The 1,035,893-nt window shown below is 55.4% G+C and overlaps 309 protein-coding genes, 6 non-coding genes and 1 pseudogene across 316 annotated transcripts; 152 read left to right on the forward strand and 164 right to left on the reverse strand.

Annotated features, from left to right (window-relative positions):
• Positions 1-4,904: 4,904 nt before the first annotated feature.
• B0T15DRAFT_516406 (uncharacterized protein) lies at positions 4,905-5,765 on the reverse strand. Its single transcript, XM_062868253.1, has one exon. The coding sequence runs from the start codon at positions 5,532-5,534 to the stop codon at positions 5,109-5,111; it is 426 nt and encodes a 141-aa protein (XP_062725538.1). The 5' UTR covers positions 5,535-5,765; the 3' UTR covers positions 4,905-5,108.
• Positions 5,766-9,711: 3,946 nt separating this feature from the next.
• B0T15DRAFT_570468 (uncharacterized protein) lies at positions 9,712-11,611 on the reverse strand (the record flags this gene model as incomplete). The annotated part of the gene is made up of 8 exons (XM_062870836.1): positions 9,712-10,136; positions 10,208-10,310; positions 10,376-10,441; positions 10,544-10,611; positions 10,859-10,921; positions 11,145-11,232; positions 11,350-11,450; positions 11,494-11,611. 8 exons carry the CDS (start codon positions 11,609-11,611, stop codon positions 9,847-9,849), a joined length of 897 nt encoding a protein of 298 aa, XP_062725539.1. The 3' UTR covers positions 9,712-9,846.
• A 7,905-nt stretch (positions 11,612-19,516) lies between these two features.
• B0T15DRAFT_387233 (uncharacterized protein) lies at positions 19,517-21,049 on the forward strand (the record flags this gene model as incomplete). Its single annotated transcript, XM_062864369.1, has 5 exons — positions 19,517-19,633; positions 19,698-20,372; positions 20,492-20,722; positions 20,858-20,958; positions 20,980-21,049. 5 exons carry the CDS (start codon positions 19,517-19,519, stop codon positions 21,047-21,049), a joined length of 1,194 nt encoding a protein of 397 aa, XP_062725540.1.
• Positions 21,050-21,607: 558 nt separating this feature from the next.
• B0T15DRAFT_516430 (uncharacterized protein) lies at positions 21,608-22,520 on the reverse strand. The gene has a single exon (XM_062868254.1). It carries the CDS (start codon positions 22,382-22,384, stop codon positions 21,686-21,688), a length of 699 nt encoding a protein of 232 aa, XP_062725541.1. The 5' UTR covers positions 22,385-22,520; the 3' UTR covers positions 21,608-21,685.
• A 340-nt stretch (positions 22,521-22,860) lies between these two features.
• Positions 22,861-24,480, reverse strand: B0T15DRAFT_481325 (major facilitator superfamily domain-containing protein; the record flags this gene model as incomplete). The annotated part of the gene is made up of 3 exons (XM_062866018.1): positions 22,861-22,942; positions 22,973-24,351; positions 24,382-24,480. The coding sequence occupies 3 exons, from the start codon at positions 24,478-24,480 to the stop codon at positions 22,861-22,863; spliced, it is 1,560 nt and encodes a 519-aa protein (XP_062725542.1).
• A 342-nt stretch (positions 24,481-24,822) lies between these two features.
• B0T15DRAFT_13768 (uncharacterized protein) lies at positions 24,823-30,522 on the reverse strand. Its single transcript, XM_062861837.1, has 5 exons — positions 30,356-30,522; positions 29,673-30,269; positions 29,564-29,614; positions 29,180-29,473; positions 24,823-29,107 (listed from the first exon to the last, which is right to left on the reverse strand). Exons 1-5 carry the CDS (start codon positions 30,515-30,517, stop codon positions 25,043-25,045), a joined length of 5,169 nt encoding a protein of 1,722 aa, XP_062725543.1. The 5' UTR covers positions 30,518-30,522; the 3' UTR covers positions 24,823-25,042.
• Positions 30,523-30,860: 338 nt separating this feature from the next.
• B0T15DRAFT_516435 (Fructosamine kinase-domain-containing protein) lies at positions 30,861-32,950 on the forward strand. The gene is made up of 4 exons (XM_062868255.1): positions 30,861-31,362; positions 31,451-32,162; positions 32,330-32,500; positions 32,572-32,950. The coding sequence occupies exons 1-4, from the start codon at positions 31,341-31,343 to the stop codon at positions 32,702-32,704; spliced, it is 1,038 nt and encodes a 345-aa protein (XP_062725544.1). The 5' UTR covers positions 30,861-31,340; the 3' UTR covers positions 32,705-32,950.
• On the reverse strand, positions 32,423-34,120 carry B0T15DRAFT_545760 (uncharacterized protein; the record flags this gene model as incomplete). The annotated part of the gene is made up of 3 exons (XM_062870141.1): positions 32,423-32,950; positions 32,992-33,882; positions 34,064-34,120. 3 exons carry the CDS (start codon positions 34,118-34,120, stop codon positions 32,834-32,836), a joined length of 1,065 nt encoding a protein of 354 aa, XP_062725545.1. The 3' UTR covers positions 32,423-32,833.
• Positions 34,121-36,848: 2,728 nt separating this feature from the next.
• B0T15DRAFT_497996 (uncharacterized protein) lies at positions 36,849-38,379 on the forward strand (the record flags this gene model as incomplete). Its single annotated transcript, XM_062867297.1, has 2 exons — positions 36,849-37,584; positions 37,696-38,379. The coding sequence occupies 2 exons, from the start codon at positions 36,849-36,851 to the stop codon at positions 38,121-38,123; spliced, it is 1,164 nt and encodes a 387-aa protein (XP_062725546.1). The 3' UTR covers positions 38,124-38,379.
• Positions 38,380-39,627: 1,248 nt separating this feature from the next.
• On the reverse strand, positions 39,628-39,980 carry B0T15DRAFT_516438 (uncharacterized protein). The gene has a single exon (XM_062868256.1). It carries the CDS (start codon positions 39,949-39,951, stop codon positions 39,790-39,792), a length of 162 nt encoding a protein of 53 aa, XP_062725547.1. The 5' UTR covers positions 39,952-39,980; the 3' UTR covers positions 39,628-39,789.
• A 6,294-nt stretch (positions 39,981-46,274) lies between these two features.
• On the forward strand, positions 46,275-46,501 carry B0T15DRAFT_388770 (uncharacterized protein; the record flags this gene model as incomplete). The annotated part of the gene is made up of 2 exons (XM_062864458.1): positions 46,275-46,409; positions 46,472-46,501. Coding segments are annotated over 2 exons (165 nt in total), but the record flags the coding sequence as incomplete, so codon positions are not given.
• A 1,288-nt stretch (positions 46,502-47,789) lies between these two features.
• B0T15DRAFT_389890 (amino acid/polyamine transporter I) lies at positions 47,790-49,595 on the reverse strand (the record flags this gene model as incomplete). Its single annotated transcript, XM_062864516.1, has 4 exons — positions 47,790-47,942; positions 48,014-48,632; positions 48,698-49,377; positions 49,431-49,595. The coding sequence occupies 4 exons, from the start codon at positions 49,593-49,595 to the stop codon at positions 47,790-47,792; spliced, it is 1,617 nt and encodes a 538-aa protein (XP_062725549.1).
• Positions 49,596-52,049: 2,454 nt separating this feature from the next.
• Positions 52,050-52,885, reverse strand: B0T15DRAFT_424721 (uncharacterized protein). Its single transcript, XM_062865617.1, has one exon. It carries the CDS (start codon positions 52,646-52,648, stop codon positions 52,367-52,369), a length of 282 nt encoding a protein of 93 aa, XP_062725550.1. The 5' UTR covers positions 52,649-52,885; the 3' UTR covers positions 52,050-52,366.
• Positions 52,886-52,980: 95 nt separating this feature from the next.
• Positions 52,981-54,726, reverse strand: B0T15DRAFT_570475 (ribosomal L18 C-terminal region-domain-containing protein; the record flags this gene model as incomplete). Its single annotated transcript, XM_062870837.1, has 3 exons — positions 52,981-53,506; positions 54,003-54,328; positions 54,561-54,726. The coding sequence occupies 3 exons, from the start codon at positions 54,724-54,726 to the stop codon at positions 53,249-53,251; spliced, it is 750 nt and encodes a 249-aa protein (XP_062725551.1). The 3' UTR covers positions 52,981-53,248.
• A 1,771-nt stretch (positions 54,727-56,497) lies between these two features.
• On the forward strand, positions 56,498-57,396 carry B0T15DRAFT_488481 (uncharacterized protein; the record flags this gene model as incomplete). The annotated part of the gene is made up of 2 exons (XM_062866516.1): positions 56,498-56,530; positions 57,235-57,396. 2 exons carry the CDS (start codon positions 56,498-56,500, stop codon positions 57,394-57,396), a joined length of 195 nt encoding a protein of 64 aa, XP_062725552.1.
• A 13,393-nt stretch (positions 57,397-70,789) lies between these two features.
• On the reverse strand, positions 70,790-71,438 carry B0T15DRAFT_516473 (uncharacterized protein). Its single transcript, XM_062868257.1, has 2 exons — positions 71,405-71,438; positions 70,790-71,355 (listed from the first exon to the last, which is right to left on the reverse strand). Exon 2 carries the CDS (start codon positions 71,101-71,103, stop codon positions 70,819-70,821), a length of 285 nt encoding a protein of 94 aa, XP_062725553.1. The 5' UTR covers positions 71,104-71,355; positions 71,405-71,438; the 3' UTR covers positions 70,790-70,818.
• Positions 71,439-77,053: 5,615 nt separating this feature from the next.
• B0T15DRAFT_506515 (uncharacterized protein) lies at positions 77,054-77,587 on the reverse strand (the record flags this gene model as incomplete). Its single annotated transcript, XM_062867583.1, has 3 exons — positions 77,054-77,217; positions 77,258-77,402; positions 77,471-77,587. The coding sequence occupies 3 exons, from the start codon at positions 77,585-77,587 to the stop codon at positions 77,054-77,056; spliced, it is 426 nt and encodes a 141-aa protein (XP_062725554.1).
• Positions 77,588-81,572: 3,985 nt separating this feature from the next.
• On the forward strand, positions 81,573-83,987 carry B0T15DRAFT_570480 (uncharacterized protein; the record flags this gene model as incomplete). The annotated part of the gene is made up of 9 exons (XM_062870838.1): positions 81,573-81,654; positions 81,914-81,975; positions 82,061-82,396; positions 82,494-82,595; positions 83,005-83,115; positions 83,177-83,262; positions 83,497-83,642; positions 83,691-83,791; positions 83,958-83,987. The coding sequence occupies 9 exons, from the start codon at positions 81,573-81,575 to the stop codon at positions 83,985-83,987; spliced, it is 1,056 nt and encodes a 351-aa protein (XP_062725555.1).
• Positions 83,988-88,062: 4,075 nt separating this feature from the next.
• B0T15DRAFT_545787 (uncharacterized protein) lies at positions 88,063-88,406 on the forward strand (the record flags this gene model as incomplete). Its single annotated transcript, XM_062870142.1, has 2 exons — positions 88,063-88,248; positions 88,299-88,406. The coding sequence occupies 2 exons, from the start codon at positions 88,063-88,065 to the stop codon at positions 88,404-88,406; spliced, it is 294 nt and encodes a 97-aa protein (XP_062725556.1).
• Positions 88,407-89,412: 1,006 nt separating this feature from the next.
• Positions 89,413-90,364, reverse strand: B0T15DRAFT_488487 (S-adenosyl-L-methionine-dependent methyltransferase; the record flags this gene model as incomplete). Its single annotated transcript, XM_062866517.1, has 2 exons — positions 89,413-89,739; positions 89,852-90,364. The coding sequence occupies 2 exons, from the start codon at positions 90,362-90,364 to the stop codon at positions 89,413-89,415; spliced, it is 840 nt and encodes a 279-aa protein (XP_062725557.1).
• A 1,086-nt stretch (positions 90,365-91,450) lies between these two features.
• On the reverse strand, positions 91,451-92,978 carry B0T15DRAFT_424724 (uncharacterized protein). The gene is made up of 3 exons (XM_062865618.1): positions 92,457-92,978; positions 92,147-92,370; positions 91,451-92,076 (listed from the first exon to the last, which is right to left on the reverse strand). Exons 1-3 carry the CDS (start codon positions 92,658-92,660, stop codon positions 91,914-91,916), a joined length of 591 nt encoding a protein of 196 aa, XP_062725558.1. The 5' UTR covers positions 92,661-92,978; the 3' UTR covers positions 91,451-91,913.
• Positions 92,979-93,874: 896 nt separating this feature from the next.
• Positions 93,875-96,674, forward strand: B0T15DRAFT_498005 (uncharacterized protein; the record flags this gene model as incomplete). The annotated part of the gene is made up of 3 exons (XM_062867298.1): positions 93,875-94,707; positions 94,787-94,895; positions 96,512-96,674. The coding sequence occupies exons 1-3, from the start codon at positions 94,230-94,232 to the stop codon at positions 96,672-96,674; spliced, it is 750 nt and encodes a 249-aa protein (XP_062725559.1). The 5' UTR covers positions 93,875-94,229.
• A 5,351-nt stretch (positions 96,675-102,025) lies between these two features.
• B0T15DRAFT_516492 (uncharacterized protein) lies at positions 102,026-102,523 on the reverse strand (the record flags this gene model as incomplete). Its single annotated transcript, XM_062868258.1, has 2 exons — positions 102,026-102,134; positions 102,216-102,523. 2 exons carry the CDS (start codon positions 102,518-102,520, stop codon positions 102,131-102,133), a joined length of 309 nt encoding a protein of 102 aa, XP_062725560.1. The 3' UTR covers positions 102,026-102,130.
• A 2,000-nt stretch (positions 102,524-104,523) lies between these two features.
• Positions 104,524-108,044, reverse strand: B0T15DRAFT_424727 (uncharacterized protein). The gene is made up of 3 exons (XM_062865619.1): positions 107,610-108,044; positions 105,225-107,536; positions 104,524-105,102 (listed from the first exon to the last, which is right to left on the reverse strand). Exons 1-3 carry the CDS (start codon positions 107,736-107,738, stop codon positions 104,889-104,891), a joined length of 2,655 nt encoding a protein of 884 aa, XP_062725561.1. The 5' UTR covers positions 107,739-108,044; the 3' UTR covers positions 104,524-104,888.
• A 474-nt stretch (positions 108,045-108,518) lies between these two features.
• Positions 108,519-111,548, forward strand: B0T15DRAFT_14082 (P-loop containing nucleoside triphosphate hydrolase protein). The gene is made up of 2 exons (XM_062861874.1): positions 108,519-110,676; positions 110,747-111,548. The coding sequence occupies exons 1-2, from the start codon at positions 108,667-108,669 to the stop codon at positions 111,374-111,376; spliced, it is 2,640 nt and encodes an 879-aa protein (XP_062725562.1). The 5' UTR covers positions 108,519-108,666; the 3' UTR covers positions 111,377-111,548.
• A 172-nt stretch (positions 111,549-111,720) lies between these two features.
• Positions 111,721-113,444, reverse strand: B0T15DRAFT_481333 (uncharacterized protein; the record flags this gene model as incomplete). Its single annotated transcript, XM_062866019.1, has 2 exons — positions 111,721-112,820; positions 113,423-113,444. The coding sequence occupies 2 exons, from the start codon at positions 113,442-113,444 to the stop codon at positions 111,721-111,723; spliced, it is 1,122 nt and encodes a 373-aa protein (XP_062725563.1).
• Positions 113,445-113,823: 379 nt separating this feature from the next.
• On the reverse strand, positions 113,824-115,276 carry B0T15DRAFT_14117 (uncharacterized protein). Its single transcript, XM_062861879.1, has 3 exons — positions 114,699-115,276; positions 114,344-114,630; positions 113,824-114,156 (listed from the first exon to the last, which is right to left on the reverse strand). The coding sequence occupies exons 1-3, from the start codon at positions 115,026-115,028 to the stop codon at positions 114,093-114,095; spliced, it is 681 nt and encodes a 226-aa protein (XP_062725564.1). The 5' UTR covers positions 115,029-115,276; the 3' UTR covers positions 113,824-114,092.
• Positions 115,277-117,842: 2,566 nt separating this feature from the next.
• B0T15DRAFT_386405 (major facilitator superfamily domain-containing protein) lies at positions 117,843-119,563 on the reverse strand (the record flags this gene model as incomplete). The annotated part of the gene is made up of 4 exons (XM_062864322.1): positions 117,843-119,013; positions 119,050-119,255; positions 119,327-119,371; positions 119,447-119,563. The coding sequence occupies 4 exons, from the start codon at positions 119,561-119,563 to the stop codon at positions 117,843-117,845; spliced, it is 1,539 nt and encodes a 512-aa protein (XP_062725565.1).
• Positions 119,564-122,794: 3,231 nt separating this feature from the next.
• Positions 122,795-125,327, forward strand: B0T15DRAFT_14228 (uncharacterized protein). The gene is made up of 3 exons (XM_062861888.1): positions 122,795-122,948; positions 123,004-123,737; positions 123,807-125,327. The coding sequence occupies exons 1-3, from the start codon at positions 122,912-122,914 to the stop codon at positions 125,289-125,291; spliced, it is 2,256 nt and encodes a 751-aa protein (XP_062725566.1). The 5' UTR covers positions 122,795-122,911; the 3' UTR covers positions 125,292-125,327.
• Positions 125,328-127,871: 2,544 nt separating this feature from the next.
• On the forward strand, positions 127,872-130,106 carry B0T15DRAFT_14270 (uncharacterized protein). Its single transcript, XM_062861897.1, has 4 exons — positions 127,872-128,458; positions 128,527-128,725; positions 128,787-128,993; positions 129,106-130,106. Exons 1-4 carry the CDS (start codon positions 128,160-128,162, stop codon positions 129,844-129,846), a joined length of 1,446 nt encoding a protein of 481 aa, XP_062725567.1. The 5' UTR covers positions 127,872-128,159; the 3' UTR covers positions 129,847-130,106.
• A 3,645-nt stretch (positions 130,107-133,751) lies between these two features.
• Positions 133,752-134,793, reverse strand: B0T15DRAFT_14316 (uncharacterized protein). The gene has a single exon (XM_062861904.1). It carries the CDS (start codon positions 134,636-134,638, stop codon positions 133,913-133,915), a length of 726 nt encoding a protein of 241 aa, XP_062725568.1. The 5' UTR covers positions 134,639-134,793; the 3' UTR covers positions 133,752-133,912.
• Positions 134,794-135,142: 349 nt separating this feature from the next.
• B0T15DRAFT_506528 (transmembrane adaptor Erv26) lies at positions 135,143-135,959 on the reverse strand (the record flags this gene model as incomplete). The annotated part of the gene is made up of 3 exons (XM_062867584.1): positions 135,143-135,501; positions 135,582-135,815; positions 135,890-135,959. 3 exons carry the CDS (start codon positions 135,957-135,959, stop codon positions 135,143-135,145), a joined length of 663 nt encoding a protein of 220 aa, XP_062725569.1.
• A 247-nt stretch (positions 135,960-136,206) lies between these two features.
• Positions 136,207-137,445, forward strand: B0T15DRAFT_424744 (S-adenosyl-L-methionine-dependent methyltransferase; the record flags this gene model as incomplete). The annotated part of the gene is made up of 2 exons (XM_062865620.1): positions 136,207-136,563; positions 136,626-137,445. Exons 1-2 carry the CDS (start codon positions 136,541-136,543, stop codon positions 137,443-137,445), a joined length of 843 nt encoding a protein of 280 aa, XP_062725570.1. The 5' UTR covers positions 136,207-136,540.
• A 259-nt stretch (positions 137,446-137,704) lies between these two features.
• Positions 137,705-140,440, reverse strand: B0T15DRAFT_545814 (uncharacterized protein; the record flags this gene model as incomplete). Its single annotated transcript, XM_062870143.1, has 5 exons — positions 139,926-140,440; positions 139,562-139,839; positions 139,212-139,484; positions 138,419-139,141; positions 137,705-138,322 (listed from the first exon to the last, which is right to left on the reverse strand). Exons 1-5 carry the CDS (start codon positions 139,975-139,977, stop codon positions 137,705-137,707), a joined length of 1,944 nt encoding a protein of 647 aa, XP_062725571.1. The 5' UTR covers positions 139,978-140,440.
• Positions 140,441-142,774: 2,334 nt separating this feature from the next.
• B0T15DRAFT_488500 (uncharacterized protein) lies at positions 142,775-144,097 on the reverse strand (the record flags this gene model as incomplete). Its single annotated transcript, XM_062866518.1, has 3 exons — positions 142,775-142,862; positions 142,917-143,977; positions 144,065-144,097. 3 exons carry the CDS (start codon positions 144,095-144,097, stop codon positions 142,775-142,777), a joined length of 1,182 nt encoding a protein of 393 aa, XP_062725572.1.
• Positions 144,098-144,571: 474 nt separating this feature from the next.
• B0T15DRAFT_t30 lies at positions 144,572-144,660 on the reverse strand. Its single transcript has one exon. It is a non-coding gene; the product is annotated as a tRNA-Lys (tRNA).
• A 728-nt stretch (positions 144,661-145,388) lies between these two features.
• B0T15DRAFT_14391 (kinase-like domain-containing protein) lies at positions 145,389-148,187 on the reverse strand. The gene is made up of 4 exons (XM_062861912.1): positions 147,925-148,187; positions 147,839-147,869; positions 147,462-147,778; positions 145,389-147,402 (listed from the first exon to the last, which is right to left on the reverse strand). Exons 1-4 carry the CDS (start codon positions 148,007-148,009, stop codon positions 145,562-145,564), a joined length of 2,274 nt encoding a protein of 757 aa, XP_062725573.1. The 5' UTR covers positions 148,010-148,187; the 3' UTR covers positions 145,389-145,561.
• Positions 148,188-149,717: 1,530 nt separating this feature from the next.
• Positions 149,718-151,796, reverse strand: B0T15DRAFT_14454 (uncharacterized protein). The gene is made up of 2 exons (XM_062861919.1): positions 150,946-151,796; positions 149,718-150,877 (listed from the first exon to the last, which is right to left on the reverse strand). Exons 1-2 carry the CDS (start codon positions 151,469-151,471, stop codon positions 149,802-149,804), a joined length of 1,602 nt encoding a protein of 533 aa, XP_062725574.1. The 5' UTR covers positions 151,472-151,796; the 3' UTR covers positions 149,718-149,801.
• A 309-nt stretch (positions 151,797-152,105) lies between these two features.
• Positions 152,106-158,582, forward strand: B0T15DRAFT_516524 (proteasome stabiliser-domain-containing protein). Its single transcript, XM_062868259.1, has 3 exons — positions 152,106-152,748; positions 152,816-152,862; positions 152,926-158,582. The coding sequence occupies exons 1-3, from the start codon at positions 152,578-152,580 to the stop codon at positions 158,516-158,518; spliced, it is 5,811 nt and encodes a 1,936-aa protein (XP_062725575.1). The 5' UTR covers positions 152,106-152,577; the 3' UTR covers positions 158,519-158,582.
• Positions 158,583-167,357: 8,775 nt separating this feature from the next.
• On the forward strand, positions 167,358-168,892 carry B0T15DRAFT_481344 (uncharacterized protein; the record flags this gene model as incomplete). The annotated part of the gene is made up of 4 exons (XM_062866020.1): positions 167,358-167,491; positions 167,550-167,657; positions 167,867-168,007; positions 168,064-168,892. 4 exons carry the CDS (start codon positions 167,358-167,360, stop codon positions 168,890-168,892), a joined length of 1,212 nt encoding a protein of 403 aa, XP_062725576.1.
• Positions 168,893-172,418: 3,526 nt separating this feature from the next.
• B0T15DRAFT_387641 (muts domain V-domain-containing protein) lies at positions 172,419-177,312 on the reverse strand (the record flags this gene model as incomplete). Its single annotated transcript, XM_062864398.1, has 9 exons — positions 172,419-173,197; positions 173,309-173,500; positions 173,562-173,710; positions 173,772-174,480; positions 174,531-174,630; positions 174,690-175,034; positions 175,091-175,459; positions 175,513-176,961; positions 177,121-177,312. 9 exons carry the CDS (start codon positions 177,310-177,312, stop codon positions 172,419-172,421), a joined length of 4,284 nt encoding a protein of 1,427 aa, XP_062725577.1.
• A 1,643-nt stretch (positions 177,313-178,955) lies between these two features.
• On the forward strand, positions 178,956-180,477 carry B0T15DRAFT_516541 (glycoside hydrolase family 11 protein). Its single transcript, XM_062868260.1, has 2 exons — positions 178,956-179,529; positions 179,588-180,477. The coding sequence occupies exons 1-2, from the start codon at positions 179,246-179,248 to the stop codon at positions 180,180-180,182; spliced, it is 879 nt and encodes a 292-aa protein (XP_062725578.1). The 5' UTR covers positions 178,956-179,245; the 3' UTR covers positions 180,183-180,477.
• A 158-nt stretch (positions 180,478-180,635) lies between these two features.
• On the forward strand, positions 180,636-182,311 carry B0T15DRAFT_516544 (uncharacterized protein). The gene is made up of 2 exons (XM_062868261.1): positions 180,636-180,877; positions 180,932-182,311. Exon 2 carries the CDS (start codon positions 181,005-181,007, stop codon positions 182,049-182,051), a length of 1,047 nt encoding a protein of 348 aa, XP_062725579.1. The 5' UTR covers positions 180,636-180,877; positions 180,932-181,004; the 3' UTR covers positions 182,052-182,311.
• Positions 182,312-182,592: 281 nt separating this feature from the next.
• B0T15DRAFT_481348 (uncharacterized protein) lies at positions 182,593-185,876 on the forward strand (the record flags this gene model as incomplete). The annotated part of the gene is made up of 4 exons (XM_062866021.1): positions 182,593-183,015; positions 183,072-183,644; positions 183,726-184,307; positions 184,362-185,876. 4 exons carry the CDS (start codon positions 182,593-182,595, stop codon positions 185,874-185,876), a joined length of 3,093 nt encoding a protein of 1,030 aa, XP_062725580.1.
• Positions 185,877-187,723: 1,847 nt separating this feature from the next.
• On the forward strand, positions 187,724-188,456 carry B0T15DRAFT_387944 (uncharacterized protein; the record flags this gene model as incomplete). Its single annotated transcript, XM_062864414.1, has 2 exons — positions 187,724-187,961; positions 188,038-188,456. 2 exons carry the CDS (start codon positions 187,724-187,726, stop codon positions 188,454-188,456), a joined length of 657 nt encoding a protein of 218 aa, XP_062725581.1.
• Positions 188,457-188,840: 384 nt separating this feature from the next.
• On the forward strand, positions 188,841-190,823 carry B0T15DRAFT_488510 (WD40-repeat-containing domain protein; the record flags this gene model as incomplete). Its single annotated transcript, XM_062866519.1, has 8 exons — positions 188,841-189,065; positions 189,126-189,250; positions 189,310-189,692; positions 189,752-190,153; positions 190,204-190,352; positions 190,414-190,473; positions 190,539-190,664; positions 190,740-190,823. The coding sequence occupies 8 exons, from the start codon at positions 188,841-188,843 to the stop codon at positions 190,821-190,823; spliced, it is 1,554 nt and encodes a 517-aa protein (XP_062725582.1).
• A 1,367-nt stretch (positions 190,824-192,190) lies between these two features.
• B0T15DRAFT_14714 (uncharacterized protein) lies at positions 192,191-193,110 on the reverse strand. Its single transcript, XM_062861946.1, has one exon. It carries the CDS (start codon positions 193,014-193,016, stop codon positions 192,327-192,329), a length of 690 nt encoding a protein of 229 aa, XP_062725583.1. The 5' UTR covers positions 193,017-193,110; the 3' UTR covers positions 192,191-192,326.
• A 1,887-nt stretch (positions 193,111-194,997) lies between these two features.
• On the forward strand, positions 194,998-198,650 carry B0T15DRAFT_14933 (glycosyltransferase family 20 protein). Its single transcript, XM_062861971.1, has 4 exons — positions 194,998-195,296; positions 195,424-197,407; positions 197,497-198,166; positions 198,246-198,650. Exons 1-4 carry the CDS (start codon positions 195,274-195,276, stop codon positions 198,284-198,286), a joined length of 2,718 nt encoding a protein of 905 aa, XP_062725584.1. The 5' UTR covers positions 194,998-195,273; the 3' UTR covers positions 198,287-198,650.
• Positions 198,651-199,317: 667 nt separating this feature from the next.
• B0T15DRAFT_516576 (aminotransferase) lies at positions 199,318-201,376 on the forward strand. Its single transcript, XM_062868262.1, has 2 exons — positions 199,318-200,547; positions 200,750-201,376. The coding sequence occupies exons 1-2, from the start codon at positions 199,711-199,713 to the stop codon at positions 201,098-201,100; spliced, it is 1,188 nt and encodes a 395-aa protein (XP_062725585.1). The 5' UTR covers positions 199,318-199,710; the 3' UTR covers positions 201,101-201,376.
• Positions 201,377-203,516: 2,140 nt separating this feature from the next.
• B0T15DRAFT_15229 (uncharacterized protein) lies at positions 203,517-204,349 on the reverse strand. Its single transcript, XM_062862011.1, has 2 exons — positions 203,707-204,349; positions 203,517-203,618 (listed from the first exon to the last, which is right to left on the reverse strand). The coding sequence occupies exons 1-2, from the start codon at positions 204,113-204,115 to the stop codon at positions 203,554-203,556; spliced, it is 474 nt and encodes a 157-aa protein (XP_062725586.1). The 5' UTR covers positions 204,116-204,349; the 3' UTR covers positions 203,517-203,553.
• B0T15DRAFT_516580 (uncharacterized protein) lies at positions 204,314-207,013 on the reverse strand. The gene is made up of 6 exons (XM_062868263.1): positions 206,710-207,013; positions 206,008-206,635; positions 205,870-205,948; positions 205,336-205,792; positions 205,088-205,262; positions 204,314-205,027 (listed from the first exon to the last, which is right to left on the reverse strand). Exons 1-6 carry the CDS (start codon positions 206,787-206,789, stop codon positions 204,584-204,586), a joined length of 1,863 nt encoding a protein of 620 aa, XP_062725587.1. The 5' UTR covers positions 206,790-207,013; the 3' UTR covers positions 204,314-204,583.
• Positions 207,014-207,148: 135 nt separating this feature from the next.
• On the forward strand, positions 207,149-208,507 carry B0T15DRAFT_15310 (uncharacterized protein). The gene is made up of 2 exons (XM_062862025.1): positions 207,149-208,329; positions 208,406-208,507. The coding sequence occupies exons 1-2, from the start codon at positions 207,350-207,352 to the stop codon at positions 208,422-208,424; spliced, it is 999 nt and encodes a 332-aa protein (XP_062725588.1). The 5' UTR covers positions 207,149-207,349; the 3' UTR covers positions 208,425-208,507.
• A 5,719-nt stretch (positions 208,508-214,226) lies between these two features.
• Positions 214,227-217,663, forward strand: B0T15DRAFT_424782 (potassium transporter-domain-containing protein). The gene is made up of 4 exons (XM_062865621.1): positions 214,227-215,025; positions 215,113-215,160; positions 215,240-215,426; positions 215,492-217,663. Exons 1-4 carry the CDS (start codon positions 214,727-214,729, stop codon positions 217,538-217,540), a joined length of 2,583 nt encoding a protein of 860 aa, XP_062725589.1. The 5' UTR covers positions 214,227-214,726; the 3' UTR covers positions 217,541-217,663.
• A 2,315-nt stretch (positions 217,664-219,978) lies between these two features.
• B0T15DRAFT_545889 (phosphatidylserine decarboxylase-domain-containing protein) lies at positions 219,979-221,354 on the reverse strand (the record flags this gene model as incomplete). The annotated part of the gene is made up of 2 exons (XM_062870144.1): positions 219,979-220,256; positions 220,319-221,354. 2 exons carry the CDS (start codon positions 221,352-221,354, stop codon positions 219,979-219,981), a joined length of 1,314 nt encoding a protein of 437 aa, XP_062725590.1.
• A 4,108-nt stretch (positions 221,355-225,462) lies between these two features.
• B0T15DRAFT_t5 lies at positions 225,463-225,539 on the forward strand. Its single transcript has one exon. It is a non-coding gene; the product is annotated as a tRNA-Tyr (tRNA).
• A 13,785-nt stretch (positions 225,540-239,324) lies between these two features.
• On the reverse strand, positions 239,325-240,101 carry B0T15DRAFT_545891 (ribonuclease H-like domain-containing protein; the record flags this gene model as incomplete). The annotated part of the gene is made up of 1 exon (XM_062870145.1): positions 239,325-240,101. The coding sequence occupies one exon, from the start codon at positions 240,099-240,101 to the stop codon at positions 239,325-239,327; it is 777 nt and encodes a 258-aa protein (XP_062725591.1).
• A 1,119-nt stretch (positions 240,102-241,220) lies between these two features.
• On the forward strand, positions 241,221-242,286 carry B0T15DRAFT_516616 (uncharacterized protein). Its single transcript, XM_062868264.1, has one exon. It carries the CDS (start codon positions 241,258-241,260, stop codon positions 242,044-242,046), a length of 789 nt encoding a protein of 262 aa, XP_062725592.1. The 5' UTR covers positions 241,221-241,257; the 3' UTR covers positions 242,047-242,286.
• A 2,178-nt stretch (positions 242,287-244,464) lies between these two features.
• B0T15DRAFT_488518 (general substrate transporter) lies at positions 244,465-246,489 on the reverse strand (the record flags this gene model as incomplete). Its single annotated transcript, XM_062866520.1, has 6 exons — positions 244,465-244,600; positions 244,688-245,857; positions 245,928-246,053; positions 246,132-246,156; positions 246,224-246,293; positions 246,352-246,489. 6 exons carry the CDS (start codon positions 246,487-246,489, stop codon positions 244,465-244,467), a joined length of 1,665 nt encoding a protein of 554 aa, XP_062725593.1.
• A 1,920-nt stretch (positions 246,490-248,409) lies between these two features.
• On the reverse strand, positions 248,410-249,945 carry B0T15DRAFT_545892 (galactosyl transferase GMA12/MNN10 family protein; the record flags this gene model as incomplete). Its single annotated transcript, XM_062870146.1, has 3 exons — positions 248,410-249,057; positions 249,126-249,823; positions 249,881-249,945. 3 exons carry the CDS (start codon positions 249,943-249,945, stop codon positions 248,885-248,887), a joined length of 936 nt encoding a protein of 311 aa, XP_062725594.1. The 3' UTR covers positions 248,410-248,884.
• Positions 249,946-251,246: 1,301 nt separating this feature from the next.
• Positions 251,247-253,626, reverse strand: B0T15DRAFT_424787 (amino acid/polyamine transporter I). Its single transcript, XM_062865622.1, has 4 exons — positions 252,962-253,626; positions 252,377-252,888; positions 252,158-252,319; positions 251,247-252,097 (listed from the first exon to the last, which is right to left on the reverse strand). Exons 1-4 carry the CDS (start codon positions 253,386-253,388, stop codon positions 251,531-251,533), a joined length of 1,668 nt encoding a protein of 555 aa, XP_062725595.1. The 5' UTR covers positions 253,389-253,626; the 3' UTR covers positions 251,247-251,530.
• Positions 253,627-255,064: 1,438 nt separating this feature from the next.
• Positions 255,065-255,138, reverse strand: B0T15DRAFT_t29. The gene has a single exon. It is a non-coding gene; the product is annotated as a tRNA-Lys (tRNA).
• Positions 255,139-256,586: 1,448 nt separating this feature from the next.
• On the reverse strand, positions 256,587-257,472 carry B0T15DRAFT_15701 (uncharacterized protein). Its single transcript, XM_062862067.1, has 2 exons — positions 256,899-257,472; positions 256,587-256,815 (listed from the first exon to the last, which is right to left on the reverse strand). Exons 1-2 carry the CDS (start codon positions 257,165-257,167, stop codon positions 256,647-256,649), a joined length of 438 nt encoding a protein of 145 aa, XP_062725596.1. The 5' UTR covers positions 257,168-257,472; the 3' UTR covers positions 256,587-256,646.
• A 6,377-nt stretch (positions 257,473-263,849) lies between these two features.
• Positions 263,850-265,553, forward strand: B0T15DRAFT_506556 (major facilitator superfamily domain-containing protein; the record flags this gene model as incomplete). The annotated part of the gene is made up of 4 exons (XM_062867585.1): positions 263,850-265,105; positions 265,187-265,315; positions 265,373-265,472; positions 265,530-265,553. 4 exons carry the CDS (start codon positions 263,850-263,852, stop codon positions 265,551-265,553), a joined length of 1,509 nt encoding a protein of 502 aa, XP_062725597.1.
• A 181-nt stretch (positions 265,554-265,734) lies between these two features.
• On the reverse strand, positions 265,735-266,625 carry B0T15DRAFT_506557 (uncharacterized protein; the record flags this gene model as incomplete). The annotated part of the gene is made up of 2 exons (XM_062867586.1): positions 265,735-266,228; positions 266,361-266,625. The coding sequence occupies 2 exons, from the start codon at positions 266,623-266,625 to the stop codon at positions 265,735-265,737; spliced, it is 759 nt and encodes a 252-aa protein (XP_062725598.1).
• A 459-nt stretch (positions 266,626-267,084) lies between these two features.
• B0T15DRAFT_516645 (sugar transporter-like protein) lies at positions 267,085-268,660 on the reverse strand. The gene has a single exon (XM_062868265.1). It carries the CDS (start codon positions 268,500-268,502, stop codon positions 267,156-267,158), a length of 1,347 nt encoding a protein of 448 aa, XP_062725599.1. The 5' UTR covers positions 268,503-268,660; the 3' UTR covers positions 267,085-267,155.
• A 1,175-nt stretch (positions 268,661-269,835) lies between these two features.
• B0T15DRAFT_516648 (glycoside hydrolase family 2 protein) lies at positions 269,836-273,850 on the forward strand. The gene is made up of 3 exons (XM_062868266.1): positions 269,836-270,861; positions 270,917-272,321; positions 272,376-273,850. Exons 1-3 carry the CDS (start codon positions 270,276-270,278, stop codon positions 273,577-273,579), a joined length of 3,195 nt encoding a protein of 1,064 aa, XP_062725600.1. The 5' UTR covers positions 269,836-270,275; the 3' UTR covers positions 273,580-273,850.
• A 3,017-nt stretch (positions 273,851-276,867) lies between these two features.
• On the forward strand, positions 276,868-279,277 carry B0T15DRAFT_15844 (general substrate transporter). Its single transcript, XM_062862082.1, has 3 exons — positions 276,868-277,446; positions 277,515-277,831; positions 277,891-279,277. Exons 1-3 carry the CDS (start codon positions 277,346-277,348, stop codon positions 279,156-279,158), a joined length of 1,686 nt encoding a protein of 561 aa, XP_062725601.1. The 5' UTR covers positions 276,868-277,345; the 3' UTR covers positions 279,159-279,277.
• A 627-nt stretch (positions 279,278-279,904) lies between these two features.
• Positions 279,905-281,421, reverse strand: B0T15DRAFT_15856 (FAS1 domain-containing protein). The gene is made up of 3 exons (XM_062862085.1): positions 280,748-281,421; positions 280,229-280,640; positions 279,905-280,071 (listed from the first exon to the last, which is right to left on the reverse strand). Exons 1-3 carry the CDS (start codon positions 281,299-281,301, stop codon positions 279,943-279,945), a joined length of 1,095 nt encoding a protein of 364 aa, XP_062725602.1. The 5' UTR covers positions 281,302-281,421; the 3' UTR covers positions 279,905-279,942.
• An 877-nt stretch (positions 281,422-282,298) lies between these two features.
• On the forward strand, positions 282,299-284,904 carry B0T15DRAFT_545920 (uncharacterized protein). The gene is made up of 2 exons (XM_062870147.1): positions 282,299-283,598; positions 283,731-284,904. The coding sequence occupies exons 1-2, from the start codon at positions 282,580-282,582 to the stop codon at positions 284,647-284,649; spliced, it is 1,938 nt and encodes a 645-aa protein (XP_062725603.1). The 5' UTR covers positions 282,299-282,579; the 3' UTR covers positions 284,650-284,904.
• A 1,747-nt stretch (positions 284,905-286,651) lies between these two features.
• B0T15DRAFT_15879 (PLC-like phosphodiesterase) lies at positions 286,652-288,420 on the forward strand. Its single transcript, XM_062862086.1, has one exon. It carries the CDS (start codon positions 286,887-286,889, stop codon positions 288,327-288,329), a length of 1,443 nt encoding a protein of 480 aa, XP_062725604.1. The 5' UTR covers positions 286,652-286,886; the 3' UTR covers positions 288,330-288,420.
• A 1,074-nt stretch (positions 288,421-289,494) lies between these two features.
• B0T15DRAFT_406426 (uncharacterized protein) lies at positions 289,495-291,080 on the reverse strand. The gene has a single exon (XM_062865310.1). The coding sequence runs from the start codon at positions 290,652-290,654 to the stop codon at positions 289,779-289,781; it is 876 nt and encodes a 291-aa protein (XP_062725605.1). The 5' UTR covers positions 290,655-291,080; the 3' UTR covers positions 289,495-289,778.
• A 960-nt stretch (positions 291,081-292,040) lies between these two features.
• Positions 292,041-293,289, forward strand: B0T15DRAFT_15893 (3' exoribonuclease family, domain 1-domain-containing protein). Its single transcript, XM_062862088.1, has 2 exons — positions 292,041-292,558; positions 292,640-293,289. Exons 1-2 carry the CDS (start codon positions 292,230-292,232, stop codon positions 293,151-293,153), a joined length of 843 nt encoding a protein of 280 aa, XP_062725606.1. The 5' UTR covers positions 292,041-292,229; the 3' UTR covers positions 293,154-293,289.
• Positions 293,290-293,425: 136 nt separating this feature from the next.
• Positions 293,426-295,009, reverse strand: B0T15DRAFT_506566 (uncharacterized protein; the record flags this gene model as incomplete). Its single annotated transcript, XM_062867587.1, has 2 exons — positions 293,426-294,802; positions 294,860-295,009. The coding sequence occupies 2 exons, from the start codon at positions 295,007-295,009 to the stop codon at positions 293,426-293,428; spliced, it is 1,527 nt and encodes a 508-aa protein (XP_062725607.1).
• Positions 295,010-295,566: 557 nt separating this feature from the next.
• Positions 295,567-297,040, forward strand: B0T15DRAFT_488533 (Vta1 like-domain-containing protein; the record flags this gene model as incomplete). The annotated part of the gene is made up of 4 exons (XM_062866521.1): positions 295,567-295,714; positions 295,767-295,867; positions 295,926-296,116; positions 296,164-297,040. 4 exons carry the CDS (start codon positions 295,567-295,569, stop codon positions 297,038-297,040), a joined length of 1,317 nt encoding a protein of 438 aa, XP_062725608.1.
• Positions 297,041-298,861: 1,821 nt separating this feature from the next.
• Positions 298,862-300,532, forward strand: B0T15DRAFT_424813 (uncharacterized protein; the record flags this gene model as incomplete). Its single annotated transcript, XM_062865623.1, has 3 exons — positions 298,862-299,352; positions 299,431-299,499; positions 299,578-300,532. 3 exons carry the CDS (start codon positions 298,862-298,864, stop codon positions 300,374-300,376), a joined length of 1,359 nt encoding a protein of 452 aa, XP_062725609.1. The 3' UTR covers positions 300,377-300,532.
• Positions 300,533-300,873: 341 nt separating this feature from the next.
• B0T15DRAFT_545939 (D-isomer specific 2-hydroxyacid dehydrogenase) lies at positions 300,874-303,119 on the reverse strand (the record flags this gene model as incomplete). Its single annotated transcript, XM_062870148.1, has 4 exons — positions 300,874-300,876; positions 300,912-301,331; positions 301,402-302,844; positions 302,934-303,119. 4 exons carry the CDS (start codon positions 303,117-303,119, stop codon positions 300,874-300,876), a joined length of 2,052 nt encoding a protein of 683 aa, XP_062725610.1.
• An 858-nt stretch (positions 303,120-303,977) lies between these two features.
• B0T15DRAFT_506570 (uncharacterized protein) lies at positions 303,978-306,414 on the reverse strand (the record flags this gene model as incomplete). The annotated part of the gene is made up of 11 exons (XM_062867588.1): positions 303,978-304,010; positions 304,241-304,413; positions 304,467-304,548; positions 304,580-304,600; positions 304,705-304,887; positions 305,217-305,348; positions 305,726-305,747; positions 305,819-305,852; positions 305,900-305,902; positions 305,965-306,193; positions 306,406-306,414. The coding sequence occupies 11 exons, from the start codon at positions 306,412-306,414 to the stop codon at positions 303,978-303,980; spliced, it is 921 nt and encodes a 306-aa protein (XP_062725611.1).
• Positions 306,415-306,913: 499 nt separating this feature from the next.
• Positions 306,914-307,953, forward strand: B0T15DRAFT_545940 (kinase-like domain-containing protein; the record flags this gene model as incomplete). Its single annotated transcript, XM_062870149.1, has 2 exons — positions 306,914-307,457; positions 307,491-307,953. The coding sequence occupies 2 exons, from the start codon at positions 306,914-306,916 to the stop codon at positions 307,790-307,792; spliced, it is 846 nt and encodes a 281-aa protein (XP_062725612.1). The 3' UTR covers positions 307,793-307,953.
• Positions 307,954-309,718: 1,765 nt separating this feature from the next.
• Positions 309,719-311,842, forward strand: B0T15DRAFT_516670 (acyl-CoA dehydrogenase/oxidase). The gene is made up of 2 exons (XM_062868267.1): positions 309,719-311,187; positions 311,287-311,842. The coding sequence occupies exons 1-2, from the start codon at positions 310,055-310,057 to the stop codon at positions 311,459-311,461; spliced, it is 1,308 nt and encodes a 435-aa protein (XP_062725613.1). The 5' UTR covers positions 309,719-310,054; the 3' UTR covers positions 311,462-311,842.
• B0T15DRAFT_516673 (Glyoxalase/Bleomycin resistance protein/Dihydroxybiphenyl dioxygenase) lies at positions 311,843-312,813 on the forward strand. The gene is made up of 2 exons (XM_062868268.1): positions 311,843-312,414; positions 312,517-312,813. The coding sequence occupies exons 1-2, from the start codon at positions 312,113-312,115 to the stop codon at positions 312,749-312,751; spliced, it is 537 nt and encodes a 178-aa protein (XP_062725614.1). The 5' UTR covers positions 311,843-312,112; the 3' UTR covers positions 312,752-312,813.
• On the reverse strand, positions 312,814-314,602 carry B0T15DRAFT_498048 (uncharacterized protein; the record flags this gene model as incomplete). Its single annotated transcript, XM_062867299.1, has 1 exon — positions 312,814-314,602. The coding sequence occupies one exon, from the start codon at positions 314,600-314,602 to the stop codon at positions 313,139-313,141; it is 1,464 nt and encodes a 487-aa protein (XP_062725615.1). The 3' UTR covers positions 312,814-313,138.
• Positions 314,603-315,113: 511 nt separating this feature from the next.
• Positions 315,114-316,752, reverse strand: B0T15DRAFT_516676 (JAB1/Mov34/MPN/PAD-1 ubiquitin protease-domain-containing protein). Its single transcript, XM_062868269.1, has 3 exons — positions 316,498-316,752; positions 316,162-316,415; positions 315,114-316,100 (listed from the first exon to the last, which is right to left on the reverse strand). Exons 1-3 carry the CDS (start codon positions 316,558-316,560, stop codon positions 315,407-315,409), a joined length of 1,011 nt encoding a protein of 336 aa, XP_062725616.1. The 5' UTR covers positions 316,561-316,752; the 3' UTR covers positions 315,114-315,406.
• A 354-nt stretch (positions 316,753-317,106) lies between these two features.
• Positions 317,107-319,991, forward strand: B0T15DRAFT_564048 (histone deacetylase RPD3-like protein). Its single transcript, XM_062870631.1, has 4 exons — positions 317,107-317,705; positions 317,779-318,079; positions 318,153-318,694; positions 318,748-319,991. The coding sequence occupies exons 1-4, from the start codon at positions 317,487-317,489 to the stop codon at positions 319,573-319,575; spliced, it is 1,890 nt and encodes a 629-aa protein (XP_062725617.1). The 5' UTR covers positions 317,107-317,486; the 3' UTR covers positions 319,576-319,991.
• A 1,255-nt stretch (positions 319,992-321,246) lies between these two features.
• Positions 321,247-324,051, reverse strand: B0T15DRAFT_389207 (uncharacterized protein; the record flags this gene model as incomplete). Its single annotated transcript, XM_062864477.1, has 2 exons — positions 321,247-321,989; positions 322,047-324,051. The coding sequence occupies 2 exons, from the start codon at positions 324,049-324,051 to the stop codon at positions 321,247-321,249; spliced, it is 2,748 nt and encodes a 915-aa protein (XP_062725618.1).
• A 979-nt stretch (positions 324,052-325,030) lies between these two features.
• B0T15DRAFT_16072 (peptidase A4 family-domain-containing protein) lies at positions 325,031-326,625 on the reverse strand. The gene is made up of 3 exons (XM_062862099.1): positions 326,096-326,625; positions 325,891-326,033; positions 325,031-325,827 (listed from the first exon to the last, which is right to left on the reverse strand). The coding sequence occupies exons 1-3, from the start codon at positions 326,504-326,506 to the stop codon at positions 325,530-325,532; spliced, it is 852 nt and encodes a 283-aa protein (XP_062725619.1). The 5' UTR covers positions 326,507-326,625; the 3' UTR covers positions 325,031-325,529.
• Positions 326,626-328,174: 1,549 nt separating this feature from the next.
• B0T15DRAFT_506579 (uncharacterized protein) lies at positions 328,175-329,913 on the forward strand (the record flags this gene model as incomplete). Its single annotated transcript, XM_062867589.1, has 4 exons — positions 328,175-328,563; positions 328,619-329,528; positions 329,661-329,664; positions 329,708-329,913. 4 exons carry the CDS (start codon positions 328,175-328,177, stop codon positions 329,911-329,913), a joined length of 1,509 nt encoding a protein of 502 aa, XP_062725620.1.
• Positions 329,914-333,233: 3,320 nt separating this feature from the next.
• On the forward strand, positions 333,234-334,593 carry B0T15DRAFT_564051 (uncharacterized protein; the record flags this gene model as incomplete). Its single annotated transcript, XM_062870632.1, has 3 exons — positions 333,234-333,341; positions 333,388-333,652; positions 333,704-334,593. 3 exons carry the CDS (start codon positions 333,234-333,236, stop codon positions 334,591-334,593), a joined length of 1,263 nt encoding a protein of 420 aa, XP_062725621.1.
• Positions 334,594-335,267: 674 nt separating this feature from the next.
• B0T15DRAFT_16155 (uncharacterized protein) lies at positions 335,268-336,773 on the reverse strand. Its single transcript, XM_062862110.1, has one exon. The coding sequence runs from the start codon at positions 336,635-336,637 to the stop codon at positions 335,459-335,461; it is 1,179 nt and encodes a 392-aa protein (XP_062725622.1). The 5' UTR covers positions 336,638-336,773; the 3' UTR covers positions 335,268-335,458.
• A 3,701-nt stretch (positions 336,774-340,474) lies between these two features.
• B0T15DRAFT_386897 (uncharacterized protein) lies at positions 340,475-342,874 on the forward strand (the record flags this gene model as incomplete). The annotated part of the gene is made up of 2 exons (XM_062864353.1): positions 340,475-341,023; positions 341,114-342,874. 2 exons carry the CDS (start codon positions 340,475-340,477, stop codon positions 342,872-342,874), a joined length of 2,310 nt encoding a protein of 769 aa, XP_062725623.1.
• Positions 342,875-344,287: 1,413 nt separating this feature from the next.
• B0T15DRAFT_386422 (putative monocarboxylate permease) lies at positions 344,288-345,822 on the forward strand (the record flags this gene model as incomplete). Its single annotated transcript, XM_062864324.1, has 3 exons — positions 344,288-344,505; positions 344,612-344,753; positions 344,863-345,822. The coding sequence occupies 3 exons, from the start codon at positions 344,288-344,290 to the stop codon at positions 345,820-345,822; spliced, it is 1,320 nt and encodes a 439-aa protein (XP_062725624.1).
• A 720-nt stretch (positions 345,823-346,542) lies between these two features.
• B0T15DRAFT_506585 (cytochrome P450 monooxygenase) lies at positions 346,543-348,339 on the forward strand (the record flags this gene model as incomplete). Its single annotated transcript, XM_062867590.1, has 4 exons — positions 346,543-347,115; positions 347,210-347,729; positions 347,863-348,243; positions 348,305-348,339. The coding sequence occupies 4 exons, from the start codon at positions 346,543-346,545 to the stop codon at positions 348,337-348,339; spliced, it is 1,509 nt and encodes a 502-aa protein (XP_062725625.1).
• Positions 348,340-348,763: 424 nt separating this feature from the next.
• Positions 348,764-350,674, reverse strand: B0T15DRAFT_570538 (putative cytochrome P450; the record flags this gene model as incomplete). Its single annotated transcript, XM_062870839.1, has 4 exons — positions 348,764-349,038; positions 349,130-349,818; positions 349,915-350,535; positions 350,624-350,674. 4 exons carry the CDS (start codon positions 350,672-350,674, stop codon positions 348,876-348,878), a joined length of 1,524 nt encoding a protein of 507 aa, XP_062725626.1. The 3' UTR covers positions 348,764-348,875.
• Positions 350,675-351,066: 392 nt separating this feature from the next.
• Positions 351,067-352,216, forward strand: B0T15DRAFT_488551 (uncharacterized protein; the record flags this gene model as incomplete). Its single annotated transcript, XM_062866522.1, has 3 exons — positions 351,067-351,077; positions 351,135-351,502; positions 351,567-352,216. The coding sequence occupies 3 exons, from the start codon at positions 351,067-351,069 to the stop codon at positions 352,214-352,216; spliced, it is 1,029 nt and encodes a 342-aa protein (XP_062725627.1).
• Positions 352,217-352,245: 29 nt separating this feature from the next.
• Positions 352,246-353,510, reverse strand: B0T15DRAFT_516697 (uncharacterized protein). Its single transcript, XM_062868270.1, has one exon. The coding sequence runs from the start codon at positions 353,311-353,313 to the stop codon at positions 352,402-352,404; it is 912 nt and encodes a 303-aa protein (XP_062725628.1). The 5' UTR covers positions 353,314-353,510; the 3' UTR covers positions 352,246-352,401.
• A 979-nt stretch (positions 353,511-354,489) lies between these two features.
• Positions 354,490-356,176, reverse strand: B0T15DRAFT_385553 (aldehyde dehydrogenase domain-containing protein; the record flags this gene model as incomplete). Its single annotated transcript, XM_062864286.1, has 3 exons — positions 354,490-355,388; positions 355,446-355,663; positions 355,722-356,176. The coding sequence occupies 3 exons, from the start codon at positions 356,174-356,176 to the stop codon at positions 354,490-354,492; spliced, it is 1,572 nt and encodes a 523-aa protein (XP_062725629.1).
• A 302-nt stretch (positions 356,177-356,478) lies between these two features.
• On the forward strand, positions 356,479-357,387 carry B0T15DRAFT_16212 (Endoribonuclease L-PSP/chorismate mutase-like protein). The gene has a single exon (XM_062862121.1). The coding sequence runs from the start codon at positions 356,772-356,774 to the stop codon at positions 357,222-357,224; it is 453 nt and encodes a 150-aa protein (XP_062725630.1). The 5' UTR covers positions 356,479-356,771; the 3' UTR covers positions 357,225-357,387.
• Positions 357,388-358,553: 1,166 nt separating this feature from the next.
• Positions 358,554-360,818, forward strand: B0T15DRAFT_406465 (amino acid permease/ SLC12A domain-containing protein). The gene is made up of 2 exons (XM_062865311.1): positions 358,554-359,171; positions 359,237-360,818. The coding sequence occupies exons 1-2, from the start codon at positions 359,014-359,016 to the stop codon at positions 360,714-360,716; spliced, it is 1,638 nt and encodes a 545-aa protein (XP_062725631.1). The 5' UTR covers positions 358,554-359,013; the 3' UTR covers positions 360,717-360,818.
• Positions 360,819-361,067: 249 nt separating this feature from the next.
• On the reverse strand, positions 361,068-363,096 carry B0T15DRAFT_498061 (cytochrome P450 monooxygenase). The gene is made up of 5 exons (XM_062867300.1): positions 362,607-363,096; positions 362,229-362,530; positions 361,915-362,166; positions 361,616-361,850; positions 361,068-361,522 (listed from the first exon to the last, which is right to left on the reverse strand). The coding sequence occupies exons 1-5, from the start codon at positions 362,977-362,979 to the stop codon at positions 361,140-361,142; spliced, it is 1,545 nt and encodes a 514-aa protein (XP_062725632.1). The 5' UTR covers positions 362,980-363,096; the 3' UTR covers positions 361,068-361,139.
• A 315-nt stretch (positions 363,097-363,411) lies between these two features.
• Positions 363,412-365,038, reverse strand: B0T15DRAFT_506592 (chaperonin 10-like protein; the record flags this gene model as incomplete). The annotated part of the gene is made up of 5 exons (XM_062867591.1): positions 363,412-363,420; positions 363,554-363,599; positions 363,728-363,852; positions 363,979-364,408; positions 364,479-365,038. 5 exons carry the CDS (start codon positions 365,036-365,038, stop codon positions 363,412-363,414), a joined length of 1,170 nt encoding a protein of 389 aa, XP_062725633.1.
• Positions 365,039-365,790: 752 nt separating this feature from the next.
• On the forward strand, positions 365,791-378,487 carry B0T15DRAFT_488558 (polyketide synthase module; the record flags this gene model as incomplete). Its single annotated transcript, XM_062866523.1, has 3 exons — positions 365,791-368,754; positions 368,809-375,947; positions 376,228-378,487. The coding sequence occupies 3 exons, from the start codon at positions 365,791-365,793 to the stop codon at positions 378,485-378,487; spliced, it is 12,363 nt and encodes a 4,120-aa protein (XP_062725634.1).
• A 428-nt stretch (positions 378,488-378,915) lies between these two features.
• On the forward strand, positions 378,916-382,919 carry B0T15DRAFT_16277 (uncharacterized protein). The gene is made up of 3 exons (XM_062862127.1): positions 378,916-379,331; positions 379,394-380,346; positions 380,410-382,919. The coding sequence occupies exons 1-3, from the start codon at positions 379,047-379,049 to the stop codon at positions 382,694-382,696; spliced, it is 3,525 nt and encodes a 1,174-aa protein (XP_062725635.1). The 5' UTR covers positions 378,916-379,046; the 3' UTR covers positions 382,697-382,919.
• Positions 382,920-384,083: 1,164 nt separating this feature from the next.
• Positions 384,084-386,415, forward strand: B0T15DRAFT_424863 (peptidase S28; the record flags this gene model as incomplete). The annotated part of the gene is made up of 7 exons (XM_062865625.1): positions 384,084-384,320; positions 384,452-384,587; positions 384,671-384,825; positions 384,907-385,223; positions 385,320-385,495; positions 385,614-385,968; positions 386,044-386,415. The coding sequence occupies 7 exons, from the start codon at positions 384,084-384,086 to the stop codon at positions 386,291-386,293; spliced, it is 1,626 nt and encodes a 541-aa protein (XP_062725636.1). The 3' UTR covers positions 386,294-386,415.
• Positions 386,416-386,980: 565 nt separating this feature from the next.
• On the reverse strand, positions 386,981-387,911 carry B0T15DRAFT_545990 (uncharacterized protein; the record flags this gene model as incomplete). Its single annotated transcript, XM_062870150.1, has 2 exons — positions 386,981-387,806; positions 387,864-387,911. The coding sequence occupies 2 exons, from the start codon at positions 387,909-387,911 to the stop codon at positions 387,156-387,158; spliced, it is 699 nt and encodes a 232-aa protein (XP_062725637.1). The 3' UTR covers positions 386,981-387,155.
• Positions 387,912-389,014: 1,103 nt separating this feature from the next.
• Positions 389,015-390,645, forward strand: B0T15DRAFT_16321 (uncharacterized protein). The gene is made up of 3 exons (XM_062862131.1): positions 389,015-389,739; positions 389,824-389,893; positions 390,007-390,645. Exons 1-3 carry the CDS (start codon positions 389,338-389,340, stop codon positions 390,414-390,416), a joined length of 882 nt encoding a protein of 293 aa, XP_062725638.1. The 5' UTR covers positions 389,015-389,337; the 3' UTR covers positions 390,417-390,645.
• A 591-nt stretch (positions 390,646-391,236) lies between these two features.
• On the reverse strand, positions 391,237-393,456 carry B0T15DRAFT_388139 (kinase-like domain-containing protein; the record flags this gene model as incomplete). Its single annotated transcript, XM_062864427.1, has 4 exons — positions 391,237-392,311; positions 392,366-392,610; positions 392,914-393,326; positions 393,417-393,456. The coding sequence occupies 4 exons, from the start codon at positions 393,454-393,456 to the stop codon at positions 391,237-391,239; spliced, it is 1,773 nt and encodes a 590-aa protein (XP_062725639.1).
• A 3,711-nt stretch (positions 393,457-397,167) lies between these two features.
• B0T15DRAFT_16387 (uncharacterized protein) lies at positions 397,168-398,315 on the forward strand. The gene has a single exon (XM_062862137.1). The coding sequence runs from the start codon at positions 397,328-397,330 to the stop codon at positions 398,273-398,275; it is 948 nt and encodes a 315-aa protein (XP_062725640.1). The 5' UTR covers positions 397,168-397,327; the 3' UTR covers positions 398,276-398,315.
• Positions 398,316-398,680: 365 nt separating this feature from the next.
• Positions 398,681-399,888, forward strand: B0T15DRAFT_16398 (uncharacterized protein). Its single transcript, XM_062862141.1, has one exon. It carries the CDS (start codon positions 398,777-398,779, stop codon positions 399,569-399,571), a length of 795 nt encoding a protein of 264 aa, XP_062725641.1. The 5' UTR covers positions 398,681-398,776; the 3' UTR covers positions 399,572-399,888.
• On the reverse strand, positions 399,810-401,513 carry B0T15DRAFT_16390 (uncharacterized protein). The gene is made up of 2 exons (XM_062862139.1): positions 401,194-401,513; positions 399,810-401,125 (listed from the first exon to the last, which is right to left on the reverse strand). Coding segments are annotated over exons 1-2 (1,080 nt in total). The 5' UTR covers positions 401,196-401,513; the 3' UTR covers positions 399,810-400,047.
• Positions 401,514-402,641: 1,128 nt separating this feature from the next.
• Positions 402,642-403,635, forward strand: B0T15DRAFT_546014 (uncharacterized protein; the record flags this gene model as incomplete). Its single annotated transcript, XM_062870151.1, has 1 exon — positions 402,642-403,635. The coding sequence occupies exon 1, from the start codon at positions 402,751-402,753 to the stop codon at positions 403,633-403,635; it is 885 nt and encodes a 294-aa protein (XP_062725643.1). The 5' UTR covers positions 402,642-402,750.
• Positions 403,636-404,510: 875 nt separating this feature from the next.
• Positions 404,511-405,738, forward strand: B0T15DRAFT_570549 (uncharacterized protein; the record flags this gene model as incomplete). The annotated part of the gene is made up of 5 exons (XM_062870840.1): positions 404,511-404,688; positions 404,771-404,904; positions 405,104-405,176; positions 405,396-405,493; positions 405,552-405,738. 5 exons carry the CDS (start codon positions 404,511-404,513, stop codon positions 405,675-405,677), a joined length of 609 nt encoding a protein of 202 aa, XP_062725644.1. The 3' UTR covers positions 405,678-405,738.
• A 3,351-nt stretch (positions 405,739-409,089) lies between these two features.
• Positions 409,090-410,376, reverse strand: B0T15DRAFT_375087 (uncharacterized protein; the record flags this gene model as incomplete). Its single annotated transcript, XM_062864224.1, has 2 exons — positions 409,090-409,849; positions 409,919-410,376. Coding segments are annotated over 2 exons (1,218 nt in total), but the record flags the coding sequence as incomplete, so codon positions are not given.
• Positions 410,377-411,338: 962 nt separating this feature from the next.
• B0T15DRAFT_498070 (SUR7/PalI family-domain-containing protein) lies at positions 411,339-412,702 on the forward strand (the record flags this gene model as incomplete). The annotated part of the gene is made up of 3 exons (XM_062867301.1): positions 411,339-411,470; positions 411,540-411,747; positions 411,849-412,702. 3 exons carry the CDS (start codon positions 411,339-411,341, stop codon positions 412,559-412,561), a joined length of 1,053 nt encoding a protein of 350 aa, XP_062725646.1. The 3' UTR covers positions 412,562-412,702.
• Positions 412,703-412,768: 66 nt separating this feature from the next.
• On the reverse strand, positions 412,769-412,846 carry B0T15DRAFT_t28. The gene has a single exon. It is a non-coding gene; the product is annotated as a tRNA-Thr (tRNA).
• A 48-nt stretch (positions 412,847-412,894) lies between these two features.
• B0T15DRAFT_564065 (uncharacterized protein) lies at positions 412,895-414,523 on the reverse strand (the record flags this gene model as incomplete). Its single annotated transcript, XM_062870633.1, has 3 exons — positions 412,895-412,918; positions 413,165-413,684; positions 413,775-414,523. 3 exons carry the CDS (start codon positions 414,521-414,523, stop codon positions 412,895-412,897), a joined length of 1,293 nt encoding a protein of 430 aa, XP_062725647.1.
• A 569-nt stretch (positions 414,524-415,092) lies between these two features.
• On the reverse strand, positions 415,093-415,905 carry B0T15DRAFT_488571 (uncharacterized protein; the record flags this gene model as incomplete). The annotated part of the gene is made up of 1 exon (XM_062866524.1): positions 415,093-415,905. The coding sequence occupies one exon, from the start codon at positions 415,903-415,905 to the stop codon at positions 415,093-415,095; it is 813 nt and encodes a 270-aa protein (XP_062725648.1).
• Positions 415,906-417,495: 1,590 nt separating this feature from the next.
• Positions 417,496-418,753, reverse strand: B0T15DRAFT_546033 (uncharacterized protein; the record flags this gene model as incomplete). The annotated part of the gene is made up of 2 exons (XM_062870152.1): positions 417,496-417,832; positions 417,885-418,753. The coding sequence occupies 2 exons, from the start codon at positions 418,751-418,753 to the stop codon at positions 417,496-417,498; spliced, it is 1,206 nt and encodes a 401-aa protein (XP_062725649.1).
• Positions 418,754-419,248: 495 nt separating this feature from the next.
• B0T15DRAFT_16507 (uncharacterized protein) lies at positions 419,249-421,928 on the reverse strand. The gene is made up of 3 exons (XM_062862151.1): positions 421,498-421,928; positions 421,039-421,445; positions 419,249-420,953 (listed from the first exon to the last, which is right to left on the reverse strand). Exons 1-3 carry the CDS (start codon positions 421,684-421,686, stop codon positions 419,369-419,371), a joined length of 2,181 nt encoding a protein of 726 aa, XP_062725650.1. The 5' UTR covers positions 421,687-421,928; the 3' UTR covers positions 419,249-419,368.
• Positions 421,929-422,170: 242 nt separating this feature from the next.
• B0T15DRAFT_387260 (acyl-CoA N-acyltransferase) lies at positions 422,171-423,042 on the reverse strand (the record flags this gene model as incomplete). Its single annotated transcript, XM_062864371.1, has 2 exons — positions 422,171-422,493; positions 422,550-423,042. Coding segments are annotated over 2 exons (816 nt in total), but the record flags the coding sequence as incomplete, so codon positions are not given.
• A 479-nt stretch (positions 423,043-423,521) lies between these two features.
• B0T15DRAFT_516744 (uncharacterized protein) lies at positions 423,522-425,214 on the forward strand. Its single transcript, XM_062868271.1, has 4 exons — positions 423,522-423,814; positions 423,879-423,921; positions 424,024-424,230; positions 424,302-425,214. The coding sequence occupies exons 1-4, from the start codon at positions 423,650-423,652 to the stop codon at positions 424,781-424,783; spliced, it is 897 nt and encodes a 298-aa protein (XP_062725652.1). The 5' UTR covers positions 423,522-423,649; the 3' UTR covers positions 424,784-425,214.
• Positions 425,184-427,591, forward strand: B0T15DRAFT_16545 (fungal-specific transcription factor domain-containing protein). Its single transcript, XM_062862152.1, has one exon. The coding sequence runs from the start codon at positions 425,291-425,293 to the stop codon at positions 427,196-427,198; it is 1,908 nt and encodes a 635-aa protein (XP_062725653.1). The 5' UTR covers positions 425,184-425,290; the 3' UTR covers positions 427,199-427,591.
• Positions 427,389-429,022, reverse strand: B0T15DRAFT_506610 (uncharacterized protein; the record flags this gene model as incomplete). Its single annotated transcript, XM_062867592.1, has 3 exons — positions 427,389-427,924; positions 428,006-428,729; positions 428,834-429,022. The coding sequence occupies 3 exons, from the start codon at positions 429,020-429,022 to the stop codon at positions 427,389-427,391; spliced, it is 1,449 nt and encodes a 482-aa protein (XP_062725654.1).
• Positions 429,023-429,801: 779 nt separating this feature from the next.
• On the reverse strand, positions 429,802-432,290 carry B0T15DRAFT_516751 (uncharacterized protein). The gene is made up of 4 exons (XM_062868272.1): positions 431,910-432,290; positions 431,823-431,854; positions 431,679-431,758; positions 429,802-431,618 (listed from the first exon to the last, which is right to left on the reverse strand). The coding sequence occupies exons 1-4, from the start codon at positions 431,989-431,991 to the stop codon at positions 430,253-430,255; spliced, it is 1,560 nt and encodes a 519-aa protein (XP_062725655.1). The 5' UTR covers positions 431,992-432,290; the 3' UTR covers positions 429,802-430,252.
• A 965-nt stretch (positions 432,291-433,255) lies between these two features.
• Positions 433,256-434,386, forward strand: B0T15DRAFT_481403 (peptidyl-prolyl cis-trans isomerase-like protein; the record flags this gene model as incomplete). Its single annotated transcript, XM_062866022.1, has 5 exons — positions 433,256-433,419; positions 433,477-433,544; positions 433,796-433,965; positions 434,026-434,132; positions 434,200-434,386. 5 exons carry the CDS (start codon positions 433,256-433,258, stop codon positions 434,384-434,386), a joined length of 696 nt encoding a protein of 231 aa, XP_062725656.1.
• Positions 434,387-434,457: 71 nt separating this feature from the next.
• Positions 434,458-436,248, reverse strand: B0T15DRAFT_16851 (DNA-directed RNA polymerase III-like protein). Its single transcript, XM_062862196.1, has 2 exons — positions 435,809-436,248; positions 434,458-435,747 (listed from the first exon to the last, which is right to left on the reverse strand). The coding sequence occupies exons 1-2, from the start codon at positions 436,069-436,071 to the stop codon at positions 434,757-434,759; spliced, it is 1,254 nt and encodes a 417-aa protein (XP_062725657.1). The 5' UTR covers positions 436,072-436,248; the 3' UTR covers positions 434,458-434,756.
• Positions 436,249-438,534: 2,286 nt separating this feature from the next.
• B0T15DRAFT_498081 (kinase-like domain-containing protein) lies at positions 438,535-440,695 on the reverse strand. The gene is made up of 2 exons (XM_062867302.1): positions 439,937-440,695; positions 438,535-439,884 (listed from the first exon to the last, which is right to left on the reverse strand). Exons 1-2 carry the CDS (start codon positions 440,427-440,429, stop codon positions 438,920-438,922), a joined length of 1,458 nt encoding a protein of 485 aa, XP_062725658.1. The 5' UTR covers positions 440,430-440,695; the 3' UTR covers positions 438,535-438,919.
• Positions 440,696-443,004: 2,309 nt separating this feature from the next.
• B0T15DRAFT_506615 (uncharacterized protein) lies at positions 443,005-445,246 on the reverse strand (the record flags this gene model as incomplete). The annotated part of the gene is made up of 2 exons (XM_062867593.1): positions 443,005-443,137; positions 443,364-445,246. 2 exons carry the CDS (start codon positions 445,244-445,246, stop codon positions 443,005-443,007), a joined length of 2,016 nt encoding a protein of 671 aa, XP_062725659.1.
• A 3,158-nt stretch (positions 445,247-448,404) lies between these two features.
• B0T15DRAFT_488584 (uncharacterized protein) lies at positions 448,405-449,394 on the reverse strand (the record flags this gene model as incomplete). The annotated part of the gene is made up of 3 exons (XM_062866525.1): positions 448,405-448,501; positions 448,578-449,195; positions 449,261-449,394. The coding sequence occupies 3 exons, from the start codon at positions 449,392-449,394 to the stop codon at positions 448,405-448,407; spliced, it is 849 nt and encodes a 282-aa protein (XP_062725660.1).
• A 611-nt stretch (positions 449,395-450,005) lies between these two features.
• On the reverse strand, positions 450,006-450,811 carry B0T15DRAFT_516774 (uncharacterized protein). The gene is made up of 2 exons (XM_062868273.1): positions 450,792-450,811; positions 450,006-450,654 (listed from the first exon to the last, which is right to left on the reverse strand). Exon 2 carries the CDS (start codon positions 450,624-450,626, stop codon positions 450,327-450,329), a length of 300 nt encoding a protein of 99 aa, XP_062725661.1. The 5' UTR covers positions 450,627-450,654; positions 450,792-450,811; the 3' UTR covers positions 450,006-450,326.
• B0T15DRAFT_516775 (uncharacterized protein) lies at positions 450,739-451,840 on the reverse strand. The gene has a single exon (XM_062868274.1). The coding sequence runs from the start codon at positions 451,751-451,753 to the stop codon at positions 450,881-450,883; it is 873 nt and encodes a 290-aa protein (XP_062725662.1). The 5' UTR covers positions 451,754-451,840; the 3' UTR covers positions 450,739-450,880.
• A 22-nt stretch (positions 451,841-451,862) lies between these two features.
• Positions 451,863-452,521, reverse strand: B0T15DRAFT_17022 (uncharacterized protein). The gene has a single exon (XM_062862198.1). The coding sequence runs from the start codon at positions 452,368-452,370 to the stop codon at positions 451,972-451,974; it is 399 nt and encodes a 132-aa protein (XP_062725663.1). The 5' UTR covers positions 452,371-452,521; the 3' UTR covers positions 451,863-451,971.
• A 616-nt stretch (positions 452,522-453,137) lies between these two features.
• On the forward strand, positions 453,138-455,403 carry B0T15DRAFT_516778 (uncharacterized protein). The gene is made up of 4 exons (XM_062868275.1): positions 453,138-453,459; positions 453,527-453,834; positions 453,888-455,116; positions 455,174-455,403. The coding sequence occupies exons 1-4, from the start codon at positions 453,389-453,391 to the stop codon at positions 455,324-455,326; spliced, it is 1,761 nt and encodes a 586-aa protein (XP_062725664.1). The 5' UTR covers positions 453,138-453,388; the 3' UTR covers positions 455,327-455,403.
• A 3-nt stretch (positions 455,404-455,406) lies between these two features.
• On the reverse strand, positions 455,407-456,897 carry B0T15DRAFT_406517 (Isochorismatase-like protein). Its single transcript, XM_062865312.1, has 2 exons — positions 456,621-456,897; positions 455,407-456,327 (listed from the first exon to the last, which is right to left on the reverse strand). The coding sequence occupies exons 1-2, from the start codon at positions 456,684-456,686 to the stop codon at positions 455,704-455,706; spliced, it is 690 nt and encodes a 229-aa protein (XP_062725665.1). The 5' UTR covers positions 456,687-456,897; the 3' UTR covers positions 455,407-455,703.
• Positions 456,898-458,574: 1,677 nt separating this feature from the next.
• Positions 458,575-462,181, forward strand: B0T15DRAFT_389865 (3-hydroxy-3-methylglutaryl-CoA reductase; the record flags this gene model as incomplete). Its single annotated transcript, XM_062864514.1, has 2 exons — positions 458,575-461,747; positions 461,806-462,181. 2 exons carry the CDS (start codon positions 458,575-458,577, stop codon positions 462,179-462,181), a joined length of 3,549 nt encoding a protein of 1,182 aa, XP_062725666.1.
• Positions 462,182-463,075: 894 nt separating this feature from the next.
• On the forward strand, positions 463,076-465,763 carry B0T15DRAFT_424908 (major facilitator superfamily domain-containing protein). Its single transcript, XM_062865626.1, has 2 exons — positions 463,076-464,059; positions 464,172-465,763. Exons 1-2 carry the CDS (start codon positions 463,429-463,431, stop codon positions 465,443-465,445), a joined length of 1,905 nt encoding a protein of 634 aa, XP_062725667.1. The 5' UTR covers positions 463,076-463,428; the 3' UTR covers positions 465,446-465,763.
• Positions 465,764-466,160: 397 nt separating this feature from the next.
• Positions 466,161-469,077, reverse strand: B0T15DRAFT_17150 (glycoside hydrolase superfamily). Its single transcript, XM_062862200.1, has 4 exons — positions 468,786-469,077; positions 468,404-468,707; positions 467,923-468,297; positions 466,161-467,841 (listed from the first exon to the last, which is right to left on the reverse strand). The coding sequence occupies exons 1-4, from the start codon at positions 468,983-468,985 to the stop codon at positions 466,198-466,200; spliced, it is 2,523 nt and encodes an 840-aa protein (XP_062725668.1). The 5' UTR covers positions 468,986-469,077; the 3' UTR covers positions 466,161-466,197.
• A 607-nt stretch (positions 469,078-469,684) lies between these two features.
• On the forward strand, positions 469,685-471,380 carry B0T15DRAFT_516789 (uncharacterized protein). The gene is made up of 3 exons (XM_062868276.1): positions 469,685-469,882; positions 469,971-470,638; positions 470,731-471,380. Exons 2-3 carry the CDS (start codon positions 470,052-470,054, stop codon positions 471,128-471,130), a joined length of 987 nt encoding a protein of 328 aa, XP_062725669.1. The 5' UTR covers positions 469,685-469,882; positions 469,971-470,051; the 3' UTR covers positions 471,131-471,380.
• A 1,364-nt stretch (positions 471,381-472,744) lies between these two features.
• On the reverse strand, positions 472,745-474,693 carry B0T15DRAFT_17255 (uncharacterized protein). The gene has a single exon (XM_062862209.1). The coding sequence runs from the start codon at positions 474,563-474,565 to the stop codon at positions 473,084-473,086; it is 1,482 nt and encodes a 493-aa protein (XP_062725670.1). The 5' UTR covers positions 474,566-474,693; the 3' UTR covers positions 472,745-473,083.
• A 2,250-nt stretch (positions 474,694-476,943) lies between these two features.
• B0T15DRAFT_516801 (uncharacterized protein) lies at positions 476,944-479,123 on the reverse strand. Its single transcript, XM_062868277.1, has 5 exons — positions 478,340-479,123; positions 478,160-478,255; positions 477,892-478,062; positions 477,526-477,761; positions 476,944-477,419 (listed from the first exon to the last, which is right to left on the reverse strand). The coding sequence occupies exons 1-5, from the start codon at positions 478,638-478,640 to the stop codon at positions 477,081-477,083; spliced, it is 1,143 nt and encodes a 380-aa protein (XP_062725671.1). The 5' UTR covers positions 478,641-479,123; the 3' UTR covers positions 476,944-477,080.
• A 791-nt stretch (positions 479,124-479,914) lies between these two features.
• B0T15DRAFT_516805 (uncharacterized protein) lies at positions 479,915-480,613 on the reverse strand. Its single transcript, XM_062868278.1, has one exon. It carries the CDS (start codon positions 480,501-480,503, stop codon positions 479,928-479,930), a length of 576 nt encoding a protein of 191 aa, XP_062725672.1. The 5' UTR covers positions 480,504-480,613; the 3' UTR covers positions 479,915-479,927.
• On the reverse strand, positions 480,614-485,046 carry B0T15DRAFT_516806 (uncharacterized protein). The gene is made up of 2 exons (XM_062868279.1): positions 481,238-485,046; positions 480,614-481,139 (listed from the first exon to the last, which is right to left on the reverse strand). Exons 1-2 carry the CDS (start codon positions 484,695-484,697, stop codon positions 480,676-480,678), a joined length of 3,924 nt encoding a protein of 1,307 aa, XP_062725673.1. The 5' UTR covers positions 484,698-485,046; the 3' UTR covers positions 480,614-480,675.
• A 582-nt stretch (positions 485,047-485,628) lies between these two features.
• B0T15DRAFT_17362 (zinc-binding ribosomal protein) lies at positions 485,629-486,989 on the reverse strand. Its single transcript, XM_062862220.1, has 3 exons — positions 486,715-486,989; positions 486,559-486,623; positions 485,629-486,062 (listed from the first exon to the last, which is right to left on the reverse strand). The coding sequence occupies exons 1-3, from the start codon at positions 486,928-486,930 to the stop codon at positions 486,023-486,025; spliced, it is 321 nt and encodes a 106-aa protein (XP_062725674.1). The 5' UTR covers positions 486,931-486,989; the 3' UTR covers positions 485,629-486,022.
• Positions 486,990-487,748: 759 nt separating this feature from the next.
• B0T15DRAFT_388224 (glycoside hydrolase family 26 protein) lies at positions 487,749-489,365 on the reverse strand (the record flags this gene model as incomplete). Its single annotated transcript, XM_062864434.1, has 3 exons — positions 487,749-488,057; positions 488,126-489,129; positions 489,197-489,365. 3 exons carry the CDS (start codon positions 489,363-489,365, stop codon positions 487,749-487,751), a joined length of 1,482 nt encoding a protein of 493 aa, XP_062725675.1.
• A 980-nt stretch (positions 489,366-490,345) lies between these two features.
• Positions 490,346-491,329, forward strand: B0T15DRAFT_516814 (uncharacterized protein). Its single transcript, XM_062868280.1, has one exon. It carries the CDS (start codon positions 490,771-490,773, stop codon positions 491,221-491,223), a length of 453 nt encoding a protein of 150 aa, XP_062725676.1. The 5' UTR covers positions 490,346-490,770; the 3' UTR covers positions 491,224-491,329.
• Positions 491,330-491,368: 39 nt separating this feature from the next.
• On the reverse strand, positions 491,369-492,796 carry B0T15DRAFT_516815 (uncharacterized protein). The gene has a single exon (XM_062868281.1). It carries the CDS (start codon positions 492,780-492,782, stop codon positions 491,679-491,681), a length of 1,104 nt encoding a protein of 367 aa, XP_062725677.1. The 5' UTR covers positions 492,783-492,796; the 3' UTR covers positions 491,369-491,678.
• Positions 492,797-493,009: 213 nt separating this feature from the next.
• Positions 493,010-496,429, forward strand: B0T15DRAFT_17432 (uncharacterized protein). Its single transcript, XM_062862232.1, has 4 exons — positions 493,010-494,328; positions 494,381-494,874; positions 494,954-495,568; positions 495,648-496,429. Exons 1-4 carry the CDS (start codon positions 493,236-493,238, stop codon positions 496,383-496,385), a joined length of 2,940 nt encoding a protein of 979 aa, XP_062725678.1. The 5' UTR covers positions 493,010-493,235; the 3' UTR covers positions 496,386-496,429.
• Positions 496,430-496,804: 375 nt separating this feature from the next.
• B0T15DRAFT_17443 (uncharacterized protein) lies at positions 496,805-498,621 on the reverse strand. Its single transcript, XM_062862235.1, has 2 exons — positions 498,361-498,621; positions 496,805-498,286 (listed from the first exon to the last, which is right to left on the reverse strand). The coding sequence occupies exons 1-2, from the start codon at positions 498,475-498,477 to the stop codon at positions 496,976-496,978; spliced, it is 1,428 nt and encodes a 475-aa protein (XP_062725679.1). The 5' UTR covers positions 498,478-498,621; the 3' UTR covers positions 496,805-496,975.
• Positions 498,622-500,746: 2,125 nt separating this feature from the next.
• On the forward strand, positions 500,747-501,667 carry B0T15DRAFT_386523 (ribonuclease E inhibitor RraA/Dimethylmenaquinone methyltransferase; the record flags this gene model as incomplete). The annotated part of the gene is made up of 4 exons (XM_062864327.1): positions 500,747-500,811; positions 500,897-501,071; positions 501,141-501,311; positions 501,389-501,667. 4 exons carry the CDS (start codon positions 500,747-500,749, stop codon positions 501,665-501,667), a joined length of 690 nt encoding a protein of 229 aa, XP_062725680.1.
• Positions 501,668-501,751: 84 nt separating this feature from the next.
• Positions 501,752-503,636, reverse strand: B0T15DRAFT_564089 (major facilitator superfamily domain-containing protein; the record flags this gene model as incomplete). Its single annotated transcript, XM_062870634.1, has 6 exons — positions 501,752-501,864; positions 502,127-502,798; positions 502,875-502,918; positions 503,000-503,233; positions 503,313-503,388; positions 503,612-503,636. 6 exons carry the CDS (start codon positions 503,634-503,636, stop codon positions 501,752-501,754), a joined length of 1,164 nt encoding a protein of 387 aa, XP_062725681.1.
• Positions 503,637-506,166: 2,530 nt separating this feature from the next.
• B0T15DRAFT_546094 (putative NAD dependent epimerase/dehydratase) lies at positions 506,167-507,299 on the forward strand (the record flags this gene model as incomplete). Its single annotated transcript, XM_062870153.1, has 2 exons — positions 506,167-506,893; positions 506,983-507,299. The coding sequence occupies 2 exons, from the start codon at positions 506,167-506,169 to the stop codon at positions 507,297-507,299; spliced, it is 1,044 nt and encodes a 347-aa protein (XP_062725682.1).
• A 1,207-nt stretch (positions 507,300-508,506) lies between these two features.
• Positions 508,507-509,690, forward strand: B0T15DRAFT_381513 (uncharacterized protein; the record flags this gene model as incomplete). The annotated part of the gene is made up of 2 exons (XM_062864251.1): positions 508,507-509,051; positions 509,165-509,690. Coding segments are annotated over 2 exons (1,071 nt in total), but the record flags the coding sequence as incomplete, so codon positions are not given.
• Positions 509,691-511,165: 1,475 nt separating this feature from the next.
• Positions 511,166-512,813, forward strand: B0T15DRAFT_17563 (major facilitator superfamily domain-containing protein). Its single transcript, XM_062862251.1, has one exon. The coding sequence runs from the start codon at positions 511,289-511,291 to the stop codon at positions 512,651-512,653; it is 1,365 nt and encodes a 454-aa protein (XP_062725684.1). The 5' UTR covers positions 511,166-511,288; the 3' UTR covers positions 512,654-512,813.
• A 718-nt stretch (positions 512,814-513,531) lies between these two features.
• Positions 513,532-515,292, forward strand: B0T15DRAFT_516828 (flavoprotein-like protein). The gene is made up of 5 exons (XM_062868282.1): positions 513,532-513,629; positions 513,757-514,031; positions 514,138-514,223; positions 514,288-514,784; positions 514,848-515,292. The coding sequence occupies exons 2-5, from the start codon at positions 514,005-514,007 to the stop codon at positions 514,979-514,981; spliced, it is 744 nt and encodes a 247-aa protein (XP_062725685.1). The 5' UTR covers positions 513,532-513,629; positions 513,757-514,004; the 3' UTR covers positions 514,982-515,292.
• A 367-nt stretch (positions 515,293-515,659) lies between these two features.
• Positions 515,660-516,777, forward strand: B0T15DRAFT_17646 (uncharacterized protein). The gene has a single exon (XM_062862252.1). It carries the CDS (start codon positions 515,831-515,833, stop codon positions 516,635-516,637), a length of 807 nt encoding a protein of 268 aa, XP_062725686.1. The 5' UTR covers positions 515,660-515,830; the 3' UTR covers positions 516,638-516,777.
• A 122-nt stretch (positions 516,778-516,899) lies between these two features.
• Positions 516,900-518,621, reverse strand: B0T15DRAFT_17706 (uncharacterized protein). Its single transcript, XM_062862253.1, has 3 exons — positions 518,485-518,621; positions 518,255-518,421; positions 516,900-518,189 (listed from the first exon to the last, which is right to left on the reverse strand). Exons 1-3 carry the CDS (start codon positions 518,520-518,522, stop codon positions 517,063-517,065), a joined length of 1,332 nt encoding a protein of 443 aa, XP_062725687.1. The 5' UTR covers positions 518,523-518,621; the 3' UTR covers positions 516,900-517,062.
• A 475-nt stretch (positions 518,622-519,096) lies between these two features.
• B0T15DRAFT_516834 (ribosomal protein S8-like protein) lies at positions 519,097-520,201 on the forward strand. Its single transcript, XM_062868283.1, has one exon. The coding sequence runs from the start codon at positions 519,452-519,454 to the stop codon at positions 519,935-519,937; it is 486 nt and encodes a 161-aa protein (XP_062725688.1). The 5' UTR covers positions 519,097-519,451; the 3' UTR covers positions 519,938-520,201.
• A 597-nt stretch (positions 520,202-520,798) lies between these two features.
• On the reverse strand, positions 520,799-522,397 carry B0T15DRAFT_382597 (uncharacterized protein; the record flags this gene model as incomplete). Its single annotated transcript, XM_062864254.1, has 3 exons — positions 520,799-521,239; positions 521,273-522,186; positions 522,313-522,397. Coding segments are annotated over 3 exons (1,440 nt in total), but the record flags the coding sequence as incomplete, so codon positions are not given.
• Positions 522,398-523,509: 1,112 nt separating this feature from the next.
• B0T15DRAFT_17814 (uncharacterized protein) lies at positions 523,510-524,922 on the forward strand. Its single transcript, XM_062862269.1, has 2 exons — positions 523,510-523,618; positions 523,685-524,922. The coding sequence occupies exons 1-2, from the start codon at positions 523,594-523,596 to the stop codon at positions 524,728-524,730; spliced, it is 1,071 nt and encodes a 356-aa protein (XP_062725690.1). The 5' UTR covers positions 523,510-523,593; the 3' UTR covers positions 524,731-524,922.
• Positions 524,923-525,323: 401 nt separating this feature from the next.
• Positions 525,324-527,916, reverse strand: B0T15DRAFT_488612 (P-loop containing nucleoside triphosphate hydrolase protein; the record flags this gene model as incomplete). Its single annotated transcript, XM_062866526.1, has 4 exons — positions 525,324-525,378; positions 525,448-527,474; positions 527,540-527,654; positions 527,720-527,916. The coding sequence occupies 4 exons, from the start codon at positions 527,914-527,916 to the stop codon at positions 525,324-525,326; spliced, it is 2,394 nt and encodes a 797-aa protein (XP_062725691.1).
• Positions 527,917-528,182: 266 nt separating this feature from the next.
• Positions 528,183-530,668, reverse strand: B0T15DRAFT_516842 (aspartic peptidase domain-containing protein). Its single transcript, XM_062868284.1, has 3 exons — positions 529,880-530,668; positions 529,500-529,820; positions 528,183-529,444 (listed from the first exon to the last, which is right to left on the reverse strand). Exons 1-3 carry the CDS (start codon positions 530,202-530,204, stop codon positions 528,588-528,590), a joined length of 1,503 nt encoding a protein of 500 aa, XP_062725692.1. The 5' UTR covers positions 530,205-530,668; the 3' UTR covers positions 528,183-528,587.
• Positions 530,669-530,817: 149 nt separating this feature from the next.
• B0T15DRAFT_516846 (pyridoxal phosphate-dependent transferase) lies at positions 530,818-532,654 on the reverse strand. The gene is made up of 3 exons (XM_062868285.1): positions 532,500-532,654; positions 531,794-532,422; positions 530,818-531,734 (listed from the first exon to the last, which is right to left on the reverse strand). The coding sequence occupies exons 2-3, from the start codon at positions 532,277-532,279 to the stop codon at positions 531,009-531,011; spliced, it is 1,212 nt and encodes a 403-aa protein (XP_062725693.1). The 5' UTR covers positions 532,280-532,422; positions 532,500-532,654; the 3' UTR covers positions 530,818-531,008.
• Positions 532,655-533,095: 441 nt separating this feature from the next.
• Positions 533,096-536,984, forward strand: B0T15DRAFT_17866 (uncharacterized protein). The gene is made up of 4 exons (XM_062862273.1): positions 533,096-533,498; positions 533,564-533,676; positions 533,739-534,029; positions 534,081-536,984. The coding sequence occupies exons 1-4, from the start codon at positions 533,353-533,355 to the stop codon at positions 536,768-536,770; spliced, it is 3,240 nt and encodes a 1,079-aa protein (XP_062725694.1). The 5' UTR covers positions 533,096-533,352; the 3' UTR covers positions 536,771-536,984.
• B0T15DRAFT_17867 (uncharacterized protein) lies at positions 536,985-538,268 on the reverse strand. The gene has a single exon (XM_062862274.1). The coding sequence runs from the start codon at positions 538,144-538,146 to the stop codon at positions 537,199-537,201; it is 948 nt and encodes a 315-aa protein (XP_062725695.1). The 5' UTR covers positions 538,147-538,268; the 3' UTR covers positions 536,985-537,198.
• A 134-nt stretch (positions 538,269-538,402) lies between these two features.
• On the forward strand, positions 538,403-541,193 carry B0T15DRAFT_516850 (NUC091 domain-containing protein). Its single transcript, XM_062868286.1, has 4 exons — positions 538,403-538,588; positions 538,644-539,312; positions 539,367-539,530; positions 539,892-541,193. Exons 1-4 carry the CDS (start codon positions 538,579-538,581, stop codon positions 540,939-540,941), a joined length of 1,893 nt encoding a protein of 630 aa, XP_062725696.1. The 5' UTR covers positions 538,403-538,578; the 3' UTR covers positions 540,942-541,193.
• Positions 541,194-541,563: 370 nt separating this feature from the next.
• B0T15DRAFT_506647 (uncharacterized protein) lies at positions 541,564-542,508 on the forward strand (the record flags this gene model as incomplete). Its single annotated transcript, XM_062867594.1, has 2 exons — positions 541,564-541,813; positions 541,913-542,508. 2 exons carry the CDS (start codon positions 541,564-541,566, stop codon positions 542,506-542,508), a joined length of 846 nt encoding a protein of 281 aa, XP_062725697.1.
• A 1,620-nt stretch (positions 542,509-544,128) lies between these two features.
• On the reverse strand, positions 544,129-545,472 carry B0T15DRAFT_488619 (uncharacterized protein; the record flags this gene model as incomplete). The annotated part of the gene is made up of 5 exons (XM_062866527.1): positions 544,129-544,830; positions 544,912-545,039; positions 545,104-545,319; positions 545,375-545,388; positions 545,453-545,472. The coding sequence occupies 5 exons, from the start codon at positions 545,470-545,472 to the stop codon at positions 544,129-544,131; spliced, it is 1,080 nt and encodes a 359-aa protein (XP_062725698.1).
• A 1,060-nt stretch (positions 545,473-546,532) lies between these two features.
• Positions 546,533-548,054, forward strand: B0T15DRAFT_18353 (uncharacterized protein). The gene is made up of 2 exons (XM_062862342.1): positions 546,533-547,147; positions 547,212-548,054. Exons 1-2 carry the CDS (start codon positions 546,841-546,843, stop codon positions 547,937-547,939), a joined length of 1,035 nt encoding a protein of 344 aa, XP_062725699.1. The 5' UTR covers positions 546,533-546,840; the 3' UTR covers positions 547,940-548,054.
• Positions 548,055-548,540: 486 nt separating this feature from the next.
• On the reverse strand, positions 548,541-551,794 carry B0T15DRAFT_516862 (glycoside hydrolase family 36 protein). The gene is made up of 5 exons (XM_062868287.1): positions 551,065-551,794; positions 550,767-550,971; positions 550,495-550,705; positions 549,035-550,438; positions 548,541-548,985 (listed from the first exon to the last, which is right to left on the reverse strand). Exons 1-5 carry the CDS (start codon positions 551,640-551,642, stop codon positions 548,768-548,770), a joined length of 2,616 nt encoding a protein of 871 aa, XP_062725700.1. The 5' UTR covers positions 551,643-551,794; the 3' UTR covers positions 548,541-548,767.
• A 547-nt stretch (positions 551,795-552,341) lies between these two features.
• Positions 552,342-554,041, forward strand: B0T15DRAFT_387015 (Metalloenzyme, LuxS/M16 peptidase-like protein; the record flags this gene model as incomplete). The annotated part of the gene is made up of 5 exons (XM_062864358.1): positions 552,342-552,491; positions 552,558-552,683; positions 552,773-552,850; positions 552,911-553,596; positions 553,654-554,041. The coding sequence occupies 5 exons, from the start codon at positions 552,342-552,344 to the stop codon at positions 554,039-554,041; spliced, it is 1,428 nt and encodes a 475-aa protein (XP_062725701.1).
• A 3,139-nt stretch (positions 554,042-557,180) lies between these two features.
• B0T15DRAFT_516882 (uncharacterized protein) lies at positions 557,181-558,110 on the forward strand. The gene has a single exon (XM_062868288.1). The coding sequence runs from the start codon at positions 557,412-557,414 to the stop codon at positions 557,784-557,786; it is 375 nt and encodes a 124-aa protein (XP_062725702.1). The 5' UTR covers positions 557,181-557,411; the 3' UTR covers positions 557,787-558,110.
• A 619-nt stretch (positions 558,111-558,729) lies between these two features.
• On the forward strand, positions 558,730-560,578 carry B0T15DRAFT_17945 (uncharacterized protein). The gene is made up of 2 exons (XM_062862286.1): positions 558,730-559,161; positions 559,216-560,578. The coding sequence occupies exons 1-2, from the start codon at positions 558,824-558,826 to the stop codon at positions 560,426-560,428; spliced, it is 1,551 nt and encodes a 516-aa protein (XP_062725703.1). The 5' UTR covers positions 558,730-558,823; the 3' UTR covers positions 560,429-560,578.
• An 802-nt stretch (positions 560,579-561,380) lies between these two features.
• Positions 561,381-562,874, reverse strand: B0T15DRAFT_506653 (uncharacterized protein; the record flags this gene model as incomplete). The annotated part of the gene is made up of 2 exons (XM_062867595.1): positions 561,381-562,534; positions 562,835-562,874. The coding sequence occupies 2 exons, from the start codon at positions 562,872-562,874 to the stop codon at positions 561,381-561,383; spliced, it is 1,194 nt and encodes a 397-aa protein (XP_062725704.1).
• B0T15DRAFT_498118 (Golgi CORVET complex core vacuolar protein 8-domain-containing protein) lies at positions 562,744-568,356 on the forward strand. The gene is made up of 4 exons (XM_062867303.1): positions 562,744-562,762; positions 562,835-563,524; positions 563,578-564,013; positions 564,064-568,356. Exons 2-4 carry the CDS (start codon positions 563,180-563,182, stop codon positions 568,209-568,211), a joined length of 4,929 nt encoding a protein of 1,642 aa, XP_062725705.1. The 5' UTR covers positions 562,744-562,762; positions 562,835-563,179; the 3' UTR covers positions 568,212-568,356.
• Positions 568,357-568,593: 237 nt separating this feature from the next.
• Positions 568,594-569,580, forward strand: B0T15DRAFT_488626 (PIG-P-domain-containing protein; the record flags this gene model as incomplete). Its single annotated transcript, XM_062866528.1, has 1 exon — positions 568,594-569,580. The coding sequence occupies one exon, from the start codon at positions 568,594-568,596 to the stop codon at positions 569,578-569,580; it is 987 nt and encodes a 328-aa protein (XP_062725706.1).
• A 565-nt stretch (positions 569,581-570,145) lies between these two features.
• Positions 570,146-571,952, forward strand: B0T15DRAFT_18427 (ARP4-like protein). The gene is made up of 2 exons (XM_062862353.1): positions 570,146-570,344; positions 570,427-571,952. The coding sequence occupies exons 1-2, from the start codon at positions 570,290-570,292 to the stop codon at positions 571,776-571,778; spliced, it is 1,407 nt and encodes a 468-aa protein (XP_062725707.1). The 5' UTR covers positions 570,146-570,289; the 3' UTR covers positions 571,779-571,952.
• A 173-nt stretch (positions 571,953-572,125) lies between these two features.
• On the reverse strand, positions 572,126-573,990 carry B0T15DRAFT_386455 (putative serine dehydratase domain-containing protein; the record flags this gene model as incomplete). Its single annotated transcript, XM_062864325.1, has 6 exons — positions 572,126-572,535; positions 572,621-572,721; positions 572,800-572,978; positions 573,027-573,464; positions 573,569-573,703; positions 573,799-573,990. 6 exons carry the CDS (start codon positions 573,988-573,990, stop codon positions 572,126-572,128), a joined length of 1,455 nt encoding a protein of 484 aa, XP_062725708.1.
• A 1,249-nt stretch (positions 573,991-575,239) lies between these two features.
• B0T15DRAFT_18486 (TAF1-like protein) lies at positions 575,240-579,043 on the forward strand. Its single transcript, XM_062862358.1, has 3 exons — positions 575,240-578,421; positions 578,477-578,533; positions 578,589-579,043. Exons 1-3 carry the CDS (start codon positions 575,480-575,482, stop codon positions 578,836-578,838), a joined length of 3,249 nt encoding a protein of 1,082 aa, XP_062725709.1. The 5' UTR covers positions 575,240-575,479; the 3' UTR covers positions 578,839-579,043.
• Positions 579,044-583,277: 4,234 nt separating this feature from the next.
• Positions 583,278-585,323, forward strand: B0T15DRAFT_481446 (uncharacterized protein; the record flags this gene model as incomplete). Its single annotated transcript, XM_062866023.1, has 5 exons — positions 583,278-583,333; positions 583,397-583,553; positions 583,618-584,199; positions 584,230-584,280; positions 584,391-585,323. The coding sequence occupies 5 exons, from the start codon at positions 583,278-583,280 to the stop codon at positions 585,321-585,323; spliced, it is 1,779 nt and encodes a 592-aa protein (XP_062725710.1).
• Positions 585,324-586,549: 1,226 nt separating this feature from the next.
• Positions 586,550-586,627, reverse strand: B0T15DRAFT_t27. The gene has a single exon. It is a non-coding gene; the product is annotated as a tRNA-Thr (tRNA).
• B0T15DRAFT_516908 (FRG1-like family-domain-containing protein) lies at positions 586,611-587,903 on the reverse strand. Its single transcript, XM_062868289.1, has one exon. The coding sequence runs from the start codon at positions 587,648-587,650 to the stop codon at positions 586,820-586,822; it is 831 nt and encodes a 276-aa protein (XP_062725711.1). The 5' UTR covers positions 587,651-587,903; the 3' UTR covers positions 586,611-586,819.
• B0T15DRAFT_18552 (uncharacterized protein) lies at positions 587,820-589,560 on the forward strand. The gene is made up of 3 exons (XM_062862370.1): positions 587,820-588,040; positions 588,114-588,266; positions 588,321-589,560. Exons 1-3 carry the CDS (start codon positions 587,989-587,991, stop codon positions 589,259-589,261), a joined length of 1,146 nt encoding a protein of 381 aa, XP_062725712.1. The 5' UTR covers positions 587,820-587,988; the 3' UTR covers positions 589,262-589,560.
• A 44-nt stretch (positions 589,561-589,604) lies between these two features.
• Positions 589,605-591,460, forward strand: B0T15DRAFT_18681 (uncharacterized protein). The gene is made up of 2 exons (XM_062862388.1): positions 589,605-590,262; positions 590,345-591,460. The coding sequence occupies exons 1-2, from the start codon at positions 589,860-589,862 to the stop codon at positions 591,079-591,081; spliced, it is 1,140 nt and encodes a 379-aa protein (XP_062725713.1). The 5' UTR covers positions 589,605-589,859; the 3' UTR covers positions 591,082-591,460.
• B0T15DRAFT_18617 (glycoside hydrolase family 31 protein) lies at positions 591,044-595,421 on the reverse strand. The gene is made up of 7 exons (XM_062862379.1): positions 594,079-595,421; positions 593,573-594,019; positions 593,223-593,486; positions 593,069-593,160; positions 592,948-592,977; positions 591,656-592,891; positions 591,044-591,561 (listed from the first exon to the last, which is right to left on the reverse strand). Exons 1-7 carry the CDS (start codon positions 595,322-595,324, stop codon positions 591,313-591,315), a joined length of 3,564 nt encoding a protein of 1,187 aa, XP_062725714.1. The 5' UTR covers positions 595,325-595,421; the 3' UTR covers positions 591,044-591,312.
• A 544-nt stretch (positions 595,422-595,965) lies between these two features.
• Positions 595,966-598,301, reverse strand: B0T15DRAFT_18624 (general substrate transporter). The gene is made up of 3 exons (XM_062862380.1): positions 598,090-598,301; positions 597,732-598,004; positions 595,966-597,662 (listed from the first exon to the last, which is right to left on the reverse strand). The coding sequence occupies exons 1-3, from the start codon at positions 598,206-598,208 to the stop codon at positions 596,351-596,353; spliced, it is 1,704 nt and encodes a 567-aa protein (XP_062725715.1). The 5' UTR covers positions 598,209-598,301; the 3' UTR covers positions 595,966-596,350.
• A 3,136-nt stretch (positions 598,302-601,437) lies between these two features.
• Positions 601,438-603,902, reverse strand: B0T15DRAFT_18747 (FAD binding domain-containing protein). Its single transcript, XM_062862399.1, has 3 exons — positions 603,675-603,902; positions 603,282-603,588; positions 601,438-603,223 (listed from the first exon to the last, which is right to left on the reverse strand). Exons 1-3 carry the CDS (start codon positions 603,706-603,708, stop codon positions 601,714-601,716), a joined length of 1,851 nt encoding a protein of 616 aa, XP_062725716.1. The 5' UTR covers positions 603,709-603,902; the 3' UTR covers positions 601,438-601,713.
• Positions 603,903-604,865: 963 nt separating this feature from the next.
• Positions 604,866-606,084, forward strand: B0T15DRAFT_18759 (uncharacterized protein). Its single transcript, XM_062862401.1, has 3 exons — positions 604,866-605,500; positions 605,559-605,868; positions 605,939-606,084. The coding sequence occupies exons 1-3, from the start codon at positions 605,247-605,249 to the stop codon at positions 606,047-606,049; spliced, it is 675 nt and encodes a 224-aa protein (XP_062725717.1). The 5' UTR covers positions 604,866-605,246; the 3' UTR covers positions 606,050-606,084.
• A 1,111-nt stretch (positions 606,085-607,195) lies between these two features.
• On the forward strand, positions 607,196-608,164 carry B0T15DRAFT_18727 (uncharacterized protein). Its single transcript, XM_062862395.1, has one exon. It carries the CDS (start codon positions 607,319-607,321, stop codon positions 607,943-607,945), a length of 627 nt encoding a protein of 208 aa, XP_062725718.1. The 5' UTR covers positions 607,196-607,318; the 3' UTR covers positions 607,946-608,164.
• Positions 608,165-608,638: 474 nt separating this feature from the next.
• B0T15DRAFT_498130 (SIN3-like protein) lies at positions 608,639-613,877 on the forward strand. The gene is made up of 5 exons (XM_062867304.1): positions 608,639-609,629; positions 609,700-609,800; positions 609,852-610,428; positions 610,577-613,138; positions 613,206-613,877. Exons 1-5 carry the CDS (start codon positions 608,961-608,963, stop codon positions 613,761-613,763), a joined length of 4,467 nt encoding a protein of 1,488 aa, XP_062725719.1. The 5' UTR covers positions 608,639-608,960; the 3' UTR covers positions 613,764-613,877.
• Positions 613,878-614,988: 1,111 nt separating this feature from the next.
• On the forward strand, positions 614,989-615,669 carry B0T15DRAFT_488640 (uncharacterized protein; the record flags this gene model as incomplete). The annotated part of the gene is made up of 2 exons (XM_062866529.1): positions 614,989-615,115; positions 615,233-615,669. 2 exons carry the CDS (start codon positions 614,989-614,991, stop codon positions 615,667-615,669), a joined length of 564 nt encoding a protein of 187 aa, XP_062725720.1.
• Positions 615,670-615,848: 179 nt separating this feature from the next.
• Positions 615,849-618,198, reverse strand: B0T15DRAFT_498132 (chromate transporter-domain-containing protein). The gene is made up of 4 exons (XM_062867305.1): positions 617,698-618,198; positions 617,568-617,615; positions 617,355-617,476; positions 615,849-617,260 (listed from the first exon to the last, which is right to left on the reverse strand). Exons 1-4 carry the CDS (start codon positions 617,845-617,847, stop codon positions 615,913-615,915), a joined length of 1,668 nt encoding a protein of 555 aa, XP_062725721.1. The 5' UTR covers positions 617,848-618,198; the 3' UTR covers positions 615,849-615,912.
• A 766-nt stretch (positions 618,199-618,964) lies between these two features.
• On the reverse strand, positions 618,965-622,385 carry B0T15DRAFT_18842 (uncharacterized protein). The gene is made up of 7 exons (XM_062862411.1): positions 621,970-622,385; positions 621,853-621,897; positions 620,903-621,787; positions 620,560-620,841; positions 619,946-620,499; positions 619,424-619,878; positions 618,965-619,358 (listed from the first exon to the last, which is right to left on the reverse strand). The coding sequence occupies exons 1-7, from the start codon at positions 622,076-622,078 to the stop codon at positions 619,049-619,051; spliced, it is 2,640 nt and encodes an 879-aa protein (XP_062725722.1). The 5' UTR covers positions 622,079-622,385; the 3' UTR covers positions 618,965-619,048.
• Positions 622,386-625,476: 3,091 nt separating this feature from the next.
• On the forward strand, positions 625,477-626,677 carry B0T15DRAFT_18941 (uncharacterized protein). Its single transcript, XM_062862423.1, has 2 exons — positions 625,477-625,956; positions 626,075-626,677. Exons 1-2 carry the CDS (start codon positions 625,743-625,745, stop codon positions 626,449-626,451), a joined length of 591 nt encoding a protein of 196 aa, XP_062725723.1. The 5' UTR covers positions 625,477-625,742; the 3' UTR covers positions 626,452-626,677.
• A 776-nt stretch (positions 626,678-627,453) lies between these two features.
• B0T15DRAFT_516941 (uncharacterized protein) lies at positions 627,454-628,410 on the reverse strand. The gene has a single exon (XM_062868290.1). It carries the CDS (start codon positions 628,404-628,406, stop codon positions 628,191-628,193), a length of 216 nt encoding a protein of 71 aa, XP_062725724.1. The 5' UTR covers positions 628,407-628,410; the 3' UTR covers positions 627,454-628,190.
• Positions 628,411-628,557: 147 nt separating this feature from the next.
• B0T15DRAFT_516943 (P-loop containing nucleoside triphosphate hydrolase protein) lies at positions 628,558-632,355 on the reverse strand. The gene is made up of 5 exons (XM_062868291.1): positions 632,121-632,355; positions 630,913-632,064; positions 629,865-630,856; positions 629,663-629,750; positions 628,558-629,418 (listed from the first exon to the last, which is right to left on the reverse strand). The coding sequence occupies exons 1-5, from the start codon at positions 632,284-632,286 to the stop codon at positions 628,853-628,855; spliced, it is 2,964 nt and encodes a 987-aa protein (XP_062725725.1). The 5' UTR covers positions 632,287-632,355; the 3' UTR covers positions 628,558-628,852.
• Positions 632,356-632,568: 213 nt separating this feature from the next.
• Positions 632,569-633,973, forward strand: B0T15DRAFT_425014 (Thiolase, N-terminal domain-containing protein; the record flags this gene model as incomplete). Its single annotated transcript, XM_062865627.1, has 3 exons — positions 632,569-632,768; positions 632,828-632,903; positions 632,965-633,973. The coding sequence occupies exons 1-3, from the start codon at positions 632,654-632,656 to the stop codon at positions 633,971-633,973; spliced, it is 1,200 nt and encodes a 399-aa protein (XP_062725726.1). The 5' UTR covers positions 632,569-632,653.
• A 100-nt stretch (positions 633,974-634,073) lies between these two features.
• Positions 634,074-635,969, reverse strand: B0T15DRAFT_19015 (WD40-repeat-containing domain protein). Its single transcript, XM_062862432.1, has 6 exons — positions 635,745-635,969; positions 635,334-635,677; positions 635,168-635,267; positions 635,021-635,087; positions 634,580-634,917; positions 634,074-634,497 (listed from the first exon to the last, which is right to left on the reverse strand). Exons 2-6 carry the CDS (start codon positions 635,635-635,637, stop codon positions 634,305-634,307), a joined length of 1,002 nt encoding a protein of 333 aa, XP_062725727.1. The 5' UTR covers positions 635,638-635,677; positions 635,745-635,969; the 3' UTR covers positions 634,074-634,304.
• A 94-nt stretch (positions 635,970-636,063) lies between these two features.
• Positions 636,064-639,235, forward strand: B0T15DRAFT_406637 (uncharacterized protein). The gene is made up of 4 exons (XM_062865313.1): positions 636,064-636,238; positions 636,301-636,447; positions 636,507-638,450; positions 638,517-639,235. The coding sequence occupies exons 1-4, from the start codon at positions 636,214-636,216 to the stop codon at positions 638,903-638,905; spliced, it is 2,505 nt and encodes an 834-aa protein (XP_062725728.1). The 5' UTR covers positions 636,064-636,213; the 3' UTR covers positions 638,906-639,235.
• On the forward strand, positions 639,203-640,391 carry B0T15DRAFT_19161 (uncharacterized protein). The gene is made up of 3 exons (XM_062862450.1): positions 639,203-639,851; positions 640,196-640,241; positions 640,326-640,391. Coding segments are annotated over exons 1-3 (471 nt in total). The 5' UTR covers positions 639,203-639,428; the 3' UTR covers positions 640,328-640,391.
• Positions 640,392-640,917: 526 nt separating this feature from the next.
• On the forward strand, positions 640,918-642,371 carry B0T15DRAFT_19213 (alpha-helical ferredoxin). Its single transcript, XM_062862457.1, has 3 exons — positions 640,918-641,464; positions 641,524-641,675; positions 641,741-642,371. The coding sequence occupies exons 1-3, from the start codon at positions 641,077-641,079 to the stop codon at positions 642,062-642,064; spliced, it is 864 nt and encodes a 287-aa protein (XP_062725730.1). The 5' UTR covers positions 640,918-641,076; the 3' UTR covers positions 642,065-642,371.
• Positions 642,372-642,560: 189 nt separating this feature from the next.
• On the reverse strand, positions 642,561-643,363 carry B0T15DRAFT_506677 (uncharacterized protein; the record flags this gene model as incomplete). Its single annotated transcript, XM_062867596.1, has 3 exons — positions 642,561-642,664; positions 642,723-643,111; positions 643,260-643,363. The coding sequence occupies 3 exons, from the start codon at positions 643,361-643,363 to the stop codon at positions 642,561-642,563; spliced, it is 597 nt and encodes a 198-aa protein (XP_062725731.1).
• A 1,400-nt stretch (positions 643,364-644,763) lies between these two features.
• On the forward strand, positions 644,764-646,235 carry B0T15DRAFT_19389 (uncharacterized protein). Its single transcript, XM_062862481.1, has 5 exons — positions 644,764-644,768; positions 645,026-645,196; positions 645,254-645,559; positions 645,656-645,863; positions 645,946-646,235. Exons 2-4 carry the CDS (start codon positions 645,054-645,056, stop codon positions 645,753-645,755), a joined length of 549 nt encoding a protein of 182 aa, XP_062725732.1. The 5' UTR covers positions 644,764-644,768; positions 645,026-645,053; the 3' UTR covers positions 645,756-645,863; positions 645,946-646,235.
• On the reverse strand, positions 645,869-648,389 carry B0T15DRAFT_19192 (uncharacterized protein). Its single transcript, XM_062862455.1, has 3 exons — positions 647,278-648,389; positions 646,427-647,220; positions 645,869-646,321 (listed from the first exon to the last, which is right to left on the reverse strand). The coding sequence occupies exons 1-3, from the start codon at positions 648,131-648,133 to the stop codon at positions 646,118-646,120; spliced, it is 1,854 nt and encodes a 617-aa protein (XP_062725733.1). The 5' UTR covers positions 648,134-648,389; the 3' UTR covers positions 645,869-646,117.
• Positions 648,390-649,075: 686 nt separating this feature from the next.
• B0T15DRAFT_481464 (uncharacterized protein) lies at positions 649,076-650,194 on the forward strand (the record flags this gene model as incomplete). Its single annotated transcript, XM_062866024.1, has 3 exons — positions 649,076-649,124; positions 649,189-649,513; positions 649,591-650,194. The coding sequence occupies 3 exons, from the start codon at positions 649,076-649,078 to the stop codon at positions 650,192-650,194; spliced, it is 978 nt and encodes a 325-aa protein (XP_062725734.1).
• Positions 650,195-650,694: 500 nt separating this feature from the next.
• B0T15DRAFT_19253 (cyclin-like protein) lies at positions 650,695-652,545 on the reverse strand. The gene is made up of 2 exons (XM_062862462.1): positions 651,892-652,545; positions 650,695-651,835 (listed from the first exon to the last, which is right to left on the reverse strand). The coding sequence occupies exons 1-2, from the start codon at positions 652,363-652,365 to the stop codon at positions 650,822-650,824; spliced, it is 1,488 nt and encodes a 495-aa protein (XP_062725735.1). The 5' UTR covers positions 652,366-652,545; the 3' UTR covers positions 650,695-650,821.
• Positions 652,546-652,697: 152 nt separating this feature from the next.
• On the reverse strand, positions 652,698-654,906 carry B0T15DRAFT_516962 (WD40-repeat-containing domain protein). Its single transcript, XM_062868292.1, has 3 exons — positions 654,773-654,906; positions 654,662-654,692; positions 652,698-654,606 (listed from the first exon to the last, which is right to left on the reverse strand). The coding sequence occupies exons 1-3, from the start codon at positions 654,818-654,820 to the stop codon at positions 653,090-653,092; spliced, it is 1,596 nt and encodes a 531-aa protein (XP_062725736.1). The 5' UTR covers positions 654,821-654,906; the 3' UTR covers positions 652,698-653,089.
• An 895-nt stretch (positions 654,907-655,801) lies between these two features.
• B0T15DRAFT_19433 (kinase-like domain-containing protein) lies at positions 655,802-658,066 on the forward strand. The gene has a single exon (XM_062862490.1). The coding sequence runs from the start codon at positions 656,042-656,044 to the stop codon at positions 657,602-657,604; it is 1,563 nt and encodes a 520-aa protein (XP_062725737.1). The 5' UTR covers positions 655,802-656,041; the 3' UTR covers positions 657,605-658,066.
• Positions 658,067-660,006: 1,940 nt separating this feature from the next.
• On the forward strand, positions 660,007-662,047 carry B0T15DRAFT_19471 (uncharacterized protein). The gene is made up of 4 exons (XM_062862497.1): positions 660,007-660,280; positions 660,333-660,536; positions 660,607-661,283; positions 661,345-662,047. The coding sequence occupies exons 1-4, from the start codon at positions 660,238-660,240 to the stop codon at positions 661,762-661,764; spliced, it is 1,344 nt and encodes a 447-aa protein (XP_062725738.1). The 5' UTR covers positions 660,007-660,237; the 3' UTR covers positions 661,765-662,047.
• A 17-nt stretch (positions 662,048-662,064) lies between these two features.
• On the forward strand, positions 662,065-663,451 carry B0T15DRAFT_516974 (ATP synthase complex subunit H-domain-containing protein). Its single transcript, XM_062868293.1, has 3 exons — positions 662,065-662,291; positions 662,398-662,491; positions 662,837-663,451. The coding sequence occupies exons 1-3, from the start codon at positions 662,274-662,276 to the stop codon at positions 663,109-663,111; spliced, it is 387 nt and encodes a 128-aa protein (XP_062725739.1). The 5' UTR covers positions 662,065-662,273; the 3' UTR covers positions 663,112-663,451.
• Positions 663,452-664,315: 864 nt separating this feature from the next.
• B0T15DRAFT_386532 (serine/threonine-protein kinase sck1) lies at positions 664,316-667,058 on the reverse strand (the record flags this gene model as incomplete). The annotated part of the gene is made up of 2 exons (XM_062864329.1): positions 664,316-665,768; positions 665,818-667,058. The coding sequence occupies 2 exons, from the start codon at positions 667,056-667,058 to the stop codon at positions 664,316-664,318; spliced, it is 2,694 nt and encodes an 897-aa protein (XP_062725740.1).
• A 2,787-nt stretch (positions 667,059-669,845) lies between these two features.
• B0T15DRAFT_19678 (uncharacterized protein) lies at positions 669,846-670,651 on the reverse strand. Its single transcript, XM_062862522.1, has 2 exons — positions 670,277-670,651; positions 669,846-670,198 (listed from the first exon to the last, which is right to left on the reverse strand). Exons 1-2 carry the CDS (start codon positions 670,431-670,433, stop codon positions 670,059-670,061), a joined length of 297 nt encoding a protein of 98 aa, XP_062725741.1. The 5' UTR covers positions 670,434-670,651; the 3' UTR covers positions 669,846-670,058.
• A 551-nt stretch (positions 670,652-671,202) lies between these two features.
• B0T15DRAFT_488659 (uncharacterized protein) lies at positions 671,203-672,085 on the forward strand (the record flags this gene model as incomplete). Its single annotated transcript, XM_062866530.1, has 2 exons — positions 671,203-671,381; positions 671,431-672,085. 2 exons carry the CDS (start codon positions 671,203-671,205, stop codon positions 672,083-672,085), a joined length of 834 nt encoding a protein of 277 aa, XP_062725742.1.
• B0T15DRAFT_516982 (iron hydrogenase) lies at positions 671,823-674,309 on the reverse strand. Its single transcript, XM_062868294.1, has one exon. The coding sequence runs from the start codon at positions 673,867-673,869 to the stop codon at positions 672,121-672,123; it is 1,749 nt and encodes a 582-aa protein (XP_062725743.1). The 5' UTR covers positions 673,870-674,309; the 3' UTR covers positions 671,823-672,120.
• A 41-nt stretch (positions 674,310-674,350) lies between these two features.
• B0T15DRAFT_19791 (uncharacterized protein) lies at positions 674,351-675,147 on the forward strand. The gene is made up of 3 exons (XM_062862542.1): positions 674,351-674,463; positions 674,522-674,771; positions 674,842-675,147. Exons 1-3 carry the CDS (start codon positions 674,458-674,460, stop codon positions 675,132-675,134), a joined length of 549 nt encoding a protein of 182 aa, XP_062725744.1. The 5' UTR covers positions 674,351-674,457; the 3' UTR covers positions 675,135-675,147.
• Positions 675,148-675,610: 463 nt separating this feature from the next.
• On the reverse strand, positions 675,611-677,208 carry B0T15DRAFT_19787 (uncharacterized protein). Its single transcript, XM_062862541.1, has 2 exons — positions 676,354-677,208; positions 675,611-676,295 (listed from the first exon to the last, which is right to left on the reverse strand). The coding sequence occupies exons 1-2, from the start codon at positions 676,856-676,858 to the stop codon at positions 675,769-675,771; spliced, it is 1,032 nt and encodes a 343-aa protein (XP_062725745.1). The 5' UTR covers positions 676,859-677,208; the 3' UTR covers positions 675,611-675,768.
• B0T15DRAFT_516986 (uncharacterized protein) lies at positions 677,160-679,259 on the forward strand. Its single transcript, XM_062868295.1, has 2 exons — positions 677,160-677,672; positions 677,742-679,259. Exons 1-2 carry the CDS (start codon positions 677,478-677,480, stop codon positions 678,804-678,806), a joined length of 1,260 nt encoding a protein of 419 aa, XP_062725746.1. The 5' UTR covers positions 677,160-677,477; the 3' UTR covers positions 678,807-679,259.
• A 471-nt stretch (positions 679,260-679,730) lies between these two features.
• On the forward strand, positions 679,731-680,486 carry B0T15DRAFT_488664 (uncharacterized protein; the record flags this gene model as incomplete). Its single annotated transcript, XM_062866531.1, has 1 exon — positions 679,731-680,486. The coding sequence occupies one exon, from the start codon at positions 679,731-679,733 to the stop codon at positions 680,484-680,486; it is 756 nt and encodes a 251-aa protein (XP_062725747.1).
• A 588-nt stretch (positions 680,487-681,074) lies between these two features.
• B0T15DRAFT_19756 (heterokaryon incompatibility protein-domain-containing protein) lies at positions 681,075-684,045 on the forward strand. The gene is made up of 2 exons (XM_062862535.1): positions 681,075-681,745; positions 681,967-684,045. Exons 1-2 carry the CDS (start codon positions 681,285-681,287, stop codon positions 683,954-683,956), a joined length of 2,451 nt encoding a protein of 816 aa, XP_062725748.1. The 5' UTR covers positions 681,075-681,284; the 3' UTR covers positions 683,957-684,045.
• A 1,468-nt stretch (positions 684,046-685,513) lies between these two features.
• On the forward strand, positions 685,514-686,308 carry B0T15DRAFT_481473 (uncharacterized protein; the record flags this gene model as incomplete). Its single annotated transcript, XM_062866025.1, has 1 exon — positions 685,514-686,308. The coding sequence occupies one exon, from the start codon at positions 685,514-685,516 to the stop codon at positions 686,306-686,308; it is 795 nt and encodes a 264-aa protein (XP_062725749.1).
• A 4,752-nt stretch (positions 686,309-691,060) lies between these two features.
• B0T15DRAFT_506692 (pectate lyase superfamily protein-domain-containing protein) lies at positions 691,061-695,243 on the reverse strand (the record flags this gene model as incomplete). The annotated part of the gene is made up of 4 exons (XM_062867597.1): positions 691,061-691,369; positions 691,419-691,686; positions 691,773-695,042; positions 695,146-695,243. 4 exons carry the CDS (start codon positions 695,241-695,243, stop codon positions 691,061-691,063), a joined length of 3,945 nt encoding a protein of 1,314 aa, XP_062725750.1.
• B0T15DRAFT_19905 (uncharacterized protein) lies at positions 694,914-696,142 on the forward strand. Its single transcript, XM_062862552.1, has one exon. The coding sequence runs from the start codon at positions 695,365-695,367 to the stop codon at positions 696,028-696,030; it is 666 nt and encodes a 221-aa protein (XP_062725751.1). The 5' UTR covers positions 694,914-695,364; the 3' UTR covers positions 696,031-696,142.
• B0T15DRAFT_19906 (uncharacterized protein) lies at positions 696,143-697,194 on the forward strand. The gene is made up of 2 exons (XM_062862553.1): positions 696,143-697,042; positions 697,124-697,194. Exon 1 carries the CDS (start codon positions 696,254-696,256, stop codon positions 696,998-697,000), a length of 747 nt encoding a protein of 248 aa, XP_062725752.1. The 5' UTR covers positions 696,143-696,253; the 3' UTR covers positions 697,001-697,042; positions 697,124-697,194.
• A 34-nt stretch (positions 697,195-697,228) lies between these two features.
• On the forward strand, positions 697,229-699,221 carry B0T15DRAFT_570628 (glycoside hydrolase family 18 protein). The gene is made up of 3 exons (XM_062870841.1): positions 697,229-697,745; positions 697,806-698,044; positions 698,142-699,221. The coding sequence occupies exons 1-3, from the start codon at positions 697,255-697,257 to the stop codon at positions 698,939-698,941; spliced, it is 1,530 nt and encodes a 509-aa protein (XP_062725753.1). The 5' UTR covers positions 697,229-697,254; the 3' UTR covers positions 698,942-699,221.
• Positions 699,222-699,892: 671 nt separating this feature from the next.
• Positions 699,893-701,925, reverse strand: B0T15DRAFT_19931 (uncharacterized protein). The gene is made up of 2 exons (XM_062862556.1): positions 701,303-701,925; positions 699,893-701,237 (listed from the first exon to the last, which is right to left on the reverse strand). Exons 1-2 carry the CDS (start codon positions 701,825-701,827, stop codon positions 700,326-700,328), a joined length of 1,437 nt encoding a protein of 478 aa, XP_062725754.1. The 5' UTR covers positions 701,828-701,925; the 3' UTR covers positions 699,893-700,325.
• A 1,942-nt stretch (positions 701,926-703,867) lies between these two features.
• B0T15DRAFT_506695 (uncharacterized protein) lies at positions 703,868-705,486 on the reverse strand (the record flags this gene model as incomplete). The annotated part of the gene is made up of 2 exons (XM_062867598.1): positions 703,868-705,169; positions 705,253-705,486. The coding sequence occupies 2 exons, from the start codon at positions 705,484-705,486 to the stop codon at positions 703,868-703,870; spliced, it is 1,536 nt and encodes a 511-aa protein (XP_062725755.1).
• Positions 705,487-705,731: 245 nt separating this feature from the next.
• B0T15DRAFT_570631 (uncharacterized protein) lies at positions 705,732-706,692 on the forward strand (the record flags this gene model as incomplete). The annotated part of the gene is made up of 3 exons (XM_062870842.1): positions 705,732-705,900; positions 705,943-706,254; positions 706,325-706,692. Exons 1-3 carry the CDS (start codon positions 705,855-705,857, stop codon positions 706,690-706,692), a joined length of 726 nt encoding a protein of 241 aa, XP_062725756.1. The 5' UTR covers positions 705,732-705,854.
• Positions 706,693-707,174: 482 nt separating this feature from the next.
• Positions 707,175-708,612, forward strand: B0T15DRAFT_19980 (uncharacterized protein). Its single transcript, XM_062862561.1, has one exon. The coding sequence runs from the start codon at positions 707,346-707,348 to the stop codon at positions 708,381-708,383; it is 1,038 nt and encodes a 345-aa protein (XP_062725757.1). The 5' UTR covers positions 707,175-707,345; the 3' UTR covers positions 708,384-708,612.
• Positions 708,345-711,342, reverse strand: B0T15DRAFT_19964 (uncharacterized protein). The gene is made up of 5 exons (XM_062862558.1): positions 711,088-711,342; positions 711,000-711,036; positions 709,043-710,948; positions 708,817-708,987; positions 708,345-708,751 (listed from the first exon to the last, which is right to left on the reverse strand). Exons 1-5 carry the CDS (start codon positions 711,095-711,097, stop codon positions 708,512-708,514), a joined length of 2,364 nt encoding a protein of 787 aa, XP_062725758.1. The 5' UTR covers positions 711,098-711,342; the 3' UTR covers positions 708,345-708,511.
• A 526-nt stretch (positions 711,343-711,868) lies between these two features.
• B0T15DRAFT_488675 (uncharacterized protein) lies at positions 711,869-713,285 on the forward strand (the record flags this gene model as incomplete). The annotated part of the gene is made up of 3 exons (XM_062866532.1): positions 711,869-712,199; positions 712,258-712,713; positions 712,822-713,285. The coding sequence occupies 3 exons, from the start codon at positions 711,869-711,871 to the stop codon at positions 713,283-713,285; spliced, it is 1,251 nt and encodes a 416-aa protein (XP_062725759.1).
• Positions 713,286-713,362: 77 nt separating this feature from the next.
• Positions 713,363-714,701, reverse strand: B0T15DRAFT_20072 (LicD family-domain-containing protein). The gene is made up of 7 exons (XM_062862568.1): positions 714,610-714,701; positions 714,391-714,544; positions 714,328-714,337; positions 714,127-714,271; positions 713,767-714,072; positions 713,569-713,696; positions 713,363-713,506 (listed from the first exon to the last, which is right to left on the reverse strand). The coding sequence occupies exons 2-7, from the start codon at positions 714,542-714,544 to the stop codon at positions 713,440-713,442; spliced, it is 810 nt and encodes a 269-aa protein (XP_062725760.1). The 5' UTR covers positions 714,610-714,701; the 3' UTR covers positions 713,363-713,439.
• A 931-nt stretch (positions 714,702-715,632) lies between these two features.
• Positions 715,633-717,804, forward strand: B0T15DRAFT_20000 (ER lumen protein retaining receptor-domain-containing protein). Its single transcript, XM_062862562.1, has 4 exons — positions 715,633-716,058; positions 716,119-716,203; positions 716,281-716,555; positions 716,624-717,804. Exons 1-4 carry the CDS (start codon positions 716,047-716,049, stop codon positions 717,371-717,373), a joined length of 1,122 nt encoding a protein of 373 aa, XP_062725761.1. The 5' UTR covers positions 715,633-716,046; the 3' UTR covers positions 717,374-717,804.
• Positions 717,805-718,234: 430 nt separating this feature from the next.
• On the reverse strand, positions 718,235-722,838 carry B0T15DRAFT_488678 (uncharacterized protein; the record flags this gene model as incomplete). Its single annotated transcript, XM_062866533.1, has 5 exons — positions 718,235-720,126; positions 720,187-720,988; positions 721,135-721,943; positions 722,000-722,669; positions 722,734-722,838. 5 exons carry the CDS (start codon positions 722,836-722,838, stop codon positions 718,235-718,237), a joined length of 4,278 nt encoding a protein of 1,425 aa, XP_062725762.1.
• A 342-nt stretch (positions 722,839-723,180) lies between these two features.
• Positions 723,181-724,623, forward strand: B0T15DRAFT_517022 (nucleophile aminohydrolase). The gene is made up of 2 exons (XM_062868296.1): positions 723,181-723,730; positions 723,808-724,623. The coding sequence occupies exons 1-2, from the start codon at positions 723,605-723,607 to the stop codon at positions 724,501-724,503; spliced, it is 822 nt and encodes a 273-aa protein (XP_062725763.1). The 5' UTR covers positions 723,181-723,604; the 3' UTR covers positions 724,504-724,623.
• A 539-nt stretch (positions 724,624-725,162) lies between these two features.
• B0T15DRAFT_20051 (uncharacterized protein) lies at positions 725,163-727,753 on the reverse strand. Its single transcript, XM_062862565.1, has 3 exons — positions 725,658-727,753; positions 725,459-725,597; positions 725,163-725,398 (listed from the first exon to the last, which is right to left on the reverse strand). The coding sequence occupies exons 1-3, from the start codon at positions 727,594-727,596 to the stop codon at positions 725,299-725,301; spliced, it is 2,178 nt and encodes a 725-aa protein (XP_062725764.1). The 5' UTR covers positions 727,597-727,753; the 3' UTR covers positions 725,163-725,298.
• A 1,743-nt stretch (positions 727,754-729,496) lies between these two features.
• On the reverse strand, positions 729,497-731,700 carry B0T15DRAFT_517024 (endoplasmic reticulum vesicle transporter-domain-containing protein). The gene is made up of 4 exons (XM_062868297.1): positions 731,193-731,700; positions 730,948-731,128; positions 730,127-730,889; positions 729,497-730,060 (listed from the first exon to the last, which is right to left on the reverse strand). Exons 1-4 carry the CDS (start codon positions 731,383-731,385, stop codon positions 729,887-729,889), a joined length of 1,311 nt encoding a protein of 436 aa, XP_062725765.1. The 5' UTR covers positions 731,386-731,700; the 3' UTR covers positions 729,497-729,886.
• A 459-nt stretch (positions 731,701-732,159) lies between these two features.
• On the forward strand, positions 732,160-733,209 carry B0T15DRAFT_20138 (acyl-CoA N-acyltransferase). Its single transcript, XM_062862579.1, has 2 exons — positions 732,160-732,184; positions 732,304-733,209. The coding sequence occupies exon 2, from the start codon at positions 732,393-732,395 to the stop codon at positions 733,026-733,028; it is 636 nt and encodes a 211-aa protein (XP_062725766.1). The 5' UTR covers positions 732,160-732,184; positions 732,304-732,392; the 3' UTR covers positions 733,029-733,209.
• A 181-nt stretch (positions 733,210-733,390) lies between these two features.
• Positions 733,391-734,522, reverse strand: B0T15DRAFT_481484 (Per1-like protein; the record flags this gene model as incomplete). Its single annotated transcript, XM_062866026.1, has 3 exons — positions 733,391-734,163; positions 734,238-734,289; positions 734,388-734,522. 3 exons carry the CDS (start codon positions 734,520-734,522, stop codon positions 733,391-733,393), a joined length of 960 nt encoding a protein of 319 aa, XP_062725767.1.
• An 878-nt stretch (positions 734,523-735,400) lies between these two features.
• Positions 735,401-736,315, forward strand: B0T15DRAFT_20210 (uncharacterized protein). Its single transcript, XM_062862583.1, has 3 exons — positions 735,401-735,488; positions 735,548-735,787; positions 735,858-736,315. The coding sequence occupies exons 2-3, from the start codon at positions 735,655-735,657 to the stop codon at positions 736,091-736,093; spliced, it is 369 nt and encodes a 122-aa protein (XP_062725768.1). The 5' UTR covers positions 735,401-735,488; positions 735,548-735,654; the 3' UTR covers positions 736,094-736,315.
• Positions 736,316-736,537: 222 nt separating this feature from the next.
• Positions 736,538-741,100, reverse strand: B0T15DRAFT_498169 (uncharacterized protein; the record flags this gene model as incomplete). The annotated part of the gene is made up of 2 exons (XM_062867306.1): positions 740,634-741,100; positions 736,538-740,577 (listed from the first exon to the last, which is right to left on the reverse strand). Exons 1-2 carry the CDS (start codon positions 740,902-740,904, stop codon positions 736,538-736,540), a joined length of 4,311 nt encoding a protein of 1,436 aa, XP_062725769.1. The 5' UTR covers positions 740,905-741,100.
• Positions 741,101-741,437: 337 nt separating this feature from the next.
• On the forward strand, positions 741,438-742,890 carry B0T15DRAFT_20228 (UbiA prenyltransferase family-domain-containing protein). Its single transcript, XM_062862585.1, has one exon. It carries the CDS (start codon positions 741,529-741,531, stop codon positions 742,744-742,746), a length of 1,218 nt encoding a protein of 405 aa, XP_062725770.1. The 5' UTR covers positions 741,438-741,528; the 3' UTR covers positions 742,747-742,890.
• A 145-nt stretch (positions 742,891-743,035) lies between these two features.
• B0T15DRAFT_385432 (ribosomal protein S12/S23) lies at positions 743,036-743,754 on the reverse strand (the record flags this gene model as incomplete). The annotated part of the gene is made up of 5 exons (XM_062864277.1): positions 743,036-743,103; positions 743,157-743,267; positions 743,360-743,420; positions 743,496-743,571; positions 743,633-743,754. The coding sequence occupies 5 exons, from the start codon at positions 743,752-743,754 to the stop codon at positions 743,036-743,038; spliced, it is 438 nt and encodes a 145-aa protein (XP_062725771.1).
• Positions 743,755-744,083: 329 nt separating this feature from the next.
• On the forward strand, positions 744,084-745,740 carry B0T15DRAFT_546297 (uncharacterized protein). Its single transcript, XM_062870154.1, has one exon. The coding sequence runs from the start codon at positions 744,239-744,241 to the stop codon at positions 745,256-745,258; it is 1,020 nt and encodes a 339-aa protein (XP_062725772.1). The 5' UTR covers positions 744,084-744,238; the 3' UTR covers positions 745,259-745,740.
• Positions 745,741-746,708: 968 nt separating this feature from the next.
• B0T15DRAFT_20305 (uncharacterized protein) lies at positions 746,709-749,010 on the reverse strand. The gene has a single exon (XM_062862594.1). It carries the CDS (start codon positions 748,771-748,773, stop codon positions 746,827-746,829), a length of 1,947 nt encoding a protein of 648 aa, XP_062725773.1. The 5' UTR covers positions 748,774-749,010; the 3' UTR covers positions 746,709-746,826.
• A 2,947-nt stretch (positions 749,011-751,957) lies between these two features.
• On the forward strand, positions 751,958-754,362 carry B0T15DRAFT_20382 (uncharacterized protein). Its single transcript, XM_062862605.1, has 4 exons — positions 751,958-752,209; positions 752,301-753,824; positions 753,877-754,047; positions 754,115-754,362. Exons 1-4 carry the CDS (start codon positions 752,103-752,105, stop codon positions 754,131-754,133), a joined length of 1,821 nt encoding a protein of 606 aa, XP_062725774.1. The 5' UTR covers positions 751,958-752,102; the 3' UTR covers positions 754,134-754,362.
• Positions 754,363-754,884: 522 nt separating this feature from the next.
• Positions 754,885-756,388, reverse strand: B0T15DRAFT_386841 (uncharacterized protein; the record flags this gene model as incomplete). Its single annotated transcript, XM_062864344.1, has 3 exons — positions 754,885-755,609; positions 755,659-755,758; positions 755,819-756,388. The coding sequence occupies 3 exons, from the start codon at positions 756,386-756,388 to the stop codon at positions 754,885-754,887; spliced, it is 1,395 nt and encodes a 464-aa protein (XP_062725775.1).
• Positions 756,389-758,583: 2,195 nt separating this feature from the next.
• B0T15DRAFT_385628 (uncharacterized protein) lies at positions 758,584-761,897 on the reverse strand (the record flags this gene model as incomplete). The annotated part of the gene is made up of 2 exons (XM_062864288.1): positions 758,584-761,007; positions 761,076-761,897. The coding sequence occupies 2 exons, from the start codon at positions 761,895-761,897 to the stop codon at positions 758,584-758,586; spliced, it is 3,246 nt and encodes a 1,081-aa protein (XP_062725776.1).
• Positions 761,898-763,957: 2,060 nt separating this feature from the next.
• B0T15DRAFT_506716 (S-adenosyl-L-methionine-dependent methyltransferase) lies at positions 763,958-765,437 on the reverse strand (the record flags this gene model as incomplete). Its single annotated transcript, XM_062867599.1, has 6 exons — positions 763,958-764,115; positions 764,223-764,737; positions 764,798-764,838; positions 764,922-764,988; positions 765,059-765,243; positions 765,318-765,437. 6 exons carry the CDS (start codon positions 765,435-765,437, stop codon positions 763,958-763,960), a joined length of 1,086 nt encoding a protein of 361 aa, XP_062725777.1.
• A 1,456-nt stretch (positions 765,438-766,893) lies between these two features.
• B0T15DRAFT_20607 (uncharacterized protein) lies at positions 766,894-768,816 on the reverse strand. Its single transcript, XM_062862623.1, has 2 exons — positions 768,463-768,816; positions 766,894-768,393 (listed from the first exon to the last, which is right to left on the reverse strand). The coding sequence occupies exons 1-2, from the start codon at positions 768,630-768,632 to the stop codon at positions 767,007-767,009; spliced, it is 1,557 nt and encodes a 518-aa protein (XP_062725778.1). The 5' UTR covers positions 768,633-768,816; the 3' UTR covers positions 766,894-767,006.
• A 1,563-nt stretch (positions 768,817-770,379) lies between these two features.
• B0T15DRAFT_20674 (chitin synthesis regulation, resistance to congo red-domain-containing protein) lies at positions 770,380-771,189 on the reverse strand. Its single transcript, XM_062862628.1, has 3 exons — positions 771,010-771,189; positions 770,822-770,950; positions 770,380-770,748 (listed from the first exon to the last, which is right to left on the reverse strand). The coding sequence occupies exons 1-3, from the start codon at positions 771,057-771,059 to the stop codon at positions 770,475-770,477; spliced, it is 453 nt and encodes a 150-aa protein (XP_062725779.1). The 5' UTR covers positions 771,060-771,189; the 3' UTR covers positions 770,380-770,474.
• Positions 771,190-772,079: 890 nt separating this feature from the next.
• On the forward strand, positions 772,080-772,802 carry B0T15DRAFT_570650 (ribosomal protein S9; the record flags this gene model as incomplete). Its single annotated transcript, XM_062870843.1, has 4 exons — positions 772,080-772,226; positions 772,285-772,484; positions 772,552-772,566; positions 772,638-772,802. Exons 1-4 carry the CDS (start codon positions 772,175-772,177, stop codon positions 772,800-772,802), a joined length of 432 nt encoding a protein of 143 aa, XP_062725780.1. The 5' UTR covers positions 772,080-772,174.
• Positions 772,803-775,096: 2,294 nt separating this feature from the next.
• On the reverse strand, positions 775,097-775,933 carry B0T15DRAFT_386284 (P-loop containing nucleoside triphosphate hydrolase protein; the record flags this gene model as incomplete). The annotated part of the gene is made up of 4 exons (XM_062864315.1): positions 775,097-775,505; positions 775,608-775,627; positions 775,696-775,768; positions 775,884-775,933. The coding sequence occupies 4 exons, from the start codon at positions 775,931-775,933 to the stop codon at positions 775,097-775,099; spliced, it is 552 nt and encodes a 183-aa protein (XP_062725781.1).
• A 2,089-nt stretch (positions 775,934-778,022) lies between these two features.
• On the forward strand, positions 778,023-782,300 carry B0T15DRAFT_406720 (uncharacterized protein). Its single transcript, XM_062865314.1, has 2 exons — positions 778,023-778,643; positions 778,707-782,300. The coding sequence occupies exons 1-2, from the start codon at positions 778,173-778,175 to the stop codon at positions 781,938-781,940; spliced, it is 3,705 nt and encodes a 1,234-aa protein (XP_062725782.1). The 5' UTR covers positions 778,023-778,172; the 3' UTR covers positions 781,941-782,300.
• Positions 782,301-782,870: 570 nt separating this feature from the next.
• Positions 782,871-785,379, forward strand: B0T15DRAFT_20979 (uncharacterized protein). Its single transcript, XM_062862659.1, has 4 exons — positions 782,871-783,278; positions 783,386-783,516; positions 783,621-783,887; positions 783,959-785,379. The coding sequence occupies exons 1-4, from the start codon at positions 782,984-782,986 to the stop codon at positions 785,234-785,236; spliced, it is 1,971 nt and encodes a 656-aa protein (XP_062725783.1). The 5' UTR covers positions 782,871-782,983; the 3' UTR covers positions 785,237-785,379.
• Positions 785,380-787,717: 2,338 nt separating this feature from the next.
• B0T15DRAFT_21004 (vacuolar membrane protein-domain-containing protein) lies at positions 787,718-789,229 on the reverse strand. The gene is made up of 2 exons (XM_062862662.1): positions 788,561-789,229; positions 787,718-788,474 (listed from the first exon to the last, which is right to left on the reverse strand). Exons 1-2 carry the CDS (start codon positions 789,119-789,121, stop codon positions 787,851-787,853), a joined length of 1,185 nt encoding a protein of 394 aa, XP_062725784.1. The 5' UTR covers positions 789,122-789,229; the 3' UTR covers positions 787,718-787,850.
• A 1,386-nt stretch (positions 789,230-790,615) lies between these two features.
• Positions 790,616-791,645, reverse strand: B0T15DRAFT_564156 (uncharacterized protein; the record flags this gene model as incomplete). The annotated part of the gene is made up of 6 exons (XM_062870635.1): positions 791,506-791,645; positions 791,302-791,325; positions 791,183-791,239; positions 790,995-791,122; positions 790,864-790,938; positions 790,616-790,827 (listed from the first exon to the last, which is right to left on the reverse strand). Exons 1-6 carry the CDS (start codon positions 791,541-791,543, stop codon positions 790,616-790,618), a joined length of 534 nt encoding a protein of 177 aa, XP_062725785.1. The 5' UTR covers positions 791,544-791,645.
• A 2,747-nt stretch (positions 791,646-794,392) lies between these two features.
• B0T15DRAFT_21119 (uncharacterized protein) lies at positions 794,393-795,418 on the forward strand. The gene has a single exon (XM_062862674.1). The coding sequence runs from the start codon at positions 794,583-794,585 to the stop codon at positions 795,267-795,269; it is 687 nt and encodes a 228-aa protein (XP_062725786.1). The 5' UTR covers positions 794,393-794,582; the 3' UTR covers positions 795,270-795,418.
• Positions 795,419-796,003: 585 nt separating this feature from the next.
• Positions 796,004-797,754, reverse strand: B0T15DRAFT_406731 (P-loop containing nucleoside triphosphate hydrolase protein). The gene is made up of 3 exons (XM_062865315.1): positions 797,569-797,754; positions 797,283-797,489; positions 796,004-797,215 (listed from the first exon to the last, which is right to left on the reverse strand). Exons 1-3 carry the CDS (start codon positions 797,569-797,571, stop codon positions 796,106-796,108), a joined length of 1,320 nt encoding a protein of 439 aa, XP_062725787.1. The 5' UTR covers positions 797,572-797,754; the 3' UTR covers positions 796,004-796,105.
• Positions 797,755-798,086: 332 nt separating this feature from the next.
• Positions 798,087-799,866, forward strand: B0T15DRAFT_481503 (chaperonin Cpn60/TCP-1 family; the record flags this gene model as incomplete). The annotated part of the gene is made up of 4 exons (XM_062866027.1): positions 798,087-798,116; positions 798,196-798,247; positions 798,300-798,955; positions 799,024-799,866. The coding sequence occupies 4 exons, from the start codon at positions 798,087-798,089 to the stop codon at positions 799,864-799,866; spliced, it is 1,581 nt and encodes a 526-aa protein (XP_062725788.1).
• A 401-nt stretch (positions 799,867-800,267) lies between these two features.
• Positions 800,268-803,368, reverse strand: B0T15DRAFT_21155 (uncharacterized protein). The gene is made up of 3 exons (XM_062862680.1): positions 803,167-803,368; positions 801,065-803,061; positions 800,268-801,000 (listed from the first exon to the last, which is right to left on the reverse strand). The coding sequence occupies exons 1-3, from the start codon at positions 803,279-803,281 to the stop codon at positions 800,446-800,448; spliced, it is 2,667 nt and encodes an 888-aa protein (XP_062725789.1). The 5' UTR covers positions 803,282-803,368; the 3' UTR covers positions 800,268-800,445.
• Positions 803,369-804,763: 1,395 nt separating this feature from the next.
• Positions 804,764-805,498, forward strand: B0T15DRAFT_388527 (TspO/MBR family-domain-containing protein; the record flags this gene model as incomplete). The annotated part of the gene is made up of 3 exons (XM_062864451.1): positions 804,764-804,879; positions 804,905-805,097; positions 805,178-805,498. The coding sequence occupies 3 exons, from the start codon at positions 804,764-804,766 to the stop codon at positions 805,496-805,498; spliced, it is 630 nt and encodes a 209-aa protein (XP_062725790.1).
• A 139-nt stretch (positions 805,499-805,637) lies between these two features.
• On the reverse strand, positions 805,638-807,087 carry B0T15DRAFT_21207 (mitochondrial carrier domain-containing protein). Its single transcript, XM_062862688.1, has 2 exons — positions 806,789-807,087; positions 805,638-806,732 (listed from the first exon to the last, which is right to left on the reverse strand). Exons 1-2 carry the CDS (start codon positions 806,909-806,911, stop codon positions 805,836-805,838), a joined length of 1,020 nt encoding a protein of 339 aa, XP_062725791.1. The 5' UTR covers positions 806,912-807,087; the 3' UTR covers positions 805,638-805,835.
• A 1,124-nt stretch (positions 807,088-808,211) lies between these two features.
• B0T15DRAFT_481509 (P-loop containing nucleoside triphosphate hydrolase protein) lies at positions 808,212-810,332 on the reverse strand (the record flags this gene model as incomplete). Its single annotated transcript, XM_062866028.1, has 1 exon — positions 808,212-810,332. The coding sequence occupies one exon, from the start codon at positions 810,330-810,332 to the stop codon at positions 808,212-808,214; it is 2,121 nt and encodes a 706-aa protein (XP_062725792.1).
• Positions 810,333-811,467: 1,135 nt separating this feature from the next.
• On the forward strand, positions 811,468-813,153 carry B0T15DRAFT_564162 (uncharacterized protein; the record flags this gene model as incomplete). Its single annotated transcript, XM_062870636.1, has 3 exons — positions 811,468-811,866; positions 811,920-811,980; positions 812,492-813,153. The coding sequence occupies 3 exons, from the start codon at positions 811,468-811,470 to the stop codon at positions 813,151-813,153; spliced, it is 1,122 nt and encodes a 373-aa protein (XP_062725793.1).
• A 253-nt stretch (positions 813,154-813,406) lies between these two features.
• Positions 813,407-815,225, reverse strand: B0T15DRAFT_517117 (14-3-3 domain-containing protein). Its single transcript, XM_062868298.1, has 6 exons — positions 815,205-815,225; positions 814,666-815,101; positions 814,295-814,601; positions 813,996-814,237; positions 813,866-813,936; positions 813,407-813,810 (listed from the first exon to the last, which is right to left on the reverse strand). Exons 2-6 carry the CDS (start codon positions 814,724-814,726, stop codon positions 813,697-813,699), a joined length of 795 nt encoding a protein of 264 aa, XP_062725794.1. The 5' UTR covers positions 814,727-815,101; positions 815,205-815,225; the 3' UTR covers positions 813,407-813,696.
• A 2,655-nt stretch (positions 815,226-817,880) lies between these two features.
• Positions 817,881-818,852, reverse strand: B0T15DRAFT_388352 (uncharacterized protein; the record flags this gene model as incomplete). The annotated part of the gene is made up of 1 exon (XM_062864443.1): positions 817,881-818,852. One exon carries the CDS (start codon positions 818,850-818,852, stop codon positions 817,881-817,883), a length of 972 nt encoding a protein of 323 aa, XP_062725795.1.
• Positions 818,853-820,169: 1,317 nt separating this feature from the next.
• B0T15DRAFT_488713 (mitochondrial ATPase inhibitor, IATP-domain-containing protein) lies at positions 820,170-820,820 on the forward strand (the record flags this gene model as incomplete). The annotated part of the gene is made up of 3 exons (XM_062866534.1): positions 820,170-820,288; positions 820,578-820,709; positions 820,781-820,820. The coding sequence occupies 3 exons, from the start codon at positions 820,170-820,172 to the stop codon at positions 820,818-820,820; spliced, it is 291 nt and encodes a 96-aa protein (XP_062725796.1).
• A 309-nt stretch (positions 820,821-821,129) lies between these two features.
• Positions 821,130-823,599, reverse strand: B0T15DRAFT_21431 (Nsp1-like C-terminal region-domain-containing protein). Its single transcript, XM_062862713.1, has 2 exons — positions 821,483-823,599; positions 821,130-821,424 (listed from the first exon to the last, which is right to left on the reverse strand). The coding sequence occupies exons 1-2, from the start codon at positions 823,361-823,363 to the stop codon at positions 821,233-821,235; spliced, it is 2,073 nt and encodes a 690-aa protein (XP_062725797.1). The 5' UTR covers positions 823,364-823,599; the 3' UTR covers positions 821,130-821,232.
• Positions 823,600-824,123: 524 nt separating this feature from the next.
• Positions 824,124-826,273, forward strand: B0T15DRAFT_546353 (uncharacterized protein; the record flags this gene model as incomplete). Its single annotated transcript, XM_062870155.1, has 4 exons — positions 824,124-824,196; positions 824,253-824,657; positions 824,811-825,067; positions 825,132-826,273. The coding sequence occupies 4 exons, from the start codon at positions 824,124-824,126 to the stop codon at positions 825,882-825,884; spliced, it is 1,488 nt and encodes a 495-aa protein (XP_062725798.1). The 3' UTR covers positions 825,885-826,273.
• Positions 826,001-828,157, reverse strand: B0T15DRAFT_517138 (P-loop containing nucleoside triphosphate hydrolase protein). Its single transcript, XM_062868299.1, has 3 exons — positions 827,393-828,157; positions 826,327-827,313; positions 826,001-826,269 (listed from the first exon to the last, which is right to left on the reverse strand). The coding sequence occupies exons 1-3, from the start codon at positions 827,908-827,910 to the stop codon at positions 826,236-826,238; spliced, it is 1,539 nt and encodes a 512-aa protein (XP_062725799.1). The 5' UTR covers positions 827,911-828,157; the 3' UTR covers positions 826,001-826,235.
• A 1,725-nt stretch (positions 828,158-829,882) lies between these two features.
• Positions 829,883-830,684, reverse strand: B0T15DRAFT_488717 (uncharacterized protein; the record flags this gene model as incomplete). The annotated part of the gene is made up of 2 exons (XM_062866535.1): positions 829,883-830,076; positions 830,129-830,684. 2 exons carry the CDS (start codon positions 830,682-830,684, stop codon positions 829,883-829,885), a joined length of 750 nt encoding a protein of 249 aa, XP_062725800.1.
• A 2,969-nt stretch (positions 830,685-833,653) lies between these two features.
• B0T15DRAFT_t6 lies at positions 833,654-833,730 on the forward strand. Its single transcript has one exon. It is a non-coding gene; the product is annotated as a tRNA-Ile (tRNA).
• A 30,694-nt stretch (positions 833,731-864,424) lies between these two features.
• Positions 864,425-864,501, reverse strand: B0T15DRAFT_t26 (annotated as a pseudogene). Its single transcript has one exon. The product of its transcript is annotated as a tRNA-OTHER (tRNA).
• Positions 864,502-868,004: 3,503 nt separating this feature from the next.
• On the forward strand, positions 868,005-869,245 carry B0T15DRAFT_517156 (uncharacterized protein). The gene has a single exon (XM_062868300.1). The coding sequence runs from the start codon at positions 868,589-868,591 to the stop codon at positions 869,216-869,218; it is 630 nt and encodes a 209-aa protein (XP_062725801.1). The 5' UTR covers positions 868,005-868,588; the 3' UTR covers positions 869,219-869,245.
• A 772-nt stretch (positions 869,246-870,017) lies between these two features.
• On the forward strand, positions 870,018-871,922 carry B0T15DRAFT_21707 (uncharacterized protein). Its single transcript, XM_062862751.1, has 2 exons — positions 870,018-870,688; positions 870,743-871,922. The coding sequence occupies exons 1-2, from the start codon at positions 870,257-870,259 to the stop codon at positions 871,823-871,825; spliced, it is 1,515 nt and encodes a 504-aa protein (XP_062725802.1). The 5' UTR covers positions 870,018-870,256; the 3' UTR covers positions 871,826-871,922.
• Positions 871,923-873,505: 1,583 nt separating this feature from the next.
• Positions 873,506-875,141, forward strand: B0T15DRAFT_21740 (adenylate kinase-domain-containing protein). The gene is made up of 2 exons (XM_062862757.1): positions 873,506-874,226; positions 874,448-875,141. Exons 1-2 carry the CDS (start codon positions 873,896-873,898, stop codon positions 875,077-875,079), a joined length of 963 nt encoding a protein of 320 aa, XP_062725803.1. The 5' UTR covers positions 873,506-873,895; the 3' UTR covers positions 875,080-875,141.
• A 482-nt stretch (positions 875,142-875,623) lies between these two features.
• On the reverse strand, positions 875,624-877,309 carry B0T15DRAFT_506741 (uncharacterized protein; the record flags this gene model as incomplete). Its single annotated transcript, XM_062867600.1, has 2 exons — positions 875,624-876,362; positions 876,420-877,309. 2 exons carry the CDS (start codon positions 877,307-877,309, stop codon positions 875,624-875,626), a joined length of 1,629 nt encoding a protein of 542 aa, XP_062725804.1.
• A 1,180-nt stretch (positions 877,310-878,489) lies between these two features.
• Positions 878,490-881,542, forward strand: B0T15DRAFT_21798 (kinase-like domain-containing protein). Its single transcript, XM_062862766.1, has 4 exons — positions 878,490-879,486; positions 879,548-880,143; positions 880,205-880,574; positions 880,630-881,542. The coding sequence occupies exons 1-4, from the start codon at positions 878,883-878,885 to the stop codon at positions 881,199-881,201; spliced, it is 2,142 nt and encodes a 713-aa protein (XP_062725805.1). The 5' UTR covers positions 878,490-878,882; the 3' UTR covers positions 881,202-881,542.
• A 551-nt stretch (positions 881,543-882,093) lies between these two features.
• B0T15DRAFT_406774 (uncharacterized protein) lies at positions 882,094-886,235 on the reverse strand. The gene is made up of 6 exons (XM_062865316.1): positions 886,055-886,235; positions 885,763-885,896; positions 885,301-885,687; positions 885,179-885,245; positions 883,760-885,125; positions 882,094-883,705 (listed from the first exon to the last, which is right to left on the reverse strand). Exons 1-6 carry the CDS (start codon positions 886,116-886,118, stop codon positions 882,391-882,393), a joined length of 3,333 nt encoding a protein of 1,110 aa, XP_062725806.1. The 5' UTR covers positions 886,119-886,235; the 3' UTR covers positions 882,094-882,390.
• A 727-nt stretch (positions 886,236-886,962) lies between these two features.
• On the forward strand, positions 886,963-887,972 carry B0T15DRAFT_21839 (uncharacterized protein). Its single transcript, XM_062862773.1, has one exon. It carries the CDS (start codon positions 887,095-887,097, stop codon positions 887,851-887,853), a length of 759 nt encoding a protein of 252 aa, XP_062725807.1. The 5' UTR covers positions 886,963-887,094; the 3' UTR covers positions 887,854-887,972.
• Positions 887,973-899,049: 11,077 nt separating this feature from the next.
• B0T15DRAFT_517174 (retinol dehydrogenase 13) lies at positions 899,050-900,571 on the reverse strand. The gene has a single exon (XM_062868301.1). The coding sequence runs from the start codon at positions 900,304-900,306 to the stop codon at positions 899,338-899,340; it is 969 nt and encodes a 322-aa protein (XP_062725808.1). The 5' UTR covers positions 900,307-900,571; the 3' UTR covers positions 899,050-899,337.
• A 294-nt stretch (positions 900,572-900,865) lies between these two features.
• On the reverse strand, positions 900,866-902,596 carry B0T15DRAFT_21871 (chaperonin 10-like protein). Its single transcript, XM_062862781.1, has 3 exons — positions 902,112-902,596; positions 902,048-902,058; positions 900,866-901,970 (listed from the first exon to the last, which is right to left on the reverse strand). The coding sequence occupies exons 1-3, from the start codon at positions 902,239-902,241 to the stop codon at positions 901,107-901,109; spliced, it is 1,005 nt and encodes a 334-aa protein (XP_062725809.1). The 5' UTR covers positions 902,242-902,596; the 3' UTR covers positions 900,866-901,106.
• Positions 902,597-902,914: 318 nt separating this feature from the next.
• On the forward strand, positions 902,915-905,838 carry B0T15DRAFT_21903 (fungal-specific transcription factor domain-containing protein). The gene has a single exon (XM_062862786.1). The coding sequence runs from the start codon at positions 903,206-903,208 to the stop codon at positions 905,498-905,500; it is 2,295 nt and encodes a 764-aa protein (XP_062725810.1). The 5' UTR covers positions 902,915-903,205; the 3' UTR covers positions 905,501-905,838.
• A 337-nt stretch (positions 905,839-906,175) lies between these two features.
• Positions 906,176-907,012, forward strand: B0T15DRAFT_506748 (IgE-binging protein; the record flags this gene model as incomplete). Its single annotated transcript, XM_062867601.1, has 2 exons — positions 906,176-906,770; positions 906,888-907,012. 2 exons carry the CDS (start codon positions 906,176-906,178, stop codon positions 907,010-907,012), a joined length of 720 nt encoding a protein of 239 aa, XP_062725811.1.
• Positions 907,013-908,108: 1,096 nt separating this feature from the next.
• On the forward strand, positions 908,109-913,003 carry B0T15DRAFT_21919 (uncharacterized protein). Its single transcript, XM_062862791.1, has 3 exons — positions 908,109-910,965; positions 911,027-911,608; positions 911,671-913,003. Exons 1-3 carry the CDS (start codon positions 908,377-908,379, stop codon positions 912,640-912,642), a joined length of 4,143 nt encoding a protein of 1,380 aa, XP_062725812.1. The 5' UTR covers positions 908,109-908,376; the 3' UTR covers positions 912,643-913,003.
• An 851-nt stretch (positions 913,004-913,854) lies between these two features.
• On the forward strand, positions 913,855-914,978 carry B0T15DRAFT_506750 (inorganic pyrophosphatase; the record flags this gene model as incomplete). The annotated part of the gene is made up of 5 exons (XM_062867602.1): positions 913,855-914,037; positions 914,114-914,233; positions 914,295-914,638; positions 914,689-914,778; positions 914,837-914,978. 5 exons carry the CDS (start codon positions 913,855-913,857, stop codon positions 914,976-914,978), a joined length of 879 nt encoding a protein of 292 aa, XP_062725813.1.
• Positions 914,979-915,112: 134 nt separating this feature from the next.
• B0T15DRAFT_517187 (39S ribosomal protein L53/MRP-L53-domain-containing protein) lies at positions 915,113-916,005 on the reverse strand. Its single transcript, XM_062868302.1, has 2 exons — positions 915,622-916,005; positions 915,113-915,395 (listed from the first exon to the last, which is right to left on the reverse strand). The coding sequence occupies exons 1-2, from the start codon at positions 915,800-915,802 to the stop codon at positions 915,280-915,282; spliced, it is 297 nt and encodes a 98-aa protein (XP_062725814.1). The 5' UTR covers positions 915,803-916,005; the 3' UTR covers positions 915,113-915,279.
• A 114-nt stretch (positions 916,006-916,119) lies between these two features.
• Positions 916,120-917,656, forward strand: B0T15DRAFT_498212 (uncharacterized protein). Its single transcript, XM_062867307.1, has one exon. It carries the CDS (start codon positions 916,275-916,277, stop codon positions 917,598-917,600), a length of 1,326 nt encoding a protein of 441 aa, XP_062725815.1. The 5' UTR covers positions 916,120-916,274; the 3' UTR covers positions 917,601-917,656.
• Positions 917,657-923,934, reverse strand: B0T15DRAFT_425185 (uncharacterized protein; the record flags this gene model as incomplete). Its single annotated transcript, XM_062865628.1, has 2 exons — positions 917,657-919,100; positions 919,530-923,934. The coding sequence occupies 2 exons, from the start codon at positions 923,932-923,934 to the stop codon at positions 918,073-918,075; spliced, it is 5,433 nt and encodes a 1,810-aa protein (XP_062725816.1). The 3' UTR covers positions 917,657-918,072.
• Positions 923,935-926,157: 2,223 nt separating this feature from the next.
• On the forward strand, positions 926,158-926,565 carry B0T15DRAFT_386951 (uncharacterized protein; the record flags this gene model as incomplete). Its single annotated transcript, XM_062864357.1, has 2 exons — positions 926,158-926,298; positions 926,380-926,565. The coding sequence occupies 2 exons, from the start codon at positions 926,158-926,160 to the stop codon at positions 926,563-926,565; spliced, it is 327 nt and encodes a 108-aa protein (XP_062725817.1).
• A 115-nt stretch (positions 926,566-926,680) lies between these two features.
• On the reverse strand, positions 926,681-929,931 carry B0T15DRAFT_481534 (WD40 repeat-like protein; the record flags this gene model as incomplete). Its single annotated transcript, XM_062866029.1, has 5 exons — positions 926,681-928,534; positions 928,994-929,018; positions 929,124-929,353; positions 929,421-929,719; positions 929,772-929,931. 5 exons carry the CDS (start codon positions 929,929-929,931, stop codon positions 926,681-926,683), a joined length of 2,568 nt encoding a protein of 855 aa, XP_062725818.1.
• Positions 929,932-931,021: 1,090 nt separating this feature from the next.
• On the forward strand, positions 931,022-933,862 carry B0T15DRAFT_22069 (Indigoidine synthase A like protein-domain-containing protein). Its single transcript, XM_062862808.1, has 2 exons — positions 931,022-932,339; positions 932,394-933,862. Exons 1-2 carry the CDS (start codon positions 931,128-931,130, stop codon positions 933,621-933,623), a joined length of 2,442 nt encoding a protein of 813 aa, XP_062725819.1. The 5' UTR covers positions 931,022-931,127; the 3' UTR covers positions 933,624-933,862.
• Positions 933,863-934,101: 239 nt separating this feature from the next.
• Positions 934,102-936,264, forward strand: B0T15DRAFT_506756 (uncharacterized protein; the record flags this gene model as incomplete). The annotated part of the gene is made up of 5 exons (XM_062867603.1): positions 934,102-934,495; positions 934,590-935,346; positions 935,454-935,640; positions 936,129-936,192; positions 936,239-936,264. 5 exons carry the CDS (start codon positions 934,102-934,104, stop codon positions 936,262-936,264), a joined length of 1,428 nt encoding a protein of 475 aa, XP_062725820.1.
• Positions 936,265-937,165: 901 nt separating this feature from the next.
• Positions 937,166-938,230, reverse strand: B0T15DRAFT_481537 (uncharacterized protein; the record flags this gene model as incomplete). The annotated part of the gene is made up of 1 exon (XM_062866030.1): positions 937,166-938,230. One exon carries the CDS (start codon positions 938,228-938,230, stop codon positions 937,166-937,168), a length of 1,065 nt encoding a protein of 354 aa, XP_062725821.1.
• A 2,532-nt stretch (positions 938,231-940,762) lies between these two features.
• Positions 940,763-943,205, forward strand: B0T15DRAFT_22119 (FAD binding domain-containing protein). The gene is made up of 4 exons (XM_062862813.1): positions 940,763-941,189; positions 941,252-941,631; positions 941,691-942,725; positions 942,802-943,205. Exons 1-4 carry the CDS (start codon positions 940,948-940,950, stop codon positions 943,101-943,103), a joined length of 1,959 nt encoding a protein of 652 aa, XP_062725822.1. The 5' UTR covers positions 940,763-940,947; the 3' UTR covers positions 943,104-943,205.
• Positions 943,206-943,942: 737 nt separating this feature from the next.
• On the reverse strand, positions 943,943-944,381 carry B0T15DRAFT_481539 (uncharacterized protein; the record flags this gene model as incomplete). The annotated part of the gene is made up of 2 exons (XM_062866031.1): positions 943,943-944,104; positions 944,184-944,381. The coding sequence occupies 2 exons, from the start codon at positions 944,379-944,381 to the stop codon at positions 943,943-943,945; spliced, it is 360 nt and encodes a 119-aa protein (XP_062725823.1).
• Positions 944,382-948,726: 4,345 nt separating this feature from the next.
• On the reverse strand, positions 948,727-951,515 carry B0T15DRAFT_546383 (uncharacterized protein; the record flags this gene model as incomplete). Its single annotated transcript, XM_062870156.1, has 9 exons — positions 948,727-949,443; positions 949,483-949,994; positions 950,056-950,084; positions 950,187-950,245; positions 950,302-950,396; positions 950,477-950,641; positions 950,735-950,875; positions 950,906-951,347; positions 951,421-951,515. The coding sequence occupies 9 exons, from the start codon at positions 951,513-951,515 to the stop codon at positions 949,059-949,061; spliced, it is 1,923 nt and encodes a 640-aa protein (XP_062725824.1). The 3' UTR covers positions 948,727-949,058.
• Positions 951,516-952,207: 692 nt separating this feature from the next.
• Positions 952,208-954,727, reverse strand: B0T15DRAFT_22221 (uncharacterized protein). Its single transcript, XM_062862825.1, has one exon. It carries the CDS (start codon positions 954,442-954,444, stop codon positions 952,372-952,374), a length of 2,073 nt encoding a protein of 690 aa, XP_062725825.1. The 5' UTR covers positions 954,445-954,727; the 3' UTR covers positions 952,208-952,371.
• A 1,187-nt stretch (positions 954,728-955,914) lies between these two features.
• On the forward strand, positions 955,915-958,691 carry B0T15DRAFT_546393 (uncharacterized protein; the record flags this gene model as incomplete). Its single annotated transcript, XM_062870157.1, has 2 exons — positions 955,915-956,563; positions 956,634-958,691. Exons 1-2 carry the CDS (start codon positions 956,054-956,056, stop codon positions 958,689-958,691), a joined length of 2,568 nt encoding a protein of 855 aa, XP_062725826.1. The 5' UTR covers positions 955,915-956,053.
• Positions 958,692-959,549: 858 nt separating this feature from the next.
• B0T15DRAFT_506761 (uncharacterized protein) lies at positions 959,550-961,550 on the reverse strand (the record flags this gene model as incomplete). The annotated part of the gene is made up of 5 exons (XM_062867604.1): positions 959,550-960,413; positions 960,601-960,630; positions 960,666-960,962; positions 961,012-961,185; positions 961,296-961,550. 5 exons carry the CDS (start codon positions 961,548-961,550, stop codon positions 959,550-959,552), a joined length of 1,620 nt encoding a protein of 539 aa, XP_062725827.1.
• Positions 961,551-962,800: 1,250 nt separating this feature from the next.
• On the forward strand, positions 962,801-963,570 carry B0T15DRAFT_386130 (uncharacterized protein; the record flags this gene model as incomplete). The annotated part of the gene is made up of 2 exons (XM_062864309.1): positions 962,801-962,925; positions 963,030-963,570. The coding sequence occupies 2 exons, from the start codon at positions 962,801-962,803 to the stop codon at positions 963,568-963,570; spliced, it is 666 nt and encodes a 221-aa protein (XP_062725828.1).
• Positions 963,571-965,579: 2,009 nt separating this feature from the next.
• Positions 965,580-966,868, forward strand: B0T15DRAFT_22299 (uncharacterized protein). The gene is made up of 2 exons (XM_062862834.1): positions 965,580-966,132; positions 966,273-966,868. Exons 1-2 carry the CDS (start codon positions 965,911-965,913, stop codon positions 966,663-966,665), a joined length of 615 nt encoding a protein of 204 aa, XP_062725829.1. The 5' UTR covers positions 965,580-965,910; the 3' UTR covers positions 966,666-966,868.
• On the reverse strand, positions 966,796-968,163 carry B0T15DRAFT_22316 (Methylthioribulose-1-phosphate dehydratase). Its single transcript, XM_062862836.1, has 3 exons — positions 967,691-968,163; positions 967,075-967,596; positions 966,796-967,019 (listed from the first exon to the last, which is right to left on the reverse strand). The coding sequence occupies exons 1-3, from the start codon at positions 967,849-967,851 to the stop codon at positions 966,926-966,928; spliced, it is 777 nt and encodes a 258-aa protein (XP_062725830.1). The 5' UTR covers positions 967,852-968,163; the 3' UTR covers positions 966,796-966,925.
• A 513-nt stretch (positions 968,164-968,676) lies between these two features.
• On the forward strand, positions 968,677-971,273 carry B0T15DRAFT_425222 (Calreticulin family-domain-containing protein). Its single transcript, XM_062865629.1, has 4 exons — positions 968,677-969,095; positions 969,215-969,497; positions 969,557-970,341; positions 970,394-971,273. The coding sequence occupies exons 1-4, from the start codon at positions 968,943-968,945 to the stop codon at positions 970,895-970,897; spliced, it is 1,725 nt and encodes a 574-aa protein (XP_062725831.1). The 5' UTR covers positions 968,677-968,942; the 3' UTR covers positions 970,898-971,273.
• A 364-nt stretch (positions 971,274-971,637) lies between these two features.
• On the forward strand, positions 971,638-973,452 carry B0T15DRAFT_481546 (Aldehyde/histidinol dehydrogenase; the record flags this gene model as incomplete). Its single annotated transcript, XM_062866032.1, has 2 exons — positions 971,638-972,334; positions 972,398-973,452. The coding sequence occupies 2 exons, from the start codon at positions 971,638-971,640 to the stop codon at positions 973,450-973,452; spliced, it is 1,752 nt and encodes a 583-aa protein (XP_062725832.1).
• Positions 973,453-973,775: 323 nt separating this feature from the next.
• On the reverse strand, positions 973,776-976,256 carry B0T15DRAFT_406847 (P-loop containing nucleoside triphosphate hydrolase protein). Its single transcript, XM_062865317.1, has 3 exons — positions 976,060-976,256; positions 975,797-975,997; positions 973,776-975,745 (listed from the first exon to the last, which is right to left on the reverse strand). Exons 1-3 carry the CDS (start codon positions 976,106-976,108, stop codon positions 974,058-974,060), a joined length of 1,938 nt encoding a protein of 645 aa, XP_062725833.1. The 5' UTR covers positions 976,109-976,256; the 3' UTR covers positions 973,776-974,057.
• Positions 976,257-976,830: 574 nt separating this feature from the next.
• Positions 976,831-979,579, forward strand: B0T15DRAFT_22408 (pyridoxal phosphate-dependent transferase). The gene has a single exon (XM_062862848.1). The coding sequence runs from the start codon at positions 976,943-976,945 to the stop codon at positions 979,301-979,303; it is 2,361 nt and encodes a 786-aa protein (XP_062725834.1). The 5' UTR covers positions 976,831-976,942; the 3' UTR covers positions 979,304-979,579.
• A 1,574-nt stretch (positions 979,580-981,153) lies between these two features.
• Positions 981,154-983,228, forward strand: B0T15DRAFT_517234 (uncharacterized protein). Its single transcript, XM_062868303.1, has one exon. The coding sequence runs from the start codon at positions 981,382-981,384 to the stop codon at positions 983,059-983,061; it is 1,680 nt and encodes a 559-aa protein (XP_062725835.1). The 5' UTR covers positions 981,154-981,381; the 3' UTR covers positions 983,062-983,228.
• A 426-nt stretch (positions 983,229-983,654) lies between these two features.
• On the reverse strand, positions 983,655-986,729 carry B0T15DRAFT_488755 (uncharacterized protein; the record flags this gene model as incomplete). Its single annotated transcript, XM_062866536.1, has 3 exons — positions 983,655-983,759; positions 983,836-985,320; positions 985,386-986,729. 3 exons carry the CDS (start codon positions 986,727-986,729, stop codon positions 983,655-983,657), a joined length of 2,934 nt encoding a protein of 977 aa, XP_062725836.1.
• A 1,733-nt stretch (positions 986,730-988,462) lies between these two features.
• B0T15DRAFT_22465 (uncharacterized protein) lies at positions 988,463-989,806 on the reverse strand. The gene is made up of 2 exons (XM_062862858.1): positions 988,566-989,806; positions 988,463-988,500 (listed from the first exon to the last, which is right to left on the reverse strand). The coding sequence occupies exon 1, from the start codon at positions 989,610-989,612 to the stop codon at positions 988,860-988,862; it is 753 nt and encodes a 250-aa protein (XP_062725837.1). The 5' UTR covers positions 989,613-989,806; the 3' UTR covers positions 988,463-988,500; positions 988,566-988,859.
• Positions 989,389-991,955, reverse strand: B0T15DRAFT_517240 (uncharacterized protein). Its single transcript, XM_062868304.1, has 2 exons — positions 990,059-991,955; positions 989,389-990,011 (listed from the first exon to the last, which is right to left on the reverse strand). The coding sequence occupies exons 1-2, from the start codon at positions 991,862-991,864 to the stop codon at positions 989,625-989,627; spliced, it is 2,193 nt and encodes a 730-aa protein (XP_062725838.1). The 5' UTR covers positions 991,865-991,955; the 3' UTR covers positions 989,389-989,624.
• A 177-nt stretch (positions 991,956-992,132) lies between these two features.
• B0T15DRAFT_22507 (Uroporphyrinogen decarboxylase) lies at positions 992,133-993,625 on the forward strand. The gene is made up of 5 exons (XM_062862866.1): positions 992,133-992,251; positions 992,335-992,376; positions 992,456-992,991; positions 993,043-993,439; positions 993,494-993,625. The coding sequence occupies exons 1-5, from the start codon at positions 992,194-992,196 to the stop codon at positions 993,574-993,576; spliced, it is 1,116 nt and encodes a 371-aa protein (XP_062725839.1). The 5' UTR covers positions 992,133-992,193; the 3' UTR covers positions 993,577-993,625.
• A 19-nt stretch (positions 993,626-993,644) lies between these two features.
• Positions 993,645-995,200, reverse strand: B0T15DRAFT_22644 (uncharacterized protein). The gene is made up of 5 exons (XM_062862885.1): positions 994,247-995,200; positions 994,097-994,170; positions 994,001-994,035; positions 993,772-993,944; positions 993,645-993,713 (listed from the first exon to the last, which is right to left on the reverse strand). Coding segments are annotated over exons 1-5 (1,077 nt in total). The 5' UTR covers positions 995,041-995,200; the 3' UTR covers positions 993,645-993,712.
• Positions 995,201-995,688: 488 nt separating this feature from the next.
• Positions 995,689-996,534, reverse strand: B0T15DRAFT_22627 (uncharacterized protein). The gene is made up of 3 exons (XM_062862884.1): positions 996,408-996,534; positions 996,124-996,328; positions 995,689-996,056 (listed from the first exon to the last, which is right to left on the reverse strand). The coding sequence occupies exons 2-3, from the start codon at positions 996,321-996,323 to the stop codon at positions 995,747-995,749; spliced, it is 510 nt and encodes a 169-aa protein (XP_062725841.1). The 5' UTR covers positions 996,324-996,328; positions 996,408-996,534; the 3' UTR covers positions 995,689-995,746.
• Positions 996,535-998,631: 2,097 nt separating this feature from the next.
• B0T15DRAFT_22656 (velvet factor-domain-containing protein) lies at positions 998,632-1,000,748 on the reverse strand. Its single transcript, XM_062862887.1, has 6 exons — positions 1,000,216-1,000,748; positions 1,000,042-1,000,096; positions 999,898-999,977; positions 999,571-999,836; positions 999,194-999,497; positions 998,632-999,136 (listed from the first exon to the last, which is right to left on the reverse strand). Exons 1-6 carry the CDS (start codon positions 1,000,530-1,000,532, stop codon positions 998,887-998,889), a joined length of 1,272 nt encoding a protein of 423 aa, XP_062725842.1. The 5' UTR covers positions 1,000,533-1,000,748; the 3' UTR covers positions 998,632-998,886.
• Positions 1,000,749-1,003,990: 3,242 nt separating this feature from the next.
• On the forward strand, positions 1,003,991-1,005,215 carry B0T15DRAFT_22717 (uncharacterized protein). The gene is made up of 2 exons (XM_062862894.1): positions 1,003,991-1,004,679; positions 1,004,792-1,005,215. Exons 1-2 carry the CDS (start codon positions 1,004,232-1,004,234, stop codon positions 1,005,055-1,005,057), a joined length of 714 nt encoding a protein of 237 aa, XP_062725843.1. The 5' UTR covers positions 1,003,991-1,004,231; the 3' UTR covers positions 1,005,058-1,005,215.
• A 3,380-nt stretch (positions 1,005,216-1,008,595) lies between these two features.
• B0T15DRAFT_22785 (uncharacterized protein) lies at positions 1,008,596-1,015,096 on the reverse strand. Its single transcript, XM_062862903.1, has 3 exons — positions 1,010,105-1,015,096; positions 1,008,884-1,010,023; positions 1,008,596-1,008,820 (listed from the first exon to the last, which is right to left on the reverse strand). Exons 1-3 carry the CDS (start codon positions 1,014,884-1,014,886, stop codon positions 1,008,704-1,008,706), a joined length of 6,039 nt encoding a protein of 2,012 aa, XP_062725844.1. The 5' UTR covers positions 1,014,887-1,015,096; the 3' UTR covers positions 1,008,596-1,008,703.
• Positions 1,015,097-1,017,115: 2,019 nt separating this feature from the next.
• B0T15DRAFT_22848 (uncharacterized protein) lies at positions 1,017,116-1,018,630 on the forward strand. The gene is made up of 4 exons (XM_062862912.1): positions 1,017,116-1,017,665; positions 1,017,714-1,018,054; positions 1,018,101-1,018,454; positions 1,018,518-1,018,630. The coding sequence occupies exons 1-4, from the start codon at positions 1,017,188-1,017,190 to the stop codon at positions 1,018,518-1,018,520; spliced, it is 1,176 nt and encodes a 391-aa protein (XP_062725845.1). The 5' UTR covers positions 1,017,116-1,017,187; the 3' UTR covers positions 1,018,521-1,018,630.
• A 2,883-nt stretch (positions 1,018,631-1,021,513) lies between these two features.
• Positions 1,021,514-1,022,992, reverse strand: B0T15DRAFT_386556 (uncharacterized protein; the record flags this gene model as incomplete). The annotated part of the gene is made up of 1 exon (XM_062864330.1): positions 1,021,514-1,022,992. One exon carries the CDS (start codon positions 1,022,990-1,022,992, stop codon positions 1,021,514-1,021,516), a length of 1,479 nt encoding a protein of 492 aa, XP_062725846.1.
• Between the last annotated feature and the right edge of the window lie 12,901 nt (positions 1,022,993-1,035,893).

A 1,035,893-nucleotide genomic window follows, 5' to 3' on the forward strand; every position in this document is an offset into this window, starting at 1 on the left:
CGAGGCAAAGAGTCGATCAGTGTCACGAACCAACCATATAGCAAGACCCGGTGGGGCACGACGGAAACAGGCAGAACCAATCAGCAGGGGTAAAAGCCGCAGGCGGCCGCATAAGGACGACCTGGGTAGCTCAGGGTCGCCGGCGAGCGAGAGCGATCATGATAGACTTGGGTAGCCGCCTACCCAAGGCGATCGAAGGTAGACCACGGTAGCCGTCGAACGACGGCGAGCCAACAGGATCGGCTAGGTATATAGTCATTCGTTATGGAGGACTCTGGGAGTTCTCCAGTGAGCAATATTACAAGCAATAGCCCATACCTATTGTGCAGACATTGCGGCAAGCATTGTTGTGAACCTTTTGGCTTCACCGAGACCTACAGTCCGACCAGCAGTTACCTTCGACCGGCGAACCCTTTCAGAGGCAGGACTGCCTGTGGTTTCGTCACAATCAGCCTGTCAATAAGGGCCTGGTCAATAGCCCACCACGCCGTACACAACTTCTCCTTGAAGTCTTCAATATTGAGCTCATTCCTTTTAAGTTTCCAGAGATCAGGGAACATTCTCTGAAGGTTCCTTTTCAGAGCTACCCAAACATGCTCGATGGGGTTTAAATCCGGGCTGTATAGAGGCCAATCTATCCACTCAATTCTATGCTTAGCAAGCCAACTTTGGGTAGCTTTATAGACATGAATCTTGGCATTGTCTTGCTGGAAATACCTTATACCGTCGTAATAAGGTAGGAGATCTTCTCAGAGAGGCTTTTGATAGGACTTGGCTATATATCCTCTATAAGGGGCGTCCTTATCTCTCTCTATAACGATCAGCTTACTCCGACCACCCCTCTATACCATTCCCTAGACTATAATTATAATGTTCGCTTTGATATAGTTCTTTAAGTTAATAAACCGCTTATTAAACTTCTCGGAAGGGAAATAGAATACCTAAGCAGTCGGATTTAAAGTATTATTTTAATATAAACACTTAACGTACATGATAAGCGAGCGACGCAGATAAGCGAGCGACGCACTTTCTACCACCCTACAGCAACTATCCTCAATTATAATACAACAACGCTAGCAAGCAACTACAATTACATCAGAAATAGATGAATCAGATGATTCTACAGCCTCCTGGCAAGTGCGAGCATTATGGCCAGGCCTGCCGCATACCCTACAGCATCGAACCTTCGTACGAGCCCCCCCGAACCGCTACCATCCGGCTGCGTTTCCTGCACTGCCTCCCCACCTACGGCGTTCTGATCTAGTAGATCCTTTGCATCTTGCACAGTAAGTGAACCTCCAAGCTGCACACGTGTTTTCTTGGCACACCGGCGCTTGCTTAGTACCTCATTGGCCTTGCGAAGCGAAGAGACCCCTGACCGAAGGAGAGCCACCTGGTATATTATAGCCATTATACCCTTGGCAAGCTGATCTATAGCATCCAATATTGAAGTTGGGGAGCTATTTTGATAGTTCGCAATGCGAGTCTTGATGAGCGTTGACTGTACGTCGGCTTCTTATAGGTTATATGGTGTCTGGAAGACCTAGAGTTACACAGTGCTAGGCTGCGAGGTTGGGGGTGTTAGCGTACAAAGCTTTATATCTAGCTTAGAAAGCACCCGCTCTAGGTCGTATAGTATAAGGCCAGTCCCTGCAAAGCCACTCTGTGCGTTCTTCTCTATCATAGAAGCAAAGAAGGCTTCTCGGAAGGCACAGAGGAACTCAAGCTTGCTAATGTGGTTGATATGCATGCGCATTAAGCCCTCGATCTGGCGACCGTATGCCTGCTTGAGTGGCCCAAAGCAGCCAACATCGAGAGGCTGGAGCCTATAGGAAGAGTGTGGAGGCATGCAGAGTATGACGATGTTGTTCTTCTTATAGTAGAGCTCGAATTCGGTTGAGTGGTGGCTCTTGTGGCCGTCGAGGATCAACAACCGGTAACGTACATGATAAGCGAGTGACCCAGACAAGCGAATGACCCACTTCCTACACGACGCGACATCTTTGCACTCAACAACAAAATTTCCTCTACCATCCAAAATGCCCTCTACTTCAAAAGAAGGCCAGATAATCTTGGCTCTCCAAGCTCTTCAAAACGACAAGAATCTAAGCGAACGAGCCGCAGCTAAGATCTATGGGGTTGACCGTAGGACCCTGGGGCGCCGACGCGCCGGCAAGCCTGCACGATACGATCTTCCAGCCAACTCGCGCAAGCTCACAGATCTAGAAGAGAAGGCGATAGTTCAATATGTCAATGAGCTATCTGCACGTGCATTCCCGCCCAGGTTGTGTGGTGTGGAAGATATGGCCAACCAACTACTGCGCGAACGCGACGCGCCCCCTGTTGGCAAACGCTGGGCTTATAACTTCGTCAAACGCCGGCCAGAGCTCCGTACGCGATATACACGTAGATACGACTACCAGAGGGCTAGATGCGAAGATCCAGACGTTATTCGCGAGTGGTTTAGGCTTGTGCAGAACACTAAGGCCAAGTATGGTATTGTGGATGACGATGTCTATAACTTTGACGAGACCGGGTTTATGATGGGCATTATCTTTACGGGTATGGTTGTTACGACCTCAGATGGCCGGAGCAAGGCTAAGCTGGCCCAGCCTGGCAATCGCGAGTGGGCAACAGTGATCCAGGGAGTCAATGCTCTCGGCTGGGCTATCCCTCCGTTCATCATCTTGGCCGCGCAATACCACCTCGTCAACTGGTATACCGAGTGCAACCTCCCGGCCGACTGGCGCATCGCAACCACCGAGAACGGCTGGACTACCAACGCAGTAGGCCTTGATTGGATCAAGCACTTCGACTACCATACAGCGCCTCGGACAAAGGGCAAATACCGGTTGTTGATCCTCGATGGCCACGAAAGCCACCACTCGACCGAGTTCGAGCTCTACTGCCAGCAGAACAACATTATCACGCTCTGCATGCCTCCACATTCCTCCCACCTCCTCCAGCCACTTGATGTTGGCTGCTTTGGGCCGTTGAAGCAGGCGTACGGTCGCCAGATCGAGGACTTGGTGCGCGCGCATATCAACCATATAAGCAAGCTCGAGTTTCTTTATGCCTTTCGCACGGCCTTCTTTGCCTCTATCACCAAGAGGAATATACAGGGCGGTTTTGCAGGGGCTGGCCTTGTGCCATACGATCCAGAGAGGGTGCTTTCGAAGCTAGATATCAAGCTTCGTACACCAACACCCCCAACCTCACGGCCGGGCACTGCACAATCTTGGGTCTTCCAGACACCACACAACCCTCGAGAAGCCGAGTCACAGTCAACGCTTATCAAGACTCGCATTGCCAACCATCAAAATAGCTCCCCGACTTCAATGTTGGCTGCTGTGGACCAGCTTACCAAGGGTACGATGGCTATAATGCACCAGGTGGCCCTCCTTCAGGCAGAGGTGTCTTCGCTCCGCAAGGCTAACGAGGCGCTAAGCAAGCGCCGGAGAGCCAAAAAAACACGTGTGCGGCTTGGAGGATCACTTACTGTGCAGGAGGCACAGGAGGTGGTAAGCCAGGGGGCTATAGGTGGGGAGGCAATGCAAGAAACACAGCTGGATGGTAGTGGTGCTGGTGGGGGTCGTACGAAGGTTCGGTGCTGTGGTGTATGCGGCAAGCCTGGTCATAATGCCCGCACTTGCCAGGAGGTTGCAGAAGCATCTGATTCACCCGTTTCTGATGTAATTGTAGTTGGTTGATAGTTTTGTTGTTTTGTAATTGAGGATAATGTTTGTAGGGTAGTGGAGAGTGGGTCATTCGCTTGTCTGGGTCACTCGCTTATCATGTACGTTATATGCCCTTTGTTCGAGGTGCCGTATGGTAATCGAAGTGCTTGATCCAATCCAGACCTACTGCATTGGTAGTCCAGCCATTATTGGTGGTTGTAATGCGCCAGGTAAGTGGTAGGTTGCACTCCCGGTACTAGTTACTCTGGTGGTACTATGCGGCTAGGATGATGAACGGAGGGATAACCCAGCCAAGGGCGTTGACTCCCTGGATCACAGTCGCCCACTCCCGATTACTAGGCTAAGCTAGTTTTACCTTGCCACGCCCATCCGAGGTCGTAACCACTATACCCGCAAAGATAACACCCATTATAAACCCAGTCTCATCAAAGTTGTAGACATCGTCATCGACAATCCTATATTTAGCCCTAGTATTCCATACAAGTGCAAACCACTCGCTGATGACCTATGGATCCTCGCATTTAGCCCTCTAGTAGTCGTACTTGCGTGTATACTGCATACGGAGCTCTGGCTGGCGTTTGACAAAGTTGTAAGCCCAGCGTTTGCCGACAGGGGGCGCATCACGTTCGCGTAGTAGGTGGTTGGCCATATCTTCTACACCACTTAATCTAGGTGGGAATGCGCGTGTAGATAGCTCAGTTATATACTGAACTATTGACTTCTCTTCTAGATCCGTGAGCTTACGCAAGTTGGCTAGAACATCGCGTCTTGCAGCACGTCCCTTGCGCCGGTGGCGAATCGTTGCTTCTGGAACGTTGTATAGCTTGGCTACTGCCCGGATACTGAGATCCTCGCTCTGTTTGATAGCTTCGAGGGCTAAAAGAAGCCTGGCTTCTTTTGAGGGGCTACGCATGGCTTGTTGCGGTGGTATTTGGTGGAAAAGTTTAGAGGAGGCGCGTCGCACTGAAAGTGCGTCGCTCGCTTATCTGCGTCGCTCGCTTATCATGTACGTTACCAATCTCGCCATACAAACCTCCTCATACAAGCCTACCGATACAAACCTCACCATACAATTACCCATATACAAACAGCACCATACAAAAAACCCCAATATACAGCTCCCCATACCTCCTCCCAGAGCCCCGGCAAAGAAAGGCTCCTTTCCCCTCTGCAATCTGCGATCTCTTCCGTCGCCTCTCCTAGTGACAATAATCAACACCACCCCGCCCAGCTTGGTCGCTTCGCTCAAGCACGATAAGCACGCTTCTGCCCGCCGATCTCAGTCTGCTTGCAAGATGCTCGAAACGAACAGGGCCTCGATCTCGTCCATGTTGGTGCGGTCCGTCGGATCTTGAGAGAAACTGCGTTGTTCCCCGCCCGACGCGAGTTCCGATGGAACAGACCACCTGACTAAGTGTCGTACAAACACCACCATACAGATACTCCCCGACAAATATGACCATACAGAGACCCTCCTTCAAAGAATATCCGACAAGCATCCCCATCGTGCTTCTTTCTTGGGGCTCCCCGGATGTATTTCCTTTTTGGCTTGGGCTTGTCGTCAGTTGAACCCAGGGTTGGGGGCGGGAGTCGGGCCAGACGGAGGGATGGGGTTGCGGCCGAGTTGTTGGCCGGGTTGACTGCCGGAAGCTCGAACACCACCATACAAACACCACCATACAAAGCTCCCCATACAAAGCTCATCATACAAACACCACCGTACAGAGATCCCCATACAGGAAACACCACCATACAAACACCGCCATACAAAGAGCACAACCATACAAACATCACCATATAACAACCACCGTACAAAATCTCCCTAGATACACCCATCTCCCGGCCTTTGTCCTACTCACTTCGACGCAAGCTGAATCTGAGATGGTGGCTCCGTCCAGAGTCAGACCGTACACGTTTCCACTACCATATGGGTGAAGAACGTCGTTGCTCAAGTGCTGTAGACAGTGAGCCAATACATAACTTCCCCCTTGTCAAACACTTCCCATCGAGGCACGCCTCAAGTGGGTAAGACAGATACAGGAGACATTGACAAGTCAAGCTATACATCAACTCAAAGAACGACAGTAGTAGTAGTACTGATATCCGTACAATGGTCGTACAACTTGGTAATCAAGACACCTTGGGACAGACAGTGCCGCTATCCGCGCCTCGTTACGCGGTCTCGACCGTTGGTGCCGCCGTGTCCGTGGCCGACGGCGGCAGCGCAGGATAACTGGATGCCATCCTCGCTAATAAATTCGTAGCCTAATCGTTTGCCTCTTCACTCGGCGCTGTGTTGTTTGTGGTCGACGGCGACGGCGTATGGTGGTTTGGGTCGGAAAGGTCCTTCCCGTCGCATACTCCAAGGGGTTGCTTGCATTGCTCGATGGGTTCTTCCCTCTCGTCAGTCTAAAAACAGCTAAGCGAAAGAATTGCTTCTTACGCCGAGCTGGCGATAACAGTTCCAATACAGTCGAGGTGGGACACGGTGTTGGTACAGGGTATCCGAACAAGGTTGAATGTACAGTCGTTAACGCGAGACGTGTGATGTTAGGCGCGTAGTGCGCCCACCCAACCCGAGGGTTCCTCTCTTTTTTTTGTTTTTCTTTTTTTTCTTTTCCCTTTTTTGGGTTGTTTTCCTTTCGTATTCATTATCCCTTGCGTTGCTGAAGGGAGTCGGCGTCCGAATATTCGTCTCAAGATGTGTCGCCGTTCGTCTCAGATCGAAAACGCCGAAGCCGTAAGACTTTCAGAAGCGTATCGAGTCAACGACGACAACAGTTCCGGTACAGTCGAAATGAAACAGGATGTTGGTACACCGTATCAAGTACAGACGAAGACGTACAGTCGTCGATCCGACAGGTTTCTTTCTTCTGCTCGAGTCAGGAGCAGCGTTGGAGAGACTCATCGCCCTCGTCCGAAGTGTATGGAGGGCTTCGCTGAATCTCCAACCCTCTCTCCATTCTACCGACACCTGCCTTTTAAGCCGCAAGAGCTTTAGCACCCGCAAGCACAGGGAGAAAGTCTCGATCATCCTGATTTTCACCTTAGTGGTGGCCAAGACGTAGAGGATCCCGTCGGCCCGGAATATGCCCCTCGTATGAAAGGACTCATCCCAGTCCTCTGAGATGTCGCTGTCGTCTTAGTCCGGAAACAGTTAACCGACGAACCCCTTTTCTGTACATCGACTCGACGATGAATGGCGCTGCGCCGCTGATACATTCCAGTTGAAACATGGTGTTTGTACATCGTATCCGAACAAACGAAGAGGTACAGTTGTTTGCTCAACGGCACTTTCCGCCGCCAAGTCAAGAGATTGCTTATAGCGTCGGAGGCAATTATCGCCTTCGTCCGAAGTGTATGGAGGGGTTCGCGGGAGTTGATGGTCAGGATGTTATAAAGGATCCACTCAGCTTAGAGTATGTGGCTGTTTGGAGAGACTCATTGCCCTTGTCTGAAGACGTGTCTTTCCTTGTCTCAATTCGGAAACAGCCAAGCGTAAGAATTGCAAAAGTCGAGCTTCTGAACTTTCAGCGTAACTCGAACCGGGGAGAGCCTTTGCACTGCAAGCTAGATGCGGGCTCGCCATCACCAGCGGCTGGGCTTGGGTCATCTATCGGCGGCACGTTGTTAATTGGGCTAGTCTTGGCTGCCTGGATTTCGGAAGGACGTTTGCGAGTCGCGGAGGTCCTGGGAAGGGTCGGGTGTAGACTAGATGCACAAAATGCTGGCTGAGACGTCGCATACAGGCCCTGGGAGGATGGTCCTAGTGTAGTCGAAGCAGCGTGCATATGGGGCAACGAGGAGGGATAGCGACGACGTCGACGATGATGACAACGTGGGGCAAAGACCGACGACACGATCGAAAATGGTCTCTCGATGCTCATAACGACGGGGGCGTGTTGAAACTTGGCGATGAAGCATGAACAAACCGCGTCGAGAAGAGGCGGATGGAAAGGGTTTAGACGCCATGTGCTCGTCTCATGATAATGGTCCAAGTGAGTACTCCTCGGAGATTCGTTCATGAGCAGGCACCCAACCTATCGTATAAGTTAGCTTGGAATCTATTACCATCGCCAGCGCGGGGAAACATACGCTTCATGTATTTATACAATGTCTCTGGCCTGGCAAGTGCATTGATGAAAGACTGGGTGGGAGCTGGCTGAGAGAATCCAGCTCTGGCACAGTGGCTGTTTGTCTCATTCTTTAAGGCGAGCCAGGGGCGGCAGCAGCAGCATCCGTCGAGCCACCCATAATGTCTCGTGGCTCTTCTGTGCAAAATAATTGACGATGGGTTTGACAGACGGTCTTGTGGGTCGGTGTGCACTTGAAGCCACAAGTTTCGCTTCTTGCTGACCTGTTATGGGAGGATCTGCCACCGACTGTTATTATCAATATCCACGCCCGACGCCGCCGGGGTGCTCAGCGGTCGAGTGAAATACCTTGAAAATCTCCGGTGATAAGAGGAGCCATCTCAGCGAGCCAGTGAGGGTAGAACGGTGGTGGAGATGAGGTGATGATGAGGGGAGCAACTCTTCCATCCGAATTCCAAGACGGCATCTTGAAGACCGATCGATTGCTGATGGAAAGGATGGGCATGGCAACGATGGCCTAACCATATGGATGACCAGAAATGATTTGGGTATTGATGGCATTGTTACTGATGGTTGGAGTAACAGTACGAGATGTCTGGTTCACAAAGTCCTGGGTGGTTGCCCACCCACATGAAATACTTACCAGGTAGTCTACCCACCGCTGCAGGTGGCACCTGCCGACCACCGTTACAGAGTTCCTACCTTAGGTACATTGCCATTCCCCGCCTCTTCATTGCACTAACAGGTGAGCAGATCCTGGACGTAGTCTGGTAGCAAGGTAATCCCTGCTTGGCCCGGGACCATTATGTGTGGCTTAATCAAGCAGTGATCAAGGCCCTGTTCCTAACCCGCCTACACTCCTCATCCAATGCCAAGGTGGCCCACCTCCGCTTCCACCACTAGATCTGCTCCGGGTGTACCTAGGCTATGGCCATCAGAATAAACCTTCTATCTGATCCTGAAAACTGAACGAACAGAAACTAGTGCCTTTTGGAATCACCGTCTTGTCCGAAGAGGTTTGGATGGCAAGTCTCCGTCTTATCCTTGAACCAAGGGGTTCGAATGACATGTATCCGTCTGATCACCACTAGTTAGGGAGAATCTACAGTTGAGCAATGGATGAGGTCAGGGAATACCACTAGTAGGAGACCGTGACCTCAGAGCGAGATTTACCGGGCGTACTCTCTTCGTGTTCGTGGCTGTCGGGGACATTGAATCCATTGAGTTTGGGTCGTTCCAAGACAGGGCAGCAGAAGGGCCTAATCGGGCTGTATGGCATCCTCGTAACCTACAAACCCCCCTTCACCGGCGAGGTACCTTAGTCGGAGAGGCGTTAGGGGCCAGTGAACTTTCTCCTGGACCTTGCATGGTTGCCGGTTGACGTAGGTCCAGGGGCAGAAGGCAAGTCAGACATAGAGACGAGAGTGATAACCGGGTTAACTCCCGGAAGTGGTGAAATGTATGGGTCACACAGGTTGAATTACTTGCTTGAGGAGCAGATTAAGTGGGGGGGAATATAGCCTTTTATATACAGTGAGCCCTGCATCCCACTCTTCCTGCCTACAACTCCGTACACCGGTACCTTTCAAGGCATCTTGGCTTATTTCTTCTTTCCCTTCTTTCAGCAACAAGCTTGAATGGAGGTCGTTTGGATGGAAACGGCGCGGCTAGTCTGTCTAACGCCAGCGGCGTGCCTGCCATAACCCTCTTCGGGCTTCTCGCTCCGGGTGTATTTCCTCTTGGGCTTGGGTTTGTCACCTTGTCTCGTTGAGGATGTTTCTCGACAGATGAACGGGAGATTGATGAGAAGGGCACTGTGGCCAGTCCGACTGGTCAAGGACCAAGTAGTATAAGGTAGTCTGCCACTCATAACCTCGTGAGTGAAGTTCGCCGGGCATACTGCTTTGTTGATCATGGCGGTCAAGGGCACTGCCCCATTATTGAACCTAGGAGGTCACACGGGTTGTATGCTTACAAGAGGAGCCTGAGACTCTGGGTGTATGTACATGGAGAGCCTGTTTCCCAATCTTCTGCACCTGGTTCCTGCTGTACCGTTACCTACAGTACCTGCCTAGCCTGTGGTCCCTGCCCCTGATTTCAGCACCTATCGACGGCTGCGTATGTTGGCCTGACACCAGACTCCGAATGAACCGAGAACCAAACTTTACCACGACATCATCCAGGAGCGTCTTGATACTCGGTTGTAATTGCGGTCGAAGCAGGAGCATTCGCATTGAATGCCGGATGTATCCGTGAAACTCCTTGCTAATGGTACTCCCGATCGACGGGTAGTAACTCTCGACAAAGTGTCCGTCGACGTAGCGGACCGCAAGGGAGGATTTGCCTAAACAAAGCGCGAAGGTGTTAGTGGCATGTTTTGAGTTAAGAATGAAGCAGATCACGACGATAACGTACCGACTGAATGGCTGCCGACAACGGCAATCATTCGCTGCTTGGCGAGTGTCGACGGAGAGGAGATGAAGAGGGTACCAGCCGAGACGATCTGCCTGGACTGGGACTACCACCAATCTAGTCAATGTCTTTTTGGACACAATCAACCGGCCACCTTCATCCTTTGCTAACATCAAGGTCGGCGGAGAGCACGTCATCAGACGTGCTCGACAGGCGGATCGACGTCCGAGACGACGACTGGGTCGGACAGATCAGACATATGGAAGGCGGCGCGCGGTGTCTCTCTCTTTCGCTCCTTGGGACTGCCCTTCTCAACGGTATTACCTGTCACCTGGGTACAGGTCCGCGAGGAGACCGCGATGTGGGAAACTCGACGAGGACGAAGCCCTCGTTGCTGTTGAAGCGGGCTGCAGCGGTTCCCAACAGCCCCATCAACAACCACTTTCAGAGACTCTCCATATGGAAACCCCGTACAAAGCAGCAGAATACAGAGAACCCCATACAACCAACACCTGTGGCAACCTGGCGGGTTGCAAGCAGGAGGTCCTCGAGTTGCGGGCCGAGCCATTGCCTTGCGGTCAGTGCATCCTCATACAAAGACCCGCATACAAACATACCCCAACAAGTAACTCCAACATCCCCATGCATGCTCACAGTCAAAGCTAACGAGATCCAGAGTGACCTTTCTCCGCTCCTCCTCAAAGTTCTCCAGCAATGCTGCGTGTAACCATTCCCATGAATCTTTCGCAAAAAAAGCCGCCATACAAAGATCCCCATAAAAAGGTTCCCCATACAAAATAATACAACATTGCCAGATTGTACTCAGCCCAACCATCGTCGATCTCGCCAAGCTGGTACAGATCGACATTGCCAGCCTCGCGCGTGCGTCTCGGGAGGCAAACACAACCGTTCAGCTACTCCCATACAAACATCACCATACAAAGATTCCCCGACAGGCCTCCGGCTAACAAGAACCGCCATACAAAGACTCCCATACAAATATCCAGATACAAGACTTCCACGATGTCCTGAAAGGGGAAGAGCAGACCAAAGAGTGGACGCCGAGAGGCGAAGGGAGGGAGAGAGACCAGGAAAAGAAAAGGTTGACCGGGGACCGAAGTCGGCGGACGGGAGAGAGAGCATACCTTTGACGTCTCTGATGCCTTCGACTGGCCTTCTAATTTGGACGTGGTTGTGACAGTGCCGACAGGGGGTTGGGAGAGAAGAAGCGGTACCACCAGGAGCTCTGAGGGAACCAGCTGTTTGGATGTTCTCAGCTCAGGGGCAACCTTGCCTCCGTGCCATTGCAGGCGGCTGAATCGGAGGGCCAGACATCTTGTCCCGGAGGGTCTCGCCGTACGTCCCGGCCTTGCACACCGTGCTGTTGCCGCACGGGACACCCGCCATGATGATGATGGGCTTTGTACATGGGAATGATGATAGTGCTGCATAGCCTGAATGATGGTATGACATATACCTACTCTTGGTGGACGAGGTTACCACAAGTCAGAGTGGAGGTTGGTTCGGGAGAGGATGGGTGCGATGTGTCGGAATGTTTTGGTGCAGTAACGTCAGATGATGGATTTCCATCCGACTCGCCATCCCTGGCATCATGTAGAGAAAGAAAATTGAGAAATATATCCTGCGAAGAGTATTGAGGGTCTGGTAGAGGTGGGGAGATGGCGGGGTGATGTAGCCTGCATTGTCCATGCGATCTTCTCACGAAGCAGAGATGAGTTGGACGGGAATGAGAGAGGCTTGGGGGACGACGGGGGAGGGGAAATAGTTGTGGGTGGTCAAAATTCGCTCCTGCCAAGTGGCTATACGTGGGTGGTCTCGAAAGGAGCGGAGAGAACAGAGACTAGGACGTATGACTGTTCCGGGGTTGTTCAAGATGAAAGGAAGGAACTGCCGCGTACCAAGGCAGGGAGAGATTTTGCGTCCTCCACAGATCTAACACGAGCATTAGCCACGCGATTCAATCTCGATTGGCGGGAGGAAAGGAGAGCTTTGCACGCGAGATCGGATGAGCTGCCAAGACAGGTTAAGCTTCGCCGGGATTTGAAATAAGCTTTGCGGCCATGAATGCCGAAGCTTCCGATGCGGCTTGGACGCCTAGTATAGCTTCGAAATATTCCGAGCGGATGGAACATATATAGAAGAAGAGCATCCGACGTCCTTGCATTCCGGTTATAGAAGGCGCGTATAAGCTATGGGCAGTTTGGCAAAGCTGAGCTTCTAGGCGGATGAGGATGTTTCTTCTGGGGGTGGGATCTGCAGGACAGCAGTTCTTCTATCCACTCAGGCTGGTCCTGTTATACGGAGTAGACCGCCGAAATTCTGCATTCGGTAACCAGCAAACAACGATATAGCGAGTTCAACAATAGAAGAGAGGCTCTATATAGGGCATAGGGAGTTATTGTTGGGATGGAGACATTGTAAAGAGTTGCACTACGCTGTTACACTATACGTAGGTGATTCTATGCTAGCTTATACGTAAGATCTTATCTAATCTAATCAGATATAGGGGTACGTAACAATATATACGATAGAACTTGCTCATTAGCTTCTCAGTTCTGTTGTAGGACCAGGCACTAAGGTATTTGGATTCTTTGGGTAGGTCTAAAGTGAGCGTACTATGAATATCATCGCTAAGTATACCTAGTATCTAGGTTGGCAGAAATGACTTGTGTCTTCGCCTGCCTCGTCGATTAGATTTTGAGAGCATCTCCTAAGGTCCTTTCTCATTCGCCTTACTATTAAAGAGTAAAGATAAAGTGCTAGCTGTTAAGCTAGCAATCGCTTGTCTATTGTCCCCTCATTGCCCAACTTGATGCAAGAAGGCTGGGTGAAACTAGCTATGCGCTGGGCCTAGATCGGCTTCCCGCGGCTCTATAAGGACGACATCTACTACCGCATGTCCGCATCCGTGGATCGAGCTAGGTGGGGCAGAGCAGAAGGTAGAGTAGGAGGCAATGCACGGTCCGAGTCGCTTGCCCTGTGTACTTGGCTATCGGATACGTCATACCATAGAGCTACCTATTGAATCGTTATTATGGTGGTTGGCCAGGCATCTTTATATGTTACTGTGGCTGATATGCATTCCGAGCTCGGTATAGTATGTTATCCGAGAGTCGCCGCCAAACGCTCAACCGCATAGACCATCTAGATGGAACGCGTCATCGACGACCTTCCTAGGCCCATAATAAAGGACCTAGATCAGGTAGATCGAAATCGATTGAAATAAAGAACGGCCCTTGATACTCTTACTTTCCTCACGACTTCAACGGAAATTCTCTATCCTTCTCTTTGACTTGCTACAATGTCTATACACTACCTCTCCGGACGATATATCGTCATCGCCGGCGGGGGCATCGGAAATGACTTGGCATAAGGAGGCCGTGAATCATAGGCCAGCTCGGAAGAATGTTTATTAGGGACAGGAGACGTGCACGCCGGCACTCGCGGCTGCTCCATCGGCATGTACCCGCCCTATATCATTAACGCAATAGACGCGACCCATATCCAGGCAGCCTTACGATTTGCGAAGAACATGAATTTGTGTCTTACGATCAAGAATACGGGGCATAATGGATCCGGGAGAAAAGTGGGCTACGGAAGCTTATCGTGAGCTACTATTCTCTTCATTTGCGTCCTTAGTCACTTAGCAATGTTACTTACATGGGTAACGTACATGATAAGCGAGCGACGCAGATAAGCGAGCGACGCACTTTCTACCACCCTACAGCAACTATCCTCAATTATAATACAACAACGCTAGCAACCAACTACAATTACATCAGAAATAGATGAATCAGATGATTCTACAGCCTCCTGGCAAGTGCGAGCATTATGGCCAGGCCTGCCGTATACCCTACAGCATCGAACCTTCGTACGAGCCCCCCCTGAACCGCTACCATCCGGCTGCGTTTCCTGCACTGCCTCCCCACCTACGGCGTTCTGATCTAGTAGATCCTTTGCATCTTGCATAGTAAGTGAACCTCCAAGCTGCATACGTGTTTTCTTGGCACGCCGGCGCTTGCTTAGTGCCTTATTGGCCTTGCGAAGCAAAGAGACCTCTGACCGAAGGAGGGCCACCTGGTGCATTATAGCTATCGTACCCTTGGCAAGCTGGTCTATAGCATCCAACATTGAAGTTAGGGAGCTATTTTAATGGTTCGTAATACGAGTCTTAATGAGCGTTGACTATATGTTGGCTTCTCGTAGGTTATATAGTGTCTGGAAGACCTAGGGTTGCGTAGTGCTAGGCCGTAAGGTTGGGGGTGTTGGTATACGAAGCTTTATATCTAGCTTAGAAAGCACCTGCTCTGGGTCGTATGGCATAAGGCCAGTCCCTATAAAGCCACCCTGTGCGTTCTTCTCTGTTATAGAAGCAAAGAAGGCTTCTCGGAAGGCATAGAGGAACTTAAGCTTGCTAATGTGGTTGATATGCATGCGTATTAAGCCCTCGATCTGGCGACCGTATGCCTGCTTGAGTGGCCTAAAGCAGCCAATATCGAGAGGCTGTGTGACGGTGCAATGCACCGACCATGATGATGATATCATTTGTATGTATAATGATTCATCATACCAAGTGATGATTCATTATGCATGTTCCATTACATCATGCATGCAAGCTCAGACCTACTCGCATCCTGTATTTAAAGCCTACCTTGCAGTCTCGAGGATTTCTTTCCTCCTGCAAGTTCAATATTCTTGCAATGCAGTCAGTTTACCACCAGAGGCTTGACCCTGGCCTTGAACGACGGCCCTCGTGACAATATTGAACTTCCTTTGGATTGCGTACCTAGCCAGGCAATTCATCGTAACGGCTACGACCTTCCGAACCGACCCGTGCCTAGTCGACCGAGCACGTAGTACATCGTCTTAGCGGAGGCCTGACTACGTATTCGAACAACTACGGAGCCTGCACCTAGAGCCCCCCGTCGGCACCCGGAATTTTTTCACCTTATTCATCACTTCGGGCCTTCCTTCCCTGGCACTAAAGGGTTACGGTGGTAATTGGAAGTGCCATTTCCTCAAGGGTCTTCGGTATTCATTGCAAGCGCGGCAGTTTCCGACCTTCTTCCCCTGCATATGGGTTGTGTGGTAATTAGAAGTGTGTGGACCGACCGGCTGGATCCCGAATTGCAAGAGCCCTCCTTTTTCTCGCATCTGTATTCAATAACGAACACGAACGACAACCGACCTGCAAGATGGACCCTATTCAGCACATGCAGCAGGTCATTCAGAACCACGAAGCCCAGATTCAAGCCTTATCAAAGGAGCTTACCGACTTGAGGACCAAGCCGGCCCGCAAGCCCAAGCCGAGTCTCCCCGATCCTGACAAGTTCTTCGGCACCTACCATTGGGATACCTGGTTTCCGGCCATTCAAGCCAAGCTCCGCATCGATAGTCAAGCCATTGGAGCTCCGGAAGCCCAGTTTTTCTATGTATATGGTCGTCTCGACAGCAAGGTTCAGGCACTCGTTACACCACAGTTAGCCGTTGCCGAAGACACAAAGCAGTACGACCCCCAGAACCTGCTTAATCAACTAGCCCGTTTGTTCGACGACCCCAACAAAGTGCGCGATGCCGAAGATAAACTACAAGCCTTGAAACAAGCCGACGACGACCCGCTCCCGGTCTTCCTAGCCCGGTTCGAACGGCTGCTTTACGCGGCTAAGGCGAACACATGGCCTGACAACACCAAGATCGCTATGCTTCGTCGTGGCTTGAACAAATCAGCCCGCTCCCGGCTCGATGCCCAGGTCATCGTACCCGACGATTACAACGGCTTTGTCGCAATGCTCCAGAAGCTCAACATACGTTACCACGGTTCCGGTAACCCCAAGCCCTTCAACGCCAATCACAACAAGGGCGAACCGATGGATTTGAACACGGTGGACATTGCAGCTATGGATATGCCGAAGTATAATATGGTCCCTGAGCTCCGGTCGATGAAGAAGGCTCTAGAGGAGGACTCTGGTGATGACGACGGCGACCTGTACGATTGATTGGGTGTGGTTTTGGTGGATTTTTTTCGAGCTGTATTGGAAGCCTCGAGGACGAGCCTTCTTTGGAGGGGGGGGTTGTGACGGTGCAATGCACCGACCATGATGATGATATCATTTGTATGTATAATGATTCATCATACCAAGTGATGATTCATTATGCATGTTCCATTACATCATGCATGCAAGCTCAGACCTACTCGCATCCTGTATTTAAAGCCTACCTTGCAGTCTCGAGGATTTCTTTCCTCCTGCAAGTTCAATATTCTTGCAATGCAGTCAGTTTACCACCAGAGGCTTGACCCTGGCCTTGAACGACGGCCCTCGTGACAGGCTGGAGCCTATGGGAAGAGTATGGAGGCATGTAGAGTGTGATAATGTTGTTCTGCTGGCAGTAGAGCTCGAATTCGGTTGAGTAGTAGCTCTCGTGGCCGTCGAGGATCAACAACCAGTATATGCCCTTTGTTCGAGGTGCCGTATGGTAATTGAAGTGCTTGATCCAATCCAGACCTACTATATTGGTAGTCCAGCCATTATCGGTGGTTGCAATACGCCAGGTAAGTGGTAGGTTACACTCCCGGTACTAGTTACTCTGGTGGTACTATGCGGCTAGGATGATGAATAGAGGGATAACCTAGCCAAGGGCGTTAACTCCCTAGATTATAGTCGCCTACTCCCGATTACTAGGCTAAGCTAGTTTTGCCTTGCCACGCCCATCCGAGGTTGTAACTACTATACCTGCAAAGATAACACCCATTATAAACCCAGTCTTATCAAAGTTGTAGATATCGTTAACGTACATGATAAGCGAGTGACCCAGACAAGCGAATGACCCACTTCCTACACGACGCGACATCTTTGCACTCAACAACAAAATTTCCTCTACCATCCAAAATGCCCTCTACTTCAAAAGAAGGCCAGATAATATTGGCTCTCCAAGCTCTTCAAAACGACAAGAATCTAAGCGAACGAGCCGCAGCTAAGATCTATGGGGTTGACCGTAGGACCCTGGGGCGCCGACGCGCCGGCAAGCCTGCACGATACGATCTTCCAGCCAACTCGCGCAAGCTCACAGATCTAGAAGAGAAGGCGATAGTTCAATATGTCAATGAGCTATCTGCACGTGCATTCCCGCCTAGGTTGTATGGTGTGGAAGATATGGCCAACCAACTACTGCGCGAACGCGACGCGCCCCCTGTTGGCAAACGCTGGGCTTACAACTTCGTTAAACGCCGGCCAGAGCTCCGTACGCGATATACACGTAGATACGACTACTAGAGGGCTAGATGCAAAGATCCAGACGTTATTCGCGAGTGGTTTAGGCTTGTGCAGAACACTAAGGCCAAGTATAGTATTGTGGATGACGATGTCTATAACTTTGACGAGACCGGGTTTATGATAGGCATTATCTTTACGGGTATGGTTGTTACGACCTCAGATGGCCGGAGCAAGGCTAAGCTGGCCCAGCCTGGCACTCGCGAGTGGGCAACAGTGATCCAAGGAGTCAATGCTCTCGGCTGGGCTATCCCTCCGTTCATCATCTTGGCCGCGCAATACCACCTCGTCAACTGGTATACCGAGTGCAACCTCCCGGCCGACTGGCGCATCGCAACCACCGAGAACGGCTGGACTACCAACGCAGTAGGCCTTGATTGGATCAAGCACTTCGACTACCATACAGCGCCTCGGACAAAGGGCAAATACCGGTTGTTGATCCTCGATGGCCACGAAAGCCACCACTCGACCGAGTTCGAGCTCTACTGCCAGCAGAACAACATTATCACGCTCTGCATGCCTCCACATTCCTCCCACCTCCTCCAGCCACTTGATGTTGGCTGCTTTGGGCCGTTGAAGCAGGCGTACGGTCGCCAGATCGAGGACTTGGTGCGCGCGCATATCAACCATATAAGCAAGCTCGAGTTTCTTTATGCCTTTCGCACGGCCTTCTTTGCCTCTATCACCAAGAGGAATATACAGGGCGGTTTTGCAGGGGCTGGCCTTGTGCCATACGATCCAGAGAGGGTGCTTTCGAAGCTAGATATCAAGCTTCGTACACCAACACCCCCAACCTCACGGCCGGGCACTGCACAATCTTGGGTCTTCCAGACACCACACAACCCTCGAGAAGCCGAGTCACAGTCAACGCTTATCAAGACTCGCATTGCCAACCATCAAAATAGCTCCCCGACTTCAATGTTGGCTGCTGTGGACCAGCTTACCAAGGGTACGATGGCTATAATGCACCAGGTGGCCCTCCTTCAGGCAGAGGTGTCTTCGCTCCGCAAGGCTAACGAGGCGCTAAGCAAGCGCCGGAGAGCCAAAAAAACACGTGTGCGGCTTGGAGGATCACTTACTGTGCAGGAGGCACAGGAGGTGGTAAGCCAGGGGGCTATAGGTGGGGAGGCAATGCAAGAAACACAGCTGGATGGTAGTGGTGCTGGTGGGGGTCGTACGAAGGTTTGGTGCTGTGGTGTATGCGGCAAGCCTGGTCATAATGCCCGCACTTGCCAGGAGGTTGCAGAAGCATCTGATTCAGCCGTTTCTGATGTAATTGTAGTTGGTTGATAGTTTTGTTGTTTTATAATTGAGGATAATGTTTGTAGGGTAGTGGAGAGTGGGTCATTCGCTTGTCTGGGTCACTCGCTTATCATGTACGTTATCGATAATCCTATATTTAGCCCTAGTATTCTATATAAGTATAAACCACTCGCTGATGACCTGTGGATCCTTGTATTTAGCCCTTTAGTAGTCATACTTGCGTATATACCACGTACGGAGCTCTGGCTGGCGTTTGACAAAGTTATAAGCCTAGCGTTTGCCGATAGGGGGCGTATCGCGTTCGCATAGTAGGTGGTTGGCTATATCTTCTATACCACTTAATCTAGGTAGGAATACGCGTATAGATAGCTCAGTTATATACTGAACTATTGACTTCTCTTCTAGATCCGTGAGCTTACGCGAGTTGGCTAGAACATCGCGTCTTGTAGCACATCCCTTGCGCCGGTGGCGAATCGTTGCTTCTGGAACGTTGTATAGCTTGGCTACCGCCCGGATACTGAGATTCTCGCTCTGTTGGATAGCTTCGAGGGCTAAAAGAAGCCTGGCTTCTTTTGAGGGGCTACGCATGGCTTGTTGCGGTGGTATTTGGTAGAAAAGTTTAGAGGAGGCGCGTCGCACTGAAAGTGCGTCGCTCGCTTATCTGCGTCGCTCGCTTATCATGTACGTTAGCAGAATATGGACGCACAATCTGAAGAACATTGTGTTCCGCCGTAACTTCGTTCCATAGGGCAACTGCTCCATGACTACCAATATCATATCGCAGATGGCGGTCACGCTCGGTGCTGGAATCCAAGATGGAGAACTTTTCGCGGCTGTGGCCAAGAACAACGCTATGGCTGTTGGGGGCACATCTATGGTAATCACTCTGTATCATGGACGGTTATCGGATCCCGCCTCGCTGACAACAATAATCACGACAGGATGTTGGTGTCGTTGGATGGGCAACCGGAGGTGGCCATGGCTCCTTGACTGCTCAATACAGTCAAGGGGCTGACAACATTATCCAAGCCGTCCTCGTTACCCCTACAGGTGAGGTGATCACTGCCAACGAATGCCAGAACGCAGACATATTCTGGGCCATTCGGGGCGGTGGTGGCAGTACATTCGGCGTGATTGTCAATATCACTATGAAGGCCTACCCGATGCCCAGTGTGCACATGATGGGCCTGACCATTACTGCCAAGAGCTTGACGACGGCCAAGCAGTGGTATAAGTTTGTCGCCGATGTCCACCGCTTGATACCAACGGCCCAGGACCAAGGGATGTCAGGCTACTGGACCATGGGCGGCGACCCCAGCTTGAGCATATGTCTTGCCTTCTTCCTCTACAACAAGTCCAACACAACCGCTCTGGCTGTGCAAAGGCCATTTGTCGATCTGATGCGCGCCTCAAACACGACGGTCACCTACGATATCAGCCGTATTTACGCATCTTCTTGGTATCAACTGTTCTCCAGCCTCCCAACGCCCGAGTCATCCGGGACCAGAAAGTCCATCACGGCGTCGCGGTTCATCACCAGGGATAGCGTCCTGAACAAAAGTGAGGCCTTTGCCAAGACCCTGGAGGAAGTTGGGCCAAGGGCACCGGGCACCTTGGTATGTAACAACACTACACCGCTCCTTTTGATTGAATACACACTATCCTTTCTCTTGTCGGTATAAGAACCAAGGTCTCCCTAGTATGCTGACCATCATGACGTAACTTGACTCACAAGAACAGAACGCCGAACTTCTCCATGTCAGGGACCATGACCGCCAGTAGGAAACCGGTCAACAACGCACTCAACCCAGCCTGGCGCGACACGGTCGTGCACGTCATCAGCTCTCGCTCATGGAACGACGCCATAGATCCGGCTAAGGCAGATGCCCTAGTGTGTAACATGACCTACGTCCCTCTAAATGCGCTGTGGGAGCTTGAGCCTGCGTCTGGATGCTACTTTAACGAGGTGGGCTTCCTTTCTTTTCCCTCTTTTCTTTCCTCTTCTCTTTCCTCTATTCTCTTTTCTCTCCTTTCTTCTCGTTTTCTCTTCATCTTTTCCTCTTTTTCTCTTCTAGCTAACATTGAGCTCTGCTTCTGCCAGGCAAATGCAATAGAGCCTGACTGGCAATGGTCTTTATTTGGTCCTAACTACGGCCTTCTGCGACAGATCAAGGGCAAATACGACCCTGACGGTATGCTATAGTGTCTGTAGTATGTTGGTAGTGAGGATTGGGTTCAAACACGCGATGGCCGGCTATGTAAGGCGTATAATCCATTGGAGAGCGGGCGCTAAGGAGATTTCAACTCTAGCCAGCTCGAAATCAATGGGCGGAACAACCGGCAATGGATCTTAAACTAGTAACGATAAGGGATATGAGCGATGTTAGTCTTTGTACTATTACCTGACTAGTAGACCTTTCCTCTTGCAAGCTCAATATTTTCGACAATACCGTCATTCTTCCACTACTCCTAGTAAGAGGCTTGAGTGTAGCCCAGGCGACTACTCCATCACAATACGCTTAAAATCCCGGAGGAACCACCGCCAATCCTTCCTGCGAAAGTCGTTGCTCCCCTCCCTTGTCTCCAACCACGAAACGCTCACTGTCATCTGGTCCCCATCCTACCGCCCCCGGCCCATATCCACTAAGATGCAAAACTGAGCCTCCTCTTCCCTATACAGCATCTTCCTATCTTCCACCCACTGGAACAGACACGACCCGCAGTCGCCTCTCACCCCAAACGTATTGAGCTCGACAAGCGAACAGGCATCCGTCTCCTCTTCATAAACAAATCAAACGCCTGCTCTAGCAACAACGTAATTTCCCCCCCCCCCCCCTCCCCTTTTCTTGTTCCTCCCTTAGCTACCTCCGCCAAAATCATGTCCCTGGCCTCTTCTGCCCCCTCCCTAGACTCTCCTGGCAATTTTCTTCTACTCCGCCTCTCCACCCCCCTGAAACCGCCAGGCTCGATACCAGCGGTACTGACTAATGGTATAAACCCTGCTATCTCCAGGCCGATAAAACACTCTATACTCCCTGTCCGCGGCCATTCGGTCATCAAACGGCAGGCAGAACAACTCAAACCCGTTCTCGTTCTCGTCGACAGAGTCAAGAAGGTGGACAAGCGCGTTCCGCGCCCGGACAGACGTGACTAGCTTGAGCAGCACGTCCTCGACATTGCGTAGCACCAGCGGCCCTGCGCCGTCGTTCGGCGAGCACTCGTCGAGTCGGAGAAAGAGGCCCTCCGCCGGGAAGGTCGGAGCCAAGACCGGCGCGAGCTCGTCGTGAGGTTCTCGCGGTATAATCGGTTGAGGTGCCCCGCCTGGAGGGAGGCTTCGGTTGCGTCCATGAGGAGTTTGGTTCGGGCTCTGGTGAGGCGGATGGTTTGGATTGCGGGGCAGCGTCGCGTTTGCGTTTGTCGTGTGGGTGAGGGAAATGGTTCGCTCGCGCGTGTGGAGAATCAGCGGGAGCCAGTGCTTGAAGAAGTATGGCTTTTCGGACGGGCGGGTGAGTTCTGGCGCGGAGGACTCGGGGTGGAATAACGTGTTGAAAGAGACTGGCGTGCCCGTTTCCTCGTGCTGCTGGAGGGCGGCCGCGATGAGCGCCGTGTTGAGCTTGACGAGCTTCATTGTGAACCAGAAGTTCCAGGTTGCCACTTGTACCTGCAGATGTGCAACTCGAAATTTGGTTCGAAGAAAAGCCTCCTATGGCCCGGGAATTGAACAGAGTGGGCAAGAAAATGAGTGCATTTGTGGTTGGTTGGTTGTGGTAATGGGATGGTTTTCAGACCTGACCAGTGCCTGCACAGTGCACAACCCGTTGACATAGCTTCCTTCGTAAGCTCCGACACAGCTTGTGGCGCAAGGGGCTTCGAGAGGATAACCATCTACTGTTCGACTGCAAATATCATCATGACACCTTAACACGTGATGGCGCAGCCAAATCCTAATCAACAGAAACGACCTGTTGGGCTGGCAAGGCTATACCCGGATAGTATACAAAAGGGCACTCCATATCTTTGTGTTCTCGATATCCTCCTCTCGGACTGCAGTACTGGCCAGATGTCATGAATGATCAAGATCCTGCACGACAGCTGTCTGGCGCCTCAGGGACGTCTCGCAAACCTCTTCTGCCGCCAGGCTCTCCCCATCCATTGACTCACCAAAACTGAGGCCGCGCAGGTGACGCTGACGAACAGTGAAAACATGGTGAAATACCAACCCCGACCCACAGCGTCGACAAGTGGTTGGATGACGGCTGCGGAGGCGGCACTCAGCCCGCACCTCATTAGCTGCCCGGAAGCATATGCGGAACTCGATGTGTTGGGGAAGATATCAACCAAGAGTGCGCTAGACGTGTGACTCAGCAGTGTCGACAGAGCGCAGGCGAAGAACTGCAGAGTGATGGGGACGGCGGGATGGACGCGGAAGCGCACAGCCCAGCCGTAGCCGACGACAAGCAGCGCCTCGACGAAGATGATGGCGAGACAGTGTCGATATCTGGCCGCCTCGATTGGAAACTCGGAGAGATCGTGCTTCTCCTTGTCCTTGAGCTCGAACCCATGCTTCCTTGCAGTGACGGCGTAGTTCCGGTCAACCAATTTGCCGGCAACGATGCCTCCAATGGTCATACCTGCCAGGCCCGGTAGAAAGACGAGCCCAATCTCCAGCTCGTTGTAGCCGTACACCTCATCGAAGACGACCGGAATGGCCACCTGGAAGGTGTAGTATATCGAGTAGGACGAGGCCACCATCCATAGCACGGCAAACGCGTCCTTATACAGGAGGATCCGAAATGAGGCAAAGGCATCCCGAAGACTCCAACCCCTGCGCTGTTCTGGACTAGTCTGCGATTCCGATGAATCCGTCTCCTTCTCCTCTCGAGACCTCCCCACCACGTGCTTCTCCCCTGTTGCGTGTAGCATCTTCCTTCCCCACGACCACCAGGTCACCCACACTCCGCCCACCTCCTTCTCCCCATTTCCAACCACCGCACGCGCCGTCTCGGGGAGCGTAAAGCCAGCCAGCAGCAACGAGACAGCCGCCACTACCAGCAGTGCCACAAACACCCACTCAGCCCCAGCCGTCGCCAGCGCCAGCGCGCCTCCCACGACAGGGCCGACGGCCGAGATGGCGTTGCACGTCGACAGCAGCGGGCCCAACATGGCACCCCTTTCGGCTACGGGCGCCACATCCGCGACGATGCCGTAGGCCAGGGCAGGGGTGGGCGACCCGCCGATGCTCTGCAGCACGCGCAGGGCGACGAGCCCGGCGTAGCTGGTCCGGTTGAGCGCCAGGCCCAGACTGGCTGCGGCGTACAAGAAAATGAGGAAGAGCAGCACAGGGCGACGGCCGAAGCGGTCTGCGAGCGACGCGAAGAGCGCCGGGGCGAGGGCTTGTGCGATCGCGTAGGCCGTCACCGTCAGGTTGACGGCTTGGATTGAGGTGTGGAATTGTGTGGCTAGGAGGGGGATGAGCGGGAAGTAGATTGTTGCGGTCAGCGTGGAGAGCGTGATGATGAAGCCTAGCAGGTAGGTCAAGTAGGTGCGTATCGCCGGGGAGAAGGCCGAGTAGGTGGCGGTTGGGGCCGCTGGGACCTCGGGGTTGGGTTTGTTTTCGTTGCCGACATTGTCGCTTTTGATGTTGTCCTGCGATTCTTCGGGTTTGCTTTCTGTTGGCAGTTGCGGAACGGTGGACGGCGGTATTTCCTCGTTCTTGGTCGGCATGTTTGACTTGCTGTCTCTTTCGGTGCTGGGTAGTGCAAAAAGTACAATCTGGCAGGTCCAAGTCGTCTCCGCGGTCTGTGTTGCATTAATTATGGGAGATTCTTGCAGTCCTTGTTTGTTCATTTAACGGCATTCAATCCACCCAGGCTCCACGTGATAACATCAAAGATAGAAAGGAAGTCGCTGCCAACAGAGATTTGCTAAGCGCTGGTTGCAACCTAAGTACGTGCAGTGGCACGGTGCGTCCCCTGGCACGTAACATGGATCAGGTACACTGTTTGGTCGCTCTTTTACGTTGGTTCGAACTTTCGACATGGGATGTTAGGGTCGCCGTTCTTACCTGACCACAGAACAATGTCGGAGTGTTGGTCACCATGCTGGCCTTGAGCAGGTCCCCGTATAGACGAGTCGGCGAAGTTGGACAGGAGGAGAGCGACTTGGCAACTCTTCCAGGAGCCTAGACTGCCGATCTCCAGACTGCACATTGCTAACTCTCACAATAAACCCCATATACTTCCTCAACACGCTTTGTTAACTCCGAGGGGAAGTAATTCTGCCAGGACTACTTCCGTAATTTAGAAGTCTGCACCGTCACCACGTCCCCGTTGCGGGAACACAACAATGTCCCGTCCGGTGTGACGCTACACAATCGGGTATCATTACCGGTCACCCAATCGCTCGGAAGGAAGTAATACCGCTCGATCCCCGTGGCCACGCCAGGTTGTGAAGTCCTCCTGGTCTGGAGCTGCGACGCTCCCCATGTTGTCGACGGCAACCTCCAAGTGCAAACCCAGCGGTCCACGTCGAGAAAAGCCAGCCTTCTTCGAGACAGGATCGCAAGAGGCTCACGAATACGCGACGACATCTCCGGATCCAGAACGCTGTAGGGCAGCATCTTGGGACTTCCCGCCGGGTCGTCCTCGCCTAGCTGTAGGTTTCCGATGTCGAACAAGAGATACTGGCTCTTGAACTGGCCTGACGGGGTGGGGGACGAGATCTCCAGCAGGATCTCCGGGGAGTCGGTATTGGTGATCAACCTCCCGAGTTTCTCGGTATCGTTCTGAACGCTCGGGGCGAGTGCGTAGGCGGCGGAGGAGATGGAGAGCGTAGACGACCTCCCGGCTCGGAGCGGGAAGTAGGTGTGCACTTCGGTCTGGCGGAGGTCGTTCCAGCTGAACACGTGCACCTTCGCGTTGCCGAAGCCGAGAAGCGTGTCGGATCTCGTCGGATGGCATGCCCACTTTACTTTGAGTGCGTGTTCTGATCCCGGTTCGAGAGGCGATTCCATTATAGTTCGGGACTGGATGTCGATGGAGAAGAGGTTCACCGGCGTCGCAGCAAAGATCTCGCTGCCGGTAGGGTGGAAAATTAACTGGCTGATAATGTTGCCGTCTTTGGGCGAGATCTTGACGCCGAATTCGTCCGAGGTCTCCCACATGCTTCGCTGCTGGCCGGACCGGGCTACCCGCTTGACTATGAGCTTTCCGGAGAGGTCGGAAAATGCCAAGAGCCTCCCGTCACCGCTCCAGACAATGTGTTTGATCTGCATGTAGCTGGAGACCCGCGCGAGTTCGCAGACCACGCCTCGCCCAGCTTCGCCGAGCGTCACCACGCCGCCCACCGTGCCGTAGCAGTAGAGAGGCCCAAAGGACTGGCCTGCCAGACAGATAACCCTGTCAACTCGGGCGGAGTGATGCTCCGCAAGGAGAGACACCTTGGCCAGGCTCTCGGTCTCGCTGTTGGTGTCGCTATTGTGGTCTGGGCAGTCGGCAAGCCGGACGAGCGTGTTGGGTTCCCACACACTGCCGTACAGCCCTCTCACGTCATATAGCCGCCGCGAATCGCTGCTGAAGGTCAGATAGAGCACCGGGTCCTTCGAAGACAGCTGGTAGAGCTTGGAGAAGTCGGCACTCGCGAAGATCTTGATCGTTCCCACTCCGTCGCCCGTCGCAACGAGAGAACCATCGCGGTTAATGGCGAGGCACTTTCCCCATGCCTCGACATCGGCGGCGGTATAGTCGTCGTCGGGATCCCATCGGAACAATAGGCCAACCTGGGTAAGGCCAAAGACCTCGTTGCTGAGGGGATGCCATGCCACCTGGAACACTTCTCCCCACACCTCCTGCTCCAACGCCATGTCCGCTTCGTCTGGGCGACCGTAGCAGAAGGCCATGCGCTCGGGTCCATTTTCCCCTTCCAGGTCCCAGACAGTGAGCGGGTGGTTGCGGTAGCCAAAGGCAACCTTGCTGCCGTCGGGGCTCAGAGCAGAGCAGATGGGGAAGTTGAGAATGGGATCATCGAGCACGCTCTGCTCCTCGATCTCCACGTGGACAGTCCACTCGGCCGAGTCATCGTCGAGCGTGAAACTCCTGATGCGCCTGTCTTCGCCACAGACAAGCACCATGTTCTGTCTCTCGGCGAAGATGATGCTGTGCGGTCGCTTGGCCGGACTCGGGACCGTCTTGAGGCAATCCCCGGATGACACGTCCCAAACCCTGGTGGTCTTGTAGCCGTAGCTGACAAGCATGTCGCCCAGCTTGTTGGCCTGGATCATCAGCACCCGCTCGGGATGCGAGAGCCGTCGCTGCTCCTCGAGCGTGGCCGAGTTGTAGATGATGATCTCGCTTGAGGTGCGGAACATGCTGAGGAGGGCGATACGGCCCCCTGCTGTGATGATCGAGGATGCCATTGATCCGGTGGGGAGGGAGAAGCGGGCAAGACAGTCGTCCCACGTGCTGCTGGTCAAGCCGGAGACGTGAAGCCTCCCCAGCCGGCTCTCCTTGCACCCGAATTGCCGGTACATCATGGACTCCTCAGGACAGAAAGGTGGGATGAGCTGGTAGATGGAGTCCGGTTTCGACCGCAGGTTGCTCCCAAACTTACCAACTATCTTCACGAGGTCTGTCGCCCAGCCGTCCACAACAGCTGCGGCCTGGCAATCCTCGAGCGACTCGTCCTCTCCCGTCCTCCTTCGCAGCTTGATCAAAATGTCAGCGAGGTGGCGAGAGGCGGCCACTAGGGCTCTCAGCTCCTTCGACCTGGCGGCGATCTCAATCCAGGTCAGGACGTCAGGACCTTTGAGGAAGGTTGCAACGGCGTCCAGGATTTCCGGATTTGTGAGAGCCGACGACAGCGTCAGATGGTGCGGCCAGGCAGTGGCAGCGTACTGCGTCAGCGCGGGCGCTCGGCCGTGCTTCACCTGACTTCGCAGCGAAGGGTGCGTCAGTTGTGCTAGACAGCGTTTAAGGAGTGCGTCGTTGGTAGGTCTGACGTCTATGACCAACGACCGCCCCTTTTCGGCTCCGCGTGTCAAGAATTCCCGTGCCGTCTGATGGATCATGGCCACCCGCCCCTCCTGGTCCACGGTGACGAAGCCGCCACACAGGTCTACGATGCTCCGGCGCATCTCGAGAAAGCCACTGGCTGTCTCCTTGAGCGCGTCCGCCAGCTCATCGACGGTCAGCAGCCGCTGCGCGCATGCGACCCAACCGATAATGGTCTGCCCCAGCTTCCGCTGTTCTCCCTTGCTCTTGTTAGACGCTGCCTCGACCGAGGCGGCCATCCTGTCGTACAGCGCCTCCATGCCGGACGGCAGCTCTGTCAGGGCCTTCTCAATCTCCGGCCGCGTGTGGCACGAGTTGATTTCCTGAACGGCCAGGTGCACCCAGAGGAAGTTCCCCTTTGCCCGGTCCAGCAGCTGGTTGGCCACGTGCTCCTTGTATTCGGCATCCCCGCCGAGCTCCATCTCTTGGTCGATGTATGTTCGGAAATCGACTGGGTTTCCGTCGATGCGAATCGTTTCCATGTCAATCTTATTTGCCAGCCTTTGAAAGGCCGATGAGAGTTCGTGTGTGCTCCGGCTGACCACCAGGATTCGGATGGGAAGCGAAGTCAGGTGCAGGTCCGCCATCAGTCTGATCACGGAGCCCGGTCGGTCTGCTTCGTCTAGGCCATCGATAATCAGGTAGAGCGGTCTGTCTAGGTGGTCTAATTGGAATAGAGCCCGCTGAAACAGCCACTGCCAGAGTTCGTGGTAGTCCTCCGTCTTGAGATCGGTTCCCGCCGCCTCCAGCTGCCGTATCCTCTCGGCGTATGCCGGTGTTGAGGTTGCCAGTTGGTATGCAACAGAGCGGAGCATCGTGCTGATGCCGCGTTTCTCGCGCGACGTGAAGCGGATGAAGAAGTAGTGGCAAGCCAGGCCGGACTCGACCATGTGGTTGATGACAAACGAGGATAGGACTGACTTCCCGCTAGCAGCAGTTCCATGGACCCAGAGTACTCGCGGCTTCGCCGTGGTATCGTCCATCCACCCTGTGAAAGTATCGTGGCTCAAAATCCAGGTACAAGTGCCGGGAGTGCGGCGGTTTCGGAAGAAGGTGAAGTCAGCGTCCGGTAACTCTGGGAGGGAAAGGTATTCTCTCAAGTCGGCGACAACGGATAGGGCCCCCGCTCCGGGTGGTGACGCGCCGGGGATTTCCTCGATTACCGTCTTCAAGGCGTTGCTCACAAGTCGGTAGGCTGGATCATCCGGACTCGCATATTTGCATACATTGTGATGGTCCGCGTTCAAGGGCTTTGTTTCCTCCCCGGTGTAGCCGAGAACAGACGAATCTCTATCCACCACCATCTAAGGCACCATCAGATACTACCAAACCGATACTAGCGGTGCATTATGGAGGGACGGGAGCATCTCACTTACCGTCTTAATCTTGCTAGATCCCACTAACGGTGTGGGCTGTGTCTCGTAGAAGGAATAAATATTCAACTTCGGGGCGATATGCCTGAAGTCCTCGTTCAAACTCCGAATGGTCTGAGATCCTGCCGAGAGCTCAGAGATGAACTGCATCGGACTAGCGGCAAAGGAGACTTGCAGTATGCGGTTGAGGGTTTCAGCGAGGTTGGTGCCGCGGTGCGGTGTTGAGAGGAAGATGATGGACACGATGGCCTTGATAATCGGGGCGTAGCCCGGGTCAATCTGGCCCCGGAGATAGGCCTGCAGCCATTGCAGAGATGACGGGTCAGCACCAGTATCTTGCATGACAGTTCCTGCCTAGGATGCTCAGATGCTGCCCAAGATACTCACCTCTTTCACAACGAGTCCGCCCATAGAGTGGGCAATGAAGATGATGGGACGCTGTCGTGCTCCATTTAGCAGAACATTTCCCGGAGAGCCACGGTCATGACTATCTCACCTCGCCCATTCGCAAGTTCCCGCCCACCGACTCGTCTCGGGCATACTTGAGCTCCCACAAGAGATCCTTGGCGAAATCCAAAATCGACATCTTGTTCCCGCCACTGCCGCTTCCGGGCCGGAAGTTGGCATTGTACCCGAAGGTCAGGATACGCGCTTCGTCTACGGGTGGATTGGACGGGAGAAACTTCAGGGGCCAGAAGAAAGTGGGATCGCGGTTGTACGACCACGTTCTCCGACTGCCTCCCCCTAGGCCGTGCACGAAGACAATATCCACTCTGCGTTGCCCGGCAGGCTGGTACACCACAGTCAGACCTAATGGGTCCTCTGCGGAGGAATCTGCTCCCCGGGTTGACGGTCGTGCTTGGAGGAACGAACTCCACGTTCCCTGCCTGGAGGCCGGAGCGGACGAGGTGAACTGTCTGTTGATAGAGTAGGCATCACTATTGGTGGAACTCGCACCCGGGGATGGCTCCCGGGAAATGGACGGACTCCTCGGGGCATCAGAGGAGAATGGCGACAGCGTCCTCTGAATGCCGAGATCCTCCTCGGCATTATCATCAGATGCCTTCCTTCGGAAGGTGAACTGTCTCCTAAACTATACATCGTGTTGTCAGATTATCGTTGTTAGTACGGCGTGTTTCAGAGCTACCCTGTGACGGGAAAGGCCTCGCCGTGACGCACCATGACGGCTCTCCGTGCAGGTCCCTGCAGAAGGGTACCGAGAACGTGAGAATCCTTCTGCGAGCTGTAAGGAGGATGCTGAGGTATGACTGAATACAGTAGGAAGTGGGCCGGCGAGTTTCGGTGCTCCCGAGATCCTGATAGCTCCTGTGGGTACAGCATGAAGGTGGGAACCCCTCCCGAGCGGCAGGCGTAATCAAGAAGAGCCTCAACTTCCCGGTTCTAGAGATATGCAGATAACACAGTTACACAGTAGCCCTGACACTGCAGACCCGCTCCTCGACACGATTGGTACGATATGGAATGCTGGGCGCGACCCACTCCAAGTGCAACTCTTCCTGCGATCTCCTCCTATCGTTAGCCGCCGGGGCTGATTCTGCGTTTCGACCACTGCAGCACGGCATCTGGGGCGTCTAGCAATCGGGCGGGGGCGGGGAACCAAGATCGGGCCGCTCGGATAGGGTTTAATTAGGCAGGGCTGAAAGGATCAAAAGAGAGGGACCAGGTCGGGATGTACCTTCATGCGTTCCCTGCCCGCACCGGGCTCAGATAATGTCAAAAGCCAAACTGAACTTCTTGTAACCACAACTAATTAGTGAACCGAAGCGCAAAGGGAGACATGGCACCCCCTCCCCCCAATTCCGGCGTTGTGGAGGCCGCTTTCGATGAATATAACGATATCGTCTCCCCAAGACAGGCCCACACAACAAATATCCGGGCTCGGGAAGCAAATTCGAGGCTCCCTCCACGACACTCTGGAACGCCGGAAACCGACAGCCCTGCCAGCAGTGTCAAGGTAGTTTTAATTATAGCTTGATAAACTTTTACATCAACACCTTCTGGGACTTCCGCCCACATACCAAGAGTTTCTTCCGCTTACTCCAGAGTTTCCTAGGCGTCCACCAATAGTCAACAGCTCCAGTCTGTGGAAGTCAGCTCCTTGACAGTGAAAGAGATCCTTGCCCTCCTCAATGGCGCCTTTCCCATGGATGAGGCCGTGATCAAGGGTCAGTTAGTGAGATAGCCCCCCGCCAGCTATTCCAAGCGACCACCCCTAACCTCCCTGAGAAACCTATCTAATCTTATCCTACACAGCCCTACCAGACGGAAGCACGTTTGCGTCGGTAGAACACTTTGGTACGAGCGCATGGACCATCACAGGCAAGATCACGGCCCAAGGTCTCGACGGATCCGACGAATACTATTTCGTGAAGATCGCGTACGGAGAGACGGGGAGGATCATGCTCGGGGGCGAATACGAGTCGTCCAAGGTCATCTATGAGACCACCCCAGACTTCATCCCCAAGCCCTTCGGATACGGAAGGTACCGGTGCCAGGAGCCGGAGACGTACTTCTACCTCTCCAAGTTTGTCGACATGGACGTACAGGCGGCGCCGGACCCGGCAGAATTCACCAGCAGGCTCGCCCGCTTGCATCATCTGAGCAAATCGCCGACGGGCAAGTTCGGCTTCCATGTCCCCACATGCGACGGTGATAGGGCACACGTTGTGGACTGGCAGGAGAGCTGGGCTGTGTTCTACCGGAACTTGTTCCTGGGCGTCTGTAAGCTCGACCTGAAGCGGAACGGCCCGTGGCCCGAGTACGAACGGGCCATCGACCAGGTGGCCTCAAAAGTCATTCCGCGTCTCCTCGAGCCGCTGCAGGCGGATGGGCGCGAGCTCAAGCCATGCATCATCCACGGCGACCTCTGGGAGGGCAACATGGGGATCAACCTAAACACCGGAGAGAGCATCCTCTTTGATGCCGGCTCGTACTTTGCGCACAATGAAATGGAACTCGGACATTGGTGAGTTGAGCTGTGCCACCCGTGTCAGATGGTCCTGGTCGATATTGCCCTGTGGTTTGGGCAATCCTTTCTCTGCTATCGCTGGGTCTCTTTGTTTTCGTCGGAACAGACACACGACGAAAGCTGCTAGATCTCGGTTGACTAATAGTATTTTTAATTCCCAACAGGAGGTGCGAATTCAGCTCGGTATTCTGGTTAGAGGAATACACCGGATGCTATCTGGAGCAATATCCTGCTGCCGAACCGGCCGAGGAGTTCGATGACCGCATTCGGCTGTACAGCTTGAAGGGTGCCATTAACTATGCTGCCGGCCACCCGCGAAGCCACTTGAGGAAGACGTAAGTTGACAGTTTTTTTTGCGTTTCCCCGTTCAAGATTCCGCTGACATCTGAGACGCACATAATCCAAGTGCGTATAACAACATGTGTTACCTCATCGAGAAGTATGCGCCCATCGACGGTATCGACAAGTACGACCCTTCGCTGGACCCTGTAGTCACCGGTGCGCGTATCGTGCCTCACCTGGAGTCGGGTCTCCTATGACGATTCGAAGAGCGGGATCTCATATAGCCTATTGTCTTCTTCCCGCTGTCTTCCTTTTCCCTCTCGTTAGAGCCACAAGCATTTTTTGAATGAGTATCACTATCACAACTGAATGTAAGGGACTGGATACTAGTATTGGACACATCGATCATTTCGCAAGCCCTCTTGGACACGATACGCATCTTCACCCCGGATGACGGCTCGCTTTAGCCAGACAGACAAAATCCAGGTGTATTCAAAGTACAACTACTACCACAAATCCCATATACCGCTAACCCACTCCTCACCGCCATCCCCTCCCCCTCCACTGCACAACCCCCCATCGGAATCATCGACACAGCAACGAGAATAGCGGCGGCAATCCCCGCGGTAGCCCCAAGCCCAACAGTAGCAATCAACTCCGGAAACCAGAAGGGCCCGATAAGCCCCCAGGTCTGGCGCACAAAGTTGATAAACACCCCGATGGACGCGGCCTCGTCGCGGTAGCAGTCGACGGCATAGGTGGTCATGACGGTGGTGACGATCTGGCTGCCCCCCGCCGCGATGCCCATACCCACGTCGGGCGTGACGTTCCATGTGTAGTCCGCGGCGCCGATTTGGACCAGGTAGACAACCACGCCGGGTATGGTGAGTAGGAAGCCTGGGTAGGCGAGCCAGTGGCGGAATTCGGGCTGCCGTGTTTTTCGATTCATTCCCTGGACCTGGTCTGTTGTCTCGTTGTCGCTACTACTAGTAGTACTACTATTGTTGTTGGTTCCCTGTTGGAGATGCTTCGCATGGCACCGCCACATCCACCAGTCGCTCAAAAACCCGCCGTTCTGCTTGCCGACTAGGGAGCCGACGATGATGGCGATGTTCTGCAGGCTGACCGCCTGCGGGTCGAGCCCGAAGTTCTCGGGGAAGAGGGATCCGGTCTTGACGGACATCATGATGTTGGCCCACAGGAACACCATAGCGTATGCCACCGTGGGTATCAGCACGCACGGCCGGCGGAAGAAGGTCAGGGGCTTGACGAAGTCCCAGACCCGGAGAGGGGTCGGGTCGAGACGGCGGAAGCAGAGCAGGCTGCGGCTGGGTTGGGATGAGGAAGGTGGTGGTGACATCGAGGGCGTCGGGCCGCGCAGGTATAGGGTTTCGCGGCCGAGGAGGAAGTAGAGGATGAATTGCACGCCGTTAATCTAGGTAGGGGGATGTCCATTCACGTTATGGCGAATCACGGAGAGGGAAAAAGGGAAACCGAGAGATAAAGACAGAAAGAAAAAAAAAGAGAAAGAAAAAAGAGAGAGAGTGTGTGTGTGAGTGAGAGAGAGAGAGAGAGAGAGAGAGAGAGAGAGAGAGAGAGATCCAGCGGTACCCGACCCGGACCGCCACGAGCCCAAAGATAAAGGGGGCCATGGGCACGCCCAGGGTGATCATGATGGTCCAGATGCCCATGTATTGGGCCCGCTCCTTCTTGAAGAAGGTCTCGGCCGTCCTGTACGCCCTCTAAATACAATACCGGCTCGGCTGGCTGCCACGTATTGCCGATATCAAAGCTTCGCGTTCGCACGATAGTATACGTCTTATTACCTAGATACTCCGAGAAGTACAGCTAGATCTCATTCCGCGGTCCGCCGAGGTATAAGAGAAAAGCATTCTATACTTTGTCATACAGGGCGGGTGTGACGGAAGCACAGGCAGTCCTGCCTCTGAGAGGGTTCGCCGGTCGAAGGTATCGCTGGTCGGACTGTAGGTCTCGGTGAAGCCAAAAGGTTCACAACAATGCAAGTCGCAATGTCTGCACAGTAGGTCAGGCTACTGATTGTTATTGCTCACTGGAGAACTTCCCGAGTCCTCCAGAACGAATGACTAGCTAACCTATATACTACAGGCTTCCCATGGATTACTGCTTGTCTCTGGCGATCCCTCATACTGGATCACCAAGCCTTCCCTATGCCAAGCGTGATCCTTTTCTGATTGGTCCGTTCCTGGACCGGAATGATTGGATGCGGGCGCCGCCCGCGGACTATGCAGGTCGGCCCCACCGGCCTCTGCAGGTTAATTCATGACAGCGGGGCCACGGTAAAGGACAGAAAGGTCCACTCTACGCCGCCGTCGGTAGACCGCCAGATGGCGATATAGTAACGAAAGGGGGGTCCGTATCATAGACCTTATAGGCAATGTAGTATATTCGTGGTTGCACAAGGGAAACAATGGTACAGGCCACTATGCACAGAGGAAATACCCTGCGCGGCATAGACTAGCCCTATAGGCCCGACCAGGGCTCTATGCCATGAATTACCTGCAGAGATCGGTGGGGGCCGACCTGATATGAAGTAGAATGGGCGATAATTTCCGGCCTCTATCGCCGGCGCTGTTTAGGGCCGTCACGGAGGCGGCCCCGGTCCGGGAATACGAACGCGTTCTTGACTGGTAGAACTTCGGGCGAGTACTGGCCCTGGGCCTACTAAGTCATTAATTGCTAGGGTGCGAAAGGCGAGATTTTGCTTCGTATTACCGCAGGAGCCGTTGGTGAGGCCCCTGTTAGAGTGCAGCTAGGCAACCTAGGCTTGGGCCAACAAAGGAGAAGCTGTGTGAGATCATCCTGCAGTTCAAGCACATGATTTCTATCCAGTCTAATGAATGCTATTTAATATCCTACGCCGATGTAGCTTTGTTGCGGATGCAAGAGAGGATGACTAAGAGAAAGGGGTGTGTTAACGGGCGCAATGTGCTCAGCGGCCGGACGGTTAACTCTCCCTTCGGGTCCCTTAGGGTAACCGTCTTCTGGCCACCTTTGGCCGATTTCCGGCATTCCACTTTGTGCACCATTATCTTCACCATCGTATGTACAGCATGCTGAAAAGTGTGTGCCACTGTGACGTACAGAAACATGTGTATTTCGGCGTGACGTATTGTACCAGTATCATCGGCCGGTTCCCAAGGCACCCGTTGACTTATCAGGTTGCGTCCGGAATGTACAAGAGTTTCCCCTTTGCTACACATGCACCGGCGCACTCTTCGTGAGTGGACAAGATCATTATGTACTTCTCTGTTGAGGGTTTTCCGTCAGGGGTGAACGAGAAGATGGGACCATGTTGGAACATGGTTAGGGTTTTGAAGATGATTGTATGCTGGCCCTTGGACCTTGAATCCCTGCTTCTCGATGCCAATATAGACCCGATTAATCTATCATTCACATTGTAAAGTAGCTCTGGAAATAGTCCAAGCTGGGAATGTTATCAAGAAGTTCTACCATGGCACATTCTTGTCCATGGCTTGACTAATGACCTTGCTGAATCGCAGCCTAAAATACACAAGAACCCCCGTTTTTACGATACACTTGCGTGTGCCGAGCCATGATTATTGAGCAAAAGGGTGTGGACGACGAGATCAAGTGTGGAAACAAGCGGCTTTGTAAGGCCATCCGATCTTCAAGACTTCAGGTGCCGCTTTGACAAATGGTTGTGGTGAATGCGAGGGAGAAGGGCTCGAAAGGGGTACCGTCATGATTGACCAGAGTTGAGGGAGTTAAGATAGACACAGGCGGCCGGAGGATGGCTACGAGGCAACACACCGCGACAGGGTTGCCACTCGCCAGCCACTGGGTTCCGCTGACTGAGTTATTTATCTGGGAGGATGCTCCAGCAAATGCAGAGAGTTGATGTTGCTGACTCTCTGTTGTCTGCGAGGGTAAGGTGAGGGACTACTAGTAGTACTTAGAGCAGCCCCTTCGCTCCAATTCCCTCCTTCCGCACCACGCTTCGGAACACCCATCTCAGCTGTTCTCTCTGTTTGGCCGTCGTCCTCCCGTTAATATTCTTGCGAGTGCCTTCAAAGCCAAGCATTCTTCTTCTCCGGCTGCGCAGCAGGTCTGAACAACGGGAAGGAGCTAACAAAGCTTCACATTAGACACTGCACTCCTAATCTCTCCTGTCGTGCGGGCCCTCACCTGCCCTCCCACCCATCCAGCCGCCATCACTGCCGTTTCCGCATTCCGCACTTGGCATTCATCATTACTACCTCCCTGACTCCTGCCAAACCAAAGTGCCCCCTCTCGGTTCTTCCAAACCACACCACCCCATACCACCACCGACCGTCCCACCAAAACGCAGACTCAACCCAGCTTTTCGCCTGCGTCTGCCCAACCAAGAAAAATCGAAAGATGCCCGCCCTCCCCACGGAGAGACAAGCCCAAACCGCCGGAACGCAACACCGTTCCCGTCTGCAGACGCGCTTCCCAGGCTTCCAGGTCCGGCCCGCGCGGCCCTCCGACTTCCGCGCCATGGCCCGCATGGCCACGGCCACCTTCCGGGACGAGCACGAGGTGTCCCACTTCACGCGGTACCGCCGGGCGCTGGACCCCGCGGCGGTGGCGCGCGCGAACAGGCTCGCGCTGGCCGAGTTCGCGTGGCGGCTGGCCACCATGCACGCAACCCGGCGCCTTCCCGGGCGGCACTTCCTCGTGGCCACCTACCTGCGCACGCCCGTCGAGTATCTTTCTACACTCAGGGGTGCGCACGAGACGAGGGAGGAGATCCTCGCGTGGGCGGAGTGGCAGGAGCCGGTGTGTGCTCTGGCGAGTGTCGGCCCGCGCAGGGAGAGTCTGTTCCCGCCCGACGACAGTCCGTTTGCGGGCTTAGGCAAGAGCCGTGGAGAGCAAGTGGACGTGCCGAGGTCTGCCCATGCTAAGCTCGAGGCCATCCTCCAGGGCATGCAGTCCAGGTGTGGCGAGTACACCGTGCTCGTTCCGCCCAACAGCGGCGCAGTGTATCGGCAGGTTGCCGTGGAAGGCTTTCACCGCGCCCGGCTGGACTTCCCTGAGGAATGGAGACGCTGGTCTCAAGAGTTCCTCCCCGCTTTCCTCGGGCCGGACGGAGATGCGCAGGGGCGGTACATGGGTATGTTTCAATTGTTTTCACAGTTTCCAATTCCCCCTTTTCCAAATCCCGTTGCTATGACAACCCACCAATACCCCACACGTACTCGCGCTAACCGTGTCCTCATCACAGCTCTCCGCGCTCTTGTCGTGAACACAAACCACTGGGGCAACGGCATCGAGCACGAGCTCCTCGACTGGGGCGTCCAAAAGGCCCGCGATCGTAGCTGGGACATCCTCACCGTGGTCCCGAGCGTCATGAACTCGTGGACGCTCGACTGCCTTCTCGACACGGGCTTCAAGGAGGTCGGCTCGCTGGAGATCTTCTGGGGTTCGCAGCACGCTCTGATGTGGGACCACTCTTCGACGGGATGTGGATACGGACAACAGAAACAGCAACAGGACAAGGACAAGATGGACGATCTCCTCCCGGCGGCTTCTTCTGAAGCCGTAATCTCGGTCCGCACGGGCGAGGAAGCAGTCGACAAGTCGGTCGCAAAGTCTACTCAAGCGGGGGCTTCTCGGTTGACTGGGACCAGACTTCGTCACGCTCGGGGGTAGTCGCTGAGAGCTTGACACCGACGCAGCAGATAAGGAGCTGAGGTGGAATTGAGGAAGTGGTTGATATGGCGGGCTTCTCCACAATACTATCGCTATGGGACCAATGGGTGGGTTGTCTGGAGGACGCAGGTGTTTCAGGATGTGTGGCGTCCGGTCAACATGGATTGATGAGCATTGTTATCATGGTATAGGTCTTCGGCGTTGGGGCTCAGTCGGTATGGTTGGATGGCCGCCGGTGTGGTGCGCACAGGGAGGGAAACGTGGTTAGCTGCAACATACCAAGTACTACTAATAGTAATTCCGAATACCAATCAGAGGAACTCTCATGCTTCTCTTATTAAGTTTGACATCCCTAGAACTCCTTGATCAAGGGGAATTAGGTCCGGCAAACCTTAGCTTGACCGGACCCTGATCCCTACACTTTCGTCGTGTTGTGAGAGGGTCTACGATGCTAGACCTAGCTGCCAAGTAACCATACATACCAATGGCCTCCTCCTACACCTCCCAGGCGCCCTAACAACAGTAGGTCAGCTTGACTGGCGGTCTCCGTATTGCCCAGCGCTGTCTCCCATGTGCTAGGTACATAGATAACACTAATGCCCACGCTAGAGACCCTGTTAGATTGTTCTAAATCCCGTATAACTAGATTCCGGAGGCGCGGAAGAAGGCCTTCAAACTAAAAGAAGTTAGGGAAAGGAGACGTCAGCTGTCTAGCACTACCCTCAACCTATCTAGCGGAGCGAACTGTGTTCGTGCGAAGAGAACCTGGGAATCCAAGCGCAGGATCCCACCTTTAGTCGGACCTGTCCCGTTTAAAGGATAGGCATTACTGCCACCTGGCACTGTGACACTGATAGAAAGCTGTACGTAGCCTGTATATATAGCATTTTGAGGCGGTCTAACAAGGCTTCGCGGAATGCTGGTCACTCAACACTTCGTCGCTGGATCTTTGTCATGCTGGGATACTTCCTTGTATTAATGAAGTCAAGTACCTATTCCTAGGGTTTTTTCTATCCCGCTATTCCATTCCAACCGTCCTCCGCGGCCGGGGTGCGCGGAGCGAATTCTCAGCATCGTTGTAGAGGATACGACACGTACCCTCGGTGGGTGAGACCGAACCTGGCGGGAAAAGAGGTTGGCGCCAGAGCGACTTGAAGGCGCGGGCGAGGCGCCGGAACTCAGGTTTCAGCTTGGCGTGGCCGGCCCGTTGTGTCGCCGTCTTTATCTTCCGGGGAGGGTGCTCCAGGACAGTGCCCTTGTCGTATGCGCAACCGATGCGTCGGATAGCCCGACGCAGATGGGGATGGCCTGTTTAGAGCTGCGGATCCTAACCTGATGTCTTGGTCGGTCAGAGAATAAAGAGGTTTGCAGATATCATTATATACGGTCTGGTCACTGTCGGCGTAGCCCGTTCCGGTATTCTCGTTTTTCTTTTCCTTTCCCTTTTTTTTTTTTTTTTTTTTTTTTTTTACGCTCCTGTTTCCTTTCTCTTTCCTTTTTCGGTCTGGTTGTCGTAACTAATCGGGTTTGCGGAACCCAATACCGAGATCCCCATCGCAACATCACCCATAACCTTTCTTTCAACAAACCACCATATAGGACTACCGTACAAAGGGATACCATACAAACATCACCATATAGATACCCCTACCATACATTTCCAACATCACCCTTCTGGACCATGCCGAACAAGGCCTCTTTTCCCACCCTCAATGTACTTGACGAACTGGCTCCGGTAGCGCTCCTCATCATCGTCGGCGAGCGTCTCTACGTGGCCACCGAGGATGTACTTCTTGAGAACCTCGGCATCGAGCTCCTCGGTCTCCATGTCGAAGGCAGGGAAGCGGTTCTCGGAGTGGGGGACCAGGATGCCACCCGCAACTCGAAGTCGAAGACTAAGCTAGGCACCTTGTGCTGAAGCCCTTGACCGTGTGTAACCTGGTATCTATGCCTTTTAGCCTTGCCGTTGATAATCAAATGCTGGTCGGTAGCTGGAAATCCCGTCGTTGAAAGCCAAGAAAGCCGACCCAAACAAAACCGTTTGTTTACTTACCCCTGAATATGGGACTCCTCAGCTGCTCTAGAGTGACCTTCTTCCTCCGGTTGTCTCGTCGAAATGGTGATGTCCCACCACGATGCGGCCCTCGTGATGCGGTTGTGATTGAGAAAAAAGCGAGGGGTAGTGGGGGATGCTCTGACGGGCCCGGCGGGTCCTCCGGAATCAGAACGATCTTCTTCCTTTGTACCACGCGGGTTCGCGGGGAATGAAACAGGTGAAGAGATGTCAGCCCGTCGTTATTAGTTCTGCTGCCACTGGAGGGCAGAGAACGATATGACGGACGCTGGGCCGTGAGTGCATACTCTTCACTCTGGTCTGAGAGGATGGGTATAGGACTCGGTCTCCCTTCTTGCTTGGAGCGGCGATACATGATGTTCTCTTTGCGTGGCTTGGCGCCGGCGCGAACGATAATATCCAGGTGGGGATGGAAAATGGAAGTAGTCTGTTTGTGGGAGCGTTAGTAGTCCGACTTCAGCATAGTACGTGTTAGTCGGAGGGAATGTCGGACCAGCAATACTTAACTACTTCTATCAGAGGAGAAGAACCGTGACACAGCTGGACCAGAGACAGGGGGATATTTTAATCTCGCTTTGGCTTGTAGGGAGCAGCGGTGGTTGGATTGCCGACCCTTGTTTACACCTCAAGCCGGGGAAGGAAATAAGAATGGAAATGCCACTTACTTGGTGGTCGCCGATAAAAAGGATAGTCTTGGTACCGCGATGGTCTAAATTGGGCCATGACCACCGCCGGACACACCAGGTCGGTGATGGTAAGAGAGAGGACAACTGAAGATGGAAGTATGAGGAGAAGGGAAGGAGGTGGGACTGGATGATGATGGTATAAGTCGGTCGCCCAGATACACAAAGGCGTGTTAATGATGAAGGAGGGGGTTGGAGAATGACAACCAAGGGGGGTGATGATGACGATAGAATACAAAGATACTGAAGAACAATGGTGATGGATAAACAAGAAAAGGAAGAAGGTGGTGATGGTCATGGTGCTAAGGAAGAAGAAAATGTCCCAGTGCTTTTGACCGATCACCACATGGACATGGTGGTGACGGGGTGGTCACACTGGTGTTGATCTTGACCCCCAAAGGCTGCACCCGGAAGACCAGGCTGGCACCGAGGGAAGTCTGTTGTCGTGTGGAAAGGAAGAGGAAGAGGGAAGAATCTGCGAGGAAGGGGGCCTTTAAATAGAGATCCCGGGCCGGTCTGTGCACACCTGCATTTTACGCTTCACGCTGCCTAGTTGCGTGCGCCAGTATGCGAATGAATGTGAGTTCTGTGGTGTTGTGTGCGGTTGGGTATGTGCGAGGGGCGGTCGCAGGCTCCATCGGCTTCTTCTGGCAGTCACGCGGGAGATCCAACACCAGCCCACCAAACGCCTCTGTGCCCGACCCTTGCCATGGACTTCAGAGGTTAGGGTGGGCTTACATTTCCCTGTTCCAATTCCGTTTCAATCACGCTTCAATCTTCCCTGCTTCAACTTGCTTCAAGATCCCTAGCTTCAACATCCCCACCTTCAACACCGTTTGAATCTTCCTTGCTTCAAGCGCATCAAGCTTCAACTGCCTCGACTGTCTCAACATCCCCTGCTTCAATACTCCCAGCTCCAATTCTGTTCCAAAACATTCCTGTTTGAAGTTCCCTTCATTCTCCTTGTTTCAATGTTTCAACAACATCGCACCGAACCGCGCTGGTCATACGGGAGAAGATTGCTTGCCTCTACCGACTTCTCCTGGCAGCCGCGCGGAGATCAAAAGCCCACTGGCCACCTCTGCTGCCCGACCCTTGCCGTGGGCTTCGGAGTGCCGTTGTGGGCGACATCCCCCTGCTTCAAAGTCCGCTTTAATCTTCCCGGCCCGACTGCTTCAACGGCTTCAACTGCTTCAACTGCTCCAACCGTTCCAACTGCCTCAGCCGCTTCAACATTGCCTGTTTCAACAATCTCCATATTCCAATCCCAACCACGCAGATCGCGCTGGTCAGTACGGAGAACATCGGCTACCTCCATCGAGTTCTTCTGGTAGCCGCGCGCGGAGATTAACATAGCCCACTGACCAGCTCTGGAGCCCGACCCTTGCCATGGGCTTCAGAGTTCAATGTTGGCTGACATTTCCCTGTGAGAAGTCCGCTCCAACACTGCCCGTTCCAGTCCCCGTTCCAATCCAGCTCCAAGTGTCCGTTTTAAATCTTCAAGTGTGTTCCAATATTGTCCTCTGTTTCAACTTCTGTTTCAATTCTCAAGCTTTAACTGCTTCAATATTTCCTGCTTCAACTCGTCTTCACTCCCCCCCTTTCCCCCCATGTATCTCTCCCTATTCCTTAAACACATCACACTCAACCGCGCTGGTCACCAGGAAGTAGATTGTCTACCTCTGTCGACTTCTTCCGGCAGCCGCGTGGAGATCAACAGTAGCACACTGACCGACTCTGAGCTCGACCCTTGCCATGGGCTCCGGGGCTTTCTGTGGGTTAACATTTCCCCCTTCCCCTTCCCCTTCATTTTCCCCTTTCCGTTCCCCTTCCCCTACCCGTTTTCTTTTCACTGTGTGCTCGGCGCTTGGTCGAGCCATGGAGAGGAGAACAGTCCTCCAAGCCAGGCACATGTTCCCTTTCCCCGTGAGATGCCGCAGTACCAGTAGTTACTAGTAATATAAGATACTCCGCCATGTGATACCATTCCTGTGTCAATACTCTCCTGTGAAGCAGCCAATGTAGGTGTTGCAGCGGGACTGTTCAGGTCAACGGGTCACAATTTTATTTGGCTGGATGTACTGGGATTACTAGGACTACTGGCTGGGCCTCCCAAAGCCGCCGAATCCAGCTCCCTCCCAAGGGAGTAAAGGTAGGGACCACAAGCCAAGACAGTTCGAGAGTGCCGGTACGATGGTCAAATGGGAAGTAGAATTGGTTCAGTGTATCTATGGAGCGAGCTGGCATGCCCACTAGAACAAAGCTTCCTCAAGCAAGACATTTAACTTGTGTGATGCCCATACTATAGTAGTAGTTCTTCAAGATGACGCTGATGGCACCGAGCAAACCTCTTTATCCTCGTGCACAAGAGGATAATGTTGAAATCCAGGCCAATAGTTTATGATTCCGTGAGGTGACAACAAGGGTCGTGTGAGTGCAGAGCGAGGCTACCCAGGAAGGTACTACCACCAGTAATAAGTGTAGTACCGATAGCTGCGCGCGTGAATGTAGGGGCACACAATCCTTCTCCGAAATCCACGACAGAACGTGCAAAATCCTGGGAGTCAAAATCAAAGATTCCGCGCCGCAACGCGACTTTCGAATTAAACACAATGTTCCTTGCAAGTCTTTGATTTTCTTAACCGATCCCGAATACTCCGGAGGAGCTCGGAAGCGAGAAATTACCTTCCTTCTAAGCATGTGCTGGAGCGACTGTACCGCATCACGGAATTTCACCATCTCGGTTCCCCTATACCTTCCCCAAAAAAGGTCCACCAGCTCTAAAGATGGCCTACGAGGCATCCAGCAGCGATGGTATGTCTATCAGCGCGGCAGACATCGATCGGATTGCATACGCAATCGGTGTCAATGTGCCCGGGCTATGGACTGAACTGGTAAGAGCTAATACTACTAGAAGTAATCTTCCATACCTTACCTACCGTACCTATGCATCTTCAGACTTAACAAGCTAACCAACTGGGTTTCAGCTTAGCATTACACTCTCAACCCAGACTACTATCAGCCGACTCCGAACGAACGCCAATGTCGGGTCTTCGTCATTCATTACAGGCACAACACCTGGATCCGTCACAACGCTCCCATTGAGCCGAGTCCTGTCTTTGACATCGACGGAATCATCGACGAGCTTCAGAGCATTCGGGCTTTAGCTATAGCTACAGCAGAGGATCTGGGGTGTTGCAGACACCTCTGGCACTGATGCTGGAATTACGCTCAGGACACCGACTCTGACGGATGGCCGGAGTACACCTATCAGCATGGCACCAGAGCCCGGGGCGGATATGTCAAACATTACGGCCCGCCTGCCCCCTTTCTTTCCTCTCCCCGCTGGCAAGCTGCCCGCTTCAGCACCAGAAGTCGGTCGCGACCACTTCCGGCTCCTCCCTTCACCTGCACCCCAGTGACAGGTTCAACACGGACGGAAAAGGCAGCGGAGCTGGGTCCGATGCTCAATACTTACCCCACCAACAAGACGGACTCGTCCGATGAATGGCAGGAGAGAGAAGAAGAGTTCGACGGAGTCGACGACACTCCCATGCCCGACATCGAAGCTCCCACCACTCCGCCCAGCTCCCGCAGACGGCACAGGCACATCCCCGTGGAGGAGTCTGACGATTCGAGGCCTTTGAGGGTATATACAACCTCGTGACCGAACGCTGTTAAACAGCCTACGGCAGATCAGAACCCTGCCTGGGTATTATTGTGTTTCGCACAAGAAATACGTCGCGCGAGTTCGGATAGCCCCCATGCTCTAGGCGACGGCGTTATCGGCCTAACGCCCTCAACCTCAGTGCCAAGCACGACTGCTGTGGGTAGAGCGAGTGCTTGAACTGCAACAGCGACGAAGAGGACTCCGATGACGAGGTCGACACATAGACTGGTACTGCGCATCGCTACGGAGGATACCGGGTATGGGATTAGGATTAAGGATTAGGCAAATTTGCCAGGCAGTTGATGGTCTTGGGCAGGGCGCGGCAGACGCTGTGAAGCACTGCGTGCCTTGTGTCCAGCGTCTGCTGCGCGGGGCGTTTTCGAAGTGTGAGCCAGACCTCGGCGATGCCTGGCAGGACTGTCACGACGCCCCTGAGCCCTGCGTTTGTTGACCATCAACTTACATATATCCAGCAACAAGAGTCACGACTACTACTGAGAACGGCAAATCACAACAACAACCTACGGGAACTCCATGGATACCGCGCTCTGAGACTTCCCGGGATTTGTGGCCCGCGAGTATGGCGGCCCTCTCCTTTCTACCTTTTTCCATGCCACCATCATCTGCTTTAGCCTAGAAGACAAGGAGGTACTCTCTTTGTGGCCCCGGTCAGTATAACACGGCCAGGTAATGCTCGTTAGGCCTCCTAAAAAGGTCGATCTAACCGCATGCAGGTGGACATAGCAACGGATATCAACTCGATGCTGGGCTCGATCGCGATTGGCAGTATGAGCATAGTCATGGTGGGGCAGGGGACCGAGAGAGATTATAAAATCGACCGTTTCATCAACAAGACCGTCGAGTAAGAAGACAACCCAAGCCCAAGCAGTCTTCTCATCGGATACGGATCAGACAACTAACGCCTATGACACAGCAAAATGGACTCTACCGTGAAGAGGCTGGTCAGGTAAGAAGATCCTGAAAACTCAAATCTCCTTCATAGTAGGTATGCGATACATAGCTGACGCGCTAATAATGCAGCGGCATCAAGAACGCCGAGGAACCTCGGTTCTATCCCCTCACCTCCGACGAGTCCCGCGAGTACTCGTCCCTCCAACGCCTTGAGAATACCAAGCGGACAAAGGAAAGACTGTCCGAATTCATTCGCAAGATCCTCTCCCAGAGAAAGCGGCAGGCGACTTCCAAAGACGCCAAGGAAGACGAAGACGAGTCTAGGGAGGAGTAAAAAGCAAAGTATGATATGCGGGGTGCGTTGTGCTTGGGGCAGGTGGCATGGCATGGCAAGAAGTCGGACCTGCTCCACGGCGTACTTGACTCTGGGCGCAATGGCAGCCCGAAGCCCGTGACCAGAAAGAGGCAGTGCGGCCTCCGGCAGCAAGGAAACCATCTCGGGCTTCCCCGAGCAGCAGCAGGAGGAGGAGGACCAGAAGAAGAAGAAGAAGGGCAAGGGCAAGGGCAAAGCGGTGGTGCGCGCTTGCGAACGCTGCAAGCGGCTTAAGGTCGCTTGCGTCCATCGCGAGTCGTGCGGTGCGCCAAGACGGGCATCGTTTGTGAGAAGGCCTAGGCCGGCCCGGTCGGATCGGCGAACGAGGAAGAGATGCCAGATGAAGCGGAGGACATAAAGCGAGAATTTGGGAGAGGCCATCAAGAACGCCGAGGCCACTAAGCAGAAGGTTGACCTCGAACTCAGGGACTTGGAGTAGACACTGAAGAACATCGAGTCGGCCCGGCCGTTCGATCAGCTCACTATCGACGACGTCGCCGCTGCCGAGCCGAGCATCGACGAGAAGACCACCCAGCTCGTCGCCAAGGGCCGCTGGTCCGTGCCAGGGTACAAGGTGCGTTCTCAGGTGCTATTTCCTCCGCAATGCCTGGGATTATGTGCTAACGACGCGAACAGGAGAAATTCGGCGACCTCTCTTTGCTATAAACAACTCGCTGCCCGATTCCCCTTTCCTTTTGTTGTCGGCTTTGAATCGTTCAATCGAGCGCAGTCGGGCTGTTTGTTCCATGTCGGAGTGTAGGGCAAACGCAGGGAGATTGAGGTTTTGCAAGAAGGGTGTCAGGCGGCGGACGGCCAACTGCCCAGGTGCGGTGATCGAGCTTTCACGTTTGGGCGACCGAGTTGTTGGCGGGGTCTCTCTCGGCGGGCCGGCAATGGAACAGTTGGACCTTCCAGGTTGACAAGCTCCTGGGCATCTACCGAGGACTGGTCCGCCGGGCGGAGAGGGAGGCCGCCGGCTACGTCGTCGCCCGGGAAGAAGGAGGCGAGGGGGAGCAGGTCGCCGTGGTGGCCCATAATGTGATTATGGGTCGGTCGTGGCTGCTGGTTGTTCCGCGGCGCGCGGCCGGCTGGGACGGCGTGGACATGAATGCCGCGGGCATGCTGGGCATGGTATGGGTGCACAGAGAGGAGAAGATGAAGCCTGGATGGAGCGCGGACCGGGAATGTGCTGGCGCGCCTTGGGATCCCGGCTGATGGAATTTGAGGCTTGGGTGTGAATGATGCTGAGGAAGATAGTAGTGATTGTGATAGAGTAATAGCTAGTCAACTTTAACTTAAGTTGGCGTCGTTCGAGTTGACATTTGACAACATTGGTGCCTGGCCCTGAAGTGGCTCGAGAGAGGGTCCTCATGCCCAACCCCAACCCTGAGGACTACGCGCATCTTTCCTCTAACAGGACGGCGATGGTGAGCGTGCCTTCGGTCTCACGGGGATATACTACATTACATACTACTGTATCTCAAGGGACTGGTGAAGGAAAGCCTCACATTGAGCTATAAAGAACACTTCAAGCCGAAACCAAACCCAGAGCTACCATACATGACCATAGGAACTCCATTCCCATTCCCAACCCGTGTCCCCGGCCCGACCACACGCCATACCGTTCGTGACCAAGCTCCGACCAGCATCTCCAAGAAAACCGACTTTTGCTGCACCTGATCTGTTGCCCCCACCTGAATCGGCGTTCATTTGCTTGTGCCTCCTCCGCCGAACCTGATCCCGTCCTGGCCCCGGGGGCTGTCCACCAAGTCCACTTCGGGCATCGACATCCTACTAGTAGGTACCCTCCTAACGACCCCGCTGCCCTGTATCCCTTCCTGACCCCAACGCTGCTGGCCTATCCCTCGCCTCAACGATGGCGGCGATGGAGTAGTCATTCTATATGCAGGCATATCGTTGCGGTGCGGCCGATACCGATAGCAAAGAATTAGACTTACACCGTCACCGGGGCGTCCCTCCGCCGAGTCCCCGGGCCGGTATAGTAGTGGCGTCCGTGGGTATACCAGAACCCAACAGCAAACATGACCACAGACACGAAGACGACGCTGGCATAGTTCATCTGTTTCACCCTGTCAGCATATCCATCCTCCCTCGGAAACGGAAGAAAAAAGGACAAAGAAAGAAGAAAAAAAGAAAACTCGCATTCTCCCTCGTAACTGGCAACCGCGTCGGCAGGAAGAAAATCACCGACACGAACCCATTCCACGCAATAGCAAGCACATTGGCCAGCAGACTCCACCGCCCCAAGTGCCACGGCCCGCGCTCGAACCGTCCATATAGCAGCTTGCACACGATGGGGAGCATATAGCTCACATTCAGCGCCGCCGTACAGACGTTGAACACCGCGCTGATGGCCGTCTCGCTCGTCAGACCCAACAGGTTCACCGCGATCTCCAGCGCAGCATACAACCACACCGCGGCCACGGGGGTGTGGCTCCGGCGCGAGATGCGCCGCCACACGCGCGAGAGCGGGATCAGGTCGTCGCGCGCAAAGGCGTAGATGGTGCGGCTGCCCGATTGCAGGCCGGGGATAGCGACGAGGTTCATGACGGCGAAGCCGGCCAGGGTGAAGAATAGGGCTGGAACGGGCCCGGCGGCGTTGTAGAAGAGCTGGGACACGGGCTGGCCGCTGGGGGTGGAGAGGAGGGAGGCCGGGTTGCCCATGCAGAGGACTAGGACGAGGTTGAAGACAAGGCCGGTGAGGAAGGTGAAGGTTGTTGCATTGGCGATGGCTTTGGGGACGACGCGGGCCGGGTCTTTGGCTTCTTCGGCGATTCTTTAACAATACTATGGGTCAGTGGATGGTTTTAAGGGATGACAAGGAGGTGGAGGAGGACATACCGCGCCGTGCTATCGGCGTTGGTCATGATCCAGGCCGGGGTGAGACAGCCAAACAGGAACGCAAACCCCGGTGGGGTCCAGCCCGAGGACGGCTGGAAGTCAGTGAACACATAGGCAAAGCTGTGCTTCTCCTTGGTCTGCACCAGCAGGCAGACGCAGGCACCGATCAACACGCTCATGTGAAACACGACGTAGCCGCTCGTCAGCCGGTTCAGCCAGCGGGTGGGCAGGCTGTTGATGGACGCGTGGACGACGGTCAGGAGGGCCATGACGCCCACGACATGGCCCGACGTGGGCCTGTAGGAGAAGTCGGTCGCAATAGAGACGGCAGCCAGCAACATCTGGCTCGTGGCATACTCGGTGCTAGCGCTGCCGGCGATGATTCCCGCGAGCGTGATGTAACCGGACATCCAGCTGAGGATGGGGACCTGGTCTGGAGGAGCCAGGTACCGCATGGCCGAGTACATGGCTCCGGCGCTGGGGTACGCCGACGACAGCTCGGCCAAGCTCATGGCCAGCGCCCATGCTCCGACGCCCCCTATGATCCAGCTCCACATAATGGCAGCCGCGCCGCCGGCTTGCAGGCCGTAGATCCACGTCGACATCAGCGAGGCATACACGCCGCCGATGCTCATGGCGAAGCTGAAGCTGGACCAGTTGGAGAACTCGCGTCGGAAGACCTGGCCGGAATTAGCATCTGCAGTCGTGGTAGACGTCTGGTAAGGGGATGTACTGGCGTGTAGCCCATGGCTTCCAGCTTTCTGTCGGCCTCGTCCATGCTCACGTCGCCGCTGGACGGAAAGATGGGCGTGACATCTCCGCTAGCCGCCCCGGATGGGAGCTGATTGACGGTGGGGAGTGCTCTCTTCTCCGTGCCATCGGTAGCATGGACAGCCATTGTGATAGTCCTGTTCCCAAGTGAAAGATCTGAGGAGGATACCACGCAAAGCGAAAGTGTGTGGTATCTTCCTTTGTGTAGTCTCTTAAAGGCGAGGGCTCCCACAACTAAAAGGCCTTCTTCTTCCTTGCGCTCCTCTCACCGCTCTCTGTCGGCTTTGTCGAGCTATTGAATCCGTCTGGGCCAGATCACGTCCCAAGCCCTTTCTGGCCAGGCATCTGATACATGCCATTTCCAGAGACGGCAGACCAAAAGTCTGGGGCCGGGGCGGTCGGGAGTGTCCTCAAGGGATGATGCACATAGTTGATGCAGCACTTGGAGACTGTGCCGACCACCCTTCTGCGGCCTGACGTGTCTCTGGTTTCAATGTGTCAGCTCCCGGGGCGGGATTGCCATCTGTGGCGGGCTTATCATGCTCCAGCACATGTCCATTCGCACTGGTCGTCCCGGTGGAGGGGGACCATCCGTTATCGGCGGTCAGGGGGGGCACCGATAGCCGTGTGTGGAGGGGCCGGGTCGGGGTCCCGGGAGGTGCGAGGAATGACTTGCACTTTTGGGACATTCCAGCCGCTCTCGTTTTCCTGGGATGCGGCTGGGTCGGGGAGGAGCCCGGCACTATTCCTTGCCTGGACCGGTCCGTCAGGTATGGAGTTGTATTCAGGGTCTAGATTCGGGCAGCAACAGCACATTGGCCTTGTGCAACGCGGTGAGGTAGCATCGTCTGCATCGTGGGTGACCGGTGGGGCAGAGGAACTAGAGTAGGAGTCAACTTTGCTGGACATACATCTCAGAACGCGAATTACACCGACGAAGGCTAAGATGGCAACCTGGATGGTACTAGTAGTAGTAGCATATTTTGAAGAGCGTTGCCGAGACATGTCACCAATCCGCAATGGAGGTGGACAATCTCGAAATTTCGGGAGATACTAATCCTCACGACAGCGATGTTGACGATGATCCGGAGAGACGTTCCCGACTTCGGGTGCCCGGATGCGCACGGCCTGGCCTGGAGCCCTGGACGGCTTCGCATCCCGGTGGCGAATGGCAAACAAACATTTCTCAGGAATTCGAAGAGCCAAGGCGAGCCGGAGGATGGAGAGGGGACGTCTGCCGGGCCCGCACGGTCTAGGCCCAGGCGTCGTCCTAAACTAGGGGGTTCAAACGTGCGGCCAGTCAAGTGTTCGATGTGGGTATATATTAAGTCGGGAAGCTTCCGCCTCCCACCCCGGTTCCGATCAGCAACCAAAAGTTGGTGTGACAGCGCATAAAAATTGGTTTGTCCTCGTGACGGGGCAGAACTCTCTCGGCGTCGCCGTCGTGCCTTCCTCGGAGGAGGCCAGCACTGTCTCGCTGCCCGAGGTTCATCAGAAGCCTATTATCCCCAGTAACATACATACTTGAACTTCTATCTGGATTCTGGCTAACGAAAGCATGAAGCAGATTATCAATGCAGCTGCATTTTGCAGACCGAAACTATGATATTTCCATGCCGTTGGGACTTGATGTGCCGGGTCTGCTGGGAACCAAGTCTCCCGAGGAGCCCAGAGCCGTTGGCAGTGGGCACTGTTTCCATAGCAACCTGGCGAGCCCGTGCACTCCCACGGTGGCACATGTTTTCCGTACACGTGTCTTATATCCCGCGACCGCGAGTCAGCGGAAGTTCAGCTGATGGCAACAGCACAGTCGCCAACCCTGCACTACCCAAGAACTATTACGATGCTGCAGGAACGAGGACCACCAATGCGTGAGCCGCCCTGATTCCTCCAGCCGATGGGAATGCGAATGGCGTACCATGCTGCTTCCCCCATAGCTGCTGCTGTTGCGCAGCATCGCTTGGAGTTGGTGATACTAGTAGCCATCCTTTGCGGTCCCCGCCTGGAGCTGGTGGAGGGCGAATTTGGCGACGTTCCACGCCTGCGTCACCAGACTCACCACAAACCCGACAAAAAGAACGAGCGTGGAGGAGAGAATATGTCCTGCTCTTTGTCCTACAGTGACTGTCAATGTCGTGCGCGAAGATCTCGAGTGTAGTGTGCCTATATGCCGGTGACTATCCGCGTCGTTGTAGGCATGCTTGGTCAGTCTAAGGAGAGGAATTTAACAGTTAAACGGTCATCCCGCTCCGAGTGTGGCACTCCCTCTCACTCAACGCAAGGCTGTCTAGGAACTTTCGAAGTCCTGAAGTGGAAAGTCGAGCACAATAGCGGCGCTGTTGCTCCCTATAGTTACACCTCAGCCTTCACCTACCAAAACCCATGCTATCCAACCAGCAAGGGAGCAGGTTACCCTCGCACCACGAGCCGTGCCGCCTGGCTACAATAAATCCCAAGCAGGCGGCCGGTGATTTCTATGTGATGCTATATCCAGAACGCTTCCGGAGAGTCCACGACATCTCCCGATGTGGGACCCTGTTGGGCTGGATCCTAGCGAACTGCTCTCAGATTGGGATGATTTGAACTTTGATTTGTTGGCAGTAAAGCAGCTGAATGGACTTCAATTCGGCAAACGATATCGCTACAAACGAACATAGTAGTATGCCATAAAAGAGACGCATCCTCCATCGACGACGACTGACTTAGCCACTAAACCTGCCAAACCATTCTCCCAACCGAGCACCATATCCATGCTTTGTATCAGCCTAGCCGCCCTTGATTCCCAAGGGAAAAAAGCAAACCGACACCATCCCAACCCAATTCATGTGAAAGAAATCATCTTCCGACCAACCACTTTCCCCATCCCTCCAACTACCCATGCAATGTTTTTTGTGTTCATCACTTCGAAGGACTCTTCCACTCGCCGGCATCCTTGACGCCCTGCGCGGCAGACCCCACACCGCGCTCGATGCCCGTGCCGACGTTGGCGACGCCGTCGCCCAGCGGCTTGCCGAGCCCACCCGTGGCCGCGTTGACGGTCTCGCCGACGCCGCGCGAGGCCGCGCCCAGCACGCCACCAACCGTGTTGGCCAGCCCGCCGACCGTGTTGCCGAGGGTCGAGGTGACCAGCTTGCCGGCGCCGGTGATGCCGGAGTCGTTGTTCTTGTTGTTGTTGTTCATTGTGTGGGCTTGTTCTGGTTGGGAAGTTTAAAAAGTTGAAGGCGCTTGATGGATGAGAAAGGCTTCGAGAAGCGCGGATTGGTGTGACTGTATGAGGTTGTATTTTGGATGGATTAGGTGATTTATGGGGAGGAAGAATCGCTTGACCCTATGGTAGCATGCGCTGACTTAAATACTTATTACCCCTACGACGAGTCCTATTCCTATCATTCCAAGATCGTCAGCCAGGAAGTTTCTGTACGTTGATCAGCTGCACCCCACACTACGTCATCTCGAGATTTAAGATTGGTAACTTGGACGGTCGGACCCACCCAATCTTCTTCTACTGTACACCAGCTACACCCCTGATTTCCACTAACTTTGCTTTATGCACACAACTCTCACGTCATAGTTGCAGGCTCGAAGTGGTGGCATCGCGAACTCGGTGGCGGGAGTATCTTGCGTAACTGCCTGAGGGAGAGAACTAAACTCATGACTTATGTGATACAGAACACCCACTGGTCCACCCCAAGTAAGCTTACACACGGTTTCATCTTGAATGCGAACACTGAAGACCTCTAAACTGCTGGTCCATGTTCGAAAGTGTATCATCGTCAAGGATTACAGAAAATCCCATACGGAAAGTCCCATACAGAAGATTCCATAGTGTACAGAATACCCGATGTCTCTCCAAGCAATTCCCAAAATGGTGCCCACAACCTGCACCACCTCCCCATCGGCGACTTTGCCGCCCTCCACCATGCGCTCGTCGTTCTCCACCTCGACAGGGGGAAGGACGATGCCGTACTTCCCGTACGGGAAATCCAACAGGGGGCCCGATGACATCTGGCAGGTCCTGCTTAACATGAAATACTCGCTCTGCCCGGCAACGGAATTCAAAGATCCCGATACAGAGATTCCCATACGGAGTTCCCCAAACAGGCGAACTCGGTATAGACATCCCCACACAGATACACTCAGACAAAGATACCCATACAAACACTCCCACACAGAGAAGACGACAGTGACCGCGACACTTTTTCCGTTGTATGAAGCGCGGAGCCGCTTTCCGGTCGTGGCGGACTCTCCAGTCTCAGCTGTCAGAACAGAAGAGAGCGACAGCTCCATAACATTTAAGAGACAGTGTCAAATCTCCGATTCCATGCAACTCCCTCAGCATCGATGACTGCGTAACTCTTAGCTCTACGACACTTTTCCGGGATCAAAGTCTTGGAATCATCTCTTTAAGGGACTCCCCGGATCCAGACACCAGGGCCATGCGTATCAACACCATCCTGATTGTTTCCGGTTGGGCAGCTGCACCTCTCACCTAGGTTGGATTTAAAGACGTCTGCTCCCGGCCCTAAGATCTTACGACATCGAGCATTCTTAATCCGAGGAACGAGGCGGTGGGGTTGACGCCCAAGTACGGCGCGGCAGTCCCCGCAACGCCGCACCCGATCGCAAACAGCACCGCCGCGCGGGTGCTCAGCAGCTTCCGCACCAGCGGGCGCGCCCTGGTGCGGCTCATCTTGGCGTCCGTGTCGGGCTCGTACAGCATGTTGAGCGCGTTGGCCGAGGGCGAGCACAGCGTGGTGCCCGTCGTGAGGAAGAGGAGGGTCAGCGGCGAGAGCGAGGGGATGTCGGCTGCCGAGGCGAGCGCTCTTCGATCTCCGTCAACGCCCAGAATGACGGCCATACCTACCTCAGATATTCGTACACTGCTGGACATGCTGTTCGGCCTTGTGGACTACGCCGACGCTGTGATCTGCTCGTCTTCCTCCTCTGCCACGTTCTCATACCCGTAGCTCGACGCTTTAGACTGCGCATTGGCAGTACCTGTTTGCCGAGAGGGCATCTCGACAAGGACACGCCCGCTCCGGCGGCCGAAGAAGTCCTCGGTCCTAATACCCCGGACGTGCTCGGGATTGACCTGGGACATGGAGAGCATCCGTCTCGATATCGTCCTCAATGTACTTGACGAACTGGCTCCGGTAGCGCTCCTCATCATCGTCGGCGAGCGTCTCCATGTACTCGGCGACGTGGCCACCGAAGATGTACTTCTTGAGAACCTCGGCATCGACCTCCTCGATCTCCATGTCGAAGCCAGGGAAGCCTTCCACTTGGCGCAATAGTCGGTCAGATTTGCTCCTTGATGGAACTAGTGGAACGGGTGGAATGGGGTAAAGATCATTGACCTACAAATTGGGAAATATCTTTGGATAATTCTAGGTCGGCCACCTAGAACCTTTTTCTTTCCTTTCCTTAGGCTTAGTTTAATGGAATTGAGTGTCACGAACAGCCGGCTTAACCCTGTTGAATACACTATACTGTCACACTATTAAACTATAGCCCGAGAAAGAAATATTTTATGTTTTTATTTAGTATTAGAGAATACTTAAAATATTAGTTATACTTTTTAATAACGTTAACGTATCTTATAAGCGAGCGAGACATATAAGCGAGCGAGACACTCTCCACCACTCTATAACAACTATCCTCAATTGCAACGCAATAACACTAGGAACCAACTACAATTACATCAGAGACAGCTGAATCAGACCCTTCTGCAACCTCCTGGCACGTACGGGCATTATGGCCAGGCTTGCCGCACACACCACAGCACCGAACCTTCGTACGAGCCCCCCCTGCACCACCACTATCCTGCTCCTTTTCTTGCGCCACCTCCCTAACCACGGCCTTCTGGTCCAGTTGATCCTTTGCATCTTATACTGCAAGCGATCCTCTAAGCTGTACGCGTGTTCTTTTGGCTCTCCGGCGCTTGCTTAGCGCCTCGTTAGCCTTGCGGAGCGAAGACACCTCTGCCTGAAGGAGGGCCACCTGGTGTATTATAGCCATTGTACCCTTGGTAAGCTGGTCTATAGCAGCCAACATCGAAGTTAGGGAGCTATTTTGATAGTTGGCAATACGAGTCTTGATAAGCATTGACTGCGAGTTGGCTTCTCGAGGGTTATATGGCGTCTGGAATACCCAAGGTTGTAGTATGCTGGCCCGCGAGTTCAGGGGCGTTGGTATACGGAGCTTTATATCCAGCTTAGATAGTACCTTCTCTTGATCGTACGGTACAAGGCCAGCACCTGCAAAGCTACCCTAGATATTCTTCCCCGTCATCGAGGCGAAGAAGGCCTCGCGGAAGCTGTAGAGGAACTCGAGCTTGCTCATATGGTTGATATACGCGCGCATCAAGTCCTCAACCTGGCGACCGTACGCCTGCTTCAGTGGCCCAAAGCAGCTAATATCGAGTGGCTAGAGGAGGTACGAGGAATGCGGAGGCATACAAAGCGTGATAATGTTGTTCTACTGGCAATAGAGCTCGAATTCGGTCGAGTAGTGGCTGTCGTGGCCGTCGAGGATCAACAGCCGGTACTTGCCTTTTGCCCGGGGCGCTGTATAGTAGTCGAAGTGCTTGATCCAATCCAGGCCTATAGTATTAGTCGTCCAGCCGTTGTCGGTAGTTATAATACGCCAGTCGGCTGGGAGGTTGTACTCGGTATACCAGTTAGCGAGGTGGTACTGTGCGGCCAAGATGATGAACGGAGGGATGGCCTAGCCAAGAGCATTGACTCCCTGGATCACCGTTGCCCACTTGCGGTTGCCAGGCTGGGCCAGCTTTACCTTGCTACGGCCATCAGAGGTTATAACCACCATGCCCGCGAAGATAATGCCCATTATAAACCCAGTCTCGTCGAAGTTATAGATATCGTCATCTACGATACTATACTTGGCCTTGGTGTTCTATACGAGTATAAACCACTTGCCAATGACCTCTGGATCCTCGTACTTAGCCCTCTGGTAGTCGTATCGACGCGACCAACGTATATAGAGGGCTGGCTGGCGTTTGACGAAGTTATGGGCCTAGAGCTTGCCGACAGGGAGCGCGTCGTATATATGTAGCAGTTGGTTGGCCATATCTTCTATACCACGGAGTCTTGGTGGAAAAGCTCGCTCGGATAACTCAATTATATACTGAATAAGAGCCTTCTCTTCTAGATCGGTGAGCTTCCGCGAGTTAGCTAGAAGATCGTGTCGTATAGCTCGGCCGGTACGTCGGTGGCCGAGAGTTGAAACTGGTACGTTATAGAGCTTGGCCGCGGCTCGGAGGCTCAGTTTCGTGTCATTTTGAAGAGCTTGAAGGGCCAAGATTACCCTAGCTTCCTTTGAAGCGGAAGACATTCTTGGTTATAGGAAAAACGCGCTGTTGGGGGTGGTTGAAGAAGGACGCGTCGTGCCAAGAACTTAGTGTCTCGCTCGCTTATATGTCTCGCTCGCTTATAAGATACGTTATAGTTAATATGGATCTTACAGGCCCTAGTAGATAGATGGCTGACAAACCTAATCTGGCTCCCCACTGGCTTCTCCCAGTATAGAGAGGGCGCGCTCGTTATGAGGGCTAGAGCCTATCTTGACGAGATTTTGATCAACCTATTAGAGATGAGCCCAAACCTGTCTATAGGTGACAAACGCTCTCATTTGCAGTAAGGATCCATCATTCATACGAACTCTATAGGCTGCGATCGGCTTGGTATGCCGCTTTTTTTTCCCGCTCAGAGTGCTAATGAGTCCGCGCTGACGCGAGCTCCATGCAGGCAAACAGGAAGCTTATCGAACAGTACGAGCAGCAGGTCAAGGATCTTCGGGAAAAGCTCGATAATCTGGAGGACATGCTGAAGAAGAAGGATGACGGACTTAATCGCGTGCTGGACGGCGAGCGCTCGAGAGCCGCTACGGCAGACTTGGAGAAGAAATAGTAGCTTTATAAGACCTTCGTTATTAACTGTCACGAGGGCCGTCGTTCAAGGCCAGGGTCAAGCCTCTGGTGGTAAACTGACTGCATTGCAAGAATATTGAACTTGCAGGAGGAAAGAAATCCTCGAGACTGCAAGGTAGGCTTTAAATACAGGATTGTCATGAACTAACCTGCAGAGGCCGGTGGGGGCCGACCTGCATGGTCGATGGGCGGCGCCCGTGTCCAATCATTACGAGTCAGAAAGGACCAATGAGGATTGGGGAGATCAGGAACAATGCCAAGAACGATTGTTCCTAGGGAACAACGCCAAGGGACGTTGTTCCAAATGTTCCAGAAATCTAGGTACGGGATACCTAGGGGAGGAAGCTGTATATAGTTCTACCATTCTGCCACTCATTCAGATAGCTAGCTTCCTCAGTGAGCAATTACAAGCAATAGCCTCTACCTATTGTGCAGACATTGCGGCCAGCATTGTTGTGAACCTTTTGGCTTCACCGAGACCTACAGTCCGACCAGCAGATACCTTCGACCGGCGAACCCTTTCAGAGGCAGGACTGCCTGTGGTTTCGTCACAAGGATGCGAGTAGGTCTGAGCTTGCATGCATGATGTAATGGAACATGCATAATGAATCATCACTTGGTATGATGAATCATTATACATACAAATGATATCATCATCATGGTCGGTGCGTTCCACTGTCACATTAACCTTATACTAGAGTAAGTCCTAATAAAACTATATAGTATAAGTAGCTACTAATTTTGTCTAATTTAGTATATAAGTTAACGTGGTTGATAAGCGAATGCTCCAGACAAGCGAATGCTCCACTTCACCGCGCCTACACAACGCCTTCTCCTCGCATACATTTTCTTTGCAACCCAATATGCATCCAAAAGACGACGAACGCCAGATAATCTTAGCCCTCCAAGCTCTTGAGAAAGACTCCACTTTGAGCCTAAGAGCTGCAGCTAAGATCTATGCGGTTTATCATACCAAGCTAAGCCGTCGTAGGCGTGGTATACAATCACGACGCGATATTCTAGCCAATTCGCGGAAGTTGACCAATTTGGAAGAATCGGTCATTGTTCAATATATCCTCGACCTGGATTCCAAAGGGTTTCCTCCCCGCTTGTCTGGTATAGAAGATATGGCAAATCGACTACTTGCCGAACGCGATATAGGACGCGTCGGTATGCGTTAGGTATATAACTTCGTCAAACGGAACCCCGAGCTCACTACGCGTTTCAATCGGAAATACGACTACTAGAGGGCCCAATGCGAAGACCCAGAAATTATTCGGGGCTGGTTTGCGCTTATACGGAACACGATCGCGAAGTACGGCATCTAGGAGGCAGACATCTACAACTTCGACGAGACTGGGTTTCTAATGGGCGTTATTGCAACCTCAATGGTTATTATAAGCTCCGAACGTCATGGCAGGGCAAAGTCAAAGCAGCCTGGCAATCGGGAGTGGGCAATAGTAATCCAGGGTATCAATACTACTAGCTAGGCGATCCCGCCGTTTATCATCGTCCAGGGCAAATATCACCTCTCCTCTTGGTATAAGGGCAGCCTATTGCCAAAGGAATGGGTTATCGCGACATCCGAAAACGGTTGGACTAGCAATAAGAGAGGTCTAGATTGGATCAAGCATTTTAACATATATACCAGAGCTCGAACAACTGGGGTTTATCGCCTTCTCGTCCTCGACGGCCATAATAGCCACCACTCGATCGACTTCGAGCTCTACTACAAGGAGAACAACATTATTACGCTCTATATACCTCCGCACTCATCTTACATCCTCCAGCCGCTCGATATTGGGTGTTTTAGCCCGCTCAAGACGGCATACGGCAAGCAGATCGAGGCAATAATGCGGGCAAGCATAACCCATATCACCAAGGAAGACTTCTTTCCCGTATTCCTCGCAGCTCACCAGGTAGCAATAACGCCCGGAAACATTCAGGGAGGTTTTAGAGGCGCTGGACTCGTTCCTTTTGATCCCGAGAAGGTGATCTCCCAGCTCGACATCCGTCTGAAGACACCAACACCCTCGAACTCCCGGCCTGGCAGTGCCCACACCTGGGTTTCCAAGACCCTGAACAACCCAGCCGAAGCCTCCTCGCAGTCCGCCCTTATCAAGAATCGAATTGCCCGGCATCAAAATAGCTCTCCAACCGAGATTTTAAGAGCAGTTGATATCCTTGCGAAAGGGACGTCTAAGGTTATACATCAATTGGCATTATTGAGAGCAGAGAACCAAAGCCTCCGAGCAGCAAATGAGGCACTAAGCAGGCGTCGGCGAGCTAAAAAACAACGGCTCCGACAAGGAGGATTGCTTACTGTACAAGATGCAAAGGACTTGCAGGGTCAGAGAGAGGTTGAGGTGCAGATAAAGGAGGAAACACGGGCGGGTAGTGGTCGGAAGCCGAGGGTCGAGACGCGCGCGCGGCGCTATGGCACCTACAGCGAACCTGGTCACAATGCGCGTACCTGTCAAATAGTTGTGGAAACGTCTGAGGAAGACGATTCCGAGTAGTTTCATTTGTTTGAAGCGGTTTTGGTGGGATTGATATACATTTTGTTATATAGGTGCAACTTTGTGGAGCATTCGCTTGTCTGGAGCATTCGCTTATCAACCACGTTACTCTTATAACGTACATGATAAGCGAGCGACGCAGATAAGCGAGCGACGCACTTTCAGTGCGACGCGCCTCCTCTAAACTTTTCCACCAAATACCACCGCAACAAGCCATGCGTAGCCCCTCAAAAGAAGCCAGGCTTCTTTTAGCCCTCGAAGCTATCAAACAGAGCGAGAATCTCAGTATCCGGGCGGTAGCCAAGCTATACAACGTTCCAGAAGCAACGATTCGCCACCGGCGCAAGGGACGTGCTGCAAGACGCAATATTCTAGCCAACTCGCGTAAGCTCACGGATCTAGAAGAGAAGTCAATAGTTCAGTATATAACTGAGCTATCTACACGCGCATTCCCACCTAGATTAAGTGGTGTGGAAGATATGGCCAACCACCTACTATGCGAACGCGACGCGCCCCCTATCGGCAAACGCTGGGCTCACAACTTTGTCAAACGCCAGCCAGAGCTCCGTACGCGGTATACACGCAAGTACAACTACCAGAGGGCTAAATGCGAGGATCCACAGGTCATCAGCGAGTGGTTTGCACTTATATGGAATACTAGGGCTAAATATAGGATTGTCGATGACGATGTCTACAACTTTGATGAGACTAGGTTTATGATAGGTGTTATCTTCGCGGGTATAGTGGTTACAACCTCGGATGGGCGTGGCAAGGCAAAACTAGCTCAGCCTAGTAATCGGGAGTGGGCGACTGTGATCCAGGGAGTCAACGCCCTTGGCTGGGTTATCCCTCCGTTCATCATCCTAGCCGCACAGTACCACTAGAGTAACTGGTACTGGGAGTGCAACCTACCACTTACCTGGCGCATTGCAACCACCGATAATGGCTGGACTACCAATGCAGTAGGTCTGGATTGGATCAAGCACTTCGATTACCATACGGCACCTCGAACAAAAGGCATATACCGGTTGTTGATCCTCGACGGCCACGAGAGCCACCACTCAACCGAATTCAAGCTCTACTGCAAGGAGAACAACATCGTCACACTCTGCATACCTCCACACTCTTCCTATAGGCTCCAGCCTCTCGATGTTGGCTGCTTTGGGCCACTTAAGCAGGCATACGGTCGCCAGATCGAGGGCTTAATGCGCATGCATATCAACCACATCAGCAAGCTTGAGTTCCTCTGTGCCTTCCGAGAAGCCTTCTTTGCTTCTATAACAGAGAAGAACGTACAGGGTAGCTTTGCAGGGACTGGCCTTATGCCATACGACCCAGAGCGGGTGCTTTCTAAGCTAGATATAAAGCTTCGTACGCCAACACCCCCAACCTCACGGCCCAGCACTGCATAACCCTGGGTCTTCCAGACACCACATAACCCACGAGAAGCCGACGCACAGTCAACGCTCATCAAGACTCGCATTGCGAACCATCAAAATAGCTCCCCAACTTCAATGTTGGATGCTATAGACTAGCTTGCCAAGGGTACGATGGCTGTAATGCACCAGGTGGCCCTCCTTCGGTCAGAGGTCTCTTCGCTTCGCAAGGCCAATAAGGCACTAAGCAAGCGCCGGCGTGCCAAGAAAACACATATGCAGCTTGGAGGTTCACTTACTGTGCAAGATGCAAAGGATCTACTAGATCAGAACGCCGTAGGTGGGGAGGCAGTGCAGGAAACGCAGCCGGATGGTAGCGGTTCAGGGGGGGCTCGTACGAAGGTTCGATGCTGTAGGGTATGCGGCAGGCCTGGCCATAATGCTCGCACTTGCCAGGAGGCTGTAGAATCATCTGATTCATCTATTTCTGATGTAATTGTAGTTGGTTGCTAGCGTTGTTGTATTATAATTGAGGATAGTTGCTGTAGGGTGGTAGAAAGTGCGTCGCTCGCTTATCTGCGTCGCTCGCTTATCATGTACGTTATATAAAACTTCTTATTATGATCTCTGAATACCTTCTAGATTTCTTACTTAAGCTTGTTATAGGCTTTTAGGCTAGTTAGTATCTTCTTTTAAATCTTCTAAGAATTTTCAGTCTATTGAAACATCTGATAGTAAAGGATCTATTTCCGGTACTAGCCTATACCATCTTATCTCTATCTTATTATGGGCATTGCTCAATCCTTGAGAAGAGAGGGCCGCTGGTTTTCCTGGAGTACACCGAGATCATGAGAACCCGCTGTGTCAATAAAAGGCCATGTAATCCTCGTCCGATGCCATGTCTGCTACCAGGCTTGTATTCTGTGTCGCCGCCGCAGTCAAGTTAGAGAACCAAGCTGTCTCGCCATAAGTATGGGCATGGTCGCGTTGCACGGCGCAAAGAACAGCCCGCCCGAGCTCAGGTACTGCCCTCGCGGGTCGGCTGAAGGTCAGGGTCTGCCTTGAGCGGTAGCTTACCGGTCCTTTCATCCTCTTTGTCGTTCCTTAATCGATGTACTAATACTAGTAACACCGTTGCTAGGGCCTAGGACCGTATTCATCTATTAGAACAGGACCTTAACGGGGACGTCCTTGCGCTCCAAGTCGGCCACGGAGAGGAATCTGGGAGTCTGCCGGCGAAGGGAGATCTACTAACAGCCTTGAACATATCCAAAGTCGCAACAGCAATGCTCTCAGACCGCCTGTAGACACGACCATTCCCGGCGCTCCTGTAACTCCATTCCGTGCCAGCGCCAGCATCCAACAGCACGCTGACGAGGAAGAGATCGATCATCCGCTTGCATTTTTCCGTACCACGATTATGAATCGGGCAGGAGGAAGAGGAGCAGGTAACGAACGATTCCGAGTCCCCAACCAAAACGAGAAGGGCCGGCTGCATCACATGGCGTGTATTGTACCGTTGTTCCCTGTATGTATTGGTTGCCAGCCCCGTTGTCCGCAGTTCACGACCGCCTGCAGACGGGAGGGCGGGCGAGTCGCTCAGGCACGACTGCCAGCTCCCGCTGGTCGGTGTGGACTTGCGGCCACAAGTTGCTCTTCTTGTTAACCTGACCTTGGATGCTATGCCGTCAATTGTTAGTACCACGATCCATGAGCCTGATGGTACTGCAAAGTAGTATTTACAGTCTTGACCGACGAGGTGTCTTCGCTACCGGAAGACGCGCCGGCGGTGCTGCTCTCTGCAAAGGTGGAGGCGGAGGTAATGATGAATGGTATGTTGGTCCATTCTTGCTGGAAGTGGAGGTGTGACATTTTGGCTTCCACTTAGTCGCCAGTTGGATGGATCGATATGGAGCAGCCGGGCTGAAACCTGCTCCCTCTGCTGCGTAGGTTGTTCACCGAGGATCTGTAACCCACCGGTATTGGAACCGAGAATGTATGCCCTTTGCTCTGTTGGGCGAATGTTGCGTTTGTTAAGGGCGGAGAGGTGCTGGACAACGCCCCTTGGGCCTCTGCCGTACATGGGAGTAGGAAAGCAGAAAGGAGAACTGCGTTACGCAGGAAGCAGAAGAGCGTGCAGAGACTGTCGCAGTATACCAGGTGCAGAGAAGAAAGCCATTGTGGTATGCAGAAGAAGAGGTAGATGATGTGCCCTAGTAAATGCAGGAGGCAATGAAAGGGATCAGGGAACATGAAGGCCACAAAGGTATTGGTATTCGACACTAACGCCCAGGCCTGAACACATCAAAGCTGGGTACGAGAAGAAGATTTTCCTAATTACGGTAGGAAGTCGTGGTCCAGTCATAGTCTTAACCCCTGAAAACCCGTTTGCGACTCCCCTGGCCGAACAACGCAAATCCATCATTTCCATGCAGACTGTCCACAAAGGCGGTCAAAACCATCAATGTCATGAAGCTCCTCAAAGTATATCAAATGCAACCAAACTCCATGCCTGGACCTAACAATTGCATACTGTCCCCAACTGCGTCTTAGCAGCCAGTCCCGGAGATGACCGAGTTCTTGCTGCTTGTTATTGTAGTGCCTTCATGGTAGCAGTGTGGCACTTGTTTCCATCGCCTCAAAGACTACCTGCCCACTGTAGGTAGGCTTCAGTGCAGCATCAAACATGGAGGAAGTCCACAGTATCATTCCCTTATAGTCAGCCAACACCTCTTACGAATGGAATCTAGCAAAGATCCTCGACGACCTGTGGCAGACTCCAATGCCCACAAAACTACCAGAACGGTTGGAGGACCTGGGGGGGTCTTTTTGGTGGTTGCCTTTAGTGGTGGTTCTGCTTTGTCAATCGGAATATTCGTTGTTACCTATCTTACCAGTGGTGGTGAACAAGAAGGCGCCTGGCTTCCGGAGGAAGGGAGTGTCACTCAATATATGGCGTGAATGTCCTCAGAATTCTTGAACGGAACTAAAATGACTGTGCTACGCTGGAAACGCAAGAGGTCGCAGAGGCTGTTGCAGTGTGCAGATTGGAGGCATAAGCGGTTTGAATTCTATGGTACAGAGGAGCAAATCCAGATGTGCCCGGCAATAATCCAAGAAGCTGGCGTAACGTTCCAGTGAGATCATCTAAAAAGAAGGGCAGTGAATTTACAGATCACAAAGGTCTTGGGTGTCCAGCAGCGACTTGATCTACTAGTATCTTACTACCCTGCAGTCCGGGCCCGCCTATCTACAATCCTGACCTGCTAGCTTCAGCGGATGGTGACGTTTCCAGTCCGGCGTGTCCGACAAATGGGGAGGACCTGCCGCTTCCAGGGCAGGCAAGCCCACAAGACGCTCGCTCACCTTGCCCATCGACGCTACCCCACCGTGGACGCCAACTCGCACCTCAGCACGCCTAGTCCCCAAGCGAAGATGGTGAGTCTTGATGTGGACGAGCTGCCGCTATAGGTAGACCAGTCCAACAACGCTCAAGATGCGTCCTCGAGCGTTGTACGTTGCCATCCCGACTCATATCCGACTAGGTAAGGTACTTTACTCTAACGAACTGCCCTGGGTAAAGCTCCCAAACACGTGCTATAGCAATCGTTGCCTATCTCTGTCTATGAGGCTGGCCTCTGATCTTACAATGGTCGGCCGCAAAGTGGATGCTACCACCATCGGCCGTCCTCCGGTTACCCGCGTACTTGCCAGCCCAACCCCCGTTGCACGTACCATCGTTACATTGCCACTTTGACCAACCGACTCAGGCTCTTCCCCAATCCATCGCTAAACAGGTCGAGAAACTCGTACGCCGAATATTCATCATCGTCCTTTGAATTACTTATCGGGAATATTTGTTTCTTCGGAGATTTATTATTTCTATTAGAGCATATTAAGTTCACTCTCCGCTCTCTGCTGAATTTCGGCAAGACTACCCATCTACGAGGTCGACAACTCGTAAAGAACAGTACGTCTGATCATCGGAAATAAATCCTTCTTCTATCCGACGACTAATCTAGCTGACATACACATCCGTTCTCCAGGATATCAATGACATGGCGGCGCGGAGCCCACCGGCGAGACTATTGCGAATCGACTGCCTAAGCAATAGCTACGGCTTGAAAGAGTCATCCTCGGCCACATCGCCCACGCGGCTATGCCGGCGCACATTGGCCAAGGTGGTAGGTAGACTCGTCACTCGCGAGGAAAGACGACAATGTTGTTACCCCTGTAGGCAAGGGGAACATGCCACATCAGTACTAGGTCTGTCCCGAACCCACGATGTCCTGATACCCTTGACGCTGACCATTATATCCAGGGGCGGTAATCGCGTCGAAAACAAAGAGACTGGCCACTGGTTCTGCTCAGGGCAAAGGCCACTCTTGCATTAAAACCCAATATGCAAGTCCTCTGGAGCTATTGTTGCCACGGGACTTTTACATACGGATTTCCACGCGACAGGAAACAATTGGTATGTCACAGAGCGCCGTGAGATAAGCCATGTCTGTATCGCCAGAGCTGCCCGGCGAAGCGAAGCCGGTAGCTCGCAAATCCGTCGGGGCTCCATACGCCCAAATACGCCATGCGAAGAGTATTCCGACCTTGGCGCCAGAGTTGAAAAATTTGGGGTTGGGCGTGGGCACGCTGGCTGGTCTGCCCACGTCTTCCAGACCCGACTTAAGTCAGGGTGCGAGTGAGACACAATCACCATGTCCCGCTCCACTCCCCACCGCCAGGGACTAGCGCGGGCGGGAGATCGATCGTGGGAGATCTTCGAGAAGGACAGCCGGGGATAAGGCCGTAAATTGACTTCGAGTTCTCCCCGCACCACCATCCCCTTGCCTTCTGATGCATTCCGGGGTACAGAGGGAAGCCCAGATATCATGAGCCCAGGACAAGCAGATCTCGCTGAAACATGAGGCTGAACAAATGCCGGCAGCGACTGACACGTCACACGGCAAGAGTTGCGGTTAGGTACGGCCGTACTGTACAACAAAGTACCGGCTTACTAAGGTCGCGCAGACCAACCAGGTCGATCGAAGCCAGGCCGGGCAATCGCAAGCGATGAGGACACTGAGACTACGAATGAAGTTAGGGCCCTCTTCCGCTATAAGCTCATGTCTGGAGGATAGGCCAGCAGGCCAAAAATCTGATCTGGATCAACTCCCGTATTACCAGTGTCAAGGTTGGGCAGTTTGAGCACCGCAAGGAGCCACTTGAGCTTGGCCAGCACGGCGGCAACGAATTTGTCATCACGCTGAAGAACTGCCAGCCCCTGGGTGGCAACAACTGCTCTCTGGCCCACCGCATGAAGGTGATCCAGCAGTCGGTCGAGTGCGGACTGGCTTATCTCAAGCACAACGGCTACATTAACTACTTCGGTCTCCAGCGCTTCGGAACCTACGCCATTGGCACGCATCTGCTCGGCATGAAGATCCTCGAGGGTGATTATGAGGGTTTCATTGACGACGTTCTGTATATCGACGATGAGACCCTCAAGGATGTCCTGAGCAACGTCCAGCCCCAGTACCAGCCCGGGAAGGACTTGCAGCACTTTGTCCGGAACGTACTCTCGACGTTGTCGAGGTCGATCTCCGCAAAGTCGTCGCACATGATCTGCTTGGACGCGTTATTGACCAACACGTGAATCTCACCGAAGGCGTCGACGTGCTTCTGGATCGCTTCCTTGCATGTCTTGTTGTCCATCAGATCGCCGGGGATCAGCAGGCACTTGCGCCCTTCCTTCTCCACCATCTTCTTGGTGTCTTCGGCGTCCGGCTGCTCCTCGGGAAGATAGACAATGCTGACATCGGCGCCCTCGCGCGCGAAGAGGACTGCAACGGAACGACCGATGCCAGAACTGTCTGTGTCAATGCCGCCCGCTCCCGCGCCCCCGCAGCGGACCAGTCGCGTCAAAACTGGCGGATGGTGCTGCGCGCCTTGTCGATGTCGTTAGGCTTGGCCGAGCCACTCCATTGCGGCGGCAACTGCCGTGTCAAGCTCTGCGTCACCCCCGCCACGGGCTTAAACTCCCTTCCCACTATAGATGGCGATGAGTCCAACAAGATAGTAGGCTGCTGTAGGTGAGACCATGAGCCCCCCGTTTGCCGGCCCCTGAAAATGAGATGCTAACAAACGAGTCAGATCTCCACGAACCCGGCGGAAGCGCCCAACTGGTCCGGCCTCTCCGATGGCATCAAATATGCCATCGTCTTCGAGATGACGCGAGAGGTGCGGCTGAGCGAAGCCCTTGGCTCGAAGCGTCACCGGGGCAAGTGAGCTAACTTCCAGAGCAGTCGTCGAGCTTCTCGAGCCCTGGCTGGCTGCCGAAGGGCAGACGTTCGTCGCCGTGGACGCACGCCGTCAGCCCAATCGTGTCCCGAAGCCGGTCACGGTGCTCAAGGAAAACTACAAGACTAAGCTCCAGGAGCTGGAGAGCCGGATCCAGGAGTTCGTAACCGACAAAGCAAGAGAGAAGCCCAACGAGGACAACAATGCTGTACGCACCAAGCTCGTGGTGCCGCTCTACTGCCCGTTCTTCTGTCCACTCGTCGACTTACGCTTTGGAAAGGTAGCCTCGGAGGGACTCTGAGACTCGATATCAGGCGGTTTGTGAGACGCGTTTTCCCCTCGATTATGGCGGCCTACCGGACACCTTACCAATAGGTTGTTCCTCCTGGCTATCGCCAAGATAGACCTCGCATGTTGGATGAAGTTGGCCGAAGACTCGTCTTGCCTTTCTCGAAACAATTTCCCAAACCAGTACATTATCTCCCTCCGCCGTGACAAGTCAGTACTGTTTAGCTCCTAATACCCTATTAGTCTTAAGAGGTACTAATAAACAAACAGGCCGATCTGCGACATCGCATTTCTGCCCACACCCCACCCAAACCAACGGCTTCCTGTACAAGCTACGTGGAACCTTTAACGTGTAGCTCGACGGGGCAGAGCATAGGAGCAGGGGCTGACATGATAGACAAGGTACCTAGTGCTTGTGTGCTACCACCCATTGGCTGTTGTGCTCCAGGTCACTGACATAATAGCAGGTGCGCAGCTTGCGGAGATCCAGGAATCAGCTGAGGCGGCCAAGGATGAGGTCCAGCGGGATCAATCCTTCAATATCCCGGGAAGTCGTTGTCGCCATGTCTTCCGTGATAGGGATATTGCGTGCTCGGTGACGACACGCGCATCGGCCCGGGTCGCGACAAGCCCCTGCCGGACATCTACCTCCTCGCGCTCAAGACTATCTGCAGGAAGGAAAGACAAGAGAAAACGCAGAAACACACTAGACCCTGGACACTGCCGCAAGTAAACGGTTCTGCAAGCATCCTCACCACTGAATACCGCACGACATGCAAGACCGGAACCTTCGTGGCCGCCATCGGAAGTTCAGAGCCCTTCACAGAAGGCTACCAGACGGCGAGTCAAGGCGAACCGGGGAAGCCTCGAAGCGATGAAGAGAGGTGGTGCGGTTGACTCAGGCGAGCTAATCGATCTAACAGTTTTTGAGCGGGAGCTAGAGCGGTAGGGGAGACTGGACCTTTCCAAATCAGAGGCTTTGAAGTGGGCGGACGAGTCCAACACGCTGTTCTCGATGATCCGAGGCTTCTGCGTGCAATACTGCCACCACCTACCACCCATCGAAGGACAGCTCAAGATGCGCATCCAGAGGGGTAAGCTGATGGGGACCTTTGGGGCTTCATTTGCAATATCACTGCAAATGACCAGGAGGCGAGTCGCGGCGAGTAGGCCCTGTGCATTGTCAACTCTCCGGCCCGCACCTACTTTCACCAGCGCCTAGTCTTTCAAGATCACGCAACCGTCCGCACCCGGAGGACGACACGAAGTATATCATCTCCCTCCGTCGACGCGACTGGTAAGTGTTCACCCTCTGAAATGCTTCATCCACCTTGAAGTCACTAACGAAAAGGCAGGCTGATCGGCTCCTTCCTGCATTGTGCGGTCGAAGACACATGCATAAGGGTGGTGTACTATTCGCAGCTGAACCAGTCCGCGGTGCCTGGTATGATAGGCAACGGCGTGCCAGCTTAGGGCTTACGGTAGACGGTGACCCGGGTATGGTACGTTCTCATTGTCGGCGATGGCGAAGTCGGGAAACTGGAACCGCACGTTGTGCCACGCCGGATCGCCGACTCGGAGCAAGAGACTGCATGCGGAAATGCCCTCTTAGCTTCAAGCAAGTGGATGGTTCATGTCCTTACCCGTCGGTTCCAAGCGGTGACTCCAAGTTCGATAGGCAGCGAGGGCGAGGGCATCTGTCAGTTTCCGTGAAGAGGACGGCGAGGCTTGCCCGACGTCGTCAGCAAGATCAAGGCGTACATCCGGCTCCGCATCGCCCGGAAGACGCCAGTGCCGGGCAATGTCGACCTCCAGCAGGCCGATGGCGAATACGTGTGGGCCATTGTTTACTATCTGCTGCGGGCGGGCTTCATGAACGAGGCAGCGCAGTATGTCAACAACCACAAGAACCACTTCCGCAGCATCGACCGGACCTTCTCGGGCTACATCAACAGCTATGCGTCGAGCGAAGAGCGCCGACTCAAGCGACAGATGCAGGACCGGTGTTCGAGCGAGTACAACCAGCGGATCCGCAACGCCCCGGAGGGCTCCATCGACCCCTTCCGCATGGCCTGCTACAAGATTCATCGGCCGGTGCGATCTCAGCAACCGGAGCCTTCGACGGGCTGCAGACAGATGTCAACGACTGGTTCTGGCTCCAGTTCGGGCGCAATGGATGTCGACAACGGAATTCAAAGTGGCACTGCTCCTCCACACAATACGCCATCCCGTCAATCTCGGATTTCCACTCAGTTCGAAAAAGAAGGAAGATGAGGAAAGGAATAAACGGCAGCATAGTGAGGTGGGGCCAAAGAGCAGACTGGAAGGAAAGGCGGTCGAGGGAGAACGGTGAGGGAGCAGTGAACAAAAGAAAGAAAAGAAAAAGCAAAGAAAAGACAAAAACAGAAAATGGGACTCTTGAGCAGGGTGGCAAGGCAGGAGGGATAGCAAGGACAGACAGGTGGGCTAGGGAAGGGAGATTGGAGGGGAGGGAAGGTGATCAGCGGGGGACAGAGAAGAAAGGAAAAGACGAAAGAAAAGAAGAAAGCCAAAGAAAGAAAAAGGAGAGAAGAAGAGATGGGCGGTACGGCAAAAGAGAAGAAGCATGGATGGAGGGATGATATAGGGTGGCATGTTAGGGGATGCTTTAAGAGAGAAGGGAAGACTGGAAGGGAAGGTGGTTGGTGGGAGTGAAGGTCGTGCTCCCTGGCAGCGCCAGTGCCGGGTCCGAGGGCCGCAGCACGCAGGCAGAGCTGCAGAGCTGGAACTGGGGAAGGAAAACATACAAAGAAAAGAAAAAAGGAAAAAGAAAAGAAAGAAACGAAAACGAGGAAAAGAAAAAAGAAAAAAAGAACGGCTTGGGGGTGGCGAAGAAGAAGAAGCATGGATGGGAGGACGAGATCGGGTAGTATATTAGGTTGCTTTTCAGCTCGGGGGGAAGATGAAGTGGGCGAAGAGGGCAACGGTCCGGCTAGTTGGGGAGGTGGTTAGTGAAGGAGAACGGAGAAGAAAACAAAAAAGAAAAAAAAGGAAAAGAGAGCGAAGGGGAAAAGGAGGACAGAAAGGAGAAGGGGATAAGGAAGAAAGAAAATGAGCCGAAAAATGAAAGCCAAAAACGAGAAGAGGAGAGAAGAAAGAAGGAGTGGATAGGAGGAAAAGGGGCCGAAGGGAGACTGAACGGGAAGAGTGTAACCTGGCCCGGTGCGGCATCAAGGTGGAAGGAGGAGGATGAGAGGGTAGTCAGCGGGGAAGAAGAGAAAAGAGATGAAAGACTGGGAGGAGGGCGAAGATGATAGGTGGCGAGCGGACGGTTTCTTTTGTCGGTACGGCCGAGTACGTGAGCCCAGAGCTTCTCACGGACAAGGCCGCGAGGAAGCCCACGGGGAGGAAAGTTGGTATTGTTGCCAACAAGAGGATATTGGTGTCGACAACGTGGAAGTTAGCGCAGGGAAGGCCTCGAGGGTAAGTGGCACTTCCTCAAGGCAAGAAGCCCATGCTAATAGCTTCGCAGGCTATCAACGTCAGCCTATTCAAGATGAGGGCGGTTTCACCCTTATGGCGCTGCCGCAGAGGGGCGGCTTCGTGGACCAGCCGGAAAGCAATCGCTCTGTGGCACCCCCGTAAGTGCCAGGGTCTCTCCCGTGTTTGCAATGTTCCGTGCTGACGCAGCCACAGGAGTATGGGGAGTGTCGGGGTCTGGCGTTGACCGGAGAGAAGGCCTTCTTAATATGAAGAAGTCTGGAACGGACGTCGCGGGACGCTGGCCACAGTCATAGTTCTGATTATGATCGTTCTTGCCGGGACAACATGGATTACCACCAGTTCTCACAGACGCTCCACGGTCTACCTGGGGAGCGAGTCCGGCAAGCCCTGTAGCCCTTGCAGCTGTTCGACCTGGACGGCAATCTACTGGCACGGCATTTCGGAGTGTAGTCCAAAGGAACCGAGATGCCGAACTCTTCGGAGGGAGCTTCGTTCCCGCAACGGGAGGAGGGTCATCCGCTGCCCATGTGGCTTCCCAGCAAGAGCCGCACAAGAGGAAAGGCAATCGAAAAAGGAAGGACGGAAAAACGACAAACGAGAATCTCAAGAAGCGAACAAGAAATTTCAAAAAATAAAACAGCATCCGGACTTCCGATGACACTTCATCCCTCGGTCAGGGGAACGGATCATCGCCTGCCCATGCGCCTTCCTCCTATAGGAAGAAGATTAAAGACCGGGTGGAGGCTCACACCCGGCCCATGTTGCTCCTCAACAATGAGCCGCGCAAGGGGAAGGAAATGAAAGAAAGCAAAAAAGGAAGAACAAGAAACAATACACTAAAGGAAGGGACCAGATATCTTCGGAAACGTGGATATGACCATCTCTTTGGATGCAATTTCACTCACTATTCCGGCGACGAGAGTTTGATGTCTCCTTCCCACGGGCCTCCGGGACGAGAAAAGGGACCGAGAATAGCTGATCTCCGGCCCATGCAAGTGGAAAGGAATTAAGAAAAGTGAAAGATTTCCTCCGAGGAAGGCCAGCGCGTCTGTGCCGAAGATGACATGGCTCTGCGGGGACTCCTTCCTCAGATCAAGCCGCGGAGAGGGCGGAGAAAATCTGAAGAAGATGAGACAGGAAAGTCGCCTTCACAACGCCCATCTCCGCGGGCATATGAATACGGAGCCGGAAGACGTACCGAGGTGACGGTGACGGAGCCTTGGATGGGGTAGTCAGATTGAGTCTTCATGCCGTCATAGGCTCTCGAACCAGCAGTCCAAGGCGGTTGGACGCTTCCAACCGTCCCGCGCTTGTGCCCCGCGTCAGTACTTCTCGACTGCGGTCGCAAGCAGCGAAGAGTGGAAGGATCGGTGCGGGGCGGTCAGCGTGACAAGGAACGCATGGTGCTATGACCGAAAGATGTGCCGCCACAGGTCGAATGATTACCGACCTTGAGAGGCTTGACGCTCCCTCAACCCCGAAGAAAGTTCTGCGTGGGCTTCCAGAAGGCCAAGGCTCGGTGCGAGTTGTTGCGAACTTCAAGAATAAAGAAATGGGGAACGTACAAAAAGGTGTGAGATATTCCCTATTCCTCATCTCGATCGCAATGTCGGCCGTCTGCAACACGCTGCGGATCAAGACAAACTCCGGCGGCGCACCCAGGTTACCTGAAAGGCCTTCTGGCATTGAAGAGACTCTCGGTGCGGCGCGTTCGGATGGTTTCAGCCACCTCATCCGGTGTGAGGGAGCGTTTCTCTTACCTTGTCTCTTCCTCTCGTCGAGCATTGTCGGTGGGGGGGAGGGAAGAGGGACTGATCTCGGGATGAAGGGACGGTTACCTCTGGGCCTGCATTTCGAACATCGGTGCCCACGACCAGGAAACAAGCCGTGGATCGGTGGGACATGCTATGGCAGTGGAACGCGACCCGGGACGAAGCCAAATGGTACGATGCTGTGTTATTGGTGACATTCCCAGGTGCCGCTTTGACCCTAGTGCCGCTCCCAACTCGGGTTCTTAACGGCTGCTCCGGAGGTCGACGCGAACAATAAGAAGAAGCGGAAGAGGCATGGGGGCAAGACATCCGAGAAAAAGGCTTCTCTAATGTTGTATATCTTATCACTTTCTCTCCCTAACATCGAACCTGATACATGGGCAAACTTAGCAATACAACCCGTGGAAAACACAAGCCAGGGAACTTTGGAAGTACCGGTAGAGCAGGAGCAGGAGACTGTAAGCCAGGCTCTCCATGTACTGTACATATTAGTAGTAGAGGATCTCAACTCCCCAGGGTGTCAGACTCCTCAAGGAAGCAATGCAAACTGCGGGTTAAACACCAAGCTCTTGTAGACTTTCTGTTTACCTTCCCCCCAGACAGAAGAGCATGTCTCTTGGGCAGCTAGAATGTGGTTCTGGTGTGCGCTACATATAACCCGAACCCTGCCCATCTCCTATTCCTTTTCCTACACGAAGTGCATCGCCACCTCAACATCGAGTGCATCGAATGCATCAAATGAGTCAAGTCAATGATGGGAAGTGTACCAATCCCCTCGTAAGAATGCGTCTGATTTGCCGTAGAGGTGATGGCCAGAGCAGGGCGCACAAGAGGAGGGGGGAAGGAGGCCCACACATATCACCCGAGCATACACATCATGACTCTCCCACTCTTTTCTCTGGCCCTGACCTGCACCCTACACACTGCAACAAAGGATGCCCGGTTCTTATATTCCTTGTCTGACTCGGTCATCTTCAGTACTAGTAGTGCCTTCACGCCGGGGAATGGCTGTTCGCTCGCCTGGAGGCAACAGTGTTTAGTAGTAAGCCTGGACCTTTCGTCAATCGAGTCGGTCTGACCCGGAAGCAGTTGTCAGCCCACCATACTAGGTTCCTACCTACCCAGCTCGACCAAATTTGACCCGTACCTGTTTAGCAAAGACATCTACAATCTCTTCATCTTGTACACCTATACCCCCTAACCGTCCAACATCTAATTCATCGCCAGACGCCGCAAGCATCTCGACAAGGAGCAGGTCAACAATTCACAGCCACGGGTTGTCTTTGCAGAAACCCAGTTACGGCGACTGCCATCACCGGGCAGATCGCTAAGGAGATGTCACCGATTTAGACTCAAAAGTTGATCTTGTGGGATGTCTTCGGGTCATAGGTCATCGTCCCATCGATGTAAGATCCCACTCCCCCAGACCCAGTTGAGTTTGGATACGGTGTCATGATATATTTGTCGCTGGATTGGATATCCAGAGGTCGCAATGCCAATCGTATCAAGACCAAAGGTGAGTGTACCGTGCATCCTCGCGCTAGGAGGGACCTCGTCGAGCCGTCAACGCCGCCGTCAGGCTGGTACTAGTAGCTGATAGTGGAATGTATAGGACACTACTCGAGCCAATGCACAATCCTCAAACGAGCAGATGCTCGGTTTCTTCTAGCCTCTGGATCAAGAGCATGTATGGGATGCGTTCTGATGATCTTCGCACCGCAACCTAGTCAACGACAGCGTGTCACTACACTGGATATCCCGGCCAACACCTAGCTCTTTAACGTTTCGCTCAAGGTTGACGGCGTTCTCGTACTACGGCCACGACTTGAACGACTACAACTTAGTCGACCTCAACCTCCCAGGGGCCTGGGCAGCACCCTCGTCGACATCGATACCAAGGACGACTGGCATGCAAGACATCCTGGTACGGCCCAGAAGGTTGCGTTGAAGCACATTTAGAGGCGAAAGAAAGCCCGTCAATCTCTGATGTTTTGATTGTCCACCCTTAGCACCCTGGACCAGCAACAAACCGGCCCAGCCATTTGTCGTCTAGGCATGTGGGGGCATGCCGAGCAGTCTATGTACAAGCACATCGACCCGCCTCGGGCCTCCCAGCAGTGCCTCCAGCCAGAGTTCTCTCCCACGTCCTTCGCCCCAGTGGCCCCCATCCCCGCGACTCTCCATATGGTCGACGCAACTTATGTGCCGGGAGCATTTGCGAGGGGCGTGCCAACCCCTGTACACTAACAGCCCCGACCCCATTCACGAGCGGTCACCGAAGTTGGGCGGGGACCTATTTCGAGAGACCATGGATTAATAGCCCCTCGGAGGAGCTTGAGACGATCCCCCAACTTCAGCGGGACCGGCAAAGCTGGGATGAAAGAACGGTTCTGATGAAGGAGGAACTGGGATGAAAGAACCTAGGCTAAGCGTCGCCGGTGACGACAAAGTCGAGCGAGCACCAGATCCCAAAAGTCCAAAGGACCTTCATAACCTGAAGTCCCCAAGAAATCTGGAAAGATTGAGGTGCTAAGAGCAACTCAAAAGACAGCCCAAAAAGGAGCTTACAATGTCGGATGCGAAGGGAGTGCTATGAGAAGCCGGGGAGTTTCACAAGACAACGGAAATGAGCATTCCTCCGCCTCGGGGACGGCGGTACCTAGGTCGTCAATGTCAATCAAGTCATGAACGGCCTGAACAAGGGTCTGAAGGCGGAACCCCAGCTACCTGAGATCGAAACAGTAAGCCAACCGGTATCTCACAACTACCACCATGTGATTAACAGAAACTAAGTCGGACTAGGAGCTCGTCGTGGTTGCCACACCGGTGCTGGAGTAGCTTCACTTGGACGGATTCCACATCTCCTGGCATTATAAAGACAGTGGTCCCTCGCCTCTCAGTATTTATGCTGCTCGTCCCCTTGACGCCTGCCTATTCGGCCCGGAGTTGTTCTACTCGAATCATGCGCAAACGCGGCAGTCATCGCAGTCGCGTATTCTCCCTTCCTTTACCATGGGAACCCAAAAGGGACCGACACAGGCCAGACAAGCCGCCGTGGGTTGCGAACGGAGGATTCCTCTACCTACAGGTATATCACATCTTGGATCATCCGAGAACGCACGTTCGGGCGAAAGAAGCGGAGGTAGAGGCAGAGGAGACCTTACTTTGCCCTAAGCAAGTCTGAGTCTAGCGACAGACCACGTTGGCGTCCGAAGGAGCGCGAGCGGGATACTCCATGCGGCCACGAAGTCATCACTACTACTCGGCGAGACCTGCTGACCTGGTGCTGCAATATCCAGCCCCACCCGCTCACGAAGCAACTACTCCGCATCGTCCCTGAGCACGCCGTAGATGCCAACGAGCGCAAGGATGGCCGCCTCCTGTTCTTGACAAATTACAGATCTCAGTCGACGGTCCTTTCGACAGAGAACGTAGACGTGGAGGGGGAGAAGAGCAGATGAATAACGATCGGAGAAGACGGTAACTTGCCGAGACCTGGTCAGGAGGCCTTCGAGAAGATGATTGCGGGTCATTATCTCGGAGAGATCTTCCGCCTGATCCTGGTGGACCTGCATAATAACCGCTACGATGAGCGCCATCTGGGCTGGACACGAAATGCCACGTCCTTTGTGCTGATCATTAGGGGCAGAGACCACAAGCTAGGCACGGTACTGGAAGTATTGGTATAGCATGAAGGGGGCAAAGGATTAAGAACCAGTCTCTCCATGTATTGTACATAAGGAACAATGCCCCCCCCCGCCCCCCCCCCCCCAAGACTCTTAGACTTCTCAAGCAAGCAATACAACCTGTGTGACCCCTAACTCAAAGACACCGGTCCTTTATGTGTGCATCGAGTGTGGCTCCATTGCCGGTCCTCCTCCGACCATGCCCTCCTCTAGGTCCTTTCATCCCAGTCTCCTGCCCCTAAATCCTTCCGGTCCGGTACGGTAATCGTCAACTGCGTTGCCTCCACCGAAGCCATACACCAGTACGTCTTCAAGCTTTCTGCAGCCACGAACGGATGGCTTCTCGCGTATCCCGCCGTACAAGAAGGGTTCACCATACAAACCTCCCCAAATACAAATTCCACCGTACAAATATTCTCCCACAAACACCACCGTACAGAGATTCCGGTACAGGCTTATCCAGGACCTGGCGAGGGTACGGTTGTTGCTGCACGTATCCACCACGGAACCAAGGAGGGCCATAGTTCCAGTAGCTGGCAGCGAGTGCGTTACTCGGCGGCTGCGCGGTCTGCGACCCTTGATTAGCATCCATGCAGACCGACAAACACAGCATAGAAGTTTGCACAAGCAACTTACCGTGTTGCTTGCAGACCGGCCGCTGTTGGACCTCGACATCTGGATTGCCGGGATTGAGTGGCGGGTGCCACCAAGACGCAGATCCGGGGTGAGAGTGGGAATAGTCCACCTAAACATGGGGATAGGCACCAGGATCGCAGGAAAAGTCCCAGTGCCGATAAACGGGTGGACTGGCCCGCGGGGTTTGTGTCCAGATCTTCTAGGTCGTCTTCGTCTTCCGTGGAACTGGCTCCTTGTTCAAGTCGGCAATCCCGGGAGCCGTGTCATCTTTCCGGTAATCGCCAGTGTGATCTTGGCCGTTTGGACAGCCAGCAGCTGCCATCCCATTCCCATACTTCCACCCGATCCTGAACCAGAGTCTTTGAAGGCTACTAGTACTCAGCACAAATCTGAAGAGACGAAAAGAAAAAGAAAAGAAAAGCTCAAAACAAAAGAAAGAAAGAGAATGAAAAGGGAGGGTCTAAGCCAGCTCGCACTCGATGCCCTTGTTCTTCTTCTCGCAGCGCACCGCTAAGGGGGTGGGTTACCTCGCCGGCGATGCCCTTCTTCTGGCAACGGAAACAAGACTCCCGGCGCTCCCAAGCAGCCTTCATCCCCTTGCCTCGGGCTCCAGTCTGAACTTGCGTCAGGAGGAGCAGGATTAAGTCAGCAGTGACATGCAAGGGCGTTTGTCCTGCCACGGATGCCACACTTGATCTCGCCAAAGAGGAACTCTTTGCTTCTGGCCGGCCGTATAATCTTCGAGGCCAATCACCCCGCGCTTTTTCAGCCACACGCACAGCTTGTCCATCACCATCGCGCGGCTGTCTTCCTTGCTCGGCGACTTCCATCGGGATTGGGTCACTGAAGCAGGTTAGTTTTCATGAGGCTTCTCTACTTCTATTCCACTCTGTATGCGAGGGGCCCAATGAAGGCAGATAATCGGAATTGCAAGATGGGAATGGAACTTGCCAGTGGCTTGTGGGAGGGGGTGCGTGTCTGCCAAACCGCATCTGGGCACTATTGCTCCCGGGTAATGCTGATTTCATCTTCTCAGGATGAAGTGTACCGAGCGGTGAGCGCGAAGCGACGGTTTCCGCAGGGGCTGTAGTCTTAGCTTTGAATCGTCCGATGCGTTGCCGGGTATCTAAATAGCTCAGTGTTGAGATAGTAAATTCCTTGTCGCTGTTGGTTGGATAAACGGTGGTGCTGCTATCGAGCCTTTGCCTGAACCACTGGCGATTGCTGATGGTACGAGCCAAGGGAGAGGGGCAGTCAGATCTACCTGGTATTAGGGCCAGGAGCTTGGTGCTCGGAGAAATGGATATTCAGAGAGATGCCCTGTTTAGAGTGCGGAGAGGCGGGGAATGGTCCTTGTTCGTAGGCTCTGTACTACTGTGCGAGCCCCCAGTCCTACGGAGGGCGGGACATGCTCCCCGTGGTGCGTTGAGGACTCGGTTTGGCAGGTGCCACCCTTGTTGGGGTGGGCTGCTGGTCGATTTCTTTACACGAGGGCACTGCGCAAGGAATGAACCCGACTTCTCTTACGCACAACAAACCGACCAATTCCTATTCCATTATTCCACCTCTTTCTTTACCGCCTGGGTGGCTGTCCCATTATTACTTTCCATATTTCTTCCTAGGATTCACTATCTGTACACCTTTATTCATTTGAGTCCTTGATTTACAACACCAGTACCTAAGGATCAGTACAGCTAGCCACCCAGCCACGACCTCGGAGTCAAGCTCTGAGCCCGCATGATCAAGGGAAGGGTAATCCCCATCTCACTTGCCATAGTTGGCACCGGCTTGACGCGCATGGTTCTTCTCATTCAAGAAGTTGTCAAGTTTGACGCTACCAAAATTGTGTGGAGGCGCGTTGCGACTAGAAATGTCTTGACAAACGACACACTTGAGAAGACTTAAGAAATTTAGACTATGTAAGACTCTCGCCACAATCATCCCTTCCGCGTGTCCTACCAGCAGCATCTTATTGACATATTGATCAGACGATATCCTCATCATCCCTTCGCCTCTTCTCCCGCCGCTACCAAATCAGCAGCTGTCGGAAGGCCATGGCCAAAATAAGAAGGTGATCATCTGGCACACTCGTCAAGGTCACGGGTAAGGCTGCCTTTCGTGCTTCCGAGCACTCTAAGCGGCCTTCAGCCGCTTGCATGCGCAGCGAGTCTTGAAAGCAATGACGCCAACCACGCCCGAGTCGCCCGACTACCGGGTAAACCCGAACGTGCCACGGCGGCTCAGCCAGGGTTGAGACGTCTCCGCCATGAAGTCACCTCATGGTGGAAAGAAAATTAGAACAAAAGAAAAGGAGAACGCTAAGATGTAAGTACCTACACATCCACCCGGCCCCCCGTCCCCACCTGCCCCCCTTCTGGCCACCTTGAAGTCTTACGATGCAGGCGTTATTGTGTCTGGCATGGCAAATACGTAGCGCGAGGTCGGATAGTCCCTCTAATCCAGGCGACGTTACTATTGGCGCAACGACCTCAGCCTCAGGGGCAAGCACATCCGCGATGGGTCGACCGGTATGCGGATCGCAAATACAACTTCATGGGATAACAGCTCCCCCAGAAATACGAAAGAGCAACATTCAACAGCACAAATTGCTCCGCAATGTGCAGGTCGGATTCCATCTCGACGAAGTCCGAAACTGCGGCTAGCTGGTCGAAAACGAGCACGTTAAGAAAGTCGATTCCTGGCTGCTCACCAAGCCAATCCTGGATGTTCTAGGGGCACTGAGATGCTCGACGACCTAGACCGCGTTGAGACCAAAATTTGATCCCAAGTCCAGGCTGAAGGCCACATCGCGATAGCCCCGTGGTTGAAAGCCGTAAGCATTCACCAGTAACATCAGGCTCGTGGACAGTGGTACTAAGAATCAATAGCAGGTTCTGCAGAAACAGGTCAGCAATAAGCGCTACCTCTGGCTGCAGATTCACACTGCGCCAGAGGAGCGCGCGGCCTTGCTGGAGGAGCTTTGTCGCCCTCCGACCGGACCCATGGCAGAGAGGAGCTTCCTGCATGAGCGTTCAGTTGTGCTTGGGCAACTAGTAGGCATCGAATTGCCGTCTCTGGATCTGATGCTACTCACTCCTGACGGAATTGACGACGAACAGTGGATTAACATCCACTCGGACGAGATCGACATTGATCCGCAACTTCATCTGCCTGGCAGACAATGCAGCAGACCAGCAGAGTTGGGATGAATGGATCCTTCGGATGAAAGAATTCGAGGTCAAGCACTGGAGATTGCGACGACGCGTGCCCAGAGGGGTAAGCAATTGCAGCCGTTTGTTCTGATTTGCAATAGCTAAATTCGAGAGCAGTGCCCATGACTGGGTCCTTGAAGTCCGTAAGGAGGATTCCGAGCGGGACACAGAAGCCGCGGCTCCCAACGCAATCACAGAGCCTGACTGGGCCCTCGAAATCCGCAAGAAAGATTTCCGAGCAAGACACAAAATCCAGGGCTCCCAACGCAGTCGTCGAGCCTAGTGAAGTGAGTCCTCCTGCCGCCCTAGCGGCATAAATGCCCTTGGTGATACTCCCGCGCCTCCAACCCTGGTTATCCTTGACCATGGGCATGGTGCTCAGAACAGGACAGGGCATGTCTGGCATCATCACCTCGGCTGCCTCATGGGCTCACTGATTGCTGGCAACATCGCCGATTCCCTGGATCGTCGTCTCCGCTACTCTTGGTCGCTTCAATCCAACCTGTTTCGACACTAAGACTGCACGCCAGTTCAGACGGTTCTTGGGCTTGCGCTGAAGGAAGGGGTGGCTGTCTACGTGACAGGACATACTTGAAGAAAAAAAGGAAAGAAAACAAGAACCAATGTTGCAGCAAGGCAAAGAAGCGAGGTAATACCTGTCCGGGTGGTTTTTGTTGGGGGGGGGGGAGGGCGGGGCGCAACTTCATCACCCGTCTCAAAGGCCGCTTTACAGCGCAGACAGGATACTCTTATTCCTTGGCTCGCCAATCTCGCCTCGGTAAGCCGGAGCGTTTCGAGTGGTCCCGGCATCGTCACTGTCGGTAAAGTCTTCTCCCCTTTACCGCCAACTTGGGCTTTCACGAGGCTTTTTAGTCTCGTTTGATTACGACATGACGGAGCTGGAGCTGGTGAAGAATACCGTTAAGCTGAGCGAGGCCAACGAGAACCTGGCCAGGCACTTGCAGATGTTTGGTAAATACTTGTCTGCGGTTGTACTAACACTGTGTTTGTCCGAGTACGGTACTTGTACGAGTATTGTCGTTGTACGATGATGGTGGTTGTACGATTATAGTGGTGGTACGATTATGGTGGTTATACGATTACGGTGGCTGCATGATTATGGTGGGTGTATTTTTCTGGTGGTTGTACGAGTATGGTGTGGTGAGGGGATGGTGGTTGTACGGAGATGGTGTTGTATGAATATTGTTTGGTGAGAGTATGGTGGCTGTAGGAGGACGCTGGTGGTACGAGGATGGTGGGTGCACGAGTATTGTGTGGTGGAAGCCATTGACGGTAAGTGGAGAGAATCGAACCCCCCTCGTAGTCCTTCTACTAACAATTCTTCTAATATACAGCTTCTAAACTACATGAGCGACAGGCTCTCATTGAGCGCCGCGCGAAGCTCATTCGGGACATTGTCAACAGCCCCGAAGCAACAAAATACCGCTCACACAAGAACACGCAACGTGCGAGCCGGCTGAAAGACATCCTTGCCGTTTTTCTCCCCAACGACACGGATTCCAAAGCAGCTAAGGACGGCGTGGTCTACGATATCTCGGTCATCGCCAGCACCGCCTGGGACGTCTCAGCCAAAGTCTTGGAGGCGCCCATCACCTTCGTATTTAGATTCAACGACGTCAATTCGTTGTTTGTGACCGAGATGCACGAGGAACTCGACTCTTCCACAGATCCTCGCCAATTCTGGAACGAGAAAGTGCGTATCGGGCCCTGGTGAGAGAGGGCATGAGGGTACCCGCATCCTCTACGCCAAAAACACCTTTCTCTACCAACTGCGAGACCACGCTGAGCAGTGCATCCCTCGAAACGAGCACCGAAGCCAAAGAGACCAGGCGACACGCAGAATCAACCTGAAGAAGTACGGCAATCTTCTGCGACAAGGAGACTGGTGGATAGTGGGTCATCAAGACGGCCTCGTCCTCGTCGAGTTTCCCTTTCCGCGGTCTCCGACGCTCGAACGAATCTTGTTGAACTTAAGGGGTCACACACGTTGTATTACTTTCTTGAGGAGTCTGAGACTCAGGGGGCCTTTGTTCCTTATGTACATGGAGAGCCTGTTTCCTAGTCTTCTGCCCCTGTTCCTACTGTACCGGTACCTCCAGTACCTGCCTAGCTTGTAGTCTATGCCACTATTTTCATCAAATCAAAGGGTTTCTTCGAATAGTAGAATCAGCGCTTTGGAGCCCGGTGGCATGTGCCCTAATCCACACCCCAAAGGCTTGCTGTCGGATAGTGTACGACTGACTGAATGGAATTATACATCCAGCAGTTGGGCAAGAGTACATGATAGCTACTATACGTTAGGACAACGGTGTCAAGATCTTCTACCACCCTCGGGGTGACATACTCGAGCAGGACCTGGTCGTGAACGGCGCCGCTGGACCTGGCTCCGATAGCGCTCCGGCTCTTGCCACGGTATACATGTGAAACAGACCAGGGGAGGATTCCAGACCGGTGGCATCCTATCTGATGGCAGAGCCGCGACCCCCGCAACTCGCAAGACGGCGAACTGGGCTTGGGTGCTCTGCGAGGGCCAGCGGGTACATCCGAGGAGCGGAGGGTGTAAGGGGGTACAGGAGGGTTAGGGTTTCCCTCATGTAAGTGTGGTCGAGCCAGCCATCCGTGGTTTAGCTTTTCGTTCTTACACATAGCAGCAAGAGATGCACCATAACTAGGAGGTACTATTCCTTCTGCAGATCCATGCGCTTTGTGGTCTTCGTGTTTATCGCTCATTTCACACCTTTCTTTACACATATAACAACTTCTCCGGCTTGCCTGAACATTGCTAGTATCCAGTTCCGACCATCACCGCACCTGCGCGAACCCCGTGGGCGCCATTGGCGAAGGGTCGCCGGCCTCGACCGCCACGATCGACCGCGAGTCAGTGGAAAGAACCGGCAGTCGCCATCCCGTGGGCCGTTCTGAAATGACAGAGACATCATGTAAGTTTGCATTGAACAGATCGTCTACAAGTTGAACTGCCTATAGAGGCCGGCAAGAAGCTCCCAACCCTGTTGTCTTTGCGCCGTTGCAGAGGCCGTGGAACGCCATGTCAACCGCAGTCTCCAGGAGCATGGATGCGAGCGGGACGGTGAGGTATCCAGGTTCGCCACACCCTATAAGGCGCCCCGGGGGAAGGAAGAGCTAACAGCCGGCGGTCATAGTTAAGCTAGAGCAACCCCATTGGAGCGAATCAGCCAAAGCCACAGCTATAATTTGATGGCACCGTCGGCACCGTGGATACTGGTATAGTATAGGGGCCCGAGAAAGTGCCCTGGCGGGCCTAGGAACCGGCAGGTGCGACGGGGCGCAAGGCATCCGAAGCCTTCAGTCAGGCATTCTGGATGGCACTTAGAGGCGCTGCTCAGACGCTGGGGACCATGGCGGGGACGACTTCACGAAGCTTTGCAAGACACGATAGCCTTTCGCGGTGGGGGGTGTCAACATTCGCGGAGTCATTTGGTACTACTAGTAGTACTTTGTCCATTTACGGCATACGCCCAAACCCAATGAGATCCACGGGGACAAACACGGAGGTTGCTACAAACAAGCCAAAGCGAGGGTCTGAAGGTATAAGAGAACCTCCTTAGTACCAAGCTCCCGGGCCACGGTGCGCCGTGCCCCGGACAAACCCCAATACCTCCAGAAGCCAGCCCCAGACAACCATGCGGGAAGCCTGCCGACATGTGCTAACGCTGATACACAGAATCATCTATCCGGCCGAGGAATCCTTCCGCCACCACTCGCCAGCCATCGTGGGCTAACCGGACAGAATTGCTCCTTTTTCGAGTGTCTCGACGCCGTCCATGACCTCTCTGGGTGAGGACGAGAAACGCGTGTCATCATCCTCCAAGGCGGGGCAGGAACGACAAGAAGTATATACTATGTGGCATACCCGGCCAAGTATAGATGTCCGTATGATTGCTGCATATGACATGAGCCTGCCCCCGGATGCGGATCTCGCAAGGGAAATGGAAGCAGCAGTGACACTCGACAGCAGAAGATCGTTTGCAACCGCTCAACAGCTCCGTGGCCACCCGGTGCTTTGGCACATTCCATCGAGTTGAAGGTGCAACACCCACACCGCTGAAGTGGCTGACAGCACAACCGCCCTCCCATATCACACCATGGATCCAGTGAATTTATACTGAGAGCGTTGGACAACCCGCAAACCCGTCGAGATCTCCAATTTATGCTGATCGAGTAACATGGAGCCAGGGGAGCCCGTCGATGTCATCTTGGCGACGCGGTTGCTTGTGGTTGGGGGTTCAAAAGGCAAGCTTGGATTGAGACTAAAGTACCATGAATCGGGCATGTGGAGCGAGGAGGATCTCCTCTAAGGTAGGCGAATGCCACCCGATGCGGTGGGCTGGGTATTTCTCGCGGCCGGCCACTGCCCAGGTCTATGGTTACCAGATGTAGACCTCTTAGTTGCACTATGAAGCCATGGTGACATTCGAGCTGGCTGACGTCGCCTACAGATGAAGGACAGAAGTTGGCACTGTACTGTAGAGGGGTTGTACGACCATGTCGCATTTGCCGCGGGGTAAGGACACTCAGATCAGTTCCGATCATTAAGAACACGTAGACTAGCAGAAGAGAGCAGTACCGTAACATCGAGTAACTCCTGTCAGGACGGGACCACGAGCCCTCTAACTCTGAACCTGGAGTGTTCTGAGTGCGCACCCAAACATGTGGTCTGATAAAGCTGAGAATGGAAGTACTATAGATAGTATCTACAAATAAGCAACAGCGGGAACTGAGTGCCGGAGATGATGTATCTACATCCCCCTTCCTCGTCCGGTCATCCCGTCATCCATTCTTCCCTTCTTCCCTTCTTCCCATCTTCCCCTCTTCCCACCTTCCCTTCATATACTAGCCACGCCGCTACAATAGTTCTACAAATCAACGTCAAGGACAAAAAGCCCAACATATCCGCAATTGTTGACATAGAAACCGCAAAAGAAGCATAACAAAGAAAAGTACGCAACAGGTGTTCATCGTCCTCGGCCGCCTGCTTGACGGTCCACTCGTCATTCTCTCCACGTACCATCATCGCATCGTACTCCTTGTGCCAGTCAAACCCACGGTGGTAATTCCACGCCGTCTCCCACAGGTCGAGGGCCTCCAATCTTGACCTCCTCCGCCCGGCGGTGCTGTCGAACTTCCACCATCCTCAGTCCCAACGCCGGATTACCGGGTTGAGAAATCCCCCTTTGTATCCTTGGTGGGACTTCCTTCACCTTCACCAGAGGAAGAAAGGTTGTTGTGGTTGAGGACCTCAACGCCGGAAAGAAAAATGTGCTTTTTGCGTGTCGTCTTCAGATGTAGTCCCAGGTGCCTTGGGCCTAACGCCATGAGAAGAAAGTGGTTGTGGGAAGGAAAAAGACAACCAGGTCGGTGGATGGCGGAGTAGAAAAAAATGACAGAACTCAGCGGAGCGTTACCTTCTTCCCGACGCTGAGGTCGGCCAGGGCACCAAAGGCATCGCCTTATCGACAGGTCTAGTACCTTGTTTCTCATGTCTCCTCCCTGCCCTTTTGTTTTCTTTTTGTCCTTTTTTGTTGTTTTTGTGTTTTTCTTTTTTTTGGTTTTCTTGTTTTTTTTTCTTGTGTTCTTTTGTTTGTTGGAGGGGAAGGGGTGCAGGACTCAGCTCGACATCGCCCGAGATGCCGAAGACTCAAACGGTCGATGACAGTGACGTCGACATTGCGTGTGCCGGTTGTCCAGCAAATGGTCCGAGAGCTTGTGCTTTGCGGTTTGTCGGATGATGAGGGCAAACCCCTCGGGGTCGATGTAGTAGATATTCATCGGCAAACTTCTTCAGACCGGATAACACATGCTGCGGTACGTTCCTTTCGTCCCAATAGGAAGTCGGGCAAGCACGTCGAACAGGTCTCAGATTTCTGGAGGCGGTGCCTGGTTAGCAGCATGTCCCATCCTGTAGCAATAGCATGGAAATGGGTGATCTCGCATGGGCGTACCTTATGGAGCCTGCAAATAGGCTGCACCTGTCCCTCCGAGGAAAGGCGTTTTTCCGGACACCTGTCTTGTGGAGCCCGCTCGCCCTCTTCTTTGTCCGTACTGATGACAATCATCCTAGGCTAGGGTTACTAGTAGTCAGTCATATTGATTGTCACGTTCCTCCCCTCGCCGTCGTACCAGGAAGGATGACGCAGTCATCCGCGTTCTTGAGGATGCGTAGGGACTGCTCCGGAGTACGACTAACCTAGGATAAGTATGAATGGAGATAAAAAGGCGTGTGGTTGCGTGATCTGCCTGCCTTTTGGGAAAATGGTGATGGAGTTCTCGTCCTGCATCTTGTGCTGTGGCGGAAATTATTGTGGTATGCAGGGTGTACCTAGTCAAGAGCAAAGAAAGAGTGTAATGTAATAATGGAAGATAGCAGAAGTGAATCAGGGAGTCTCCAGGTAACGCAGGTAGTGTTAGCATATATGTGGGAGGGCTTGAAAGGAACGGCGAGCGTAAAGAGCACGAACAGGTGACAAACTCGAAGTCCTTGCAGTCCAGCAAATATTGCAACAGCCTGCTCGGCGGCCAACAGGGGGGGACTTAGGTCGTAACCCGGAAGGTGCTACACGCTGCGGCGGGCTGGGTTATTTCCTGTGGGCGGGCACCGACGAGGGCTGTTAGACCAGACACCTCTTAGGCACACAGAACCGATCAATCAATTATTTACTATGCCATTAATTCCACATCTTTCTTGATCAAACAGATGCCCGGTCCGTTAAGCCCTCCATGCCTTCCATCTATTCTTTTACCAGAAGAGATCGAAGGCCCGTGCAGCAAGAGATCGAGAAGCGCCGGAGCCCGCCTCCTACAAGCCCAAAAGATCCCGTCGTCGACACCACCCCCATGGAAACGCAACACCGGTCATAGTTCCAGAAGGACGTTCAAGAGCACTCCCGAGCGGGTAGGCAAGTTTTATTTGCTGCTGAGCGTTTCAGATTGATAACCAATTAAATGTAGGCAACGTGGTCAACAAGGGGTTGATGTCCCCGGGAACCCGGACCTAGCCATCGTACTCGGAGCTCTTCGACCGCATCTGCCGAGCATCAGCATTGCTGCCGCCCCGGAAAATCTACCTACTGCAACATCAGCCTAGGCGCCTGCGGCCACCCTCCTGGGCAGTATGATCGGCTGAGACTCGGAGGTCGGACAGCTGGTAACACTACCATTGTCCCTTCCCGTAAGTCTTTCCCTCGTCGATTGGCTTCCATCTTATCGTTCCTGCCTGACACTGACTTGCTAGTAGAATGCCACCTTGGGCCTACCAGTCTATCCCTAGTGTCCGTACTAGGCGGCCGCACCGCTCGCCCTGACGACACAACTCGACCGGTAATGGACGACCAAGAAGTCAAGGGATCATCGGATGATCTATCAACAAAGCCTCAGGACACTCTCCTGCTCCACCTCCTTCGCCGTCCCCGGCACCAGCACCAGCACCCACGTCTACGATACTGTGCCGGCGACCATGTCCACACCCGTCGCCTGCACCGGTTCGAGAAGGAATACAGCCAGCTTCTGGTGAGTATTGCACCATGAGAGGGGGGGATTGGCGCGTTGACTCGGCCCAGCACATCTGGCGCGACTCCTCCAGCCTCGCCCACGACGACGAGGCCGCCGAGCAGATCGAGATCCGCCTCCAGGAGCTGACAGACTTGTTATTGCAACCGCAAAGATGAGTAGGTGGGGTCTTTAATATTACGGAACATTTAGCGTGTCGACCTCTTCGGGCAGCTGTGGAAGGGCTATATATTAGAAGATAGTAGCTGGTTATAAAACCAGCGGAACAGCACGAGCCTGCGCTTGTTCTCCCACTCTTCCTCCCTGCGGCCATCTTAAACGATAGATCTCCCCGAGCGGCTCCGACACGTCATATCGGGTGTGTTGCCCTGATGCCATGCCTGGCTGGGGAATGGGCGCTGGTATAGGTGCCGTAGGTAGCAGCCATGTCATTTTTCATGGGCAGGGGAACTCCCGCGACGGCAACGTCGACTGGGTCGTTGGGCGGCCCAACGCTACTTGGAGGGCAGTCGGCCACAGGAACAACGGGGGCAGCAGGTGCCGGCAACAGCATATTCAGCCAGACAATAATAGGAAGCTCGCTTCTTGGGAATCAACCGACCAGCGGCGCGATCACAACCCCGACTCAGCCCCAATTCGGCGGCTCGTCTCTCTTTGGCGCCTCAACGACCACTAGTACCACTCACTTGCTGTCAGAATAGGGGGTGTCAGCCGTCACCAATAACCGTGGAGGCACAAGATCAACCAACAAGCAGGCGTCGAGCCGCGTGTCTCCACTCAACACCCCCTCGCACTACGTCGATGTCGCCGGGTACAGGCTGCTGGAAGAAGGGACAGAGGTCACAAGCCAACACACTCTAGGAGTACCGGTGCACAGGTTTATAGGGAACAAGACTGGGGCTTAGGGGTTACTGCAATACACAGAGGACTGTTCAGCAAGAAGTTCAACCTATTTGGCCCTTATATAACAGCATAGACCTGGTCTGGATAAACAACCTAGAAACGACTTGAGTATCAACATTCTTCCTCTACATCTCCGTGTATGCTTGTGGGCTTGAATCCGAAACCTGCTACTACTCTAAGAGCTAATAGTACTCGAGGACTTACATACTGAATAGTACTAATTCTAGTAGTATACTAACGTTATGCCCTATTCCCCGTCACTCAAGTAGTAGTAGCACTAACCGACAACACGCTGGGCAATAACGCTGTACACTTATCACCCGCCAAGCTCTTCGTAAAGCTCCTCGCCATCTCATGCAGCTCTTGGATGGGCCCCGTGACGCCGCCCGGGAAATTCTGCTCGATGTTGAGTCGCACCTTGTGGAACCAGTGGATGACGTCTCGGTTGGAGGGCATCACGCGGACGTCTCGCACGACCAGACCGTTCTGCTCGAGCGTGCTGGTGAAGTACGAGGGCGTCTTGCGGTTGCCGCAGGCCAGACGATCGGCCTTGTCGGGGATGGGAGAGCGGTATTTTTCCATGTCGCCCTGGATTAATGGGAACAACGAATGTTAGCACTTACCAGTACTACTAATAGTTCGTACTAGTACTTGGGGCATAAGGCTAGGGGTTGTCCTAAGGAATGTGTTGCGTTCTCACCTTGTATAAAGTGTCGGAGATGAGCAGGATGCCCCCAGGGCGGAGTCGGCCAGCGACCTGGGCAACTGAGGCGTCGAAGACATGGTGAAGAAAGTGTGTGTAGACACCGCGAACAACAACCAAGTCGTACGGCACCTGTGAGTCCGGGAGCAGGTCGACATCCTGGACGTTGCAGAGGTAGAGGTTGATGCGGTTCCGGAAGTCTTCTGGAAGATCTGGGCGCAGTAGTCGAGCTGGCGCTGGCTGATGTTGATGGCGTCGAGGCGTGGGCACTCGCGGAAGCTGATGGGCCAGACGCCGGGTGATGTATCCCCAGCCACAACCGATGTCGAGGATGCGCTTCACGGACTGTCTGGTGGCAGCATCCAGGAGCCCGGCAAGTTCGAGCTGGCGATCAAAATGGCGAAACTCAGAGGGTCCCACGGGGCCGGGAAGCGGCCCAGCTTCAAGCTCGGCCTCGTCGAACAGACCGAACTGGAAGCTGAGGTTGTCACCCAGCGCCTTGTGCCACATTTCGGGGGGGTCATCGTATGTATAGACGACATTGTCGTGGTATGTGTCGCTCCGAGTTGTCGGATCGAATGCACCACTTTGCTTACGACCGTCGTCATGGTTGTGGTATGAAGGAATGGGGTCGAGATTTCAAGAAACAAACATGAAGAGGGTTGAAGAGAGGCCTCTCCTAGTAGAGCTACGCGTTCTGGTTCAAGCCGTGAGCGAGCACCCCGGCTGCTGCCGCTAGTAATGTAGGAGGCAGAAGCAACAACAGTCCCTGTTTTGTCTCCTCCGTTGGTCTGTTCCCCTTCACGGCACATCCCAACCTGGCACTTCTGCAAAGCCCATCAAGTGAGTGTCAGAATTCAGAGCGCGCGGATTGCGCCCTCTCCCTCCTGATGCTGGCCCTGCATCAGTCATTGGGAATATGCATGCGATCGATGGACTCTCCGTGACTCGATAACCTGTTCTGTAACGGAAGCCGAAAAAGGACCGAGTGCCAGACGCTGCTGAAGATCCCACGACGGGAGGTCCTACATGGAGATGGCGGTTAAGACCTTGGCGATGGATGATGACGATAGCCAAGGAGCAACATCATCTAGCTCACTATACCAGTGACCTTGTTCTCGTTACTCTGTGCAGTTGCAGAAGGGGATCGAGAGGCGCATGAAGCAGCCAGGAGGACACGAGGATTAGCAACAGTGATGTAGTATCGATGTATGCAGCAGTTTCTGGCAAACGCGGCCCTTTTCCAGTGGACACTTGGCTGTGGAAAACTTGTCATCGCTTGTGGGTTTCCTTATCAGTTCCCAACGTTGAGCCACCCGGGAATATGGGATTCATGGACTGGTGATGCGTGATGTGACTCCGCGGGTGATGACCGGGGGCGTATGAAAGGAGACAAGGCACCGAGAGCAGGTAGCACCTTCCCGAAAACAAGTCCCTTTGCCAGTAGCATGCCGTATGATCATGGGCAAATTTTTCTTTGACCGGAGAGGTCTCTATTATTAAGTGTGGGCACGCAAAAGACTTGGGGACAGCCCCTTAGGAAGAGCGCCAAGATCGATTTTGGGCTCCGTTCCACCCAGGGCTCCCGCATCGCCAGCCTACCTTAGTTCGTGCAATAGAAATACGAGAAACAAATCCTCAATCAACATCATGTCTTCTGTTCCAGTAGATATCCGGGCCACAATATCCGTTACCTTACATAACTGGTGGTCAAGGATTATCTGCACTGGCAGCTTGCAGATGATGAATCATGAGCGCTGGCTCCACGACCCCAGACACAGGCTGGTGCACCCGAATTGGCATCTTGAGCCAGTAGGTGTAGTTGTTCGTGTTAAGTGACTTCCGGACCGTAGCCTGGCACGGTCCCCCTTTCTCCCATCCGAGGTCTATGCCGCTTGCGTGACAGCCAATGCAAATGAAAAAGGTAAGAATGACCAGCCCGTCTCAACTGCACCCTTAGATGCAACAAATAGCTAAAGATCAATAACTTTCCTTCCTGCAGATCTCTTGTTTTAAAGTGGCCCTGCCCCTATCCAGGAGGCAGCACCACCACAACCTGTCATTGCCCCATCAGCGGGCCAGCTTGCCGCCGCCTCTCGTTGAACTGGACCATCTCAGCTTGACTCCGTGCCAGCTGAGCATCGTGACGAGCCTTGCTAGTCGAGAAGTACACCGAGACAACCCCGCCAGCAGCCAAGATGATGAAGGCCGCGTGTATGCCACTAGAAGCCGGACAGAACTAGTAGTTAATAAACGTCGATGCTCCCCCTGGTAGACTCTCCGGCCACTGACCTGAAGATTATCATAAAGACCATGGCGTTCCTCATGTCAGCAAACCAGTACCCTCGTCGCTCCCCGACTCCCCTGTCGACCATGCCGAGAACAAGAAAGCAGAAGATCCCGCAACCGATCAACGCGACATCGAAGCAGACTGCCACCGGGTTGATCGCTCGTCTCCGACGCAAGAAGAGGAGCGACACCAGCTCGTACGCGTCGACCATCGCACCGAGTATGATCTATATTATGTCCCATTTTGCGATCAGTGCCAGCGATCCTTTTCGAGAGCGAACACTACTGCATGGAACTCCAGGGGTTTACACACCGGGAAAAACGACGGGAACAGAACATCCACCCTGGTCGTGGGCTCTGCCCTCCAGTAGTTGTACAGCCAGGCGATGAAGGCCAGCGCCCCGAGGGCGAACAACATGGACAAGAAACGCCCGAGAACTTGCAGCCAGCTGAACGTGGCCCCGTGCTGCCCGATCCCCCGGACTCGCGGAACGCATCTTCCCCGTTCGACATCCATTCTAGTCTCGATGACCGTTCCCCGCCCGCGGGTTCTTCGCCGACCGTGTCTCCGACTCTTCAGCGCGATGAGGCGAGGTCTGGTGTTGTCTCCCAGTCACAGGGTCGAAAGAAGCATTCCCGGTATAGCTCGGCCTGTTGTACTCGTTGATGGATACTCCCAGTTTAGCTTGGGAAGAGGCGACAGCGAAGATCGATGATCGGAGCAAGGGAGGAGAACCCAGATTTCCAATCTCAGCCCTAGGAAAGCCCGGCATTAAGGGAGCCGGATGCCTTGAGGTCGGCGGTAAGGGTGCGGCGCAGGGCACCTCCTCTCCTGTATGCAAGGATCTTGTGCCACAAGTGCTGCCCCCCACTCAGCCGCAGCTTGGCTAAAACCTCGCGACCATAGAAGGCCGGCGGCTGCGTTGTGGGTTGCCAAGATCTTGAATTCAACTACACAGTACCTAGGGCGCTACAAGGTGCGGTTGCGATCGAATGGTCTCCACAATATACGACAACTGGAACGCGTTCCTTGAAAAGATGTCTGCGAACACTTGAGGTGATGGTCACGGTCTTCTTCGGACTCCCCGGAGAATGTCTTTCCGTATCCCGGGGCCGGTAGGAGTGTCATACACCCGCCCTATGGCAAGGAACGGAGTCCCGGTGGGATTTGAGGGCCGAGTTTACGTATGTAGGAGGTTCTGGTTGCAGTTATCTCGCCGGAGATAGATGCTTGGTGACATCACTGAATGCAGACGGTTACTGCTAGTGATATATAACATGCCCATGGAGGAAGCAGGATTGCTTACCTTCACGCCACGTTATGTCTACGAAGTTGCTATGCTCCGCTCTGTGTCTGCCACCCTTCCCAAGGTTATGAGACCAAGACCCGTGTTTGGGCGGCTTTCTTGCCGCCAACTAGCCGTTCCATCCCGCGGAGAGTAGCTCAGGAGGCTGCCAGACGGGCAGTATGTACCGCTCTAGTCACCTATTATATTGTGAAACGCAACGGGATTGACGCCTGCTACGTCCTCCGCATCCCCTTGACCAAGCGGCGGCTTCCCTTTCGCGTAAATAAGGTACTATTATCTATTTGGACCAGTTGATATAGGGCAACCATCTCGCGGGCTTGGGAACATGTTCACAGGCAGTTCGTTATGCTGTCACATCACAGCATATTTTGAATTACTGAAAGTATACAATTGATATCATATCCAACAAGCAGATATGAGGGGAGAATGGGGTAAATACAGAAATAAGGTGCAACAGAGGAATTAGGATCCAAGGGAAGTGAACATAGAATCCAGAGAGCGAGCCTCAAAACACCAAGCAGAATCTTAACTTCAGATGGTGATTTAGATTAGCCATAAGTCATCCGAACTTCTGCTGATGAAGGTTTTACCAGCGTTCTTCCCAGCGTCCCTTCGAAACTTCCCATCAAAAATACAACCGACACCAACCCAGAACCAATGACTACGAGTTCGTCAACCCCAAGACAAACAACGACACCGAATCAAAAGCCTACTGAAAACCCATATCATAGCCTAACCTGCAAGCCAAAAGAAATAAAAAAAACAAAAAAAAAAAGATGGGCCACCCCGCCGGCAAAATCCTCACCCTCGCCGCGCTGCACGCCGTCCTGGCCGCGCTCCTACTCCTCCTCGTTGCCACCGTCACCGGTGGCTTCCACCCCAACCACCACCACCACCACCAGGACCGACTCGCTCCAGTGCCGCCCCAACTTCCTCGCACTGCGGGTCAGCAACTCACAACAGATGATGGCGTTTCGCTGGCCATCTTGATGTTGGCATACACCCACGCGTGGTGTGCTACGGTTGGTTTCGGCTGGTGGTATGTGTCCCAGTGGTGTGCGGGCGTGCACACAACCAGGCTATGGGAGGCCGGTGAGACGCTCTTGTTCCATGCTCTTTCGTTGGGCATGATGCTGGGCTTGGGAGGGGAGATGGTTTTTGTTGGGGCCAAGGCCTTGTCCCTTTATGCGGTGAGCGGTTCTTCTTCGGGCTATGGTAGCAATGGTTGGGCTGTGGACGGAGTTTTGCGCCTTGGTACGTTCCCCCTGCCCCTTTTTTCCTCCTTTGTTTTGGTTTCACGGAGGAGCTGCTAACCTCGGGCTGATGCTGCCAGTCGTGATGGCCGTGGTCGGTGGTCCGCTTTCTGTGCTGTTTGTCGTCTTCTTGCCTCGGACGTGGTGGTATCTGCGGCCGGTCGCTCGGGTTTTAAGGTGGGAGCTGCCGTACGCGGCAGCTGTGCTTTGGCTTGCGGTAAAGTGGCTCTGCTGGGGAACGGGACTCGTGCTGGCGTGGCTCTTCTGGGCATTTCGGATTGCGTTTCGACTTTTTTGGGGTGTGGACCAAACACGAGGCGTGTGAGGGAGGGAAGTTGAGTTTAGGATGGGTGTCGAGAGGAGGATTGTGTGAGAGGACGGGTCACGCAGCTCGGCGCTCTGGTGAACGTCGCCTTGCAGATAAAAGCATAACAGTGGGTGGATGGTGCTTTATATCAGGAAGGTCGTTGGTAGCACTGGTGCACTGGATATCTAATCCCACTTGTGCGGCTCTCGAACGTTACGACTCCCCGCAGGCAAAGGTGGTCTCGCAGTATTGCGTTTCGTGCATGGAACCAGCTTCTGCATTGTATTCTCGACGGGGGGCGAGACCCGCTGCTTGCCTCCGACATCGACGATCTTTCGCTCTCGTGCGGCGGGAAACTGCAAAAACTGTGACTCGCCTCGAATTCCATTGATATGACCCCGCCAAACGAAGTGACGTCTTTCGATGCCTGGTTCTTATCCCTTGTGCCAAGCTTTGGCCCCGAAGATGTCCAATGAAGCTCGGCCATCCTCGATACTTTGAGAATGCGCCCGCCCGAGCCTGCGCCCGCGCCTTCTTACCAGCAGTAGGCTGGCCTGCGGTAACGCTGCTCGACACTGCCGTGTCTCGCCCGAGGGAGGGACACCGGCGCCAGATTCGGCCTGCACCGTCGGCCACGAGTTGGCCGAGCGCAGACCCAGACCAGAAGGCGGTATGCCTAGGATAGTCGACGTCATACAACAATGCTCGGATCACTAAATGGGTAGTACGGTACTGGAAAAGCCTGAACGGAATCAAGGGCCTTAACCTTGTTGGACGCCCACAAGATTTTTGGATTTTCTCTCCATCCATAAAAGGTCGACTCCCCTATGTTTCACAGCATATTACCTCTACCTCAGTGTCTTCCCTTGCACCAAAGTCGCGACATAATCGAAACGAAGTGACCAACGCATCAAAGTAATCCAACACATATCCATTGAACTCGGGAAAGAAGACAGGGCAGAATTCATGTCCGAGGACACCAAATAATCCCATCATTCCCATCATGATACATATAGATCACTACTACCTCTTCATTGCTCAGCGACTCAAGGACGCCTGCCTCGTCCACCTCTGCGACGAGGCACAAGCAGCTAACCAGACGACGGCAATCTTCACTCAATCCATTTCCGAGACACGCCGGGTCTCTCATTTGCTCGATGCCCTCAACATACGCGCTGTTTCTCTCCACTGCGATCTCTCTCAATCGAAGCGAGCAGCTTTTCTGGACAAACTCCGCCGCAAGGAGTGCCCTGTCATTGTGGCAACCGACATAGCGGCCAATCTTGGTCCTATCATGATCCCCAAGGTCGACTGCATTATTACCTACGGCGTCACGATGTGGAGAATGCCTCCCAATGCATATACGCAACGAACCAGCCATTTAGCTCATACCGAGAATCCGGGGTAGGTCATCACCTTGATCACAGAATAGTAAGTTGAGGCAACTCCCAATATTTACCAATCACACCAGCTGGTTGAGTTAACATGGCACCTTCAGTGACCTGGAGTTCTACATGCGCCTCAAGGATGACGTAGGTTTGAAGGAACACACCGTCAACATGGACATGGTCATGACCTGCAGGGAGCAAGTTGAGAAGGCTGCACGCAAGAACCCCTCGCTGATTGAGAACCCTTTTCTACATGGAAGAGGTAGGAGTTAGGAGTTAGGGTGAAGTAATTGGGTCCGGGGCTGTTGGCATTGTGGTGAGGAAGTATGATATTGCTATCCGAGTTTCACGCCGTGACTTGGTAGTTGTATTTGCAGGAGTTTTGCGAGGGATGCTATGCGCTTCGAGGCACCTAGAATCTATATAACACCTATATTTAAAAAGGTGGTGTGTTTACATGTAGCCACATCGCCCTTTGATGACGTCCTGCTTGCAATAGTGTTGTTAGCTCAGCCATCATTTCATGTGACAAAAACTTGCCTATTCGATTCAAACAGGACCTTAGATGTGATAGACGTTTTCCATGACGGAGATGTGCAGCCTCCACCACAAGTCTCATACAAGAGGTCAAGGAGTGCCTTCTCACTTGAGATGCATCATGTGTGAATGTTTGGAAGCTCGACAGGACATGAGAAGTTGGATTCGGCCATGGATTATCTTTCTTAACCTAGAAATATTGTCTTGGGGATGGGGAAGATAACGAAGGCTTCATTCTTTCGCAGATCAGGCAGCGGGCGCTGGTTTTTATGAAAGTGTCATTGGTGGCGCATGTGTCGGGACCACGCGGATCCTCCCGTGTGCATGCTGCATAAGGAAAACACTTTTGCGCCTCTTTGGCTTGGCTGGTCTGATTTGCAGGAGTCTCACATGATCGATCTCAGACTTGGATGCTCGGGATGGTGCACATGCACTTGGTTCAGAGGGGAGGTAGGAAAAGGACGAAACCAAGCAGTCACAGCTCATGCCAGTGAAGAGCATGAAGAGGAACGATGAGTGCAAGTTCCAAAACAGCTCTATTTCCCCGTCTTCGATTCTCTCTCAATCAATATAGGTCTTAGTCTAACAACGCCCAACGCCCTCACAGCGGATTCGATGCAGGAGATGATGGCACGGTAGTCAGTCATGAAGGGATTGTCCCTCGGCAGGCCCTGCATCTCCAGGGTTACATCCGCGGCAAGGAGAGCCCTGGGGTCATGGATGTGGTAGTACTCGCCCGGGCTCTCTGTGCTGTAAAGATTGTCACATATCCGGCCCGGCGGTACAGCACTGACTGAGCTCCTTTGTGCGCCAAGGAGAGCGGTGACCTAAGGAGGGAAACATGGCCTCTGCCGCGGAGTTGGCTTTCGAGGAGGACATGGTGCACCTGCACCTTGGCCAGAGCAGAACCGGGCGGCTGAGCCATTGGGCAAGCTCAAGCATTCTTCCTTCCTCTAGTTCATACTAGAACTAGTAGCTGTGGGCGTTCAAGCCCAAGAACCAGCTGTATCGCCATGGCCACCATGGGCTCGACAATTAAGAGCACTGATATCGTCCTCCATAACAAGTCCGGTTCCTGCCAAGCCATCTGAAGAGAAGCCAGTCACCGCCTCCGTGATCTTGTAGCCAATATTGCTACGATTCAGAACGCCAGCGAGGAAGCTGTCTCTCCACCCCGGAGGCGCAGCGGCATGCACCAGACCGGCCTTACCTCGTGGCGACCCGCCACGAAGTTGCCTCTTCTACATGGGCTTCCGCCGCGGGCGGCTACCACAGGGACATCAGACGGCATATAGGCGCCCGTCTGAACTCGTTATATTTGCCCTCTGACGGTGCTGTTTTTGGAGGGCATGGTCATGGGATGGAAGGGTTATCAGACGGAAGGGATCATGGGATAGCAGATGTCACGTCCGTCCTAGCTCGAACCTTGCGTCTAGATCGGGGGAATAGAGAGGGTTCCGACGGCCATGATGTCTGATGGGCATATCCATCTAAAGCTCTCAGGCTTGACGAACACACGATTAGCACGTTCATTCGTCTTAGTAGTGGAATCCATATTCCCATCATACGCAGTCCAACATACCTATATCCCGTGCGTGTTAGCAGCAGAGGAGTTATATGAGCACACTGAGGGTAGCACTAGTATGAAAGGTAGTAGGTGGCATTAAGTGTGAGTTACGGTTGGTCACTAAAGTACAGCAGAGTATCCTTAGTCCGTCCCCATTGGCTCGCCTTCCTAGCATCTTGTTGTAGCCTCGTCTCGCGTTACAAGGACACGAAGCCCTCCCCTTCTTTGGGGCAGCTGTCCAACAAGATTCCTTTGTCGTTGTATGCCTTAGCTCACTTCGCATTGATACATGGTAGCCATATTACAGAGTTCTAGCACACTTGTCATACTTTGTTCTGACCATGATATGCCTAACTTACACGGTGCACTGCGTGTATGACTTCTGATGCTAGTAATAGTAGCTCGTTCTCTCTGGCAGGACAGTAACGCAACCCCCCTGCTCTCTGGTATTTGCCCGGTGAGATAAGCTATGAAAAGATCACGCACACGTTGGTTCCGAATAGATCCATAGGAGTGAGGTGATATCCAGGCAGCAGAGGAAGTCTCAACACGAGGGGCTCAAGTGGCGGAGGAGTGGTTCCGCCTCAGCAGGACACGGCAGGAGGTACCCTGGGTGTCCCTGCACAGCATTCCGGTGCCAGCCCAATACTTTCCTAGACCTTGCCGGCGTTCTAAACAGGCGGCCAATAAGCCGGATCGCATCTCGCATCGTTGTCAGGGCTTTAGCCCCTCAAACATCATGTCATGGGAACCACAAACGCATTACCTTTCCCACCTAAAGCACTCCTCATCACCTTCCTAAAATTTCCCACCAGTTTCCACACACTGCCAATTCGTTCAGACACACTACACCTTCATTCTCACCCAAACCGAGCTGGGGACCGCTCCTCACCTCTTGTTTCCTGGACTGGTAAGTTAAATCCTGAGCTCAGACTCCGTTGTTCTCCTCTCCTTTGCCGCTGTTTTCTTTCTTTGCGCCGTCTAAGACATACTTTGAGTTTCATCAGAGGTGGCTTGAGACACAAGTCGGCGTTGGAAGCAAACCAGAAGCCTCATCTTCTGAAAGTGTCCATTTTCTATCTTCATTTCATCCTCTCCTACTTATCGGCAAGCCGATGACGGTACCTACCCCCTCCCCCTCATTCATTCATCTCGATGATGATCTCCACTTTGGCTACTGAGACGCCAAAGGGGGAGCCCGGTGTGTCATCACTTCTCAACGCTGCGCGATGGGCCGCCAGCAGACTGCTCTCTGTCTGGACTGACATACAGTCCTTGCTATTTTGCTGTATAGACGTCCTAATACTCTGACCGACTGCTGACCTGTTCCCCAATGCTTTAGTTCAGATGAAACATCCAGGGAGGTTTCTCCTCCCGAGGAGATCCCGGCCAAAGATCTTGATCGAGAAACGGGCAAGGCCGGCTACTTCCCCATGGAAGTGTGCGTCGTCCGCGGGGTAAACCCCTACCGTTTGAAGTTGGACCCATCCAGGGTAAGTGCTCTCATTGCTTCCTGTGTCCGACATTAGACCAAGGGTCATGAGATCTGACCTCTCCCTCAGGCGCCACAGCCACCTCAGCTTCGGACGCATCTAAAACTTCACCCAGCCTCAGCTTACTCTGGCTGACTGGCCGGCAAAGCTCGTTCTTCAAAAAGAGAAAAACACAAAAAAAGTTTAAAATTCAAATAAAAAAATAAAAAAAAGGCAGAAATGAAAAAAAGATCAAGATGCCTGGACATCCCATACGCAAACGCACAGGATGTCTGGATGACATTGTAAGAGGAGGGACATGTCGGAGATAAACCAAAGGTGTGGGGTAACACTGTACGAGAAGGAGTGTATGAGTTTTGAAGAACCCTTATTAGGGGTGATTCATTTGAAGGACAGGTACGTGACGAGAGCGATGACAGAGAGACCTATATTCCGAGGAACCCCTTCTCCACTCCTGCCTTCAGCCAGCCATCTCCAATCGCTCACCGCTGGATGTCCCTGCATTGCTGACCGTCACTTGCCACTAGTAGCGGCTCGCTCCATACAGGAGTGTGACCTGTCTCAACACACAACAAAGCATCACCATGTCCCAGACCACGCAGCAACTTCATGTTGAACAACTGTAAGATTAGGTGAGTTGAACTGTCGCCAAGTCTTCACTCCAAGCTTACCAACATCCCATGATCAGATAGAACGTTCAAAGCGTTGACGGGCACGATACAGTGCTCCGACAAACGCCTCCCCGAAATCCTACCGGGAGGTGGAGCTATTTCGAAGTCGAGATCATACTTTGTTTGTCTCTCTATGCTTCCTTTTATGAAGCCCTTCGGCCGGTCAACTAGGTAATCCTTCCTCACTAACACTGTACGGCACACGACAACATGGCTTTCTCCAGGCAGCGTTTCCAGAAGGACGCCAGCCCTGACCCCAAACTAGGGTGGGTGGGAGGGGGGGACCGGGGAGATTGCGCCGTCACCAGCAGCCACAGTTTCAGAGGAGAAAGTCACGGCCGCTGCCGTCTTCCTCGGTGTCTCGCCAGTGTTGGTGGCTTTAGGACGGAGGCGAAAGCCAGAGCAACCATCACGACTATGGTTCTCCCTCGTATGATGCCGACGAGAAGTGGGAGAGCAGGTCATCGTGACTCCCACAAACAACGGGACCTATACCAAGCCAACGCACACGCCGGCGAGCAGCGGGGACGCTGAAGACGACGAGGACACTTTCGCAACCATCAACAACAACCGTCTAAATACCCTTTGGGGGGAGGGGGGAAGGGGGGAGGGTAGTCCGGAAGGGCTACGAGGCTCGAAGACGATGTGTGAAAATCAGATCTGACGAGTACCACGGGCAATATCCGCTCGAGCCCGACAAAGAGCCCATTCCCAGTCTCTGCACCGGGTGCCGCCGCGATCGGAAAGAGAGCATCGATGCTGGCACTGCCGGCGATATTAGCCTTCGGCAGGCCCAGATTGACGAGTGGCAGGGATGTGCAACCTGCGGCAACATGCGGCAACCTGCGGCAACCTGTGCTCGGACGAGTATCACGAGATGTACCTGTCCAACAAGAGCTTCCCCCCCCCCCCCCCCCGGGGCTGAGGAGGCCTGTGGCAAGTGCATGATCATCAAGAAGGGCAAGAGAAAGACGGCCCAGCTTCGGTCGTCCGTGGACGAGCTGTTCACAGTGGACTACGAGTCATACGAGATTGGATGGTCCCCTATTCTTGATAAAATACAGACTTACGTCGGCCTCTCCTAGCATCTTCGCTGCTCAGCGATGACACCCTACTACACCATTCTACTTCTGGCTCCTCGCTCTTCTCTACCCTGCGGGCATGGTTCGACATATATGCCCTCCCCCTCCAACACGGTATGGCTATGTCAGGTACGGATGAGATGACTCAACGCAGCGTGGTCTCATGGGGGCTTCCGCTAACAACTGAACGGACCACAGTGGTCAGGTTTCCGGCTTCTTCAACATGTCGGACTATGCCGCGCGCTTCGGAGCACACAATCCATCCGCGGAGGCCTACGAGTTCAGCGATGGCCGATTGTGTTAAACCACTAAACACCTTTGTGGTCTTTATGTTCAGTATGGCTTTCAAGCCCTCTCACATATAAGCCAGTTCCCTGGCTTAGGTGGGCACATCACCTTCTTCACCTTCTTCATTACTATTCAGACCACTTTTATGCCTCTGACATTTCTGCATGCTGCAACAGATTGTAGTCAACAAGGAGGAGGAACACAAGGGGCGAGGCCAGGACGACACAGGGGTGATGTAGGCTAAAGAGTGTTGGATGTACCAAGGACGAAGAAGGTCCAAGGAAGGAAGGATTTGTCGTCGATCGCGTTGGTCGCAGCGAGATACAAGGGGAACCGCAACTAGCGATATTGAATACGATCGACGATTCGAGAAACGAATGAAGACCTCCGAGAGACTATCGAGAACGCACCGCCGAGACGCAGATGAGACACATAACAAGGCTAGGGGTACTACAATGTTAAGAGGAGGCATAATACTCATGAAGGCGTTATACTATCAATAGGAGGATGATACTTCCACAAGAAGAGATAAGCAACTGGGGCGGTTCTACAATGTCAAGAGAGGAGCCGTATTGAGGGTGGGCGTATACTCTAAAGAGGAGGGAGGAATACACAATACAGTACAACGAGCTTCTATCGAATACTATCGACGACTCAAGAGAAGAGAGAACGTGAAGACCCCCGAGCCAAGCGCCGACAGTTCGCCGCCGAACACACGCGAGACGCATCACAAGGTCAACATCATAGGGTCGTTATAATGTTAAGAGGAGGGATAATACTTAGGCATTACACTGTTAAGAGGAGGAAGGCCTCTATATATAAGGGTTGAATAAGTCGTGGAACCAAACAATGACAAGAGGAGGGGCTTGTGGAGGGGGCACTATACTGTCAAGAGGAGGGATAATATTCAAGGAGATAATACACGGTTAAGGAGGGAGGAGGACACTGGCGAGGACCCGCACATATACCCAAGCTAAAGAACGCGAACAAGCATCTGCGGTTGGTCTCCCGGCCTCGAAAAGATATCCAAGGTAAGTACCAGACCAAGAATGCCCTGAGTGCTACCCATTTGCTGACTCAAGGAGACAGGAGCGTCGAAAACAATAAGAAAGCGAACCCCCGTCGAGAGTGCCAGAGTAAGACAAAAGAGCAACGGTAATATACTGTCAAGAGGAGGAAGAATATCAGAGGCATACATGGCAGGGAGGTGAAATACTATAAGAGGAGGCACTTAAGCTTGGATAAGGGACCGTCGGCGCACACATCAGCCAAGAACAAGGACAAAACGTCTCGACAAGAGTCGCTCCTCAAGAAAGGATTACCAGCGCGGAGACTGGAAGAGGCAGAGGAATACACACAGTTAAAAGGCATGGAAAAAAGACGTATAAACTAAGGGGGTGATATACAGCCAAGAGGGGGACTTTCATAAGGGCATATAACCGAATACCTGGCCGTGCCGTGAGGCAGAAAGGCAAACACAACACCTGCGAAACAGAAGGCAAACATGGACCGAAGTCGAAGGCACCAATAAGACATCTCGATGAAGGATAGAACAACCGGTCTGAAGAAGAGCAACGCAGGGGACACTCAAGTAATAGTCCGAGAACCTCAAGGCGGGTAGTGGACTCTGAAAGAGGAGGGACACAGCGGATACAAGACAAAAGGACGGAGGTTGTAATCGGCGGGGATTCAGAACACAAGGGACTAGTGAAGGCTCGCGGCACGATGCCAGCTGGTTCTCGGCTAAGAGGAGGAATCGTTCAGTCATCAATCAGAGGCTCGGGAGTATACTTCAAAGAATGGGCAATCGTCCGATGTCATCCGGTCGAACGGACGTTACCGTCACCAGTACCAAGCCAGCCGGGATGAAAAGGGCGGACGATCCCATCGAGGAAGAGCATCAAAGGCGCCCGCATCTCGTCGGAGGAAGAAGCAACATAAGAGCAATCTCGGGGATCCAAGCACTAATCCGCCTAGGAGGGGAAGCATAGTGGAAGAGACAGAAACAGCCAGGAGTGCACTAAGTCCCGTTTCTCAGAATCACAAGCACGATATAAGAGCAAGTAAGCACGGAAACCGGAGACTTGATCAATGCGGGAAGACGAGAGCAGTCCGTTCCGCAGGGAGTACACCAACCAGGGAGGGAGAAAGACGGGCGATCTTGTCATATAACACGCTGGGGGTTCAGACTATGTAAGCACAACCCATCGAGAATAAGGTGCACGTACGGGAAGACAGTCCATGGAAGATACGAGCCAACATGCCAGCCAACAGCACACCTGGACCGCATCCTGCCCCTGCACTGTTTAAGTCCCCGCGCAACCACTCTTCGTAGCCTTGACTACTGCATGTATGTGGTAATCCCATCCCACTGATTTCCTCATTCCGAGATGGGCACTTGTCCGAAGTCGCCGCGCGATGTATTCCTCTTAAATCTCTTAAGAGGAAGACCAGACCAACTGGACACCACTTTGGAGGTAGTAATGAGGCAGAAAGCCGCGAGCGGTATTCTTATTGTTATTCCCAGCGTCGTAATAACCACCAACCCTTCCAAGATCGTATCTCATCCTTCCTGTTATATATACCTCTCCTAGTACTTCATACTCATACTAACATTAGGTACCTGACTTCGTGGTATCGCCGCAAACGCCATCTAGAAACAGCATATGCCAATCCAAGTCCCTTCCCCCCTACCAGAACGAATGCTTAACCTCCCCTCTCCACCTACCACCTCATGGCTCTGTACATGTACCAAGTGGATCCTCCGTACGCTATGCTGCAATAAAACGAGACTCATAATGATAGTTACTAGCAGTAGTAGCCAGCTTTGTAATGGCCATGACCTCGTGTCATTCCCTCCATATATGGGTATCGCCCAAGCTGACCGAGCTCGACGAGTTGCTACTCGCACCACCCGCTTGACGTGGCGGGGGCGTTTCGTACCCTGACGCGCTGTGCTCCTCCCTACTAGTATCCGGTTGCGGTCCGCGGGGGACATCGTCATCCGAAGAAGCCTCGACCAACGGCGGCGGGGGTTCCTCATAGATCCACGGCTGTTCGAGGCTGTTGTATGTCGGGCAGGGTTAGCAAGGTGGGGAACGGAAGCATCTTACATACAAATCTTTGACCCATGACGAAACGGTTGTCGGGTGGAACGGGGTGGGTTCAGTAAAGAAAGTACTCACGGCATGACCAAGCTGGGATTGACAAACCGCAGGCCCTTCTCGCGGTCCTCGTCCACGGTGCTGCCCCTCCGGAGCACCTCCCTCTGGCGCTCGGCATCATCCCCCGCCGCACCGTCCAGATCGCCGTCCAGGATCGCGCTCTCGCCTCCCTCGCCGGCGACCTGCTGCTTGATGCTGCGCAGCGAGATGAACCTCGTCAGCGGCTCGACGCGCCTCCGGAACCCCCAGCCGTACCACAGGGTAGCCACCAACAGCGGGCCGACCAGCAGCGCGACGGTGAAGGCCTTGCGCAGGGCCAGGTAGCCGGACATGGTGATGTGGAAGACCACCAGCCCGAGCATGATGCGGTAGCAGATCATGCGCCAGGCGCCGCCCGTGGCGTGCTGCGGCTGGTCCATGGCGTAGAGCAGCTGGTACTTGTAGGTGAAATAGCCGAGCGAGTAGTAGGCCAGCCCCAGGGCGAGCACGAGGAAGCCGCCCGGCAGGGCGCTGTAGACGAGGCAGAGGATGAAGACCAGCAGCGCGGTGGGCAGGTAGAAGCCGTAGTAGAACATGGGCGGGCGCACCATCTGGGCGAAGTCGCGCGGCGTCTTGGCGCCCATGCGCAGGATCGGGTACTGCGCCACGCTGCCGAACTCGAGCAGGCGGAAGGGGAAGAGGCCGAGGCCCTGGAGCATGATGAAGTTGGTGTAGAAGACGGACAGCTCCTCGATCTTCTGCGCGAGCGTGTAGGCGATGTAGGTGGTGTCGTGGAGCGACTTGCGCAGGACGTCGAAGATGGACGAGACGGCGCCGAAGACGGTGAAGATGAGGAAGATGTTGAAGAAGGTGAAGAAGAAGTTCTTGCTGATGACCGAGAGCGCGATGTCGCCCTGCGAGAGCATCCCCTGGTGGTACGAGAGATAGTCGTAGAGGTAAGGGACGGCGATGTTGAGGAGGGACACCACGAGCGTGGGCAAGCCCGTCTGGACGAGCGTCCGGGAGATCTCGTGCTCCCTCAGCCAGTCGGCAAAGGATGGCAAAAAGCTCTCGATGGTGCAGATGCTCAGGACGGTGGCGAGGAAGGCCACAGGGATCAACCACACCACAGACAGCACGGCGACGAAAACAGTGACGGTCCAGGATCGTATGCGTCGGCTGAAACGCGAGGCGTATGTGTTCTTCCAAACGACATCGGATGGCGCCGGGGCAGGCTTGGTCTGCAAGCGGCCCGGGTAGGGATCGATGAGCGCCTGAATCGCCATCTGACAGGCTGCAATGGAGTCCATAGTCACGAAGGCAAGGTCGGCTGGCTCATGCTGCTTCTTCCGCGACGCCAGGATCTTCTCGTCCAGCTGACGGAGCTTCTCGGTGTAGTAGCCGATGGCATCGGTCTTGCGACTCTGGAGGCGGAGAAAACCGTACCAGAACCGAGTTTGGGGACGCTGCCGCTGGAAGGATTGGCGAGCCCCGATGCCTCGGAGGAGCCGATCGCTTTCCCCGGCTTCCTCATCGCGCCCATCGGAGAGCGCACCCGGCTCATTCACGACACCGTTGCCCCCGTCCCCGTCTTGCGGACCCTGGGCCGCTTTTAACGGCCTGTGGGCGAGATAGACGCTCCATGCCTCCTCGAGCTTCGCCAGGACAGTCTGTCTCTGCTCCATCAACCTGTCGAGCTCCTCCCAGTTGCGGCACAGCGTAACGCTCTCGACCTTGCCGATCTCCAGCTTCTGCACAAGGTCCTTGATCGCCTCTTCCGTCCTCAGTCCCCTGGGGATGCCGGATAGCCGGAAGGTCCTGTCGGTTATGGTGGACTGTGTACCAAGGTAGTCCTGCCGCACCCTGATCACCTTGGACGTCTCCTTGTCCATGAAGTACAGGGTGAGTCCCGTGAATAGGTAGGTGAATACTAAGTAGGACCACAAATACCCCATATTGCGGTTGAAGCTGTTGTCCCCGTCGTCGTCCCCGTCATCCTTGTCGCCAAGCGGTGTCGCAGGACCATAGCTGCCGTATGCTGCGTATTGGGGGAAGAGAAGCGACTGGGCGGCGCTGGTGCCGGGCGACCGGGCCCGGACGAAGTGGCGGTTGATGGGCTCGAGAACGGCGGCGGCAAAGAGGAACATGACCCCAAACAGGCGCATGGACATCTTGAAGAAGGCCAGGAACACATACGCGTCGAGCCCGGCCGAGCACAGCACCTGCTGCTCGGTGATCTTGTACAGAGTGGGGATCCATCCGAAGAAGCTATCGGGCAGAGCAGGCAGGTGCAGGAGCGGGTTCGAGTGTCGTTTTCGTGCGGCGTAGAGGGACTTCCATCGTGGGCGAAGTGTCTACCGCCAGGGCCTCCATGTCAGTGAGAGCTGGGGCACTAGGAACGACGGTGTCAAGGAAAGCTGGACCTACGCAAAAGGCGAGAAACGCCGACAGGCCAAGAGCCAAGGAGATGACAAGCTGCACCTGGGTGTCCGTCTTCCCGGGCCGAACCTGCTTGTCTCCCGAGCACCTGCCCTCGGGGTCTTCGAATATGTTCATAATAGCTGCCTCTTGCGACGCGCTTCACCGGGAAGAGCGATAAGCGTTGAGGCTGGCGATAGATGGGCCAACCGGTTGTGTCGACATGGATAGTATCAACCTCTGCTAGGTCACGCAAGCTTGTTGGAGCTCGAAACGGGAGCGGTGACGTGAACGGCACTGCCGGCAGGCAAGACGCCAAGATTCTCCACTTATACTACCCAGAAACCGGCACAAAGCACGTGCACAGTCAGCTCAGCCCAGCCATGAGACAATGAGCGCCACCTGTGGCGCTGCACAGCCCCTTCGGTTTCTCTGATCGCTAAGACGACCCTCTCAGCTCGACTCCAGAACGGCGAGGGACAACGTTCAATTCCAGCACGGTTCGAGGTCCGCCAGGACTTGGGCTCTGAATATACCATTCAAGTTGGGTATGGACCAATCATGGTGTGAGCGGCCTGTGTTTTTTCGCTCCCGTTCTGCCATGAATCGCAGTAGCATGTTTCCCAGCTGCCAAGTTGGGCGATCCACTGACGCGTCGTCCGCCCGTCGTCGTCGTCATCGGGCGTCGTCTAACACGGGCTGTGCCAACCGATCTATGTAGGCACCTGTCGGTCACAGCAGACACATGCAGACAAGCCTCTCCTCCCATTTGCTGCGTTTCATGTGCGAAGAAGGTCAGACAAGATGTACCGATGTATTCTTTCTTCCGGCCACGCGGCCGACGCTCTAGACTGTGGCAACACAGTGCAGCCAAGATCCGCTCACCGGCTCTTAATAAGGGGAGTTCGCGCCCCTTAACGCCTCTCGCCCTTTGAGTTCCTGACGTGACCTCCTACTCTTTCCCTCTACAGCTCTTGTGTCATACCTAGTCTGGGCAACATCTTCTTTGAGGCCAACCTGGCGCCATTGAACAGTCTCTTTCCCACCACTACAGTTACACAATAGAATGGTCACAAGGCTGGACCTGGCGCTGGACGCCCAGGAGCTCGCGGGCGAACAGCGCGCCCTTCTCGACCTGCTCGACAAGCTCCAGTTCGCCCAGCTCGACAATGTCAAGCTCCCTCAGATCGTCGTGGTCGGCGACCAGAGCGCCGGGAAGAGCTCGGTGCTCGAGGCCATCACCGGCACTCCGTTCCCTCGAGATGCCGGCGCCTGCACGAGGTTCGCAACCGAGATCCGGCTGCGGAGGGCGCCCCAGACCAGCATCAACGTCTCGGTCATTCCAGACAAGAACCGGAGCTTTGCCGAGCAGGAGAGGCTGCGGCAGTTTGGCGGAACCGTCAACGCCGACATTCCCTTCGAGCACCTGATGCGGAGTGCTGTCGACCTCATCGCCCCCAAGAACATCCCCGGCCGGTTCGCCGCCCGCGACATCCTCGTGGTCGAGAAGCGAGGCCCGGAGATGCCGCTCCTGACCCTCGTCGACTTGCCGGGCCTGGTGCGCAACGCCAACAACGACCAGTCCCTTGAGGACATCCGAACCATCGAGGCGCTCTCGGACCGCTACATGAAGAGCTCTCGCACCATCATACTGGCCGTCGTCGGCGGCAACGCAGACTACGTGCAGGCGCCGATCCTGACTAAGGCGCGCCATTTCGACCCTACCGGATCCCGGACCATCGGAGTCCTGACCAAGCCGGACCTCACCGAGTCCATCGGGCTCGAGGACAAGTTCATCAACCTGGTCACCAACAAGGACAAGCAGAACGACTTCAGGCTCGGCTGGTACGTACTGCTGAACCCGGCGCCCAGAGAGCCGGGCCAGCCCTGGCCCACCGCCGAAGAGCGCCGACGCGCCGAAGCTGCCTTCTTCAGCAACGGGAAATGGAGCTCGATCCCGCCGTCCATGTGGGGAGTCCGGGCCTTGATGCAGAAGCTCAGCGTGCAGCTTCAGCAGCACATCGGAAAGCACATCCATGTCCTCCGGAAGCAGATCCAGAAGGCCCTCGACGACTGCGAAGCCGAGCTCAAGTCGCTGGGCAACGCGAAGGACACGCCGGAGGAGATGCGCATCGAGCTGGTCGAACTGTTCTCGGGATCCAAGGAGCTGGTCATCCCTGCCGTCTACGGTTTCTACAAGAACCCTCCCAAGAAGAACTTCTTCCGCGTGACTGCCGACCCTAGGGGCACACCTGCACAGAACCTGCGGGCCCGGGCTACCGAGGAGAACGACCGGTTCGCCATGAGGATACGCGCTCACGGGCGCAAGTTCAACTTCTCGGTTCCTCCGCCGCAAGGGGCAGGCGCGCAGGCCCCTGAAGCCGGTATAAAGCGAGAGTTCATCACCCAGGAAGTCGAGTCTCTGCTCCGCCAGGTCCGCGGTTCCGAGTTCCCCATGGATCCAAAGCCGAGGGCTGTCTACATGCTCTTCCAAAGCTACTCCGAGAACTGGCCCAGGCTCGCACAAGAGCACAAGGACAACCTGGGTGTCGTGTGCAACGAGTTCCTCGGCGAGCTGATCGACTACGCATGGCCGAAGCGCATGCGAGAACCTCTTCGCCGCCATTTCCTGGAGCCGCACCTCAAGGAGCTCATGGAGAAGGCACAGCACGAGCTGGATCTCCTAACTGAAGACCTGAACCTCGAGGTGCAACCGTACGATCCCGAGTACGAGGAGCGCCTGCGCAGCTGGCAAGCCAGAGTGTCCAAGGACGGCGCAACCTTCTCGGAGGCTGAGGAGATCCTCGAGAAGATGCTGATCTACTACGACCTGGCCGCCAAGACCTTCATCCGGAACATCATCACGCAGGTGGTGGAACGCCATCTGCTCCAGGGCATGTACGGCCTCTTCAACTCGGCCGAGGTCCTGGGCCTGAGCAACGAGATCGTCGACGCCATCGCGGCCGAGAACAAGGAAACGAGGGACAGGAGGCAGACGCTCAGGGTGCAGAAGAAGGCGATCCAAGAGGCCAAGGAGCTGTGTGCCAGCCTTGCGATGAGGAAAGAGCTTAGAGCAGTACGTTCCCGCCACCCCCTTGCCCGCCGCCTGTCTCCTTCGGCGCATCCTGCTGACTTTGACTCTACAGTACGCCGAGAATGGCGCCGATGAAGCCGAGGACACCAGCGACGATGACGAGAGCAAGGTCGTTAGAACGACACCGTCCCCGCGAGCTTCTCACAGCCCCTCGGCCAGCAGACCATCACGGCGCTCAAGGCGGCCCGTCGGGGATACCGAGTCCCTCCAGACGTACCCAGGCCGATCTGCTGAACCTGCCAGTGCGCCGGAACAGAGGCATTCCCAGCTGCCGCTGCCAGCGACCCTGCCGACCCCAAGCAATGGTTATGCGCCACCACACAATGGTTATGGCCCGCCCAGTAGCGCGACCCAGGGCAGCGGCGGCGTCGTCGACGGCTCTTCTTACACGACGACGACGACAAGACCGCCGCAGCAAGCGCCTCCCCCACCTCCACCACCACGGCCAGGCAAGGTGCGAGACGAGGAGGAGGAGAAGCTCTACGCGCAGGGCCGTCCATACTCGCCCGCTCCGCCGCGGGCCGCGACAACAAGGGTCAGCCAGGGCTCGGCGCCCGCCGCCGTGCCGCCGGAGACGCACTACACGAATGCGTATGCGAGCAACAGCGCCTATGTGCCCGCCGAGGCGGCTGAGTTTGAGGTGATGAGGCGGCAGGCGAGGAAAGCGTCCGGGAGGGCTTGAGAAGGCGGTCTTTTTTATGAGGGGTTTGTTTCTTCAGTACCGCTGGTGGATGCTAAGGTAAGGTAGTTCAAACTATGTGAGGTGTGTTGGGACATGCTATCGGGGCGTAAAGGATGTAGCTGAGGTGCGATGCAACCACCAAATTCTTTCTCTTCGTCGGAGCAAGCGTTCGCTGTCACCAATGGATGTGCCATCGACTTTACTCATGATGGATGTACTTAGTCGTAGCACCCCTCGTGTCAACCGCAACCAGATAAAACGCCGTACAAGTCCATCCAGAAACGCCCACTGTCCAGAAACAACAAATAATACTGTACCGTCCCGAAGAGAGATCCTCAAGCAGATCAGATCCGCACCGGCAGCGACTCCCGCCTAACCAACAGATGCCCCTCCCTGACCAGCGAATTCGGGCACGGCACACGGTTGACGAAATCCGCCAAGTTCCTCAGCGTGCACTCGGCAATCTCGGTGAGCGCCTCCTCGGTCAGAAAGGCCTGATGTCCGCACACCACCACATTCGGGAACGTCATCAGCCGCATCAGCTCGTCGTCCTGTATGATGTCGGCGCTATGGTCCTGGTAGAAGATGGGCCCTTCCCCGTCATACACGTCCAGGGCCAGCCCGCCGAGGTGCTTGCTCTTGAGCGCGGCAATCACGCTCCTGGTATCCACCAGCCCGCCGCGTGACGTGTTGACCAGCACCGCTCCGGGCTTCATCACGCCCAGCGTCGCCTCGTTGATCACATGCCGCGTCTCGTCCGTCAGCGGACAGTGCAGACTGACATAATCGCTCTCCCGCAACACCTCCTCCACCGTCGGTCGGTACTCCCCCAACGACATCAACAACCCTTGCGGTTGACCCAAGTTCCCCTTCCCCTTCTCAAACCCCTCCACATCGGGAAACGGATCATACGCCAACACGCGACACCCAAACCCAAGACTCATGATCCGCGCAAAGGCGCACCCTATCTTGCCCGTCCCCACCACCCCGACCGTCTTACCCCTCAGGGTGCGCCCGACCAGGCCATCCAGACTAAAATTCCCCTCCCGCACGCGGTTATACGCCCGGTGTGTCTTGCGGTCCACGGCCAGGAGCAGCGCCACGGCGAACTCGGCGACCGCCTCGGGCGCGTAGGCGGGGACCCGCGCCACGAACAGGCCCAGCGCTTCGGCCGTCGCCAGGTGCACGTTGTTGAAGCCCGCGCAGCGCAGGAGGACGGCGCGGACGCCGTGGTCGGCGTGGAGCGCGTGGAGGACGTCCGGGGAGAGGACGTCGTTGACGAAGACGCAGACGGCGGTGGCACCCTGTGCGAGGGGGACGGTTTCCGCGGTGAGGGGGAAGTCGTGGAAGGTGAGCGTGATGGAGTCCCGGAGGGAAGGGGGGGAAAGGTGGGCGTGGGCGAGGGTTAGGGCGGCGCGGTCGTAGGGTTTCGTGGAGAAGATTGCTAGGTTGGTTGTCGCGGGGTTCGGAACGGGAGGAGGAGTCGTGGGTGGTTGTGGCGCTGCCATCATGTATCTAGGTACCTTAGTGTTGTTGAAGTGTGGTATATAGGTACTAGTAGGTAGTATCGAGAAAGAACCGATGCCTTTCTCGACGTGCTCTGTCGCTCGAGAGAACTGTCAAGATGGAAGCAACGCCAGGGGTTACAGTCGACGTTCACTCTAACCTCACTTTCCAGCGGGAGAAACACCATGCTGCAGCTTGCTCCCCCAAAGTCGAACAAGGCCTGGCCGCGCCCAACCCCACCTGCCAGATCGAGACGAAGGCAAGATCTCTGCCCTTAGCAATGCGGAGGTTACATCAGCCCGGCACCGAAGCTTGGCATCCGTCATTTGAATTTCCCATTTGTCAAATTGCAGACCCCTACATATCTAGAACAGACATGTTGTTGAAAAGTTGAAAGACTTTGGTTGTCCAAGATTCCAGTCCAATCTTTGTTTCCAGCGGCAGTTTCATCGCTAGTGTGTATTGCTTGGCTGTGTGGGTTTCGTCTCAAAGACCATCGGAAAGCGGTTGCCTTAGTGTAGCCATTCCCCACTACGCGACAGGGGAAAGTCTGACGGGCCATCGCCGAGGTGGAGTGTTAATTTACGCTAAAACATCAATAGCCTCCCATAGCAAGGCGCCGGCAATGCTTGTGTCAACCTCCAACAAGAGCGTAAGGTGGCAATCTCTGTAGTATAGTGACTAATCCAAGCCTGTCGACATACTTCGCCGAAGTTAGCCAAGTCAACATTGTCCTCGCACAATATTCAATCACGTTGAGGGCCAGGTGCCAGACTGCCAGCTAAACGCAGGATTGTCTCGCAGTCAAGAATTTTTAGCTTGGGTACCTCTAGAAGCAAGGCCCGTATTGATTCAATGTTGGCGAACCCCGTGCCGGGAGAACGGGTTTGGTGCAAGTACTACTTAGTAGTAGTTGGAAAAGTGATACAAAAGGCATCCCCCCACCCCACCTGGGTTGAGGCAGATATGTCTGATGAACCTTTCTTTCCCTTTGCAAATCGAGAAAAAATTGTCGTGCCGAGCTAGCTGCAAATAGTACGCCCAGGAGAAGACCTCGGCCTTAGCAATACAAGCAATTGAGTACCAATCATAGCCTTGCTCAACCTCTTAACCCCATAACGCCATGCCCTCCCTCTTCCACATAATAGCCGCCGCCGAAGATCTCCTTGTTCAGAGCCCTTTGAAATATTCTCGTGCTGTATTGATGATCTCAGTGATATTTGATACAAGTCGCACAAACGTCCCCAGGATAATCTACGGCCGCGCCGCAGATGCTGAGCACACGAGAGGAATTAGTTTCGCGGGACTTGATTTAGCTTGAACTTATAGAGACAGCCGGCGACTGGAAAGTACTAGTAGTATAAGGAGCCGAGAACGGCGAGCCAACAAACTCTCTGGAGGAAAGACCGAGCAAACTAAGGTAGCTAGTATCGGGACAAAGGAAACTCCCACGGCACGTACCAGATTTTGCAGTCACAAATGTAACGTGGGGCCTCGTGTGTCTTGCTTGGGCCATGCGTGTTGCTGGTTGTTTCACCAGCCGAGGTGTCCGTGGTGGGAGCAGTCGCCTCGGCCTTGTTGGACTTCTCATGGCGCATCTCGGTCGGCTTTGAAACTGACATATTGAAATAGGTACCCTCGTTTGTCTTGGAAGGATGGTGTGAGAAAGATGAGGTGATGTTGGTGTCTTGCTGTCGAAGTAGTAGACCTGGAGTTGATAGGTAGGGCTCCCTTTGTTGGGGTGAAAGCTTCTTATAAGTCGGACTTCGTCCGATGTCCTAGCACGGCATATGAATTTTCGGATTTGAGCTCTTACAGGCCAGCTTCTAGGTCGATTGGGAAGGCGACATGCACCGCATCGATTACAGTGCTTGTACTTGGATTGCGCTTTGGGATCCACGATGAATCTGGCATTCGGGTTCACGATACATGGAGTCAGCTCTTCTTCCAATCGGCAGGGGTCTATCATGCATAGGCTGGGCGGTGAAGCCAGTGCCCATCCACCGGTTCTGGTTGCCTTCTTTTTCCCATTTTTTCTCTGGCTGCCTCCCTCTGCTGCGACCAGGGTCAAATGAGTCACTGGGGACGGGGAGTGCGTGCAAATTCCACCTCTTGGCTGCGCCCGATGGCCGGGGCTAATGGCCATCAAGTCTCTTGCAGCCCAAGTCCATGTACGGGCAGTTCTAGCTTAGTAGTAGCCTGCGCTCCGTCCACGGGTGCTTGTTGACCCCTTGGGTTGAGGGTACACACACCCGCATTTGTTCAACAAATCGACCCCCCTATTGGCGTACCGTATGTCGAGACATCGCCCAGGACATGCAGAGAAGGAAGGACCGAACAATACAAAATCGAACCACCAAATTGAAGTGTGGCCCTAGGATCCGGAAAATGCTGAAGACGTTGTCTCATCCCGCGTCTCGTTTGGCTTCTCGGTGAATGCACGCCACCTGCAGCTGCAACAGCCCCTGCATACCTTGGCGCTCTGGGCCAGTTGCCTTGCGACTGCACATTCTCCTGACCAGGACCCGATCTAGCCATAGTGGCATTGCAGCCGCGTGGTATCTACATGCCGGTACGTCATGTTCTGCCATCGCCAGCCAGTCCCCCGACAGCCTCGCCGATTGAAAGACCAAACTGTCTGTCTCGGTTGCCGCTGGGCTTATTTAGAGTCTTTCGGTGAACCTTGAAAATGTTGAGGTCAGGCAGCAAGAACGCAGTCAAATAGGGGCGGTCGCACAAGACCTGGCCGGCCTGGCTGCAGCTCCTGCAGCCCGTATTTCAAAAAACGGTCTTCCTAACTGCTCTGCTCATGGCCCGGGTAGCACGACATGCACACTTTTAATCAGAGCCCTCCGAAACGTCACGCTGGCGGCCAATCGTCAACAGACAAACCCAGCCCGGCGAGGGTGGTTTACTCTTTACACGTCATCGGACATCACATAACCCTCTCAGTCTCAGTCATGGGCCATCCTGCCGAACGTGCCTACTGCCGCCCTGGGTGACGGCCGCTTTTCCAGGCAAATCCGCTGTGCGCCACCGTGACACAAGAACCCAAGACAAGGCGCACCAGCGTCGCGCAGAAACTGTCAAACCACGACTGTGCAACGCACACAGGGGCACGAGCCACGACCGAGAAATAGATCAACTCTGATGAGAAACGAACACAAACGACTGCATACCTACACGGGACCCCTGTCAATCGATCTGCAGGATCGCCCGGCCATCGCATTTGTCCCCCACTGTGACTGTCCCCGTCCCCATGGCATCACGGGACGGGGAGTCCCATTCTATCCCCAGCGACATACAATTTCGATCCTGCCAGAGCGGTGATACCACGTCGTCGGCCGTGTTCAACCGCACAACACACACAGCCTGCCGTGGCCGCCGCTGTGTTCTTGTCACATTCAGATCTCGCCCGAGACCCCCTGGCAGGCTAGGACTTGCGCGATATAACGACGTTACGCCTGTGACAAAAGCAAAAGGTTCCTGCATATTGCATGTTCACTGGCCCGGTTCTCTGGGCAACCAGGTTGATGCACGATGGGGTCGTGGACGGAGCTTGCAACTGGAGACTGGTGGCACGTCCGGCACGACCTGGGAGCATGGGAAGGAGAGTCCTTCCTTCTCCTCTCCTCAGTTCTTAGCTCTAGGTGTTGCCAACTGACCACGAGATGAGTACTCGGTCCGAACGTCCCGCTTGGCAGCATGACAACCGGTATGGCACCCCTGATTTCCACAGGATCCCCCCACACTCTCAAGGGCGTCATACAGGTAGGCACTTAGCCAAGCGGATAATATACATCACATAATCCATCCATCCGTCGTCCACATTACTCCGTCCCAAGCCGCTCTGTAGCGGATCCCAACATCACCGACACTCAGAGTCTCAAAACGGGATTTGCCCCACGGCCCTAATAAACAATCCTGCCGCCCGGCTCGGCCGAACCGTTAGACCAGACACACACACACAACATACACAAAATGCAAGACCCAAACCCCTCGGGAAACACCGCACGACACGGGGCAGATCGATTAGCCCGGGATGCTGAATCGTCCGATCGGTTCAGTTCGGCTATCCAGCTCTACACAGTAAAGACAGACGATTTGGGATTCCTGCCAAAGCAAAGCCCCCATCAGCGAACGGCCCGACTACCTTACTTATCCCCCTGTTTGGGTAACTGGTTCACAAACCGTTCAGATCTTGATCTCCAAGCCCGCATGGACCTGCTGCTGTGGCACATGGCACCCCAACCCCTTCCCCCATATGGTCTCCTTCAGGTTACATGTAGTAGTCCATATACTTATTCTGAGGCTGGTTCTTGGTTTTCCTGGAGAGCACTCGAAAGGGACTGGTGGTGAAAAGTGTGGAGCAAGTCGCCAAAGGGAAAGGCCTGTCGGCGGATTTGGGTCTGTAACTGGAAAAATCTGAGGTGTAATGAGAACAAGCCATGAAAAAGCGTTAGGTATATAGAAGAGATAGGAAGAGGAAATGTGGACCGTGCGGCAGGGCTGAATTGGAGACATCAAGGTCTCCCTCCTTTACCGCGGATTTGGAGTGTGGATGGTACGGACAGACAGTCTATTCTCATCAAGTTTGCCCCTTTAAGGAGGTTGAGGAGAAACAACACAGGTACCCAGACAGATATATTCAAAGGGGAAGGACGCTTTTATTCGACCAAAGGCCACCCACCGTCTACAACAGCCCATTACCCCGGGCATTGCAATATATAGCGGGGAACGATTGTCCCCGTGCCACGCCCGCTTGTCGCTAGGGAAGAAGCATAAGAGCTGAGAATGCGACCCCGATCTATTCCTCATCCCAGTCCCAAATTTCAACGGCCGTCCATTAACCTCGTTTCAACCTTTAGCAATGCCGTCGGTCAATTACCTCGTCCATGAAGACTGCGGAGGATAGTGACATGCAACGGAGCACATGAAGCATTGACAATCCCGCAAAAGCTCAAACAGTATACAAGAAATCAGGCCTCATGTCGCCGAGCTTCTCGACCTCCTTCTCACTCAAGCCCTCCACCCAGTGGTCGCGCTCTCCCCTCTTGCGCTTGGCATTCTCGCGCCTTAGTAACCACGACATGAGCACTGAGCCACCAAACAGGAAGATAGCGAGATATGCCATGATCACACCATGGCCTTCGGGGAACCGCGGGCCGTTGAAGTAGATGTTGCTGCTGACGATGCCGTTGAGGTTGCCCCAGCCGATAACAAAGCCCAACACTACACCGCGCTTGTACACGCCCTCAACGTTGTTGGCCACCCAGGTGATCGTGTTCGAGATGCAGGGGTAGATGCCCAGGGCGGCAAGGAAGGTGCCGGCATATTGCACGGCTGCGTTGTCCGTGGCCAACAGCATCGCGAAGCCCGCGACGCCGAGAAGGGACACGAGGATATTGCAGAGGCCGCGTGCGCGCGTGCGGTCGGCGACGAACCCGATAATAACCGTCAGAATGGCGGCAGCGGCGTAAGGCGGGACCGACATGAGCTGTGATCGTACGACGCTTGTGTTCCAGCCCAGGTTGTTGATGATGGTGGGCAGAAAGAGCGAGAACGCGTAGAGCGGCATGTCGCAGCCCATATAGATCGCCATGCCCAACCACATCTTCCAGTCGCGCAGGGCCTGCCAGAAGAAGCTCATCTGGAACTTCTCGTGGTCGGCTGAGGCCTGCTGGTCGAGCTTGAGGCGGCGGATGATCCGGGCGCGGTCGTCTTCCGACAGGAACTTGGCGTCGTCGGGGAAGTCATGCACCATCCAAAAGGAGATGATGCCGACCACTATGGTGAGGAGACCCTCAAGGATGAAAATCCATGCCCACCCGCGGATGCCGCGAATCCCGTCCATCTGTTCGATGGCCGCGGCCAGGAGCCCGCCAAACGAGCCGGAAATGGCGGCCGCAGAAAAGAAAATGGCCGCCCGAACGCCGAACTCGGAGCGCTTGTACCAACAGGAGAGATAGTAGTTGACCCCGGGGAAGAGGCCCGCTTCCGTCAGACCAAGGAACCACCGCGCGGCCATTAGTCCTGACCAATTTTTGACGAAGCCCATGCCGAGCATGCTGGCGCCCCATAGCACCCTGGGATTATTGGCTGATGAGTACCACGCAAACGGGAGCCCATATCTTCACGGAAGAAAGCAGGAATGCTGGCTGGCTTACATGATGATAGGGAGGAATATGGATGGGCGGAGCCTCTTCAGCAGGATGTTGGTGATGGGCTCAAAGACGGCGTATGACACGAAGAAGATGGTGAGAGTCGCATTGTAGCGGCTCACACTGAGGCCCAAGTCTTTTGATAAGCCGGCGATCTTTGCGTTTCCAATATTGGTCCGGTCAAGGAAAGCCAACAGGTAGAGAAAGCTGAGCTGTTGCCGTGTCAGTCTCACTTGCGCTTCGTCAAAGTGGCGATGGTCGTGATCAGACCAGCGGCTCTTACCCATGGCAGAAGCATCCAGTCCAACTTCCAAAGCAGTTTGCGCTCCTAAGACGCGGCATCGTAAGCTTCCAGGACGAAGAACGAGTGGTGAAACCTTCGAGCTCAAAAGCCGGTACCTACAACCTCTGCCTTCTCCTCCGCCGAGAGGTGGGCGTCCGGGTCCCTGGGCATTTCTGACCCGTACCCGTCTTGACTGCGCATCGCATCGCTGGATTCCTTTTCCTTGTCGCTGTTCATGGCTTTTTCACTATTCATGGTCGCCATCTCGGAATCGAACCGCGACTTAGATCCGAATAAGTTCGGTGCTTTGGGAGTGAGGATCCGAGTCAGCCGGTCGGACAGAAAAAGGGCTTCCCCGAGCGGGCATCCACGGCCCGAATCAATGCGGCAGAGTGATGCGTCGAGGCGGCGGAAGCAGGAGCAGAGGCAGAACAGAGGACCGAGGACGCAACAAAGGCGCAACGCAATGTCGGTAGGCGGAAAATCACCGTAGATAAACCACGAGGACATGAAGAAGAGGGGAAGAACCAGGTTCTTGGGAGTGTCCCTGTCTATACTCACCCATTGCTCCTTCCCAGCGTCCCACCCGGCCCATCATGCGAAAACCACGGTCGAGGGTCTATTCCCCTGCTGGTGCAGGGGAGCTACGCCGCAAGCAAGCAAGCTCGCTGGATGTGGAAAATGCGACCGAGGGGGCTTGCGGGGGGATTCAAGTGCAATGGAACGTCCAATCCGGGGGCTTGATCTCTGCAACTTGATGTCGAAGCCCCCAATCCTGGGTGGTTCGGTCGGGTGTTCTCGCTGAGTATTGACCGGGCGATCAGCAACACTCAATTGGCCGGGAGTATGGTCGGTGGAGGACCAAACAAAACGCGGGGAGGGAAAGTGCGGAGGAAGCTAAACCAGCTGAGGCAGGAGCGGACTGTATTACCACCCACCCAACGTCGCGCCTTGTGTCTCTCTGCAGCCACCACAGCGCGATCGCACAACTTGACGGGAAGTATGGAAAAGCCCGTGTGGAATCGCTGGAGCAGCACTACACTAACTCGTGTGCCGCACACTGTATGTACGTACGCACTTCGGACACAGGTACCGAAACCTCGTTATCATGTCGGCGTGGTTCAGAAGATCGGGATAGTTGCCGAGACGGGTCGAGTACAGACTGTACAGTACTAGCACCGATGCCGTGTGCCCCAGGTCGGAATTCCGGTCGACCAAATGCTACCTGCTCTGTGCGAACTACTAACCTCTTCTGAACCGTCAGCCAACAGGGATGCCGGGAGTTGACTGTTGAAAACTGCGTCATGACCGACAGGGGAGAGGGTGCCGCGGGGTGTTCCATTCGGATGCTTGGCAGCACCCTGAGCGCCGCCCATTTCACCTTCGGCACCTTGCTGGCATCCCGGAATTGGCCAAAGTTGAATCTTCGGATGCGATCCCATCATGGGGACATTCCAGAACGATCCAGCCCAAAGATAGTAGCTAGGAACCCTGCCGCAACGCCAATATTATGTCTCAGCTGCAGAACCAAACATCCCAAAGCGTACCCTTCAAGTGGCATAAGCAACAGAACCGAGTCACAGGTATTGGCAAACTGCAGGCACATGCATCAAAGACTACTTGTATCTGCCTGCTGAAGGTCAAAGATAAAGCCATGTACTGTAGTAGGATGGTGGGTTCAGATCAAAAAGCAAGCATTATCAGAAATCAGAAAACGAACCGGTGAGCCAGGTCTCTCTGACGAACAACCATAATGCTGGAGCTGCGGCAAATTTCAGCGACAGCAAACATTGGAACTGAATCATGTCCGTTGCACAAGCGGTGCAATAGAAGACGCCACACTCGTGCGGCAACTCCGGAAAGCAAACTTCAGCCTCGAAGTCCCAAAGGGATGTCGTCGTGGTCAATGGGCGGGCCCTTGTTGGGCCGAATTGAGTGCTTTTGCTGTTGGTCAGAGCAGGGACACCGTCAACTGCGATGACCACATTGCATTCCCCGGGCACTGTCTCATGCGTGCGGCCGGCGGGTTCGGTTCGTAGCGCAGACATGGCATTTTGTCGGGCGCGGATGATTGCTCGAGACCGTCGTGGTGTTCAGTACCCTGCTCTGCCGCCTTCCCGCTTCCCGCTCCGCCACTCAGCACCCAAGGTCATGACAGCCGTGCCAAGTTAAGCTTGGCTCGAAGAGAGCCGATGAAGTCGTGGAGGCGGTCTGGGCGAAGCCGCCAAATACCGCCTTCCCGTCTTGGCGGTCTATGAAGGCCAAGCATGGAATTGGCAAGTGAACGGTCTGGAACAGCTTCGAGAAGAGTGCCTGTTGCTTCGATCCGGCTTGCCTGATAGGCAAGCCAAAGAGGGAGGTGGATATAAGGTGTCTCAAGGGTCCAGACAGTCATGCAGACCCTCAGTTTTAGGTCCGAAGACCCCAATCCTCCTCTACAGAGCGTGCCGACTCCGCGGGAGACAAGCGAGTTGCTCAACCGACACGGATCCTTGCATGACAATTTGTGTCACCGGCGGCCGACTCTCTTTTGGTGCTGATGTCCGCAATCTGGTGTTCAGAGTCTCAATTGCAATCTGCCGGGTTGGTTTCCTTTGGGGCGGGGCTCCGGGGCGCAGAGAGCACAATCTCAACCACGCAGGTGTTTTATGTACGGCATGTGGCGTATTGGACCTACATTCGCTAGCTCGCGAATCCTGGCTCATCCGACGCAGCACAAATCGAGGTTCTGCAGCAGTAATTAGGAGAATTTTTCGCAGCGGCAGTGAAGAGCCTGCGGGATCCCGGAGCAGTGCCATGAGGTGTGCTTGACAGGTAGAATGTGCTGCGGATCCACGATAACAGACCGCAGGGCTGCGGCTGCCCTGAGCGCTTCCACTGGATGCTGCTCCCCGACCTCGCAGCCGGCCCGCCGTGGGCTCGCAACCTGGACTCCTGCAGGTGTGAGGCAATTTCGGCAGCCGCTTGACGGCGTCAGCAAGGCTCCAATAGACCGGAGGTAAAAGCATGCTGTCTGTTCTTGTGCGCGGCAGCGACCCAAGCGACGGTGGGAGACGGGAGGCCACAGCTCGTCGTTGGTGGTTATTGGAGTTGACCCCGGACTCGGATGCATTGCGATTGGCTGCAAAATGAGAAATTTCAAACTTTTCTCGCTCCTGGGTGCTTGTACACCTCAGCGGAGTTGGGGTGCTATGCGGTGTGATGACGATAGTTGAGCAAATGGGAGAAAGCTGAAGTTGCGTCCTGTGGACGCTTACCCCTTCGGGCTGGATGAGGTAATCCGATCCACGATCGACGAACCGGATATTTCCCGCAACCGATCCAGGAACGTACCCTTTGAAGGCAGCGCATCTGAATTTCCCGGGGCTCTTCAGCTGTCCTCGGGTGACCTCCGCGTGTATCTGCGTCGCTTGAATGGCTTTTGTCTTTGACAAGGGCCTTTGACAAGTCTAATCGCCTCACTCGGCTTTGCACCCAACCCTGTTCCGGCCCGGCTTTCTGCCGCCGGTCGGACCCCGGCTCCGGCGCCTGAAGGGCAAAGGCCGGCCGCCGGGCACTGCATGCGTCGTTGGTCGGACAAGGGTCATGTCCACCGCGATGCCAAAGAGGGTCTGCATCGTTGGTTAGTGAGCTCTTGATGGCCCCTTCGATGGAGTCCATCCAACTGACAGAGCCAGGTGCCGGCCCTTCCGGGCTCGTGGCTGCCAAGTCGCTGCTCCACGATGCTCCCAGGGGCACTTTTGACGTGACTTTGTTCGACGGCCAGTCCTCGGTTGGCGGCCTGTGGCCCGTAAACGAGAAGGACAACAGCCGCCTAGTCCACCCACGCATGGTGACCAACCAGAGCAGACATACTGTCCAGTTCAGTGACTTCCCCTGGCCGCAAGACTCACTTCAGCTGCCCCGCGCATGGCAGGTTGGCGAATATCTTGCGAAATATGCGCAGGCCTACTGCTCCGACGCGAAGCTCGTCCTTGAGACTCGCGTCGAAGAAGCAGAGCCCGTGTCGAATCCCAGCAACGGTTCGACTCCGGCTTGGCGGGTAAAGACCCGGTCCCGTCAGGGGGAGACAAAGGAGGAGATCTATGACTATCTGTTGATTGCATCGGGCTTCTTTGGCCAGCCCAGTTCCCCACCAGCAATCCATGGAGATCACAAGGTCCCGGTTATTCACAGCAGCCAATACCGCGATCTAAACGGCCTTGTTGGCAAATCCAACGGATCCGGGGGCAAGATCCTTGTTGTCGGAGGCCAGATGTCCGGAGTCGAGATCGCGGCCACAATCGCAATCCACCTCTCTTCAGCTGTAAACTCCCCCGGACCAAGCCCAATACCGAACGCTGCCAATTTCACCATCCACCACATCATCCAACGGCCTGTGTGGGTGTTCCCGCTACACACTTCCCCAAAGGTACAGTGATTTTGTACTAGTAGAGATTCTAGGCCGGTAATTCTGTGCTAACGAGCACTGATTTCGCAGCCGACCTCGTGTTCGCCCCCGTTTCTGCCTCTGGATCTGGGGTCATATAACCTCTCTAACAGGGTTCGGCCCCTGACCAACACACAAGGACACATCTCTCTGGAAACGGCAAAGGTTGTCCATTCCATCTATCTGACTGCGATGGGGTGCGATCAGTCAATGTTCTCGCCGGCGGTCGCAGTCTCAACGCCCCATACTGAAAACCCGCCATGGCTTGCCGTTAGCGATTACTACTTGGATTTCGTCCGGTCCGGCCTCATAACCGTGTCACATGGCAAACTGGACTCCCTATGCGGCCGGGAAGCCACCGTCTCGCCTTCAAATGATAGGGTTACCGACATTGCGGCCGTAGTGTGCGCCACAGGCTTTGAGGCGGATCCCTCTATCGACTTCCTTCCAAAGTCTGTGCGGGAGGCCTTGTCCGTGAACCCGTCTGACCTGAAGAACACGGTTGCGCTCGCATTCCATGGCACCTACCATCCAAATGTTCCGAACCTTGGCTTTGTCGGATTCTACCGGTCACCTTACTGGGGAGTGATGGAGATGCAGGCTCGCTTCATCACCGCCCTTTGGGCAGCCGGCGGCCCATCCTCGCCCACGTTGCCGCCAACAATGAAAGAGGCTCTCAGCAGAGACACTTCGATCGAACGGACAATCAGCATCCGCACGGATCCCCGGGCATCTCAGTTCCCCATGGGCGACTATCCCTGGCTCATCCAGGAATTCGCTACAGCTTTAGGGTTAGAATTGTCGCCGCATCTGGGAGAAATGCCGAGGCTGCCCCCAGCAGGCAAGGAGATGGACATCCTGACACCGGCTCGGTATCGAGCGGAAGGCGTGACTGACAATCAGCGAGCCCATATTGTCCAAAACCTCCAGGCAACCGAGGCTACCGCGTGGGCGGGTCTCACCTCCGGCAAGTTCGTATCCAGAGCAGTCTTCCGTTCTCTCCTGGGCGAGTGGAAGCTCGAGAGGGAAATCGTGAGCAAGCTTCCCAGCCATCCCAGCGGCCACTTCAGCGGGACAGCCAGGTTTTTGCTCCGCGAGGGCACACGAGATGGTCGTGAATCTGAGTTTGACGCCCTGGTCAAAAGGGATGGCGACCCAGGACTAGAGTACCTCTACATCGAGGAGGGCGACTTCAAGGCGTCGAACGGCTTGACCTTCCGCGCTACGCGGCGCTACGTGTGGCGCTACAATGAGAGAAAGGACAAGCTGAGCGTGTGGTTTGTGAGGACGGACGACCAGATGAGGGCCGACTACCTCTTTCACGAGGTCGAGCTCTTGGTTCCCGACGTATCGGAGCAGGACGCTGACAATGGCAAGGGCTGGGAGGCCACGGCGGGCCACTTGTGCGTGGAGGACTTCTATGATGTCAAGTACCACTTCAACTTCAAGGCCGTCAACCTGTGGGACTGGCGGCTGGCCTACACGGTCAAGGGGCCGAAGAAGGATTACAACATTGACGGGCTGTATCAACGGTAGAACTGGCTTGAGTACCTAGCCGATAGAGTTAGAGATTTGGTCTGCGGATACAAACATATCTGGAACCTGTGATCATTGATTTTCTGGTGTAAACAGACAGTCCCCATCTGGCCTGTCGACCACGGGATCTCTTGTCTGTGTTGCACGACATTGATGGCCCGCGGAGGCTGCAGGACTCGAGACTTTTCGGCGCGAGCAACGAGGAGAATCCGAGATGCGATTGTACAATCGCGCGGGAATCGCCTCTTGTTGCCTGCAGCACCTGTAACCTGACGTACTGATCACGTAGTATCTTGATCAGGAAGTTGTCTTTCGGAGTTAGCAGGTCACAGCCGGCGGCTAGTATGGTATCAGCAATGGTAGTACAGAAGTCTTGGTGCGCTCAAGGGCGTGCCGCAATAACCGAGTTCTCGTACTGTACCGTCATCAAAATTACATGCATAAGATACCGTCTATATCTCAGCTATTGCTGGGGAGGATCTGGAAGTGATACATCAGGCAGGTACAGTACCTACCTAAGTCCGTCAGAGCATCATTTATCTTGGCTGCTCACGATGCGTTGGCTAAAGGATAACTACAGCGAGAGCTGTGTGTCCCTAATGCAGGTACACGACAAGATCGCCGAGTTCGAGTGATGCATCCATTGGCACCAAGCCCGGGTACTAACCACGCATGCGTTGAGGGGGGATCAAGGATGTCCCATCAGGTTAGGATGATGGATTCACAGCATACACGGACCGTCAGTGTAATGAGCAAGAGCGGACACAACGTCGCACGACTTCTTGGTTCTGTGTTCCTAGAGATCTCGCGCTTGAAAGAAAAGAGATGAGCCAGCGGTCAAGCCAACAAGACTCGAAATTGGCAACAAGCGCCGCTCGTCGAGTCTCCCCGTGCTGACCGGAAGCCCCGAGGAGCACGACGGGAGGCTACTTTCAATATGCTGCAAAAGAGCGTTGGGCAGCCGCGGGCTTGCGGGATATCTTGTCAGCTGAGCCCTCAGCTGTACGACAAAAGGCTCTCCAAGTCCGCGTGGGCCAATGACGAAATGTTGCGATCGCCACATCTGCAGATGCAAACGCAGGAAGCCGACGAGGGAAGTCCCAACCGGGCATCGGCCTCTTTCCGGCGCCAGAGTCAAAAGTCGGGACCGTAATTTGGATCAATGGAGTCGGCCATTGTATTCCAGTCCAGTGGGCGATTGATTGTCAGGGGTTCCTCGCATTGGAAGGGACCTCAGAATTGGAAGTTCAATTGTAACGATGATGGGGAAGGTACCGCACAAGCTGATCAGCGCCAGACAGTTGGACGGTGGGCAGCAAGCGCGCCTTCCAGTTTGAGAGGGATGGAAGCAAGCCGCGTCTGATTTGATGAACGCAACCACCCCTCTTCGAGGCTCCTTCCAACTCCGGCGCGTTTCGTTTCGCCGATCGTCCTTCGGCCCGCTCCTCGCAAACACGGGGCAGTGAGCTGTGGCGTTCTGGCCTTACTTGTCTGGTTCAGCCCCTGATTCCAACGCCAATGGGTTGGTGTCTAAGGTTACTGCGTTGTTTCGTGCAGCCGTTTCTCTTCTGCAGCCTACTAGTAGACCTAAGAATATCGCATAGCAAACGGCGTGGGGCTTCCAATCGTGTTCCAGTCACCGTCCGTTTTTCGACTCTCCAAACGGAAATCTCCAGCAAACTTGGTCTGGCACGCTGCATCGATGAGGGCAGAATCGTCTAGCCACCCGCCTGTCGACCTGTCGACTGCGTGCCCCGGTTATCTGGCATCAGCACCCCAATTTCTTTCCTGGGAATTCCCCCAAGCAAGCTGCAGGTGTGAGGCATGACAGACCTGCGGTGATCCTCTCGACCTCCAATCAAGACCAACAGGTAGCGACCTCGAGTCACACAGTAATATGTTGTGTGTTCCCAATCTCTGGGGTGACCAGACCAAGACATAGGACATAGTACACGCCTCTCGGGCGTGACAAACCGACTCTCGGACGGAAAAGAGAACCGCAATGAAGCCCACTTACGTCCAAACCAAACGCGGGTTTCTGTGCCCGATGTTGAAGTCGGTTTACCGCGCACTGAGAGGAAGCAGTCCAAAAGCAGCGTTAGCCTTCTTGCACACTCCTCTGCCCGCTCCTCTGCCTCAGCCCCCACCTGATCTGGGATGAGCCGGATTCGTTTCATCCCAGGGTCAAACGTTCAACGACACGCTTTTCTCTGCGTTGACGTGTGCATGGAAGATGTTGACAGCTGTAGGCTAACCCAACTCAACCAATTCTTAGTTCCATGTGAACTCCATGACTGTTCACTCCGAGCCATGGTCCCAGACGAAACCACTTTGAGCCTGTGAAAGGGTTTGTTCGCATCGTCAGACCTGTTTGTTCTCGACCTGGCCCAACAGAGCACCACCTTGAGGCACGTCACGTCAGTTCCTGGCAACCGACCCTACACCAAACCTCTTGTCCTTCACCAAACATCCTGCAGCCACACTACCATACTCACCATATCACCATTGTGAACAAAGACACCCAAGTCAATTTAACGAAACCGCGCCTGGGTACTCGTCCACTGTCTCAGCCTCGGGACTCGAGTCGGTCCCTGAACGGAACCAGTCAGTCCCCCTTTTGCAGTTGCAGCGCAAGTGAGACCGGGCGGCAGCCATCCCCCAATCCCAAACGGCTGCATGCCGGACCAGCTGCAAAGAACGATCCTCGAGACAGGCAACCAACAACTCCAAGGGTGGCCCAGTCTTGTGGATGTCTGAGTCGGTCCACGCCGTTGCAGGGCCACGCGAAGAAGCCACGCCGATCAGCTGCTCCAATATATCTCGAACCACGGCCTTGGAGCTTCAATTCCCCCTTTCCTTTTCCTCGTCATGGAAGCGTTGCAGATCTCCCCACGGGACAAGAGCGACTACATGAATCTCACAGCAGCGCAACGCCATACCATCCAGCACATCGAAAGGCTCGGTGCCTCCATCAGCCTGGTCGGCGTGTGCTTGATCTTCATAACATATGGCTTCTTTAGCCGTGTCCGCACCATCCCCAACACGTTTATCTTCTTCGCCTCGATAGCAAACGTGGGAGCCAGCATCGCCTGCCTGATCGGATATGCTGGCCTCCTGGCGGGAGACGACTCGGCCCTGTGCCAGACCCAGGCATTTCTCCTCGAGATGTAAGTGGTCATGGTTGTCATCAAAGGCCCTCCATCCACGCGCGCTTGGTGGTTAACGCCTACCCCAGGTTCATGCAGTCAGATCCCTGGTGGTCGTTTGCGATGGCAGTCAACGTCTACATGGTCTTCTTTATGAGTTACTCCCCAAACGACTTTCACAAGCATCTGTGGCTCTACTGCCTAATCTGCTACGGCATACCCGCGGTACCGGCATTCGTCTGTCTCTTCTACACACCCAACGGGAAACGCATGTATGGCAATGCCACGGTGAGTTGACTTACACCAGCCAGCAAACAAACTTGGCCCGGGACTCACGAGTGGCTTGCAGTTGTGGTGCTGGATCGACGATTCGTACAATCAGTTGCGCATCTTCACCTATTATCTGCCTATCTGGACGTGCATCTCTTTGTCCGCCGTCGTCTACGTGGCGGTCGGATACCAAGTGTTCCATCAGCGCAATCAGCTACGCAACTTGACCCTCAGCAACCACGCGAAGGATACCTACGGACTCAGCCTTAAAGACTCCCCCGAGAAGGTCAGTTGTCACTAATTCTTTGTCTCTTACCCCATGCAAAGTTGAAGCCCCCCCTACTGCAGCTCTTGGAGTCTTCCCGCGCCCAAACTGACATATTGCCTTGATGGCTTAGGGTCAACAATGCTATGGTACCGTGACAACCGAGGTCCAGGTGACAGCAGAGTCTTCTGGCAGTCAGACGCCGCCTTCGACACCAGAAGGATCCATCGCGCCGGTCCTGCACAAGTCCCATGCCTCTGCTGCACACTCCCCCTGGGGATCACCGGATCATTACGGCGTCGACAACACCGTCTCGTCGGCAGGCGCAGTGCACAACAAGCCCTTCACGACCATTTCGAGCGTTTCGACCAGACCGCGCGAGGCGAAGAAGAAACAAAGCATCCTGAAGACGCTCGCCCGCACGTGGCGCAAGTTCGTCAACAAGCTGGGCAACCTCGACCCGATCAAGCTGGCCTACCTGCGCACCTCGTTCGTCTTCGCCATCTCCATCCTCGTCACCTGGACGCCGAGCAGCATCAACCGCGTCTACTCGCTCATCCACCCGACCCGCACCAGCTACGGCCTCAACCTGGCGGGCGCCATCGTGCTGCCGCTGCAAGGGCTGTGGAACGCCATCATCTTCGCGGCTACCAGCTGGAACATCCTCAGGGACGAGTTTGACGAGCTGCGGCGCGGTCGGTGGCCTGGCTTCCGCGGTCACTGCCGAGTCGGCGACGACCGCGGCGGCAAGCTGCCTGCTGCTGCTGCTTCCCGGCACGGCACCATCCCCCTGGAGGACCGTGAGCTGCCGTCTCTTAACAGTGTAATGTCTCGGACGACGAATGTAAGGGTCATTAGGGGTGGTTCGCTTTAGGAATCAGGTTCGGGACGATGGGAGGAAAGGTTCTTTTCCTATGTTTCATCTACATTGGTGCGTCAGACTTTTCGTCTTGCCTTTTGGAAGGATTGCTACTGCAGGATCACTGCGACGCTGTTGGGGGAGGACAAAACGGTTGCTTTTGCCCCGGCAGGGGCCCTATACCCGGGGATTTACGTCGGTATTTTCTCCTTGCGTCTTCTTGCTTTCTCGTCGGGCACTCATGCGGCACCTAAACTCTCCGATGACTGGGATTTGGTGCGGGCTATGGAAGGACGGGTATTTCGCTACTTTCGAGCGGAAATGGACATGTTACGGACAAGGTTAGAGTTGGGGAGGGTATTATGGTGTCTAAGGCTAGTATGGGCCATGTTAGACGGACAGCGGCCTTTCTGGGTGTTTCACCATATACAGTAGGTATTGGCGTCATCCCGTGAGGAGCATTCCTCTTCATACCTTTGCTATCTAGGTACCTAGGAGTACTGTTTGAGCTTTGCTCTGAACTTCAACCATACGATTACGACCCGGGGGCAGTCGCCCTGGCAGCGCCAGTAAAGCAAATATAGCCGGTCCTCAACCCAGCTGACATTGACTCCATGGTATGTGTCCATTTCGCGTCACGGAGACCGCTTACACACAGCATACTAGTACTACCTATTGCTTCGGCCCTGAAGCATCGCACTGAACCCCATCCTAGATTATCGGGTATACCTCTCAGCGTATTATCTCGGAACAGATACACAACACCAAACAGCCTTGAGCTCAACAACCAGCTCATTTCTCAGCCAGCCGTTGCTACCTAGGCCCCTAATCTCCAGTGCGCCACCGCCACCGCCACCCGGCGTTGCCTAAAAGAATCAAGCTTTTTGAGTGAAATCTCGGCAGAATCGGCTAAGGATCTGACACACACATCACGCTCACTGAAGAAAGCGGGGTGATCTTTTGTCTCACAAATACGCTATTTTTAAAGAGTTGTAGTAATAAGGCGCGTGTATTTGTATTCTATTATAACAATGCAGCTGCAGCGGTTTCTAGACTGCGACTTGACGTTCGGAGCTCAAGAGCTGGAAGCTTCAGTGACAGCAGTGCTGGGTGTAAGGAAAGAGGGCGCATCTGTCTTGTGGGCAGATTGTTTCGCAGGCTCTTGGTCTTGCAAATGAACTGACTTGTACGATGTGCTGAATCTTCAGTGCTTCACTTGAGCTTATGGGAGAGAAGATGAGTTTGGATCTTCGAAGCTTGATGCTCTAGGGATCCGGGGAACTGTGTTGGGAAGCAGGAGGGGATAATGTATGCTCTGTATCCCCATGAAAGCTGTTGTACAGGGGCCTCTGAAGCAGGAGAAGACTCGACGATTCATGCCCAAAGCGGAACCACCGATCTATAATCAGCCCGTGGAACCTGTTCTGGGGTTCTCCGCATCGCTTTAACGGCGGCAGAATAGCCGAGAATGTTTTGCTTCCATAGCGATCAGATTGCCGACGAACCATGCAGTGCAACCTCCACCAGCACGTCACGACTACGCACTGTTATTCCTGGCGAGCTTATATAACATCATAACATAGCTTGATTCTTCCTTTTTTCTTTCCAACCATGGATGGATCTTTCATGTTGCGTACGCGATTCCTGCCATCAGCGAGGCCTGACCTTGCTGCCCGTCGCCAATGCGAGACCAAGCGGCATACGGGCACAGTGGTAACACAGCATCGGCTCGGCGACTTCACGACTGTAATGGATAGCCTGCTTAGGTACCGAAAGTGAAAGGTGGGGGCGCGGTGGGTGGTGGGCGTTCCGTGTAGAGCCTCTTGTCGATTTGGTGAGCATCATGTCAAACCGTGTAGTGTAACGAAACCAAGGGACTGCTGGCAGCAAAGGTTGCCATTTGGTATAATTACAGTGTACTACTTGTACACTCATAGTTTCTTCTTGGCCTAGCCCAGCTAGGACAGTCAGCCTTGGGCTCTTCTATACAGTAACGAAATGAACTATGGCGTGTAATGCTGGTAGTACTGGCAGCGCCCTACAACCATACTGTTGATGACATGGAAAGCAAGTACTAGTAGGCGTCCCGCGTTTCTCTCACCGCCCCATTTCGCTCGCTATCTGGAGTTGTCTCGATTCTAGGATGCTTTTGAAAAGCCCTTTGCGGCTTACCAGATCCAGAACTGATGGTATTACACGGTTACACTACATAGGCAGCTTGTGAACGCAGAGAGCAAATATCGCGCGCCCTGCTGTGTCCCACACATGCCCTGCTGGCCAACATAGCAGCTTCGTTCTCCACGCGGGGGATCGTTACACCGACCTAAATGACCATTACCTTCCCTTCCAGATCTGCCCCGCCCCGAGATGGATGATTCGACCTTGGGGTAGGCTTTCTTCTGTGCCTGCTTGGGTTTGTCGCGAGGTTCTCCCTCTCTGCTTCAACCACAAAGGCACCTCCAACAACACGCCATGGCGGGGGCCCTCAAGGCATACTCCGATTGCATCTGTGTTGAGGCTGACTCCAGCCTACTGAAAGTGTGGTCTCCTAGTCAAAACCTTGCCCGGTGATGTGGTGGTGTTAGAATGGAAATCATCATTCTTTTCAGGCGCCCCCCTCCCCCACCCCAGCAGGAGCAAGACTGAAAGAGTTCGCCGCACAGGAGGCAATACACGAAAGAGCCCAGATCAGCCCCGTCAGGCATGGTTGTACTATGACCGCTGTGATGGTGATGGTAGGAACCTTGTTCGAAAGGTTCAACACTGGATCTCAGAGAGCACCGGACAGAGCATACGCCTGAGGGTATGTCTATCTGGGAAGAGGGCAGTTCGTCACCAGTGCATGGTGAGCCGTCCTCACGTTGTCCGCTACACAGTGATGTCAAACACATAGCACGATGTTTAATGGAAAAGGGTCCCTTCTGCTGCATGACGAAGCAGAGGCAAGTGCCCGAAAACCAGGAGAGGCTCTTTCCGGCGGACCGCCACCGAGAGCCGGGGCACCATCCGGCAGCCTCGCCCAGTCGGTTATGGCGACTATGCAGAGCCGGCTGCGGTTACCCGGTGATCCAACCAGAACTTGGGATTGTTAGCTGCTCAGAACGTGCCAACGTGGGTGAGGTTTAACATCTGTAGCATGATTTATTTACAAGGATATCTCCTACTTTACCTGGTGCTCCTAATACCCCCTCCTTCTCCCTCTGGAAAAAACCAGAGGTGGCCTGTTACGCGCTTGCTTAACCGTTGCTCCAAGTCTCGGTGTGCCTCCTCCGTCCAGGGAATGTCCCAGTCCCTCTTTCCAGCTGCCCGGTTCTCGGGGACAGTCATCCGCAGGATCTTGGAGCACAAAGTAACGTGACATCTAATAGGCTGTCGATGGTTGCCAGAATTGCGTGTAGCATTCTTTCCAGCTATTCTACCGGGTGAGCAGTAGGCTGCATCTACATACACGGTCACCAGATGCAGTGTCACGATCTCCCTCCGGTGGACAGGAAGGGAGGCTGAGTGCGGCTCTGGTTGTGTCCCGGTGTAGGTTGCTGACCGAAATGCCCACTGCACAACTCTTCTGGGCGCACACCAACCAGGCAGACTGCGTTTTGGAGGCCTCTCGAGAGGAAACCCTATTGTTCCATACCGTACGTGTTACTCGGTGGTCCCATGACGAGGTGAGAAGGATGATCTATCTTGTCTATCAGCATATTCAGCGCCTTGCGGAAGCTTCAGAAAGAGAGGTAGAGGAAGCGAAGCGTACGTTCTAACAACACCAAGTTCCGCCTATCCCGGTCAACCCTATCAGTGTCCCAGACTACCAGTGCCAGATCGCTCAGTCTACCTCGTCATCTCAGTTGTTACATGCCACAGCCCATGAGTCACAACCATTGTCATTGTCACAGGAAAAAAAGCAAACTCCCATCAGCCGACACCCGTGATCCGCTTATTGGAGCAGTGAAGCGTACAGAGAGCGATCATCCCCGTCCACAACCTCAAAACGACTGCCGGCTATCCAGGACCTGAGCCAATAGGGAACCGAAGTGATCAGGCCAACTCCAGCAGAGAGCACAGCGCCGCCCCATTCACCCCATCAACAAGCAACACAGCAACTACTATCAGAGAGAAACGAGACACTACCGGATTGTCCATTGTCGCGTTCACCGGAGCAACATGACACGAAGGCTGCAGCTTTCCGTGGAGGAACCACGTCAAACGAACGATGGTGAGGAGGACGACGGGTAGCCAACGATGACAAGGCCATGCCAAGAGCCAGAGGAATGACTGTCCTGTGTAAACGGGGATGAGAAAGGGTGGGGGGAGAGATATAAAGGCTTGGCGAGCCCCTTGAGAAGCGTTCGGATTGTGTGTGTTTTGAGCGAAGAGAGCAAAGGCACATCTTTCCGTCAAACAGACCACCGCAGAGCATCGGAACACCAGGGACACAAAAAGAAGAGGATCGAGGACGTACCCCGCAAACTGAAGCTCTCCCTTCTCTCCCCTCCAGCCTCAACAACCAACAACACGAACACGAAACCACTCCAACACTCATGTCCTCCTCAAAAGCCGGCGGCGGAGGCGGAGGCCGAAAGAGCTCATCAGGCCGAGCCAGCAACCACCCGTCCACTTCGTCGTCCGCCGGGCACCAACAGCAACAACACCAGTACGCGGCCTCGACAGGGGCAGGGTCGCTCGACGTCCACTCGAGCGGGTCTGTGCGGTCGTCAACTTCGAGCAGCACCACCACCACCACCCCGTCGTTCTCGACCGAAGGCACGGGCCATCTGACGTCCGAGGAGCTGTTGGCGAACTCGGACATCTATAACGAGTTGAACCGATTGGCGCCGGACGTGGCGGCGGGGCCAGCGGGGAGACAAGACAATAATCGGAGTGTGATAGACCGGGTGGATCAGACTCTGCAGCGTGCGGATGATGGGGATCGGCGATGAGGTGGGTGGTGAACTTTCGACTCTCTAACGTGTCAATGAGGTGAGGGAAGAGGTTACCAAGGGACAGTCGAGCGTTGTGTTTTCCGTTTCTATGTCTCGGGCATTGCGCCTTTGTGATGGGGACAGGACCTTATGCGGACAGGACTAGTAGCAACATCCTTTGCTGGAACTTCTTGTCAGCTTGTATGGCTCTCGGGCAAGGAAGGGGAGCGGAACCGGCTCGGGGAAGTGAAATCCGGTCGCGTTGAGCTTACTAAATTCCTGGTTGAGTTGACGAAACTCCCTATTTCAAAGACACCTAGACGGCCAACGTGTGGATTGCACTCCCATACCTCCATGACAGGACCCAACAAAGCAAACCTCTCCCGCCTGCCTTACAGCCGATCTTCCGGCTTTTTCCACCCAAACATAGCACTAGTCTCGCCAATGGCACTGCGGATGTTGTCCACCAGAGCCTTGGCCATCCCCTGCCCACGTCGCTTCGCATTCCCAGGGTCGACAGCCGACACCGACGGCTCGCTGCCCATCGTGGGGAGGACGTTGTCGCTCGCGGAGAGACTGACGAAGAGCGCGAAGGGCACGAGCCAGACGCAGATGCCGAAGTAGGACGCGATCTCGGTGAAGGACGGGATGTCGCTAGGGGTATCGTAGTACGAAGCCATGTTCTGGTAGGCCCGCTCCTGGTGGGAGGAGAAGTGCCTGAACCAGACGTAGTGGTTCAACAGCACGAGAACTGGAGGAAGAGACGACATTCCCGTCAGCAACGCGCGCTTTGTTTGCGCATTTCATCAAACGATCGCGTGTGCTACCCACTGCATGAGGCCAGGAATAACGGGTCCGAGAGCTTGACGAAGGGAAAGCGCCGCATGTTGCCGAGGTAGACGAAGTGGGAGAAGATGCCCAGCGCGGTCGGGAGGAAGGGGAAGCGGTCGACCAGGCACAGCACGAGCTGCAGCACTATAATGGAGTAGATGAGCTTCGTCAGGAAGCGTTTCGCGATGACGGTGTGTTCCTCGACGAGCTCCGAGAGGTAGTATAGCCCCGAGGCTGCGCATCATCAGGCACGCGACCGTTAGCAAACTGGCAGGCCGCGTAGCGCTTCAGACTAAAGAAGACTTTACCTATGGCCAGCGTCATGAAGCAAAAGCCCACGACGGAGCCGAGATACCCGACGAGCGGTAATATCCACATATTGAGCTCTGCAGCTGACTCGAGCTGGTGGAATTCTTTTCAGAGGGTATGTAATCGAAAGATCCCTCGCGAACTGCCTCCGTGTCCAATTGAGGTTCAGGGGCAGCAACAGCTCGGCATTGGATGACGTCCTTGCTGTACGAAAGCGTAACAGCCGGTATCCACTGCGGGACGCTTTAAGTTCACGGTAAGTTACGATAAGATATGGATAAGATATTTTTATCTTATCGCCCACAAACATCGGTTTCTTGGGAATTGGAAGACGAACACAATTGATGATTGAAAGGCGACGAAAGCTCGTGACGTTTCCCAGTCTATACAGGCATTATAGCCAAGAAGCACTTAGCACACACTCTCCCCCCCTGGATCTCCGGGGAGCGACCGCATCCGGTGTTAGTTGGCCTATTACCGCCGAATGCTCCACCTCCCCAAAATTCCTCTCGGCTCAGATTGCGTTGCGACTTGCGACGACACTGGTTGCGAGCCGGCCCCGGTGACGGATCCGGCACCCTACTACACCTTGGACCTCCATCCTCTTCCTCCTCTCTGCCTCCGCGTTTAGAAAATACATCCCCCCCAAAATGTCTCGCCCCGAGGATACACTGTGAGCAGCGCCGCCTTCACCCCGCCATTGTCCCTGCCCGCGCGCCTAACAGTCCAGAACAGCGCGGCCGATGTCCACTACGACGATGCCGAAGCACGCAAATACACGACCAGTTCCCGCATCCAGAACATCCAAGCCTCGATGACCAGGCGCGCCCTCGAGCTCCTCGATCTGAAGTCGCCCAGCCTGATCCTCGACATCGGCTGCGGGAGCGGCCTGTCGGGCGAGATCCTGTCGTCGGTCCCCCAGGACGAGGGCGGGCCGCACGTCTGGGTGGGGATGGACATCAGCGCGTCCATGCTGGACGTGGCGCTGGAGCGGGACGTGGAGGGCGACCTGCTGCTGGCCGACATCGGGCAGGGCGTGCCGTTCCGGGCCGGCACGTTCGACGCCGCCATCAGCATCAGCGCCATCCAGTGGCTGTGCAACGCCGAGAGCAGCGACACGTCACCCGCGGGGCGGCTGTCGCGCTTCTTCAATGGGCTGTACGCGTCGCTCAAGCGGGGCGGCATGGCGGTGTGCCAGTTCTACCCCAAGAACGACGTGCAGAAGCAGATGATCACGTCGGCCGCCGTCAAGGCCGGCTTCGGCGCCGGCCTGCTCGAGGACGACCCGGACACGAAGAACGTCAAGGTCTATCTGGTCCTGACCGTGGGCAGCAGCGCCGTGGCCGACAAGGGTGGCGACATCACGGGCGTCGTCGACGGGATGGACAACGTCGAGGTGCTGGACCACCGCAAGAAGGGCAAGGCCGGGAAGGGTGAGATCAAGAAGGGCAGCAAGGCCTGGATTATCAGGAAGAAGGAGCAGATGGAGAGGAAGGGCAAGATCGTCAAGGCGACGTCCAAGTACACGGGGCGGAAGCGGCGGATACAGTTCTGATTCCCTATCGCCATTATCTGCTTTCATCTCTTCCGTGTTTGTTTCTGTGTGGCATAAGGGAAGGCGTTTCTGGGATTGGCGACAAAAGCAGATATGCTACCTGTTATGTTATGTTTTCTTTCTTTGCTTGGTAAACTTTGATACCCATTTGTTCTACTCTGCTTTCCACTACCAACTCGCCTTGTGTTGGACGGTGCTATTCCAATCTTTACCCTCCTTTCTCCCTCTGCCACTTTGTCATTCTCTACCTACCTAGGAATCACACATGCTCCCCAGCACACAACCCCGCCGGCTTCCCCTCCGTAACCTCCGGCCAGACGGTATACTCACCACTATATCTCGGCAGGCCATCCTCGCCAATGGTGACCCTCGTCGACGCAACACTGACCTTCAACCCAGGCACTGCCGCCACGTCCTTCTCCTCCCCATTCTTAAACATAGTCACCTTCCACTTCAGCCTCTCCCTGAGATACGGCACCACCTCCTCCGGGTCCAAACTCCTCAGCCCTCTTTCTCCTGCTTCTTCCTCTCCTTCGCCAATACCCATAATATCCTGCAGCAGCGCCGACGTGAGCGGCACCGTGCCCGAAACCACCAGCTCATCAGCCGCGTCGGCCCGGCACTTGCTGCATGCCGTGGTCGCCGCGTCTCGCCCGAGCACCGACACGCGCCCGACACAGTTGAACTCGGTGTCCCACGAGGCTGGGTCGGTCTCGTTGAAGGCGCCCAGGAAGACCAGCAGGCGGAAGGGTCCGCCGAGGCCGTGCTTTTGGGCGCGTGCCAGGACGACCCACTCGGTGTAGGTGTTGTTTGGGGCGAGGTGTTGCAGGGAGCGGGGGATGGGGCCTTCTTTTCCTTCTTCTTCTTCCGTTTTGTTCTCTTTCTCTTCTGTTTGGGAGGGAGCCCGGGTGGTCCGGGCTGTGGTGGTGGTGGTGGTGGTGGTGGCCAAGATGGTTTGCGTCTCTACTGGTACCTCCTGCGCAGCGTCATCAGCCGTCGTCTTCTCCGAGTGGGTAACCAAAGCCGACATATCGAGCGCGTGCTCCTCCCTGCGCTGCGCGACGTTGGCGACAAAGTTGGCAAACACGTTGGTGCCGTACAGCGCGGCCACCGCACGGCGGAGGGCCGCCTGGTACGCCTGCTGGTCCGGAGGAAAGCGCCAGCGCGCCGTCTCCGGGTAGGCATAGCCGAAGGTGGTGCGCGTGTCCCTGATCTGGGCCGACGTCCAAAAACTAGTGGCCGACTTGTCCCAGAAGGGTTCCAGCGGTGTGTCCTGGGTCTGGGACTCGCCGCTTGGGGCGGTGAAAGTCGAGGACGGCGCGGGCCGGGGGGACATGTAGCTGTCCGGGTTCAGGTCCTGCCAGATGGCCCACAGGCGGTCGACGTTGACGTGGTGCAGCCAGAACAGCGGGTCGAAGGCCGACGTCTCCAGCGACGACATGTGGCCGCCGTCGCCGCCGGTGCGGTCGTGGATCTCGTTGTGCACGTCCTCCAGGCTGCCGAAGTCGCCCGGATTGGCGCTGGGGTCCCAGCGGTTGTAGCTGAAGGCGTCGAAGTTGGTATACGACAGCAGCAGCAGGCCGACGTTGCTGCGCAGCGAGGCCAACTCGTTGGCCAGGATCGGCCCGATGCGGTTGTCCCGCGACTGGCCCGTTGTCGGGTCCGGGTGCCGTACCGTTGTCGGGTAGCGGCTCCACTTGCGTCCCCGTCGTGTCAGCGAGAGAAAGCACAGGGCGGGATGAAAACTCTATGGAAGATGGGCTCACCTCCTCCGAGAAGTCATCCGGGGACGGGTTCACCGGGTGGAAGCTGAAGCGGTACAAGGGGTTTGGGACGGACTTGGTCTTGCCGTCGACGTCGACGATACGGATGTTAGGCGTCGACAGCACGCTTGGGAACGCCGAGGTTCCCCGCGGCGGCTGGCTCGCCCAGTCGAAGTACGGGGCGCGGAAGGTCTGGGCCGCCTGCGTGTACCTGTCACGAAGCGGGCCCTGAGGGAACTGCTTCGCGACCTCTTGGACGACGTTGTACAGGGATTGCTGGGAGAGGGCCATAGTCAGTCTCGAGCACAACGAGGGCTACAAGTATAATGTTGTCGGGGGGAACACAATTATACCTCGAACAGGGCAAGATACGGCCGATGCCAAGTCAGGAACAGGATGGATGAGTGCGTGCAGTAGCCTCCAAAGCCGCTGCTGGTCTGCCAGTCCGTGTCGCTACCCACGCCGTTCCAGGGCTTGAACGGCATGCCGTGGATCCCCGCGATCTGGTAGTACGATGTCAGCTTGCCCTCGTCCTGGCTTTCCAGGGCCTTGAGTCCCAGGATCAGCAGGTTGAATTGATCGGGGAAGTTTTGCTGCAAGTCTCGGATCTCGCGACGGAGGGGGACGGCTCCTGTTACGACCAATAATGTCAGCAAGGGCAGATATTTGGGAATAAGGAGAAGCGGAGGAGGCTTAGGTGGAGGTGGAGGGACAAACCGTTCGAGTCAGGAGTCGTGGGGATCCCCGTGACAGCGATGTTCCCGCTCATGGTTGCTGCTTGGTTTTCGATGATATACTTGTAAGTTGTTGCTATCTGTTGGTCTAGTTTGCCAAGTACTGGACTACTGGTAGATGCTTCGAGAGTTGAACAGCTCTGGATGGACGATCCTGTTGGCTTATATGTTCTACATGGACGACTCGCACACTACGGCCTTTGGGTCTAGCTTATACCGCCGCACTTCCGCCTGCTACCTCTCCAGTGGAAGTCCGGCTCGGTGGACGCGTCGTCACTCATGGTCAGGCTCAGGTCGGCTGCTCTTGGCCACTTACTCCTCCGGGATTATCAAACGCCTGTGATCCTATGACCCAGAGTTCGTCGTCAGCAAGCTGACCCGCGGCACCTGCAGAGTCCCTGAACCCCTCTCTTCCGTCAGCCCGGCCACTCTTGCCTCAGAAGGCCTCTGCGTGTTGCGCCTCTGCGTGCATATTCAGTATTGCTCTTACGGCATGTGGCTTCTTATATCCCAGAGCGGAAACCAGTTAACATTGCGCGGGGGAGGATCAACGCCCATCAACCCGCAAAACGGAACACCACCTTATTTCGAGGACGGACAGTCAGCCCTATGCGACCCTGACCAATCATTTGGACCCTGCATGCACGATGCATCATGCAGCTGACTGCAGGCTCGTCGAGTTCTGGGTACCTTTGCGTAGATCCAATGTATGTACTTGGCATCAAGCTAAACCACCTTGCTGCCCTAGCACGAGTCACTTTGACCTCGCTCGATCCGTCTTGTCGCATGTGGGTGGTATACGTATGTACATCTGTGACTAAAGAATACCAGCAGCCGACGTCAAACTACCGACATCAACAATCCACAGTTTCCACACCTACACAGACTTGAAGAGCCGGATCAACCCCGACACAGCCGCAGCCATTGTTTAGTACTGTCACACAAGGAGGGTTCTGTCACTTTCTTGTCCGTACATGCACCAATTGGCTCGGTTGATGCCGAATCGCCCGTCGAATTAATAAGATGCCTTAGGAAATAGCCATCACCGGTCTTGGAGCCTTCCGTTCTGACCATGCTTTGTGCTACCAGCGATCCATATTTGCTTCATCTCGGGTGGCTTTTGATCTCACGCAACCGAGTCACAATCAAGACCAGTCTTCATAAAGGGGATCCTCTCACCGACTTCGAGCATGAAGATCTACTTTGGCTGATGTAGGACAGTCATAGTATGGAACGTGTACACTGAAACGTACGTAACTTCAACTTCAAGTTCCCATCTTCACACCTCCTGCAGCCACTCTATGACCTCAGATATTCTGCTTAGTAGCAGTCCCAATAGAGGCGTGTGCACTGTCAATCATAATGCGACCAGCTAATACAGTCTACTAGTAGTATCTCTGCTCATCATGTACCCATAACTTACCCAGGCATGTCCTCGCCGTCGATCACCACCTTCTTATTCTGGTACGGCCGAATCGAGATGGGAGCTATCCTGGTTCCACTCTTCTTGACCTGGATGTTGGCAAACGGCGAATAAGTACCTCCCCCAGGGAAGATAGTGTCGCCAACGGCAACGGCGTCGACGACCGCCTAGATAGATCAGTAGGGGATAGTGAATCCCTCAAATACGTTGGCCCCCCGGAACTTAGTTAGGATATCACACATAGATATCCGGATTTAACTTGTTGATCTCCCAGAAGCAGGTGTTCCGCCATTCTCCAGGCTCGGAAACAACGGGGGTCAAGGATGGTTGAATTCCTAAAAAGATGGGTAGACACGCGTAACGCAGCCAAGAAGAGCCCCATCGAGTAGAAAGTCGAAACGCAACCACCACTGTCGATTAATACGAGACCGTTCGATGCCTATAGTTAGGTACATAAAAGACAGCCGAGGTCTACCTGCCCAGCTTCCATTCACTACGCGTAGGCATTAGGCATCACCACGCCAAGTTCTACCTCTTAAGTACCCGGGCTGAGACTAGACTTTGTTTCACTTTCCCCTCGGGGTTATCGCACTAATTTCTAGAAATTATGGCTACCAGGTATTCTACTGTGTAGGCCATCCTGATTAATCTCTTGCATGCATATCCTGATACCAGGAGTTATTCTACTAGTACTAAGTAGTAACTCTATGGTCTTACACTCCATGTTATTATGGATGATCGATGAAGAAGGGTTAGGGCTCAGCGCTGCCTGCCGGAGATGTGATGACGTAGTACCCCCTCGTCCCTGCGGCTCTTGGCGGCTTTGGGGAACCCTTGCTTGGGCTAGACCCACCCCCTCCGATACCTCCGGCGTTTCTCCGCTTGCGCTGCTCGGAGGCGAGCATCATGAAAGCCGAAAGGGGCAGCCACTCCCGACAGAACTCCATTGCGACTCTGGGATGTAAAAAAATATTATTGTGTGTCGGGATAGGTCCGAAAGGAATGGGCTTACTCCGTACAGTATGCTGGGACGAGGGGCAAAACGAACATATCACAGCAGTAGAAGTAAAGAATGAACCGCCTCAATTGTATGTAAGCATAGTTCAAAACATTTGCATCATTAACGTAGCCAGACAAAGGAAAGATAAATGCCTGCCTGCCTGCCCTAAGGACGCCTCTCTGTATACATGTACAGTACATGGATGTTTCTACCACATGCATCTGCTTGCCCACCTGCCTGTCCAGTCTATGGTGCTAGGTTCCCCTTCTACCGTCCTCCTCTGAATCCGGGTACCCTAAGGAGCCGGGGAAAAATAATTCTCGAAGGAATCGGCCCGCTCTGGTTCAGGCACATCGCTGGGACTATCCACATTGTGTGCGAACCGCACTGCCTGAGGAGACGACCTTCTCTAGAGAGCCTTCTCCATCGAGTCGAGGATGGCACGTGTGAACTCCTTGTTGGTGGCCTCACCACCCATGTCGCGAGTCCGGACCTTGCTGTGCGGATAGTTAGCATACAAGTCGTTCAAGATGGGATCTAATATGACGTACCCCTGCGCGATTACATCGTACACAGCGTTGGAAATGCGGTTGGCGTGGTCGTCGAGACCGAGGTGGCGGAGCAGCATGGTGCCGCTGAGGAGGAGCGCAGTCGGGTTGGCCTGGTCCTTGCCCTTGATGTCGAGGCCGACGTGGCGGCAGCCGGGCTCGAAGACGGCGACATCACGGCCCATGTTGCAGCCGGGCACCACACCGGGGCCGCCGACCAGCGCGGCGGCAATGTTCGACAGAATGCCGCCGTACAGGTTCGGCATGACCATCACGTCGAATTGCTGCGGCTTGGACACGCACTGCATCGACGCGTTGTCGACGATCATGTCATTGCACTCCAACTGCGGGTAGTCCTTCGCGACCCTGGTGACAGTGCCGCGGAACAGCCCGTCGGCCAGCTTCATGATGTTGGCCTTGTGGATGCAGGTAATCTTCTTGCGGTTGTTGGCCAGGGCAAAGCTGAAGGCGAACTTGGCGATGCGCTCCGACTTGGCGCGGGTGATGATCTTGAGCGACTCGACAACGCCCGGCACGCTCTGGTGCTCGAGGCCGCTATACTCGCCCTCGGTGTTCTCACGGATGATGCACATGTCGATGTCGTCGTGGCGCGTCTTCAGCCCGGGAATGTTCTTGACCAGCGAGATGGAGGCGTAGATATCGAGCTCCTGGCGCATGGCTACGTTGAAGCTGGTGTGGCCGGAGCGGCTGATGGGCGTGTGCAGAATGCCCTTCAGGCCGAGCTTGTTTCGCCTCAGCGAGGCAACGGCTTCCTGGAACTTCTCTTCCGTCCGGCCGGTCGGCGTGGCCGTGTCGAGACCCGACACCTCGATCTGCTCCCATGTGATGGGCACATTGTCGGCCTTGAAGATGGTCTTCACGCTCTCGGCAACCTCGGCGCCAATGCCGTCTCCGGGAATGAGGGTGACTGTGTACTTGCCACCGTACTTGGTGGGCTTGAAAAGGTCGGACTGGAGGGTTTGGGAGGGCGCGTCGCTGACGCTCGCGAAGCCGCGGGCAACGTTCAGGCGTTGCTGGGGCTGGGCAGCGACCCGAAGCAGGCGCTGATGGGAAATCGGTTAGCAGACTGGACGATGGTGGGGATCTGGGGCTCTCGTCCAGGGAACACAGCGTATAAATGAAAAACAAACCTGGGCGGTGCGCGTGGAATTCCGTGACAGCATCTTGGGCAATCGATCGTAGAGGATGTGCACTGACGTGGTTCCAGCAGGTGTTTACGCGCGAAGACTGGAGTGCAAGAGAAGGTTGCCGCAGAGCAAATGCCGCAAGATGCAAAAAGCATGGCCTTGTTGGTCCAGCTTCTTTTTCGGTCTCCATCTTCCCGGGCGAGTGGGGCGTCACAAGAAGAAGCCTGATGACCCTAATCCACGATAGGCTAAGCGTCCGTGCGAGGCTGTGACGTCGGGATGCATCGGTTTTCACGTGCTATGTTCCCAGAGAGAAACATCTTCAACATGCTGCCCATCACGATGGTTCTCCTAATCCAAGAGCGAACATATTGGAAGGTGTCTGGATGGGAAACAAATAATGCAGAGATTCTTGCCAGGAAAGAACTGGCAACACTTTGCAAAGCTGGGAAGACCTGTCGACAAAGGGCACCAAAAAGAGAAAAAGAACCGAATTATCGACGGGAATTGAGCCCGACGTGGGGGTCGAACCCACAACCTTGAGATGACGGAGATGCTCCCTTAAGAGTCTCACGCTCTACCGATTGAGCTAGCCGGGCAGGCTTGCCCGAGAGGATGAAGTCAAGCGGCCGAACCGCGATTCAACTAGTGCCGGGCTGACACGACCTCCCACACTCACTTCGCACATTCGCCCGAGCAGAAGGGGAACATCACCATTCACCTACGGAGGAGGGTTCTTGATACGGAACGTCGAAATCGTTAGGCACTGCGCTCCCCGAGGCGCCATTGGCAGCGCCGTGTGACATGGCACGGTTGAACACCAACGAGCAGCGAGGCATCGCCAAACGTCTATTCTTCCCCGTTCAATGTCATAACCATGGTCTAGAGTCCCGAGTCATCAGGAAACAAAGGGAGAAACTGAAACGCATAGATCATTTCCGAGACACCGACAGCAACGCTGCCCTATTGCCCGCTACTCAGGTGCTATTTTTCCTGCCCACGCACGGCAAACCGCACCAATCTCTTCCGATACGCCCTGATTGCTGCGTCCGTCATCAACATTTCATGCCAAGTCCCTCGACAAGACAGCTATGTACTGTACCTCATGGCGCGGTCCAGCGTGGGGAGGCACAGCATAAGACCCATGCTCAGTGAGCATTGTATGTGACCCGGGACATATCGCTCCTTCTCCAAAGCCGGTGGTATACACCCATTGCACCGTCGACGGTATAAACAGTACCCCCTGGCCCGGCCATTCCACCCCGGTAGCCAACCGCCCCTAAACTTCGGCATGTAGTAGATCCAACCTGGGCTATCCCCATAGGCCCGCGTAAGCCAAGGCTGGATAGACCTTGCCATTTGCATGCACACCGGGGACACGGCACTCCCAGATCTAGAGAGTACAAGAACAAGACCATAAGGTACTTCCAAAGCCCATCAGTTCCCCCATTTAAGCATCAAACACCCAATTCCCGTCACAACCACCATCCCATCCTCTCCTCAAACTCCACCACCACCACCAGCACCGCCACCATGATGATGAGAAACAGCATGTTCCCCTCCATCCTCATCAAGCGGCTCAACCCTCACCAGAATCTCCTCCAACAGCCCCTCCAGAAAAGTCCCAACCTCCTTCCCCATCCCCCCAACCGGCTCCTGCTTGTCGTAATGATCAATCTCCTTGCACACATGCGCCAGCTTGTACACCAACTTCCTGATCTTCTCGTGCGCCGCCTCGGCGCGCTGCTGCTTGGGCGTGACGACGGGCGGCGCCGCGGGGCCCCCGCCGCTGTAATAGAGCTGCTGCAGGTGGATCTGGCGGCGCTTGAGGGTCTCTTCGAGCGCTGGGAAAATGACGTCGTTGAGGGCGTCGAGCTCGCCGCTGCTGCTGCTGCTGCCGCCGTCTGGGTGGCTGTTGTTGTTGTTGTTGATGATGATGTTGTTGTTGTTGTTGGTCCCCGGGGTGGTTGCGGTGAGGAAGGAGAGCGGGTTGTGGTGGAACGTGGTGGAGGAGGAGGAGGAGGAGGAGGAGAAGGAGGAGTCCGAGCTGCTCGCATGCCGGGGCAGTTCTTTGGAGATGAAGGGTTGGAAGTGCTGGCTTGAATAGGACGGTTTGTGTGGTACGTTTAGTGGGGATGGCATCATTGCTTGTTGTTGATATAGATGTTGTTGGAAGTGTTGTTGTTGTTGTGATGGTGCATAGGGTTGGTGGAACGGGGACTGGACATTCATCTTGCTTTGAAACCCCGGCGGCGGCTGGAGTTGATGTTGTTGGCCTCCGCGGAAAGGGGGGATCTCGGGTATCGTCATTGGGGCCATCCTGGAGGAGGACGCCGTGGACTGTAATGAGGGACTCTGCGGCTGTATGGCCGACCCGAGATTCATCACGGCCATCTCGCGCTGCAGCTGCTGTTGCAGCACATGGTCGTAGTCAGGCGAATTGCTTGCCGGGACTGGCGGCGCGGGCTTTGATGCGAAAGACGCACGAGGTGTCTCGGGGCTCGGTAGGGGTTTCTGAGGCGACGGCGGCAGCGGGACCTTGCTCGGCGACGAAGGGTTTGGCACGGGCTTCCTTTGCGGTGACAGCTGCCGTGATGTACCCGTCCCGCTGGCGCCCTTAAGCGTGTCTCTGGTCTCGGCCAAAAACTTCGTTGGACTGCCTTCTCGTCTCGGCTCGTCGCAGCTGTCCCAAGGCTCCAGCGTCCTGGAGGACCTCGCATTCGTCGCCGACTCTCCCATGGGATTTAGCAGGCCCGGCCTGTGGACCACGTTCCCTCGCTCTCCCACCAGACGCACAGTCCCGAAATCCCACATATCCTCATCGACCGGTTGCCGGTTCTCGGCCTGGTCGGCGTCATCGGCCTCGAAGCTGTCGTCGTCGTCCTGCTTGTGAGTGGCGGCCCACCGGTTGTATCGCTCGATCAGCTCGGTGAGGTAGCTCGTCTTCTTCGCCCGCCGGACGAACGGGTGCTTGAGCAGCTCCCTTGCCGACGGCCGCTCCTTGGGGTCGCGCTGCAAGCAGAGCTCGACAAACTCCTTGAATGCCTTGGAGAAATTCCCCTCCAGCCGCGGGGCCGCATTCTTGGGAATCAGGAAAAGCACCTTCATCGGGTGGATGTCGGCGTACGGAGGCTCGCCGTTGGCCAGCTCCAGGGCCGTGATGCCCAGCGACCAGATGTCGGCCTTGTGGTCGTAGCCGCTCTGCTTGATCACCTCGGGTGCCATCCAAAACGGCGTTCCCACGAACGTGTTCTTCTTGGTCATGGTCGCCGACAGTTGGCCAGACACACCAAAGTCGGCCAACTTGACTTGGCCGTTGGCAGAGAGAAGCACATTCGCCGCTGTGCGGGATCAGCAAAACCCGGCCTGCAAAACTATACGCGTAAAAAACGGTGCCTACCCTTGATATCCCGGTGCAACTTCTTGTCCGAGTGCAGGTAGTCCAAGCCTAGAAGAAGCTCGCGCACGATGATGGCGATGTAGTCCTCCCCGATCAGGCCCGGCTTCATGAGGTCCGCGCAGCTGCCTCCCGAGCAGAACTCCATGACGATCCACAGCTCGGCCCCCTTGGCGTACGAGCCGTAGTACTTGGTCACATACGGCGACTGCAGTTCCGACAGGATGGCGATCTCCTGGATGATGTCCTCCACCTCGTCCTCGGCGCTCTCAATGTCGATAATCTTGATGGCCACCGACTGACCCGTGCGTTTGTCCACGCTGTGGAACAACAGTCAGCAATCGTTATGTATGAGGGCAGGGCGGTTTGCGGAGAAGTACCCTTTGTAGACCTTGCCAAAGCTGCCTCCGCCTGTCAGTCTTGTCAGCCGTTGTCCTTCCCAGTAGCAATGCGCAAGAGACCCAACCAATGCAGTATTCCTTCGTATAGAGCATCTCCGGGTCTAGAGACCCTTCGGTCTCATCGTAGTCTCTCTGCTCGCGATCCGCCATGTTTCCTGTCTGGTTCCCGAATAATGGTATTTATGGATGAGGCTATTGGAGAACGGCGCTATATTTGTTCGATCTTCTTGCGTGCTCCAGGGAAATTGTCCGCCAGGGCACGCTCGGCGGGGTTCAAGTCGTCGTTTGGGTGCTGGAGGCGCCGAGAGAGCAAGGATGCGTACGTGGTGCTCCAGCGGCCAACAGCAGGCGGGAAGGTGGGGGAAGGTTTGGAAGCGAAAATCGGTAGACCTGGCCAGTCGAGGAATGAAATGAATGAGTGGGATCGACGACCGTTGCTCGGCGCACTTTGGCCGAGAATGGGTTTGTGCCGGGAAGGAGGGCGATGGTAAGGTCGAAGGCAACTGGGTTTCTGTCAGCCAAGGAAGTCCACTGCTGGCTCGCCGGAGCAATTGGTTGACCCATGCACACACGGGCAACCTGGGCTTTCTCGGCGCGGATAGACGAGGTCAGACTCAGAGAGGATGTGTAGAAGGGGGTTGTTGGCTATGTAAGTGTAAGTGGCTTGGTCATGCGGACGGACGCCTCGTACCTGATGGCATACAACGTGCACGGATTCCGCAGCGAGGAAGGCAACGACGTCAGATATGTACTTGAAAGCTGTCAAAACGTCCAGACTCGGGCCGAACTCGGGCGACAACAGCCTGGAAGCGATCCGGGAGTGGCGGTTTCGGGGTGTGCTACGGCAGTGAGAGGGCTACCTTCCCTTCGCTCGCACGCGGCATCTGCATTACTCGAAGGTTTTGCTGTATGGTAATCGTGTTTACACTACTGCGGCATGTCGTTGCCAGAACAAGGCCGCCGGCCAATGTGGGGTCGAGAAACACTAAGCTCCCGAGTTTGTTTACTGCCCGCAGCGGATCCCCCGCTCCCCGCTCTGGCTGCTTGCAGTGGCCGCCTTGTCAGGGGTAAAGCTGCCGCTGTGGGGCGATTTTCAGCCCTTTCGTGGCCCGGGAAACTGGCTGCCCAGGTGCTATGGATCGAAGACAATGCCGAGACAAGTACCTGAGATTCAGACACACACAATGGCAATCCATTTCTTTTGCAAAGCCAACGATGCCCAAGTCCTCGCCGTGAATTAGGAGACATACTATCCAGTGCCCGTGCCAGGGGTTAATGCTGAGGTCAAGCATTCTGGTGCTTCCGTTGTTAATATCGCGGTCCAATAGTCGTCAGTTGAGACCAACTCACCGCAAGGCCACGAAACCTGTACCGAGGAAGCAAGACGATTACGGCAACTAACTACATGTAGTAGCTTCCCTCCGGCTTGTCGTGATCCCTACACTAGTTGATGCGATGGCATAGGTAAAGGTATTCTCATTCGCGTCACAACAGCAATGCCCTGCCCCACCACCAAACGCCGATCTCCCGCACGTTCTGTACCTATGTAGAGATCACCAGGGCTTACCCGAAAAACGGACGGATGTTCATAAGCCTAAGGGAAAAGCCAGTGTCTTAGCCTATCGAGAAAGCAGACGGCAACTCCGCGGCATTGAGCTCCATCTATGCTCCCGAATTTTACCTGCTATTATGATTCCCATCCCTCCCAGAAAAAAGAAACAAAAAAGCGAGAAGAATGAAGCCACGTGAACGCATAAGAAGCTCAGTGGCATCATGGGCCAAACAGGCAGTCTATCCTCCTAGTCTCACGCCCCGACGGTGCTCCCTTTCTAAGTGCAACCCCCATGAGTATGCGAAAGCAACGGTAAAATCAGGGTCACGAGACTACCAAGTGAAAGCGTGAATAGAAAGTATGGGTGTAAATAGAGGTAAATGGCCCTTTTTACTCCTCAATGAACTCAAGCATGACCGTGCCGTTGGCAAGGCCGGCCTCCTGGATGGTTTTGTCGAGGTGCTCAATGAGGTCCGTCCCCTGCGGCATCGACTTGAGCTCAAACGCCACGCCCTCCTTGCCCGGTAGCGGCTCGGCCTTGAGCCACTCGTAGATGCGGGCGACGCGATCGTCTAGGCGGAAGCGGCGGATGATTCGCCCCGGCGGATTCCTGACCTGCAGCCTGGTCGTCGTACTCGGGTCGGCCGGCGGCTCCTCGTGCGGCCGATCTGAGGGTATCCTGGCAAAGACAGACTCCTGGGCCGGGAGTGGCTCGACCTCTGCTCCTGCCGACTCGGCAGACTCCGCTTTTCCTTTGCCCTTCGAGCCTATCAACGTGTCTGTTGACTTGGTAAGTTCGTCCGGGTCGTGGACGTTCGGGCGGCCGGGGCCACCGTTTGCGTCGAGGCTGTTTTGTAGTGCCATCTCTAGCATTTCCTCCTCCGTCATGCGGTCCACATCCACCACCTGCCCGGGCCGCTTAACTTTAGAGACCGGATTCTTGCTGTTAGCGGACAGGCTGTATCGATCAAGGAACTCAACGAGCTGCGCGTGGAACTCCAGGGCCTTCGGGAAGGGGATCCCGCTCCAGACCTTGACCTGCTCGCCGGTGCGCGGATCGATGATCGACACATGGGGGAAGTTGTTGGGATTCTGATGGCCTTCATTGGGCAGGTAGAAGGTGATGTACTGCTCGGCCGCAAAGTCGTTCTTCTCGTACTGGAGGAAGATGAAGTTTTCCTTGACGAGAGATTTCACAGCTTCGTCCTTCCATACATCGCGATTGAGCGCCTGGCAGTTAAAGTCGGACGCGTCCTGGAGGTTCACCAGGATCCACTTCTTGTTGTCCTTACCCTCCTCCCGGGCCTCATCCCAGCTAAGGTGCGACATTAGATCGTATGGAGGGCGGAACAGTTCTGCCAGGCGGGATGCCCGACTGGGTTCGGCTGCCCCGAGGGGTGAGGGGCGTGATGATTGCGCGTTCTCCTCCCAAACGGACTGAGCGAATGGGTTGGCGGATGGTCGGGCTGCGCGAAGCTTGTAAGCGGACGAGCGCAAAATAAGGCGAGATGGATGGATGCTGGCTAGTACTTACCTCTCGCCTGCTGTCTCCGACGCAGCTGCTCCAGCACCGCTGCCTGCCCATCATCATCCTCGGGATCATCGAAGCTTGGCCCCACCAAGGTCTCTGTTACGCGCGCCATCGGAGCTCGTACACCGCCCTCCTCTGCAGCCGGACCACCGTACAGCTCCTCCTGCATCCTCTTCGCCATGGCCGCGTCTTCCTCTTCCTGAGCTCGCCTGGCGATCGCTGCAGCCTCGTCCGCGTCGTCGGGCTCATTCTCGGTCATGGGCACATCGTCGTCCGAATCAAGATGGATGACGCCCTGTTCGTCCTCCCGGCCAATTTGCGGACGGTTCGGTCTGCTGGAGTGGCTCGCCGAGGCTATGGCAGCCGACGGTCCGGCATTGCTCAGTGACCGCTGCAGGTCTTCGTCGGTAAACCACAGCTGGATCGCTTGCTCGAGTTCCCCACCGCACAACTCCAGCATGTGTTCGGCTGCTGTGCGGTTGGCGCCGGTTATGGCTATGAAGGAATCGATGTCTTCGGAGCTCGCCATATTGAGTATCCGGTCAAATGGGCGCTGGCTCACAGCGGGCGGGAAGGGATGGACGATATGTCGGTAACGAGCCAAAAGGCTTAGTTGGGCCCAAGCGATGCGACTTAGAGGGGTTCGTCGATGTCTGCACCGCTAAATAATCGAGAAATCGCCGTTAGAAATAGCGCTTGGTGTCGGTCTGTTGGTACCTAAGCGGTCTTTGGGCGAGGCAGGACCGCGATGAGACACCCTGGAAATGTTGAAGTGGGGGAAGTTGATATGGAACCCCGCGCTATCAAGGGCCTCGGACTGAATCCCAAGGCAGAGGGACAACCTAGAAGACGTAGGTGCCTTGTGCTTGTGCCGACGGATAAGGTATCGTAGAGCAGTTCGTAATGCGGGGCCTGGTGTCAAAGTTGGGAGGCAGAACCATGTGAAGTGAAACAAGTGAGAAAGGCACAGGGTCTGGAGCTTGGGGCCTGCGAACTTGAAGGCCACCGCCTGTGACGCAACCCGAACTTGCCCCACGCCGGATCAATCGCCGCCCGACCCCTAACCAAGCCAGGGTTAGGGCATTACAACGCTCGTGCACATCACATTGATGACTTGTCCCTCATGGAGTTGCAGAGTCCTAAATAAGAGGACAACGACGGCCTTGAAGGTTGAAAGCTGTCAAGCTAGACAGAAGACTGAGCTCTTGTACCGGAAATCACGTTGATTTCTTTCATCTTCAGATATTACGACATCATTTCTACCTACTTCCTTGCCATCCACTGTTTGCTTAGTAACAAAGTCAAGAGGCGAGCCTGAAGTGGCCCTGAAGCTCGGCCGTTGCGTGTGCCGGAGCAGCCTGCAGGAGGCAATGCTGATGAGTCGCTGTTGCAGCATCTACAATTCTAATAAAAAGGATCTTTTAACCCCAATAGAGTAACTTATGTCCAAACTCTCAACAACATCAACCGCGAAAGATCTTGCCGGATTTAGTTTACTTTATTTAGGTGATGCGCATCGCATTTGTCTCGCGTGCATTTTCTTGAGATTCGCCCCGAAGCGGTAGCCCCTCTCTCATCATCGCAGCCTTCCACTCCCGATTCCCGAATGCGCCCAGGACTCGAGTGCACCCCTTCATGATGGCCGGCCCGGTTGATTCAAAGAGAGAGTTGGAGCTCATAGAGAAGGTCGAGTGGAGGATTCTCTCGGCTTCTTCGGACGAGGAGAAGCTACAGCAGCTGCTGAAGGTGTACCTGGCCCCATTACTCCTGAAGGCCGGGAGCGGCCATGTCTCGGTCCGCAACAAGGTATGTTGACCATCTGGTCAGGCTACATCTTCAATCTTTACTTGTAATACTAACCGTCTCGTCACAGGTCATATCGACATGTCAGACTATCAACAAGCTCATCAAATCTCCGAGGTACGATTATGTCCAGCTTGTGCACTGACATCAACGGTCCTGACGTATCATCGCTTCTCCCAGCATTATCCTACCCGTGGCTGCCCTCCTTGACCAGTACAAGGCCACAGAACAATCCCTGATCAAGCACTTCGACTTGATCTACATCCAGCACAGCGTCCGGAAGCTAGACGTCGACGAGCATCGAGCTCTGCTCCCTAAGGCTCTGCGCGGCATCAGCAGCGAGCCGGCATCATCGGCCAGCCAACTCTTTAACGTCATTCTGCGGATGCTCCCCGCTGTCAGGATCCCTCCGCGCGGAAGCAAGGAGGATGTTGACTTCCGGGAAGCCATGGGCTTAACAAACCCGCAGGATGCCAGGTTCGTCGCCGATTGGTTCGGGAAGTTGCTGCTGTTGAAGGCCAACGCGTCTGGCTCGGCGGAGTCGCCCGGCTTGTCAGACGAAGACATCCATTTCCTGACTGTGGGTAAGCCCGGGACTTGGGACCCTGCTGCGGGCGGGCTCACGCTTTCCGAGGCTCGGATCCAGGTGGTCAACTTGCTCGCGAGCGGGGCCTTTACCGACGAAGAGAAGTTCATTCCCGCCATCTACGCGGCGTCGAGCCCCGACTACCGCGTCGCTGGTGTTGGGGATGACCTTTTGAAGCGAAGTTCGGTCTCGCTCGAGGACAAGGGCCTGATCCAGGAGCTCTTCCAAGCCCACGCGGCGCTGCCGGCGCCATATCGGATCCGCATTCTTGGGGTGCTCAGCAAGTCAGAGGTAGCGACCACCTTCGCCGACGAGGTCCTCGCTGCCTTCCGCCGTAACGTCGCCAGGCCAGCCGAGGCGGGCGATGCAATGCAGGTAGACGGCCAGCCGGCACCCGCCAAGTCACTAGGACTGGAACAGAACAGGCTTCATCGGGCATTGTTCGAATATATCAACTGGGTGGCCCGAATCGGCTCTGCGAAGACAGACTATAACAAGATAGGGCCACCGCTGATCGAGATGCTCAGGGCCTTTATCGCCGACCAAGGCTGGCCCAAGCCCAAACGGCAATCAGTTGACGAGAACACGCTGCGGTCCCGGGCGTACGAGACCATCGGCATCCTCGCCAAGGGCACGTCCATGTCGAACACCGAGCGACTGTCCCTGGCCGGGTGGCTGTTCCGCTCCCTCTCCGAGGACCCGACCCCGGATGTCGTGGTCAACATCGACGGTGCACTTTCGAGCCTTACAAGCCTGTTCAAGCCCCCGCACGACCTCGTCGTCACCGCCCAGCTGCAGTCCATCCTGCTGAGCTACATGACGGCCAGGGATGACGATCCCGAAGTTGTCAGGAGCGCCCGGCATGCCGTGGCCAAGTGGGCAAACCACTGCCTTCCCTTCTCCGACCTGTATGCGCGGTGGATCGATATTCTCGCGGTGGCCGGGCGTCCCGACGAGCGCAGCGACGTAGTCGAGGAGGGCCAGAAGGGACTGGACCCCTGGACATACTACGCGAACGACGACAAGTCGAACGCCCTGCCTGACTGGAAGGAGATGGTCCCGATGTTCTTCAAACAGGCCATCGTGCCGTTCCACACTTCCTCTCTGTTCGGCGGCCAGGACCGGGGCATGGATATCGACGATAGGGGTGTCTTTGTCAACTTCCCCGCGGAATCGCTCCCGGCCTTCCCCGTCGCGGTCGATTACTGCAAGCGCATCATGTTCCTGGCGGCGCTCAAGGACTTTGACGTCGAGCCGGGGTGGGAAAGGCGGCTGGGCGCGCTCGTGCAGTCGGACCTCGCCAGCCGCAACACCATCCGGGCGTACCTGTCGTCAGAAGCACGCCAGGAGCAGGCGCTCGTCAAGCTCCTTCGCGCCGCGTTCGAGGGAATGGTGAAGGACGATGCCAGGATCGCGGAGCCATGCGCACAGTCGTTTGTGGACATCGCGTCGCTCTCTCCCAAGGCCGTGCTGGAGCCCCTGGCATCTCGCTCAAGCGAGCTGCTGGGCCTCGTCAAGTCAAACAAGAAGGAGCTGCGGGTTCTGGGTGCAAAGGCCTATGGGATCCTCGCGGCCCATCCATCCAACTCGGCCGAGGCCGTCGCTAGTTTCAAGGCCACACTGGGCAGCATGATCGGGAACTTTACGAGAGCGGTGGGGTCGGAACTAAATGCGGTTGAGGGCGCGTTCCTTGCCCTAGCTCATCTCGTCTCGAAGCGCATTTACTACTCTGTGGAGGCGAGCACGAACCTCACTTCCAACCTCAGCCAGGTATTGCCGACGCTCGACTCTGTGTCTTCGGCTACCGTGTCGACTCAAGAGGCGCTGCTGGAAGCCTACTCGCAGCTCTGGACGGCTGGTGTCCAGATGGGTCCGGAAGCAGCAGACGGGGCTTCTCTGTCGAAAGCCTTCATCGATCCACTGGTGTCCCTTGCCAGGAAGGGCAACGAGAAGGCGATCACGGCTCTTGGGCGACTGGCGATCCCGCTGCCGACGACGGACTCAGCAGCCGAGATCCTCGATTCGATCCTCGAGAAGCTTTACGCTCTTCACGAAAGTAAGCAGGTTGAGGTGCAGTTCGCTGTTGGAGAGGCCATCGCAGCGGCCGTTGCGTGCTGGGACGCCGATGTCGTTCAGCTCACCATCGACGTCCAGGCCGCGGGAACTGCGTATCGGGTACCCAAGCGCTCAGGGAGTCTCACTGCGGCGTTGGACAAGGTCCTGGCGGATTGCAAAACCACCAAACCGTCTTTGCTGAAGGCTTCCGGCATCTGGCTGTTCTGTCTTATCCAGCACTGTTCGCAGCTTGAGGAGGTCCACTCGAGACTCAGGGAGTGCCAGGCCGCGTTCATGCGGCTGCTCAGCGCCAGGGACGAGCTCGTTCAGGAGACTGCGTCGCGGGGCTTGTCTCTGGTGTACGAGAAGGGCGACGCGGCGCTGAGGGGCAACCTCGTCCGCGACCTCGTCTCGGCGTTTACGGGGTCTGGGCCTCAGCTCAAGGTGGATCAGGAGACGGAGCTCTTCGATGCCGGCGCCCTCCCCACCGGCGAGGGCAAGTCCGTCACGTCGTACAAGGACATCGTCAGCCTGGCGAACGAGGTTGGCGACCCGAGCTTGGTGTACAAGTTCATGTCGCTCGCCACCAATGCCGCGACCTGGTCGACGCGGTCGGCCTTCGGGCGGTTCGGGCTCAGCAGCATTCTTTCGTCCTCTGAAGTCGACCCGAAGCTCTATCCCAAGCTCTATCGTTACCGCTTCGACCCGAATCAGAACGTCCAGCGCTCCATGAATGACATCTGGAAGGCGCTCGTCAAGGACTCCAACGCCGTGCTGGAAACGCACTTCGACAGCATCATACAGGACCTGCTGAAGAGCATCCTGGGAAGGGAGTGGCGCGTGCGCGAGGCCAGCTGTGCCGCCGTCTCGGATCTAATTTCCGGGAGGCCCTTCCCGGTGTACGAGCGATACTACAAGGATATCTGGACGGCCGCGCTCAAGGTTCTGGACGACGTCAAGGCCACGGTCAGGAACGCGGCGCTCCACCTCTGCATCGCCCTCTCCACGACTTTGGTCAGGCAACTCGAAGAGTCCGGCTCTACGACCACAGCCCGGGCGATGATCAACGAGGCGCTGCCGTTCCTGCTCTCCGACAAGGGCATCGAGAGCAGCGTCGAGGACGTCAAGCTCTTCGCGACCATCACCGTCATGAAGATCGCCAAGAGCGGCGGCGACGCGCTCAAGCCCTACATCCCCACCATGGTCCCGCACCTGCTCGGCCTGCTGAGCACGATCGAGCCCGAGGCCATCAATTACCACTACCAGCGCGCCGGGGACGACAACCGCGAGAAGATCGACAAGCTGCGCAGCGCCATGGTCTCGCGCAGCCCCATCGCCGAGGCAATCGACAACTGCCTGCGCAGCGTCGACGACGCCGTCATGGCTGCCCTGGCCCCGAAGCTGCAAGAGTCTATCAAATCCGCGCTGGGCATGCCCACCAAGATCGGCTGCGCCCGCGTTCTCTCGACCCTCGCCACGCGCCACGCCCTCTCCTTTGCGCCCTATTCCCAGACCTTCCTCACAATGATGGAGAAGCAGACGCTCGACCGCAACGACGAAGTCTCGCAGAACTACGCCCGTGCCGCCGCCTACCTGATACGGATCATCCCTTCTCCGGACGCTAAGACCAACTTCACCAACCGGCTCGTGACGCTTTACCTGACAGCGGAAGACGAGACGCGCAGGCAGAAGATCGCCGACGCGGTGCTGGCCCTGTCCAAGATCTCCCCAGACCATTTCGCGTCGCTCGAGACGGTGCTCTTGCCGTTTGCCTTTCTCGCCATGCACGACACGGACGAGTCCGCCTACGTCAGCAAGGCGGCGGGCGAGGTGTGGGACACCCACGCCGGCAGCACGCCGCGCACCGTGGCGCGCTACCTGGCCGAGATTGTCGCGCTCGTCGAGAGATGTCTTGTTGACACCCCGCAGTGGGCGCTGAAACATACCGGTGCACTCGCGTGCGCGGCTGTTGTTGAGGCTGTTACTTCTACTAGTTCTAGTAGTAGTGGTAGTCAAGGGAATGTGGAGAGTGTGAAGAGAGCGGTATTGTGGCCGGTGTATGAGCGCGCGCTGGCGCTCAAGACGTTTGAGGGGAAGGAGAAGCTGCTAGAGCATTTTCCCGACTTTGTCAAGGCCACTACTAGTACTACTACTACTACTACTACTACTACTACTACTACTACTACTAAAGGGGATGATGATGAGAACCTACAGTGGCACAGGCAGTTGGCGGAGCAGACCAAGAAAATTGCCTTGCGCGAGGCGAGGCGGAATAATGACGCCTACCGCCCGCATGCCTTCCGCTGTCTGTGGCGGGTGGCGGCGGTCAGGGAGGATGATCTCGATATGCTGTCGGAGATTGCGGATGTTGTTGCGCCGTTTGTGGCGGTAGTGGGAGAAGGAGAAGAAGGTGGGGATGGGGATGCGATGGATGTGGATAATACCACTACTACTACGACCAGTACTAGTAAGAGAAAGGGGAAGGGGAGAGCGCACGGGTTGGATCTCAAAAGCCGCACGACATGGGCTGCCATCGAGGCCATTGTCAAAGGGTATAACCGCCCCAAGATGAGGCGGAACCCCACGGCGGTGTTGCGGCAGGTTGTCCTCGCACTGGAAGACGCCGCGGGCAACAACAACAACAAGACCCTCAACGCGCAGCAGTCACCACCACCATCACCACCATCACCACCGTGTGTAGCCCGCCCGGAGTATGCCACCCTCCGCCGCGCCCCGTTCTGGTACGATTGTGTGCGGGACGTGCTCGAGGATGCTGCTGCTGCTGCTGCTGGTGACGATGACGACGCGGCAGCAGCGGCTCCAGAGCCGGCTGATCAGGTCCGGGAGGTTGTGATGTGGTTCTTGCGCACGCTAGACCTCTCCTCTGAGGCGGCGGATGATGCGGGCACGGGCACGGGCACGGGTACGGAAGAGCAGCGTCTTGCCAGGGCGAGGGCGGCCAAGGTTGTGATGCGGTTTGGGATGGTGCGCTTGCGCATGCGCACTGGGCCTGATGTTGATGCGGGCTGGGTGGCGGAGATGAGGAGTATGGTGGATGGGATGCTGCGGAGGGAGAGGTCGCTTGATGTGCAGAAGGTGTGGAGGGAGTGTTTGGGGGTTCTTGACGCTTAGTATGGGATGTTTCGTATTTAAGGTAGTATCTACGGGTTAGAGAAATTGAATTGTGTTGGCTTCACTGCGCATTAGCTCGTTGCCCTGACAAGGGATGATTTGCCACATGGTTAAAGCGCCCCTTGCGATCCCCCGTCCGTTCCATGTGCTGCTGACAGGCTTCGAGAGAGGAAAAATATGACCTCGTCGTCTTTGTCCTGGATTACCCTGTTGATCTTCCTCAGCAAGGTGTTCTCGATGCTGCGTGGGATGTGTTCTCCTCGCCCGAGGTGTGCGGCGATCGTGGCATCGAGAGCGCCCAAGATCGCTCTCGGGGTAGTCTCTAGAGTTGAGGAGCTACCACTCAAAAGAAACTTCGTCGGCGAGTTGCTGTCCTCGGGAGGCAGAGAATTCATGCGTGGATTCACTGAGAGGGGGTTGTTCCCCAAGGCTAAATCATGTTAGCCATCCGATATGCTAATGATGGTCGCGACTGCTTTGACGGGGTAATGCCTGGCATAGCCGACATACCAAACCGAAAGCGTGTACTCGTGTGGGAGTGGTTGTATGGCCGGTATAGCCTCTTTCTGTACTCTCTGCGTAGCTTCAACACTTACCAGCAGAACCCCCAGTCTGCCGGCAGCGTACAGTGTCACCACACGACTTCTCTGAAAAACAAATTATTTATAATAGACTTCCCAATCGACAACTTCAAAGGGCCATTGACATGCGAACTTCAAAACCCTGGGCCTTGTTTAAGATCACCATGTTATGCTACAGCATGACCCCCTTCACAGAATGAGTCCCGTGGCAGACAAATGTCTCCCCTCAGCTTATTATGGTAATGCCAGCAGACACAGGAAGAGTGTGACTGCGTCCATATGTCACTGTTCTGTTTGTCCAGACAGCTGTCATTGATTCTCTCAACTGGTTGAGAGTGGTTGATAGCAATCAAAGTCCAGCTTGAGTCCAGCTTGGTAGACATGCCGCAGCAATAGCTTGAGGACTTCAACACGCCCATTATCCGTATGCCCATGACATTTCCCTTACCATCAACCTCCCTCCGCGCTGTCTCGGTATTTCTGCCTAATTTGAGTTCTTTCTACGTTTCTTTCACTTCCTCCTCGCCAACAACCTCTTCTCTTCCTCCGGTATTACCAGGTACCTAATACATTTGCTCTCCCACCCCCTACCTAGCGATCAAAATCACCAGTTGGCAGTAATGATGACTCATTCACCGGCTCGTTTTTGCAGCCGTCACCTGCTATCCTCCAAGCGGTGGCTCCAATGAGTGCGACGAGTCGCGATCTCATCGTCATCACCAAACGAAGCCGAATACACAACGGGGATTGCTTCGCTAGCTCATTTCACAGCCTTCACATGCCAGCCTTCAACCAATAAGTGCGATCGGGCGCGATCTAGTTGTCATCGCCATCGCCGACACCGTACAGGTAACCAACGGAGCCGAGGAAACAGCGGTGGTTGCTTTGCTAGCCCGTTCTGCAGTCATCACATGCAAGCCTTCAACAAGCGATGACTGCGATCAAGTCGCTATCTCAACCGTCATCACTTATGGCATACATAGTAATGACGAAGGCTGAAACACGACGAGGCTGCACAAGGCGCACGAGGGCATTCCCCCTCGTGCTTGTTGTTTTCATATGAGTCATGAAGAGACCCATCTTCCCTGAGGCCAACCACACAGCATGTGGTATTCTAGCTTCATGACGTCCCTCACCCTCAGAGCGCAGCTCCTTTCGGTCTAGATCGCCAGGCTTCGACCCCGAACTGGTCTTTCTTCTCTAGCGTGTGCTTCTATCAACGTAGAGATCTTATTACCGCCACGACGAGGACTCTCCGATCGCGGGCTTATTCAGCAAATTGTGGGCAACATGTTATCCTGACCCCTCACGAGTCAGTTAACAACTTGAAGCATGTGGGGCAAGTCTAAGTTGTGTTTGGCGCATCAGCTTCCGAGTTTTCTTCTGCATACCCAGTTGAGATTCAATTGCTTGTTTAGATCTTGTGTGACAGAAGAAGTGTCTGGGTGGTTGGATGTGCGGGATGTGCTAAGCTGACCCTCCTCGGATGTCAGAGCTCTGCCCCGGTTTTGGGGGGTATCTATCACACGGGACATCCTGGACCGGCCGATTTCATGGTCCTAATCGCTGCCATTCTGCTATCCCCCATTCCTTATCATGTACGTCATCTTCCATTGTTGCTTGTTCGAGACCATCTTGATAGCTCACCGGTCTCCTTCCCCGCGGCCTAGACGCCGGAAGTTTGTGATTGCTGAATCGAGGTTGCGATCTCGCCCACGGCAGGCCTGATCCTGGGTGAAACTAGGCAGATGGTGCCCTACTTTACCGTGCGGTCTAGTTGTGGCTCAGTGTGGTTGTACCACTGCTGTAACAAACGCGCCACCGTTTCCAGGCTCTCTTCGATATCTAGGTAGGTGGTGTGTAGTACGGCGTCTTGCGGAACCCTAAACGGTCTCTGCATGGCCGACGAAGGCTGTTTCCACTTGCGGTCGAGTGCCCGACTAGGGGCATGGTATTGTTGGTACCTTGCCCACTCCGAAAGAGCCCAACACGTTAGTACGGGATGGACTAGATATTTCTCTGACCTTCGAGGTCCCCTGCCTATGGGTATCTCGTCTCGACAGTTAGCGGTGGGCTTCAAAGCTTTGTGCGATCCATGACGTGAGGAAGATTGGGCCATTACGTGCGGAAACGAAACGAAGTGCAGGTATCCGTAACCGGGGTCACAGCTGGGGATAGGGATGTTCCGTTTGGTATCGTATGGGAGGTCGTTGCCGTTACCGTTGCCGCTGCCGGTGTCATTTTGATAGACACAGATCCGTCGAGGACTCTAGTAGCTTGTCGTAGGACTGTTTACTATTGGCTGAGGTCTGACTCGTAGCCGAGCGGTCGTTGGGACATCTCTCACCAACGACCCACTCGCATCATCAAGGAAGTTACGTCGACGATCGGGGAAGGTCCTTCGCGTCCGGAGATGCCTACGCATGTGATTATACGGGAAATTTCGGGAGGGCGGTTCTGTTGAAGAGCTACGGTCTTGAGAATTCGTAAGGACACATGGCTGACGTAGGGGAAAGGAAAACCGCTGGCCTAATCCCGAGCTGGATCTGGGCGCCGTTACGATCTGAGCCAAGACGGCTGATTCGTTGATGTGGCCATGCAAGTGATCGAAAATATGCACTGTTGACTTGCATGTGGTCCAGGGTCCGGTCATTGCCCAGCCTCCCTTGTGCAACTGGGACGCTGATTCCCCCCTTGAGCTTGATTTGCTTCACGCAGGCATTTCTACCCACCCCCGGAGCACTTGAGTGAGGTAAGGTTCTTGTGGAAAATGTGCGCTTCAGCAAGCTCCAATCCCGTCGAGCCATATCCGGGAAGTGGAGCTTGCTGCTGCTTGGTACACCCCGCCGGTAGGTAGGACTTGCGTCTTGAGTATTGCGAGTGAAACGTAGTTTTCCTAAGAATGCTGAATGCCGCATCTTTGGCCTTCTTGTTGGAAGATGTCCAGACATTGAGTATCCTTATTGTGGTCCTTTCTCCAATGCCTACAACTCAGTCTGGTTGGCCGGACACCTAATGTGCAGGATGGGCGCTTCCGCGGGGTAGCGCCAATGCGGCCAAACTACCATTCCGTATAGCACGTGCATACGGTAAACTCCGGGACCGTCCAGATTGGTGTGTAGAGTGCCGCTCTAGATGCACAGTGCCTTAGCAGGATCGCCGTCCTTTGCATATGACGGAGATCGATCGGGTAACATTCGTCGGCTCGAAACGAAACAATATGGCTGTTTGGAATGTCTCAATGCTTCGCCAACGCGATGTCAAGCTGGACCCCGCGGAAGATAGCTGGAGCTAAGGGTAAGGGTGATCGGTCTTGTGCGACGGGTGCCGGCTAATGGCACCCCCTCCCCTTCCATACCCGCGGCTTTTTGCGAATTTGCTCTTTTGTTTGCGCTTCTCCATAGACATTGATAAGTTCGACGCACTTCGCCGAGTTGGGGAGCAAGGTCGATTGCCGTGAGAGAGCTGACGGCCGCACTTGTAGACATAGGTTACATGTAGAGGGCACTGCATCGTTGCCAGACGATGCTCTCCCGTCCCCGTGCTGTCAGATCACCTACTCTGGGAGGGTGCGGACCGAGGCAGCATCCGCGTTCTGGCTTCGCAGCCGTCCAATGACAGTGATCAGAGATCTGCAAAGGTCAATGAATCATCAATTGGTTGGGTTCCGTAGTAGATCGAGCGTTTTGGCGACAGTACATAGCTATAGATGCATTTTGTGTTGTTGCACAGAGTTGGAGTTGGTAACTTAGAGGCACCGAGGCGCAGGGGCCGGGTAGTAGTGACGCGATCATCGACGCTTGCCTGGGTGGTGTGGGTGGGCCGTCCTTGGGCTGGGCCTTCCCCACCCCAGGGCAAATTCTCGTCGTCAGTCGTCGGCGGCGCCTGCCCAGTTTTCACCTTTCCCACTGCTTCGCAGACACTCCACACAGGGCTCCTTCGTCTGGCTCTCTTTTTCTCTTTTCCTTTTTACCCCTCCGTCCGCCGCACCCCTTGTTGAGCGCTTTCTGCTTTTCTTGCTGCCTTTTCGCCAAAGCATCCTTTTTGAGTGTCTTTGCTGTGCTTTCAGCGCTTGGCGTCCGGTTGGTTCTTGCGGGCTTCCTCGACGGTCTCGATTACGCGCCACACTGCCTGCCCTGCTCGCCTCGGCAGACTCAACACACCTAGTCGCCCCTCCCTTCGTCCCACGTCATCCGCCAATCCTCCTGCTCTGGATCGACCATCACCGTCGTACACACTGAGAGACGGACCGCCCGTCTCTCCAACCACATCCGGTTATCGACTACTGGTGGAAGATACTAAGGAGGTTGCGCTGTTCGCAAAGTGTTTTGAGGGTAAGTCTTGACTTGGTGAACATGGATTGTACCGTTCCTTTGCCGTCAAGCTGTGTCCTCGAGTCGGACTGGACGTGAATACGGACCCGGACTCGGTGACTTGGAGTGTTGGACCTGGCGTGGCATGTGGATGAACGCTCTGTGGACCGGGAAGGAAACGAAATCTCGATTTGTGTGCCCTGCGAGCCTTGTCTGGACACGAAATGGATCCTCGCGGTCACCGCGAGGCCACACCGGTGGCGGGCGACGAATCTGGCCATGGCCGGTTCCCGAAGACTCTCGATAGCGTCAAGATCTGAGCTCGTGGGTCACGATCCCTACGGGCTCCTTGACTCCCACGACGCTACAGCTTTCTGCCGGAGCACGTTTTGCCCTCACAACATCTGCACCGCCGAGGCGATTCACACATCCCGCGTGTGTCCTTGCGTACCCTAACGACTGGGTCTGAGGAGAACGGGAGGGAGGGCCTCGCTCCAAGCGACCCTGGTCTGCAGGCTGTCAACCATTCCTCCGCGTCGAGCTGTTGCCGCAAGTCTGAGGATTGGCACACTTTGCGCTACCTGGGCGAGAACGCGTACGGGAGAGTGAATCCACGACGAGCCGCCACCTTCTCTTGCAGTGGCCGCATTGTCTTGACCGTCACGGGATGTCCGCCGCTTCATCACACGAACGCTCGTCTAGACGGTCTCTCAGACGGGAACTGGACCGTAGGAGGCTCGAGTTGGATTCTGGATGCAAGGCCCATAATTCCCGGGTGCCTGTCGAACGGACCTCCTTCGGAACGGCTGCTTTGCAAGTTGATATGACTCTCCTCCTTAGCCAGCCCGCCTTAGGAGTCTCCATTTCCTCATTCGTCGATGGATGTCCGTCCATGGGCTTACGAATGGACCTTCGGACCTCTCTAGTTGGTTCCTGGTGCCGGCTGGTTTGCGAACTCGACAATCTGGATCTGCCGCTTGAAACCATCGGCGTGCTAGCTATTATTCCTTGGGCAACGTTTGCTTTGGCCTTCGGCGAGTTACTGATGATCTTAAGCAGGGCATCCTTTATCGAGTTCTTCGGTTCGTATTTCGGCCGGATTTCTGGATCTCTTGACGCTATCGAAGCTTTAGGGAGCCTTGACCAACCCCTCCATCAGCGAGAGTCTGTCACTGCTCTTTCGTATCTTATTCTCGACACTTGGGGCCGTCTCCTCACTGTTATCGGTCTCACAATCGAAGACTCGGTTATCTCCTAACATCTTCGACTTTTCTTCGGGGTCTTTGAGTTCCACGGCGTGAAGGCGTCTACCGCAACAGTTGCTCTTCGGATCCTGGATACCGTTCGTCGCGTCGGTTCAGAAAAGTATTGGCATCGATTCGACGGTGCGCTTCTCAGTCATTCCGGCGTCTTTGCATTGCACTGCTTCGATCGGTAAGCAAGATTTCTTCCCTGTTGATCCTTTCAGACTCGCCTCTATCCATAGTTATTATCCTGGTTCGTTTTCCTTTGGACCAGTCGGTCTATGTTCGGTGGGTGGTCTTGAAATAGCAGTCCCGGCGGACTTGGAGAACTTTTTCGTCCTAGTGGACTCCAAGAGTTCCCCGCTAGGTTGAGTCACCCGGCTATCCTGGGATGTGGCCGCGCCAGAACGCGTTTAGGAGCTTTGACCTGGGCCCACGATTTGTAGCTTCGCCAAGATGAACGATTGGTCTTCCAACATGGCCGAGCTTCCATGCTGGAGCAGAGCTAGGATCGCGCCGGAGCAACACTAGCTTGATCCCGTGATCCATGCGATCTTGGACCGTCAAGCGCCACCGCGCTATGAGACGACTCCTTGACCCCATTTACCTTTCACCTCCCCGTTAGACAGAGTTGATGAGCACGGCCTCCTGAGCTTGGGCCAAGTTCCAAGCTATGGAGCTCTCCTCCGCGGCTACCATCACCTTGCGTCGGCCAGGATCTCCTTCATGTGAAGAAACCACATTATAGATATGGCTACCATCACATTGGCTACCATCGTCTGTGAAGCTCGCGGCTGCGAGAGGAGGCTCAACGCCGGCTGAGCCCTCCTCCAGCCTCTGGTGTCCGATGGTTCCTAAGGCGCCTTTGGTCCCCTTCGACGAGACGGAGCCATTAGCGAGGAGTTATCAGATGCTCAGGGCCGGGGGCGTTTGATGGTGCGGAATTGCACTGTGCCCAGAACTGCACTGTGCCCACCCGGGTCTTGCTCTTTCAGTCTAAGCTGATTTCCAGCTTCGAAGTTGGCGTGCTGCTGACATGGCATGTGTTCTCTAGATTTGTGGCAAGCAATCCCGCGCTCCGCGCTCGTCTCCCGATTCTCTACGCGTCTTCCAAGTGCTGGTTGAGGTGAAGTTCTCGGTATGTGATTTCATCTTCATTGCCGCGGCAAACCCCAGAGACAACTCTTTCCCCTCCCAGGCACTCTGCGCGCCTCTGCTGGAGCGGAGCGGTACGTACTTCTCATCATCTCCTATGGCACGACACGCGACAAGGCATAACACCCTCGGGTTTGTCTCGGTAGCATCGGGTGGCGTCCTTGGCGTCAAGTGGCGCTCGAAGTCGTCTGGTCCCCTGAGCCTGGACAAAGCGGGACGTGCCGTCTGCATTCCAGAGCCCGTCCTCTACATGCCGTCGCCTTCCCTCCCACTCATTTGCAGTCATGGCCTAGTGGCTGCTATGTTGAGCTTGGGGCTGTCAATGAAAGGGACATTGTTACGATGGAAGTTCTCTCAGTCCAGTATAAGCAACCTGGGGTGCGAGTAACCTACACAGCTGGCACTTCCCCGGGCACCTATAACCTCCCGGGGACTAGTCACGCTCTCTAAGCTGGTCATGCCCCCAGGCGTTATCTGCCCCCGCGCACTGTCTGCCCCCAGACCTTGTCTGCCTCTGAAAACAGACGATCCCAGCTTTCAACAGCTCTACACGTGCCAGCAACCTTGGGTTATGTCTACCAAGTGGTTGGCTGCCTAATCCGTCTTAACTCTCTCCTAGTCAGCTGCTCAAATCGTCCTATCTCTATCCTAGTTACCTGGCTGCTCGTCTTATCTCTACTCTCACGTGCCACGATCTGAACTGTCGATTCTGGGGCGGGGCACGTGACTTCCGTCTGAACCTCGAGTCACGTGTGGAAGCACGTGATTCGGTGGCAATTCTTGAGATCGCGAGTCACGTGTATTCCGTCTGAACTTCCCCCTTCGCAGTATATCAAGGGCTTTCCCACCCCCAAGGGCCTCGCACAACTCTCCCTCTTACAACCACCTCCTTACCCTTCTCTGGTTCCTTCATTTCCCAGTCTTCAACTTTAACTTGTTTCATCTACTACGTTGTGCTTTGGCATATTCGTTATACTCTCTCTAACCATCAACAACATTAGTCTTCGATTACAATTCTCGCAACACCAAAAAGTCATCAACGTCATAAACGTCATCAACTTCGTTAACGGTTTGTCTCTTAACCAAGGTAAGGCCCTAGTCTATACTATTTTGTCTCGTTACCTTTCCATTATCATTTCCGCTCTCACCTGTTCTGTTTTCTATGCGACCTTCTATTCTGGTTTCCGTGTTGTTTTCTGTGTGGTTTGCCGTTCTCATTTCCGTGCGGTTTTCCGTCTTCATATGCGTTTTCCTCTCGGTCTAGTTTTCCAGAGACCGACTTGTAAGCCCGATCTTTCGCGGGGTATTTAGATCGCGACTATTTACATCAGACCGCGGTTTCAAAGTTGAGACCGTTTCGTGGGGTATTGAGATCGCGACCTCAAATTCTAATCGCGGTCCAGACCGCGGTCTCCCTATTGAAACCGAACACTGAACTTCAGATCGGGACCCTGCAACTCCATCTTCTTTTTTCTTCCACATTTCTCGACTTCAATCTACTTCAACAGGGGTACGACTTTGCGCTGATCGTGATAACAGTTCAACAATGGCGGATTACACTGTTGCTGGCCCTTCGAGCGCTGCCACTAATGGCAATAACATGAACGGCTCGGGAGATTCCGGCTTTTCCCAGACCGCGCCGATGTCTACCACTTCCAACGAAGCGGCAAAGACCCTGTGGTGCGTGGGCTCAAGTTGTTACCGCCTTGGTTGTTGTATGCGCTGACACATACAATAGGATGGGCGAAATGGAGGGCTGGATGGATGAGAATTTTATTAAGAACGTTTTCCAGACCGTCTGCAGCGAGAACGTCCAGGTCAAGGTCATCCGCGACCGCACCTCCGGGTATGTTTGCTCACCCTTGTCTAAACAAAGTCAATTATTCCCATCACTAGATTCACCCCCACCCTCCCCGCTTTCTATTTATGGACGCTACCCGTGGTTTTACCTAAGACATCAGATCAAGCAATACACACTCCTGCTACTTCAGATTGAGTTCGTTATAGCGTCCTTGTGGACGCTCCCTTTACAAAACCGTACTGACAAGTGAATAGCAATGCCGGATATTGCTTCGTCGAGTTCTCGACGCCCGAGGCCGCACAGAAGGCGCTGAACTTGAACGGAAACCAAGTTCCTGGCTCGTCCCGGGTCTTTAAGTTGAACTGGGCTTCGGGCGGTGGCCTGGTAGACCGTCGGTAAGTTTCCACCTTAAGAAGAGTCTCCTTAGCTCCTGGCTAATATATTAAACTAGCGATGACCGCGGCCCGGAGTATTCCATCTTCGTTGGCGACCTTGGCCCTGAGGTCAACGAATACGTTCTGGTGTCGCTTTTCCAGTCGCGGTTTCCGTCTTGCAAGTCGGCCAAGATCATGACCGACGCCATGACTGGCCAGTCGCGCGGTTACGGATTCGTCCGTTTCAGTGACGAGGGCGACCAGCAGCGCGCCCTGATTGAGATGCAGGGCGTGTACTGCGGAAATCGGCCCATGCGCATCTCGACCGCGACTCCGAAGACACGCTCGCACGGCGGCTATGGCCAGGCTCATGGCGGCGCAAACCCCATGATGCAGGCCATGCCTGGTCCGGGAGCTATGTGGGGTGTGCCTGGCCCGTACTACGGCCAAGGCGCCTTTAACCACCCCATGCAACCGATGAACCAGTTCACGGACCCGAACAACACCACCGTGTTCGTCGGGGGCCTCTCTGGATACGTTACGGAGGACGAGCTCCGTTCCTTTTTCCAGGGATTTGGCGAGATCACCTACGTCAAGATCCCGCCTGGAAAGGGCTGCGGATTTGTCCAGTTCGTTCATCGCCATGCGGCCGAGATGGCCATCAATCAAATGCAGGGGTATCCCATCGGAAACTCCCGCGTCCGTCTTTCCTGGGGCAGGTCCCAAAACAACTCGGGTGTCGGTACCCCGTACCGCCCGGCTCCCCCGCCGCCCCATTACCAGATGGCCCCCGGCGGCATGCCGCCCCACCCGCCTCATGGCCCCGCTGGACCCGGCGGCCCTTACGGTGGTCCGCCCTTTGGTGGGAACCCTCCTCAGGGCCCTCCTCCCGGCCCTATGGCCTAAGCCTTCACCTCCTTCCTTTCAAAACCGTTCATTCTTCCGGCGTTTCGGGGTGGGGAGTCGTGGGACAGAAAAGCTCAGCTTGCTTGGCATTGCTCGGCGTCCCGGTCCTTCGCAGTTGCTTCTCGCGTTTCTGGGCGTGCTTATGAGGAGAACATCATAAGGAACGGGAATGGATGACACGGATGGATGGTTGGCGAAGTCGTTGATTTTTTCTTTTGATTTCTCTGTTACACTGCGCTGCTCTTATCGTGGGAGGTTGTCTCCCCGCCAGATCTTTACTTTCAGTTCTTTTTCAATCCGCCCCATCTTGAGGCTTATTTTTCCATGCCCGATCGGCGCGGACTGGTTCTCTCAGGGCCCTGGTATCAGTTCGGTTTGGAGATGGGAGAATCTCGGTCTCTTTGATCCATCTGGTGAGCGCCATACTCCGGCAAAGGATATCTTGATAGATTCCTCTGGTCTTCGGGATATGGGGAGCATCGGCTGGTTTTTCCCGGCCTTGCAATCGCTCTGCCCTTCTACCATGGCCTTCGGGTTATCTGCAGTTCGTTCGACGCAGTCTGCTACCAGGGAGGCTGGTATTTGCGACGGGCATGCTACTGCTTATTCTACTTTGCGCAATGCATTCAGTTTGTCACTCACTGCTAGTACTGCTCTGGTCCTCATGCGTTTTCTCGTGCGTGTCATCACCATCTTGACCCGTCTTTTTGCAGCGTGCGGTGTCTGGTTCGTAAGTGTGTCTTGAGCGTGCTGAGCGTGCTATCCTTGGTTCCGAGTGATAAGTGTGCATCATGACTTGACAGTAAGTGGTTGGGTAACAGACTCCCTCGCTCTGACGCGGCTTGAGGGGGGTGGTGTTTGTGACTCGTGTGTGATGATACGGCTGTTTCTACTGACTTGAGCTGCTGGCAGATTCGTGGATGGTTTCAGCCATCGAGTCTGCTTCCACACTGTTGCTGCGCCTGTGCCTTGCTAAATAACGGGATCTACAGGGTACTGCTACCGGTAAAGGTTCTACAGACCGACAGCCTGTGTTTGGGATATCTAGGTCTCGGTTTAATTACTGTGCTGGAGCGTGGAGTCTTGCTCTTTCTCTGTTCCTCTGTTCCTCTGTTCGGTTCCACAAGAGCATTCAAGAGAAGGTGGGTACGTGGGCGGTCAAGTGATGCTATTTTGGTATTCCTCCATGTTTGCTCCCCTGTATCCTTTGCATGTTCTCCCTTGCTGCCTCTTCCCCTCTGATTTGGAGAGTTGTTCACAGTCTGCTTGTCTTGGTGATTACTAATATTTGGGGATGGTTGGGGCAGCAGCAGCATGCTTCATCGACTGGAGAGTGCCAGCCCCTTCTTTTACGTTAGGGCGTGGGGGGGATGTATCCCGATCCGAAAGGAACCCATCGTTGATGTGTTACCAGAGAGGTCTCCTCTCCCCGGAATTATGAATACTCTTCTTCCCAGTCTTGGAGCCTGGCTAACAAAGTATCCCCTTCCTATTTCTCTTCCCTTACGGCCAACAGCCTGAGATCTACTACAAACTGCGGCAATGCCTCCACTCAAAAGTCGGTTGACGCGGCGGCCGCTGCTCGTGCTAGTGCCCGTCCCCCTGGGCAGTGCAACTACTCGCTGGGCCTCCCAAAGCGGCCAAACCAAGCTCCTCGCCAAGTAGCGAGCAGTATACACGGTCTGACAAGGAAAGGCCAAAAGGCGCGCGGTGACACCTGTCAGTGTCGGCGCCGTGCTTGTGGTGAGTTTTTCCTGCTCCTTTGCGGTTAGTTGACGGCGCTAACGAGAGCATGACCAGGCCCTTCTAACACGCGCTCTTCTAGTTGTGCTGGCGCGCCCTATACATACTGGAAATTTTCCGAACCGCTCCGTTTTGCATCTCTTCGGCTGCGTTGCAATAGGCATGGCAAGGGGTGTAGGACATGCTTCCGATGGGCCCAGCCAGCCAGAGAAGACAGGATACATATCGGAGGGCTTTACAAACCAGCATTTACAAGGGAGTGGGGGTGCAAAACAAACGACCCCACGGTCTGATCGAGGTACGATTCAACAGTTGCTAATACCCCCGTGAATGTTGGGCGCCCTTACGCTCCGTGATGGGCTACGATGCAAGACTATGCGGTCGGTCTTGAGCATGCTGACAACGGGGCAGGTCAAGAGCGAGTCGCCGCCAGGTCCAAGCCGAGTTGAAGGAGTCTGCGTAGGAGGACGGGGGCGCCCATCGCGAACGGGCTTCCAGCAGCGGTGGATGGGAAGCCTACCCTCAGAATCCATCCAGACCGTTAAACCCACCCACGAGCATTACCATCCTCCTCGCTCTTACATCTCCGGTGTTCAAAGGTACGACAGCTCGATCTGGCAGCGAAGCACTATATCCTCCTAGACGCACTACGACGAACACGGCGTTATTTCCTAGAAGGCAATGAGAGATGGATGAGGAGAAGGATGGACGGGGGGGTGCTACAAGCGGAATAGAGCAAAGCGGAAAACGAGGTCGAGCTGGAACGGGCAAGATTAGAAGAACCCTAAGAACCTGGAATGCAGAAGGACCCCCGGGACAACCGTCCCCGGAATCAACGGTGGGAGAAATCAGGATTTTGGAACGACCTGTTCGAAAACGGCCGACGGGATTGATTCAAGCAAATCCATCGATTACCGGCACGGCTACGGAGTAGATCAATGACACCGGTGTCTTCATGGGATCGAGCCCGTTCCCGGTCAGATGGGCTAGGCCGCAGCGAGAAACACACAGGGCGGCTGGCAACGGCGAACACTTAGCGAGATCACAGGCTTGGCGTGCCCCAGCAAGGCAAGAATTTGGGAACTTCAAATTAATCCTCGTGGAGGGAGACGTCGGGATATTCGCAACCAGGGCGGCTCAACCTGCATGAAAGAAAGGGCATGGATGTGGCTAGGCCTTTGCGGTATCTCGGCCCGTTGTGGTAGTTTTGTGCACGGTTTCATGACATAGGGACATGCTTCCTTTGCACAATACAGGCACGACTCTCAGCTGTGGGAGGAATGTTGATCAAGTCATGACAGAGGGGCGTTGGATGGGGCGTGGAGATTGCTGGCATGGCGAGAGATTATGTTCATGGCATCAGGGGATCTCTGTTCCGGAGAATCATGGTCTACAGCGGTTATCCATCTACGTTTACTTGTTCCTGCGAGGCTGCTAAGGCTGGTAGGCAGAATGAGGAACCAAAGTTGATATGAGTACCCTATCTTGTACACTGAGACTTACAGGGGCCAGGTAACGGTCACGATCTGCTGCGGCAGGTATGGTGGGCAACGGGGTAATCGACTCTTTCGATTCCATCGGTAGCAGACACAGTGAGGTCTAGCAACATCATACATTGCAAATCATAACCCTCCATAGCAACAAGATCAACACAGGCACAGCAAGAGTCGCTGGTGTACCCACACACCACCAACCTCAACTCCTCAGTGACTAACAGCATACGCCCTTCCTCCCATGATCGAGACGGTGCAAGAAAAGCTTCATCTCAGCCCAATGGCCGCCCTCAAATCGACTCGGTCTCGACGGGCCCCGGGCGTCCCCCGTCATATACGATCCCCCGACTAGTATACCAGGCCTTGAGTGGCTGGAAGGCTTCAAGAGGCTGAGGCTGAGGTGGTTCCGGAGAGGGCGTGCCGCTTGGCCCCTCGGCTGCCTGGTCTTCCACGGTGTTTTGAATGCCATCATCCACTGAACTGTCAGAAGAAATGGACACAGCCCTAGAACGGCTACCAGAGTCGATCGCTACCGTGGACGACGCGTCCACGGGGGCTATGCGTTTCACCTCCGCCGCGAGCGATTCCTCGTCGTCCAAATCGGATATGTCCATGATAAAGCTACTCGGCGTGTCCGCTCCAGTGGTGGTAGAGGCGCGGGTGCCTTCGCGGAACTCGTCGATCATAGATCGTCGGTTGATGGGCGTGAATCGGGATACTACGCTTTTCGACTCATCGTCGTCCGTCTTCATGCGCTTTGGCTCGTAGTAGTACTCGCTGCGCCCCTCTCCTGTGACTCGGCGCTTCCGCTCTCGCGAGGCAGCCATGTTGGCATGCATGACCCTCCTCTCTGCCGCGTCACACTTCTTCCTCCATTCCTCCACTTCTTCTTCGCTTGGCTTCTCGAGGACGGGTCTCTCGGCGGCGCCCTGGCTGGTCTTATTCGCATTCCGGTGGTCTTCTTCTGTTGGCTTGTCATCGGCAGCCATGTCCATTCTGATGGTAAACTCCGTCTGCAGCTTCATCAGGTAGGAGGCAAGCGCGGAGTCGTCCATGGTGGACTTCAGGGCTTGGGTGAGCAGATCGGGCAGGGCGAGGATCAGCCTGTTCTGTTTCACTGCCCGGGTTGCAGGCCCCGTATCCCTGCTTGCATTCTTGTCTCGCAGGAACTGGCATATACGTTCGGCGTTCTTGATGACGCGGTCGGGCAGGACAAGGCGGGCTAGATCCAAGCCATAGTCTTCGTTTTTGACCGGACCGGGGGCGACAGTATGCGGTAGATGGATCTGTGAAGTCTCGCCGTGCTTGGTGCTCTCGCTCGAGATGTGCACTGTCAAGACATTGTTGCGTTTTGTAGCGTTCAGGACGCGCGCTGTTGGACTCAAATTAGCCTGACACTGCCTATGTGTGGGAGAAGCCCTCTTTGCTCTTACCGAGCTCAGTGAAATGTGTTGCAAAGAATACCCGAGATCCGGTCTTGATAAGCTTCTCTGACATAGCGAGAGCGATGGCCAATCCTTCTTTGGGCGATGTCCCGCGGCCGAGTTCGTCGATGATGATTAGACTGTCCTTGGTAGCTTGCCTGGGTCGGATTAATCATTAGGATCTGAAGAACAGCGGAAGGCATGGGACGAGGTATGTACCTTAGTATCACGTTCATCTCCGTCATCTCTACGGCAAACGTGCCTAGGTTGCTCTCTGGTTTATCTTCGGTCGACAAGCGGGTGAATAGGCGATCACAGATGGGAACCGCAGCATACCTCGCCGGAACAAAACTCCCAATCTGCGCCAATATCTGGATCAGCGCAATTGTCCTGATGAAGGTGCTCTTGCCGCTCATGTTTCCGCCGGTGACGACTTGGAAGCGGGCCGCTTGGTCTCCCGAGTAGACGTCGTTTGGCACGATGTTCTGCTTCCTGACCTCCAGCACTGGGTGCCTTGCGTCCTTAAGGACCAAATTATCGGATATGATGGGCCTGACGTAGTTCCGAGTCGTGGCTAGGTGGGCGAAGGAGCACAGCATGTCCAGGACAGCAGTGGCTTCGTTGACAGATAGCAGGGTTTCCGCATGCTCTAGCAGGGAGTTTTTCAGATCGAGCACGAATCTGTCGTTTTGCGCTGTTACGATGTCGGCCTGCCGCTGAATCCGACTACTTTTCTGGATGAGGTGGATGGTCTGGCAATCGTAGTATTGCTTGCGCCGAATGCCGTTAATAGTTTCCACGCCGCCGAGGCGGCGTTGAAGTCTTGTTTGGTGCCTAGCGACCTCTCGTCCGACATCGGACCACTGAAACCGGAAGTAATAGTGGTTGTCATTTCCGAGTCGAAGGTCTGGTGTGGTGCCCAGCTGTTCTGCCGGCAGGTCAGCGGAAGGCAGAAGTGGACGGAGGCGAGCTACTGACCTTGAAACGTCTTGTTGAGTTCTTCTACATACTGGTGCAGTTCATTCGTGTAGTCTCGGTATAGCTGGCGAGCTCGTTCCAGAACCCCATTGGGCTCGGCCTACGAGCAAATGTCTATCAGCAAGCAGTGAGATACGACAAAGTCTGGCCAACACCGACCTTTAATGCCCACAATCTGTTGTTCCTGACATCTATCGGTGCCTTGCTGTAGGTGGCGCCCTCTTCCACGGCACTCTCAATAAGCTCATTGATAGCCGATGTGTTTTCAGGTGCACACTTCTCCAGGACCCATTTACACAAATCGCTCGTGCAGTTCGATGCCTCCAGGGTTTGTCGGATTGCATTGACACCTCCAAGATATGCTTTGATCATGAGAACGTGGTTCAAATCCTTCTCTGCCCTTTGGAGGTCCTCGTGGCTGGACATGACGATCTGATGATGACCCTCGAACAGGGCTACACCGTCTTCCAACGGGAGGCGCGCTTCTTCGCTCTTCGCAGCGACCTTGTCCCAGTGTTAAATATGAGGTTTCAGTGGCTCTAACTGGGATCTGAACTTACCCATGGAATGGATCGTTCGACATCTATGTGGACGAGTTGCTTGAGACTGGCACGCACCTCCGTGAACAGGTCTTCGTTGCTTGATAGCTCCTCGACGGCTTCATGACGCGCCACAATCTCGTCTCTGTTCGTGCTCGGCTGTAAAACTGCTGACCGTATCATTCGCCGACCTTGGGGCGTGAGTGAATTGTTTAGCAGTCCGAACAGCGTCGAGGACACGCCCTTTGCATTGCGGGTATTCTGAAACAGCTCCAAGGAGGAAATGGTAGCCCTGTCAAGCCCCATGGTATCGGCAGGCTGTCTGTACTTGATGCGCAATGAGTTCTCCCTGAAGATCACATCCGTGTCCTCCTCGACGTAGGCCATCACCTAGCCGTTATTAGTCAAGACCTCGGGTCTTGCTGATACAAATGGCAACATACCGCAGAGAAAGCACATGAGACATAGAAGTTGTGCTCAAGCTCCTTACGGAGGGCCTTGACATCTTTCCGCCAAGCAAAGCGGTCAATCATTCGCAGGCCCTCGGACTCGTTCCAGTGGTCTCTCCCCAGAGGCACCACATCTACGTCAGGGAACTCCTGCATGAGGCATCGCACAAGAGAAGACTTGTTAGGCCCATCAATCACGCTCTTCAGCACAAGGAAGGTCTGTGGACGGGTTTCCATTCCCCCGAGAGTCTCGACCAGCCGCCAGTACTTGTCATCGTTCACGACTCTGAAGAGGTCGACTTGTCCGACAGTTGCGTTGATGACAGCCACACCGATGATATCCGATGAGCGGCTCTCTGAAATGGCACAAACAACGCTGTCTTGTTCCTCGCCGAGCTCCGATGAGTCTCCTCTCAGCCCTCTGTTATCAGGTGTATCTGGAACCCGACGGACTGCGGGACGAGAATCGAGCATGTCGTCATCATCCGACTCGGAGTCGGAACTCAAGTCCAAGCTAAGAATAATACTCATCAGTTCGTCTTCCTCTCGGTTTAGATGCGCGTTATGGAGGGGTCCACCGGAGGATCCCCCGCTCCGAGGCAAATATTGGAAATCAGTCGGCCGCGCCAAAGGGCTGAGAATCGAGGAGTCCTGACGTGTATCATGGCGGGGATCCGCGAAAGTTCTCAGGACAGTCCCACGTCCAGGAACCTCGTTCGCCGCTTCAGAGCGATCATGCGTACGACCTGGCCTTATATCTCGTCTATACGGAGACGTGGTTGGGGTAAGGGTGTGGGTCACTGCTCTGCTGATAACCGACGGAGTAACAGCACCCTCAAATTCGCTGCCAGGAGACTGAGAAAGGTCGGGGGAGACTAGCTGGCCGCGGCGAGTACTAGACGGAGTGTAGAATACTGTTTCAGAGCCCAGTGTACTGGGAACAACATCGTACTGCGTGTTCAGCGCATGCTGGGTGTGACGATGATGCTGGTGCTGCGGCATGTTCGAGTGTCGAGGTGAGATCATGTCTGTCTCAGGGTAGGTAGGACGATCGGACGAATGAGTTGCGAAGTTACCAGCATTTTCTTGAAGCCGTGACTGCGCTGGACGACTGTACAGGTCTGTGCCGTGTAGGCTGCTGGCAACATCCTCCTCGATTGGATCGAGAGTACGAAAGTCTTTGGCCCTCAGGAAGTAAGGTGACTGCTTTGTTGAATTTCTCGTTCTTCCGGCTTCCCTGGGAACTGGAGTTCCTGTGTTGGACAGATTCTGAGTTCGGTAAGCAGAATGTGGATGCCAATTGTCGTCAACTTCCTCGCTCTCTTCATTTGGAGTCTGCTCAAAAAGGGGTAACTCGTCCCGTTGTCTGAATGGGTGTGGAAGCAGCCAGCTGTTGGGATCTCCAATAGATGAACCAGAGAAGTCGTTAGCGGAGTGGTCTGGCTGCACCGGGGGGCCATGGGCATAGTTGGCTTCCATTGCACTGTGGCCATCGTCCCTATCGACATTGTCGGCCCACAGATCATCGTGTTCGTCGGGTGGGCCACTCGGGTCCTGTGAAAGCACTCCTTTTGGGTCCATGCTGCCATCGCCGCTTAGCACAGAAGCTTTGGCGGTGTGATGACGAGGTGATTGAGCGGACCGGCCTTCGGAGGTGGGCTCGGTCATTGCATTCACCATAGCCCTGGTGATAGCGCTTTTCCTTAGCCAATCCGAATCATTGCAACCAAACCTAGGGGTTTCGGCGCCGCTGCTGCTGCCTCGTGGGGCTCGACGATCGAGATAGTCGTCCATTCTGGCTAGGGCAGCTTTCTGACGGCTACATCATCTCGTTTCCTTAGCGTCCCACCGAAGGAAGATGATCAACCAATTTCACAAAGCAAGACAGCGGCAGCTTGCATCTCATGGGAAGTTTCAAAGGGAAGTAGGTAGCCTAGGGGAATGGTGGATGCCTGACGCACTGAGAGCGACCTAAGCTGAGAAGTATCTGGGTTGCTCTTTCCGCGATTACTAACGTTAGCTAACCACTGCGGCAACAGGCTGACAGCCCGACAACCCTCGACTATTTATAACTCAGGTTACTAGAACTAGCGGACCATAGCATAGCAAATTGAAGCTTGAAAACGTGTCTCATGGATACCGCGTAGACTCCTGCGTAAGGTAAGGTAATGTGGTTCCCTTTCCACTCTCGCAAACGATCTTCAAACTGAGGTGTCTCTCTCGCACGTTTGGCTTCTTAGCCGGGACAGACAACGAAAACTGAAAGGCAGGTGCACAGGGCTTTGTCCATATCCCATTTACCCAATACTTAACACTCGCATGTGGAATAGACGTATGACAAGCCTCCACTCGCATTACGGATTAGGATGGTATCCACGTCCCTTAACACTTTCTCCCAGCCTGAAGGAGCTTTTCCGCAGATCTAGTTGTTGTTCCTCACCTTCGACTGCTAGCACTCAGCGTTGACGGGGACTAAAGGGACGTCACAGCCAGCGTCATCCTATGCGGTGGTTTAGCAACAAGCTCGATGCCAGCCGCCAAACCCTATAGCAGAATGCCTCTAGGTCAACGACAACCACAGCTACGGTACCGAGCTTGCTGGACGAGGGCTAGTGCTGCCTTTGATTCCTGCAGCGACTACGGCGCTGAGGCCCGTGAGGCCGCCCAGTTTCCCATGGTTCCCCGGACCGACTCGGGGCAACGGAGGGGTAAGTCGGACCCGGGTAAAGAAATAACCTGTGCTTTCTACAGTTCGATCTTTCAGTTTCGGTAGCTAGTAGTCCTATCTCACGACCACAGAGCACAGACCGATGATCGGGTGTGTGGCGTGATTGGGCCGCTTAGGGTGTCTATTTTCATCATTCTGCAACAAGGCAAAGGTCCGAGAAGGTGTACTTGCGCTGACAGGGTACGTGCAGCTCGCGGGCATGGACCAGGGGCCAGCAATACTTTTGCCTCTCCCTGCTGTGGTCAGGTATTCCGGCAAGGCTCGGGATGGCGGGAGTCGTATCAAAGCCCATTCGACTCCAAAAGGCAATTCGGTTCGCGGAGTTGGCGGCACCTTCGAGGCTTCGAGCCCCTGGTCACATTTTGTTCGAAGCCACAAGCCGATGACAGTCACGGACGGGATACTGCCGAGGAAGGATTAGCGTGACTGGCCGATGTCCACGCGGTATGCTTCCATTTGTGAGGTATCGTCATCTCGCGTTGGGACACGCCGCGTCGAGTATGACCCGGCTGAATGGCGCCTGGAAACCTGGTTCCCGGGAAGTAGTACGGATCCTACGTTTCCAGCGAGGAATTTAGCAAATATTCCAGAAGGCACGCTGGCAGCCGCATGATATCAGGCTAAATACGATCCGCCCATGCGTGCTCCGTACTCCGCGATGCACCCCAGGAACGGGCCGAACTTGGCAAGAACTTGGCGATCTAGGTTCCGCAAACTTAATCGAGGATAGCTTGGCACCGTTGGCGGGGACTCCCATGCGTGTTGGACCGGGCAACCAAGAACATGGAGAAGGTTACCTTCCTGCGGCGCCGCAAAGCTTGTCTTCCGGACAAGGGTCGTCGGTCACTGGGCGGAGGTGGACGACCCGGACCATAACGTATAAAAGGGGAGGTCTTCACCATGGTCACAGAGCTCTAACCTCCAGGTCCCAGCTCAACAACGCCAGCTCTCATCTCACGTCCAGAAACCTCCGGAATAGTAGAGTAGCCGGCATTCGCTATGGTTGGCATCTCCCACGTCGCTCTGGGCCTTTCGGCCATTGCGGCAACCCTGGCAGCGCCCACTCTCGAGCAGCGAGGCCCTGCCAACTTCGTTCTCCATCCCGACCATCCGCTTGCCCGCCGAGTCGGCAACATCACGGCGCGCTCCAACCCGACCTACACGCAGAACTACAAGACCGGAGGCACTGTCAACTTCTCTCCCACGGGTACTGGCTTCACGCTGAACTACAACGTTCAGCAGGACTTTGTCGTCGGAGTCGGCTGGAACCCCGGCACAACCCAGTAAGACAGCACTGTTACCTATTATTTTTTGATGAATGCCCAGCTGACCGTCACACGGGCCCATTACACACACGGGCACCTTCTCCGTCAACAGCGGCCTCGGCAGTCTCAGCGTGTACGGATGGAGCACCGACCCGCTGGTGGAGTACTACATCATGGAGGTGAACGACGGCATCACGGTCGGCGGTACGCAGATGGGCACGGTCGAGAGCGACGGCGGCACCTACACCATCTGGAAGCACCAGCAGGTCAACCAGCCGGCCATCGCCGGCTCGGGCCTGTACACCTTCTGGCAGTACATCTCGATCCGCAACTCGCCGCGCACGAGCGGCACCGTCACGGTCAAGAACCACTTCGACGCCTGGGCCAAGCTCGGCATGACCCTCGGCACCATGCACATACAGGTCGTGGCGGTCGAGAGCTGGAGCGGCAGCGGCTCGGCTTCGCAGACGGTATCAAACGACGGTGGTTCGGGCTCTACGACGCCCCCGAACTCCGGCGGCGGCGGCGGCGGCAGTGGTGGCGGGGGCAGCGGCGGCTCTTGCGCTGCTCTCTGGGGCCAGTGCGGTGGCCAGTCGTGGACGGGTCCGGCCTGCTGTGCGTCGGGGACTTGCAAGGCCTCGAACCAGTGGTATTCTCAGTGTCTGCCATAAGTCACGACTCACGACCTGGGAAGTGGGAACTGGGGGTTATTCAAACTGGCATTTAAACTTGAGAGTTTGTACATACGTACGGCTGTATGCATGGCCCGGAATTGTCCTAAAGGGTTCCAAAAGAGTACGATCTTGGCTGCTGCTGCTTTGACTTGCAGAAGTCTGCTGTTTAGAGCTTTGAAGCATTGACTATGGATAGATGTAGCATTGTCGGTACCAATCGAAGGTCATAGCCGCCTACCCGGTGATTAGCTTCATTTCTTCAATTGCTTGAAGCATTATGGTCAATGAAGCCAGCAATGGGCTTTCAAAAATTCAATCTGTTGTACGAGCCTCCATCCAGGCTTCCTTCGGTGTGCCTTTTCATGCAGGTTCCGACCGGCTGACTCAGACCCGGCCCCGGGAGCTAACACTTCCGGATTCAGGAACCAACATCTTCAGGAAGCAACGCCAGAGGGCGAGAACCGGTATGTTAACCCTCGTTGCGCTCGCCGACTTGATGGACTTCATCTTACAATCATTCTGAAGGAAGATGCTTGGAACGCAGGCATTTAAGGCAAACTTGCGAGGTACCGAGCGGGCTCAGGAACTGAACTGAGTTCACTCTAAGTCTCTAACAACCAATGCAACCATCACAAATTCAACCGCATTCACCTCTTTTTGTGATCTCAAATATTCCGGAAAAGCAACTTGAGGTCAGCTTTCTTCCAATCTAAAAGTTTCTCTTGTCTTCCTAACTCTGAATTCAGCGGTGGTAGAAACCAGTCACACACCACCCCCCTCTCCATTGTCTTCCCTGCTATCCAAAGCAAAACCCTCACCATGGCCGACAACGCCAACTCATCGTCAATTGCAACCCCGCGCATCAAGTCTACCTGGAGCGCGCCCGAGGTCGCCAACTATTTGGAGAGCCGGATGGCCCCGCTGCGGGCCTTCGCCAAATACAAAGAGCGCTCCTTCACGACGTCGAAGACGGTGCACATCCCGCTGCTGGAGGCGGCTACCAAGGACGCGCCCGACCAGGGCCCGACCGTCGTGCTGCTGGGCGACTCGATGCTCGAGCGCATGACCACCACGGGCCAGTCGCCCAACTTCACTGCGCCCTGGCCCTCGCCCGCGATGCTCCCGGACGGGGATCTCGAAGCCCTGAGGGCGACTCGCGAGGAGGAGGTGTTGGACATCGCCAAGAAAGCGCGCCGTCCCGCGCGCGACCTCATCCGTCGCGTCGACCGCGTCTTCAACGCCGGCGTGGGCGGCGACAAGATCCAGAACCTCGCCTACCGGCTGGTCGGCGACCCGTACCGCGGTCTGCCGGGCCTGCTGCCCATGCTGGCGCGGTGCGGCACCGTCAGGCTGTGGGTGCTCCACATTGGCACGAACCACCTGTCGCCGAAGCGCGGGCTGAGCGGGGCGGACATCGAGGCCCTGGAAGTGCTGATCGACACGTTGCTCCGTCTCCCGGCTACCAAAGGCGTGCATGGCAAGGTGCTGTTGACGGGGATTCTCCTCCGGAGGGAGGTGCCCCTGCGGCTGCGGCTCAAGGCGAATACGATGATTGAGGCCCTGGAGGTCAAGATGAAGATTCGATGGGGGGAGGAGAGGGTCGAGCGGTATGAACCCCGCGACCAGCTCAAGCCGGATGAGCACCTGGACGACCATGTGCACTTGAACCTGAAGGGCTACCAGTGGTGGATCCGGCTGTTTTTGGTGCATGTCGTCACCATGTTGGACGTGTCGGAGGTGGAGGCCGAGCGCTGGAAGTTGATGGGTGGATTCGAGCATGACCGACTGATCCCGTGGTTCGCCAACGACAACGACAACGACATTGCCGACGCCGAGAACGACAGCGCCCAAGCTGGACAGAATTAGGCTTGGTGCTAGGGGCGTCTGCGACTCTGCGCTGATTTTGCTTGTATGTTTGCTTTAGATCCCAAGATCTTAGCTCCTGAATCAGGAGGATTCATACCAGATGGTCCGAATCTAACATCGGGAGCCGGAAGAAAATGAGACTAGCTTGCGAATCTTTCGTTGACAGCGTCCGTTGAGCATCTACAGATGAATACGAGCATGTACCTAAGTAGTAGGCAAGTAAGGCGCCTTACCTAGGTAGGTACGGAATCTATCTCGAACCTGTATAAGTGTCCATTTGCCCAATCCGGCTGCGGCCCGCAAAGTGCCCGGATGTCCGGGATGTGTGGGTCCCTATGGCGGAGCTCCGTCGCTCTCCGACAACGGCTCCTCGGCAGCACGAGAGTCTGTACGGTATCCCCCCACTCTCCAAACTCCCCTGCCTAAGTCAGGTACCCTTATAGAATCCATTGCTCTTCTAACCTCTCCAAAAGAAAAAGACGGTAAAAAAACGCGAAACAAACAAAATAAAACAAACAAAATAAAACAAAGCCCCCCAAAAATGGCGCCAACAAAACCCCGCACCCTCCGCATCGGCGTCGACGTAGGCGGGACCAACACAGACGGCGTGCTGCTGGACCCATCCACGGCGCAGAATCAGATCCTAGCATGGCACAAATCCCCCACCACGGCGCCCGACCCGAGCGAGGGCATCGCGCGCACCATTCGCCATCTGCTTGATCATCATCATCATCATCATCATCATCATAATAATAATAATAATGATTCCTCCGCAGTGCCAGTGGTGGTGGCGTCTGTGACAATCGGCACCACAGCCTTCGTCAACGCCGTGGTCGAGCGGGACGCCGCGCGGCTGGACAAGGTCGCCGTCCTCCGGCTGTGCGGGCCGTTCAGCAAGCATGTCCCGCCCTGTGTGGACTGGCCGGCGGATCTGAGGCGGATTGTGTTGGGGTATTACGCGCTGGTGAGGGGGGTTTGGAGGTGGATGGCGGTCTGATTGGGGGCGTCGACATTGATGAGGGGCCCGAGGGGGAGATTGTGCGGGGTTTTTGTAAGGAGATTAGGGCCCGGGGCATCAGGGCTGTGGTGGTCAATGGCGTGTTTAGTCCGATTGATGCGGTCGCGAGGCAGGAGGAGAGGGCGGCGGCGGTGGTACGGAGGGAGGTGCCTGGGTGCGAGGTGGTTTGTACCAAGGAGGTGGCGAATCTGGGGTTTTTGGAGAGGGAGAATGCTGCGATCCTGAACGCGGCCATCTTGAGGTATGCGAGGAGGACGGTCGGGTCGTTTCAGAGGGCTGTGAGGGAGTTGGGCATGACGTGTCCGGTGTTTGTTACGCAGAATGACGGGACCATCTTATCGGCAGACATGGCGGCGCGGCTGCCCATCCGGACATTCTCGAGCGGACCTACGAACAGTATGAGGGGAGCGGCGTTTCTGATTCAGGGTCAGGGTCAAGAGGGTGGGGAGGGATCCGAAGGAGAGGCCATGATGGTCGTGGACATTGGCGGGACAACGACAGATGTTGGACTGCTGCTCCCGAGTGGGTTCCCAAGACAGCAGGCGGCGTACAGCGAGCTAGCTGGGGTGAGGATGGTAGGTCACCTGTCAACGCGACAACTCCTAACTTACTAGTATTTCGCTGCCTCGCTAATCTTGAACCCGGACCTGGACTAGAACTTCTCCTGTCCGGATATCAAGAGCATCGGCCTTGGTGGCGGGTCTATCGTGAGGAAAGGACCGCCCATGACTGTTGGCCCTGACAGTGTCGGGTACAAGTTAACCAAGGAATCAGTTGTTTTCGGGGGGAAGACTCTCACGGCCACCGACTGCGCCGTTTGTGCAGACCCAAGTCTGAACATCGGCAACCCGGAGCTGGTCAAGGGTTTGCTGACGGAACATGAGCTCGCCGAGTTCAAAGCCGTCGTCCGATCTAAGCTCGAGCGGATCGTTGATACCATGAAAACATCGCCAGCAGATCTTCCGGTGGTCCTTGTGGGAGGCGGTGCAATCATTGCCCCAGCTCAGCTGAAGGGCGCAAGCAAGGTGCTCAAGCCGCAGTGGTCACAGGTCGCCAACGCCATCGGCGCAGCCATCGCCCGCGTGAGTGCTGTTGTCGATACCATCAGGTCTACAGAGAGGTGCACAACGCAGCAGTTGCTTGCTGAGCTTTGTGAGGAAGCCCTCGACAAGGCCTTTGCTGCGGGGGCAACGAGAGAGTCTGTCGAGATTGTCGAGCAAGAGGCCATGCCGCTACAAGTAAGTGCTCCTGCTCTCTCGAGTTGCGAACTCCCAGACTGACTCGAAGAATAGTACATCGCAAATAAAACCCGCTTCATCGTCCGCGCGGTCGGGGACTTTGATTTCTCCAGAACCGACCGCAACGATGGCACCACTACAACCTCGCTTCAACCAGACCTCGAAACCGACGAAACAGGATCTTCGCCTAGACCAGAAGCCCAGATACCAGTACTAGTCCCCTCCCAAGAACCGCCGGCAGTGGACATCCCCACCTATCGCCCAATCGTCCGCAACCGGGTGTGGTACATCAACGAAACCGACCTCTCCTGGATCTCCACGGGCTGTTACATCCTCGGCACCGGCGGCGGCGGCTCCCCTTACCCCAGCATGATCCTGCTCCGGCAACTCCTCCGCGCCGGCGCCGTGGTGCGCGTAGTCAGCCCGGTCGACGTGCCCGACGACGGCGCCGTAGGCTGCGGGTGCGGCGCGGGCAGCCCGACCGTGGCCATCGAGAAGCTGCAGGGCGACGAGATGATGGAAGCCCAGACCGAGCTCTACAAGCTCTTACCCGGACGACCCCCCTCCGACAAGAAGAACAGACCCACGCACATGATCGCGCTCGAGATCGGCGGCGCCAACGGCCTGCAGGGGCTCACGCTCGGCGCGAGCGCCAACATGGACCTGCCCTGCGTCGACGGCGACTGGATGGGGCGCGCCTATCCGACCAAGTGGCAGACCACGCCCGTGGTGTTCTCCCGTGAGGAACAACGGCGCATCATCTGGGCGCCCTCGTGCATCGCCGACGGCAGCGGCAACGTGGTGGTCATGCCGCGCGCGTCGTCCGACGCCCAAGTCGAGCGCGTCCTGCGCGCCGCCCTGGCCGAGATGGGCTCGCAGGTCGCCGCGGCCGATCCGCCGGTGACGGGCCGGGAGATGAAGCGCTGGGTCGTGGAGAATACGGTGTCGCAGGCCTGGCGGATTGGGAGGGCGGTTGCGAGGGCGAAGGGGGAAAATCGTCTGGATGGTGTGGCCGAGACGATTGTGCACGAGTGTGGGGGGCCAGGCGCTGCGAGGGTGTTGTTCAAGGGCAAGATTGTTGGTGTTGAGCGGTCGCTGAGGCAGGGGTATGTCTATGGAGAGTGCATCATTGAAGGGGGTGAGGTGGGTGATCCCGATGCGAGCAGCCCGGGTGGTGGTCGTAGTGAAGGACCTACTAGTACTGCCGGACAGTTCAGGGGGCGCATCAAGATCCCCTTCAAGAACGAGAACATCGCCGCCGTCCGGGTGCCCGACGATGCTAGAGACGGGGAGCTGGAGAGACAAGAGGACGTGCTGGCCATCGTGCCGGACCTGATCTGCGTCATAGACGCGCAGAGCGGGGAGGCTGTCGGCACGCCCGAGTATCGGTACGGTCTGCTGGTCATTGTCTTGGGCATTGCGGCGTCAGAGAAGTGGACCAGTACACTAAGGGGCATAGAGCTCGGGGGTCCGAAGGCGTTTGGGTTCGAGCACCTAAACTACCAGCCACTGGGCAGGTTCGTCAAGCCGGTGAGCGTCATCGATGAGTTCGACGGAGCATCGGCATAACGGGCGGACTACAGAATCTCATCATTAAGAGGACGGAGACGACCCGCCGTAAATTCCCAGAAACTGACAACGTGCTCTTATCTAACCGGGTATCATCCTATCGTCAGTCATCACAGTCATCAAGTTTTTTAATAACGGGTCTCCCCCCTCCCAACACCCAGCATCCCGTCGTCACTCCTCCCCATTCTCACTAGCTCAGTCGGAATCATAATCCCGTGCCGGACAGCAGCCCCAACAGCCATCAACACAGTCACAGCAAACCCAGCAGCAGCAAAAGGCGCTGCAAAACCAGGGCCAGAAGCTGGGGGGTTCTTCCCGCCTCCGCTTCTCCACGACAATGATGCGCGTGGGAGAAGGTGAGGCGGGTCGCGGCCCTTCGACCTCGATTATGACGCCCCGACCCCTTGTCGGGGCATGGTGGGCTCTGGGAGGTGGCGGAGCGCTGGGATTCCGGTCCTAGTTAGCGGGAATGGTGCATCACGATGACCGTCTGTCGGTCTTAGAGGTGGGGGGGGGTGGGGGGGGTTATGGACCGCGGTTGGGATACGGGATGGGAAAGGAGTAGAGGGACCTTGCTCGGTTTCTGCTTGAAATGCGACATACTAATATTGCGGTGGCGGCTCGGGCTCGTAGTAATAACTCATTGTGCCTCTGATCTCTGTCTATCCCTCCCAAAATACGAGCCACCACACTCTCACCTTAGCAAATGCGCTCCTTTGAGAGAGTATGCTATGACGTGACTCGATCGATCGAAAGAGATTGGAGGGGTCCTGGGGCCGGGGCTGGTCGGGACAATGGGACAGGAACTGGAAGTCGACCGCAACCTGCAGGACAGCTTGAGTGCGATGCGCCCGAACAGGTGACGCTTTGCGGGCGGTATGGCGGATCGGCAGGTCTCACCTGGCGAAACAGGTGGAGGGCCCGGGGGGCAGGTTCCGGCCCTGGAGTGGAAGACGAGGGCTGGCCTTGAATTATATATCGTTTCGTTTTAATCCGGTTTTGAGCGGGGTCGAAAGAGCCAGCCTTGTTTCACGCCGCCTTTTTGCACTCAGATCTGGGCGTTTGCGGCGAGGGCGGCACAGCCGCCAGAAGAGGAAAAGCCGCCCAGCTGCATGTCAGCTTGTGTAAGCAGTGGGAATCAGTGCCAATTGCATGCATGTTCGACGGCTTTGGGGACATGAGCACTCTGACATATAATGTCGTGGAACTTGGAGCATGCGTTGCGGTAGCCAGTCGCGATGCGGAGTGGAGTGTATGGGATGCTTTATTCCGTCCATGGCTCAGCGACAGAGCCCTGTCAAGCAACTGGCTGAAGACAGTCTTTCGCTCGACCGATACTAGAACGTCCCACTATCCTCTACTCGGTCGGGCCACAGTGTCAATCATTGTGGTCTGGACTATGCTTGCTTTTCTTCACCAATGCTTGCTGTCGTCACGGGTTAATCCCGAGGGATCGGCGGCCATCGGGACGCCAAGCCGGTCTGGTGGGCCCCGAAAGGACTCGAGGCGGGGCCGGGTCGGCGCCGTGTTTCGAAACGAAAATAGCAGCTATGGGGATGGTCTGGGCCGTCGCGGTCGGAGCCAGTAGACCTCGTCGGAACTCAGTCGCCTTGGAATTATGGGGTTCTGTTGAGGCCGCTATGCATTGGTATATTGTTGCTCGTAGCTCCTAACGCTGTGCCTACTTCTCATCACGGGTGCTAAGTACTTGTAGTCTTGCTTTTCCTTTTTCGGGTCAGCTTTCCCGGATCATCGCCCGCTCTGTTGGTTGTCGAGGACACATATCGCCGAATATCACTACACGACAAAACCCCTTCCCTGGCCCAGGTGGCGATAACGACCCTACGATGGGTGTTCCCGTTGTCTTGGCAACGATGGCTGCCTGCGGTAGCATCGTGACGTCGATCAAGTCGAGCTGGGAGCTCCGTCGCATGGTCAAGCGGAAGCAGGAGGCCAAGGAATGCGACGAGGAGGCACCTTACGTTTTCCGCAGGCTGCGGAGAGCCTACCACGACGGCCTCATGTCTGTCATTGAATATGAGCAGTGGTACGAGAAGTTCTTGGTGGCCAAGGTCGAGAAGGACTGTGAGTTCTCTTGATATTCGGAGCAAAAGCATGCTGTTCGTTGCAAGCGGAACGAGTCTGACGGGGTCCCCGGCAGTGTCGGCTATGCGGAGGATTCGAGCACACCTACGAATCCTGGAAAATGGTGCACCGGTGGCAGACGGCCAACGCTCGAAGCGGATCGAAGGAGGCAGGCGGCGACACTCGGTTTCCTTCGCTTCCAACCCTACGTACGTTGACTACCAACCAAGCAGGCCCAGCCTCGAGTACCGCCCAGACCGGCATGCGCATGTTGGTGCGCGGCCCGAGCAATTTGTTCGCCTTGAGCGACAGGCCACTTACAGCCGGGGTTCCTCATCGGACGCCTCGTCCCGAGCCAGAAGTCGGAGCACATCGGTGCGTCAGGAGCCGAGGGGTCGACCCGCGAGGCGATATGACAGCTCCGATAGTAGCAGCGACAGCAGCGACTACTACTATGAGAAAAGGCATATCCGCGGCAGAAGCTTGCACCGATAGCCGTCTATGGCGCGCACGGAGAGGGGGCATGAGCTTTAGCGTGGGACAAGTAGGACTAAGTAGGCGATGTCTTGGCCACATGGAATTTCCGGCATGATGTTCTTTAATGAGTTCTCGTTTTCTTTTGAACTTTGAAATGATGATGAATCTTGCATAAGCTTGCCATCAACTGAGCTAATTGCGAGGCATAATGTAGCTCCGGGCTTCTACTTCAGGTGAGCTCAGCAGTTGTTGTGGAACGGAATCATGGATGATGGAGAGTTGGCGGGGCCAGATTCTGCAATTCCTCACCGCCAAAATTTTCCCAGTTGTCCCGCCTGACCCTGGCCCGAATCGAGACTGGACATCCAATAACTGGAGTTAGAGCACACCACAGTCACGAACATGGCCACAGTACTACCGCCGCCGTCGAAGCGACAAAGGAGAGAAGAGATCGAGCGCACCCAAACGCAACAAGATGTCGCGCCACTATTGGCTACCGACCTCGGGTCCTTCAAGGCCAACTTCGTCGACAGCGATGGCAATCAGATGGCCGACGTGATCGAGATCAACTTCGCCGATGCCACAGAGAAGAATGTGTCGACGCTGTTGAACACACTGTTAGGGAGGGTACGGCCGTAGTCTTGTAGACTATTTATAACGACGAGGTGCTGACAGCAGATGTGGTAGGACCGAGAAGATTTCACCCCCTATCGCTTCCGCATCCACATCCCTGGCAAAGATGTTATCATAGACCAATATCCCAGCGACCTGCTTGGCCTGCTGCAAAAACATGGCGTTAATAATCCCTTCGAGTACGTTCGACCGAGCCGCTTTCCCGGACCGAATTCGTCAGGCTTAACACTCCATCTAGGACCACAATCACCCTTAGTGCAGAGCCGCAGGCCGTCTTTAAGGTCCACGCCGTCTCGCGTCTAGCCCATCGCATTCCCGGCCACGGGCAACCAATCTTGTCTTCGCAGTTCTCGCCGGTATCGTCGAGCCGTCTGGCGACCGGAAGCGGCGACAACACGGCCCGCATCTGGGACACAGACTCCGGCACTCCGAAGCACACTCTAAAGGGGCACACGGGGTGGGTGCTGGGGGTGAGCTGGAGGCCGGACGGCGAACAGCTAGCTACCTGCTCCATGGACAAGACAGTCCGTATATGGGATCCGGAAACGGGAAAGCCTTTCGGGCAGGAGCTCAAGGGCCACGCCAAATGGGTGCTGGCCGTGGCATGGGAGCCATACCACCGTGAGTGCGGCCCGCGTAGCGTACTAGTAGTCTGTCGGTGCTGACATATGTATGATCAGTTTGGCGAGACGGGACCGCCAGGCTGGCAAGCGCGAGCAAAGACGGGACCTGCCGAATATGGGTCGTAAACCCCGGACGCACTGAGCATGTCCTCAGCGGCCACAAGGGCTCTGTTAGCTGTGTGAGGTGGGGCGGAACCGGCATGATCTACACAGGGTCTCACGACAAGTCTGTTCGAGTCTGGGACGCGGTGAAGGGGACCTTGGTGCACAACTTTACCGCCCACGGGCACTGGATCAACCACATCGCGCTGTCGAGTGATCACGCCCTCCGGACCGCCTACTTTGACCATACCGGCGACGTGCCCGAGACCGAAGAGGCCAAGAGGGCAAAGGCGAAGGAGAGGTTCGAGAAGGCTGCCAAGATCCAGGGAAAGGTAGCCGAGCGGCTGGTCTCAGCGAGTGAGTTGTCTGTGATGCGGCGTCTCTCGTGCTCACTGACATCTGTTTAGGTGATGACTTTACCATGTATCTGTGGGACCCCACCAATAATGGCAACAAGCCTGTAGCAAGGTTGCTTGGCCATCAAAACAAGGTGAACCAGGTGCAGTTCTCGCCGGACGGGACCATGATTGCCAGTGCCGGTTGGGATAACCACACGGTTAGTGCTCCCTTACTTCGGCCGCGCTGTCTCGTGCAAGCAACTAACTGTCCCGATGCAGAAACTATGGAATGCCAGGGATGGCAAGTTCCTGAAGAGCTTGAGGGGTCATGTCGCACCGGTAAGTCATTGTCCAACGATCGAGCGCTTCCTGCTGCAGCCGGCACTTGCTGATACAACTCACAGGTCTATCAATGTGCGTGGTCTGCCGATAGCAGGCTCCTCGTTACGGGCAGCAAGGACTGCACTCTCAAAGTGTGGAACGCTCGGAACGGCAATCTCGCGATGGACCTTCCGGGTCATGAAGACGAGGTAGGCTTAGCCCCGAGATATACCCGCGCCTCCTTCTTCTTTTCCTCTTTCTCCTATCTAACATGCGCCTACCAGGTCTACGCAGTCGACTGGGCGGCCGACGGGAAGATGGTCGGCTCGGGTGGGAAGGACAAGGCCGTGAGGACGTGGAGGAACTGAGGGAACTGACTGAGGGGGGAAGGACGGAAGCCGATGATACCCTGCCATGCCGTGCTCCATACAAGAGACCTATCTAACTCGAATGAGAGCGAGAAGCGACCGCCTCATTGCGGACCGAACTGCACTTGTGAACCTCTCTCTTACCTTACTCCTTGAGGGCTGGGCCGTGCGGAGTAAGTATCGTATGTACCTTACCTAGGGAACCCCTCAGCGATATCGCATCAACATCGTATCAGAACAGCCCGGCAGAGACCCAATATCACGGCACTATGCTTTTCGAAAAGTGGAAAGTGGAAACGCCGAGGAACGGTTCGGCTTAGCGATTTTCCCCAGACGGGCTCGTTCCTGCGCTGCGCAGTGGGCCAGAGTTTAAAACTGGGGAATGGCGTGCCGCTTGCATGGCTGCAATGCGCTTCGGGTTCCCCCCAGCATCTATCTAGGTAGTGGGTGGGTGGTTGGTAGTTACTGTGGTAGTCGCGATCGACGCGAAAACGAGCCGCGACGGTTGGAGAAGCAAGAAGGGGAGGTCTTTCGGCATATGGTTCACGAAACAAAATATCATGATTTAAGTGGTGCGAGGGGAGTCTTATGGATGGTGGTGTGTGGTCTCTGGACTCCGGAGAGGGTTCGGCGTTTGAGATTTGAGATGTGAGATGTGATATGTGGAATGTGATATGTGAGATGTGAGAGTATTCAGGACGGGAGGTTGATAGCTTCGGATTAGGGGAAGGAAGTTAGAACTCTCTACACTACACTCCAATGGAGCAGATGGTCTGGAACCGGGAGCGAATTTCCACAGGAACAGGAGTATCGTGTCGGGCTCAGGTATGTACTGTAGGTTCCGTACCTGGCCATGAACCACGGCGGTACAGACCTATACTACAGTCCTGTGGTAGGCGTCCCTCCTGGCGCTGCAAGATCCGAGTTCAGCTGCTGTGCCATCGCCGGCATTGCCGGGAGATGATCCGGGGGCTGCTCCAGTTCCAGGGTTGCATCGGCCGGACATCTGCCAGGCCTCTCGCCGTCGGGCCCGCGATCGACTTCGATGAGGCCTCTGGGAAAGCCCGGCAATGGAACCTCCTCCTTTCACTTTGCGAATGCGGTGTTGCTGGCTGGCCTGCAGGCCACATTGTATCCGTACCGTACATACATGCAAAATGCCCCGTCATCGGCTGCTTCGAGTTTTTGTCCTGCATTGGCCCACCTGCCCGACTGAGACGGCTTTGGTGATGATGAGGGGCTGTGATACGCTGTGTTGCTTGGACAGATCAACGTGAACCAAGGCTATCCAATGCGGGCCGTCCCATTGCTGGAACTTCGTGTTTGGCCGAGAGGTTTGGTTCTCCTTCAGCAAGCGTATCCTTGCAGCAAGCAATACATGCCAGCTTAATTGGTGTAACCGGGCTGGTTCATGGTTTTGATGCTGGTGGGGTGTTTCATAGGGTGCGATAATTCCAGATAGGTATCCCAGCCGGCGCATGCTCGGCGATTTTCTTGTTTGCTTCACCCGTCAACCACCAGATCTGTTTTGTTATGGGTTTGAGATGCAAGCAGGTACCGTGGTAACCATCCGTCAGGCATCCATTGCTTCACTAAGTATGAGCTATTTTTTCGAGTGAGGATAGGTAAGTCCGGCCGAGAGACATGGGCGAAGGAAATGGCCCCGGGGGCTGGTTTGCTGCCGCGCCTGGTTTCGGGAAGCCGAATGGAAGACTGAATGGAATGGAAATTCGAGTTTAGCCTATCAAATCCCCATTTCAATTCGGAAGATCTCGGGTGTCCCACTCCCCATGCACATTTTGGTTGCCGCACTTCAAACGGCCGGGCCCCATGTGGCTGGGTCAGATCTTGCGCGCTGAGGCATGAAAATTTTCCTTTTTGTGTTGCCAAGCCATTTTCTTGAAAAGTCGCCGGCCGGAAGGGTGCTGCGCTCTGCATCGCATCAGCAGCGCAACATAGATGAAGCTTCACCCAATGCGCACCAGCACGTTTTCCGGGCCGAGGCTCTGACTGGACGGGAGTTCGGTTCAATCCGATGTGATTGTGAGCCAGCATTGCGGCATGACTTTGTTGGGTTCCGCCTCCAGATTGTTTGAGGTTCATGGATTCGACAGCCGCCCCGACGGAGGGGTAACTGGCATGTGGGGTTGAGGTTGAGGTTGAGGTGTGCCTGCAATGCCAAGACATCGTCATAGCTCAGAGTGTTGGACAAAACCAAACGGATTCACAAGTGCTGGCCACTGCAACGCCAAAGCCAAAAAGGTCTTCTACGATTGGGGTGATGAGTGGTGGCCTTTGTTGTGCTATCGTTCATTTACCTGACCATCGCCTAATAATGAACCGCTCCCTTGAAGGTGGTGCCTCGGCCGGGTTGACGGACTCAGAAGCCGGGACAGTTTACACAATTTGTGGACGGGCATTGAATGGCACCTGCCGTTGCATGGGTCTCAAGCCTTGATGGAAAGAGAATTGATGGAAAGCCAAGTCCTACAACAAGCCCGGGAATGCCTGTAGCCGTTACACCAAGTCCAAGACTTCTCGATTTGTCTTGATGCAGCACCATAAGCCCCTACGGACCAATCCTTCAGGGCGCTTGGCGACCGTCACAGGCGTCTGTGAGTCTTTGTTCCCAAGTGCTGTTGGAGGCCGCTCATCAGGTGTAGGTCAGCAAAGAAACGTTTCTTCTGCCGTGTCGCTCCCCTGTTGATTGGCGAGTTTCACGTAGGAGGTGTGTCAATTGATAAGCTCTGCCCTCCAATGCAAATTCACTAACGAGCTGACAGGCCAGTCGTGAACGTCAACTTCATGCGTCGAGTCTATCAATTGGGTCTGGCCTTTGTCGATCTCATCTTACTCTTACGCAGTAAAACACTGCCGCTCTTCTGCTTCCGGCCTAAGCCCTCTTTACAAGATGCAGCTCATCAGCTGCTGTTCTCATGTGGCCTAATTTGGGCGTTGTGAGGCATCAAATTACGTTACGGTTGAAGGACGGACGCAACCTGCAGTAGGTGAGCCCTGACAACGCAGCTCCCAGGAGGAGCACTCCTGAAACAGAATATGCATTTTGCTCCAGCACACCTTAGGTGTCTTTGCAACACTACATTATGATCTACTAGTACTAACCACAACCCGATCAGTTCAAGTTGAGAACTGCCATGGTACGGCAGCAATGGAGGACGTTTCTTACAAGGTTATTTACAGATAGCTTACACGGGGCGGAACGCGCCTCCCCTGTCGTTATAAGCGGGCCCCTTGCTGGATCCAGTCTGGGCTAGGATGACGAGCATCAGTGCGGGACAGCTGCTGCCCAGCCAGGGCCGCCCCACTGGCAGCGTTCCCTCGAGAAACTTCCTCATCTTGTGTGAATCGAGCTCCTCGTCCGGATAAAAAATGACTGAAGTTCCTCTACATTTCCATGCGTTTCGTGATCCTCAAATTGAGAGGAGGGCTTGGATAATTTCTATGATAACCCCCTTTTCTGTCTTCTCTCCTTAAGGTTCTCAGGTTCCCGCCCTATCCACCCGCTGCCCCTCACCACCATCGGCCCAGCGACCCAGCCACAGTGGCCTGAATATCTCAACCAACGAAGCAACTACAATAGGCAACGAGACCACATTATCATCCCTTGGCAGCTTGTCAACCATTGTGTATGTACGACGTCCCTTACGTACTCGGTTGGTTGTGGTTCTGTGCTGGTCCAGAATTCCAAAGAACAATGGGATCCGCAGCTTCTGGGGCCGTTACGTCACAGGCAATGTTTGCCGGCTGTTCTTGGGTCGCACCGGGCGCTAACATTCCCTTGTCTTCACAACACATGGACCACAATATAAACCAAAGACCGCAGCTCATTCATGGTGCTTCACGTGCTTTGGATCTTGCCATTGTTGCTGACTCCTGACACAGATCTCCTTGGGTAGCCATCAATCTTAACCCCTTTGGTCCTTGTGGTCACTCTGTCACCGGCGCCCGTTCCATTGTCCTCCTCCGTTTGATAGCTTCGGAGCTGGGCGGAAGACTCCTCTGCTTCTTGTGCGGACATCGTCTGAACTCCGCCTGTTTCACGGACCTCCACTGCGCCCTCATCGGGAACGCCACGCCGAGCATCTGCCTCGTTCCGCCTCGTTCCGCTCCACCTCGGCCGGCCTCAGGCTTCCGCACCGTTTCGGTGACCCCCAGGACCCGCCGGACCGCTAGACCCGCGCCCCTCCGATCTGATCTAGTTCCGTGAACCGACCGTGTTAATGTGCACATAAATCTGCGCCGTTTCTCCGGACCGACAACCTTTCTGCCATAACCGTTTCCATCACCAACACTTCCTCCATGGGCTCGACATACGGAGCCCAATAACACGAGCTCCTTACCTGGACGAACCAACCGTAACTTTCTCGGAACGGCGAGACAGCCTTTCCAGTCCTCTGTTCCTTTTGAGTCGTCATCTCTGCCGCCCATCATGACGGTTTTCATTGCCTCTCTGTGAGTGCAACTCCGTTCCGGCAACCTCTGGCTCTGGCAGTCGCCTGGACCGACGCATTCACGGAGCTTCGCCTATGCCGGTCGTAGTATCCGGTGGTGGAAATTACTGACCAGCCGCTTTGTGTAGTTTCCTTCCCAAGACCATTCACTTTACCCTTCCGGGCACTCCTCCGCGTGGGGCGGCCTCCGAGAAGAAGCAGCCCGGTAAGGCCGCAAAGCCGGCTCCTCTCGAGCGACAGCCCAGCCTGTTCCAGCCCCCTCAGGACATTACGCCGCCCGTCACGCCGACCGACGAGAAGAAACCAGAGCATGCCTTCACCAACGAAAATGGATTGCGGGTGCATATCCCGCCCGGCGAGCCCGGTGCCCTCCGCGCGCCGGCGGACCGGAGCTCTCCTACCTGGGGAGGCCGGGCCGACCAGCCCATGTCGCGCGCCAACTCGCCGCCGCCGCCGCTTCTAATCGAGCAGAGCGGGCTCCGGGCCAAGGCGAAGGAGCTTGGCCGCCGGGGCGTGACGCAGCCGCGCTCACTGGCCCGTAGTGACAGCCATGACCGTGTTTTTGCCCACGCCGACTGGAAGGTGGTCAACGCCGACCAGGGCAACGGAGGCCTGCGCAACGCCGCCGAGGCCGCGGCCAGGGAGGGCAAGCTGGGGGAGTACCAGTGGGTGGGCACGCTCGGCATGCCGACTGACGCACTCAAGGGCACCCAGCAGCTGCAGGACATCCAGGACACGCTGGCCACGGAGCACGACATGCTGTTGGTGAACTGCTCGGACAAGGACTTCGATGGCCATTACTCTCACTTCTGCAAGCAGATCCTGTGGCCCGTTTTCCACTACCAGATCCCGGACAACCCCAAGAGCAAGGCGTACGAGGACCACTCGTGGAAGTACTACGTCAACGTCAACCAGTCCTTCGCCGATAAGATCGTCCAGCACTGGCGGCGCGGCGACGTCATCTGGATCCACGACTACCACCTGCTGCTCGTGCCGGGCATGGTGCGCAAGAAGATCCCCGATGCCAAGATCGGCTTCTTCCTGCACGTGGCGTTCCCCTCGTCCGAGGTGTTCCGGTGCCTGGCGGTGCGAAAGCAGCTCCTGGAGGGCATGCTGGGCGCCAACCTGATTGGCTTCCAGATCCACGAGTACACGCGGCACTTCCTCCAAACCTGCAGCCGCATATTGAGCGCTGAAGCAACGCCCGACGGGCTCCAGCTGGAGGATCGCTTCGTGGACGTGGTCAACCTGCCGATCGGCATCGACCCGGTCAGCCTGAGCGCGCACCGTGAGGAGGCCGAGGTGAAGAAGTGGATGGACATTATGCGTGACCGCTACGCCGGCAAGAAACTCATCGTTGCGCGCGACAAGCTCGACCACGTGCGCGGCGTGCGGCAGAAGCTGCTGTCGTACGAGCTGTTCCTGAATAAGAATCCGGAGTGGCGCGACAACATCGTGCTGATCCAGGTGGCGCTGTCGACGAGCGAGAAGAGCGAACTGGACGCGACGGTGTCGGACATAGTAACCCGCGTCAACTCGTCCTGGGCGAACCTCGCGTACCAGCCGGTCGTGTACCTGAAGCAGGACATCGACTACGCGCAGTACCTGGCGCTGCTGAGCATCGCCGACGCGCTGATGATCACCAGCCAGCGCGAGGGCATGAACCTGACATCTCACGAGTTCCTGTACTGCCAGGACGGCAAGATCAGCGAGAAGAAGCACGGGTCGCTGATCCTGTCCGAGTTCACGGGTACGTCGTCGCTCTTCGGCGGCAACGAGCTGTCGGTCAACCCGTGGGACTACCGCGCCTGCGCCGAAGCGATCAAGAAGGCGCTCGAGATGGGCGACGAGGAGAAGGAGCGCCGCTGGAGCCGGCTGTACGAGGCCGTAAACCACCACACCGGCTCGCACTGGTTTACGGAATTCATGTCGCGCCTGGACCGTGTGTACGAGGAGCAGCACCGGCGCGACACGCTGTCGGTCCCGCGTCTCTCGATGCACACGCTCGTCAGCCAGTACACGAGCAGCGAGCGCAGGCTCTTCATCCTCGACTTTGAGGGCACCCTGGTCAGCTGGGGCCCGGTCAACCAGATCATCCCGGTCAGCCCGCAGGTAAGTTAACATCTCAGCATTCAGCATTCAGCTTTATTCTTCTGCTTTCTTTCGTCCAGTGCCTAGCTGACTGACTGTCCTTCTTTTAGCGCACCATCGACATCCTGAATGATCTGCTCCTCGACGAGCGGAACACGGTGTATGTCATGTCCGGTCGACGCCCGGAGGAGCTCGATCGTCTGTTCCGGCGCGTGCCCAACCTCGGCCTCATCGCGGAGAATGGGTGTTTCCTCAAGGACTGCGGCAGCCCGGACTGGACCGAGGTGGCCGACTCGGACCAGATCCGCAGCTGGAAGGAGTCGGTGCGCAACATCCTGACCTACTACCTGGAGCGCACGCCCGGCGCCGAGATCGAGGACCGGCGCTGCTCGCTCATCTTCCACTACAAGTCGGCCGAGGACTACGAGGCCGCGCTTCGCCAGGCGTCCGATTGCGCTAGTCACATCAACGACGCATGCGAAGCGCAGCGCGTCCACGCCATCCCCCTGGACGGCTGCGTCCTCGTCGAGCCCATCGACTGGACCAAGACCACGGCGGCCCAGAAGATCTTTGCCGACCTGCGCAGCTCGCTGGCGCCCGACGAGCACCACAAGTCGCCCGTCGACTTCCTCATGGTCGTCGGCGACGGCCGCGAGGACGAGAAGGTCTTCAAGTGGGCCAACATCCTCGGCGACGAGGGCACCGTCAAGCAGGTCGTGACCGTGAGCCTGGGTACTAGGAATACCGAGGCCAAGACGACCATGACTCAGGGGGTCAATGGTAATCATTTTCCTTCACGAACTGCTCCCTTTAATTTATTAGAGATGATCCAGCCTGCTGACTACCTAACTTCCAACAGGCGTCCTCTCGGCACTCCAGAAGCTGGCGTCCCTCGCGTAAGCAAGTTGGCCGGCCTTTGCCCCTCTCACGGCACAGCACATGCCAACCTTTGGTGATCTCGTGCAGGTCCGGCGTCCCGGCGCGTCACCGCCGGAAGAGTTCAGCGAGGATCCCGATTCCTCTGCCTCGCTAACCTTTTTCGCCTTCTTGATTTGGAGGGGGCGTCTCCTTTTTTTTCCCTTCTCCTCTTTCCATTTCTACTCGATCTCTACTTTCCTTCGTTCCTCGATACATGCTGTTGCTGGACGGCCACTCCCCTCGTGCAAGAGGCACATTCAGGGGGATCTCATTCCTTTTTTGCTTTTTCTCTTTTCGCGATGGTGTTTCTGCCTGCTCCCCGCGTTCTTTTCTCCCTTCGGCTGGCGCGTCCCCCGTACCCGCTTGCTAAATATACGCAGCAACGTACCGGATCCAACGGACGGCATCTCGGGATGTGCTTGAAGCGTATGGGGAGGGAACAATTGGGGCGATCATGCCCATGGATATGGAGCGACTGCGGTTGAGTTGAAAAAGGAGGCAAGCGAATCTGGCTCTGTTGCTAGATGATGAACGGGGGGGAAACGAATTAGCTGCCCGATAACTAGTGGTCAGCATGAGGCAAACTGTTGTGCAATATGGAAGCCCGGCATTTGGGCAAATGGGGGTTATCAGGCCAAAGAATGGAGGGCGCCTGGTAGGTAGGGCTTTTTAGACTCGGTGGATTTCGGGAATTGGCGCATCTCAATGGCTCAATCCAACAACAAATCATGGCTCTGGCGTCCGGCGTATTTTTCTGCGTTTGGGCTCGCCCGTTGCTCGATAACGACATGTCGATTTGGCTTTTTGCTATGTGTAAAATATATACGGATACCTCGATTGACAGCTGGGGGATCTTTATAACGTGAGGTACACCAATCCACACCGGTACACGATGTGATCTAAGTGGAAGGTGAGGTGTTCTGAACACTTCAATTTCTCCCTTGGGAGCAGTGGGTGACATCACCTCCGCAATCGGAGTGCGGGGCATATCTCCCTTGTCGTTGCCAGCGCCTTACCCCGCCATCACAGGCCCAATGAGATCTGTCTCGCACTGCAGAAACAGAAGGATTGCCAAGCGAGGCTAAAAACAGCTACGTCCAGCTTACCAGCTACAGCTCTTCGAGTTTGGGAGCTGATCCGAATCGGAGCAAGACCATTCCGTTGCGTGTCTTGACGAGAGAAATCCCCGTCGGCGGTCGCTCAGCACCCTCTAACGGTCACACCATAATATCTGCTCACTGACTCACCGAGTGTTCGAGGACGTGGTCTTTTTCCGGTGGAAAGGTCATTGTGTCTTCCTTCGGGTTCGACTACAGCCCAGCCAGTTCCCGCGAGCGCGTAGCCTACTATAGATCACCACCTACTTCGAACCCCGACGTCAACCCGGCACATCCGACACACACACCATGGCGTCCTCCTTCCCTCCCCCGCCGGTCAACACGATCGACTGGTCCAACGTCGGCTTCCGCGTGCGCGAGGTCAACGGCCACATTGAATCGCACTACTCGGTCCAGACGGGCCAATGGTCGCCCCTCGAGTTCGTCACCGACCCGTACATCCGCATCCACGGCATGGCGCCCGCCCTCAACTACGGCCAGCAGGCCTACGAGGGGCTCAAGGCCTTCCGCCTGCCGGGCGACTCGGCCATCGCCGTGTTCCGGCCCGACCGCAACGCCGCCCGCCTGCAGCACTCGGCCGCCTTCATCTCGGTGCCGCCCGTCCCCGCGGACATGTTCCTGGCCGCCGTGAAGGCCGCCGTCGCGCTCAACGCCGAGTACGTCCCGCCGCACGAGACCGGCGCGGCCATGTACATCCGCCCGCAGGTCTACGGCTCGTCGGCCCAGCTCGGGCTCAGCCCGCCCGAGGAGTACACGTTCTGCGTCTATGTCCTCCCCACGGGCGTCTACCACGGCACGCACCCCGTGAAGGCGCTGGTGCTGGACGAGTTTGACCGCGCGGCGCCCAACGGCACCGGCAGCGCGAAGGTCGGTGGGAATTATGCCCCCGTGCTGAGGTGGAGTGAGAGGGCGAGGCAGGAAGGGTACGGCATCACGCTGCATCTGGATAGCAAGGCCCATGAGGAGGTGGATGAGTTTAGTACGAGTGGGTTCATTGGGGCCGTGGTGGAGGGGGAGGAGGTCACGCTCGTCGTGCCGGACAGTAGGGCGGTTATTGAGAGCGTCACGAGTGACAGTGTGCAGCAGATCGGGAGGAGCTTTGGGTGGAAGGTTGAGAAGCGGTCGGTGAGTGGTCGCCCTTTTTCTTCTTTCTCTTCTTCTCGCTATTCTATCGGAGGGCAGGGATCTGCGGAAGCCTGGGGTGTCGCTCAGAGCCGGCCCAAAGCCAACTGAGGCCCGTAGCGTGGCACTCGCTTTCATAACCGGGGCTGTACACTGCGGAAAAGACGCTGTCTGTTTCTGACTGCTTTGCTGACATCCCGACTAGATCAAATACTCGGAGCTGCCCAACTTCACAGAAGTCATGGCGGCGGGTACCGCGGCCGCTCTCGTGCCGATCCGGTCCATCACGCGGCGCACCGCCCCCTCGCTTCCGAAGCATCCCCGCGTGTCGGTCAGGGACGGCGAGGAGACGGTGACCTACATCCCCGAGGGCAACGAGGAACCGGGGCCGATCTTCAGCAAGCTGATCTCCCAGCTCAAGGGCATCCAGCTCGGCAAGGTGAAGGACGAGTTCGGCTGGCGCTTCGAGGTCAGTGAGGAGGACGGCTCGCGGGTCATTGGGACCGGGGCGTCGCCGAGCAATGGCAACGGGCAGACGGTGGACCAGCTGGATTGAGGGAGGCAGTCCTGTTTGTAGGGTGATGATCTTTTCGGACCTATATCAATCATCGGACAGGAAACGGAGGCCTGGGCTCGGGGAACGGTTGGCTTCAATCAAAAGCTTGTTGTTATTTCCGCATACCGTCTTCATACCCGTGGTAGCGGACATTTGCATATAAATCTTCCTTATCCGCTTAAAAGGGCCTAAAACTAGTCGCTCTAAGGACAAGAAACCGCCCGCTGTAAACAATAACGAAGATAAGATGATGTCGCTATTATAGGGAGGCCGTAAATGTAAATCTACAACTAGCATTTTACTTTTATTTTAGGTTAAGCTACTAACTTAGCATAATCTAGGTTACGTACTAGGACGCTTTTAGATAGTTAAAATAGTAGGGAACGTGTTTGCACTTAGTTTTTATTACTCTATTTTCTAGTTTCGTTTTCTAAGCCGTGCTATGATATAAATCTAATATCGCCTTATATAACTATAAGTCCTACTAACGCGTTATAAACCTGCTCTTATCTAACCAAACGCGTCTGTGCCCCCTTTATATGTCGTAGCTAATAGGCGCTTTTGTATTCGTATTACCCACCCTATAGGCCACCACCCTCGACCAGCCTAATTCGAAGGCTATACCGCGTTAGGCAGCTTCTTCGCCGCTATTATGCCCTTTGGGCCAGTAAGCCTAGCGGCAGTGTTCACCGCCGCCACTATGTCTCTAGGAGCCCGTTCTGGTCCTGTGTCTCTAGTGTCTACGATTAGCTCCCGGAAGAGCTTCTTCGATATGCGTTAAATACGCTGCTCCTAGGCCGGCATAGTGCTTCCCAAGCCCGGTCCGGGTACCTATGCCCAGGTAAGAATAATGTCCTCGATAACTCTAACCCTCTCTGCGTCCAAACGGGGGCTCTCGCCGATCCCAGATAATGACCTGGGACGGATTGTCTTGATACAGGCGAGCACTTCCTGGTGGCGTGTCGCTGCGAGATCGTCGCTCCTTTTCTGGGCCGCCAAGATCTCGTCGCATTTCGACTCAAGCTCTCCAAAGTTGGTCAAGCTTTGCCTTGATCAGGACGGTTGCATGCAAGTGAAGACTCTGTTGAAAATCCGAGACATCCTTGCTTAAGTCGGCAGTAACCTTCTGGTTCCAGATAGTCTTGAACGTCTGGCGCACGGTCTGAAACGCGGATGACCAGGCGCAATCTTTTCCCCGAACCTCTTCTAGCAAAGCGGTGATTCTGGTCGCAACACGAGCGGTGGTACGGGTGAGTTGAACAATCCCGTCATCCTCGAAGCCGGAGCTGCGTGTGGTTCGCGTCCGTCGAGCTCGTACAACAACTGAGCGCTGACACGGCAAGCTGCAAGCGCTTTGCTGTGTCGTCCAGGCGCGCGAGCTGCTCGCTGTTGCCGGAATCACGAATCTGCGTGGCCACGGCAACCACATCTTTCGCGAAAGTGATGACACCGAAGATGTTCGCCACAAGACTGAGCGTTGACACAGGATCCATGGCCGCCGTGCTGGCGCGAAGAAGAGGACATCGTTAGTGAGCGGAAGAATCGATGTGAGGGGTCACAAGTGTTCATCTCCCACGTCGTCGAGGAGGGGTGAGGCGGACCACGCCTGCCGCCTTGTGGCGGCACTCAGCCACCTGCAGGCCATCTCATGCAAGGGGAGCTGAAGCTGAGCACTGATCGAACCAACTGCATAAAAGAGATTTCGAAGTGGTTGAACACTACCCTGATTGGTTCGAAACTGGAAACGTACCTAGGTACCTAGCGGCAAGGCACAGCTTCCGGCACTGCCAGTCCTTGCGCAGGTTACCTCCTCGGCCTCCTGAGTTTTGCCACACAACTGGCAAGCTAAAATCCCTGCCTGACGAGATCGGTGTATGTACCTAGGTAATACTCCTCCCACGACGCAAGGTGTCTTCTACGGAAACCATAACTGCTGGCCACAGAGGGCGCCTTCCTCTTCTATCGGCCTTAAAGGGGGCCATAACGTGCGGCAAAGCATACGGGCTTTAGACCAGATAAACCTCGACAGGAAAAGACCATCAAAGAAGCTCAAAATCGACGGAAAAGATTGCGCAGCAGGGATGACCAACTAGTTACCTTCGCTTCTAACATGTCCCTACCTTACCTATCTCTATGTCTATTCTTCTTCGACGCCTGCGACCTTGAGCGCCTCCATTATCTTCCTGAGCCCTGCTCCTCGCCCTCCATAGTTCCATACTTGTCCGGGTCGACCCAGCCTTGCGTGTTTCCCCCACCAAAGTCGAGAAGAACAGCGTCCCCGACCTCGTTGATGAGAACGTTGTCGGTTTTGATGTCTCGCCACAGGATTCCTAGGTCGTGCAAGCCCCGTAAATCTTTTCGATCTGCATTGCCCACTTGAGCCTGAGGGATGCAGTCGTTTCGTCTGGTGAGATGGAACCTGTGGCGACTCTGTCCAATACCGCGGCCAAACTCTAGTTGTGGTGTGGGATGTATCCAAGAAGAACGCCGATCACTCCCCGGTGGGATACCACAATTCCTGATGAAAACAGGTTAGACACTAATTGGGTGTGTAGAAGACAAGTTGAGCTCTCCATCATGCTCTCCGCCATGTCAACAACACATACCTTTCAGCTCGGGGACCTTCAACTCGGCCCTAGCAGGCCGAATCTTGAGATACGTCTGAAGCTCGTCTCTGACCGCATGACGGAACACATCACTCGAGGTTTTGCAAATCATCGCTTCCCCGTCCACAGTTACTTTCCAGACAAGACGCTGTAGACGGCGGACGAAGATGACTTGCGACGCCTCAACGACGGGAACATCGGTAGTGGCCAGGTCAAGCCCCATTGCGCATAGCTCGTGCTCAGAAACAGGCGGATGGCGCTCAGGGATTGCAGGATGGCCTTCCAGCGGGCGGCATACCAGACGGCTTGTCTCAAAGTCGGTAAGAACCTGCAGGGTATAGATCTGGGGATAAAGATATCCATGCAGTGTCTGGTTGTCCGGAACGGGAGTCGGCACGAGTTGCTCCATGGGCTGGAGGCATGCATCCTTCAACAGCTTCTGGAGCTGTTTTTCGAGACGCTCGGTCGCTTTGTCTTTTAGTCATCGGGTGGGTGGCCTGTGCGCCCACTTGCCTTCCTCGCGTCGCAGACGCGCATCCTGCATTCCGCACACTCTCCCTCTTCCTTTCCTTAGCTTTCGATTAGCAGAATTGAGTCGCGCATTCGCAGTGCCACGTGCCTGGCCTAGATGCCACTCGCCTCTCACAGATTCTTCTAATCGAAAGCTAAGGAAAGGAAGAAGGAGAAGATCCAACATGCCCGTCTGCGCCGTGAGAAGGTAAGTGGGCGCCACCCACACGCTAGCCAACCAGAATAGGCCTCCTTGCCCCACCAGCCCCAATGCGGTAGGTCGGCTTGAACCCTACACCTCCCACCCTTCCTCACGATGTACACATCCTCGTTTTCTATCTTCGCTCATTGCGCACTGGCTGGCATCCTAGTCCGAGCCCGTGTCGGAACCTTGTCCGTCGGAATTATCTGCCACTATCTCCCCCAAGTCGTGAGGCTGCGGCGGGAGATCGAGCCCGACTTCCGAAATGGCGCGACTCCTATCGCCGATCTGGATGCAGCTACTGTTTCCATCGAGGTAGAGGGGTAGAGACAGGGTGTTTACTTCTCTGAGACGCATGCGTCTTCTCTTGCGTATTCTCTTGCTGTAGTATTGCTCGAGCTTGAGTTCCATCTCGTCGCCGGACCCATGCAGCGAGAGGCGGAAAAGCCAAGACCCTCGTCTCCGCTTGCCCAGGTAGACGAGGTCGTACGTCCTGTTTGCCGCGACGCGCTGTTGTTGGTCATTGGGTAGTCTTGCGAAAAAGGGGTCGCAGATGAGGCGGAACTCGTCACCGCGTCTTACGGAGATCCGGGTAGTGTGCTGGCCATTCTGTTCGGATAATACCATGTCAGTTCGTCCGTTATGGACAAGCACGGTCCCGGAACTCACAGTGTCCAGCAACAAATTTCCCGAGTCATCCCAGTCCCTGAATTCCGTCTTCGGTTCACCCTGTTTTCGGGCCTGTCGCATTTGCAACCCAATGGCAGCCCCACGGCGAAAGAACTGCTCGACTGTAAGGGTTTCGCTAACGACGTACGCTGCGGCTTTTGCGACCTTGGCCGAGCTGGAGAAACAAGCTCAGGTTAGAACGGATACCGCGAATCGGGTGGCTCTGAATGGAAAAGCGTGGTACTAACTCAAATGTGATGCGGACATTGAATTCATCGGTGAAAACCACGGGAATATCTTTCGCGTTGCACAGGGCTAGCATTTGTGATTTTACAGCCGGGTTGCGGACTGTGCCGCCCGAAACGACGACAAGAGGCCTTGACACCATCCCCTGTCTCATTTTTTCGGCAAGGCGTGATATCTCACGTTTGGCAGTACGAAGCGGGCCACGGAGACCCTTCTCCCAGGCCTGGCTGATGTCCTCCAGGGTCAAGGTGGCTCGCCAGGTACCCGCGTAGTCGGGAAGGGTGAAACTGACGCTGATCGCTTTGCGCGAGTCTGTCTGCTTTCCCTTCTGATTCCGAAACATGGAGAGGAAGTGCTCACGCTCATGCGGAGGCGGAGGAACGCCGGTCTGTTGGAAGTACTGATCGGAAACGAATTCGTCAACGTGGTGTTCCCATTGCTCGGATCCGCCGCCAGCACCTGTGGGGGACTTGGTCAGATGGATCCTTAAATACGTTGGTTATGAGGTTAACGGCAGAAAGTGGAGCGCGCCTTACCAAAGGAGCCCCCGACTCTGAAAAAGCCATTCCCATCCGGACGGTCCTGATCCCGAGCAATGCCGAAGAGACAACCGTTCTGTTTGACGCCAATGTTAATGCTTCCGTCACTAACGCAGATGCGGTCAGCCTCATTACCATGTTATGACCTCCAAAGTCAAAAAACAGAATCGCATTGTGTTGGTCGTTTGGATCAAGCCTGTGTCTGTGGAACTTGTATAGGTATCTCGATAAAGCCTCTGTCTCCGTAAAGAAGTAGATTCGCTCAACCTCTATGTCAAACACTTCCATGACAAGGTCACGGTAGACATCCTCAAACTCGAGACCCCACTGCACCGGTATAGTAAGGCCGATCTTGACGATGAGAAGCCCATGTTCGCGACAGACGGCGTCGGCAGCGTCTCGGAGGACAGAGAGCAATGCGATCATGCCTCTGCGGAGCTGGCGACCGAACTCTGGCTCGTCTTTTTTCTCCATGAGGTGGTGGACCAAAGGATATTGCTCCAGCAGTGCGTCTGAGACGTTTGCGAGGGGATAGAAGACATACTTTGCCGACACCCATTGCCGGCCCGGGTCTTCTTCGTCGGGAAGATAGACCTTCTGAGAGATATCGTCAAAGACGTAGAGGGCTGACGGAAACTCACAGGGCGTATAACAGCGCCCGACGCCATAGTAATGTGGGTTCTCGACAACGATTTCCGCCTTCGTGCGCATTCTCCAGATACAGACGCGCGTGCTATGGCTGCCAATATCTATACCCAAACAGCTGTGGATCAATGCTATATTAGTAAGCTGCCGGTATCAAGAGCTGAGGGGTCGGTCGGGTTGGTGGAAACTTACGCATCCTCAAGACCACAGACGATGTCTGGGAGCTGGTGGTTCGATATTTGGAGTGGAGAAGTCAGACCAACGACAGGCATCCTTGGGTGGGAGAATAGGAGAGTGTTGCGTGCTGCAGTTGCTTCAACAGTAATGTAAGCGCTAAGGCGTGCTGATGCCGGCCCGATGCAAATTCTAGGTCAAAATCGCGATAACATGCGGATGGTATCCCGGGGGAACAGTGATTTGGGATGGAATGAATTGCTACGCAGGCGAGACTTTGTGGAAATTAGGTGTCGACAGGGTTTCCGCAGCCTTGCACACATGACGCCACATAAACAGAATCATCAACATCAACAGACCGTTCGCTAGGTGACTTGGCGCGTATGTGAGGAAAGGTGCGCAGTTGGTTGGCCAACGCGCAGGTGGCCCGCGCACCTGCGCACCTTCTCGCGTTGCAGACGCGCACCTTATCTTTTCCTTCTTTCTTTTGTTCGCTTTTGATTAGCAGGATTGAGCAGTATTAGCAGCGCTCCTGTGCCTTGCTTACGTATTTCTCATCTCTCACAACGTGTATAATCAATATCGTCCGCGTTCTACCCGTTTCCCGCCCTTCTCGCCGCTGCATTTGCAGCGTAAGTCTGCTCCTCCAACCGACACAATGGATCCCCAACCAGATCGGGACCCCCCCTTTTCCGACTCATCCACCCACGTTCTCCCTGCCCATCCAGCAGGATTTGAGTTAGCCCTCGAGGCTGAGTGCAAAGCAAGGCTGGAAGAAATCGAATGGCAGCGAGACGAAGAGAGCGCAGCAATGAGAAACCGGCTCTATTCCTTAGTCATGGAGTACAAGAGGAGGGACCAATCTTTTGTCGACCGATATACCGAGTGTCTGGAACAACTTACCCGTCGCCTCCCTGTCGTCGCCAACACCAGTCCCTGGGCGAAGCCCTGCCGTGGAGTTGCCGAGTGGGAGACGTTCTATCGAGGAGGTATTGCCATCAGGTTCTATCCCTCAACAGGTAGCAGCTTACTTGTTCCGCACGGGGATAATGCCGGAGGAGAGACAGTGACACCGCGCAAATTTCCAAGCAACATCGCCACCACAAGCGCCAAGTATCCTCCGTACGAATTCTCGCCGTCATCCTCCCCGCTGTCCAGTGTCCCGTGCTCCCCCGAACCTGTCTCCAGGCTGGCTCCGGACACTCGGGAGGCACGGCCGCGCAAGCAGCTCAAGAGGCCATTGTCGCCAGATGAGCTCGCGTTTGGTTCAAGTTCATCGCCCCCGGGAGCTGCGGGACAAAAGACGACGAGTTGTCATATACCACAGCAAGAGCCCGGCTGCGAACTGTTGTCAACCCACGACCAAAAGCAGTCCACACAGTCCACGAAAACCAACCAGCGCGCTTCAACACCTACACAGCAACCGCCATCAGTGTTCTCAGCCCCCCTTCCCTGTTTGAAGGTTGACCGGCGTGTTCCCTGCCTCGAATGTCGTAGACGGAGGGTGAAGTGTTCCCGCGGCAGACCCCGGTGCCGGGAGTGCAAGCGCCAAGGCAACCTGTGCAGATACCCCCTCCCTTCGCCTACTAGGACCTCTCGCCAGGATTTCGAACGGCCTCCGAGCGTATCCATGGCAAGGTGATAGCTTTGTTCTTTTCTCTTGGGACCTCAAACGCTGCGTATGCAGAGATGCTGATGCACACTTGCATGGCAGTTTGTCTTCGAAAAAATGAACAGCGGCTGGTTGATACGCGAGGCTACTCTTCTTCGGTTAGAGGTCTCCTCGCTTGGCAAGGCCAATGAGGCGCTAAGTAAGCGCCGTACAGCTAAAAAAACACGTGTGCAGCTCGGAGGATCACTTACTGTAAGATGCACAGAGTTTACTGGGCCAGAAGGCCATGGGTGGGGAGGCAGCACAAGAAACCCAGCCGGATGGTAGTGGTGTAAGGGGAAGTCGTGCGAAGATTCGGTGCTGTGGTATATGCGGCAAGCCTGGCCATAATTCACACACCTGCCAGGAGGCTGTAGAATCATCTTGTTTAGCTGTTTCTAATGTAATTGTAGTAAGTTCCTGATGTTGATGCGTTCGTTGTCGGGTGGTGGAAAGTGGTGCACTCGCTTATCATGCACGTCAGTACCTACTAGTTCTTAGCTACCTCCAGTGTACGACCATGACGGTTGCTAGTCCAGCAAGCCTGGCCCACTACTCGATAGACCTCGATTCGCTGGAGTTCGATATCTAGGCGAGGGTCATGTCATGTCGGCCGTATTCACTTTCCACTTCAATGGAGTCCACGTCCAAGTTGTTGCGGCCAGCCCCGAGGACGAGGCTGGCGGCGACACCCTTGTCCCTCCTTCCGTTGGGTTAGAAATGCGTGTATCAGCCACTTCTTGACTAACGCTGCGCCCCCTTGACGGTGTGTTTGTGCTACACCACAGCACTCCCAGGTTATTGGGAACCAAAATGGGGTGCTCAAGATGTTGACCTACCTAAACGGCACATGCACGTCGTTCACGCCAGGCACTTTCCAACCAACACTACGTTAACAGCACCTTGATGAGTAAATCTTCAGGCAGTTTTTGGCACGTGTAGAGAAGTATGCCTAGGTCAAACCATTAACTACACAGCCGAAGATAAAACGAGCAGAAAGCAGGTGCCTTTGTTTTGATTGCCCGTCCAGCGGGCAAGTGTATTCCCAGTCCTCTAATCCGAAACATAGAATCCTAGATGACATCCTCTCGAGCCCCCGAACTCCGAGTCCCTGCAAACAGAGAAAAGTCCAGCTCTTCTCCTCGCCAACGGACAACTTCTCCTCCCCGACGCTTCCTTCCACACCCCTTAATTCTGGGGACCAATCACCCCTCGCACAAAGAGGCGACTACATTCTGCCTATAATCAACCGGACAGGCTGGCAGCGCCCCTAGTGCTTGGGGTGGACTTTCGTCGTCCACGAATACTCGCCGTTGCTTTTGCAGCGATAGAAGCACTTGGACTTGCTATCGTAGTTCCACCGCAGCGCAGCTGTTGTGTTCCTGGTCGAGGATGTGCTAGAAGTTGGGTGAGTTGCGGCGCCGTGGGGCATGTTGGGTGGTATAAGCGAGGTGTTGAAGCTACCGTAGTGGATTGAGGGAGGGGTTTGAAATTACGATGAGAGAATGACCGTGGCTGATGGGTGTTCTAACAGTGGTGGAATGGAAAGTATCAATATGGAAGGAAATGCTTGAGAGAATTGGATTTCGTATAATGGGGCACCCGTTGCACCTCCAGGTCCGGATGACAAGCAATCTGTCATGCATGTTCCAAAGCACTCTGAACACCTACCCCCACTTGTTCAAGATGCCAGGGCTGATCAATCTGAAGCGAACGAGGGTACAGCCACGGTCATCCAACATGTGGCGTTGCGGTGTGCATCGAGGGCGTATGGGTGACCATAGTGCATTAGTTTCATCTTTCTTTGGTTGGTTTCCTTAGTTCATGTTGGTTGCGGCCACCGAAGCGCCCCTGCCTACCTACCTGTCATACCATCGAATCTCTTGCCTCCCATAGAGAGACCCAAACATGGACCGTGCTGTTGGTGTGCTTGAACCACTGTTTCTGGTGTTAGGAGGCATGGGCCGCTTGCGTTCCAGTACCGTAGTTGCGTACTGGCCGAAGAGAGCAACTACTATGCAGGATTGCGGCGGAGCAGTTTGTTGTTGGGGACCTATGGTCTCTTACTCACAGCTAGGGCCTCCTACCAGAGCCAACAGACGCACCCAAGCCTTGCGCACTCCTGTTTGCTCCGCCCGCTTTCCTGGCATTCGTCATGCTTGTTGTGTACTGCACATGATCATAGAGACAGTAACGTAATGTGGTCTGTGCAAGTGGTTACAACAGCATGCTCATGTACCTCTCTAGGTGCCTAGCTCTCTCTGGGGAGTGATTGAGATGCGTAGGTTATTAGCATTCGAAGTGCGTTAACGGGGTGGTGATGACTACCTATAGTCTGGGTTGTATTCGGTGGGTGCCGACTTGGAGTTCATTAGCTAGGCACTGTGCTGCGAATTTCCTTTCTGCGACGCATGCGTGGCAGAGGCAGGGATACGGTTCGAATCAACCCCAGATACGTAGATTTCCGATATATCAGCTCTGCAAGGGGAGAGTGTACACGGGAGTTGCTATCATGGATACGAGAGACAACGTGCATGATAAGCGAGCGGATCAGATAAGCGAGCGGATCAGATAAGCGAGCGGATCAGATAAGCGAGCGGATCAGATAAGCGAGCGGATCATTTTCTACTATCCTACCACAACTATCCTCAATTGTAACACATCAACGCTAGGAACCAACTATGATTACATCAGAAATAGAAGAACCAGACCCTTCTGCAACCTCCTGGCACGTACGTACGTTATGGCCAGGCTTGCCGCACATACTACAGCCCCGAACCTTCGTACGAGCCCCCCCTGCGCTACTACCATCCGGCTGCGTTTCTTGTACTACCTCCCCAACCACGGCCTTCTGGTCCAGTAGATCCTTTGCATCTTGCACTGCAAGTGATCCTCCAAGCTATATGCGTGTTATTTGGCTCTCCGGCGCTTACTAAGTGCCTCGTTAGCCTTGTGGAGCGAAGAGACCTCTGACCGAAGAAGAGCCACCTCGTGCATTGTAGCCATTGTACCCTTGGCAAGCTGGTCCACCGCAGTCAACATCGAAGTTGGAGAGCTGTTTTGATAGTTGGCAATATGAGTCTTGATAAGTGTTGACTGCGAGGTCGCTTCTCGAGGGTTGTATAGTGTCTGGAAGACCCAAGGTTATAGTATACAGGCCTGCAAGTTTAAGGGCGTTAGTATACAAAGCTTTATATCCAGCTTAGATATTACCCTCTCTAGATTATATAATATAAGGCCAGCACCTATAAAGCCACCCTGGATATTCTTCTCTATTATAGAAGTAAAGAAGGCCTTGCGGAAGGTATAGAGGAACTCGAGCTTGCTGATATAGTTGATATACATCTATATTAGGTCCTCGACCTAGCGACCGTACGCCTGCTTCAACGGCCCAAAACAGCCGATATCAAGTGGCTGGAGGAGGTGCGAGGAATGCGGAGGTATGTAGAGCGTGATAATGTTATTCTCCCGGCAATAGAGCTCGAATTCGGTAGAGTAGTGGCTCTCGTGGCCGTCGAGGATTAACAACCGGTTCTTACTCACGAATTAAGCCAACAGAACAGCTGCAGGTGGGACAACCCGACGGGTGGCGCAGGACGCACCCGAACCAATCGTTTAGGACCAATGAGAAGGAGCTCTAGGGAGCTCTAGAGAGCAGGCGAGAGCTCAAGGCACCAAGCCAATCAGCATGAAGGGATGGAAGCTCTCGATGGAGCCAACAGAGCACCAAGCTCTAGGGAGCTCTATAGAGCATATGAGAGCACCCAAGGATAGGCAGTATATAGTCACTCGTTCTGGAGGACTCTGGGAGTTCTCCAGTGAGCAATTCAAACAGTAGCCTTCACCTACTGTGCAGACATTGCAACTTGCATTGTTGTGAACCTTTCGGCTTTACCGAGACCTACAGTCCGACCAGCAGTACCTTCGACCGGCGAACCCTTTCAGAGGCAGGACTGCCTGTGGTTTCGTCACATTACCCTTTGTACAAGGTGCCATATAGAAGTCGAAGTACTTGATCCAATCGAGGCCTACTACATTGGTAGTCCAGCCGTTCTCGGTAGTTGCAATATGCCAATCGGCCGGGAGGTTGCACTCGGTATACTAGTTGGCGAGGTAGTATTACGCGGCTAAGATAATAAAGGGCGGGATAGTCCAGCTAAGGGCATTAACTCCCTAGATCACCGTTACTCATTCGCGGTTACTAGGCTGGGCTAGTTTTGCCCTACTACGGCCATCCGAGATCATAACTACCATGCCTAGGCAGATTATTCCCATTATAAACCCGGTCTCGTCAAAGTTATAGATATCGTCATCTACGATACCGTACTTGGCCAACGCGAATGCGCAGGGTGCAAGCTAAGGGACCTAATAGGGTATAGATAAAGTAGAATGGGCGACGCCTTCCGGCCTCCGTCGCCGGCGCCGTTTATAGTCGTTATGGAGCCGGCCCTACTCCAGGAACGTAAACGGGTTCTCGGCCCCAGAATTTCGGGCAAGGAGCTAGCCCGTACTTGCTGAGTCATCAATTATAGTTGTACGAAAGGCAAGATTCTGCTTATTAGGGCTGCTAACGGAAGATAGAAGCCCTCCCGATCGCAACGTCGTTCCAGATCTGGATAAGGTTCAACGAAGAACTGGATGGATTTGGCCGATTCACATTATAGATTTCCATTGTGTAACAAATGCGATCAATTAAGCCCTCCTAGAATTTCCTGGGTGCCCATTCCAATTCCAGGGCAATCCTTCCGGGAGCCCAGCTGGCAGGGAGGCCTCCCGGCTTGCATCGGAGGATCGTTGAGGCATTTTAAACAACACCAAGCACAATTAGGAAGGCACTTACATCCTGGTATCCCGTGAGCCTGTTCGTGGCAAGGGGATGGAAATTGATGATGATGTCTTTGACATAGTAGTGGATTCGCAGGATGGATTGAGGCAGTGTTGATTGAGGATAATACTACGCTGCCTTGAGTATCGTCACCGTGCTAACTTGGGCACGGGAATACACAGCACATAGGTACCTCACCTAGGCATCATGGGACTCTGATGGAGGTCAGCTGTAGTACCCATGAGTCCCTGACTTCCCTCGGGTCTCCCCCATATGGTGCATAGGTTACAACAGCTGCAATGGCTTGGTAGACGTGAAGTTCTGGAATCTGGGTACTATAAGCCGTCGCTATGGCTGGAGAAGGAAATCCTTCATCAGCCCCCCCTTGGTGCACAACATGCCATAGATTGCATACACTTACACAGTTGGAGGGGTAGTGCCGGGCAGATAAGGTTGCAATTAGGTTAGGTCAAGGAAAAGGTTCGCATTTCTCAGGCAATGCGGCGGCTGCAGGTTACAGTAACCAGGAGCGGCGATCTCGTCTGTTAGGCTGCAGGGGAGCTGCTGCATGTGCTCTCCCAGCTCCCGGCCGACGGATATAATGTACGGACAGTATACCTTAGTATGGAATACCCATCCACTGGCTGATTGGACTTTGCCTTTGGCGTGCCCTAGATACTTCCATTCAGTTTCGCATTCTAGATTAACTTCTTTGAGAAGGTCTATGTCTCCAGAAGCTGTTATGTTCCAATATGCGCCATTTGTATGTCGTTCACAACCACCTGCACAGCCTCGCCACCAACGAAACCTAGAACCAGGAACTTGTTCGCGCTATTGCTGGGTCTCGTCCATTGCTATCACAGTTTACAACACGTACTATACTACTATATTTGCTGCACATACATCCATGACAATAGGTAGTAGTTCCTTGTTTCCCGGAACCCGTGGGGGTGCCGTCACACCGTCCCTTCACTCTCCTGCCGCACTGGCGCAGGATTGCAGTACAACAGGTTTCTTTCCAAAGCGGAAAGGCTAAGAGACTAGTTCGGAAACCACTTTCAACCACCATTACATCCAGTTGGCGTCAGCGACATGGAATGCAGTTCCGGGGCCCTATCTGCGGGGACCAGTCTGGACCACGTTCCATGATTGCAACACCGTAACACGGGGGGCTTACTCGACATGCAAGTTCCAACAACACCCCACCCGCCACCAACCATGCTGCGTCCCACCCCATCGTGCTTCGGAAGCAAGGAACCCTCCATAACCCTCCATCCCGTCTAATATGTATGTTTCCTGCCGTCTTATCGCAGCCAATACCGACCCCAGTACGCCCTGGCACACTGGCCTGTCTTCCAAACCTCTGACTTCAATGTATTAGTCTCACTCTCTATGTTAGGGATTGCGTGGGCTTTAAGGTTCATCGTTCCTCTTCGCACTAGAATCTGCTATTTCTAGCCTTGCCCCCTCTCATCAATGACCGCCATCATTCGATAACAAAGTCATCGCACTGGGCGCCATACAGGCATACAGTCAAACATTAAGCCTGACGAAATATCATGGGCGTCTCAACAGCCCCGGCGACCATCAAGATCGATGAGGACTCGCTTCAGCGCGTCCACTCCGAGCCGGCCGGCCAGTCAACCGGCGTCGCATTCCCAGATGGCGGGACAGCAGGTGGAATCTACCACACCAGGAGTATCACGGGCGTGTCGTTTGACAGACGCACCGGCCGTCTCTCTCGCGAGCCTGACGCGTCGGGGACCGCCCACGCGGGCCCAGATGTCGAAGAAGGAGAGGATTGGCGTGACGAGGACGTGAAGAAGAAGCAGGTCTTCCGGGGTGCAACGCTGTTGCTGTAAGTGGTCGCTCTCTGTATTTTTTTTTTTTCTTTTTTGCTCTCGACTAAACGACGGGTTTATTATATGCTGACGGCTCTGAACAGATTGGCTTATCAGTCCATTGGCGTGATCTACGGGGATATTGGTACAAGGTACGCTGGCCCTGTTGTAGACATGCTAGAGAAATGCCCGAGGATCACCCAAGAAGATTGGCTGAGCCACTTTGGATAGCCCGCTCTACGTCTACTCGTCGACTTTCTTGGCACCGCCGTCGTACGACGAGCTTGTCCAAGTCTTGTCCGTTATCATCTGGTCCATCACGATTATGGTCACCTTGAAATACGTCTTCATCATCCTCCATGCCGACAATGAGGGCGAGGGTGGCACGTTTAGCTGCTATTCCCTACTTACAAGATTTGTATGCTTTCCCCGTATTCGAGACAGGAAGCAAATGGGGAGAAAAAAGACTAATCAGTATCTCAGGCATACATTGCTCATCGCGGTCCTCGCGAAGAAGTCACGATCCGGATGGAGCGCTACCTATCGTCGGATCTCCGGCGCACCAACCGTAGCTTGCGGGCCGGGATCGAGAAGAGCAAGATCACGCACGTGGTGCTCAAGACCATCGGCGTGCTTGCGGTGTCCATGGTCCTGGCCGACGGCGTGCTCACACCGGCGCAGTCCGTCCTCGGCGCAGTCCAGGGGCTGAAGGTTGTGAGGCCGGATATCAGCACGTCGACTGTGGTGGGGACATCGTGCGGCATCCTGATTGTGCTGTTCACGATCCAGCCGCTGGGGACGACCAGGATCGCATTTCTGTTCGCGCCCATCGTCATCATCTGGCTCGGCTTCAACTGCGGCTTCGGAATCTACAATCTCGTGCACTACGACTCGAGCGTGCTCAAGGCCTTCAGTCCGTACTTCGCCATCCAGTTCTTCGTCCAGCACAAGACGGCCGGGTGGCGCATGCTCGGAGGCATCCTGCTCGCCTTCACCGGCGTCGAGGCCCTCTTTGCCGACCTCGGGGCCTTCAGCGCGCGGGCCATCCAGCTGAGCTGGACATGCTACACCTACCCCTGTCTCCTGCTCGCATACATCGGGCAGGCCGCATTCATCAGCGTCCACCCGGACGCGGTGTCGAACCCGTTCTTCCACTCAGCACCACCGGGGATGCTCTACCCAGCGCTGGTCGCCGCAGTCCTTGCCGCCATCGTGGCCAGCCAGGCCATGATCACGGCGACCTTCCAGCTGATCAGCCAGCTCATGAAGCTGTCGTACTGCCCGCAGGTGAGAGTCGTGCACACGTCGCGCATCTTCCACGGGCAGCTGTACGTGCCCTTCTTCAACTGGCTGCTCATGGCCGGCGCCATCCTCGTGACGGCCGTCTACAGCGACACGACGCGGCTCGGCAACGCCTACGGCGTGTGCGTCATGTTCGTCACCTTCTTCGACACGTGCATGGTCACGCTGGTGTCGCTGATCGTGTGGAAGCTTCCCCCTTGGCTCGTCGCCCTCCCCTGGCTCTTCTTCGCCCTCGTCGACGGCCTCTACCTCTCCTCGGCGCTCAACAAGGTTCCCGACGGCGCCTGGTTCACCCTGACGCTGTCGGCCATCCTCGCCGGGCTCTTCCTCCTCTGGCGCTTCGGCAAGGAGAACCAGTGGCGCGCCGAGGCCGAGGACCGCTTCAAGCCGCACCAGCTCCTCGTCGTCCGCGAGGATTACGACGGCGGCGGCGGCGGCCAGCTACTGCGCCTGACGGATCGCTGGGGCGGAGACTCGCTCAGCGTCATTCGCGGTATGGGTATCTTCTTCGACAAGTTTGGCGTGCTGACCCCGGCCGTGTTTACGCATTTTGTGAGTAAGTTTGTTGCGGTACCCGAGGTGGCTGTTTTCTTCCATCTGCATCCCGTGGAGGTGCCCACCGTCCCCGCCGAGGAGAGGTACCACATTTCCAGGTTTGGGGCGGTGCCCGGGTGCTATAGGCTCGTGATCAGGCACGGCTTCATGGACGAGGTCATCAGCCCGGACCTGGCGGCGCTGGTGTACGAGCAGGTCAGGAAGGCTATTGTTTCGCGACAGGCCGCCGATCTGCTGGCTGCTACGACTGAAAAGGGGGTTGAGAGGGACGAGGAGAAGGCGGATAGCAGCAACCAGGAGGGTGGCGGTTCCGATCCGGATGAGACTACGACCACCACCCCCACCACCACCACCACCAAGGTCCCCGCCGCCGAGGAGGCATGTACCACGACTAGTAGTGGTGGGAACAACGCCGGGAATGCGGCAACCCTCCCGCCAGAGCTGCGCGACGAGGAGCTCGCGGCGGAACTAGCCCGCTTGGACCGGGCGTATGCGGCCAAGATCATGTACATTGTCGGCAAGGAGCAGATGCGGGTGAAGGAGACGTCTTCGCTTGGGCGGAGGCTGCTGCTACAGGTCTTCCTGTGGATCAGGGATAACACGCGGGCGAAGATTGCGAATCTGAGGTTGGCGATGGATCGTGTGGTGGAGGTTGGGTTTGTTAAAGATATATGACACCGGTTGCGGGTGGTTGAGTTTAGAGGGGGAGAGTTGTTCGGTGATGTCGGTAGGATGGGACATATTTGGGTCTGGTAGTTGGATTGCTATAGTTATTAGGCTTAATGATACTAGAGTCCTGTCCCTGTGTCGTTACATTCAGCTTCGCAGGATCAACCGCCGATAATAAGGTCGGAAGGTACCCGGGCCCTGTTCTCCCGAGTCCAATTCGTGCCTAATGTCCTCAATTGCTACTATAGGTACCTATGCTGTGTAACCAGGGCAGTGATGTCGTAAGTACCAGATGGCCACCTGTACTCACAGAAATTAGAGTAACATACCTGCTCAACGCTGCGGTAATTCGGTAAAGAGCCAGGGACGCTTCCTCTATTACCATTCGAATGTCGGAATTCACCGTCATGCTGTTTCCTACTGGAACGAGGGAGATGGAGATAACGATGAAGCATGTCCTGTCAACCGAGAGTAGCGGCTGAAGTTGCAGTATTTCGCGAACTGCCCGCCCTCACAATGTTACCCAAGGCTTTACTGGATCCCCAACAACCAACTCTGCCCCTCTACTAAAGCCCGATTAGACTGCGGCTAGGCGGCGTCCCTCGGTCGAGACGGGACCGTGGGCGGCGCTGAAGCACATGGTGGCGGCGCTGAAGCCGCTCGGGCGCGCTTCGTCACGGCTTCACCGAGCTTGAACAGGATTTCTGCAGACCGTCAACCGAGGCCGGGCAATTCTTCCAGACAGAGTACGACATACGCGTGGCGCTTCCTAATCAGCGCAAACCGCCCACAGCAGAGCTGGGACTGCCGGTTCCCATCCCCACACCGTCGGACGCTCCGGACGCTCGGATGGACACGCAGACGTAGTACATCAAGAGTCACTGGATGATGTGCGGAAACGGAAGGAACCTAAACACATCTACTCGGCGCTGTGAGTGGACCCTCCGGCAGGCCGGATGTGTGGGCCTTTCGCGCGCGGGGGCTTGAAGTGGAGACTTCGCGCCGGACAATTCGACGTCGTACGGAAGGGGTCGCAGCAACCAGTATAGGCTGGTAGTACAGTACCTGATGGTTTCAAACTCAGTCCAAGCAGGTAGGACAGTCTCAGCCCCCAAGTCTGATGATTGGGCGTAGTGCTCCTATGCTAGGAGGTCGACCGCTGAGTCGAAGTAAGAGGGGTTCTTCGTTGCATCTAAGCCGGATCCGGGATATCAATCAACCGCTCGTGTCTCTTCCGCCAAGTCCCCCCTGAAAAGACCGGGCATCAAGATGCGGCTGAGCTACCTCCTCATCGGGGGCCTCGTCTCCGAGCTGCTCGCCGCAGCCGAACTGCCTCTACGCCGCGCGGTGAACTGTAACTTCTCTGTGGCACCAAACACCGGCGACACATGCGAGAGCTTTGCCAAAACCTGGGGCCTTTCTGTTGCCCAGCTCCAAGTGCTGAACCCTGATGCTCAGTGCCCCAATCTCGACGCTAGCAAAATGTGCCAAGCAAGGCCATCACCACAGTGGATGCAAGGAAACGGTTATGAAGTGCGTTCTCTGCGGAGGACCACACGAATCTTTCAGTCAAAACTGCCCGAAACTTTATCCTACTAGCCAGAAGTAGGACGCACTCTCTCGACTTGACAGTTAAGTCGACAAACCCCCCCAGCACCCTCGTGGCACTAACCGCAGGACTCGCTTTAGCTGCTGAAGATAGGACGCTAAACACTTGGAGAACATAGCCTTCAAGCACTCCTGCAATTCGTCAACTAACCGCGAGCTTCCGACGATAAGTCACATCTGGTTTCAGGAATACTGCTTCAGGAACAACAACTTTAACCGCCTGTACGAGATCAAGGCAGAATCACAGGGAGGGATTATGTAACTAGCACTATGGCCCTTTAGGCTTAGCGCCTCCGGGCGGAATGATTTCATCCAACAGTAACACTTGGCACCCGGGGGTTTTCGAGTTGTGGAACCCTAACCCGACGCCCCCTCGTCTGTACAATACATACGACGCCTATGAAGAAGGCATCACCAAGTACCAGAACGGAAGTGGCAATGCAAGTCTCCGTGCTGAGGTTCATGGCTACTACTAATCGCTGTAGTAATGCTCGTGTATTTACAGTTGAAGACGACGGTTTAAAAGATAGCCTAGGAGAGAGATATTAAAGAGCAGAGATATAGAAGGCCCAGGATAGGCGGGCAGCATGGAGAGTGGTAGACTTTGCCGACTTAGTGTGGACGGAAATGACGCCTGTGGAATTTGACTTGTTTGATTCCCGTCTGACTAAAGTACCATTTTGGTTGGATACAATCAAAGGAAGGGAAAAGAGCGAACGGAACAAAGAACAGAAAACACGATTTGGAAGCCAAATAGGCTGACGACTCTCAGTTGAACTTCCGCATGATCCACACGGGATCGTATCACCCCAATGTGCGATTGTCGAGAGATACTACTAATGAGGCGCAGCCTGTGCAAGCTTCTGGCCGTACCAGGACCATTGCTTGGAAGGATCATGCGGCGCTGTGTCCTGGTTGGGATCGGGGAAGAAGGACTTGGGCCCGAGGCCGGCCTTTTCCTGGAACACGACAATGATGTCGGACCCGCCGAACTGGAAGTAGGCTAGCGGGTCGCCCTTTTGCACCAGGAAGGGGAAGGTAGGCTCGGTGATGTCCGTCTTGGCTCGGACGAGAGGCACCACCGAGTCCACTTGGGCCATGCCGATAGGAAGGACTGTCGCAGTCTACGTTAGCGATACTAACAAATCAAAGCCGGAAATAAAAAACTGTACATACCGGCGACGAGCCCAATGTCGCCATCAGGGGAAGTGCTGGTGTCAATGACAAAGAGACCACGAGTCTGAAGGAATTGATAACCAGCCCCGTCGATGGCGTCCAAGTGTGCATAACCCTTCTTATTTGTATGGCGCTTGCCGATATAGCGGCGCTTCTTGAAGCCCCCCTTGTCTGGGTCGGCTATGACCTGGAGGTATGCGCCTCCTTGAATCACTCTCGCCTCGACGACGGTGCCGGAGACGGGCGCGTGCAGGCGGTGATAGTTCCAGGTGCACAGGAACGAGTGCGACCAGACACCGCCCGCGAATGAGGAAGCGTACTGGCTGCCGTTGAGGAGCGTGTTGATGTCCCAAGGAACACCCTTCACCGAAACCGTTTCAAGCGGAGGCACGATTTGATCCGCACTGGGGTCCGTCTGGTCGTTGGCGTCTATGGTGAAGGCGGCGTCGAATCTGCTGTCGGCCGGGTAGACGGCCACCTTGTTATCGCCAGGGCCGTCGATGGGACGCGGCACAGCCAGGCGGCGGGCAAAGAACTGGTTGAAGGTACGGTAGGCCGACCCGTCAGGGCTCTCGCTCTCCCCCGTGTTATACAGTGTCGCCTTCTGGAACGAAGCGAATTTATCCCGATTGAAGGAGGTCGTGGTGTGCATGAACTGCCCCATTTGCTGGGCAAAGAGTACCATCCACGCCGACAGCGGCTTGAGCGGCTGGTTCTCAGACGCCGGTGTGATCTCGGTTTGATAGCTGGACAGAGGCGCTTGGTCGAGGACGAAGTAGAAGATGCAGAGCATGTCGTAGACGTGGGTGGAATCCTTGACTTCGGACGGGACCCAATTGAGAAAGTTGGCGACCCAGTTGAGAAACGTGGTGCCGTCTTCGATGCCCTCAGCGAGCAGCGGGTTCTTCCCGGGGTCCGGAAACGCCTTGAGAGCCATGTCCACGGCCGTGTCGACATTCTCAATACCATCCACCAGTGTGACCAGCTGGTCGATGATCAGAGGCCAATCGCCTGGGCCGCTATGCTTCGTGGGCATAGTGGATGGATGGATGGCGTGAGGAATTTCTCAGGGCAACTTGCCTTTTGCCAGATTATTTCGCTCATCATCTCCTCAAACGACACTTAGACATCCTTTTATAGACGAAGAGCTTCTCTAATCAGCACCTCTGAGGTAACTAGTCATCATTTGGAGTCAGCTGAGACCCTCGGGTAGCATCTCGTGGACATAAAGTCTAGACCTCGACGGGTATGAATTCGGACAGTGAAGAGATGACAGAGCCAATGGCATTCTGCACCCGATCTCAACTCCATCCGCAGGAGAAGCGGCATTAGGCTGTGTAGTCATCGCGTAGGCTCTCGATCTTGCCGACGTAGACATAGGTTCGATGGAGCCCGTCAATAATTAGCCAAACAGCTCCATTCTTTTTGTCACAGACGATCACGGGCCTTTGCCGACGATGTTTCTTCCAGCCCACTTCTAGTGCGGCACCACCGATACCCCGTACATACAACCAGTTTCTTAGAGTACAGGAGGTGGATCGAATGCTATCTGGGTGACGTTGGTATGACGAAAAGCATCGGTCCTATAGACAGATATGACGTAAAAACCCACGATGGGGCACACGTGCAAGAGTCAAATTCCGAACGCTATCCGGTAGCGATACTGAGGGTACTGTCCGAGGGTGCTATCCGAGGGCGCCATTCGGGGAGTCTGAGATACTGATCGAGGGCGCTATCCGAAGCTGTAATCCTAGCGGTGCTTCTAGATACTATGCTCTTCGAGATGCTACTATTATGGTGTTGCTACTAGTACTGCTCCCACTATACCACATACTGCCACTCCAGGCCGGCCGGTCCGACAGGCGCAGGGGAGATGGCTCATGAGCTTGATGTCCTAGAGGTACCTATCATTTGCTAGATATCTATAAATGGGTTAATACTAGAGTTTGCAGTGAAAGGAGGGGAAAAGGGTGCGCTTACGCAACGTAGCTAGAGTCTAGGTCAGATCGACAAATAGGTCCGTTGATACCGTGGTTTATCACCGAAAGCTCTACGAAATCGCACCAACAAAACGAAAACCGAAATAATTCCACCAAGGTAACTCAAAATAATAGAAAACATACAGAATCGGCTTCTTGATATACTTATAGAACTTTTTGACAGGTACGCGCATTATGGCCAGGCTCGCCGCACCTGCCACAGCGCCGCGCGCGCGTCTCGGCCCTTGGCTTGCGACCACTACTCGCCTGCGTTTCCTCCCTTATCTGTACCTCAACATCCCTCTGGGCTTGCAAATTCTGTCCATCCTATATAGTAAGCGATCATCCTTGCCGTAGCCTTTTTCTTTTAGCCCTCCGGCGTTTGCTTAGCGCCTCATTTGTTGCTCGAAGGCTCTGGTTCTTTGCTTTTAACAATGCAAACTTATACATTGTCCTTGACTTCCCTTTCGCAAGTATATCGACAGCCCTTAGAATTTCTATTGGAGAGCTATTTTGATGCCGGGAAATTCGTATTTTGATGAGAGTAGTCTGCGAAGAGGTTTCGATTAGGTTGTTAGGCGTTTTAGATACCTAGATATAGGTAACGTACATTATCAGCGAGTGACCCATAACGTATCTTATAAGCGAGCGGGACATATAAGCGAGCGGGACACTCTCCACCACTCTACAACAACCATCCTCAATTGCAATACAATAAGACCATTAACCAACTACAATTACATCAGAAACAGCTGAATCAGACCCTTCTACAACCTCCTGGCACGTACGGGCATTATGGCCAGGCTTGCCGCACATACCACAGCACCAAACCTTCGTACGAGCCCCCCCTGCACCACCACTATCCGGCTCCTTTTTTTCCGCCATCTCCCCAACCACGGCCTTCTAGTCTAGTAGATCCTTTGCATCTTATACCGCAAGCGATCCTTCAAGCGGCACGCATGTTCTTTTGGCTCTCCGGCGCTTGCTGAGTGCCTTGTTGGCCTTGCAGAGCGAAGAGACCTCGGCGCGAAGAAGAGCCATCTGGTGCATCATAGCTATTGTACCCTTGGCCAACTGGTCTACAGAGCCAACATCGAGGTTAGGGAGCTATTTTAATGGTTGGCAATACGAGTCTTGATGAGTATAGACTATATATTGGCTTCCCGGGAGTTGTATGGTGTCTGGAAGACCTAAGACTATATAGCGCTAGGCCGTGAGGTTAGGAGTATTGGTATACGAAGCTTAATATCCAGCTTAGAAAGTACCCTCTCTAGATCGTACGGAATAAGGCCAGCACCTATAAAGCCACCCTATATATTCTTCTCTGTTATAGAGGCAAAGAAGGCCTTGCGGAAGGCATAGAGGAACTCGAGCTTGCTTATATGGTTGATATACATATATATCAAGTCCTCGACCTAGTGTGACGAAACCATAGGCAGTCCTGCCTCTGAAAGGGTTCGCCGGTCGAAGGTATCTACTGGTCGGACTGTAGGTCTCGGTGAAGCCAAAAGGTTCACAACAATGCAAGTCGCAGTGTCTGCACAGTAATGTAGGGTTACCTTACTGCTTGTATTGCTCACTGGAGAACTCCCAGAGTCCTCCAGAAGAGTAGCTATATACTAGCTATCTCCTTGAGTGCTCAGTGCCTCGATTTGGATGAGCACCGGGGTGCTCATCGTGATATGCCCCTGATCACTTCTGATCACTTATGTCCTGCAGAGTGCTCAGCGACATTAGCACCTTAGCATCTTTGCCTGTCTCTGACTGGTCTGCCTGATTGCCCAAAGATTGGCTCGGGACGCCCCTGTGTGACGAAACCACAGGCAGTCCTGCCTCTGAAAGGGTTCGCCGGTCGAAGGTAACTGCTGGTCGGACTGTAGGTCTCGGTGAAGCCAAAAGGTTCATAACAATGCTTGTCGCAATGTCTGCACAATAGGTATAGGCTATTGTTGTAATTGCTCACTGAGGAAGCTAGCTATCTGAATGAGTGGCAGAATGGTAGAACTATATACAGCTTCCTCCCCTAGGTATCCCGTGTCTAGATCTTTGGAACATTTAGAACAATTGTCGTTCTCATTGTTCCATCTGGAACAACGTTCCTTGGCGTTGTTCCCCAGGAACAATCGTTCTTGGCATTGTTCCTGATTTCCCTAATCCTTATTGGTTCCTTCTGCCTTGTAATGATTAGGTACGGGCGCCGCCCGTTGACCATGTAGGTCGGCCCCTACCGGCCTCTGCAGGTTAGTTCATGACACGATGCCCCCTTTCTAGGGCTGTTCGTCCCGAAAGCCCAAGTCTGTTTTAAATAGTGCCAATATCCTATGTTGCAGGTATGTTATGTTGTTCCTCCTTCCTCTTTCTTAAGGAATGCTAATAAGATGTCTGGTCGCGTAAAGAAAACGAAATCAAGAGCGAAACCGGAATCCAAAGTTAAACTTGCCGAACGCAACGACCTTTTATCTATTATTCTTCGTACTATGACTATAGTAAAGAGCCCTTGCTTATATTACAAGGCTTGTGGCCTCGATTGCAAGTCTTCCGCCGACGTATCCTCCGCCTGTTACGAGTGCGTTCGCAATTATTAGTCTTTTTACGATACGCAAGGCGTTACTATATAGCAACTCTAGCGTATCGTTTCCTAATATAATAAGTTAGAATCCGAGATGGAAAAGGCGGAGGCCGAGTGCGCGGCCCTTGATGCGAAGATCAATCGTCTACGTCTCTAGAAATGAATATGGTTTGAGAAGATAATGTAGGCCATCTCTTGTAGTATCGATACCGTGGAAGAACTGGAGTGGGTAGAGCGTGAGGAAGCGGAGGCGCTAGTAGCGGCGGAGTTGGCTTCTACCCCTCCTACTTTGTCAACCCCTCCTCGATTGTCGCCAAGCTTTATGCCGTTATAGGACTTGGTATATCCTAACGTCTCCTTGGAGCCTTCTCTAATAGTGGATTTTAGGTTGGTTGGCGGTGGTCCGTCGTTTTTATCTAAGTAGGGTTCTTCTGGTGAAGCGACGTCTTCCCAAGGTGGCGGTGGTTCTTGATGGTGGTCAGGTCTTGGTTGCGCCTGCCATACGTGTTATATTATAGTGTGGCTGCCTGTAGCTGTTCTTTCCTGCCTGGGGTTCTTAATCTGGTTCTTGTTGCCCGTTTTCTAACAAATGAAATGGCTTAGTGGTATAGCTTGGTTATTATACCTAAGTATATGCTCTAGGGGATTATAGGTTCGAATCCTACCTGTGCCTTGTCTCTATATAAGTGGCTTTTACTATAGGATAAGGCGACTTATACGGAGATTTTTACGCCTTCCTCCTAGTCGGTCTAGGTTCTACCGGTGGAATTTCCTTAGTTTTTCTATATAGTTAAGGTGTTCTGCCGGTTCCTATAAGTTGTCTTCTAGTTCGAAGTCGAGCTATTTAATCAAGTACTCTAGCCTTCCGTTGGCTATTTATAAATCTAAGATCTCCTCAACGTCCTATTCTTCTTCTTTGTCCTTGGCTTCGATATCCTTTATAACCTATATATTCTTAGGTACTAGTTCGAGGAGCGAAATATAGAAGACATTGGTATATAACTTTATTGTTGATGGTAATAAAAGTCGGTAGTTAGATGTCGAAATTTTTGCGTTAATTTTAAACGGTCTAATCTTCCTAAAGTCGAGTTTCTGGCTTAGCCGTTTCGTTTTTAAATTTCGAGAAATAAGGTAGACTATATCTCCTCTTTTAAGGCAAGGTCCCTTAAGCCGATATTTATCGTAGTATTCCTTTATCCTAAGTCTGACGAACTCGAGTTCTTCTTTTAATATTATATATAATATATATATTTTCTCTGCCCTTCCTGGTGAACAAACATCGGGAGCCGCCCACGCGGGCGGCCGGGCATCGCAAAAATCGGGAATTAGGTCCTTTGCGATCTGTTCTTTCGATTCCAAGGGGTTGCAACGACACGCAGCTTCTACGCGGCCGTATGGCTGTCGGATTGCTGGTTTTCGCGACAAGAAAGTGAGGATTTTCGAGTGCACCGAAAATCCCGCACTACCCCGCACGACGACCACCATTGACGATAACTACGACAATCTACCTGCAACAAGTTTGCAAGACTAGGGGGATACTAGGTACGAAAACCACCCGACTCTTTCGACGTTTTAAAGAAGAGATAAGGCACCCCCGGCCCTGCCCGGTTCTAAGGGCGCCCACGACGAACGCTAGAGGGCTAGTCGTACGGCGACAAGGATATAGAGCGAAAGCCGGCATCGCCGACCGATCGTACGACCAACTATAAGAGCAGGAGAGAGAGGGAATACGGGCTCGTTAAGGGAGGCAACATAGGCGGCCGGGCCCTCTTGCGAGGCACTTCGCCCTTTATAATACTATAGTTGGATCTAAGGATAGGAGGCGAGGCAGGTAGATTAGGGCAGGTTAGTAGCAGAGCGACCGAGCGAGCTATGCCGGCATGGCAGCTCGTGCGACGGCCTGCTACAAGACACAGTCGGCCTTATAAGGGAGACCTAGCAAGGCAATAGGAAGCTAGAAGTCAGGGTTGCGCCTGGCGGAAGGTGGGCCGTGGCGGCTATACTAGACCGAGAGGAGGATAACAGAGGTATAGCCCTGGCTCGCACCCAGGCCATAGGAGAGATATAGCTATTCCCTCGGCAAGGGACCCGTAGGAATATCGTACGCAGCGGGGAGTATGCTCCCTTAGCCAGAGGCGTACGATAGGGGAGGAAACCACCGACAGGACGTACTAGAGAGTACTATAGCTGGAGATCAAATGTATGGTATCGCCGCTACAAGGAACTCATAGCTCTAAAGGAGTAGTATAGCCGGCCGGAGAGGACAGACGCACATGTCGGTCATCCAAGAGGGAGGAAGTATTATGCCTCTTATAGAGGGCTTAAGGTACAAACCTTGGAGTCCCGTGGCCTAGTATTATTATGCTTGGTCCGGTAGAGAGGTTTGGCCTTGCCTCTCTGATTAGATTACCTCTATAAGGCGGATCTTCGCGATTACACTTAGGTAGCACATTTGTAGAGTGATAATCTAAGGACTTCAAGGCCAAGGGGCTTGCAATAGGCTCCAACGAAGGTTCCGGAGGCTACGGGGCCGGCCCCGGAGCCCAGGAAAGCCAACAGACGTCGAAAAGGCCTCGGCTGTAGTGGCCGAATGGAACGCCCAGGCTAAAGCCTTGGGCCCACCATTGGCCAAGACCCAGGATGACTGGGCATTATTAAGAGCTTGGGAGGCCAGGTGGAAAACCCAGGTCCAGGGACAGCCAACCAGGCTAGCCGACGAAGGCCTACCAACAGTTCTCTTCACAAACCAAGGCCTACGGAAACACCAAGGCCTTACAAAGGCCAAGAGCTCCCTACTAGTACAGGCCCGTACGGAGGCTATAGGCCTACGGGACTTTCTTTTTAAACAAAAGGCCCGTAACCAGCCTACCCCCTATTGCGAATGCGGGGAAGCCAGAGAGACATTAGAGCATCTTGTGATTTGGTGCTCTATACCACCTATACCAAGAACTTGGCCTAGGCAACTAATACGCACCCACCGGGACCTTAGCCTTGTTTTACAGGGCCTAGGCTACCGGAACCGAAGACTTCTGAAGAAGGTACTGGGTTGGCTAATGGACTCGGGCCGGCTAGGGGAATATAGGCTCGCTCGGAACCTCGATGAGGAACTGGAAGCTAGAGAGCCCGGCTAGCCACACCCGTGGCCACGGCTTAGCCGGGCTAGCACCCTACTAGCCGTTGGCCCAAGGCCTTCCCAAGGCCTTTTTCCTTACTTGCAGCAACGTGTATCACTGAAACCATGTCTTTCCTATTACTTCCGACAAAGGTTTTTACCCAGCCTGAATGGTACGGTTTTTCCTTTGTACATAGCAGTAGAGGGTCCGGCGCGCCTTGTAAATAGCTAGGCATAGCGGAGTAGGAGAATATATATATTTTCTCTGCCTTGACCTTTGCCTGGGGTACTATAATATCTAGTCCCTGGTGTAAATCTGCTTTATAACTAAAATTCGCGAAGAATAAAGTAACCTTTGTTGTCTCTATTGGTGTTGTATTATATATAAGTTATACCGCTGGCAATAGATTAACCTAGTCGTTCTATTAGAAGTTGACGAACGTTCTAAGGTATTGTTTAACAATCTGGTTAAGCCTTTCTATCTGGCCATCTGTCTATGGGTGGTATGCTATTAAAAGCTTGCTCTTTATGCCCAAACGCTTTATAAGCGCTTGCTAAAACTTTGATGCGAACTTGGTGTCTCGGTCTATAATCTATTCTTCTAGCCATCTATGAACTGCTATAATATACTAATAGATCGTATCTATAAGTTGCTCTGCTAACCATGATTCTTTATATAGGAAGAAGTAGCTCTACTTGGTAAGTCGGTTAACTATAGTGAGAATGCTATTATACTTCGTTCCTATAGTCGAGTCCTTTAAAAGTAGTAGTTTGGTGATAAAGTCTATCGTTACCGAACTCCATAGTTGTTCTATAACTGGCAATGGTTCTAAGAGCCTATATAGTTTATACCGTGCCGACTTGCTTTGATTATAGAGGTTATATTCCTATATAATAGTCTTGACTCTGGTCCTAAGTCCTAGGAAGTTGTAGTGTTGCCGAACCTTAGCGATGGTTTTAGCAATTCCTATATGTCCTCCGAGTTTCGACTCGTAGATTGTCTTGATCAATTCTGTTTAATCCTATAGTACGATGTAGGCTTTGCCGTTATACTATAACGCTCTATCTGGGCCCGGGAGGCCGAACGTATGGCTAAAGCCGCACCTACAGCCTATAACAAGGCCCAGCTAAATCAGAGACTCCGGGACCTTTCAAGGGCTATACGACAGGCTAGAACAAGGACCTGGAGGTCTACCCTACAGGAAGCCAGTCATAACGAATCACTCCTTTGGAGCCTAGAACGGTGGGCTCGTTGCAAGAGCTTCCAGCCTACTAGCCCCCCTAGGCTCCCGGCCATCAACGGCTATACCACCCATACCCAGAAGGCCCAGGCCCTGGCCAACCGTTTCTTTCCAAGCCCGCCAGCTGACCTCTCCAACATCCAAGATCCCACCTTTTCCCAGCCGTGGGAACCGAAGATCCCAATAAGCCAGGTGGTTAGTGCTAGGGACATACAAGATGCCATTGCCCGGGCCGCTCCCTGGAAGGCCCCAGGTAACGACTACCTCCCTATAGGCCTATTGAAGGCCTGTGGTAGGCCATTGTACAGGATCCTCGCACTACTCACCCAGAGATGCCTCGAACTACAATGGGTGCCAGCCAGGCTAAAGGAGGCTATAGCTATAGTGCTCCCAAAGCCTGGTAAAACCCCAGCTGACTACCTTACCCCCGGAGGCTATAGGCCTATTTCGCTCCTTCCTACCATTGGCAAGGTAGTGGAAATAGTGGTTACCAAAAGAATCACAGAGGCAGCCGAAGCCTACGGCCTATTACCCGACGAGCAGATGGGTAACCGAGAATATAGGTCAACAGACCTAGCCATTCGGCTTGTGGTAGCCCAGATCCAAGAGGCCTGGAGACAACGCGCTACGGCTTCCCTATTGCAGTTAGATCTCACAGGGGCCTTCGACCGGGTAAATCATACCCGGTTACTGGCTACAGTCCGGGACCTCGGGCTCCCGCAGTGGCTTGTAGGTTGGCTACGGTCGTGGCTAACGGGCCGGAAGGCCACACTCCTATTCGACGGCCAACTTGCCCCGGAAATCGACATCCGAGCTGGAGTGCCACAAGGATCGCCACTATCACCAATCCTCTTTATACTATATATAGCCTCGCTATATAAAGTACTAAAGGAAAAGCACCCTCTGGTCAGCTTAGTGGGATTCGCAGACGACACCAACCTCCTAGCTTTTGGAAGGGACCCCTATATCAACTGCCGGCAACTGGAACAAGCCTGGGCTACATGTCTACAGTGGGCTAAATCCTACGGAATGGAATTCAATGGGGCCAAGTCAGAGCTGATCCACTTCAACAAAGGCCGTAAACAGTGGTCTGAACCACTACGACTAGCCAAACCGGGCCACCCTCATGACCACACTACGGTTAAACCAACGGCTTCAGCCCGGTTCCTAGGGGTCTGGCTCGACTGGAGGCTTTCTTGGAAGGCCCACGGAGCCAGCATAGCTACCAAGCTAAGAACCCAAGACTTTGCCCTATCAAGGATAGCAGCCAAGACCTGGGGCCCGGGGCTAATCAGGGCCAGAGAGGTCTATACCAAGTGCATTCGTAGCGCAATAGCCTATGGGGCATCCAGCTTCCACAAGCCTACAACACTCAACGGCCCACCACAAGGCCTAGCCAGGGACCTAGCAAAGGCCCAGAACCGAAGCCTACGCATCGTAACCGGAGCCTACAAGGCCACCCCTATACGGAACCTCGAGACGGAAACTTGGATCCCTCCCCTAGACCTCTACCTTAACAAGAGGCTGGCCGACTTCGAAGGCCGGCTCAACGAGCCTACCCTACAGGCCGGGCTAGGCCCAGAGGCCCCGAGACGCCCACCAAAGGAAATCATCCAAGGGGCTTGCAACAGGCTCCAACGAAGGTTCCGGAGGCTACGGGGCCGGCCCCGGAGCCCAGGAAAGCCAACAGACGTCGAAAAGGCCTCGGCTGTAGTGGCCGAATGGAACGCCCAGGCTAAAGCCTTGGGCCCACCATTGGCCAAGACCCAGGATGACTGGGCATTATTAAGAGCTTGGGAGGCCAGGTGGAAAACCCAGGTCCAGGGACAGCCAACTAGGCTAGCCGACGAAGGCCTACCAACAGTCCTCTTCACAAACCAAGGCCTACGGAAACACCAAGGCCTTACAAAAGCCAAGAGCTCCCTACTAGTACAGGCCCGTACGGAGGCTATAGGCCTACGGGACTTTCTTTTTAAACAAAAGGCTCGTAACCAGCCTACCCCCTATTGCGAATGCGGGGAAGCCCGAGAGACAGTGGAGCATCTCGTAATTTGGTGCTCTATACCACCTATACCAAGAACTTGGCCTAGGCAACTAATACGCACCCACCGGGATCTTAGCCTTGTTTTACAGGGCCTAGGCTACCGGAACCGAAGACTTCTGAAGAAGGTACTGGGTTGGCTGATGAACTCGGGCCGGCTAGGGGAATACAGGCTCGCTCGGAACCTTGATGACGAACTGGAAGCTAGGGAGCCCGGCTAGCCATACCCGTGGCCACGGCTTAGCCGGGCTAGTACCCTACTAGCCGTTGGCCCAAGGCCTTCCCAAGGCCTTTTTCTTTACTTGCAGCAGCGTGTATCACTGGAACCATGTCTTTCCTATTATTTTTGATGAAGGTTTTCACCCGGCCTAAACGGTACGGTTTTTCCTTTGTACATAGCAGTAGAGGGTCCGGCGCGCCTTGTAAATAGCTAGGCATAGCGGAGTAGGAGAATATATATATAACGCTCTATCTCTCTAAGAGATGCCTGCCTTCTTGTCTATATCGTTCTGCTTCTGGTCTTGGAAGTCTTTTCCTAGCCGTTCTTCCCTAAAGATTATATAGCATTCTTCAAACGGTTGTAGAGGTTATATGCCGGGATCTTTGTTCTATCATAGAAGCGTGTTATCATCGAGATCTTCCATCAGTTGGGGAGCATATTATAAGGAACTATCTAGCTATTGTTAAAGTAATAGTAGCAAGGCTTCTAGTTGGCTATTCCTGAAGTGATCTGGCCTCCTGCTTAATATATCTGCTCGTGCGTTTTCTAAGCCTTTCTTATAATTGATTTTGAAGTTGAACTCTAAAAGGAATTCTGCCTATCGAGTCTGTCGTCCGTTCAATACCTTGGTGGTAGTAAAATACCGCAAGTTCTTGTAGTCTATATAGACCTGAACTTTATAGGTTATACTGCTAAGGTATAGTCTCTATTCTTAAAAGGCCTTGATGATGGCTAGTAGCTCCTTATTATAGATTGGGTAGTTGAGTCGTAGTCCTTCGAGCTTCTTTGAAAAGAATGTAACTAGGTGTAACTTCCCTTGTTCATTGCGCTGACTAAGTTGTCCCCCGATTGTATAATTAGATACATCGGTTTCCACCTCAAATGGCTTCCGTAGGTCTAGTAACTAGAGCACTAGATCGGCGATAATTATATTATAGATCTTCTAAAACGCTTATTTATACTTAGCTTCCTACCGGAACTCGATGTCTTTCTTCGTGAGTTTATATAATGGTCGTGCAAGGTCGCCGAAGTTTCTAATGAACATTCGATAGAAATTAGCGAATCCGATAAATCCTTATACCTCTATCATCGTTATTAGTCGTGGCCATTTCCTGATTGCTTCGATCTTTGCTGGCTCTATCCTGATTCTACTAGGCAAAATTTTATATCTAAGAAACACTATTTCTATAACGTAGAATTTGCTCTTATCCTTGTTGACTAACAGTTTATGTTCATAGAGTATATCTAGTACTGCCTTTATATGCTTCTTATATTCCTCGAGTATTTTAGAGAAGATAAGAATGTTATCTAGGTAATAGATTGCGAACAGGTCGAGGAATGGGCGGATCGTATGATTAATGACCGCCTGGAAGGTTGCTAGTGCATTTGTCAATCCGAAGGGCATTATAAGGTACTTGTAATGGCTATAAGGAGTACGAAACGCTGTCTTCTATTTATCCCCTTCCTTGATATAAATATAGGTATATATTATTAGAAGGTCAAGGTAAGTAAAGTAACGGGCGCCTGCCAACTAGTCTCGAAGTCGCGAGATAAGTGGCAAGGGGTACTGGTTCTTTACCGTCTCTTTATTCAGCTGTCGGTAGTCCATATATATCCAAAGCTTCCTATCCTTCTTTGGAATAAATAGGACTAGGTAGCCCGCCGGTGATGTTAATAGTCTGATATGCCCTATTTTAAGATTCTCTTTAAAATATCTCCTTAACTTAGCATCTTATTTTTCATTGGTATAGTATACCTTAAAGAACTTCAACTAGGCTCCTTCCTTGAGTTTGATTTTATAATCCCAAGGTCTATAGTCTGGTAGCCCCTTAAGATACTTCGCTTCGAACGCCGGGTGTCCTTAGTATTCTATTAGGATCTTACCCGTTTCTATATTCTTTTCTATACTCCAGTAGTACGAGAACTTGTCTCTGGCCGTAATATTGGCCGCTTCCCTCTAGGTGACCTAATCCTAGAATTCGAATTCTCTGGTCTTATCGATTAAGATGATAGCAATTTCGATATCGTCTGCGTCTCTTCGAGCCGTATAAGGGCGTCGTCGCAAGTGGCGTCGTCTTTGGCCTGGTCTTGCCAATTCTCGCTGTTCTTCCTAGTGACTGCCGCCTCTTCCTAAGTCTATAGTACTCTGCCTGGCACTGTCCGTCTCTTATAGTAGATCTATAGGGGCCGCCTCCTGGAGCGATCTTCCCTGCTATGATCCGTCGTTTGCGCTTCCTATCTCGTTGGTCGGATATAGCCTCTGTTCTCGAGGTTGTAGGTGGCCACCTCCCTTCCAACTAATATCTGGGTTGTAATCTCGATACTATAGGCGTCTAAGGATTATATCCTTCCTAGGCCCTATTTTAATAATGTTGAATATTACTTTGGTGGTTTTCCCTTCTACTATGATCTTAAGTGGTTCCGTTTCCTATTGGACTTATTAGGTGTCGAATGGTCCTTTAATAATATGTTATTTCTTTTTAATCCTCTATAGGATCCTAAGTCGATTGATAAATGCTGGCAAGATAAGGTCGACCTAAGATCCTCTATCTACTAATGCCAATGTTTGGAATCCTTTCTAGTATACTATAACCTAGATTTTATTATTGGGTTTGTCGTTCTGAATCGTAGCGGCTTCCTTTTTGCTTGCTAGGAGGTCGTAGATCCTTTTCCTTATATAGTTCTTCCTATACCCGTGGATCTATTGTTGTTATAATGGATTTAGTGGTTTTTAGGCCCCTCGGAGGGCCCTAAGCCGTTTCCCAACTCTGTCCTAGCGTCTGGATAGGCGTCCCTATCCTCCTATACCTCTTGGTTACTATTCTATAGCCTAAGTTTCAGGAGTTTATTAAACAACTATCGGGTTTTATTAGCTCTCCTCTCTTCTTGCCGTCGTTCGCGAAGCGTTATCTATCTTTATATACGCGTTTTATATTCGTGGTGTTCTTAGAGCTTTGCTTGTATATGGATCAAGTAATCCTAGCTCTTATACTATCGAGTGCTATTAGGCCACTGCTGGTAGTCTTCTGGCTAGGTTCTTTGCAATGTCACCCTGATTCTATCGTATACGTTGGTCCTTTCGACCTTCTATAGGAACTAGTCAACGCCGGTCCCTATATCCCAAACCTACGGGATTAATCGAGGTTCTTTGTTTCGGTCGGTAGGCCTATCGGGCCAAAAGTCGTTGTCAAATTTTGATCGGAAGTAGTATTGGCATTCGTATGCAATATACTAGAACTATAGGACGTAGACATAGTTATATTGCTAGGGTTAGAGTCGAGGTGCATCTTCTTTATAGGTTTCGTAGCACGGGCCAAATCTAATCCAAATACGCACTATATTGCTATCCCTAATACTATTATACGGCTTCTTATTCCAAAAAGTGTCCTAATCTTATAGTTTCTACCCCTTAAGTCTTCGCTAGTTCTAGGCCTTCTAGTATTCAGCCTTGGGGTTTTTAATTCTACTATTTCTCCTATCCTAGCCTAGGTCTTATACTAGTCTATCCTATAAGTTCGAGTAGTGCTCTTCCTAGACCCTGACCAACTTTGCCTTGACGAATTCTAGTTGGCTCATAGCCTAAGCCTTTTCTTCCGCAAGTCTTCGGGTAACCATTCGAAGCTCGGCTTGTTCCTCCTCAGCCTCCTAGAGGCGCTAGGTAAGAAAGATAGGGTTCGGGCCAACGGGTTTGTTATCCGATTGTTATATCCTCCATTGACCTTCTTCGTTCTAGGTCAATTGGAATCCCTAACCTTCTACGAGTTATAATACTACGGCGGCAGTAATGTTATAGCCTATAATGGGTTCTTTGAATATAACATAGGGGCTATTACTTCCTAACCGAGAGGAGTTATCAATGCTTCCTTCAGCCATGCCCTGGTTAATAGCGTCGTTGAAGTCATCCTTGGTATAGCTTGCCATAGCCACTTTAACCACGTGGGTTGACTTATCGATCGTAGCGTTTTCCTTGCCAGGCACCTGCTTCTAGTTCTTCTTACTATAGCATTCCCGCTTAAAGTATCCTTTCTTGCTATAGTTGAAATAGGTGGCTTGGGATTTGTCCTTCCGTCCCTTTTCTTTATGCTAGGTGGCGTCCATATCTATCGGTCTAGCGTAGGTACTATATAACGTACTAGGATATTATTGCTTTTTCTTGTTATTGGCCTTAACAAATATAGGCTACGTTCTATATCCCTTATATTACTAGCGCCTGGTATAAATCCGATCGTCAATACGGATAGCTATAGCGATATATTCGTTAAGCATATCGGGTCGGTCCTTCTAGTATAGTTCGTCCTTGACTTCTTCCTTTAAACTATCGTAGAATAACTATATAAGACCTTCATCGTTGATCTTGTACCGAAATAAATCCTAGCAGAACTATATAGCATAGGCAGCCGCCGACTTTATCTATCTTAGATATACGAGTCGCTCCTATATATAGAGCTTCTTATTATAGTCTCTGAACACCTTCTGGATTTCCTGCTCAAATTTATTATACGATTTAAAAATTTCAATGGTGAAATCGTCCTAAGCGTTTATACTATTGGTTAATTAATCCTTAAGGGTAGGTTCAAACCATCGAAGTACCTTCCCCTTAAGCCGCAAGGAGATAAATATAACTTTGGTAGATTCGTCTATAAACTTATCCAGATAGTACTTAAGGTAGGCCCTTATAGATATAAGGAATCTAGTAAGTCCTTCTTTATTGCCTCTATACTTAGGGGGTGCTTTAAGTTTAGCCTTGTCCTTAGGCTTGCTATTATAGGCCTCGTTAACGAGTTGCTATATGTTGCCGTTCTTAGCCTCGAGCTAGGCGATCTTGTCGTTAAGAGCCTTAAGGACCTGGATGTTATCTTTTTGGGCCTTAAGCTAGGCAATCCTTATGTTAAGGGCTTTAATGACCTGCTACATCTGTTGTATGGTCGCGGTCTGGCTCTAGGAGCCTAGGGTGCTAGGTGTCTGAGGCGCCATGATGGTCGATGGTACCTTCGATCTGAACCGTGATAGAGTCAAAGGGAGTGAGCAACGTATGACGAAACCATAGGCAGTCCTGCCTTTAAAAGGGTTTGCCGGTCGAAGGTAACTGCTGGTCGGACTGTAGGTCTCGGTGAAGCCAAAAGGTTCACAACAATGCTTATCGCAATGTCTGCACAATAGATATAGGCTATTGTTGTAATTGCTCACTGAGGAAGCTAGCTATCTGAATGAGTGGCAGAATGGTAGAACTATATATAGCTTCCTCCCCTAGGTATCCCGTGCCTAGATCTTTGGAACATTTAGAACAATTGTCGTTCTCATTGTTCCATCTGGAACAACATTCCTTGGCGTTGTTCCCCAGGAACAATCGTTCTTGGCATTGTTCCTGATTTCCCTAATCCTCATTGGTTCCTTCTGCCTCGTAATGATTGGGTACAGGCGCCGCCCGTCGACCATGCAGGTCGGCCCCCACCGGCCTCTGCAGGTTAGTTCATGACAAATAACTAATATTTGCCCTTTGTACAGAGTGCTATATAGAAGTCAAAGTGCTTGATCCAATCGAGGCCTATGGCATTGGTAGTCCAGCTGTTCTCGGTGGTCGCGATACACCAGTCGGCCGGGAGGTTGCACTCTTAATACCAGTTGGCGAGGTAGTATTGCACGGCCAAGATGATAAAGGGTGGGATAGCCCAGCCGAGGGCATTAACTCCCTGGATTACCGTAGCTCACTTGCAGTTACCAAGCTAGGCCAGCTTTGCCTTGCTACGGCCATCAGAGGTTATAACTACTATGCCTAGGAAGATAATACCCATTATAAACTCAGTCTCGTTGAAGTTATAGATATTGTCATCCATAATGCTATACTTGGCCTTGACATTCTGTACGAGCGCGAACCACTCGCCAATAACCTCTAGGTCCTCGCACTTGGCCCTTTGGTAGTCGTATCGACGTGACCAACGCGTACAGAGAGTGGGCTGGCGTTTAACGAAGTTATAAGCCTAGAGCTTGCCGACAGGGGGCGCATTGTATATACGTAGCAGTTGGTTAGCCATATCTTCCGCACCATATAGCCTTGGTAGAAAAGCTCGCTCAGATAGCTCAGTTATATACTGGACTATAGCCTTCTCTTCTAGATCGGTAAGCTTCCGTGAGTTGGCTGGAAGATCGCGTTGTATAGGCCGGCCGGTACGTCAGTAGCCGAGGGTTGAAACTGGCACGTTATAGAGCTTGGCCGCAGCTCGGAGGCTTAGTTTCGTATCATTTTCAAGAGCTTTAAGGGCCAAGGTTACCCTAGCTTCCTTTGAAGTGGAAGACATCTTTAGTTATAGGAAAAACGCGTTGTTAGAGGTAGATGAAGAAGGACGCATCATGCTAAGAACTTAGTGTCCCGCTCGCTTATATGTCCCGCTCGCTTATATGTCCCGCTCGCTTATATGTCCCGCTCGCTTATAAGATACGTTATTCGAGCTTTGGTATAATTATTAAAGTGTTTGATCCAGTCTATACTGATTGTCACGGTCGGTATAGGTGTCGCCCCAGGCGGGGGTCGAACCCATGCCCTCCCTGATTGACGGCTGTTGTGGAGCACCGGTCACATGACTGATCACATGACCCACAAATCAGGAATATCTTCGTGTAATGTTCTGAGCCACCGACTCAGAACTTCTCTTTCCTTTCCTCAACCTTAGATTCACGAAATAGAATGACAACAACAGCCGGCTTGACCCTGTTCAATTGCATCTAGTCGTCACACTGATCCTTATTGGTAATTGTACTTTCGATTAAATTACGTAGTAAGGTCTGGTTATCATTTAACAAAGCGATGCGCCCAGAGTATACCGATATGTCCCGCATCGTATTCAGCAAGTAGTCCATTGGCCATATCTTCTATACTAGATATACAGGGGGAAGTCCTTTGGAATCCAGGTCGGGGATATACTTAATAATAACGGATTCTTCTAAGCTAGTCAACTTCCGCGAATTGGCTATAATATCGCGTCTTGATAGTTTGCCCCGTTGGTGGCGGCTCAATTTCGTATGATGGACTGAATAGATCTTAGCTGTAGCTCTTAGGCTTAAAGTCGGGTCATTTTCGAGAGCTTGGAGGGCCAAGACAATCTTGCCTTCATCATCTTTCTGTGGCATGTTGGGTTTGCGAGAAAGTAGGTGTAAATGAGAGATGTCGCGTGGACGCGATTTTGTGGAGCTTTCGGTGATATGGAGCTTTCGATGATAAACCATGTTACAGCTTTTCAAAATTAGTAGGGTGGGCTGTCGTTCATGTCAGAGACAGTTTCACCAGTATGGTTTTCAGGCCCTCCTACATATAAGCTAGTTCCCTAGCTTAGGTGGACACATCCCGTCACCTTCTTCACCTTCTCCATCACCTAGTATTACACTCTTTTCTCTGCCTCTGACCTCTCTGCATACTGCGACACGCCCTAACCCTGAACCTTCGACCTCCTGACCGCTAGACGAAGCTATTCCTAGAATACACCGTTCACGCACGGACTGCCGGGCCCGTCTTGGCTTATTATGAGCAGGTCATCGACAGCTAAGTTCTCTCGTCTTCCTTTTCTTTCTTCGAGCTTAGTGTACTCGTACATAGAGTCGTCGTCAACCAGTTGCAAATATACCTTGTTGAGACGGTTACAGTCTTACAGAAGCAGGGCCGAACACCCTGGAGATTTCGACGTTTTGTAAGTCTAATGTGCCAAGCGTGGTACCTAGAAGGGCGCAGTTCAACTCATGAAAGTAGAGATTTGAAAGAACTCTGGTGGCCACGGATTTGGAATAGCCAACTTCCATCGCAGTGCTTTATTCATCCAGCAAACATCTATCCTCACTTTCAAGAATTAACCAAATCACAGCTGGGACCAACCAGCGGGTGCCAGTGCCATATGCCGTCCTTTGCCATTGAAGCCGGGCATCTGAGACAGTGCCACCCTGTCCCGCGAAGCCTCAGCCACTCTTCCCTCCCAAGCCTTGGTGAGCTTACTGTTGTAGTACGCCCACAACCGGGGGAGGAGATAGACGTCCTGGAGACAATACTGCCTGATTTCCTCACGGAGCGGTCGCTCGTTGAACACCTGGTAATTGCCCCCACGCTCGGGCGCAAAGGCTCTGGCGCCTCGCTCCTTGGTAGCCATCCAGGCACGCCGCTCCGCCGCGCTCAGGGTGGTATCCCGCTCAATGCACCGGGCCAGCCCATAGACGTACTTCCGTGGGGATGTGCGTGTGGCAAGCTCCATGAGTTGCAGGTCCTGGACGCCCGCGAGACAAATCTGGAAGTGGCTGAACAGCGCATCCGAGTCGTTCCGGACGTCGAAGAAGACCTTGGGGATGGTCTCTGACTCGAGAATTTCCTTGAAGGTACGGCCTGTGGTCGAACCAAGCGCGGAGAATGTCGTCTCACCGAGGATGTGGATGTCGACGAGGTAGGTCTGGCGACGGGGCAGAATGTGGATTTGGAGAATGGATATAGTGCCATGTCTGGAGAGGTTGACCCCCTCAAGGTCGATGTAGAGCGATGGTGGCGTGGTGGGCTGGCCATCAAGAATATCCACGAGGGCGGACATAGCCGTAGCGGTGTCGATGAGGCCGCCAGAATCCGGATTCCGAACAGATGTAAAACTTGACATGTTTCTGGGCCTCAGGAGATCTAGACGTCAGTACAGGTTGTCATTCTGATGGGTAGATACGGCTGACATACGCGTGAGGAATGCTCCCTAGGGTTATCGTCAGTGTAGGTAGGCGAGTCTCGACGCAATATAGCACGAAGACAGACGTGTTGGAGATCTCCAGTGAAGGTATTCCAACAGTCCAGCCGGTCACCACAGATCCTAGCTGGGATATTTATCCACGGTATCCCCATCGATTCGAGATGTGGTATCCTATTTCATCGTCTGACCCATGGAATGGCGTCTTGCATCACCGGTGTGTCTCATGTCCGTTTGTCACTGCAGCCTCCCGGCTACCTATTCTCAACGTTAATAGGTCAGGTAGGAAGCTATAACAAACAAACAGACAAAGCCGACGAACCGACGGCCCTCGTCATGATTACAACCTCGTTATCACGTTGGAGACGGACACAATGATAGAGATAATTGGCCGAGAAGTCTTGGAGCCCAGGACGCTGCAACAGTACAGCACGCAACGGCCATGCCTGACTGCTACCTACGGACGCCGGCACGTACGGCACCTAGTAATCACCGCTCTTGGGATGCCCATGGTATGGAGCGTCATTGGTAGGTACACAGGCGCCTGCGGGAGTCGGCATTTGCTTATTTTGCTACGCCTCCGAGAGCCATGGGACTTGTCAACTTGTCTGTTTGTATCTCAGAAGAATCGGCGAAGTCTTCACAAAACTAACTTCTTTAATTCCGGAACTCAGCTATCAGAGTAAACAGTGGAGGAAAGCACGCAGGTGAAGGCGTATCAATGCAAGTTGCAGCCGCAGCGCATGGCGGTCAATAGTGTGTGTAACAGTCAGGCAATTCACTGATTCGCTCCCTCGGCTTCGCAAAGTAAGGTAAGGTTGCAAGCCTTCGGACTTACGCCGCTTTTGAGCCAGCGTAGCAGCCCTCGCATGCCATGGTTGCCCAAAGGGGGTCCATTCGTGGCTGAGATTTTATTTCGATGCTGCCTAGGAGCAGTGCCGGCCCAGGTGGGGTGCCGATGGAGCAGTTTTCCGTGGCGCAGACCTGCAGGACCAAGGTTGCAGGCTTGCAGCAGGATGAGCCGCAGTGCGCGCTTGCAAAGTCCTACGAGATGTGATCAGGCTGGGTGTTAGTTAATATGGCATCGAAATGCTCCATACTTATCCTCTTCGTCAACACTCTCTTGGAACGCTGGTACTTGGTAAGACATATGCGATTCTTTGACGAACTTTGCTCGACGCGAATCGCTCCAAAGCCTCCAACTCCTCGAGGTCCTGGTCAGATATATTTTGTCTGGTTCAGCCAGCTGCTTATCGTCCCCGGTGGAGGCCCAAACAAGCAAAGCCCGACACAGAACATAAGCGTTTGCAATTGTGTGGTCATGCTGCCAGTTCTTCTCTTCTCATTATTTGCGTTTCAGTGGCACTTAGCCGTTCCTCTGCCCCTAGAATGGGAAGACCCCACAGCAGTTCCCGCCACAACAACAACAACAACACCAACACGACAACACGGCCCATGGTCGTTCTTGCCACCGTGCTTCGGGCGGAGGAAAGATCAACCTGCATTATATCAAAAGAGCCTAACTCACGACGATGACGGCCACGTCTTCGATCAAGCAAGCAACCTCTTAAACTTGGACCGCTCCTCCCCAAAGGATCACAATTCTCCAAGGGGCAAGGAGTCAAAACGCATGCGCCGGCAACTCCTTCGGCGCGCCAACGAGGTCCTGGGCAGCAACGCCCTTACCACGGGCCTGTTTGTGGCTCTCATCGTCGTGTCGGTTCTGATTGGGGTGGGAGTGGCGTCCATTGCTGTGTGCGGGTTCGACTGGAAGTGTCATCGCTCCAGGTCAAGCATAGCGGACGATGTTGAAGTGGCTCAGAAGGATATCGAGGTGGTTGAGGCGCGGCCACGGAAGACTGGATAGCGTGGGAGGAAGTGGTGCATTTTGAAAAGCATCTCCAGGACGGGCATATTTCAGTGAAGAGAGCAGGCACGCACTACCTGAGTCAGGATTGTCATGTGTCTTTCAAGTTACGGGATAGATGGGAAGACAAGGCATCGACACTAGTACTGAAGGTATTTGAGAGCGAGATTACGGATATACCACACAGGAGCAAACAAATACAATCTTCAAAAGCCTGACCGGGTACCACCACGAAAACACCGGTTCCTCTCACTGGAACCTTTAAATACAACCCCCGAACCCCCCCCCCCCCCCCCCCCCCCCCCCCCAAAAAAAAAAAAAAAAAAAAAAAAAAAAAACAAGAAAGATGCAGGGGTGTAGGGATAATGGAAGATGTTGTGAGGGAAGAGGAAGCGGGAACCACGGAAGCATGCATTACTTCCATTCACTGTGCCACCTTAGTTGAAGGTGTTTGCTCCTCCAATGTTGTGAGTCACACTTCAAGGCGACATCTCACTTGAGATACTTTGCTACTCTTTTGTGTTGCAACCTTAAGCATTGTCACCACCAGACCACCTGCGTCCTATGTTTAGAGGACGTGGAGCCACAAGGTAGTAGTGCTTTGACTATATCTTCAACAAGTCCGGTAGGAAGGAGAGTGAACAAGGCCACGAATAAAAGCAGGGCAGTTCTGATGCAGTCGGCTCACTGTCTAACTGGTGAATTTCAACCTTGCCCCTCTGGCTGGATTCCACCATCCCTCCATATCCTGAAGTCTGATCAGTGCTAGATGTTCCTCCCAAGCTGTGGCCTCGCCGATGGCAACAGCCTCCCGGACGAGGTACTAGAGAGTGCGGCTTCAATTGCAATACACCTAAGGTAGCTGCTGACTCGTTTACAGAAGTTCATCTCATTCTTGCTTAAATCCATGTCAGAGAGGGGCGAACCCGTTTTCAGGCAACAAATTCAGTTCTCAGTTCCTTAAGTAGCCCTTTAGTAGGTCCGAGTTGACCTGCAGGGATTACAATTGTATTCCTGTAGTACAGGATCAAGTTACAGAGCTTCAGAGAGCGCTGGAATTTGAAGTATTAGTATATTATGCATATACCATGGCAATATACCTCGATGGGAATAGCAAGGCGGCTTCTCACCGTCTCCAACCCTACGGTAAACTCTTTAGGTACCTAGGTAGGTACCGAGGATCAAGTAAGGAGTGGAGAATCAGTGCTATGCTTCTAAAAGCGTATTATTATGAGATAGGTACCTTAGATAGTACTTTGCAAGGGCGAGATCGCTAGGAAGAGCAAGCCGCGATCCGGCATCGCGCGCGGCTCAACACCACCGAGACCAAACAATACAACTTTACAAGTCCAAAACAGCAAAAGTCATCAGTCTAATATAAAATGCGTGACCTGTACCGTCACAACATGTGGTCCAAAGCTGTGCCGGGATTGAAATTCGGACCGAAGCCAAACACAACTTCGGCCAAACAAAGTCGCGTCCAAAGGGGTCATGCGTGTGATCCTTAGAAGCTGGTACAACTGCATGTGTGACAGGAGACACAAAAAGCTTCGGGTGCCGGGAATACGGTCTAGACTTGTTGCTCTGCACACGCTGTTGACGCAAAGTTGTTTCCGCCCCCAAATGCCCAAATGTCAGGCCATCCTCCCGATAAGCGATAGGAAAGGCGGCCCGTCTCCTCCAGAGTCCAGTCCGGAGTCCAGACTGCGAATCGCAAGCAAATCCACCGCTCTCGCCTAAGCATCATGGTCTCATGGTTGGGGGGCCCCGCTACTTTTGCAGAATTTCCCAGAACTGGTCAACTGACGAGTACGAACCTCGGCCGAAGACGGGCATAGGGGTATCTTAATGTGCAGTCTGTGTTGTGCCGATACAGGAGAGAACGCTGCACAGCAGCCATTCTTGCCGGCTTATATCATATATGACGCCTTGTTGACATAGTGAGTTCTGCAAGTTTTGCGGGACGGGGAAGGGATTATACACATCCTTCAATGTACATATGCACATAGATCGAACCTCCACTGTGGCCGTGAAGTGAAGAATGTTGTCGGATGCTCCCGCCCCTGATTTTCAACCCCAGACGGGGGGTTCGCGGAGCCCCACGCGTTAGGTGGCCTTATGCAACTACTCGCGGGCCTGCACTTCCAGGGCTTGGGCACTGATAAACTACGAACGGCATAGGGACAACCCTAGCGTGTCCCTAATTTTCGCTTATATGCGTGTCTAAATTCTCCCTTTACGTGGGCGTGGCAATGGGGAAAGCACGAAACTCATCAAGATTACATCGGGGTAATAATATTAGCGAGTAGAGACTGCAAGACACAACAGTGATGGAATCCCCTCTGGCCCACTACCCAAAAGGGCCATAACCCCGGGGCCTGTGTACCGAGGTAGCCCATCATGATCCTCTTCAGAGGCCTAGGCGACAATCTTCTCGGCCACCCTACCATCGTCGGTGACGACGACCTTGTCCACCTTGAGCGAGGCCTTGACCGGGTTGGGCTGGTTGTAGACCCATTCGAGCTGTTCGAGCGTCCGGCCTTGTGACTCGACACTGTGTTGTTGGGGCAACATGGTTAGTATCATATCATAGCGGGGGGGCAAACGTTACGGTGTGTTTGGGTCAAAGAGGGCAACATACCCGAAGAAGTACCAGATGATGGCCTCGATGACGTCCCAGGCGACAAAGACGTAGATGTACTTGTAGCCAATGTTATCCAGCGCAATGGGGCCGGCGAACTGGTTGATGAAGCCCACGGCGTTGACAATGAAGCCGGAAGCGGCGAGACCCTTGGCGCGGGTGGTTGTCTCGAGGGCCTCAGTCGGGATGGCGCCTTGCAGCGGAGTGTACGTGAAGGAGAAGATGATGTTGAAGAGGAAGTACGAGGCAAGCGCGCCCTGGCCGTAAGAAGGGCTGAAGTCGCCTCTCTGTTGCTGTTGGTCGAGCACGGCCGAAAGACCCGCATTGGCGCCCAGAGCGACGGCGCACATGAAGGTGCCGATGACGAGCACTTTGCGGCGCGGCATGCGATCAGTGAGGCTGACGGCCGTCAGGGCCCCAATGGCAGACAGGCTTTGGCTAAGGATGTTGTAGCCGAGCTGCTGCGGGACGCTGTCGACACCGAGGTTCTTATAGATGGTTGTATTGAAGTAGCCGAGGCCGTTGCCGGAGAACTGGCCGAAGATGGAAATCATGAGCACCTGAGCCATGCGCCAGCGGCCGCTGTGCGTTAGGATGAACGGCCGGTAGTCCCACCAGGTCTTGTCGACGCCGTCCTGACGGATACCGTCCCGCATTTCCTCGAACTCGAGGCGGACGAGGCGCGAGTTGGGGTCGCCGTTACCGTGGTACTTGATGAGAAACGCAAGGGCCTCGTCCTCCTTCCCGTTGGCCATGAGATAGCGGGGAGACTCGGGAATAAAGAAGACGGAAGAACAGACGATGAGACAAGTGGCGGCTTGCAGTATCAGGGGGATGCGCCAGGCGTAGTCGTTTTCCAGGTAGTTGGTGCCGAATGTGATGATCGCAGCAGGGATCGCACCGCCAAACCAACCGCAGTTGTAGAAACCGGTGCAGCGACCACGCCAATGCGGGGGAGCAATCTCGATCGCGTAGGCGGGGGCGCAGACGGTCATGACGGCGATGCCAAATCCGAGGATGAAGCGGCCCACGACGATCTGTGGGAGGTGCATCGAGGTCGAGATAATGATCATGCCGATGATGATGATGACGCCCCCTGTGAACATGCTCTTCCGACGGCCAAGGTTATCCGAGATCACGGCGGCGAACGGAGCGCCGACCATGGCACCGCTGTGATGCAAACCCGTGTCAGCATGACGTGAGGTGATATATGCATCCCGCTCTTCTGGGATGAACCTACACAACATAGAGCGAGAAAATGACAGCGGCCGTCGGCCCAACAGATTTGACACCGAACTGCTCTTGGAAGGTGGGCATAGCAATGATGGAGGTCATCAGAGAGCCATCGTAACCGTTGGCGCAGGCACTGTAATCTGGTTAGCTCCCGTGTCGCATGAGGGCCACCCCTTACGATTCAGCGTCAGTGCCAATGGAAGAAACGTACCAGCAGAAAGCAACAAAGACGGACCCTACGTCGCGGTGGTTAGCAGGTACGTCTATGCCAAGGGACATTCCATCGAGCTGTGGCTTTCTCACAGTAGAGGTGGAGAGATGTCTTGCTCCAGGGGTTGATGTTGGCCTCCTTGATAGCGGCGAAGAGCTCGGCCTGTTCGCGTCAGCAACACTACCATCGCGACATGGCCACGTAGTATACCAGGACGCACATTATACACTTCCTTTTCCTTTCCTTTGACCCTCGGGACTTCGCTGGCCGGGACGGCGGCTGATGCGACAGCCACCTCGGGAGAGCCAACCTGCTTCTCGCTGCTGATGTGATCGTGATCCGACTCCTGCGACGACATCTTCACGGTGGTTCCAGGGGGAGAAGATGAACAGTGGAAGTGGGGAAAGGTAGCGACAAGAGAGCCATCGGGCATTGAGCGGCGACATCACCATACATATAGACAGGTATTAAGGACCGAGAAGTTGAGCTTGTATCACGGTACTGCGCAAATGGCAGTCCACCAAAAGGAGGGTCCAGGTTCCCAAATCGGCCACGGACAGGCCTCCTCCGAAGGCCCAAACGGGTAGCGAGGAGCGTGCAACGGTTAAGCTTCGTCATGATTGATCAGGAATTCTCCGATCGCATTTTAGAACCACGCTAGTGTAGCCTTTCTCGCTTTCTCCAGATCAGCGCCACGGCGAGTCTGGGGTCGAATGCATATCAGGATTGCAATTCGCGGGGCCACATGGGTGCAAGCAGCGACTCACCACGCAAATGTGATCGATACGAAGGGACTCTGGGCATGTGGCCCAGGTTTGTGGACGCCGGAGGCCGGGCCTTGGTTCCTGTCTGCGGGTTAGCGTATGCCCAGCGCGCCCGGTCAGCTTACAGTATATCACGGTACTCACCTTGTGACATGTGCGTTTCTACGGAGATACCAGCCCTATAGCCCAACAGTGACCGCTGCTGGTCAGGTGGAAAGTGATTGAAGTACTATATTGTACCTTCTTTTTTGTTCCAATATCCCCGTGTTCAGGCTCAGATCAGAGGCCTATTGCGGGCCTCCCCGTCGGTCCCGTGACACCGGAACCTCAGACGGGAGCTGCGAGGTTCTAGCCCCTGTGGATACATAGTTAGTACTTCGGTTCGTACCACCGGTGTGGGGTAAGATGGCCGCGGGCCAGAGAAGCTCTGGAAGAAGCGCGACATGTACAATACGGAATAGTGGGAGGTGCAAGTGAGACCAGGTAGGTGTAGGTAAAAGGTGGCTGGACGAACTGATTGAATTGATTGTTGTGAGAATACCTTGACAACTTTGACCGAAACGCCCTTCAAAGGTTCAGGTCAATGGAAACGAGAGAGCTGTCGGAAGAGAGTTCCAACAGAGCCGAAAGTTTACCTGCTGGCGCAGTGGCCCCAGTCTAACACTCAACATCCACCCCTGCATCGCACCTTCCTCAACAGCTGGAGCAAACTGCACCGCAGTGACATTGCATCTGTCGTTCCGTGTCTTCATATTTTTGCATGCCGCATTCTGTTAGCGCTGCCGCCGCGCGCTGCCCATGCCTACCGCCCAGCGCCACCCCATGCTGAAGTCACAGATCGCCAAACCCGATCGAGCAATCAGGCCCACTCAGGAGCCGGAGAATTGGGTTCGTCCTTCCGTCCAGTCGGACCACGCGGCATGTGTACATAGGACCACATATGTAACAGCCCAGCTTTGCACGTACGACGCGGACTGGGAGTCGACCGCTAACTCCAGACGGAGGCTTTTTAGCGCTATGTAGATACTACCTAGGTACCGGATCCTACCCTTGCTACCCACTGCAGAGCGTCGCGCCGCTCGTTCAAATAGTTTCACTTTCACCGGCCGGGCCGTGTGCCGTCTGCTCGCCGTCTCTGCGACCGCGCCAGAGAGGTTGCCGGAGGTCAGGAGTGCCGTTCTGGCAGACCGGGACTCAAACTCTTCGAATGCACGTCAGCTGATGTCCTCTGAGCCTAGGGGCTCGCCTACGGATAACACTCGTCAAGTCGCGGCTAGCAGGGTCATGGAGAATGTTATGTGTATGCACAGTCCATACATACGCCGATCCTCGGCCGGAGACCCCGGTACTGGTCATAGCTTATTGGTATGGGCAGTCCCATACGCAAGTCCCTTAGGTAACTTGTAAATTCTCGTGGGCTCTTGTTGATGGTGCCGGCAAGTGTCACTTTCATGTAAGCACCGCGCATACAGATGAAACTCGATTCTCATAATATTCTAGGAAGTATATTCTTAGCCTGGCATGTGGATCGACTCCGACCCAATCATTTCATGTCAAAAAGAACCTCAGCTCAGTCAATCAAGGCTATCATTACCCAACAGCCTGTGCTGTGCTGCACTGGCATGCTGCATAGACACAACCATGGAGCAGGGCGTACCTAGATCACCCACGCTACAAATACGGAAGACACACCAAGGGCTGCGAATTGCTGCAGATTCGAGCCAGGAGAGACGTAGAGAACAGCGCTGTTTCCACCCAGAGATGGAGACTCGTCGTGGCTGGCACGCAGGCAACATTAAGCCAGTTGCCTTCTTTCCATATGTGTGGCGACCAGCACGCTTCCCGCTTGTTTGGAGGTTTCCGGTTCCAACTCTTCTGGAGCAGGAACCATATAGCCATCTCCGCAGTCCTGCTTTACACTTCCAGCTAGCCAAGGCATACTCCAAGAGAAAAGGAATTACACAAACTGCAGAACGAATCATCCAACCCTCACGTGCTCTCCCGCCCTTCCCAAAAGTCCCGGATTTCTTTATTCAGGTCCCTCTCCCTCGGCTCAGCCGCCCAGCCATCTACCGCCGTCTCCGCAACATCGAGCCACGGCTTCATGGCCTGCCGGGCCTGTTCCAGGCCTCCGACGCCAGCAAAATGCACGAGGAAGTCTCCTCGCCGAGCGTGGTACCGCCGAGCATTTTGTCGCCGTTGAGGGGAGCGAAGTCCTCCGCGTCCCAACCCGGGGGGTAGGGGTTGAGCCACCACTGGGGCACCCAAGCGACGTTATCTCGGAACTGGGGCTCTTCCAACAGAAATCCCATCGCACTCTGCTCCGACCAGGTAAGCTCGACATCGGGGCGGTAATATCGGAACGCCAGAATGGCGAAGAAGAGGTCGACGGACCACCGGTTGACCTGGACGAGGAAGACGCCGTTATTCAGCCCGTTCCAGTCCTTTGTCGCGAGCATGTGTATTTCTGGTTTGCCGTCTTTGGGCTGCTCTGTATGGTTATTAAACTCCTTTTCCCTGGGAGGGAGGAAGCTCAGAGGAGACCGGCACGTGTCGAGGATGATCGTGTCGCGGTCAACCCAGAACAGCCACTCCAACCGGTCGCTCTCTGGCTTCTCCATCTCCCGGAGGAGCAAGTCCAGAATGAAGGCTGGCTTGTTCCACAGGTCGTCGACGATCTTGGTGCAGAGGATGTGTATGCCGGTTCCGTGTACCGCGTTGTGCAGGGCATGCGTTCGAAGTGCTCGTTGGTAGTGTTTTTCGGGTATCCCAAGTTGCGCCGTCACCATGGCGAGCCGAGGGGGCGGATCTCTGAGTGTCGCGCCGTGCTTGAGGCAGAAGTCTTTGTTGTGTTTGACATCGAACAAAGAAGGGTGTCGCTTGGCGGGGAAGCAGTCTGGCTTGCCGTAGCAGTGGATATTGTCTTGGCTGACTGAAAGTGTTCGATAAAACGGTAGTGATGGGAAGGCATGGCTATTCCAGTACTGCAAGATAATCAAAATGGGAGTAGCGGTGAGCAGTGCCTTGAGGACCGCCGTCCTGGATAACATCTTGGCTTTGGGAATAAAAAAGCGTCCCTTAAGATCTTTCGACGACGACACCCTGGGCGTATGACTGTATTTCCGTCATCGGCCGTCACAAAGAGACAAGAGGAGATGTTGCCCCCTAGGGTCCTCTAATACTTGCGTCTATCCCGCATCCTTCGCAACACTCGGGGTTAATTCGTTGAATAGAAGGCGGAAACTCACTTGGGGTGTCTTGTGCACGATTCCCTAGCCGGCAGAACGTTACCTTTTATGGGCTCTATGTAGAACTAGCCCCAATAGTGAATTTTTCCACGCCTCTTGCCTTCTTTGTGTCCTGGAGTTCTACTGGTTGTTCAACTCACGAATACTACTCATTGATGACGACGTGGTAATAAGGCCATTCTTGCCACTGGGCGACGCCACATGCCGATAGGGCATATGCTTGGACCCGGCTTGCTCTCAGCGGGTAGCCCTGGACGCTAAGGATGAACAAACAATGAACAAACAAACAAACAAACCAATAGGCAACGCCTCTTTTGTTTTAGGGCCGGAAGAAGGGAGAAATGCATCTTAGCTAACAAGATCATGGAACGCTTGAAAAGTACCATCTCAACGAAGCTCAACGAGCTCAACCTTCCAGAGGCGGTTTCCTCTAGACGGAAACGTCAATATGGACTGTTAGGCGGTGATATGACTGCCAAGCAGGGAGCTCGAGGATGGCGGACAGCAGGTCTAGGTACTGCGGTATATATATAGCCTTTTCGTCCTGACTCGTCGACAAGCAATCCAGCACGGCTTTCCGATCCTGCTAATCTCTAGGTACCTAGATGGATATTGTACAACGACACGCACAAAGGCATAATGGAGTAGTAATCATGATAGTGATAGTCATGACGGGGTCCTGGAGTTTGGATAACCTTGCTTACAATGGCCCACATGTCGACAATTGCGTCCGCGATCACCTGGAATTTCGTGGCAGGAATCTACAGCTTCTTCCCATCCTCTCGGAACAGCCACTTAAGTGTGTGATAGGATGAGGCGAAGTCACTGACAGTCATTTCAAGAAAGAACCGTGGGAGGGCTAACAGGTGGCGAGCTTCTATCGACCGCTAGCGTATTTTATTGTGAGGAACGACGACTTGGACCTCATCCCAGGTGCCAGGGTGTCGAGATGGTTACGACTGACTTGAACGACAAGGCCTCTGTCATACTGCACCCTCCTACCGCCGCATGCTGCGACCGATATTGTAAACATGTTCAAGTTTGCGGAGGAGGACGGCAACTTGGGGAAGGGGACAGAGGACACGGTGCAGTGGACCATGGAGCAGATCAAAGCGGGCCTTATGGAATGGCTGAGCTTCCGCCAGGCGCCATACCGGGTTGCTATGCTAGTATGAGTCCGATCCGTCTTTGTTGGGACCGGAGAGAATGGACCTCTGCGGGCTTGAATATGCCAGGTAGTCTATCAGCAAGATGCCTTAATCAAGCCAATCCCAAGTGTGCCACATCCCATAGTACCTCCCTCTTGACCTTGTGCCCATAACATAAAGACCTGTGTCGCACCCATCCGGTACTGGGCCGCTCGTTAGCATAGATGAAAGGAGAGTAATCAGATGGCAACCCCCCGAAGACGACGTTTCTGAGCCCAGTAGGCTCCCAACCCCAGCGCCCAAAGCCCTACCAGGACAACCGCCTGCGTCGGCGCGAAAGCGGCTCCACGGACGACGACAAATCCGCTCACCAGCGCAAAGACAACGGGGACCAGAATGAAGGTCTTGTACGGCCTCTCCAAATCTGGCTCACGGTACCGTAGGATTATCGCGCCGAGGACGGTCAGGAAGAAGAAGGTGTACTCTCCCAGACCGTTGAACGTGAGGAGTGCGCGGAAGTTGCCGAGCAGGATGTATGCTGCGGAGAGGACGGTAGAGAGAATGATGGCGTTGATCGGGGCATCCGAATCTGGCGCCTTCTGGGGGTCGTCCTGTGAGCGCTCTGGTTCGGTACCAACTTTGCCGACGACGCTGAGCATACGGGGGAGCCAGTTCTGATTCGCCGCGGCAACAGCCATGCGGCCGGCAACGAAGGAGTTGCCGAGGAGAGAGCCGGCAACCACGAGACAGATGAGTATGGCGGCCACAATGCCAAAGCCGCGGCCGAGAAGGCGGGTGATAGCCGTCTAATATAAGGGCATTGATTAGCAAGAGATCTGCCGGTTCCAATGTCTTGTGCAACTTACTACCGCAACACTGTCCGTCACCGACACGACATCCCAGGGCAGGAGAATGTAGTACGCTGCATTTGCCGTCAGGAAGCACAATATGATGCTTGGGATCGAAGTGTTGATCGCAAGGGGAAGTTGGCGCGCGGGAGCAGAAAGCTCTGCCGAGATGTAAATGGCCTGGGAGATGGTCAGCTCATCAGGGCCTGCGAACGGTTAGGCGTGTGGCCGGCTTACCTTGTCCCATCCAGAATACGCCCACAAGGCAGCGTACAGCGCAGCGGATAGATGCCCAAACAGCTCCCATGGACCTAGCTCAGACCAATGCGTGACGCTGCCATCGGGGTTGAGGCTGTCCCTGTACGCGAACCAAGGCTTCTTATGCCAATCTCCGCCACCGACGTCGCTGTTCGGACTCGCGACCTGGAGGATGACCACGACGACTCCAGCCAAGACAATCGCGGCGATCGTGACGAACTTGGTGGCAACGAAGAAGTTGTTGAGCCGTGTGCTTGCCTTGGTGCTGATCGAGTTGGCTAGGCCGATCAAGACCAACACGACGATCGAGAGTAACTTGTGCTCAACCCTACCGCCTTCGCCCATCACGCCCGCGGCCGAGTAGATGCTCTCAATGAAAACGATGCTCAGAATCGCGAGCGTCGCCGGCATGACTGCGACGACCCAGGTCCATGCCGCCAAGAAGCCGAATATATCCCCAAAGATATACTTGAGGTACGGTTGAACACCTCCTATGACACGATCAGCAAAGCCCATTTGATGAACCGTTGCATACCCTTCGGCACATGACGCGGCCAAACCTACCTTCACCCGGAATTGCGGTGCCCAGCTCGGCCATGGTGCTCGCCCCTGTCCACGCCAATACCCCGCCCACGAACCAAACCATCAGCGCCGCGGCCGGTGACGGCACATTGGTGTCGATCGACCCGGGCGACGTGAAGACTCCGCTGCCGATGACGATGCTGATAACGATGGCGAAGGCTTCGACCGCGCCAAGGCTGCGCGTGAAAGTGCCCCCACCCCCGGCTCCGACAGTCCTCTCCTCATCGCCGACATCGCCGGTCCCGACCGTGATATCCACCGGTTCTCCACTAGCACCGGCAACGGCACCGCCGATCCCATCCCGGCCTAAATCCCCCGACGACCGTAGAAGGGGCGTCCGCTCGTCAGAAGCATCTCCGCCGACTGCTGCGGCGCCCGATCCGGACAAGCCTCCCAATTCCGCGACCATTCCGAACCCTTTTGCCTCGTTCGCCCCGATAACGTTACTGCTCCTGCTGGCCCTGAAGATCCGTGACTCCCGACCGAGCTCGTCAGAACCGCGCGGCCCGACTCTAGACAACAGGGGAGTCGGACTCGGCGGGGGAGTGATGAAAAGCGGGAAGGAGACGAGCGACGATGTGATTGACTCGGCCGACTCCTCCGATGACGATGGGCTTGAGATGGGGATGGATGAGGTGAAGTTCGGGTCAAACGGCGTCATCCGGGCCGAATAATAACCCTTGCCGGCTGCACTGCTGCAGGGAGTCAATGGACCCACCGTGGGCGTGACCGCGGCGGCATCCCGGCGCACGCCATCGCGCGGGTGGCGGGGCCCGCAGCTGCAGGAACCGCTCTGGGGCGTTGACGGCGGCGAGCGGGCCATTTTTTGATTTCTTGGCGGCGCCGCGAGGTTATATATTCTGTTCTCACGGATGCAGGTCGTGAGCTAGGCTGGGCTTGCGAATGAGGTTGACGCCGAATGTTGATCGTTGTGGGTGGCAGGACGAAAACGTTATTGAGTTTGAGTTTGAAAAGGTTGGGATGATAGTTCGCAGGGACTGAAGGTATGCAATGTGTTGATGCGCAGCTAGCATGACTTGACGGTTGAAGGAAAGAACCTACAATGGTGACGCACGTCGAGAGCCACATGTGACAAGTTCACTGCGGTTCACCTGAACTAGTAGGCGGGTTAACGTCACTCGAGATAGGAGTATGAAACCCTTGGGAATCATCACTACTACCGTAAGTATTATCAACGTATGAAATACGCTATGAACATGTGCGATGCATGCCATTGCCCGGCCGTTCAACAAACTCGTACCGTGGTTTGTATGTTCCTCGTGATGTTGTGTTAGAACATATAGTACTATACTAGCTGTGCTACTATCACAGAATGTATCTGTTGATACGGAGTCTGGAACTTACAGCATCCCTTGTCGATCCAGCAAGACCGTTCTTACATGTAGGTGACAGACGAAGGCACTTCGGAATAGCATTTGATACTGTCTTGTTGTGCTTTGATATCTAAAAGCTGGTCGCAGAAGAATTAGCAGTCAATAGCACTTGGTTGATTGGTACAAGTCAAGTTGCTCAGGTAGGTCAAGCTTCTCATAGGAACGTCCATGAGGTTACAAGCAACCTTTCGGGCAGGTATCGAAGAATCGCACAATTTGAAGCGTCTGAGTCGGTTGTATTCCGTACCTCTAGCATGGCGACAGAAGAACAAACTCCTAAGTACAACCTCATTTCAACCCAGATGAGCTTCATGTCGTTAACCGCCCCCCTGTCAACCACATGCGTTCTACGACTTCAGTCTTAGAAAAGTTAGTTTGGGATATGGAAATCTCAAGTCCACAAAACGAGCGTAGGTCGCATCATCCACATCAAGTGAAAGAGCATATAGGTTCATCCAACAAGGTGCCAAAAGAAGCAACAAGACAGGAATCAGTCTGTTATCTGACATTCCATAGACACGAACATGACTTACAGAGAGCGATGGAGTTTTCAGTATTCTATATGACGTGAACGGGGCTCGGTGCTTGGCATCTGCAGCAAGAAAATATGACGACCATTGAAAAGCCAAAATGTTGACCTTGACCACCTGAAGAATCAGGGGCCACAGAAGTCTGAAGACTCGCCAAAAAGCGCCAACGGCGAGACTCGAACTCGCAACATTCAGATTAAAAGTCTGACGCGCTAACCAATTGCGCCACGCCGGCTGACTTCCTGATTGGCTGCTTTTGTGTATTGATTAGGCCATGAGGATGTTGTGGGTTTCCAGCACCTCTCATACCAGCATTGGATTGTCTTCTCTTACCAATACCAAATGACTCGGGAGAAGTTGAAACAAGAGGAGAGGACTCGCCGTGTCTTTTACTCCTCCTAGAAATTGCTAGAGAGGCAACACCGAGCTGCGAAGACCGGGAAATGCCAAGCTAAGCGCCAAACACACCACAATTACAAGGGGCCTCGAAAACACCAACTACGTAAGTCGTAAAGTATGCAAAGCTGTCAGCGGAAGAATAGCTGGGCGATCACCGCGTTTCGGTGACCGAGAACAACAGCTTTGGCCAAGGCACGAAGAAGTTGCAGAGGGGCAGGGGTTGGCAGGTATGAAGATGCGAGGGCCGGGTTGGTGAAAGGCAAAAAGTAAGATGGAATGGAACCAAGGCGGTGGTCGGCCAGCAAGGCGGCCGTTAATTGTTGCCTTCATCACCGGCCGTGAGCCTTGGCCGCTGACGTCAGTTGAGCCAGGGCGTTGTATCACAATCAAGGCGTGCAGCTTCCCTGACCTTAAGCTGACACCACGGGCCCCGGCCCGAAACGGGTGGCAAGATGGGTTGATCGCGCCGAACTGGGAGGTTCGCGCTTCGTACAGCATCACATGGAGTGTAGTGTAAGCGGGAAGCAGTTCTGTTCGCTGGTTCTTTTGAATTTTTTTTTGGCTGCTCGAAACTACACGACGTCCATATTTACACAGCATCCGGAAATGGTAAGGATTTTGTCAAGAGGTATCAACCCTCCATCAGCCCCCGTCTCAGAAATGAACCAAATGCAGTTCTTCCTCAACGCCCGCAATGTAAATGCTTCCCATCCAAAACCCTCACTCGCCGAGTCCATTCGCCAAGGGAATTGGTTATCTTGACCTTGGAGAATATAACAACGGTGGCGTACCCAAGTTGAATTTTCCCTCTCTCTGCGCGGAGAAAAAATAAATACCGAATCGAGTCGCGCATGGTGGTATCAACGTCTTTCCGTCGGTATCAAAACAGACTCGCGCACAATGAACCCCAACTCCAGTAGTCCCTAGTGCCACTGCGACAGAAGTAAAAAAAGGAAAAAGATGTATGTAAGGGTCCCAAGTTCATCAGAGCCCCACGTTAGAGGCGCCAAGGTGTCCGGGCGGTCCCCCAATGCCAATAGTCCTAAGTCGAGGATCGAGCCAAAGGTCAGTCTAATGGCTGTTGTTTGTGTCGCATGGCTGCTCCCGCAAATTCGTCTTCGACACAGCCGGTGGCGCCTAGCTTCAAATGGCACGACCCCGTCCGGGCCGAGATCCCACCTGCCTCCATGCTCAGATCCTCCTGAGATAGCCGCACGATCGTGAGTTCCCACACCAGCCGGCTGATAGATTACCGCCACAACCCAGTTTCTCCGAGATGGCCGTCTTCATTATCCTCCTCTTTCACCCGCGATGGAGGCACCCCCGCAAGTTCCGCGTCGTTGCTCATTTCTTATTGCGGCTGCTGGACGATGTGATCTTGCTTGTCGACATCAGGTCTCCAATGTACTTTTGCAGGAACTTGTTGTGGCGATGGAGTTTGTCGTGTTCCTCCTTTACCGCCTCTATCCGGTTGAAGAGGTTGATGAGGGACTCTTGCAGTGCCTTGGCATGCCTGAGAGCCACTGTTAGCCCGTCTATCCCCCTCATGTGCCCGATGGGGCCGACGCATGGAGCCAGGTCTCGTGTAAGACTCACCTCTGCAGTTCCTCCCTCGCCTCCATACCCAATGTCTGAATATCCTCGCTCGTCCTCCTTGGGCTCATGGCCCTAACGTCGTCTGGCGGTATGTCCACTTCCTCGATGGCTGACGAATCGCGGGGTACGATCATGGTGCCGCTGCTCTTGCGGCTCGGCAGTTGCGGCCGTACGGGGACCGTTGCGTGTATAGGCTGATCGAGGGAGGAGGCTGACGATGATTCCGACCAGCCCGGACTTGCTGCCTTGTTCGGACTGGCGTCTCCCATTATGCAATTATAGGTTCCAACGCGGCTTAATATCGTGCCGGATCGGTCGTATCGGTTAATGTTGTGAACGGGCGCGGAGAAGGTTCGAATAATAAAGAGCGAGCGATGTCTTGAATGTCATATGAGCAAAGAATGTTTGGCTCCTCCCGTCCTTACGCAGTGAAAACCCAGAAAAAGGTTACTGCCGCCACCATTCGCCAGTCCGATGTGGCGCAGGCCGAGGGAGCTCGAGGAGTTTGGGAACTATCTGTTCGTAGGCGGTCTTTGGGCGGTTCTGGAGGAAGGGAGTAAGGGCACACAGGTCTGGGCGTGGGAAAGTTTGAGGGGCGGGTGCAGAAGACAGCTCAGTCTGTGGGCGGCAAGGCGGTGGTGGGCCTTGGGACAGGGTCGCGGGTCCTGCTCGTGGAGTCGTGGGTCCGACTAGGAGCGCTGCCAGCAAACGTCGAGAGACGTCAGTCACCCACGAGACAAAACGGATCTGTGGAAAGCCAGCCTCCGAAGACGGCCACGCATACATACACAAGGGGGACGGCGGGGTGGCCGAAAACAGGACAGAAGCTGAAGGCGCTGGACATACGGCGAAGCGCGATTGGGGAGTTCTTCAAGGCCGGGCAAACAGCGAAAAGTTGGCGAAGGCTCTGTGGGTGAGACAGAGGAGCGGCAACGGAAGGGTGGAGTCGGTTGGGCGGTTGACGGGGGCTGGTCAGCAGATGGCTCCGTGCACCGTTTGCAATGCCGCGATCAGCAAGCTGTGCCTTGGTGTGCTGGACGGCGACTGGTTGCGAGGGGCTCCGTCGGTGTGGTCACAGGAGCGGAGAACCGGGACTTGTTTTGGATGCTGCCTGTGGAAGGCGGGACGTCGATCGGTCGAAGCAACGGCGTCAGAGACTCTCAGAGGTGACGCGCGGGTTGGGGTTTCGCCTCCGACGATGCGACCTGGGGCTGCTCTGCCTTGCTTCGCCCTGCTTCCTACACTAGCGGCCAGCTCGAAGGGCTAGTACGCGCAAAACAGAGCCGTCTGAAACACGGATGGGATGGAAGGTGGTGGGAAAGAGCGCTGCTCCCGGCATGGAATTTGTCGAGTCACGATGCATTGGGCATTCGCGGTAGCGCGTTACCGGAAGCGACCACGACGGAAATTTTGAAATCGGTGTGTCCTTCTCCCCGCCCATTGATGATTCGAGGCGACTAACTTTTACCCACACGTGTCCGCCACCAGGATCTGCCCTCAAGCAAAAGTCAGGGTATGCAGCCAAAGCCCTCGGTGATCGGCATTGATGACGCCAAAGGCTGCCACGTTCATTGGCGTACTTTTCAAAGGGACTTGGAATGCGGCCAGCAGGGGTCAGATGATAATCTTCGAAATTCCATAGTTCCTGCACTGCGAACCACTAGTGTCGGTGGAATGCCACAGTGTATGTAACGTTAAATTTCTGTATAGCAATGTAAATACCTGTCTCATCCACCGCATCCTTCGCTGTCATTACGAGTTGGGCATACGGTACTGTACGAAGGTATCCGGCGTTCTTACTGACCCTCTGCCCGGTCCTGACATCATCAGCGCCATGCGTTGTCAACTGAACGTACGCTGCTGCGGCCATTGATTGTGATGTCGCCAACGTATGGCTCCTGCGGCGCGGACGTTGTGTTCTTATGAATGAGAATGTCCGATTCCGCCGCTGGTAGGTTATGTTGCACCATCAGCGAACCAAAAACAGCAGCGTATTGTATATTACCTGTTAGGAGGGTTGCAGGAAGCACAATCTTGGGTGCGACCCTGGGTTCCCTGTTCTGGCAATCAGGACCCGTCCCTATTCTGGACCCGCCGGCTGACGAATCGAAATTCCAGGACCCTGGAAAACGGCTTCGCACTGTCACCTCCCGGACGTCCACGGTATCTGTCACACGCTGATCCCAACCGCAAAGCCGCTCAACACAGCATTTTATTTCGAGGAAAGGTTTGTCCTTCTCATAGACCCTCTGAGGCTCTAACGGCAGAGTCACACCATAAAATTGTGAGGCCAGCAACCTCAAGAGCTGACTCTGGTTGACAGCCGACTGGCTCCGAAGTCTTGACATACCGCGGCCCGAGCCAATTGTACTCGATGGCTTGCCGAACGGGAGGAGATGCCGGTTCCGCATCCAATCCACGACTCTACCTACTTACAGCCATACGTGGTGAGCATCCTGAGAGTCCGACGACTAACAGTCTAACTTGGCCCAGGACGGCGCCCAATGTTGGTGGCTAAAAACTGCAGTGTCGGGCGGTAACGATCGAGTGGGTGGATCGCTGCATCGCTAAGGAATGAAGCTCACCGCTGGAATGATACCATCACAGCTTTCGCGGGGCGTCGAGAAAAGAAGGTGCGCATTGACGCCCCGATGATAAGCCATCTCATAAATGGAGGCAGCAAATGCGTGTTGGAACTTGGCTCGCAGTGACCGTTACCGCCGTGGATCGCAATACGACTGGCATCATTCAAGGGCTGTGTCGCACTGTGCTGACGAGCGTTGATCACCTCCCAGGCCGACATACCCGACATGGTCTCTAACCGGCCGCCAGGAGCGAATCGCCGGTTACCACCTTGTCACCTGCCGAGCTTGTATTTTCCCCACCGCAAGAAACGAGACATTAAACTGATTCCTAGCGCGTCATGCTAGGTAGGAGCTTCAACAACGTCAGCTGGCGACACCGGTACCAGACTCATCGCTCATATGAGCATGCAAAAGATCTCATTCTGAGCGACCGGCACGCCGATCGGTCCCAAGAGAGGAACGAGCGAGGGGGCTACCGACTCCTAACCAGCTGTGCAAGTCATTCATTGTTTCCGCGGGTATTCTCGTTTTGGCGAGTTTTTAATCAGCCCTAGAGTTCGTCCCCATCGAGGCAGCCCGGCTCTCGGCACACGTAGGTCCGCCAAGACCAGTCACTCAAGAAACAATTGCTGAGCCACATGCAACTCATGGGCATCCGAGCAAACAGGCACTCCCCTGAACGGTTCCCCCTCTCTCTCTCCTTTCCCTTGCGGCCTGCCACGATGATCTCGGAGGCTGACCCCGGTTCGTGTTGATTGCAATGAAGAAGGGCGGAGAAGCCCACGGAAGCTCATCAGAAGTTTCTAAACTGTGTACAAAAAGGCTCGGTTCTGATGAACAGCATTTCGGCTGCAACAATAACCCAAATCAGGGGGGGCGACAGAACCATGGCTTTGCTACCCGACGGTCCCAGCTAGTCCCAGCAAGCCTTTTGGGCCGGGCATTTATGTATTAATCAATCATAAACCCGCCCAAGGATCTGGCAGGGCTGAACCGTCGTCGTTTGTGAGGCGATATCATCCCATTTCCTCGCTCGATGATTACGACACTCCGGGTACCCTATCCCGCTCGCCGGCATCTCCCGCTAGTCCCGACTGAAAATAGGGAATTCGACTCGAGCTGCCATGACTACCCGTCTTACCAGCGTCGATGCTGCGGATAGTCGGGTTAACCTTACATCTACACAGTAGTGAACCCCTATCCGGAGCACGCCGTCACCGTTGGCATGATTCCACTCCCTTGCCATCCTTTATCATTCAAGTAGGCCCGTCACGGTCTGTTAGGAGCTGATAGCAGTTGAAACGGGCGTATAGCTAAACACTCGCAGAGTGATGTGGTCAATTCTCCAGGACGATGTGAGTGAGCTGAGAGCTGAAGTAGGTGTACGTAAGTTATGTAGGACAGGTATTCTGTTAAGGAAAATAAGGGCTACGTTTTCAACATGGCAAAAGCCCTTCTCTCTCCGGCTGCCCGAAACGGCCATACATGTGAACCGCCAACGTACAAACTCTCAGATGGTTCAGCATGGACCCAAGGTAACTAGTTACTACGTACCTCCTTCGTTGGGAACACCGTTACGGCGGTGTTATGACAATGTTGCTGGCGACGCCCGGTCAAACCCACTCGTCGAGATCTTGTATCCCTATAGTTCCATCAACGTCGATTTACGATTCTGTCGATCGAGGAGGGTTAGCAGTGGATTCCGCATTCGCAAACATATACGAATTCATTATCTACCGAGTCTCAAGAGAACTCTCGGAGGAGCACGGGTCAACGCGTCAGCTCGGGCTCGCGAGTCATTGTCGACTAAGAGAATGTTATGTTGCCTGATAGCAATGCTTATCAACTACGACCTCAATAAACATGTGTCTGGGATTCCGCGGGCTAGGTACCGGTAGCTTAGTCCGATTATATCTTGTTGCCCCACGAGGGGGGCCTGGATTTAGAGCCTCGGGGCCCCTATGGCAAGCTTACCGCGAAGACATGGCTTTGATTCTCGAACGACTAATCCCTTCGGAAAGGTCCGATGATGTCGAGGGTAGCCAGTCGTGCCAGTGCTCCCAGTAGCAAGCTTACCAAAGGGCATTGGGCGGCAAGCAACCATGGCGTCCGTGCGGAAGAGCGCCATTCAGACTAGTATCGCCCGGCAGGATATTGCCGGGAATGGTTCTGTGATTACTATATTGGCTCCAAATGCAATGGCGTCCATCGCCATAAGGCGCGTAGATTGTCTTGAGCCGTACTTCGGACTGTTGGCTGAAGCTACGCCTGGTGCTGAGCTATGTGTGGCGGGTAATCTCGTCATCGTGGGCAGGAGGCTAGCCGCTACTAACAGTCTTGTTATTCCTCAGATATCGATTGAGTTGGAAACAAGGGGCTAAATTCCCCCAGCTGGGAGTAATATTATGCAGACATCATAAGAGCTTTTAGAGGCCAACACCATTTCCACTCACCACTGCGTCAACCGGAGGGTACGTTCAAGGCCTTGGACCACATCGATTCCTGCTCCCGCTGGGATCACGATTCGCGGTGGCCTCTGCGGCTCGACCCATTGACGCCGAGAGGATATACCTGCCAACGCGGGCGAGAGGCAAAGGCCGTTTGGTCCTTACCTTTCTTGACTATCTCCTTACAGTGGAATGGATCGTCAGGATTTGGATTGAGCAGGAAGTTGTCAAGGGTTCTGGCGTCCTTTTGATATGCAAAGCGAGCTCGAGAGAATTCAAGGAGCTTCTCACTGGGACGACTTGTACAATACTTCTACCTCCTCGACAGCAACCTCCTCAACTTTGCATGCCGACGTCGAAGCGTCGTCGCGGACATATACATCTGGCAACGCCTCCTTCCTGGCTGGGCGCCGCTACGTCGAATCGGCTCAGCAAAGGGGGCTCTTCATCCGGATGTGGCGCTTTCGGCAGTGTTCCCGCTGCAAACACTTTTGACGGAAGAAGTGGCGCCGTAACTCGAGGCCACAGAGCCCAGGGACAAGATCTATGCGCTGCTGGGGCTGCCATCAGACATCACACCTTCAGACACTTCGCCCCCCGCGTACGCAGTCCCCGTCGAGTCGGTGTTCACACAAGGCGGCTGAGCTTAGGTATTTTGGCCTTCTGGCAAGTCAGTGTGCCCGCCACCGCTGACACTGCTCTCCTTTGCCGGGATAGTAGGCACGCCGAGGAAACTGAGCGGCCTTTACCGACTTGGGTCCCGAACTGGACCGCCGCCGCCGCCTGCCGGATAGGATTCCTAGTTATGTACCACTTGGGGGATAGAGGGAACCTACTTCGGAATTAGTCGCGGAACGGGCGAGATATGACGCCACTTCCGGGGTGATGATATAGTACAAACCGATAGTGATTATATGCCATACCCCCCCACGTCGGGTGCGAGGAGGGTCTGCGGTGGATTATGGCTTCCTCGACGAGTTCCAGCTGGTGTCAGAGTGTTATGTCCGAAGTATAAGGCACGGCGAGGCTGTTGGCTTTGAGGAGGAGTAGAATATCATTTTGGTCTAATAAGGGCTAATAAAGATGGCAAAGGATAAAGACACCGCCGTTTTTGCCAGTCAGGATGGGGGCCCCCAGAATAGCGGGTTTGGTCCGAGTCCGGGTTTCTGCCGTAAATAAGTCCTTCTCGATGTGGCCGACCCTTTCCACGAAGAGCATTTCGGCATTGAAGGACCTCTCAATGACGGGGAGCTGTACAATACAACGCTGACATCACCTCTGTGCTCGGCGCGGAGATTGATCGCATTTTGGGGTTTCTCCGATCGGAGAGATGGCGGGATTGAGTGGGATTCAGACTGTTTGTTTTCAGAAGCGTAAAATGTAAACCGCTTCGGAGAAGTCTATCGTGGGAATTTCAGCAGTTATTGTTGGGATTAGTTCCTGACTCCTTGTTACAGCTCTCATGAATTTGGTGCAGATACCGCGGGGTATCAGTCAGCAATCGAGACCGCATGAGGTAGTATTACTAACTTATTGTTATAGCGAGCTAATGTCTTTCTTACTTCACCGCCGCGATTCAGCGGAGGTTGCGGAGTCAATGTCTCGGAAGAGTGCAAGAGAACCTCGCTCCATCATTCTATGTCGTTCCACTGCATTCAGCTTCGGAAGACGCATGCACGTTGTGAGTAAGATTCTGAATACTAAGCCGATCTAAGCACGCGCGCGGAAACCAAGATCTGCCCAGCGGCAACTTTACCGACTTACCGAGGGCGATCTCGCAGCCCCACACCACCCATTCAAGCATTTTTAGTTGCCCGGCCCGCCCCCAAAAACGCCTCCTCGGCGTCGCTTGAGGGGATGCCTTGGATTCACGATATCCGCAAATCTCAGTCGACTCCACCGGCGGCTCCGTGGAAGCCATGTCCGACGCAGTTGAGCCGGCCGTCTCGCCAGCTTCACTGAAAGGCCCTAAATACCAGGCCTCGGCCGACGCGGGCCCCTCCGACAACGATGCCGGCTCGGAGACCGCAGGGGACACCATGCTCCGGGCGCTACCGGGGGCCAAACCTGACGATGCCCTGGAGCGCCGCATCCGCCGCAAGGTCGACGTCCGGCTCTGCACGATCGCCGGCATCCTGTGCAGCCTCAACCTGCTCGACAGCGGCGTGCTGTCGAGCGCCGCCGTGACGTCCATGCTGGCCGACCTCGGCCTCGACCAGGGCAACCGCTTCTCGGTGGCCATCTTCATCTTCACCGTGTCCAGCATCGCCTTCCAGCTGCCGTCGACCATCGCGGTGCGCCTGCTCGGCCCGCGCGTGTGGTTCGCCGGCGCGACCTTCGCCTTCGGCGTCATCACGCTCTGCACGGGCTTCGTGCGCTCGTGGAAGGAGATGATCGTGCTGCGCATCCTGCTAGGCGCCGCCATGTCGGGCATCTTCCCCGGGCTGGCCTACCTGATCAGCACATGGTACCCGCGCCGCGAGCAGCAGCTGCGGTTTGCGTTCATGCAGAGCGGCGAGGTCGTCGTGCTCGCCACGGGGAGCCTGGTCAACTACGGCCTGAACCGGCTCGACGGCCGCGGCGGGCTGGAAGGCTGGCGCTGGATGTTTGTCGTGCAGGGGCTCTGCACCTGCGTCATTGGCGTGGTGACCTACTGGTGGATGGTCGACTTCCCCGAGCACGCGCACAAGAGCTTCCGCTTCCTGTCGCCCGAGGAGGCCGGCGTCGTCTCGAAGCGCATCCAGACCGACCGCGGCGATCTCGTGGCGCAGGACTTCAGCCTGGGGAAAGTCCTCGTGCACGCCAAGGACCCCAAGGTGTGGGCGTTTGCGGCGCTGTTCTTCATGCAGAACATCGTGTCGACCGCGCTGGCCTACTTTGTGCCCATCATCCTGCAGAGCGGGCTGGGCTACTCGTCCGACGCCGCCATCATCCTGTCGGCGCCGCCGTACTACTACGCCGTGGTGCCCGTGCTGCTGTCGTCGTGGTACGCCGACCGGTTCCGGCTTCGCGCTCCCATAATCGCCTTCAACGCGCTCTGTCTCATCACGGGCTTTGCTGTCCTGGGCTTCGCCAGCAACTCGGGGGCTCGGTACTTTGGCGTGTTCCTCGCCACGGGGGCGTATGTCGGGAACTGGGCCGCGTTGACGGCTTACCAGGCGAACAATGTTGTCGGGTATGTTTCTTCTGTTTCGGCTTGTCACTTCGCGGAGTGTCTGGATGCTAATACTACCTACCTACCTTACTGGTCGGGCAGGCAATGGAAGCGTGTGTTTACTGCTGCCGCTTGCACAATGTTCAACGGAGCCGGCGGGATTGCTGGGAGCTTTATCGTTCGCAGCTTCGAGGCGCCAACTTACACCACGGCTGTGTGGGTGTCGATCGGGTATGTTCTTCTCTGCTGGATGTACGCCAGCCATGGCTCATGCTAACAACAATCCAGGTCGCACATTCTTATGATATTTGTTGTTGCTGCCTTGTCAGTTCACTTCTACTTTGCCAACCGATCGCAAAGCCGAAGGTCTGGCGTCCTGGAAAATACGGTAAGTCGTCCCGAGTCGCATGCTCGTTGAGTTTGTCTTTTGGCTAACGAGATGCAGGAGGGGTTTAGGTTTACATATTAAATAGATCCTCGGATAAAGCAGATTGCAGCGCTTGCTATAGAGGATAGATATATATAACCCCCCGCATCATTCATTGTCTTCGTCCGCTTGAGTATCGTTTCATCACCAAGACCCAACTCAAAAGAATTCAAGCCCTCAACTTTCATATTATTCTATCCTAGATCTGTCGCAAACCCTCCTTCTACACCATATGCGCCCCATTGACCCTGATAGTCTGCCCCGACACCCACTTGCTCCCCTCCCCAGCAACAAACGCCACGACGCTTGCAATCTCATCCGGCTCGCCAAACCGCCCAAAGGGGTTCTGCTTCCGCAGCGCGTCCAGCTGCTGCTCGGTCTTGGGCGCGAGAAACATGTCGGTCGCCGTGGGGCCGGGGGCCACGGCGTTGACGGTGATGCCGCGGGGCGCCAGGTCCTTGGCCAGCACGCGCACCATCTGGTCTACGGCGCCCTTGGTCGCCGCGTACAGCAGGTAGCCGGGCGACACGAGCGAGAAGGTGCACACGCCCGTCGACAAGAAGATGACGCGGCCGCCCCCGCCGGAGCCCGAGGGGGCCGGCATGTGCGGGACCGCCCTTTGGACCAGGAAGAGGGCGCCCTTGACGTTCAGGTTGAAGTGCCGGTCGTAGTCGGCCTCGGTGACATGTGCGAGGTCGAGCATGTCCTGGATGGCGGCTTTTGGTTGTTTTTTTTTTTTTCACTCTCACGTTAGCTTTTCTTTTCTTTTCGTTTCTTCTTTCTTTCCCCGGTTTTATCAACCTGGAAGAACGAAATCAAACGCGGCATGGGATGGGGATGTGAGCTCACCATTTGGAATCACAACATCGATCTTGCCGAACTTTGCTACTGCCGCGTCGACCAGCTTCTCGATCTCGCTGATCTTGGAGGCGTCCGCCTGCACGGCCAGGGCGCGGTCGGCGCCGATCTTGGACACGACCTCGTCGGCGGCCTTGCTGCTCGAGTTGTAGTTGACCACCACGGAGGCGCCCTCGGCGGCCACCCGCTCGGCTATCGCGCGGCCGATGCCCCGGGAGGCGCCCGTGATCAAGATGACTTTGCCGGAGAGAGACATGGTTGGATCCGGGGTGGTTTGCTACCTGATAATAAGGGTTCTTAGAGAAAGGGATGTGTGTGGGAGAGTGAAGAGGGTTAGTTGCAGGTATCTTGGAGTTGGAACTTATTTAGTGTGAGACAGGAGAGTGAGCAGGCAAAGTAGACGGTTAGACCCATCTACCTCCCTTCTGGGCTGCCCAGTATATATATAGGTAGCTCTATGATCCACATATCGAAGTCTTAAAGCCTTAAAGCCCGATAAATAATCGAGTTCAGTTGTCATGACTCAGCACGACGTCGATTAAGTCCGGCGTGCTATCTCCGCAACGTAGGGTTAGGAACTGATTCTGGCGGCCCTATTACTCAGCGCAGCACTGAGCACTCGGTCTTCGCTCGGAGATAGACGGGTATAATGCGGGCTGATAGTACACACTACACTCCAAACAAAACCGCCCACCCCCCCCCCCCCCCCCCCCAACCCCAACCCAGCGTCTCCAATTCTCCATCCTCCGATAAGTACCGTACTTACACTACCTTACGTATTATTTATCAGGCAAGCTCCGCGAGCTTCTCCTCCGCGAGCTTCTCCTCCCCAGCAGCGGCGCCGGCGCCGACAGTGTTCAGCACGGTGAGCGCGCTCCTCTTCTCCAGGCTCTTCTTGACCGGGTCCGGGGCCGAGAAGACCTCCTCGAGCTCCTCGAGGGTGCGGTCCTTGGTCTCGGGGAAGTAGAAGTACATGACGGCAGCCTCGACCAGGTCCCAGAAGACAAAGACCAGGTAGAAGTAGTAGCCGATGCGCTCAAAGGCCGGGCCCGAGGCGTACTGCAGCACGGTCGACGCGGCCGACGAGGCAAAGTTGCCGACGGCGGTGCCCTTGGCGCGCGTCGCCGTGGGCAGCGTCTCGGCGATGTACATGCTCTGCAGCGGGGTCCAGCCGAAGGAGAAGACGACGCCGAAGATGAAGATGAAGGCGATGGTCGTGTTGGCGGCGGCGGTCTGGGACGGGTCGTCGGTGGCCATCTTGCTCGTGCCGGTGAGGATGGCGAAGCAGACCGAGGCGAAGACGATGGTGTACAGCAGCAGCGGGCGGCGGCCGACCACGTCGGTCATGCGCGCGCCGAGGACGGCGCCGATGAAGGACAGGGCCGGGTTGATGCCGTTGAGCGCGAGCACCTTGTGCTCGTCGGTGATGCCGGCCGACCGGAGCATGTTGACCATGTAGTACGACGACAGGCTGTTGCCGCTGATCTGGCCGAACACGGCCATGCCGACGACGCAGACCAGCCGCCGCCGCGCCGAGTGCGTGTTCCACAGCTCGTGGTAGTCGTACCACTTCTTGTCGGACGCCTCGGTCGAGATCTGGCTCAGCATCTCGCGCATCTGCAGCCGCACCATCGGGTGGTCGAGCCGGCCCTCGCCGTGGTACGCGGCCAGCACGCGCGCGGCCTGGTCGTGCCGGTCCTGCGCCATCAGCCACCGCGGGCTCTCGGGCAGCCAGAACACGCCCAGGCACACGATGCCCGACGTGACCATCTGGCACCAGATGGGGATGCGCCACGCGTCCAGGCTGTCGATGAAGGCGCAGCCGTAAACGACCCACGACGCGATGATGCTGCCGATGTACCACGTGCAGTTGTACAGCCCCGTCAGCGTGCCGCGCCACCGGGGATGCGCCATCTCCGACACGTAGCACGGCGCCGAGACGCATGCGAAGCTGACGCCGAACCCCAGCACGAAGCGGCCCGCCAGGAACTGGCCCTGGTGTGTGCTCGGCGCCTGCACGCACGTCCCGACGACCACGAGCAGCGCGCCGACAAACATGCCAACGCGCCGGCCGAAGTAGTCGTTGACCGGCCCCGTGAAGAAGACGGCCGCCACGGATCCGATATTGTACATGGCGAAGACGAGGCCCGTGCTGGATCCGGCCGTGGACCTTTGATATGCCCGCGTCTCGTTGTGAGCATAACATAAACGAATGACGGGGCTTCCGGGGATATCATGCAACAAGGTTCCTAGTAGTGAGTTCAGCTTACATGTTGAAGTATCTCTGATACGAAGTCATGCCGTTGAGCCCGCCCATCAGGCTGCCGTCATAGCCATTGAGGCATCCGCAGAGGTAGCTCAGCGACAGGACCAGGTACAGGCGCACCATCTGCAGCGACCACGGCGAGTACTTTGTGTCGTCGACATCGTGGGCGAGCTGGACGGCCGCCACGTCGGCGTTCGGCTTTGTCTCGTCGGCGTGGTCGGTTACGGCAGCCTCCTTCTCGAGGCTGGGATCCATTTATGATGCGGAGAGAGGGAGAGAGAGGGAGAGAGAGAGAAAGAGAGAGAGAGAGAGTGAGAGAGAGAGTGGAACCCGGGGGGTAATAAGGTTGGGTACTTGAGTGTGGATGACTGCCCCGTCCGTTCGGGGGGGCGGATCGGCGCGAAGTTATATCGGCGGGCCTTGAGGAGGTGTGTGCCTCGGCCGCCAGCCTGCCCAGCCATTCGGTTGTGAGAGTGAGACCTAAAACAACATCAACCTCTCCGGCTATGTGATGGCACACCACCCAGGTCACCGGTTCTGCTCGCTTGTCCATGGTAACTAGTTACCAAGGCTCCCTAGATAACCCCCCGCACCTCACCACCCCCAGAGCCGTAGGTCCCAGACATTCCCATCCTCGGCTGCTGGGGTGGCATAGTGAATAGCCGGTATTGCCCATGCCCCATACTGCGGTACCGTGTTGCGGTGTGGTCGCACCGTTGATTGGGGCGGAATTGGGGGCGGAATTCTGGTTTTGATGCTGAATGGCTGATGCTACGGTGGTAAGGTCATCAAGGTTGATTTTTGAGAATGCCAATGCTGCTCGGGGCTCACTTGCCCGAGGGGGGACTGCGGTTGTTGAGGTAAACGAACTGTGCCGCTTCCCAATGCTAGTATTTCCTTTATGTTGAGCACTGCCAGCTTTTATTTCCCCATTGAGCTTCAGGTGTTACTTACTTGTTTACCTTGCTTGACGTGCAAATGAAATACCTTTGACTATGGATTTTACTCAATCAGCCCTTTATTACACACTTACAGCTATCATGCTTTGTTTCCTATGGCTTGCTTAAATGTGGAAGCACTGGACAAAAACCCGAATGGGCTAGACGGCAGTTAGCGATGAAGATCATCACCCGATTTTTCTTCTGCATCCTGCCCAGCTTCCCCGCGGCTACAATCTGAAGTTCATGCGGATTACATAGCTGATTGGCGGGATATCTGGCGGCACCCAAGTTCTCTCGGTTACAACGTACGACTTCTGGGCTCTTCGGTACCAGCGCTCGAGCAGAAACATCGTATCAAACACGCTTCCCCGTGTCGATATGCAGATCCACAACCAGACGCCCGCGCGTTGCCATCTTGCATTCGCCTACCGTGCGGGGTCCATGTACTCGGTACGACGACACCCCGCATCGCTCTGCGGAGACGCGCGGGCAGGGGAAGGACGATGAGCTGTCATACAATTGACGTGGTGCCGTGTTACAAACACCGGGAAAGCCTTCAGATGGTCTCAAGTCAACAGCCAGAAGTCTGGACATCATCCGCAAGGTGACAGAGTGTCTAGCGTCAGAGCAGCCTGTGACTCCTGTGTGAACAAAGATTCCACATCACCATCGAGGCAGTGATCGATATCGAGGATCAAAATGAGTTCTCCCAAAGGCATTTCCCTCCAACAGGACGAGGGCAGGCCGGACTACGCCAACGAGGCAGTTTTCCGACGAAACACGCTACCTCCGCGGTCCTACTACATCCCGGAGACAGCCATCCAGCTCAACGGCCGCTGGGATTTTCACTACGCCTCGAGCCCACCGAAAGCTCCTGGCCCGACATCTGCGCTGGACGAAAACTGGGCGAAGATCCAAGTGCCTGGCCACTGGCAGCTGCAGGGATACGGCAACCCTCACTACACAAACGTCCAGTACCCCATTCCCGTGTGCCCGCCACACCCCCCGACCGAGAATCCGACTGGCACGTACCGGCGGACATTCCATGTGCCGCCGTCGTGGGATGCCGATTCCCAGCTGCGGCTGCGCTTCGACGGCGTCGACAGCGCCTATCATGTCTGGATCAACGGCTCCCTCGTGGGCTATGCCCAGGGGTCGAGGAACCCTCATGAGTTTGATGTGACGCCGTACGTCCGCAGAGACGGCGCCAATGAGGTCTCTGTGAGGGTGTACCAGTGGTGTGATGGCTCTTACATTGAGGATCAGGACCAGTGGTGGCTTTCCGGTTTGTCTGTCCGGGGTCCCAGTTTCGCTGCAGTCCGTTAGTTGACGGGAAACAGGTATCTACCGTGACGTCCACTTGATAGCCCTTCCGTCAAAGACGAGAATCGAGGACTGGTTTATCCGCACCGACCTGGATGCCGAGTACAAGAATGCAACCCTCGATGTCACGGTCGATGTCATTACATCAGCACCCGCCACAGTTGCCGCGACGCTTCGGGAGCCGCGCGAGAACGGAGGATGCACTGTTGCTACCGCACAGCATGATGCGAGCAGCGATGGCAAGATCTCTTTCAGTATTCCCGTCGAGAACCCGCAGAAGTGGACGGCCGAGACGCCGTACTTGTACTCTGTCGTGCTTTCTATCACCGCGGGCGACAAAGCCCAGCACGTGCATCAAAGGATTGGGTTCCGCAAGGTCGAGCTGAAAGACGGCTTAATCTGCGTCAATGGGCGCCCCATCCAGTTCCACGGCGTCAATAGGCATGACCACCATCCTCGCTTCGGACGGGCTGTTCCCCTGAGCTTCATTCGGCACGATTTGCTGCTGATGAAGAGACACAACATCAACGCCCTGCGCTGCAGTCACTACCCCAGCCATCCAAAGCTCCTGGATATTGCCGACGAACTCGGACTGTGGGTGATCGACGAGGCCGACCTCGAGTGCCATGGCTTCTACGATGCTGTGGCACGGCCGCAGGACATACCTGAGGAGATGGACTACGAGGAGCGCAAGAAACTGACGTTTCCGAAAGCGGCCGAGTACACGAGCAACAACCCGTCTTGGAAGGCCGCTTATCTCGACAGGATGGAGCAGATGGTGCAGCGCGACAAGAACCACCCCTCCGTCATCATCTGGTCTCTTGGAAACGAGGCCTTCTACGGGCAGAACCATAAGGCCATGTACGACTACGCCAAAGACGTTGATCCGGGACGACTGGTGCACTACGAAGGAGATGTTCATGCCCAGTCCGCCGACATGTACTCGTATATGTACCCCTCTGTCGACAGGCTAATCAAGCTGGCCAAAACAGAGGGTGTCAGACCAGACGGGAGCTTTGACAAGCCTATCATACTCTGCGAGTATGCCCACGCCATGGGCAACGGGCCCGGGTGGCTGGGAGACTACGAAGAGGCATTCCGCACCTATCCCCGCCTCCAGGGCGGCTTCATTTGGGAATGGGCAAACCACGGCTTGTGGAAGGAGGACCCGGATGGCAAGAAGTATTACGCCTATGGCGGCGACTTCGGAGACGTACCGAATGACGGCGCCTTCGTCATGGATGGCCTGCTCCACAGCACGCACGAGCCGACTCCGGGCCTAGTCGAGCTCAAGAAGGTTATCCAGCCCGTGAAATTTGGGATTGAGGACACAGACTGGCTGGTTGTCACTAACCTGCATGACTTTGTTGCCCTTGAGCACCTCAGTGCGACCTACACGTTGGAAAGCTTCGGTCTTGAAGGGTGCGTCGGGGTATCTGTCCCTTGTTAAGGATACCGTTGCTGACGCTTATACAGGACCACTCTTCGTGAATCTGGTGTATTAGATCTACCTAGCATCGCGCCAGGCAAGACCGAGAAAGTGAGACTCGGATTCGGAAGCGACTGGCGCAACTGCGGCACGGATACCTACCTGACAGTCTCCCTCCGCCTTCACACCCCGGCTCCCTGGGCCGAGGCTGGTCACGAGGTAGCCTGGTTCCAGCATCGCTACCGCGTGGAACAGCCCAAGATCCCACAGGAACTCCCTCCCGTGGCCCAGAGCCTCGACGTGGACGGCACCGATACCTCCATCACAGTCACGGGCAACGACTTCACCTTCATCTTCGACAAACACCGCGGCTACCTCACCCACTGGACAGCAGGCAGCACACACCTGCTCGAACCCGACCCGGCCACGGGCGCGGCCATCATCCCCTCCTTCTGGCGCCCGCCAACTGACAACGACAAGCCGGCCTCCCTGCCCTACTGGCAGCGCTTCGGCGTCGACGCCCTCACAAGCCAGCTCCGCTCCACCAACATCACCACCACGGACAGCGGCGCCGCTGCAGAGATCACATTCACAACCTTCCTCACCCCGCCGGTCCTCGACTGGGGCTACCTGGCCACAACGACCTACACCATCTCGGCCTCCGCCTCCTCCCCGGGCGGAAAGCTGACCATTTCGGTCCGCCTCGCGCCCGCGGGCTCCTACCCGCCCAAACACGTGCCCCGCGCGGGCCTCAACCTCCGCCTGCCCCGCTCCGTTTCCGACGAAGTCGAGTGGCTCGGCCTCGGGCCGGGCGAGTCCTACCCGGACAAGCGCGCCGCGCAGCGCGTGGGCGTGTGGGGGCCCCTTGAGGTGACGACGGCGGCGGAGGGGGCGCGGATGATGATGCATACCCATTATGAAGTGCCCCAAGAAGGGGGCAATAGGATGGGGACGAGGTGGGTTAGCTTGCGAGGAGCGGGTGGAGCTGGGGGGTTGAGAATTACTTCTAGTACTAAGGGTGACAATGATGATGATGGGTTTAGTTTCCGGGTGTCGAGGTACAGTGACAAGACGGTCCAGGCCGCGCGGCATCCTTGTGACCTTGTTGAGGAAGGGGCGACGCTGTTGCGGCTGGATGCGAAGGTTGCTGGGGTGGGCACGGGCGCGTGCGGGCCGGGCGTCAGGGAGGATTTGCTTGTGCCGGTGGAGGAGATGCAGTTTGGGCTCTGTCTTGAGCCGGTTGGTGTGTGATGGGTGGAATGTCTTCAAGGTTGTGGTGGGTGTCTACTACTACCTTAGGCGAACCAATGGTAGAAATAGCACCTAGGTAGGTGGTTTACGAACGCGCGATTTGAGAAGCTCATACAGAGCATCCTATTAAAACAGCCCAGTCAATGGTGACTTGAGCGCCGAAGGGTGTAAAGATGTAGGGCAAAAAGTGTGTATTTATGGGTGGGAAGGCCCATGTGCTGTCGTTCCTCCCCTTTCATCCTTCATCTTCTTGCCAGGCCATGACTCTTTGAGGGGATACGGATATTGTCCGATAGGTGTCCTTCTGCGATGCAAGCGGCACTTATGCCCTAGTAAGGACGGCCTGAGCATCTCCTGCCATCGCCCACCGGAGAATTGGCTGAACGGTGTCTATCGCGACCAGGCGGATGTACAGCCCAAGGGCGGTGCCGGAACTCAGCACAGCTTATTTCGAGATTGAAATCCTGGAGGGCAGCGTAACTGCATTGGGACCTTGCAACATCACACTGGAAAGTTCGGCGGAAGATGGCCTTGTGTTGCTGCCTGCGCCCTCCACGCTTCGTCCTGGTGATGTTGCCGGATGCGGGACTCTCGGCGACCTTGTCTAATGTAAAGAGAACGAGGAATTCATTCGCAAGCCACGCTCTTGTTCCTGTTTCGTATCCAGCTTGCCTAACATATACCAGATTGTGAAGGAATCGCCATTCCCTGGTATCGGCCCATGTTTCCCCTCATAGGGAGCAACTCGGTGAGCATCGTTAGCAATTTTGGTACGACAATCCTTTCATGTCAAACTTGGCACCATGTTCCTGGCTCAGCTGTGGTACGGTGTATCTACTCCGTACAGGGGTCTGGTTTCCCGTAATAATCCTTCTCCTAGTTCCCTCATACGAGAAATTCACCAGCCTCCTCTCCGGACGGGTTTCATCTCTTTATCCTTTGGAGATCTCGTACCAAGTGCCAACTACGGCTGGGCTAATAAAGTTAACATCATTCAGAGCCAACCGCAGTATCATATGAGTATTCATCCAAAGTTCTGGGGAGATGTGACGTGGACAGCTACGAGTACACGATTACGGACTTCATGCAGTCTGAATGCTTGGAGAGAGAGGGTAGGTAGGGGCCACACGGCGTAACGTCCTGTATGTTCAGTGACGTCCTGGAGCCCTTTCACTTCCTTATTGCGCGGTATCTTTTTGGAGCTCCTCTAGCTTGTCGTTTCTGCCCTGGGAGGAATGGTGATGACTTATAGAACTAAAGGGTCTCACGAGGATTCCTGGGTAACCAAGCTTGTATATTACCTACTAGTACTGTGTGAGGAGTCAGGGACGGGGGCTGAATCAGCAAACACGTCCTCACACAGCATCAAGGACAAATGACCGCACCTGCCCGCGCCGATCCAATGCGGTGCTGGCAGGTACCGGAGGCTTGGACATTGTTCCCGCTCTAAATCACCGTATATTGTGTTGAGTGTCTCCAGACTCCAACTCCCTGTTATTGGACCCTACAGGCCAAATAGCTTAGGTAGGTAGGTATCCAGCAAAGTCACTGCGCTGTTGTTCCTCTTTTGATACTTAACAAAGCATTATCATCCCAGACCCTCGTGCAACGACGGTCGGCGCAAGATGTGCCATGATTAACGGTACGTCGTTCTCATTTGAGCTGGGAAGATCCTGCTTTCCGGCGCGTTTTGCTCAGCTCTCGTCTAGGATTACCCACAAGTTGGAGTCTTGGGCCTCGTTATCAACTTGATACACGGAGGTGTGCCCTAAAATAGAGCTAGCGGCATACCACAGTCCACGGACGTTGAGCTAAAAATTCAACCCCTTTGGATTGACACACTTTATCTTGACTTGGCCTTGAGTGACCTGATGTCTGCATCTTCTTGTCTCCGGAGACGGGCCGACCGGCCTTGGCTTGCCGATCCGTTGCTCGGCGCGCGGCACCAAGAAGTCAATTGCCGGCGATAGCGGCTTGGTGGCGGTGGACGACTCAAGTGCCGAACTTTTGCCGATGGCCGCCACATCGGGTAATCCGTGCCGACCGAACGGCGGTGGGGGCGAGCGGAACGGAGGCCGCTGACGGAGAGGCGGCAACCAAACTTGTTGCCGTGGCGCCGTCTGTGCGAGCCATCGGAGTCGGCGCGGGATGGCTGTCGTCCAAGCTTGATCGGATCGCCACTGTCATCAAGGAACCCGGCGGCGTTCTCACGGAAATTCCAGACCGCATGCCGTCCCGCTTGGAGGCACATTACACAGCTGTCAGTACATATCATGCAGCAGCGTCGATGAGATGATATTCATGGCTTTTTCCCCAACGCACGGTGTGCGGTTAGCATCATCGAGCCAGGGACCTTGCCGGTGTGCCAACCGAGCTAGAAAAATCCCTCGTTTGGGAACTTCGCCGTGGGAGCACACCTGCCCTGAGCGGCCTCACTGGCCGACAGTTAACACTTTGGTGACCGCTTGTCTCTTTGCCGTGGGTCTGTGGAGACGCATAAGCTTGGAAGTGGATAGATTCATGTTGCGGTGGATTTCAGGGTCTTCCCCAGATGATGGCAGATTGCGATAACCCCAAGTCAAGACGTGAGCGGGGAAGATAGACACCACGACTGGTCGGGTTGGCAATGTTTCGAGCAGGTGCAACCTCATGCGCACGTGGGATCACAACGGCACGACCTAACGTTACTCCGGAAGCGCTATCGGAATCCCACGGGAAAAGGAACACAATTCGCCCTGTCTATCATAATCTGAACTTTACTGCCAAAATGCATGTAGGTGCAATGTGAATTATGAATAGGAATTTTTTACCCTAATGGGAAGGAAAAGATCGCCACCGTTTTCCCCTCGCAAGCCTGCCCAGCAGGGCTCCGGAAGGATCACTTTGCATCGCGGTGCCCAGTGGAATGCCGGGTACGGACTGCTTGTGTGACGACATCGACCCACCTTTTCCCCGCCGAGCATCTTGTTGCCTTTAGATCCGACTGCATCGGACTTTCCCAGAATTGGACAAGCGTGCAGCCAAAATGCTTGAGTAAAGATTACCGTGCTGAAGAATCAGCTTTGCGGTACCATCCATTTTGTATGCCTCGGTTGTTGAAAGAGAATTCCACGGGATTTCGGGTTGGCGAAAGGGGCATCGGCCGCATCAGATGCTACTCGTCCCGTATCTCACTTAATTAGTTTACCCCAGGTTCAGGTTCGGCCCAACGGGTGCCGAGAGGAGTCAGCTTGCGCAAAAACTGTTTTTCAAGATACCCACGGAATGACCTCATACTCCACGTCTCGGTGGACCGTATGGGCCACAGGAGGGTCTGAGATTGTGCAACATCTCATCCCGGCCCTATGACAGTGGTGTCTCAAGTTTGAGTCGCCGTTGATCAGTGCTGTACCCGGATTTGTCACACCCTCTGCGCTGACCCCGCCGGAGCAAGATCGTCTTATGTTGCATTCTTATTGCCGCCGAGGAGCATGGATCAACCGAAAAGACTACCTCGGCCGTGCGCTGACCGGCAGGGCCCTCGGCCTGACAGTCGTCCAAAAGCGCAAACCTTCCCCACGATGCTCAGGGCACTGTCTCCATCCGTTCTTCTGCATGTGGCGGCACAAGCGCAGACCCTGGCTCCATCTACACCGGCTCCTGCACGACTTGGCACACGTCCTCCGGCCCCGTGTCTCAGTATTTAGGGAGCCGCCTGCTCGCCCTGTCAAGAGTGTGCCTCCGGCAAGCTGCTTTCTGCCAAGTCCAACCGCTGCAGTCGTCCAAAATGGCCCCTCCAAAGTTCATGGGCCTCACAGGCAGGCCCCTCTCGCTGATGATCTCGACCGTTGCGACAACAGGGTTCCTCCTCTTCGGATATGACCAAGGGTGAGTTGAGCGTGATGCTCCAAAGTCGTTTGCCGGCAGCATGACTGACCCTTCGCTTTTGCTCAAAGTGTCATGAGCGGTATCATCACCGCCCCAGCGTTCAACGATGTGTTCACAGAGACCAGAGACAACGCGACAATGCAGGGTCTGGTCACGGCCATCTACGAGATTGGTTGTCTTGCCGGCGCCATGTTCATCCTTGGCGTCGGCGACTTGCTGGGGAGACGGAGGGCAATCATGCTGGGTGCCTTTATCATGCTGCTCGGAGTCATCATTCAGGTTACCGCCTTCCCTGGTGCAAAACCGCTTGCGCAGTTGATCGTTGGAAGAGTAGTCATGGGGGTCGGAAACGGCATCAATACGTCGACCATCCCTACTTATCAAGGTGAGCGAGTTCCGACCTGGTGGCTTGTCGAGAGGGACGGAGTTGACACGGGAGAACAGCCGAGTGCAGCAAAACAACGAACAGGGGGCTGCTGATTTGCATCGAGGGCGGCACCATCGCTTTTGGCACCTTGATTGCCTACTGGATCGACTACGGCGCGTCATACGGCCCCAACGACCTCGTGTGGCGGTTCCCGATCGCATTTCAGATCGTCTTTGCCTTCTTCATCGTCATCCCTATGTTCTTCCTGCCCGAGTCTCCGAGATGGCTGCTGAGTCACCAACGCGTGGCGGACGCCGACAGGGTCATTGCTGCCATCCGCGGATACGAGATCGAGAGCGAGGAGACGGTGCTTGAACGAAACGTCATTATCGACTCGCTCCGCGCTGCCGGCGACTACGGCCAGAAGAGCACACCGATCAAGGCCCTCTTCACTGGCGGGAAGACGCAGCATCTGCGGCGCATGTTACTCGGATCGAGCTCGCAGTTCATGCAGCAGATCGGCGGCTGCAACGCCGTCATCTACTACTTCCCCATTCTGTTCCAGAGGTCCATTGGCGAAGACCACAACATGAGTCTGCTCCTCGGTGGCGTCAACATGGTTGTCTACGCCATCTTCGCTACCACTTCCTGGTTCGTCATCGAGCGCGTCGGCCGGAGGCGCCTGTTCTTGATCGGCTCGATTGGTCAGTGCTTGAGCATGGTGATCACCTTCTCCTGCCTGATCCCCGGCGATCCCATGTCGGCTCGCGGCGCCGCCGTCGGCCTCTTCACGTACATTGCCTTCTTCGGCGCCACCTGGCTGCCGCTCCCGTGGCTCTACCCGGCCGAGGTCAACCCGGTCAAGACGCGCGGCAAGGCCAACGCCACCAGCACGTGCGTCAACTGGCTCTTCAACTTCCTGATCGTCATGGTCACGCCCATCATGGTGGACAATATCGGCTGGGGCACCTATCTCTTCTTCGCCGCCGTCAACGCCTGCTTCATCCCCGTCATCTACTTCTTCTACCCGGAGACGGCGCGCCGCTCACTCGAGGAGATCGACATCATCTTCGCCAAGGGCCACGTCGAGGGCATCTCGTACGTCCAGGCGGCCAAGGAGCTGCCGCACCTGCAGCCGACCGAGATCGAGCGGTATGCCAGGCAATACGGCCTCGTCGACGACAATGCTCGCGATGGCGCCCCCCGCCGGGATGCACGTGACGAGGAAGAGAAGCCGCAGGTCAGCGGGTCGAATAGCAGCAATGATGTTGCTGTCCATGAGAACGGTGTCGAGGCTGGCCTCGGGGAAGGGCTTAAGATGTCCGAGCGGGCAGATCGAGACTAAAACTTCGAGGGTGCCGCAATTTGTTTTGGGAGGGTAAACGACATGAATGATGACCTAGGAGATACCGACCCTGGAAAGGAATAGGGTGCCGATGTTCCAAAGGGTATTTTTATTGACCTCTTGACAGAGGGATGCTTGGGAAGAGAGACGTTGCGGCCTTGTGCATATTGGTGCTTTGTCAAGGTGTAGCAGGATACCCCGGGTACGACATGTTTTTGAGGGATAGGAGGTATTTGTTTATAAAAGGACACGGATAGGGCTATAGACAGAGTCTAGAAATGTCAGAAACAAACATAGACGCTGCCATTCGAGCAAATGATGAAGGGGCTTCTCAACTATAAAACCGCCTATCTGGAATATATTGGCGAGTTTCTTGCTGAGTGTGCTAGAGATAACATGCAGTATGCCGAGATCCGACTAAGCTCTATGCAAAACGACCCAAGTGTGGGGGACGATGACCCGAAGCAACTAATCAACGAACAAAACACGCGGCTAGTATGTCACTAGTAGTGGTTTGGACTCCGTCTTGAAGTGCAACAGATACCCTTTGGCAGAGCTGCCAGTAAACCAATAGCATGTTATACATTACTAGTACGTACTATTACTACAGGGTCCTCAAGGGGCCCTGGAAAGAAGCGAAGTGAAGAATCCCAAGTCCTTCTCAAAATTCCCCCATCTCTTAACTTTCTTCCGAACAGCAATCCATAGCGAGCCGTATTCTTCTTGAAGCGAACAGGCAGCCTGACGTCAAGAATCACATCCCACTTGTCTTCTCACAGAAGATTCAGAATGCTGCAGCCACAGCCACCATGATACCGACGGCACTGCCCACCAAAGCCTTCCACGACTGTCCAATGATCGAGTTCGCGGCCCCGGTGGCGGGGGGAGCTGGCGGTGCCGGTGCGCCGAGAACCTATATGTGTAGATAAGATGGTCCCCGTGTCAGCTAATCATCCTCATCATACCATCCATCCGTACTAGGTGTAAATGGAGTTGAAGGTATTGATATCAGTAGAAAAGAAAAGAAGACAAGACGAAAAAGAAAAAAAAGAAAAGTAAAAGTAACTCACCTTGCTAATGGTATGCACAGCCCCATTCGTAATAACAGCATCCCCAGCCAAGATGCGCGCCCCATCCAGGTAGACGGCGCCCTTCCCGTCGACAGACACGGCCACCTGCCCGCCGGCCAGGGTGGGGTAGACATCGCCGTCCTGCAGCAGCGGCGTGTAGGCCAGGTAGTCGACCAGGACGTGCTGCTTCACGAGAGCGGTGAGCTGGTCGCGGGTCAAGGTACTACTACCAGTACTATTGGTAGTACTAGTAGTGAAGGTGAAGGCCTTGTCGTCCGGGGCGAGGATGGTGATGGGGCCCGTTCGCGCGTCCAGCTCGGCCAGGACGCCCGTCTGGTTGAGTGCGGCGAGGAAATTATCGACGCCCAGGAAGGGGAGGGTCTCGGAGGCCCGGGCCGGGAGGGTGAAGAGGCTTGTTTTACGCAAGATTCGGGGTCAGTTGGAGAATTGGAGAGCCGGGAGGAGTATTGCTAAGAGAGAGATAGCGGTAGAATGAAATGAAAGAGTCAAGATACCAACCCGTTGACGGGACGGATGATCCCGTTGTCAAAGGGGATGTCGTTGCCTGTGACCTGGACGGCTGCGCCCAGGCCGGAGAACACGACGGGGAGTTCGGAGGCGGTGGCACGTTTCTCGACAATGCTCTGGTTGACGCCTGGTCCGAGGTTGGCGAATTCCGGGTCGTCGAGCAAGGTCACGAAGGCGGATCCAGAAGGAACCAGCTCGTCCCGGTGCCGGACGGGCCTTGTCCCGTTGCCTCCTGCCGGCGGCGGCTTGTTGGTGGGAGGCCGACGGGGCTTGGGGGCAGTGCGGTTCACCGTGTTGAACTGGGTCTTGGCCTTTTGCAGGTCTCGGTCCGTAGCGCGGCGGGCGAGGGTTCCGTTGTCGGCCAACAGAGCGGCATTGGTCGGGGCGTAGATGATGAGGTCCGACGACGCCGCAACAAGGGGTTCTCCCTGGATCAGCGCTGCATATTCAGTGAACCCGTTCTCCTCGAGCACGGTAATCAGGGATTGTCCCAGGGCCGAGACGGCAAAGAGGGCGAGGAAGCCGATGAGATGTTGTCTGAGCATGGTTGAGGAGAGAGAAGGTTGAGCCGGTAAGACAAACTGAGCGATTGGATTACGGTTGACAAAGCCGGGGGAAGAGTCAGAGAGGGGATAATGGTCTTCGCGCAGATACTAATATAGTAATAGGCCTTTATCCGCAAGGCTGCACGAGAGAGGACGAAGCCCGCTCATCTAAGATCACGAAGGGTCGGCAAAGTTCCCATCTCGGTGGGATATTCTACCCCGTCATCCCGACACCTTCTTCTACACCTGCAGGACGGCTAGCTCTTGTTGCAAGAATAGCAGCCGCCGGTCAATCCGCCAGGGAGAATGACGTGCGTGGTCGGCATCTCGTACAGTAGCCAATGAAGGGCGAAGTCTCTCATTATTCTCATGACGGGAGTAAAGCATCCAATAGCAAAGTCGACAGTAGCGAATGTGGGTCGTGAACCGTGATGTCGTCCTGAGTCGAGGCTGAAAGGACGGGAGAGGGGGCAGAGTGGTTGAGTCGTGTTGATCGCCAGTCGGCATCGCGATGCCCCATAAGAAATCGGACGTGTTGTACGGCCTGTAAGGGCCAGGCCGAGAGCGGAAGGGGTAATGCTCCACTTCCTTCTCGTTGCCAGAAAGGGTGTGCATGAGCTGGCTGCTCCAATCAGGATCCCGTGCTGCCGTGCAACGTGCGGTATCCATGGATCTGATTACTGCAGTCTTTCAGCTCGAAGTCGTGGAGTGTGCACAATACTGACACACCCGCCTATGCACGGGAACTTTGGGGACTTCGAGTTCCCAGGGCGAAGCTCAAGGCTACCGCGCCTCCCAAAATCGTCTGATGGATCATGGGCCACTACTATTCCTTTATCTCTCCCCCCTCGTGGCATGAATTAATGGCGGTCTTATAGGGGGTGGGCAGTCGACAGCCTCGTCGACTTCCTCCCTCCTAGTAGTCTTACTGGTCCTATGCTCTGAGCTGAGTCGCTAGGGTCGGGATCGCCATCAGAGAGCATCGGCGGCCCAATGTCTTGGCACAGCATCAGCGACAGCCTCGAGAATTGGTCAGCGCTGAGTCCGAAGGTGTGTCGATGCGGCTCTTACGGTCTCACTTGTCATAACCTTCTGGGTCTTCTCTCAGTCCAGCCCAGAATGTCGCGAGGAAGGCAAAACTCTCCTCTCTCTTTCCCTCCTCCGGAGAGCATCGCTCAGACCGCGAACACTGCTTCCGAGCCCTTCCAAGTTCAAGAGTGCTCTCAATAACATCGTGCTCGCACAAGGATACTTAAGTATTATCCCCTATTCACTACCATGGCGGACGTCTACACTCCGCCCCCGGACTCGTCCTACCTCCTGGTGACGCCCTTCACGATGCCGAGCGACCGAGGAGACCGGTGGGCCGTGTCCTTCACGGGGAACAGCTCGGCGCTCGTGGCGGCGGCGCTGTCCGTCATGGTGACCGTGTCGTTCCTCTGTCTCTGGAACTTCATCTCGTTCGTGGCCGTGCTCTCGGTCCGCGCCGAAACGCGCCACCGCTACGTCGCCGTGGTCACGCTGTGGAACTCCAATGACCCCTGGTTCGCTTTCAAGGAGCTGCTGCACTACACCTACCGGCACTACCAGACCTTCCGGTCCCAGGGCGACAAGCGGTGGGACGACTTCCGCTACGGCCTCGTCTTCTGCCTCCTGGCGTTCGCCGTGTTCGGGTCGAGCATCGCCATGGGCATCGTCGCGCCGTCGCTGGTGCAGATCGGCAACGTGGCGCCGGTGCGGCCGAGCACCGTCTTCTACCCGGCCACGCCCGCGCCCGAGGACAGCGCGCAGGAGCTGCACGACTTCGGGCTGCGCGCGCCGTCGGTCATGCGCGCCCTGGGCAGCGTCGAGGCGGCGCAGGTCACGCTGCGCCAGCGGGTCTCCATCACGCAGAACCAGGACTACGCGCCACTGCCGGACGGCGACCGCAACGTCAGCCTCGATTACCGGTACTCCCTCTCGGGCGTGGAGCTGGGCATCTTCGGGGGGTCCGACCTCCGCCTCACGGTGGAGGGCCACTGCTTCACCGAGTACAGCTGGAGCAGGCCCGCACCACCCGACGGCAGCGACCCGGACGCGGCCGACTGGTACCGCCTCTGGAACGAGCCCGGCACGGACGACGACCAATGGACCCAGTGGGTCCTGCTCAATCAGTTCGACACGGCGCACGCGCCCTCGGCCAGCTTCATCAACCACCCGAACGGGGCCGAGCAACTCGCAGGCGGCGTCGACATGCTGTATGCCGTGCTGGTACACGCGGCCTGGCGCTCCAGCATCACCATCGGCGGGGACCCGTGGTATGTGAATGTTTCTTTCAGTCTACCCTCAGTAGTAGTGGTACCCTGTGAAGCAGCAGCAGCAGTAGCAGGAAACGAAACATTGTGTTTTTCTTTTTACTGATACCCCCTGGGGCCTTTTTGTCGGGCCAGGTACGCGACAGAATCCCGCCCGGCCAACGACCCGCCGGCACCCTACAACGCGGCGTTCCGAATGAAGCGGCGCCGGCCCGTGCTCTCCTGCGGCGAGCGGAACAGCTGGACCTACGCGGGCCACGCCGTCACCTCGGTGCTCGACCTGAAGACCACGCCGGGGATGAAGATCCCCACGGTGCTGCTCGACATCCTCGAGACCACCCTCGGCGGCGGGCCGATGGTGGTGCGGCTGGGCAACGCCAGCGGCGACTCGGCGCTGCGCTCGCGCACGACCAGCCCCAACGGCGTCATCGACGCCGGCGCGTCCAGCATGTTCGCCGACATGGAGCGCCTGATCCTGGCCAGCTACGTGGCCACGCGCAGCCTGTTCACCGACGCCGTCATGTTCGGTGGCGGCGCCGACTATGCGAATGTTGTCGAGGGCGCTGACGGCCAGCCCCGCGAAGGGGCCGGCCACTTCGTGGTCTCGAGCCCGGACATCCAGACCTTCTCTTTGACGGGGATCGTGACGCTTGCTGTCATCCTGCTGGTGCTGATCCTGCTGAATGCTTTGACCTGGCTTCTTCTGCATTTTCACCACCAGTCCGAGAACAATACCGGTACAAATATTACCACAGAGGCTCAGCAGACTGAGGCTGAGGCTGCTGCTGTCAAGGGTCCCAAGCCGGGCATGTTCGGTCTCAGAAAGAAGACTCGTGATATCCGCGCAGAGAATAAGCACAAGTGGACCCGCTTCCACGTCCTGGCCGCCGCCCAGCTCTTCCGCTGCGTGTATGAGCCGGAGACGGGGCCGCCGCCACGCGAGGTGTGGAGCTGCAGTAGCGTTGACACGAACCACTATGAGAATGGCAGTGGGAAGCTTGTCGTGCGCACCTGCGGTGAGGCGAAGTGTATGGGGCATATCGGCAAGGTTTGAAGTGAGAGTGTCGTCGCAGGGACGGGGGATGGCAAATGAGCTGTGAACTTTGAAAGGTCTTGTTGGAGGGGAACTTGCGTCGATGCTGCAGTTGTTGGAGGCTGCCAGTGGGGGATACTAGTACTAATGTTCTGTCTGTTCTGGTGGATGGCGAGAGCGAACCGAACCCTCCCAGGGCGATGCCCTCTAAGCCTAGGGTCGTGGTTGTGGAATGTTTGCCAGTCCTTTTTCTTTTTCTTGAGTAGCTTCCTGTCTACATGTCGAAGGCCAACGTGCCGCTGACTTCCCAGTTGTCTTGTATTTTGAAAGATCATAGATCTGGATGTCCAATACGCTTTTTGATGGGAGCCGAGATGATGCAGTGACTTGGAGGTTGCAGGGTGACCTGGGGTTGCAAGCTCCCGCCCATGTCAAATGCTCCTTCCTCTCTGTCACGCTTTACCTAGCCTTTTCGTCTTGTCCGGTACAACAATCCCAGCCAACTTCTCTCAATAGGACATTGAACTTCCAGCAAATCAGTGTCCTTCAGTGGCCTTGATGCGAAAGGACTCGAAACCCGCGATGGACCGCTCGCAAGACCATCTCATCATTGGGCTGATTGCGCTCACGCCGCCGCTTGGCAGCTCGCTGATGGAGCAGCCAGTGCAGCGGTGGCTGCTGTGTGGTAACACCGCTGTTTGTGTGGTGGTTGGGCTCGGTTAGGCGGTTGTCGTTCTTTGAGCTCATGGTCGGGCACGGCTCCCTTCGTACTCGGGAATGTATCCGGTCCGGCAGAAGGCCAGTTGTAAGGGCACGCCGCCGCTTTGCTGGACGACTGTGTTGCTGAGAGTCCCCCTTGTTAAAATCTTGAGGTCGAAAGTGATACAACTGCAGAGAAGGTGGTCTGTTGGGTTGCATGGCGGCTGTTTGCAAGTCCTTGGGGGGCGCAGGATTAAGGACCGGCAGATGTAAAGTCGGACTCTGCTGGCCTTGCCGTCTGGAGGTCTCTGTCTTTACTGCTGGGAGTATCGCCGTTGGTTGGATGCGGGTGGTTTGTGGAAGAAAGGGCCGTGTTCCTGCAATACCACCGACTAAGGGGGGTGGGGCAGGGAGTAACTGTGAAGGTTTCAGTTGATGGACCTTGACTGGGGTACGTAAGATGATATGATATCGAGACAGCCGCTGAGTAGCTAGGTAAACAAGCTGATGGAACGAGAGTCACCATACCTTCCGTCGTCTATCAGCCATCTTGAGCGAGCAACCACTTGCACTTCGAGGCGTACGGTACAATACCTAGTGTGGCCGGGCTCATGGAATTGATACTGTGAGGAAAAGAAAAGCACTCCACGCGCCAACAGGAAGGAACAAACTAGAAGTTTGGTTTTGAGAGACAAGTATTAGCGAACTGTAAATGCGGCGGAGCTCTGTATCTAGAAGCAGATGCTAATAAAGCTTTAGATATAGGCCGAACCCCCACGTCCGGGTGTCACTGTGTCAGTGCTTGAAGGGAAGACCTGCTTGGCATCCGGCTGTGCCCAGCGGAAACCATGATGCGTTGATACGTCGATGCATCTTTTCTTTTGCCTGAAGGGTCGACAACACTTCGAAGATGTGTGTGAGGGTGGGGTTGTTACAGCCCAAAGCCGGAGTTCCGACTTCCGAGCTATGGGCAACAGGAAGCTATTGGCGTGATGCGTGATGCGTGTGCTTCATCGTGGCTTATTTGAACACTAATAGCTGGAGTTCACGGACAGTGGTCGGCACTACGATCATGCCCAGAGAACTTGAAAAGGAATGGAAGTTCACAACATGGGAACCCTTTCAGGATTGGAACCCCTGAGTCCCTGGATCGAACTCCACAGCCACACGAGTCAAACAAAGTGTCGAACGCCCGGCCAGGAAAGCGCACACCTGATTGTCAAGAGACTGGCCAACCCGACAGAGAGGTATTTAAGGGTTACGGAACCATCGCTCTCATCATACTGTGTAGTGGAGGGCCGCTCACCTGCAGGAATCGGGCTGGCTGGTTCTTTGTTTCAGCTCCTCAGCACCGAACTATCGACAACCCGGCCCTACAATTGGCGGGGGCCAATGCAGAATTGCAGATCCCGCGCTGCCAAGCACCGAACTGGTGTGTGTTTCGGAGGCCGCAACAAATCGGCGACGGCCTTAAAAGCCCCTGCCAACCCCGACGTCGCCGCCGTCCGACAACCGCCGAACGCGACCTTACCGGATCACATTCTTTTCAGAAGTACAGAATGCCCAGCAAAGGCGTGCATGCGTTCACGTACATCGCGGTGCCGGGCTGCTCGATTGAGCTGTCGGTGCCGGGGCAGACCGTGAAGGTGGAGGAGCTGAACCGCTTCTCGAAATGCCACTTGGAGGTCGAGGCGCGCGCGATCGACAGCTTCTTCGACAAGCGCGGCCGCTTCACCTTCAAGGTGTTCCACCAGGGCAACCAGATCACCGAGCAATGGATCGACGTCAACGCGCTCACGGGCAACGCCAGCGGAGGCACCATGGAGTCCATCGCCAACCAGCGGTCCATCGTCCACGGCAACGGCTTCATCATCTGCTACGGCCTGTACGAGGCCGGCGACGGCCATGACCTACTCCCCGCGCAGCACCAGTGCTACATCACTGTGGCGCCCAACTACGCCGACTGGATGCGCAGCGTCGCGCCTCCGGGCTCGGACCGCGAGAACAAACCCTTCTCCCGGCTCGTCCTGCCGGCGGCCCACGACGTGGGCATGAACAGCATGGCAAGCAGCGAGGCGGTGCTGCGGCGGGTGGGTGGCGCCGTGGTATCAACCCTCATCGAGCACGGCGACCCCAAGGTGCGCGAGATCCTCTCCCGTCTGGCCGACAAGCTGTCGGCCGACGCGATCGCGCTGATCGCGCCCAACATCATCTTCAGTCTGGCCATCACGCAGAAGGACGACCTGGCGACCATGCTGCAGATCGGCGCGCGCTACTTCGAGTTCCGCCCGGCGCGCCTGCACAGCGCCGTCCGCCCCACGGGCGCCCTGCCCGACGCGCTGTACTTCCAGCACAGCGCGATCCCGGGCATGGCGTACGACGCCTTCCTGCGGGACGTGGTCGCCTTCCTGCGGGATCACGGGGACGAGATCGTCGTGGTGCAGCTGCGCTGGGACGGCGTGCCGCTCGACGTCTGCGCGGGGCCGGCCGATGACGAGAAGCGGCGCTGCCTGGACGAGGCGCTGCAGCAGCATGCCAACGGGGAGATTGTCGTGGGGAACCTGGACGACATGAAGCGCCACAGCATCGGCCAGCTGCGGCGCGAGCGCAAGCGGCTGATCATGCTGGACAGCGTGGACTCGCTGTCGACCTACACGGACGAGGGCAACGCCACGCTGGATGGGGATAGCATCGTCGAGGCGCTCCCGCGAGTGCTGACGCGCGAGAACCAGCGGGGCAAGGCGTTCGTCAACATCCAGTGCCAGGCGACGGCGTCGAACATCCCGAGGGCGGTGGTGTATTCCGTGCTGGAGGCCAGCGCGACCACGAGCTGTCTGCTGGCGACCAAGGGGATATGCGATTCCAAGACGCTGCCGTGGTGCAGGGATAACGTCCTCGACAAATGCGAGCTCGACCAGCTTGTTGTCTTGATGAATGACTGGATCGATGGTGGCACGGCCGATGTTGCCGTTCAGCTGAGCAGGCAAAGGCTGGAGAGATGAAGCTGTCCGTTTGTGGTGGTCCTTGTCCGGACAGAGGCATGCCAGGCGCTGCTTAGACCCTTATGACGGATGGTGCACATTTTGTGTGCTGTGGGTTTCGGCGGATGTTTGCTTTTCATACTTCCTGCTAGAGGTCAGAGCCGCCTTGGTAGGTAGGTAAATGGATAGTGTGATGATATCCGTATGTTCTTGCAGACCGGCCTACCGGCGTATGGAAGAGTTCGCAGAGCGGCAAACAACTGTTCATCGACAGCTCAAACAATAGCTGGGATGGTGATGTACTACCGACTAGTACCTCGAGCTGGGGAAGTTCCATTCAAGATCAGAGGAGCCTTTGTTCAACTCCGCATTAGCGATTCGACGGTTAACCTCATGAGCGGCTTGTGAGAAGCTCAAAGAAGTCATCCAATGGCAATCTCTTGAGATGATATACTTGAGTGTAAACCGTGCTTGCTAAACAGGAAGTGGCTGCGCATCCCCTCTTGTACAATACACACCACATAGCATTGGAAAGTTCCCTCGCTGCCTGACCTTGGGAACCTTTCAACCTCAGACTAGCGTTCAGCTACGGTGGATGAGCAACCTAGTGATAAATAATCAACGGGGAGGCTAGTCTTACAGATGAACGCCTCTCCACTCCACAATTAAACGAGATCATCCACTTAGCATCTGCCAACGGCCAGCCAGTCGAATTCAGGTCGAGGCTTTTGCGAGTTTGGGGCTGCGAGGGAGACGTTAGAGACACAACCCGTCTTGTTGTCCACCAGCAGCTGCTATGCAAGTGTCTGCAGGGAAGCTGGGTTCCCCCCCCCCCCCCCCCAACCCAAAAAAAGGAATACTGAACTCAGCACGCTTCCGGTGCTCCGTCCTCACAGAAACACATGGATGGTAAGAGAGGAACAGGGATGTGAATCAATTGGTAGTTCAAGGGATATGGGATGGTCGGTTAGACGAGGCCGCCGGCTAGCGACATCCCCCTTCCTTTCCCTAAACCTGTCTTGAACCCCTAGGCAGTGCTACAGGTGCAAGGATGTGCTACATCCCTTGGTTGTAGCAATGAAGGATTTAGGTAGACGTTGGCTGTGGCTCGGGGGGAGACTACGTGTACCAACCCTTGCATGATACGAGTATCACAAACCACTGCTTCACGGTGGCAAAGTTAGATCTGAGGCACACCAAGGCGAGGAACATGTGCTGTGGTATGCATATTATTGAATAACATATGTACTGCGCCTTGGGATTGGGAGTGTCCAAGCAAACAGATCGTATACACGTGAAGTCCTTCTCAAGTCACCAGCCGAAACCTTGAAGCAAAACCGTGTGGATATATTGAACATGAAGCATTCAAATACACGCGCCAATTGAAAGAGAAGGCTCAACCCCTGTCGGGCGCCATTGTATCTGGCGGCGAAGCCGTCAAATCAAGACACTGAAGAGTAGATGCGCCCTTTAGCCGCTGAACCCAACCGAAACCTTGATAGTGGTCTTGCCGGGTACAATGTTGAGTCCAATGCCGTCAAGCGCCTCCATGCCCTTGGTGTAGGCGTTGGTGCCCTTGCCGCCGGGAAGAATGGTCGAGTCAACACCCCCCTCGGACATTTGGCAGCCGGGAACATCCATATTGTAAGCCTGCGCAACCAGAGACGAGCAGTCGGCGCCCGACCAACCCTCGTTGCTGTCGTTCGCGAAGTCGAATTCGGCCCAGACACCAGCATACTGACCAAACTCGGTAGTTGGAACCTCGTTCGGCGCGAACGCGCAGACGCCCTGGGTGTTCTTATCGGCCACCACGGTCTTGGTCTCGCCGGGCTTGAGGGTGAAAATGAGTGGCTTCTGACCGGCGACCTTGAACATGCCGGTGAGCTGCTTGTCGGCACCCATCTTGTTGGCGCAGATAACCTGGTACGGCTCCGACGCCACGTTGGTGTACTTCATGACATAATCGTACTTATTCGCGATGCTGTCGGGAACCGCCATCAGGTTGGAGTTCCACTCGCAGCCATCGGTCGTGCCCAGGTTGCCCGTGTACATGATTTGGTCGTATGTAACCCGCTTGGCTTTGCTGCTGGAGCTGCCGCAGAACGGGATGTACTCGGAGGATTCCGAGGATGCGGAGGGCTTGGCGCTAGAGACGGAAGCAGCAGCGACCGTCGCCTTCGCCTCCTCGGTGGTGGTCGTGGGCTTTGGGATCACCTTGTGCACATTCTTCATGTGCACCGGGCCGTCACGCTTGGCATGCGCGTCCTTGTGGAGATGCGCATGGCCGGAGGGGTGGGCAGCCGCGCCGAGGACGCCGGCGAGCACAAGAACCGGAGTGAAAAGCATTGTAAATTGAGATTCCCTTTTTGTCTATCCCAAAAAAAATGCGTGTTTCGTCGAGATATCCGTCTAGGATTCAATGTTGTCAATTGATCGTCGGATCGCGATGCCGGATGCTGTCGAGTGGACGATGGTTGCAATCGATGCTTGCGATTGCTGAGAAGCGAGAGTGACTTATATCACCTTGTTGATGGCTTAAAGGAGCGACTGATTCGAGGTCTCGAAAAGAATGGACGAGAGCGCGAATGCGGCAGTGTGGCAAAAGGTTGTAATGGAAAGGAGAGACGGGCGGGTGTTTAAAACAGACGAAAAGCTGCAGAACCGCCAAGGCAGGGGGCGGAGCGGTAAATGAGCCGAGAGTTGTGCCTGAGAAAACCCCGGCAGCGCCCCTTGTTAGCCCAACCCCTGGCGATGGCCAGACCGACGATCGCCACCCGGATTGGCTTGAAGGACAGCTTGGACCCACGCTCATAAACAGAGCTCATGCAGGTCCCATTGCAATGCCATTGGTTGTCAACGCAGCATCAGTTCGCTGCCGGCGGAACCCTATCGCAATCCTGTCCGCATCCATCCATGGATGTTTTTCATTGATGCATGTCTGATGCCACCAGCCCTGCAATTTGCCGTCCCTTCTGCATACCGGCAGTGGAAGCTCAGCAACGGTTGGTTATAAGAATAACACGGCGCAAGTACTTCGAACGCGCACCGTGTAACTAACCAATATGTGGCAGTTGCTAGTGCAGTTCGATCGGATGGTACTTCGTGAAGTATGAGGTGATACCTTAGCTCCTGTCCGATGGTGACATATCTCTCTGCTTGGTAGGGTGGCGGATTTACCCACAGTTCGCCTCTCATACGGCAGCTCAAGTTGTCAAACCCTCTTCGACCATCTTTGGTGTACTATGTAGTAGTACTAATATGTACGTATCAAAGTACATAGCACTGTCCCAGTTTGCGCTAATAAACTTGTGTTTCATCAAACGCAGAAAGGCCCCGGCGGTCGCGACCTCCCATAGGTAGGTCGTTTGCCACATTTGCTGCGATCCAATAATCCGACCAAGTCCCTTGGCCATATGGCGCCAACATTGTTTTGATCTGATACTGGTATGGCAAAGCCCATGTAGCCTGTAGGTCCTTATGAGATACTGAGAGCGTACACAGAGGTACTGCGTACAGTAGACGTGCAGTTGCCCCACATTTCATTGCCAAGCCAGGTTGGGCCCGAGCTTCTTCTGCGCCCCGCGATCCGATTTCTTTCTAATTTTGTCGTCAAGAAAGAGCTTCCAGGGTTCGAAGACGATCTTGAGCCAAGAGGCAACAGGCATTGTTGTTTACACCGGCGATCTTGTAAGATCAAGTACTGGCCCTACCACCACAGGCCCGTCTAGAACAGAAAACACGCGATAACCCTTAGCACGTGTGTCAAGCTCGAAGCAGACCTCAAACAACCCCAACCGACCCAGCCAGCGGCGAAGGCCCGGCGATCCACGCCGCAAGCCTCTGCTCTCAACTCAATTGGGTGTACAGTCAGCCGCGGCTGATCTTATTCCCCCCCCGACATCACGCAACCCACGTCCCACCATGCCCCTCGATACATCAACGTACAGCCTCGCGCTGCTCCGCGTCGACGGCCGGAGATGGAACGAGTTGCGGCGTGTCCACGCCCAGATCCGCACCCAGGCGGCGGCCGACGGCTCCAGCTACCTCGAGATGGGTCACACCAAGGTGATGTGCGTGGTGACCGGTCCTAGCGAGCCCGGCCCACGCCGCGGCGGTGTCGGAGGTGGGGGAGCTGGGGCCGGCGGTGGCGGCGGAGCAGGAGGTCAAGGCAAGGAGGCCGAGGTAGTGGTGAGCATCGTGATTGCAGGCTTCAGCTCCGTTGACCGGAAGCGGCGGGGGAGAGGCGACAAGTAAGTTCCATCACCTACAGCATTACCGCGAGCAGGCTGGAGGAAATGCGGAGATAACTAACGCCCAACCCCCTCGAATAGACGCACGCTCGAGATGCAATCAACAGTCGCCAACGCGCTCGCCGCCAGCCTCCACACACACCTCTTCCCGCACAGCCAAATCAGTATCTCCCTACACGTTCTCTCGCAAGACGGCTCGCTTCTCGCGGCCCTTATCAACGCGGCTACACTAGCTTGTGTCGACGCGGGTATTCCGATGACCGATTATGTGGTGGCGTGCACGGCCGGGTCTACGTCCACATACGCTGCCAACGACGAAAGTGCCGATCCGCTTTTGGACCTCAACCACCAGGAAGAGCAGGAGTTACCAGGGCTGACGGTAGCGACGTTAGGGGAGAGCGATCGGGTGGCAGTGCTCGTGTGCGAGAGCAGAGTGCAAGTGAGCCGGTTGGAGGGCATGCTGGCGGTGGGGGTGGATGGATGCAAGCAAATGAGAGAGATTCTGGACCGGGTCGTCAGGGAAAAGGGACGTCGCATGATACAGGAGGGCACGGTGGAGAAGGGGATCGGGCTGAACGAGATGGACGTGGATTAAGTTGCAGTTCCGGACTCCCGGGTGGCTGAATCGGAGTTGGACCTGGTCACAGTCGAGATGCCTCTCGTATCGAGTTTGCCAGGTGAGGTTCCATCCATTTCTCACACTGTGCTCCTGAAGTCCTACTCGTTACCTACGAGCCTACATACATCAGGAGCTCGACCTTATTCTCGCAATGAAGGTGAAATAGTCGAGAACTGCACTTCAATTACTGGCCTCCGCTGACTAGTTATGAAAGTGCATACCAGACAAACAATCCTCCTTACACTAGATTAGAGCTCGTCATGCGCGGTCTCGGCCTCCGCGGTGGGGTCAGTGGCTTCAGTTGACGTGGACTCGGTGGAGTCGCTCGCCGGCTCGCCGCTGGCTTCAGGGGTGACCGGGGTCGCGTCCTGGCTCTTCCCGGCTTCGGTAGCATCCGGAGTGGGCTCTGACGACGCCTCTGGCACGGCTGACGACGCAGGCTCTTCGACCGAAATGGCAACAATGCCCTCAGGCAGCTTCTTCTTGACTCCCTCGCTCATCCGAATTGCATCGATCCAGCTCTCGACGCTCTCGTGTCCAAAATCCGCTCCCTCGTAGTGCCGCCACCATCCGCGGCGCGCGTTGATAGCGACGATCTCGATGTCGCCGCGCAGGTCGAGAGCCTTGAGGAGGGAAGCCGCTCCCTCGTTGCTCTTGGGGACCTCGTAGAAGGGGAACAAATGGCGCTTGCTCTGGGCGTGTTTAAACGCGAGTTCTGAAAGGCTTGCGAGAGCCTGCTTGGCGGTCTCGTCCTCGCTCGAGGAGACGAAGGCGAGCACACATGTGTGAGACTTCTCGGTCAAGCACTCCTTGATCAGCTTCTCGGGCGAGTTGATCACGGGGATCGGCAGGGCCGTTTCCACGATGACCGGGGCTTCCTGCGTTGAGGTCGATGCCTCGGACTCAGTGGTCGCAGACGACGTCTTGGAAGAAGCTGCCTTTGACTTGGTCTTGGATGAAGAGGGCCTATCTGACGCTTTGTCGTCCTTCTTCTGCTTCTTATTCTTGCCGCTGGTCTTAACCGGCGGGTCGGGGTTTGGTTGCCCGGCCTGTGAAAGGAACTCGACCATTGGTGCTTTCTTCATCTCCCCTTCGTAGACAACACCGGCCGCGTCGCCACCCGGGAGTAGCACTAGAGCAGGGAACTTTTCGATGCCAAAGGTCTCGACCGTCTTAGACTCCTTGTTCCGCGCCTGACCAATCGTAATGACGTCCGCAAACTCGATGGCGATGCTCTTCAGCAGCGCTGATGTGGTACCCTTCTCAGTGAACAGGATGGCCTTGGCAGTGTCGTTCTTGTCGCTCAGGAACTTTTCCAGCGACTTGTCCTCGACCTTGACGACATAGTTGTTGATCTGCTGCACGACAGCCTCGACAATGGCGCTGGCTGTCCGTTGGCCCTGGTAGTCTTGAATGGTTGGTTTGCCTCCTCCCTTCTTTGGCCGCACAATCTTCAGGGTCGGGAAGCCCTGGACGCCCATTGATCCGCAGAACGGCTTGTTGGCGTCATCGTCGCAGTTCACCGCAGCTACTTTGGCCAAGCCCTCAAGGTTCTTGGCTGCTTTCTCGTAGGCAGGTTTGAGGTTCTGGCAATGGCCGCACCATGGGGCATAGAACTCGACAATCTGACATCCAGGTTATCAGTAAACCGGTAACGAGAACAGGAGGAATTCCTGACGCACAGAAGTGTAGTTGCTCTTGGCAATCAGACGATCATAGTCTTTCGCATCCACCTGCAAAACAGGCGACTTCTTGGTATACAGCCCGGCCTGAGCTCCTGGGAGGACAGACAGCAGGGCAACTGCCACGGCGGGGAGTGTGGTGTGATGCATTGTCGGTTCTTACAGTGGGAATGGTTCTGGGGAGAATCTACTGTAGATAAGGAGATCGACAGCAACACCTCACTCGAGAAAGTGTGCTAATGCATTGAGGCTTGAGTCAGAGAGATTGTGGTTGCCAAAGGCACACATATATCATTACAGTAGCCGCTTGGCCGGGAAGAATTGAGGTCAATAATAAGCAATCCAGGCTGTCATGTTTCCATCTTTGGCAAAAGAACACATTTCCAATGTCGCCGCCACGACGAGCTCGAGAACCCACCAGAAGCTGAAGCTTAGACCGCGTAGTGGCTCAAGCTCCATAGCCCTCGTGCGAATAGTGGGGCTTATGGGGACCTCAATCCCCACCTCGCCCACTGACGACCTCTCAGCGCCAAGTACTACGATCTTAGACTGACTTCGAGGCAGCAAGTAGGCAGGAGTGACAACGAGCGGCGCCGCTGAAGTACTTTGCTTTCTAAGACGTCGAACGATTCGAATAACACATCATACTCCCCGAGCCTTCCCCGATTTCCACGGCCGGATCCCTGCTGCATCAACCCTCTCTCGCGATGGCCGACCCCGTCCCAGCGGCGCTGCGACAGGCCGATGTCAACATCTGGAAATGCGCCACAAGGGCGGGGGAGTTCCAGCGAGGCGCGCAGGTCGCGAGCGCAAAGCCGGAGCAGCGCAATCTACGACGTATCATGGCATATTGGTGTATGTCATGCACCGAGAGCCCGCGGTTAAGGGCAGGTCCTGACGGTCGTAGGTCATTACTGGGCTGTCCAGCAAATCCTGGCGAGGAACCTGCAAAGCACCGACGATGACATTCGACGGTACACAGAAAGCGTGGTAAAAGTGTTGGAGCATGTTCGTGTCCCCAGGAGTGACTTCCCAGTAGCTGGAGGCTGACCGAAGCTCCCCACAGACGATGGCTAAGTATGCCAACAAGGAGGCCCTGAATGATGATACGGAAGGTGAAGCACACAATATGGCGAGCGAGGCCTACGTCGAGCGCGCCATAACAGATGACGCGGCGGGCCAGTTATGCGTCAAGCAGTATGCACAGCGAGTGCTCGACCAGGGGGAACTGGATGTGGAGATGAACTCGGTCACGCTGTATGTTTTGCATCACTCCGGCGAGGGCCATGCTGACCCGGTATCAGGGACACAGCAAAGACGTTTGAGGCAGCCGCAACCTTCTTCCATGTGGCCAATGTATGGGGTCCACTGGATCAAGAGACTCAGCAGAAGATCAAGTACGCAAAGTGGAATGCGGGACGGATTCTCAGGGCTATAAAAGAGGGCAAAGACCCCAACGAGTCGAATCCGAGACACGTCAACCCCTCACAACCAGACTCGGGTCCCAGTGAGCCCTCGGTAGAAACTCATGGCGCTGTTCCGCCGAGCACCATACCGAGACCGGCGACGGTGGAGGAGGTACCCGACTCGGATCTGGTCAAAGACGCGGCCGGCGTTTCGCTACCTCACAGCCCCGTCTCCCCGGTCTCCGACGGCGGGCTTCAATTACCCGGCGTGCCCACCGATCTCCAAGAACCAGCACAATCGGGTTCTTTAGGTCCGGAAACAACAGTTCCATCGCCGCCAGCGGTTCCGGATCACTCTGGAGCCCATCCAGGCCTGCCAGCACCGCCCAGTGGGTGGACGCCATCGCAACCGAGCCCTGTGAGCCCTCCTCCAGGCGCGGGATTTTATCACCGGCCTTCAGTCCCACCCGCAGCACCGCCGACGTTTGCCACGAACCCCCCACCAACGGCTGCAGTGGCCTCGCCTCCACCTTCGGTAGACTCGTATCATAGGAACATGTCCCCGATGGCGCACTCGGCAAGGCCTGCGGCTCCTACAGCAGCTCCACCTACGAGTTATGCGCCAGCTCAGCCTGGAAACTTTATCACGGACGAGGCGGCGGTGGTCGGGGCGCAAAAGCATGCCAGATGGGCCATCTCGGCTCTCAATTTCGAGGACGTGCCCACCGCAGTAAAGGAATTGCGCAAAGCGTTGGAGTTGCTGGGTGCAACGTAAGGGGCAGAGAGTGAAGATAGGTGCATCCTAATCGTAACCACCTCGTGCTACCCAAGTGCGGGTCCAAAATGAAATGTTGGCACAAGTCTGCCCTGGAAAGACACCACTGTAGGTCACTTCAAGCGCACCTCTTGCCGTGCCGAGGCAATCTGGAAGGTTCCGAGCCATCAGTTGAACCCGGGATCGTCACACAACATGCTCTCTGTATCGCGTAGGAATCTTCCGCCCGCCAACGGATGCGAGACATGGCTACTTACTGTCACCCACTCTTACAATGTAGGAGCACCACGAGACTTACCTATGTACCTAACCAACATCAAGGTCCCCCCCTGCGACGACAGCACTGTGGGAGCCCCGGCACAATGGTTCGGACCGAATTGACTGCTCAGTTCATTGGCTCTCCGTCCCGCGGTCTGTCGTGTATACCCAGCCATCGAATCAGAGCCGGCTGCGGTGCAATCTGGGATCAGGTCCGACACGACTCTCGAGGGGGGATGGAGGCTGGCTGATCTGCGGCCGTGTGGGTATAGTTTGCGAGCCGGTCTATGGCCATTGGCATCCTCTTCTGCTTCACCCGCAAGACTTCCGAAGGGGAGGGAAGGTTTCGGGACTTGGGTGAGGCGGGAGGCGTGTATATTATTTACCTCGAGCCCCTTTGATAAACTCCGCTGGTTAGATCTTCTGCTTTGTTGTTGAAACAGCGCAATACCAGAGCGGTTGCTCTTCAGCTTCATCTTGCACTTATCCTCGCCAGATCGTTGGGTAAGCAGGTACTGAGCGTGCCTCGGCGTCTGTCATTCGTAGGGATTGAGACAGCTAACCAGTTGGTCATCTAGCAGTTTTAGCAACACCCGATACGAGCTCAAGATGGATAGCGAGGATAGCAGCCACTCATACGGCAGCTCTTCGTCGAGCTCTTCAGATGTTGCGATCAGCGACTGGCGGACACGCGTCTATACCCCCTTGCCGCCTCCGTCGTCTGGAAGTACTAGTAGTGGGGGGAAGTCAGATGGGTCTTGCCAGGATAAACAGTGAGGGATTTAGGGAGAGGGTCGGAAAGGGGGTGCCGAGACTTGTGTTCAGAGACACATCAGGGAGAATACTCCGGTCGAAACTGTCGGAACCAAGGGGTTGTCGAAGGTTCATGCATCTAAGCTTTCAGTTGTGGAAGCAGCAGGTTATTGAAATTGGTAGCGAACAACTTAGGTTCTTTACACGTGCTGCCCGGAAACTTACGAACAAAAAAGTCCTATATCACGAGGGGTTGGAACAATAAGATGGTTGTGAACCACTGTTTCTCATATGTTAGCAAGATTACCGACATTGTTCAGGGACGATGAGGGTATTAATTTGGATAACTCATGCATCAACAGTCAACTTAGTCTCCGTCCATTGTAAGAATGAGCATAGTCGAAGTCAAGGTTTTAAGAGGTCGACAGGAAGTGCAATACTCTCTCGAATAGTGATCTTCATCCCGTATAGCATGTCAAGTTACGTCCAGTCATCTTGACAAACTGAGATGGAGGGATAGGCTGACCTGCACATACCAAGAATACACAAATTCATTAGGGGATGTGCTAGATAGGAATGCAACGTGTTTGAGGTACACATGCTCTGTTTACAGCGCTGCCTTCCATAAAGTCGGTCTTTCTGCTTTCTTCCGCATTCACTACTACCTACTTTGCAAACCATTCACGGTCATCGATCGTTGCAAAGCTTTCTTCATCTTCTTCCAGCGGCGATTTTGCTTTATGACCTTAGCAAACAACATATTCCATCGTACAGTACCCAATCTCCTCGCCTTGATAGGTAACCTGCGCGATGATGTCGTCGCTCGTCTCGGCGACCGGGGTCGCCATGCTCTACCTTCTCGACGGAGCTGGCGGCCACATGGTCATGAACAAGCCGGTTCCCTACAACCTGCACATGGCGCCGCTGCTGCAGGTCAACCCCATCAGCAGCGGCCTCTACCCGTTCCCTTGCCACAACAAGTACGACTTCACCGAGCGCACTCCGGTCGAGGCTGGAGGCACCACGCTCGTCAACTTCACCGGTGGCGCTCAGCATGGCGGCGGCTCGTGCCAGTTCAGCATCACGTACGACGAGCCTGTGGACGGAGGCGACTGGAATAAGTCGGCCGTCTTCAAAACCATCTACAGCATCATCGGTGGCTGCCCGGCTGCCTTCACCGACGAAACCCATAATCTCGCGCCGGTGACCCCAGACGAGAACCTGCGCCAGGATGGAAAGCACTGTGGAAATGACGCAGGCATCGACTGCATCCGCCAGTTCAGAATTCAGATTCCGAAGTTGTGAGTAGCAATCCTCAAGAATCAAGGTGGTCATGCACATTGTCCAAGGTACGCGTCACTGACATCTCCGAATAACAGTGTCAAAAATGGACCGGCCACCTTTGCTTGGACTTGGTTCAACAAGATCGGAAACAAGGAGATGTACATGTGCGTATTTTTTTTCAACCTTTTCCTCCCCCACCCCCAAAAAGACGACACAGACTGACCCGCAACTGCCATATTAAGGAACTGCGCTCCGGTGTACATCACAGGCGGCACCGACGACGCAGAGCAGCTCAACAGCCTGCCCAATATCTTCATCGCCAACTACCCAAATGACCCGGCAGTCCCTAACTGCATCACCGGCACCTCGGCCGACAAAGTTGTAGTCAATTTCCCCAACCCAGGCAAATACGGCCGCGTGCTCGAGCCGCCCCTTGAACCAGCCACCAAGCCGGCCAACTACTGCACGGAGATCCCGCCTCCCTCCCAGATCCCCACCTTCCTGCCCGGTCTTCCTCCCCAGGACGGTAATGATGATAACCATCACACAGCCTCGTCGTCGGCGTCCAAAATAACAACAACAACAACAACACCAAGTAGTACTACTACAACATCGGCGGCGTGGTCAGTCGGCCCAGTCATCAGCGCCGAAGCGCCCCCCGCCAACGCCACCATCCCCCGGATCGTCAGCACGTCCCCGCCGGCCAAGACGCTTCCCACCACCATCGCGACCACGTTTGTGGTGGTCGAATCCACTTCCATCGACTTTGCCACTGTTGCTGCTGAGACCACCGATCCTGCTGTTAATACTACTGCTACTGCAACTGCAACTGCTACTGTTCCAGTTGCTGGAGGAGGAGGAGGCGGAGGAGGCGGGAAGGGGAAGGGACGCGTCGTCCCTTGTCCGGCTGAGGACAATGGCAAGGTGGTTTGTGTGGGCGGCGGTGGCGACCAGTTTGGGTTGTGTGACAAGGGCTGGGCGGCTGTGCAGGCTGTTGCGGAGGGGACGAAGTGCCGCGGTGGAGACATAGTTTATTACTAATGAAAAGAGGCATGGCATGGGGCATATAGTAGCTACTTGGTGATGGGGATGTGAGAGCAGAATACTAGATGGATGGAAGTTGGGTTTGGTTGGTGAGTGGTGACCAAGGTATCTCACCTACCTTACGTATCCGGGAAAGGGGTTGGCGAGATTGGGTGGGTAGTATGAGGTCCATGGATCGTGGAAGGACATCGTCCGGTCCTAACCAGCTCCATGGGGCAGGCTGGAGTCTTTAAAAAATATATGGGAAATCTCTCGAGATGATACAGGGTTGAGCAACGCCTGATCTCGCATCATGGACGTTCACGTCGTCGTGATTACATCAAGCGGAAGTGACATCAACGTCCCGAAATATCAATTTCGTTGAGAACCTGGTAGCTTACGAAGGGCAGTCCAGTTGCCATTCAACTGAGCTAGATCGATCGCCCGCCCCTGCAGTGTGTCATGTTATCTCCCTGCGATAGGAGCAGGGCCCGGCATTCTACGACCACCGCCACTTACTGCTACCCGCAGTACTACTACTACTATTATTAACCTTAGCAGTACCACTCCCGCTACCAGCCTTGATGCTAGTGCTGCTGCTTGTCCTAAGAGTGACGCCGCCGGTGCTGCTATTATTAGTCTTGGAACTGCTAGCGACGGTACTACTCCTGTCGTTGGCGTTGCTGCCGGGGTTGGTATTGGTACTAGTACTAGTAGTAGTAGTATTGCCGCCACCACTGCCAGCGGCGGTCCTGGCATTGCTGCCGCCGCCGCTCTCCTGAGCCACATGCACGGCATTGGACAACGTGCGTGGGTTTGATTGTGCAGGCTTCGGGGCTGTCCTCGGCGGCGGCGGCGGAGGAGGAAGAGGAGACATGGACGGAACGGGGAGTCGAGCCAGGTTCCGCTTCGGCTTGTCCAGAATGTGAGCTCGCAAGTTCTCCTCGAAGATCTTGAGCATGTTGTGATTGTACTGCACGATCAATTCAGCAACGCAAAACTCCGTGAATACCTAGGTAGAGAAGAGAGAGGGGAGGATATACCTTGTCGTGCATGGCCGAGATGTGCGGCGTGATGATCAAATTCGGCAGGTCCCAGAGGGGAGATTTGGCTCCAAGGGGTTCTTCGTCAACCACGTCCACGGCGGCACCGCCCAGGTGTCCCTGGCGAAGAGACTCGGCAAGGGCATTTTCGTCCACGAGCGGGCCTCGCGCGCAGTTGATCAGCATGGCGCCCTTGGGCATAGACGCCAGCTCCGGTCCGCGGAGCAGACCGACCGTCTCCGGAAGAAGCGGGGCCGCGAGGACCACGACGTCTTGCTTCCGGAGAAATGCGCGCAAGCCATCATCCTTGCCGTCCGCCTTCACGATCGTGACCTGGCTCAGCTTGGAACCTGGCGTGGCCAGAGATGGCGGAAGCCCCTTCGGATTCATGGCGCTGACTTTGCTGCCCAGAGCCAGGAAGCGCTCGGCGACCTGCTGGCCGATGGACCCGAAGCCAATTATGCCCACGGACAGTTCACTGAGGGGCCGGTAGCCCATCAGCGCCTGCGGTGCCCACTGGTGTTTACTTTGATTTCGCAGCGCCGTGAGCATATTCCGGCCCAGGAGCATCGTGCTCATCAACACCCACTCCGCTATGGCACCAGACCCGGAGCCCGTGCTCGACGTGACTTGGAGGTTGGGGCGGTGGTTGTATGGGCTGTTTGTGAGCAAGTCGAGTCCCGAGGAAGCGAGATGCACCCATTCGAGCCGAGGAAGACAAACCCCGTCCGGCGGCAGCTCGGTCGTCGAGAGGTAGATGGTCGTCCTGTCGAGCACGTACTTGGGGATCTTGGACCATTCATCGGTGTAGTATGAATGTATCTCCAGATTAGGGAAGTCCTTCTTCAGATGATCCAGTTCGTTAGCAAGACCGATAAATCCCCCACGCCTCTTCGTAGTCAAGACTACCGGAAACGTCGGCACCCATTGCTTCTCCGGCGTAACGCCGCGCGGGAGAGCTTTGGGGTTCTGCTTCCACTGCCGGATGTGGCCGCGCCAGTGCATAGCCAACTCGTCGGAATCGGCCTCCCATTGGCGCTGAGGACCCGGACAGACGGGGCAGCGGATCGGCTGCGTGAGCCACGCGCGCTTGTATGCCTCGGCGTCCACCGTCATGCGTCCGGTCCTTTCCACCTCTCCAACAACCTGGTCCAGAGAAATGAACATCTCGGAGAAGACCACTTTCCAGTGCCGCGGGGCGAACATCTTGCCGGTGCTGAGCGACCAGTCCAAGACATGGCAGTGGAGCGGGAACAGGCTGGGTATCACATGGAACCCGACCATGAACATCGGGATTCTCTGCGGATCCAGTCGCATCATCCGGTCGATCTCCTTCCTACACTGGTCGCGAAAACGATACAGCAAAGGGAGGTGCTTTCTGGTCAGGTCGGCGATTTGTTGGATCGATGTGTCCCGAGGCATGAGAATAACATGGTTGGGTGACTAGAGGGCAACCGTCAAGTCAGTCAGGCGAACTAGTACTCTAGGAACCGCGACCGCTTCCTTCAAGGCAGTACCTGGTAGTACCTCACCTTCGCGTTGGCGTCATCTACAATAACTATCTCTTTGTCGAAGAACAGTATGTTCGGGTGCCTTTCCGGGTGATGGCACATGTCAAACAGGGGAGACGCCTGCTGATTACCCGCATATTCTCTGGGGTCCCGGCGATCGACTTGTACAGCAGTTTCCGTCAGGTTCGGTCTCTGAGGTTGCGCCATTTCGTTTGCTGCTTTAAGGCGGGCTGTTGTGTAACATTATAACACCGAATCGAGGACCGCCATGGACGGTGGACCTATATATAAGTATCTAGTAGACCGCCGGTGCTACCACTGACCTGCGCGGCGTGATGTAGCCTGAGACTCTGAGTGAGTCCGGAGACGGTCAGGTCCATGGTCGTCAACAATACAGTTGTCGTGCCCACGTGGCCTTCGATTGTTACAGAAGCCTTATCTTCGCAAAGAGACTTTACTCAAATCCCACTTTCGAGATTGAATAGCGAATTATCCTGCAACTCGGAATCGGGCTTACAGGGCAATTACTAGTATACGGAAGGGGTGAATGTATCAATTCGGAAAGATGTCTAGGTTGCATTTGGGTTTGAAAGTCTCTTTGCCGATTTTCCGTGGTAAGCTGAGACATGACTAAAAACGGTGCAAGAGCTTATCTCAGGATCTCAGACCTCTTTCGTGGCGTTTCTCGTGTTCTTCTCGCCGCAGTTTGTGGGGCCGTAACAAGAGAAAACTAGTATTCGTAATTTCATCTTGTGCAATAGCCACAGCTTCATCGGAAAGGGCAATCTTGGGAATTATCCGAGGTTACAGTCAAGGTTGCCATGCAGTGCTGCCAGTGATCCCCCAGGATTCAGTGCTTGGAGTCACGCCCGTCGGAGCCACGTCTGACGGTGCAAGCTAGGGCGGCCGAAGGAAGGATCAAGTGTGCCACCGTGAACGTAAGCCGTACGCCCCTACGTCTGTTTCTGGTGGTGGAGAAAGCAGGGGGTATTGAATAAGAAGCCAGTCTTCTGGATGATGAAACCCCAGTTAAATAGACATGTGACTTATTATTACACTATAACACTAGTATTCGCAAAATCTTATGTCCGAAGTAAGCTATAACAGGCTCGTAAGCCATTTACCATGTTAGAATCCTGTTTCATAACAACAACCCTCAGCTCGACCATCGCCTGATGACCTCCTGCATCAGATAGACAGAAGCGAAGATCGTGAATAGGTAAAGAGTACAGAATAGAGGCGCTAGCAATAGCCAGTTCCAGGCTTCTCGTGCCCAGTCCCAACCACTAATAAGCACGGAATACACGCAGTCGAGATGATAAACACACCGGGATCTTGACCTCGTCAGGGACAAGCTTCACCATCAAGACCACCTCGTCATCCATACCGGACGGACGGGCCAACAGCCAACCATATCCCCGTCTCCGACAGACCACAGATGGTTGTCGGTGCCAAAGCTGAGTCAACAGGCTGAAACACGATGATTTCTGAAAAGGCCGTGCTGTGCACGGATGACGGACTTCAGTCCAACGGAGGTTAAGCTGCGCCACACACAGAGAAGGTGCACGTCAGCAGGTGTGAAGATGTGCAGGGCAAAGAGCATGTTGGTGGTGAGCGGGATGAAACTGGACGTGCCCTGGTAAACAAGCCCAAAAATGGTGGCTTACTATTACCGCTTCCATTTGGGGCTGTGAAAAGAATAGTGGAGTGAACTTGAAGTCAATTGAAGGCCCACAGAGATGCAATGGAAGCTCAAAACGCCGCCCGACATTCTCACTTGGACTTCACGAACCTTTCTTTGTGTGACAAAACTGGCGTCCAATGACAATCTTTCCGAAAACGGGTGCCAGAACCCGCAGCTTTGTGTTCTAACATATTGACGCAGGAGCTCACGCAGTAATTTGTCCCGTATGGCATATGCTGTCAATGGCGAGGCGTAAGAGGTCCGTCTCCCGGAAGATCCGCCGGCTACTAGCTATGCGACCTTCCATTATTATTAGCAGCGATCGAGCTGGCGTCCAATGCGTATTTGTGACATAGGTACGTCCGTTTTGGACGCGCTGTGGGATTGGGTGTGAGTAGGGGCCCAAAGGGGACTGTGGCTTGGTCCTGGTCGGAGCATTCGACTTCCTAAAAGGATGGAAGGGGCCTTCTCCTATCCCCGGCCCCGGCCCCGGCCCCTTACTCCCTGCTCTTCCGCCCTGTCGTGTTGGGGTCGATGCTAACATTGCTAGGACGATCTCAGAGGCCGCGGTGAATAGAGCAGAGGGGCTGGCAATGGTATGTTGGTAGCACTGGTAGTACCTCCCAGGATTTGAGCCCGGCCATGGCGAATCGGGCCAGCTGATGCGTCAACGGATCGAGTGGCTGCCGGACATAGCCCAAAGTCCCAAAGTCCCAAAGCCCACCAAGGTGCAAGGACACTCTCCAACTCAACTAGGTGGTTAGAGTATAGACTTGGCACTTAAGTTTCGGCATGCATCTTGACGCAAAAGGTCAATAAGGCCGGTCGGCACCGGCACTGAGCATGTGCAGATCTGACGGATACAGGGAGATGTAATCGTACCCAACTATAGACAAATCCCAAGAATAAAGAGCCATGAAAGAAGACGATACCTGCCGAGCTCGCAGCAAACACCGTAGTAGGCTAGACGAGAACCTAAGAGGGAACATTCCCCCCCAATGAACTTCGAACTGCAACGTCGCGTCTACACTCCTGACTCCACCGATAAGGTAGAGCGCCCATGGCAAAGGAGTGATAATAGACACGGTCACGCTAATGGCATTCTCTTGTTTCTAGCTGTCCAACTCACTTCTAGGAATCCCTTCCCTCCTCTTCATTGTTATACAGATGTAGCAGCTGGTCACTAGTTCGCGAATGTTGATGTTGGGTGGCGATGACGGACCTTATGGTCAGAACTAAACCATAGTACGTTTCGACTAATATTGTACAGTCCGCCGACTAGAAACCACTAGGAACTACTTACGTCCTGCGCAGAGAGGAGAGGAGGTGACCCAGCGCACCCCAAGTGCTGTTCGTAGAGAGACCAACGTTCAAAGAGGAGGTCGGCCCAGGCTTGCACAACCTCGTCGCTCAACTTGGCCAGTGTCGGGTCGAGACCGCCGCCAAGAATCCCTTCGGTCGACTGTAGCTCTACGAGGCCCAGACAGTCGGCGAAGTACTTGGCGAAGAAGCCACGGATTTCATCGGGCCGCGTGTGAAATGATTGCACCGTCTTGCCCTGGCCTGGCTCAGACTTCTCGTAGCGGCTGTCAGACAACTGGGAGACGGTTAGCTTTAAATAGTTTCGTTCTTTTGAATGAGTGGGTACTATTTAAGTTGCGTATGAGTGAGGGTTGAAAGAATGACGTATTTAGCGTAGAAGTCCTACAGTTACAACTCGACTATCTTTGCTCGGCACAAGTACGCCTCGACGGTGATGAAGGCAACAAAAACCAAGTCGCCTGCTATCTATCTTTGTCGCAGACCTACCTCGGACATGTTCACTGCGTTCTTTTGCTCGCTTATTCTTAGTCCGCTACCGTTCGGTTGGACGATTCGCTCTTTATCTCTTTGCCTAGGGTACGTTCAGCATTCCGCTTTCGTCCAGGGGCGTCGGAGCCATGGTCCCTCGAGCCCCTGTTGGTTGGGAAACTTGGGGGGGGGGGGGGATGACTTGGCTTTGTCCTTGGGCACCGTCAAATGGGGCTGCCGTGTTGACCGGATCCGGCGGTTGTCCCGGATTAGTACCCAACCTGCAGCCAAAGTTCCAACGCCCGGAAAGCCCCCTTCGGCGTAGCAAGAAGGGTAATAAAGGCGGTCCACCCGGGAATAAAATGGGGGCGTCTCATCAGCATCTAAACTCGCCATCCATGGTATTCCGTCTTGAGCCTGGACGTTCATGAACAACACAAACACACAAACACACACACACACACCCACACACCAGCACCTCATTTCACCAGGCGCACTCTTCGTATGGCCAATACCGAAAGCAACGATGGCTGAACGTACCACCCTACCTTACTTTGCCCCCCGTGAGCTCCTCCCGGCACTCTTGCCGACGGTGGCGGAGATCCTCGCCTCGCCAACGCGGCTGTCGGCCGACTACGAAAACATTGTTGTCCAGGTCGGTGACCACTTCGCCGTCAAGTACGGAGGAAGGACTAGTCTCCAGGAGGGCGAGAACATGCTTTTTGTTCAGCGGAGTAGCCGCGTGCCTGTCCCGAAGGTCTATGCTCTGTTCCATGACGAGGAGACGGACGTGGATTTCATTGTCATGGAGTATATCCCCGGCGAAAACTTGGAGCGTGCATGGGGCAGGCTCGGCACCACCGAAAAACGGGCGATTGCTTCGCAGCTCCGCCGACACATGGACGAGTTACGCAGCATTCCCCCGCCAGGCTACTACGGCGGCATCTGGAGGCAGCCAACGCAGGACTTCTACTTCGAAGCCCCGGAGCAGCATAGCCGGCCACACAAGGACAACACCATCTCGGGGCCGCACGAGACCGAGGAACAGTGGGTCGAGGCCATGTTGCACTGTGTCGAGTCGAGGGCCGTCTCGGAGGAATGAGCCAGGGGGCTCCCGCTCCTCCGGCGGCATTACCACGCCATCTTCAAGGGACACAAGCCCGTCTTTACGCACGCCAATTTCTTCCTGGGAAATGTAATGCTCCGGGAGGACGGGACCCCCGTGATCATCGATTGGGAGGCCTCCGGGTGGTATCCAAGCTTCTGGGAGTATTGCTGTACTGTTGGGGTCCTGAGGTACGAGTGGGATTGGGCTGAGTGGATCCACGAGGTGCTGGACGAGTATATTGCCGAACTGGGCTGGATGCGTCGCCACAGGTTTCTCGTTTTACCCTACGGTTGTTGATTTGCAGACGCATGTCTTTTGGCAAAGGAGCCCGAGGAAAGGGCAAAAGGAGCCTAGGAGGTCTGATGCTCTCATTATTACCTAGGTGCGGTAGGCAACTGGGGGGTGGACAGGTACTATCTAACAAACAAGTGAAGATGTGAAGATCGTCTGGCGCGCTCTATTGCTGGTCATACCGTTACCTTGGTACGGTAGGTACTGTAGGCAACCAAAAGCTAAAACAAGCCCTTCCAAAAAAACATGTATCGCCCCTCCTGCAATCTGCCCTTCTCGCTCCGACGTATGATCTCGAGGTCTCGCTCGGACGATGAATGTAGCCGTCCCCTTTTCCATTCCGTTTGTGACTCAGCTGTAGAAGCGGCGAACAAGCTGGCCGTTATCTGGCGGTCGCAGAGGCTCCAGGACTCCAGCAGCGAGGAGCGCGTGAACGGCGCGGGAAGTCCAGCCATGACAGGGGCACCATTCTCCTGGATTGAGCGGCTGCTCTCCGTCATCCTGCTGCTCGGTCGGGGTCCCGGGTGGTACGCCCTGGCAGACGTTCGTGATCCTCGCAACGTAGTCCTCACGAAGCACCTAGCCAACGCGCCGCATGCTCCTTCCCCTGGCTGATTCGAACGGATGCTTAGCGCTCCAGCTACGCACATGCTCTCCGCTCCGTGATGTGCCGTGCAAAGCTCGGAAGAAGCGACCCTCTCGTCTCGCCCTAAGAGACGGCGTGTCCACATAAATGGTACGGAGATCTCCGTCCTCGCCTTCCCATTCTGTTTCCACCAAAAACACCGGGTGGCGTGTGATTTCGAATTCAGGATCGTCGTAGCGACTATCCATGCCGGTTTCGGGATCGGGTGTTTGTCGGATGAACATAGCGTTTTCTCTTTTTCTTCCTTTTTTTTTTTTTTTTTTTTTTTTTTTTTTTTTTTTTTTTTTTTTTTTTTTTTTACACGTTTTTGGCGAATCTTGCGATCAAGTGAAGCAGAGTGGAAGACGTTGTTGCAAAGCGTCCAGAACACACAGCTTGCGCCTCGATGTCCGGTTGTACTTGTACTATTTCTAAAATTGCGCCGGCGGGACAAAGACACCCGCAAACGTAGACGAGTAAGGGACGGACAAAGCGGCCGAGCCCAAACAGCGGTCAAACGAGGGACTGAGACAAGCTGCGACGGGACCCTAGACATTGTAGACAGTAGAACAATGGCAAGGCAGTCCGGCCACTGGGGCTTCGTTGCTTGAATAAGAACAGGGACGCTGTCTCGGTGTGTTGCTACACTGGGCTGTGTCTCGAACAATAACCCTCCAGGGGTCAATGTTTGGAGTTCGGGCACCTATTCTTTGATACTGCATCCGTACTCCCCAACGGTTGTTTTACCTGCTGACATCAGGGGCACTGTTCACGTAATCAATCGCGTCGGGCACTGCGACTGTTGTTTTTGGATTTGCGCTTTTGAGCAGCTCTCGCAAACGGCAAGGCTTCGTCATGAGCTAAACACACCATGCACCTGGGAGAATGTTATGGGGTAATTGTGAACTGCGGACCCCTCCGAGCTCAGCTTTTCGGGATCATATCGGTGACCTATGCGGCAGGTGATCTGCTCTCCGCAGCTAAGGTAGTTTTATACTTATCGATATAGGTACTATTTTTAACTGCTACTTGAGACTGCTCGGTTATTAGAGTTATAATAATAACCCCTCTTGCTAGGCCGTAGCGGGCGTGCACAGGGCGTGAACAGGATATGAACGGGGCGTGAAGAGAGTGTGCATAGGATGCATAGGGTGTGTGGGGTGTGCGTAGCCTGTCACGTAGGACCTGTAGGTGTAAGCGGTCGAGATTCGGAAAATATAACAGTTACTTATCCTAGGTAATACGACTACCGGCTACGCCAAGGTCACGGCAGTCGTGACTCGTCAGTCAGCGCCATGCAACGCTGACGAACAAGCCAGCACTGGATTGGATGGTCAACACATCGATGGAACTAAGGGCTTACTATAGTAGCAGTACTGCCCCATAATCAGATGCCTGACTGCCGTCGACATAAACCCAAAAGATGGCCGCAAGCTGTCTTGTTTTATCGTCCTTGTTCCCGTCCAATACCTCATCAGTGGTGCGCATCCGTTCAATAGCCCGTGTTTGGTTTGCCGACTAGTACTTGATACTTAGTAGCGAACATCCTTCTTTAAGCAATACGACTACTACTAGTAGTACTACTTGCCCCTCGATCAACGGACCTAGTGCTCTTACCAAACCCCGCTCCCAATCTCGTCAACATGCCCATCAACTTCCACCTCAGCGCAAGCGAAGCCGCCACGCGTGCCGCTGCAGCGAACTTCGCTGAGCACATCCTCAAGCCAGCGCGGGCCGAGTACCTCCAGCACGAGGAGCACCACAGGCGGTTCCAGGCCACGCATCCGGCCTATGTCGCCGCCGTGCAGGGAGGCCTGCTCAAGGGTCAGATCTCGCCGGCGCACGGGGGCAGCGGCGGGAGCCTGGTCGAGACAGCCATCATGGTGGAGGAGTGCTACGCCGTCGAGCCGTCCACGGCACTCACCATCTTCGCGACCGGGCTGGGGCTGACCCCGCTGAACATAGCAGCGGGCAAGGCCGGGCAGCACGCCGAGTTCCTCGCTCCCTTTCTCCGCGGTGAGGGCGCGCCGCTGGCGTCGCTAGTGTTCAGCGAGCCGGGGGGAGTCGCCAACGCGATGGAGAAGGGCGTGCGGGGTTTCCAGACCACGGCGCGTCGCGACGGCGACGAGTGGGTTATCGACGGCGAGAAGATGTGGGCGACTAACTGTGCCGGGTGGGATTTCAAGGGGTGCGACCTGGCCTGTGTTGTCTGCCGCGACGTCACAGAGGGCATATCGAAGCCCAACGGCGACCCGAAGGACAGCGTCATGATCATCCTGGTAACGCGCGCCGATCTCGACCGCAGCGGGCCCGGCGCGTTTGAGGTCCTGCGCCACATCTCCACGCCGGGCCACACGTCGGTCTCGGGACCTCATGTCCGGTACACCAATGTCCGCGTGCCGGCCAAGAACGTTCTCTGTCCGCCGGGGCAGGGTGCGCAGGTTGCCTTCGCCTCGTTCGACGCCAGCGCGGTCCTCGTCGGTGCCATGGGCGTTGGGGTCATGCGCGCGGCGTTCGATGCGGCGCTGGCGTTTGCCAAGCGCGACTCGCGCAACGGCGCGGTGCCGTTGCTGGAGCGACAGGCCTTTGCGGACCTGCTGTCGGGCGTCAAGATGCAGACCGAGGCAGCGCGGGCTCTGACCTGGAAGGCAGCTCATGCCATGGAACATGGTCCGGGGAACTATGATGCCCGAAGGGAGTTGGCTCTGGCCGCCAAGGTCTACTGCAGCGATGCCTCTGTACAGGCCTGCATGGATGTCATCAACGCCGTGGGAGTGTGAGTTCCGCTGTTCCGGTCGTCTCAATGCAATTCGTACCGTTGGTTAATTGCAGCTGGATGCATCATGGCGCTAACACAAGTGACAACGTATCGCAGGACGGCGTATGACCTGAGCCAGCCCTTCGCGGAATTGCTGAACACCGCAATAGTGCTGCCCATCTTCGATGGCGGCAATGTCGGCATCCGGAGACGCCACCTGCAGCAGCTTATGCTCTCGCCAACATACGATGCGTGGGCTGCCACTTTCGGGCCATCATCAGGGAAGCAGTGAGACGGAAGGCGTGGAAACGGACAGGATCAAGAAACGTCGAGGAGTGGATTGACCCAGTTGCCTTACTATTTCATGCTCGCGAGCAGTCAATTGAGAAGACGGCATTTGAGGGGTCGGGCAGCATCGGGATTGCACGATGACCGGGTCACCGGGAGAATGAGCTGCTGCCTGGAGAAGCTGAAAAGTTAAAACTCAGTTTGATGCATCATGCATCGACACTATTGATGACCCGCACACGGGACGCGCTGGCCCCTGTGCTGGGTAGGCCGAGTTCGCTTACATTCACGCCCGAGCTCATGCAACTAAGGTAGCAATAGGTACCTAAGAATGCCAAGTTGACGCGACAGCACGTGCACCTTTTTCCTGACCACTAACCGCTGCGCAATTACGCGAGGGCGTCTCTTGGTGCGGCACTAGCTGTCATGGATGCGTTCGGCTTTGATGAAGGGGAGGGACTGAGGATAAAGCAACAGTCGTGGAATCCAATTGTACAGATTACCCATCCTTCAACTTTTGCTCTGGCTTCCCACCTGTCAGGAATCAAAGTCACGACTCACGCTCCGGCCAACCAACACTCGCATCCTTATACAATAGTACTTACCATACTCACGACGACCTCAACGGCCAACCCTTCGAATTGAAGATTCAAAAATGTCCCTCGGCCACGTTTCACTGCCCACGGGCCCCTCCAACTACAAAGCGATGCGCGACTTCTACCTCGCCACGCTCCAGCCGCTGGGATACACGGTCTACCTGGAAGGGGAGGGCCAGTACTGCGGCTTCCGGGCGCCCATGGGCGGGCCCGACTTCTGGTTGCATTGCGGCGGCCAGGACTTTGTCCCCGTTGACGCTGCCCTGACGGCGGACGAGAACCTCGCGACGCGCGGCCGGACCCACGTCGCCTTCAACGTCTCCAGTCGGAAGCAGGTGGATGAGTGGTTTCAGAATGCCCTGTGAGTACCTATGTTCTTGTCCCTTCGCTCTAGTAATTTTTCTTGTGTGTTATATAGTTATACAACCCCTGGGCTGAAACATTGTGATGTTTGTGGGAGTAGACAGGCTGGGGGCATCTCGAATGGAAAGCCGGGTGAGAGGGAGTTGTATGCAAAGGGGTATTATGCTGCGTTCCTGCTGGATCCGCTGGGGAATAACGTCGAGGCTGTACACTTCAATCCCTTTCCGTGGTGGCTCAAGCACATGGACAAAACCCTCGGCGTTTTGGCTATGTTTGCCGGCGGTGTTGCTGCCCAGTTTGTGTGGAGTTACGCGAAGAAAGCGGGCTGGGCTTGAGGCTTGTCTTAGGACAAGTCATGTCAGAATGAACAAATTGAACTTTGATGCTTACTAGATTTTCTAGACTACCCACAGCACCTTGTAACGGGAAGAATGCCCTGATTGTACTCTATTACTGTAAGGCGGCGGATGCTTGAGCCCCGTACAAGGCCAGGGTCAGGTTAGGAGTAAGTTTACATGTCCCTCCCTCTTATGGCAAGTGTGAAGCTCTGTAAGGTAGAAAATACTACGGGTTCTCTCTTTGTAGCAGAGTTCAAAGTAATATCACCATCTTGATTCTCTCTACAGAAAGGGAGTATATTTTTGTATCAATGATATCTAGATAGGGTGGACAGTGAAACAAGCTTTGTTGACCTGCTCAGTTTCAGTCTGTGTGCTCAATCTTCAGATAAAGCTGAACAGTTCAAACTCCAAATCCTGGTACGCGCGTGTGAGCGTGTCTGGGCGTGAAACGGTAGGCTCATCAGCCGACCGAGATCTGCCCTCGCCACGCGCGACGCGCATTCTGTACGCGTCCGGATCGAAGACACAGAGCCTGACTGTTGGATCAGCGCCGTTAGTCTCCTCATGCGCAACAACGTGAGCCGAAGTTGGCAGCCCGCAGGCCTCGAGCAGCTCTCCAGCCTTAGGATACCTCCTCGCAAAAGCGTTCCGGAACTTCCCATACACCACACAGGGCACATTCTGGGCCGTCAACCTCCACCTTCCTTCAGCCGTGCTGCAGTCTCCAGCATCCTCGGCCAGCCACTGCAAGAGCCACAGGATCAGCCGAGCAATATACCGCTCCTGCTGACCACGACCACGACTACCTTGACCCTCCATCTCACCCCCTTTTACAATGCACAAGTACCACGCCCGCGCGAACTGATCCAACAGCGTCGGCACGTCCATAACCTGCGCCGCACTCGGCATCACCTCGCACAGCGACCCGACATACGGACACGGCGGCGGCTGCTTCAGCGCAACATGAACAAGCGGCCTGACCCTTCCCAAGCGAGCCCACACCTGCGGATTCTCGACCGTCCTCAGCTTAAAGGCCACAACCGTCTCACTCGTGGCGGCGGCGGTGGTGGTGGTAGCAGCACCAGACCCGGGGACAGGAACACCTATCATCTCCCCGCCGCTCCCGCGCCCGTTCCCGCCTCGTCCTCCTCCTCCCGGGGCTTCTTCTTCTTCTTCTTCTTCTTCTTCTTCTTCTTCTTCTTCTTCTTCTTCTTCTTCTTCTTCTTCTTCTTCTTCTTCTTCCTGCTTGGGATAAACATACCACCCGGCCGCCCTCGCCCACGACAGGATGACCTGCTTGTCCTCGGCCGGGCAGACGATGCTCACGTGGGAGGGCATAGTATTATTAGTAGGGCGGCTGCGATAGCCCCAGACCATGAGGGCAGCGTGGCCGCAGACGGCGTAGTGCGTGTGTGAGAGGGCGTTGTCGAAGGTGTCGAGGAGGAAGTGGAGCGTTTCGGGCGTTAGAGGGGCGGTGGATGGCGGGGGGGGAGGCGGGGTGCGGGCGCGGTTGCGGTTGCGGTTGTGCGTTGGCCTGCTTTTGTTTATGATAGTCGTCTCGGTTGGTGTGTGAGCGGTAACGGGGAGACGGGGAAGCGGAGGAGGAGGTGGTGGTGGTGGCGGCGATTGAGGCCGGGTGGGATTATCGACAGCATCTGAACGCTCCTTTGGCTGCGCTATCTTAGCCTGCCTGGAAACGGGCACCATGCTCGGATGGTGCGTCGTCAATGGCTGCGGATAAAGGGACGGGGAAGGTTGGGTTGTGACTGAAGTTTCGGTAGCTCCGGCCGCGTTTACTTCGCTTCGGGTGATGGTGGCGGCCATTACAAATGTCTGGTCGGCCATGCTATGAAGATCCCTAGTCGCTGCTCTTCTGGGAGTGAAAGATAAGTCGAAACGGTATGGCGGATGGTACTCTGAGCTGCTCTGAGTCCCTTGAACGTTGCTGCGTAAACCAAGGATGCCTTCCCTCCGGCCGGGCACATGCAAACCGTCTGATCCCGCCGCTTCCATGTCTTCGTCGTTCCTGCGGTTTAAATATTCTAAGAACGCTCTTATAGCTTCCTCCTCTCTCTTTGTCGCGAAAAGCTTCTCAGTCGGATCAGCGTGGCTGTCCAGAAGCATCCTGGGTTCCGCCGACTTGAGACAACGGCCACGCAACCACTTCAGCATGTACGCAACCCTCCGGGTGATCCCGTAGAACATGGTTGAGAGACGTTGTAGTTCGTACCGGAGAGGTAACCTGGTGGCTTCAGAGGATGAGTTCGGGTTTAAGTGCTGGGCAAGAAGTCTTCATTGACATCAGTTCTCCAAGCCTTACTTAAATCGGATCAAGCGGGCGTGTCCCGGCATTAATGGAGAACAAAGTCGTTGGGAAGATGAGACCTGTTGTTGAGAGCCTCAGGGCGACGGACAGAACATGATGGGACAAAGGGATTGTGCTTGAAACAAAGGAGCTGACTGAACGTCGTCAATAGCCACGACGAAAGACCATGCTTGTCTCGGCATCAATCAAATACATCAACCAGCAGGGCAATGTGACTTTTATGCGTGGCTGCCAGTCTAACTCCCTAGCCCAACCGCCTAGTCATACAACGCCCAGTTCCGCCATGACCGTTTGTCTGAGGATATGCCGAATAAGTCGTGACTTCAGAGTTCCTCTTCGACCTCCATTTGGTCGCCGTTTGGCCCGCCATTCGCGCCTGTTGGCGCGTCCTTCTTTGCCATAGTCGCCTCCTTGTCAATCATTTGCCTCGACACGGCAACGATGTTGTCCTCGATGAGCTGCTGTCCCACATCCTCCAGATGCTTCTTTGGATCTAGTTTGCCAACATAGCGTGTCTTCAGTTGGTCCTTGGTCAGCTCTGTCTCCTCCTTGACCCTCTTCTCGTAGCCTTCGGCGAGGCTGACCAGCCGCTCAAGGCGCTCCTTGGTCCGCTGGCCCTCGGTCCGGAAGTCCTCCATCTGCAGCGCATCCGTCCAGGGGTGCTTGTGCAGATTCATCAGCATGTTCTCCTCGAGCGCCGTCTTCCTGTAGTTGATGCCAATGGAGTAGTAGTGCCTGTTCAGGCCGTGGATGAGCGCCTGGATGGACGGCTTATTCAAGTGCCCCAAATTCGACGTAGTCTGACGCGGCTCCTGCCCCATCATCAGAGACTGCGGGTTGATAAGACGAAACGCATCGATGACCACTTTGCCCTTCACGGACTGGATGGGGTCGACGACAACGGCGACGGCGCGCGGCGTGAGCTGCTCGAAGCTTTGCTGGGTGTTGATATCGACCGAGGAAAGCCAGCAACCGAAGCCAGGATGAGAATGGTACCAACCGACGACGGACTCGGGCCTAGAAAGGAAGCTACTTGTCAGCGGTTTAGAACCAGAGACCTTCTCTGCGCGACACATACCTTCCTGTTTGCCGCAGCATATCCATCATCTTCATCTGGAACACCGGGTCGACGGCCTCTACACTAACTCCTGTCCCGCTCTGGGGCATGGCGAAAACATCCACCACACGAACAGTGAAATCGTCGACAAACTCGCCTAGCATCAAGCCCATCACTTCCATGGGCACACCGGCGCGGCCGTGTCGGAGCATCTTTAGCAGCGCAAGCGACGAGATGTGGACTGTCTCGGAGTTGTCGATCAGGTTTGTGTTATCCTAAGAGACACGGCTAGATCAGTAAATTCTGGGTCTCTGCAGCGCAAAAGTAGCCATGCCGCGCCATCAGGAGAGAGCGTACCGTCCCGGGGGCAGCACCACCCAAGCTCATGCCGCCGCCGAGTAGGGTTCTGAACCTATCCATAGTTGCTGCGGCGACTGTAACGCGAAGCAGAAGGTGACGTAAACGGTGCGGTCGACGCGCTGCGCGTTTTTAATGAAAGTACAGTTCGGAGAGGCTGTCTTCCAGTTTAGGATGCGGTTGCTTGCTGGAACGGACAACAAGGCGGACAGGAAGTCGAGGGTTGGAGCTGATAGGTGATTGCGCTTGCTCGTTGGACAACGGAGCTCGTCGCAGCTGGAGCAGTTGACGAAAGCCCTGGCAGCCTGCTGCATGATTACCTAAGGCTGGCCCTATGCACAGCCTGCTGCCTTTGCAGACCCACTCATGCCCACAAGCGCACGTTCCATCTCTGGCCCCCACTAAATTGAGTACAACTGTGCAGTGAAACTCCGAAATTTAGCCGCACTGCACGGTGAAACTCCGAAGTTTGACCGTACCAATCACCGTCTTTCCATTCGCGCACGGATTACAGGACGCTGCCAGCCAATCCGGGCTCAGAGCGCGATAAGCTAATCGCCATGCCGAATTCATCTAGCGCGTTTTCGGACGCTTCCTCAAGCTCGGTTTCGCACCTTCACCCTCTCTTCCATCGGTCCGCCCACCGCGTTTCTGGTGCCTCCCGAAACGGACAATACAGACCGATTTGGGTTCCCGAACCCTGGGTTGAAGATCTCAACCCGGCTCTATTTGCTCGCTATTTCAAGTCTGACAGCGATCGCGACCAGGAGAGTGACTACGATACTGACGATAGCGACCACGGGGACGACGACGATCACGAGAGCGAAGGCTCCAGCGGTAACGACGACGATCCTGCCATTGTATTTGACTCCGCGCCATTTTATCCAACGATTCCCGCGTTTTCCCCCCCTTCGCCCATTCATTCCAATACCCACACCGAAATTTGGTGTGATACCGACTTTACGGTTAGCAACCACCAATCTGCCACCATGCCTAGGGCAACTGGGATTATCGACCCGGCGGGCGTCGACCGCACTCGGCCTTTGTACGAGATTGCCAGTAACGACAAGAAAAGAGTCGCTTATTTCTACGACTCCGACATTGGCAACTATGCCTATGTCACTGGCCACCCGATGAAGCCGCATCGCATTCGCCTGGCTCACAGCCTGGTGATGAACTACAATGTCTACAAATTCCTCGAGATTTACGTAAGTCACCCATTTCCGCAGGGTCTGGATGCAAGAGCGCACCGACTAACTGCGTCTTTCTTCTGCGAAACAGCGTGCGAAGCCGGCTGTCACCGCCGAGATGACGCAGTTCCATACCGACGAGTATATCGAGTTTCTCCAGAAGGTGACACCCGATAATATGGATGCCTTCATGAAGGAGCAGTCGAGATACAACGTCGGCGACGATTGCCCTGTGTTCGACGGGTTGTTCGAGTTCTGTGGGATCAGTGCGGGCGGCAGCATGGAGGGCGCTGCCCGTCTCAACCGTGAGAAGTGCGACATCGCAATCAACTGGGCTGGTGGTCTTCACCACGCCAAGAAGAGCGAGGCTAGTGGTTTCTGCTATGTCAACGGTATGTGTTCAAATATCGGAGCTTTTTTTTCGTATTCGGTCCGCGGTTCGGCTGATGTGTTGGTTGCATGCAGACATTGTTCTCGCAATTCTCGAGCTGCTGCGCTTCAAGAAGCGCGTGCTCTACATTGACATTGACGTCCACCACGGCGATGGTGTCGAGGAGGCTTTTTACACCACCGACCGCGTCATGACGGTTTCTTTCCACAAGTACGGCGAGTACTTCCCCGGTACCGGCGAGCTCCGCGATATCGGCATTGCCAAGGGCAAGTACTATGCGGTCAACTTCCCGCTGCGGGATGGAATCGACGATAAGGCGTACAAGACCATCTTCCAGCCGGTCATTGAGGCTGTCATGAAGTACTACCAGCCCGAAGCCGTCGTTCTCCAGTGCGGCGGCGACAGCCTCTCGGGTGACCGACTCGGCTGCTTCAACCTCAGCATGCGCGGCCACGCCAACTGCGTCAATTACGTGCGCGGTTTCAACCTGCCGACCCTTGTCCTGGGCGGTGGCGGCTACACCATGAGGAATGTTGCCCGCACCTGGGCGTACGAGACCGGTCGCTTGGTCGGTGTTGAGATGGACCCGGTCCTTCCGTATAACGAGTATTACGAGGTGAGTTGCATTGATGTAGTTGGCTTGTTCCGCAAGAGATTAACAGTTGCCAGTATTATGGACCTGATTACGAGCTGGATGTGCGCGCCTCCAACATGGAGAACGCCAACAGCTATGAGTACCTTGATAAGATCAAGGTTGCGGTGATTGAGAACTTGAAACAGACCGCTCATGTTCCGTCCGTCCAAATGCAGGACGTTCCGCGCCAGGGTCTCGGCATGTCTGACGACCAAGACGATGAAATGGACGACGACGATGAAGACGACAACAAGGACGTCCGCATGACCCAGCGCCAGTGGGAGAAGCGCGTCGAGCGCCAGGATGAGTTCGAGGACTCCGACGATGAGGAAATGGCTCGCGCGAATGGCGTGTATAGACCCAACGGGCGTTCGCGCCAGGAAACCGACTTCCGCAACATTAAGGACGATGACACCATGGAGGTCGACAGTGGCGTCGCAACCCCCGGAGAGCCGCATACCGCGGCCGAGAACGACGACACCATGATTGATGAAGCCGTCTCCGAGATTCTCGCCGAGGTCGAGGCTCAGGAGCGAGCTGAGGCTGATCAGCGTGCCGCGGATGCTGCCGAGCAGCTCGGACAGCTTGCGGAGAGCGACAAGGCCAACGTTGACGGCGACGGAGACGTCGCCATGGATGAGGCCGCCGTTGCCAACATCAAAACGGAGGAGCCCGAGGGCATGGCGGCCACCGAGGTAGCGCCCAACAACAATGCCGACGACAAGGCCGGCAATGAGGGTGAAACTACCACCACCAACCGCGCTTCGGGCTCTCCGGCGATCGGTGGTGACGAGCCCAAGCCTGCCGAGGCAGCAGCTGCTGTCCAGACGTCTGAGAAAGACACGGCTAACGCCGAGAACTAGCCCGAGTCACTGACCGAGGCCTAGTTGGCGTGGATTCTGAACTGATTAGAATTTAATACGACCCAGCTGGCGATTACAGCGATGTGTTTCTGTACAAACAAAGAGGTCGTCATGTGGTCCTTTTTTTGTAACGGCGTTCAGGAATGGCATGGACCGGAATTGGGAAAGGGGCGGCATTGGGTTGACATTGGGCATCGGTGTTGATGGAGTGACCGTCTGGTTTTCTGAACCCTGGTACCGTGATGCTTCGCTGAGACAGCAGCGCATGGTTGTGTTAGCTGGCTCTGGTGGCTGGGCATCTTGGAGTTGTATGGGTTCCTGGTCGATAATCATACTACTATTAGGAACGAAGGACGGATGTGGATTCAGCAAGGTCGCATCATACCATTAATGAGATGGTACTACTTCTTGATGCACCCACGTCGCCGTATCTCTTGTGAACTTGCTTCATGACCTTTCCGTGCTGCGTTCGGGCCGTTCCATGTCTCCTCCATCACGTGCTCCAGGCCCAGCATGGTGGTGACCTCCTCGCAGAACTGTAAGAAGGCGTAGCTGCCCATGAGTTTGTGAGTGACACCGACTACGATGCGGACGGGGTTTCAGGAAGCTCGTGGACATAATTTGTACTAGTACGTAGGCACCTTAGTGAGGTACCTTAGTGATCCCTGAAGCAGCATCCTAGCTCCCTTCTCAGATCATGATGGTTTTCTATCGCCTTGTGCTACTACCGTAACATCCCCTCTTACTCCGTTCCAACGCACATCGGGACGAGGACAGAGGACAGACAGTTCCACCAAGCCTTGAGTCACATTCAACCTTGATGGTCCACACGGTTTTACTAGGGGCTGCTGCAAGCAACTCTTCTATGACGGAGCCAAAAGGTTACTGTAGGAATTTGTTCTCGCTTTCGTGTCTTTCCTTTTTGCTTTATCCTGAATCTAAAACTTTTTTAAGCCCTGTTGACATCTATGCCTCTAATATAGGTTCTGTCATATCTATGAATGTTGTTGATAAGAAAAGAAAACAAAAGAAAAGAAAAAAGACTCCCGCTATAATGCACCTCTTTGTCCACACACACACACACACACACACACACACAAAAAAAAAAAAAAAAAAAAAAAAAAAAAAAAAAAAAAAAAAAAAAAAAAAAAAGAAAAAAAAAGGACCAGACGCCACAGATGTCCAAACACATCGAAACCAACGCCCCGAATACGACAAGAAAGCAAAATTCCCCTGAAAGGCCAATCTCCTTGACGCAGCATCAAACCGAAACTCCGCCAGAAGGGCCAAAGCAGATCATCCAACGCCCCCCGTTTGTCCCCGTAATGGTTCAACCCCCTCATCCAAACACCGTACTAAATTCCCCTGAAAGGCCAATCTCCTTGACGCAGCATCAAACCGAAACTCCGCCAGAAGGGCCAAAGCAGATCATCCAACGCCCCCCGTTTGTCCCCGTAATGGTTCAACCCCCTCATCCAAACACCGTACTACCACCAGCCCTAGTCCTAGTCCAAAAATAAAAATAAAAAAAATAAAATAAAAATAGATTCTGTCTTGGCCTCCTTCCGTCGTTGCCCAGCAAACGAACGAAACCCCTTTCCCTCTTCTCTTCAAAGTTCTCTTTAAGACCCACCGCCTTCCCTCCCCAAAGCAAGAAAACCCTTCCCTCATTTAAAAGCTAAACAACCCACTCCTCCGCTTCCCAAACGGATACACCAACAGCGCGCTCAGCGACAGCCCGACCGAGATGTTGATGGCGACCTGGATGACGCTGAACAGGACGTTGAAGGCCGAGTTGCTCAGGTCGCCGACCTGGGTGGTGGTCATGGAGACGGTGCCGTTGACGACCGTCCCGTTGGCGAGCACCGTCTCGTTCCTGACGATCTGGTCCGCGCTGGTGACGCCGCTCAGCAGCGAGCCGTTGGCGGCTAGGCCCGAGGGCACCTGCACGAAGATGGCGGGCAGCATGGCGGCCGCGGCCAGGCCGTAGCCGATCTTCCTCGCGCGAGTCGTCAGGCCGCCGCTGCCGACAACTGTTGCGGTGGTGGGTGTGACGGAGGGGGAGGCAGAGTCGGTGGTGTCTGCTCTCGGGGGCGGGCCCATCTCGATGTCGTGCTCGACGCGTTCTTTGTGCTGCCGGACCGAGTCGTCGGATTCGCCGGCCGGAGGGCAGTTGTAGTAAGGGGAGCGGTGGTGGTGGTGGCGGCGGTGTCTGCCGCGGATGCGGGGCTCGATGCTGCGCTCCCAGATGTCGAGGAAGTAGTTCTGTGCGTAGCGGCCGAGGCGGGAGTAGAGGTTGGCGAGCACGCCGATGGTGAGGGCACCGAGCGAGCTCGACACGATGCCGTTGCCCTTGAAGAAGCGGGCTGAGAAATTGTTGACGCAGAAGCCGGCTAGAGAGATGGCGACTTGCACTGGAAAAGAGGGTCAGAGACTTGACGGGAGAAGTGTGTGAGCCAAGGGGGTCTTACCTGGCATTTGTTGCCATTTGGCCTGGTTAATGGCGCAGAGACACAGCGTGAAGGGTAAGACGAAGAGGATATAAAAATCCTCGGGCGGCCTCTGAGTGTACCAGCTATCGCCGACGGAGCAGTGCACTGCGCTGACGGCATTGTCATCCATGTACCCGTAGATAACGGATCCGATAGTGAAGCCGTAACCGAGAAAGAGGGTGTAGATCAGAGCATACACCATCCGCACGGAGCCAGATATCATCTGGTGGCTCTGAAGCTCCAGGCTGGCACACAAAACCATGTAGCCAGGTAGAATGAGAGCGATGGACGCCTGGGCGAGGGACGAGAAGCAGAACAGCTGTCCGTGGCGTATCGAGCCAAACACCCGGGCCAGGAAAGAAGTCGCCACGGCGGCGGTGATTTCAAAGACGTTGGCGTATAGTTCGTTGGACGGGGAGAGGTAGAGCTGCAGGAATCCCACAAGGCAGCCCAGGATGAAGCAGACGGGCATGTCGATGTAGCGGCCTTCGAAGCCAAAGGGCGCGACCACAGCCGACGCGACGCCATACAAGAGGATGCGCAGCCAGACGGGGAACTTTGGCTTGCGCTTCGTGATGTCGTTCAGGCGCGCCGTCGCTTCCTCGACGCCGATGCGGTCGTGCACCACCTCCTTGTAAATCTCGTGGACATCGCGCAGGCGGCCAAAGTCCAGGCCCTGGCTGGCCCGCACAATCTTGACCTCGGTCGTGTGGATGCTGCTGTCGTCGAACGAGATGATCATGGTGTCCGGCAGATACAGAAACTGCGCCTCGATGCCAAGCACACGGGCCGACATCCGCATGTAGGCCTCGAGCCGGTGCGTGGGCGCGCCATAGACCATCAGCGCGCGGCACAGCTTGAGCAGGTAGGTCTGGCGGCTGATGATTTCGGCGATGTGGATCTTGATGCGGTATTCGTCGACCTTCTTCTTCGGCTTGCTCGACTTCTTGGACTTTTCCACCTCCTGCTTGACCTTCTCAACCGCCTCGTTGATGTCCTTACTCGATCCGGGGACGGCAAGGTTGAGGGATGACTCCATGAGGCCGGCCAAGGTGTTGGAGGAATGGGACCTCCAGGGCCGTCGGCGACCATCGGGCTTCGGCGTGCTGGATCTCGACACCGGGGGAGAGCTCGTAGGCGTGCTGATGGCGCTCGAATAGGGCGAGGCATACCTCTCGTCCGGGCCGGCGCGGAGCCGGAGCAAGCTGCCCAGAATCCCGCCCCTGTACTTCTCCGGCCGCGGGACGTATTCCAGATCATGGTCGACGGGGGTCGCCGTGCCGGACCGAGACGGGTCGAAAGGCCGGATCAGAGGGCTCTGGTGGCGCGTGTGGCGCCGCACGATCTTCTCGGCCTCGAACTGCGCCTCTGCGCGCGGCCCGAGGTCCTCAGCGTCTGCCGGAGTCAACAGATCGGGGGCCATGTGTGCCGAAGAGCCGTCGAGGAGGGCGTCCCGGTCAAAGGAGGTTCCAGTGTCCGAGTCGACAGACCCCCTGCGTGATACGGGGACTGAGGACGTTCCCACCGAGTATGCCAACCGATCCGCCCGGTTCTTGGCCTCCACCTCGGATTTGTGAGGTGCTGGAAGCACGTCGCCGGAGGTGGGGGCTGTGGTCGGCTTCCGCAGCACAGGCCGCGGCCTGCTTGGGGCGCTCAACATGCGGGAGACAGAGGCGTAAAGCTCATCCTTGTCGAAAGAATCTCGCTTCGCTGGGTCATCGCCATTCAGGGGCGTAGAGCCGGCGCTGGAGGGGGAAGGCCTGAAGGAGAAGTAATCCTGCGGCGCAACGATTTGGGGCTCGCTGGGTGTGGCATGGAACGGACTGCCGAGCGGGCTGTCTTGGGGTCCTCTGTCGCTGGCGAAACCCACCCTCTTCTTCTCCTTGCCCTTCGGTGGCGGCTGTACGTCCCCATGGCTGGTTGAAGAAGATGAAGTACCCGCAGTAACGGGGTCTTCCGTTCCTGGCGCTTGCGGCGAAGCCATCGCTGCTGCGGCGAGACCTCTCTCGTGCGATGAATCCCTGATCCCTCTGTCGATCGGATCTTGCATAGAATGAGTTCAGTTCGCCTCGCCCCAAAACCGTCCAGGGACAAAGCCCGTATCGTCACTTGTGCAATCAAGTCCCGATGCTGGCGGGGCGTGTCTGTGAGGTGGTTCTTCCAGAGATACGGATTGACGCGTGTGGGTCGGTGAAGCGAAGGTTAAAGGGGTGATCAACGATGAAGAGGAGATGCAATGCGCATCACCAAAACACCGCCTCAGGGGAGATCAGAGTGCGAGGGGGGCTACAAATGCCACAGAACAAAGAACGGTCAGGAGAGACAGAGCACAACAGCGCTTTGTTATGTGCGGGAGAAGCTGCCTTGACAAAGGTACCTTGGTGTCCGGCTAGTTGCTCGGCTTGTGGAGCCGGACAAAGTCCACCATGTCAATGGGTCGAGTTGTCAGGTTGTGTGTCTGCCATCTCCTGGGGACAACACTAGCGGTTATCCCAAGCCAAGGTCGTATCTGAGAGCGAGCTGCGCATTGCATTGTTGTCGTCTGCCGCCACTTCGGTGGGCCATCGAGAGATTCGAGGCTTTTTTGAGCGGGGATCTGGGCCAAGAGGTTCCAACTTGTTATCTGCGGGTCCCAAACGTCATCGCATCCGACACGAGACCGCTGAGATGCGATTTCCCAATTGGCATGACCCACCGTCAAGAAGTCGATCGGGCATATCCTGCTACTAGTACACATAATTGCCAGGTTATTAGCATCGTTTGTCTGCTCCATACACTATGCGCGTTAATAACATACAACTTATTATGCCGACTTCCGTTGCTCAGGGAAAAGGGAGGTCAGATAGGCACTCGGTATCCTTCCCCGTTGCGGTTAACCGAGCACCATCTTGGTGTTTTGCCCCCCCGTGACTCAGGTGTCAAGTTCCGTGGATCCGCTTGGCGAGTCTGGAACGATCGATTGCGCTCAACGGAGCTTTTGCACCACCAAAAGACATCCCAGAAACAACGCACGTGTTGGATGCCACAACCCGGAAGGTGTTTCAAGATGGACCGACTGGGCTGACGTTGTGATGTCACTGCAAGGTCGTCTCTTCGACGCGGCTCTCTGAAGGGCAAGGGACGGCCCTGCAAATCAAGCGCGCCAGTACCAGGCACAAGGGACAAAGCGGCGCAACGGTCTTGGCATACATCGTGCATACCCGATGACCAGGGACTCTCTCGGGCTCGAGCCGATCGGGATGGCAAACGGATCGAAACACCAAACAATAATTTTATGGGAAAGCCTTGGCCGTACGGAATACCTCTTTCGGCCATCTTTCGTCTTGGAGTCATCCTGGGCAAAATGAAATTATTCCCTCAACACACGCAATTCGAAACGGACCGCCGATTCTTCATCAATATCCAAAGAAGAAAGACCAACGCAGCAGCTTTCCCACTCCTAAATTACCCCCGGGAGCACTCTCAAGCATGAGATACGATGACAAAATTTGCGTCGTCGTACGGGTGCGCCGAGCAGAGAATGGTGCCATCGTCGGCCTGAAGATGGACCATGGCGGCCCCGTCGAGGCCGATGTGCTTGCCCCCGACCGTTGTCGCCCCCGAATCCATGAACCACACGTCGGCGAAATTGGCGAAGGCGACCTGCTGGCCCGAGACGTAAAAGTCTTCTATGATCCACTCGGCATCCACGCGGCACAGTTCCGGCCCGTTGGTTAGCACCAATGTCACCTCGTACCCCAGGCTGGCGTTGGTGATGACTCTGGGTGATGCGGCCGTCAGTCTGCGCCCACCGCGCGCCATCACTCCGTCCGGCGGCACTTACAATTTCGCGCTGTTCGCACTGGTCGTCTCGATATTTACCGTAACCCAATCCCCGGCCTTGACTTTTAGGCCTTGGATGGTGTAGGCCGCTTCCGGATACCACTCCCACCACGCCGAAGCACTCTGACCGCCATTGGAGTTGACCTGTGTATTGTCTCAGTCATGCCTCCATCGATCAAAAATGCGGCCAGGGGGGGAGCCCTTACGATGTTTGTCACCCCTGCTTGCAACAGGGTCGAGTTGCACTCTGCCCCATCAATGCCCAACCATGCGCTCGCGAACTGCGGCGCCGGGAGTCCAGGCCGCAGCGTCAGGTCGGGAACGGTGAAGGCGCCGAACACACTCGCGACCCCGTCCGATCGCGAGGAATGCTGCGATGCGCCGCACCAGTTCGAACTGTAGCTGACGACATCCCTCTCGGCTCTGCTGTCGCCCCGGCCAGGCCACGAGTCCCGCGACCCGTGCCTACCCCGTGTCAAGGGCGGAATTGGCACGAACTTGAGCGCGGAGGCGTCGACATTGCCTTTTGTTCGGACGCTCGCAACGAAGTTCAGTTCTGCAGCGACTGTTGCTGCGGCCAGTCCCCAGAGGAAGATTGGCCGGATGAAGGACCACATGTCGTCCCGCGGGGGGGGGGGAGGGCAGTTCTGTCGGAGCGATCAATGCGTCGAGATGCTGATCAACGCTTGGCGGTCCACGTGCTTGGTCATGGAAGGCCACAAAATCCAGGGGCCTTATCTCTCTCGAGTCTCGAGCGCGATGCGCGCGAATCCCTCCTCAGTTACGCAGTTACGCTGGCATCAAAGCGGACCCACGACGGCAACGGCGAAATCCGAGAAGAGAAGACTTCTCATCGATGCGGAGGGAGGATTGTGGCAAGGGGATCTGGGCGCGGGGAAAAAAAAAGCAAAAGACTCTTGGTGTCCGGCGCGCATTAAATTCCTTCCTAATCCATCTTCGTCCTGGTGAGCTGAGGCTGCCCTTTCCGGACCGACCCCAAACCCACGGTTCCATGTCCCAGTCTCAGGCGGTCAGTGATTGGGCTTCCCAAGTTCGCGACGGAAAATGCGCCCACGATAACCGGGTTTTCGCCCTTCAATAGTCCAGAATTTTCACGGGCTAGCAACGCCCAGGGTCGCATTTATACCACCCCGCGACCCCTTCCGGAGGTAACGGGGTTCTGGTTAAGGACAGGGGGCCATGTCTTAAAATATCATGGGGCTAATCCGGCAGGGGCGGGCCGCTCATGGTCTCGGCGGGCCCTTTTGGCCGCGTCGAGCCTTGCGCGTCCAATGTCCATCCACAGGCGACGATATGTATATCTGATCCCTTGGACGATGGTCAGCCACAGCGGTTCACACGTGGTGCAGGAAGACCCTGTACAACAACATTGGTAATATCGGCCTGTGCGCGTCTAGGATCCGTTTGACTGACCCGGCAAGTTCCAGACTCTCAATGGCGAGCGGCTCCGTTTCGAAGACCCTTGCGTTGTTATTCATGGTCGGAGATTTAACATCACATGGTATCAAAAATTTTCCCTGTCGTCCCCCATTGATTGTGAACGTCCCAACAAGAAGAACCTCTCGGGACAACGACAGGGGGAGACGTTGATGCCCAAAATCGAGTTGGGGTCTAGCAAAAAATTCAACATCCCTCGAGGCTACGCGCGGTCCTGGATATTGAACTTGAGACATTGAAGCAACATTTTGCCATGCCTTGGCTCGGGATGCCGAACTGGGCCTAGCCGGCGACGAGATACCGACTGTCAGGGACAAGGTCCGTGCATCATGTTCCCCGGCCTGCTGCAACGGGTTTCCCTCCGGCATCAGCGTTGCCACTGAAGTTGAAGAAATGATCAGATGCCTGTTGGTGCAGCGCCCTTTCACAGATGGGCTCATGCATGGGTGCGTGCCACTTATCACTTTGCACCTACCAGGTAGGTAACTTTGGAGAGCAAGGGTCGTGACGATGGAGCCTCTTGGAAGATCAACATGAATTCTATCATGGACCCCAGATTCTCGCACCAAAAACGTTCAAAGATTTGTTTGCTTTACTCGCTGTCCTGAGTGGTTTCCGGTTGCAGTTTGACCTGATCGCAACGCCGGCGACGATGAGAAGTTGACAGCTGCATTCCGCAGCGGCTATCGCGGGGTTGGGCTGAAAAGCGACGTCTGGCTCGCTTGCCTGTTGGACGCCCAAGTGGAAGTTGTGGCAAGTGCCGTTGGACGAACGGCGGCAAGATACCTCCTCTTTCGCTCGAGGCACTTGCGCAAACTCACTTTAAGATGACTCCGGCCAACTTGAATGTCCTGGGAACGCCACCAACACGATCCTCCGTTTCAGCATTTGGGCTGCCGTTCTTGGGCTTGTTTTTGGAAGCGCTGGAGAGGACGACAAAGGTACCAGTTCCTATAATCACGGGTATCGCTGGGCCGGGACGCGGCGGTTGGCACGGTGCGGCGGAGCATGGTCGTGCCTGGGACCGGGTTGAAGTGCAGGAGGTGAACCCTTCTGCCGCAAGCACCCTTGAGCGGTATTGCTCCATCCTGGCACTCCGGGACAACATTCCATGTCAAAGGATTGTCGACAGCGTGTATTACGGAAAACACAGGCAGAGTTCTCAGCTTCACGCTCAGAGATTTGTCAGCGCCGCCGCATTCCACAGACATCATGGGTACGTTTTAGGAATGATAGGTATCTCGGTATCCCGCCCTGCTCCAGTTGAACAGTGGCAATTTGTTGTTATCGGCGTCTCTGGGCGGTTCAGCGGCGCTCTACTCGTTCGCACATCAGCACAAACAGGAAACGGGCCGGTTCAAAAGGATGTCTGCTGGGGATCTGAGCAACGCTCTTGAGGCGTTTGCAACGATTGATCCCTTCACCAACCAGGGCGGAGTGGGAACACTCTTGTATGCCAGGACTCCCAAGCCACTCTTCCCAACCTCTGACGCGAATCAAATTCTGGACATGGACAGGGATCCAATACCGAAGCCGAGGCCGCTTCGGAGGGGAGGTGCAGATCCCGTGAAGCTGGCCAGGGTCTTACTTCAAAAGGGAGCCTCTCCAAACACTAGACTCAAACACGTGACACTCCCGTCCTGGGACGGCTCGTATTGGACGCCGTGGACGGCGACACTTCTCGGCGTGGCAGGGCTCATACGCAAGGGCGAACTGCTCGATGACATTGTGCTCGATGGCATTCTGCTCGACGTGATGGAGCTCTACCTTTTGCACGGCGCGGATCCGACCGTCTGCTTCGTGGGCAGGTATCTGCCCGAACACAAGCTCGAGCTGGTGCCAACTTACCGTGTTGGCCCCGGTGTGTATGTCTTGACAGGAGCGCCGGACCACGTGAAGAATCTCTTTGGTGAGCATCCGGACAGGTGGCACTATATCACTCTACCGCAGCTGCTCGAGCTCGTGGCAGAGCACAACAAAAAGCAAACCGTTGCGGATCTGCTCTATGCCAAGTCATCAGGGGTGGCCTCGCAGTGGGTGAGCGCGGCCGCCGCGAGCTGGGGAGGGAGGGGACGACGGCCTGGCAACAGGTCGTTGACGAACATCAAACTCGAGCTGGCCCAACTTGGGACCTGTTACTTCGTTGTGTCGATGATCGTCAACGAGCAAGAGCTCACGAGTGTGAGGGCTCCAGACTCGGCACAGGCCCGACTTCTGCCGGCGCGGATGATTCCCATATAACTCGAGTCCAGATTGTCTTATGAGCGGTGTTTCTTTAGTTGAATGCTAATGCATAGCTTCTATGGATTACAGGGAAGTAAGTCGGTACCGTTGTACAATGATGCTTGAAGACAGAACAGGGACCCCGAATGTGAAGCACACCGACTGTGTGTGTGATTACCCGGACAACTCCCTGCTATATGCCACTGATTTTTTCTTCATCGCCCTCGAGCCATCCCGCGAGAGGCGACATACCATCCTGCACTGGTGTCACCAATTCGACAAGTCGATGATGTCCACAGACCCTGACCTGTACAACCGATCGGTCATCTCGATCAAAGGATGAGATTCATAGGGGCGTCCCTCCAGCAATGCACCAGATTTGATCTACCACGAACCTCATTTCCGCGTGGAGCGTCGACTTTGGGCAAGTGGGGCAAGAAATCCAACGCCTAACCAACCCATTTGATACTGTAACCTTCACGGAGGTGCTGGGAGAAGTTCTCAGGAAAATCGTCTTCTCTCCAATACGGAACCTCATCGGCAGAGAGAAGATTTCTCAAATACACCCCCACCCCAAAATCCTGATCCATCATAATGTCAAGCGGTGTATCGTCCGCAATATCCCTCGCCTTTGCCCATTGATCTCAAAGCAGAGTAATCTCCCTATAGCTGAAGCGGGCACTTATGTTTCGAGAGTCATCTCTAGAACAGAGGACGTTGAAGAGATCCCCCCACTGATATCGACCCGTCCCTTCGCCCCCAAGACAAACGCATACCGCGACCAGTCGGCGAGATGTAATGTAAGACCGGAGGTTGGAGTGACATCGACGTCCACCGCTGTCTGCAGTTTGCAGAAGAGCAAGTCTCTGCCCGCTCTGCAAGCAATGTGACACGTCCAGCGGCTCTGTCTCCGAGAGGGCCACCAAACCGAAGTTTGTAGGCCAGTCCGATGGCGAGTTCAACTCCCAAACCAGCCACCGAGCAGTTAAGCCTGAGGAGTTGCGATGACACCTGCCCAGTTCGCTGTTGCCCGACCCTCTCGCAGAGGTTCTGTAATTGAACTCGCTGGTTCTGTCGCCTGTCGGCCCCCAGCGAAGGCCTGGTACCTTGAGACGTGGCATGGTCGCCATGAGGAAGCTGGTGTGGATGCCGGGCCCCAGAGCGACTTTACTGAGAAGTTGGGCCATGTCATCGAAGGTTTCATGCCCACATGCTTTGGGGCACGGCAGGCTCCATACAAGAGCAATATCCCTCGGCCCCCTCGACGCCACTCGCTTCGATAGGAGGGTGGCGCCGAGTTCGAAGGAGAAGCTATAATCGGCCGGAACACGCTCAAAGAGGCTGAGAAGTTCCGATTCCTCTTGACCCCACTGTTTAACCTTCAGCTGCCTCATTCGACGGATCAGGTCTCTCACCGAAATGACGCGGTCTTTGGCGCAGAGAAGGTGCAGCTGATTTGAGCCACGGATGCCCTCCAATAAAGTCCACGCTCTCTTGTTCCGATCGCTGCTCTGCCACGCCTCGTGCACCAACACCATGTCCTCCTCACTGTTGGATGCGACACATTGCATAATGCCTTTATCAATGGCTAGGACTACCCCAGCGTTCTGAAAGACGACGTTGATGTTGGCTATGGCCCTTTTCCGCAGGCCGTGCTCCTCCGGGATACATGCGGCGTCGATCCAAAAGGAATCGCAGCGAGCAACGCCCCCACTGCTTTTTCGCGATCGAGCGGTACCACTGATATAGACAAGAGTTGATTCCGAAATGCGGGTGACCGCCTTGCCCGTGGGCCCACACGTGAGATATGGCCATAGTCCTGTGACTTGCCGGAATATATTCCAGTTGTTCGGGAATACCGTTATGGTCGGTAATCTTGACGGATTGAAGACCTCCGCAGTCGAGATAAGATCCCTTATTCCACTTGATGCGGTGGCAGACTTCGGGGTCGCAGAATGGTGAGTGCATGCTCTGGTTTTCGGGTGGTTCAAACGCAGTCTGCGCGGAGTCCTCAGCTTCCTCCTCGTTCCTCAGCCATACGACCTCCTGGCGGGTATCGAGACTACTGCACGGCGTCTCATGAGCGGCCGCAGTGTTGGCGGGCTTCAGAACACCAAAGGAGGCACCAACGTCAATCACAGCCTCGAGTTCGAGTTCAATGTTGGAAGCTGTGATCATGTAAGACCACCGCCGCCCCGCCAAGTCGATCTCGGAGCGAGTCTCGAGGCTGCTGTTCGGCACGTCATGGAGGCCAACAACGTTGCCAGGGTGCTCAATACTGGGGCAGACAGTCACCGCAACTGTACCCTTGTCGGTTGGTTCAGTCGCGAGAACAGCGATCCTGCAAACCAGAAAAGGCCGGGCCGGGTCTTCCGAAGCATCTCGCGCAGTCTCGGAATGAGAACTATCTCCCTGGTCGTTCCCTGCTGTCGAGACGGATATTTCGAGCCTGGTGGCTGTTGCTGCCCCCGCAATTGCGAGATGCGCTGAATGTTCCGCTTCTGAGCCGGTCACTTGGAGGGTGATATCGCTGGGCGCCTGGTTCCCGGCGTCAGGCCTCGATGTTGCAGTGGTTTTTACTTCCGTAGTTTCTCCATTATGGTCGGACGAATGGTCCTCGGTCGATCCTTGGTGGCTGATTACATGGACAATGGGCTCGGGTGGTAGTGAAACCCCTGTTTCCAACGCCCGTCGTAGGACCAAGTAGTCCGCGATTCCCGACAAGAAGCCGTCCACCCAGGGCAAGCCCGTCCAACCACTGCTTTCCCGTAGGGACATAGTAACCATATATCAGGATTTATCTCCGGCCTTGGATGAAACCCTCAACTGGGGTGGGGCCCGGTCGACAGTAGGGCCTGTAGAGGTCACGAGGTGTGAATCGTTGCTTGAAGCGCTGAAATCATGTGCCTACTACGCGATTAGGCCGGTGTGAGTAGCTGGACGTGGAGAATTTAGTTAGGGTCCCTCGGGTATACTAACAGTTCGTTGATTGGTGATGAGTATATCAGAGTTCATTTGTACGCTTCGTCCGGCCAAGTTTTTCAAACACATACACCTCACACGACCAACTCAAGTCACGCCAGTCAGGAAGAGCCGAAAGAGACAGATTCACCATGGATATACCTACCTCAACCTACAGTGGCAGTGCTGAGCGCTTTCTGCAGAGTCATGCATCCATGCACCTTTGGCCGTGGCCAATACATATCAAAGTTTCTCGCCGAGCCTGCAGCGGAGGTTACAGCCACCATCCACCTCGTATGCCCAACTAATCAGGGGCAATCCTGCCTCTTTTTTGCGTCTCCTTCTGGCCGACTACGTTGGGGGTTGACTACTTACCTAGCCAAGCACGTTGTTTCACGGGCGAGGCCTGAGGCTATCCTCAAGCCTGCAGAGAAAGCCCCAACTTGGGTCATTGGTCCGCAAAGCGTAGTGGATGGCACAGCCATCAACTTTCCTGTACAATAGGTGTTTCATGTGAGCTATGGCTGCGTGAACGCTTAACTTCCTGGCTGCCAGCAAAGTCGCATACGGGAAGCACCGCCTCGTAGAGTCACAGTAAGCTGCCCGGAAGAAACAATAATAAGAAGGGCCCACGGCAACTTTGCCTTCTTTTCGGTCTACCTTTACTCTTGACATTGCTTCGCAATTTTATGAAATTGAGCCATGTCAATTACCGGGTCTGAGGACGTCCCTGCCAGTTACGGCACCGCGGCTGGTTTCCCACGCTTCCTCCCAGTATCTTCATCCGGCTCGGCTGTATTTTTCGAATGGGTAGCCACTTGTCGTTTACCTCGCCGGCGGCCGCTTCTCCTACCAGCTTGTGGGCCGGACAGCGCTGGCAAGGCGTATAGGGACTGGTTTCTTCCCACCAGTCGGCGCGCTCGCCGGAATTGCCGACTTCCTCGACCGAGCGTGCTCCATCTCTGAAGTTCGCCGGACCGTTTGGGACGCCAACTGGAGCAGCGTGTTCCCTTGCGCCAACGGGTCGGCCAGCGATATCCTCACCCAACAGGCAGTGCATGGGATCCCCATAGCCGACGTGCCTGGCACCAAGACCTCTCCGATTGATGCCACGATCGGTGGTTCGAACAATTTAGAGAAACAGCTTGCCACTCCAACGGAGGGGTATGCAGTCTCGAAGTCTCAGGGCAGACGATACCAAACGCTCTATATTCTCAATTGCAACTTGGCCCCACACGCTCCGACTACCTCCGCCAATCCGTTTGCGTCTTTCGTTTTGTTGACAACGTTGGAGCGTTTTCTCCTTCACATTGTGTTGGGTCTCAGCTCACTGGCCATTCTCTACGGTCTCTATGGCACCGCTGCATGCCTGTTTGTCACAATCGTCTTCCGCTTGTTGCGGCGTCTAGCACGCGTCACCCGTCCTCCCGGATACCTTTCGAATAACGAAGACATGTCAGTATGCATGCTCGTGGCGATTCATGAAAACGCATCAACCTGGTATCTCTACTGCGGTTCACGTGCTGTTGTTGACACGCTTCTCAACAAATCCATGATACATTCAATTACCTCTCCGCTTGGCACGGTACTCCCTTGGTTCCTCCGCGCGCTTGCAGCTTTTCAACTCGCCGCCCTGACCTTCGTTGCTGCGCAGAAGGGGTGGGATGGTGTCGGGCTGCTTGCACCCGTCACGGTCGATTGGGCCACTGACCGCCTGTGTTACACCGAGGGCCGGCTCGCGCGTTCATGGATGCGACGCGAAGGTGTAGCCGTGACGGCACGTGGCTTCAGATTCAGCGGACGTACCGCAATGCTTGGAGCAATTCAGCTCCTTAAGGAGAAGAAGGCCACGTCGTGGATGGACGGCATTTTGGCGCCTTCACCTCGCCGCGAGGTATGGTTGGCTCGGCTGAACGGACAGACGGATGAAAATCTGATGAGCCTGGAGAAACAATTGAGCTCTCGTGATCAGGCATGGCTAGAACTAAACTCGGGGCTGGCGTACTCGGCTGCGGATGTGATGAGACCGGCATTTGGGTCACCAATAACTGCAGAGTGTTGAGCCCCAACTTTGCCTTAGAACTACAATTCCTGCCCCCCCCCCCCAAAAACGCCCACCGGTTCAAAAACACGTCAAATCGCACCAAAAACAAGAAAAAGTCAATGTTTTCACTTACAAAGGACGCGGCCACAACACACTTCAAAAGTCTTGAAAGTCAGTAGCTAGGTAGATAATTACCTAGAGCTTTTTATTCCGTGGTCGCATTCGAACCTATTCGCAAAGGTAACGTGTAATCCTAAGGCCCGTAAAAAGTGAGAATTTCAGAGTTCGGATTTTTCGGCTTTATAGGGGCTTATAGTCGGCTTATAGTGGGTTGAACTTTCGATCTTTGAGCTCGTTACATACTACTTTGTACTGCTCTAGCTCTAGCGCATTGAAATATAAATCCGAGCACTTTGTAATAACTCGGATTCTCTAGTCTCAGATGCTCAGACCACCTGTGGCGCAGGTGATGTGGTGATGTACCGCAAGGACCCACTACCATGCTCAAGCAATTCCAACCAATCAGAATCCATACACAGCACCAACGCCAGCTGTGTGCGTTCGGGTGTGGGTCCGGTAGTACATCTTCACCAGCCACACTAGCCACCCGTGCCCACCACAACCACAAACGCTCACGAGAGTAAAGTCTGTGCCTCAGAGACTAGGTAGTTCCAACCTAAGGTGCTCCCGTAGCAGATCCGCATTCGCAACTTGAAGAAGAAAAAACAATCAAAGTTATCATTTGATGATCCCGTGGTATCTACCTGTAACGCCAAAGCTCGAGATCCCCAAATCCTCTGACCAGCGTTGGCCCGATGCACTGCCCTCGAGCGTCCCATCATGTGTCATGTAAACGTAGAAATGCCAGCTCTCTTCTCCGAACTTACACATGCTTTAAAAGCCTCCTGTACTTTTCCAGTGCAATGTTCCGATCATTGACCTTCCACCTCAGCCGCTGATCCTCGTCGATCGTAATCACATCCGCATCCATCCCGGCAACCGTCCCCGACGTCGAGGTAGCTGGCACGGCCTGCCGGATCAAGTCTTTTAGCAGGCTCTTGTGCGGCATCGCGGCCCACTCGGCTTCATACACCAGCCATTCACCGAGGCTCTTGAGCTGCGGCTTCACGTCCGGGTTGATCCCGCCGCCGGGACCGCAGCTCAACCTCGCCAGACAGGCGACCAGCATTACCCAGGTTATGGCCTCCGAGGCGCTGGTCGACCCGGGCGGCTGCCGGAACTCGATCGTCCCGAAGCCGCCGCCCTCGTTGAGGTTGACGAAGCTCCACCGGTAGGCGTCGTGCTGGAAATCCGCGCCCGGATGCACCCCGAGCGCCACCCCCGTTGGCGACACGGAGCTGCACCAGTTCATGCGCGCCGCCAGCCCCTCGAACGTGCCCTGTGCATCGATGCGGTCGAAGCATTCGGCCATCGATAGCTCTAGGAAGTAGCGGTTGTTGCGGTTGCTCTTGGCCCACACGCTCTTCTGCCGGTAGGGCGGGACGAGCGTGTCCAGGCAGCGCTCGAAGTAGAGCGCCGCCTTGGCCAGCGCCTTGGCCTGGTCCAGCTGCCAGAAGCCCGGCGAAGGGATGATGTGGACGTGGGTGAAGCACTGGTGCGTGGTGGTGAGCTCAAAGTAGTTGTTGAGCGTGTGGAAGAGGGCGCGGAAGTCGGCCTGCCACGCCTCGGGCCGCTTGGCGAAGCGCAGGAAGGGCGAGACGAGCTTCATGCCGAAGCGGTGGTCGCGGGGGCGCGCTGGGATGCACAGCTCGGACGCGATGGTCCATTCGCGTGAGGAGACTGCCGAGGACGGGGTGTTGGCGACGTGGTTAGGGATCCCGGCGCGCGTGAGCTGGGTGCTGATCTCCTCCTGGAGGCCGGTGACGGTCTTGTGATCGCGCCGCCGGCTGCGGATGAGGAGGCCTAGCTCAACGCAGAAGCGGAAGTCGGGAGGCTCTACGCGAGTGACCCCTTGATGCCGGCGTTGGGTGCGAGCGTCGTGGGCCTCGGGCCGGCGGCGATGATGCCCCGACTCAGAGCCCAGGTAGGTAACGTGTGGCATGGTGGGCGACGACCGTCGGGTTTTCTGAAGAGGAACAGACACGGGGAACGGTGACAATGCTGCCTTATGCCCGGGGTGACCAGCTCTTTATAGAACTCTGGAGGGCGTGATCGTGACACCAAAGTGAGAAGTGTGTACGATGACTGACGTCAAGTGGTCGGTGGCTAACGTGTTCATCAGGTCGGGGACCCGGGCCCTCATATACACGGAAGTGGTCCATGACTGTTCGGTGAATGCGCATTCCACAGACCTGTTCTGCCTGGACGGCCTAGATGGTCCAGGACTTGGACGTCGGAGTCACGGTGAGGACGCAAGCTGCAGAAACAGTGGGGCTCCCGTATGGCTCAGCCGGAGGCCCCTCCATTTCATGCAGCAGAACCACAAGTGAGGACAATTTGTTGAAGCCGAATGACAGCAGCCTGAGGGTGGGGGAGGGGCTTTCAAGGCAGCAGCCAGCGAATTGGGTTGCACAATTTCACAAGGTAGTTTCCCCACGTTTTGCACAGCGGCCGAGGACATCCACCCTGGCAGCCTGGTGGGCTGCACCGCCTTCCATTGATGAGATGCATGATCAACGACAAGAGAGTCCTGCCAGATGGCAGAACTCGTCCCCAGCTGCAGACAACTGAATTGCGAGGCCGCCAAGCGACTAATGGCTGCAAGGTCCAATAATGCACGGTCCTTGTGCTGAGCAAACTGCAAAGCACCAGTCTCGTGGGACAACCAACTCATCATTGAATCATCGCCCCAACAATGGTATGTTCTCAACCCGACAGCACGGAGCCGAATTCGAATGAAGACGACGCTAGCCCCTGGGAACCACTCTCGACACTAATAAGTCGATAAACGCGCGACTACACAGTACACAGTAGATGCCGGAGATGAGCTGCTGGTCGCCAGAGCTGGAATGAATCTTTTGGCGTTTAGCCGCTGAGGGCCAGGGTCGATTGAGAGTCTGAGAGAGCCAACATAATACTTCGAACTGTTTCATGGCATCAAGTCAACCCAGGACTCTGAGAAGCTGACTAGCAGGATATCGTGGCGCGCTGCTCATTGTCACTGACCCAAGTCTGGGTTTTCAATCCTGGAAGTCACTCTCCATTGGGCCTCAGATGATCTAGAACATAGGGCCAGGAGTGGAAGCCAGGGCGTATTATTAACCTGGTTGTTTCACGAAGCGCGCAGTGATGGCGGCAAGGGGTTTCATCATCGCACGCTCGGTTACTGATGATCATGCGTCTACCCTGAGAGGCTCCTTACTTCGGATCGTTACAGTCCAGTCCGCCTGTGTTGTCAGTACTCTCAGGTTCCATATTGAGACTTCAATGCTGGCACATCATTTGGCTGACGCACGCTGTTCTGACATACACCGACTTTGTCCAGCAGAGAAGTGTACTCGGTTTCCCATCGATTACTACCTTGGATTTCAGATCGATAGTTGTCTTCTGCTTCAGGTTATTCCATGCCGATTCCGTTGCTGACGGCCAGAAAGTATTTGTCATAGGCTCTTCGACATCTTGGTAGACGTACATTACTCCAGTCTTGAAGCCCAATTCGTCATTGCAGTCAGTGCGGACTGTTACAGATGTTCCTTTGACTTCCGCATTGAGATGGCCTTTTTTTTGCCTATGGTACTCGATGAACGATGGGAAGTTCTACGTGAGGCCCAACCTATGTTCCTGCTTGTAATATCTTGGAAGGTAGCACCCGGTTCAGCAAATAGGCTCTGGGTCGACGCTATCTGCGTCGACCAAAGCAGCAGCGCTGAGAGGAATTCTCAGGTCCGACATATGAACGAGACCTACAGCAGAGTAGACCACGTGTCCGTTTGGCTCTGTCTGCCCAAGATTCCCGGTGATATCATCATTCCGAATAATCAACTACTATCCATCAAGACCATCGAAGTCGATCCGTGTGACTGATATGGCCGCCTCAAAGACCTCGCCAATCGTTCATACTGGTCCGGGGCCTGGGTGATTCAGGAATTCTTACTTGGTCAGCGCCGTTCTACTATACTGCGGCAATGCTCGGATAGTATGGGAGTACTTTCGGACTATTCTATGCGATGGGGTACAATTCCCTTAGTACCACTATGACAAGAGCTTCGGAAATCTTGGCCATGCCGCGAACGATGCCGCTGCTTCCTTTCACGAGCTGCCGCTTGTCATGGACAGACATGTTGACAAACAGCCCAGACACCTCCAATCGCTCCACGGCCTGCTCTCGAGTCATCGCCGGGGAATGCAAGGACCCTCGGGACAAGGTAATTGGTTTACTGAGGTTGATAAGCCTCAAGAGAGGGATGTCGGAGAGGTTCATTCCGGACTACCAGGTACACAATGTCAGAGGATCATGTGCGGATTACCGCATAGGCCCCACGTTACGCGGTATAATTTAACGCTCTGACGAGCGCTTTAAAGGTCAACACCAGCTCGAAGGAGCTCTGCTTAGGACTGGGTGTTAGGTCGGCGACGAAAAGTAGTATCAGATCATGAACGCCGGTGATGTTTCAATAACAAAGTCGACGATCGCAAAGCAAACACCCCCAGGTGAAGGGAGAACTTGGGTCAATTGTCGGATATATGCTCGTGGTGTCAGCTGTGGTTGCGGTTGGTTGGCGATATGGAGTTCTCAAGCCTCCGCGTACTTGATGTGTGAACTGTTCATAAGTATGGGACAAACGGATACTAGTATGCAATTGGAGGAGCTTGGTAAACCGCCTGTGAGAGGAAGTTTGGATCGGGCGAGAATTGCGTTCCCTAGCGCCGGAGTCCGAGAGGCGGGTTGGTATGCCACGGATATGAACAAAGTCGGCTGGTTGGAGTTGTCCAGGATACCTAGCTTAGTTTTGAAACCTGCAGTCCCACCGTCAAACCACGGAGTGTTGCGAAAATGGGGATGACACGACCCGGGCCATAGTAAGTCAAAGGTGTTACTGTGCTGGTCCCGTAGATTCGGAAACTGAGGATGATTTAACAGGGGTCTGATGGTAACGACGAAGAAGCTAGGTATGTACGGATTACATTGCCCGCAGGAAGAAGAGTTCCAGTGCCAAAATCCCCAAGGTGGCTCCAGTTTTACGCTCCTGCACCCCAACTTGACAAGAGCTTCCATGCCGAGAATGCAGGTGCGGTTTCACAGTACTCAGAGAAGAAGCCCAATACGGCAGCTATAAGTTCATTGTGTCACTACAGTGACCTTAAAGTGATTGGAAGGTAACGTCCGAGTCTTAGATGGGCGAGACCTGGGGGGGTTTCTCGAGTGCTCGAGCTGGACGGCTCCGATTCTTCAAGCTATGACTCGCGGAAATTGGCCACACATTGAGCAGTTCCTACATTAGCTCATCTGGGCGTCTTTTCCGAACCGATATTGTTAGGTGCGTTACACTTACCTACAAAGTCATGAGGGGTTAATAAAAGTGTTTGCACAATCATCCGCATCTACGGCCGACAGCTAACTGAAACAGTCAGTCGTTGGCGAAGCAAGAGCGCCGCCCCGCTTCTGCCCTGCCCATCGGGCGATCCAGATTCCAGACCACAGGAACCCGGGGTCCCGGAATCTAATCTGGGTACACATGTCCGCCCCAGTCATCATCAGTGACCGATAGACTTTGACAAAGGATATCGCTCTGGGATATGGTCGCGACCTGCCAAAGAAAGCACGCTCTATTATAATTCATCGCACATCAGAACCTGGTATTACTTGTGCAACCAAGCAGTGCTACGGTACCAGGTGCTGCTGCTGGGCACTGGGCAGTGCAACCAAGCAGTGGCAAACACCGCCTGATATCCTTGCCCATACTCAAAGTCTTGGGGCCGATCAGAAACGCAAGCCCCGATGGAGTTCGGATTGCCAATCGCGCCCCAGACCACCGACGAAGCCGTAATCGTCCGAAAGCGGAGGCGGCCTGCCTTGGCCTGCGAGCAGTGTCGGCGACGGAAGGTCAAGTGCGACCGGGCGAACCCTTGCGGACCATGCCAGCGCTCGAGCTTGGAGGTCTGCACCTACCGGCCGGAGCGGGCGAGGACGGTCGAGAAGATCAACAACGGAGGGCCACCGCCGCACGGGAGCCGGGATTTGGATCGGGAGACGTCAATTTCGGACTGGCAGCGACAGCTCACCGCCGACGTGCCACGGCCGACGGCTTCCATGCTTCTTCCCGCCAGTTCCGGCATTCCGCAGCTTCCCGACGGTCTGAGGCCCCGCTCCTCGGCCATCTCCGATGCCAGCTCGGCCGACTTGCGGATGCCTCCACAGGGGCGAGTCAGGCTTGGCGGGACAGGTGCCAGTACGACGGACTCGGACCGGCGCTCAACGCCCGTATGCGGCTCTTTCCTAAAGTCTCGCTTTTATGGCCCAAGCCATTGGCTCAACTCCTCAGAAGCGGTGAGTGACGGTTGTATTTATTTTTTCTTCCCTCACTCCACGGGATGACTCGTTCGACTGACACTTGTGTCTGCTGCCGGCCCCTCCCAGTTTCAATACGTCTTAGACGTCCACAGGGAGGCCGAGACAGACGATCGTTCTGAGCTGCACTCTCTGCTGAAGGAGTGTAAACGTCTCTGCCGCATCTGCAAGGCCCAGCCTCATCTGCGAGATCCGGGATTCGGTTCGGCGTCCCTGGCAAGCAATGTGCCGCAGCAGCCGCTTTGTGACGAGCTCGTGCGCCTGTATCTGAGAACTTTTGAGACGGTGTACAGAATCCTGCATGTTCCCACATTCCGCCTTCAGTACGCGACATTCCAGTCAGACCCCAGCGCAACAAGCCCGATCTTTGTTGCTCAGCTTCTCCTCGTTTGCGCCCTCGGTAGCTGTCTCTACGGCGGGTCGGATATCCCTCGGTACAGTCTCCGCGCATCCGCCCTGCAGTGGATTGCGGCCACCCAGGCCTGGATAGGATCTCCAAGCGAGAAGTCGCGGCTGAACCTCAGTGGCCTGCAGACACAGTGCCTCCTTCTGGTCACCAAGCTGGCCTTTCCCGGCGGCCCCGAGTTAACGTGGATATCGGCCGGTTCGCTAGTGCGGACCGCTGTCATGCTCGGCCTCCACCATGACCCGTCCAAACTCCCGGGCATCAGCAGCTTTGAAGGCGAGATGCGAAGGCGGCTCTGGGCCACTATTCTAGACCTGCAAGTTCAATCAAGCATTGAATCCGGCGGGCCACCGATGATATCTGAGACGGACTACGACTGCGGGCCGCCATCCAACATTGACGACGCACAACTAGACCCAGGCGTGAGCGGTGTTGCAGCGATGGCGAAGCCCCTGACGAACTTCACCGGCACGTCGATCCAATGCGCCCTCGTACGGACGTTGCCGGCTCGGCTCGAGGTGGCCAAGTATCTCAATGACTTTGGCTCCGAGCAGACATACGACGAGACGTTACGGCTTGGCAACAAGCTCAGGGTGGTCCTGGAAGAGAACATGCGGCTCTTCCGGTCGTATAGCGGCCAGCAGCAGCAACCAACGGCTTTCCAGGTCAAGCTCTTCGAATTGCTAACCTATCGCTTTCTACTCGTGCTCCATTTCCCTTTCGCCATCAAAGCCAGGAAGAACCCCAGGTACTATTTCTCCCACAAGGTCTGCCTGGATCTGTCCCTCTCGCTGCTTCGTTGCCACCCTGCCGCCCCAAACTCGCTCGCGACGAGCTTTCAGGCCGTCGAGGAGGACTATGCTCGGCTGCAGGTCCTCGGCAGCGGCATATTCCGCAACTCACCTCTCCGAGCCGTCATCTTTGTGTGCATCGAGTTGCTCGTTCAGCTGGAGGACGAGCTGGGCCAGATTGGTTCGACCTTCAACTCTCTCGGGCGGCAGGAGCTGTACAAGATCGTGGCCGAGTATGTGCAGCTGCTTGCAAAGCGGATCGAGGCTGGTGAGACCACGGTGCGCGGCCACGTCTTCTTCAGCGGCTTGCTTGCCCATATCGACGCGCTGCAGGCTTCTAGCCCTTCCAAGGATGACATACGTGCGGCGATGAAAAGGAGTCTCGAGCACGGCCAGAACATACTGAAGGTTATGGCACAAGCCCATTCTGCCTCTTCAGGCGGTGCCATCGGTCCTGGCGCAGTTCTGGAGGACGCTGGCCAGACATTGCCCGGGAGTGCAACGACCGCAAGCAGCGCCGACTCTGGTCTCTTCGACAACAGTCTTTGGTTCGACCTTGTAGGTGACGTCCATTCTCCCGTTCGTAACCCACTTTTGGGCTTACCTTGGCTTGTTGCCCTACCTGCGTCTTGAGATCTGATCATGATTCTTTTCGCAGGGAGCCGGACCGTATGTTGACATGGAGGAGAATTTTCTTCCGTTTTGAGCGTCCTCCCACTCTACGAGAGAAGATGTAGAGCTGAGATTCCCGATATTTTATGAGCACAATTCGAGGGTTGTGTTGGGTAAGGCATGGAGGTTCCTGAACGGGTGATTGTATAAATACTAGTAGCCATCACCATCACCTTCTGTCTCGGAACGGACAGTTGGAAGTTGATGGAATTAAGTGCGTCTCGCCTCTAGAGCTGGTGTTATGCAGTGGCCAATTGCACCCACTATCAGTGACACCTAATTTATCTGTGCAGATTAGGAGGTGGTAACATCACCGCAGGTTCTCCGTTCGAGCCTATACGAGGACCGCCAAGACGGGAAACTGCGAGCATGTCTTTGCAGTGTTCCACTTAGGTTGGAAGTTGGAAATTTGGAATCTCGAGGATGGCAGGTTCGCAGGTTCCGCCTGGTGGTTGATTGCACACAAAGACTGTACGACTACAATTGAGTTCGAGGTGGAAGGGGCATGACACACACACTGCCCGGTCATATGCCGTCTGGGCATGTAGGGACGTGCCGAGCAATCTACACTGTCAAAGCGTGCCCCTAACACGGGGCCCTGGAAATGCCTCCAGTCATGGTACATGTCCTTCGTCCTTCCGCCGTGCCCAAGCACGCCGTGTAGCCGAGGCAACTCACGCGCAGAGCGCACTTCCGGGGGCGTGCCAACCCCCTGCACGCTGCTTTAATAACTGCCGAAAAGGGAAGGAAGCAATGCCAAGCTCCATGGGTTGCTGCTCTTAGCGCAGGAGCTTAAATCAACCTCTCCCTTTCCCTTTGCAACTCGATCGGGTGCGATCCAAAAAAATGGCCTACCGTACGGTAAGTGCAGTCAATGACACCGTATGATAACGTTAACGTGAGGTTGCCTCGGGTAACTCTGGGTGAACACAACCTCCATCATCCATGCCAACATAGCCTGTAGACGGTCTCGGAGTGTCGCATGTGAAGGCATCAAACGTACGATCATGGACGGACCCTGTACGGCTTTTGGCACTGGCGGATCCGAGCGGTGTTTGTTGGGATGATAAGTTGTGCACTCTGTTAGCCCGGATAGACCGAATAAGCCGAATAGACCGAATAGACCGCCGTCTCCGGCAACAGCCCGGAATTCGCCGAAGTCAATAACACTGGCTGGCACACGTACCAGATAGAGAGCAAGAAATGTCGTCGAAGTCGGTTTCTCTTGTTCTCTTCGGGGATCGCTTAGACCGCTTTCTCTTTGCTTTGGAAGAAACACCATCACCTCTTCGCATCGCTCGCCAGAAAGTCTACTCATTCTTTTGCCTTGCTCCGAACCATTCTCAGTACCGCAGGTACCGCGAGGAGTACACCATGGCGACGACCAACCCATCGACCGATTCGGCCGACCGCAATGAGGGGGGAGCCCAAGACATCAACACCGGCGCAGGTGTCGCGCTCGAGAAAGGACCGGCAGTCGCGGGGAACGACGGCGTGCAGGAATTTCCCGAGGGCGGTGTTCGGGCCTGGATGGTCGCAACGGGGACGGCCTTGATCATGTTCAGCACGCTCGGATATGTCAACTCTTGGGGGTAAGTACTACTAGTGTTCAATTTTGTTGTGTTGCGTTACATCGCTCCAGAGTCCAAGGGAAGGCCGACGCTAACGAGATGCTGGGCTGGATTCGCAACTTCACAGGGTGTTCCAAGCCTACTACGAGACACACCAGCTGAGCGACCACAGCCCGGACCAGATCGCATGGATTGGTTCGCTTCAGGGCTTCTTCATCTTCGCTGGCGGGCTCGTTGGCGGGCCCATGTTTGACCGATGGGGTGCCAAGGTGCGTTGTGTGCTCTCCTTACCATACCCCCAGTCTCCCACCTAGACTTGTCGATACTGTAGGGTACAGTAAAGTACGAGCTAACATTCCCTACCTTAACCCACTTTAGGTCATTCGGCCCGGTGCCTTGCTGTACGTCCTTTCACAGATGCTGACCAGCCTCTGCAAGAAATACTGGCAGTTCATGCTCGCTCAGGGCGTCATGGGCGGCATCTCGCTCGGCTTGACCATGTGCCCGTCCATGGCAGCAACACCGCAGTACTTCAACCAGAAGCGAGCGGCTGCCATGGGCATGGCCATCGCTGGGTCGTCCATCGGCGGCGTGATATGGCCGATCGCGCTGTCCAAGATGCTCAACAGCAGCAGCCTTGGCTTCGGCTGGTCCGTCCGCATCGTCGGCTTCATCCTGCTCGGCGTGCTGACCTACGCCACGCTGGCCATCAAGGCCCGCCTCCCGCCGCGCAAGTCCGGCTTTCTCTTGCCCGGCGCCTTCAAGGAGCCCGTCTACACCGTCAGCATCGTGGCGTGCTTCTTCCTCTTCATGGGCATGTTCACGCCCTTCTTCTTCCTGCCGACCTACGCCGTGACCAAGGGCATGAACCAGACGCTGGCCGGCTACCTGCTCGCCATCCTGAACGGCGCGTCCTTCCCGGGCCGGGTCGTCCCGGGGATCCTGGCCGACAAGCTCGGGCGCTTCAACATGTTCTTCTTCTCGGCGCTCGCGTCGGGCGTCATCACGCTGTGCTGGACCAAGTGCGAGTCCAACGCCAGCATCATCGTCTTCGCCGTCTTCTTCGGCTTCGCCTCGGGCGCCATCGTCTCCGGCGCCAGCGTCACCCTCGCCTCGTGCCCCAAGGACCCCCGGAACATCGGCACGTACATGGGCATGGGCCTGTTCGTGGCCTCGTTTGCCGCCCTCATCAGCCCGCCCATCAACGGTGCGCTGGTCAAGAAGAACGATGGCGTGCTGCACATGTCCATCCTGAGCGGCGTCCTGGTGCTTTTCGGTTCTTGTGTCGTGCTTGTCGCCAAGGCCGTAAGCCCCGCCGGCATCTGGTCCAGGACCTAAGACGGCGCCTTGCCTTTCGTGTTGAGAATTGATAAGGGTGTCGATGTTGTGAAACAAGTTCGGCTTGGTGGCCATCGCGGCTAATCTCAGAGGGCCACTGAGGAAGGAGCCATGGAAGGTAAGGTAGGTGCCTATTACTGTTCTCGCTATATTTACATGTACTTTACGATACTTATCGTTTGTAATAAATTACCGAAAGATTTTCTCATGCTTATGTTACCTTCCGTAATCTACTCTAATGATTAGAATGGGAGTTGGCCCATCCATTCCACTCGTGCCACCGTAGACTGAGTCATGTTCATGCCTGACAGTGGTACCACAGACCCGACTGGGGATCTCATGGTTGGCTCGGCGTTCTTGATGGCATCTCGGGCTGGGTGAGCCCTCCGATATGATCCCCGGCGCTGTATGCGACCAAAAACAAAGCGAATGGTACCCCGGGATGTCCGTACACGTTCGGTGCTGCATACAGCCTACAACCGGCCTCTGCCCGTGGGCATGTCTACAGACGAATGATTTCCTACCTTTCTTGTCAAACTTAAACGGGAATCGGGCTGAAGACACTGTATCCGCCGTATCGAACCCCAACAACCTCACTCAACAGCCGCACGGGCCGGGTCCATCGGTTCCCCTCATGAGCTTTGCCCGTATCGTTTACGCTACCGCCGGCAGAACAGCAAACCTTTCAGTCTTCGAGGAGACAAAGCGTAGAGATCCATCATGCTTTCAGCTACCCTCGCCTTCGGCTGTGCCGCGCTTCTAGCAACCTGCTACTACGGGCTGATCAGACTGTATGACGCCTGGCAATACGATCGCAAGCGGCGGGAGCATTGCTGTCCCAAGATGCCGCACTACAAGCACCGCGACCCCATCCTCGGGCTCGACTTCGTGTACGCGATGGTGAGCGCTCTCAAGGAGGACAGGTTCCTGCCGTTCTGGAAAGACCTCTTCGCATCGCAGGGCAGGAAGGCCTTCACGGCCACCTTCATGGGCGCCCGCATGGTGTACACGACCGAGAGCGAGAACATGAAGGCCATGTCGACGTCGCAATGGGAAGACTTTGGGGTCCAGCCCATCCGGCTGGCCAACGGTGCCTCTCTGCCCTTCACCATGCACGGCGTCTCCACGACGGACCCGCCGTTGTGGGAGTACAGCCGGAATCTCATCAAGCCATACTTTGAGCGTGCCGGATACGCAAACCTGGCCAGACTGGAGGTGCACGTCGACAACCTGATTAGTCTCTTGCCCTCTGACGGATCATCCTTCGACTTCCAGCCGCTGGTAAAACGATGGGTAAGAATGGCGCATACTAACTTGCCCGCTGACCCCCTACGATATCGGGGCGAAGGTTTATGCTGACTGTGCCTGACAATACAATACATGGCAGTTTCTCGACACCTCAACCGAGTTCCTCTTTGGCCAGTCGATCCACTCCCTGCAGGACCCAGACAAGGCAGAAGTCGCCTGGGCCATGATGGACGTCCAGGAGGGGCTGCGGTTGCGCCTGCAGCTGGGCCGACTGGTGCACTTCCACCACGACGCGAAGTGGCTGGCCAAGGTGGACCTGGTGCACCGCTTCCTCGACGCGCACATCGACAAGACGCTTGCCGAGGTGGCTAAGTGCAAAGAAGCCGGCAGCGCTCTCTCGGACCGCACAGACTTGCTCTGGGTCATGGCGAACAAGCTGCCGGACAAGCTGCCGCTGCGGTCGCAGCTCATCGGCGTCTGGGTCCCCTCCAACGACACGACTTCCGTACTCATCAGTAACGCCGTCTACGCCCTTGCCCGCCACCCGCGCGTCCTCAAGAAGCTGCGCGACGAGATCCTGGAACATGCTCCCCCCGGAAAGCCCATCACATGGGAGCAGCTGCGGTCGCTGCGCTACCTGCGATATGTGATTAACGAGAGTATGTTTTCTCTCTTTTTTCCTTTTTTCTTTTCGCTTCTTTTTTTTTTCTCTTTCCAAATCTCCCCATTCCGCAGCAGTTTCGCAAACCCAACCCGTACTCACCCTTACTCACCATCACCGAATCCTGCCAGCCCACCGCCTCTACCCCAACAGCCTCCAAATGGTGCGCATCGCGCTGCGCGACACCACGCTGCCCACGGGCGGCGGCCCGCGCGGCGACCGGCCCATCTTCATCCGCAAGGGCGACGTCGTGCACGTGAACCGCTACCTGATGCACCGGGACCCGGACACGTGGGGCCCCGACGCCGAGGAGTTCCGGCCGGAGCGCTGGGAGTCGGAGCGGCCCATGTGGCGCTTCGTGCCCTTTGGTGGCGGGCCGCGCATATGTCCCGCCCACGTGCTCGTCGATACCGAGGCGAGCTACGTCCTGCTGCGCCTGCTGCAGCAGTTTCGGGACATCGTGCCGCGCGACGACAGGCCCTACGCGGCCGTCATGCGCATCGGGCCCAGTTGTAAGTGGGGGGTGCAGGTGGCCTTGGTGCCTGCTTGATAACCTTACCTAGTATTAGTTAGTGTCTTGGGAGGATGGGAAGGGTGGCGGGGCCTAGTTTCACATGTGTATCGTCGGAACATTTTGTGGGATCTTTTGGATTTGTCCCCGTGGAGATCACTGGCACTTGAGAACGTCCATGAGCTGTATCCATAAATGCCAGTACCACTGTACCGGCGGTAGGGTTCAACGCCTTACTTCGTACTAGTATACCTAGCTCCCCTACGATAGTACCGTATCGTACAATATATACTACGTTTCTTCCAGCCTCATGGATAGCAGCAGAGATGTAATTTACCAGACCCTTATTAGGGAATGCCTGCCTGTAGGTACCTGACGCATCGTACCTAGGCTGCAACTTTGCCGTTCACCCTCCGCCACCCACAAGTCGAAAATGAAGTCAAAACACGTTGGTAAGAATAATGCTGCGCTATGAATGTCTGTAATGACACAAACCAGCTGTACCTTCACCAGGTTCAATTCTCATATTTATGCACTCCCATCCTTTCATTGTTCGAGACAAGACAAAATAGCATTGAATACTTCTGCTGGTAATGACTAATAGCGTACAGGTACTCTAGGTCCTATGACGGATCATCCCCTGCATCTCGTGAGCTGCACCCTCAAAGGCGGTTTGATCCAAACGTTGTAGACAGGCAAATCAGCCTGCCATGCCATGTCCGACTCGGGCTCCAACTCCAAGTCAAAATTGAGGAGAAGCTTCGAAAGAATGAGACGCATTGTGAGGTTGGCCAGTCTGTTTGATACTATCCGTCAGCTTCTGATGTTGGCTGCAGTGCGGCTACTTAGGTAGTCTTAATGAAAGCAAACGTGATTTGGAAACCTACTCCTGGCCAACACAGCCCTGCGGCCCAACGAGGAAGGGCTTGAAGGAGGCATGGCAATCCTGCGCGAATTCGGTCGCGGCCCCGGGCAGCCACATCTCCGGGAGGAAACTGTCCGGGCGGAACCAGTTGCGCTTCTGGCGGTAGGTGGACAGCTGGGACACCACGACGATGGTCCCCTCGGGGAGGCGATCTCCGCAAACGGATGCGCCTCCGGCGGGCACCACACGCTCGTTGCCGTGGGGGACGGGAGGATACATGCGCAAGGCCTCGTCGATGCACGCTCCCAAGTAAGGGAGACGGAGGATCCCCTCCACTGTCAGGTCTGCGGTTGCGTCCGAGGCAAAATCCGCCCCGCGGATTTCGCTCGTGAGGCGCTGATACACGTCCGGGTGCTTCAGCAAGAGATAGGTCAGGCACGGCATCAGACTCGCCATGGTCTCGCCGCCCCCGATCATCAAGAAGGGGGAGAAGTCGCGCAGCTCCTTCTCTGTGACTTGCTGTTTCGAGTTCCTCGACTCCAGGACAAAATGCACGACATCGCATCGCCCACCGGTGGTGCCTCCCTTAGAGCCTTGCGCGGCGCGCCGCTCAAAGCGATCGAAGCACGGGTTCATGAAAGCGTCTCGCGATTTGGCGCCCGCGAATTTGAGCAGGAGGCGAATCACCAATCGTGCGAGAGGGAAGTGAGACTAGTAGTGAGATGTAAGTTGGCTAGCTCGCCCAACGTGAAGCATGGATCAGACAGGGCATATAGTAGAGAGACAGGATATTCTGGGCATTCATACCAGAGCTGCCAGGGCAGTTGTTGCTTTCGCGAAGCCAACCATGGAGGAAGCCCACTGGTGCAAGGCTGCGTCGCTGAGCAGGTGAAACGACTCCCCAAGGAACAGATCAGAAAAGATGTCGTAAAGCGTGAAGGTATAAAGACGGCCCATATCGACTGGTCGGCCCTCCCTCGCGGCGGTCATGAGCAGGGCAACCAGCTCGTCGACGTGACGCATTACCAGCGGCACCTGCTGCCGCAGGGAGGCCATCGTGAACGCCGGAGCTAGTGCCCGGCGCATGCGGGTGTGCTGCATGTCGGCCTTGTGCTTGGAGGGGTCCGGGTTTGTGGCGTGCCCCCCCACCAGGTCGTTGAGCCGGTCGTCCTTCCTCATGCCGAGCGGCGCGGCACGTGTTACGCCACAGATGTCTCGCCAGGCCCGCTCGTCGGTATAGCTGAGCTGGTCGGGCGCAATGCGCACCACGTGGCCGTATCGGCGGTGCATGGCGTTGATTTCGTGAACGGCGCGGCCTCGGAGAGTGCTAGCCGTCAGGAATAGCCGCGTGGCTGCCCAGTGGCGTGGCCCGGGATACCTGCGCAGGGGATGCAGGAAAAGGTTGTATGCTGCGCCTGAGACCCAGTACTGAAGATAGTCAGTACATGTATAAGGCAATGAGCCTCAATGAGGTGCAGTATTGCTTTTGTGGGAACTTAGCCGGGGCTGGACTTACGACCAACAGCAGCACGCAAGCAACACATGCCAAAGGAATGAGGCCGGCCATGGTGGCGACAGTTGTGCTGTTAGCCACCTAGCAGTTGCAAGAAGGACGTTAAGAGTACTAGGATGTACTAGTATACGGGCGGAAACAGAAAAACGTAGGGTTCCAACCCGAGAGCTTTGACTAACAGAGCCTGACCGGGAAGGAAGACATAAGGAACCTGGAGGGTATTCTTTGGCTGTTTCCCCGCTGGTAACTGTTGCAATCGACTTGCCCGCTTCCATGTCTCGGAATCCGAGGGTCGGATCGCGAGTGACTGCATATGTCGGCCCTTCCAGGCGATTGCGGAGAATTCGGGCCCGCGGCCATGGTCGGCGGTAAATTCGAAGAGAGCGAGCTAAGGCCGGGGCTGGCAAGAAGTGTCTTAAGTGTCATGTACGCTGGTTACTTCATCCATGTACGACGCGTAAGGTAGGTAAGGTAGGGTAGGTAAGTAACCAAGAATCCTGACCGCCGCGCGCAGCGTCGCAATAGCGATGGTGACTCTACAACACGTCCGAAGGCACAACAACGGCCTTCGGAACCGGGCTTGCGGACTGGTCGCCGTCTTTACCGGCGCAACGAGGGGCATCGGCCTCGCGACGGTACGGGAATTGCTCCGTCATCTAGTCGAGCCGATCATTTACCTCGTGGGGAGGAGCGCTGCGAAGTTTGCAGACGAGGCCCAAAGACTGCAGTTGCTCAACAGTGGCGCCCAGATTCGCTTTATCGAAGCAGACGTTTCCCTGCTGCGGGAGATCGACCGCGTGTGCGAGCTCGTCCTGGGCGCCGAGACGAAGCTCGACCTGCTCTTCATGAGCCAGGGTTTCATCCCACTGAGTGGCCCGGAGTGTATGTTGCTGTTAGATCCAACTGAAACTCGCCCGGCCGAACCCGGCTAACAGAGTCCTGGCAGACACCACGGAGGGCATTGATAGCTGCATGTCTCTATCCCACTACGGCCGTGTTCGCCTTGTCCACAAACTCCTCCCCTTGCTCCGCCTGTCCGACTCGCCGCGTGTCGTCAGTGTGCTCGCCGGCGGGTCCGAGAAGCGCTTGGTAGAGGACGACATGGGGCTTCGGGCCACATACAGCATGATGAGCGCAGTCAACCACATTGCGTGCCTTCAGACACTGGCATTGGCCCATCTGGCGGCCAACAATCCCGAAGTCTGCTTCATCCACGGCCACCCGGGCTTGGTGAAAACCAGCATTGTGTCGAATGCCTTTTCCACCCCCGCCCAGGGCTTCTTTGACGCCGTCACTCGCTTCTTCGGCTCATGGGTTGTCGGCCCGCTCTTCAACATGATTGCCATGTCCGAGCAAGAGTCTGGCGAGAGACATGCCTTTCTTGTCACAAGCACCGACTACATGTCGCCCGCAGCATCCAAGTTAAGGGGCCGTGAGCAACACCAGCAGGTCGGGCTGATGAACGGGCTGTACCTAGTCAACTCCTACGGCGAACTCAGGGCAGATTGGCCTCTGCTTGAAAAGTGGATGAATGATGGAGCAGTCGAGAAGGCGTGGAGCCACACATTGCATGTGTTTGACACCGTTCTGACCTAAAGCCTAAAACGATTCGAGGCGAGCTGCCGTCCACATGCATGGGGAATCATATTCTGTAGATGCCCCTCGGAAGCGAGGTACAATACAAGTGATACTGACTTGATGAAAAGCATCGATTTGCATCATTGACTCACTGCTATCGCTGCCCCCATTGCCGGATCCACAAAACGAACAGTCATTCCCTGTTACGGACTGCTGCCGCCACTTGGAGACATCTCCACAGCTTGAACGACAACAGGCTTCACTTTGCTTGTGTCAAAGCTCTCAAGCCCGTCACCTTCGTCCAGCTCGACGGCACTATCGCGATGTCTCCAGCCAGCCCAACGCTCATCCTTCACATGTTCCTTGAACTGCCGTAATCGTTCGTCTACCTTGTCCTGATATCCCTTTCCCAACTTCAGAAACCGGATGGCGTTCCTTGCTAGAATCCCAGCCCTCTCCTCCCAGCTCATGAACCTTCCAAGTCGCTTATCCTCGGTGAGCATTTTCCCCGCCACCGGGACCTCGCCCAGTGGGAACGGGTAGTCGCTTCCGAGCACGATACGGCCAGCTCCACCAGGACCCAACTTGCGTATGACATATTCCATCAAGTCCGGATCATGCATCAACGAGTCGACCCATATCTGGCCCTGGCCCCGGCCCGACTCCAACTCCTCCTCGGCGGTCGAATGCGTATCGCCCCTGAAGTGTTCCGTAGGAGTCACGCCACATGCCTGCGTCGCCACCAGATCCGGCCGGCAGTCAAACCCATGCTGTATCCTCCCCAACAAGGCCGGGAACGCGCCACCCCCGTGCGCAAAGCACAGCCTCAGCTTCGGATGTCTCACCAGCAACCCCGAGCCCATAATCGCATGCATCGCCAGCGCCGTCTCACACGGCATGCCCACAAGCCACGAACTCCAGTACTTCCCCCATCGCGCCTGATTCTCCCTGGTCAGCGCATACCCAAGCGGGTGCGCAAACACGGCCACATCCCACTCCTCACACTTCGCCCAGAACCCTTCCAGCCTGTCGTCATCCAACATCACCACCGCCCGCCCATCACCTTCTCCGTTCTCTGATCCCTCCACGCTCGTCCCAATCTGCACCCCAACCATGCCCGGCAACCCGCGCAGCCTATCCAGCTCCTCCACCGCCGCCGCACAGTCCTGCAGCGGCACCGTGCCCAGGCCGACAAACCGGCCCTGCCACCGCGGGTCCGCGCAGACCCCGCTGACATGGTCGTTCAGCGCGCGCGCGAGCTGCCTCGCGGGGTGCAGGGGCGCGTCGTAGCAGAAGAGCACGGGCACCGTGCTGAGCACCTGCACGTCGACGCCCGCGGCGTCCATGTCGCGAATGCGCGCGGCCGGGTCGTAGCATGAGGGGGTCACGCGGCGGAAGAACTGCGCGCCGACGTACATGTCGATCGCGCCCGTCGTGGCGTGGTCGGCGGCCTTGTGGAAGGCCGGCCATGGGTAGTTTGACTCGGATGAGGTTGTGAAAGAGAAGGCCAGGTCCGGGAGGGAAGGAGGCATGATGTGCGTGTGCATGTCGATGCGGAAGAGGGAGGCTGGTGAGGATGGGTCATGGTTGTTGATAGGTGTTTGGTCGCCGTGGGCGGATGTCGAGGCGGAGGAGGACGAGGAGGAGCAACAGTCTTCGCGAGGTGAGGTCCCCATTGTTGGCTTGCCTAACTTTCTGGGCGTTTCGATTCGAATCTTTCGATGGTGCTGGGGAAGTGGATGTTTAGATGATCATATGATGGGGGATGTGTTCGCTACGGCAGAGCCAATTGGAAAATGAAAGGGTCAATGAAGGTGTATCCCAGAGCTTTGATGATGAAAGCGGGATGGTTGGGACTCGATGGAAAGTCGGAAACTGGGACTGCGGGTAGTAGATGAATTGTGGAAGTGTACACAAGTCCTATGCAACTTCCATCAGCTGCCTGTGAAGTGGTAAACAAGGTGATGTCAGAATTCCTCTGTAAGTCGCGCCTGCCCAAATCGGATCGCTCGCCTGAGTCCGATCGGATCCGTTCCGATCCGCTCGGAGACGGATCACGGATCGGATGTAGTTGGCATTGCTGATTGGCTCTACGCACCTCTTCCGTCCAACGCCCAGGTTACCGTCGCACGACACACCAGCGAAGACGAAGCCGTGGTCGATACCGTTATTTGTGCAACCAGTGCAGTGCCATAAACCACTACAGGTAGTTACGTGAAAAATCAGGACTGATAACGAATCTCCAATCCAAACTAGTATCCAAGCCATCCTCGAGTCACACCACACTACAATCATGCGGGGAGGTGCATCGTCCTGACCACGGTGAAGACATCCCTCGAGTAATCCCCCCCTTCCCTCCCCGTGCCGCTGTTTTTCATCCCGCCGAACGGCGTGCCTAGCTCCCTGACAAGCCAGCAGTTTACCCAGACCAGGCCCGCCTCGATCTGCTCGCCGACGCGCCTCATCCTGGCGCCGTCTGTAGTCAATAGAACGGCCGCGAGTCCGTACTCGCTCGCGTTCGCGAGCCGGACCGCTTCCTCCTCGGTATCGAACGGCGTGACGGTGACGACCGGGCCAAAGATCTCATCCTTCTGCATCGCCGATTCGGGCGCTACGTCGGTCAGGATCGTAGGCTCGATCCAGTAGCCTTGGTTGGCATACTTGTGCAACGTGGGGGGAACATCTCCCAAGCGGAACGTGGCATTTTCCTCTAACGCCAGTTGGAGGTAGTCCTTGATCTTGTTATAGTGTTGCAGGCTCGCCACCGCGCCCATTGACCCCTTCGCTAGGCTGTACTTATTGCGGACGTATAAGGTGAGTTCATCGACGAAAGGCTTGTAGACGCTTCTTTCGACGTAGATACGTGAGCCGCAGAGGCAGATCTCGCCCTGGTTCTCGAAGGCAGCCATAGCTGTCGTGCGAATGGCGCGTTCCCGTGTGGAAGCGTCGGCCATAGCATCGGCAAATACCAACGTCGGGTTCTTGCCGCCCAGCTCTAGCGACAGATGCTTGCTGATCTGGTGGGCCGTGGCACGGCGGATCGCGATACCGGTTGCTGTGCCCCCGGTAAAGGACACGCCATCAATCAGCGGGGACGCTACGAGCGTTGCCCCCGTAGTGACCCCGTCACCCAGGACAATATTGACGACCCCAGGAGGGAGTTCCGCCTTCTGCAGGAGAATACCCAAAACTAGCAGAGCGTCAGCTCAATAGCTGAAGACACCATAAGGTCTTCGCTTGGGCTTACGGTATGCAGACATGCTCGTTATCTCGCTTGGCTTGGCAACCGCTGTGCACCCGAATGCTATACATGGAGCGATCTTCCACGTAAGGAGATACAATGGCATGTTCCACGGTGAGATCAGAGCAAACACCCCGGCTGGTGAGCGGTGCTCGTAGGTGAGGGCGACGCCGTCGACCATGCGCGCGGCAGTCTGCTCATGGAGGATGTAGGTCGAGAAGTATCTGATGGGCATCAGATCAATGTCCTGCCTTGAAGCAAGGTTGTCATGGAGTAACCCACGAGAAGTTTGAAATGGCGCGGTCGACCTCAATACGTGCCCGCTCAAGCGTCTTTCCCTGGTCAATGCTTTCCCACACCGCAAACAGTTCCCGGTGTTCGTGGAGCAAGTCGCTCACGCGGCGGAGATGGCGAGACCTCTCTGCGCGTGACGTCTTCCTCCATGTCCGGAAGGCGGACCTGGCATGCTGAATCGCCTCTTCCACGTCGCTTGGCTGGGTACACGGAAGGCTGTAGAGCCGTCTGCCTGTTTTAGGTTCGAAGGAGTCAACATAAGTCGTCGATGGTGATGACGGTAACTTCAGTTCGCCGGCGACATAGTTCGGCAAAGCGATCAGGGCAAACTCGCTGGGTATCGATTGCATGAAGGCCGTTGCCTTGTCAACTGTGTTGCAGCTCCATATTGCGTTGGCGCAATCCCTGATGTTCTTCGGCGACGGTTCTCCCGCTTGCTCCATATCGGCCATCAGCCCACAAGGTTATGGGACGAGGAACTGAACCGATGGACGACTGGTGTTGATTAGCGGCTCGACTATGTCCAAGATATACTGTGGCGTCTGTCTTCCTGGCCACAAGAAGCCGGATACTGGACATCAATGCTATCTTGGTTCGTACTATGGATGATGAGACAAACTTCTTGTAGCTGCTTCGTCGTCTTCTAAGTCCTTCGTCGTCTTTACCTCTCTGGTCTACATCTTCCCCCGTTCTCTTTTTCTTTCATTATTACCTTCCAAGATCTTGAACTTGCTGGAGTTGAGGAGATGTGTGTACGACCTTTTGCGTTCTTACTGCTTGTATCTCGGAACGGATCACGGATGTCAACGTGGAGGAAGGTGTATGGTGGCCTGAGCTCAGTGCGGAGGTGGAGCGGAGAAATGCGGGATTGCGGGGTGTCCCCCAAGTCCCACAGCTCGCGGGAAATGGACTGTCGAGTGATTGATCGATAGATAATTTGCGAAGAGGTCAGCGGAAGGGGGAAATTGTGCTGGAAGTCACACCAGCAACCCCGGTTCACCAGCTTCTCAGCTCATTTTACCCTGGAACCTCGACACGATGGCATCACCCAACGGGACAGGTTATCTCCTCCCATCCGGGGCCCAGGGCCTCGCCAACTACCCTCACGCCCGAACCATTCCCAGCACGGCCAAGGCGATATTTGTGTCGGGAATCTCCAGTCGCCGACCTGACGGCACATTTGAAGGTTGTGAGACGAGGCCTGACGGCTCTTACGAACTTGATTGCGGCGCACAGTCAGCGGCTGTGCTGCGGAACATTGAGACGGTCATCCGAGGTGCTACCGACGGCAAATGCGGCCTAGAGAGCGTCGTTGACGCGACGGTATTCCTGGTGGACATACCGCGCGATTATGGGGCCATGAACGCCGAGTGGAATAAGATCTGGCCAGATCGCACCAAGGCCCCAGCGCGGACGTGTGTGCAGGTTGCGGGGTTGCCGAACGCGAAGATCCTTGTCGAGATCAAGTGTCAGGCAGTCGTGTCGGATTGACGAAGGCAACGGACGGCTAGACGGCTCTCGGTTGGCAAGTTGTCTTGGGAGGCTGCCTAGCTAGCTTCAGGAGGAAGTGTGAGCCGGTCCAGCCGGAAACATCGGAACCTTGGAACCTGGGAACCTCGAAGTCTGCTTGGTGGAGAGCGAGAAAGGGGCTGATGCGGCTGAAAGGAGTGGAAATTGATGAGAGCCTTGCTTTCATGGTTCTTCTTTGGTTATTGTCCATGCAAAGATATTCGAATGTCTCTTCGACTATGCAACCAGTTATCCTCCTCCTAGCTCCTTGTGCGGTCGACCGAGCAATAGCTGATTGCTCCAAGCATCTAGGAGGCAGTCCTCCCCATATTTGTAAGGTTTGAACTGAGTAGCCGCTGCCGAGACACGTCAATCCCCGGCAATGGTCTCAAGGAACCTCGCAGTTCATTTATCCTCTGCTTCCCAATTTCTATGTGACCATGAGCATGACCAGGAGCGAAAGTATTCACGAATCCTAAATCCCCCCAAAACACCTTCACATTGTGGCCCCTGTGAAGTGTTGGCAGTGTCAAGAAGACAATTCGCCTCGGGATTCTAGAATCTATAGATCGGCTCAGGAGGTCCCCAGGTGGGCCCCTCAGCCGCGCCGTCTTCGAACTAGCGCAGGCTCCATTGGTGTCCCATGCGGGGAGTTCTCGAAAATTCCCGTGCATAAGCGCGGTCCCCTGGCGGGTATGTCCCAGTTGCGGATCAATTCTTGCCGTCTAGAGACTCGAGACAAGAGTGATGAATCAAGTTGTACACCTTATTGGGCTGGGGGAGAACCCGGCGAAGGAGCTTGACTAATCGCTTCACATACACCAAGCTCCTCCGCTTCTGGCACTCTAATAATAATGAGCTTGGCCTCGGTTGAAAGGCCGAACTCACGCCGAGTGTACGGAGTATGGAACCGTGACTGACTGACCGCCCTGACTGGCCTTGGCGTCCTGGAAGTTCGGCTGCCTCTGCCTTTCGTGGGGAAAAGCTTCCACTTCTGTGCTTCTGCCCAGCTTGTCGGACGTTATTGACAAATTAGGAAAAAGAGACCAGTGTCGACAAGACCGCAAAGCTTACCTGCTTCTCTACCGACTTCGGAGTATCATCCCTGGCGCAATCAAGTTGCTTATCTGTGATGTTCGGATAGTCGCGGTTGAAAAATCAAGCTAACGCTGACATGAAGCAGTTCGCGTGTGTGGGTCAACGGCATCAAGATCCAAGACCCCTGCACTAGCGCACTCGGCAGTGGGCTCCCTTGGCCCAACTAATACGAAATAGGAAGGTCAATAACATGTCGACTGGGGTTTCCCCAAACCCCACATATGCCAAGGCCGGCGACGGTATCATCCAGCATGTTTTCCCCTCATCCGCTTCCCCGGACACGGGGCCGGTAGTGGCCGTCCCATGTTCAAATCCACGTGCCAAAAAGTCGCGTCATGCCGTGTTTATTATCATGTTTCTTGAGACCATTCTGCTGTGTTGGTGGCTGACAATCTTTCCTCATTCCACCTCAGCTATCTCGATCAACCACCTCTTCGAGGCGCAAGTCATCCGAGTTCCACATACTAGTGTAAACAGACGGTCCGATACGCCATCGTGGATCCCCTCTTATCTCTTCCCCACCGCGTCGCATCGTTCGCTCCAGGATCGGCGACGTGGGGTCCTTAACAGGGCTTTCCAAAAGATAAAACGAGAGGCTCTCCCGTACAGATATCAATCCACCATCAACCAATTGCTGCCGACTAGAGGCGAGTAACCCGACGGCACCGACAAGATGAAGGACGAGGGAGGCTACCTTGACAGCCCGAGTGCCGACGAGGCGCAGGCCGGCTCGCAGGTCGTCGTCGATGGCATCATTGTCCTCGACCGCGCCGCGCAGCTCCAACGGGGTCTCAAAAGTCGGCACATTCAGTTCATGGCACTCGGTGGCGCGTACGTCTTTGCCCCTTTCCCGTATTTTTCGCCGAACTATCAATCGCTGACGCCGGTTTGAACAGCATCGGAACAGGTCTTTTCGTCGGGTCTGGCGGGATCCTGGCCATGGTCGGCCCCGTACCATTATGGCTGGGATATCTCTCCATGATGCTTGTTGTGTGGATCGTCATGAACACCATCGCCGAGATGACGACATATTTACCGATGAAAGGCATCACATTACCCTACTTCACCGAGCGCTACGTCGACAAGAGTCTGGCATTCGCCCTGGGTTGGAATTACTGGTACGCGTATGCGATCCTGGTCGCAGCCGAGGCGACTGCGGGTTCGATCTTGCTCGAGTATTGGGATACGCCGGTCCCGACTGCTGTCTGGATCACCATCATCCTGGTTGTCTGTCTCCTCCTCAACATCATTGCGGTGGAAGTCTTTGGTGAGGCCGAGTTCTGGTTCGCCAGCATCAAGCTGATCACAATCGTCGGCTTGGTCATCATGGGTATTGTCATCATGGCTGGCGGCGCCCCTCAAGGCGGTGCCATCGGATTCAAGTACTGGAACAATCCCGGCGCATTCAAGGAATACGTTGGGACGGGAGCGACGGGGCGATTTACCGCTTATTGGACAGCGTTCGTCCGCGCCGGCTTCAGCTTCATCACCTCGCCGGAACTCATCGGTCTCGCGGCGGGCGAGACAGTCGCCCCCCGCCGCAACATCCCCAAGGCCGCACGCCGCTTTCTTGCTCGTCTGGCCCTCTTCTACGGCGTCAGCAGCTTGATCATCGGCTGCCTCGTTCCTTACAACGACCCCCAGCTGCTTTCGCCCGAGTCTAATGCCAACGCCAGCCCTTGGGTAATCGGCATCCAGCGGGCGGGCATCGGCAGCCTCAACCACGTCATCAACGCCGCCATCCTGACCTCGGCATGGTCGGCTGGTAACGCATTCCTCTACTCAGGCTCCCGCATTCTCTATTCTATGGCGGTAACGGGACAGGCGCCCAGCTTCCTCGCAAAGACGACGCCGCGGGGCGTGCCCTACGCCGCCGTGCTCGCAACCTGGGCTTTCGGCTTGTTGGCGTACCTAAACGTGTCCGAGAACGGAGCGAAGGTCTTCCTCTGGTTCTCGAACATATCGACGATATCGGGATTCATTGCCTGGATCGTCGTGCTGATCACGTACCTTCGCTTCCGTGCCGCCATGACCTACAACGGCATGATGGACGCCCTGCCCTTCCGGACGATTGCGCAGCCGTACGCGGCGTGGTTCACGCTGCTGATTGTGTCCCTGCTGACACTCACGAACGGGTTCCAAGTGTTTTCGCCGAGCCGGTGGAACTACCAGGACTTTCTGGCTGCGTACATCACCATCCCGGCCTTCTTGTTGCTCTATTTCGGCCACAAGCTGCGGTTCAGGACGCCCTTCGCCAAGAAGCTGCACGAGATTGATGTCCTGACCGGCAAGAAGGAGATGGATGAATTCTGCGCCAACGACCACGAGCCTGTTCCCAAGAACATTGTGCAAAAAGTCTGGTTTTGGATCGCATAGAGGAGTTGGGGGTGGGGCGGCGCTGTATTCAGTATGTATGCATGTGTTCAGCGAGTATTTCGGCGGTGATATTCAAAAGGCTCGGTCAGTCTCGGTGTCGCATGCTAGATGATAGAATCGTTGAGACGGTTTAGCATATTTGAGATGGATATCACAATAGAATAGCATTTCTAGCCTTCGCCAACAGCTCTTTCGCTTTGCTCAGTCCAAAAGGGGAAGAAAGGTGTTGGGTGCGGTCTGCCCAACCCCTGAATCCAGTGAACGAATAATACCTGACCAGCATATTACCTAAGTATAGACCATCCAAGCTATCAATTACTAGTAAGATTTCGAGTCATTCAATAATGCACTAAAATAACCAAAGATGACCCTGTCCCTGCGCGCAACCCGACCGCCGGCTTTGCTACTTCGGACTAGTAATGTTCACAACAGCCGAAACCCAATCCCCGTTTCCTTCGTCGCGGCAGTCATCCCCTGCTGCTGCTGCTCCCCACCGCCCTTCTCCAGCACCGCAGGGCGGAGCTCATACCGCTCCAGCACGGCGATGACCGTCATCTTGAGCAGCAGATCGGCCATGTTCTTGCCCATGCACTTGGAGGAGCCCACGCCCCAACGGATCATGGAGAAGCGGTAACTCGACGCCGGCAGGCCGGCGAAGCGCTCCGGGCGGAAGGTCTCGGCGTCCTCGCCCCAGGCTTCGCGGTTCGTGTTGATGCGTCGCACGTCGACGATGCACGAGGTCTGGGCGGGGATGCGATAGCCGCCGATGATCTTGTCTTCGGCGGTGCATTCGGGGGGTGAGAAATCTTTTATGCGCACAGGATTTATCTGGTCAGTCTCGATAGGGGGGTTGAGATTTGATTCAGGAGTCCCGAAGGAAGGGGACGGAGTAGGCTTACGCAGCACGTTGTTGAGTCGGAGTGACTCGAGCGTGGCGTAGTGTAGCAGCGTGTCCTGCTTGCCGGCGTAGGCTGCCGCACTGTAACCGGACTGCTGCTGTTTCTCGCCGAGGATCTCGGCACGCAGCCGCGCTTGGAAGTCCGCATGTGCGGCGATGTTGTGGAGAAGTCGGGCGAGGGCCAGGCCGGTGATGTCGATGTTGGTGTAAAGCATTTCGTCGAGAGATTGGAGGAACTGTCAAACACTTTGAGTTCACAATCCTTTGGAATATCAGGGGCCGAAGTACTATGGACTGTACCTCAACAAGGCTCATATCTCCTACTTCAACACCTGCATAGATGCGCTCGACGGGGCAATTGAGGCCGTCCTTCCTCGCCCTTTCGATGGCCCCGAGATTGAATTGCTCCCACAGGCGGTTGAACTCTTTGAGTTGCCGCCTCTCGGTGGTTGGAAGCATGTTGTACAGCCTCGACGATGTCTTCAGATTGAGCACCATAGTCATCATCATCTGCTTGTGCATCTGGGTCAGGCTGTTGAGCTTGGCAAAGGTCTACAAATCGCGCTCCAATTAGTGGACAGTACGGTAGAGAGAATGATCGTTTTGAGCCTTACAGCATCGTCCATCACCTCGCCATATGACATTATCGCCAAAAGGCGAAAGGCGAGAGCATGACAAGACGTCAGGGCATCCTTTGTAAATGCAGATGATGTTGCTGCTGGAGGTAATGCTTCAAGCCAGTCCCGAATGACTTTATGGAAAACAGGCTCGGCCTGGCGAGCGGCATGGTTGGAGAAGGACGGATCGAAGTGTGAGCGCATGAGCTTCCACTTTTCGCCATGTTGTTGGCCGACACAGCTGCCTAGCATGCGCGCAGCATAGTCTCCTAGTCCGCCTCCTGGCACTTTCTTGTGGCCTGTGGGCGAAAGTCAGCAACGTGAAGTATTCTGAGTTTATGCACTAGCACGGTGAACTTTGAAGAAGGTTCCGACCTTTGGAGTCATTCGCCATGAATTGCCTCAACTGGTCTGGCGTGGCAATAACCAGATGCCGCAGACGACTGCTGTGCACGAGGTACGGCTCATCTCCAGCAATAGCCTTTCCACGGTCTGATACTTCTGCTCCCTGGACGAAGCGTGCAACACGCGTGTCGCCAGGGAGCACTTTGATGTGCTCACCGGCGGCGTCTCGAAAGTCCAAGGAATTCTTCTTTGGCTTTCGCAAGAAGAACAGAGCGGCAACAAGGACCAAAAAGGAGGCTGCTATGCCGGTGGCTTCCGGCGTGAGACTGAATGGGCTTAACAACTCTCTCATTGCAGGCTCCCAAGGCGCGGAGAATGGTGAGTTTGTTACCGCACCAGACATCTTGAGGAACACCGGGTTACTATACCGAAGGAAAAAGGCAGATGCAGGGAATCAAGATACTGAAAGTCTGAGTTTAGGATTGTACTGCAACATCCCCTGATGAGGGACTTAAATGCCAATGTAAACATCAGGACATGGAGGGTTGGGTACCAGCTCCATTCTGCTTTCTACCTCAGTTAGGTTCCCCGCATTCTCGGTTTTTTCATCGGTCTCGGGAAATAAGATGACCTTCTTGTAGTACACAGCAGTAGCATATCAAGTCCGACTAGGGCTCGCCGGGGGCACTCGGCATCGGCGTTGTGCTCGGTGATGAGACCACACTATGTTTAGGAAGGAGCGAGATGCGGCATAGGTCGTAGAACAATTCATGACAGGCTCCTTCCAAAGCCCGCTCGCTCTCCTCTCCAATAAGGCAGCTAGGTGGTAGGGTACCTAGTACCACTAGTAGTACGGTAGTAGTTGTGCAACCTAACTGCATGCTCCGGAAGATCGTCGGCTAGGTGGCTCGACTTTTCTTTCTTCCGAGGCCCCCGCGGTCTCTTCTAGACGGAGCATTCATTGCATTCTGACTCACATCAATCATGATCGCATCCATGAGCACGGAGACCGACACGAATGCGCTGCACCCACAAATAGTAACTCCAGCCGACAATGGTGTGCGACCTGAATCAACAGCCGCAAGGGTGGCATTCGGACTTAACTGGTCTGTAAGCTACGACACGACTCCCGTGAAGCGTGCACCACCCACCGGATGAGGACAATGAGCTTCACGCAACAGTGGATGCTTGTGGTTTCCAGAGTTGAATGATCCGCTGACCAAGCATACTGCCCTGGTAAGTTCGTCAACCACCGCTGGTTGACTGGTCTACCCGGCTGCCTAGGTAGACAAAGGCTAAGCACTTATTTTTCAATCCGATAGACGAGCTTTCTCCCAGCCGCGAGCCCCTTCCGGACCTCATCAATTCCGTCAACCAGCCCCCTCAACCCCCCTGATCTGACCTCATGACTGTGTGGCTGGATCTCTCCTCTGTCCAACATCTCCTGCGCAATTGAGAACCACTTCTCCGCAAAAGCCCTCTCAGCGGGCTTTGCCTCGGTAGTAAAGGGCCGCTTCCAAGCGATGGGCGTCCCGAACATGGTCAGCGCCAAGACCCAGGAGGGCCGTACGCTCCGGCGGGTGTGCGTCCGCAACGGGAAAGGGTCCAGCGACACATACTTCCCTCCGCCGCGACCGATGGCTCCGTAGCACACCGCCATTGATGCTGTCGTGGTGATGCAGTCGACGGCCATGTCCAGAGCGTCGTTGGTGTAGGCTCGGATGTCGGCCCCAACAGTCGGCGAGCGGTAGTCAAACGCCTCTGCTGCACCGAGCGCTTTGACGCGCTCGAAGCGTTTGGGAGAGCACGTTGTCACGGGCACGAGGCCGGAGCTGGCAGATCGTTAGCAGCGCCACCGACTTGCCATTGAACACGAAAACACTGGAAATTGTGGGAACGAACCGAAGCGCCATCTGGATTAGGAGAGTACCGGTGGCCGTTCCCCCGCCGTAGATCAAGATATATTGAGGCTTCGCACCAGCCTCGCTTTCCGTGGCAGGTGGGTCAGGAAGAGGCAAGCCCAGATGTCGGTAGAGCGCGAATCCCACGGTGGCGAGGCCGCACGGGAGGGTGGCTGCTTGATCGAGGTCCATGCCGGGCGGTATGTTGAAGACCAGATCTCCCGGCGCAGCAACGTACTCTGCAAACGCGCCATTGTCGGGACGCAGCGGGTTGTTGCCGAACGCAAGGCCGCAGACGCGATCGCCGACTCTGAGCTGCTTCTCCACAGCGGCGCCCACAGCGACAACGTCACCAGCGAAGTCACTGCCGACCGTGGCACCCGGCGTTGGGGAGAAATCGGCCGATTTAGCGTCGACGGGGTTCGTGGCAACAAAAACCACGCGCACCAGAACCTCATCCGGCCCGACTTGCGGGATATCCGCGTCGTCCACCACCGCGAGCTCGTTTGCTCGAACCACCTTGAGGGCCCTCTGCTTGCGAGGGGCTTGGGCCATCGTCATTGTTGAGTTGGATGCGTGGGAAACCTTTGCCGGGCTAACGACTTGGAATGTATGCAACCAGCTTGCGAGAGGGAGCATATCATTATGGACATGCTGGGAGACGACGGTGGGCCTTGGGCAACACATTCATTGACTCGGAGTCTCGGACTGATGCAGGTGACCATACATTACCGGCAAAGCATGCCGTTTACAAAGCCGCCGACCAAGTCATGTCCGACTGCCGAGCCCCTGACCTTGCATGCTCCGGCCGTATCGTAAAAGACCGAGTGCTGCAGAGTCGCATTATGTGTTCGGCCCGGAGACCGACTCACTTACATGGTTTCGTGCTGTCGAGCACCGGCTTCAGGGGGCCGGCCCACGGATCATCAACCCTTTGACTGTATGAGCAAAGGTGTACGAGTGCCCCGAGGGCTTGCAGCTCGGCGGCTTATTTGCGGGGCCTTACTTGCCTGCTAAATAAAGGTGTCCTTACCTAGGTACTACTTATTTGGGGTGGGAGTAGGGATGTCGGAGACGGAAAAGAGCGGAATCGATGGTGTCCTTAATTACTAGTACAGCGTCACCGGCTCCAGGTCGGTGAGTTCAAGCTCCGACACCACCGGTGGTTTTAGTCTTGCAAGTCTTCTCAGGTCTCTTCATCCTACGCTCTTCTTGGTACCAAGGCCTGGAGGTACTTGTCATTACGCGATATCGTCTACGCCTCGATGACCTCCCGTAACAATACGCTTTCATCGAGGATTGACTAACTCAGCATGTCTGGAGCTCTTGGTGTGGAGCCCATCGCCATCGTCGGCTCTGCCTGCCGCTTCCCGGGAGGCGCCTCGTCGCCCAGCAAGCTCTGGGGCTTGCTGAATGAGCCGAGGGATGTGGTCAAGGATTTTAAATCGTTCCCCATCAGGCCAAACCTGGACTCGTTCTACAGCGCCAATGGCGAGCAGGCCGGGAGAACCGAGGTCCAGAGTAAGGCATACATCCTGGAGGAAGACCCCACCGTCTTCGACGCCGCCTTCTTCAACATCAGCCCGCTGGAGGCTGCTGGTATGGACCCGCAGCAACGCATCCTGCTAGAGACGGTCTACGAGTCCCTCGAGGCGGCGGGATGGCCACTGGACCGCATCCAAGGCACGGCGGTTGCCGTGTTTGCCGGCTGCATGACCAACGACTATTACGACATCCAAGTCCGCGATCCCGAGACCATGCCGCGGTACAACGCCACGGGGACCACGAGAAGCATCCTCGCCAACCGCATCTCGTACGCGTTCGACCTCAAGGGACCTTCGCTGACCGTCGACACGGCTTGCTCGTCGTCGCTCGTCTGTCTGCACCTCGCCGTGCAGAGCCTGCGCAATAGGGAGTGTGAGTCGGCCATCGTAGTCGGCAGCAACCTCATTCTGGACCCTACTATGTTCCAGGCCGAGAGTAGCCTCCACATGCTGTCGGAGGACTCTCGCTCGCGCATGTGGGACGCCGGAGCCAACGGGTACGCCCGGGGAGAAGGCTTTGCCTCTCTCGTGCTCAAGCCGCTGTCCCGGGCCGTGACAGACGACGACCACATCGAGTGCGTCATCCGGCATACCGTCGTCAACTCAGATGGACGCACCACGGGTATCACGATGCCGAGCCCCGGAGCGCAGGCGGCCATGATACGCAGGGCCTATCTCGACTCGGGCCTCGATCCGGTGGCTGACCGGCCCCAGTTCTTCGAATGCCACGGCACGGGAACCTTGGCGGGCGACCCTGTCGAAGCCCAGGCTGTCCACGATGCGTTCTTCCCTCCGGGACATCGGGAGAACAGCAGCAGCAGCAGCAGCTTGTTGGATGCCGATGCCCAGGCCAAGTTGTTCGTTGGCTCCATCAAGACCGTCATCGGCCACCTCGAGGGCTGTGCGGGCATCGCGGGCATTTTGAAAGCCTCGCTCGCCATTCAACACCGCAAGATCCCGCCTAATATGCTCTTCAACGAGCTTAATCCAGCCATCGCCCCGTTCTACGGCCACCTTGAAATTCCCACGAGAGCCGTACCCTGGCCGCCGGTGAAGAAGGGTCCCCTGCGAGCCAGTGTCAACAGCTTCGGCTTTGGCGGGACAAACGCACATGCAATCCTCGAGAGCTTTGAACCGGGCACCAACACAGCGGCCCTTCCTCAGAACACGTTTCAACAAGATGAAATCTCTGGTCCCTTTGGCCCCTTTGTCCTCTCAGCGCAGACAGCGGGCTCTCTTTCTGGTGCGGTCGTGCGGCTCATGGAGTACCTCCAAGCCAATCCCGACGTGAGCCTGTCGGATGTGAGCGCCATGTTGCAGCTCCGGAGATCCGTCTTCCCGCTCAAGACATTCTTTTCCGGGACGAGCCGCGAGGACCTCATCCGGACGATACAGCAGCATCTGGCCGAAGTCGACAGCGGACGCAAGCCCATCGGAGTCAACGCGCGGCTTGTCTCGCAGCCGCCCGAGGTGCCCGGCACGCTCGCCATCTTCACCGGACAGGGCGCGCAGTGGCCTGCCATGGGCGCCGGCCTGTTGCGGTCCTCCAGCGTCTTCCGGAGCGCCATAGAGGCCTGCGAGCAGGCTCTGGCGACGTGTCCAGACCCGCCATCCTGGTCCCTGAAGGACGAGCTGATGGCCGAGGGCTCACGGTCGCGCGTGTCGGAAGCCGCCCTCTCGCAGCCGTTATGCACCGCCGTGCAGATCGGCCTCGTCGACCTTCTGCGTGCATGCCGAGTGAGGCTGGACGCTGTCGTGGGGCATTCGTCTGGCGAGATTGCTGCCGTGTACGCCGCCGGCATCATCTCGGCTACGGACGCGATCCGGATTGCATACTACCGCGGGCTCTACGCCAAGCTGGCACGCGGCACGCACGGCCAAAAGGGGGCCATGCTGGCGGTGGCCATCCCGTATGATAACGCGGTCGACTTCTGCCAAGAGAGCGCCAATGCGGGCCGGCTTGCTGCCGCCGCGAGCAACTCGCCGTCCAGCGCTACCCTCTCGGGAGACCGGGAGGCCATCGACAGGGCTAGAGAGCACTTCGAGAAGCACAAGATCTTCGCGCGGCCGCTGCGTGTCGACACGGCCTACCACTCGCACCACATGGGCCCCTGTGCCGCTCCGTACCTGGAGGCGCTGAAGAATTGCAATATCACGGTCAAGCCCCCACGCCCGGATTGCGTGTGGATCTCGAGCGTCTACGGCGACATCGGCCTCCCCGACGGCGGCAGCCTGGACTCCCTGGAGTTGCTCAGCGCAGAGTATTGGGTGCAGAACATGGTCCAGCCCGTCCTATTCTCGCAGGCATTGCAGACATCTCTCTGGGCCGGCGGTCCCTTCGACCTGGTGGTGGAAGTCGGGTGTCATCCGGCACTCAAAGGGCCGTCCAGCCAGACCATCCACACTTCTTTGGGTACGACAGTGCCCTACACGGGCGTGATGGCCCGCGGCGAGAACGACCGCAAAAGCTTCGCAGAGGCGCTCGGCGCGGTCTGGCAGATCCTCGGCCCATCCGCGGTGGACTTTGACGGGTACATCAAGGCGTTTCAGCTGCCGGGTTTCAGCCCGCCGCGAGTCGTGAAGGACCTCCCGACGTATGCGTGGGACCACGAGAAGTCGTACTGGAGGGAGTCCCGCATCTCTCGCCGGTACAGACGGGCGGCGAACAGGCCGCATCCGCTGCTCGGCCGGCGCATGCCGGACGATTCGGACACCGAGATGCGCTGGCGGAATGTATTTCGTCTGGGCGAGCTTGCCTGGCTCAGGGGCCATGTATTCCAGGGGCAGGCCATCTTCCCGGCGGCCGGCTATGTCTCGATGGCGCTGGAGGCGGCCATGGCGTTCGCGGCCGGGAAGAGCATCCGCCTTATCGAGGTGCTGAACCTGAAGATGAGCCGCGCCCTGGTGGTGGAAGATGGCTCGGCCGGTGTTGAGGTGCTCTTCTCCATGTCTCGGTGTCCCACCCCGTCACCGGGCGAGCCCGACGTCGTGCTCGCCGAAGTCACTTGTCAGATATGCACGGACGAGACGTCGGGAGAGCTGGTGCAAAACTGTTGCGGCAAGGTCGCCATCTACCTTGGGCCACCTTCCTCCGGCAGCGCCCAGCTCGCTGCCCGATCGCTGGCACGTCCTAAGCTACGGCCCGTGGATCTCGAAGCCTACTACGACTCGGTCGAGCGACTGGGCCTCACCTATCACGGCCACTTCCGGGGCCTTGTCGCCGCGGAGCGGACCCTCGGGCATTCCAGAGCCTGGGCTGCTTGGCCGCACGGGGTCGACGTCGACTTCGGCAACGTACCACACCCGGGATGCCTGGACACGGGGTTCCAGTCGCTGTTTGTCGCCTACGGGTCGCCGACAAGCGACCAGCTGTGGGCTCCGTACCTCCCCGTCGAGATCAAGCGCTTCAGCTTCGATCCGCACGTGGACTACCGGTGTGGGGAGGAGGGAGCGAGAATGGAGCTCGAAGCCTTCGTCACGCATGGCTCGGCCAAAGTGCTGCAGGGGGACGTCCACTTCTTCACCGAGGAGGGCGGCGGCCGCTGCGGCATCCAGGTCGAGGGCATTGTGCTCCACTCGTTCACGGAGCCCAAGCCGTCCAACGACAGGCTGCTCTTTACCCAGACGCTCTGGAAGTCCGACATGCTGGGCGGCTGCCTCGACGCCGAGCTTGCGCGCGCGGCGGCCTCGGCACCACACGATCCCGAGCTCATGGAGGCCATCGAACGGGTGGCGTTATACTACTTCTGCCGCCTCTCGGCCGCGATCCAGCCCGACGAGGTGGACAGTATGAAGTGGCATCACCAGCAGCTGCTGAAAGTCGTGCGGATGAGGATAGCGGAGATCCGCGACGGAGCGGACGCCGTCGCCAAGCGGGAATGGCTGGAGGACACGCGCGAAGACATCGAGGCGCTCGTATGCAAGTTTCCGGGGCAAATCGACCTCCGGCTCGGCTCGGCCATAGGGGACAACCTCATCGACATCGTGCGCGGTAAGACGGAGGCGCTGCAGGTGATGATGGAAGACGACATGCTGGGCTGCCTGTACAGCGACGGCTGCGGCTTTGGCTTTCTGAACAACTTCCTCTCGCTCGCAGCATCACGCATCACGCACAAGCACCCCCGGATCGACATCCTGGAGATTGGCGCCGGCACGGGCGCAGCCACGCGCCGAGTGCTGGATGTCATCGGGCAGTGCTACGCGTCTTACACGTACACCGATATCTCGGCCGGCTTCTTCGGGAAGGCCGCCAGCAAGTTCTCGGACCACGGCGGCAAGATGAGCTTCCGAGTGCTCGACGTCGAGAAGCCGCCCGGCGAGCAGGGCTACGCGGAGCACTCGTACGGTCTCGTACTGGCCTCCAACGTGCTGCACGCGACCCGGAGCTTGCGAGAGACGCTACGACACACCAGATCCCTCCTGAAGCCGGGCGGATATTTACTCTTGGCCGAGGTCACGGGGGAGCTTCTCCGCTTCCTCCTCCTGATGGGCTCGCTGCCCGGCTGGTGGCTAGGCGTCGACGAGGGCCGCACCACGGGACCGGGGTCCTCGCTTCTCGCCTGGGACCAGGTGCTACGCGAGACGGGCTTCGCCGGCGTGGACATCAGCGCCATCGACAACCGCGACCCCAAGATCCACTCCTTCTCGGTCATCGTCAGCCAGGCATTGGACGACGACTTCGCCCTCATCCGCGACCCCTTTTCATGGATCCCGGTGGCCGGTCCTACTACTACTACTACGACGGGCTCGCTTCTCATCATCGGTGGCAAGACGCTCGCCACGGCAAAGCTCATCCAGCAAACCCAGAAGCTGCTGCCGTTTTCCCGCAGCAGCACAGTGGTCGTCGATAGCGTCGACCGCATCCAGGGCCGGCACGTGGCCGCCGCCGCCGCCGCCGGTACATGCGCAGTGCTATGCCTCGCCGAGTTGGACGAGCCCATCTTCGCGGCCGGCGGCGTGATGATGACGGACGAGCGGATGCACGCGCTCCAGACGCTCTTCGGCAGCGCCGGCAGCATCCTGTGGGTGACGGAGGGCCGCCGGCTCGGCGGCGAGCCCCTGGCGAACATGACGGTGGGGCTAGCACGGGCGCTGCTGGAGGAGCTGCCGCACCTGACCCTGCAGCTTCTGGATGTCGATGATGGGAAGGAGACGCTCAAGGCGCACGGGCTGGCCGAGGTGTTTCTGAGACTGCTGGTGTCGACCGAGCTGGAGAATAAAACGGGGAGGAAGGGGAATGGGAACGGGATGATGCTGTGGACTATTGAGCCGGAGCTTTACTACGACGGGCAGGCCATCCACATCCCGCGCATCGTGCTCGATCGCCCTGCCAATGACAGGGCCAACGCGTCGAGACGCAGGATTGCACGGCAGGTGGACTTGAACGACGAGACGGTGGAGATCCGGCCGGGACAAGGGGGCCTGCGGCTGGTCGAGAACGGGAACTGTGGGTCAGCGCCGGAGCAGCAGGAGCAGCAGCACGGCGGCGGGTATGAGACTATCAGGGTTCGGTATTCCATGGAGCTCCACGCCGATGATGTGGCACGCAACGAGGTCTTGTGTCTTGGAGTCTTGGCCGTTCGCGGAGATGAAGATGACCAGAAGATGGTGATGGCCTTCGCCGACGCACACGCCTCCTTGATCCGGCCGGCCGCCGACGAGGTGTATGTCCTCCCGGACCACGAGCGCGGCTGCGCGGAGTTGTTAGCCGCTGCTGCCCGCCAGCTCATTGCCGCGGCTATTCTCGCAACACTTGATCGTCATCCTGCTGCACTGGCGGTTGTCGTCCACGGGGCGGATGAAGGTCTTGCCGACGCTGTAGCGCGAAGAATCAAGGAGCACGACGACCGACGGGGGCGGGGCGATCTGCACTTCTCCTCGAGCTGCGCCCCGGACGCGCTGCCTGAGGATTGGCTCAGCCTGCATCCCAGCAAGACCGCGCACTCCATCCGGCTCACCCTCCCCAGGGTTTCTGGTTTGTTCATAGACCTGTCGGGCGATACGAAGGTGGCGTCACGACTCCCTCCTACGTGGGCCGTCCACCGATATGACAGGTTCGCGTCTTCACCGGCTAAGCAGTTGGATGATGCCTTCACCCATGCCGTGATGGCAGAAAACACGACGCCAAGGGAGAAGCTGAATATCCTACCAGTTGAAGAGATTGCTGCGTCTCCGGGTACTACTACCTTTGTGGCGGCCTGCCCGGCCGTGGTGGACTGGACGACGGCCTATCAACTCCCCGTGGACATGGAACCGCTGGACGCTGGGCGGCTCGTCCATCCAGACAAGACATACCTGATGGTCGGTATGACCAGTGAGCTCGGCTTGTCTCTCTGCCGCTACCTGGTTGTCCACGGGGCACGCCACCTCGTGCTCACCAGCAGGAATCCGAGTATCGGTCAGGACTGGCTGGACGAGATGGCCCGCTACGGCGCAACCATCCGTGTATACGCTGTGGACGCCTCCGACATGCCGTCTCTCCGCTCCGCCGTGGACGAGATCTCGCAGGCGATGCCCCCAATCGCGGGCGTGTGCAATGCCGCCCTTGTTCTGTCCGACAGGCTGTTCCTAGACATGAGTGCCGAAGAGATGCAGGTGCCATTCCGCGCCAAGGTCCAGGGAACCAAGAACCTGGACGCCCTGTTTTCGAATACTACCGGCTCGCGCCCGCCCCTCGACTTCTTCGTCTGCTTCTCCTCGCTCGGCAGCATCACCGGCAATGCCGGCCAGTCGAACTACCATGCCGCCAACATGTTCATGGCAGGTCTCGCAGCCCAGCGGAGAGCACGAGGGCTCGCGGCCAGCGTCATCCACATTGGTCTGGTTGTCGACGTCGGGTATGTGGCTCGCGCGGGACGGCAGATAGAGGACCACCTGCGGTCGCGATTCTATCTGCCGCTTTCGGAGCCAGACATCCACAATGTGTTTGCCGAGGCCATCCTGGCCAGCAGCCCCGTGTCGGGAAGGGCCGAGATCATATGCGGCATGGAGCCGTCCAGCAATGCGCCCGGGGCCAAGCGGACAGCGCCCTGGATCAACAACCCTCGCTTCTCGCACATGATCATGGAGAGGAGCACAGCCGCGAGCCAGGAGAACGCTACAGCGCAGCAGCAGCAGCAGAGCGTGCACATACGGCAGCTCATGGAAGAGGCCCGTGACGACCCCGAAGCGACGGTGCGGCTTCTCACGACGACGTTCCTAGCCAAGGTCGAGAACATGCTTCAGCTGGCGCGTGGTACGGCCAAGGCAGAGGCGCCTCTGGTCGACCTGGGCTGCGATTCCCTGTTGGCGGTGGAGATCAGGGCCTGGTTCCTCACCGAGGTCAACGTCGAAGTGCCCATCCTGAAGATCCTCAGCGGGGATACCATTGCCGAACTCTGCACCGCCGTGGCCAACCAGTTTGTTGCCGCGCTCGCGGGCAAGCCTGAAGCGGCCACATCCGACGTCCGCGGCGCAGTCCCAGTTCCCCAGACTTTCGAGGAGCCCGAGCGACCCGTCCCCGCCGGCTCGACAGACCAAGGAACTTACGGAGGCGCATCGGGCGTGTCGGAGCCGGACACGTCAACGTCAACGTCGAGAACGACGCGTGGGAGCACATCAGCCGACACCGAGGTAACAGCTAGCCAGGCTCTGCTACAGACCCCCGTGCTTGAGGAAGCGCCTGCTGAACGAGATCTTGTCAGGTGTGAGCCCATGTCGTATGCGCAGGCCCGGCTCTGGTTCCTGAGGACCTTCCTACCCGATCCAACCACCTTCAACATTGTCGTTTCGTTCCGGGTGGAAGGCCGCCTTCGCCCTCACCGACTGCGAGATGCCTTTCAGCAGGTTCTGTCCCGGCACGAGTCCCTCCGTACCTGCTTCTTCACGCATCCCATCAGTGGCAGGCCGACCCAGGGCGTGCTACCGGAAGCTCGCGGGGCCATGGACGTGGTCTCGAGCGGGGGCGATGCTGCCGTCGTCGAAGAAGTGTTCTCGCGGTATAAGACGCACCATTGGCAGCTTGAGCGCGGCGACGCCATGCACGCGACCTTGGTTTCCCACTCTCCGGATTCGCACACATTCGTCCTCGGCCATCACCACATTCTGATGGACGGCACGGCGCTCTACCTCTTCCTGCGAGACCTGGATCACGCCTATCGGATGGCGACCGCGACGCTGCCTCCGGTGTCCGTGCAGCCCTGCGACTTCGCCCGTGCCGAGCGAGAACAGACCACGCCGAGCAAGCTGCGCGCGGAGCTGGAGTACTGGAAGGCCGAACACGCCAGGCTGCCCGATCTGCTTCCCTTGCTTCCCTTCGCGCGCGTCAAGTCCCGCAAGACGTGCGACACGTGGGACGGCAACACATGCGGCCACGAGATGTCGGCCGCGCTGACGGCCAGGATCAAGACGGCGTGCCAGGGGCTCGGCATCACGCCGTTCCACTTCCACCTCGCCACGATCCAGCTGGTGCTGTGCAGGCTGCTCGACATCGACGACATCTGCATCGGCATCGCAGACGCCAACCGGGCGGACGACGGGCTCGCCAACACGGTCGGCTTCTTCCTGAATCTCCTCCCACTGCGCCTACGTCTGACTCCGGACAACAATGGTTTGTGTGATGCTCGTTTCGCCGACGTCGCCAGGTCCGCCTCGGCCAAGGCGCTGGCGGCCTGCAACCACGCCAGGGCGCCGTTCGACCTGATACTGGACGCCGTCGGCGCGCCGCGGTCCTCCAGCCACAGCCCCCTTTTCCAGGTGGCCGTCAACTACCGGCCCGTGACGCTCACCGAGGCGCCTCTGGGCGACTGCCGCATGGTTGTGACGTCGCACCACGACGCCCGCAACCCGTATGATCTGGCCTTCAACCTGGTGCAGACGCGGTCCGGGACGACGTGTCTGGTCGAGCTGACCACGCGGGATTATCTGTACTCGGCCGAGTCGTGCCAGCTCCTCTTGCGGATCTACATCGACGCCCTGGAGCGCCTCTCCACCGAGCCATACTGCTCCGTCAGCGAGCTGCAGGCCGGGCAGCACGTCATCTCGGACCATCATCCACCCAGCATCAGCCGCGGGCCTACCGTCGACTTTGGATGGCCAACCACCCTGGTGGAGCGGTTCGACGAGATGGCTGCGGCGGACCGTCATGCACACCACGTCGCGGTGGTTGACGCGGCGGAGCGAGTGACATACGCCGAGCTAGCGCAGCGCAGCCACCGAATCGCGGCGTCGCTCTTGGACATCCTGGATCATGCCAGGCAGGGCGCCGCCATGGCGGTGCTGCTCGAACCCACGGTCAGCACGGTAGCCGCCATGCTCGCCATCCTCCGCATCGGATGCATCTACCTCCCCCTGGACCTGAGCATCCCGCAGGCCCGGCACGCCGCCATGCTCGAGGACGCCAACGCGGCCGTTCTCGTCTGCGACGATGCCACGGTCGTCCTCGCGCACCAACTCCTCCTCCAAACCACCATCGACTCAGAGTCAGACTCAGGAGTACGACCAGTAGTAGACGGCAAAAAGAAACTCAAAATCCTCAACCTCACCACCGATCTATCACTACCATCACCCCATCACCATCTCCCCATCCACAACGCCTCCTCCTCCGCCTCCACGGCCAACGCCCCTTCCTTTCTCCTCTACACAAGCGGCTCAACCGGCCGCCCGAAGGGGATCCTCCTAGCCGAGCGCGGCGTGCTCAACTACCTGGCAGCAAAGTCTGCGCGCCTGCACCTCAACGACGAGTCTGATGTCGTAGTGGCCCTGCAGCAGAGCTCGCTGGGCTTCGACATGTCGCTCGCGCAGATGTTCAACGCGCTCGCCAACGGCGGGCGCGTGGTCATGGCGCCGCGCGCCGCGAGGGGCGATCCGGTCGCGCTGACGAGGCTCATGCGCGACGAGGGGGTCAACTTCACGATTGCTACGCCTAGTGAGGCCGCGCTGTGGTTGCGGTATGGTTATGGTGGTCTTTTTGGTAGTACTGCTACTAGTAGTAGTGACTGTAATAAGTGTGAGTGCGAGTGTGAGTGTGAATGGAGGTGGAGGTGGGCTTGTCTTGGGGGGGAGGTGGTTACGCCGGCGTTGAGGGAGGAGTTTAGACGCTTTCGGGATAGGGCGGGGTTGGGGGGAAGGTTTGTGGTCACTGAGTAAGTTTTCAAGTTCTTAATTTTTTTTTTCTTTTTTGTTTGCTTTTGTGCTTCAAATGGTTGGTTGCTGACCGACCGGGGCTAGTTGCTATGGCCCGACCGAGCTGTCCTGCGCGACGAGCTTCGAGACGGTTTCGCTCGACCATCCTGAGTGTCAGCCTGTGCTGGATGACTTCTCGAGTATTGGCAAGCCCATTGCCAACACGACGATTGTCATCGCCAATGAGCTTGGCGAGCCCGTCCCCACCGGCTTCCCCGGCGAGATCTGTGTCGGGGGCGTCGGCGTCGCGCTGGGGTACTCGCCCTCGGCTGCGTTGCACGACGACCGCTTCGTTCCGAACCGCTTCGCCACGGCCGAGGAGCGGGCGGCGGGACTCACCACCATGTACAGAACCGGCGACAAGGGCCGCCTTCTCCGCGATGGATCGCTCGTCTTCATGGGCCGCTTGGACGGAGACAGCACGGTCAAGCTTCGCGGTCTCCGCATCGACCTGGACGACGTCGCCAGCAACCTCATCCGCGCATCCGGGGGGAGTGTTGTCGACGCGTGCGTGGTGGTTAAGGGGGAGGAGGAAGAGACAGAGCGTCTTGTCGCCTACGTCGTGCTGGCCGAGAACGCGTCGGAAACCGTGGCAGAGCTCGCTCGCGCCATGAAGAACATGCAGCTTCCCCGGTACATGATCCCTTCGAGGCTCGTTTCCCTGGATCGCCTGCCGACGAGCGCGAACGGCAAGGTCGATCGCCGTGCGCTGGCGTCATTGCCTCTGGCGCTCGTGGAGGACCCGGAGTTCGAGACGAAGCCGCGACGTGAACAGGGGCTGACGCTGCTGGAAGGGCAGCTCAAGCTTATTTGGGAAGACGTGCTCGGGCAGAGCGCCGACCGGGAACCGTTGGCGCGGGACTCGGACTTCTTCATGGTCGGCGGTAACTCCCATCTCATCGTCAAACTGAGGGCGGCCATCGAGGAAACGCAGGGCGTGTCTGTCCCGCTCCGAGACCTCTACAGCGCCAGCACGCTCGCCTCGATGGCCGCCACGCTTGCCGCGGAGCTCGGAGCTCACAAACCGGTCGAGATCTGCTGGGAGACAGAGCTGGACACCTTGCACGCGCGGTTCCTCGCCAGCGAGGGCGCGTCAAGCGCCGCCGCCGCCGTGCCGCGCAGTCCCCGCCAGCCCAACGAAGAAGGTATTCAGGTCGTGCTGACGGGCGCAACCTCCTTCCTGGGCATGGCGATCCTCAGAGCCCTCCTGCAGCACGACTCGGTCTCCAAGATCCACTGCCTGGCCGTTAACCCGGACGACCCGTCCCTTCTCCCCACCACCACCACCAACACCACCGCCGCTTCTTCCCCAGACAAAGGCAAGCTGGTCGTCTACCACGGCAGCCTCGCACGCCCAGACCTCGGCCTAGCCCCGGCGGAGTGGTCCGCGCTCGAAGCGAACACAGACCTGATCCTCCACGCGGGCGCCCACGGCCACTGCCTCAACAGCTACCACTCCCTCGTGGCGCCCAACGTCCACGCCACCCTCCGCCTCGCCCAGCTCGCCCGCGCCGCCGCCGCCGCCCGGGGTGGTAGTAATGGTGTACCGCTGCACTTCATCTCGTCTAACCGTGTCGCCCTGCTAGGCGGCGGCACTGCAGCCCTGGGTCCGGTGGCCGTGCCGCATCACATCCACCCGCCGCAGGACGAGGGGGGGTTCACCAGCAGCAAGTGGGTGTGCGAGCGCATGCTCGAGCGCGCCGTCGCCACCACCCCCGCCAATGATGATCATCGGGATAGGGGGTCTTCTGTGTGGAAGGTTGTCATCCACCGGCCGTGTGCGCTGGTGGGCGAGGACGCGCCGGCGCACGACGCGCTGAACGCGCTGCTGCGGTTTGCGCGGCGCATGCGGGCCGTGCCGGACACTAGTACTGCGAATATGGCCGGGTGGTTGGATCTCAAGTCTGTCGACGAGGTGGCGGCCGATGTGGTTTCGGATGCGATGCGCGACGCTCTGAGTTATGCTACTACTAGTAGCACTAGTAGCGGTGGTGGTGGTGGTGGTGGTAATAAAGATGATGATGACGGTGATACTCAAAGGGAGAAAGAAGGAGGAGGAGGACCAGGAGGAGCGGTGGTGAGGTTCAGGCATCATACCAGCGGGGTGAGGGTGCCAGTGGCCAGGTTCAGAGAACGCATGGAGGAGCTGTATGGCGGGCGGTTTGAGGAACTGGAGATGGGGGAGTGGTTGGAGCGGGCGAGGGGCTTGGGGTTGGAGGAGCTGATTGTGAGTTATTTGCAGAGTTTGATGGACAAGGGGGAGACGGTTGTGTTTCCTTACATGGGCGAGGCTGATTCTTCGTGAGAAGAAGGGGACGGGAGGGAGAGCTGGGAGTTGTTTGTTTTTTCAAAGGTTTATATATCTCCTGGATTAGTACCCAGCTAGGAAGTCCGTTTCTCTTTTTTCTATCTTTGAATTTCCACCAAACATTCTGTACCGGGGAAGTAAGCATCATTGGTCGGTATATTTTGAGCGGTGTCTGCCTTGCCCGGAGACCATCCTTATTATGGCAGTCGCCAAACCAGGTGACGGGCTTGCTCACTGTGTGTCTGTTACTTTGTGATAATAAGGGAGAGACGATCGATTTGAAATCAGCCCGGGTGGTCGAAAATGGATTGATGAACGGCTCCCCTGCTGCGAGCGCGCCCCGCTGGCGCTGGCGGGGGAGGGGCACGCTGGTTGGACCGCCCCACTAAAATTTCGACCCCGTTGTCGGAGCTTACAGCTTCGTCCCGCGATTGAGTCACTCATTGACGGGGATTTCCCTCATGCCGGCTACCTACCACCTTATATTTGAGAACGGAGGCCCGCTGAACCTGCCTCCCGGGACCCAGAGCTGACCATCCGCAACACGTCGTCCACAATGGCTGAAATACCAGACCCAACAATCGACTTGGACTGGTCGGGCTACGTCGGCTCGATCCAAGAGCACTTCCGAGCCCAGGCCGAGGCCCATCCGGACCGCACATGTGTCGTCGAGACCAAGTCGTCCACCATCCCGGAGAGGCGCTTTACCTACCGCCAGATCTACGAGGCCGCCAACACGCTGGCATGGTACCTGCACAATGCTGGCGTCACCAACGGGGACGTGGTCATGATCTGGGCGCATCGCTCGGTGGACCTGGTGGTGGCGCTCATGGGCATCCTGGTATGCCCCTCTTCGGTGTTGTAATTGCCTGCCCATTCTGACACCTCGGGTTTATTTCACAGGCTTCTGGCGCGACTATGACTGTGCTGGACCCCGCGTACCCTCCGGCACGACAGCAGATCTACCTCGAAGTCTCCCAGCCGAACGCCCTGCTGAGGATCGGCCGGGCCACCGACGAGAACGGGCCCCTGGCCCCCTTGGTTCAGAAGTACATTGACGACGCGTTGCAACTGAAGACCGATGTCCCCGACCTCAGACTCCGTGACGATGGCATTCTCTACGGCGGCGAGGTCGACGGTCAGGACATCTTCGCCGGCGTGAGGGGACTCGCTTCTGCCCCTCCGGATGTTCTCGTCGGGCCGGACTCAAATCCCACGCTCTCCTTCACATCCGGCAGCGAGGGGCGGCCGAAGGGTGTACTGGGTCGGCACTTCAGCCTGGTTAAGTACTTCGGCTGGATGGCCGAGCGTTTCAACCTCTCGTCGGAGAGCCGATACACGCTGCTGTCCGGCATCGCCCATGACCCCGTGCAGCGCGACATCTTTACCCCGCTCTTCCTCGGCGCGCAGCTGCTGGTGCCTTCCAAGGAAGACATCCAGCACGAGAAGCTCGCCGAGTGGATGCGCGAACACAAGCCCACCGTGACCCATCTCACCCCCGCCATGGGTCAGATCCTCGTCGGCGGCGCGACCGCCGAGTTCCCCAGCCTGGAGCACGTGTTCTTCGTGGGAGACGTGCTCACCACGAGGGACTGCCGGGCCCTCCGGCGACTTGCGGTCAACGCCAACATCATCAACATGTACGGCACGACCGAGACCCAGAGAGCAGTGAGCTACTACGAGATCCCGAGCCGGGCGCGGGATCCGGACTTCCTGGACAGGCTCAAGGACACAGTCCCCGCTGGGAAGGGGATGCAGAACGTCCAGCTGCTGGTTGTCAACCGGGAGAACCGGACCGAGATGTGCAAGGTGGGGGAAGTGGGCGAGATCTTTGTGCGCGCTGCCGGGCTTGCAGAGTGGGTTTCATGTATTCCTCCTTGTATCCTCGTGCTCTGCTAACCCCCGACCGTCCGTCTTAGGGGCTACCTAGGAGACCAAGCGTTGAACCAACAGAAGTTCTTGATGAACTGGTTCGTCGACAACCAGAAGTGGGTGGAGGCTGATCAGAAGACCAACAAGAACGAGCCGTGGCGGAAGTACTACAAGGGGCCGAGAGACAGGCTATACCGTACCGGAGACCTGGGGCGGTACCTCGATTCAGGAGATGTCGAGTGTGTCGGGCGCGCCGACGATCAAGTCAAGATCCGCGGCTTCCGCATTGAGTTGAACGACATCGACAGCAATCTGAGCCAGAACCCGCTCATCCGCGACTGCAAGACGCTTGTGCGGAGAGACCGTAATGAAGAGCCCACTCTCGTCAGCTACATCGTCCCCGAGATCAGGGAGTGGCAACGATGGCTTCATGACCGAGGTCTGGAAGACGTGGAAGACGAGGGTGTCGAGATGGGCCCCGTCACAGTCTTCCTCAAGAAGTACAGGAGAATGCAGACAGAGGTGCGGGATCACTTAAAGAGCCGGCTGCCAACCTACGCGGTGCCCACCATTTACATCGTGCTCAACAAGCTCCCTCTCAACCCGAACGGCAAGGTTGACAAGCCCAACCTCCCGTTCCCGGACGTTGCCGAGCGTGTGGAGGACGCGTCAGAGGAGGACATCAAGAGCTGGGAGTCACTCACCGAGACCGAGCGGACCGTGGCCCAGCTGTGGGCCGATGTCATCCGCGGCCTCAACCCGAAGACCATCAAGAGGGACAACGGGTTCTTCGATCTCGGCGGGCACAGCTTGCTAGCCCAGCAGTTTCTCCTGACGGTCCGCAAGAGCCTGGGCACAGATGTCCCGATCAGTACGCTCTACGGACACCCTAGCCTGGCCGGTTTCAGTGCCCAAGTCGACAAGCTCCGGAGTCACGAAGGCGGCGATGTGGGGCCTGAAGCCGGGGAAGACGCCTATGCCAAGTCTCTGGATGAATTACTGCGCCAGCTCCCCGAAACGTTCCTGTCTGCGGACGCGGAGACTCTTGCCTCGGCCGAGAACCTGACCATCTTCCTCACTGGCGCGACTGGTTTCCTGGGGTCATACCTTTTGCGGGACGTTCTCGACCGGACAGCCCGAAATGTCAAGCTGATCGCGCATGTCCGTGGTGTCAAGGAACCTTCAGCGGCTCTGGCGCGCCTTCAGCGCTCCCTCCAGGGGTACGGCCTGTGGAAGGACGAGTGGGCCGGCAGGCTAAGCGCCGTTGTCGGTGACCTTTCCAAGGCTCAGCTGGGCATTGACGATGCCACCTGGCAGACCCTGGCGCAGGAAGTCGACGTCGTGATCCACAACGGCGCTACGGTTCACTGGGTCAAGAGATACCAGGACATGATGGCACCCAACGTTCTGTCGACTGTCGATGCCATGAGGCTCTGCAACGAAGGCAAGGCCAAGGCATTCTGCTTCGTTAGCTCCACCAGTGTCCTTGATACCGACTACTACATACAGCTGTCAGAGAAGCAAACCAGCACCGGCCAGGGCGCCGTCATGGAGGAGGACGACATGAACGGAAGCCGGACCGGCCTTGGCACCGGCTACGGCCAGACCAAGTGGGTCTCGGAGCAGCTCATCCGGGAAGCCGGCAGGCGTGGTCTCCTGGGCTCCATCGTCCGGCCGGGCTATATCCTGGGCGACTCCGAAACGGGCGTCTGCAACGTCGACGACTTCCTGATCCGCATGCTGAAGGGCTGCATCCAGCTTTCGGCTCGCCCGCACATCATCAACACCGTCAACGCCGTCCCCGTCAACCACGTCGCTCGGGTTGTCGTAGCATCGGCGCTCAACCCGCTCTCCAGCGGCGGCGTGCACGTTGTCCACGTCACGGCCCACCCCCGCCTCCGCATGAACGAGTACCTGTCCATCCTCGAGTACTACGGCTACAAGACGCCCGAGGTGAGCTATCAAGCGTGGAAGGAGGAACTCGAGAAGTTCGTGTCGGCCGGCGCGCTGGAGAAGGACCAGGAGCAGCACGCGCTGATGCCGCTCTACCACTTCTGCATGAACGACCTGCCGGCCAACACGCGGGCGCCCGAGATGGACGATCGCAATGCCGTGGCGGTTCTCAAGGCGGACGCGGACCGGTGGACCGGCGTCGATGACAGCACGGGACATGGCATCAGCAGGGAGGATGTCGGGCGGTACCTGGCCTATCTCGCCGAGGTCAGGTTTGTGCCGCGGCCGAGCGGCAGGGGCCGGCCGCTGCCGGAGATGAAGCCCGAGGTGTTGGCTGCGCTGGCCGCGGGTGGCACCGGCGGGCGTGGTGGTGCGCATTAGACTGTAGAGTGGGTTAAGTTGGGTTTGTGTGGGCTGTGGCAGTGAGGGAAAAGATAAAAAGCGCGGGTCCATTTACTCTCGACTGGGTTTGACAAGCCAGATTTCTAGCCATCTTACGTCCCAGGTTATAGCGTGCTTTGCATGGATTGACTGATGAATGTCTTGCATTGCATTCTGGTTCATTCCTTGAGGAGTTTGCCTACAATGGTGTATACTGTTTGTTCCCTTCGCGACACAGCAACGGATATGGCCAACCTCTTAGCAGGGTACGTCCTCGCAACTTCAGCAACGCTAACCGTCAATCTATAGCTAAGGAATGGATGCGGCTCAGTTGATGATTGCCTTAGGTGGCTCAGCTTCGAATCCTTACTATCATGGTGGGTTTCGAGGAAGGTCAGCTAGGCCCACTAGTTGCACCACGTAAGCGCTGACAGTCGGATCATGGATGGTCAGGAGACATCCGTCCAGAACCGTTATAGCGCCCCCCTCGGCAGTTGTCGATTTGGCGTTCGATAATGCCCCAGCTCTGATTCACTCAAATGTGCTCAAAAGCCTAGCCCAACCCCCGCACACCCACCACTCTGGGCAGCTCCTCCTGCTTTGGAGAGCGGCCGTCCTGCGAGGCAGGCCCGGCTCTTGTTTGCAGACCCGAACGCGGTGCCACCGAGGGGGGGGCGGCAATATTTCAAAGTCTGCGTATCTGCCGTGGGATTTGCCTTACAAGACGGGGGGGCAGAGATATCCTAGTATATTGCTTAATACCGGCCATAGGAGATCACGGGCGCAGGCAGCTTTATTAGCCGGTCGAACCAGGATCTCAGCTCGGCGGTTTATGATCTACATGGGAATGCAACACCAAAAAGAGAATCCCGTATCCGCCTTTGCATCAGTGCGATAGTCTTGAATTTGTCCAGAGAGCTACTCCGGAAAGCTGGACTTGGTTCAATCGCAGTCTATGTCGTTGCGAATGCCTGTTTCTGAGTAGAGTTTACTACCCGGACAGTGCACAAGCTCTCGCATACTAACAATATATCCTTACTTAAACGACCCCTAATATGAGACTGTGCTGACCAAGGAGGTCTTCTGATTTAGCCTCATAGCAACGCTCCATCTTGTGCCTACTAGGCTGCTGTCGTCTTCACTTGTACGGTTATTTACACAGTTTCCCCACAATGATCCCTTCGTTCGGTACTTGGGGTTGTGCGGCTACCGCGCTGTCAACCCTTTTAGCTGAAGGATGATCATAAAGGAGCTGTCCCCCCTTTGCTCCTGGGTCCCGGAAAGCTGCTTGTCGTTTTCGGTGGCGTGTGCGCTCCAACGACCTCACTCACCCTTGCCACTGCCTAGTAGTGGGACTCTCAACTTGTCCCCCAACTCTCAAGTCAATATGAAGATCCCTGCTGGAACCATCCTCCCTTTCGCGCCCTGGATCGCTCCCAAGGCGGCGCTGAGAGGGGTCCAGGACATCACGTCCGAGTCTGCTCTGAGCGTCATCCGCGCCGCGGGCGCCGGCGCAAGCTGCGACTGGTTCGAGCAGCCTGTCGACCACAAGAATGCGAGCCTCGGAACGTGGCAGCAGCTGTACTGTGTCAACCCCCAGTGGTGGGCGGGCCCGGGATCTCCGGTGAATACACGCTTCTCAGAGTCGTCGTCGTGCTTAAACTCCTTGGCTATTATTAGCCTATATTAGAGCTTCAGCTCAGTCCCATTGATGATAGAAGCGACCCACTGATTCCGGGAATTGTTGCCTGGCAGGTCGTTCTGATGACCCCCGGCGAGAACCCCATCACAGCCGCCATCAACTCGGGCCGCGGATACACGTACCTGGACAACACGACCCTGTCGGGCGCGTACGCCCAGGCCCTCGGGGCTGCCGCAGTCGTGGTTGAGCGTGCGTATTTGTCAACCTTTTGCCATCCATCACACACATCACGAACCTCTGAACTGAGAGATGGGTTCTATGCTATATGACAGATCGGTATTTCGGCGGATCCTCTCCGTACGACGGCTTCGACTCGGAGACGCTCCAGTACCTCACCATGGAGCAGGCCGCAGCAGATATCGTGGCCTTTGCGCAGAACGTGACGTTCCCGTTCGACAAGAACCAGACGAGCGTTGCGTCCAAGACGGTGAGTCGAATATTGTACTTGACAGATGAAAAGGCACCAACGATCAGTACTGACCGACCGGCGGATACTTACCTTATATAGCCGTGGGTCTACTGGGGAGCGTCCTACTCGGCCACGCTGGGCAGCTGGATCGAGCATTTCAAGCCCGGCGTGTTCCATGCGTTCCATCTCAGCAGCGCCTCCGTCGAGGTCAACACCGACAACTGGTACTACTACGACACCATCCGCAAGGGGATCGACAGGTACCGCAACGACACGAGCTGCAGTCTCGCTCTCAACGAGGTCGCCAAGTACGTCGACAGCTTGCTGCTGGCACCGGACGTCAACCAGACCAAGGTGGACGCGCTGAAGCAGTTCTTTGGCGCCACTTTCCCAATTGCGGATGACGATTTTGCCTAGTACGTTTCTTCTACTAGTACTAGTACTACTAGTAACTTTGATCTGTCCCAATAGCCATAGTGAGTGAGTACTCGTACTGACCGGCCTTGCCTCAGCGCGATTGCAACACCGTTCAGGTACTGGCAGGAGACGGGCGGCTACCGCGACGTGCTTGAGATGTGCGATGCCGTGGTCGGCGTCAACGACACGGTCGAGGACAAGGTGCTGGGCACGGTGCCGGCCTCGGTGGTCAACTACGCCGCCTACTTCCGGATGAACTTCCGCGATTCGAGTAAGGGGCTACTCTCTTTCCCTCGCCAGTCCCCACAACCCCCGCCCCCCCCGCCCCCCCCCCCCTTTTCATCTATTACCGAACACTTAGTAGTAACGTATGTATCAATGTCCACCAGCCTGCACGTACTTCGACGTCTGGGGCCAGGAAGACCCGCTGTGGTGCCTCAACACGCACGACCTGCTCAACCCCTTCTTCGAGGCGCGCACGCTGGGCAACCCGTGGCGCACCTGGTACTGGTTCCTGTGCAACGAGCCGCTGGCCTCGTGGGCCACGGGCGCGCCCGCCGACCAGCCGCTGTCGATCGTGTCGCGCAAGATCGACAGCCACTACTGGCAGCGCCAGTGCGAGATGCACTTCCCGCCCGAGAACGGGCAGAAGTACGGCAGCTCGAAAGGGTTGACCCCGGATACCCTGAATAAGGAGACCGGCGGGTGGGGTAGGAGGTCGACGAGGGTTATCTGGACGAGCGGGTGAGTATTTACTTTACTACTATACAAGTATTGTGTATACAACCGGATCTTACTAAAATGTATTGTACCCTACAGTGAATTCGACCCCTGGCGAGCGACCAGCATGTCGAGCGAGGTGCGGCCCGGCGGCCCGCTGCCGTCGTCGGACGACGTCGCTGTCTTCCTGATCAAGAATGCCGAGCACGCCGATGATGCCTTCACCGCGAGGGGGCTGGCCAACCTGAACATGAAGGTCAACCCGGAGGTGGCCAAGGTGCAGGACCAGGCGCTGCAGATCATGAAGAAGTGGGTGAGCGAGGCCCTTGTCGCCCACACTGGAACGTAGAGAGGTTGAGAGGGTTTAGGAGGCTGGAGGGAGATGGGGGTGGCTCATCGTTCCGTGTTTTATGATTTGGAATGCAGTTAGGTGTATGATACGAGTGACGTGCAGAAGATACTGATATCTGGCACTCTGAGCATGAACTTTGCTCCGGTTTTGCGATCATTGCACCAGTGAATCAATCCTTTTCGCGCTTATTAGTATGGAGTCAGCGTCAAAGATCCGTTGCTCACACCTCACTTCGTCGCTTCATCGACCTTTTCCCGCTCTGCGCCTTGCGACGGTAGAGAGCGTGGGAGATGCAGGCGGGTCAGATTGGCCCAGGGTCATTATTTCTTTTGCTTTCAAGTTCTAAGAATTACGTTCTTTTGGGGTAGGAGACTGGGTCTGTTCTGAGGAAGGTGCGTAGCTGGGGGCGACTGCTTTGTTGAGAGGAGACCTGGTTCAGTGTGGAAGGAGCAACTGGGTGTCTGGTCAATCGATGAGTAACCTCAGGTAGGTCCGAATTTGCTCGAGACGGCTCGGGATTCTCCAAAGCCTCTTACAACCAACATCACCAAGGCGCTCATCAGTTCTTGCTTTGGTTCGGTTCCGGCAGCCATCATATGTTAGGATTAACTCAATGGGTTACCAAGTCATCAGCTTTCCAGATCACTTTGCATTTCTCCAAGTATAGTGCCTGCTCAGCAGGCAAGCGAGTCTATTATTCAGCACTAGCAGTAGTGCTTGGTACCTAAGCACAGAGAGTGCTCCGACTGCGGCAACCAGCGCCAACATGATCCGGAGTCAAGAGTAGCCCAGCCCTCCCATCTCTCAAAGGACCCCGCCCGGAAGGGCAACAGGATGTTGGTAAGTAAATGGTTACCCCTTAACGACGCCTACCACTGCCACTACCGCCGCCGCCACCACCGCGTCTCTCGTACCTTTCCTCGTAGCGGGTCAAGTCCTCCGACCTCTCGCTGCGCGGCGGCCAGCTTTGACTGCCACCACTGGTGCCGGTGTTGCCGCCGCGGTAGTCATTGTACCGGTCCCGCTCAGCGCGGCCGGAGCGGTCGAGCGGCTCGTAGGGGAGGCGGTCGTAGCCTCTTGCGTTGCCTTCCGGGTGGCGCATCATGCCGACGGGAGAAGCGGTGCCGGTGCCGTCCCGGTTGGCGCTCGAGACGGCGCGGCGAGAGCCCGCGTCGTTGGGCCCGCCCTGCGCTGCTACACGGCGGCGGTCGTTGGGGTGCAGGTTCTCGGGCTGGGCGCGATCTACCTGCCGCAAGGTGGCGGCGCGGCGGTCAGGGTCGAAACGCGTGGGCGACGACGGCGGATGCACTGGAGTCTCGTAGTACCCCTGGGCAGCGGGGTTACGCTGCGTTATGCGCGGGTCAAAGTTCTGATGCTGGTCGGCTCCTCGGCCTTCGCTGTTGCGGTACTCGCCCGGGTACCCGCTGCGTCCTCCGCGGCGCGGGTCGCGCGAGGACGACTGCGCGTCAGCGACCGACACCGGGTAGCCGCCCTGCGACGTGTGGTATTGCTAAGACCAAGAGTGTTAGTCCCAAGGCACTCTGTAGGAATAGCGTGTCGTACTCACCAGGCCGCGCCGGTCCGTGTCCGTATTGCGCCTTGGACCTGAAGACATCTTGGTTGGGTAGATTCAAAGGGAGCACCGGGCTCAGGATAAATAAGAAAAGGAGCGTATTTAAAAGGGAGTGTGGGTTGTTGTTGTTATGCGTTGTTATGTTTGCTTGTTGTAGTACGGGAGAAGTCACATCTCTGCCCGGAAGGGAGCGCCCCTTTTATCTCCGTCCGGATTCGACAACACTCCCCTTACCGATGCTGTGGTCTTCCCGTCCTGGCTTCAAGACAACGGGCTCGGCCAGACACGCCGCCGCAAGGTCGGGGATGGTCATCGGCGTCTCACCGCGGTCTCCGGCCCGCCTCAGACACTACCAGTTGGACGGTTAGACCCCTTCGATGACATGAGCAGCTACCTTGCGGGTACGACCATAAGCATTCGTTGCCGGTCGGCAGCCCGAGAAACTGTCAGCAGTTGGCCAGTACGTGCCACTCCGGGCGGCGACAGGTTTCGCGATGGCTTCAGACCGGGGCCGCTGTGGGAACGCTAGGTAGGGACTGTTAGTCGATGAAAGGGCAACGAGCGTCGTGAATGTCAGACAGTCAGACAGTCAGACAGCCAGACCGGTCAGGGCGGGTCAAGGTTCGTCTAAGGATTCTGAGGTACTGAGTCCTGACCGGAGCCGGCTTGCTATTTCGGAACCTGCTAGGCAGGTCTGAGGCTTTGCAACTCGGACCGTGGACAACTTGTCATTGTGAACAGGTGGAGCACAGATCCTCCTGTGTGGCAGTATGTACAAGTACCGCAGTACCAAACTACCTGACCTACCGTATTGTATGGCTATTAGGAAATCAAAGCTCGGCATCTCTGTGCGGTGTGAGGTGCGATTTGCGAATAGCTTCCATGGCAGCGCCGCTCCTCGCCGCTCGGAGTCGGACCGGACTGACGTGAGTGACGTCTGCGTTACCCGAGTAGGCTACTTACGTCAGAACTATGATACACTCCGGCTTTCTGTGCCGCCCGGGTGTCACCTGCATGATCGAATAAGCAGTGCGGCCTCGCCATGGCTGCGCCGCTTGACCCAGCACGATAATTGGCTGCCATCGGAGACAGCCCCACGGCTGCAATGCAAACTCGCGCAGCTTGCTGACGGTTCAGCCCGATCCTACAGATCTATCTGAAGCACTGCATCTTACCATCGTGCTGTGTTGGGTCGCCTCTCAACAAGCGCCTCACAGCCACAGAAAGAAAGCTCTAGAGACCGACTGGGCGTGTGGCGACGTCACCACACCCCTTTTTACACTTTCTCCCTCCTCTGCCAGACTTCAGGTCTTCATACATCTTTGTTCTTACCGCCCTATGATTGCCTCTGGTTCGCACTTCAGGAAGCATCTAAAACATCAAGACCCTTTGCTGCTCAACTCCCAAATTCAAGTTTTGAGAGACAATCAAACAGCTTCCGCACCACAAAAACAAACAAGCAGCAGACATGGCCGCTCCTGGCAACACCCAGCAGCCAACGCCCGCGTGGCTGGCTCACATCGACGCGATGGCATCTGAGATCGTCCCCATGACGGTGCCCCTTGAGCTGGACACGCTCGCCATCATCAAGAAGATGCTGCTCGCCCCGGCAGACGACAATGACGGCGCCGTCGACAGAGCGGTGCAGGAGCTCCGCACCTACTACCGCACCACCGTTTCGTCCCCCGACGCGAGCGGCGGCGTCCAGGACTATCCCGCCAAGCTTGTCATGTTCGTTGTCGGCGCCGTCGTGGACCACGTCTTCGAGCTGGCCAAGGTCGTGGACCGGCGTGACCCTGCTCACAAGCGGCTTGCCGATCTCCTGGTCGGCCTGAAGCGGAGCGGTGCCGCAGTGAAGTTCGACGCCGAGGCATGTCATTTTGCATCCATCCATCCCCAATCTCTTACCGGAGGATACTTTTCGTACTGACCCCAGTATCTTTGCTTGGTCCAGAACCCCCAGCTAGGGTGGGAATCCGAGAACCTAGACTGGCACGCAGCCGAGATCTGGCGAAGTTTCACCCGTACGCTTTCTTTCTTCTCCTTCCCCCCTTTTTGTTTGTGTTTTCTTTTTCTTTTTCTTCTTCTTTTTTCCTTTGCTAACACATGTCCCCCCTCCCCCTTTCCCCACCCTTAGCGGACCACACCTCCCCAGCAGAAGAGTGCACCTCGGCCCTCAACACACACGCTCTCCTCGCCCGCCTCGTAGCAGGCGACTTATTCCCCGTCGACGGCGGCTGGCGCACCGCCAAGTGCATCTCGGAAGGGCTGCAGCACCCGCCCAGCCAGGAATTTGCCATCGACACCCCGCTCGTGCGCGCCTGCCGGGCGGCCATTGCCGCGCAGTACGTGCTCCTTGCCGGGGACGTGCTCGTGCGCCAGCTCGGCGCCGAGGGCGACGCTGCGCTGCGGCGGGCGGAGTGGCCTTCCTGGGCGGAGAGGTTGAAGACGCTGGCTGCTGCAGCGGCCGAAGACGGTATTCCGGAATGGGATCTGAAAGGGAGCGCGGCCGAGGCGGCGAAGAAAGTGGAAGGGTGGTTGAACTAAATCAGGTAGTTAGTAGGTAGCAAAGTGCCTCCGACGATGAAGTAGTCCTGTATGATTAGCTCTTGCTATCGGGATGATCAAATTTGGTGCTTCGTGTCGTTCCAAAAGGTCTAGCGGTCATTGGTTAGCTGAGTCATTGTTTCGTTAATCTCGGCTTTGTGACACGTCAAAAGCTGTCGCTGTGTAACGGCTTCATTCGAGTCTCGGGCTCGGCAACGGCTGTCTAAATAAAGAGAGGTGAGACAACGTAGAAATGAGCTGCAGTAAGGTAACCATGAGCCGTCGTGGAACATTGGCACAGTAGCATGCGATAATAACGTCACATAGAAAACTCAGGTTGCTGGTCGAGTGTGAAGCGAATATTGCTTTGAGGTCTCTCACCAGATCCCATATGTATATGAACAAACGCTTCCTGTCCGCCCCGTCAAATAAGGCTATCATATGAATGCATTGACCTGATGAGAACGGAAGGTGGAATATCACATAACGAATGGGAAAGGATGCAGAACAGAAAGAAAAATATACCTAAACATGGTGTTGACCAAATTCCTCCCTCTAACCTGCCTAACCAGCTTCCTCAGTTCCCGATTCCAATCCTCCAGTGTACTCGCCGGGACCCAAGACTCAATTCATCTGAAGTGCTCCTTCCACGGCCCTCTCACTCTGAAACTGACCGTCTAATTGGTCGCAGCGCCCGGTTCGACATAACCGCAGCAGAACGAACGGCGGGCACAGCAACGTCTGACGGTCCGGCTCCAGAGCCAGAGTCGCCTTCAATCTGCAACCGTGCGACGCCAACCCCTAGCTGCTGGCTAGCATCCTATGCTACCCTCGCAGCGGGCTTCATCCCGCGACGGCCAAGCAGCGTGGCACCATCTAAGTTGAGCTCGAATGGGCCCTTTTGCTTATTACGCTCGCGCACCTGTTGCCTCGCAGCTGCGGCAACCGTAGCCGAGTGCTGGCCATAACCGCGCTGCTCGGCAGCTGCCGCGGGTGGCGGGTGCGCTCTCCTCTCGCGGTCACGGCCCCGATGCTCCTGCTCGCGGATCTGTGTGTTTTTCATGCGTTGTTCGATTTGCTGAGTCGAGGAACCGGTGCCGACATTAGCATTTTGAAGGACTTGCGCGATGTTCTCGTCCTCCTCCATTTCGTCGTCTTCATCCAGCTCGTCAAGACGTGATACGCCAGCCTTGCCACCAATCTGTTTCCGCCGCTTGCCTTCCTCCTCCTGCCGGTGCACTGCGTAGCCGACATCGAAGACCTCGCGGAGGTTGATGGCAGCAGGAGACCGGAAGTCGTAGCGTTTGTCGCCCTCTACGAGCGAGCCCATATCAAAGGCGCGCAATGCCTGATCTGCCGGCAATTTCTTTTCCTCCCGTGGCGTAGGCCCGATCTCGCGGATCCAGGGGTGGGCGAGGAATTCTCTGATCGTATATCGCTTCTCCGGGTCCACGCAAAGTAGATGTGAAATCAAGTCCTTGGCTGACTGGCTGATGTCATCCCACCACGGCGAAAGGAATGTGTATTGGCCCTTGGCCACCTTCTCAGTGAGCACCTCAATGCTCTCGTCGTAGAAAGGCGGGAATCCACACAGCAACGTGTAGAGAACGCACCCCAGAGCCCACATGTCGACTGATTTCGAATACCTTTCGTCCTTGACGATCTCGGGCGCTGTGTACCCGACAGTGCCACAAGGTGTCATGGTCTGGTTGTCCCAGACGATCTTGGAAAGCCCGAAATCGGCAATCTTGATCTGCCCAATGCCACCGGCGCCAACGCCCCTGATGAATTCACCCTCGTCAACCTTGTCTTCATCCCCGGGCTGCTTAGGCTTCGGGTGCTTTGACGGGATGAAGGGTATGGGATTGAACAGGATGTTCTCCGGCTTGATGTCTCTGCGCGTCTCGGTCAGCGAATGCGTGATTCCACTGACAGGGACTACTGCCTACCGGTGAACAATTCCCCTCTCTTCATGTAGATACTCCAACGCCTTTGCGACCTGAGTGATGACGTGACGAGACAAATCTTCGCTGAAGTAGGTCAACCGCACGATTTGGTGAAACAGCTCTCCTCCAGGGGCCAACTCAAGGATGATGTAGTAGTATTGCCGAGACTCGGAGAAGTCGATGAGCTTGATGATGTTAGGGTGGTCGATCTGCTTCATGATCTGCACCTCCTTCAGGATATTCGCCCTCTACAGCCATGGTTAACTCTCATTGGAACGCACAGGGCCGGTTACGAGGTCTCCGGCGCTTGACTCGGAGTAAAGGCAGCCCCGCTGCCAAAGCACAAGTGCGCATGCGATTTAAGGAAGGGAGATTCCTCGCACCTCTGCAGCCTTTGGGGCTTTTGTCTTAAAGTCGGGATGAAGATGCTTTCTGCTCTAGAACGGCCCTAGAGTTGGTAAAGGAAACTTGAAAGGGGACAGAAAAGGAAACCCGAACAAGCAAAAAAGCAGGGCCGGCCAAGACGTGCACGAGTCCCATACTCCACGTACCTGCAAACTGTTCATCTCGAACTTGCGGACGACCTTGATAGCTACCTCTCCCAGGATTCCTTCGCGGTCTCGGGCCCGATAGACATTGCTGAAGGCACCGTCGCCCATCTTCTCCACGAGTTCCCACCGCTCGAGGCCCGGGTAGACGGGGAACTTGCTTTTGCTCTCGTTCTCTTCAGCAATAAGCTTTGCAATGTTTTCGTCGGGGATGCGCTTGTGTTGTTTCGCTTTTACTTCTGCGGCTTGGGGTTGGGCGGGGTCAGCGCGATTTGTTGCGTCGCGGCGATGTCTATCGGTATTGTCGCCCAGCAAAGGTTCTGTTGCTGCCGTCTTCGGAGGCTGTTGATGTTTGGGTTGCGGGTTGTCGTACTTTGCGCTTGCCGACGATTCGTCGGCCACCCGGGCTTGCTTGCCTATTGCGACATCGCATTAGCCCATCGAGTCCAAGGCACGAGCGGCAGGCATCGTCCTGCTGCTGCCCCTCCCGAAAAGTCATAACCCACCATGACGGATGAAATTTTTGAGTTGTTGTATTGTCGACATTTTGGCTTGCAATGATCCCTCTCCTTTGTTGCCGGTTTTCTAATCTCGGTTTGGCGATCTCGACGTTGTAGGGCACGAGGAAGTGTTGTGGACGGCTCAAACCGGAGGGGCGGAGTATCACCACTGGAAACGATGTAGAAGGCGGCGGGTCCCACCAATTTGCGTGAATGAGGCGGCCAAACACAAACGCCCCGCTGAGGATCGATCTGGAATGGCCAGGGGTGCTCGCTAAGTCGTAGATGTCGATGCGATTGCGGCGGATCGTGTGCGGGCGTGATGTGGTGGACACGTGGGAGCACTGGGGTTTGCTGTGGACCGGACCTTTGTCGATGAAGATAGCGAGGGATCAAGGTCTTGGTGGAGGGCAGTGGGATTGGCGAAAGTGAAATAAAATAAAATAGCGGGTGAGGGTTGAGGTCACTGTGACTGCAACCAAGGCACCGAAGTGATGAGGCCCGGAAATGTAACTGTTGGTGGGGGGATAGGCCTCAAAATAATCCTCGGTCGTTGCTCAAATGGTTGCCGTCATCATCGTTTTTCTGCATACGATGAACGTGATCAAGGATCAGGCGAATCCGGTCAGCTGGTTGACCCGCGCCGCGATGACAGTTCCCTTGTAATTGGCGGCGCTTTTGCAGAGCAAGGAATCGTCGACACGGCGGGTACTAAAGGGGGAATTCAGCTTGACACACGAGGCAAAGCCGAATGGTTCAAGGTGAAAATGTCGGACGCCGGTCAAAACAGAGGCAAGTCTTGAGGTGGAGGCGACTGCTTCTGCTGCTTAGAAACCACAACATGTCATGGAAAGCCTAATAAAGTCACGCTGGGTTGGCGCAGCATTGGGCAGGTGCCTTGGCTTGAATGGGCTGGGCATTTCAAAGATCTGCAGATATTTGGTGCAAGGGGACCCCCCATGACGTAATGCCTGGGCATAGCGTCATTTCCATGTTTGGCACCTACTCAATTAGCGCGGCAAGCTGCGCAGCCTGCGTCACCCTTTGCCAATGAGATGAGGCCTGGTGGCTGACCCGAAAAGTCCGAGATCATTGGATGCTCGTCGGGTTCTGAGTTACCTCGACAATATTCCGCCCTATTTCATGCGTAACTGAAAAGCCCCTATAAACAGCAGCAATGTCCCAACCGTTAGGGCCATTCAATCGCTTGCGCAGACGCGATTTAGGCCCTAACAGATTCCCCGCATTCTGACTGCCAAGCCGACGACAGACTGCCAAGCCATCCGCAAATCCCTCTCGCCGCTCGGTAGACCGGCATGTGGAGGACCCTGAGTCGCGTAGTCGCGTGTGGGTAAGGTACTAACTGAAGACGAACACCAGACGTTATTGAGAAGCCACGATGCTGGTCAATAATAAATCCAGCGTCCCTCTATAAGCTGCGGCTGTTCCATTGCTGGTGAAACCGTTCGTCGCTTCGATAGATTTGTCGCGGTTCGCAGTTTGCCGATCATTCTCGTCGACGTCATACCGAACACATCTCTCAAATCGCGCAGTGGCAATAGACGACAAATAAAACGATTCAGCAGTCCCAGGTCATGCTACATCGGTAAGCACTTAGAGACCCGAATCCTGTAATCATGTCGTATATACTACACGTACGGTAGTACAGTATATTTGTGCGCGGGTGGTCCTGGTCACTTGCGAGTGGAAATGGGAATTGATGAAACAGCAATGGTTCACTGCGTGCATGGACGTCGATCTGAGCTGGATTGAACTCCGCCTCCCCGCCATCACAGAAAGCTTGCCAGCATGTAGTGACATGGACCTTAGAGGTCCTGGATGCTGGCTGCAGAGCCTGCAGCCCAGAACGCCGAAAGAAATCTAGGGAAGCTGAAGATTCGCAGTACCCTCGACTTTAAAACGCAAAGATGCTCCTTTTTACTACGAGAGAACGTCGGCGGACTAAATTTATGCTTATCACAACGTCCCGGATGGTTAAATCCTAAGGTGCTGGCATCGCTAAATGGTCTTTCCTTTCATACTTACCCGTCACACCACGAGATGAACCATGATGCGAAAGTCCGGTGAGATATGAGGTATGTCACTCGAACCTTCCTCCATTGTCAATAAGCGTTTCGAAGCGACTAAGGTTGCACGTCGTTATATTCTCGGCCGGATGGCTCAGGGAAGACCACACGCTTCAGCGTATAACCACAGTCGCCACCGAGTCCTGAGACTTGCGCCTCGAGTTCACGCCTACTGAAACTTCAAATATGCAGAGTTGAAGGATCTCAACTTTTCAACCAACAGGAGACCCCGTCAGCTATGCCGACATCGACAACGGCCTTACCCCCTTGCTCTCACCTGATATATCGACCTATGCGCAACCTATTAGTGCATTCGACGAGTAGGCGGGCTAATGATAGGTTAAGAGCACCACTAACAGGACGGCGGAGAGACGCTGCTCCAGGAGAATCTGCGATAATGAGCGACTGGATAACGATTGCCAGCTCGGAAGGGCATAACTTCCGAGGCCTGAGGCTGACCGTAGAGATCGGTGCCGGGACGACGAGCTCTATACGCCGCATTGCGCCGACTCTGGCCCTGGGCGAGACATGTCCTTAAGGAGGCCGTATACATTGTCTCAGCTGAGCAAAACTTCTACTCTCACTCTGAGCTCCCCGTCCGAGCATGTTGTCTTTGGTATCGAAAAGGCTAAGGGAAGTTGTCGCCGCGACCTCGAGCTGTTGTATGCTGCCTTTGATCACCTTTCTCGCCAGGGTACATGATGGAATGCGTCACAACGCTGTCATATTGTTGAGCTACCAAGACCTTTGTGGCCTTTATGTAGAGTATGGCTTCCAAGCCTTCTCACATATAAGCCAGTTGCCTGGCTTCGCTGGGCACATCACCTTCACCTTCAACGATGGTTTACAACTACCTATAGGCTATACCCTTTCGACGCGCACCGCTGATGCCCTTTCAGGGCGACGCAGCGCCACACCTTCAATACGCCGCGGGTGTCTGAATGGTACCTACGTATGTGGCGAGCGGTAGGTCAACATTTCTAGTGCCTACTTATTATAATACAGATTCCATATCTACTCGGGCCCAATACCCCAAGTCCTGGTTAACTACCAGATTACCGAATGACTATGGCGTGCCTTCGTTCGCATCAGGGCATTGCGACAAGCAGAAGAGAAGCAAAAGGCTGGAAGATCTTGTTAACGAGCTACTCCATCTTGTTACGCTATGCGAGGGATATCATTTCGTGCCCAAGACGCGTATTCCGGTGGCTTCGGGGCGTGATCCCGAGGAAGCCAGGGTCAACGACCCCCTGTCATTCAACAATCCCCTGTCGTAACGTGCCCAGCCGGCGGCGATGTGGATTGGTGGAGCTTAGCGGTCGGCAGCCCCAACAGTCCCAAGGCCGTCTCCTTCCGAAATACCTGGTCGGGATTAGGGCCGGAGCCGGGGGGCTTTCCGGTCTGGGGAAAATGCATCATTGGCATTCTCCCCGGTCCTGAACCTTATTTTGAGCAGACACCTACGAGGTCTGTTGCCTGTCTACACTACCGTAGCGCCCGGCAACTCTAGTCAATGGAGGTAGGGAGGACTGCTAACGTCCTCGTTTCCGGCTATGTCACCCGGGCCAGTCACGCATCTGTGACACCCTCCTGCCACCTCCTCGGTTATGCGAGTTGGTGAGAACGGTCGCAGAGGAATCGGGCTAATTTGCTTGGCCTCCGATAACATCTGATCCTCGGAAGGCGTCTCTCCATGGTGGTTGGCCGCGTCGAGGTCAAGGGATTGGTCGGTGGCATATATTCCACATATCTACGACGTGGTGATCCCGAGCCCACTCAGGAACCGATGTGCTCAGATTTTTCGAAGCACTCGAGTTAGGATTGGACAACATGGTGATGGCAGTAACCGGCATCGCCAAAGTGGCGAGCATCTGGGCTGGGGGGCTTCTCCTCGGTCTCGGCATCCCGTACCTTCCGCATCTATTGTCCCCGCGTCTTACATCCCTCATCGACGACTTCCTTGTCCCGGACTCACCCTTCGCCTTCCCGTTCCTCAAGAACCACACGTCAAACACGACGATTCTGGCCAACGCCTCCTTCGTTTGTGATGCATCGCACGCCTACCGGACCGAACTGGTCTCGCTGGAACCGTTGATCATCTACATCCACGACCTCGTCACACCGACTGAGATCGCTTCTCTGCTGGACATGGCCGAGCCGAGGTTCGCGCCGTCCCAAGTGACCAAGCAAGGCAGGCAACAACAGACGCCGGACCGCACCTCGAGCTCGGCAGGGTTGCCTCGCGACGACCCGGCCGTCATGTGCGTGCTCAACCGGACAAGACGCTTCCTGGGCACAATGATGCGCGACGGATGGGACGAGATGGGGCCCCCACAGCTGGTGCGTTACACCTCCGGACAAAAGTTCAACATGCACCACGACTGGTTCGAGAACCCGCAATGGGCGCCGGACGGCAGCATACGAAAGTGGAACCGCGTGGCCAGCTTCTTCGCCATCCTGCAGGATAACTGCACCGGCGGCGAGACATACTTCCCCTACGCCAAGCCGATTGTGCCCGCAGGTCCCCGGGGACAGGCCATGTGGCAGGGCCATGAGACCCGGAGGCAGTCAGATGGAAAGGAGATGAACCCCCTGTGGAGAGAGCACGAGGAGGGAGGGCTCGCCTTCAGGCCGGTTGCGGGAAACGCCATCTTCTGGGTCAACCTGCATGGGAATGACACCGGAGACGTGCGGACAAACCATGCCGGTCTTCCGCTGGAGCAAGGATTGAAAACGGCCATGAATATCTGGCCAAGACGCTATTATCCCTATGAATAAAGGCACTGGTAGTAGCCGCAAATATCATCGCGATATCTAACGCTCGGAAATCTTCTCGTCCGCCCTCTGAACTCGCGATAGCTAGGCGGACCAAACCTTAGTTCCGTCAAACCACGTCTCCGTCACCTTTGCCTGCATGAGCTTCTCCTTCTCCCACTCCATGTCCACCACGACGAAGTCTGCCTTGTGCCCCTTTTTGAGCACACCTATCCTGTGGTCGTCGAAGCAGCTATACGCCGCACCCTCGGTAGCCGCGGCAACGGCTTCACACAGCCCCAGAGCAAAGTGCGGGTTCACAGTCGTCTCCATGGCCGGTTCCCGGTAGGACCTCCTCGTCGTGCCAACATAAACATTCCCCAGCGGCGCGTGCGGTGCCGTAGGCGCATCGCTGCCCAACGCAAGCCGCGCTCCTAAGTCGGCAAAGTCGCGGTATGCGAACGCCCTCCCGCACCGATGCTCGCCCAGCAAGCGCGGCCACGCCTTTAGGATCGCCGGATCAGCATGTACCGGCTAGATCGACGCGGTAATACGGCCCCGGCGCAAGCGCGCGGCGTCCTCCTCGCTCGTCAACTCGAGATGCTCGACGCGCGGGCGCCGCTCCGGCCTCGCATGCTTCGTCAGGATATCGACCACCATCTTCACGGTCGCGTCGCCGATGGCATGCAGCGCGACCTGCAGCCCGGCCTCATCCGCCCGCTTCACCACGGGAGTCAGCTGCTCCGCGGTCCACAGCGGCACCTCCATATGCCCGTCATGCGCATACGGCTCCGACAACCCTGCCGTACAGGCGTCCATAATCCCGTCACAAATCACCTTGATGCCCACAACCCTACAGTCCGGCGACGTCTCGGCATTGAACTCCCGCGCCAACTCCAACGCCCTTTCCACCTGCTTCATCGTCTCCTTCTCGCTCCCCAAAGGCTTAACCAACCAATAGGCAGCAATGCGCATCGGAACCCCCTTCTCCCTCCTCCCTACAATAAGCGCCTGCAGCGCCTCCCACGCGCCCTCGTCCATAGTCATATCAACCACATCCGTGTACTCGGCCCGGTGGTACGCCGCCACAGCAGCCTCAATGGCCGCCATCCTCTCCCGCATGGTCGCGAACTTCCCGAGATACGGCCACACATACGTGATATTGGCCGCCTCGCTAAACACGCCGGTCAGCCGGCCCCCTGCATCCCGCTCGCTCACGCCCCCGGGCAGGCACGTCGGCCCACGCTTCGGCGCCGAGCGCCGCAATCTCCGCCGTGTTGCACCACGTCGAGTGCAGGTCCATGGAGTCGACCAGGATAGGCCTGTCCATTTTCACTTTCTCCTTCTGTCCTTCCACGTCCATGTCCACGACCGCCAAGCCATTCAGATCCGACGCCCTGGCGCCGTGCGGCGTCATGCTGTGCATCCACCCGCGGCAGAGGATGCGCGGCTCGCGCGGGTGCGCCGCCGCGTATGACTGGATGGCGGCCCGGATGTCGGCCAGCGTCTGGCACCCGCTCAGGTCCAGCTTGGCGAGGGATTGCACGAGAAGCATCAGGTGCATGTGCCCGTCGACGAAGCCCGGGAAGATGGTTTTGCCTTGAAGGTCGTGCACCACAACGGTCAACTTATTATTCTGCCGACGGTGTCCCCGGCTTGCCGTCTGCTGGCACATCTGCACTATCAACAAAGCTCCGCATGATGCCTTGTCGCTGTACACTGACCAGCAGCTCCTCGACTCCGCGGCCGAGCAGGCCAGAGACAGATAGACACCACTCCGCAGTCATTTTTACACTTCACCTCGGACTTTTCGTTCCTGATGCAGCTGCCTCCGCTTTTCTCCGCCTTGTCCCGGCAATGATGGACTCATAGTCGGGATACTTGATGTCCAGCTTCACACCCGTCTTCTTTTGTATACGCATCACCATCACCGCCCCAATCGCCGCTGGGTTACATGCGGCACCCACTTGCTCCCAATACTCGACATCCGGATCCCAACCCTCGTCCTCGTGCCACCCCTGTTTGTTCCATCGTTTCTCCAGCTCGTCCTGGAAGCGGCACTGTGCCAGGTCGACGATACGCGGTGTGTTCGACCGCCGGTCCACGACCACATTGCGCGGTGCGCAATCCTTCATAATAATGCCGTACTTGTTAATCTCGTGCGCTGCATCAGCGGCCGACTGGATGATCTGTTGCCATTCCTTTAGGTTACTTGGTGGCGGAAATCCCGTTAGGTCGCTTAAACAATATCCGTCGATACGTTCTAGAAGAATACCCTCAATATTAAAGTAGGACGCTGCCTCCTGTGGTATAGTAGTCGCGAGCTTGGTAGGCGATAGGCTTACGTGGGCAAGCATGCGCGGAACCAACTTGCCCTGGAGATCGGCGAGTCGGCGATAGGCCTGGGTCTCGCATTCAAAGTGCTCGATACAGTCATACCACAGCGCCGCTTCGTACTTGGCAAGGCGTTCGGTGCGATCGGGCTCTTCAAGGAATTTCCAAGCTGCGACGGCGAATTGCGCGGTCTCGTTTCTTTCGTCCAGGTGGCGGAGGAACCCGGGCATCATTCCCCGCGCAACAAAGGTCTGAAATGCGGCCTCATTTTCCTGTGTATATGGCGCGGGCTCGTTCCCGAGAACATCACGCAGGGATGAGCCAAATCGACGGTCGTAGAGTTTGAGCACACAGTGGATAGGCGGGCCATGCCGGGTCTGGAATTGGATGCTGACATCCAGCACCACGGACATGGTCATCGAGAGCACCTTGGTGATAGTGGCGGTAACCCGAGACGGTAGGTCGCGGGAGTAGCTTTCGCACACTCGGAGGTCTAGGACCTCCCCTTCTCGGTAAGGAGCAGGAATAAACGTAGCGGCCCTTCGTGGGAAGTATCCTGGTTAGCGAGAACGGTCAGCGCCGACGGGGCCTACTTGGCGTATGCTTACATTGTGATGCGATCATGCGAATCTGCGCTGGCGGTAAAATAGGCCTCAACCGCGACAGAGTCACGGGAGGAGAGCGTATTTTAAATATTCGCGCGGGAATGACGGTGCCCTGATCAGATAGTTGTGAGATGTCGGCTCAAAGGGGAAGGACGGGAAGTTGTCAAGTTGAAGGGCGCTGGAGATGGTCAGCCAGCCTTAATAAATGGCTGGCGGCATCCATGCATGGAATGTCAGGCCGCTGACTCGGCCCCACATGGCCTCAAAAAGTGTAACATTTGAGGTTTTTTACACTCGGATCGCCAATGGGCTGGTTATTTAGGCTACTACGCAGTAATGTTTCGGACTCGGCTGCGCGGGGCCAAAAGTCGACAGGCGTAGGTACGGAAGCCTAATCTTTGCCGAGACTTTACTCAAATGCAACCTAGACGTCTTTCCAAATTGATACATTCAACCCTTCCGTACACCAGTAATTCCCCCGTAAACCGATCCCAAGTTGCAGCATAACTCGGTACTCAACTAGTTATTGCATCGTAGCCACATCTTGGCCACAGCTAGTACGATAAACGCAGGCAACAATATACTGGAGTTAACCGCATTCGCATGCAGTGAGTTGACCATATTCGCAACGTGGTAAGTCGGCTGCATTTCCGATGTGGTAAGTTAGCTACATTCGCGATGTAGTAAGTTGGATATGTTAAGTCGGCTACGTTCGCAATGTGATAAATCGGCTATATTTGCGATGTGGTAAGTCGGCTGTATTTGCGATGTAGCAAGTCGGTTTGCGAGTCCCGGTAGTAAGGGGGGCGTGGCACGGGTATCACCAATTACCGTCCAACGACGGGCCAACGACCAACGACAATAAGTCTACATTGCGGCATCCAGGCTGTTGGCTAGGAACGTGCGCTATGTCTTGCTTCGAAGTTGTTGCTACCCATGCAAGTTGGTGGCAGGCTACGGCAGACGGCTGCCACAAAGCGTACATATGGAGTTTTCAGTGGTTGGTGGGCACCTAAACATGGGCAGGCGACTCATCCCCTACCCCGAGCTGTCGCCGATGAGGCCGGAAGGAAGCCGTGCCATAGTTGACCGTGAAACGGGGCTCAGGCCAGCCTTCAGAGACTACGGAGCCGGCTGCCTTGGGACTTTGTGGTGATTTCTCAGAGGATCAAGGCTTCAACTTGCATCAGGTCTCTGACTGATGGACCACGGTCTGAGCCTGCCGGTGTGTCTCGGGACTCGCATCATGTAGAGTAAGTCTGTAAGATGGCAGGTATCCATAGCTGCGAATAATCAGAGGTTGGCGAGGATAAATGAGACTTGAAGTCCGTCTCCCCCGAGTCATAACTTAAGCCTCTCAACACTCATTGACTTCCATTCATTTCCAATATCTCACTTCATCCACCTTTCCGCTACAGCATCCCTACTCGCTGGTCGAGACTCAGGATCTACTCCATCTTCATCAGTCGAAGCTACCTGTACTAAATCCACGCTAATTAACTACCTAGGTACCTCAGTACCTTACTATTTGTCAAGCCAGAAAAGGAAACCCAGGCCAAAATGCCGAAAAATAGGCCGACCGAGGTCGCGTACAATGCTGTCAGGGACGACATGCAAACGTACCTCGACAACGCAGAACCGGAGCAGATCTCGCTTCCCCAATGGGGCGTCACGACGTGGCAAAATGCGCACGGCGAAAGGCGGGCAAGCTCGAGGCACACCTTTCACATCGGATTCCGCTACATGAGGGACACAGGGGACTACTGGACTTGTATTCTCGTCGATACCCGGACCGAGGGCTCACTCCCGGTCGCTGGCACCTTTATAAACTGGGGTACCAACCCGCCTACCCCGCGTGAGGTCTTGCTGCTTTACCAAAACGCCAGGTTCCCGCTGTCACGAGACTTCAAGCCCAGCAGGTCCGGCTCGGGAGGAGGACAAGGTGGCGCCGGCGGTGCTGGCGGGTCATCCAGCGGCGGCGCTTCCGGTTGGAAGAAAGAGATTCACGAAGACGGGTACGGTGGATACTTTTACTACGACGCAGACTGGGAGTACCACCAATGCGATAGAAACGGCAACGACACATACACCACGCAGGCAGGAGGCTACCGGACAAGCAACCCTCACAGCTTCAAGGCGGTCTTCGGCCCTCCCCCGAACACGTACTACTACCACCGGGGCAGGCGGATGCCTTGCAAATTGAATACTGATAAGCGGAACCAGACGTGGTTCGAGGACGCCCAGAAAAGAACATGGAACGCCAAATATTATGCAAGTGAGCCCAGACATTCGCAGTCATCCTCGTCTGCGAGTCATCGTTCTGCTACTACTGCGTCTCAGAGCCAGGGAGGTCACAAGACTTCCACTCAGAGGAAGTACTTTACCGACGAGGAATCTGGGAAACGGTACTACGTGGATTCCGCTGGTAAAACACGCTGGGTGTAAGGACAGTAGGTCCAGAAGGGGGAAAAGGTCAAATGTGTCCCGCGGGCCGGGGCATCGAGTTGTATCTGGATGACAGCTGGGATGCCTGGGAAGTGTCACGAGTTGATCTGCGCCGGAAGCTGCGACCCTCGGGTGACGCTGTGTCACGAGTCAAGCCAACTGGACTCGGAGGCATCATAGACGGGAGCAGGAATATAGTCACTCATTAGGTCGTGATACAAATAAATTGAAGTCAAAGGGAGGGTTACTCAATGCGTCGTCTAATCTCTACCAAGTTAGTAGTTAGTTTGATCTCAAAAGACAGTAGACTTCCAAGTCTAATGCAATTCACGTTCTCGGCTTCCTCGCAACAACCAACAGCTTGTTGTCTTCGGTGTTGTTCAAAGGGGGCAGTTTCATAGCCTTATAGCTACCTACCGGTTCTAGCACTTCTGGGCAGACGGAGACATGGAATCTGGAAACCACTCCCTCCCTTTCCAATAACTTTCAGACTCCAACTTTGACTTCTTCGAGCACCATATTGTTCTGCAAAAACTCGGTTACAGAATTCCGGTTTCACTCGCTTTTGCCAGACCGAGTCGTTCGCCACAAAGCCGACAAAGCGCGTCTCTAGCGTCCAGACCCCAAAGATGTGCTCCGTTTGACGTGCTCCGTTTGACGATTGCAGCTGCTACCCATGCCCAACCTTTGCCGCCTTGTCGACAAAGCCGCTGCCCGAAACCGCGAGTTTCGACGACATAGGCTGGCTCCTCCGTATCCAGTACCGCTGCAAGTCAGCATCATTCCGCGGCTCCTCCGACCTGGAGCCTCTACGACAAAGGACTGTAGGAGTCGTCGCCTCTCTCGCAACGCGTCTGGCTGCGATCGCCATCGACATGTCGTCGGCGAGTAGAAAGGTTGTCTCGGCCACGACGGCCGAACCTCCCTCCAAAAAGCGCAAGATGGACGCCTCGGAGCAAAAGTACTACGCCGTCCGCGCGCGCTTCAAGCCGGGAGTCTACACGAGCTGGGCCCAGTGCCAGCAGCAGATCGCCGGCTTCAAGGGGGCGCAGTGTGGGCTCTGTCCATCCTGCTTGAGATCGGCCGCGTTACTAACCCGACATGTCACCGGTCAAGCCGTTTCCGACCTACGAAGATGCCGCGGCATTCGCGGCAGGACGCAGCCCATCTTCGGCAACGAGCGATAACAAGCCGCCGCGGTTCTATGGCGTGGCCGTTGGTCGGAAACCAGGCGTGCACACGGAGTGGTCGGCGGCGCAAGAGGCAATCGTAAGCTGGAAGGGGCCAAAGTACAGATATTTTGACACGCGAGCGGAAGCTGAGGAGTTTCCATGCCGCATCGTCCCAAGGCCTCTGGCATGGCGTCGGGCATGGCTAGCGCGGGGAAGATGGCCAAGAAGATGGGTGCTGGGACTACTGAGACTAATACCATGTTTGTCTCACCAAGTAACGCTGATGAACGAACTAGATATGCACCGACACAGGGGAATACAGGGTCCGATACGTCGGCTTCGGCGCGCTCGGCCTGGGCTGCCTGCATTGTACATGTTGATGCGGCGGCAGAGTACGGGCACGGGCGGCAGCATCATGACGCAGCCGAACGATCTCGCTGCACAGGAGCCTGGTGAGGGTGCCAGTGTGGATCGAGTACTTATTAGGCGTGGTACCTGAAAAGCGGGGATTCTGCCTTGGGAAACGGAAAGGGGTAGGGAGATTGCTGATAGGGTGATCCAGAGAGTGTGAATAAGACGCCACCCAAGTCGCATCGCCCCGCCCAACCCAGCTTAAAATGACCAAGCAGGCCCCGGAAAATTATTTTGACGTGGAGGATATTTTGAGCGTGAAGGTGAAGTACTGGGTCAAGTGGAAAGGATATGGGCATAAGCACAACACTTGGGAACCTCCTGACTCCTGAGCATTTCGACCCCCGGCTGCAGCAGCAGTTCCACGAGGAGAAGGGATCGGTGGAGGCATGGATCGCGCGGGAGATACGGGACCTTGAGACCGCCCCGGAGGGACGTCCGCCGTTCAACAGAGGATGACGATAGGGTGTTGATGTATATTGATAGTTAGTAGTTTGTACGAGATATTGCGGATTAGGCGAGCCCGTGACGGTGAAGTGAACCCGCAAAGAAGGGCCGGTTGAAAATCCGGTCACCGTGTAGAGAGTATACTTTCTTCTTGCTTTGGAGCTGTGGAACGGTAGGAGTTGTAACGTAAATAAACCGAACACATTCCCTCGGACAGCCTCGGCGTCGTATGCTGCTTGAAAGGTATTAGGTATTGTCACGCATGACATATCGCACCACTGCCCGATAGCCATCACTTCTCCTGCCAAGGCAATTGCAACGTAGCAGATCCATCTGCCCCTTACCTAGCATCTCCCATTGTTTACTCTCTATTGAATGTGCTACCCCAAACCTAAGTCGGTCGCGGACTGGTGAGACACTACTGTTCATCATTATTAGTAGGTTTGACGTTACAAGGGACCATGATCGTGCATAGAGATTAGAGAGTAGGAAAAGGGGTTTCTCCATAGGTAATATGGTACCTTATCAATCTGTGTGCCTTAATAAAGGTCTTAACTTAGAAAGAGGTACATACTTTAATACTTACATAAGTACCGTAGTTGGGTTGAAAGATGTTGGAGCATTGGTTTCTTTTGGTTGTATTATCAATATTGACTAACGTACATTATCAGCGAGCGGGACATATCAGCGAGCGGGACATATCAGCGAGCGGGACATATCAGCGAGCGGGACATATCAGCGAGCGGGACACTAAGTTCTCGGCACAACGCGTCCTTCCTCATCTACCTCTAACAACGCGTTTTTCCTACAACTAAAGATGTCTTCCACTTCAAAGGAAGCTAGGGTAACCTTGGCCCTCAAAGCTCTTGAAAATGATATAGAACTAAGCCTTCGAGCCGCGGCCAAGCTCTATAACGTGCCAGTTTCAACCCTCGGCTACCGACGTACCGGCCGGCCTATACGACGCGATCTTCCAGCTAATTCGAAGAAGCTTACCCAATCTGAAGAGGAGGCTATTGTTCAATATATTATTGAGCTATCTATACGAGCTTTTCCGCCGAGACTACGTGGTGTAGAAGATATGGCCAACCAACTGCTACGTGTACGCGACGCGCCCCCTGTTGGCAAGCTCTGGGCGCATCGGTTTGTCAAACGCCAGCCAGAGCTCCGTATACGTTATTCGCGAAGATACGATTACCAGAGGGCAAAGTACGAGGATCCGAAGGTCATTGGCAAGTGGTTTGCCCTTGTACGGAATGTTAAGGCCAAGTACGGTATTGTAGATGACGATATCTATAACTTCGACGAGACTGGGTTTATAATGGGCATTATCTTCCCGGGCATGGTGGTTATAACCTCGGATGGCCGTGGCAAGGCGAAGCTAGCCTAGCCTGGCAACCGTAAATGGGCGACGGTGATCTAAGGCGTCAATGCCCTTGGCTAGGCTATCCCTCCGTTCATCATCTTAGCAGCGCAGTTCCACCTTGCCAATTGGTATACTGAGTGCAACCTCCTAGCCGACTGGTGTATTGCAACTACCGAGAATGGCTGGACTACCAATATAGTAGGCCTTGATTGGATCAAGCACTTCGACTACCATATAGCGCCTCGGATAAAGGGCAAATACCGGTTGTTGATCCTCGATGGCTACAAAAGCCACTACTCAACCGAGTTCGAGCTCTACTGCCAGTAGAACAATATTATCACGCTCTGCATGCCTCCATATTCCTCCTACCTCCTCCAGCCACTTAATGTTGGCTGCTTTGGGCCGTTGAAGCAGGCGTACGGTTGCCAGATCGAGGACTTGATGCGCGTATATATCAACTATATAAGCAAGCTCGAGTTCCTTTGTACCTTTTATGCGGCCTTCTTTGCCTCTATCACCAAGAGGAATATCCAGGGCGGTTTTGCAGGGGCTGGCCTTGTGCCGTACGATCTAGAGAGGGTACTTTCGAAGCTAGATATCAAGCTTCGTATACCAACACCCCTAACCTCACGGCCAGGCACTGTATAATCTTGGGTCTTTCAGACACCATACAACCCCCGAGAAGCCAACTCACAGTCAACGCTCATCAAGACTCGCATTGCCAACCATCAAAATAGCTCCCCGACTTCGATGTTGGCTGCTGTAGACCAGCTTACCAAGGGTACAATGGCTGTAATGCACCAGGTGGCCCTCCTTCAGGCAGAGGTGTCTTCGCTCTGTAAGGCCAACGAGGCGCTAAGCAAGCGCCGGAGAGCCAAAAAAAACACGTGTACGGCTTGGAGGATCACTTACTGTGCAGGAGGTACAGGAGGTGGTAGGCCAGGGGGCTATAGGTGGGGAGGCAATGTAAGAAACATAGCTGGATGGTAATGGTGCTGGGGGGGGGTCGTACGAAGGTTCGGTGCTGTGGTGTATGCGGCAAGCCTGGTCATAATGCCCGCACTTGCCAGGAGGGTGCAGAAGGGTCTGATTCATCTGTTTCTGATGTAATTGTAGTTGGTTCTTAGTGTTGTTGCATTGCAATTGAGAGTAGTTGTTATAGAGTAGTGGAGAGTGTCCCGCTCGCTGATATGTCCCGCTCGCTGATAATGTACGTTACTCCTCTCGCTGGGCCTCGTGAAACGGCGATCAAGTATTCAAGTCCCCGCCAGCCCAGCGAGTAGTAAAACCGACTGACGACCGTAAGCAATCGCAAGAGAGCAGGCCACCTGTATCGTCACTACTTAAACCGCATTAATGCAGTGGCCCATTCATGCAATTTGAGCGTCATACGGTCTCTCTTGTGTATGATGTAGATACGAAACACCCCAAAACTCTCTACCAAGTGAGGGCTCGATTTGCCCGCAGTAACCTGGAAAGTCTACGCCCGTTGGAAGGCGGGGAGTACGCCGTAAGTGCCACCAGGTTCGACCATGAGTTCGTCATGGCCTTTTCTTTTTCTTTGTTTTTCCTTTGCTTTTCATGTTTTGAAGTGATGTCCTTTGGGGGCTGCTTGCCGGGGGCAACCACAAGGCACATAGGCGGAAGATCGATGAAGAAGCAGACGCAATGCTAATGAGGTAATCCGTACATACCTTGAGTAGGTACTAGTAATTACAGTACAATGCGTACCTAGTTATAGTACAATACATGACCCCAATTCATCATCATAGACGCATCACCCGTTGCTCGCCAATCCTTAGGAGTACCGCTTTTCAGAAACGACAGGCGCCCACCTCTCCCCGGGCCCCTCCCCAACATCGTACTTGTCCAAGCCGAGCAAGCTCGCATTCCGTCGTAATTCAAGTACATAAGATGGTGGCGTCATCAAGCCTTAGATAGCCCCACAGGTGATGTCGTTGTTAAGGTGACGCCACTTCTCTGTGGAAAAGAAATCTTCTCCGCATTGAGAAGTCGGATGGCAGCCGCGTGGACGGGCGTGCGTCAGACCTCAAAGAGCAGCAGGCCCGGGCGAGATGCCGAGAGGTCAAAGACTTTCCCGGCAGGGTTATCCGAATTGCCGAAGGCCTCGGGTGAACAAAGCCACATGCCCAGGGCCGTGCTCGGGACGCTCTCCATGCGCTGGAACGTTTCGGCGTCGACTAGCGACCCGTGTCTCGGGATCTCTTCCTGGCGGGTACGACGCAGCCAGTGCTCTTGTTCCACGTGCAGGTAAGCCGCCAATTTCTCCCGCCACGGGGATTTCAAGAAGGGGTTGTTCTGCCTCGGGGGCAGCACCGTAGATTTGTCGTGGACTGCATCGTAGTATGACTGCGGAGCAGGCCAGTGGATGTACGGACAGAGGTAGAAACGGAACTTGTCGTCCGGCACCCGCTCGGCAATCCCGAATGCCCTCTCCATATCTTCCCAGCTCCAGAGGCAAGTGAGCGGGTTTCTCCGGAAACTCACGGCGCCGAGGTCGTGCTCGACTCCCCACCGCGGATCGGTCTCAAGCCAGCGGATGTTGCCGGTGCCGAAACGGTCCCACCGTTGATTGGCGTGGAGAGGCATGGTCTGGGCAAAGTGAGATTTGTCGCCATCGACCGTGGGCTGGATCCTGAAGGGGCCGTTGCATGGGACGGGCTGCAGGACTGTTCGGAGGGTGTACTGCAGTATCTCGGCGAAGGACACGGCTGCTACGGGGTGGATCGTCGTGGGGCTTGGTAGCCGTGAATGTCCCGGGCACGTGCCATACATATCAAGAGCAAGGTGAGTAACGCTGTGGACGTTGTTAGCGGTAAGGCTCAGATTACAGAGTACAGCAGAGCCCAGGTGATTGTTTTCTTACCCTCGGCCCTTGCGATCGTACGCCCTAGCGTCATGGAGGAAGTCTACCAAGCCTGCTCCCGACAAGGACCAATCCTCGATATCCACGATATCGTGCTCCGGGTTGAAGTAGAGCACAAGCTCCTCCGTCTTGTTCCCACAAGAGGAACGACCTTGAATGGACGTGGGAAGATGGACGCGGTAAAACCCTAGCGCAGCCTGCCTCGACTCGCAGGTGACCCAGAGCAGTGGGCTGAACAAGGCTGGGCGGTTAGGGTGCAGAATCTGGGTAGAGTAGCTGCCGCCGCTGACGAGCTTCCCCAGATGGTTACGAGCCATGAAGTAGCGAGACTTCGACTGATCGCTTGACTTGGCCCAATCCTCTGTCCATTCGGTCCAAACGGCCACCTTGATCATACGCTGGCGCTTGAGGGACAGGTACCAGATCCTAAGCCGCAGCTCGGCAGGAAGGCGAGGAAATTGAGGAAAGGAATGCAATGTTGCCGAGGAGGGCGACCCGCCAATGCAATTGTAGTACACCTCATTGTAGAGACGCGGTGACTGTTCAGTGGTGCCGCCCGAACCGCCGTTGGGGACGGCTGGCCGAGTATTGGTGTTCTCCATAGGTACAATACTCAGTTGGTGAGGCCACTGGAGAGTTATGACTTGAGAGATCTTTCGCGGGAACGTGTTGGGTTAGAATAAATAAGAAAAGGTTTGGGTCGGAAACACAGGACCTGGAAAGGTCTGGTGGGCGTTGACTTTGGGATGGCCAAGCTGCTAGTAGTCATCAGGAAGAAACCGCTGGAAAGAAAACTTCAGGTAGTCGGTCGCGCTCATGCTTCCACGCGCTTGACTTCCACGTGTCTTGAAGTTCCCTTGCAATTGACCTAAAGTGGAAGCTCTGGCTGCTCTGATAGCCCTTCTGATCCGTATCTACATAATTCCTTGTTGATAAGCCCACATGTTGAATTTGAATATGTTACCCGATAAACAGGAACGTTGTTTTTCTTTGATATACAAGTGCAGCAGCCCACCAAAGGCTAAGTCCCCGGCCGCCGTTCACAACAGCTGACACTGAAACAAAGGCAGGTATTTCCTGGCCTTCGCCTGGTATATCCTCTTCGCCTACCAATCCGAAGTGTTCTGGTGATCATTATGTTGGATGTACCAGCAGAGGTGATGCCAGATGGGATTTCTCTCTGTGTGACCACTGGTCCCCTGAAGGAAGCACCAACTTCCTTCTGGTCCCCGAGTAGATCTCCGTCTATAAAACATGGCCTTCCCCGGCTGTACGGCGGGCTTCTGCTCCACGGTGCCGGGGGATCGAAATAACTTCGACGATGCACCCGGAGCTAGCATGCCACAGCTTCATAACGGAGACACTAGGCCCCTGGACATATATTCACTGATATAAGCTTGCCCACACCTGAAAGCCGACAATGGCGAAAGACCTAGCCTTGACGTACCGGCTCTTGCCGTTGCTCTGCTCTCTTGTGTCCTTCATCCTAGTCATGTTAGCCATCTTCGCGGGCTACTCTCCGGGTATCTTAGAGGGCTACGACATCTTACTAGTACCGAAGCCAAGCTCTCACTCCAAGCCAAGAGTTTTCTTTCTGCCTAGTTACTAACCAGCTGTTCAGGTCAACATCTCGGGTCTAAGGAAGGACCCTGTCAACATGGCCACGGCTCTGACTTCCACACCAACCCGAACGAATACTACCGACAACGTCATAGACAACGACGTACATATCCCGGGCTTCTTCACGCTACACCTTCTCACCATATGTGAAGGCGACTTCACCGAGAACGGGAGCCGGGAAGTCTCGGGGTGTCATCGCTTCTTCTCCAGTTCGTCACCCCCCCTCTTTGTTGTCTTCCCCTCCCAAAACCGCAAACCACGGGGACAACATTTTTACTAATACTAAATCTAACATACCTCCCCCCTCCAGGCGAACCCACCAAAATCTCCCTCCTAAACAACCACCTGCCCCGCACCCCCTTCGGCGACGACAGCAACAACAACACGCCTCTCAACACATACCTCGGCATCAGCGACCACCTCGCCGCGGCGCTAGACAACATCACCACCTTCGCCCAAGCCGCCGCCGTACTGTGCAGCATCGGCGTGACGCTCACATGCCTCTCCTTCCTGCTGTCCATCCCCTACTACCCCTTCCTCAACGACAATAAAAACAATAACAACAACAACGATGACGTCGTGGCGCCGCCGCTCGTCTGGGCGAATTTCGGTGTCACCGTCGGGTCCCTCTTCTTCCTTCTGCTGGGCGTCTTCGTGGCCAGTATCGGGGCGGTGGCGTCGCGGGATAGGGTGAATGATCTCGGGGAGGACGCCGGCGTGGGCGCCGTCAATGGCACGCGGTGGGTGGTCTTGGCGTGGGTGGCGTTTGCGCTTATGTTGGTGGTCTTGGCGACGTGGGTTTGGGAGGTGGTGAGGGTGTTGAGGAAGAGGAAGAAGGAGAAGAAGGGAGAGTTGGTTGGGGAGGAGGCGGAGACGGAGGCGGAGGCGGAGGCGGAGGGTGTTCCTCATTCGCCCCCGGTGCCTCCGCCTTCGTTTGGTCGCCCTCCTCCTGCGCCCCCTTATTATAGACCTTCTTCCCGGGCGAGAAGGTCGAGTTCCCGCAGGAGGGAGGAGATCGAGTAGCTCGAGCACGTCGTCGTAGATACTAGTGATTTATGAGTTGGCGTGGTCGCCAGGCAATCGGCGAGGATGAGGCCTTGGAAGGCGAGGCAGTGGCCGCTTTAAATCTTACAAAAGAGAATACCTTATTCGAGGCCAAAGGCCCTTTGAGCAGAACACGCGGTGGTGGCTGCACAATGTGTGGGTCTACTAGGACGTGGGGGGAAAAAGTGCTTCCGGACGGATTCGAACCGCCGACCTTCTGCTGTTCAATACTAGGCAGACGCTCTACCCCTGAGCCACGGAAGCAGTCACGAGAACCTTGCGTAAAGCGCTCACGAACATTGCGATTATAGCTCAGAAGATCAGGAGCCGTTTGAACTGTTACCACACTCTACCAGGTAAGGAACATGCTAGCAGGACTACAGCATCGCCGCCCTCGCAACCCAAGAGCAACAACGTCAGGTGCCCTATAGTACTACTAGCCTCCGCTAGGGCGACAACATGTCAGGAACAAACCACAACTCTTAAAAACCATCCTTACATCCCCCGACCAGCAGTCTTATTCCCCCCAACTCCAGCGTCTCCGAGTCCCCTTCCACCACCACTACTACTAGTAGTCGTAACTCGAACCCCCCACGACCAATGCCCCCTCGGATCCCCCTCAGCCAACCGTCTCATCGACTCCAGATCCCTCGCGTGCGGTCCAACCTCCCTCTCCAGCGCCGCCACCGCCTCGCGCGCATATTCCCGCGCCTTATACTCATTACCAAACATAGAATAGATCAGCGCCGCGCGGGTGTATGTCGGCCCCAGGTAGGCGAGCAAACTCTCTCGCAGGTACAGGTCGATCAGCCTCGCGCCCATTTCCGGTTTCAACTGGCCACCACGGGACATGATGGCGGTCTCAATCTCGTCTTCGAGCTGCTTGATCTGGCGGATGCGGTTGTCGGATGCCAGGGATTCTGAGGGAGGCAGGGTGCATTGCTTGCAGGTGCAGACAAATCCCCATGAGCTGAGGAGGAGGGATTGGCGCTCGGATTTGGGGGCTTGTGGGTAGATGTAGCTGATGGTCAGTTCTTCCCCCGGGAGGATGTCGCGGATGGCGATGGTGGTGTGGGTTAGGTTGGTGATGCGGTAGTGTATGCTTTCGGTTTTGCGGCGGAAGGGGTCAGTAAAGGGTTTTGACGTGTAGAAGAAGATAGATGATCAAGAAACAAAAGAAAAAAGGACTCACTTTGGCCGGCAGTCGTGGTTGAACCTGCTCACGTCGGGAAACACGCCCAGATGGAGAGAATGCGTGTGGTCGCTGCCGTCGAGGAACATGCGGAACGCGTTCTTCTCGACCTTGTCGAAGAGGGTGTTGCCCATCTGGCGCAGGAAGCGCTCTCGTGTAGGCCCAGGCAGTCGGTCCACGGCTGTCTGGTACAACTGCTCGCGCACCTCCGAATCTAGGTCCAAGTGCGGCGTCTCCTGGATCAGCAGGGCCGGCACCCGCTGCATGATGATCTCGCCCTTGCGGATGGTCCGGTTGACAATCAGGCCGATGCCCTTGCCGGGCACCTCCTCTTCGTAGAAGGCCGTTGACTCGACCCCGCTGGCGGGAGGGACGGGATAGTGAGCGGTGAGGTAGGCGTTGCGGGATGTAGTGACGAGGGCCATGCCCTGACTCGCGTCTCGGTTCGAGAAGAGGCAAAATTCCGTGAAGCAGTGTTCCGGCCCCGTCCATGGCGGTGCGAGCTTGTAGCTGCTTGGCGGCTGGTATCGCTCCCCATGGTCATCCCATAGCTCGGGCGTTTTAACGCTCCAGTTGACGGTCGGTTGCGTCGGTTTGCTGGGCTGCGGAGCCGCACATGTAAGGTGATCGTTTTGAATCAGTAGCGGGCTCGGCCTCCATGAGCAGTCCTTTGCCTCGCTAGCATGGCGTGAAAGCGCAGCTGCGGCTTCAATGGTAGCCAGCGCGGCGATGAAAGGCAGTATACGCATGTTCCTAAGCAGCTAGGCTGTGGTCTAAGGTTCCTAGCTTGTGTTGAAGGAGTTCGGTTTGCTACTACTAGTATCAAATAGTACAGTTCACTTCATATTGTCTCCCAGCCGCTGATCCCTTAAGTGGAACGTGGCCAGTGTCCTTATGAATTTGCCTAAATGCCGTTGAGTCTGGTTGCAATGGCGCCAAGTCGATCAACCGGAGGAACTGCATCCATTTCCCGGAATGCGAGCCGGATAGCTTACTTTATACAGGGTGCTGGACGATGGGGGAAAATGGGAACCAAGAGCAGGTTAGAAAGGGTCCGCGAGGGAAGTCGGAGTGTAACCGTGCTAGGGCACGAAATACTACATTCATAAGGACTTTACCAGTACGCAAGGAAGCAGAGTGATTCCAGTAGCTGACACCGCGGCAGCATCGTCATGTACGTACCATAGCTAGTACCAGCAGTGAGGATTCGCGATCTACATTTGGTGCTGAAGTCTCTTGGGGACTTGGCCGAGCAAAGGTCTATATATTTTCATATTACCTAAGTACTAAGTAAGTAGCTAGTACTCGGGTAAATCTATCAGAAGAGTGACTCGGGTTTCTTGATCCTTTCCAATCTCCAGTCTTCGCTGCCCGTCCAACTTCCGCGGCCATGCGGATAGCGGCTCAGGATTCTCCAGCCGCCAGCGTCAGAGTCCTCAACGATGTGGAATTTCCCGCCGCCCACTTCCTTGTGCCTCCAGACGGCGCCAAAGGGGAAAGGCTTGCCGTCCATGAACTCGACGGGCTCCTTGTAGAAGTTGTACGAGACGCAGTAGTCGCAGTCGATCTCGACATACACGCCGCAGTGCTCGCAGTTGTCGTCGGGGACGGCCTTGCGCCGGCTCCGCCAGTCGCCGATCTTGAGCAGGTCGTTGGACTTCCACCGCGTGCAGCGGCAGCACTCGAACCAGTAGCGCCAGAACCGGTTGAAGGGGCCGACGCCGTCGATGAGGTTGAGGCCCCTCATCGTCTCGATCGGGTCGCCGATGCCGTTGACCAGCGGCGTGTCGGCGTCGGTGACGTAGCCGCAACCCAGGTAGGGGCAGGTGATGCCCTCGCGGAAGACGCCGTCGGCCGGGACGAGGTCGACCACGTGGTTGATCCCGGGCGACTTGCACGCGTGCCTCCACCTCCGCGGCTTGACTCGCGACGAGAGCTGGATGTGCTCCACGTCCGGGTTCCCGCGGTACGCCTCCATCCAGCGCTCCTTGAAGCCGGGGGGATAGTGCTTGTTTGAGACTTTGGCCGGATCGACGTGGCGGGCCTGGGCGACCGAGTTGGCAATCAAGGTGCCCGGAACGAAGGCGTTGGGCAGGTGTGATTGCTCGGGGGGATTGGTCGGTTCCGCCATGGCGGGTGAATCAACGTGACGCCGACTGCGCAACAAATAAAGGATCAGACCACCACCTCTTGCTGCCTCTCGGCCAAAGGAGTGTGATGACTTACTGTGAAGAAAGAGATATAGTACTAAAGTAGCAGAGCTCTTCAAGACGGCCAGCATCTCTATGTCCCAGCCCGCAATCCAGAGTAGCGGAGGAGGCTGGCTCTGGGCGGGATGACTGGTAGGAAGACGGGTGTGGAAGGAGCACGGCGGGATGTTGCGGAAAGAGGAGTCCGAGAGGCAACTTTTTGGAAATAAACCCAACTTCCAACAGAAAACCTAGGCCGTCCTGTGCACATCTGCGAGTTCCAAGTTTCTTCATGCTGCTTTGCCGCGTTGCGGCTACGGGGGAGTGATGTCGTGCGGATATGCGACTTGAAGGTGCGGCTTAGGTGCGGCTCCGGGGGGTGCGACTGTTTCCCCTTGGATGCCCAAGCCATGTTTCCGGGTATCTGAACTCCCCTTGGCTGCGTTACCAGGCTTTCATACCCAGTATCAAACGGACAGACAGACGCCGTCCCATCATTCTGTCATCCAAGTAGTACGCCAATAGATTCGACGGACATATGCCATCCGAGGGTCGTGCCGTCCGGTTACTCTTCTGTCGGATGATCTCGCCGTCGGAGGTGCATATATACTTTGAGGATGTTCAGACGATGTGAACGGCCCTGGCGCAGACAACTGCTGTATATGGGGACTATAAGTTTCTACTCCACGAGGGTGAACCCGGCCACCTACAAGCCTGGTATTGACACTCCCTGCCACATGAAGCCTCTGGTGGTCATCATTGTCCCGACTCGCAAGGGCTGGCGGTTCAGAGTTCTCAATAGAGCGCATAAGTTCTGCTATCCTACCTATGCTGTCCCGCCGCTCCTGCGCTGTGTATGTGGGCGGAGAGCGAAGGGTGAAGCCCTGAACTCTTAACTTCTTTATGAAGCGGCAGTAATAAGGTGGGACACGAACCGGCCGGTATGTGGTTCTCGCAGTGAAAGAGGGCAAAGATTCTTTGATTCCACAGATATGGTAAGAATGGGCTTTAGGGGAGCGCCGTAGAAATCACGCCCATGAATAGGGTACCAGAGCGAGACTGCTAGGTCTAGGAATGACCTGGACCGTCAGGGTGTTGATATCCGCCTCGATGTTACGTGTTGTTTCGCCTTGCTGGACAGAATGTTATGACAAGCGGGCTGTCATCGATTCCCAACTCAACGCAGATTTCTATGATGCGATACTCGATATGTACTTCCATTAGAGAAAGCCGTTCGTATAACCGCATCAAAATCCAGGCAAGCAAAACTCAGTACCTATCGGACAACGAGGCCCTGTGCCCTCACCCCCCTAAATCAAGACTGCTCGTTTTAGTTATGCACCAGGCCGCAAACGATAGTAATCCAGCGCACACTACCCACCATATAGACAGTCCCATTTAGCGGCTGCTCCTCCCGAGTTTCTACCCTGTCCTCTTCGGAGTGCTGTGTCAATCTCTATATCTCGTAGCTCTCCTCCAGCGCTCATAGTATGCTTGGGGCACTCTTTCCACCTCGGCGGCGACCACATCCGTTAGGCTTTCTGTCGAGGAGAGCGAAGGACTGCGGCAGCGGCGGCGGTGGTGGTGGTGGTGAAGATACGTAGGGTATAGGTCTGAAGTTGATACTCGACGGTGTAAGTACGGCTCAAATTGCAGGGGTCGGAAAGCTTCAGGGGAAAGAGGGAGAGGTCTCCGCGCTGGCCGCAGAAGAAGCTCTGGGTTGATAGGTTCTCTGAGAAGAGGTTGTCTGAAAAGAGGCTCTCTAGGAAGAGGCTCCCGGAGAAGAGGTTCCCGGGTGGTGGGCGGCGGAGTGAGCGGTGGGCGAGCCAATGCTGCTTCTTCAGGGGGCCGTCTCTGTTCACGCGCACGCTGTGATATTTTGTCCAGCTTTAGGACAAGTCCCACGACCGCACAGACTGACGACAACGTAAGCGCCCGGCACGCCCTCTCAAAGTCGGTGCCATCGTGGAGATGATCGGGCATCTCATCGAGCACACGAGAACGGAACTCTGCAATGGAGTCTGGGCTGCGCCCCTCCATGATGGCAACCGCGCGTGCGTGGAGGTCCATGACCCCCTTGTACACGAGGTCCCCGGTGCAGAGTCTGGTCGGCTCAAGGAACTTGTTGCATCGGACACAGTCCCGGCATTCGCTCTGCGTGCAGTCGGCGCAGTGAGCGCAGCCGTTCTGGTCGTTGGCCATGTAGCCCCGTAGACTCCAGCACCGGCAGCACCACATGAACGAATCCTGCGCGCGGCTTTCCATGAGATTCGCACCCGACACCGTCGTGATGTCCTCCTTCTGCGCATTGACCAAAAACGACTCGTCGGTGGCTTTTGCCAAACAGCCTGGACGAGGACAGGTCGGCAAGTCGTGTCGTTGGACGTCAAGCATCGCCCCCATGTCCCATCTGTGGAAGCAGTCGTTCGGCGGGCATCGCGGGCATCGCCAGTACGCCGGAAACACCTTGTAGTGGCAGTAAAACCACTTCAGGTCCGAGCGACCTTTCACGACAGTTGGCCTGCCAGGCTCTGACGGAGGCGCAAATGGGTCCTCCACGTACTCGTCCATGTCGCGGAGATCGAATGTGCCAAAGAACGTGTCGCTTGTTTGCCGCCGCCGTCCAGCCGCAGGTGAGCCTTGGTGGTTGTTGAAGTCCCATGCGTCCAGCCCGTTTGGCCGCCCTGACGCAAAGGCAGGGTTCCCGTCGGGAGGAGGCGGTCGCGGGTCACTGAGACTTTCGTAAGGCGGAGGGGGATCATCGTGATTATCCAGTCCATGGCGATCCATGATGTCGTGAAACGGCTGGTTAAGTTACTACGGATATCGCTGGTGTGGATCGGGCCGGGACGACGAGAGTTAACGGGTGGCCAAAAAGGAGGATCGTGAATATCTTAGGCAGGGAAACAGAATCTAAGGTGCTTTTGTATTAGATCTGCGGTCGCCTTCTAACCTGGCCACATCACACCTCCCATGACCACCGCAACTGTCGGACCAAAGTCATCTAAGTCATCGAAGACCTTTGTGGTCACACGTCCTTGGTGGTCCTATGGTGTAAGAGGTTCTTGCACCGCCATCTGAATGGGTTCTGTGCCCAAACAAGTCAGAAGACCAATTTGACGTGAACCCAAAGCAAGCAAGGCAAAAGAGGCATGGCACACAAGAAATCAGAGCACGTAACTGGCCTACAGTGTCACTGGCTTTGGCTATCACGGGAGAAGCAAGTTAAAAACAAGCAGTTGGTCCTATGGTAGTAAGCAACTTCCTTTAAATAAGGTAGGTAGGTACGGTAGGTAATCTTCAGATTCTGCTACTAGTTTACGATCCATGAAACAGCCCTAAACCAATTTGACCCCGTTTGGTACTATCGTACATCAAAATGCCCAACAGTTGCTTCCATCCGCATCACTTGTCCAGTGTTGCCAAGTCATTCTGGAACCCCGTGACCATCAGGTACCCAAACTCGGCCGCCTCGATGCACTTCCCAGCCATCTCATCATATCCCAGCGCCTTGTACGCTTCCGCCAGGTTCCTAAGAGCAGCCACCACGTGGACCGTCATGAGCGATGCGTTACCAGATTTGGTGTACATGTCCCTGGGATCCCACACCGCCGAGCCGTCGTCCGGCACCCGAAAGCCAAAGTTGCGCAACACCTTCAGGGCGTACTTGACCACCTTGGCGTAGTTCTTCCGCCCGCGATGTGCCGCAACGAGCCAGTTGCACGGGTAGATCAGGGTCAGCCGCGGAAGGCCGTCGTATACCTCAGGTTCGTGTGCGTCCTCAAGCTGCTTCATCAACCGATCGACGTTGCGGATCGTCGCCTCCGGGATCAACTCCCTGCGCGGAAGCTTCTTGTTGCACAGCTTCTCTACCGCTGCGAGCACCTCCTTCCTCTTGGCCAGCATGGCCTCCGGACTCCGCCTCTCCCCGACACATAAGACACAATCGCACTCAAACCCCCACCCTTCCTTGAACTTCTCGTTCCGCACATCCGGCAGCGGCTTGACGGGGATGTACTGCTGGAAGAGCTCCTCGCCTTCCGTGATATCCCTCGTCGCGCGGCTGATCAGCAGATCGCCCAGGAACGAGCGCATGGTATTCGGCACGCAGCTGTGGTTCATGCGGCTGGCGTGCAGCCACAGGCCCTTGGCCTGCTGTCCCTCGGGCGCGCTGGGCGCCGTATCCAGGACCGTCGCCCGCGGCGCGCTGAAGCAGTTGGTCGTGCGGATCCGCTCGACCAGAAACACATCCACGACGGGCACGCCATCCACAATAGTCCCCTCCTTCCCGCTCCGCTCATAGTACCTGTCATCTCCCCCGCCAGCGCCACCTCCAGCATACAGATCCAGCACCGGCCCGGAAAGCGACGACGGGTTGTCGCACAGCTGGCGCACCATGAGCGCGTACAGCGCGGCCGACGCCCGCGCCGGGTCGTACTGGTTCGGCATCAGCGTTGCCTTCTCGACAAACACCAGCTCGCCGGCTTTCATGTCGCGCGCCGCGAACAGCCCCCGCCCGTGGTGCGCCGACTCGGCGACGCGCGTGTTTTTGCGCAGGAAGGAGCCGCGGTCGAGGTGCACTGCCACCGCCGTTGTTTGACTTTGACTTTGACTTTGACTTTGCGGGCCCGCCACCACGACAAGCGAGGCTAGGAGGCCCGCGAAGTCGTACTCGGTCTCGTCCCCGTTCGCTTCCTCGCGCAGCCGCGCCTGGCAGCGCGCGTGCTCCCTCTGGATGCTGGCGTTGGAAGGGTTCAGCTTGAGCGCCGCCGAGAGATACGTGTTGCTCTCGCCGTAGTCGCACAGCCCGTACGCGGCCCGGCCGGCGTTGTAGTAGGCTTTCCAGTCCTGCGGTCCCCCCGTGCGCGAGGCGAGGGCGTCCGCCTTGGCCGCGTCGTACCGGCCCAGGATGAGGTTGGTGCCGGCGCGCTTGGTGTAGATCGGCGCTTGGAAGGCCGGGTCCTCCGAGGCTTCTAGGGCTTCGGTATAGCTGCGGAGAGAGAAGGCAGTTAACGACCTAGGCCTGCTTCATCGGGCCTTTTGACACAACATTTGGGTTTTTTGCTGACACTCACCAGAACACAGCCGTCGGGAAGTCCTTCTCGATGAAAGCTCGGTCGCCCGCAATCTTCCATTCCTCTGCCGTCTTGAGGAGCGGTCCAAGCCTCAGCGCTTCCGGGATGATCGGGTCCGTGAACCGCAACAGGATGACATCGGACGGGTGGTCGACGCAGATCATGAAGTCGTCCTCGGCGCCGTTGTTCTTGTAGTACGGCTCCTTGACCGCCACCACGCATCCCTCGGGCGCCCCGGAAAGGATGGACGAGTCGGGCTGGTTGTAGATGGCTAGCTTGTCGGCGTTGCCGAACTCGTCCTCTACGATGCTCACGGCGCCGGCACCCACGAATGGCGCGCTGATCACCCTGACGATGATGCCCTTGCCGCGGTGGTGTGTCTCTGCGCCAAGCTCGCATAATGGGATCTGAAGACGGGGTTAGCAAACCCGTAACGCTAGAGCCCCCCTGGCGGCTTACGATTTCAAGCTCTCTAATAGATTTTGTCGATGGCGGATATGCATCCGACAGGATCGGCTGCTTCACTGGCCGAGGTGCATTTGGCGAGCTGGCCTGCTTCTTCAGATGTGCTTGGTGTGTTTTGACCAGCTTCTCCTTGCTCGGCCTCGACGCTGGCACCGCTGCTACTGCGTCTTTGGTTGCCGCCATCTTGAGTGCGGAAGCTAATATGCTACTATGGTGGTTGTAGACGGCGATAGGAGTTCGCTTTCCGATGGTGAAAAGGTTCAAGACGGGTACATGCCAAACTGAGAACGCCGTTCATAGCGGTCTGCGGGAGTGAACCAGCCATCAGGTGTTACACACCGGCAAGTTAAATAGGTAGAAAGGTGTCATTCTCGGAGGTTGAAGAGCCGCGAGCTGTATACGACTTAGCTAGTTGGCTCTATATGTATTAGCCGTGCTCCGAAATCGTTCCATAGCAGGGGGAAAAATGCGGAGAAACCTAGGGGCTCTGGTTGACGGGCCGCCAAGGGGTTTCCTATTCGGGCAATCGACCGTAGAACCTCAGAAATCCAAATGGCATCAAGGCAGGCGGCATGACTGCCAAGCCGGCCCAAAGACTCTATTCGAGGTGGCTCGAGGCGTTTTGGTCTATTTCCAAAGCTACCGCAGTGAGTGCACAAAGATGCCTCTAGACCTTGACACTCTTAGGCGGCCGCCTCATCAGCGCGCACCGGTGGACTCCGTCGGGGGCCCGCCCCGCGAGACCGACAGCGATGTCCTGCCCCCAGTTGTCTCCCTTTGTGTTCGCCACACCCCATTTTTCAGTAACCGGAAGATCTAACACATCGAAATCCTCAAAACCGAACTTCTTGTAGAGACGGTAGCCGGCAGGAGAAGCCTCGAGCCGGCAAGGGAGCCCAAGGCTGTCGGCAAGGTCAACGCCCCACTTCATCAGTGCCGATCCGGCTCCCAAACCTTGCCGGGCCGGGCTGCAGGCGAGGAGGCCGAGGACTAGTGGAGTTTTGTCTCAGCTTTCGCAACGCCAATCCAAGACGGAGGCCACTTACATAGCGCGGCTTCACCTTTGGCGTGGTCTCGTTGTTTCCGTGTCATCCCACCGATGAAGGCGTTGATGACAGAAGGATCGCAGCCCGCGCCAAATGTGTCGGCTGTTGCGTTGAACTCGTCGGCTTTCCACTCTTCTTCCGTGCGCGCTTCGCGATAGAGATCCCACTTCCCAAAGGCGACAACCTCCCATGGACCATCGGCAGGACTGCCCTCGGGCAGATATTCGGCGACACAGAGAAGGCTTTCTCCTTTCTCACCCTCAGGGGTTGATCGTGGCAGGACCTTGGCGGTGAACTTTCTCCTGGCGTCTTCGGACGGACCGCCCGGATACATCAGCTGGTCCATGACATTGTCACGGAAGGCCTTGTAGTAGATGTCCACGATCGCGTCGACATCGGCGGGAGTTCCCTCGCGGACGCGGATGCGGGAGGTGGTGGCCATGGTTTTTAAATCACGAAAAACTGAGAAAGTGTAGAAGTGGCCAGGGTGCGGATGGCTCCAACACAAACAAGGCTGTCCGTCCGTATGGATGAGGAAGTCCAACGCCGTAATATAGTCCGGTGTCTACATTTACGGAGGCGGTCCCGGTTGAGTCACTCGGCTAAGCGCTCTCGACCGACCGGCTGGTGCATGCCCGCCAACTTTCCCCTTCTGGAAAGTCGCGCTCGTGTCATGAGAACGCCAAGACGCTCGGCGGTGTGTAGTGCGGACACTCGGCGGTTCGGTCCGCCGTTGAAACTCGAACCAGCCGTTGAGGCCGAAGAACTGAACCCATGTATGTATATTACATACTAGGAAAGACGCCATCGGCACAGTCGCCCGCAGACACAAAAGATCTTTAGATGATTCTTTATGGCTATTAAGTTGTGATAGGTGCGAAGTTGTCATTCTGAGTGAAGAATATCAGGTGCTGACCTAAGGTGGGGTGTCGGAGTCCGGGGTCAGATGGGGTGGGCTTCAAAGATCAGACAGCAGTATTTATTAGCATCGGGCCCCACTTTCACAGCTTCCGTCGGCGACACGGCGTCGCAACTGCCTCGCATCGTACGACCTCCGACCTAGCGGTTGCGTCCTCTCATCCAGTCTCCCATATGCTGCAATGGGAGGCTTTAGTAGACTTCCAGCCATTTTGGCAACCGTCTTCTTCGTCTTTGGGTTTATGCTCAGCCGCTCACCGTTCACAATGACTTCGGTAGCCCCATCAAAGCCTTGGGCTGATGGCCCCTTGAAGCTTGTCGCGACTCCTCAGTTCCAGACCAAGAATGTAGGCTCGCATGCTATGCGTCTTCACTGCCTCTAACGAGGATTCTAACTCTCCGCTTCTTCAGACTGATATCTTCACGTCGGGAGCCACGCATATGGCTTTGCTGCGTACGTTCTGCACGACTCCACTGCCATGATCCGCCGTGCCCTCTCCAAGGTCTTTCGAGCAGCCGCGACGACTCGGAAGAGCCGGACTAACCCGGCTGCCAGACAACTCGATTCTTCGCGGCTTCAACTCGATCTACCACCAGGCTCCGCGCATTTCCGACCGAGACAAGGCCGACTTTGTTGGCTACTGCCTTACCTGGTTCAAGTTCGTCAAGTCTCACCATGACGACGAGGAAACCAGCTTGTTCACCAAGATCGAGGAGCTCTTGGATGACAAGACCATATTCGAGGAAACACACAAGGAGCATGGTCAGTCGTGCTCGCCACAGATGCATCTACCCATCCATGCCACTGACTAACATACCTTCCTCCTCCCGCAGAATCCTTCCTCGCCGGTCTTGCTGAGTTCGAGAAGTATCTGAGCAGCCTCAACACCCCTGCGGACTTCTCAGGCGACGAGCTCCTCCGCATCATGAAGTCCTTCCAGGACGCCTTCGAGCAACACTTCCACAGCGAGATCGCTACCATCTCGAAGTTCTCTGAGCACCCGAACGCACCGAAGCAAGGGACGCCCGAGAATGACGCTGCCGCAGCCACGTTCAAAGCGTGGGGAAAGAGCACGGTAACCAAGGCCGGAGTGACCGACGTGGTTCCCTTCTTCCTGCTCAACCTCGACCGCACCGTCGAGGACGGCATGTGGGCTAACTGGCCGCCCATGCCTGCGCCTATCAAGTGGGGGCTGATCAACCTTGCTGGGGCGTGGCACTCTGGGTGGTGGAAGTTCGCCTCGTGCGACGCTGCCGGCCAGCCGCAAGAGCTGTGGGCATATCGAGCTGCGCATACGGCTGAGGCGAAGGCTTGAGAAGGTATGTGTTCGCTTGTAATGTAGGAGGCGTTTTGCCAGGAATGACTTACGACGACTTAATGAATCCGGATTCCCATGTTGGTAATGATGAAAAGCATGCCCCAGACACTTCATGGGCCCACTGCGCGCCCGAGACGAAGCTGTCTTCTTGCATGCAGTTTTCACCTTTAAACGGCCGATAGGGCTTGTCTGGGTAAGCCCCAAGGATCGCGCGCAGAATCCTGGACACCCGTTGTCTGTCGAACATAAAAGTCCCACCTTAGATGACGCCGTAGGCAACCTCGAGCGCATTTGTATGCATTCTCCCAATTATCGTCGCTTCTCAACAAAGGCCGGCCAAGCCTGATCTGTAGTGTTCGGCCGCGCTTACAAATCTAGCCCCACCGCCCACCTCTGTTTAACCTCCACCAAGCAGCATCTCACAGTACTCTCTGACACCAAACTTGCGCGCAATCCATATATGCTTGGTGCCACCATCTGTATGTATCAGAACTGAGAGATTCCATGGCGACGAAAATAAGAAGTTCCGGCGGATGCTGGACGTGTCGCCTCCGACGCAAGAAATGTGACGAGGAACGGCCGCTCTGCAAGGGGTGCCTTGCCCTAGAAATCGACTGCCTGTACAGCGAGGAGAAACCGGACTGGATGGATGGCGGCGAGAAGCAGAAGCAGAGGGCCGAATGGCTCAAGAAGGAAGTCAAACGCAAGGCTGCCCATCGGCGCGAGCTCCGCTTCCTCCAGGGCTTGGAGGTCCGGCTCGAATCTCTCGACGCCTCGCTGACCGATGACAGCGATACCCCGGCGCCTAAGAACCTGGTCAACACGGTGCCGGTGTCTGCCCGTCTGTCGGATTCGTCGACGCCGCGCCATGGAACCCTTGATACCACGCCCAACTCGGCGTCTCACGGTGCCACTCCGCCGTCGGATACTTCTGTGTCCGTGCCGTCTCCAGATGATGGGCGCTCCGGCAGACTGCCTTCGCCCAGCTTGGACCTGAGGCCGACCTTGTCCCAGGAGGAGGAAGCGCATTCCGCCATGATGTACCTGGATTACGTCTTCCCCTTCCTCTTTCCCTATTATCGACCTTCGTTTGCCGATGTCGGTCGGGGATGGCTTCTGGTCCTTCTCACCAAGAACAAGGCGCTCTTCCACTCTGCTTTGAGCCTGGCGGGCTACTTCTATGGCATCGTACTCGGCCATATCCAAGACGCGCCCCGGGCGTGTCATGATCATAATGCGGAAGTACTCCACGAACGACAGGGACTGGCCCTTCAGTGGCTGCAGCTTGAGATGCAGGACATCATCACCCGAGGCGTCAAGGGGAATCTCCGGGAGGCCAACCGCGTAATGGCGAGCATCATCCAACTCATGACGTGTGATGTCGCGATTGCGAAGCCCGGCAACTGGGTTATGCATCTAAGTGCTGCAACGGAGCTCTTCAACGAGATCATGAAGCACCATGCAGCAACACCGCACGGCACAATTTGTTTCATGGCCGTGCTTCTTCAGCTCGGGTCGCGCCCTTTTAGCTGGACGCCCAAGAGCCACCCCTGGGGTTCAGACCAGGCCACATTGCGTTTCTTCACGGCCCAGCTTCTGTTCTTCGATACGCTGGCCAGCACCGCGCTGCAACAGCCTCCACGGCTGCAACAATGGCACCAGTATTTGTTGACAACGCTTGATGATGATGAGGAGACCAGGAGGCACTGGCCGGACAGCGAAAAGGAACAGACACTGCCGCACATCAACCTCCAAGAATTCCTCGGCGTGGAGAACTGGGTCATTGCCTCGATCGCCGAGATAGCCACGCTTGACCACTGGAAAAAGGAGATGAAGCGAGCCGGGTCCTTGTCTTTCACTCAGCTGCTTACACGCGCGGCACCAATAGCGCAACGCCTGCGAACATGTCTGCAGGCGCTTGAGGAGACCACCCGCACCGGACAGGGAGGTCCTGCGTCCGTGGATGGGCCCCAACATCTCCTGCAGTACTTTGCCGGAAGCTTTTCTCCTCAGCTGATGCATGGGGTAACCCTAAACACGCGCATCTGGGCACAGGCGGCTCTTACCTACCTGAGCCTGGTCCTGTCCGGCTGGCAGCCCTCGTGTCCAGAGATACAGCACTCGGTCGCGAAGACAATCGACATGCTGCAGAGCCTTCCCAGCCCGGACTGCCTGCGGACCCTCGTGTGGCCGTTCACCGTCACCGGCTGCTTGGCGAGCCGTTGTCAGGAGCAGATATTCCGGGACATGGTCGACGGTATGGGGCCGCTGAAAGTCTTTGGTACGATCAGGGAAGGGTTTGCCATCATGTGCAGGGTGTGGGAGAACAGGGCAGAGATCGACGAGCATCCGGACCAGTGGGACCTTGCGGCCTGCCTCAACTGCCTGTCTCAGCCTGCTTTGCTGATTTGAGTGGGAGTGAGTAAGTGTTATGAGCAATTTCCTCCTAGCAACGCCTGTATGCCGTGCCCATAGAGCGGAGGTATGCCCACGACATGAAATCAGGTATGTATTTCACATTATATTACCTCTGGATGCATTGTACCTCGCGCCCTTCCTTACTGACCTAGCTCCAGGTCATCACCCAGCATCAGCACTACTACTACACCACATTGGACGGATCATAGGCTGCCTGCGGCCTATCAATCACACTGGCCAGTGCTCCCCACCACCCGCTCTGTGCGGGCTCCTCCTTCAGCTGTTGCCGTCCCGCGTTGCCCCTTTGGGCCACTGCCAGTGGTTTCGGCATCAGTGACTCATGTGGGCTGTTCAGGATACCAGATCCAGTCGGAGAAGGCTGGAGATCTTGCCTCACCAACCCCGTCCGACCTCTCCTGCCCTCCGGATTATGGCTGTTGGGTAGAAGACGGGCGTTATTTCCGTCCTCTTCCTCCGTGATACTACTGGGCGCCTTGCCGAAAGAAGCATACTGCGAGGGCATTATGGCTATCGGGATGACGCCAATGTTGCTGCCCCTGACGGTGATGTCAGAGCTGGCGCGCCTCCGCGAGTCGTGCAGTGGGCCGCTCGTTGAGGACTCGGGCGTCTTGCCCTCTGGGATGTCCATGCTCCCGTTGGAATGTGCGGCCTTCCTCAAGCCGCCCTTCGCCCCCTCGTTGTGCGTCCCCTGCTTACGCGCTTCGACCGTCATCCCCGGTGTTTTTGTTTTCGCTTCTCTCCGACCAGGCGCCCCGAGTCCCTAGCCGGCGCGGGGGTTACCGGGGAGGCCGAATCCGTTTTCCAAGTGCGGCGGTCGTCGCAGTCTCGCGGCCGCCGGCTGGTCAAGCACCTCGCCATAACCGGACCCGCTCGACGTCATGGTGCCTCCGACCCTTGACTGGCCTATCGTGACCGGCCGGTTAAGGTTCAGGCGGTCCTCGCCAAAGCTAGGTCTCGGGGGTGCGTTTGAGTAACCAAACTCGTTCGTCCCGGTCCCCGCACTTCCCGCCGCATTCCAAGTCGCGTCCGGTTGGGCTATTGCGGTCGGTGCAAACTCCCTACTACTGGGCTCATTGATCGGTCGAATGTACGACGTCGCACCACCCGCTCCTCCTCTTGGCTCCCGTTTCGCAGCGAACATCGCCCGTGCCAGCTGCCTCTCTCCCATGTCCAAAAACGCAACCGACAGCGCGCTCACAGCAAACAGCACACACACCGCAATCAGCACGCCCCACACAATGTGCAACTTTAAACAAGCTGCTCTTCCATCGGTGGGGAAAGCAATCCTGCCGAAGGCGGTCCCAGGTGGCGCGGTGATCTCGAACCTCCCGTTTGCGGCCACCGCCGCACAGCGCGTGTCTCCGAGCGGCAGGCCCAGGACGACGGCAATCGCGACAAACGCGAGGAGGAAGACCAGATCCACCGACCAGGTCGCTGCGTAGGGGAGGTAGCGCCGGCTGTAGCCTGTCCAGGATAGGAGGGACCATAGGAGGGCGGCGCTGGTCTGTGGTAATAATATGATTCCATCAGCCCCATCTACTCCAGTCCATTCTCTTCATAGCTCAGATACTGGGTCGGGGGGGAAGTGGAGGGGACGGATGGCCTTACAAAGAGGACAACCGCGATCAAGCTCGTCGCTGGAGCTTGCCTGCCGCGGGTCTCAGTGGAGAGCAAATCGGCTACCAGGCCTGTGACGACGGCGAGGGATGCGATCTGGGCTACGCGCGTGATGAGGAAGGCGTAGCCGTAGAACCCCTGCGGGCGGAGCGAGAGGGTATCGCGGACGACGGGCGGCATGATGTGTGGTGAACGAGGGGCTACGAAAGAAAAAAGGAAAAGAAAAGAATATGGCCGGCTCTTTTGCAATGGAAAAGTTATATAACGCCAAGTGTTGTGCGTGCGCCGTTGGTTTGGAACGGGCCATGCATGTGTCCTCCTACGTTAGGTACCTTAGGTAGGATGAGAATAACAGGCAAGGACAGTAGACAGTAGGGAAAGAGGTTGTCGGGGGGGGTATTGGGTAGAAAAGGCCTGACGGACGGGTGGCGGTGGCCCAAGGAAGAAGTCGGGCCTATTTGGAGGTGTTGACGATCAAGCATAGGGCAAACAGTGGGAAATATTGGAGAACTTGCCTACACGTATGTGGTTATGGCGTAGGATGCTACTGTATTGTACAATATATGGTCGACTTCAGGGCCGCTCTTGACCACACGGGAATTGGCAATGGTACATGAATCATACACTTTCCACAGGAAGGCGCATTTCCGCGACTCCGATTAAGTCCACTGTACTAGACAAATGTTGCTGCATATGCCATGTGAGCGATCTGTGCTGTATGTATAATATTTGATGAAGCATCTGATCCGCCATCTTGGACAGAGGTCTGACACATAATAGCGGCCGTGGACCGGCAACTGTGGGGCCGGCTTCCGCGGCCGGCCGGCCGGGTGGGGTCACGGGGTGTGTCGCATGCAAGACACTCGGGCCGGACCTGTTGGATCGCCGGCCGTACCAAACCTGACAGTTGAACGCCTGTGACAAAAGACCAACGGGAAAAACGCTGGTACCTAGCATCTCGTCACAGTTACGATGGTGTATTGCGCTAGAGGAAGGCCTAAAGGGACCATGTAGGCGTTCAAATGGATTGGCCTCATGTCGCCAGCTTGTCGAGTAACTGAATCGCACGTCGCAAATCCGACTTGACGGGGGAATCTGCGAGGCGCATTCTTTAGGTGGTTTGCAGTCACCACGCCGCATAACAACCATGGAAGTCGTCAACCACAACGTTAATGATGTTTGATGGAGACAAAACCGCGCTAGTGTTTCTCGCCTTTATACGCCTCTACTCCTACATAGCCGCCTGAACTTCTCATAGCTTGACCTGCAACCAAAGAGTGTGCTATCCCCGCCCATATCGGCCTAACAACCTCACTATCATAGTGCTGGTGAGCCCATGATTTCGAGGGCAGAGGAATCATGTCTACATCGCATGAGCTAAGTAGCCCGCTCCACTATGACAGAGACTAGCTAACCGAGCAAGTCGTCCAGGCCATTGCCGAGGGGCTTGGTATCACCGGCAGGCTTGCTGGTAGCCGATGGCGCCGGTGCGCCCCAGATACCCGCGCTGCTCTTTTCCTTGGCCAGCTGGCCGATGGTTGGACCGGGGCCGGTCGAGTCCTTCTTTTTGATGCCGACGCTAGCCTGAGACCATAGGGCGCCGAATGCATCACCGCCGGTTGCTGGCTTGGCGGATGCCGAACTGGCGGCCGGCTTCGCCCCACCCAGTGCGGAAGATGCGGCGGGCTGTGGGGCAGCCGATGCCGCTTGCACAGATGAGAAGTAGTTGGGCCCTGACGCTTGGAATCCGGCAGGCTTCGGGACTTGGGTCGCTGGGGAGACCGTGCTGGCAGTGAGCGGCGTGGAAAAGGCCGAGAAGTTGTTGGCCGGGCTGGTGGTGGAACTTGGCGGCGGGGAGATGGATGACATTGCGACCATGCCGCTGAGGTTCGCTTGCTGGGGTGCAGATACGGGTTTGGGTTGCACTACCGGGAGAATGCTCGCTGTTCCCCCGATGGGTGGTGGAAGTGAAGCTTGAGGGGCCGCTGCAGCCGGGGTTGCGGACTGAAAATCGTCAAACTCGTCGTCGTCATTAGCGCCACCGGCGAGTGAGTCCAGTCCGGATCCTTTCGCAGCAGCAGGCGCCGAAGCAGCTGATGTGCTCGGAGCAGCAGGTTCGTCAAAGTCAAAGAGGTCCACCTCAGGCTCCTTTTTCTTCAGCTGCTCCGTCATTTTCTTCACTCCAGCCCGCTCAGCCGTGTCCCGCGTCGCCCTCGAAGCACTGGCCGAAGCAGCGGGGCGCTCTCCCTCGTCGAACTCATCGTACTCCTCAAACTTGTCTCCTCGCGACTGGGTCCCACGGTAGTCGTCGGATTGACCACCGAAACCGCCTCCATCGCCGTATACCCCGCCGGAGTAGCCGCCGTAGGTGGAACTGCTACCGCCGCCGTAGGCTGAGTCACTGCCAAACCCGCCATAACGGCTTGAACTGCCGAAGCCTCCACCGCCCTGCATGGCAGTGAACTTCCCTTTGTTGGCGCGTGCCTTCTTGCGCTCTGCTCGGATCCGCTCGACATCGCTGAGGAGCTCGGCCAATTCCTTGGCACGGTGCCGGACATTCACGCCTTGGTCCTTGCCGTTCTGGTCGATGTAGTGGAACTGGCGCAGCATCTTGAGGAGTGTAATGTGTGACCGGGCGTCGTCAATGACGCGCTCGGAGCCGTGCTTGATCAGATACTCGAGTAATTGCAGCGCCTTGTAGATTTGTCGCCATTCCTCTGCCGACTTCTCCGTGAAGCGTCGGTAGATCATGGGCATGATCTCGTTCAGCGTTTGGCTGGTACCGGCATCGATCAGCTCCCGGGTCTCGCTAGTGGAGCAGCTGCGGGACACCTACTAGTTGAAAGTGCCATCGGCAATCTCCTGCATCTGGGTCGACGACGCTCCCCATGGCTCATTGTTTGTGGCTTCGCGCACCTAGTAGCGGTTAGGCCGGGCTCCGAAGGCACTCCGCTGCAACATGACATGCACTGCCACTAACCTTTGCCTCCATTTCGGTGTAGTTCATAACGGCTGTCCAGACATCAGCATGAGAACGGAAGCCCGCCATTCAGCGAGGACGACCTGCCATTTTGCATCTTCCGCACCCCAGCCTTTATGTCGTACAGCGTCAGGTTCGACACCGTGCTCTTGAGGGTGTTCAGATCCATCGTGAAAGACGTGGTGGCCGAAGCCGTCGCGGAAATGAATCTGCAGTGTTTGGGAGAGCCTCGAGATGACGGATAACTGCGACGATCTTCTGTAGCGCAGGCTCTCGAGTCGCGCCGACGACGTCCGCGAACTTTATTAGGGAGGATGGGCAGCAGCGCATGGTCGGCCCCTTGCGATTTCCAGCCGCGAGGACAGTGGGCCGCTTGCAGTTGGTCTGTGCTTGGGGCGGGTCACGGGTGGCCGGTATCCGTATTCCGTAACTATCAGATCTTCATGCCTCAATCGTAAGGCATTTTCATCTCTTGGTCCGTGAGTGGGAGCTTTGGCAGCTCAAGACAAAATTTCATGATCCTCTTGTCAACTGCCCATTCCATCGTCAGCAAAGTTCAATTCGTCTTGTACTTGACCTGTACTCTCTACAAACCTAGCGAATTACGGTCACATAGAACGGTGCGTTGTGTCTCCTGGCATTCTACGCTTCTGCCCCGTCCCTTCCCTTTCGACTTGCGGCTGGAGCTGGCTTACGGTGTATGAGTCTGGGCGCTCCATTTCCCGTTGGAGCTGGCCCTGAACCGCGTTCTCCAGCTACTCCCCGGATATGCCATCAATCGGCTTTTGTCTTGGGTTCCCAGTCGGCCAACAGTCTTTGGCGTCCACCTCGGCCGCTTGCCATTGCCCCGTCTTCAGGTTGTTGGTCGGGATGAGCTGAACTCACACACCACAAACCATCTTATCCACCAACTCTCCCACACAGACAACAGCGTGGATCCTTCTCTGCAAGGTCAGAGTCGGCACAATCTGCACCAATGGGGTCCAGTTCTAGTCCCGCTTTGGTCACGCTCCTTGCATGGTATTGCAACTCTCGATCATGCTAGGGATCGGGACCTGTGGAGGGCCGCTGTCCATGATACCTACATGATGGCGGATACTGGGCAACCAGGCCACAACGTTGTTTGCCTCCTCGGTGTACCTACACGCACGATTACGGGTACACGGATGTTGGCAGGGAGTTGTCCCACGCCTCTTCCAAGCGACACCGGCTGTTTGGTTGGCCCAAAGCGGCATCGCAGGAGCTCCGTGTTGTTGCCAGCAAGGTTCAGTGGGTTGGTTCGGTGCCAAGAACAGACCTCCATCATTTCGATCTGCCCCTCACTTGTCACGTGAGGGGCTACGTACCTGACCTTCCGGGTCCTTCCCACACCTTCGTCTCCATCGTCTGATTGGTGCTGCGGCGAGCGCTAACCTTGCTCCCCAGAGCGGAAAATGTTTCGACCCCTCCTACCCCGCCATTGCTCTCTATCCTCCTCCCTTCTACGCAATCTTCCTACCACTCCATTCACTTTGTCCTGCTCGCCATCTCTTCAACCGACCATCAGATTCTCAGTCAGAGCTTTCTCTGCATCTTCCGTCAGAATGTCCGGCAACGTGTAAGTACCAGAGCGTTACACCGCGCCACTTACAAAGCTTGGCTAACCAAAAGCTAGCTTCCTTGAGGTCGAGTGGAAGGGCCCTGTTCTCGATGAGAACAGCCGGAAGACCGGGGAGATCAGAGGTAAGATCGAACTTAGATCCCAATCTGTTCTTTCAACTGTGCCGCGTTTGATTGAGTTGTTATCTACCCCATTGCATTCTACCTACGCGGGCAGCATGCTGTCAAAAGTCCCGTTCGATCTCGGCAGCCGTCGGTTACGAGACCAGGCGAGCTTGCTCCTTGCCCCTCCAACCCCGCCAACAAACCAACAACGCCATGCCCACTCAACCCCCCGTAGGGTACTTACGAACGTGTTGCTGACTCGAGGACAGAGCAGAAGGGCCGCATCAACCTCGAGCTCTTCGACGATGTCGTTCCCCGGACCGCCCGCAACTTCCGTGAGCTGTGCACCGGCCAGAATGGCTTCGGCTACAAGGGGTCTACCTTCCACCGCATCATTGAGAACTTCATGATCCAGGGCGGCGACTTCACTCGCGGCAATGTGAGCATCTCTTATGATGTCTACCTTGCTCCAGTGCGACCTCGAAACTAACTGTCACAGGGCACGGGCGGCAAGTCCATCTACGGCGAGAGGTTCCCCGATGAGAACTTCAAGCTGAAGCACGACCAGCCTGGCCTTCTCTCCATGGCCAACGCCGGCCCCAACACGTAAGCTTCGTCCATTACCGCCGTTAGTATTCCGAACCAGGCGTGCGCTGACTTTAGTCTCCTGCAGCAATGGTTCCCAGTTCTTCATTACCACCGTTGTGACCTCCTGGCTCGATGGTCGCCACGTCGTTTTCGGCAAGGTCGCGGATGACGACTCCATGAAGATCGTCAAGGCTCTGGAGGCTACTGCTGACGCCGAGAGGGAGTCAACGAAGCCTGTCATCGTTGACTGCGGTCTGGCCGACCAGGCCTAAACGTCCCATGGAGTTGGCGAGAGCAACAACGACCGGGATGCCTGGGCGGCGTATATCAAGCAAGCTCAACAGACATGTTTGCTAGCTCGAGAACTGAAACAAAAGCATTCCGTTGCCGTTCTTGCCCACTGTCAAGTTCATCCTCGCATTGTCTATTGTGATTACTTTCCGACCGACTTCACAAAATGTTCCAGATCGCAGCTCTATGGAAGTTCTCTGGCTTGCCTTCCTGTTTACTGGTGTAATACAACTAAATACCTTCAACTCCGCAGCCCATAAGTGAAACCATTAGTATGGGTATAACGTCCAAAGTCAAAATACAGTGTTCCCAGCTCCATTCCACCCCCCTGCTACACCGCTTACCCGGTGCTCATGACGGAAGAGCCACGTTGGGTGCCACCGCTGCTGGCGCATCTTCCATATCCAACCACTGCAGGAAGTAGACGCAGTTACTCGGGCTCACCGGGCCCCCTTCCTCGCACAGCTCAAACACAGGGCAACGCCCGCACGGTGCCTCCGTCAAGCCATTGCTGAGCGGCTCTGCACCGACAACAAGGGGCTGATCTAGCCCAATGCCGGCCTCCCGATCCTTTTGTCGCTTGTGGAACGGAACTGTATCCTGCCTCATGGCGCGTGTTACGCGGTAGCCTCGCCGTCGGCCGACCCTCACCGGCTCAATCAGCCCGTCGTAGGTCAGCACGTCTACGAGCTGCTGGATGTCGGCTTCGGCGAGTGTCGTGTTGTTAGTTATGCCTGTGGCATGGATGAACGTGGCGATTTCAGCTACGGTCGGGTACTGGGTGTACCCTGCGGGCATAGGCAGGAAGACGGCGCGGGACTTGGCGCTGCCTCCTCGCGAGGTGGTCGGAGTGGGGGCGGGAGAGGTGTCATCGGTCGAGATTTCCGTTGCAGCACGCTTCGTGCCGCGGATGGCGGCCTCCCCGCTGGTGACAGCGCCCTTCCTGGGCGCCTTGGCGGCGCCGCCGCTAGATGATGCCGCTCCACCAGGTTGCGGCTGGGACCCGCGGTAGGCGCTCTTCGTTTTGATATACTCGAAGACGATGCTCTCGAGTTCTGAGATGAACGCTGTGTCAAGCTCACCTTCCGTGAACCAGGGCCCGCCCGTCGCACGTTCCGAGGGACGCAAAGTGGCCTTGATGTACATTTTCTTGTTAGGATGCTCAACATTCTTCATGCTCGCGATGTAGCCCTTCTGCTCAAGATACTTGATGCAGTTCTTGACCACCGCCTCGTGCATGTTGAGCCTATTCTTGATCGTCCGGTTCCAGATGCCGTCGGCGCCTGCCTCGTCGATGATGGAGTACACCATCACGGTCTCATCGTTGGGTAACGAGGTGTACCTGTTGGGCAACTCGTCAGTACAGTTGTTCCCCCATGCCGTATTGTGAGCAAATTGCTTACTTCTTGGCCTCCTCCCTGCTGCGCCATCGCCATGCGAGCCCGGCATGGTGGTTTGTTGTGCCAACTAGAAGCTTGTCGTCGGTAAGCGCCTGGATCACCCGGACGAGTAGGGTCACATCGTTCTTTGGGATGATGTTGAGGTCGAGCAGGTCTTGTTGACCAAAAAGGCGTGTTTCGGAGCCATGTTGCCTGATTTCGTCGTACAGCGCATCTTTGAGGATCTGAAGCTTGGCAGAGTCATCCGCGATGCCGTTGGTCGCCATGGCTCGCGATAGGCACAGCTCGGCTGCTAAAGAATAGCGATAGATTGTAGATGGCTCTGGCGATCTAAATTCGCGAAACTCCACTCAATTCTCACTTCGCAGGGCTGAACAAGAAGACGATCAAAGGATTTGGGCTACGATTGTGAGTTGATTCGTTGATGGTGGGTTGAAGTTGACTCGTTCGGCAGAGAAATTTGGGGAAGGTGCCCCTCCATCACAGCCTTGCAGGAAGTCCCCACAGTCCGTTAACGTTACATGCCATTGGTCAATCGAGAACAAATGTCCAGGGGCGCGTACATGCATGCCGAGGCTGCTTATGGTACCTTGCCGTTTTCGGCTCGACGTGTCCCGAGTCCCGACCTCTAAGTTCTACCTAACCCGTTACAGGCCCCTACCTTGATGTTTCACATCACACACACGGCGATTCTCTATCAGGGCGTCCGCTTCGATCCATTCGTCGGTCCTCAGCTGTCCGACAGTCCGGCTCGATATTTCAGTACCTCATTAGAATGATTGCATGTCCAAGTCCAATAGGTACCAGTATGAAACCAAACTCAGAGCAGTAATAATGGCTTGCTAAGCAGCCTGATTCCATCTACGACTACCTGAGCAGTTGGCTCAAACGCTAGCTTAATTTCACGCGGTCTTTTCGAGTCCTCTGGGTTCGCATTGGAGGTCGCTCAGCTGAGAGACGGCTTCATTTACAGGTGCTTAGTGATGCTACGTTTCTACTGAAGACTACATGCTCAGCGCCGGACACGTTATCTGCCATTTCAACCTAGAACTGTGCCACCGAGCCTGCACAGCTCTTCGAATTAGAATCCAATCATCAACCCTGCCCGCATCATCACACCGACCATCGCCACAAACATGCCAGCTGGTGTGCCAAGGCAGCCAATCTCTCCATCGTTCTCGGCCTATGGCATGACTCTATCGAGCAAACAGGATGTCGCGATATTCCTGAAGCTTCCAATAGCTCTTGCTTGTATCTTCTATTCTTAGTTGGGGAATGTAAACAGTGGATGACTTACACTTCTGTTTTCATGCTAATAATGGCTGATGATGGTCCAGCAATTTCCCACGGCCAAGAACATCTAACATAAACACAGCTGTCTTCACGAGATACCGCGAAAATCAATATAGGGGTCGAGGGAGCACTTAGTACGTCTTCTCCCAAAAGTCAGCTTTAAACTCCCCGGGCGCTCAATCGCGTAGAGCAACCGAGCTAATTCGTTTAAGTACCAATCAGTATGGGATGTCGGGTGCGGTTGCCAAAAGATGGGCGAGTTATGGAAGGGGCCGCTTATACCAGTGCTACGGTAGTTTTCAAATAACACCTCAGGCGGTGCGCTTGGATGGGAAGGATAGGTTTCATTAGCGGTTAAGCTGCGAGTTTTGAACGAGTGTTTCGCCGGCTGGAAGAAGGGGCGGAACTCTGAGCCATGCATGCTTGGCCCCACGGGAGCGAGTCGTCTCGAGGCAGTCATGTCGGTGTTTGCGGTTCAGTCGACTTGGGAACGTGATTCCCATGGACCGCTGGCTTTTATCGGGAGTTCCCAGTCAGAAGATCGGGGACGACGTGGAAAACGTTTGTGGCTCATATGTAGCCTAATATGGATAGAAGGGGCTCATGAGCGCGAAGCGGATGACGGAACCAACTGGAGCAGAGTTCATGGCTCACAGACGGGCGGGCTCAATGCAAGGCAGCCTTGGAACGCACATGATCCATCACCAATGTGGATAGGAAGCAAGGAGTTGCCGAGGCACCGTAAGAAGTCACCTGAGTGCACTGACCTCAGGACGGGCCCGAGGGGCATTGATACGGGACGGCCGCAACACAAGCCAATAACTACTTCCCCCGAATGAGTCGCTTGGCTCAGCGGTCAAGCGTCTCACACCGGGGGGAGGCCGTGTATGTCACTGGTCGGGAATCGACCCTCTTCGGAGGTACCCGGTTCGATTCCCACCTACTGCACGGTCGGAGCAAAAACCTAGCGCAATATCATATCCTCGCTACGGCCGGGACGGGACTTTGCCAAGGATTTTCGTAGCCGGGTACCTCTCTCCGTATAGCGAAGAGGGATACCCAGTGAGCTTTTACAGTTTTTTCTTTGATCGTCCTTGCTTCTTGACCTCCAGTACCGAAGATACTTATTAGGATTATCTCATTCCTGATTGCCCGTGTTGAGCCAGCAGCGGCATCGCAGCCATAACCTCCTTGCCAGCGAGGGGAAGGGTGGCTTTCCAAGCGTATCACATCGTTGGGGAGAACGTCAATAATGCCCGTAATGAAGCGGGAAAGCCGCGAGTGGAAGGTTACACATGCCCCTAAAGATGGTGATACTCCTCGAGTCCTTCCTGCACCTGAGGTTGTCAACTTTTCGCCTTTCCATCCAGTTTCTAGCCCGTGATTGGGGTTGTTTTTCAAATTAAGACTGTGGGTGACACGACGCTGGTAGATGCATCCAGGGAAGGTGGGAACTCGCTAGCCAAGGCCACTAGAGAGTGCGGAATGATTGGATTGGTGATCCATTTGTTGGTGTTGTGCGTGTAAGGAAAGAAGAGCACCGCCACAGCTTCTGACTAAGCTGATTAGGCTGTCCGGGTCATTGCGCTACTAAGAAGCACTGCAGTTGTATATTGGGGGCGCCTGCGCCAATTCAACCTTCCACCATGCAGTTAGAAAGTTTGGCTCACAATACCATCAGCCTCATTTACGACTTCGAGTTTGACCCTGCCCTCGATGTGGCTTGGTGGCCATCCTCCAGTGCTAACCTTACCCTGCGCGTTCTGCTCTTCCTTCCACTTCCGCTTGTTTCTCTTCTAGAGCTTCCTTTGTCTTATCCTCTCACCCTATTTGATTGCCAGTCCCACTTTCTTGCAGGATCTCTTCTCCCCTTCCAGTTCCACTCCCCTGTCCTGTGTCTTCGACGTCTTCTTCTCCATCATGCTCCTCACCGTAATGAGTGTCGTCAATATCATCCACTAACCAGGGATGTTCCAAAATTTGCCTCGCGGTGATGCGCTTCGCGGGATCGAATTCGAAGATCTTTCGAAGCAGGTCGAGGAAAGGTTCTGCGTCTCCCTTCTGGATAGGTACCGTATGCCGAGCGAGGAATCTCTCTTCCTCACGGCCACGGTCCGCAAGCTCCCAGGTGGGAAGTAGAAGACAGAACTTCTCGATCCCAGCTTTTCCGCTCGTGGTACCCCTGGGACTCCGAGGCACGCGGATCTCCTCCACGAGCTGCTCTAGCGTGGGTACAGTCAATCCGCTAACGTTCTTGAGGGAATCGTACTCGACTCCCAGCTCTAGCGGTTCGTGGACAGGGTAGCCGCCGAGGAAGAGAAATGCCAGCCATTCCTGTGGCAGACTTCCGAAGACCTCGTAGATTCTAAGAACAGTAGACTCTGGATCGCGGGCCATCCAGTCCTGGAAAAGCAGTCGAGGCACCCTGAGGTGAAAGGGCAAAGATCCCAAGGCCCAGATATCAGCGGCAGGACTGTTGTTTAGGTTGAAGATGGCTTCCGGAGACAAGTATTGGGGAGAGATGTGCGCTAGGTCTCGGGGTGGATCCTCGGTAAAGAATGCCTGATCCCAATCAAAGATACAGATCGCAGTGGACAGGTACTCTGCGGGCAGAAAAGTAAGTTTGCCAGTATCTACTGCATAGCCCGGGGCTGGTGACGGTGTGTCCGGGAAGTAGCGCTCCAGGGATTCCCATTCCGGGTCACCAAATATTTCTTCAAAGTCTTCCTCGGTTAAGGAGTCGAGAGACTTATCAAGCTTGATAGCGACATTCTTGAGCATGAAATCTCTGAGTTGGTCAGGATTAGTGGTTAACGAGGCTTAGAGCAAGCGGCTCACCACCATGACGGATACCCAGGGAGTGCAAAGTGTCCAGAGCTTTTGCGAGTTGCCGTGCGAAACTCTTAGCGAACGGCAGATATAGCTTGTCGTCGAAAGTGTTAAACGAGGCGAGTGACGGCCCCAGCACAGGGAAAACCTGACACAGGTGCCGGCCGTTTCGACTGGTGTGGAAAACATGTTCGAGTTCCAAGACAAAGAGGCCTGGGGATCCATTATCGCGCTCAAACTGCCGGAGCCGATTGACAACGGCGGCTGGTTCGTAGTCTTGGGACCAGCTCGCACTCACCACCTTCAATGCGACGTAACGGCCGTGGCGCTCGTCATCGTCCCGAACAAGCCATACCGTCGCGAATCCGCCGTAACCAAGCTTGTGGAGGACGGTGAAACGGTTCGCCAGGCGGTCACCGAGCTCAATGGGACAGAGACCGCCTTCGCAGTACTTCCCAATGTCTTCCGTTCTGGAGCCGTTTCGAAGCCATAGAGATGACATTCCGACGAAAGGCGAACTCGTGTTGATGGGGTTAATGACAGAAGGATATGGACCCTGGGAGCGGTGGCCGCGATTGCAAGCGGCTACCTGGCTGGTACTAGTACCGAGCCAACCGCATTGAGGACGGAACTGGGGAGGGTAATGTTGAGGACGTTGGTTCGCGGGCCGCCAGTAAACCCGTTGGTACTCGGACAAGTAATTGACCCGTACCCACGCCCGACTTTGCTCAGGTTGAATAAAAGACCGTCCCGGCTGCTTCCGCTTTCCGTCAGTGCTAAAGTCAGCCCGTATTGGGAAGCGTGCCAACGCCCGACTGCTAATTTGAGCCATCTTGGGGGCGGGAGCCAATCATACGACCAACCAGGTAACAATGTGTTGTGTAGCAACAGCCGACTACCGTACCTAAGACAGTTCGACCTTTGGTCGCAGCGTCTGAAACTCACTGCACCTGTCTCGTATCCAAACCTGGAATCTGGCCGCGACAATGATTGCAGCTAAGAGCTGGCTGCACGGCCCCCGAATTCAGCGGCGTAACTCAAAGTCTCTCACTGAGCTTCTCCTATTCGGTACCGGGACGCAGAAAGGAAAGCCTTTCGACGAACTGACCAAGGTGGGAGGTGAGTATCAAGTATCCGCCGGCGAAGTTCGACGAAAGCAGCAGTTACTCCATTCCGCTTGTCAACTATCTCTTTATCGGTCAGATGTGAGAAGTCACTGCCTGGCACGCTGAATGCTTAACGTATCCTTCTTGGGGATCCAGACTCAGGTGAAGTTGAGCCCGTTTAATAATAGCAGTTCGTCTTCAGACGTCGTCACACCCGCCAGCATTCGAAACCAGAATGGCCTGTCATGCGCCGCACGGCCCAGTCTCTGGCTTTCGAGACGTCGGCGAGCATGCAGCCGCCTCTGGCGAACCTCATCTCTGACCAGGGCGCAAATTAATCCAAGAGTGACTTGGTTATGCCCTCGGGATTTTGCAGCCTATGGCTGCTGTCTCCAGGGCGCTTCATACGCGCAGGCTCCGGCATATAATACGTGGACCTCCGCCCCAGAGACGTGCTCCCCTAAGCATGCTGCTACGGATGTTAGTCACAGGGAGAGGTACAGGTTACGCACGAAAGGGTCAAACCTCCGACGATGTCCGCCACGAGCCCCACGCACAAGCCGTCTTCTACTTCTTTTCAATCCAACAACGGTCCCAAGCCGAAGTCCAAGCATACCCTCGGAAAGTTGCGGCAGGGTGACAGAAACGAGCCCTATCTAGATGGGCATGACAATCCAATTCCAAAGCTCCCGCCGCCGAAACCGCTTGTTACCTTAAGCGAGCCATTGCGGAATGCGGGACTCCCGGGTCCATACGTGGATGCCATGATTGGAATAGTGAGGGAAGTTGCCATTACAGGCGGTTGGGATGAAGCTGAAATCACGTACATTGCTTCTCAATCTCGATACCTTCCCCCAGAAGCCCACCCCGTTCTATCCTTCCCCCGCATACCGGAAAGCCTAGAAGTTTACACAGCCCCCGTTCCTAGCTGAGGATGGATGAGACCAATCGCGACAAACCGTCTGCGGGACTAGGTGGGCTACACAGACTTGAGACTGACAAGACGTTGAATATCTACCAGGGCCGATGTCAACGACTCATCGACCACGGGTACTCATCGGCCTTCTTGTCAAGCTCGTGGCGTGACTGTCATTGGGAAAGGACGGTCCGTGCAAGTATCGCCAGATGACCCCCATATCACTGTTGCGATGAGATCGCGCGACTTCTCAAGCACCAACACTACCTACATATCCTAACCACCGTGGCCGATCCTGCACTCAGAAACCCGCGACGACGCAGAGAGATACTCAACAAGGACCTGTACCCGAACGGGTTTCCGTTTCATCAGCTAAGAGGAAAAGGCTTGAGCGCATTCTCTGCGGGTCTCACGACGCCTGCGCAGGCATATGGTGGCATTTATCAGCGATGGCAGCGAAGGGAAACGGAGCAGTGTAGGAAAGAGGCCATGAAGCACGGTAACTGGCCTGGGGACGAGGAGAAGGATGGTGTAGCAGCAGTGCCCGCCGGTGAGTGCCCCTATTTACTTATCCGCTTTCCCTATTTCTCTGCGCCTCCATCTGAAACGATGAATTACCACACAATCCCTCTCGCGGTTTGGCTGGAGATGGGACGTATTCCGCGAGAAAGGTGCCGTGATTGTTTGAAAGCTAACGACAGGTCACATGGTTGATAGGCCTCTCGAACAACACACCCGACGGCTTGACATCAGGAGTCTCGGGTGCCAATGGGCGCAGACAGGGGCTGCCTAGTCAACGAGGTGGTTCGCCAGCATGACGGCTAGGGGTGAGCTTAGGAAAGGATTCACTCCTGGGAAATTTGAAACTTTAGGGACCAGAGTTGCCTTTTCCGTTGGGCGTTTCGAAGCGTAAAATTAACGCGGCCTGGATAAGTAAGGTACTATTGTGTTTTGTGAATAGTGGAAGAAAACGGACAGGTTGGTATCAATCATAGTGAAGCCATGTGTAATCCCGAAGTTTTTGTGAGCCAGTTGTTACGGACACCGGGTACGACCTACCAAGGTTTCTTTTTGCGCTTCTTAGGACTCCGGCGGTGGAGATGCTGAATTTGTATGAAGGCGGAGTCGACTGGGCTCTGGATCTTCGTGCTAGGTCCACCAGGAGTCCGGAACGGCGACGAGGGTTCACTTCGGAGGTGTGGAGTCTGAGCACTGAGGAGTCAGGACGACCGGAATGAATGATATCTCAAGTCACATCCCGGCTGTCAAGCTTTGGGGCCAGTCCAAACATCGTCACTGAGCCTCACAGGGGCGTTGCAGGAATCTTGCGATCTCATCATGTCTTCCACGCGCAGTTTTTGACGCAAATGCGACAACTTCGCCGCTAATACCTCCGAGAAAATCACGGTCTTACAAAGGTTTGTGGGAAAAGGACATGTAGTCCCAATCGCTAGGCAACGGCTCCTTCCTGCCATCCGCATATAGGCTCTCGTACCGCGCGCCCATGACGTAGCGCTCGAGGTATTGCTTGAGGCTCTTTTTGTGAAGCCACGGGTCGAACCACGGGCCGGGCCGTCGCGGCTCACCGGGCAGGTGCTCCCAGGACCTCTCTTCAGGGTACCGGAAGTGGGCGTAGAAGCGGCCGAGGCCGGGCCGCTCCAAGTCCGCCGCCAGCCCCCGGAGCGGCCGCACGAGATCCGCGTACGCCCTCAGCAGCGCCGCTGCCTCCTCGGGCGTAGCCTCGCCGGCGCGCTCCGGCGTCCCGTTGCTCTCGTCTATCACCATCGCCCGCAGGGTGAGTGCCGGCAGGTTGAGTCGGTCGCGGAGCCAGGCGACCGTGGCGAGCCAGTTCCGCGCCGCCGGGTGTTCCGGCCCGGGCCAGGTGGCGGATGGGTAAGGCGGGAAAACGAGCTCGAGGAAGCGGAGGTGGGCGAGGGCGGACGCGGGCACCACATCGCGGAGGAACTCAGACGCGGCGAATCTCTCGAACCGGTACGAGTTAGGTTCTGGTGAGTCGTCGGGTACCCGCCAGACCGGGTACGTCTTGTAGTCGTGGATGATGAACCGGTTACGGGCAAAGAAGACGTACTGGGCCTCCTGGGACAGGGTGCGGCATACGAGGAAGAGAGCCGGCCCCGGCGGCGCCCAGCACGTGCAGTGCGACGCAAAGGCGGCGTGACGGCGCCGGCAGAAGCAGCCCTCGGGTCGGCCGCGGTAGCACTCGAAGAACTGTGTATCGTGTAGCTCGTCCAGGTCGATATAGGGGGGGTCTCTTGCGCGTCGGAGGCGGAGCAGCACGTACGCACGGTCCTGCCGGCTCCAAGCCACCTGCCTCCGCGGCGTGACCAGGTCGGTGTACTCCAAGATACGGACGCGGAGCTCGCGTGGGAGGCTGGTCAGGGTGACGGTAGCCGCGGCGCCGAGCTCCGAGGAGGCGGCGTGCGGAACAGGGGTGGGCAGCCCGCAGGCGTGCACAGCGGCGTCTTGAGCGAGCTGCTGGAGCGGTCCCCCGTCAGGTGTCTTGGCGAGCCGAATCCGGCATTCGGAGAGGTAGGAGCGGGGAAGGAGGGACAAGGGCGCGAGAATGGACTCGGCGAGATGGAGCGCCCGCGGGTGCTGCGGGTCGATGTCGCATACGAGCGAGAGGGCGAGGCGGCCAGGGGCAATGCGAGAGAAGAGCTGGGCGGCGGCCGACGTTGTACCACCATCGCTTAGGAGCGGGGCTTGGTGAACATCATTGCAATGCTTCTGGCGGCACCACCGCGAGGCGGACCAGTCGTACAACCCTAAGTCATCACGGCCTTCGCAGCAGCAACTATCGCTGGAGTCGTTTTCCGTCACTCTATTGTGGCAGGCCGCCTCGGTGAGGACAATCTTGAGCTGGGAGAGCGACCGGAGCGACGGCTCGGTGAGCCTACCGAGGGCGTGGAGGCCGGGTAGCTGGGCAGGGGCGTAATGGTGGACGACGAAGCTGTTGGCCGAGTACAGTAAGGCAGCTGCCTCGGTGTAGATGGTACGGCAGGAGATCAGAAGGCCATGGAAGTCGATCGGGTCGGGCGGGCAGCCCACGTAATCCCTGTAGCTGGCTCGTCCCCCTCGCAAGTCGAACTGATACGGGCTGCCGTCCCACGATGCCAATCCCAAGTAGCGGTAAAGGTGCAGCCGAATTTCTGGCGTGAGGCGTAGGAGCCGGGGTGCCGATGGCGGTGGCGATGGCGATGGTGAGGGTGAGGGTGAGGGTGAGGGTGAGGGTGAGGGCGACGTGTGGGCGGCGTCGGGGACGACGACGCACGCCATAGTCCAAAGTGGGTGTAGTGCCCTAGTGCCTTACACCAGTGCCTACCTACCTACATACCTAACCTGGCGGATTATAAGATACTAACGTAATTTATAAGCGAGTATTACATATAAGCGAGTGTTACAGCCCCCACCACAACGCGTCCTCCTTGCACATAACATCATTCTTTTCTACAACCCAATATGGCTTCTACTTCCAAGGAAGCAAGGGTAATCTTGGCCCTCAAGGCTATTCGAAATAACAAAAGTTTAAGCCTTCGAGCCGCAGCTAAGCTCTACGACGTAACGGCTATAACCCTCTCCCGACGACTCCGTGGCATGCCTATACGACGCGACTGTACGGCCAATTTGAAGAAGCTCACTGAATCCGAAGAGCAGGCTATTGTTCAGTATATTATTGAGCTAGTTGCACGTACATTTCTACCCAGACTGCAGGGTATAGAAGATATGGCCAACCAACTACTACGTCTACACGACAAGCCCCCTATTGGGAAGCTCTAGGCTCACAACTTTGTCAAACGCCAGCCAGAGCTCAAGATGCGTTTTGTTCGTCGGTACGATTACCAGAGGGCCAAGTGCAAGGATCCAAAGGTTATTGGCAAGTGGTTTGCACTTATATAGAACGTCAAGGCCAAGTACGGTATTGTCGACGACGATATCTACAACTTTGACAAGACTAGGTTTATAATGGGTATCATCTATGCTGGTATAGTAGTTACAACCTCCGACGGCTATGGCAAGGCAAAGCTAGCCCAGCCCGGCAATCGCGAGTGGGCAACGGTAATCCAGGGAGTCAATGCTCTTGGCTGGGCTATCCCTCCGTTCATTATCTTGGCTGGGCAGTACCATCTAAGTAGCTGGTATACCGAGGCCGGCCTTCCACTTATCTGGCGGATCGCAACTACCAACAACGGCTGGACTACCAATGAAGTAGGCCTCAATTGGATCAAACACTTCGACTACTATATAAAGTCCCGTACAAAGGGCACCTACCGGATGTTGATCCTTGACGGCCACGAGAGCTACCACTCGACCAAATTCGAACGCTACTGCCAGGACAACAATATCAAGACTCTCTGCATGCCCGCACACTCGTCCCACAAGTGCCAGCCACTCGACGTTGGCTGTTTCGGACCACTGAAGCGGGCGTATAGTCGCCAAATTGAGGATCTGATCCGGGCAAATATCAACCACGTTAGCAAGCTCGACTTCCTCTGCGCCTTTCGCGAAGCTTTTTTTGCCTCTATAACAGAGAGCAATATACAGGGTGGCTTTGCAGGAGCCGGCCTAGTACCGTACGACCCAGACCGAGTACTCTCTCAACTGGATATTCGGCTTCGTATGCCAATGCCCCCAACCTCACGGCCCGGCACTGTATAACCTTGGGTCTTCCAGACGCCACACAACCCTCAAGAAGCCAACGCACAGTCAACAGCTATTAAGACCCGTATTACCAACCACCAAAACAGCTCCCCGACCTCAATGTTGACTGCAATAGACCAACTGGCCAAGAGTACAATGGCCGTAATGCACCGGATGGCCCTCCTTAAGTCAGAGGTCTCTTCGCTCCGTAAGGCCAACGAAGTACTAAGCAAGCGCCGGAGAGCTAAAAGAACACGTGTGCAGCTTGGAGGATCAATTACTATATAGGCTGCGCAGGATGTGCTAGCCCAGAAGGCTGTGGGTGGGGAGGTAGTTGAAGGAATACAGCCGGGTGGTAGTGGTACAGAGGGGGTCCGTACAGGTGTTCGGTGCTATAGTGTGTGTGGCAAGCCTGGCCATAATGCCCGTACCTGCCAGGAGGCTGCAGAATCGTCTGATTCAGCTATTTCTGATGTGATTGTAGTTGGTTGATCCTGTTGTTGTTGTATTTTGGAGGATAGTTGTGGTAGGGGTAGTGGGGACTGTAACACTCGCTTATATGTAACACTCGTTTATAAATCACGCTAGAGGATGGAGTTTTGGCAAGAGGCACAAAAAGCCACTCGATCCAATCAGCACGATGCAGAGGATGCAGAGTATGGTTGCAGACGTACCTTAGGTTTACTTATTGCTGATGATCTGTTAATTGGAGGAAGTCGGTTGCAGACTGCCGACACGTGTAGTGGGAAGTCGTAGGTGGGTTTGATCACGTGGCCACCTGTGGGAATTAATCGTTAACCATCTTAGTGCGTACCTAAGGTACACAGTACTACGACATACAGCAAGTTCTGCGGCACGGCGGCTACTCGTTGGGGGCCTTGGTCACGAATTGAGGGGCTGGCGAGGTTGGGACTATTGGCCTGGGCCGCCCCCAACCGCGACGGCTCCCCCGTTGAATGTACATGTATGAATATACATGTACAACTTTACAAGCAGGTGTATTTACACCATGGACGCTCTTAGTGTATTGTATTGTATTGTATGTGGTGCTCATGACATATCTTGGGAAATGTACAGTCAGATGGTAACAGTTGCCCTTTCGGTTTAGCCGCCGGGCGTTAATAAAATTGTATTGTATTGTATTGTATTGTATTGTATTGTATGTGATGCAAATATGTAAGAAAGAGGCGACGGGATTGTTCGTGTTCGTTAGGTAGTGGCTGTCCTGGGACGTGTGGCTGTTCCTGGGACATGTGGAAGAGACAGTCCGGGTCGTGGAAACAGTTATGCCAGGGCGCTGTCATTTATAGGAACTGCCAGAGGGCGATGCATGGTTCAAGAGGGGTGAGTTTTCGCTCGAGGGATATTAGGATGAGCTGCAGATGTTCGATGTCCTGATCAAAACCGTGACGCGCATCTCGCTGTCCCTGATATCCCTGTCTGCCAGTCACATAATACCCCTGAACTGCTCTCCTGACCGTCCGTAAGTCAATACAAGCCTTTTGGGGATCAGCTATAGGAATTTTCACTCAAGTCTTGGTAGCGCTGTCAACAAGTCAAGTCAACCAAGTCAACCAAGTCAAGTCAAGTCAAGTCGATGCACCGACTTGACTTGACAGACGTGACACTCTCTAGGGTTAGGGTTATGTGTGGTAAATTAGCCGGATTTTAGTCATTTTGTCCAGGGTCAAGAGGCTGAACATATCAAAAACGGGCTTTTACCCACTTTCCGGCCCGAACTACGGATGTACTGCGACGCCGGTCGGGCTGCCCAACAGTCCTCGAGGCGGTGCTGCCTATCGCGGGCTGGACAGCCAGAAGTTGATCCTCCAGTGTAACGGCGCTTGTTTGTGGTTCGGGGAGTTGGGCTGCGGCTCCTTTTCCTGCGAGACGCTGGGCTACGCTGTGTCGAGCGACGTGGCTCCGAATCCCTCTCTTCCTCGTCAGAGGTCTGCTCGGCGAAGGTGACGAAGGCGCCCTTGGCGATGGTGGCGGCTTGAAGTCGTCACTCCGTCTGACGCGCTCGCTGAAATCCTTTAGAAGCTTCTGGAGCATGAATTTGTTGTTGTCGATGGCATCTTGGTTGCTGTTGTAGTAAGAGTCGCACCATCCGTCGTATCCAAAGCCTCGGACGGTGTTGTCGATCGAGTCGTTTGTCCCTGGCACTTTGGCCTTCTGCGCCTTCAGAAGGGCCAGCTCCCAGCCTCTGAGCCAGCTGAGCATGTCTTTCGGTTTGCGGGAGAGCGTCTTGTTGGCGGTTTCCCATTCTTCCATCGCTCGTCGGAACTCCTGAAGGTCGTTGGTGCCTCCGCGTTCCTTGAGAGCGGCGTACCATTCGTGGATCCTTTTCTCGGGGTCGCAGGTTGTATCAAACAAGTTAGCAGCCACTGTCTTGGTGATCCAGGAGCACAGGAAGGTGATGTTCTGGAGTTCCCTCTCGTAGTCACCCTTCTCTTCGCGGTATTCAGAGAGGTCAATCTTGTATGCGTCACGCCCAGCTGCGGTCATCTCGGAGGCGTTCTTCGGTTTGCCGCCAGGCACGACCACCTGGGAAGTGCCGCTCGCAGGCGTATTGCCACGGGCATTGCTGGCAGGCGCGTCGAGGCGCTTCTCGTGGTTGGCGACGTCGGACTTTGTGGGCATGGTTTGTACGCTCCTTTGGAGGTGCTCGTCGGGTTGATGATCTCCCAGAGCCCGCGGTTGGTTGCCTCGGCGATGAAGCGCGTGTTCCATGCCTTCCAGTTTTCGGAACCGGTAAGCTTGACGATTTCCTCCATCAAACTCATGGTTGCGGTTTGGTGGTGGGTGAGCACTTGAACTGATGTTCGTGGCTGTTGCTTCGGGTTTTTCGTTTCAGGAAGCCTTTGTTGCGAGCCGGGCTCATAACTGTTGGAAATACCAACAGCCACGTATCCAAGATTATCACACAGATGATGGGAGCTTACAACAATGGGATTGAGGTGCTTGGGAGCAACCCAAAAGTGATTAATTGAAGTCAGTGTTGATTGTCCTTGTTCTCGTCGAACTTCCAGAGTCCTCCAGAGCGGGTGGCTTTATACTAGATCTCTCCTTTGTCTCCCTTGGGTTAATCCATGGTTATCCGAGTCTTTGTGCTGACAAAATGCCATGATTCTGTTTCCGGGTGTCATGGCTCCGTTTCCGGGTGTCATGACTCCGTTTCCGGATGCTAGGACATTCCTGATATTCCAACACCAGCAAGGCCAGCAAGGCCAGCACACCGAGGCTCGAGGGTTGGGCGCAGTTGGTTCGCGTCCCCGAACCGGGGACGCGATCCTGGCGCCAAAAAATGCACCGCCATCGCGAATGCGTGGGGCGCGTGCTGAGGGGACTCAGTGGGGTGTGAACCAAATAGAGCGGGCGACGCCTTCCGGCCTCCGTCGCCGATGCCGTTTGCATTCGTAACGGAGCCGGCCCCACTCCGGGAACGCGAACGGGTTCTCGGCCGGCAAAACTTCGGTCGAGGCGCTGGCCCGTGCTTGCTGAGTCATCAAAAGCAGTTGTGCGAAAAGCAAGATTTTGCATAACGTTAAGTGGTGAAGACTCCGACGATTTTCACAAGCTCTGATAGCAACATTCCACTGGTCAATTTTGGATACAACCACTGCAACGTACTCCTGTAGTCAATCAATAGTAGTAGCATCATCTTCAGCAGAGATGTTTAGGTCTACACCATTCCCAACATCTTACTCCTCCCGCCTCAACTTCGCCGCTCTCTCCATGCGGTGCGCCGAAATGAAGGCCAACCAGGAGGGTGATCTCCGTCTGGTGTGAGAGGCCAAAGTGCCACGTGATCGAGGCGACGGGCGAGGAGTAGGTCGGGTTGGCCTTGAGCTGATTCTCCACGAGGATGGCAAGCTGCTGCGCGCCGCCCATCAGACACCACTATTTGGTGCCATCGCTGTAGTCGAAGTCGAGTGACTCGAGGACCGTCTCGCTGAAGGCCTGGTCGTACCAGCCTGATGGGTAGTAAAAGGTGAATCAGTAGGGGAATGGACATCGACTTCAGTACAATCACGTGTAATCCTGTTTGTGCATTCAGCTCAGATCGAACAAGCGAGCAAAGGTCGCGGGTGCTAGTTGTCATGCAGTCAATGTCAAAGAGGGAAGGGATGGGGACATGGTCCCAGGGACAATGGGAGCTATCAAGGTTGAGTACGTACAGGTGGAGAGGCCTAGTCTAGGGGCCCTGATTGCCGCGGCCGTTGCGGCTGTCTCTCCGACTAGACCGCACTGTAAGAAGTCTCACCCGTACTAGCCAACCGATGGTTGCTGCTCCAGTCGCTCTATCACCCAAGACAGAGTCTGACCCCTGTCTAGGGATTCTGGGACTCGATCTAGCAGCTGGCGGAGAGCGACTGTGTCGCGAACCGACCTTTTGACCTCTCTCATCGCGCACTGAAACTTCTCGGCAAACTCAATGCCAGCTCTGTCGACGATAATCACCAGCTTGACATTGGCCAGCGAGGCAGCGAGCCACAACAGCAACATCTTGATTCCAGGGTCACCACAGAAAGCCCCACAGCCCCAGAGCCCAGTTCGAATTTCTCGGAACGAGTTGGAAGAGAAAGCTGTGTATGCCTTCCTGAGCTCACGGTCCAAGTTCCCAGGGAGCAGGTCAGGGAGCGACTGCCCGGCCTCGGCCATGTCCAACTCGAGCGCATCCATGAACAGCATAGTCCTCTCCTGCCATGCTGCGTCACCGCCGTCGGGCGCTGATATGTCTTCAACTTGAATGTCCCGACGTTGACCCGTGATATTGACCATCGGCTGGGCACCCCTGACAACCAGGACCTGACCATCATCCCTCAACGGCGATGTGACGAGCACGGCGGGACACGCCTCGGGCGACGAGCCGACATGTATCTCCTCCTGGGTGGCCGACCGCCCGAAACCGATGTACTTGTTTGCGGGAACAACTGCCGCACCCCCCGGTACTCCCAAACTTGTCGGGGAGATATCGTAGCGTTCAACCACCTCTACAGTCACCTCTCCCAGTGGACACCCTGATCTCTGTAGGAGGTCCTTAAAGTCGTGCTCCTCCACTGAGCGCAAGGTATACCTCACCTCCCACTCCCCGTCATCGAGAACTTCATCCTGACAGACCACCTCCTCAAAATACCGCATCAGCGCCGCCAGATACGCCCTCGCCGCACTCGGCTGCCTCTGCTCCGCCTCCCCGGCATACCACAGCCCAAAGTCGTGAAATCCACCCTCCTCCTCCTCCCCCTCTCTCTTCCACTCGGGCGCGACCAGCGTCCTCAAGAACTGGTGCACAACCAAGCACGCAACCTGCCGCCGCGACAGCCCCAGCTCGTCAACAGCTCCCGCTCCAGGCCCGGTGCCTAAGAGGGGGAGCCGGCCCGGGGGAAGAGCGCCGGCATCTGCAACGCAAGCTGCACCAGGCGCGGCCAGACATGGCTGAAGAAGAAGAACCCGTCGTCGCGGCCCTGAAAACGGGAGGTGATCGCCTCTCTCAGGAGGCCGTAATCGCCAGCTGGGTGAGACGTGCCGTGGAGCGTGACTGAGATGGTGTCGAGGAGGGAGGTGAGTTCGGGAAACGTTGTGATTCTGTTGTTTGTTATTGTAGGGTTCAGAAGGGACTGTAGCAGGGGCCAGAGGGGCACTAGGCCTGTGGCTGGGTCTTCTGAGATGGAGAGGTCGTTGTCGTCGTTGAGGAGGGAGAAGCGGTCGAGGACTTTGATATCTGGAGATGACAGGAGGGGGTAGTGGTTGAGAACCATGTTGGGCGACACGAGCGGGTAGGTGTTGAATTCTTGAAGTGGGATGGTTCAAGATGGAGAAGTGGTTGATGAAGGTGTTGTACCTACAGTACTAGTGCAGTTGTAGTTCAGCTCAGTTGAGAGCAACCTTTAATGTTCAATTTTGGCACAGCCACCTTTCAACTAAGCTAGCTAAAACTACCGGCGTGACTCACGTTTGACATGAGATAACATTCAACTGAACTTTGAATCTGGACATCAAACACTACGATGAATCGTCATTACCGTATTTCAATCAATTGCCACAGAGCCGTCTCATTGAGCTGATCTGTAGATAGGTATTTAGGACCATCATGATCTTGTGCCTAAGACTATATTTGTCATTCGATATCGAGTCTAAATAGCTACATTCGTAAATGCAGCACCATATCACACGATTTCTGTATTGATTGCCTACCTTATTCCGGGTGTGATTTTTGAAACGCAAGAATGGAAAGAAAAAGAAAGAAGACAAAAATAAATCTGGGAAGTGATCTGGATACAAGTCGAGAAGAGAGTAAAAAGGAACGACACGTTTCCATGTCGATGGCAAGGCAAATATGAACCTGGAAACTACACAGTATGCATCTGCCTTAGGGAAGAGTGGAGATGAATACTAGCATCTGAACTAGAAGTTCATCGTGTTGATTTTGAATTTTGGAGTTGAGGGGCAGTTTCTTGGCAAGCGGCCCCTCAGTGACCCCTCGAGCCCCTCCAAAACGCTCCAGAACCACTCCGCCCTGGAGGTGGGGAGCTCGACTTCCCCTCCAATCACGAGCTTGGACGTTCATCGAAAGACATCGAAGGCCTAGAGCTTTCCACGAGGCTCGCGCGTGTGCAGGCCTCTGGGAACTGAAATACTTCAAACGGACCATATATTCTGACTTCCCTACACATAAGATCGGATCTAAGCTCAAGCTGAAAATACATACTTCAAGTGATTGAAGATACAGTCGACGTTTCGTGTTCTTCAGGTCCCCTGGAAGCAACAGTTCCCAGCATGTCGACCGCAGAAGAGCTCAAAGCTCTCGGCAACAAGGCCATCGCGGCCAAGAACTTCGACGAAGCCATGTAAGTGTACCGCTCTAGGATGGAATCTCTCTTCAAGTCCCTGGATACTGACTGACCACCAACCCAGTGACAAGTTCACCCAGGCCATCGCACTCGACCCCAGCAACCACATCCTCTACAGCAACCGGTCAGCCGCATATGCATCGAAGAAAGAGTGGGACAGCGCCTTGAAAGATGCCGAGAAGACTACCGAGTTGAAGCCGGACTGGCCCAAGGGCTGGGGGCGGAAAGGTAGTGCGCTGTATGGGAAGGGCGATCTGCTGGCCGCACACGATGCCTACGAACAAGGATTGAAGCTCGACCCCAACAATGCCGGCATGAAGAATGACCTTGCGTCCGTGAAGAGAGCCATGGAGCAAGAAGCCGGAGGAGCCGGTAAGATTCTTGACTACAAACATTGTATCCCATCAACCGCTAACTTTGTTAAGGCCTTGACCCAACTGGTGGTATTGGCAAGATGTTCAGCGACCCGAACCTTATCCAGAAGCTGGCCAGCAACCCGAAGACCAGCTCGCTGCTTGCTGATCCAAGCTTCATGGCAAAGCTGCAGGCGATCAAGCAAAACCCCAACAACATGCAAGACCTGTTCAGTGATCCCCGGATGATCCAGGTGCTCGGGGTGCTGATGGGTGTTGACATGGAGCTGCGCGATACTCCCGACGACGGCCCCGGTGCCTCTGGCTCGCGGGTCGAGGCTGAGGAGGATATCAAGATGACAGATGCCCCGCCGAAGAAGCCAGAACCGGCAAAGAAGGCCCCGGAGCCTGAACCGGAGCCGGAGAATTTGGACGAGGAGGCTCTCGAGAAGAAGAAGGCGAAGGAGGCAGCCGACAAGGAGAAGCAGCTCGGCACCGAGAACTACAAGAAGCGGAACTTCGACGAGGCGATCAAGCACTACCAGGCGGCCTGGGATCTGCACAAGGACATCACCTACCTGAACAACCTAGGCGCGGCCTACTTTGAGAAGGGGGACTTCCAGGCCTGCATCGACACCTGCACGAAAGCGGTCGAGGAGGGACGCAGTCTGTACGCCGACTTCAAGCTCATCGCCAAGGCCTACGCCCGCATCGGCACGGCGTACGAGAAGCAAGGGGACCTCTCCCAGGCCATTGACTTCTACAACATGTCGCTGCGTGAGCACCGCACGCCCGAGGTGCTGACCAAGCTTCGTGCCGCCGAACGGAACAAGATTGAAGCTGCCCGCAAGGCCTACATCGACCCGGCGAAGGCTGAGGAGGCTCGCGAGGAGGGCAACAAGAAGTTCAAGGAGTCAGACTGGCCGGGCGCCGTGGCGGCTTACTCGGAGATGATCAAGCGAGCGCCCGACGACCCGCGTGGTTACAGCAACCGCGCAGCGGCCTTTATGAAGCTGCTTGAGTACCCAAGTGCTTTGGACGATTGTGACATGGCTATTAAGAAGGACCCCAAGTTCATCCGTGCCTACATCCGCAAGGCTCAGGCATACTTCGGCATGCGCGAGTACAGCAAGTGCGTGGACGCCTGCACTGATGCGGCGAATGTGGACGTTGAGCACCACAATGGCCTGAATGCCAAGGAGATCGAGCAACAGCAGCAGAAGGCCTTTGCCGCCATGTATGCCTCACGCGAGAACGAGACAGAGGAGCAGACTCGCGAGCGGCTGATGCGGGATCCTGACGTAAGTCTTAAGTGGGAAAACAGATGTCCTTTGCGAAGATACTAACAAAATGGCTAGATCATGGGCATCATGCAAGACCCGGTCATGCAGGCTATCCTGCAGCAGGCGCAATCTGACCCTGCCGCGCTGGCAGAGCACATGAAGAACCCTACCGTCCGCACTAAGATTCAGAAGTTGATTGCTGCCGGCGTTATCCGTGTGGGAAGGTAAAAAGGAGGTATCATGGCTTCGGGAGATGGAGTTAGGGTCATAAGGGCGTTACGGGAGGGGGCCCAAGAGGCCCGAGATTTGGATGAGGCTTGCTTCTCTATCTAGCCTATTAGTCCGCCTGCTGTGGAGTGTAAATAGTACCTAGTAATGAATTGCATGAGACATGAACCGGGCCATCTTGAGCGGGGAGTTCCAGGGCAAGCAAAACATTCGCAAATCTCTACAGAGAACATGCTCATTTCATCAGCCCAATTACCACATCTGGCCTCTTTATCTTCTACCACTTATGGGCCTGCTGGTAAGCTTCTTCCATGCGGCAAGGCGAAGGCTCCCCTCCCAGCCCTGCTTCTCAGGGGACGGGTCTCACTAGGCCACCATCACTGCCCAAACAACCTCCTCACCTCCCTATCATCCTGCCTCACAACCCGCACCCCATTACCCTCCATCTCCCTCTTCACCTCCCCCCACAATGCCGGATCCACAGGCCTCGTCCCTTCCTCGATCACATACGCCTCAAACCCTTCCCGCACTGCGTCCTCCGCCGTGCTGCGCACGCAATAGTCGCCCGCCAGCCCGACCACGTACACGCGCGTGATGCCCTGCTCGCGCAACAAGCCCGCCAACCCGCTGTCTGATACGCGCGGCAGGCTCAGCGGCGCGTAGAAGGCGCTGTACATCTCCACGCGCGGGTCTGTCCCCTTCTCGATCACGTGTGAGAGGCGGGCCGTGTCGAGTTCCGGGATCAGGGCGGCGCCCGGCGTGGACTGCACGCAGTGTGTCGGCCAGAGGCGCGTGGTGTACGTCTCGGCCGCGTTGTGCGGGTTGGTGATGGTTGTGGTGTCGACGAAGGCCCGCTTGTTCTTGTGGTTGCTTGCGAAAGAGATGTGGTTGGGCGGATGCCAGTCTTTGGTGGCTACCTTGAGCCGAATGGAGGGGAGGGCCAGAAGGATGTTGATCAGCGGCGTGACGTCGCGGCCTTCTGGGACGGCGAGCGAGCCGGACTGCGGTGTTGCCCGTGCGGGTTGGTAAGTGATGTCCTATGAAGGAAGAGTGATCTAGGGTTGAGGGAGGGGGGTGGAGCTAGGGTAAGGTCTGGCAGAGAGGGGAGCGGTTCGGGTTTGAACCGGAGCGGCTCATCGATACTAGACATTGGATTGTAAATGAAACGAGGACGTGGTGGATGTAAACCAAGGAGCGCTTGGGATTAGGTAGCGCCTTGTGGCATGAAATCGGGCTCTCAGATTCCGGCTCCATGAGGCGCTGTACACTCATGGCATACACGCGTGAGGCTTACCGGCGGGCAAAAATCCTCTTGCATATCGATGACCAGCAGCGCTGGCCGGAAGTCCGGCTCATCCATGGCTGGAGCTGAGGGAATTGATGCCTACACGCCCATCCCACAGAGGCTTGTTCTGTAGTGCAGCTTTCAAACCGGGCAAAGCTTATGTAGGACAGAGGGTTTGAGTTTGTCAGACTGTGAGGGGGTTCTAGCCTCTCGGAATGGGGGGGCAGCTGTCCGATGTGCAGTGACACGATAAGAAGCTCAGGAACCGAGTAGTGTAAGTTTGTCATCTTGGCGGCGGTGACACAAACCGTTGTGCAACCTGTGCGCTGCAGAACACCGTGCTCCTCAGCCACGTAATCCCAGGTACCGTGTTTGCCCACATCAATCTCAACCGCTACTACTCGGGGCCCGATGCTTCGTACGAGTGTGAATACCTAGGTCGGGCTTTGCAGCTTTTCACAACATGAGGCGCTGTTGGGGAAGCCGGGATGATGTTATTAACGACAGCATCAGTATATCGGTGCACCGTAATGTACATTACAGTACTGTATGTATTACTGAAATGGGCCGGGGTCTGGTAAGGGAACGTTGGAGGAGAGCCTGGTCCAACATTTGGAATTCAATGAAAACAGGAGCCTGGTACGGACCATACGATGTCTCAGTGGAACTACTAGTAGCTAAGGTACGGAGTAGAGCACCTGTCGTCTCTAAGGCATTTACGTTTACGCGCAGATTATCGGCAAGTAGAGATGCAACACATATACGTAGCCATTGGGCCAACAGTGTTGTCATTGCATACCGCCGAAATCGTTGGCTCCATTTCTACAGATGCCCTACCACACTGGCAGTCTAAGTGGGTCGTTGCAACTTGCTGTCCCTTGCTGACCAGCCGTCCTGTGCCTTGGTTCTGCGTCGGGGTTGGATGATGGGCGGAAAGAAGGCGCGGACGAGGACGGCTGGTGGAAGACATTCTACTCCGTAATACGGATAACAAAGGATGATCAGCAACAATACTAAAAAGCCACTTACGTGGTACATAATCATTACATTGTCAAAGCCCCCTGATCGCCTCTCAGAACCTGCGATGTCGACGGCCTCATGTAAATGATGACCGTCTAACATTCCATCCGAACTGTCAACAGCAAGATTGGAAAAGGGTGAAAACAACTGAGCTGACATCAGCACAGCCCGGCTGCGCAGGTTGTGTAACCGGCTCAGACCAGCTGCGCGCGAACGGGGCCAACTCCCCCACGTTGCCAGGTAACTTGGTGTCGGCGACTTGCGCCAATCGTTAGCGGCGTTGGCGACAAGGGGTCTGGAACAACGTGACGGACTTCCCTTGGCATGCAGAAACGGTTAGGCCCGTGTCACCCCTATCAGTCCTCAGTTTGTTCGTCCGAAATTCTTTTTAGAGATCGATCACCGCCTCGAACAAGCGGAGGAGAGCCGGTTTTTCTCGGAGGGCTCATTTTGTCTCCTAGGACACTCAAATTCAACATTATTGCCCTATCTAGTCCTTTGTCCCACGAGTATCCCTCTCCGGCAAAGAAAACGCCTGACTCGGGTGGATTCATTGGTTTGCCGCAGTTGGCCGCAAGGAGACTTCCCTGCCTGGGGAACCCTTTTCAACACCACACACAAGGTCTTCGCTGGGCATCCAAACGACGTCCCGGCGCACGCATAACTGGCGCACTGCATAACCAAGTCAATTGCAGGCGACCACTCACCACATCGTATGTAAACTTCTTATTCCCAGAACCGCTTCGAAGCTCAGTGTGAGCAACCATGGCAATGGCACCGATCCTCGCCGGTTTTCGCGCCATTCGTCGTTCGGGCTGGCTTCCGTGCCAAATGCGCCGCGACAGAAGTCTTGTGGATTATGAATTGCGGTCAAGACCAGCAGCTAACAGCGTCTTGCCAGCTTCATGTTACCTGAGCACCGGTAGTCTTCCTCCTCTTAGTCATGAATGCCCTCAACCTCCTCCCATCCCGGTTCCGGGGGGAGCAACCGCCGTCACAGAATGTGGCACCGTCCTGGCTTAATAAGAAGATCACACCGTTCCTCCAGGTCCTCGCTCGGATCACGTCGACCCACCCGATTCACACTATTGTCCTTGTTGCGCTTTTGGCCAGCTCTTCATACATTGGGCTCCTCGAAGAGAGCTTGTTCGATGCCACAACAAGTGTCAGAAAGGCGGACTGGTCCTCGCTCGTTGAGGGAAGCCGGCAGCTTCGCGCTGCCGAAGACACTGCTTGGAAATGGCAGAACTACGACGCCGATGCCCCGATTCCTCCTACTGCCGATCACCTGGCTCTCCTGACGCTCGTCTTCCCCGAGTCGTTGTCCGCCGATGCGTCCAAGACCGCTCCGGTTGTCAATGCGGTGCCCATTCCCCAGAACCTCTCGATTCGACAGCTGCCTTCGACTTCAAACTCTTTCGGGACCTACTCGCAAGACAGTGCTCTGGCTTTCTCCATTCCATATAGCCAGGCTCCCGAGTTCCTCTCGATTGCCCAGGAAATTCCGAACGACATTCCTTCGCAGGAGACGCGCGAGACGGAGCACGGGCGGGAAAAGAAGATGTGGATCATGAAAGCAGCGAGGGCGCGTACCAGGAGCAGTGTTGCGAAATGGGTGCGGAATGCCTGGGTCGAGTTCATTGACCTGCTGAAGAACGCTGAGACGCTGGACATCATCATCATGGCCCTGGGCTACATCTCGATGCATCTCACTTTCGTCTCGCTCTTTGTTTCGATGCGGCGCATGGGCTCCAACTTCTGGCTCGCTACTAGTACTTTATTCTCGTCTATTTTCGCCTTTCTCTTCGGCCTCCTCGTCACCACCAAGCTCGGCGTGCCCATCTCCATGGTCCTACTATCGGAAGGCCTCCCGTTCTTGGTCGTGACTATCGGCTTTGAGAAGAACATCGTACTCACCCGTGCGGTTCTGTCCCACGCGATCGAGCACCGCAGGCCAGACGGGCCGTTCGCCGAGCGTTTCAAGAAGGCAGATGTGTCAGGCAGCGTCATCCAGTCGGCCATCTATGTCGCGATCAAAGAAAAGGGATTTGGGATCATCAAGGACTACGCCATCGAGGTGGGCATCTTGATCCTCGGCGCTGCATCAGGCGTTCAGGGTGGCCTCCAACAATTCTGCTTCCTAGCTGCTTGGATCCTATTTTTCGACTGTATTTTGCTGTTCTCCTTCTACACGGCCATCCTTTGCATTAAGCTCGAGATCAACCGCATTAAGCGCCATGTCGAGATGCGCAAGGCGCTCGAGGATGACGGAGTCAGCCGGCGCGTGGCCGAGAACGTCGCTCAGAGCAATGACTGGCCCAGAGCCGACGGCAAGGATCAGCCGGGAACGACCATCTTTGGCCGCCAGCTCAAGAGCACTCATATTCCCAAGTTCAAGGTGCTGATGGTCTCGGGCTTCTTCCTCGTCAATGCTCTCAACCTCTGCACTATCCCCTTCCGGAGCGCCAATTCCATCTCAAACATCTCGTCATGGGCTCGCGGTCTGGGTGGTGTCGTCACCCCTCCGCCCGTTGATCCGTTCAAGGTCGCGTCAAACGGCTTGGACATGGTCCTCGACGTTGCCAGAGAGGAAGGGCGGGAGACTATCATTACGGTTCTCACACCGATCCGCTACGAACTGGAGTTCCCTTCTGTTCACTATGATCTTCCCCGAAAAGTCGGAAAGGATGACGAGGAAGGCTTTAGCGACCTCGCCGACTACGGCGTCGGTGGTCGGATGGTTGGTGGCATTCTCAAGAGTCTTGAGGACCCCGTCCTGTCCAAATGGATCGTGGTTGCGCTGGCATTGAGTGTGGCGTTAAACGGCTATCTCTTCAACGCAGCAAGATGGGGCATCAAGGACCCTAATGTCCCCGACCATCCAATTGACCCCAAGGAACTCGCAGCGGCGCAAAAGTTTAACGATACCGAATCCGCTGCTCTTCCAGTCGGAGGATACACGCGGTCAACGCCGTCTCCGCAGTCTGTCCCGCCAACTCCCGCATTGACGGATGATGAAGGCGAGTCCATAGGAAAGGTCACCCGGTCGGAACCGGCAGTGCCGGAACAGCCAATGTCTATCCGCAGCAAGGAGGAGATGGAACAGATGCTCCTGGAAAAGCGCACCCACGAACTTAACGATGAAGAGGTCATCGCACTTTCGATGCGCGGCAAGATCCCTGGCTACGCATTGGAGAAGACGCTCAAGGACTTCACTCGCGCTGTCAAGGTTCGCCGGACTATCATCTCCCGGACCAAGGCAACTGCGGACTTCACGGGCCTCCTCGAACGGTCCAAGCTGCCTTACCAGAACTACAACTGGGCCCAGGTCCACGGTGCGTGCTGTGAGAACGTTATTGGATACATGCCCCTGCCCGTCGGCGTTGCCGGACCGCTGGTTATCGACGGCCAGAGCTACTTCATTCCCATGGCCACCACCGAAGGCGTCCTGGTCGCAAGCACGAGCAGAGGGTGCAAGGCTATCAATTCAGGTGGTGGTGCTGTTACAGTTCTGACTGCCGATGGCATGACCCGTGGTCCCTGCGTCACCTTCGAGACGCTTGAGAGGGCCGGTGCCGCCAAGCTCTGGCTAGACTCGGAGAAGGGCCAAACGATCATGAAGAAGGCGTTCAACTCTACTAGCCGCTTCGCTCGCCTTGAGACCATGAAGACGGCTCTCGCTGGGACCAATCTTTACATCCGGTTCAAGACGACGACTGGCGATGCCATGGGCATGAACATGATCTCGAAGGGCGTCGAGCACGCGCTGAGCGTCATGATGAGCGAGGGCTTCGAGGACATGAACATCGTGTCGGTCAGCGGGAACTACTGCACGGACAAGAAGCCTGCGGCCATCAACTGGATTGACGGGCGCGGCAAGAGTGTGGTTGCCGAGGCCATCATCCCTGCTGACGTGGTCAAGAGCGTGCTCAAGACAGATGTCGATACCATGGTGGAGCTCAATGTTAACAAGAACCTGATCGGTTCCGCCATGGCAGCCTCGGTCGGTGGCTTCAACGCGCATGCCGCGAACATTGTGGCGGCCGTGTTCCTCGCAACGGGTCAGGATCCGGCGCAGGTGGTGGAGAGCGCGAACTGCATCACTATCATGAAGAAGTGAGTATCTGATATCTCTCTTGATTTTTTCGGGGACTGTTCGGCTAACATGCATCAGCCTCCATGGCTCCCTTCAAATCTCGGTCTCCATGCCCTCACTTGAGGTCGGCACCCTCGGCGGCGGCACCATTCTCGAGCCCCAGTCTGCCATGCTCGACATGCTCGGCGTCCGCGGTCCTCACCCGACCAACCCGGGCGAGAATGCCAGACGGTTGGCCCGCATCATCGCAGCCGCTGTTCTGGCCGGCGAGCTGTCCCTCTGCTCCGCCCTGGCAGCCGGTCACTTGGTTAGGGCTCACATGCAACACAACCGCTCTGCCCCGCCGACTAGGAGTGCGACGCCAGCGCCGCTGGCCATGACCAGCGGCGGCCTGGAGAGGGCTGCATCCACGACTGCACTAAGCGCGGCCGCCGTCGAGCGTCGCCGGCACTGATCGTTTTTCTCCGTCGCGGTCTCTTGTAAATAATGCAGCGAATGAAGCGTTCTTGGCGGGTAATGTAAATACAGACTAATTCTTGGACCTTGCGTGTCTGTCGCGTTGGGAGCCTGTTCAGACGGGAAGACGGATAGTTAGAGAGAGTGCAGTGGTTCAGCGCCACCGCTTTGCTTTGCCAGCCGACAATGCCTTGGATGCTACGGGGTACCGTTGCCTTACATACCTACCTAGAGATATATCCATAGAAGCAGTACTTAAATACTGTTAGACACTCTGGTGGTGTTTTTGTTCAAAATTCTTAATGGCTCAGATTATATGGTTCACCACAACCTCTTTTCGGCAGACTCGACCGAAAGCTGGCCTAATGATCGGCCCGAACGATTGCTTGCCATCCCGATGAGTCAACCGGCCTAATAAATCCCGAGCACCGAAGATTAGGTAACTTTATGCAGTGAGTACAGAGGCAGAGTTGCAACCAAGGATAAGAGAAAAAAATTGGTTGATGAAACTGCCGTGTTTTCGGGGCTAAGCCGGACTTACGAGCTTCTGCCTATTCTTTCCCTCCCTCCTACTTTCGCCTCTGCCCTCTCCAAGACTTATTTGGCCATGGGGTTTAAAATTTCCTTCCGCGGTGAAGTCACTTCGTCGTTCTTGTTGCCTTCACCCCCGGTAGGTAGACACTCCGATGAGTCCGATTTGACTGGGGAAGGTAACGGGACTGAAGAGCATCGTGAGATCGGGTCTTTTGCTTAGGAACTGGGGATTAAAAATAACGTTACACGTCCGGATCGTACAGCGGTTGCTCAACTTGCGGCCCCCTTTGCCTCCAGCCGGGTTCGGATCCGGCCGCCTCCACATACCCCCCCCCCCCCCCACCCCCCCCCCCCCCAGGGGCCAGTACTCCGAGCGGCTTTACCGCTTGTTACGCTAGGAAAACATTTATAATAGCCACGAGATCGCGCTGCCGTGTCCAAGGTGCCGTCATCGGGGGAGAGTCTGCCGGTTTCTTGCCCGCACGAGACTTGACCGCACACTCTCGCTTTATATTGCTGTTAAGTTCTGAAGTTTGGTGGACCATAACTACCTTTCAATGTTTTAGCTTTGGTCTTCCCATTATATCCCCCTAAGATCTTAGCTGGTAGGGTTTTGTCTCACCCCAACCGGCTCATCGGGTCGCGACGCACGCCATCCGATTCATTGTCTCAGCCTCCGGCACGGGTCCGCCCTACCGGGACCGCATCCGCATGATGGCCGCCGCCACCGCCAAGGTCGTCTCCACTGATCCGGAGAAGGAAATCATGGCGAGCAGCGACGACACAGCGTCCTCCACCAGCACCAAGCAAAATGTCCTCGATGATCCGCTAGCACCAGCAGCGGCGACAAACCATGATGCCCCCAACCCGGCCAACCTCCCCGCTGGGGAGAAGGGCACGGACACGGCTGCTGCCGACGCCTCGGCCACACCACCACCGCCTCCTGAAGAAACCCGCACGGCGCTCCAGACGACGGTCATCATCCTCGCGCTGGCCTCGGCGCTTTTCCTCGGCGCCCTCGACATGACCATCGTCACGGTCGCCGTGCCCACCATCTCGGAGGAGTTCCACAACACGGCCGGGTACACGTGGATCGGGTCGGCCTACATGCTGGCCGCGGCCTCCACGTGCCCCATGTGGGGCAAGATCTCGGACATCTGGGGGCGGAAGCCCATCATCCTGATCGCCGTGGCCGTCTTCTGGATCGGCTCGCTGCTGGCCGCCGTGAGCGTGAACATGGCCATGTTGATCGTGGCGCGGGTGATCCAAGGCGTTGGTGGAGGCGGCATCATGATCCTGGTCAATGTTTGTATTAGCGACCTGTTTTCTATGAGGAAGAGAGGTAAGGCTCCCCCATCCCCCCGCCCCCAACCCCACTTACCCACTCCTTCCCCGCGGAACCTGAGGTCGTGTGGTTGAGGTTGAGCCCGGTGCTGACGCTGGACGGCGAATAGGGATCTACTTTGGGGCGATGGGGTTGGTCTGGGCCGTAGCCTCTGCCGTTGGGCCGGTGTTGGGTGGTGTGTTCACCAGCCAAGTGACGTGGAGATGGTGCTTCTACATCAACCTGCCCATATCCGGGCTCGCCATGGCGATCTTGGTGTTTGTGCTTAAGCTGCACAACCCGCGGACGCCAATGCGCCAAGGCCTGGCTGCGGTGGACTGGCTCGGGTCCTTGACTATCGTTGGCGCCACGCTCATGATCATGCTCGGCTTGCAGTTCGGCGGAGTCAGCCACCCGTGGAACTCGGCGACGGTCATCTGTCTGATCGTCTTTGGCGTGGTCACGACTGGCATCTTCGCGCTTATCGAATGGAAAGTGGCCGAGTACCCGATCGTGCCAATGTACCTTTTCCAGAAGCGCGCCAGTGCCGCCTCTCTCGCGGTCGGGTCATTGCACGGACTCGTCTTCATCTCGGGAAGTTACTATCTTCCCCTCTACTTCCAGGCTGTCCTCGGGGCCTCGCCACTCATGTCAGGTGTGTACATCCTTCCGTGGGTGCTGACTCTCTCCCTGGTATCGGCGGTCATCGGCATCATCATCAAGAAGACGGGCAAGTACCTGCCGTCCATCTTCGTCGGCATGGCCATCATGACTCTCGGCTTCGGACTCTTCACCGATTTGGGCGCCCGTGCGAACTGGGCCAAGATTGTGCTGTATCAGATTGTGGCTGGCATTGGGACGGGGCCAAACTTCCAGGCGCCTCTCCTCGCCGTCCAAACCACGGTTGGGCCACGCGATATGGCCTCGGCCACGGCCACCTTTGCCTTCATGCGGCAGCTGTTCAGCTCCATTTCCATCGTCATCGGCGGCGTCGTTTTCCAAAACGGCATGGAAAAGCAGTACCCGAAGCTGCTCGAAAGCCTCGGTCCGGATACTGCAAAACGCTTCTCCGGCAGCGACGCTGCTTCAAATGTGGGCCTCGTTAGCCAGCTCCCCGATCAGCAACGCCAGCTGGTACGGGAAGCATACTCGGACAGCCTGCATACCATGTTCATCATGTACGTTGTTTTCGCGGGCCTTGGCCTGCTAGTCGCCTTCTTTATCGGCCAGCGCACGCTCAGCAAGGATCACACCGAGCACAAGACGGGCCTGGACCAGCTGAAGCTGTCGAGGCAGGAACGTTTGGATAAGGCGGGTAATAAGGGGGGGAGCACCAAGGCGGACGAAGAGAAGGGGCCGGCAGTCAGTGGTCCGGAGACGGGACAGGCGGAAAAGGCATCATGATCTCCGAGCGCATATGATAGGTCAACCCTGAACTAGCCACGGAATAGCCAGTTGCTAGTAAGTGTGTATATTCAACATATTGCTTTGTTCAGACTGGGCTTTCGAGGCCCAGCAGGAACTCGTGTGTATTGTACTGTAATTAGCGGGAATCCAAGCACATCAGGAAAGAAGAACCGCCCAAAGGAACAACAACTTAGAAAGTGAGATGCAAAGAGATGCGGGCCAGAAGCCGTGGTCGGAGACCACGTGGGTGCCATAGGCTTTTGTGTCCTATCAGTATGCTTTGAGACCGGATGCGCGATATCCACAGATTTCTTTGTGGTCCGGTTCTATGGGTCCTGAGATCTGTACCTCTAGACTTCCAAGCTGCCGGGATGGAAACCGTAGCACTGCGTGTTCTGTTTGAGTCACGATGCTGAGGTGGTGTGGTGTCATCGATCAGGCCATTCAATGCAGCTTGAATTCCGCTAGGCCTGGTTTCGTCATGGAAGGAATGATGCTGGGTAGTAGCGTTTGAAATAGGTATACCAGGTAAGTCAATTTAGCTCCGTGCGACGACTCGGACTCGGACGCAGTGCCAGCCGACCCGGAAGGAACGAGCGACCCGATGCCGGGATAACGACCCAACGCGAGTACGCCTTCCTTAAGCCAAATGGAAACTTAATTCACTGGATTTAACGCGATCTTTCTCTTGACCGACCTCCCAAATAAACATACTACTACAAGTATCTCGTCAACATGCCTCATATGCACTATTGACCCTGCCGTGCTATTACTGCCGTATCCTCAGACAATTCCTCTCCCGCAATCTTACCGTTCCCCTTCTCATCCTCTGCGATCTGGAGTGCCTGCCACCTACAGCCTCGGCTGGGGAAACTCATCCAACACCACAACGTCCCCATCCCCGCCACCAACCTCAAACTCAACGTCTCATCACTGCCCCGTCCAGATTGATCCACATCCAACACCAACTTATACCGTCCAGGATACAGCACCCTATTACCCATCTCATCCACCCTCGCCAGATCCCCGACCTTCACCTCCACCACCCCGGCCACCGTCTCGCCCGGCCGGATCCCACTCAGCCGCGTATACCCCACCAGCGTTCTAGTTGGGTACGGGCGCGGCCCAAAGTCGCCGGCCACGAACACCAGCGCGACATAGTCGGACGTGACGTTCCCCTGGTTCGACACCCAGACCGAGAGTGGCATCTGTGATGGCGGCGGGAAGGGGCAGAGGTCCTTGTACTTGTGCTGCTGCGTACTACTACTAGTAGTGCTATCCGCAGCAGTGCAGCCCAAGAGGAGGGACGACGGTCGGGGGAAGCGGAGCGTGGCGAACTCGCCGAACCGGGCGCGGAAGCTGGTGTAGTGCAGCCCGAAGCCGAAGGGGAGGACTGTGCTGTTCGTTGGGTACCAGCGGTATGTTCGCCCTGGGGAGCCAGTAGAGGAGAAAGAGGAGGCGGAGGAGGGGGAGGTTGATGGGCGGAGCGCCATGTCTGTCATGGGGATTTGGGAGGTGTAGCTCGCCGGGTATTGGGTGACGGGCAGACGGCCGGCGGGGGCAGAGCGGCCGGTGATGGCGTTGAGGACGGCCACGCCGCCGGACTGGCCCGGGTAGCCTGCCCAGAGGATGGCGGAGACGTTGGGGTTGCGCAGCAGCGGGGTGTCGTCGACTTGGTCGCCGAGCTGGGAGATCACGAGCGGCTTGCCTAGGGCGGAGAGAGTCTGGATGAGGGTCAGCTGTGCTGGGGGCCAGGCAATCGAGTCGCGGTCTTTGTCCTCGGCAGCTATGGTCTGGTCGGTGCCGCCGAAGTAGAGGATGATGTCCGATTCGTTGGCGGCGGCAAGAGCGGGAGCTGTCCAGGTGTCTTTGGTGGCGTTGTTGGATGGTGCGACCGGCCCCGACGCGTAGCGATATGTCAAATTCAGCTGGCTAGCGGCATAGACGGGGCTGTGCAGGTAAGGCGGGATGCCGCTGTACCCGCCGAGCATCTGTCTGGTGGCGTTTGCCCAGTGGCCGATGAGTGCCACCGTCTTTCCCTCGAGGCTTAACGGTAAGGTGCCGTCGTTCTTAAGGAGGACCAGCCCGTCCGCTGCTGACTGCAATGCTAGGTCCTGTGCCTCAGGGGTGTTGACCTGGGACCAGCCGATTGAACGATAGGGGCTGGCGCTGGGCGGGTCAAAGTATCCAACCCGAACGAGGCCCTCGTACAACCGTCGCAGAGCAGTGTCAATAACCGGTTCGGGAAGCAGGGTCTGGTTATACGCCCCAACAACATCTGTGAACGGGGGGTAGCCTGGGACCTCGCAGACCGTGTCTGTGCCGGCCTTGTAGGCGGCTGCTGCTGCTTGTGCTGCAGTCTGAGAGAAGTTGTGCCATTGGGGTAGAAAGTCCTACGGTGGTTTTGTCAGTTGGTCAGTCTGCTAAACCATCATGATGCCAAATAAGGCTTTATCATGTGTATGACGACCAACCTGGATAGCATTGCAGTCGCTGGTGATGTAATTGTTTTGCTCGGTCCAGTTCCAGTGCTTTCGCAGAATGTCGTTCATGAGGTAAGTGCTTGCGCACGCCGGTGTGCCATTGATAGAATTGTATGAGCACATAAAGGAGCCGACCTTGGAATCCCGGGCACACTGCTGGAACGGGGGGAGGTAGTACTCGGAGAGGTCTTGCAGTGAGACGACAGCATTGAACCTATGCCGGGTAACGCCCTGCCACCTCTCCAAGTCGTATACTGCATAGTGCTTACAGGTAGCAATCACCTTCTTGACAGGGTCTTCCCCTTCCAACCCCTCAAGAAGCGCCTTCACATAGCCCTTGATGCGGACGGGGTCCTCCCCGGGCGTCTGGACAAGATGATTGATTAGCACCAGCATCAGCACAACTCTTATCTACTACTACGGGGCTTTTGCGAAAGCAGAGCAGGCCGCAGTGATTGTGGGCCAGGCTGACCTCATAGCCTCTCCCCCATCTTGGGTCCTTGTAAGGGTTGATGTTGGGAGTCCAGTAGTCTAGACCGGCAAGTCCGGCGTTGGCAAATGCGCGCGCCTCGGTGCTGATGACATTGGCCACCCGGCGCACCAGTTCGTCGTCAAATGCTGCAGAAATGGTGATGGTGTTCGCAAACGAGGTGGCATATGAGAAGGCGTCCCCGGTCCGATTGAAGACCACCCCGGGAGACGAGGCAACTCCATGGAGTGCTTCACTCCACCATGCATATGGAGGCAGGCCAAGTCTCTCGGCCCCTTTGCTCATACTGTCCGTCGTCTTCTGTGTCAGAAACCAAAACCGTCTTGACATGCCGCGGAAGCCCGGCTGCACACCACTCACTTACTCAACTAAGTTCACCAGTTTTTCATCAATTTTCATGGCCTTCACCAGCGCCGCCGCGCGGTCCGACGGGGATGCTTTTGTATCGCATACTGTGTTGTTTGCCAGTGGGCCGTTCGTACAGTCAGGATACCGGAATCCCGCCACGACATCGGCAACAATGACGCTGGCCATGGCCAATCGCAACGGTGACAACACCTTCATGGTCGTAGACTCGTAGTCGTTCAGCTCCCTGATTCTCAATGCTATCTAACATTGAATTCGGAAGCCCGGGCAGTAGAGATAGATCAGGGGCTGCGTCTTATTCTTAAGGTCACGGCTGTACATTGAACTAACCGCCCGGTCGGCAGAGTTATATGATTTATGTCATGTCGCGGGGTTCCGCCGTTCATTCAAGCCATCCGCCGGGTAAAGTCAGGTATTCTCTCGCCAGTAGGTTGTTACCCGTCCCGCGCCAGTTGAACCCCTGGATCGATATTGCCCATACGTCTCCCTTTTCTGACCCGGAAGCTTTCCCCAACATAATAATCTGGTGTATGGCTCCCATTGGGGCGCCTGTCTGTGGAGCGGAGAACACGGGAGGGACACAGGGGATGTCGAGGCCTGTCATGAGTACCTGCCGTACATGCACCTTGGACCCGACACTGAAAGGTACACACATCTAGCCGCCCCGTAATGGTAGGAGTGAGTATCTAAGGTAAGTAAGACTGTTAACTCGAAGCGATGGAGTGCTGCTAAGTTCTGGTAGTAGATTTTACTCCACACGCTGCCACCTTCCTCATGAACCGCTCTCAGCTTCCATTCAATCACATACGACCATATCTGGTAGAAAGCTCGGGATCCCGTCCGCTCTCCCTTAGATAAGCTACCAAGAGCCGAATCAGTACTCAGGTCGGTGACGACTGGGGAATCCTCGGTGTTGTATGTATATTTTGCTTCACCTTTTTCATTTTTTGTTTTAGCTGCTTGACTATGGTATTCATTCCACTTGGGCTGTCCTTATGAACTGGTGAACGTTTCAAGTTCGCCAATCGTTTGTTGGGCTGCCATTGGGCGTGGCAAACCGCATGGATGATAGAACACCACACCAGTCTCTTCCCAGTTAGTACCCACCAAAACCCACAAGCTCCGTCTCTAGACCGCATCCATTCTGAAATTTTCATGCTTTTTTGCGGTGGGCGGTGAGCAGGCTCAACCGAGCATCCACCGAGACTTTGGTGAGTTGTGACTGTGAGCAGGACACGACACGGCAACACAGTATCATTCACCAATGACATTCACCATGGACATCCGTTCCGAACCGCAGCAGCGCGATGCGCTCTCAGAGGGTCGGCGTATATACCTGGGCAATCTGCTCTACACGGTCAAGCCCAACGACGTTGAAGATCTGCTGAGGCGGACCGGGTTTGGCGAGTCGTTTGAGAAGCTGCATATTTCCGTCGACCCCGTGAGCGGCAGGAATCCGGGCTACTGCTTCGTCGAGTTCAAGACGCGGGAGGAGGCCGAACGGGCGCTGGGCTCGCTGCCCAACACGCCTCTCTTCAACCGCCCCGTCAAGGTCGGGCCGTGCCATCCCAAGACGCCTGCCCAGTCCCGCTGGCGCGGGAGTCGTGGCGCCGAGTATAAACCTATGTTCCAGCGGTGGGGGGACTGGAAAGGGGGCGATGAGAACGCGGACCCAAATGCGCCGCCGCGAGCAGAGGAACAGGGCCCGCGCGTGGCACTGCAGCATCTGGATATGAGGAAGCGTCGCGGCAGCAGAGACAAGACCCAGCTCTTCATCGGAGGTCTCGATATGATGATCAATCAAGAGCATCACGACACAGAGATGCAAAAGCTCCTGGAGGGCTTCGAGTAGTATGTGGCTGGTCCTGTTTTGCCCCCCGTATTGGGGGGTCCCAATACTTTTGTTGTCTTGTAGCCGACATTGCTTACACATCGCTCTTCAGCGTCGCCATTGGGAAGCGGATCACCCCACGAGCGGAAACCCGGTCCATGACAGGCCATCACCATTACTGTTTCGTCGATTTCCGTACTATTGAAGAGGCTGAGCGAGCGGCCAATGTATTGCACGGAACGCCGTTCAAAGGGGGCAACCTGCGTGTCAGTTTCACGAGAAGTAAGTGGACTGACGAGGGATGGAAGAGAGTAGAACCAGTAGATAGAGGGTTTAGCCAGGACTGGAAGAGAGCAGAGAGAGCAACTGACGGCTCTCGCGAGTCCAGTCAGCCTGCAACGGACAGGCAGCAACAGGACGGTCAGGAAGGACGGGACCGGAAGGAGCGAAGCGATCGGCAGAGGGCGATTATGACGGCCACCAGTTGGCGACGGGGAGCGAGCGCCAGCTGAGAACTAGAGAGTATGATAACATATTGAAGCCTGGTTGAAGGCTCATATATGTGGCCCTACTACCAGGATTTTTCTTTCTTGCAAGTTCGTCCCAAACGGAAGGCTGAGCTATTTCACCCTCAGCGATATCCTTGTGCCGCCTTCAGGGGCGATTTAGCCTATGATTTCGGGCCACCTCCAAAAAATTACAGCTGGGCCGCAGAACCACGCTTGAGTGCCATGTGAGACTTGGTTTCAATATCAAACAACACGCCAACCGTGAGGGGTTTCTATAAGCGCTGTCGTCACGTCACACAGAAGAGGGGTAGTGGTGACACACGGAGCTTGTGTCCGGTTATGGTTCGGGAAATCTGCTCCGAGTCCCAGTCACCTCGAAGAAACCGGCTCATCCTCACCCCTCAGTGGCAGCGGTGTGGTAATGTAGTGTGGAGCGGTTGGTGAAGCCTCGTTGGCCCTCAACACCGACCGTTGAATTGCCAGGGCGGGCTTGCCCGATACCGATGAAGTCATTGGTGAACAAGGCAGGACCGTGGTCGCGCCGCGTGGCTGCCTACCTGACTGGTTCACAATCACATGAAGAGTAGCACATATAGACCGCCCTCACATCCGACTCTCGCATTCCCTGCGGACCTACTTGGTCATAGACCGATGAGGTGAGCTGTACCTGCATGGCTTGCCGCGGGAGGCATTTAAGTCATTAAAGAACCGCATGCCGGTCCTGGACCGCGCCATCTTGCATGAGGTTCTTCGATTGGGTCGCACTTCCCTTGCCCTTACAACCTACCAGAAATAATGAGGGGACTTGCCATCGTTGTTAATCTACTTCTGGCTTTTACAGCCCAGTACCGCCATCTGCCTGGTCCATGGTTCAGCTTGAGCCTTGCTTGCGTCCCTTCCCGATCCCCTTTGCAACATCATGCGACTTCGTCGTACCTTGAACTCGGAACAGACTACCTAGCTTTACTTCGGTACATTTGCCGTACCTCACCTATATACAAGGTACGTATAAGTTGCTTCTTATCCCTACCCCCAACGGCCTACCCTATCCTCGTCCGATGCCACCTCCAATCCTGCCTGAGTCACGACAGGACCCCAGCTCTTCACCCATCATCGATCCACGCTTCCAAGGCTGAGGTGTACTTGAGACTAGCGAGTCAACGGCCCCGACCCCTTGTCCACCTAGGCAGGTGGAACCGGCAGCATGAATGCTCGCCGTGCTGGCACATCATACGTGTCCGGCCCCATGACGCAAGGTCGGGACTGCCGTTGGATTGAGAGTTACCCAGGGTAATACAGATGGCTATCACGCAAGTCGGCAACGCAACAGCGAGCCGGCTCAACTGGCATTCGAGGCGGTCTAGATATCTTAACGCGATACCTAACGCTATAGTGCTGGCTATAACACCAGATTGATCAGATAGGGCAACCTTGAAGGAACGGCCAGGCGAAACACTCATCACCAGACAGCAAGCGAGAGACACATCGACGACATCAAAGAATCAAAAACCCAGTTGTATTCCACCGGCTCGGAATCAAAATCTTGGTTTTTCCCTTGCTCAACTCCTCGCTACAATACAGCCTCCGATACATTCATCATCGTCTCATAATATTCATGGCCATGACATCAAGCTGTCATCACACACCGACCTCCCGCACCGGGCAACTCTTTCGAGGCCCTAGCCAAGCTTTTGAACCCAGGTAATACCCAAAACAATACTCCCATCGCCCCAAGCAAGACCGCCGCCTCTAAGTTCGGTCGAGAGGCTAGACCGCGCGACCCTGCACCCTATTTATCATCATCATTCATCATCATCATGTTACAACCCCAATATTTCAAACTGAAACCCGTCGACACAAGCTACTAGTACTACTAGTAGTGCCCTACCGACCTTCCTTATACCCTAACCCCCTGGCCGAGAAACCGATAACACAAAATGCAAATACTTTGCGGTATTATGCCCGCAGATCACTCCTGGCCACGACGACCTGATCAGGCTGATCTCGACCGAGCCTTCCACTTCCACTTGCACTTCCATTACTACCATTCCCAGTCTCATTCGAATGGTGCTGCCGGAACGCGGCCGAGGCGACCTCGGCCGCGTGGCTGAGGTAGCCTTGGATCAGGGGGCAGTCGCAGCCGGCGTGGCGGAGCAGCTCGTTCTTGAGCCGGAAGAGCTCGTCGCGCAGCTGGCTCGCGCAGGTCAGCAGCGACTGGCGCCGCACGCTGACCTCGCGCTCGGTCGCCTCCAGCTGGGCCAAGGCGGCCTGCGTCTTGGCGCGGTAGCGCGAGGCGGCTGCGCGGTTGCGGTCGCGGGTTTGGGACTGTGTTGTCGTCGTCCGGCTGGCTTGACCCAGGACGCTCACTCGCGAGTTTGATGATTGGGCGGCCTGGGCGGCGGGTTTGCTTGGGGATGTACTTGTACTACCCCTATGATTATCAATAGGGGTGACTGGTCGTGTTGGGAATGTTGAGCTCGTCGTTGTCGAGCTTGTTGTTGTGCTGTGGCTGGGAGTGCTCCTCGCCGTGCTCGCCGTGCTTACAGCAGCGTCGGAAGAAGAGCGCCTGGTGCGGAACCCCTTCCGTCTCGGCGACTCCGGAAAAGCGGTCTGGCCGGGGGTGAACGCGGTGCCCAAGCTAGGTGCTGCCGTTGCGGTGCCGCCGCCGAGCTGATAGTGGGAGCCCGAATAGTAGGCGTCGGCCAGGTCAAATGGAGGGACGGTCGCGCTGTTTGGCGGTGATGGCGTGGTTGGTGCATGGCTCATGTCCGAGGTTGAAGCCCGGCTGATGATGGGGGTGTATCTCGGCAGAGCGGCGTTGGCTTCAGCTGTCTGAATCGGTGCCGGCGCGCGCCCCCTTTTCTTCCTCGGCCCCACCACTTCCTCGTCCGCATCAGTATGCGGATCCGCTCTTCTCTTCCTGTCATGGCCAGTGCCATACTCGCCTGTCGGTTGACGCTGGTAATCCGGTAGTCGGGCCCACTCGCGGTGCTCCAGGGGCACCGAGGCGAAGAGACTTGACGACGGGCCGGCCTCAGGGGGCAAGAGAAAATAGCCAGCGCCGACAGCGGATTGCACACTAAGTTCGTGAGGCATGATAACCTCTCCAACGACGCCTGGAGCATGTGTGCTCGGGATCCATTGCACTGCGTCCGTCTCGGGCAGCTCCGACACGAAACTGTCGTTCGAGGTGTTGCTGCCGCTGAAGCTTGGCGGTTGGAACCATTGGGCGGAGGCCGGAGTGTACGGATACCCCTCTCGAGAATCAAGGGGTTGGCGCCATTCCATCGGCATCATTGCTTGGTAGAGCGTCGCCATGGACTCACCACCGAAGGCCTCATCTTGGAGCGTCGTGCGGGTGATGGGCACCGACGCAGCTTGGAAGAGCAATTGGGAATTGGACGCTCGAAACTCGGGGCTGGCAACTCGGTACGCCATCTTGGCAAACTTGGGGGGACAGACGAGTAATGTAATGACTGGATTGAATGGCACTCTGCTCCACGCCGAAGGCTTGAGTTGACGGCCAACGTCCGCCGCGTTGGTTTGTTCGATTGGACAAGCGCTGTGAAAGAAGTCTTGTATGTTGTACAACAACAAACAAGTAGGTCAGACTCAGACGAGGAATAGATGCAGAAGCAAGAGAATGAAGCTGAGAGGTCTGCTACTGCTTCTGTGCCAATCGTCAAGTCCACGACTCATCGTAACCCGTCGAGGCTCGAGCCAGTAAGCACTAAGCACGACGACCGTCCTGAGATTGAATCTAGGATTCCAGGGGATGGGACGTTAGTCCAGAGCAAGCAGACGGGGGGTGACGGGAATAGCCACCACTCCCCATTCCCAATCTGCCAATGCACTCGCCTCCATTCACACACCTTGAGGTCAACTGCACCACATCGGCCCACATGGCGCAAATACGCAATGGCTGCTGCGGCTGCAGGACATGGACGTCAACGATAAGGACTTTGTCATGATGTCTGGATTACATACACGATGGGTTGCATGAAGGGGGCGATTCCACAAGCCACGAATGGCGATGTCGGCTTGGCTTCCATGATGGAAGTCACAGTCGTCCCAGGCTTCTGACCCTGTCGTGCCTGTGTACCTCGAACTGCGCTAGTACTAGCGCGGATATGTAGGGCCAAGCCAACGCTTTGGATGTAACGTGGGCTCATGCACTTGGCGATGATTGGCGAGCAGCAGATCAAACAAGTTTGATTGGTGGCTTTGCACTTTGCGCTCCACAAGTCTGCCCAGCGGCCTCACTGGGTCAAGCCCACACACGGAGATCGCCTTCCCCGCCATGACCAATTATCCGCGATCTGTTCGGGCGAAGGTCGATTTCGGACCGCTCGCTGTTCCCGAGCACGGCTCCCGAGACACTGCTTCTTGCTTCTTCCTACCGACATCCGCTATGACATCCGCCGTGGCTGGGTTAAGAACTTCAAGATAATATTGTCTCATGTCTGGCACTTTCGTGACTGGAAAGGTCCTGGTGCCACTTATCCATGGCGCAATGATCATCGCCCCTTGATCCTTGCTATCTCAGCGACAGTGGACATCGTCGACTCGAGCCTGGATCTCCGGCGGGGGAGGGGGTTCTCTGAGAGAAAGCCCACTTGTAGGGTCGTGTAGGGTAAGCGGGGGGCCTCCAAAGTCTCAACCCCCCCAGAAGGTGAATTTGCAAGTCCTAGCGAGGGTGCAAAATAAACCTGCGTCTGCTCCAATGCCGGCAACAACTGCCTAACGGTTTTTTGATTTGACGTCAAGGGCCTTAGTAAGTGAATACGGCAGTGATCCGCAGCATGAGATGGGCAAGGTAGGAGCGGAACTTGGGAGCAGCGTGGTGTCTTCGAGTCTTCTCACCGGTTGTCTATTGCCGCCACTACCCTGTCGTAATGGACGAGACTGGATTAGCGCTACTGCATCTAATGTAGGTTTATCATGTCTCGATAATGTCCGATCTGCCGTTGGTTCCGGCGACGCTAGTCTGTCCGAACTCTTACGCAGTCCTTCGTCAAAGCGTAGGATCGCCGGTCCGATCAAGCTCGAGCTGGGTACCGGGAAGATAAACGAGCTCAAGGGGCCCCAACAAGTTGGCGATGGGACGAAACGCTAGTAGTAGCAGTTCCTGACTGCGCTAATGAGTCCCAATGGCTCTCGAAGACTCGAAAGCTGGGGTTTATCACGGTTGTCTTGGTGTGTCGAATCTGAATGCTTGTTCATCGAGTTGGCTGCGGGCCAATTGACAACTGTCTGGACTCTAGACCAAGGTTAGTCCAACTGCCATCAAACGCTCCAGCAGGTTGCTGCCGTCTTGGTGTGACAGTTTGCGCAGAATCTAGAATAGTGTATGCACACCACTTAAACGAACGCAGGATAACGGTGTATGGCCTCGGGCTCGCGAGCGCCCGCGAGGGCCTATCATCGACCTATCATGATGTCGTCCACGGACGTTGATTTCCACTAGTGGATTCGAGTTGTGACTGCCGAACGGCACCCCAGGCTGGTCCCCAGCACCCTTTGTGCAGAATCGGCGCGGATCTTGGAATCGTCGAGATCAACCCCTCCTCCCCCATGCAATGAAACTTCAAAACCGGAATTCAATTAAGAGAGAGGAATGGCGCGTTACCATCTTTCGCACTAGTTTGGACGGTAGCGCTGAAGTCAGCACCGGGTCTGGGGCCCCATTGCTTGCAGTTATTACATGTAGGAACTCAGGATTTATCATATACCTACACCCTGTACTGTGGTATCAGCCCCATTGTTGTGCGCTAGTCGCTTCCATTTCTTGCCCTCCGCATGCATCTACAGTAGGTGGGGAAGCCATGCCTGACGCCCGGTCACCACTAGGGCCACAAGGCCTGCGCAGCTGCTTGTCATGTAAGGTATGTATTGTATACGGCAAATCACCGATGAGAAGGAGCCCTCTGGGTAGACTCGGTCTAAGTTCTAACTATGACCAAGCAACAGTGCAGCCCTTCTCATGCGACTCCCTCGCCAGCTCGATGATCCTCAGCCCGTCCCTTGCCGTCTCCGGTTTCACAAAGACGTCTTCCCTTCCCCGAATGGCCGCCGCTACGTTCTCGTAATATCCCCTATACCAGCCCGGCAGACTAGGGTACTGGCCAACGTACGTCTTGCTGCCCTCGTCAAAACGCTGGCTTTCCGCGTCGAACTCGGTTCGCGTGGTGAGAGTGCCCCATATCCTTGGGTCTTCGACACCCCAGTCCGGGCGGGTTGCCGGCTGCCCTGGTGCAGCGATGGCCTGGCTCTCTTGCGGACATGTCCCAAACTGCATCCTTGTTATTAACGATGGATATCCTCACCCTCCTTCCCTTTACCCCTTTCCCCCCCTTTTCACAACGAACATGGCCTTAGGAAGTGGGGAGTTGTCTCACCTTCAGATAAGTCCCCTGGGTGCCTCGAACGAAGAACCGCAGCTGATCCTTCATGACGGTGACAATAGCCGTCTTCACCGTAACCAGGAGGCTCTTGTGCTTCCCACCAGAGTACTGCAGGATGATGGTGAACGTGTCGTCGATCTCGCTCTCGACGCCCCGGTTGGAGCGCAAGAACCCCGTCACCGAAGCAGGCCGACCGAAAAGGTACAGTGCTTGGTCAAGTGTGTGCGTGCCTAGAAACGTGTCATGACTGCTGCTTAAGCTGCATAGTTCCTGACATTCCCGCCCACACACAATATAATAAAATTACACCGGGATAGAGTACTAATTTTGTGTAATAAGAGAGAGGGAGGGAGAGCTTACCAAGCCCGAATGTCATGCCCTCGCCAGGGATGTATTCTATTTTCCCCGCCCACCCCGAGATCCAGCCCGGGTCGGGATAGTCGAAGTGGATGTCTGCTTCCAGCACATCGCCAAGCGCACCCTGGTTCATGAGGTGATGGAGCGTACGGAAATCACTGTCGAACCGCCGATCTGGGATTATCGTGCACACACACACACACATGAGCTCAGGGAAGAGGAAACCGGGCTTTTGTAAGGCAGGAGGGGGAGAGGGAGGTTCTCAACTGACTGTGGAAAACTGTCAAGACCTTGCCCTTCTCCTTGGCCAGGGCAATGAGTCTATCGGCCTCAGCACTAGTCGGAACGAACGGCTTCTCAACAACCACTTCGATTCCCATCACCCGTCAGCCCACACAGATATCTCTCTTGACGCAATATCGGAACCATCTCGTTATTAGTATCGACCCACCATGCTTCCCCGCAAGGAGTGCCTTCTCGACGTATTCTCCATGCGCGGTTGAAGTAAGCACAACAACCAGTTCAACCTGTCCGTCGGCGAAGAACTCGTCCGCTGTCCTATAGTGTTTCGCTTGCGGGAAGTCGACGGTGCAGTGGCCCCAGACCGGCGTCTTCTGCGATGTCTCGCTGGGAGGCGCTGCCCGCTGTAAGAAGGCGTAGACCTCGAGCTCCGGGTTGGGGAGGATGTAGGGCAGATGGAAGCATTTTGTTGCGAAGCCGTAGCCGATGATGCCGACTTTGATGGGAGCCATTGTGACCGCAAATTCAAAGATTAGTGCTACTATGCCGCGAGGATTCGCAATGCGTGGCTTTGGAGTTGTGAACAACTGGGCGTAAAAGTTAACACTTTAAAGATTCAACATCTAACGATATTATGGCTCACTGCGGAGTCCGGTTTGCCCCTAAGAGATGGGCCGTTTAGCCGGCTTTGGATCATTGGCTGGATGTGCATGACTACAGCATTTACCCCAAGCCAACGCTAGACCATGAAAGAGAGGAGAGAGGCTTTTGCCACAACTCCTGAGTGTGAAATACTTGGATCCAGGGCAGCGATGTGTGGTTGATGGGTGGGTAATGGGCATATTTGAGTCTGACAGATTCTGGATATCCAAAAATGCGGCGGGATAATAATGATAAAGGATCGATGATATTAATCACCACATCACGGTGCCAGGTGAGGAGAACTGCGAATAACAGAACTACCAGACAGAGCAGGGGGCCTTACACTAGTGAATGCAGAGTACGGAATTGAGACCGCGGGTTGCCTATGAGATAACAGAACCATGGTCCTGGATTTCTAGGCCGACTTGGCATATGCGGATGTCTCGATTGAGAGATGGTGTGTGAGCCAGTAAGCGGCTGTGTCCACTGGTACAAGCACATACGAGGCCGCAAAGCATTTCCTATTATTGCCTGAGGCTGGGTACTCTTCCCGTCGTCCGGCGTCCGGACGTCTCGATGTTCTTCATACTGTTGTTCTCTTGAGTTGTTATGATAGAAGAACCTGCTGGGCAAACATTCTTGCGAAGGTAAGGTAGGTTAGGATTGAGATGTTACGTGTACGAAAATCGAATTCAATGTCGTCATAGCTAGGTAGTCATTGGTAACTGCGATGCACAGCTATGGTAGTAGCCATGCTACCACGACCAAGGTGCCGGCAATATCGGGCTTGCATCGATCATCTCCCGCTGTGACCAAAGACATGCGGTTGAAGGTTGATAGTGATAGACCGTCACCAGCAAAGTCTGCTCACCTTTGTGTCTCATTGGACCCAGCAAAGAACCACCGAGACATTGCAGGCCGCACAGTCCAGGGAAACCTGGGCTTTCCCGATCCGGCATTTCGGGGCAAAATATCAGACCACTTTGGCGATCCAACAAGGAGTGCAGCATCTGCAAGCCGCCCACTTTGTTGATTCCGACAAGTGCGGGTGGGGCTATCCAAGGAAACATCGCTCGGCATCCCGCAGTTGCAGTTATATCGACCAGGATGCCGAGTTAAGCTTGCTCGTTTCCAGGACTTCAATCCTCGGAGGAGCATCAGCAGTTCGATTTGAGGTAGCCGTACGGAGTATGATTGTTCTGTTCGTGACTCTGCCGTAAAATCGCCGATCCAAGCCACAGAGACAGTCCATGACTCCATTGAACTGTGTTCCCTTGAAAACGGTGATAATGCACAACCTCAACACCTGGAACGAGAGAAATGGGTTGGACGTTGCTAGTATTGCAAGACACATGGAACAATGATCCTTCTTCGGGGGAATGTCCAAGCCATGGTATTCCAACAGGTTGCGCCAAACAAATTGATCCTGACCCCTTTCTATACGCAAACACCATAGGTAACCAAGAAACTCCACCATTGTAGTGTAACTGGAGGAAAGGACAGAACAACACCTCAATCGAAGCGCCATAGCCGAGATCATCTCCAACGCTGGTCACATACGAGAGAAGGAAAAAACACACAGGCTCCACATCCACAACCTCACGGTCCTCATGTCTACAGGGACGGTGAAAGGAAAGAAGAACCAAAGGGAAAGAAAGAGTAGAAGAGAAAGATGAGAAGCACACGCCAACCATTGCATCATCGAACATCAGGCATACATCCCTCACCGGCATACCTCTCCGGTACTCAATCCCACTCCGTCGACCTCTGCTGACTGACCACCGGCGCCGCAATACCCAGTCCCCTCAGCATCACAATCTACCCCCAACCTCCCCCCTCCTGCTCCTCCCTCCCCCGTAGACGCCGCCGCCAGAACGCCATAGAAACACCTCCTCCCCATCTCCCTCACCCTCCGCGCCCTCTCATCATCATCACACCCCCCTCCAACCTCGCCACCCCCTCGAAATCGTCCAGCATCCGGGCGCTGCTCCGGGACACATACCACAGCATGCCCGCGATACAGCGCGGGTCGACGGGCATGGGCGGGCACCGCACGAGAAACAAGCTCCCACCGGCCAGCAGCACGGCGAGCATGAGGGCCAGCGAGACACAGCTCAGCACGGCGCAGACCGTGGCGGCCGTGCGCGTCTGGGCGAGGTGGAAGGGCACGTTGGAGAGCACGACGGGGAGGAACTCGGACAGGATGGCGGCCAGGGAGACGGCGAGCAGGAAGGGCTGGCGGTGGCGGAGGGCCGAGTAGAAGCCCGAGAAGGGGTTGGTGGACGGGGTGAGGAGGATGGATGATGAGGAGGTGGTGGGCGGCTGCGTGGAGCGGGAGAGGAGGAGGAAGGGCGTCATTGTGCTTACGCCTGTTTTGTACTTAGTACTACTAGTAGGTAGGAAATTACTGGGGAAAGGTTGGGAGAGGGGGGGCCCCAAGGGCGGACGAAGGCTTAGTAGGACTTACTGAGAAAGAAGGATTGCCAGCCGAAGGCGATGATGACGCCGATGACGGCCGACACAAAACGCACGCCGAAGGTGTTGGCGTTCAGGAACAGCCAGAGCCGGCCGTTGTCGCGGATGCCGCCGCGGTAGTAGGCGTGGTAGTAGATGACGAAGATGAGCACGGCCAGCTGGAAGAGGGCGAAGGCGATCCGCCAGGGATACCGCAGCGTCATGAAGGGCAGCTCCTGCTGGTGGCTGCACCCTCGACTAAGACCACCATCGCCGCCCCATTTGGCCACCATTGCCGCGGGGTCATCATCATCGTCACCACCACCACCCAACATATCATCTGTCTCGCCATCACCCCTCCTTCGATCCTCCCGCAGACCCCGCCCGGCCTCGTCCAGCAACACAATCCCGTAGTCTTCCCTCCCAGCGGCATTGGTAAAGTACCCCAAACCATACCGCTTATCCGCCATGGCGCGACGCATGGCCGCTTCGCTCCCCTGTCCCACATGGAGCTGCTCATTCCCGGCCACTAGCGACGCCGCCCCGGCGAGATTCCACGGATTGGCATGCAACCCCGTCACCCACCTCCCCAGACAAGCCAGCACTAGCACCAGCATCACCACCACCGCGCCCATCAGCCCGACCAGCGCGTACGCCGGCACGGGACTCACGCCCAACGCGGGCCCACAGCCTGGACTCGCCGTATTGAGGTAGCATTCGCCATGCAGCTTGAGCCCCACGGCCTCGGTGGCGAGGGGCACCATGAAGGAGGCGCACAGCACCATGAGCGTGGTGAGAAAGGGCACCGGCGCGTGGCCGGGTCGCAGTAGCGTGGTTACGACGAGCGGGGTGAGGAAGCCCGACGTCAGGCCCGTGTACTGCAGGAGCAGCGTCTCGGCGCCGAACCCGCCGCCCGGCCGGGCCAGCGTCTGGAAGGGCTGGTACAGCTTCGCGTTGAGGTCGATGATCCGCAGCGGGATCACTAGGGCTACGCCGAGCAGGGTGGGTAGGAAGGTGCCCACGAAGATGTCGGCTTCGGTCCACCGGTATACTCGGGTTGACGACGGGACGACGGAGGGGCCCGGCGGGGGGTTGGTTGCGGTGGCGGAAGCGATTGCTGTTGCTGTTGTTGGGGTGGAGGTGGAGGTGAAGGTCCGCGTGGAGCGCTGTCTCGTGGAGAAGCTGGTGCTCGGGGACGGGGTCGAAGTGATGGTCCGTAGACTGCCCGATATGGTGGTCAGGAAGGTGGTGGGAGGGATTGTGGTGGTAAAGGTGCTGAGCGAATCTCCGGGTGTGGAGACGAGGGTGAGGGTGATGGGCTCCGTGCCGGTTGGAGTTGTGACCAAGATTTGGGTGGCAAGCGTGCCTCCCACGGTGGTGGTGAAGCTGGTCACCGGCGGAGTCGTGACCCGGGTTACCGGGGTGCCATTGACGGTCTCCACGATGGTCGTCGGGCTTGGGGTGAGGGTGATGACGGTCGGGGTGCCGCCGACATTGGTGGTGATGGTGTAGGAAACAGGTAGGACTGCAGCTCCTTCGAGATCGAGCGTTGTGACCACGAGCTGTGTGACGGGCGTGCCCCCTACGACATCGACAGCGGTGTAAGTGATCGGCTGGCCGGGAGGCCCTGCTGGAGTGGTGACGATGACCTCGGTGACCAGAGTTCCTCCCCCGGCATCTCTCACCACCGTGTAAGAGATGGGTTGATATGGCGGCCCAGCGGGCGTGGTCACGACGACTTGTGTGACGGGTGTACCCCCGACATTGTTCACAACGCTTTGTGTGACTGGCTGCCCGGCCGTGATCGTGGTGAGGACTCCGCCCTCCATGCGGATAACTGTCTGAGGCGGACGTGTCTCGACAATGGTACACTGCACGCCATCGACCGCCGTCACCAACGTTACTGGGCCCGGGGAATCGATAACAGTCACAGGAGTGCCGCCCAAGTTCGTGACCACCTCGCCCTGCCTCCCCGCCGACGGCGTGATCACCACAACGCTCGTCACAACAGACCCTGGCACCCGGACCACCCCTGTGCTGACCTGTTGCCCAACAACTTGGGTCTTGACCTCGTCTGAGGGAACCGCGACGACGACTGGCGCTTGGGTGTGCACAACAGCTATGGTAGTCCCATCAACAACCTGAACATCTGTCACCGTGATAGGCTGCGGCGGTGGCTGAGCAACGGTCGGCGGCGTATTCGGGGGAAAGACGGTGGCGTAGTAAGTAATGGTAACCTCGCCCGTGCTGGGGATAACGACGCCGGTAATGGTGCTCGTGGCCGTAATGGTTCTGGACGCAGTCACCACGGTCGTCCCCACCACGGGGGTTGTTACCGTTGCAGTGAAGGTCGTCAAGCCAGTGTTGGTCATCGTCGTCCACAATGTCTTGGTGGGTGTGTTGTCTTCTGTGCCAGTGACCGTGAAGTACGACAGGAACGTTGTGGTATCGACGTTGGTCACAGTGGAAACAAAGGTGCTCTCCTGCGTAATGTCGCTGCTGAACTGGATCGTCTCGGTGGTGGTGACCACCGTTGTGTAGGTGCTTGTTGTGACAGGGACCGTGATGTTGGTGGTAAACCTCGACACGGACACGGAAACGGGCATCAACTGCGCACCGCTGGGCAGGCTGGCTGTCGTGGTGGTAGACATGACGAGAGTGTTTGAGAAGGAGTCCGTCGTAGCACCTAGGAGATTTAGATCGTTGTTGCTCACAGTCCCCGAAGACAGGTTGGAGGTAGTTGTCGTTTCTCTATTCTCGGCAGAAGAAGGGATTGAGGATGTTGGGCGGGAGGAGGATGGAGGATCCGAGGAGGATACTGGACTCGTGGAAGATGCTGGACCAGAGGAGGACGCTGGATTGGAAGATGACGGAGTCGAGGAGGATGCTGGACCAGAGGATGCTAGACTGGAGGAGTATGCTATGGTCTCGGCAGGTGGTTGGGTCGATGTAGACGCCGCAGCCGTTGTCGCCGTTCCTTGCTGAGATGGCGTGGTCGTAACACCTTGAGCTAGCACACTATTATCCTCCTCACTCGAGGTCACACTTGTCTTCGGGGTCTGCGAGGGAGTTGTGATCACAGTAGCAGGGTTAGACAGAGTTGGCGCGTCAGTCGTAAGCTCGTACGTCGCGGAAACTGATGTGTTACTGGGTACATCTCGAGCAAACCGGACGGGCTGTGAGGCGTTTGGGTGTAAACCCAGGATCTTGACGTCTGTGTCCGAGTCTGGCATCTGTTTCACAGCAACGATGACCAGCACAATGGCCACGAGCAGCATGGCAATGACTGTGCTGATGAAGGGCCATCGGAGCGCCTTTGGCTTGTAGTTCGGCGTGCTCCCAGACCGCCATACGGGAGTGCTCGGGCCGTAGACAGCATCGTCGACCGGCCTTTCATAACGATCTTCGGTGGCCTGGATGCTGTACTCGTAAGGACCTCGCTCGACTGGTCGGTAGATGAACGGCTGCTGCATGTCTTCCCGGTTGCGAGCTTGTTTGACAGAAGTTTCCCGGTCCCGAGAGCGTGAACCGGTATCCGAGACGGTGTATAGCAGACTTAGGACCCTGGTGCTTTCAGTCTGCTGTCCCGGCTGCTTGCTGTTGCTGATCCCCCCCTCCAGAGTCGACGTTGATGTGATCCGTTCTATGTTAGCCGCATGCACAACCTCCCATGACGCTTCAACCGAATGGAGTATGCATGTGAGCCCCAGAAGCCAGCTGTAGGGCTGGAAACTGGCACACCCATATTAGGCAAATGGCCTCGCATGGTCTGGCTTCACCGTCTCCCGAAGCCCGACCGGCCGCAGTGCGGCTGAAGGCCTGGTCCACCCTTTTTTTTTTTTTTTTGTCTCCCATGACTTTATTTCAACCTCCTGGCCCCTCATAGCCCGTAGCTACTCCGCCGTCTTGGCGATGGCTTTGGCCGCGACAGGGCTGGACCATGCTAGGGAATCACACCATCTTCGTGGAACTGCTTGTCGTGTCGGGATTGGTGACGGCTTTATGAGCCAGCGATGGGGGTGACACAGCGTAGCCGACTGGGACGTTCAGATATTTCCGTTGCAGCTGCATCTGCCGCCACCTTCGGCAGTGCCAATGCTGTCGACCATCCCCGTGGCGCGAGGTAGTGTCCATAGGCTGGGTCGGAGATTTCTTCCAGATACCATGGAGCGAGACTTCTGACTCCCAGTGACCTGAGCGCCAAGTCTGGACCATTCACGTTAGTGGGAATGAGGGCCGTTCTAGCGGTACGAAGCGCAGTAATATTGATCGCTGAAGAGCGTCGTGTCGCAAGACGGGCGCCTTGGGAATGTACCTAGACTTCGACGCGGCCCCTTCCGCTTCAGTGCTACCGGACCACCGGAGGGGAACACCTTGTTCAACCTTGGCCTGTTTTCGGGCTTCACAGACGAGTCGGGAAAGAGCACCAACCACGGATGACGGAGATAGCTTGTCATTCAGAAGCTACGGGCGCCATCCTTCGCCCCGCGAGATACTGGCCAAGACACAAGAGCTTGCGGGTGACTAGAAAACGGACGCGTTGAGAACCAGAAGCATTATTCGTGAATAAAAGCGCAGACGAAACGCCCCGAGGATGGTATTGTGCTTGTTGTTCCGCGTCCGAACCACCCATGCCCATGTACATGTTCCTCTATGCCCGACTCCCCCATGTCAAGATCGAAATCGCTTTTTGGATTCCCAACACATGGCGGGCAGAGCCATGCAAGGCCAGCTTCCAAGAAAACCCGGAGGCCATGTCCTTATTCCGTCACCGCCGACTTCCCCGACCGCAAGACGCTTAGAACACGAGGGCAGCACCCTTGGTCTTCTTGTCACCACTATCCCCGAGTGTCAGAACCAGCCGCCCAGAACGCTGCGCCAGATTAGGAGGGACCGCCGGTGCAAATCGATGCTGACATGTAAGGCTGCGTTATAGAAGCCTGGACGGCCCTGGAACGGTCGCTTCATCCCGCTTAATTCTGATGAGCGGGCTCGGCAAATCGCGGCCGTCTGAGGTCTGCCGTAAGAGAGCATCGCTCAGACCCTCCTCATATCGCCATGATGCGTCGCAGAGCTTGGACAGAACCGCAAAGCTCTGCAGTCCCCATCAAATGCCTACCCATCTTCGCCATTCGAGTACCGTCGCTCCGAGCAAGCGTTACATATCCCCCACTTTCCATCGTCTCTGGTAAAAGATCGGTCGCAGAGTTTCGTCGAGACTCGGTATGCCGCTGCTGGCACCGTCGGATTGGGAAGTCGCGGTATCGAATGCTTCCGGCGGTCCCTCTCGAAACAGGCAAAACGAAACACAATGCAGGTTGGAGAAAAACTCACCCAAGCTCGAAGTGCTTGCACCGCTTCAGCGGCAGCTGCTTCTTGGTCTTGCAGACCGAGCATTCCTGTCCAACAACCCCAGTTTAGCGACTTTCCTGCCTCTCCCCCCATCATCCCCAAAACCTTCCGACAAACGACGGGGCGGGTCATTCTCACCAGCCGGAGCACGATCTTCTTGGTGGTCTTCGCCTTCTTGTGGAAGACGGGCTTGGTCTGACCACCGTAACCGGACTGCTTGCGGTCGTAACGGCGCTTGCCTTGCGCGAATGCCGAAGCCTTGCCGGCCTTGTACTGAGTGACCTTGTGCAGGGTGTGCTTGCCGCAGTCGCGGCCCTTGCAGTAGGTCTTCCGGGTCTTAGGAACGTTCACCATTTTGACGGGCTGAGTCCGGTCGTTGGGATGTGGTGAGGTTGGTGGTCGTGGCGGGATGTCGTCGGTCGGTTCGGTTCCCCCCTCTAGTGGTTTTTCGCCGAATTTGCAAATTTCGACCAGGGCTGCGGTGCGTGTGTGGGTGCACGGTCGAAAGATGACCCGTGCCGGTAAATTCCGCTGCAATACGTGCCTTACCTAAACGGGTAGCGGAGCTGGAACCCGATTTGAGCTTCCCGACCCTTTGCCCCACCTCGCCCCTCACCCACACCAGTTAAAGAGTCTCAAGACTCCGAATTCCAAACGCAACATCAACGATGCCGATTGACGTACGGAATCTACAGTGTTATTGCTGTTGAACTTTCTCGTCGTGGCAGAAGACCATGTCATGTTCGTGGCCTCCCAAGCCTAGATATATTGGAGCTCGCAACCCTCTATCCCGGGGTGCACGAGTACGAAATCCGGATACCACCTCACCAAACTCTCTTGCAGGACTTATAAATGGAGGTGTAAGTGGGCTAGGGTTATTGATATGCAACAGCGACACTTGGAATGACCGCGCTATGGAACTACGAGTTCAGAACTCGACGAATCCAGGGCGCCGTAAGTTATCCCGCATTGCCGTTGAGTTCTACATCTCAGGGCCGCGGCTTTGTACACGGCACACGGCTTTAGTGATCCCGAGATCCAGCCAGACACTGAGATAATCCCCGCCCCTTCCCCGCCCCTTCCCCGCCCCTTCTCGAGACCGCAAGCGCTCATTACAGATTTGCAGCCTTCATTGCCTTTCACTGAGAGTACCGACGACGATTTGTGGCACATCATCCACCCCGCCAACCCTGAATCTCGTCTAGGGTTAGAACATAGTCGCTGGTGTAGATCTGGCACGGTGTAAGTCTCTGAGAACCTTCATCATGACATCCAAACGGCGAACTCACTTGTTTAAGGGCATCCAGTGTGTTATAGCTAGGGTTGTTGATGAAGGTGTCACCCCAGACAGCGAACCAGAGCCAATGAGCCTCATAGGCCTGCAGCAGGTCCGGGAGAGGCGCCGAGCCCACCTCGGCCGCGGCGATCATCTTCTTGTCTTTGCCCAGATCAGTGAGTTGGTTGTACTGCGTGGACATGGGCTAAGGTCGCAGTCAGCCTTTATGGTTCCAAGTTCGTCAAACGTCAGCCAAGGCTCTCTCGCACTCACCCCGTTGCCCTGCGCGTAGACATCGGCGCTCAGGATGTCAACCGTGTTGTCTCCGGGATACCACTCGGGCTGGATCGAGTTCCAGACCCAGAGCAGGTTGTTGATCTTGTGGTAGTTGGTCAGCCGGTCGTACAGCAGCGCCCACAGCTTCTTGGCCGGCTCCGGGCCCTTAGCGCCCCACCAGAACCAACCGCCCTCGGCCTCGTGCAGCGGTCGGAACAGGACGGGAACACCGGCTGACTGCAGCCGCTTGAGCTGGACGGCAATGGCGTCAATGTCCCGGATGAGAAGCGTGTAGTTGGCGTTGGTAGTCGAGCTGAGGGCCGCCTCCACATCGAAATCGGTGGCGTCCGTGTAGAATCCGCTCCACCAACGGTGCTCCTCGGTGTCGTAGAGGCCCGTCGGCGCGTTCCAGTGCCAGAGCACCGAGATGATGCCGCCTCGGTTGCTGTGCTCGATTGCCTCTTCGACGGCAGTCCCCTTGGTACCCTTCTCAACACGCGATGGTGAGTAGTCCATCAGGTCCACCGAGACGAGCGCCGGGGTTTTGCCTGTCTGCTCTGCGATCCAGTTCGACCACGAGAGTTCCTGTTGGCCTGAGATGATCTTGGTGCCGTAGATGGAGCGGAGGTAGTTGTACAGAGCCCTGGCGTTGTTGTCGGTTGCCGGGTTCACGGGTGCTGGGTTGATCTGGTGAGGTGGGCGCGGCACCGAAGGAGTGACAGTGATGGAGTCGACGAGATACCATCCCCAGTTGCTGACAATTTCGATGGTGTTGGACCCTTGGTTGAGGAGAAGCTGCCCGGCCGCGATATTGGTCCACGTGTCGCTGGCTGGGAAAGACACATCGCTGCTTGCCCCGCCGTTGAGGACGACCGAGGTGTGCTTGTCGCCGTAAATGGCGGCCACCCGGATGCTGAGGTCATACAGTCGGGTGGTGGTACTGTTGACGGTAAACGTGATCTTGTCCGTTGCCTGGTCGAAGCCGGTGACATAGCCAGTGCCTAAGATTCAAAGCATGTTAGCAACTTACCATGGCAATAAGTGTCCATGAAGACCTGAATTACTCACCGGTGAACCCGGACTGTGCTGTGTCAACACTTGTCCCGCTCAGCACTGCATCTTCAGCCTCAAAGGTTCGAGCTGCATCATCTGGGGTTGCCCGGCATCTTGGTGCCGCATGCGTGCCTGTAGCGAGCGCTACGATGCCGCACAGGAGGAGCTTGAGTGTTCCCGCCATTATGGATGCTGTTCATGTCCACGAGTCCAAGACACGACGGGGACCGAAGCTAGGTGAGTGCTAATCCTTCCATCTAATTACTAAATATACCGCAAACCCATATGCCACGTCCTACTACGTTGATACACCGGGCAGAATTTCCTACACCAAGATGTGAGCGACAAGCTCTTGATTTGTGGGGTTCGTTGTTTGTGAGCTACTAATGTCGGAGGGTAATGCTCCGTTGAAGCAATCCGGGTTATTCCACCGCAAAAGCCTCAGAACTCGCTGGCACATTCGCGGAGAATTAGGATGGTTTCCCATCGCAAGCTCTTGGCTAGCCGGAAGGGTCCCCAGATCAGGATATTTTCTTCCCCCTCGTCCGAATTTCCGCATCGAAGGGCTACGAAGAGTGCCAGGAAGGAATAACCTTTAACTTTCTGAATCCGGCTTGGCATCGCTTGGTTTCAGTCACGGCATCCCGGCCCGCTACTAGTAGTACCTGGTGGTCTCGACATAATGACTGTAGAATAGAAGAGGGTCTGCACAACAACGATCAGTGTCTTTGGCGGGCACCTTACGAAGTGTGTCGGTGCAAGGCTAGAAACTTCTGTTTATTGAAGGCACTGATGTGCAACTAAAGGGCTAGTAATGACGACATCTTTCTTCACTGAGATAGGTAATGTCAACCGTAGGTATACTCAGTATCACAGCACTCGCAATTCTCCTTGATTCGAGTAATAGAGGGAGATATGCCTACAATGTACCAAACTTGGTATTCGTGCTAAGCTGAAAGGAATATTCGCAGCGGATTGCCTGACTACTTCTTCCCTCTCCACCCTCTACAGATGTGGTGGCACGGTTTGTGTGTAAGCCACCTTATATGTATGTGAAGTGCACAAGCGGATTCCTAATTTCAAGCACTACGAGACTTTGCCTTAAGGTTCTCGAACGCTTTCAAGTACCCGGATGACTTGGCGGCCATTGCTGCTCGCATCCTCTCCTTGGACATTCTACATATAAATCGTGCCCTACAATGCCTCATTAACAGTAACTAAACTCACCTTCCTCCTTCGGTTTTACCGCATCTTGCCATCAGGAAAGATGCGAAGGGTCGTCTTCGCATCTTTCGTCGCCTTGTGGTCGATATCGCAGCTTCTCGTCATTATCCTCACATGTTCACCGGTCCACAGATTCTGGCTCCCAGAAACCCCAGGAACCTTCATTTCTAACCTTCCCTTCTGGTACATCCAGGGAGGAGTGTGACCGACGCCACCGTTTTCGTGCTGCCGCTCCCACCGCTGAGCCGTATCAAGCTCCGCGAAGGTCAGAAGCTCGGTCTGATAGGCGTGTTCTGCCTCGGCTTCGGTCGTGGGTCTCAATGAAAAGTTAAAACTATGTCTCCTCAATCCCTGGTACCCTAACAATGAGCTCTCTCCAGACATGTGCCATTTCGGTCATCCGTATCCAATACTTCAAACTCAGCGCCGACGTCGCCTGGGATAACGCGGCTTCCTCCTACTGGTCCATTGGTCGGCTGTGCTCTGGCATCGCTTGTGCCTGCCTGTGCCTCCCCACCCTCAGACCCCTTATCGCGGAAATCAGATTCACCTTGTCACATCAATCGGCCGCGAAGCGCAGCCTGGTACCTCGGGACGGCGGCTCTCCAAACAGCATTAGTCACTGCGACGCTGTGACGAACACTCTCAACAAATCGTTTCACTGGGTGGAGCGAGAAGTTCAGAGCGCGGCCGCTCTCCTCGCGATGCACTCCACGCGATCTTCTGATCATCGCAAGGGGAGCGATTGTGGCGCGCGCCTAATGTCTTGGCGCGGTCCGGAATGTCTGCCGTGGCGTCCGACCCGGGCCGAGCCGTGAAGAAAAGAAACACGAACAACACGTTGCACCAGGCGGCTACACTACACGTGTAAATCGGAATACAACAGCGTAGTAGCAGCGCGTCTTGACGCATACCCTGTATCCGTATCATGTGGTCCTCAGTGGATGCATGTATGGAAGAAGAGTGGAGTGTTTTGATAGGCCGGTCAAGGCTGGTTCAAGGTTGCGCCAGACACCTTGCCCCATGCACTGACCTTACCTTAAGTGTATAATGTACATGGTAGTATTCAGTTGGTTCATATCTGCTGCAGGCGCAAGGCACAGTTGGTTCCGTGAGGGGCACCAGACCCAGAAAACAGAACTCCCATTCACCAACTAAAAGTACACTGTACACCACAGTCCAGTCACAGAAATACATGCAAGCGCGCAAACCCAATCACAGTCGCACCAACCTCCCCACCAAACCCCCCCTTCCCCCCCTCCAACCATCTTAGCTAGGGGCTGCCGTGGGCTACACTTACCTTTTTCCCATCCTGCCAGATTGTGCGGAAGGTGATGTCGGTGAACTCGTGGCTGTCGAGGTCCAACCTGCCCAGGTTGTTGACCATCGTGCGCTTCTTCGCAGCGTCGACGGTCTCGGTGAGGTAGTTGTGCAGCTTGTTGGTGGGTTTCTTGTCGACCTTGAACAGCACCGGGTCGTCCTTGGGGTCCGACTTGAAGAAGGTCTGGGCCTGCGTGCGGTTGTCGGGCGTGACTACCATGGAGAAGTGGGCCTGGAAATCGACGCCGGGGTCGCGCTTGACCAGGATGCTGGCGCGCAGGCCGACGGGCACTCCTGTCTTGTCCTCGGGGTTCTCCATCAGGGTCCAGCTCGCGGCGTTTGGCTCTCCGTAGTTGCGACCGATGATCTGGACGGCTCCGCGGACTGTCCCCGCATTTGTGACCTCCTTTTCGACCGTCCGCTGCCGCGTCAGCTCCCCGCCGACCTCGGCCCCCAACACGTTGCCGCCCAGCTTGCTGTTGAACCCCAGGGTGACTGTCTCCTTCTGGGTGGTGGGGTAGACCCAGAAGAAGCCATCTGCCGAGATCTTGTCGACAACTGGGTCGTCCTGGTTTCTGTCGACGGCTGAGAAGCGGATGGTGGTCTGCACCTTCTTGATGCGCCTGCCCAGGTCAACTGGGTCGAAGCGGAAGTGCAGGACAATGAGGCTGCATTGCTGCGGTTCTCCCTTCTCGTCATCGACGCCGTCCGCGTAGAAACCGTGGACAACGTCTTTGCAGACGCAACTGGCTGACACGCGTCCGTTGTTGCGCTCAATGACTGTCTGCCGTTGCCAGGCGTTTCGCGGATCGTTCTGGGTATGGAAATATGTCGTCGTATCGTCGGGGACCTCATCCAAGTTGATGCTGAAGGCAGGCGCTTCCCCGGCGTCTAGCAGCTTGCTTTGAAGAACCATTGCGTTGGCTGACTGAGGTCTTCGCTCTACTATGGGCCGGTCTGGTGTCTGAAGGTCTGTCCTTATTGAGTGCTGGCTCACACAAGCGGATGGGTCTGGAATGGGGAAAGGAAAGCTTGATACAAATCCCCTTCTCACCATGGGCGATCGCCGAGGTGATCATTCCGCTTAAATAGTACGTGAGTCAACGCCGGTACCGTTCCAGACCCCTGGAGTAGGTCTAGGACCGCGGCTAACTGCAAGTCGTGTCACGCTGGCGACCTGGTTCCGAGGAGCGACGATGCTTGATTCGCAGAGCCAACATATGCTGTACGCCCCTGGAGACTAAGTGCCCAATAACGTTAGGGGGGTGCTCTTAAGTCACCCTTGTCGGCGTATAATACGTCCATGTTTCTCTTCATGAGTCGTAAGGAGTATACATGTATAGACTTATATTAGGGGGCATGAAACCGCCCGTCAGGCCGAAGAGGCGGGTCGAGTCTTGTCAGCCAGCTCACAGAACCAGGCTCAGCAACAATTGCACAACCTCCAAAAAGCAACTAGCAGTTTAGAACGATATCACCCCTCTTCGTTCCTCTGTACTCGGCTTCAGCAATGCCATCGGAGACTACAAGGGCAGCCGGCATGTCCGCAGCGGAGGATCGCGGGACGACACGTCGTGATCGCTACTACACTACTCGCGAACGGAATGAGCAGGCACGCAAGCTAAATCTGCAGTCATCTGTTCAGGAGTGGGAAGGACACACGAGGACGGAACGGGGAGAAGACAGTGGGTGGGAGGGGAGTGAGGTAAACAGTGAAGAAGGATGGGAGGGAGAGGAATCCGGAAACCAGGACAAAGTGGGACGCGAGGAATTGCTCCAGAAGCTGGGCGAAATAGAGTTTTGCCTGGCCAATGCCAATTTCGTGAGGGAACTCGACACCTGCCGAGAGACGCAGTCCCGGTTTCTGCAAAACTACGGACGCTACATTGGCGAGCAGCCGCCGCCAAAGACGGACAATGTCCTGCACTTTATGGCTGGGAAGCGATTCGTTAGCGTCTGGCTGTTAAGGCACATGCTCGATCATCACAAGGCGAGGATGGACGGCATAGACAACGCGGGACGACGGCCTCTCACCCTGGCCATCGAAGAGAGGAAGGAGTTGTTCATCGAGACCGTCCTGGAGAGCAGCTACGACGGCAAGGACCTCCAACGGAACCTGCGCATGAGTGCGTCCTCCACGGGGAACGGCATCCATGTGGCAATCAATGCGGGCCTCAGCCCTAGGCTTACCGTTGCCCTCATCAACCAACTGTCAGACGATGTCTTGAGCCAAAGGGATGGGGCTGGCTGTACCCCACTGCACCGAGCGGTAGAGTATGAGAGGTGCAAAGAGGGACAAATCGAGATTGTGAGGGCCTTGTTGGAGCGAGGCGATTCGGCCCTCGACGAGAAAACAAATGAGAACCTATCCGTTTACCAGCACCACCTCAGTACTCGGCCGGCGGACGAGAACACCAGAATAGCAGGCATTGCGGGCAAATCTCGGCTGCCTCAGCAGAACGGGGCGAAGAAGGGAGTCGCCGACATGATTGCTGAGGAAGTGAAGGTGTGGTATCTCCGTTCCACATTCGAGAAGCGCGGCGGCAGCAAGAAGCAGAGGAACCATGACAGTGCAGTGGACTTTCTCTACGGTGATGGCGAGAGTGAGTGTTATGCCCTCGATTAACGAAAAGTGTATCTGCTGACTTAGTCCAGCGGGACGTATTTGCTTCAATTTGCTCCAAAGAGACAGGCCCATCAGAGAAAAGTCCTTAACAAAAGGTGCCTATAGCCAGTTTGTCTTCGACACGGCACTACAGTTTGTGGCCCTCGGCCCATTTGTCATCAGCGACCAGAAGGCGCAAGCCGCGCCCCAGGCGGAAACCGGGCGCCGGGATATGGTGGCCGTCTTTGACTGGTTGAAGACCAGAAACGTGAAGCACATCATCAAAGTGATCGTGGATGACGGCAAGCTCCCCTCCCACTCCGATGAGGCAATTGTTGAAGCCTTGCGTCCCTTCACGATTGACATTCTCGATTGGAGCAAGCCTAATCTACGCCCCGAGACCATCCAACAGGCTTGCGGAAACGTGCGGAAGCTCTACTTGTCGTGGAACGGCCTGGACGGCATGTTGGTGGCCTGGGGAGGGAGGAATGGATTGGCCAATCTGCCGTATCTTACCGACGTCTACATCCGACAGACAGGCAACGTGAGTCGCAGATGTGATCCCGAGGCTCTCTCGGCCACTTACTTGTCGGCATGGTTGCGTAGCTGACATTACCTTCCAGCAACTGGATTCCGAGGAATGGGCAAACAGAAAGCTGGATGAGTTTGTGAAGTTGCTCAGGAACTCAAGAGACTACATCAGGGCTCAACGTCGGGTAGCAGCCCCTGAGCTGGAACTCGCCGGCTGGGCCCCAATCAAGGTGCATCGTCTAAGAGCGCAGATCATCAACAGCAGGCCGGCAACACCCGCCACAGCGGTGACGGAGAAGAACAGCCAAGAACCCATCAGGGACCACCAGTGGTTGAAGATCATGGACCGTTTCGCGAAAGCCATCTGTGGCCTCCCGCCCAACAGATACGTCAGGGAGCTGCCGAATCTCCCAGCTGAGCTGAAGCGGGATATACGCGTTTGTCTTATCGACGATGGGGTGGACGCGGACCATCCAGGCATCTCGGAGCGCATGGATTATGCACACGGGAAGAGCTTTGGCACATGTCCCGGCGGAGAGCACCCCGGCCTGGAGCTGCCCTTCTACGAGTCGGCCACACACCTCGGCACCGTGATGGCCAGCATGATAACCAGGGTGTGTCCGTATGCTAGGATCGTTTCCTATCGACTGGACGCAACGCAAGGACAAGATGGTCGGCCACAATTCACGGCGAAAAGCGCTGCCGATGTAAGCAACATGTTCCCTTGGAAGATGGAGGCCGGGAGTGAGTATCACCTTGAAGAAAGACTCAACTAACTCATCTCAGGCACTAGAACACGCCGCTAAGCAGGATTTCGATATCATCTCCATCTCATGGTCCGTCAAAGAGCTGATGGGATCCGGCGCGGACAACTCAGACACCCGCCGACTAGATGATGCCCTGCGCGAGGTGGTCAGAGACAAGCTCGTTTTCTGTGCTTCCCCGGACGTAGGCAACATCAGTCTCTACCAGCTGGCAACCTACCACCCAGTGGGTTCCGAAGTCGAAGAACTCTTCCGGATCGGGGCGGCTATGGCGGATAACAGCCGGTGGAAGCCATCAGGCGGCAAGCGCATCGTCGATTACATTCTTCCCGGCCATGGCGTGCGAGAGGTGAAGGGCTGCGAGGTGTTCCCGGGAAACGAGCCTCTCGAGCCCGGGTCTTGGATTGCGACACCACTGGCGGCGGGGCTAGCCGCGCTCCTGATTCACATTGTGCGAATGGCGGCCATCCACACCTATCTTCAGGGGAAGGAGAGATCCAGGGAGGCGAACCGGCCCACGCTTGAATCGCTTGAAATCATCAAGTCGTTCGACGCGATGCGCAGGACATTCGACATGATGGCTAACAAGGCAGGCGGTAAATCCTACGTGCACGTATGGGGATATTTCCACCAGAGCTGTCTAGATTTTGAGGCGGCTGATAACGCACTCGATGGGGAAGGTGAGAAATGGAGGATCATCCTGGAGCTGGCTCGCGACCTTGTTCCCCGGAGAACGTGGAGGAGACCTCTCAGGTTTTGAAGCAGAAGCGTCCCAACCTCGTAGACTGGGAGTTGGGTCTGGGAGATGGAGTGAGTGATGAGCTTTGGTAACATCACATAAGGCTCGTCATAGTAACCCTGTCTGTCTCGCTATTGCGGTTTTGGGTACCTCATTGCATTGGTTATATATTATCAGTCCCAAGTATCTTGTAGATTGACAATGAACAAAATAGTGCTGGGGTATGATGTCCGTTAACCGGCAAAGGCTTGAATAGCGGACGAATTCCATGTTGATCTGCACTCGAAGGGGTTCGAAAGTACGAGCCAGAAGATGCTTATAACCAAGGGTCCCGTAACAAACTCTCAGTAACCTCCAAACTCCAGCAACCTCTAAACTCCAGACAGAATTAAAACAAAGTCTCCGGGGCGGGAAACGCGAAACGCGAAACGCGGATAGAGTTCCCGCGCGCCTTGTATAATTATACAATCCGGTGCCTCCAACCCAAGGGTATCCAACAATCCGGGCCAGCCCATTGCGCTCTATCCCAAACTAAAATCTCAGCCCCAGGTCGTAGCCTCATTAAACAATCAGCAAGTTAAAATCCCGACAACCCCTCTCACGGTCAACGCTCAAGGACGCGCACTCGACGGCTCAATCACAATCTGTGGGACTTGTTGCAGTCTCAAACTTGGCCGTCTCGGCACGCCGCCTCTTGTCCTAGCGTTGTCGTCCCCTCGAGCCTGGGCCGCGAGATCTTCCATGTGCGCTGAAAGCCGACTGTTTCTCGCGTCGGCTGGGCCGGGGCCTGGGTAGTCGGGCGGCGGGTCAGGATACGGGCTCGCCCTCCCCGATACATCCGAGCTCCGGGGCGAATGCATCGGCGTCACTTCGCCCAGGCTCACTTCGTCGTACCCCGGGGGCGGGATACCAATATCCCCCAGGTCGGCATCCTCAGCGTCGACGAGCTCAGGGGATGACCCTGCCAGGGGGGTGGTCGAGACGCTGGGAGTCGGGATCCTCGGCGTGGTAGCGCCCGAATTAGTTCGGGACCGAGTTCGCCCCGCGCTAGCCAGCCGATACATCCCGCTGCCGCCCGTCGTTGACAGCGCCGGGGACTCGGCCCGGTCGTGCAGCGTGAGCGATGTGTCGATGCTCAGCGTCGCGCTCGCGCTCCGGTCCCGCCGCCGAAACAGACTCCCCGCCGAGATGCTCGCGGCATCGGACAGCAACCCGATCCGTTCGCTGCTCTCGGTGCTATTTGTGCGGACGCGCGTGCCGTCTGCGTGAGCAATGCCGACGTCGGCATATGCTATGCTGTTGACGGCGCGCTGGCGCGCCTCGCGCACGCGCTCGTGCGACTGCCGGAGCCCTTCGATCACGGACGTATCGTGCGTAGTGGAGCCGCGACCCTGCTCGCGGATCTGGCGGAGGGCGCCGAAGTCGTTGTTCTCACGCGCCTCGCGACGCCGGCGCCGACGCTCCTCACGCTCCTCGATTATCCGGCGGCGAGCTGCCCGAATCTGGTACAGCGTCTCCATCTCCTCGTCGCGAAGCGCTTCTTCCTCCTCGGCCGTGCGCATCTCTACCACCACGTCCATCCCGTCACGCTCGCCTTCCCGGCCGAGGACAACCTCGGTTTCGGTCGGCTTGGGCCGGTATGGGGGCAGCGTCATGACACTGCGGACCGAGGCGCTTCGATGGACCTCGGAAACGGCAGCCGTGGACGGATTGCTGTCATCGTTCCGCACGTACGCATCTGTTAATGCGTCTTCTACGGCGTCTTGGTGGCGGCGGCCGATCTGGCGTGTGGCTGGCGAGTCCTCTTGGTGAATCGCCGGCTTGTATCTGTAGCGCGAACGGAAGAACCTGCGGTACAGGAAGCGGGTGAGAAACATAAGGGCCACGCCGCCCGCAAGACCGGCGAAAATGAACACGGCGAGCTAAGAGAGATACGGTCAATATCAAAGTACAGGGAGACGAAGTCGGTGCCACAGACGCTCCAGAGCTGACATACTTGAGCATGGGGTTTCCCGCCGTCGTTTTGCTCATCGCGGACTTGAAGCTTCGACGCGGGTGCGACGGGCAGCGGCATCATCACCGGGACCGGTATCCGAAACAGTGGCGGGGACATTGCGGCGCCAGCAACGAGAAAGCGTGGAAGAAAGATACGGTCGCGCTGCTACGAAGGCCTGGGCTTAGCACGCCCGCATTGCGCTATCCCCCGCAAGGGGACACAGAGATGTTTGTTGACTTGTGGCTCGGATCTTGTGTCGCGCAATACAACACTTCCGGACCGTTCAATTTCGGGCAAGCTCGAGGAGGGGTTCCCGGCGCGTCTGCGTATGTAATGCGGGATCGACAGACCAGGCTTCGCAACGATCACCGAGTCCCCTGGGTCGATTCAGATTCGCGGTGTATTATCAATAGAAACGGTGTGAATACCAAGAGCAGGAATTGAGGAGAGAGAGCTGGATCAAACTCGGCGGCAATGGGTGATCTTGTGCTGCAGGAGGGAGGCACTGCTGCCAAGCCTGGCTGCTCAGTCCGGTACTAATAAGGCTGGACGGACTGCTGGCCGGGCCAGAGTCCGAACATGGGAGCCGCCTGCTCCTCGAGTGGAGATCGCCAAACTCCTGCATATTTCGGCTGCCAGTGTACGTACTAATACAGTACATACTGTACAAACACGCAAAGTTAGTGTGATACAGGGGTGCTTGTGCGGTGTTTGATAGGTCAGATCACACCCGGCCTCGTCGCACGGGCCTTTTTGACTTCGCTGACGCACGTGACATGAGCTTGTGGGAAGGTGGGTGGTGAGGGGAGCCTGCGGAGGACCACCCTATAGATCCCGCACATTGCACCCCGACTTCCCCACGTGGGACTGTGTACACTGTACAGTGGCTTCAGAGGGGCAAACTAACATGAACTCTACCCCTTCGCCTAAGGTACCTTAGTCAGCAAGTCTGTGTATATGCGTCGAACCCTCTCAACCCTGACATTCAGTGGACGTGTATCGGCCCCGTGCTACATACCTTACACACGAAGATACGATACCGGTAACCGCTGTGTTTAAGTCCCAGGGACTTATTAACGCAGCGGCGCTGCGATTTATAGGCAGGAACTGGGGGAGAAAGCTCCAGCTTTTCGGCCTTGCGGCCCTCAGCTTCCTTTACACGGTACGCTGGCGATCAGGGCGGCTAAATGGTCTTGCTGTTTCCACGGCAAGCTCTGTCCCGCGTGGCTGGGACGTCAGAAGTAACGACAGCGCCTTGCCTCCTGCATACAGGCAAACGCTTCGCCGCCAAAACCTCGATCGCAACTGTAGGGTACCTACTAGTACTTACCTACCTTCCTCACCTTATTAGTAGCACTGCAGTGTACCACACTTCAGATGCTCTCTGAGCGAACTGTCTGCTGCCTCAGCATGAGAAAATCCTTTCACTCGCTAGCCGTGTACCTTGCAGCAGCATGTCTCGGATTCTTTTAAAATGACCATTCTCCGCCCCTCCAACGCACGCTCCCTACCCGCGTCAGCTAACCGGAGAGCCAATCCCAAGGGCAAGGGACCTATAGCGCTCTGCAGTGCACCACCCGACAGTACCTAGGTAGTACAGTATTAAGCATCAGGTAGCATCTGCCCACTGCCCCTCAGCTCGGGTCGGCAGCCACCCAATCGCTGGTAGCCAGGCTGCTACCGGCTTCTCGGCGACGCCGTCGAGAATCCTTTGGATCTCATTCCCAGCTAAGCTATTGCCCCATGCTCTTCTATACTCGCGTCCCCCCTTCCGGGCTACCACTGTGTAATGATCCATTATGCGGAACACACCACCGGAATTGTACATAACTACCTTACCTAAGGTAGTGCTTAGATTACAAGTAAGTCGATACTTACCTACTACTACTCTACAATAAACAACAGAAGTCCCCATCAGCGATATCGAGAGTAAGGAGACTTGTTTGTATAGTATTAGAGTGCTGTGGCTTGTTTCAAGTACATACGTGCCTCTGGTATCCGGTCATCCAAGCCTCGTGTTTTTAGTCCAAGGAGCTTGGATTCATGATGAAGTTGTGGCCCGGCGGTTATTGGATAAATATCCGACAGCAGCGACCCGCGCACCACTTGACTCCGGGCACCCTCCCGGATATGCCCGGCCAGCCGGACCCGACCCGGCCCAGTCCGGCTGCCCCACTTCCACTGGCAACCTATCCAACTCCAACATCGTCCCGTCACATACACGGGTTGTTGCCATCACCGGACTCTCATGCACACAGCTGGCTTCAGAGTGTCTGTGTCCGTTCGGTCCGCTCTACGAGTAAAGCCACCATTGAAAGTGCAGCATCACCCTCTCACAGTACCCATCGTTGGACCTCGGTTATCAAAGCGGAGGCGCTCGTCTACCATGGCTTCCCATGATAGACCAGACTCGGAAGACCGGATCGTGAAAGCACTGCAGGAGTTTACAACGTGAGTAGTAACCAACGTCAGTCCCAACTTCAAGGTGTAGGTAGACAGAGGCTCGAAAGTACACGAGAGCTCAAATCGCCACCAGATGCGATGTCTCAGACGCGCTTGTCAAACTTGGCTTGCACCACGGCGGCTTCCTTCCGGGCATCACGCTGTGGTCACCGCAGCGCCAGGACGGGCCTACCAAGATAGTTGGGCCAGCGTATACCGTCCAGTACGCACCGGCTGAGGACCCGAGGCCAAAGTGGCCCAGTCACTATGTCAGTGCCGCACCCTATTTAAGTGAGCTTCTACTGCTGCGTGACTCTGGCTAATAAGACGGTATCCAGATCGACTCCGTCCCGCCTGGTGCCGTCATCCTTGTGACCTGCAGCCCCCGGACACCCAACGCTCTCTACGGCGGCCTGATGAGCACCCGGGCTAAGGCGAGCGGAGCAGTAGGGTCTGTTGTTGATGGTCGTTTTCGGGACGTGCAGGAGCAAAGGGACTTGGACTACCCAGTAAGTGACCTTCTCCACTTGTCAGATTCGATTGAAGACTTTTTTTTTGAAGAAGCCTGGATTAAATCTCAGAGCAGGTGTTCGCTCGCGGTGTTGGCACGACGCCTCCAGGTCCTCTGTTCAAAGTTGTTGCTGTCAACGAACCCGTAACTGTTTCCGACGAGGGTCAAGAGACCCAGGTTAATCCCGAAGATTACCTGATTGGAGATGTGAATGGGGTTGTTGTGTTGCCCAGGACACATGCCGAACACGCGCTGCCGCTCATGGCGAAGCAGGTCGAGGCGGACTCCAAGATGGCGGTGGAGATCCAGAAGGGAATGACATTTACGGAGGCGAGCAAGCGATTTAGGTCGTGAGCCTAGGTATGGAATGGCTTGAGTCATCGTAATTTATTAGTGGTACTGGTATACTGCGAGTCGCAGCCTCGCAGCATCGTTTGATTAAGATATTTGCTGGGTCACAGTACTGGACGTATCGTTACCCCTTACGAACCTTTGTGACGAAGGAAGGAGCCATCCCAACCCCAGCTCCGGATCCGAGTCCTTGATAATACCTAGAGAAATGATGCACTGGGACAGTGTAGCACCTGTTAGTGCAGCCAGAGATTCAGTATGATGAAATCATCCTCTCGACTCTTAGTACTTCTTTTAACGGAGGATTCAAGCTCGGCTTCAAAACACCTCCACGTCGTCAGGTTTCTTTCTGCTCTTCTCATTGAGCCAGGACGCACAGCCAAGCAGCCCGGTCCCGAGTCCCGACCAACATCACGACTTCACAAAAGACGATCAAGCCAGTCAGGGTCGTCCCGTCCTCACCGCCTGCAGAATCGGACATAATTACCCCCTGGATAGGCAGACCAGTCAAGCTAGCTATGGCAACGACGGCGAAGTAGCTGCCGAGCATGGCACCGAACTCATGGCTGTGACCGCCATCCACCTCGATCAACGCAGGCGTCATGAGGGACACGAAGGCGCCCGACGAGAATTCGAAGACGATGAGAGAGACGACGAGACCGCCAAGTGACTTGTAGTAGCTGATGGGCAGCCAAATGACTAGAGTTGAGATGGCGAACAGCAGGGAGCAGGCAGAGGTGGCCCTGAAAGAGGAACCAACCCGGTCAGAATACATATTCGGTAGGATACAGCCCGGTATGGAGGCGGCGTTGATGATGGAGACGGTGTCGAGTGCGATTTCTGCGGTTGCCGGATCTCCGGAAGCAAACAGGGGCAGGTAGTCGAACGGGCCGAAGAGCCCCCAGTAGACAAAGAAGCAGCCCGAGACGAAGAGGAGAAAGGTTCGTCGCTTGAACAGGGCGAGGCTGATAAGGGAGCGCCGTCCTGCGAGCCCCGTGGGCGGGAGCGGACTTGAGACCAGAAGGATGGCGATGGCGAGCATGATGCCGATCATGAGGGCCGCGTAGCGCAGCGTCGCCCGAAAGCCGATCTGGTCGAAGAGGCGGGCTAGCATAATAGGGAAGATGACACCTCCTGTGGGGGGTCCGGAAAACGATCAGTCACGACGAAGTCTACACCGAACGATTCACCAAGCACAGCACGGGATTACCACATGAGCTGCCGCCCGAGACGATTCCCAACACCAGGGCCCTTCTCTTTTTGAATTATTGTCCGGCGGCGACCAGGCCCGGGATGAAAGCGCCCGTGGCACCAAGCCCGAAGGTCAACGACTACGCCAGGAAGATCTGCCAGTACTCGGTGGCAAATGACAGAGCGACGAGGACGCCCACGGAGAACATGAATGCGGGTATGAGGATCGCACGCGCGCCAAACATGTCCACGCCGAGCCCGACTGGTTGGGAGAGGAAGAACATCAGGAACAGCTGAGTGGTAAGGATCCAGGAGATGTTGGAGGACGATTCGTCGGGCAGGATCTCCCTCTCATAGGCGAGCTGGAATGTGCCGAGGCTAGACAATTTCCATACATATTGTCAGTCAGTTTCATATACTAGTAGACTCCTCATCCGGGTGGTGGTCTTTGTCTCACGCATTGATGAAGCAAGATAAGCAGAACTGGCAGATCCAGCCTCCGGCGACGGTGAGCCAAGCTTGGGTACCACCATCTGGCGGGATTAATGCGGGTGTCTAGGATGCTCTAGTCGGCGTCGGAGATCTCGCGGATGTGGGTGGCTGGCCTATCGGTTCTTTCTGCTTCGTTTCTGCTGCCATTGTCGTCGGGACAATGGGTACGTAACATATAAAGCTGGCTCCCGTTCGTGAGAGCGGTGAAGAGAACGCGTGGCTGGGTACCAAGGTAAGGTAACAAACATGTCATTAAAGATAAACGTTGCGACACGCTAGACAATACCATTCCTCGCTCCGCGGGTTATCCGCGGACCATGAAGCAGGGGCTCCAAGATAGAATCCTAGAAACTAGCTGTTGCTCCGATCTTAGAGATAGTTCCGTAATAGTTATTTTGACCGTGACTAATACCTAGTACTATGCTTGATTAATGCACCTGAATCTTACAGATTTACCCTCTGTGACATTAGTGGTGGTGTTCAAATGCCCGATGCTAGATCTCCCTCGTGCCTTCGCTACAAAGTAGTAGTACCCATTATTGACTCCGTACTCTGCGCTCGCCGCAGTTCTAACCAGAAGCCGGTAATCCTAGCGGAAAGCGTAACAAGCAGGCCAAACGTATCGGCGCCAGCATGCCACCGGTCCCAGTCTCGGGCCTTGCGGTCCTTGCCTTGGTCCGGCTCTCCCCCGTTCAGCGATGCAAGGTCTGCGTTGTTGAGGACCCCGTGTTCTGCCGTCTCCAGCAAGTACGCAGAGTATTCGATCGCCCAGTCGACCTCATTCGAGGCCTGCCACAGAGTTTTGGGGCAAGGGAGAGGCGCGGAAAGCCACTCGGGCAAGTGAGGGCAAGGGATGGGTATCTCGGCGTGGTGAATACCGTACAAGATGACTGCTGTAACGAGGGTTCTGCCGCACCCCAGTTCATTATTAGCCAGTCCCGCAGGCGTGTCGAGTGTGTTGCGAAGCTGGGGAACTTTACCGACGGCGCGACTCCTGGAAGACCCAGTCCTGCCACTGAATCATTTGGCCCGCGAGCTCGGCGTCGCTGACGACTGGACCATGCTGTACGGTCAAGGACTTGCATAGCGCGTTCATGGTGACAAGAAGTTGGGTATCGAAGTTGGTATACTCCTGGCGACCCTCGACAACCCTCATGATGAGGTACAGCAAGACAGCCTGAAGAGACGCGAGAAGCTCCCATTTTCCGAATTTTCGATGCTATTACGTTTATCGGATTAGCTAGGGGCGGATGGCCGTCTGAACAGGAGCCGTGCTTTTGTAGCACAGGCAGAGAGGAATTGGAACCTGACGTTGTAAATGAATACTAGTAGAGTCTAGTAGAACTGATCGTACCTCGTACAGCAGCCGCTCCTGTTCCATGCCGATCAGGCGCCACACAAAGCTCTTGTCGGATCTGCGGTGTTCCAGGAGCATCTTCGAAAGCCTCATTGCCGAGTCCAGTGGATGCGGACGCATGCTACTACTAGTAGTACTAGTAGTGTGGCCATCAATTAGGTCCCGATATTTTGGGTGGATGAAGGGAGGAAGCTGAGCCTTGTCGGGCAACATGGATGGATAAGACCGCAAGATGCGCATCGCATGACTGCTGGTCAGGTTGAGTTCGGCATCTGACTGAGCGAATACGCGGCGCTCCAGCATAGTCGAGGGAGCCCGGTAGGATAACAAAGCCGAGAGCGAAAAGGGTACTTGGAGGCTGATGGTTTCCGGCGTCGTACTGCTGGTATTGCCAGCGCTCAAGGCCCGGTGAGTCGCTGGCAAAAGGCACTGAATGCCCCTTGAGAGGCAGCGAGAACAGCCCCCTGGATCGAGACTGCATCGAACCTTGGCGCGCACGCACTCGTTACACGCCTTCCGTCGAGCCACCGGGCCCAGCTGACGTTTTCTTCGACAGTAGGAGATGTGCCTGCCCTTCCGAAGTGCTAGTCCCTATCAGTCATGACTCATGCTCTCCGCCGGGGCAAGTGAATTGAAAGTGACTCGGTTGACTTACGGTTCGTGAAGTCTTTGTTGCAACTGGGGCATCTCTGTAAAACGTCCCCGCCATGTTCACCTCGGCCCATTTCCATTGGAAATCAGATCTCCGTTGATTCTCGATTCCGCAGATTTCGACGCTGTGAGTCGGCTACCTTGACGCTTGCTAGGGAGGCTTGGTGGCAGACCTCCGAGGCTTTCAGCTTAGGAATCCCAATAGCATTCGATCTACTAATCGCCTGACACTATTGTCGACGGAACTCCGCTGAATTCGTCGCATATCACGGATAGCCGTCTCAAGAGCTGATTGCGGATTGGTAATGTGCTGTGCTTAAATAGCGGGCTTGGTCAACATATTGATTACTGATCGATCAACGCCACGGAGTCCAGGGTCCAGACATGGACTGCCCTCTTGCTTGATCTGGCAGGTTCGAACCACCAGTATCTGATAATCGATTGCGCAATGTCTTGATTCCCTGTGTCCCGCTTCACAAGACATCGGTCCCAATGCCCGTTTCATCCCCACACAGTCATGGACGGGCTCCCACATGCCGTGCATTCACCGAACAGGCCGGTAATCGCATTCCTCAGGATTAGTTGTTTGGGGATACGGAGTTCCGTAACAGAGGACAAAGATTACGTACGTCACAAGATTTTGTCAGAAAAGTGTGGCAACGTTGAACAAGCATCCTCAGTTATTTCAAGTAGCCACAGTCCCAACCATGATTCCAAACGTGCTTCCGCAGAGCTCATTCGCAAAGCACGACTTTTCCGCCGTCAAGATCAAGACCAGACACCAACTCGCCACAAGTCAGCATCATCATTCATGTCTTCTTCGGAGACTACCGTGCCCAAGGGGTCTTGGGTCCTTGTCACCGGCGTAAACGGCTGGGTTGGCTCCCACGTAGCTCAGCAGTTCCTCGAGCGTGGGTACAGGGTCCGAGGCACCGTTCGAGACCCCGTGAAGTCGTCATGGCTCGTCGACAGCCTCTTCAAATCTTACGCGGACCACGGCGACTTCGAACTCGTCCAGGTTACCGACATGGCAGAAGAGCATGCCTTTGATGCTGTCGTGAAGGGAGTTTCCATCATCGAGCATGTTGCTTCTGTTCTCAGTCTCAATCCCGACCCCAACAAGGTCATCCCCACGACGGTGAAGGGCGTCGAATCTATCTTGCGGTCGGCCCTCAAGGAGCCATCGGTCAAAGAATTCGTCTACACAAGCTCGATCCTGGCCGCTACAATGCCCTTGCCTGCTGAGGCGACGCATGTTGACCGCAATACGTGGAACGAGACGGCCGTGGAGCTAGCATGGGGCCCTCCCTCAAGCGAACGTAGCCGCGGCAGCCTGGTCTACATGGCCAGCAAGGTCGCGGCAGAGAAGGCATTCTGGGCCTTTGTTGCGGAAAAAAGGCCTCACTTCACGGTCAACGTGATCAATCCGGCGCTCATCTTCGGTGAGCCACTGAACCGGTCTCAGTCCGACTCCCCGGCGTGGTGGCTCAAAATCCTCTACGACGGCAAGATCGATGCCTGTAAAACACTGCCAGCTTGTAAGTTCCCACAATCGCATCCCACCCTAGCGGCTTGCCGTCTTCTCCGGGTCATTTACATTTACACGCGGCTGATGGGACCAAATCAGTCTTCGGCGTCAACGTCAGGGATGTCGCGCTGGTCCATGTTGCGGCCGCACTTGATCCCGAGGTCCAGGACGCCCGGCTGCAGGCCTGGGGGAACTACACCAACTGGGATGGCGTCCTTGCCATTGCGCGGAAGCTTTATCCCAACCTGAAGTGGGCCGATGACTTCACCGGCAGTGTGGCTGCCCACTTGACAACGGACGAGACTCAAGTCATCGGGCTGCTGAAGAAATGGGGCAAGCAGGACGGATGGACGCCGCTCGAGGTAACAATCGGCGAGGGTCTGAAGCCTCTGGTGGCCTGGTACCCGCGTGAGTAGGAGCGAAATTTGAGCGATGGTAGTACCGTGACGGTCGTGTGGTCAGGCCTGAACCGGAACATCTTTCTTCTGCCACTGCGCAGGCTCTCAATTAGCTTTGCGTCGAGATGATATTCAGATTTCGTTTCGACTCATGAAATGGACAGGTCGTAATAGACTGTCCGATTTCAAGTACTAGTAAGGATGCGTTAAATTCCGTTACTATGTCTGTAATTTACGCCAGTTGCGTGATGTCCTCATGAAATGCCATGCCGAAAACGAGGGTACATTTATTACCGTCAGAAATATCCATAATCCGTACTACCTTACACAACATCCGTATCTATCTCCAGTATGGACCGCTTTTCAGGCGAAAGCTTGCCAATAGCACGGGCAAAGCAGAAGATTCGCCGTGCCATCCTAGCCAGTGATGATATATGAATGGCATATCTGCGGCAGAGTCACCACGTAATCAATCCTTCAAGTTCGCTTATTATCACTCTACTCAGCAATAGTCGGATAGTCCGCGGATTATCCACGGCGCATCCCCTAACAGGATCCCCAAGCCCCCGGGCCCCAACATCAAGCATTAAAAGTCTCGCGAGAGTCCATGGATTGTCCGGAGCGCCCAAGACCGGTGCAATGCACATTGTTCCATCATGAAGCGGAAGGCATTCGATACAGCCGAGGAGCCGCAGCACGGACGACGTCAACCGCAGACGTCGTGCGACTCGTGCCGGAAACGGAAGCTCAAGTGTGATCGCGGATCGCCATGCGCCAACTGCGTGGCACGCGGGCTTTCCTGCATGGGTCCACTACTAAGGAATAGGCAGCCTGAAGCCGTCTTGCCGAGCGACAGCATCCTGCGGAGACTGCGCGCTCTCGAGGAAGCCGTCTTCAACAGCAGCAGTGGGAATTGTGGCCCGATTCATGGGAGTGGACGACAGGATGACAACTTGTACGCCAGTCCATCCAACACAACATTATCACCGGCGACGACGTGCGAGGATACCCAGCATGCCCAGACGGCGAAGATCCTGGATGCCTCAATCGAGCATCATAGTCCCTGTGTAGGTGATCATTTTCAAAGTTCTCAAGCGTGTGGATCGCGCCCGGAGACCTGACCCGTTTCTAGGTTCAAGTCCTTGGGCGCTTTGGTAACCTCAGGTTCGGAATTGCTCCAACCTCATGGCTCCTCGCGGACACGTCGACGACTGAGAAGGGGGTTGTCTGGATGATGCCGAGAGAACAGGCCGCAGCACTGGTCCAAGACTACGTCGACCATGTGTATCCCCTGCTCCCCGCCATTCACGGACCAACAACTCAAAACCAGGTCATGGATTTCTATGCCAGACTCTCTCGCGGAGAGCAGATCGAGCCGCGCCTTGCTGCCCTCATCCTCGGCATCGGCGCGGTCAGTGCGTATTTCTGGCAGCCCGATGCGGCGCACCACAGCCGCTTCGCATCCGCCGAGGAAGCCGCACAGGCATCGTTTGCCTGGCGAAAATGGGCATACGACATCCTGACTGAGGCTCAGGGGTCCAGCCGCAACAGCACACTAGAGGACCTCCAGGCCTGGACGCTCCTCTCCTTCATGGTGCACAACGTCGACGGCTGTTCCTACCGCTTCAGGTTCCTGCACAACTGCGCGCTCAATGCCGCCCGGGAGTTGAAGGTCCATCTCGTGGACAGTCCGCGGGCTGAGACCAAGGACAATCGGGTCAGTCGGGAAGTGAAACGGAGAATATGGTGGCAGCTCGTTGGGACGGACTGGTAAGCCACTCACGCACGGTTCAGCAGAAAAGAAAAAAAGAAGAAAAAAGAAGAAAAGAAAAGAAAGAGAAGAAAGAACGCGACAGACAATACTGATTGCCCCCTCATCCTAGGATGCTCGGCTTTATGGGAGGTCCCACCGAGGGTACATATTCAATTCACCCGCGGCACATGAACGTGAAGTATCCGAGAAACCTGAATGACAACGACATCGCGACGTGGGACGAGTCGACCACAGCTCCTCTCAACGTGCACACTCAGATGTCGTTCTCTCTGCAGAGGATACGCATTGCGGAGATTGCCCGATCCATACTGGACGCCCGCCAGCCTGGAAGCCCGGAGGTCGACGTCACAGACTACAACCAAGTCCTCGCTCTCGACCGTCTATTTGAGCAAGCATTCATTGATCTACCCCCCTTCTACCACCTCCACTACGGAAGCCCCTTCCACCCCGAGAGAGATAGTTCCCTCGAGCTCCAGCGCGTCCTCGTTCAGCTAGGCTTGCTGTCTCGGCGAGCCCGCCTGCATCGGCCCTTCCTCCTGCAGGGCAACCGAGACGATCCGCGACACCAGCAGTGCCGCGAGATATGCCTCCAGTCCACACGCACCGCCGTGTCCATCTCCATCAGCATTATCGAGTCTTCTCTGGGGGCCTCAAATCCGAACGACGACGAGTCGCTACGGCCGCCCCATCCAGGCCGGATTCGCCTCTCAGGCCACCGCGTCGGCACTATCATCAACCACCTGTTCATGACATGCACCGTCCTAGCGTTTTACGCCGGTGTCCAGGGCGGACAACAACAGGAGGCTGCTACTGGCAACACGACAACTGCAGCAGTGCAAGCCGAGCTCGCCCACGCCTGCCATGTCCTCGCCGTGCTCGGTGCCCAATCACCAGTGGCCGCGGGCCTGGTGCGCAACCTGGTCGGCCTGCTACGGCGATACCGCGTGCAAGGTGTCGATGGCACTGCCATGCTTGACCAGCTTAGTGGCGATCACCACAGCCAGCAGAGGACAGCAGAGGGTGAAGGGAAAGCCCAGGCCGCTGCAGCAGGTTCTGCTCTGGGACATGTGAGACCGGGCCGTAGTAGCCTGTCGGGAAACCAAACTGGCATCACTCTGTGTGAGGATGTGATGGAGGGCGCCCAGGGGGTGGCAGGAGCGGGGGCGAACCCGGCCATCGGGACCGACGAGCCGGCGGCGGGCTTGAGCCTCGATTGTCTTGATGGGCTGTGGGATGATTTTATCGTGGCTTCGAGCGACGATTACAGCCAGCTGTTTGCCGACCTGGATTGTTACTGTGGGACTACATGATGTGGGAAACTCGCATAATCCCTAATTTGGAAACACTCTAGGACTCTGCAGACTGCTCATGGAAAGGTTGGCAGATCCGTAACATCTTGAGTGCGTCCCTAGGAGGCCAGGACCCTAGACTGTTTCTCAGAAACCAGCCCCTAAGCACCTAGTTATTAATGGCCACGTATCAGAGTCCTTTTGCACCGTTAGCTTAGTGTTTGATTTACAAGCAACGTGTGACTCAGTGATGCTCCTCTGACCGGCCATTGTTACCGGACCTTACTCAGATGCTGTTGCGGCTCGGCCGCATACTGTGTGGGAGGCCGGGCTCGGTATCACTAAACAGAAAAATAGGGGCCCACTTTCTCGGCTTCTCAACATTTCTACATTCCTCTTTCCCGCTTCGACTCACTCAAACATTGGTCATATCAACATACGGCGAGATTGCTTCTAAAAGCAAGCAAGTGGACGGAAGTCCGTTGACGTGCTTTTGCATTCGTGAGCGCTTGGCTTAGAAATGCCATTCCCACATCCGGTACTCGTTCCCGAACCGCGACCTGCCGGAACCAAGGCCCCACATCTACGGACCGGCCTCTCTTACGCGATGGGGATTGCGAGTGGTGGCCCAGACCAAGGGCGGGGGAGAAACCTACACCCTGGTTATATCCGAACCGAAGTCGCGATAGATTGGTGAGAATGGGTTTCCAGTTTGTTGAGTCGAAATGTTATAAAGAGATGAAGTCCCCAGGGGGAAAAGGAAGGGGATCAAATCATATCTCAGGCCAACAACCCGACAAGAACGCTATTTCACGTATACATCAGAGGGAAAGCTCGCCGCGGACCAGGACGGTAGTTGATTGAGACAACGACAACAGACCCGTTGTCCAGGCCCTGCGTCACAGAGAGGCTAAGTCGGCCCCTCAAGCGGCAACCACGCCGAAATGGAAAAGGACGCGGACAAGACCTACAATTCTGAGTCGGACCGGACAGAGGGCGACGCCTCCATCCGAATTCCCGACGACAAGACTGTCGAAGCCGCTGACGCCGAGGTCGGGAACCCTCCGGCACGCGTCGACCCGCCGCCTTCCGCCCCGAACGAGATACCCGATGGCGGACTGACAGCCTGGATGCAGGTGGTCGGCTCGGCCGCGATCCTGGTCAACACGTGGGGCGTGATCAACACCTTTGGCGTCTTCCAGGCCTACTACGAGACCGAGCTGCTGAAGGACCACCCATCGTCGGACATCTCGTGGATCGGGTCCCTCCAAGGCGGCCTGCTCTTCCTCGTCGGCGTTATCGCCGGCCCGCTTTACGACTCGGGCTACTTCCGGGAGCTGCTCCTGGTGGGGCTGTTTCTAATCGTGTTCGGGCAGTTCATGACGTCGCTGTGCACGGCCTTCTGGCAGGTCATGCTCGCGCAGGGAATCACGATGGGCATCGGCATGGGGCTGACCTTCCTCCCCTCGGCGGCCATCCTGGGTCAGTACTTCTCGCGACACCGGGCACTGGCCCTGGGGCTGGCCAGCGTCGGGTCGCCCGTGGCGGGCGTCATCTTCCCTGTCATCTTCGACCGGGTGCGGCACGCCGCCGGGTTTGGCTGGGCGACGCGCGCGATCGCCTTCATCCTGCTCGGCATGTCGGTCATCCCCATCGCCTTCATGCGCATGCGGGTCCCGCCGACGGGCAAGGCGCGCGCACTGATCGACACGAGCGCGCTGCGAGATGTGCCCTTTCTGTTGTTCGTCGCGGCCGGGCTGTTCTCCTTCCTGACGCTGTACGTGGGCTTCTTCTACATCCAGCTGTTCGCCACCTCGCAGAAGACGACCAGTGAGAGTTTCGCGCCGTACCTGGTCACGCTGCTGAATGTGGGCTCCATCTTCGGGCGTGTCATACCCAACGCGTTCGCCGACCGCTTCGGTTCTCTCAACTTGATCATCGTGTGCATCTTCGCCAGTGCCGTCCTGGCGTTTGGCTGGGTGGGCATCACCAACGTGGGCGGATCTGTGGTGTGGGTGCTGCTCTACGGTGCCTTCTCCGGCGGCGTGGTCAGTCTGACGCCGAGCGTCATCGTCGGCCTCACTCCAGATATGGGACGCGTCGGGGCGAGAATGGGCGTGGCCTTTGTGGTCTCGGGTATAGCAATCCTCGTTGGAACCCCGATCGCCGGAGCAATTCTGGGTGACCAGCATAACCCACGTTGGTTGGGGATGATATTATACTCCGCCTTTGGAATGTTGCTGGCGACCCTGTTCTACGCTGCGTCGAGGCTTTTGTTGTACAAGCATAAAGGGACCTGGAAGGCCTGAATCTCAATGAAAGGAATCGCAACTGTATCATCGCATCTATCGCATTTTGGAGGCTTAGACGCGTCTTGGAAAACGGAGGTCTTTAGCCAACCCGCTGGGTTTAGATAGAGCAAGGCATTATGAAATGGGATGCTTACCCGGTATGGATCTGCAGAGCCCGCGAAGTCATACGGTGATCGTCGAGTTCGCACTGCTCGTAACCTCCATACTGTGTCCGACAGCATTAGCTCCTGCAAGATCCTGTGTATTGTACAATACCTATTGTCACAAGGCTGTTCCGGTATACGTGGAACAAACCAAGCCCATGTTGGCGTGGGGTTTTACCGCTGAGCAGCAGTTGCGTAGTGTGCTGCATTAATTCGCAAGGTTGTCGCTGACTGAGAACACCATCCGGGCCTGTCTCCAGGTGTTGTGGTTAGGTGGTCTTCAATGTGCAGGGCTTGGTCGTTTCTTTGGAGGCCCGCATAACACCCTTCAGCAAACCCCCACTCACTCAGCATGATGGCGCGCCTCACGCCTGCCCCAATTCGGGAGAAATTGTGCGAAGCTGATGAATGTCCCATGCGCTGCGACGAGCTCCTGCGAACATCGGCACGGGAAGCCCCGAGCCCGCGATGAAGGCACTAGCTACTGTTTATCGAGCGGATTATCGCAGATTTGTCAGGGGTGAATAAGGTAAGGCTCACATAACAACGCAGTAATGGATGACAGCGAGCTGTGTGGGCCAAAGGACGTCCGCCCGCCAGCATTTCCTTCCTAGTAAAACGCTGTAAGCTCTTACTCAGCAGTTTGACAGCGACGGCAGTGTGGGGCTTGGCAGGAGGTGTGGAGAGATCGGGGATCTCCAGCAGCGAGGGGTTGTGAGATCAGGAGAACCTCAACCACCCCTACGACAAACGTACATGTAGATCGGGACAGTCCGAACTCATCGACATAGCATTGTACGCGATACCGCCGCCCAATTATTATGTAAATTGTAAGTAGTGACGTACTATGTAGTCGACGTGCATTGGCTCCCAAATCTGAAGTTCGGAGCCGGACAAAAGCCTATTGGATGTTGCTTTGTGATGGGCAGCTTGATGACAACGTCCCCCTCCTTCTAGATAGAGATCGAACCGCTGCAGATTTTACGTGTATTAGCCGATCATGACGAGAGCGGGCGAACTGCAGCAGAACCCACTCCCAAGGCAACTTCCAGGTACATCCGTTGGAGCTAGTCAGGGTGCCCCATCTTGTATATAATGCAGCTGGGCTCTTCCTCGGCTTCCAGTTTGATCTCCCATCATTCACCACACTCATCCCCCAAGCCAAACACATCGAACCTCCCAACATCGTCGTACCATTGCGCACCATGGCTCCTAAGATTGCGATTGTCTTTGTACGTTTGTCCTCGGTGTCCCGGCTCCTGAATGTGCACTTCGCTGCCGGGGCTGTGGAATAAGGAATGCGCCTTCCTCTAAGCATTAGCTAACATGGTCCGGCAGTACTCTATGTACGGCCATATTCGGCAACTTGCCGAGGCCGAGAAGGAGGGTATTGAGAAGGCCGGCGGCACTGCCGATCTTTACCAGTATGTTTGGACGCACAACTTGTCGTCTAGACGAAGGGACAAAGGGCTGACCCGTCGCACACAGAGTCCCCGAGACGCTCCCTCAGGAGGTGCTCGACAAGATGTACGCCCCGCCCAAGCCGACCGACATCCCCACGCTTGACGACCCTTCCGTCCTGGAGAAGTACGATGCCTTCCTACTGGGCATCCCGACCCGGTACGGCAACTTCCCCGCGCAGTGGAGGGCTTTCTGGGACAAGACTGGCAAGCAGTGGTCGACGGGTGCGTTCTACGGCAAGTACGCCGGCGTCTTCATTTCGACGGCGAGCCAAGGTGGTGGTCAGGAGTCGACGGCCGTTGCCGCTATGAGCACCTTCGCTCACCACGGCATCATCTACGTGCCTCTGGGCTTCGCCAAGGCGTTCGGTATCCTGACAGACTTGGCCGAAGCCCGCGGTGGCAGCGCTTGGGGGGCGGGGACCTTCGCGAGTGGTGATGGCAGCAGACAGCCGAGCGAGAAGGAGAAGGAACTGGCGAAGATTCAGGGCGAGGAGTTCTACAAGACGGTTGCGAAGGCCTTTGGTGCGTGATTTTTGCAAAGCACCAAGGAGACGCACGAGATGTAGCTAATGAGAAGTCGGAAAGGGGGGAGCAAAGGAGCCGCCAAGGCGGTGACGGTCTCCGCGCCAGACATGAAAGAGACGCAAGAGCCTCCCACGGAGAGCAAGAAGCCTAAGGAAGGCCCTTGCGGATTACCAATCAAGTGCGTTCTCATGTGAAAAGCAGATCAGCATCGAATTGGCGTCTGTGTGTTTGCTGCCGAGGGTGTAGCTCTTCTCGTGGTGCTTTGGAAGGGGGACATGGGGTCTGGGAAGGCAAGATGATGCGAAAGAACCTCGAAGGAAGCGGGCGAAGGTATCCTGCCCGAAACGATAAGGATAACCTGTAATTACACTATACCCATCTGTGACTTGTAACATACGGTAATCATTCTCTCGATTCACTGATCCTTACGAATACCTTACGTTGATCAACAGTTCAACAGATAAATGGCCACAGCAATCAACAATGGAACAAACCTGGTGCACCCACTGCTGCTGAGCTCGCATGTGTGAAACGGATGTCAGAGGAGGTGACTGACTCTCTCCATCAACAGTTCAACATTGTCCCCATCTTGCTATTGCTCCACTGTCCTGAGCGCGCTGAAGGCATGGAGTGTGATTTAGACCTGGGCGTTCCAGTCTCCAGGAATATTCCACTGCCAGGCGCTACAACACCTACGGGATCTTCAAGCTGTGATCTGCATCTGGGTATCTCAATCATGCCAGGTCATAGTCTTCCTCTCGTCGCTCATTGTCAAATAACCTGAACTTGAAGGGGACCAGCGACTTACAAGGTCTGACCATGACTCGGTCACTCAGGGTTAGGGCTTCTCACTAGATCTGTTAACTGGAACCCATTCAACTTTTCACTTGCTCATGTTTGTTTGCATTTTCACTGAACCCATCTTCAACAACCAGCCAAACAAAACTCTCATCAGTTTACGAAGACTCTGAACCAACAGTTCAAAGCCAGTCTCATTTATCCATATCACTCTACGAACTCTTCTCACAAACCCAACGGGAATTATGCTCCTCCGGAACACCGGCCCTCAGGAACAAGACCCAGACATCTTCCTCACCATGTCCTCGCACACTTCCGCCACCCATTACCATAACGAAAACCCTTACCACCGCCAAACCGAAAACGACACCCTATCCGACATTTGGGAGGACGCCGAAATCCTCGCCACCATGACGCACTCCTATCAGCCCCAGCCCGGGCAAGTAAGCGACATCCCGCGCCTCTCACAGGTGCATTCCACCGCCGGCTACCGCGACGGCATCGCCCTCGCCAAATCGCGCACAGCGCAGCAGGGCTTTGACGAGGGCTACGGGCTGGGCGCGACCATTGGGCAGCGCGCGGGCCAGTTGCTGGGCGTGCTGGAGGGCCTGGCGGCGGCTGTGGGGCTGCACTCGCTTTCTCTTTCCTCTCATCAGCAGTCACGGCAAGGGCAAGGGCGGGAGGAGGCGCGGCGGATTGAGGGGCTGCTGGCAGATGCGAGGCGGGAGCTGAATGTGCGGGGGGTTTTCGGGAGGGAGTTCTGGGCCGAGGATGGGAACTGGCGGTATGAAGTCGGGACGGGGACGACGGCGGAGGTGCCGGTGTTTGCGGATGTGGCCGACGCGCATCCGCTGTTGAGGAAGTGGAGTGCCATTGTACGGGCCGAGGCGGCCAGGTATGGAGTGGACTGGGAGATCCTGAAGGATGAAGTGGGGGAGGTTAGGAGGGACGAGGAAGATGAGGACGAGCATCAGGAGCGGGAAGGGAGGATGAGGAGAGATGGGAACAGTAGGGCAGTCGTGAGGGAAAGGGAGACGGCGTTTGCTTGGTGAGCGCGGGCATGGCTTGGAGGAGCGGCAATGGACGCTGGTCATCCTTGGAACGCCAGCCAATTCCGGGATGGGCTAAATCACCTGGCTTTTTGAACGGCATCCTGCGTCTCGGAAGTTGAGGCTTTCAGAGACCGACTGGGAACGAGTGATTCACCCGATTCCTCTCAGCAGTCTCGCGGCTTGTCCGTCACTCAGTTGCCAGAACGCACGAATTCGATACAGAAGCCCATCCCAAGGAAAGATATGGACACGTTCAGTGTCCACTGCATTTTACATGAGTTATGCGGGAAGTACATCTAAAAGGTCTTGATAGAAACTGCAACTGCGAAGTTCCTAAGCAACATTTCCTTCTCTCCGGCACGAGATTACCAGTTCGTCACTCATGCTCTGTCCGGGCCCATCCCTCGCTGTGTTTACAAACTTTCTCACCCAAACTTCTTCTCAAACTTCTTCAACATGCCGGTAACACCTCGCTCAAGCCTCCCGGCTCCCTCCTCCAATTTCCCCCTGACCTCCTGCTTCGGCTTGTACTGATTCTCAGGAATGTAAAACTGCTGGTGCACCGCATACTCATTCGGCACCTGCCCTTGCGACGGCGGAGGAGAGAGAGGCATCCCAGTAGTGGGGGGCGCCGGCGTATGCGTCACACCAGGCGTGTACTGTGCGTGTCCCGGGAATGTGCCGACGCCGTAAGGACTCGCGAGCCCCGGGCTTGCGAGCGGGCTCACGATACCACTATTCACCGGCATCGTGACGGAGCGGGTGATGCCTGGGTGTGCCGGCGGGTGTTGAGGCGGTCCCGTGATTTGCCCGCCGAGGGAGCCGAATCCCTGCGGCGCAAACCCGGGTGAGGTAGCGCTGTGTTGAGGGGGGCCGGGGAAGACCGGGGCCCCGGGCGGGTGTTGAATGTTCGGAGGCGGGATCCCAGGGCTGAGCGGGCCGAGGCCGCTCGGGACGAGCCCGGGGGAGAAGGGCGTCGTGGCATCGTAGGCAAGCGTCTGGTGGAGCGGGTTTGCTATGCCGTCTTCAATGGGCGGTGTCTTCTCGCGGGGGCGGACCTGCTCGGGAGCAGGCGGCGCCGCAGGATTGTAAGCTATGGGGGCAAACTGAGGAGGGGCCGAAGCCGAACTTCCATCCCCATTGCCCGTGGCGGCGGAAACAGGAGGACCGGGGAAGGTTGGTGCTGTGGCGTGGCTAGACTGCAGACCTGCTGGCGTAGCCTGCACAGAACCCGGGTCGGAGATGGCGGCCTGTTCCAGTTTCTGCACCACAGAGCTCACATCGCCCGAATGGCGTGGCGGTGGGGCCGGTTCGTCGAGGATCTCGCATTGCGCCGGCGGAAGCACGCGCCTGATGCCATTCACAAACTGAACAGCGTCCTGCGGAGTCCAGAAGTATATGTCAAGCGAGTGGAGCTTGTAGTGGTATTTGTTCTGGTTGTGAGGATCGTAGGTTGGCAGATGCCACTCCTCATGCCCCTCAACCTCGCCGACGGTAAGGGTTACGAGGCAAGTGTGCTTGTACGAGTAATGTAGGCGAACATTGTCAAGGTCTAGAGAACACCCTTCAGCTTTCCATGCCTACAATTGAGATCAATGAGAGCAAGGCAGCGCTTACAGCCATCAAAGGCGTCCAGATCATCTGTTCCTGGACGGTTTGCGATTTCTAGACGGGCGCGCCCTTGGTTCGCATCTTCAAACAGGTAGACGTAGGAGCCCTTGTCAAACCGGTGATGCGGCGGGTTGTCTGTTGGCGGACCGTAGAAGTAGTGGACATCCCCGTAGCTTCATATGAGATGTCAGACCGGCTTGTGCGTGATGGTCAAGCAGTTGCAGGTCATGACTCACAGCGTCGCTACGTTCTCCTCGCCCGGCCTCGCAGCCATCCTTGAGCTCGAGCTCCGACGAGCTGTACAAGTTGGTGAAGGGGAAGCTTCAAGATAGGGGCTTGCCCGGCAAAGCTTGCGGCAGGAAATCCTCAGCAATGATAAATGGTGCTAGATGATGATTCCGTCCGTCTTCAGTGTTGTTCTAGTTCAGTTACAGGTTTGAGGTTTAAACCAGACACAGCCTGAAGGGCGACGATGAGAAAAGCTGGGAGAGAAACGCGCAGACGGAATCACACAGCTTCATGTATGACCGGCAGCGTGCTGCTGGGCCCCGCTGCACAAAGCCCATCCCGAGTCACTTGGCTTTGGGCTCGTCCGGTCATCAAATCAAGTCTCAGGAGCCTGGAACTCTAATGGATGATCCCACCCCGGCCTGGTCATTGAGCCGGCTGTTGCTTCTGGACGGCCACAGCGAGATGGTGACATATGCTCGGCGCTTAAAGTGGGATGGTGTTTGGCCAATTGAGTTGCCATGGACAGCAGTGGGGCTAGCGGGGCATGCAGGCTGCGGAGCACGGACGGCCTCAAGTCTTTTCCGTACCAGAGCCCTTTCCGGCGGAAGAAGCCGTATCAATCGCAAACCCACCTGAAATTTACAATGGAACTTGAACACTTTTGATATCGAGACGTCGACCGTCAACGACGCCGCGCAGCTAAAGCCAGGCCCCAATTCTCATGTTCACGGACTTTACATTTGTAAGCATTCGCCAGACCTCGATCCCACTACGCGCCATATTGCGGGTTCAAATCCTCACCAATCTCAAGTGAAACCATCCACGATCACGATCCATCACCCCGACTAGGGGGCCACACCACGCATAATTCATCTTCGAGTCTTGGGCAATCCGCCGCGAGGCCGCAGCCTCTAATAACCCCGATATCCGCCAACCCCGATCTCTCCCGGACCTAAGCAGAACAACATCAAGATGGGCATCCACAGCGTAACAAACGCGTGCATCCACCTGCAGAACGCAGCCCGCGCCCGCCTGGGCTTAACATCGATCCCCAACACAAAGTACAACCTGCGCCTAGCGCTAGCAATGCACCGGGCAGGACTTCTTGCATCCGTGACGCGGGGCGGGCCGCGACCACCGCCGCCAGAGGCCCTGCTGGCGCACGAGTCGGAAGAGGTGACCAACGAGAACGTGGCGACGCGCCGGATCTGGGTCGGGCTCAAGTACTGGAACAACGAGCCGGTGCTGCAGAATGTGAAGCCCGTCTCGAAGCCGAGCCGGCTAGTCACCGCGACGCTAGACGAGCTGAATAAAGTCGCAAGGGGCTTCCCTGTCGGGCAGCTCAAGGGGTTGACGTTGGGGGAGACACTGTTTTTGAGTACGGATCGCGGGGTGCTGGAGGTGAGGGAGGCATTGGATAGGAAGGTGGGAGGGCTTGTGCTCTGCGTGGTATCATGAACGAGTCGAATCGATAGACCCCGGGGATCAGGATTCGTCAGTATAGAGGGGGTCAAACCAGTGAGGGAAGGTCGCGTTGTACTATAACAGGCAGGCAAGAAGCTGCCGGTTGTGTGCGGTTTCGGCAACTTGGCAGGTGTATGTCAGGTGGTGGATGCGCTGGAAGAGGAGCGCATTGGCAGCTCAAGGCTCACCATCCTACGACGCCGTATATTTTGTTGCAGGATCGACCAGTCACCCAACAAATGTATCATATTTTATCAACACCTTCTAACCGCTGTTTCTCCTGCAAATGATGAAATGCATTCCCTTAACTCACAGTACGCCTGGTGGCTAGCTATTCTACCTTACATAATTCTCACCAACTCCCCGCTTACAAAGTCCGGCCGTTTTCCCACAAGGTATCATGAATATGGGTTTTCTCCAACAAATGCTACGGCCTCCAAATGGAGACACAATGAAAAGAATAGAATCGCGGAGCAAAACGAACCGAACAGTCTGCGATCAACACAAACCTCGAACGAGCATTGCCTACGCAACCGTCGTTTCCGGCGCATCCCCTTTCTCCTCTGTCGCTGCTGTTTCGGCACTCGAAACACCTTCACCAGTTGCCACTCCGGCTTTTGACCTCTCGTCGCTACCATCTGCTCCCAGCTCTGCAAACGAGGCCACAAGTTGAGGCTTAACTTCTTTGGCTGATTGCTCATCGGCGCCTGCAGCGCCGGAAGCCTGAGCAACCGCAGCTTGATCGCCAGCCGTCTCGCTTTGCTCTGGAACAGGTGCGTCAATGGGAGTCTTCTGGCCGGTGGCGGCAGCTGAGCCGGCTGTTTCATCCACCTCAACTGCTGCCGCACGACCGGCATCCGCTGTGGTGTTGTCAGCATCAGCAGCTGAACCTTGGGCCTGTTTCGAAGAAGCGGCAATCCCGGTAGACTTAGGGACGATCTTCTTGATAGGCTTCGCGGTAGCAGCTTTCTTCGATCCTGCAGCGGCTTTGCGGGGTGGACTGGTGTGCACCCTTTCGGCTACCTTGGAAGCAGACGCCTTGGTTGGGCGCATCATACGCGCAAGGAAGCTCTGATCCACTTCCTTCTCACTCTTAGTCGGCGGATGCTCCTTAGCAGATTGTTTCGGGGGTGGTCCTAGGCTTGGGCGAGCCCGGCTAGTGGTCGAGTTTTGCCGGAGAGGACCTTTGGACGGAGCTGCGTTATGGGTGCCTCCGGCAGTGGAACCGCTGGCTCTACTTGCAGGGCGTCCTTGAGGGCCGACAGAGGAGGCTCTGCCGCTGGCACGGGACATCGACTGGCGGGGTGCATTGCGCGCATGAGTGTCAACAGAGGGAGCTCTACTCCCTGTACGAGACAATGACTGGCGGGGTACGTTGACCTTCGAACCAGACGAGGCCGTATGCGTGGTCAAGCTCGGAGGGAGTTTGATGGGACGTGTCGGGGACTTGGGCTTGGGTTTAACGAAGGTGGTATGCGCAGGGGACGACTGAAGCGACGGTGGTTTCTTGATCGACGATGGGCCCGAGGGCTTTGCAGAGGCGGCGGTAGTCTGAGGGGTTACGGGGTTCTCCAGTGGCTGGGCTTTCTTCTCAGGTGTCTTCCTGGGGGCAGGATGGTGGGCTGATGTCGCAGGAGGGGTCCTGGGGCCTTTGTGCGCAGTCGGGGACTTCTCTGCTTTCGTTGCAGACTTCCCCCCTAAAGGAACGGAGAGCGGCTTTGGTGCCGACTTCGTGGTGCGTGTGGCGGGCTTGCTGGACTCCTGCTCAGCTGTCTTCTGTGGCTCCTTGCCGCTTTCTGCTCCGTTCGTCTTTACCGCTTCACCCTCTGGTGACCCGGCACTCCCAGAGGGGCCTTCCTTGGTGACCTCTCCATTCGGTGTCGACACCTTGGACTGTGCATCAGAAGCAGGCACAGTGACCTGTTTCACGCTCTGTGGCTCCTCGGCCGGCAGCGCTACATCTGGTTTGGGAGAATCCGCTTTCGGTGACTCGAAGATGGGTTGGGTCCTGAGACTCATCCTTGCAGGTGATCTAAGTACACCCTCGAAGGGGTTCGACTTCTCACTCCCAGCAGTGGGCGTCCCAGCCGTGGGCGTCATCACCGCGTTGCTGTCGCCGCTGAGTTTCCGGATGGCAGAGATCGAGTCCTGGCTTCCCTCGCGCTGAAGGCCGATCCTACCATCCTTCTCAATCGCTACGAAGCTCGTTCGAACTTTGGAGAGCGGTCTCGGGGAGTCGGGACCTGGGAGCTGCTGTTAGCTGGAGGAAGCTGCGCCTGTCAACCGATACGTGTGTCCAAGGAAAGAGTTCAGGGCGCACATCGGCTGCGAAAGCGGGAAGGTCAAAACGGGAAGGCAAAGCGCCTTACCGTGTGGAATGCCAGGCGACCTGCCTCTTTCCGGGGGGCTCGTTTCCCCCTTCTGCTCGAACATGGCTCGGAGGTTTTTAACCGCGCTCATGGCTGCGATTCTGGAGCAATGGCCCAGAAAAAGGAAAACTGGTTAGAATCAAGAGATAGTCAGGGTTGCGGCGCAAGTCGTGACAAGAACTGCAACGCGCTGATTTGGTCGTTTGCCTTGTTGAGGCAGTCGCGGTTGGCTGCTTTGGGGAGCCCCTTTTCGGCCGTCGAGCAAAGGCGCGATGGCCCTTCCTCAGCTCGGGATAACCAATGGCAGTCTGAGGTGGCCCGATGATGCGCGGTGATCTCAAGCCTCTAGGCCTACAACACAAGCGACAAATGCAGACGAAAAGGACAGCTTTGCGGTAATTTGTGGGTGGGAGGGACAAAAGACCAGCAAACGAGGGGAGACGCGTTGCTCGTGGTGCCGCTACCTATTAAAAATGCGAGGTGTCTCAAATTAGAAGACACGGGCAATTCGGGGATGGCTTGGGGGGGTGTCAAGGGGTCGCTGCGGAGCCACAAGCTGCGCCTGATGGTGCGTACACTATAGCCCCTAGTGGCGCGGGACAACAGTTATGTAGCGTAGAAGCAGGTGAGTCAGATCGAGGGAGAATATCCCGTCTTGAAGATCAACGGAGGCTACTGCAATGTGTTGCGCGATCAAGAGCTACTACATAGGTACCTAGGTCCATACCTTAGGTAACTTGAAGCTCCAAGCTTTGGTGTGGTGGCCTGAGACGGTTGCTTGGCGCGATGTGAAGCTTGGGAGTGGAGACTGGAGAAAGTTGTCCCGGCGCGCGCCCGCCCCCTTGCCAATGACACATGTCAACACGAGAAGGTATCCGAATCTCGAGGAACCTCATTGCAATGAAGTCTTTCTTGGAGGACATGTCGTAGCTGGTTTCAGTGAGTTTAGACGATCTTGACCTGGGTACCTGGTTTAAACAGTAACCTAAGCGTACTACCAGCCGCTTCTTAACAGCTTCCAGGATCCTTCGATGAGTGACATGTGGAGAAGCACTATTAGCTGGGTTAGGGTCGGAAAGTTACCAGAATGCATTATACGTAAGTTACGGATATAGGTAAGGTACAGATGTATCCGTAAGTTTACTAGTACGTAACACTACCACCGCGGGCTCTCTCCGATTCCGGCGGGTGGTTGCGGCCGAGTTTAGGTTCCGATGAAAAGTTGTAGTAAGGTGCGGCACGACCTCAAGCAAAACTTAAAAGCTCAATTGAGGCGCAACCATGGCAGCCAGGACTCTCAGGATTGGTACGCAAGCTGCCCTACCCAAACTCTCTTAGGTGTCCCTGCATTGACGCCGACACCCTGTCTCAGGCCTCATTCCGGGCGATGGCATCGGCAAGGAAGTCATCCCCGCGGGTCGCCGCATTCTCGAGGCCCTGCCCGCCTCGTTGGGTCTGAAGTTTGAGTTCGTCGACCTCAAGGCCGGGTGGGAAACATTCGAGCAGACAGGCGTCGCCCTTCCGGATGAGACCGTCTCCGTTCTCAAATCCGACTGCGACGGCGCGCTCTTCGGCGCCGTCAGCTCGCCGACCAAGGCCGTCAAGGGCTACTCGTCGCCCATCGTGGCGCTCCGCAAGAAGCTGGATCTCTATGCCAATGTGCGGCCCGTCAAGACTGTCGTCTCGGCCCCGAAGCCCATCGACATGGTTATCGTGCGCGAGAACACCGAGGACCTGTACGTCAAGGAGGAGAAGACGTTTGACACGCCCGAAGGCAAGGTCGCCGAGGCCGTCAAGCGCATTTCGCAGCGCGCCAGCAGCCGCATTGCCACCATCGCCGGCGAGATTGCCCTGCGGAGGCAAAAGATCCGTGCCGGCGGTGCGCCGAGCATCCACAACGGCCCGCTGGTGACCGTCACGCACAAGTCCAACGTGCTGTCGCAGACCGATGGGCTGTTCCGCTCCACGGCCCGCGAGGCGCTTGCAGACCCCAAGTTCAAGGACGTCGCCGTCGAGGAGCAGATCGTCGACTCGATGGTGTACAAGCTGTTCCGCCAGCCCGAGGCGTACGACGTGATTGTCGCGCCAAACCTGTACGGTGACATCCTCTCCGACGGCGCGGCGGCCCTCGTGGGGTCTCTCGGCCTCGTCCCCAGCGCCAATGTGGGCGAGGGCTTCGCCATTGGCGAGCCCTGCCATGGCAGCGCTCCGGACATTCAGGGCCAGGGCATTGCCAACCCGATTGCCACGCTCCGCAGCGCCGCGCTCATGCTCGAGTTCCTGAATGAGGAGGCCGCTGCTGCCAAAATCTATGCCGCTGTCGACGCCAACCTCGAGGAGGGCAAGCTCCTCAGCCCTGACCTGGGCGGTAAGGCCAAGACGGAGGAGGTAGTGCAGGATATCCTCCGCCGGCTTTGAGCCGGATCATTTAGGGATGCCAGAATCAAAAAGCTATAAACCGCTCATTGATGCTGTGTATACGCCCCTCTTTCCTTGTACACAACCGGATGTGAACGAGGAAACGACGAGAGAAGCCTCTCAAGTCTACCAACGCACAACAATCAAGTAAAACTACTGTAGAAGAACCCGAGTTCGTTCCACAAGGGTGTCAGGGCAGGCAAGATGAGAGGATTGACGTGTGTTCCATGATTATATCCAACTGCAAATGGCTACATCGTGTATCGTACATGCATCATATACATCCATACTACCACTCCGGCTATAAATACAAGCTCCCTCCTGTATCTTACGGCGCCTATGTCCTCATGATCTGGCCCGCCCATCCGTAATCTATCCCAAACATGAAGTCTTATAACCTTACCCGTCATCCTCGGCAAGAATCATGTCCCGGTGCAGGTTCAACGCAGGACAGCCTCACTATAGTCCCACAGTCTAAAACAAGAGTTGCTTGGTACTGTGACCTGCGTCGGGGGTCGGCGCGGGACAATTGCGCTGACACCCAGCTTGAGTGGAAGCAAGGAGAAAGTCCAGAGAGCACACCTGGTGTCTCTTTACTTGGTTCTCTTGGCGTCCAACTCTTTCTCATACGCCGCGATGAGTTCCTTCCTGTAGTGGTGATGTATCGGGTCAGTCACGCTGCTCCAGGGATACAGTCTACTTTTGGCAATCACTTACTGCAGATGTGGTGGCGCAGGCGCATAGTGGCTGAACTCTATGCTGAACTCGCCCTTGCCCTGCGTGGCAGCACGCAAGTGCGTGCTGAAGCCAAACATGGCATTCAGACTGCACTCGGCAATCATGGTGAACTCGTCGGCACCAACCTCGGTGTCGACGATGGAACCGCGCTTGTTCATCAACATCAGGATATTGCCCTGGAATTCGGCAGGCGCCGTGATAGTGGTCTTCATGAGCGGCTCCAGCACTGTGCCACCGGCCTCCAAGAACGCCTTGCGGAAGGCCATCTGCGTGGCCAGGTTGAAAGCGTAGTCGCTGGAGTCGGTAACGTGGGTGGCACCATCGGTGACAACCAGGGATGCGCCAATGACCCTGTGGCCGAGCAGTGGGCCCTTGAGACAGGCCTCCTCGAAGCCCTTGCCGCAGGCGGCGATGTACTTGTCGGGGATGCTACCGCCGACCACGCGTGACTCGAAGTGGTTCTTCTCGGCGCTCTCGGCATTGGGTTCGATCCAACCAACCACACGGGCATAGTCTCCGGGACCACCTGTCTGGCGCCTGAGGAGGTAGTCGAAATCAGCACGTTTGCTGATGGTCTCGCGGTAGGCGACGCGCGGCTTGCCCGTCTCGCACTCGACCTTGTACTCACGGCGTAGCCGCTCGACGTAGATGTCGAGGTGGAGCTCGCCCATACCGCTGATAATGGTCTCCTCGGATTCCTCGTCAACGTGGAGCCGGAAGGTGGGGTCTTCACGCATGAAGCGGTTCATGGCCTTGCTGAAGGCGTCGGCGTCGCTGCTGCGCTTGGGCTTGATGCTGAGCGACATGACTGCCTCCGGCACATACATGGAGCTCATGCCGTAGGGAAGGCGGCCGTCGGTGAACGTGTCGCCAGAGGCACACTCGACGCCAAAGACAGCACAGATCTCGCCGGCACCGATCTCGTTGACATCCTCCATCTCGTTCGAGTGCATGCGTACGATACGCGGGATGCGGACCCGCTTATCGTTGCGCGAGTTGAAGAGGTACTGCCCCTTCTTCAGGGAGCCTTGGTAGACACGCATGTAGGTGAGTTGGCCGTACGGGTTCTCTTCAAGCTTGAAGGCGAGGCCGACGAACGGTAGCGAGTTGTACGGAAGAAGCTTCACGGGTTGCTCGCCCTTGGAGCGGTCAAGAGCCGTGTTGTCGACGTTGCTCGGGTTCGGGAGATAGTCGCACACAGCGTCGAGCATGGGCTGGATCGACTTGTCGGCAAGGGCAGAGCCCATCAGCACTGGGGTGAACTTGAGCCCAATGGTCGCCCTCCGTATGGCCGCCTTGATCTGCTCGGGAGAAGGTGTCTTCTCCTCCAAGAATAACTCGGCAATCTCGTCGTCAACATCAGCCAGTTTCTCGATAAGCTCCTGCCTCTTCTGCTGGGCCAACTCCTTGAGATCCTCCGGGATCTGGTTCGAGACCTTGACGTTGATACCCCGCTGGCCCTCGTTTCGGATGGCCCTCATGTGGATCAGGTCGACAACACCCTCAAACTCCTTCTCAGAACCGATGGGGATCTGGACGGCCGCCGCGGCGATCTTGAGCTTGGAGTTAATCATCTCGACAGCCCTGAAGGGATTTGCACCCATGCGGTCCATCTTGTTGACGAAGCTGATACGCGGGACGTTGTACCGCTTCATCTGCCGGTCGACTGTGATGGTCTGACTTTGCACACCGCTGACAGCGCAGAGAACCATGACAGCGCCGTCCAGCACTCTCATGGCACGCTCGACCTCGATCGTGAAGTCGATGTGCCCTGGGGTATCGATCAGGTTGAAGTGGTATGTCTCCTCCTTGCCGTTCTCCATCTTCTTCCAGTCGGCGAAGGTGGCGGCAGACTGGATGGTGATGCCTCTTTCCCGCTCCAGCTCCATCGAGTCCATCTTGGCCCCGACACCGTCTCGCCCCCGGACCTCGTGGATTGCTTTGACACGGCCGGTGTAGAAGAGAATGCGCTCGGTCACGGTAGTCTTGCCGCTGTCGATGTGTGCCTGCCGAGCTGCTCAGTCTGTCTGCCGCTCCCGCAAATGCCAACATCCGGGTCATCCACACATACTGCGATACCAATATTCCGGACCATCGACAACCTCTTGGCCTCCTCGGGAGTCATGCGCGCTGCGGCGGCTTCTGGGGTCATGTTCGCGGCGGCAAGCTCCTTGGCTTGCTTCAACCTGGATTTCCTTTCGTCAGCTCAGGTTGCCAAGACCCAATTGGGGCCAACCTAGGGCATCCATACGCAGCCTCGGCGGCAGTTGAGGCCCGGGACACTGGGCTCCTGCTAAAGTGCCGGAGACCACTAAGCCGAAAGCTGTAGTGTTGCGCCGACGGTGTGCTGAGAGCGGCGCGGTAGGCAAGGCCCGCATAGCGAGCGCCTTGCCTGGTGCCCACAGCACAGTTGCTGTTGAGGGCTGCCACAGCCCGTATCAGCCGCATCTTCACTGGAAAAGAGAACTGATTAAAGGAATGACGGGTGGAACGAAAGAGGGTTCCGACTTGGGAACCATGCGGACTCTTCGCGGGGCCTGATGCTTCTCGGCAGACGGGTCGCGAAATTTTAAAGTGGAACCCGGTAGGCGACGGCAGCTAACACGGCGGAGTTCGGGCGTGCCGCCCCGGTGCTCCCGAGGACCGGCAATTGATACACCGAAGACAAGACGGCACACTGGATCTGTTAGTAGTATTCAACCCTTCAACGCGGATGCAACGACACTGCCAACACCTCGATTTCAACGGACGACACGAAACGAAAAGAACCACATGTGTAGCAAATAATGTGTGCGAGGATGTTGTACATATGATTCAAATGGCCAATCCCGATCTATAATCAAATCCCGCCAACAACCCCCCTCTCCCCCTTCCCTCCTTCACCCGGCTATCCCTTTGCTGATCCGTGAAAGACGCAATCCGCTGTACAAACACATAGAGATCAAACCATACCAGCTTCAAACAGAACTATGAATGCCGACGGAAGCGACCCCCCTCCCCCCTTCCAAATTGTGTATATTTCTTCACGGTCAGCGTTCATGAAGGCGAACGCCAAGGATACACTCCGCTATATATCCGAGATGAGTTGGAAAGTCACCCGGCCAGTACACCCTGGCCCCTCAAATAACAACGAATAAGCCCGAGCCCAGCGTCACCAGCAGCATGGTGACACCGACTACAAGGATTTCGCCCTTCCCAAAGCCCGAAGGCATATGCGGCGCTGCATTCTCTTCACCGCCAGACGCAGGGACTTCCTTGAAGCCATCCCTGGCCGCATACGCCGGGGTCGTAACCTCCGAAGGAGTATTCGTGACCTCATTTTGGTTGGGCGCCACGGTGGCCGACGGGATAGGGGCGCTCATGCTGGGGAAGGCAACGATGTTGCTCTTCGTCGAGTTGAAGTCGGTCGGAGCAATGCCGATCTCGTTGTTGACCAAGTCGTAGACCACGTACGCAGACCGTAGGAAGGTGTCGCCAAGCAGATACGGGGACGAGCTGAAGTTCTGGATGCCAAACGCGCATGCGTCTTGGCCACTGTACTGGCCTGTAGAAAACCGTGGCGCTCGTCCAGACGTCATGTCCAGCACGAGCTCGTCCATGGTGACGTTGATCCGGGGCCCGTTCGGACCGGCGAGGCCGAACGAGAAGTAGCCCCCGCTGTTCTGCATGTTGCACGGGAGAACTGCCGCTCCTGCCTCATTCGACCAAACCGCCCCGACTTCTGTCCAGATTTGGTGAGCTAGGTCCGTCGGCAGGTACGACAGCGTCGTACCAGAGTCGAGGACCACGGCAATGGGAAATTCCGATGACGTGAGCGTATCATGACCGCTGGAGCTGTAGGCCTGCAAGGAAGTCAGGGCGACGGCGAAATGGGAGTAGATGTTCTGCTGCGACGGATAGATATTGATCCTCGTGAGCTCCCCCTTGTACTTCTCGGTGTCGATGCCACCAAAAAGGATGTTGCCGGAACTGGCATCTGGGAGGTCATCAGAATCTTGGAACCCGCACATAATGTCCAGCATTTGACTTACCCAAGTCGTTCAACCACAAGCTGTAAGCCACTGTGTTGATCAGACCCTCGTCGACCATATTCACGGGCAGGTTTGGGTAAACCGAGGACAATGACTGGGTGTCTCCCACAATCGCCTCGTTGACGGCGTAACCGACGCCCACTAAGCCGTAGTTGATGTCCGTGGTAAGGCCTAGCCCCATCGTCATATTCTTTAGCGTAGCGCCGCCGATCTCGAAGACATCGGTAAAATAGTCGCCCTGTGATTTGCTCCCGTCCACGTAAGCGATGTCGAATTCTCCCTTCCCAACGACCGTGAACGAAGTCGAGTCACTTGGGCTGACTAACCCTGCAAGTCAGCGAAAACGAACAGGCGAGCAAAAATCCCGAGGCCGAGCGTACATGATCCAAGTGTACAACCCTCACTGCGCTGCTGCTGGCACACCTGTGCGGTGGAATCCGGAACCCAGATGTCGCTGCTTCCAGTGTCTAGCTGGAGCGTCAGGTTTTGCCCCGGTGTTCCCAATCTGCAGGTCGCGAAGTAGCCTCCTCGTGCTTGCTCGTTCGTGACGACCTCCTCGAAGGTGCTGGCGCGTTTCCTCAACCTTCTGAACTCTTGCGACCGTTGCGTCCTCTGGATGTCCCACTGGACAACGCCATTGCCGGAGCCGGCATATACCGCCCCGGCGAGCAGTCCACCGACTGTCACAGCGCTGGCTCCTCTCATGGTTGTGATTGCGATGTGTAGATCTGCCGAGTTGCGCAGCTCCGGAGCCCCTGGATTTTCAAGTTCGGTTCAGGGATAACGAGTCACCCGCCCAGCGGATGAACAAAGGGAAGGCCGGACCGGAAGCGGCACGATGGCCAAGGCTCGATTGGAAAGGCAAGATGGAATAGGAATCAACGAAATGATCCGTGCAGCAAAGGGATCTCCAATCTCCACAGCGGGCGTCTCGGCGGGAGCGAAGGCAAGGCACGGATCCGGGGAAGATATTACGAAATCAGAGTCGTCTTAGACCCGCTGTCAATCTTGGCGGTTCAAGGGGGGGTGAAACGGAAGGCAACTACCACTTATAGAACGTCAGAGAAAAGAGAGCGTAGCAGAAGAGAGCCGGAAACCTGCTGAAAGGAATGACGATGAGGCTGAGCCTGGGGGACGCGTGTTCGCCCTGTTGCCGCAGCTTCGGTGATTTCCTACCATTCAAAAACGGAAACTCTCCACCATTCCGACATTCCGGTCTCAGTGTTGAGACGCCGATCGGTGATTGGCTGCTGACTGAGCCCACACACGACGACGTCATGCAAATTGCACACACTGTGACACAGTCCCAAGTGCACTTCGAGAAACTCTGGAGTTGGTGCACCGTTCACGGAACAGCGATGCACGTTCGAGAGCGTCTATATATAAGACGCAATAAATACATACAATAACACAATAGCGGGCGAGTGGTCACGCATAAGGTCTGCGTGAACCGGGAGTCCCAAACTCCCAATCGTGGGGCAGTAAAGATCTGGAGTTGAGATTAAACTATCAATTCTCAGGAGGCGCCTTCAGGTGTTCCTCAATGTACCGGCCTAACTTCTCTAACCCTTCCACCAGCACCTCTGTTTCACACACGTATCCCAGCCGGACGAAACCCCTGAAATCTTTCCCAAGCCCAAAGCAAGGGCTCGCTGGCATGAACAGGACTTTGGTCTTGTCCAACAGATCCAGGACGAAACTAGCGTCGTCGACAGGCTGGCCGTCCTTCTTGAACAGCACCAATGCGGTTGTCCCAGCCGTCGGCTTAACCCACGAGCAGACCGAAGCGTACTTTTCCATGAACGCAGTCAACAAGCCAAGGTTCGTCTGCGCTAGCGCCATGTTGCGCTTCAGCAGCGGTCCGAGAACTGGTTTGGACAGGGCATAGGCGGCAACCTGGTCATCTAAATGGGACACGCTAATGGTTGTATAGTCGCGGGCTGTCGCTACGGCGTCGATGATAGCTTTGTCTCGCGAGCCTATCCAGCCGGTGCGGATGCCAGCGAGGGCAAACGCCTTGGACATGGAGCCGGTGGCCACGGCTTTCTCGTAACCGAGTGCGAGAATCGATGGAGGTGCTTCCTGCCCGGGAGGGAGTGAATGGTAAAGAGGGCTGTAAACCTCATCTGAGAGGATGATGATTCCTCTTTGCTTTGCAAAGGCGACGATGTCCTCCAGGACAACCTTTGGTATGGTGCTTCCCATGGGGTTGTTGGGATTGTTGAGGACGATCATCTATCAACGGATTAACAAGATGGCTCTCACCATCGCGTGGAGACGATTGGTTACCTTACCTTTGTGTTAGGCCTCACTAGGCCCTCCAGCTCACTGACGTCGGGCACATAGCCGTTTGTCTCCTTCAGCCCCCACTGCGACACTTCCGCTCCGAGGCTCTGCGGGACCGAGTAAAGTTGCTGGTAGGTAGGATACACGCAGATGACATGGTCACCCGGTCCGACCAGGGTGTAGAAGAGCAGGAAGTTAGCGGAGATGGCGCCCTGAGTGATGATTACGTTGTCGGCCGGGAGAGGTTCGGCGTCGGATGCCCGGTCAAAGAGGGATGCAACGCGCTGACGAAGCACCTCAGAGCCGCGGATCGCGCCGTAGGTCAGCTTTTTGGAGAATAAATTAGGACCGGGCACACTCTTGTCTTCGCACATGTGCACTAGATCGTCGAAGGAGACGGAGGCTGAGCAGGTTTCAGCAATGTTGAGCACCCCAGGAGTGGTCTCCAACCGGTCCATCCACTGCTCGACTTCGAAGGGTTCGATCTTGACCATCGTGACGACTGGTATACAACGATGTCTCTGATAATCAGCCGTGGTCTACTGGGTCCAGCCGAGCATAGAAAAGCCAAGGTAGATCAGAAGCATAAGCGTTATATACCGTCTTCCCCAGCCCGCTTTCGAAAAGGCTCCGTCTGCTATTTAATAGTATCATGTAGGCGGGATTTATTAGCGCGCCCTTCGGCCAACTTGAGTTCCACACATCAATGTTTACCTTACTACAAGCCTAAGTCCCGACCCCTAGGGTCTATGCTTGATCTTATGTGACACCCATCGCGTTCTAGTAAGGGAGTAAATTTTTTTGGCATCATACTAGTCAGCTCAGTTTCCCTTTCAGTTAATGAGAGTAACCTATTAGGGAGTCGGAACTTCAATTCGAGACGGCAGCTGCATTATAAGGCTGGAAATGTGTGTACTGTACTATACTGTACTGTACTGTGCTCTACTGTACGATCCTTATTACATAGGTACCGAGTACAATACGGATACACATACGGTATTGACATAAACAAACTTCTGGAATCGCGGGGTCTGTCCGTACTTTATCGGTAACCAACGGCAGCCCGCGTTCCGAGGTCAGATCCCCTGTCCGCTAGGCTCCCATCTCCAGCCACGTCGAACGCACCCCTGATCAACCAAGCCCATGGAGCTCCACACCGACATCATCGGAGCAACGCAGCGCAGTCAAGTGCCTCCGTACCTAGTTCGAGGCGACCGCTCTTCTGCCTTCTAGCATTTACCTGTCCACCGCATGTCGCCGCATAGTATCAGAGCTCATCGCTTCTTTAGTACGGCTCGTGTTCGCTTTGTATTGGCCCAAAGCTCGCGGCGAGTGTGGCGTCAGTTTTCTCGTTGGCCTGCCTTCGAAGGTCCGGGTGCCGGATCGGGGCCATCGTCCCGTTGAGCCGGCAGAGCTGTCGCAACCTGCCGGCAACGCGCTCGCCGATCAGGCCAGCTTCTCCGCATTCTGAATTTCCCAACACCCACATCACAACTCCCTCTAGCTCAAGCATCAGCTTTGTCGTCCCGGCCTTCACACTGGCCTAGAACGACGTCCGTACGCCATCATGGCGCTCCGGCTACCTCGTGCGCTCACTGTCGCGGCGCTATCGCTGTCATGCGTCGCTTCGGCCTTGACCAACTACTCTTCCATCGATATGATGCGAGCGCAACTAGCCCTCATGGAGGATCGGCCAAAGGATTGCCCTCCATGGTATGATGCCGAACTGTTCTCTTATCCGTCTTCACTCGGAATGCTAATGCTTCCCAACTGACAAGCTTCAACTGCAACCTCCCAATCTACTCGTGCGGTCAGTTCGCGCCATGTAGCGAATACAGCGGGAAATGCAACTGTCCTGCGGGCTTCGGCGGCGACAACTGTCTAGAACCTCGTACGTTTCCATCACACATGACAGCTTTGAGGGATTAATCAATGCTCATGCCCATGCTTCAGTGTGCGGTTCTCTAGCGCGGGGACCGGATCGCTCCGTACGACAAGGGAAGTCCTGCGAATGTGACGAAGGCTGGACGGGCATCAACTGCAACGTCTGCACAAGCGACAGAGCATGTGATGCCATGACAGAAACGGGAGACGGCGGTGTTTGCTACACAGGAGGTGAGGTAGTAAAGCAGAACTACCAGATGTGCGATGTCACGAATAAGGCCATCCGGGACCTCCTCGGCGCTCAAGTGCCCCAGGTTACTTTCACCTGCCATAAGGAATCTGGGGAGTGCGATTTTCAATGTGAGTCCCACTTCCCCAGCCATGTCCGTCCCGCTTGCTTACAGCTCGCAGTCTGGGTTGATGAGCAAGAGTCTTTCATGTGCCACCTGAACGAGTGTCAATCGAGCGCCGACTTCGACCAGTCAGGAGGGAAGAATTCGACGTCCTACAAGTGTGAGAAGATTCGATGCGAGTGTATCCCCGACCGCATGCTTTGCGGCAAGGATGGTTCCGTCGATATCAGCGACTTCCTCGTGGAAGAGATCCGCGGCCCCGCCAAGTTCGAATGCAACCAGCGATCCGGAGAGGAAAAGAAGTGCGCGTTCCAAGAGCCAGCGATGAACAACCTGATCAGCGACATATTTGGCGACTCAAGCATCCTGCTCACTTGTGGAGCCGGGGAGTGTTTATACCACACAGAGGTGCCCGGATATGCCCCCGATGTGCCCAAGATCAATACTCCGCTCATCGCCGGAGTCATTGCTGGATGCTCCCTCTTCTTGGTTGCTGTTATCCTGGGGACTTGGTACCTATCCAGGCGACAGTTCAAGTATGGGGCAATCCACCTGGATGACTCGGACGACGAGGCCATCAAGCTCATGACCGACCACAAACCGGCATCGCTGTACTTCCGGAATGTCTGCTACAGTCTTAATGGCAAGGATATTCTGTCGGGAATCCAAGGCATGGCCCATCCCGGTGAGCTCACGGCCATCATGGGGGCGTCTGGCGCCGGCAAGACTACCTTCCTGGATATCCTCGCCCGCAAGAATAAGCGCGGGAATGTCTCCGGAGAGTTCTATGTCAACGGTGAAAAGGTTAGCGATGCTGACTACAAGAATGCCACCGGATTCGTCGACCAGGAGGATACCATGCTTCCAACGTTGACTGTCCACGAGACGATTCTCACAAGCGCCCTCCTTCGCCTTCCGAGGGACATGACGAGGGCAGCAAAAGAGCAGAGAGTTCTCGAGGTTGAGAAGCAATTGGGTATCTACCATATTCGGGACTCTCTAATCGGATCGGAAGAAGGCAAGGGTCGCGGCATCTCGGGAGGCGAGAAGCGTCGTGTCAGCATTGCTTGCGAACTCGTCACCAGCCCATCCATCCTGTTCCTGGATGAGCCTACGAGCGGCCTGGATGCGTACAACGCCTACAACGTTATTGAATGCCTTGTCACATTGGCCAAGACATACAAGCGTACCGTCATCTTCACCATCCATCAGCCCAGATCCAACATTGTCGCCCTGTTCGACCGCCTGATCCTGCTGGCCCAGGGAAAGACCGTATATTCTGGTCCGCTGCATCAATGTCAGGATTACTTTGACCACATCGGATATAGCTGTCCTCCTGGCTTCAACATTGCCGATTACCTCGTCGATCTTACGATGCACGCTGGCTCCACCACGTCATTCGATGATGGAACTCTGTTGACAGATGTGGCCAGTGTTGGTCCTAGTAGCACCAGGGCAGTCAAGTCGGTCGCCAGCATTTCTGGCACTAGTGTTGGCGATGACAACAGCACAGTCGAAGCATCATCGTCCCGCCCGAAGAACAAGCGCCGCGACTCAGTGCGAGTCAGGCAGGAGCGGGAACTCTACACTCGACGCAAGCACGCGGTCGACACGGCGGCGTCCTCGGATGCTGGTGATGAGATCGGGGCTTACAAGCTTCAAACACAGCCTACACGCATCGTGAGCCCTTCCCGGGCTGACGACCACGACGATCTCCCTCCTCCAGCCGCCACCGGAACCGACCTCGACATCTTAGTACAGTCTTACATCCAGTCCGACATTGCCGGAAACACCCACGACGAGATCCAGCAGGCCGTCATGGCAGCAGTCAATAGCAACGGCCAGAACTCCAATGGAAACATAGGAGACGGCAACATTAACACTGGTACGATGGGCAAGGGATACGCGCGTGTCGGCTACTGGCGGCAGTTTGTCCTTCTCTCCCAGCGGACCTGGCGCAACCTTTACCGAAATCCGATGCTGATGCTCACGCACTACGCCATCGCCATTCTCCTGGCCGTCTTCGCCGGCTACCTGTTCTACGGCCTAACCATGGACATAGCCGGATTCCAGAACCGGCTTGGTCTATTCTTCTTCGTCCTCGCCCTCTTCGGCTTCAGTACCCTGACCACTCTCTCGGTCTTCTCCCAAGAACGCCTCCTCTTTGTGCGCGAACGTGCAAATGGCTACTACTCCCCCGTCACCTACTTCGCCGCCAAGGTCCTCTTTGACATCGTCCCGCTGCGCATCATCCCGCCTATCCTCCTTGGTGCCATTGTCTACCCCATGACCGGACTGGTAGCGGAGGTTGACAAGTTTCTTGTCTTCATGCTCGTGCTCGTTCTCTTCAATCTGGCCGCGGCGGCCATCTGCCTCTTCATCGGCATTGTCTGCAAGGATGGCGGCGTGGCAAACCTGATTGGCAGTCTCGTCATGCTGTTCAGTCTGCTCTTTGCCGGCCTGCTGCTCAATCATAACGCGATCCCGAAGTCGGCACTCTGGCTGCAGTGGTTATCGATCTTCCATTACGGCTTCGAGGCGCTCATTGTGAACGAGGTCACGCAGCTGACACTGATCGATCACAAGATTGGGATTGATATAACCGTACCGGGGGCGGCGATCCTGAGCTCGTTCGGGTTTGACAACCAAGCCATGTGGCCGGATATCATCAACCTGGGGGTGTTCGGGGCCGTTTTCATCGTCCTTGCGTATGCAGCGATGCATGTTTTGCTTGTAGAGAGGCGCTAGTTTAGGCGCTATGATAATAACTGTTGGGGTATCAGATTTACACGGATATGGCTTAAGTGTAGAAAGCTAGTCGGAGCAGAGCGGGACCTTGTGTTTGATTAAATTTGAGCTAGAGGATTCTTTCATTTTTTTTTCGTTCTTGATGCTACCTGGAGGATAGGTCAACTTCTGAATCGGCGTGGGTAGGCGCTCGGGTCTCGGGTCTTCCTTACGGTGCACGCATCGCATAGTAGCAATGGGTGTACACCGTACATATGGTTCTTCTTCGCGAATAGAAACATATACAATGCATATATCCGTGGCCAGCCTTAACTCTATTTGTACAGTACACCTCGTCATCCAGTTTGATACATTCGCCGTCAGGCCAAAGCAACCCGCCACAAGCCCTCGACTGCAGCATGATGGTAGCAACAAAGCCCAGTGGCATCTCAGAGCTTCCCGCCGGTCAACTCCTCCGCCACAGCCTTTTGTCTCAGCGTCGTCTTTGTCACCGGCGTCCTCTTGAAGTCTCTTAGGTTGTTCGTCGACCCATCCATCTCGGCCTGCATCTCGGCCACGCTGATAGGCGCCCTGTGCACGTCCCAGATACTCTGTCCGCGGTCATGCCCGCCGTACTTGTGGTGGTCCGCCGTGAAGATGGCGTTGACGCGCGCCTCCAGCTCGGCCTCGTCCACGATGAAGTCCTGTGCCGCCACGTACAGCTGCGTCAACGCGTCTCGCCGCGCCTCCGCCTTGAGCTCCTCCTGCTGCTGAACCCGTGCTCGCGCCTCCTCGGCGGCCGCGAACCGGTCCGGGTCCGGCTTGACCGTCGTATCCAGCGCCGTCGCCGCGCGCACCGTCGGCCGTGTGAGCACGTCGTCCAACCTTTCGGGCGCCGTCGCGGCCGCCAGGTTGGCTTTCCGCTTGGCTTCGGCGCGCGCCGTGACCCGCTTCACGCGTAGCGACTTGCGCATGTACAGCCCTCTTACGCCGGTCGCGAAGGCGCTGCGGCGGGCGGCCGCCATCAGCCGGCGCCGGGCCTCTTCCTCGGATTTGGGGGGTTCGCCGGCGAGCTCGGCCTTAGAGAGGGGTATGGTGGACTCGATGTAGCTGGCCTTCACTTTGCGTTTACCCTCGCGGGCGGGGAAAATGTCGCGCGGGACCGGGAGGTGGCCCTTGATCGGGGGCAGTTTGGGCTCCGAGGACTGGGGCGGCTCCGGCATGGTGATGAATTTGGGAGATTCGGGTGGCACTGCAAAGGACTGAGAGGCCACGGGAGTCGTACTGAACACCCGCCATGGCGAGGATGATGTTGCTGCCCTAGTCGTCGTCGAGATGCGGCACGAGAGGGCGGATTGTAAGCCGCATATTGACGGTCTAGAAAGCGAAGGCGGCATTTCTTCGACTGATGGAATGCGATTCTACCTACAGGACGGTAGAATCGGCTGGTGGACTGGCGACGTTCGGGTTTAAGGCCGAGATTCAGATTCGGGACCGGAGATGTGGGAAATTCTGAAGCTCAAGTGTTGACAATAAGCGAGCTATGCTAATTCGGGAATGGTGTGGTTGACCCCTTGCATTATGCCATGCCACACCGCCAAAATAACCAGCAAAGTGCCCCAGAGCCTTTCTCAAGATCCACCCCGCCAAAAACTTCATTAAGCTTGCTTCGTCTTCTTCCCCGGTCCTTCTCAGCCTTTTTTTTCTTCGTCTTCCACCATCCGCTTCCCCCGCGGAAGACCGCTGCGATCCTCCATCGCAGGCCGGGACCTTTCTTTTATTTGTTTCTTCCAGATTTCGGTCTTGATTGGCGTTAAGCAATCTTCAATATGGGGACCGGTAAGCAGCTGCCCTCAGCCTGTGCTTCCGTCAATCGCTGCTAACCGAGTCACAGGAAAGAAGGAGAAAACCCGCATTGAGCGGCAGGGCAAGGTCACGGGTGACCCCAAGGTTAAGGGCGAGAACTTCTATCGCTCGGCCAAGAAGATCAAGACCCTCAATATGTACAAGGATGGCAAGGCCATTCGGAACAAAGAGGGCAAGATTGTCAAGGCCGCCTCGTATCAGAGCAAGGAGGTCCCAAAAGCTGTCATCGAGCCGAACAGGAGATGGTTCACCAACACTAGAGTCATCTCCCAAGATACGCTCAAGTCGTTTAGGGAGGCAATCGCGGAGAAGGAGAAGGACCCGTACTCGGTCTTGCTCAAGAGTAACAAGCTCCCCATGGGTTTGATTCGGGATGGTCCCAGCCTCCAGGATGGACTCAAGAAGCACCAGGCGAAGATGACGGTCGAGAGCGAGCCGTTCGCGGAGGTCTTTGGGCCTAAAGCACAGAGGAAACGACCAAAGCTCAGCTTCAACACAGTGGACGAGCTTGCCGGCCACAGCGAGCAAAGCCTCGACTCGTATCAAACGCGTCTAGAGGAAATCAAACTGCTCAATGGCACTGCAGGGTCTTCAGCTGGAGACGGCGATGCCCTGGTAGAGGAAGACTTTAGTGTCGCGACGGCTAAGGAGGCCATCTTCAGCAAGGGCCAGTCCAAGCGGATCTGGAATGAGCTTTGTGAGTCTCCGCTCGTTCTGTCGCTAGTTATCGCCACCGCTAACACACCCTCAGACAAGGTGATCGACTCATCAGATGTGATCCTCCATGTAATAGATGCCCGGGATCCGCTTGGGACAAGATGTCGGCACGTTGAGAAGTATCTTGCAGCCGAAGCTCCACACAAGCATCTCGTTTTTGTCCTGAACAAAATTGACCTTGTCCCGTCCAGCACAGCGGTAAGCTCTTCTCTCTGTTCTTGCATTCCACCACCTCATGTTATCAGCGCCTCCCGCCAGGCGACCCCAGGGCTTTCGTCAGGATCCTTCCGCATTGTCATGCTTGATGGGAGATTGTCCGTTACATCCCTGGGAGAGCGATATCCATTTCCAACGTCCCTGGTCTGGTCTTCGGATTGGGGATTGATAGGCTCCGTTTTGGGGTTCTATCGCCGGATACCGGATGTGTTTCAGACGAGTTGAAGGCCGCCACTATCCGTCTTGGATAGCACGTGGCGGTCCTCTTAGTGATGATTCATACATTTCAACACGTCATGTTGTTCTCTCCATCTCATCTTCCTACAGATGCTGACAGATGTAGGCCGCCTGGATCCGAGTGCTTCAGAAGGACCACCCCACCTGCGCGATGAGATCGAGTATCAAGAACCCGTTCGGACGTGGTTCGTTGATCGACCTTCTCAGGCAGTTCAGCATCCTCCACAAAGATCGCAAACAAATCAGTGTCGGCTTGATTGGTTACCCGAATGTCGGCAAGTCGAGTATCATCAACGCCCTCCGCGGCAAGGCGGTCGCTAAGGTTGCACCCATTCCCGGTGAAACCAAGGTCTGGCAATACGTCACACTGATGAAGAGAATCTACCTGATCGACTGTCCAGGTATTGTGCCACCTAACCAGCACGATACTCCGCAGGATCTACTGCTCCGCGGCGTTGTCCGTGTTGAGAACGTTGAGAACCCTGAGCAATACATTCCCGCTGTCCTCAAGAAAGTCAAAACACACCACATGGAGAGGACATATGAGCTCAAGGGTTGGAAAGACCACATAGAGTTCCTCGAGCTCCTGGCCAGGAAATCCGGCAGGCTGCTCAAAGGCGGCGAACCGGATGTTGACGGAGTCGCCAAAATGGTTCTCAACGACTTTATGCGAGGCAAGATCCCGTGGTTTACGCCTGCTCCTGCGATGGAGGAAGGTGACGAGCCTGTCATCGAAGGCAGGCAAGGCCGCCTTGGCGAAATGCCACTAAAACGGAAACGCGAAGAAAATGAAAGTGTCGCGGACACTACGTTGGCTGGCTCAATCGTAGCAGCCGGCGAGGAAGACGAAGAGTCCGAAGAGGAAGAGGACGACGATTTCTCAGGCTTCTCAAGTGACAGCGAGTCCGAGCAAGGAGATGCCCCTGGAGCAACAGCTCAAAAGGACGGTGCGGAAGATATGATACCCCTAGGCGACTCGAGTGATGGAGAGGAGGATAAGGAAGGATCTGAGGATCAGGGCGGCTCGGATGGTGGCAGTGAGGAAGTAAACGGCGAAATCGAGTCTGACGTTGACATCGAAGGAGCTAGTGACGTCCTACCGTCAGAAGACGAGTCAGAACCACCGGCACCGAAGAAGCGGAAGAAGGCCAGGTAGTTGTCCGGCCGACGGCCGAAAATACAACTGCGAGGAACTGCGCACAGCCTCGGAACATCCGTTTCCCGTGCAATGTTGTGCAATCCTGTGCCTGATGCCTCGGTGACACGATCCATCATTTGCTCCCTTAGCCTTGCTCTTCTGGCGCGTTAGGGGCCATCAAGACGTTCTCTACTTCGGCCGTTGCTCCTTGAGCGAATCGAACCCAGTGAAGTCTAACAGACCCGTTGCCGATATAACCCCCCCCCCCCCCAAACACAGACTATGTCATAGTTACACTACTCTATGAACTTGGTCAAGCCGTGGTTATCTCCCCTGCAGTGACCCTTCTTTTCGGGTGGGAGCCGAACGGATGAGACCATTGTCGATATGCGAGGTTCACTGCCGGCCCGTCGTTTCTTCGCCATGGCCACGGCCGAGAGGATGCTGCTTCTGTCCAGATTGTCTCAGGGCCGCAACCGCAGCCCCTCATCGTCATGCTGGCAGGCAGGCATACCTAGGTCGTTCCACGATGCACTGCTGCGTCTATAAAGAGGACGTAAAGTCGTCTCATTTGCCATTCGTCCCCTCAACGTCAGAGAGTAAACCGCGGTCTCCACAATCTCGCAGAAAGCTGCTCACAATGCTCGTCCTCTTCGCTACCATCTGGCTTCTGGCCTGGGTGCCCTTCACTGTACATGCCCAGGACGAGCCTCGGACGTGCGTCTTCCGCCTCATGTCAGCCGATTTCGTCCTCAGCCAGCTAGACGGCGGCCAGGTCCTCGGACTTCAGCCTGCCGATCCCTCCTCCTCCAACGAGGGAACTGGCACTCTTTTCCGCTTGCGCCAGGGTGCTCTGTATGATGGACAGCTGCGAGGATGCTGGTGGGCGGGTATGTCTCCTTTCAACGCTGCCTCTCTTCTCTGCCCGTATCCGAGTCCCAGACAGACAAGTTGACGATGATAATATGTATATTATGAGCGAGCATCAGCCCCCTCCACTGTGCTAGTCTGCGACATCTTGCCCCCCGCGCAGCCAGATCCACTGTTTGAAGTCGACACGACGCAACGGCTGGTGTATAACTCGTCTATCACCTCCTTCTGGGCTTGTCCTGCCAACGCTGGCAGCACCCGCGATGGCCAGCAGCAGCAGCAGTATCAGCAGGCATCGGCCGCGAACTTCTATCTGGAAGTGCCGGAGCATCTTCAAGACAGAGATGCGATCGACCACGCCAGGTCGAGCGGTCCCTGCAAGCGGGTAGCCATCGAGGTGGCGTTTATCGATACGTGGTTCTGCAACCACAATTTTCCCGTCGTGGAGTCCGCTTCGGTGCGGCGGACGGCTATAGTTGCCAGGGAGACTAGTATTGTTCTTTTTGACACGGCTTCGGCTTCTGTTCGGGAAGCTTCTGGGCCGGTAACCGCCGCTGAGACTGGGTTCCTGGAGACGGCTACTGCTCGCAAGATTGAGATTGTCCCCGTGTCATCGGAGAGTGGGACAGCGACGACAACTTTCGCTACAGTGACGTCCACGGTGGGGAACCATACTAGTGTGGTTCCTTATTCCGAGACCGAGACTGTGCTGTGAAGTTGAGAAGCTACGGATGGGTCAGTGACTACCTGGTAGTTGTCTGGTGAAGGGTCTAGACTCTGGATAAGAACCTTGTGTTCGTAAATGAGGAGATAGGGCCATGGGCTAATAGTAGAATTTCGTTGCCATTAATTCTGGAAGCATGTCTGTCATGACTGTACGAATGTCTCAGTTGGGACCAAACAAAGACGAAGACAGAGACTCCTCAGATCTACATGTGGCTTTATGCTGCGTGAATACCACCATCCTCTCATGACAACAAACAGGTCCCATGTTACAAAGAAGAATGTCAATTATAGGGGGCGAACTTTAGCTTGAGGAGGCTATACCATAGGCAGCAGTTGAGTGAGATTGGATCGGTGGATGGGGGCAGGTAATGGGACGTGAAATGTAATGAGGCGGGGATACAAAAGAGGAGAGACAAAAGTTTCACCACCAAGCTCCCCATTGGATTTGTGGCAAGGGAGTTTGGTGGCCACGAAAAACCCCCACCAGGGATTTTACTTCGCTGGTTACGGTAACTAGGAATCGAACCACGCCATCTCAAGGGAGATGGTCTACGACGCCGTGGCGTGTGGGTGCACCGAGGTGACCACTTGGCCACTTTGTGGCGCCGTTGGAAGTCGGTTCAATGATGTTACCCATGTACTACTAGCATTGTGTTCTTCCAGCACTCAGGGAACATTCGTTCCAGTTGACTCCCAAAAGCATGGATGGATAAGTTCCAATGCCATTGTTCAACGCCGCTGTAGTCCCTGCAGGAACAAACTCTTTGTCTATAGACCTTCCTCTCAAAAGAGGTCTGTAGGTATATAAACACATAGAGTGTAGATACGATGCTGCCGTATGGAAACATCCAAGAAGCCTTCCGAGTCAGTCAGGCTTGGGTAGCAGCGTTTTTGTGTCACTTCTCTACTTGCTGCCCTGACAACGCAGAAAATACTCGATTCGTTGCCAATAACAGGGCAGGAAAGCTACAAGTCCCCTCTTCATCTCACAACGCCGCTCGTCACTCACAGCATAGCTGACATGAAGCAGCGGCATCAGGTACTTGTACAGCCTCCCCGGAAGATGGGACGGCGTCTCTCAGTGTCAAGAGCCTGGGTCCGCTTCCCCTGGGGCAGCAAGCAGCAGGGGGACACAGACTCGCTGTTCAGCAGACTGAAGACTCAGGGGTTCTTCAACCTGAAGCTAACGCCGACACAGGAGGAGTTCTGCTCAGATGATGACCATGACTGGAGTCCGCCGGTGTATTTCGACTGTGAGGAGGAGGACGACGACGACGGCGGCGACGAGTTCTTGCTCTACGGGCAGCAGCTGAGAAGCAACCCTCGTGACAGGGTCCATGGCCATTGTAGGTCAAACTCCGTACTCGAGAGCCGTCGGCCGGCGTTGTATTGGGCTTTCTTTAGCTGAGGAAAGGGGGAGATCCATTCATCAACACCCCCTATTCCCTGCATGGAAGGTGTCTGAACGAGGTTGTCCGCCATGTATTCAACCTAAAGGCTTGGTAATGAATGGGCTAAGTAAGATAGAGGTGTAAATGGACGACAATGAATTATCAGATTGTGTTGCCGTCGCGAAATTCAGGAAATGCTGTGGTGGATTGCGTCGACATCAGAGTGCCTTCCCCTCAACACCCGCTTTCTTCCCCTCCAGCTCGACAACCCTCGGAATCTCCTCCTCCAACGACGGCCCTCTCGCCTCCCAACCAAGATACCGCCTCGCCCTTTCCGCAACACCCTTCGAATTCGCCGCCCACATGGCCCCTACCTCGTCAGTGATCTCTCTTTCTCCCAGCGACACCACCTTAGGCAAAGCTTCCTTCAACAGCCCCTGCCTGACCGCCTCCTCGGCGATGTCGACGGCCACCTTTCCGCAGGCGTGCGTCCCACTTGCGCAGAAGTAGTACGCCCGTCCGCCGAAGATCTCCTCCGGGTTGCGCTTCCGCGCCGGGTCGAGCGCGGCGTCTACGAGCCGCACCAACAGCGAGCTCACGTCCGAGACGTGCACGTTGTCCCACTCGTTCCGGCCCTCCCCGATCACGGGCGCGTAGCCGTGTTTGAGGATGAAGCGGGTGAGCAGCGGGAGCGCTATGCTGGATTTGTTGACGGGCCCGCGGCCGGCGCCGTAGATGGTTGGCGGCGCGACGATGGCTGTTTTGATGCCCGGGTTGTCGTTGGCGGAGAGGACGATATTGTCGACGTTGCGGTGAGGGGCTTGGTCCGGGAGGTTGACGAGGCGGTCGATGCCGGTAAGGTCGTTGTAGGCCTGTTCGGGAACCGGGGCTTGGCCGTACCGTGATTGGGCGTGGTCGTACTTTTTGTGTGTCGTGGGTGATTAGGACCATGATGCTTTCAGATGGGAGCTTGTTGTTGGGTGGGTGTGTGGCCTACGTACCCAGGTCAAGATACCAGTGCCGCTGATGTGAATCCAATATGCTGGGTTCTCGGCGGAGCGGCCGGCCGCTTGTAGTCCTCTGAGAATAGCCGTTGCTTGAGCAACATCATCGGCAGAGTCTGCGGTATCTGAGTGCCCGCTCATGTATCAGTTGCGAAGCCCAGTATTCCCCATGATAAGGGACCAACGTACGAAGAACGACATCCGCCTTCTTGGCCTGGTCCTCCAAGACCTCCGTGAATGATACGGACGGGCCAACCTCCCCCGGATAGAGGACCTTCACTTTGTCCACATTGCCGTACTGTCCACGGACACTCTCTGCTCGTTCTTTGGTGCGTACAAGCAAAGTGTAGTCGAAGTCCGGGTGAGCCTCGTACAACGCATGGAAGGCGTCACCACCAATGTACCCTTAATAAGGAGTGAGCATGTTGAGCTGCTTGAGCTGAAGGATACCGTGACATACCAGTCACCCCGGTTCTGTCCGATTTCAATGGTCATTGACTGCAGATCTATGTGAGGCAAGGACTGTAAGCCAACTTACACTACAACGCGTGGAGCCATGTTGATAGTATATCTCGAATAGATTCCCAGCTCTCTTGGCTAGCGCATCTACTCGTTCGCTTGTGCAGCGATACTGTAAGTACTGGCACAGAGTGAGTTGAGTGAGTCCAGTGTCCCTCGATGATGAACTATTCAGGGGATAATAAGCAACAGTGACCGCGATCCTGTGGCATTCAGTCCTCGGGAGCTCCGGATACTCATGCATTGCAACATGCAAGGCACGGCATGATGTCATGCCGTGTTTGGCTGCGAGATGGAGAGGGTTTAGAAATCTGATTCGGCATTTGTCAGCCCGATTCCACGAACCACATTATTACCCTCCATGTCGACTGTCTTCAAGGACGGGGAAGCACCCATATGCAGAGATCATCATAGATACATAGCTTAGGTACTTAAGCGGTCGTTGAATAAACACCAGTATCAGACCGTGAGCTAGGGGGTCCAGACCACAACTTCATGGGACGACAACACCATTCGCTCCCAACTGCGGGAGATCCTACCGATGGCGGGGTCGGTTGGGCCAGCCGCCAATCCATGTCCAGTTCAGCAATGCAGTATCCCCTCCTGAAGGCTGAAACCTACTTACTAATTAAATAGCTACACCAGTGTACTGTAGGGGGCCGTCGAACTCGCTCGGTCACAAGTTGTTGGTTACCTCACTGGAACTACTTACTCAATCCGCAGGCCGGATATGAGAGGATTCGGGGTTCTGGTGCGAACAGAAACTGGGTGTTAGCAGTCGCTCAAGCAACTCATCTTCCTGCCTTGCTGTCTGGTTGGTGTCGGTGTCAACAGGCGGAAGGCGTACATAGGGACACCTTATTGTAACGCGATGTGTCCATGGCATCTTGGCAAAGTTAGCATGGTGCAAGTGCGAATCGATTTGTCAGTTGGTGTGGCCATTCTCCGCAACAATAGAGACCATGTGATGTGGCTGTGACTCAAGACAAGAATCCACTGAGACGAGGCGAGCACGGCGAGCAAATCGGAACAATAAGGTGCAGAGGAGCTCAGTTCTGTCGATGTAACGATGTTGGGGACGGAGACTTTGAAGTCAATCTAACTTTGAACCTTACACTACGTGAGTTTGCCGTGTTGAATGTGACGATTCCTGAGCACAGACCACCAGTACGTACCTCTTGCCAAGGCTCGCGCGATCCGTGCTAGCGCGGGCAAAAGCGGCCAACAAGGACTTCCGACCAAGCGAAGTTTGGCGAGGCTGCAACCTCGTGACTGGTGACCTTGACAACATCGACATCTCGATTGTGCATGCGGCAAGCACCACGCCGGTCCGCGCTGCGAACCTTACAGACCGAACTCTGAACTGCTTACCTGTGCTGCTCCGCCTGGAGGCGGCATTAAGCAGACATGCTGCCCTCATCTGTCCGACGAGTCGTCGCTGCGGCGCCTCAGTCGCCTGCGGCTCCCTCCTTCGCCTCTTCTGTCTCGCGAGTCGCCGTCGCCTACAGTCTTCCGTACAGGCAGAACGGCCTTCATCAGCGCCGCTATTCCTCGTCGAAACCATCCAGCCCCGATGACGGCTCCAAAGATTTTACCGCTCGAGCTTCCGTTCCTACGTCAAGAGGGTCAAAGGCAGAGAAAGCAAAGGGCCAGGCAAAAAAGGTTACGCCACAGCCGCCCAGTGTTCCCAGTACCAGGCATATTGGGGATGAAGGTTCGTTTTCCAAGAATTCGCCATACTCCAGGCCACCGCGCTCGCAGCACTGACATGTGCCCAGGCCTCGCGCTCTCGACCTTCTTTGCTCTTCATCGGCCGATCTCAGTGACACAGCTGTTGCCCCGTACAGTGTCCGAGGATGTCTTCGCCAAGATCTTCACTCCACGAACGCGGAACAATAGAGTAGCCGAAGTTCTCTCGACGCTCTCGCAAACGGTGCAGGATCTAGAGGAGCCGCTCTCGAGAGGGAACCTTGTCAACGGAGATAAGCAGCAATCGCACGACGTGCAAGATGCCGAAGACGGGATCAAAATGCTCAGCCTAAAGCACGCCGATGGTTCCGAGACGGACGTCCACCTGCGGCTTAACTCCATGTCGGGCCACTTCCTTCCATACACCCCGCCGCCTGCACCTAAACCCGTCACCGAGGCGGCGCCGGCCGAAGCCGAGTCTGCCAACCGCGCCATCGTTGAGGAATTGGCCGAGCAGGAGCCGCAGACACGCGTGTACAAGGCCATGGTGACAATCGAGGAGACGGTCGAGGCCAATGGCCAGTACAAGGTGGTCGCGCACAGCCCCGAGCTGGTCGAGGAGGACACGCCGCCACGGTCGTTCCTGGAGCGCATGGCGTGGCGCCAGCTGCGGTACGACGAGGCGCGCCGGCAGCAAGGCCGCACCATGCAGGCCATCAGCGTCGTCCGACGACGCAAGCTGCGCATGAAGAAGAAGAAGTACAAGAAGCTGATGAAGAAGACGCGGAATCTGCGTCGGAAGCTGGATCGCTTGTAAAGAGGAGTGTTGCTGGTAATATCTCCGTGTGTAAATATCCCCACTACCGAATTTCCTCTACTTCTCATCTTTGTTTAGAGACCACCATGGTCCCATGGTACACGGGCTACATCATGCATCTACAAATCGGCTTTCATTGGTGTCAGGTTCTCGTGGCATTTTGATTTCATGTCCGCATCACTACACATAGAGAGGAGGAGACTGTGGAGAGCAAGTACTATCCCTAGTCTCACGCAATGGCATGGCCAGCTAAGGTACTTACCTGGCATATCGCGAAGCGTGAGGTCGCCGCGCAACCCGCATAAACCTTGGTCACCTCGACCAGAGTCCCCTTATAAAGCACAATTGGATACGCCCCGGCGTCCCTTCGCAGACTCTGGTTGACTTGGCACCACAACAACTTACATAGGCATGTACCTTCTCGTCGTCCACCCTCTCCAGTCCTCCCTCGATCTCCACAAGCCATCTGTGAGCCAGTACGGAAGGGACCGCTCCGTTGGGGATTTCCGTGGTTGCGAACATGCTGCCGTAGATATAAGATGAAAACCCTCGAGATCCTGAGACAGGGAGCTAGTGGGATTGGTCACACCAAGAACTTAGCATCGAAGAATCGAAGGGAGTGCTCTTCGTGATAGAATGGTAGAAGGCAACGAGTTCAACCCCTCAGCTTGGAGCCGATCCAGCAGATCTCCCAGCTCAAGGAATCTGGGAGCCGTGTGGCTCGCCACGCTTCGCATGGTTTAAGCGGTATATCCAACGAGCTGATGACCCGACATATATATGCCAGGACCCCATCACTGCTCTGTCGTGATGTAGGCCAGCACTACTTCACTTCTTCTCCAATGTAAAGTACACCTTTACCTCCACCTCATTCGCCCACCCGCTCTTGAGCCCCATTTCCTTCCACGCCGTCTCGATGTCGACATCCAGGACGTGATTATCATGCTTGTTCGCAGCCACTGTGTGAGGCGGGATCGGTTGTCCCTGTATGGTCACCATGAAATCATCCTGTATCGACAGCTCGGGCAGCGTCGAGATATAGATGCCTGCCGGACATGTCAGTATTATGCAAACAAGTATGGATCTGCCGCCTACCTAGTACGCCCAGGGCCTTCAGTGTCGCATCGATCAACATCCTCCCATTCTCCCGCACCTCGTACACGGTCCTCAACACAGCTGCGCAGCCTGTCATCTTGCCTACCAGCCCCAGATTCGCGAGCAGCAAGTCCCCCGTTGTCCGGGAGTTCACAGTGTGCAACGGGTACGCACAGAGAACATCGGCCCCTCTCGCTTCAAGCGAAACCGTCAGCAGCGGCGTCGGACCTCCCACCTCAAGCGGCGACGTGACCGTCCCACTCCCATGCGCCCGCACTACATACCTCCCCGAAGCGACAACCCCCGGAAACCGGGTCAGGGGGATGATATCTGTCAACGGCCTCGCCGAGACATTGAACACAGCCATGATCGACGTACCCTCCGCCGCCCGGCCATGATACGCGCCAACCTTCAGCAGCGCCGGGTCTCGATAGCCGTTGTACGCATCCAGCGTCCTGCCCAGCACGCCAGGCCGCAACACCACCGTCTTCCCCCGCGGCGTCACGCCCGTCATCTGGTCGATCAGGCCGACGTCGTGCTTCCCCGGGACGTCGGTGATACACACGGGCCCGCCACTGACACAGCGCGCAACGGCGTGGAACGCGGCGTAGTCATGCACGGTCTGGAACATGTCCCAGTCCGGGAGGACGTTCAGATGCTGGGTCAGCAAGGCGACGTGCGCGTTCGCCCAGATGTGCCAGGGCTGGGCGTCGGGCTCGCCCGGGAAGTAGTCGTCCGAGTTGCGCAGGACGAAGGGCGGGCGGCCGCCGCGCGGGAGCTGCGAGTGGAACAGAACGGGCGGGGCCAGGGACATGCACGAGATGACGCGGCCCTGGAAGTGGCGCAGGGAGGCGAGCGTCCAGGCGTCGAGGTAGGCGGGGATGAGGGAACGGCGGGCCGAGGGGGAGACGAAGGTGTCAACCAGGTACTGGCCATCGGTCTTCACGCCGTCGATGCCGCTGGCGGAGAGGAAGCGGTAGAAGTCGGAGTAGAAGGCCTGCACGTCTTCACGGGCCACGACGGTCATCTTGCCGTGGATGGGGAGCCAACCTTTATCGTCTTCGCGGAGCAGCTGGACGGTTCTGTATCGCTGGGCCAGGGGCCCGTCAGGGGCGAGGCCAGCCCAGTAGCCCAGGAGGGCGTGCCACACAGCGATGTGTTGGATGTTTTTGTGCTTTGCGCGGATGTCGGATACGAGGGCTCTGAGACCCCGGGGGAAGGTTTTCGGCTCCGCCTCGAAATCGTTCCAACCGTGTTGCCATTGGTTCTCCCCGCGGTAGTCGATGTCTTGCCAGTTGTCGTCTATGATCAAGCTGGAGATGTTGATCTTATTCTCAGCCAGGGTGTCCAGTGCCTTCAGCACTTTTCCCTCTGTCAGATTCTGGCCCAGGGAGTTCCATGTACCTGGTAAGGATGGTCAGAGCGAAGCACGCAGGTCCACGAGGGTGGTGTATTCCCACAGTATCCCAATCCATCGTACCAGCTTTCATACCATTCCGGTCTGATATCGCTCCGCGACGTAGTGTCTGCTCCATCTTGAGCAGTTGCCGCATTTGCTGTCATGACAAGAGTACGTGCGTGATACATAACAGAAGCGATTGTGCTCTCAAAGTTGTCACCAACAGCTACCAGGACGGTTCCTTTTGTGGATTCCAGGTTGTCGCTCCGGATCTGGTTTGCACATCAGTCACGCCAGCTGAGCGGCCAGCCCCAAGGCACAGATATAGCATACGTGAAGCATCAGATGCCCGGAATCTCCACCACGGAGTAGAGTAGTAACATCATTTATACCGCTCATCCCAAGGAAAACCATGTGCTTGCCCCGGGGAGAGAGAAACGAGCAGACCAGCGCATCTTTATCGAGTTTGAAGTCTGACAGGGACCTGCCTTGCCTCGGAGCCAACCACGGCGTCCACTGCCTGACCAGGACGAACCACCTGCCCTTGGTCAGTATCAGGCAAATAGGGGCGAAGAAGGAGACGGAGCAAAGCACCGGTCTCCCACCGTTAGTTAGACCAATCGCCTCTTACCTGAGGAACTCTCCCCATGGGATGCCCAGCGGAACTGTGACAAACGTCGACTCGTCCTCCTTTGCTTTATCCACTCCTGCCTCGACGGACCATAGTCGCGTTCCGGGGGACTGGCTCATGTGGCTCTGCCACTTGAGGTCCCGATTCAGAAACCGGATCAAGTCCGGCAAGTCCTCGGGGTCACCCTCTTGAGTTAGTTTCTGTTCCATCACCACGACACCATCATCCGAGCTCTGCTCATTCCGGACCCATTGCCATTCACTATCGCCCGCCGCCTGCCGAAACTTGACAGTGAACCTCAACGATCCGTGCACGGCTTGGTTGGCCGTAAAGTACAGCCTGACCTTGCCTTCCTTAGCCTCATGTAAGCATATGGGCTGGGTATCCGGCGTATCAGGTAGAAACTCGGCCTCGGTCCATCCCCCCTTATCACCGTTCAGATACCACAGTGCGAGCTGCCACGGTGATGCGGCGGCCGCCTCATTGGGAACTTCGAGGACCGCGCGGAATCGCACACTAGGGTCGTGTAGCTGTGTCACCTGCCCTAGGGGCGGGTATGTTGCAATAAAGGCTGTCATTTGGGAGATTGGGCTGAAGCGTGGCCTGAGGCCCGGAGATGAAAGAGGCTTGATGTGAACCTGGAACAGTACTTCAAGGCACCGGTAGCATCTACAACAACGACAGCAGCACAGCTCAAATCTAACTTCACATGGCTCTGTGGATCGGTTAGATGTTTTAGTGCCCAAGACCCGACGCAGCGCGCGGGGAGCGCAAGCCGCAGGTTACCTAATTGGCCTGCCTGAGCCTGCGTCCCATCATAAGCAGTCGACTTATTATTACTAGTTGCACCGAATGAACGTTGAGACACAACAAGAGAGAACCAAAAACCGGAACTCGCGCACGACTGAGCTTCATGTCGAGAAGGCATCGCTGATGTGTTTGTCGGAATCATCCGTCTTCTTTCGCCAACAGCTTGGAACACCATTGTTGTGTTGAGTGACTTTCGACTCGGCTTCTGAGAACGTGTCGTGACCAATCCCGAAAGCCGTATTTCCAAATGCCAAGAAGAGTTGCCGGGCGGACGGGCAGCCGAGCCACGTGACAAAAGCTCCCGTTCCCGGCGCAGGAGCTTTGGCCCGGGCGTTTCCGAGCTTGCCTTGGATGTGAGGCAAAATTACGCTGCATACTGGAGGTTTTTTCGAAGTGACGAGCCAAACTCGGGCCTCCCCTTCAAACCGCTCACTTTCCGCACTCCTCCCTTTCGCCCATCCACCTCCATGGCGTCCCGGAGACTCGCTCTGAACCTCGCCCAGGGCCTTCGTGGCCGGGCCGGAGGGCTTTCTGTGCCATTCAGGCGAGGTCTCGCGACGCCGCATCACTCGCCTGCGATCAAGACCGAGACGACAACACTCAAGAATGGCCTGACTGTGAGTTTCCCGCCGCCACCAATTGGCCGCGCCAGACCCGTATCTGACCCATATTGCCCTCTCCAGGTCGCGACTCAGTACTCGCCCTATGCTCAGACGTCCACTGTCGGCATGTGGATCGATGCCGGCTCCCGCGCCGAGACCGACGAGACGAACGGCACCGCACACTTCCTCGAGCACCTTGCCTTTAAGGTACGGACCTCTTGCGCCGGCGCGCGCGCCATTACTGGCAATGATGTGGCTAGTTAGTGCCTGGCTGACCATGCTTGCTGCTTTAACAGGGTACTTCGAAGAGGACACAGCACCAATTGGAGCTCGAGATCGAGAACATGGGCGCCCACCTCAACGCCTACACATCAGTTCGTCTCGCGCCTACAGGGTACTGCCTGGCGAATGGGTATCGCTAACCGCGGGTGCAGCGCGAGAACACCGTTTACTTCGCCAAGGCCCTCAACGAGGACGTCCCCAAGTGCGTGGACATCCTGCAAGACATTCTCCAGAACTCGACGCTCGAGGAGTCGGCCATCGAGCGGGAACGCGACGTCATTCTGCGCGAATCTGAGGAGGTGGAGAAGCAGCTCGAGGAGGTCGTCTTCGACCATCTGCATGCCACCGCCTACCAGAACCAGGCCTTGGGCCGCACCATCCTCGGCCCCCGGGAGAACATCCGCGATATCACCCGGACCGAGCTCGTGAACTACATCAAGAACAACTACACGGCTGACCGCATGGTCCTGGTCGGCGCCGGCGGTATCCCCCACGAGCAGCTCGTTGAGATGGCCGACAAGTACTTCGACAAGCTGCCGTCCAAGGCGCCCGAGTCCAGCGCCTACCTCCTCTCCAAGAAGAAGTCCGACTTCATTGGCTCTGACGTCAGGATCCGCGACGACACTATCCCGACCGCCAACATTGCTATTGCTGTGGAGGGTGTCAGCTGGAACGACGACGACTACTTCACCGCGCTGGTCACCCAGGCCATTGTCGGCAACTACGACAAGGCGCTTGGCAATGCGCCCCACCAGGGCAGCAAGCTCAGCGGCCTCGTCCACAAGAACGACCTGGCTACCAGCTTCATGAGCTTCTCCACGAGCTACAGCGACACTGGGTAAGGTCGTACGCTCTCAAAGTCACAAGAAGCCTGGCTAACCAACCACAATAATAGTCTCTGGGGTATCTACATGGTCACAGACCAGCTCACAAGGATCGACGACCTGGTGCACTTTGCCCTGCGCGAGTGGTCGCGTCTATCGAGCAACGTCTCCGAGGCCGAGGTCGAGCGCGCCAAGGCCCAGCTGAAGGCCTCCATCCTCCTGTCCCTGGATGGCACCACCGCCGTCGCCGAGGACATCGGCCGGCAAATCGTCACCACGGGCCGCCGGATGAGCCCCGCCGAGATTGAGCGGGTCATCGACAACATCACCGAGAAGGACGTTATGGATTTCGCCAACAGGAAACTCTGGGACAAGGACATCGCCATCAGCGCCATCGGCAGCATCGAGGGTCTCTATGAATACATGAGAATCAGGGCCGACATGACCAGGAACTACTAGAGAGGGCGACATGGGGATGAAAAGGAACGGGTGAGAGTGAGGAAGGGGAGACGGGCATCCGGGTTCAGTGTATTATAATGCGGTATTGCATCCGAGCCCACCATATGACTGTACTGTAGGGGGCGGTCGCCGGCGGGTAGACATAGATCAATCGATCCTGCTTCTTTTGTGTGTAGCCTGGCATAGAGGTGGGAGGTCCCAAGTTGTACCGCAATTTTGTGGTTCGGTCTGTGATTTGTGCTTCTATAGCTGGCATGATGCGCGGGTAGCTGGCATGATCTTGGGCATAGATAGGACAAGGCAAAGCAGTCTCGGCCAACCCGAGGTCGATTGGGGTCGTGGGCAGGGGTAGGTTTCACAGCATAAGGTCGACATCACTACTGAAAGAGTAGCATTTAGCTCGCTAGGGGTGTCTTTCCAGGGGAACCACCGAGGTACGTCCATGTAGATGCATCCGGACGGTTCTGCTTACTTTGTTCGGGTAGTCCACTAAGCATCTATTTGGACGCGATCAACGTCGGCAAGGACGCAAGAAGTCCTGGGATCAGATTACTAGTGGTGCTGCTCGGTGATGCTTTCAGCGAGTATTTCGATGTTGTGTCACCATCAAAGGCGGACGTTCAAGCGTCCGGCACACAACCTGCTACTCTACTCCCGCAATGTCCCGGTAAGTTCCTGGAAGACTAAGGTAGTCTGACGTTCCTCAGTCCAACAGGTCTTGGTCTTTGCCGGTTTGCCGAGGCAAAACAGTGGACGACGGCAAGGTCCCGAGACCTGAGCAAGGAAGACGTGCTGGCACTGTAACCACTGGGCTGAACTCGAGGTGGACAGAAACCCACAGCTCTAGTTCGAGTATTGTTCGAGCGGCGGAACGGGAGAGAGGCTTCGGATTGTTCGGTTGCTCTTTTAGTTTCAGACGAGAACTGTGCCCCGGGTCTTAACGGCGCTTCCTGGGACCTGCTTAAGTTTCTTATGTCTTGGGAGTCCCGTTTGGGGCTTCCAGGGCCAGACACTCGCCATGCCGACAACTAGGGAATCTTTCGATACTCCCTCCCCTTGGTAGGTTTGGTGACCCGAAGCAAACAGAGTTTCTTAACCTAACACTAGTCTGAGTGACAGGCCTTAGTCTACGCTTAAGATGGCATATGTGTCACTGATGTCTCGCTCACCGCTCCGAGAACCATGGCGTGGGACTGCTGCTGTCAAATCCTTGAGGCTGAGTTAGTGTCACGAGACAAGGTGAAACTGCTCTGCAGCGAGTGTGACATTGCTTCTTCTATGGCATTCAGCAGTACGGTCCTGTCTCAACTAGAAGTCAGGATTGCCGGCGGCCGTAATCATCCGTGAGCACAGCTTGGCCGTTGGCGATCGAGGCGGGTGATGTCATGTCAGACACTTGACGCCTTTGTGAAGCGAAGCACCAGACATCTCGTCAAGATTTTTGATTCCCCGGAACCGATTGGAGACAAATGGGAAGAGCTGTGTTTCAGTGTAGTCGGCGACGACTAACACAGACGGGACTCCCCGAGCATCGAATCGTGTGGAACCGGCCAGGTATTGTACCTACCTTACGCAGGGACGTTGCATTCGATCTGTATTGTACAACGGATAACTATCTGCCAAGGCCTGACGCAATCTGTGATCGATTCGCAATTCCCCAAGCGGATAGGGTAATCAACTAATCGGCGGCGAGCGAAGTGGTCCGGAAGGAGGTCATGAGGACAGAAAGCTGCCAAGACCACGGCACTTCCTTCAAGTTTCTCGATGTCACGGTGACACAAACCTGCAAGCGGGAGTAAGCGGCGGAGAAGGTGATCGGACGTGGTGGTGTGATAGTCACAATCTGGGTTGCCGTCTTTTCGCGAACTGGATCTTCCATGAAGATGGGGGCCTCGAAATCCCCCACTGCCACCGGAAGGCCGTATTCCCGGCGCTGTTCGCGGTGGGACTACGTGCACTGTCCGCACCAGCTGCGGAAGACTCGGCTTGTTCGGCCTTCCGGTCTTCGTGGGTTGCGTGTCGTGTGTGGTTATCACCTGACTCTTTGCCGCTCTCGTTACCTCCACGACCTCTCAGCATCTTAATGTACCCGCCCGAGCGAAATCCGGGGTTGACCGGATCGAGTGGAGAAACTTCGGCTGCGGCGGCGTGGAGCTAAGGATCCGGGATTCCCGGGGTTCCGGGTGCTGATTGTTCTCGCGAGGCCCGCCCGCGACCACACTGTCCCATCTTTGTGAATTGAGTTGTTTGCGCTCATAGTATCAAATACTAAACACGATGCGTTCTCAGCTTTCAAAGTCACGCTCGTTCAGTCAAGTGATGACTACTAGTAATCTTATGCTTATCCTACTGGCCGGATAAGGTGTAAGCCTGATTTTAGGAGGCTGGGATCCATACCTATCATTGCGAGGAATCACCACGTCGGGCAGCAGGACGCCTTGGAGGATTGCCGTGGAATCGCGATCCGGAAATGCTGATATTGTATGTACCACTGGATCCCTTTATTGTATGTACTTGTATTATTTACTATCGTCTATGGCGTCAGGACTCAAGGCGGTGTTCGGGTCAGCGGCCACCAGACCAGACCTAACTTTACTCAAGGAACAATCCAGTCTCACAGCGACGGTATGTTCCGGACACAGCACCGCAACACAACATGCAAGCTTCTCAGGGATGAGGTCGATCAAAGAGAGGCTTTATCTTCTGATGCGGAGGGATGACGACGCACAGACATTGGCCTGCTGTGCGACCCGCTGTATTTTCCCGCACCCTATTGTGGTACGGCAACGAGAATTGCATTACAAGGGAGACTGCAACCACTACGTATCCCGCTGGGCCAGAGCCTCGAGATATTCGGTCCCGTAAGTCGCATGTTCATAAGCCATAGGCATGCTCTCGTGCGATAGAGCCGACTCTTCGAACTTTTTGCGAGCCAACTAACTACGTCGTGTTAAAGTCGGGAGTACCGACTTGGGATTCAACTCGAGAGAGGAGTGGTCTCGTTTCCTGTGATACTGTGCATGTATGTGCTTACGTCTTGTGCTGTACATACGTGGGCACAGTACAATAGCTCTGCAGTGCCGATCAGGCCGCCTTCCTCTACGCCCGTATCAAGGCAACTACGAGGTATGCAGCACAATCTGTCATGTGCCATCCTTGGCTCGCAAGACTGCATGTTTGCATCCTGCAGATGAGCGCCGCATCTCCTCTTGTGCCAGAGAACTGTAGATAGAAGCCTCCCTTGATCGCCCTGCATGATCCAGAGCAATGCCACTCCGTCATCCTAGTGTCACCATCGGGAGGTGAATTCAGGCACAGCACATGGAGCGATTTGGATGCTGCGGGCCCGGGTTCGGACCGGGTATTTCAAATGCTCTCGGCCCTCTTCCGACATACTCTATACTATACTGTATTGTACCTACCCCTAAGTTGGTACATACCTACTGCTGCCTCTAAACTTGACCCATCTTCTCCATGTAGAGATCCCGAATCGCGTCCATGGGCCGCTTTCTGGACGGAGGTACAGATAAGCTTAGTTTTGATGAACACTTTATGTACTGTACGCATACTAGAGGTATGCCAGCATGTCAGGAAACTTACACAGTACGTCAACACGGTCCTTGGGTCTTCTCCCCCCTTCTCGTTTACATTACCGTTTCGGTCAAGGTTTCTAGGGCCTTATCTTCCATGTGGTCCGTTCGACGACGAATGTACACAAGCTGGTAGATCAAAGAAATTACCGTGAGGTGTGGCTTGTCGCATCTCATATGGCACTAGTTACTCCGTACGCAGGGTCGTATTGCTGGGCCGCTGGGGGACGGCATGTAAAACACAACCAGGCGGGTTCGTACTGAGAAGATGAGGCGCAAACATCGCAAGGATGCCTTTCCTCCATATATACCACCATAGAGTTGAAACCATCGCCGGAGGTTTCACCTTGAGTCCCCCTTCGCTAGCGAAAACGATGGAGCTTTGCATATTACTCCGTAGGTAGATTTGGAATTCGGCCACCCTCCAGATTGATGAGGTGAGCAGCATCACGGGCAGTTCCAGGTTGGATGGAATCAAGCATCCTGTGGTAGCATTACCAGATTACTCGCACCCTGATCTGTCATTGGCTGCGTGATTTCGCGCTCTGCATCGATGAACAAGCAGCTTGCTGTGGCGTCCCCGGGCTTGGTCGGGTGTCGCTTGGTACCAGCCAGCTTTCCAAATCCCCAGCTTGGCAATTTTGGGCTTCTTGATCAGGTCCCGCTGGTTCCGGCCCTCCCATCTCATGTCCCACCGCCAGCTTGCCTGATGTTGCTGCGCAAGTCGTCCGTGCATGGAAAGGACCCGCTCCACAGGCCCGCACCAGGCCCTGCTGCTGCATCTCCACACGAATCCATTCAGCACTGCCCGCCTCGCGCCCGCCTCTCTGCTTGTCTGCGTTCCGGTCGCAGACAGCGACACCCATTTCAAGATCCTTTGTCCCCCCATCTTTTTCTCCACTTGACTTTCGGAGTTGCGCTGCATTCACTTGCCCTCCATCGACCCGACCTTGTCAGTTGCATCAATCACTGTTTCCCAGCCTTCCCGAGGGCTCATTGTGAACTGACCATCGCCCGCCGCAATTCAAAGGTCAGGTCTCTAGATTCCTGCATGGTGGCGACTGAGGCATCGTGTTCCTTGGTCGGCGGTCTCAACCGTGCGCCGCGCTATAATCGACGACAATCGCCCATGGACGCCCTGCAGGTATAGCTCTTTCAAAGTGACCTCGAGCCGTGGATTGTCTCTGGCAAGATGGCGTTCATAAATCCGGTCGTGGTGGAAGGGGCACGGTTCGCGATAAGGCAGGCGGCGTCAACGGCTTTGGCGTCGACCGCTGAGGTCATCTCTCAAGCGGCTTCAACTCCGAGCGTCATATCCCCTACTTCTGCGAATCCCCCCCCTACGACTCATGCTAGTCTCACATCTGCTGTTGCGTCGCCGACCGACAGCAGCACTCTGGTCAATGGAGGTGCGAACCCTGGGGGAGGTGGAAATGGAGGAAACAACAACAGCAATGGTGGTGGAGGCAACTCGTCATCTTTACTCTTCTTCGTGGCGCTCGGCTTCGGCGTCGTCTTCACCAACCTATGGTGAGTCCTGGAGGGAATAGGATCGCGAGTAATGGTCCTTCTGACACCTGACAGGATCATCGTCGGCGTGAAGTACTGCTTTAGGTATAATGCGCGCAATCGCCAGATGCGCAGCGAAGATGGCGAGATCAACATGGAGAACGTGCCTCGGCCTCATCGCCGCCGGCGAGAGAAGAAGCTGATGCCGATTGACGAAGTCAACGAGAAGTTCCCGATGCTGAAGTATAAGACGTGGGTTGCGAGCCGTGCACAAGAGGGCCTGCCCACACAAGGTGGTGTGTCGGCTCCCCCAAGCAGGCCGAATAGTATAAGAGATGCCGACGGCGTGGTTCCTGCAATGTCATCAAAGGATGTTATATCGCCGGACGACCAGCCAACAACGAGTGCGACGGCGACCGAACCAACAACCGCGCCTGGAGATCCAGAAAAGGCTCCAGTCCAAACCCCGCAGCATGCCCCCAAGGAAAGCACGTCGAGTACTGTGGGTGGCTTCGAGGGTCACTCTCCACCACCCAACCTCTCCGCCGCCAGGATATCCGCGGATTCAAATCGCGATGCCGATATCACTGTGGCACACAAGCGCTTCAGCGAGGTATCGCACGACGAGGATGATGATGATGAACACATCGACGCTGCCCTTCCGCCTGAGTGTCTGGGAACGTCAGGCGATACTTGCGCCATTTGCATCGATACCCTCGAAGATGACGATGATGTACGCGGCCTTACGTGCGGTCATGCGTTCCACGCCGTCTGTATCGATCCGTGGTTGACGACGAGGAGAGCCTGTTGCCCGCTGTGCAAGGCTGACTACTACACGCCGAAACCTCGTCCTCAGGCCGCCGAGGGTGTTGATGGTACTACCGGTGTCATCCATGTAACGCTGCCTAGCGACCCTCGAGGCAACAATCGCATGAACCTGCCGAGTCGACCTCGACATGCGTGGTTTAGTTTTGGAAGAATGAACCGGGGGGGGCCAATGAACCAGTATACGTCCAGCGGGCGACGCACAGTCGGCGAGTCGCAAACGAGAGATGATGGGCATTCCTCCAGTCTTGCGTACTCGGGATCCCGAACCGGCTCTGGCCCTTCGCCGCAGAGCCCCGGCTCTACCGGCCTGTTGTCAGTTTTCAGAACCGCGCTCCCAGGGCTAAGGCTCGCCAGGGGGCGGAATAACCAAGACCAATCCGGACCGGTAGCCTCTGGCGCCAGTCCAACTGCTACTACTCCATCACAGCTTGAGGCGGGAATCCGGAACCCGCAAAGCTAGTGACGATCCCCGCAGCAATGCGTTCAAGGAGGAACACGAGAACACATAGAGAAGCGCGACTCCATCTCGAAGACGTCGTTTCTCAGGGCCATAGGCAAGACATCACTAACATCACTACTACTCGATCGAAATGGGGATCCTCGATCCTTCGACTCATCCGCAGCGACACCCGCTTAGGCTGACCGCTGCTGAAGAAGCAACTCACTGAAAATCTATCGTCCCCTTCCGCGGCGTCGACGACAGTGGTACCTACCTATACGGGTAGGTAGGCAGGCTGAGTGGGGAATATAACGACTTCCAATGTTGGGGGAATTCACGAGTTTCAGACCTACCACCGTCCCCGCCTTACCGACAAAGGTTGTGTCGGCACCCCCGCGTCGACCAGCACCATCTCGGCCGACTGGCACATCATCCAGGACGTTTGCAACCAGGAGGGTTAGCAGCGGACCAGGAGCGGAACTTTCGTTGTCTTTTTCATTCTCCTTTTCTCATAGTCCTTCAGCTCGAGGACTTGCATTGCACAGTGGTTCTATTGGGTTGGCCGGGGCACAGTAGCCCCTTGAAAGCATGGAGTTTTGCGGGGCGGGTGGATAGGTTGCTTGGTGGGACTGAGGGTTAGGCTGGGAACGGAAGGGAGGGGATGGGCCGGCGATTTGTGATGCCCGGCCTTGCCTGCTGCATTGTGTATTTGGAAGCTGAATATATGCTGCCTGAACTCTTCGAAGCATCATCGTTTTATGTACTGTCGCAAATCTCGTGGTGGCGTCTCTATCATGACGCTGGCGCCGAGGTATGAGCATTGAGCGTGGCGTGGCACTGCTTGGCCTGTACAATACGGAATACATACGGAGCATCGAACCTGTGCTTGGCTCTATATCACGCCTATATCCGACTGTAGATGTGCGAAGAGCATGGCACGTCTCCCTTCCCCGTCCCTATCTTCTTTTCGGACTCATAAGTACTTGCCACTCTGAAACCTTCCTCCAAGATTCGCCGCCCGATTCAGCAGCTCCTTCCGCTGCGAGTGACTGATCCGCCCTCCCACTTTCATATCCTTCTCCCAGTCGAAGGCCCTCTTGCTAGGATCATCCTCCTCGTCGTCGACACCGCCCTTCGGGCCCCACTTAGCATTGTCCCCCTTGCTTGCCACAGCAGCCTTCCCCGCCGCCCTCGCAGCTTGATGTTCTTCCACCAAACTCCTCCCCCTCGTCTGCTCGACGAATGACCTAACCTTCGTTTCGTCTACTCTGCTCCTGCCGGATGTTGTATCGGGCCGTGTCACACCGGTAGACTGTGAGGGGACGCCGCCGGGATTGTTGGGGTCTTCGCGGCCAAGCACGGCGTTGGCCAGCCGGCGGGCCTTTTCCTCGGGCGTCTCGGTCCAGATGGAGCTTATTCTCGCCGGTTTGGCCTCTGTCACCGCGCGCGGGCCGCTCGCAAACTTGCGCGCTCTGATCTTGGTCGGGTCGGGCGCGCGAGCACTGTTGCTGGTTGGTGGGGCGAGCATCCAGTCGTCACGCCTGGGCGCGGCCGGTTCGGCTTGCGTAGCGGAGGGCAGCGTTGGACCGGAGGCGGAGCCTGCTGTTGTTGTTGAACGGGTGCTCGGGACGGTTCCGGGTAGCGCGGGGCCCCAGTCGTCGTCGTCGTCGTCGTCTGAAGAATCTGGGTCGGTGGGCGGCCGTTCGGAAAGGGGTGCCGGCGGCGGTGCTGGACCGAAGACGCGTTTGGGAGGAGGCGCGGCGCCGACTGTGTCGTCATCAGAGCCGTCGAGGAGGATCTCGTCTCCGTTGGCTGGCGCCGCTGTTGGGGGAAGCGAAGGACCAATTGAGCGCCTCTGCTCAGCTCGCGGAGGCGCGCTGCAGTTTGCGACTGCTGGTGCTGGAGAGGGGCCGATCACTGGACCTGGTCGAGAGAGATTCTTTGCGCTACCGTCATTGCTGGCGGGAGTTGGAGCGCTTGGACCATACTCGCCGTCCGAGTCATCGTCTAAGGGAATCTCATCAAGGTTGTCTGGACGGGAGGCCTTGGGCGCACGCGAGCTTCGCTCCGCATCATCGTCCTCAGGACTGCGCTTGCGCTTCTGGAGATGAGGTGGAAGTTGTGGACCTATAGACGCCATGATATGTTGCTTTCGATCCGACAAATTAAAAACGGTTCAACTTGTAGTCACTCTCGTTGAGCGCACTGCGCTAGGGGTGGTAACGCTGTGTTGTTGCGTGAAGGCTGAAGGACTGAGTTGCATGTGGACGCGGAATGATGGACGCGGTTTAGATCTCCCATCCAGACTCCAGACCAGTCTTATCGATAACTTAGGTAGGCCAAAAGGATCCTGGTCTGCAGGTCCACACAGTATGAACGCTATCCTTTCAACTGGATCTGACCGGTTAGCGGGACGGTGGGGCCTACCGATTGGAGGAAGCTGCGCAATGCCATGCTCCATCGACATCTCGAGGTTGCAGCAATCCGGCCTCTGTCTCAATGCGCCGAGCGACCAAACAAGCGTGATCCCACCCTTTTACTCTTGGGTGCGTCGATTGCCACCGACGTTGACTGGATGTCTTCATGAGCCGCAGTGGTTGCCTTGAAACTCCGCTGCACTGTTGCTCATATTGAAGCTCGCCGTGCCAAGAGCTGCCCGAGCTGAGGTCGCGAGTCGAGCCTACTAGCCCAACCGTCCTTATCGCTCTCAATCCGCGTGGCGGGCGCATTGATTAGCCTCCTGGGAGCAATGCCTTCCATTGCCAGCGCCAGATGAGTCAGAGTCAAGCGCGGCGAGACGATGGCCCAGCCGACGCCATGGCCGACGAACCCGAACTGGCTCGAGCTGACGGCGAGAGCTCCGGTTCCGACGAGGAGACGGTGAAGGGCGATCGAGACGAGGTCCACATCGCCGACGTCCTCAAGGAAGAAGACCGGCCCAACGAGTCCCCAACGTCGACCGCCGTCCCAGGCTCCACCGCCCGCCCCTCACGGGAACTTGTGCAGGCCGAGCAAGAGACGGCGTCGGAAGATGGGGCGACGGATGCCATACCACGTCTTGCCGCAAGCCCTATGGGCTCCATGCTCTCCGTCCCAGACGATACGCCGTCTTTACAGGTACGAAGAAAGAGAATCCTACATGCAAACGCCCAACTGACGGCGCAGCGCAGGGTTCCATGATATCCTCACCCGGCAGCGGCGTGTTGCCTTCCCGAGCCTCCCGTCCCGGCTTAGCCAGTCCGACGCCATCGTTCAGGCCTTTTGATCAAAGGTTCCAGTCACGCATTTCCTCGCCCTACCTCTCGTCACCACGCCCTTCATCCCCCTCCTTCCTAGCAGGTCACAGTCGGAATGTCTCGTTCGGCAGTCAGTTTCTGTTGGATTCAGGAGACACCGAAACCCCGTCACCGCCATGGGAGGTTGTGCGGTGGACGAAGCTGAAGAAGCTCAATGCGCAGGTATTTTCCGAGGCGGGGAGGAGGAATTTCGGTTCTCCCACGTGCCTTGCCGTTTCGGCTGCGATAGTGTTGGGCACTTCGAAAGGGATCATCTTGGTGTTCGACTACAATCAAAACATCAAGATGATCATAGGTCCAGGGACCAAAGGTTGGGAGCTCGATACACCAGCATTGGCATTGTATGACTGACCTTCTCAGCCGTCGAATCCGGTCCCCTCACCGCCATCGCGATATCCGCAGACCATACCACTATTGCGGGCGGGCATGCGAATGGCAACATATTCACCTGGGATACCACGCGGCCAGCGAGACCGTTCCTCAGCATTCCACATCTGGATCCGTCGCGCCAGCACAACAGAACTGCCGACGGCCATGTACCGAATGTTGCGATAACGCACTTGGGCTTTCTCGGCACTCGGCATACCGCCCTTGTCTCCGCGGATGATAGGGGTATGGCCTTTTCACATCTCGCAACCAGGGGTACCGGCGCCCTTGGCAGGACCGTGAAGACGACCAGGATATTGGGCCGGTACCCGGATTCAGCACCGCCGCCAGGTAAGACACTGAAGCCGAGCACCGTCTTGGCTTTTGCTTCGCTCCCTCTCGGTAATGTCGAGATGGCCACAGATGCCATGGGGCTCACGGCGATGCTCACGCCCTATTTGTTGGTCATCGTCTCCACTACCCCTATTGCCCAGACCCAACATAAGTCTGCACGGCCAAAGGAAGTGGCGGCCCACAGCGCCTTAACCGGATGTCTGGCCTGGTTCCCTGGCGTCAAGCTGAAGGTGGCGGATCCTGTGACGGGGAGCCAGATCTCCAAAACCAAGCTAGTTTATTGCTGGTCAAACGTCCTCACAGTCCTCGACGTGGATGAAATACCGGCAGAGGACAAGGACAAGCCTCCGAGCCTCAAGTTTAGGGCACGGAGTCGATGGAAGTGTGAGGAGCCCATCGTCACTGTACAATGGCTGAGCCGGTCGGTCTTGACTGTGCTCACCATTTCTCAGCAGTTGATTGTGCTCGAAGATCGGAGCATGCGCATGACTGAGGCGTTCGACCTCATACACAAGCACATCTACCATGTCGACCGGTTCTCGAAGCAGCTCAGTGCTCTGGTGGAACAGCTCGACGAAGAAGATCCATCAATGCACGGCGTTGTTGCCGACGCCTTCTACATGAGCTTCAAGGCATACAAGGGCCGGCTCTTTCTCCTAGGATTTAACGACGTGTCGATTGGGACCTTGTCCAACTGGGCCGATCGGCTCATCAGCCTGATGGAGAATGGCGACTATGTTGGTGCTATCAAGCTGGCAACGTCATACTACACCGGGGACACCAACAAACTCACAGTGGGACTCCCAGAAGACACGGACCTAAGACATGCAATGGTCCAGGATAAGCTCATGGAAATCATGAGCGCATCTTTGAAGTACGCCTTTGGCCAGAGGCAGAAAAACAGGGATTCGGTGGACGACAGCCACCTGGAGGAGCTGGCCCGGACATGTTTTGTGGGCTGCCTGAGCGTCGGGAAGGTTGACTTCCTCTTCGATGAGATGTACGAGTGGTACGAGGACGCAGGAGTTGAGGGCATCTTCCTCGAGACGCTGGAGCCTTCTATCCTCGAGGAATCCATCACCGCGATCCCACCGACGGTTGTGAAAGCCATGATTACGCACTTTGTCCACAACGGCTGGGAAAGCCGGCTTGAAGAAATGATCTGCCATATGGACACCGCTACTCTCGATCTGGACCAGGTGACACTCCTCTGCAAGCAACATCACCTGTACGAAGCCCTGATCTACGTCTGGAATCGGGCATTGCACGACTTCATCACCCCGCTTTTCGACTTGCTGTCCCTGCTGGTACCGCTTACACAGAACGGCCAGTACTCCGGCAGCCCCATGGAGGCCGAGATGTACAGCGTCAATGCCCTCAAGATATTCCCTTACCTCTCCTACGTCCTCACTGGTCGCGTCTATCCGACAGGTGACCCGCTTCCCGAGGACGTCGCGCAGAAGGCGAAGGCCGAGCTCTACTGGCTTCTCTTCTCGGGGAAGAGCATTACATGGCCAAAGGGCAGCAATAAACGCCTTCTGACCAGGCCTAGCTTGTCGCAAGAACCATCTTTCCCCTATCTTCGGCTGATCCTCAGCTTTGACGCTGCCAGCTTTCTGAGCGCGCTCAATGAAGCATTTGAGGATTCCTTCCTCAACGACTCCCAGGAGAAGTCGGCGAATGGTGGCTCCGGCCGTGATCTTCCTGAAGAGCAAGTATTTGGGTTGACGGTGGACAGGCAGTACATCGTCTCCATCTTGATGGAAATCATGAGCTCATCCGACTTCACCCCGAACGAGACTATTTACTTGGATATGTTTATTGCCAGGAACCTGCCGAAGTATCCGCAATACCTCCTATTCCCCGGCTCGACACTCACTAAAGTCCTGATCGGGCTGTGCAAGTATCCCGGCGCGGATTTGGCCGAGGATGCTCAGCTCAGTGCCGAGTACCTGTTATCTATATACCAGCCACCAGACGTCACGGAACTCATACCGCTGTTCAAAGAAGCTGGCTTCTACCGGATCTTGAAGCGCATTTACAGGATCGAAAAGCAGTACGGGAAGCTTATCCGAACGTACTTTGAAGACCCAGAAGACCAGGAAGCCGTGTTCAACTGCATTGACGTCTATCTCCGACCGCAGGCGGGTCTCACACAGCGACAAATACAGGATGTTCACCGGGTGGTCAAGGAGCATTCCGCAGAGTTTGTCGAGCTGGATCCGGCAATGGCAGCGAAGGTCATTGCAAGACATGCGCCGGAGCTACATCACCACGTTTTGGACGCGGTTGCCGAGCACCCGGAGTTGCAGTACGCCTACCTAAAGACAATACTAGAGCCGGAGAAGGACGCTGTTCCCGGCCGTTCAGCAGACAGAGATCTGGTGGAGCAATACTTGCGGTTGATGTGCAGATTCGATCCGGAACGTGTGTCGGACTACGTTGGCTTGGTCCAGTCGTCCAACCTGAGGCTCGAGCAGCTGCTCCCGACAATGGAGGAGATGGGCGTGGTTGATGCTGCCGTTGTCCTAATGGCGAAGGACGGACAAGTCCAGGAGGCCATGGGCCGGTTGGCCAAGCATCTCGAAACGCTCGAGTCGGCGCTTCAGGGAATCATCGCAGGGTCCCAGGACGAGGCTCGTGGCATGCAAGAGTCAGCGGAGGAGCTTCTGCAGGCACTGCGCAAGTTTGTTCTGGTTGGCGTCTGGCTCTGTCAGGGGCAAACTAAGACTGCTCGAGCTGCCAGTTCTGGCCACCGAGGGCGAAAGGCACCAGCAGATGGGACCCTCTCTGCGGATGAAAATCTCTGGCTCGATTTGATCGATGCGTCGGTCCAGATCACAAAACGGCTGTCCTCAAGCCTGCATAATTTGCCAGGGAGAAACTCGCTTCCCTCGACGAATGGCGACGCTGATCAGCACTCACCTCCTCCTCTTGATTTCGACAAGCTCCTCACACTGCTCCGCTCACTCGTCCAAACCACCTTCACCGCCCTCCTGACCTCAACCTCGAGCCCGTCGAACCTTGCCCCACCGCCCAGCACCATTATGGCACCCACACCTGCTGCTGCTGGCGCGATCGGGATAGGAACCAACCTGACCTTCCTCCGCATCCTCCGCGCCTTCCTCGCCCGCGCGGCCGCGTCCTCGCCCAACCTAGCCGACCTCCGCTCCGTGCTGTCATCGATCTTCTCAGCCTATGCCTACGAAGAGTCGATCCTCCGCCTCTCCAACCGGCTGCTCGAGCGGAGCTTATTCGTTAGCGTAGCCCAAGCCGTTGAGCTGCGGCAGCGGGGGTGGAGGCCGCGCGGCTCGACGTGTGAGGCATGTGGGCGGCGGGTCTGGGGCCCCGGCGCTCAAGGGGCCAAGATCTACGAGGCGTGGGAGGAGAGAAAGGCGCTGGAGGAGAAGAGGCGGTTGCAGAGGCAAGGAAGCAAGTTGGCGATAAGTGCGGCAAGGGGTGATGGTGGTGGTCAGGGGGTTGGAGGCGCTCAGGAGCCGGCTTATACTGGGAAGGGGAAGGGGAAAGACCTGAGCACGACGATGCAACAGCCGCAGGAGGAAAAAGGGGAAGATGGCGGGGGTAGTCGCGATGAGAACAAACAGGACCCGAGAGTCGGGGTAGATGATACCGGTGCTACGAGCTCCCGGAAGACGGATCAACCGGCGCTGGGGTCCTTGGTTTTGCTGGCGTGCCGGCATATCTACCACCAGAGTTGTCTGGAAGCGCTGCTGGCGAAGGATGGGCATGGCAAGGAGACGGAGTACAGGTGTCCTATTGATGGGTAGTCAAGGCGGTGGGCTGCCGGGTGTATACTAGGTTGTGGGCAGCATGCTGATTGGCATAGCCTGTCTGTAAAGTTTGAAGGCGGCATTTGATGCGCAAGGACATATCAAAGTGAAAACTTGAGTCCATGTTGAAAGATTCAAGCCCATCCTACCCCTACTGGCTAGGTAACTAGTACGTAGGTGACCTTAGGTACCGCACTTGGTACGGCACGTTAAGTGGAATGCACAGTCCAATTAGCACCATTTACACAAACTCAAGCTGTCGTTGATCAGTGGGGCAGCCGCTACACTAGGGTGCCGCTATCGATAGGTACTAGTACCGTGGTTTCCATTTGGATGCGAAACACCAGAACACAACTCACCATATTCAATGCATGGTACCATGTCAGTAACTTCAGAGGATGACGGTGCAGAAGACGACGGCCGCCTCCTGGACAGCAGTTCGAGCATGCATAACCGGTCTTACCCGCGCAGCAGCCCGTCAGAGGCCAGTCATCAGAAACAATTTCCGGATCAGGGCCCCAACGACGACAACGCCAACGACAATGACAGTGACGACAAGGACGAACAGGCCTCCGGGTCCGGTACCGAAAACGACTCTGACGCCGACGAAGATGACACCGACCCTCTCCCGCCACCGCCGCCCGTCTCTCAGCATGCCTTCGCACCGCCATTCTACGGCCGCCCGCCCACGCCCTTGCCCCCATCCCCATCCCTGACCTCCCTCCTCCGCCCGTCGCGCCCGACAACCCCAGACGCGTCGGAAGACGAAGGCGGCGGCGGCGGCCACCCGGGCGACCCGCTGCCGCGCGCCCGCCCCAAGGTGCCGACCTACGAGTACTACGGCTTCGTGCTGTACCTGTTCAGCTCGCTGTCGTTCCTGATCTACCTGCTCTGGAGCTACCTGCCGTCGCCCTTCCTCCACGCGCTGGGCATCTACTACTACCCGAACCGGTGGTGGTCGCTCGCGATCCCGAGCTTCCTGGTCATGCTGCTGGTGTACATCTACGTGGCGCTCGCGGGCTACAACGTCGAGATCCTCACGCTGCCGCTGAACAGCGTCGAGACGGTCGTCGATGAGGCCGCGCAGGTCGCGGTGGTCGATGAGCGCGGGAGGATCATCCGTAGTGGGAGGAGGGTGGACAGGGATAAGGTGGGGAAGGCGGAGGGTATGGTCCGGAGGAAGGGGAGTGTAAGGGGTGCTAGCGGTGGTGACGGGCTAGATTTGGATTGGAGGGAGGTCTGGAACGAAGGGACGGACGCTGTTATGGATGTGCCGCTCGCGGGGGTTTGTGAGGTGCTATATGGGGAGGGCAGGGACTGGGATAGCGAGTTGGAGGATGATGACGTGGTGATTACGAGGGTGTAATAAGTCGAGATCGGGACCGTCCATCGGGCGTTACGGCATGGCGTTTGTTTGTGCGTGGAATCCGAGGTGAAGGTGCCAGTTTTATCACGATACCCTGGGCAGGTGGTTTGGTTGCGGGAGTTTATGCAGTGCTATTTATTTTGTTTTGGAGTCTCAGCGACTCAAGGCATCAACCTTGAAGTACATACCTTATGTTATCCGCCTGCTTTGTAGAGACAATGTATAAGATAGTGGGGGACCCTCCGGGTGAGGAGCTAAGGGCGTGTCCCTGCCTGTAAGTAGCTTTTATTAGCCAAAGGCAGGGAACCTGGAAGCTTCCTAACTTGTAAATAAACTCAGTGCCGGTGTGGATTACTGGATATGTACGTATATGTAGAAGGAAGCCTTGCTCGCGTTGCATAGACATCACCTACCTGAAGGTATAATTAAGGGGGTAACGACGGGAGGGTGGGTACGGATACCTACACATAGGTACCTTAGGTACGCTCGGTACGTCGCGTTAGAACCGCCCCACTTCCATGGCGCGTTAATAAAGTTCAAGCACTGCTCCCCGCGAACTTGGGGAATCGATTGGATTTGGCAGCTCTCCCACCCGACTTGCAATTCCATCAACCTCTCCCTCAGCTCAAGTGCAGATCTGTAATTGCATCCGTGCTCTTGAATCTTGAGAATCGTTCACAAATACGGATACCAATTAGAATTCAGCAATATGTCACAACAACCACTTTCCTCGTCGGTGCAGCCGACCGACATCTATGGCGGAGGTGAGCTGCCAACCAGGAAGGAAGCTAACAAAAAGAGCTTCCCAAACTCTGCGGTCGCGCCACAATTGCTGACTGCTGCCAGATGAGGTTTCGGCACTTGTTCTCGATCCCGGGTACTGCAGCACGCGCGCCGGCTTCGCAGGCGAGGATCACCCAAAGCTGGTCATCCCTACGCCCTATCACCATATCAACGGGCGAGATCTATTCGGCGACCCCATCGTCACACCGCGTGCTGGGTTTGAAGTTCGCCACTATATGAACCGCGACAGCGTGGTCGAGGACTGGGACGCCGCCACTCGCGCATGGGAGTACCTGCTAGTGCAGCGCCTGCAACCGCCGCGACCGACCCCTCCGAGCAAAAACCGCCTGAACGTGGGCGACGACGGTGATGTAGAGATGGGAGAGGACGGCGCTGCAGCGGACGCTACCGATGCGCTCGAGAAACCGCTCGCAGAGAACCCGCTTCTCATGGCCGAGGCACCGTGGAACCCGCCCAAGGCCCGCGAGAAGGCGATCGAGGTGTGCATGGAGACTTGGGGCTGCCCCGCCTTCTGGCTCGGCCGGACCCCCGTCCTGTCTTCTTTTGCCGCCGGCAAGCCGACGGCCCTCGTGGTCGACGTTGGCGGCGCCAACATCAGCGTGGCAGCCGTTCACGACGGGATACTCCTTAAGAGGTCCGTCCAACGGTCGCCGGCCGCCGGTGTCTGGCTGAGCAGCCAGATACGCTCCATGTGGAAGACCAACGAGCCGAAAGTCGACGTCGTGCCTTTCTTCATGGTCGAGAGCAAGAAGCCCGTCGAGGCCGGCGCCCCCCCAGATGCAAGGCTGCGCACCTTCGACTTCCCGATTTCCGACTCGTTCCGTGCCTTCGAGGAGGAGCGCGTCGTCAAGGAGTTCAAGGAGTCGGTTGTGGAAGTATGGCGTGGACCGGGACGCTTCATGGCTCCGGGCAACGAGGACTATGCCAAGTCCCAGCCGGGCCGCGTCTTTGAGATGCCGGACGGCGCCAACCAGATGTGGCGCGAGCAGCGCTACCGCGTGGCCGAGGGCATGTGGGATGAAGCGGCGGCGTATCCCGCGGCTTCCGCCGACGAGCCAAACCCGTCCAAAGCGCAGACCATTCCCGCCCTGATCAAGGCTGCTCTAGACGGAGTCGACGTTGACCTACGGCCTAACCTGTTGAGCAACGTCGTAGTCACGGGGAGCACGAGCTTGCTGAACGGGTTCAACGACCGGCTCAACCAGGAGCTCACAGCCATGTACCCCGGTGTGAGGATTAAGATCCACGCTGCCGGCTTCACTAGCGAGAGAAGGCATGGTGCCTGGATTGGAGGGAGCATCCTGGCTAGCTTGGGAACCTTCCATCAGATGTGGATTTCTAGACACGAGTACGATGAGAACGGCCCGAGCATCGTGGAGAAGCGCTGCAAGTAGGGAGGCGGTCTGATCTCGAAGGAGCAACGGAAATTCCTTGAAGAACGAGAGCTAATGCGCCTGGAGCACGACTGGAAGGAAGAGGAGGGGACAGTGTGGACGACCTCTCACACTAAGGAAGGGGTCGATTGTCATGGTTAAAGGACTAAAGAGGCGTACGGACGGTCAAAACTTGGGACCTGGACGGTGGTGTGTTTTGGAATTTAAGGTTTTGGGGGGGGTCGCATGCTTATTGTGCTTACCACCGCTGCGTATAAACCGTGTATTCTTAGGTCACACGTCCACTAGGTCGGTGATAGACTCCTGAAGTCTTATAAGATGGAATTTCGGAAGAGACTCCTTCCTCTTCACCATCCACGCCACCTCGGCCAGACGTCGATGACTTCATCCTCGCGGCCCGTGTTCCTACTATCGACAACCAAATACCAGTCGAAGCAGGCGCCCGTGATGCAGCTGTGATTGGGCCACACCCGAACTCTCTGCCCGTAGCAAAGCGGCACTTCGTCCTCTCTCTTCCCCTGCCAGACCAAGATACCGTGCTCCTGGCTGATGCGTCCAACTTGCCAGCCTTGGTGCACCCGTGGGAACTCTGGGCCGGGCAAGGGGTTCTTCAGCCCCCACGGCATCAGCAGCCCCCAGCCGGAGTAGTCATGCCCCGGCACCTTGCCCTTGTCCGCCACGGGCTCGCGCCCGAGGGCTAAGGTGCCGGCGTTGATGAGGGCTTCTGTGGTGCCGTTGGTCCCGCGGCCGGGGTATACTGTTGTATTCATCCACATCCAAGTCAGTTTCACTATCTCCCCCAGGAATCAAACAAGCATGCATCTACCGGGAAGGCGTCTTACGGGAAGCCACCTCGGCAACCACACTGATGGCGATATCGTCCGCCGTCATCAGCGACGCGTCTCGGGCGTGCGTGGCCAGCTGCTGCAGATCCAGCGTCGGACTTCCTTTTAGTTAGCAACCCATCACAGCCATCTTCACTTGACAACAAACAGCCCAACGACAATCAGCACAGACTTACTAGACCCCGGCATGCACCTCCAACGCAAACCCCTCCTGACGCAACCGCTCCACCAACTTCTTCACCTCCCCCATCCTGCTCCCTTGACTGTCCTCCAGAAACCCGCCATGCTGCACAACCATAGCCGTGGGCGTCGCCCCGACAGATAACACCAACTTCTTCTCCTTCTCCTTCTCCTTCTCCCTCTCCCTCTTCTCCCCCCCTTCACCATCCATAGCGTTAGCCACTCTCTTAGCCTCAATCAGCCTCGCTACCTCCGCCAAGCCGGCGAACTCGCGCTCCAAATAGCCCAGCACGTCGTCCAAGCCGTCGCGCGCGGCATAGCTGTGGCCCGCGTGCGAGTACACCCCGTGCAGGACGCAGGTCCCCGCCCGCTCGGCGGCGAGCACGGCGTCAACGAGCTCGGCACACGCGCCGCCCCCGGACCCGGACCCGGACCCGGAGGACGAGGACGAGGGCGGCGGCGCCACGCCGGCGCGGCCGTACGAGGTGTCGATCTTGAGGAAGACGAGCGGCCGGTGCGTGCTGGCCCGCGTGATGGCGGCCAGCGGCTGGAGCTGGCTTGGGTGGTCGATCATGACGGAGAGGGAGTCGCCGCCCAGGGCGGCGGTGAAGGCTGCGAGGCGGTCGACTGCTGTGGGGAAGAGGGGGAAGGAGAAGAGGACCTGTTTGTGGTATTTTATTTATGTTTTGGTGGTTAGAAAAGTTCTGCATAAAAGGTACTAGGTACCTAGTTAGTGGTGAGTGTGAGAGCGGGGGTGAGATTTACGTTGACGGGTCGGCCGCGGGATTGATATTCTTTGAGGAGGGGAAGAATGTTTTCTGCTTCGAGGATCGTTGAGACGATTAGGGAGACCGGGGCCCCGAGGGAGTCCCCGACTTGAAGGCGGGTGAGCTCCGTTGTCTGTAATGCTGGCTTAGTCGAGCTGCCGCTTTGAGTGTTCATCACAGGAGGATAGTGACTGTGATGAGTGCCGTGCGGTCCCGTCACGAACTGACTTTGTGAGACTTGATGTGAGCCCGCCACAGCAGGCCGAGTCTGTCGGTTGCTTCAAGCATGCGTTGGCAATTCACCTCGAGCTTTGCCAGGTCGAGGACGACGGAAGGCGTCGGAACCTCGTTCAATCTCTTCCCCGCGAACCTGGCCCGGAGCTGCTCTTTGACCTCGGTGCTGGTCACTGTGGCTGCCATGTTGGGGTCGTTTCTACCGAGGTCTCTTCAGCACAGCGTCTACGTTGTAGCAGTCAGGGTAACCTCCAGCCTATTGAGAATAGAGAGGTTGAACCTTTGAAGTGGTAAGCAACTGCGGGGACGGTGCAGCTCATATGGTCCACCATGCCATGCCACATGAACCGACCCCGGAGCCACCCAAACTGAACCCCGTTTTTGAGCAGTGCAGCACTTCAACAAGTGAGTTGGGAGATGACCGCATCGTTGTTGCTCTTTTATGTCTAGGCCTTAAATCACCTCTCTTCCTGGCCAAGTAGAGTCATACACTTAGTATCGACGTCACCTGGACTTATTTACGCCTTAGACAACTGAACGAATTTTGTCAGCTCCCGATTCTCCTTCTTTTCCACTACTATCCCATCACTTACCGTCTTCCCCGCCTTCTTCAATATCTCGTTTGTATTCCTAACTTCTTTCTTGATGCCTTCTTCCTACTTATCTTTCTTTCTTTTTTCCTTCACGTCTCTTTTTCTTCTAATTTCTCTTCTGGTTTCTTCCTTTTCATTTTGGGGGTTGTTTACCCAAAACTTGGAGAGCTTTGCTACGGCTTTCTTTGACTTGAGATAACCACCTAATAGGCAACTTTGACGGCGATGTAAGCTCAGTATGACTTGAATATTCAAGGATGCCACGAACAGCCCTGCGATTGTTGTAAACCGAATTATCGGGTCTTCAGCTGAAGCTGGGGCTAAAGTTTATGAGGCAGATATTGAGGCCAGTGCAGACTTGAATGTCGGTCCCGGAGAGTCATTCGGCATGATGTTGGAGCTGTTGGTTTAGATGAGAGTGGACAGCGCGGCTTGCTGCGTTTCTCGGAGGATCGAAACCTACGTTGAACCTTGTTGGTTCCGGTTGAGTGTCTTGAGAGTGGTAAAGCTCCCCCATCAAGACACAGACGCGGTCTGATACGCATAGTCAAGTCTGAGTTGAACTGAATGGGTATGAGTCGAGGATGAATTCATGATATTTTATGTAGCAGCTAAGCAGATACCCGGGCACATCGGGCCGCAAATCTCCACTCATGGAACTTGGTGCCCCACTATGCAAGTGATCCACCAGTCCAGTCCACAGTGACCGGTGTAACCTTGCACTGTATGTCATGTGACAACATAGCGCTCACAAACTGTGTAAGTAATCCTTTGCCACTGCACCCCACAAACCCAGCCGAGAGACCCATCTTAATTGCCGCACGCGGCATGCCTGAGTCCTTGGCAACTTCGAACTCGCATCTTTCGAAGCAGCGCGACCAACCAACCTCATCTTGTCCTAAACCACAACCACGACTTGTTCTACATATCCGCACACAGCGCACCACTGCACCGAGGGACATTTACGAGCGCTGCGACAAAGAATATCATGATCTAGCCTCCCGCGCGTCGCGCAGCCGCTGGGAGGGTCTCGAACCGCGATCGATTGCAAAGGAGCAGCCGAGTGGAAAGAGCGATTTGGCATGGGCGTCACGATGGCCGGCGACAAGGAGGCTGACTTCAGCGCCCTCAACGAGGAGGACTGGAGGGTACAAGAAGCGGCCGATGACGCGGCAATTCAGAAACTCAATGACGGCCTTGCCAGCGGCGTCTCGGATCTCCTTAGCAAGATCGAGGGTGGCGCCGAATTCGACCAGGCAGGGAAGGCCGATGATGCCGTCGACTACGAGGACATCGACCTGAGCGACGATGAACTGCCTGACGAAGAACTCCCTGCCAGCGGCGCGAGCGGTGACGGCCCCGGCTTGACCGATGACAATGATACCGATGACCTCTTCGGCGAGAATCTCCCCTCCTCTCCTTTGGACGCGCCTGGTGACCTTGCGTCATCACCTCATCCCCTGGACGCGGATGGCGACGACGATATGCACATCGATGGCCCTCCGCGCGAGTCTCTTGCGGAGCTGATCGCTCTGAATTTCGACCACGGACCGAAGCCAAGCGATGCTAACCAGGATCCCAACATCCCCCCTCCAGCCGAGAGCCTTGCCGAAGCAGTCAAGCAAGCTTACCCGGGTTTCAAAGAAAATACTGTTCTCCACTGGAACGAGCTTCTTCGCCCGAAACAGGCCCATTGGATTTCCAAGAAGCCCGCGAAACCCCCCAAACCCCTCGTGCCGACAAAGCTCAGCTTGGAGCTTGAAGCCGATCAAGAGAAGTTGTTCCGGATCCCGGGTCCGGCCACATCGTCCGTCTATCAAAGGATCAGCAATGCCGAGGCGCGTGGTCTCGTTTCGCTTGAGGAGCCCGAGCTCCTAGAGCAAGCAGATCTCGAAATCTTCAACGTAGACGACGGGTCCGATTCTGAAACTATCGGAGGCTACACACTCCGCGACATCGCCGTAGTTTGCGATGACTGGGACTCCATGATCCGCCTTGGCGAAGCCTCCCCTGTTGAGGCTAGCACCACCCAATCCAACGCCATCTCCGACAACATGCTCATTAAGGCTGAGGTTGATGGAGATGATGAGGACTGGGACAGGATGTTCCTCGACGGCCCTGCCCATAAGAAACGGCGCTCAGAGCCACCTAGAGGCCTTCCCCCCGTTCCACGCTTCACTGCTCCTAACTTCGATAACTTTGAAGAGGCCACCTCCAAGCTCGGCAAACGCGTCATTCTTGACATGAATGACCCATATCTTCTCATTGACGACGTTGAATCTGAACGTGTTGCCAAGAGGCGCAAGGTGCAGCACAAGACGGTACGACTGGCGAATGGACGGCTCGGTCGGGATTTGTCGCAGCGCTTCAATTTCTCATCCGACACTGCCTACGACGCCCTGAAGGAGAACAGCCAGAGCAAGGTGCGCGCCACTCTGGCCGCAATTCCGGTCGAGCACAGCATGACGGCACAGAGGCTGTCGTGGCCTTACTACAAGGTGAAGCTCTCCGCTAGCGATCCTCACAGTTACCATCGCCCTCAATTCCAGCCACGGAGGGAGGCTTTCCAGCCTGTCAGGTTCAAGGCGCCGACTCTTAAGAGAAAGCGGCAAGTTAAGGGCAAGAGGGTCTCTGAGGTCTTCCAAACATCATCAGATCTCACCATGAACGACAACTCGACTGCCATTCTCTTCGAATATTGCGAGGAGATCCCCATTGTGCTGTCAAATTTCGGCATGGGCCAGAAGATCATCAACTACTACCGCCGCTCCAAAGGCACAGATTCGAGACCTGAGAAACGGGAACTCGGCGAACCCTATATCCTGATGCCCGAAGACCGCTCGCCATTCTCCATGGTCGGCCAAGTGCACCCCGGCGAGACTGTTCCAACGTTGCACAACCAGATGTTTCGGGCACCTATCTTCAAGCACTCTCCGAGGAGTACTGACTTCATCCTCGGCCGTAGCTCTACGGGCAAAAATGGCTCGACATGGTATCTGCGGAACATCGATCACCTGTTTGTGGTTGGGCAGACCTTGCCGTCTATGGAGGTGCCCGGGCCACACTCGCGGCGTGTCACCAACATCGCCAAGAATAGGCTGAAAATGGTGTCTTATCGACTGCTGCATCGCAGCGACAATGTCACATTGACAGCCATCACCCGCCATGTTGCTGACTCGAACGAGTCGCAAAACAGGCAAAAGCTGAAAGAGTTTCTTGTTTTCCGCAAGGAACAAAGGAATTGGGTACTTCCCGAAGGGGAGGAACTTATGCCGGAGTCCGAGATCCGGTCGCTCGTCCGACCGGAGGACGTTTGCCTCCTGGATGCGATGCAGGTGGGGGCGCACGAGCTTGAGAATGGCGGCTATGAAGTGAACGACGCTATATTTAAGGATGACGATTTGATGGAGGCTGGCGACGAGCTTCCACCGGATGCGCTCGCTAATAAAATGGCACCCTGGCGGCTCACCAAGGCTTTCATCGACGCGAGCCATGGCAAAGCCATGATCGCTGTCCACGGTCCAGGAGACCCCACTGGAAAGGGTCTCGGCGTCAGCTATCTCAGGACCTCTATGAAGGGCGGCTTCCTCGAGCAGCTGCAAGGCCCACTGGCGACGTCAGCCGATGCCATCGAGCGGCAACGGAAGGCCAACGGTGGCCACATGTATAACGTAAAGAATCAGGATACGTTGTACACCGAGTCTCTTCGAGACATCTGGACGCGGCAGAAGCAGAGCCTGGAGGATACCCAGGAGCACGATGACGACGACATCGTAGCCCAGGAGGACGAGGACGAACGCTTCAATATGCAAAGCCAGGGTACCCAGCCCACGGCAGTACCCGATGGCTTTAGTCAAGTGAGCCAGAGCCAGGCTAGCGCCTCGAACTGGCGGAAGTTGAAGATCATTCGCGAGGTCAGGGGTGAAAACGGCGAGATTCAGACGGTGACCGAAATTGTGCATGACCCTGTCGTCATCGCACAATATCACAAACGGCGCCGTCAAATGGATTTCGAAAACATTGAGTGAGTGACCTGCCGTGTCCGTTACAGTGTATGACAGTACTAACGGATGTTCCAGCATTTACAACGCCCAACTCACTGGCGATCCCGAGAAGGACGAACTGATCCTTGAAAAGTGAGTTTCCGTGACCAGCTTTTTCATGTACGCATGGGATGCTAACTATGAGCAGGGCCCGTATCGAGCAGGAGCGTCTGGAAAAGAACAAAGAGCGACGTAAGAAGCGCGAGAAACAGAAGAAGCTCCAGCAAAAGATGCGGGATGGCGGCGCTGGTGACGACGGCTCCCCTGAGCCGACGACGGAGAAAGTTACGGGCACGACCCGGAAATGCGCCAACTGCGGGCAGGTCGGCCACATCAAGACCAACAAGAAGTACGTAGGTATCCATTTGCTCTTAGGAGGATCCTGGCGTGGTCGGTAGCCTGGCAAGCGCTATGGCCGAGACGAGGCGGTTTTGCTGGGAGATGGGCGTTTTTAAAAGCATAATGGGCAAGACCCATCGCCCAAAACGAACGTCAGCCCATCGACCGCCCGCTGGACCCTGCATGCTTTTGTTCTTTCCTGACTCCTTTCTCCCCTTCCTCTGCTTGGCTTCCATTTTCCTACCGGTGCTCGTGCTAACTGTTAACTCAAAAGACTGTGTCCACTTCTCAACGGCTCACGTCCCCGCGACGAGAACCCGGACGACGCAGTTAGCCTTGGGTCGACCAACGCCCCGGTTGCCGCTAGCTTCATCAACCTAGGCTGAGATGCTCAAGATTTTCTGGGCCCAGGACCACAAGAAGATAATATTCTGCTTTCTATGTTGGGTTTTCTGCGCTTTCTTTTGGGTCTTCTTCCACTGGGTTTTTTTGGCAGGGCGTTTCATTGCAGGAGGCGCATACAATGCTTACAGACAAGTGGATATGGTGAACTACCATGGTCTACAATTGGCGTCATATTAGGGTATGGTATGAGATGGGATGATTTCAGATAATGGAATCGCCGGTGATGGGTGTGATTTCTACAGCGCTTCACTAGGCAGGGTATCATGATGTTTGTCAGGGGGCATTCCCCAGTATTCTGTTACGTATATGGACGGGGTATAGTAAGGCAGGGGCAATATACCCTATGGTTCTCACTCGTGGTTGAGTTTGTTGCGAATGTCGGGGGTCCCCCTGGCTCCGGGAGCGGTCTTTATTCTTGGTAGTAGTGCTAGGTTCTGCTACGACAGCAGCTACTTCGGGGCTCAACCTCACTCTAGAAAGCGGCTTTCGAGAACTCTTTCTTAAGCTCCATCCGAATGGCCCAGCCTAGTCTTACCCCAGCGTCATCTGTCCTTGACATGCAGCGAGCGGATAGCATCTCCGCAGACCTTTCGTAGCACAGAGATCAGGTGGGAATGACCGTCAGAGCCCTCTCGAGCCTGGAGGGTTAGTCAATGCAAACTCTCATAAGAGGTACCTAGGTAGGGCGTGGGCGCATGCGTTTCCTAGAGCTACGTCACATTATGAGTGCACACCCTCAAAATAGACTACTCTACTTCTCTACCTTCACCGAAGTTGACGCTCTCCTAAGATAGGGAATCGTAACTCAACCTCACTCCGCGATCATCTACCTGCCTGTCACGTCTCGGCAATGAAGCAATTGTGCGGCGAGGCTGCGCCTAAACTAGGTAGGTATCTTACCCGATCGGCCGGATCTGGCATCTGAACAAGACCACAAAAGACTCAATGTTGCGCCGTGCCGTTGCATGAGGGTGGGATTCTTAGGTATGTGCCGGCGCTTGCGTTCTAGATTCGGCTTTCGCTACCGGACGATCTATCTCCCCCACCTTCTCAGCCTTACCCCGATTGTCTGATTGTCGTCACAATGTATGTACAGATCAGGACGCACTCTTATTTGATCTAAGTTGGGAACCTGGGAAGGGCAATATCTGCTGCATGTGTGGGTGGTAGCTAGCGGTAAACTAGTGTGATGGGCGCCGTTGATGACGGAACTAAGACCGTTTGGTGGGTAGAATAGCCTCCTAGTGAGAGGTATCCTTGGTTACGAGTTGTCGAGGCTATCACGGTGATTCCCTAGCTTATTCCTGGCGAAAGACTCGCAAAGGCATACACATCCGTCATTTACCACCTAAATAGGGACTAAGTAACGTGCCCAGAGCATAGCGTGTAGCTCGATGGAGAAGAAGTCACCTCACAAGAACTCTACGACTATCGTCATGGCACAGGAGGTACCTTGCTTAACCGCCGGTCCCTGGATACGACAGCGTCGTCATCCCGAGGCACTGGTCAAGGCATACCTTCACCGACGGGGCCGTCGAACGGGATGGAGGCCGTCCCGCTCCTCCGGCCCGGGTGTTGATATTTGATCAAGATGCGCATATGCAGCTCAGAATAGCTCCCGGTGGTCAGCTCATGACTACTTGCTGGCGTGTGATGGATGATGATTGATGCGCGGCCATGATTGACAATGTTTATTGGCGGCAAGATAGGACACCATCACGGCGAGACGTAAAGTGGTGAGTTCAGGGTCTAATGGGCTCAATGGAATGCAGCCATGGGTGAAGGAGCCGGACGGTAGACGTTGGGTGGCACCTTGACCGACGGCCCCTGCTCCGGTGGAAGCTGCAGGTGGTTGTGCTAAAAATAGCTAAAAATAGATACCGCTAATGCGGAGTGCCGGGGAGATCGCAAGCGGGCAAATTGTTCGATTTGCCCAATAACAGTGATTTAACCCTTTCGGCGCTTAAACTGGGCTAATATCTGCGCATCACCCCACCAATCACCATCCCTATCATCCTAATAAGGGTCAGACCAGCTGTTCGTCCAATGACAGACGGTTCGGCAGTCAACGAACTCGCCAATGTCCACCACCAAATGTCCGCGCCTTCAACCCGCTGCGAGAAGGTTTCTGCAGCTGGGACGTATGTGAACGTGAGTCGGCCAGCGTCTGGCCTTGGTAGACCGCATCGTCAAGAGATCCCGGAACCGTGATGATGCCATGCTTATGACTGCCATCCTTTCTGTTTCGGTCCGAGAATAATGGTACCAAGTGACATAGCGGTATACAACTGGAGCAGCAGGAACAAGTCTAACCTGGAGAGCCTTATTATGCACGAAAACCGTTGTATATCTCACCCTCTCGGAATACGCCTTGGCGTGATGGAACGTCTATCGCAGTTGCGAACTGTTCTCAGGTCAGCGAAATACCTGTCCGCGCGGTATCTCCTGTACCCAAGGAAGGTCAGGTACCCGATACCGTACATCTCTAAGGAACAGAGATATAGATAAGGTAGTAGCCGAAGTATATGCCTGCGGGTAGGCGGCGTGGCGGTACACTCTGGATGAGAAACCTCCCTCGCTTTTCATGTTCCCATGTCCTCATATGCGGCTCTTATCGACCGGCTTGTCTGCGAACCGAGAGGTAGCACGTCTGAGGTTCTAACCGTGAGGGCGACGGAGCTGGCCTGCCGGATATACACTAATGGCCCCACAACCTAAGCTAGTCGGGATCTGCATCTGTCCGAGGCTGAATAGCAGCCAACGGGAAGGAGGCTCGGAGGGTACAGACGAGTCCTCCGGTCCGGAACATCGGGTGCGGTTAAGTTCATTTCCTGTAGGCTTTCAGCAGTTTGGGACCTCTACTGATGCTAGTGTATACGTCCAGACTACCTTCCCCCACCACACCATGGAAGCACTAGAAGCCGTCTGTGACACAAGCTCTAACGGCTGACATCACGTTCGAGCAGTGAGCACCTATCGTTCTTTCGCAGTATTCCCGGCTTTGTCTGCGGCAGCCCTACCGGAAGCACAAGCTTTCAATCCTACGGTACCCATCCCGCCCTCTTGGTGCATTGCAACTGCACGGGACAGTGGGTGCACTGCGAACGTCTTAGCCGGGCATTGACCCGATTTGCGGTATCCAGAAGTGTCCCAACCGGACATACCTCATGATATAGGGTTCGAGGAATGCCGGATCATCTCAGCATTCTTACCATTTCCAGAACTTATTGTTCGCCACCCCATAACATAGGGTGCAAATAATCCCCTTCTCCATAATTACGTCGGAATCAATATAATCACAGGGTGGGTCCTTTCATACACAGTAGTTTGCCTGTCCCATGGAAGCATCGTGATGTCTTTATCCGTCCCACTTCGAAAGTTCGAAGTACAAGTACCTGGAAGCGGACAAGGGCGTTGACAGACTTCGGATCAAGCCAGCCAATCGCGTCCGTGATGTACCCCTTGTCACACAGTGCCACTTGTGGGCCCGCCAAGCCTGACTCGTGGCTTTCCCGACCTCTGCCCCTGCCCCAAGTCCCAGCGGATCCCCTTGCTCCAACTTCCCCGGGGTCTCTTGCCTTTTCCCCTTCCCACTCGTTGCCCACCTTCTGTCTCTCCGTCTTCTTCTGCGAGCTATTATTAGCAGCACCAGATCCAGCCTCATCGCTCTGAACTGCACGACGTCGCCGCAAGTACCTGAGTATCTTTTGGCTACCATTGTCGCGGACAAGGAATTTGACGTCGACGGTCGAAATCCACGGTCGCTTCTCCGTAGCAGGGCACAAAAAGAAGGCCCTCGCCCCAACATCACCGTTTGTCGCGGTTCGTGGGTTTCAAGTATCACGTCGCGGCATCTCCACCGCGAACTGGCCTGCCCCCGAAGCCCCGCTAGCGCATATACTGGCAGCTCTCCGTCGCACTGTTGACGACTCAGTCGGCGCTTTCTTTTGCCTCTTCGGGTTTTGTGTTGGCTAGCTCGCCGTTCTCCCGTCGATTTGGAAATCATCAACACTGCTATTCGATACGCTTGGGAACCAGCAGCCATAGCGTATTTCCAGATCGTCGCCGTCTCGGCAGCCACGCGACCGTCACAATGGGCCGCAGGAAGATCGAGATTAAAGCCATTAAGGACGACAGGAACCGCTCTGTGTAAGCAAAGACCCGCCCGGATTCCTACTACCTGCCACCGCTAACTGTCCGTTTTGCGACCAGCACCTTTCTGAAAAGGAAAGGCGGTCTCTTCAAGAAGGCGCACGAACTATCAGTGCTCTGCTCTGTGGACGTCGCCGTAATCATCTTTGGCAGCAACAAAAAGCTGTATGAGTACTCGTCAGGCGATTTGAGAGAGTTAGTGGCGCGGTGGACCTATGTATGTTGACTCGTCCAACCTAGGGTCAAGTTCGTATCCGTACGGCTAACAGGGCCCTTCATAGCACGGTAACCCAAACGAACACAAAGGTCCGGCGGATTTCAACGGTGCTGATGAAGACGATGACGACGAGAATGGCACTCCGCCGCAAGGCGAAGGCATGGATAGCCATGTGTTCCCTTCTCACATGTCGGCGATGCAGCCTCCCTTCCCTCATATTCGGCATCACACGCCCTCGGCATCGCCCCCGATTCCTAATGGTGTCTTCGGTCAGCACCCTGGAAATGGTCCTCGCGGCCACACCCCGCAGCCTCAGATCGGCTCGCGGCCACCATCGCGGAACGATGTTCGCCGAATGGGCCCGACCATGGTGGGCCAGCCGGTTGGGCCTCCGGGAGCTCAACCACCATCAGTTAATGGCTTTACATTCATGCAACAACCGGGCATGTACAGCGCCCAAAACCCTTCCAGCATGCCGCCTGCCATCCCGCACGGGCTGCCCCAGCCTCACCACCCGTACCCCTACCCACAGCCGCAACCACAGGCACAACCACACCAAATGCACTCATACGTAGACGAGCGAAGACCCTCGGGACCTCCTCCATTCGCTCCCCAGAGCCAAGGTCCCCCGGCAACCCGCCATTCCGTGTCACCGCCGCAGCCGCCCGCTGCGCAGCTTCCTCCGCAACCGGTTCCGCACATATCGCCCCCTCCCCCACAACCTCAGGTTCATCCGATGCAGAGCCCACCGCACACTCAGCAGCATCTGCCACCGCCACCCCCGCCTCCGTCGACACAGGAGCCCCCGTGATTCGGCGTCCATCCCAAGAATCCCAGACATCCGTCCCAGTGAAACCCGAACCACGCCCAGAACCGGTGGAACGGGCACGCCAGCCCCTTCTCTTGGATACCAACATCAAGAAGCAACCGCCCCGCAAAGGAGGTAGCATATTCACGCCTATAGATGAGAACCAGTCGGTTCTCTTGCAGCACATAGCTGCGTTTCAAGAGACACCGCCCAGGTCCCAATCCATCGACGTTGGCAGCGTCTCGCGAAGTAGCAACTCTCACTTGCCCGCCGCCCCTCATCAACGCCCAAACACCCAAGCACCACAGCCACAAATCAAGAGGAACGGCTCTTTGGGGACAATCCCAGATACCGTTTTCACACCACCGTCACGATCCAATAGTATGCAGGCGGGTGGTGCCGCGCGGCCACGGTTGAAGGTACAAATTCCGGATGAGTCGGATGGCGGGAGCACTACCAATGGCTCAACGTCTCCCCGGAGAACGACATCGACCGACGTCACTTCCCAGCCGTCGAGACGCCCTGCGGACTCACATACCTCTGGCGTCGTCCTCCCGCCTCCTTCACCATCAGCTTCGGCAATGCCGAACGAGACGCTGCTCTCGGCGGGAGCCACGGGGCCGCCGAACCCCTTCGCCAGGCCGCTCCCTCACCAAAACAACAACAATAACATGAACATTGATACGCCAGTGTCTGCCTTGCCGTCTCGGTTCCTCAACAACGAGTTCTTGCCGAGTCCGAGCAGCTTCTATCCGGACTGGAACTTCCGCGGTAACGATAGCAATACACTTCCGAGCCCGCTGAACTTTGCGACCCCGGTGGTTGGAACAGGCCCGTCATTTCTGAGAGACGACCCTTTGTCGTTGAAGAGAAAGAGTCCAGAAATTAGCGGTTCTAATGGAGCCCATCCTGAGCCGATTGACACGGGGAGCGATGCGAAGAGGACGAAGGTCGAATCTTGAGATCTCAACTCTCTCGATATATGTGTTACGTGGAAGTAAGTTATGGGAAGTGGTTGAACATCCTTCGCTTCGGCTCTGTATCATATTTTTTCCCCGCCCACTGGAACTCTGGGGCTTCAGTTTTAACGGCTGGGTTTGACAAGCCTAGTTGCGGTTCTTTGGCAGGTTGGTTTGCGAAGGGCATTGGGATGCCCCTGGCGTTGGGACGAGGTCCAAAAGGGATGATGGCACTGGTTACGACCGAGATGAGTTTGGGAACTTGTGAATGGTTTGAGACGCAGTTGGCTTATGGAAGTCCGGGTTATAGGCGTATTTTGGGGGCAAGGAGTTATTTTGCACGGATCCTGTGCTGTGGAATGACGTCTATGTGCTTGGATGTCTCAATATAGAGCTAGACTGCTACCTATACTTTAGAGAGCATCCAAATGTTTACCGGCGAACTCTTCCAATGCAGCGCGGTCGGTATGTGCTGCTACCTGGAGCGATGCTCACAACCAAATAACATATAAACGCCATAGGCGCCAGGCCTTCCCCCCACAATCTGCAAGCGAGTAAGGCTGGGCGCATGGCGGCCGAGGACCGGTCCGCTGCCGACATGTGGCCCGACCGGCACGGAGTCTACCCAAGGGCGTCCCGGTAGTTCGGGAACCCTGGGTGTCTGCAACATTCAGATTGGGTGAGGTAGCAATGGAGAGTGGAGTGCCATGGGCTCGAGGCGGCTCTGTTTCTATTCTTAGCTCGACCTTCCCACCGGCCGGTCACCAGCTGCACTGGGAACGTATTCCACTTTGCCTGGATGCGGTCTACTTCATTTTCGAGTCGACTAACCGGTCCATGGTCGGCTCAGCTACGCTGGCGCCGACATTGTACATTGATTCCTTACCTACCTTAGTGTTTACTCCATATGGTATGCAATGCGATAGATAACTGGAGAGTAAGTGCTTTACAGGGGTCGTTTGGCTGTTGTACTAGTATACCAGTAGTTGGGCTATGGAAGTTGGGTTTTCCCAAGTTCTTGCTGTCCCCCTTTGCTTGTATAGCTTTCTGGATAGTCAGTCTCGTCTTGCAAAAAGTCCGTTCGTGTACAGCTCAAAGTCCTTCTTCTACCTTCTTGTCGAGTTGATGACAATGGGGGCAAGTTCTTTTGCATCGAGATATCCTGCTCATGAAGAGAGGATGAGCGTGAGCACCCTTCCGATTGCCAATGCAAAGGAGGGAAAAGAGAATGCTTCCGGACGGATTCGAACCGCCGACCTTCTGCTGTTCAATACTAGGCAGACGCTCTACCCCTGAGCCACGGAAGCAGCCACAAGAAGCTTGTGTGATGTGCCCACGAACATTGCCATTACAATTCAGAAGATCAGGATTCGTTTGAACTGTTGACACTATCAGTTAGGGAACATGCTAGCTGGATTACAGCAGAGAATCATATTACATTTCATTCCTGTATCATAACCCAACATAACAGTATCCCGTAAACCTGGTCCATTCTGACCTCACCCAAACTTGTCATGTTTACTCTTGACCTTGAGATCCAACAGCTTCTCATGATAATCCCCCTCTCTCCTCGCCTTCTTGAGCATCTTTACTTCCTCCTCGGATAGCTTCCGCCCGGCAGCCTCCTCCAGCTCGCGCCTGCTGATCTTCTCCTTTGCCTTCTCCTCCTTCGAGGCCTTGATCCGCGGCTTGAAGCGCGCCTGCATGCGCACGCGCAGCGTCGTGTTGAACGTGATCTCCGTCTCGTCCCCGCGCACCTCGGGCGGCGCGTTGGCTTTGGAGGAGCGGGACGCGCGTATGGTCAGGAAGGTATCGCGCAGCGTCTGGACCTGGAAGGTGCCGGGCGTGTCGGCGGTGGCGATCAGGCTGAAGGTCTCGAGCGGGGAGATGGCGTCGGACGTGGCGGTTAGGACGCCAATCTTGTCGCAGGAGAGGTACTTCCCGTGGTGGCCCTTGAAGCGGAAGTGCTCGGTGCCCACGATCCGGTTCGCGACCCAGACCTGGCGCACATCGTGGGGCTCGGCGGTGGATGGGTTGCCGTCGACGATGTTTTCGATGGGCAGCGCGAAGACCTTGCCATTGGCATCGCACGCCAACGCAGACGGCGGTTCGCTTGGCAAGACAAACATGATGGGCCCCGCGATGTCGGTCACGACGTCGGCCGAGACCCAACTGTCGTCGTTGTCCGGGTCGACGACGAGGTCGGCATCTGCTTTGGCCGCTTTGAGCTGCCGCTCCGGGTTGTCATCTTGTCCTGCGCCCTCCCCGGCGTCGGTGCGCTTCCGCTTTTTGGGTTTCTTGTCGCCTTTGAATGTGAGCGGTTTGACCATGTTAACTGGCCCCGTCGTGGACGGGTAGGAGCAGTTATGGCTTCGAAGGTTGCAACTATCAGGTATGGAGATAGCGACGAGGCGAGCTAGGATAGTGTTATCGACGCGATAGCGTCACAACTGTAACGCCGCTAGTCTCCACAGCGGGTCTCGCCGGCTCTTGGCGGCTCTGCAAGCTTCCACGAATGCTTAGCGTCCACCCCACCATCTCTGAGGGGCCGGGCACAAGACCAGCTCAGGAAGGTCATGACAGGCGTGATGGATCTTAGAAAGTCTATGTAAAATCATCATACACCCGCTACCAATCCTGATGTGACACAAATAACATTGTTCACACTATGGCACCCATCGCGCAAGCAGTGACGGTGTCGCTGCAGGACCTTAAGAACGGTACGCAGGCTTAAACAGTGCAACGAGCGCCTTGTGTAAGTGGCCTCGGCTGACAAGCACGTCGCGGCGACAGGGAATGTCTCATTGGAAGCTCTCCATGAAGCTTTCGGGCCAGACTCACTCGGAATTCTGGTGGTCAAAGATGTCCCCGCCGAATTCGCCAGGCTGAGGCACCATCTGTTGTCATACTCATCGTACTTGGGGAATCTGCCCAAGCCGCAGCTCGGTTCGTCTCTGCTCTTGCGCGCGTGCGACAGGCTGGCCCGCTGATAACGTAAAGACAAGCTTGAAAACGCAAAGGCCAAGTATTTGACCGGATGGTCCCTTGGAAAGGAGACGTTGAAAAACGGCCAGGTGGACACGCTGAAGGGCTCGTTCTACGCCAACTGCGCCTTCTATGTCGACCCGAAGCTGGCTTGCGCTGTGCCCACAACGCAATTCAACCCGGATAACTTCCCCGAGTACCTCTCACCCAACATCTGGCCCGACGAAGACACCTTGCCTGGGTTCAAGGAGACATTCGAGGACCTATGCCGTCTGATCATCGACGTAGCTGTTCTCGTCGCGCGGGCATGCGACAGGTTCGCGGAGAAGGAGATCGTCGGCTATCCCAGCGGCTACCTGGAGAGGGTCGTGAGCACCTCGACCACTACCAAAGCCCGCTTGCTGCACTACTTCCCCGACGACCCCACCAACGAACCGTCTCCGGTGGCGATGCCGGACGACGTAGCGAACAGCAACGACCCGGACGAGGATGACTGGTGCGCAACCCACTTGGACCATGGCTGTCTGACCGGCCTGACATCGGCAATGTTTGTCGATGAGTCCCAAGCCAATCCGACGGTAGCTGCGCCCGAGATCGAACCAGCTTCGCCCGGTCTCCCGGCACTCGCTCCTCTTCCCGAGCTCGAGGCGTCGCCCGATCCGGCAGCCGGTCTATACATCAAATCCCGCACCGGCCAGACAGTCCACGTCAAGATCCCCCGCGATTGCATCGCCTTTCAGACGGGCGAGGCGTTGGAGCGCATCACGCGCGGAAAGTTCAAGGCGGTGCCGCACTTTGTCCGCGGAGCCCGCGCCGCGCTGAGCGAGGGCCGCATTGCGCGGAACACGCTGGCTGTATTTACCCAGCCGAACCTGGGTGAGGAAGTGGATATGGACCAGCAAATCACCTTTGGAGAGTTCGCTCGAGGCATCGTTGCGAAAAACACTGTTTCTTAAAGGATCGTGGGTTAATGTACGAAGGTCGAGATAGGTTGGGAAAGTAAGGTACTCAACTTCAACCTAAAAACGCAGATGAGGACAGGCTGGTGCACAACGAGTGTCCCTAGTGTAGGTATGTAACTTGGATACTGAGGTACTTTTATGTCTGAGGACAATCGAGGAATTCACTCTAGATGGAAGCTGAAGAGGCCTGAGAACAGGTTGAGGCAGAGATGGCCGAATCGAGAGTCGCGTGAGACAGGCTCGTACCCTTGTCTCTCAGGCATTCAGCTAGGGGCTCCACCCGCCTGGACTTAGCGTGTTTTGCTCGCGGGGCTCTTCCATGTCGCGCGACCTCCAGCTGGATCCCTGCGCGAAAGATCCGGCAGCCAAAAAATTGCCGCTTCGAGGCGAACTTCGATGTTGCCCTGAGTCGGGATCTTCTCGGCTGTCCGCTCCTTCATTGTCTGTATCTTCGAATGTTTCACAATATAATTGAGTTTTTCAGTATAGATACGATCGATTTAGTTGCCTCGACTACCTGCTAGAATTGTCTGGATTGAAGAGAAGACGACCCTTCCCGACTTATACGGCTCTGCCGAGCCATCCGAGCAAGATGGTCACCTCCCAGTTCTCCTTATCCGCATGGCTACTGCTGCTAGGAACTGCGGCAGCAGTCCCGAAGCCTACGGGACTCGTTGCTAGGCAGGCTGCCGACCTGGACAACCTCTGGGTCACGGTTGACGAGTCTGGCGTCCCAAGAACCGTCACGCCCGTCCTGACAACCATCAGCGGCACTCCGACGCTGCTCAACGCCCCGCCGCACGATGTGACGGCCACCGTATGGACCAAGCATCCGTATGGCGAAGTGACGACCATCACAGGCCCGGCCCGGCCGAAAGCCACCAACGACAAGGGCGCCGGCGCCTTCGCGGCCTGCCGCAACATTGATGGCGAGTTCAAGCCATTCTGCATGCCCAAGAACAACGACGTGTACTACCCGGGCTCAACACACTACAGTAAGAACACCACCCCCGTTCCCCCCTTCCACCATGCTTCTTCCCAGGCCCCCTTCATACTAACTCCTCGGTCCGAAAAAAGTAACATGGGACCCGGCCTTCTTCAGCTCCTCCAATACAACGATCAAAGTCCTAGGCTACTACGTCAGCAACGACACCGACATCCCCACATCGGGCCCGCCGTCGGGCGAGGAAGAGGCCTTCAGCTCCGACTACATGGCCGCGTCGTGGGCCTTCTACCAATGGCGCCTGGACAAGTCCCTGCTGACCTCCCAGTCGGCGCAGGCGGTCAACATCACGCTGCGCATCGTCGCGCTGCCGCGCGGCGGCCAGGCCGCGCAGTGGCTCGCTGGCCCCACCATCACGCTGCGGTACAAGCAGGCGCCGCCGCCCAAGAAGTCCAAGGCGCCCGACACGCAGGCGCTGTACGTGGCGCTGCCCATCGTGTTTGGCTTCGCGACGCTCATGATCGGCGGCACCTTCTTCTACACGCGGCAGCTGAGGAAGATTGATGTGGGCGCCATCGTGCGGGCGGCGAAGAATGCGAATGCGAGGAGGAGGAACAAGAGGAGGGCTGCGGCGGCGGGTAGGCAAGTCGGGGCGAGCAGGAAGGATAGGGCCAGGAATAAGGATAAGGAGCAGTCAATTCGGCTGATGGATCGCCAGGGTGGGGGGAGCACGGATACGGAGGAGGAGGAGGACTGGGAGCAGGGGTGGAGGCATGAAGTCCCTGGCAGGAGAGATAGTGAAGCCGGGGTGGGGGCAGGGACGGAAGAGCCTTCCTGGAGGGGGCAAAGATTGGATAGAAAGCGGGCGTAGGAGTGTCTATTTTGGGTCAAGGTTCCAAAACATAGATTGATGGCTCTTAAATTCGGGAAGTCCATTGGACGTCAATAACAGGTAATACCACCAGGGGTAAGTATAACTCTAGTAGATTTCTCGAGTAATCCCCATTGGGTTGTTTACTCGCTTCCTGCTCCGCAATGGTTTTCATAGAAACAGCTATCCAACTCGCCATATCCAGAATCGTCACATACCGGTAAAAATCTACTACTGTCCCCAGCTAATCTCCCACTCGGTCGCCCATGCCCCGTGCGGGAATAGCTGGTTTAGACCACGCAAAGACAGCAGTGCCTTGTCCTCTGAATAGTTCCAGCACGAAGGGTCAAGGTCGTCCCCGTTGAACCACACTTTCGATGGGGCCTCACGTAGCCCAATGATGGTGGCATTCGCAAGGGCGTTCGTATCGACGTAAGTCCCCTCTGGTCTCACAGTCAACGAATCGGTCTTGGCAGAGAACTAGGTACGGGTAGTTATCAAAACCAGTCAGTCCAACAATCCTCCATGACTCCTTGTACAACACCTTCCGCACCACCCTGGAATAGTAACATACCTGCACCCATGTGACAGCACTCGGCTCCAGACTCTCACCGTCGTCAAGGTAGAGGCTCCCCGTAGCACATCCGTCTCTATCGAGCGCCACGATCAAGCCCCACGGATTCTTCCGGCTCTCCGTGGTAGTCATACCTGGCTCCTGGATGGGCAGCACGCTGCCGCCGCGCAGATACACCGGAATATGTCCGAGCGGGGCGTCGATGGTGACATTCTGGCCCGGCTTGACCATGGCATCCTCCACTGCCGTGAGAGTGTACCAATCATACCAGATCGTCCCCTGAGTAGCAGCGCCGGGGAAGACAGCGCCGACGGTCGAGGCGCCCTGTTCCAGGCAGGGGGTGACCATCAAGGCGCTGCCGAGCATGAACTGCCGGTCGGCGTGCGCCAGCCACGGCTCGCTGGGGAACTCCCACGCCAGGGCGCGCATCACGGTGCTGCCGTCGAGGCTGGCGCGCGCCATGAGCGTGTACAGGTACGGGAGGAGCGAGTAGCGGATGCGCATGGCTGTCCTGGCCGCGTCGGCGACGCTGCTCCAGACGTAGGGCTCCTGGGGGATGGCGCCCAGGACATTGTGGTTCCGGTAGAAGGGGAAGAAGGCGCTGAGCTGCATCCAGCGCGAGCAGAGCTCGTAGTCGCTGTTGCCGCCGAAGCCGCAGGTGTCGACGCCGAACATGGGGATGCCGAAGATGGAGAAGGACAGCGCCTGCGGGATGCTGAAGTACATGTACGCCCAGAGCGCCTCGTTGTCGCCGCCCCAGTGGCCCGCCCATTTTCCGGACCCGGCAAAGGTGCTGCGCCCGATAATGAACGGACGTTTCCCTCCGTGCACCTTCAGTAGGGCGTGGTACGTGGCGTTGAGGATCAAGTGGCCAAACAGGTTGTGGAAGTCGTACTCGACGTAGCCGCCGTGGTGGGTTGCGTTGGGGCTCGTGGCGTGGACGGCCAGGTCGCCGTGGTAGTTATTGATCACATAGGGCGGCCAGTTTACGTTCCGCGCCCCAGGCGTAGGCGTGGTACGGTGGTAAGACGTCGAGCTCGTGGTGGGTGTACTCGTAGCAGCCTGTGATTGCAATGCAGACGACGCTGAGGCTGCCTCCGTGGAGTTCGTGCGCTCGAAGCCTTCGGGATACTGCAGGACAAGGTTGCCTGGCTCGCCGGGAAGCTCAAACGGCGGATGGGCTGGATTCAGGGTCAAGTTCCCGGTGCCACAACTCCCAACGCAGAATGAGGCGACCTAGATGAATTAAGTTAATAAGCGATGAATGCAGATATGGCAACTGCTGTACTTACTTCGGACATATCGATCCAGAGGCCGTCAAACTGCGCAGGCGTCTAGGTCAGCTGCATCCTCCTGCCGTGGCTTTAGAGCAGAGGGTTGTTTCTAGGCCCTCTGATCTTGATTCCTACTTACTGCGACCTTCTCAGACCACCTCGACACTTCGTCGATCCACCAGTCAATGGCACCACTGCCGTTAAGAACAGCGCCGACACAGTCGGGGAATACTACACCACAGTCAGCACCCAACTTGCTCGTAATGCATTATACTTGGTGTCGACGAACTTACCAGTATACCCAGGCCACACCGCGCCGTAATAGATGGACCCGTCCGGATTCAGAACGAACGCATTCGCCTGGACCCCGCGCTCGTACGGAGGATAAGCGTCGCTGGGGTCCTCCGGGTTCGGGGCGTAGATGGCCGAATCGACAATCGGTACCCAGTGCTTATGCTTCGCATGGAGTTTGGCCAAGAACTCAGCACCTTCGCTGTAGCTGTACTTCACAGGGTCGTTCTCAAAGTCCCGGTACAGCTTCATGTAATCAATGTCGGCTGCCATGATGTGACATATCAGTTCAGCGATTCTCATCCCCCACGCTGGGCGTATACTATTCGACGACAGGCGGGCCTCAACTCACCCCAGATGGTCTCCAGTGGGATCCCGGCCCTCTCAAAACTGTCGACCACTTCCTGCAAGGCCGCCCAGCTCTCGTATCCCCAGCGGCACTGGTGGTAGCCGAGTGTCCAGTATTGCTGCATGGCCGGCAACCCGACCGTGGTCTGCTGGTAGGCCTTTGCGACGTCCTCTGCACTCGGTCCGCTGTAGAAGTACAGATCGATACTCCCACCCAAGGTCCTCCATGTGATGCCAGACGGCCGGAGAAGGATCTCCTGCGCGTGCGCGTTTCGGAGGAACACACCGTGCGTGTACGAGACATAGTTGGCCGCCGTATCCGTCGCATCGGGCACATAGGTCAGCTCACCTGAATCGCTCACTTCGTAGTATCTCGTGTCCAGATAGATGGGATGGTTCCCGTAGATGTTGGCATCGATCACGTCCCCCACGTCAGCGGCAAACAAGGTCCCTGGGGCTCGGTCAGCAAGATTCACCTTACAAAAACATTGTTTCGACCCGATGACTTACTTGTCAGATTATTGCCCAGGCGGAACCCGTGTATGACCTCACCAAGCCCATACAGATTATAGTTCTCGGGAAGCTGGGAAACGAATTCGATGAACTGGTCCTCATACACAAGCACCTTCCCTTCCGTCGAGAAGATCGTCTCCCCGGTCTTCCTGCGTCGCACAGCAAAAGAGAAGGTCGGGTCGTTGGACCAGGACACAGCCAAATCGCACCTGGACTGGTCGTAGCGGGGATCGTGAGGGGGCCGCGGGACAAGCACCTCGGGAAGAAGGAACCAAGTCTCGTTTCCGGGGCTGATGTAGCGGGGCCGGATCTCCACATGGACCCGATCCTCGCTCTGAAACTCGACAGACAACGCCAGGTGCTCGATGTCGTTCCCGTATACATTGCATGCCGGGCCGGCGAGGTCCAGGTCGGCCGTGAAACCGCTCTCCGACTCGTGCACGTTGGACGCCTTGTAACCGGGACACACCCCCTGGGCATCCACGGCCTCGGCATCGTTGATGTTGGGCAACACATTCATGCCCCAGTCCGCGGAAATCGGAAGCGTGAAGACGGGGCCCTGGCTCGCAGCAGTCTGGCTGGCTGTCCAGGATGTCCATGAGTATTGACCGGAAGCCACGCGGAGGTGTAGGCCCGTGATCGCCATTAGTGATGTCAGGGCCAGTAATGCCATGGCTGGCAATGTAAGCCGTGTCTTCCTCGTGCTGTCGCCTTTTGATAGTCTGGAACGGGCCAGGAACCGGTACGCAAGTCCCACCGATAACAGCAATAGCAGAAAGCCGAGTGCAATAATATATGCCGGCGATCCCCCAGACCTGCCAATGCCGGACGGGCTCGTCGTCCGGTCGGGCAGACTGTGCCCTGCAACAACTGATGTGGAACACGTTGGTATCGCAGTCCGCGGCCGTAACTCTTGCTGGTCCCAAGCAACACATGTATCGCTTGCTTCAGCAAGTGCCGTTTTGATGCCCCCGATTAAGATGGACGATGTGAGAACTGTAACTAGGTCCGAGAGACATAACGGCACCGGCGGTCTGGAAAGGCCGAGGAGCAGCACCTTATTACCAAACAAGCCATGGTCTTCGGCCGCCGGATGTGTCGAATCCGGAGTTGATCGTGACGTAACATGACTTGAGCTTGTGCATGTGGTCGTATCCCGGCGGAGAATCGTGCTTGTTCCACGGCACCATCTCCCAGCCATCCCTAGGAGAGGTTGGATCGGCGGCAGGAATACCAGCTTCATGGTCACGTTGGGTGAGTGCCGTAGGCTCAAACCAATTCGTCCAATCCTAGGTATATCGGACAACACTCTCCATTCCTGGAGGAAATATATCTTCGACGTGCTGAGGTTTTGTAGCGGTCAAGCCCCGGTGTCACTCTTGATTACTACGGCGAGCTGCAGATTCGGTAAGGTTGTGTGCAGTGTTCAGTTGCGTAATGGCCTCGAACTCGTTTTGCTGCCGCCGCTCTCGCCTAGATCGTCCATTCATGAGGCATGAAGTGTGTTGTGGCTGGAAGCGGGGCAATGCAGAAGCCGTGACACAAGTGGCTTCGCAGAAAGGACGCATGTCGGATCGAATGATGTCAAATAACCAATGTGCACAGGGGACGTAGCTCACTGACTGATGATCGGATCTTGAAGGAGTCAACTATCTTGTACTCGGAGGCCAGCCTGATCTGATCCTGGGACCTCAGGCTGGGAACACTGTGCTGCCGGGGAAGGTAGGCACGTCCCGAGTTCACTTCGACGAAGAAGTCAGCTTAGGTGAAAAAGATACCGCATGGGTCTCGCGATGGAGGTATCAGATAGTAACACACTTGTTTGTCGAAGCACAGGCCTGCTCATTTTGGGCCTCTGTTTTAAATGACACCAGGGCATAAGTTCTCATCCCACGGCATCCAATGTAGCAGGTGCCTACCTTCGCAGGCCCTTGATGCACCATGCGCCCTTTCCGGCCAGAAGTTAGAATATACCATCTCCTGACGAGGCGATCCGTCCCCAGTCCGTGTCCAAAACCATATGAACTCCGTCAAACGTTGCCAGAGCGATTGTAAGATTCATCATATATGGCGAAATTATGGCAAACCCTCAAGATCGGCCCCTGAACCCATAACTATAGGTGAAAAAGCAACACTTGGGACCGGAAAGATATGCCCACACTTGACGCCCTTCCCCTAACTCCGTCACGTCAGAACTCCGTCGTTGATATCCCACAACATAGCCAGACGTAAAACCGGATATCACCAAGCGACCGAATAATCCAAAATATTAATAATCGAAATTGACATGTCCTAGGTGCGGTAAAGCATCTTTGGCCTCTTGTGATGCCGTCGCCGTTGCGTTTGTTGTCGAGCTCCCGCCCGTATCTGACTGTGATGTGCTAGCATTCGATGGGTGTAGCTCGAGCTGCGGGTCTGTCGGGGGGATACCGCTCTCCGAGAAGCCAAAATCCCGCATCTGTTGGAAACTCCAAGTCGGCTCGAAGGCCCTGCTGTGCCATGCCTGCCCTACCCGCTCGTACATCTCGTCGATCTGCTCCAAACTGATCTTGCTCGTCTCGTAGACCATGCACCACACGAACGCGATGGAGAGCATGCAGAATGCACCCCACAGAAAGAACACTCTCGAGCCCAGGCCGACTGATCCCGCCGAGGTGTCGACCAGATATGGCGTGCCGTACGCAATGCCGAAATTTAGGAGCCAGTTGGATGCTGTCGAGACAGACATGGATTTCGCGCGGACTTTCAACGGGTAGATTTCGGAGGTGACGACCCACACAACGGGCCCCCAGGACGCCGCAAAGAAGAATATATCGATTGCAACGAAGATAATGAGGATCTTGTTTTGCGTCGGCTGGTTGTTGTCGCCGTTGGCCGTTGCAAACGCGGCGATGAGAATCTGGCAGATGGCCATGCCTACTGCTCCCACGATGAGAAGCCGTCGTCGACCCCACGACTCCACGACAAACAAACCAGGAAATGTCGACGCCATGTTGATAACCTGCATGATCAGCGAAATAGTAAACGGGTTGTCGATGCCCGCTCCGTTGAAGAAGGTTGTGCCATAATACATGATGAAATTAATGCCGGTCAGCTGCTGCAGCATCTGCAGGCCGCAGCCTGTTAGCGTTCGTCGGCCCAGATGGGGTTCGCCGAAGAGGATGTCTTTGTACGTGTCAGGCCCTAAGGCCAGCTCGTACTCATGGTTTGCCTGGATCTCCGCCAGTTCCTCGATCAGTGCGGGGTGCGTGATGTCCAGGCGGCGGAGGCGGCTAAGGGATAAGGCAGCGGCGTCTTTGAGGCCGCGCTTTATCAGGAACCGAGGCGTCTCGGGAAGGATTAGTAAACCTAGAGCCAGGACGACGGCCCATGTGAGTTGTAGGCCCATGGGGATACGGTAGGCCGCGGCCGATGGGAGACGGTATGTCAGAATGTTGACAATCGAGGCGGCGAGCAGCCCGACCGTGATGGATAACTGATATGCGCAGACCAAAGTTCCCCGAATCCACTTCGGGGCCATCTCCGATTGATATAATGGGACCAAAACTGAGACGATCCCAACACCGACGCCAGCTAATGTTCTAATCCGCCAGAGTCAACACAACTGTAGGAAGTGAATCGCCATACCGACGTGGGACAAATGTACGCACCTCCCTACCACGAGGAGTGCCACGTTGGTTGCGCATACTTGGAAGATGGCGCCGATGCAGAACACTCCGATGGCGGCGATGAGAGACAGCCGCCGACCCCAGCGATCCCCGATCGGGGCGGCCACCAGCGCACCGACAGCCGTCCCGGCGCTGAGCATTGCAACGATCAAAGATACCTGACCCGGATACATGCCTGGCTGCCCGGCGTCGTCGGTGAAACCCGTTGTGAAGTCGTGCTTGAACTTGTCCATAGCGAGAATCCCGTTGATTGCGCTGCGAAAAGCACCCGTGTCAGCGAATCCCGCCCGTCCCGCAACCCGCCCGCACATTTGGAGCCCGCCCAACACAACGAGCTTACCCCGTGTCGTAGCCAAACAGCAGTCCGCCGGTGGCGACAAAGAGCCCGACCATGATCGCCGGCGCTGAGGAGCCAGCGACATTGTCGGGCTTGTGCCAGCCCATGGCGAAAATCGCCATGGTGCAGAGAGGGAGACGCCCTTCAAGCCAGATTTGATGCCGATGCCCCCGATACTGTCGGTGGTTGTCGATGCAAGGTTAAGAGGTGCCGTTCGACCATGGGAAGAGAGAGGTTGTCGTTCGTCTGTGAGTCTTGGTAGTATGGGATGGGAGGGAGGAACTGGGCCGATTGAGAGATCAGCACTTTTAGCCCACAGTCTGGGGGAGCGCGTTGTGATTGGCTCTGGGATCTTCCAACGAGCCAAGGGAGCCAGTGCGTTCAGACAAGGGGGTAGGACACCATCCTGTGCGCATGTCAACTGCAAAACCACCCTGGTCATCAGGCTTAGTGTACCCCTTGAGCCCCCCTTGAACCCAGCCTTTCCGGATGCGTGGAAAAGTCGAGGCGCCGGCGCAGCAATGGCCAGCTAGCTTGCGCCAAGTCATGGCAAGTGCGCTTCCTCCAGGTTGCTCCTACAGCTTGGCACCATTTAGCACAAGCCATACACTGGCGAGCCTAGAAACTTCTTTGTTGCGTCGATTGACTCTTTCAACATCAGGTCCCTGAGTGTCGAAGTGACGCACATGTCAATCCCCATGGAACAGACAGACGGGATCAGCCATTGCTGAGTGTCCACTGTGGGGAAATCCTACCATTGCCCCGCTTGGAGGAACCCGTTGCTCTGCCCAGTGAGAAGTCGAAGCGAGGTCCGGTGTTCATGGTCCGCGCCCAACGAATCAAATGGCTTGCAGCATGAAGGTGGGTCAGCGTAGAAGCTAACCCGTCCTCGTCGTACCTAGTCTGGCCAAACTCGTTGCTTTGCATAAGCCGCGCAGAAACGCTTGCAAGCGAGGTCTTTTTCATTGAAATCCGGGGCCGAGTTTAGCAGCCCGGGAAGCGCCGGCAGTCTCAGCTTGGCAGACATGATATGCCGAAAGCGAACGGCGGGGGCTGGAGGTCCTCGACTCGAGTCTGATATCTGATTGATGATGTCTCACGTGGTGCACCGACAGTGCGGTTGTTTCCGCCCGAGACCTCTCGGATGACACTGTGTACCCGATGCCCTCCCATCTTTGATCGCATAGGTACGCAGTAGCAGTGGTAAAAACGAAGTGAGGAAAATGCAGCCATTGGTTTACGTAGGTGGGTCTTGTAACATTCCTTCGGGACAATGCGGGGACGACAATACAACCTTAAGCTCACAGTGCGACAACTATCTCACGTGCTAGCAAGGGAGTACTAGTACCTAGTAGCTTGGTTCTTCTCAACGAACTAGGTGTGACTGCACAGTGCAGGAGACTCAATCCGAAACTTCTCTCAGTGGCTCAGTTGCTTCGGAATAACGCTTTCCAGGCGCCCATTTCGTCCATCTAGCCAACACAGCGGTGCGGAAATCACAGTGTCCATTACGTACAGTACCGACCTGTAAGGATTGTCTCTCGTTGCTCCATGACCGAAGGCCAGTTACGTCGTCGGCAATCTACAGGATATCCCTCTCTCTCCGAGGGCAGGCAGACATTCCGACGACTGAAGGGCCTACCGATGGGAAGATCTTGAAGAACAGGTCGAATATCGGACCGCTGAGGATACAGGTTTGAGTGCAGATGCCCCCAGCTGTTAACCCGGGGACCCAGCGCTGTGTCACCAAATGGCCGAAGCACCTTACCTGGTACCTAGGGCCAACGACCGGTACAGGGCAGAACCCCAGGGCCTCAGCAGGAGGCCAGTGCGTGTGCGCTGTGCCTTCACGGGTGCCAGTTTCTTGACTTCAACCAGCTCCAAGCAACTCGCTCTCTGATGCGGGATGATAAACAAATTCTCAAATCAACGAGCATCGTATCTTGTCAACTTTTCGCTCTGACTGCTCGCCGGACGTCCTTCTGTTTTCCGAAATGGATATACCATCCCTTTCCTCCACGTTGCCCCGACAGCCTGTTCTTCATTCTCATGTCTACCTAGCAGTGCCTAGGTAGGCATGTACTATTATTGCCGGCTGAGAGCCAGGGTCAAACAGATAACTGGTCGGAGAGAGTACAGACGCAGCCCTGCCTGGCCAGAGCGGCACACCAATCCATGGGGTTTCCGCCTTTTGAGCTTTCTTGGAAACGGGCGGTCAGTGCTTGGTATTGGCTGCCACGGTCACGCTTCCGTCCACGCCGCGCATACGCAGCCCGGTTCATGGACCTCCAAGTATCGAGGACGGCTGACTGGGCTGTGGAATCAAGCTCTTCGGCGACGTACATGGGGATTCGTGTCGTGGCACTGACTGTGGGTTCCCGGGACGCATACACACAGTATAGCGCGGTCCTAATGGACATGCACCTCTCGCCCTGCCATCGGAAAAGTAAAGAGAGAATGGAAGGACCCGAAGACTGATGAACTCACCAAGTACGTAAACCCAGGTCAGAGGCATACATGCATCTGTCCAAGACTCAGGGACCAATGTGATCCCGGTTCCCCCAAGCTGGCCACGTCTGCCCGTGTGCAGGCAGGGCCCATCATTGGTCTTGTTGAACCAATCTTCTTTACCTCAACGCAGTGAAACCAAAAACTACAGGTGTCTCCCACTATCTAGGACCAAACTTCTGATCTAAGACACATCCCGCCCAAGGCGTCGTTGGCTTCAACGGAACCGGACATCGTCTTGTCCCGGTTCCGATCGCTCCTCAGTCCCAGGCCGACATCGCAGCAAGCAGCGGAACAACTAAAGGAAATAAGCAGTCAGTATGAAAACAGATGGGAGTCGCTTGTTCATCCCGCGCGTTCAAGGCCACCTGCAGCGTCTGCTTGCTGACTGTTATGCATGTGCGTATGTACTGTGCCACGGCCATGTAAGATAAGCAATATCTTGTCACGCCTCGCCAACACTTCACGAACCCCCCAACAACGCCCACAGTACCAGTAGGTACCCTGCTCAGTAAGTGCCAGGACTAGATTGATCCTGTCGTACCATTTCCTAAAGATACCGAGCATCCCTTTCCATCAAGGTCCATGGCCAGAAAAGACGCGAGGGCAAGGGAGAGATAACTTCGCCGGGTGCACCCGAGAGGGAACAGGAGCAGCTGTCATGCATGGTTCCGTCAGGGAAACTCCCTTTCATGGGGAGACACGACACACACTAGGGAACACCAAGCCACTGTCCCGAAACACGAAAGGGCTGTTCCCGTGATGCTGGAAAAGTCAAGATCTGCTGATAAGCTGCCTAAGGCTACCTTCGCAATGAGATCCGACGAAACACAAACGATGAAACCAGACAGATAATATTGATAATTCACTTCATTACTGAAAAAGCACGCTATCGATACAGAGCAGGTGTCTGTTCCTGTCAAACCGGCGTTTTGAACCGTATCCAACTAGTGTGAAGGCTCCCGAGCGATAATCCCGAAGTACGAAAATACATATTCAGCCCAAGCCACCCAAGCCTAAGTCGTCAGGCGTCTTATTGGCCCAGCCGTCCCAGTCTATCAAGTTGCGCCTTGCCAGAGCCCCAAGCAGCGCCGTACTGTGTGTGAGAAGTCATAAGTTTCAGATCTCCAGTGTGACCTTTTGGCCCTTGACCCGCCCGATGACCTGCGACGGCGCATACTTGGGGATGACCTCGTCGTCGTGGAGCATCTCGAACTCCTCGGTGGCGTCGCGACCCATGAAGTTGAGGAGCGCCTGCGGACCACCCGGGTGCTCGTCGAGCCAATTAGTCAGGTCAAGCACAACGCCCTTGACAACAACCCAGAGGTCTTCCTTCTTGTTGTGCTTGGCAACCTCCTCCATGGTGTACTCCTTGTCAGGGATGGTGAAATTCTTGGGGTCGTTGGTCTTCGTCTCCTGCTTGGGGGCGCCGGCCGACACGGGTTGCGCCTTGGGGGCCTCGGTGCCGCTAGTAGCACCAGCCCACTCAACCGAAATTTTGCCTGGCGTTGAGGGATCAATGTGCAGGGCGATCTGGCCAAGGCGGGACGCGCCGGTAGAGCCCTTGAGCACCTGTTGGAAGAGGTAGTTGCTGGCAGTGTCACCGGCGACACGACCGTAGACGACGCAGCCAAGGAGGGATGATCCACCAAGACGGTTGGCACCGTGGACACCGCCGGCAAGCTCACCACAGGCGAATAGGCCCTCGAATGGCTTCCCCTCCTTGTTGAGGACTTGGGCCTTGTCGTTGATCTCAATACCACCCATGGTGAAGTGGAGCACGGGCTCCATCACGGCGACGTGGAAGGTGTCGCTGATATCAAGGGGCATGTTGTGGAAGAACTTCTTGCCCCAAGGGTCCTTCTGCTTGCCCTCTGCGATGGCGTTATAGGTCTGGAAGGTCTTCTGGAGGTGCTCTGGGGTGCAACCAATCTCCTTGGCAAGCTCCTTGCCAGACATCTTCTTCATGAGGCCACGGCCGGAGTAGTGGCGGGTGTGGAAGTCGAGGGTGTTGGAAGCCTTGGAATTGAGGATGAGGCGGATAGGGAACTTGCCCTTGTCCTTCTCCTTCCACATCATGCCCGAGACGTAGTCACGGTGGCCGAGCTCGTCGCAGAAGCGGTCACCGTCAGCGTTCAAGAGAATACCGCCCTCGCCACGAAGAGCCTCGGCGGCCAAGAACTTCCACTTGGACCCGGGGTCCTTGGGATCGACAAGTCCAGTGGGGTGAACCTGCACCTTGTCCATGTCGATTCCGTTGCCGCCAATGGCCATGACCATCTTCTGGCCATCGCCAGTGGCGTGCGAGCCGTTGGTGGTAGCCAGGCCATAGGTGTCCGGCCGGTGCTGCTTGAGCAAAGAGCCCTCGCCGAAATCGGCAGCATAACCACCGGTGGCTAGCACGACTGGGCCCTCGAGCGAGAGGGTCTCGCCATTGTGCTCATACTTGACACCAGTGATGGTGTTGCCCTCCTTGTTGAGGCCGGTAACACGCGCCTTCTTGATGATCTGAACCCGGTGGGGCTCGGTCTCAGCGAGCTCCTCGAGTCTCTGCATCAGAGCATAGGTGATTGCCATGCCGGGGAACTTAGCATCATGGCCACGATGGGTACGGGGCTGCGAATGGCCACTGTAGAGAGAAGAGTTAGACGCGGGCGTAATGCGATCGAGCGCACGGTTGAACTTACCCCAATCGCGAAACGAGGGTGAGATCGAGATTGAACACATCCTGCAGCCACTCGACGGCAGCAGCGGACTTGTAGGTCAGTACCTTGATGAGATCTGGTCTCGCCTTGTCGCGGGCGGACTTGAGCGTGTCATCGTAGAACTGCTTGACGCTGTCCTGAATGCCGTGCTCGACCTGTGTCCTCGTGAGGGCACCGTTGATGCCGGAGGTGGCCTTTGTGGAGTTGCCGCCGAAGAAGCCCTGCTTGTCCAGGACAACGACGTTACCGCCGGCGAGGTAGATAGTGTGGGCAGCGCTGAGGCCAGACACTGCGGCAAGAAACACAGTTAGCGGTCTGGACGGAAGCGCATCACATGCGATGACGCCACCCCGCATTGAAGGAAGATTGACTTACGGCCGCCGCCAACAACGATAACTCGAGGTGCCATTGCGTCGGGGTATCTGCAGAACGATGGATGGAAGGAAAGGAGGAAGTTGTCGCTGTCAAAAACGGAAAGGCAAGAAATGGGAGAATGATGTCCGATGGCGGGATGCACGAGTAATGTAGTTGTCTGGATGCTGGGTTGTTATTTGCCGAGCTACACTAGCAGCAGCGCCGATCTGGTGTTGGAATTGCTGGCTCGCTGATTCGTGAGCCGAGGTCAAGCCTGGGGAACAGACAGGGGTCTGTCGCTTGAACTTCCCGTCTTTGAGACCCGGGTCCTTTGGCAGGAGCAATGCCAAGGTCCTCCAGAGACGACCTGGCTCGCTAAACTTGTGTATAGGTATTCCTTCGAGTCGCACGACTGATGATTAACTATGAGAATGTGGACTTTTGATGATTCTCACCGAAACGGCTGAAGGGCAGCTTTGGCGTTCACTCTCTTCTCTCGGTGATCTTTGGCCGAGGGCAACCTGGGAGAAGTGGGGCTACTTCCGGAACCAGCACGAGAATGGGCCGAGGTTTGCGCACCCCAGACTTTTGCAACGTGGAAGGGACCGAAGGCGGCGAGGAGCGCTTTCACAAGTGTGGGGTACTAGTACTGTACGGAGTATGGACGTTCACTACCTTTTTTTTAGACTCGAAGACACCCAGCGTCCTCTTCTGTCAGCAGATGGTGCCACCGCCCGCCGATGCTCTGAAACCTCCCGCGCCTTCTTATGCAGTCGAGGCTTCCCCACAGTCCGTCACGGGGCGTCAGCCCAGTTGAATATTTGCATGTGATGCAGCCTACCTGCTGTCACACGGTGTTGCTCGGAGGCATGCGGCAGCCGGCCATCTGATCGCCCAAGTCGCTGACAGGTAACTTGCTAAATAGAGTGATCAATCGTTATCCGTAGCGCTTTGCTTATTGAGCGAGAAGGAGTCGAGGGATTACGAAGTTTGCCAAGAACGAGATGGGGGGAGCAGTGTGTAACTTTTTAAGTATACGGAGTATCCGTTGCCCAAAGTTGTTTGCATGTGATTGACACTCAACTACTACTACCTCGTGGTACTCAACTACGGACAACAGTACACTCGTATAGGAGTAGGTAGTTACCAGCTGTATCTCATGCTTCTAACATGCAAGGAGGCGGCAACAATGGCCAGCACGGCGATCTTGAGCCACACTCTCTCCCCGATCGAGTAGCGACGAGATTCATCCCGACAAGCCTACGAGCCGCGCATGTTCCGACCCTGTCAGCATAGTGATGGCAAGAGACGATAGAACTGAGGTGAAGTACTCCGGGACCACGTTACGCGGCCGATATTGAGAACTCTACGCTCCTCGCGGATCTTTCTTCACGATTTCGTATGTACTGCCAATGGGACTGCGTTGCATCAATATCACCTGGAACTACGTCACCGCCATGCAGCCGCAATGGTATTTTCTATTATCCAATCAACGGACACTTCCAGTTTGGCAAATGCCCAACTTCCAAAGACGGCGTCAACAATTCATATGCTGTTCACACCTACGTGTCTGGTTGAGAGGATAGTGAAAATATGCGACTAGCCCTCTTGCCACTTGTTGTGCTAAGTGGTACTGGTTCTGCCCAACTTGTGGTACCTTTGTTGCGGAGCACTCCGGGCTTCCAGCCCATCGATCACGAACAAGCGCCCCTTATGGATCCTTCTGGCGTTGGCCCGGTAATGCCTCCCTCGGGCGACTCTCCTGCTGAGCCGCCTTCAGGCGGCGGAGGCAGTGTTATGCTCTCCGACGTGATGGGGCGGGATAGGAGCATTAATCTTTTCGCGGGGTGTGTATATGCTTGCGACAGCGAATTTCTTGACACCAGCTTACCTGGACTGCTACAGGTTCCTGCGAGACATCGAAAGCGCGTCCCGCCGAATTGAAGACTCGTCGCAGAACACCACGGTTCTCGCTCCACTCAACTCGGCCGTTGAAAAGCTACCCCGGAAGCCGTGGGAGGATCTCCAAGACTATGGCGCCCTCGGTCCCAACGCATACGAAGGCGGGGAAGGGCGTGAAAGGGCCCAGCAGAACCTCCGCAAGTTCGTGGAGGCGCATATAGTGCCTTTGAGCCCTTGGGCCGAGGGCCAGAAGGTCAGGCCTATCGGAGGAGATCGGGAGATCTGGTGGGAAGAAAGAGATGGGGCGAAGCTGGTGAGCACCACAGCCTAGGCTTCCATTGGAAACTCTTCAAAGTAAACAACGCTGACATAGGGCCCTGCAGATTCAGCCGGATGCAATAGAAGTTGTGGGCGTCGCAGGAGAAGTTGCGAACGGCCAAGTGGTATGCCCATCGACCTCTTCGAATGGGGTATCTGGCAAGCTAACATGCTGAATCCTGGCAGTGGATAATCAAAGGAGTTTGCCATCGCGGCTAGATGCGCCGAGACTATACTGGAAAGGACTATAGGTATGTGAATTGAGAGGATTCAACACGGCCCAGATAGCGATAAATATGAACCTCGTTTATTGAAACCAAGCGTTCCAACAAGTGTCTGATATATACATCTGAGCTACGGCTGCATGATCCGAACATGTATGTATAGCATAGATACACAGCTCATGCGGCTTCATTGGCTGATGTTTTGACTTGGTTCGCGTTCGGCTTATGATTTGGTCCGATTTAGCATGCAACTTCTGAGGGGTTGGCGCCTGGGATGGGCCATCCTTTTACCCCTTGGATGAATAGGGACTTAACATATACGGTGGAAGTTGTCAAGAACGTAGATCAATCATCATCCGGGGGACGAGCAGTAGCGCTACAGACATACAGCAAGATGGGTAAGCCATATGCTGTCGTCGACGGAGAAGGGGTTCGTGGCTAAGCAAGCCGACCCTCAGCATCCCAAGTTATGGATATCACAAGCTGCCAACCGGAACCTATTTCGGTCTTCTCCGACTCCTTCCCGACGACGGCGTACGGCTCGAATGCGACTTTGCAGCCTACGCACTTGATGGTGTGAATACGCCACGCTATACGGTTCTCTGCTACTGCTGGCAGAACCCAAAGTTTGACGACTTTGTAATCGGCGGAAACCGCATCCCAGAAGATAACGCTCCCCGTTCACAGAATCTCGTCTGCCACCCCTTATAGTGCAGCGAGAGGCAGATACTGATCTCGACGAGTCTCCGTGACGCACTCCGCAAGCTGCGGAGCCAAACTCAGCCTGTCACAATGTGGGTTGATTTCCAATGCATGGGAGAGGCTGCTGGCTCTCTTTGCCCGTCCGTATTTCCGGCGGATCTGGAATCGTACAGGTGACGATCGCTGCGCCTCTCAGCTCGAAGCTCTACTGTGGTGGGTTGGATCCCGTAGCCTGGACCACTGTGACCGCGGCCGTTGCCTTCCTTGATCATTCCGGCTGGGGACCTGCTGTCGAATCTCGCTATGGCGGCCAGAAGAACCTCTCATTCATCCTAATCACCCTCTCCATCGGCATGGCTTGGATGCAAGGTGCAGTGACAACAGCAGATCGACTTCTTATTCGACGCAAGGCCCAGCAGACCAGACGATTCAGGCCTCGGACTCGAGAGACAAGGTCTTCGGCCTCATTGGCATCATCAGCGACTTTGGCCACAGGGATCTTCTGAGGAATGATAGCCCATGTATGACCGGCCGGTAGAGCAGATCTTCACCGAGTACACCATCAAGTGCACCCGAGATAATGGGAATCTCGACATTCTAAGCGATGTCGAAGACAGCTCGCTCCGCACAATCCCTGGGTTGCCGTCCTGGGTTCCCGGCTTCAGCTTCCCGTTGACCCTGACCCAATGGCTACGTGGAAGACAAGCAAGAACGAAGGTTTCTAATCGGCATCTCGGTTGCCAAGGCGGATGGAGTGCTCAGAATGGCGGTGCCGATATAGCCCTCGCAGGTTGCCCGATTGGTGGGAGATTCGCTCTCGCCAGCAAAGAGTCAGCGGCAGAAAACATGATCATACACCAGCTTCAGGAGTGGGCGGCCATGATCGAGCCGATGCCTGCCGACTATCCCTCCGGATGCCACAAGGCCCTAATCCGCGATCGCGGTGACGAAGACCAGTATCCGGCTCCGGTCGAGTACGGCGATTACTACGAGACATTGCAGGAATTGATCCAGCTGAACCAAGACCTCGACCGGCGCATTGAATCGGGAGAGGACGGAGGTGCGGCGGCCAGAATTCTCTGCCAGGGATCTGGCATTCACCCTGCGGACCTGCCACGGTTGATGGCGGAGAGCGCCGAGTTCTAGAGGGCCATGGCTGAGGTTATGCTAGGTAGTAAGGCGACTGTTGGTGACGAAGAGAGGATACATCGGCGCTGGCCCGTCGTCTGTGCAGGTGGGAATGCCGTTTATGTCCTTCCTGGTGGACATGTTCCGTTGGTTTTGCGGGCAAGAGTCTGGTAGGGCGGGATAATGACTCCAATGTTCCTCTGCAGTTAGTAGGCGACTGCTATGTCCACTGAATGATACAGGGAAAGTCACAGAGGTGGCCCGAGTTCTGCTTGAAGGAAACCCGCCTCTGTTGATATTACTCCGTACTAGTAGTATTATTTACTGCAGCCCCGAGACCCATTGTTACGTCATTCACATTACGGTCCGTGCCGCGCGCAATCTTGATGTTATGGGTACAGAGAGTTCGGACGGAAAGGATGGGAAACATCGAGCCAGTCATCATCATGTCTTGTGACGGTACTTGTGCGCATGCCAAACTTTGGTTGTTTTGCTGCGTCTGTGTTGGTGAACAGTCTGGCGATCGGCAAACATCACGCTCATGATCGGTTACACTGGGCAGAATACACATTCTAGTTATCGTTCTAGTTATCGTAATACCCGATGTTTTGCCGCCCGCGCTTTATCTTATCTCCCCGACCCAGGGGAAGAGATCTGCGCCCTCTGCTGAGCCTTGGACAGCACAACTGCTCACGCACGATCCCAATTCTCGGTGTCTTGCTCTCTCAATCTCAGCATACTTGCGCTCTCTTGGGGTCGCAACCCCCTGGCAGCATCTCCAGCCTCGAGCCGGGGCGACGTACAACCGAAAGGCTGCGACGGACCATATGAAAGTACTACTAGTAGGACGAATCGCAGCTGTAAGTACGAGCTCGCCTACGGTCGGCATCTTCCTTGGCTCCTGAGCTGTCGCCCACCGACGTCTCCCCAATTCCCGGCCAGCCCTCACCTCCACCCTACCTACCATGTAGTTATTTCTGTCCGTTGTGCTGCGATATTAATATCTCAAAGAGGCTTCGAGCAGCCACTCGAGATGAATAGCCAGTCGTTGCATGGCGGGAGCGGCTTTGACCGCGACCGAGACCGCGACCTCGATGAGCAACGTCACCGCGCCCTCCACCAGGATGACATCGCAAGACGGGAACACGACCGCGACCGCGACCGGGACCGCGAAAGAGATCGAGACCACGAACGGGAAGAGGCCGAGCGCCAGCATCGTGAAGCGTACCCGCCGAACGCTCCCCACCACAGCAGCGCCGGCTCTCTTCCAATCCACCAGCCCGTCGCATCCCGAATATCGAACTCGATTACCGGCCCTGGTGGCCTCCTGGCGAACCACGGAAGCTCAGGCCCGTCCCTACCCATTGGCGCACCTTCGGCGCCGGCTCCTGGCTTCGGCGGGTCGCTCCACAACGAATCAACACGGCCTCCGCAGCAACACAGCGGCCCAGGAACCGCGTCAGCGCTACCTCACCAGCTCTTCGCGCCAATGGCTCATGGCCCAAGCGGAACGAACCCTCTCGGCGGATCGGGCGGGCCCGCCATCTTTGGTGGTCCCCTTCAACAGGAGAACAACCGGGCAATGCCGCAGGACGGCCCACGAGGATTGCAACAATTGCCTTTCGGCTCCAGTATGGGCCCCGCGCATCCTATACCTTCTGGGCCTGGCGGGATGCCCCAAGGACAGCAGCCGATACTGAATGTGTGTGACCCGCTAGCGAACCTGCCGCTGCCCTTCATATCGGACCCGAGCTAATCTGCATGTGTTCCAGGATGCGCTGAGCTACCTCGATCAAGTCAAAGTTCAGTTCCATGAGCAGCCGGATGTGTATAACAGGTTCCTGGACATTATGAAGGATTTCAAGAGCCAGACGTGGGTGTAACCCGCCGGACTAGCTTACTCCAGGCTGCTAACATGGGCTAGTATCGACACGCCGGGTGTCATCAGCAGGGTCTCCGAGCTCTTCGCCGGCCATCCGAACCTCATTCAGGGCTTCAATACCTTCCTGCCTCCTGGGTATCGTATCGAGTGCGGACTCGAGAACAACCCCAACAGCATCCGTGTGACAACGCCATCGGGCTCGACTATCCACTCGATCGGGGCTAGCCGAGCGGGTCAACACGAGACGGCGCAGCCGGCAACTGGTCCTGCGCAAGGATTCATGAACACGAGAGCTGCATGGCAGCCACCGCTCGCCCACAGTGTTGAGAGTCCGGAAGCGACGTTTAGCGTGCCGGCGCAGAGCGGCCCGTCGGGTTTCTCCGGATCGACCCAGGTTGCTACGTTTGACGGCACCAGTCCGATTCAACAGAGGTCGGTACCGGCCGCTCAAGCCGGCACCCCGATGAACCACGCTCCTGCACCGCGCAGCGCCCATACACCTACACCAGCAGCTGCCGGCGCGCCCAGCGCAAGCAGCAGCGCTGCTCAGCAGGCTAGTTTGGAGAAGCGCGGCCCGGTGGAGTTCAACCACGCGATCAGCTATGTCAACAAGATCAAGGCAAGCAGGCCCCTCCGTTTTGCTCTTTGTAATTTGGCCCGTTGTACTTCTATCCGAACTTTCAAAGGAACGGATGTGGCGGACATGTTTTGGTGGAGACTTTTTTGTGCCATCGACTCACTCAAAACACCTGCTAACTGCGACCCAGAACCGCTTCCAGGATAAACCCGAAATCTACAAGCAATTCCTCGAAATCCTCCAGACATACCAACGCGAGCAAAAGCCCATACAGGACGTGTATTCGCAGGTCACCAGCCTGTTCCACACGGCGCCCGATCTTCTTGAAGATTTCAAGCAGTTCCTTCCCGAGTCGGCGGCGCAAACCCGCTCAGCTGGTCAGCGCCCCGAGGAGGGCATGTCCATGGCAGTCACCACACCCACGCCGCAACCTGGTCACCCAGCTCGCGACGGTCCCAAGATGCCTCCGGTCGGCAATTTCGCCCCGCCGGCAAGCGCAAGCAAAGAAAGCAAGAAGAGACGCACAGAAAAGGCACCTCCTGTCCCCGCTCAAGCCACTCCGGATCAACCGCAAATGTCGTCGTTGCGAGGAACGCTTTCCGCCGCGCAGCCTACCAACAAGCGTGCCAAGCTGACGCACAAACCGAATACTGCCGAGAGCGCCTGGGTCGAGCCGACTTTGGTGCCCGTCATGCCGGTGCCACTCGCGCCTACGCCGCTGGCCGTGTCAACCCAGGACGACCTTGCCTTCTTCGAAAAGGTGAAGAAGCACATCGGCAACCGGACGGCTACTACTGAGTTTCTGAAACTTCTCAACCTGTGGAACCAGGACTTGATTACCAAGGAGGTCCTGCTCTACAAGGCGAACCAGTTCATGGGTGGCAATCCCGAGCTTCTAAACGCTCTGAAGAGCTTGATCCGGCAGGATACTAGCGAGGATATCATTGAAAATCAGCCCGAGCCGCCGACGGGTAGGGTCTCCCTCAGCAATTGCCGCGGGTTCGGTCCCAGCTACCGGTTGCTGCCTAAGCGCGAGCGCCTCAAGCCCTGCACGGGCCGCGATGAACTTTGCCAGTCAGTGCTCAACGACGAATGGGCGTCGCACCCGACCTGGGCCTCGGAGGACTCGGGCTTTGTCGCCCATCGCAAGAACGCTTACGAGGAGAGCCTCCACCGTATCGAGGAGGAACGCCACGATTATGATTTCTTCATCGAAGCGAACCAAAAGTGCATCCAGCTGCTCGAGCCGATCGCGCAGCAGATGCTGTCGCTACCTGCCTCGGAGCGGCCAAACTTCAAGATGCCGGCCGGTCTTGGCGGACAGAGCACGTCCATCTACAAGAGAGTTCTTAAGAAGATCTACGGCCCGGAGAAGGGCTGCGAAGTTGCCAATGATATGTTTAGGAGCCCTTTCACTGTCGTGCCCGTCGTCATGGCACGCTTGAAGCAGAAAGACGAAGAATGGCGGTTCACTCAGCGGGAGTGGGAAAAGGTCTGGCAGAGCCAAACCGAGGCGATGCACCTGAAGAGTCTGGACCACATGGGCATCCAGGTTAAGAGCAACGATAAGCGCAGCCTCGCGGCAAAGCATCTTGTCGACGTGATCAAGACGAAGCACGAGGAACAGCGGCGGATCCGCATTGCTAAGGGCAAGACCCCTCGCTACCAGTTTGCGTATCTATTCCAGGACGAGGACCTCCTCTTGGACCTGCTCCGCTTCATGGCCATTTTTGCGACCATCGGCGGCCAGCACAATGCGCAGGAGAGGAGGCGGATCCTGGAGTTCTTCGAGACTTTTATCCCGGCATTCTTCGATCTCCCAGAGGATAAGGTTGCGGAAAAGCTTGCCGACATTGACCAGGACTCGGCAGAGGAAGACGAGGATGATCCGACGCCGATTGAGCTCACCAACGGGCGTACGCGTCGCAACGGCAAGAAGTCGGACCTGCTCCGCGGCGTACTGGACCCCGGCCGCAACGGCAGCCGAAGCCGTGGCCAGAAAGAGGGCAGCGCGGCATCCGGCAGCAAAGAAACCACGCCAGAGGTCGGATCGGCGAACGAGGAAGAGATGCCGGATGCACCGGAGGACTCTTCAGTCCCAGAGGTGTCCAATGGCCGCTGGCTGCCCACCGTACCCGGCCCGATCATCGTCCAGAAGAGCAGAGGTGGTAAGGGATCCAGCCTAGTTGATGTGGACGGCGAACTGAAGGCGGATGCGCCGTTCGCCCGTTCTTGGTACAACTTCTACTGCAACCAGAACATCTACGTCTTCTTCACCATCTTCCAGACGCTGTTCAAGCGGCTTGAGGACGTCAAGCTGAGCAAAGACAGCGTGCTCGAGGAGATACGGCGGGAGAAGGCGGAGAAGCCGGCTAAGATCTTGGGTCTCGTCCACGAAGGCATGAACTACTTTGACAGCGATGATCCGACCACGTTCTGGCCCAAGACGGTTGAGCTCATCGAGGATTTCATCAACGGCGACATCGACGAGAACCGCTACCAGGACGTTCTGCGGCACTATTACCTCCAGAAAGGCTGGAAGCTTTACACGATCCAGGACTTGCTCAAGACGCTATGCCGACTCGCGCTAAGCTGCAACAACCCGGATGCCAAGGGTGAGAAGACCAAGGAGCTCGTCAAGGCGTTTCTGGAGAGTCGGCAGCAGACCGAGACAAGCTTCCAGAACGAGATCAGCATGCGCAAGTTCGCCGAGAAGTGCATCAAAGACGGCGAGATGTTTGTCATTGCATGGGTACGTGGCTGTTGAATTTTGTGTTCCCGTCAACACCTCAGTGCTAACAACTACCCTCCTCTCTTAGTACCCCAACAAAAAAGAAGCAACAGTCCGCTGGCTGCAGAAGGATGAAACGACATTCTACATGGATGAGATGGAGCGCATCCAGCAGTGGCAGTACTACATCTCGTCGTACATGCGCGTCGAGCACACCGAGGGCATCGTCAGGTCGCGGCTGCAGAAGGTGTTGCTTGAGCGAAATCTGCCCTCGGATGTTAAGGACTCCTCCGAGGGAGAGTACACGCCCAAGCCGCTGGTGATCCACGAGGGCTTAGTGGTCAGGATCTGCCTGAACTCGTCCAAGATGGTTTTCGAGAAGGGCACGTCGGACTACTTCATTTACAACAATGCCGCTGCTGGGCAGGCCGGTCAAGAAGAAGAAGCAGAGTATGAAGAGAAGCAGGCTTTCCGGCGCGAGATGCGGGCCGAGAAGATGAAGGAGACGACGGTTACCAATAATGCGTGGATGAAGGGGCTCAGCCATGAGGAGGTGCAGAAGGTCAACAATGAGTTCCAGAAGTGGAAGCAGATTGATATCCGTCCGTCGCAGGAGGATACGGCGGACGTGACGATGGAAGCTTGAGACGAAATTGTACACCCAGCTTCGTGGCAGGTACTACACTGGCAAGGTGACTGAATCGACTGTATGCAACACAGGGGCGCAGGGGCGTAGCGGCGATCGGAAGCATCAAGAAGGAAGGGGGGGAGAGAGGGTTAAGGGGGGGGGGGGGGTGGCGCAGGCACAGAAGGAGGGGATTATGGAGAGCTGGTATGATCTTCGTCGCCTCCTGTCATTTTCTAGCAGTCTTTTCCATCATTGCTTTTTTTTACCCTCGCTTGCATCGGTTGATGGGACCGCATACCGTAGCTTATAAGCTGAGCGCCCATAAATTCACACTCCCAAAATCCCACCAAAGCTTACCATGTTCAACGCATAACAAAGGGGCATAAACAAACATCGGAAAATGCAAGAAAATTCTCTCTATGGAGATGTTTATGATATCAGTGGCCTAGATAGGCCTTTGTTGCTTCACTGACAAGAAGTTTGTGTTGCTAAGGAAGGTCATCGTTAGAGGGAGGCGACCTAACTCCTGTCAGGGCGAGAAAGCTCGGACCACACTGTATCTAAACAAACAGCGATTCAGCATGCAGTCGAGAACTGAATGTTGAAGTCTTGGCGTGCAACTTCCTCCACGAACCACCAGGAGCAATCACAGCTTGAGCTCTCACAACCCGGCATGAGATGACAATATCTCGTGGTAACTTAACTCATCACAATGCAAGCCCCGTTGAAATCCTCACGATGTTGGGGCTTTAGCTGCCGCTTACGGCGGGGTTCCGCCATGCTGGAGAAAGTTATAACACCGACACAAACAGTGAGGAGATACACTCTTGCTGTCGACTGTTCAACACACAGACCGTCATTATCGCCAGCTCGGAGGCCATGTCGTTCGCTGCTTCTTCGGTTGGGCGGGTTTAGCTCGCCATATGCGAGTCCACAGGTCGGAAGGACTGCCTTTTCAACGGGTTCCTTCCGGAGATCTGCGGGCCGAGAAGACGCAACGGAGCCGGGTGAGGAGGGGACACAAGGGACGGCGTCCGGTGGGGGCAAAGCTGGTGAGGATGATGATAGCGGCATTGAATCGGGTGGGATGCTGAGTGCTAATCATACGGGCCCTTGACTTGGTCCATACAGCCTACCCGGAACGACTGATTATCTACCACGCTGGCACAGGTAGTGAGTGTAAAAACCTCGGCGGGACTGGGGAGGGTCACTTCAGACAACATGTGCATGGGTACTCACTAGCATGCCGACAGAAACCACATTCCTCGCCTGTCTGAAAGTGACGACCCTCTTTCTCTTCGGCTTCTTCGACATGATCATGACGCCAGCGTACATAGCTGCGGGCGAGCCTCTGGTCAAGACAGCAGGCGGTATGTTAAAGCCCCCCTTCTCTCCCTTCCCTTCTCTTCTCTTGCCCCCGGGCCCCCCGGCCCCCCGCTTTTTTTTTTTTTTTTTTTTTTTTTTTTCTCTCTAACACACTTCAACAGTCGCCCTCTGCGGCGTGATCCCAGCCGTCTACGTGGCGTGGAGCACGTCACCCTTCGTGGCGGCCATCCACATGCACCTGCCGCCGTACGCCCGCTGGTCGCGCGCCATCCTGGAGCGCTTCGCGCGCACGGCGCCGCCCAACACGCGCCTGGACGTGACGACCATGAGCCTGATCGGGAAGCCGCGCGTGAGTTCCATGGTGCTGTCGGACCTGCGGCCGGCCAGGCGGCGGTTCGGCATCGTCAACTACGTGCGAGATACGTCGCTGCTGGAGGCCAAGAGGAGGTGGTGGCGGTTCAAGGCCGTCGGGGAGTTCAATGTCCAGGAGGACGGGGATAAGAAGGTGAAGAATGGGTGGGTGTGGAGGGAGGTGAAGGAGGGGATTGCGCGGAGGGGTAGTGCGGCGGGTCAGGTTCAAGGGGAGAAGGGGAAATAAGGCTGGCAAGGGCTCACTCAGTACCAGGGGCGTCCGTTCTCTTCCGCAGGGTGGGTGGCTGGTTATCTCTGCGTAAGGTAGTAGGTGTCCTCAGTGTATTTGTAACATGTGCATTACATTACAATGTCTGATGGGCTTCGAGTCAGGATGCCTACCTACCTTAGGTATCAAACCTGATAAAATAAAATTCTCTGCACATATCTTACCATTCTTTCGACAAACGACCTACCTACCTACGGTACCTTACCCGACAACCCCGTACCTCACCAACCCCAACGCGGCACCCAACACAATCGCCACGGGCGGACTGACACCAAACCAGCACCCGCCCACATAGCTCGACGCCGTCACGACAACCCACCACGGATCATCCGCCAGGCTCGTCCCCCTCTGAAACCCCTCATCGATCCAGCCAATCTGCCACAGCCGATACACGGCCGTATAGATCAGCCCCACGGCCGCGGCATTGATGCCCCTCAGCGCGCTCCTCACCCACCGCCAGCCCCTGATGGCGCCCCACACCCCGACGGTGCCGTGAACCGTCACCAGGCCGGGCGCGAACATGCCGACGTAGCCGAGCACGGCGCCCAGCGCGGGCGAGGCGCCCCTCCCGCTGGCGGCCAGGGCGCCCAGGTACACGGCGAAATTGAAGTTGGGACCGGGGAAGCCCTGGACCAGCGCGAGGCCGATCAGGAAGTCGCGCGGCGACACCCAGCCCTCGGCCACGATGTACTCGCGCAGCAGCGGGATGACGACGGGCCCGCCGCCGAAGATGATGGTGCCGGCGAGGTAGAAGTTGGCGAAGACGCGGTAGAGGAAGACCGATTGGGATTGCTGTTCCGTGTTGCCGGCGTCGTTGCGCGAGAGCAGGCCGCGGGCGATCATGATGGCTGTGAAGGACGCGAGGAACAGCGCGATGATGGTCAGCCCCCACTTCCAGGTTAGGTGCGGAGCTTCGAGTTGGTGGGATGCGGGGACGGTGCGCTGCTGGTCCGAGGGCGAAGCGGGCGGTGCTGCTTCTTCTTGCTCTCGAACGCGGTTATTGGTGGTGGTGGTGGTGGCGGTGTCTTGGGTAGTCAGGGGCAGGCGTTGCCGGGTGGATTTGCTGGATTGCGGCCGAGCGCTAGTCGGTGGTTCAGATGTGGATGTTGTTGATGCCGGTCGATGGGAGAGCTCGACCTCCTCCTCCTCCTCCCCATCCCCCTCGCGCTGCTGCTGGGCTTCGGGTTCGTCCCTCCCCACCCTGTTACCCCTTCCCCGTGCCTTCTTCAGCAGCCGTACCACCCACCTCACCGGACCGTGGAGCCAGCGGAAGTCGTAGATGACGGTGATGATGCCAGCAACCATCATCAGCAGCGGGAAGTACCACAGCGCATTGTACAGCAAGCCCGCCGCAGCCCCCAGGAACACCAACAGCCGCGTGAGCTTGTCGGTGATGGCCTTCTGCGCCAGCTGTACGGCCGCAAGGGCGATGATGCCGACCGTGGCAGCATTCAGCCCGGACAGCAGCGCGTACACGGCACGGGGGAGAGTCTCGCCGATGTTGGAAACGCCAACGGCCAGGCCGAACATTCCCAAGCCGGCAGGCAAACTGATCGGTAGATACTATTAGCACCGGTGACCGAAAAAGGGGGCAAAGAAAGGAAGAAGAAAAAAAGGAAAAAAGAGAGCGAAAAGGAACTCACCTCCAGATAAGAAAGCCCAGCACGGCTGCCAAGAACCCGTCGTGAATCAGGTTGATGCAGTACAGCATCTTGGTGCTGCCCGGGCCCGAGAAGGCCTGGCAGACGCTGAAGAGCTCTTGATACTAGTAGCCCGTGGGCCCCAGTTCAGCCAGCTGTTCCCCCTTTCCTCACGCAACGTAAAAAGAAGAAGATAAGGATGGCTGCCAGACTCACCACCTGCTCGTCGATCCATTGCACCTTGTTGACGAACTTGTCATGGAACTAGACCGCAAAGTCTCGTCAGCTTCTGCGCTAACTCCAGGGGGAAGGGGGAATGCCAAATCGTATAGAAGGTAAGACGTACAATCTTGAAGTGCACCGGCGGCCCGCCAAACGAGGTGAAGCCCAAGTACCATGTCTCCCTGACCGTGTTCCAGAGCCTCTGGGTGACCTTCCATTGGGAGATGGAATCCCAGGTCAGGCTGGGTGGTGACCAGCGGTCTCTGACACCCATTGTTCCTGCGTACCTATGTTGAGGATGGAACCTTAGATAGGTAGTTGCTTAATCCAAGCCTCAGTCTCCCGAGCCTTCTGCTCCACAATGGCTAAGATTTAGAGTCGGGCGATGGGAGTATGGTCTCTCCTTCCTGTGAGGCGGGCAACGAGAGCCTGCAGGCGACCAGAGAGCCGTCTCTCATTATCGCTTCCTCGGCTAGTTTTATAGACTCTCATTTTCCCAAGTTGTAGGTTTGCCACTTTTTCGGCGAGCCAGATAAGGTACGGCGAGTCCCGTTCAGCCTCCCGGCGCCAAGGTCTTGGGGAAGAGGCTATTGGCCTCTCTCTTGAGCATGCGAGAGCACGTGGGTGCAGCCGCGATAAAATTGGGGCAGGGATAAAATTGATGTCTTAACAATGGAGTGCCGGGAGTACTTATAATTCCAAGTCCGTCTTGCTACTGATAGCTTGATGCTAATACCTAACCAGATGATCATACCTACCCGAATGTTAGCTAGTAGCATCGACCAGGTTCTACGGAGTAGGTGCTGTACCTAGTTCTCCGAGACAAGGTGGATGAGCATCATAACGGAGGCATACCTAAATGTACTACGTACTCCTTTCTCCATCAGAGGGCATCATGCTGCTACTCAAGGCGAACGCACGTCTTCGACAATCTGTGCTGCATGTGAACCGGCCAACCTCGCCTTCATTTTGCCTTTTCCAAGAGTCCGCTGCCCGCCTGTTAGTAACAGGTAGAAATAGTAATACAATGTGATAAGAAAGTTCAAATGTTCCGTTCTTTCCCCAGATCCAACGACCAAAACAAAGAAGATTCCGCCTTCCATTTCCCGGCCTTTTCGCCCCTTCGAAATCCAAAAACGCCGTCCTGGATATCTCCAACCCCGGAACGTTCCCTGTCCCGTCGAATGTCTTTGCCGACACCCACCGCCTACAAAATGCGATACATCCCGGCCAAATTTCTTTTTTTGATGCCCGTGATTCCAATCTCCCAGGGGAACCCGCCACAAGAGAGAGCACGGCCCCCGTAATATGCAAAAGAGTCGTCGCCCCGTAAAGCATCAACACAAAGCGAGCTGTTTCGAATCCGGGTAACTGGAGGAAGAGGAAGGGATCGGGGAGAATCCAAAAAAGGGAAGGAGAGAGATTCTCCACAATGGCCGTGGTCTTCAAGAAGGGCGGACCTTAGCTTCTTTTCGTCAATGGCGTTTCACGGGCATGTGCCCGTGTCCATCATAATCCCACGCGCGCTTGAGCCCGCCCTCGTAGACGCTCGCCACGGATTCCTGCCACATCGCGGGGGTAACGAAGGTCTGCACGGGCGCGGTCGGGTACTGCGCGGCCGGCATCTGCGATCCTGTCCGATACTGGCCCTGCGCGGCGTAACTGTCGTGCAGCATCGGCGCTGTCAGGGGCACGGAGGAGCCGGGGCCCAGGGAGCTGGGTTGGGCCGTTTCCGACGACGGCGATGAATGGATCTGTGGCGCGCCAAACGACGTGTTCCACTGGCTGCATGGGCTGTTAGGAGATCTGTTTTATTCATCATTCCGCTTGGAGTACGGAACGTCACTCACTCAAAGATTCGCGACGGGTTCCAGGCGGGCGCCTCGGCCGGTGGTAACGTCTGCGTCACGCCCGAGGCCTGAGACACGTGACGGGCGGATGCCATCGTGGTTAGCGTTTGCACGACAGGCGAATCATCCTTGCTATCCAGTGGGCCGGCCGAGACAGGCGTGAGGGGATGGTGGTTGGTGTAACTACTAACTTGCGAGTGCGGTATCTGCGTGTCCAGCTGTCGACCAGGCGGGCTAGGGTGTGTTGCCGAGTGCGGGCTACCGTAGGGGAAGCTCGGCTTCAGGACGAACGGCTTCCTGATATCGGCTGAGAAGGCCTCCCGGACCGAGTCGATCTGCTTCTGCATGTCGGGCATGGGCCACGCCGACATGCACTTCTCCAGGATCCTCATGTGGCGCGTAAAGTACTCCCGGGCTTCCGAGTTCAGGTCTGGATCCGGTGAGGTTATCGCAACCTAGCAGCAAGGAGTCAGCAACCCCGAGGACATCCTCTTGGTGGGAAGTGCAAGTAAGTGTACGCACTAGATGTAGGACAATGCAGCCCAAGATCACATAGATGGTGAAATTGATCCCCCGCTGCATACACTGGAGCCCGTTTAGTCCGAACTGGCTCATCACTGCCTCCTGGAGCCTGCACGTCATCTTGGCCGCGTTGTACGACACCATCATGTGCCGTTTCCATTGTCCGCCCGGCCCTGATGGCGAAAGGACTGCTAGTTGCGGCCTGTTGTATAGGATGATCGTTAGGTAGTAATACGAGTGGAGGTTGCCGACGAAGGCAGACGGCAACCAGGGCGGCGACCCATCCGCAGGATAGCTGACGGTCAAGTCCGCGGGGAGTCCGGCTAACCAGGCATTCAGAGCCGGGTCGAGCTGGAGGAACTCGGGGTCCACCCCCCAGTCCTTGCTTTTCTTCAGCCGCCCATAGGTTCTCGCCATCCGGCCAACAGCGCGGACTACTTTGGCGAAATAGGTGAAGTTCCGGGAGACGAGGTACTCGGACTCGTCAGCGTTCGGCAGTGGCCTCGGGACGTTGAAATCGACAGACTCTTCTTCGATCTGGAAATCGGTCCGTCCTGCTCCGCTCGTCAGCGTGTGATTCTCCCAGTCTCGTGCCCCGCCGCGCTATTCCTTACCCTGCGGGGAGCCAACCATCAACTCAACCACAAATAGAGTTTGCCAGATCCTCGTCTTCAGTCCACACTCCGCCTGGCTTGCGCCGCAAGATTTGCCGGCCTGGTGTTCGGCGAAGTGTTCGTCCAACCCCAGATCCTTGCCCAACTGAACACACTGCACGATGCTCATCCACGACCTGTAGTAGTAGCCCTTCTTAGGCGCTGACTCCCTCGCCTTCAGCAGGATCATCAGTGCCTGGAGCGTACTCAGTCTTGGCACATCCATGAACGAGTCGGCATGCCCTGTAAACAAACGTCAGCTGCCAAAAATCAGGTGGCTGATTGGTGACGGGCGCGATCATACGTGTAGCGAGTGCGAGCCATTGCTGGCCCTGTGCAGGTTCATCCGCCAGACGGCCGGCAATGGCAAATATTGCTTCGAGAAGGAGCGGCGAGATGGACTCCCTGTTGTTGTGCCACTGATGGTAGAAGTACGCCTTGTCCAAGACCGGCACGTACGGATGAGCATTGACAAAATACAGATCGAGATAGTGAAGAACCGTGTCGTCGTCCGGCATCAGCTCTGGCGGAATACGGATCTTGGAGCCCGGGCCTGTCGTTAGCGGGGGCAGCGGGGTTTCGTACTCGTCTCCTTCCAATGCCGGCTCCTCGTCTCTGGTGGACCGCATCTTGCTGTTGAGGTAGGGCGCCGTCCCCGCCTCATTGACCTTCAGCGAACCCAGGAGATCCGCCAGGTCCTGCTGCCCGTACTCAGATTGGAACGTGTCTGCAGGAGACGCGGGGTTGGGAGCGTGTTGTAGCGGAGGAGTCGGAAACGAGTGGGGCTGCGTCGTGTAGTGCTGGTCGACGATGCCAGCAGGGTGATGGTGTACGGGGGCGTATTGAAGGTCGTGAGGCACAGGCTGCGGATCCCCGTACTGAACCGGGTGGAAAAGGCCCGAGGCATCTTGGTAGGATGTCTGTTGCGCGTAGACGGGTCCCGGCTTTGGCGCATGAGCAGGAAGCTGCTGGTCCTGAAGCGATAACTGCGGCCTGAAGCTGTCCGGAACTTGCGTACTCTCAAACTGAGATCGAGATGGTTCGTAGACTTGGGAGTCAGACCCATCGAATCCGTTCGGACGAACACAGTGCAGCTTCAGACGGATACATGCGGAGCAGGGCCATGTGTTCGTCGTTGCTGCATCGCATTTGATTTTCCTCCTTCGACAACCCTCACATGCTCTCATCACTGTGCACCCAAGGTCAGCATGGCACTTGGGGATATTATAAGGTGAGGGCAGATGTGGCCCATACCCTTCAGCCGCTTGTGGCGGTTGTGCTCGTCAACAAACACATAATCTAAGTAAGAAGCCCCAGTCAGCATCGAAATAGCAAGAAGCTGGGCGGGAGGAAGTTTGATGGTAGTCGCACTTTTTTGCGTTTCACGCGGGGGCTGTTGGTAGGCTTGCGGCGCAAAGGAGAAGCTGTTCATCTGCGAAGTTTGCGGGAGCAGCCTGCGTGCTGTGGGATCGTTGGACATATTGAAGGCTGCGGCTTGCACGGGCGCTCACGGCGGCGCGCGGATGAGAGATGAAAGCTCGTCGACATTCAGGTCATGGGTCGCATTCAATCGGACCGGCGATGTTGATGCAGGTTTTCAAGTAGCCCTCTTCTCTATCTCTCACTACTGGCGGGGTTGATGATGCGCAGACGGAGACGCTGTCGTCGAGCGTTGCGGCAGTGTAGGCGCAGAGGGGATCAGCCAGTGAGACAACGTCAGGCCAGTGTGGACGTGCAGAGGGTTTTAGCCAGCGCGTGGCCAGACTGGATCTGCTGGATCTGCCCCGGTCGGCGGGCACGAGCTAATGAATGCGAGTGGCCCAGGCACCGCTAATAAACGAAGGGGCAACCTTGCTCCAGTTGACTCGGCGCTCGTCCGATCAGCAACAGGAGCCTGCACGGATCTGACGGACTTCCGTTGTTGATGGAGACTTGGTACCTTACCTACGTATACATACGAAGTTGGATGACTGTGAAGAGCAAGGCTACCAAGGTATTAGTAGGTAGTTGTCGTCGTCTTATTAAGTATTGACAATAACGTCGCTATGTATCTCGCATTGACAAGTACTACTACTTAGTAACGGCAGATTCGCATAGCGCGCTGGGATCCCGTATGCTGTATATGCTGTGTATGTGGTGTAGGTAAAGTATCCGTAGATACTAGTACCCCATATTCTATCCCAATTTTACCGGGCCGGTGGATGGAGGGGAGTGTTTGGAGAACACATCGAGGCAAACACACGCGCTTGTGATTGAGGAGGCTGCCAGCGCCAGGGAGGACAGGGATGGTGGGACAGGGCAATCAGTGGGCTCCCCCCGGTCGAAGGAGGGGTGGTGAAAGTGACGGTGGGGTGCTCGCTGGGAGAAGGACAAAGGATGCCCGGGCTTGACATCGCCGCCCACCTTCCGCTGCGGCTTCCTGGATAAAAAAGCATGGGAGACTGTGACCGGGGTTTTGCGGTTTGCCCTCCGCTCTTTATTACACGGCGATGGCAAACATGGACCGACGGATATGTACAACAGTGGAATATCATCCAGCGAAGCTCCATGCTGTCATGAATGCTCCGATTCCACACAGTATTCCATGCCGCCGAAGACTGCAGATATCTTACTACATAAGGTAGTGAGAGGGTAATTGGAGATGTGTATTGTACGGACATGTTTAAGAAACCGAGATGTCCGTGTAGAGTACTATCTCCATGTGTATTCTCTATGTAGAGTTTCCCATGGATATTTCTATGTATGGAGCATACTACTACTAGTAGTAGTATCCTGATAGAAGGTACGGTACATACAGTACATACATAATTGCCGTGTAGCATGACCAGGGCTGATGAAGGGGTGGCAGGGTGGCAGCACAGATGCTTCAACCTCTCGTTGCCCAGGTCCATGTGGGATATCGGGCATGCATCACTGTACTGTGCACGAGGCATGTCCGACAAAACGTTAAAAGCATGAGCGGCGCCGTTGAATACCCTAGGATCCTATACACATTGGCTATTGTCAAGACTCTAGAGACACCTTGACCGCTTCTCGCACCCACCTTTGGCAGCATAGAAACGCGCCGAAGTGCCGACTACTAGACCCTAGCTACTGCAAGCCTGGTGCCCTGTGTTGACTGCAGTCGAAAACTCATTGGGAAAGGCGCTACGGAGTAAAAGTGTGTGAAAGCCAGATCCCGACGAATGGGTGAGTGCAGGGGGTTGCCGCATCAACACCTGGAGAGTACCGATACCTTGAGGGAATATTTCCCATGTCTCGTCTACGCACATGTGCAGTGCTTCGTCGCTTGCCTCTGGCGCGCTTCTTGATGCATCACTGTGCTGAAACACACTGCCAGCATCTTCTCAAACGTTAGTCAAAGTTGGAGGCTAACGCCTCTGATGGGAAACAATGCCCTACACTACACTACTGTGCCTGGCGAACACCAAATGGATCCATTCCCACCCTGACAAGATCATCGCTCATCCTGCTCGTCCTCTTCTTGGACTAGGGAGATAGGGAGGGTGGACTTGACCCTGTTCTCCCCAAACGGCATTGGCTGTGGAATCCTGGTCGAACTGAGCATTGCGACCTTCTCGATCGGCTCCTCGGTCTGGACCAAGCAAAGGTGGTTGTGCGGATCGATCCCGCGCCCCGGAAACCATGCTCCTCCCGAACTGCTCCCTGCCCCGATGCAACATCTTTCGTCAACAGCTTTGCATCCACGCATTTCCGGGAAGTGATGGCGTTTTCACGCAGCACGCGATGCCAAGAATGGAAGGCCCAGGAAGGTGTCCTGTCCGCACTATCGCCCCGCCCATAGCCGCCCATAGCTGTCCTCGGTGCGTAGTATGTACGGAATACTATGTACTGTACAATAACTACATGTATGGAAAACTGCAATGGGTTCTTATCACATGCGTCCACTTGATGTCTCACAGGCCGGGACTCGAAATGATCGTACCGCTGCGTGCCGAGGGCATCCGGTGGCGTCTGGCTATTCCGCTTCCATTGTCAGCGATTTTTTGGCATCGAGGCAGTCGAGCGGGGTTGCCGAGAAGAGCCGCTGCTGGACCGAGTGAGGAGGCGTTCGAATGGTCCGAGGAGGGATACACCGTCAATGGACATTGTCCGCAGAATGTGTATGTAAAAGCGACTCATCTGACCGCAAGGCGATGTCTAAGGTGCACAGACGGATGGATTGCATAGGCTCTTCAGGTTGTGATGCTTTCCAAACCTTCGGTTCCATTTACACTAAACCCTAGGACATAAGCCAGGCGGAGTTCGCTCAAAGAAGACAAGGCCCGTCATGCCGCACCAGATGCAGGCACAAGGCCTGCTTCCCGCAATGCGATGATTTAAGGTTGGAGATCACGGATCGGAAGTCTCCTCTAAGTTCTGTTGCCTCAATCTCCCAAACCTATTGTAGAAACAAGTCCGGAAGGCGCTGCGTCATTCATCAATCAACCTTGGACATGGGATGGCTCAATAGGTACCCGAAAACAAAGGCTGCCAAGCCTTTCCTTCCACAACACAATGCATGCTGGTGTTCTCTGTGGCTTCCATTCGGCAGGCCCGGTAGAAGGCCCACGCGGTGTATTCGGTATCTTGCCGACATCATTGGATGTCTCGGATGCAAAAAGTAGGCACGAGAGGCCGGTAGCTATACCTCTATGAACAAATAAGCGGCGAATGACGAAGGCAAATGGAGCCGTCCGTGTGCTGCATACACACCTGGTCACTCTTTGCGACCAGAGTCTGAGGGGTATGAGGAGGTAGGTAACAGAATTCGGGTTGGGGCAGCGTTGCGGTCCGGGCTTGGGCGAGAAATCCCGGCTGACCTACCGGTCCCACCAGCGTCAACCTTCGACACCGAGCGTTGGTAAAGTGGGGCTAGGTAGCGCAACCGCCCGCCAAATGATGAATAAGCCATAGGCGGGCGTGCGAACTTGTGTAGAATCAACTTGGCCAGCTCTAGGAGCAAGTGTCAACCATCTTCAAGTGCTTTTGTCGACGAACCGCTCCGACTTCACATCGCATTGAATATTGAAGCCGGGGCCGGGATCTACCTCTCACACTGCAGGATTAACCACCTACGCCCGCTTTGCGGTTCAACCCCAGCCCTCGTGAACCCCCTGACTGTTCAAAGAAATTACCCAAAGATGGAGAGGGATCTTGACAACGCCAACCCCACAATTCTGAGTGTCTCTCAGCTCCCTAGCAGGAGCCGAAAGGGGACTGCCGCAAGGCACGGACCCGATTCGAAATGCGACAGCATTGTCTATCCCAAGCATTCTTGGCCTTACGGTTCTAGTTCGTCATCGGACGAAGAAGACGACGCTGGGGAAGAGCCCATGGATGAGCAGGATATCTATGGTGTGTACGGCCCCTCCAACGTATCCTTCACTGCCCCAGGACCATCTACTATTACTTCCTCTTTCCCTCCTCACGGTGCAAGGTCGAGAATATGGAGTAGGCTGCTGACTTCCCATAGATCTCATCTCTACCATATCGGATCCCGAGCATCCCCATACACTGGGCCAGTTGTCTGTCGTGAGACTCCCAGACATTCACTTGAGTCCCTCGCCCGCCGAGGTCACGGGGCTGGATTCCTTAGTGACGGTCCTTGTCGAGCTCACTCCGACCATCAACCACTGCTCCCTCGCAACCGTCATCGGCCTGGCCGTGCGGTGCAGGCTCGAGCAGACACTGCCGCCCAACTACCGTGTGGATGTCAGGATGAAGGTCGGATCGCACGCTCAAGACGACCAAGTCAATAAGCAGCTAGGCGACAAGGAGCGAGTCGCCGCCGCTCTGGAGAACGACACCCTCCAGCGCATGGTGGACAAGATGCTCGAGACCTGCGTCTGAGTAGTGGTGAAAGCACGTTGCTGCGTCAGCTCTCCGAATCCAGGACTCCAGACACCGGACAGATTGCTTGATCACGCTAGCGAAGGAATACTCAGAGCACACGGATGACAAGCTGAACGCTCTGGGCCGGAGTACTCAACACTATGTATGCACCCCGAGTGTGGCCGTAGTTCAACTTATTCAGGACTGTCGTTCGGACCCCATCACCACGCGTCAAGCACATGCAGGAGGATGAGCTCGGCTAGGCGGGGCCCGAATGTGATTGGTGGGACAATCTCGGTGAACTGGCTCTTGGTCTGGGGGATGCGCACCCACCCACTCGGGACAGTCCCCTGGCTCGGCTGGTTCTCTTTCCCTCCCGCATGCAGGGGATGGGACGGAAACCTTGGACAGTGTAACGTCCCGTCCGCCGGGATACCTCGCGGCAATCGCGTGCTAGCCCAGGGTAGAGATGAGATTGATGATGAGAGTCGGGCGCATTATAATCATAAGTTATCAATCTACGACGTTATCTTGGAAAATGCCGCGTCATACAATGCAAGGGCATAACGTTACTTGGGGAGAAACGATAAACTTTGACAGCTGGCCAAATAGGCTGGGATCTAGCATTGGGATGTGATGTTGAATGACAGACCGTACTCCCTTTACTGTGCAATATGTTTCAGGCAACTGTCTACCCCTTCAAACACATTCCGACGATCACCTCGAACCATCACGCGAGGAGTCCTATTTTAGGCGAGACACTTGTTGTTTCTCATCGTTGATGATGGTGAGGGATGAATGCTACATGTCCAGGTACGGAGTACTAAGGTATTGAAGCCTCGCGCCCTGGCGTGCCTGGGTACGGTACCGGCTCGGTGAGTAGTACACAGACACTGACAGAGTAGTAGTAAGTCCACCAGGTAGTGCCTATTGTGTATGGCATGAATATATGGGTGTTGTATAAGAATAGTATGTGCCGTATCACAGTCGTCGCATATGGGTAGTTCATCTGCGCAACTACCGAGATGCTTTGCAGTGCATAATCTTACACATGTCTATCCAGTGTTCTTTCTTTAGCCCCCATGTTGCCCTGAGCTGAAATATCCCGGAGTCCCGTCACTTGATTTTTTTTTTCCTTAGATGCTTACTGTATCTCTTATTCCTTAGCTGCTTACTGTACTGGTACTACATACAACACGAACGCATGCGCATCTCGCCGAGCTCCGACAGCGAACGTTGAACGCCTGTTCGACCTCAAATTCCGCAGTCCCGCTCTGTCGCCGGTCTGCCCAGGACCCATGACAGCGGAGCCGAACTTGAAGATGAGGCTACGTATTTCTGGGGCAACCAACTCACCGGATCGCTGAAACGGACACGGATGTTCCCGGTCGTCTAGATTCCTAGGTACAGGCGCATGGCGTACTGTGTACGGAGTGCGAGAGCAATGAACTCTTCTTCCAACTCTACTCGATGGTTATCACCTTGATTATCCGCCATGAACAGGCTGAGGCGTACATGAAGAGGTTTTTGGCTCATTAACTATCGTTCTTCTTATTCTTCCCAAACCGCAGTCACCCGACGGACCTTGGAGACCTCCTACAGAGACACTAGAGCCCACTCGACCATATCATATGATGTTTTATGAGAATCGCTGCCGGCATTCCAAACAGCAAAAAAGCCGCACCACGGAACGTCATATTGCGGTTCCATTTTCCCCCGTATCTGATCCGCTGTAGCCCCAAAATGCATTGCTTGTCTCAACCGGACCCCCATCCGCGTAGCCAACAGCAGGCCCAAACCGAGAGAGTACCTACCGGTTCCCCACGAGTTTTGTGTCGTACATACCTAGGTCCCTCCTTGTCAGTCTCTCTGAGACATAACTGCTCACATCCGACACCACACGCACGCCACAGAGTTGCAACGGCGCCAACAAAGAGGGAAGGCAGAGAGATAAGGGTGGGATGCAGAAACATGGTGGTGGTGTTTCTGAACGTTCCCCTCTCTTCCTGGTTCGCCCATGCAGCCTAGAGCTGCACAATAAATAGCAGCGACCTACATGTAAGTCTGAGCCAGTAAGAAATAAGCCGAACCCTTTAAGGCCGTAAAGTCAAGATAGTCAAAGTAGGCGAGTGCACTAAAACGGGTGAGCTACTACTGCGTATTGTCCGGGCTGGCCACAACCACAAAGTATTGCAGGCGGACGCTGAAACCAGTCCCTTCCCCAAAGACCGACTGAGATGACCTGAGGTGCAGCTGATGCTGAGGTGATACGCCGACGAGAGTGTGCCATGAGACGCACAGATGCCTGATTCAAGATATCCACGACTGTCATGGTCTAAAGTAGCCATCTGTAGAACCTATAGCCCCTTTCCCGGTACACGGTACAGTAACGCCTCCAACACCGATGTCGACCACTCAATCACCTCTCCACGAAAGTGCCATTCGCCACCAACTGCTTGTACAGATCTGGCTCCAAGAACTTCTCCGCGCTGACGTCATCGCTCAGTCCCTTCCTCTTCCTCGTCTTCAGCATGAAATCCCTCGCCGTTGCCAGCGGCGCCGCCATCTGCAAGTTCCGCGTGACCATCTCCCTGTCGAGCGGATCGCCCGGCACGATATTCCATCGGTCAAACACCAGGCTCACCATGGCTTTGCCCTCGGTATGGATCCTCAGGTCCGTCTCAAAGCCGAAGCCGTCGATGACCGGCATGAGGCCGTTGACCCGGTGAAGTGGTGTCCCCGCGATGGGACCGTCGAAGAGCACATGGCCGCGTCGCCGGGCTAGGATGTTGTAGAGGTGGCTACGGGCGTCATCACGACATGTTGCAGAGACCGAATACACGGGTTCCATAAGCCGGGGGCCGGCCGCCAGGAAGGCAGCGTAGCATGCGCGACGAGCGGTCGGGATGATTTGCCCACCGCCACGGAAGATGGCTTCTTGTGCCAGCTGGACGTCGATGAGTCGGAACTTGGCGTTGCGTATGGCTGCGGGAAAGAGGGTGGTTAGCTGGACGCACTACAAGAATCTGATTTGTGCTAAACGGGGTTGTTGGTTCAACAACGGCGCCAATTCCACGGGTTTAGCTTCCTAATGCGATCACAATAGGCAGGCGGGCTGCTTGTCGTGCAACCCACTACAATCTCGCATGGCAGGTTGCTCCGATGACGCTCCCAGTTTGCAGCAACACAGCTCAACTCGGAAGCAGCAGCTGCGGTCAAGGTAACTCACGTTCTTCACATAGTGGGCCTTCTCGGGTTGCCCAGCTGAATCCCTGCTTGATGGACTCTTTTACCGTCATTAACCGCTTCTTGTCAACCTGCACGGTCCGTTAGCATTCTGGTTACACACGACAGCCTGGTTCCGGCGACCCGCGGAAGCCGTGGCCCCAACAGTGCCATCCCTGGTGCGGAAGATGCACCCCGGAACTCACCTCGGCCGGCAGTGTGTCATCCTGTAGGATGTTCGGCCCCATATCGTCGGGACCAAACGCCCAGATGCTTCTGGCCGCGAGCATGTCCCATCCGTACTTCTCTTCGAAGAACTTGGCAGTTTTCCGTGGAGGGTCCCGGATCTTCACCGCCCCCGATTCGATGTCTTTTGCAATCCCGTCATCCAGCGGCTCCGCCGCTATGGTGATGATATTCTTTTTGTTAGGCGTGATGGCATAGCAGCCGGTTTCCGACATGTCTTGGACCGTTTCGCAGAACCGGACGACTGGGTCCGACACCCGGACTTCCATGTCAGCGTAAAGCCGCCGAAGGTCATGCAACACGCAGTCCATGTACAGTTCGCCGGTCCCTAGGATGATGTGCTCGCCGGACTCCTCCACTTTGGTGGTGATTAGGGGGTAGCTCTTGTTGATCTTTCTGATACCATCAAGCATCTTAGGTAGCTCAGACGGGTTGATGGGCTCGACGGCGACCTTGACGACGGAGTCGGTAAAGTGGGTTAGCGGCTTGAAGATGTAGGCATCTTCGTCGCTTTCAAACTTCTTATCCACAATGGTGGCCGTCTTAACGATCGAATTGTCGACGCCTCCCAGAAGAACCCAGTTGCCTGCCGGCACGCCGTCCGTCGGGATGTTGTATCGCGTTTCAGCGATGAAAACGTCCGATATCTTCGCCAACACCATGTCTTCTTCGTCGTCCAGTGAGTAACTCTCACCAAGAACTCGAACTTCTGTTCCTGGTCGTGCAATGCCGCTCATAACGCGTCCGAATGAGTAGAAACTCTTGGCATCGGCGGTGTTAAACAGTTTGGTCACGTAGACAACTAGTGGCCCGTTTTGATCACATTTCTTCATTGACTCTGCAACTTTGGTGTCGAGAGGACCGGTATAGTACTGCCCGATCTTCTTCTCGGCGGCTTCGGCAGGTGAGGGGATATGCTGGCAGACCATATCCACGAACCCGGTTGATGGCCCTAAATATCAAGTCAATGTGTGAGAAATAGGTCCATGAGAGAAGGACTTGACTTACCGAAGAATTGTTCGCACGCCAGTTTCAGTAGGACTTTCGGATCTGCCTTGTACTGAGATGGCTTGAGTTCGATCCCCAGTTTCCCCAATGTTTGCTTCAGGTCTTCCGGGCTATCGCTGATCGTGTGGGAGAAGAGCTTGTATATCGGCTCCAGGACAAAGTTGACGAAAGACCTCTTTGATCCCTCCTCGATCTTCTTCCTCGTAAAGTTGCGTTTTTGGGGGTTGAAATAAACATCGCCCCACAAGCGCCGAGCGAACTCATCAACGTTGACTCCGCCGAAGCTGTCCGAGTACATCTTGGCGAACGACCGCAATGTGAAGCACCACCCCATGGAAGTGCAGGCAAAGAGAACATTGCCCTTTTCGGGACTTATTCTCTTCTCCTCGCCCCGTCCAGGAATCGTGTTCTCAATAACGGTGTTCACCTCCTCCACAACGTGCTTCAGCTTGAAATACGCATCGGAAGGCGGCAGTTTCAGCTCCAATATCAACCGATCCAATTTGTTGATGATCAGTGTGAGGGGGATATCTTCGAGAACGGCGTGCTTGATGATCTGCTCGGTGTTGACCTGCACTCCCTCTATCACATCGACCACCAGGCACACGCCATCAACCAGCCGCAAGGATGCGGCGACCTCGTCAACAAAGTCCACGTGGCCGGGAGTGTCGATGATGTTAAGAAGATGCGACTTCCCCTTGGTGCTGGGGAGAACCAGGCTCATAGGCGCGGCCTTGATCGACACCCCCCGGTCCCGTTCAATAACATGGACATCGGTGTATCTGAGCTGCTCATCACGCCTTTTCCCTGTCCGCTTTTCCAACCTGTCTGTGATGGCGTGCGTCTCGAGAACAAGCATGTCCATAAACGCCGTTTTGCCGTGATGTAGATGTCCGGCCAGAGCAATGTTCCTAATCTGTTCCGGGTAGTTCATGAGATCAGTCATGAAACTGCGATCGAAATAGACTGGGGGTAGGTCGGCCTCCTCGATGTTGAACTTCTTCTGCTCGATGGGGGCAATTATGGGTTGTGTCAGCGGTTGCGCATCTTCCTCTTGCACCAATGTCTCGACCTCCTCGCCGTACACCTGGGCAGCGGTGGGGTAATATTGCTTGTCTTCATGGAGGACTACGGCGTTGGAAGGCCCTTCGTCTGGTTGTAGGGTTAGCTGCGATCATACGGCACATTGAATCTGAGCGGCGGCATACCGTCGACGTCCATGCGATCCTCAACGGGGGCTTCCGCGGCCGCCTCTGGGTATTCGTCATCGTAGGCATAATTGCCCACATCTACGCCATGTTGCGATTCTTCTTCTGAAGCTTCGGCTTCTTCGCCTATGAAGTTTCCGAACTCGTCATATAGATCGTCATCCATGGTTGCTGGCGGGATCTGTGATTCGTCTTGTGATGGACCCAGATATCGCTTTTCCGTCGCGTCGCGTGCTGCACTGGGTGATGTAAGACTGCGCCAGAAATTTAGGCCCAGAGCTGTTGTGGCGCGAACTCAGGGGTCGGCGCACTCGCCACAAAAGAGGCAGTGCCCCGAATCTCCGATGCACGTCCGCTGGTCGGCATGCCCTTCCTAAACGGGAAGAACGGACCCCTGTTCTCGGCGAGGGGCATATCTTATCGGCACTGGTCCCCTGGCTCAACCATCGTTTAAATTCCCCGCCACACACCGACAAACCCAAGTTCCCAACTGTTGTTCCAGAAGCCCTGGGTTACTGTCACAGATCGTCAAGATGGCCAACCTTCCTCCTGTTTACATCGTCTCCGCCGCGAGGACTCCAGTAGGGAGCTTCCTCGGAAGCCTCTCCAGCCTCAGCGCAACCCAGTTGGGCTCACACGCGATCAAGGGTAAGAATCAGGAGCTAACCCCCAACAAAGGCGGTCTGCTGACAAAACGACACCAACAGCTGCCGTTGAGCGTGTCCCCCAGATCAAGCCCGAGGATGTGGAAGAGGTGTTCTTTGGCAATGTTCTGTCGGCCAAGTAGGTGGTCCTGTCCATCCTTCTCTCATTCGGATGTATCCTGACAGTCTCCTCCACGCAGTCTCGGCCAGGCTCCTGCCCGACAGTGTGCCCTTGGTGCTGGACTCTCAGAGGCTGTCGTCTGCACAACGGTCAACAAGGTGTGTGCGTCTGGCATGAAGGCCATCATCCTCGGTGCCCAGACCATTATGACTGGCAATGCGTCCATTGTCGTCGCCGGCGGCACGGAGAGCATGTCCAACACACCACACTACCTCCCGAACCTCCGCACCGGTGCCAAGTACGGCGACGCCTCGCTCGTTGACGGCGTGCAGAAGGATGGGCTCCGAGATGCCTACGGCGAAAAGGAGCTCATGGGAATGCAGGGCGAGCTCTGCAGCCAGGAGCACGGCCTGACCCGCGAGATGCAAGACGAGTACGCCATCAAGACATATCAGAAGGCCCAGGCCTCAACGGAGGCTGGCCTCTTCACCGAGATTGCACCTATTGAGGTTCCCGGCGGCCGGGGCAAGCCTCCCATCAATATCGATCGGGATGAGGAGGTGAAGAACCTTAACATCGACAAGCTGAAGACGGTCCGTCCCGTCTTCATCCCCAACGGCGGCACCGTCACGGCTGCCAACGCGGCTCCCATCAACGACGGCGCTGCTGCCGTAGTGCTCGTTTCCGAGGCCAAACTCAAGGAACTGGGCATTAAGCCGCTGGCCAAGATCCTGGGTTGGGCCGATGCGGCGCGGGATCCGCCTCGCTTCACCACTGCTCCGGCGCTCGCCATCCCCAAGGCCATCAAGCACGCCGGCTTGACGGAGAAGGATGTTGAGTACTACGAGATCAACGAGGCTTTCTCGGTAGTCGCGTTGGCCAACATCAAGCTGCTCAACCTTGACCCGGAGAGGGTCAATGTGTTCGGTGGCTCGGTCGCTATCGGCCACCCGCTAGGTGCCTCGGGCGCCCGCATTGTCACGACTTTAACGTCCGTGCTGCGGGAAAAGAAGGCCAAGATTGGCGTCGCGGGTATCTGCAATGGCGGTGGCGGCGCTTCGGCTTTGGTTATTGAGAACCTGCAGTGAGTGGCTCGTTCCGGTTGTGGCGCGATTCGGCATCGGTTAGCGTAATGGAATAGGGGTTCGTATTGGTGTTGGTCAAAAGGAGGACAGGTTCTAATGCAGGACGGTCATGTCAACAGATCGATGGCGGTTTCACAGCTGGCCAAACCCAGCCTATAGCATGTTGGTATAGCCGGGTTAGGTAAGAGGCACGGTGTGGACTTTACCAAGCCGGGCTCAATCTTAAGTGAAGCATCGGCGCGGCCGCCGCTCTCATATGCTGGAGCGACCATAGGCACTTGCTCTATGATTGGGTCCGCGGCTGCCTCGAAAGGCCTCCAATTTTCGCTCTTGTCTAGTTCCCGGGCCTCCAAGCTTTGACACACCCATCCTCCCCGGCAGTAAACACAAGTTGCTGCTCGTCATAGAAGCAGAAACTCCTGACCAACTCCGACTCGTGCGCCCCAGGCAATCCAACAACCGTCTCCCTATCCAACACCCAACCTCCAGTGCCCTTTGCCAGGTGAAACAACTGGAACATATCCTGGCTATAATTTTCTACCATCAGCATGCCGCCACTCACCAAACAGTATGGATGCTCTCATCGGGAAACAAAGGGCAAAAACTTACTCGTGCGTCCCAACACCCACCACAGCGCCCATGCCCCCCAGCTTGGGCGCCACGGCAGCAAGGTACTGACACCCCAGCAGCGTCCGCACGTCGCCGAAGTCAACGGTGGCCGCGCCGGTGTGTGTCTGCTCGGCCATGTCGTAGAGCGCGAACTTCTCGTCGTGCGAGGCCGCGAAGACCTCCGTCTCGTTGAGGAAGCCGGCGCGGTGCACCGAGCCGTGGTTGAAGGTCTGCTGCACGGCCTCGTCCTCGTCGGCTATCGAGGTGTCGGTGATGTTCACCAGGCCGTCGGTCGAGCCTGAGAGGAGGAGGGATGGGTTTGTGGGGTGGTATGTTAGCTGTAAAATAAAATAGACGGACGGGTTAGTTCCTTGGGGGAAAATGGTAAGAAAGGGGATGAGAAAGGGGTGGGGGTGGGGAGTAGAAGGGCAGGGAGTTTACCTCGGTGATGTCGTCGGAGTGGACTTCGTTGAATTGGGTCCTGGGAATGGAAGGGGAACGGAGGTCCCTAAGTTATGTTGTCTTGTCAGCAAACACTATGGAGCTTACCAGTTGTGAGACGTGAGGAACTCAGGATTGAAGACGGACCAGATGATGATGGATGCTTGGTGGTCGGCTAACTCTGTTCCCGCAGCAATGGCGTTGGTCTCATTTGAGCATGCCAGTGACAATAGACTTGACTGGTTCCCTACGTCTCTCATGCATTATTAACATATGTGCCGAGGACGGCAACGACTGATAACTGGAACCTCACCCCCTATTTGCAGTGCCTGAGCCCTCCCAGGGTCGAGGCGCAGGTCCCAAACGGAGACGGTACCATTCTCTCCTGTCGAGCAGATGATCGAGTTGGCGGCGTCGTACACCTTCGCAGCAGTAAGATTCCCATGGTCTGTCCGGAGCCTCTTCACCGGCCCTTGGCTCAGTCTCAGGGGGTCAAAGAGACTGAGTGTCTGGTCTGAAGCTGTTGCTGCAAAACCGGTCGAGACAGGCAGGATGTCCAAGACAAAGATGTCATGTCGAGGATAATTGAACACGTCTGTGTTGACGAGCTGGTACATTGCGCAAGCTGCCTTCACAGGCTTGGCTTGAACACCGTGCCTTTCGCTGTGTGTAAGTCAGCGGGGAATTTCGACCTGAATCTTTTGATACGAATGGTAAACACAACTTCAATATCGATCGAATACTGCCTCAGTGCAAAGGCTGATATGGCACTGAGTGAAAAGCGACTGACCGGTTTATTCCTCCAGTTGGTTGACTGTTAAAACTCGTTACTCTGAGCTTCTGTCCTCAATCAAACCGTCCTTTTCCAAACGGATCAACTTGGACTTCAAGTTCATGAGAGTCCTTCTGCCTTCGCCAGTCTTCGGCCAGCCGCCCGGCAGCTGACAGCATGCACCCGATGTGGTTGCTTCTGGGCGAGAGAGCCCCTTGCCGCCAGACCCTAGGCGAAGGCTTAGCTAACGTCAACGGTGCATCCTTGAGTGGGGAGCTTCTCTTCTGGACAGCTTGTAAGAACGACGGACATCGCATGAGCTGCCGCCAGCTCTTTGCATCGCTCTCCAGCTTCAGATTATCTGCACAGCCATGGCATGACCACGCTCACATTACATTCCTTTGTTTAGCAGCCGTCGATCATGAAGGGGCTTTTTTGGTTGTTCCGTAAGCTTCCAAACCCTATAGTTGCCTATCACCGGCTGCATCCCACTAACACCATCCTCCAGTGCTGCTGCAGGCCGTTGCCTTTTCGTACGCCGAAGCCCAGGCTGCCCAGCACGTGCTTGACGGTGACGCGGCTGGGAAAGGAAACGGCAACACGTTTCGCGCAGAGATCTCTACACAAAGCGGCGGGCAAACGGTCCGGGAACCGGGTACGGGACCTTCGTGGAATTGACAGCCCAGACAGAGAGCGATTGCTGACAGACCCCAGGCGCCGACCTCGTTGACTCCGCGCTCGCCGAACTGCGAAAGATACAACCACCGACACATCACAGGACCCGGAAGCAGAATGGCGTTCTGGGTACTGTGCTACACTTCGCCTTACAGGCGCTCCCAACCCTCCGCCTCAGCGCCCCGCCGCCCGAGCCGTCCCATAAGAGCGCGCTTAGTGGAAAGCTTCTACACGCAACCAAGCTCCTCGAGCAATCCGCCCGGCAGAACAACTCAGACGCGCTGTATATTCTCGCCGAAATGAACTTCTACGGCAACTTCTCGTACCCCAGGAATTTTGCCGCCGCCTTCGACTACTACCATCAGCTGGCGTTGCTCAATGGGAACAGCTCGGCGTTACACATGCTCGGGCTCATGTACTCGACCGGGGTCGGAGGAGCCGTGGAGCGCGATCAGGCACGCGCACTCCTCTACTACACCTTTGCCGCGAACCGGGGGCATACCAGGGCCGAGATGACGGTAGCATTCCGGCACCACGCGGGCATCGGGACGCCAAGGAACTGTGACCTGGCCGTCAAGTATTACAAGCGCGTTGCCGACAAGGCCATCGCATGGTATCGGTCGGGGCCGCCGGGTGGGATGGGCTGGATTTCGGAAGCCTACCGAATCGCTGACGAGACGGGTGGTGTCTACGGGGAAGGGGCTAGTGTTGCCAGTGCCGGGACAAATGCCGTCAAGGCGCACCCTAACTCAGATGCCTACGCATCGATCGAGGACATCATTGAGTACTTGGACCTCATGTCGCAAAAGGGCGATTTCAAGGCCTCGTTCAACCTGGGGCGGATCTATTACGAGGGCCAGAGGGGTCTCGAGAGGAACATGGCGTTGGCCAGGAAGTACTTCTTTGATGTCACGCAAAAGTACTGGAAGAAAGGCCGTGAGACCGACAACCCAAAGCCCGGACTGGACAAGACGGCTGGTAAGGCGGCCGGCTTCATAGGGCGCATGTACATGCGCGGCGAGGGCGTTGAACAGAACTTTGACCGCGCTAAGTTCTGGTTCGAGCGCGGGGATAAGCTCAAAGACCCCCAATCTCAGTATGGCCTGGGTCTGCTGTATCTCAACGGACTTGGCGTCAAAACCGACATCGTCCCAGCTACCGATAAATTCAAGGCGGCTGCTGCTATGGACTACGCCCCTGCGCAGGTCCAGCTTGGAAGCCTGTACCTGGATCAGGGACACAACGAGGATCTGGTGGCTGCCAACCATTACTTCGAAATGGCCGCCAGATGGGGCAACATCGAGGCCTATTACTACCTCGCGGAAATGAACTTCTTCGGTGTCGGCCGCGAGAGATCGTGCAGTACGGCAGTAAGCTACTACAAGAGCGTAGCCGAGCGGGCCGAACCCCTTGTCTCGTCCTGGGCGGAAGCCAATCTGGCATACGAGGACGGCGACACGGAGCTGGCACTCCTCGAGTATTTAGGGGCGGCAGAGCAAGGGTATGAGAAGGCGCAGAACAATGTGGCCTACATCCTGGATCCGGACAAATCTCGGCTGCCCATCGCTCAGCTGCTGTCCTCCGGCGCCCCTGCATCTCCGCTCCTGCAGAACCCTACGCTCGCACTAATCCACTGGACACGCTCCTCCCGTCAGGGCAATATCGACGCGCTGGTCAAGACGGGCGACTACTACCTGTACGGGATCGGCACGGAGCCCGACGTCGACAAGGCAGTTCAATGTTATACCGGAGCGTCGGAATATCACCAGAGCGCGCAGGCGCTGTACAACCTGGGGTGGATGCACGAGCACGGTGTCGGTCTGGACCAGGACTATCACCTAGCCAAGCGGTACTACGACGCGGCGCTGGCGACGAATGAAGAAGCCTATCTTCCAGTCTCCCTCAGCCTGTTGAAACTGCGAGCCAAGAGCGCTTGGAACACCCTCACGCATGGCAGGATCAACTCTATCCAAGATGAGCCGGGTAAGTGTCCCGTTTCCCTGACGAGTTTCTGGAGGTCACGAGCTGACAGCAGGCTCTGCCCCAAAGCGCCGAAGAAAGATTGGTCACTCAGCGAGTGGATCAACAACTTCCTACAGGACGACGCCCAGTATTACGACGAGCTCTACGAGGAGGTCTACGATGATACCGGCATGCCCGGTGGTGATCCCCTGGACTTTGACGACGGCGTGATGGAAAGTGTCGCGATCCTTGGCCTGGCTGCCGCGCTGGCCTTCCTGGTTATGTACCGCCAACACAGGCAGCAGCAAGCAAGGCGGCGGGAAGAGGAGGCAAGGATGCAGCAGCAGGGAGGACTCGGTAACGGTAACGTGAACCAGCAGCAACCGCAGCCGCAGCAGCCACAGGAAAGGGCGTTCGTCGCCCGGCCTGGGGATCCTGATTTTGTGCCGTGGGGTGTTGGGGGGGTAGGGCATTGACGTGCGAGGCTTGGAAATGTATGTACACACAGCGCTAACTTCCGCTAAGGGCATTCTTGGAGCCGCGGCGTATCAGGTTGGTCCATTACATGATGTTATGAGATACTAGTAGACTGCTTGGGTGCTTTTGTGTACTGGGTAGATAGGACCCTTAGTCGGAAACACCAGCTGTTACCTACTGCTCGTACAATACATATGTAGGTACATACAAGAATATGGACAGAATTCGTCCAAATCGTTGTGAATGCAGCATTGGTAGGTAGAAATCTGCAAGTCGGATTCAGTTGTTGCGGTGGCTCAACTTGGATTTGGCAAACCTTGAAGTTCCGGGCACAACTTGGAATTGAAGGGCGGCAGTTTCCTTACAGAGCGACTTCATCCTTCGGGCAACTCCCAATTCGACAACCTCGACCCTGCACTCTCTGCACTCTCTGTCAACATACCTCTGCGCAACAAATCAGCTGTCTGGAAGAGGATGTAATCATTTTCTAACTAAAGATGCACTGCCAGCACCCTTCTCAAAATGTCATTCCAGACTCCCGGCGGCCCAGCCGCCAAACGCCGGCGGATTGAAACGGCCAATGCAACCCTTCGGAAACCGTTTAGGTCACCTATGATAAGCCGGCAACAGAACCAGTTCGGTACCGGAAGCACGCTTGAATCACCCAGCACCAGTCGTGCTGGCCCAGCCGCGGTGTCGACGCCCCAGACACCGGCGACGCCTGCATCACTCCGCAGTCAACGTCCTGCTCCTCCCGCCACTGCATCTCCCCTATCAACCGCTCCGAACCTCACCGCTGGTGACACCCCCGAACCCAGGCGGTCAACAAATCTGGATCTCGGCTCGGGTCGCAGTATCAAGGCCACCGGCTGCGGCGCTGCCAGTCCCGGCGAGCACGAAGCTTCTGGAGCTGACCTCCTGCATCGAATTCTCGCCTCGCAGAGGGAGATGCAAGCCCAACTCCGTGAGACACAGAAGCGGCTCGACCTCGTCCGCCAAGCCGGGCGGATCGAGCAAGCTTCGTTTGCGAAGCGACCGGGGGAGCCAGTGGATGCCGAGCTGAGGGAGCTGGTGGAGAAATGGAGGCGGGCGAGCAGGTTGGCCGCCGAGGATCTATTCGGGCTGATCAAAGACCGCGTGGAGGGGATGGGCGGCGCGAGGGCGTGGAGGGAGAGTCGGAAACGCCAGAGGGGGGGAGGCTTCTACGATGGGTTTGGAGATGGGGAGGGGTCGGGGAGGGATATGGGTGGTGAGGAGGAGGGTGAGGAAGAAGTAGAGGAGGGTGGCAGCGAGACGCCGGAGATCGAAGAGGAGGAGGAGGAGAGCGAGGAAACTGTGAGTTCTGAAGAAACGGGAGCGGCCACACTCGGTCTGGCAAAGCTAATGTTTTTTTTTTTTTTTTTTTTTTTTTTTTTGCAGGAGTTCACGATGACCATGATGCTCAAGAGCCTTAACATTGACCCGGATGCGTTGGGATATGATCCTGTCGAAGACAAGTGGCGGGATTGAAGTCAAGCAACTGAAAAAACCAGGTCTACGGAGATGGCATCTATTTAAGCTTGCCGTCAAGGCGTCTCAGGGTGAGTTCTCCTGTCCATTTAATCTCGACAGAATCAAGCTTGAAAAGGAGGATGAAGTTGAAGGGCTGACATTTATCAGTTGACCGAGCACGGGATATGTGACCCAACAGAGTGAGCACAGTCTATCCCAGGTATAGAGAAATCCGGGGATTTTCTGTCATGACATTGAGAGTTGGTCGGGACCGTAACGCAGCCTTCACTCCTTGACTCTGGAGCTTCGCAATTGCCGGCTTTGAGAATGTTGCCAGAATCGATGGAGTCCGTAGCTATGGATCCGCTGAAGTGCATACTGTGAGATGCCTTACATAAGCACGCTTGGCCCATCCCGTCACAGCCCTTCGGGCGTGCACGGCAGTGTGCGACAAGTTGCAATTGGAATTCGCAACGATTTGATTCGTTCGCGACTAACCGAGGTTCCGGGGAACCGAATGTGATCGCTAGAGTCCACCACAATTTGACGCCACTAAAACGCCACTAACAACGTAACTTGCCGCCCCGAGGCCTTTTCAAGTTCCGACAGTCCAATTCTGCCCCCGCCAGCGACGTCGACGCCGCAACTGCAAAGCGCATCAATTGCCCGTGTCGCGACCATGGCAGCTCTCCGCTCTTCCGCCTCCGTCATGCTCGGCGCTGCGGTGTCAAGGCCTGCCTTGCGCTCGGCCACTGCTGCTCCCGCTGCTGTCCGCGGCATGGCCCAGCTCGCCAACGGCGCCCAGCACAGTAATACGGCGTCTGGCGACCAGGCAAGGCTCAAGACCTTCCAGATCTATCGCTGGAACCCTGACACACCAACCGAGAAGCCGCGGATGCAGAGCTACACCCTCGACCTCAACAAGACCGGGCCAATGGTCCTCGACGCCCTGATCCGCATCAAGAACGAGATTGACCCTACCCTCACTTTCCGCCGCAGCTGCCGAGAGGGTATTTGTGGCAGCTGTGCCATGAATATCAACGGGACCAACACCCTCGCTTGCCTGTGTATGTTCGGGGGGAAGCCAGCCGAGAGGCAAGAGTTCGTGAAGGCTAACAACCAATAGGCCGTATTCCAGCCGAGAGCAACGCGGACATGAAGATCTACCCGCTGCCGCATACCTACGTCGTCAAGGACTTAGTTCCCGATCTTACCCAGTTCTACAAGCAGTACAAATCGATCAAGCCGTACCTACAGAGGGAGACACCTGCGGAAGACGTAAGTTGGCCAGGAGCTTCGCGCGTTCCTAGTTAGCGTTCGACTGACACAGCATGACATGACAGGGCAAGGAATACAGGCAAAGTAAGGCGGACCGGAGGAAGCTCGACGGCCTTTACGAGTGCATTCTCTGCGCATGCTGCTCGACCTCGTGCCCGTCCTACTGGTGGAACTCGGAGGAGTACCTCGGCCCTGCTATTCTGCTGCAATCGTACCGGTGGCTTGCCGACTCCCGGGACGAAAAGAAGGCGGAGCGTAAGGAGGCCCTCAACAACTCGATGAGCCTGTACCGCTGCCACACCATCCTCAACTGCACCCGGACATGCCCCAAGGGTCTCAACCCCGGTCTGGCGATCGCCGAGATCAAGAAGGAGATGGCTTTCTCTTGAGTGGCGGGCTGGGAGCAAGGGATGGTTGGCGGACACGGCGTTGGGGCCGGAAAGTGGGCGGCGGTATAAGTCCTAAACATCGGACTACGGTGAATATGTAAACTGTACCCTTATCTCCTGCATGGTCGGAGTTCACTTTATCACAGTACAGCAACAGGATTGGCTTCTTATGTTGCCCATGGCCGGTCATTTGAGGCGATATAAATCTGATGTCGTCCACTTCTCAGATGATAACAAACGAAGAAAGAATCCAAAAGCCTTTTAACGATTCAACGACCGTCTTATTTCAGTATTGACAACGAGCGACGGGGTATTTGGGAAGTACAGGAAGGTGATAATCCAAGTATCAATACATCAAAGGATAACTTTTCCCAGTTCACACAAGGACCTCAGAATCAGTACTCTGTATTCAGAGGTCCAACCTCTTGATTGCCTCTTTACCAGCCATCCCAACCATCTCAACCAGCTACTCGCACGTGCCCGTCATCGAGTCATACTACTCATCTTTGACGCGCTCATACACGACCTGGACGGGCATGTATTCCTCCGTCGTGAACGCCTTGGCTATGTTTCCCCCCCGAAGCTCAGTCAGCAAACAACCTAATCAACAAACATCACACAGAGCAGGAAAGAAAGAGGAATAGTGTCCAAAACTCACCGCCCTTCCACTTCACACTCCAGCCGCCCTCAGCAGTCACGTCAGGGAACGCAGCCCAGCCGCCACCGTTCTGGGCGCCTTCGCCCGCGTACCGGAGCACGCCGCCCTGCTCTTCGTCGTCCAGCCGGAACGAGGTCCAGTCGCACTTGCCGCCCTCCGGCACGGGAACCGCGGCCGGGTCCTCCAGGCTGGCAAAGTCCAGCAGGCCGTGCTTGCCCACGACCGCGAGCGTGTTGCCTGCCCCCTGCGTGCGCAGCTCCGCGAGCCCCGTCGTCGGGTTCTTGACCGGGTACACGTGCAGCCTCTCCGCGGCCGGGGTCGGGTACACGCCCAGGGTGCTGCCGTTTGCTGAGGTGGTCAGGTACACGCCGTCGAGGGTTGCCACGCGTCTGTTTTGTGTGTGTTTTGTTAGTTGGGGTTTTTTTTTTTTTTTTGGAGGGGACCATAAGGCGCTGGGACGAAGGGTGGAGGGTGGATGGTGGACGGTGGAGGATCGAGAATTCGCCTGGCTAAAAAACGGAAGGGGGTGTGTCATACGAGGAGAGCCGCAGGGTGTAGACTGCCTGGCCCACGTCTCTGCGGACGGGGGTTGCGAGGCCCGTAGCAGCGAGAAGGGAGAGGGCGAGGGCTTGAAGCTTCATGGTGACGGTGTTGCTTTGGGGGTGGTCCTTGGGACGGTTGGCGAGTAAGGGACTTGTTTGCAGGACTAAGCTAATTCAAACAGGTCTAATTGCTGCTGCAGGTCGAAACCGTTGATAGCTGTCAACAGCTGAGCTCATGCAGTTTCTCGGAAGGAGCAGCACTGGTTTATAGTCGTGTAGGTTGAGCCTTGCGCCTCCCTCACCTCATCTATGACCTCCATTGCAACAGCTTGGACTTTCTTTCCATCTTCCATTGCACCTTCCTCCCTTGAGGAACTGTGCAAACGACTTGAACCCCCACCGTCGGTGTCAGGTGTTTGCGTGTCACACATTCCGGCTCAACATTGAGGTTGGCACCTCCGAATGCGTGGCAATACAGGCAAAATTAATGGTGAAGCTGAAGGAATCTTCTGCTATCAATTATCAGGTTATTAAGGGATGGATTGTCAACGGCACTCAATTGATTAACCCAAGTCTCGGCCTCTTATTTTTAGCACCTCGGCCACGTTTTTACCTTTTCATCCGGGTTCTAAAGCCCTCTGGCGACGCCGACGATTCTCAAAGGCAACTTCTACAAAGTTCCACAGCATATCGACAGATTGCCTCTCCGCCGTGACCGCGCGGTGATCGTCCCTGCAGAGCCGACCTCATCCCTTCTTCTTGCGCGCCGGCTCACCATCAGCGCCGCCCGGTTCTAGAAAGCATCAAAACTGGCAATTGCCGGCCTCGATCCCCATCCTCTGTCAGATGTTCCTGACATTAGCAGACAGCCCTCCTCAACTCCCGCCTGTTCTGTTTGCTGCGGCCTGCCTGATCGACAACGGACCAGACAACCGCGTGGATGTAGTCAATTAACAGGAACCATCGAACCAGACTCTGGGCATCATCTTCCCGAGAAAAGCCGGCGCCAACCGCAGGACTCGCTTTGACTTTGACTTTTCAATTGGTTGATGTTCCTCGTCTGAGTGAATCGACAACATTCGTTACAGTAACACCAACTTCATCCAGGCCTTCACAAGTTTCGTACGCCACGCGGCCACCGCATGCGCAGTCCCAACGATTTAAAGACTCTGATTGGGGTCGCAACCGTGCCTGTCTGGGTAACGGAGAATTTCGTTCCCCAGATCTCCCCATCCGGCCCTTCGACTCTTCGACCCTTTACCCGTTCCCGAAAATCCGGGGTTGAGCTACCTTACTACCTTAGCCTATTCCCCAAGTAACCCTACCTCGACTCCAGGGCCCTGCAGTCAACTCCAGCCTATGCAATAGTGACCTTTATTAGCGGAACTGGCTTCCTCGTTCCCCTTTTCTGCCACGGCTGTCTCTGAGCATCCGCCTTGGCTTCCATTGCATACTCGCCAAAGCACGGATACGAGAATGCTAATGAAAGACTAGCCTCCAGTAGGTTAGAGGAGAGCCTTGGTAATGCAGGTTGCCCGGCTTGCCTTTGCTATGACCACAGACTGTACGCTGTATGGGCTGATGAGTCGTTTATAGTTTCTCAGGCACGCAGCTACACTCCAGGCCTTTGGGCTGTGGTGATTAGCCTGGGCACGGGCGAGACACTGTACTATATGTCTGCTTTGCTGGCCGTCTCTTGATACAGACATAATTCCCTCTCACTGCTTTACCATCTCACCTTCCTATCCTGGGTTCTCCAAGTCTGAAAGTGTCCGAGAAGCCGAGCAACATGCATCACACGGCGATCTTGCCCCTATTGTCACCCCTCATGCTCCTCGGAGGGCTAGTTACCGCCGTGCCCGTTGCAGAGCCGTGCCAGTCACGGATCGTCTGCATAGATGCCGTCAACCAGTGCGGGATGAAATATGGCGGGTATGACGCTCAAGTTGCATTGGAGGCATAAAGCCGTTGCTGAGATAGCGTGCCCAGATGCTACGATATCTGCGATGTTTCCGCCAAACCCGTGCCCCCAGCGTGTCCCAGCACGAAGACAACAGCAACAACAAAGAGGATCCCCACGCCAACCAGCACGACGAAGAAAGTGACCACGAAGAAGCCGCATCCCACGCCCACCAGGAAGAGCACTACCACAAAGCCGCCCAAATCAACCGTGACCTCGACCAAGAAGATCACCACTTCCATCACCAAGCTCACCAGGACCTCGTCCAGCAGCTGCTCCGCCACCGTCTCGGTCTGCTGGGACGGCATCAACGAATGCGGGATGTGGTATGGGGGGTATGTGTTCATATCCATCATCATCATCATCAAAGCCCTGTATTATGCCCTGCTCTTTAAGGGTCTCCAAGCTGATCTGTCGGTTCCCCGTAATAGTTGCTTCCCGGACTGCAAGCCCTGGCCTACCTTTACGCCGCCACCTTGTCCCACGACGGCGAAGCCGCCTGCCCTTACGCCGCCTGCTCTTTTGGCATGAACATATCTCTGATTGAGCCTTGGGTACTGTAGGTAGGCTCCAAAAAGCCAAGTGGGCTCGTTCATAAACGCACTTTCAGGGGGTTCTGGCTCGATTGCTACCCATCTAGTAGTATGTACTTCGCCGTTGAATGGCACATGATGGGTTTCATATCCACGATGCGTATTCTTGTGTGTTGATGGACTCATAGCCAAGGCTACGGCCATGGAATGTTGCGCGCCAATGGCCGATTTTATGTCGAGAGAAACCCGACTCCCAAAACCAACGGCAAAACGTATTGATATCTCCTTGCAAATAGCCGCCACACAGCCTTCCTTTCTTATGACCTGAACCCCTTTTGCCACTCCCCCCATTTCCGCGGTTCATTTCCCCTTGGCAGCAAGGTACTCAATGTCTCCAACCTCGCGCAGCTTACCTCCCTTGACAATGACCTGCTCCTCCATGTCGAGTTGATACCGCCTCATCTTCTCCTGGTACTTGGGCATGAACGACCCGAGGATACGAATGGCCAGAAGCGCCGCGTTGGTCGAGTTGTTGATGCCTACTGTGGCGGTGGGCACGCCTCTCTGTATTTCTCACTTTTGTCAGCCATCTCAACCAACTTCCCCCGGAACGCCACATCGGTTTGCTTCTGGAACGCTGAGAAAAGGGTGTGTGTGAAAAAGACTCACCGGCATCTGCACGATACTCAACAAACTATCCAGCCCATCCAGATGCGTCGCCTTGACCGGCACGCCAATGACCGGCAGCGGCGTCTCCGAGGAGAGCATGCCGGGAAGGTGGGCGGCGCCGCCCGCCGCCGCGATGATCACCTTGATTCCCCTGCCGGCCGCCTCCTCGGCCACGCGCATCATGTACTTGGCGGTGCGGTGCGCAGAGGTGATGTCCAGCGCGTAGGGCACGCCGAACTCGCGCAGGATATCCAGCCCCGGCTTGAGCACGGGCAGGTCTGAGTCGGAGCCCATTGTTACTAGCACCAAGGGCGTCTCTTCTTCTGCCGCGGGGGTTTGTGCTGGCGCGGGGCTGGGTTTGCTGGTGGTGTCCTGGTTGGGACGGAGGGTCTCGGCAGAGGCGGAGATGCGCTCGAGACGGATCTCGTCGACGAGGTCGATGAAAGGCTTGGCCTTCGCCTCGAGTGTCTCGATGGGCAAGGACCCGGTCAGGGTGATGTGGCCGATCTTGCGGCTGGGCTTGGACTGCTTATTGTAAAGGTGTAGATAAACATCCATGTCGTCGAAGCTGTTCCTGGCTAGTTCCACCAGTTTGAGATGGGCCGAGGGGGTGGCACCGCCAAGGATGTTGAGCATGATTGCCGAGTCGACCCTAGGGCTTAGTGTCTGGGGAATAGGTAGGTCGAGGACGGCGTATAGTTGAGCCTTGTACTGTGACATCTGCGGGACCGCCTCGATTGTGTAGTGGCCCGAGTTGTGAGGCCGAGGAGCAACCTCATTGACCATCAAGGAGCCTTGTGGATATTGTTAACGCGAGCAGTAGAGTGAAGGACTTTTTTATGGGGACTCACCATCCGCGAGTACGAACATTTCCACAGCAAAGACGCCCCTGCCCCATAACGTGCTGACGACGTCGGTAGCCAGCTTCCTTGCCTTGCTACACACCTCTTCCGGCACGCCCCTGGGAGGCATAAAGACTTTGGTGCAGATGCTGTCTTCGTGGACAGTCTCAACAGTAGGATACGCGACACAGCTCTTGAGATTGCCCTTGGCGTCCTCTGTCCTGATGACCATCACGGCCAGCTCCTTGACGAACGGCGCCCACTGCTCGACATACAAGTCCAGCCCCGCAAGCGCCTTGAGTGCCGGCTCAATGTCGGCTTCGCTGCTGACCTTGAAGTTCCCCCTCCCATCGTAACTGCCCTTCCGAGCCTTGAGCATGAAAGGGAAGCCAAACTCCTGACCGACGGAAGCGAGCGAGGAGTGGTTGGCCGAGTCGATGGCCACCTGCTTGGTGACGGGGATCCCCTTCCCACTGTCGAGGAAGTGCTGCTTTTGGAGGTACTTGTCCTGGATGAGACGGAGAGTTCTCCATGAGGGATGGACAGGCGGCCTGTGAATTTTGGCGGACCCGTCCGTTTGCTTCACCTCGACGCCATGCTGTTCGATCTCCTCGAGTACCCCGGTCTCGACATGCTCAATCTCGACCGACAGGTAGTCGGACTGTGCAGCGAGCTCCCGGATGCGGGCAGGGTCCTTGAACGAGCCGGTGACATGGCGGCTGGTGTCGTGCGCCTGCTTGGCCGGGGCCTTCTCCTCATCCAGGACGGCAATGTCGATCCCCAGCGGATTCGCCGCCTCACAGAGCATGCGCCCGAGCTGGCCGCCGCCAAGCAGGCCGATGACCGGATTCCTGGTACTTGACATGGTGGGCTGGTTGTCTGGTTCGTGAATGCTGATTATTGCAGCGGCAGCAGATGGCTCTGTTGAGGCGTACCTCAGGAGTTTGAGACCAAGGCCCAGATCACGGTAATAAATGACTCCTCAGGTCCAAGTTTTGTAAGTCACTCACTGGAGTCACTGCAAGTAGCCTCTTTCAGAGGGGTTTTCCCTTTTCAGCCAATCATGCGCGCTGGGTTACTTGGAGCCGGTATTTCGGTACGCCGTGCGTAAGAATGCCTCTCCCCTCGTAAGGAGGACTTGAGGTCTGACATGACTGCTAGAGAAATGTGGACAGGCCAACCAATGCAGGGGAATTGGACAATGCAGAAGCTCCCGTCCCATAACCACTTTACTGGCTTTTCCACTGGGGCGCCGCAATACTACTAGTAGTTGACTTGGAGCTGTCTTGTGGCCGGGACCAAACAGGAAGGCGCGATAATTACGGCTCCGAGGTGAGCTCGACCCGGTGGGGCCCAAGCACTCAGTTCAGGGAGCGCCTCAAACCAACAAGCCACAAATCGGGCCTCTTCCACCCTCTTGCGGGATGCACAAGTAGAGCGACCATCCATTACACTCATTTAGATATATCTGTTGATCCTCACTCGGTCGGTCTGCGAATATGGCAGGGACAATAGATTTGGATTTCATACAGTAAGCTGAATATTACCCCTGAGCCTCATTCTCAGAGTTAATCTGCTCACACCTGATGTTGTTAGCCCCCTGAAACTGTTCAACATTGCCAAAAATGAAAAGAGATTTCTCTATACATCAGCGCCTATGGTGCGATACAGCAAGGCGAGTAGCTCTTGGGATACATCCCCACCACCCACGCCCCCCCCTTTTTCGCGGGCACGTCCTCTGATCAGTCAGCAGCTCGCCTTTCGTCAGACGGTTTACGCATACGGCACGGATCTATGTTGGACACCCATGATCTTGGCTAAGGAGTTCAATAGGAACCGGTTTGCTAGGGATAGTGGTGAGTCTGTGACGGCTTTGTACTGTACGTCAACTTTTCAAGGCGTGACCCCTGACAGTCACAGATTTCACCATCTCAACAAACGGGCCCCAGCCACCAACCATAGTCCAATTTGGTGCCAATGTCCCACAGGAACTTGCGAGGGCGTCTTCCCTCGTGGCTCCGTTCTGTAACGGCGTGGACCTGAATTGCGGCTGTCCCCAGTCATGGGCCTGCGCCGAGACGCTGGGAGCAGCCTTAATGGAGAAGCGGGAGTTGGTGCGGGACATGGTGGTGGAGACCCGAGAACAGCTACGAAGAGATGGCTGGGGAGTTGGGAAGGAAAGGGACATAGACAATCCCAAGGGAAGGAGCGTCAGCGTCAAGATCCGAGTGCACAAGGATCTGCGGTGAGTGGCCACCTTTGTATGCGCAATACATAGGTACAGAACGCGGTCGAAGGGGTGTGAACTGACGACTCCGCCAGGAAAACCATTGACTTCATCACCACCGTCCTCGGTCCCGACCAAGACCGACACATCGACTGGCTGACCATCCACCCGCGCACTCGCTCAACTCCCTCCAGCACGCCGATCAACCTCGAAGCCCTCGAAATCCTGACCTCCACCTTCGGTGACCGCGTGCCGATCCTCCTTTCAGGAGACGTCTTCGCTCTCAACGCCCTCCCCTTCACCTCGCCTTTCCTCCCCACCACCACCACCAACCCCAACACCGACGATTCCGCCACGACTCCCACAGCCGCCATTGACAATCCCCTGATCCACATTCCGAAACTATCCGGCCTCATGTCCGCCCGCGCCATCCTGTCGAACCCGGCCCTCTACGCCGGGTACGACGCCTGCCCCTGGGAAGCAGTTGAGACCTTCATGAACAACGTCGCGCGCTGCCCCTTACCCTTCAAGCTGGTCCTGCACCATATCAGCGAGATGTGCAGTCCGGGCATGGGCCCCAACAAGAGGGCCCTGCTCACGAGGCAGGAGCGGGCGGCGCTGATGGGGTGTGGGAACATGCTGGATTTGATCGATTTTCTAGATGAGAGGAAGGAGGGAGGTCTCAGGAGAGATAGATAGTAGTGATACAGTTATAAAGAGAACAAAGAAAGCCATATCAACGACCAACTATGCAAGGTGATTGACCAGCTGGCGTGTGTTCTATCTGAACCGAGCTGGCCGCATACCTATCTATGTGCTGCACTCGCCCTCAAACTGTAAACACTAATAAGCCTGGTACATTGCTAGCATGAGAGGCCGGATTCTTGACCGAGGAAGACTCGTATTAGGTATGTTGGCCAGTAACACCGCGGTATGTCACATGTCGTATGCTATGCCGCCATCAAAATTGCCCCATGTTGCGCCTCATCAGCATACCTCACCGCCCGTCATCCTCCTCCCGCTCTCAATATACATCAGGGGTAGCGGGCCAAGTCCTCTGAGAAAGCAATGAACGGGAAAAACCAGTAATAGTATTTACGAGTACAATGCAAGAACCCCTAGATGAGCAGCGCGCAGACGGCGGCTGCGAAGAGTATGACGAAGAAATGACCAATAGAGAGAAAACAATGGTCAAAGAAGCCACCCCGTAAACCTGGTCCCTTTACTAACCCCCTCTACGCCAATCCATAGAAGTAACCACACCCGACCGGATCCGAAAGGAGAAATGATGACGATGCCGTAAAACAGGAAAGCGAGTTCCCCAGATCAAGATCCCTTGATCTCCCCCTCATCTTCGTCGTCCAGCCGTGGCCTCTTCAACTCCCTCTCCTCCGTTTCTCCCGGCTCCACACTCCTCTTGATCTGCGGCGAGACGAGGCCTCCCCCGCGACAATCCCCGTTGAGTGTACTGCTGAAGCTTCCTTCGTGCGTGGACAGGTCGTTAGCCGCCAGCTTCAGCGCTGCATCCGAGTCGCCCCTGCTCGCCTGGGCGGCCAGGTCCGCACCCGTCGGCGGTGGTGGCGGCGCGTCGTATTCCTCCTTCTTAATCGCGACATCCTTGGTGTTGTCGCCGCTCTCCCGTTCCGCCTTGCCATTTATCCTTGCACCTGCTGCTGCTCTCGGGCTCTGGGTCCCGCCGCGGTCCGTCCCCAGCGGCGTCGGCGTGCCGTACTGGCTCGAATCGAGGTCCATCTGGCTCAGACTGAGCTCGCCACGGCGTCGAGTGCTTTCGAGGTTGAACTCGGGCGAGCCGGGGACCTTGGTGTCTTGCTTGCGGAGCGGGTTCTCCTTATAGAACTCGGTCATGAGGCGGACGGCGCGCACGGTGTTTGTCTCGCTGCCCCTGAGGAAGCGCCACCACGGCTCGCCGTTTACGTCGTCGATCTTCTCGCGCGTGACGCACGTGGCGAAGAAGATGGCGGCGATGGCCATGTCGCGGGCGCCGAGCATGAGCGGCAGCACCGTCAGGCATGCGTCGTTGCAGAAGGCCCACATCGAGTCGCGCAGCGCCTTGTTGTGCACTAGCTCGAGCTGCGTCATGCACTCGTACATCTGCCGGTATGGGCTGTCCACCATCAGGTCGAACGTAAGCGCCTCCAGCATTAGCTCCTCATACGCTAGGATGCTATCACGCCACTTCCAGTATTCTTTGCTCTGTTCGTCGATGATGAGCTTTGTGTTCTTCTGGGCCACCTTGGCGACGGCAATGATCACGTCTTTTGTCTTGCGGCAGTTTTCTTCCGTCTTGTTGGCGAGGAAGAGCGCTGTTGCGGCGATATTCTGGTGTCAAGTCAGCAAGGTTGTTCGCCTGGTCCCGATGAGCGAGAACGGCTTACGTAGTGATGTATCCCTCCCTTCTCCTCCACCATGCTATAGCGCATGTAGAACCGGTGAAAGAATACACCGGCGACCCATAACGTAATTTGGGGCAGCTCAAGCAGGATGCCCGCCTGGTAGATGAAGTTGACACCCTTCGCCCTCCTCAGTCTTTCCTCTGCTAGCGGCAGGCCTTCGATTATGCTAGGCGTGCTTGCGACCTCGTCAGCGGTGAAGTACCACTGGTTTGACTTCGATTCTGATGATCGCAGCGGGCTTGATTGCGCGGGCGAGGGCGCGCTTCTGCGCGACTGTGGCTGAGGCGGGGATGTCCTCGAAGAATGTGTTGGTGGAGAAGGCACAGCCGGGGGCACTTCGCGACGTTTCGTTGGCGATCTTGACGAGCGGTCAACGGCGACTGGGGGTGGTTTCGGAGGGAGCGAAGGCGGCTGGTAGCCTTCTCTTGGAGGGCGATATCTGTCGATGGTCGACATTCCTTCTACGTCTCCGAAAAGGACGCGGTAGACAATGGGATCAAGCAGGGTTTCCTTCAGCTTTTGCCAAAGAGTGAGTGTGCAATCAGATGAGTGGCATTGACGATTCCGATCGTGTCGGCAGAGTCGAAGGGAGGATGGTTGAGGTAACAAACCGTTCAGAAGTGTTCAAAGGTTTGCGAACATGGACTCTAGGTTGATATATAGTATCCGCTTATCGCCCACTATCTGCTGCGCGTGGGTGTCGTGGTCCGTGCGCGACGCGCCACTCTAGTCTCCACCGCAACGCTGAATTTCGTCATACACATGCTTTCGACCCCCCCTTCTTGAACATTGCAGGGTTCTGGGCTTATTAGGTAGGTACCTACCAGGTAGTTACAGTGTGCACGCTTCGTTGGTAAACAGAAGTGATACTCACTCGTTGCTTCTTGTTATAATCCCTACTATATGAGGCATTGGAATTCTCCTCTCCTGGTTTCCATAGAGACTCATATTTTAGGTATATAGGTGCGTTTTTTCTGTATAGTTTGCTAGCACTATTAGTAGTTTCTACCAATCGCCAACCGCAGTCTCCAAACACTCTTCAGTACCTGATGCATCATGAGTTTTAGACGCTACTCAAGCATGGATGACGAATGAGGTACAAGTACATGGGTATCAATTGTGTTCTCAGATTGGAGATAACGCGAGAATCCTGCCTATTTGTTCGTTATCCTCTAGTACCCTACTCGTCGCCGTACATCCCGGCCGAGTCGTTTCTTCCCCATAGCTTGACTGTCCGGTCATGGCCACCGCTTACGATCCATCTCCCGTCCCTGCTCACGTCCACACTTGCAACAGGGCCAGTGTGGCCGGTGAGCGACTGGACCAGAGCCCAGTCATCCGCCGAGAAGATGTTGATTTTGTGGTCGAACCCTGACGAAACAAGAAAGGTGCTCGACTTCTTGGGAATCTGCATGCCCTTCTCATCCTCGCCCGGCGGGGTTCCCTCCAAAGGGTCATCAAGGCCCCTGAACCACTTCACATCAGACACCGCACTTGTGTGCGCGCCGATGCCCGCCGTCCGTTGCACCTTTCTGACGTCCCAGCACTTGATCCATCCGTCAGCGGAGGCCGTCAACACGCGGTGGCCGTCCGAACCCCAATCTAGCCCATAGATAGGCTTGATGTGGCCGTCTGTGCCGCCGTCCAGGATCATGACGGTCCGACCCGAACGCAAGTCCCAGATTCGCCCAATGCTGTCTAAGCCTGCGCTGGCTAGCAGCGACCCATCAGTGTTGAAGCTGACTGCGTAAACGCCGCGCGAATGACCCTCCTGAAGAAGTAGCTCTGTTGTCGTCTCGACGTCCCACAACCTCCACGAAGTATCCTCTGACGCCGATGCCAGGTACTTCCCAGAGGGATGAAAGTCAACTCGGCATACCCGCTGTGAGTGTCCAGACAGCGTAGAGAGAGGCGTGTCCTGCGATAGCGACCAGAGGTGGATCTGGCCCTCGGCACCCCCTGAAGCCAGATTTACTGTCTCCTCCGAAACGTTGCGCTCGGGTAAGGTAGCGCCGGGCATCCACGATATTCCGCTGATTTTATTCGTGTGACCCCTTAACGTTCGCTTGTGCTCGAGACTGGGAATGTCGATGAGCTTGACCTGGCCCCCCCAATTCCCAGTTGCCACTATCTTCCCGTTTGGCGATATCCGCGTCATGCTGACATGTCGGTCTCCTGCTGTCTGACTGCCCTGGAGCTCGAAGGTTTGCAGCCGTTCCTTGATCTCCTTCCGGAACTTGATGTGTGTGCGTAGGGGAATGGTGGACTCCTTCCTTTGGAACTCGATACGACGTTTCGCCCGTCCAATGGAGTACTGGGCGATGTTTATGCGTGCCTGGAGAAGCTCGTCTGTTCCCCTGGAGTAGAACTCCTCCTCTTGCTCTTCGGCTTCCTCTTCCTCATCCTTCTCCGCATCCGCCATCTCCACATCCACGCTCTCCCGGCTGGCCGTTTGCTGCGCCTGCGCTTGCTCCGTGAGCAGCTCCCGCAGTCTGTCGCGCCTATCCGCTGGGCCTTCGCCGAAGAGTGTGACTGGCTCGCCCAATTCCCGAAGCTTCGCCCGTACTCGCCCATCGTCGGTGGGGACGGCGATCGTTGCAGCTAACCTCTTCCGCTCGAACTGCGATAGAAGGGCCGAGGCCTTTTCAGGCGCAATGCCACTTCCGGCCCCTGGTATATCATAGTCACGATCGATGGCTACCAAGCAAATTAGCGAGTCGCGGTGGGTAATGGCCGGGTTGGTAATACATACGGATAGAGTTCAGATCAATGCCACCTCGATCCTTGATGCGACGAGGCCGGTCAGTTGTCAAGTTCCCTACCAATGCTGAGAAGATACAGCAAGGAATGTGGAGCCACATACCTCTGACTCTGCTTCCTCTACATATGCTCTTCTCGAAGGGTGCATCATGGTTGCGGTTGATTATGAGGATTTCTTGTTCTGAGAGGTTGAATCATGGCCGAGCTGTCTTCCAACGCGCTGCTGCAAGAGCTGCTTGGTTGGTGGGTCCTCACGTTGGATTGCATTATCGTGTAAGTAACCGTATGTCAATACGAAATACGTTAAGCACTTTGGCAGCACACAATAATGCTACATACAGTTACGGCGTTCGTATTGTGTTACAGTACGGAGTACTGTTTCTTAACCCCAATAAGATCCGGATTGAGGCCATGTTCCCTTCTCCTTCGAACCTAGATAACTGCCTGTAGTAATATTGGAACAGTATCGGGGTTTTCAACTTTTGACGAAAAATATCGGGCTAGATACCTAGGTATGTGGATGGGCCGAAGGTCAAATCAGGCTACCTACGTACTTGTGATGATGGATGCCACACACATCGGTGACGACTCTTGTTCTGATTCATGATCTGTCATTGGACGATACGGGCAACGGATGCATCACCACAGTAGCCAGGACACTGTACTCCCAGGTGCATCTAAACTGATGGAATTTCTCTTGCTTGAGGCTGGCTTGCCAGAGAGAGATACTTCGGGATTGTGGTCCAATTTGATGCCTTCGGTCTCGACTCCGAGTCGGTGGGTTCGAGATCGCCGCTTCCCCGGATCCATTGAATTGCTAACAGCTGGAGCGCGTTTCAGGCGGCCAAACACAGCTCACAGGGCTTTTCAGGGCTGAGATCGATCTGGGCATGACAACGCAGCCAATGGAATGGCAGTTGAGTTTTTTTCAGGTTACTATTGTGGAGCCTGGCACAAATGCATGTGAACCCCCATTGTGCCAATAAAAACGGCTGGTTCGCCCGCTGGCTTCTTCTACCTTCTCACTTCCCTAAGTTGAACGCTTCAGTTCTACCAACGCAGCTCACCGGACTCACCTCCGCCTCCAGCAACCTCTACTCAATGCAGATCAAGCAAGACAATTCTACATCATTCTTCAAATACCAGATGCGTGTGATTCCAACCCACAAGGGACTCAGCCGGACTACTGAAACTGAAAGGCGCGCGGACGCTGGACGACGTCGTGGGAAGGCTTGAACGTTGGACTCAGTGTCTGTCGAACCCACAATTTGAGCTGGGAGCAGAATTGCATGCTTGCAATTTGAGCGCTCCCGACTTATCTTGATTCGACGATAGACGGACCTTTGACCGACAAGCGGTCCAACGAGATTCGATGTTCCCACCGGCGACTGCCGCGCTCGCGACAGTGCGCGGCTTCAACGGATCATCGGTGGTTTCTGGTGACGAGGACTCAGACTGCTGCACTACCCATGTTATCAAAAAGCAGCTCGCCACACCCGACAAAAAGCCCCATGTCATCGAAGATATCGTCAGCGCCAACTGCAGCCCGGCCCTCAAGCCGGCTGTTCCGCCTGGCGGCATGAGCGGCATCAGCAGGCTCCGAATGCAGCTGGATGCGCTGAACATTGGCGCTGACAGAAACGCCAATACCACGGCACTCTCATCGCGTACCGCTTCGCTGACCTACAGCGACAGCCTCCGCTCCCCTCCGGCCAGCGATACTACGGCCAGCAGCGGCCGGGACAGCGGGTACAAGACCCGCAGCGGAAGCGTGAGCAGCAGCGATGCGGACTCGGCGTCTGGCAGCCGCACCCGCTATGAGATCAACTTGGAGAACGACTTTGAGAGTGAGGCCAATGGCCGTGCCGCGGAGGATCCTGTCCGTCCCCGTGGTAAGATGACGGCGGACGACTTTGAGCCTCTGCGGTGTCTTGGTAAGGGTACCTATGGGACGGTTTTGCTGGTCAAGCAGCGCACGACCGGGCGGTTGTATGCCCAGAAGCAGTTGAGAAAGGCGTCCCTGATTGTGGAGAAGAAGTTGGTCGAGCAGACCAAGACGGAGCGGCAGATATTGGAAAGCGTCAATCGCCATCCGTTCGTCGTCAAACTTTACTACGCATTTCAGGATCAGGAGAAACTCTACCTGATCCTCGAGTATGGCCAAGGCGGCGAATTGTTCCACCACCTGAAAGCAGGCGGGATGTTCTCCGAGGAGACCGCCGCGTTCTATATGGCCGAGATGGTTCTGGCGTTGAGCCACCTCCACGACGACTTAGGCGTGGTCTACCGCGACCTCAAGCCCGAGAACTGCCTGCTGGACGCGCATGGTCACCTGCTGCTCACAGACTTTGGCCTCTCCAAGGTAGCGGTCGACTCGGATGGGTGCAACTCGATTCTCGGCACTCTCGACTACATGGCGCCCGAAGTGATCCTCGGCAAAAAGTACGGCAAGGCGGTGGACTGGTGGTCGCTAGGCGCAATCGGTGTTGACATCATGACGGGTCAGCCGCCCTTTACTGGGAACAACCACGCCAAGATCCAACACAACATCGTCCGCCAGAAGCTCTCTCTGCCGTTCTTCCTCAGCCCAGATGCTAAGGACCTCCTCAGTCGCCTGCTGCGCAAGGACCCCACCAAGCGACTCGGCTATAACATGCCCAAGGATCTGGCCACTATCAAAAAGCACCGTTTCTTCCGCAAGATTGATTGGAAGAAGTTGGCCGCACGCGAGTTGGAGCCGCCCATCCGCCCGCTCATCACGGACCCCGAGCTGGCCGAGAATTTCGCGGACGAATTCACCAACCTTAGCCTCAGCCCCTTGGTGAAGCGCTTTGCCGACGTCGATGTGCGCAGTCCGAAGGACATCGGCGATGACCCTTTTGGAGGCTTCAGCTTTGTGGCACCCAGTAGCCTGCTAGAGAGCCACGGCTTCTGACTTTGGGGTTCAGATTGGGTACTCGATACTGTGGCAGTTCCACTCTGTGCCAGGGATCCATGGTTTCAGGCGTACAATGGATGTATGGTCCGTGGCTGAGACTCGCAACCACCAAGGTAGATGCAGATGAAGCAAAACTCTGGAGAGGGGTTGGCGTTGAATGCTGGTGGGGAGGTTTATTGCTTTAAGGGATTGGGCTTTCTGTATTCAGTATTCTTTGGTTGCAGGTTGATCCTTGTGAAAAGTCAGCAGGATCTGCGGTATAACGTTAGGCCTTTAGCTATCATGTCTATGGTCCTTGATTGACACTGAACTGGATGCTTGAGGCGCATGGTGCGAATGGGTGTGTGATGGTTCCCTTCTGGAAAAGGATTAAGCAGTTATCGCCGAGTGACTCCTCGTAATGTTAGATCCCAGATGTGAGGTACGATAGATGTGAGGTGTGATGGGCTACACAAGCTCACAAGGTACCTTACGTTGGTACGATCCGATGGAATGAGGAGTTCACCGATGACCTTCATCCTCCCGCTCCCTCACTGCCTCAAGGCCTCTATCCTGGGCCGAGCATGTAGCGGTGATGACGCGTCCTGCACGGCCCAGTTCCTGCTGGGCGGGGGTCCAAACAGGTAGGAGCCGTGGCGGGACGAGAAGACCCAAGATACACCCATACCACAGGAGTATAAACTAATGTTGATCCGCATACAGAGCACAGTGGTATGGTAGGGTGGTACAAATACCGATGTAGTATTTGAACGTATGTGGGGGGTTGCTTACTATTTTGGAAGAAGACGACGGACAGGACATACTAGTACCTATCTGAACCAGAGCCCCGGAGCCAACCCCGCACCTCTCCCCGATGCAGCCCATGAAACTGCACTTGCTGTATCTGTCCCGTCCGGTCGTGCCCATAATGGTGCCCACAAAGAGCCGGAGGCCGCCTGTGCGACGGTGGTGATGACGAAGTCTTTTGCGGCGATGATCGTGGAAGGATCCCAAGATATCCAATTGAAACTGCGCGGCTCGGGACAAGTAAGCTCGAGCAAGATAACCTTGCTTCTCCGGTGAACGGTGCCGAGCCTCGTCCCTTACTCACGACTGACAAATGGCTTGGCTCTCGCCATCAGCAACACAAGTTGACTGAGAGCATCTAGATAAGGCAAGTCTTGGAGAAGGTGTTTGGAGCCCGGGCATTGAGACGACAACTCGGTTGGTAGTTGCTGTGCCACTCAGGTAGGGATTTGAGGTGGACCGGTATGTACCATCTTCAGGGCCCGGGTTCCTGCAGGGCACATTTGGCGAGCCAGTCTTACGGAGTAATCCGGTTACGGTTTGACACGGTAGGCAGATGGCGCACAGTCCGAGTCAAGAAGCGAGATAGCTGTTCGCTCCTCAGCTTCCTCCGTCCGAGTGTCTTTGTCCAACACCCGTCATCTGCGGGCATCTGACGTGAGTTGCTTCCAGTTGTGTCCAGTTTCGCCAGTGCCGCGCAAACCTTCGAATCCAGGTACCTGGCATACGGGAGCGAGGCTGGGCTCGATCGCTGGAGGCGGTCTAACGTTAGCGCACGGCATTCCATGCTTACACTAAGCCGGATGTGGCTTAAGGTGCATTCTAAACCGAGCTACCTTACTCCGTAAAGCCCGGGGAATGGGGGTGGGGAAGTATCCATAATCCTCACTTTACCCATTCGCTTACCAGGTACAGTATGTAGGTAACGGTACAGGCACTGTCTGACCTCTACGTATGTATTGTATGTACCCCCACGATGGAATCAGCCCAAATACATCCATACCGCGCGGATCTATCAACCCACTAGAACGGCTATTGTGAAGAAGCAAGGGTACCGGCTGGTCTCAGATGGACAGCTCAAGGTTGTCTCTCGGCCTGCATTGATGATCTGCGCCTTGAATGAGAGGCCCCGCCGACCAGAAAGTATGGAATCAAAGAAGCCAAGTCGAGCCTTATCTGACGCGTGTACGTAGATGTCTTGGACGGTGGCTGTGTCCCCACGGCACACTGAACATCCGGAGTCCGGGACTTTGCGTGAGGAGAGAGAGCAATTGGCGGCATGTTCATGGTAAGGCTTGGCGGGGATCGCCCCGTTGGGGCTTGCCGGTGTCAACGTGTTGGCATGGCTGACGCCGTATGCGGCTGAAGGTGCCTCCTGCATGGGAGTTTTGCGCCGGAGTACGGATACTGCACCGGGGTTCCCATCGACTAGCACCGTGCGCCACTCCAAGCCGTCCCAACTCGGGTGCGCAAAGTCGGGAGATCAATAAGGCGCCGTCTGCTCCGGTTTGCGAATGTCCCATTCGCCATGGTAGTTGGGACGCTTCGACCGTTTCGGATTACGACACTTCGACTGACCTCATCGCGCTGGTGTCTGCTGTCGGTGGCGAGTGATGCCCATGCGCTTGTTGGCATCCCGTTCCCCATTTAAACTCCGAGCCGTGCCACCCAACCTTTGAATCTCTGGACAACTCCATGAAGCTTTCCATCGTTCCTCTTCTGGACCTGCCGATCGCTTCCCGTCAGAACGCAATAGCTTCCAGCTCCGAAGAGCTTCGATCTTCGAGAACCATTCTTTCCAACCATTTTCTGACCCCAGTCTTGCCTTTGCTAAGCAATACACGATGAAGGCTGATATCTGGAAGCCATTAGCCACCCTCCTGCTGCGTAAGAATGCTCTTCAGCATACGAACAAACGCAGTTGGCTAACCTTTAGTAGACGTTGTTTTCGGGGCTACCAGCCCAGTGCAGCTTTGCCCCTCCAATTCCGGAGGTGTGTGTTTTAGCATCGCCGTTCCGACTTCGTCGGCGAACGCTGGGTCTGGAAACATCTATTTCCAGATCAAGGCGCCAACGTCGTTGCAATGGGTTGCGTTGGGCACTGGTTCCTCCATGACGGGGTCCAACATCTTCGTTATGTACCGTATGTCTGCGCCCGTCTAGGGAACACGAAACCCCCAACGTATTGACGCACTGCTAACATCGTTCGTTAGAGGATGGGAAAGGGAATCTTACTCTGTCTCCCCGTCGGGGCACGGGACATTCCATGCCAACCCTAGACACAAGCAGTACCGCCGCTCAACTCACTCTTCTCGCCGGGAGTGGAGTGGAAGGCTCGACCATGACAGCCAATATTGCTTGCTCCAACTGCCAGACCTGGAATGGCGGAGAAATGTCGCTCACGAGCACCAGCGCCGCTTGGATTGGCGGTTGGAGGCAGGGGTCGTCGCTCGCGACGACTGACAGAGGCGCGAGCATAGTGCAGCACGACAGCCACGTCCAGTTCAACGTGGATTTGACACAGGCAGCCGTTGCTTCCGACAGCAATCCGTTCGTCGCCACGAGCGAAGTTGACAACAGCGACGGATCGGGCTCAGATGGGAACCCCGCGAGCCCCAGTAACGGATCGGCTCCGGATCCGAACCCCGGAATCGGTGGGGGTGCCGGTTCCGGCGGCATTACGGTAACGACCGGCATGAGCAGAGGCACCATCCTGGTCGCACACGGGGTCATAATGGCGCTTGTCTTCGCTGCCTTATACCCGCTGGGCTCAATGCTGATGCCGCTCTTCAGGAAGTGGTGGTTACACGCGGGCATTCAGACGATCGCCTTCTGCCTTATGTGGACAGGCTTCGGCTTGGGCGTCGAGACGGCACGGGAGCGGCGTATGGTAAGTGGGCTGCAACTGAGTTCCCAGTTCCCGAGTTCGGTGCTGACAACCACGACTGTAGCTCTTCAACCAGGCACACACCGTCCTCGGCACCGTTATTGTTGCACTGCTGGGCATCCAGCCAGCTCTTGGATATCTTCACCATCGGCATTATCTGAAGACGCAGGGGCGGGGCGTCATCAGTTATGTACACATCTGGTGGGGCCGTATCTTGATCGCGCTGGGTGTTATCAACGGTGGGATGGGCCTGCGGTTGGTTGGCGAGCGCGGCGGGCTGGTCATCGCGTATGGTGTCATTGCTGGTGTCTTGTTCCTGGCTTATGCCGGCGCAAAGATATTCCGCTTGTTCCGTCAGGGTGAGCGGCTTGGCCCTAAGCCCGCCGAGATGAACGGGCGGCCTTCTAGAACGACGCACATTGGGCGAAGGAGGTCTGTACATGGCATGAGGCAACAGCATCCGGAAAGACGGGCTGGTGTTTGAGGTGCCTTGCATGCTTTGAGTCTTTGATAGCGTACAATACATGATCGTTTGAACCGGTTGCATTAGGTACTTCGTCCATCAGAGTTTCGCTGCTGGATAAAATGAGTCGTCTCTTGATTAGTCCTGGATCAAGCCATAATGGATCAGGCAGTTGAGATTGTTGAGCGCTTCCATCGCATATCTACTCCGTACATGAATATGCCTTGGCTAAATCCGAGATTCCGTCATGAAGAAGCCATACACCCTTACACGGTCGTTACACTTAATTACATAGTGGAAATTACATCACGTGAGCGAATGCTACCGATCTCTCCCGAATCATGGCCGCGCACGGGCCAACGAAGCTAACCGCCAATGGATCTTGGAAACAACGCTGAGCCGGGGCATTTTTGAAAACCTCTCAGCGACGGACCTCCACCTAGCCTCTGAGCAGCAGCAGCCGCAGTTGACTGCCCACTGTGCCCTTAACTCCAGCCGTGTTCAATTGCAACACCGCGCACCACATCAAGATGTTCTCCAGGGCTTCGGTACGTTTGCAATCCATGTCGATGCCCCTTCGATTTTCCGCATCCCTGTCCCTTGGTGACTTCATGATAACGGAGGAGCTAACGGCTGATTGTCGCGCCATCACAGAGCGCTCGCAAGGCCGTCGCTGCCGTCTCCAGGCTCGCGACTCGCAATGCCGTCCCAATGAGGACCTTCATGGCCCCGACCGTCTCGCGGAGAGGTACGTGCAACAGCAATTCTTTGGGAATTAATGTGGGCTGGAATCCCGCCCGCGCGGAAGGGCCGGTAGCGGCGGCGGAAGTTGGCAGCGAGTCCGAATTGGCTATTGACGACACCAATTGAACGGCCGACCGCTCGAAGCATCAGCAATACATCTCCATGTCCAACCATTTCCCCTCATGCGGCCCTGGGTGCCATCGCAAACAGCCAACCCGCTCCAACAATCACCATATCCGCCGACCGTCCCGCCCCTCCCGCGACCCGATTTCTACCCCCCACCTTCCCGGCCTTCATCTCTCTCACCCTCTCGGGCCTCTGCCCTTCTACTAACACACATATTCCGCAGCCGACTTCGTGCAGGAGCTCTACCTCAAGGAGCTTAAGGCGTACAAGCCGACCCCCATCAAGGAATCGGACGCGGCCGGGCAAGTGGCGACGTTCAGCCTTCCCAAGGCGCCCAAGTCGCCCGAGGAGGCCGACCTGGCGTCGAGCCTGAAGGAGTACGAGACCATGGCGGTCGAGGTGGAGGGGCAGGAGATCACCGCCGCCGGCCAACCGGCCACTCCCGCCGTCGACGACTGGCTCGTTCTGGAGGAGGAAGAGCAGGCGGCTCATCACTAGATGATAATTCTGGCATCTGGAGGGATACTGGGCCTAGAAAAGACGGGAAAGGGGAGTGAAAGGGGTACAGGACGCGGGGGCGTGCAGGGAACTTGGTTCTCTTGTTGCCCTGCTCTAACTGGAGAATCAAAACCAGGGTTCGCTGCAGGAGGAGAGAAGGAGACCCAAAGGGGGGGATTTTTCCCTTTACCATGCGGTTGAGGAGTGAGTAAGGTCGGTTAACGAGGCCGGCCTTCATGGGGGTTGTCCTGGGGCGGGGAATAATCCGTGTACATTGTTTCTTTAGCCTTGTTACAATATCACGCCCATCACAGTGATACACCTCCATTCCAAGTCTCAGTCATCCATGGATGTCGCTCGTCCCTACAGAGTACCTACTTTAGAGACCCTACGTATTGGAGGTCCTCAACGCCGGAGTCCATGCTCGAACAATAGTAGCCAAGGAAAACGCACACCACTCGCTCGACAAGTCGACTACCTAAGAGACTCATACCAAGGAAAGTACCACCACAGTGCTGTGAATACGGTATGGATTTCCCCTTCGAATTAATATTAAACCGTAGGCGGTAGCTGTACATAACCCCTAGGCTGCTCCTATCCCTTATCGCTAGGTGCCTAGGTAGGTAAGGATAGCTAACAACTGTAGACACCCGACTGTGATTATGCTACGCACACACCAGCAACCCAGCTAATGTAGGTAGTACAGCGGTTCAGGTTCCAACGACATCATGTGTCCGACAAAAAGAGCGGCGAAGTCTGACATCGACGTGTCCTAGACCGGATATGGGACACGAGAAGGTTCAGTGCCAACAAAAAATAGCGTCGTCAGGCAGGAAGAGAATTAGAAGGCCGTGTCTCCCTCCATAAGATACTAGTACTCCGCAACGGGGACTCTTCATTCTTTACAACCAAGTCAAATCATTATCCGGCTGACTGATCACCCTTTCGCCAAAACGCCCTGTTGTCTTTGTGTGTACGTCCAGGTCAGCCAAACAACCCAATACCAATGAGCCCGCCCCAGAATGCAACATGCTAAGTGGTAAACCGTAATGTAGTCATCAAGAGGGATATCTCTTTTTTCTTTCAGTTCTTTTTGAGTGCCACCCCGGACCGAGACAAGATGGGAAAGAAAGACAAAGAGGAGTGCGCGCCATAGCGAGCAGTAACCGCAGGCAGCAGCTAAGGTGCAGACACAGGCGAGATATTACATATCGAAACTTGATGCGCCAAACATTTGCTCGTCATTGGTGTTGCCCCTCACAATGCCGCTCATCCGGTTGGTGCTGCGGGTATCGACGTCGTTGTCGTCCCAGTCGTCATCCCTCTTGCGGTCGGCGTCATCCATCTCCTCATCTTCGTACTTTCCGTGCCGATCCTTCATGTGGTCCTCCAGAGCGCTTTCGTCAACGAATGTGAAGCCTTGGAAGTTCGCCTGTACCGAGGGTGAGAGCGGCGTCGATGTTGCATAGCCCCTGGCGAGGGCTGCTGCGCGCTCATTAAGAGACCCGTTGGTGTCCAGTGCATTGGTGAACTCTGGATCGAAATACGAGACATCGGTATCGCTCTTTAACTGCGGCTTGAACGGCGGAGTGATCAGCTTCTTGGATAGCGCGTCCCAGTCAATATCGGCGAAGAAAGCGTGCCGCTTGAGCTCCTCAGCATCGTCCGTGGCACCAAGACGATGCTTTGGATTCCTGTTGAGCAGGCCCTTGACGAAATTCCGTCCTTCCAAGGATAGCGTGTCCCGAGGAAACCTGACCTTTCCGAACGCGATGTTTTTGTACATCTGCTGAGTGTCTTCTGCATAAAAGGGGCTCCAACCGCAGCACATCTCAAACACAAGAACGCCCAAGGACCAGAAATCCACCATCTTGGTGTAACCGCTTTCATCCAGGAGCACCTCTGGTGCCAGGTATTCGGTCGTACCACAGAAGGTGTTGGTGGTATCGTTTTTGGTGAGATTTGCCTTAGACAGGCCAAAGTCACATAGCGCAATGTGACCGTTAGCGTCGAGGAGGATGTTCTCGGGTTTCAGATCGCGATACACGATGTCGTTCTCGTGTAGATGTTGGATCGCGAGAATCAGCTCGGCGATGTAGAACTTGGCGCGTTTCTCCTCGAACTTGCCGTCTTTTTGCAGATGCCAAAAGAGCTCTCCGCCCGACATGTAATCTGTCACAAGGTAGAGGTCGGAAGGCGTCTGGAACGAGAACTTGAGACCAACGATGAACGGTGAATCCGACATGGCGGTCCGCACCAAGATATTGCGCTCGCCAACCGTGTGCGCCACCTCTTTCTTCTGCACGATGACCTTCTTGGACAGAACCTTCATGGCGTAGATGCGCCCAGTATCCTTTTTCCGTACTTGATAGACTTGGCCAAACGTCCCTTTCCCAATGAGTCGCAGTATCTGGAAATCCTCCGGTCCGAAATGCTTCTGCTCGGCCCGCTGGAAAGATGATTCGACGTAGATTTCGCCTGTGGGCGTGTTCTCGGCCATGGTGTCGGCGTGGCCTTTCAACGAGAACCAGCCTCGGACGGGAGGTTCCTTCTCGGAAATGACCGCTTGGAAGTCGACATGGCCCAGGAACTCCTCACCCGACTGACCACGGCCGTAGACCGAAATGTCCACAAGTTTATCCGAATCAACGACATCGCTGTCGATGCGTCAGCGAGATCCCTAGCGTGGCCTGAAGGGACACTTACAAGATCGCTTCAGCGTCCCATTTGGGGTTGGTGAAAGACCGTCGCGAATTCCGGTTGCGGAAAGTATTAAACTCACTCAGACTGGTGCTGCTGCTTTGCCTGCTTCTCATGGGAATGGCCATGGGCCTTCCAGAGTCGCTTCCTTGTCGCTGAATCGGAACACCGCCCATGGCGACTGAGCTAACAGCGGCGTCGTCATCGTCGCCAGAAGGGCGGGGACCGGAAGAGATCAGCTCGCTGCGCTGGAAAACGACCACCACATAAGGGTCCTGGCACTTCCTCAGGCCCCTGGCCTCCGAGACCTTGATGGTAAGTTTGCCCTTTGCAGCAGGCGCCTGGGCTCCGGGGGGCGTCGGCGTGCTTGTCGCCGTCCGGTCAACTTTCTCCCCGTTCTCAGGTCTTTTGTTCTCCTGCGATGGTCGTGCTGACGACAGTGCACGCGTCGGCGTCGAGGCACCGCTCTTTTTACCCGACACATCTGTTAGCTTCTGCCTGAGAAGAACCATGGACGTTGACTCGTAGGAAAGATTCCCATCGCCGCGAGCATCCGCACAAGTGGGAGAATTAGTGACTGAAGCAAGTACTGCAGGATTTGAGAGGTGACAGGCGGAGGCGCTCGACTCATCGACCGTGGTTGTCAAAGGAGCGAGCAGAGATGATCCCTTAACTTTGCCTCGCCCGATATCCGAGACGCTCAGATGACGGAGGCTGGCAGATCGAGAGGTGGGGGGAGTCCCACTCCTTGACTTCTGGCCGGACGAATCGTCGGGAAAATCACGTAGCGAAGAGGACTGTGAAGAGGGCTGTGAAGCTGGAGGAGTGAAATACGTGTGCAAGCGGTCATGTTGCTGAAGCGACGCCTCCGTGGCAGGTCCCATCGTCTCATGGCCCAGGAGACGAGGACCTCCGTCCGACGAGCCGAGCGACAAATCCGGCTCACCGGGGGTGGGGGGCAGCTCAGGCAGTGTTGCAGCTTGCAACCCTTTCTCGACATCGGGCGTAGCGGGAGTCGAGGTGGTTGCGGTTCGTCCGTTCCTCCTAATGAAAGAACCAGGCAACAATCGCTGAATAGAGCTTGAACGAACCTGGTTGAAGTAACTCATAATGCCGGGCAGTCGTCTATCGTGGAGGTCTGGCTGCGGGGTCGCAACGCCTGACCGTGGTGAGTCGATTCCAATCTGATCTGCACCATCATCCTCTGCTGTGGCAGACCTGCTTCGTTGGTTAATAACACTGTCCATATCAACGTTGAGCTATTTTCGTGAGGAGTCGGAAGAAGCAGGGACGTAGGTGGAACGCGGGGAAACGGAGCCAGGGATGAGTGATCAGAGGAAAAGAAATGAGAGAAGAGAGAGCAGACGCCCTGGAGCAGGAGCCGCTACCTCATGATGATTTGGATCGGGCAAGGTAGCAGGTTGAGTTGGGATGAGGGGCGAGTACACGTCTATGTAAGTGGCAATTGAGGGATGTCCGTAGAACTGGTCGATAAGCCCGTGCCCATAGCGGAACGTCTCTGCGAGGTGCCGTCACAGAAGCGATGTGACAATGGGTTTTTCATGTGCAAATGAAAGAAGTGCCCAGGGTGCGGCATATTTTCTTATGTCGATGTACCGGTACCCGTGGTGTGCTTGCATGCATGTGGGCCACCCATGGATCTCCATGATCCGGCGGCCGGATCCAGCTACCCTATTCGCAAACTGCGGTGACGATGACGGGCACTGGCCTAGCTCAGCGTCATGCCACCGCCAGTTGCTCCTGTGAAGCATTGGATATATATGGAGTGGCCTGCTTGAGCAAGGGGCATCGAGGGCAACTTTCCAGATTCAATGCCTCCGCCCTGTTTCGGGAAAACAGGCTCCTCGGTCTGAGGTCCACTCAAAGGACCAGCTTTGGCCCAGGAGTGTCTGATGCCAGGCACCACGTTGAGCCCACATTGTGGGTTACCCGCGAATTTGTTGGAGGTGAGTGAAGCCGGGTCAGGAAGTGTTGAGATTTGTAGGAAACAGTGGTTGGCTAAAGGCGACGCCGAGCTTCTGGAAGTCCCGAAGAAGGGTGAAGCAACCGCCTGGCAATCTCAGGATAAAGTGATAATAAAGGGAACATAAAAAAAGGTGTCGGAACCAATAGGTTACATCCCGATGAGAGGAGAATAGAAAACAGTCATCATGACCAAACGTACCTTGACATCATGGCCTGCGTGGCCCTCCGTAAAAGGTCGAACCCTCCAGTACCGCCGTTCGAGGACGCACCAGCGCCTTCGACCGAGTTCCCGTTGCCAGACATCGTGCTTCCCAAATGCTACTCAAACTTTGCAAGTGTTCCAGGTGAGGACCTGGTAGTCGGTGTGCATTCCCTGTCCGACCGCCTCGGACCGGTTTGTGCGAAGAGGAGGCTGACTCTGACGTCGAGTGGGTCGTATGGTGTGGGCAAAATTGTGAAGACAAGAAAGGTCGAGTTGAGCGAACTCGAGGATAACTCTCTGTGTCGTGTAAAAGTCTGATAACGGGGTTTCGCGGTTATGTTGGAATTTGCATCGGCTCGGGGAAAAGGGCACAGGGTGCAAGGGGGTTTATTAAGAGCAATGCTTCAAAGTCGAGAGGGGCTGACTGGGAAGCGCTTGAGGCTTCTAGCTTAGGTTCTGCCCAAGGCCTCACTCAAAATGCCCTGCCCCGCGCTCTTGACGCATCGACCACCAAATCGAACAGGGCGATGCAGTGGGGCTCGCCGCTCTTTGGTGAAGTGTCAGAGCTTGTTCGCCGAGATCGCGCCAAATATATGACGACGAATGACGGATGGAGGGACCTCCTCAGAATCGCATACGTAGTGGACGGAGGTGCACCGGTGTGTAATAGTCGCATGTGATAGTCAGTACGTCGTTGTTGGTCAGCGAGCCCGGGCTGTCTGAGTTGGTCAGTCACCCCGCCTATCTAGCAAGAAATTGGGAATTTGAGATGAGATCGGGTTGGGTCGGAGCAAGGGTCGGGCAAGGGTCGGGCGGTGTTCCCGAGCCGCCCTTGTCAAAAGAAAACGTGGTTTATTAGTACGGTAGTACTTGCCTCAAATCGGGAGGTTCAACGTCAAATATAAACTTGAAGTCCATCTGCATCGACTGGCAGCAGATCCATGCCAGGGTCTTAGTACTCAGAACACACTCCGTAGACACAAGCTGGAGGGTTGGATTTGTTTAAGGTGCCTTAGTATGGAAAGTGAAGCCCCTTGCCCTGTGTCTTACATGTCCTGTGTTCTTAATATTTTAATCTTTCCAGGTTGTGACGGTCATCCACGACGCCGGGTCGACACCGGCGGGCCAACATCAACTTGCCGAATTGGCTGGCGCCTTGGCAGTGTTGGTTGCGGGCACACAACACAGTTAGGTACCTACCAGGTACTAGTGGGTAGGTATCTTATGTGCAATACCTAAGTCACCATTGCAGTCTCATTTGCGCAGATTCTGTCTAAGCCAGGTCTCGCACGTTCCAGCACAATGCTGTACACTACTAGCTCAAAGGGTGACACTTGAACTGCAAGGTGATACTTGCATACCAACTATTTGGTTGCCGATTTACAGTAAGGTGGTACATTAGTACTGTGCGTTTACCCTTCAGCTTTCCCACTGTGCCGCGGAGTCAGAACTCGGCAGTCCGGGCGGGAGTGGCGTATTGGATCTCCTCCTTCCCGAGAAGATCGGCGCAAGCAGTGCTCGCGAAGTTAAGTGGTACGCATACGATGCTGCGCGTCGCTTCCCACCATGCCCGGCCATCAGACTGAGAGGCACCTCCCGAGGGCATGAATGCAAGGACCTCGCACTTGTGTGACGGTAAATCCCACACGCTACCTTGCCGTATAGGACTGTATATCACTCTACCACTCTGCCTACACACATCCCCTGGTGTTACACAGTGGTGGACTACATGCTGGATGTAACATTAGCCATTCGTTCTCTACCTGCAACGCAAGAACAAGTTCACGCTGATTTTTATTGTGTGGGAGCCAGCGCTTAGGACATAAGTCAGACGCAAGACCTGCAAGAAGGAGCAGTTGTAAGGGAGCACCCCAGTGTTGGTGCCTCTCCTCGTGCCCTGCGCCGGTCTCAGTCCGGTTCCGTCTCCCACTTTTAATACGAAGTTCATGTATCTCGATGCCTTCACGGAGCTACGAGTGCCGGTATTTAACGACACTTCCCAAAGATGCGATGCTTTGCATGTCGTCCCGTCCAATCATTCAACCGACGTAGAGTCGTCTTAAGCTGCGGACCCTGCGCCACCACCAGCCTTGACCCGAGCAATCAACTGCTGCAAGTTTCTCTCCAATTCAGGGTCCGTCCCCTTGGGATACTGCTTGGGATGGGGTGGCCATGGTGCAAGCGGGTCTGGGTAGTCGGCTGCTCCCGATTTATTAGTACACAATGTTTCCATTGTACAATGGTTTTCCATGAATCCTATGGCAGAGCACAACCCACCAACACTGAACTTCTGATCCAGAAGACGGTTCTTATACGTCTCGTATTCCTCGCGAAACTTGTTCGTGTTCCAGGCCGCTCCCTTTGACTGTTGTTGTGATTCCGAAGAGGGGTTCATCGCGCCGGCAGGCTCAGCCATGATTTCGTCTGAGTTCATGGTGTCTTTCTCTCGCTGTGCTGGATTTCAGAGGAATATCTTGTATGAGCTGCGGAGTGAAAGCAGGAGTGGGCCTGAAAAGAGTGTTGTTATTGATGAGAAACTTTAATAGTGGTGCAGAAACAGGTTGACAGACAGATCCATATGGCACAAACTCGATCTTGGAAAGCGTTCATTTGGTACCTGTCACAGGGAGCGAGTTCACTGGCGCAAATTGGAGTGTGACGCTACCACTGAGCTCCTGCTTGCTGATAATTACCGTATTACCCCCCCTGCGTGAAGTGGGCGCATACACAGCCCATGAATGTTCGTTAGCGCCCGACTTGAAGACCCAGAGTCTACCCCAAAATCTCGATCTCACATCAGAACAGTCAACTTCCAATCTCTATAGAAAAGATGTAAAGATAAACTCAGCATTTGATATTATTGCAAGTTTCTCTATTTTTTCTGCGTTAAATCAGCTTCTTTCGTAGTTTAGGAGTGTTGTTTCGGCGTTGAGAGCAGAACCCTTGTGGCAAGTTCCACCCTAATAATCATTCAAGGGTTGTTCTGTACAGCCCCACTCACAGCTGGCAGGGGTCGGTAGTTATGGCCTGTGCGTCCTCGAGGCGTCTCCAATCTCCGATCTCCATGGGCTGAGGTGGGGTTCAGTTTCTCAAGTTATTCATTGATAGGTAGATGCCAGCATCCAATATCACCATATTACTACCGGTTCGTAACCGCTTACTCCTGGTCCAGCGAGTGCACATACGGGTTTCAAACAGCGGCAATGGGCAAAGACCACAAGGTCCCAGACGCGTGGGATGACGACGACTGGGAGGTGCAAGCCGATCTCGCGGCGAAACAGGACCAAGACCGACCCAAGCAAGAAGAGCCTCAAGTGCCCATGACACGTGCCGAGCGGCTGGCAAAGCACGCCGAGGAACAGCGCAAGCTGTGGGAATCAGCGTACGCTGCACACTTCCGCGTCTCGCCCTGTGTCTAACTTAGCGCGCAGAGAAAAGCCCGACGGACTACCTTTCCTGCCTCCAACAACCAACCAAATACCCCTCACTACGCCTTTCAAGCCTGCAGTGAAAGTCCTGACACGCAAGCCTGCGCCACAGCTTATAGCCAAGAGGGATCCAGTGACAGGACTCGACCATTTGACGCTACAGGATGATGAAGATGAAGAAGCAGAGAGGAAGCAAGAATCGCCCGAAGAGATCCGTAAGCGGCAGCAGAGGGAGCTCGAGGAAAAGCAGCGTCGCTACGAAGAAGCGCGAGCAAAGATCTTTGGCGAGTCGACTCCCTCATCCGGGCAATCTTCTCCGCGCACCGGAACCCCCCCACTGGGAATTGATGGCCGGCAGAACAATAGGGGACGAGGTCGGGGGCGGGGCGGTAGGGGACGGGATCAAGAGAGCGGGCGAAATGACCGAACACAGCCGTCAGACCGGCAGTCTGGCAGCACCAGGGAGCTGTACGACCCCGGATACTCGCCGAAGCCGGGGTTCAATATCCACAAGCGCGGCGACGCTTCTGTTCAGTCTGGCAGTCGGTCGAACACGCCCCGCGTAGAGGATCAGGTCATACGGGAGCCACGAGGCCCTGACGGTAGCGGAAGAGGAGGTTTTGGCTTCGCTCGTTGTCGAGGGGCCGAGCATGGTTGATTATCTATCGACTCTACAGCGCCAGTAAGGTTTTCTTACCAACCGCCGCCTATCTTGCCCGCCAGCTGAACCACCCGCTCGGTGTCGCTGATCTGCTTGCCCACATCGCTTACCACCTCGCGATAACTCGTGTACACCAACCTATCCAATTGTATGTCCGTTATGTCCGACCAATGCGCCAGGGTATCTCGAATGTGCGAAGGAGAAATGCCAGCAACAAGCTCTAGAGAACGACCGTCGTCTATCCCAGCGACAGGACCAGGCGTGGAATCTGGTTCATCAGCGGAGAAGTACGCCTCGTCGACTTCCGCAGCCCACGCCTTCTGCTCGTCGAGCCCAGGCTTCTCGATGAAAGCCTTTCGTTTGGCAATGACCTGATCATCGATCTTGATCTGGCCACCCCCATTTGTGCAACCGCCGGGACATGCCATGACCTCAACATAGGCATATCCCACGCCGGCCGACTTTCCAGCGGGCTTTCTTGCACCGCCGATCGGCTTCCCGCCAGGCATACGGGAGGGTCTTGCCGGTTTCAGCTTCCGGACGAGATTCTGGATGTTGCGGAACCCGTAGTAGCGTGCCGCTTTGAAAACGGACTCTCCGGAAGACGTGATGACGGCGAATTCCACAACGTCGGCGTTCCTACCCCGCGCCATCTGGATTCGCGACCCGGGGTGTCTCGACTGGACGTCCTGGAGAATGAAATGCAAATTCCCGCCGGACGTGCCCGCATCACGCGGCTGCTTTCGTCGATGGGTTGGGAAGAGGAAGCGTTGGATGGTCGAGTCAGGGAACGCCGGTTGTTCCTCAAGTGCCGAGTTAGACAGACTGAAGAAATCTACCGCTCTCGACTCGGCGAGCGTGAGAATTTCCTTGGTCGTGATGACGCAATCCACGTCCCTCGCTCCTCTCCCAGGCTTTCCATCGCCTTCCCAGACAGCATCTGTTAACTCCTCCCGACTCGCCTCCAATTTCTTATCGAAACAAGGCATGACCGCAAGATGCCATATCCTATCTGGCGGAACGCCCAATACTCGACTAAGCGTTGTCTTGAGGAGCGTACCCATCAATGCTTGCGGTGATTTGACGCGCGACAGATGCGGTAACACATACGGATGTGTCTTTTCCGCATAGCATACCCAGCCAGGGCAGGACGACGTGAGGATTGGTGTCCTGGGCTGATCAGACGGTTGGAGCCCGCCCTGTCTTAAAACCTCATCCGACCCAAGGACGAGGCACGCCTCCCTCGCGGCATTGGTATCCACGACCCAAGTAAATCTGTTCCCGTACTTCCCACCAGCAGCCAACCCTCTCTCGCCTGCAAGCAACTGCTCAATCATCAGCCCGGCTTGCTGCTCCGTCACACCGCCTCCGCACGCCGCCGCCAAACTGGCTCTTGTCTGTGGTGAGACGCTGGCAACGAATAGCTTGGCGGACGGATCCTCCAGCCCTGAGACTGCGTGCTTCCCATCGCTGGTTTGGGTGAGCCGTAGCGCGGGCGCCGAGTCTAGCACGCTGAGCACTTCGTTATGGCTTTGCAAGCTAACGAGCACAGCTTCGGCAGAGGTGACGCAGCCTGAGCAGGCGAGGCAGTCGGTGAGAGATATCTGAGCTGGTCCAGTGGGTCGCTGCTGCTGTTGCTGCCCGTCTAGGATGACTTCGTGTTCGAGGGACTGGGGTTCGGAGGAGGGCGCTGCGGTGGGGAGTGTTTCGACGGGCTTGATGCAGGCCACGCCGGGGCTGATGAAGTCGTTGAGGTCGTCGGCGGAAAGGATGGCGGACATTGTGGGAGGCTAGCGAGGCGGCGCGCCCGTGCTACGCCAATGCCTACGATTTCGAATTTCGAAATATGCAATCGGCCGTCAGTACTGGCTCGGTTGCTGCCCTGACCCCGCGATATGTGAATTATGAAAGTCTAACCCGACTGCTAGACGAGCGACTCTTCGGCAATCTTCAGAAAGGAGAGTTGAATAGTGGGAGGCGAAAGATAACAGGGCGTCGTGGGGGCAATTCTGATTTGATCGGAGATGCATAAAAAGATGCAGTGATTGCTTTGAAATGCGCCTGCTGTGCGACATCGGCTTCCCATGGTGGCGGTTTGATGCCCCGCTGAGAACGGGTCTGGCCCGTGGCTATTCACACTGTACACTATGCTGTAAATGTACCAATGACCGTCTCCGTATTACAGGCTATGCCACGGGCCGTCCCCGATGACGTAGTTACCGTACTTTACAGGGGTCTTTAAGCTTCACTCTATGATATGAACATGGACTCAACTTCAACACTAATATCGCAACATCTAAGAGGTTGAAACGGTAAGAATCGAGTGTAATCCGGGCTTCCTTCTCACTCGTCATCTAATCAAATTATCAATGGATGTAGGTCCCCTCTAACGCCCCTCCGCCGCCATGGGGCTTGTTAAGCTAACCTCCCTAGGCCGTGTCGAAATACAGCCTCGCCAGCCTGGCCTGGCTCAGCGCGCAAGCAGTGCCACTCATTATCTGGCCCTCCCTTGTCAGCACCCTCCTCCGCGCCGATTCCCCGCAGCAGCCAGGCATCCAATACAGCCCCGCCAATGCCGCGCTCGAGCAATACTTTGCCCGCTCCCTGGGGCTCTCTCAGCTCGCCCTAGGGAGCTTGCTCCTCGTTCTCTCCGGTGTCCTCCCGCTTGACTCGGCGGTAGAAGGTACGTATATCTCAGACCTTAGCAACAGATCCAATCCAGAACTAACCGTCCCTGTGTTGCAATTGTGTAGCTCCTGAAGATGTAGCAGCAGGCGCCACACCCATAGCCAACGCCGCCGTCCTGATCTCTGCGCTCTACCACGCCGCCGCGGCGTCCTACTCGTATATGCGCTACTACGCCACGGGCCAGCTGGCGTACCTCCTTGGCTGCTTGTGCGCCAGCGTGCTGGCGACGTTTGGATTGTGGGTGCTGATGTTTGCCGGGAACAGGCGGTTGAGCCGACGGACGGGGGCGGACAAGGAAACGAGCGGCTGGCCGTTCAAAAATGTGGAAGCTGAAAAGAAGAAGAAGAAGAGATTTTAAGAATTGTGGACTGACAGTCCCGATCTCAACTCCTCTCTCTTTTCTCCTTCCCCGCTCTTCCGTCTATTCGGTTGGATTGTTGAGTGTACTGTTGGGATAGGCGTTGTGGTTGTCGCGGATTTGTGTGCTGTTTGGCGAATATGACGGGATCACTCGGGGGTGGTTTATACAGAGGGAGCAAAACGCGAGCTTGGGGTTTAACACTGATACGGAAGACATAATTGGAACCAGACAGCCATGCCATGGCCAAGCCAAGAGCATAGTCAGAAACTCGAAGTCGCGCACGACCTATTTGGCGAGAAAAGCTGATGATACGGCAATGAAGATGTCCTCCACTCAGAGGAGTATCAGCACTCCAACTCGAAGATAAAGAGGTCCAACTTCCATCCGATTAGCGAATGCAAGAACCATTTATGGTATCCACAGACTGAGCGCACCGTCTTTGTTGATGTAGCGAAGATTCGACGCCTGTAACCATGTTTGCCCTGTGTCCCTGCCTGCGCCATCCCGTAACTCCTCGTTGGAATCATAACAGACACCTGTCCCGGTTCCCGTCCCAGGTCCCAGGAGCAGACCATCCCACCTCTGCAGATACCTGGCATCAGCAAGGGGTAAATACCTCGAACCTCCAACACTACGAGCTTTCCTTCGACTCCACGGGAGCCACGACAGCGTCGGCCTCTGCCGCAAGCACCGCTTGTCGCCGTCGAAGCCACGCCTGCTCGCTCTGCACCACCTGGTCGAGCAGCACTTCCTTCTCGAGCCACTCCTGCCTGTACAGCTCTTCCCACCGCTTGCACTCGTTCCGCAGCCTCTCTCCTTCCTGCTCGGCCCATTTCACTTGCAATCGGCATAGCCTCATAAGCCGTTCGAGTGCCATTGAAAGTTCCCTGGGTGTGAACCCTTGGTCTTCTGTTAATGGCGTGAACATGTCCCCAGAGGACTCGTCGCCGGCACTGCCATCATCTGTGGCATCGTCGTGGCCGGCGGCATGCGACTGTGGGGTCTTGATGATGATCTTCAGATTTTTCGATTTTCCTCCAGCGCCGGCGCCTTGCATGCTCTTCGGGACCGGGTCGGACGGTCGCAGCGCTTCGGTCTCGTGCACTGTTCGCATGTGCTTGGCGAGGGCGTCAGATCTTGTGAACGCGCGGTCACATTCTTGAGAGCAAGAGGTCAGTATCGTGTCGAGAATAGGCAAAGAGCGCCGGGGACCGACCGGGTAGGTAGCAGTAGAAAGGCTTCTCCCGTGTGTGGCTCCTCATATGCGCCTTCAGTGCGTAGCCGCTAGCGTGCGGAAGGCTCTTCCTCGAGCAGCCGACCCATTCACATGTGTATATCTTTTGCCGGCCCTCGATATGGTCGTTGTGGATATGCTCGACGAGTCTGTCCATGTTTCCCATGTCCCCAGCCCTGCACCCTTCCCATGCGCAGACGGTGATCTGCTCCTGATGGTCGTCCTCATCCGGCCGCGCATTGGTTGGTGAGCTCGGGACATCCCCGTCGGTATCGGAGGAAACATCAGACATGCCCTCAAGCGGGTCAGCGTCTGCTTCTGTGTCATGGACCACTGCCGAGGGAGTGTTGGATCGCGCAATCGTCTTTATGCGCTTCGCCGGCGGCCCTTCGTCCATGACCTCGGTTACCTCGTCGGGGAATTCGTCTTCGGAGGAGGACATTGAGGAGAGCGGGGAGTCGTCCATTGGGGAATCTGGCCTAGCCATCGTGGCGGGAGGAATGGCCAAACAAAGGGATCAAGATCTAAACGTAAGCGACGACTCAATGCCGGCGCACCTTGATTGGGAACTCCGGTCCCAGTCGTTGATGCGCTGCGCGGACCAGACACGAAGCTTGGTGCAAATACGAAGGATCGACCGACGTCGGTAGGAATGCGTTGGACGATTCGGCAGAGAATGCAGGATGGGAAAGAGTTGAGTGAGTCGCCTGGTGATGCCTGGCGAGAATAATACCTAGGTACTCTTTGGGTAAGATCGCGCATAGCGCAGTCTGGCAGCCAACACCCGCGACGCGGACAATTAGCGACACCTCGGCGTGCCGTAGTGGGCCTGCACAAGATGACTGAACCATTGCAAGGGGAGCGAATGGCAGCCAGCTGTGGCCAGCTGCAGTGGACACTTCAGCCTGCTCAAACGTGGTAGTTATTTTGCCCCTCCCCCACCATGGCCCAGAACAAATAAACGAAGTTGGGTCGAGACTCGCTCCTCCTGCGCCGCAGCACCCGACTTCCATTTGTTTCCTCGCACGTTTTGCAGTAGACGCAAATTGTGCGTCTCCAGAAATTACCGGCTGGTACGCTGGCATATTTGTGTCATCATTTGAAGAATGGCTCCCTCTACCAAGATCTTCTCCCTTGAGGGGAGGAGTCTGAAGCTGGACACGGCCGAGGACCTGGAGCCTCATATTGCCGCCCTTCGCGCCATGGACGATGTCGAGGAGGTGCACATGCTCGGGAACACTCTTGGAGTCGGCGCATGTAAGCTTCTCGGAGAGGTTCTTGCGACAAAGAAGACATTGCGGGTAGGTGTGGAGTCAAGCCCAGAACGCCGACTATTTACCTGGAGTCTCACTCACTGATCGGTCTACTAGGTGGCCAACCTCGCTGACATATTTACCGGTCGACTCCTCAGCGAGATCCCGGAAGCCCTTTCCTCCTTGCTCACCTCGATTCTCAACCTTCCCAGCCTCAACACCATCAACCTCAATGACAACGCCTTCGGCCTCAACACTCAGGCGCCACTGGTGGCCTTCCTCGCGGCGCACGTGCCCTTGCAGCATCTCTACCTCAACAACAACGGTCTCGGCCCGCATGCAGGCATTTTGATTGCCGATGCGCTCTCCGACTTGCATGCCAAGAAGGAGGAGGCACGGAAGAAGGGGCAGGATGTGCCTTACCTCGAGACCGTCATCTGCGGTCGCAACCGGCTCGAGAACGGCAGCATGACGGCTTGGGCCAAGGCCTTCAAGCTTCACAACAGGGTCAAGGAGGTCAAGATGGTACAGAACGGCATCCGCCAGGAGGGCATCTCGCATCTCCTGAGCGAGGGGCTGCGTCACGCTTCGCGGCTCGAGGTACTGGATCTACAGGACAACACCTTCACCTTGCTAGGGGCCAAGGCGCTGGCCGAGGTCACCCCCGGCTGGGCTGAGTTGCTGGAGCTGGGCGTTGGCGACTCGCTGCTCAGCGCAAAGGGTGGCGTGCTGCTGGCCAAGGCGCTTGGCAAGGGCAAGAACAAGAAGCTCAAGATCCTACGGCTGCAGTACAACGAGATCACTGCACCGGGCATCAAGGCCCTGGCTGAAGCTGCTGAAGACGCGTTGCCGGCCCTGATGAGGTTGGAGCTCAACGGCAACAAGTTCACCGAGGACGACGTTTCCATCATTGCCCTGCAGGACCTCTTTGAGGCGCGCAAGGAGAAGCTGGCTGGCGACATCGTTGTCGAGGACGACTGGGGTCTGGACAGCTTGAGTGACTTGGAGGAGGAGTCGGAGGGTGAAGAGGAGGAAGAAGAGGGAGAGGAGGACGAGGAGGTAGAAGAAAGAGCCGAGAAGCTCGTCAAGGAGGCCGAGCAGGCTCAAGAGCAGCCCGTTGCGCAAGTGAAGGACAAGGAGGTGGATGAGCTCACAACGAAACTGGAAAAGACGGGGATTTGACCTTCGGGACTTCTCGGTAGATGGCAGTGGGTTTCCATTGTGAGGGATACAGACGATACCCAATACCACTGGTATAGGAGTTTGCGGGATGGTTACCTGGGTATAGAGCAGACGTCACCGTGTGGGAGGTTTGGGTATGGGTATAGTGTAGCTTTGGCAGCATGGAACATGAGCATTTAACATCATCGCAGGGTCACTGTCTGTTCGGTCTTGGTACTGGTGGACTTGTGCAGGCTCTGGCGATCTGAAGCGCAAACAGGCGACTGGCGATACGGCTGTAGGTTGAAAGTTCCGACTCAAAGCCTCAGACCTTACACTACATGCCAGTCGTGTCCGGAGGACATGCGGTGAATGTTAATGGCCTGGTGGTGTGATGGGTTCATCACATGCTGTGAGGGGTTCGGGCAATCCTTGACTCATGACGGGACAACCACAGCCACGTTAAATCTAGAAGCCATCTAGCATGGATAATACTGCTAATGCTCTGCTTGCAAGTCTGGATCAGCCCACCAATCGTCACCAGTCCCAGACCTATCGCTAACAACCGTATCATAGGATATCACATTAAAAACGGCAACGCCTGCATCACGCCATTCGATGTTCCCATCGTTTTACCTCGTTCTACACGCATAGTGACGGGAGCCAGACATAATAACCCCTTTCCTTCCCAAGGCAGAGAGAACGAAGTGCCTAAGGTGGACATCATCCTCTAGTCTTTGCGGAAACACTCGGCTTCACCTACCGCCCGCTTCATTGACTGAAGAAGGCCAGAGCACACTAGCCAAGCTACACGGAATACGGATTCCAATCCGGTCGGCAAACTCATCTACTGATTTATTACCGCGCAAGGCCTTCAACGAACAAATCCGTCCATCTATCTATCCATCTATCTATTCATCTACCACTACCGTGGCCACCTCCAACATGTCGAACAACGACAATGATTCATCTCCCAAACCCGCGGTATCCAACCCACCGACGGCATCACCACCATCCACACACAACCACTCAAGCCCCGGTCACATCCAGCCTCAGCCTCCTCCTCCTCTTCCTCCTCCTCCTCAACAAGTGAAAGAAGGAGGAGAAGAACCTCCTCACCTTACCAGCAGCATGTCCCGTCCCAATCCCAACAAGTGGTGGCCCGCACTCTCATTCTCATTCTCGTTCGCGCCCACGACCACAGACAACGTGATCGAACTCCTCTGGGACGTGGCCCTCGCCTTCTTCGCCGTCCGCCTCGCGCTGCTGTACGCCGCCCTCGTCGCGGGCTCGTCTATTCTCCTTCTTCTTCTCCTCCCCTTGCACTTCCCTGCACCTCTCCCGCTGCCGGTCCCGGTCACGGTGGTGCTTGCCTGCTCGGCGTTCTGGGCTCGGGTGGTGGTCAAGTGGTGCGAGGTGCCGCCCGTCGCGGGGTTCCGGCTTGCGGTGGGCGGGGCGGCTGTGGTGCTGGTCTTGCTGGCTGAGGGAGTGGGCGGGTTCGTGTGGTGTGAGGTGCTGAGGAGGCAGGGGGTGGGGATGATGATGATGGGTGGGTGGATGAGTTTGTTGGGAGCGTTGGCTGGGTTTGGGCTGATGCCGGCGTTGTTGATGATGGTTGGGGGTGGAGGGAAAGGGGAGAAAGGGAGGGCTAATGCTGCTGCTGCTGCTGCTGGGCTTGGGGAGGGAAGTTGGGAGAAGTAAAATGCGGGTTTTGTTTGGTTGACCAGGAAATGGTTCTGTACCGTTCCGGAGTGTAGGTACACTGATTACCTAGTATGCAGAGGGATGTATGTGCCCCGGCGAGATTGCTATTGGTAACAAGTGGGCTATGAGTCAGATGGGTGTATCCGAAGCACTTTCCCCATTTGCCTCGGGCTATCATCTTGGTACAAAACATCATTAAACATACTCCCGTTGAAATCAGGGGGACCTAAACCGGCCGCCACTCGTAGTGGTGAGCTCCTTTCCACGTCTTTCCTGGGTCCTCGCCGCGTACACGTGGTCTGTCATAGGCATGGGCGCCAAAGAAATCCATCCGGGCCTCCATGAACTGGGTTGCCAGCATGCCTCCGCCGACATACTTCAGGGTACTCGAGACCGGCACTGAGAGACGGGACGTAGGCGTCCCATTTGATACCCCTCTAGCGCGATCTTTGCAGAATCGGGTTTGAGAAGAGCCCGATTGGCGCAATCAACAGCCGGGCGTCTTGGACTGCAGATTCGCGGCTGCAGTGTGCTGTTATAATAATAATAATAATAATAGACTAACCCCGCCCCTCCTCGTTGTAGGGATTTTCTTGAACCTTTTTAGCTTTCTCGGTCGGCATGGCTCGTTGGCACAAGTTAGATTGCACGACACCGGACGTCGTAGTGGACGATGCCACAGGGATTCCGTCATGCAAAGCATGCGGCAGTGCTCCGGACCTTGACGAGGTTATCCGCCAATAATCATACAAGAGCTCCGTCCCCGCGCCGCCCCCCGATGAGCCTCTTGGTCAGATGAACCTCTGGTGGCCGCGGTCAGTGCCGTACTTCAACAACAACAACACCAAAACGCCTTCCGAGTCCGACCCTCAACCTGACTTCTCGTTGTCCACAGTCACAGGTCCAGCTCCCAACCGGCCCTTTGAGCCATCTCCTGTCTACCCGACCCAGCTAAACCCCGACGAGATCCGCCTCGCATGTTTCCAAACCACCACAGGATACCCGCCGTCCCCTGGCAGGCCGGTACACCTCACGCTGGAGACATACTTGATCTCCAACTGCCCGCCATACGAGACAGTTTCCTACTGCTGGGCCGGCGAGGACGGCAATGACGCCCGCACCCGGCCCGTCTATATCGGGCCCTACTGGGATGTAATGGTACATACCCAGAATTGCTGGGACCTGCTACGGTTTGTGAGACCGGCCAGAGGGTTGCGGCTGGTTTGGGTCGATGCTGTTTGTATCAATCAGGGGTGGTAGGTTCTTTTTTTTCTGTGTAATTATCTGCTATCGTGCCGTTACCTTTTTTTATTATTTCTTTTTTATTTTTCGAAGAGGAGAACATGGGACATAGTGGTGCCCCCAGAAAAGGGAAAAAGCGGTTGTTGGGATGTTTGTTGTTGCTTCTTTCCTAGGTATTTATCTGGTCCCCTTACTCCCTAGACAGATTTGGCCGATGCTGATCTTCGCCTCTCAGTGACGAGGAGAGAGCTGCACAGGTAGCTCAGATGGGAAGAATCTACACCATCTGCATGCAGGTTCTCGTCTACCTCGGTCCCGAGGTCGCGCCGCTGCTGCCGACAGGGCAATATCCCCGCCGCGCCAGGCTGCAAGACCTGAGACTGATGAGAGCAGGCAGGTGGAGCGGCGTGACGGATGTTCCAGTTCCCGGAGGAGTAAAGGAGTTGTTGCAGAGGCGATACTTTAGTCGGCTCTGGGTGGTCCAGGAGCTCATCCTCTCCCCTCGCGTGGTGATACGCACCGGGGACGTGGACTTCCACTCAGACGGCGCGACCAGTGGTAAGCTTTGGAGCGGAGAGCTGGGCGACCCTGCTCACTGGGTCCAATACACCTTCAAAGCGGCTCCGCTGGAGTTGGACCTCCACCAGGTGATGCGCCTGACCTTCTCGGCCGGCTGCGCAGACCCGCGAGACCGCGTCTTCGGCGTCTTGGGCATCATATCTGGAGACTCTCCGCACTTAGCGCCAGATTACTCGCTTTCGGTGCAGCATGTGTTTATCGACCTTTATTCACACCTTATAGCCGCCAGAGGTATGGGCCGCCTCCTCGTGCTTCATCCCGGAGTATCGGGTGATTCGGGTCCCGCCTCGACGCCCTCGTGGGTTCCTGGATGGGCATCGTGGGAGAGATGGCAAGCCGTCTTTGACCGCCCACCGGAACTGGGTGCCTCCGACCGGGATGTCATCTTTAAGACATCCTCGGCTATACAGCAATATGACCCGACTATCGATCGTGGAGCAGCCACCATCACCTTCCTCAGGCTTCCGGTGCGCTACCGCTGGGCAAACCTCTCGCGCCGGGGGGCGCCGTTCGGGGTGGATTCCGCAACAGGTACCCTTCGAGCTTCAATGGTCCGCCTGGCGGTCCTGGACCATGTTCCGAGACTTGTGAGTCAACTAAAGGATGCTTCTCTCATGCTTTTCGAGCTTCCGTGTGGGAAACACCACGTCTATCTTGTCTCCAGGCATCGGCTCGATACTGTCGTGGAGCCCGGAAACGATCGACTGTACCTCTTCGCTCTCAATGAAAAGGATCGAGCACCTGGATTCTGCATTCTTAGAAAGGATGCAGGCTATAAATATGGTGATGCCGTCCGGGTTGTCGCCACCTGCGAAGTTGCATTTTTTCGACTCCTAAACCCGCCTAAGCCGCCTACGCCGCCTTCTGATATGAACCATTTGGGCATGTCGGGCAATGGGATCCATATTCGCCGTCCCGAGGAGATCGACGCGATTCCGTTGCCCGAGCACAGACCTTGGCGAGATAACCTTTTGGATAATGTCTGTGAGGAGCGGGAGGATCCTCTGGATATGACATATCCACCTCTGAAACGAGCAGTGATTGGAGATCTCTACTGGACTGTGGACGAAGTCATCGAATCCGTTCAGTCTTGGCTTGACTCCGCGCTCGATGCAAACGAACAGCTCCTCTTTCTCCCACGACTCAACACGAAGCGCAGAGATTTCCTGCCCGTTTACACAGCTGTCATGATGTACAGAAACAGGGATTCCTTCGATGAAAGGAATGGTGTCTGGGATATATACCAACAGTATGCGACAGACGTGTTGGGCGCGGAGCATGGGTTTGATAGCAGATTGATCTTCGTTCTGACAGCGCCGTTTGAGGCCTTCCACGACTTCTATAAAGATCATCCCGACACGTTGCGATGGCTGACATGGGGACGGATAGAGCAGGATCCAGCTACTGTGCAGGTGGTGTTCAATAAGGGGACCATAATGGGGATATTAGAGACATCTAGCGCCGGATGCCGCCACATGCTCTCGATGACAGCTGACAAGGTCGGAGAGTCTGTTTATGATGAACTGCTATTCAGCACCTCCGCTTCCGCCGATCGTCCGGAGAAGGTGCCAAATGGATGGATCGGTCAGACCCTGATAGAGGAGTGCGGATGCGACGGATCAGTCGAGCTTGTCAATATTCCTTAGCGTGGAGGTTTGTCTGAGTGTTTTCTAATAGAAGGTCAGAAAGTCAAAGCTTCAATTAGCACAGAATCGGGGAGGAAGGACACCCTATGCAATCCGAATCTGACAGATTGCTGGTATGAATTTTCAAGTTCACGTCATGGAGGAGATCGATGTCTATCTCATTTGTGATTGCAGTTGAATGTACCAACATCTCCTATGGTGTCAATTCAGAACTCAAACGGTTGACGTCAATATGCTACTCCTACATGCACGGATATACGCCCAGAAACATCAACATGACACCTACGCTGATTAGTTTGGAATTGACTACGATATTAGAGATATACTTGATATTTTAGTACGCAGTAGCTGGCCGGCTTGCGGGCTAAGATAGCAACGCCGAAACCTCAGGTAAGAGTCGTGTATGAAGTTCAGTGATGAACGTACCAGCAAATGGGCTATATCGATGTACATGCTTCCAAATCGCAAGTGACAGCTCAATGTGGGGTTCTGAGTTAAATCAGAAGTTTCTAGGTGAAAGCGTTCTGCAGTTCAAGTCGAACATCAGATGGCACGGGTCCAGCTCATGTCTCATGGAAGGAACAATCGAGATGGAACGTATCACGATACCATTTCGCGGCTACAATGCTGAGACTCAAGGACAGGAGATTGCCACGCAGATTCAAGTCCATTGTCGGTGACAATTATGACAGCTAATTTTGTTTACTTTCCATGCTGCAAGGGACTACTAGTCCCTATGCAGTCGCATTGCAGTGCCGAAGATTGGCACGCCAGGGGATAAGCCGCCATTATGCAACCACTACTACCGGCGCTGCAACATCTGCGCCATCCAACAAAGGTCTGCGATTGCCGGAACATCGGGATAAAGAACCGCATATCTCCTGAGGTCAAATTGAGATTGGATTGACCGTTCTCAAAGTCGGCCCGCGGAGACGCACATCTATGATCTACCTCCCTCGATCGCAGAGGGTTAAGGTATGCAATAATGCGATAGGGCGATGCTCCCTTGATCACTTTGCATTTTGCCTTTAAATCATCTCTGTCTGCTCAAAAGGGTCCAAAACTGGTCGCCCTGAGGTCAAGAAACCGCCGCCTTTAAATAACAACGAAGACAAGAAGATGTCGCTATTGTGGGGAGGCCGTGAACGTGAATCTGAACTAACTAGTATTTCACTTTCATTTTGGGTCAAGCTGCTGACTCAGCAAAGTTCATGTCACGTGAAGAAACGTTACCTGATGACTGAAACGGTAGGGAACGCGTTCGCGCTCAGTTTTCACCCCTCCGTTTTTCAATTCCGTTTTCCGACTTTTGCTGTGGTGTGAACCTAGGTAATGTCGCCTTGTTGTGACCACAGTTTCACCAACGGCCAGCCCAGTTAGCCTTAGATAGCCTTGGTGGTGAGAATCCTTCTTCAGCACTACAATCAAGATTAAGGAGTTCTGGCCAGAGTGCAGTCCCACACCATCTCCATCTCCTGACTGCTGCCGTAATTTCTCACAACACTTCCGCCACACTTATATGTACCAGCCAGTCAATTCGCCCGTCCATTTGACTCCATGGACACGGCCAATGCATCCGCCGACAGCGGCGAATGGGTTTTCCGACAATTAAGCACAGCCGGCAAGCGACTCTTCTGGAGGCTCAATGGCCCACTCGAGGGCGCTATCGAGGTCGCGCCGTCGGAATACTACGAGCCGGGCGCCGTGATGGAGCCGTATTTCGGCCCGGACGGCTCTCTCCACCCCGTGTCGCAAGCGTCCCTCATGGAGCCCCCGGTGTCGTCCTATACCGTCCGCGTCCAGTGCATCGACGAGCGGGAGCGGGTTTGGGTCGACCAGCACTCGCGCTGCCACGACGGCCCCCTTTACCAAGGGTACCCGAGACGCCTAGGGCCCCGCCCCGGCGACGAGAGCTTCGACCCGAGCATCTTCGTGCTGGAATGCTGCGGGCAGAAGCGGCCCTGGTCCTACGACACATATCTCCAAGTCGCCGCCCAAGGCGAATTCCTCACCGTGCACTCGTATGTCTCGGCCGTGCACTCGTGGCTGATGGCTATGCGCGATACCCTCCTGGACGCCCGGGGCAAGATGGATTACCAGCCCAAGTGGCCGCCTGAGACCAAGCTGACTGTCGTGAAACTAGGGCCGGGCCCGTTATATGTCGATCATGAGGACAAGTGGGCCTGGTGGCACAAGAAGCCGCCCGTGCCCCGCCCTGCAAGTGATCAACCCCGGATTTCGGATGAGGAGCGGCAACGCAGGACTATGGAGAGGGCAATGGCAAGATCTGCGGCAATAATACGCGCGCGAGAGGAAGCGGCACGAGTAGCCGAGATGAAGAAAGAAAAGTAAACTGGGACGGTCTGCAAGGCCTGCCAACCTGCATCCTCCAAGACAGTGAAAATCACCAGTTCTCTCTCTTCTGTTTCTTCTGCGTGCGCAACACAAGCTCAGTACCCTCTGCAGTGCGAGACCTTGGGTTCGCCCAAGGACTCCAAATTGGCCCCAGGAGCCCCGCCTCCAAACCAAACTACGCGGTCGAGTTCGTCGAATTACCGGTCGCTCTACCTGCCAACCCTGTATCCACTCGCGATCGACGATCTCGGTAGCGTATGGGGCAACAACGTGCATTGCAGAGCTACCCTGGCGAGCCTGGCAAAGAAGAGCTAGCGAGTGTGGGCATTGACTGGCTTGGTATGGAAAGGACGACCTGGGCGTGGGTCCAGTATTTGACTGGGGCCAGAATTCTCTGGGCATTGGGCTTCCTCTTCTTCTTGCAACATTCTTACCACCTTGCTAGTCTGGGCCTTGGTTGGGCCCAGTACAGTTTGAACCCTCTTTCGCTCTGATGATTAGGAGCACTATTTCCAGTTATCCCAGTGTTTCTGGCATATATATACCCAAAAGAGCCCCCCCCCTTGTTCTTGTTCTTGTGCTTGTGTAAGCTCGTGGGCGCGCTATGTTTAAGCAAGTAAGAAAAGGGCCTTATTCTGGCATCAACAGCGCGGGAGCCTGGGTGGTTTAGACGTGGACTCACAGAATAGCCGCGGAAACCATCAAGGAGAGCACCTCTGCTCAGGGGTTTGCTGTTTACCGGGCAGGTTCGGGCGACCAGGCTACAGAGTAGACTGTGACCTTATGGCCTCTGAGCGTCGCTACACACTCGCTTGTTACAGGATTCCAAATCTTGACAGTTTCATCGTCTGATCCCGATGCTAGCCGGGCTCCATTGGGCGACCAGGTTACCGACTGGATGAACTTGTCATGCCCCGAAAGCGTCGTTGTACACTGAGCATTGTCTAGATCCCAGACCTTAACAGTCCGATCGTCTGAGCCTGACGCGAGACGAGCTCCATCGGGCGACCATGCTACTGACCCAACTGAGGCTGTATGGCCCTCGAGAGTCAGTGAACTCGTGCAGGCCGAACCCCAGATTTTTATAATCGTGTCATCCGGTCCTGACGCAAATTGGTATCCATCGGGCGACCACGCTACTGACAAGACTAACTCTCTAAAAGGCCTCGAGAATCATTCTACACCAGGTGGTTGTCAAATCCCAAGTCCTGATTGTTTGATCTTCTGACCCTGATAGGAGCTCCCATCCATTGGGCGACCAAGATACCGAGAGGACCGAGCTGTCATGGCCCTTAAGCGTTGCGACACACTGGGTAGTCGCTAGGTTCCAGATCTCGATCGGCCCGTCGCGCGATCCCGACGCAAGCTGGGTTCCATCGGGCGACCACGCCACTGACAAGACTGAGCCTGCATTGCTCTCAAGGGTTGCTGTACACTGGCCGGTTGCCGGATTCCAGATCTTGATAGTCCCGTCAGCCGATCCAGACGCAAGCTGGGCTCCGTCGGGCGACCAGACTACCGAGAAGACCGATCCGCTATGGCTCTCGAGAGTTGCTCTGCACTGGTTGGTCGCCGGATCCCAGATCTTCACCGTGCCATCAGCTGACGCAGACGCGAGCTGTCCGAGGTCTGAGTCGGCTGAGTGCAAGTCGTCGCTGTGCTCGGGAAGATCTGTGGTTGCTGGGTCGGAGTAGTCTGCCCGATCATGGTCGCACGCTTCCGGCGCCGGGGGTCCTGCGCTCTCGCAGACCGCGGTGCTTATCGATTCTTGGGCATTTCCATCATCTGTGCCCTCCCGGACGGGCGCTGTGGTTTGGGCCATGTTGCAGTGCCGCGGGCCGGTCTCCTCGGCCTAGGAGGAGTCTTTCAGCGAGAATATAACGATATGGACTCAATGACCTGGCGTGTTCGCGCTGCGAGTATCGGCCCAGGCCCCGGCGCTCGTGAACCTGAGCCAGCTGGCCAACATCGAACTGGACGCGACCGTGGCTCATACGGACTGACCCAGCCGACCCTGATGCTCGTCGTGGAAGGAAAACATCGACCACACAACAGAGCCACGCGAGCCAGGAGCAGAGCGAGACTTAGCAATTGGCCAGTGGTGGGGAGGCTGGGTGCCGTTTTAGGAGGCCCAGCGAGTAGTTGGCAAAGAGCGGGTCCATAACGTGAAGGTGGGGCACACAGGTGGGGCCCACCACAGATGGAGTACACCATACAAGCTTCCGGCATCACAAAGGTTAAATATTTTGCTGGCAAATCACCTTAAAGATAACTTTTGTGATGCTGGAACCTTGTATTAGATGTTAGTGCGGAACCTACCCCGCCCACTATTCCAGATTCATCAAGCCATTGCATCAGGATCAGCATACAGGTCACTTTTCGAGCACCTTCCATAGAAAAGTGACCTCTCTCGAGACCCATTCAGCCAGCCCACCAAAATTCTACTCGAATCTTCAACCTTGCATCTAGCATCAAGAAGACCCTGACACTATCGACGTCGACGCCATTATCAACCACAAATCTGGCTCAGCTTTTCCGGGCTGTTTAGGAGGCTTAGAACATGGTGCTAATTGAATTCTTATAGCGACTGGCTTATTCAATGACCCGACGGCTCAGTGCGGTCATTGTAAATAGAGGAGGAAGAATTGCGTACTAGGTACTTTAGTTGTAGTAGAGATTCTATGTGTTTCGAAGTGTTTCGACTTTTTCCTGGCTCGTGCGCTGGCTTTGCCAGCTCTGGTTAGTCGGTGGGGCAAGTACCGAACTAACGTCTAATATGCTGGGGGAGGTGTAGCCCTGGAGGGTGGTGACTATCGAGGTCCAGTGGGTCCCCCATTTCCCTAGGATCGGAGGGCTCCGATTGGACCAAAAAGTCTGGGCGCTGACCCCCGGTCATGTATCTTTTCCGAGAGTGCACGGACATTTTTAAGGACAGCGAAAAACATCAACATCATCGCCAACGAAAAAGGTCTCACACAACGCTTTTTTTCCATAAAACACACACCCGAATTCTAACCAATTGACCCTAAGCCCTAACCGCCAATCCTAACCGCTAATCCCAACCACTAACTCTAACCAAGGCGCGTCTGTTCGACGCGCGGAAGGCTCGCTAACCACTAACCCTATCCGGCTTTGTACCTTTTGACCCCGGGAAATGAGGGACCCACTGGACCTCGATAGTCATCGCCCCCTGGAGGATAATGTTGGGTCGGGAAAGAGCTACCCTGGTGTGTGAGGATAAAACAGCTGTCGGGACTCGGGAGGAGCCAGAGCCAGGACCGGAACCATCACCTTTTTACTATGTACATCCAACTGTTAGCCCACCTTGGAATGCATCATCATCACCAGCCAGCTGGGCTGGCCTGCATCAATCAATCGTTTTGACCATCTGGCAGTCGGTTCCATCAACTACCTGTCTTTTCTGATAACGCCAAAAGTGCCTCGATGCGCCCAAATAGACTTGGATCAAGCCAAAGGTCGTGTAACGGGCTGAGACTGGAAGCCCTCGTCTAACCCTAACCCTTGACGAGGGTTTCTGAACATCTGCATGTCGAATAGCGATTCGGTTTCGGCGGGGCTACTGTTCTGCGCCATACACTAGTTAGGGTGGCTCCCCCTGAGCAGAATAATTGATACAGGAAAACCGGTCTTTCAGAACACCATCGCAATTACATTAGCCACAGCACGATGTAAATAAACTCTTCATCATGCTCCTTTCCTTCTACAACATCACATCCTTACTCAATTTCTATCAGAAAAGCTAGTGTTCAAATTGCATGTGTTTTGACCTAGCTGTGTTGACTTGTGTGGTGGTGGATTGATTTGCCTGTATCAATTATTCTGCTCGGGGGGAGGGTGGGTACTCGTCTATTATCCCGACCCCAATGTGTTTCCATGCATTGTCATTTCCATACATTGTTCAACCCCCCACCTCTGCGTCCTCTACGCCGCATACACGCCCACCTCGGGCACCCGACACTCTGGGCAGAGAAGATCCAAGTCGGTAAAACCAAGCGCAGAAGCCAAGTCCCGCTTGATTGGCGAACATAACACAAGACTACTTTACCATCTTGGGGGGCTCTCAGTCTCGGTATTACTGGGTGCGTCCTCGTTTTATTCTCTCGCTAGCCGTTAATATTGTTTGTTAGATATTAATCTTTGAAGCCTGCTTGTGAGATCAGAGGGAACTCTCTGCCGTTCCTTACCTACCTACCCTACATCATATACTACAGTCTACCCTCTTCATAGCGATCGGGTCCGGGCCAGCCCTCCTAATCGCTATAGCCCGGGAATCGTTATGGCAAGTGCCCCACATATTTCCATATTTGGTAGGTGTCGAGCTTTGGTGGCTGTATTGCAATGAAACACCGTGTAAAACTAGCCCCCTGAAGCACTGTAAATGGTGGAAGGTGATGTAAGGTGCATGTACGATACGAAAATTTGTGTAATTGGCCTACTTCGCGAGGGAAAAGTACCGGCAAAAGGGGCCAAGAACGGTAAAACTAGGGGGTCTAGCTCCCTGGATATAGCGATTTGTATGGTGACTAAGCAGAAAAGTAATCGTATATGCCAATACCCAGGGACTAACGATTTCCCATACAAATTTGGCCGGGCCAGAGATATTAAACGTTATATCCAGATTATCGTTATGGCTCGGAACGCTATGGAGAGGGTAGACTGTAAACAGACCGACGATACACGACATGAGGAACTTGGAACAGCTAGAACATGTCAAACTACCCAAGGTACCTACCACGATTTATTCGGGTCAAACATCCAACTCAGGTAATTATTCGAGCCATACCCGCCCTGCTTGCCGTTCTCGCCGCCACAGTCGCAGCTATCAACCGGGGTCTTGAGGTACCGTAGACACTCGTCAAAGTCAAAGGTCCACGCGCAACCCTCCTTGACCTCAAACGTCCAATGAATCTCCTCGCTCCCGCTGAACGGCAACGTACCCTCGGCCATGAAGGGCCCCTGCAGCTCGCCCGTCGCGCGCTTTCGGCCCGAGACCCCGGCGTGCATGGCGATGTTGTTGCACGCGGAATTGCGCCCGTTCTGCAGCCGAAACGTTGCTCATCTTTTGCCCGCTGTTGAAACAGTAGACGGTGTTCTTGTTGGGATCCGCCCGGTTCTTGGTCGGCGTCGGGGTCGACGGCGCGGTCGTATGTGTCCGGGTTGCCGAGGTGGTGGTGGTGGATGACTCCGGGAGATCGCACGGCTCATAGTCGCCGTACGAGGTACCATTGCCCGTGATCTCCGGCACGTCCCAGCCCCAGCCCCAGCCGAAGCCGTCGCCACCGCCTATGGGGATCTCGCCGTACCCCGGGCCGCCGTACCCAGGGCAATCTTTCGCAAGATCGACGTCCCAGTAGCTGGGATTTGCGGCGGCCTGCCGGCACAACCAGTCCTGGGCAGTGTTGTTGAGCTCGGCGTTGGGGTCGACGGCGGCGGCGCGCACCACCAGCGCCTGGCCGGCCAGCCGCCCATTTGCGGGGGCGCCGCGCCGGGCCCGATGGACGGCGGGGGCGTCGGGAAGGCCCCCGTCGGGCTGGCCGTCGAAGTCTTGCCGTCCGGGCCGCGATAGACGACGGCGGGCCAGTTGCTGGTCGTGGCGGGGACGGGCCAGACAGTCCCGAACGCGGTACGGCGCTTCAGCCCCCCGCCACCAGCACCACCATCGTCGCCCAGCGTCATAATCTCGAAGCCCAGCTTGGACAGAGTCATGAGCGGCACCGTGATGGTGCTTGTCCAGGCGTCCTTGCTGACCGTCATAAGCGGGAAGTTGACGACTGAGGTGGCGCCTGTATACGGGGGCAGCTTGACCCTGCAGGGCGGCGCGCACAAGATCTCGGGCTCGTCCATGTTCCAGATGTCCGGATGGACCCAGAGGATGTCGTTGAAATGGGCGCCGTCGCTGGCGACGTCCAGAAGCGAGATTTGCGACCAAAAGGGGTGCGCGTCCACGTTGAGGTTGTCCGCGGCCAGGATGCCCTGGCCCTCCATAACGGCCATGTACTTGGTGCCGATGGTAACGAGGTTCTGGATCCGCACGCTGGCGTGGTTGCCCTGCAGCAGCATCATGGCCTTTTGGCATGCCTGCCCGTCGATGCAGTCCTGGGCGTAGGCCGAGAACCACGAGTACAGGCCGGCGCTTGCGACGAGGATGTCCTCACAGCCGCGCATGATGACGCCCCAGGACTCGTCGCAGCCGTTGAACTCACCCGGGGCGCAGGTGTAGTCGGGATCGCCGGGGAACTTGCCCACAGCGCCAGCAAACGGAGCGGGAGGCGGGGGGGTCGGCTGGTAATAGGGCGACTCGGTCTGGATCATGCTGGTGAAGATGGTGGAGGCGTTGTGGAAGTTGTACTGGTAATAGACGGCGTGCTCTGACGCCGTGGCATAGAGCCAGACGGGCGCGGTGCTCTCGATCAAGAAGCTACGGGCCGCGTAGACCGAGTTCTGTACCATGGTGTTGTTGGCGTCCTCGAGATCTGGATCGTCGATCATGTGGTCGGCCACCCACAGCCACATATTCTCAAAATAACCCGACGCGCCCGGCTTGAGGTGCATCATCAGGCTGGCGGCGTTGCAGCCCGGTGCGATGCCCGAGGTCAGGGGCGGACACTCGGCCGGTGTCAAATCGGTCCCGGTAGCACCGCCGATACGGACGTGACAGTCCCAGAGGGCAGCCGACCCCTTGGCGTCGGCGGCCATGTTCCACTCGAGAAGCACAGCGCCGGCCGTCGGGCCTTTCGTCGTAAAAAACAAGTCCTGCATCTCCACGTTACCCACCTGGCCGGGGGTCACACCCACACGCACCATAACCTTGGGGTTGTTCGCATCGGAAAAGGCGGATCCGAAGGCCACGAATTGCGACCAGGTCTCGCCGACCATCTTGACGTTGGTTGGCACGACCACGGTGTCGGTCAGTATGTAAGAGCCGGCGTCCACAAACAAAATCTTACCCTGGCTGGAGTACAGCGCGCGCTGGACGGCGGCGGTGTCGTCTGTCACCCCGTCGCCCACGGCGCGGTTTTCGTACTGCGGCTTGGGACGCTCAAAGTAGTTGCCCGACGAGTCGACGAGTCCGCCGTCTCGGCGGTACCGGCCCACCTTACCGCCCATCGAGAAGGAGCGCGCGCCGGCCGAGCCGTCGTACACGGGGCCCAGCACCCAGTGGTCGATAAGCGACTGGCCGGCTCCGGACAGGTGCGTCGTGCCGCTGGTGTCGGCCACGACGGCCATCACACCCGAGACGGCCACGTTCTCGAGCACCAGGCCCGTACTGCGCGAGGCCACGTCAGCCGAGGGCGGCGACACGAGGACGGCAGTGCCAACGTTTGAGAAGGAGGAGTCCAGGACGGCCGCCGAGCCAACGGACCCCGACGGGTCCTTCACCACGAAGCGGAAGCCGACGTTCACGTTGGTCATGGTGACCGACTTCCACACCCAGCCCCAGTCCCAGAACAGGTGAACGGCCGTGTCGCAGCCGTCGAAGCGCAGGCGTTGCGCCGTGAACTGCTGGGCGCCGCCGTAGAGCCCGACGTCGCCGCCGCTGAAAACCACGTCCGAGATCTGACCGCCGCTGCCGTTCTCGGCGTACATACCCTTGGAGCCCGGCCCGGCCCGTAGCTCCACGTTCTGCAAGCTCGTCGCCTGCGCGACCTGGTAGTGCAGGCACGCCGTGTCCTCGCCGACGGGAGCATTGCGCACGTCGATAATCACATTGCGGATTTGGCGGTAAAAGTTGGCCGTGTTAACGTACCACTGCTGGTCGCCTCCGTCGGGTCCGGTGCCCCCGCCGGTGTACTCGTCCGTGGACAGCACGCCCAGGCCAACAAACGACGACGAGGAGGCGATGATCACGGGCCGGTCGAGGACGTCGCCGATAACCTGCGTGCCGAAGGGCAAGGGCATAGTGCTTGAGACGAGATAGGTACCCGGGGGGAAGTACACAATGGCGTTCTTGGTGGTGGACCCGTTACACTTCTCGCCGCACCGCCAGCCGTCGTTCAGGGCCTCCTTGATGGCGGCCGTATCGTCGGTCACGCCGTTTCCGGTGGCGCCGTAGTCGAGCACGTTGCGGAAGACCTTGTACGTTGGGTCGTCGCCCCAGGGGACGGTGCCTTTGCGCGCGATGGTCTCCATCCAGTACGTGCCTCGGACAGGGGCCCGGCGCTTGACGCCGCTCGAGGTCGAGTTGGATGGAATAGGATGGGTGGTACCCGAGTTCACACCCCCGGACGGTGCCTCGGCCTCGGCCTCGGTCACGAGGGCGGCGGCCCAGGCGATCTCCTCGGTGATTGCGAGGAGCGGAGGGGAGGACGTATCGTTGTCATCACCACTCTGATCTCGTCGCTTGTTATTGTTGGGCGCTGTTGCAGTACTGCCGCCAATTACGGTTCCGGGTTTGAGACGGTACCGGTTGCGCGCCGGGTTGGCCAGCCGCGCCTTGTTTCGCTTGGCTGAGGCAGCGATAGCATCGGCCACGATGCTCCGGGCTCTGGCGAGGTCGGCCGCGGACGCAGTCTTCAGTAGAGGCTTGCCATCGGTGGAGTTCCAGCTGGACGTGACTTGGCGTTTGGGAACGGCCTTGGGAGTTGTGGCTCTAGCAGCGTTGGGTCGCGGCGTCGCTGTGCGGCCGCTCAGATCGGCGGAAAAGCCAGCAGCTCGTATCCCAATGCCCCCCAACCCGCCCAATAGGCCCCGCTCGGCGGTGCTCGCCCGACTGGGGCCGGTGCTGCAATGTCAACGGCGTCTGCGGCGTGAACCCGGCCGACTGCTATGTCGAGCGTGGATGCCAGCCCGCCTTCGGAATCTGCGCCTCCAACTCCAACTCCACCACCACCTCGTCGGCCACCTCTACCACCTCCTCTACCAAGACAACTTCATCCTCCTCCACCACCAGGACGACTTCATCCTCTTCCATTACTAAGACGTCTTCAACGTCCACGACACCATCGAGCACTCACGGGACCACCACTGCCCCTAGCACTGAAATCCCAGGCGTATCCAACTTGCCTGCGTGTGGCCAGACCTGCTTCAATAACATGCTCGCGCAGTATTCGGCGCTGGGTTGTTCCAGCCCCCAGGACTCCTACTGCCTATGCAACAACGCCGATTTCAGCAACGGCATCCGCGACTGTTCCAACGGCGCCTGCGGAACCAGCGTTAGCAGCACCGTGATATCTTTCGGCAGTGCGTATTGCTCCACCGCCTTCGCCACGCACACGGCCACGACCACCGGTCTGGCTGCTCTACCCTCCTGTGGGCAGACCTGCTTCAACAACATGGTGGCCCAGTACACCGCCCTAGGCTGCTCTAGTCCTTCTGATTCCTATTGCCTGTGCGGCAACGCCGACTTCAGCAACGGTCTGCGTGACTGCTCCAACGGAGCGTGCGGCACCGTTGTGGGTAGCAGCGCGATTGCGTATGTGAGCGCGTACTGCTCTGCCGCATCGGCTACCCACACGACCACGGCCACGGGCGTGGCTGCTCTGCCTTCTTATGGCCAGACCTGCTTCAACAACATGGTAGCGCAGTACTCCGCTCTAGGATGCGCCAGTCCCCAGCCCTCGTGTCTCTGCAAGAATGTCAACTTTGGATACGGCCTGAGGGATTGCGCCAACGGTGCTTGCGGCACAGCTGTGGCCTCGACAATCATTTCTTATGGAAGCTCATACTGCGCGTCTGCAACAGCAACAGTCAAGGGTTGAGTGAAGGGGATAACTCAAGTAAGGGAGGGAGAAATATCGAAAGTACAAGGATTTAGTGTATACGGCGTACATGTAGGACTGTGCGAGGACGCAAGTCTGCCGGAGCGCCATACCCGATTAGGCAGAGCGCCATTGTTAATTCCCTGTCTGTGGAACCAGGCCCAAGACGTGTGGGGCGATTAGCTGCGGGGTAGTCTTAAAAAAATGCCTTGTCTCCATCGGCATGGGCCTTAAAAACAAGGTGGTAAAAGTGCTTGAATTTGTGGAGGTCGGCTTGTGTGGTTTTGTTGTTAAGGTTGGTAACAGGAATTGGTTCTCCAGTGCCCGAGAAATCCTTATAAACCCACGATGTGGGCTGCAGCTTCCAACAGCCTGCCCGCCCTGCAGCCTCTTGTTGGAAGTTGTGGTACTTGAAATACGGAAGCTTGGTTGCCGGCCTCCGTCGCCGGTGCCGTTTGGGAGTTGTTACGGAGCCGGCCCCACTCCAGGAACGCGAACGGGTTTTGGACCGGTAGAACTTCGGCCGAGTCTTGGTTCGTGCTTGATGAGCCATCAATTGCAGTCGTGCAAAAGGAATGATTTTGCCTGTGGCCTAGGGAGAGCAAACAAGGATGTTCAGCGATTCTCTTCACCGTTCAAGGGCGGAGTGCTAATCCGCGGGATGTTTCTGGCGGAACGCTTGCATAGGTATATGATATCCGGATGTTCGGCCAAATATGGACGAACCTCTCCCGCGCCGCCCCGTCCATTCGTACGACGCGGATATCAGAACGGCCAGGTGCCCCTCGGCTTCTCGAAGGGAGCTAGAAGGCCAGACGGGGTCGGTCTCCCCGCCCCTTCCAGTCTCCTGCTCACCGGCATTTCTTTAATTCAACTCGCGGGCCGATACCCTGGAACTCTTGGTCCCTTCAGGCTAAGATGGTCTGATGATACCGGCCCTCTTGCTTCCAGCATGTGCCAAGCGGTATAGGAGCCAGTCTTCATATTACATTGGCATGAGGACTCGATGGAGGCAAGCTGAGGGCCACTCCGTGCTCAACCCGCATTCCATTGCTGAGATATGGTCTGAGATGTTGTGCCGCATCTCCACTAGACGAAGTCTCCTGCATTCCTTGACCGAGCGTGTTCCGCCGTGACTGACGCTTATATACCTCCCGTTCGACCATACTCTGGTGCCTTGTCCTTGTACAACCCTCACGGTACATTGTCTCTCGGGGAAGCAAGATGCCATCTTCACTTTCTCTTCTCGTCGCTCCTTTGCTGCTGTTGTCCACGGCCTCGGGCCTCCCGCAGGTGCAGGATATTGAGCTTGGCCCTGGAGAAGATGTCGCCGTGGCATGCGAATGCCCGGAAGTGACGGTAGTGACGGTAGTGACGGTAGTGACGACGACAGTATGGATGACCGAGCCGACGAGCATTCTGAGCCCTACTAGTTCTTCTGGCTCCACGACACTCACCTCAACGCCCCTTCCATCCACCACACCCTGCTCATCGAGCATTACCGAGACCTCTTCGGTGCCTATCGACCCGACCCCGTCCTCCCCGCCCGGCAACGGCAACGGCACGGGTAGCCCACCCCCTTCTGGATATCGCAACGCTCTCTACTTCACAAACTGGGGCATCTACGGTGCCAACTTCCAGCCCCAGCAGCTCCCTGCAGACAAGATCACGCACGTCTTGTATGCCTTTGCCGACATTGCATCCGATGGCGAGGTGTAAGTCATAAAATCTTTCTGGTGGCTGTTCTGGGAAACCTTTGACTAATGCCCATGCAGGAAATCGTCGGACTCGTACGCCGACCTGGAGAAGCACTACCCCGGCGACTCGTGGAACGACGTGGGGCTGAACGCCTACGGCTGCGTCAAGCAGCTGTACAAGCTCAAGAAGCAGCACCGGCAGATGAAGACCCTGCTCTCCATCGGCGGGTGGACGTACTCGCCCAAGTTCGCCCCCGTTGCCGCGACGGAAGCCGGACGACAGCGCTTCTGCAACTCTTCAGTTACTTTACTCAAGGGTGGGCACACGCACATCTCTACCTACTAGTAGTCTCTACCACCTTTCTCGCCCTCCCTACTTTAAAACTGACCAACCCCTTCTTCTATGCAATACAGACTGGGGCTTCGACGGCCTCGACATCGACTGGGAATACCCGTCCGACGCCCAGCAAGCGCAGGACTTCGTCGCGCTGCTGCGCACGTGCCGCGACGCCCTGGACGCCTACGCCGCGCAACACGCACCGGGCTACCACTTCATCCTGACCATCGCGGCGCCCGCGGGCCCGCAGAACTACAACACCCTGGCAATGGAAGCCATGGACCCGCTGCTGGACGCGTGGCACGTCATGGCCTACGACTACGCCGGCTCGTGGGACACGACGTCGGGCCACCAGGCCAACCTGTACCCGGACCCGACCAACCCGCAGGCGACCAAATTCAGCACCGACCGCGCCGTGCGCGACTACCTGGCGCGCGGCACCCCGCCCCACAAGATCTTGCTGGGCCTGCCACTCTACGGCCGCGCCTTCGAGGGCACCAAGGGGCTCGGCCAGCCGTACACGGGCGTCGGCCAGGGCTCGATCCAGAACGGCATCTGGCTGTACAAGGACCTGCCGCGGCCGGGCGCGACCGAGCTGTACGACGACGTGGCCAAGGCGAGCTACAGCTTCAACGCCGCCGCGGGCCAGCTGGTGTCGTACGACACCGTGGGCAGCGCGGCCGTCAAGGCCGGGTATCTGGTCGAGCACGGACTGGGCGGCGCCGTCTTCTGGGAGGCGGCCGGCGACAAGAACGGGAGCGAGAGCCTGGTCGGCACGCTCGCGGCGGGCATGGGCCAGCTGGAGGCGGCGGCGAATCTGCTGAGTTATCCGGCCAGTCGGTACGAGAATATTCGGAAGGGCGTACCCGGCGAGTAGAGAGGGCTGGGCATTTGCATTGCATTGCATTCTGCCGGGTTTAGAGGGGTTGATTGATTAGGAATGATTATTGTTTTACGCGCGCTGGCTCTGGGTGTTTTTGTTGTTCCGGCAGGCTGAATACCTAGCTGACCTTATCTCACCTAGCTACGTGAGCTGGACATGCTCTACCTGGCTGGTTGGCGTGGAGTGTATTCATATTCCATTGTTCCTCATCAATCTTCCCACAAGCATCGATCTGCATCTGGACATAGGACGCAATAGACTTTCCGGCTATTGATCGATAATCATTGTTCAATAACGCACCTGTGTTTCTCTCCCATACAGTTAGTAGTGGATCTGAAGCAGAATGCGCGTTTGGAGTCACAGGGTGCGGCCGTGTCTTGGTTGCCCTCCCCATTCGCAAGCCACCGGCATGCGGCCTGGAATTCAAAGCGGGCATGTTCTAGGGTACCGGGAATGAAACAGCCATATTTGCGCAAATCAGAAATGTAGGGCTTGATACCTGATCGCAGGGAATGAGAAGTGCGAGGCCACGGTGGGAGTCACGCCGACCCCGGTCTGCCGCCCCTGATAAATTTATGGGACGGGTTCGAGAGACTCTAAGGGACGGATATATATCTTGGAGCAATACGAGAGGGGATAGCAGGCCCGGCCAAGGCTAGGGCTAATAAGCGCAGGAACTGGCTGGTTATGAACTTTTCGTCCAAACGGCAAGCGCGTGGCGCACGTGTGGTTCTAGTCGTCGAATATGCCCATGGTCAGTTCTGATCCGATCACCGTACCTTCAAGGGGGTTTCATACATGTAAGCACACTGCCTAGACTTACCCAAATTTTCAATCTTAGGCTCATAGGTATACTAACCATATATACTGCTACATATATGCCGCTAACCCAAACATCTTAACTCCGGGCCGCTGTCCGGGTTGGTTAGGATGACCTTCGTTTTGGTGCCAATATCGCTTATCTTATATATACGTAAGCGTACCTAAGCTTGTCATTTTCCCCAGACCTAAGGCAATCGTATATAGTAACCCAAGTTAGCGTGCTATATCGAACCACCAACGACGTGACATCCAAGGTTCGCTCTTCTGTTAGTAGTTCATTCATAGTTGTTTCTGCCTATCCTAGCGCTACAAGAAGCTCGTCATGCCTCCGTTGTCAACTTCCCAACACCAGCGCGTCCCAGACTGTGGATGGCAAACCCTGAAATTACCAATAATGTAGACTTGTAAGAAAACTGCCCGCAGCATGGCCCAGCCAGAGAACTCAACTCAACTCAACTCAACTCAACCGACAAACTCCCTCTCCCCTCACCTCGAACCCCTTTGTTCCCCAAAAGTCCCACGTTCCCCCTCACACACACACATACATACACACACCCTACATCATCAACACCCCCAACAAGCCCACCATCCCACCCACCACAGCCACGACCACACTCCTCACGCCCGGCACTCCACTCTCGGCTCCCGACCCGGCTGCGATGCCGCCACTCGCACTCCCGTTGCTCGCCAGCCTACCAGCACCAGCACCAGTCTGCACCGCCACAGCCGTCACCAACGTGCTCGTGACCCCGTCGCCGCCGACCGTCGTGAGCGTGGTCAGCGCCGAGGCCTCACTGCCCGACCCGCCAGCCGCACCGGTACCAGTCGTGGTCGGCAGGAGGGCGGTTACTAGCAAGGTACTACTGCTACTACTAGCCTCCACGTCCGTGGCGGTTCCGCCGGTTTGGGATGATGCGTTGGGCAGAGGTCGGAGAGAGCCACTTGATTCTGATTCGGCGTCCGGGGCGCCGGGGAGGGGCCGTAGGTTTGTGAGTGAGGAGTCAGTCCCGCCTTCGATGTTGGTGAGGTTGTTGGTGGTGGTGGTGGTGGTGGGGAGGGGCATGAGGGAGCCGGACGATGGGGACGTGGTGGCTTCGTTGTTCGGGAGAGGGGCGAGGCCACCTGTGGCGTGGGCGACGCCCGAGGGGGATGCTGCGTCTGTGCCGTTGGCGAAGACGAAGCCTTGAGCGGGCGCCGCGAAGCTAGAGCGCGCAGAGCTTGTGGAGATCTGGATGAAGGAGCCGATGACGCTGGCAACGCTGGTGGGATCGAATATCACGGCGGCTGTGGTCGGATCGACCACAATGGGGGTAAAGGACGCGAGGACTGCAGTGTAACTAGTTGATGATTCCGGTACTGCTGCGGTGGTCGACGTCTCCACTGCCACGCTCGCTGAAGGCGGGCTGAGGATCTGGGTAAAAGATCCTACGGCCTGGCTAATACTTGATGCCGTGGTTAGCTCGGCAGCCTGTCGTCCAATCGGTCAGTAAGCGTCTCTGAACGTCTCGGCCGCAATCAGATGACTGTTCATACCGAGCTCGCGACGCCTGGTGCGTTCGGTAATGGTGCAAGGGACACTGGCGCCGCCTTGTCGACGCCAGGGGGCGGGGCCAATGTTGCGGAAGGACTCGGCGCTACAACCGCCTCAAACGGCGTTTCCACCGTCGCCGCAACAGACGACGCCGCCGTTGATGGTTCCACAACCGGCGGAGCGATGGCGGTATCCCCAGGAACAAGTGCGGGCAGCGGCTGAAGCGAGACCGGCGATCCGTCGGCTTGCAGACCCGGAGGTGGCTTCAACCCCGATGCTGCTGCCGCCGAGTTGGCGGCGGCGACAGCGGATGCCACAGCAGCGGCACTTGACTGTTGGGCTGCCAGTACCTCTGGAGGGATCGGCGTGGCCGCGGGTGCCGAGTTGGAGACCGTTTGTATGCGGAGACTACCCGTGCTCCCATCGCCCGCCACCGAGTTCGTCGCGTCGTTTCGCTGAGCTGTAGTCCTGTCCGGGGCCACGGCGGCCAGGAGGATCGTGACGAAGATACTGGCCGAGAGATGCATGGTTGCTATCCAGTTACTGGGCTGAATAGCAAAGAATACCTATTAAGCCGGACTGAAGCTGGCGCGATATAAGACTGTAGTAGAAAATGGGCCGTAAAGAAGGTCGAGAAGCAGATATGCTGCCCTGCAGCCACGGAGTAGGGACGTAAGAAGGAAGAGAAAGTAAAGCACTAGTCACCACAGAAGACACGGGCGACTCAAGTGCAGGGAGGAGAGAGGAAGCAGAGGGGCCGAAGCCGGATAAAGAAGAGGATATATCGCATTGGGATGTTTCTCATCGGATCCGCGACACCATGAGTCTGAGCGACACCGCTGGATCCCATCATGCTGGCTTGCTCCCATCGTGTTTGCTTCCAAGGATACACGGCAAAGAGCCCGCAAGAAGTAGGCGAGTCAGGTACCTGACTGAGCCCCTGAACACGGCATCGATCCCGTGATGGGTCGAATTGTAGACGACTGCAATGCGGATCACAACTCGGGAGACGGGCTCTGCTGCTGCCCGCCAAGAGGTCGCAGAGAGCACGCATCAAGAGATCGGGGCCGCATCTGGAACATCCGTCCATTCTCCGACTTGGGGTTGCGGCTCGGCGAGTCAAGAGCTGGGAGACGCAAGGGGCCTGAGCGCGGCTCTGACACAGCAGCCCGCGCCGATGAAACCCAGCTCCCGCCCGGCAGCCGAAATCTAAAGGAGCGTGCGCATCTATGCCGGGCTTGACAGAAATTAGGTTTTTGGCAGAGTCGTTGAAACATCTTGACTGACGGGAGCTTCTCACCGATGAAGCAGGCTGGGATCAGCGGCGAAGTCGACAACATTCGGAGATGCTCAGCGTGGTTGTCGTTTGACTGATCCAAGACTGTCGAGGCTGCCCGTCATCAACTGTCATCTCAAAAGATCAAACAGGGACAGCCAACTGCGCCATCTTATAGTTTAACACTTTGGGCGCCGATGTACAGTAGAACTTGATCAGCAAGTGGAAGCGATGCTTATCAGCGTAGATATCGCGCCTATCTAACCTAATTATATGCCTCCGAACTGCGAGTTTGTGCTCGACGATCTCGAATTGTACCCTTAGGACTGGTCTAAAAGATTCGACCTAATTCATGCTCGTATGCTAAGTGGATGCTTCAAGAGTCCTGAAAACATCGTCAAGGAGGCCTATAAGTATGTAACATGTGTGGCTTTTGATTCAATGACTGACTATGCGCACCAGGAACCTGGAACCCGGCGGGTATTTCGAGGTCAAAGATATTGTGCCCATAAAAGCTCCCTGTCTATATACAAGAGCCTAGAAATGGTAGCTATAAGGACAAGAAACCACACCCTTTGAACAATAACGAAGACCAAAAGCTATCGTTATTATAGCGAGGCCGAGAACGTAAACCGGACCTAGTACCAGGTAGTTACAGATTCTTTTTAGGGTCGAATGCTAACTCAGCAACACTTAGGTCACGTGCCAAATACGTATTTCTAAGGATTAAACGGTAGGGAACGCGTTCTTGCTTACTAGAGTTTTCACTATTCTGTTTCTACCTCCGTTTCCCATCTATACTACCTAGGGGTATAATCCTAATACCATTACGCTTATAACCACAGATTCCACCAACGCATGGTAAATCATACGCAAATCACTATCCGTAAGCGTCTAGGCAAACACGTTTGCAGCCTTGGCCATAACAAAACAACCCTACATTTTCCAGAGCACCATTAGGTACCTAGGTACTCGGGGGTCCAAGCGTTGCTTACCAGGGGACAGCCGAGTACCAGAAGCCTAAAACCGCTTACCCTCTAGGCGAATATATCCCTGCTAATCAAGTCTATCAACGGTTAGGTACCTGCTCAAGCACACGAAGTAGCTTAAAGTAGGAGACGCTCTTTCCCTTAAGCTAGAAGCCAACTGCTCTTTCCTCCTAGGTAGTTTCCTTATAGCTCAAGGAGTAAACAGCTCAACTGTTACAGGGTGCGGAGTGAACCACTGCACCAACAGACCAAAAAGTCCACCAGTTCTGGCACTTCGTGCCAGAACGCTCCGCACCGCTTGCTTAGATCACCGGTGCCGTACGCAACCCGTGCCGTACGCAGCCGACGGTGACAGTCTCCGACTTTTGGCATGTCTCCGAATTATTGCACCCCTCTTTAGAGGGGGCCATCGGTAGAATAACGCTCGGGCCCCCAAGTATCCTTGCTATCCACCTCGCAAAAGGACCCTCAATCCACCTCCCAAGCTCCCCAACCGCAGCGACAAGCTGATACATGCCACTCAGCGAGTTGGTCTCGCCGAGCGTCATATGACCGACGATCTCCAGCCTGTCCCCTCGGTCGCAGGCAAACGACAGCTGCCAGGCGTGCTCGTTGACCAGGATCAGCGGGAGCGTCACAACGCGCTCGCCACCTTCCCTCTGGAACCGTTTCACCCGCTCGTGCCATGCCGCCGTCCAGGCGGCCAGCTGGGTCCGACCCTCTACTGCCGACGAACCGCCACCCCCCGTCCTCGTTTCAATGCTCACCGCCACCGGTCGGTAGCACATCGGGCCGTACAGGCTCTGGTTGACCGTCGCTTCGCCTACGGGCTGGGATTCGACAACGCGGTTGATGGTTCCGTTGAGGTCGCTGTACCAATCCTGTCTTCCGTTCCCCTCCCCTGCTGCTGCCGCCAGGTCTAGCACGAGTGCAAAATCGACCATCTTCTTCTCCACGAACTCGGTCGCCGCATGCTCGCCCATCCTCGGGATAAAGGGTTTGGCGATCGCAGCCGTCGTGACAACCGCTGTGTTGACGTGCGGCGCGTGCATCTCCAAGGCGTGCTGGAGGATAGGACCGTGCACCAGGACGTTCCGCTCGGCGTCTGAGCTGCCCATGTGCTGGCATTGGACTGCGGCCCTCAAAAGCTTCCGTAGCAGACGTAGCTCGGCCAGCGCCCGCCCCTTGTCTTCCTGCTCTTCTCGCCGCATCCCTGTTCGGCCATTTCCATCGCCCTGTTGTTCCTGTTGTGCTCCTCTTACGCCGGCTGCAGCAGCCCGGAAGCAGAACGGGGGGAACTCCGTCTCAGCCGCCTTGTTGATCTCGGCCTCCGCTTCTCCAGGAAAGATGTTCATACGGTACGTGATGTTGGACAGACTCTTATACAGCTCCGTCACGTCCTCGTGAAGAAGCGCCTGTGCGCCGTCGCCCATGTTGACGAAGAGGATGGGCTTCTGGAGCGCGCGGAGCTCCTGCGGCTTCTTGGTCGGACTGTTGCTGCGTGCCGACGCTCTGGCCTTGCCGATGTGCTTGTGGTGCTTGCCCAGCTGCCCGACGTGGCCGATGATCGGACAAATGCAGCCTCGGGTAGCCCAAGGTCGGGCCTGTTGTTGCCTAGCAAGAGGCTGCCTCCCTCTCACTCAAGCCCTCATCGCGGTGGTTCTCCCTCTAAGAAAAGGAGGATCACCCTCCCCGACCGCAGCAGCCGCGGCGGCGTGGACATTATAGGCTGGTGAGCCGCGAGGTCGTCGTTGTCGTTGACGATGTCGGACCGGGGGGCGAACTTCCGCTTGCGCTTCTTCACGGAGCACGGGAGCGACAGCGACGATGCGAGAGGTGTATCGGCTTCTGAAATAATAATCGAATCGAGCCACTGGTTGACAAAGAGCCGGCGACCGGCTTGAGATGGATCGTGTTGCATTGGCTTATTTCTTGCTTGTTGATAGCGCGGGACAGAGAGGTAGATGGCTGTCCAATGTGTTTGCTTTGTTTTGAAGTTGGTATTTACGCGTTCGGCAGCGAATTGACATGTCGAGCAAGGGGCGAGCATCTTTCGTGATACCGGTCACCTCGAGACTTCGAGCTTTACACAATACCGTACACAGTGTCTGTACGGTATTGCACATCTGAGACTAGGGCGCAGGGCTTGTGTGGATGTTTCTATTGGCTGATTTTAACTAATGTGGGCACCACCGGTACATCCACACAATGCCAAGCGCCCAGTGTGACTGAGACTGGGATTGGACGGTCACAGTCGATAAGATAAGGTAAGGTGCGGTCCCTTGCACAATGCCAAGTCGGCCCACCATCTTTAACAACGCCGATGCGACGCGCTGTGCGCGAATGTCACTACATGTAGACAACGACACTGTCGCAGCCGGCGTCGGCTACGCCAGCGACCGCAATGGCCACGGAAACGTGACATCTTTTGCCATTCCCGACATGGTGAAAGAGACGGAAAAGCGCAAAGATGATCCGAACCTGGCACTCTGGAGGCAATTGACTACCCTCTGGCTCTGCCGGAGCGGTATAGATTGCAAGAACTACCGGCCCGGCATCGATGACCCTGAGAGGATGTTTTGCTATCACGTCTACGATGACCACTACCGCCTTACGCCCGCAGACCTGGCCACTTGGGTGCCGGCCATTCGACAGGGCCGCGCGGCGGTCGACAACCCTCCGCCCGTGGGTTTGGCGACGATGGTTGATCACCGCGGCCGATGCGATGGCAGCCGTGGCTGAGCGAATCGAAGCGGCAGACCTAGCCACCGAACGTGCCCTGGCCGCGCCCGAAGAGTATTGGCGCGAACGCGATGAAGACGTCGGTCAGATCGATTTGAATGTGAATGTGAATGTGAATGGCGCGGCGGCGGTGAACTTCCAGGGCTCGAGAAACGGTCATGTGAACATCAACATCCACAACTTCAGCAACATCCCGATGGTGCCGCCTCACTACCAATATCTCCCGGCCGACGCGCACATAATACACGCGCCTCCTTATCCAATGCTTCCTTATCATGGCATGGACCCGCGGTCCCAACCGCCGCAGCCGCCGCCGACGACGATAGCCCCATCGTTACCAAACGCTGTAGCGCCGGCTGCCATACATTGGGTACCGCCGCAGTAGACAGCTAGGCGCAGACTGCAAGCGAAGGTGACGTTATCGAGCGGGAGGATCACTAGCGGAGCCCGGGGTGTCACCCGCGAGGCCGTCGTTTCGGGGGCCTGGGAGAGCATTGCGAAACCGGACTATACGGCGAGAAGGTCGAGGACGTAGTCGGAGCTTCTGGGGGCTGCTTACTGGGCGTTTGGGTTTGGAATTTGAGGGCGGCTACGGGCGCGGGCGCCATCGTAGGGCTAGCAAGGTTGCTGGCAAGATGGTAATCAGTAATAAACGGCTGGCATCAGCGATCTAAAGAAGTGTGTTCATCGCCGCGTCCCCGGGATTGACGTCAAATGTACCAAGCCATCAGAATGCCCGAGATACGTTGTTTGAGTGTCGTGATGGGTGGAACATAAGGCATCTGTACTGAAGGTCTTCGACTCTCGAGAGATTGCCAGTCTCGAGGCAGTCTAAAAAAGAGAGCGGGGTGCGCAGCGATCCGGACATGCTGGTCTTGGCATCGGATACATCCCGCTCTCTTTCTGCCGTTCTTCCCCGCCTAAATTGCTAGCTCCATCGATGATCGTAAGCTCATCAGCATCAGAGCGACCAGACGACGACGAGACAGTGAAAGTTGGCCAATCTCGCCCGGGAGAAAGCGCAAACTCAATCTCACAATGGGTTGGTTCGACGGGTGGTTCGGCTCCGACAACAGCGGCTCCGACCCGCTGAAGCGGCTGGACCCGAAGCTGCGCGAGTTCCTCGAGAAAGAGTCGCCTGTCAAGTATAGCAACACCCCTGCGCAGCAGCCAACACAACCGCAGTCGCAACCATCGCCACAGCCGCAACAACAACAACAACAACAACAACATCAACAACAAGCCCCGCAGTCCTCATCCGATACCCAACAACAACAACAACAAAATGCCACCCCTCCCGCCGTCCCGCCCGAATCGCTCTTTCAAGACGGCCGCTACGCGCACCTGTGGAAGACGTACCGCCCGCTGGCGGCCATCGAGGCCGAGACCAAGTCGGACAGTGAGAAGCTGTCGGACGTGCTGGACGCGTACAAGGAGCGGCGGGCGCAGATCGGGCGCGCGGCGCTGGAGAACTGCGCCGAGGAGCAGTTCACGTGGGCGACGTGCATGAAGAGCGGCAGCTGGACGGCGCGCATGACGCTGTGCCGCGACGAGGTGCATCGGTTCGAGCGCTGCTACAGCGCGCAGAGCCGGCTCCTCAAGGCGCTGGGCTACCTGAGCGTGCACGGGCGGGACGCGCGCGTCGACGAGGACATCCAGATGCGCGCCGACGAGCTGTACCACCGCATGCTGGACCAGGAGCGGGAGATTGAGAGGGCCAAGGCCGAGGGGCGGGCGGCGCCGGCCTTTAAGCCGCTTTTGGAGGATCAGAAGCCGGTGGTGCCCGCCGCTGCTGCTGCTGCTGCGCCGGCGATCGTGGATGCGGCAGAGCCGAGCGCTACGACGGTCGCTGCGTGGAAGGAGAAGCTAGAGAAGTTGCCGCCGGAGGAGCGGGAGGCGGAGGAGAAGGCGCTGAGGGCGGAACATCGGGCGAACGCGGAGATGGCGGCTAGGATTCAGGGCTTGTGGCAGGAGCAGGCCAAGGAAAGGGAAGCGCGCAAGGCGGCAGGGAAGGAAACCATCATGGACAAGTTTTCGGCCATGGTTGGGACGTGGACGGGGCCGAAGTCGAGTTGATGCGCCCTCAAGAGACATGCTGTACGGAGCTCTCATTGTACAAAAGTTCCCTTCATCTTGTGTCGTGGATATGTAATCATCGAATGGTCTCATCAAGTCATTGCTGCGGCATGCCGTCTCTGAGAGGGCTACCTGCGCTCTAATACAGCCGCTGTCCGCTCAAGGAAGGCGTTGAACTCCTTGATCTGTTTCAAAGCCCCGCCTCCATCACTCCTGGTACACGCTTGATCAGCCACCTGGCTGATCAGCAGCTCTAGGTTGGCCAGGTCCGCCTTCTTCTGCTCCGCTGGCGAGAGTTCTGGGGCCGCCTGCCCCTTCTCTACCGCCATGTCGATATCGTGCATTGCCGATGAGAGTGAAATGTGACGCTGGGGCGAACAGGGTTAGTGTATCTCGCGTCGGTACTAGATAAGGACGGGGAAGAAGAGCTTACCAAAGCCTCCTTGCTGTCGGCTTCGTGCCGGATCCGAATCGCGTCCATCCGCAGCGCCACCTGCTCTCTCTCTCGGCGAATGCGCAGAATTTCATCTCGCAGCGCGAGCTTCTCCTTCTGTGCCGCGCGAACCCTCTTGCCGAGAGCATGGAGCGTGTCCAAGGCGATAGTCTAGAACCGCTGTCAGTACCCAGAGCCCTGTCCAATACAACCCATTCCCACTTACATGCTCTAAGAGCCTCGTCTTCACCTCCTCATGGAACGCCTCCAACGCGCGGTACATGGTCTTCTGCTCCCTCCTCGTTGCGGCATCCTCGGCGGCTCTCCCGCGCTCTTCTAGCTTGGCCATATACGTCTCCACAAGCTCCTCGCATAGCTTAGAAAGGACATCAACGGCATTGACGCCTCCGGGGTTCGCAAATGGGATCTCCCCGTTCAATAGATCCCCACCGGGTTCGCGCTCGCCATCTGCCGTATATCCGGCGATGCGCGGTTTAGTGAAGCGCTGCACAGTCACGGCCACGGAGCCGGACTCTTTTTCTTCCCCGTCCTCTTCGTTCGACGCTCTTTTCTTCTTAGCTTGTTTCCTCGGCTTAGCCTTCGGCTTGGCTTGGCGTTGGGTCTGGGGTTGGGTCTGGGATCTGTGCGGCCGCGGGTCGTCCTGATCTTCAGGTTCATGGTCAGGTTGAGGTTGAGGTTGAAGTGTTGGTGGGGGCTGGGGCCTGGGTGGCGGTCTTCCTCTCCGCGGCTTTTTAGCAGGCTGCTGCTGCTGCGCTGGACTGGCAGGCTCTCCCCTCCGCCGTCGTTTCGAAGCCGGTGAACCCCCTGTCAAGCTAGAACCCAGCTCCGGGGACGGGGCCCGCAGACTCCTGCGGGGGCGCTTCCTCCCAAGTCGCTGAGCGGTCTCTTCCTCCCCTACCTCTTGCGCCTCCTCTTCCTCTTGCTCTCCTTGCTCCAGCTCACGACCCTCTTGCTGTCGCTGCACTTCCCCATCTTCCACATTCTCATCCTCGGCAGAGGGGTCAGTCGCTTCCTCCGCCGCTTCTTCCTCCACGACGCTTAACTCTTCCACCCCTTCCTCCTCCACCACCATACTTAATTCAGCACCCGCTGGCTCCTTCTCCGCCACCACCTCACTCTCAGCAACGACACTACTACCACCACTACTACTCCCTTCAACCGACAACCTCGCACTCCTTCGCCTCCTCCTCATTGCACCCGTAGGCGAACTACTTCCTTTTTGCGCCCCACCACCACCACGACCACCAACACCACCAGTAGCAGCAGAACCCGAAGCCGACTCGGCGCTCATCCTCGCCCGCTGCGCCCGCCTCAACTCCCCGCTCCGCCTCGTCGCCACCCGCCTCTCGATTGGCGACGAATTCCCCATCCCCAGGTGGCTATGTTCCATGTCCATGCTGCTCTCGCCATCCAAGTCCTCCAGCACCTTCTGCAACAGCGCACTCGACTCGACGACGGGCGTGCCGGCGCCGATGCGCGACAGCGGCCGGCGGCGGCCGGACCCGGGTGCGTCGGCGGGGGACTCGGTGACTTCCATTTCTTCCGGGTATGTTGGCTGTTGTGCGGTTTGTGTCCTCGTACTCGGCGGTGAGGAGGAGGGGTCGAAGGCGAGGCGTTTTGTGGCCGAGATTATGCTGGATAAGGGCCCTCGTTGTTGTTGTTTCGGTTGACCGGATCGCAGTTGGCGTGTGGAGGGCGGAACGGACGAGATGGGAGGGGCGTCGGTCATGGGTTGGTCTTCGTCTTCTTCCGCTGCCACATCTTGCGCATGGTCTTCGTCTTCTGGGGCGGCGGGTGTCGGCGCATGGACGGTTGACCCCGCCTGTGTGCTGTCGTCGCGGAGGCTATAGATGTCGGAGGCTGCGGCTGACGGTGCTGCTGGCGGTGGTGGTGGCAAAAGATTCGACCCGAACGCATCACGGTTCAGGTATTTCCGTTTCGCGGATGTGTTCGGGGTCGGTCGGGTGGCCGTGGTTGTGGTTGTGGTTGTGGTCGGGACTGGACTCCGGGGCGACTCGTCAACAACTGGCGCCTCCTCTAGTAGGTCGTCTGCAGCCTCTTCTGCCACGGGGATGATGAACCCAAAGTCGACGTCTCCGACATTGTGTCTCCTGAGTACTGAGTCAGCTTTTGCGAGCAATTCAACGAGGCAGCCCACTTACCCTGCCCCGCGCATGCGCTCCCGCATGCGCTCCTGTCCTGTGCCATGTTAGTTCGGTCAATTGAGGGGAGGTTGACACCCATACGTACTTGTCGCCATTGCTCTGAGTGTCTAAGGTACCGTATCGCAATAATACTGCCTTTCTACCCATACAACCATTGCAGACCGATCTCCATATAGGTACGCTCAGGATTGCTGGTGTTGGCGAGTGACGCGCTCTGCAACGGCAACACGCGACGTAACAGGGGTTGGGGGCTATTAGTGGAGCTTGCCAAGAACTGTTCGGGCGTTGATTAACCGCCCGTGGAACTTGTGCGGCAACGTGCCCGATATTCCAATCGTTTATTTACTTCGGTACTTAATTGTGAGGCATGACCCCTGATGTAGAAGAAGATGGTTGCTGCACCACTAAGCTGGATACACGGTAAGGCTAACGTTCTCTGCAGAATACCTACCAATTAACAAGTACAAAAGTCATGAGCGCCGCCAACGCAGCTGAGGTGGAGAGTCGGGCCCTTAAAAGGCATGCCCAACCTTCATGATTCGTCGCCCTGGCCATGCTGGCCAGATCCACCATCAAGGTGAGATAGTCCTGCCTGGAGCCACGTAGTCCAGCAAGGGAGATGTTATCTTGAGGGGTTGCTTCATGTTTGACCGCTTGCAGTAATGCGGGGAGCAATGTAAGTAACTTGAAGTATGAGGTGCTTTGGAAGGTTCACATGTCATCACATGTAGTAGGTATAAGAGTGTGACTCACAGGCAACAAGCCGCGGATTGAGGAACGCTTACGCACCGACGACCTTGATGATTGTCTAACTAAGAGTTTACCTTACTGATCTGCTCTGCGCAGTCACGAAGCCAGGAGGCAAAATGGCCCTCGGACAGGTCGAGTTCACCGTCCTTCTTACTGTCGTTTCTGGCTTCCTCATCTTCACCCCAGAACGACTGGTACTCCTCCGAAGCCTCTGCCTCTGGGCCGTCTCCGTCTTAGCCGCCTGGCATGGGTACGCCTTCTGGAAAGCAAGCCCATGGGCGCACAGAGTCACTAGTGCCTTCACCACGGGTCGCGGCCTGGAAGACATTGCAGACCTGGCATGGAATGAAGCCGTCGGCACCTTCGTCGATCAAGCAAAGCAAAACCTGCCCTTGATCCCGCGGAAGTGCGTCGAGTTTGTCTTCGCCGCCTTCGGCTGGACAAACGGTCAGTTTCTCTCCTAGAGTGCTTCGCGCCCATCCGCTCTGACTCCTCCCGGTTCTAGTTGCACGTCCTCGAGTGTCTGAAGCTCGTCTCCGCGCTCGCCATCCGGTTCCGCCTGCACGGATCCCTCCAAGATACCTCGCCATCCTTGTCACGACGCCGCCCATCCACACCTATGGACCCGTTAGTGAGAAACTGTACACTACGGCCGATGAGCCCAAACCGATCCCGTGGACGTCGACAGATGCGGAGACCGTCCCTTCGATGATGACGTCTCTGGCGTTTAGGCGACACTTTGCGCTTTGCCTCGTCGACGAAAAAGTCTGGAGGTCCAGAAAAACGACCGTCGCAGAGAAGTTGTCGGGCCAGTTGTTCTGGGATTATTGTGGCGACAGCGAGACGAACCTCGGCGCCGGGCCATCTTCCTGGCCCCCGTCTCGCATCGCGCAAATAAATGCTCTACAAGTCCTAGGAGTGGTCCCCGGGAAGGGTGATGCCACCTCGACTTGCACGTCCTGTAAGCCTATCACTACACTAGTACTCCTTCCACCCCACGACCGCGAATGCCAAACCGGCGTGAGAGTCACTCCAATCTCGAGTCCCGCCGTGGCTGACTGTGTGACAGTGTACAACAGGCTGAGAGACCTCTGGGGTGAGTACCTGAACATCTGGTGGAACGACGCCGACTTTGCGCTGGTCCTCGCCTATCTCCTGGTCGACTATGCGGCTGCTCCCTTGTGCTGTGCGATAATGCGGCGCATGCAGGACCTGCGGGACACCGAGGTCACCAAGGCCCGGGGCGAAGCATGGCGTCGCAATGCTACGGCCGGTGCCGGCATGTTTGTCGGCAGCTGGGTGTTGACCGTTGCGACCGGGGGCCTCGCCTTGCCGTTGACCGGGCCAGCCATGGCCGGCTCGTTTCTGTCGGCTGTTGGCTCTGCTGTCACCGAAGATGCCTTGAAATCAGCCGAGCTGACGCGCGGGAACCAAAGGCGGGAGGCATGCGAAAGGCTTCAGAAGCACTTCCCGCGCCTACAGGAGCTGCTCGCTTGCAGAAGAGAACCCCCATCTAAGGAGGCTTTCCTGTAACAATCGAGAGTGGATGCAGACGGGTCCTATAGCCATAAACTTTGCTTCGACTATAACGCCAGATTCCAGTAGATGTACTCTCTGGTATCTAGGTCGTCATCTTCTTGCATCGTTCTCGATTGCGTGGTTGGCATCCGACCCTGCCCGTTCCCGTTTAGAGCGTCGAGTCTTCCTTCAGTAACCATTGCATTCCGTGCATTCTGTCCCGAACCACTCGCCGACTGTATGAAGATGTGGTTAGCTGACTGGAGTGGGAGAGGCAGCACTTAGAGCAGACTCTCACCCGTCCTGCTCGGGGTTGGCCAACGCCTCCTTCCCGTATTCTGCAACAAGCAGCTCTTTGTACCGGTACGGTATCTTGGCTGGCACACCCCCGAACGTTGTCTTTCGCAACGGGAAGAGGTATGTGTCCTTGAATCCAGGTTTCAGCTCTACCTAGCTCCGGCGTGAAAAAGGAACTTGACGAATAGGGGTACCATACCTTGATCTCGCTGCCATCCTTGCAACTCAACATTCCCTCACCTCCCGGATGAGCCAGGTTGTACCGCACCGCATACACGTTCATGAAGAGGCCCGACGAGGTGTCGATCCACCGCGCATCAGCAGCACTCGATCCACCGCTCTGTTCGCGGTCCCTAGCATGCGGGCTAAGTTCCAGCAGGTATCTGCGTTCCCTCGGTATGTCGGCGCCCTTGAAGTGGAACGTGGACATGTTGTAGTACGCAGCGAGGAAGAAGATGCCGGGTTCTGACACTTGGGCGCTGACGTCCAGCGCCCAGGGCAATACCTGGACGGATATCAGCTCTCAGTCATACTTGGCACATCTGACGACGAGACCTACCCTTTTGCCCCACCACCACCCAAGAAGGGTGTCATGAACCAGCCATGTTTCGATGCCTAGGTCATTGAGGGTGACGAGGTATGTCTGAACGAGCTTCTTCAGTGCTGTCGTTCGTTCGCCGTGCGGTATCTGCCTTCTATAGAATCTAGGCGCCGTCTTAGCTAGTCCCCGATGGCTGAGACACGAAGCTCATGTATTTACCTCAAGTCGTCTATATATTCCAGGTCAGCAGACATACCCTAGGCTTGAAGCTGAATCACTTACAGGCGTATTCCGGGTGTAGACTGTTGGAAGTGTCTTTCAATTGTCCCGCTGGGTGTCTCCCTGATGACGAGTCTTCCCCGGCTGCGTCCTGAAGAGGAAGAGCCTCGCATATCGACAACAGTACCAGACTCAAGAGCAAGGGGCCCAGAAGCATCTCGAGAAAAGTTGAGGAAACAAAGTACCTAATGATGCACGCTTCGCTTTCGGGAGGCTGCTTACCGTATGGTAACTCGGAGCTCGACTGTCTCACCACGGCAGTTCAGGAGACGCTCAATGCAAGGCCATGAGCATATCACTATTGCAGAAGATAGGGGACACTGGGACGAGATGGTCTTGTCAGAACAGGACATGTGACGGAGTTTCGCTTCCATCCGATCTTTCTCAGGCGCGGTATTGGTAATGGATCGCCCCCACAACCCGGACAACGGCAAGCGCCGGTACGCCTCCCGCACAATTTATTCCAGGAGCAAAGGTTTATGTCGGGCAACTCACGACAGTCCGAGTCCGGTACCTTAGTTCATCATCCCACTCCTGGCGATCTAACGGCCATGACATCGCCATCCTTTGAATGGCTTCTATCAACTGCTATGACTTTGGGACAACAACATTGCAAGGCAAAGATGTGGTACTGTCTTCATGTTACACAGTCGTTTGCAGCACGGGTGACGGAAGAGATCGAGGGGGGAGGCCGCGTCATCGCCGATCCACTTTCCACAACCGCTCATGTCCGATGCACTGCGGGGATTCTCACTTGAAAATGGAAACCTTCCGCGACGTCCTTCCGTATGGGTAATCATAGATATGCCGCTTCGCAGGATTTTCTCATTGCCCAAACCTTACCCATGGAACATATCTTAGGGATAGCGATGCAGCATTGCGGCCCCGGATCGGAAGACGGGACCCGCTGGGGATCGGGCTTGGCCCGGCTGGCGGGCCATATTCACTGCCTAATCTAGAAGGCGACTCCGGAAGCCAGGCCGGAGAGCCGGATCAACGGACGGGCCGCACTCATCGCCAGGCTGGCTGCCGACATTAACCAATGGGACTTGTAAGCACAAAATAGGGAGTGTTAAGCGGATTGTAGATACGGAGCCTCTGATTGCGAGATATCTTCATAGCAGACAGAAACATGATATCTGTACTGTAACAACGACGAGACAAAGTTCCAAACCCTTGTCGCAATTCTTTTGCGCCAACCCTAACCTTTGGACGTCTCGAGCTGCCAGCTGCTATGGCAGCTGACACCTACTGCAACATCCGACCTAGGCCGCGTCAGGCCGCCCAGGCCGTTTGGGTTCCCGCGCCAAGGAGGTTGCTGCACCCTGCCACCAGTCATCAGTTCACCCATCCATGGCCACAACATCGACGCGAAACCACGAGTAACGTTGTCTCACCATTCGATTGCGAGGCAAACCACCAGCACGCGCTCTTTGGCCTTTCCACGTCTGAAGACAATTGTCCACGGGCCGAGCATTGCCTGGTCTTCGGCTCCACTGATTTGGTCTCAGCCAGGCTCCAGCTGTCCCTGCGGTACCGGGAGTGATGCAATCATAACTCCCCGCCGATAGCTTTCATTCTGCTCCCGACGAGACACCGTCGCCATCAGCTCCCGGACACCCAGAATAGCTTCAGCACGAGAGTCCTCTTCGATACGAAATGGCTTGGACAGTGAGTCGTGATGGATGTCCTTTTCTTGCCAACGGGCACGGCGACTAACAGCACGGGCAGGTCTTCAGGATAGCGGCGGACTTGTCGCATATCACGGCGAAATGCATCCTCATATTCTCCATTCATAAGAACAGGAGCGCTGAAGGTTGGTCTACCCAAATACTCCCCTCCATCGACGCTGGCGGCCAAACGTGGATGCTAACGTCTCATCCTTTCCTGCAGGTGTCTCGCTCCTGACCCAGCTGTTCTACGCCCTCGTGTTCGTGGCTCGCTACACAGACCTGTTCAGCGAGTCCTACGCATGGAACTACTTCTTCAAGGTCTTCTATCTACTCTCATCTTTCTATACCATTGCCATTATGCGCTTCATCTACCCGCGCACGCGTGAGCGCGAGGTGGCCTGGAAGCTGAGCGCCGTGATCCTGGCCGGGTGCTTGGTACTCTCCCCATTTGTCATGCTCATCTTTGAAAACAAGGCATACTGGAGTTTTCAAGAGGTACAGTTGCCCCATGCCTTCTCCCCTTACCCTCCGGCTCTCTCTAACGCCGTCTTCCACACACTCAGTTCCTCTGGGTCTTCTCCCAAGTCCTCGAATCCGTCTGCGTCCTCCCGCAGCTCCTCCTGCTCCGCCAGACCACCGTCCCGACCGTCATCACGTCCTTCTATATCGTCTTCCTCGGCTCGTACCGCGGCCTCTACCTGCTCAATTGGCTGTTTAAGGAGCTCGACACGAACATGAAGAAGCCGAACCCGATCTCGGTCATATTCGGCATCATCCAGACGGCGCTCTACGTCGACTTTGCCTGGGTGTACTGGTCGCGCCAGCGCGTGAAGCTGCGCAACGGCGGCATCGTCGACGCCGACGATCTGTCGCGCGGCTGGCTGCTGCGGCGCATCTTCGGGAGCAAGCAGTTTGCGCGCGACATCGACGGCGACGCTACGGACGACGAAGAGAGCGCGCCCGCTCTGGGCGCCAGCAGCAACACCAACAACCAACGAGGCGGCGTGCCGCGGCCTAAATGGGGATCGCGCGGCATCTCGATTAGCGCCGACGAGGGTGTGCTGGAGCAAGACCAGGAGCACGAGCAGGGCGTGACGGATGCGTCGACCGTGGACCCAGACGCCAAGATGCGCGATCCGGATGAGCTGGCGCGGGCGCTGGACGAGGAGGAGGATGACGATCTGGGTGCGCTGCAGTCATCATCCTCGTCCTCGTCTGCGCAGCAGAGCAAGCAGGCGCATACCGACTCTAAGGGACAGCCGAGCGGGGTGCCCAGCGGGGTGCGGAGTGGGGAGGAGTGGGATGATGATTGAGTCCCTCTTCGTTGCGATTGAGCCAACAAGATCTCGAGATGAGCCAGAGGATCAACCAAACAGCTGCATTGGTGGGCTGCGCAACTGTTTATATTGCCATATCACCCAAAGTAATCTTCCTCAAGCAGCAGCAATCGGATGGCCGATGGATGGTTGGATGGAGGCAAGGCTCTACTCCGATATTTCAAGTGTGTTGAAAAGAGAACAGTGGATAGGGTGCTGTATGTTAGTAGTCTGGTCTGGTCGTTTTGGATTTCTGGTCACTGGGTTATTTGTTTATTCGGTAAAAGGCTTCTACTTTCGGGTACACTGGCATTCCGGTGCCCGGCATGTCTTGGGTGTTGGGGAGTCTGGTACGGAGACTTTGTTCGGAATGGGGATTCAAGCTGGGGTTGGTCCATCTCTTAGTTGTCCAGAGGGACGACAGCTGGTGGTGTATAATGCGAGAAAAACGAACCAAGCTACCTACCCAGTGGTGGTAGGTGTTCTGTCCCAAGGGGAGTAGTTACCCAGGAGTCCTTAACGAATCGATTGAGGAAGGATATCACCACTCAAGTAAGGCTCAGCCATCAGAGACATGGATAGCGTAGTGTTATAGGTTTACCTGAAGTGTGTGATACTCATTCAGGTTTCGCGACCCACGAAATGGAGGTGAAGGAAGCTACCTACATTACATAAGAGGATCATTAGCGAATATTTAGGGTGGTAGGTAGCCTACTCAGTCCAGTGTGCGGTGTCCGATAGTGTCCTAACGCACCACATAATCCTGCTGTAGCCATTGACCCTCCAAAGCATATAAGCATCTCACATTATTCGGCGCTTCGCTAACAATCATCTCGAAATCACATGCCCAGCACTCACTCAATCATCGTCCCTCAACCGTGAAACATTCGGCCCGGCCCTTGCCAAACTCGCCCTCAACATGGCCAGCGTCCCCTTTCTCTTCGCCTCCCGTGCCCTGAGACCCCTCTTCTCCTCGTCACTGTACATACTCGGCTTCTTCCTGGGCGACGGCGTGCCCGTGCTGCGGCCAGCATACGAGGCGACCGAGCTCGCCAGCACCGAATCCTTCATCCCGCGCTCGGGGGACATGATGACCGACCGCCTGTGCTGGGGCGTGACAAACGGCGAGCCCTCGCGGCTGCGCGGTCCGGGTGTGCCATTGCTGCCGCCGCCGGGCCCTACAGAGCCCAGACGCAGCCTACGCATCTGGTTCTCGAGCACATCGACGTCGCCGCTGCGCTTCTCGGCCATGCTTGTCATCTTGTTGATTGTACGGAGGATGGCCTCAACGGTCGGGACGGGCGCCTTGCCGGATGCGCCTCCCGCCGACGCAAGCTTGGTCTTGAGCATCGTCAGGGCCTCCTCGGTTTCAGCGAGGAGTTTGGTGAAGTTGGCGTACGACCTGCGCAGTTCGTTCTGCTGTGTGGCTTGTTCGGCGCTAAGGGGTAGGGATTTGGCGACGGCAACTTGGTCCGGGTCAACGTATGAGCGGATGATCTTACGGATATCTTCTTCCCTTGCGCGGAGTTTGGCGAGGTCCTTCGCTAGGCTCTGTATGGCATACTCAGCGCCCTCGACGTCTTTGATGCGGCTCTTCTCGAGAGGCCGTGCCAATTCCTTATCAATTACGGCACCGAGATCTTGTGCCTCCACCAGCACCCAGTCATCTGCGTTCTCGAGATCTTGCTTGTGTCTGCCGCCCTCTTTACGCTCCGTCGTATGTCCCAGAATGAATGACTGCAGGGATCGCGAATTGAGGCCCAGTCTGTCGATCATGCGGTTGATGTCTCTCCAGAGCGTCTCGCAGGCCGTGGGCACTTCTTGACCCGACCTCTGCAGCATCTCCAGCTTCGAATCGACAGTCAAAAATGCATCCAGTAGCAGGGTCGGCTCGAGCTCTGAGTGCAGCATTCGCTTGATCCCTTCGTCCTCTGGGTCGACAAGCACGTGTTCTTCCGCCTGCGCTTTCTGTGCGAGCTTCCGCTGCGCTTGCACGTTCGGATCGATGGATGGCCGTTGTCCGGTGCTGTATCCTAGAGCGGACTGTGGAGGCGCAGCCTTTCTGCCCAGCGGTTGGGGTGCCGCCCCTGGCGCGCTAAAGGACCGAGCTGGTTCGCTAGGCCTGAGAAGGCTGCTTCGTGGAGGCCCGCGTACCGGACTGGGCGAACGAGGGCTTTGCGGTAGGGGTACCGACTTTGGAAATAAGGGCGGCGCGTTTCTGGAGATTTCACTAAACAATGGCCTCGGTGGTTCTGCTTCGCTGCGGGAGATGGTTGAGAACGTGCTCCCCGCCATCCCGCCAAATGAGCTCTGCGGCGTTGCTCCAGGAGTCTGACCGCCGAATCCGGTCGTCGGGCTGAGGTCCTTGGCAACATCAACGCCGCTGCCTTCACTAGCCGCCTCCGACCCGTACTCGCCTTCCTCTCCCTCCTCTCCCTCCTCTCCCTCGCCTTCCTCGCCTTCCTCGCCTTCCTCGCCTTCCTCTCCCTCTCCCTCTCCCTCGCTTTCCTCTCCCTCATTCTCTTCCCCTGAGGCTTCTTCTTCAGATAAGTCTTCTTCAGCACTATCAGGCACAGCAGGGACTTGGTCAGCAACCGGGGGCTTAGATTCCCCTGCTTCGGCCTTAGACTTGGTAGAGACGAAATCAGGAGGCAAGGGCGCAGATTCGGGCGCATCTTCCTTTGTGGAAGGTTTGCCGAGGAAGTCTGGCGGTAGCGGAGCATCTTCAGCTTTTGCGGACGGCTTGGAGACTATAGTTGGTGAGTACTCCGATCCTGAAGACGAGGAACTCGGAAAGAAGTCCGCCTTACTAGTTGTATCAGGCGGGAGAGGCGCCTCGGGGATCTTTGATAGATCTGCCGTGTCCTCGCTTTCCTGCTTGATCTTCGGCGTGCCAAAGATCGAAGGTGCCGGCTTGGACTTGAACAGGTCGGCAGAGGCAGGCTTCGGAGCCCCAAAGACGTTAGAGACGCCTCCAGACCCAGCGGGCCTGGAGCCGAAGAGACTGGTCCCAGAAGTAGCTGCGCTCTTAAAGTCAAACTTCTGCGGAGCGGGTGTGGTGGTTGGAGTTGTTGACACCGGGCTGAAAATTGACTTCGGCTTCTCTTCTACCGCTGGCGGAGTGGTGCTCTCCATATCCTCCTCTTTCGATACAGGGGCAGTTGGTTGCTTCGATGCGCTGTCTAGCATATCCCCAAACGCGCTTCCGAACATGGGTTTGCCTGCCCCTTCTTTCGGCTTCTCATTGTCGTTTGCCGTGGTTGGATCCGCCTTGAACGTCGTTCCGAGAACGAAAGGCGAAGTGCCAAGCGAAGGCTTGTCAGTTTTGGCACTTGGAGGGGGGAAGGCTGTATCTGTGTCCATGGAGACCTCCGGTGCGCTCGATGTCAAGGCACCGCCAGGCTTAGATCCGAAGATGCTCGACCCACCAGAAGCACCGCCCAGAGAGGCGAAGCCTCCTTTGTTAGCAAAGTTCGCAAATCCAGCAGTGGCGGGTGCTGCAGTGCCGCTACCGAAGACCTTCCCCGTGTTCAGCCCAGAGTTAGAGAACCCAGATTGGCCAAACGCTGGTGCGGCACCACTAGTCGAACCCGACGCCCAGGGAGAGACCTTCTGTCCCAAGGCCAATGTTTGGCCAAATGCCGGAGCTGCTGGCTTGTTTCCAAAGCTAGGTGTGCCGAAAGTAGGTCCAGCCGGGGTAGCCGCCGTTGGTTTGGCGCCAAAGGGACTAGAACCAAAAGCCGGGGTTGTAGACGTACCTGCGGCCGTCGACCAGGGGGATGCCTTGGCTCCGAGAGCAGAAGGCCCCCAAAAGCTGGCGTAGGAGCGGACGGGGATCCAAATGTCGGAGTCTTGTTAGTAGGAGCGAACGGGGATCCAGATGCCGGAGTCTTGTTAGCGAAAGATCCGAAAGCCGAAGGAGTGGAGGTGGCTGGAGCGGAAGTTGCAAAGGCCGCAGGAGTGGCGTCTCCGGCAGCAATGCCGGGGTACGTCGTGCCTGATCGGATTGACTCGTTGTAAACAATCCACCATGATGCCAGGACACCTTCGTTATTGAGTAGCCACAAGCCGGGCAAGGGGCCGGGGGACATGTCGATCTCGTCAGCCGGAATCGGTTTATACACTTTATCCTTGGCGGACAAGTCAAGTGCGGCCCCAACTGGGTAAGTCTCGTTGTAGTCTTCACCCATCGGCAGTTGCGCTCGCTTGGAATCGTCGGCCAACTCGGTCGTTGTGAAGACGTTTGTGATGGCTTCGGCTGGCTTGTCAGACGCCAAAGGGGCCTTGGACCGAGAGAGCAGGCCAACACCCTCCGTAGCCGTCGATGAGACTAGAAGGAGATCCTGTAGGTTTGGGGGGAAGTCCTTGAGCCTCAGGATGGTATGGTGAGGGACCTTGTCGAATGTAAATGGCATGACTGGATCGGTGAGCTTCTGAAAGGTGAAACTGGGCGGACCACCAGCCGGCTGTTGTCGAGTGATCAAGTGGAAAACGGCCGGGTCCTGACTGTTCGTAGGATTGTGAACTACGAGGAATACGTGGTTCTCGAGCCATGCGACCGAAGAAACTGCGAGAGTCAGCACACAGGAGCAGGGCTCTCGGAGTGATCAAGATGGATCTTACCGTGGTAGTCGCCTAGGCTTGGCGGTTTTGGAATATGGCCCTTCTCTGCACCGTCTGGCGTCATCTGATATATCGACCCGTCTGCCATACCTGCGACTAGCTGCTTGCCTTTGGTGCTCCATCCTGCACAACTGACCTGTGAGCGCAGGGTTGGCCCATTGGAACCCGACATCAACTTCCTTTCGGCCAGGTTCGCCATGAAGAGGTTGCCGTTGTTCGTGACGATTGCACAGAGCCCAGCCGACTCGGGCATAGGATTCGGAACGAGGGCTCGCAGCGTTTCGCCATTTGTGCTGAGTTCGAAAGCAGACTGCGTTCCTCCCTGCACGAGCGTTTGGACATCGTATACTGCAAGACCACCACCTTCCTCCGCCGAAAGAATGAGGTACTGTTCGTCCGCGGTGAAGGCGAGCTGCGAGATCCGAAATGGAAGCGGCACCTTTGCCTGAGGAGCGAATGGCCGCACGTCGCTTTCGCCACTCTTCTCACCCTCGAACGCTTTCCGTACAGACTCTGTCGTAGCGATGTAAACGGCATCGGGTCCAGCAGCGGCGACCAAGCCTTTGCGAGAGGCAATACTGAGGAGCGATGCTGTAGGCGCAGGAGGCGGTGACCATTTAGAGGTGAGCTGGACTTTGGCGTCGCCAGCAAGGGAGAGAAATCCAAGCCCCTGTAAGTCACGCTGTCAGCGGCATTCTTCTCAAGCCACATGTCAAGGGGAAGGGGCATCAGACCTCTGTTTGGATGACCTCAAGGTCCTTGCCCTGCGTCACTTCCCCCGTGCCACCGCCGGCAGCGCCGGTCATGGCATTGGTAACGCTTCCAAAGTTGAAAGCCATGGCTCTCGTGGGTGTCGCCTCCTTTGGAGACGGCCTTGACTTTCGCGAATTGGTTCAATTCATTTGCGGGTGGTATGGCGAATGTTAATACAGGGTTTCAGCGGCCGCCGCGGATCGAGTTGCAAGCTGATAACTCTTGCGTAACAGCTGAACAAATCGGTTGTGTTGTCAGGTCAACGATGTGTCGTCGTGATACTCGACTTTGTTCACGAGATTCAGATTCTCAATAGTTAGTCAAGCAAGCAAGACAGGCACATTAGTTTCATAGGCTGTTTGGAGGAATTCGAGATTCCTGTAGTTGATAAGGGAGCTTCAATGCAGACGCGACCACGATTTTTCTGCCTGCCAGGGTGCTTGACAGTCAACCCATCCACAGCCGTCACCCGTGGCACCCCTGCAGCTTGATTTACTGCCGCTTTGGGCTAGCTACGATCACGTGCATCGGAGCTTGGGCGCGCTCTCCAGCCCCCACCACTTTGAGTTTGGTCCTGGACTCCTGTGGGCAAGGTTCTGCTGTGGAGTCAGGCAGCATCCCCTTGGCGCGTCAACGGGAGCTCAACCGCCTTGTGCGACGCCTGTCGTTCAAGTGGAAGGCAGCTTTGGCCCCGTCATCAGCTCCCGCCAACAACCATCGACAACGACGAAACAACCACGACGCCCAACCCCGAGGTGCCCTTCTCACGAAACAACACACAACACGGGCGATTGAGTCTCGAATCCTGACGAATAATCGGCTCTCTGGTTTAAGAACAGCGCCCTTGCCAGAATGCCCGGTTTCGACTTCTCGAATTACAACCGCAATGCGGCGTTGCATGCTCGGGGTGTGCCGCTGCCCAAGGCGACCAGCACAGGAACGACCATTGTCGGGTGCATATATGACGGCGGTGTGGTGGTGAGTTGACAATGGTCACCGGATGCGGGGTACCGACCCAATCTAACCCGACCGCCTTGCCTTGCCTGGGTTTGTAGATCGCCGCCGATACACGAGCAACCTCAGGGCCAATCGTCGCCGACAAGAACTGCGAAAAGCTGCACTACATCTCGCCCAACATCTGGTGCGCCGGCGCCGGCACAGCCGCCGATACCGAGTTCACAACCGCGCTGATCAGCTCGCAACTCGAACTCCACTCCCTCTCGACTGGCCGCAAGCCGCGCGTAGTCACCTGCATGACGATGCTGAAGCAGCACCTGTTCCGCTACCAAGGCCACATTGGCGCGTACCTGGTCGTCGCAGGTGTCGATCCAACCGGCACCCACCTGTTCACCGTCCACGCACACGGCTCGACCGACAAGCTGCCCTACGTGACGATGGGGTCTGGTTCGCTGGCGGCCATGTCGGTGTTCGAGACGCAGTGGAAGCCCTCGCTGACTCAAGATGAGGCGGTGAAGCTGTGTGCTGACGCGATCGAGGCGGGCATTTGGAACGACCTGGGGTCGGGTAGCAACGTGGACGTGGCCATCATCACGGCCGACAAGACAACGCTCAAGCGAAACTACATCAGGCCGAACGAGCGCACGCAGAAGCTCAAGAGTTATACCTTTGAGAAGGGCACTACGGCCGTGCTCAACGAGAAGATCATCCGGAAGGAGGACATTAGCAAGTTAGTTAGCGTGCATGAGTTGACGACAGAGGAGAGCGGCGATAAGATGGAGGTCGACATCTGAGCCGTTGGGCCGGGAGCTAGATATGTTCATGTACAAATAACGGGATCATGAAAGCAGTGGGTGACCACTCGGTAACCCAGAAATGAATTGCCATCGTCGCACTGTTTTGCTGCACCGGATGCTTGCATGTAGAGCTAGAACCTCTTCTTCTAGCCTTTTTTCTCTACTTTGAATCCTTAGTATTTGAGAAGCCTAGCTGGTTGCTGGTTCTCTAACCCAAGATCTATGAACAACCTTGATGCCCTTAAATACAAGAATGGTAAACCCAGCCCATGCTGGGCAACATACATTGATAAACGCCAATTATCTACAGAGAAGTTATGTTCAAGAAAGGTTACATCGATCCTCGAAAGTGTCAGCTCTGTACAACAGAGGAATCCGAATCCACCTAGCTGGCCCCGATATCTGTAGAAGAGAATTAGATGCGCGAGTAGAGGATCTAAAACTGACCCTTACCCGGCGTAATATGCGCTGGCGAAGTGAAACTGAACAAGGAAAGTCATCGCAAGCTTGCACCCTGGCATGTGCGTGAGGCAAGAAATGCTGCTCAGAGGCCAAATTCGCGATGCCGACAGAGAAGCGTCCAGAGAAGAAAGCAATAGGCCTCAAACAGGCGTCCAATAGACCGGCGGTGATATTTGAAATCCCAGACGATCATAAACGCCTTACTTTGCCACAAACCGACTCCAAGAAACTCCGCGAAACCCAAGGGGTATGTCAATATCATGCCAATGCATTGTCGTAATCGTCAAGGCGTTGAGGCGCAAAAAGCGCGAGAGTGGTTGGCTCCGTTGTTCAGTCCTTTTTCCGGCTGAAGATGCTCTTTCTCGACCTCGACTTGGACCGCGACTGCTTGTCGCCGTCCTTGTCGTCGTCGTACTTGGCCTTGTGGATCCTGGTGATTGTCAGTTATTGTGCTGGACCGCAAGGATACAGGGTCTGGGCCGGAACATACCAACTGTTGCCGACCATGCTCATGCCCTTGGCTTCTGCCTCGCGGTAGAACTTGGCCGCCTTTTTAAGATCCTTCTTGCAACCGATGCCTTGGGCGTAGCAAAACCCGGCCTCGGCAAGTGCATCAACGTCACCCCAGGCTAAGCACACGTTAGAACTTAGAACATGATCGAGCGCGGCGCGGTGGCTGTTCAACTTACAAGCTGCGATCTCAAAGCATCGCAATGCGAGAATCTTGTCCTGCTCAATGCCCCACCCGTTCATATGGCTCACGCCGAGTTCGTAGATGCTCAGTGCGAACTGCGCCTTGCGCGTCTTGCGCTCAACAATATCAGCAGCTTTCCCCTCCTTGCTTTGGCCTTCGTCATCCGCCATTTCCAGTTGAGCAGACTCGGCTGCTTTTCGAAGCCATTGAACCCCTTCGCGGGGGTTTGGACGCATGCCCCAGCCATGTCGGCACGCAAGGGCATAGAGGAGCATGCCCGTTGGATGACCCTGCTTTGCTGCGTGCCGTAGGTGCCAGGTGGACTCCTGGAGAGAACCGTTCTCGTGGAGGGCGATGGCCTTGTTCACATGCTCCTCCGCCGACAGGTCCGACATAGTCGGTACAACGGAGTGCATGGACTTGCCAGCTTTGATGGTACTGGCCGAGTCGCTCGTCGCAGCAGACCCAGGTGATTTCCCCGCTGCAGCGTCATGCAAATGTGAAACTAGGCTTCGTCCTCGGTGCTCTTCTTCCGATGCAGGAGCACTCTCCGTCGATGGTCTGCTGGGATTCGGAGAAGGATGCTGCGCGGGGCGGGTAGCTTCGGCATCCAGGTTGCTGCTCTCTTGTGATGGCCCAAGAGACGGCTCAGTCTGGCGGTTTGGTGACGAACTAGACGATCGAGTCGGTGGCGACGGCGGAGGCTGCCCTATCCCCGGAAGACTTTGGTTGGTGCTGGTTGGGGATAGAGGCTGGTCTAACGAGGGCCGAACTGGCGGGTCGTTGAGCATGATGATCGATGATCTATCCACGGCCTTGCCGCGAGGCAAAGAGAACTTGGAGTATATGTATGACGGAGCAGCCGAGGCACCTTCGTCGACGGCGGCCTCCCGGGAAGCTTCGCTGTTCGTACTGATGGGGGTGCAGGCAGGTTCGTCAGCTGGAAGGAAGGACCCCTGACTGTCGGACGAGAACTGTCGCGCTGGTGGGTCGAAGGTCGGAGTGCCTGCTCTGCTCAGCGGTCTGGAGAAGTTGAACTGCGGCCGAGGCAAGCCAGAAGCATCCGAGGCGACCGAGGGAGAGCGCTGATATGGTTGGTGGACGGGAGATAGGACACCGCTGCTGACAGAAAACTTGCGAGAGCTCTGGGAGTAGATCGAGGCACTCATAGTGCTGAGACATTCCTCATCGGTGGATTCGAGCGGCGACGACATTAGGCTCGAGGTTCGCTTCGTGAACATTGGTCGAGGAGGGACAAGGCCTGCAGCCTCGAAAGAGTTCTTGGCAAGCCTCTCAGGGGACCCGGTTATAGAGGAGCTAGTCATCGGTGATCGCTGGTGCAGGCCGTCCTGGGCCGTGGATCTGCCCTCTGCTTGTTTTCCGGGAGAATGGCCGGAGCCCATAGGCGACGGCGACCGCTCCCTCCGCGCCCCAACGCCAAAGAAGCCTCCTTGTGCACTCGTATCGTTTGACTCCCTTGCTCCGAAGGGGTTGGCTTTCGTCTTGGGTATCGCGGGCACTGGGATGGACTCGTCAGGTGTGGGCGGGATATGGCTCAAGCGCGGGTGCATGGACTTTGGCCGGTTTTCGAGATCAACCTCGGTCTTCAAGCCAAGGCCCACGTTGTGAGGTACCGCATGATCGTCTTCTGAGCCGGAGTCCTGGGACAGGGAGCGGAAGTATTCTGATCTGCCCTGAACAATTAAGGGGCTCTCGACCGTCAACGGAGGCAGCCGGCTCATCCGCCGGCCTTGCTTCGCGCTATCTTCAAGCTGCTTGGCAAGCAGTCGGCTCTGCAATGCAAATGCATCGAGGGGCGAGAGTTCGGGCGGCGCTTCCCCAGCCACATGGAGACGGGGTGATCTTAGAGGCCGTGAAACGGAAGCTTGCGATTTTGACCTAAGGTCAAGATTATCCGGTCGTTGCTGCGACATAGCGAGGTTTGTGGCGTAGGATGAGTATACGATGTCTGGGGGCCGGACGAAGCGATGGTGGTTGACCAGGGTATTCTATGATGCGGCGCAGCAGGGGCGCTTCGCACCGTGGAATCTCGCGCCGGCGGTAAGACACCAGAACAGTCGCGGCCGCAACAGCGTCAGTGGGAGTCGAAGGTAAAGTGGCCGTATCGCGCGTAAAGGTAACGTCAACTCGGGCCACGACCGCTTTAGTCGCGTGCGATCCCAACCATCCGGATCAACCAGGCGGCGCGCGAATGTTGGTTCTGCGAGGGCGTCGATCGGGACGGTAGACTAGTGAAAGGGTAGCGAGAGACGTCTGCGGCTGTATCCCCTTAGGGCGGCCCAATATCCTGATCCGTTTCGAACTTCTAGTCGTCGGCGAAGCCACTCGGTTTCTAGGTCAAAAGCCGGCTCTGTGGCTGGCGGAAGCAGCGTACAGAGACACCAATAATTGCGTAGGCGATCGACGTTGAACAATGGGCGGCTTTCAGCCACTGGCACGTCGAAGACGCGGTGCACAATGAGTGGATGGGAGGATCGAGTGTCGACAAGGACATAAACGAAAGTGGTGTTGAAGTGCGGAAGAACACTAGAAAGAGTCTGGAAGAGGGTCACAACGATGGGCCGAGGAAGGGGGAGAACAGGGGAACAACCCGCGAATGGGGAAGTGGATAAGGATGGCTGACAACGGCCCTGACCGTTGCACCAATGCCTGGAAGTGGAAGAGTTCGCGCAGACGAAGTTCCAAAAATGCAGGCCGCTAGTGCAAAACAAGCTAGCGATTTCACACCGTTCCTGGCGGTAACGGCCCAGCTTGTGACATTCCAGCCACACCTGCCCGAAAGATATGGGGTACAGGGCACTTCCAGGTTACGCTCTGCCCCTTTACAGAAATGTTTTCTTCCCGCCGGACCGGCCTGGCCAGCCTGCAGGTCGGCAACGAGGTCGGCAGCGCTTTTAAAAGCTCATCTTTGTCGGTCTGAATATTAAGTTATTCCGTACCGCAGACCTCGTTCACTCGCAGCAGTGGCTTACGAAGTGGCTACAAGCCCTACCCCTGGATACCGGCTCCTACTCTTGAAACCTCAGACGGGATCTCGAGTTTCGAATCTGCTCTGTCAACTGCACACTTATTATTCCCGGCTAATAAGCTTCGAGCAGAACGGACCTCGGACCCAGTCGCTCTTAAGTCTGCCATAACGATGACTAGAAGTGAAATTCGTGCGATTCATAGCACATGTTTCCAGCTGGTCTCGCAGTGTTCCACTCACATTTACATACTAGTTAGGTATTTATAATAACTAAGGTAATAATAATAAGCGTTGAAGGCCGACTATCCACCACGGTCCAGACCGACCAAGTCTGTCCCGTGGGCCTTGAACTTCTAGCGTCTCGCCGATCATCCGCTGTGGCCAAGCGGTCAAGACCGTTTTGACTCGTCGCGCGTTAGAATTATTCCGTACACAGTATGAGGGCGAAGGGCCATTTGTACTCTTTAGCGATTCGAAGCTGCAAGGGCCTGGCTTCAATATATAGAGCGACATAAAATATCAGGTATCGCCCAACCTCAATTGCCTGAACCGGAGGGTCGGGATCACTTGAAATGAAAGCCCCGCCAATGGGGAACAAGCGATTCACATATGCAAAGCATTTCTGTACGAACCTCAGCTCTGCAGCAATCCCGGTCCTGTGGAACAACATGAACACTTGAAATCCGTTGGCCATCTTCACTCACCGTGCAATACACAGGGACCCTGACCGGCAGTGGCTGGATATCAGAGCTTCTTACAGACACGTGCCGGGTTACCTGATCCCAGCAGGGTTCTCCACGATTGCCTAGCAAAGCTGACAACCAAAGGGTGCATAAAGCAAGTCATTTGGTGGCATCGATTTTCATCCGAACTACCAATATGCTTGCCAAGGAGATTGCCCCCTTTTTGGCAATGTACCCCGAACTGTTCTCAGTATGCCGCATACCCATCCCTAGGTGGGCTCGAGGTACCTAGGTCAACAACTCCAATACTAGGAAGGGCTTCCGTACCTCACCAAGCATGCCATACTAAAAACGCAGAGCGAAGGAAAGAACTCATTTTTGAAACTGCCTAGCCGTTAACTCCTATTCCATGCACATCTAGAATCCTGGTGTAGTAGCCAAAAGGCTCCGAAACCGACAATAGGAGCAAAAGCAAACAACATACACAAACACACCAAATGACCGATATATGGATACATCACCACGCTCATGTATACAGAGACAGTTGAAATTTCAAAGGTCCTTCGACCTCAGCTTCTTCAGGCGCGCCCCGCCCTCGAACAGGGCACGATCAACAGCCGCCGCGACTGTCAGGGTACCACCTACGATGGCGCATAGACCTGCCATGAAACCAAGGAAGGTCTTCGCCCGCTCTTCCCTATTGATAACTCTCATGGGTGAGATGTCCTATTGGTTGGTTTACACATTAGCACAGACTGTCGCGCACACCCCTTTTGATATCAGCAAACTCACGTAGGAGAAGAAAACGCCAGGAATGCCATTCTGGGCATGCAGCCGTTCCGGATGGCCCTCCGCAGCATCATCACCGCCGGAGAGGCTCCGCTTGTGGCTGGTGACCGAGTACTGGTGCGTCTCAACGCTGCCGTCGGCGGATATGCCGAAAGCACCGAGCTCGGCATGGTGCTCCTCGCGGAAGCCCGCCCACTTCTTCTCCCAGCCGAGCGGCAAGTACGATGTCGGCACAATCTTGACGAAGTACATGTAGTTGTAGTTGACGTCGTCCGTCTCCTGGTGGGTGCCATCGAGTGGGTTGATGTGATGGTTTGTCCAGGGTAAGTTCTTAGTGCCAAGCTTCTTGTTTAGGCTATCGGGCAGCTGCGGGCCGAAGCGCAGGTGGTGGATCGTGTGGGTGAAGGTATGCTTGGTGGGAGTGTCCCAGTAGTTCCTGAGGTCGTGCACATGCATGTTGCCGTTGCTGAAGCTGCGACCGGGCGCGATGTGGAAGTTCCCGACCACCTTGTTCACGCGCAGGCCGCCCTCGATGCGGCAGCCTTCGCGCCGCTGCTCGTCCAGCTTCTCGCCGTAGTGCTCGCGCTCGCACTGCTCGATGCCGTCGCCCCTGCCGAAGGCCCAGGCTTGTTGTGCGTATGCCTCCCTAACCTCGTCGCAGGTATTGCAGCACCCTGGCTTCTTCGCATTGCTCGGCGCCTGTGCACCGTAGCAAGGGCCGCAGTATGATGGATCGAGATGGGTGGCCGCCTCGTCCGCTGAATGCCTGTAGAGCGTGTTAGTTAGCTGCCTGTGGCGGTGCGCCGCCATGAGGATTAACCTACAGATCAAGAGCCTTCGTGTCTATGTCACCACCGCCTTCGCTCAGCGGGCGCAGCCTCGTCTTCGTGACACCGTGCTGGACGCCATGCTGCTGCTCTCCAGAGACATCCATGACGTCGAGGGTGAGCAGCTCGCAAGGGACTCGAGGAAAGGTTATGTTAAGGTGGATTTCCATCCGCTCGCCTAGTCGCAAACCCCCCGTGTCAGCGGCAGCGGTGCTATTGGCCAAGTCTGAGTGTCGCCGTACCTCTCGCCTTATCCACGATCAGCTCGGGATGCACGACTATCCTCCGGTAGTCTGCCCACTCGCCCCAAGCAAGCCATAGCACCACGATGAGTGATACGATGGTGACGATACCACCCGACGTTGTCCTAATGCGCGCATCTTCGACAGTCTTGGTGAAGGCATCTAGCCTGGTAAACCTCGACTTTGGAGGCATCCTGGAAGTTGAGCGCGGTGCGAGCGCCGGCCAGCTTTAGGATCGCTTTCAAGGTTGCACACCCGGGGGCCGGGTCTTGGAAACTTTAAAAATAAACTCTAGAGTGACCAGAAAACACGCGATCGAAATGAAGTCAGAAATCCGAAAGGAACGTCATCAATTGGGGATTTGGGCTAAAGAACGAGGCCGTCGACAACAAGCTTTCAATCCTCCCCACGATCTCATCGGCGCAGCTTCAACAGCATCACCGAACATGGTAGCTCAAAAGTTAAGGCCACCTTACAGTCCGCAGCCGCAGCTGTTAGTGCGTCAGCTCGTCTGTGATTGGTCGCCGGCCCAATCGGCTGCGAAACGTGCTGCAGGCGGGGCTCAGGCTGTGTCAGGGTCCGGGGCCGGGGAAGCCCGAGTCAGGGCAGGGACCAGCAACTCCACCACCGCTCCGGACCAGCAATGAGGCACTTCTTGGCGTTCAGCCTACCAAGGTAGCAGATCAGAAAGACGCGCAAGTCGAAGCTAAGCTAGCTTCGCATGATGTACCTAAAGGCCGAGAACGTATGGAAGGGAGTGGTGCCGTTTGTCTATTCCCCGGTTTCGTATTCGATAAGTCGAGTGGCGTTCCCCGAGTAGAAGTTTGCTATTGTTCCCCAGAGGCATCTTAGTATTGTTGTAGGGCCTTTCAACGATAGTGGCGCCTTTACATTCTTTCATTCTCTATCCTTGTTCCCAGTCGACCACCGCTCATATTGAACGATATCTTTGGAGGACTCTTACCTATATAAATGCCCATGGCTTTGCAATAGTATGTAAAGATTACGTTTCTCTCGTCTTCCCCTCCCTCCTTCCTCTTCGGGTGACGGCGAGTGACTCACAAGTCTGGTCATCTTTCACATTGACCGCTCAACGTATGCCATATATAAGTTTAGAACTACAACCCTTGCGTTCTTACTCCGAGATCAGATCCAAACATATCCCCTGTTAGCGAGAACTAGCCCACCGACCTCGTCAACATGTCCTCCCAAGCGGAATCCACCGCCCGCCCCCCTCCTGCTCCCGCCGCAGCCACGGCTTCAGACCCCCTCCCCGAACCCATCATTACCACTCCAAAATGCATCATCCGCCTCCACCACCCCTCGGATATCCCCGCCATGCAGCGCGCAGCTAACTCGCCCGCCGTGGCCAAGTACATGACGTACCGCTTCGCGTCGCCCTACACGCTGGAAGACGCGCGGCAGTGGCTGGGGATCGCCATGAACCTCAAGGCGCCGGGGACCGACATCCTGACGTCGTACGCCATCTGCGATCCCGCAACCAACAGCTACCTGGGCGGGATCGGCGTCAAGACGCGCGACGACATCGAGGCCAACACCTTCGAGGTCGGGTACTGGATCGGCGAGGCGAGCTGGGGCAAGGGCATCATGTCGGAGGCGCTGCGGGAGTATGCGAAGTGGGTGTTTCGGACGTTCCCCAACATCATTCGGTTGGAGGGCTATACGTTAAGCGGGAATGCGGCGAGCGAAAAGGTGTTGAAGAACGCTGGCTTCGTGTATGAGGGGACGAGGAGGAAGGCGGCGGTCAAGCATGGTGTCGTGTATGATCTGTTGATGTTCGGCTTGTTGAGGGAGGAGTGTCCGTTGGATAAATGAGAAACGGGATACTGCCAAGTTGGTGAAGTTGGATAGGTATTTCATGGTTGAGGCTGTGGAAAGAAGAGGTAGATGATCCCTAATATCCTGGGACTGGTTTCACTCGTTTGTGTGCTGCTGAGACTCCGATGAAGCCGCAATGCCAGATTGCTGTTACATGTACAATGTTTACTCGCCCCTCGGTGACAAGTACACCTCGTATAAGGCTTTGGGCCTCAGGCCTTCAGTCTGGCACTGCTAGCGATGTCTTCCTGTGCGTCCTTGACAAGGAAGCTACACGATTATCAGCAAATCAACACACGCGGGGGCCCATCCAAAAAGAATAATAAAAAAGAAAGAATAAGAAAAAAAAAGAATGAAACTCACTTATACCACAACACCGCCGGCGCAATCGTCCCCAGATGCCACAGACTATGGGCGTCAATGCTCCCCCAGATAGGCGCGAAGTCAAACAACTCCAGACTCATCGCCATCATGACCCACGCAACCACAATGCCGGGCCACGCCGCCCACGATTTCCTCGTGCTCGCATACCTCGTCCAGCTGAACCAGCTCCACAGCAGGTTCTGCACAAACCCGCACACCACACACGCCGCCGTATTATACGTGTAGTCCCACCTCCACAGCTGCAGATACGCCACATGCCCCGCATACAGCAGCGCACAGAACGCCGTCCACGCCCTCAACCCTCCCTTCGCCGCCGGCGTCGGCCTATCCAACCGCCACAGCCTGACCACGGAATAGTACATGCCATACAACACCGACGCGCCCGCGGCAAAGTAGTCCAGCTGCTCGGTAAGCGGGAAGTCCCTGGTATGGAACACGGCGCTCAGGAACCAGGTAGCCATGCCCAGCCTCGCCAGAAACACATAGAAAGGTCGCATCGTGTAGGACGGCGGGATGAGCGGTAGGACCCTGTGGTGCAGGCCGTGGTAGTGCGCGGCGAGGTTGCCGAGCGAGAAGAGCACACTGGCGGGCTCCTGCATTCCCAGCAGGCGGCGGAAGGGCCATTTGCCGTGGAACTGGACGACGGGGGCCGGCGGGGCGGCTGACTGGCGCCGGTCCGTGATGATGTGCTGACACGTGTAGTCGCATTCGGCGGGGCAGGTCCAGAGGAGGAGGCGGCGGTGGAGAGCTGGAGTGAAGCGAGAGCGAGGGGTGGTTAGCTTGGGAGGGTTCACTGAGAAGAGGTGCACGGGGGGAGCATACGGATGTGAGTCTGGTGCTTTGCATCGGCGCCGCAGTTTTCCTTTTTACATATCTATCGCCATGTCAGTCTAGCAGTCCTAAGCCTAACGGGATACACATGCGCATCGGGCTGCCGCTGTGTGGATGGAGTTCCCCAGTTGAAGCACGAACCTCCACACACTCTCTGAACTCGGGTAGCTGATCGCCAATCGAGGCCGCCGACGGACCAGCGAGCAAGAGAAAAGCCAAGACTAGCAGTGGCAGCAGGGCAAGCCGCCCGTGCCTCCCCGATGAATAGCTCAGCATAGTGACAGCATTTGCTCTGTGATATCTCGGGACTTTGTGGTGGGTGGTCTCAGGAACAGCACCGGAGCGCTGGGATACGCGCATTCGGTCGCGAAAATGCCGGGCCCACTTAATAACTAAAGGTCTTGTTTGATGAGCCCGGCTATTCTCGCACGCCCCTGGTCGGGTCCCATCGCTAGCCACCTCTGGCATCTACTGCCCACTGCAGTAAGCCGCTTGCGCTAGAGCCATTTCTTCGCCCAGTTACTGCCCTATATGGTAAATCCCAGCCGCACTGGCCAGTTCTGCAGTACCATACCGCATTTCTTTCCTCCAAGAGAGCCAAAATACCGCCGAATGCATGGAAGAAAGACAATGGTGTTGCAACGCTTAATTGAGCTATATTACGCACTTCAAAATGCATCATTTCTAATCGCTGTTTTGGTAGGCTTTTTGCATGTTATATGCAAGTCTTACGTCCTGTCCTGTCTTCTGTCCATTCTTTTCGTGATGTCTTAGGGCCTGATTCCGATCAGGCTTTTCCAGTACCGTACTACGAATCCAGTGACTTTTCGGTGGGTGGGTCGTTATATGACGTAGGCTATCCTAGGCATACCGCCTTCTGTTCTGGGCCACTACCTTTGCGTATCCTTCTCATAGTGGCCAAAGTAGACTGTCGACTTCGCTGTCCTTATCAGCGTTAAACCTATTGCAAATAAGCCTAGTTTCATACTAGATCTCCATTGGAATGGCCGACGCAGAGGACACCATAGTTGTAGAGAGACCTATCGACTTATCAGCCATCTCATGAATTGCTGATGATACTTTGAAGAGTGTTCAGGTTGCTGATGATCGCACCATAAAGGAGCGCAACCGACAGCTGTGAATGACGTCATCGTGAAGCATCGTCTTGCTCCTCCATCCAGCACTTGTCTGCTAACAAAAAGCTCGTCCATGTTCCTCAAGGACAAGTTCAAACTGTAACTTGTAACTCTGCAGCTCAGGCCCTTAAATACGTCTTCTCTAACTACTCAATTGGCAATTAGCTATCCAATTGAGTTAAAAACCATCGGCAACTCACTCCCACGACTTACACCAGACTCTCCCTCCCACCGACGGACAGACCAGCGGTAACAACAGACAAAGCACAACCATGTCTGCTCGCACGTTGATCAGCACCACCACCCGAGCCCTGCGCCGGTCAACCCTCTCCTCTCCCGTCACTTTCACCGGCCGCCGAACCCTTACTCAAACGCCTTGTCTTGCCCTGAAAGAATCATCATCCAGTACGTGTTACCCCCTTGTCTTCCTCTCCCAGAATGACCGACCCGGTCCCTAACCTCGCAACGTCGATAGCGGACCCCAACCCGGAGGATTTCGATTTCCACAAGAAGGACTCGCTCGAGAAGCAAAAGAAAGGCCAAGGCCACTGGAAGCCCGAGCTGGCGTCTGTGAGCGAGGAGAGCATCAAAGCAGATCGGATGAGCCCCGAGGAGGCCGGGGAGGCGGCGATGAAGCGGCTGCAGGATCAGACGAAGGGACATGCGGAGGAAACCAGCAAGAACAAGACCAGTATGCGGGATGGTCTCTGAGGAGCCAACATGCATAAGGAAGGGGGGAGGAGGGGGAAAGGTCTTTTGGTAAAAGGGCGCATTAGATTGCATGGGGCGTACAGTGTCCCTTTCTACGAAGTTGCGTCATATCATATCGAGGGTTGTGAAGGGGCGCGTGGACGACCAGACGGGCGCAGTTTTTCTCAGCATGATGCATCAGGGGTTCAGCAGTGATAAAATGCATTAACTGACGTTTGAAGACACGGCATCTTATTGCAATCTCATTATTGTGCCGAGTTCATGGCCAGGCTGCAAAGCTCCCATATTACTTGTGGTACTTGGCGAGAGCCGAAGACGGAACAGCTAAGAAAACAAACCGATCCCCCTTTGACTCGATCCTTGTGTCTCCCCGCATCGGAAAACAAACCACAGCCCTGTAACATCTTCAAAATGAGACAACACAATAGATGTACCACACCAACCTCACATTCCCCTGCCTCTTCCCCGTCTCCGTCCCCGTCCCCGTCCCCTACCTCTCCCTCTTCCCCCTCTGACAGCCGTTCCCCTCCCCCGACTTGCCAAGCCCAGTCCGCCTCCGTCCTCCTTGCGCGCGGGTATATCTTCGTCATCCGAGTCATCCGAGTCAGTAGGCTCCTGCGCGGCACTCAGTCCTCCAGACTCATATGCCGACCCTGACTGCGATACGCTGTCGCTCGCATTGTCCTGGTCGTCACCACTGCCACCATAGTCATCTTCTTCGTCCGAGTCCATGAGCCTAACGATGGTCGGGCCGGAAGAGACCCGCGGTGGTCGTGGGGTTGGGGACCGGACTGGAGACGGGGAAGGCTCTGCGGGCGAAGATGGTTCTACTGGAAGAGAAGTCTCTGCAGTCGGTGATGGCTCGGCAGGCGGAGACGGTTCGGGAGGTGAAGGTGAAGCTTCCTCTGTAGGAGGAACTGGAATGGGAGCGGGAGCTGGAGCTGGAGTGCCTGATATACTCTGCGTAAACGAACCAGGCTCATCCCGCGCGGGTGGCGGTGGCGATGGGCTGCGAACATCATCCGAAACAACCTCTTCGGCATTCGGATCGAAGTCTTCATCTGCACTGTCCGTGCCTTCCCGAGCAACCAGTTTTCTGGGCTTATTCCTGGCTTCGGTGACTGCCTTCTCACTAGCGGATGCTTCTTCAGCCAGCAGGGGCGGGTTGGAGGCAGATGGACTGCTCTTCCTAGCCGGTACGTTGTTAGGCGTGGCAGTATTTGCACCACCGGAACTCTTGCGCTGTCCGACCTTAAACTTTTTGCCCTTGAGTCTCATCCTCTCGGCCATCGACAGCAAGGGCTGAGATGGGAGTTCCACAGCCACTTCCACCTTCCTCGTTTGGTTCTCCGGATGTGTGTTGCGGGGTGGCCGGCCACGTCTCCTCGTCCCGGCGAGTGTTGCAGGCTCAGCGGGAGACGTAGCCTCTGGTTCCCGGTTGATGACCTCGCCTTCGTCATCGAAACTCTCGAGCTGCTGAGCAAGCTGAGCATTAAGGTCTGCGGCAGAAGCGTCATTCTCGTTATCCGGTTCCGCCCCAAGCGAAGGGCGGCCTCGAGGTGGCCGGCCACGCCTCCTCTCAGTCTTCGACTTCTCCGCCGGCTCAGGATTAGGAGCAGCGCTTCTTCCGGGCGTCTCGGTTTTCTTTGGCCGACCGCGCTTTTTACCGGACGGTGGCGGTGCGTCGGGCGCCTGGACTGTAGACCTGCTCGCCCCAGCTGTTGTGAGAATGGCCGCGGAAGCCAGATCAAGCGGATCTTTGTTGGCATCCTCTGGGTTGTAACGTGTGATACCTTCAGAGGGTCTCTGCGACCGAGGGATCAGAATCTCGTCAAATTCATCCTCGTCGTTCTCCTCGTCAACGTTGTACGAAATCTTAGGCCGCGCGTGTCGGAGAGCCGGTCGATTGGGAGAATAGGGACGAGGTTCGTGGGGGTCCTCTGACGCTTCCGCTAACCCAGGCGCTTGCTGAGGGCCTTCCGCCGGCGCCTCAGGCTGTGCCGGGCGAGTTTCGTCTGCAGGGGTCCTGCTATCGAGCATCGCCACGTCACCATTAAATAAGGCCGGATCCATGTTGCTCAATGCAACTTCCTGCGGATCACGCTGCAGCTCGGGGTCGAGCCTAGGCCTCTTTCTGTGGTGAGAATGTCCTACCCGGAAGTCGGGGTCATCATCCTCTTCTCGCCGGGCCCGCCGCTTCGCAATCCGAAGTTGCTTCTTGAGGTACTCCGACATCTCGGGCTCGTCATCAACCGCCATGCTCTCTGCCGAGGGCGCCTGGTAAGGGTCGAAGAGAATCTTGTCAGGGCTGTCGTCCTGTTCGTAAAAGCCCATACCGAGCATGCGTTCGCGGGCAAGCATCGACGGGTCTGGATATGACGACTGATCCTCGCTCGCGACTGCAACTATGTTGGCCAACCCTGTGTGATTCGCGCGGTCACCAATCGGGTGGCGTCCATCGCCGGTGCCGGTGAGTGCACTGATCTCCCCCGCGGGCGCTGGGCCGGGTCCAAGCGCCCCATTGTGATCACCGTAGCCGTTGGCAGCGTCCATGCTTTCCGCCAATGCTCCGTCGGGTAATGCGGGAACCTGGCCGGCCAGCTCCGCTTGCTTTGCCTTTTCCGCCTCGGCTGCTTGTTGCAACCTCTGCATGCGTTTGCTTGACAAGCTTCTGCTTTCATCGCCGACGCTCTTGAGCCACATTAGGTTATGGCCCCGGAAGTCGACCAGAAAGTCGACGCTACGATCGTCTGCGATCCGCCGGGTGTCGTGTCCGAGGAGGGTGGTCTTCGGGATGTAAGGAGTGCCGTTCCCGGCTCGACGGCACGCGGCGCAGTTGCAGATCTTGAGGCATCTAGGGCACTGCCAACGCTCGTTCTGCATTACATCCTGAGGCATGAGGTCGAATGCCCGGTACAGCACCCCGTAGCAGTAGGCTTCTGGGCAGGAGGAGCAGAAGGCGACTTTGTACGTGTAGTCTTTGTGTTGGCAGACGTGGCAGCGGTAGAGGTCGCCTTTTTTCGCCCGCTTCTTTTTCTTCTTCTTCACTGGCCGGCCATTGTCGTCAACCTCGATATCCGACTCCTCGGGCTCAGAAGGCTCCTTGACCTGCGTGATATCCTTCCACGGCCGCATCCGAAGTTGCTCCTGGCAAATCTGAGCGACTGACTTCTTGCCAAATCTCTTTCTCGCCAGCTCCAACGGGAGCGGGGAGCTATTGAAGCTGATATAGCCGTCATTCTTAATGATCAAAGCACGCCAGGTCTCGTAGCGATCTACCAAATCAGGCCAGCGCCACTGCTCACACCAGCTGAGCTCCGAGACACAGAAACACGAACGGCCCATGGCGTAGCACTCCATACAGATATCGTACGTGTCCTCGTCGCCGTTGACCAACTGGCGTACGCAGTGCTTGCACGTCAAGAAGCGGTTGAAGATGTTGGCCCGGCAGTACGAGCAAGTGATGTTGGAGTCGAACTCGATATAGTCGACATTCTTCTCCTTGGTGGCAAACATTTCGTCGACAAGAACTTCGGTATACAAGCGGAAGAGCGCCTTAAAGTCCGCGGCCATTTGCTTCATCCTTGTCGAGCTCTTGATCAAATCTTGGCCAAACCCAAGTAGGCCAATGTCTGCCGTCTTTTCCATCTCCACCATCTCCTTGTAGTACTTCTCCAGCGTGTAGTGGATGATGGCCTTGTTTTTATACTGCTCGTCACGGCAAACCAGGCGAGCCTTAGGAAGCGCTTCGTAGAGGGCCAGCTGTAGTGTCTCAACTGTTGTCCTGTTCCATGCGACCTTCATCGTCCTGGTGCCGCGGTTCCAGACCTGGTGGGGAGCCAAGGGAGGAACAAGAATAAAGTCTCCGACTTTCTGCTCTACGATGTAGACCGGGAAGGTCGCTTTCTTCCAAGCGTTAATCTGAGCGAAATGCTTCTCTATCTCGATGTCGTGGCCCAACATGGACAAGAAGTATTCCCTCACCACTTCGCGGTCTTTTGTCTCGGTCATGAACCAGATGGAACTTCCCGGCTTCTCCCCATTTTTGTCACCCGACGCGTCAACCATGATGTTTTGGCCCAAGCTGGCGCACATCTCGCGGTGTGCAGGGGTGTAGGTGCCCTCGTGGCCGATGTAGCACATGAGGTTCTGGGCGCGCATCTCTTCGGGTAGACTGCTCATTAGATCTCCTGCGGGGGCGGGAGACTTTCCTTCCTGGAACAGATCCATATCTTCGCTGCGACCCTTTGCCGCCCGCTCGTCGACATTGCCGTTCATGTAGTACAGGTTCGGAGGGATGACTTTTTGAAGGTACTCTTGCCACTCTGGCGGGCAGTCGATGTCTTTGAGATAGAGCCGTTGCCGTCGCTCATCGCGGAAGTTGTTCGGAGTCCACTGGTTCGTCAGCTGCTTCATAGACCGCAAGTAGTGTCCTATCGTCATGGGAATGTCGGTTTGGGCGACGATGTCGCGGACATTCTCGGCTGCCCGGAAGGTTAGCTTGCAGGTCCGACACAACAGGTGAAGCGACGCCTAGAACCTTTCTTGTTGTAGGTGGCCTCGAGCCATTTTGCGCTGAATAGCGTCTTGGGCAGCCGATCGTTCCATCTCTCAATGACCAGCGGCTTCCCGCCGTGAATGACATGGAGGAAGACCAATTTTTCGAACTCCTGTTGCCCAATGTTCCGGATCTGGGCTGCTGATATTCTAAGGACCCAGTGGAAATTCGGGGTTCTCTCGACAAGCGCGTGCAAGTCGAGGTCGGGGGGGATCGGATCGAACTTTGCCTGTGGATGTTGCGCAGGCGGCATCGTGGCGACTGCGACACCTCAAAGCGTCGATGATTTGGAGGCGGGTGCGGTGGATGCCACGATGAAGATGGCTCGACGTCAGCTGCAAATTGCATGACGCTGGTTTTGTGCGTGTTGAAGCAAGCGGTGGTGGTGGCCCTGATGCGCAACTAAGGAAGCGCGACGCTCGCATCCAACTTGGGAACCCGTGTTTGGTTGAAATCGTCATGGATCAATTGCTGCAGCTTGATTGACGAAGGCTGGTGGGGCAAGTCGCTCACTCACCAAGCCAATCAAAGGACAGGTGGCTGCGAGCTACCCCGGATTCCGCATGTGGCGCTCAAATTTGCAAGAGGCTGAAAGAAGCCACCATGCAGGTTTGAGATCAAAGAGGTTGCCTTGCCAGCGTTGGAAGTCGGGACGAAGATGAGCAGATAGTCAGTTTTTCTTGGATTTCCATACATTCGTTATCATGAATCTGGCGTGAAGCAACCTGCTCAGCAAAAGCAGAAAAGGGTCACTTGAAGTTGAGGCGTGAGACGGTGAGAGTGCAACTCTAGCAGTCTCTAGGTGTGTGAGAAGTCCTTTCTCAGTCCCGTCTATGCCAACAACCTTACACACAACGTACCTAGTAAACAACACACAATGCCTAGCTGCCGGCTGCTTCACAGGCTGCCTCTACGGCCTGGCACAGTCCGGTACAGCAAGCCATGGCTGCCAAGTCCTCGCGGTGTCTCGGACCCGCGAAGACTCGCACTGGAGACGTACAAGACAAGTTTATCACCACCATACTCTCTTATTGCCTATCACACCACCACCAAGCTTGCGTCAGCAACAACAACAACAACAGCAACAGCAACAGCAGCAACGGTCGCTCCTCCGCCTGCTCCTGAACCTTACAGGCCCCCCCGAACCGGCCTCCTCTCCTACCTTCCTCCGTCTTGGGTGCCCTACGCCGAGCTGATCCGCCTCGACAAGCCCACCGGCTCGTATTACCTCTACTTCCCATGCCTCTTCTCCACCCTGCTCGCGGCACCACTCGTGAGCCCCATGGCGAGCCCTGCCACCGTGCTGGGCACCTCCCTCCTCTTCCTGGCGGGCGCCGTCGTCATGCGCGGCGCAGGCTGCACGATCAACGACCTCTGGGACCGCAACCTGGACCCGCACGTGGCGCGCACGCGTCTCCGGCCCATCGCGCGAGGGGCCGTCACGCCCTTCCGCGGGGTCGTCTTCACCGGGGCACAGCTGCTCACGGGGCTAGCGATCCTACTGCAGTTCCCGACGTCCTGCTTCTTCTACGCGACGCCGAGCCTGCTGTTCGTCGCGACATACCCGCTGGCGAAGCGCGTGACCTACTACCCGCAGTTCGTGCTGGGCCTGACGTTTTCCTGGGGCGCCATCATGGGGTTCCCCGCGCTCGGAGTGGATCTGCTGAGCAACGGGACTGCGCAGGCGGCGGCGGCGCTGCTGTACACGTCGAATGTCGCGTGGACCGTGCTGTATGATATGATCTATGCGCACATGGACATCAAGGACGACGCCAAGGCGGGCATCAAGAGCATTGCGCTGAAGCATGACAAGGAGACGAAGCAGGTCCTCACGGGGCTGGCACTCACGCAAGTAGCACTGCTGGCTGGGGCAGGGATTGCGACGGGGGCTGGCCCGGCCTTCTTCGTCGGGAGCTGTGGAGGTGCACTGGTGACGCTGGGGATCATGATCAAGAGGGTCAACCTGAAAAGCGTCAAGAACTGTTGGTGGTGGTTCGTCAACGGCTGCTGGATCACGGGGGGCGTCATCAGCCTGGGGCTGGCCGCTGACTACCTTGTTCGATATGCCCACAGGGATAACGAGGAGTCGACGTGATGCATTGGGCCCTGTTGGGGCTTGTATGATAGATCCCGTGTACCATAAACCCTTCGTGCAGACCCAGCCCCAAGGCTCGCGTTGAGAAACAGCATTATACATGACGCCATTCCCAAGCACATGAACCGTTTGCTGTCCTGGGTTCCGGCTTGATGATCTTTTTATTCTTTTTCAGACCATGTCTACCGTAAATGCCCAGAGTCCCCAGCCTGGTTATGGAATGCCAATGTCAAAGAGAGCCTCGCAAACTCCTCATGCCGAACCGTGCCATTTTCCGTGCGCCCCGCGTTTATGATCTCGGCTTCTCCTTCTTCTCCTTCCACAGAGCAAGCAGACCGACGCCAGAAACCTTGACAACTGGGAGGAGTTAGTGACCATCGACACTGCTGATGGAAAGCAGGGATACCGACCCTTGAACCGCACACCGGGGATATCGCCCTTCGCCTTGCCCTTGCGACCGAAACCAGCCAGGAGGACCTCGTCGTTCTCGTCGACGAAGTTCAAGCAACCGTCGTTGGGGACTGCACAATTTCGTCAGCACCTGCCGCCTCTAATCACACGAATCGCAACATCGATCGCCTCTGCTGCTCCCGCGGAACTGGGTCTGTCGTACCGAAAGCAGTAACCTTCTTGCCGTTCTTGATGAGCTGAACCCTCACGCACTTCCGAATAGCCTGCAGGCCCGCTGGTTAGCCGTTATATCGTCCATGAAGTCGAGACTGTCGGAATCCGCCGGGAGGTTGACGTACGGAGTTGGGCTGCTTGGCTTCGACGCCGACCTTCTCAAGGACGATTCCCTTGGCGTGGGACGAACCACCGAACGGGCTATCCTCCTTGTCAGTCGCCACTTGCGCCTGAATCAATCACCGGGGTTGGCGTTGCGCACCTGGACTTGTAGGCAGTGCCGAGCGCACGCTTCTTGTACGCCAAATCGGCCCACCGCTGCTCGCGGCGGTTGTTGCGCAGCTTGCGGGCCGCGTTGAGACCACGGGGCTTTCCACCAGACATGATTGCTGCACGAATTGATCACGTTAGATAATGTGGTTGTTATAGATGGGCGCCGAGCGCATGGACTACGGCAGCGTGGTGGAGGGCATTACATACCGACTTGTTGATGATCGCGGACTCTGGGTGAAGTTCGTGATCCGGAGTTGGCTTCGCGGCTTACCGAATTTTTTGGCGGGCAGCGAGTTTCGCCAGTAGGGCGAGAAAACCCTAGCGTCTCGATTGGACAGATGCCTCCGCCTCAGGCCAGCCGGACCCACTGATGTGGCGGAATGAAAGCCAAGATTGGCCAGTGCTCAAAATATGATGCTCGGTTAAGTCAATCGCTACTCCTACAATTGCATACCAGTAAACTATCTTCCCGAGCTCACCGTCCGAGACCGTCACCTCAGTATCTCATTTCGCTGCTCAGCTCATTCATTTGGAGGAGGCACGTTGAGCCTCACTCACATCACAGCTACCGACGAGCCATCAAAATGTAGCAGCCATGTCCCATCTCCTTAAAGGCAAATCCAAATCCCGCGACCCTCCGCCAACACTCTTCCAAAATCCATCTCCCTCCGCCTCCCATGCCTCCCTTTCTATACCCGGTCCGGGATCTAAGATCCCGCCTCAACCCTCTACATCGGCATTCCCCTCCCCAACTCCAGCCACCACCACCGCCGCCGCCCCGCAAGTTGGCGGTTCCTCCCAAACGCACACGGGAGGACTAAACATCAACATCCCCCTCTCCTCAACCAAGCCATCCCGACAGAGAGGCTCCAGCCGCGCAACAACAGACCGCACTGATGCCCTCTGGGCGGAGATGCAGGCGACTCTCGAAGCCGTCGAACTCTCTGCCGGCGCCGCCGCAGCAACCGCAACCACGACCACCTCATCTACGTCCCGCGATGGCAACGGGGGTGGTGGGGGTGGCGGTGCCGCAGCAGCAGCAGCAGCAGCAGCTCGTGTGTTTGGTGCTGATCACGAGCGCAAGCTGGACGAGCTGCGCGCAGCACAGATTGCGCTTGCGCAGGCGTGGGCCAGGAGCGAGGCGGATGAAGCTATTGAGACTACCGGTGGTGGCGGCGCACTCGGTGCAGGAGGAGGGGCTGGGGAAGGGGGGATGATGGGTGGTGGTATGTCTGAGGGAAGGAGCGTGGCTACGGATGCTGGGGGAGGAGCGGCAGGAGGGGGAGGGGGAAGGAGTACGGTGGGGACTGGTAGTGTTGCTGCTGCTGCTGCTGCTGCCAGGCCGGGGAGTAGTGGGGTTGGAATGGGGAGTGGGCAGCAGGAGAGGCTGGGTGCTGGGGCTCATAAGATGGAGGAGGAGACAGAGGCGGATATTCTGTTGGCAAGGAAGCGGCGGGAGGCGAATGATCGGTATTTCCAGAGGGTGAATCAGGGCGTACTAGACGTGGTCGCCAAGCTGGAGGAGGTGGCTATTGCGATGCGGGCAGTTGAGCAGGAGAGCAAGGAGCTCTGGGGCGACGAGATTGAGAGCGCTCCGACGAGCGCGAAGGCTTAGATCGAGGTTTCTACTGTCTCATACTATGGGTTCTGAGGTTGATGGCTCCGGGGGATCGAGGAAGGCGTCTTTTATCGGGATATGCATTACATAGGGTAAGCGACAGGTCGCCTGAAGGTTAGCATTGGTGTGGCGTTTAGGACACAGGGACGGTTAGCAGGCTGAGCTCCCAGTGCGGATTGATTACTATGTCGACTCTTTTCTACATCCTGCATGCCTTCCTGGTTGTCAAGCTGCAGTTTAAGCATCTGAACCGCTCCGAGCACCAATCGGCCAAGCATCCTCGGCATCGGAGCCGGTTGGACGGCGCGCTGCTGGGGCTTGGGCCAGCAAGGCCCCGACCAATACACGGCCATTGCTCTTCCATTCATCGACAAACTGCTACGGGGAAGGCAGAATGAAGCCGTTCATATGTCCAACTAAACCCTCTACACATTTGAGAAACCGAAGTGTTGAGCGACTTTGAGTGAGTGTTCCTCGTTGTGGGGCGCCAGACATGTCCCTGACTCCCTGCTTGCTGTTGCCATTCATCCGGGTTGCCCGCTCGGCGGCTTCCTGATTTGCAGGGTAGTGTAAGGGTGTTCATCCGGAGGTCAACCTCGGCGGAATGGAGGTGCAACGCAAGCAGGCGGGTCTGTATGATACATACAGCCGTAAGGAGAACAGAAGCGCAATAGAAAACAGAGAAGAGGGGCGGGGAAGTCAAGAGTCCGTTGGATCTCGTCACCAAAGATATTTGATTCAAATCTATAACTACCTAGGCAACTAGATAGAGAAGAAAGTAAATAGTTCATCAGATCGCTCATATGTACTTCGTGAGATCCATTCGTCCATGAAACCGCTTGCATCACACCATCAACCATTTGTCATCTTCTTTTATGCATGACTCTCATGTTTTTTTTTTGTCTTCGCGGCCCAACTCCAATCTATCCGAAGATGATTCGCCAAGTAGGGTTGTACGCCGGCATAATGATCGTTGAAGCGGCCAGAAATGAGTGAGCGCCCCCGTAAGAAGGAGAAAGATGGGTGTAGCATTCGTAAATCAGTCGTGACGGAAGTCCAGTGGTTTCCTTCCGTCGTCATATCCGTCGTAAACTTTTTCATCAAGTCCGTCCGTCATGAACCTGTTGGTAAGAGAGAAAAGGATGAAAGGGGAAAAAGAGTCAAAAAAAGAGCGAGTGCAAATGCGAGGGTGTGACATAGGAAATGGCTCATCATGAAACCACCAAGCCTTCCTTCAACTGCCCACCGAGTGGGTATAAGAGAAGCATAGCCAAACAAAAACTGCAAGCAGACGCCCCCACCGTGATATGAACAAGGCTCCAAAGTCATATATGTTCAATCCAACAAGCGGGGTATTTCCATCCGCATCATTAAGCCTTCATCATAGCATCAATCCAACTGTCCTGACGTGTTTCGTGTAGACGTCATGAGCATCGTAGAACAACATGGGCGCTGTTCCAAATCGGAACTCATCACCACAAAGGCGGGAGGTCAAATCATACAAGAAAAGGGATATACCCAAAAGAAAACGCAGATCGAGAGTAGGTAAGCGGCCAAGATGTCTGCTACAAGGCGGGCTCGGACTGGTGACTTGGGTCCTTCTGTCGGAGCTCCTTGAGGCGCTGGTCGATGTAGGCCAGGCGATCGGCCAGGTTGTTTCGCGAGAGGCCTGCGCCGGAATCGCTTGACAGTTCCTGCACTGTCGCAAACGGCCGGCCGAGGACACCAAGGTCGATGCTGCCGCCCTGGTGCATACGGTGCACCCTGTGGGGGAAGCTGAAGCTGGAGCTCTCGGCCGTAAAAGGGGAGCCCAGCCGAGGCGGTGGGGGCAGGGCCGACACGTCGACTTGGGCGCCCACGTTCGGCATACTGATCGACGATGTGAGCGCAGGCACCGGCGGTGCTCTCGGTGTAATAAATGTATCGCCGTTGTAATTCGGTAGGGTGGCTGATTTGGGTTCCTTTATCGCCGTTGTGTCCGCTGCTGCCGCTGTCGCTGCGTTGATAGTATGTGGATCAAGCCACAGATCCGAGATGATGCTGGGCCGGTGTCGCGGGGCACCAGATTGTGTGTGCCGCCGTTTCTGCGTCCCTGACCTGCTCAAGCGCACAGGTGATTGCAGGGTCCGCCGCGGCCCGACAGTGTGCGACTGCCTGCGTGGTATGGAGCCGCTCAGGCCGAGAACAGCGGCGAGAGAGCCGGAAGAGCTGGGCCCGTAACTGCTGGAGCCGAACGGCGAACCAAGCCGGCGGCGCTCAGCAAAAGATGGCTCGTCGTCGAAGGTGCCCAAAGTCTGTCCGGCGAGCATCGGCGAGCGGCTTGGCTCTGGCGGAGGTTCTGGTTTTGATGCTGTGAGCTGAGCTAGCGGGCCGTTGGGTTGCATGCTCTCAGAAGTGCTGAGAGCAAGTGACATGGACATGTCTTGAGTCGCAAACGGGACCGGCGAGCGAGCGGGCGTCGAGCGCCGGTTCCAGTGGCGGGCAGCGGCTTGGTTAAAGGGGGTGATGCTTCGCGACATAAATTTGTAGTTGTTGGCCCTGGAGCTGGCCTTCAACCTGCAAAGCTCACGCAAGTGCGCGCGCGTGGCTGCGCAGGTGTGAGGCCACTGAATAAACGTGCCCGAGCTCTCCGCCGTGGGAGTGGCACTTCCGCTCTTCGCGCCCTCGCCCGAGTTGGCTGCTTTGGACAGAGCCTTGGAGCCCTTCCAGCTTCTCTTGGCTTCCCGCGCGACGCGGAGGCAGACCCCGCTCGGTGGAATGCCGCTTTTGCCCATGCGGAAGGGGGTAACTTTGGGATCTTGGAGGTACAGCATGAAAGTCGACCACAGATGGTCGCTCATTGCTTTCGTCCACGGTGCTTTCCTCGCCTTCCCTCTAGGGCCCGCTTGGTGGTGAGACGGCGCATCCTCAGGGAGCGTGAGCAGGCAGTTGTCGTCGTCCTTTGCCTCGCGCCCAAAGGTGTCAGAGCGGTCCTCGTGCGAAGCAAGCGAAAAGTGGCTGAACGAGGATGCGCTGGTCTGCGTCGACCGCGACGTTGAAGGCCTGCTGGACTCATAATCGGGCTCCGGCGTCGACTCCAAGCTGCTGATAGAGTCGACCGTCCAATTGGGGTACGCCGTCGGTGGTAGAGACGGCTCGAGACCTGGCATTGGCGTCTTTGGAGGAGATAGTCCCTTCGGCCGAGGCCTGAGGAAGCGCAAGTCCTCCTCCTCCTCATCGCAGCGAAACTGTGGGAAGGGGTTAGGACCGCTCATATCGAAGTCGTCGGACGCGATCTCCGGCTCCTCGATGCTGGGTATTGGCACGTCGGCGGCAGCAACAGAGGCTAAAAATTGCTGTGTTGGCGCAGCGAGTTGCGACGCGACGCGCCTCCTCAACTTGAGGCGCGGTTTGGGGGGTGAAGGTATCTGAGCATCCTCGAGCTGGGGGAACGGCTCTGGCGTCCTAGGCATCTCGTAGTCGGGACACCTGAAGCCCCGCGGAAGGGTCGCGGGGCCAGAATGTTGAGTCATCTTGTCTTAGATCTGGAATGACGGGGCGTCATCAGGATGTCCGGAATCCGGATAGGCTACTTTGCGGATAGCGCTCAGACAGCAAGCGAGCCCACGTCGGCGGCGCAGAGGTGGAACTTTGTCTGATGGGTAAGGTAGGCACAAGCTCCTGTGACGATTGCCTGCAGGAAACGCGCAGGGGGCTTTTGGGTTGAAGGCGCAACGGCAGGGGGATGCGCCGGGCGACTGGATACGTTTGCGCAAGCTGCCCTGGCCGAGCCAAAATCGGATGGCTGGTGCAGCAGAGCCGTCGGATCGTCTACTACGAGTTAAGCTAAACCGCGCGCGCTTGAGTCGCAAACTGTCGGCTCTCGTCTAAGTAGCAGCGCTTGATAGAGCTAGTGTCGCATCGGTAGGAAATCTTCCGCGAAGAACTTGCGAGGCGAAAATAGGCAAAGGAAATCGGAAACGAGGACAATGAAACAGGCTGTGGTCTAGTGAGGAGAAAGCGGGAGAATTGGTGAGCGCAGCGCTTTCGGTGCTGTCTGTGCTGCTGCTTGTCGCCGTGTGTCGTGATGCCGTGGAAGCACCCGAGACCCTGCGCCGAGCGCGACTGGTCGTTGACTGAGTCGCAAAGGAGTGACTGCGCTGGGAAAAGGGGGGAAGAGGGGAGTTGGATCTACGAGGATGGGGTGCGTGGGAATATGTAACGGCTCATGCAGGAAGGGGGAGTGTGGGCGAGGGTCTGGGGTGGTGTGGGACGGCCGGGTGACGGGCCAGAGTGCTTGCCAGCGCCCAGGGGCCACCCACGAGCTGAAAGAACGCTGCTGAGCGGCCAGTGAGCGAGAGACACAGAACCCCGGCGCGCGGGCGACTCGAGTGGAGAGCTCCTTGTCCGCTCACACTTGGATCCAATTCAGGGTCCCTGTGTGCTGCAAATCGACAGATGTTGTATGTACTGTACCGTGTCTGGACTAGTGGAAGAATCTGCCATTTGGTACCGCTACTGAATACGAAGGTGGCCGCGATAGATCGCCACCGTTGAAGGGTCTCCATGGAGGTGATTGATGAGCGGGCCGACTGCCGCGCGAGCAGCGACTTGGAAGTCTCGGCGGTTGGCGGCCAACCGTCGGGCAGCGCAACGATGGCCTGGCAGCGACGCGTCAAGCACCTTGACAGACGTGGGTTGGTTGAGAGCCACCTGGTGGTTCTGGTGTTGTCTACCACAGTTTAAGTTCCGGCCTGTGGGCTGTGACCAGTCAGGCGCTACACTGCAGATACACTACTCCCAGGGGCCACGGATTCGACAGCTGTGGGAGAGCGGGGCTCGTGGCACTAATAAGACTGGAGACTTGACGGTGCATTGTCACGCGTCGCACAGAAAGATAGCACGTCGAATTGTGCGCTGTGGTCGAATAGACGCAGCGTTGTTGAGGATCGAGGCGGAAATTGAGAGGCTGGGGAGTGTTCGCGACCTGCAAGGAAACGGCATCCAATACACACTCTGCATGACTTGAAGGTGCGAATGAAGTCTGCCCCGCGGGAATGACCTCGGGAGGTCCCCTTCCCAAACAAACCTCGTACTTAGCTACCCATTCATCCCCAGAGAAAGAACACAACCGGATTATTGCAAATTGCACACAAACACACCAGCAGGCCTCGAGATTTTCTGATGGTCCCCGACGAGATTTTTCTGGGCAATATCCTACTTAGTGTATGAGTGCAGGTTGGGCTACTGCGTATGGCATATGCGCCGAGAGGGGCGGAAGCTCGAGCTGGTGTGGACCCACAGTAAGCGCGTTTTTTCGCGTCTTTGGGGCACACGAAGAGACGCGACTTTAAGTGGCTTCTGTCCAATCAAACCCACCCTTCCTCAACGTCTGCCGCGCCCATTCCCACGCGGTGCAACACCTGAGTGACCTGATGGAGGAGCTGGCATGAGGATCGAAATGGTGAAATATCATGTTGTTATGAATGGCGGGATGAGTTTTGTCCTGAATTATATGGAGCGTCTGGATAAGATGATGCATTAGGACCGCCAAGGGCGTGTGTGTCCGTCGTTGGTGTCTATCCGAAAACTAACGTTATAGTAGGTCCAAAATCGACTAGGTTTTGTTGATGAGCCGCCAGGTACGAACGGACTGCAGAAGGTGTGACATGGTCGCATCGCGCATTTTTGGCAGGCCGGTGCGTCACCGGATACGCTACTTCAATTCGTCAATCCGCTTCGGTTCACCGCTTCGAAGCGCAACAGGTTGTCGTTCCACACCGATGGTGAAGATCCCAGTTTAAGAACAGGTTCTCACCAATCCATTCGGTTTTCGGCCTTCGAGGTGAACGGTGATTCCCGCAGGGATGTGCCACACAGTGACATCTCGGCCGAGCTGCAGAACGGGAAACCCTACCTTATTTCCTAGCTACGGTTTTTGAGAGACGGATGCACGGCGTGAGCACGTGGCTGCCGTCATCGTGGGCTCCGACTCTCCGAGTCCGGGAGCAAGAAACTAGTAGCCCAGTACGTACCCAGCCGGACAGCTACACTGCTGGTGATAACCTGGAAGGTATCCTGTGTAAGAAACACCTCAACCCTCCATTTGATGGCCCACTAGCAGTAGACAACGTCTTTGCCGTCACTAGGGCTTTCCTCGGGATAGACGTCTCATTGTATTCACCAAATGCATTTGAAGACTGCCTAACGAGGGAACGACAATCCTAGTGTTAGATGTAACCGGCGCAGCAGAACAGAGTGATGCGCGGTAACGTTGACTAGAGATAACAGTCAATGCTTCTTACGTACCTTAGGTTTTCCAAGATCTGCTCTCTCATCTAATAAGTAATAACGATCCCAAATCCATACCTAACACAATATCATGGCCTCGCTCATCAACTCCGAAGTGACCCGGGCAGCGTTAGAGAATCTTAACGTTAGTACGCTAACAGCTCGAGACTGGGAATCTGAGCCTCGAAGATATGCGGACATGCCATCCCAGCTCGAGAATCGCGACTACCATGGAAAGCCCACCTGCTATTTCCGATCCGACAAGCGTCCAGTCGAGCTTGCCCACGTTTCCAGTTTCTCAAATGCCAACATGACGTTGGGTTTCGCTGCCACTAAAGTAGCATGGAAGGTGCGATGTTGGGCACACATGACTTGCAGGTCTGAAAAGCCCCACACCGTCCGAACCACTCAACCACCTCTCTGCATCCCTTTTCAAGACAGTCTCACCTCGCGAGACTTGCAGCCCGGCCATACCTAACCTTCCCTTGCAACCCCTGGTTCTCGCAGGATCGTCCTCTCAGTCCATCATCTTCTTCCTAGATGCTTCCCTGGGTTGTGGCGGCCAGAAAAAATGGATGAGCTCGTTGACATCATTACGCTCCAAAACTTGGAGCAGAAGATGCCGCAATGGGATGCCGCTAGTTCCAACCAACTGTATGCTTTGGTTGACATGGGAAGGTAAGTTGATTCTCTTCACCTTCACTGCGGCCGTGGGTCGAGTCTGCCGTCTCGGGCAGGACGAACTCGCCGGTCTGACTCGTCGCTTAAGCAACGGCATCCGATTTTCCATCTCAGACCTTTCTCCTCCCCGAAGCAGACTGCTGAGATGTATGTATCGGGAGCGCGCCGCCATCTCGTTGCTCGATGCCTTAAGTGGGCCATCATTGGCATTTCCCGACGAGACTATTAAGCTGGTCTCGCACACCCTGGCACGCTTCAGGGCTATTGCTGTCGATGACTATGGAGTTCCTATTGAGCATATGAGAGTGTTTGCGACTGAGGCAATGCGTCGGGCTCAAAATGCCACAACCATGCTCCAAGCTATACGAACCGCTTCTCCAGGACTATCCGTGTACATCCTCGCTCCCGAAGTGGAAACTCTTTTTGGGGCCGTGGGAGCTCGTTCAGGCTTCGATAATGTGAAGGGGCTGTTCCTGGATCTCGGCGGCGGCAGTGTGCAGATGACGTATTTGGACACCTATGCTGCGAAAGCCGGTGCTCAAGGGGATGCTTTCAGCCCTGAGGTTGTTGCTGCGCTTGCCGGACAGAGCTTGCCTTTCGGTGCGGCCCGCCTGATCAAGATCTTCGACAGCGGCGATTCTCATGCCCAAGCGGCAGCAATATCGCAACTTCGTGGGGGCCTGAGTGCTGCATTTCAAACCCTATGTGCCAGGTTTTCATCTCTTGCGACAGCTGCGGCTCAAGCCCAGCAGATCACGGATGGCATGGAGGGTGAAGACAGGTCGGGAATCGACATTTACCTTTGCGGAGGAGGCTTCCGAGGCTATGGAAGCATGTTGATGCACAAGCACCCGATCCAACCCTATCCAATCCCCTTAATAGGATCCTTCACCGTCTCCGGCCAATTGTTTGGCAAAACCAAGGACATGCTCGAAGCCAACGAGTCCTTTGATGGAAAGATCTTCGGAATGTCGAAGCGCAGGCGTGCCCAATTCCCTGCTATCGTCGCCGTGGTTGACGCGCTAATAGCCGCGGTTCCCCATATCCGGTCTGTTACGTTCTGTTCCGGCGGCAATCGCGAAGGGGCTCTGATGATGAGCTTGCCGCCAGATATTCGGGATACCAATCCTATGACGGGCTCCCAGCATATCATTGAGACTGCGCCTTCCGATCGGGGCGAACAAGCAGCGAGCATTCAGGATGTCCTCGATACGTTACGCTCCGCGTTTCCCCCAGATATCGACTTGGCTACGACGACTACCATCTTCGGTCTACAGCTTGGCTCCTTCTATGCCAACCAGATCTGGACCCGTCTGGGGGACGATGCGGTTGCAAACGCATCAGCCGCTTTGCACAGTGCGGTCAGCTGTCCGGACCAGCCCGGGCTAACCCACCTAGCCCGTGCTGTGCTCGGAGTAACACTCTGCGCGCGATGGGGAGCGTGTTTGGCACCTATAGATGAGCAGCTGCACAAGAATTTGCGAGCTCTGATGAAGGCAGCAGACCCAAACGCACCATTCTGGGCCGACTATACGGGAGCCGTCACTGGAGCAATGGCATTGCTGATAAGAAAGTGCCCCAAAACGCAAGATGCTCTCAAGCGCACGATCAGGTATGCAGGAGCCCGTGTCTCTTCTCATGTTACATCCAGCTGAAACAGACAGGTTCCGGTCAACTGCAGAGCACGGCAAAAAGTTGAAGATACATCTAGATATTCTTGTGGGTGAAGAGGCAGCAAGGAGGGTTGATCTTCAAACCCTAGTCGAGCTTTTCAATAGCGTGAAAAAGCAGAAGCATGGGGGGATGAAGGTCATAGTCACCGTTAACACATCAGTGTAAGCATGCCAATAGGCTTGAACTCATACTTCATCAGTCTTATGACCCGCTAACTTACGGCCGTAGAGATCCGAGCCACTTATGAGTCGAGGCCTCTGCCAAAACCTCGTACCTTGGTTCATTCCCCCCTGCCAGTGTTGGCGGTGCAACCTGTCTCAGACATTCTAGATCGCCCACAATTCCTGGTGCATAAGACCGTAGTGCGTCCCTCGTCACTATCGAACAACTTCATCCCACTGGCACCATCGCCACAGCCCGGCTGCATGCGATCGGCCATTGATGGACCCTAAGCCCCCAGCCCGCACAACCGTTTTTATTCATCCAGAACGCCAAATCATTCATCATCAACATATCGGCGAGGGAAGAGCGAGTCCGCCATGATCACGAAGGGCAGCGTCACCTTTTAATCCATCCACCTCCATCATGCGCATTTCCGGGCTGGGCGAGCCTTCGCTACGATGTCCGTCTCCCTTCCGACAATGTATTCTATAAAGAGCTTGTCGGTGGGCGAGACTTGGCCTGACGCCTGGTGATCTGATGGAATGCGGTCAGTACGACCTGATCATCGGCCAGGTAATCCCGGAGACTTACAGAACTCAGGCATCGCCTGCCAAACCGTCCTGTACGTTTTGTACAGTTCCGGGTCGCCTCCGAAGACCTCAGGCCCGGCGTCTCTGAGACTCTTGACAACGGTTGCCTTCTGGAACACTCCGGAGTAGATGACGATGATTGCATCCAACAGCTGTCTCGTCGTCTCTCGGAAGTTGTGCCTCTCATCCATTGGCATGACTGAATCCTCAATTAGCGTGCGGCAATCTTGGTGCCTGGGACGCATACTAACCAGTTATCGGCAATGGTGCAGCATCTGTTTGTTGTTGTTCCATCACGAAGCTCAACGACTGACGGTAAATCAAGATGACCTGCCACAACAACAGCCATTTTGAGACATTGCAGAGACTTCGCATTTCCGGTGCCGGGCGGGTTGCATCTTTCTCTTTTTTGACGAGATGCAATTCGATCTCAGGGATTATCTTCCGTTCAAGTTCTGATATGGCTTGGGCCGCGTACAGACGAAGCGAGTCTTGAACTGACGCGAATGACAAGTCAAGGGGGAACAAACGGGGTCCAGACCAGACGAAGAATTGCTTGCAGCTCCAGACCTTCCACATACACCGCATCTTGAGAAGATTCGACAGCAATGTCTCGAATATCTGCGGACATTGGCCATCCAAAGGCTTGGTGGACTGTGATCGGCGGACAAATTTGACGAGAAGCTTGTCCATCTGAGCTTCAAAGTCGCTTCTGCGCTCAGCCAGGATATGATCCTCCATCCATTGATAAAGCGCCTCCTCATGAGGCTTGTCGTCTGGTGCAATTCCAAAACGGGGAGCGCTTGATTTGCCCTGCTCCTTTTGATTCGGCAGGATGAAGGGGCCGACCACTACTGGTAGCCGAGGACTGTCGGTACTATCAGAGCAGGAAATGTCGAGGATGTGACGATCTGCAGCGAACTGGTCACGGCCTGGCATGAAGAATTTGGGGTCGTTCCAGTTCCAGCGTGCTTGACGGGAGTCAGCTCCTGAAATGAAGAGGGGGTTGGATAAGCATACCGAGCACTGCTGTGACCATGTCCCGCAGCGATTTCCGGATGCACACCATGTCGGATAAAGGACGCTTGTGGCACGCCGGACAGACCGATGAGGGTTTACACTGACGACGGATCGGTCAGCACTGCGTGGAAGGAACGTGGATGACCATGCAAGAACCTACCACGGCCTTGTTCATCCTGCAGCGGTAGCAAGCTCCAACCTCTCGAACTTGGCTCGTCTCTTCCGGATTCTTGACCGTCCGAGTCCTTTGGCTTGGAGACGAGGTAGCCCGGGACTGTCCCATATCGCTGGAGGGTGGTGGTGAGGGCGATGTCTCGACCTGGATGCTCTGGTCTCGTGGGGGCTGGGGATCCACGAGCCTCGGCCAGACGTGGGGAAGCTGAGGTGAGGAGGGCTGAGGGTCCAGGGATGGGGCGTCTGGCATGGCACAATCATCATCGTGGTTGGGCACAGGGGCGGCGGGAGCAGCCGATGTCTGGACTCTGCGTCTGGCGATGTGCTTCACTTCCGAGGGGACATCGGACTGGATGGTTACATCCGTCACTTGATCACCATCCGGGAACGCATCAAAGTCAAAATATTGGGAAAAATCCTCCGATGGCGTGGAGCTGCTGGTACTATCCTGGATATGGACCCTGGCAAGGTCGCTGTGGGGTGGATACTCGCAGGACGCATCTCCCGAATCGGTGCCCCCATGGAAGCGCCTGAAGCGGTCTGGGGTGGCTGACATGGTTGGTCGGCGTCTTTAAAAGGTGCTGAGCTAACGGCCGGTTGGGCTTGATGTGCAGCCGAGACAAGCAAACCAGCATACGGCGGGTCGAACAACACTGTCCAAGGCAACACTGGGATAACCAATTGGTCCGACAGACTTGGGGATACGGTGAAGCTGGGGATGCTCGATGAAAAGGGAAGATTTGGACAGTCAGCTGGGGCTCCTCCCGGGTTTTCTGGTGCTCCTTGAGCAAGTCGATGAGGCTCTCTTCGCCCTCCATCTCAGTCACTTACACCAAGGCGAACTTCACAACGGCTTCCAGAATCGCTCACGACAGGGGTTATGATTGGCCAATGCGGGAGCGGCTTGGAGATCTCAAGCGAACTGGACCCCCCCTGCTTGACCGAAAATACAGTTGCACAGAGCGACCGGTACAGAAAAAGGGGTTGTTGACGGTGTTGGCAACAGCGCGTGTGACTTGCAGGGGACGACACCGTTCGAGCGATCCTTCGCAGATGCGCATAAGACCTTTTCGCTTCCTCTTCGACGCTGGTTCTAGCACTTCTAGGCAGGACTCACAAATCGTGATCTGGAACCGCATTCTCCTTCGAGCGCGCGATTTTGATTGTTCGACTTGTTTTCGAAGCCTCGGCGAACGGATCTTACACCTGTACTACATCCCTCGGGCGCCACAGCAGTGTAAAACATCCGCAACTTGCCTCTAATCTTCTCTTCAGCCTACCATTGAATCCATGATAGAGGAGTCTAACCTGAGACACTGAAGTTCGAAGACGCCGCTGAGCTACAGCGAGCACAACATTTATTGTTCCGTTCAGCCTCGTGAGCAGACAAGCATGGTTGACCGTCTTGGCACTCCCCGTGCCACCCACCCGCATAAATAGGGAAACCCCCATCCAGTCCAGGTTCGCCTCTTTCTTTACGGCAACCGGTATTCCCTACTGTCAGGCCTCGACGGTGTATGCCGGAGTGTATTTTGGCAAGCCACGGTAGTTGGACGTCCCACGCAATCGTAAGGGCCCCAAATCCATGGCAGGTTAGCTTGGTGTCTACGTCGGGAGCAAGAGGATGCTGGAGTAGGTAGCAAAGTTCGGCGCGTCTGCGCACTACTATTCAGGTCCAAAATAGGAATGAGGTATGGGCATACTATAAAAACAGTGTGCGCATCATAAGCTGGAAAACCCAATTCTTATAAGCATGTACGTCATGGCATGGCTTTGTATTTTCCTTTCTGAAACGGGCACCAGATGCGGGCTAGCGCGGTTGCGCTCTAGTGTTGCGCAGACAGAACATGTTGGCTGTGTAACACACACCCCTCTTCAGGCAAGGTTAAGGTAATTGAGATTCTGAAAGAAAGCCATGTGTAAATTCAACCCATGCCTAAGATCTGCCTAGGGATCCTTTTCTATATGCATGATCTCGGTCAACCTTGGTACACACCTTAGATTCGGCCTTGTTTTGGCGCAATAGATGGCGGCCTCCAACGGTGGCTTTGCGAATTCCAGCAGTTCTACGAATCTTTACCTATGTAGGTACGTACGGAGTAAAGTTGGACTACAATCTCGGGTTGGTCCGCATATGGAGACAGCTCCCGTAGAACTACGAGTATATTCTCAACTTGTCAACTTGCATGGACTCCATGCTGTGGCGAGTGAACATGCGATGTGGATTCAAAGTCCGACAATGATTCAGGGCCCACTGCACGCACGGTACTACTACACCGAATACTGCTCAAGGTGTACTAGATGTTAAAAGGCTTGCCGGCTTCTTTTCCATCATCAGAGAGGTACCTCGCTCAGTTTGACTTTTCACATTACTTTTTTCTACCCCGCCCTCCCTATCACTTCCCCTCTACATAAAGGTTACTACTACTAGCAGGAACCCTACGAAATCCCACCCAGAGATCTTCACAGATCAGGAACCCACCCCCGGCCCTCCTCCACCATCCCTAGCCGTTGCACCCGATGCCAAAAAAAACTCCGGGAGAGACCAGAAAAATGCAGCCAAGTTCCGAGCGAAGCCAAAAGACCATCGAAAAGGGAAAAAAAGAAAAAGAAAAATTAAAAAGGGGTATCGTCTATACAAAGTATGTCAAAGCCAGACAAGATTAGGACCGAGATGCATCTTTCTTTTCTTCTTCAAAAAGCCCTCGGGGTACGGGAAAGGGCCAGAAAGTAAGAAAGGAAAGTGCCAGCTCAAAAGAACAAGCTCTTCTTCTTCTTCTTCCCGTTATCCATCCCCTTCAGGATATCATCAAACGTGCTGCCCCCATTAGAGTCACTCGCGCCATGATGTGCACCAGCACCAGCACCAGGTCCGAGACTCGACGGCCCCGGCCCCGACCCCGGAAAGCCGCCGTAGCTCGACTTCCGCGGCTGCTGCTGCTGCTGCGCCGCATTCAGGAACAGCTCCCCACTCCCACCCCCACCAGCGCCTGCACCATTGAGATTGACCGCCGAGCGACTAGCTCGCAGGCCAAGCTGGTATCCCTCCCACGGCCCGCCGGACACGGGGCTGCCCGGCCCTACGACGGGGCTCCCCGGTCCCGGTCCCGGGCTGCCGTTGCGGCTCCGTATGCTCATGCTCGCGAGGGACCCGGAGCTGAGCACGCGCGAGGTGCGGTCGAAGTGGTGCACGCCGGCCGGCGGGGGCAAAGGCAGCGGCTCGAGGCCGATGGCCATGCTGGCGCGGAAGGCCTGGCGGGCACGGTCGTTGACCGATCCGCTGCGGGGGCGCAGGTGCGGAGAGCCGTTGGAGGGCCGCAGGTGGGGGGAGTTGGAGGGCGAGCCGGAATTGGCGGGGCTCTGGGAGCGGCTCGGAGGGTTGCTGTTGTTCATCATTGGGTCCATGTCCCGGAACGCCGGGCGCGGGGGCTGCAAGGGGGAGGTCTGCAGGTCGGGTAGCTGCGGGGCGGCAGGGGGAGGGAGCGACGAGGGAGGGATGGCGCCGTTGCCGTTGGCAATGTTGTCGTCTAGGGCGGCTTCCCATTCCTTCGCGGCCAGCCAACAGTGCGATCGCATGTAGATGCCCTCGACCGAGAACATAACCACGTCGGCCGAGAGTTCGACGATGTTCTGGTCGGCCGTCTGGTACCAGATCTTGCGGACCTCGCCGGCTTCTTCGGTCCAGGGCGGGTTGCCTTGCGGCGCCTCGCAGAGGAAGTCCTCCACGCCTTCGGTGTAGCGCAGCCCTGGCGCGTCGACGACGAGCATGGGAAGGGATTGTAGCACGACGTAGAGAAACAGCCAGTAGCCGAGGCGCTGGTCGGCCAGGTCCTGCGGGCTGACACCCTTGGCTTCTCTGAGCTCGAAGTCCTTGTAGGCGAGCAGGAAGGGGAACTGCAGGGCGTCCGTGTCGATGTTGCGGGATTTGAGGAGGATGAGCTGGAGCTCGTGCGGCCGTATGGATCTGCTGTATTTGGCCTGCTTCTTGGCGGGGAGCTCGTTGTAGTTCTCGTAGATGGCGGTCATGCTCGGGATCTTGGGGACATCGAACGGGATCGGAGGTAGCACAGGGGGTGAGGACTTATCAAACTCGCTGAGCACCTTGCGAAGCGCCGATATCTGGGCCTCGCCGAGCTTCTTCTCCTTGGACTCTTTGGAGTCTTTGGAATCCTTGGCATCCTGGTCAGGCTGGTCATACGTCTCGCCGATAACGCGGGGTGTCAGCGCGTGCCGGTCCACCAGGAGGTCATAGAGGGCGCAGAAATCCGAGTAGAGGATCTTCAGACACTCCCGGTTGAGCCCACTCTGGGAGAAGTAGTTCTTGCGGCTCCTGGCCCTGGGCGGCCAGTTGCCGAACAGATCTTTGTAGTAGCTGAGGACAAAGCTCCTCATCCTGCTGTACGAGTTCCTCCATTCCTTGAACCTGACGCTCTTGTACTCTTCCATCGAGGTCGAGCTGGCGGTGCCGGCGAACAGCGAGGGGAACTCGAAGGCCTCGAGCCGTGTGTTCAGACTGGCCTGTCTGTTGGCCAAGTCCAAGTGGGCGCGCTCCAGGCGCTTGCGCGTGTTGACCGAGATCCTCTCGTAGAGGGGCGACTTCAGCTCCATGAGCGATTCATACTTGCCCACGGCATGAACGAAGGCCTCGTTGTAGAGGTTCCACGACTTCATTTGCTCGGCCAGGATGAGCGCCTCCAGCGTCTTCTCCCGGCTGTGGCGCACATCGGCCAGGCCGACCTGGTCCACGAAGAAGTCGAACGCTGCGTCAACCGACTCGCCAAACGAGGAGCCATCATAGCTGCTGAAATTAAACCGTCGGAGCAGGCCGGCGATCTGCAGAATGGCCGAGAAGTAAGTCGGATTCTCGGGCGTCCCCACGAGAGGCTGGTGCGTCAAGAGGGCGAACAGGTTCCGCGCTGCAACAAGATGCCCGAGATCGGTGTTCTCCAGGGGGAGGTACAGGTGGCCTTCGGTCACGGGACCGGCCTCCGGTGCGACATCAGCGTAGCCAGCGTCGTGAGACATCCCCGCCATCATCTCCGACACCAGCAGCTCGTTTAGCACGCCCGACAGACTGAACATGTGATCGGCCACCTTGAAACACGGCCCGCGGCCGCTATCTTTCGGGTGGAGATAGACGTAGACATTGCCGGACTCATTCCACAGCTCGGGCACCTGTACGTGGTCAGCGCGCTGCCGCAAAACCCGCCAACAACCGACCTGAATAAAAGGACAACGCGCACCTTTTCGCCATGCACGAGCGGTGTCGTGTTATACTCGAGCTGGTTGTCGGGGGACAAGATCCACGCGGCGTGTCCTTTCGGCTTGTTGGCGTCCGAATTGGCTCTCGACCGGATACCGGGGAACCAACTCTTCCTCTTCTTCCTCTCCGACGCGGCAGGCGGACTGCCCTCGCTGGGAGGCTTCAAGCGGGACGAGTCGCTGACTGGACTGGACACCGCCCGCGAGCCTTCTACAGACATTCCACGGGCTGCTGGCGGGGGCTGTGCGGACACACTACGACCGCGAGGATTTGGGGCCGGAGACGGAAGCCGCGTCGTCTGGAGGCGGGCCGGCTGCAGCTTCGCCCTCGTCGGCGGCCGATCGGGAGAGCGGCTCCTGTCACCGGGCCCGCTCTCTGTCGGAGGCGTCGGTGTCGCGTCGGTCCCAGTGATGTCCGGGATCCGGGGCGGTGTCCTACTTGGCACGGGACGGGCCGTGGGAGGCGGCGGTGGTGGAGAGAGCGGCATGGCTGGTGGCGCCTTCTGAAGCTTCGAGGTTGAGCGCTCGAAGAAGCCGCCTTGTTCCGAAAAGGGAGAACCCGCGTCGATGGGTGAGAGACAGCTGGACTCGGTGCCGGCCCCGAGTCGGCTCGACGACTCAGAGGCCTCGCTGGTCCTGGCCGTACTTGTGGCCATGGTCGGGACGGTGCTGGTGGGCGATGTGGATGACGAGGTCGAGCTGTCCGGGATTGGTTTGTGAAATGCTTCCGAGGACGACGTGTGCGAATCTGCGCGGGATGTGAGCTTGGGAAGGTAAGAGGTCAACAACCCCAACCGCGACATTCGTTTTCCCATCCCCATTGTGTTGGCTATGTCCGTTTCCAAGTTTTGTCTCTTTCTATTTTCCTCCTCTTGTCGAGCGAGCAATGCAGCTAGCTATGTCACCCGCCCTCCCGTACTGTGTCATGAAGGTCCTGGGGTGAGGTGATTGTGCTGGCTCGATGTCCGCTTCTCGTGCTCTTTCTTTTCTTTTTTTCCCCTTCAAGTGAGGGACTGGGAGCTGACCGGTCCTCCCTTTTTCTCTCCGGTGCAGCTCTTTCCTCCTCTTGCCAACGCGGAAGCCTAATAGCAGGGGTGACAGGGGTGTGCAGCGAGGGGCGCCATGCGGGCGTATTTTTTTTAAGTTGGCACTTACTACTGGGTACTGTGCACCATGCCAGACAAAGGTGGTGTGTCTCGGGACTCTTGTCGCCCGGATCTGGATCGCACAAGCGTTCACGTAATGCTTCCTTCGATGATCGACGGCTCACATCCGCAGGTCCGAATCAGTCAGTCAAACAGTGCAGGACGACGTTCGAAGGACAGCACAGCCGAGCGCGAAGGAAGAATGGATCCGCCGGTGCGCATGTGGAGTGTTGAGAGGAGAGCAAGCGAGCGAGACTGCGAGAGTGAAGGGGTTCGCAACACTGCCTAACTAGGGAGTGGCAGGGCTCCCTGGCGTATGTATTGGATGTAGGTCTCAGCTTGACGACCTGCAGCTAGGTTGTTCCGGACCAACTGCTAAGGTAGGTAGTGTATACTGTGTAGGATGCCGTGATGTGATGTGTTCTGCCAACGTCTTATGAACAACAGCTAAGAATAGCTATGGCGGTGGGCTTGAAGGAAGGCAACCGCAGAGGCAGTAGACATAGCCCTGCGGACAACTCAACGGTCAGGCACGCAAGGGGTGACAGAAGACCGACAGAAGACAGTTATTAGGGAGAAAGTGGATGAGCAGGAAAACCCGCAGGCCACAACCTGAAATCGAGAACCCAACATGACGGGTCCCTTGCTGCAACGGACCAAGCAAATCAGGGAGAGCTCGGGTCGGCATAACGATAAAACCCGGGCCCTGCCGCAGTGTCGGGTCTTCGCTCCTGAGCCAATAAGTCAACCAGCACGTCTCATCCGGGCTCGTGGGCGCCGCCGCGCTGTGCACCCTAAAATCGGGCTCAGCCGCATGGAAACCTGCACCATCGATACCCACATGACAGACAACAGCGACGACTCGCATGAGATCCTGTCATCTACTGTCTTATTACTGTCTATTGACTTCTCACCCGGCTTGCCCACTAGTGTAGCTGTTGGGTACGAGGGGAGAGTGTCAATTGTGCATATTTACGACAAGGGATCGAAGGAAAACGGGCGAAAAGTGGTCAAGTGTCCGATGAATGTCGTCATTGCTCCTGAACTTTCGATGGAAAAGTGCAGGGGTCCTGCCTGTTATGTATAAGCGTCATCTTTCACGGGTCGTTGTAACCCCACCACGACGAGACTTCAAGGTGCCGTGGGTGCCAGAGCTGCGTGCCTGTGGCGACGAGAAAAGCTCTGGAGGCTGGAAATCTGCCGAGATCTCGAGCGTAATTCCCCGGATTTTGATGCACTACCACCTCCTTGCCTCATCCTCACTCACAAGGTTGACATGCGCCGCATTTTAATGCTGAAGTAACTATTTGACGAGTCTATACGAGACAGTCCTAAAGAGAGGAACATCCAATTCCTGGAGGCACTGCCATTACAGCTCATGCAGCCCAGCTCCTACGAAACGAGAGCTCTCCTCAAATAAATAAAACGCTCCACATCCAATTGGAACTCGCGGGATGCGCATCGATCCTCTCGGCACCGCCACGCGCCACGTCAGTCGGGTTGTCTGTTAGGATCTTGAATTCTGGATGAGAATTGTTCAGAGAATCCAGTTTCACTCGGTTCTGCATAACCATAGGTATGTATCCGAGCATTTAACGCCGATGCGCAGCTGCGCGATTCCCTCCTCCACAGTTGTTGGGGCGCCAACGTAAGCTATGGGCCGATGGACAACACACCTCGTGGGCCATGGGATGACGGGAAGTGGGAGATTCCCGTTGCTACGGAGCCGCCTCGGGTTTCCTGCCATACACCACGCGACGGAGAAACCAGGACCGGATGCTCGAATCGCGTACCTCGCGCCGCAGGTGGGCAATGTACACCTTGATCTCTTCGGGCTTCCAGCCCATGACCGAACCCCATATGTAGAGGATATATCCTAGGTGGATAAAATCGCCAGAACGGCCCGCCGTTAGCAAATGGATTTTCGATATCCCGGCTTACGCAATCCTAGGTTTTAGTTAACTAAACAAAGCGTGCACGTACCGTCAATATCGGATTCAAGGGCCATGCGAGCAAACAAGCCGAGCTCTTTCCTGTCCGGTTCTTTGGGCCAGTCGCCGGAGGGACACGGAAGGTCCCTGACGACGATGTCCACGAAACCGGCCTCTTCCATGTACTTCTGCTGGAGGCCCTCGTCGACGAGAGAGAAAGTCCGTCCCGTCTTCCTGCCGGCTTCCTGGAAGACCTTGCCCCATTGGCCCATGGCGCTCTCGTCCCTGATGCCCAGGTCGGAGCGCCACAGCAGGGAAGCCTCGTGGCTCTCCATCCAGCCGCCCGGCTTGCAGCATCGGAAGGCGTTGCGGTAGAACTTTTGCCAGTCCGAGATGCTCCCCGCGAGGATGCGCGCGTGGATGAAGTCGAAGCTGTTCTCCGCCCACGTCCAGTCCAGGTTGGCGTCGTCAATCTCGAACTTGACGTTGGGCGGGACCCACGCTGGCTGCATCGGGGACAAGTCGGTCCCAATCACTTCGGTGTTGGGGTGTTCGTCGGCGAAGTCGCTGCAAGAACCGGACTGTCAGATCACATCCAGCAAGGATCTTGCATGGCATGGGACGTACATGGCCCAAATCCCGGTGCCGGTGCCGACATCAAGCACTTTCTAAGAGGACGGTGTAAGACCGGTTTTCAAAAATAAGGCTGGCTTACGGGGTACAGGGCGCAGGATCGAGATTACGTACATACCTGGGGATTGTCTGCGATCGGCGCCAGAAAGAGCTTCCCACCTAGCAGAAGGGTGCACATGTGGTGACTTTTTTTTGCTCTGCTTAGCTAAGTTTTCCTGCTAACCCTTCTACTGGAGGGTTAAAGCATCGACGTACTGGATATCCATGGACTCGGCGTGCGCTGCATCGTTTGGCTCCCATGCCTCAGCATTGCCGACAGACCCGTGGTAGGTTCTGCCATGGAGGCTCCGATACTCGAGGATGGTGCTGGACAGCGAGGCCGTGCTGCTTAGCATGTCGCTGTAGCCCGAATCATCGTCGCCGAACTGTTCTGGCTCGATCTAAACGGTCAACCAAAGGCATTTCTTAGCCAAGAGGGATCCAGCCCGCAGTAAGAGAGTACGGTTGGACGTACCTGCTGCCAGTGCGACGCTGGCAGGATTTCAGCTTCAACCGGCGAGCGTGAGGGCTCACCGGCCGTCTTAACGGCCTCGTCCATCTCTGGAAGCGGTGCAGATTTGGCACGATCCGCCATGTTGTGAAAAAGAGGGGGGGGTTCAAAGCGAATCTCGGCTCAGTTCAGTCGACGAAACCAGAGGTCTTGTCAATCCACAAACACTCCGAAACGGTGACCGTTGGACATATTGAGCGAGTCAATTACATACATGGCCTTGAATAGTCCAGGGGCTTTGCGCTCGAATGTCTCGGGATGGCAGAACTGATAAAGCCGCGGAATCAACCACTCGTCCTGCCAAACCTCGGGGCTCGCCGGCCTCTTCACCGAAGCACCCTACCCCGCCCGCATCGCTTCAGCGCTGTTGGTGGTTTGGATGAGTTGGCGGTTTCTGTGATTGGCTGTATAAATGTTGTATGCACTGATAATGAAGAACCGAGAAGTTCCTGTCACAACCGGATAATGTTCCGAACAAGCGTTGCATCCCGGGGCGGGCCGGACGCCGTTGGTTAATGCCGTACGACGAGCTATCGACAGACCGCAACAACCTACCTAGTGGGGATAATACGGGAAGCGAAAGGGGATTGGTTCGTGACGGAGCGTTAAGGAGATATCTGGAAGGCATAAATCTACGAAGTAATGCAAGTATAATCCGGATAACTTTGAAGTTTGCTGGGTATCCGTATCTCTCATAGTAAGTAAGCACCCTCCCCGGTTCATGTCGTGTGCGTGGACGTGCAACATCTGCGGTTGCGTACGGATATACGTGCTTCCCAGCCGTAAGGACAAATATAGAAACAAACACAACAACACTCTCAACCCATCTGCCCAGCCACTCCAATGTTGGAGCACCCAATCGGAAGTATGATGTTCGCCACAACTCTCAGAGGAGCGCCCGAGATTCCACCACGGTCACATTCATGCGGCCAGCACTGGCAGTACAAACTAGGTAGGTAATAGTCGCACATTAACACCCCTACATCGACGCGCGACTATCTCACGACCGTGATGCCAAGCTTTGAAACTACTAGTAGGTAAAACCAACCATCGCCTCAGATTTCTACCTAACTGGAGGTGTCTCGTACTAGTAGTGTAACCACCAAGACCGCTGCCATGAAGTTGCCCAGACTCGGCCAAGGCAGCACAGCCAACCCCAGGTAACCAACCACAGCAATCCCAGCTCCCGTTCCTATCCACAGAACGAACCGCGATTCAAACACCAGCCCTCACCCCCAAAGCAGGTGAATATAAAACTACCAGACAGCGGGCATGACAGCCTGCAAGAATGACAGCAGCTCGCCAGTCTGACAAGCCGAAGAAGTAAATGCGAGAACGAAGACAGAAGAAATCATGGAGCAAGCCCTGCCGAACACAGAAAGAAAAGAAACATCGCATCAGCTCTTTGCCAGCGCCACGTTCCCTCATTCTTATAAGACCGCAACTGGTGCGGTCCTGGCCGGCTGGATTTCCAGATCATCAAGGAGAAACACCATCTATATGTCAGTGACATGAACGAAAAATAGGAACAACCAATGGACGAAAACGAGAGGAAGAAAAAGGAAGTAGCCGGGCCAAACGCCGTGGTTAAGCAAGACTATAGTCATCAAAATCCCGAATCCACCCATCCAATCCCATACACCCCTACCCTGATCACTGCTGGTACGCTCTGTACCCCGGATACCCGCCGGTGCGCTGTCCCTGATTCTCAGCAGCCGGACTCGGCTGGCGATAACCGCCTCCCCCATTCACGGGACTTGCCGGCGCAGGAGGCGGGCGGCTATAACCACCGGAGCTAAAGTTGAACCCGGCTTCACTCCGCAGAGGCGTGGGAGAGCTTATGCCGTTGCTGTTGCTGTTGGTGGAGTACTCACGCCGGGGCGGCGCTCGGGATGAGCCGTACCCCGTGTTATTGTTGTAGCTGCTGCCACTATTGCCGTAGTCGGCCTGGGGTGCTGGTGACCGCCTCGCATAGTCGCCCTGAGGTGCGGGCGATCGTCGAGCGTCAGCCGGGTACGGCGCGGAGCCGTACTGGCCTTGCGGGACAGGAGAGCGTCTCGATTCCGCGCCGTATGAAGCACCGTATGGCCCTTGCAGCCCGGGTGATCGAGGTGGGTTAGCACCGTAAGGGGTGGCGTCCATTTCGTGGGGGGTGTTTTGGCGGGCGATGCCGTAGCCTTGGTTTGTTTGGGAGCTGTAGCCGTCGTAGTTGTCGTATGGTTGCTGGTGCGCCGCGGCTCCGTAGTTGCCATAGCTGCCTTGCCCGGTTGGGTAGTTGTAGACCTGTCCGTGGCCTGCGTTGCTGTACGGGTCACTGTACCCGCCAATATCGAAAGCGTGCGGCGACCGTGGGCCCGCTGCTCCGCCTGCCGCACCGTATCCTGGTCCCGACTCGTTGTAAGCGATGCCTGGCTGATTATATCCCGGCGCTCCTTGCGCGTATGGATCGTTTCCAGATACACCATAGTACCCATTGGATCCGGAGGCAGGACCTGGTGGCCCATACGGACTGCGGTTGACTGGTGATCGTGACCCGGTCGGAGATGTCGCCAGCCCCGTGGCAGCTCTGCCCATTGCGCCGGCACCAGCAACCTGCCCACCAGCTTCGGGCTTCTTGAGCGCGTCCATCTCGACCGCTTCTTCCTCTTCGAGAAGAACTTTCTTGCGCTCGGCTCCCTCCCAGCTGGGCATCTCTGGTAGAGCATCTTCGTTCTTCTTGCCGCTCACGTCAAACTCGGCATACTGTGGGAAGTCTGGCTCCTTGCTCGCCGCCGGTACTGCCGCGGTGCCAAAACCCGTGTGCATGGGCTCTTGCGATTTATATCCCTGGCCATGGTGTGGGGGTATGTATGGCTCGTCGAGATATTTGCGTCGGCTGCCCCTTGGCGGATCACAGCAACCGCAGCAGTTGCCGCAGCACTTGAGGCAAGAGAAGCATGAACAGCAGCAAGACAAGCCGCAGCAGGCGCAACGGATGATGCACCAAATCACAGAGAAGATGATTAAGCCGCCAATGATTATTACCGCAATGACAGGCCACCTAAAAGGACGAGGGTTTAGTCTCGGTTCGCAGACGGGTGTCTTGGGAGCGTGTCAGGGGTTGACGTACTTGCAATAGGTGACCTGCATACAATTGTCCCAGCTGGAGAAGGCCGTTTTGACGTCTGTGAGCTGTCCTGCTAGGTCCCTCCGGCCAAGGGCTGGCCGTAAACTGGCTACCACCAAATCCAGAAACCCCCTCCTCAAACTCCTCTCCATCGCCACATCGATCGCGGGCATCTTGCCGCTGATATGTCCAACCACCCGCTCAAAGGCCGCGGACTCAGGTTGCGCAATGCCGGTATGTGCGAGATCGAAAAAGAGCGATCCGCACTCGCATGAACGGCCCAACGCTATCCAACGAACGTGCTACAACTCCATTATGCGGTAGGTCTAATGTTTGTGTGTATGATCGCCTGAAAACCGACGTGGTCCCGCTACCGCTGCGAGCCCGCCGGTCCGTTTCTGATCGCGGCAGAGCCTGGCGAAAGTCGGATACCCAAATTGGCGCTCGAAACGACCGTCTCCAAAAACAACGGAGCGCAAATGTTAGGCTTGGAAGTTCCCTCGTGGATCAATAGCCGTGTTGATTTCGAAGAATGACCGGTACTAAAGAGCGACAGAAACAAAGGTCGAATGTGGGCGCCTTGGGAACAAGGAATGAGTGTGGTTAGATTCAGGTAGGTAGGTAATAAGGTATGTACGTAGTACAGGATGGCGGGCACAACGATCGCCGTCAGCGTGGTCGCTTTTGGAGTTTGGCGCACTGGAAAGGTCTTGATAACGAATGACTGAGAGTGGCCCTGCGCGTCTCACCTCTGGAAAGGATGAAACTACGAAGGCAACATTGGAAGTCAAGTCAGAGCTGGGGCCTGGGGAGATTGAGAGGCGCGCGAAATCCTCTCGCCCGCAGCAGCAGGTCGAAAAGGGTGCGGGCTGCCGAACTGAGCGATGCGCGGATTTGCATTGGCCCGCCCCTCGTTCATCTTCCGTTCTGCAAGGTACCAACGCTTCAAGACCCTGCAACAGGGGCCAACCGTTTTCGACTTGGCAATGGAACCTCAGGTCCAACGCCTCAGAGGCATCGAGGCTGTGTTTCCTCGACTAATAACTCTCACTACGAAAAGAATCCATGCCACTGCATTTTGTACACTATAGGATTGAGGCTCTACCCATGGGCTAGGCATCTGACTCGGGCTTTCAGAGATCGAATCACGTAGTGACGCGCAGCCTGGCTTCAGAGGTTGATGAGTGGACGAGGGCGGGGTTCCGAGATCCGAACTCTCCACTTGGAGCAATTGAACTCTGGTCCCTGCTTTTGAGTTTTGCATCACCGCAGCCGCCAAATCGGCATCGTCAAGCAAACCCCCGGGACCCGCCCAGATCTCCACGAACCCCCGATGCTGGGTCCGTCAAAAGGAGAACGGAACCGGCTTCGTGAAGACCAGGGAACGAAACCGACATAAAACGTTGAAACCAATTGGTTGAGAGACGCTATAGGATGATATTAGTACCGTCGTCAACTTCCGTAGTGCCGTGTTGTACGGAGTGTAATACATAGAACTTCTGCCTCAAGCCGGGTTCAAGGTCTTGGTCTGCAGACAGTCAAACAATCAGATATTCGTACCCCCAACATAAATCATGTGGAGAAGTCCTACTCTCGAGAGGCCTTGCTCTTCTTCGCCGAAGCATGTCGTCCAGACGTCCACTGGTCTTGTGGAGTCGCTGTATGGTTCTTCAAGAAGCTCTAGAGCTTTATTGCCACACGCAGCGGTCCGGACAACAGCATCTGCTGGGATCTCGCTCAAATCGCTGATCGATTACAGAATCTACCGACAGAATACAGTTTCAGATTGTTGTTTAGAGGGAATGCTAAGCCACCGATCATCATAACGAGTGCCATTACTCATTCGTTCCGAGACGTCACGTCCATTGACCGCCCGAGCATGCCCAGATATCCAGGTAACGCCAGCTCCCGAACCTTTCTCCCTTCACAATAGAAATAACAGTAATCAGAGTAACGGCAAATAGAGGTTTTGCTTCTCCTATCAATGGCCCACTGATGCTCGGCCCAGCGCCAATTTACTTGCCGTGGTTGGGAGGAGGCCCGGGAGGAGGGGCGTAATCGGCATCGGGACGGTGGTAGGCGCTGGAGGGTTGCTGAAGCTGAATGCCCTCCTGGTTTCCATACCCATCACCCTGACCGTACTTGTAACCGCCCGGCGGCGGATTCCCGGCATGCGGGTCCTGCGCGGCGTACTGCGGAGGCGGAGGATAATATTGGGGAGGGGGTGCCATCCAGCCGGTCCCGTACATTGGCTGTAATCCTAGCTTTCTGCGCCGGCGCGAATTACGGCTGTTTGAGGACGCGTTAGCCAGTCGTTCGCTTGCGCGGGGAGGATAATGGAGGGATAGTTAAGGTGACATACAACAAAGAGAACAAAAGGAGGATGACGAAGAGGATCGCGAGGGCCGCGAAGACCCATCTCCCCCACCAGTACCATCCTGAGTATGTGTAGCAGAGCCCATCCCTGCCACGATAACGGCCGGCGCCGCAACTGAAGAGTGTGTTGTTAGCCAAGGGTGAAGTCGGAGTGCTAGTTAGCTTTGTACGTACCCATCCTCGCGCTTCACGAATGCGGCTACCTGCTCAGTGAGAGGCGCCATCGTAGTGTACTGCTCCGATAATCTGGATTGCGGATTATGTTTGCGCGGGAGCTGCAAAAATTATGATTGAGATACCGGGACACGTGGGTTGAGTGAGAATGGTAATGTTAAACGTCGGTAACTGCAGGTGAGGTTTAGAAGTCGGGGAATGTGGCGGTTGAAGAGGCGGGAGTGTTGGCAAGTTGAAGTATCGATGCGACAAAGCCGCAGGTGACGTACGTCCCACAGTTTCAGTACTGCGGATCAATCGGCCAATCACCGTCACGCCAGCCTGTGCACTGTGGGATTCGGGCTTCCCCACTCCGAACTTGGGGATTTGTCAATTTTGTGGCTGAGCTGCTGGTTGTGGAATGGGAGGCAGCCTGCTCTGTGCCGAGCCTGCCATGCCTCTGCTGATATCTGGAATTCTGTAATGCAGAGGAGCAAAACAGCCATTTCCCGCTCCTGTTGACAACTGCCTTTCGAAAACCAGCGTGGCCAAGTGTGCTCTACAGCCAAGCCTGCCATTACACAGTATGCTCACAGGTTCACTGCTACGGATACACGGGAGCACGAGGAGTTCCTCTCACCCGCGCGGTGTGAGGCGCAGAAAGCTCGGCCACAGATCTTTCCGGTTTGGGGCGGCTCTTCAAGGCACCACCGAAAAGTATGGCATGACACACGCTCGTAACGCTCGGTTGCCGGACGCGATGCAACTGGCACATCAGGTATTCATTTCCTTTGTGGTCTTGTAGACCTTCATTATATCCAGATAGCAAAGAACAGCGATGTCATAACATTTCTTCGCCGAGATCTTCTGCATGATGTGTACGGATCGAATAGCTTCCTTCATAGTAATTGCCGGACTTACACGAGGTAGAGACCCACCCGGTTAAGGTATGTAGATCTTGGCGTCTTGCGGCCCGTGGATTCTACGGACGCAGGCGGGTTGGCATAGGATCCGGAGACCCCACTTGCCTGAGAACAGCCACATCCTCTTTTGTTCAGCCACAAAGCAAAGCCACGTGATTGACGCTAGCCCCATCTTGAATTCCCCTCCACACACAAAATTTGGACAGGGAGAAAAATCCAGCCACGAACTAACAAACAGGAAGGTATCTTGCCATCAAGTCAACATGGCGACCACCCAGGCAGTTCAGGTGTTCGGCAAGAAGAAGAATGCAACAGGTACGGAATTTTGTCTGGAGGAAAACATTCGGTGGATCGCTTTCTGACAGCATCGCAGCCGTCGCGCGCTGTGTGCAGGGCAAGGGCCTGATCAAGGTCAATGGCAAGCCGCTCAAGCTGTTTGCCCCAGAGATCCTCCGGGCGAAGCTGTACGAGCCTGTCCTGATTCTCGGCACGGATAAGTTCGCCGAGGTCGATATTCGCATCCGGGTCGCTGGTGGTGGTCACACTTCCCAGGTCTATGCGGTGCGCCAGGCGGTACGTTTCCCTGGCACTCGTACATGGATCCTGAGGAGAAGGAAATGCTAACTCAGGACATCGACAGATTGCGAAGGCTATTGTCAGTATTCCGTGCCCGTTGCACCTCGATTGCGCCTCGAAAACGGATATGCTAACGCGAAAGTGATCTAGATCGCCTATTACGCCAAGTACATCGATGAGCACTCCAAGAACCTTCTCAAGACCGCCCTTATCCAGTTCGACCGCAGCTTGCTAGTCGCCGATCCTCGGCGTTGCGAACCCAAGAAGTTCGGTGGAAAGGGTGCTCGTGCGAGATTCCAGAAGTCCTACCGTTGATCGGGGTTTTGGTCATGTTGGGAAACGGGGACTTGCGTGGACACGGACGGCGTTCGGCATTGCATTGATCAGCTACGAGTCGATATCGGTCTCCGACGATGGCCTGCTGAGGTGTTACTTCATGGCGACTTGGGAGATAGGAATAGGACTCGAGTCTACCTGACCCCCCTCACGATGCTCCTGGCGGGTCTATCCATATGTGGATCATGTGAAATCCGGGACCGCTGTTTCTTGGGCAGGGCGAGCATTGTGGCAGCAATAGAACAGCTCGGGTCACCACCTGGCTCACCCATACCAGGGCAGGAATACAATTCAATTTCTTCCAAGCTGGATGCCACTTGACGATGGCAAAATGGAAGATCATGAGCTGTGCGGCATGCTTGGAAGGCACCGGGACTTGTTGACTCGTTTACAGTGCATCGGTTTGCTCTACACACAACCAGTCGAAACGCCCGGAGAAGGATTAGTTGGAAGCACCACTCCGCACAGAGACAGGCAGATATGACACCTTTGTTTCGATCTGCGCGCTCAGCATCGGCAAGTACAGGGCCATCAAGATCAGGCGAATAATCATGGGCCTTGGAGGGCAAACCTGGCCTGCTTTTAGCCCACCACTTTACGAGCTATCGCACTGTTTGGTCAAGGAACGAGTTTAGGTGGTGAGGATACAGACTGATGGCGAAGGAGAGTGATACCACGTCTGGATAGGCAGGCCACTCGGAAGATGTCTCAGGCAGGCATGCTGTGCAGAGGCGGTTCGACACTTGCCAGGATTACGTCCCTCTTGATTTCCCTAGGCTCTAGCGAACCATCTCATTGTGGACTCGGTCACGGTCTTGACGCTATCCCGCCCCCTCGGGTACTACATCTCAGGCTGAACGATCGCATTCCCCAGTATCGCGTTTTACCGGGCTAGAATAACCTGGAAGCTTGTATCCTGTAGGTGGAGCTGCGTAATATCTATATACGGTGGTAGGTGATACTACGAGCGTGATAACGCCTGGACGGACACCTCCGACATCCAAAAAACGTTGACTGAACTTATCAACACCGAGCACCGAAACCACAAGTGAACTCGGAACAGACTACAGCCTCAGGTACAATACAAGGATAGATATAAGGTAAAAGACAGAAACGAGTACTAGGATTTCGGAAAAACGAGGAACCATATGGCAAAGTCAGAACTGGCTTACGTGCGAAGTCAGGTTCAACAACCCCTCCCTGCCAGGCCTGCCCTGCCCCTCCGTCGTCGGCGCGTGTCTTGTCGATGGATTCCCCAAGCAAGCAAGCAGCCAATGATACCTTCACACGTCAATGGTCCAAATGGTCCGTGTGCAAGTTCAAGTACTTCATGCTATGCAGTCCCCTCTCAACACGAGGAGATCGCAGCTTTTCTTCGGTCCTCCCTTTTTCAAGCGGAAAGCTCTCTCTGTTCCTGTCTCAATCTTTAGTCGACTCGTCTCAAACTTTCCACTCTGATTTCCGAACCTACGCGCTGGTGCTCTCAACACCAGCGCTTAGCTACTTGCATATCACACACGTCCCAATTTGGCGGGGCGGCCATCCATCACGAACATGGGGGCGTCTGCGCAGCAGAACCGCGAACAGCAGGGAGTCTGTTGTGGCATCTCTCAGTGAAAGTCCCACTCAGGCTTGTCTTCTTTACGGTCCTCGTCTATCTTTTGGTACATCAGTTACTGCAATTCTCGTCATTCAATCGTCATAAGGATTAAAATGCTGGCTAAATCTTCGAGATACAAATCACCACGCATTTCTCATCACGCCCTTGCTCTCCTTGCTCGCGGCCGACCTGTTTCAGAAAAACAGCGCCTTTTCTGAAACTACCTTCATGATTTCCTCCCCTCCCCATTGCGCGGTGTGTGGCAAGCGCCACTTAACGATAATACTGAACCATGCCCGGCCTTGCGGCTCCAGTCTGCGCTCGTCTAGCGACGGCAACGTTGCGTCGGGCTTCGTGAACGGACCTAATCTTCGGCATATGAGACGGCGCGGGCAACGTCGATCTATGAGAAAGGCTTGATAACATCGCAGACTTCAAACGCCGCCCACATGAACAGAGGGAGTTGTTGAGAGAAGAGAGTTGTACGTCGCCGGCCGATAATTGGATACGTCTTTGCCCCGAGACCTGCGTCGAACACCCAAGTGAAAGCAAACGCAAAGCCAAATCAAGATCACCGGAAATCAAACCGACGCAAAGCCCGTGCGAACCGAATCCTCCTCGTCGAAAGCTGGGTATTCAAGAAAGATCCAACAAGCTCACAGTGCAGAGGCGCTCACCTACTGGCGTACTTCATCAGCCATTGGAGGACAGCCTCGAGGTTCGTCTCTTCCTTGGCCGAGATGCCATAGCAGGACACGTCGCGATGCGCAATATTCTTCAGGTCCATGGCGTCGATCAGCTCGTCCACCGTGAGTTTGTTGGGCAAGTCCGATTTGTTGCCAAGTACGAGCAGCGGAATGCCCTCGAGGCTTGGTTGTTGCATTAGCGAATGCAACTCCTCGCGGGCCACGGGAAGCAGGTTCAGGTCGGCAATATCAACGATAAAGACAATCGCGTTGACATTGCGGCAATACCTCTCCCACATTGGTCGGAAGCGGGGTTGGCCACCCAAATCCCAGCACTTGAGTGTCACATGCCCCCGTTGCACGCGCTTCATGTTGAAGCCGACTGTGGGAATCGAGCTGCAAGAGGAGGTTAGCCGAGGAATGCCCATCGAAATGGTGGGCGGAACTGCTCCCGGGGACACCCGGGAAAGTTGTGTGGGAAAAGGACGGATGGCTTACTCGATCGCGAACTCTCCGCCCTGGCGACGAAAAAAACTTGTATCAGCAATACGGACTACGTTGATCGAGCGCCCTGTCGTCTACTCACTGAGAGCACGCGGAGAAGCGACGTTTTGCCGGCATTTTGCAACCCGATCATGGTTACATCCATCTCAGTCGCCCTATGTCGAATTAGCACCGAACTCATGCATCGCAGCGGTGTGCTGCCGATGAGATGCGGCCGGGGAGGGCCCGCAGCTTTGCAGCGCGCGGGGCATACGTAGCGGTCAAACTCACCAAAACGTCCGCAACAGCCAGTCGTACACTCGCCTGAAAAGTCCCGCCATGGTCCGCTGCGCTTCGCGCTGGGCGATCGGTGTTCAAGACGAGGGGAGGAAGCTTGAGGGGCGTGTCAGCCAAGGAAGTCGCGCGGGCGTCTGCGGTTCAAGGGTTCGCAGACGGACGGTGAGCCCAGCTTCGATGTAGGTGAGGTTGGGTAGCTGATGGGCTGATGGGCGGTGACAGCTCTAGCAGGGCCTAGTTTGAGTATTGTGCGCTTAGACTCTCTAGGAGGCGCAGGACTGGGAATGAGAATGTTTCGTATGGAGTTCTTGTAAGGTTGTTTTGCAAGCCGCGAGAAATAGGAGCCAGAATGGAATAGGTTTCTTTTTGTGATCGGTGAAGGAGAAGGCGCTCGGCGGGGCCAAACGTGGGTGTGCAAGTGACCAGGCCCACCTAGCAACCTGGGGAGATGCCACCGGGGAACACAAAAGCTAGGTAACTGTTGTGCAAGTCAAAGCTGTGGTCCGTGCCTCGGTGCGCGAAGAAGACGATGGATGTTGAACGAGAGGGCGGTTAGAGGTCCAGGGATGTGGAGCACTAGGACGGGCAGATGAGACGTCAGTTGTCGACAACGACGAGACGAACGGCTGTGGTCATGGACGAGGATGCGGCGGCTGAGATCGCTCCTAGGTTGCAGTCACCGTCAGTGCGGCCCCGCGGCGCAGGCGACTGCGCGGCAGGGGACGGCGTCAAGTCTAATAAGCAGCGAAAAGAGGTCGTAGAGGGCAGGAGGGCGGAGCTGGAAGAAGGTTGCTGCAGGATGTTGCCGCTGTGGATGCTGCAGGGACCTGGACTCTTGCGGGCGGTGGTCGATCTATGTAAGGATGGGATGGAATGCCGATGAGACGAAATTGCCCCCCTTCGGTGGCTCCAGCTTGCTTTTGATAGTTCGAGGTCCAGTCCTGGAAGGTTGCCGCCAGCCAACAAGGGTTTGGCTGTCGCTCTGTCGAACCGCCGAGCCAGTGCACCTCAACCCACGGGCTAAGGAACGGAACCCGCTGTTCCTAGTATCCCAAAACTTTGGCAACCGAACTCAACAGCTTCCCGTCTGGCAGATTGTATTGGTAGCTTCCAACTGATTCCAGAGAAGCAAGACGCCTGAGATGGTCCTGATGACTTTCGCAGCGGGATGGACTTGTGGAGGTTCTCCAGCAGAGGCAAACCAACAGCAGCGGGGTCGCAGCTGCAAGCTTCCCCACGCCGAGAGAAGAACTGGTAGGCTAAAATAACAGTATACGATACCAGACAATATGTACATACAGTACATGTAACGCCTGTAAAGTGAAAGCTCACCGGTAAGGTACTTTTAGCTAGTATGTAACGTACCTTTACGTACTAGTTAGAGCACATGCGTCATGCACGCTCCAAATCTCCCGTCGGTGTGGCGGTGCATAGATGTAAGGTCATACCGTGCGTACTGCAACAGCAACAGTTGCTGCTTGGATCATCATAAGTAATTCATCGAGGATGAGCTCATTAGATCACATGCCTATTGAGACACTTGCAGAAACCGGAGAGACTTGACCAGCACATGCCTATAAAGCTGACCGGTAAGCTCCAGGTCTAGCTGAGCTCACCTATGCAGAATGGCTTGCTCCATACCTACCTATCTGAGTCTCAATATATCCAACAGGGAGAGGAAAGGCGTGGTCCTCCCCAGACTCCCATTGCCCTACAGTCCTAATAAATCCGAGGTCATCGTCTCAGCTTTTGTCGCCAAGTCCAGCATCGGCCTCATGAGTCCATAAGGATCCTTGGAGGTTTAGTTACCACAGTAGTAGAATTTGGATGTACCAGTGGGACGTCCCCACTTGAACATCTGCGATACCTCACTACAGGAGAAGATTGAATATAAGGTTGCCGCTGTCAAGCTGCAACTGACATTTGAGCGGAAGGCGGTTTAGTGATCTGAAGACATGACAGATCTAGGACGCTTAACATTATCGTATTATTATACAGTAAGATGGGCGTGAAGAACCGATGTTGGGAGGAGTCAGTGGAGCAAATTATCCTGGCCCCACCCCCACCGATAAGCGATAAGCAGTCAAAAAAGTTCACCCCCAAACCAGGTACGAGACAGAACCAATTCCCGGTCTGCACCACGGGCTAGTGAAGGTGCGACTCCAGGAATGATTAGACAATAAACGCGACTCCAGACCGGGATAAGCGGCTGTTGCATAGCCTGGGGCGACCCGACTGTATCGCATAGTACAGCAACGAGCTCCGCCCTGCAAGAGAGTCAAGATGGCTCCCGAACGCACCAATACGTCGTGGGATCATGAATACAACACGATCCGCCGTGAGAAGCTTTTCCGGAACCCTCCAACCGATCGGACGGCCTATCCTGCGCTCCAATTAGCCGTCGACCCCCATATTGAGGCCTTCAACGCCCTCTTCCGAAACGACGGCAAACCCGGTCTCCTGGACCATGCACTGGCCGAGATTGGAACAAAGACGTTTCTAGACGGAGACGAGAGAGCAGCGCCGGCGAGCAGGAATAAGCTGACGATACGGTACAAGAGCGTCACTCTTCAGAAGTCCCAGGTTCCGCCATCCAACAAATTTGCCAAACGGCGCGAGATCTTCCCGGCCGAGTGTCGGGAACGGCACGTCTCATACCGGGGGAAGCTCACGGCCGTGTTCGAGTATCGCGTCAATGATGGTGAGCCTCAGGAGTTTGCTCGAGAGCTCGGGCAAATGCCAATAATGGTCAAGGTATGTCGGCGCCGGCCCTAGCTCCTAGCGCCATCTCCGGCCACGCTCGCTGACCCTTCCTAGTCCAACAAGTGTCACTTAGAGAACAACCCGCCGGCACTCCTTGTTCAAAGAAAAGAGGAATCTGAGGAGCTTGGTGGATACTTCATCGTCAACGGCATCGAGAAAATCATTCGGTTGCTGCTGGTCAACCGGAGGAACTTCCCACTCGCTATCATCCGTCCGAGTTTCACAAACCGGGGCCCTTCATATACGCCATACGGCATCATAGTACGATCCGTCCGGCCGGATGAGACCTCCCAAACCAACGTGCTCCATTATCTGAACGACGGCAATGTCACCTTCAGGTTCTCGTGGAGGAAGAATGAGTATCTGGTCCCCGTCATGATGGTCCTCAAGGCGCTTGTCGAGACAAACGATCGGGAGATCTTCGAAGGCTTGGTGGGCCCGCCAAACTCGAAAGGCATCGAAAACACCTTCCTCACAGACCGAGTGGAGCTGCTGCTCCGCACCTACAAGACTTACGGCCTTTACACAAAGACACAGACTCGGGCCTATCTGGGAGAAAAGTTCCGGGTTGTGCTCGGTGTTCCCGACACCATGTCGGACTACGAAGTCGGCACAGAATTCCTCCGCAAGATCGTGCTCGTCCATCTTGGAAGCGTCGACGTGACGGGGGAGCAGGATCTTGACAAGTTCAAGATGCTGCTCTTCATTTGCCGGAAGCTCTACGCGCTTGTGGCCGGTGATTGTGCCGTCGACAATCCAGATGCCGTACAGAACCAGGAGATCCTGCTTGGTGGTTTCCTCTACGGCATGGTGCTGAAGGAGCGGCTGGAGGAGTTGATTTCCGTATCTCTCAGGGCTGCGCTCCGCGACTACCTGGGGAGAAACCCGACGGTCGCATTTACGAGTTCCACTTTCGCAAAGGATTTCCCACTTGCCATTTTCAGGCGGACAAATGAGAACATTGGAAATTCTCTCGAGTACTTCCTGTCAACGGGCAATCTCCAGAGCCCCTCGGGTCTCGACCTGCAACAAACATCGGGTTTCACCGTCGTAGCAGAGAAGCTCAACTTCCTGCGCTTCATCAGCCACTTCCGCATGGTTCACCGTGGTAGCTTCTTCGCACAGCTCAAGACAACGACTGTGAGAAAGCTGCTGCCCGAGTCCTGGGGCTTCCTGTGCCCCGTGCACACTCCCGATGGTGCGCCGTGTGGGTTGTTGAATCACTTGGCCCACAAGTGCAAGATTATGACAGACTCGGTGGACGTCTCGGCTGTTCCGGGGGCGGCCATGGAGCTTGGGGTGAATGACTACTCGTCCGCGGCAACCACGGAGAGCGTTGTCGTCATGCTCGATGGTAGGATCATCGGCTGGTGCACTCCAAACGGTGCCAAAGCGGTCGCCGATACCCTGCGGCACTGGAAGGTTCAAGGCGGCCATGGAATCCCGGTACAGCTGGAGATCGGCTATGTTCCCACGTCCAAGGGCGGGTCCTATCCTGGTATCTACATGTCTTCGCGTGCAGCCAGGATGGTCCGGCCCGTCAAGTACCTGCCACTCGGGAAGGAAGACTTTGTCGGTCCCCATGAGCAGCCGTACATGTCGATCGCATGCACCGAGGGCGAAGTCATTCCGGGCGACTCAACGCACGTCGAGTTCGACCCAACGAACATCCTCTCCATTCTGGCGAACATGACCCCCTTCTCCGACTTCAACCAGTCGCCCCGTAACATGTACCAATGTCAGATGGGTAAGCAAACAATGGGCACCCCAGGCACGGCGATCCGCTATCGGACGGACAACAAGATGTATCGCCTGCAGACGGGCCAGACGCCCATCGTTCGCGCTCCGCTGCACAATACATACGGCTTCGACAACTTCCCCAACGGCACGAATGCGGTAGTAGCCGTCATTTCCTACACGGGTTACGACATGGACGACGCCATGATTATCAACAAATCGGCCCACGAGCGTGGCTTTGGCCACGGTACCATCTACAAGACCAAAAAGATCAGCCTCAAGGACGACACAAGGACGCGTACGTCGAAGACCATCACCAAAATGTTCGGCTTCGCTCCTGGCAGCGCGGTCCGGGCGTCAGACCGAGAAATGCTCGACGCCGACGGGCTGCCTTATGTTGGACGTCTGGTACGAGAGGGGGACATCCTCTGCGCGTGGCACACCGTCTCGGCCGACTACAGCGGGCAGCTGATCAACCGTGACGGCATCACCCACTGGGAGAGATACAAGGAGGCGGAGGACGCTTTCATCGAGGAGGTGCGGGTGATCGGGAGCGACACGGGCAACGAACCTTTGCAGACCGTCTCCATCAAACTCCGCATTCCTAGGTCGCCTGTCATCGGTGACAAGTTCTCATCTCGTCACGGCCAGAAGGGAGTGTGCTCCCAGAAGTGGCCGGCGGTTGACATGCCCTTCTCCGAGTCAGGCATCCAGCCCGACGTTATCATCAACCCGCACGCTTTCCCGTCGCGCATGACCATCGGCATGTTCGTCGAGTCTCTCGCGGGCAAGGCAGGCGCGCTGCACGGGCTGGCGCAGGACTCGACGCCGTTCAAGTTCGACGAGGAGAACACAGCAGCGGACTATTTCGGGCATCAGCTGATGAAGGCGGGCTACAACTACCACGGAAACGAGCCAATGTACTCTGGTATAACTGGCGAGGAGTTTGCCTGCGACATCTACATCGGTGTGGTCTACTACCAAAGGCTGAGACACATGGTAAACGACAAGTACCAGGTCCGCACCACGGGTCCGGTGGTCCCGACGACGGGTCAGCCGATCAAGGGCCGCAAGAAGGGTGGCGGTATCCGTGTGGGAGAAATGGAGCGCGACGCCCTACTGGCGCACGGAACCGCTTTTCTGCTCCAGGACCGGCTGCTCAACTGCTCAGACTACACCAAGTCTTGGATATGCCGAGACTGTGGGTCTTTCCTGGCGGTGCAGCCAACGGTGTCGCCCTTCATCGGCAAACGCAAGCAGGTTGGCACGGTCCGTTGCCGGAATTGCGCAATGCGCCTGGATCAGATTGAGGGTCTTGATCTCATGAAGCTGGACGGCGAGATCTGGGAAGACGGGCAGGGTGTGCAGTGGATAGGGGGTGAGAACACAACCCAGGTGGCTGTGCCCGGGGCCTTGAAGTTCCTTGATGTCGAGCTGGCGGCGATGGGGGTGAAGCTGAAGTACCGGGTGGATACCAAGGACGCGATTCGGAGGGGCCCCCTGAGGCCAGCGGCGCCCAAGGCATTAACAAACGGGATGGTGGCGGCGTGACGAAATATGCAGGGTTCTTCCAGGTAGACAGGCCATATGTCTACAATGTATGAGTTCCAGGTTTCTGTCGGTGTCTCTACTCGGGCATGACGGGTTGTGTTGAGCTGCCTCCTTGGGTGCCCCCGATGTTGCACATGGCGAAAACAACAGTAAAACATCGCCTTACCGAGGGGGCTTTGCAACGGCGTGAGACATTTCCCATGCGATAGCTCTATAGATAGCTTCCAAATCGAGGCTGTCGTGGGAAACACGAGGGAAATGAGAGGCCGCTGCGGTGATCCGGACACAAAACAAACGGCAGCCGATGCGCTCGCGGCAGACGGCTGTGACGGTCTATATCATGCAGTGTCCCGCACAGATTCCTCTGGCGTCCTTGACCACATCCTCTCCAGCAAAGCTGATCTTGTCTGGCTAGAGAAAAGACCTAAAACACTCAGGCCACTTCCACTTCGAGTTCTCTACGGAACCCCGTCGTTTGTCACGGAACCCACGGCAACAACCTGTTTGCCCCCTTCCCCACAGGGAAGGCGCGACACATTCGATTCCGAAGTATCGAGACCTGGGTTGGTTAGTACCTCGCCTGAATTCACTTTGATTGCTCCTTCCCAACTTCCAAACCACCTCAAGTGCTAAAAGTACTAGTACGTTCGGTTTCTGAACTGAGAATTAGGCACCAGGTGGGTGTCTCGGCCCGCTCACTCCCCCAAGGACCTGAAGACTCTCTCATCGGCCGGGCATCGGGAAGCGGCAACGGGGAACCCGAACGCTCGGTTTCCTTCTACTGACCGAGGTGAGCTCATTGTGGGCTGATGAAGAATCTTGTCTTCCAGGCTATCCTCCGTTCCTGTGACCGTCTTCAGCCACCGACTCTCCGTTCTCGTTTTGAATACACACGCACAAGTCCGTCCAACTTAACTCCCTCACCGCGCTCTTAGGTTATCCCGCCCCCCTTCGCCCGTTACAGGGAGCAAAACTCTCAGGTCACCAAACGTGACATTAGCGTGCGACGGAAGCAGTGAGCACAGCACAGAAAGCCGGCGGCGATGGCCCCCTTCCGGCTATCTCTTGTGGTTGTGGTGTTGAGCATCGCGCATACTCTGGTGTTCGCCCAGCGCGCAACCTACGACTATGGCTTCGACGTCACCAAGATAGCGAAACGCCAAGTCGCCCGAGGTGCACGCATAGTCGTCCGAGACAAGAGCGGCGGCGACATCCACCTGCGCCAGGAAATTCGGCAGCTCGAGCAGGACCAGGACGTCTGGACGCTCTACGTCCTGGGCCTTAGTATGATGCAGCACACTGACCAGTCTTCGCCCACGTCGCACTATGCCATTGCAGGTCTGTGTCGCCCTTCTTCGCCTTGGTGCTTTATCAGTCATGAGAGACATTGTTGCGTGCCTTTAGCCCGACTTGCTACAGGGAAAGTTTCTGACCCTTTGTCTTAGGGATACACGGGATGCCTCACCAGACTTGGAACGACGTGAACCCGGTACCCGGGAGTGAGAACACCGGATATTGTACCCACTCGTCGGTCCTGTTTCCGACATGGCACCGGTCCTTTATGGCTCTGTACGAGGTACGACAGATCTGTGTCATCTCGTATTCTGTTGTGGCCATTCGCGGGACCTCGCGGGCAAAACCGTGGCATTGCTGCTGACTTTGCTGACTTGGGTGCCACAGCAAGTCCTGTCCGAACAGATCCAGATGATTGCTTCGCTCTGGCCTCCTACGGAGAGGCAACGCTACCAAGACGCCGCCCGCAGGTTCCGAATTCCCTACTGGGACTGGGCAGCCGCGCCGCCTCCGGGCGAGAGCGTGCTTCCCCGGAGTATTGGCGGGAGTCCGTTTGTCGATGTCGACGGTCCCAATGGCCGCCAGAGGATTGCGAACCCCTTGTTCAGCTACACCTTCAATCCTCTCAATGCCACCGCATTCGGCTACCACCCCGTATGTCATACTCATGTCTCCCACCCCCCTCCTCCCCCATTAGCGGAGTTCCGCTGACATGTGATGGGCAGTGGAATTACTGGAATCGCACGCTCCGAAGCCCGTCGAGTGGGAATCTGGATGCCGTGTCTAATAACTCACGGACCGCCGCCAACCTCGATCAGAATCGTCCATCCATTGCTCAGCGACTATACGCCTTGTTCTCGAGCTATGACAATTACACCACGTTTAGCAACAATGCATGGGGACCGCAAGCCGATTCGATCGAGTCACTCCACGACACCATCCACAGTTTGACGGGCGGCGTTGGGCCTGGCGAGCCGAACCCCGGGCACATGGCCTTCATCCAGTGGTCTGCATTTGATCCAGTCTTCTTCTTGCACCACTGCATGGTCGACCGTATCTTGGCCATGTGGCAGGCGCTCCACCCCAACACCTGGGTTTCGCCGTCGAAAGCCCTGGTCAGGTCATACACAACCCGCCAGGGCCAAGTCCAAAGTGCCAGTACCGCCCTGACACCTTTCTTCTCTCACGAGAACGGTACGTTCTGGACGTCGGACGCAGTCCGCGATCACACAGTGTTCGGATATACCTACCCGGAGCTAGTGCGCGGCCCGTCTCGCAGCGGTGACAACGTCAAGACAGTGTCCCGCATTTCCAGGCAGGCTGTGAATCGTCTGTACGGGTCTTTCAGTCCGGCCAGCCTCTTCATCAAGGAAATGCGAGCCCAGGGGTTCAAGGGCAGCCGCCCAGCGACCTGGGCCGGCAGGGAAGTGGGCAGCGCCACCAGACTCCCTCCTCGCTCCGCCGCTATGGAAGGAAAGATCTTCTCCGGGGACCGCTACAACGAGTGGATCGCCAATGTCCGGGTTGGGAAACAGGCTCTGGGCGGGAGCTTCTCGGTTCATTTCTTCTTAGGCAACCCCCCTCGCGATCCCGAGGCGTGGCCGACAGCCCCAAACCATGTCGGGACAATGGGCGTGTTCGCCGCCGCAGCCGCCCCGGGAGATGGCCAGCAGGGGGATGCAGGCAGGGACGGCACGCATGGCGCAGGCCAGATGATGATGGATGACCATGACGTGTCTGTGTCCGGCACCGTCCCCCTTACGGCGACGCTGATGAAGAACGTTGCCGCCGGCAGGTTGGCTAGTCTGGAGCAAGGGGATGTGGAGCCGTATCTGAGGGAAAATCTCAAAATGAGCGTCTTGGGTCCGAAAGGCGAGGTCTCTGCGGGTGAGTGTCTGCTGGGGATGGGAATACAAATCGTCAAGTCGGAAGTCAGGGCGCCATATAATGAGGAGGAGCTGCCTGAGTGGGGAGAGGCAAAGGCGTGTTTCGAAGTGTGTTGAATGGTGTTAATATGAGGTCAGTTCTCTCCTGGTTCATGATGACGGGTTAGTGGTGATGATAATGAGTATGTAATGCGCAAAGTTGGGTCGCTGCTACTAGTAGTTACTAGTAACTAGCTGCTTCGATCTCGGTGATGGATGAATGGGCGTACACAGGTTGGAGCTTGTCCGCAACTGGTGTTTATTCTACTTGAACTTATTCTATCAAGTAGGGCTAAGAACTCATTTCTATCCTCCAGGTTCCTCCTGCATTTTCTGGGGATTACTGTAGGTTAATGTGCGATGCCGTTGTTTACATGGATCTAACCCGCCGGAAACTCTCTGACTTGCCTAGTTCTTATAGGAGGAGCTACTTAGGTAGTTGTGGCGGAACGCAGTAGCTTGGGTTACAGCGCCATCGGCCCCTCCCGTTCAAGACTCAGGCTCCAAGCATACGGCAGATTTAGCTGAGTACTCCAGCTACCGCACGTACAGTTAAAAGCAGTGCCGCTACCTCGCGATACCCCTGAGTCGGGGGCGGTGACGCTAACTGTAAACAACAACATTACAGCTACCACCAAATAACTACCTAACCACGACATCCTCGTTGGAAATCCACCGATGTCATAGTCCAGCAGGTTCGTCTTGAAATGATAATGCCGTGGATGAGGCGTATGTTCGAAATCGTGCGTGACACCATACCGACTTCCTACTCCTAGTCATCTCTCCTACATGGGGCGAGGATTAGCACGTTTCCATGCCATAATTATACCTGCTCAGCATTTTTCTAGCACCATCAACCATGTCAGATCTTACTGTGGGATCTAGTTTGCGACGAAAATATATATCTACGCTTTGACGTCTCTGACCGAATTCGTCGTCAAGCCGTCCCAACTCGGGCATGCTATTACCCCCATACGCGCAACTCGCCCCTGGGAAAACGTAAACAGACCATCAGGCAAAGACACCCAAGACATGCAAATTATGGTATGCATACCTTATATAAACAGTTGACGCACCCCATCCCAGCACACTCATACTCCGACGACTCTTACCACCCACGACACGCAACCTTTCTTGAAGCCCCGGCTACGGACCAAACACCGTGACGGCTCGAGGAGGTCGAATACAGAACCACGGACGGCCCCCCTTCTTCCGGCGAGTTCTAAACATTAATAAACAATGTGCTGCTGGCGGTGGGCACTCCCATTTTCTTCTCTTGTTGAGCAGGGATGGGCTGGAGCGCGTACAGGTGATGTAGGTATCACCAGATCAATCTCCAGCAACTTACGCTTTTTCTCGTCGACCTGGACGGCATTGCTCTGGGGTCTATCGAGCACCGCGTTAATTCCCAACATCCTCAAGGCCTCCTCGTCCTTGTCCACCGCTTGGTAGAGGAAGGTGTTGCATGCGGCGGCCCAGTGAACAAATAAAAATTGAGTTGAGATGCTGAGCGAAGTACCCTCGTACCCCCGGCGCCCTTCCATCGTTCGGGTCCGGTGGTGGGGGGGAAAGGGGGCGCCGCGTGGCTGTGAGTTCTTGGTTGAGCCGGTGTCTCCGTTATCGCATCCACCACGTACTGCACTCATGTCTCCACGACCACAAACCCTTGCTGATCAGTGTGCCAACCTCCTCGGCAGCGAGGGCGGGGATGGCGTCGGCGATGAGACAGGCATATTTCCACAGACTTGCCAGGGGAATTTCTGGTCCCGTCGAGCTGAAGTAATCCCCATACCTACCTCCTCCTCCCACTCCGCCGCCACCGTTCGATGTTCCTGCCTCTCTGCCCATGCTGTACTGCCTGAATGCGCCGCATGCGCCAACGGACGTTGGTACCTGCCGACCCCTTCGCCGGACCACGCGCGCTGCGGCTGCGGGTGCTTGCAATGGCGGCGACTCGTCCGTTCATTAAATCGATAGTAGGGGGAGAAACCCCCGGCGGCGGCGAGAAACGTAATCGCGATCTCCAGCGGCACAGTCAGAACAAGGGCATCGACGCCGTGGCTACCCGCCGCGGTGTTGGGATTTCTTGAACGGGTTACAATACCGTTCTTATCAAGCTTAGACGGATGTCTCTGGTAACTGCGGTTAAGGGGCTCGTCCTCTTGGCATGTGTCCGGAAGAAGAGGGGCGAGGGAGGAAGAGGGGCGACTCTTTAAGAATCTTGCCTTGTTGGTGTACGGCTTGGCTTGTCCATGGGGAACGTCGAGACTCGAGGATTTGTGGGCAAATTGGGACGGCATAGGGGAGATAAACACGGCCTCCATTCATCCTGGGAGGAGAAGTCAAAGGAAAGAAAATACATACCATTTGCTGAATACTAGTAGTTCCTCAACGATAGGTGTCAGAATGGAAAAATGTCTGCAGTAGATTTCGACGCCGCTATGCTTCAACCCAAGAAAACACAACCCGCTGCTAACTTGAACGATACGCCCAATAAACCTTCTAAGAGACCAGGACCCGATGCCTGCTGTATATGACCAAGGGAAACACCATGAGTGAAGATGCTAGACGGGAAAATCGGAGAATAATGCACCCCATGCAAAGACGCCCGCACAAAGAAAGACAAAGTTCCCAAGTCCAACTAGGCCCCGTTAAAGTAATGCAACACCAGCCCCTATGCAAGCCTGACCATTCACTCAGGAGGAATCAGCTCCTTGGGCAACGCTCCCCGGCTCGAGACGCCACTCCTATTGCTGCCGATGACCGTCTGACTGTCGCCGTCCACGGCCGGATCGTATTCGAGCTCGCGGCTGGGCCGGTTCTTCCGGGCACTGAGTCGTTTCCTCGCTTCCTCCTCGTCGTCGTCCTCATCACTTTCCTCGCTCGCCGAAGCCGCCAGCTCCTCGTACACGACCGTATCGCCCGCGCCCGCGCCGGCCTCACCGTCGGCCGAGAGGGCGTCCTGCTTCTTGATGTAGGAATCGATGATGTAGTACTGTAGGGCGTTCATGATGAGGGGGAACAGCATCATGACAAAGACGATCTGCAGTTTCTCGTTGCCCTCGGTCCAGCGCAGCGCCCAGTCCCCGACGTGGGGCAGCCAGGGGAATATCATGAAGATGATGAGCACGCAGAACTTCATGCCCATCAGGCCGCAGAAGTAGATGAAGCTCTGCTTAAGCCACCACAAGGCGTTTGGCGGATTGCCGTAGTTGCCGCTCTGGATGGACTCGGCCGGTTTGCCGAGAGGAGTGAAGGCCAGTAGGCGGGTCAGCACCCGCACGATGACGATCAATATTGGGATGCCGAGGGTTGTCTAAGCGCCCTTCGTCAGTATTTTTCTTCTTCTTCCAACCCTGTTATCCACGTTAAGGACGGAGGGAGGGTGGGAGGAATACTCACATCAATAGCCAGGTTCAACAAATAAAACGAGCACGGATTCGGCACATATCCCTCCTCGTCACCAGGTCCTCCCCCCCTTTCACCCTCTGGGGGACCCTGCCTGCCCACCAACCCAACACTCATGCCCATGCCCATGCCCATGCCCATGCCCATCATCCCTCCAACCTGCACCGCCCGCCTAGCGATCCTCCCGGCAACGACAGGCATCGGATCCACCCGGAGGCTGAACTTCCCGCTCGTCAACATGGACATGAACACGTTGGCGCCGTGCACCAGCACGCTGCCAACCACCTGCTTGGACACGTCGAACCACCAGATCTTGATCGGCCGCTGCGGCCGCTCCCGCCAGCGCTTGTACACCAGCGACAGCAGCGCCAGCGCGCCGAGGGAGAGCTGCACGAGGATCGCGAACGGGCCCAGCAGGCGGCAGTCGTTTGGTCTCTCGGGCCCGTCGATCGGGGAGCCCTGGTTGCTGCTGTATGCGTATGTCGGCGTTGGCGTCGAGGACCAGGAGGAAGTAGTGGCGGGGGACATGGTGCTGGTCAAAGACAGGGGGTCCATGGCGACTGTGGCTGACACCCCTTCACGGCGATATTGGGATCGAAAGAGTCTATCTTCTAGCGTCGGCGCCGGCACTTGCAGCGATAATCGGATCCGGCCCCGGTAGGTAAATAAAGAGTCGACGTCGGTGCGGAAAAAGCGGCGTCGGTAGGTAGGCAGAGGAAGGCAGCTTGTGTGCTGCTACCGCTGCGACTGACGGCACGATAACATCTGGGATATGCGGTGCTTGAACGACTGCTGGCACGAAGTAGGCAGACGCAGCCTTTTGACCCGAGTGAAGTCACAACCACCCAGAGAAAAGGGAATCTCTTTTGTTTCGTTTTCGGCCCCGCGCGTGGGCGCCAAACAGATGATTAGGGGGGGTTGTCTCCTGGTCTCGTGTCTTGGTGTGTTTCACCGCGACCTGGGCTGAAGCACGGGTTCCGCTCAGTTCGGCAAGCCGCCCGTAAACGTCATAGGCCAGCTACTTGGCTGTTTCCTTCGGGTCGAATGTCAAGTTGTTATGTACGCTTTGCGTGTCGCTTGAAGATGTCTAAAAGGAGGGGATACGAAAGGCAGTTGGGGTACAGAGAAGAAAGAGCTGGAGAAGAAGCGACGTTTTGGTGACTGCGAGGCCTGGAGGATGCTGGGCGGAGGACGCAGACCGGGAGGCAACTTGAAAAGCACGAGGTCATTCAGCCGTGACCTCTGCAATGCCCCTATTGGCCGCCCAGTGTTGGCCTTCTGGGTCTCGACCTATGGGGCTCCACCAGCTCCCGTCAGTGGGGTTCTACTTTAACACACTGGATCCACTCGCGGCTGCCGGTTGCCGGCGAAAGGCAACCGTGCCCAACTTCGGTAGTACCCATTCCGGGACGCCAGCCGTGGTCCCGATCTGCCCGGTTCACCGTTCGGATGAGGTCCCCTGGTTACCTGATTACAACTATATGGTATGGCTGAAGTGTGGACAAGGATGCAAAGGCGACTGGCGTTGGGAGGCCCCGTCTCTTGTTGCGACAGTAACAAAGGAGGATGCTTCAGCTGCAGCTAGACCGTTCCAGCGAAACGGTTAGCTCACATGGGAGCTTGGTTGACACCAGGAAAATATTGGTCATTCTCAGAGAGAAAAGAATGCTTCGCGCAAGCGTTTAATGTTGCAAAATACCATCGCTATCCTCCACGGCCTGCTGCCATGTCCCGCCCCTTGGTTAAAGTTTCAACATCGTGCCCTATGAGGAAGTGAGAGCAGCAAGCAGCCCCAAAGAGAATCAGGCAGTGAGGGGCTGCCATCCATCGGCTTGCTTGCCACCGAACCGCAATCCCAGTTTATCCTTGATCCTCCATAGCCCTGAAACCGCAGCGAGGAAAGGGTCAACCACCTATACACCGCCGAATTGGAAAGCAAACTTGCGAGTTACGTGAGTGGAGCTGTATCCGCTTGCATCTGCGCCAGGACGCCGCCATGGTACATCGAACTTGTTCAAGTTTGTAGAACTGGTCGCAAGGGAACTGTGCTTAGGCGCACTCCGGCACCGTGGGAAGCAGCTTGCGCACGAAGTGAGGCATTCTTCGCACGTGCATGGCGATATCCGGCCTGCCCTTCTTGAGGCTCGACTTCGGCGCTCTGGGCGCCGACGCCGCATGCTTCGTTGTAGCGGAGGAAGATTGTGAAGAAGACGGGCCTCCAGACAAGTTGCGTCGACTCTGAAGGCTGTCCGCAGGCCCGTCTAACTGTCAATCGATGCCGTGCTGTTTTTTGAGACGTTCTAAATCCTCCTTGCGGGCGTCCAAATCTTGTTTTGTGCGGTTCATCATCTTGTCAGGCTGGTGGTAGAGTACTGCGAAATGTCAGTCGCCGAACGGGATCGTCAAGGAAAGAAAAGGAGTAACACACCAACAAGGTAACGGTTCTGGAAGTTGTAACCATTCAACTTGTCACATGCTTGCTTCGCGTCCATCACGTCCTCATAGACGACGAAGGCGGTGCCCTTGGTGTTATTCGCGATGCCCTGTCGCACCTGGCTATATTTTCGTGTAAGTAGGAGGTTTTGAGCTGCCAGGAGACGGACCATTTGGACATACCGAATTGGGCCGTACTTCCCAAAGAGGTCGAACAATTCCTCTGGAGTAACGTTATAGCTGAACTATGGTCAGGATACGATGGTTTCGGTAACAGAATGCGATCCGCTTGGGCAACACACCTTAGATTCTTTACGAACAAAGCTCTATCCATGGATGCAGCAGTTAGCTAAGCTTTCGTGATGCACTGATGCACTGATGCACTGATGCAGCATGCGGACCCGAGATGCCGGAGGCCGGAAGAGCCGTCCGGCGCGTGTCGGGTCATGGGTGGAGAACGAGGAAAGGCAGCGGCCATCCGAACTATGAAAACCCAGATGACTCACCGATTTACCTCCGGGCCAAGTTTGTTGGCACGACTCATATCTCGATGTCGATATTGGATATGCTCGACACGATATCTTCGATGGATGAACGCGTTGGTTGCGAGTGCGGGTCGCGGGTGCAGTGCGAAGCGCTGTGGACGGGTTGACACGGAGGCGAAGAGGAGAGAATGGAAGTTCGAAGATGGAAGGTGATGATGTGGGGCTATTCTACTTTTGGCTTAGCCTACCACGTGATGTGGTATCATCGCCGTTCACGTTCGAGCACGTGTACGACAGCATAATGCCGGTAGACCACCGTGATAAGCTCCGTTTTACCCCCGTACCTCTGACACCGACATACACAGTTACTACATACACGTGTAGGTACTTACTGTAAGATACCTTACCTGATTTTTGATCCCTACTCGTATATTTCATTAGTTTGATTTGTAGTACATGTTTGATTTCTACGGTCACGAAGACTTTCAGCGAGACTAGACCTCTAGTTCGCACGACTGGACTACAGCCAAAAGTAACATATAGCGGCCAGATGATGGCGCTCGCCCCTCGTACGCAGAGTCGCAGAAGTACAGGCTATGAAGGAACCGTGTATCACTACTACTAGTAGTACTTCTCGTTCAGAGACGCTAGTAAGTATGTCGGTGCTCAGGCTGAACCAGCTCTGATGCTCCAGGGGCTCGTCGGCGCGTATACACGACTCTGCAGCTCGCCGTTCTCCGCATTGGACGGTCAGGCCACTCCCGACTCTCTCGTAGATTGTAGCCTTTGTCCTTGTGTTTGTGAACAGACTTTGGTTGCTATTTGTGTTGCATGCTAAGCACACGCGCCCGGTGAAGCCATCGACCTTTATCAGTGTGTCTTTGCTCTTGACCTTGCTCTTCGACTGCGCCATCGCCAGAACGCCTAACAAAGATGAAGAATTGAACTTCAAAAAGCTCACCCAACTCGGCGTCCCGAGCTGGGCTACGAAAACCGCGTCCGGTTTTGTATTTGTCTTGCCTCCAGTCCCGGAGCTGGGAGGCAGCTGATGTGGGGAGACTGATCTTCGGGTCTTTTCTCACCCCATCAGCCATGGCTCGAGTGGCACTCGGACTATTTTGGGTTCCCTCAGCCTGAGGCGAACTGATGACCTCTCCTTTGTTGGGGGTTCTGCGTTCCTTCCAGCTGGGTATGCCAACTCCTTCCCACTAGGCCATGGCCCATGCCCTTGCTGGGCTATATCAGATGATGCGGGACTTCTACACATACCGTGGTTGATTGTCGGTTGTGTCAAAGCGAGAAAATTTCAGGCCAACCGCTTGGACCAGGGCGAGGGGCCTAGGCGTTTCTGTGGCTGCTTGAAGGAAACGACCTCTAGGCCTATAAGAGCCTTGATCGTCTTGTCTAGACCGAACCTTGATCAAGTTCACCCCGGCTCGCCTCATTTCGCACCGGTACGCCTTATTCCGCGCCGGACCTGATCGCCGTGATCGGACAGTCAGGCTTCCACTAAGCCCGACTTCATGTGGATGGATGTTGAGCATGGCATGCTTGACCGCTTGACGCTTTTCGTGTACGTCGTTACAGCCCTGAAAAGAGCCATTAATACCGTAGCGCCAAGGTACCTTATTCTTCCGAACCACTCCATCGGCCATGTCAAGAAAACGGCAGGCTTTCTCCCCAGTCGCTGTGGCTGAGTCCTGCTTTTACGGTCTGAGATTCCCATGGCTTCCAAGGATTTTGCACGAAACCAACGGCCAATACCTTGACCTGATGTTTAAGTTCACTACGATATCATATATGATATATAGCACGCAAAACGGTGTTTCTTGACGCGGCAAACCCATACGTAGCGTCGTCGAGTTGCCGCAGATGATATCTTCGCACTTACGCAGTTGTAAGAATGGTCGTTTTTTGCGATTGAGTTGGAAAAGGGGGCGTATTAAAGAACTTAGATGGTGGCGTCCCCAACAGGCCTACCCCTACATACTAGTGCCTACTAGTACCTAACCTGCGGCCGGCATAGTTTAGGATTTTAAGCGTGTTCCATATCCCTCGATCTCGTGAGACTGCACCCATTGCAGGCCGAATAGCCGACCGCAGTCCCATGCAGTTCCCATGTCGAATGGCCCGAGACGTCATGGTCTCGTCTCAACCTCCTTCGAACCATGCTCTGAGACTCCGCATTTTGGAATTCAACCCGTGCTGTGCGATAACGTCTCGTCGCGAATTTTGGGAAGGGTGATCGAAATTCGAAGAGGACGAGAAGTGACTGCCATTGTGGAGAACTTCCCTTCAAAGTCTCACATAGAGGCAAATGCAGTACGAGACTGCGAGTTCAAGCTGTCTCCATATAACTGCTTTCAAGCACCCTTTCTAGAAGACTTCTATTTCGAATTTGGGTACGATGTTCTTGAAGGATCACTTGCTAGCCATATGTGGATCAGCTTATACAATGTATGAATCCAGGTTGTAGCCTTGTAGGTATGATCCATACATACCTACACTTCCATTCGGCAAAGGTATCGCCACCGCTTGTAACACCAATTCGAGAGACTATTCGGCCTTGGTGTTCGAGGATCCCCATTAGACGAGAGACTTCATTTTTCCATTCATCATTCACACTCACTACGGTGTAATTAATCAATTCTAGAGCCCTAGTCTCCAGACTGTATTATCAGAGTTCCTTTTGATCACAATGACAATCAAGCCCGCTGGGTAGGCCTTTCTAGGCAACGTACCTAAGTCAAACGCTGCTTCCATTACTGCGTCGCAGTATTTGACAATGCAATGCTATCGATATGATTACGACGGGAGTCGTCGCGATGCAGAACTCGCTCCTCTTCAAATTAGTACTATCAATAGCTTCGTTGGAGTGAAGCGGAAGTGCACGCACCACGTCCACAACCCCCAATCACAACGTTACGCGACCCCGGTCTCGCAGGGGCAAGCACAGGAGAATCTCGACTCCACAACCTGCATGCTCACTCGAAGCCCTCATCTCTAAAATCATCCAATGTTTTCCTGTAAGGCACAGAACTGACTTCCTCCTTGAAGGCTGAGGCGGGCATCACCACCAGTAGCTGATCAAAAACATAATGCCGTCGATAGCCCAGGAATCGCCGACGGTGCACGGGTCCAAGAAGAGGACGCGTAAGGTCATCCCCATCCCACCCGGCAAGCGGCGACGCCGATCGGTCGACATAGACGTGGGAGGGGAGGGAGGAGATCCCATGCAGCAATCTCCCTCGGGCTCTCCTCCTCAAGAACGTCAGCACCAGCAACCACATCAATTACAACGGCGTCAGCAACCTCGCTCTAAGAATACGTCCTTGGAAGACGATGCAGAAGAAGAAGAAACCACCAGTCCCGCCAACCTCATGAGCCGCTGCCACATCTGCTTTCGCCGGCCAGACCTGAAGACTTATAAGAACTCCTTCGCCGACTGCGAGAGCTGCGGCCAACGGACGTGCTATGTCTGCATCCGCGAGTGCCTCGGACCGGGGTCCAACATCGATACTATGCAGGCTGCTGAGCCGGTCCCGCCAAACACCATCACCACCACCACAGCAGCAGCAGCAACGACGACAACCTCCTCAGTTGAAGGAGACACATCCTTTACCATGACCGACGCAGACGCCGAAGCCAACAACGAACAAGTGTGGACAAGAGAAAGTGCAGCAGGAAGCAGGCACCGGCGGATGGTGTGCAGTCGTTGCTGTGTAGAGAGGGGTCAGGACGGGGAGGTCGTCTGCCTCGGGTGTCTGCAATACCTCGAGGGCTGAGCCTTTTGACGGACCCTGGCGAAGACATGCCTTTTTGAGCCGTGTACAAGCCAGGTTTGTATCATGGCGACTTCAGATCGTAACGGTTGAGCTCGTCTTCTAGCGGGTCGATCCAACGATCTTTGTCTTGGAGATTGGTATCAGGGGAACTGGCCAGCGAGAAACGGGACCTGAAGTTCGGCCCGCTTGCGCTGCTCCTGGACCCCGGGTGTCGGACATCGGACGAGACATACGCCATCTGCGACTTCCCACGAGGTGGTGTCAGACTGGCGCCCCAGCTCTACGCGCCGCAGGGAAGATGACAGGCTGGCAAGATTCTCGATCAGAGAAGGAGGGCATGGGTCCGGCCAAATTGGAGGATGGAGGAAACAGCGCATGGGAAACTGGATTTCTAAGGGGTGGGGGGCATCAAGAGAACCCATTCTGTCCGGAGGCCGCTGTCGGAGTAGTGGGTGATGGGCCGACCACCACCAGGGCACGGTATGGCGACACCGATCTTCGTTTATTATCGACGTTTAGGCCGTGGTTGATCTTAGATGGGGAGCTGGGGTGCGTGGAAAGATGGAGCGATGCCTTCCCGGGCCCTTCCACTGTACATTAACCTAGGCACACAGTACGGTCAGGCATCAGGACACACGCCAGCGTTTGCATGCATTAGTAGCGACAGAGGAGGTTTAGGCATGTCTGGGAGCCATGGGAGAGTACGTTAAGCATCACTCAAAAGAAGAACATATCATCAGTACTGTTATATGCTCGTGCTGGTGATGTCGCTGTGACTGCTAACAACATGTCGGTGAAGTGATCTCTATTCATACATGCCAGAGCCGAGCCCACTACTAATTGTACTGTGCGTACGCAGCAGTGGAGTTGAACTTCAGGTTGCCCTTGATGACCTTGTCGACGGCACTCAGGAAATCCTTCTCCGTCGCCACCTTCCTCCTCGCCCGGATGGCAAACATGCCGGCCTCGGTGCACACGCTGCGTAGCTCGGCGCCCGTGGCATTCGGGCACAATCGCGAAATAAGCTCCCATCGGATGTCCCGCTCCACAGACATGCTCTTGGCGTGGATCCTCAGGATGTTGGCGCGGCCTTCGAGATCGGGGAGTGAGAACTCGATCTTGCGGTCGATACGCCCCGGCCTCATAAGCGCCGGGTCGAGTGTGGACGGTCGGTTAGTGGCAAACATAACCTTGATGTTTCCGCGAGCGTCGAAGCCGTCCAGCTGGGTAATCAGTTCCAGCATGGTTCTCTGGACTTCATTGTCGCCACCGGCACCATCATCAAAACGAGCACCGCCGATAGCGTCGATCTCGTCGAAGAAGATGATGCACGCCTTTTTGGTACGAGCCATCTCGAACAGCTCACGTACCATCCTGGCACCTTCACCCACGTACTTCTGGACCAACTCGCTACCGATGACGCGAATGAAGGTGGCGTCTGTCCGGTTGGCTACGGCACGCGCACAAAGCGTCTTGCCCGTGCCGGGTGGTCCGTAGAGGAGGGCGCCCTTCGGAGGGTCGATGCCCAGATTGCCAAAACGCTCAGGGGAGAGTAGCGGCATCTCAACAACTTCGCGCAGCTTCTCGACCTGTTCCTTGCAACCGCCCACATCGCCGTATGTGACGTCGGGCTTCTCCTCGACCGTCATCATGGTCACGCTGGCGTCGATCTTAGGCGGCAGCGGGAGTAGAATTTGGTACTTGTTCCGATCAACACCGACGCGCATCCCCTCCTCGATATCTGTTGGGCTGACGCGATCGCCGAGGTTGACGACGAACTTCGCAATTTGTTTGACGTTAATAACGTACTTGCTCTTGGACTCGTCCTTCTCGTCTGGGATGATCTTGGTGCACCGCGCTACCTGAAGCGGTTGCTCTTCCGACATCCGTTGACGATCGGCGGCGACATCCCAGAGGTGAGGTGGCGCTAGGCCGGTATCTGATTCCTGAAGAGAGGAGTCAGCGTGGAGGGCGTCTCGGCCCATGTTTAGGCGCGTAGCATGGCATGCCTACCTTCACGCCAATCTTCTCGTCCACGCTCTGTTGCTTCTCCTTTATTTGCTGTTCGAGCTTCTTGATGGCGGCACCGTACGGGGCGGCGCCGTATGTCTTGAGCACTTGGATATCCTCATCTGATAGCGGGGTGATCTTTTTTTCTTCTATCTCGTCATCGGCGAAGGTTTTCCTGTACTTCTCCCAGTTTTGGCCGGTAGCAGAAGGCTATGCGAAGATTAGCATGCTGGGAGCTGTGGTCCAGGTAACAGCCAGAACGGGGGAAGCCGCTTGCGGGTTGGCGTACCATGGTGACAACAAGCCCCGACGCAAACTAGCGTCGATAATGGCACAATTTAGGAGGATGTCAGGAGATTCGAAACCAAACGATTGCTGCAGTCGACAGAATACGCTGTGGCGACGCCGGCGGTGACAATGGTGGCTGATGTTGATGAAGCTCGAGTTGGAGGCTGCGGTTCTGGATGCAACCGTCGGGTCAAGGCAGAGGAAGCTGAGATGTTCCGTAATCCATGCTGCCTGGGCCCACCGCCCAGAGCTCTGCGAGGCTGAAAGTGGCCTAGTCCCAAATCGGCTAGCTCACCTGGACACCCCGCCTGCAGCAACACCCATCTGGAGATTCACCCCACTGACGGCTTGGGAACAACAGCAGAAAAAAACCCGTCCCACCTTTGGAGATAATAAGAGCACTTAGTGGGCGAGCTGCCTAGAAGTCAACACAACGAAACCACACAGTTTGCTGTACCGACGCAACACACCATATACTGACCGATCGCTCCTGCAAACAAATACACACAAGCTTGCAAGATGGCGGCAACGATGCAAACCGTTGGGGGGGTGGAAATACAACGTTCAGGGTACAGACCGCGTTCTTGATGGCTGTCGGGCAGAGCTGTTGGCTGACCATTCGGTGCAGGATAAGGAGAAACCACTGGCTGTCCGTTCTTCCAACATTGTCGCCGCCAGAGGTAGGAGCCCAGTCAAACCACTGTGCAGCACCGCGACGCTGATTTGCTGCAGCTGTTGCCGACGCGATTAGGACATCACTGGGACCGCGGGGTATGGACAAGATGATCCGGAGCGGCAAGGGCGAGACCATAATCACAAACGATGGCAGCACAATGCTGAAGAGCATGTCGGTCATGCACCCCACAGCAAAGATGCTTGTCCAGCTGTCAAACGCCCAAGACGTCGAAGCCGGTGACGGCACAACCTCCGTCGTCGTTATCTGCGGGAGTCTGCTAGGAGCCGCCGATCGGTTACTGTCCAAGGGCATCCACCCCTCCGTCATATCCGAGTCCTTCCAGAGGGCCGCTGCGGCCGCGGTACAGATCCTCCACGACATGTCACAACCCATCGTCCTCACCGATACCGCTGCTCTCCTGCAGGCAGCCAACACCTCCCTCTCGTCCAAGATCGTCTCCCAATACTCGAACCTCCTTGGCCCCATGGCCGTAAACGCAGTCACCAAGACGATCGACCTGAAGACAGCAGACAATGTCGATTTAAAGAATATCCGCATTATCAAGAAGGTTGGCGGAACGATAGAGGACAGCGAGCTGGTGGACGGCCTGGTCTTGACACAGCCCGTCATCAAGAGCGCAGGGGGACCGGTAAGGATGGAAAAGGCCAAGATCGGTCTGATCCAGTTCCAGTTGAGCCCGCCCAAACCAGACGTAAGTTCCTGTCGCCCACTAGCTTTCCGACATCTACGATACAGTAACTAACCTTTACCTCTCTTTAGATGGAAAACACCATCTCCGTCAACGATTACCGGCAAATGGACAAGATCGTCAAGGAGGAGCGCATGTACCTGCTCAACATGGTCAAGAAGATCAAGAAGGCCAAGTGCAACGTCCTCTTCATTCAGAAGTCGATTCTCCGGGACGCCGTCAACGACCTCTCGCTGCACTTCTTGCAGCGCCTGGGCATCCTGGCCGTCAAGGACATCGAACGCGACGAGGTCGAGTTCATCTGCAAGTCCACGGGCTGCAAGCCCATCGCCGACATCGACAGCTTCACCGAGGACAAGCTCGGCTCGGCCGACCTCGTCGAGGAGGTGCAGAGCTCCGGCAGCCGCATGGTCAAGGTGACGGGGACCAAGTCCGCGGGCAAGACCGTCTCGGTCGTCGTGCGCGGCGCCAACAGCCTGATCCTGGACGAGGCGGAGCGCTCGCTGCACGACGCCCTCTGCGTGGTGCGCTGTCTGGTCAAGAAGAAGGCGCTCATCGCCGGCGGCGGCGCGGCCGAGATTGAGATCGCCTCGCAGCTCAGCAAGCAGGCGCGCTCGCTGACAGGCACTGAGGCTATCTGCTGGAAGGCGTTCGCCGACGCCATGGAGGTGGTCCCGACGACGCTGGCCGAGAACGCCGGGCTTAACAGCATCAAGGTGGTGACGGACCTGCGCCACAGGCACGAGCTGGGCGAGAAGAACGCCGGCGTCAGCATCAAGAGCGGCGGCGTCAACTCGAACATTGCCAAAGAGAACGTGCTGCAGCCGTTGTTGGTGAGCACGAGCGCGATCGAGCTCGCGGCGGAGACGGTCAAGATGATTTTGCGGATTGATGATATTGCGTTGAGCAGGTAGATCCGTGAGATATAGCGGAAATGGCCAATGAGAAAGAGGAGCAGTCTCCATGGACTGCATACCGATCTTATTTTATGGGATATACCGTGACAGGGAAAATAAGTGCTTGCAATCGATGATTCACTGCCTGGTTGTCTACAACTGGAGACGGAAAGTAGAAACCAACCCAAACTGGCATGGCATACGAGCTGCGACGTTTTGCAGGCAAAGGAAAAAGGAGACATAACAGAAATGCAGCGGTTTGAACTACCGCGTGATGATAGAACCCTGCCGGTCGACTCGATGCCGGTTATTCGCTATTCGTACACAATGTAAACAAAAACTTCCCCTCGAGTGCATCCGAGACAAAAAGCACAGAAGCTCCGTCCTGTCTGCCAGCTTTTGAAAAGAAAAGGAAAATCCATAGCAGCGCAATCAGACCTTCCTGAGAAACCATGAGTAATATCTCCGCCGGCGTGCGGAGAACCGCGACGCCCTTTTCAGTTTGATTTTCAGTTCATCGTAGTTGAGTTGGAGGACGCTACCGCCCGGCACCTAATTGAGGTCCTTGTAGCGCTTTGGTCGCGGCCCAACTCTTCTCTAGTAGTTAAGCTCGCCGCCACCACCCCCGGAAACCTGATCCAGGTCCTCGTAGCTTCTGAGTGTCCGGCCCTGGACCGCCTCGCGAGGAGCGGCCGCAGCACCCGCGCCATCACCCCAGCGGTTCGCCGGGCTAGGACGACCGCGCCCACCACCCACGCCACCGCCCATCCCGCTGTCACCACCGTACCGGCCGTTCGGACGGCGGTCATACGGACCGGGACGGTTTTGGAACCGGCTGCCACCTCCGCCTGACATTCCACCACCCCGACGGATCGGACCGGGTCCTCCACCACGCTCGTCACCGCCGCCAGGAGCGTGCCAACCGGATGTAGCGCTGAGAGGATTGGCGCCGCCCATCATGTTCGGGAAAATGGCCATGGGGAAGCCTGGCATGAACATGCTGTTCATGGCGTAGTTCTGCAGGTTGAAACCGCGCGGGGTGCCCGTCGGCTGCTGACCGTTGGATTGAGGGAAGTGGCCATTCGAATTGGCATCCGTGCGGGAGGGCGCAATATGTGCCGGGTCAATAACATAAGCGTTTATCAACGCGAACTGTGTTTCTGCGTTTAGCGAGAGCGATGGAAAGGGGACAACCAGAAAAAAGTCATTCTCTCACCTCCTCCTTTAGCTTTTCGAGCCATTCCTCGTGGCGCTTCTCGACGTGCTTGCGCCAGAAGTGCTCTTCCTTGAATAGCTTGGTGCACTCGGGCACCTTGCAGCGCCACTTATGCTCGTCTTCCTGCTTGACGTGCTTGGCGAGCTCGTCGCTTACCGCCTCTTCCACGGGCTTGCCGCCCAGCTTCCGGAGATCGACTGTCTCAGGACGGAGAATCTGGTTGATCTTGTCCTCGAACGTCTTGACCCAGTTGTAAGCCCGCTGCAGCTGCTGCTCAGCTTTGGACGAGGCACGGAACTTCCGGTCCTCTTCCGGTGCCTCTCCCTCTTCGACATCCTCGGAATCCTTGCGTTTCTTTGCTGGGAAGGGCTCGCCGCTTGCGCTTGCCTGAGCAACAGCTTTGGCGGCCGAAGACAGAGTGCTCCTGGGTCTGCGCAGATGACCACCGGGACACTTCCTGGTCAGCTCGTGGACCGAGTCACTTTCGAAAACGCAGAAGAAGCAGAAGCTGAAGACGCGGCGTAGGTACTCGATCGTGAGATCCAGCCGCTTCTTTGCAACAAGGAGATCCATGTCGTCCACTTCATCATCCACCATTCCCTCATCCTCATCCTCATCATCCTCTTCCATTGCCGCGGTAGCGTCCTCCCCTTCTTCATGCTCCACGTCCAGAGATTCGTCCGTTCCGATAACCCGCTCCTTTTTCGGCTTCTTAGCCGGGGATGCCGAGGCAGGAGGCTGGAGCTTCCCCTCGAGACGCATCTTCTCAACATGTTCCTCGATTTGGAGAGCGGCGTTGAAATCAGAGCCAAAATCGCTCTCGAACTTGCCGACCAACTCTGTGGCGAGCTGAAGATCTTTGCGAATCCGATCTGGGTGTGAGAACAGATCCCAAAGCGCCTTCTTCCTCAGATGCGTAGGGGGGTGGTGAACGCCGACATGGCACGTGAAATCACCACGTAGCTCATCTTTGACCGTCTTCCCGTTGATCGCCTCAAGAGCTTTATCAGCGGTGGAGATGGGAGCGCTAGGCTTGGACTCGCCATCTTCTTCCTCTTGGTGTCCCTCACCGTCCTCGGCGACTGGAACTTCAGGGGCGGGGTGCAACATGATCCAACCGATCCGGTGATATCTCTTGGACGGGTTCGGGTCGCTCAAAGACAGCCACTTGAAGCCGCCTTCTCCCTCACCGAGATGTTCCTTACAGAATGCCTCGAGATTCTGGCGGCTTACGGAAGGTGCAATTGTCTTGATGAGGAGGGTTGGCTGATCCAGGCTGTCGTCTCGGATCTCGACAGGGCTGGCAGGCACCAGGTCACCAACGCCGAGCGTTCCATCCGCCGCGGTTGCTTCGCCCTCCTCCTTCTCGACCACACCGCCAGCCCCGTTGCTTTCACTCTTAGGCATGCCTTCGAGAGAGAACTCGTCAAAGGTACCGGAGGCCAGGTCTTGCTCCCACCGGGCGTATGCGCCACGCCGAATTTCGTTCAGCTGCCGGCGGAGCGGATCCCGAACCTCAGGCACATAGCGCTCTTTGAACCATTGTTCTTCTTTGTGCTGCCTTACGAAGGTCGATGCCATCTTGCCTTGGAGTTCCTCTTTATATGCGTCATATGCAGCCTGGATCTTGGCCTTTTCCCTCTCCCGGTCCTCCTGTGCTTCGCGGGGGCCGCGCATACGCTCAGGCTCCCGGCGTCGGCCCGTTCTCAATCGTTCCTTCTCCTCCTTGATCTTCTCGTTCGTTCTCCACCACTCGCCAAACCACGAGAAGCCGACCTGATATGGCAGGGTAAGTGGATTTGGAAGAGGGTTGGTCAATGGCTGCGGCGGCGTTGAATCTTGGCCTGGGACATAGCGATCGATAATAGGGTGGGGCGAGCGCCGACTGCGGTCATCCCTATCGCGGGTGCCGACATACTCGTCACGGCCACGGCCTCTAGGCTCGTAACGATCGACAGCAACGGGAGAACGGGACCGCCGTCGGCTACGGTCGGTACCTAGAGAATGTAAGCGGATGGGTCAAGCATAACTGAATGGAAACGGCCGACGTAACGGCGTGTTGAAGAACGAAAGGATAAGCGCGACGAAGAACCAGGACACACCAGGGGATCTGCTGCGATAAAAGCTGTCTCCTCTCTCATCCTTGACCCTCGCATCATCGCGGCTGCTCCAACGGTCGCCGGGCGAGCGAACTGAGTCGCGGTAGTACGAATCCATTTCGGCCCAACAAGTGTATTATTTCGTCGACGTCAACTCGAGTCCTTAGAAGGGCGCGGGACCCGTCGTGCGCGAGGAGGCCGATGCAGGTGAAGAAGGTGCGAGCGAGCTGCTGTTGGATGTAGCAAGGCGCACGGTTTCGTTGTGCTCCCTAGAAACGTTTGTCTGTCGCTTGCTAGGTGATATCAGAAATCGAATGCGTGATTGCTGTTTGAAGTCGGCGAACACTGTTTGGCGACATGATTGCGGTTAGAAACAACGGATCTCGGCGAATTCGGGCGACGGCAACGATGAGGAAGAAGCGGGCTTGTGAAAATGATTGAGAGCGGGCAATGAATAAATATGATAGCATTGGCGCATGAGGCCAGTAAAAAGGATGAAGAAGGTGAAGGCGACGGAGAATAGGAGGGTCTCGCCGAGGCTGCTTCGTTGACGGTGACGAATGCTAGGTGGTGAGGTGGGCGAGGATAGCAAGACAAGCCAAGAGAGTGCTCGCTGCAACTCGAGATGGACAGGAGCAGATAACCAGGGCCTGAGAAGAGCAATGATTGGTAGGAAGACGTGAAAGGAAACGTGAACGAACAATTGTATAGGGTCCAGTGTGAGCGGCAACGACTCCCGGAGCAGATCAATGTTGCGCGCTGGCCTGTCCTGTTGGATCGCGCGACGGCGTGGAGTTGATGGAATGGAACAATGACTACGGCAGTACAGCAATACGCAGATGGCTGCGAGAGGTCCCACTATGGCCCGCAGGACCAAGAGGCTGGCTTTGTCACGTGACATGTCCACAGCTAGAACGGGTACTATCCAATCATTTCCAGTTAGCCGGGCTTGGCACCTTCTGGCCGCGGGGGGTTAACGAAACAAGTGGCAACACTCCTTCCTACCACCTGCATACTTAAGGTATTCAATATCATCTAAGCCAGGCTCTTTTCAAGAGCGATAGAAAGTGGCGGGGTTGCTGAACTGATTACCTATCAGAGAACCAAGCCGGTAAGGTCTCAGCAGGATGTTGATAGAGCACCAATGCGCTCCTTGAAGTTTGGAAACCTACGACAAAGCTTCAGATAACCTCAGCACATCGGTTGCCACGGAGGACCTGGGTGTTTTACCATGTATAACGCTTTTCTGGCAAGCAGCAATGCCTAACGTCTCGCTCTCCCCATATCCTCCCTGTTTCCCTTGGACATTCATCAACTTGCTACTTTCACTGCGAAACTGGCGCGCAGTTACATCGAATGTTACCCGCATATATAGTCCCGGACAAGGGAACAGCGGGCGACGTCGTCATATCTCCATCCCGCTCGTCGCTCGCCGCGGTTTTGAGGGTTGATTATAAGTATTAGTAGTCTGTAGTTTCAACGATTTCCTTTTGAGAAACATCACTCAGTATTAGATTTTGAATATCCCCTCCACCTTGGATTTCTTCCACCTGTTATCCATCGTAGAATCCCCTTTAGCCTCGAATACACAGTGACCGAAATGACGACCTACATACCTTCACTCACGCTGCCTGAGGCAGTCTTCAACAACCTTCCCGGGTCAATACTGTTGCCAGTCGTCCTTGGGACAGCCGTAGGTTTCAGCACCAGACGTACGTAACATTTCGAGGTTTCGTGTCAGTTCACCACGCCATGACCTAACAACAGCGCCCTTTGCAGCCGACAGCAGCCATCGCGAATCCGTCACCCTAAAACATCCCCCCTTACGCCCCCCTGCCGGGGTCTTCGGGCCAGTCTGGACCACGCTCTACGGTATGATGGGATACGCCGCATACCGAGCAGTGAACCCAGGCAACCTGGCAGTAAACTCTACCGTAAGCCATTCCCCTTTCCCGCCGATTCTCTCCTTGAGCTTTGTCCCCTCCCAGAAAACTAACAACACGAAAACCAAAAGGAAACAATAACCGCTGCCCGACATGGCGCAACTCTCTACACGATCCAGCTGGGCCTGAACCTAGCCTGGATGCCGCTCTTCTACGGCTTCAACCACCCTATCCTGGCCACCGCCGACGCTGCGGCGCTGCTTGGTATCAACTCGTACCTGGCTTGGTTATGGGGCACCAAGGTGGACAGCACGGCGGGCTGGCTGCTGGCGCCCTACGTCGCCTGGCTCGGGTTCGCGACCTACCTCTCGTTCGGGACCGGCTACCTGAATAACTGGGATCTCAGCCCCATGGTCGGTGGTGGGACTGCAGGGGGGAAGAAGAAGGCGTAAAAAGGAGGCCTCGATTGCGAAAAAAGGGCAGAAAGGGGGAAGCAATGGCAAAGTCCGTTGTCTATCTGGTCCCACCCTGGCGTTTCTATGCAAAATGTAGAAATAGCTTCTGTGGTTGGGAAAAAGGATCCGCCTTCGCCTGCAACTGTAGGCGTCCTTTTTCTGTTATGTGACCACAGGTCGTCATGAGTTTATGACCCTTCTCTCCCTCCGAACGTACCGGAACGCCACAACGCGCCGCTAGTGATGAGAATGAGATGCCGCCCCGTCTATACCGTCGCCCGTTTCCTCTACCCCCCCAGTATGAATTACCGCAGAAACCCACCGCACGTCCGTGTCATTGCAGAGGGAAGTACGTTTTCAGCCCATCATAGACCATGAAAATGACCGCAGAGCTCGGCACCGACCTCAGCACGGTGATGCCGCACCCGCGATAAAAGCCCCTCAAGCCGGCCTGCTTCCACAGCGCCGCCGTCTCCGCAGCGAACGACCTCTGCTCGGCCGCTGCTTCGCCGATCGGCGAGGTCTGCATCCTCGACTTGACCGTATCCGCAGGGAAGAACAGGAAGTTATACGACGCGCCAGCCGTCGCGCCCGCCACCGCCTGCTGCCACAGCGGCAGCGCATCCGCCGCCCTCGCCCGTTCCTTTTCCTCCTGCGTCTGCGCGGACCGCTCGTTCCACTCCCGCATCAGCTTGGTCACCGTCTCCTTGGACCCGAACCACGCGGCGCACCCGCCCGACTCGCGGATCAGCGTGCCCAGCTGGCCGTGCCAGAAGCCGCGCAGCCCTTGGTGGCGGAAGATGTCGCGCATGACGGGGATGGGCTTGAGCGGGGCCCTGACCACGCCGCCCTCGGTCTCGGGGACCTGGATCTTGCACTTGACCAGCTCGACGGGCGTCAGGATGAAGGAGGTCATGGCACCGGAGAAGGCGCCCGTCATCCACAGCGCCGAGAGCGGGAGCGGCTGGTCGCGCGGCGAGTAGCCCGATGCGTAGATGGCGGCGCGGCCGAGGCGCTCCCAGAAGAAGAGGCTGCTGTTCTCGAGCGCGGCGCCGACGAGGGGCGCTGAGATGCCCCGGTACAAGCCCAGGACGCCATCGGCGCGGATGGACTGGCGGAAGCAGTCGATGGGTCCTTTGTATCGGAGCGGGAGGTGGTCGGGCTGTGACTGGAGGCGGACCTTGACTGTGTCGAAGGGGTATTCAATGTATTTGCCCACGACGCCGGCAACCTAGAACGGGAATCAGCAAGAGTCCTAGGGAGGTGCATTGAGTGGTAAACACTTACAGAGCCGTAGAGAATGTCCTCGATCGCCTCCATCCCCGCAGTCCTGGCTTTCAACTGTATGGGCGCAGAAGTGGCGTCTGAGAGGGGCTTGAGGCAGCCTTCTTGAGTGGTGGCCGGCTCCATGTCTGTGGAAGGCGAGACGAAATGTCGAGAGGCTCACGACCGGCACAGTAGCCAGACTAACACTGTGCAGAGTTTCTGAGTACTGCGTGGTGTGAGCCTCGATGGTATGTGCGAGCGGCCCCCCTGGGCCTTCGCAGTCCGATGCTCGCGAGACGCGCACAGCAGAGTGTGACGCGCAACCAGCAGCGGCGGGGCAATGTAATGAAACGGAGACGTCAACGCTTTGTTTGCTCCCACAATGCAGCCTGAATGCAGCGCGACAGTATCCAATACAGATCACACATACGGCTCGGCTCGTGGTATGTTGGTCATAGAGTCACCGCTCAAGCGGGGAGAACGTGAATCAAGTCCTGATGAGCGGAGGAGACTACCTTAGCCAAGAAGATGGCCGGGCTTTGTCTCAGCTGTTGGAGATGCTCGAGACCAGTGCACCTTGCCGTAGGGGCATGAAAGATCACAGGAAGATTTCACATCATAGGGTCGGCGACAGTCCCTTCAACTTGGGAAGCCTATCCGAAATCCGCTCGGGCACATGCTGGAGTGGCACTGTGACTCTCCGTTATGTGTATCCGGCAGTGGGACGGGCTGGAGAACAACCAAAAAAAATTTGGAAAGCGGCCCGGCAGTGCCCGGCTCTTGGCAGCCAGGGGTTGCCTTGATTTCGGCGGGGATCAAATCATCAAACAGTGTCAGCGCCAGAACAGCCGATTCGCTCATCCATGCGACACCAATAACCTACGTGCCTACCAAGCTACACGGGAACTAGGTATGTACTGTACTGTACCGTACGGCCCATGCCTAGCCCGACTGTTCGGGCAATAAAAGTTTACCCCGGCAGGATTAAGAAGAAAGAGAAGAAAGAAGAATGAGAAAATGAAAAGAAAGAGGCGAAGCGGGGGAGGACGAGGATAAGGAAGATGAGAAAGGCCAGGAACAAATGACCTTGTCCCGTCTTGAAACTTGTATAAATAATAGGTGCTTTTCCTGGACGGCGTCCGGGTCTTCCAACAAGCCTCATCACCATATAAAACTACCTGACTCCTTTGGACATTATCGTCGTTTAGAGTTTTTGTTCATGGAGCGAAGAAATGCAAAAGCAAGGGTCTGATTCAACCACCCCTATTATACATTATGTTGCGTAGAAAACTCAGAAGCCATGTACAACACCACCTAGAACCGGGCATGAGCCACCTTTTTTTGCAAACCCACTGGAATCATTCAACTTAAAACTCAGAAGCCATTAAGAATACAACAGCTGGAAACCCTATTCCCACTACGCCCAGTAACGGTACAATACGCCCTAGAACCATGAGCCACCTTTTCCCGCAAACCCACTAGAATCCTCCAACTTCTTCTGACCGCGTGTCGGTTTCGACTGCGCGGCCTCATGTCGCCGCAACTCCTCAGGCACCTTCGAGATTGACGACTTGGATATGATTTGCTTCAGGTCGTACATGACATCTGTGTCTTCGTTACCGAGGAACGTGATTGCCACACCCCTCTTGCCCGCACGACCAGTACGACCAATGCGATGCGTGTAAGCCTCGATGCTGGATGGCATGTTGAAGTTGACGACCAGCGAGACGTCTGGCACGTCAATACCACGGCCAGCCAAATCTGTCGCAACCAGGATGCTCGACTGGCCGTTCCGGAGTGATGCCAGCGACGCCTCACGCTGTTCCTGCGTTTTGCTGCCGTGTAGTGTGACTGTTGAGTATCCCCACGACTTGATGTCTTTGGCGACCATTTCGCAGTTGCGCTTGATGTTGACAAAAACAATAATGGGTGGTTTGAACTGCCCAGAATTGAGGATTTCCTGTAGCCGCCGCTTCCGCTTATCCTCGCCGCTGATGAACTCGACACGCTGCTCGACCGTATCAACCGCCTCTCCGGCGTTACCAATCGTCACGATGGCTGGCCGCCGCAAATACTTCTTGGCGATCTTTTCAACGAGCGGTGGCATGGTTGCCGTGTACATCATTGTCTGCCGGTATCGGTCCTTTCCGGCAACGTAGCGTCTCATCAGCTGCGGGTTCTCGGCGTCGTCCGTGTCCGGTTTCTCGTTGGTTACCGGAAGGGCATCGAGGATCTTAGTCAGAGGCTCCTCGAACCCCTGATCGATCATTCTGTCGGCTTCATCCATAATCACATAACAGCATTGCGAGAATACCAGCAGGCGCCTCTCAAGGCAGTCGACAAGACGGCCCGGCGTCGCGACGATGATCTCTGCGCCGTTGCGAAGTGCATATGCCTGCTCTTCCAAGGAGTGACCACCAACGATGCTGACAACGGTGAAGCCCAATGGGCCGGCAAACTTTCTGGCTTCTGTCTCGATCTGCTGCACCAACTCTCTAGTTGGCGCAAGGATAAGCGCATACGGTCCGTCGTTCCTGTTGTCTTCGGTAAGCGGCGGTAGCTCGGAGATGTATACGAGGAGTGGCAGCAGAAACGCGGCCGTCTTTCCGGAGCCTGTGACAGCAACACCGATCAAGTCGCGGGCCTGGAGGGCGATCGGTATAGCCGCCTTTTGAATCGGCGTCGGTTCGTCGTAGCCTACTTTGTGGACGATCTCGAGCAGACTTCGTGGCAGATTCGACTCTTGCCAGCTCCGCATAGGGTTCGGGATGGCACCGCCTTTGGTAGCTATAGCGAAGTTCTCTTTGAAGATACGCCAGTCGCGTTCCTTCATCTCTTCTAGTTTCTTTTCCGACCAGTGTTTCCCGAAAGTTCTGCGCTCGACCTCTTGCTTGGCGCGCTCGTGTCGCTCCAAAATATCCCTTGCCCGCTGCTCTCCGGTCTCCGGATCGCTGCGCCGGATAGATTCGACCTGCCGTCGCACCTTCTCATCGGGGCTGAGTGCTGCGTATTCGTCACGTCCTGCGTAGATGGGGTCGTAAGGTCTGCTTGTATCGTCTTCTGGATCCCAGTCGAAATTGAACTTGTTCGCCGCAGTCCTCCTCCTCTTCTTCTTCGCCGAGAAGGTGGATTGGTTGACCTCAGGGCCGAGATACCGGGCGCGTAGCGCTGCCGCATCCGCTCGTTCCATCTCGGCGCGCTTTTCCTCCTCTTCTTCGTCTGCCCGAGAACGCTTTCCAATCTGCATATGCTCCGAGCCATCGCCGGGTTGGCGCAGAGCCCTGGGGCCGGTCGGTATATCCTTCGCCTTTGTCTTGTCCGTCGCGAACCAGCCCAACCCGTGCTTCTTATTGTACTCCCATTGTTCAATCCGCTTCTTGCGCTCTTCCTCCTTGGCTGCCTCTTCGGCTGCCTCCTTCGCCGCCTTCTCTGCGGCCATGCGTTCGCGCTCTTTCTTGGGGATAAACCTGGGTTTCCAGGCAGCTTTCTCAGCATCCCGTTTGGCGAGCATCCGGAAAATGTCAGGCGGTCTTCTTGGGTCTCTCCTTCCCTCGGCTTCTTCCATTTCTCTCGCCTCGGCGGCGAGTTTGCGCATGGTTTCTTTGTCGCCCAAATTGGGGAAAGACAATTTACTTCTATCCATGGCAATGACAGAGGCTTGTATTGTTTTTGAAAGGGTTGATAAACGATGGGATGACGGCTGGGAGAGAAATGGGGGCAGTCTTCTAAGAAAGTTGTGTGTTGGAGGTCGAGTGGCTATTATAAGAAGCGGATAGCAGGAGCGTGCGTGGGGTGAATGTGCACCGAAGGGTCCTCGCGGATTACGTAGTACAAGGTGGCACAGTCGCAAACCTTATTACCACACTGTACAAACTCGCGTAGCCTGGTGCGATGCGCGGATCCTATTGGTGGGCTTCAGCGGGCACGGCTGTCTAGTCAGCTGACATGTCATGTGCCTCCGCGTTCTCAGAGCCCGTGCGACAAGGATGGGCTTGATCTGACCTATCAACCCCGCGTAAGCACCCTGCAGCTCCACGTAGCATTTGCCACTTTCGCGAGTTCGCACGGAGTATGTTACATTGTACTGCCACCTTCTACACTACCACGACCTAATTAGGCTCAACGTCGACGACAGCTTTGAGTAGCTCCAACGGCCTCATGCTTTAAACTTTCGAGTTTGATCACTAAGATATACTGATAGTACGTAGCATAGTCAGTACCTAGTAATCTCGAAATTCTTAACCACTACACCTACCTCCATATTTGTAACGGCCACTTGCATACACGCCACGGGCCGTAAGCAGATGCCGTATGCGCAGTACTACTCTACCGGTATAAGGCTTCTTCGGACAAGCGATGGCCTAGTATTCTAATAGCCACAGGAATCCTATTCTTTCTCCTAGTGAGTCTACTAATACTATGAAGTATGGGGCGCTAATGTTACGACACTCTTTAGAGTGTGCTAGTGACAAGTGTATCGGATTAATCACTTTCTGTGATGTTACGGTACCTTATAAGATCATGTAAGTTACTACTAATACAGTACTACTAGTAACGTTAGTACACCTAGGGGTCAGCAGGGTTAGGAGTAACTGTGCTACATCGCCGCGGTCACTTTTTTCAGATTGCGCGTGAGAACCTCTTTGCCCCGGTTCGTCACTTCGACATCCCGCGCCCCAACCACCAATGCAATGTCAACAATGGCGACAGCGGTGTCCAAGAACGTGCAATTAGCACTGGCGCTTCCAGCGCGACTGCGGACTTTCCTCGCACGGTATCCTCCCGCCTCGATCCTGCCCGCGGGGGTCGACCCCGAGACACACAAGACAGCCTACCAAGAAGAGACACCAAACCCGTTCCTGCCGACGAAGCACCCAGTTACCGGCCGATGGCACGACCCGAAATACTCGATGCGTCGGCAGGCTGAGCTTGTGAAGATGGCGCGCGAGCACGGCGTCGAGGAACTGCTGCCCTACACCCCTAAGGGCACCGAGGTCAGGTTACGCAAGCGGGTCGAGCTGGGTCTCCGTGTTAGGGGTACCGGTGTCGGCCAGCAGGTCAAGGGCCACAAGCACGAGAGACAGTTGGGAGTCAAGTATGTCTGCGTTGTACCGCCGGATGTCCCACGCTTGCTGACTTAGTGGTTCAACAGGATGGAGAAGAGAAGACAGGCTATGTTGGAGATGCCGGAGCTCATCAGAGAATGGAAGAAGGTTCGTTCTCGGGCCTTCCGGTGCACCCTTGGCAGCCCTGCTGACTGGTCTTGTTACAGGTTGGGAAACGGGACTGGACAAAATTCCCGAAATAAGGCACTGTACGCTGTGTGCGGGAGCTGGGATATCTATAGAGTGTACCAATACCAATGTACAAGCACAACGTCCCCTTCAACCACTCTGGGAACCCGAAAGCCGCGGATCATTAGCAAGGGCGGACATCCTGTCTCGCCGTTCCGGCTGGCCCAAGCTCTGGGACATATTTCCGTACTCTCGGATCGCGCCCCACCATCGTCATCGGGCTCTTGCTACGGTGCCCGAGTGGGCAACTGGTTGAATTCAGCGTGCCTTAGCCACCATCTCGCCGTCTTGACAGCTCATCTTCGTCTGCAGGAAACAAAGGCACTCTCCCTTCCTCGACGGAGGCTAGATGGGGATATCGGATAGCTACGAAGCACGTGATCCACTCTAAATTGTTATCCAGAAATTTCCCCTCTGAAGCTCAAAGCAGATTACTCCGGCGGTACGGATTACCATCACCAAACTCAACACCAACTCAACTCGCCCACTCGAGGGGTACCAACACCGCTGAAGCCATCCACCACAATGCCACCAGCCCTTGTTCCAAACTATTACGAAGTCCTCAACCTCTCCCAGGCAACGCTCTCCACCCACGACGAAGCCACAGCAGCAGCCCTGGTCAAGCGCGCATACCGCCGGGCCCTTCTCAACCATCACCCAGACAAGACTAAACACCAACACCAGCATCAGAACCAGCAGCAGGGGAACACCACCGTTCCCACCTCATTCACAGTAGACCAAATCTCTTCCGCCTACGCCACCCTCTCCCGCCCCGGCCAGCGCAAAGCCTACGACCGGACCCTGCAGCTCCAGCGCCAGGCGCAACAGCAAGGACCCTCAACAGCCGGAGGAACGCCATCAGATTTCCAGACCGGGATCGAGAACGTCGATCTGGACGATCTAGCTTCCGACGGCGAGGCGGATGGGACGACCGGGTGGTACCGCGCTTGTCGGTGCGGCAATCCGCGCGGGTACCACTTTACCGAGGCCGATCTGGAGGACGCAGCGGACTTAGGGGAGCTGATGGTCGGTTGTACGGACTGTAGTCTTTGGTTGAGGGTGCATTTTGCTGTTGTGGATGATGCGGAGTGAGGAAACTTGGGAGGATAAGCAAAGGAACACTGAGCGGAGCCATGAAGCCTCAGCTAACAACTTGAAGACGGAAGGCGAGTTTGGGAGTTGGTGACTTCTGAGGGCGGGGTGACGGAGTGTGTATGTTGCTCCGGTTGGAAGCTGTCCCGGATCCTGGGGGGTACGAGACAGCTAAGCTTCCATAACATCAACAATTACCATATATGAGCTGCACCTAATCACACTGACAGCACTCTTGGCACCAAGGTGAAGGCGGTTTGTGAAGGGGTTTTATATTTCCTTGTCTAGACGATCTTCGCGAGCCAAGAGTCTAAAAAGCAAGCAATCTGAGAAAGGAAAGGAAACCCTCCAAAATGCTGCACTCTAGCCCTTAACTGCCGCGATAAACCGCCCACCAAGTCTCGTGTGTATCTGTCCGTAAACATGCAAAGGTACGAGGGATCTCCAGTCCGCGCTCCAAAGACACCGTTTCCACCGAAGGTTTGCCAAGATAAACCGTGGGTAATCACTACCAATGAGACTAGAAACATGGAACGGAACCGGCTACTCGGCCTTAGGCTCCTCCGCAGCCGTCTCCGGCTTTGGCTCCTCCTGCTGGGGGGCGTCGGCCTGGCCTGCAGCAGCGGGGGGCTCGGCCTCGGACGACGTCCAGAGAGTCTGGAAAGATTGTTAGCATAATGCTACGTGTGGTTCCGGAGCGGATGATACATACCAGGTTGTCGCGGAGAAGCTGCATAATCAGGGTGCTATCCTTGTAGCTCTCCTCGCTCAATGTGTCGAGCTCTGCAATGGCAGTGATTAGAAGCGTGACCGCATCTATGGGCCAGAATGTGTTTACTCACCGGCAATAGCGTCATCGAAGGCCTGCTTGGCAAGATGGCAAGCCTGGTCCGGTGCGTTGAGAATCTCATAGTAGAAAACGGAGAAGTTGAGGGCAAGACCAAGGCGGATGGGGTGAGTGGGCGGAAGCTCGGTCTGGGCAACTTCGGTGGCCGCCTTGTAAGCCTCGAGCGACTTGTCGGCCGAGTCCTTGCGCCGGTCGCCAACGGCAAACTCGGCAAGGTAACGGTGGTAATCACCCTTCCTATTCTGATGTCAGACGTGGCGGACGCCATAGACCGCGGAGGACATAAGCACTGACATCTTATGATAGAAGACCTTGGACTCCCCAGTCTTAGCGGAGGGAATAAGGTGCTTGTCGAGAACGCTGAGGATGTCCTCGCAGATCTTGGCGAGCTCGCCCTCGATCTTCTGGCGGTACTCCTTAATCAGGGAGACCTGGGTAGAGTTGCCCTTAGACTCCTCCTTCTGCTCGATCGAGGTGACGATCCTCCACGACGCGCGGCGGGCGCCAATGACGTTCTTGTAGGCAACAGAGAGAAGATTCCGCTCCTCGACGGTAAGATCGCGATCCTCAGAGGCGACGATCTTCATGTTCTCAACCATTTCTGTGCGCGGGGTGGAACGTCAGCCTCGATTCCGTTGGGTTGTTCAGCATCCAGGGATACATGCCCTCATAGCGCTCGGCCTGCTCGGCCAGCTTGGCGAGGTAGACGGCATCTTCGTGGCCCATTTTGTTTGAGTGGAGGTATCTGGAAGATCTAGATTAGCGGTAAGATCAGGGTCCAGGCGTGGTGAGTCGGTCAACTGGAGATACGGGTCAAAACAAAACAGGGGATGGAAAATCGAAGCGGTAAAAGCCAAGTCGCGAAGACCGTAATCAACACAAGCAAAGCTGCCACAATCGGACAACTCTGAGATGTGCTGGCTGAGTGCGCCGTCCTGACTTCATGGCTCGGCCTCCCCGCTTTCGGTGTGGGGTGAATGCGCAGCCCTGTCCAGACTTCAAGACGCGCTTTTGCGTATGAGATCCAAGAATGGCCGCGCAGCGCTAGCAGGAATTGGGCTTCGAACCCCAGACGGCGGAGGGTACGGCGACAACGATTTCCATGGGTGAAGTCAGGTTCGGTCGGGTCGACCATGACGCCAGCGGCCCAGATACGGTGCGGTTGATGGTGCAGCGGGTTGACGGGCAATAAGCGGAACTCACCTCGTGCAATCAAGTATCTGAGGTGGTGTCGGTCAGACAGTAGCTTGCGAAGAAATCGCGGGTTGGAGAGTGGGTGGAAATGGGCTTGCGATTGTGGGTTGGTCGATTGGTGTTTGGGGAAAGAAGACGAGGATGGGTAAGGTCACCGGTTTTGGATGCAAAGTTGGAAATGAGGGAAGGGGCAAGGCCGAAGTGCAGCGAAGCGACAACGCAAGGCGGGATGCGTGGGCTGTCGACCAGTGAAATGTGGGCTGGCACGGCCACCCAACGAGACCCCGCCCTGGAGCAACACGTGACGGCGATTGGCGCCCGGCAGAAGCCCTGGCGCGGTACGTCACTTTTGGGCCAGGGCTCTCCCGAACCCAACCAGGGCAACCTGGAAGTTCCAAGGTTGCAGACTGGAACGAGTGAGGGCGGCGTCGGCTTCTGAGCCACCTCCCGAGCTAGAATAATGACAAGATCCGTCGGCGGTTTTCCACCCAACGCAGTACCACCTGATCCGAAACAGAGAATGTTCCAAGCTCGTCGCCGTCATTGATGGGCATCAGCTACACCAGCAACAGACGCAGAAGGTCGCTCTGAAGGGGGTTTCTCTCGTGTGGCTCTCCCTTATTATTATTAACTGATGGATTGTGATGTGCAGTCCGTTCTCCCTACTGTAACAGCACGTCATTCTAGGTCTGAAGCAGGCGTCCCACGCACACCAGGCAGATGATTGCGCCACAACCTAATGCCTTACCAGAACGCAACCCTGGCGATGCGTGTCTGCATTCCAGATTAGCTCCATGTGTTTCGACTCCAGAACTGGAAAAACTCATGTACACTAGGTGCCGACCGTTCGTGGAAGCGCCCTCGCAACTTATTAACTAAGCGGCGCGGATCCTAGGCTATAGTATCCCACTCTCCCACGGCTACCTACGTTATATCATGTGTAGAGATGAGCTATACCATTATGTAGGGACACGACGATCATCGTCAAAAGACACAGCCAAAGCGAGGTTAAGCCAAGCAGAGCTAGTTGATATCAGTGACGCGAAACCGACACTGTTCCTGCGGTCCTCCTTCCAATTGAGCCGAATGTGCACCTTTTGCGGACATGAAATTGCCCAGAGTCCAATAGGAGATGAGCAGCCAACATCATCGTCGACCTGAGACCTTCCTCTCCAAACTTTAGTTATCCTTGACCAAATGGCCGAAGTTGCTCCAACCCATTCAGTACGTCAAGTCGGTGCTCATCCATGTAAAGCGCAACGAGAAAGCGAACAGAGAGTCCTGGCTACTCTGCCTTTATGATGAATGCTGAATGGAATTCGTACTTCGATAGCCAACATGCTAACATTTGAGTCTTCAACCCAGGGCATTGATGGTCGGTCGAGCTGTCAAGCGACTCAAGCTGTCGTGCCTGTAAGTGGTTGGTCCTCCATGAACATACTCTCCGCAGTCTTGTCTTACTTGGGTATGACTTGGGTATAATCAAGACTCCCGTTTCCTGTCGGACGTCAAGAAATACCCACAACTCAACTCGGCTTAGGGGGTCTATATAGACTTACATAATACACTTCTTCTTCTCTGTGAGTCCCTTCAGCATCCTCGCTCATTGCCAGGTCGGCTTCTCAATAATTGAAGCCATCTTTCCTGGAGTGAGTGTGTATCACCGAACTGGCGGAGGTATGTGATACCAGTCACCGGCGATAGTTCCACGGTAATCCAAAATACCGGTGGCGACAGATGGCTCTGGTGGATAGACATGGACGTCAGTAAACGGCTCAGTTTCAGCAAGGAAAATCTAAGACAGTTGAACGCTTTGTCTCGCTGATCAGACGATGTCGGCTCATGACTGTTTCGGTCTTTCCGCATTGTGCAAGAGCTCGGAATAGGGAACATTTCTATGCATCACTTGCAAAGCTCTCTGGATTCTCAACGACAAAAGGCCGGACTTACTTCATGGTTCGTCGTACTGGTGCAACACTGACACTATTGCCGCCTCGGGTCGAAGAACTCTACACGCCAGAGGACAGACAGGAGAAAGGATGTGAGATTACAGGTATATATATTCCTATACTGTGCTGTCTATATCATTCTCCTAAACCAATGCTACTCACTCTGCGGGTCTTCGTAGCGTGGTCTTGGGTGCGCTCATCTCCTCCAACTTGTACACATTGTGAACCAGGATGATTCATTTACCTTTAGGGTAAGCTACCGTTTATGGTAGCCCGGGAATTGCGGCACATGTTGACTTTACTACGAGCTATGTATGATACCGGGCCAAGTCAGAATGATTCATACCTCCTTTATAGGTTCACCCCCACAGCGACGACCAAAAAGCTTACATGCCACCACCGCTTTTGGTTTCTCAGAAATTGGATACCGGCTTAAAACCGACTCAGGAATATACCGAGTAGAAAATTGGAACTCTTCATAAGGACTCAGGCGAGGTCGGCACCATACCAAGTCTTCTCAGTCTCTCAGATATACAACAGTTAATAGAAGCTTAGTTAAAGAAGTCCACCACAATGTCGACCGGTGCATCGAGTTATGTGTTGGCTCGAGCCTGACAATACCAAGTCCCATGCCGCAGTTAATCGACGCAGTAAGACGACTACGCTGCCAGAAAATCAAAGTTCCCGAATACCGCTAACCTGGAAAGCGATAAATAAAGGAAAAGCTGGAAGGCGAATCAAGTGTAGATGATTCCCCCGTCCACAACATACGTCTGGCCCGTGATGTAATCCGCATCCTTACTGGCCAGGAACGAAACCAGACCAGCGACATCCTCCGGCACGCTAGTCCGGCCCAGGGCAATCAAGTCATCGCTATACTTCCTGATCATCTCGCCCTTCTCCTTCCCCTCCCTCCGCCCGAGCCCCTCGTCGATGAGCTCCCACATCTTGGTATCCACAATCCCGGGCGCGTACGCATTCGCCGTGATCTTGTGCTTGGCCAGCTCCATCGCATACACCTGGCTCAGCCCGCGCACCGCCCACTTGCTCGCGCTGTAGTGACCCATCAAGGGGAAAGGCTTGAAGGCGACGATGCTCGCCGCCGCGATCAGCTTGCCCCGTACCTCGCTCTCACCTTCACCTTCACCTCCGCCTTCTCTTTCTCCATATTCTTGGGAAATCATCTGCTTCGCCGCGGCCTGGAAACAGTAGTGCACGCCGGCGACGTTGACCGCCAGCATCCGCTGCACGTCCTCGGGCGTCAGCTCCAGCAGCGGCTTCACCTGCGCGATCCCCGCGTTGGCCACCATGGCGTCCAGCCGGCCGAGCTCCGAGACCGAGCTGCGGACCAGGGCTTCCACCTCGGCGGGGGAGGTGACGTCTGCGGTGTGTGCGTGAGCCCGGACGTCGCCCCCGGCGGAGGTTTGGATCTCGGACACGAGGGAGTCCAGCTGGCCTTGGAGAGCGGGGAGGTCGCTGGCGGTGACGCTGTAGCCATCCTGGGCGAGGCGCAGGGCAATGGCTCGGCCGATGCCGCGGGCTGCGCCTGTGACGATGGCTACGCGGTTGCGGGTCTGGGCCTGGAGTTTTGGAGAGGTGGTGATGGCTCGGACATGGTGCGAAGGAGGACTGGGCTTGTTGGTCCTGAGCCTGAGCGGGGAAGAGAGGGGGGAGAGACGGAGGGGGACATTGGCTCGATGAAGCAACATGGTGGTTTTTGATACTATCCGAAGTTGAAGATGAAATGTTTTGTGGTTGCCTGTATGTAATAGTGAGGGTCCTCACTTAAGAGAGGAATCTCAGGTCGACCGATCGTAGTAAAGGGTCGAACTGGCTCATTAGATAGCTGGGCATATCGGGATGGACCTCGTGGTGGGGTTACTACCCGCCGACGGGTGCCATCTGCAACCCGGGCATTGCCCGGGGACCTATTGGCATACGACCGCGGTCTCGATCCCGGGCTGCTGCCACTTACACAGTTGCCCGCACTGACACGGCAGCGTCAGGATGCGGGGTTCGATGGAAAGGTCTGGATCTCATCGCAATGCAGGGCCGAGAATGCGATGCTGGCATAGGTAACACGAAGTGATAAGCCCTTGCTAATCGTTGTCCGCGAGGGCGATGGGTGTAATGAGACGATAGAAGCCACATTGGGAATTCAACTTCGGGCCCTTTATTCCATGGAGACTAGGATCAATGAGCAACTGAAACCGAGAGTGTAATAAGGTACCTAGCTAGACAGTCTTGTCAACCATTAGTAGTTTGTGGACGTAACAAAAATAGACGGGTTTGAATTCTTCTCTACCTCGAGGGGCTCGACCGTCGAGGCTGGCTCCGGACCTCCGGTATCATCTACCGATGTCATCGGTCACAGGTCAGACCCAGGCTCCCTAGTGCACCCTGCGGCAACTGCACCGTGGGCAGGTCGCTAGCGTTCAAACTTGGGTTCAACGAGTGACGGGAACGGATATACTAAAGACAGTATAGGGCATGGCAAAAGCCGCGAGAACTCCCTCAATGCAGGCAGCGGTAGGTCCTCATTCCTCAAGGAGTCAAGACCAGCGATTCTCGGCGCATTGGCAGGTACGGCCTGCGCTCTCAGGCTTCAGCTGGTCTGTTTCTTGTCCTTGACCTAGCTCGAGGCTAGATAATTTGGAACTTCAAGCTGACGGCACTGAGGATGTGTCGGATTGACAGGAGTCGAGGGTGATTATTATACCCTGAGTGAGGTTATCATTTATATACATCCAATATAGGTACCATACAACTGTTTCTGCCTCAGGCATCCCGCCGTTCCGTCATAATCCGGGAGAAGAGTGGGCCCCGAAACAACGTCCAGCTTCCGGGAAAAGCTCTCCACAATTGGCGAGCTGCCCTGATCAGACCACCGCAAAGCTGCGACTATCACCTGCCATTGACCCGTGACACAAGCTTATTAGAGACGACTCGAGGTATAAGAGTCGCATTTAGTTCTTGCTCCCATACCGGCGATCAGCAAAACCACCCAACCACAAACAACCGACACAATGATGCGCACATCTATCACCAAGCTGGCCCGCCCCGCTCTGGTCTCGCGGACCTTCTCGACGACCGTCCGCGCCATGGCCGGCGAGACCGGTGCTCCGCCCAAGACCGGCGGCCAAGGGTGCGTTTTGTCCCCCAACGGAACACTCACTCTCACACATCTCCGGGGAGGCCGAAGCTGGGAGACGCGGGGCTTGGGGGAGGTGGTCATGGTGATATCCGGAAGCAGCGGCCCTTGCTCGGATATCACGGGCCAAAGCGCCGCCCCCCTCCAACAAACCCCAAAGGACCGATCGGGCCTTCACCCCGCAATCCCGGCTCTGCCCATCTTCCCAAGAATGAAACGAGGAATCACCTGATCCGGAGAGCTAGCCTCACAATGATGCTAACGGAGCATTTTGCCAAAACAGGGACGCCTTCCAAAAGCGCGAGCGCGCCAACGAGGACTACGCGATCCGGCAGCGCGAGAAGGAGAAGCTCATGGAGCTGAAGAAGAAGCTGGCGGAGCAGCAGGCTCACCTGCAACAGCTGTCGGACCACATGTAAGAGAACACTCGCTTCCCTGTATCGCAGGCGTATAGTGATCCTAATGCGCGGGTTCAACATCGGATAGTGACGAGATCACCAAGGATCAGGGCGGCGAGCAGAACTAAGTGTCTCTGTTCAGGCATGAAAAATGAAAAAGACGAAGAAGCCATGAACGATGGAAGCTATTCCGTATCCTCTCTTGTGAAAATAGGGAAGCGAAAGCGGAGACCAGTAAGCAGGGGCGTTTTGGCGACGAGAGGCTTGTCGTTGTTGGATACTGCGTGATGAGGACATCGCCCCCTGATTTCTGCATGTGCTCCAGCGAGGACATCTACTTCGTTCACCCTGTACAAGTACATATGCAAGTTCCGCCACCGAACCCCTTGTTCTCTGCAGTTATGACCTCCACCTCGACTTGGCGTGACCATACTCTTTTGCCTGGTTGCCGCTTAAACACACATGCACTACCCCGACTCATTACCATGGCAGTATGATCCCCTTCCTAATCCCTCTTGGCCTCCAAAGAACCCCATTCCTTCATTTGTACCCGCTGCGGTAGGACCTGTAAAAGCTCTCGGCCACATCTGTCTCGGCGCTCGAGACATTAGTTCCCATGTTGCCGCTCGCCTTCTGCGCGGCGGCAACCTTGGCCTGGAGTGCGGCAGCGTTGCTGTCGATCCATTGTAGCTGGGCCAGGTGGCCGTTCAAGACGCGCACAATCTGAGTCAGCTAAGACATATCAGTGTTAGCATTTCATACACCACTGCTATAGGGACGTGGGAACTACCGGATCATCAGGCTTGCTGCCCTTGCTGAGCGTGCCCGACATGTCATTGATCTCCTTGATCATCTTGGTCAGGTCCTTAGTCATGTCATCCAGCCGGTCTGTCAGCTTCTCCGCCAGCTTGTAGGTGCGCTCTCGCTCCTGGTCCGGACCGGCGACCTGCTCGTTGCCGCCGCCCTGTTTGGCGAACAGCTCGTTGAGGTCGGACTCGTAGCGGTCTAACCACGTCGTGAGTTCCTCCTGCTGGCTCTCCACGTTTGAGAGCTGGCGCTCGATCTCGCTGCTCGCCCGCTCCGCTTCGTAAGTGGACGTGTACAGCTTCTGGATCTTTTCGCCGTTCTCGACCAGTAACCGGTCCCACTCGGCGATCTTCGACGCCTGGTCCTTGAACTCCTTCTGGTACTTGGTCAGATCGGTAGCCCAGCGCGTGATGATCTCGTCCATCGTCTTGTTCTTCAGACGAGGTAATTGAGACGGCGGACCTGCGGTGGAGGCAGAGAACCCCGAAGTCGTGGTGCTCTTGCTATCCTGTGCCGGCGTGGCGGCTGTAGTGCCGGCGGGCTTAGTGCTCCCTAACAAGCCCATGGAAGAAGCCGCCACGGTTTGAGGAGCAGTTGCGGTAGTAGATCCAGTTGTTGCGGTGGTGGAAGCGGCCGGTGCGGCAGTCGACGTCGGAAAGAGCGAAGTTGTGGCCGCGGGAGTCCCTGAGGAGGTCGCGGCACTAGTCGTTGCCGGCTTCGACCCGAACAAGTTGGAAGCCGCAGGTGTCGAGCTAGCAGGGGCCGTGGAGGCGGGAGCAGTGGTACTAAACAGGCTGGGAGTCGCTGCCGCCGAGGAAGCAGCCGGCGTTGTGCTTGACGCAGCAGTGGTCGTGAGATTGGCGCCCGCGGCATTCCCAAAGAGCGGCTTCGCTCCTGCTGCCGGTGCAGCTGTGGCAGGCGTGCTGGTGCCGGGTGTGCTGGCCGCAGGTTGATTCCCGCCAAAGATTGGCGCGTTGCTCGTAGCTGATGTCTGGCCAGGCTTGGACCCGAAAAGGTTGCCAGCGCCCGCGGGCGTGCCATTGCCGGACTGCGCTTGCGGTGCGGAAGAAGCAGGGGTGGTAGACTGGCCAAACAGACTTGTAGTAGCAGCTGCGGTAGCCGCCGGCTTGGCCCCGAGACCGCCAAACAACCCAGCCGGCTTGGAGGCATCCGACGGGGGTGCGCTGGCTGGTGTGCCAGCCGGGGTGGTCGAGCCAAGCCCTGCAAAGAGCGGCTTAGCTGGGGTCGCTTGAGCACCCGCTGTCGTGGTAGCAGGAGTGGTTGATCCGAACTGGAATCCCGTGTTATTGAATAGCCCCCCGGTTGTCGAGGTTGTCCCTGCTGCCGGCTGAGAGGCAGTGGTTGCGGACCCGAAAAGGCCGCCGGTTGTCGCGCCCTGTGTGCCTGCGGAGGGAGCAGCAGTTGACGCTGCGGGCTTGTTGTTGCCGAAGAGATTCGGTGTTCCCGTGGGTGTTGCAGTCCCTGATGCTGGCGTCGAGGTATTACCAAACAGGCTCCCTGCAGGCTTGCTGGCATTATTACCAAACAAAGGCCCTCCGGATGACGCACCCGTGGTTTGCGCCTGCCCAAGCAACGGGGTGCTAGTCGTCGACGGCGTCGTAGTATTGCCCGCGTTTCCGAAAAGACCTCCAGACTGACCAGTACTCGCCGCCCCGCCAAACAAACCGCCCCCGGTTTGGGGCGTGCTTGCTCCGCTTCCAGCTGGCTTATTACCGAATGAAAACGTTGGAGTCGCTGATGTTGAGCTAGCAGTGCCGAACAGGCCCCCCGCAGCCGGCGCTGTTGTTGTCGTGGACTGGCCCGACGCCGCGCTCGATGATGGCGCCCCAAAGGTGAAAGACATTTTGGCGACCTCGCACGAGCAGTGGCTCGCTGTCTGGATAAGGTAGGAAGGTGGAGGTGCCGCGACTTGGTGCAAGTCGGAGCTGAAGCTGTCTCCAAAAGCGCGGTCAAAGAGGGCAGGGAGAACCGCAACAAGCAAGTCCCTTGGCGCCGATTGTGTCGTCTGCGACAATTGACTGGACCCGAATTGTGTTAAGCGCGCACCTAAAGAAGATGCCCGTGGTGATCGAAGGACACTTGGTTCTTTCGTCGTGCACCTTCTTTCTGTTTTCAAAGGCCCAAATCGGGCAGACCTCAGTGAACGAACGGACCGACTTTTGGCAGCTGCCAAAGCACGCGCCTCGAGAAAAAGCTTAGCCAGCCTCACGTTTGGGCAATGCGAAGCTCAGCACGCCACATGCCAAGTAAGGTTGTGGCTTGGTCTCTCTCTTAGATTGCTCCACAATCCACATGGATCCTGGCTTGCCGCTGGAATGAAGCCCACACGGTGGTCGATGTCACCACGGTCTAGACTCTTGGATGTTACACATGTGTGTGCACTAATACCCGATCACCGACGTCTGAAGTATTTGATCAGCCATAAAGTGCGGCCAAACAAACAGTTGTTTGACACTGGTTTGCACGACGTTTCAACTCTGCAGCGGGGCAATCCAACACCATTATCCCAATAAGTCCGCGTGGGGGCCGCCTTACCTCCCGGGCCCTTAAGCATCAGACGATTTCTGGCGGAAAACCGCTCGTGCGTTCTTGACGGCAACACGATGTCAGAACGGCGAAACAGCCTGTCGCCGCCAGAGCGGAAAGACACAGTTGATCCGGGTGCTCACGAGCTTGGTACTGCCGAATGCCATGTCCCCCGCTCCACAACTCCGCTAACAGCCCCTCAGCAGAGGCATCCGACTCCGAAGAGCACTACTCCGATGCCCGGTCCGGCCCAATGACGCCCTCACGGGCCTCACCCATCCCGAGAACCAGAGTCGAGAGGGTGGACGACAAGCCGGCGTACGGGGAAGTCCCTGGTACACAGGCCTACCGCATGAGAGAGGGGGACGCAGCGCCGGATGAGATAGCCATCATCCCCGACCCGAGCAATGAATCGGCTGCAGAGCCTGAGGAACCCCCGCGGTCCCCGACGCCCGGCGGGCAGCCCATACCCAAGACTGTGGTGGAAGAGACACCAGACGTCGAGGGCTCAGTGACGCACCCGGAGAACAGGCAAAGGCGCAAGTCGGATGCACACCCCGACCTGGTTGTCAAGGCCGACGGGAAGGTAGAAGGAGGCGGAGCTGCAAATGGTACGGACGCGTAGCATAACCTTTTTGTGCCGAGCGCTCACCCCTTGTCTCCTTTTTTTACTTTTGCGCCTATCCATAGTTTGTATTGACTTGTCCTTACCTGCGTAGATACTCCAATATCACCGTCTCCAAGTACTCCCACTACACCGACAGGCGCAAAAAGGGATTCTTCGCTTGCTCTGAAACAATCTCCGTCAAATCCTGGCGTCCCGGACCCTGAAGGCGCTGTCGCTGCTAATGAAGAAGGTAATGGTGGCGATGATGACTTCGGAGACGACTTTGACGATTTCGAAGAGGGTGGTGAAGACGGCGACTTTGGTGACTTTGACGACGACTTCCAACAAGCCGAAGAAGCTCCAGCACCACCACCGCCTCCTCCATCGGTCCCTACCGCTCCATCCTTCTCCTTCGTAAGCCACAGCCTCTTTCCCATTCCTTTTTGGCCCCTCTTGCTAACCATAAACTACCGTCAAGCCAATCCCCACCTTCGACGACCTCTCCCCTCCCGAAATACACTCGCTCACGCAACCCTACCTCGACGCCCTCTTCCCGCCGCCCGACTCCTTCCCAACGCTTCCAGCCCTCTCCGCAGAAGACAACCCCGTCTTCCTCACGCCGCGCTCCGCCTCGCTCTGGTCCCAGCTCGTCGCCCCGCCCCCGCTGCAGCCCCCAGACTGGATCCGCTCGCGCATCCGCCGGCTCTTTCTCGTCTCCCTGGGCGTGCCCGTCGATCTCGACGAGATCCTGCCCGCGTCCTCCAAGCAGAAGAAGCTTGTGTTGCCGTCACTACATCGGACAACCTCCACCGGTTCGCTGCGCAGGGCATCGAGTGATTCCCGCGCCAAGACGACTGCGGAAGGAGTGGCGGCCGGGGAAGTGAGCGGCGCACGGAAGAGCACGGGCTCACAAGCCGGGGGCGAATCGGGGAGAAGCAAGAGAACAGATGGCGGTGCTGGTGGTGGTGGTGCGGAACGGGAGAGGAGTCCGGAGCGGAATTTCGACCTGGTCTCGGCGCGGCAGACCTGTATGCTGACGGACGCGGCGCTCAACGGGATGACGGACGACGAGCTGCGGGAGCACATCAAGCGGCTGGAGGCGATGCAGGGCATGGCACAGGGGGTGCTGACGTACTGGCAGAAGCGGACGGACGAGCAGATTGCCGAGCGGGAGGCGTTTGAAGGGGTGATTGAGAACTTGGTCAAGCACGCCCGGAAGGTGAGGAAGTAGGGAAGCGGGGATGGCATAAATAGAAATGAAGAAGAGAAGTACGGCGGTCATAGTCACTTGCTAGGGACATGGCGGTGGAACTGCAGTCTGCAGGCAACGTCATGACTGCATAAGAATGTCTACAGACCCGAGGCTCCGTTTCCTTTTTCATCTACCAGTGATCGCATGAAGATAACAGGGCTTTAGACTATGCTGGTGCCCACCACATCCTTGGTCTGCTATGCGTGATCTCCCCGCCCAAGGTCATCTGTCCAGCTCGCAACCAACTCGTCACTAAAGAGCCACATGTAAATCAATCCCCTGATCCTTCATAAACTCATGGATTCTCACTGCCCTCGTCGAAGGGATATCTCATTTGGAGGTGCTAGGCTCGAGCGTGACACCACTGTAACGTCTGGTTAGTGACAACTAATGGCGTGTTGGATCCACCGCGGAAACCTACGCTGCGATAGTAGCCCAGCCGATCAGACGCCAGTGCTTCTCAATACGTCGGCTGAGAGCGACCTTCTCGCCAATGTTCGTGCATGCCGGGCTCGTGAGTTGGAGCTTGGCGGCGTCCTTCTTGATGGCCACAACCTTGGCACCGGTCGAGGTCGAACCGATGTTGACCATGATGACCTCGTTCTTGGCCAGCTTGTCGACCTTGGCCTGCTTGCCGTCTGCCGTCCGTACACCGAGCAGGCGGCGGAGGAGGTAGAAGTTGACCTCGATTTCGCTGTAGATCTCGGGCAGGCGACCCTTGAGACCCAGAACGAAACCAACTAGACGATCGGCACGGCAGAGGGTAGGGTCGATGCGGGTACCAACACCAATCAGGCCACCAGGGACGGCGTACTTCAGGTCATTGGCCTCCGAGTTGAGAGAGACAATGCGGCTGAAGATAGGCGTGCACTTTAGGTTACCCTTGTCGTCACGAGACACAATACCGGGCCTGATCTCGATTTCATCACCAAGCTTCAGGAGACCGTGCAAGATACTACCACCAGCGACACCACCCTTGAGCTCATCGATCTCGGCACCAGGTTTGTTGACGTCGAAAGACCGGATGACAATCATGTGCGGATCCTGCGAGAAGTCCCTAGGAGGGATAGGGATCGTGTTGACAATAGCATCGTTGATAGCATCGATATTGAACTTGAGCTGGGCCGAGATGGGGATGATAGGCGACTTGCCAGCCACAGTACCTCGTATGAACTTGAGAATGGACTCGTAGTGCTGCTTGGCGGCCTCTTCCCGCATGAGATCGACCTTGTTTTGGAGGATAATGATCTTGTCGAGCTTCATAATCTCGATAGCCGCCAAGTGTTCGGACGTCTGCGGTTGTGGACAAGATTCATTGCCGGCAATAAGAAGCAACGCAGCGTCCATGACTGCGGCACCTGACAACATGGTGCTCATCAGAATATCGTGCCCGGGGCAGTCCACAAATCTGCGATCAGTTAGACACCCGTACCTTGAGGATACGACTGTATATGGGTTGAGATAACGCCATAGCTGGGGGTACCTACGAAACGTGACGCAGTAGCCTGTATGTCCCGGAGCATCCTTCCCGTTCACAAGGAGGGTCGACCTCCTTCTCGCTCTTGTAGCTCCGATAACATGTTGGCCGAGGGCACTCCGGATTGTCACACTTGTAAATTTTGGCGTTGGCGTAGCCAAGCTTGATGGTAATATTTCGGATGAGCTCGTTTTTGAAACGAACGGTTTGGACACCAGAAATAGCTTTCACCACTGTCGACTTTCCGTGAGCGACATGGCCGATGGTGCCGATATTAATGGTCGCTTGCCGCGCAATGATCTCGGGCGTCAGGGGATTCAGGGCCTTGACGTCAAGATCTTTGGGGTCTGTCTGGGGCGGCAGTGGCGGTCTTTGAACCGCGGGCGCGGGCTCTGTCTTCTTGAGAGCGCTTTTGAGGGGCTTCTCGTTGATCTCGTTGTCCGAGTCGTGCTGCTCAACCTGGGACTCGTTTCCGGAGTCAGACTCGGACTCGATGTCGTTGCCGAATTTGTCGCCGTTGCTCGCCATGGTGAATCCGCGGGGTAACGATTTTTTCGGGCCCCTCCTCTTTGAAGTATTTTCCCTTGATGGGTTTCGGTCGGCTTTGGCGAGGTCGCGATGCTCGACTCAGAGATGGATAGGTGCGATGAATTCTCGACGTCGGCGGCCGGAAACAGTGGAGTGTCTGTCTGCGAGAAGACCGTTGTCGAAGTATGACTGCAAGTCGATATTTCTCACGAATTTCGTGTGCAGTCAACAAGCCTGCGACTCATCCTGGCCAGATGATTGTTAGCGCTGTGCCGCGCTAGACATATCCGGTTAGCGCTGTTTGCCCCACGGCTGGCTGATAAGGATGATAAAGGCTGGAGCAACCATATGCGGGACATGCCGAAGGGGCACAATACTTAGCTTCCCAGAATCTGACTTCATTGTTGTTACGAAAAAGGAAAGAAATATGTGGTGAGACTGCGGACTCGATTGAGCCAGCGACAAAGGAGCTTCGAGGTTCTGCGATGCTTCAACGATCCCCGGCCTCATCACTACAATTTACGTTCTATGAATCTTGTTACAAGGAGCCTGAACCTTCAAGCCTCACAAATTTCAGTCCAGAACAGATGCTGTTCCCCCTTGTGTAGATACTTGATGGCTGAGGCTACCTAAGGTAGGTACTTTTTATCGGCTCTCAACGAGATCGCACTCATCACAGAGGCTGGGCGTCGAGCAGCACCGACACCAATGTGAATCGGTGACCAGTAACCGTCGATTTCGAACATCCGTAGATTTACCTTCACAAATTAAAGCCAAGCAAGCCAGAAACCAGCTTCGCAAGCCTAATGATGCCGGATGTTGGGGCTGGAATGTTTGGCCTCGTCACCGGGGATGTCACGGGCTTTACAGCACAGGTATTCGCCCTTAAGGTAGTTCAACGAATGAAGGTAGGCTGAGTGACGAGGGGTGGCTCTGAACTACTAGTAGTTCCATGCTTCAGCTAGGTTGCTACCTTGCTATATGAGGCGAACCCGACATCCTCGAATCCTAGCCGAGGTGCGACTTGGCCAAAATAGTGCTCTGTGAATGGGGAGGTACTCCATGGTAAGAACATATACAGGGATGTACGCTCGTTCCTATTGCCCAAACTATGTAGCCCCCAAGAGATTACTCGAGTCGAGCGTCAATAGAGAAAGGACAGGGGTTCCTTAGACAGCTAGGCAGGGAGCTGGCCCGACCGATTTGGGAGGCCCAGCGAGTAGGGCACTGAGTATCAGGTGTCTGAAGTTGCGCGCCTGTCTTTGGGAGCAACCCTGCATGGCGGCATCCCTTGGCCAGTGGCTATGAAATATGAACGAGGCGGACCTGCAGCTTGTAGCGCCACACAAAGCTTTGAGCCTTTGACAAATCTGCGAACATAGTTCTAGCTCCCGTGGTTTTATCGGATGTTGGGCAGCAGGACATGAATCAGAACTCCCGTCTCGGGTTCCCTACGTGCTGATGTAGGGTCCAATGGTAGAAGTCAACCCTAGGCCGATGAGCGAATCTAGTGGCACCCTCACCAAAGACCGTGGTACAGTTGCTAAGATGATGTGAAGTTTGGGCCCCAAGTCACAAGGCTCGATACCTGCCACATTTTGTGCATGGGAAAGTATACATTATGCTGGGACTCCTAGAGTTGCCCCCCAGATATCTGATCTGTTTCAGGTGCTTGTTTATCAGCCGCTTTACTTCTCTCGGCCTTGACGGGGTTGAGGGCCTTGAGGACTGTACCGTTCAGCCATGAGCCATCACCTGGATTGGCGGTAGGCGTAGTTCTGAACAGAAGACAAATACCAGACTCAGCTTTGACGGGCCGTCGCTGCTCTGTTGGATGCAGGATTGAGCATCAATAAAGGCAGTTCAATCGATGCCGGCTGAGCCTGCCAACCAGGGGTTAATCTATGCTCCAGATCACCACCATTACTGTAGCCAGTACCTCTGTCCTCACGTTCTCCGCGTCCCTGAACTGTCAGAGCTTGTGCTTTATGGTGGGCTGTTGCCTGAAGTAGAGAGTGGTTCCGATTGCAACGGGCGCTGCTGTAGAAACGAAAACATCCGCAACAGCAGCCGGAGCTCCGCCAGCTCCAGCGCTCTGCATGAGGGAAAAGATACTCCCAGCTTGAACCTGGCCGATCATGGAGTGGAGAGCTGCGGCAGCAGAACCTGCGCTTCAGTTAATCTTATATCTTGTGATCATGACCGTTGATACACCCACCTGCAGCAACACCATCAGCGGTAAACCCCAGGCTTTCCAACACAGGCACCGTCACCAGGTGAGGAGCGAAGAAGACGACGCCTGCAACGATAAGGAAAGCTGTCTGAGCCGGATGGTCGTCGATCCATTGGACGATTTCCTTAGGCAGGATGTCTTGCGGAACGCTGAAGACCTTCTCCGCCGCAACTGCGACGGGCAATGCGAGTGTTTTCGCAATATTCTCAACCCAGTCCTTTGCCGCCTGCGATAGTTTGTCCCAGTCGACCCGTGAGACTTGCTGATGGAGGTTTTCGTATGCTCCGTTGACGGCAATCTCCGTATTCTTGCCAATATGATCTAGCGCTTGAAGCGTTCCGTTTGCCGCGCCGAAGGAAATCTCTCCAGCTTTGGCCATGCCGATGCGGACAGGGTGGTTAGGGTCGAACTTTCTGCCCACATCCTTGCCCCAGCCATCGAGGGCAGCGCCTGCATTCTGTCCAAAGCCATTCAGGTCGTCATGAATGGCTTTGCCTGCAGCGGCCATTGCGCGGCCGACATTCCGGAACCAAGCACCCATGGTGTTGATAATCGATGACGAAGCCGATCTGTGATTGGAAAAGTTGGTGACTGGGAACTGTTGAATCGCGGAAGTTTTAAGACTCCTAGTCAGTGCCAACCCTAATCTCTTTGAATCTTAGTTGTGTTACTTAAGTTAGGTTGCGTGGCAACTGGCAACCAGTGCCAACCACAAGGTGGTGCACACACAAGATGCTTTTTAGCGACATCTTCTTATCTTCGTTGTTGTTCAAAGGGGGCGGTTGCTTGTCCTCAGAGCGACCAGTTTTGGACCCTTTTGAGCGGATAAGGAAGATTTATGGGCAAACTGTCACAGCGTCTTGTGCGTTCCAGCCCAACCGCGCTAAAATCTACTGAATCCCGTGCCGTTGCGGTCCGGCGATGGCCTCAGACGCACCGTTTCCACGTGTTGTCCTCGAGTTAGGTATTCATATGCTACTTCACTACACGACACCCAAGCGTAACTTAAGTTTCACTTCCTCGGACTGATAACCCTTCTATAACCCAAGTCCTTGGATCGCATCGATTTCGAGCATTGTAACCGTGCGTGTCGCCCAAAATACTGAGAATAGTGCTTGATGCAGTCAACAATCGTCAGATACACGGGCAGTTCCAATCTAGCTGGGCTCGCTCCGTCCAACGTTGAGCATTCGCACATTTCAAAAGTGCCGCATCATCGCCGAAGAGGTGGGCAAAATCAATGAACGTATTCATCCCATGCATTCTTTCAACATCCCAGAACCAGATTTTTGCCCACCACATTCACCATATTTTTAGCCCTCTTTTTCGATATTGCAACGCTCAGCAGCCGATGGGCGGCGAGGGCTGGTTGATTAGCACCACATCCGTCATCCCGGTGATACCTTGATTGCCCAAAGTGGTCGCGTCGTGTAACTGGAAAGAGAAGGCCAGGCAGAGTGATATGGTGGCTTCCAATCTGCCGGACTTTCGGACGGCTTGGCAGTCTGCAAGAGTCTGCTCACTCTATCCCGCTATACTAGTACCCTCCCAATCTACATAGAGTGTTGCTCTACAGCTTCGTCTGCTAATTATTATAAGTATAACGTACATGATAAGCGAGCGACGCAGATAAGCGAGCGACGCACTTTCAGTGCGACGCGCCTCCTCTAAACTTTTCCACCAAATACCACCGCAACAAGCCATGCGTAGCCCCTCAAAAGAAGCCAGGCTTCTTTTAGCCCTCGAAGCTATCAAACAGAGCGAGAATCTCAGTATCTGGGCGGTAGCCAAGCTATACAACGTTCCAGAAGCAACGATTCGCCACCGGCGCAAGGGACGTGCTGCAAGACGCGATATTCTAGCCAACTTGCGTAAGCTCACGGATCTAGAAGACAAGTCAATAGTTCAGTATATAACTGAGCTATCTACACACGCATTCCCACCTAGATTAAGTGGTATGGAAGATATGGCCAACCACCTACTACGCGAATGCGACGCGCCCCTTGTCGGCAAACGTTGGGCTTATAACTTTGTCAAACGCCAGCCAGAGCTCCGTATATGGTATATACGCAAGTACGACTACTAGAGGGCTAAATGCGAGGATCTATAGGTCATTAGCGAGTGGTTTGCACTTTGTGACGAAACCACAGGCAGTCCTGCCTCTGAAAGGGTTCGCCGGTCGAAGGTAACTGCTGGTCGGACTGTAGGTCTCGGTGAAGCCAAAAGGTTCACAACAATGCTTGCCGCAATGTCTGCACAATAGGTATGGGCTATTGCTTGTAATATTGCTCACTGGAGAACTCCCAGAGTCCTCCATAACGAATGACTATATACCTAGCCGATCCTGTTGGCTCGCCGTCGTTCGACGGCTACCGTGGTCTACCTTCGATCGCCTTGGGTAGGCGGCTACCCAAGTCTATCATGATCGCTCTCGCTCGCCGGCGACCCTGAGCTACCCAGGTCGTCCTTATGCGGCCGCCTGCGGCTTTTACCCCTGCTGATTGGTTCTGCCTGTTTCCGCTGTGCCCTACCGGGTCTTGCTATATGGTTGGTTCGTGATACGATGTCCCCTCTCTACGTCTTTCGTCCCGAAAGACCCAGGTTTGCCGGACATTCATACTTTAGCGCTAACACTCCCGGTTCCCGTTGTAAGTCCTTCTGTTGCCCTAACCTTTTCCCTGTTCCTTCCGCCATGGCTGATCCTAAGGATTATAGTTCCCGTGACTTGAAGCGTGAGCGCCGTGCTTTCGCAACGAAAATCGAGCGAACGGGCTTTGAAGTCGCTATGCCTTGCGAGCGTTATTAGAATACAAAGCCCCAGAGGCGTTATATAATAATAGAGGGGTCGAATAAGTGCTCGAACTATATTTGGGCGGGCAAGAAGTATAGTAGGCCTAATATAGCCAATGCATATAAGTATTATGCTCGGGGTATTTTTACTTGGTGGTTAATAGGTGGTAGTACTATCTAATTTATCGGAGCAAGAGAAAGTAGCAAAGGATATTAAGGAAATAGAGCGGGTGCTAGCTAAGACCCTAAGTCGTTTATCTTACCTTCGCTCTTAGTAGTGTTTCCTCTGCGAGCGTAGGGTTAAGATATTCTGTTGCGGAATAACTCGTTTGGAGGAAGAGGAAGAACCTGATTCCCCGAAGCCAATGTCGGAGGAACAGTCGTTGGTTGGCCAGGTATAAGTATTAGGTGCCGCTAGTATAGTTGATTGGGAGGCTATAGGCGTTATATCTTATAGTTCTGCTGGCGCTATTCCTGATTCTCCTAGGGGTGGCTTCGACTAGTTGCTCTGTTCTCTGGGTGGTAGTGGCAGCGAGGTCCCTGCTTCTCCTAGTTCTAGAGGTCCTGCTCTATCCGGTAGTACCAGGGGTTTATAATAGTGGTCAGGTCTTGGTTGCGCCTGCTATATATGTCGTATTATAGTGTGGCTGCCTATAGCTGCTCTTTCCTGCCTGGGGTTCTCAATCTAATTCTTATTGCCTGTTTCCTAACAAATGAAATGGCTTAGTAGTACAGCTTGGTTATTATACCTAGACGAATGCTCTAGGAGGTTATAGGTTCAAATCCTATCTACGCCCCTTCTCTATATAAGTGGCTTAACCGCCGGGTCGAGCTATTTATAGGGAGAAGATTTTTACGCTTTCTTCTTCTCTGGCCGATCTGGATTCTGTCGATAGAATTCCTTTAGTTTTTCCGTATAGCTAAGGTATTCTACTGGCTCCTATAAGTTATCTTCTGGTCCAAAGTCGAGCTATTTGATTAGGTACTCTAGCCTTCCGTTAGCTATTTGCGAATCTAAGATCTCCTTAACGTCCTATTCTTCTTCTTTGTCCTTGGCTTCGATATCTTTTGTAACCTATACGTTCTTAGGTACTGGTTCGAGGAGCGAGATATAGAAGACGTTAGTATATAACTTTATTGTTGGTAGTAACAAAAGTCGGTAGTTAGATGTCGAAATTCTTGCGTTAATCTTGAACGGTCCAATCTTTCTAAAGTCGAGTTTCTGGCTTGGCCGTTTCATTCTCAAATTCTAAGAAATAAGGTAGGCTATATCCCCTCTCTTAAGGCGAGGTCCCTCGAGCCAATGTTTGTCGTAGTACTCCTTTATCCTGAGCCTAACGAGCTCGAGTTCTTCTTTTAGCATTGTATATAGCGTATATATTTTCTCTGCCTTGACTTTTGCCCTAGGCACTATAATATCTGGTCCCTGGCGTAAATCTGCTTTATAACTAAAGTTTGCGAAGAACGGAGTAACCTTTGTTATCTCTATTGGCGTTGTATTGTACGTAAGCTATGCCGCTGGTAGTAGATCAACCCAGTCGTCTTGTTAGAAGTTGACGAACGTTCTGAGATATTGTTCGACGATCTGGTTAAGCCTTTCTATCTGGCCATCTGTCTACGGGTGGTATGCTATTGAAAGCTTGCTCTTCGTACCCAAACGCTTTATAAGCGCTTGCCAAAACTTTGATGCGAACTTAGTGTCTCGGTCTATGATTTATTCCTCTGGCCATCTATACACTGATATAATATACCGGTAGATTGTATCCGCAAGTTGCTCTGCTGACTATGATTCTTTATACAGGAAGAAGTAGCTCTACTTAGTGAGTCGGTCAACTATAGTAAGAATGCTATCGTACTTTGTTCCAGTAGTCGAGTCTTTCGAAAGTGGTAGTTTGGTAATAAAATCTATTGTTACCGAGCTCCATGGTCGTTCTACAACTGGCAACGGCTCCAAGAGCCCGTATAGTTTATACCGTGCCGTCTTGCTTCTATTGCAGAGGTCGTATTCCTATACAATAGTCTTGACTCTGGTCCTAAGTCCTAGGAAGTCGTAGTATTGCCGAACCTTGGCGACTGTTTTGGCGATTCCCATATGTCCTCCGAGTTTCGACTTATAGATTGTCCTGATTAATTCCGTTTGATCCTATAGTGCGACGTAGGCCTTGCTATTATACTATAACGCTCTATCTCTCTAAGAGATACCTACCTTCTCGTCTATATCGTTCTACTTCCGGTCTTAGAAGTCTTTTCCTAGCCGTTCTTCCCTAAAGATTACGTAGCATTCTTCAAACGGTTGCAGGGGTTATATACCGGGATCTTCGTCCTATTATAGAAGCGTGTCGTTATCGAGGTCTTCTATCGGTTAGGGAGCATACTATAGGGAACCATCTGGCTATTGTTAAAGTAATAATGGCAAAGCTTCTAGTTAGCTATTCCTAAAGTGATCTAGCCTCCTGCTCAATGCATCTGCCTATACGTTTTCTAAGCCTTTCTTATAGTTGATTTTGAAGTTGAACTCTGAAAGAAATTCTGCCTATCGAGTCTGTCGTCCGTTCAATACCTTAATAGTAGTAAAGTACCATAAGTTCTTATAGTCTATATAGACCTGAACTTTATAGGTTATACCGCTAAGGTATAGTCTCTATTCTTAAAAGGCCTCGATAATAGCTAGCAGCTCCTTATCGTAGATTAGGTAGTTAAGCTATAGTCCTTCGAGCTTTTTTAAGAAGAATACAATTAGGTATAGCTTCCCTTATTTGTCGCGCTAACTAAGTTGTCCCCCGATCGTATAATCGGATGCATCGGTTTCCACCTCAAATGGCTTCCATAGGTCTAGTAACTAGAGCACTAGATCGGCAATAATTATATTGCGGATCTTCTAAAACGCTTATTTATGCTCGGCTTCCTACCGGAACTCGATATCTTTCTTCGTAAGTTCGTGCAATAGTCGTATAAGGTCGCCAAAGTTCCTAATAAACATTCAGTAGAAATTGGCGAATCCAATAAATTCTTATACCTCTATCGTTATTATTGGTTGTGGCCATGTTTTAATCGCTTCGATCTTCGCTAGCTCTATCCTGATTCTACCAGGCGAAATTTTATATCTAAGAAACACTATTTTTATAATATAGAATTCGCTCTTGTCCTTGTTGACTGACAATTTATACTTATAGAGTGCGTTTAGTACTGCCCTTATATATTCCTTATATTCCTCGAGTATTTTGGAGAAGATAAGGATATTATCTAGGTAATAGACTGCGAATCGGTCGAGGAATAGGCGGATCGTATAGTTAACGACCGCCTAGAAGGTTGCCGGTGCGTTTATCAATCCGAAGGGCATTATAAGGTATTCGTAATGGCCGTAGAGAGTACAAAACGCTGTCTTCTATTTATCCCCTTCCTTAATACGAATATAGGCGTACGCTATTGGAAGGTCGAGGCAAGTAAAGTAACAGGCGCCTGCCAACTGGTCTCAAAGCCGCAAGATAAATAGCAAGGGGTACCGGTTCTTTACTATCTCTCTGTTCAGCTGTCGGTAGTCTATATATATCCGAAGCTTTCTATCCTTCTTTAGAACAAATAGGACTAGATAGCCTGCCGGTAATATCGATAGTCTAATATACCCTATCTTAAGATTCTCCTTAAGATATCTCCTTAACTTAGCATCTTGTTTTTCGTTAGTATAGTATACCTTAAAGAACTTTAATTGGGCTCCTTCCTTAAGTTTGATTTCGTGATCCCAAGGTCTACAGTCTAGTAGCCCCTTAAGATGCTTTGCTTCGAACGCCGGGTGTCCTTAGTATTCCGCTGGGATTTTGCCTGTTTCTACGTTCTTCTCTATACTCCGGTAGTACGAGAACTTGTCTCCGGCCATAATACTAGCTGCTTCCCTCTAGGTAACCTAATCCTAGAATTTAAATTCTCCGGTCTTATCGATTGAGATAATAGCGATTTCGATATCGTCTATGTCTCTCTAAGCCGTATAAGGGTATCGTCGCAAGTAGCGTTGTCTCTAGCCTGGTCTTGCCGATTCCCGCTGTTCTTCCTAGTGACTGCCGCCTCTTCCTAAGTCCGTAGTGCGCTGCCTAGTACTGTCTATCTCTTGCGGTGGATCTATAGGGGCCGCCTTCCGGGGCGATCTTCCCTACTGCGATCTATCGTCTGCGCTTTCTATCTCGTTAGTCGGATATAGCCTCTATTCCCGAGGTCGTAGGTGGCTATCTCCCTTCCAACTAATGTCTGGGTTATAGTCTCGATACTATAGGCGTCCTAGAATTATATCCTTCTTAGGCCCTATTTTAACAATGTCAAATACTACTCTAGTGGTTTTCCCTTCTACCGTAATCTTAAGTAGTTCTATTTCCTATTATACCTATTAGGTGTCGAATGGTCCTTTAACGATATACTGTTTCTTCTTGATCCTCTACGGGATCCTAAGTCGATTGACAAGTATTGGCGAGATAAGGTCGACCTAAGATCCTCTATCTACTAGTGCCAATATTTGGAATCCTTTCTAGTATACTATAACCTAGATTCTATTATCGGGCTTATTATTCTAAATCGCAGCGGCTTCCTTTTTGTTCACTAGGAGGTTATAGATCCTTTTCCTTGTATAGTTCTTCCTACACCTGTAGATCTATCGTTGTTATAATGGATTTAGTGGTTTCCGGGCCCCTTGGAGGGCCCTAAGCCATTTCCTAACTCCGTCCTGGCGTCTGGATAGGCGTCCCTATCCTCCTGTGCCTCTTGGTTGCCGTCCTATAGTCCAAGTCTCGGGAGTTCTTCGAATAATTGTCGAGTTTCGTTGGCTCTTCTTCCTTCCTTTTATCGTTCGTAAGGCATCATCTATCTTCGTGTATATATCTTGCGTTCGTAATGCTCTTAGAGCTTTGCTTATATATGGATTAAGCAATCCTGGCTCTTGCACTATCGAGCGCTATTAGGCCACCGCTAGCAGTCCTCTGGCTAGGTTCTTTATAGTATCACCCTAATTCTATCGTATGCGTTAGTCCTCTTGACCTTCTATAGGAACTAGTCGGCGCCGGTCCCTATATCCTAAACCTATAGGACTAGTCGAGGTTCTCCGTTTTGGTCGGTAGGCCTATCGGGCCAAAAGTCGTTATCAAATTTTAATCGAAAATGGTATCGGCATTTGTACGCGATATACTAGAACCATAGGACGTAGATATAGTTATATCGCTAGGGTTAGAGTCGAAGTGCGTCTTGTTTATAGGGTTCGTAGCGTGGGCCGAATCCAATCTAGATGCGCACTGCGTTGCTATCCCTGATGCCGTTATACAGCTTCTTATTCTAAAAAGTATCCTAATCTTATAGTTCCTGCCCCTTAAGTCTTCGCTAGTTCTAGGCCTTCTGGTATTCAGCCTTGGGGTTCTTAATTCTATTATTCCCCCTGCCCTAGCTTAGGTCCTATGCTAGTCCATCCCATAAGTTCGAGTAATGCTTTTCCTAGACCCTGACTAACTTGGCCTTGACAAATTCTAGTTGGCTTATAGCCTAAGCCTTTTCTTCTGCGAGTCTTCGGGTAATTATTTGAAGCTCGGCTTATTCCTCTTTAGCCTTCTAAAGGTGCTAGGCGAGAAAGATAGGGTTTGGGCCAATAGGTTTGTTATCCGATTGTTATATCCTCTATTGACCTTCTTTGTTCTAGGTCAACTGGAATCCCCAACCTTCCGCGAGTTATAATACTGCGGCGGCAGCAATATTGTAGCCTATAATAGGTTCTTCGAATATAACGTAGGGGCTATTGCTTCCTGACTAAGAGAAGTTATTAATGCTTCCTTCGGCTATACCCCGGTCAATTGCGTTGTTAAAGTCATCCTCGGTATAGCTTGCTATAGCTACTTCAACTACGCGGGTTGACTTGTCGATCGTAGTATTTTCCTTGCCGGGCACCTGCTTCTAGTTCTTCTTGCTATGGCATTCCTACTTAAAGTGCCTTTTCTTGCCGTAATTGAAATAGGTGGCCTGGGACTTGTCCTTACGTCCTTTATCCTTACGCTAGGTGGCGTTTATATCTATCGGACCAGTATAGGTGCCATACGATATGCTAGGGTACTATTGCTTCTTTTTGTTATTGGCCTTGACAAATATAGGCTGCGTTCTACGTCCCTTGCGCTGCTGGCGCCTAGTATAAATTCGGTCGTCAATACAGATAGCTATAGCAATATATTCGTCAAGCGTATCGGGTCGGTCCTTTTAATATAGTTCATCCTTGACTTCTTCCTTCAAGCTATCGTAGAACAACTATATAAGACCTTCGTTATTGATCTTATACCGAAGTAAATCCTAGCGGAACTATATAGTATAGGCGGCCACCGACTTTGTCTGCCTTAGGCGTACGAGTCGCTCCTACGTATAGAGCTTCTTATTATAGTCTCCGAATACCTTCTGAATTTCCTGCTCAAACTTATCGTACGATTTGAAGATTTCAATAGTAAAGTCGTCCTAAGCATCCGTACTATTGGTTAGCTAATCTTTAAGGGTAGGCTTAAACCATCGGAGTACCTTCCCCTCGAGCTACAAGGAGATAAATATAACTTTGGCAGATTCGTCTATAAACTTATCCGGGTAGTACTTGAGGTAGGCCCTTATAGATATAAGGAATCTAGTAAGTCCTTCTTTGTCGCCTCCGTACTTAGGGGGTGCTTCGAGTTTGGCTTTGTCCTTGGGCTTGCTATTGTAGGCCTCGTTGACGAGCTGCTATATATAGCCGTTTTCGGCCTCAAGCTGGGCGATTTTGGCGTTAAGAGCCTCGAGAGCCTGCTGCATTTGGCGTATAGTTGCGGCCTGGCTCTGGGATTCCAGGGTGCTAGGTGTCTAGGGCGCCATAATGGTCGGTAGTACCTTCGATCTGAACTATGACAGAGTCAAAGGGAGTGAGCAACGTATGACGAAACCATAGGTAGTCCTGCCTTTAAAAGGGTTCGCCGGTCGAAGGTAACTGCTGGTCGGACTATAGGTCTTGGTAAAGCTAAAAGGTTCATAACAATGCTTGCCGTAATGTCTGCATAATAGGTATGGGCTATTGCTTGTAATATTGCTCACTGGAGAACTCCCAGAGTCCTCCATAACGAATGACTATATACCTAGCCGATCCTATTGGCTCGCCGTCGTTCGACGGCTACCGTGGTCTACCTTCGATCGCCTTGGGTAGGCGGCTACCCAAGTCTATCATGATCGCTCTCGCTCGCCGGCGACCCTAAGCTACCCAGGTCGTCCTTATGCGGCCGCCTGCGGCTTTTACCCCTGCTGATTGGTTCTGCCTGTTTCCGCCGTGCCCCACCGGGTCTTGCTATATGGTTGGTTCGTGACACACTTGTATAGAATACTAGGGCTAAATATAGGATTATCGATGACAATGTCTACAACTTTGATAAGACTAGGTTTATAATGGGTGTTATCTTTGCGGGTATAGTGGTTATAACCTCGGATGGGCGTAGCAAGGCAAAACTAGCTCAGCCTAGTAATCGGGAGTGGGCGACTATAATCTAAGGAGTTAACGCCCTTAGCTAAGTTATCCCTCTGTTCATTATCCTAGCCGCATAGTACCACCAGAGGAACTGGTACTGGGAGTGCAACTTACTACTTACCTGGCATATTGCAACTACCGATAATGGCTGGACTACTAATGCAGTAGGTCTAGATTGGATCAAGCACTTCGATTACTATATGGCACCTTGAATAAAGGGCATATACCAGTTGTTGATCCTCGACGGCTATAAGAGCTACTACTCGATCGAATTCGAGCTTTACTGCAAGGAGAACAACATTGTTATACTTTATATGCCTCTATACTCTTCCTATAGGCTCCAGCCTCTCGATGTTGGCTGCTTTGGGCCACTTAAGCAGGTATACAGTCGCTAGATCGAGGGCTTAATACGCATGTATATCAACTATATTAGCAAGCTTGAGTTCCTCTATACCTTCCAAGAAGCCTTCTTTGCTTCTATAATAGAGAAGAACGCATAAGGTGGCTTTGCAGGGACTGGCCTTGTGCCATACGACCTAGAGCGGGTGCTTTCTAAGCTAGATATAAAGCTTCGTACGCCAATACCCCCAACCTCACAGCCTAGCACTATATAACCCTAGGTCTTCCAGACACTATATAACTTACGAGAAGCCGACGCACAGTCAACGCTCATCAAAACTCGCATTACAACCTATCAAAATAGCTTCCCAACTTCAATATTAGATACTGTAGACCAGCTTGTCAAGAGTATAATAGCTATAATGCACCAAGTGGCTCTCCTTCAGTCAGAGGTCTCTTTGCTTCGCAAGGCCAATAAGGCACTAAGCAAGCGCCGGCGTACTAAGAAAACACGTATGCAGCTTGGAGGTTCACTTACTGTACAAGATATAAAGGATCTACTAGATTAGAACGCCGTAGGTAGGGAGGCAGTATAGGAAACGCAGCCGGATAGTAGCGGTTCAGAGGGGGCTCGTATGAAGGTTTGATGCTATAAGGTATACGGCAGGCCTGGCCATAATGCTCGCACTTGCCAGGAGGCTGTAGAATTATCTGATTTATCTATGTCACGAATTAACCAACGGCAGGCTACAGGGCAGATGGCCATATATAGGGACATGGGGACGTCCCGAGCCAATCATTTGAACGATCAGGCGGACCAGTTAGAGACAGGCAAAGGTGCTAAGGTGCCAATAGCACTAAGCACTCTGCAGGACATAAATAATCAGAGTGATCAGGGGCATATCACGATAAGCACCTAGGTGCTCATCCAAATCAAAGCACTAAGCACCTAAGAAGATAGCTAGTATATAGTCACTCGTTCTAAAGGACTCTGGGAGTCCTCTAGTAAGCAATATAAGCAGTAAGGTAACCCTACATTACTATACAGACATTGCGACTTGCATTGTTATAAACCCTTTAGCTCCACCGAGACCTATAGTCCAACCAGTAGATACCTTCGACCGGCGAACCCTTTTAGAGGCAAGACTGCCTATAGTTTCATCATACGTTGCTCACTCCCTTTGACTCTGTCACGGTTCAGATCGAAGATAACATCGACCATCATAGCGCCTTAGACACCTAGTACCCCAGGATCCCAGGGCCAGACCGCGACCATGCAGCAGATACAACAGGTCATCGAAACCCTTAACACGAGGATTGCCCAACTTAAGGCTCAGAATAACAACATCCAGGTTCTTAAGACTCTTAACGATAAGATCGCTTAGCTCAAGGCCGAGAATGGCAATATGCAGCAACTCGTCAATAAGGCTTATAACGGCAAGCCTAAAGACAAGGCCAAACTCGAAGCACTCCCTAAGTATAGAGGTGACAAGGAAGGACTTACTAGATTCCTTATATCTATAAAGGCCTACCTCAAGTACTATCCGGACAAGTTTACGGACGAACCCGCCAAAGTTATATTTATCTCCTTGCGGCTCAAGGGGAAGGTATTTTAATAGTTTGAACCTACTCTTAAGGATTGGCTAACTAATAATATAGATGCTTAGGACGACTTTACCATTGAAATTTTCAAGTTGTACGATAAATTTGAGCAGGAAATCCAAAAGGTGTTCGGAGACTATAATAAGAAGCTCTATATATAGGAGCAACTCGTACGCCTAAGGCAGATAAAGTTGGCGGCTGCCTATACTATATAGTTCCGCCAGGATTCACTTCGGTACGAGATCAATGACGAAGGCCTTATATAATTATTCTATAATAGCTTGAAGGAAGAAGTCGAGAATGAACTATATTAGAAAGACCGACCCGATATACTTGATGAATATATTGCTATAGCCATCCGTATCGACGATCGAATTTATACTAGGCACCAGTAGTATAAGGGATATGGAATATAGCCTATATTTATTAAAGCCAATGATAAAAAAAAGCGATAGTATCCTAGCATATTATACGGTACCTATACTAGTCTGATGGATGTAGATGCTACCTAGCGTAAAGAAAATAGATATAAGGACAAGTCCTAGGTCACCTGTTTTAACTATAGCAAGAAAGGGCACTTTAAACGGGAGTACCATAGCAAGAAGAATTAGAGGCAGGTACCTGGCAAGGAAAACACTACGATTAACAAGTTAACCCATATGGTTGAAGTAGCTATGGCAAGCTATACCAAGGATAACTTCGACGATATAGTCAACTGGGGCATAGCCAAAGGAAGCATTGACGGCTCCTCTTAGGCAGAAAATAACAGCCTCTACGCTACGTTCAAAGAATCTATTATAGGCTATGATATCGCCGCCGCTATGGCATTGTAACTCGTAGAAGATTAGGGCTTCTAGTTGACCTAGAACGAAGAAGGTCAATGGAGGATATGATAATTGGGCGACGAACCCGTTGGCCCAAACCCTATCTTTCTTGCTTAGTGCCTCTAGGAGGCTGAGGAAGAACAAGCCGAGCTCTGAACAGTTATCTAAAGACTCGTAGAAGAAAAGGCTCAGGCTATGAGCCAGTTGGAATTCGTTAAGGCTAAGATGGTCAGGGTCTAAGAAGAATAGCATTTAAACTTATAGGACGGACCGGCATAAGACTAAGGCTAGGATAGGAGAAATGGTAGAATTAAGAACGCCGAGGCTGAATATTAGAAGACCTAGAACCAACGAAGATTCAAGGGACAGGAACTATAAGATTGGGATACTTTTTGGAACAAGAAGCCGTATAATGGCGTTAGGGATAGTAATATAGTACGTATCTGGATTAGATTTAGGCCGTGCTACGAACCTTACGAACAAGACGTACTTCAACTCCAACCCTAGCGATATAACTACGTCTATATCCTATAGTTCTAGTATATTATATACGAATGCCGATATCATTTCCAATCAAAACTTGACAACAACTTTTAGCCCGATAGGCCTATTAACCAAAACGGGGAACCTCAACTAGTCCTGTAGGTTTGGGATATATGTGACGAAACCGCAGGCAGTCCTGCCTCTGAAAGGGTTCGCCGGTCGAAGGTATCTGCTGGTCGGACTGTAGGTCTCGGTGAAGCCAAAGGGTTCACAACAATGCAAGTCGCAATGTCTGCACAGTAATGTAGGGCTACCTTACTGCTTGTAATTGCTTACTGGAGAACTCCCAGAGTCCTCTAGAACGAGTGTCTAGCTATCCTATATACTACGGCTCTTCCTATAGATTACAGCCTCCCTCTGGTGATCCCTCATACTGGATCACCTTGGATCACTAGTGATCCCTTGTGAGCCTTATACCTGGATCACCAAGCCTTCCCTATGCCAAGTGTGATCCTCTTCTGATTGGTCCGTTCCTGGACCGGAACGATTGGACGCAGGCGTCGCCTGCAGACTATGCAGGTCGGCCCCACCGGCCGCTGCAGGTTAATTCATGATACGATGCCCCCTCTCCAGGGCTGTTCGTCCCGAAAGCCCAAGTTTATTTCAAATAGCGCCAATATCCTATATTGTGAGTATACTGCGCGCCTTTTCTTTTTCCTTTCCTAAGAGATGCTGATATAATGACAGACTATGTCCGTAAGCGTTAGTCTAAGAAAGCCTAGGAGCGTATAGCTCTCGCGTCTTTTGTCGAATCCTCCGGAGTAGACATTATGCCTTGCTCTTAATGCTTTAAGCGCAACCTCGCTTGCTATATCGCATAGAACTCCTCTCGTTATAGCGAATGCATTTATCGCGGTCGTTCTTGCGATAGTTCTAGCGTAGCGTTATCACGTAGGCTATATTCCCTTCTTACCTCCTAGTATAGCGTCTGACTTTTCTTAGTGACGAAGATTATATCTAAATAAAAGCGCTTAGAGCAGGAAGAGGCCGACGCTAAAGAGGCGCTCTTCGTTCTTCAAACTCAGTTGCAGACCGCCGTTGGTCGTCTCGCTAGGTTGCGGCGTTAGAGGCGTTTCCTAAAGGAGCGGGGTTCTAAGTTGTTCTATCGTAGTATATAATCGTTGGAGGAGATAGAGGCGGAGGACTATCGGATTTAGGAGTCCGAATCCCGTATGGTTAGCAATGTTCAGGCGCTTAGGGTGGACGTTCCTTTTGACTAGGGTTCTTTAGGGCTTAACTTATCCGACGTTGACCTGGCCGCTCTGGCGGAACCGTCATCCAAGGTCGATCCGGGTCCTTCTAGTGGGACTTCCTTGGTTCCTTAGGGCAATAGGGGTTCGTAGTTGGTGGTGGTCAGGTCTTGGTCGCGCCTGCTATATGTATTGAGTTATAGTGTGGCTGCCTACAGCCGCTCTTTCCTGCCTAGGGTTCTCAATCTGATTCTTATTGCCTGTTTCCCAATAAATGAAATAGCTTAGTAGTGCAGCTTGGTTATTATACCCGGGCGAATGCTCTAGGAGGTTGTAGGTTCGAATCCTACCTGTGCCCCTTCTCTATATAAGTGGCTTGACCGCCAGGTTGAGCTATTTATAGGGAGAAGATTTTTGCGCTTTCTTCTTCCTTGGCTAATCTGGATTCCGTCGATGGAATTCCTTTAGTTTTTCTATATAGCTAAGGTGTTCTGCTGGCTCCTATAAGTTGTCTTCTAGTCCAAAGTCAAGCTATTTGATTAGGTACTCTAGCCTTCTATTGGCTATTTGCAAGTCTAAGATTTCCTTAACGTCCTATTCTTCTTCTTTGTCCTCTACTTCGATATCTTTTGTAATCTATATGTTCTTAGGTGCTAGTTCGAGGAGCGAGATATAGAAGACGTTAGTATATAACTTTATTGTTAATAGTAATGAAAGTCGGTAGTTAGATGTCGAAATTCTTATGTCGATTTTGAATGGTCTAATCTTCCTAAAGTCGAGCTTCTGGCTTAGTTGTTTTGTTTTTAGATTCCGGGAGATGAAATAGATTATGTCTCCTCTTCTAAGGCGAGGTCCCTCGAGCTGATGTTTGTCGTAGTACTCCTTTATCCTAAGCCTAACGAACTCGAGTTCTTCCTTTAGTATTATATATAACGTATATATTTTTTCTGCCTTGACTTTTGCCCTAGGTACTATGATATCTAGTCCCTGGTATAAATCCGCTTTATAACCAAAGTTTGCGAAGAACGGAGTAACCTTTGTTGTCTCTATTAGCATGGTATTATATATAAGCTATACTACTGGTAATAGATCAACCTAGTTATCTTGTTAGAAGTTGACGAACGTTCTAAGATATTGTTCGACGATCTGGTTAAGCCTTTCGGTCTGGCTATCTGTCTATGGGTAGTATGCCGTTGAAAGCTTGCTCTTTATACCCAAACGCTTTATAAGTGCTTGCCAAAACTTTAATGTGAACTTGGTATCTCGGTCTATAATCCATTCCTCTAGCTATCTATATACTAATGTGATATACCGGTAGATCGTATCCGTAAGTTGCTCTGCTGACCATAATTCTTTATACGGGAAGAAGTAGCTCCACTTAGTGAGTCGGTCAACTATAGTAAGGATGCTATTGTACTTTGTTCCGGTAGTTGAGTCCTTTGAGAGTAGTAGTTTGGTGATAAAGTCTATTGTTACCGAACTCCATAGTCGTTCTATAACTGGTAATGGCTCTAAGAGCCTATACGGTTTATGTCGTACCGACTTGCTTCGGTTGCAGAGGTTGTATTCCTATACAATGTTCTTGACTCTGGTTCTAAGTCCTGGGAAGTTATAGTGTTGCCGAACCTTGGCGACTGTTTTAGCGATTCCTATATGTCCTCTGAGTTTCGACTCGTGGATTGTCCTGATTAATTCCGTTTGATCCTATAGTGCGACGTAGGCCTTGCCGTTATACTATAACGCTCTATCTCTCCAAGAGATACCTGCCTTTTCGTCTGTATCGTTCTGCTTCCGGTCTTGGAAGTCTTTTCCTAGCCGTTCTTCCCTAAAGACTACGCAGCATTCTTCAAACGGTTACAGAGGTTGTATACTAGGATCTTCGTCCTATTATAGAAGCGTATCGTTATCGAGATCTTCTATCGGTTAGGGAACGTACTGTAAGGAACCGTCTAGCTATTGTTGAAGTAACGGTGGCGAGGCTTCTGGTTGGCTGTTCCTGAAGTAATCTGGCCTCCTGCTCAATGTATCTGCCTATGCGTTTTCTAAGCCTTTCTTATAATTGATTTTGAAGTTGAACTCTGAAAGGAATTCTGCCTATCGAGTCTATCGTCTGTTTAATACCTTGGTAGTGGTGAAGTACCGCAAGTTTTTATAGTCTATATAGACCTGGACTTTGTAGGTTGTACTGCTAAGGTATGGTCTCTATTCTTAAAAGGCCTCGATGATGGCTAGCAGCTCCTTATTGTAGATTAGGTAGTTAAGTCATAGTCCTTTAAGCTTCTTTGAAAAGAAGGCAACTGGGTATAACTTCCTATATTTATTGTGCTAACCAAGTTGTCCTCCGATTATATAGTCTAATACATCGGTTTCGACCTCAAATGGCTTCCGTAGGTCTGGCAACTAGAGCACTAGATCGGCGATAATTGCATTGCAGATCTTCTAAAACGCTCGTTTATGCTCGGCTTCCTACTGGAACTCGATGTCTTTCTTCGTAAGTTCGTATAATAGTCATGCAAGGTCGCCAAAGTTCCTGATGAATATTCGGTAGAAATTGGCGAATCCAATAAATCCTCGTACTTCCGTCGTTGTTATTGGTCGTAGCCATATTTTGATTACTTTAATCTTTGTTGGCTCCATCCTGATTCTACCAGGCGAGATTTCGTATCCAAGGAATACTGTTTTCGTAATGTAGAATTCGCTCTTATCCTTATTGACTAACAACTTATACTTATGGAGTATATCTAGCACTGCCCTTATATACTTCTTATATTCTTCGAGTATTTTAGAGAAGATAAGGATATTATCTAGGTAATAGACTGCGAATCGGTCGAGGAATAGGCGAATCGTATAATTAACGACCGCCTAGAAGGTTGCCAGTGCATTCATTAATCCAAAGGGCATTATAAGGTACTTATAATGGCCATAGGGAATGCGAAACGCTATCTTCCATTTGTCCCCTTCCTTGATGCGAATATAGGCATATGCTATTGGAAGGTCAAGGCGAGTAAAGTAACGGGCGCCTGCCAACTGGTCTCGAAGCCGCGAGATAAGTGGCAAGGGGTACTGGTTCTTTACTGTCTCTTTGTTCAGCTATTGGTAGTCCATGTACATCCAAAGCTTCCTATCCTTCTTTAGAACGAATAGGACTAGGTAGCCCGCTAGTGATGTCGATAGTCTAATATACCCTATCTTGAGATTCTCCTTAAGATATCTCCTCAACTTAGCATCTTGCTTTTTATTGGTATAGTACACCTTGAAGAACTTCAACTGGGCTCCTTCCTTGAGTTTGATTTTATAATCCCAAGGTCTATGGCCTAGTAGCCCCTTAAGATGCTTCGCTTCGAACGCCGGGTGTCCTTAGTATTCTGTTAGGATCTTACCCGTTTCTATATTCTTCTCTGTACTCCGGTAGTACGAGAACTTATCTCCGGCCGCGATGCTGGCTGCTTCCCTTTAGGTGACCTAATCCTAGAATTCGAATTCTCCGGTCTTATCGATTAAGATAATAGCGATTTCAATGTCGTCTGTATCTCTCTAAGCCGTGCGAGGGCATTGTCGCAAGTGGCGTCGTCTCTGGCCTAGTCTTGCCGATTCTCGCTGTTCTTCCTAGTGACTGCTGCCTTTTCCTAAGTCCGTAGTATGCTACCTGGCACTGTCTATCTCTTGCGGTAGATCTATAGGGGCTACCTTCTAGGGCGATCTTCCCTACTGCGATCTATCGTCTGTGCTTTCTATCTCGTTGGTCGGATATAGCCTCTATTCCCGAGGTCGTAGGTGGCTATCTCCCTTCCAACTAATGTCTAGGTTATAGTCTCGATGCTATAGGCGTCCTAGAATTATATCCTTCTTAGGCCCTATTTTAACAATGTCAAATACTACTCTAGTGGTTTTCCCTTCCACTATGATCTCAAGTGGTTCTATTTCTTATTATACCTATTAGGTGTCGAATAGTCCTTTAACGATATATTATTTCTTCTTAATCCTCTATAGGATCCTAAGTCGATTGACAAATGCTGGCAAGATAAGGTCGACCTAAGACCCTCTATCTACTAGTGCCAATGTTTGGAATCCTTTCCAGTATACTATAACCTAGATTCTATTATTGGGCTTGTCGTTCTGAATCGCAGCGGCTTTCTTTTCGCCCGCTAGGAGATTATAGATCCTTTTCCTTACGTGGTTCTTCCTGCACCTGCAGATCTGTTGTTATTATAATAGGTTTAGTGGTTTTTGGGCCCCTCGGAGGGCCCTAAGCCGTTTCCTAACTCCGTCTGGGCATCTAGATAGGCGTCCCTATCTTCCTGTGCCTCTTGGTTACCGTCCTGTAGTCTAAGTCTTAGGAGTTCATTAAACAATTGGCAAACTTCGTTGGCTCTTCTTTCTTCCTATCGCCGTTCGCAAGGCATCATCTACCTTCGTATATATATCTTTTGCTTGTGATATTCTTGGAGCTTTGCTTATATATAGATTAAGCAATCTTGGCTCTGATACTATCGAGTGCTATTAGGCTACTGCTGGCAGTCTTTTGGCTGGGTTCTTCGTAGTGTCACCCTGATTCTATTATATACGTTGGTCTTCTCGACCTTCTATAGGAACTAGTCGGTGCCGGTCCCTGCGTCCTAAACCTACGGGACTAGTCGAGGTTCTCCGTTTCGGTCGGTAGGCCTATCGGGCCAAAAGTCGTTGTCGAATTTTGATCGAAAATGGTATCGGCATTTGTACGCGATATACTAGAACTATAGGACGTAGACGTAGTCGTATCGCTAGGGTTAGAGTCGAAGTATGTCTTGTTCGTAGGGTTCGTAGCGCGGGCCGAATCTAATCCAGATATATACCGCGTTGCTATCCCTGACGCTGTTATACGGCTTCTTATTCCAAAAAGTGTCCTAATCTTATAGTTCCTGCCCCTTAAGTCTTTGCTGGTTCTAGGCCTTCTAGTATTCAGCCTTAGGGTTCTTAATTCTACTATTTCTCCTATCCTGGTCTAGGTCCTATACTAGTCTATCCTATAAGTTCGAGTAATATTCTTCCTAGACCCTGACCAACTTGGCCTTGACGAATTCTAGTTGGCTCATGGCCTAAGCCTTTTCTTCTATGAGTCTTTGGGTAACCGTTCGAAGCTCGGCCTGTTCCTCCTCAGCCTCCTAGAGGCGCTAGGCGAGAAAGATAGGGTTTGGGCCAATAGGTTCGTTGTCCGATTGTTATATCCTCTATTGACCTTCTTCATTCTAGGTCAACTAGAATCCCTAACCTTCTACAAGTTATAATGCTATGGCGGCGGCAATATCGTAGCCTATAATAGGTTCTTCGAACGTGACGTAGGGGCTATTGCTTCCTGACCGAGAGGAGTTATCAATGCTTCCTTTAGCTATACCTCGGTCAATTATATTGTTAAAGTCATCCTTGGTATAGCTTGCCGCAGCTACTTCAACTACGCGGGTTAACTTATCGATCGTGGTATTTTCCTTGCCGGGCACCTGCTTCTAGTTCTTCTTGCTATGGCACTCCCGTTTAAAGTGCCCTTTCTTGCTATAATTGAAACAGGTGGCCTGGGACTTGTCCTTCCGTCCTTTATCCTTATACTAGATAGTGTCTACGTCCATTGGACCAGTATAGGTGCTATACGATATGCTAGGGTACTATCGCTTCTTTTTGTCGTTTGCCTTAACGAATATAGGCTATGTTCTACGTCCCTTGCGCTACTAGTGCCTGGCATAAATCCGGTTATCAATGCGGATAGCTATAGTGATATATTCGTCAAGCGTATTAGGTCGGTCCTTTTAATATAGTTCATCCTTGACTTCTTCTTTCAAGCTATCGTAGAACAACTATATAAGACCTTCGTTATTGATCTTGCACCGAAGTGAATCCTGGTGGAACTATATAGTATAGATAGCCGCTAACTTTATCTACCTTAGGCGTACGAGTTACTCCTACGTATAGAGCTTTTTATTATAGTCTCCGAACATCTTCTAGATTTCCTATTTAAATTTGTCGTATAATTTGAAAATTTCAATGGTAAAATCGTCCTGAGCGTCCGTACTATTGGTTAGCCAATCCTTAAGGGTGGGTTCAAACCATCGAAGTACCTTCCCCTCGAGCTATAAGGAGATAAATATAACTTTGGCGGATTCGTCCGCAAACTTGTCCGGGTAGTACTTGAGATAGGCCCTTATAGATATAAGGAATCCAGCAAGTCCTTCTTTATTACCTCTATACTTAGGGGGTGCTTCGAGTTTGGCTTTGTCCTTGGGCTTGCCGTTGTAGGCCTCGTTAATAAGCTATTGTATATGGCCGTTTTCGGCCTCAAGCTGGGCGATTTTAGCGTTGAGAGTCTCGAGAGCCTGCTATATCTGTCGTATAGTTATAGCCTGGCTTTGGGATTCTAGGGTGCTAGGTATCTAGGGCGTTATAATAGTCGGTAGTACCTTCGATCTAAACCGTGATAGAGTCAAAGGGAGTAAGTAACGTATGACGAAACCGTAGGTAGTCCTGCCTTTGAAAGGGTTCGCCGGTCGAAGATATCTGCTGGTCGGATTATAGGTCTCGGTAAAGCCAAAGGGTTTATAATAATGCAAGTCGCAATGTCTGCATAGTAATATAGGGCTACCTTACTACTTGTAATTGCTTACTGGAGAACTCCCAGAGTCCTCTAGAATAAGTGTCTAGCTATCCTATATACTACGGCTCTTCTTATAGATCACGGCCTCCCTCTGGTGATCCCTTATACTGGATTACCTTAGATCACTAGTGATCCCTTGTAAGCCTTATACCTGGATCACCAAGCCTTCCCTATGCCAAGTGTGATCCTCTTCTGATTGGTCCGTTCCTGGACCGGAACGATTGGACGTAGGCGTCGCCCGCAGACCATGCAGGTCGGCCCCACCGGCCGCTGCAGGTTAATTCATGACAATATAGGGACCGGCGCCGACTAGTTCCTATAGAAGGTCGAGAGGACCAATATATACGATAGAATTAGGATAACATAAGTGTATAGCGAAAGTTACATGCATGCGAAAGTTACACTAAACCATACCCCCTTAACTTTATCTATATTAATTCCACCCAACCAGCTCAAAACGAACGAAACTACTCGGAATCGTCTTCCTCGGATGTTTCAACAACTATCTGACAGGTACGCGTATTGTGGCCAGGCTCGCCGCAGTTGCTACAATACCGCGCGCGTGTCTCAACCCTCGGCTTCCGACTACTACCCGCCTGCGTTTCCTCCTTAATCTATACCTCAACGTCTCTCTGGCCCTGCAGATCCTATGCATCCTGTATAGAAAGTGATCCTCCTTGTCGGAGCCGTTGTTTTTTGACCCTTCGGCGCTTGCTTAGTGCCTTATTTACTGCTCGGAGGCTCTAGTTCTCTGCCCTTAATAATGCCAACTGATATATAACCTTGGACGTCCCTTTAGCAAATATATCAACCGCCCTTAAAATCTCAGTTAGAGAGCTATTTTGATACCGGGCAATTCGATTCTTGATAAGGGTAGACTGCGAGAAGGCTTCGATTAGGTTGTTCGGGGTCTTAGAAACCTAGGTGTAGGCACTACTAGGCGGCGAGTTTAAGGGCGTTGGCGTCTTTAGACGGATATCGAGCTATAAGATCACTTTCTCGGGATTAAAAGGAGCAATTCTAGCACCTCGAAAACCTCCTTGAATGTTTTTAGGAGTTATAGCGGCTTAGAAAGCGGTATAGAATATAGGAAAGAAGTCCTCCTTAGTGATATAGGTTATACTTGCCTATATTATCCCCTCGATCTGTTTGCCGTATGCCGTCTTAAATAGGCTGAAATACCCAATATCAAGCGGCTAAAGAATATAAGATAAATAGGGAGGTATATAGAGGGTAATAATATTATTCTCCTTGCAATAGAGCTCGAAGTCGGTCGAGTAGTGGCTATTATAGCTATTAAGGACTAGGAGGCGATAAACCCTAGCTATTTGAGCTTTAGTATACTTGTCGAAATACTAAATCCATTCTAGGCCTCTCTCGTTGGTTGTCCAACCGTTTTCGGATGTTGTAATAACCTAGTCCTTCGGCAATAGGCTATTCTCGTACTAAGAGGAGAGGTAATATTTGCCCTTGACGATAATAAACGGCGGGATCGCCTAGCCAGTCGTATTGACGCCCTAGATTACCGTTGCCCACTCGCGATTACTAGGCTGCTTCGACTTTACCCTACCACGCTATTCGGAGCTTGTAACAACTATTGCCGTTAAAATAATACCCATCTGAAACCCAGTCTTATCGAAGTTATAGATGTCGGCCTCCTAGATGCCGTACTTCGCGATTATATTCTATATAAGCGCAAACCAACCGCGAATAATCTCTGGATCTTCGCATTAGGCCCTCTAGTAGTCGTATTTCCAATTGAAACGCATAGTAAGCTCTAGGTACCGTTTGACGAAGGTTAAAGCCCAACGCGTTCCGACACATCCCACGTTGCGTTCGGCAAGCAGCCAATCAGCTATATCTTCTATACTAGATAAGCGGGGAGGAAATCCTTTAGAATCTAGGTCAAGGATATATTGAACAATGACAGCCTCCTCTAAATCGGTCAATTTCCGCGAGTTGGCTGGAATATCGTATCGTGACTGCTGACCGTGCCGATGGCGGCTAAGCTTCATTGGGTCCACAGAAAAGATCCGAGCTGCAGCTCTAAGACTTAATTTCGGATCATTCTCTAGAGCCTGGAGGGCTAAGATAACTTGGCTTTCGTCGTTTTTCTAAGGCATGTTAGGTTGTAGAGGAAGTAGGTGTAGAAGTGAGATGTCGCGTTGGTATGGTTTAGTGTAACTTTCGCATGTATATAACTTTCGCTATACACCTACGTTAACGCCGTATAGAATTTAGCCGGAAGACTGCTAGCAGTGGCCTAATAGCACTCAATAGTATAGGAGCAAGGACTATTTAATCTATATATAAGCGAAGCTCTAAGAACACTATAAACGCGAGATACGTATATAAAGATAGATGATGCCGCACGAACGACGATAGGAAGAAAAAAGAGCCAACGAAATTCGACAATTGTTTAATGAACTCCCGAGACTTAGACCGTAGGACGGTGACCAGGAGGCATAGGAGGATAGGGACGCCTATCTAGATGCTCAGACAGAGTTGGGAAACGGCTCAAGGCTCTTCGAGGGGCCTGAAAACTACTAAACCTATTATAGCGACAAATAAAAGACTTCTTTCTTTTCCACTTGATCGCTGCTTGCCTGCAAGAGCGGTAAACCCTTCGAAATATACGTCATTCTAACTGCCTCGACGAGCTCTATCTAACGGTACTAGTTGCACCCGCGCGGCCGTCCTCGCGCGGCTGCAACAGGCCGTTGAAGCAGGCATTGTATTGCAGATACCCGACCATCAGCCAAATTTTTCCCTGCGTATAGGCCAACTGGTTATTCCCGGGCCACCTACCCTACCGGACCCAGCTATTCCCGAACGGCCCACCCTACTAACGATCCCCTATACTCCCTATGCAACCTACGCTACAGGCCCCTACAGGCCCTATCCTACCAGAAGGAGCTGAAAATGAACGACGTTCTAGATTCGGCATCCGATATTAAGATGGGAGAAAACCTCTCCCCTCCCCCTTAGGGCAATAGTAGCCAACTAGGGCTATATACAAGCCAACATATAAGCCAGAGGACTCTAGCCACTATACCCAAACCGGCCAAAACGACCAAGTCTACCAGCCACCTATATACATACGAGCATATCACTAGGCTTGTTAATGACCTACTTGCCCTAGTCTCTAAAGATAAGGGCAAGGCTCGGGCACTTACAACGGAGATTCAACAAGCCTACTAATAAGCCTACCAACAAGCTGCCATACCTCCCTCCCAGGCCAAGGCTGCAGCTACAGCTACGGCGTTGAACCTACCTACCCTATGGAAGGTAGTAGCGGAAGAAGTGCGAGCGGCACTAAGGGAAACCAAACCAGGACAGGCCCAAGCTACCCGGACCTAGGCTGATATAGTCCGAAAACCACTACAAGACACTATAGCCCAGCTAGCCAAGGTTATCCCAGCCAAGCAGAACTGCGAGATCCTTGTTCGGGGGGGCCATCTATCACCTGATCTAGCTAAGAGGACCCCCCTAGAAATTATCCAAGCCGTCAACGGGGCCTCTAGCTGACAAGGGGCTATTGCAGCTCGGAAACTGCCCAGCGGAGACATAGTAGTCACCTTCAACAACCCGGATACCAAGCAATGGCACTCTACCAACTACGACTGGATTCAATAGGCCTTTGGAAGCCAGGCAAAGGAAGCTCGACGGACCTACAGAGTGGTAGTTAAGGGCCTAAGGAAAGCTGACCTCTAGGGGGCTACAGAGGCCAGTTTTCAAGAAGAGGCCAGGCTACGGGCCGTGGAAAAGATCATCTTCCAATACCCCCATAACCCAGACTTCACCAGAGTCCCTGTGGTTATAGTCTTCACTAGCCAGGAGGAGGCTAAAAAGGCTTGCGACCTAGAGGTCCTATACCGGGCCCAGCTCTTTAACTGCGAGCCATACTGGGCTCCGCTACAGCCAGCGCAGTGCTTTAAGTGCTAGAAGTGGGGCCATATAGCCTGCTACTGTAGGAAGGACCCCCTCTGCCCCCGTTGTAGTACTGGAACCCATGAGCCTAGTGGTAAGGAAGGCGAAGAGCAATGCCCTACCTATACTACAGGCCAGTTTAGATGCCCAGCCTGCGGGGGTCGCCACTCGGCTAGGGACAAGCAGTGCCCAGAACGGCTCCGGATATGGGCTATAGCTAAGGAGGCCTACTAATATAGGCCTAGAACCTTCGAATCGACTATTTCCAAGCCACAACAACTAACCTTCGACCTCGACTTTACCCGAACAACCTACCCTACAACTGCAACTACAACCTCTATTCCTGCCTCTCTCTCTCTAAGCCACGATGATCAAGATGCAGGCTCTTCTAGAAAGCGACCACGGGGTAGGCCAATAAAGGCTCAACAAGACCCTAAGCAGCTCTGACTATCCATCTCCTAACCTACCAGCCAAGCTATAAGCCAGGTTAAAGACTAGGCTATAAACCAAAACAACCCAACTAGCCAGCCAACCGACCACCTAGCCAGCCAACCAACCGATCACCTAGCTAGCCAACCCTCTAGTACTACATGGTAGTTACCATACTACAATGAAATACCGGAGGCATCAAACAACCACTAGAAATCTTAGTGGAGAAGGCTAAGTTCGACGTTCTAGCCATATAGGACCCATGGATCAACCACCAAACCAAGCCTACCTACTGCCCCCGACGCAGCCAGTACCACCTAGTCCATCAACCTAGTGGCCGGGCAGCTATACTGGTTTAAAAGACGATTGACCTTAGCCAGTGGGACTACGAGGCAGCCGAACATTGGTGCTGGGTTCGATTTGCAGGCTACGAAGATAGCCAGAGGGTTGAGGTCTAGTCGGTCTATAACCCCCCAGCAATCAAGACAATACCAGCCACTCTTTTACAACAATACCCCCGACCTTCCAGCCAAGTAATACTTACGGGGGACTTTAACCTTCAACACCCAGCCTGGGACTACTATGAACGCTACGACAATGAAGCTAATAACCTGCTCCAGTTAGCCACCTCTTAGGACCTTAGGCTAGTAACCCCAAAGGGTACTATAACCAGGGAACTACAAGGTAGGCAACGAGGACGCCCATCAACCATTGACCTAATCTAGGCCTCTACAGACCTTGCCTGCTCCTACTATGGTATCAAAGAAAGGGGAGATTCTGACCACTACCCCCAAGTAGTGGAGGTCCACCTCAAACACCCCCCTATGGCCCCACCCCCCCCTGGTTGGTCCTGGAAAAAGATAGATAAAAAGAGGGTAAAGGCCGAAGCAGCCCTCTTACCAGGCCTCTGCAAGCTTGATAACCCTGGCCCGCAAGGCCTACAGAGCCGTACCCAGTCAATAGAAGGCCTAGACAAGGCATTCGACTGGCTTGTCAAGGAACTTACAAGGATTGCCAATGCTAGCACTCCCCAAAAGAAGCTCAACAACAGATTTCAAGCTCTCTAGTAGACGAACGAGGTACAACAAAAGGCCCAAGGGGCCCGGAAGGCCGAACGCACAGCTAAAGCCGTACCTACGGCTAAGCCGTACCTACGGCTTACAATAAGGCCCAGCTAAACTAGAGACTCTGGGACCTTTCAAAGGCTATACAATAGGCTAGAATAAGGACCTGGAGATCTACCCTACAGAAAGCTAGTCATAATAAATCACTCCTTTGGAGCCTAGAACGGTGGGCCCGTTGCAAGAGCTTCTAGCCTACTAGCCCCCCTAGGCTCTCGGCCATCGACAGCTATACCACCCATACTCAGAAGGCCCAGACCCTAGCCGATCGTTTCTTTCCAAGCCCGCTGGCCGACCTCTCCAACATCCGAGATCTCACCTTTTCCCAGCCATGGGAACCAAAGATCACAATAAGCCAGGTGGTTAGTGCTAGGGACATAGAAAGTGCCATTGCCCAGGCTGCTCCCTGGAAGGCGCCGGGCAATGACTACCTCCCTATAGGTCTATTGAAGGCCTGTGGTAGGCCGTTATACAAGATCCTCGCATTACTCGCCCAGAGATGCTTCAAACTACAATGGGTGCCAGCTAGGCTAAAGGAGGCTATAGTTATAGTGCTCCCAAAGCCTGGTAAAACCCTAGCCGACTATCTTACCCCCAGAGGCTATAGGTCTATTTCCCTTCTTCCTACTATTGGCAAGGTAGTGGAAACAGTGGTTACCAAAAGAATCACAGAGGCAGCCGAAGCCTACGGCCTATTACCCAATGAACAGATGGGAAACTGGGAACATAGGTCAACAGACCTAGCTATACGGCTTGTGGTGGCCCAGATCCAAGAGGCCTGGAAACAATGTGCTACGGCCTCCCTATTGCAGCTAGATCTAACAGGCGCCTTCGACTGGGTAAATCATACCCAGTTACTAGCTACGGTTCGGGACCTTGAGCTCCCACCATATGTTACGAACCAACCATATAACCCGACCTGGTGGGGCCATGCAGGTGATGAGGTCACCAATCGGGAAGCACGAGGCAGTAGGACGCCCCACATGGATGCTGATGGACGACGGCGAGCGCGGGCGTCCATAGGAAAATAGCTAGTATATAGTCATTCGTTACGGAGGGCTCTAGGAGTCCTCCAGTGAGCAATATAAGCAGTAAGGTAGCCCTATATTACTATATAGACATTACGACTTGCATTGTTATGAACCTTTTGGCTTTACCGAGACCTATAGTCCAACCAGCAGATACCTTCGACCGGCGAACCCTTTTAAAGGCAGGACTACCTATAGTTTCGTCATACGTTGCTTACTCCCTTTAACTCTATCATAGTTTAGATCGAAGGTAACATCGATCATCATAGCGCCTTAGACACCTAGCACCCTAGGCTCCCAGGGCCAGACCACAACCATATAGTAGATGCAGCAGGTCATCGAAGCCCTCAATATAAGGATCACCTAGCTTAAGGCCCAGAAAGATAACACCTAGCTCCTTAAGGCTCTCAACGATAAGATCGCCCAGCTCGAGGCCGAGAATGGCAATATGTAGCAACTCGTCAACGAGGCCTATAACGGCAAGCCTAAGGACAAGGCCAAACTCGAAGCACCCCCTAAGTACGGAGGCGACAAAGAAGGACTTACTAGATTCCTTATATCTATAAGGGCCTACCTTAAGTATTACCCGGACAAATTTATAGATAAATCTACCAAAGTTATATTTATCTCCTTGCAACTCGAGGGGAAGGTACTCTGATAGTTTAAACCCACCCTTAAAGATTGGCTAACCAATAGTACAGACGCCTAGGACGACTTCACTATTGAAATTTTCAAATCGTATGATAAATTTGAGCAGGAAATCCAGAAGGTGTTCGGAGACTATAATGAAAAGCTCTATATATAGGAGCGACTCATATATCTAAGGCAGACAAAGTCGGCGGCTACCTATACTATATAGTTCTACCAGGATTTACTTTGGTGTAAGATCAATGATAAAGGTCTTATATAGTTGTTCTACGATAGCTTGAAGGAAGAAGTTAAGGATAAACTATATTAAAAGGACCAACCCGATATGCTTGACGAATATATTATTATAGCTATCTGTATCGACGATCGGATTTATACCAGGCGCTAATAACGTAAAGGACGCGGAACGTAGCCTATATTCGTCAAGGCCAATAACAAGAAAAAGCGATAATACCCTAGCACGTCGTATAGTACCTATGCTGGTCTAATAGATATGGACGCCACCTAGTATAAAGAAAAGGGATGGAAGGACAAGTCCCAAGCTACCTATTTCAACTATAGCAAGAAAGGGCATTTTAAACGGGAGTGCTATAGCAAGAAGAATTGGAAGCAGGTGCCCGGTAAGGAAAACGCCACGATCGATAAATCAACCCGCATGGTTGAAGTAGCTACGGCAAGCTATACCGAGGATGATTTCGACAACGTAGTCGACCAGGGTATAGCCAAAGGAAGTGTTAATAACTTCTCTTAGTCAGGAAGCTATAGCCCCTACATCATATTTAAAGAGCCTATTATAGGCTATAACATCGCCATTGCTACGGTATTATAACTTATAGAAGATTAGAGATTCCAGTTGACCTAGAACAAAGAAGGTTAATAGAGAATATAATAATCGGACAACGAACCCGTTGGCCCGAACCCTATCTTTCTCGCCTAGCGCCTCTAGGAAGCTGAGGAGGACTAAGCTAAGCTTCGAACGGTTACCCGAAGACTCGCAGAAGAAAAGGCCCAGGCTATAAGCCAGCTAGAATTTGTCAAGGCCAAGTTAGTCAGGGTCTAGGAAGAGCAGTACTTAAACTTATAGGATGGACCGGCATAGGACCTAGGCTAGGATAGGAGAAATAGTAGAATTAAGAACCCTAAGGCTGAATACTAGAAGGCCTAGAACTAGCAAAGACTTAAGGGATAGGAACTATAAGATTAGGACGCTTTTTGGAATAAGAAGCTATATAACGGCATTAGAGATAGTAATACGGTATATATTTAGATTGGATTTAGCCCACGCTATAAACCTTATAAACAAGACGTACTTCGACTCTAACCCCAGCGATATAACCACGTCTACATCCTATAGTTCTAGTATATCATATACAAATGCCAATACCATTTCCGATCAAAATTTAATAACGACTTTTAGCCTGATAGGCCTACCGACCGAAACAAAGAACCTCGACTAGTCCTATAGGTTTAGAATATAGGGACCAGCACCGACTAGTTCCTATAGAAGGTCGAGAGGACTAATGTATATAATAGAATTAGGGTAACACCACGAAGAACCTAGCCAGAAGGCTGCCAGCGGTGGCCTAATAGCACTCGATAGTACAAGAGCCAGGATTGCTTAATCTACATATAAGCAAAGCTCTAAGAACATTATAAACATAAGATATATATACAAAGATAGATGACGCCTTGCGAATGGCAACAGGAAGAAAAAAGAGCCAACGAAATTCGACAACTATTCAATGAACTCCCGAGACTTGGACTATAGGATGGAGACCAAGAGGTATAGGAGGATAGGGACACCTATCCAGACGCCAGAACGGAGTTGGGAAACAGCTCAGGGCCCTCCAAGGGGCCTAGAAACCACTAAATCCATCATAACGACGATAGATCCGCAGGTATAGGAAGAACCATGCAAGAAAAAGGATCTATAACCTCCTAGCGAACGAAAAGGAAGCTGCTATGATTCAGAACGACAAACCCGATAATAGAATCTAGGTTATAGTATACTAGAAAGGATTCCAAACATTGGCATTAGTAGATAGAGGATCTCAAGTCGACCTTATCTCGCCAACACTTATTAATTGACTTAGGATCCCATAGAGGGTCAAGAAGAAATAGCATATTATTAAAGGACTATTCGATACCTAATAGGTACGATAGGAAATAGAACCACTTGAGATTATAGTAGAAGGAAAAACTACTAGAGTAGTATTTGACATTGTTAAAATAGGGCCTAAGAAGGATATAATTCTAGGACGCCTATAGTATCGAGATTACAACCCAGACATTAGTTGGAAGGGAGGTGGCCACCTATAACCTCGGGAATAGAGGCCGTATCCGACCAACAAGATGGGAAGCATAGACGATGGATCGTAGCAGGGAAGATCGCCCCAGAAGGCGGCCCCTATAGATCCACTATAAGAGATAGACAATGCCAGGCAGAGCATTACGGACTTAGGAAGAGGCGGTAGTCACTAGAAGGAACAGCGAGAATCGGCAAGACCAGGCCAGAAACAACGCCACTTGCGACGACGCCCTTATATAGCTCAGAAAGACACAGACGACATTGAAATTACTATCATCTCAATCGACGAGACTGGAAAATTCAAATTCTAGGATTAGGTCACCTAGAAGGAAGCGGCCAGCATTATAGCTAGAGATAAGTTCTTGTACTACCAAAGTACAGAGAAGAACATAGAAACAGGTAAGATCCCAGTAGAATACCAAGGACACCTGGCGTTCGAAGCGAAGTATCTTAAGGGGCTACCAGACTATAGACCTTGGGACCACGAAATTAAACTCAAGGAAGGAGCCTAGCTGAAATTCTTCAAGGTATATTATACTAACGAGAAATAAGATGCTAAGTTAAGGAGATATCTTAAGGAGAATCTCAAGATAGGGTACATTAGACTATTAACATTACTAGTAGGCTACCTAGTCCTATTTGTTCCAAAGAAGGATAGGAAGCTTCGGATATATATAGATTACTAACAGCTGAACGAAGAGATAGTAAAGAACCGGTACCCTTTACTACTTATCTCGCAGCTTCGAGACCAGTTGGCAGGCGCCTGTTACTTTACTCGCCTCGACCTTCCAATAGCATATACCTATATTTACATTAAGGAAGGGGATGAATAGAAGATAGCATTTCGCATTCTCTACGGCCATTATAAGTACCTTATAATGCCCTTCGGATTGACAAATGCACCGGCAACCTTCCAGGCGGTTATTAATCATGCGATTCGCCTATTCCTCGACCGATTCGCAGTCTATTACCTAGATGATATCCTTATCTTCTCCAAAATATTCAAGGAATATAAGAAGCATATAAAGGCAGTATTAGATATATTCTATAAGCATAAGTTATTAGTTAATAAGGACAAGAGCAAATTCTATATTATGAAAACAGTATTTCTTAGATACGAAATTTTACCTGGTAGAATTAGGATGGAGCCAGCGAAGATTAAAGCGATCAAGAAATGGCTACGACCAATAATAATAATAGAGGTGCAAGGATTTATTGGATTCGCCAATTTCTATCGAATGTTCATTAGGAACTTTGGCGACCTTATATGACTATTATATGAACTTATAAAGAAAGATATCGAGTTCCGATAGGAAGCTGAGTATAAGCAAGTATTTTAGAAGATCCGCGGTATAATTATCGCCGATCTAGTGCTCCGGTTGCTAGACCTATGGAAGCCATTTGAGGTCGAAACCGATGTATTAGACTATGTAATTAGAGGACAACTTGGTCAGCACAACGAATATAGGAAGTTACACCTAGTTGCATTCTTTTCAAAGAAGCTCGAAGGACTACGACTCAACTACTTAATCTATAATAAGGAGTTGCTAGCCATCATCGAAGCTTTTTAAGAATAGAGACCCTACCTCAGCGGTATAACCTATAAGGTTCAGGTCTATATAGACTATAAGAACTTGCGGTACTTTACCACTACCAAGGTGTTGAATAGATAACAGACTCGATAGATAGAATTCCTTTCAGAGTTCAACTTCAAAATCAATTATAAGAAAGGCTCGGAAAACGTACGAGCGGATGTATTGAGCAGGAGGCCAGATCACTTCAGGAATAGCCAACCAGAAGCCTTGCCACTATTACTTCAATAACAGCCAGACAGTTCCCTATAGCACGCTCCCTAACCGATAGAAGATCTCGATGACGACACGCTTCTACGATAGGACGAAGATCCCGGCATACAACCTCTATAACCGTTTGAAGAATATTGCATAGTCTTCAGGGAAGAACAGCTAGGAAAAGACTTCCAAGACTAGAAGCAGAACAATATAGACGAAAAGATAGGTATCTCTTAGAGAGATAGAGCGTTATAGTATAATAGCAAGGCCTACGTCGCACTATAGGATCAAACAGAACTGATCAAGACGATCTACGAGTCAAAACTCGGAGGACATATAGGAATCGCCAAAATAATTGCCAAGGTTCGGCAATACTACGACTTCCCAGGACTTAGGACTAGAGTCAAAACCACTATATAGGAGTATAACCTCTATAACCAAAGTAAGACGGTATAGTACAAACCATATAGGCTCTTAGAGCCGTTGCCAGTTGCAGAACGACCATGGAGCTTAGTGACGATGGACTTTATCACCAAACTACCACTTTCGAAAGACTCGACTACTAGAACAAAGTATAATAGCATCCTTACTATAGTTGACCGACTTACTAAATAGAGCTACTTCTTCTTATATAAAGAATTATAGTTAGCAGAACAACTTGTAGATATAATCTATCGGCATATTATATCAGTGCATAGATGGCTAGAAGAATAGATCATAGACTGAGACACCAAATTCGCATTAAAGTTTTAGCAAGCGCTTATAAAGCGTTTGGGCATAAAGAGCAAGCTTTCAATAGTATACTACCCATAGACAGATGGCTAGATAGAAAGGCTTAACCAGATCGTTGAACAATACCTTAGAACGTTTATCAACTTCCAATAGGACGACTAGGTTGATCTACTACTAGCGGTATAGCTTATATATAATATAACGCCAACAGAGACAATAAAGGTCACTCCGTTCTTCGCGAACTTTGGTTATAAAGCAGATTTATACCAAGGACCAGATATCATAGTACCTAGGGCAAAAATCAAGGCAGAGAAAATATATATACTATATATAATACTAAAAGAAAAACTCGAGTTTGTCAGACTTAGGATAAAGGAGTACTATAATAAATATCGGCTCGAGGGACCTCGCCTTAAGAGAGGAGATATAGTCTACCTCGTTTCTCGAAACTTGAAAATAAAACGGCTAAGCTAGAAACTTGACTTTAGGAAGATTAGACCATTCAAGATTAATATAAAAATCTCGATATCTAACTACCGACTTTTATTATTATTAATAATAAAGTTACATACTAACATCTTCTATATCTTGCTCCTTGAACTAGTACCCAAGAATATACGAGCTATAAAGGATATCGAAGCTAAGGACAAAGAAGAAGAGTAGGATATTAAGGAAATCTTGGACTTGCAAATAGCTAATAGAAGGCTAGAGTACCTAATCAAATAGCTCGACTTTGGACTAGAAGACAACTTATAGGAGCTAGCAGAACACCTTAGCTATATAGAAAAACTAAAGGAATTCCATCGACGGAATCTAGATCGGCCAGGGAAGAAGAAAGCGCAAAAATCTTCTCCCCGTGAATAGCTCGACCCGGCGGTCAAGCCACTTATATAGAGAAGGGGCGTAGATGGGATTCAAACCCACGACCTCCCAGAGCATTCGCCCGGGTATAATAACCAAGCTGCACCACTAAGCCATTTCATTTGTTGGGAAATAGGCAACAAGAATCAGATTAAGAACCCCAAGCAGGAAAGAGCGGCTGCAAGCAGCCACGCCATAACACGACACGTATAGCAGGCGCGACCAAGACCTGACCGCCACCGGCTACGAACCCGCACTACCTCGAACCTCGTCAACAGCAGGAGGAGAATCCCTAGACTATAGGAGCGTGTTAAAATCAAGGGGCCCTGACGAAACACCAGACCTATAAGGAATAACACTAGTAGCCTCCTAGTCAACCATACCAAAGGCACCTAAGGCCTGCACCTGACCAATAAGTTGCTGCTCCTCCGACATCGGTTCCGGGGAAGGAGGCCCGTCCTTTTCTAAACCCTTTAGTCTATAAGCCAGCAACAATAAGCCGGTCTCCGCCAGGTGTTAGTATTATTATCGAAGACGGGAAAGACAGCTCAACGCCTTAGCAAGCTAATGTTCAGCATCTATAATCGCTTTATCAATCTTGTCGCGAGCCGATAAGTTTACTACCACTATTCTATTAGGAAGGGCCTAGCAAGCATAGACAAGGAGGGTACCTACAAGCGTTCATAACGCTAGGACCACTGCACTTCTTCCCTATACGAACGCAAAAGGAATACTTATTGGAACCAGGCACTATAATATAACGCCTATACGGCTTTATGTTCCAACAACGTTCATAAGGTATACCGGACTCCTCACCGTCACGCTCAATTGCTATTATAGCAATACGATATTCAAAGGCACGGTTTCAATAGGGCCTAGCCGCCACTATATCAGCTATAGCAATAGTGAAGGAAGAAGAATGATAACTTACCAGGGAACCAAATCAAGGGGGCAATTAGTGCTAAAAGGAAACACAATAACAGCCAAGGTCTTTCAGGGCGAAAGACGTCGAGGAGGGGCATCGTATTACAAACCAACCATATAACCCGACCTAGTAGGGCCATACAGGTGATAAGGTCACTAATCGGGAAGCATGAGGCAGTAGGACGCCCTACATGGACGCCCGGGGACGCTGGCGAGCACTAGCGACCATGGACGCTCGAGGACGACGGCGAGCGCAGGCGTCCACAGGAAAATAGCTAGTATATAGTCATTCGTTACGGAGGGCTCTGGGAGTCCTCCAGTAAGCAATACAAGCAGTAAGGTAGCCCTACATTACTGTGCAGACATTGCGACTTGCATTATTGTGAACCTTTTGGCTTCACCGAGACCTACAGTCCGACCAGCAGATACCTTCGACCGGCGAACCCTTTCAGAGGCAGGACTGCCTGTGGTTTCGTCACACCATAGCTTGTAGGTTGGCTACAGTCGTGGCTAACGGGCCGGAAAGCCACACTCCTATTCGACGGCTAACTTGCCCCGGAAATCAACATTCGAGCTGGAGTGCCACAAGGATCACTACTATCACCAGTCCTCTTTATACTATATATAGCCTCGCTATATAAAGTACTAAAGGAAAAGCATTCTTTGGTTAGCTTAGTGGGATTCGCAGATGACACCAACCTCCTAGCCTTTGGAAGGGACCCCTATATTAACTGCCAGCAACTGGAACAAGCCTAAGCCACGTGTCTACAGTGGGCTAGATCCTACGGAATGGAATTTAATGGGGCCAAGTCAGAGCTGATCTACTTCAACAAAGGCCAAAAACAGTGGTCCGAACCACTACAACTAGCCAAACCCGGCCACCCTTATGACTATACTATAGTCAAACTAACGGCTTCAGCTCGGTTCCTAGGGGTCTGGCTTGACTGGAGGCTTTCTTGGAAGGCCCATGGAGCTAGTATAGCTACCAAGCTAAGAACCTAAGACTTTGCTCTATCAAGGATAGCAGCCAAGACCTGGGGCTTGGGGCTAATCAAGGCCAGAGAGGTCTATACTAAGTGCATTCGCAGTGCAATAGCCTATGGGGCATCTAGCTTCCACAAGCCTACAACACTCAATGGCTCACCACAAGGCCTAGCTAGGGACCTAGCAAAGGCCCAGAACCGAAGCCTACGCATCGTAGCTGGGGCCTATAAGGCTACCCCTATATGGAATCTTGAGACGGAAACTTGGATCCCTCCCCTAGACCTTTACCTTAACAAGAGGCTGGCCAACTTCGAAGACCGGCTCAACAAGCCTACCCTATAGGCCAAGCTAGGCCCGGAGGCCCTAAGATGCCCACCAAAGGAAATCATCCAAGGGGCCTACAACAAGCTTAAACGAAGGTTCTGGTCGCTACGGGGCTGGCCCTAGAGCCTAGAAAAGCCAACAGATACCGAAAAGGCATCGGCTATAGTGGCCAAATGGAATGCCGAGGCCAAGGCCTTGGGCCCACCATTAGCTAAGACCCAGGATGACTGGGCACTATTAAGAGCCTGAGAGGCTAGATGGAAGACCAAGTCTAGAGACAGCTAACTAGGCTAGCTGATGAAGGCTTACCAATAGTCCTCTTTATGAACCAGAGCTTACGGAAACACCAAGGCCTTATAAAGGCTAAGAGCTCCCTACTAGTACAGGCTCGTACAGGAGCTATAGGCCTACAGGACTTTCTTTTCAAACAAAAGGCCCATAACCAGCCTACCCCTTATTGCGAATGCGGAGAAGCCTGAGAGACAGTGGAGCATCTCGTAATTTGGTGCTCTATACCACCTATACCAAGAACTTGGCCTAGGCAACTAATACGCACCCACCAGGACCTTAGCCTTATTTTATAGGGCCTAGGCTACCGGAACCGAAGACTTCTGAAGAAGGTACTGGGTTGGCTAATGGACTCGGGCCGGCTAGGGGAATACAGGCTCGCCTAGAACTTAGATTAGGAACTGGAAGCTAGGGAGCTCGGCTAACCACACCCGTGGCCACAGCTTAGCTGGGCTAGCACCCTACTAGCCGTTGGCCCAAGGCCTTCCCAAGGCCTTTTTCTTTACTTGCAGCAGCGTGTATCACTGGAACCATGTCTTTCCTATTATTTTTGATGAAGGTTTTCACCCAGCCTAAACGGTACGGTTTTTCCTTTGTACATAGCAGTAGAGAGTCCAGCGCGCCTTATAAATAGCTAGGCATAGCAGAGTAGGAGAATATATATATATTATTATAATAGCTAATTATATTAGTAAAGCTTACTATAATTTTATTTATAAGCGCTAGATATTATAGTTAGTATAGGTACTGTCCTAGCTAGGAGTTGAATTTATAATCTTCCTAGTATAATAGATAAAGTAGAGTATAGGTTATATAACCTATAAATTAGGAAATATCTTTATATAATTCTAGATCAACTATCTAAAACCTTTTACTCTCCTTTTTTCAAGCTTAGTTTAATAAAATTAAGTATTATAAATAGTATTATAATGACTATCATTACAGGCTAGGCTCAAGGCTCTAGTAGGCAACTGACTATATTATAAAAATACTGAACTTGTAGGAGAAAAGGGATCCTCAAAGACTGCAAGGTGTGAAGAAATCTAAATATAGGATATGGGGCATATACTTAGATATAGAAGATGGAGTACCAATTAGGTTGACTAATCATATATATATAGACTGCAAGCTGGGAATATGACTAAGTAATGACTTATGCCATAGTACGGTAAGTTCTACCATCATATATATCTAGATTAATAAAGAGCTCTTTATTATCTTCCTTCTTTATAGCTCTATTAAAATATTTTTAAAAGAGTATATCAATATTTTCACGGTCTATTTTAGAGAAACGTAACTATTATTGCATTATTATAGTAAGCTAGAGCTAAGAGGTACATTAGCAGTAGAAAGAATAATGAAAAAGGGAGAAGAGAGTTTCCGATAATGTAAGCGAGCACCTTATATCCATGGCGACAACCCTGAACAACTCGCGCGCTAATATTCTACCTTGTATATACCGATATAGGACGGGATCCTAGCGTTAATAATGTACCATCTTCTCTATTGCGAATATGTAGGAGGCGTTCCGGAAGGCTCGATGGGTGTGAACGAAGTAGAATGGGTGACTCCTTCCGGCCCCTGTCGCCGGCGCCGTTTGTGGTCGTTATAGAGGCGGCAATTGTCCGAGAACGCGAACGGGATCGCGGCAGGCAAAACCTCGGACAAGCAGTCGGCCGGGCATGCTGAGTCAGCAACCGACGGAGAAGATTTTGCTTTGCCCGGTACGACGCTTCGGAAGGTGTGTGTTCCCGGTGGCTCAGGTTCGACTTCACAATGTTCTTCGGACATCAACCCGCTCGATAAGCCCAGCTGCTGTTCGGCAAGGGAAGAGGCGAGAGAGGTCGGCTGCTGTGGGGACGTTTACCGCCCACCTGCATGACCGGCAGCTCTATCACGTCGATCTGCACTCTGATTGGCGGCGTGTTTCGACGCCCAGCCGGAGCCCATGGAGCGGGCGACGATCATTGGTAGGTTGGATGGCCGATGGTGACAGGGTGGTAAGGGCCGCTTGCTCTTGCCGCCCAACGAGGTCTCTCTGCCCCTCTCTCCGCACCCGTCATCAGCTTGGCGGTTCCTGCCGTCGCTTCCTGCGGCCGACCTCGCCGTCCGATTCGACAGAACTGGCCCTGAATTCCAACCGCCCTCGACCAATAGGTTCGGCACTCTTGCATTGTGCGAGTGCCGCGTTGCGACGACAATGGGCGCTAATGTTCCGAGGGGAGAAACGGCGTGCGGCCGCACACAGCAGTGACAGTCGTCCATCATGGCGGCCGCGCAGAGCACCAAAGATCAATGGGAGCTGTGGTTGAAGAGAGGAATGGGGCTACCAACATATGATGTTGTCCTTCACATGGTCGAGGCACAACGAACGCCGAGACACAAGGCACCGCCATGCTCAGCCGGCTGGCTTTCACCGTTGAAAAGATCCCGACAGCGACTGTGCCCCCTGTATACTGCAATATGCAAGACCTTCGGCACCGTCACCCACGGCCTGTTGTGCATGAGAGCCTGCCCGCTCGCGTGAGAGTCCAGCCCCTCCCTTCGAGATATGTTTAGAAACCTCCTACCCTCGTCGGACCCTCCCACTTGTTGTCTGCGCTAGAACGTCTTGCTGCTTCGAGATCTTCAGCTCATGCTTCATTGTCCCCATTGTCCCTCTTGGACTCGACGAAACTCGATCGCCGAGACACACAACGCAGCAGACTGAGACTGAGTGCTTTTCGTTCCTGCATCCGACCTCTCGTAACCGGAATCTGCAGCTCGAGGTCGCTTCTGTGGCCGCCGAGCACCGACCAGCAGCCGTCTAGGACACCTCTCGACCCCGCTGGGCGTCTAACTGCCCATCGCGAGTCGCCGAGCATTATTGGCACATCAAGTACCCGCCCTATCAGCGTGTCGGTCTTTCCAGCGGGACCTCAGCCCCCCCTGCTTGGTGTAAGTGTGTGTCTCCCCCAATGCTTCCATCGCACCCATCGAACCATTCACTCACTATCCCATGCAGCAAGGGATCCCGCTCAACCCGGGTGTGGTGTGCATGCAACTCGGACAGCGGTTATTCAAAACCATAGGGCCCCCCAGAAGGGGCGCCCCTTCCGGGATTTTCTCTTACTCTGGCAGCTGGACTCATATCTACGGACTCTTCTCTCAGTTCCCTTCTCCCGCCGCCCAAGTTAGGTTGCCACAGGTCTCAGCATCCCTTCTTGTGACTGTCCTGCTGTGCGACGCTGCTGCTTGAAGAAGTGAAGACTGGTTCTTCATTCGTTTCTTCTTTCCATATAGGCTTTACACAGCAACAAAGCAATAAAGAACGACTGGCAGCGTTGCCGAAGCCGCTGTCCCCGACCACCATGGGTCTCGACGAGAAGAAGCGGCCACTGGCCCTGAACCTCACGCCTGCCCGCACCATGTCCGCCAGCTCAGTTTCCACCACAGATTCAGATTCCACATCATCATCACTAGCCAAGCCCCCAAGAACACCGCGGTTCGCCGAGGCAACCGCCGTCCACTCGCCCATCGAGCCACGAAAGCTCCCATTTTCAGAGAAGTCAGAGATTGCTCAGGCCCAACCAGGGGATGTCGGCTTTGGCTATATCGGAGCGGGAGCGAACAGGGAATCGATCGCTGTGCCCATGACACCAAGGTCACCGTTGAAGAGCGCCATGAAGGTGCCGGGGACGCCAGGCCGCGCGCTTCAAAACCCCATGAGCCCAACGTTTTTAGAGGAGCAAGTGTTGGAGAAGAGGGAGAAGATGACGGAGAAGGAGCAGGCTAGGGATCTGGTAAGCCCCCAGCTTCAATCACGACCCGCATAGCTTGGTCTAACACTGGGGCAGAAAATCAAGACACGGGTACGGTTGGCCAAGTTCGCTCTGCGTGGGGTGAACTTCAGCTGTAGTCTCATCATCCTGGCCATGATTTCGGCCTCCTTTTCCATTTTCAACGCCACCAAGGCTTTGCCGGCCATGAGCGGGTTCCCAGCGTGGGCTCACAACACCAACGCGTGGCCGCAAAAGGTGGTTCTCGCCTGCTCTTGTGTGTCGCTGCTCATCTGCATCGGCGTCTTCATCGGCTACTGCCGCGGTGGACACCGCAGGGCCGAGAAGGTTGGCGTTTACTACACACTGTTCGCCGTCGGCTGGTTCATCTTCAGCATGGCCATGTGGGCAGCGGCCGCCGGCATCCTGCAGGTCTCGCGGAACAACAGCAACAACCAGGACATCTGGGGCTGGGCGTGTGTCGAAAATAAGCGGTCCCAGCTTTTTGGCGATAAGGTCGACTACGCCCTCATCTGCCGCCTGCAGGACTGGGCTTTAATCTGCATCATCATCGAGCTGGTAGTCGAGATCATCAGCATCTCGCTCTACAGCGTGATCTTTTACCGGTACTGGTCCAAGCGCAAGCTGCACAAGTCCATGGACATGCGCGACAAGGCCCGCTCCGACCTCTACCTCGCCCAGCTGCGCACCCAATCGGCGCCGAACACCCCCGGCTTTGGTCCCAAGTCGCCCGCCTTTTCCCAGTATGCCCTCTCCCCGCGCTTCCCGCCGTCCACCTACAAGTCACTTGGCGACATCGAGGAGGATAACGCGTCGCCCTTCACCCCGGGTGGTAAGGGACTCATCATCCCGCAGTCCACGTTCACCGCCAAGCAGAGCTCCTTCAAGCTCCAGGCTCCGCCTACCAAGGCCAACCCAGCCACTCCCGCGACTCCCAAGGCCGGATACAAGCCGCCTACCGCGGCCGACCTGTCGCCAACAACCACCGTGGCTCCTGACCTTGCAGCAACTGCTGTAAAGTTCAACGAGCCTGCGCCGATGGCCGAGGGCGAGCAACAATACGAGGCTGTCCCGATTCCCGGGGCGTATGCCGGTCAGGCCATCAAGAGCCCGCCGCCGGTGCGGACAACCTTCCATTAATTACGCCCGCAAAGAAAGCTGGGCGTGTATTGCATAAGCGCGTCACACTCGTTCGCAATTATTCGTTTCTTATCTGCGTGTAGGCTGCTGGCTTTCACCACCTTTTTGTTGACTTATTTTCTTGGACTCACTGGACATCCCTGGGGCGTTGTGGGCGAATACCAAAGTGGGCTGGGACTTCTTGGATGGGGGCACTAAATATCTTCTCTAATGGGTGTGATGGGACTGGGAATGCGTATATGTAGAGCTAGGCCGAGTCGCAGATGATGGCTCCTGAGGCGTGGTGGGTGGATGATGATATGGTGGACGAAAGTCTGAAGACAGATGCTGAGCTTTCTCAAATGACAAATGCCCTTTGGTCGGTCAACTGGATTCCACTCACTACTCAAATGTGCTTGGCTTAACTCTGCCTTTTTACAGGCACTGCGTGTGTCCGCTGACGCTGTCCCCATCCTGACAAGGTTGGATTCTGACTTGGTGAGTCCGTAATGCAAAGGAGTCATCTGTGACCATTCTCCTCCCGGTCAGCGTTCCCATTCCCTGGTCGTGTCGACTATCAAGCGCTGCTAGCTCCCCGTATGCTCAGCTTGATATTCAGCAATGATCACAGTGCGTTATGGCGTTTTGGGCACCAACATCAATGTTCACCTTGACTCTCCGCGATGAAGTTCAGATGCCGTATTGGAGGATATGGGGCATGGTTTTGGAGTTTCACCAGATTCTACCTGAAAAATATCGCTTGAAGAAAGATCACCTCTCTGCCTCAATCGATACGGTGGTCAAGCTGATGGAGAGAAACCACAAATGGTGAAACGCGGTTTCGGTGAGACGGCATGATGTTTTTATGGGAGTCATCACCCCAGGGCCGGAATTCCTTACTTTCAATGAATGCTCTCAGCATCCATCCTATAAGATTCGTCTTGCCTGAAGCAAGGTGTATAAAGGTAGCCTGCTTCTCTACCCCAGCCACCCCAGCAGTAAACGGTCAGCCACAATAGCCCACCACGGGCTATCTGCTCCGATCTTCCGAGAGGCCCTTACATCCTTCTTGGACCTACGGACACGAAGTACAAAGTTCAGCCGACGACCACTCGCAGGATCCAACATCCTTCCTACTCCAACAAGGAACCTTCACAACCCCGTCTACGACCAAGTTCGCCCGCCCAATACTCGTCCTCACTGTCGATGATGAGATAGCCGGTCAGGGCAAGGATGCGTAGGACCACCGTGATGACACTATGAAGCGATATGTGAAGTAAATAAGGAGAGCGAAGGGGACGGGAAAGCATAGGATTCCATATAACTTGCCCTAGGCAGTTGCCTGATGCTCCTTGAGTGTGAGGGAGCTGTTGACGGGCTCTTGGCCGTGGAGCATTTGTTGGTTGGGTTACTTCCGAGTTAACTGACCCGTTGGAGGCACTGGCAGGAGATAATGAGTGTATGAAGTTGGCTGCGCAGACTAACTGATTCTATCTACCTGTCATCCCAGATGGTACAATGCTCTAAGTGAACACTGTATTGTGTGAAAGGTGACACTGCCGGAGGTGAGAAGGAGAATGGAGGCATGGATCTCGATCTTCAGAGGCAGCAAATCCCCCGAGGACCTATCCCGTGCCCCTCTGCCGCACATAGCTGGAGGATATAGATAACACCTCACCCCAAGGGTGACGGATCAAGGACTTGCTCGACAGTACAAGGCTCGATCAGCCTTGATGTCCTCACTTACACTACGGAATACGGATACACTCCCTCGAGACGTTGTAAGACGGGCATTGTGGGGCCGTTGGATTATTGAGAGACCGGGGTCGTGGCCAGGGGCTTTAAATTACACCCTGGTCGCAGCCAAGATGAGATGACGGTGATGCGACACTAGCATTTCTCTCAAATTTATCTCCCCATTCAGCCCCTGGAATCAACAACAACAGTAGGGTCGTCCGAGTCGAACTGCTGGCGAAGAAGACAAATCGACCGTGATCGGAACACTGGGAGAACCAATCGAGCCACAGCTGGCCTGCGTCATCGTGCATACGCTACTAGTACTAGCGAGTGCAAACGCCAACAGAACGAACAATGGCTGCAACTGCTTGCGGGCGCCAAGCCTGGCGGCAGCTGATGCGCAACAGCTGCCGCGGGCCCGCTGCGACACCTTCGAAGCTGCTACGACAGCAGCAACCGTACCGATTGGCATTCCAACGGCAAACTTCTTCAACGACACGAACCACTCCCTCCTCGCTTCTTCGCCAGCAGCCGCTCGCGCAACGGTCGTACAGCTCCGGCTCGCAAGGAGGACAGCAGACCCCGCCTCCGAGGAGTAGCAACAGCCAGATCAAGTTCTGGCCGTTCGTGGTCCTCATTGCGCTGGGCTCAGGAGGTTACATGCTCTTGATCAACAGGCGGAAAAGTGAGTTGCCATGGATTCCCTCGAGGTGGTAAGGCGACAGGGAGGGGTTTAAAGGCTGGAGACAGGTGCGGCGCGTTGGGGCACACGTGTAGGGAAGCAGATGCGCGATTACATACAACTGCCGCATCCTCCCATGCGCCGCTTTGGACCCTTTCCCCCCAGCCTGTCGGCCTTCTCGTTGCCCCCCACCAAAGACCAACAGAACTAACAGTCCATCCCAGCCATGCCTCCCACCACACAAACCACCCCCGCCTTCTCCCCCTCCGAGGTAACAGTCCTCTTCGTGCTCGGCGGTCCCGGCGCCGGGAAGGGTACGCAATGCGCGCGGCTGGTGCGCGACTACCAGTTCACGCACCTCTCGGCGGGCGACCTGCTGCGGGAGGAGCAGGACCGGCCCGGGTCGCAGTACGGCCAGCTGATCAAGGACTGCATCAAGAACGGCGAGATCGTGCCGATGGAGGTAACGATCGCGCTGCTGGAGAACGCGATGCGCGACACCATCACGCGCACGGGCAACAAGAAGTTCCTGATCGACGGCTTCCCGCGCAAGATGGACCAGGCGCTCAAGTTCGAGGAGGTGGTGTGCCCGGCCAAGCTGGTGCTCTTCTACGACTGCCCGGAGGCCGAGATGGAGAAGCGCCTGCTGGAGCGGGGCAAGACGAGCGGCCGCGCCGACGACAACGCCGAGAGCATCCGCAAGCGCTTCCGTACCTTTGTCGAGACCAGCATGCCCGTGGTCCACCACTACGAGGCCGAGAACCGCGTGGTCAAGGTCATCTCGACCCCGCCTCCCGACCAGGTGTATGCGGACACTCAGGTGCAGCTGAAGAAGGCTCTGGGGGACAAGTTTTAGACTCGCACCACCGTGAGCTCTGCACTACGTGGCATTTACCTTCGCCAAAGATCTTTGGTTTGCTAGTATATAGACTTATTAGACTGGGCGGGCATGGAGCGGAGGAGTTGCGCTGATTTCCTCCTCAGTTCTCACAGACATCAACACCATTTCCCTGTACAAGTGGAGAGAGACCTCTCTGGCTTTTTAGTTTCGTTATCTCTCGTGGACTGTTTGATTTTCTACTGTTAAACTTCTCCAGTAGCAACAGTGCCACGTCCCGAGACAGGGAAGCACTTCTTTCCCTGATGCCTAGTAGTAATCCACACAATTGCCTGCAAATCATGCATGACCCATTCCTGATACCTGTCCGCTCCGATTGTGCAAGACCCAACCATTTTAGTCAGCGAATATTTATCGCCCTGGAAGTCGGCTCCAGTGATACAAAGGAGCACCCATAGAGTGTCTAAGGTATCGTCCGCCCTTTTTGGCTCTCTCAACGCCAAACCAAATCTAGCAGTAGATTGCAATGAACCTGTCCCGAACCTCTCAAGACGTTCACCGCTCAGTCATCCTCATCCGTACGCTGCCTCGGCTGGCGACGGCGATCGCCGCCCTGACCACCACTAATGCCAGCATTGGCGAGCTTCCGCTCCAGCTCCTGCTGCTCCCGCTCGCGCTGGGCCTCCACGTCGGCCTGTGCCTTGCGCACAACCGCAGTGAGCCGCTCAACGATCGACTTGTACTGGTCGATTCTGGTTCCCAGCTCGCGCCACTGCTTCTCGCCAAAAACGCGGTAGGTTGTCCGATGCACCAAGAAGACTTTTTGCTGTTGCGACAATCTGCCCTCGACTAACTTGGACCGGATCACATCGATGGTCCACATCTCGACCTCCTCGCGGGGGATCTGCAGCGCCTTGGCAATGTTGGCATAGGGAATCTCGCGGTTGGGCGTGCTGGCTGCGAGGCTGGCGAATGTGAGCAGACGCATCTTGCGCTGCAGCTTCTCGTGGTCAAGCTTCTCTTTCTCGATCCAGCCCTCGTGCTCGTCATTGAAGTCGTTGTAGTCCTCGAGATCCTGCTCGGTGAAAATGTCGAGCAGCTGCGAGTAGACCGGGTGCGAGTCGCTAAGCGCGTGTACGCTGGGGAGAGCGCGCAGGTCCTGGAAGTCGAACCGTATAGGGGACGAAATCGCCATGCGGACCGCTCTAAGGGAGAGCTCTTGGGCCTCCTCAGAAGTGATTTCCTCTTGCTCTTCGCGGTCGAGGGTACGGAGAGCCTTGATGAGGTAGTGGTATGCTTCCCTGCGAACATTTAACGTCAGGATTTGACCGACTCCGTCCGCCCAAGGCGTTACTCACTCATCGTCGCCGGCATCCGCGGCAGTCTCCGACACTTGAACATAGAGGTTGCGTTGCTGCTCAGCATCCGTCTCCCATTCGGCAAACCAACCCTCCAGATTCTTTAACCGCGGCTTGAGCACGTCGAACTGACCGTGCTGCCGAACAAACCGAATGATCTGCATCAAAACATTGAAGCGCAGGGGATTGCGCGGCTCAATGAGGTTGAAAATGGTACTGAGCGCATTAGCGGCAAGGGTGAAGCTGTGGGCCGGAGACGAGGTAATCGGCTTCATAAGATTACCGCACACAGCGGGCAGTAATTTGACGGGATCCTTGGACTGCAGGACCAGATGGATCAGGAGGTTGTAGGCGCCTGTGAAATCTTTCTCGGGGGCCGAATTGAGAAAACCCGAAGCCTTGACGATAATCTGGAGTGCCTCCTCGTTCTCCTCCTTGTCGAGGTACGGCTTGACTTGGTCACCGACCTGGATGTAATCGGCCATTTCCTGCGCCAGCTCGGCGAAGGTGCCGTCAACGAAAAGCAGCTGAGGGGTCGCCATCGTGAATATCGGGGTATCTCGAATTGCCTTTCGACCGAAGAATTCTAGAAACTCGGTCGCACCGCTGATGAGCTCCTCGGTGTACTCGGAATTCTCGACAGCCAAGTACGGATCGAGACTGGAGGATCGCTCGCGATACGGCGCTGGGTCGCTCTCGGGAAGGTCGGTACCCTTTGGACTCTTCGCAATCGCCGGTGGATAATCCCAAGGGGAGAAACTGTCAACGAGCTCGTAGGGCGTACGAGGACCCGGTGGGAGCTGGAAACGAGTTGGAGGGACGGGTTTCTTTGTTTCCGCCGCCTCTGCACCTGGAATCGCAGGAATTCCCTGCCCCGCATCCGACGCCATTTTTTCCACAGGCCGTGGTGTTCTGTGCGGTAAGCGGTCACGTGAAAACCGTGGAAACGGCGCTAAGCGAAAGACGGATAATTAAGCGAGTTTTCGTGGGTGAAGGTTCGGTAAAGTGGGGCAGCTTGGCACTCTCTCAATGTACACAGTTATGCACACCCAGGGCCCAGGCACCGTACCCCTCCATCTCAACTCCAAAGAGCTTCAGCACTTTGGTTCACGATGCCCACCGAAAACAACCCAGTGCCTCTGACCGAGGAATGCACAAAATGGAGACAAGGCTGCTTCAATCCCCCGTTGAGCTCCTGGCCCGCAGAACCTTGACAGTCGTGATGCAATCCACAACGTAAAACCTGGAGCTCCAAGCTGCAAGGTATCATTGAACTTCATGTTCCTGCAAACCGGAAGAACTGAAAAAAGGTTCAACTACCGGAGGAACCGTTTCTTTTTCCCTTCAATTTCTTCCCACGGTATCATACCTTGCTTACCTACCTAGCCACTCAACGCTACCGAGAGAACCCAAAGTGCAGCCCAGCATATAGCGAGGGCTGTTTGTTTAGTTTAGGTATCTCTGCTTATTACAAGTCTAGACCTGATAGCACCTCTACACAGTAGTTTGTTCGCAGACCGGAGAAGACCTCGGAAAATAGGTCACCCGTCGAGCAGGCCACTATCATCGCGATGTAACATGGATCGGTGATGTTGGGGGAGCGGAGCTGGTGGCAGTGAGCTATGTCGGAACTACATGGCCACTGCAATCGATCTGCTGTAGCTGATGAGCCAACAGCGCATGAAGGGAGTGCTGATAGAGCTTGGTTGTTATTCACCATAGCTTGTAAAGTGTTTCCTCAAAAGCCAAACAGTCCCCTGGCAGGGTGAGTCCCGTCAGGAGGGCGGCAGTGGAAGGCGACACCGCGTCATTCCACCGATGTCCATGTTGCCCTCGGTGTCTGGGACATGCTTGGTAGATCCAACACCTTACCTATCATGATGATGCAAACATCATCCTTCTGGCGGCGACTGTAAAGAGTCACATCACGCAATCTGGGGCAGGCCATTTGACCCCCGCGGTCAGTCATGCCTTTCGCTCCCGCGGTCCAGCCCTACCACACTCAATATTGAATCCATGCAAGGCGGGACACTCGCCTAACTTCAGCGCAGCGGATCATTGGTAGGCCCGTGCTTATCCCCGGCTCAGCGGGTGCAGGTGACGGGACAGGGGCATCCACGAAGGACCGCGCCCGGCCGATTGACAAACCTGATGAGTGCGAGCGCTCTCTCCAAGAGGCCTCGCTCAGTTTCAAGCAATCAAAAAGCCTACAAGCCACCACCCAACCCATTCCCATTCCTCCCCCCCTGTCACCCATCCACTTGTCTGCACAGTTCAGGAATTGGTCATTTGCGTTGTTCCATCTTGAGCTTGACGGTAGCCACCGGTCAGAACGAGCCTTGGTCATCCCAGGCTCCAGCACCATGGCTCCACGAGCTGAAGGCAGCCACCTTAAGAGAAACCGCGATGCTGTAGGTGCCTACTCGTTGATTTTCCCTTGCAAGCCTTTGGCACCTGTCCCCGATGGCGCAGTACCCTCCAGGCATGCTCCGCCGATTAATGTTTTGCATGCAGGGCTCACCGGCCGAGGATCAAGAATCGTCCAAGAAGCTGCGCCGTTCCGCGCGGCAATCGCAGCAGCGCGCCGAGCATGACAAGCAAAAGACGCCAGTACAGAACCAACATCACCTCCCCTCGCCAGTGACGCACCTCAACAGCGAGAGCACCACTGAGTACGACAAGGAGGCAACGGCAACACCTCCCCACGACCGTCCCAGCCAAGTTGCCCGCCGCCGAGGGGACGACTCGCAGGGCTTGGGTTTCAGCTCTCCGCCGCAGGACACGCAGGCGTTTAGCCAGCAAGACATCGACCCGAACGCCCCCCTTGTCGAGGGCGTCGATGAGGTCAAGGAAGGCGTTTGGGGGTATCTCCTCCCACTGGACACGCGCTACGTGAAAGTGCCGGTGGTGCTGAAGAGGAAGGGAGCATGCCCGCCCCCCGCAGCATCGATCACTGCGCCCGCCAGGAAGAGCAGTAGAAGGGGTCAAAAGCCATCGTCGAAGGACGTGGACTCGAGGGCCGGCCCGGCTTCCGGGGGATATATCATCGGACGGCATCCCGAAAGCGGTAGGTCTTCGGAAGAGAAGAATGAGGCGTTCTTGCGAGGCACTGGTTCTAACTTGCGTAGACATCAGGGTGGATGACCCGCAGGTATCGAACCGCCACTGTCTCATCTTTACCGAAAACAAGGGCGAGGATGTCATCGCAGTAGTGGAAGATCTCTCGACCAACGGGACATTCGTCAATTCTGCTTATCTGAAGCGGAATGAGCGGCGGGAACTGCAGGAGGGTGATGAGGTTGCAGTCACTCAGTTCAGCCCGGGCTTCATCTTCAGATACCCAAGGTACCGGCAAGGCAGAAGCTTCGCTCAGCAGTATACAGTAATGCGTCGACTGGGAAGCGGCCACTTTGCTCAGGTGTACATGTGCCACGAGCGGTCGACAGGCGACTGCTATGCCGTCAAGAAGTTCACCAAGGTCCCCGGCACGGACGAACGGTCCAAGTACGAGGGCCTGCACCAGGAAGTCGCTATGCTCATGGGCATCAGCCACCCAAACATCCTGTGCCTAAGGGAGACATTCAACGAGCCCGAGGCGGTATATGTTGTGCTGGAACTGGCGCCGAACGGGGAGCTTTTCAATCTCATCGTTCAGCTGCAGAAGTTGACTGAGGACCAGACGCGCAGGGTGTTTGTCCAGCTCTTTGAAGGAATCAAGTATTTGGTAAGCACGGATTCTTATCCCTTCTGCCCAGCGCGCTGGCCCACGCTGACATGTTTTACAGCACGATCGCAACATGGTTCATCGAGATCTCAAACCCGAGAACATCCTCCTCATGGACGAGGATTTTACCGTCAAGATCGGCGACTTCGGTCTCGCCAAGATCGTTGGGGAGGCCTCTTTCACCACCACACTCTGTGGCACGCCAAGCTACGTAGCGCCCGAGGTTCTGGCCGAGAGCAGAAATCGCAAGTACACCAAAGCCGTCGACATCTGGTCCCTGGGCGTGGTGCTTTACATCTGTCTCTGCGGCTTCCCTCCGTTTTCGGATGAATTAAAGACTCCGGACTTTCCCTACAGTTTGGCGGATCAGATCCGTAAGGGGATCTTTGACTACCCTTCACCGTACTGGGACTCTGTCGGCGACCCAGCTCGTAAGCAATCCCACAAACCCCACTTTCCATCGCACCCTTGGCTAATAACCAGCAGTTGATCTCATTGACCGCATGCTCGTCGTGGACCCCGAACAGCGCTACACGGTCGACGAGTGCCTGGCCCATCCCTGGCTGACGCAGAAACCTCCCGGTGTCAATGACAGCACTAACGGACTCGTCTCGGGCATCGCCGGTTTGGAGATGAGCCGCCGCGGGATCGTCAGGGAACGCACCCTGCTCGCATCCATCAACACGGTGCATGTCACCGACCGAGTGCCGGCAGGCGCCGGCAAGCCGGATGTCAAGGTGTATTCCAAGAACCCGGTCGGGAAGCCGGCGGCGGGGATGCCGCCGCCTAACAAGAAGGAGGTGAGGCCCGACGAGAACCGGGATCCGGCCGAGTTCATGGAGTTAGGTGGCAAGGGAGATCAAGTGTTGTATGATGAGAGTGGGGAGGGTAGCCGGTATCCCAGCCAGGATATTGTTGTCAAGGCGAAGGAAGTGCCAGTTACTGATGGAGAGAAGGAGGAAGAGGGAGAGAAGGAGGAAGAGGTAGGGAAGGCGGAGGAACATGAAGCGGAGCAGCAAAAAGGGAAGGGCAAGGGTAAAGGGAAGGGGGCTCATTAGATGGACCAGGCAATATCCAAGGCCTTGAAATGCTGTGCTGGAGTGGATGTCAGCGATACTTGGGCATACTATGACAGACTGGCATATGGCTTCATAATGTTGGTTTGTTATTGCGCGTGGGAGTTAATTCGGGGTGGTGGTTGAAGCATGTATGCTTGCTTGCTTGCGCAGCTAGGGATATGGGGGCTTTGCCGAATTCTGTTCGTTCATACTTCGGGTTTCTGTGTTAGTTGATGGAGATAGAAAATATTACCATAGAAAACATGTCACTTCCCTCGCTGTGGTCGTGAGAAGCGTGGTTACTACCTAGGTAGGCAGTCATGGTTAAAAAGACGATTAGTATGAAGTAGCCCATGTGACTCTTCGACTCTTAAAGAAGGCAGAACCGGACTCTTGATTAGCGATCCATCACGCCTAGGAGTTCACGGAGCAGGTATATTAAGGTATGTACAAGTACACCAGAACAACCCGTCCTATTCATTCATTATGAATTATGCCTTACAAGAAAACCCTTTGGTCCAATGCGATCCGCCCCATCCTTGTGCGCCCGCCAGGTTTCATTCCAAACAGACCCATATACCATACACACAAACTCCTCAACATCCTACCAGCCCATCCGATCCATCAATGCGATTCCCACCCATCTCGCACAAGGACAAAAGAGCAAAAGCACGCCAACTCCGACATTAAAGTCCCCTGCAACGACCAACACCCAAGATAGTGCGTGAGTATTGAGGAAATGGAATCTCATATCCAAGCCCAATCAGCTCGGCATGATCCAGTCCAGTCCCTCTCCTGTCCCTATTATTGGGACAAGCAAGCAAAGTATGTCGTGTTTTCCTCCTGTCCAACTCTCTCTCTCTCTCTCTCTCTCTCTCTCTCTCTCTCTCTCTCTCTCTCTCTCTCTCTCTCTCTTATTCTCATACCAGGACGAAGACAAAGCAACAGCATGAACGGGAATTACTGGTCGAAGAACCCCATAGAATAACCCACTGCCTGATCGGAAAATGTTTGTGTCCAGGAGCAGTGAATACAAATCATCGATGCGAAAATACATGTGCAAGGAAGGGTAAAAAGGAAAAGAAGAAACAAAACCAGGGGGTTTGTTTCACACGGAGGAATACCCCCTCTGGCGCGACGCTCGCATAAACGGCACGCCACAAGCGACAAGCGCGACGCCCAACGCGCTCTAGCGTTCCGGGATGGGTGTCTTGGCCAGCCTGCCGCCTGCGCTGACCCTCTTCTGTAGCCTGGCGTCCCTGTGCTTGTTGTCATTCTGCAGCGGGGCGCTGGACGAGAGGGAGCCCGAGGAGCTGTCGTACGAGCCCGAGGCCTCGATGGCGGCTTTCCGGCCGCGCTTCATCTCGATGTAAGCTTGGGCGGCCGCGCTGAGCGGGAATTGCGGGAGAGAATCGGGTATCTCGGCGCCATTTTGGATGAGGAACTCGGCCACGGGGAAGGGAACCGCTCGGTCGACGGTCGGGGTTGGCGGAGCCAGCGCCTGCGGTGGAATGGGCGACGGCGGAGCAGGATCTGCTGCCGCAAGCGCCAGATAAATGGCGTGCGTTCCGCGGGACTTGTCGGCCGCGTTGGGATTTGCTCGGAGGGCCAGGGCATAGAGGATCTGCTGGATCTCGTTGCGCTTGATCCCGGCAAGGAGCGTCTCCTCGGGCGTGGCGAACCTCGACAAGGTAGGCGAGATAGGCTCGACGAATGCGCGATCGACGTACTTGGCAGTGATGAACCTGAGGCGCTGCTCTCGATTCGCCTGCGGGGTGAGCTTCATGGCCGGGTCCAGCTTGGCTTCAAACACCATGTTGGAGACTCTATTTCCAACGAGGAGAAGCAACTCGATGATATCGGGCGTGAAGGAGGTCGTGTCGAGCGTGAGGGATCGGATCTTACTGACATGTGTACCCAATGACCGGTGGATGCCGCTGCACTCGATGCACACAATAATTGCAAGGTTGAGCGAGACCCATTCGACTTTGTTACTGGAACCACAGTCAGCACACCAGCAGTTTCCTTGGTCGTTTTCCCGCAACATCTGCAGTAGCTTGTCGGGCCTATCCTCGAAGCTATTGCCGCGCGACGTGCTAGGCCGGGCGCCAACAGTCGTCCGTCGGAAGGGGATGGCGCTTGAGCTGTGGCTGCCGTGGCTGACCGACGAGCTCTTGCCGACCAACATGGAGCCGATGTCCACGCCATTGAAGCCCAAGTCTCCATGAGCCGTTGATGGCTTTTCTTTGAACGCCCGACCCTCAACGGCGCTCTGCAGAGCGTTGTTGATAGCCATAATCCAGCTATTCATATCCTCTTCGGATGTTGCTTGGTAAACACGCTTAAACTGCGGGGTTATAACTTCGAAGCAGAACCGACGATCCGCGTTCCTGGCCTCCCGGACCGAAGCAAGGCGCAAGTCGATGGGTTCCATGTGGAGATCAAGCTTCTGCTTCCAGTTGCTGTACTCGGACAGCTTTCCTTGGTCAAGAACGATCCAAAACCTGTTACTCAGTCAGTGGCTGGCCGAACATGATGGAGAGATATTGGGCACATACTTATGCCAGCCTTGCTTGTTCAAGCTACGCGGGTCTACATGACCTCCGGGGCGATTGAGGGCCCAAAGCAAGCCTTCTTTGCGGTTTGGTGCCTCTTTGTCGGAGAGTGCCGCTTGGCTAGGATCTCGCTCCTCCAGATCACGAATGCCTTTGAACTTGGAATTCTGCACGGGGCTGCCAATGGACCCCTGTTGGGACAGGCTCCCTGGTGATCTGCTCAGATCGACGGCGCTGGGCGAGTTGCTCGTATTTATCGAGCGAGTCGGCTTCAGTTGGGAACCCGTGCTGTCCGCACGGCCGATCTCGGTATCCGAGGAGTTGGGCTGATTGCCATTGGCATGGCCGAAAGGTGGGGGAGGCCCTGATGCCGTAGAAGGCGGTTCGGGTTCACTATAAGGTAGATTGCTTTTTTCAAGGAGCCGCCTCTTCTCCTCTCGCTCCCACCGTTGGTACTGGTACTCCTTATCGGCCTCCTGGACTTCTGTCGACAGCGCTTCGAGTTGTGGGAGCAGCTCGTCGACTTTCTTCGCGGTGCCCAGAAAACACCTAGCTTGGGCGTCCGCGTATCTGGTGAGGTGGGACAAGATCTCCTGCTCTTTACGGCCGCCAGATAAGTCCTGCATGAAGGATGAGTAGTCGAACCGCTTCAGCTCAAAGTTCTTGCGCTTCGTCTGGTACTTCGAATCGCTCTGTTTCGCCTTGACCGAGTCGTGGCGCTGGCCGAGGTACCGGCTGACGTAGGCATAAAACTCCTTGCTCTCCTCTTCGAAGTCGCGCTTTTTGGCCTCGGCTTGCTTGATATCCATCTGATAGAGCTTGTTCACCGGGTCAATGACGATCTTCTGCAGGTTAGCCGTGTTCTGCCGCTCGTACGCCAGGATTTCGCGGGCAATCTTGTCAAAGTAATGCTCTATGGCAGGTTGTACGGCATTTGCATTCGTTGCCGAGACTTCCTTCAGGGCATCCATGAACCCGGCAAACGCATCGTTGGCCTCTTGCTGCGCCTGGTAGACGTGTTCAGCCTTCTTTATCAGCCTCTTCATCTGCATCCTCATGTTGCCTGTCTTCTGCTCGAGCGCCTTCATGGTTGCTCGAAAGACCGGCCCGTCGTCTGACATGGACATGTCCTCTGTTGGCCGAGGGCATGACACGTCAACCTTGATGGGTTCTTTCAAAGCCTGTGGTGCGGAGAACGGCCCACTTGCCAGGTCGACGCTGGGCTGCTGAGGCGAAGTGATCTCCTCATGTTCCGGGATAGTACTGATCTGAGACTCCAGCGACTGTGCAGACACGACGCGGACTTTGGGAGGAGCACTCAAGAGTGGGGGAGTCGGTGAGTTAGGTTGGCTGAGGTACGGGGATGTGTCTGTAGGTCATAAGCAACTTGTGCGATAGGTTGGTAGCCTTGCAGGTACTTACTCGTGACATAGAAGGAGAAGCTGGCCAGGGTAATCAGCCGATGGGCTCGCTGGTCGTACTCAACAAACTAAGGACTTTTTTAGCAGCCATACCGCAAGCATAAGCATCTGGAGAGCACGAACACTGCATGAATTCCTCCAACCCCCGCCCCTGTCCTCGTTGTTCTTGGGCGGTTTCCACCGCCAGGTCCAGTCGAAGGTTACTGAGGGGCTACCATCGGTCGAGTAGGTCCCAACGAGGGAGACATTTGGGTTCTTGTGGAGGTTCGGGTCGGCATGGAACTCTCGAGTCACCAGGTTTTCGACCTCTCGCGGTGTCGACGCAAAAACAAAGGTCAAACCATTGATCTGGGTGTCGACCGGGGCCACAGCGTCGGCGCCATTCGCTGGGTTCTGTACAACATGTTGCGACCGCCGAATGATGAATGTAAAGGTGAAGACAAGCTCGTCTTCGTTGGAGAGCTTCAGCAGGAAGGCGGGGCCTGTACCGGAACTAGTTTGCTCGGCGTCCTACCCAGTAATCACGTCACCGTCAGGAAACCGCTTGTTTCAGCGTAGCCGGGCAGCCGCGAGTGTAGTTCTCACCAGGATAAACTCGACTGGAGCGGAGTCACCAGCGCCTCGCGATGCAGATACTCTTGTAGCCGGAAATGCATTCGGAGCGATGTTTAGTGAAGTGCGCCTCTTTGGGCTAGTTATGACGGCGGATGAGATAGTTACTGCAAGTGAGGGTTAGCATCTTGGTGCAGAATTGTGTGAACTCGAAGGCGCATGTGCAAACGGAAGTGGCATAATCCAATTGCGCAAACTTTGCGGCCGCTCTGCTCCGAGTCGCACACGGGCAGCGGGGAGAAGGTAAAGTAAGGTAGGTACTTACAGCGATTCTGATCTCTAAGATAGAGAGCCGCGCCCTCGTCGGGGACGCTGCTAACGTTGCCCATCTCGGCGCCAGGACTTGCTGGGTGCGATCGCCGACTGTCAATGTTGTTGGCAAAACAAGTCGGTCGGTGGTGGCCAGTCGGCGGCAGTCGAAATCGAGACGAAGAGTTGGGACGGCGTTCCGCATGGAGGAGCGGCGCAGCGGGGTTGCCTGCCCGATTAATTCGGCATGGGGTTGGCAGGGGCACCGAGCACTGGTTCACGCAACATGGCCTTCTGAAACCCTGCAGCCAGGTGCACCCTTATAACGGTCGCTTGGTTGGAACCCCTGGAATCACGGGGCCCACTTGAGCAAGGGTTCGGGTTGCACGAGGCTCAGCTCAAGAGACTTCAACCTACCCGGTTTGAACTTCAATCCAAACTCGATGAATGAGATTTCGTGCTGAGAACAGCTGCTCCTCACCGAGCATTTAAACTCAAGCTTCGTTGCAATGGCTCTTAGGCATCATCGCAACGTATCCGGACACCTATCAACTAGCATACACTCCGATGTAGTGCCTAAAGTGATCACGGGTTCGGTACACCCCGAAACGCCGGATTCGTTCAGGTCGGATGGCTGAGTCTACCCTGTGAGGAATGACCGCGCCACGAGCTTACGACAGCTGAGAGACTATTTCGAGAAGATTTAACCAAGAACCATACTTTACATACCATAACTAAGAACATACTTGCAACCACACCATGCCTGCAGGTGTGAAGGAGCCATTTCAACATTGTTCCAGTGCGGATTCGGCGATCCTAACACAGGGAACCTGGAAGTGTATATACCTTATGTATGTTGTACTGTAAGCTACCAACTTACCTACTATCTACCTAGTACTGTATGCATATGTCACCCTACTCGGATGGCCGGGCCTATTAGACGCATACCTCAATGCCGGTTGAAACACAGGCTGTTTTGAAGCAGCCACTCATTCCCCTTTTCTGCCGGACTAGTCAATAGCACACGACTACCAATCCTAGCCAAGGCCGCGCTTCATGGCTCATTCTCCGGAACAAGGGGTGCGCTATTCGCAGGGCAACAAGGACATTGGCGCCGCGCGCAACTTCTCATGGGAGTTCGCCGTTCCACAGAACAAGTTCTGGGACGACCTCCCCTATACCGCGGGCCGCAACTTTCTCAGCCTGTTCGAGCCGGGCGAGCAGCCGTCCCTCGACGACGACGACAACGCGGATAGCAACGCGCTGAGCAGGCCGGACAAACTGCGCCTGCTCCTCAAGCTCCTCCGCGAACGACTGGCCCGCAAGGATGCCGACGCAGCCCCGCGGTCTTTCTACGACGTGGACTACCAGGCCTGGGACAAGACCTGGCTGGCGATCGCGGGCATCCAGCACGAGCTCCGGGACTTCGCCGCAGAGGAGCAGACGCTGCGCATGCTGATCGAGCGGAGGAAGGACTCGTCCAATCTCTCGCATCTTCACAGCCTGTCAGGCCTGCTTCTGGAGAAGGGGGCGTACGAAGAGGCCGAACGGACGGAAACAGTCGTGCGGGATTGGCTGGATAGCAAGCTCGGCAGGGAATCGCCGCAGTCGCTCGGGGCGCGGCGGATGATTGCGCAGGCGGTGTGGATGCAGGGTCGGCGGGCAGAGGGCGAGCGGTTGATGGCAGAGGTCGGTGCGATCATTGACGAGACGGCTGAGGACAGTCCTTACGCCGTATATCGCGACCAGCAGCGCGAGATGACAAAGGAGTTGATGGAGAAGCTGAGAGCAGAGGGACGTACGGCAGAGAAATGACGGCTCTTTAATGAGTTTGTTAATAACGTATCTTATAAGCGAGCCGGCCATATAAGCGAGCCGGCCACTTTACCCGCGACGCGTCACTTCCGCGCTTAAACCCAGATTTTCTTTACAACCTAACATGTCTTCTTCTTCGTACAAGGCTAGGATAAACCTAGCCCTCGAAGCGATACAAAAAGACCAAAAACTAAGCATAAGGGCTACAGCGAAGTACTACGACGTTCGACGAACAACCTTACAAGACCGACTAGCGGGCCGGCCTGCACGACGCGACACTACGCCCAACTCGCGCCGGCTTACCGATTCCGAAGAGAAGGCTCTTGTTCAGTATATAATTGAGCTATCTAAGCGAGCTTTTCCGCCGAGACTACGTGGTATAGAAGATATGGCCAACTAACTACTACGCGTATACGACGCGCCCCCTGTCGGCAAGCTCTGGGCGTATAACTTTGTCAAACGCCAGCTAGAGCTCTGGACGTGTTATACGTATAGATACGACTACCAGAGGGCCAAGTATAAGGATCCGAAGGTTATTGGCGAATAGTTTGCCCTTATACGGAATATTAAGGCCAAGTATAGCATTGTAGATGATGATATCTATAACTTCGATAAGACTGGGTTTATAATAGGCATTATCTTCCCGGGTATAGTAGTTACAACCTCGGATGGCCGTGGCAAGGCGAAGCTAGCCTAGCCTGGCAACCGCGAATAGGTGACAGTAATCCAAGGCGTCAATATGTCATGAATTAACCTGCAGCGGCCGGTGGGGCCGACCTGCATGGTCTGCGGGCGACGCCTGCGTCCAATCGTTCCGGTCCAGGAACGGACCAATCAGAAGAGGATCACACTTGGCATAGGGAAGGCTTGGTGATCCAGGTATAAGGCTCACAAGGGATCACTGGTGATCCAAGGTGATCCAGTATAAGGGATCACCAGAGGGAGGCCGTAATCCATAGGAAGAGCCGTAGTATATAGGATAGCTAGATACTCGTTCTAGAGGACTCTGGGAGTTCTCCAGTGAGCAATTACAAGCAGTAAGGTAGCCCTATATTACTATACAGACATTGCGACTTGCATTATTATAAACCCTTTGGCTTTACCAAGACCTATAGTCCGACTAGTAAATACCTTCGACCGGCGAACCCTTTCAGAGGCAGGACTGCCTATAGTTTCGTCATACGTTGCTTACTCCCTTTAACTCTATCACGGTTTAGATCGAAGGTACTACCGACTATTATAGCGCCCTAGACACCTAGCACCCTGGAATCCCAGAGCCAGGCCGCAACCATACGATAGATGTAGTAGGCTCTCGAGACTCTCAACGCCAAAATCGCCTAGCTTAAGGCCGAAAACGGCCATATATAATAGCTTGTTAACGAGGCCTATAACGGCAAGCCTAAGGATAAAGCCAAACTTAAAGCACCCCCTAAGTATAAAGGCGACAAAGAAGGACTCGCTAGATTCCTTATATCTATAAGGGCCTACCTTAAGTACTACCCGGATAAGTTTATAGACGAATCCGCCAAAGTCATATTTATCTCCTTGCGGCTCGAGGAGAAGGTACTTCGATGGTTTAAACCTACCCTTAAGGATTGGCTAACCAATAGTATAGACGCTTAGAACGATTTCACTATTGAAATTTTCAAATTATACGATAAATTTAAATAGGAAATCCAGAAGGTATTTGGAGACTATAATAAGAAGCTTTATATATAGGAGTAATTCGTACGCCTAAGGTAGATAAAGTCGGTAGCTACCTACGCTATATAGTTCCGCTAGGATTCACTTCGGTGCGAGATCAATAACGAAGGTCTTATATAGTTATTCTACGATAGCTTAAAGGAAGAAGTCAAGGATGAACTATATTAAAAGGACTGACCCGATACGCTTGATGAATATATCGTTATGGCTATCTGTATTGACGACCGGATTTATACTAGGCGCCAGTAGTATAAGGGATATAGAATATAGCCTATATTCGTCAAGGCAAACGATAAAAAGAAGCAATAGTACCCTAGTATATTATATAGCACCTATGCTAGTCCAATGGACGTAGACGCCACCTAGCGTGAGGATAAAGGACGGAAGGACAAGTCCTAGGCCACCTATTTTAATTGCGGCAAGAAAGGGTACTTTAAGCGGGAGTGCTATAGCAAGAAGAACTAGAAGCAGGTGCCTAGCAAGGAAAATACTACGATCGATAAGTCAACCTACGTAGTTGAAATGGCTACGGCAAGCTATACCGAGGATGACTTCGACAACGTAGTTGACCGAGGCATAGCTGAAGGAAGTATTAATAACTCCTCTTGGTCAGGAAGCAATAGCCCCTATGTTATATTCAAAGAACCTATCATAGGCTACGATATTACCGCCGCCATAGCATTATAACTCGTAGAAGGTTGGGGATTCTAGTTAACCTAGAATGAAGAAGGTCAATAGAGGATATAACAATCGGATAACGAACCCGTTGGCCTAAACCCTATCTTTCTCGCCTAGCGCCTTTAGGAGGCTGAGGAGGAACAGGCCGAGCTTCGAACGGTTACCTGAAGACTTGTGGAAGAAAAGGCTTAGGCCATGAGCCAACTAGAATTCGTCAAGGCCAAGTTAGTCAGGGTCTAGGAAGAGTACTATTCGAACTTATAGGATGGACTAGCATAGGACCTAGACTAGGATAGGAGAAATAATAGAATTAAGAACCCTAAGGCTAAATATTAGAAGGCCTAGAACCAGCGAAGACTTAAGGGGCAGGAACTATAAGATTAGGACACTTTTTGGAATAAGAAGCCGTATAACGGCGTCGGGGATAGCAACGTAGTATGCATCTGGATTGGATTCGGCCTGTATTATAAACCCTACGAACAAGACGTACTTCGACTCTAACCCTAGCGATATAACCACGTCTACGTCCTATGGTTCTAGTGTATTGCGTACGAATGCCGATACCATTTTCGATCAAAATTCGATAATGACTTTTGGCCCGATAGGCCTACCGACCGAAACGGAGAACCTCGACTAGTCCTATAGGTTTAGGATGCAGGGACTGGCACCGACCAGTTCCTATAGAAGGTCGAGAGGACCAACGTATATAATAGAATCAGGGTGACACCGTAAAGAACCCAGCTAGAAGACTGCCAGCAGTGGCCTAATAGTACTTAACAGTATTAGAGCCAAGATTGCTTAATCCATATATAAGCGAAGCTCTAAGAATATCACGAGCGAAAGATATATATACGAAGGTGGATGACGCCTTGCGAACGGCGATAGGAAGAAAGAAGAGCTAACGAAGTTCGCCAATTGTTTAATGAACTCCTAAGACTTGGACTGCAGGACGGTAACCAAGAGGTATAGGAAGATGGGGACGCCTATCTAGATGCCCAGACGGAGTTGGGAAACGGCTTAGGGCCCTTTAAGGGGCCCGAAAACCACTAAACCTATTATAACGACGACAGATCTGCGGGTATAGGAAGAACCACGTAAGGAAAAGGATCTATAATCTCCTAGCGGGCGAAAAGGAAGCCGCTGCGATTTAGAACGACAAGCCCGATAATAGAATCTGGGTTATGGCATACTAGAAAGGATTCCAAATATTAGCACTGGTAGATGGAGGGTCTTAGGTTGACCTTATCTCGCCAGCACTTGTCAATCGACTTAGGATCCTATAGAGGATTAAGAAGAAATAGTATATTATTAAAGGACCATTTGACACCTAATAGGTACAATAGGAAATAGAACTACTTGAGATCACGGTAGAAGGGAAAACCACCAGAGTAGTGTTTGACATTGTTGAAATAGGGCCTAAGAAGGACATAATTCTAGGACGCCTATAGTATCGAGACTACGACCTAGATATTAGTTAGAAGGGAGATAGCCATCTATGACCTTGGGAATAGAGGCCGTATCCGACCAACGAGATAGAAAGCGTAGACGACGGATCGCAGCAGGGAAGATCGCCCTGGAAGGCGGCCCCTATAGATCCACCGTAAGAGACGGACAGTACCAGGCAGCGTACTACGGACTTAGGAAGAGGCGGCAGTCACTAGGAAGAACAGCGAGAATCGGCAAGACTAGGCTAGAGACGACGCCACTTGCGACGATGCCCTTATATGGCTTAGAGAGATATAGACGATATCGAAATCGCCGTTATCTTAATCGATAAGACCGGAGAATTCGAATTCCAGGATTAGGTCACCTAGAGGGAAGCGGCCAGCATCGCGGCCGGAGACAAGTTCTTGTACTACCGGAGTATAGAGAAGAACGCGGAAACGGGTAAGATCTTAATAGAATACTAAGGATACCCGGCGTTCGAAGCGAAGCATCTTAAGGGGCTACTAGGCCATGGACCTTGGGATCACGAAATCAAACTCAAGGAAGGAGCCCAGTTGAAGTTCTTCAAGGTATACTATACTAACGAAAAGCAAGATGCTAAGTTGAGGAGATATCTTGAGGAGAATCTCAAGATAGGGCATATTAGACTATCGACATTACTGGCGGGCTACCTAGTCCTGTTCGTTCCAAAGAAGGATAGGAAGCTTCGGATATATATGGACTACCGACAGCTGAATAAAGAGATAGTAAAGAACCGGTACCCCTTGCCACTTATCTCGCGGCTTCGAGACTAGTTGGCAGGCGCCTGTTACTTTACTTGCCTCGACCTTCTAATAGCGTATACCTATATTCGCATCAAGGAAGGGGACGAATAGAAGATAGCGTTTCGCACTCCCTACGGCCATTATAAGTACCTTATAATGCCCTTTGGATTGACGAATGCACCGGCAACCTTCTAGGCGGTTGTTAATCATGCGATTCGCCTATTCCTCGACCGATTCGCAGTCTATTACCTAGATAACATCCTCATTTTCTCTAAAATACTCGAAGAATATAAGAAGTATATAAGGGCAGTGCTAGATATACTCTATAAGCATAAGTTGTCAGTCAATAAGGATAAGAGCGAATTCTACGTTACGAAAACAGTATTCCTTAGATACGAAATCTCGCCTAGTAGAATTAGGATGGAGCCAGCGAAGATCGAAGCGATTAAAATATGGCCACGACCAATAACAACGACGGAAGTATAAGGATTCATCGGATTCGCCAATTTCTACCGAATGTTCATTAGGAACTTTGGCGACCTTATATAACTATTGCACGAACTTATAAAGAAAGACATCGAGTTCCGGTAGGAAGCCAAGCACGAACAAGCGTTTTAGAAGATCCGCGACGCAATCATCGCCGATCCAGTGCTCTAGTTGCTAGACCTACGGAAGTTATTTGAGGTCGAAACCGATATATTAGACTATGCGATCGGAGGACAACTTAGTCAGCGCAACGAATATAGGAAGTTATACCTAGTTGCCTTCTTTTCAAAGAAGCTCGAAGGACCACGATTCAACTACCTAATCTACAACAAGGAGCTGCTAGCTATTATCGAGGCCTTTTAAGAATAGAGACTATACCTTAGCAGTATAACTTACGAAGTCCAGGTCTATATAGACTATAAAAGCTTGCGGTACTTTACCACCACCAAGGTGTTAAACGGACAACAGACTCGATAGGTAGAATTCCTTTCAGAGTTCAACTTCAAAATCAATTATAAGAAAAGCTCGGAAAACGCACGGGCAGATGCATTGAGCAGGAGGCCAGATCACTTTAGGAATAGCCAACCAGAAGCCTCACCACCGTTACTTCAATAATAGCTAGACGGTTCCTTATAGTATACTCCCTAACCAATAGAAGATCTCGATAATAATACGCTTCTACGATAGGACGAAGATCCCGGCATATAACCTCTGCAACCGTTTGAAGAATACTGCGTAGTCTTTAGGGAAGAACGGCTAGGAAAAGACTTCTAAGACCGGAAGCAGAACGATATAGACGAAAAGGTAGGCATTTCTTGGAGAGATGGAGCGTTATAGTATAATGGCAAGGCCTACATCGCACTATAGGATCAAACGGAATTAATCAGGACAATCTACGAGTCGAAACTCGGAGGATATATAGGAATCGCCAAAACAGTCGCCAAGGTTCGGCAATACTACGACTTCCTAGGACTTAGAACCAGAGTTAAGAACATTGTATAGGAATGCGACCTCTGCAACCGAAGCAAGTCGGTACGATATAAACTGTACGGGCTCTTAGAGCCATTACCAGTTGTAGAACGACCATGGAGTTCGGTAATGATAGACTTTATCACCAAACTACTACTCTCGAAGGACTCAACTACTGGAACGAAGTACGATAGCATCCTTATTATAGTTAACCAACTCACTAAGTAGAGCTACTTCTTCCTGTATAAAGAATCATGGTTAGCAGAGCAACTTGCGGATATAATCTACCAGCATATCGCATTAGTATATAGATAGCCAGAGGAATAGATTATAGACCGAGACACTAAGTTCGCATCAAAGTTTTAGCAAGCGCTTATAAAGCGTTTGGGTATAAAGAGCAAGCTTTTAACGGCATACTACCTATAGATAGATGGCTAGACCAAAAGGCTTAACTAGATCGTCGAACAATATCTCAGAACGTTCGTCAACTTCCAACAAGACGACTAGGTTGATCTATTGCCAGCAGTATAGCTTGTATATAATACTACACCAATAGAGACAATAAAGGTTACTCTATTCTTCGTAAACTTTAATTACGAAACAGATTTATGCCAGGGACTAGATATTATAGTACCTAGGGCAAAAGTCAAGGTAGAAAAAATACATACGCTATATATAATACTAAAGGAAGAACTCGAGTTTATCAGGCTTAGGATAAAGGAGTACTACGACAAACATCGGCTCGAGGGACCTCGCCTTAGGAGAGGAGATATAGTCTACTTTATCTCCCGGAATCTAAAAACGAAACGACCAAGCCAGAAGCTCGACTTTAGGAAGATTGGACTATTCAAAATCGACGTAAGAATTTCAATATCCAACTACCGACTTTTATTACTATTAATAATAAAGTTATATACTAATATCTTCTATATCTCGTTCCTCGAACCAGTACCTAAGAACGTACGGGTTATAAAAGACATCGAAGTAGAGGACGAAGAAGAAGAATAGGACGTTAAGAAAATCTTAGACTTGCGAATAGCCAATAGAAGGCTAGAGTACCTAATCAAATGGCTCAACTTTGGACTAGAAGACAACTTATAGGAGCCAGCGGAATACCTTAGCTATACGGAAAAACTAAAGGAATTCCATCGACGGAATCCAGATCGGCCAGGGAAGAAGAAAGCGCAAAAATCTTCTCCCTATAAATAGCTCGACCCGGCGGTCAAGCCACTTACATAGAGAAGGGGTGCAGATGGGATTCGAACCTACAACCTCCTAGAGCATTTGCCCGGGTATAATAACTAAGCTGCACCACTAAGCCATTTCATTTGTTGGGAAACAGGCAACAAGAATCAGATTGAGAACCCTAGGCAGGAAAGAGCGGCTATAGGCAGCCACACTATAACTCGACATATATAGCAGGCGCGACCAAGACCTGACTACTACCAACTATAAACCCCTACTGCCCTAAGGAACTAAGGAAGTCCCACTAGAAGGACCCGGATCGACCTCGGATAACGGTTCTGCTAGAGCAGCCAGGTCAACGTCAGACAAGTCAAGCCCTAAAGAACCCTAGTCAAAAGGAACGTCCGCCCTAAGCGCCTGAACGTCGCTAACCATATAGGATTCGGACTCCTGAATCCGACGGTCCTCTGCCTCTATCTCCTCCAACGATTATATACTACGACGGAATAACTCGGAACCCTGCTCCTTTAGGAAACGCCTCTGACGCCATAACCTAGCGAGACAACCAACGGCGGTCTGCAACTAAGTTTAAAGAACGAAGAGCACCTCTTTAGTATCGGCCTCTTCCTGCTCTAAGCGCTTTTGCTCAGATATAATCTTCGTCACTAAGAAAAGTTAGACGCCACGCTAGGAGGTAAGAAGGGAACATGGCCTATATAACAACGCTATGCTAGAACTATCGCAAGAACGACCGCAACGAATATATTCGCTACAACGAGAGGAGTTCTACGCGATACGGCAAGCGAGGTTGCGCTTAAAGCACCAAGAGCAAGGTATAATATCTATTCCGGAGGATTCGACAAAAGACGCGAGAGCTATATACTCCTAGGCTTTCTTAGACTGACGCTTACGGATACGGTCTGTTATTGTGTCAGCATCTCTTGGGAAAGGAAAAAGAGAGGGCGCGCAGCATGCTTACAATATAGGATGTTGGCGCTATTTGAAACAAACTTGGGCTTTCGGGACGAACAGCCCTGGAGAGGGGGCATCGTGTCATGAATTAACCTGCAGCGGCCGGTGGGGCCGACCTGCATGGTCTGCGGGCGACGCCTACGTCCAATCGTTCCGGTCCAGGAACGGACCAATCAGAAGAGGATCACACTTGGCATAGGGAAGGCTTGGTGATCCAGGTATAAGGCTCACAAGGGATCACTGGTGATCCAAGGTGATCCAGTATAAGGGATCACCAGAGGGAGGCCGTGATCCATAGGAAGAGCCATAGTATATAGGATAGCTAGACACTCGTTCTGGAGGACTCTGGGAGTTCTCCAGTGAGCAATTACAAGCAGTAAGGTAGCCCTACATTACTGTGCAGACATTGCGACTTGCATTGTTGTGAACCCTTTGGCTTCACCGAGACCTACAGTCCGACCAGCAGATACCTTCGACCGGCGAACCCTTTCAGAGGCAGGACTGCCTGCGGTTTCGTCACACAATACCCTTGGCTAGGCTATCCCTCCGTTCATCATCTTAGCCGCGTAGTACTACCTCGCCAACTGGTATCAAGAGTGCAACCTCCTAGCCGACTGGTATATTGCAACCACCGAGAATGGCTAGACTACCAATGCGGTAGGCCTTGATTGGATCAAGCACTTCGACTACTATATAGCGCCTTAGACAAAGGGCAAATACTAGTTGTTGATCCTCGATAGCCATGAAAGCCACTACTCAACTGAGTTCGAGCTCTATTGCCAGTAGAACAACATCATCACGCTCTGCATACCTCTACATTCCTCCTACCTCCTCTAGCCACTTAATATTGGCTGCTTTAGGCCGTTAAAGCAGGCGTACGGTTGCCAGATCAAGGACTTAGTACGTGCGTATATCAACTATATAAGCAAGCTCGAGTTCCTTTATGCCTTTCGCACGGCCTTCTTTGCCTCTATTACTAAGAGGAATATATAGGGCGGTTTTACAGGGGCTGGCCTTATGCCATACAATCTAGAGAGGGTGCTTTCAAAGCTAGATATCAAGCTTCGTATACTAATACCCCTAATCTCACGGCCAGGCACTGTACAATCTTGGGTCTTCTAGATACTATATAACCCTCGAGAAGCCGAGTCACAGTCAACGCTTATCAAGACTCGCATTGCCAACCATCAAAATAGCTCCCCGACTTCAATGTTAGCTACTATGGACCAGCTTACTAAGGGTACAATAGCTATAATGCACCAAGTGGCCCTCCTTCAGGCAGAGGTGTCTTCGCTCCGCAAGGCTAAACAGGCGCTAAGCAAGCGCCGGAGAGCCAAAAAAACACGTGTTCGACTTGGAGGATCACTTACTGTGCAGGAGGCACAGGAGGTGGTAAGCCAGGGGGCTGTACGTGGGGAGGAAATGCAAGAAATATAGCTGGATGGTAGTGGTGCTGGGGGGGGGTCGTACGAGGGTTCGGTGCTGTGGTGTGTGCGGCAAGCCTGGCCATAATGCCCGCACTTGCCAGGAGGGTGCAGAAGGGTCTGATTCATCTGTTTCTGATGTAATTATTGTTAGTTCCTAGTGTTGTTGTTTTGTGATTGAGGATATTGTTGGTAGTGTAGTGGAGAGTGGCCGGCTCGCTTATATGGCCGGCTCGCTTATAAGATACGTTACTCAATTGACGTACGAGTCACCACAGCTGCTACTACCGTACTAGTTCGGACCATGCAACACTTTTGACTTACCTAGGAGAGCTGAGTTACACGTTGTACGGTATATATCTGCATACTGTTTATTTCCAGCAAGCATCATGCCCATCTGCAGACGGATTTAACACATCGTCTTCCACCCCGTTCAACTTCGACGTGTCATCCGGGCAGAAGGTCATCGGGTTGGTAATTGGACCTGCAGATGCGGTGCTGCTTCTCCCACTCGGCGAGCTTGTCGAATTTTCTTGACCTACCTCCGTATTGGGGGCTGCGATGGTGAGACTTGGCCCAAAGTCATCACACTGTCATCACCAGTGTGCAAGTGTGGATGAGCGGATCGGCCTTGGGATCAAGCAAGTCGTCGCTTCAAGGCTTCGAGCTCGAGCGCATTGCGACTGGTATGTATTGTACATGGATGATGGACCATGGCGTCGATGGAGATGCAGACGACTCGTGCTCCTGGCCTTGTTCGGTTGATACCATGGGTCGCATCCTCAATCTTCATTGCGCTCTCCATTGTCATCGCCGTGCTGACTAATTTCTTGAGCTCAGCGACATGCAATGCGTCCGCCGGGACTCTGTATGGTAGCCGGACACCGGCCAGGCCGCCAGATCGAGTACCACCGGGAGACGTGAGACGACTCTGACTTCTTCACCACCAAGAGCCACTTCTTCGGTCTGGAGCCGACACAAGAAATCAACCACGCCTGGTCCGAGATACTCCCGGGTGAGCAAAAAAGATCTCTTTTTTCTTTTCCTTTTCTTTTCTTTCAAAAACAACATATCGATTATCGGATGCCACAGCCAGCCGCTAAGGTGAAAGCGACCGAGTGGCCCAGTGGGAGCGCGCGCACCGATGTCTGGAGCGGCTCCGGCAAGCGGTCATGTGCCAGTCCGACGAAGGTCCTCTGATCAAATACTGGCCTGACAAAACGTTGCGGCCGATCGTCCGGGAGAGGTCTTGCACTATGACAGGTCGGCCCTCGTACAACGCTCGTTCCACGCCATTACTAGCAGGAGAAGATGGCGAGCCGAAAGACCGGGACTCGGGGGCGCCGCTCAGTACGGCCGGTGCCACCACGGTAGTTCGCCGCTCCCAGTCCGACGTTGAGCTACCAAGTTGTACATCATCGGCTTCTGTGTCTTGCTGTTCTCATTGCTTCTTCAGCTTTTCCACGTCTTCTCCTTTTACAAGTCGTCAACGTGACTCAGGGCAGGGTAAGCTGAACATACTAGATATGAATGCTGATGCCCCCAAATTCCTCTCGGTCACCAATGAACCTCTATCTTGTGTAAATCAACCGACTAATGCTACTCCTGCTAGACAGATTGATTACTTAACAGTATCCGGTATGCACTAGGTACGTATGTACCTTAGCTACTGACGCCTTTCGCGATAGTGTTCAATTTAACACACCAATAGCGTGATACAATATCCAACATTCGGGCGATTTATTTGACAGTCTGCTACCAGTTTTCATAACTCGCAATTTACACTGCCCAGTCCAAGCTACTCATTTACATACATTAATCACTACATTCACAAACTGTTCCTGCGAGGCTGCAACTCAGAAATCAAACTTCTGCCCGACCAGCTGCTCGCTCAGCGCCCACAGCCTCTTCGCCGCCTCCGGGTCCGCGGCATACTCGTACGGCGTCTGGGGCTGGCAGTCCCTGATGTAGATGCCCGGTTTGTCCGCGAACCCCGGGTCGAGCGCGGCCGCAAGGATGGACGAGACCCCGCCGTCGATGGTCTTGAACGGGTGATCGAGCCGGAACTCCCGCCCGGTGTTCCGGACCGCGATCGGCCCGATGGCGTCGAACTCGTGCATCTCCGTGTCGCGCACCAGGCCGGTCTCGGCGATGCCGCCGGGGTGCGGCGCGTTCGAGACGACGCCCCGGTCCGCCAGCCGCCGCGACAGTTCCACCGAGTACAGGATGTTGGCCGTCTTGGCCTGCCCGTACGCGGACCACGGGTCGTACGCCGCGCCGGCCGAGAAGTTGGGGTCGTCGAACCGCACGGGGCCGATGGTGTGCCCGACCGACGTCACGTTGATGATGCGAGCGCCCTTCCCCGCGGCCAGCACCTTGGGCAGGATGAGGTTGGTGAGCAGGAAGTGGCCGACGTGGCAGGCCGAGAAGGTCATCTCGATGCCCTGCTTGTCGAGCGTGTAGTCGTGGATGTTCATGACGCCCGCGCAGTTGATGACGACGTCGATTTTCTGGATGGCGCCGTTGGCGTTGATCTCGTCCGCCGCCTTGCGGACCGAGTCGTGGTCGGAAAGGTCGCACTGCACGAAGGTGACCTGCACGCCGGCGCCGACCGACCGGATCTGCTCAACGACCGGGTCGATCTTGGCCTTGTTCCGCCCGACGAGGATGATGTGCTCGGGCGCTTTCTTGGCCAGGTCGATGGCTGCACCCGCTGCCAGGCTCTTGTTGCTCGGGCCCGTGATCAGGAAGGTGCGTCCCTTGATGTGTTCTGGCCAGGCAGAGACGACCTCCTCGCCGGTGGTGTGGAAGTTGAAGGGAGACATGTTGCGATGGGCGAATGTAGGGGTGGAAGTGTGTGCGTGTGTGTGTCACAGTGTAAGATCGTTGAACAGTGACTCTGAAAGACCACTGATAGGTATGGTGTTGTAGAACTTGTAGTAATTGTACCTATATATGATGGTTTGAGTTGTCGATGGATGCACGAAATCGAACTCCGCGGAGGGGACGACGAAAGCCACTTTATATCTTTAGATGGCCAGTTTCTTGTTACTAGAAGATGCAGTATTGCCCAAAGAAGCTGGATAGTATCTATGCATCGCATTGACTCGAGACGAGAGCAAGCAACGGCGTGCCAAGACGCCATCGGCGATATGGATCCTTATCGTCGACGCCGACACTAAAGACCGACGACGAATCCGGCATTACGGACCGAGGAGGTCTTAAAGTGGGTCTCCTTCTCCGGCTTACACAAAATCCGGCGCTGCTTCAAATGGGAACGCCGCCCGAGGGGCCGACGACTTGGCCACAAAAGCTTAGGATACAGGGTCGCAGAATCTTTCTCACTAGTCTGTACGGCATAAACCAGCGTTCTTCGCTCCAGCTCCGGGGATAAGAGTGGGTAGTATGCTGGATCGAGAAGAACCGTGCATGCATCTACCGTAGTCACGGATGACGAGATTGCTTGAAACGAGGGGTGAATAATCAACAATATAACCTATTGTTGTTCCATTCTAATAATCTTGAAGGCAGCCTTCCCAAGTTCCCCAACTTCAGAACAAAATCAAGTACACCGTTTTCTTTTCTTTTCTCTCCTTTTATTTTCTTTTATTTTTGTTCTCCTTTTTTACTGCGGCACTAGAACAGCCCTGTATTGCACCTGGCCCTTATCCAACCTGTCCAGCGCCTCCTTGATGCCCTCCTCCGTCATGGGGAAAGTCTGAATCACCGGCCGGATCTTATGCATAGCCGCAAAGGCCAGCATCTGGCGGTGCACGCTCCGCGTGGCGACGAGCGACCCCTGCACCGCAATGCCCTTGTCGATCAGCGGCATGTACGGGATCACCAGGTTGCCCGACGAGACCGAGAGCGGGTAGATGCGCGATCGCGGCGCCATCATGGGCAGGATGCTGTCCCAGGCCGGCTGCGCCGATGTGGTCACCAGCAGCCGCGAGAGCGGCCACAGGCTCTTCTCGACGAGCTCCCTCGGGTCGGCGTCCTTCATAGCGACAAACCGGTGCGCTCCCAGTTCCAGCGCCTGAGTCCTCTTACTGTCGGTGCCGGACAGGACGACGACGCGGCAGCCCATCTTGGCGGCAAACTGGATGGCCAGGTGGCCCAGCCCGCCCACGCCCATGATGCCGACCACCTCGTTGGGCTTGACGTCGTAGAGGGCCGTGAAGACGGTGGCGCCGCCGCACTGCAGCGGCGCGGCGGCCTCGTCGCTGATCGCGTCGGGGATACGGTGCAGGAAGGCCTCCCGCCACACGGCGCCCGACGAGAAGCTGCCCTGGTCGAGGTTGGCTTCCGAGTACATGGCGCGCTGCGGGCAGAAGATCTCCTCGCCGCTGATGCACTCGTCGCAGTGCCCGCAGCTGTCCGTCGCGTAGCCCCAGCCCACGCGGTCGCCCTTCTTGAGGTACTTGGTGTCGGGCCCGACAGCATCAACGACGCCGACGCCCTCGTGGCCGAGGACCATGTCGTGTGTCAGCTGTTTTGCCAATGTATCTGTTAGCTATGGCACCATTGACATTAAATCTGATGGGTGCATAAGGTCAATTCACTAACAAAGTGTAGATCTAAGGGGTTGTTAGTCGACGTGGTTGATCGAATGGTGGTGTTTGATACGTACCGGTTCCACAGACGCCGGATGCCGTGACTCTCACATACACCTGATCGCCGACGAGCTGGTCTGGCTTCTGGGTGGTGGATTTCTTGGGGACGCCATCTTTGGCACCCTTAAAGACTGTGAAGCTAGGCATAGAGATGCTTTAGTATAAGGGACGAGGGATGAAGGGCCAATTTTAGGCGTTAGTCTGAAGTGTAATAAGTATCTTAAGTGTAACTAACTGCTGCAGATGCTTCTTCAAGTCTTGAGATCAATGAGATCATCGGGTGTTGCTGTGTGAGGATCTCTCTTCAGTTCGCCGGGAACTTGCCAGCGCTTTATGCTTCTCAAATCCATGGCAAATTGATGTTTGTGGCAACTGAATGGAGCTTTTGTCATTCGGAGCACTCCTTCTCGGTGCGCTCCTCCAAAGCATGCTGTGATGGGGATGCAATCGCGTAGAATTTTCGTGAGAGCAAGAGAGATGCCTGTCCAGTGTCGCTACTCCGTAGCTTCCCGGAGCTCCCGGCCCTCGGAGAACTCCGAGGGGTCTAGGGTTGGAGTCAGGCGTCGGCTTTAACAGATTGGGCCCCAGTTCAACAACTTTAGTTGATCTTTTTAAAGTCGGACATGATACTCGACGGCTTGTTCGAAATGAGTTCCGTTTCTAAGAGCTCCTGATATTCAAGAGTTACCCACACTTTACAAGCATGGCTACCTTATATAATGGCCATCTGCGAGGATGCCGTTATGTTCACACTTCACACAGCAGAACGGAGCTTAAGTCCGATCGTGGCATGCTCTCTGTGGTTGCCTTCTAATTTCGTAGCAGTTCATGTCTGTTAAATCACGCTTTCGAAGAGGAAAGTATTCTCACTTGCAAGATAAGTAGGGTAAATTTTCTGCGAGCACTAAGCAGACTGCAACACGAAAACGGCGCTTGAAGCTTGAGGTGGTTTTTATTAGGCAGCGACGTTGCCAACGTCGAGGACAATTTCCCCGTAGCCAGACCCCGGCCGGATAAGGCCTTGCGCATCTCAACCCCGAGATTTGCAAGGCTTGCCGGCTGCTGCTGCCGTGGTCAAGTCTTCCCCTCGCCAGCCAGCTGGCACCTCACCATGGCCGCGGCATTCAGCAATACAGCGCCGGGCGCATCCGGGGCGGACACTGCCAAGCCCGGTCAGTCGGCCCCGTGGCCCCGGCGGAAGCGGAACCAAGTGATCCGGGCCTGCGACTGGTGCCGGAAGCATCGCGTCAAGTGCGACACGCATTCGCCGTGTTCCAACTGCGCCAAGAGGGGCGGTGGGTGCAGCAATGAGTCCATGAACGCGACTTCGCTTCCCCTTGCCCATCGCGAGATTGAGCGTTTGCGACAGAAAGTCCTGGAGCTGGAACTGGAACTGCAGCGGGAGCGGGCTGGCGGGCTGGCAGGAAGCAGCAGTCTGTCTCCTCCGGCGCTCAGTGTTAGCTCGGATCATGGGATCGGGCTCATTGGAGACTCGTCGCGCATCAACCTCTGGGGCGGCATCCGCATGAGCACGGCCCGGTCGCCGCACAAGACGTGGTACGGACCCTCGTCGCTGTTCTACTTCATCAGCCGCATCAACGCCTTCTTGGACGGGTCTCTCCAGCAGCGACACTCGGCAGACCACATGCTGCTCGACTCATCTAGTAGACGCCTCGATGAGCCGGCAGCGACTCCCGAGGCTGAGGAGCCCTCGCAGGACCCTCGTGTGGGCGGCGTCACAAAGGCAACCTACCTGAGCCCCACGCAAGAGGAATATTTCCTCGACCTGTTCTGGCAGTCATACCACACCTCTTTATTCCCCATACTCGACGAGACGGCCTTCAAGGAGCATTACAGGTCGCTGTGGACGGCATCCGGCAACACACGGAAGCCGTCGGCGCTCGTGGACATAGTAGTTGCGATGTGCATGCAGTACGGCATGTCTATGTTGCCCGCCGTGAAGCAGCAAGTCTTCGGCGACCACAGTGACGCCGCCATTGCCGGCCGCTGGCACTACCGGCGTTCCCAAACGCTGCTGGCCCGCGAGCTGGAGAGCCCCACCGTGTCAACCTTGCAGTGCCATCTTCTGTCTTGCATATACCTGTGCTGCGGGTCTTTCCAGAACATGGCCGACAGCGCGTGCGGCCTTGCTGTGCGTGCAGCGTATATGCTTGGCCTTCACCTGAACCCTCCACAGACCATGCCGCGGCGAGAGAGGGAGATGCGCAAGCGTCTGTGGTGGGCTCTCTACGTCTTGGACAGCAAGATCGGCATGAAGCTTGGCCGTCCGTTCCTACTCCCGCACCTCTCCAGCGCCACGCCTTCGCTCCCGGGCGATGATCTCGATGCGGCACTGCAATCGGGGTCCAACTTCGCCCCCTTGGGTGACAACGTCACATGGCTGAGCTTCGATCTGCAGCAGTCGAAGCTGTTCCAAGCCGCTCGGACAGTCCACACAGCCTTCTATGACCGCAGTCCGAACGCCAACCACGGGCAGACCATGTGGGATGATCAACAGGCGCTGGCGAGCCACGCAGAGTTCCTTGGCCCCTACATGAGGGGTTTAGACGAATGGGCCGCTGGCGTACCCGTTGCCCTCAGGACGGAGAGACAGGGCAATGGCGCTCCGTTCTCCACGGACGACTCACCCCTCAACATCGAACAATTCGCCCCCCTGTGGCTCCAACGGCAGCGTCTGCTTCTGGAGCTGATGTACCACCATCTATGCGCAAACCTCTACCGCCCGTTCATTTCCTTTAGTAGCCCGACGCCGACGTCCGCCACCGTCGCAGAGGAGGCCGCGCTGAAGTGCGCGCTGCACGCCATGGCGGTGACCCGAATCACACACCAAGTCCTCTCTACCACCAACATCTTGGCCGGCTGGCACGAGGCCTTCCAGCTTCAGTGGAACGCGGCCTTGACGCTGGTGGGATTTGTGCTTGCACATCCGCACCATGTATCCACGGCAGATGCCAGGAAGGCCATGGACCAGTCTGTTGCCGTCTTCGACATCTTCAGCGATAGCTTCGCGGTTGCGGCCAGCGCGGCGAAGATCATGCGCGACCTCGGCGCCAAGGTCAATTTCCTCCACCAGCACCACCAGCAGCAGCAGCAGGGCCAAGGGGAGGCCACTAGTGGTAGCCTTGATGAAGCGAACGAGGCGGCGGGTCAGACGATGATGATGCCGGGGAACGCGAAGATTCTGGAAGATATCTTGTCGATGCCGGACATTTCGACCGTGTCGAAGACGTGGGATGGCACACTGAGCCGCGACGACCTGAATGCTGCGTCCATGCAGGACGTCTTCAACATGGCGTTTGCTGTGGACGAATGGAGCAATCTCGATTCGCTGTGGCCGACTATGGACCAGGTGCTAATGCCTGAGCAGTACATTCTCGGGCTGTAAAATGCCTCAGGTACGTTACCAGGTATTGGAGATTAATGAAAAGACTTCGGGTGCATAATGCAATATTGCGGCTTTGCAACTGTGCTGCACGGACTTGTTTGGACGAGCATCAAGGACAGCGAAAGCGATGAGCGATAGGATTGGTTCGAAGTCGACACAGGGAGTGATGTTCTAGAGTGAAACCAGTCGGAATATCAAACTGAGGGAGAGAGGTGCAATACAACGATCGGGAGTAAGTGACTGTAAGTCATAACCGACCGGAGTCCTACGTGATTTCAGCTTACATCAAATCCAAGGGCCAACCGGAGTCGCTCCTCGACCGGAGTGTGGGGGCGCCCCGGAGAGGGTCCGATGCGGGTCCCGGACCTTACAGCGGACTCCGGAGTGGAAGACAATTCCAAAGGTTACTGGCGTTCGATCGTAACATGCATGCCGGAGTTGGCCTTAGGATCCAGAGGTTTAACACCATTATCGACTATATATATCGCTTCAGCCTTCATCAATCAACATTCTTGTGAACATCACAACAACTACAACAAGTCGACAAGTTGTACAACACTTGAACACAGCCCTTTCTGCCCTTATATCAGTCTTGCGGACTCCTTCCAACAATATCATTTCAATACCAGAACTTCTTCTACCAGCACCCACCTATAACCCCCTACAACAGCAGCCATGTCTCCCGCTCGTCGCGCTCTCATCAGCATCACTTCGGCCCAGGCCACGCTCTTCGAGGGCAAGGAGACCACAGGTCTCTTCATCAGCGAAGCCCTCCATCCCTTCAAGGTCCTCACCGCTGCCGGCTTCGAGGTCGACCTTGCCTCCGAGACCGGCAGCTACACGCCCGACTGGCTCTCGCAGCAGCCCGACTTTCTCCACGGCGAGGATCTGGCCATCTGGAACGACACCACCAGCGACTTCCGCAAGAAGCTCGACAACATGCCCCGGGCCTCCGACCTCGACGGCTCGCAGTACGGAGTCTTCTATGCCTCGGCAGGCCATGCGGCCCTGATCGACTACCCGACTGCGGCCGGCCTGCAGAAGATTGCCTCCCAGGTCTGGGCCAACGGCGGCGTCGTCGCGTCCGTCTGCCACGGTCCCGCTATCTTTGCCGGTGTCCTGGACCTTGCAACCAACGAGCCCCTTATCAAGGGCAAGACCATCACCGGCTTCACTACCGAGGCCGAGATCACCATGGGCATCATGTCTGAACTGAGATCGTGGAATACGCCGATGGTGGAAGAGCTCGCTGAGAAGCTGGGCGCACAATGTAAGATCTTTTTTTACTCTTATCTATTTTCTCTTTTACTTTTCTCGCACTTGGCCCTTTCTTGGACCTTTTCTGTTCAGAAATGCTAATTCTTTGATTTTTTTTTCTTTTTGTCAGACAAGCGAGCTCCTGGCATATGGGATGATTTTCACGTTGTCGATGGGCGCCTCGTCACGGGTCAAAACCCGGCGAGCGCAGAGTGTACCGCCCGGGCAGTGGTGGGAGTCTTCGACAATCTGTGAGCCGTTGACTTAGGACTGGCATCTAAAGCAAGTACTGTCTCTGTTCAAATACAGATGGATAGACTGCTAGATGACAGGTGTAACATATTAGTAGTCTTGATTATTCAAACAGCTCTAGTTTCTTCATATCTCGTGGATTGAGTAGCTGATGACGATGCAACCTCCTCAAACATGGGAAGATCGGCCAGCGAAGGTCAAGATCTAACCGCTCCTGAGCGAAAGAGGCTGCCTGGGCTTAGTTACATTGACTACAAGGGACTGCTAGGCTCTTGATACAGCCATGATAGTGCGTGTATCTCTAGGTACTGGTACGTAGGAGTAACGGCACCCACTCACTCAACAACTGAATTCTGAACTCGAAGAATCAACAAACTGGACTCGAGTGATTAGCAGCCTTCACCCTTAACACAACCAACGCTTAATCGAGAAGCCAGAACTAGAAAGTCAACGACCTCGAAGTCAACCATATCAGCCCAGTTGGCGAACAGGGAGAACGTGGGCTCTGGGCAATACCTTCCCTCATAATGGGTGAATGGCATCAGAGACTTGGGGGTGAAGAAGCACTATAGTTTGTGACTGATTAATAAGGTACGGCGAGAGGTTCCATGTCAGGGCCAACGTGCTTTGAGTGTTAAGGTTGCCAGTATCCGTCTGACCAAAAATAGCCGTATAGTACCATTATCGTCGTCAGCCGGAGTGCCGGACAGATGCAGCTGTTAGCGCAAGTAATTCTTTTCTCTCTCTTCTCTTTCTCTCTCTTTTTCTTGCCTGGGTTACTTCTTCTCAGCTTCGCTGCTTTCCTTTCATTCTCTTCGATTGGATTTTACTTGATTGTTCTTATACGTAAACTACTAGCCCGGTGTATGTGTTTTCGATCTGGGGGAGCTAATGTCGGGTACTAAGATTCCTGAAATTTACCAGTACCACTTACGGAACCGTATCGTACTAAACCTTGCTACCTACCTTATTAGTGTAGTGTATTGTACATCCGTACATAAACCGTTGTAAACCCCTGCCCGGCACTGCATTCCCTGATGGACCAACCCAAAACCAGTCATGGATGGTGCCCCGCAGTCCCCTGCCCCTGCCCCGTATCCGTCCACCGTTCAGGCATATGACGTTTCTTTCAACATCACCCGACCTCAACCACCTCCCGCTCAATTTCCAAACGTCCTTGCAGCCGCCCGCCACCTCCACAGATCCGCGGCGCTTCCTTCGCGACTCCCGACTCGACGCCCCAGGCGTAATCTCGCGGCAGGACGCTCACTCAGAGCTGTCGCCATGACTACGCGCGCTTCGGATCGACTGACAACCGCCTAACCCAGCTTCGTCCGACACGCAACATCAACCCCGTAAAAGCCGTCATGTCGACGGCTTCGCGGTCCTCATACCATCCGAGCCGCAGGCTCGGCAGTGTGCAAAGCGTACAGGATAGTGAACGCCTGGGTCGCACGCCCTCAAGTCGCCGCACGGCCACCGTCGTCAGCTACGATGATGCATACTCCTTCGCCCTCCGTATCGCCTTCCTGCGATACCTTTTGCAACCCAGGAAAAAGCGAAAGGAATATGTTAGCGCACCGAAACCGCCCCCGCGTGCCCACACTTCGAGCATCACCGAGCTGATGAAGGAACTCGTCCCTTCGGGCTCCTCGGTGAAGCTGCCGTCCGGATTCCGCCACTCCCTTGAGAAGCGCATGTCTGGTGTCCTTCAGGGCATCGAGAAGATGCCAGGATACAGCGATGCCGCCGTGAAACGGACATTCGCCGAGGCGTACACTGCCTTCACGGCCAAAGACTTCGCGAAAACCATTGACAAGGACCGCAAGGTCGAGCCTCTGGTCCTGATATTTTACTCTTCCGCCACCAAAGCCCAAGGACGGAACAAATCCCCCGAAGATCACTCGTGGAAAGTGCTTGTCGACAGGCACTTGGCTATGTTCATCAGGCTGCTCAGCAGCATCCTCAGAGAGAAAGGGGACATTGAGCTGGTCGCCCGCCTCAACACGCTCGAGAAGAAACTGCTCAGCAACGACCAAAACCTGTATCTCGACACCAGTCAGGAGGACCATTCTTATGTGGAAGTGGAGATCCCCCTGAGCTACGAGGTCAAGGACATGCATATGGTGCAGCTCGTTGGCAAGATCTTTGGCGTGGCCAACTCGCAAGTCCAGGCCGACATTGACCGAAACGCGTCCACTTGGACGGAGGAGGCCGCGTTGAAGGACTACAAAGCATACCAGTTCAGGCTGTCAGCCGGCATGGCGGGAACCTTGCGCAAGCAGGATTTCGACGTGGATGAAGCATATGAAGAGTGGAGGAAGGGAGAGGCTCCCCATCTGGCCAAGATCTTTTCCGAAATCCTAAGCGTCCGCCCAGATCTCAAGGGAGGAGCTGGGTCGGGGAACGACAAGCCGCTGCCTGTGCGACCTCAGTCCATGTACGAGGATCAAGCCTATGCAGATTTGAGCAGAATGCTCTCCAATCCCGAGTCTTCAGTGACCAGCTTCGATCCGTCCGTCAGCTTTGGTTCGCTCTCCTTAGAGGATACATCTAGTATACGGGCTGTCGATGAGCCGAACTATACGTTCATCCCTCCAGATCCACGCGCTACCTACAAGGTTATTTTGCAGTACGTCGTATCATACGACCAGCTCCACTCCGATACATCGGCGTCGCCACTGTCGGAGGAGACGGCAGACTTTCTGATAGAACTCGCCGTGCGATGGCGGATCCCGCAGTTTTCACGCTATGTCGCCTTCGTCGAAGTCACGACCCGCAAATATCTTGACCAAGAGCTATCCCCTGAGCAGCTCTACAACTGCCTGGACCTCATAAAGCAGCCTTTGGAGGAACCCAAAAAGCCGGTTCTCATTCAGATGTACACGTCTGGCTTGAGCGACATAGACCCCAGTAAATGGACCATCACTGACTTTGCTGGCTATCAGCAGTCTTTGAGAGACCTCCATGACGCTTTGTTGCGGGAACTCTACAGTCTTCTCACACGGTGCTACGAACCAAACCCGCCGACCATCGGCGTGGTCATGGCTTTACTCAATAACCACGTCTATTCCGAACCCACATTCTCGCAGAAACCCGATGACGCAGCCGAGTTTTCACAGCAACTTGATAATGGGCTCCGCCAACAGGCTGCGCAGGTGTACAGGGACTTTCTGGATTCCCATATTCCACAGAGTCAGCGAGAGTGGGATTTCAGCCATGTAGTGAAACTCGGCAAGGCTGTCGTGGGTCTAGCGGAGAAGATCAAGAAGCGCTATCGCAAGAACCCCGAAATCATGGGCGCCAGCCCGTTCAAGGCCCTGGTGGAGACGACCCTCCCGAGCTTCGAAGAGGATTGTCACGAGATCATCAAGCGCGTTCTTCAGACTGCCCAGGAGACAGGCGTTGAACTTGATCTCCAGGATGGTTTTGACTTGTACAAGGAGCTTGTCGAGATCAGGAAGATGCATGAGGCAGCGCTCCCGGGCAAACCGTTTGCATTCCACATCGAAGGCCTTCTGGAAGGGTTTGTCTGGAAGTGGATCAAGAACGTCGATGACAAGATGCAAGGCTTCGTCGAGGAAGCGATCAAGCAAGACCAGTTCAGGGTCCGGACGCTTCACGAAGGGGATATACCCTCGGACGACGACCGCCACAGTGTCTCCATTATCGATATATTCTCGCTCTTCAACCAGACGGTGGAGTCGCTTGTGCAGCTTGAGTGGAACGACGAGGTTCATCTGGCACGCTTCATGACGGCTCTCTCCAAGTCGTTCGCTGCGGGCATTGGGCGATACTGCGAAATCGTTGAGCAGCTCTTCGCCAAGGAGATGGATCGGCAGAGTGCACAGGAGGCAGCAGTGGCTTCCAAGACGGCGCAAGAAAGGTGGCTGCAATACGCCAAGGACGCCTGGAATTCGAAGGAGAAGATTGAGCCTTTCCAGTTCTTACCGGAGGTCAGTGATCGCCGTTTTCTAGCTGGTGCCGGAACTTCGTGGTTACTGACCCTATGTTTAGTCCTTCGTGAAGTTCAACAACATTGAATGGGCCATGCAGGTCATGGATAAGTTGGAGAAGCGGATGAACGTGGACGCCTGCGCCGAGGTGCTCAACAGAGTTGACGGGCCTAAGCGGCTTGCCAGGAAGCCAGCTCACTACGTGTTCACGATCAAGATTGTCGAGGGCGAGGAGCTGAAGGCTTGCGATCCGACCGGGACTAGTGATCCTTACGTCGTGCTGTGCGATGAATACCAGAAACGCCTTCACAGGACAAGGGTCATTCCGCGGAATCTCAACCCGCGTTGGGACGAGTCGGTCGATATTACCGTGTCCGGGCCGCTCAACCTCATCGCCACGGTCTGGGATCACGACATGTTCGGTGACCATGACTTTGTCGGGCGGACGTCGCTGAAGCTTGATCCAGTACACTTCAGCGATTACCTGCCAAGAGAGTTCTGGCTGGATCTAGACACGCAGGGAAGGATCTTGATCAGGGTCAGCATGGAGGGCGAGCGTGACGATATCCAGTTCTATTTCGGAAAGGCCTTCCGTCATCTGAAGCGGACAGAGCGAGATATGGTGCGCAAGGTTACAAGCAAGGTATGTTTTCGTATCAAAGATCGAAGCCCTCTGTGGCAAGACGATGACACTAATCGACGTAGTTGTCCATGCACATCAACTCCTCGTTGTCCCGCGAGGCTCTGCGCGGTCTTCTGAACAAAGGCATTGGAGCCTCGGTGACCAGCCTCTGGAAGAAGAGGCAGTCCCACGCCCCGGCGGTCACGCCAGCGGAGGTGGAAAACGCTCTACAGCCGCTCTTCACCTACTTTGACGAGAACTTCGCCATCATGAAGCAGACACTGACAGACGCCACCATGATGGCAGTCATGACCAGGCTCTGGAAGGAAGTGTTGCTGGCTATCGAGGCCCTGCTTGTCCCACCGCTCTCGGACAAGCCATCGACTCAGAAGCCACTTACCCAGGCGGAGATGGACGTTGTCTACCGTTGGCTGGAGCTGCTCTTCGCCTTCTTCAACGCCAAGGATGAGACGGGCGAGGTCCTAGGAGTGCCGGCGGACGTCCTGAAGTCGCCTAAGTGGCACGAACTGGCATCGCTCAACTTCTTCTACTTCGACCCGACCGAGAACCTCATCCGCACCTCGGAACGTATGGCCGCCGCTAATGCCGAGCGCGCCAGACAACAGGCCCAAGAAGCCCAGCAACGACTGCAGGCGAACAACCGACTCTCCGCCCCCGCGGCGCTAGGTGTGCCATCCTTCGGCGGTTCGTCCGGCGCGGGCGCGGTCCCCTTCGGTAGTCTGGGCACGATCCGCCGGGGGAAGAGCATCATGATGAGCCGGAACCTGGGGACCATGCGGCGGGCTAAGGAGGAGAAGCGGAAGGAGGCGCAGGCGGATCCCAGCGACGATATGATCTTGCGGATCCTACGCATGCGGCCCGAGGCGGCGAACTACCTCAAGGAGAGGCAGCGGCAGAAGGAACGCATGCAAGCTTCCCAGGCAGCGGCTATGATTGTCCGACAGAGTGTGCATCAGGGGTTCAACTCGGGCGGACAACCCGCGTTTGGCGGAGCGCTGTATGCGAGGGGTCCTGGTGGGGTGTCAAGGCGGTGAAGGTCAGAGCAGGTGGTGATTTATCTACGGGCAGTTCCGAGCGACTAGGGGTGGGAAGGTGGAGGCAGCAGAGTTAAGAGGATGAGGTGAGGGCAGGATGGGTAACGATATTCTCTTTCATCACGGATGATACGTTGCGCTGCTTTCTTCCTGTTGGGTGCTTGTTTACCCGGGTCTGCAGTTACCTGAACGGATTATGGGGGCGTTAGGGGAGCAGGTAATACCCGACAGTAACGATTTGTGGAAGGTTGTCTGGTCGATGGAAATAATAATATCTAGGGTGATGCTTTACGGTTGATAACTTTCCTTGGAGATTTTGCGTGAGAGCAGCGGTGAACGACCAACGGGGGCGGTTTGACCTGGGAAAGGAGCGCCAAGACTTGCTTCCGCTGCTGGGCAACGGAAAGGGGGCCGGCAATGCTTGTTTGGATGGTCAAGCCACAATTGAGGCTGGGATGTCAGGGGTTCTCGCGCTCATGTTAGGTACAGTAAAAATCGGAAGCAATTGTACCGGAGTGATATTGACCTCCAGCATGAGACTGTTGTATAACTAATCGTCAGGTAGACAACACTTGCGGCACACAGACCGTTCGCGAAATCGGCAAGCCGAGGGTGACAGATCTAACCGGCATAGCCTGAAAAGTGGGAGCTCCGAGCCGGGCATTCGGAAGCTCCTGGACGCACCATAAGCCAGCAGCACTGCAGCAGTGCCGCCGTCAAACTTGACGTTGTCGAGGGCTGCCACGAGGACGAAAGTCGAACCACGCACTGCATCCTAGACCACTCCAAAGAACGGCCATCTGCATGTCGGCCCTACGAATGCTGCAGTCGAGGCGGGCACTGCCTGTGGGATTAGCGAAGGGACTCTTGACACAACAGCAGCCGCATCGCTTCGCAGCCCAAAATATGCCGCTGCACCCATTAAACCGCCCTGGCCAATCACAGAGCCGCTCGCTGTCGTCACAAACAGGGCCCACCGATCTCTCTGGAGCCCCTCCCCCGCCTTGCACAGAAAGCCTCTCCGCCTCGGGTGCTGATTCTGCTTCCACCGGTGCGATCTCGCTTCCTGCCGCGTTAACAAATCCCTCGACCGCTCAATTGCGCCCGGGAAGAGCCACGGCTACCTCACCCCTCTTCCGAACCACCCAAATCGTCCGCCACCTCCAAGCCCGGAGCTACAGCACGAGCACGAGCTCAAACAGTACCAGCAACATGGCCTCGCCGTACACCGTCCGCAAGGTCGGCGTCCCTTACACGCTCGAGCACCGCGTGTACATCGAGAAGGATGGCGTGCCTGTCTCGCCTTTCCACGACATCCCGCTGTACGCCAACCAGGAGCAGACGATCCTCAACATGATCGTCGAGATCCCGCGCTGGACCAATGCCAAGCTCGAGGTGAGAGCTCTCCGTTTATTTTTTTTTTGGCTGACTTGTGAAAGTCCTCGAGACGCTAATGCCCCGAGCTACCCAGATCTCCAAGGATGAGCTCCTCAACCCGATCAAGCAGGACACCAAGAAGGGCAAGCTCCGCTACGTCCGCAACTGCTTCCCGCACAAGGGTTACCTGTGGAACTACGGTGCCTTCCCGCAGGTATGTGCGAGAGTTCGTAGGGGGTGTTCTGGGATAACACAATGGCTGATAATCGTGCCAGACCTGGGAGGACCCCAACGCTATCCACCCCGAGACCAAGGCCAAGGGCGACAATGACCCGCTGGACGTGTGCGAGATCGGCGAGCTGGTCGGCTACACAGGCCAGGTCAAGCAGGTCAAGGTGCTCGGCGTCATGGCGCTGCTGGACGAGGAGGAGACGGATTGGAAGGTCATCGTCATTGACGTGAACGACCCGCTGGCTCCCAAGCTCAACGACGTCGAGGACGTCGAGCGCCACCTGCCCGGCCTGCTGCGTGCCACCAACGAGTGGTTCCGTATCTACAAGATCCCCGACGGCAAGCCCGAGAACCAGTTCGCGTTCACCGGCGAGTGCAAGAACAAGAAGTGGGTTTTCCTGTTCTCTCCCCATTTGACGGCTGAACATTTGCTGACAGGTGCAGGTACGCCATGGACGTCGTCCGTGAGTGCAACGAGGCTTGGGAGAGGCTCATCACCGGCAAGACCGCGCCTGGCAGTATCGCCACGTAAGCTACATTCCTCCCACTTTCTGGAGTGAGGAGCAGTAACTGACAGTGCGCACAGGACCAACCTGACGGTCAGCCACTCCACGAGCCGCGTTACGCCCGACCAGCTGCCGCCCCTCCCCCAGAACCAGGAGCTGCCCCCGGCCCCCATCGACGCTTCCATCGATAAGTGGTTCTTTATCAGCGGTGCCTCGGCCTAGTTCGCCTTCTCCCGCAGAGGAGCCATCCTCTTTGTTATACATCGGAATCTGTTTTAGACTAGGCTTGAGTCCCGATAAGTAAAAGTAAAATAGCTAGCATGTGTGGCGAAATGAGAAAAGCGAATGCTCAAAGTTCCACCCTGTGGCCTCATTGACCTAGCTGTGTGTTTTGAGCCCCTAAAGTGGTATATTCCGACCTGGTGAAAAATCGCACAAACGCCTCCCAATGCTTCCTATCGATACAAGCAGATTGTATAAGATACATCTAGATGTACAGTGCGCCTCCCCAAAAAAAGATTCTTCAGCCGTCTGCGAGATCGGCCTCCTTCTGCAGCATGCGCGAGTGCCGGTCGACTTCCTCGATGATGCTCTTAATGCCCATGCTCTCGGGGTCGAGATTCATCTCCTTGCCATCCTCTGTTTGGTTTCAGCGCTGTCAGCTTCCTCGTGTAATTTTGTATTGCCGCACTGCTATATGCAACGGCCCCCTCTGTCCAGTCTTCCCCTCACCTCACAAAACAGTATACCACCACCAGGCAAGTGTAACAGACTGTCTTCCTTACCCCTGCAGTTCCTCCTCTTGTCCGATTGGCGATATAGAGGATAGGAAAGGTAGAGGTAAGGTAGGTGAGTAGTCACGTACTGAACTTAACAGAGAGGGTGCTCGGCTCCGTCGAATGCCGCGGCAGCAGCTGTGCATTGATGTTCATGCCCTGCGCGCGGGCTGACGGGGGCAAGAAGGACAGAAAGAGCCTTGCGGATCGGGCGCGGGGCGAGAAGGGGTTGAACCGCGTCGTTACGTCCGTTATGAATCTGGTGATCATTTTCCTTTCTTGCAACCACTCTGGTTTAGGGAGGCTGTAAGAAGGGGGTTTGGGTCGTGGTATCCGGGAGAGAGTGGAAGCGGCGGGGGTGTTTGGGTATAGGGGCTCGGTGCGTCGTTCGTGGGTGGGATGTTCCGTGATCTCGATCTCGAATTGGAAAATTGGTGTTGATAGCCAGTTGCAGTTCGATTGCGACGGGATCTGCCGGACGGTATGCGGGACGGAGGTGAACGGAGGAATACGGAGCATGTCAGGGGCCGTATAAGTTGCAGCGTTTTGAGGATGACCCACATGCTGTGACGTCCTCTGCAATTGTTCTCAACTTCCCATTGGCTTCGGATTCAAGATGCCAGCTCTCCAAACCAACACAAAGCAAACATCACAACTGAAGCAGTATCGCCAAGGCAGCTCTGACTTCCCGTTTGGATTGGATAGCGCAAATTAATCACAGGAGTAAGCAAAGATCCAAGCAATGGCGACATTCGAATCGCTGCAAGAGCGTCTTGCAGCTCTGCAGGAAACCACGGGCCAGCTCAGAGAGCTCATCGACCGCCTCGCCAACATCAAGTTCCAGCCTGGATCCGTTCCTCTGAGCAACAGCGACGAGGACAATGTTGCGGCCGAGTTAGCCACCGAGATCAGCCAGATCCTGCGTGAGGAGGAAGAAGACTTGGAGCTGCTCCAAGAAGAAATCATTGACCTACGCTCCGGCCGGCCAGGGAGCGAAGCTGAGCACCGCAAGACGAGGTTAAAAGAGGGCGCGCACCGGCTACAGACCGAGCTAAAAGACTGCCGCACCGCTTTCCGGCGAGCCCAGCTGTCTGCCCGCCGCAGCCTCGAAGCCGCGCAGAAGCTCGAGCGCGAGCTCCTCCTCGCATCCTACGCCGCGTCAGCGACCTCAGCCGCCTCGTCCACCGTCCTCACCAACCCCGACAGCAGCAACATCACCAATTCCAGCGCCTCGACCGATGGCCATGCCGCTAAACCCGCCTCCTTCCCCCAATTCGCCACCGCCGAAGACCCGCGCAACCAGCTCTTCACAGCCCGCGACCGCCGCCGGCACGGCCACAACAAGAAGCCCACCTCTTCGTCGGACGGAAACAACAAACCGGAGGAGGTGGTGGCCGCGTCCAACGACGTGACCCTCGCGCTGCGGCGCACCCACCAGCTGATCGCGGGGGAGCTGGCCAAGTCGGCCTTCGCGGCGCAGACGCTGGCCGAGAGCACGGCGGCGCTGGCCGAGCTGGAGCGGAGCTACCAAGGGCTGGACGGACTGCTGGCGCGGTCGCGGGACCTGGTGGCGTCGCTGGTCAGCGCGCAGAAGAGCGACACATGGTACCTGCAGATGGCGCTGCGCATGCTGCTCGCCACGCTGGCCTGGCTCGTGTTCCGGCGGTTTCTGTACGGCCCGCTGTGGTGGCTTGTTTGGTTTCCCATACGGACGGGGTGGCGCGTGGGGAAGGGGGTGTCGTCGTCGGTGGGTGGTGGGAGGCAGGCTACGATGCAGGTTGTTCAGCCTGGTGGAGAGGGGAGGAGGACGGTTGCTGTGGTGGGGGTCGGGGAAGAAGGGGCGGTGCCGACTGTGCGGGTTGGTGGGAGCGAGACAGCAGAGGGGATTGATCCGGACTCGATGGTTGAGAAGGTCGGCAGGATGGTAGAGGATACACTGAATCGGAGGGACGAAGAGGAGGCGAATAGGACAGAAGTGGACGAACTTGAACACCAGCCAAATCCGAAGAAGAGGATGTGGGAGGAGCAGGTTGGGCCGGAGGCCGGAGGCGTGAGGGATGAACTGTGATTATCGGGCAGATAATTGTTTAGAGGCACTTGCTTGAATAACAGATACCACTTTTTCACAGTTCAGCATGCTGATGTATGCTATTATTCCCATCCGGATACCGATGTTCCTCTCATTCCGTTGCGCCCTTTAGTGTACAACCTTTTTCCAACGCTGCTCAAAACGCTCAATCCCAATCTGCTATGCATATCCAAATACAGTAATATGTACTCCTTGCACCACGAACCGACCTCGTACAAGCTGTCCCTCTTTCTACATCCTTTTGTGTCCCTTAGTAGAAGTAGATCAGAACCTCCGCCCTTGCCCATTACTCCAATGCAATCATGAACCTCTCAAAACAAGCCTGCCATGCCATGCTCTACCCATCAACGCCTTGATACAACGAAAAAGAAAAATACAAGAAAATAATACAGAGTGTCTCGATGACAAAGTTTAACCAATGCAATCAGGACTGATTTGCCCAAAATCGGTGTTACTCAGGCATGGACCTTCCCATGATCTTCCCAATCACCATTGCTCCGGCAAGCAACATCATCATCCTAGGCAGCACCGCCACCTCGCCATCTCCATCTCCATCCGCTCCAGTCAGCTTGCTATTAGCAACACCGGCCTCCCGCTTCCTCAACCCCGGCCCCTTACCGCCGGCTTCAGAGGTCGGAGCGCTTGGCCGCTCGGCCGCCGCCGAAGATCGCCCGTCCATTGTCTCCTGGTCCAACATATGCTGGAGGGGCAAGCTCAGCTGGCGGGCCTTGACATCACCCAGCGCGCCGCGCAGCCCGACTTCGACGAAGTGGGATCCGCGGAGGCCGATGCCGAGATAGCCTGCCGTTGCCGGTCTGAGGCGGCTGGAGCTGGTATGGTCGGGCTCAAGGGTAGGGGTTGGCAGGTGGCTTTGCTCGTCTTTTGAAGGACGGATGGTGTCGACTGAGTTGCGGGCTGTGCTTTTGAAGGAGGCTGTGTCGGAGGAGAAACTCGTTCGGGTTGGCGCCGGGAAAAGTATCGACAGGTCTGGCATTGGAGCGAGATGGGGCTTTTCTTTTACTGGATCCAACGACAGTTCTGGAGCGGGCCCAGAGAGGGGTATTTCGGTGGCCAGAGGTTCCGTTGGCAAACTGTCGATGCAAGCCGGCAGACCTTGTTTGCTGGTGCTGACATCGGCCTGTACAGTCGAGGCTTCGGGAACCGGGACAGTGACAGTGAGGTCTGAGATAGATGGTTCGAGCGCAGCAATCTTGTCGCAAGATTGCGGCTCTGCGGTATCCGGTTCGACGGGAATACTCTGCTTGAGCTCGGTTCTGCCGGATTCTCCCAGGGACTCCTTGGACGGATCAGTTTCCGCCTCGGGGACAAATGCGTCGCCCTCAGCGCCCTGGTATTCTTCAGCCACGGCCTCCGTTTCAGTTTCCGCCGTCAGATCAGGGCCATAAGCCTCCTCTTGTCCAAGCCTGATAGTTTGGACATCGAGTTCATGCTCAAGTTCCTTCGGCTCGGTCTCAGCAGCTGTCTCCATCGGTCCCTGGCTCAGATCGACGCATTCCCCGAGTTGCCTCTCGCAAGTCTCGAGCAGGACCCGTTCCTCAGACGCGGGCGGAACACCGGTGTCATCGTCGACTCGGACGTTGCGCTCGTAACTAACATCTACATCGGCGGGTTCGAGATGCTTCGTGAGTTCCTCCAAAATAATGGGAGGCTCAAATCCCATTGCCTCGCTCTCAGCGGTTATTTCCGTCAGTCCCTGACTGTGGTCGGCGCATTCAGTGAATTTCCTCTCGCCAGACTTGGGCTCCAGGACCTGGCCCTCAGACACAGGAGCGTCACCGGTATCACGATGGGCTTGAACCCCGAGCCCGTAACCAACGATTATATCGGCAGGTTCAAGATCCTTCGCGAGTTCCTCACCAATGATCGGAGGCTCAGAACCCGCGGTACCGCTCTCAGCAGGTTTCTCCGTCAGTTCCTGAACCTGATCGACCCTGGTTGCAAGCTGTTCCTGGCCAGACTCGAGCTCAGAAACATGCTCTAGAGTAGCAGGCTCATCAGCGGCATCACGATCACCTCGAACGTTGAGCTCATCATCAGTGTCTACGCCGGCGGTTTCAGTAGAGACAGGTGCCTTGGTGACACTCTCATCGTCAAGCTTCATCCCGTCCGAGACGTTAGTTGAATCACCGAGCTCGCGCTCGATGTGCCTGCCGAGATTCGCTTCCGGGGTTCCGGGTTCGGTTGTGCCGGTCCCGTTCGGAGCCATAATCGATTCTTCCTCGACTCCATCGGCAACATCGGGTTGCTCGGTTCCGATGACACTGGCTACGGTTGGCACCGCGATGAGTTCTTCTTTGACTTCCTCACCAATGGCCTGTCCCAGAATGCTGGCCTCGGTAGTCTCAGTCGCTGTCGGAACCGTGACCGATTCCTCTTCGACCTCTGCTCCATCCGGTGAACTTGTATCCCCGGCATCGGACGCTGCAGCTTGAGCTTCGGGTGCGAAGTCTTCAACGGCGGTTCCGACGTCTTCATAAAGCACTGGTTCGATATCCGAGAGGGCAGCACCGGTCATACCCTTACCATCGGGGCCGATGTCGAGTTCGACCCCATCCTCGACTCCGGTACCTGTTGGTGCCGAGCCGTAACCGTCATTCTGCTGCCCTGGCTCCGCCACGGTATGTTCGGGCACAGCAACCGGATCCGAAGTGCCCACTTCATCCTTGACGCTTGTCCCGTTTATTGCGGGATCAGCGACAGGTGTGACGGCGGCAGAAACTCGGTTCTCGGGCTTATCGAGAGCTTCGGTCCCAGGTTCAGACCCATAGGTCTCCGCTGCGCCGTTGCCCGCGGTTTCGAGTAGCTGAGCCGCAGAATTATCGTAGCCAGGGGCATGCTCGCACTGCTCGGCGGAACCAACATCCGCACAAGGGATGTCCACATTGTCAGAGGGCTCCTTTTCCTTCTCGGTGACGAGCCCGGGCCCGTCATCAACCGCCTTTCCACCGTCATGGCGCACAATATCCGCGTCGGATCCGACATCACTGGCCGGGATCCGTCTAGTGTCTGTGCATTCGCGACCTTGATCACCCTGGGGTATGTTCTCGGTGACCTGCTCGGTTCCTCGAGGAATCTCGTCTGCGACCTCGGACTCCGACGGGACCGCCTCCGGCTCGGCACCACCAGCTTCATTCGGATTGCCAGGAGGCGCTATAGACGCGTCATCTTGAGCACACCTGCTCACATTGTCCTCTGCGGGCTTCACTTCGGCACCGCATCCGGCGCCGAGTTCACTCCCGGCGGCTTCAATGGCAGAGGGCTCGGCCCGTGCTGAAGACCCCAGTACATTACTGGGAGAGCTCATGGCAGAGCTGACCTTAGAACCATGCAAAACTGAGGCATGGCCTAGCTCCTGGTCCGTGTCCGACCTCCGGACTTCAGGAGTGGGGAAGTCCGAAGTATGGGAGGAGCTGTCGGATCCACCATTGAACTCGGCCCCGAGAATCCCAGTATGGTCCTGACCCTCCGATGCCGATTCGGATACAGTGTTGGGCCCGTACAATGCGGTAGATACCTCTGCAGTGGGCGTTAGAGCCGAAGGAAAGCTGCCGGGCATGACCGCATCGAGTGACACAGCCCGAGCTTCTGGGCCGATACGTTCCGCCGAGCTCAGGCTGTTGTCCGCGTCATCAGTGTGACTGCCTTGTGCTGGAGTCAACTGGTCGGGTACTTCGGTTACTTGCAACGGTTTCCAGTTGCCCTGTGAGTTGTTCTGGCTGACTGTTGACTCGTCCGTTGCGGGGCACTTCGTGCCCTCTTTAAGAGCATGATCCGCAGCAGCATGCCCATTCAATTGTACTTCTGCATCCCCAAACTCGAATTCCGGATCAACCTCCTGGACAATCGGACCTTTCGCTTCCAAATCCGTCCGGGCTTGAACCGGTGACATTAGGAGACTGTGTCTTGGCGAAGAGCCTCCCATGCTTAACTCAGGGGTTGATGGCGCAGTCGAGAATGTGTCGTCGTCTTTGCCTCTTCGGGCTTCATCCTCCAGCATCCCGAACCGCTGGCAAGCCGGGGGCTCTTGCGCCAGCGGAGTGGCCACGTATTCACGGGCATCGACAAAGGCATCCGGCGTGTCCATTCTGCTATGCCTGACTTGGCTGACAGCCAACGATGCATCTTTGCTCTCGTCATTCTCGGGTAGGATCACGGGTTGCTGAACCGCGGGGTCGGAGGCAACGGCTGCAGGGACAGTCCCTGTTAAGTCAACCGGAGGGTTCATCTCCTCCTTGCCCGACGTCATAGCCTCGCGAGCGCACCCTTCTGCCGGAGCTTGGAGCACATCCACCGAATACTCGGGAGGAGCCCGCTTACCACTCTGGCTGCCCTCGTCGCAGTTCACAGCTTGCTCCTCAGCAGGTGTAGAGGAGTTGCCGGCACGCAAGAAGGTTGGTGACTTCCCAGGCACCAGAGAAAATGATCGTCGCGCAGGCCTGATATCAGCTGCAGCAAGCAGAGACTCACGACTCTGAAGGATGTCTCGTCCTCCATGTTGCTCCGATGCCCGGCTGCTAGCCCCGCTACTGGGCCTGCTGCTGTCATACGGGAAAGATTCAAACGCTGGCCGGAGAAAATCAACCGACCTGACGGACTCGGTAGAGCGCCTGGATAGAGAGAATACACGTTGTGGGCGCAGCCTTGGCGAGACTTGCATGAACGGAGCCCTGGATTGCTTTGGCGGCGAGGACCTAACTGACGACGGTGAACACGCTCCCTCAGGCAACCCGTACTCAGGCGGCATAGGTGTCCTGGGTCGGCAGAAATAGTCCTCCTGATCCTCGGAGATGTCGTTGATAGAACACGAATCCTCAAAGATCTTGTCAATGTCCTTCTGGATCCGAGCTTTCAGTCTGGTAACCAGAGTTGCTTGTTCTTCCTTGTATGAGCTGAATGTCTCTTTGGGCTTCCCGCGCTTCTCGTGGGCGACAATGGCTTTGTCCAAGACAATGTGACCTCGTTTCCGAGCGTTGATGTGAATCGCGATGTTGTGGCCGCGAATGACGTCCCCGATTCCGGTTTGAACCCGTTCAAGTGCTGCTTGGATCGTCTTCCGATCATGAGAGGTTTCCGGTCCCAGAACGAACTTTGCCGGCTCTCGTAGCGTCCAACCCACGCCCTTGAGCTCGACTATTCCTATTTCCAGGTCATTCATGGCGTCAAGTGCGGCATCAACCTCATTCCTCATGTGGCTCAGGACATTTTCAATGTCGCAAAGGAATTCTTCGCAATCTCTCGCTTCGCGGTCCTGGAAGAGCGCCAGCTGGCTGCTGATGCTTCTGTGCACATGGCTGTAGACGGGGCCTAGATTGTTGCATATTCTAAGGTCCATTTGAAGTGCGCCGTCATCAGAATACTGGCTGCTGCCCGCCTTAGAACACCGGAGCTGGTCCTCAAACTCCCGCCTCCTGGAGTCCAATCTCTGGTTGAGGACTTGCTCCGTCTTCCAAAACAGATTCTCGCTCATGAACAAGGTCAAGGGGGCAGTTTGGGTGCTATTGACCTTAACCCTTCTCTCGAAGCTTGGGATTTTCCGTTGCAAATTGCTGCTTCGGAAGCAGAAATCAATGCTGTATCCGGGTACGAACTCGAAGGTCTGGCTGGCCTCGATGAAACGAGAGCGGGGAATTGACAAGAGCGACAAGGGGCAACCTCGAGACGGGACGAAAGTCTCACTTCCTTCGGACTCTCCATCGGGCACTGGACAGTCGAGCCACTGAAACTTCTCGTCGTGGCGGCGCAAGAAGAGTCCGATCATCCTATGAGTGGCAAGGATGATTTCCTTGGTGAGCGCGACGGTCAGGGGCTGTTTCTGGTAAGACCGGTATGACCGTTCAGCCCATTCGCCCTTGTCCCTTGTCGAGATCCGAAACGTCATCTCGAATCTCAGCGGCTTGCGCTCGTAGCTGTCACCCTTGAACACCTCCAGAGCGCCCGAGTCCTTGCGGGTAAGAAGCTCTTCAGAGCAGCGCTCAATGCGCCGCACGAGACCTCGACATATCCTGTTGGTGGCTTCAAGCCCGGGCGAGCTGCCGTAGCTGCGGCAGTATCTGGACCGGATGACGGGATCAGTGAAGCGAATCTCGACATGAACCGCCAGAGCCGGTGTCGAGGGAGGGCTTTGCTGCTCCTCGAAGACAGGCGAGAGCAATGCGTTCTCTCGCTCCATTTTGGCAGCGTGTCTGTCGATGTGTCTAGGCTCTAGCCTGGGGAAGACATCCCCCATAACGAGCCGTGGTCTTGGCCGCGGCGAGGCACCGACAGTTCGGTGCTGCATATCCCACCACGCCATCGATGGGGGAACGTGGACCTACTCCACCAGCCGAGGGAGATCCTGTGGGGTTGAGGGGGAACCTTGAGGCGATATGCAGTGGTGGAACGATTCCCGAAGCAATGGAGACACCGGTAAGATCGGACTATGGAACCATGGTATCCATGACAGATCGGACCAGGGACGGCGGGAGGGCCGATGCAGACGGGGAAATGAGTTCGACAATAGTAAGGTACACAAAATGCCGCTGAGAGATATTACCTCTCCAAATAGATGTAAACAAGGGAGAAACAACTCCGTGGGTCGAACTCTTACAAGCCAGGGCATACATAAGAACCTGGAAGTCAAGAACAAGGTCGGGTCTTATCGGCGCAGCCCTGTACTGCGATCGGACGCGCCTATCGAGCTCCCCGTGTTCAAGCAGGATCAGCCACCTCATCAGCCTAGGTGCGAGGGCCGATTGGGGGGAAGGCGAGACCTATCATGAAGGGCTGCCTGGGGCACTGCCGGTTTGTGGCCTGACACGTAGCCGCGCTGACATCAAACAGCTACCTTGTGCACCGCGTTGACCCGATGGAAGTTCTGTCGCTTGCATCAATTCCATGGCTTTGCTCGTAACACCTGAAATAACCCATTAGGGAAATGCGGCCGAGGGGAGTGCATGACGAGGCGGCCATTGGGACGGGAGCTGATAGCAAGCCAGCTCCCGTCGTCCCGGGCCTCGACTGTTTTGTGGGCGGGGTGTGAAACAGACGCAGCCAACTTCGGCGAGACCTGGAGCAAAACCCGTCTCTTAGTCGGGCGGCCGGGCACCCGACATAATTTCATTTGGAACTTTGGATCGGGTTCCGGCAACCCAACAACAATCAGGACGATTTGATTGTCGATAGGTTGCTTCGGAATAGCCCGGGCAGTGGGAGGTTTGAAGGTGGAATTCCATCTGGAGTGCATTGGATCCAATTGCGCTAGAATCATGCCCGATCGGCGATCCTCGCAGCTCCCTTGCTTCCGTCGGGAGCCGCTGCGGGGCCTGCAGGGGTGCCAAAAGCGGCAAAACGTAATTGGTGGGCTCAGGGAAGTTTCACTAAGACTAGTACCTAAGGCCGGGTACCTTAGGTAGCGGACTCAACCCTAGAATTGAACACTGGCAGTTAAAAGGCTCCTCACAACACCAACACTAACGTTACCGGTACGTGGAAGTCCCATCCACTGCGAGACACGTGAGGGCACCCCGCGTCTTTCTCCCGACTTTCAATCCTGAAGATGGTACGTATAAGTCGAGGAGCTGCTTCGGCTTACATGCTCTCCGAGTTATGCCAGGCCCAAAGGATCCGAGAGGATACATGTCATAGCAACCCCGAGAGCTGAAAGCACATGATGATCTCGCCATCTTCCAAAAATGCAAATGAGCTATTATTCAGGCGGGCGCTGCTATGAGCAGTTACTAGGACCTCAACTTGGACCGGCTTTCTCTCTTCTCAACTTCGTCGTTCTCTTCACTTGACCTTTTTGATCCTCCTATTATTCTTGCTGCCCCTTGTTCTATCACTACCGGGAAAAACTACAGAGGTCCAGTACAAATGAGCAAAGGCGATATTGGCATTTGAGTATATAGGTACATGTACCGGTACCTAACATGCATCTTAAGGGTCACTAACCTACAGTTTCAGCCCTTCAAGTTCAAAATGCTGAACCCTCTTATATTGCCCATGTCTCCATCGCTTCCTACCTGAAGGCTACGCAAGACGAGTACTAGATACAGGTTGCCGCAAGACGGGACCTGGGTCTCCTAGGCCGCGTTGAACACCCATTTGTTTACCATGGCAATGGCTCGCTCAATCTCCACCCCCTGTCTTGCTGCTATGGTGTCGATGATCCAGCCTCACTCTCAGGTGTATATCACACGCTCCAAGTTCGCACAATCCGTTTTTCTTTATGCCCAACTCAGAGCATTCTCGGACTCCTGCTTCGGGATGGGGATAGCTGCAGGCCTCTGTGCATATGCTTTAACTAAGGCGTTTGCCCTAACTTTGTCCCTTCCCATAATGATATGTCCAAACGCAACATAAAAAAGAAAGCTTTTCCATCCAAGAGCTTGAGCTCCTCGGTCTATAACTTCAAACGTATTGTACACGCTGCGCTGAGCCAGGCATCTCCAGCATTTCCCCGCTCAGTTCAACCCCTGAATTCCGCGTCGCGAAGGTACCTTAGACACCACAGCCCGAAGACCACCGGCAGCCCACCATGGGGAAGAAGAAGAAGGGCCATTCCATCGTCCAAGAGTTTAACGACTACTTCGGCACGGGCACACTCGATGACTGGCAACGCCTCTGCCAAGATATCGGCCTTGAGGGTGATCTGAGCAGCATCACCAGGTGTCGCAAGGTAAAACCCACCCTCATATGCAGTATGAAAACATCGCAATGGCAAGTCAAGCTCAACAATGGGTGGTGGGGGAGGATACAGGCTCTTCGGACAGTTCACGTCAACATCCACGACCTCATCGACGCCGTCAAGCAAGGCCGAAGACCGCGCCGCTTCAGAAACGCAGAGCAACTGGCCCAGTACACGGTCGCGACCGGGAAGATATATCCGAAGAGATGTGTCAAGGAGATGGGGCCGGTGAAGGCATTGATGCGACCTATCCTGTGAACGGAGGGAGTGCATAGGACAGCACGCGGTTTCTGTCTGTAACCTGGCCCGTTGGATATCTACCACCGCTAGCTGTATCCCAAACCCCAATGTGTACATAGCCGTCATGCTCCCATCAGCTCCTGATCTCCCACAACCGGATCTTGCCGACATCGTTGCCGACCGCAAGCACATCACTCCCGGAACTGAACGCCACCGCCGTGACTCTCCCCAGCGGCGTCTGCTCGGTGGGCCAGTTGCGGTAGACAGTGCAGCTCGGGAGGTGCACCAGCCTCAGCGCATCCTTTTTGAGCTGGCTGCCAAACGCAAGGAGCTGTCCGTCTGGGGAGAAGGTAACCACCGAGATGGCCGTCGTCAACTGCTCAAAGCTGCGCGTTGGTTCAGGAAGCTTCTTGACCTCCACGGACGCGAGCTCCGCTTTTGCCCCCTTTTGTTGTTGCTGTTGTTGTTGTTGCTGCTGCTGCTGCTGTTGCTTGGGCTGTCTCACGACGAGCTCGTTCCGATCATAGATGTTCAGAATACCGCTGTTCGACCCAACGGCAACCCACCTATCCCCTCCCAGCTCGGCCGGGCCGTTCCGCCCTCCCATCGCCATCACCGTGCCGCCAATGGACCCTTCATCCCTCCAGATCCCAACCGTCCGTTTCGCAACCACGCTCCACTCCGTAACCTGCCCGTCCTTCCCGGCAATGGTGAGCCCATTCCCATCGCTCCACCACGCGAAATCCGCCACGCCCCCGCGGCCATCAATCCTAGCCTGTGCAATCCACTGCATGGTCGCGATGCTGACCACGTTCAGCATCCCGCCCCCCTTCTTGTCCGACGCCTGCACCGCGAGATAGCGCCCGCAGGGGCTCACGCGGAACCGCTCCATGGTCCGGTGCTCCTTCTGGTGGCCGGCGATCCTGCTGACCTTCTTCACCAGGCCCGACGACAGGTTCCAGCTGTGGAAGTAGCGCCTGCGGCCGGCAAATACGACCTCGTCGCCGGAGCGGCCGACGAAAGCGGCGCGCCGCAGGTCGGTGCGCTTCACCTGCACCGACGTGAGCAGCGGGTGAGGCGTGGGGTGGGCGGAGGCGTCGAGGTGGTGCAGGTACATGATGGAAGAGGTGCTGGCGGACAGGAGGATGGGATGGCGCGGGTGGAAGGCGAGGCAGGAGACGCCGGCCTTGTGGCTGTCGGGGATGTCGCGGGTGCGTTGGATGTCGATGGTCTCTGGGCGGAGTTTGCGGCGCTTCGCGCGGGAGCCGTCTTCTGCGGCGGTGGGGCGGAAGGAATTGGCGTCGCGGAGGAAGGTGTCGAGCGGCAGGGGGTTGTCGATGCTTTCGCCGTCGCTGTCCACGTCCATGTTCGAGGCGGAAGAAGCGTCTGACGCAGCCGAGGAACGACGTCTTGTCCGTTTACTTGGCGCCTTGGCCCAGTCTGGCTGAGGATACAGACGGAGGTATTGCTGCCGTAACCGCCTTGCGTATTCCGCACCGCTGACGACGTCTTCTGCTTCGGAGGCCCTGAGCTTCCTAAGCCGGGTAGCCCCAGCAAGGGAGACGGTCAAGCGTTCGTCGTCGCTGTCCACCCAAGCAGGCGCCTCCTCGTCCTTCTCCTGCGGGATCTGACTTGTCTGTACTAGTTCAGCCGCTCCTTCGTCGTTCTCCCCTGTTGTATCCAGCGTAAAGAGCATCGAATCTGGGACATGCTCGTGGCCGGTGGCATCCTCATCTTCAGCAGCTGCTTTTACTAGCGCTTTGGAGTCGGTGACCGAAGGAAGGAAGTCGTCGCGGAATAGTAGCTCGCGGAAGGTCTCTTTGCTCCCTAGCACGAAGCGCTCGAGCTCATCCTCGTCCGAATCCTTTTCCAGCAGTGCATTTTCCCTCTCCTTTTGAAGCTCGTCGTCGTCCGACGCAGAGAAGGCATCATCTTCGCCAAAGCTGGCAAATGAGCCGTCGTCTGAGAGAATATCCTCTTCGTTTTGCTGTTGGCGGCGGCGTGACATTATGACGGCTGTGAGAGGTGGAAGAAGTTTCGACTCAAAAACACCGAGGGGCAGAATGCATCATTTGCTGGGACAGGAACTTTTTTTTTCGGGATCTCGTAGCCTTGCAGATGGAGGCCCTTCAACGCCCCACTTATTCCCACTTATCAGGATCTGTGACCTCAGCCTCGTTCATTTCACATGTCAGGGGAGGCGGAAGAACATGAACGCAGATTGTCCTCGTTTCCTCAAAATCTACATAGATGTCATGCGGATAATGGAGGAGAAGATGACGCGCTTCAAAAATGTGTTGCTCTTTTCAACATTGCCACTGGCTGGGCTATAACCATAACACATTCAACCAACTCCTTCCAGGGCCCTGGCGAATTGGCCGACTCGCAGTCTTGTGATGATCTCATTCCTCTGATTGAGAGGTCTCAGTTCATTCCTGCTTCCCACGCTCCGGTACCACCAATAAGAGGTGCTCGGCCATCCATCAGCAGTACCTTACAATAACAGCGCAGTCACCACACCAGCCAGCCCGATCCAGCCCATCCCTTTCTTCCAGCCAGCCGCGGCATTGCCTAACCCCTGTCCCTGACTCGTCTCTACAGCGGCAGCATCGCCAGGCGCAAACATGACGGGCACGTTGAAGTCGGCCGACGCGCGGATCTCCTCGGGCGTCAACATGTCATTGCTCAAAGCATCACACGAAGGCCTATCGGCCCTCTCCGGGATGCTGTTGGTCACCGAAATTGGCAAGTCGAAAATGGTGTAGTGGTCCTCGCCGTTGAGGCGGAAGGACTGGCGGATGGAGATCTGGAAAGCCCTTCCGTTAGATCCCGAACCATGCTAACCAAACGCAAGTGAGACCGGCCTGGCTTACGTTGTACACTCCCCGATCGGTGTCCCCGAGACCCTGCTGGTCTCCGCCGTTGCCAACTAAACAGTCGGGCCACAGCCACCTGACGTGCTTCACGGTGCTGCCGGGCTCTTGGAGCATGATGTCGCCCAGGCTGGCGTTGTTGGCCGAGGCGGTCCCATTGGTGATGGTGAAGTTGCGACCCTTGTCATAGCTGTAAAGGAAGATGTTGAGGTTATGGATGAGACTCGGGCTGTCATCTGAATAAGGGGGGAGCGGGAGGCGCCCATTCGCTGAAACGTCGAGGGCAATCTCAATGGTATCTATAGATGGGTCAGTAAGCTTCAGAGGCTCAGAGGATCTTGAGAAGCAGACCTCCGCCGAGCGGCGTATCCGGTTGCGGAGCGTCGACGATGACCAGACCCGGGGTGTAGATCTGGCCGTTTGCAATGGTAAAGTTCAGTGCTGAGGATATTCGGGCAGCGGACAAAAACGCTGCACCCGCGTATGCCCTCAGGGACTTGGAGGATACCATGCTCCCGGAACACACAAAACACAACTACAAGGAGCGTGAAGAAGAAGCAGTGAAACACCTCCAGGTGTGTAAGAAGCGTAGAGAAAGTATTATTTAGCGAATGGGAGAAGGCAACCCGCCATTACCGGATTACTAGAAACTAGATAGAAGACGGAAACTGTGGGAGAGAATCAGAAAGGAACGGAATGAAGTTGAGGCCGCTCAACAATATCGAGGGCCGACATGGCAATAACGGAACGAGATTGTCAGGAAGGGACTAAGGAAGAACTGGGTTCGCTTCCAGCCCTGTCTCGGATCCGCTTCGTGAGAATGCAGCATGATCGGTCTCGGCAGGGTGCCGTGCAACCGAACGCGAGGCGGCGAGACCAGCAAGTGGTTCTGTCTTTGGGGAGACGCCCGTTCACTTCGACGACACCGTATGAATGATGAGCAGTCGGCGACAGCGAGTGCCATAGAGAGGGCCGAGTGCCGTTACAGCACACCTCCTGGATATATAAAGGTGCTTTCAGCGTGTCGTCCGAAATCCGGTGTGAACGGATTCAAGTTTCAGATTAAAGTTAAGGAAAGTTCCTCAGTAGGATCGGGCGCCAACACATATTTGGCAAGCTTCGACATTGAATGTGGGGGCTGCTCGCGATGCAGGGCCGAACCGCCCGAGCGCAGGGGCCATTTCGAGCAGCTTCGCTGCCAGTGGTTGTGCAGCGTGTTTGGCTGAGGTTCCTGAGATGCGCGCAACCTTCCATGATAATAATAGACGGTCCTCTTTTGGGCTACTGGTCAACCAGGCGGAGAGCTTCAATTACCGTAAGTTGGCAACCTGGCGGCCATCACTTGAAATGGAAACCGTTAGCGTGTAAGTGCGCTGATTGGTCAATCAGCACCAAGTGCCTTAAGGAGGTAACTCAGGTATCCGCGATGGACCTCCACTCCTTCCAAAAGTGGTCTCACGATCACAACCTTCATCTCAACCTATGTCCCATATGACCGCGAAGGTTCCCAACGTTACATGATCTGCGGCGGTGCTCACTGTCCGTCCGAAGCAGATTAATCCCGTAGTTTCCCCGATTCTTGGATCTCAGAGCTTCCTGAAGAGAACGTGAACTCTCAGGACTGGAACCTCCTCATCTCATCCAAGACAACAACAACAACAACCAAAACTCCAACCACCGTCTCGACCTTTAAAATTCGGAGTTACCATGACAATACGCACCCTCTCCCGAATCCCCGCCGTCACCCGCAAATCCCTCCTCCTTCCCCGTCTTCGACCCCGTCATTTCACCACTCACGGGCCCAACGGCTTCAGTAGTCCGTCCCTCCTCAAGATCTCCCCCGAAGTCTCCGCCGCGCTGGCCTCCAACGGCCCCGTCGTGGCGCTCGAGTCGACAATCTACACGCACGGCGCCCTCGGCAGCGACCTCGACCTCGAGTCCATCGTCCGGCAGCACGGCGCCGTGCCCGCGGTATGCGGCATCCTGGCCGGCGTGCCCACCGTGGGGCTCGCGCCGGACGAGATCGAGCGCATGGTGCGCGAGGGCGCGAGGAAGGCCTCGCGGCGGGACCTGGCCTTCCTCGCTGCAGCGAGCATGCTTGGTGGCAGTAGTAGTAGTAATGGTAGTAGTGGTGGTGGTCACGGCGGGACGACCATCTCCGGGACGATGGTCTTGGCCAGGCTGGCGGGCATCCGGGTGTTTGGCACGGGCGGGCTGGGCGGCGTGCACCGTGGCGGGGAGAGCTCGATGGATGTGAGCGCGGACCTGACCGAGCTGGGGCGCACGAGGGTGGCGGTCGTGAGTAGTGGGTGTAAGGGGTTTCTGGACATCCCACGCACGCTGGAGTTTCTGGAGACGCAGGGGGCTTTTGTGGCCACGTTTTCGGACGGGAGGAAGGAGGGGCAGAGCGTGGTGGATTTCCCGGCGTTTTGGGCCAGAGAGAGCGGGACGCCGAGTCCGGCTGTTGTCAGGGATGAGCGGGAGGCGGCGGCGATTATCCTGGCGCAAGAGCGGTTGGGTGTCGAGTCCGGCCTGTTGTTTGCGAATCCTATTCCCGAGGAGGCTGCCATTCCGCGCAAGGAAATGGAGGCGGCCATTGACCTGGCCGTGCGGGAGGCGGACGAGAAGGGATTCACGGGCAATGCCAACACGCCGTATGTGCTAAAGAGGATCAGAGAGCTCACAGAGGGGAGGAGCGTGTCGGCGAACAAGACGCTGGTCCAGGCCAATGTTGCCCGTGCGGCCAAGATAGCGGTCGAGCTGGCCAAGATGATGGACGGCGCGCCCGTCACTCCGGGGACAGTGACGACTACGGTTACAACAAAGACGACTTCTTATTCGGGCATGGGCGGGGCTTCGGTGACATTGTCGCCAACAGTGGAGGTGCAGTCCAATGTCAAGACAGAGGTCCAGAAAGAGGTAGGGTCGAAGGAGATCAATGACTGCCGGCAACCAACCACTGACTAGGTCTAGCAAAGTCATTATCCTGTGAACGTCCTCGTGGCAGGCTCGGTCGCGCTTGACTTGAACTGCGATTACACCGGTGGCGTCGCCCCGGGAGGCGGTATGGCCGTCTCACCGGCATTACACACGTCGAATCCTGCTACGATCAACCAGTCCGTAGGGGGAGTGGGACACAACATTGCCCTGGCGGCACACAGGGTCAGCGAAGAAGGCAAGGTCCGGCTATGCAGCATGGTAGGCGACGACATCGCCGGCTCGACCGTCCTTTCGGCCCTGCAGAGCGCCGGCCTCGACACGTCTTGTATCCGCCAGCTCGGCCACGAATACCCTTCCACGCGAACGGCCCAATACGTCGCCGTAAACGACGCGCACAAGAACCTCGTGCTCGCCATGGCCGACATGGCCATTTTCTCGACCCACTCGTTCCCAACCTACTGGAACTCGGCCGTCGCGGCCGCCAAGCCCAAGTGGCTCGTCGTCGACGCGAACTGGTCCGAGGCCGACATCCAGACCTGGATCGACGCCGGCCGGAAGCACGGCGCCAAGGTCGCCTTCGAGCCCGTGTCGGCAGCCAAGTCGCAGCGGCTGTTCCCCGCCGTCAAGAGGCACTCCCACACCAAGCTGCTCGACGTCTACCCCTACGCGAGTGTCGACCTCTGCACGCCGAACCAGTTCGAGCTGCTCGCCATGTACGAGGCGGCCAAGCGCAACGGGTACCTCGACAACCACTGCTGGTTCGAGGTGCTCGACGCCTTCGGCATCACGCGCGGCGCCAGGGCGCAGTTTGTCGACATCACCTCCCCCGAGATGACGGATGCGGGCATCCCTGTGCAGAGTGTCAACCTGCTGCCTTACATTCCCACCATCGTCACCAAGCTGGGCGCGAACGGAGCGCTGTTGACGACGATCCTCGCGAAAGACGATCCGCGGCTGAGGGATCCCGATCATGCGAGGTATATCGTCAGCAGGTGCGTCAACGACCACCGGCATGTCGGCGGTGTGTATATGAGGCTGTTCCCGGCCGTGGAGAGGGTGAAGGACGTGGTCTCGGTGAACGGGGTCGGGGATACGGTTATGGGCGTGCTTGTTGCCGGTCTAGCGATGGGTGGGAAGGTGGAAAGCTTAATCGATGTCGCGCAGAGGGCAGCGGTCTTGACATTGAGGTGTAAGGAGGCTGTGAGCGAGGAGGTCGGCTCGTTGAAGGGGGAGCTTAGGAGGGCTGTCGAGGAGTCGCGGTGAAGGTGGACGGGGAATTGACCACCTTCGCTCTGCGGTCCATGTGCAGTCTCCTACACTACATAAGAAGAGACGAGAGGAAGAGAGGTGCATCATGATTACCGTGGAATCAATGCCTGGGCCCCGGTTCATGGCATACACCAAACCCGTCCCCCGTCCCCAATGATTGACAAAGCTATCCCGGGAAGAACCTCTAACAAGCGAGGACCCAAGACAACACAATGCAACCACATCTTTGCCTGATCGAGGTCGACGGCCAGCTTCCCCGCATCAGACCCCAAAGCAACCTCGGCAGCATGCATGCCCCACGTTCGCCCTGCTTGGCAGGGATGGACTACATATACGGATGTATCAGTCCTCTCAAGTTGGCAATTAGGAGACATCATGGATCCAGGATTGTCCTGTCCAATTCAAGACTTCTCCATACCACATACACAGCCCACATTGATTGACCTGGATCGGCGCCACCATCAATGCCAACATGCCCATGCACAAGGGCTTCCTTCCCCGGGAGGGCTTCAAGGGCGACACGGTGCTCAAGATCATCCGCAGCACGGCACTCAACCCGAAGCTCATCCTCCCCCTGCTCCTGCTGGCCAAATACACCAAGAAGGGCGAGAACTGGGCCATATTGCACCCAAAGGCCTACTCCCGCCTCAAGACGTTGCTGGTATTCGGTCTCCTGAGGTGGATCAACAACTACTTCTCGCGGGGCGTTCTGAATAACTGGGTCAGCGACGAGTATGACTGGACGAAGGAGATTGTTCTCATCACAGGAGGCGCGGGCGGCATTGGCGGTCAGGTTGTGCAGCTGCTGGCCGAGAAGGGCATCAAGGTCGTCGTGCTGGATATCCAGCCCCTGACCTACACTGCTGGTAAATTAAACGATACTTAACTATATATATCCCTCCCTTACCTTCGTCATTACAAAACCCGCAAACTAACGCAGGGAAAACAAAAACGAAAAAGGACCTACCGTCCACTACTTCAAATGCGACATCACCTCCCGCAAGGCCCTCCCCCGCACCGCCGAGCAAATCCGCCTCGCCGTGGGCCACCCAACCATCCTGATCAACAACGCCGGCGTTGTGCAGGGGCGCACCATCCTCGACGCGACCGAGCACGACATCCGCTTCACCTTCGACGTGAACACGCTGGCGCACTACTGGACGGCGCAGGAATTCCTGCCGCACCTCGTCCGCCTCAACCACGGCATGGTCGTGACGGTCGCGTCCGTGGCCGCGTGGGTGGCGGTCCCCAACATGGTCGACTACGCCGCCTCCAAGGCGGCCGCGCAGGCCTTCCACGACGGGCTAACCGCCGAGCTCGGCACGCGGTACGGCGCCCCGCGCGTCCGCACCGTGGTGGTCAACCAGGGGTACACCACCACGCCGCTGTTCGAGGGCTACCACAATGACAGCCCCTTCCTGATGCCTGCGCTGCATCCCGAGACGGTGGCCGAGGCGATTGTCGCGCAGGTGCTGAGCGGCGAGAGCGGGCAGGTGATCCTGCCGGAGTTTGCGAGCTATGCGCTGCCGGCGCTGGCGGGCATGCCGCATTGGTATCAGAACCGGCTGAGGAAGAAGAATCAGAGGATCATGCGGGACTTTAGAGGCAGGAAGGTGGTGCAGGATGTGGAGGGGTTCTATGCCGAGCGGGAGAAGGAAGATGGGACAGGGGAGGAGCGTGGAGCAGGAGAGGTTGGGAGTACTGTGTTGGTTGGAAAGTGAGGGGTTTCTCTCAGTCTCTGACGTACGGCGGCGAAATGCGATTATTTGGGTACTCATGTTCTTTGTGCGTTGTTCATGGCATATTTGGAGCCTACTAACTAAGCGTTTTGGGGGTCATGATGATGATGGTCATCGAGCTTGTCCAGGGCGGCTGCATTCTAAACCTGATCAAACGCGCCGAGGACGGCAATGGTCAAACTGTTGACCCCACGCTGCTCTCACCCGAGTCCTTTCGGATTCGAGTGGTCCCAATCGATTTCAACTACATCAAGGTGCTCTATGGCCCTTGGGTAACTATACGCACCACATCACGCCCTGACTGCGTATTGAGCTCGTGTAGTTCTCCCTCGATCCGTTCCAACTGAGACTTGATGGTCCTAATCGAAATGCCTTCAAAGTCTCATTTTCCTTCTGGAGGCGAACATCCAGAGCTCTAACACGACTCGTCAGAACATCCATGGCTTCCTTCTGGTCTTTGTGAATGTCCTAAGAACACACGGATTTCGGTCAGGAGCGTAAGGGAGGGATCGGGTGGTTCTTGGGGGGCTGCCTGTTTTGGCTGGCAAAACCGAAGAAAGAGCCTGATCGTAGACCAGGCGGCAAGGGCGGAAGTAATGCCTCCGAGAGCAGTGAAGAACGCCATCCAGATGTTAATGAACGACATGGATGCTTGCTTCAGTGTCAGGAACAGAGTTGAAACAATTTGCGGTTCTGTTATGACGAGAAGAGAAGAGAAAAGGAGAAGAGGCGTCGAAAGCCATTTTGACGCTATGAACAGCACCCGACGGCACCTGCTCAATACCCGAGTCTTGTGACAACTGGCAGGCGCGAGGATGAAATCTGTAAGAGCAAAGATGGTTGTCCCCCGTCCACCACCTTCCTCCTCAGATAAGAAAGTTATTCGCAACCAGTGAGCGAGGTCGTGCTATCCATATTTACTTTTCTCGCAGAGACGAGGGACCAGACGTAGCAAGATTAGAAGGCACGACAGTCATACCATTGTCGCTGCCGGGTTCTTGGGTGGTCTATTTATTTCTTTTTTTGGGGGCGTGGGGGAAGAATAAAAAGAAAACCGAATGAAAGGAAAAGGGCCCGAAATGTCTTGCGCTCGATCTCTCTCCCGAGCGCTAGGTTTTCAATTTTCTCAACCGGGATTCCGTTCCCCGTCTGTGTATATCCGCCCGTCTGGGCTGCCAGCAGCACCGTCTCGCTTTTGGAAAGAGGAAGAAGCCTGCATCCCACGTTGGGACGGCAGGTAGCGCCCTCAACTAGGTCTTCCGAGCGGCAGCAGTCGCACTTTCCATATCTTCCATGTAGAGATAACCCAGGTAGAATCACAGTCAAAAAGTTGGGTCACACTTTAAAACCGGGATTTATATGGCAATTTGTATAAGGGCGCTTGATACACTTAACAAAAACCAGAACCCATCTCTACCTACCGAATGAAAATGGAAAATGAATAGCTAGGTAAAGGCATCTTGTAAAGATCCCCTTGGAGGGATTTCCGTGGCTTTTTTTTAAAAATTCATCTATACCCTTTTGTGATGTGTTGAACATGGTGAGTTTTGGTGGGAACTGGGGAGTGTGACCCAACTTTTTGACTGTGGCTTTAAGGAGTTCAAAATCGTACAATCTACCTACCTTTCAAGGGTAATGAGTTGGAAGGGATGACGACCCCAGGCGCACTCTGAGGGACCGCTTGGAGGTCTTGCTGTTCGTTGGATTCTGATGTGCTTCCCATTGGCCGAATTTGGATTTCCTTGTCTGGTAAATACCCGTCTGTTTCGTTGTGTTGCCGGTGTCTGAACGAGAGTTTCAATACCGCGGCTCGTGAGATTCCCACATGGCCTTGACTGCGCCTGGAGGATACGCCGACATGTCTCGCTGCGTGCGATGGGCGGAGACGGTCATCGCGTTCCCAAAAGCCTCCCATTTTGGATCCATGGGCGATCGGCCACTTCCCAATCGCTGATAGGAAGTGACGCTAATGAACCAAAATGCCGCAGGCTGCTCCTCTACACAACCCTCTTTTACATCCTCCAGCCTCTGCTCCACCGTAATCGCGAAATCCGTGAGACATCGACGGCATGACTGGATCAGGTCATGACATGGTGTAAAGATATCCACAGAAGGGGAGGTGGGACGGAGGAGGGCACGAATATAACAGAAGTCCGACCACGTGGGAGAGGGACGGAAGGAAGGGTTGGGAGAGCAGAAGGCCGGGCCCGATGTCCTGATGTGACCGCAGATATGGCGCTCTTCGTGGTCGATTGCGGCTCTCAGCGAGTCATCAGTCCAGCCAGCGCCACTTAGGGTCCGGGTAGCCGAGAGAAATAGCTCGTCTTGTACAATCCGGGCGGACCATCTTTCTTCCCAAGGCAGCCATTTTCCTTGCCAGGGGACCAGGGTAGTTGAGCTAGCTTCAACGCTAAAGCTCTCTAAAGGCAAGCCTTTCGAGGGGCCGAAGAAATAACGGTTCATGGCAAGGCGGACGCTCTGGTAGTCGATGCTAAAGCTACTTCCTTCGAGCCAACGTCTATTGTGGTAAGGGTGGCTGGGGTACCAGCCGACCATCCACGAATAGCTATGGCGAGTGCCACCAGTTGGTCCTCGAGTGGAAATAGGATGTAGAAGGGAGTAGTAGTGGCAGCACCACCAAGTGTGTCCTAGGTCCTTCTCGAGTAGTAGCTGTAAATCCTGGCGCTCCACTGCATTCATGTCGAGGCCAAATCTTGCCCTCGGAAAGATGAGGTTAAAGAGAGCCTTGCATGTCAGCGACAAGGCTACGGCTAAAGCCGGCGGCAAGTGTTCGCGAGAGAGGTAAAGAACGATATCGGCAGGTAACTGCAAAAAGGCTGGCAGCGGCTGCAGCGGTGACATTGCCGAGGGTGGCCGCTCTACCAGCAGAGTGCAGCAAACCTCCCGCTTTCGCTTTCGCTGTCCGCACAGGCACGACAACAAAGTATGAAAACTGATTTGGTCCATTCTGTTCGCTGGTCGTCTCAGCGGGGAGGGTATGGGGTCTTGGAGGAGAATCAGAAGACGACGAGAGAAGATTTGTATTGAGAAAAACGACCTCCATGTGGCGTAGTAAATGGATTGGTTGACGCTGACATCATGGTCGGTCACCAGTGGAAACCTACGTTCAGGTGCACACACACAAGCCTGACTGGAAGAGCGAATTCCATCGTCGCCTGCCCATCGGCCTGTCAAAGCCGTTGACCCACTAGTTTGTTGATAAGGCTGTCACTTTCGAGGAATACACCCATATGGCGGCCGAAATCGTGCGCCGACGAGAAGAACAGGAAGTTCAGCCTCGTCGCTGGCTGACTACCTACATACCTTGACGAGAAGAATCGACAGATCAACCGGCAAGACCCGCGCATAGTTCCCTAACTTCCCTTGGCGAACCGCTCCCTAGACCGTCGTCGCTTGAACTCCCGCCGCTGCGCCAAAAACTCAAGAGCACCCCCTCAGCAAGGTGACAAATTGGGAGGAACAGATCAGCAGGATCTCAAGCAACACGAAGCCATGCACTGGTCGTGGACGGTCCGTTCGAGTTTCGACGCCATCCGGCTGGGGGAAGCGACATCCTCGCGATCCGCCCAAGAGCGTAAAGGCAGTGCCATAGAGCCAGCCAACGATGAACGAAGAGGGTAAAAATCTTTGGCTCCTCGTCGGGAAGCCTCATCTCGTCGTGGCCCTGGGAGAACCAGTTTTTGAAGACCTCGGACGGGCCTGGTCAGCCACGCCACATCATTGACCACCTGAAGTTCACCATCGCCAAACCGACCATCGACGACCCAACGAGACAGTGACTGGCGCTATCGATTCACCGATCCACGTCGATAGCGGCTGAGCACCCCTCACATCGGAGACACCGTCGCGGCTCTCACCCCTTCGCGATCCCACCCTTGGCGGCTCGCCCCCGTCAGCGGCTGGGCTCATCGGACCCAGAGATACCGGATGGCATATGTTCGTCTCATCATTAGCGTCTAGACCAGACGGACATATGCCGCCCGAGTTCTCCTACTATAGTCGGAACTTCATCTTCTCTTGCTGTAATCGGAACTCACCCTACTGTAATCAGAACTCAGAACTTACCCTATTCTAGTCGGAACTTGTTCCGCCCTTCGATCAAAGGAGTACCTGTCATCAGAGTCCATCATCTTATAGTAGTAGAGACGGCTACTAGTAGCTAGCCTGTAGAGCATCTTCTAATGCAGTTTTATTGATGTTCTGCAAAACTGTTGGAAGTTTCTATTGAAATCCATATCCCGAGTTATACCTATTACTCTAGAATATATGGTTCTACTTCGTAAGTAGTTGGTATCAAGTCTAACCCACTACCGAATCGGGAAATTATAGTTCTCTCGTATGTAGCAAGGATGATTATCATAGTTCTTGCACTTACATCTTTTCCTACTGTAGCAGACAGGTGAATGAGATTAGGGACAATCAATTATCATCATCAGATTAACACAAGTTGCCGATAAGCAAAGGCTCCTACGGGATACAGATATACACTCTTCCCTCATTACCTGGTAGGCCGCAGGGGCAGGCAATTCTTATGTATGTAAGGTATGTAGTACTGAAGCAAGCGTCGTCGGCCCGGCCGTTGACGCACCAGGCTCTGGAATGGTGCCAGGGGGTCCGAGCACCCTGAATCGGGCTCGCCTGAGGAATGTCTGCCGAGCCATTCTGGACTGGGCTGCTTGACCGTTAGACGAATTCGCGGTAGCCAATGGGAGCCTGCGGAATGGAAGCACCTGCGGAGCCACGCGGAGCGCCGTCTAAGATCAGATCATCCCCTGTGTCGAATCAGCCCACTTTGTGCCGCAAAACGGGGAATCATGGAATCGCTGATATCGCGATGTCCAGTGCTACGAAATCCGCCTTTGCGCCGTCGATGATCAAGGCATCACCGCCGCCGGCCGCCCGCCACTACCCCTTGACGGGGTTAGTCGAGCCCCGGAAAGCCCACGGTTTTTGGCGCACTCCCAATGCCCCTCGTTCCCACCTGACGTGTCGCCGGGCTTGTTGCTGGGAGGAATTCCCTGAGCGCAATGCCCCTTCAAGCTTTCCACGTACTCTCCCCGTTGAGCCCAATCGGCGCCCTTTCCAAAGGGACATAGCGGCCCTTGTGATTCGTTGTTACATACCCCAGACCAGCAGCTACCTGCATCCCAGCTCATTTGCAGATCCCTCATTCCACCTGGTCCCCTAGTGGCGTTGCGTCTAGCAGATTATCTTTCCGACTGCTAGAGAGACCCGTCTTTGCATTTCAACCATCTACCACTGGGGATTCCGGGTTTTGACAGCGACTTCTCTCTGTGGTAGTGTACGCTGCTCGGAACTTCGCAATAAAGTACCAGGTGGAAGCCGCCGTCGAGACACCCCGCCTGCCTACGTCCCTCCTCCACCCCGCGCGCAGGCCCTACCTTCCCTGCCCTCCGAGACTACGGCCTATATCTCTGACGATATCATTCCTTGCATGGTAACGGTCCTTGCCAATTCCGTTCCTGCTCAAGATTTCGACACAAAGACGTCCCTCTCGGTCGGCGCCTCCTTGCAGTCCCAAGCGGACCGCGGCCGCTATGGCACCCGCCGCCGTTCTGGAGAAACCCGGGGAAGATCAGTCTAGCGAAGACCGGATGGAGTCGATCGAGTGCGCAGACCGCCTGACACTGCTCCGGAGCATGCCCGAGGCGCCGCTCGAATGCCAGGTCTGTGTCGTCGGCGCCGGCCCGGCCGGCCTGATGCTGGCGTGTAACCTGGCACGGTGTGGCATCAAAGTAGAAGTTGTGGACGACCGGGCGGACCAGACGCCTGTGGGTAGGCAAGTCACGTAGACCAGCTTTGTCCCCCATGCATCCATGGTCTGACCAGTCGACTTCACAGAGCCGATGGCTTACAACCCAAGACGATCGAGACGTTCCGACAAATGCGCCTGGCAGACCCTCTGTTGCAGCGCGGCGTCCGAGTGTACGACATCTCCTTCTGGCGCAGCACGCCGGACGAGCCACTCCATCGACTGGGCCGCGAAGTCCACTACCCACCCGTCATTGACGTATTGGATCCCTACATCCTGCTGGTGCACCAGGGCATGGTCGAGAGCTTGTTCATTGAGGACTTGAGGAAGCGCGGTGTCGAGGTGCGCAGGAACACAGCGTTCGACTCGTACAGTGTCTGTGACAACAAAGGCGGCCCGCTCCAGATTAATTGCCGCACGAATGTCACGCAGGACCGCAAGACGCTCCTGACACAGTATCTTGTCGGCTGTGCGTATTTCCCAAAGAGTGCATGACGAATAGCAAAGCCGGGCTGACGCTTTATGCAGGTGACGGCGCACATTCCAAGGTCAGAAAGAGTATTCCAGATGCTAAACCTGTGGGCATGTCGCAGCCTTCGGTCTGGGGTGTCTTGGACGGAGAGCTGATCACCGACTTTCCCGATATCTGGTCCAAGACGCTTGTCTATTCACAGGAGCACGGTTCCATCCTGATCATCCCCCGTGAACGCAACATGACGCGCTTCTACATCGAGCTCAAAAGTTCGGGGAAGGCAGAGCGGAACCAGCTCGGCCAGGAATTTGTCATGCAACGTGCCAAGCAGATCATGGCCCCGTTTGAGGTCGGGTGGAAGTCCATTGAGTGGTTCGGCCGCTACCAGATCGGTCAGCGAGTGGCAAGCCGCTTCTGCGACAACCATCAGAGGGCATTTCTTGCCGGAGACGCCAGCCATACACATTCACCCAAGGCTGCTCAAGGCATGAACACCTCAATGCACGATGCCTGGAACTTGTGCTGGAAGCTCAACCTTGCGGTCCGGGGTCTCGCCAAACCAGCATTGCTGGAAAGTTACGAGGAGGAGCGGAGGAAGATCGCTCTGGATCTGGTTAACTTCGACTACGAGCATGCCAACCAAATTGCCGGGGGTGACGCTGTGGCCCTTGCGGAGAACTTCAAGACCAACGTTCGGTTCATCTCGGGCATTGGTGCCGAGTACGGCGAGAACGCCATCAACATGACGGAACCCCAGATTTGGGTCATGGGAGAGGCCAAGCCGGGGTGCCTCCTACCACCAGCCAAGGTCACCCGCTACCTGGATTCCAACCCGGTCGACATACAGCTTGACATTCCCATGCTGGGCCAGTTCCGCATCTATCTCCTGATGTGGGATGTGCACCAGTCGCGCATCTTCCTCGAGACATTCTGTGATGCCATTGCCTCGAAAGACTCGTTGGTGAGCCGACTTTCCGCTGCGGCAAGCATCTCGTATGCCAAGCAGCCCCGTGCGCCCGCCCCCGAGGATATCTACCTACGCCCGGAGCGCTACACGGCAGTCAGCCATCTCTTCACATTCGGTCTGATCAGTACGTTAACTCACTGTTCAGTTCTGTTTCTCCTCTTTGCTCTGTTGCTGCTTTTGATACTAACCTGTTTCCTTAGCAACCATGCCCAAGTCGGAAATCGAAGTGACAGACCTCCCCGCCCTCCTCCAAGACAGCCGCTGGACGTTCTACCTGGACGACGTTCCTGAACAGGACACGCGGGGCTCGCTCTGCACCAACAAGTGGCTCGGCAGCCTCGGGCCGGGCGAGGTCGCCATCGTGAATGTGCGGCCCGACGGCTATGTTGGGTCCATAGGCCGCTGGGACTCCAGTATCGATGAGGCCGGGGAGGACGCCGCCAAGTGGTTGGATGCGTACTACGACCGGTTTTTGCAAGTGCCGGCGACGGTCCAGGCTTAATTTGACCCCGTCGTCCGTGACGGCGAGCTTATAATCTGGCGAGCCGGCGAGTGGCACGGGGTGTGGCACGGGGTGGGATGTTGAATATAAAATAAAGACGGGGTTAGACGTGGTGGTTGTTAACCCGCTAGGGGTGTGCTTGTATGTTCGTACCTTATCTACCATGGTTCGCTTCTTCTGCATGGCGCTCGGAGTCAACATGGCATGCAAACAAATACATGCTGGGTTCAAGATGTAGTTCTGTCTGTAGTCTTTGGGAAGTTTGTTGTGCTTCTATATCAATGGCACCGTGCCTTGGATTTCTATTCACGCCATATGGTATGCTTTGATGTCTTTTTTTGGGAGTCTATGCTGCGTACACTCCCACTCTCCAACATCGGCCATGGATATCTAACAGGCAATAAACCACGATCACGTAAACGGAAATTTCAAAAATGTCCCTTTGCTTTCCGGTCGAAAGAGTCCATGTGTTGACGTATTGCCTACCAGCCTAATTATAGGGCGCTTCGATAATAAAGTCCGGAGCAGGCGGTCGGATTGTTGACAGCCGCTCTGAATCTGAAGTCATCTAGTCCGCGCATCACGTCTACCGAGAATGAGTTCACTCATTTGTCACACTCATTTATCCACATAGCCACGAGCCTAAACATTGAAAGTACCTAAGAGCAGATTTGGGTTCTGCGGCAACAGAACCTTTCGAATTGGTCCTGGTTCGAAAGACATATATTTTCACGAGGTAAACATTCAATGGTTCTAATTGATTTGATTCAACGGCCTAAGAGACAACTCATAATACAAGAGATTTCATATCGTTAACATCATCGACTATCCAACACCCTTTATTTCTTGCTGCCAGTGTCGTGGATGACGTTGGGAACAGCCCTCTCGATCGACTCGGGGAGCTTCTCCTGGACCTTCTTGGGGACAATGGACGCGTTGCCATCGTCCTTTGCGTGTGTCTTGTGGGTGCTCTGGCCGGGTTCGGCGCCTGTTGGGTGGAGCTGTAGTTCCGTCAGTATCTGACGTGAATTCAACCTAAGGACTCTATATATAGAGTATTTTGAAAGGCTCAAAGCATACCTTGTCGGGGAGAGCCTCTTCAAGACCCTGGGGAGCGGCCTCCTGGACCTTGCCGGGAACCTTGGAGTGGCCGGTGGCGTGGGACGCGCCCTGCCCGTGCTGGTTGGTGGACTGCATTCTGACGAATGATGATGCTGTGATGCGGGTGGCTTGTACAATCGGTCGTGTGAAATTGCGAAGTTTGAGTGCAATTGACATGTTCTGGATGAAGATGGAGGAGTAAGATCAGGCCATTGGGGGTTACAGATCTGGATGTTTATATAGATCTCAGTTCTCTATCCCTCACTGCAACGCTTCACGTTGGATTCCTTTGCCAAATGCCAGTTGAGGGCTCATCATGGTCCGCTTTCAATTCCTTGGCTGAGATCATGCCGCAGAGTGGTGGCGCACTCACGGCTTGCTAAAGCGCATCGAGCGCTCTCGATCCCCAGATCTTTGCAAAAACGTCATTCATTTTCAACTTCGATCGGGTGCGGGAAACATGATGCAAGTGGCGGGAACCTGCTGTCATGGGCGGGCCATGGAGAATCTCATCGGGGAGTTGAGCGGTCCGAGTCGCCGCCCATCTCGATCGTTAGCAGCCATCGCCAGCATTCGGCTTGGTCACTTTCCGGACCGGACTGCCGGGAAAAGTACCTAGTCGCTTCCTGCCTGTGATGACTTGCAGCTGCAAGCCATCGGAGGATGCGCCCATGGGGTATATGGAATATGGAAACAATGGTAGAACGAATCATGCGAGGTTGTGTCCACTACGTCACCAAGGCTTACCAATGTTATCCAGACTAACGTAAGTGTATAGCGAAAGTTACATGCATGCGAAAGTTACACTAAACCATACCCCCTTAACTTTATCTATATTAATTCCACCCAACCAGCTCAAAACCAACGAAACTACTCGGAATCGTCTTCCTCGGACGTTTCAACAACTATCTGACAGGTACGCGTATTGTGGCCAGGCTCGCCGCAGTTGCCACAATACCGCGCGCGTATCTCAACCCTCGGCTTCCGACCACTACCCGCCTGCGTTTCCTCCTTAATCTATACCTTAACGTCTCTCTGGCCCTATAGATCCTATACATCCTATATAGAAAGTGATCCTCCTTGTCGGAGCCGTTGTTTTTTGACCCTTCGGCGCTTGCTTAGTGCCTCATTTGCTGCTCGGAGGCTCTGGTTCTCTGCCCTTAACAATGCCAACTGATATATAACCTTGGACGTCCCTTTAGCAAATATATCAACCGCCCTTAAAATCTCAGTTGGAGAGCTATTTTAATGTCGGGCAATTCGATTCTTAATGAGGGTAGACTATAAGGAGGCTTCGATTAGGTTGTTCGGGGTCTTAGAAACCTAGGTATAGGCACTATTAGGCGGCGAGTTTAAGGGCGTTAGCGTCTTTAGACGGATATCGAGCTATAAGATTACTTTCTCGGGATTAAAAAGAGCAATTCTAGCACCTTGAAAACCTCCTTGAATGTTTTCAGGAGTTATAGCGGCTTAGAAAGCAATATAGAATATAGGAAAGAAGTCCTTCTTAGTAATATAGGTTATGCTTGCCTATATTATCCCCTTGATCTGCTTGCTATATGCCGTCTTAAGTAGGCTAAAATACCCAATATCGAGCGGCTAAAGAATATAAGATAAGTAGGGAGGTATATAGAGGGTAATAATATTATTCTCCTTATAATAGAGCTCGAAGTCGGTCGAGTAGTAGCTATCGTGGCCGTCGAGGACTAGGAGGCAATAAACCCCAGCTGTTCGAGCTTTAGTATACTTATCGAAGTACTAAATCTATTCTAGGCCTCTCTCGTTGGTTGTCCAACCGTTTTCGGATGTCGCAATAACCTAGTCTTTCGGCAATAGGCTATTCTTATACTAAGAGGAGAGGTAATGTTTGCCCTTGACGATAATAAACGGCGGGATCGCCTAGCTAGTTATATTAATACCCTAGATTACCATTGCCCACTTGCAATTGCCAGGCTGCTTCGACTTTACCTTGCCACGCCGTTCGGAGCTTATAACAACTATTGCCGTTAAGATAATACCCATCTAAAACCTAGTCTTATCGAAGTTATAGATATCGGCCTCCTAGATACTATACTTCGCGATTGTATTCCGTATAAGCGCAAACCAACCGCGAATAATCTCTAGATCTTTATATTAGGCCCTCTAGTAGTTATATTTCCGATTGAAACGTATAGTAAGCTCTAGGTGCCGTTTGACGAAGGTTAAAGCCCAACGCGTTCCGACACATCCCACGTTGCGTTTGGCAAGCAGCCGATCAGCCATATCTTCTACATCAGATAAGCAGGGAGGAAATCCTTTAGAATCTAGGTCGAGGATATATTAAACAATAATAGCCTCCTCTAAATCGGTCAATTTCCGCGAGTTGGCTAGAATATCGTATCGTGACTGCTGACCGCGCCGACGGCGGCTAAGCTTCATTGGGTCTATAGAAAAGATCCGAGCTGCAGCTCTAAGACTTAATTTTGGATCATTCTCTAGAGCCTGGAGGGCTAAGATAACTTGGCTTTCGTCGTTTTTCTAAGGCATATTAGGTTGTAAAGGAAGTGGGTGTAGAAGTAAGATGTCGCGTTGGTGTAGTTTAGTGTAACTTTCGCATGTATGTAACTTTCGCTATACACCTACGTTACTACTACTAGTAGTATCTTAATATCAACCGACGAGATCAAAGAAAGTAGGCACCTATTTCGCATCACATCATCAGCGCCTTACGTTACGGCGGTACACAAATCGTATAGTGGGTGTTAGTATAATCAAGCACCGCATCGTGTAAAATACCATGTGACTGTGGCCTGTGTGGTTCCGGGCCCAGTCTTCCGCAACGCAGGCCACAGTAAATGTCAAGCGAAACGTCGTATCGTTCCTCGCCCCAGTCGGCCTCCTAAACGGCCATGCTTACGACACTGCTTACCCTTGTACTAGCCTACGTACTGGACCGGCCCGCATGCCACAATGCCACTTTAACATATACAGTACGTGTCCAAAAGTCTGGAGCACCCCGCACCAACCACCCCGCGCCACACGATTTTTAACATCATGACCAAGACACCTATCCTACAATAACGTTCCACCAGATGAATTTCTAGCAATGCAGATATATACAGTTTAAAGCCCTGGTTCTAGCCATCAATATTTTGTATACCAACCCCTGGCTTTCTTGACTGCAGCCAATCGCCGGGGTATTGAGTCGACCAGCCTGTCAATCTAAGCCTGGTCAATTGACCACCAACAACGCCGAAGACATCTAGTAAACTCAGCAACATCCACGTGGTTCTTCTTGAGTAACCAGATATCTGGATATTCCTGCTTCATCCTCCGTTTCAATAGAGCCTACATATGCTCAATAGGGTTAAGATCTAGGCTATGAGCAGGCCAGTCTTCAAGGACCTCAATCATATAATTTAGGAGCCACTCGGTCGAGGATAACGATATATAGACCCGGGCGTTATCCTGCTGGAAATACCTTATACCATCGTAAACTGGAAGAAGGCCCTTTTCCAATGCCCACTGATAGCTCCAAGAGCTATATCCCCCTTTTTACGGTGGTTGATAGTCACGTTCCATGACTATAAGGTCAGTCCTCCCCCCTTTCCAGATTCCTGCCCAGATTATAATCGAGATAGTGCCTTTACCATAACTTTGTATATTAACAAAGTTCTTATCCCATTTTTAAGAAGGGAACCGGAATGCCTAAGCTGCTGGGCTACTTGAATTGTTCTGGCAAGACGATTCGTCGGTGAAGATAGACTAGAGGTTGGTCAGTAGATTCAAGGGTAAACTTCAGAGTCACTTACTCGCATTAGCACCTCGAGATTCTCTAACCAAAGACAAGCAAACTTATATCTGGCCATTGCTACAGCCTTTGTCAATGGAATTCTCTTTTGTGCACGCCACTTGCGCATTCGATGATGGCAGAGAACTCGGCGCACTATTGATCGAGAGATCCGAGCATCAACTATATTAGTGAGCAGTTGCGTTGTAAGGCAGGGCTTCCGCTTTGCAAGTTGGATGATGTACCGCTTCTCCCGACGCGTAAGAATCTCTGGCCGGCCAGTTCTAGGCTTGGATTCAAAGGTGGTAGAAGATTCGAAGCGTTGAAGTGATAGTTGGACTGCACGACGGCTAATGGAAAACGCGTTGGCAACAGCCGTCTGGCTAGCCCCCGCTGCAACGGCACCAGCAATGGCTGCACGTGCAGCTGGTGATAACTCCTGGCCAGGCTGACGGCCGACCGTCAATTTGGCACCAAGCTCGGCCAAATTGAACATGGTGGGCTGTATTTCTGTTGGTTGGAAGGTTGATGATGGGGGGTGTCGTGTCGCGATGCGCGTTTAATTAATGTGGGGTGCTCCAGACTTTTGGACACGTACTGTACCTCAGACATTGCATTGTCTTTGCCTCCGGCGGCACCTTCAGTGAGGCCCCTGCGGGGGGCTCCTCGCTTCGCTCGAAATCAGGGTATTGTTATAATGATCAGGGTGCCAGGACAGGCGCGCTAGATATAGACACTTGGATTCCGACATCACCGATATTCTGTAGTTCCAATACATGGTGTTGTACCTATAGTGCCTATGCCCGTAAATGCTCGACGACCGTTGCCTTGCACATACATACATTAAGATACATTATACATTCACGACCTTCCCCCTACTGAGATAGAACGATGAGGTCTCCCATCAACCCCAGCCCATCAACCGGCTCCGTTCGCCGGACCCCCCGTCCGTTGGGGGGGTTCGCGAGAGCTAGGCTGCCTGTAGGTTCGGTCGAGACTGTTGTCGGTGCTAGCCTTCTCCTTTTCTTGGGCCTCCAACAATTCCTCCCATCACCATATTCCCTATCACAAAGGACGAAACTCAATCAGGCTACAGTGCCCACCGTCTCCCTAGGCTGCGTATCGCCCTTCTGCCACGAGACCAAGTCATGATACCCATACGCCTCGGGGATATACCTGTCCTTGCGCTTCGTCGCCTCGGTCATGGCCGCCGGCGGCTGCTGCGGGACGGGCACGCCGCCCACACCCAACGCTGATTTCACGGCGTCGCCCGCCCTTCCGAAGACGCTCTTTTGTTGCCCTGCGGCAGCCGCCGCAGCAGCATCATCCATCGTCATCGTCATCGTCATCGTCATCGTCTCCTGCCACCGCACCAGCTTCTCGTTGACCTTGATGAACATGCGCTCCCACATCCCGATTTGCTCCTCGGGCAGCTCGTGCCCGTCGCCGTCACCGTCGCCCTGATGCTTCCTCTACACTCAATGCGACCGCGGTTCCGGCAGCTGGCACAGGTCGTCCTCGTGGGGCTGCTCGACCTTGACCAAGAAGGGCTGCTGGTGGTCATCGTCCCCAGCGTTGCTGGTCACGGCCGGGGTAGTGTTGTTGGTGTTGTAGCAGGAGTAGTAGTAGGGCGTGACGGGACCACGGACACTGTGGTATGTGTCGGGGGCTCTGTGCACGCCGGGCTTTCCTCGGACGACGGCAACAATGGCCGGCGCGTCGCGGCGCTCGAGGCGGTAGCCCCGCTCGGTGAGGGCGCGGCATGTCCACGGGCCGGCGTCGTCCAGGTTCAGGCCGCCGTAGAGGTAGCGGATGCGGACGCAGGGGTGGACGAGCTCGTTCGGGTCGACGAGCTTCCCGTCGCCGTCGTCCTCCTTGTAGCTGCCCGGTATACGGGTGATGTAGTCGGTCGTGCCCTTCGTGAGCTTGCGGATGGGCGCGGCGACGTAGGACCAGATCCAATCGGGATACGATGTGAGTCCGTTGGGATTGCGGATCACACCCAGCCCCCCACGGGCGCGCTTTGGCCCCCGGGCGGATATCGTAGAAGGTGCACTTCATTTCTGGCGTGCTGAACTCGACGCCAATGGATGTCAGCTGGTCGGCCATCCCTGTTGTTGTTGTTATTGTTGTTGTCCTGGTCAGCCTGAGCCGTGTGCGCCAACGCTTGGGGCGTTTAACGACTAGTAGGACCTAATGTAGGTAGTACTTACATGCGAGGGCAATGGTGGCAATCTGCTGGTCTTCCCGGCCGCCGCCGACATTGCAGTGGCTGTGGGGAACCAAACCTGGCGCAGGTGTGTCTCCTGGTTGTCTCGCCTCCCCCACATGGTGCAGTCAAATGCCTGCCGCCACTCGTCCAGCGAAACAGCATGGAAGGCATACTCGACCCTGGGATGCACGTCGAGACGCTCGAATCGGATCTGTGTGTGGGCGGGGCGGTCAGCGATGCTTTTAAATTCTGCTACGCCATGTCGGGAAACAAGTTAGTTAGACAACACACCTCTCTGTCTCCCCGGCCGCTATGGTAGAAAGGCGGGATTTCGGGAATCCCGAGGCTCCCAACAGTGTCCCAGACTCCGATGGCCTTGACACGCCCCTCGATCGGCGCGTACTTGAAGTCGTCGCTGCCCGGCACCGCATGCCGCAAGCACAGCAACAGTTGATACTACACACAATTATTTAGTAACGTTTCAAAGAAAAAAGAAAAAGAAAAAGAAGAGAAAAGAAAAGAAAAGAAAAAAAGGAGAGAGGGCAATACCTCCGCGAGCATGCCTCTGTAAGCATCCGCCATGTGTTTCAGATTGGCCTTCCCATCAGAAGAAGTCATGGCTGCCATCTTCTCGTAGAGCTGTCTCTTCCTCTCCCCGAGTTTCTTCGCAAGCGATTCTTCCGACTCTTGCTCTCGTCATGACAAACCCTTCTTCGCGACCTCGAACCTCTCGATCTTCTTCACATTCTCGAACGTGATGCCAACCAGATGCTTGTGCTCGTCGTATGGCTCCTTGTGCCATTCATGCCAGCCTTGGTAGTCGTTGAAGATGTGGGGGAGCTGGTCGATGCCGGAGCGGTTGAGGAAGCCGAGGGCGCAGACCATGGCCCCGACCGACCGGGCCGTGAAGGCGCCGCGCGAGAAGCCCACGATGACGATCTCGTCGCCCGGGTTGTAATTGTCGCAGATGAACCGGTACGACTCGGCAATGTCCTGCGCGACGCCGACGCCGAACGCTCCTCCCACGGCGCGCGCTACCCTGGACGTCTCGGTGCCGGCGCCCGGGTGGTAATACACAATCTGCGGCATGCCGGAGCAGCACTTGTGCGCAACCGCGCCGGAGAGCCAGCTGACGTTGGAAGGCGGGCCGGCCGCTTCATTGCTGCAAGAATTTGAGGAATTGTTAAGACAGACCATCCCATTGAAAAAAGCGGATCTGCGATGATCAAACTCACGTATTGTTCCATGTCCCATCACAGCAGATGATGAGCCGCTTCGTGTTCACAAACCCCGATGCCTTGTGGGCACACTTCACTTCCTTGGAAGCCATGTCGTCGTTGCTTAAGTTATGAACTACTACTAGTAGTAGTAGTAGACAACGGGCCGAGAGAAGATGGACGAGACGTGAACTCGCAGCCTATGAGCAGCCACGGCCGTCCATTTATATTCGAGAGTCGCATGTCTTGCACCTCGACGAGTCCACACCAAGCGGAGATTGGATTTAGAATTACTAGTACCTTCAGTTCAATACATTATTAACGCCGCCGTTTTCTTCTTTGACCGTACATCAGAGCGCCTCGACTCCCAGAGAATCCATCCATTATTATCAAATCTCACCCCTTGGATGCCTCTTCAATCTAGGCTCTAGCTTGATGGCGGGAAGTTTCAGCGTCGATTATTTTCCCACAGCCCTTGCTGAATCTAGCATCTCGATCTGGAAACATATTGGAAGGCGGCGAATGGCTATTCTCCGTTAGCAACTCCCGCTCACTATTAACTAGCGGTTTTCCGTCAATAGTACGCGACCGGCGAGGTTCAGCCGCACAGCCCTGGCTTTGTCTAGGCCCATAGTAGCGCATTTTGGCGCAGTCTATTTAACCCCCCGAAACCCACCCCCCCCCATAGGGGGTAACCGGTAAACGGGTGGCGTTTTCGCCCCAGTGGATATTGGATATTGGCTCTCTCCGCCAAAAGTGGTCTGATTACGTGGTCGAGGCGGTATTCAGCCCACAACAAAAAGATATGGTCTCGGATGGCTTGCTCGTGATCCTGGCTCTGCTGGTAAGTCGGAAAGACACATCAGAGGGGATGAAAAGTTGGCGCTCGTTGGAACTGTAGCCACCGCGACTGAGAGGTACAGACTGGCTGTTCCAAAAGACGGGTCGAAGACAAAGTCTTTCCCGAACTCAAAAACGCACAATCGTGATCCTCCGCTTATAATCCTCCCCAATCATCCACCTCTCTTCGCCAGCGATATGGCCTTTACCCACAAGCTCTGACCACATGTCGTCGTGGAAAAGGACCTCCTTGCTTCTTGCGCTGCTCGGTCGCCGCTTGCCGCTCGTCTTGCTGCTCCCAGCACTGCCATCGTCGTCATGCTGATCGGTTGCCGGCAGTGTAACCTTGACCGAGACCTCCGGTCGAACATGCTTTGACAGGGTTTCGAGCATGAAGCAATGACGAGCCGCGACGCGTACGCCGGCGGCAAAATCAACCATCTCCGTGACGGTGAGATAGGGGAATTCTTCGTGCCGCCAGCAGGGCGCGCAACCAGGCCGGGGAACCGATTCGGTGGAGCCGATCCAAGGCCGATCCGCAGCGGCGGCCGATGGTCGTGGCCGTGGTTGGTTGCTAGGCTGCTCTGGCTCTGGGCCAGTGGCATCTGGGTGTCCCGCAGGCAGACGAGGCCGAGTCTCGCGCGCCGTGCCAGAATCAGCAGCGCTGTTCGAGCCCATGCGCTGGCAAAAGTTCATATGGACATCCCCGTTCGCGCCGCATGTGTCCACCCAGATTGGGCCATATACCGGCCCATCGACGCTGGGAAAGAGAGCAGCCGGCGCAGAATCGCTGGCTGGCGCCGGAATCACGGGAATCGCCGTGCTCCGGACGAGATGGGCACGCGGTGGGTTGAGAGAGCTGTGCCGGCGCTCGGCCCACCGGTGCTCCTCTTCGATCATATAAAGGTTCCGGTCATCCAGAACGAGGCTTCTCAGTCGGGGGTGTGCGCCTTGGCGGAGTCCGTAGAAATCAAGGTCCGGCCCGACCATGCGTCGGATAACTCGTGGACCAGCGGTAGCTGCCACGAGTGATAAGACTGATGGCCCCCTTTGCGCTTCCGGATGGGGGCCAGGTGCCTCTGGGGTCTTCATCGTGTTAGCATCTGGACTGTTCTGCCCGCCCCAAAGGCCGGTGGTCAGGGCCGACGCCGATGTCGACGAATGGATTGGTCGTTCATTCCCTCTTGGGTCTTCAGAGGGCCGGTATGGGCTGGGCGAGGAAATGTCCCATATGGCCAACTGCTCGACGGGGTCTTCCTGGTAGAGTGAGCGATCAGATTTGGACTGCCAAAAATACACAGCATAGTGGGTTGCCGTGTGCACCGAAAAGAAACGGTCGGAGCCGCCATCCGGCCAGCCGAGGAAGCGCAGACTGTGCAGCTTCCACTCGGACCGAAACTCGACCGTCCACCTCTGGCAAGAAGCAGCGCCGGAGGCGTTGCGGATGACGTCGAAGGCCGTCGCGAAGTGGCGATGCGGGATTTCCGGACCCCAAGGATTCACTGGTTGATACGGCTTCGCATCGGCCCATTCGAATATGAGCACGCCTTGCGCCAACCGGACTCGACGGATGTGCTTGGCATGCACGTCGAAGGGCACAGGGACTCGCTGTCCCGTGGACACGTCGAGGATGTGATAGAATTGCTTCTCTCTCCTTTTCGACGGCGCAGCAGGGTCGGTATCGACGGCAGCCGGATAGACTAGCACCCCGTCTTCCTGGCTGTACGACCAGACCGGGTCCGGGTAATGGTAGCTGGACGTTTGATTGTTGTAGCGCAGAAACCGAGTCCAGGGCGCTACCGCCCAGAATGAAACCCCGGAATCCTTTCCCCGCGTCTTGACATAGAGCTGGAGCTTCTCAATGACACGAGGCTTTGCTTGGGCTAAGTGGAAGTACCGGCGTGCCACCTCGGCAAAGGCCGCCGCCCAATCGTACGATTGCTCGGCGATCTCAACCAACTCGGCCTTTACGTTTCTGGGCAAAGCTACTAACGATGATGAACTTGACGCTGCTGCTGATTTTAGGCGAAGTTCCCGGCACAGCGGGAAATTCCAGCGCAGAAGTAGCTGCGAGGTATGCTCGCTCGTGAAGGCATCGCGCCATCGGCGGGAAACGGCGCGGCATCGCACGCACGTTCGTGGCGGGAGGTACAAAATGATGTGAAGAAAGATGTCATATGGCAGTTCAACGATATCCGTCATCTTGCCTGGGTCCGTTTGAATTTGGTGTGGGAGATTGCGCTTGCTGAGGATGCGGGCTAGTGGGAAGCGTTGAGCAGGTAGGTGAAGCAAAGTAAGCCGATTGAATGAACGCTGGTGTGGTGGCGGACATTCTTATAAGTTATGCTCTTCGTGCCGCTCAGTGTCTCGGCGGCGGTCGGACCACCACATCGCACAGTGCGTAAACAACTTACAATAGGTGTAAACCAAATCTGGAGCAGTCTGAACTGCGATCTTGTTACGATCCAATAGGACGCGTGTATAGATGGCTCGGTGCCCATCTTGAAGCAAAGAAGTTCGTCATTAGACATCGGATGGCGATGCGAGAGTGGCGAGCTCGCCACCCTAACCCTGTAACACTCAACAACTTCCATTGTATGTATCCATCCATACTAGTACCCGGATAACTGGGGGACATGCTCTTCTGCCTACCAAGTGTTGGTACATAAAATACCTAATACCCTTATGCAATTTCGCCTCCTCGATGCTGCATGCCCTGGCTACCCTGCTGCGGACTCAAATGGATGTCATGCCGCGACTCTCCGTGTCCTATTGCCAACTGCCAACCACAGAAGACTGCGAACGGAAATCGAATAATAGCCGAAACTCCATTTACGGTAAATAACGTTACCGAGACTACGTACAGTACGATCATATTGTAGGCCATCGATGCCTTTCTCCGGCTTCAGTGCAAGCTTCAAGTTGGCCTCAAGTCAGCTGGTTTCCATCTTCCCAGGTTCCCGCGCATTAACGAATAGCAGCTGCTTAACATAGTATGCATACTAGTACGAAAACAGCGAGGCATTTCGGATATAACGGACACTACAGTATGGATAAGCCGGGCCCATGGTCGCCGCCAGGGACTGAACCAAGATGCAGCCTAGAGATAACAACCTGAACATTAGCTAGGTAGGTAGGACATGACAGACAAGACGTCTCACTTTCCCGTTTGTTCTCCCCACAACCATCGCCTGCTGATAAAGTTGTATAGGCGGTCCAGCTGACAGCAGCGAATGGACTGACGTCTCACGGTGCTAGGTCAATCTCCAGTAGCATGGGTTTAGAAGCCTTTTATGTATTAGGTAATATCTTCTGAAACTGCAGTTCCCAGCGTTGGATCAGCCATGAGAGTCAAGCTTTTTCAGCTGGGTCCAACGGGGAGGTCCCGGGTCCCCCGCGACCCGACCCCGCGGCCCCAGCAGGCCTTTCGAGCCGTCTCTTATTCGTGCGTCGTCCGCCTCCCTCTGCTCACCCCAGGATTTCTCCTGTCCTCTTGGCAAAAGCCAAGCATCCAGTCCGTCTCGCCTTGGCATATGCAAACTCCGAGCTTCATCGACCACGATCTCTTGGCTTTTCTGCCTTTGTTGACCCGGTCTTCGAGACTCCTTCTTGCGATCCGGACCCGGGGTCGGCCGCCTGCAGCGCAGTCCCTGATCACGCTGTCGCGTGGCCCAGCGACGCCGACGCCCACGCCCACGCCCAACACTCTACCGCGGCTGCCCAACCCTCCCCGAAGACGCGGCTTCCCGAGCGCCTTAAACACGTGTTTGCACTTCCCGCCGCCGTTTGTCTGCCGAGGTAGCAAGCATAGATGGGCTTTTCCAAGAAGCCAGCCGATAACCGCGCCGCCGACCCTGCCCCTGCGTCCGCGTCAGCCTCCGAGGACCCGTCGCCATCGAGCAACCTCTCTTTCCTTTCGCGCTTCAGTCTGCCACTCCGGTCGCGCACCCGCTACATCGCCGACTTCCACATCCGGCCGGCCGAGCCTCACCGCAAGTATGGCGCCGGCGACCAGGTGCAGGGAGCCGTGATCCTGACCGTTGTCAAGCCGGTCCGAATCACCCACCTGGTCGTGTCCCTGCACGGCTACATGCGCGTCTTCAAAAACCCCGCCATCGCAGCCAGCGAGCCCGTGATCGATCCGGCCGACGTCCCGGCCCTCCCGAGCCGCAGTTCGCGTCAGAAAAGTCATGGTAACGGCTGTGTGAGGCTGTTCCAGGATGAACAGACGCTTAGCGGCGACGGGAGGCTGGAACCGGGCAGATACGAGTTTAACTTTAACCTCCTCTTCCCTACCGACCGCCTGCCGAGTAGCATAGATGTAGGTGGCGTGCTTAGAACCGTCGCTCCTCACTGCTAGACTTGCCTGCTCACCTCTGTTTGCCCCCTAGTTTGAACGCGGGACCATCTCATACATGATTACGGCGACCCTAACCCGGCCAGCATCGATAGGGACCAAAGGCACGCCCAAGACAAGCTGTGAACGGAAAGTCTACCTTGTCGAAAAGGTCGACGTTGGGCCCCTAACTCCGCCAAGGCCGCGGACAATCTACCTCGAGCCCATCTCGAAACGTGCCAAGAAGAAAAAGCCGCCCATCGCCAGCCCGGAGAAGGGACCCGTCGGAGCCGATGCAGCGATATCTGCCTCGGATCAGGATTCCACGCGAGCGAATGAAAACTCCACCGAGGGTTCGCTGTCCGTCATTGGCGAGGACTTGGAGCACGAGCCGACGGGCCACAACCCTCGCAGCCCTCGGCAGAGCGATGTCCGGAGCATCAGCAGCGACAGCGCCGGCAGTGGTAGTACTGGTCGGAGCAGGCCCAGCGACGGACATGTCGTACTAGCCACGACGGCCTCGTCAGGCGGGAAGAATGGGCGGGCAGTGAGGGAGCGGACCATTACGGCCACGGTTGAGCTGCTCAAAGGAGGCTGTCTCCAGGGAGATGTGCTGCCCATCAAGATATCGGTGCAGCATATCAGGCGGATAAAGAGTCTGCATGGCGTCATCGTGACCTTTTACAGACTGGGGCGCATCGACTCATCGCCCCCCTTGCTTACCAAGGATTTGCCAGAGGCCGAGGCCCGGCGGCTGGAGAAGGAGGAATATTACCCCAAGTCCAAGACCGGGCTCGGCGGGCTCTCGCTGTCGTCGGCGGGCTCCTGCAGCGTATTCCGCAAGGATCTGTCTCAGGCCTTCGCCCCGCTCATCATCGACCCGGACACTTTGACTGCCAACCTCACGACATCGGTGCGGGTACCCGAAGATGTCTTCCCCACCATCAAGGGCGTGCCGTACGAGATGATCTCCTTCCGATACCATATCGAGGTGATCGTAGACCTCGGGGGCAAGCTGGCCTATCAGATCCAAAGCGGCAAGCCGTCTGGGGCAAGGGTGAGCCCGGTTGCCGGGCCGCTCGGCGTGACTGGCAGCTCTTACGATGCGAGCGCGAGCTCGTTGACGTCGTGGGGCACGAGCATAATCGATACGGACCGGCTCAGGCGGCAGAAGGGGGTCATCTGCGTCGTGTTCGAGGTTGTCGTTGGAACCACGGACAGCAGCCGGTTACGCGGCAAACGGCCGATGAAACCTGAGCCTACTGTCTACACCGTGCCGGTCCACGAAGCCGAGGTGTACGACGGCGGCAGGAGCGAGAAACAGCCATGGCCGACCTCTCCTCACGGTGAGAATGGCTACGCTCCAGGCGAGTACTCCCAGGATTATGCACCCTCCTCCCATACCCACGCTCCTCCTCCGCCGCCTCAGCCTTACGGCTACTGGAGCGGCGCTTCTCCGCAGCCTCCATCCGCGCCACACTACATCCCGCCACCAGAGTTGCCGGACGAGAGCACCCTCACGGAAAAGGAGCGCGTCCGGCGTGCCGAGCAGCGGTTACTCCCGAGTGAGCCGCCGCCCGAACCGCCCATCGCGGGGCCCTCTAACGCGTATTTCCACAACGGCGAGAACATCTACGACGCCGACGACCAACCACCACCGCCGCTAGCACCAGCCCCACTACCTCAATCCCATCCCGAGGAAGATGCGCCCTCCGCCCCGACGCTAGAAGATCTCTCCCAGGCCCACCCCGTCGTAGAAGACAAACAGGAGCTCGAAAGAAGACGGCTCCTGGCCGAGGCCAGCGCGCCGCCAGAGTTCCCGGAGGACTACGATCATACCGCTGCTGGACCGAGCAGCAATAGCCCGCCGGGCGCCGCGCCGCCACTGCCGCCGCCACCGCCAAGGCCAGTAGGCCCGAGCGCCCCGGCCATGGCCGAGCTGGATTTTGAGCCCTCGGCGCCGGTGCTGCTGGAGGATGAGGACGTCTACGGCCCGCATTATGCCTATGGCACGGCGGGGCCTGAGACGTCGGTGGCTTCGTCGGCGCGGGCTGGCGGGCCGCTGGGAGGAGGGGCGGGGTCTCTGGAGCCCTTGCCCAGGTATGAGCGGTGATCTTTTTTTTTTTTTTTTTTTTTGGTCTGCGGTTTGCTTTTGGGTATATTACATCACTACTAGTAGGTAGATAGGTATGTATCTATGCTGGGCAAGGAGTTTGGGCGGGGGAGGATGTATGTTCCTGGTTTGGTGGGAAGACAGGCAGATGGAGATTGGCTATATCACTATGAAACCAGGAGATGGTGGCTGAGGAGTGACGGCTTGACGATAGTGTATATCACCATATATAATAACCAATGGGCTGGGGAGTCTTTTGCGAGGATGAAAAAACATCCCTCTGCTCTGTTCAACCAAGCATGCGCATCGGGTGGCAATTTGTCATTTAACTATCTTGGAAGGGGAACGGAAATTAGGGAAGAGCAATACATCTACCTCACGTATTCTAGCTTCAGGATATCTCTGGCCTCTGAAGGAGGGTATCTCTTCTCTGGTATCTGCTCAGACCAAAAAAGCAACGGGCGATGCTAATAAGGTTCAAGGTGTGCTCTCTGATCGAGCTTCTGTGACAAGCGAGAGGTTGACCCGTATCCACAACCGAAACTTCATATCCCGTATGCTTGGATAACGCCTGTCCTCGCTATTCCCATTTTGCTCCCTTTTTGGTTTTTGCTTGACACTCTTGTCCTGACCTGTCCGGTCCCAAGGACCGTATGGTACCCCCTGGCCAAGCTCTGATTTTAAACGAAAGTACGCCGTGGTATCTAGTAGTCGAAGGCGAAACCCCTCGGGGAAAAAAAAAGAAAGAAAAAAAAAAGAAAAAAAAAAGGAAAAGCGGAAAAGGGAGCCACGGAAGGAGAATGAATGACCTCCAATTTCACAGACGTCCCTAACACTAGAGTCACGCCCGCGTCGCGTTCAAGTCCATCGAGCAAACTCCCGAGCCGCCGTTCTACCCCCTTCCAGCTCCCCTATCGGGCCCCGACGGCCCGGTGCCCGAGCCGGCACAGGCGGCGGGGAGGAAGACACAGGTCGGGCGCCAACGGGACCCATACCATTGCCATCCACCTCGGCTCTCTCCGGCCGGTGGGTTGCCAGGTTCTTAGGCGTCGTCCCCTGCACCTCTGCAATGTCTGTTTCGTGCTGGTGGTGGTGGTGCTGGTGGTCCTCCTTCTTCCCCCCGACCATGAACCCGAACCCCGGTGAGGTAGGAGACGGCGTGCCGACGAGGGTCGTATAGCCGGAGCCGTTCCTCTGGTGCTGGTTGGGCCGGGTCTGAGCACCGGTCTGGTTTACGCTCAGGTAGCCGTTCTCGTTTCCGTTATATTGCTGCCGGGATATTACTGACGCCGGCAGCTCGAACTGTGCTGCGTGGTGCGCTGGGGTGGTAGTTGCGAAATGGGGGAGTATTTGTGGTATTGTGGGCTGTCGCATGTCGAACATCCGGTCTTCGTCATAGTGGGGAACTTGGTAAGCGTCCGGGGACGGAGGCGGTTCGGGAGAGTGGTGGTGACGACCGCGGAGGCGGCGCCGGATGGAGAGGATCACGAAGGCGGCGAGAAGAAGACCGAGGACGCTGGCGCCTGCTGTGATGCCTGCTATGGCTCCGGTCGAGAGGGTTTGAGATGGGTGTGGTTGAGGGGTGGTCGAAGCTGATGAGGTGGGCGTTGGTGTGGTCGACGATGCCGGCGCTGGGGGGATGAGACTGGCTGTTGTGGTGAGGGTCACAACGGATGGTGCGTGGGAGGTGACTGTGAAAGTAGATGTTATGTCCACGGTCGTCTGGGCGTTGAGGACTCTGTCAGTTTATTAGCAATGGTGAGGATCTTGCGGTAACCTGGAAAATGTATAATCTACTACTACCTACAGTGTCGTTGTTTGATAAGCCGTGGTCACAACAGTTGAAGTCGTCTGCGTCGTGATTATAGTAGAGGATATGCTCGTAACGTCGGCGGTCTGAGTGACATACTCCGTAACCGTCGGGGTTCCCGGTGCTTGTCTGGGGACAGGGCCAGCATGAACGCTAACACTAACACCATTCGACAACGCGCTCCTGGCAGGTTTTACCGCGAAGGCACTTGTGGCTAGAGAAACTAGATTCGAGTTTTGAGGTGTGGTAACGGCCCTCTTCACAACTGCGGTCGCTGTTGCTGTCACCCAGACGATGTTTGTCTGTGTTGCTGCACTCGAGACAGTGACTTCGACCGTCGAGACAACGGTGGACCGTTCAATCACAGCTACCACAACGGTGGCCCTCTGCGTTGCAATTCGGGTGACGGTCTGGATGATAGTGGATGTCACGGTCACGGGTTCCCTTTTTGGCCTGTCAACCTGTCGTTCCACAAGAGCCAGAGATGAGCTCCAACGTGTGGAAACTTACACGGGGGCCACCGAGGAGGCCGACGGGACTGCGGGTGCTGAGGAGATGGAAACAGTCGAGGATACAGAAGGAACTGCCGATACTGTGCTGACTGAGGCGACCGAGGTGATCGAGGCGATCGAGGTGGCCGAGGTATCCGAAGAGATACCGGTAGAGGAGACACATTTCCCCTGGCTGCAGGTTTGATCGCTTGAACAGCAACCTGATCCGCAACAGATCTCTCCACTCCCGCAGCAAAACTTCCCCTCAACACAGCAGTTCCCGCAGCCAGGGCAGTAGTCCACATCGTTGCCGAAGCAGTAGTTGGAGCCGTTGGCTAGGCAGTCTCTCCTCGACACGTCCAAGATGCGATCCTGCAAGCCGTACAGCGGCTTCGTGCCGCGGACAGGAACTGTCCATATGCTGTAGCAGCCAATGTCTGCAAGGGAGCGGCTACGCCCTGTCTCCGATCGGCTGCCCGGAACGCACAAGGCTCGACAGACAGCAAACCATAGGATCGCGGTGGTGAAAGCGGCTAGTCGGCTCCAGACAGAAGTCATCGCGGAACCGGGTCATGATGCAACACGACGAGGAAAGGAGGAGACGTGAAGGGGACGCCCGAGTACCATTGCGACCACCCGATGCGGTGCGCCTCGAGGACATGCTTCCCAGTTATAGTTCACTGCTCTCATCGCGTCTGTCTGACGACAACAAATAGAGGGCCAAGCACGTGTGGCGGGCGTACAGGCCACCGGCATCCACAGTACAGTACACCGACTTCTCAGCTGCCGGCCAGGAAACGCGGGCACCACTGCGGGACTACAGCACAGCCAATGAAGCGCGGTCGAGTGGGTGACGAAGAGGCGTCTGTCACCTAAACCGAACTTAAAACCCACGACTCAGTTCGATGCAAGCCATCGGATAGACTAGTCCTCGCAGCCGTGGAACCACAGCAGCATTTGACTGATTTGCGGCGGAAGGCAGTGCAACCCATTCTGGCAACGGGAAACAATCGTACCGGACTCTGCCACTGCGGCTGGCAACCTTCTTGTTGGTAGGCTTGACTCGTGTCCTGAGGGCAGGTCGGAAGTCTGGACCTGGCGATTTCCAGAACTTCAGATGCCCTGCAGAACTCGGGAAGACCTAGAAACAGGTAAGATGCAGTTGTTGTTGAGGGGGATCTCGGCACCGACAGCAAATGTCCGATGCATTATGATTGGTTGATCTTAGCGACTCGGGCCCGCTAAGTGGATTGGATGAGGTGTCGTGGGTGCGTGGGTGTCACACACAGAGAACAGCCCATGAAAGAACACCAACCACTAGGAACAGTACATCAGGGGTTGAACCTTGAAATGTCATCACCACGGTGTATTTTACTTTTGGTTGAAGTAAGGTGTCCTACCTATACAAAGACATAATAATACTTTCACAAATTGCTAGGCTCTAAAACTGTCAACCAGCGGCCTGGGGGTTTAAGGTTGCCCTAAATCATCTTGTATTGTACTAGTAGTCATTAAACTGCGTTTCACTGTATAGCATAGTAAAACATATTGAGCACCATCACTCCTGGAAGCTTCTGATAATTCCAAGCTCTGCCTGGTCCATTGGTAACCTGTACAGGAGTGTTTGTTGACGACAACATGTGAGCTACTAGAACTTTGGAAGTTTGTATTGAAGTCTAAGTATTGATAAGATAACGCTGTGTGGGGTGGGTGTGTGTCGAGTCCCGCGCCATTGTGCAAAGCATCGAGCTAGCTTCAAGGATTCAAAGCCTTCCTTTACGAGAACTGCACCCAAAGACGGCGCCGCCATGGACATTGACGACATCCTGCGAGATGTCGACCCGACATTTCACATCATACCGCAAGAAAAAAGCGATCTCCAAGAACTGACGCGTGCATGGATCGCAGAAAGATCTGCTCCCGAGCTCCTTCCGTACGAGATCCCGCCCTACACGCTATGACCGTGACCTAGATGCATTTTCGCTTGTCTCATTACCTTAGTACTGCTTCCTTACTCTCACTAACGCACAAACACAGCTGGCCCGCGAACGGCCTCTTCGAGCGCATCAACAGCAGCATCAAGCGGCAGATCGAGAAAGTCGAAGAAATGACGGGCGACATGGACCCGAAAACCAACTTCGCCCTCATCGTCATCCAGACCGAACTCGAGCGCTACCGCTACCTCGTGCGCAGCTACCTGCGCGCCCGGATCGCGAAGATCGACAGGCACACTCTGCACTACCTGTCCACCGACGAGCTGCGAGCGCGCCTGTCGGAGATGGAGCTGGCCTATGCCACCCGCCACCAGGCCCTGCTGCACAACCATTACCTGTCCTCCTTCCTGTCCTCCTTCCCGCCGAACCTGCAGAACCTGAACGACACGTCCGTGGGGCTCAACATGATCGACGCGCCGGACCTGGAGTCCGCCGTGTTTATTCGGCTACTGAAAAATGCGGTTGTGAAGGGGCGCGGCGTGGATGCGGATGACGTCTTCGACGCGAGGGAGAGCGACATCGTCATATTGCGATGGGCGGATGCGAAGCCGCTCGTTGAGGCTGGAAGTGCAGAGCTGGTCTGAGTTTGAATGAAGTGCAACTCCAGGTGCAGAAATGCACAACAAGATCGAACGTCCAAGAGCGGTTACCATACCCGAAGCACATCAGATGTCGGTGTGGGTCAATTTGGCTCCGCACTCGAATACCGCGACCAGTGTGTACGGAGTATGCTGGATTCAACCTCAAGGATCATCAGTCCTCCCAGGCTGAGGGGCTCTGGCACCACTCTACGATTGTCCAGGCCGAACGCACTTTCAGAGAGCCGGAACGTGGAAGAGAAAGTCTCGCCAATGCACTCCTCACAGGTTCGGCTGCTCCAGCTTCCCGAGAAAGAAGCCCACCATGCCGTGTATATCATCGTGACGGGCCGCCGAAGGAGTAGGCCCGCAACGTGGCATACACCTACATCTGCAGCGCCATGCAGCCATGTCTTCCCCGGACTTGGCCCTTGCGGCATCGGTAAGCCGAGCCTCACGGTGTCGGCGCCGCACTACGTGCCACGGTTCAGCAAAGGAGCTGTCGTAGAAGGCGCAGCTTCACTGTCTTGTCTGCCGCTATCGCGCGACGCATCTGACGAGCCGTACACAGGCAGACTGGACAATATACTGGGCGCTCGGTCCTAACGAGGCGAATTCGAACGCAAAGGCCGCACATAGGACGGGGCATCAACGTTATACCTCCCACCACCGGCTCGGCCCGGATTTTGAACGTGGTCGGCATCCAAGAAATGACCGGGCATGGTTCTCCGTTGTGGAGTCAAGAAAAGCCGATCGGTAAGATGGCAACATGGGCCCATCGTGGACGAAGTGGAGTGTTGAGGCTGTTCTCCGCTTTCTGTTGCCGTGGCATGTGATTTATTTTTATCCTACACTACCACTTGCCTACGAGTCCCATCGCATTGATGGTGCTGCGGTGTTTGGAAATTTCTGTCGCCTTCTTCTTTGCTTTTCCTTGTTTCCGTCCGAAGTACACAGTGCAGGACGAAAGGGAGACATGGTCTCCCTTGAGTGCCACTCAAGGATAAGGTTGGTGTTGCTAGGGCCCAAAGAACGTTCGAGAGAGATGATTGGCACACGCAGCCTCACATTCAACCTCTCCCTCGTATCGGGTGCCAGTAGGTAGGCTTTTCTGTCTGCCTTTCCAGCTGTATTGAGCAAAAAAAGATCGAACATAACGGAACATACCTAATACGGTAGTGACCGTAGCGTACTGTCGTCTGAGCGTTAGGTGACGTGGACGGCTACAGCTCCGTCAACATCAGCTGCAAAAATCAAGTCCGTTGTCAAGTGATGAGATGGATTGGTGTTAGCGGCTCGGCGCGAACCAGGGCCAGTCGGCTTCCCTAGCTTGGAGCCTCTCACCAATGACTTCACGGGAAAAGCAGCCACCTAAATTTTCACCCACGACTGTGCGATCCTTGGCAGCTTGGGTTCGCAGAGTCACATTGCATCGAGAGAGAGAGTCTCTGGGAACGGAAACTCGTAGTGTACAATTCAGTTTAAATACGGAATAAAGCATGAGTGTTTTCAACGCCTTCTCGAGCGCAAATGTCCGCTGGTCTGAAAGCACCTGCGCCTTTCCGTCCGGCGTCCGCCCTGCTTGCCAAAAAGTCGCTTCTACCCCGGCACATGTTTACGCGAACTGCTGCATCCTGATTGGTGCCCAGAGTCGCCGGACGGCTAGATCGGGCAATGCATGACTGGGCTGACTTGGCTTGCAGTCGCAATTTTAATCTGTTTCCCTCGCAACGAGTCGCCGAGCAACTCTCGTCACGAACCGTCACGTAGCACTTGTGTTTCGTGTAGAATGGGAAGAAAAACCGATAGCAGAGAGAGGGCGGGCAAAGGGAGGAGGAGGAGCAGGATCGCAACACGAGACTCGCCTCCCCCTTAGGTGACTCCCTTGACTCGCCGGCCTTTTGCCAGTTTTCCTACCTACCCATTGCCGTGTGCCGCGAACGGGAGGGAGTCGGAGCATTAACCCCCCTCGCGTTAAGGAAGTGGGGACATACAGTATGGCACAGTTTGATGGTACGGCTGGGGCAGCATGCCGAGCATGCCAGCTTTCGCAGGCTGCAGATCCGAGTGGAGGAACTGTTCTCCCATCGCTCACTGGGCAGCCAGAATCGCGCCGTCGAGCTGCAGCTCTGATGAGTGGCGCCCGGCGTTGATATTAAAGAATGCCCAGCCCGCGTCGCAGAGAGGAATTCAGATTCCTCCTCGTCTTGTTTTGGTCCAGCTAACCTCGACGCTCGCTGTCCTTGTCCTCGTTCATATTGTATTGTATAGTACTACACTCGTTGAAGCAGTACTTGCTCCTACACCTGCTCACTTAATAGCTGTAATATCATCACACCATCCAAGATGCGTTTCACCTCGATCGTCGCCGCCGGCGCCTTCGCCCTCTTCGCGAACGCTCAGTCAACAACCTCGGTCAGCAGTGCCGCGTCCACCACTATCGATGCCGCCCAGGCTTCCCAGAGCGCCCTGCAGGCCGAGATGATCAAGTGCATCGAGGCCTGCACACCCGGCGACGTGGCTTGCACTTCCAAGTGCATTGCCGTCCCCAACCCCAGTGACTCTCAGGTATGGCTCCCCCCCCCCCCCCCCCCCCAAAAAGAAACCATCTGCCGCCGCCCACAGTTCCGATCCCAACCACGAGAACCACGCCACCAAACCCAATTACAAGACGTGTGAGCCTACAACTAACAATTGCGTCCCCCAAGGTCAACAACACCAACAACTGCGTGGGCAACTGCCCCAAGGGCAACGGCACCGAGCCCGAGGTGGCCGCCTACCAGAAGTGCGTTCAGGACTGCATCAACTCCAACTACTTCACCGCAACCGCCGGTACCCCGTCGCCCACTGGTTCCTCGGGTAGCGACAACAACAACAATAACAACAACAATGACGGCAACAACAACGGTGACGGGTCGTCTTCTGGCAGCGGCAGCGGCAACGGCAACACCAACCCGTCCGGCACCAGCGGCAACGGTGCCTCGGGGACTGAGTCTGGCGCTGCTGCTACTTCTTCGACTGGTGCCGCTTCGCAGCTGATGCAGGTCTCCGGGAGTGCGGTGGGCATCCTCGGTTTCTTGGCTGCTGTTATGGCGCTCTGAGATAGTGAACTTCTGGGGGTCTGAAGACATGAGTGAGGGTGAAGGTGAATGGTGTTGGGTTCTGGGTTCGGAGTGTGGGTTAAGGTGTTGGGTGGAGGGATGTAATGGCTTTTGGGGATGAGCAATGGCTTGGGTACGGTAGCTAGGGTGGTTACTGTATAATGCAGGTTATAAACGATGCGTGTTGCGTTTCCTCCGCTAGTCAAATTGTGTCTTTGGGTGAAGGTTGAACGGTGAACTGAAACTAGGATTGGATATTGCTATGACCCCCGAGGCTTCACCGGCTCGATGTCGGTTACCCACGGCAGGTTGAGCTGCTTCATTTCGACTGCAAGTTGGAATAGGTAGTCGAGGCTGATTCAACGTTAGCAGGAGCTTCGACCTTCGGGGCTGAGGAGAATGCGCTCACCTCTCGCACTGCGTCTTTGCTTTGTGCACATTGTCGCCCCAGACGTAGACGCCATGCCTCCTGACCAGCACCGCATAAGTATCGGGGTACTTGTCCATCGCCTCCTCGAGGAACTCAGTCAGGTCTTCCTCGTGCGCGGTATTCTCGATAACAGGGATCACCAGCGTGTCATGGTACCCCAGGTTGCCGCTCTTCTCGAATCCTCTCCCAAAACCCTTGATCTGCTCGATATTGTTGATGCGGAACTCGCGGTCTTTGCCGGGGCCCTGTGTCTCCAAGATCAGGGTCACCAACACCGCCCAGTGCGAATGCGTATGGATGCAGCAGCCGGCCCCCCGCTTCGTGAAGGCAGCCAGGAAGAGCGGCGTGCACTGGCTCGGCTTGTAGTTGGGCGGACTGCGCAGGTAGACACGGTTGCGCCTGTCGAGGGATTGCGCTTGCGCAGCTAGTGACAACACGTAGATGTCGGATGGCTTCATCAACTCCTTCTGTACGCCTGACGGCGCAATGTAGACCAGGTCACTGTTGACGGCGCGTGGTTAATCATCTTCTCCCATCCGCGGTCGTGATAGTGGGGCAGGGAGGGGTCCAAAGTTGATAAGTTCGAGACACATACTCTTCGCGGATCGAGGCCCCTCCTCCAGTGCCTGTGACCCAACCTAGCGTCCAGAACTTTGCACATAGTGATGGAATCAGGTTTGCCGGATGGTCAGGGTTGTCGGACTGGACCAGATGGTCATTGTTATCGGCCGGTTGGCCGTTGGACGGCGTGGTCATCTTTGGCCTCTGGCCGAGGTTTGTTGGCGGCGTGATCGAGATATACGGCTCTGGCGTTCCACAAGAAGAGACAGCCAAGGATGTGTATTTCCCGTCCAAGCACTGTCTTATCGGGATTTTTGATGCGCCGGCAGTATCAAGTTGCAGATGAGGCAATTTGGGGCTAAATGGACGAAAAAGCCGTGGTTCACAAGCAGGTGGTTCTTGAACAACCGGACCCTTGTCTCTACCCTAGACACTCCAACTTTCTCTAACTGCCCGTAATGCTCACAATCATAGGATATCCGTCAAGGTTTAGAATTGCAAGGTGTCTGCAATGCCTTTTGGTGTTGAAAATGCCAATTGGCGTGTAACTGCTGCATATGTATGCTATTCTACCTAGTACTACTGGAGTAGTACCATACACCGTCATTTACCTATTCAAGCAATCTCTAGTAGGTAATCTGATCGCCCTATGTGAGACTCCCAACCTAGAAGTCCCGATTCTTTGCCGGCACTCTTTGGAACAACACTGGAGACAACACGGAGCGGCAAATGCTAGACCCCATGTGAAACGGACAGGGAAGCTGAGTAAGCGCCTCGCGGCCTTCTGGGAGGGAATTGAAAGCCTCTAACAAAGACATTCAGAAAAGTGGTGGTGGTTTGAACTGAGTGAGGTCTGCTGTTGACTCTGCATGAAGGCTCAGGCTGTCCAATAATGGAAGGTTCCAAGGTGTTCTATGTAACATGGGCTGTTCAGGCTAGGCACTCGGGCCAACCACCCGGCCCCCTTGCTGCCCCCGCAGTTCCGAGGCAGCGCTCAGCTGCCGGCCTAGGATGGAAGCTCAGGAGCTCAGCATTTCTGTTAAAGACACGTTGTCAGAAATCGCCTGCCCGAGCTTCAAATTCACCACACCAGCTGTCTGCAACGCGCTCGGTGATTTTCTCCTTTCTTCGAGCTCTGGGAGCGACATCCATTGACCTACCCAATTGTGTCGTCTGTCTCTATAGACGGTTCCTTTCTCCATTGACCGACCCTCCCGTCGGTGTGTGCGTATTGCTCCAGTCGGCCCACTCGCTGAGTCGCTTGAGATAGCACTCGGCGCTGCAAAATGAGGTTCAACGTCGCTGCTGCCGCCGCCAGTGCAGCCCTTTTGGTTGGTGGCGTGAACGCCGAGGATCAGAAGGTGCTCAAGGACGAGAGCTCGTCCAGCTCGGTCGCCGAGTCTGCCACCCAGAGTGCCCCGGAGCTCCCAACCTTCACCGTGAGTATCTACCGAGCTCCGATGAAGCTGCCCCCCGCATATTTCCGTCGCAGGCAACTCGGGTGCCATTCGTCATTGGAATTTACGTTGGAGAGTCACATGCTGACGCATTGGTGCAGCCGACTAAGCTCAAGGCCCCGTTCCTCGAGCAATTCACCGACGATTGGGAACAGCGATGGAAGCCCTCGCATGCCAAGAAGGATACCAAGGGCAGTGACGAGGAGTGGGCGTACGTGGGAGAATGGTCAGTTGAGGAGCCCACAACCTACAAGGGTATGGAGGGCGACAAAGGCCTTGTGGTCAAGAATGCCGCCGCCCATCACGCCATCTCTGCCAAGTTCCCCAAGAAGATTGACCCGAAGGGCAAGACCCTGGTGGTTCAATATGAGGTCAAGCTGCAGAGTAAGTCTCTGTCGTAGTGTTCACTTGCATTTCCCCATGGCTAACTCGTTGGCTCGCAGACGGCCTGGAGTGCGGTGGTGCTTACATGAAGCTGCTGCGGGATACCAAGGCCCTTCACCAGGACGAGTTCTCCAACACAACTCCCTACGTCATCATGTTTGGTCCCGACAAGTGCGGCCACACCAACAAGGTCCACTTTATCTTCAACCACAAGAACCCGAAGACGGGCGAGTACGAGGAGAAGCACCTGACGTCTCCTCCCACCGCCAAGATCGTCAAGACCACGGAGCTCTACACGCTCATCGTGCACCCTAACAACACCTACATCATCCAGCAGAACGGCGAGCAGGTCAAGGAGGGCAGCCTGCTTGAGGACTTCAACCCTGCCGTCAACCCTCCCAAGGAGATCGATGACCCCAAGGACAAGAAGCCTGACGACTGGGTTGACGAAGCCCGGATCCCTGACCCCGACGCGAAGAAGCCCGACGACTGGGATGAGGATGCCCCGTACGAGATTGTTGACGAGGAGGCTACTATGCCGGAGGACTGGCTTGTTGATGAGCCGCAATTCATTCCTGACCCCGAGGCTCAGAAGCCCGAGGACTGGGATGACGAGGAGGACGGCGACTGGGTCCCTCCCACTGTTGCCAACCCCAAGTGCGCCGAGGTCTCTGGCTGTGGCCCGTGGACCAAGCCCATGAAAAAGAACCCCGACTACAAGGGCAAGTGGACTGCGCCGTACATTGACAACCCGGCCTACAAGGGTCCCTGGGCTCCCCGCAAGATCAAGAACCCCGACTACTTCGAGGACAAGAACCCGGCCAACTTCGAGCCCATGGGCGCGGTGAGTTTTCTTGCTTCAGCTTGTAGTTGAGCTGTCACTGACATGTTGCTAGATTGGCTTTGAGATCTGGACCATGCAGAACAACATTCTCTTTGACAACATCTACGTCGGTCACTCCGTCGAGGAGGCCAAGAAGTTTGCCGAAGAGACCTTCTTCAAGAAGCACCCCGTTGAGAAGGCTGCCGAGGAGGCCGACAAGCCCAAGGCTGACGACACTCCCAAGTCGCCTAGCGACCTCAAGTTCCTTGATGACCCCAAGACGTACATCCTGGAGAAGTTCGATCTCTTCCTCACCATTGCCAAGAAGGATCCCATTGAGGCGATCAAGTTCGTGCCTGAGATTGCTGGTGGTCTCGCCGCTCTTTTCGTTACCGTCGTCGCCCTCCTCGTCGGTCTCATCGGCCTTGGTTCCTCTCCCGCACCGGCGGCCAAGAAGGTTGCTGCTGATGCGAAGGAGAAGGCCAAGGAGGTGAAGGACAAGGCTGCGTCGGCCGCGGCGTCTGGTGTTGACACTGCCAAGGAGGCTACCAAGCGTGCCACCCGAAGCCAGTCGTAGATGGCGCGGTGCGTTCGGGGAGAGGGCCATTTATTCTGTGTTTTGAACGAACACAGGCTTCACCCGCGTCTAGCCTACTCGGGCAGTTGGGTGTGGGGGCGGAGCCGCAGATTTCGAGACCGATACGGATAGTTTTGCTTCACCCTTTGCTTATCTTTATGGTCTTCGGGAGTCTCATGGCGTCTCTGTATTCTAGGCACACAAGAAAATACATGGGCGTTAGTATTGGGCACATAGCTAGTATAACGTTTGTCTCAATCTCAGTTTCCTGAGTCAAGGATTCCGCCTCAAACCGAGCTCATCCCATGACTGCCCCAAATCGGATGTTCTCCCCAGATTCTTGGCAAGGCCTACCCGCGGACCCTTGTTGCATGCTCGAATTGGGGATCACTGATTGGCGGTCGGCAGGACACGGCTTTTGAAGCGTGCGGAGAGAATCCACAGTTCGCCGCCCGTTGCCCCATGTCCGGTCCTCACCGCGGCACTTGTCCCGAGCCGCCTACTGGGTGCGACATCGCAGCGGAGGGTTGGATAAAGGGGACCAGTCCCGCATGCCACCGGCTGCAAGTGCCCACAGGTTGCACCTCGATAAACCGGCGCAGGGGGGCGAGCGAATTCCAATCAAATCTTCGGCAGTAATTGTAGCGACCGGCGGCGCCCTCCGACCTGCAACTGACGAGACGGCTTCCAAATTACAACGATCCCAGCCACTTCCTCCTATCCGCTCCCAAAATCTCACAATGCGCCGTCTCGCAACACGAGCTGCTTCAGCGTCTGCCACAGCCGGCCGTCTCTCAAACTTCTCTTCCACTTCCACCAGGTCATCCCTTCTCGCCTTCTCCGCAAGAATGGCGCCGGCCAAGTCCGCCATGTCGGCAACAGCGGTGAGGAGGTTACATGCCACGGCACAACACCTCAGTCCGGCCGCGGCTGCAGCTGGGCTGGCCAGCACGGCAGCCAGCTTCCCTACCGCGCACGACCAGGTCCGGGAAGCGTACGATACCCCCTACTTCATCGACAACAAGTTCATCCAGTCCAGGGCGGCGCAGTTTATCGACGTCCACGACCCCGCCACAAACAACCTGGTGACGCGCGTGCCGCAGAACACGGAAGAGGAGCTGAAGGCGGCTGTGGCGTCGGCACAGAAGGCGTTCGAGACATGGCGTACCACCAGCGTGCTGCACCGCCAGCAGATCATGTTCAAGTTTGTCTCGCTCATCCGCGAGAACTGGGACCGTCTGGCGGCAAGCATCACGCTCGAGCAGGGCAAGACGTTTGCTGATGCCAAGGGCGATGTGCTCCGTGGACTGCAAGTGGCCGAAGCGGCTTGCGCTGCCCCGGAGCTGCTCAAGGGTGAGGTGCTGGAGGTGGCCAAGGATATGGAGACGCGGACGTATCGTGAGCCGCTGGGCGTGGTGGCCGCCATCTGCCCTTTCAGTGAGTGCCCTGCTATTATCCACTTTTTGCTCTGGCGGTATGATGAAATGCTGACCATCCCAGACTTCCCTGCCATGATTCCGCTCTGGTGCATCCCGATCGCCACCGTTACGGGGAACACGCTCATCCTGAAGCCCTCGGAGCGGGATCCGGGCGCCGCCATGATCCTCGCGGAGCTCTGCCAAAAGGCGGGCTTCCCCGAAGGTGTCGTCAACATTGTGCACGGCGCCCACCGTACCGTCAACTTCCTTCTCGATGAGCCCGCCATCAAGGCCATCAGCTTTGTCGGCGGCAACAAGGCCGGCGAGTACATCTTCTCGCGCGGCTCGGCCAATGGCAAACGCGTGCAGGCCAACCTCGGCGCCAAGAACCACGCGGCCGTTCTGCCCGACTGCAACAAGAACCACTTCCTCAACGCCGTCGTCGGCGCCGCCTTCGGCGCAGCCGGCCAGCGGTGCATGGCCCTGTCCACTCTCGTCATGATCGGCGAGACCAAGGAGTGGCTTCCGGAGCTGGCCGAGCGCGCCAAGGCCCTCTCGGTCAACGGCGGGTTCGAGAAGGGCGCCGACCTGGGCCCCGTCATCACGCCGCACAGCAAGGCGCGCATCGAATCCCTCATCGCCTCCGCCGAGGCCGAGGGCGCCACCATCCTCCTCGACGGCCGCGGCTACAAGCCGCCCAAGTACCCCAACGGCAACTGGGTCGCGCCGACCATCATCACCAACGTCACGCCGCAGATGCAGTGCTACCGCGAAGAGATCTTCGGCCCCGTGCTGGTGTGCCTCAACGTCGACACGCTGGACGAGGCTATCGACCTGATCAACGCCAACGAGTACGGCAACGGCGTCGCCATCTTCACCAAGTCGGGCCCCACGGCCGAGACGTTCAGGCGGCGGATCGAAGCGGGCCAGGTCGGCATCAACGTGCCCATCCCCGTGCCCCTCCCCATGTTCAGCTTCACGGGCAACAAGAAGAGTATCGCGGGCGGCGGTGCCAGCACCTTCTACGGCAAGCCGGGCGTCAACTTCTATACGCAGCTCAAGACCGTGACCTCCATGTGGAGCGGCGAGGACGCCATCTCGAAGAAGGCCGACGTTGCTATGCCGACGCACAGCTAAGACGTAAGGAAAAAGAATATGTGTACCGATACGTATCTATACGTTACGTCTGAGGGTGGACTTCATTGGCAACCTGGGGAAGAAGATTGGTCATGTTGATGATGTAATGGTAACGAGTAAGCAGCATGCATTGGGAGCGGTATTTATGAGTCTTTCTTGGAGTTCTTATACACTTTGAGTACCTAGCGGTGATACTGAATCCAAGTAGCCGGCTTAACACTTGTGGAAAGAAACGGCCAACTTGAGTGGTCGAGGGATCAATGGGCACAGTCACATGCTCGAAGCACTCGAATCTAGGTTGATCTTCAAAATCAGATATGATTATTCCCCTACACCCAAGGGCGGCGGCGCACAGTAACAATGTCAGTCAAACCAACAGACCAGCCGAGTAACAGGTACGTCCGCAAGTGTCAGTCCACCCCTCCCTGAACGCCTATCCATACTGTATGGATAGTAGCCCAAACACCATAAACGCCAACACAATGCCGCAACCAGGCTATGCCATGCATGCATCCGGCCCATACCAAAAACACACACCCCGTCTAAAAAGTAAAACCCCAAACCAGACAAACAGACGCCGGAACCACAAGATCAGGCAGAGGGGTTCAATCCAATGCCTCTCCGCTCAGGATACTCCTCAGAATGCCGGCCCCCATGCCCTCCACAGCCGTCTCCATCTCCTTTTCCCCGACACAGCTGGCCACCCTCTTCTCGTCCCCCAACAAACCCCCGCTTCCGCCGGCCCCAAAGGCGAAAACGTCCTTCTTCCTGCCCCTTCCGCGGCCGCTGGTAGGTGTCGCCGTGCCCCCCGGAACGGCGACAAACGACCCGGTCTTGCCGTCCACGGGCGTGATGAGGGACAGTGTTTCGAGACTGCTCGCCACCTCGCGAAACTCGGAGCTCGAGAGCGGGTGGAGGAGCGAGTCCTGCGTGCAGAGCGTGCAGTAGGCTTCGTAGAGCGTCTTGACTGTCGGTGCCGACACCGATGTTCGTGTCTTGGTGGAAGGGGTTGTCGGTGTAGAAGAGGAAGAAAAGGATGAGGATGGAGTTTGGGCGACGGAGCGGTTCCGCTTTTCGATGGCCAGCAGCGAGCACAGTGCGGCTTTCTGCTGCAGGTTGAGGGTCTTCAGGCGCTGGCTGGCGCCGTTGCTGAAGGCGGCGGCTGTGACTTTGTTGAGATGGGCGATGGTCACGCGCGGGGCGGTCTCGACTGTGAGGGTCTGCAGGGATTTGTGGAGGGCGGTTGAGATGGATTGTGTCCCGAGGAAGGGACGTGCCGATGAGGAGGCGAGATTACGGTTCTCGCCCAGCACCTTGCGGGAGGGGCTCATGAGCAGAATCTGTTCTTTGACTTCGTTTTCGTGCTTGAGGCGGGTTTCGTTCTCGACTAGGTCGAGGGCCCGTCGGCAGATCTCGAACGCCCGGCGCAGGTCGCCGGTCTGGCTGGAGACCTTGCGAGAGCAGAGCTCGATGGCCGCCGGGTGGAAAAAAGGGATGAAGTCGGCTGAAGCACCCTTGGGGGCGAGGCTCTTGAGGCGTTCCGTTATGATCCGCTTCACCTGTGGTGCGGTGTAGGGCAGGAACGGGAGAAGCTCCGGCTTGAGGTTTCGTGACTTGAGTCTCGGGAGGAACCTGTCAGTCAGGTCCAGCGCGTTGGCGATGCCGACGAGGGTGAGCCTTGAGGTTGGTCGCAGGGCCCACTCAAATACTCGGTAGAGACTCTCGGGGTCCATTGTCAGGATATGGTCAATCTCGTCCAGCACGACCAAGAAGACATCAGTTGTCTTCTTCTGCAGGAACAGCTTCTGCAAGGCCTCCACAATGTCGCTTTCCGACATGTCGGTGTCGCCGGCAAGTTGCTCCAACAATGCGATGTACAAGTCCTTCGACGACTTGATGCTCATGCAGTTGATGTACGCCTTTCGGATGCAACCCGACTCCGATACCGCCTCCTCAGTGATCCTGTTTACCATGGCGCTCTTTCCTGTTCCGGGGGGGCCGCTGACGTAGAGGCACCCGCTCGGCCGAGAGGTCTTGCATCGTTCAAGGAACTGTTGCAGTTGCGTGCGCTCCTCGTCGCGTCCGATCAATTCCCCGGGATCTGCGCTGCGCGAAAAGAGTTGTCTCGCCTGGTGGTAGACTGTTTGTTGTGTGCTTGGAGTCAGGGGAGATTGGGGTGTCATCCGCTTCGAGAGTCTGCCGACAGACATGACCCGGTGACGGGGTGTCGTCGTGCCCCGGGCGAAGACATCATAGTGGCGCGGCGTCGAAGGAGTGACGGGAGCAACATTGTCTGCAACAGTGTCAGCAATTGAACTGTGCTCATTCCCTCCGATGAGCTTACAGCTCTTGACCGTGCTCGCAATCGAGGTCCGTCTCGATCGGGATGTTTTAGGCGTCGACTTGTCCCCCCCCTGCGAGCCATATTCCGGCTGTTCATTCTCCTCATTTTCAGAATCGTGGATGGCAATTTGCTCCTTCTCGGTGGTCTTCCTGGGTGTCCGCCGTGCCCGCTTTACTGAGAAGTCGAGACTGAGTGTCGATTCTGTAGTACGCGTGTCAATTGCTGTTTCCCCCGGCGGAGAGAAGGACGAGCAGCACACTTACTCGTTTCCTCGGAGCTCCGAGTCCTCTTTCCAAGTCTTACAGATGTCATGTTTGCAGCCTGGAAAGTACAATTGGCAGGTGTTGACGTTCAAAGTGGAAGGTCGAAGCTGCAGTGGTGAAAAGAAGTGTGCTGCAAGGAAGGCACTCCTGTCCCACTCGTAGTTTAAGCTTTGGAGCGTCTCGCTTTCTGCATCGCGGGACGCGACGCGTCTGTGGGTCGGCTAGGCGCGCGCTCCGCGTCTCCCAGCGTGTCTCAATTAAACCTGGTGGCTGGGGAAGGTATGTGGCTGCTCGCCTGCAAATGTGGCGTAACCTTGAAGTGGATCAACAATGTGGCTAGGGGCCACCGCCCCTGGACGGTGTGGGTCTCTCGAAAGACCCACAAACCCCGCGCTGCTCACTGGTGGGAACCGCGGTGGAAGGGGGCGAACTCCGTTTGCCTCCACAGCCCAACACAACAATGGCACCCGCCGACAACAGCCGGGTTTGCTCCGTACCTTATCTACTCTGCGAGCTGATTGATAGAGACCTGCCTGGACGCCACCGGTGTCTTTCATCTCTAGAAGAATGCACAGCTCAGTGTCATGGTCCTTTTGCCTGCAAGCCTGTCTTCGCCGTCGGATTGTCACAGGCTGGGCTCTTATCACTTGAGACGTAGATACGGATACAACGATGGTAATGACAAGGGTCGTATCAATGGCGAAGAACACAGCAACCACTGGCTACAACGCCCGTGTCGAGGAATTCAGAAGCGATGAGTATCCAATGCTGAATGGTAATTACATCCACCTTGCTTTGATGCATCATCATTTACTTTACTCACTGAACCACAGGGTCGATCTACCTCGACCATGCTGGGACAACCCTCTACCCCAAGTCCTTGATGGACAGATTCGCCAGGGAGATGACCTCCAACCTTTTTGGAAATCCGCACTCAGGCTCGGCGTCTTCCCAGTTGTCAACAGCACGGATCGAAGACACACGCCTGCGCGTCCTTCGTTTCTTCAAAGCCGATCCGGCCGACTTCGACTTGGTGTTTGTGGCGAATGCGACAGCGGGAGTCAAGTTGGTGGCCGATGCCCTGCGAGCTGAGCCGGATGGCTTCGACTATGCCTACCATCAGGCGAGCCACACCAGTCTTGTTGGTGTTAGAGAAGAGGCTCGGAATAGCCTTTGTCTTGACGACCAGCGGGTTGGCACTTGGCTCATGGGGGACTGTCCTTTTGGAGATGACGGTAGAAATCAGCCAATTCTCTTCGCGTACCCTGCACAGTCGAACATGGACGGCCGCCGGTATCCCCTGGCTTGGGCAGAGAAACTTCGTTGTGGGAGCAGGAGAACCTACACGATGCTGGATGCCGCAGCGCTGGTCTGCTCCTCTCCCCTGGATTTAAGTCATGCTGATGCGGCCCCCGACTTCACCGTCCTCAGCTTCTACAAAATATTCGGCTTCCCCGACTTGGGTGCGCTTATTGTGAGGCGGAAGGCGGAGGAGGTGTTCAGCTCGAGGAGGTATTTTGGTGGCGGGACTGTCGACATGGTAGTCTGCTTGAAAGAGCAGTGGCACGCGGCCAAGAACCGATTTTTGCACGAACGACTCGAGGATGGCACACTGCCCATCCACAGCATAATTGCCCTTGATGCTGCACTGGACGTGCAGAAGCAGCTCTTCGGCTCGATGCTCGACGTCGCAGCGCACACTGCTTTTCTAGCAAGGAGACTCCACCGCGGGCTCAGATCGCTGAGGCATGGTAATGGCGAAGCAGTCTGTGTTCTTTACTCCCCGGACCCGGAGAGAATAGACAAGAGTGTCGGGCTTGGCCCCATTATTGCCTTCAACGTCCGCAACAGTCTGGGAGCCTGGGTGAGCCTGACAGAGGTTGAAAAGCTCGCTACGCTAAAGGGCTTTCATATCCGCACTGGCGGCGTCTGCAATCCCGGCGGTATCGCGTTGGCGCTCGGCTTGGAGCCTTGGGAGATGAGACAGAACTTCAGTTCGGGATTTCGCTGTGGAGCCGAGACCGACATCATGGCGGGGAAGCCAACCGGCGTGATTCGGGCAAGTCTCGGTGCAATGAGCACTATCTCGGATGTGGACAGCTTCTTGGGGTTTATTGCCGAATTCTATCGGGATGTCTCTCCAGCACCAGTCGTCCGGGAGCCGGTTTTGCAATCCCGTGGCTCGTCACGATGGCGCGTTCACAGCATATTTGTGTATCCCATCAAGAGCTGCGGAAGTTTCCAGGTTCCCCCAGGGGTCCACTGGGAGGTTAGACGGGAAGGGCTCGCTTGGGACAGGGAATGGTGTCTACTACACCAGGGCACCGGTCAAGCCTTGAGTCAGAAACGGCATCCCAAGATGGCCCTTGTACGGCCATGGCTAGATTTTGAGAAGGGAGAGCTACGAGTCACATATACCGGAGACATACCGAACCACATACCCCGAGAGGTCTGCATACCGCTCTCCAAACGGCCATCTCTGTTTCACTCCAGTACTCCTCAATCCAGGTCTTCTCGGGTTTGCGGAGACCAGATTCAGGCACAAGCATATTCGTCGGCAAAGATAAACGACTTCTTCTCCGGCGTTCTCGGAGTACCATGTGTCCTAGCCCGGTTCCCGCCTGGCGGACAAGGCAAAACCGCCAGATATTCCAAAGCCCACCTGCAGAAACATCAATTACCCTTCACTGCGACCAAAAGGTCCCTTCTCCCCGGCTCCTTCCCACCGTCTCCGCCAGACTCAGACTCAGAAAAGGCCGGGCCGCGACGGATCCTCCTCTCCAACGAAAGTCCCATCCTCGCCATCACCCTCCCAAGCGTCGACGCCCTCAACCGAGAGATCAAACACGCCGGAACTCATACGAAGGAGATATCACCCGCTGTATTCCGAGCTAATCTTGTCATCGCCCCGGCGGATGCCGACGCCCATATGGCACCCTACGCGGAAGATGCATGGTCAGGCATCAGGATCGGCGGCGAGCAGCACGAGTTCGAGATGCTCGGGGCGTGTAGGAGGTGTCACATGGTCTGCATCGACCAGGAGACGGCTGAGAAGAGCGAGGAGCCGTTCGTCACGCTGTCGAAGACGAGGAGGTTTGATGGGAAGGTGTTCTTTGGAGTGCACATGTGCTACAAAGGTGGCGAGAGAGAGCGCACCGAGGCGGTGTTAATCACGAAGGAGAAGCAGTTCCCCACGGTAAAGGTTGGGGATGTCGTCGTGCCGGAGTGGCGGCGGGCCGAGTAGATTCGCTGGCGGAACTTGGAAAGCCTTGACGTTGCCTGAGCCAGGGTAGATGCTCTCTGGTGCAGTAGTTATACCCGAGTTGGAATATCAACCAGACGTGGTGACAGTATCTTCACCAAAGTAAGCTGTGTAGTTCTATTGCACGCCGTCACCCTCCTCTAACGGCGACGTCTTCGGACCCCAGTTGATAGCCCACTTTGACTTTATTCTCCTTTTTGAGCACGACGTGCTCTCTATCGTACAGTCCGCAGTTTTCTTGGTTGCCGTGTCGTTTAGGGTTCACGTGCTCCTACGGACGGGACTAAAGCAAGCCACTATCACCCGATACAGGACGACGGTCCTATCTGCGATATTGCACTCGCTCTCGGCACCCTAATAAATCACCTGGAGCTCAAAGCATCCGTAAACAGTTCGCTGCTTGTGAGCAGCCACCTCTTTCCTTCCCTCCTCCTTGACTGTCATGTTTCTTAGCAGAGACGCTTGTATTAGTTCATCTGAAGGCCCAAACCCCTTATCTCCCGCCACACGGGGACAGTATATGGGCAACATCATTCAACCGACTTCCAACGGCGCCACAAAGTGGTCGAGTGACCACCTCGGTGCACCCACACAAATACCACGGCGCCGTAGACCCTCTCCCCCGAGATGGCCTGGGTTCGATTCACATCGTGCCCAGCGGAAACTGACTCGCCAGTTTTTCGAGAACCCCCCTCTGCTCGGGGCGAAGTAAAAGCCCTCTGACGGTTTTCGTAGCCACCAACCTCCCTCGCAACAAATCCGACGGGGAGCTTGGTGGTGAGCTTTTTTTCTTTTTCTTTCCTTCCTTCTGTACCCCATTCTTTTGTATCTTCTATTAATTCATTCCATGTCCCATCACCCCCATGAGCGCTGATGTTAACGGACTCGAAAGCGGGAGTGATGTTTATCCATGACACATGGGCTTCTTTCGTTGAACTTCGAGTACACATTCAAGTGTAATTATCCTTTTACCGAGAAATCGACACGCCTTGCTTCCTACTAGTAGTCGCGATTCCCATCTCGGGTATGTTGTGCGCCTGTAATCCCCCAATCTGATGCCACCTGCTTGACGTCTCTTGCTGCTGGTATGAAGTCATCGCTGTAGTAAACGAGAAGATGTCGTCCAAAATGTTTACTGCCATGGTTTCATGGAACCAGGGGGTGCGCAACCGTGTCTCGCAAACTTCCGCGGTTTTGGGGTAATGGAAGAGCATCAAGATGATGGAGCTTGCCGAACAGTCCCTCAAACACATCAAGGGCCTGAGACAAGATGAGATTCTGCTATTCAAGGCATCCCGACTTCAAATCGCCTTCAATCAGTTGCTGGGTGAGCGAGGAAGGTGTTGTATGACACCTTGAGGGGTTGTACAGGGCACGTGCTAGAGGTTGTGTACCGTCTTGAGATGGTGCAGGGTTATGATACTGTGGCTTCTATGTAGGACGGTGAGGTCGTGGAGGTTGGGTCGCCGGAGGAGTTATTGCGGGGGGGAAGGGGGGAGGTTCAGGGCAGGGAGTCGTGGGAGTGTAGTGAGAAGAGTAACAAATGAGGGCGCGTAGCTTTTCTCTATGTTTATGTCACACTTTAGTATCAAACTTAGTATTGGGCATATTCAGCTCATGGAGCAATACGGAAGGGAAGTCGTACGGTGAACGATAGGGGCAAAAGCCAGGCTGTCAGTTAGTACAGATAGGTGTTCAAGTTGTTTATTCGTTCTTGTTTACGAATAGTAGAACCCTAACCCTAGTTCTCCAAAATCCCGTCACCGGTTGCCTGCCGCCGATCCCAGCATTCATTCAAGGGGCAAGACCCTGAATCGTGTTTGTGTCTTTGTGATCGATTCAGGCAACAGCGGCGAGTTCCGGTTACTAATCGCCGCGCGATAACTTGAGATGTTTTCGTCTTGTCTGACCCTTTTTCCCTTTACATTTATCTCATCTCACGAGTCAAGCGCTGTGTCTTCTTTTTTACATTTCGGTTTTGTGCTAGATAGACAGCGTTAGATTTGAACTTGTTAGTTGGTGACATTCTCGTCTCTTCTCGGATAAAGTTGGCGCATCGGATGGCAACCCACCCTCCCGGAACCGGCCTCGCATCCGGATCAGACCAAGAAAACCTCAGCCTCGCCACTTATTACCAGCATCAGTACCAGAAGACCTTCCACGCAGCGGTCGCAGCCGGCGAGGTTACGCCGTTTGTGATCCCGTGGTCCTTCATTGGCGTCTTTTTCCTTCCGCTCTTTTACCTCAGCATCCCGCACACAACCCGGCCATGGCTGTACCGCCTGCGCTGGGCTGTTGCTGCAGCCGTCATCTATCTCAATATTCGCCTGATGCAGACCACTTCGGCCGGGAATATGGCCGTGGCATATAGCACCGGACTGGCTGCGGTGTGGGGAACCATCTGGAACTTGAGGGTGCTCATATTCACCCACCCGCAACGGGATGCGGCGAGGGTTGAGCGGCGGCCAAGGAGATCCCACGAGAATGGTTTCTCAAAAGACGAAAAGGAAAAGCCAGGCGCCATGGTAGCAGTCGACGAGAGCGTGGCCGCCTCGCTCCGGCACAACCACGAATATTTCTGGCAGCCCTTCCCTGCCCAGGCGTCCTTCCTCACCCGCCTCGGCTGGACGGCCGACCTGCTCACCTCGCTCCGCGGCGGAGGCTGGAACTTCTGCATCTCGTCCATCCCGCACCCTCCCCTACCCGAGCGTCTTCCCGACCCTGCGAGAGGTGGTGGTAATGAGGCTCTGCCACCCGCCCGCCTCGACCTCATCCCGCTCGCCTCACGCTCAGGCACCTCGCGCTCCCGGACCTACGCCTCCTTCCTCCGCTCCCGCCTCCTCCAATTCACCGTCTCCTACCTCACAATCGACATCTTGACCATCACCATGCGCCGCGACCCCTACTTCCTCCTCGGCCCGGACTACGTCTCGCACCAACCCGACTTACCTCTCCCCAACTTCATGACCGCCCTTCCCCTGCCGGGTATCACCATCCCCTTAGCCCGCACCCTCCCAGCCGCGGCGGGCATCCTCGCGGGGCTGCACCTCTACTTCGCCCTGCTCCAGCTCGTCTGCGTCTTCCTCTTGCCTGCCCGCATCGTCGGACCACGATTCGTCGAACTGTGGCAGCACCCGACGCTCTTCGGCAGCTTCAGGCTCTCGGTCTGCGACCGCGGGCTGGCCGGCTTCTGGGGCGGGTGGTGGCACCAGACCTTCCGGCTCGGCTTCACCGCGCCGGTGCGCTTCTTGTTGTTTCCTCGCGTGCGCTTATCACACTCCCGCGGAGCCACAGGGGGGGCGCGGGCGCGGGCCGCGGCCGAGATGCTGCTTGCCTTCTTCCTCAGCGGCGTGCTCCACGCCGCGGGCGGCATCACGTCGGTGGCGCGGCCGACGACGGTCGCGTGGACGCCTGTGGCGTTCTTCGTCTCGCAGGCGGTTGGTGTGATGCTTCAGACCGGGTGGTGCGCTTTGCTCGGCACGCACAAGAGGGAATTTTCCAGATGGGCTCGGAGGGCCGGGAATCTGCTCTTTGCGGCGGCGTGGTTGCTGCTCACGGCGCGGGGCCTGATCGATGACATGAGTCGGGCGGGGCTATGGCTCTTTGAGCCCGTGCCGGTCTCGCCGCTGAGGATGATGGGGCTCGGGTCGCCGGGGGAGTCGTGGTGGCGATGGGATGGCGAGTACGGGTTGCGGTGGTACACGGGGCGCCGTTGGTGGGAGAGCGGGATTCGATTGTGATGTGCTCAACTTGCCATTTCGCTGCCTGGAGTAATAATATCGTTAAGTCGCATATAGATGCCATATACGAGCGTGTGGGTTGTGCCAGAACTGGTCGGATACTTGTATAAACTGGGTATGAAACATACAGCGGTAGACATATAGCATCATAAAAATCATTTCCGAAATCGTGCACTCCTCGCAGTATGTCTCATTAAGTGAACATGCATCCAAACTTGCAATCTCCCGCGGTCTAGTTGTCGAAGGCGTCTAGTGAAGGAAAAGGGCGGGCTACCTCCAACATGACAGCCCGTATTATCGAAGGTCAAACTCGGTACTATCGTTCGTAGTCTTATCGTGATAGTATACGGTACTAGGAACTGGTCCAACCCAAAGCACAGCGCGTGCCTGGTACGTTCTGCGCTTCAATCATCCGAGCAGACAGGCAAACAAACGTCGGTGCTATCTTACCAGCGAGGGGATTATTGCTCAGTATCCAGAAGGAAGACAGAGTAAGGAAAGTGAGGGGGGGAGGCCAAAAAGCGCTAATTGCCCAAATAGAGGAAGCAGACCAAAGTAGAAAGAGAATAGATTCCGTGTAGATGACATCACTTCTACCATTGGCCGGTAGGCTCCATCCCGGCAGTAGTATCAACGAACGTCCTAAAACTGAGCTGGCCCGTCTGCGGATCAGTGACAAAGATGGTATTGAGCGTGTCCTGTCCCTGTATTAGTCTGGTGTACACCCCCGCTTCGAGCGGCACCGATGACCATGAGGTAAGCCGTCATACGTACCCAGTCCAGATCGTGCATAATACTGGCATCCATTCCCGGAGCTGCAGCTGAGGGACCGGCTATGCTTCCGTGTCGCTGAGGATTGCCCAGCACACTGCCCCCGTCGCTGCTGTTCTCAGGGCTGCCGTGGCCGTGGTTCTGTGGCGGTAAGCTCCAGATGGACTCGCCGTTGGTGACGCCTGCGAAGACCATCTGATGAGGCGGAAGGGAATAGTCCAGCTGTGACAGGTGATGCTGCTGTGGGAGTGGCGGTGGTATCATCATGCCCATTGCCAGAGACGAGGGAGGCGATTTGAAAGGAGGGGGAGGCGGAACCATGCCATTCACGGCTGCGGAAAGCGCTGGCGGCATTGCGGAGGGAACGGGTACGTGCATGGCGGGAGGGCAGATGAGGGCCTCGGACTTCAGTCCCGAGACCATACCCGTTCCCGTGTGCTGGGGCGGTGCTGGCGCTTGTTGTTGTTGGAACGACGGCGGGTGCCCCTGAGGATACCCCTGAGGCTGCACCCCAGGCAGGGGCTCCCGGGGTGGCGGCGGCGGGGACTCTTTGACAGCTCGCTTGCCGGGAACGGCCCGGTTGATCGTCACGGGCGCGCGGACTCTGCGCAGCCCCATATAGAGGTTCGTCTTGCCCATTATCTCGGTCAGGATTTGGAGAGTCTTTTGCTCCCGCGGCGCGTTGGGATCAAGTTGGAAGACCCAGTCGAGACAAGGCCATATCCGCTCGGCGTCCTTGCGGTGTGGCCGGTAGTATATTTCGGTCGCCAGTAGCAGGGCGATCTGGTATTGCTGGTAGGCCCCGAGGTACCAAGCCCAGTCTCGGAAAAGGGGATTCGTCTCCAGGCAGATGGCCGTCTCGATTATCTCGACACCGCTGGTGACCAGCAAGCCGTTCAGCCTTTCGGGCAGCGGGTTTGCCGTGTTGGAGTGGTATGGGTGCAGCACCATTACATGCAGCCGGTAAGTGAGCAGTTGCATGACAAGCCTTGCGTACTTTTGAATCGGCACACGGTCGTTGAGCCACCGGCTGTACTTCTCAAACATTTGCTTGCGGAAGTTCTCCACCTTGGAGAGCATTGCCGTCAGCGTCGTCTTCCGCAATTCCAGCTTGCGCCGGTCCGTCCAGATGTTGCGCATCATTTCGTTGATCTCGAACCGAATGATAGAGAGGAGCATGGCCGTCCACCTTTCTGCCGGTGCCGGCGGATGCGCAACCTGCGGCGTCAAGTCCTCATCCTCGCAGTTAACCGGCATCGCCGTATCGTAGTCCTCGCGCCGGATGGCCGGTTTCGGCCCCTGCGCCTCGCATGTACGCACGTCGAGGAAGCACAGCTGATGCCAGACCAATCGTCGAACTTGTGCCTCGAGGGGGTTTAACCCGTAGGCCGAGCCGTCGCGGTGAAGACCCATGCACTCGGCCATGCGAACGGCAGCACCGACGAGAACCGAATGTGCTCTGGACACTTCGTCCCGGCAGAGTGGGATCTGGGCCTTGTGTCAGTATGTCTGTTGTTTGCTGGCCGGGACGGAGGTCTTGCGGCACAACTCACCAGATACATGACGAACGCTTGCAGCGTCTCGAACCTCGTCGTACTTAAGAAGTTGGCCTTGCTCAGCGCCGTCTCAGTCCCTATCTTCATGTGAAAGACCAGCTGGGTCTTGTTCCACGCTTGGTCCCGGCAGAAACCGTCATCGACGCTAACCGCGGCAGTAAACCAGGCTGCGAACACAATCGCCTGTGTCGACGGGCGAGGCTCGATGCTCTGCCTCACATCCTCCCAGAATGAGTTATACAGCGCTTCGAACGAAGGCTTGTGGAGGCATCGTGCAATTGGATGGATGGCATCGAAGTAGCGCCGTATTAGCCTGTGGCCGAGCTCCTCTGATGGAAGTAGGCTGATCAAGTCCAACGGACAAGCGGCCTGGGCAAAGAAGAAGCCACTGGTAGGCGCCAGGTATGACTCCCCGGGTCTGAGAAAGTCCGGGAGTTCCCGAGCATCTGGCAGCTCCTCGTGCGCGAACGCGAACGCGCCTTGAGCGCCGAAGAAATGTGGGTAGTTCTCCGCGAGACCGGCTTGTATCTCTTCCGATATGCGCGGCCTGTTCAGACCGCCAATCCGCTCCGTTATCCTCATCTTTCCAACGCGTATTCCCAAATCGATGAGATCGTCCGTGCCGTTGCCGTCGGAGTAATCGTCGTACGTGAGATCGAGAGCCACCATCGGCGTGATCTGTAGGTCACGCTCGTCGCCATGCTCGTCTTCGACCTTGTCCGCCACAAACCGCTGCTGGGCCAAACGGCTGCCGTCACCGATGCGGCCGGGGCTGCGGCTGTGGCGGCGGGCAGTCGCCCCCTTGGCCACGTCCCTCTCGAGCTGCCTCTCTAGCGATCCCACCTGCTCCTTGATCTCGGTCAGGCGCTGTTGGCTGGCCTCGTCGAGATTGGGGCTGAGATACACACATTCCCTTAGGAACCTTTTGCAGTTGTGGCATGGATTCTTCTTTTCGCACTTGAGTTTGCGCCGTCGACACTCGAGACAGGAGGTGATCATGCGCATCCGCCGCCGGATCGGCTTCTGGGAGACGGGAGCTGGAGCTGGAGCTGGACCCGAGTTTCTGGCGTTGTCTTCCCCCTGGTTTGGCCGATCCGCGTGTTCTGCTCTGCCTGTGCTTGCGATGGGATTGCGTGTCGGGCCACAAGTTGTCGAGGGACCGGCCACGCTGTGTCTCTGCAGGCCGGACGGCGCAGTCGAATGAATCCCCATAGAACCTGGGCCGCCACTGGTGCTGGGGGCCATTGGGGACGTGTGATGAGATTGCGGTACGCTATAGTCGCCCTGGCTCTGGCGGAGCGGTGCCGTATGCATGGGGTGTGGCCAGTAGTTGGCGGCCATGGCATCTGGAATGCGATTATCCATCGCCATCATCGGGAAGCCTGGGGAAAAAAAGCAGGAAAAGAGTATTGCGGTAATGCTCTAGCAGTAGGCGTCAGAGGTTCCAAGTTATATGGGTGCAGATAGCCAGTCACAAGCCGAAGATGGAAGGTAGGGGTGCGTGGTCGGAAAGCGACCTAAGCAAGCACCCGAAGGTGGCTTGTGATAGTCAACGCATACTAAGTACTACTAACGTAGGTAAAAGGCGTGAGGTATCCGAGAAGCCGCAAAGCTAAGGGAAGAGCGAGATGGAACAGTAGGTAGGTAGAATCGGACGGGGCCAGCAGGGTTCGAGCTTCTTAGTTAAATAAGGGGATTGAACACCGGGCACAGGTGTCGGTGCTTGTAGTGTGGCAACCCATCTGGGCTACCTACCTAAGCAAGGTAAGGTAGGCACCTAAGGTATCTATCTGCCTGTGTGTCTGCTGCATGCAGGCTGATGCAGTACACTCGTCATGGGCACGCACTGGACTCGGCTTGTTGCTGGAACTCGATCGCCTCGGTCAAACAATCATATCCATGATGAACCTCAGCTGTTCCGCTCCATGCCGGTCCGTCCCGCCTCGAGCAGGGCAGCATCTCAATGCTACCCACGGAAGGTACATCCCGTACGTGGCATCCATCGTGGCTTCCACTTTGAGAGGCGGTAGGTGCCACCGTCTCTGGTAGCCGTATGCCTCGACCTCGTGAGGGTTTCGGGCTTCCACTTATTCCGTATCCACGCCTTCCCGGCGACTTCCCCGTCCTGGGCAACGCGACGCCGTTTCGACACAGTGAACCCTGGCCAAGTCGAAGCACATGCAACCATCCCAGCGCTATTCGAAATCACTGTATGTGCTGCGTCCCACTACCGTCACGGTGTACCCGAGAGTGAGGACCAGCCGAGGCTGAGTGTGTCAGAAAGAGCGATGTTTTGGCGGCCGCCGCCTTGATTCAGGTCTCGTGTAAACCCAGGCTCTTCAGCTCTTCTGCGTTTTCGCGGGAGCCAAATCCCTTCACCAACACCCGATGCACATCGTGCCGGTTGCGGGAGTTGCGCCCGGTATCCGGGCCAGGGATCGTTCGGTTGCGACTCACATCCGGCCCCACAGCACCACCCCCGGACATGCGTGGAGGAGCAACTAATAAAGTGGCTAGGATGGAAGCTTAGTGTAGATCGACCTCTCACAACCCGTTCCACCTTGCCGGGCCACTCTGAAACCTCCGCCGAATGCCGCGGTCCAAACAAGCAGCCGCTTCGGACATCGGTCAGCGCCGATACCTCGAGGACTAGGACTCTTGGGGTTAGAGCCGGCAAGATATCCACGCCGTTTGAATCTATTCTAGCGCAGTTGTTTGTGCAGCTGATCACTCTTCTCGTCATTTCTCTCCGACATGTCCGATCAAGCAATGTCTCCTAGCCGACGATGGTTGCCAATTGTCTCTCGCTCCACAATTCAGACCCCGGCAGAGCCTAACCCACCCGGAGACTGATTCTCCTGTTCGCTTCCGAGATGGCCGACTCCCGAGGTTTCTCTGTTTCCAATGAGCAAACTGTCGCCCTAACGTAGCGCAATCGCGATATGTGACAGGGAGAAATGTATATCGCCCAATACATATGATGAAGCATGCCAAGGCGCTCATCCCAAATCAAACTCTAACCATCATATCTCTCGTTTCCCTTTTCCCCTCGTTTCGGCTGTCACTCCCATGCGTCCCATCGTGATCGAAACTCGTTACCCCACCTTGTGCGCTATTCGATTTCCAGGTTAGCGGCGCAGATCAGCCGACCTTGGCGGCTTGGCCGTTGGGACGAACGGGGCTGGGGAACCGGGTAAGGTATCCATTGCCGGTGGTGGGCGCCGCGGGATTATTCGCAGGATCGGACCGTTAATAAATTCTGCAGTGTCTATTCCGTACAGTAGCCGAACACGCGACGAGAAGCTGGACTTCTGAGACAAGGAGTCACCAGTCTCCCTGCGGGACCACAGCCCACTTTCTCGCCTCCCATGCACGCAACAGACGGGGGAGGATTCAGGATGCGCGCTACCTGATTGGTTTGTCGCGCGCACACATCATGTCGTCACATCAGACATTGATCGATTTATCGGGTCAGAGGGTTGCTGCAGCATCGAGATTAGGTCCATCGGGGAGATCGAGTGCGCGCATGTATGTGTTGACTGAGAATGAAACGACCGCTGCCCACCTCTGTCCGGGCCCCCGGCCTTCACGGCTTCGTTTACCTCTCCACCGGGGAGGCAGTTTGCCGCTCCATACTATTCCAAGACATCCACGATGCCACAAGCAAGGGGCGAGGCCCAATAGAAGGATAGAAGGCTGGAACAGGAACAGCGTTCCGGCTTCCGTGACCCCCCTCCGGCCCCTCCGATCAGCACACTCGCCCGTCCTTCCACCCCTCATCCGATAGCACGCATAGTGACTGAGACCTGCGTCAGGAGACTCTCCCAAGGAGAACGCGCTCGGCGAGATAAACGGCGGGGCCTCGAAATAGGGCCGTCGGAAGCATCTGACAACCAACCCCGCCTGCCGTGAAACGCGAAACGCCTCTCTGTGTGACGATGACCAACCAGGCCCACAACGCGCCAGCTGAGATGAGTAGCAGCAAGTATTGGCGATTCTTGACTGCAGCGCCTCCGAGAGCCTCCAATCCGCTAACAATACCGCCCTCGAATACAGCATTCCTCGAGGTTTTCGGAAACTGGGTGATAGCACGAGCATTCCATGATATGTGTCTAGAGCAATCAAATGACATATGCCTCTGGCAGCGCATCCACAACGTATGAAGTGTATACCACCCATATCGTTATGGGACCCAAGCCGCAATGCCCCTGCTCTCTCTAGCATCCTTGGTCCTGCTCAATCGCGCCTAATGAAGTTCTTGCCCAGCCATTGCTGGACAAGCCTCTTTCTCCAGCGCCTGAGCTGAAGGCGACATGCCCACGCGACATCAACACCGAATTCCTTTTCGACGAGACTAAGCCACCACAACAAGCGTTTTGTTGTTCCGGGCCTCTTCTGCCACAGATCTTGGGTGACGAGGCGATATATAATCATCAGTACAGGGGTGGGAACTTTGCCCTTGATCGCCCTGGTGAAATAGAGACCTTGCGAGACGTGGCGGAAAGCCGACCGCCTCGTCAGATGACGCGTACCGGCGAACGCCGCAGATACTCTCTCCGCAACTGATGCTCTCCGTACCCCAAACGTGCCGCGATGACGGCGGAGTTTGTAGTTTAGGCTGGTCTGCCGCCCTTCAAAGCGATGGATATCCAGAATGCGCCAAATTGTACGCGGGGGAGGTCTGGATCATTGACAATGTCTTCTAGGTATTTCTCGAAGACGCCCGGGTAAAATTGGGGTTGTCGGTCTTCCAAGTTGATTTTGTACCGCCACAAGTCGCGAAGCGCGATTGCGATGTTATGGTCGTCAGACGTCCATGCAAGGTCTTCCAGCATCCGCACTGGAATTTGTTGTCTGCGTCCCGAGTGTCTGGCGGCTTTGAAATTCAGTGATCCTAGCACCTCGTCCTTTCGCCCCAGTTTCGTCAAGAACCGCCAGACACTGCGGAGAAGAGGAGGCGCCGTTCCCGGTGTTAGATGGTTGAAGATCGCAAGAAAGAGCGAGGCGAGCGCCGCCCGGTCAGAAGTGCAATGCGATCTGTAGGATTTATAGACGGTGTACTTGAGGGGAAGGTAATCTCGACTCGCCCACTGCGTCAACAGTAACGAGCACACCTCAACGCACGTTAACGGCTTGGTAATCTGTAATGAACGGGCGGAAAGTCCGGCGGCGGCATCGAACAGAAAGTCTTGGTTGACGTTGGGCATCTGGGCCAACACATAGAGCCAGCTGTAACGCAAAGCGCGCCGGCCCTTTGGCAGGTCGGCCTTCGTGCTAAGGGCAAGACGATGGGCAGCCGAGAGGAAGCCATCCGTCCCTTCAGGAGTAAAAAGATGAAGTGCCTCGGATAGTGCCCTGGCTTGGCGGAGATGTGTCGGCAAGGCGGACAGCTTTTTTGGGTTATCGGCATATATGCCTAGTCGCCCTACGTCCAACAGCCGCTTGATCTCGAAATTGTTAGGGGCGTGCCGGGAACAACCCCACGCGGAAAAGAAGCGGCCCAGAACACAAAGGACGCCCTCGGAAACATTGGATCGAAGGATCGCTGGCACAGCCGCCATGGTCTTGACGAGAAGATTACATAGCGTGTCATCGGCCGGAAGCTTGCTCATCTCGGTAAGGAGTGCACCCCAAAATCGCACATCCAAGATGTCAGGGGGGAAAACCTTGGAATTCGTCAAGCCACTTAAGATGGCTCTGCAGAACGACAAGGAGAGCCGGTGGCCCAGCGGTGACCCCTGCAGCCTCGATCGCAGCGTGTCCCATATCTCAACTGACACCGAAAGGAGATCTTCGGGCGATACCTCGCCAAGGATAATGCGCTGCCGGAGCTGGCGGCAGATGTTGTTGCTGTGAGATGCGAAGGCCTTGTCGTCAGCGTGCGCGGCCGCCCATCGGAAAGCGTCCAGGTCAGCGGTGAAAGGCCGGGAAGCTCGCGTATCAGCCGCGGATGGTGAACTCGAATCTGGTAAAGTAGCAGTGGCCGACGCTGTACGTAGCTCGCCAGCTTCGCGGGACACCGACCCTTGCAACCATCCATCCAACAGGGCCAGGAGCCCCGGGTGAGAATCGAGATCTTGGTGCGACTGGTGATGTTCCGCGCTTCGAGCCGCTGACGGCGGTTTCCAGGTCCATTGTGATAAGTTCAGTGGCACCGTGAATTCCCAGGACGGAGGTGTCGGCGGACAATGCCAGGTACTGGCGTCTCCCATGCGTCGTCGGCCGAGTCGGCGCTGACTCTCGAGCGGTCCCGGGACATTGCTGGCCCTCCTATTCCAAGTCCTGGACACGCGGCAAAATCTCTCAAACGTGCTGCTAAGCAATCCCTCTGTGATCCACACTGCATCTCTGCCCGGAATAATCTGGCGCTGGAAAGCACGGCGGCACTGCGAGGCAGGGGTAGTCATTGCCGGCGGTCGGAGGAGGGGGGAGGGATGCGATCGGCAGACTTCACCAGCTCCATCCACGAATAGCATCCGTATGCTGTAAGAGGAGCGGCATTCGGGTGCGATGGCTGGGCGCTGACGCCAGCTGGTCTCGTCGTGATCGAGTTGATGTCGTCGTGAGCGGGATGCTGGAGCAAAATCCTCGAGCGAATCGCGTACTCCGTAGCGCCTGGAGCTCCCCTTGCTGTGTGGCTGACGACCCACAAGAGGCCCTTAGAGGTGTGGCTCATGTGCCAAGACCGGGGCTGCCCCGCATCAACCTGCGCAGCGAGCTTTGGAAGCTGGTGTTAGCGGGGAAGCCGTCACAGGGTAATAAGCTCGACAACTAGAGTACTAAGGTACTATATCACATTGCAATCATGGAGGAACATTCATTTCCGCCACTTCAGAACGACTTGATCTTGAGGGCTGCATGGGGTTAGTTACCTCCTCTGGGTCTTTATTTCACCTTGTTTTCCCTCGGCGGTAACAGCACGGATCTGCTAACACGGAGCATATAGGTCAGACCGTCGAACGGCCGCCCATCTGGGTGATGCGGCAGGGTGAGCGGCCTAGCCCCTGGTCTTTTCCAGTCGCTGCGCCGGCGTGACCATGACTTGAGTGCGCTGACACTCAGCGCAGCTGGTCGCTATCTCCCCGAATACCACGAAGCCAAGGGATCCCGAGATTTCTTCGAGTGCTGCAGAGACCCGGAGGTTGCATCTACCTTGACACTGCAGCCCATTGAGCGCTATGCCGGGCTTGTCGACGCCGCCATCATATTCTCCGACATTCTCGTGATCCCGCAGGCCATGGGCATGGTCGTGGAAATGGTAGACAAGAAGGGTCCGCATTTCCCGAACCCCCTGCGGAGCCCGGACGACGGACAGTACGCCGAGGTGATGCAGCGCGACGTTGATGTCGCAAAGGAGCTCGACTATGTCTACAAGGCTATAACCTTGACCAGGAAGAAGCTGCAGGGGCGCGTGCCTCTGTTTGGGTTTTGCGGGGCGCCATTCACTTTGTTCTGCTACATGGTGGAAGGTGGCGGGACCAAGCTGTTCAAGGAGACCAAGACGTGGATCTATAAATACCCGGAGGAGACCAAGGCTCTTCTACAGAAGATCTCAGAGCTCTGCGTTGAGTATCTCGCTCTTCAGGTCAAGGCCGGAGCCCAGGTATTGCTCTTGTACCCGTTTCTTGGGTCATTCGCTGACTATATTTTCCAGCTCATTCAAGTGTTCGACTCATGGGCCGGCGAGTTGTCACCGTCCTCGTTCAAGAAATTCTCGCAACCTTATTTGGCTCACATTGCTAAGCACCTTCCTCCGAGGCTCAGAGGGATGGGCCTGGAGCCCGTGCCAATGGTCGTCTTCCCCAAAGGCGCATGGTACGCACTCGACGCCGCGTGTGATTTGGGGTACAACATTGTCGGTCTTGATTGGCTCCACGACCCAGCGGAGGCTGTCAAAACGGTTGGCAACCGGCCAGTTGTTCTTCAGGGCAACGCTGATCCCGGTGTTCTGTATGGCTCGCATGCCGCCATCACGGAGGCTGTGAAGGATATGGTGGAGGGCTTTGGCTGGGCAAGCCGGAAGAAGGGTTGGATTGTAAACCTCGGGCATGGTAAGTCTCTCAAATATTCCTTTAATCCACCGTCTATCTCTAACGGCATTTCAGGAATCACACCCTTCGTCAACCCAGAGGATTTGAAGTTCTTCTTCCAGGAAATCCACCGCCTGACCAGGACGGATGCCCCATAGCACGGCGGATCCTAGGGCTGTTTGTACGAGTACGACGATATGTTTGCCAGCTTGGCTTTCACATAGACGGGTAGAAGTCTGCGGTACTAAAAGTGTCTTATGCACATCTCACAGGGGATCTCCAACGCTGCAGAGGTCTACCGTTGCCCTGGAGGTGGTCAGCCACAATCCCGCATCGGCTTTTGACTCTCGTACCAGGATATCGTCCAGCTGAGCTTCCCGCCAATACTCCGGCAAAACCCCTGACTGGCAAGGTTCCCCTCGAACACATCGGCCGCCCCCCAGCCGTCGTCACCGTAGTCCTGGAGGTGGTCGCGCATTATCTTGCAAGCCACTGCTTTGGCAAGACCCAGACGGCGGTATTGCTGCTGCAATGGTGTCAGGCCATCCACTACCGGTACTAATACGTCCTTGCAACACTGACCTCGACATGTAATGTCACTACCGACCCGTCAAGCCCTAAGATTGTATGTGAGTCTCGGCCAGGGGCGCTGAACCAGATAACTACGCTGAGGCTCACCCATGAAAACCCAAGCTATGGGTGTCCCGTCATCCAATCTGATCACGGTGCTCGGCACCATGAGCAAAGTCGCCCTAAGGCCAGACAGCCGGGTGAGCACTCATCGAGCCCCATGGGCCATAACCCACACACAATCACGGGGTAACTCACTCCTTCCGCTTGATACTCGTCCGCTCCAGCACTACCCTGACATCCTCTCTCCGCACCCGATCCCACCGCATGCCCTCCGGCAAGGAACCGTTGCTGCGAGGCAAATCCTCTACCCGGAAAAGCCACTTGCCGCAGAATTCCCACTCCAGCTCGGCGGGGAGATTCGGGGATTTCTCCATTCTCACCCCGCTTGCGAGCAACTTCTGGCGGACGTCTTCGTGGAGGGAGCCAATCAAGACCTTCATCCGTCGCCCCTCCGGTCCCCCCTCGGCGGCGGGGATGAAGGGCGGGTGATCCCCGGCCGTAGCTACCGTCCTAGCGCGCCGCAAGAGCGCCAGGACAAGATCGAGGCCTTGCTTCCCCTCGTCAGGCGTAAGATCGCATGCACTATGTCTGCCGGCTCTGGCCCTGGGTCCCTCCCCGCGGATCACACCGCTGGTTGCGCTCGTAGGAGTAGTAGTAGTAGTAGTAGTAGTAGTAGCACACCTGTCCTCTAGTGTCGAGTAGAGCCAGATCTGTGTTTCCGGCCCCCGCCACAGGTCGACGTAGGCCGCGGCAAACTGCTGCTGCGGCTGCTTGCGGTGCTGCTGTCCTCTTGTCTGGCCATCGCTGCTCTCACCCTCCTGGTAGTGAGCGTACAGCACGTGGGCACGCGGTGAGCGGCCGTTCGGGAAGTTTCGTGCAAACTGCAGGCAGCGGAGGACGGGGAGGGAGTGTGGGAGATGGGAGGTTAGCAGACTTAGGAGAGCATCGGAGGGTGTGGAAGTATCTTCGAGGAGGACGCGTGGTGTCATTGCAATGATGATGGCTTAAGATGGGTGGAAGGGGGACATAGGTACGATCCTTGGATTTGTTGTGCCGTGAGGATTTAGATTCTGAGTCTGGACACCGACACCACCACTACCTATGGGTCGATTGACGTTCGGTGCTCGGTGTGGCGGCCGGAGTGGCGCTCTTTCAAGGGACTGCTAGCACCCCTCCCGAAGTTCCCCATTCAGAAGGTCAGATGGCGGTCGAGATCCATTCCGTAAGTACCTAGATAAAGTAGGGGCATGCATACATAGGTAGTAGCTATCCGGAGATCCCCTGAGCAGGGGTAGGATGGCGAGTCGGATGCGACATGTTGTGATGGTTGTGGGGTAAGGAGACAAGCCTTCGTTCGGGTCGTTGAGGGGCATCAGCAGCAATGACTCAGCCTCTCCTCTCACCGGAACTAGGTCTCAAGCCGGATTCCTACAACATATCATATGTTCTTTTACTGATCCATATTAAGCCACTGATTCTCGTACCGTGGACTCGGTCAAAAGAGATAATCCAGGCCGTAGCTCAACTTTTAACGCCATCGCCGGGGTATGAGGCAACCCGCCAGAGTAAGGTACCTTAGGTAAAACCAAGAAGCGCAACCCATCAACGCCGAACCCAGAAAAGTGCCTACCCACCCAACCCATTTGTCACCTTCAGAGTCATCACTTGACCACCGAGCCAGTTCAGCTTGCACCCTCACTTCTTCCCAAACAATAGATTCCTCCCCTTCTCCGCCCAGCCAATCTCCTCCGTCTTACGCGCCGGCACGGCCACATCACTGGCGGTATCACTGCCCGTCGGCGAGCTCCTCTTCTCTTTCTCCTTCTCCTTGTGCTCCTTGTCCGTGCGACTCGGCACCTTGTCCAAACCCGCCGCGGGCACTGGCGACAGCGCAGGAGATCCGGCCGGAGACGGGACTTTGTCGTCCGAGGGACCGGTTTTGACGACGTTGCCTGTTCCTCCACGGCCGATATGCGTTGCACCGTGACTCATGCGGCGGACGACACTAGAAGACATGGGTTTAGTTTGGGTTGTTTATCACGGTGATGAGGTACAGGGAAGTGGTAACGTACGGTTCTACGTCTTGGCGCCGACGCTTTTCCTCTGGATCGAGGTTGGAGGCAAAGTTGCCTGTTCCGCCGCGACCAGTTGTCACCTTCGATGTCTTGAGAGTAGGTGTCTGAAGATCCTCAGGCTGGAGTGGGGGGCTCTTCGAGCTGTCGACGATGTTGCCGGCGCCGCCTCGGCCGGAGGATTGGAGTTGTGTTGACATGGATGCTTTGATCTGGAAGGCCGCACACCAAGAGAAGTATTTTAGACTCGGTCTGGCTTTGGCGAGCGGCAATTGTCTGTGGTGGTAAGCTGGTGGAAGACCTTTCCAGGGAGTGAAATTTCAATTGTTGGCCAGTAAATGAAGGTGGAATAAGACAAAGAAGCTGGATTCGGCCTGCCCGGTTTATATGCAGTCGGCCAAGAGGGTGCGCATAACAGAAATGAAAGCTCTGGGATGTCCTTGTGCCGTTGGATTTTTGGGACGGGGCTCACGAAGCCTTGCAAGCGCCGTTCTAGCTTTAACTTCCCCAATTGCTTGGCTACGCCCAGGCAAAGAAGGTTTGATCACAAGAAAAGCAGGAATTTTCTTCCCAAGACCACGTTCTCTCCTGTGGTTGCGAGGGAGAACAAGGGCAAGGGTCTTCGGAGGTTCCGCCCGAGGTGTGCCTGTCCTTGCCTGACATCACCTGAACAGCCTTGAGAATTCTGCCAACCCCTCATTGCCCCGCCTCCCGCCTGACGTTGCCCAGCCGAGCTATATTATTAGCGTAACCCATCAAGAGTCGAATCGAGTCATGTTAAATAAGGCAGGCCCGGCATCCTGACGAGGAATGGAGGAATCTATTTGGTGACCGCAAGCGTGGTCACCTAAGGTAGGTACATACATAGTAGGGACAGTACATATCTATTGCAGTAACTACCTTACCTGACCTTATGTGACGTTCGTAACCTGGAATGTTTTTGTATGCTTAGGCGGGGTCCATCTGCCTTCCAGCCCTACACGGGCTCCATCTGGCCAAAATCGCCGTACACCAGCATTGTCGCCAGCTGCAGATGCGGCAGCTAACACTAACGGTACGTATATTAACGTTATTTTCATTTCCCTCTTCTTTCTCTCTCTCTCTCTCTTTTTCTTTCTCTCTTCATTTTCTCCCTCTCCTCCTCTCTCTTTCTTTCTCTCCTTCTTCATTTTCTCCCTCTTTCTTTCTTTCTAGCTTCACTCGCTACTCATCTATCGCTTTTCACATTTCCCTTTTTTCCCCTCTAGTTGCGCTTTCCTTGTCTTCATCTTATCGCTTAGACCAAGTTTTCTGTACGGCCCTTTTTGACCCGGGTGAGACTGCAACCCTGGACGTTGGGCGGTGAGCAAGATTAGCCCGCCTGTCAGCGGCGGGACAGGTGCAACGTGCTCAGTCCAATCCATTGAGACTGGGCAAGACTACAGGTAGGTAGGTACTTAACGTTAGGTCATAAGGTAGGTATTTGGAAGATTCGGTTCGGACTCAGTTCGCGATCCGGATTGTCCAGCTGAGCCGAGCACGCCAGTCGTCCAGGCCGGCCGCCGACAAGACCTGTCGCAGTGGAGTTGCCCACTCAGCTTTCGCCCTACCTAGGTACTGTGGTAGTTACCCCACAATGGCACAATTCCGTCCGTCTTATTCGGGATTCCCTTTTTGGGACGGGGAGGTCAAACTTATTACTGTTCAACTTGCAACCGTGTGTCGTTCCGGTGCAGCTTCTCTTTCTCGTCCGACCTAGGTGGTAGACAGGGCGGGCCGATGGCGGCCAGATTGCCCGCCGGGTGCTACCAAGAAACGAAACAGTCTGCTCTGGCCGACCAACGACAACAACATAGAGGGTTACATCACATCAGTCGAGACCAACTGCTCAAGAATCTCCGTTTAACTCGTCAGCTACTCACCGTTCTCGTCTATGCTGTGCCCCTCCTCGATATAATACGTTAGGATGATTTTCTAGACGGCAGAAGCTTGGCTAGTCCCGTTGTAAGTGATAAGCGCAAGTTTGCTTCTGAACCATTCCGGCATACCTGACGTATGTGGCCGGCAGGAGCGTACAACCCCATGTAACAGCTTGGCCCGCTGGTGGCGCTAATGTATCCATGGATGTCCAAGGTGGCTCAGTGTGACATTGCTGCTTTGTACGTTACGAAGCTGGTGGTAGTGACTTGTTTGTTCGAAGATGGGAGACAGGAAACTACCTAGGCTCGAGCTAGGTAGGTAGGAACATAAGACACAAATGAGGAGCAAGACCATCTGAAGATTGGCCGAAACAAAAGTGGTTATGCATGATCGTTTTGCACCGGCGTTGAATACATGACTGTAAGTAGTAGTGTAGTGCAACTCAACATGGAAAGCCGGCGCCGGCGTACTCTTCTTCTACCTCGAGCCCTAGAGGGCATGGTATCACCGCAATACTCAACCATGGAACTTTCCAATAGTAAACATTCTTTGACAGAGAGTAATTTTCGTCAACAGAACACCGCCATCCAACCGTGCCTCAGATGCCTCATGATACCTATACTTCCTGCGTCTATACCCTTCCACCTTCCATCCTGGGAAGGAGTGGTGAAGGGAGGAAACCAAGGAGACGGATACAACAACACCCTGAGAGTCCTAGCGCGCCAATATCTAATGAGGCACAAAGCATTTGGAAAGGGAATATGGATTTCGTGTTCGTGGCGATCGCCGGTACAAATACCACGGACAGGCTATCCAGCCAGACAAAGGATAAACGACACAGCTTTGGAACCGAGTGTTGGCGGGCTAGTCGTAATCATCGTCATCTTGGTTGGAACTTTTGTTGGGGTTATCCTTGCGGATGGGTATCTTAATCCCCTGACTCGCAAAGCATTTGCTTAAGGGCGTGCTCTCGCAAACTCCGGGGAACTTCTTGGCGGAGTAAACCTGGAAGACATCGCTGAATACGGAGGCTAGGACAGGGGCCTTGCCAACGTTGATGGATCCGCTGCCAGACTGGCCAGGGGCGCTGACGTTCACAAAAGAAAAGCGCAGACTGGGGACAGGAATCAGCCAAACAGCAGATCAACTCGGTGAAGAGAGTCAGGCTTACCGGAAGCAGCCCTCGGTTCGGACACTGAGGTCCTGGAGGATAAACCAAATGCCGATCTTGTCCTGAGGGTCCTGGAGACGGAACGCGCTGGCAGCCAGGCTCCCAATAAGGTTCCGTGTAAACATGCCCGACGGCGGGTTGCCGCTAATGGACATGCGCTGGGACATGCCGCCAAACTGGGGGTCATAGACGCGCGGAGGGCCGTAGGGCGAGGTCACGAGCTGATTAAGACCCTGCAGCTCGGCTTGGGGATAGTATTGATTTGGAGGCTGGTAGCTGGCCCCATTCGGCGATACAAATCCCGCTTGTTATTTTGGTTAGCAGGGATACTCGAGAACTCGACGCGTTAAAAAGAAAAAAAAAAAGCGAGAGCTTACCTTGTGTGTATGGTTGTTGCATGCCATAAGGGCTGACTACTTGACCGGGTGGAGGGTAGGCCATTTGCTGAGAGTAGCCCATATCGCGGCCGGACGGCAGAATGTGGGAATATGCTGGCGTCGCCTGCTCGATCTGTGCGTAGGACGCAGGCGAGGTGGATGATATTGAGGGGGTCGCTGTGGTGTGGCGAACCAGATTCACTTCCTTCAAGGCGTCTTCGGACCACAGGTCGACATTAAGAACAAACATAGCATGCTCGATGTCGCTGTTGGAAGGTTCGTCAAAACCGGCTCCGAGCAGAAACTTGATATGGGCAGATGACCCACTTGCAATCAATCTCTTTCCCCGTCTTTGCATCTTTGACTATGAGTCTCACACAGGGTGGAGGGGTGATGGGCCGGCGGTCCTATCTGGCTGTAAGCCGACATGCTGCCTGCCGATCCAAGCCAAGCCTGGGAGACAACACATACCTTGTCACCAAAACCGCACATTCGCGCACGTTGTGGCTGTTGCACAACATCAAGACTGCCGGTCATCGGATTAGCTTCTACCCACCGGACCGGAGAGATGTAAGTGGCATGCATGCACACGCCTCGGCCAAAGTAACCGGGGCGGGCGGGCCGCACCGTCGCCGGGAAGCTTACGAGTATACGCGGCCCTGATCGTCCTGCGATGAGTAGGGCTTGAGATTTATTTCTTGCTGTCGTTTCTGTTCCGGCGTCAGCGGGGCCCGTTCTTGGGACTGCGACGATGCCGCTTGGCCGCCGTCGGCCGACTGCCCGGGTTGCAGCGCTCCGGGACCCGCCATCGGAACGCTGTCTTGGTAGGCTGCGCCCGGTGGGGGCATTGACGGCAGCGGCTGCATCTGATGCGGGGGATACGGCGGCGGCGCGTGGGGATGCGGGTGCATATCGGGCGGCAGCGGCTGTGCCTGACTCGTGGAGTACGGCGGTTGACTCATTTCGGGCGCGGTCAACTCCCTGGAACCGCCCCGGCTGCGGATTGAAGATGATCGGGGTCGTCCGTTGCTTTCCGTTGGCTCTCGGCGTGACGCGAAAGGGGGGGGAGGGGGGGGGGTTGAGGATGATGCCGGTCGGAAGACGACTGCCAGCAGAAGGATGCAGGCAGAGAAGAGGATGAATTCGGAAGAAGTGCAAGTGCCGGCAGTGGCGGCCAAGCAAACCAAGCAATGAGCGGGCGACGTTCGACTGGTGTTGAAGGTAGCGTGGTGTTGGCTGAGATGATGGGAGACCAGACAGAGAGCCGGGCTGAGCGTTGGACTGAGGGGCCGCGCCCGCTTATATACCTTTGGTAGCTAATCCGGGGAGCCGCGTGCTTGCTTGACTCGTGAGACTACCCGTGATGTCATGCCCTAGTCGCGTCGATCGGATGCATTACTGTGTAGGTTCTGTGTGAGATCCCGTTGCGCGGCGGAGAGGAAGTGCTAGGTGATGATGGTTGTTGCAGTTTGCGTTCCGCGGACGCGGGCGGCGGGCTTGGCTGGCTCGGTGCGTTTTACTGACCCGCGATCTATTAGTGTACAATACCTAGATGAACCGTAGCAGACCGGGTATAAGCACTGTGCGTACCTATTATGTCGCACGCACCAGGGGCTTGCAACCCCACCCGAGGCTCCCCTGTCAAAGACGGAACAAGGGTGCTTTTTTACCTCCACCCTCCGAACTCTCACTTGCAGAACTTGCAACTCTATCAGTGCAGCTCGAGCCCAGCTGCAGCCACTTGTTCCAGGCGAGTTCGAGAGGCGAAGCTCCGACTCCCTCCGACTCCCTCAGACTTACCAAGCGATCGTCGCCGTTCTGACTGTCCGAGCTGTGCAGCTCGCATGATTTCACGGGTACAGCGAGCCTGGTTTCACTGTCAGCCCTACACTAACAACCCCGGAATCAGACTTGCGGCACTAGGACACCGGAGCTTTATTTATTAGAGAGCTTGCACAGTATGGTGGGTTTCCAGTTGTGATATGGTTCATCTCAACCTTTTGAACCCCTGCTCCTTGCTCGGAAGTTCCGCCCCGCGCTTTGGATCCGTGGATCTGGGTTGTTCGTCCAGACTCCAGAGCAGGGGTCATCAGACGAATGCGGCACCACAGGGCACACATTCATCGTCTACCCATCAGAAAGTCGGCTCCTGGCGGTCCGAAATACTATCAAGCTCCAACCCGGGCTATTCTATGGTACCCCCCCCCAACGCTGTGATTGTGCTACGGCAACCTGTCGTGTCCGGGTTAGCTCATCACTGCATAAAACGCGCCGTCCAAAGTTGTCATCCGCGCTGCGAGTGCCAGGTATACGAAATTCGCAGCATGACATCCTCAAGTATGGCGCGCCGCGGGTTAGAGTAGCGGCATGCCTTCCGTGGCCACTGCTGTTGGAAGCACAAGACCTTGCCTTGATAGTCGCTTCTATCGTCTGACTCAGTCCAGTCGCCCAGCTTGGCCTGATGCGTCAAGATAGTCTGTCAGCGATACGCTGTGTAGCCCCAGATGTCCCTGGCCAACAACCCTCACAGTAGCTTGACACTCAATGCCCTTCTTCACCGATGCGGCAGCTTGACGACATCTAGTTCTCGGTCATTGGCTGCGCGGTACGGCATCTGCGGCCTGGCAATCATGAAGGACGTTCCCGCCTGCGTGGGCAGCCAGTCAGCAGCTTATATCGCAATATCGCTCCCGCTGCCACCTTCATCAGATACGGATAGCAGTAGAGGCAACTCCTGCAGGACATATATTCATATGAGATGCCTCACGCACGTCGCGCTGAGACTGTCCACACCCGCCACCTGCCGCCACACCCTTTCCTCCTTGATCGGCTCCAGTCCTTGGGAAGGCTGCATCACTCGCAGAGTGAGATTGTCGGTGTGTGCGCCTTGCAAGAGCGGCATGCATGCCGGTGGCGTGCTTGCTTGCGGGAAGCTGGCTGCGTTCCTATTCGGCCGCGCGCTTCGCACCTCTGGGCGCCTCACCGGCCTCTCACCTCACAGCTTCGAGTCGGAGCATCACTTCAACTGCACCCACCCCGACAAGATCCCTGCTCTTAAGGCTATATCTCGGGTGAAGAGAATTAACAATGGGATGGCGGGCATTGGCGGCCCCGCCAGGAAATCCGTGCATACCCTGCAACAGGCCTTCAACTCGCCATCGTGGGCGGAGAACTCTGTGGCCGCTAATAGAGAATGAGCATCTGTGTGATACGTCGCACGTCACCCCCTCGATATTGCAGTTCTCATCTTGGTACGGAGGACTCAACCTGTGATATCCAAGAATAGTAACACCCAGAGCCGCGTGACCTCGGCTTCCCATGCTGGCCTGCTGGCCACGAGTCCCGCGACTAACGGTGCAAAGCAGTTGCAAAGACCCTTTGGAGAAGTCACGAACTGAGAGATGGTAAGCTGTCCATGGAGCATGGAGCGTTCATGATCGCCAGGACTGCGACAGCAAAACCGGGCTGGCAGACAAGAAACCGCAGAAGTGTGGTCCTAGGGATCTAGGTACGGTACCTATGCGGGAATCCTCCTCTTCCATCTTGCATGTTGAGAGGCTTCGACGCTGCCCCTCCCAAGGTTGGGAGCGGTAGGTACTGTACGGACCGTGTGCGGCCCCCGGGCTCCCTCGGAGTGGCGCCGGACCCACTAGGTAGGCTTCTTGACTGCAACGCACGGACCGTATCCTGGGATTATTAGCATCTGTCGATGGTGGCGCCAAGAAAGGAAACGGCAACCTGGAAGTTGGGCGATCCCTCAAACAGTCGACAGCATTCCCGAAAGGTGAAGAGCCATCCACTCATAACCCCAAAATGGAACTGCAGCATGAGCTCATTTCTCGGATCGTCAGAGGCGCGCTCCGAATGTCTACCTTACCTGGTAGGTAACCGGGGAACTTTTGACACGTCTGTGCGGGCATTGCACCTTGCCTTATTACATTTTCTGTGAGTTTCTCGCTCGCTGCTTCCGTTTCCTCTCAACCAAGGCTTCCATGGCCATGCACGGTACACACCTCATGCATGAGCCGGCACTGTGTCGTTGCCAATTAGTACCAGGTACTTTGCCGACTGAAACGGTCAACGGCCACCAACAGTATGCATCTCAACATTATGCACGCGATCCTAGCCGCATACGGCAGAGCGCGTCAGCGGGAGTGCCAGCGAAAGATCCGGGGTAGCAAGTGCCTCGGACGATTCGGCCTCCGAGGATTAGAGATTCATGTTACGGTCAGTCCTGACTGCCCTTAGACTACAGCAATGAGTAAGACTCGAACGAGAGTTGGCGCTCCATCGCCAATACCGTCAAAGCTTCAACTTAGCGTTGCTGGGATGAGCAAGGGTTACAAGCGAGGTGCTGTCCGTCGCGGTAGCTGTTCGCCAGGACTCCTTTACCGCGTGCCGCGCTATCAATCACGACTCGACGCCACTTCTTTGGGTCGTGCTCTCACTAGAGCTCCCGCCAGCCAGGCTTTTTGGGCGAACGCCGCTGTGGCCTTTTTGAGTTACCGGACTAAATTCTCTGATGGCCTTGGGAGGTCCCCGCGGTTGCTGCCATGCCTGGCAATAGTTGTGTCTGATGCCTCGATACTGTTGACGACACCCCCAAGAGATTTCTCTTGGCTTCACTCCATCACCGTAGTCATGGCACTCCGTCAACCCAGATGTACATGTCTTGGCATATTTCGTGGAAGGAACGCTTCTACGCAGCAAACATCCTAGACCCCTTCACTCAAAACGACTCTGGAGCTTCCCGCCATGCGCATTCATGCGAAAGTTCGTCAAGACTGACTATCAAGGCCCATTCTCTTGGAGTCGCAACAGGCTCGCTGACCTTACGGCGGCCAAGGCACCCTGATGTTCCCATGTCTTACCTTCACCTTTCCCGCCCCTCACTACAGGCACAACGGACAACCCATGGTCGAAGTGGCCACAATCCACAGACGGACTGGGTAGCAATCAGCCTCGCTTATCCGTGTTCGCAAACAGAATCGAGCGGACGGGTTACTTGCATTGACCGGCAGTGGATCCGGGCTGGGGGTGGCCAGCATGGCAGTTTCGTCTACCGGCTTGCATGTGCCGCAAGTCCAGTGCATCACTCACTCAACGCAAGTATGTGTTTCCCTCGTTCTTGTGTGAGTTGAGATACGGGCAGGTGCCGTGTCTCACTCCTGTACTGCCTCACAAGCCCGGATCGAAGCATCACGCTAACCCGGAATTCCAGACATCGGGCCAGACACAGTCCGAATATCGCTCCTCCAGCAAGACTTACATGTCGTGTACGTCGGAGGATCCATCTGCGCTGCGGCATTTCCCAATGGGCTTAGTCTGCTGCGGTACTATGCCCTTCAGGTGTACATGAGAGGTGTTCGGGTGATAACCGTCGCTCCATGCCCTGTATTGTACACGATGGAGAGGAGTAGTTATATCGTAGGTGATTCCTTCTCCATGGTCTTTCTCCAGCCTACCTTTCCACTTCCGGGCACTTAGTTTGTGGGTTGCCTGACACACGGCCGGAACTGAGCCTTGAGGATAATTGCGTTGTGTCACAGTCTACCCATGACCACAACTTGGTGGGTCAGGTGGTCGAATTGCCGAGAGGAAGGTGCTCATGCGGAAATCACCCACGACAGCCGGGCATGGCGAGAGCTTTCGAGACTGGGAAACCTCACAAGCCTACCTCATAGAGGTGGTACCCCGCCCACTACGCGAACCCCGTTCTCTTCCCGCCACTAGCCTGTTCCCGTCAAGATAGACAACCTTTCGCCAAGGGTGGAAGGTGCCTCACATGCAGGCGTCTTGCTGATGGATGAGGTTGGATTCGGTACCGTGATGACGACTCCAATGGGTCTCGCCGTCAGAGGAGAACCGGTCCCATCCAATAATGTTCTGGCCGCACAAGCGATCGCTGGCCAACGGCGGGGAGCGAGCAGTCTAAGCCCTTCTCTAGCTTTAGGGAACTATATGGGGCGGAGCAAGAGCCAAGGAATGAACCCCCAAGTGACACCGGTGAGAGGGGTCATGCAGTACAGTGCGTGGTCCCCTGATGCTATAGGTGGAGCAGCGTCATGTCCCGTGGAAGCCGGGCCAGGAGCGCTAGATGGTGCCTTATATGTGGATGAGACGGCCCAAGTGGAGGGTCGGCTGCGTTCTGGTGGACGTACAGCACGTGGTAATACCCGTGTTTGTCATCAAAGGAGGGGCCAGCCGCGACGGCATCAACTGTATACCGAAGTATTGAGTGAGGCTTCTGTCGTCAGGCGCCACGGGCGGCATGAGAAGGGTGAGTGAAAACCAAGGAAAGCCGAAACTCCCCCTCCCAACTGGTGAAGAGCAACAAAAGACTTCAAGCATCAGGTGCACGGCAAGCCGGAATGAGCCTCTTACCAGCGGGTGCTTGTAGACCGGAACGGTGGCACGAAGTTTGACTCCTTGAGCCATCCTGAAATTCAAGGGGGGCATGTCAAATTGCTCTCAGGCCTACGGATACTGTGTCACCGCCTCAGAAGCAACCAGCCCACGCTCAACCCAGCCCGGGGCATTCTGGGATGCCAGTGTTCTGTCCGAGCAAGGTCTGAAAACAAGCCGGGCACCGCCATCTTTCTAGTCTCCGGGTTCCGGTTCGGGATCGGAATAAAGCACACGGTGTTCGTCCGGAAAGAACATAGCCGTGGAGTCTTAGCCGCTGCTGCGGGCCGCGCGGCAGCTTTGTGAGAACCAAACCGAGGCCTGAATCACTTCCTGACCAGGCCAGTGTTTGTTGTTTGGTCCCAACCGCTGAGGGCGGGGGACTGAGCCATGCAAGCCCACGCTGTGATACCTAACGGAATCTTGAGACGTCAATATCCCGCGCAGCCTGGCTCACATTCGACTTTGCGAGCGACACATGCTGCGTAGGCGGTCCGGACTGTGGGCCACTGCAGGTAAGATGGTGTACTTGCCTAGGAGATTATAACTTGCTTACCTCTCTTGACTACGGTATCTCACCCTAACTAACTTACTTGATGGTAAGACTCGCTCGTCTATTCACCCCTCTTTCCTTCTCCTCCTTTTTATCTCTCTTTCTATCTCCCTTCGTTTCTCTTCCTCTCCGGCTCGTTCTGTTCTGCTTGTCATCCCCCTTTCTCGCCTCTTCTCACCAAGGAAAGGCCAGAAATCGATCGACTTCATGTGATACTTATGGTCCCAGTCCGAGCGCAAGTGACTGGCACGGGCAGAAGAATTCTAGAAGGTCTGTGATTACTGGCATCAAGACTGGTGGCCGGGGATACACACGAGACAGCCAGCAACATCCCTATCAGATAGACACACTGTCTGGGATGAGCATTGACGGAATGCTAGGCCAACTGGCGGAAATCTGGACCCCTGTTTGGGCCTCGGGCCGTGGCACCCCCCTCGGGCTCTGAACTTCCCGCTCGTCGGGACCGGAACGGGATGCTGAAGGAAAATCAACCGGCCTGATCTACTGGAGAAAGTGAAGATTGCCTACCTCAGGCTACCAAGACATCATAGCGGATGCGGATGTTGAAGTGAGCGGGAACATCCGCCGAGGTACCCTTACCTAACTAAGAAAGTTCAGGTACTATCAGGTAGTGCCTGATGCAGTGTTGGGATGACGGGCAGGATCGGCGCAGGTGCGGCTATGATCTACCGTCTCATCCTCAGCCCTCAGCTGGGAGTATGGGACAGGGTGACCCAATGTAACCGTACTCAGCTTGCGGTCCATCATGATACAGAAACCGATATACAGGCGAGCACGATGTTGGTTACTAATTTACCTTACATAGTCAGATCCATTAGCAGGACAAATGGAAGTTCCTTGAAAAGTGTTTGGCTGATTTGGTATGCTACGTTACCGCGAGTTAATACCGGATGCTGACTCCTGTACAGACTATAACTTATCACTGGCCTGCCAATACTAGTAAACACCTTCAAGATGATCTCCCTGGCTTCTCAGTTCTCACTCACCTCAAACCGGGCTTGATCTTCATCGTCAGATCGACATCAGGTTCCAGATCCTATGTTGATTAGACAATTCGCCTATGCCTACTACTCCTGACCAGTACCCGAGTTATATCTGAGAAACCTCAACCAAATAAGCGAGATCACTACTAGTACTAGTGTTATACACGTGGTGTGTGGCAATTTACGTACTTCACCCATGTATGTTACCGACACGTTGCCGAAGGGTGGTGAGGATTGTGTAAGGTACCTAGGTTGTGACCAAGGAGAATACAACGAGACCGCACATGCATATAGCATCAGACGTTGACATGGCTGGTTCTTGATATATCGTCTTGTTTCTCCTGCTTGCTAGTGCTATCTATCTCGCTCATGGATTCGGAAAGTTTCCCTCTCTAACTCGCAAAGAAAGGACCGAAACCGAAGACCACTAGTAGTTCCAAAGTTCTTCCTCTCATCCGCTTGCCTATCCCGATAGTATGTCCCGTGGTAAGCGCTTCTTTATTCCTTGAATCTGATCTGTAGTCCCTGAGAAAACCCGACTTTTGAGCTTCCGCCCCCCGAACCCCCCTTTTCCTCCGCTCTCTTTTCCATCGAGCATTTCCCAACTTGGCTGAATAAAGAGGTAAAGTTTCACGGCAGAAAGCACTAACCGCAATAAAACTCGTCGAAGGGAAGGTGTGAGAAAACGTAAGGTGAGGTATAGTACAAGACAGAAGAGAACATAAAAAAAAAAAAAAAGCGGTTCAAGAGCAGACGGACGCCGAGGGAATCGTGATGGGTTTGCATTAGCCAGAAGCTTCAAATCCAGGCCCAATTTCAAGGTATTCCTGTGGCCGACGCCGTAAGAAGATGTAAAATAGAAGAAGTGAGAACAACGTTGGGGGTACTAGTAGTAAAAGGTAAAACAAAAGGAAGCCCATTTCTCCTGTTCCAAGTTGGACGTTCCGCATCTGCATTTCCCTGAATTGACCCAACTGATAAACTCTCCGAACGCCGTGCTTGCAATCGCAAATCTCTCCGAAGAATTCCCCCGATATCAACCCCAACAGTAGAAGAGGCCGGTATGCATTGTGGGACGGGTCTGTTCCTTGCTTCGCAGGAGACCCTGTAAAACATCTCGAGCATCATCCCTCATAAGTGTCGTGTCGTCCATTGTTGTGGTTAGGCTTGGTCATGAATCTGCCAACTTCGCGAAATGCTTGGACCATATCCAGCCGACCACATTGTGGGGGTCGTCCTGGTTCTTGGCTAGCCATAACTCGCCCTTCTCGGCGATGACATCAAAAATCTGGGATCCCAGTTTAGCAAAAGGTCGCGGCCCTCAACAGGAATAAAGCAGTGAAAGACTCACCTCCCCGGCTTGGTACGTCAGATAAGGGTACCCTGCCTCGTGCTTGGTATTCTCAATGTTGAACTCAAACAACGACGCGGCGAGCCACAGCACATTGTATGCGTTGCCGCCTCCTCTCTCCCTTGAGGAGGCCCGTGACGAGCGTACGCTTTCCTCGGGTCCGTCCGGCAGCGGCAGGGCCGAGTTGAATAAGCCCGACAGACGCCTAGCGTGTTGCTCCGAGCTGCCACCGGCGCCAGCACCGGGGGGATAGCTCGAGTTGAAGGTTGAGTTCGAATCACGCAGGTTGTTGGTAGACATGGCCGGGGTCGACTCGGAGCTTTGGCGCGGAAGGCTAGCTAGATCGAGGCTGCGACCTGTGTTGGGACGTGCAACAGGTGAGATGGCAGAAGTGGCCGGCCGGGATCCGCTGGCGGTGGCATCGGCCGACGTGATGGGCGATCCGGAAGCGCCACGGACTTGGCCGTTGACGCCGGAGTAGTAGTCTCGGTAGTAGTTTGCTGGGCTCGGTAGGGCGCTGCTCGCGGGCGAGAGGCTGAACTGCCCGCTGTTGCGCTTAGCAAATTCGGGCGTCGGTAATGTTGGGACGTAGTCGCTGTTGATGGACAACCCTCTTGAGCGGGGCGACGTGATGTCGCTGGGTCGTGACCGCGTCTTGGAGAGGATGGAGGCGTCGTCCGCGGTTGACTGAGAAGCACGGCCTTTAACCGTGTGGCTGACGATGCCCAGAGTCATGACCCTCTCCTCTTGCAACGCAAACTCCCGCTGAAAGCTGGACACGATCTCGGAGAGCTCGGGGACATGTGTGACGTCCTGGAGCGGTGCTTTCACCTTCTCCTTCCAGATCTTATACCAAGCCGCCTGGATACTGATGAATTTGCCCAGACAGATGTTGCCCACCTGGGCAGTCATCGCTGAAAGCTTCGGCAGCTCCTTCTTCAGCGTATCGTTGAGCGCCTCGTACTGCTCGACCAGCTCAGCAAGCTGCTTGTCTATCTTCTTGCCGGAGGCCTTCAGCGCCATGTACTTTTCGTAATCGAGGCGCCGCTTGGCTCGCTTCTTCATGGCAAGGTTGGGGTTACCGTAACACCTGATGACCTGCTCAAATGGCTCAATGACATGTTTCCGAACATCGGCGAGCTGGCTCAGCGGGTTAGCAAACAAAAGCCCGGATCAAGCAAGGTATGTACTAGTACTAGTACACGTGGGGCCACGGCTTACGTGTCTCTCCAACGCGATCTTCTCAATGTCTCTCATTGACACGTTGAACTGCACCCATTTACTCTCCAGGTGAGCATAGTCACGGGATGGCTGCAGTCGCATGACGAGCTCCATCGAGGAGAGATACTGAAGGAAGGCATGGACGTATGTCGCCACATCCCTGGTGTAGAACTCCACGTCGCGCAGCACGAGCTGGAGCTGGACGTAGTCGTCCCCGAATTGCTGCTGAAGCCGCTGGTACTCGTCGTCTTCGGGCGTCTTGGCACCCGACACCTGGAGTTTGTCGACACGCTTGCCAAAGGCCCTTGCTAATCCAGTTTTGACATCCGATTCCTTGCGTTTCCTGTTGCTGACAATCTGCCCCACGAGCTCAAAGTTCTTTTTCGTCTTGTTGATCTCGTCGATTGCTTCAATCACCGCCGTCCTCGCGCGGACGAGCGCTTCACGGTCCGGATGATCCTCCGGGGTGTATTTGAGCAGGTGGGTGATGATGTCGGGATACTTGGTGATGCGCTGCATGGGCTTGATAAGCAGCGAGTCCAGGTTCCAGGCCGTTGTCAGCTCTTTCGCCACTTCGTTGCATTCGTTGAGCCAGAGGTTGACGGTCTTGTCTTCCTGAATCTGCACAAGGCGCTTGGTCGAGTGGTCGCTAGACCGCAGATACACCTCGTGCACCGCCTTTAATTGCTCGATATTCCTGGAAAACACGGGGCCGAGAGAGGTAAGCCGGTCCTTGTCGTCCTCCCGATCCGGCCTGTTTGCAGACATGACTGAGTTGAGCGTCGCGGAATCGGAATCCTTTCCATTCAGGTTCGGAGGAGGGGACCTTCTCCCCTTGGGGGTATACACGGTCGATGCGCCTTCTTTGAATTCGACGAGAAGGGTGGCATGGAAAGCAATAATCTCGTCCGTGTTCCGGAAAATCACCTTGACGGTCTTGCTGTCCAAGTTTGGGCATGCCTCGGCGGTGCCCTTGTAGATCTCCTCGACCACGGTCATGTCCCTGACAAAGGCATCCTCCGTGTCGATGAGCTCCCGAATGACCAACTCCCTCTGTCGGAGCCGCTTCTGCTCCTCTTGCTCCTTTTCTGTCAGCGGGGTTTGTCTCTCATACAGTGTATCACTTAGCGAAACCCGGGACGGGTCCAGCGAGTCAAGCCGCATGTGCGAAACGGATTGAGGTGCTGAGGTGGCTTCGGAACGGTCGCCTTTCGCGTCGTGGCTGTACACGTAGCTACTGGGCCGGCTTCCGAGGTGCAGAGTGCTGTCTCGGTCGTAGTCACGCTCGGATGGAGGTATATGGGAGGGTTGGGAAGGAGCACGCCTTGATGACGGCGCTATGCTTCCAGATTCCGACCCGTTGCAAAGCGTGAAGCTGCTGACGGTGGGAAACTCCGGGAACTGTCGATGCTCGGCTGGAAAGTCGGGTAGCATAGGAGAGGAAGCAGCGCCGGGTTTGTCCGGCGGTGCTGTCTCCGGGCTTTGGGTGAGATCTCCTAGGCTTGAAGCACAGGTGCTGAGATCACCCGTAGAGGGTATGATCCTAAGCGACCCACCCGCCTCGCGAGGTGGATGCTCGCGAGGTTGCGACGCAGAACTGTGGTTGCCAAGATCGTGGTCTTCGCTCCCTATTGAGAAGTCGGTCCACGCAGAATGTTGGCTTAACCGATTGCCAGGTGCCAGCAATCCGGGTACAGTCAGACTGTGTGAGGTGTCTGGAGTCTTTTGGTATTCAGCTGGGGAGAGGTGACCATCAAGGGGCGTGCCAGAATCCGAGGAGGTGAAGGTTGAGTCACGCAGAGCAGCAACGTTGTCGCGCAAGCGGGATCCGATGTAAAAGTCCTCAATGCGATCCAAGTTTTCGATCCCACTCCCGGATTCTCCCAACCGGACATCGACTTGCGGCGGCGGCTCGGAGGCAATGATCTCAGGACGGTCGTTGGCGGGAGATTCATCTGGCCGAGGATAAGGGGTCTGAGGTACGGTTGAATGCGGCAGCTCATTGTGCAACGGTTTGAAGTCATTATTAGGGTCTAGAATGGTGACCTTTGTCTCGTAACTCTCGGACGGGAAAGTGTACGGCTGCGGCACATATTCGTCGTCTTCGGCCGGAGCAGGAGTGGCAGCAGGCTCGGGCCCGGGATCGAAGGTCGTGCGGGTTGGTGTGAGCTCGGGAGATGGTTGCGGCTCAGGGGCAGAGGTATCGAGAGATATCTTTATGGAGACGCCGTCGCCCTCGTCGTCCTCGTCGTCTTCGAACGGGTCATGATAGGATGATCTCCTGCGCAAGACCGGAACGGCGGGTTCCTCGGGCCGTGGCCGCTCGAGAGGCTCCGGCTTATGCGGGTCCTGTGTCAAGCTTGGTATAATCACTCCCAAGGCGTCATCGATGGCAGAGGTGCCTTCCTGCTTGGGGGGCTCAGTCTGCACCTCGTGGTCGAACTCTGTAACCCCGCTGGCCATGGAGACGGCGGACAGCGGGATTTCGCCTTGATCCAATTCCGGAGACCCAGCACCGGGAAAGCTGCCCGGTATTTCTAGTCTGAGAGGCCGACATTCGTGGAGGGCATTGGATTCTTCCGCTGGTGGCTGGGGTGTGGATAGATCTGGTGCGGCGTCCTGTAGTTCCTCTATTTCCGGTTCTTCTTTACCTGTCGACGTTTCCAGCCCCCCGTCGCTGTCCGCGGGCTCGTTATGTGGTGTTGCATCGGCATCGGCATCGGCATCCGCATCGACATCGGAAGCAGACGTGGCATTAGTAACTGCCGCCAGAGTGGCCGCCTCTGCCTCAGCTTTTGCCCTGGCTACCGCGGCAAGCTCCTTCTTTCTCTTCTCTGCTGCCACCCGCCTGGCCTCCAAGGCTTGACTCTCCCGAACCGACTTGCTATAGGCGAGCTTGATGGTTTCCCGTCGCTGGGCAAAATCTATCTGTCCCATGGACACCTTGCGCCTCCGTGGAGCTGATTCCTCTGGCTTTGCCGCGGACCGCGACTGTCTCAAAGGTGAGGCGCCTCTCTCTGTCGCGCGCATTCTCGAAGCTGCCGTCGTAGCCGTGGCAACCGACTGCCGGGGGCGAGAGCTGCGAAGGCTAGGCGATAGCTTGGGTGCGGGCACAGAGACGTAGGCATTGAGCCGGCTACTCGGCCGGGTTGATATATTGGCTGGTGGAGGTTTTCGGGGGCTGGGGATGTGAGAGGGTGGCTTGATCCGGCTGGCCGGGTTCTTCGAGGGTGTCCTGGCGCGGGAAGCTGACGACACCTGCTGGCGCGAGCTCCTCCCGCTTGTGGTAGAATGCTTGAAGGTAGAAGGGGAGCTTGAGCGTGTCGATGCGGGGCTGCCATGGCTCGAGGCATCGTTCAAGGTATCGTTTAGCCTTCTCGTCGGTCTTGGAAGGCGCGATGTTGGCGATGCCGGCGACGTGGGTGAGATGGGCGAGTCGACATCGTGCCTGCTGCTCACAATATGATCTGGCCGACTCAATGTCAATTTTGATCCCGCAAGGTCACTCTGGGCTCGAGTATGCTGGCCCTTCGCCGACCTTGAGGCATGATGTTCCGTGCTCTCTTGGTGCGCTGGGTGTGCCGCCCGGTACCAATCGGTTGGTGACGGGGGCTCGATGTCTGGATCCGAGAGGGACCTCATTTGTGTCCGCACGGGGTTGATGGCGTTGGACTCGGAAGTTCTCCTCGGTCGGACCGTCTCAATGCCGAAGCCTGGCGTAACCGAGTCGCTGAGCTCCGGCAGGATCTCGCCAAACAGGAGGCCGTTTTGGCGCGGCGGAGCAGGTCGGGTGCTCGAGGACTCAGTCCCCGCACCCGACGCGAGCGTTGTCATGGACTTGGACCCGTGCGCATTTGTAGAGCCGGCGGCGCGAGGCTTCGATATCCTACTAGCAAACGATTGCGCACTGCTGGACGTCTGGTCTCCGGCACCAGTTCTCGGCCGCTGCGAACTTCGAGCGCCGGAGGATTTACTCGTGTCGCGTCCTGTGTCTCGTGCCGCAGTCGTCCTCGGTGAGCCGTGTGAGGTCGTACCGCTCCCGACACCGGGTGACCTCCCTTGGACGCTGCTGGAAGCCGTGTCTCGGGTTGCGGTTCTCGGGGCGGGCTTTCGGCCGGTCGAGGCGGTCTGTGATGTTGACTGGTCAAATTTCTTTTTGAGATCCCTCACGCTCAGTGGAGCAGCCTGGACTGTGCCGTGGCCGTTCCCTGCTGCCCGCGCCGCGCCATTCCCCAAGTTTCCCCCACTTCGGCTGTCGACCGGGTTCGACGCGGAACGCTGGCTCGGTCGGAGGGCGGTTCGGTGGGTTGCTGGCACGGCGGGGTGTTTTGGCGTCGTCCCGTTCCCGTTTGACCGCGCCGAGGGCGTCTGCCGGGTACTGCTTGACGCGGTCGGCGCCATGGGATCCTTCACTGGCGACGAGACATTCCCGGATTGTTGCAGGCTCTGGTTTTGGTTTTGGTTTTTGTTTTGGTTTTGGTAGCTGCGGTAGAAATCGGACGGGTCTACAAGGTCATCGGCGGAAGCGCGAGAATTCTCGAGATGGTGAGCGGGAGCGGGAGCGATGGCATTGGCGGAATAAGGGTGTGAATTTGTGGCGGCGTGCGGGCTGAGAGACTCGTCGAAGCGGTCGAGGTACTGCGGCTGCGAGTGGTGCGGTAAGTGCGAGTGCAGCAATTGATCTTCAGGGCCGTTCTGGACGTGACGGCGGGTGAAGTCAAAGTGGTCGAGGAGCGGGCCGGGGCGCGAGACAGGCTCGTCTCCGAGACTGCCATGGTCCATGGTGTCGTCCTCGTTCCTCGTCCCATCACTCTCGCTCTCAGGCAGCTCCCGTCGGGCTGGCTACTCTGCACACGCCTCTGGAGCGAACAGGATTTGCGGGTTCCAGAGATCGTCGATGTTCCATGCGGGCAAGCTGGGGTTGCGTGGAGGGTGGGATGTCGGGGCTTGTCGACGTCGCTGCGCTGGCAAGCCCGAGGATTGGCTGCAATTGGGCTGGCACGGCTGGATGGGCTGCCTGCATCAGCGATTGGGACCCCCTTGGCGAATTTGAGCGAAGATGGAAACAGCCATCCATCACGGGTCCCGCTCTCGGCCGGGCTGTAGGCCGGGACCCACCCCTGCCAGAACCCAAATCCGCCAAGAGAATCAAGATTCACTTCCTTCCCGGCTTGGACCACCCTTACCCGCCTTACAAACCACCTAACCCTCCAAAGTTGTAGGTCTCTGGCTCTCTGCTTGTGCATCTTTTCTTGCATGCAACCGGCCTCTGCGACGCGGCCAGGATGGGTTTCTGCAACTTGTCAAACGGGACATGTCGTGAAGCTCGACTCCTGTCACCTGTGAGAGGTTGAGCAGCCTGAACGCAATTTCCTGTGTCGACTGTGGGGGGCCGAGCTCCTGGCTCCTATGCGAGGGCAGCTGCATGGAGAGTCGCACACGATGGAATTGCAAATTGATGATGGGTGGGTGTCGGTGTCCAGTCGATCGTTGGGGCCTTTTTGGGGGACGACCGGATGATGGGCAACAGTTGCCTAACTTTTGGGCTTCGGCCCATTGCGCGCCTCTTTTACCGCTTCGTCTTCTGGTCGGAGTTCCCATCGCATATTTTCGTCATGCTGTGGTAATCACGCAGTATGCAATTTTAACTAAGTACCTATAGTCCATCTGCATCCCAACCGGAAGTTGTCGGGGGATGTCTTTCCAGTACTATCTTCCCTTGTCGAACTTTGGTCATTTGTTGAATCCTCGCTTCTTCATTCAGGTGAATTGATGACCCGGCGAATCGCGTGCACTTGATGGAGTCGCATGAAGTTGAACCTGTGTGGCTGCCCAATTCGTCTCGACATTTCGCCAACCCACCCAAGAGTGGTCACTGTGAATGCCCATGCATCGCCTGGAAACCAACAGACATCCGGATATCAAACACGAATAAACGATCGTGGGGCGCTGAGTGGCTTGACAAGAGGACAACCGTTTGAGGCTTCAATCGTCCCGGCCGCAACCCGCAACCCGCAACCCGGGTCTCGACGCGCCGACGCGCCGTCACACAACGTTTCGCGGGGCATCCAACCCAGTGCGAGCTCGCCAGTGCCACAGCACTGCCGCTGGACAACTTGCCCCTGCTTGTTCCGGGCTTGGCTGCTTTGTTGGAGGCTGTCCGCTCTACCGGCAACGTCCAATCGCCCGTTCGACCGACCTGGACGCGCTCATCGTCCGTCAGCCTGCCATTGCAGTTGTTACTCAGACGAATTGGCCGACGCAGCGGAAAAAGCACGGAATCCAGATCGCAGTTCATCTCATCCCGCGCCCGCCAGCCCAATCACCCGGCAGCACATGTCAATTCGTTGCTGACAGACCTCTCTCCCTCGGCACCAGGGTAGCCGATGTCTCATCGACGGGAATTGGGTTTGAAGGAACTTTCGATGCCCAAGGACATTGGTGGTTTTCGACAGTAGGGAATTGTGCTGGATTTATCGGAAAACCGGCCGGTGTGGGCCTAAACCACCGGACCCATCGGACCCATCGGACCCCGCATGAACGATGGGTCATGCTCCGGGTCCGGCGCCCCGGAAGAGGGCCCGAAGCCCCGGCGGCGGGCTAGTCCGTGACGGCTGCGCAGATCGACGGGCCAAGCATGCCAAACACGAACAACAGCCGCGCGGCGCCGTTGTCAATCACGCACTGCTGACCCAGTTTTACTCTGAGATACAGACATTGCGCCAGTATGCTCTCTCAAGACTGCCCGCTTCCTCGCGCATCCGGCGGCGGAAGATCGCATCGGTGGGACTGGGAGAATCTCCACCCGACAAGCCTCACACAGATGACGAGCTCGCCTTGGGAGATCTCCTCGACTCAACCGTCGTTGCTCGCCGCCATCATACCGAGGCTGGCCACGAGCACCGCTGGGAACAGTATGTCGCCTACAGTCAGAAAGGCGACGAGTCGAAACTGACGCTCTCGGATGGCCTCAAGGGGTCAATGTACTCGCAAGCCGAGGTAAGCCGAGAAATGTGGTGACCGTTTGAGACATCATGACTTACGCCGTGGCACACAAAGATTGTCGACTTTGTCATCTGGCTCATGTTCTCTCGAGAAAGTGCCAACTCTTGGCCGAAGCACTTGCTCTGCGACGGCTTTCGAAGACAGGCCGGCCCCAGCAACGGCCGCAATCCCGCTACTGCCACGGCTATTCCGGGATTGCACTCGGTCTACCCCAATCAGCATGTTCAGGCCCTGAGGGCGTCACCATGGCCTCAGCTACTCATGCTGTTGGGGAAGGAAGGGGAGCGCATCATGATCGATCTTCTAGTTGACTGTGCCATCTTTCGGTCCGTGAAGGCTGGGAAAGGGAACCTTTACCAATTGAGCGGGATCCCAGTTTCTCAGCTCGAGCCTTTAGGACAGGATGGGGACAAAGAAGGGCTTCCGCTAACGGGTGCTGGACAGCGCAATGCGGAGCGCCGTCCATCAGAGATCTCCTTTGTCAGGAGTAGGATGCTCTACGCAAGAGCCGCGTTCAATGCTCGAGGGCTAGTCCACTTTGGGCTGCGTCACATCCGTATGTTACCCGTTTCTCGCTGATATCGGTCAGTGCTCATGCTTTTAGACGTTTTGAATCGTTTTCCCTACAAGGGCCCGTCTACGGCGGGAGCCGACAAAGACGATGGCAGTGTCGCGCATATCATGATGTACATGTTTCCTCGACAGTTTGGTCTACACAATGTCTTCACATCCACCGTGGATCGTCAACAGACCGCCCAGAAGTTTCAGGATTACACTCTTCGCGAAGAGGAGATAGCACACAAGTTCCCAGCGGCGGAGGCCGGAGGCAAGCCCACCAAGCATGTTCCCAAGAGACTTCGGGGCAAATTGATGTCCCTAGTCCAGCGGCTCCAGGTGCTCCACAAACGGTGCTCATATGCTGAGTTGCTGCACCATTATTGTCCAGTAAGTAAAGGGATTAACGTCGATGGTGCGGTGCTAATTTGCCTAGGTATACGGACAATTCGACGGCAAGGGAAAGGTTCCGGCAGACGCAATCAAGACTCTCCCATCCTCCTCCAGATCTTTGACGAGATCCGTTGGCGGTGGGAAGAAGTCGAAATGTCCGGCGGCTGTTCCTCCCCCCGCTCTGCAGTATGGCTCTCTCACCGACCTGGCCACTCCGGTGTCAAGCGTCTCGGCTCTCTGCCAGGCTGTGCTATCGAAAGTAATCCCGAACGAGTTCTGGGGCCAGGGCGCTACGCAGGAGCACAACCGAGCCTGCTTTCTGAAGAGTGTTCATCACTTCATTCATCTTCGTCGATTCGAGAGCATGTGTCTTCACGAAGTGATGCAAGGAATGAAGGTGAGCACATGTTCATACAACCCGCTGTGTCGGGCCTCAGGATTGACTGTCTCGTCAGATAAGTGATATTGAATGGCTCACGCCCCCAGGACTGGGCAGCAAGAGAAGCTCACAGTCGGACACGCGCAAGCGGACCGAGATCTTCTACGAGTTCTTGTATTATCTGTTTGATTCGTTCCTGATACCCCTTATCCGCAGCAATTTCTATGTTACCGAGTCCAATGTCGACAAATACCGTCTCTTCTTCTTCCGCCACGATGTCTGGCGTTATGTGGCCGAGCCGGCCATGGCTACCCTGAAAGCAACCATGTTCGAGGAGGTGAAAACGGCGGACGCTCTCCGAGTGTTGGAAGCCCGTCGACTTGGCTATTCACAAGTGCGGCTCTTGCCTAAACAGGCCAAGATGCGGCCCATCATGAACCTGCGCCGACGGACGCTTCTCCGAGGAGCCACTAAGGTCCTTGGCCCCAGCATCAACTCCATTCTAGGGCCGGTCAGCTCGATGCTCCAAGACGAGAAGGTGAGAAGATCCCGTGGCGGATGGCCCAGGACGTTATCCCGCTGACAAAAACAGGCTCGGCATCCGGACCGTCTCGGCTCCTCGTTGTTCTCCGTCGGGGACATATACCAGCGCATCAAGGCGTTCAAGACGAGGCTCGGCAGCGGGCAGCACCAGTTCTACTTCGCCAAAGTTGACGTCCAAGCCGCGTTCGACACGATCCCTCAGGACGCCATGATCGACCTGCTGAAGCATATCCCCCGGCAATCGTACTACAGGATGCTGAAACACGTCGAAGTAGCCCTGCTCGAGTCGGCTTCCGGGAGCAGCTCAAATGCGAAACCCACCAAGAGGTGGCATACCCTAGCTAAGGCCGACGACGACACGCGAAGCTTCCCAGAAAGGGTCGAGGAGTCACTCGGTGCCAAGAGAAAGAACACCGTCTTCATCAGCAGCGCGGTCCAGAAGACGCACAGCACGCACGATCTGGTGGCCCTCACGGCTACTCACATTCAACAGAACCTGGTCCGGATCGGCAAGAAGTACTACCGCCAAAAGGCTGGCATCCCGCAGGGCTCGGTCCTGTCGTCGACGCTTTGCAACTATTTCTACGCCGACCTGGAAGAGAAACACTTGTCGTTCCTACGGGCGGATGATTGTCTGCTGCTGCGTCTGATAGATGATTTCATCCTCATTACCACGGACCAGAGGAAGGCGCGCCGGTTTGTCGACATCATGCACGCCGGCCTTCCGAGATACGGGGTTACAGTCAACCCGGACAAGAGCCTGACAAACTTCCCCCTCACGGTACGCGGGACTGCGGTCGCCAGGCCGGACGACTTGCGAAAATTCCCCTACTGCGGCCTGTTGATCGACTGCAAGTCACTGGCCGTGACTAAGCAGCGGGATAGCTCAAAGGGTCCCCGTATGTCATGCCATTCGCAATGCTTTACTTTATACTTGTCAAGGTCTGGAAGATGCTGATGCAAATGAGAAAAAAACAGTAATATTCAATTCACTCACCGTTGAGTACTCACGTTGTCCCGGCCGGACGTTCAAGCGCAAAGTCATCAGTAAGCTGGAGGCTGCCTGCCCTTTCCGTCTTACATGTTGCGATTACCCCTCGCTCGAGTCTGCTAACACCCGCCCCCTAGACGCCTTCAAAATCCAATCCCACCTCATGTTCTTCGACACGTCGCACAACTCGCGCCGGGCGGTGCTGGGGAACATCTACTCGGCCTTTGTCGAGACGGCCACCAAGATGTGGGCGTATGCTCGCTGCATGACCAGCAGGCCGAGCACAGGGATCTTGATCGGTGGGTGCCCTGTCCATCTCGAAAGTCAATTCTGTTTTGGTGGACGATGGGATGGGTATTTGGTGAAGAAAGAAGGCTGACCCTGTGCTCAGACACCATCAGGACGCTGGTCGATGTGGCATTTGTGTTGTTGACGAACCGGGCCAGGAAGCAGAGGTTTCCCGGGTATGAATGCCGGGTGAACAAGGGAGAAGTGACTTGGTATGTCTTCTTTTCCCGGGCACCATCTTCCGATTTCTTCGTGTCTACAGCCAAGTTTGGCTGACTAGCGTCTCTTAATCGTCTAGGCTGGTCATGGTGGCGTGCAGGCAGGTGCTGGTAAGGAAGCAGACGGGCTATGGGGAGGTCATTAGCTGGCTCGAGACAGAGACTCGGAAGCTGTCTGCTCAGAAGGGCGTGGATGTGGGAGTCCTCGTCGGCGTTGCGAAGGCGTTGCCAGTACGTGAGCGGAAGGGGAAACTGTGAAGAGTACTAGTAGCACTCGTTTGTGCCTTTTCTGGGAAGTGGCTGAAGCGCTTACACTTGGTATCGATTATAAGCTTCAGCGTTTATGAGAGCCCGCTGTTGAAGAGCCGTCGGCGCGGGATGGAGGATGATATCTCGGCCAAGATAAGATCTCCCATATGAAAGGGACCTTGCTCGTAGTATGTGCCTACAGGCCTCACCTCGTTAACTTGTCCTTCCGATCCGACCTTCTCATCCCCGAGTAAGAGAAACCCCAGAAGTCACACCCCTCTCCCGGCCTCACGGGTTCCATACGACTGATCCTGCACGACCCGTGTATTATCCGGCCATATCACAAACCCCGGCCAGTCAAGCGGTAACTACTCCGTGCTCATATACTAACTCAGCCGAAAACAACACGAGACCTGTTTTCTGGGTGTGAAGTGTAGGGAGCAAGATTTAAACAGCATATAAGTGCTACTATATTAAAGGTAGACAAGAAAAAAAGAAATAGCAACCCAATTCTTGAGACACCGAATCGTGAAACTGAACCAAACAGCAGGTGTATCATGCATCGCTCTCATCATAATCATCGTCATCATCATCTCTACACAAGAACAACATAGAGAAGAAAAAAAAAGGAGAATATTAGTCAAGTCCCCCTCCTCAACTCCACTCAGGAAAACAGAAACAAAACCCAACCCAGGGATATCTTCTTTTTTTCAGCCGTTCCAACCCAAATCCCGCCTCGCCTCCGCTCTATTAGAATAAAAAGCCCCTCCTCCCAATCTCATAGATGATCAAAGATAACCCCCCGCCCCTTCCATACTGATATCACTCAGGGGTGCTCCCCTGGTATAACCACGAGGGCTGTTATCCCCGCCAGCCGACGATCCACCGACACTCCTCGCCTCCAGACTGACGCCGCCGGGCTCCGACACGGGCGTCATCAGCCTGCTATTCTTCCCCTTGGTACCAGTAGGAGTGCCCCTCCTGCTGCCGCCCCTGGCGTTCTCCGACCCCACGACCAGCACCTGCGCGGGCGTGACAACAATCTCGTCGTCGCCCCTGCCCTGGTCGTCGCCCTTGCGCAGCACGAGCGGGAACAGCACGACGCGCACGGTGGCCTTGGCCACCTCGAGCTCCTCGTTGGACTCGGCGAAACTGCCCGAGGCCTCGTTCATGAGCGCCGCGTTGAAGGTGACCAGCTCGGTGAGCTCGCCCGCGTCGTCGTACTCGGGCTGCAGGGGCGGGAGCATCATGTACTCGGCGCGCTGGCAGCGCATCTCGATGGCGAGCCCCACGGCCTCGCGGATGACGCGGCGCAGTTGGGCTTGGATCTGTTCCTCGAGGTTGGAGGGCGGCGGGAGGATCTTGGAGAGGGTGTCGAAGATGGCCAGCACGACGGCTTCGGTGTCCTGGTCGCGCTGCTTCTTGAAGGACGGGCGGCGCGAGAGCAGGGTGAGCGTGACGGCACGCCACTGGCGCACGGCGTGGGGCGGGCCGACCTCGATGAGCTGCTTCTCGAGCTGCTTGAGCTTCTGGCGCTGCTCGCGGTCCATGCCGAAGAGGTAGCGGGTGAAGACGAACTCCCAGACCATGTTCATGGTCATGCTCATGAAGATGTCGCGGCGGCGGACGCGGTCGTTGAGGTACGAGTCGACGTTGGAACCGTCGAGGACGGCGTTGTCCAGCCGGTCGATGAGCTTCTCGTCGCTGAGCTCCGACGTCAGACGGCAGGCACGCATGTCGCTGAACTTGGAGAAGCGCAGGACCCATTGCTGCACGTGGGCGCACAGCTGCTGGCAGCGGTGGTCGAAGTAGTCGATGTCGTGGATGTCGAGGAAGTCTGGATCATCCAGCGGCCGGTCGCGCTCCAGGATCTGTTGCTGCATCTCGCGGATCTGGGCCGTCGTCGCCTCTAGCTGGGTACGCAGCTGCACGATCTCGTTGTCCCTGTCTTGCAGCGTGCGGGCGGTCTGGGCATGGTCCGCCTCGAGACGGCGGATCTCCTCGTGGTGCTTGACGGCAATGGCCGAGGTGGAGCTGCGCAGGCCCTCGTTGGTCTGGTTCAATCGGTCAATGACCTCGTTGGCCTCCTTGAGCATGCGCTTGAGCGACTCGATTTCGGCATCGCGCTCGGCCAGAGCGGCGACACTCCGATGGGTCACCGACGACTCGGCCTGGGCGCGGGCTTCGGCGAGCCTGCGGTTCTCGGCCAGGAGCTCCTCGACGTGCCGCTGGAGCTCGAGCATCTGCATGCTCTGGCGGCGGCGCATGCTGTGCGGGCGAGTGGGCGAGCGCGGCGAGCCGATGCGGCCCTCGCCGAAGCCATCCTGGGATTGTTAGCCGCTTGAATTGGACAAATGACAACAATTAAAGAAAATTCAGAAGGACAAAAAAAATTTTTAAACATACGTAGACATCAGTCATGTCCTGCTTCGCGCGGGCACGGCCCTCATTTGCAACGGGAGTGGTGTTGTGTGGAACGTTTCCAGTTGTTGCGGTGGGTGCGGCAGCAGCGGCAGACGACGACGACGGCGATGAGAGCAGCACTGCTCCTCCCAGTGCGGTTGCTGCACCGGCAATGATTGCTGCTGCTGCTGCAGCAGACTCGCCAGTATTGGCCGGGCTTTGCGGTGTGACGGGCCGCAGATTTTCTTGCTCGCAGGCCTTGGACGCGAGATCTCGTTGGCTGAGCGAGACGGCCCGCAGGTCGCCCTTGTTGCCCCGCCTGTCCATTCTGCGCAGCTGCAGCGGAGGCGTGGGTGTCTCGCCGTACGAGCGGAGACTGCCTGGACTGTCAGGCCGCAGCGCAGATTCAGGGGTACGCAGGCGGGCCATGCTGGTATTGGACGGCACGCGTCGCGCGGTGGGGTCTGCGGGTCTGGGTGACTGCTGCGCGCTCTCTGACAGGCTGCGCCGACCGGCCATCGGGGATGCAGCAGCAGCGCCCGCAGCGCCCACAGCACCCACAGCACCGAAAATGTTGGAAGGTGAAGGTGCTGGGACCCGCTTCTTGCTAACCTGTAGCTTCTCTGGCTCAGGCGTGCGAGCAGGCGGTGAAGGCTCGTACAGGCGCGGGGTTTCGGGCCCAATGGCGCCAACTTGGACTCGATGGCCGCTTGTTAGCGGAGACGTCCTGCGGGTGATACGGCGGTCTGCATCGTCGTTGCGTGGTGTTGCGGGAATTTTTGGCGAAAGACCCTCTCCGACTGGCGTGCAACTCCTGATGTTCTCCATCGAATCTTTGAGATGCACGCCGCTGTCGCGGATGGCGCCATGGCCATTGTCGTTGTGGCCCAAGCGGTGTGACAGACGAGGTGGGCTGGACGAGATGCCGCTATCCCGGTGTAGTTCGGGCGCGTTCGGGACATGGCGGGCATGATGACGACCCCGCGTTGGCGACTCTTGTAGACTGGCCGGCTCGTCCTCGTCCTCAGACAGCTCCTCTTGCACCGGCGGCAGACTGGAATACGACCGCATGAAGTCCGAGAAATTGGACAGAGCGGGGAGCCGGACGGGCTCATCTTCCGCCGCAAGCGCCGTGTCCTTCTTGTCTTCCGCCGCCGGCTCCCGGGTGGTGAATACCTCTTCATCCGCAATGTCGTCCGGGAAGGAAAAGGCCCGCTGCACTGGCTCCGGCGATGGCGTGCTTCCCTGCCGCTGCTTCTTGTTCCTGCCCAACGGATCCGCCGTGGTGGATGGGTCCCGGAGCGATCTTGGGATCGTCTCAGAATCCATACGGCCCAGACCTGACCCCTCCGAAAGGTCGTAAGTCTCCGTGCTCGCCCCCTTCTCAAGTGCCGGTTCTTCAGCATCTGCGCCCCTCTTTGCTGCATTGTCCGCGATACCCCCGATCTCCTCTTCTCCCTTTGGCTGCGCATCCGTTTCCGTCTTTGCCAGGTCCACACCCCTCTCCCTCTCCCTGGTCTCTTCAACGTCCACCCTTCTCTCCGCCACTGCCTTCTCGGCTGGCTCGCCAAGCTCCATCTTTGTGGGCTGCGAGCCGCTTCCCCTGGTCTCCTCCACAGCCATGTGCGCCTGCACGTCATTATCCTGGCGCTCGTCCACATCCCCACTGATCTCCCCAACGACACCACGGTCATCCGTTTCCCCCTTGTCCTGGGGAACATCCGACACCTCGCCAGATTTCTCATCCAACTTCTTTGGCTTGCTGCCCTTCTCCTTCTCTTTCTTAGCAGCACCACTAAACATCTCCGCCAACAGTGCCACCCCACCGCTAAGCGCGCCTGCCGCTCCCGCAAGAGCCGCATCATCATCCTTTCCCGACTTGCTCTCCCGATATTGCTCCTCTTCCTCTCTCTGATTCGTAGGCTTGCCCCTGTCCTCACTGACCGAGCCCCGCAATACTTCCGGGGCATCGACGACAGGATTGGATATTTCGATAGTATTCGCCTGCTCCTGCGTCCTGACTTTCTTCCGGTGCGCCTCCTCGTAGTCGTCAAAAGGTGGATCATGCGAGAGGTGGCTGCTGGGTTGGGCCGGCGTGAGGTCCACGCCGAGCTGTCGGGACGCTTCGACTTGGGCATCCAAGGAGGGGGGAGTCTCGAGCGCGGTCAAAAGTTTCGGTGAGGGCGCGTCCTCGGGGTAAGGGTCAGGCGGGTTCGGAATCAGGCCGAGACCGATTGTCGTCGTCGCCGGTGCTGTGATCTGCGGAGACATCTGCAAGGCTTCTGACATGGCCGGGTGGAGTTGGAGTTCGACTTCCTCAGCGACCGGGGTTTGAGGACGGCTGCCTGGTCTGATCTCGAGCTCGTTGTTTTTGATGGCCTCGGCAGCAGCAGGAGGCACTGTGGGCTGCTCCTCCGGATAAGCCACTGTGAAGCCGGAAGCGACTGGTTCTGCAGCGGCCGGCCTTTCCTCCTGAGAGGCTGGCAGCGAGTCGTTTGTCTCGCGCTTCTTCCTCCTGTCCCTTCCGGATTTCTTGCTGGTGAACTCGATGACCTCCTCCTCCTTGGGGCCATCTTCAAGAGGTGGCTCCACGGCGAGAACATCACCGGGAGTCTGAACATCGGCAGATGCTTCCAGCAAGCCACGACCCGTCGGGTCTTCGTCTTGCACGGGTTCAGGAACGGAAGGCGCTTCAACCTGGACAACCTCAAGAACAGGCGTCTCTTCCATGTCCACGGGTAGTGGAATGACCGGCGCCTCTTCGATTTGCACGGGTTCTCGGGTGGCCGGTTCCTCCTCGACGTGAACTCGTTCAGAAAGAGCCATCTCGGGCGGCACCACGAGCTCAAGCGCAGCTTGTTTGCCCTTCTCCGGTGGGGTATCCTCAGATTCCTTCGGCTGTTGTTGCTGTGCCTCCGATGCGCCGTAAAGCTCGTGCGGCTGGGCATTCGCACCTTCCCCGGTGAGTCCTTGGCGAGATTCCTGCGGAATACTGACGGGCCTATCCTCAACCGTAGCAACGGCTGGAGCTCCTGATCCAACCTGCTGCTCAGGCGCGACTTGCGCAGGGATAGGAAGCACCTCGACTTCAGGAGTAGTGGCAGACCCCGCAGCCGCTTCTGTCTCTGTCACCGGCTCTGGTGTGAATCGCGCTTCTGGCGTTATTGGTGCGGGTTCAGGAGTGTCTTGCTCGGTGCTGACAACAAGCGGGAGCTTGGTTGCAGGCGTGGACTCGGATAGAGGCGCCTCGGGCACTGTTTCTGGCTCAGGGGCAGATTTCCCTTCGACAGCAGCAGCAGTTTCCTTGCTCTTCTTGGGTGCATCATGAGTCTCGTCCACCTCAGCCGCGACGGCGTCGAGGGCCTCGGGCAGTGCCTGAGGTTGGACAACATGGGAGACTTCGTTGACGGACTCCAAGGCCTGAGTGGGTGGGGCGTCCTCCCCAACTCCGGGTTCCGGAAGACCCCTGTCAGCTTCTGCATCTATTGTGGAGTCGAGATGCGTTGTCTCTGCATCTGGGGGCTTGGGGACTTCCAACTCGGGTTGGGGTTGGGGTTCAGCGATCCTATCCTCGCCCTTATTCTCCTTTTCATCTTTCTTCTCGTCCTTCGTCGAATCTCTGTCTTCGGCCGGGGTTTCTGGCTTCGCAGGCGCCGGCGGGCCCAACAATGTCTCCTTGTGCTCACTCGGCTCAGGGACACCGGAAACCACAGGCATTGGCGGTTCAGCAAGAGGACTCGAGTCAGGCAACTGTGGGATAGTAGTCAGCAACTGGAACAGATTTTCGTTTGGGCTTCTTCATGGGAAGAACTTGTTGTGCTCAGTGACGTGAAGGGAGAGGCGATGGTGAGGCAAAAAGAGGTGACGACGGAGTGAGGATGCTGGTGTTGTTGATGTTGACGTCTAGCAAAAGCAAAGCAAAAACAATTTTTAACATACAGGAACGCGCATAGCAGGCGCCTGCCAAGTTTGGCTGCTGTCCGCTTCAGGCTCCTCCTTTGACTCGACGACGGCATCTTGAATGTTGGCGGGCTCCTCTCCCTCCACAGCCACAGGTACCGTTTCTTGAACTTCTTCAAGTGGTTCTTGGACAGGACTTAGCGTGCCAGAGGCCGCTTCGGGATCAGAGGCCTTGGATCCCTTCTTCTTCTTCTTCTTTTTCTTCGGCTTCTTGCCTGGCTGGTCTGGCACATCCTCTGCTTGGGGTTCCGTCTCAGGCGCATCTCCCGCTAGATCCCCAGCGGATGCATCATCGTTGATTGATGTCTCCCCACTAGGGACCTCCTTTACCTCGGTTCCAGGCTCAGCTTGAGAGGCTTGTACATCTACGGCAGGCGTGGCAGCGCCAGAAGTGCTTTCAGAGACAGATGTCTTCTTGCCTTTCTTACCCTTTTTCTTCTTGGCAGGGAGATCGACGTTGTCATCAGGCTGCGGCTCAGCAACGGTTTCTGGCGCCGGGCTGGACTCTCCAACAAGCGCGGCAGAAGGAGACTGCTCAGTTGCAGTCTCCTCAATGGACTGTGGAGGCTCGGAGATCGGCTCTTCGGGAGCGGCCGACACATCCAGAACAGGACCGGGCTCCTCACCGACGGGGGTTGCCACCTCAGAGACGGACTCAGGCTCAGAAGCCGTCTTCTTGGCCTTCTTCCTTTTCTTCTTGTCCTTCTTAGACTTCTTGGCTGGGCCCGCTTCGTCGTCCTCAACCTGTGCTTCTTCCTGCGGCGTCTCGGGTGCCAGTGCCGTGTCCTCAGAGACAGGAACAAGCGTAGAACCGTCTTCCGCGGTGACAGTAGGCACGTCCTCAGGAGCAGTGACGGCCTCCTCAGCCGGGGTTGGCGCAAAGACAGGGATCGGGTCCGAGCTGGCCTCAGCCTGAACCTCTCCTTGTTCTGTGGCGGGAATGGGTGATGTTTCCCCGACGGCGGCAGCTTCGGGCTCCTGAACAGCAGGGACTAGCTGCACAGTAGCCTCTTCGGGCTTGGGAGCGGGTGCCGGGACGTCGGGAACCGGCTCGTTGGGCTTCTCCGGAACCGGCTCGCTGGGCTTCTCGGGGACAGGAGAGCCTGGTACATCAGGTACAGGAGCGCTTGGCACGTCGGGAACAGGGTCGGGGACAGGGTCGGGAACAGGCGAGCCCGGCTCTTTGGGCACGCCGCTGGGTTGGTCAGGGGCCGAAGTCGGTTGGTCAGCGATCTGTGCGGCCTCATCGACAGGCTGTTCCTCAGAAGGCGGGGAAGCCGGCGTAGCCTCGGCTTCAGGTGCAGGCCCAAGCGACTGGGAGCCCTTGCCCTTCTTGGCCGCCTTGTCATCAACAGCAACGGATTCGTCGACTTGGGCAGCCTGTTCAACGCGTACAGTTTCCGCGGGAACGTGTTCCTCAACCGTAGACGTCTCTTCAACAGCACTAGCGGATTCCTCACCAAGAGCAGGAGCAGTCTCTTCAACAGAAACAGGAATCGACTCTTCGACGGGAGCAGGGGCGGCCTCCTCGACCTCTGCCTCTACCCTGGGTTCTTGGATGACTTCCGGTTCCGCCTGCACCTCGCGTTCTCCCGATGGCTGAGAAGCGTCGTGTTCTCGAGAGGCGTCTGGTTTGGCCTGCATCTCGAGCTCCTGAGATGGCTGAGGAGTGTCGGGTTCCTGAATCGTCGCAGACTCCGGGACTGGTTCCGGCTCCTGGGCGGGTTCGGGCTGCTGTACCGCTTCTGGTTCCTCGTTGGGGCCTCGAGAGAGGTTGTCAGAGGGTGTTTGCTCAGCCGGTTCGCCGACTGGTTCAACAACCTCTTGGTCGGGTGCCTCGGGAGTCGTGGGCTGGCCAGCTATTCCCGGCATAGCCTGAACGTCCTTCTTGGGTGCCTCCTCTTGAAGAACCTCCTTATCGACTAGGACATCATCGACAGGGCCCACATCCGGCAGCGTTCCGACCTCCTTGTCAGCAGGCGCTGGCTCATCCACAACCATGCTCTTGGCGTGATCCTCAGCACCCGACGCCGCACTATTCGGCCACGGCTCATCCGAGGCGGCGCTCTTGCGCTTCCTCTTTTGGTCTTGCTTATCCTTCTTAGCCTTCTTGCCCCCGGCCGTTCTCAAACCCGCCCGTTTCAGTGAGTGAGCACGGCCGTCACTCGACTCGGCATCGACCTCCGAATCGGCCAGGGAGGAGACGACGGAACCCTCCGAGAGGGTCGACCTGTGATGGCGGAGAGTTCTGGCGTCGTCGTCGGCCGACACCAGCGAGCGGCCGTCGCTCTCGGCATACTCACTAGGCGCCTCGGTAGGCGGCTCGGTCTCCTCTTCCACGGTGCTGAGCTGGATGATCATGCGGTCTACCGCACGCGTCTCGAAGGGAGGGAGCTCGGGCGGCGCCGCTTGGGGAAGCACTGGCGCTGGGGCTTCGACGGGCCACGGCTCGGCATCGGCCTTGGGCTTTTTCCTCCTCCGCTTGGATTTATTGAGGAGGCTGTAAGGGGATCGTTCCTCCTCGGACTGGCCCTGCATGTCCTGGGATGCGGACTCGGAGTCCGCCTGGGTCTCTGTGTCAGACGCGGAAGAAGGCTCCTGCAAGGTAGGTTAGCCTGGGCAGTGTCCGGTGTCTCAATTGGACATGGAAAGTGGCAATTCACTCACGGAGACAGTAGCCTCATCAGCTGCACCGGGGTGGTGAGGTTGAGCGGGAATCTCACCCTCGGTCGGCGGGCAGATGTCTTCTTGTCGTGTGGATGACTGCCCGTCATCGACGCCGGCCTGCTGCGCGGATGGCTGCGAATATTGCTCGCCGGGGGATTGTGCGTCGAGATTGCTGTGAATTGTTTTGCCCTTCTTATCCTGCTGTGATGCAGTGGGCTCGTTGTCAGGCTCCCGGGTTACGACTGGCTCGGGCCGTTGGTGTTGGTCAGCGGCTACGGCGGGTATAATTGGCTGAGACTGGACGGCGCTGCCTGCACCACTTGTCACTGGCTCAGTGGTGCCGTGGACGGTCTGCGGTGGGGCGACAGCATCTGAATTGAGATGCGGATTGTCACCTTGTGCCTCACCGGAAGGATGTGCTGAGTCGAGTTCAGTGGCAGCTGGACATGAAAGATTGATCAGTAGCTGAAGAAAGCTGGCAACTCTTGGAAAGGATTCAACAAAAACACTTACACTCATCCGCAGTCTCTTCCCGCAATCCCGTCTGCGGTTGACCCTTGCTGTCCGCCGGCTGATCAAGGGATCGACAGTCTTCGAGCTCAATGATTTCCTGTTGAGAAGAGCAGCTCTTGTCAGAACCAGATCCCGCGTCATCCCGCACTGAATCGGACAACGAGGGAGCAGTAACACCAACTTCACCAACAACTTGAGCGATGGGATGACCCCGGGCCTCGGAGAGCGCAGGCTGCCCATCAACGGAGTCGCCACTTTGCAGGGGAACCGTGGGTACCTCCGAGTCGGAGACTTTCGAGTCCTGGGGGTTCTGGCAGCGGTCATTGTCCTCCTCACCTGTTGCATTAGCCGGCTCCAGAAGCTCCACAAGAGGCTCCGCGAAGGCAACGCTGTGCCGTTTCTTTCTCCTCTCCTTATTTTGTGAGTCCATAAGAGGGTCATCCGCCTCCTGAATGGGAGAGTCAATCTCCTGTCGTGCCGCCTCGTCGCCAGGACTGCTTGGTCTCTCGTCAGTGGCGGATACAACAACTTTTGCCACTTCCGAGCTGCTCGAACTGTCGATTTCGTGCCCAATTTCCGCCGCCGCTCCTCCGCTCACCTCGGGTTGTAGCGATGTTTGTGCGTCTGGCGCTACAGGGGCCGGCTCTCGGTGGGCATCCGCGGCTGGGGATGGCATCCCAATCTGGGGCTGCTGCTGTTGTGGGACATCCGTCGCTGCGGTTTGTTGTCCGGCCGGTGGTTCCGGCGCCACAGATTCTGCCTCCTGTGGGACTTCCGTAACCTGAGCTGGCGGCTCGCTCTCGAGAGTCGCAGGCTGCACCGCGGACTCGGCCTCTGTCTCTGGGGCTTGTTCTGAGGCCCCCTTCTTTTTCTTCTTCTTCTTGGACTTCTTGCTGCTAGTAGCCAGCTCCGGGACCTCGTCGGTTATGGGCCCGGTGTCTATTTGAGAAGGGGAAGGCTCCTCAACTTGCTCTGAAGACATTTCCGGGAGCTCTTGGCTGGGACCTGAACTGCTTGGCTCGGAGGGCACATCATCTCCGTCCCGCCCAGCTGCTGACTGTTCCTGCTGGGGTAAATCCGTGGGACTCATCGGCTCGGGAGCAGCCGCTCTCGGCTCTTCGCTGACCTCCGGTGTGCTTTGTCCGGTGACAACCGCGGCGGGTGAAGCAGAGACATCCTGGCTGGCCTGCTTCTTCTTCTTTTTCTTGCTCTTCTTGCTGGAAGGTGCCGGCTTGGAGGGGGCGTCATCTGCCGGCGTCTCAACAGCAGCAGTCTCAGAGTCTGGAGAAATCGTTGTTTGCTGTGGGTTCTCTGAAACTGCAGGTTCTGGCGCTGTTTCAGGAGCGACAGATTCGACAATAGCGGGCGTCTCGCCAGTGTCCACCGCACCCTGCTTCTTGTTCTTGGTTTTGCCTTTCTTCTTCTTACCAGCGGGCTCAGCAGCAGCATCGTCATCAGCAACTTGGTTGGTCACTGAGCTGGGCTCTTCACTGGGCTCTTCACTGGGCTCTTCACTGACGGGCGCAGGATCAGAACTCGTCTGCGGCTCAGGGACGGCATCTTGTGGGCCAGCGTCGTCAGCAGCTTGCGGCACTGGCTGAAGTGTCGTATCCTGCGCTGGCTCCCGGGGTGCTGGCTCAGCCTTGGAAGTGTCCTTGTGCTGCTGTGCCTCGTTGTCCGTTTCCCCCATGGCATCGGTTGGTTCGTCAATAGCAGCAGCGGTGACGGGAGTGGCGACTGGTGACGGTTGAGTGTCGTCTAATGCCGTGAGACCCCGGGAATCGTTTCTGTCTGGTTGTTCACCTTCTTCTTTCCCGCGTAGCCGGTCCGAGCTGTCCACAGCAACGGCCTCGAGGCGTGCTGCTTCTTCCTGTTTCTCGCTGACAGGGGTGTCATGGAGCCCCGTTGCAGGAGGCTGCAGCGGCTCCACCGTGTGTTGTTGTTCGTGCTGGTCGGATGAAACTGGGAATTTATCACGGGATGACCCGACCTGCGCTTGGTCTTGTTGTTTTGTGCCGTTCTCAGCGCCTTGCTGATCCGCCTGACCGGGCTGACGCTTTCCGATCCCAAGGAGTGAGCCAGGGCCGGCGAAAATAGACGGAAGGATGGAAAACGAGGAGCCAAAGATGCCCTTCTTCGTCTTGGGGGCTTCGTCCGGTGCGGGTCCGGATTCGGTCTCGTGCCGGCTCCGGGTCAGCTGCTCCATCTCGTCGGATCTGGCACCCGCGGCCGCGGCTGAAGCGGGCCGTGAGCCAGGGTCTCGCTCAGCCGCTGGCTCCGGAATGGTCCCCTGCTGCTCACCTTCGCCGCTCGGCTCGCCTGTTACCTTTCCCGCGGAGTCCTCATGCAGTGGTGGGGTCCGTTGCTGTTGATCGCCTGCGAGGATGTTCTGTTTGGTATGTGATGAAGACTCCTCCGAATGCTGAGCAGATGCATCGTCGATCTGGCCTCGTTGTTGTTGTTGTTGTTGTTGTTGTTGCTGTTGTTGTTGTTGTTCCGGCCCAGGCTCAATCCATGAAACCCCCTTCTTTGCAGCCTTCTTCTTGCTTTTCTTCCGAGCGGTGGCAGACTGTTCCAGCTTTGGGGGATTGATGATATCCTCCACGGGGTCAATAGGTGCAGGAGTGGTGGGTTGCCCAGCCGACGTCGCCGGCGCATCCTTGCCTTGTACTTCAATTACCTCAGGCTGAGGTTCAGGTTGAAGTTCAGGCTGAGTGGATCCCTTATGCTCCCAGCTTTGGCCGGGCTCCCGGTCGCTCTTGGCCCGTTTGGAAGAGGAAGAAACACCGAGAGGACTCCACACATCCTCGCGCACCTGAGACTTCTGCCCTCTCTTGCCCAGATTGCCCAGGAAGAAACTGAGAGTGCCGGGCCGGGCCGGTGAGTCCTCGGGCTTCCCAGCATCATGGTGAGTCTCGTAGAAGGTTGATCCCGAGAGATAGGTTGGAGCCTCCGAGGCCGCAATGGTGGATGCGTCTTCATTGAACGAAGAGACGCTCCCGTCCGCATCGTAGCTGGGATTCTGCATGTTGTCCTCTTCCAGCGAGTCCACGGCGGCCTGGGATTCGTCGTGCCGCATGTGCGCGACCAGGAGACCGCCCGCAGCACCGACACCGGCACCGGCCGCGGAAGGCAGTAACAGGGTGGATTTGCCTTTGCCGGCGGCGTCCCAGCCCTCATGCTTGTCATGTGTGCCACTCAGAGGGGGACTCGGCATATGCTTGTGCGGCACGGCGCTCGTGAGCTCTGCATAAGTGGAGGGAGCCTGGTAGACCTGATCAGATTGAGGTTCCCTTGGAGGTTGCTCTGCAAAATCTCGCGCCTGCACTGTGGATTCTTGGCTGAAGCTCGGCGGGAATGATCTGCTGATGACAGTTTCCTTCAAGTCAGGGGCTGTAGATGTGGAATCTCCACCAGAGGAAGTAGACTGGGGCTCAGGCAACTGTGTGGGAGAGCTGGGTCGGCTTTCGGGAAGAGGGGTTAGGCTGCTCAGATCATGAGGCTCAGGACCTTGGGCTTGCGCAGACGCAGTGGGTTCAACGACGGGTTGCAGCTCGGCAGGTTCGGCTAGTGCTATTGTCGGCTCGATAGGTGAGTCGGGTCGGCTGTCCGGAAGTGGAGGGAGCTTGTCCAATGTCTCATCGAACTCCCCTTCTGTTGCTGGAGGAGCAGCCGGGTCTGAAGTAGGCTCGGCTGGGAACGTTGGCTCCAGCGTAGGTTCGACTACTTCAACTGGAGCAACTGGTACCTCGACAGGTGAAGCAGATCGGCTATCCGGAAGTGGAGGCAGCTTTTCCAAGTCTTCCTGCTCTGCGACTAGCTTGACTGGCGGCTCTGATGCCGGTAAAGACTCGACGACGTCAGCAGCGCCCGGTTGTGCTTGAACAGGTGAACTAGGGCGGCTGTCGGGAAGTGGCGGCAGTTCTTCCAAGTCTTGATCAAGACCTCTCGTTTCTGCAGCCGCATGACCACCCTTCTCTGTAATCAGGTCGGCTGAAAGTTCTGACACGGGCGGAGACTCGACAGCTTCAGCAGGCCCCGGTTGTGCTTGAACAGGTGAGCTAGGGCGGCTCTCTGGAAGTGGTGGTAGTTCTTCCGTGTCAACCTGCAGGGACCGCTCAGCACCAGAGGCAGTTCCCTCAGTGATCTCCGCGGAGGATATGACAGACGCCGGAAGAGGCTCGCCCGCTTCGATCGAAACCGCTTCCTCTTGAATGGGAGAAGCGGACCGACTTTCGGGGAGCGGCGGCAAGGTGTCCAAGTCTACACCGGTCGCGTGTTCTTGCGTATTGGGTGGTTGTTCAACCTGCTCTGCCAGGGCGGGCTGGGGCACTAACGGCTCGGCGGCTGGAGTGAGGGCTTCCAGATCCGGTGAGCCAGGACGGCTTTCCGGAAGAGGGGGGATAGTCTCCGAGTCTGGAGCAGGCTCTTCCTCTGGAAGGGGTGCAATTTGTCCTGTCTGCTCAATCTTTGGGGTTGGTGTGGAAATAGATCCAGCGTCCACAGAGGGAGCGAGGACTTCCGGAACAGGCGAAACAGACCGGCTTTCTGGAAGAGGGGGCAGCGTCTCTAAATCTGGAATACTGGCAGGCTCTTTCTCTAACAGAGGAGCAGCTTGTCCTGTTTGCTCCACCCCCGGAGTTGGTGTGGAAATGGATCCAATATGAGGCAGCGTCTGGAATCCCGGAGTGAAGTATTTTTCCTGATCAGGAGAGGCTCGTTCGACATTCTCAACTGCCGGTGTGAAGTACTGCTCTTCAGGAGGAGACACCTGTTCGACACGCTCATCCAGTAGGATGGGTATCGGAAGGGATCCAACTGCCGCAGCCGGGACGATTGCCTCCTGGACAGGCGAGACCGGAAGACTTTCAGGGAGAGGCGGTAACTGGCTCAACTCTTCGGCCAGGGCTTCAGTGCGAGCCGGTGACAGCGGTGCCAGGGCAGGTGACTCGGGGACGCTCTCAGGGAGGGGAGGCAGCTCTTCCGGATCTCGGTGAAAGTCCCCTGTTTCCTCAGCAGCGGGCTCGTCCGCTTTGAGCCCATCTGCGAGGATTGGGTCGATCAGAGGCTGATGAGAATCTGCAGCCGAACTGACGACTTCCTGAACAGGAGAGCCTGGGCCGCTGTCAGGAAGGGGCGGCAACTGGTCCAACTCGACGTCTGGGATCAGTGGAACAGATTCAGGAGCTAATGATGGCCGGCGGGGGGAGTCAGAGCAGCTCGCCGGGAGGGCTAGCAGCCACGTTAGCTGGTCATCCATCTGGAGTTGATCGGGGGAAGAGAGACGCACCTTGAACGGGCGAAGCGGGGCGACTTTCAGGTAGTGGCCATTGGGCAGGGTCATCAGTTTCTGATCGTTCCGCTTCAGCCGCTCCGCCTGGCATTTCCCCCGGCGTCGATAAAGTTTCGGTAACCCAGTTGCCCGGCATAGACGGTCTCGTGATGGTAGCTGGTGCGTTGCCGATGCATGATGACGGCTCTGGTGGTGAGACTGTGGCGGTCACGTGCTGCGCCACGGCATCGCCGGAGTGTTCAGGAACGGAGCCCTCGGCAACCGTGGGAGCCAATGGTGCCAGTGTTGGCTCATTGGTAAACGCAGGAGTCGAGCCAGGAGGGAGTCCTTCA

The sequence above is a fragment of the Chaetomium strumarium genome (assembly GCF_033439665.1).
Source record: "Chaetomium strumarium strain CBS 333.67 chromosome Unknown B0T15scaffold_1, whole genome shotgun sequence".
Classification (NCBI taxonomy): Eukaryota; Fungi; Ascomycota; class Sordariomycetes; order Sordariales; family Chaetomiaceae; genus Chaetomium; species Chaetomium strumarium.

Excerpts from the sequence above, each read along its gene's own strand:
- B0T15DRAFT_516406 (XM_062868253.1), bottom strand. The coding sequence starts at position 5,534 with ATGGGTGTATCTAGGGAGATTTTGTACGGTGGTTGTTATATGGTGATG.
- B0T15DRAFT_516430 (XM_062868254.1), bottom strand. The coding sequence starts at position 22,384 with ATGAAGCTCGTCAAGCTCAACACGGCGCTCATCGCGGCCGCCCTCCAG.
- B0T15DRAFT_13768 (XM_062861837.1), bottom strand. The coding sequence starts at position 30,517 with ATGCTGTACCCACAGGAGCTATCAGGATCTCGGGAGCACCGAAACTCG. Across the intron at positions 30,270-30,355 it reads CTGCACGGAGAGCCGTCATG|TTTAGGAGACAGTTCACCTT; the intron begins GTGCGTCACGGC and ends CACGATGTATAG. Across the intron at positions 29,474-29,563 it reads GCGGACTCGTTGTGAAAGAG|GCCTATCTCCGGGGCCAGAT; the intron begins GTGAGTATCTTG and ends CAATGGCTGCAG.
- B0T15DRAFT_516435 (XM_062868255.1), top strand. The coding sequence starts at position 31,341 with ATGGATGAGGCCGTGATCAAGG. Across the intron at positions 31,363-31,450 it reads GGATGAGGCCGTGATCAAGG|CCCTACCAGACGGAAGCACG; the intron begins GTCAGTTAGTGA and ends TATCCTACACAG. Across the intron at positions 32,501-32,571 it reads CGAAGCCACTTGAGGAAGAC|TGCGTATAACAACATGTGTT; the intron begins GTAAGTTGACAG and ends ACATAATCCAAG.
- B0T15DRAFT_516438 (XM_062868256.1), bottom strand. The coding sequence starts at position 39,951 with ATGGAGACCGAGGAGCTCGATGCCGAGGTTCTCAAGAAGTACATCCTC.
- B0T15DRAFT_424721 (XM_062865617.1), bottom strand. The coding sequence starts at position 52,648 with ATGAACAACAACAACAAGAACAACGACTCCGGCATCACCGGCGCCGGC.
- B0T15DRAFT_516473 (XM_062868257.1), bottom strand. The coding sequence starts at position 71,103 with ATGCCGCACCGGGCCAGGTTACACTCTTCCCGTTCAGTCTCCCTTCGG.
- B0T15DRAFT_424724 (XM_062865618.1), bottom strand. The coding sequence starts at position 92,660 with ATGGATGTCGAACGGGGAAGATGCGTTCCGCGAGTCCGGGGGATCGGG. Across the intron at positions 92,371-92,456 it reads TGTTCCCGTCGTTTTTCCCG|ATCATACTCGGTGCGATGGT; the intron begins GTGTGTAAACCC and ends GACATAATATAG. Across the intron at positions 92,077-92,146 it reads GTCTTTATGATAATCTTCAG|TGGCATACACGCGGCCTTCA; the intron begins GTCAGTGGCCGG and ends TCCGGCTTCTAG.
- B0T15DRAFT_424727 (XM_062865619.1), bottom strand. The coding sequence starts at position 107,738 with ATGAACATATTCGAAGACCCCGAGGGCAGGTGCTCGGGAGACAAGCAG. Across the intron at positions 107,537-107,609 it reads CGGCGTTTCTCGCCTTTTGC|ACACTTCGCCCACGATGGAA; the intron begins GTAGGTCCAGCT and ends CCCTGGCGGTAG. Across the intron at positions 105,103-105,224 it reads AATCCCAGCTTGGTCATGCC|CCTCGAACAGCCGTGGATCT; the intron begins GTGAGTACTTTC and ends GACATACAACAG.
- B0T15DRAFT_14082 (XM_062861874.1), top strand. The coding sequence starts at position 108,667 with ATGGTCACAAGGCTGGACCTGGCGCTGGACGCCCAGGAGCTCGCGGGC. Across the intron at positions 110,677-110,746 it reads TGAGGAAAGAGCTTAGAGCA|TACGCCGAGAATGGCGCCGA; the intron begins GTACGTTCCCGC and ends TTGACTCTACAG.
- B0T15DRAFT_14117 (XM_062861879.1), bottom strand. The coding sequence starts at position 115,028 with ATGGCCATTAGCCCCGGCCATCGGGCGCAGCCAAGAGGTGGAATTTGC. Across the intron at positions 114,631-114,698 it reads ATCGACCTAGAAGCTGGCCT|CTTTCACCCCAACAAAGGGA; the intron begins GTAAGAGCTCAA and ends ACTTATAAGAAG. Across the intron at positions 114,157-114,343 it reads ATTTGTGACTGCAAAATCTG|CATCTGCGGCGCGGCCGTAG; the intron begins GTACGTGCCGTG and ends TCGTGTGCTCAG.
- B0T15DRAFT_14228 (XM_062861888.1), top strand. The coding sequence starts at position 122,912 with ATGTCCACCGCGATGCCAAAGAGGGTCTGCATCGTTG. Across the intron at positions 122,949-123,003 it reads AAAGAGGGTCTGCATCGTTG|GTGCCGGCCCTTCCGGGCTC; the intron begins GTTAGTGAGCTC and ends TGACAGAGCCAG. Across the intron at positions 123,738-123,806 it reads CGCTACACACTTCCCCAAAG|CCGACCTCGTGTTCGCCCCC; the intron begins GTACAGTGATTT and ends CTGATTTCGCAG.
- B0T15DRAFT_14270 (XM_062861897.1), top strand. The coding sequence starts at position 128,160 with ATGGAAGCGTTGCAGATCTCCCCACGGGACAAGAGCGACTACATGAAT. Across the intron at positions 128,459-128,526 it reads CAGGCATTTCTCCTCGAGAT|GTTCATGCAGTCAGATCCCT; the intron begins GTAAGTGGTCAT and ends CGCCTACCCCAG. Across the intron at positions 128,726-128,786 it reads GCATGTATGGCAATGCCACG|TTGTGGTGCTGGATCGACGA; the intron begins GTGAGTTGACTT and ends AGTGGCTTGCAG.
- B0T15DRAFT_14316 (XM_062861904.1), bottom strand. The coding sequence starts at position 134,638 with ATGTCCGAGTTCGCCAACAGCTCCTCGGACGTCAGATGGCCCGTGCCT.
- B0T15DRAFT_14391 (XM_062861912.1), bottom strand. The coding sequence starts at position 148,009 with ATGGCGGATCGCGAGCAGAGAGACTACGATGAGACCGAAGGGTCTCTA. Across the intron at positions 147,779-147,838 it reads TTTGGCAAGGTCTACAAAGG|CGTGGACAAACGCACGGGTC; the intron begins GTACTTCTCCGC and ends GTTGTTCCACAG. Across the intron at positions 147,403-147,461 it reads GTTGCACCGGGATATCAAGG|CGGCGAATGTGCTTCTCTCT; the intron begins GTAGGCACCGTT and ends GATCCCGCACAG.
- B0T15DRAFT_14454 (XM_062861919.1), bottom strand. The coding sequence starts at position 151,471 with ATGGCGAGCTCCGAAGACATCGATTCCTTCATAGCCATAACCGGCGCC. Across the intron at positions 150,878-150,945 it reads TCGGAGACAGCAGGCGAGAG|CCCGACCATCCGCCAACCCA; the intron begins GTAAGTACTAGC and ends AGCTTCGCGCAG.
- B0T15DRAFT_516524 (XM_062868259.1), top strand. The coding sequence starts at position 152,578 with ATGATGGCCGGCCCGGTTGATTCAAAGAGAGAGTTGGAGCTCATAGAG. Across the intron at positions 152,749-152,815 it reads ATGTCTCGGTCCGCAACAAG|GTCATATCGACATGTCAGAC; the intron begins GTATGTTGACCA and ends GTCTCGTCACAG. Across the intron at positions 152,863-152,925 it reads AAGCTCATCAAATCTCCGAG|CATTATCCTACCCGTGGCTG; the intron begins GTACGATTATGT and ends CGCTTCTCCCAG.
- B0T15DRAFT_516541 (XM_062868260.1), top strand. The coding sequence starts at position 179,246 with ATGGTTGGCATCTCCCACGTCGCTCTGGGCCTTTCGGCCATTGCGGCA. Across the intron at positions 179,530-179,587 it reads TGGAACCCCGGCACAACCCA|GCCCATTACACACACGGGCA; the intron begins GTAAGACAGCAC and ends ACCGTCACACGG.
- B0T15DRAFT_516544 (XM_062868261.1), top strand. The coding sequence starts at position 181,005 with ATGGCCGACAACGCCAACTCATCGTCAATTGCAACCCCGCGCATCAAG.
- B0T15DRAFT_14714 (XM_062861946.1), bottom strand. The coding sequence starts at position 193,016 with ATGACGATGTCTTGGCATTGCAGGCACACCTCAACCTCAACCTCAACC.
- B0T15DRAFT_14933 (XM_062861971.1), top strand. The coding sequence starts at position 195,274 with ATGACGGTTTTCATTGCCTCTCT. Across the intron at positions 197,408-197,496 it reads TCATCCCGGTCAGCCCGCAG|CGCACCATCGACATCCTGAA; the intron begins GTAAGTTAACAT and ends TCCTTCTTTTAG. Across the intron at positions 198,167-198,245 it reads CATGACTCAGGGGGTCAATG|GCGTCCTCTCGGCACTCCAG; the intron begins GTAATCATTTTC and ends AACTTCCAACAG.
- B0T15DRAFT_516576 (XM_062868262.1), top strand. The coding sequence starts at position 199,711 with ATGGCGTCCTCCTTCCCTCCCCCGCCGGTCAACACGATCGACTGGTCC. Across the intron at positions 200,548-200,749 it reads GGAAGGTTGAGAAGCGGTCG|ATCAAATACTCGGAGCTGCC; the intron begins GTGAGTGGTCGC and ends CATCCCGACTAG.
- B0T15DRAFT_15229 (XM_062862011.1), bottom strand. The coding sequence starts at position 204,115 with ATGGAGCAACTCGTGCCGACTCCCGTTCCGGACAACCAGACACTGCAT. Across the intron at positions 203,619-203,706 it reads GAAGGTCCCCGAGCTGAAAG|GAATTGTGGTATCCCACCGG; the intron begins GTATGTGTTGTT and ends TGTTTTCATCAG.
- B0T15DRAFT_516580 (XM_062868263.1), bottom strand. The coding sequence starts at position 206,789 with ATGCCTGTCGTTGGTCTGACTTCTCCACTCCAAATATCGAACCACCAG. Across the intron at positions 206,636-206,709 it reads GTCTGTGGTCTTGAGGATGC|CTGTTTGGGTATAGATATTG; the intron begins GTAAGTTTCCAC and ends ATTGATCCACAG. Across the intron at positions 205,793-205,869 it reads CAGAGTCGGGGGCTCCTTTG|GTGCTGGCGGCGGATCCGAG; the intron begins GTAAGGCGCGCT and ends AGTCCCCCACAG.
- B0T15DRAFT_15310 (XM_062862025.1), top strand. The coding sequence starts at position 207,350 with ATGGATCCCCAACCAGATCGGGACCCCCCCTTTTCCGACTCATCCACC.
- B0T15DRAFT_424782 (XM_062865621.1), top strand. The coding sequence starts at position 214,727 with ATGGGCGTCTCAACAGCCCCGGCGACCATCAAGATCGATGAGGACTCG. Across the intron at positions 215,161-215,239 it reads TACGGGGATATTGGTACAAG|CCCGCTCTACGTCTACTCGT; the intron begins GTACGCTGGCCC and ends CACTTTGGATAG. Across the intron at positions 215,427-215,491 it reads ATTCCCTACTTACAAGATTT|GCATACATTGCTCATCGCGG; the intron begins GTATGCTTTCCC and ends TCAGTATCTCAG.
- B0T15DRAFT_516616 (XM_062868264.1), top strand. The coding sequence starts at position 241,258 with ATGGCATCGAAATGCTCCATACTTATCCTCTTCGTCAACACTCTCTTG.
- B0T15DRAFT_424787 (XM_062865622.1), bottom strand. The coding sequence starts at position 253,388 with ATGGTCGCGGAATTGGGAGGCTTGTCCGGATCGGGCGCCGCAGCAGTC. Across the intron at positions 252,889-252,961 it reads CACCGCAATTCCGGGTGAAG|GAGGTGTTCAACCGTACCTC; the intron begins GTAGGTTTGGCC and ends ATCGTGTCATAG. Across the intron at positions 252,098-252,157 it reads TGACGGACAGTGTTGCGGTA|ACGGCTATCACCCGCCTTCT; the intron begins GTAAGTTGCACA and ends CCCTTATATTAG.
- B0T15DRAFT_15701 (XM_062862067.1), bottom strand. The coding sequence starts at position 257,167 with ATGGGAGACGCCAGTCCGAACAAGGCAGCAAGTCCGGGCTGGTCGGAA. Across the intron at positions 256,816-256,898 it reads GCGAGGGAGGAACTGCAGAG|GCATGCCAAGGCACTGCAAG; the intron begins GTGAGTCTTACA and ends AGTGGCTCTCAG.
- B0T15DRAFT_516645 (XM_062868265.1), bottom strand. The coding sequence starts at position 268,502 with ATGTACAATATCGGATCCGTGGCGGCCGTCTTCTTCACGGGGCCGGTC.
- B0T15DRAFT_516648 (XM_062868266.1), top strand. The coding sequence starts at position 270,276 with ATGAGTTCTCCCAAAGGCATTTCCCTCCAACAGGACGAGGGCAGGCCG. Across the intron at positions 270,862-270,916 it reads GGACCAGTGGTGGCTTTCCG|GTATCTACCGTGACGTCCAC; the intron begins GTTTGTCTGTCC and ends GACGGGAAACAG. Across the intron at positions 272,322-272,375 it reads GAAAGCTTCGGTCTTGAAGG|GACCACTCTTCGTGAATCTG; the intron begins GTGCGTCGGGGT and ends ACGCTTATACAG.
- B0T15DRAFT_15844 (XM_062862082.1), top strand. The coding sequence starts at position 277,346 with ATGGCCCCTCCAAAGTTCATGGGCCTCACAGGCAGGCCCCTCTCGCTG. Across the intron at positions 277,447-277,514 it reads CTCTTCGGATATGACCAAGG|TGTCATGAGCGGTATCATCA; the intron begins GTGAGTTGAGCG and ends TTTTGCTCAAAG. Across the intron at positions 277,832-277,890 it reads GACCATCCCTACTTATCAAG|CCGAGTGCAGCAAAACAACG; the intron begins GTGAGCGAGTTC and ends ACGGGAGAACAG.
- B0T15DRAFT_15856 (XM_062862085.1), bottom strand. The coding sequence starts at position 281,301 with ATGCTCAGACAACATCTCATCGGCTTCCTCGCCCTCTTTGCCGTCTCG. Across the intron at positions 280,641-280,747 it reads ATCATCCGTCCCGTCAACGG|CCTCTTCACCCTCCCGGCCC; the intron begins GTTGGTATCTTG and ends GCGTAAAACAAG. Across the intron at positions 280,072-280,228 it reads CTGTGCATACCATTAGCAAG|GTTCTCGGCGCACCGGCACC; the intron begins GTGAGTTACTTT and ends CTACACATATAG.
- B0T15DRAFT_545920 (XM_062870147.1), top strand. The coding sequence starts at position 282,580 with ATGGCGGACGTCTACACTCCGCCCCCGGACTCGTCCTACCTCCTGGTG. Across the intron at positions 283,599-283,730 it reads ACCATCGGCGGGGACCCGTG|GTACGCGACAGAATCCCGCC; the intron begins GTATGTGAATGT and ends TTGTCGGGCCAG.
- B0T15DRAFT_15879 (XM_062862086.1), top strand. The coding sequence starts at position 286,887 with ATGCCCAGCAAAGGCGTGCATGCGTTCACGTACATCGCGGTGCCGGGC.
- B0T15DRAFT_406426 (XM_062865310.1), bottom strand. The coding sequence starts at position 290,654 with ATGCTTTTCACTCCGGTTCTTGTGCTCGCCGGCGTCCTCGGCGCGGCT.
- B0T15DRAFT_15893 (XM_062862088.1), top strand. The coding sequence starts at position 292,230 with ATGCCCCTCGATACATCAACGTACAGCCTCGCGCTGCTCCGCGTCGAC. Across the intron at positions 292,559-292,639 it reads CGGCGGGGGAGAGGCGACAA|ACGCACGCTCGAGATGCAAT; the intron begins GTAAGTTCCATC and ends CCCCTCGAATAG.
- B0T15DRAFT_516670 (XM_062868267.1), top strand. The coding sequence starts at position 310,055 with ATGCCCATCAACTTCCACCTCAGCGCAAGCGAAGCCGCCACGCGTGCC. Across the intron at positions 311,188-311,286 it reads GTCATCAACGCCGTGGGAGT|GACGGCGTATGACCTGAGCC; the intron begins GTGAGTTCCGCT and ends AACGTATCGCAG.
- B0T15DRAFT_516673 (XM_062868268.1), top strand. The coding sequence starts at position 312,113 with ATGTCCCTCGGCCACGTTTCACTGCCCACGGGCCCCTCCAACTACAAA. Across the intron at positions 312,415-312,516 it reads GAGTGGTTTCAGAATGCCCT|ACAGGCTGGGGGCATCTCGA; the intron begins GTGAGTACCTAT and ends TTGTGGGAGTAG.
- B0T15DRAFT_516676 (XM_062868269.1), bottom strand. The coding sequence starts at position 316,560 with ATGGATAGGTTCAGAACCCTACTCGGCGGCGGCATGAGCTTGGGTGGT. Across the intron at positions 316,416-316,497 it reads GTGGTGCTGCCCCCGGGACG|GATAACACAAACCTGATCGA; the intron begins GTACGCTCTCTC and ends CGTGTCTCTTAG. Across the intron at positions 316,101-316,161 it reads ATGCTGCGGCAAACAGGAAG|GCCCGAGTCCGTCGTCGGTT; the intron begins GTATGTGTCGCG and ends CTTCCTTTCTAG.
- B0T15DRAFT_564048 (XM_062870631.1), top strand. The coding sequence starts at position 317,487 with ATGCCTAGGGCAACTGGGATTATCGACCCGGCGGGCGTCGACCGCACT. Across the intron at positions 318,080-318,152 it reads TGGTTTCTGCTATGTCAACG|ACATTGTTCTCGCAATTCTC; the intron begins GTATGTGTTCAA and ends GGTTGCATGCAG. Across the intron at positions 318,695-318,747 it reads CGTATAACGAGTATTACGAG|TATTATGGACCTGATTACGA; the intron begins GTGAGTTGCATT and ends AACAGTTGCCAG.
- B0T15DRAFT_16072 (XM_062862099.1), bottom strand. The coding sequence starts at position 326,506 with ATGTGGTCCTTCATCCGGCCAATCTTCCTCTGGGGACTGGCCGCAGCA. Across the intron at positions 326,034-326,095 it reads AAGCAGGGGTGACAAACATC|GTCAACTCCAATGGCGGTCA; the intron begins GTAAGGGCTCCC and ends GACAATACACAG. Across the intron at positions 325,828-325,890 it reads AGTGCGAACAGCGCGAAATT|AGTCATCACCAACGCCAGCC; the intron begins GTAAGTGCCGCC and ends CGCATCACCCAG.
- B0T15DRAFT_16155 (XM_062862110.1), bottom strand. The coding sequence starts at position 336,637 with ATGCCACACGTTACCTACCTGGGCTCTGAGTCGGGGCATCATCGCCGC.
- B0T15DRAFT_516697 (XM_062868270.1), bottom strand. The coding sequence starts at position 353,313 with ATGGTTGGGGTGCAGATTGGGACGAGCGTGGAGGGATCAGAGAACGGA.
- B0T15DRAFT_16212 (XM_062862121.1), top strand. The coding sequence starts at position 356,772 with ATGGCATCACCCAACGGGACAGGTTATCTCCTCCCATCCGGGGCCCAG.
- B0T15DRAFT_406465 (XM_062865311.1), top strand. The coding sequence starts at position 359,014 with ATGAAGGACGAGGGAGGCTACCTTGACAGCCCGAGTGCCGACGAGGCG. Across the intron at positions 359,172-359,236 it reads TTCATGGCACTCGGTGGCGC|CATCGGAACAGGTCTTTTCG; the intron begins GTACGTCTTTGC and ends CGGTTTGAACAG.
- B0T15DRAFT_498061 (XM_062867300.1), bottom strand. The coding sequence starts at position 362,979 with ATGTCTGGTGCGGTAACAAACTCACCATTCTCCGCGCCTTGGGAGCCT. Across the intron at positions 362,531-362,606 it reads CATGGCGAATGACTCCAAAG|GCCACAAGAAAGTGCCAGGA; the intron begins GTCGGAACCTTC and ends TTTCGCCCACAG. Across the intron at positions 361,851-361,914 it reads GAGATATGAGCCTTGTTGAG|TTCCTCCAATCTCTCGACGA; the intron begins GTACAGTCCATA and ends AGTGTTTGACAG.
- B0T15DRAFT_16277 (XM_062862127.1), top strand. The coding sequence starts at position 379,047 with ATGGCTGAAATACCAGACCCAACAATCGACTTGGACTGGTCGGGCTAC. Across the intron at positions 379,332-379,393 it reads TGGCGCTCATGGGCATCCTG|GCTTCTGGCGCGACTATGAC; the intron begins GTATGCCCCTCT and ends TTTATTTCACAG. Across the intron at positions 380,347-380,409 it reads CGCGCTGCCGGGCTTGCAGA|GGGCTACCTAGGAGACCAAG; the intron begins GTGGGTTTCATG and ends CGTCCGTCTTAG.
- B0T15DRAFT_16321 (XM_062862131.1), top strand. The coding sequence starts at position 389,338 with ATGGCCGCTCCTGGCAACACCCAGCAGCCAACGCCCGCGTGGCTGGCT. Across the intron at positions 389,740-389,823 it reads CAGTGAAGTTCGACGCCGAG|AACCCCCAGCTAGGGTGGGA; the intron begins GCATGTCATTTT and ends TGCTTGGTCCAG. Across the intron at positions 389,894-390,006 it reads GATCTGGCGAAGTTTCACCC|CGGACCACACCTCCCCAGCA; the intron begins GTACGCTTTCTT and ends CCCCACCCTTAG.
- B0T15DRAFT_16387 (XM_062862137.1), top strand. The coding sequence starts at position 397,328 with ATGGTGATGGCAGTAACCGGCATCGCCAAAGTGGCGAGCATCTGGGCT.
- B0T15DRAFT_16398 (XM_062862141.1), top strand. The coding sequence starts at position 398,777 with ATGTACCGGCTAGATCGACGCGGTAATACGGCCCCGGCGCAAGCGCGC.
- B0T15DRAFT_16507 (XM_062862151.1), bottom strand. The coding sequence starts at position 421,686 with ATGGCGGCAACCAAAGACGCAGTAGCAGCGGTGCCAGCGTCGAGGCCG. Across the intron at positions 421,446-421,497 it reads CTATTAGAGAGCTTGAAATC|ATCCCATTATGCGAGCTTGG; the intron begins GTAAGCCGCCAG and ends CCCCGTCTTCAG. Across the intron at positions 420,954-421,038 it reads TTCCCGACGGCTGTGTTCTG|CTATACCGAAGCCCTAGAAG; the intron begins GTGAGTGTCAGC and ends CTCTCTCCGCAG.
- B0T15DRAFT_516744 (XM_062868271.1), top strand. The coding sequence starts at position 423,650 with ATGGGAGGCTTTAGTAGACTTCCAGCCATTTTGGCAACCGTCTTCTTC. Across the intron at positions 423,815-423,878 it reads CTCAGTTCCAGACCAAGAAT|ACTGATATCTTCACGTCGGG; the intron begins GTAGGCTCGCAT and ends CCGCTTCTTCAG. Across the intron at positions 423,922-424,023 it reads CACGCATATGGCTTTGCTGC|ACAACTCGATTCTTCGCGGC; the intron begins GTACGTTCTGCA and ends CCCGGCTGCCAG.
- B0T15DRAFT_16545 (XM_062862152.1), top strand. The coding sequence starts at position 425,291 with ATGGCGACGAAAATAAGAAGTTCCGGCGGATGCTGGACGTGTCGCCTC.
- B0T15DRAFT_516751 (XM_062868272.1), bottom strand. The coding sequence starts at position 431,991 with ATGGATCTGAACACCCTCAAGAGCACGGTGTCGAACCTGACGCTGTAC. Across the intron at positions 431,855-431,909 it reads GGTGCGGAAGATGCAAAATG|CCGTTATGAACTACACCGAA; the intron begins GCAGGTCGTCCT and ends ATGTCTGGACAG. Across the intron at positions 431,759-431,822 it reads ACACCGAAATGGAGGCAAAG|GTGCGCGAAGCCACAAACAA; the intron begins GTTAGTGGCAGT and ends AACCGCTACTAG.
- B0T15DRAFT_16851 (XM_062862196.1), bottom strand. The coding sequence starts at position 436,071 with ATGGCGACCAACGGCATCGCGGATGACTCTGCCAAGCTTCAGATCCTC. Across the intron at positions 435,748-435,808 it reads AGCAGGGAGGAGGCCAAGAA|GTACACCTCGTTACCCAACG; the intron begins GTAAGCAATTTG and ends GTTGCCCAACAG.
- B0T15DRAFT_498081 (XM_062867302.1), bottom strand. The coding sequence starts at position 440,429 with ATGTCATCTCTATGGCTTCGAAACGGCTCCAGAACGGAAGACATTGGG. Across the intron at positions 439,885-439,936 it reads CCTGGGTATCCGTCATGGTG|ATTTCATGCTCAAGAATGTC; the intron begins GTGAGCCGCTTG and ends ACCAACTCAGAG.
- B0T15DRAFT_516774 (XM_062868273.1), bottom strand. The coding sequence starts at position 450,626 with ATGTCCATTCCCCTACTGATTCACCTTTTACTACCCATCAGGCTGGTA.
- B0T15DRAFT_516775 (XM_062868274.1), bottom strand. The coding sequence starts at position 451,753 with ATGCGGTATTTTGAGGAGGTGGTCTGTCAGGATGAAGTTCTCGATGAC.
- B0T15DRAFT_17022 (XM_062862198.1), bottom strand. The coding sequence starts at position 452,370 with ATGGTTCTCAACCACTACCCCCTCCTGTCATCTCCAGATATCAAAGTC.
- B0T15DRAFT_516778 (XM_062868275.1), top strand. The coding sequence starts at position 453,389 with ATGTCGACCGCAGAAGAGCTCAAAGCTCTCGGCAACAAGGCCATCGCG. Across the intron at positions 453,460-453,526 it reads AAGAACTTCGACGAAGCCAT|TGACAAGTTCACCCAGGCCA; the intron begins GTAAGTGTACCG and ends CCACCAACCCAG. Across the intron at positions 453,835-453,887 it reads GCAAGAAGCCGGAGGAGCCG|GCCTTGACCCAACTGGTGGT; the intron begins GTAAGATTCTTG and ends AACTTTGTTAAG.
- B0T15DRAFT_406517 (XM_062865312.1), bottom strand. The coding sequence starts at position 456,686 with ATGGATGAGCCGGACTTCCGGCCAGCGCTGCTGGTCATCGATATGCAA. Across the intron at positions 456,328-456,620 it reads AAGAGGATTTTTGCCCGCCG|TCCGGCTCGCTCGCCGTCCC; the intron begins GTAAGCCTCACG and ends GCAACACCGCAG.
- B0T15DRAFT_424908 (XM_062865626.1), top strand. The coding sequence starts at position 463,429 with ATGATGGCCGCCGCCACCGCCAAGGTCGTCTCCACTGATCCGGAGAAG. Across the intron at positions 464,060-464,171 it reads GTTTTCTATGAGGAAGAGAG|GGATCTACTTTGGGGCGATG; the intron begins GTAAGGCTCCCC and ends GACGGCGAATAG.
- B0T15DRAFT_17150 (XM_062862200.1), bottom strand. The coding sequence starts at position 468,985 with ATGAAGGTGTTGTCACCGTTGCGATTGGCCATGGCCAGCGTCATTGTT. Across the intron at positions 468,708-468,785 it reads AAACTGGTGAACTTAGTTGA|TATGAGCAAAGGGGCCGAGA; the intron begins GTAAGTGAGTGG and ends GACGACGGACAG. Across the intron at positions 468,298-468,403 it reads GATGGGGGAGAGGCTATGAG|ACGCCCGGGGAGGACCCCGT; the intron begins GTCAGCCTGGCC and ends CATCTTGTCCAG.
- B0T15DRAFT_516789 (XM_062868276.1), top strand. The coding sequence starts at position 470,052 with ATGACATTCACCATGGACATCCGTTCCGAACCGCAGCAGCGCGATGCG. Across the intron at positions 470,639-470,730 it reads CTCCTGGAGGGCTTCGAGTA|CGTCGCCATTGGGAAGCGGA; the intron begins GTATGTGGCTGG and ends ATCGCTCTTCAG.
- B0T15DRAFT_17255 (XM_062862209.1), bottom strand. The coding sequence starts at position 474,565 with ATGGCGTACCGAGTTGCCAGCCCCGAGTTTCGAGCGTCCAATTCCCAA.
- B0T15DRAFT_516801 (XM_062868277.1), bottom strand. The coding sequence starts at position 478,640 with ATGGCTCCCATCAAAGTCGGCATCATCGGCTACGGCTTCGCAACAAAA. Across the intron at positions 478,063-478,159 it reads GGTCTTGACAGTTTTCCACA|ATCGGCGGTTCGACAGTGAT; the intron begins GTCAGTTGAGAA and ends CGATAATCCCAG. Across the intron at positions 477,420-477,525 it reads CCCAGGGGACTTATCTGAAG|TTTGGGACATGTCCGCAAGA; the intron begins GTGAGACAACTC and ends ACAAGGATGCAG.
- B0T15DRAFT_516805 (XM_062868278.1), bottom strand. The coding sequence starts at position 480,503 with ATGCCGGTGAGGGATGTATGCCTGATGTTCGATGATGCAATGGTTGGC.
- B0T15DRAFT_516806 (XM_062868279.1), bottom strand. The coding sequence starts at position 484,697 with ATGCAGCAGCCGTTCATCTACCGACCAGTCGAGCGAGGTCCTTACGAG. Across the intron at positions 481,140-481,237 it reads CTGGCAATCCTTCTTTCTCA|GCGTAAGCACAATGACGCCC; the intron begins GTAAGTCCTACT and ends AGTACAAAACAG.
- B0T15DRAFT_17362 (XM_062862220.1), bottom strand. The coding sequence starts at position 486,930 with ATGGTGAACGTTCCTAAGACCCGGAAGACCTACTGCAAGGGCCGCGAC. Across the intron at positions 486,624-486,714 it reads AGAAGATCGTGCTCCGGCTG|GAATGCTCGGTCTGCAAGAC; the intron begins GTGAGAATGACC and ends GTTGTTGGACAG. Across the intron at positions 486,063-486,558 it reads TGCAAGCACTTCGAGCTTGG|TGGTGACAAGAAGACCAAGG; the intron begins GTGAGTTTTTCT and ends ACTCGGGGATAG.
- B0T15DRAFT_516814 (XM_062868280.1), top strand. The coding sequence starts at position 490,771 with ATGAGCTCTCTCCAGACATGTGCCATTTCGGTCATCCGTATCCAATAC.
- B0T15DRAFT_516815 (XM_062868281.1), bottom strand. The coding sequence starts at position 492,782 with ATGGTGAGAAGGGGATTTGTATCAAGCTTTCCTTTCCCCATTCCAGAC.
- B0T15DRAFT_17432 (XM_062862232.1), top strand. The coding sequence starts at position 493,236 with ATGCCATCGGAGACTACAAGGGCAGCCGGCATGTCCGCAGCGGAGGAT. Across the intron at positions 494,329-494,380 it reads TCTCTACGGTGATGGCGAGA|CGGGACGTATTTGCTTCAAT; the intron begins GTGAGTGTTATG and ends GACTTAGTCCAG. Across the intron at positions 495,569-495,647 it reads CGGCGAAAAGCGCTGCCGAT|GCACTAGAACACGCCGCTAA; the intron begins GTAAGCAACATG and ends AACTCATCTCAG.
- B0T15DRAFT_17443 (XM_062862235.1), bottom strand. The coding sequence starts at position 498,477 with ATGTCCCCGCCACTGTTTCGGATACCGGTCCCGGTGATGATGCCGCTG. Across the intron at positions 498,287-498,360 it reads GCGGGAAACCCCATGCTCAA|CTCGCCGTGTTCATTTTCGC; the intron begins GTATGTCAGCTC and ends TATCTCTCTTAG.
- B0T15DRAFT_17563 (XM_062862251.1), top strand. The coding sequence starts at position 511,289 with ATGGAAAAGGACGCGGACAAGACCTACAATTCTGAGTCGGACCGGACA.
- B0T15DRAFT_516828 (XM_062868282.1), top strand. The coding sequence starts at position 514,005 with ATGGCTCCTAAGATTGCGATTGTCTTT. Across the intron at positions 514,032-514,137 it reads CTAAGATTGCGATTGTCTTT|TACTCTATGTACGGCCATAT; the intron begins GTACGTTTGTCC and ends ATGGTCCGGCAG. Across the intron at positions 514,224-514,287 it reads GGCACTGCCGATCTTTACCA|AGTCCCCGAGACGCTCCCTC; the intron begins GTATGTTTGGAC and ends CGTCGCACACAG.
- B0T15DRAFT_17646 (XM_062862252.1), top strand. The coding sequence starts at position 515,831 with ATGCTCCTCCGGAACACCGGCCCTCAGGAACAAGACCCAGACATCTTC.
- B0T15DRAFT_17706 (XM_062862253.1), bottom strand. The coding sequence starts at position 518,522 with ATGGCTGCGAGGCCGGGCGAGGAGAACGTAGCGACGCT. Across the intron at positions 518,422-518,484 it reads GAGGAGAACGTAGCGACGCT|CTACGGGGATGTCCACTACT; the intron begins GTGAGTCATGAC and ends TCTCATATGAAG. Across the intron at positions 518,190-518,254 it reads TCTGGACGCCTTTGATGGCT|ACCTTGACAATGTTCGCCTA; the intron begins GTAAGCGCTGCC and ends GGTGTTCTCTAG.
- B0T15DRAFT_516834 (XM_062868283.1), top strand. The coding sequence starts at position 519,452 with ATGGGCATCCACAGCGTAACAAACGCGTGCATCCACCTGCAGAACGCA.
- B0T15DRAFT_17814 (XM_062862269.1), top strand. The coding sequence starts at position 523,594 with ATGGCAGCCAGGACTCTCAGGATTG. Across the intron at positions 523,619-523,684 it reads AGCCAGGACTCTCAGGATTG|GCCTCATTCCGGGCGATGGC; the intron begins GTACGCAAGCTG and ends ACCCTGTCTCAG.
- B0T15DRAFT_516842 (XM_062868284.1), bottom strand. The coding sequence starts at position 530,204 with ATGAGAGGAGCCAGCGCTGTGACAGTCGGTGGACTGCTCGCCGGGGCG. Across the intron at positions 529,821-529,879 it reads GGGTTGTACACTTGGATCAT|TCAGCCCAAGTGACTCGACT; the intron begins GTACGCTCGGCC and ends TTGCAGGGTTAG. Across the intron at positions 529,445-529,499 it reads CTTGTGGTTGAACGACTTGG|ATGCCAGTTCCGGCAACATC; the intron begins GTAAGTCAAATG and ends ATGACCTCCCAG.
- B0T15DRAFT_516846 (XM_062868285.1), bottom strand. The coding sequence starts at position 532,279 with ATGGTCAAGATCGAACCCTTCGAAGTCGAGCAGTGGATGGACCGGTTG. Across the intron at positions 531,735-531,793 it reads TAGTGAGGCCTAACACAAAG|ATGATCGTCCTCAACAATCC; the intron begins GTAAGGTAACCA and ends ATCCGTTGATAG.
- B0T15DRAFT_17866 (XM_062862273.1), top strand. The coding sequence starts at position 533,353 with ATGGCGCTCCGGCTACCTCGTGCGCTCACTGTCGCGGCGCTATCGCTG. Across the intron at positions 533,499-533,563 it reads CCAAAGGATTGCCCTCCATG|CTTCAACTGCAACCTCCCAA; the intron begins GTATGATGCCGA and ends CCAACTGACAAG. Across the intron at positions 533,677-533,738 it reads CGACAACTGTCTAGAACCTC|TGTGCGGTTCTCTAGCGCGG; the intron begins GTACGTTTCCAT and ends CCCATGCTTCAG.
- B0T15DRAFT_17867 (XM_062862274.1), bottom strand. The coding sequence starts at position 538,146 with ATGCCGCCTTCGCTTTCTAGACCGTCAATATGCGGCTTACAATCCGCC.
- B0T15DRAFT_516850 (XM_062868286.1), top strand. Across the intron at positions 539,313-539,366 it reads GCGGATCTGGAATGAGCTTT|ACAAGGTGATCGACTCATCA; the intron begins GTGAGTCTCCGC and ends ACACACCCTCAG. Across the intron at positions 539,531-539,891 it reads TTGTCCCGTCCAGCACAGCG|GCCGCCTGGATCCGAGTGCT; the intron begins GTAAGCTCTTCT and ends TGACAGATGTAG.
- B0T15DRAFT_18353 (XM_062862342.1), top strand. The coding sequence starts at position 546,841 with ATGCTGCCCTCATCTGTCCGACGAGTCGTCGCTGCGGCGCCTCAGTCG. Across the intron at positions 547,148-547,211 it reads CAGGCATATTGGGGATGAAG|GCCTCGCGCTCTCGACCTTC; the intron begins GTTCGTTTTCCA and ends ACATGTGCCCAG.
- B0T15DRAFT_516862 (XM_062868287.1), bottom strand. The coding sequence starts at position 551,642 with ATGACAGCCTTTATTGCAACATACCCGCCCCTAGGGCAGGTGACACAG. Across the intron at positions 550,972-551,064 it reads CCATGGGGAGAGTTCCTCAG|GTGGTTCGTCCTGGTCAGGC; the intron begins GTAAGAGGCGAT and ends GACCAAGGGCAG. Across the intron at positions 548,986-549,034 it reads GAAGGCCCTGGGCGTACTAG|GCATCTATATCTCGACGCTG; the intron begins GTAGGCGGCAGA and ends CATGTCCGGCAG.
- B0T15DRAFT_516882 (XM_062868288.1), top strand. The coding sequence starts at position 557,412 with ATGCTCTCGGCCCTCTTCCGACATACTCTATACTATACTGTATTGTAC.
- B0T15DRAFT_17945 (XM_062862286.1), top strand. The coding sequence starts at position 558,824 with ATGGCGTTCATAAATCCGGTCGTGGTGGAAGGGGCACGGTTCGCGATA. Across the intron at positions 559,162-559,215 it reads GTCGTCTTCACCAACCTATG|GATCATCGTCGGCGTGAAGT; the intron begins GTGAGTCCTGGA and ends GACACCTGACAG.
- B0T15DRAFT_498118 (XM_062867303.1), top strand. The coding sequence starts at position 563,180 with ATGAGTCAGAGTCAAGCGCGGCGAGACGATGGCCCAGCCGACGCCATG. Across the intron at positions 563,525-563,577 it reads ACGATACGCCGTCTTTACAG|GGTTCCATGATATCCTCACC; the intron begins GTACGAAGAAAG and ends GGCGCAGCGCAG. Across the intron at positions 564,014-564,063 it reads CATAGGTCCAGGGACCAAAG|CCGTCGAATCCGGTCCCCTC; the intron begins GTTGGGAGCTCG and ends TGACCTTCTCAG.
- B0T15DRAFT_18427 (XM_062862353.1), top strand. The coding sequence starts at position 570,290 with ATGTCACAACAACCACTTTCCTCGTCGGTGCAGCCGACCGACATCTAT. Across the intron at positions 570,345-570,426 it reads GACCGACATCTATGGCGGAG|ATGAGGTTTCGGCACTTGTT; the intron begins GTGAGCTGCCAA and ends GACTGCTGCCAG.
- B0T15DRAFT_18486 (XM_062862358.1), top strand. The coding sequence starts at position 575,480 with ATGGGCGTCACGATGGCCGGCGACAAGGAGGCTGACTTCAGCGCCCTC. Across the intron at positions 578,422-578,476 it reads ATGGATTTCGAAAACATTGA|CATTTACAACGCCCAACTCA; the intron begins GTGAGTGACCTG and ends CGGATGTTCCAG. Across the intron at positions 578,534-578,588 it reads GACGAACTGATCCTTGAAAA|GGCCCGTATCGAGCAGGAGC; the intron begins GTGAGTTTCCGT and ends AACTATGAGCAG.
- B0T15DRAFT_516908 (XM_062868289.1), bottom strand. The coding sequence starts at position 587,650 with ATGGTCAAACCGCTCACATTCAAAGGCGACAAGAAACCCAAAAAGCGG.
- B0T15DRAFT_18552 (XM_062862370.1), top strand. The coding sequence starts at position 587,989 with ATGGCACCCATCGCGCAAGCAGTGACGGTGTCGCTGCAGGACCTTAAG. Across the intron at positions 588,041-588,113 it reads GCTGCAGGACCTTAAGAACG|GGAATGTCTCATTGGAAGCT; the intron begins GTACGCAGGCTT and ends TCGCGGCGACAG. Across the intron at positions 588,267-588,320 it reads TCTGCCCAAGCCGCAGCTCG|ACAAGCTTGAAAACGCAAAG; the intron begins GTTCGTCTCTGC and ends GATAACGTAAAG.
- B0T15DRAFT_18681 (XM_062862388.1), top strand. The coding sequence starts at position 589,860 with ATGGTCACCTCCCAGTTCTCCTTATCCGCATGGCTACTGCTGCTAGGA. Across the intron at positions 590,263-590,344 it reads CCCGGGCTCAACACACTACA|TAACATGGGACCCGGCCTTC; the intron begins GTAAGAACACCA and ends GTCCGAAAAAAG.
- B0T15DRAFT_18617 (XM_062862379.1), bottom strand. The coding sequence starts at position 595,324 with ATGAAGCTGGTATTCCTGCCGCCGATCCAACCTCTCCTAGGGATGGCT. Across the intron at positions 593,487-593,572 it reads CCCACTGGAGACCATCTGGG|CCGACATTGATTACATGAAG; the intron begins GTGAGTTGAGGC and ends ACATCATGGCAG. Across the intron at positions 593,161-593,222 it reads GGTGTGGCCTGGGTATACTG|TATTCCCCGACTGTGTCGGC; the intron begins GTAAGTTCGTCG and ends ACTGTGGTGTAG.
- B0T15DRAFT_18624 (XM_062862380.1), bottom strand. The coding sequence starts at position 598,208 with ATGGCGATTTTCGCCATGGGCTGGCACAAGCCCGACAATGTCGCTGGC. Across the intron at positions 598,005-598,089 it reads CTGTTTGGCTACGACACGGG|CGCAATCAACGGGATTCTCG; the intron begins GTAAGCTCGTTG and ends TGCTTTTCGCAG. Across the intron at positions 597,663-597,731 it reads GCACTCCTCGTGGTAGGGAG|AACATTAGCTGGCGTCGGTG; the intron begins GTGCGTACATTT and ends CTGGCGGATTAG.
- B0T15DRAFT_18747 (XM_062862399.1), bottom strand. The coding sequence starts at position 603,708 with ATGGCACCTCGAGTTATCGTTGTTGGCGGCGGCC. Across the intron at positions 603,589-603,674 it reads TATCGTTGTTGGCGGCGGCC|TGTCTGGCCTCAGCGCTGCC; the intron begins GTAAGTCAATCT and ends TTCTTGCCGCAG. Across the intron at positions 603,224-603,281 it reads ACCCTCGTTTCGCGATTGGG|TGGCCATTCGCAGCCCCGTA; the intron begins GTAAGTTCAACC and ends TTCTCTCTACAG.
- B0T15DRAFT_18759 (XM_062862401.1), top strand. The coding sequence starts at position 605,247 with ATGCGACTAGCCCTCTTGCCACTTGTTGTGCTAAGTGGTACTGGTTCT. Across the intron at positions 605,501-605,558 it reads AGCATTAATCTTTTCGCGGG|GTTCCTGCGAGACATCGAAA; the intron begins GTGTGTATATGC and ends GGACTGCTACAG. Across the intron at positions 605,869-605,938 it reads AAAGAGATGGGGCGAAGCTG|ATTCAGCCGGATGCAATAGA; the intron begins GTGAGCACCACA and ends AGGGCCCTGCAG.
- B0T15DRAFT_18727 (XM_062862395.1), top strand. The coding sequence starts at position 607,319 with ATGTATGACCGGCCGGTAGAGCAGATCTTCACCGAGTACACCATCAAG.
- B0T15DRAFT_498130 (XM_062867304.1), top strand. The coding sequence starts at position 608,961 with ATGAATAGCCAGTCGTTGCATGGCGGGAGCGGCTTTGACCGCGACCGA. Across the intron at positions 609,801-609,851 it reads AAGGATTTCAAGAGCCAGAC|TATCGACACGCCGGGTGTCA; the intron begins GTGGGTGTAACC and ends AACATGGGCTAG. Across the intron at positions 613,139-613,205 it reads AGATGTTTGTCATTGCATGG|TACCCCAACAAAAAAGAAGC; the intron begins GTACGTGGCTGT and ends CTCCTCTCTTAG.
- B0T15DRAFT_498132 (XM_062867305.1), bottom strand. The coding sequence starts at position 617,847 with ATGGGTGTCAGAGACCGCTGGTCACCACCCAGCCTGACCTGGGATTCC. Across the intron at positions 617,616-617,697 it reads CGCCGGTGCACTTCAAGATT|TTCCATGACAAGTTCGTCAA; the intron begins GTACGTCTTACC and ends TTTGCGGTCTAG. Across the intron at positions 617,261-617,354 it reads CTGGGCTTTCTTATCTGGAG|TTTGCCTGCCGGCTTGGGAA; the intron begins GTGAGTTCCTTT and ends TCTACCGATCAG.
- B0T15DRAFT_18842 (XM_062862411.1), bottom strand. The coding sequence starts at position 622,078 with ATGTCCAACGATCCCACAGCACGCAGGCTGCTCCCGCAAACTTCGCAG. Across the intron at positions 621,788-621,852 it reads CCGCCACAAGCGGCTGAAGG|TGATGAGAGCATGTGAGGGT; the intron begins GTATGGGCCACA and ends TTGGGTGCACAG. Across the intron at positions 620,842-620,902 it reads ATGGCTCGCACTCGCTACAC|GGCATGCCGACTCGTTCATG; the intron begins GTATGATCGCGC and ends GTTTGTTTACAG.
- B0T15DRAFT_18941 (XM_062862423.1), top strand. The coding sequence starts at position 625,743 with ATGGAGAGGGATCTTGACAACGCCAACCCCACAATTCTGAGTGTCTCT. Across the intron at positions 625,957-626,074 it reads GGATGAGCAGGATATCTATG|ATCTCATCTCTACCATATCG; the intron begins GTGTGTACGGCC and ends GACTTCCCATAG.
- B0T15DRAFT_516941 (XM_062868290.1), bottom strand. The coding sequence starts at position 628,406 with ATGTTTCTGCATCCCACCCTTATCTCTCTGCCTTCCCTCTTTGTTGGC.
- B0T15DRAFT_516943 (XM_062868291.1), bottom strand. The coding sequence starts at position 632,286 with ATGGATGACGATCTATATGACGAGTTCGGAAACTTCATAGGCGAAGAA. Across the intron at positions 632,065-632,120 it reads GGATCGCATGGACGTCGACG|ACGAAGGGCCTTCCAACGCC; the intron begins GTATGCCGCCGC and ends CCCTACAACCAG. Across the intron at positions 629,751-629,864 it reads ATGACACACTGCCGGCCGAG|GTTGACAAGAAGCGGTTAAT; the intron begins GTGAGTTCCGGG and ends CGGACCGTGCAG.
- B0T15DRAFT_19015 (XM_062862432.1), bottom strand. The coding sequence starts at position 635,637 with ATGTACCAGCTCGTCAACACAGACGTGTTCAATTATCCTCGACATGAC. Across the intron at positions 634,918-635,020 it reads ACTCCGACGACATCACCGAG|CTAACATACCACCCCACAAA; the intron begins GTAAACTCCCTG and ends TTTATTTTACAG. Across the intron at positions 634,498-634,579 it reads GTGGGTGTTGGGACGCACGA|CCAGGATATGTTCCAGTTGT; the intron begins GTAAGTTTTTGC and ends AGAAAATTATAG.
- B0T15DRAFT_406637 (XM_062865313.1), top strand. The coding sequence starts at position 636,214 with ATGAAGGGGCTTTTTTGGTTGTTCC. Across the intron at positions 636,239-636,300 it reads GGGGCTTTTTTGGTTGTTCC|TGCTGCTGCAGGCCGTTGCC; the intron begins GTAAGCTTCCAA and ends ACCATCCTCCAG. Across the intron at positions 638,451-638,516 it reads CTCTATCCAAGATGAGCCGG|CGCCGAAGAAAGATTGGTCA; the intron begins GTAAGTGTCCCG and ends TCTGCCCCAAAG.
- B0T15DRAFT_19161 (XM_062862450.1), top strand. The coding sequence starts at position 639,429 with ATGTCATTCCAGACTCCCGGCGGCCCAGCCGCCAAACGCCGGCGGATT. Across the intron at positions 639,852-640,195 it reads GAATTCTCGCCTCGCAGAGG|CGAGACGCCGGAGATCGAAG; the intron begins GAGATGCAAGCC and ends GGAGGGTGGCAG.
- B0T15DRAFT_19213 (XM_062862457.1), top strand. The coding sequence starts at position 641,077 with ATGGCAGCTCTCCGCTCTTCCGCCTCCGTCATGCTCGGCGCTGCGGTG. Across the intron at positions 641,465-641,523 it reads CAACACCCTCGCTTGCCTGT|GCCGTATTCCAGCCGAGAGC; the intron begins GTATGTTCGGGG and ends AACAACCAATAG. Across the intron at positions 641,676-641,740 it reads GGGAGACACCTGCGGAAGAC|GGCAAGGAATACAGGCAAAG; the intron begins GTAAGTTGGCCA and ends ATGACATGACAG.
- B0T15DRAFT_19389 (XM_062862481.1), top strand. The coding sequence starts at position 645,054 with ATGCATCACACGGCGATCTTGCCCCTATTGTCACCCCTCATGCTCCTC. Across the intron at positions 645,197-645,253 it reads TGCGGGATGAAATATGGCGG|ATGCTACGATATCTGCGATG; the intron begins GTATGACGCTCA and ends TAGCGTGCCCAG. Across the intron at positions 645,560-645,655 it reads TGCGGGATGTGGTATGGGGG|TTGCTTCCCGGACTGCAAGC; the intron begins GTATGTGTTCAT and ends TCCCCGTAATAG.
- B0T15DRAFT_19192 (XM_062862455.1), bottom strand. The coding sequence starts at position 648,133 with ATGTCAAGTACCAGGAATCCGGTCATCGGCCTGCTTGGCGGCGGCCAG. Across the intron at positions 647,221-647,277 it reads AATGTTCGTACTCGCGGATG|GCTCCTTGATGGTCAATGAG; the intron begins GTGAGTCCCCAT and ends AATATCCACAAG. Across the intron at positions 646,322-646,426 it reads TGAGTATCGTGCAGATGCCG|AGAGGCGTGCCCACCGCCAC; the intron begins GTGAGTCTTTTT and ends TGAGAAATACAG.
- B0T15DRAFT_19253 (XM_062862462.1), bottom strand. The coding sequence starts at position 652,365 with ATGTCGACCATCGACAGATATCGCCCTCCAAGAGAAGGCTACCAGCCG. Across the intron at positions 651,836-651,891 it reads AGGGAGGGATACATCACTAC|AATATCGCCGCAACAGCGCT; the intron begins GTAAGCCGTTCT and ends ACTTGACACCAG.
- B0T15DRAFT_516962 (XM_062868292.1), bottom strand. The coding sequence starts at position 654,820 with ATGATGCACCCTTCGAGAAGAGCATATGTAGAGGAAGCAGAGTCAGAG. Across the intron at positions 654,693-654,772 it reads TAGAGGAAGCAGAGTCAGAG|GATCGAGGTGGCATTGATCT; the intron begins GTATGTGGCTCC and ends CGTCGCATCAAG. Across the intron at positions 654,607-654,661 it reads CATTGATCTGAACTCTATCC|CCATCGATCGTGACTATGAT; the intron begins GTATGTATTACC and ends TTTGCTTGGTAG.
- B0T15DRAFT_19433 (XM_062862490.1), top strand. The coding sequence starts at position 656,042 with ATGTTCCCACCGGCGACTGCCGCGCTCGCGACAGTGCGCGGCTTCAAC.
- B0T15DRAFT_19471 (XM_062862497.1), top strand. The coding sequence starts at position 660,238 with ATGAAGGCTGATATCTGGAAGCCATTAGCCACCCTCCTGCTGC. Across the intron at positions 660,281-660,332 it reads ATTAGCCACCCTCCTGCTGC|ACGTTGTTTTCGGGGCTACC; the intron begins GTAAGAATGCTC and ends AACCTTTAGTAG. Across the intron at positions 661,284-661,344 it reads CGGCACGGGAGCGGCGTATG|CTCTTCAACCAGGCACACAC; the intron begins GTAAGTGGGCTG and ends CCACGACTGTAG.
- B0T15DRAFT_516974 (XM_062868293.1), top strand. Across the intron at positions 662,492-662,836 it reads CCCGACCGTCTCGCGGAGAG|CCGACTTCGTGCAGGAGCTC; the intron begins GTACGTGCAACA and ends CATATTCCGCAG.
- B0T15DRAFT_19678 (XM_062862522.1), bottom strand. The coding sequence starts at position 670,433 with ATGAACTCAGACGAAATCATGGCTGAGCCTGCCGGCGCGATGAACCCC. Across the intron at positions 670,199-670,276 it reads GGATCAGAAGTTCAGTGTTG|CCGACTACCCAGACCCGCTT; the intron begins GTGGGTTGTGCT and ends AATCGGGAGCAG.
- B0T15DRAFT_516982 (XM_062868294.1), bottom strand. The coding sequence starts at position 673,869 with ATGTCCGCCATCCTTTCCGCCGACGACCTCAACGACTTCATCAGCCCC.
- B0T15DRAFT_19791 (XM_062862542.1), top strand. Across the intron at positions 674,772-674,841 it reads GCTTGACTCGGCGGTAGAAG|CTCCTGAAGATGTAGCAGCA; the intron begins GTACGTATATCT and ends GCAATTGTGTAG.
- B0T15DRAFT_19787 (XM_062862541.1), bottom strand. The coding sequence starts at position 676,858 with ATGGCTAGGCCAGATTCCCCAATGGACGACTCCCCGCTCTCCTCAATG. Across the intron at positions 676,296-676,353 it reads TTTCTACTGCTACCTACCCG|AATGTGACCGCGCGTTCACA; the intron begins GTCGGTCCCCGG and ends CTTGCTCTCAAG.
- B0T15DRAFT_516986 (XM_062868295.1), top strand. The coding sequence starts at position 677,478 with ATGGCTCCCTCTACCAAGATCTTCTCCCTTGAGGGGAGGAGTCTGAAG. Across the intron at positions 677,673-677,741 it reads CGACAAAGAAGACATTGCGG|GTGGCCAACCTCGCTGACAT; the intron begins GTAGGTGTGGAG and ends TCGGTCTACTAG.
- B0T15DRAFT_19756 (XM_062862535.1), top strand. The coding sequence starts at position 681,285 with ATGAACCTCTGGTGGCCGCGGTCAGTGCCGTACTTCAACAACAACAAC. Across the intron at positions 681,746-681,966 it reads GTTTGTATCAATCAGGGGTG|TGACGAGGAGAGAGCTGCAC; the intron begins GTAGGTTCTTTT and ends TTCGCCTCTCAG.
- B0T15DRAFT_19905 (XM_062862552.1), top strand. The coding sequence starts at position 695,365 with ATGCTCGCGCAGTATTCGGCGCTGGGTTGTTCCAGCCCCCAGGACTCC.
- B0T15DRAFT_19906 (XM_062862553.1), top strand. The coding sequence starts at position 696,254 with ATGGGCCTTAAAAACAAGGTGGTAAAAGTGCTTGAATTTGTGGAGGTC.
- B0T15DRAFT_570628 (XM_062870841.1), top strand. The coding sequence starts at position 697,255 with ATGCCATCTTCACTTTCTCTTCTCGTCGCTCCTTTGCTGCTGTTGTCC. Across the intron at positions 697,746-697,805 it reads ATTGCATCCGATGGCGAGGT|GAAATCGTCGGACTCGTACG; the intron begins GTAAGTCATAAA and ends ATGCCCATGCAG. Across the intron at positions 698,045-698,141 it reads TTCAGTTACTTTACTCAAGG|ACTGGGGCTTCGACGGCCTC; the intron begins GTGGGCACACGC and ends TATGCAATACAG.
- B0T15DRAFT_19931 (XM_062862556.1), bottom strand. The coding sequence starts at position 701,827 with ATGCATCTCTCGGCCAGTATCTTCGTCACGATCCTCCTGGCCGCCGTG. Across the intron at positions 701,238-701,302 it reads CACCAGGCGTCGCGAGCTCG|GCTGCCGAGCTAACCACGGC; the intron begins GTATGAACAGTC and ends ATTGGACGACAG.
- B0T15DRAFT_19980 (XM_062862561.1), top strand. The coding sequence starts at position 707,346 with ATGGGTTGGTTCGACGGGTGGTTCGGCTCCGACAACAGCGGCTCCGAC.
- B0T15DRAFT_19964 (XM_062862558.1), bottom strand. Across the intron at positions 710,949-710,999 it reads GAGCGCATGCGCGGGGCAGG|GAGACACAATGTCGGAGACG; the intron begins GTAAGTGGGCTG and ends CTCAGTACTCAG. Across the intron at positions 708,752-708,816 it reads CCGACAGCAAGGAGGCTTTG|CGTCACATTTCACTCTCATC; the intron begins GTAAGCTCTTCT and ends TGTTCGCCCCAG.
- B0T15DRAFT_20072 (XM_062862568.1), bottom strand. The coding sequence starts at position 714,544 with ATGCTTCTGGGCCCCTTGCTCTTGAGTCTGGTACTGTTGTCGATATGC. Across the intron at positions 714,073-714,126 it reads GGTGGTGGTGGGGCAAAAGG|GTATTGCCCTGGGCGCTGGA; the intron begins GTAGGTCTCGTC and ends ATATCCGTCCAG. Across the intron at positions 713,507-713,568 it reads GCCAACCCCGAGCAGGACGG|TCGGCGAGTGGTTCGGGACA; the intron begins GTGAGAGTCTGC and ends ATCTTCATACAG.
- B0T15DRAFT_20000 (XM_062862562.1), top strand. Across the intron at positions 716,204-716,280 it reads TAAGAACAGGAGCGCTGAAG|GTGTCTCGCTCCTGACCCAG; the intron begins GTTGGTCTACCC and ends CCTTTCCTGCAG. Across the intron at positions 716,556-716,623 it reads CATACTGGAGTTTTCAAGAG|TTCCTCTGGGTCTTCTCCCA; the intron begins GTACAGTTGCCC and ends CCACACACTCAG.
- B0T15DRAFT_517022 (XM_062868296.1), top strand. The coding sequence starts at position 723,605 with ATGCCCGGTTTCGACTTCTCGAATTACAACCGCAATGCGGCGTTGCAT. Across the intron at positions 723,731-723,807 it reads TATATGACGGCGGTGTGGTG|ATCGCCGCCGATACACGAGC; the intron begins GTGAGTTGACAA and ends CTGGGTTTGTAG.
- B0T15DRAFT_20051 (XM_062862565.1), bottom strand. The coding sequence starts at position 727,596 with ATGTCGCAGCAACGACCGGATAATCTTGACCTTAGGTCAAAATCGCAA. Across the intron at positions 725,598-725,657 it reads ATGCTTTGAGATCGCAGCTT|CCTGGGGTGACGTTGATGCA; the intron begins GTAAGTTGAACA and ends ACGTGTGCTTAG. Across the intron at positions 725,399-725,458 it reads AGCATGGTCGGCAACAGTTG|GATCCACAAGGCCAAGTACG; the intron begins GTATGTTCCGGC and ends GACAATCACCAG.
- B0T15DRAFT_517024 (XM_062868297.1), bottom strand. The coding sequence starts at position 731,385 with ATGCCTCCAAAGTCGAGGTTTACCAGGCTAGATGCCTTCACCAAGACT. Across the intron at positions 731,129-731,192 it reads GATCGTGGATAAGGCGAGAG|GCGAGCGGATGGAAATCCAC; the intron begins GTACGGCGACAC and ends GTTTGCGACTAG. Across the intron at positions 730,890-730,947 it reads GACACGAAGGCTCTTGATCT|GCATTCAGCGGACGAGGCGG; the intron begins GTAGGTTAATCC and ends CACGCTCTACAG.
- B0T15DRAFT_20138 (XM_062862579.1), top strand. The coding sequence starts at position 732,393 with ATGTCCTCCCAAGCGGAATCCACCGCCCGCCCCCCTCCTGCTCCCGCC.
- B0T15DRAFT_20210 (XM_062862583.1), top strand. The coding sequence starts at position 735,655 with ATGTCTGCTCGCACGTTGATCAGCACCACCACCCGAGCCCTGCGCCGG. Across the intron at positions 735,788-735,857 it reads CCTGAAAGAATCATCATCCA|CGGACCCCAACCCGGAGGAT; the intron begins GTACGTGTTACC and ends CAACGTCGATAG.
- B0T15DRAFT_20228 (XM_062862585.1), top strand. The coding sequence starts at position 741,529 with ATGCCTAGCTGCCGGCTGCTTCACAGGCTGCCTCTACGGCCTGGCACA.
- B0T15DRAFT_546297 (XM_062870154.1), top strand. The coding sequence starts at position 744,239 with ATGTCCCATCTCCTTAAAGGCAAATCCAAATCCCGCGACCCTCCGCCA.
- B0T15DRAFT_20305 (XM_062862594.1), bottom strand. The coding sequence starts at position 748,773 with ATGACTCAACATTCTGGCCCCGCGACCCTTCCGCGGGGCTTCAGGTGT.
- B0T15DRAFT_20382 (XM_062862605.1), top strand. The coding sequence starts at position 752,103 with ATGGATGAGCTCGTTGACATCATTACGCTCCAAAACTTGGAGCAGAAG. Across the intron at positions 752,210-752,300 it reads GCTTTGGTTGACATGGGAAG|CAACGGCATCCGATTTTCCA; the intron begins GTAAGTTGATTC and ends TCGTCGCTTAAG. Across the intron at positions 753,825-753,876 it reads GCTCTCAAGCGCACGATCAG|GTTCCGGTCAACTGCAGAGC; the intron begins GTATGCAGGAGC and ends TGAAACAGACAG.
- B0T15DRAFT_20607 (XM_062862623.1), bottom strand. The coding sequence starts at position 768,632 with ATGCCCGCGATCGATGTGGCGATGGAGAGGAGTTTGAGGAGGGGGTTT. Across the intron at positions 768,394-768,462 it reads ATGCAGGTCACCTATTGCAA|GTGGCCTGTCATTGCGGTAA; the intron begins GTACGTCAACCC and ends TCGTCCTTTTAG.
- B0T15DRAFT_20674 (XM_062862628.1), bottom strand. The coding sequence starts at position 771,059 with ATGGCGCCTCTCACTGAGCAGGTAGCCGCATTCGTGAAGCGCGAGGAT. Across the intron at positions 770,951-771,009 it reads TTCGTGAAGCGCGAGGATGG|TTGCGGCGCCGGCCGTTATC; the intron begins GTACGTACAAAG and ends CACACTCTTCAG. Across the intron at positions 770,749-770,821 it reads CTCCTTTTGTTCTCTTTGTT|CCGTAATTCGCGCCGGCGCA; the intron begins GTATGTCACCTT and ends GTCCTCAAACAG.
- B0T15DRAFT_406720 (XM_062865314.1), top strand. The coding sequence starts at position 778,173 with ATGGCTCCCGAACGCACCAATACGTCGTGGGATCATGAATACAACACG. Across the intron at positions 778,644-778,706 it reads AAATGCCAATAATGGTCAAG|TCCAACAAGTGTCACTTAGA; the intron begins GTATGTCGGCGC and ends GACCCTTCCTAG.
- B0T15DRAFT_20979 (XM_062862659.1), top strand. The coding sequence starts at position 782,984 with ATGGCCCCCTTCCGGCTATCTCTTGTGGTTGTGGTGTTGAGCATCGCG. Across the intron at positions 783,279-783,385 it reads GTCGCACTATGCCATTGCAG|GGATACACGGGATGCCTCAC; the intron begins GTCTGTGTCGCC and ends CCTTTGTCTTAG. Across the intron at positions 783,517-783,620 it reads CCTTTATGGCTCTGTACGAG|CAAGTCCTGTCCGAACAGAT; the intron begins GTACGACAGATC and ends TGGGTGCCACAG.
- B0T15DRAFT_21004 (XM_062862662.1), bottom strand. The coding sequence starts at position 789,121 with ATGGACCCCCTGTCTTTGACCAGCACCATGTCCCCCGCCACTACTTCC. Across the intron at positions 788,475-788,560 it reads TGTTGAACCTGGCTATTGAT|ACAACCCTCGGCATCCCAAT; the intron begins GTGAGTATTCCT and ends AAGGGCGCTTAG.
- B0T15DRAFT_21119 (XM_062862674.1), top strand. The coding sequence starts at position 794,583 with ATGCCGTCGATAGCCCAGGAATCGCCGACGGTGCACGGGTCCAAGAAG.
- B0T15DRAFT_406731 (XM_062865315.1), bottom strand. Across the intron at positions 797,216-797,282 it reads ACGAGAAGATTGGCGTGAAG|GAATCAGATACCGGCCTAGC; the intron begins GTAGGCATGCCA and ends TCCTCTCTTCAG.
- B0T15DRAFT_21155 (XM_062862680.1), bottom strand. The coding sequence starts at position 803,281 with ATGGATTCGTACTACCGCGACTCAGTTCGCTCGCCCGGCGACCGTTGG. Across the intron at positions 803,062-803,166 it reads TTATCGCAGCAGATCCCCTG|GTACCGACCGTAGCCGACGG; the intron begins GTGTGTCCTGGT and ends TACATTCTCTAG. Across the intron at positions 801,001-801,064 it reads TCGAAAAGCTAAAGGAGGAG|TTCGCGTTGATAAACGCTTA; the intron begins GTGAGAGAATGA and ends GCAGAAACACAG.
- B0T15DRAFT_21207 (XM_062862688.1), bottom strand. The coding sequence starts at position 806,911 with ATGGAGCCGGCCACCACTCAAGAAGGCTGCCTCAAGCCCCTCTCAGAC. Across the intron at positions 806,733-806,788 it reads AGGACATTCTCTACGGCTCT|GTTGCCGGCGTCGTGGGCAA; the intron begins GTAAGTGTTTAC and ends TTCCCGTTCTAG.
- B0T15DRAFT_517117 (XM_062868298.1), bottom strand. The coding sequence starts at position 814,726 with ATGGGCCACGAAGATGCCGTCTACCTCGCCAAGCTGGCCGAGCAGGCC. Across the intron at positions 814,238-814,294 it reads AAGGTCTTCTATCATAAGAT|GAAGGGTGATTACCACCGTT; the intron begins GTCAGTGCTTAT and ends ACATCAGAATAG. Across the intron at positions 813,811-813,865 it reads AGCTTCTCCGCGACAACCTG|ACTCTCTGGACGTCGTCCGA; the intron begins GTATGTATCATC and ends CAATCTTTCCAG.
- B0T15DRAFT_21431 (XM_062862713.1), bottom strand. The coding sequence starts at position 823,363 with ATGTCTTTCACCTTTGGGGCGCCATCATCGAGCGCGGCGTCGGGCCAG. Across the intron at positions 821,425-821,482 it reads GCAGCAAGCCTGATGATCCG|CTGACTCAGATTGTGCGCGT; the intron begins GTAGTTCCCACG and ends GATATGTCTTAG.
- B0T15DRAFT_517138 (XM_062868299.1), bottom strand. The coding sequence starts at position 827,910 with ATGGCGAGCAACGGCGACAAATTCGGCAACGACATCGAGTCCGAGTCT. Across the intron at positions 827,314-827,392 it reads AGGCTACTGCGTCACGTTTC|ATTTGTGGACTGCCCCGGGC; the intron begins GTAGGTACCCCC and ends AACTGATCGCAG. Across the intron at positions 826,270-826,326 it reads GGCTGGGCTACTATCGCAGC|TGGTGTCACGCTCGAGCCTA; the intron begins GTAGGTTTCCGC and ends CAGACGTTACAG.
- B0T15DRAFT_517156 (XM_062868300.1), top strand. The coding sequence starts at position 868,589 with ATGCTGAGTCAGCAACCGACGGAGAAGATTTTGCTTTGCCCGGTACGA.
- B0T15DRAFT_21707 (XM_062862751.1), top strand. The coding sequence starts at position 870,257 with ATGGGTCTCGACGAGAAGAAGCGGCCACTGGCCCTGAACCTCACGCCT. Across the intron at positions 870,689-870,742 it reads AGGAGCAGGCTAGGGATCTG|AAAATCAAGACACGGGTACG; the intron begins GTAAGCCCCCAG and ends ACACTGGGGCAG.
- B0T15DRAFT_21740 (XM_062862757.1), top strand. The coding sequence starts at position 873,896 with ATGGCTGCAACTGCTTGCGGGCGCCAAGCCTGGCGGCAGCTGATGCGC. Across the intron at positions 874,227-874,447 it reads CTTGATCAACAGGCGGAAAA|CCATGCCTCCCACCACACAA; the intron begins GTGAGTTGCCAT and ends AGTCCATCCCAG.
- B0T15DRAFT_21798 (XM_062862766.1), top strand. The coding sequence starts at position 878,883 with ATGGCGCAGTACCCTCCAGGCATGCTCCGCCGATTAATGTTTTGCATG. Across the intron at positions 879,487-879,547 it reads CGGACGGCATCCCGAAAGCG|ACATCAGGGTGGATGACCCG; the intron begins GTAGGTCTTCGG and ends TAACTTGCGTAG. Across the intron at positions 880,144-880,204 it reads TTGAAGGAATCAAGTATTTG|CACGATCGCAACATGGTTCA; the intron begins GTAAGCACGGAT and ends CATGTTTTACAG.
- B0T15DRAFT_406774 (XM_062865316.1), bottom strand. The coding sequence starts at position 886,118 with ATGGGCAACGTTAGCAGCGTCCCCGACGAGGGCGCGGCTCTCTATCTT. Across the intron at positions 885,126-885,178 it reads CTTCTCCTTCTATGTCACGA|ACACATCCCCGTACCTCAGC; the intron begins GTAAGTACCTGC and ends TATGACCTACAG. Across the intron at positions 883,706-883,759 it reads AACAAGCAAGGCTGGCATAA|GTTTTGGATCGTTCTTGACC; the intron begins GTATGTGCCCAA and ends ACTGAGTAACAG.
- B0T15DRAFT_21839 (XM_062862773.1), top strand. The coding sequence starts at position 887,095 with ATGGCTCATTCTCCGGAACAAGGGGTGCGCTATTCGCAGGGCAACAAG.
- B0T15DRAFT_517174 (XM_062868301.1), bottom strand. The coding sequence starts at position 900,306 with ATGTCTCCCTTCAACTTCCACACCACCGGCGAGGAGGTCGTCTCTGCC.
- B0T15DRAFT_21871 (XM_062862781.1), bottom strand. The coding sequence starts at position 902,241 with ATGCCTAGCTTCACAGTCTTTAAGGGTGCCAAAGATGGCGTCCCCAAG.
- B0T15DRAFT_21903 (XM_062862786.1), top strand. The coding sequence starts at position 903,206 with ATGGCCGCGGCATTCAGCAATACAGCGCCGGGCGCATCCGGGGCGGAC.
- B0T15DRAFT_21919 (XM_062862791.1), top strand. The coding sequence starts at position 908,377 with ATGTCGACGGCTTCGCGGTCCTCATACCATCCGAGCCGCAGGCTCGGC. Across the intron at positions 910,966-911,026 it reads CTTTCCAGTTCTTACCGGAG|TCCTTCGTGAAGTTCAACAA; the intron begins GTCAGTGATCGC and ends CCCTATGTTTAG. Across the intron at positions 911,609-911,670 it reads TGCGCAAGGTTACAAGCAAG|TTGTCCATGCACATCAACTC; the intron begins GTATGTTTTCGT and ends TAATCGACGTAG.
- B0T15DRAFT_517187 (XM_062868302.1), bottom strand. The coding sequence starts at position 915,802 with ATGATCACCAGATTCATAACGGACGTAACGACGCGGTTCAACCCCTTC. Across the intron at positions 915,396-915,621 it reads CACCCTCTCTGTTAAGTTCA|AGGATGGCAAGGAGATGAAT; the intron begins GTACGTGACTAC and ends GAAACCAAACAG.
- B0T15DRAFT_498212 (XM_062867307.1), top strand. The coding sequence starts at position 916,275 with ATGGCGACATTCGAATCGCTGCAAGAGCGTCTTGCAGCTCTGCAGGAA.
- B0T15DRAFT_22069 (XM_062862808.1), top strand. The coding sequence starts at position 931,128 with ATGACAATACGCACCCTCTCCCGAATCCCCGCCGTCACCCGCAAATCC. Across the intron at positions 932,340-932,393 it reads AGACAGAGGTCCAGAAAGAG|CAAAGTCATTATCCTGTGAA; the intron begins GTAGGGTCGAAG and ends GACTAGGTCTAG.
- B0T15DRAFT_22119 (XM_062862813.1), top strand. The coding sequence starts at position 940,948 with ATGGCACCCGCCGCCGTTCTGGAGAAACCCGGGGAAGATCAGTCTAGC. Across the intron at positions 941,190-941,251 it reads GACCAGACGCCTGTGGGTAG|AGCCGATGGCTTACAACCCA; the intron begins GCAAGTCACGTA and ends TCGACTTCACAG. Across the intron at positions 942,726-942,801 it reads CTTCACATTCGGTCTGATCA|CAACCATGCCCAAGTCGGAA; the intron begins GTACGTTAACTC and ends CTGTTTCCTTAG.
- B0T15DRAFT_22221 (XM_062862825.1), bottom strand. The coding sequence starts at position 954,444 with ATGACGGATATCGTTGAACTGCCATATGACATCTTTCTTCACATCATT.
- B0T15DRAFT_22299 (XM_062862834.1), top strand. The coding sequence starts at position 965,911 with ATGCGTTTCACCTCGATCGTCGCCGCCGGCGCCTTCGCCCTCTTCGCG. Across the intron at positions 966,133-966,272 it reads CCAACCCCAGTGACTCTCAG|GTCAACAACACCAACAACTG; the intron begins GTATGGCTCCCC and ends GCGTCCCCCAAG.
- B0T15DRAFT_22316 (XM_062862836.1), bottom strand. The coding sequence starts at position 967,851 with ATGACCACGCCGTCCAACGGCCAACCGGCCGATAACAATGACCATCTG. Across the intron at positions 967,597-967,690 it reads GGGGCCTCGATCCGCGAAGA|TGACCTGGTCTACATTGCGC; the intron begins GTATGTGTCTCG and ends CGCCGTCAACAG. Across the intron at positions 967,020-967,074 it reads GCAAAGACGCAGTGCGAGAG|CCTCGACTACCTATTCCAAC; the intron begins GTGAGCGCATTC and ends ACGTTGAATCAG.
- B0T15DRAFT_425222 (XM_062865629.1), top strand. The coding sequence starts at position 968,943 with ATGAGGTTCAACGTCGCTGCTGCCGCCGCCAGTGCAGCCCTTTTGGTT. Across the intron at positions 969,096-969,214 it reads CGGAGCTCCCAACCTTCACC|CCGACTAAGCTCAAGGCCCC; the intron begins GTGAGTATCTAC and ends GCATTGGTGCAG. Across the intron at positions 970,342-970,393 it reads ACTTCGAGCCCATGGGCGCG|ATTGGCTTTGAGATCTGGAC; the intron begins GTGAGTTTTCTT and ends ACATGTTGCTAG.
- B0T15DRAFT_406847 (XM_062865317.1), bottom strand. The coding sequence starts at position 976,108 with ATGACATCTGTAAGACTTGGAAAGAGGACTCGGAGCTCCGAGGAAACG. Across the intron at positions 975,998-976,059 it reads TCGGAGCTCCGAGGAAACGA|AATCGACACTCAGTCTCGAC; the intron begins GTAAGTGTGCTG and ends CGCGTACTACAG. Across the intron at positions 975,746-975,796 it reads TGCGAGCACGGTCAAGAGCT|ACAATGTTGCTCCCGTCACT; the intron begins GTAAGCTCATCG and ends ACACTGTTGCAG.
- B0T15DRAFT_22408 (XM_062862848.1), top strand. The coding sequence starts at position 976,943 with ATGGACAGATTCGCCAGGGAGATGACCTCCAACCTTTTTGGAAATCCG.
- B0T15DRAFT_517234 (XM_062868303.1), top strand. The coding sequence starts at position 981,382 with ATGGCAACCCACCCTCCCGGAACCGGCCTCGCATCCGGATCAGACCAA.
- B0T15DRAFT_22465 (XM_062862858.1), bottom strand. The coding sequence starts at position 989,612 with ATGCTAGAGAGAGCAGGGGCATTGCGGCTTGGGTCCCATAACGATATG.
- B0T15DRAFT_517240 (XM_062868304.1), bottom strand. The coding sequence starts at position 991,864 with ATGCTATTCGTGGATGGAGCTGGTGAAGTCTGCCGATCGCATCCCTCC. Across the intron at positions 990,012-990,058 it reads ATGATCCAGACCTCCCCCGC|ACCAGCCTAAACTACAAACT; the intron begins GTACAATTTGGC and ends GAAGGGCGGCAG.
- B0T15DRAFT_22507 (XM_062862866.1), top strand. The coding sequence starts at position 992,194 with ATGGAGGAACATTCATTTCCGCCACTTCAGAACGACTTGATCTTGAGG. Across the intron at positions 992,377-992,455 it reads CATCTGGGTGATGCGGCAGG|CTGGTCGCTATCTCCCCGAA; the intron begins GTGAGCGGCCTA and ends CACTCAGCGCAG. Across the intron at positions 993,440-993,493 it reads GATTGTAAACCTCGGGCATG|GAATCACACCCTTCGTCAAC; the intron begins GTAAGTCTCTCA and ends ACGGCATTTCAG.
- B0T15DRAFT_22644 (XM_062862885.1), bottom strand. The coding sequence starts at position 995,040 with ATGACACCACGCGTCCTCCTCGAAGATACTTCCACACCCTCCGATGCT. Across the intron at positions 994,171-994,246 it reads ACGAGTATCAAGCGGAAGGA|GGCGACTTTGCTCATGGTGC; the intron begins GTGAGTTACCCC and ends GTCTGGCCTTAG. Across the intron at positions 993,945-994,000 it reads TAGTGACATTACATGTCGAG|CAGCAATACCGCCGTCTGGG; the intron begins GTCAGTGTTGCA and ends ACACCATTGCAG.
- B0T15DRAFT_22627 (XM_062862884.1), bottom strand. The coding sequence starts at position 996,323 with ATGTCAACACAACTCCAATCCTCCGGCCGAGGCGGCGCCGGCAACATC. Across the intron at positions 996,057-996,123 it reads CGGCGCCAAGACGTAGAACC|TGTCGTCCGCCGCATGAGTC; the intron begins GTACGTTACCAC and ends CATGTCTTCTAG.
- B0T15DRAFT_22656 (XM_062862887.1), bottom strand. The coding sequence starts at position 1,000,532 with ATGAGTCAACCGCCGTACTCCACGAGTCAGGCACAGCCGCTGCCGCCC. Across the intron at positions 999,978-1,000,041 it reads TGTGCGGTTTTGGTGACAAG|GACCGCCGGCCCATCACCCC; the intron begins GTATGTGTTGTC and ends ACAGCCAGATAG. Across the intron at positions 999,137-999,193 it reads CGAACCGAGGGCTGCTTCCG|TCTGCGCTTTTCTTTTGTGA; the intron begins GTAAGCCTGACT and ends TCCTGTCCCCAG.
- B0T15DRAFT_22717 (XM_062862894.1), top strand. The coding sequence starts at position 1,004,232 with ATGTACATGTCTTGGCATATTTCGTGGAAGGAACGCTTCTACGCAGCA. Across the intron at positions 1,004,680-1,004,791 it reads GCATCACTCACTCAACGCAA|ACATCGGGCCAGACACAGTC; the intron begins GTATGTGTTTCC and ends CCGGAATTCCAG.
- B0T15DRAFT_22785 (XM_062862903.1), bottom strand. The coding sequence starts at position 1,014,886 with ATGGACCATGGCAGTCTCGGAGACGAGCCTGTCTCGCGCCCCGGCCCG. Across the intron at positions 1,010,024-1,010,104 it reads AGATCGCGTTGGAGAGACAC|CTCGCCGATGTTCGGAAACA; the intron begins GTAAGCCGTGGC and ends CCGCTGAGCCAG. Across the intron at positions 1,008,821-1,008,883 it reads TGACGTACCAAGCCGGGGAG|ATTTTTGATGTCATCGCCGA; the intron begins GTGAGTCTTTCA and ends CTGGGATCCCAG.
- B0T15DRAFT_22848 (XM_062862912.1), top strand. The coding sequence starts at position 1,017,188 with ATGTTCTCTCGAGAAAGTGCCAACTCTTGGCCGAAGCACTTGCTCTGC. Across the intron at positions 1,017,666-1,017,713 it reads CTTTGGGCTGCGTCACATCC|ACGTTTTGAATCGTTTTCCC; the intron begins GTATGTTACCCG and ends TCATGCTTTTAG. Across the intron at positions 1,018,055-1,018,100 it reads TGCTGCACCATTATTGTCCA|GTATACGGACAATTCGACGG; the intron begins GTAAGTAAAGGG and ends TAATTTGCCTAG.